Here is a 998,750-nt window from a genome sequence, read left to right as displayed (position 1 = left end):
ACGCGCGCACACGTAAACATGACCTCATCACACTCGATGAGCTCGGAAACTCACTGTCAGAATGCTGCATGGAGTAAGGAATCGCGGCAGGAGGAGCGATGGGATTGACCTTCCTGAATATCTCGCTTGAACGCGAAAGAAACGTGGAAAGCGCAGCGCGCACGAAGCTACCGGCACTACATGCACTCTGCAAGCATTGCTGACCGTTTCAAAGATGATGCCCGCGCGTGTGCACATTTGGCCGCGTCACAGATCGCTTTCGAGATACGGCGCCAGCAGAAGTCACCGGAAAACAACGCCCCCCCACCCCCCCGCCTCTCCTCACCTCACCCCCGTGGCAGGCGGCGTTTTTAGAATTGCTAGTAGGTAGAGCGGGGCGTGGCACTTTTGACGCTGCTCGGCGTTTTTGCGCAGGCGCGAGTAAGGCTACGTTCACACTTGGCAAACCGCAAGCGGACGGAAAAGCCAAAGCGGCCGGATAATCTTTTTCGCGCATGTACAAAACGTTCACATTTGTTTCGCCACTGCAGCGGAAACCACTTCCGCTTGCTCACACATCTATCTAGTTTGCGTACGTTTGTTCGCGTGGTGGCACTGTTCATCACACTATTTCAAGACATACGTTCATTCATTGACCCATCAGTTACTAAAAGCTACCATTTCGCGCAACTGCGCGTGTCGTTTTTAACTTTCGTCCACCACGGAAGATAAACGAGACATAGTTTCCATAGCTTTGGCTAGTTGCTTTTTCTAAAAATAGACAATGAGCAATGGAAAATGTTAAATTTTACGACCGGATGTGTACATGCGATTGCAGCTTCCGGTAAAGCGGAACGTCTTTCCGCTCCGCCTGGGCGAAAAAATCGGTCCGAGACCGATTTTTTCGCCGCCTGGTTTTCCGCCTGTTTCTCCGCCTAGGCGGGCGGATTTTGTCAAGTTTTTTCCGCTTCCGCCTGCTCCGAGACCAAGTGTGAACGCAGCCTAAGAGCGGGCGCGAAAGAGAAAATCTGGGCCTTTTGCTCCTTGAATATATGACTCATCCTAGGCACTACGGAGGAGGTTCCTTAGAGCGCGTTTTTCCCCTAGACATGCCGGCAGTGCGGAGTGTGGTCGAGTTGGTTCATAAGGCGCCAATACACTCCGACGTAACGCGCGCTCTCGTCATGGCGACGACGCGACCGGCGGCATTCGGCGCGCTCGGACGTCGTCCGGCGCCGAATGCAACCGACTGCATTTCGCGCCGAGCAAGTTAGCGCCTAGCGCCCTCTCTGGTCGAGGTAGAGACTCCAAGGCCGATTCAAATAGGTCGCGAAGCTTCGGGCGAAAAGCGGTTCACTACAGATCGTCACCGACATCAGCATGGGGGGTTATGAGAGCAGCGATCGAAGCGCGACTATGTTTGGAGGGAACAAACATTGGGAAAAAAAACGCCTTTTTTAATTCAAACGAGACAGAGTTAGATTCATTCAACGAAAATAAAATTCCAAGTCAATTTTATATATTCGTGATGAGTTAAATAAATACATTTAATTTTATTATTATTAATAAATGCATTTCTTTTCAGCGCCAATCGCTACAGGGGGCGTGGACGCCACTATCACTCGCAGTGCAATGCACGTCTTGAAATGGGCAGAAAGGCGCACTCGTATCACCTGTTGAAATGCGCCCCCCTCACAATTTGTGATTTCTTGCTTGTCGATGTTTCTCTGAATTTGCTGACGCGGGTAGCTTCATTGCTTCCTAATCTGTTCAGTCAAAAGTAGTGAGTTACGACCGCCAGATAATTGTGTAGTTGTTTTCGTGCGACTGCGCTGGCCGACGGACTTGGCATCCGATAATAGGATCAGCACTCTACACCTAAAGCTTTCGTCGGCCTCCAAAAAAAGTATGTTCTGCGCAGGGATGCGATTTCGACAACCGTACGGCTCGCCTTTTCCTGCATCGCTTTCCACGCTGAAAGCTCGAAACGCCCATCAAGTTGAATGGCGGGGCATTTGAATATATAGGTCCAAAGGAAGTACAACAAAACGAATTTCGCGCCTTCGAAAACAAAATGACGTCACTTCTGCTTTTAACGGACATGGCGTCACGTTATTTTTTCTTCCGCCGGAAGTGTTCCCACCACATACAGATGGCGCTAAGCCCCATGACCCGGCGATGGACCGCCATGTTTTGAACGTATGGGCTCCTATGGAAGCTTCGCTACCAGGTACATTTACCTTGGAGACTCACTACTCGGCAGGTTGAGCCAGAACGAGATGGCCTCTTCGCATGAAAGCGCGCCGACCTGTGCGGCTCCAAAATCGAAAGGTTTCTGGACGTCGTCCAGCTACACCCGTGTGTCTACGACACCAAAAGAATGGACTACTCGGATGCGGAGCGGGAAAACAACGCGCTGGAGCAGATAGATACGCATGTACTCTGGCCTCTCAACAGGAGCGTCAATGCTACGCACGATTGTGTATACGTCTCTGGATATTCTATTCATTCAGCGCCTCTTTGTTTGTCTTGTTTTCCCTGTTTGAGTCGAAGAGTGCCTGAAACTATGGAAGCGGCTGAGGGACCGCTATGCTCGTGAACTGAAAGCTGCTGAAGCGACGAAAAGGAGTGGCAGCGGCTACGTGTCTGTGTTATGTAGAGAGACCTGTTCCTCTTTCGACCCAGACCACGCGACACACGGTCCGATTCGGTGTCCGATCCGGCGTCCGACGCACCGGAACGGCAGCCGGAATCGAGGTGTTTTGCCGTGCCGAAGCGCCGGATCGGACGTCCGGCGTGAGGCAAACCGGGCAGATTTTCATCGTCCGACGCGTCCGACAGCCGCACCGTCGTTTGGCCGCAGCCAATGACAGCGTGGCTGGCATGTGACGTTCTCTGACGTTCCCTCCATGCACGGAGGCGGCGCTGGCTGGCCGATTTCTCGCAGTCTTTTTTTTTTCCTTGCCTGCTCCGCTTTGTTTCCGACGCGAAATAGTTACCAGTTCAGTAAAATTATCTCGAACGTGTGCCTGTTATGCAAAGCAGCGCCTAATACACTAGCACCAAGCTACTAGCGAGATCGGGAGCCGTGACGCGAGGGTATTTCGCGGGCAGACAGCACACACCGACCGTCTGAGCGAGGCTGCTCGCTTCGCTTGCACGTTTGCCCTTCGCAACGACTGCGTCGAGTAAACCAATTATATTTAATTACGGGCGACCTAAGGGTAAATTGTTAATTGTTTTGGCAAAAATAAGCGCTCTTTGACGACCTCGCGTTAAATCGCCAGCGCCGTCGGCCGCAGCGTCCGCCTAGCTAAGCCTACCGGCCCTATCACTGGTTGTTGGCGGAGCCTTCAGTAGACAACGCGCCGTTGTGAAGTGTTCGGTCACTCGCAGGGGCATAATTTTATCGACAGTACTCGCGTAAAGCGAAGCAGTGTTGTGCAGAGTTGTTTGTATTGTGTTTCTCGATGTGGATATGAAGTGAAGCTGGGGGGCTGTATCTGGGCGGAGCTTACGCGCCGCTCAATCTTTCGGATGCACGCACCGTGTGCCCCGAATCGTCGTATGCCGCATGCCGGAGCATGTGGCTCCGCACGTCGGATCGTACCGTGTGTCTCCTGCTTAATTTCGTCTTGCGGAATGTGTCTGCATCCGTGCCATCGCCGAGCAACAGTCCGGTCCGCGGTCGCACTCGCTACCGACAGAGAAAGCACGCGAAAGATTTGTTTCGATGTTCCACGACAGGCGCCACGGAGCGGCGCGGTGTTCTGCGCATGCGCTACTCCAGCCGCAGGCAGGGGTGCTACGTTGTTCTGTAGGGGGACGGATTTCGCCTGACGCGGCGTAGCCGACCTGGCGTGACGTAGCGCAACCACCGCGCGCGCGCGCGCCTGGTCACGTCGAAGTGTACACGCTCCGCCGCTGGCTGCCCACGCGGTGAAGCAGTCCGCGTGGACGCCGCTTGGTGATCGCTGTGTCTGAAGGGACAATGTTCTGCCTAGTGTTGTGTAAGTCACGGATCGCTTTTTTCGTCGCGACGATAGATCGGATATTTTACAAGCACTGCTCCAGGAGGGCACATGTAACCGGCAAACGGAGGCCTCAGGAGAGCACCTGAGGTTATATTAAAGCAGGCGGCGCAGGATCTCCGGGGCACCCAAGCTGTAGCAGGGCGGCCCGTGGGTTGGGCCGCAGAGGCCGAAGCGTGCCAGGGGGTGTTCGCATAAAAAATTGGCCGTCCGCGATAGCGGAATGCCGATCTTATACTCCCCTGGCACGCGCAGGCCTCTGCGAGCCCCAACGCACGGACCGGTCCGGCTTCTAGCTTTCATGTCCCCGTTGCCGCTTTGGTGTCCTGGAGGCGCCGCCAGTAATGCGAAATAATGACACGTTGTTTTCATTAGTAAAAACATGACCGAATAAATATGATTGCGTCGAGCCGCGAAGTTGCAATGCGAAGTTCAGCACTACCGCGCCCCGCGACTTCTGCCGGCACGCCTAGGGACAAGCGCATACAACGCGCGCCAAGAAACTGCTCCATAGTACCTAGGCAGAGTCGTATGTTAAAGGAGCAAAACTCCCCACATTTCTTCTCTCGCGCATGCGCGCAAACGTCCGTCGTCTCCGCGAGTGCCATGCCCCGCTGTACGTATACAAGCGGTTGGAAATACGCCGTTCATATTGCTACGGGATAGTTCCAATGACGAAGATCCGAGCAGTGAGAAGACGACGATTGGAAGCTAGCGCAGGCTGTTGCCTCTTGGCCAACTGCGGCGTATTGCCTTGTACATATACTTGTAAATAGCTCTTCGTCGGTGTCTTCCTACGTAACATATCTAGTGGAAGTGGACGTTCCCTGTACCTCGTCACGGAGCTTCGCAGTGGACGGTACGTCGAGCCTTCCTTCATGGCTCCCGGCGACGACAACTCGACTCCGCCGGCTCCGACACCTGCTGCCACTTCGACGACCTACATCACCCTCTCCGTTCCCCGTGATCCTGGCGTATTCTCGGCAAAAGATAGGGAAGACGTCGAGGACTGGATCAGCCTGTACGAACACGTCAGCCGCAATAACCGGTGGGACCCTACTATCATGCTCGCCAACGTCGTCTTTTACCTCGGTGACACACCTCGAGTTTGGTATCGGACGCACGAAGATGAGCTGACCAGTTGGGATTCGCTTAAGCAGAAGCTTCGAGACTTCTTCGGCAACCCCTACGGACACCAACTTGCCGCGCAGAAGGCGCTTTCCGGTCGTGTGCAGACGTCAACGGAGCCCTACGTCACGTACATTCAGGACGTCTTGGCTCTATGCCACAAAGTTGACGCACACATGACTGAGTCCGACAAGGTCTCCCACATCCTCAAAGGCATTGCCGATCACGCCTTCAACTTGCTCGTATTTAACAACGTGGCGACGGTGGATGCAGTTATAAAAGAGTGCCGCCGCCTGGAACTCGCTAAAAGCCGACGTATCGACCAACAGTTTGCCCGTCTGCCCAACACCCCAGCGACATCTTCCTGTGCCGACGCTCCTCGTCCCAACAACACTGGCGATGTTACCAGGATTGTCCGGCGTGAGATCGAGGCCGCCTATCCGGCTGCGTTCGACTCCAGCTCCTCCAATGCACCTGCAGTCACTGTTTCCCTGATCCAGACAGTTGTCCGCCAGGAGTTCGCGAACATGGGTAGTCACACCATCTGCTCGGCCCATCGCCCTGATACCCACCCGGCTTCTTCGATTTCACCCCGTCCCGCACCTTCTTACCCACCACGTTTCCGCTACCCCTCTGAATGGCGCACTGCAGACGACAAGCCAATTTGTTTTCACTGCCATCGAATTGGGCACATTTCTAGGCACTGTCGCAGTCGCTGGAGTTCCCTGAACCAGTCTACATATACTGCCTACTCTCGCCCCCCAGGTGGCCTTTCTCGTCCCTATACTGCCCGCTCAGATAATGCCGCCACCGATTCTCCTGCGCCGAACCGCCCCTATTCTCGTTCGCCTTCGCCCCAACGACGACAATCTCGCTCCCCCCAGCCCCGTCGCTCCTATTCACCGACTCCCTTCGGACGCCGCTCCCAGCCGGAAAACTAGACGATGCAGCGCCTTGAGGTGACGCTGCATTGCCCCCTACGCCGCCAAATCCTCTCCTAACGTTGCCCACTCATCTGAACCTTCTTGACGTGCAAGTCGACGATGTTCCTGTATCTGCTCTCATAGACACTGGGGCGCATTCTTCGGTAATGAGCGCTGACCTTTGTAACCGGCTGAGGAAAATAATCACGACGCCTGTTGTCCGTGTCGCCGATGGCGGAACAGCCCCTGTAATTGGTATGTGTGCCGCCCGCGTCTCCTTCGCCGATCGCTCCACTACCGTGCTATTCACAGTCATCGCTCACTGTCCCCACGACATCATCCTCGACCTAGACTTCCTCTCCGCAGATTCTGCTCTCATCGATTGCTCCGCCAGTACTCTCCGCCTCGACCTGCCTGTTCTGGATCCCGCTGAACAACACCCTACTCGCCTCAGTTCCGTCGACTTCGTTCGCTTGTCACCTTCGGCACTCACTTACGTTGACTTCGTGTCATCCCCACCAGTACCCGACGGTCACTGGTGGCCCGATCACTGACGGCCCGACGGTATGCAAGACGTCCTCCTTACGCACGGGATCACACTACCTCATACAGTTTTATCTATTACGGCGAATTGCGTCTGCCTGCCAGTGGTCAATTTTGGCTTGACGACACAAGTGCTACCACGCGGGATGCCTCTGGCCCAACTGTGCTCATTCGAGGATCACTCTGTAGCATCGATTTCAGTTGACGACAATTCAACCGATCCTCTTCTACCATCGCAGTCGGCAACTTGTACCATCGCCAACTTACAGAAAATGATTACACCCGACATGCCGTCCGAGCACGCTCGTGCGCTCTACCGCGTTCTGATTTCCTACTAAGATATTTTTCACTTTAACGCGTCCTTTGGCCCAAACAACAGCTGTTAAACATCGCATTAATACCGGCGATGCTCCTCCTATTCATCGCCGCCCGTATCGAGTATCACCGGCTGAGCGTGAAGTTATTCACACCGAAGTTCGCAAAATGCTTGCCAAGAACATTATTGAACCGTCATGTAGTCCATGGGCGTCACCTGTTGTGCTGGTAAAAAAGAAGGATGGCTCATGGTGCTTTTGCGTGGATTATCTGCACCTTAACAGGGTTACCAAAAAAGACGTGTATCCCCTACCTCGGATTGATGACGCCCTTGACTACCTCCACGGTGCTCGCTATTTCTCCTCTATTGACCTTCGCTCCGGCTATTGGCAGATTGCCGTGGACGATCTCGACCACGAGAAGACTGCCTTTGTAAAACCCGACGGTCTTTATCAATTCAAGGTGATGCCGTTCGGCCTATGCAACGCTCCTGCCACTTTTGAACGCATGATGGACTCCCTTCTTCACGGTTTCAAATGGTCCACGTGCCTGTGCTACTTGGACGACATTATAGTATTCTCCCCAACATTCGCTACGCACCTCGAGCGCCTCTCAGCAGTCCTGGACGTTTTTCGGCGAGCCGGTCTGCAACTCAACGCATCGAAGTGCCAATTCGGCCGTCGCCAGATTACCGTCCTTGGACATCTCGTTGACGCGAACGGAGTGCAACCGGACCCAGGCAAGATCCATGCTGTTATGCACTTCCCTGTTCCGAAGTGTGTCAAGGATGTGCGCAGCCTCATCGGCCTTTGCTCGTACTTCCGCCATTTCGTGGAAAATTTCGCGGCCATAGCACGACCACTAACCGAGCTCTTAAAAAAAGACGCCCCTTTCCAGTGGGGCGATAATGAGGCCTCTGCATTCTCGCTTCTAATCGACCTTCTCACAACGCCTCCCGTTCTGGCCCATTTCGATCCTTCTGCGCCTACCGAAGTCCGTACTGATGCCAGCGGTCACGGAATCGGCGCAGTACTGGCACAACGCCAGCGTGGTCACGACCGTGTTATCGCTTACGCCAGCAGGCTCCTCTCGCCTGCGGAGCGCAACTATTCCATCACTTAGCGTGAGTGTCTGGCCCTAGTTTGGGCGGTTGCGAAGTTCCGCCCACACATAAATGGCCAACCCTTTTCCGTTATCACAGACCATCACGCGCTTTGTTGGTTATGCTCATTGAAAGACCCTACAGGAAGACTTGGTCACTGGGCCTTACGCCTCCACGAATATTCGTTCTCTGTCACCTACAAATCTGGCTGACTACACAAAGACGCTGACTACCTGTCTCGCTACCCGGTAGACGAGCCTGACGACGCCGACAGTAGTACCGCCGACGGCATTTTCTCTGTGTCTGCCTTCGCTAACATCGCCGATGAGCAGTACCGAGACCTATCGCTGCGAGTACTCATCGAGCGTCTGCGCTCTACACCTACCGACGCATCCGTTCGCCGATATGTCCTCCAGGGCGGCATTCTCTACCGAAGGAACTTCCTCCCTGATGGCCCTGATCTTCTTCTTGTCGTGCCAAAACACCTACGACAGACTGTGCTCTTTGAGATGCATGACGCACCCACTGCAGGACATCTTGGGGTAACCCGCACGTACGACCGCGTCCGCCGACGCTTCTATTGGCCTGGTCTCGCTCGCTCCGTCCGACGCTATGTTGCTGCCTGTGATCCCTGCCAGCGTCGGAAAACACCTCAGGTGCTACCTTCCGGTCATCTCCAGCCGATCACCGTCCCTGTGGAACCGTTCTTTCGTGTTCGATTAGACCTCCTCGGTCCCTTTCCCACGTCATCCTCTGGGAACAAATGGGTAGCCGTCGCAACTGATTACGCCATCCGATACGCTATCACGCGGGTTCTCCCTACCAGTTGCGCCACTGACGTCGCGGACTTTCTCTTGCGTGACGTTATCTTACTGCATGGCGCCTCGCGACAGCTGCTTACTGACCGTGGTCGTAACTGCCTCTCGAAAGTTATCGCCGACATTGTGCATTCCTGCTCTATTCAACACAAGCTGACTGCCTCATACCACCCTCAAACCAATGGCCTGACAGAGCGGTCAAACCGTACTCTTACCGACATGCTGTCCAAGTACGTTTCGCAGGACCACCACGACTGGGACGTTGCCCTTCCTTACGTCACATTTGCTTATAATTCTTCCCGGCACGACACCGCCAGATTTTCTCCATTTTATCTACTCTACTGTCGCGAACCGACCTTGCCCCTTGACACGGTACTTCCTCCTGCTGCGACCTCAACAACCGAGTATGCGCGCGACGCCATCGCCCTCGCCGACCATGCACGCCAGCTTGCCCGTGCTCGACTGACGGACTCGCAAATGACGCAGCAGCGTCAGTAGAACGCCCGCCACCGTGACATACAGTTTTCGCCTGGTGCACTCGTGCTCCTGTGGTCGCCCTCTCGTCACGTCGGACTTTCATAAAATCTCCTTTCGCGATACACAGGGCCCTACCGCGTGCTGCGCCAGGTGACGCCTGTGACGTTCGAAATTGCTCCTGTGAGCTCAACCTCGTTATCTGCTCTGGCATCTAGTGATGTCGTGCACGTCAGTAGGCTCAAGAGCTACTACACTGCTTCAGAGTCCGGCCTTTAGTCGCTCCGGGATGGCGCTTTTGCCGCCGGGGGTAGTGCTACGGGATAGTTCCAATGACGAAGAGCCGAGCAGTAAGAAGACGACGACGACGATTGGAAGCTAGCGCAGGCGTTGCCTCTTGGCCAACTGCGGCGTATTGCCTTGTACATATACTTGTAAATAGCTTTTCGTCGGTGTCTTCCTACGTAACAATTTAATTGCTATCCGAATAAACGAGAGCGCGAGGGGGAAAGTGGAGGAAGAGTGGAGGGGAAACGGCCTGCGCATGCGCTGAGTAGGCGTACGCCATGGCATGCGCAGCCGCGTGGGCGATCTCATTTGTGTTTGCGAAGAGGGTGGCGTGAGATTTGGAGCGTTACGCTCTTCGGCGGCGTCAGCTTCTGAGGTCAATCCGAGGAACTACTGTCGGATACAACTTTAGAAAAAAGGGGCAGTTTATTCCTCCGAGGCGGATGCACACGTGCATCCACCAATGGGCGCGCACTCTGGACTGACGTCATGAGCCGGACGGCCGGTGACCTCGCCGTCGGTGAAGATGGCCGCCCGGGCTTCGAACTGGGCCAAGTCGCGTCAGCTGTGCGCGTCAACGCCTCGTCAGAGTGAATTCCCAAACTGTTTGTGATTGTCTATCAAGCCGGAAATACTACTGCGAGGTTACGATGCCGCATTAGTGCCACGTGCGTTCATTCTAAGCCGTAATCCGGCGAAGAAACATTGCAGCGAGCATCGCTGACGCTGCGTCCGGCTTTGTCTGAAAACAGGATCCCGCGGCCACCGCTGCAAACACACATCCTGCGTGTTTGTTCCACGTCTTTTTTTTTTCGCCCCCGAGTGAAGTTACGACAAGAAATGTTTGCCAAAGTCTGGTGCCTACTGTTAGCGGTGAGTGTGTTCGTGTACTGTGTCACTGCTTTTCTCGTCGGACTGGATGAAGTGATGGAGCAAAACCATTCCCAGGAGAAATGAGAAAAATAAGAAACAGGAAATATTTGCAAAAGAAGTCTCCAACGGAAAGATTTGTCGCCATCAACTTAGCGTGAACGGTCGTTGTCAGCAGTGAGATAGCCGAGCGTCTAACAGCGGTGCTCGAGCGTTGTGTAACACCGTCGATTGATTGCTTTCCACCAGTGCTCACCGAGCGCGCAAGCTCTAGAATGCGTGCTGTGGAACAGTCACGCCAAAGTTGTGTTGCCAGCGTTCGATATGGTTTCTCACAACCGAGCTTGGAAATGCTATTTGATCCTTGTGATATGTTGCAATTAAAAATTCCCAGGACAGTGTTAAGAGAACGGTAAAAAAAAGCATACAAGAAGCTAGGCACAGCATCTTGTGAACCCGCCCCTATAATACCTCTACCCGCGTCTGTTTGCAAATGTGTGTATGTTTGCTTGCGTTTCTCAAATTTTTTTGTTTCCCACATTTCTTTATATTTGAGATTTCCTTCGTTTTCGCGTTTGTGGGTGAATACGTGCCTGCTTCCATGCGTGTTTGCGCTTACTTTTATTTTTCTCCTTTTATTTTATGTTAGCATTTGTTTTTGCTAGTTTTCTTTCAGCAAAGTGTTTTTACACATTTTCATTAACCAATCTCATTCAAAGCACTAACTCATGTAGACTGCAGGGCTGGCCTTTTCCATCTCATTAAAACCTTTCGCACTAATCTACCTCGTCTTCTCAATCTGCCTACTCGCTGTGTTTTCTGTCCTCGCTTCTTGTGTCGTTGCCGCAATGTAATTAACCAACTTGCTCAAAACAGATTTTGATCGCCTATGAAAGCAGAAAGGTTTAGAGATAGATTTTCTAATTTCCTTAAAAGCGTCATGTGGGTTGCACAGCAACTTTGCCTCTTACCTCTGTTCATGTTTATGCATCAGTGCATAAGTGCACATGAAAGGCTGCATATTTCGAAACAACACCTTGCTATGCTGTTGCATTTTTCATGCTTTCAGTCTTAGTAAACAGACGGTTTCGCTGCCAATCACATATGAAGGTAAACATTTTCAACACGAATAACATTGTGCAGTGGCGTGTCATATCCTATATGACGCTTTCATCGTTACAAAGACATTCTTCAGTGAATGTAGCCCAGCAAAGCAGTGCCCTGGGAGCTTTTGCAACTTTCACCACTTATTACATCATCAAAGTCATTGTCTGAACCTGGCCATCGATCGCTATGCCGATGGCTTGTGAAATAAATAATTGTCTCAATAAAACACATTCAACTTTACTCAACATTTCTTAGTCCAAACAATGCTAGCAGAGCTATGCAGGGTGAAAAATTGTGCTTACATTCGTGTCACTTGCCCGGCCAGATAAACAAGTAGAACAATGGCTGCGGCATGACTGCGCTTTGACGTGCAGACTGCAAACGGTGCCTTTCAAGCGTGCCCTCGACTACTGCTATGAATAGCTCTCAAGGGGTGTTCAACAGTCTACGCGCGCTCGTAAATTGGTCATGAGGTAAGCCCATTTTAATCTCATTTGGTTTGCATAACGTAGGTGTTAAAATTATGTGTGGTAAGCCAGTGTCGCGAACACAAATATTGTTTCAAAAGACAACTATGCAACGTCTTAGGGCAAAAATGACGCTTGAATGGGGAAAGGGATCACCCTATCTTTTCAGATCAATTCCAGTGGTAGCGCGATTGGCTCGATCGCAATTTCCGTGTGGTACTTCTAACCTTTTGCTCACTCGCGTTAAAAGCGTAGAATAAAACTGCATTCAGTTGCGCACTTGTATTGACGCTTGTATTGGCTTGAGAGCATACTGTATCCGATACAAGAACTTCTGTTAGAATACGGAAATGAACGTTCGAGGCAATAGCAGTGGCTCACTACCTGTGGCCCGCCGTGGTTCCTCAGTGGCTATGGTGTTAGGCGGCTGAGCTTGAGGTTGCGGGATCGAATCCCGGCCATGGCGGCCGCATTTCGTTGGGGGCGAAATGCGAAAACACCCGTGTACTTAGATTTAGGAGCATGTTAAAGAACCCCAGGTGGTAGAAATTTCCGGAGTCCTCCACTACGGCGTGCCTCATAATCAGAAAGTTGGTTTGGCACGTAAAAACCCATAATTTTTAACTACCTGTGATCGTTACTGTCTTGCTTGGGTGCACGTTTTAATTGTGACCAGAAAAAAGTTCTTGACTCTGGCTGCTCTGCTGTCCTTCCTTGGTGCAACGCTTTGCGGTGCAGCAAGACGTGTTGCTTCGAATGATGTCTGGGCAGTCAAGGCATTCGTGTCAGTAAGCAAGCAGTAAACGGTGTATCAGTGCGAAAAAATTTGGACATACAAGAGAAGCGAATGGTATCATCATAGACTCTATTTTACGAATAATTCAGTTGTATTACTAAAGCGGAGAGTGGATATGCATGAAAGTCGGATATTATTGATACTCAGAAAAAAACAAGGTAACTTATCATTACTAATTAATCTTTTTCTTTTACTGAAAGGCAAGTTGCTGTTAATCTGCTGGAGCTGAGAAGAGGTCTGCTGCCTGCGATGGGTCCATCTCTCTCAAGTTATCGCAGTATTGTAGCTCTCAAATTGAGTGGATTTTTTTTCTCTTGGCCATTTGCTAGCTTAATCATGACCATCTACTTAGCTGTGTAGGGGATCACTGTTAGCGACATTGGAGTGCTGGTGGACAAGCACTCTTTTATGATTGCAACGCATATGACAGAGTGCAGCTGTGGCAGTATGCGAAGGTGTTAATCTATAAGCCAAATTAGGTTCTTTGAGGTAATATATTAAAATATTGATGTCATTGGATTGTGTTCTGCAGGCAAAAATGATAAATAAGGAGAAGTAATCTTAATTTGCACTTGGTAAGATGTGCAAGCAATTCAGGCTGTTATACATGAAATGGGACATTTGTAGATGTCTTTTACAATGCTGCAGTCCTGAATAGCTTCAGAGTTAAGTGATACCACTATAATTTCTCTGTAAAGCATGAAGCACAGTTTAGCATTGGGGGAGGCTGGCATCAACAGACGTGTGCTTACTGTGAAGTACAAATGAGGTGTTACTGTTAGGGTGACTATATATAGTTTATGCTTTTTTCTAATTTTGTATGAGGCAGGCATAGTTTAACCACTTGGTTAAACAATAGTGATGTAATATCTATGTATAGAAGTATTACCCATTCATTTCTGCAATTTGGACAATGGCAGAAATGCATGGGTAATACTTGTACACATAGACATTGCATCACTATTGTTTAACCAAGTGGTGCCCCTGCATGCTAAAATTTGCAGGGCTATTATTGCCAACTTTTGTTGTAACATTAAGGTACCTTGTATATTATTACAGATTACCACCATTGTGGACCATCATAGCATGATATTTGCACTAAATGTATTTGACTTTGCTGAAAAAATCCTGCACAGTGGTGCATCATGAAATATGTTTTTGATAGTTTCTGGCCTCAGAATGCACTTCACGTTATATTCTTGTTTGCAACAAGACTATAATGCAGCTTTCTCTCCTTATATCTTGTGGCACTTCAAACTGCGGCGAGCTCAACCACTGGGCAGCAGTACTGGAATCGCTGCTGTGTGTGGAGCTGTCGTCCAATACACACAAGAAATACATAATTACTTTTTAGTGCAAAACAACGGACACAAGAAAGACGACAGAACAAGGCACTACTCTCAACTGACATCACTTTATTGCCTCACCCCTTTATAGACAGCAGAATCTAGAGGAAGACGCGCTGTGAACACCATGTGCAGAAACAACCAATATCCGATCACTAGAGCGCACTCATGCGACAGAATAAAAAAAAACAACATATTGAGCACTGTACAAGGTTAAGGAAGGCACACTAATGCACTGTAACCCCAATGACTGTATGAAGAAAGCTTCCGATAACTCTCGGGTGGTGGTATCACGGCTCTTTTTCAGAATCGTTGTATCACGAAACATTGCGAACATGAGCAATCCATACCAACAGGCACAGGTTCCCATTTGGCTCAACATATTAAAATATGGAAGTGCAAAGCCAAGTATTTCGCAGAGGAGGAGCAGGAAGCAGCAAGACAATCGACTGACGTAGCGTCAGCGTCACCCAATGCGGTTCCGGCCGCGTCGGAGTTCCAGAAACTCGTGCAAAGTCTTGACCGGCTGTTCGCCGCGTCAAGGAATGTATTGGCGGAAAGGCACGAATTTACGAGCAGAAGGCAGTTTGAAGGGGTAGGATTCCCCGAATTTGTTACCGCATTGAAGGAAAAGGCAGTCGAGTGCAATTTCGGCACGACTTACAAGGAGCGCGTCCGAGATCAGATTATTTATGGAGTGGCGAACGCCAGCGTTCGCGAGAAGTTATTAGCCCACGGTGAAAACCTTTCCCTGGACAAGGCGGAAGAAATTGGACGCTCATTAAAAGCTCTGCTAATGAGCTTTTAGCGTTCGGCTCTGAAAATATACAAAGGATCGAGGCATCCCAACATGGCGTTACGTCGACGGGCCAAGCTGGTAGACTTCTTCCGGGAAGCCGCCAAGATGGCCGACTTCGCCCGGGAGGCCGCCAAGATGGCCGACTTCTTCCGAGGAGCCGCCAAAATGGTCGACATTTCTCACGAGGCTTCTCCAGGAACCGTGATGAAGACCAGGATGCGATGAAAGACCTTAATTTTGGCCGTGGTGCATGCGATCGGTGTGGCAGCACGAAGCATATCGCGACTTACAAGAATTGTCCAGCAAGAAATCGGCATTGCAACGCCTGGTATACGTTTGGCCATTTCGCTTCAGTATGCCGAAAAACCCGAACTGTTCAGCATGTCTGTTCCGCAGAGACGCTGTCTTGGTCAACTTCCGCAGGACAGCCGTCCTCGCCTGGCTTGACGGTATGCGCTTTTGAAACTAAAAAAGATTTGGAAGTTCCGGTCGTAGTTAGCGGCGTCTCCATGCGACTGCTGGTGGACACAGGAGCATTTCCGGCCAACTCTCTCAGCTGAACATCGACAAAAATATCGATACAATACTAAACATACCTGGTAATGTGTAGATACATATTAGTGGGGTATTTATTGCATAATTTATTAATTATAACACAAGCAAACAACATATAAGCATTGTTCGTTCATTTAGTGGTAGCCAAAACATTTTTGCCTTGTCTGGCCACACTGCGGCGGCGTTCGCCGCCCGTGTGCCTCATGTAGCCTGGCCGGCGTCCCGCCAGCGCGTTTTTTTTTTGGGGCGCGCGATAATCGCAGGAGAAAAACGCCCCATGTAGCCCGCGTCGGCAGGTGGGCGGTACGGTGGGGCTCGAGGTGGATTGGGTAGTGGTCGGACGCTCGCATGTTGGGACTGCGGCACCAGACGTAAGGCAGCACTCCGGCACTAGCGAGAGGTCCAACACACTTCCGCCGCAACCACGACGGGTGAAAGTAATACAGCCTGTGTTGGCTATAAGCAAACCCGCCCGCTGAATGGCGTCTAGCAGGTCCCGGCCACTACTGTTGGTGTGGCTCGAACCCCAAACCCCACGCTGTGTTGTGGGAATTGAAATCCCCGCACATCACGAGGTCGCCGCGCACACGTTGCGACAGCCGGACGATCAGCTCCTTGTCACAGCGGCCGCCGCAGCACGCGTAAACACTCGCGACGCGCGTGTCGCTTTTTCCGACTCGCACGGTCACCGCCACGCACTCGACGCCCGTGCACGTCCACTTTCACCATGGCCTGAGGGAGCCCAGCGCGCACGTAAAGTGACGCGCGAGATCGGCCAGCCGGGTGAGTGGGATCGGTACACGGAATGGCCGTGCATGACGCCTGCCCGCAGCCAGCAACACTGTGGTAGCTGACGAAGCCTGGCGGATTGAGCTCTCCAGGGCGGACGTGGGTTTCTGGCAAGGCAAGCACGTCGCATCCGTCCGAAAGAGCCCCATCCGCGAGCTCTGGATGACGGCGGCGTATCGAACGAACGTTCCATTGAACGATGCGCGGCCGTTGCTGCACTGGTGTGCTAGCCATGCTGGATCACAGCGTCATGCATTTCCAGAGCTGCCACACACATGTGACGCGCTGGCGAGTCGGCAGGTACCGATTCCAATAGTGCACGTAATGCCGACGCGAGCGTTGTTATGACGAGGTCACGTGCATCGGGTGTTGTCGCACTGCGGGGCCGCGCGGGGCTGCTCTCGGCGGCTGGCCGTGGCACCGTGCTGCCAGTCAGGACGTCGCGGAAGGTGCGTCCCGGCTGAACCGACCGCGATGGTCGTGGCTCGGGGGCGCGCTGTCCTGTGGTGTGGCTGGTGTTGCGTTTGTAGGCGATTCCACCGATAGGAACCAGTTTCTTGCGTACTCCAGGGTAGCGTAGCGTACTGATGCCGAGAAGTAGCGACGCCTGCCTATCGAAGCTCGACCGACATTACTTATTGGGTAGCGTAGCGTTGTCGGCGGGCTGCAGGCATCCGGTAGACCACGGCGACCGAGCAAGGGCGAGACGATTTGCTAGTGCGAAACTTGCACGGTTTATTCAAAGGTAGTTGAAAGAAAATGAGAAGAGAATGAAGTATATCAAAAGTACATTTCGGAGCCCCTTAAATAGGCTCTCTACAAGTGTGGGCGGGATCTTGCTTCCGTGGATGACACGTGACAGGCACAGAGAGAGGGCCCCTCCTCCTACATTACCGTGCACGGGAAGGAGAAGTCGATCCTCTTTTCGACGAACCCTGGGAGAAAGTCGGGTGAATGACCTCTTCGGCGCCGTGGGGTACGACCAAGTAGAAGGTAGGGGGATGACGTATCGCCCGTGGTGTCCGACCAAGTAGAAGGTAGGGGGATGACGTATCGCCCTTGGCGTCCGACCAAGTATAAGGTAGGGGGATGACGTATCGCCCTTGGTGTCCGGCCATACCTAACACTGGCTGCTGGCTCCGCGCTGTAGGGGCACTGCTCCTCGCGAGAACCAGGGCTTGTTGGCGCGTGATGCACGGAACGGTTCTCGCGAGTATGCTAGCCACCCGCCACTCGAGCTGCCAGTTGGGGCAGTGCGGCTCTGTTGACACGTGCGGGCCCCGGCAATTAATGCAGCGGGACCACTTTGACGTGCAGGAGCTCGTCGGATGCGACCCCGCGCACTGGAGACAGCGTGGGTCGCAGGAGCAGGTCGGAGTTGCGTAGCCGAAGAGCCCACATCGACCGCACTGCAACGGCCGCGGTAGCTGCGGCCGTACGATGCAGCGCTGCCTTAAGAGGTAAATCTCCTCCGGCACGTCGCTGCCAGCGAAGCGGATTGTTGCCACGTCGCCGCTCCTGGTGACGGCGAGTACGGGCACCCGGGACTCGAGCTCCTAAATGATGGTAGGCCCATCGATCGCCGGGTCCACGTTGAAGAGCGTACCCGTGCAGGCTTCGGCGATGAGTGCCTTCGCCTTGACGGGCACGTCGCATATCACCCGGACGGTGAGCAGCGCAGAGAGGTCCGTGCCGGGCAGCGCGTCGACGGCCACGACGTTCCGTCGAAGGTTCGGCCGCACTCGATGGGTCCGGCAAGGAAGGCGGCAATCGCGTCGCGCGATGCTGCAAGGAAGTGGGCCTTCCTTGCCAGTGCTCTGTAAAGGACAGTTTCGCGTCCTTCCGCGGCCGGTGCGTTGTCTTGTGCCGCAGCAGGGGCGCTTGAGGGTACGCCAGTTGTAGCGACGGTGGTGATCGTCACCGAGCGCATGTTGCTGCGCTTGCGCCTGCTGATTTTTTTCTTCTTACCCGGCTGCTTCGTGCCGGGGAGAAGAGGCTGCGTGGCTGGAGGCGGGGCCAGGGCCCACACACTCTCAAGTTCAACAAATGGCCACAGAGGGCGAAAAATCAATCGAGGCGCGTTTCAGCATAGGCGCGCACGTGGAGCTACTGTAATTTGGTCGCATACTTTAATTTGTGCTTTCACTGCTAGAGGCGCTAAACATGTAGTATTTTTTATTTTACACAAACCATGAACATAAACAATCGAGGTGTCTAAGGATATTTTTTTTTTACCGCAGGCAAATAGGCAGTTGATTTTAAAAAAAATTTGAATGTTGAAGCTGCTTTTTAGTCATAGCGTCAAGGTTTTTGTACTTGATTAACCATTGACAGCCGACAGCCTATGGGTATCGATGTGTTTCCTGGCCGTTGGCGTTCGAATACTACGGCGGTAAAACATTTTCGAAAAACATGCTGGTTTCGTCTGCGAGTCATTGCATAGACTTGCTATAAATAAGTCTACTCTTGGCAAAAAATATTGTCTCATTTTGTTTAGGCGTTGATTATCATAATGAATGCGGCGGAGGTTCAGGGAGTACGCTTGAAGGTACGTTTTTATGCCGTTGATCTCCATAACAGCGTAAGTACGCAAACCGATGTCACAGAACACCCGATGCATTATTGTGTGTTCTTCGTCATCGCTTGTTTGCTGTACGCCTACTAATTCGTCATTTCTTCTTCAAGTGTTGTATCCTCCTTTTGTCCTTGTTCTCTTGTGCTTCACTTACAGTATGTCATTTCGTCAGCTGTAATGCGCATTTGCAAAACCAATACATGTTTGATAAGACGCAGTGGTTATCATAATTTCACTACACATGTATTGAGCTGGCACATATGGTTCAGATGGAGATACCTGTATGCGAACTTGCACGACGCTGATGCGGAGATTAGGGTAATTATGACAACCGTAAAGAAGAGGCAGCTGACGGCCGTAAGCTGTTGCGTTCTTTCCGCCAAACTACCCGCCCTGGTAGTGCTGTAAAGATGCTGTATAAAAGTGACACGCTGTGACAGGGAAATTATTATACTTAGCAGCCAACCGTACGTCTTGTAGCTTAGGTCTTCTTTCTTGTGCGTTTGTGCTACCCTTATTAATGAGCCATTTCTTGACTATGTTCTTGACTATGTAACCGCGTTTGTGTGAATGCGCAGACGTGTGCTTTTTGTTGTACTTGTAAAATGCAAATGAAATATTTTCAAGCTTACTCAATCTTTGGTGTCGTATGCGTTTATTCCAGTCGAGGCCATCGTGCCACCTGGAAACCACATTCTGTCTGTAGCCCTACACGAAATGCAACAGCTGGAGCGCGGCGGCACAACTCGGGGTAACGGCGGCGAAATAAACGAAAAACTGCTCGGGATGCCCTTAAAAGTCAGTTGAGAGTGTGTCTTAACTCGATATCACTCAGCGCTGCATATATTCTGCTGCACCTCGATCGTGCTCTCGCCAGTTTGGTTGCTGTGCGGCAAATGTAGCGCTACATAGGCGCTACGTTTGCTACACAGCAACCAAACTGGCGGGAGCACGATCGAGGCGCAGCAGCCAGAAACCCAGTAAAGCCACAGAACACCTGGTAAAGCGGCAATACTGTTTCCGGATGGATGGATGGATGGATGGATGGATGTTATGAGCATCCCCTTTGGAACGGGGCGGTTGGTTGCGCCACCAAACTCTTGCTATTATACTGCCTAATATTCTACCTAGGTTAAACAATGAAAAAAGACACAAAAAACACTATGAACTACCACGCCCAAAGTTTCTGATCCCCTATTGCGAACTGTGCTTTTGTACGTCTCCGTCTTTTGTCGTTTCCCTACTTTTCTTCCACCAATCCTCCAGTCGCCTCTTACTAATGTCTATTGCGGACATGTTTGCTTTACCAGTGCTCCCTCCGAACCCAAAGGCTTCAGCGAGGCCAGTGGTGCCTAAATCGACCACTGGGTAGACGTCTTCACATTCTAATAAAACATGCTCCGTAGTTTCCCTAGCTTTACCACAGCAAGCACATGCTTCTTCTTCCTTCTTATATCTCGCTTTATAGGTGCGTGTTCTAAGGCATCCTGATCTCGCTTCGAAAAGTAATGAGCTTCCCTTTGAGTTATCATAAATGGTTTCTTTCCTCATTTCGTTTCTTCCTCTTAAGTAGTTACTCATGGCAGGTTTCTTTTCCATTGCTGCCACCCATGCGATTAATTCAGCTTCTCTGACTTTCCGCTTGACCTTTGTTGTTGTGTTGTCCACCCTACAGGCCGCATACTTGCTGGTAAGCTTCCTAGTTCTTTTCCTCCACTGTGAATCAATGTTTTTCCTTTACAGATACCTGAACACTCTACCAGCCCATTTACTTTCTTCCATATTCTTCCCCTGTACTATTATGGTTTTTTCCTGTGTTTCCATATATCCATTGCCTTCGTTTATCCATATAATAATGTATTTATATTCTGTTACCCGAGGTATTTCTTGGCCCTGTATCTCCACTGTCTGTTCACTGTTTTCATTGAATACCATAACACCTGATTTTCTAACACTAAACTTCAAACATAAATCGTTGCCTTCCTGTCCACAGATATTAGCCAAACGTTGCAAATCACTTCGCTTGTTAGCTAGCAACACAATGTCGTCTGCATAAAATAAACCTGGGAGTTGCTGCTCTATTACTGTACCCGCCTGTTTAAATGAGAGATTGAAGCCGATATTACTTCCTTCTAGCGCCCTCTCCATCCTCACCATGTACATCACAAACAACAGTGGGGATAAAGGGCACCCCTGCCTCAGTCCCTTGTTGATATGAACTTTCTCCTCGCTCCTCATCCCGTCCCATTCAGCGCAAACGGTATTTTCTAGGTAAAGCTCTCCCAAAGCTGTATACAATCGTTCCGTAAGCCTTCCCCTTCCAGGATATCTCACAATATGTTGCGGTGCACGTTGTCGCAGGCTCCTGTAATGTCTAAAAAGGCTACATACAACGGTCTGCTTTTGATATTTCAATACACTGAGTAAGAACAAAAAAGTTGTCATCCAAACGCCTACCTATTCTCAAACCATTCTGAAGCTCTCCCAAAATGCCATTATTCTCTGTCCATGCTTGAAGCTTTAATTTGATTGCCTGCATTGCTAGCCTGTATATTACCGATGTAATGGTCAACGGTCTATACGAGTGAATTCTGTCTTTGTCCCCCTTTCCTTTACAAATCAAATTCATTCTACTTTGTCGCCAGCTGTCTAGTATTCGTCTATCTTTTAAAGTTCTTTCCACTGCTTTCACCAAAGCTTCCTTTTTGGTCCTAGTTCATTTATCAGCCTAATGGTAACCTCGTCTAGCCCTGTGGCTCTACGCTTAGGAATTTTCTCTTCCGCTTTCTTCCAGTTTAAATTTATTACCACCAGCTGTTTTTCCCCTTGGGTCTCTTTCATGCTCTTTTTTTCAAAAAGTGTAACCTCGTCATTGCCTTGGAAAGATTCGGCTGTTGCTTTTCGGATGTATGTAATTTATTGCCGCTTCTGCTTCGAGGCTGTTTTGATCTTCGTCTAGGATATGTTGTTGTATTGTTGTTGACTTCCTGCCTAACAAATTTATGTGATTCCAAAATATTCTAGGTGCGGCCTTCTGTTTCTCACGTATTTCTGACAACCAACGTTGACTTTCATCTTTTAATTTTGCTTGCACCAGTATTTGAACCATTGACTTTTTCTCCCTGTATATTTCCCATTTACTAGTTACTTCATCCTGTGGCAACTGCACCTTCTTTGCCTGCCTGTGCTCTCGAGATGCTTTCTGTCGCTCGGCGATCGCTTCTGCTATCTCCTTTTTCCACCAGCTTTTCGGTTTCTTTTTTCCTTTCCAACGAACATGTTGGTTCTCTTTCCGTATTTCTGTCTTTATTACACTTATAAGCTCACCATATTCCCACTCTTTACTTGGCCGTTTGCCGAGTTCTTCCTCAACTCTAGTGACTGTATTTGCTATTTGTTAAGCGGTCAAATTTGGACTGGCCATTTTGCTCTCCTTGCTCTCTTTCTCAACTACATATCCCATTTTTAATATGATGCGTTTATGGTCACTCCCTATGCTGTTAAACCCTTCCTCATCGATGACCATTTCTCTCAACTTATCATGAATTCCTTCTGTCATCAGACAGTAATCAATGGTCTATTGCCGGTTTCCCACTTCCCACGTGATCTGTCCTTCACGCTTAGGCCCTGTATTCACGATCACGAGGTTATTTTGCTCACAAAGGTCCAGCACTGACTTCCCGTTATTGTCGGTATAGCCATCTAAATCCTGTATGTGGGCATTCATTTCACCTAACAGGACAATTTCAGCACCACTCCCGAAACCCTTAATATCAGCGCTTATGCATTCCACTAACTCTTTATTTTTCTCTGTGCAATTTTTTCCGGTCCACAAATACATAACGCCCAGCCAAGTTTCTTTCCCACTTATTGTACCTGATAACCAAAGATGCTCTTGACATTGTGAATTTACTCTTTTCCATTTGGCTCCCTGATGGATGAGCGTTCCGACTCCCCCTTCCCTTCTTTCCGACTTAGTTCTGTTGCACCCTTCCCAAACATAATTGTCAATAACTGGTTGCTCTTCTGAGTCTCTAAGGTGCGTTTCTTTAACCGCGAAAACCCCTATTTCTTCTCTGTGTAACTGCTCCTCAATCTCTGCCCACTTTTCCTTTCTTCTGCCGCCCTGCATGTTTATGTAACCTATTGCATGGCGAGCTCATTTTCTTGTTTTCCTCCTTTTTCTATTATCGACGGCGATACTCTTCTGATGTTCCCCTAGGGGACCTTCTTGATTACTATCTACTCTGACCTCCTGAGCGCCCGCGGGCCCCCTAAAAAAGCAACAGCGCGACCACCAAGTCGCTAGCCCACTTCTCGTGCTAACCTGTAATTGAAGTGGATCCCGTCTCGTTTAAAACCACCGCAACTTCTCACTTCCCTGTTTACGTCGACAACCTCGAAGCCTTTCTCTCGGCTCATTTTCCATATTGTCTCATTAGCAGCCACTACGGCTCTTTGTACGTGACTGTCACGCACAGGCACCTCCGGCACCGTGCACACCACGATCTGCACTCGAAGGGATAGCTCGCGCAAGTCGTCCACCCCCTTCACCAATCGCTGGCCTAGTCCTGTCCCTTTCCTGTTTAGGACATCATTTAGCCTACCTGCTACTATGACAAGGTTGCGCACGTGGGCATTTTCCGCTAGCTTTTCTTTTATTCGCTCCATGACAGAACCCAGTGTGCGCCCTGTAAATGTCCCTACCGCCACTCTTTTGTCGCCTTTCACCCTCTACACAATTGCTTTTGAGCACCCAGCCAGGTTTGAATCGCCTGCAGTGATCACACTTTCACTCTCTCCTACCTCTCCCTGCTTCCCTTTGTCATTTTCCGCGCGATTCGGACTTGACAAGGGGCATTGTCCCCTCGGCTCCTGCTTTTTCCGCGTAGCGGCCTCAAGGTAGGTGCTGCTCTTTGCAGCTAACCCATCATCACCCTGCCTGCGTTCCGCGTATTTCTCTGACCCTCCCGCGCCTGTCGCGTCGGGGGTCTGCGTTCCATTGTCACGCACATTCTCGGTCACAATGGCGTCCCTGTTCAGCTTTCCCTCGGCTGCTTCCAGTCTCTTTTCAACTACCTTCTGTGCCTCACGCTCCGTGTTTAGCTCATTTTTGAGCTCTTGCACCTGTTTGAGAAGCTCTTCCTGGAAACTCTCCATTTTCTGCATCCTAGTATCGACATCACATTGTGTGCCGGTTGATTCGACGCCCTCTCCATTCTCACCCGTCTCCTCATCTGCCTTGAGGGTCGCCCCCTGTACCGCCTGCTTTACCGGCTTTCTCGCCATGTATTGCACGGCTTTTTGCAAATACTATAACACTATATCAATGCAGAGCACGTGCCTTCTAGAAAAAACCGATACGCACAGGATCCAAATCCTCAAAATGCCGCAAAGCAACTCTCACCACTGTTTCAAAAACAACCAATGCCGCGGAGACCAAAGGTATGACGCGCTCAACCACGCGGTCACGCTCTCACTTTTCTACCAAACACGCACAGTAAAACCACTAATAGCTATTTCTGTTGCCACTTACAAGCTACTACTTAAAGACTACAAACACTCAACGTCCCACTAGGCTGCACATGTTGGAACACGTGGCACGAAAGGAGCTCTAATCATCTTGCAAAACAAACGTACACAAACCACACCCGCGCACCCGAAATACGAGAGACAAATAAAAAAAGGAAAGAAACGGAAAGAACTCCAATTACTATTTAAATGCAAAAAACAGCAAATAAAAACAGAAGCAAGCTCAAAGCATGCACAAAAACTTATGATTTCGTCGTCGCCACGGAGCTCCGAAAAGCACATCCATTCGCCACAAAATCCAAGCCTGTTTTCTGTTGTACAGCGCCATCTGTGGTCGCATACTTTAGTTCACGACACCACCGCTACTCCTATTTCCGTTGCACTGTGGAAGGTACAGTTTCCCTTCTCTAAATTTGTATTGGCGGCGAGGAGTTACGGAGTCGCCATCTATCGGAAGCGCCTCGCTGGCGTAGTATGAGGGATCACGTGGCGCGCTCTTCATGGGTTTTGCTGTCAGCGCTCACTGAAAACACCACGCGCGAGCTCTCCCGGACATTTCTGTAAGTACTTTAGAAACGCGAGAAGTTTTTTACTGTCTAAATAATAATCTTGGGAAACTGAAAGCACACAATCGTTTACAGACATTTCTTTTTACCGAATACGTACAGTGAACGCCACTGCGCGCGGTCTCCGCGATGAAGTATCCCGAACCAGCTTCTTACGTGAAAGGTAGGTAAACGCTGAGAGCAAACTATGTGAAATATGTTCTTATAGTGTTTGTATAACTAAATGGAGCGTAATAGAACGAAGCCTCAATGCAGCGATCGCGCAGGTTCGCAGCGACCGACTGCGCGTCTGCATGCTTCTCCGCGCACTGTTTCGCTTTCTACGCGCGCGCGTTCTCGCACCGTGCCATGAGCTTTAGGCGGCCGCAGAATATGAGCATTTGACAGTATACAAGCAACCATTGTTGCGTGGGCGCTATCAGAGCTGTTCAAAAATAATTTCATTGTAGAGACTTCGACGCCTACGGGACTGTGACGTGCCGTCGCGATGATTCAATATTTTTTTCTTCTTAATTCTTTGAACTTTCAATATTATTTCTCGAGTTGCGTCGCACTGTACGTTTATCGGTGTTCTCAGCGTGCAATTTCCCGCTACTCCTTTTTTGTAATCCAGTGCATTAATTCATAACGTAAACATGAGCATATGCCACGCTTTCTTTAAATGTGCTTCTTACCGCTGCAGTTCCACTCCACTGAACTTGCCAGTATCTATAGCATCGACAAGTTCGTAGACCAAAACATCATGACATTAGTCGGGCAGCGGACTGGGGCGAGCGTCTCAGTGCGCGTTTTCAGAACATCGCAGACCGGGCGCCGTAGCAGAAATCTTCCTCGCGTCTGGGCTTGCTGCATACCCGAGTTGTAGCCGATGACTGTTTGCCGGTTTTATGTTTCGCGAGCCAAGATTCACGCAGCTTCTTGCCCTGCGGCTACGTGTGAATAAGGCTGACACCGGCCTCCGTTACGTGCGTCCGGCCCTGCGGCACCGAGCAGTAGCCTACCATGTTGCGCGCCTTCAAAGGCAGCCACTACTTATTGTAGTGCTTGCAAGCGTTGTAAAGGAGACACTCGAAGGGGGAAAATTTCGCCACTAAATGAGAACCGCAGCGTACGAGAGAATTTAAACTCGTTTTCAGCTCGCTTCGGCGCTCCCGAAGCAGCCGACGCGGCCGCTATGTCCACGTGATCCCTCCTAGCACGTCACGCCGACGGTGGCGTCAGCTTTCCCAGTGCTGGAGCTCGAGGCCAATAGGTGTTCTGTGGCGGGGCGTCGATCCGCGCATGCGCCATGGCGCTGTTTGTCGGCGCATGCGCTCTGGGGCTGATCTCGGGAGAGAAGCGTCTCCCCGCACATGGCTGTACCCGGTTTGGAGGCAAACCGGATGTGACGTGAGCCAGTGGCGTGCTCTCTGCCCCCAGATAGGTACTTGTACGCCTAGGGAAAGACGCTGCTAGGTGCTGCTGCTAAATCCTTGTGGTTTCTGCCGGCCACATGCGGCCACCGGCCACTGCCGGCTCACGTAGGTTCGTTCGCGTGGTCTTGTTACGCCTCGCTGGATCGTGTTAAGTCATGCCGTCCTTGCGCGGCGTCATTGTCGGTGAGTCAGGTTAAATTCTTAAATAGGTCGCGCCTGCACCTAATTGAGTCTATGAAAGCCTGCACATTCAGTTTTGCTGGCTACAATGCAGTGCGGCTGGCGTGAGCTGTCTCCACGACGCGCTTCGAGCGCGTCGATTTCGCCGTTCTTTATGTTGGCGGAAACGACCTTGAAAGCAACAGGGATCCACAAGAAATGTGCGACATCAAGGTAAGTCTACTGAAATCACAAAATTTGAAACAATAAGCGCTAATAAATTTTTGGCCTTGATTGTTCAACGAGACGGCCCCCGTCATGCTGGTTTTCAACGTGCTCCCTCGCTGCCTAGAAGGTGCTGATGCGGAACAGAAAATGCAAAAACGTCGCTTGCTCAACCGCAAGTTGACGGCTACGCTGATGCGCATGCCGTGTCTGCGGCATTTGAACCCCGAGGTATGGACCTCCTTTTTCCAGCGGCATGCCGTTACATACCGTCAGGAACACGCTTGGCTTATTTCTGACTCGGTAAAGAATGTTTCACTTTTTCTCGCTGCTCGCTGCGGAAGAAATGCGGACCGTTTGTCGTAGTTGTGTCTCCATTACAGGGTGGCATTACTTCGGTGAATAAAGCAAGTGTTGCCGTACATACTGTGCGCATTTCACCCTTTGTTGGGCGGTCAGAAAAGATTGGTCCCACTTTTCAGGGCAACTTCGCTACTCTGTAGCGGTGAAGTGTAATTCCTACCATTGAACATTCCTGTGTCGATATGTTTCTGAATCACGTTAAGCACATTTTTTTCGTCCATTTCTTTGTAAAACAACGCGATAGAGCGATTGCGCAGATTTACTTCCCTTTCTACAATGTTTAGTTTATTCTATCGCCTTCCTTCAAACCACCACAGCGGCAAACGGACTCTTTTTATCGAAATTCCGCGTTTTCATAATAGCTGAATTTTGGTGCGGTTAGGTGTCTAAATTTCTCGTGCCCACAGCTACCAAAACAGGTGATCAAATTATTAGCATCGCGAACAAATCGCATTCCTACATATGCGAGCTGCTACATATGAGCCCTCAAGAATTTTCAAGAAGCATATTTTTTCTAAGAACCCTTGCGATATTGGAAAGCCCTGATTGAGGATTCTCATACAAAGCATGCTCAGTAAGTATAATGAAAACGTGCACAAACAATGTATAATGTACTGGGTACTCTGGCTGCTTCTAATCACATTACAGGTGACCACGAGTAGGTAGAAACGGGCCTTGAGGCTGTATAGTGGGATGTAATATTCCCACTTTTCGCTATTACTGAATCATAGTCAGCTTTGAGATTTTACGTTATGTGAAAAATACTTCATTAAAAAAAAGCACTTGTAATGTCTCGGACACAAAGCGGCCTGTTCTCTGCTTGCGTCTATGAAAGGGTTAAGATGCACACACTATTCAAAGGTCGCATTAAGAAGTGAGTTGCAGGTGCTACTATGCTCCGCAAGCAGCAGGATACTAAAAGGAGAAATGAGCAACACCGTACTGCCTTCATTTCTTCAAACCCTTCAACAAAGCTTGAACAAGAAATGCACGCGAGGGTGTCACTACAGACAGCTGCGGCAACACTGACGCATGCGCGGGAATATAAAATGAGGTGCAGCTGTGCGGTGCACGCTGCCGTGAAGTTCGAATTACAGTTTCCCCCTTGCGAAACTACCGGAAAGGACATATTGCATCCATCGGTGTTAATATATTTTTTAGCATATGTTCTTGTTTTCAGCCAACATACACATCCCCGTCAAATCAAATAGATCACTGTAGATGGCGGCCACAAGCATATTATAAGAACTGTGAATTGGAAGCTGCTAGCTACCTGTGGCACAAAGTCATGCAAGGGTACATGTAGTCTTTGTGTGCACATTGACTTCATGTTTTACTAATTTGACTGGCTCCTATTGCACTCCGGCTGAATAGCAATAACACAAAGGCCACTTTACGTTCGAGCTACTCGAAAGCTTGCGAAAGCTGAAGGTACATTCATAAAAGTTCATAAGTCCATGGCATTAGTGAAAAAAATCAACCTTTTCTGGTACAGCCGTGCATTGTCAGAAGTGTCTCAATGCATTGCAGTGATTGAACAGGCACATATTGGCTGTACCACTTAAATTTCAGCGCGCATGCGTTGGCTGGACAAAAAATTCTACCATATTTTACCTCCAAACTTTTGCTCACGAGTGGAAAGCGCTGTTTCTGTTGTAAATAGATGTGGCTTGCACACAAGGTATGTGCATGCTAAGTGTCTTGGTAAAGAAAAGTAAAGGTATGCTGCATGAACAGAAGGTGCTGCAGCCACATAACCTGACCTTTGATCTTCATTATGCTCACAGATTGAAAGGATGGAACTAAGTGCGTGTCTTTTAAATGCTTGATTTCAGTCAGTTAAATTTGCCAACATGGGGATTCAAACCACTGGTGTCCATCTGCTGTTGGACTGAACTCTCAATTTAGTGAGAATACTAACTACTGCGTTCATTGGTGCTGACAGATATCAAGTCAGTTGCAGCTCTGCATTACTGAATTCCGTCACCGAAATGCTAGAGAACCACTTGAGATCCTTTGATGTCAGCATCCTCATAATCAGTGGGCACCCCATAAGAAAAATAAGTCAACTTTGGCTAGTATCCTTGCAAGTGTGAGAAGGCTAGGCCACAGAAACTCGCGTTTCTGATTTGTGCACTATTCAGCCATGTTAAATGTGGGGAACCTAGACATCTAAATGACGAGGAGCAAGCAAATTGAATGCAGCTACCAAGCAAAAAATTTGGAAGTGTAAGCTGTTGATTTTTTACTCTAAAGGCACGTTCACACCGAAGACGGAGCGGCTAAACCGGGTAAAGCTCTTGGCCAGGCGGATAAAAGCAGGCGTTAAACAAGGCGGCAAGCCCGATCGCTCGCGGACCACTTTTTTTCCCGCCCGCCAGAGCTGTCCGCTTTGCCGCAGCCAATCAGAACACCAGACGACGGTGGCGTGTGCGCGATAAAAATGGACGACCGGTGCCACGAGACGGCGACAAGTGCGCCACAAAAACGTTTGATGCTCCGCCTCGGCGGTGTGGGCAGCCAGGCAAGTCGTCCAGTTTACAAGGTGTTTCAGCTAACTTGTGCTGAGGCTTTAAAAGAGAAAGTCGGAAAGAAACTAGGCCTGCAGTACTCAAATGCAATCAATTCAGTAAACTACCCTTTTGAGCAACTTTAGTACTTACTGCTCATTCAGAAACATCTGCTTTATTTTTATGAAGATAGCTGCTGCGGTTATTTTTTCAGGACAAAAGAAAGTGCACAAAATCGAAAACAGTACCATGCAACTATGCACTTTTGAGCAGTGACGAACAAATGAACAATGCGGCATGCAGACAGGATGTAAAAGATATGCAGATCCGACACACTGTGAAAATTATGTAAGCAGCTTTCTTTGCTGCTTCTGTTCATTGATGACATTTGGCAATGATATGTTAAATGTTACCTTGCATGAACCACTTGTGTTTGTAGTACAGAGCTCACAGACAGACGTCCACTCCGATGCTAAAGGTGGTGTTGTGCACCATCCATATCCTGTGAGTAGTGGCACTGTCATTCCCTCGCACGGCGCATCGCATAGCGGGTGACGTAGAGAAATCCGTTTATTGAATCCTTAGGATAAATAGTTGCTGCCACGTCCTGTGCCCGACAACGCAGCGCCTGCTGGCCACCCAGGCTTCTGTCACGCAGCATGGCCTCCCAGTGTTGCAGTGTAGGGACATTGAAGTTTTGATGCTGGACCACCACTTGCGTACTGCCGTTTTGACGCTGTGGTGCTGTATTGCAGCTTTGCATCTGCACATCCTGTGTCAATTTTTGGCATGGACACACTTGCCTTGTTTATTTTTTCAGAAATGCCATAAACATGCCATACCACACCTTGAACTATCACTATAATATTTTTAGTTTGCCACCACAACTGTCACCATGTCTAGATGTAGTATTTTTCTTTTAAAGAGACTCTATGCGAAGGATGCTTTCTGATGGCATCTTTACCTTCTCGTATGGTCATTCAGCGAGCACAAAGTGCTGCAGCTTCTGCAATGCTTTTGTCTATTCCTTCCAGGCACACTGCGGTCAATGTATCATTAGCGCTGAAATAGAATACCGCCCGTTGCTCAAAGCAGCTTCAATGTAGATTCCAGTTGGAAGAATAGGCAGACTTGTGGCAGTATACAACTTTCTATAGCCATAAAAGGCAAGCTAGCATAGTGGGGCATCTCAGTGCTTGTAAAAACATTCAACTGCATGTATCTCCAAATAACTAAGCTCAAGCAGACACTGTCAAAATTCGTGCTTGTCACGGTGAGTTGGTGCGGGAACTTGAAGGTGTCGCTTTTCCTTCATTTTTGTGTCTCTTATGGTTTTGCTAAGGCTCTTGCCACAGCAAAGTTTATCTTGTGGTATTTTAGAAGGGTAATTTACTAATCACCTAGGCGATGTAATTTGGTTGCACTGTGTGCATCAGTGCAATAAATGGGTCAAACGGCTTAATACAAAATGTTGCCAGGCCATTTTGGCACGACACTTGTGGATAACATTTTGGTGTGGCTTGGGCGAGACTGAAAGAGAGAAATTGACACAAGCACAAAGCCCAGGCACTGTTTCCTTGTGTCCTGCACAACCACTAGAATACCAGCTAGTCTTATCAATTCATACTGAGTATCACAAAGTGTAACATTGCAAGAACTGTAGCTTGGTTGATGAGACAAGGCACTTATAGCTGTAGCTGAAACATGTGGTGTGATCAACATGTACAAGGTTACAATACTCTACACCCTTTTTGTATTTAAGTTTTTAACTTTGCCCACAATCTGATTACAGCTTTCCAGAGTTCCTTGGAAAATCCTCCCATGCACCTGCCATGACATGTACATTGCCCTCCTCCTCGATGTGGCGTGCAAGATGGCAGCAGCAGCTGTGGGAACAGTTGAAGAGGCGAAGAAAGGTCCACTTTATAATAGGTTGTATGTAAATAAAACTGATCGAACTCAACCGATTCGGCTTCCACTTTTGTCAAGACAATTGTCAGCAAAGCAATGGAGCAATTTGACTAGGGCGATACTAATAAATGGTGCATAGAAATTCTTGGAAGCCCCGTCAGCTTTCTTGCTGTTAACAAGCTGTCTTGGTGAGGTGGTTTAGGCAGGGAATGCCAATTCATGAGGGATGGTCATGGCCACCATGTTCAATGTATGTGCAGCATTAATCAGTTCTCTAGACCGAGTGCACTAATGTCACATGATACATTTTCAAACCTCGCATGCTTTCTTTGGGGCTGAGAAAATTAATGAAGCATGAAACTCGGCATGTTGCAGTTTTCAATTAACCATCACTGCATTTGTCCATTCTTGAAACAAATTTTATTGTACCAAATGCATACAGAATGAATTTGTGGAATATCCAAAGTACATTTTGTTGTGTTGGTCAAACAGCTGGCAGAACAAAACCACAAAGTTCCAAAGCAGAAAGGTAACACTTCTTTTCAAGTACACAACTGGCGAAGCAGTGTTGCTAACACACGAGTGCAAAACTTGCCGCCGATTTAAAAAAAAGGGAGCTACTACACACCACTTCGTTCCTTGACCATTTATTTTTTCTTTTGTGGCTGATTTTTAAAAATCCTTGCTATAGTATATGCAAGGACATCAGAAAATCAACGCACAACAGATAATGGTGTAAAGTAATGAAGATATAATTTTGCATGCACATTTAGTCTGAAATAGAGGGATACAGCACAAACGTTACTCTTCATTCCCAATAAAAGATATGGAACTCGTGGGCTACGGGCCTCGGATCCTGTAATGTGCAGCTATACTTAAGTACACAAGCATTTTGGATTCTGCCTCTACCTGGGTGCAGCTTTGCGACCTGGAACGAAAAGCCACAGCCATCGAGCTGCTGCAGTGGCGCCATCACAGTAAAAGGGAATAGCGAAAAATTAAAACAATAATATGGCCATGCAACTGGCACATCAGATAGGTCACCTGCAGCTTCTATTTCCATTTTTTTCTGGTGTTGCATGAAAGATAGTGTACGATTTTCATACATTACCAATTATGCATATCTAGTTTTTTTTAACCATGCAGATATTTAGCAAATAGTTTTGAGCACGGAGAGCCCGGCGTTTTTGCAAAGGAGTTTCTAGGTGAGGAGGACACACTTTGCTGCTAATGCGAGCTTCAGAAAATTAATTTTGAAAAATTCAGTCACTTTTTTATGAGTAACTTGGCGGCAGCCTTCTAAATGGCATATTTGGAGGCAGTCGCATGTGAACGCACACCCTTTCTTTTTCTAAATCTCGAAAATTGCACTTATTTTGAAATATTCATTATCGCGCTCAATTGAGTACAATCAAAACTTGGTGCATCCTCCTCCACATCAGGCGGCAGTGCCCTGTCAAGAAGTGTGGGACAAAGCTTAAATGATAGCCTGACACGGCACACTGACGCACATGCTTGCCAGGCAAAGTGTGTCGTATCAGCAGCTACAATGACTGGCCAAGATGTTGTTTCAGACTTTCTCAAGCCTGTTGTCGGGGGTGTTTCCATCTGATGAGATAGCGGGACCTTCTTTTTTGCGCTCCCAGCACACTCGGTTCCAATATTGCCTCGATTTACTAGAGAAATTCAATGATGAATATCTTGAATTAGGTGCAACTTTCAAGATTTGTAAGAAATAAGAGTGCTATAAAATGTGACTGCCTCCAAATTTGTGGAGTTCCACAATAGATGAATTCCTCTGCAAGAATGCCACATTTGCCGCGCTCATAACTTTGAAACAAGAAAATCTGTATGGTAATAAAAGACACCCTGTACGTATACAGTGTGCATTGGAGCATTTCATGCAACCAATATTCAAGCACCTTCTGTCTACAAAGAATTCATAAAGCAAATTTATGCATTAAGACTGGAATCAGTTACGAGCACTGGAAATGCAAATACTGTTACGAACCCTGGTCAACATGACAGGCATTGTGTTGCTGCTCTCTGCGTAGGGCCTATGAATAAAAACCACCTTCAACATTGCACAGTAAGCTACCAATTGCTATGTGTAGGAAGACTTACAGTTCTTCAAATGCAATTATGACCAAGACATTCTAAAGCTTTTCTGATAGTGTACTTTTAGTGAACAAGTACCCCAAACTTGAACAACTCTGAAGCTATAATGCCATTATTATCTGAAAGATGCACTACACATTTTTTTAACGCAGTAAGGAAACATTCATAATCGACAATGCCACCATAGACATGAGAGTCATATGATATTGCACTGCGTGCAGCAAGGATAGCACAATCTCGCACAAAAGATTAGTCTCTCCCGCAGCCATTGAGGCCCCCTTTATTATGTCTCACCTATGATGCCGTGACTTGGTACGAAATCATGATGACCTAACTTATGATCACGAGTTACTCTTGAATGAAAGCTTATGCACACATGCATATTCCTGCATTGTAACTCTGGAGTGCACTTACAGTAAGGACACTGTGAAAAGAAGAAAAGGGCAACAGCAAGAACCAGACAGCGCAGTGCTGTTTGCACCTTCTCGGCTGTTGTCGGTTTAAGTCACCTTCACTGCAGCAGAGTCGTGTTATGCGGCGAAGCATAATTAGCATCATGCAGTGAAGCATATTTGAAGTTAAAAAGTTAAAGGGGACACTGTCGCGGGGCCCCTGCTGGTGCTTATGGTTACCCGACACTATCAGCTTAAGTAGCCACACTGTGATCTCTTCGTGCATTTGTACAACACCAATCGCCATGTGAAAACCTCTGTTCACTACTAATCTCGCTAAGAGCCTAAATTGTTTCCAAACTACAAATTTCACCAACTGGCAAACTTGGCAATGCTTCTGGAACCTCTTTCTAAAGTACTTTAATACTACCAGGATGCTTCAATGTCAAACTGGATTAAAAACCTGGGATGAGATTGCGCAAGCTTCTAGCTTTCTGACTGTTTGCTTCACCTCCTACATCAGTGAGTAGGCAGTGTTCAATTGGCGCTCCCGCTTCACCAAGCAGACGACCGCTGACGAAAGCACGGTGAAGGCGAATAATGAGAGCGCAAGCAAACATTCAGAATGCAAGATCTCGCCCTTGGATTTAGAGAAAGGAAGGATAATTTCAACACCAAGGAACCCAAGTATGCGTTCAACAACAAAAGCTTCTGAACGGGCCACTTCCACATCAGCACTGTGGAAAGACTGATGAGCTTATCAACCAGCAGAAATTTTCACTACCACAATCGCAGGTTCAAAGATATTTGCATGATGACATTTTGGTCCAAAAAGAAGATCCGTTTGAGCGATGGTGTAAGCGTGGTGCCCACGGTTGGCTCGGCTTGCGAAGAGCGACCTGCTGATACCAGACACTTAAGCAGCTCTTTTTGATGTCTGAATCGATGGTGACATGCACTAGGTGTCACTGCTCTTCGAACATGTTGAGCTGTTGTCCTTGCTTCATGAAACATTAAGTAACTACAATTATGACATTGTCAAACAAAAGTGTTGTATTAGAGAATTTTGTTAACCACGAAGCATAATATCCCTGTACATTATTTGCTATGCAGTCTATGTAGTATAACTATTTTGCACCTCTGGCTGGTGAAAAGAAATGGATTTTTGCAATACCAATAGTATTCATATTCGAAAAATATTCGCTTCGCACTTAGGCTTCATTATTCGAATTAGCTCTGAAACTGAAAAATTCATATTTCCACACCCATAGTTTTGCTCAAATATCTGGAGCATAAGTCATTTGAGGACGTAACTTCAGGATTAGCAACAGTATGCCACCAAAGAGTCAACACAGTTCAAATTTTTTTACATTCTTTTACAATTGTTTCTTAATGTACATTATTTTAAAACCATCTTAAGCCCCAATAATTGACTAAACTAAACTTTGATAAGAGCTGCATGCTTGGATCGAACGGTGCACGTTCCGGCCACTCTAGGGTAGCAGTTTAGGGGGAAAAATATCCGTTACTTAGGAATTCCACTTGGTGACCTTGTGCAGAGAAACCCCGGCTGGTCCTTACCATCTGAAGCCGCTGCACAATGGCTATCACTGGCTTTTTTGGTGTTCTCGATGGCATCCACTTGCTTGAGAAGCTCGACCTCAATGACGTCTGACCACTGGCAGCAGTTATTTCTGTTTATCACAGATGAAAATTGCCTATGAGCTCTTATTTCGCCCAAAACACAGACTTCTGCCACATTTAAGAAAGTGGCACTCTCCAAGTCAGTGTGTTCAGTATGCCTGGCATGCACTTTCATCTCCTGCATCAGAGTGAGTTACTATCCCAGATTAATGTGCTACAGAGATGACAGAGAGGTTGGCGAAGAAGTTGTGCGCAGACAGATAGAATGATAATATTTATGTCAATTGCAATTCAAAGCCATCTATTACAGCACCTTGCACCACCACAGAAATTCTAATGGCTTCCTTTTCTTTCATCCCATAATGTGGGCGGTAACACCCCATTAAATGGTCCCTAAGATGGTTTTTGTCAACCCTGAGGAAATCTCTCACCGAAAACTTGTAGACAGTCTTAATAAGTGTTGTCAGATGACTTTTCAATGTGTTCTTTATCATCACTGTGGTGGTCGTAATTTCAATTCATGTGCAGCACTCACACAGTGCGCACTCCTTGCAGACATCTGTAACTAGTGGCAGTTCACCAGCATATTTGAAGGGAAGAAAAAAGAGCATGGCCACACCAGCCACACCACAGCATGTGTATGCATCAGATGACATTGTGGAACCTAATTCTATGTCAGCAGGAAATGCAAGGCTGCTGTCGCTATTTCGAGTGCAAATATTTGTCCCACGGTTACAGAGAAGTCATTATGGCAACCACATAATCCAGGCAGCTTAGCGCTGGGCAACTGCAATATTTATGAAGCAGCACACTGCATTCAAAGCCAGGCACCGTCACACTTGTCTGGGAAAATCGGTGCTTGTATATACAGGGGCTGGACCATTTCAAACCACAGTCACATTGGAACTCTGTCCACTCTTGTAGGGTGCATTTTCTGTGTAGTCGCTGCCACTGCAGGAATAATTTTCTTCCAACTGCACGAAGATAAAATTGCAGCACTGTGCTCTGCAGTGCTTGGTTCAAAGGCAGAACAGCCATGAGCCTTCTCCCATCCACAATTCAGAAATCCGCCAATACATAGATGGCTTACAGTGGCATCCCTACAGGCAGCACACACCACCTATATGCCGCCACTTAGTTTGCAACACACTGAGGGTCTCCATGCCTTTATGTAAATGCTCAAATATACTACAGGACAGGATCTTTAGGGAACAAAGGTTGTTTCACGGTCCTCACATCTATGCTATGACAAATTGCTGTGTAAAATTTAATTTTACAGTTCCATGTACCATATTTTCCATACAGTACTACAGTCTGCAGGATCTAATTTGGGCTGAAAAAGCCCCGCTCATTAAGCACCATGGCAAATTTTAGTTATAGGTACGTTGGAAGCCGTCAAGGGAGCATTTTCTCAAACAAATATTTCTAATTAGTTCATTATTAAAGGAAATGGAAGGAATTGAAATGTTGCATCTTCACGCTGCCAGGAGGCGAGTGCTAAAAGCAACGGCACTCAACCCCTTTGCCTCCAAGTGATCTTCCTTCTTCATCTTCCCCCATGACGGAGCCAAGGGTTCACGTCACACTCGCATGACAAGCCGTGATTTCTTTCCTTTTTTCTTCATTTCCTTTTTTGCTGTGGGGCACACATCCAGGGATGGCATTTAACATTGTTTGGCTTACGAAAGTCACGTGCCATGGTTGGTGATATTGCAGGCAGCAGGTTTTACATAGAGACATTTGTGCATGTAACCTTGACTCTGGCTGAAGCAGGGCTTCGTTGAGACCATGATGGCTTTTGTTTAAAACTTCAGCTGTTTTCCCACTGTGCATCATTTTGATAATTTGGAGACAGGATTGTTAGTGTGTGATCTATGCATTGCACTTGTCGGTTTGCAACTTCCAATCTTGGTGAGACGCCTTTTCAAATAACAAAGTGCGACTGAACTTCCTGAAGGCATTTGCCTTCAGGAAGTTTAAGGGAAGCAGCCCACATCCGCATACCTTATTCACAGCTGTCAATTCTTTTTTTGCTGCTGCTCCGTATTAAAGATGGGAACCCAAGACTGTGGAAGTAGCATGGGCTTGGTGGTCTGGAGCTTACCATTGGTTGTCGGATCGAACCACTGGCACCAATTGAACTTTGAACTTTATTTTGTATCCATACAACGTACAGATAGCAGGGGCACAGACAAAAAGCCATAAAATCGGCTTGACTAGGTCTGTGTCCCTTATTGGTTTCTTTGGCATCACGTAGCAATGCGTGCACAAGTACAAGATGAACAATAAAAATATAAACAATATGGGGATAAATGCGACTACTTATACAAAGTTACTTCGCACTGCGGCGAAAAAATTGACATGAGTGCAGAAATAATATTGTCATACAAGTTACGAAAAACACGAACAGGAAAACAACAAAATGCAGACATTATGAATCCCTTTTCGTTCACGGGTAACATTCACAGAAATACAAAACTAAATACAAAACTAAAATGAATTGTTGCAAACTGTGCACCCAGGTGCTCAGGATCGTGCCGCTGACTGCATTTTGCAGCGGCTCGTGAGTCCTCAGGGGACCAGGCAGGAGATACGGCAACAATGCAACGAGTAACAATGAATGTTTACTTCACATTGTTACGGAGTGGTCAACTCTGCAAGTTTTCCGATGGAGAGCGACAGACATGCTAGTTTGATCAAAAACTGAAGGCTCAAGTTCATTGGCGAAGACGTCCTTTATAGTGTTTGGAATACCCTTTCTCAAAAGAAGGAAAGAGAAAACACTTTCCTCGCTGGCGGCCGCCGTTCGATACATGGAAGTGTTCAACAAATTTTCTAACCCCCACTGGCTCAGCAGAAGGAAAGGCACTGACGTGCGCGCGCGCACACACACACACACACAGAACGCTGGCACCTTCCGTGCCGAGGACGAAGAGAAAGAGCGAATGCACACACGAAGCTTAACCGTCCCACTTGCTGAAGACTACGCAGACATCAGGGTGTTGTGCAAGCCGTGGGTAAGAAGGTGAAAATGCCTGTAAAAATGATAAGGTCTTTTTGGTATTGGGGCCTCCTAGGCGTTTTCCAACGGTTGCAGGCAGCTCGGCGTACTTAAACGGTCCAGCCTTTCACTGTTGCTTTCGCACCGCGACACAAATCGTTGACCACACAGGCCAGTCATAACATCAGTTAGACTAGTTCTTGCGCAAGCTCAAGGACACTGAGCTTGAACGACGCCGTGAATGCTGTCTTTTCAGTGCTATTAGAACTGTTCTTGTATTTTCTGTGTATACGAAGTCGATTATAAATCTCTTGTGCATTTTGCAACGTGGCCTTAAATATCCAAGCACTGAAACGCAGCCACATGATCAGAGTGAGCAGCATTCACTTGCATATCGTGAGTTGCCAGAATAAATTGAAAACGTTGCGCTGCGACTATCATTACTGCGTCATGAAGCAACCAGAAATGACAGTACCATGCTTCACAATGCGACTTTCATTTCTCCCCTGGTGCGCTTGTACTTCTCTGGTCCCCTTTCCACTGTGTAAGGCTCCCAGAAAAGCTTTTCTCAGGACAGGGGACCATACTGTGCGCTCAACCAGGTGGCACCCATCACCACAACATTGCCCCAATCAGTCTCACTATGTCATCTCTCGTCTTGTCCAGTGACGTCCTTCACATTTCAAGGATGAAGGTTTAGCACTGTATTTCCGATGACTCTCTTTAGAGCTCTGGGACAGCGCTTCCGCTGCCAGAGGTAATGCTACAGAACAGCGATTCCACTGACCCCGAGCAGGTACACCATGTTTGAAGAGACAAAGATAAAACCTTATGCAGGCTGTCCGACATGCATATACATATTTTCTGCGCCTCTTTCTAAGCAACAATACTTTCACTGGTGAACAGGAAGGCAGCCTTTGTTTCTTTTTTTCATTATCGTTTCTTAGTTCTGCAAGGCCATAAAGAAAAATAAAGAAAACAGGAGAGATTGCAAACCAGCCCTGCAATTTTCCTGAATTATTGTAAACGAATATGTGCGAACAGAGGATGCCAAATGAAATGAACAGCCAGGTGCAACAACAAGTGACATCATTCAGGTGGTGCAGGCGGTTTGGCGGGCCCATAAAATGTCTTAATAACGGGATTTATTTGAGCGTGAAGATGGTGATAAGGCTGCTTCTGCCTTGCAGTGGTGTAAAGACCGCTACATGTCTGGAGGTTAAAATGCTCATCATTCTATCATACATGGAAGTATTCCGACTATTTAGTGGAGGCATGGGAAAGCCACTCAAGCCTACATTAGCAAAATGTGTGGTACTGATTACAGCGAACACACTCCCTCCATATTCATGCAACCGAATGCAAACATACTGAAACCTGAGGTGTACCTGACGAGTGTACCTGCCAACAGCCCATAGGACAGGAAAGGCAAATCCCTGTGCAGGCATAGTGAATTCTTCAATGCTGTGCATGCTCATTTTGGCAAACTGGCATAACAGATGAATTGCGAGTGGAATATGTGACTGTAAAGCACGTGGCGCATCTTTGTCACCATAGCTAGAGCTTGGTGAGAATCAAGTGGTTTGATAAATGTACAACAGAGTCAGCAATGGTGGGAGAGTTCTTAGAAAATTCGCAGCATGCCCGTCTGCCTCTACAATGTAAAAAAAAAATTGGCTTTGATTCAAGAGCCAGATCTTTCTGACTAGGCAACATTCATGCACCAGCTTTGTCAGTTTTTTGATGCTCCCACTACGCGAGAAAATCCCGGAGAGAGTATACAATTCGAGAATCATGTACCATTGTGGATGCCCTTGCACTGTGCTAACGCATGAACACCACCACGTCTCAAAATGATCGAATGCGACATATTAAAGGCACAAACACTGTTACCTTATACGTCCTTGGTATGCAGAACCCCAGCACCTCCACCATTTCTAAGGAACCGCTTTATTATTGCCGAGCTAGAGCTATGGCGAGGAAGAAGCGACACACACTACGTACGGATGAGGAAGATGAAGGAAAGTCACATTGCGCTCACAATATCGCTAACGTGGTAGTTTCCCAAAGGAAGCGGTCACACCACTGCGTATAAAGTGTATGCACAGGGATTCTCATATATCTTCCCTGTGCAAGGGACTGGTGGCAAGCACGACAGAGCAGCACTGGTCAGGTGCATTCCAATTAAATTCTTAAGAATTGAGAAAAGGCCGATTCAACACAAAGCAACGATCTGACACCCTTGTCAACAAACTTGTTGAACTGGCATTGAGTTTCAGATATTTGCCGCCACACATAGGTAAACCAATGGGCAAGGTTCTGACTGGTGTTGTAGTGAGTACTGCTCCAGGAGGGCACATGTAACCGGCAAACAGAGGCCTCAGGAGAGCATTAGAATATAATCAAGGAGGCGGCAGGGTACCCAAGGGGCAGTGGAGGGATCAAAACTGGAAGCAGGTTATGTTGCTCCAACTTACGGACCACCCTGACTCCAGCCTTGTCCGCGAAAGCGGATAGCTGATCTTAAAATGCGTCAGAAAATTCGGAAAGTACGACTTACACACAGCCTACAGACATCATAGATATACTACTAGCACGCGCAAGCCTCGGCGAGCCCCAACCCATGGACCAGTCCGCGTTCTAGCTCTGGTGTCCCCGTTACCGATTTGGTGTCCTGGAGACGCCGCGAATAATATGAAATAGTGACACGTTGTTACTAGTAAAAAACACGATTTAAGCCGCTAACGCTACGTTCAGCACTGCCACGCCCAACAACTTCTACAACGCCTGTTGAGAACTTCACCAAGCAATGGTTGTTCTTGGCAATACTAAGAACTTGTGAATTTTGTGTACCGCTCATGCTTAACTTTGTAGTGCACTGTGGCTTAGTGAAGCACTACGATTGCGTGTAGACACATCTTACCTGATAGACGGTGAACAGGGTCTTGTACAAATATCCGCTGAAGAAGAAAAGACTACACCTTCACATGTGTTAAAACACATGCCAACTTGAAAAAACAGACGTACAATGAACCTCCACACGTTAAAATAGCAATAGCATCACTTAAGGCGAAAACAATTGAAAAATTCGCAAGCACCATGGCAAGCGCAAATCCGCCATTGCTGCTGATATTGATGTTGATCAGGCTGTCCCCTTGCGATCGAGTCGGCAAGCGCGCGGAAGCGCGTTTCTTTATTCTATGGAAGCGCAATTGGCGCAATGTAGCCAAAATAAGTAAATAAAGAAAACTGTGCATCAACTCCACATACACACAGGCAAAAGAAAATAGTCGGGATTCTCTATAACGACGTTTCCAACCCCTTGACTGATATTTCATACAGCTCGTTGCGTTAATTAAAATACCTGCAGTGCATTGTTTTCATAAAGCGCAAAAAAAATTCTGCGCTTAAGTTCACCCGCACAAACACGCGGCGCAAATTCGTAGAACGCCACCAGTGCAGCCCCCACCCCCCAAGAATATATATAAAAGACTAGTCAATAATAATAGCATATAATTATAACGTGAGCGTCGGTGCAATCAATGGAGAATTCGATTTTATTTGTTATAGAAAATCAAATGCAATGCAGTAAACAATGGATAGAATTAGGCATACAGCTTCCTGGAGTCTAAAAAAAAATCTGCCTTGAAACTTGACATGGTGACGCGGCAAATTGTGGGTATACGATTGAAAATAATTGCTACAGTGTGATCGTGTATGAGTAAGCTTCTCAAAAGGATTTTCAAGTGTTTCCATGGTATGGTAAGCTTATATCTTGATTCATCAAGTTTTTTTTATTCATATAGGTCAATTATGTTTAAAAAGCGAATTGGAAATCCCAATGGTTTTGTTTTTTACCAGTGGAACACAGAGTTGAGCCACTGTTTTGAAACAAACTTTTATTTAAAGTAGTTACAAGTAACACCGACACCCTCGCTCATGACAAAACAACTTTCACTCACTGTGTCCAGACACTTGGTTCAACTGGCATGTAATGCTTCATCTCCAAGCTTTGCGTGGTTTCTTAAAGGCATTGTGAAATCTACACGGTGTTTTTATTTTACACCTCCTCATCTCATAGCACAAGATCTGAAATGCGTGAACGAGAAGAATCAGGCCAGCACATATTCACAGAAATGAACTCTTCACAGTGCAGTTGACAAGTGCAAAAATTACAGCAGAAACTGCCAGTCACATGATATGAGCAAAACATAACTGTTCTTTTTGCGGGAAAGCCTCAGTCCCATGCCGACATTAACCCATATGGTGGTCATCACTGGCAATGTTTGAAAGATTTTCATAAAATAGAGACTGAATGTCTGGAGTATTTATCATAAGGCAAGTAGAAACTCGCACGTCTTCTAAACAGCACTTTGCAGTGCTAAATGTATGCTGGCTATTGATAGTAATACATAGTATTACTGTTACAACTGTTAAACAAGACAAAAGCTCACAGGAATATGAAGGCTTGAAGTGATAAACAGTATTGGGAGGGGGAATGTAGCTGTAATGAACCTTTTGACAAAGATTTGTCTTCGTCAGTGCCGCAATTAAGTTCTGCACAGCAATCTTTATGCACGCTTAGCTCACTTTCCCACACCCTCAATGTAGGATGAAGAGGAGAATAAGATAGTGCATACAATGAAGTTGAAGTGTAGAAAAGAAACGGGGAGACAGTGAAAGAGAAGGTAGGAGCACTGTTGTAGATTATTCTTCCAAGGTTGCTCTTCCAAAAGAAAAAAAGAAAAATATTAAATGTGTAAGGAAGCATTGCCAATTGTTATTATGCCTACTCAAGAGATGCACCATAAGGGATGCAATATAAAACTGATCTGATATGTAGAGTGGCCTAAAGCTTTTTGCATAGTCTTTACAATCATTATGACACTGTCTGCTGCAGCCAAATATGCAAAGTACATATTGCAAAGTGCATGCAAAAAGCAAAGTACATGCACTGAGTGCTCATGACCAGAGCAACTTATCCAGACTGCACACAACACCGCTGCATATGCCCTCTATTTTGGTAATCTGAAAAATAAAAGTTTATTCAAATGGGCAATAAAGAACATCACATGCAACACAACATCTAGATCGAATTATGAGGCATGCCACAGTGCGGGACTCAGTATTATTTTGACCACCTTGGGTTCTGTGATGTGCACTTGAATCCAACTACACGCTTTTCTTTATTTTTCATTTCAGCACCACTGAAATGCAGCCACCTTTGCTGGGATTGAACCTGCAGGCTTGAGCTCAGCAGTGCAACATCATAACTACTGCGCTACTGAGTGTTTACACAAATTTATAAGTAGCAAAACACATTGGAGGCTTTTGCACACTGAAACACTACACAACATCCAATGCACTTCCTTACATTTATGTACAGACATACTTACCAGCGGTTCATATGACAAGCATGGAGGCGTGCTCTAACACACTACCATCCAACAGCTGCCACATACCAGAGATTACCACTGGGTCTGTACCTATTTTCACAGAACACTTACCAGCAGCTCATACAACATTCATGGTGGCATCTCTCGTGCTCTAACACACATACGATTCAGCTGTGACATATGGCTGCACACCACAGACAAAAACAGACGTGATAATCATCAGAGACCACATGTTATGATTTGTTAACATGCGAGCCCTCAACCTGATTCAATAAGGCATGACAGCACAGCACTACTGCACCACTTCTCTCTTCCTAACTGCACTGGAGGCTTCTTACCAGTAATCGTGCCCTGCTGATGTGGTTATCTCTTCAGTTTCTATCTTGCTGTCCCTAAGCTGTTATTTAAGGACTTCCTTTTGAGCTTCAGTGGGCCTTAAAAGGCTAGATGATGGCTGCGACAATCTAGGGTTTTTTGTAGAGTGAAATCTTAACAGGTGCACAACTTTTTTGTTGGCTGGTTCATTTGAATGGTCTGGCATTTTTCTTTTTGGGTCACTTTCACTTTCAACAAGCATCAAAACTGGCTCAAACAAATTGTTTGCCTTCTCAGCCACACCCTCAGAGACTGCACCATCTGATATTGCCTGTCTGACAGAGTCCATTTTTGCTCTTAAGAGTGTTGAGCTTGACGCTGCTTTGCTTGCTTCCAGCTTTGTTATGCTCTGTACAATGTGCAATGCCCGACTTGCCTCACATGCTTCTTTAGGTGAGCTCTCATGGGCCTTGTTGCTGCTAGTTGGATAAGCGATGACCACACATGAATGTGCTTGCACACACACTGTGCATTCCTTGTACCTCAAAGGACAGCAAGCACCATCTCCCACTTTTGACACTTTATATGAGATGAGAGCCCTTTAATAGACTGAGATGGCACAGTCCATATGCCATCTTCATTTAATTTGGCACAAGCTGCCATTTCACTGCCAGACCTGTGGTTCTTCCGAATTGTTCTCAGCTTCTTACCTTTTGCCTCTCCCATCATCTGGATAGCCCTTTTCATTAAAAATGATTTGTCAAGTCCATGAGGGCAGAAATTAGTTTGTCACCATGCTTATTCTGTTTTCTCTCCAGCATAGTATGCTTTATTGTCGTGTGCTTGCTCTCAAGGTGCATGTTAGTGTTGACAGCTGCTCTAGTCCTAAAGTAATAGGCCCACTCTTGCGGCTTAACTGCATAGTGGTCTTTGAAGTACTTCAGGAAGTCCCTCAGTTTTTCTTCCTCACTAGAAAGGAATTGCTTAAAATAATCTTCAAATGAATTTTCCGCGAGGAACTCTAAGAGTAGCCACACACTATGGCAAACATGTGGCCTTAGCTGTTTCTCTACACACTCAAGTGTCTTCTTACGCCAATCGTTATCCACATGCCAGGCACAGAGAAGTTTCTGTTTTGCAGCACCCATGACTCTGGACCATGCTTTGTAGAATTGCGAGGCATCATCAGATATCAATGTCTTAGCAGCCACTTTTTTGGCCATGGCCGACTCCAGATATTTGAAGAATGCTGTCAAAGTTTGCTCGTTCATCCGGTTGCAGATGAAATAAGCTATAGCTACACCTGATCCTACTTTATCTAGCACCAGAAGAGTGGTCAGCTCCAACTGGTACTCTGTAGTTCCATTTGTGGAGTCAAGACATTGAGTCCCTGCAGGGCCCAATTTTTCTAGTAGCTCCTTCTGAGGCTCTGTCATCAGAACAAGAGCAAAGTCTGCTGAAGAAAATGTACCACTTGGGTCCACTGCACCTTGTACAGGCGGACAAGTGTTTCACCTTTTTCTTTCATCACAAGCACCCACGTGTCTACACTGACAGCGTCATTAGTGTGACAACGTTCAGGAGCAGCAATGTTAAACTGCCGTTTGATGTTATGCAGGGTTGAGCACTCTGCCAAGTGCACTGGCCTCAGCTTGGATGCCACAGATGTTCTTATTCGCTTTAGAATGGTTTTCATGGGCACACCCCTTTCTAGGTTCTCTGCTACGCTGGCCTTTTCCTTGTCACTCATTCTCAAGTGCTGAACTTCTGGTTTATGACCATAATGGTTTCTTTGATACCTGACTTTTATGGTGGTGCCTTCAGGTGTCGGACTCTGAGTGTTGTCCATTGTGATGGTAATAAATGAAAGACATATCTTACCAGACCTAAAGCTCCCCTGAGTTTTCTCCCGACGGTCACTATGACCTTCCTTTTTTCTTGCCTCGCCTGATCTATTACAGTAATAGTGGACCCTTGTCTCTCCACTGGCCAGCTTTTTGGGGTCCTTAGGCAAAATGAACCAGCAGTTCAGGCTACCCTCTTCTTCTGCTTTCCATTCATGAAATTCTGTAATAAAAGCACAGAATAGCATTAGCTAGTGACAAGTACTTTGGGGAGAGAGATGCAAACAAAAATAATCACTTTGAAGGTTTAATTTGGACACGGTCTAATGTAGCATTTATTTTACTCCCTCACCTTCAACTCGACTGTGTCATGATGTCACCCTTGATATTGCTCAAATTTCTGTTAAAATTGAATTTCAAATATGCAATGCGCCATAACTTCAAAAAATTTATCATATTAGTTTTGTTTTAATAAGAAACAGATATGCAACTTAAGCATGATCTATGCTCACTCCTTCCTCAATATTGAATCAGACTGTAAATTCACAGCAATGCTGTTACGATAAGACAAAGACGAACTGAGAGCACGTGGTGCAAGCTACGCCCCAGAACAGTGTGAATCCCTTCCCTCAGTTTCTTCTTGAAAAGCTCCTTCTTTTCAAGAAGAGCTTGATTTTTGACTGTAGATAGGGGCTTGGCGAGGGAGTGTCCCATCGTCACGCGGTCAAGATCTGGCTTGGGCATGCGCCTGGTTCGAAGAGGCAGCATTATGTGTGATTTCAATAAACCAGTTGCTAGTCTGCGTTCGTCCTTTCTTCTTCTACGTTGGTGTCTTTTCCCAAGCGCAGTTTAAGTTCACAAAAAGATGTCTTACCAAGTAGCCTCCTAACACACTCTTCTTAAAGAAAAAAGGATTGCGCGTGCGTCAAATTTGGCTCTATTTTAGGAAATCTACAACCAGAGTCCTTCAATTGAAGGACTGTGGTACTACTAAAGAATTTTCCCAAAGTACGCCGGGAGACCAAGCCGCTGACAGCCGCAATTGCACGTGTGGTCCTGGACATACGTCGTCTGCATTCGGACCTATTGCGGCCTGCATTGAGGCGAAGACTGCACCACGCACGCAAGTAGCGCAGAGCAACGTCAGAACGCAGAGCAAATCCCTCCTCTCGTTTAAGAAAAAAAAAGAAAGGAGGGGGGGGGATGCGCGAGCGTCACATTTCGCTCTATTCTATGAAATGTACTACTAAAGAGTTTGCCAGCAATACGCTGGGAAACCATCCCGGCGACATCCGCAAATTCAAGTATGGTCCCGGTTCTGCGTCTCTGCCGCATTGCAACGTGCATTGAGGCGAAGACTAAGCCACGCGCGCATGTAGCAACGTCAGAACGCAGAACAGCTTACTCCTGTCGCTTAAAAAAAAGAAAAAAGATGTACAAAGGTCAAATTTCACTCCATTTGCTGTGCAGGAAAGCAGACCATGCCAAACGTATGTCATGTAGCGCATCGCTGGGAGCGCGCATACATGACTATACTATATATAGATGCATAAACAAACAAATTATATTTAACGAGGATACAAACTTCAACATACCCCAAGAAAATAAATTAGGCACCTGCGCAAAAGCTGCTCTTCGCGAAACACATGGAGAAAGAAAAAACAAAGGCCCGCAAGGTATAAACAACTGCTTTTGGAGGCACACTGCGCAACAAGAAATTTTAAAAAGTCCGACATATAATATTGCGTTTAAACGTCATTTGCTCACGATGACTGAGAATAAACTTAATAAAAATTGGGGGCTTATCAAGGTTAAGCCCAGTGGATGCTTCGCATCCACTCGGCTTACCTTAGCGTATCCTTAGCGTTTGGAGGCATCTTGACTGCATACACGCCCGGCGCAAAGACGCTGGCGCAGTTGCGGGCACAGAGACTGACGCGACGGCGGGCGCGCGCCGCTTCATTCCTCGCGTGACGTCACATATCACGTGATGCAGCGATGGTGGTGCCGCCGCCGCGTCGCGCGCGATGGCGCGAACCGAAGCGTGGAGGCCTCCGCCGGGCGACGTCCGACGGCGCGATATGAGGCCTCATCTGCAGCCGGTGTGACGTCATCACCTGACGTCATGTCACGTGACCTACTTGAAGGTCCCTTGAAGGTCAATGGTGGCCACCGCCAGGAAGCGACCGACGGCGCGATATGAGGCCCCATCTGCAGCCTGTGTGACGTCATCACGTGACGTCATGTCACGTGGCCCTACTTCAGGGTCAATGGTGGCCACCGCCGGGCGTCGCGCGAAGGCCCGAAACTTACGTTAATATGCTTCGCATAAAACTGTTCCTCACCCTTATTGTTCCGAAACACAGGTGCACGTAGTCAGCCTCGAAGTTGTGCGCAGCGATCTGGTGCACCGAATACTTCTCCATTGTAGGCAGGGAAGTGCCACATACGTCGCATTTCATCAATTTCTTGACATCCACGGCCATTCTGTGAACGTTCCTGATGTGTTGCAGCATGTTCTTCCTCTGTATGAATAGTTTGCTGCAAAATTCGCAGCGACGATCGTCATCGCCGATGGCAGCTCGATCACAGACGTGCGCCATTCCGAAGCGGAGAGGCGGCGTGGAAGCATGTGGTTTCTGCGTCATTGCACGCACTAGGGTTGGCAGTAATACAGGGAAGAAACCTCCCCAATAACGTGACACACTAGGTATTCAGTGGCCCCATAGGGACAGTTGGAAACCAACTTAGGGAACCAACATCCGGGAACGCAGGGTCACGTGGATGCTGCCTTCTATTGTTCACCGGCCTCACCCGGCCTGCGGGGAGACGCATGTCTCGGGAGCATCGCTCACGGCCGCGTTCGTGCTCGCATCGACCTCGATGCGGGCGACTTCGAGTCGCCGGGGACTCGTTCGGTGTGCGAGTAGGCACGGCTTCAACGCTTCGCTCGGCTTCAGCGAAGACGTCGGCGCTCTCTGCTCGCAGGCTGGGCGATGGAGAACGGCTTCGCGTGGAATCCGTGGCCAGGGTCAGCTGGCTTTCCTCGCTGGTCGACGAGTAGGAGCAGGAAGGCGGGCAGCTGCTAGAGCGGCGCGCGCTGGCGGACTCATCGTCGCTCTCGGTGCGGTTGGCGTCTCCGCTGGCGTCCGCGTTGTCTGGGGAAGCGCGGCCGCGTCATCGATGCTGTGTTGCTGGTGGTGCAGTGTCCCTGCAAGTTCCCGACCGCAGGAACCTCGGGGATGGGACAGCCTCGGTTGGCTGGTCCTTGCTGGCGGAAGGGGCGCCAAACTCTCGTCTCGCTTCCGCGAGAAGCAGCTTCAGCGCAGGCGAATGCTCTGAGGTAGGGCCGCGTGGCCACAGCACTGGGTTGTCGGAGTCGGACATCCTCAGTGCCGTGGTACAAAGCCCTCGACGTTGGGTCTCCAGTGTGTCTGCTCCCTTGGGAGCCCTAAAAAGGGCAACGCTCGAGAGCGCGGTCGTCGGAGCAGATCACGGGCGGCATGGAGGTTCGCTGATGAGTTCGATCGCAGACGTTCGAACAAGTCCAAGGCGCAGAAGGAGCCCTCGCAACTTTCAGAAGTAATGATACTGTCGTGAAAAGAGTATACCGCGGGCATCGTGGCTTTCTGGGAATATTGTGGGCTCCTCGACGCGGTGGGAAACCTTTGTACACAAATAACCGCGACGGCGCCGCGGGCATGTGCTGCCGCCGCCGCCGCGCTCGACGTCACACCTGCAGATGACGCGTCCTCTTCCCACGCTCGGCTGTCAAAAGCTGATTAGTTATGGTCAGAGTGCTTTTGTGTACGGAGTGTTGACGCGACCATTTCTTGGCCCCTGAACAGATTCTAAAGAAGGAGATGGAAACATGGGATTAAATGCAGCGCAGTAACTGTCTCTGCGCAGAGGACACCTCAACCGCGCTGCACAGGGGGAAAAGGGGAATTAAAAGATGAAGGAGAAAGAAAGAAAAGCCCGGCGGCGACAGCCGACGCGGTAAGGCCGTGGGTGGGGCAGGTTTACAGGCGGCTTTCTAGCGCCGCGTCCTCGGCGAAGGCCAAGAGCGCGCGGAAAAGGCGCCTGTGGGTTGAGATGCAGCCCGATGGATGCAGCAGGTCGTCCAGCGTAGCACATGGTAAGTTTAGCGCACGGTACACTTGCTCAAGAGCCGATCGCGCGGGCGAGAGAGCAGGGCAATGACATAGGAAATGCTCTAATAGACAGTTCTAGTATGGGCTCCCTGCAATGGTCAGGCGGCGCGGCGATCGGCTCAGCCGTCAGCGCCACCGTGTCAGTTGCGCGAAACACTGAGGCGGCCGCTGCTACGGAGGCATGCTTTTGCGGCACTCGTTTGAAAGCTTTCGGACGTTCTAAATTGCGGTTATTGGCAATCGAAAACGTCGAGGCCCATTTTGGACCACCGACGCTTGAGAAAGGCCGTGAAATCTTTTACTACAACCACGTATACCGTGTCAAAGAAGTAAACAGCACGCACATCCCAGTGAGGTGCTTAAATTAAATTGTGGTGTTTTAGGTGCCAAAACCACGATCTGATTAGGAGGCACGCCGTGGTGGGAGACTGCGGAATAATTTGGACCGCCTGGGGTTCTTTAACGTGGACCTAAATCTAATTACACGGGTGTTTTAGTATTTCGACCCCATCGAAATTCCGCCGCGGTGGCCGGGATTTATTCCCGCGACCTCGCGCTCAGCAGCCCAACACCGTAGCCACTAAGCAACCACCGCGGGTAGCGAAGTATTTTTCACAACAAAGTAAGTATGCTTACGACGTCGATTTCGAAGTGCGTTAACAAATCATTATTTTATGCCACTTAAGTGAGCAAATACGGCCGTGGACGTCCTTGAACTGTCATTTGTCGCTTTCTTACTTGGAGCGTGCCTTGCACCTCACATTGTAGAAGTTTTGGCGAATTGGCAGGTAAGTGCTTTTTTCTCCGTTGACGAAGTGCCTCGAGCATATTCTGGTATTGTCGTTCGGGCTCGAATGTCAGAAGATATTACCGCTGAAGAATCATAGAGAGCAATCAGCTGAGACTGAACAACGTGAAGATTGAAGAAATATGCTCTTGTGTGCTCGAGGGATATGCTAATTTTCGAATACTCGTCGTGTTCTGCAGTGTACTCCAACCTTAGTTCTGTTGTTCTAAGCGCGAGAAAACATCGGCACGAATGAGCTCGGTACCAGCATTCGCGTCTTGATCTTGGCGCAGGAGGAAGCAAGCGCATGCAAAGCTCCAGTACGGAGCGCTTACGAAGCTAGATTTGACAACTAACAACCACTGCGGGTTTGTTTTGGAGCAACAGGAGCTAAACAACTATCAAAACTGATTTACAACAGCAGGAACCATTTCACGCATTTTCATGCAGTTGACGCTTTATTGTGTCTTTTTACAGATGCCGCTCCTGGCTCTTTTTCATTTTTTTTCTTGTTTTTGCACTTACGTCTTAGTTCGTTAAGCAGAAATTCGCAAGACCGACACGAACCGCGACGATCCACTTCAGCCGCCAGGTTGCTTCCCCCGCTTTCGAAGGGAAGCGGTACAATTTGATGCCGACATCCCCTTCGCGGTTGTGACAGTTCTTAACGCAGCAGTATCTGCGCTTGTTCTTTTTGTTCACACTTCTCACAAAGGAGCTGCCAAGAGGCCGCGGGGAATCTATTGGAAAATTGGAAAAGCAGGCTTGCAGGCGCGCCTGAGCGCACTGCGGTCACTGGTGAAATGACGGTGACGGCCTACCCGCGGATGCTCACCGCCGCTGCCAGGTGGCGCGACATGTACAGGCAAACTGCATTGCAGGGTGCCTATAGCGTAAAGCAGCAAACGCAAACTTAGCGTTAGCGTTTCGTGCACCACATTGCGCATGCGCTGCACGTAAACGGTGCTGGAGCTCTTACGTACGTACGCTATTACACAGCTTTAGTTTAGCGTACGTAACTATAGCGTACGCTATTAGACAGCGTACGCTATACCATTGCGTACGCTAAAAAATAGCTGGTCGTCACTGCGCCTGCGCTGAACGCTAAGCGAAATAGCGGGTATAGCGGGCGTACGCAACGCAAACGACTTAGCGTTAGCGTTTTTGCGGGGTTTGCGGAGTTTGCGGGAAACATGGCGGCGGTCCCGGCTGCCCGCTTTGAATTGAACTTGGCGTTGCTTTTGTAAAATGCACTTCGTTCGTAGCAAATGACTGTGTAAACGGCTTTCGCTTAGTCTCAGGCCGCTTCGACGACAGAGTATTATGGATAACCTCGTGGTGTTTTCCAGATCGCTTCTCGTTTCGAACGAGTCGAAGCCTAACAAAAGAAACGTTCAAGATGTCAGCGCCACCTATCGCTACAGGTGCGAAATAGTCGCAACGACGGCATATGGCCTCTGAGATCCAAAGATATTGTCACGTGGTCGTGACGTCAAAGAACAGAGTAGCAATACTGGTGAACGACAAAAACGTTTATTGGGCGAACCTGTGCCCACAAAACAGGCTACACTTATAGCACAACGATAGCGGCGAACACGCCCGGCGATCGTTGAAAATCTGATCAGCGATCAGGCGCGTCGGCTTTTATAGAGCAGTCGTCGAATGTTCGACTAATCGTTCGGACCCGCGTGCCTTCCACAAAGTTCTACACCATTCGCGTTACGCGATGAAATCAGATAACACAAGGTTCGGCGACAACAGACAGCCGGGTAGAAGCATCGATAACTTTCCAGAAACGTCGCATACGTGTAGGCGCGTCCCTCGCTGTGCGATTACATTTGTTAAGCGGCGAAACGTGGTCGCCCGATAAAGATAAGTACACGTGTCAATACCCCCCTCTTAAAAAGCATTGACCCGATGCTGCAAACAAACGAAGGTAATAAACAAAAGCACTCGTAGCAAAGAAAAGAAAAAAATGGTAAATTTCGTCAGCGTCCGTAAAAGGGTTTAAGGCGCACCACGTGGACCACTTCAGATCTTGCGCGGCGCCGCTGTGAATGCGAAATGCCGTCTGGCACGACCTCATAGTCTAGAGCGCCAATACATCGGATGACCTTGTAGGGTCCGAAATACCGTCGTAGTAGTTTCTCACTGAGTCCTCGTCGGCGTATCGGGGTCCAGACCCGAACACGGTCGCCAGGGTGGTACTCGACGAAGCGTCGTCGGAGGTTGTAGTGTCGGCTGTCGGTCCTCTGCTGGCTCTTGATTCGCAGGCGGGCGAGCTGTCGGGCTTCTTCGGCGCGCTGGAGATAGCTAGCGACGTCGACATTCTCTTCGTCAGTGACGTGAGGCAGCATGGCGTCGAGCGTCGTCGTCGGGTTCCTGCCGTAAACCAGCTTAAACGGCGTGATCTGTGTTGTATCTTGCACCGCCGTGTTGTACGCAAAGCTTACGTACGGCAGGACCGCGTCCCGCGTCTTGTGTTCGACGTCGACGTACATGGCTAGCATGTCGGAGAGGGTCTTGTTCAGGCGCTCCGTGAGACCATTCGTCTGCGGATGGTAGGCAGTTGTCCTCCGGTGGCTTGTCTGGCTGTACTGCAGAATGGCTTGGGTGAGCTCTGCTGTAAAAGCCGTTCCTCTGTCGGTGATGTGGACTTCTGGGGCACCATGTCGCAGCAGGATGTTTTCCACGAAAAATTACGCCACTTCGGCTGCGCTGCCTTTTGGTAGAGCTTTAGTTTCGGCAAAACGGGTGAGATAGTCCGTCGCCACGACGATCCACTTATTCCCGGATGTTGATATCAGAAACGGCCCCAACAAATCCATCCCAATCTGCTGGAATGGTCGGCGAGGAGGTTCGATTGGCTGTAGTAATCCTGCTGGCCTTGTCGGTGGTGTCTTGCGTCGTTGACAGTCTCGGGATGTCTTGACGTAACGGGCGACGTCGGCGGTCAGACGCGGCCAGTAATACCTTTCCTGTATTCTCGACAGCGTCCGGGAGAATCCGAGGTGCCCAGCGGTTGGATCGTCGTGTAGGGCGTGCAGTATTTCTGGACGCAGCGCTGACGGTACAACAAGAAGGTAGCTGGCGCGGACTGGTGAGAAGTTCTTCTTCACGAGCAGGTTGTTTTGTAGCGTGAACGAAGACAACGCGCTCCTAAATGTCCTAGGGGCAACGTCGGTGTTCCCTTCCAAATACTCGACGAGGCCTTTTAGCTCCGGGTCGGCTCGTTGCTGTTTAGTGAAGTCTTCCGCGCTTATTATCTTAAGGAAGGCGTCGTCGTCCTCGTCATCGTGCGGCGGGGGATCGATGGGGGCGCGCGATAAGCAGTCGGCGTCGGAGTGTTTTCTTCCGGACTTGTATATTACCGTGACATCATATTCCTGTAGTCTGAGGCTCCACCGCGCCAGCCGTCCTGAAGGGTCCTTTAAGTTAGCTAGCCAACACAATGCGTGATGGGCACTGACGAGTTTGAATGGCCTGCCATAGAGGTAATGGCGGAATTTAGCTGTAGCCCAAATGATGGCGAGGCATTCCTTTTCAGTCGTAGAGTAGTTGCTTTGCGCTTTTGACAGCGACCGGCTAGCATACGATGTCATCCTTTCAAGTCCTTCTTTCCTCTGGACTAGGACGGCACCGAGGCCTGGGCTACTGGCGTCAGTGTGGATTTCGGTATCGGCGTCCTCGTCGAAGTGTGCAAGTACCGGCGGCGACTGCATGCGTCGTTTGAGTTCTTGAAATGCCTTGGCCTGAGGCGTTTCCCACTTGAACGCGACATCACATTTGGTTAGATGTGTTAGCGGCTCCGCGATGCGTGAAAAGTCCTTGACAAAGCGCCCATAGTAGCCACACATGCCAAGGAATCTGCGTACTGCCTTCTTGTCGGTTGGCTGCGGGAACTTTGCGATGGCAGCTGTCTTCTGTGGGTCGGGGCGTACTCCTGATTTGCTGATCACGTGGCCTAGGAACAAAAGCTCATCGTAAGCGAAACGGCACTTTTCCGGCTTCAGAGTGAGCCCTGATGACTTGATGGCTTCTAACACTGTCGCAAGCCGCCTAGGGTGATCGTCGAAATTTCCGGCGAAGACAACGACGTCATCCAGGTAAACACGGCACGTCTGCCACTTCAGTCCGGCTAACACCCTGTCCATGACGCGCTGAAACGTTGCAGGCGCCGAGCACAGTCCGAATGGCATGACCTTGAACTCGTAGAGGCCGTCTGGCGTGATGAAGGCAGTCTTTTCGCGATCTCTATCGTCGACTTCTATTTGCCAGTAGCCAGGCTTGAGGTCCATCGACGAGAAGTATGTAGCGTTGTAGAGCCGATCGAATGCGTCGTCTATCCGTGGAAGGGGGTACACATCCTTCTTCGTGATCTTGTTCAGACGACGATAATCGACGCAGAAGCGTAGGGTTCCGTCCTTTTTCTTTACCAGGACTACAGGAGAGGCCCACGGGCTTTTCGACGGCTGGATGATGTCGTCGCGCAGCATTTCGTCGACTTGTTGCCTAATAGCTTCACGTTCTCGCGTCGAAACTCGGTAAGGGCTCTGGCGGAGTGGTCGAGCACTCTCTTCGGTTATTATGCGATGCTTTGCAACTGGTGTTTGTCGAATCCTCGATGACGTCGAAAGGCAGTCTTTGTATCGTCGGAGAAGACTTCTGATCTGTTGCTGCTTACTCGTAGGAAGACTTGGATTCACGTCGAAGTCTGGTTCGGGGATAATTCTCATCAGGGTAGATGCGGCTGAATCCGAGAGAACAAAGGCATTGCTGGTTTCCACAATTTCCTCGATGTATGCGATTGTCGTGCCCTTGTTGATGTGCTTGAACTCTTGGCTGAAGTTGGTTAGCATAACTTCCACTTGCCTTCCGTGGAGTCGAGCGATCCCTCTTGCGACGCAAATTTCACGGTCGAGCAGTAGATGTTGGTCGCCCTCGATTACGCCTTCTACGTCAGCGGGTGTTTCAGTGCCGACGGAAATAATAATGCTGGAACGCGGCGGGATGCTCACTTGATCTTCGAGCACACTCAAGGCGTGGTGACTACGACAGCGCTCCGGCGGTATCACTTGATCTTGTGACAGCGTCATCGATTTCGACTTCAGGTCGATGACTGCACCATGTTGATTCAGGAAGTCCATGCCGAGAATGACGTCTCGTGAACACTGTTGGAGGATAACGAAGGTGGCAGGGTAAGTCCGGTCATGAATGGTAATTCTTGCCGTGCAGATTCCAGTCGGCGTAATGAGGTGCCCTCCAGCGGTCCGAATTTGGGGGCCTTCCCATGCAGTCTTAACCTTCTTCAACTGGGCGGCGATGTGTCCACTCATTACGGAGTAATCGGCCCCTGTGTCGACTAAGGCAGTGACTGCGTGGCCGTCGAGAAGTACGTCGAGGTCGGTGGTTCTTTGTCTGGCGTTGCAGTTGGGTCTTGGCGCCGGATCACGGCTGCGTCGCGTTGAACTGAAGTTGGAACGTCGCGTCGTCAAGTCGTCGTTCGTCGGTGTAGTCTTGCCTTCCTGACTTCGTCGGGACGGCGGCGTGTCGTTGTTATGTCGTCGAGATCGTTTCTTCGTCGTCTTCGTCAGTTCGACGAACAGCAACTGCACCTCCATCGGTTGCTGCTTTTAGTTTTCCGGATATGGGCTCGCTGACCGGCCCCGGGCTGGGCCAGTGTATGGTCGGCGCTGCGGCGACAGGTAGCGGCCTGGTGATGGCGAACGCGATGGTCGTCGAGGGCTCCACTGAGTAGCGGCGAGCTAGTCGGCGATGTCGCGAGGTCGTTCACCTTCCCTCGGGCGCTGTGCGTTGACGGCGAAGCCTCGCAATCCCAGGTCGCGGTATGGGCATCGGCGGTACACATGGCCGGCTTCGCCGCGGTGGTAGCAGAGCGGACGGTGGTCGGGGGCTCGGCAAATGTCCGTCTTCCTCGCGTAGGTGCGCTAGGCGACGGGTGGGCGTGTTGGCGGCGGCGGCGGCGGACGACGGAATTGCGTCGTAGCAGGGCCCTGGCGTGGTCGCGGAGGGGGACCTTGACGGCGGCGTAGGTCATCGCTTCGGGATGGGGTTGCGGTAATTGGGGTTGCACCTCCGGAACTCCAAGCGACCGCTGAACCTCATCTTTGACGATGTCAGCGATCGAGGCCACTTGAGGCTGCGACGACGGGAAGATCTTCTGAAGCTCCTCTCGTACGACTGCCCTGATAGCCTCGCGCAGGTCGTTGGAGGCCAGTGATTGAAGTCCGGCGGTCGAATCGCCGGTTTCGCATCTCGAGTGTCTTCTCGATGCTAGTGGCCTCACGAAGAAACTCGTCGACGGTCTTCGGTGGGTTTCGTACCATACCGGCGAAAAGTTCCTCCTTTACACCACGCATTAGTAGCCGGACTTTCTTTTCCTCCGACATTTCCGGGTCGGCATGGCGGAATAGGCGGCTCATTTCTTCTGTAAAAATCACGGTGGTCTCGTTAGGCAGCTGCACACGGGTTTCTAGTAGTGCTTGGGCTCGTTCTCGGCGTACGACGCTTGTGAATGTGTGCAGGAAGCCGCTCCGGAAAAGGTCCCAGGTCGTTAAGGTGGCTTCTCTGTTCTCGAACCACGTCCTGGCAGCGTCTTCCAATGCGAAGAAGACATGTCGCAGTTTGTCGTCGCTGTTCCAGCTATTAAATGCAGCGACCCTCTCGTACGTCTCGAGCCAGGTTTCCGGGTCCTCGAATGTTGAACCGCGGAACGTGGGGGGCTCCCTGGGCTGCTGCAGCACGACGGGGGATGCTGGGGCGGACTTGATGGCAATCTTCCTGCTCGTCTCAGGTAGAAGTCCGTGCTCTGGGGGCAGTCCGTGCAGTCGGCGGCTAGCACGCTGGTCTTGGGCGACGTTGGTTTTGTCCTCGGGCTTTGGGCTTCATATGTCACGTGGTCGTGACGTCAAAGAACACAGTAGCAATACTGGTGAACGACAAAACAAACGTTTATTGGGCGAACCTGTGCCCACAAAACAGGCTACACTTATAGCACAACGATAGCGGCGAACACGCTCGGCGATCGTCGAAAATCTGATCAGCGGGTCAAGCGCGTCGGCTTTTATAGAGTAGTCATCGAATGTTCGACTAATCGTTCGGACCCGCGTGCCTTCCACAAAGTTCTACACCATTCGCGTTACGCGATGAAATCAGATAACACAAGGTTCGGCGACAACAGACAGCCGGGTAGAAGCATCGATAACTTTCCAGAAACGTCGCATACATGCAGGCGCGTCCCTCACTGTGCGATTACATTTGTTAAGCGGCGAAACGTGGTCGCCCGATAAAGATAAGTACGCGTGTCAATATCACCGGCCAACTAAAACTGTAGAAAACGTACGCTGCTTAGCGTACGGTATATCATAGCGTATAGCGTACGCTATAGTTACGTACGCTAAACTAAAGCTGTCTATTATATAGCGTACGCTAAGCAGCGCACGTTTTCTACAAATTTAGTTGGCCGGCGATATCTTCGAATCTCAGAGGCCATATGCTGTCGTTGCGGCTATTTCGCGCCTGTAGCGATAGGAGGCGCTGACATCTCGAACGTTTTTTTCGTTAGGCTTCGACTCGTTCGAAACGAGAAGCGATCTCGAAAGCACCACTAGGTTATCCATAATACTCTGTCGTCGAAGCGGCCTGAGACTAAGCGAAAGCCGTTTACACAGTCATTTGCTACGAACGAAGTGCATTTTACAAAAGCAACACCAAATTCAATTCGAAGCGGGCAGCCGGGACCGCTGCCATGTTTCCCGCAAACCACGCAAAAACGCAAACTCGTTTGCGTTGCGTACGCCCGCTATTCCGTTTAGCGTTCAGCGCATGCGCAGTGACGACCCGCTATTCTTAGCGTACGCAATGGAATAGCGTACGCTATACTAAAACTGTCTAATTTCGAGATTTAGCGAAGAAGGCTAACGCACGCAAGGGGAGCCTTACGTACGGCAACATGGCGGCGCCAGTCGAAATGAGAGCAGCCCGCTTCGCATCTATCGAGTCGTCGGCCTGCTCTGTTCGCTTCATTCGTTCCCCACTAATGCTCGTGTTTGTTTTAGATTTGTGTGATGATGCTTTGACAGTGGCGTGCAGGTGACAAATGGATGTTGTTTACGATATACGTTCTCGATTAGCGGCGCAGTAGGCTTACGAGAGGGTTTGCTTATGTTTGCTCATGTTTGCAGTATCCGCCTCGAGATGGCGCTCAAGTGTATTTCGCTCGTTAGCATGGTGTAAAGCCGCATGTCAAGCCGATGCATGTCACGTTTTCCGTGCCAAAATAATAGGCTGTTTTAGCAGAGCGTTTTTGACGGTCCGCTCCGCTCAGCGGGCTAGCGGAAGCGCAAGTGCGCATGCGCGACCCGTTCAGCAGTGAGCGGGCGAGCGGACGGGAGCCCCCTCTCCGCTAGAAAGCTTTCTCAGCGGAGCGCGGCGAGCGCGTCAAGCGGGTCTAGCGAAGCAAAATGGCTGCCCCCAGTGCAGCTGGCCCGTCCACGAGGTCGTTTGAATCGCGATTTGTAAAGCGCAAACCTAGAGTACACTTTAGGAGACACGAAGATATTCTTCTATTCGGGTGGTTGTGGCCATGAACCCGTTTCAGAACCATGCCATGTGTGCACGTTTGTTTATGCGGACCACGTTTTAGGTGTACTGAAAGAGCAAAAAACCTTGTCTTGGCTACAACACAGCGTAACGGCTTTGTTAATGTAAGGATTATATATATATACATAAGAAATGAAAATGCAATGTATTGCGTGAAATGCCTTCAGACAGTTGAGCAATTCCAAATATATTATTTTATTGCGGCAATTCTTACAACTTGAATATTATGTTCATAGCGGTTTTACCTTCTGCGGCAAGGTGGCGCGTCAGGCAAGCACATGCCTTTCGGACGCAGCCGGGCGCTCCGCTAAAAGTGATTCTTCGTCCACCGCTCCGCTAACTGTGAGCGGGTACGCGAGAGCGGACCGGACCGTCAAAAACGTTCTGCTAAAACACTCTAATGTAGTGTGGTCGGTGATGTGGTCACAATGCATGTGCGCTTTACTAACGACGACGACATGAACCTCCTGAAGGAGGTTTTCGCCTTGAACCCATTCGGACAGACGCCAAGATGGGCGTCCACTGCGAAAAATTGGAAAGAAGTGGGAAATCCACTTTCTGGAAGAAATATTGCCGGGTAAACGTCCCCTCCGGAATAGCCTCGATGTTGAGCAGGCCGCTTTTTGAGGACACGTACGACTTGCATGGTCGCTCTCGTTCCTAAAGCATGAGGGCATCTGTGTCATCCCAACTTAAAAAGGACAGGTAATATGGGTCCCACAGAACACTCGATCGCGGCATGCAAGAATAATCGGTGCGTTTCGCGACTCGGCAAAACAACACTGAAGCTAAACAGCTACATGCGTAATTGAGCATCGACTGTGGCTTTCGATAACCTTGACTTAGGGACACACTTGCGGATTCAGCAATGGATAAGCTCGACATATCGTGTGGATTTGGCTTTCCAGTACTTTGTGTTTTTACATCTAGATGGCTCTGTATTTGTTTGCGTTAACGTTAACGCTTTTCTCCGTTCCGCTATTCTAAAGCACTACCTTGTGCCGCGCAGTGCAGTCTTTCTTTGCGTTAGCGTTGTGTCGCACGCTAACGCAAGCATTTTACGCTATACTAAAACTTTCTAATGATTCGGTCGCGCCGCAATCCTGGCAAAGGGGAGAGGGTGCTCGTTGCAGTCGATGCCTCCTCTCGCGGCGGGCCACACGGAGCGGGTCCGCAGGGCGAGGAGGAAGGCGCGCTCGCGCCTAGTGAAGCCGGCCTCCGGGAGATGGCGTGGCGGGCGTCCCCGCGCTAAAACCCCTAAACTTCGTAAAGTACTGCTACGCTTTGAGGAATGCCGCCCCCTCCTTGAGCGCTCTGCCCGAAGCCGACGCCGCGTCGCTATTGGCCTAATGGCATCACGTGGCCCCTTGCGCCGGCTTCGTTTGTTTACATTCACGCTTCAGTGCCATTTTTGGTCGAGAAGCGGCGCTTGTTGGCGCCATTCCTTCCGTTCCTATACTGTGTTTTGATTTTGTGAACGCCTTGAAGGATGGTTTGTGGCCAGTGCGACGTCACTTCACGTCATTTTCTGTGACCATGACCTGCTGCGCGTTCGGATGCCAATTTAGTTTTAGCAAAGGCAAGAATCTGTTCGCGATACCGTCCAGTAAGCGCGACGGGTTAAGAAGAAAGACATGACTTCCCGGAATCGGGAGGGAGAACTTCCGGGCACTTTCCTCCGCGCGACTATGCGAGGTAAGTTGTGAGTCTCTCAGAGTATAGTATGTGCCAGGCTTGCGTATTGTGCTGCGGGCAATAACGTAGTAGATATTGCACAGCTGACTGTGCATGTCGTCATTTGTACTCGAGCCTTAACACGATTTTTACGCAACGTCTGCTTTGCTTATATGCGCACTACGTGATCGTGTTAGTCATATATGTTAGTCATACCAGCTGGTACACCGGATGCGTATTTGGAATATCCAGAAAGTACAGCGCATGGCACCGCAGCACCACGCTATTGGCTTACGAGCCTGCGGGACGCCGTGATGTCACTCCTAGCAACGGCGCCAAGCGATAACTCCCGTTCCCGGTGCTCTCCGTACAAAAATCCGTCACGTGACGTGATAATAGGTGCCTAGGGACAGGATCGCTTAGGGATTTTTGAGAAGGCATGATGGTGGCGCCGAGCGGCACCGTGGCGTGTTCGTTCTCGGCATGTTCGTTCTCCAGCTCGCGCGGAGCGTGCGTTGTTCGACGTTGCTTATGTGATCGTGCTCGCGTTGCTTGTGTGTTGGTGGTAGGTTCTGTGTTACTTGGCATAAAGCCGCGAGTAGTGGTGGTGCGGCAGTGCGACTTTCGCCTCGGTGAGCTCTGGCAGTACAGAATCTGCGTTGTGTGACCCGTGCTTCTAGCGTCTCGGCAACGAAGTTCTACGAACCGTGATGTGGCGTCGCCGTGTCCGACTTTGCTTAACGGACATCGAGGGATGTGCTGCTCGCTACAAGTCATGTAAATGCGACTGCGTCGACCGCCCCCTACAAGTCATGTAAATGCGACTGCGTCGACCGCCCATGCACTGTTCAGCGCTGAATGTGTGTGTTAGGTGTGCTGTGCTTGAAACGAGTGGTGCAGCCGTGCAGCGGGGGGTGATGGAGGAGCAGAGTGGCTTAGGGGTCTCCATTTGCACGTTCACAGATATGTGCTCCCGTATTGGTCTCATTAGCGGCTGTCGCGGGATTGTGGTGTGCTCCTTGCCTAGTATGAAGTTTACGATGCTAACACACAGCATGTTCACGTTTTTCCGTGCTATATGTCATTTGCATGACGACCGAGTTGAAAACAAGGCATATATCTGTGTTGTTAGCATTTGTGTGTTGTAAATTACTTCTTATTGTGGAAGTTCTGGCAGTCTTATTACGCAAGGAGTACGAACGTAAACATATAAACATATTTCTGTGTGTCTGAAATTTTGAATTTCCCATACCCAAGTAACCACGGATATCCGGGCGACGTCCGACGGACGTCCTTTCTGGATATTCGGGATGTCCGTGGGATATCCATGAATGTCCGACGTACGTCCGAGGGACGTCCCTGGGAAATCCAAAGGTAATCGCTTTGGCATCCGTAGTACGTCCGACGCGGACATCCAGCATGGACATTCAGGGGACGTTCAGGATATATATATATATATATATATATATATATATATATATATATATATATATATATATATATATATATGTGTGTGTGTGTGTGTGTGTGTGTGTGTGTTTGTGTGTGTCTTCCCGGGGATATTCCAGATATACACATGCCTTGAAGCGACAATAGTGGCCGGGACACATTCAAGCACCGGACCATTATATACATTACATTGGTCTAATGCTTGAATGCATTCTTGTTTTAAATAAACGAGAAATGAACTTACACCAACTTCCAAATACAATTAAACGTTTATTGTCACCTTATACATATACATAAAAAGACCAATAAGCAGATATATGCGTACTGTTCAAAGAACAAATAAATACACGGATAAAGAAGAAAACTTGCAATTTCAATAGCACAACAAGGTAGAGAACAGCAGAACAAAAATACTTATTGCCCACCCTGCTTTGACATTTGAGTTTGCAGCATGGAATAAAAAGAAAGAGCAATAACACATCAATTAGCATTATTAAGCAGCGAAAGCAACAGAAATGACATGAAGGAATTAATCTTGACTACATCACTTCACTAGCACTCTGCGACACGGGCACAAAAAATGACATTAACTGGCTAATGCCTTAAACTTTAATGTCATTCGCGGGGTGCCACACGGACATGCTTAATGGTATTGCAGCTTAAATGTTATTCGCGACGTAGTGCTACGGTGGCTGTAGTGCGTTCTCGTAAGTCAACTTGCCGTCAAATGCGTACTCTCGTTCCCAATGTCTCCACATTCTGACGTGGCTAAACGAACTATTAGTGAAGAACAATCAATATATTCTTCACTTTCTTTAAACAATAGCTCTTTCTCGTGGCGTAGTGCGTTCTTACAATTATTAAAACTCACTTGGCCATCGAATGCGTACTCTCGTTTACAATGTCTTCGCCGTGGCCGTAGTGACCATATTCTCACGATATTGAACAAACTTGTAGATAAAAACAACTAATATATTCTTCACTTTTTTAAAAGGAGCTTTTTATTTTCGTAGAGATCAGCAGGCGATCTTGCCGCTACTGACGGCTACAGCTCTGATCATGAGCGCATTAGCCAGGAGAAGCTGTTTGCCAGGAGAATCAAAGGGCGCCGATGAAGAGTCCGCGGTAGCTAAAGCAAATGTAGACTCCGGGGTCCTGCTTACCAGAAAACCAGCATTGACTTGTGCGTACACCTCTCCTAAGGGATCCTGTTCCGTTCTCACAGCGAAGCGAACCATCCGAAGCATCACGTAGAGTATATCCATCAGGGAAGCAAGGCACATTGTCCTTAGTGCGCGTACTGTCACAACCACCGTCCTGAACTTCCGATGTCGCCTCGGTGCAGCGACCAGCATCACAAGGCGTACAAATGTTTGCAGGGACAGCCCGAACGCACATGTTAATGCATGCGTGCGGGGTATGCGCGCCACTGCACAGTTCTAGACTTGCGAATTCTCGAGCTGTTGACTGCTGGCTGCCGGTGCGAGATCCGAAGTCCTCGAATATCGTCTTTGTTTCCAGCGACGCTCTTTTTCGCGCGTGCGGCTTCTCCCGCAGTCTAGGCATCCTGGCACCTGTGAAGAAAACACATTTCAATACCCAAACGAATTAAAAAAGAAATCGATGTAGCTGTCATACCTTGGTAGCTGAGTAGGAGACTTCGGCAGGCACGGAAGGTGACAAACGCTGCTCCGCTGCCCTTAAAACGATCGCAGAATGAAAAATGGCGTGGCGACGATGGCTAGAGCTTGGATTGGGTTGGATGACTGCAGCGTTCTGCTTTGCCAAGGTTGTAACACTTCCACGTGCATCTACGCAAACATAAATAGGTTTTTAAAATATTCTATTATTACACAGTGAAATATTTACTTATTCTGGGAATATTAGGTATCTGATTTTCGAGTTTTTAGTTTCTGCTAAAGCTGTCGGCGCCAGAAAAACATAGCCTTTGAGATTACTGTCAATGCATGGCGGCTCTGACGCATTATAGCTTTCGTAATCGCTTTCAACGCACGCAGCCACCAAAAGCGTAGCCTTTGAGATTTGTTTTTGTTACCTATAATGATATTATTGTATGCACAATTGAACACTGCAGACAACTTCCTGTTTTAAGAAACCAGCCAAAAACAGGCGCACACAGGAAACATACGAGAAGACAGGAAAGAGGCTGGAAGAGGCCTGTCTTGTGTATGTTTCCTGTGTCCGTCTTTTTTTTGCTGGTTTTTTTTCTTAATACAATGCACCAACTAGCCTAACAACGTGTTTTACTTCCTGTTTCAATGATAAACCTGAACCTACATGTTCGGAGGTCAGGACCAAAACTCTATGATCAGGAACTTTTCCTAATGAGGGATAACTTGAGTGCTTGGCTCTAGGTCGAATAAGTGGCTTCAAATGGGCGCTTATATATTCTGCTAGTCATCCACAAGCATTTTTTTTAAAGCAAACTACAAATTGTTTGTATGACCCACCGATAGAAAAAAAAATCGTATTTTAATACTGCGATGTTAAAGTGGGCAGAATTGATATCAAGTTGAAAATATATTTATTTTGCTTTGAAAAAAGAATGAACTGTGTCCGATAGAGAACAAAAATAAACAAATATAATATGAACAAACTAAAATTTCCGGCAATATATTTATGCTAGTTTATATATAACTCACTAGTGTATATCCTGGGCATGCCTATTTATGGACACCCAGCGGACGTTCAAAATGGGATGTCCCATGGACATCCCGGTGGGATGTCCTTCGGACATCCAAACAGGATATGGACTTCTCCTGTACGTCCCACGGACGTCCGTGTTGGATATCCGGATGGATGGACGTTGGGACTTATGGTGGACGTCCCACGGATATCCGTGGTTACTTGGGTAATAGCCTTTACGACTGGTAAGCGGGCTACACAGCCTGTGTGAATCAGCTACCTTTTGTTGCGACCCTCTTCCATGTGGTAGACTGATGCATGGTGCGCATTTATTTCTGTACTGTTGTAAAAACCATTTGATTATTCACCCAATACAAATGTACTGCTTCTTCGCCGCAGTACATTTTAGTTACGCGCTGAAGGATACTAAAAGTGGGAGGGGACCGCTATCACCCAGCATAGTATGTCCACTCAGGCGACCTGAGAGGCGGCGGTTGCGCGAGTGTATGATTAAAGAACTCTTTTTATGTCCAGTGACAGTGGCCCCTTTCCAATTTTAGTATGCTTCACCGCAGTACATAGGTGTATTGCGAAAAAGGTATTCTTAAAAAGCTCAATTATGCAACGTTTCTTTCGTAGCTTGCTACACCGCAATACAGGGGTGTAGCATCGTGCAGTAAAGCATACTAAGAGTGGAAAGGGCACATAGGTTTACTCATTATTTTCAATTGTGATATAATTTGCGAGTGCATGTGTGCTTTTGGTAAGCTTTATTGACAATTCTTTGTACATTACAAATTCATTTTGCCAGGAAGCTTACGAAGGCACATTCGCCAATTTGTAATGCATTATTCACCTTCAATGCAGGAGCACAATGCGGATTCATGCCCATGCTTCTGGTTGGACTGCACGCGCTCTTTGAGAACTGATTTGTTGTTCATAAGTGCACTGGTACTTACTCTAAACTGGAGGGCTGAAGTTGATACGCAAGCACAATCTTTATTAAGGGGACAAGATGTTGCCAAGGTGGTTGTAGCACAGTTTTTTTTTTCTTCCAGGTACCTTTTCTCCTCGAAGCTTCCATTGCAGTGTTTCGAGCCTCTTTGAGCCAGCGCATAGTGTATATAAAAATCGGACACCGATTGGGAACATCACCTATGCTCTCTGCAGTAAGCTGCACACAGGATAATTTCATGCCTAGCTATAGAAAGAAACGTAGCATGACCAGACAAAATAATATATATATATATATATATATATATATATATATATATATATATATAAATGTACCATGACCAGACAAAATAAAAGGGGGTGGGCTGCAGCAATATTAAGTGTTAAATGTTGCCTTATCCTTTCCGTTGAGTTTTCTGTTCTGTGCTTTTTATTATGGATCCCCCACAGTAACCATTAGAGTGTCGAACGTGAGCTTGTTGGTCTCAGATCTCATGGTTGTTACTAACAAAACAGTGTGATAAACAAACAAAGGCTTGGAGGCATCCAGTCACCTTGCTTATCTCATGGTGTTGCTTCATGAGCACCGTGAGCCTCCAGACCAACTAGGAAGGGAAATTTGTTGCAATCACTTCAGAACTGTATTGCAACCAAACGAACAGTGCTCTCAATGACAACTTTTGGACAGTAGAATGCATGCACCCAGCAAAGTCTAAGAAGGAAGCATTCAGGATGTGCAAGTGGGCCTTTTGAAGCTGGCATCATTGCTGAAGGGGCTTTGCCTGCTGCCCTCTTTATGGATACACAAAGATGATTTCCTCTTTGAGAGGGATTGTTTCAGATGTCGTTACATGGCAACAATGCTGGGTGTATAGTAGCAGAGAAGCTTGTCTTTGCCCACTGTCAATAATATGTTCCTTTTCCAGTGCTCCTGTGGAAGTGCCTACTTTTTGGACACAAAGTGCTCTCCATGCATACATGCATTTTTAGCTTGTAAAGATGTCTATTACCCTTTGCCTCAAGCTGGTCCTTGTTGATGTCACCCAAGAAGGCATTGCGGAGTATGGCGATGCGGATTTACAAATCAGTGCATTTGATGCCAGTGAAACCAGATTAATGGAGCTGCCGTTTATTTCTGTCCACTCCATCTTCATCCAGTTACAATGAGCAGTTCTTTGTCCAAACAGAAGGCATATGTAGTTGGTCATGCATAGCCTGCGCACTAAGACTTGTTGGCGTGCCTGAGAACCTTAGCAGTGTCTATATGCAAAAACATTCTGATGTGTTGATGACTTCCTTCTCTTTATCACACTTTGCCTGATGAAGCCAGCAACTTGGTCAATTAGATGTTCAACAGGCTTCCCATTAGTTTTCCCAGCGTCTCCATCACCAGGGTGCTCCTCATAGATATCTGTTTTCTTGACCTTGGACTGCACTTAAACCATGACCACACCTGGTGAACCTATAGTATGCGATCAGAAAAGTGCTACATCACATTGCTCCAAACTCATGACACGTGCTACAAGGCCTTGAGGAACACCCTCATTAATTTCCGCCCTCATCATACTGTGTGAAGCTTCCCGACAAGTGCGACAATTAACATCTGCTGGTTTTTCAGTGCTATTCCTGTCCAGCTTGCTGAAAGCTGTCCCGAGGGTTTCAAAAGCGGGACTGCTGCCGGACAAGAAGTGCATAAAGCATGGGTAGCTATAACCATATATGTCACACAAAATGAAGAAGGCCACTGAGTGTACAGGCGATTTAATTCTTATCCAACAAGCTTGGTTCTCCCTTTGCAAGTGAGTAAACCCAACTTGCCCCAAAGACATGGCCTGTGACAAACTATGTGCCAGATGCTGTGTCCCCTGCAAAGCCGAAGATGTGTACAACATCCTGACACCCGCAGTGGCTTCTACACTGGGCAAACAGGCTACTATAAGAACGACCGCCTCTAGTAATATGCTAATAACATGAAAACGTGCAGAAATTCGGCTATTCACTGGGCCCAACTGCAGGTGCAAGCCACTCTTCCACCAGATGTGTGTTGTTCACAGGAATTGGAGCTATACAAATGCAGACAAAAACAGTGATGTTTGAAAGCAGTTGAGTTGAACTATATTCTGCACAAACAGTGCTACTTGCAGTGCTAGTACCTTGTAGCTACATTTCATGGCTGTCCCACCATGCAAAGGCACTATTCTTGAATTATTAACTTCTATTTATATTTATGGTGGCCATATATTGCAAGTACATATTTACATTGTGTGCAATATGGTTAAATGATGTCACCTATGATAGCCATTCCTAATCTGAGATGCAACAAAAGAACTAATATAGGCAACAAATTGTAATTCAAGAAGACAACCCGTGCACAGGATAAGTGACAGACTTCTTTTTTTTGAACAAAAGTCACATGTATCACAAGTCACCAGCAGTGAGTAGCAAACTTGCAAGCTTGGGTGACAGAGGCAAAACTTAGCAAAATGCTATACTCATACTCATATGTAAGATGACCTATGACACAATAAACGACATTATATTGTACTGAATGAAAGGGCAAGACTCCATCCAAGAACACATTATGGCACCACATAATTGACATGGTGTAAAAGATGTTAACACGCCCTCCCCATAAAAAAAAAAGAAACACTGAAACCATGCCTTAAAAGGCATTGTGCAGTGTCTGAAAGCAAGGAAAAACAACCCAAAAAAGGTTTCGCTAAGTCCTTCAATGATTAAAATTGTCAAACTGTCTTGTCACTTAATGGATCTGCATTGTGTACCATGGTGTTCTGATAAGGCAGTTTCAGCAAGTGTATTGGAAAGCAGTGTTCCCAGTCTGTGTCCAATATTTCGAATTTAAAGAGGGTCAGGCTGCCTTTCGAGGATGAACATTTTAGTTTATAAAACAGAAAAAGGCAAGCAAAATTGCTGTGCTTTAGAAATTCACTTAAAGCAGTGCTATTAAATTAAAGTATTAGCTTGCACAATGCCATTATAACAGCTTTCCACCTCTAACATTTTTTATCCCAGTTGTAAAAAGATGGGAATTTCTTTTTGAACAGAACTTTTTAAGCTATATTTAACAGGCGAACCAAATACATCATAAAAGTGGAGTGAATTTTCTTTACCTTCTCTTGTTACTTTCGTGGCACAGAGTGCCTCCAAGCTGGCGTAACCAGCTTACTTGGTAGAGAAAACTTTGCTTCAGCTGTCGCCGTTTCTCCTCTTCCATCAGAGATGGGACGCCATAGACGTTGAACTTGGAGAATAGACTTTATGTACACATTATATACATTGACAGCTATTTACAGTGGGTCCGACGTATCAACTCGACATAGCCGATAGTACATAGCACCGTTCGTACGTCAAGACCCTTGGGTTACACTGGGACCGGCGCCTTAACTCGGCAGAGCCGAAAGTACAGTGCACCTTTCTTGCGCCCGGAACCCCCGTGAGAGGTCGGGAGCCAGGTTTTAAACCTTCGGTTGCCCCTCCCGAATCCCCTCACGGCAAATCACGACACCCCAGTGACCTGATTGGGTCAACTGGGCTGACACTCATTGGGCACTCTCTCTCTCTCACCCTCTCCCTGCGTTCCTCGGAACATTCAGAGAGATAGAGGGAGAGAAAGTAACCACCAAACAACAAATAAACAAATAACATCCCAACCGTTTCGCCTCCGCGACATACATGGAAAAGTCTCCCGACATTTTGAAAAACACTTACGGGGAAACGGCCATCTGCGTCGCCCCGTCCTCGCGCTTTCACTAATCCCATCGCGCACTGCGTGCCGCAAAGGACACCCCTGCCGACGTGCGCCCGCCGATTCGCAATGCCGTCTTGTGCATTGTTCGTCTCGTCCGGCGGGCCCGCAAAGCTAAGTGCACCGATGGATTTGTCTCGGTGGCGCCAGCCTACCTTTCAAGAGGCTGCGCGTCGGGTCACCGATCCCTCGAGTTTTAAGCTGCCGCTTTGTACCCCCCCGGCATGACCATTGACGCCCTTACGACGTTTTGCTCGTACGCGTGACAGGTTAAAATGTCCCGACGCGTCGGCGCGGGCTATCTGCCGTCAAAGAGCGTCTCCCGACTCATTAACAAAGCGCCCGGCTGGCTTTACTCTCGGCTAAGCCCGAAAACGGCGACCTCCCCCAATTCTAGGAAGGGAAATGACCTCTCAGCGTCCACGCCGTTTGGCAACATCCTTTACAAGTGGCATTTCGCATCTGCAACATTTTCAATGTACTTGAAATTCAGCATATTGGGACATGGAGGAAGCCATAAAAATGCAATAACGGCCCGAGAGAGTTCTCTGCAATTAGGTGAAGAAATTGGCACATACCTGCAACATTTATTGATATCTAGAGTGATCTTCAACATCCAACACAATATAGGCTCTTTCGGGACTGTTTATAACGTTTTGTGCCAGCGCACATACGTTAAAACACTATTCAGTGCTTTCACACCGTGTCTATGTATGCCGAATTGCATTAACAGGACCTGAGCAGCACAGTAATCGCAAGGGCGTTTTATTTACACTTGAGGGCATCGCGCTGCGTATCATTAGCAGTAGTGGTGGAATACGACTCTATCTCACAGGATCTTGTCGGCATGCGTTTCGCCCAGCGATCCTCGCAGCGTAAACTCAGGGGGCGGACACTCCGTATACATCCCATTGGCCGTTTTCGAGCAGACGCTCTTTCGACGCTAGCGCCAAGGTCCCCTTCAGTTACGGCCCTAACCAATGGGCGATGCATTAGAAAAATGGCGGCGCACATGATTGTTTACGTTGTCATGGCAACAGCAATAGCAGCCGCACGGCACCTCCTCTCCCAAAAGTTTTCTTTCCTTTTTGTTTTATTATGCCGTTTCGCTCCTCTCTCTTTCCCCCTTTCCCCCATGCCGTGCGCGCCGCTCACTTTTTTTTTTACCCGTAAGCGGCGCGTTTTTTTTTTGCGCGCTTGTTACGGCGCGCCACGCGCCAGCTCGCAAGCAATGCGCGCGCTACGCAGCGCATTGGCATTGCTTGCGAGCTGGCGCGTAGTGCGCCGTGGGCTATGCGTTGGCAGGCCCACGGCGGTATACTGATATTATACCAGCATGTGCCGGGACATAAAAAACATTCCACTTCCAACACAACAGATCTTTTGGTCTCGCTTTATTGACTTCGTTTCCGAAAACAGACTTTTGTTATAATGTGGTGGTGATTCACGTTAAAAAAATGAGCAAAGGTGAAAGGTACATGACATATACAAGAGTACTAAAGACAAAAGTTCACAGATGGTGAAATAACAAAAGAAAGCGCTAGAAAACGCGAAGGCCGTTTCATGTACACACATAAAAAAACAAGATTTTTATATAACGTCCACAAGACCTAAATGTAGACGAGCTCCTCGTATTGCACGTGCACTAAGATATTGCACAAAATTGGACGACGTGTATGACATACTCATGACAACTATAAAAAGGGAAAACTCACTGGTAATGGCAAAAACAATGACACGGAAAATACCTGAAAGATAGAATAAAATGCTAACATTGTTTGATTGAGAGCCATACCAAAAGAAAGCTTACTTATAAAACTGCACGAAAGTATATGAAATGCGTGACATGTTCATTACTCCTGAACAAATTGAAAAAAAAAACATGGCAGAAAAAATAACATTGTACTGAAAACTGAAACACACATTATCACATTATTTTGCACTTGGCCACAACTTGAGTAACGGTGGCAAGGGGAACAGAAGGTAGTCGGCTTTTGCAGCAGCACATAAAAAACATTCGCAGAAAGGCTTATTCCTCAAAGAGCAGGTAAAACAAGCCAACACGACTTTTTTTTCTGCCCGAATGCAATGCTTAGCAATAAAATTACGTCACTTAAGGCACTAAGTCGTACTTACTGGGCTCTCCTTTGTATAATAAACACGAACTGCAAAAATCTGCATGTAGGACACTTGCAATGCTCATGCCTTCCAGAAGAAAAAAAAGCGTATCATGCCTACACATGAAGGTTGTTCGCGCGGTTTTCCCATCGGGGGTTACTAAGATAGCACACAAACACGAACAGTAATTTTTCAGCTGTTAGTAGGTTTGTAGAACGTGATACACAGAAAAAGCACTGAGGGCGGTATGGAAAGCTGGGCAAGTTACTGAAGTTGCAGAATGAAACTTGGCACAGAATGAGACTTGGCACAGTCACAGACCACGTGACAATGAGGAGGAACATCTATTTGTCAGCTTTCTCTACCGGGAAGAGGCAAGTGTAGCACAATTAAGGCGCAACGACGTCCGGAGCCTCGTGGAGCACACAAATGGACAGGGCTGTACATGTGTACATGCGCCTTGATGTCCTTGGCTATGAGCGCTCACCTGTTGTCTTTAGGCACCAGAAAAAAACCTTGCAGGACTTGTTTTTGAGGTATTTGTGCACCACTGCACGATGCAGGAGCGGTACGAGTCGTGAAACGGGGGAAACATCGCGGAGCACAAGCACACAGCTACCGAGGACCACAGAACTGACGAAAGGCACGCCGGTCAACGCACAGCAGCGCACGCATCTCGATGACAGTAGATAACAAAAATAAAGCGTTACGTAGCAGACTAAGCAGCCGCCCGGCCGGCGGGAACGGCACGGCGGCGCGGACGCGTAGACAGTCGAAGGTGAGGGAGTTGAGAGGGTATTACGAGAGAGGGCGTAGTAAGAGGAGTTGAGCGGGGGGAAGGGCTTGGCCACCTGGATCGGCGCGCGTGCGCGCGATGATCTACGAGGCCATGCAAGGGAAACGGATTTTCGCGTCGCCCATTACAGAGATGGCGCCAATTTCCTGTGCCACCAGAACCGGGGAGTGTCCCCCCCCCCCCCTGGTAAACTGTCGCACCGGCGTAGATCCCGATTCCTATCAATCGGCAGGGCGGAGAGGGCGCTTCGATGGATGGGACAGAAAGTCGCGTCACCCTCGGCTCGCGACCGCGCCAGCACACAGTTACGCCAGTTTCACGTAGCCGCGTCTGCGTGCCAGCCACGACAAAACGTTGGTCACGGCGTTGGCTACGACCCACAACAAGCTACGCGAAACCGCGGGTGATGAGAGTCGTTGTTAGGCATGACGCCACGGCGCGTCCCCGCAGGCGGCAGCCAATAGCGTGGCGCTGCGGTTGCCATGCGTTGTCCCTTCTGGATGTTCCAAATACGCGTCCCGGATGTACGCGGCGGCACTGCAGTTGCACGGGCTGCACGGACGCGTTCTTCGTGTGTTGCGGCCGGTTGCAGCGTGCTTGCCCTGAAGCACTGTGAAGAAATTTCTCGAGTTTCTGTCTTGCTAGGATTCACATGCAAAAATTACTTGGCGGCTTCTTGGGCCATCGACGGTAGATGGGCTCCTGTGCGACATTGTGCAGCACCTTGGCTGTTAGAATATTTGGAAGGAGAGGGTTGTAAATATCTATTCCCAAGCAACAAAAAGTCCGTGGCAACAAGTCTGCCCGACGTCTCCGGCCGACTGCAAAATGGTTGGCCTGACTTCGGCAACCAAGGGCGGCCCAGCTTTGGGGATTGACATTGGCCTAACGTCGGCCGATCGTCGGCAATCGATGTAGGCCCTACCACTGTGGCCGACTTGGCCGTAGGCATCCCATGCGAGGGCCTACCAAGGTTTTAGGTTCGTAGTCAGTCGGCCAGCCGTAGGGCCATTCTATTTGGCCAACGCAGCCGAGCGCATGCCACACGCGGGCAAGCCATGGCCCTGACGACAATAATGGTCGGCATTGCATCGGCCCGGTGCTGATAGCCGACGTTGTTTCTGACGCTCCGAATAATCGTAGCATTTAAATCATGCACTTACAACAGCATGCGCATCATGCTTGTGTGGTGGCCGGCATAGAAGTACCACACGAAGGTTTTTTGTACTTTTCATGCCACATAAATACCAGGCAAAATATTCTTATACAGGTCTTTATTTCTTGTATTTGTCTTGGATATATACACCCACACGTTCACAAAAGTTTCAAACGCTAGTTCATGGCGGCCTTGAAGCGGGGTCACGGCGCCTTCTCTGTCAGCTGCTCCGACTAACCAGCGTTTCGTGACTAAAGCCACTGATGCCAGTGAAGCGTCTGGGAAGGTGCTCCTCACAGAAGCTGCAATAAAGCGACACATATAAGAAAGCTGCCCCCGCTTTATAGTTCAGTTGGTTAGTCGCATTCCATTTGAAGAACTGAAACAATCAAGAAGATCATATGCCAGATATTCACTAAACATTAAAGAAACGATAACAAAGCAATATTAGGGATGTGCAAATCAGTATCGAAGCTGTCAGGAAGAGTGGCTGGACGATACAAATCGTGTAAGTACCGGATAGTTGGTAATTTATATCTCGTTAGCAATAGGGGGAACTCAACACGGAACCATAACAAAACACGCATACACCGTGGCTACTGTGTCTATAGGTAGCGCGGCTATTTACACCACGATCGGTCTTGTTGCTTCCCGTGAGCACTGCATGAAACAGCCAAGTCGAAACGCTGAGACAAAGAACGCGCCGGAGCCCGGAGCGCCAATTGGCGGCACAAGGAGGTGAATAGGTAAATGTTTGGAGAGGCAAGAGGGGAAGTTTATGGCATGATACATATACTTGCTGACATGATGGCTACGATGATAGGTCTATGTTTTGCAGAAAACAGTTTGCATACATGGGTTGAAGCAGAAACAGCATATGCAGCATATATTATATGGTGAAGCAAAACAAACTCCTCAAAAGCAGTGACAAAATATGGACGCCGCAAGTAAAACTCACGTATTACGGAATAATTTTATTAAAGAAAGTGCTAATACTGGACGCAGCAAGATGCAGTAAGCAGCAGCTTGTTTGAATGAAGAAAAAAAAACGAGGCATGCAGTTGGTACCGATGTTCGCAACGTGCACAAGAAAGCTGATTGTTATGCCATATTTCTTACTTAGAATGAGATTCGTGATGGCCGTGAGCTTCACGAAGGCGTGCTTCCGCCCCTGCGACCATTTCCAGCTGAACTGCCGTGCAGCTTCATTTGTAAGTATGCAGAAGAATGCGCACGGCATGAGCGGTGTCCGTTCCTCAGTATCTGGAAAAAAAGTTCACCTGCGCGAACCAGCGCATGTAGAGTTAAACCAGACATCCAAATACGTGGTTATCGTGGTCTGTAAAAAATAATGGTCAGGATAAGAAATGTGATCGCTCTTGTTGTAAATGTTTTAACCACATAAAACAAATATATCTAGAAACAACGTTCTATGACAGAACGGCATATGGCTACGGTATTGTATGGATGACAAAATCAAAATCAACCAAATATTAAACATGAATACATAGTTTCTCTAAGAAGAAAACAAGAAAACAGCATGACTCACCATCTGTTCCATACGGCAGTCTGAAGGTAAATATTCCTCTAGGATACGCTTTAGAGCCGCCCAAGGAAACATGAGGACAGGAAGGATAGATTTACTGACTTGGCTCATAATATCATTGCAAAAAAAGAACATCCAGGCAGCGCGATAAATGAATACAACACATAGTTGCACAAACAAAATAGCACGCAGACTGCCACGAGACAAATGTACAGGTATACATAACGTCGAGACCGCGGTGACAAAGTATTACACGTAAACTACGAAAATGCAACAACGGAAGAATTGAGGAATAACTTACATACGGGCTATCCGCAGGGTTTCACATACGTGGCTTCTTGTCTGATGTTCCTAGAGATCTACTCTAGTCCACATGCAGAGAAGTGCCAAACACATTCCATTCTTACCTGCAATGCACCAGACGTATATCGTACAGGCATTGACAGTTTTGTTTTTTCATCTGTGGGAAGGAACGAAAGCAACTTCTAATTAATTATGACTTTTCCGCAATGACAACCAGACAAGCGTCTTACCTGATTTCTTCCCGAATGGTGATAATAGTTCCGAGCGTAGCAGGTCATTCGCACACTGTGCTTCAATTTAAGCAGTGTCGTTCCACTGTTTCCTAGAGAAAAATTAAGGAAAATACAAGACGAAAAAATAATATTAGAAAAATAAACATGAAAGTACGTCTCACATTTCCCTGTCCCAACTCTCGAACGCTTGATGTTCTTCTTCTTCCCATGTTTTCGGAACATGACCTCAAATCAATCCTTTTCAGTCTAAAACCAAATAAATCTCCTGGAATTGATGGTGTTTCAATATTAGAGCTGCGCAGAACTTTCGAAGCAATAAAAGATGTGCTACTACTCATTTTAAACAATATTATTACCACTGGCATCATTCCCGATAATCTGAAGAATGCGCTGGTCATTCCTCTTTTTAAAAGTGGCGCACGCAACAATATTGAAAACTACCGGCCTATTTCTATCCTTTCATGCATTGGGCAGATATTGGAAAAACATCTGCTCAAGACAATGAGCAGCTTTTTAAGCAATCATGGCGTGTTATCTCCTAGCCAGTATGGTTTTGTGCCGAATCGGGGTACGCAGTTGCTGCTTGAAGATTTTTCCGATACACTAAACTCTGCGTTTGAACACAATCAGATTGCTTGTGCACTGTTTCTAGACGTCCGCAAAGCGTTTGACAGCGTCTGCCATAGTATACTGCTAACCAAACTTTCTTTGCTAGGCTTTCGGGGTGCGTTTTTGCGGCTTCTGAAAAACTTCTTATCTCATAGGCAACAACTTGTGTCTATTGGAAAATTTCGTAGCAGCCTGACCGAAATTAAAGCTGGCGTCCCCCAGGGTTCAATTTTAAGTCCGTTATTATTTAACCTATATTTTAATGATTTATCTAATGTTGTGAACGTCAAATTATATCAGTATGCTGATGACACTGTCCTTGTTTCACACGCTCGAAGTTACACTGACGCCATCTCTTCTTTACAAATGGCAACAACAAGAGTGATGGACTGGTTTCAGAATAATGTAGTCCATATAAATGCGTCCAAAACCCAACTAATCTGTTTCCACAACCCTGTCAAGCAAGTTACCCTATCCTCCCCGTTATATTTGCACACATCACATTGCAATCCCTGTTCGTGTGCCCCTGTGCAATACGCTTGTTCAATTAAATACCTTGGTGTCTTTTTTGACAGTGATTTATCCTGGAACTCTCATTTCGCCTATATTTGTCAAAAACTTCGCGCAGTGTCTTGTGTTTTGTATAACATAAAATTTTACATGCCATTGTCTGTCCGAAAGCTTGTAGTACATGCCTTATGCTACAGTGTAATCCGGTATGGGATATCTACATATGGTCATGGCGCTCAACATTTGGTAAGCCGGGTCAACTCCGTCCTTCGTGGCATTCTGAAGCATGTTGCTTATGATGTCTCCCCCAAATCTGATGTGTTCAAAACTTTGTCTTTACCTGATTTCAATTCTTTGCTGCTTGAAACTGTTATCTTAAAACATTTTTGGTTAAGTCAGTATAAAATTCCTTATGTGCCTGTCCGTTCCCTGAGACCAAAGAATCCTTACATTACACCCCGCTGTAAGACGAGATATGGTCGAAGACTTCGTAACTACTATGTCCCAGCAATGTTTAATCTACTTCCTCAATGCATACAAGATGTGAAAACAAAATATGGTCTTAGAAAGGCTCTTAGACACAAAAATGCATGATTGGAAGCCTGTCATGTGAGTGTATTTGTGTGTGTTTTTTTTTTTCACTATTGTTCAATAACGAGTTACTGATGGCTCTGTCGCTGTCTGCCAGGCACTGCCGTTCAAGCCCACTGTGGCTTTGGCAGGCCCGATTCTTGCACTGTATGTTTCTCAAGTCATCAATAAAGTATTATTATTATTATTATTATTATATAAAGCTTCTTTTTTTTCTTCCTGTAAGAAAAAATAAGCACAAAAAACAAGGAGTTTATCATACGTTGCAAAACCATTTACGCAATACAAAGCGAGTTTTGTTCACTTGAAAAAGAGTCATGCAATACACAACGTGAAATTAAAATGCCACTTACGAGTGCGCATATCTTGAACGGCGAGATACGGCGGCTCCTCTGCATGTAAAGGGCTTGCACTCTTCTTGTCCATGTCACTTTTGTGTAGTTTGCGTTTATATATGCAGTCCGTGATAACAGAAATGCACCAACTAGTCTACCAAGAGACGCGGAACAAGCTGGCATCCAGAGCTAGCATTTGGCGGCAACTCACGCCCCCGCGCCATTTCGCGGGAACTCGCCTGCACCCCTGCGAGCAGGCGACGTTAGCCTGACGAAGAAAAAATAGACAGCAAGAAAAGTTCCGTTTCGCTTTCTCGCCCCGTCCTCGCTGGTGGGAGCTGACGCTGACAGAGAGAATCGCCCGTCCCAGCTTTCCATAAACCTCTTCATTCCTTCTGGGAGAGGGAGACCCGACAGCGCAATACGACCTCGGTTCCCCACACTTTTCCTTTCTTTTTTCCGGCGCTTCCTGTGAGCGCGTCGCCGTTTCCTTTTGGTGTATGTGCTGTGCACGTGCGTGCGTGTGTGTAATGAAAATCTGCGTTCTATATTTTGCAGGGATTGGTAGCTCTATACGAATATGTATATATCTTATGTAAACAGTAATTTTGACCTCTTCAATGCGTCGAACAGTAATTTGGGTGCAATGTGCGTTAGCATGTAGGTTCTGTTTTCTTTTTGGGGAGTACTGTATAAATATTGGATAATATTGTTTTGTTTCCTTTTGTACTTGCTCATTATTGTATACCTGTTATTACCGTGTGCAATTGTATTTGTTTTAAAAGTCTCGCTGTAAAGGCTCTGCCAAGCGAAAGGGGGCTTCGGCTTTGTCAATCTGTATCTGAAAGCTTTTTCTGCGCCTCCGCTGTCTGTACCTTTACAAGGCAGAAATAAATAATTTGAATTTTAATAAATATTTATCGTCAAAGCATCACGTCTATGTGTGCACGAAGTTAGATATGTGCGTGCATGCATACACAGTCAATACGCTTTCCAGGGAGCTTTGCACAAAAATGGTAGATATGCTTCACAGGAGACGGCGCTTGAAAAAACACTCATGATATACCATGAATTTATTAATTCTTAACTGCTTGATTGTTGAACGTCATTAGTTAATTGAGCGAAAATTGGAAGAATTTGATCTAACTCTAGTTCTTCCCAATCAAATCCACGCCGACAGCAGAAATGCTCTATTTTATGATTTACATTGATTGGCATGCAGCCTTAATTATTCTTAGACGAATCGACAATAGGTAGAAAAATTGCAGATTTTGACATCTCTTCACAATTCGCCTTCGTATAATCGCTTCTTTCACCCTTCCCAGAGAAAACATCTAACTGAAATGTTTCCTAGAACTGTACAGTCCACGAGCCGCCTGCGCTTAGTTCGTTTGACGATTTTTTCTGTGCTGCGACAGGGCCGTTTACAATTAACGCGCCGTTCGCGAACAATTTTGCTTGACTCTTTCTGGAGTTCAGATGACTATTACGAGAACTGTAATGCAATATCCACTTGATTAAATTTTGTTCCCCGTTAAATAGTTATTTTCTCGATAGTTTAACTACAAAAGAAGAAAGCAATAATGAACGACACAATAGTGTTGCAAACATATCCGTTTTTGAAGTAGTGAAATCTTATGCTTTTTGGTAAAGCAAATGTAATACTTACGTGATATGTCTTCTTCTTGCGACTTGCACACTGGTCTCCACGTACTCTTGCTCTCATAATAGTGGTCGTTGCATGCGCACCCGCATATATGGCGAAAATAAATTTGATTCTGATTTCATTATTCACTCTAATTACTAGAGTTCTATCAGTCCAGAACAAAACACAGAACCATCCTTTAGCCGGAAGGTGATCTAACTGCCATATGAACTGTCACTAACATATATGTGACGGTTGCTGTTTTTCGCCGTGTGATGAACCGCCGTCATCGCTTTTGTATAGCTGGTATATATTCCGTCATTATATATATTCGTGCTTCAACATTTGTTACGCAAAAGCAACAACAACAAAAAATTGCTGCCTCTCACTTCTTCAAAGCACTGCGTAGCCTGTCGGAACGCACTGGCGCGTGTGAACGCATGGCCTGAAGGTTCAATTTCAAAGTGTTGTTCAATTGCTGCCTGAACCATTCGTGAAGACCTTTCGTGCCCCGTTACTTTATTACGCTAGCTTTTCTTGTGACCGATGGCAAGACATTAAATTTGGCGGCCTCTGCAAGACTTAGCTGCATCAACACAGCTTCTTAAATATACGAATTGGCTCAGCGGCTGTCGGACAGTGTGCATGGGTCCCTTGTGGAACGTCACTAAAAAACCAATTAAACGCTTAGCGTATATGCACAAAATGACGCGACCACTAATATAACATAAGAGGGGACTTTCGGTCTCACAAAAAAAAAACGATATATTTATATTACACGAAGTGATGTCGCAAGGAAACAGGAAACGACGTAGAAAAGCGGGTGCTCGCAAAGCGCAATTTATTACTCGTTACTGCGAACTGCCGTCGCAAAATGCCGTGAAAGGACAAGTGCCTGCACAATCACTCATTGTTACTGCTGACTTCTTTGTCACCGTCGGCGATGACGGTTTCTGCCCCCCATGCGACCAAAGTTATTCGGCAGGCAGCACTTCAGAAATACCCGTAACAGAATCGAATACGGCGAAGGCACTGTGCGACGATTCATCGGGCGACTTCGAAGGCCGCTCGCTTGGCGCGCCTGCACATCACCGCCGATCGTCTTGCACAAGGTTTCGATTAATACGCCGTAACCATGCTGATGCGGCACTAAGAGCGTTTTAAACCGGGAGGATAAAGGCGGCGCGAAATGAACAGTGAGAACTCCCAGCTCGCGCGCTCTTGCGCACGGTGAAATGTCAGCGTTAGATAAAGTAAAAGAAAAATAGCACACGTTATGTTCATGTCACGAACCCGAATATAATGCGAGGCGCGTTCCAAGGCTCGAAATTTCGGGAAAAGAACTCACGCTATATTCGTGCAAATCTATTAAGTGTGCATCTCTCGTGTGTCGCCTCTTCTCTGGCTCACGCTGGTAGCAGCAAGTAAAGAACACCTCCTTTTATAGTAATGTTATTTCATTATTTCAATGGTCAAATTACACTAGCATTCAGGCACTCCAGCTACGTGTGTATCTGTGTGTGGTTGTACCCATTCGCTACATTATGTCATTAATTACAAATACTCATTTAGGCGTAAACCTCGTTTATGCATTATGGTGTCTTTATCATTAGACGTCATTTCGGATGTTCGGTGGTCTCGATTTAATTGTCACGTAAGTGCATCATAGCCCCATATAAAAACCAGAAAACATGTGTATTCGAACGCGGAAACCGAAAGTTCGATCACGTCAAACGACTGTTTATATATATATATATATATATATATATATATATATATATATATATATATATATATATATATATATATATGCGCCACCTGGAAGTGCGGGATATCTCCCGGACGTTCATATGTAAAATATCCACAATGAGACTTCCGACGGATGCGATTTCGTATACTGAGGCAGTACAGGCATGAGTCATATATTGTAATGACGAAGCTTTATTTTAGATGAGAGCTATAGGTTACGTGGCCGCCTGGATGCAGCGCGCAGTCTGCCATTTGGGGAGTGGCGCCATTGTCGAGAAGGCCCTTCCTCTTGCGCAAGAGCGATATATGAAAACGCTATACGTGAAAACGTATAAAGTTGATAGCAGCAATTTATGGACAAGAAAAAAGAAACCTATATTATCTTGCATAATGTAAGCCGTTACATGTTTTCATCCAGAAACTTATAACTATATTAAGCAAAGCTGTATAGGTAAAACTATACTGATTAAAAAAATATTACTATTAAACTGTACATTTGTTGCGACGCACTATAGCGTATGCATCCATGTTAATCCTTCCGCATGCAAGCGCTTTTGTGGTGCTGCTTTGGGTGTGTTTGTGAATTTCTCATCTTGGGCTCAGATATAGATCGCACCGTTTATTCAAAATTTACTGGCAAGAGACACCGCTGGCGTCTCGGCCGCAAGCGCAGCCTACAGCGACCGAAAATAAAGGTTTCCCACGCTTCGCCGCCTGCCTTCCCTGGTTGCGCACGTTTTGTATTTTTCTTTCTTCTTTTTCTTTTCCCTCCTAGCTCCATACTGCGGTTACCCGGCCACGCTACTCGGCCTTGGGCTCCGTCCTCCCTTCTCGCCCGCATTCTTCCCCGCCTCTGAACTATTTTCCTTTACTTTTTTTTCCCCCTTAGTCCGAGTCGCCAGAGGCTATATCAGCTTGTCGTTGGAAGTAGGCATGCGCGTTTACATTGCTTGTTCGTTCGCGCTCAAATTTCGCAATGAGGTCGCATTCTTTCTTCTTGCGTTTTTCACAGAGTGTTTAATTAATCTCTGCTTGCCACGGTTCATGCGAAAAAGACACCTCCTACCCAGTCGAACCAAACCAACTGCGAACGAACCAGTTTAAAAGCAATGCAAAGCGTTTCACTAATGCGGAGAAACAAAAAATGCCGCTTTTTAGCGAAACGTTGAAACCAAGCAGCAACACGAGCAAACTCATAAAAAAATAATTTAAAAAAAAGGTCCAGATGTGCAGTCTCGTGCTTCGGCAGTGTGCATCATTTGTGGCAGCATGCAAAATGCTCGTTATTATTGTAGTTGTCTGCTTAGTGCAATACATTTTATGCTGTCCAACAAAAAAAAAATACGTGGAGCCAAAGTTCAGTCGGCAACTAAAGCCGGCACGATGCATTGCCGGCTTGTCGCACCGACGAGCGTTTGGCGCGCTCGTCGGTGCGCCAAACGCATGCAAATGCATGCAGGCTTAGGGCACTGTCAGCCTTCGGGCTGACAGTGCCCTAAGCCTGGGCACTGTCAGCCCGAAGGCTGACAGTGCCCAGGCTGTCTGCCGTGGTGGTTGGTCGTGGCTCGCGGACGCTCCTGTGGACGAGGCTTCAGCGACTTCGTTCGTAGCTAAGTGCTTTTTTATCTTTATTAGCTAGTGTTTTGAAGTGTTTTCTTTTGCATGGAGTAGGGGCGCAAATTTTGAATTTTTGGTAGGCGTAGGAAACGTACCGGCTTTGTCTAGGTCTGGCGGCTCCCCCGTTAGGCCTAGGGGGTAGTTCTTTCAGCTAGCTCTTCGGATTTTTACATGGAGTAGGGAGTGATAATTCTTTGTTTTTGTTTGGGATAGCGGTCGAGGTCGGGTTTGCGTGAGTGATTCGGCGAACGTGCTCGTTGGGCCTAGGGACCCGAGCAAGCGATGAAATCGAAAAACGTGAAGGCCGCGGGGAACGGGGAGCAAGTGCAGTGCGACGAGTGCCTGCGCTGGTGCTTCCTCGACGAGACTGAATTCCAGGATTTAGCAGAAGCCGTGGGGTCTAGCTTCACGTGCAGGTCGTGCGAGGGCGTCAAGGAAGCCGTCCAAAAACTGGAAGGGAATTGGGCGGCTAAGTTTGAAGAGCTTAAGGCAAGCCTGCTGAGGGAGGAGCAGGAGAAGCGGGTAGCACTGCAGGCGAAGGTTGAAAATTTCGTCAAGGTGGGGGCGGCCCAGGCCGCGCAGTTGGTGAGGACTGTGGCCGAGCTTGGGGAGGCGAAAGAAAGGAGCGCCGAACTGCAAAGGCGGCTCGACGCTCTTGAGACTCGGGCTCTCCTATGCCAATAGTGGCTGTGCGGTCCGACAGGAAAGCTCTGACATAGTTATAGGTACGTGTGCCGCATTGGGAAGAAGCCAGATTGTCGAGAATTAGATCGTGGGAGACGTTGTCGAAAGCCCCTTTGAGGTCCAGAGCCAGAATAGCTCTGGTTTGTGCCGTAGTGGGGCCATCCACAACGTCCTCCTTAAGCTGCAGCAAAATGTTGTGAGCAGAGAGGTTAGGGCGGTAGGCGAAGAGTGTATCCGGAAAGAATTGGCTGTCTTCGAGGAAGGGTTGTAGCCGCGAAAGTACAACGCGCTCGAAGAGTTTACCTACACATGAAGTTAAGGATGTAGGTCGGAGATTCTGGAGGGACAGTGGCTTGCCTTGCTTAGGAATTAGCATGATGTCCGCATGGCGCCATTCCTGTGGAAGCGTGCCATTCCTCCAGTGGTCATTGTAGAATGCAGTTAAGTCTTTAACGGCCCCATCATCTAGGTTGCGTAGGAGTGTGTATTGAATCCCATCAGCCCCGGGTGCAGTGTTGCGCCTAATACCCTGTAAGGCCGCCCTAACCTCGGCTTCTGTAATATCGGCGTCTAGGGAGGTGGCGTCTATGTGTGGGTAGTCTCTGTAGGTGGGGCGGGTGCCTGTAGCAATGTAGCGTTGCTGTAGAGTGTGAAGTAGAGTAGTGTCATCGAGGCCCGATTTGTGGAGGATGGTGCGGACTCTGTTGCTAGTGTGTATTTTGGTTTGCGTAGGGTTTAATAAAGCGCGGAGTAGCGACCAGGTCCGAGGTGTGCTTAGCGTGCCGCTGAGGCGATCGCAAAGGCTATGCCAATTGTTATTAGTGAGGGTGTTCGCGTAGTCATCTGCCTCCGTAGTTAGGCGGGCAATACGCAGACGAAGTTTCCGATTATGTTTTTGCCGGCGCCACCGCCGGGTCAGGCCTCTACGGGCCTCCCAGAGATAGAGCAAATGGAGATCCACATCGGGTGTCTCTGTTGTCGCAGTGATGTGTTGAGTTGCCATTTTTAGATCAGTTTGGAGTTGCTTGATCCACTCCTGAAGGGAGAGGGTGTCCCGAGGAGCTAGGGAGGGCCGATTACGCCTAAATTTATCCCAATTGATTAGCTTAACAGTACGTTCAGGAGTGCGTGTTGGTTGTACCTGCAGTTCAGTAGCTAGAATGTAATGGTCGCTGCCCAAGTTCTCCACGAGATTGCGCCAAGAGTGTTGACCTACCCCTCTGACCATGGTGAGATAAGGGCATGTGTCTCTGCTTACGCTGTTGCCTAATCGTGTTGGCTGATCTGGTTCTGTCAGCAGAGTCATGCGATGTAACGCAAGAACTTGAGCAAGCCGGCGTCCTTTCGGTGTTTCTGTTTGGTAACCCCAGGCCGGGTGCGGGGCATTGAAGTCGCCTACAATGATCATCTGTTTAGCCACCTTGCATAGATGTGCAAAAAGATGTCCGAACTCATGCTTCCTCGCATTAGGTGCGCTGTAGAGGAGGATCGAGGAGGATCGGTAGAGGAGGATCGGTTGAATTGTCGTCTATTGAAATCGATGCTACAGAGTGATCCTCGAATGAGCAAAGTTGGGCCAGAGACATCCCGCGTGGCAGCACTTGTGTCGTCAAGCCAAAATTGACTACTGGCAGGCAGACGCAATTCGCCGTAATAGATAAAATAGTATGAGGTAGTGTGATCCCGTGTGTAAGGAGGACGTCTTGCATAGGAGCCGCGATGTAGTGACCGTCGGGCACTGGCGGGGATGACACGAAGTTAACGTAAGTCAGTGCCGAAGGTGGCAAGCGAACGAAGTCGACGGAACTGAGGCGAGGAAGGTGTTCTTCAGCGGGATCCAGAACAGGCAGGTCGAGGCGGAGAGTACTGGCGGAGCAATCGATGAGAGCAGAATGTGCGGAGAGGAAGTCGAGGCCGAGGATGATGTCGTGGGGACAGTGAGCGATGACTGTGAATAGCACGGTAGTGGAGCGATCGGCGAAGGAGACGTGGGCGGCACACATACCAATTACGGGGGCTGTTCCGCCATCGGCGACACGGACAACAGGCGTCGTGGCGGGCGTGATTATTTTCCTCAGCCGGTTACGAAGATCCGCGCTCATTACCGACAAATGCGCCTCAGTGTCTATGAGAGCTGATACAGGAACACCGTCGACTTGCACGTCAAGAAGGTTCAGATGGGTGGGCAACGTCAGGAGAGGATTTGGCGGCGTAGGGAGCAATGCAGCGTCACCTCGAGGCGCTGCATCGTCTAGTTTTCCGGCTGGGAGCGGCGTCCGAAGGGAGTCGGCGAATAGGAACGACGGGGCTGGGGAGAGCGAGATTGTCGTCGTTGGGGCGAAGGCGAACGAGAATAGGGGCGGTAACGAGAATAGAATCGGTGGCGGCATTATCTGAGCGGGCAGCATAGGGACGAGAAAGGCCACCTGGGGGGCGAGAGTACGCAGTATATGTAGACTGGTTCAGGGAACTCCAGCGACTGCGGCAGTGCCGAGAAATGTGCCCAATTCGATGGCAGTGAAAACAAATTGGCTTGTCGTCTGCAGTGCGCCATTCAGAGGGGTTGCGGAAACGTGGAGGGTAAGAAGGTGCGGGACGGGGTGGAATCGAAGATGCCGGGTGGGGATCAGGGCGATGGGCCGAGCAGATGGTGTGAATACCCATGTTGGCGAACTCCTGGCGGACAACTGCCTGGATCAGGGAAACAGTGACTGCAGGTGCATTGGAGGGGCTGGAGTCGAACGCAGCCGGATAGGCGTCCTCGATCTCACGCCGGACAATCCTGGTAACATCGCCAGTGTTGTTGGGACGAGGAGCGTCGGCACAGGAAGATGTCGCTGGGGTGTTGGGCAGACGGGCAAACTGTTGGTCGATACGTCGGCTTTTAGCGAATTCCAGGCGGCGGCACTCTTTTATAACCGCATCCACCGTCGCGACGTTGTTAAACACGAGCAAGTTGAAGGCGTCATCGGCAATGCCTTTGAGGATGTGGGAGACCTTGTCGGACTCAGTCATGTGTGCGTCAACTTTGCGGCATAGAGCCAAGACGTCCTGAATGTACGTGACGTAGGGCTCCGTTGACGTCTGCACACGACCAGAAAGCGCCTTCTGCGCGGCAAGTTGGTGACCGTAGGGGTTGCCGAACAAGTCTCGAAGCTTTTGCTTAAGCGAATCCCAACTGGTCAGCTCATCTTCGTGCGTCCGATACCAAACGCGAGGTGTGCCACCGAGGTAAAAGACGACGTTGGCGAGCATGATAGTTGGGTCCCACCGGTTATTGCGGCTGACGTGTTCGTAAAGGCTGATCCAGTCCTCGACGTCTTCCCCATCTTTTGCCGAGAATACGCCAGGATCACGGGGAGCGGAGAGGGTGATGTAGGTCGTCGAAGTGGCAGCAGGTGTCGGAGCCGGTGGAGTCGGGTTGGCGTCGCCGGGAGCCATGAAGGTAGGCTCGACGGACCGTCCACTGCGAAGCTCCGTGACGAGGTACAGGGAACGTCAACCTCCACCAAATATGTTACGTAGGAAGACACCGACGAAAAGCTATTTACAAGTATATTTACAAGGCAATATGCCGCAGTTGACCAAGAGGCAACAGCCCGCGCTAGCTTCCAATCGTCGTCTTCGTCTTCTTCCTGCGCGGCTCTTCGTCAGTGGGAATACGACCCCGTAGCAATATTAAGCACAAACACGCTGCTATGGGAGCGAGTGCACGGGACCAATTACAGAAATATATATACATGCGGATGGGTGAGGTTTCGAGGGTGTGTTCGATAACGGTCAAATGTTTGGACACTAAAGTGGCTGTGAGGTGTGGTGTGTTGCTATTTATTGTGTCTGTGTGTGTGTTGTAGCCGGGAAGTGTAGGAGTACAATGCACTTCCTGCAACGCTATTACATCGGGGGGATGGGGCTGTGTGGCAATGAATTGCGTAAGGGATCCGCGTTTCCGGCGGTAACCCCTGCAATTCCATTGCCACACGCTTAGGGGTTGGGGGGTAGCGCGTGTCCCTTTACGGTTGCTGGCCATGATCAAGTATTATTTGCTTGTGTTTTATACCCGGGGACTGTCCGGGTGGCGGCTCATCGGCCTGGGAGGTGCGGGGAAGTGAGTGTTCCGGGCCCAGTGAGGCGGGTTTTCGGTCCGGTGACGGTAATCGGGCAGGACGAAGGTAAGGATGTGATCTTTGTGTTTCACGTGAAGGGGACAGGGAGCGTTTGGATGAAGGCGGAGGGATCGAAAGTTGGCCAAGTGAAGCCGCTATTTGTAGTTTAATATCGGCCACTATCTGCTGGACAGCAGGTTGCAGGGCCTGTTGTATTAGCTGTTCAAGTGGCGCTGTGACTTCAGCCATAATGAGCTCCTTCATTTCTTGCATTTCTGCCTGCATTATGGCAACCAATTCTGTCTTTAGAGAGACGGCCATTTCGTTCAGTGCTTGTTGTGTACAGTAGTTGGTGCGAGAGGTTTGTGCAGAGTCATTAAGATGCGGCTCATTGTCGGTCGCCATGGGTTGCGGCGTGGGTTTAGGTTTAATGTGTTGTGTGACTGAAGGGGTGTGGAGATGTGGAGAGGGAGATAGAGGTGGGAACTGCGCTGCCCAGCTTACCGCTTGCTCCTTCTTGGCAGATCCATCTTCTTTATGGCCGCGGTCCCTCGAACGGCTGGTACTGGGAGTCCGGCCCTTGGAGTGGCCCTTGGAGCGACTCCGGTCAGTTTGGCGGCGATCCCCGGGTGATCCGCGACTGCGGCTGCGTCCTCTAGTCCAGGGGTTCTACGCCGAGTTCCCCGGTGTCGTTGCTACTTGGGTCATAGTTTCCTGAGCGCTCTGCTGAGTCGTCGTCCCAGGCTGGCCTTGCGCTGATCCCGGCGGGGGGCGCTCGTCCTTATGTTTTTTTTTTCTCACGAAGCACGCGCGATTTGTGTTGCGGCAGTTGACGCGATGGACAGCGAGGGTCAGTAGCGGGATGAGCGCCGTTGCAGTGAATACATTTAGGTGTGCACTCATGTTCCTTCGGTGGGTTTGAGATGCCACACGCCGGGCAACGGGGTTTGTCGGGCGTGGGACAGACGTCCGCCCGATGGCCCATCGACAAGCACAAGCTACACACCTGTTGGCGCGGTCGGTATACGTGACAGCGGAGTTCTGCTCCGTACATACGGACGTAGCGGGGTACGTGGGTGCCGGAGAATGTGATCAGGGCCGTATTCGTAGGTCCCATCATGCGAGCGTGTAAGACAGGGGCTTCTGAGCAGCGGAGGTTTTCTAGCAGCGTCGTCGTAGTGGTGTTGGGCTCAAGGCCCGAGACTACACCCTTGCAGGAGTTGTCTGGGGCGGCTACGTACGCTTGGACGGCATGTTGAGTGACGCCCATGGAGATGAATCGAACTTTCTACAGCCGTGCCGCGAGGTTTTGTTCAGTGCGGATACGAATGATGAGCTCGTTGAGCACGGCGCTGTCCAGCCCCGCTGCTATGCCGATGGCTCGGGCAACAGAAGTATGAGACCACGCACCGAGGTTCAGGCCGTCTCTCGGGCCGAACACAATCTTGTAGTCGTCGACAGGCAGTGGCGGGAGTCGCGCGTTCCTCTTGCGCGGTGCTTCGGGTGTCGGAGGAGGTGGCAAGTTCGCAGTAGCTTCTGCTAAGCGTTTCTTTTTCCGAGCGACGAGAAACCAGTTGGTGTCGTCCTCGGCCTGACCGGACGAAGCGTCGGCGTCCATCGTGTCAGGGTCTCCATCTGAGCGGAGTAAATGGGCGTTGGGAAGGACGCGCGCCCGCGTTTAGGTTTCATGCAGCTTTAGTGCAGTCAAGTCCGGTGGGATGTTTTTCAACGATACAACTGATCAGGAGCTTACAATACAAGGCCATGAAATACCCCGCGTGGCCGAATACAAGGGTATGGATAAACAAAGGGCAGATGTACACGGAAAAGCAATAAGTCTCTCGTAGCAAAAGGACGAAGAGATGCCGGGATAATGAAACATAAGGCATTGTGGGGGTACAACAGGTATGAGGTACTGAGATGCATTTGGAAGGGAGAATGGTGCCGAGGCTTACTTCGGCAATGCGGTCCTGTGTTTAAGGGCAGAGGTTCAGTCGAGACTAGAAGTAAATCAGAGAGTTGTGGGAAGGTTAGCACTAGGTGCCCACAGGAAAACCACAAACGAAGCAGTACAGGCAGGGCATCGTTCGAAGCACGGGAAGCTCAGAGTAAAATCCTATACGAAAAACGTCTGGGGAAATTGGATGATAACAGGTGGGCAGCTAAGGTGTTTAAATACCTACACAGAAAGAGCGTTGACTCACAATGGAGCAAAAGAACTAGGAAGCTAACCAGTAAGTATGCCAGACACAAGGACGAAGAAAGACAGAGCATTAAACAACAGTTTAGAAATGCGGAAGGTAAAAATTGGATAAATTCAATGGAAAAGAAGCATAGTGTGGAACTATATCGATAGTGGAAACAGCAGATCAGGAAAGAAGCATTTTATGATAACTCAAGAGGCAGTGCCCTACTCTTTGAAGCTAGATCAGGATGTCTTAGAACGCGGAGCTATAAAAAGAAATTTAACGAAGAAGACACATGTACTGTGTGTGGTAAATATGTCGAAACAATGGACCTCCTCATACTAAAATGTGATGGTATCAATCCCGATGTCGATGCGGCCACAGTCACCCTTCCTGAGGCCCTAGGGTTCAGAGATAATGATAGTCATGTAAATAAATATGCGGTAGAAATTAGCAAAAGGCGATTGGAGGATTGGTGGCTCAAAAGCAGAAAGGTGACATAAGGTTAAAAGGGTAGGAAGACGTATTTAAAGCAAATCGAGAAATTCAATAATACACAACACAGATAAAAATAAAAGGCAAAATAAAAATCTGAGCATGGTGGAAACTGCCATCGCCCCTTTTCAAAGGGGACGCTCCTACCTTCCATCCATCCATCCGCACGGCGTCTGGCGTGTCGCTGTCAAGCTTCCGCCGGTTCGCCCGAGGTATGGTTCGCCCAAGTCGAGGGCCAGTTCTCCCTCGCGCACATCACACAAGACCGGACCCGCTACGATTATGTCGTCGCCCACCTCGATGCCCGCTACGCCAGCGAGGTGCGGAATATCCTTGCCAACCCACCGACGGCCAACCTTTACGAACAGCTCAAGACGGAAATCATTCACCGCCTGTCACTCTCGGAAGACCAGAAGGTGCGACAACTTCAGTCCGCAGAACTTGCCGAGCGCAACCCTTCGCAGCTCCTTCGCCACATGCGTGCTCTCGCGGGCAACATGGAAGTCCAGGATTCCTTACTGCGAGCACTTTGGCTTCAACGACTTCCACCACACGTCCAGGCAATTCCGCAGGCTCAGCTTACGCTACCTCTCGACCAACTCGCCGGGATCGCTGATCGCGTCATCGAGGTCTCTTTGCCGCCGTTGTCACCCACCGTCCAGGCTGTCGCCGCACCGCTGAACACCATAGAGCTTGCGCGGCGTATTGACGATATCAACCGACAGCTCAGCTCCACTCAACGACGCCGATCAACACTTGCCGACGCGCCACTCGCAAAGCCGTGGCCAGAACACTAACCCGTCGCATCAGCCTGGTGACGACGACCGGTGTAACTACCATAGACGCTTCGGGGACAGAGCACGGCAATGTCGACCACCCTGCTCCGCTAGAAATCAGGGAAACGCCAACGGCAGCTCGTAGCCATGGCTGCGAGCTGCCAACCTGGAGGCCGTCGCATCTTCGTCACCGACCAAATTACAAAGCAGCGGTTTCCCCGTCCTTCTACGTCTTTCGAGCTCAGCGCGGCAAACCGGTCCACTATCAAAACTTACGGCTTGCTCCGCCTGCACGTCCAGTTTAAGAACCTACGCCGTGACCTTCATTGGAATGTAGTCATCGCCGACGTCACAGGGCCAATCATCGGCTCAGACTTTTTGGCGCACTACAACCTCCTTCCGGACTGCCGCCACGACCGTCTCATCGACGCGATAACGGGACATTCTGCGCCAAGACAGCGAACGACTACCCACCAGCCAAGCATCAAAGTACTCAGTGTCGAACATAATTCACCGTACCACGCCATCCTCGCCGAATTTCCCGGTTTGACGCGCCCCAGCGGGTTGACACGCGACGTGCAGCACACCACCTTGCACTACATCCGGACCACCCCAGGCCACCCGGTTTTCTGTCGCGCCCGTCGCCTTGCCCCGGACCGCATGCGCATAGCCAAAGCAGAGTTCGAAGCCATGCTCCGGGAGGGAATCGCCCGCCCCTCCGACGGCCCATGGGCCTCGCGCGCCATTTCACCTCGTCCCTAAGAAGACTGAAGGCTGGCGGCTCTGTGGGGACTACCGTGCCCTCAACGCCCGCACGATTCCGGACAGGTACCCCGTTCACCACATACAGGACTTCGCCCATTGCATTTCCCGCTGCCACGTTTTTTCCGTGCTAGACTTGGTCAAGGCCTACACGCAGATACCCGTCAATCCGGACGACGTCCCGAAAACTGCAATTACTCCTTTCGGCTTGTTCGAGTTTCCCTTCATGAGCTTTGGCCTGAGGAGCGCTGGACAAACCTTTCAACGCTTCATCGACGAAGTCGTCCGCGGCCTCGACTTCTGCTTCGTCTATCTTGACGACATATTGGTCTTTTCCCGCAACACTGACGAACACCACAGGCACCTTCGTCTGCTTTTCCAAAGCCTCGATGACCATGGCTTACTCGTCTATGTCCCAAAGAGCACGCTCAGCGCTTCAGGCGTCAAATTCCTCGGCCATGAAGTCTCATCAGAGAGAACTCGACCCTTACCTCAACGCATCTCAGACATGCAAAATTACACTCAACAACCGCTAAAGACCTTCGCCGTTTCCTCGGCATGCTGAACTTTTACAGGCGTTTCTTGCCACACGCAGCCGACTACCAGGCTCCCCTCCATGACGCCTTGGCTGGTCTACGAGGAAACCAACCCGTCACGTGGACACCGGCTTTAACGGAACTTTTCGAAAAATGCAAAGCTGCTCTTTGCACCGCCACACTTCTCTCCCATCCTGTGCCAGACGCTCCCTTGGGGCTCTTCACTGACGCCTCTAGCATCGCCGTAGGCGCCGCCCTATGCAGCACGTAGACAACACCTGGCATCCCTTGGCGTTCTTCTCCAAGAAACTCTCAGCTCGCAAAACGACCCCTTCTGCGGCCAGTCTCACCGACGACCCCCACGCCGTCGAGTTCGCCAGCTTACCACAGAGAATTTCTGGCGATATACGAAGCAGTTCAGCACTTTCGCCACATTCTCGAAGCACAGCACTGCACTATCTACACCGACCATAAACCTCTGACCTACGCCTTCTCTCAACGCCGCGACAAACTCCCGCCGGTCCAGCAGAACCAGCTCTCGTTCATCGCCCAGTTTACCACCGACATCCAACATTTTAGCGGGAAGGACAACGTGGTCGCCGACGCGCTTTCATGTGTGGCAGCTATTAGCCCTGCGCAGATAACAGCTGATGTTCTCGCCGAGGCTCAGACTACGGACGCTGAACTGCAGGAGCTTCTTAAGGGTGGGTCCTCACTACAGCTGCAGCAAGTCCCCATACCTGAATTGACAAAGACTATCTACTGCGACATATCGACAGCACGAAGCAGGCCTTACGTGCCCCTTTCCCATCGCCATGGCCTCTTTAAACAGCTACATAATTTCAGACATCCCTGCATACGCGCCTCTGCACGCCTCGTGGCCGACCGCTATGTCTGGCCATCCATGCAGCGGGATTGCCGCACCTGGGCGCGCTCCTGCATTCAATGCCAGCGCGCTAAAGTCACCAAGCATGTCACTTCACCACTCGGCGCATTTCCCCAGGCCTCTGGTCGGTTTCAACACGCCCACCTTGATATCATAAGGGCCTTGCCTCCAGCTGGACGCTATCGCTACTGCCTCACCGCCATCGATCGGTACACTCGATGGCCTGAGGCATGGCCCCTCGAGGGAATCACTGCGGAAGACGTCGGCTCGGCCTTCTTCGCCGGCTGGATTGCCCGCTTCGGGCCCCCTCGCCGCGTCACCACCGACCAAGGACGACAGTTCGAATTGCACCTTTTCCGGCTGCTCGGGCTGACCATCGGGTTCGAACGCTCGCGGACCACCAGCTACCACCCATGCGCCAACGGGATGATCGAACGTTTCCACCGACAGTTCAAAGCAGCCATCACGTGCCACCCGGACTCAACCTGGCCTGAAGTCATCCCAGCAGTCACCCTAGGACTTCGCGCCACCTTCAAGCCCGACATTCAGGCTACACCCGCAGAGATCGTCTACGGGGAACCCCTCAGTCTCCCAGGCGAATTTCTTGCTGCACCGCCATCCACCACCGCGACGTCAGATCCCACCGATTTCATCGCCCGGCTCCGACGCACCATCGATTCCCTCCGCCCGTCACCTGCAGCTCGCGACTGTAAGACCGCCCCCTTCGTCTTCAAGGATCTGGCAACGTGCTCGCACACTTTTCTCCGCGACGACAGCGTCCGCCGGCCTTTACAGCCACCTTACAGCGGACCCTACCCAGATCTCCGTCGCGACGACAAAACCTTCACCCTGCGCATTAAAGGGAACGCCATCCGCGTCTCTATCGACCGACTGAAGCCGGCCTACACCAATTCCACCGAACCAGGGAATACCAGTGCACCCACAGACGTCCATCCACACAGACGTCCACCCACGACCGCCGACATCGCAGCCTGCTTCTGTCACTACACGCAGCGGACGTCGCGTACGCTGCCCAGATTTTCTCAAGCCCTGAGGGCTCTCCACTCCGCGGGGGGGGGGGGGGGGGGGGTAATGTGGCGACACACTCCGTGCATATTTCTGCGCACCCTCCGTCTTATCATCTGGCCCAGCATAACACAGCTGCACGCTGGAGTGCATGGTCGATAAAACATAGCGCCACCGCCACGTCACCCGAGGTATGCGTCACCGACGGTGGCTATAAAAACAGGCTGCCTGGCTGAGAAAGACCGCCTTCTACCTTCCGCTACTGGGACGAACGTAGCGTTGGCATGCCTGTCCGCTGCCATCGTTAGTCGAATAAAGAAGCGTTACGTTTTTATGTTGGGATTCGTCCTTCGGCAGACACGACATCCCACAGTAACAAGAAGCCAGCCTGCATGTGGTGAAAGACGTCCCTAGCCTCCTGGCCGAGTTCAAGTCCCTGTTCCAGCCAGGGGTGGGCGCATTTGCCGGCACGACGGCTGGCGTCTATGTACCCGAAGGAGCCCGGCCTCGTTTTTTCAAGCCTCGCCCGCTGCCGTTCGCCCTGAAGGACAGTGTCACCCAGGAGCTGCAACGGTTACAGCAAGAGGGCATCCTGGTGCCCGTCAAGACGTCTGAATTGGCCGCTCCCATCGTGCCAGTCCTCATGCGAGACGGCAGTGTCAGGATCTGTGGGGATTTCAAAGTTACCATCAACCCCGTCACTGGTCAGCATTGTCCGGTGGATAGAAGTTTACAAAGCTCGAGCTCAGAGATGCTTACCAGCAGCTGGTGCTCCACGATGCCTCCCAGAAGTACGTCACAATATCGACAACTTTGGGGCTATTCCAGTACACGCGCTTACCTTTTGGTGGTATGGACCTGGGGCTGACCCAGCCATATTTCAGAGGGAGATGGACCTCTCTTCAGGGGCATGAGGCACGTGGCGGTGCACTTGGATGACATCTTGGTTACTGGCAGCAACGACGAGGACAACCTGCAGGACCTGCACATCCTGGCACGACTGCAGGATGCCGGTCTAAAGCTCAAGCTGGAAAAGTGCATTTTCCTGGCCCCCCGTGTTGAGTACTTGGGATACGTCATTTCCCAGGCTGACTTAGCCCCGGCCCTCCACAAAGTTGATGCTGTGCTCAAGGCACTTAAGCACCACAACAATAAGGAGCTTCAGAGCTACCTCGGCCTCATCAACTTCTACAGCAGTTTCCTGCCAAACCTGTCGGAGCATCTACAGCCTGTCTCTGCTTCGAGATGGTCAGCGATGGGTCTGGAAGAAGGAGCAGGACCAGGCCTTCAAGCATAGCAACGAGCTTGTAGCGACAGCAGCATCGGCGTCGCACGAGGGATGACGCAGACGCTCGCGTCTACACGAGGCTCGAGCGGCTGGCGCGTTCCGGCGCGGGCTAGCGTTCCGAAGATCATTAAAAAGAATGCTACGCTAAGCGATCGAGTGTTTGTTCTTCCTCTCCTGCGAGAGCCCGACTTTACCAGTCTACGTGGTCGCTCGTCGCCACAGTTTGGTGACTCCGGACGCGATACTGCCATACGCTCCTGTGGTAGAGACGACCATGGACCAGACCAACGCTACGAGAGCTCAAGGCCAGAACCCTTCCGAGGAACGCGGTGAGCCCTCCTGTTCCGCCATCGCTGTCCACTTCCCACAGTACTGGGACCAGCATCCTTCGGCATGGTTTCTTCAGGCCGAAGCGCAATTTCAAGTCGCTGGTATCCGCTCTCAAGCCTCGAAGTTCCATTACGCCGTCGCAGCGCTCTCGCCCGCCACCATTGACGAGGTAGCAGATTTGTTGAACTCCCCATTGTCTGCCGCCCCCTACGACGATCTCAAGGCAGCACTGCTACAGCGCACAGCAGCTTCGCAGCGTTCTCGCATACAGCAGCTTCTGTCCGCTGAAGAACTCGGCGACCGACGCCCTAGTCAACTTCTTCGCCGAATGAGCCAGTTGCTCGGAAACAACGCGAGATCCATTGACGACACGCTGTTGCGCGAACTGTTTTTGCAACGACTCCCGGCTAACGTGCAGATGGTCCTGGCGACAGGCTCTACCATGGACCTTATCGGACTTGCCGCTTTGGCCGACAAAGTCATGGAAGTAGCCACCCCAACCATCGCAGCCACGTCCCCGTCTCCGGGTGACAATACAACCGCTCTGCAATCTCTTCCCTGCTCTTCCGCAGTGCAATCTCCGCTCGACTCCTTGTGTGAGCGCCTGGAACGCATCTGTGGAGCGGAACATCGCCGCGTGTCTCGTCGCCCACGCAGCCGTAGTTCCAGCAGATCAAGACGCACGGGCACCCAAAATGAAACCTCAACTACAGCGCCTGGCGCTTGCAACTACCAGCGCCGTTTTGGAAACGACGCTCATCACTGTCGGCGTCCCTGCGCTTGGCAGGGAAACAGGCTGGCCGACCTTTAACGGCGACGAGTGGTCCGGCCCCGCACACAAGTCGCCTTTTCTACGTGACGGACAGAGTTACGTACGGGACGATTCTTAGTTGACACAGGTGCTGACGTCAGCATTCTCCCCGCGCGCTCCGACCGAAAAGCGACTCCTGTGTCGTTTTTGCAAGCCGTCAATGGCACCAGGATTCCAGTTTTCTCGTCACGCTCCGTCATGCTAAACCTTGGCCTTCGACGAGCGTTCCGCTGGATTTTCCTGGTTGCAGACGTCCGTCATGCAGTCATTGGAGCAGACTTCTTGCATGACTTCGGACTCCTTGTGGACATCCAACGACGCCGTCTCATCGACTCCGTAACCCAGCTATCCGTTTCCGGCGTCCCATCATCAGGCACATCGCCCATAGCGCCTATTTCTGCCATGTTGGGCGAACCTTTCGCCGCGCTCCTACGCGAGTTTCCCACTTTGACGCGCCTGCCGGACTGGACGCAACCGGTACAACATGACGTGTGCCATCACATCGTCACCTCCGGCCCACCAGTCTACTTCCGCCCCCGCCTTTGTCCCCGGAGAAACTCAAGATCGCTCGCGCGGAGTTCGAACACATGCTGCAACTTGGCATCATCCGCCCTTCCTCCAGTAACTGGGCATCACTTCACATGGTGCCTAAGAAGACGGGAGACTGGCGCCCATGCGGGGATTACCGGGCACTAAACAACGTCACAGTTCCTGATCGCTATCCTCTACCGAACATTCAGGACTTCACGGTAGCGTTGTACGGTGCGACGATCTTTTCTAAGCGCCTTGTCTGTCGTACATGTGTTCCTTCGTCCACGTCTTCGTAGCGCTCATTTCATCAACTAAGATCGATCTCGTTCGCGCCTACCATCGACTACCGGTCGCTGAAGAAGACATTCCCAAGACCGCCATCACCACACCCTTCGGTCTTTTCGAATTTCTCCGCATGCCTTTCGGTTTACGGAACGCGGGCCAATCTTTTCAGCGTTTCATCGATTCCGTCACCCGAGGTTTGCCTTTCGTTTTTGCATACATTGACGACCTTCTCGTCGCAAGCTCTTCGGCAGAAGAACATCTTCACCACTTCGCCTTGCCAGTAAAGGAATTGTCATCAACGCCGCCAAGAGTGAATTCGGTCAACCCGAACTCGAGTTCCTCGGTCATATCGTCGACGCTAACGGCATTCGACCACTGCCGTCCAAGATTCGCGTCATCGAAAATCTTCGCCGACCGCGACCACACTCACCAATTGGGAACATTGGTTGCGCTTACTAGACAATCACAAGAAAGAAGACAGGACAGGCGCAAACTAACAACTGAGGTTTATTCGAGAAAAAAACACTTATATATCACACAATGCCAGCGCAGGCGCTTCAGGGTATCAGCAGCATAATCAGAAAAAACCAATGGCGTGGCTTACCTAAACATACTATCTAAGAACCGTGCCTCCCTATTGTAGAGCATGACCGATGTGTCACTGATGCATGCTTGTCCATTCTTTTTTATCTAATATGATTCAAGAAGTTCTCGTGCTTTGTCATTATGGCACTTGCGCAGGATCTTAACTTGGTCAAGCAGAGGCCTGCATTTGTGGTCTAAGCAATGCATCGGTAAATGACGTTGCTCCCGGTTAATAATTGATCTTTCGTGTTCTCGGATTCGCACGTTTAAACAACGGCCCGTCTGGCCTATGTAGGTTTTGCCGCATGTCAGGGGAATCTGATATACAACGCCAACTTGGCAATCTAAATAGGTGTTCTTGTGTTTCATGCCGCAGCCACCTTGCTTCTTTCTGGCATGATGTCTCCCAATGCGGGCGCAAAGGTGACTCAGCTTGCAGGGAGCCGAGAAAACGAGTGGGACACCATGCTTGGTTGCTATCTTCTTCAAATTATGTGCCGTTCTGTGAACATATGGGATAGCAACTGGCTTTGAAGCTTTGTTGACAACATCAGAGTTTACTTTTTGGGGTGCTTTTAGCCTCTTTTGTAGCGTTTCAATCACTGCCAGCAAAACCACATCAGGAAAGCCAGCCTCTTTCAGCCTGGAAATTTGCATGTCGAAGCTAGCCTGCATGGCATGCGTACATGACTTCTTCAAAGATTGCTCAATAATTTGTTTAGCAATGGCCCTTTTTGTTATTTTAGAGTGAGCTGAATCATATGGTAATAGTTGTTTTTGTGTGCGAGGGCAGAAACAGCTACAAACGTGCTCTTTTCCAAAGGTAAGTTTGAGGTCAAGGAACTGCAGAATGTTATTGACAGGGAGCTCATGTGTAAAGGTTAGACCTAAGGCATTATTCTCAAAGAGATTTAAAATGTCTGCAATAGCATCGTCATACATAAAATCATTTCGTACATTCAGCAGTACAAGAAAATCGTCAACATACCTGAAAACGTGTGCAACTTTGTCTTTGTCAAGTACACCAAACAAGGTGCGGTCAATACTCGATAAAAAGATATTGCATAAAACTGGTGCTACGCACGACCCAATGCAACGCCTGCGCTGGCATTGTGTGATATATAAGTGTTTTTTTCTCGAATAAACCTCAGTTGTTAGTTTGCGCCTGTCCTGTCTTCTTTCATGTGATTGTCTAGTAAGCGCAACCAATGTTCCCAATTACAATGAACCAACTTGCCCAACAACGCATCCTGCTCACACTCACCAAGCTTCGCCAATTTCTCGGATTCGTCAATTTCTACCGCCGATTCATTCCCGAGTGTGCACGACTTATGGCTCCGCTAGACGCCCTCCTGGTAAACAAACGCAAGCAAGTGCTTCAGTGGACTGAAGAGGCCACCGACGCTTTCACAAGAGTCAAGTCTGCCCTCGCCGACGCCACGCTACTTAGACACCCAAAGCCAGACGCACCCACTACCATCATGACCGACGCTTCAAACACTGCCATTGGTGCCGTTCTGCAGCAATTCATCGACAATGCGTGGCATCCACTCGCTTTTTTCTCCAAGAAACTGAAGCCTGCGCAGTCCCGCTACAGTGTGTTCGGCCGTGAATTACTCGCTGTTTACCTGGCTATCTAGCATTTTCGCCATTTCCTCGAAGGTCGTGCATTCACTGTCTTGACGGACCACAAGTCCCTTGTGCACGCAACGAATCGTTCGGCGTCCTGTTAGTAGCCCCGCGAGATTCGACATCTTTCCTACATCTCCGAGTTTACAGCAACGTTCCGCCACATCAAGGGCACCGGCAACGTTCCAGCCGACGTCCTCAGTCGTGTCAATGTCGTTTCCACGTTGACATCGGAAACTTTCATCGTCGAGGCCGACTTACTCGCCAGTCAACAGCGTGACGACATTGAACTTCGTACACTCCGGAATTCGTCAACGTCCCTGAAATTGGAAGACGTCGTTGTGACTCCAGATGGTACGTCCGTCGTCTGCGACACTTCTAACGACAAACCTAGACCATACATTCCGGCATCCCTCCAAAGACGTTTATTCGAAACCATGCACAACCTGTCGCACCCTGGCATACGCGCGACACAGAAGCTTCTTTCCAGTCGTTTCGTTTGGCCTCGGCTGTTTGTTGTGTCAACGTTCGAAGATCCAGCGACACCCCATTCCGCCTGCCAAATCTTTTCTTCCACCGGATGCTCGTTTTGACACCGTACACCTGGACCTCGTCGGCCCTCTCCCACCTTCGAAAGGTTACTGCTACATACTCACATGCATCGCCCGTTATACATGGTGGCCAGAAGCTACACCTATATGTGACATCTCAGCGCCCACTGTTGCAGCAGCTTTCGTGTCTACGTGGATCGCAAGGTTCGGCTGCCCATCCACAATAATCACAGATCGCGGTCGGCAGTTTGACTCGGCACTCTTCAACGAGCTACTAAAGCTACTCGGAACGACACGTTTTCGCACAACTGCTTACCACCCGCAGTCAAATGGACTAGTTGAACGTTTTCACCGGCATCTCGAGGCCTCCCTTATGGCACATGAATCACCGGAGAAGTGGGTCCTGCATTTGCCCCTCGTCTTACTTGGCATCAGAGCCGCACTGAAGAGCGACCTAGGTTGCTCCTGTGCTGAGCTCGTTTACGGCACTCACCTACGCCTTCCGTGCGATTTCTTTGTCGCCACCCCCCAAATGCCTATGCCATCACCTGCCGACTACGTTGCCGAACTGCAAGCTTTCTTCAGCCAGATGCACCCCGTGCCTACACGTTCACAAGAAGCAAGGTCCCCGTACGTTTCTCCTGCACTCAGCTCTGCTACCCACGTTTTCGTGCGTAACTGTGCCGTGCGGAAGCCTTTGCAACCACACTACTCCGGGCCATATTGTGTTCTAGAGCGTCGTCCGACGACGTTTGTTGTCAATGTCAACGGCCGATCAGACACAATTGCCCTGGAACGTCTCAAACCCGCCTACATCGAAGCACCCGCGCCATCAGCGCCACCAGTATGCGACGCGACCCTGCTGCATCCTTCGCCGCCGCCAGTGCACGTGACACCCAAGACCAACGCCAAGACACGTCGCGTCACGTGGACTTTTCATCGTTCGTCGAATTTTCCTCCTCTCTAGGGGGGGAGCCCTCTGTAGCGACAGCAGCATCGGCGTCGCACGAAGGATGACGCAGACGCTCGCATCTACACGAGGCTCGAACGGCTGGCGCGTTCCGGCACGGGCTAGCGTTCCGAAGATCATTAAAAAGAATGCTACGCTAAGCAATCGAGTGTTTGTTCTTCCTCTCCTGCGAGAGCCCGACTTTACCGGTCTACGTGGTCGCTCGTCGCCACAAGCTAATCACCAAGACTCCAGTGCTGGTACACTTCGATCCTGCCAAGCCTGTCGTCCTGACCATAGATGTGTTGCCGTACGGCATGGGAGCCGTCCTGGCACACCGGGACAAGGATGGCCAGGAGTGCCCTGTGTCGTTTGCTTCTCGTCGGCTTCATGCTGCAGAGCAACGTTACAGCCAGCTAGACAAGGAAGGTTTAGCCCTCATGTTCGGTGTCGAAAGCTTCCACCAGCATCTGTGGGGCCGGAAGTTCGATGTGGTCACGGACCGCAAGCCGCTATTGGAGCTGCTGGGGCCTGACAAGGCAGTTCCCGTGCAAGCATCATCACGAGTGGTACGCTGGGCCTTGAGGCTGGCAGCTTACAGTTACCAGCTGGTGTACCGTCCAGGAAAGGACCTGGGTCCTGCTGATGCCTTCAGTAACCTGCCCCTGCCAGAGGCGCCTGATGCTGTTGAAGAACCTGCTGGAGTGTTCATGCTGGAGCACGTGTACCCGGAGGTGCTCTCCAGATCTGCGGTATTGCCAGCGACCAGCTGGAACCCGGTCCTGTCTCAGGTGATCAAGGCGGTGTCCCGTGGGGAGGAATTGGTTCAGCAGGCCTATAGCCACAAGGCCGCTGAGCTGAGCTTGCAGCAGGGCTGCCTAGTGTGGGGTTCCAGGCTGATGATCACACAGTCTCCGGTCCAGGGTCCAGCAGTTGCTACACGCACGTGATTCTGGCATGGAAAAGACCAAGATGGTGGCCCGGTCCCATGTTTGGTGGCCTGGCCTGGACCACGACATCGCTCACATGGTGCTGAGCTGCCAAATCTGCCAGGAGCATCAGCGGGCCTCGCGCCATGTGGAAATCACCCCATGGCCAGTCCCACAGAGACCCTGGTCCTGCCTACATGTGGATTTTGGGGGGTCCTTCAAGGGCCATTACTTCCTGGTGGTAGTGGACGCCTTTTCGAAGTGGGTAGAGGTACTACGTTTTGCCGCGCTACAACAGGTCTTCGCCGCCCAGGGGTTGCCGGACATCGTGTCCGACAGTGGTCCTGCTTTCGCCAGCACGGAGTACCTGGCCTGGCCGACGAAGAACGGTATCTGCTGGATGATGGTCCTACCATACCACCCTGCTTCAAATGCTGCAGCCGAGCGGGTGGTGCAAACCATCAAGGACAAGCTCAAGAGCCAGACTGGGGATTTCCAAATGCAGATTGCCCGGATACTGTTTCAGTGCCGGACCACGCCCCATGATGTCACTGGCTGAGCCCCCTGTGAGCTCCTGCTGGGTCCGATGGTCAAGACACCTTTGGACGTCTTGCATCCGGACCTCTGATCCACAGTGCTCCTGAAGCAACTGAAGCAGAAGCTGCTGCTGACCAAGGGTGCTGTCCCGGGCCTTTGGCAGAGTCAGGAGCTCCAGTTTCCGCCAGGAACTTCCCTCCTGGCACAACCTGGTCTGCTGGACAGGTGGTGTCTCCTGTCAGCGCCTCATCGCAGCTCGTCCGCATGTCAGACGGGGCCACATGGTACAGACATGCCGACTATGTCAGGCCTTGCCTCAGGACCTGGCCAACACCCTCAACTACCACACCAGAGTTCCAGCCCGCAGGAGGACTAGCGACAACACCGGTCGCTTTCAGTGGAGCACCACCCACCTCAGAAGTGGCAAGCGTTGCCAGTGGTGCGGCGCCCGTTGGGCCGGTGTCGAGCCCGGCAGCACTCACAAGGCCTACTACTGCGGACCCTCTGGATGGAGCGAGGCTGTCTCAGGCAGCACCCGGCGTTGCCACACCCGGCCCATCAACAGCGGTGCCCAGGCAAAGTACTCAATGGCAGAGGCTGAGCCTCGCACTTTGAACTTGGATGTTTGTTGTCGACAAACAAACTGGGGGTAAGGGGGTATAACAAGCATGTGACACCCCCTCTGGCATAATCTTGGTTGGCCTGCCAGGCTCAGTAAGGAACAGTGTCACCGCACCACAATAAACACAGACGAGCACAGATGCTCGGAGGTCAGTCATCGTTCGCCACTACCATGCTGCGGAGCACATCTAACAGAGGGTGCCTCAAGCCCTCCCTCATTCATGAACCAGGCTGGATCGTGAAAACATGCCCTGCAAGTGTTACTGCATGAACTGCAAGTGTTATTGAAGTCGAACGGTGGCTATGACGGGAAAGTGGTAGCGCGAAAGTGAAGGAGCGGACATCCTTTTGACTTCTGTTGAAGCTCTCTACATTTGTGGCAGTGACATCTTCCCTTTGATCAAGACACTTCTGGAAATACCACCTATTCTTCCCGTTAGGGTTGCCAGTGCTGGAAGGTCTTTCTCCACACTCCGTCGCTTAAAGACACGGCTGCTGTCACAATGAGTGAAACCTACCTGACCGGCCTGGCCTAGCTATATACACACAGTGAATAAGTTACCAATCGCTTTGCCAACGGAAACCTTCGACGACGGAGGTTGGAGTTTGCGGTGTAACGCTAGCTTTCTATTTGACACCTCAAATGGACTTTTGAGAGAACTGCCTAAATCAATGAAGCTGACATCCCAGTTCTCTGGTTGTGAATTCTGTAGCAGTATTGTTTCTAGTCTAGTAGAGGAAGTGAAATTTTTATCTTTTTATTTGCTATAAAGCTTCATTGTGTAAGTATTCCCACATACCTTCTCTGATTCTTAATTTTGTTTAAGGGCATGAATATACATTTTGGTCGTATGTCAACAATGATATGCATTGCTTTCGTGATCTTCGTGTACTGTATAAATTTCAAATTCCATATTGAATTGCTGATGGAGAGTGAGGTGGTGTAGCTATAATTTCACATGTGTTTCAATTGGTTAGATGTACAATCACTATTTTAATTATCTTGTTGAATTTTGGGGGGATTTTCTGTTTGTGTTGCCATGACGTTGATTCTGTAGCATTAATAGCAAGTACTAAAGAGGGATGAGCATTCTATAAATATGTCATTGCTACATGCTGTACTACGAATTTGAGACTTTGAACTGATCTTGCATTTGCTCCTTTGTTGCATAAGAATATAACCATGCTTTTGCTGACTGCACTAGTCTTCATTCAATGGGTACAATTTGATTAGTGTTATTTTGCCACTGTATAGTCCTACAAGCGGTAGTGATGTTGCCGTCCTTTCTTTCATCTCCAGGTATCGACTGATATTCTCCAATGTACGAGTAACATTTCACATCATTATTATGTGTTACAGTAAATGTAGAATAATGGTTATTTGAATACAATTGCACGAACTTCACCGATTGGGCAAAAATAAACAACACTCTGTCTGTTATGTAATAATATTGCACCCCACCCAGCACAATGATCAGTTGAAAATCATATTGATTAAGGCACCAAGATCAGTGCTCACTCATTTTGACAATGGCATTGTGTATGTTTTTGCCATAATACGTTGTGAACCAATCTTCATTATTTAGAGTTATAGTGCAACAAATTATGGAAATATCTGAAGTGTGGTTGCTCACAAAGCCTTATTTTCCAGAATTCTTTACGAGTGGAAAAACTGATTAAAACAAATGAGTGGGATGACTAAAAAAAAAAACTAACCATATTTATATTATGGTGGAAGTTCTGCAATAAACTCCATAAAACAAAAAAAGATACCTTCGCCTGCCTGGTCTCGCTTCGAGTAGCTGCTCCACCTTCCCTAAAACGAATGGCTAGATCTGCCACTGGACGGTGCCGCCACAATATTCCAGACCCATCATTCGACAGAAAGCTGGTGAGCTACATATTACTGTTAGTTGCAGGTACACAAGAGCTTTTCAATACCACTGTGCTGCTACAATACCCTTTGGAATGTTCCTAATGCACATCACCTGTTTCAAGGTAAGGAACCTGGAAGCCCACCTGTGCTCCAGGTGACTTCAAGAATATAGAAGATTGCTGTGCAGAAGCCAAGCAAAAGCATGCCCCATGCTGTGAATTAGGTGCAGACTTCAGTGCGCTGCTGTCCTGCTACTGCACAAAAACAAGTGAAATGGGGTCTTTGGAAAACTTAAACGCAACCACATTTGATAAAATGGAAGTAGGCAGGAACTGAGCAGCATTTGAATACTGTGGAGAATTTTGCTAGCAGCTTGAGTGTGCTTGACGTGTTGGACCAACTGTGAAGTCTGACAAGTTGAATGAAACGTGCTTGAAGTTTACTTCTGTGGCAAGGCAGCCCTCCCTTGCCCACCTATTCATGTCTGATGCTGTTGTCATGTCAACAGTAAAGCTCCTCTCTGTATGATCGTTGTGGTGATTTGGGCTTTCGAAATTAGGAGGATGCTTATAAAGGACTTATTGCCCTTGACAGAAACAGCAAACTTCAGTTTTCGAGTCTGTTCCTAGTTCTGTTATATTTTTCAATTTTCCAGCATGATTGATTGGCAAAGCACATCTTCAATCATATCAACAGAACTGAGAACATGTTGCAGCACTATGAATCATGTGCAGTACCTGAAATAGAGAAAGCTACTGAAAGCAATGACAAGATACTTTTTTTTGCACTTAGTACTACAGTTTTGCTTCTTTGATGGTCTTCATGATTTCAGTACAGTCGTTGCAAATGTGTGGAACATTACTGACGACTTCCGGCTTTCCTGAACTCTTGCCTCCAGCACCGCAAGCATATCCTCAACCTTCTGTTCGCAAGTAGACCCAAAGCATGGCACATCATTTTCTTTGTTGTCCTCTGAAATAAAAAGAATTCAATGGATGCAGCAAAACAACACCGTGACACAAATAAGGTGCCTTCAAAGATGGCCACCAGCTCTGTGAATTGAAGGCGTCTACTTGCTGAACATACACACATCACATGCTGTTTGTGCATCAAACTTTACTGCTCTCACTCAGTGAAGACACTGTACTGCGCTGGCAAAATCTCTGGTGAGTGTACTGCTTTGGCATTGTGGATGATTAGGTATGATTATGCCTTCAGGTTTCTGCCCCGTAGGTACTCACCTACAGGGCAGAAACCTGGAGGCTTATGAAAAGGGTTCTTAAATTGAGGACGACGCAAAGAGCTATGGAAGGAATGGTGGGTGTAACGTTAAGGGATAAGAAAAGAGCAGAATGGGTGAGGGAACAAACGCGAGTTAATGATATCTTAGTTGAAATCAAGAAAGAGAAATGGGCATGGGCAGGACATGTAATGAGGAGGGAAGATAACCGATGGTCATTAAGGGTTACCGACTACCTTTCAAGGGAAGGGAATTTCTCCCATATTTCTCCAACTGCCCCCGTCATGTACAATTAGTACATGACGGGGGCAGTTGGAGAAATATGGGAGAGGCCTTTGCCCTGCAGTGGGCATAGCCAGGCTGATGACAATGATGATCAAATATTCAAGTGTAATATGATGACCTTGGTGAAGCAACCTTACAAAGTGACAAAGCCAAAAAAAAGATAGGGTAAATTAATTTTTGTTTAATTGAAATTCAGAAATAACGATAAAAAGGGGAAGTAGATGAAAAGAGAACCTGCCACATGGCAGGTAGCCTTGGTCATGAGTGGTGCAGGCTACTCAAGCAAGTGGCCACTGTGGTAGTGCGGGTTGGACTCGGACCTGTGGCGATGATACTGTGGGTCAAGTGTTAATAAGGGGGAAAGATCAGCTGGGATGAGGCTTTACCGCAAGTCACCCAAGGCTTCATTTGGAATGTGTTCAGACGGCGCTCGTCATATATGAACCATACGAGCACATTTTATTCACTTTACATCACCTGCATGACACCATAGCAGCCATCTTGCATCGGTCTCTCTTCTGACTATGCCAAACTTCCTCATCCTGTGTTCCTGCTCTAAACGAACAAATGACTATGGGTGCCTGTCAGTCAGTGTTTGTCGAAGACACACTCAATACCAAAACTCCGCAAGAAAAAAAAATTCTTGTATGTTGGTAGGCAACACACGTCAATAAAGGGTTAATGTAAATTACTGAAGTCACGTTTCCTTAGCAGAAACACTGAGACTATTAGGTGGCCATTAGTATTAGTGGGACTATTAGATGAGTTATTAGGGAAGCTTTAAGAATATATTTAATACATTTTGTACACACATCAGCCACAAACAGAGCTTTATGTTAAGCAGACATGACTTATTGCTGCTCAATTTCACAATTTCAAAAGATAAAACAAGTAATTCAAAAAATAATTACTGCATCTTTAAAGTTAGGTATCTGTACATCACGATTTGTCATTCAAGTAATGTTCACATCTTCAGGTAATTCTCCCGAATAGGCTGAACTGTGCTTTCACAAGCTACCCTTTAAAAAAAATGTTTAATCTTATAAATACCCATAGAACATGGTATTTTGCAAAAGTGTCCAACTGACATCTTTGGTAGACCTTCATCCCAAAGACACAGCAATAAAATCAGGACAATAAAGAGCTGACAGGACAGAGTGCAGATCGGTCTGTTCTTGTCCCATTTCCTGTACAGTTCTTGTTCATCATGAATGTATTTGTACCTAGCTTTAGGTGGCAGCATTTGACAGGACGTAAACTTAGCTTAAGCTAAGCTTGTGTGAGGCTCTTTGAAAAGACTTTCGTTGTGCAGTTATAGGAACTTCGTCCCACACAGGAACATGCAACAGCCCTTCGCGACGATACAATATTTGCATGAATTCTTCTATATTTAATTATTTATCATAGCTGGGCTAGGGTGTACTAGATGTTTTTCGAGTGGTGCGACTGTGCCTTTCCGCCTGACCCATTCTAAGTCACCAGTAGCGGCGGCACTGCAGTCGCTGATTATGGAAGGTGCACTGCAGACGAGTGCGCTGACAACACCGCCCCTGTGAGCACCATTTCAAGCGACACGCATAAGACACAGCGCATGTGGGGGGGCACAATGGCGGTACATTCCAGTTCATTGTAGCTGCGCTGTGAACCAAAACGCAGCCATGGCTCAGCTGGGGTAGTTAAAAACCTTCATACTCAGTTCTGCTTCTTTACTTCCAACACCACACCGACAACAGCACTAGACTTTCCAACGGTGGCACTTTCCCTGAATACACTTTTGGTTTTTTTGAAAATTCAGTGAAACTTGGCAGCAATTATAATCACCATTTAGAATTTTTTGACATAAAAACAGTTGCTTCAGTCTGTTGTTGAAAACACTAGCAGGCACTGAATAACGCAGGCAATAAAAAATGCAGGCGCACACTTAGCACGGCGCCTGAGCCTCTTAGCCACGTTTGCCACATTGCGACGGCTAGCATTGGCGAGACGTGACGAGGTCTTCCGTCGGAGCACCCGTGCTGCTATTGTGGCTGTGATTGACAAAGTCAAGCTCCACGGATTTCTCTATTCTCCTTGCTCATGAAAGTAGCATGTCTTTTTATGTCCGTGTCATTTTATTGAACTTCAACATTTAAAGGGGCCCTGAAACACCTTTCAAACTAATCATAAGATGACCTCACTATTAAAGGATGTATCTCACGAATCTTATGCTGCAAGTATTTTTTGAATCCTTCGAGTATAAGTGGAGTAATCGCACCTTCTCTCTCTGTTCGTCTCTGCTAGGGTGCGGGAAGCTACAGGGGGAGTAGCGAAAGGGGCCAAGCCCCGGGTTGAGTGTCTCGGCAGGGCTTGTTGTGCCACCTCGTGGCGCAGCGGTAGACACAGCGCATGGCTGCTATCTCAGAGGCCACAGGCAGCAGGTGCACCCATGCGCGACTGTTGTGCATAGGCTGGCAGCGCAAAGATGAACTCTCTTTTTTTGAGATAGCAGACTAATATAAGTTTAATTTATTTAACTCATAATTAGCAATTATGTATTACGAAGAACGTTTTTGATATCATGAAATCAGCCACTAGCTGTTTAGTGGGTCCAGCTGCTTGCGATGACACTGCATGATGACAATGTGAAAGCAAAGCAAGCAATTTTTCGCTATGGTGTAAGATTCTAAATTCCCTCTGGCAGTGCAATATTTGGCTCGCACATTCACAGGAGCCTCTTGCACAGATTGGCAACATTTCTTTACAATGTTCAAAAAGTGTTTCGAGGCCCCTTGACGTATGTCTGACAAAAGTCACATCCTCTTTTAAAATGATTGACAACCTATTCCTGACTTAAAGTTTATGTAATATGGCTTGAATCTCCTACCTGCAGCCAGTAGAAATATCAGGCTCCCAGGAGTTCTCACAAATTCATGGTGACCCAAGGACCTTTGAGGACTAATGATTGGCCCATGCAATAAGACTTGCATCTTAAGAAAGCAATGAAAATGTGCCAAATAATTTTTTAGGTGGAAACATTCATGAGAGCCCTATGGCAGATAGTGCCATAGGGCTCTCATAGGGCTCTCTAATCCAGCTGTCCCATCAGCTGGATTACTTGAAGAGGCAGACACTGCTTACATGAGAAATTGTAGTGTGATGATTAACCTCTTAATTATTCACTTTAGGGCCTCAATGACAGAAATCCTGTGCTTGGAACTAGTCTCAGAAAGAGGGGCTCAAATTCTGAAATGTGTTCCAGATATCAGCACTGTTGAATAATGCAGTTCCGACAACCACCACTTAATTCTACACCATGGAACCCTCATGTCTTTGGAAAATACGTTACTGCACTATTTGGCGACCACTAACCCTGGCCAAGTGTGGAGACGTTGCTGGGAGTTGTCAGCATGGTTTCCAGCTGAGAAGAAAATGAGGCTGACAAGCTCTTATGGCGTGAAAGCATCATCTCGAACTGATGCAGGCGCTGCGAGTCTGAAGTTCCAAGCACTTGATCTGTTCCGCCAACAGGTTGCAGCACTTTTTGCTGCCCTGTAAAATGTAAGCACACAATATTAGCTTTCTTAATGTTTATTTTTTTGCTTAGCAAACAATAGCACCATGCTCAGCACCACAGCGGTGGTGCAATGGTAAAGCATCTGACTTGTATAAGGGAGGTTGAAATTAAAATTAAATTATGGGGTTTTACATGCCAAAACCACGATCTGAATTATGAGGCATGCCGTAGTGAGGGACTCCGAATACTTCGACACCTGGGGTTATTTAACATGCACCTAAATCTAAGCACACGGGTGTTTTTGCATTTCGCCCCCATCAATATGGGGCCGCCGTGGCCAGAACTTCACTTATCACAGTGCTTGGACAAACAACCTTGCATCTATCCAGTCGTTAGGGACATACGGACGTAGTATAGTGACAATACGATGGTGGAGTTGGATCTGGATCCAGTGCGAGCTTCCACATGTACGCACCCCAGTACCTTGAATAAAACCAGCTAGCAAACGCTGCTGGGTGAGGGAGGCATGTCCCTCTGATATTTTTGTTTTGTATTGTTTTCTGGTGCTACCCACAAATATTCAAACTGCGTAGAACTGAACATCTTATCCCCAAAAAGCTTTTTCAGCCCACCAAGAAAGTATTTGAAGGTGTTGCCGTGGGCGTCCCTCTTACTGCTTACTGCAACATTTTCCAATTTCACGGCCAAATTCAGGGCAAACTAAAGAAGTTGTCTCGAAAACCTTTCATGCTCATTACAATATCCTTAAATGCAAATAATTTCCATGCGTTTATGCTGTGTACAAAAGAAAAAATATATTCAGTTCCGCACCCGGTCCAAATGAGGAACGTTTTATAACTGACGTGCCTTTGTGTGTTTTATATTTCAAACAGAATTGAAGAGAGTGTAAAACTTAGAACATCGCCTTTGCAACATTCCTGAAAAAGATTGTGTTCCTAAAAAAGACATAAGATAAAAAAATATAGTTACATAAATTACTTTTTACAAAAAGATGATTTTCATACAATAAAGTAAAAAGAGTTTGGCTTCAATTGAAAAAAAAATTTGTATGGAAGTCTACTTAAGTTAGGCAAAACATGGCTGTGAGATTATGTTTCCTCCTTTGCTTCATTTGCAAAATATGACGGGCCCAGTAGGCCAATATTGAGCATGCTGGCCTTAGTGCCCTCCGTGAGGACTTGTTCTGGTTTGTTAACATTTACTCTCTCTCCCTAACAAGAACAAAAAAATGGCATTGGTTGCCACAAGTGAAGGAATGCTCACCTGGAATTTTTTTTATTGTGGTGAGAACAATCAATATATTTTTTACTTTGTTTCCTGTTTCAGGACATAATGCAAGAGAGAACAACCTCAACACTACTTGTGGTGCTCAAACGAATTTGTTGCGTGTCCTTTGCAGTTATTACTTAATCTGGTTTAATCAGCATCAGCGGGCTAGCGGCAGTTCTCGCAACAAAGAGCAGATGTCCGCTTGACTGATCATGGGAACACATCCACACATGCCACGAGTGAATTCCAGGCGGCATCGACTTCCATTCTACTGACTTTTGTGGACCATGCGCCTCAATGGCTGCAGCAGGTGCACAAAACAGGGCCACAGGTTGCCGCTAAGTCGGGAGATTGAATGGCGCTTCCAGAACTTGGTTTGCGCAGGGAAGCTTGGTGCTTAACGAGTCCACCCACACCAACACAGGCGTTGTTCACGTGCCCAGTGGCGGAAAATATCCACCTCGCGGACGTATACTTGGAATGGCACAACTCCTACAGTTGGCACTTTGTTTTTAAAATGCCTCGTTGCACAATTGCTGACGTATGTCACGGGACAGTGTATAGGTGCTTTTTCATCTAACGCTTCGTGCACCCTACCTAGGGCGTAGCAGGCATGCACTGCGTCATGATACATGTCGTCACTTATGACAGCAAAGTTGTGTGTTGCTTTGCTTGTCGCGGTGACACAGGTGAGACTTGTTTCTTGTGCCAATGGTACAATTGTGTTTCATTTGAGAGCAGGGCAGCCCAATCTTCCGCAAAATCAAAGTGCAGAACAATGCTTCCATGCCGCTCGTACTTCTTTGCCTCATGAATAGCCGCAGCTTGAGGGTGCCGTATGCATTCCTAAGGAATACATTTGGTCAACCATTTGCCAGCCTCTTTCACAAAAAGGGTCGGAGATGTCTTCTTGATCGAGTCGCTGCTTTCCCGTACAGCAAATTTGACCTCGTCTTCGTCGACCATTCCCCAGACTGGCCAGAATGAGGCCTCCACTCTGGGCAGCGCTTGCATTTTCCGAATGTACAATCTGTGGTTGGGGAGCCACAAAGGCACAATGCTTTAATGCCTTTTAATGAGATTTCCATGCAGGTTTGCATTCTCAAGCGTGGAGACACAAAGGTTGGCACTAGTGAAAGAAAACGGTAACGCAAACTTCTTGTGAGCAGCACCCATTTTGGATGCAGGCTGTAAAACTTTGACAGAGCGATGGCACTTTCGGGGTGAGCTGCTTTTAATATCTGGAATGTTTCACGGATAGAACATGTCATAAACCACTTTGAGACGTACTCTCTCTGGCTGTTCATGACGACTGACACATCCTTCTTGTTCGGGCTCTGATGAGAGCACCCAAGTTCGTCCTTGGCAGAGTAGTCGAGCGCAGCTTGTACTACATCCGATGGGCTTAACGTTGACCTCGTATACGGCTCAAAAGCTAACCACATTCCATGCTGCTTGTGCCAATTTTGGGCCTTTCTGAGCCTGTATGTTGTGACAGCTGGGATTGCCTGTTGAACGCGTTTGTTTTCAACTTCTGGTGGCACGATGGTTAAGAGACAAAGAGGCTCTCGATAGGACCTTGAAGCCTCGTACGCTTGCTTCAAGCTATTTAATCAGCCAGCGCATGCACAACATTCTGTCATGGACGGTTCAGGTGTACCGACGCTTCTGGATGCAGTGCTTAAAGTTGAGCACATTTTCGTCACCACGATGCTTTCAATCTTGGTCCGTTTTCTCTTTCTGTAAAATCATCTGCTGCGTTCGTGAATGGATGATGGTGGCTTCAATCGTGAAACATCACAGAAAAGGTGGACGTACCGGTTCAAGTCGTCGATCGCTTCTTCTTCCTGAAGGAATGTCTCGTTTGCGTTATCGCGGGTGTCCCAAGATGAAGATAGGATTTTCTTGAGACACGTAAAGTAGTGCTGGGAGATCTCATTGGTGTCCTGAATATCCTCAGCCACTGGCAGCAGCTTCCGCAGGGAGGCAACCACCAAAACGTTTATGCGACAACAATTTTTTTCCTTAGCAATCTCCTTGTGAACACATAAAAAATCGGCACAAAATACTCGGACCGAGCTACGAGCCGCATGCATCGCGTGTAGTGAACAGTTCGACCAAATTGAAATGTTTATACTGAACACCACCACACCCTTCCTGTTGCTTTTTCTAAGCTGCTGTCGTGACTGAGGCTCCAGAATGTCTCACAGTTTGATGTTTTATGAACAAGGCTGTTTAAAGCTTTTTACTGAGAAACTGTGCGTGTGTTGAAAGACAACGTCCATGCGGCAATATCGGCAACCTGTGCTGTTCTTGGCATAGGAAAGCACTGTTAGCAAGTAGCTGACAAAACATCATAAATTAGGCAGCTTCGACAGCTTTTGGCTCCGTCAAGCCACAGCTGAAACGTAGAGTTAAAGGTTGACGTAATACAGGAAGACGTTTGTGAGTGGCAAGGAAAACATGCGATAACAGGAAACTAAATGAACAGTTCAGGAACTGGCTCAAGAAATTACTCAGATGATTTACTACTTACTTACTTCCATGTTTCCTTATATATGATCTTATTTGTTGTTCTCCTTGTTGCTTTAGAAAACACATTTATAAATAACAGGAGGTCCCAATACAGTCTTTGACTATGAGACCTCTTTCTGTATATTATTCTTTTGTATGACCTGTAATCTATAATGAATAAATCAATTTCAATCTGTGAAGACAGTGATAGAGAAAACAAACAAGAAAGAAAGCATTATAATCATGTCATGAACCTGAATATAACGCGAGACACAATCTGAGGCCTGAAACTTAGGAAAAAAACTTGCGTTATCTTCATGCAAATATGGTATGCCAGTTGCAGGCTGCAAATTGAGTATGCATTAGCACTTCTGAAGGCAGCAGCACACAAGCGACACAAATAAAATCTAAAAATACATTTTTGTTGAAAACAAGCTACCAGAGCGAATTTCTTTTGCAGCAAATAAATGAGAACTGTAGATTTACGTACAGTGCAAAGTGACAGACAGCCAGCAAAGGCACTGAGGCCAGTACGCTCAACATCGGCCACTCTGGCCCATTACATTTTGTGAATAAAGCAAATGAGGAATTAATATAGTACCTATGTCTTGCCCAACATAAGTGAACTTTCATCCAAATTTTTTTTTTTCATTAGGACTGCAGTTTCTTACCTTAATTTTCGAAAATTAGCATTTTGGGAGAAACTTGTTTTTTTACTTTTTCTTTTTTTCGTGTCTTCTCTTTTCTGAAGGCACACAATCTTGCAGGAATGTTGCAAAGGCAACATTATATATTTGACATTCTTTTCAGGTTTGTGTGTGAAGTAGAGAAAACACACAAAGGCGCATCAAAATTACAAAGCTTTCCTCATTTGGCCATGTTTGGAATTTTAAATTATTCTTTTTCTTATGTGGACAGCATAAAAAGCATAGAGGTTATTTACACTTAAGCATACCAAATGAGCAGAAAAGGTTTGACAATTTTTTTTAGTTTGCACCGAGTTCGACTGTGAGGTAGGAAAATACTGCAGTAAGCAGTAGCAGCACCAGGACAGCTGTGGCTTCAAATATTTTCTTTGGCATGCTGGGTGTTGTTCTTGTGAATAAAATTTTCAGTTCTGTGCGGTTCGAATATACCTCGATAGCATACATTGATTGATTTGTAGCAGTTTTGGCGCAAGGGCCAGATGTGGCCAAAGAGCGCCAAGCCGATGATTTGTGCTTCTCAATGATATATGATTTAATTGTGCGGAGTATATGAAACACAGCTGTATAGAGGCCTAAAAATATTCGCTAAAAAGTGCAAAATATACATGTGGTGCAATGTGGCTGTAAAAGGGCCTGAAGTTTATTCGCTCTAAAGTGGTGGTAAAATAGAAGTATCTACATATAAAAAATTACACTGATTGATCGTGTCTGCAATGACAATAGATGTTTCACAAGATGAGGGATGATCAGTAAAATATGTAGTGTCTCTAGCACTAGTGCCTTAGCAAGGCCTTGAAAGCAAGGGCTGGGAGACACGTGCTCTAGAAAATGGTTTCATTGCAGCTACGATCTCCAAGTGGAGGCTGTGCTACAAGTAGCCTGGCCAAATCACATTTAAGATGTCAGTTTAAGTTAGAAAGTTTAATACTGATTGAAAAGTAAAAAGGGGTTTATTGCTAAAAAAAATGCTGGGTGTAACGGTGTGTGTTGGAGATAAGCAGAGGGAAAGTACTTTTTTCTTTCTGCCTCTATTTCAGTGCATTGGATAAGAACACGAATAACTGTAAGCCTCTTGCCACATTTGGTACATGTCGAAGGTTCGCTTCCCACCAAAAGGTAGGAGTGAGTGGCGTAAGTATGTCCTATTCTTAATCTACAAAGAAGCACTTCCTTATGTCTTGCTGTTCTTTCAGATATCCAATTCCCTAATTTTGGTTTGATAACGTGTAGCTTATTCTCTACTGCATTATCCCATTGGTCCTGCCAGTACTTCCTCAGTTTGTGGCCTAAGAAGGGCTTAAGTTCTGTGGCTGGTATGGGTTTATTCACATTCGTTTCATTAAAGGCGACTGATGTTGCATTTTCGTGAGCAGCTACATTACCTTTTATGCGCCTATGGCCAGGGTACCCAACATAGGACGATGTTTTGGTTGTACATTAAGGCTAAGCACAGTTGTGTGTATAGTTTATTAAAAACAGGGTTCTTATGTTTTCAAGAACTCATTAAGGCCCTTACTATGCTTAATGAATCTGTGAAGATGATCACCTTATTCAGATTTGTTTGTCTGATGCGCTTCACAGCTGAGAGTATTGCGTATGCTTCAGCCGTAAAAATACTTGTGTTAGGATTTAGAGTACCGGAGGTGGAAAAAAATGGCCCAAGAGCTGCATACGTGACACCAGCAGATGATTTGGAAACATCTGTATAAAACTTGGCACAGCAGTACTTCGCTTGCAGTTCGAAGAAGTGTGACCGTATGTGTGCCTCAGGTGCATGTTTTGTTATTTCGACAAAAGAGAGATCGCACTCCATGGTCTGCCATTCCCAAGGCGGTGGAGGCATTAGGATATTTTCTAGGAGATGGATGTCTGTTTCTTCTGCCACTGCTTCCAAGCATAGGCTCAAAGGAGTTCTGATACGTGGGTGGTTACTGTAAAGTCTGGCAGCGGACAGGTCGCTAACGATGGAATGACATGGATCCTCGGTGTCTGATTTTACCTTAGTGTAGTATGAAAAACTTAAGAATGTTCTGCGTTGATGTAAGGACCATTCGTTAGCCTTGACGTACAGATTTTCAACAGGGCTAGTTCTAAAGGCGCCTGCTGCCAGTCGTATACCGAGGTTGTGGACTGGGTCGAGAATCTTTAGTGCACTCTCAGTTGCGGAGTGGTACACCACGGCTCCGCAGTCGAGGCGTGATTGTACAAGAGTCTTATACAGGCCAAGCAGACACTTCCTGTCACTGCCCCAGGTTGTTCGAGAGAGCAGCTTGAGGAGGTTCATGGTCTTGAGGCACTTTTCTTTAAGATATTTTAAGTGGGGAATGAAGTTAAGTTTTGTGTCCAGGATAACACCTAAGAATTTGTGTTCGAGGTTGACAGTTAGTCTTTCTCCATTAAGGTTATTATCTGGTTGTGGTAGTACACCTCTCTTGTTTGAAAACAGGATGCATGTGCTTTTTTGGGGGTTCAATTTAAAACCATTCTCGTCCGCCCACTTTGAGAGTCTATCAAGCCGAGCTGTAGCTGCCTCTCGCAAACGCTAAGATTGCATGACCTGAACCCTATCTGTACATTGTCTACATAGACGGAGTAGAAGAGTGTACGAGGTAATACAGTGTAGAGGGAGTTCATTTTAACAATAAATAGCGTACAGCTTAGTACTCCACCCTGCGGTACACCTGTCTCCTTTATGAATGGTCGGGACTGCACGCTGCCAACTCTATAACACGAAATGTCCTGCCAGAGAGAGAGCTTTCTACTATTCTCAGCAGGTTGCCGCGAATGCCCAATGCAGAAAGATCCCAAAGGATCCCGAAGCGCCACATATCATACACCTTTTCCATGTCAAGAAACACTGATAATACAAGCTGTTTGTGGACCAAGGCATCCCTGATGTACATTTCCATGCGCACAAGCTGATCTGTCGTTGATGTGCCTTCTCTGAAACCACATTGATATGGGTCTAATTTCTTGTTTATTTCTAGATAGTGGACCAGGCGACTGTTTACCATCTTCTCACAAACTATGCATAAGCAGCTCGTCATTGCTATACGCCTATAATTATTTGCCAAAGAAGGGTCCTTACCCTGTTTCAAAATGGGAATTATGATGGCCTCTTTCCAAGCAGAGGGAATGTGGCCGGACGACCATATAGAATTCTAGAGACACAGAACGTTTTTTTTGTGTTTCAGGCGGCACGTGTTTAAGTATTTCATATAGGATGCGGTCAGATCCGGGGGCAGATTTGTTGCAGCTGTTTAGGGCTGCCCGAAGCTCTGCCATGCGAAAAGGTCTATTGTATGCCTTGTATTTTGTGCTTTTCCGTTCTAATGGTTGTCCTTCTATTTGCCTTTTGTACCTTTGGAATGTTTCAGAGTAGTGCGACGAGCTGGATATCTGTTCGAAATGTGGGCCAGGATAGTTCACCTGATCTTCCATGCTGTCGCCTTGAGTATTCACTAAAGGCAGAGAGTAAGACTCAGCGTTTGCACACACTGGTGTGCCATGAACTTCGGAGACCAGGTGTCGCTGCAGGCTTTGCGGTGACGGCACTAGATGGCATCGATTGTTCTTAGGGAAATGGGAAAGAGGAGTCCCACTGCAGTACACGCCTCAAACAAGACTCGTTTCGACAGTGGCAATACGTTGTGTTGCTATATTGATTTAATGCTAATGCATTATCAGCGACAGACATTGTGAGATGACTTCCTACAACCAATTTTTTCTAATAGGTAGAGATTTACCACAATGTGGCGCTCGGTTGTTCAGATGGGTTCTCATCTCGAAAGAGGGGATTTGCAAAGGTCTCTAGGCGTCCTTTCCCCCACCACAGCTTTGGTGAAGTAGTCAAGCATGTGCTGCTGCTGTGGGAGGCAGACGATTACTGCCAGATTGCTGACAGATGCTGCCACCGATTACCTACCGATAAAATGGGAACAAGTCTACTACTGGTCACGTATTCGGCAATTACAGGAGTCGCAAAGTTAACAGCATGGTACCGCCAGACTCCTTTGACTGTGCTAACTAACAAGTGCCATTTCACGGGCTTAACTGACATGTGGTATTGTCTGACATGTTGCTGTAATGATGCGGTAAAAGTAAACAGCCTGCCCTGTGGTCGCTTATAAAGCAATCCTGTAGTAACCACCAACAACATCCCTACGATGAAGTGAATGAGAGTTGCTATACTGAGCCGGTTCCCAGACAAACTCTGCTTTGTCCTTTTGAATTTTTCTTTAAACTCTAGTGAATACAATATGGAGGCCTCCACTCCGTGCACACTTAACCCTAAATATTTGACTTTTTTTTAATCTTTCATTAGCTAGCAACCCACCAGCAGAGGAGACGAGACTCGAAGCGGCTGTCACTGGCTGCAGGCCGGTGGTCTCAGGCTTCAGGGGCGGACTCACTGCACAGCAAAAGAGCTTATGACAAAGCGCATCTCTGGAAAAAGGGTCCACACACACTGGACAGTAGAAACATTTAGATGAAATCAATGAAAGCTCGGTTTAGTTGGGGACGGTAATGAGATGTCCACGAGCAGGAAAACTTGCACTGATACAGATGACAGTATTGTTTCTTTGTCCTTCATCCGCATTAGTGCTGCCTTATGCCAAGTACAAGGTGGGTGCGAACCAAATGATTTTATTTTGAGAGCTGTGCTTAAGCAACAAGCTTTGATCGGCGTCAACTAGCGGTTGAATTGCTTTCCAACTTTTTGTCGTAATCATCCCCATCTCTATCATAGTCATCATCAGCATGGCTTGCAGAATAAACTACATGGTTGATCATTATGAACAGCACCCTTGTCAGCCATCATCATCAGTTTTGTCTTTTAGACTGCACTAGTTCAGGCTCAACTCACAATTTAGGCTACAGACAAACATACTGTACCCGATACAGAAAGAATAGTGGCAACTCACCAAGAAAAGCACTATTCTCAAAAAGTGCACAAAACTAATAAGTTTTAAGGGAACACCAATACAATGCTTGTGAACTTATAATGAGTGGCTATCTTGCAGTACATTAGGTTTGCCATGACGGTAAGTGCTTCATAGCCAGCCAGCGCAAAAGGACACACAGGCTGAATGGACACAGGTGAGTCACCTATTCTTTAACATACAAGCATTGGCAAAGAATTAATTAACTTATTTATTTATCACATTACCCACAGCGTGAGTTTGGCATTACAGTAGGTGGGGTGGGGGGGGGGGGGGGAGAACATATATCATTGACAAATAAAAGCAGTTATTATACAGAAGAACTTCAGTTTGGCCTAGTTGGTATTTACTGCAAATCATATTGACCGCAAAAAAAGACGGGGACATAGGAAGAAAACACATACCGCCTGTGCTGTTTATGTGTTTTCTTCCTATGTCCCCGTCTTTTTTGCGGTCAATATGATTTGCAGTTATTATAGAACACATGAAGATAAAAATTACGGTTCAGGGCAAATCACTGACTCAAAAAAAGACAAGCAGGGCATAATCGTACATGCGTGAAGCGAAACAAAGAAATTCTAGTGACGCAAGCACGAAGTACAGAAAGGAAATGCATATGACATGGCTGAAGCAAAGGCAGCACTTGAAGATAGCAATACAACATCACGAGGCAACCTGTTCTATTCACTGACTGTATTAGGAAAAAAAGACATTTTAAAAAGCTCGGTTCTACACCTATACTCTTTCATGTTAAGTGGGTGATCACGCCTTGCAGAAGTGTACTCTGGTGCCTTTATGTAGCTATCATGATTGAGGCCAGTTTTAGAATGATATATGTTGTGCAAAAACTTGAATCTGAATGTCTTCCTACGATTTTGAAGTGTATTCCAGCCTAAGTTTTCCTTTGTTTGGGATGCGATAAAATACAGAGCATAATTTTGAGCCGCAAAACAGGCTGTTAAGCTTTGTACTCTTTCTAGTTTCCTCATATCTGTCACAGTCCAGAGGTCCCAGATGGTACAAGCATATTCCAGTATTGGCCTTATGTTAGTTGTGTAAAGTTCCTTGTTTCTATCGTAAAGTAAGTTCCTTTTTCTAAAGGAAAGCATTTCACATTTCTATGTAACATGCAAAGGACTCTACGCGCCTTAGCAATTAAATAGTTATCACGAAGGTGCCAGCACAGTTGAAGGGTCAAGTACACACCAAGGTATTTATATTCACACACGGATGCAAGATTTGTCCCGTTGATGCGATCAATATATATTCAGTCGAACCTCGATATAACGAAATTCAATTTAACGTAATTCTCGAAATAACGCGCTTCTTATTTTTCCCTATCTCTGCCCCATTGAAAACCATGTATTTTCTTTCGCGACTTAACGAGGTCACTATATACTGTACTTCCGATTTAACGAAGTCCTCACGCATTGCACGCACGTACCAGGAGCCTCCTTGACAGGCAGACGAAAACTTTAGCCGGGCATACATCGATTTGCATGCGCCCTTTAATGCTCACATTTTCCCGGCGTGCTTCAATACGTGGAGCAGAACGTGCCGCTGCGCCATCTATCGTGTACGTATAAAACCTGCAGCGGACGCGCTCATGTAGTGCTAGCCGGAGTGCTTCAGAAGTTCCGGAACGCGTCACGCTATGACGTCACCGGTCTGTTGGAACGGGAAAGTGTCAGCCGTAAGTAAGTTTATGAACAGCGGTCATTGGGCACGTTTTCTCAGTTGGTTACCGTATTTACATGATTGTAAGTCGACCACTTTTTTTAAATTTGAAACTTTGAAGTTGGGGGGTCGGCTTACAACCGAAACCAAAACATAACCCCGCTAAAAAAGCGAGACCAATGGGAGCTACAATGTAGTTACTATTTTATGTTTGCTCTATGGCCTTACCGGTATCTTTTCGCTATCCCGTGTGTTTGTTCGCTTTTCGGAAGGGTTTTTCAACATTTTTGAGTTTTACAATGCATGCAAAACTCATGGCGGGGTGTCGATAGTTGATGGAAGCAGCGCTGTTCCCATTTGCGACGGCACCCTCAGAACGGCGGCGCTTGCGGGGAGTATTGGTAGTTACGGAAGCGCAGACACCGCTCGCGGGTTTCTTTCACTGTTGAAAGGCATTGGCATTGGTTTGACGCATTCCACTTGACTGCCGGCTACGTGCTACTTCTATGCTTCCCCAGTCGTCATGAGTGCTCCAGGCCCACTAATCGTTCGGCACTCGTTCACAGCAGCGTTCAAGAGCTGCCATCCTTTACGCCGAAGAAACAAATCACAAACGGCTGGTGCAAGAGTGGCGACTGCAGCGAAGCGAAATTTTCACCTGTGACGCGTGCCGAAGTGGATGCTTTCCGGAGCTGTAGGCTAAGCTTGCGGCGTACGTCGCTGAAATGCGCGATCGGTCCCTGCCAGTGAAGTGCGGCATGGTCATGAAACAAGCCCGGACCTTCGCCTTAATTTTAAGGCCCTGCTCCGCCGTGAGTGCAATGACGGCGACGAAAGTATGGCGTACACAACAGATGTTGACTCGTGGCAGCTGCTCTGCAATATTAAAAAGCGGCAGATGAAGCTGACGGAGTTCTTTGCTTCCACCGGAGTTGCATAGAAGTGCTCTGCGGGAAGTTAAATATTCCAGCGTTCATGAATCAATGTCGTCATTGCTTTACTGAGCGTGGTATCATCCGATGGTAAGTGGTGGCCTCATAGATCCACCAAGTTAATACTACTTCCAATTTTCTTCGAAAGAATATTCAAGTTGGTAGCTCTGGTATGTCCATAATTTCTTTTTCTTTACGCCACGGGTTGCCAGATCTTCATGAAAGGATTTTTTTTTTTAGTGATGACAAATCATGATGATAATCGCATTGATGGCCACATCTAGTGGCAGCCATGAGCACAAAGCGCGGCGCTTGCTGCAGACCTGCTCATCACCGTACGCGTAATGGAGAAAAATGCGTTCGGACCCGCTGGCTACCGGGCACCACGCTGTTGGTTGTGTTATTAGTTCCGCGGTTAATTGGTTATCTTTGTAATTTTGCTATCTACAAGGTGCCATATGCCAGGAGTGTTCCAAGAACCTGCATCATTATTTGGACTGCTGAAACATGTGAACCTCGACTACGAAATTTTCGGCTGCAAATTGGACTTTGTTATATCGAGGTTCAACTGTGTGTGTATATATGTGTGTGTGTGTGTGTGTGTGTGTGTGTGTGTGTGTGTGTGTGTGTGTGTGTGTGTGTGCGCGTGCGTGTGGTCACCTTTGTCTTGTAAAGCACACCTGCACAGTTTTATCAAGATTTATACCCATGCCCCATTTATCACACCCCTCTGCAACCTTGTCTAAGTCCTTCTGTATTTCATTGTAATCGTTGGGAAATTTCACAACATGATACAAAACGTTCAATACATATCAGCTGAGCAGTGAAATATAACAGCAGTCCTAGTGATAATGTATGCCGTACCATTCTTAAAAAAAAAAAAAATCTTCCTGCTGGATGTCAGTAGTAAATAAAGCCACTGACCAACCCTTGATCAAAGCATGCTTGGGGCTTCTCTAGAAAAAGCAGTGCAGTGAATTTTATAAACAAGGCTGCTGTGGAGTGCCTCTAGTCAATAAGTCAATAGGCCAGGTAATCAGCAGCTCGAGGCATCAGCACACATGTGTCACCATTTTAAGCACTCATATTTTAGAAGCATAGTAAAGGAGCCAATCTCACAAGCAACCAAATCTTACAACCGTCCTTAACACTACCTACTTTATCTGTAAAGCAGCAACATTTGTTCATTTTTGGCTATGTATTTTAATGTGTTAGCATTCTTACTTCACATGCTTTCCGGGCCTGCCTGCCTGCCTGCCGCTTTATGCGCCGCATTACAGTGACGATTCCTTAGGTTTCTCCGATGCCGAGCGGACTCGAACCCATTTCCCAAGGGTTCCTCAAGGACAGCAACTTGACACATTAGCAAGCTGCTCCACAAATGCACTGGGTATGTGCCGCTCTTCAATGAACTTCTCGCCAACTTGGGTCACTGAATGTGTACCAGTGAGTGTGCGGCAAGCGAGGGAGAATTCTCAGCAGGCACAGGCACCGGTGCGCCATACTTCTTGTCTTGGAGGCCACGTGCAGACTTCTTGACACTGCCACTAGATGGCGCAGTGTCCAGAAAGAAGCGAGAGAGGAGCCTGGCTGTTGCATGACGAGCTTCTGTGTTCAAACGCATTGTCGCACCATACATTTTGGTGGCCACATGCAGGCTTCGCGGCGGTAGCGCCAGATGGCACCAAGTGTTCTTAGGGAAGTGCGAAAGAGGAATATAGCTGCATTACATGCCTCACACTTAACTCTTCAATGGCAGCAATACGTTGTGTCACTATATTGATTTAATGCTAAATGCATTACCGCCGACACTCATCGTGAGATCAGTTCCACCCAATTGTTTTATGCAGCTGTTCTTTTTTTCTGGTGTTTCTGGGCTTCTGGTTCTGGTGTTTATGGGCTTTCTTTCTAGTGTTTCAGGTGTTCTTTCTGGCATACTTAGCTGTTTGCTGCAACCAATTTTGTTGACTAGCATCATTTACTAGGTTTAAATGCACTCAGTATTTGCTTCTCTGACAAAACTCCTGGCAGGTGTTGTACAAGAAATAAATGAGTGAAAACCTCAGCAAAGTTTGCGTGTATGCATTACTGCACAGTTGAATGTGGAAATAAGAGGCTGAGCTACATCTACACTCTTGCAAATGTGTCTCAACATAGATCCTGCAAGTAATTTTGTAACAGAAAAGCAGTGAGAAAGCACGAGAAGTAATCACACCTCACATTACATTCAGTATTTCTATCAGAATTGTGGGCAGTATGATATTCTGGTGTGTTGTTATTCGCCGCATATCATTATTCTTGGCAGTGCTTGTCAGTAATTTTCCCAAGGGTTCTCGTGAAGGCATAAAGTGCAACAATGATTATTATTTTATTTATTTATTTATTTATTCCATACTGCAAACCTAAAACAGGTCCAAGCAGGGTGGTTAAACATAACAATATTACAATGCATTATTCAATCAAGTGAGGTGGTAAGATACAACAGTAATGGAATGAGTCAATCAATTGAAACAGGCAACAACGCGTTATTCCAGTCTGTTATAGTTCGGGGAAAAAAAGAATACTTGAATACATCCGTCCGTGCAAAATAAGGTGTTAGTGAAGTGGGCTGATGGTGTCGAGTAAGCCTAGACGTTGTACTGAACAGATACGATGCAGGATTAATTGATAAGTCTCCATTAATAAGCATGGTAAGAAATCGAATTCTTAAGTGTTGCCTTCTCTGCTGAAGGACTTCAATGCCATTATTACGCATTATTCGTGAGGGTGAATCATAGCGAGAGAATTTAGAATATATGAATCGTACGGCTTTTTTCTGTACCCTTTCGAGACATTTAATATTTTTAGTAAACGGGTCCCAAACAACACATGCATATTCAAGTTTAGGTCTAATTAATGAATAATAAGCAAGCAGTATTACATTAGGTGGGGAATTTCTAATTTTATGCCGCAAAAAGTATAATTTACGCAAGGCTGAAGAACAGATATTATCAATGTGTAAATTCCATAAGTTGTTAGTAATTGTGACGCCCAAATACTTATATTTTGTTACTTCCTGCAAGGCCAACGAACCTAATGTGTAACGAAAGGTTAGTGGAGCTTTCTGACGAGTGAAGCGAAGAAAGACAGTCTTTTCAGCGTTAAGCCGCATTCCCCATGTTTTGCACCAATCAGTAATGCCAGCTAGAGAAGCATTTAAATCAGTTTGATCATTGGTTGAAGTGATTTCCCTAAAAAGCACACAGTCGTCAGCAAACAACCTAATTTGCACGCAGGGATGGATTGAAGTAGTAATATCATTTATATAGAGTAAAAAGAGCAGTGGCCCTAGGACACTTCCTTGAGGAACTCCCGAAGTGACCGGAAGACAGCCAGACTGTTGCTGATTAATTTCCCTGAACTGGCGGCGATTTGTTAGGTAGTTTGCTATCCATGCGATTAATATTTCAGGGAGCTCAAAATGTTTAAGTTTTAGTATTAATTTGTCATGTGGAACTGTATCAAAGGCTTTGCTAAAATCAAGAATTTGACCATTTTTATCGAGGCATGAGGCGAGTGAATGAATTACGGTGACAAGTTGTGTAACTGTTGAATAGCCTTTTCTAAATCCGTGTTGAAAATTAGACAGTATCGAATGTTTATCTAGAAATTCGTTAATCTGTGATTGTGAAGCTGTGATTAGATGGGAGACATAGTATCATGACAACAAAGCAAAAATAAACTCGTCAATCTTAGTGTACCTGTTCTTCACACGTGCAGTAACAGCTTTTCCACATGGTATGGCCATTATATACTTAAAAGTGCATCTATGCAAAATTTGCATTACTGTGGTCTAGCGCAGCACAGGCAAGGCACATATTTAGCGTATTGAAACGTGCAGGTTGAGTTTGGATGAAGAGAAGAACAAAGCTGGGCTGGTTCGCCATTAGAGGCCATTGGTAGTGGAGCCCTCAGCCGAGGCCCTCAGTTGCAGTAGCTGCGCTCGTTGAAACTTGCAGCATTGATTGTTGTGGATGGTATATCACGCTGTGTTTCTCTAGCTTGCACAGGAACAGAAGCATGTCAACGTAGTTCCTCGTGTACAAGGAGACGAATGGTGGAGGAAAGGTCGGTAGGTAGTGAATCATGGCATACATCGACAGTGGCGACCGTCCTGACATTGGCCAGACATCCAAGCTTCGAAGTGATGCGACATGTTTTCAGGGCCTCGAAAGTTCAACATTGATTAATCATGTCAGCGACTGATTTCAGACTCTCCTTGCCAATCAGGAGGTGATAAACATCCTCGGCAATACCTTTAAGAATATGGCCCACCTTGTCTTCTGCCATGTGGGCATCCACCGACTTGCACAACTTCGGTATCTCTTCAATGCATGTTCTACAAATGTCCCCGGTAACTTGAGCCCCCTCCAACAGCGTCCACTCCGTATGGTTCTCCTTCATTGCTGGGTCTCCAAAGCATTTCTTAATTTCCTCCACAAATAATTCCCAGGCTGTCAAAGCGTGTTCATGGTTCTCAAACCATACAAACACAGTGAAATCAAGGAACAATCTCACATTAGACAATTGACTAGCGACATTCCAGCCGTTGGATCGGCTCACTCGCTGATAGTGGCTGAGCCAATCACCCATATTGTCGCAGGGTTTTCCTGTGAAGGCTCCCTGTAGTGGTAAGTAGATGCCCTCGTGGGCGGTTGCTGGGTACCTCGGTTTGAGCTCATGTGTTGAAGTAGTGGTGCCAAGCCCGCAAGTCTATGGCTGCGGCGAAGCTCGTACTGTTGGGCTTTTGTCATTGGCAGACTAGGTAGTACTAGGTAGTGGCTGGCTTACCCAGCACCTCCACCATAATTGTGACGATGGATCATGTTGATTTACAAGATGAAGAATTTAAAAGTATCGCTCAGTGAAAGCAGTTCACAGTGCCGTGTGTGAACCAGCCAAGCTTCCTCCTCCTCTTCATCCAAACTCCACTCGCACATTTCAGTATTGGGGGCGAGGAGTTACGGAGTCGCCATCTGTCAGAAGCACCTCCCTTGTGTATTATGAGGAATCATGCGGCATGCACCTTATAGGTTTCGCTTTCGGCGCGCAGTAAAAACACCACGCGGCAGCACTCCTGGACATTTATGTAGGTACTCTCAAAACGAGGGAAGTTTTCGACGGTCTATATAAAAATGTTGGGCAAACTTAAAGCACAGAATCATTTACATACGCTATCTCTTTACCGAATACGTACAGCGAACGCCACTAAGCGTAGTTGCCGCGATGGAGTCTCCCGAACCGGCTTTTTGCGTGAAAGGTAAGCAAGTGCTGAAAGTAAACTATGTGAAATATGTTTTTATAGTGGGCTGTCTGCATAACCAAATGAGGCATAACAGAATGAAGCCGCAATCCAGCGACTGCACGAGTTTGCAGTGACTGACTGCGCGTCTGCATGCATGTCCGTGCACAATATTTTGCTTTCGCTGTGAGCGTGTTTTTTCACCCTCCTGTGAGCTTTAGGCCGCAGCATATGAGCATTTGACAGTACACAAGCAACCCTTGTTGCATGGACGCTATCAGAACTGTTCAAAAATAATTTTGTTATAGAGCGTCTACAATGACTGTGATGTGCTGTCGCGACAATTCAATCTTATTTTGTCTTCTAAATTCTTGGACATTTCAATATTATTTCTCAAGTTGCGTCACACTGTATGTTTATTGGTCTTCTCAGCATGCGATTTCCCGTTGCTTCTTTTTTGTAATCCAGTGCACTAATTCTTAACACAGACATGACCATAGGCTATGCCTTTCTTTAATGTGCGTCTTACCGCTCCCTTTCCGTTACAGTGAATTTGCCAGTATCTAGCATCAATAAGTTCATAGACCAAACCGTCCTGACATTAGTCGGGCAGTGGGCGTGGGCGAGCGTCTCAGTGCGCGTTTTCTGTTACTCACCGAACATCGTGCAGTCCCGGTGCCATAGCAGAAATCTTCCTCGCGTGTGTGCTTGCTGCATACCCGAGTGGTAGCCGATGGCTGTCTGCCGGTTCTAAGTTTCGCCAGCCAAGCTTCACGCAGCTTCTTGCCCTGTGGCTACACATGAATAAGGCTGACACCGGGCTCCATTGCGTACGTCCGGCACTGCGGCACCGAGCAGCAGCCTACCATGCTGCATGCCTCCAAAAGCAGCCACTACATATTATAGTAGTTTCATATGTTGTCAAGTTGACACCCAAGGCGGTAAAGCCGCACCACTTAAACAGAACCGCGGTGCAGGTGGGACTTTAAACTTCCGTTTTCAGCTCGGGTCGGCGCTTCTGATGCAGCTTACACGGCCGCTGTGTCCACGTGATCCCTCATGCCACGTCACGCCAAAGGTGGCGCCAGCTTTTCCAGTGATGGAACTCGCCGCGAATATTCAACTAGCACTGTGCATCTGCCCTGTTCCTTCTCTACCATACACAATGCTGTCAGTAAAATAAAAAAAATAATTTTATTCAAACCTTTCTAGTGTGCTTCGACATTTAAATAAAATATTTCAAAAATGCCTCAAATGTTCCTGCTCTTACACTAATATGTACGTCTATAGCGTAATTGAACGGCGTAGGTGTGCGCACTCAAGAAAACTGCTTGGTTGTGGGCCCGTCAAAAAAAGATACACGTGTGACAAACTTCTGCTAATCTTCATTTTATCGCCAACCAGCCAGGGCAATTAGTTTTCGCGAGTCTTAAAAAAAAAAAGAAAAGAAATGGAAACGCATGCCCAGCGGCATCCTTCCTATGCGCATCCCTGTGAGCACTAGGCGAACGAGAAACAAGCGGTCACCCTTCGAGCGATTAGGAACGAGATAGCCATCAGTTTCGCAAGCGCAAAAAGCCGAAACCGCCGGCAAAACAAAATCCAGACGGCCACCCGCCCGCGTGCACGCCAATGTGCGAGCGGTACTATGTAGACGTGTGGGAGCGAACTAGCACTAAAACAAACCATGCAACGAAAACCGAGAGAGGGAGGCGTGTGAAAAAAAATTCCCTGTATTCCCACATAGTGGCAGCACATAACAGAAAAGAAAAGGTTAGGAAATAGCGCGCTTTTTAAAAATACAGACGGCGCCGTAAATATACGGGATCGACCATCTTCGGACTTGTTCGTGGTGCTGTATATTTACGTCATTGACCGTCAAAGGGTTAATAATTGAAAAATTGAGGTAAATGAACGAAATGATTAGAGACTCCCCCGGGACATTAAAGCACTTGCCCCATGACGAAAGTACTCCTCAGTTAAATTCTGTCGCTAGTAGTCAACCACTCATTGCACAAAACATCCTCCTATTGTATTATAAGACGAAATGATATGCTAGTTGTCCAGTTCTATTTCATGTTTAGACAAAAGAACTCATTGATTGAAATCACCCTTGACAACGACGCAGGCAGTCAAACGGTTTTGTTTTCTGTCGGCTGCGCACCACCCACGCATTCACGTTTCAGTAGTTATCGCATAGTGCTGCGGTGGTTTTTCTGGATCGCGAAACTCGCACAAACTGCAAGTAGCAGAGAATTCACCTTCCATGTCATGTCGCGAGATGCCCGAACGGTCTACACCACTTGGCCAAAAAGCAGCTGCGGCAAAGAATCCGCCGCTCTGACTTTGTCTGTCTTGGCTCGGTATCACCGTCTGTCGGACGCCGTTTCACTCACTGACGGCAGCAAAGGGCGTCTGCAACGTCACCACTCCCGCGGTTAGGTGGCAGCAGATTCAAATTTCGAGAAAGGCATTCGTACCCTTTAGATGCAATTTTCTCGTAAACTGTCTTCTCTTGGCACAAAACGAGCATTGCAAGGTTTCTGGAACGGCATTTAAACAGTCCACATTGACTTAGTATTAGCCTTTAGTGTCCCTTTAAACCTCAATATAATGAAGACGGTAAAATTGGATTTGCTTCGTTATGTTAAAATTTTGTTGCATTGAAATTCAACATTTTATACAAATAAGTACAGTCAGAGATTGATTTTTCTTACACAGAAAGGGGCTGCAGAATGTCCACAATTATCGGGCAATTAGTGGGCACGGGAGAGCGGCAGACATGCGCTGGCCGCTATTTCCTCCATTCAATTTCCTTGTGCAGTTTCTTCTGCTTGGCACATGGCTTCCTTCGACGCCTGGCGCTTTGACGACTGTGCAGTCACCACTGAACTTGAAGTTCTCGGCATCGATGGTGGATGAATGGTGCTTTCGTCATCGACGGAACCTGGGCACCATCTACAGTTTTTTTTTGGGCGAACCAGCGGCATCAACAACGACAGCACCATTACCGGCCTACTTAAGCAACTGGCATCGCCACGCTGCCTTCAGTGGGCACGGGAGAGCGGCAGACATGCGCTGGTCGCTAATTCCTCCGTTCAATTTCCTTGTGCAGATTGGTGAAGCACCATCCCTTTATGCTAAGCATTCTAGTAATGCATGTTTGCTGCTCCTCCTGTGCCAAAGTGTTCCTTATGCCATGTTACAACAACGAGTTTTTGTGTTTAAACAGTTAATGATGTGTGGTGATGTTGAGTTAAACCCTGGGCCTGATGAAAAAGTGCTTGCTGCCATGACCGCGCTTTCATCAAAATTTGAATCCTGTCATGCTGAGGTAATGCAGGCATTTGGTGAACTTAAACGAAGTCAAGACGCACTTGCTCAAAAGGTTTCAGACCTATCAACCAGACTACAAACTCTTGAGACAATTGTTGAATCTCTTGAAGGTGCACAGCCCTCGGAAGATATTAGTAGCATGGTTTTTGCGGCTATTAAATGTGAGAATGCTGAGCTCAAATCAAGGTTAGATAATCTTGAGGATCAGTAATGGAGGGACAACCTGATCTTTTATGGAATCCCCGACAAGCCCTCCGAGACCTGGGCGGAGTCAGAGGCTCACATTTGTGACCTTGTTTCACGCCATCCTCAATTAAACATTTCTGGCCATAACATTTCTAGAGCACACCGACTGGGATAGTTTGTGGCCTCCAAGCCTCGTCCTCTAATTGTCACGTTCGTTTAATATAAAACACGAGAAAGCATTTCATCACAGAAAAAGAAACTAAAAAATGAAGGTGTTTCTGTCAGTGAAGACTTTTGACAAGAAACGCGGCAATCGCGGAAAAAGTTAATTGAGTTTGGCAAGGCTGCAGACCAATCTTTTTCTTTACACTCAAATAAGCTTTTAATGAATAAAAAGACGTACATCTATCGTACAGAAACTGATACGGTGTGCAAACTTGAGACAGTTCGAGAGCCGCGTGCACCTTAACCTGTAGCCCCAAACCCAAAAACACCTCCTCTGTAGCAATCTTTGGCTCGACCCCCTTACAGCAATCTACCAATACTTTTTACAAACACACATAGTATCTTCAACAAGCATGCTCAGCTTTCTTCTATCATTGATTCTTACGGGGCAGATATTAGCATTCTTACTGAAACGTGGTTGTGAGCAAAAATAAATAACCATGAAATATTCGATTGTGAAGAAGCATACAACATTTATCGGCATGATTGCGACGTTCGCTCAGGCGGAGGCATTTTAATTGGCATCACCGACGCGTTCAACTCTTCAGTTATTAATGTTGCCTCTTCTCTGGAACTGATTTGTGTACGTGTAAATTTTTCCTCTCGTGACTTCATTTTTTGCGCATGCTAAAGGTGGCCTACTACCTCACCCTATTTTTGTGACGATCTCCACGATATCCTTAACATATTATTTGTAAGATATCCGAATTCACCTTTTTTCCTTCAGGGTGATTTTAACTTCCGGAACATAAAATGGCAATCCCAACTTGTTCCTTTAAGTACAATTTGAGTGTACTCAATTCATAAACTTATGTTCCGATTTCAACCTCACTCAGCTCATCCACCAACCAACATGCATTACTCCTAATTGCTCTAAACCCTTGATTTTATCCTCACTACCCCACCTGAGCTTGTTTCTGCATTAAGTTATCAGCCAAGAATAAGTGATCACTTAGTGGTGCATTTTGATATCCAAGCTCGTGTTTGTATAAAAAAAGTGTAAAGCATATCTATGATTTTTCTAGAGCCGATGTTCAGGCTATGATGGTAAATGCTTTGTTGATGAATTTATTGCCGAGTTTGATCAGCGCTCGGTCAACAAAAACTGGTTGATGCATAAAAGCAAATTACTGTACCTTATTGATTGTTATGTACCCCCAAAAATTGTTTAATCTGACTAACGTTCCCAGTGGCTCAGTACAACATTACGCTGCCTACGCAACAAAAAGAAGCGCTTGTTTCGATGCGCAAAACGTTCGAACCTCGCTATACGTTGCTCAGATTACTAAGCTGCTAATGCTGCTTATTTATGGGCGGTTACTGAAGCAAAACAAGTTTTCTTTACTCTTATGCTTCCTTCGTACTTGCGCAGTAGCCCTCGTAAATTTTGAAGCATTGTTGACAGCAAAATTAACAGACAAATACATTTAGAACATTCCGACATCGCTGTTCCTGTCAATGAATGCTGCATTGTGCTGAATAATGCTTTCCCATCAGTTTTTCATAAAGTGTCACCTGTTTGTAACCCTTTGTTTGCAGTTAGGAATTTCCCGCCTATGCACCCCATTATAATAGATTGGGACGGTGTAACAAATCTAATTAGCGGCTTAAAAATATCTTCATCTTCGGGCCACGACACTGCCACAATGGCTCGGAGCTCACCAACTGCTTTCCTACAGATGCTGCTGCTGCCGGTCCTGGGACAGTTGCTGTCGCTGCCTGCAGTACAGCCGTCTGATACCCGTGCCGACAAACAGCGCATGAGTGCGGTGGATTGCATGGACAACCCGCCAATCTGCCGCGACTTATCAAGTCTGCTGCATCACCCGCCGCCGATCCTGGACAATTTCATGCTGCTCGTCGGACAACATGGGACGGCAATATCTACAGCGCCTTTTCAAAGCGCGCCCATTTGGACGAAGCTTCGGGCCACGACACTGCCACAGTGGTTCGGAGCTCACCAACTGCTTTCCTACAGATGCTGCTGCTGCCGGTCCTGCGACAGTTGCTGTCGCTGCCTGCAGTACAGCCGTCTGATACCCGTGCCGACAAACAGCGCACGAGTGCGGTGGATTGCATGGACAACCCGCCAATCTGCTGCGACTTATCAAGTCTACTGCATCACCCGCCACCGACCCTGGACAATTTCATGCTGCTCGTCGGACATGGGACGGCAATATCTACAGCGCCTCCTCAAAAGCGCGCCCATTCGGACGAAGCTTCGGGCCAAGACACTGCCACAGTGGTTCGGAGCTCACCAACTGCTTTCCTACAGGTCTGTTACTATCAAACTCGCTGTTACCGTAGCAATAATGTTTGTCTTCTGGCAGTGTCGTGGCCACCCAACCATTTCTAACGGTCTTGCACTGCTCTTGTTTATGTTTTGCGACTGTTGCTTTTGAGTGGGGATGTTGAGGAAAACCCCGGACCTATGACAAAGGCTCAAGAAGAGAAGTTAGATGGTGTGGCCGAGGCTGTAAAGCGTCTTGAAGCCAGCAACGCAAGTCTTCTTGGATCAATAATGAAAGTTCTAAATATGCACGCAGAACTCAAAACAGACCTCGAAAGCTTAACCAAACGTGTGCAGGAACTGGAAAACAAATTAGAATCTGCTCCATCTGTTCATGCCCCAACATCTCTCGATAGTGGCTTTTCTAGCATCATTAACAAAATCGATAACCTAGAAAACCAATCGCGTAGATCAAATGTTTTGTTTTATGGTGTTACCAACACTAACGAATCCGAAAGCTGGGAAAGTTCAGAGCGACTTGTGCATGAGTTCTGCCGTGATAAGCTTGGTGTCACTGTAACTTCCTTTGCTAGGACACACCGTGTGGGCTGTTTTTCAACTGTGAAAACTTGCCCCATTATAGCTAAGTTCTTCAACGATAAAGAACTTGAGGTTATTTTAAGTAAAGGCAGCAAGCTGAGGGACACAGGTTTCAGCATAGGACGCGACTATTCCCAAGCCGTTCGTGATAAACGCCGGAAACTTCTGCAGTTCTCTCGATCAATTAAACAACAAGGTGACCGTGTGCGCCTAACATTCGACAAGCTGCACATCAATAATGACACCTACGTGTGGGATGTCGTGGGTAACCGTGCTGTGCCACTTCGTCATCCCACCACCATATGACATGTGCCGGCTGATAAGTCATCTACAGAATCTACGTCATTTTTGCCCAATGCGTGTCATAATTTAAAGAATAATACACAATTCCTGTTCACAAACATCAGAAGTGTTCTTTCCAAAACTGTCGCCCTTTCTTCGCTCATAGATTCTACGTGCGTTTCACTTCTAATATTGACTGAAACTTGGCTGGACGATACCGTTCCGGATGATTACATTCTTCTGAGTGAATCTGAATTTTCCTCTTTCCGGTGCGACAGAATAAATAGAAAAGGAGGAGGTGTCCTTATAGCCACAAAGAAACAATTATCTGCTGTTCCCCTCGCTGTTGATACTTTCCTCGAATGTGTATTGATATGGTGTAAATTCGGAGTTACTGATGTTATTATTGGTGCTTTCTACCGGCCGCCCGATATGTCTGATGGATTCTCAGGTGAATTCCATAGAATACTCAGCGACTTACATGTGTGTTTTCCCAACTCTATTTTCCTCGTATTTGGTGATTTTAATTTTCCAAGCATTGAATGGCCCACTCTCTTTGTTAATTCCAGTGATAAAGAAGCCCACACCTTTCTTCATTCCTGCTTAGATTTTTCTTTTGCTCAACTAATTACTAGTCCTACCCGTCGTTCCGCTACCATGGCAAATATCCTTGATCTTGTCCTAACAAATCACCCAGACGTTCTTTCTGATATAGTGCATTTAAATGGTTTATCCGATCACGACATTATCACTAGGTACATCACGCAAGCGTTTACTGAAAAGAAAACTACCATTAAGCGAATTCATTGCTACAATCGCGCGAATTTTGAGATGATTAACTCGGAACTAAACAGCTTCTTTGAAAGCTTCCTGGCTCAGTATTCATCACGCTTAATCGAATCAAACTGGCTGTCATTCAAAACCACCTTGTCTCACCTTGTTGATAAGTATGTGCCAATCATCACCACCCGACATCATAAAAATTCACCTTGGTTCACACATCGTCTTCATCGTCTTAATAATAAGAAAAAACCTTTGTACCGCCAAGCAATGACCACACATCTCCTGTCATCATGGAACAAGTACAAAAATTGTGATAAAGAGTATCAGTCCCTGCTTAGAACAACCCGTCGTAATTTCTTCACTCACGACCTGTCTGTTATGTTAACCAATAATTCTCATAGATTCTGGCGCATTATCAATCCGAGTTCCTATCCTGATATAGTACTAATTAATGCTGACGGACAACCAGTCACTGAAACTGAGTGTTCGCAGCTTCTAAACGATGCATTTCCATCAGTATTCACCAATGAAGATATAACTTCTTCGCCTATATTAGAGCCATTGCCTAACATTTCCATGCCAGAAATTGTCATCAGTGATTCTGGTATTCTTGCCCTGTTGAATAACCTCAAAACTACTACTAGCTCTGATCACCTTGGTTTCAATAACAAGGTACTTAAGAACGCTTCTTTAAACATTTTTCAAGTGTTATCAGCCCTGTTTTCACAATCCTTATCATTTGGCATTATTCCTCATGACTGGCGAGTAGCTAAAGTAATACCAATATTTAAATCAGGTGATTGCTCTGTCCCACTTAACTATCGTCCTATCTCATTAACTAGCAACATATGTAAACTTCTCGAGCACGTCATACACACACAAGTCATCAACTACCTAGAAGACCATGATATCATCTTCAAGTACCAGCACGGTTTTCGCAGGGGTTATTCATGCGATACTCAGCTCGCCGGATTTACTAACGATATATTTTCCGCATTTAACGAAGGATTCCAAGTTGACGCAGTGCTTCTTGACTTCTCTAAAGCTTTTGATCGCATTCCTCATCACAGGCTTCTAATCAAATTAACACACTTAAATATTCACCCAAACATTCTTGCATGGATTAAAGATTTTCTCTCCAACAGACAACAATTTACCTGTGCTAATGGCTGTAACTCTTCTTCTGTTCCTTTAACATCTGGAGTCCCCCAGGGCAGTGTCCTCGGTCCCCTACTTTTCTTAATTTTCATTAATGATCTACCCAAATGTGTCTCATCTCGAATTCGATTATTCGCAGATGATTGTGTTATATATCGTAATATTAGTAATGACGCTGACCGACCTTCCTTACAAACTGATCTTGATGCAGTGACCGCTTGGTGCTCTTCGTGGTTAATGTCTTTAAATACATCTAAAACCAAGCTAATGTCATTTACCAACCATTCCACTCGACTTCCTACCACCTACTTTCTCAATAATGCTAGAGTAGAACTTGCGCCAACTTACAAGTATCCTGGCCTTCATCTTCAGTGTGACTTAACTTGGCATTACCATATTAAAACCTTCTTAGCATCAGCTAACCGAGCACTCGGTCTTCTTAAGCGCAACCTCAAGCACGCACCTTCTCACTTAAAAAAACTTGCTTATGTCACGCTGATCCGCCGAAAAATTGAATATGCTTCTGCCATATGGGATCCCGATCAAGCATACATAATCAACAACATTGAATCTTTGCAAAACTGTGCTGTTCGCTTCGTCTTTTCCGATTATTCACGCTTCACCAGCGTCACATCGTTAAAACAACGTGCCGAGTTGGAATCACTATCACGTCGACGCCAGTTTGCTCGCCTAACCTTATTTCATAAACTTTATCACCATTCCACGCTTCACGAAGACTTCTTTTCACCACCCCCTGCAGTTTTCCCGCGCCACGACCACGCTAACGAAGTAAATCGCATAATGTGCCGCTCGTCGCTCTACGCAAAATCATTTATTCCTTGCACAATAATAGAATGGAATAACCTACCATCACGCATAGCTACTGAACTTACCATCTTTCCAAACTTTGTTGTAAGAAAACGGTTAGTGGTAGCAGATTAGATATTACTTATGCTTATATGCACATATTAACATATTATGTAAAATGTTCTTGTGTTTTCATGACTAAGTGCATATACCCCTTGTTCATATCTATTTATTTTATGTTCCTTGTGTGTATGTTTATTTGACGTATGTAGTTTTATTTCTTGTGTATATTTCATGTTTGTGCCCCCCCCCTTTATGTAATACCCTCATGTGAGGGCCCTTAGGGGTAATGTAAATAAATAAATAGATAAATCTGCAGGACTCGACAAAATCCCGTTGAAAATTCCAAAATGTACTGGCATGTATTCATCCATTATTCTCTCTAAAATTTTTGAACAGTCCTTACAGTGCTCAATTCTACCCAGCCATTGGAAAGATGGGAAGGTGGTTCCTGTTCACAAGTCAGGTACTACACATTCACCCAAGAACTATCGCCCTATCTCATTAACCAGTATTTTTTGCAAAATTCTAGAACATATCATTCATTCACAACTAGTTAATTTCCTAGAAACAAACTCACTTTTTAACCCTTGTCAGCACGGCTTTAGGAAGCGCTTTTCATGCAAAACTCAGCTAATATAATTTACCAATGACCTGTTCTTTAATGCTGACCTAGGTACTGATACTGACTGATTTTCCTGGATTTTGCTAATCAATCAATCAATCAATCAATCAATCAATCAATCAGACAATTTATTTCAGTATCAAAGACAAAAAGCCATTCATCAGGCTTGACGGGGTCTGCACCCCCGAATACTCGCAGTCAAGGCGCATAACAAATACAGCACGCCAACGTAAATAAACCGAACAGTGTACAGAAGTCAGGTGTATATTTTTTGTGGTCTTAAATCAGCTGATATTGTCATAAATACTAGTAAAAGAAGCATAACAACATTGATAACATAACACATAACATTGATATGGTCCCACATAATTTACTGATCCTTAAGCTCAGTAAACTTAATATTGATTCTAATGTCTTATCTTAAATTAAAGACTTCCCGACTAACAGGACACAGTATGTAACAGCTAATGAGTACTCTTCTCCTTCCTCTGCTGTAACATCGGGAGTGCCGCAAGGATCGGTGCTGGGTCCATTGCTTTTCCTCGTCTATATTAACGAACTCCCTGACTGCATCACTTTTTCCTCTATTAAGCTCTTCGCTGATGACTGTGTACTTTACTATAAAATTACTAATCCATCTGATGCATGTAAACTGCAATACAATCTGAATAATGTCTCACTCTGGTGCAGTAAATGGCTAATGCAACTTAACATAACCAAATGTAAAACTATGAAAACTTCCCGATGTTCAAAATGGAGTAACACGCACCTATACTTTCTTAACAGTAATCAGCTAACGCCTGTTGACTCATACAAGTATCTCGGTCTTCATATCACTAACAACCTCTCATGGCACACCCACATTGAGTATGTCTGTAATGCTAACCGCATGCTTGGATACCTGTGTCATAATCCGCCTCTTTCACGTTCCTGTGCTGCCCTCTGACGCACGCCGCTGGAAATGTTTTGGAAGGGTGTTGGGGATTTCGCCGGTTGATTTGTGTACCTGCACCCGTGTTGAGTGCACGTTGGTTGTCCGGTTCGTGGATCGCAATTAATTATTAATGGTTTCTTCGGGGCAGCATGTTGTTCGCCAATCGAGTATAGTGGGTGAACAGGCCCGAGTGCGCTGTTGTGGTAACAGCACGGCCGATAAAGGCACGCTGAGTTCCGTCTGCAGACGCGACTGCCTTGAGTTCGTTGTCACTGATTTCTGCGATTGCACATCGATTTTTGTATTCCTTTTACGCATTCACTAAACATTTCGCAAATTCAAGAAGCCTTCGAGCGCAGCCTTCCACTTGGGATTTGCCAAAGCTATGCATTTGTTTACCTCTACAGCTTCAGATGGCTGTAAGCTTCGGTTATTGTAGAAACGGCGCATCGCTGATGCGAAATAATCTCAAAAACATACAGACGAGTCAGTATGAGCGGCCGAGTCCCTCAAACAACTGCAACTGTGATCCAGGCACACATATATTACAGGCTCCTACTACTGATTCTCGCTTTTGAGTAACTTCATCATACTTGCAGTTTGCACGTGCTATAAAGTATTATTAGAGACAACTGTGCTCGGCATAAGTCCCCACTTATATGCAATGTAGTTCTCTCGCAAAAAGGCGGATGCCATCGCCAACACCGTTGGCAACTGAGCGAGTTTATGCTGCTGTAGCGAATGCACTGTCTCTCCTTTCCTGTTTGACACAGAGGTAAACAATGCTTCTTTGGAATTAAGGAATGTCAGCGTAACAACACACACAGACCCACCATCTACGGGAATGCGACCGGCAGTGTTCGGGTACAGTGACCAAAGTATAAGATGTTGGCACAGCGCTGTGTCGCCGCTTGCCCCTTATTGTGTATGTGCCGTGTGAAGTGAAGAGTAGTTATCAAATCCTTATAGCGCCGCAACCCAACTATAACAGCGGTTTCCTTCGTCTTGACTGCTTATTTTTATAGTTCAGCTCCATCGGTAGCGGGTGCACGAACTCGACGGGGTCGGGCCTAACTCAAACTTCGCTAAACAGGATCAACATTGGCTCAAACTTCACCTGCACGGCTTCAGAGGACTGAAGCTCGTGCATTTCCACTTCGAAGGCATGTCGACGCATTTTGGGTGCGAATAATTGTATTTACAAGTGAATGAGCAGCAGCTATCGCGGTGTCGGTTTGATGGCTGATCAAGTATACTATAGAGTTCGGTCAAGCTATCCCGATAATCACGCTGATTTTGTCGGTGTTGTCAACACGAAAGCCCGTCGCGCTATATGGCAACTCGCACCTGTCGGTTGCGTCGTTGTCAGCCTATTAGGATCAAATGGTCTCAATGACACAGTGCTGAATAGTCGGCCAATCGTCGGCGTCAACGTCTTGTCGGTCTCGTATAGACCAATTGTTACCACGCTTTAAAACAGTACATGAAGTCAGGCACGCGCTGCGACCACCAGCAACAGTGGGGCAACGCTGCAAGAAGACTGCATGTCGCCCAAGTGCAACGCAGGGGTTTATCGATAAATCTGACAGCCGTCAATGCAAGGCGGCAACTACGTGGTTCACGGTGCAGCTCGGAAGAAGCCCTGGCACTTTTATGCGAAGCATATTACTAGAGCTCAACCCAGCTCCTCAGGTGCGGCGGTGTCGCCTTCAATACCACGTGACACCGTGACGTCACGACAGAGGAGAAACGGGGCTCCAACTCGCGCCGTCGCCTTCAAGGCTGACCACGTGACACCGTGACGTCATGACAGAGGAGAAACGGGGCTCCAACTCGCGCCGTCGCTCGCGGCGTCGCGGCGGTATATAAGCAGCTGCACTTGCCTCTGCTAGACACTCACGAGGTGAGATGCCTCCTGGAGACAGAGCTGCTCGTTGGAATGAGAAGCGAAGGTTGCGGCGTGCTACAGAGACTGTTTCTAGGTGGCTTTGCTACGGCGCAGCGACTACGCGTCCCGCATCGGACGCGGTGAGCGTCGAGCAACGCAGCGTTCGGCGCGACAACGAAATGTGCGCCTGAGCAAGCGCCGCACGCCTGAGCCGACGCCGACGACACCGGCTTTTCTGCGGCACGAGCTCCTTAACGCTGTCGCGTTAAAATAAAGGCTAGTATGCTTCGCATCCTGGGCTTAACCTTAGCTAAGCCACAGCCATTTTTTTGTTTCAAAGTGGAGTTGCAGTCTTACGTTTCTGGCACCGCACCAACGTCGAGCTGCCAGTAGAGTTTCGGCGTGGTACATGGCACGAGCGTTTGCAACAGCACGCATCCAAGAGCTTTTATTTTTTTTTCGGGGAACTTTCCCCCGATATTTGGCCCTGTGCGCGCGTCCCTTCCAGAACATTTCACGACTAATCTGCTAGGGCAGGGTGCACGCGCCGTCACGCCGAGAAAGAGGTGGATTTTGCATCTGCGCCTTCATTCCTTGAAGTAACTCTTTACTGAACATTGGTAAGATTAAAGCTCGAATGCGCATGCGCCATATGGGATTCCGCTCAAACCACTTTAAGGTTACGTTCACACTTAGCCTGGGAGCAAGCGGAAGCAGAAAACACTACAGCCCGCCTAGGCGGAGAAACGGGCGGAAAACCGGGCGGCGAGCCCCATCGGCCTTGGGCCGATTTTTTCACCATGGTGAAGCGGAAAACAGCTCCACTTCATTGGAAGCTGCACTAGCATGTAAACATCTGGTCGTAAAATTCAACATTTTCCGTTGTTCATTGTCCATTTTTAGGAAAAGCAACTAGCTAAATCTTTCAAAATTGTCTTCTTTATCTTCCATGGTACACGAAAGTTAAAGACAACACGCACAGTCATGCGAAATGATAGGTTTTGATAACTGATGGGTGAACGAATGAACATACCACCTGAAATGGTGTGATGAACAGCGCCATCACGCAGACACACGTACACAGAGATGGATGAGGGCGAAAGCAGCAGTGGTTTCTGCTGCATTGGCGAAACAAATGTGAACATCCTGGATATGCGCGGAAAAGATATTCCGGCTGCTTTGGCCTTTCCGCCCCCTTACCACTTCCCAAGTGTGAACATAGCATAACTCTTGCCCTCGAATCAATCCAAAACCATGAAGCTAGATTCATTTTATCAAATTACTCAAGTCATTCCAGCGTTCCAGCAATGAAAAATACCCTAAACTTACCCGGTTTTTCCTGCCGTAGAAAATATGCTCGGCTTCCACTATTTCATAAAGTTTTCCACTTCAGCCTTGTATTAAAAGAGCAGCTTTTCACACAGCCATTTTATGTTTCATCTCGTCCAGATCATTGCTTTAAAGTAGGCGTGGTGCCATCATGTAAGGCTAATCTTTACAGTGATTCTTTTATTCCTCGAACAAGCGTGGAATGGAACCATCCTCCCACTGCCATCGCCGCCATCACAGACACTACTAACTTCAAGAACGGCACTCAACATGCCTTTGCTTAAATCCAGTGTTACTTGCACAAATTGTTTGTTATGTTTCCCCTACTACTTCCTGTAGTGCCTCCGGGCCCTGAAAGTAAATAAATAAATAAATAAATCAAAAGAAGCAAATTTTAATGAGAAAACAATTCACTTTGACAAATTTGGGAGTCTGCAGCGAATGATACGGTTTCATGCCACGTACGTCCACGATATCTTCTCGGCGCTACGAATTAAGCGAAACCAGCTACGCTTTCACGTGCACTGCGTCCCCACAGCTGATAGCGTCACCTGCACTGGGATGATGCTGTCAGGAAAAGTGCCCACAACGGGGAGCAAATCCTTCCTCTGCCTCTTGCTAAAATGGGTCACCAAAACACGAGATAAAGCAAGCTCCAATACTAAACACACAGTGAGACAGCTTACATTGTGCCACATGCCGTCTCGGCATGCCCACTCTTTGCACACGCGGCAGATTACCTCTAAAGCAAAGTGCGTGGCTGCGTATGTGCTAAGCTGTGCGTACAGATATGACCAGCCACAGCTGAGACGCGCACCAGAAATCGAGACGTGCGACAACTGCGTCCCCTCGCGCACACTTGATTGCGTTACCATGATCACGCTCCCCTTCCCCTTTTCCCCTTTGCTTGTGTGGGAAAGCGGCTCTCATGAAGCCACCATTTTTATTGTCTCACCCTCGCATACTTCCACCTGCACCTAAAGCACAAAGTGCACGGGGCATGAAAGATTTTATCGCACTTATACTTTATATGGAACATGATGTGGCTTCACTTCGGCGGTTGCTCTTGTCACGTCATGCGCGATTTGACAGGTGTGTTTGCAAGCAGCCTCTTGTGATTCAATGATTTGACCATCTGCATCCATGGAAGTTGACATTTAGTGTCTCGGCATTCCTTTGCAGCAGCACTGAAATTTCACTATATTGGAATCGCATATACACTTCATTATATTGAGGTTCTACATACATGGTGTTCTATGGACAAGGGGGTCATGAACAAAATATTGTTATATCTAACATTTCATTATATTGAAGTTCGTTATATCGAGGTTTAACTGTAGTTGTTTATAGATACAATTGTTTTAAAACAATAATCCATTGATTTGTATCAGCCCATTGCTAGTAATGCATTAGTGTCCTTTTGAATGAATTTGTTGTTTTATGGTGCAAGGGCCAATTATGACCAAAGAGCGCCAGGTCAGTGTTGATGAGTTTGCAGTGGGTAGATGAATTCTGAGAGGTTGGTGTGACGTAGCTGTAAAGGGGCCTAAAAGCGATCTCTGTAAAGTTGGTAAAAGCTGTATGTAATAAAATTATGGCAATGACTATTGAGGAGTACTAAGAACACAAAAGATGCATTGTGATAGACTGATGAAATTTTAAAATACATGAAGCCAAACATTTGCAAGACGCACTGCTGCCTTAAAAGAGCCCTTGAAACGGAACGGCCTGAAGGAATGTGCTGTACAAAAACATTACCGCAGCGGCATCGTCTGGAGAGAGGATATGATACAAATTTGTAGGGCTAACAACCTGTAAGACACCATCGTTTAAGAAGCGTAGGGCTGCTCTGGTGTCAAACAATGGTTCTGTACCAAAAAACATTACAGGATGAAGGGGGATGTGCTGCCGGTATGCTAGGGGAAAGTGTTTCTTTCTCTCTGTTTCGGCTTCCCAACACTCCAGGAGGGCGTGGAGGACGATGAGCCTTTCACCGCATCTACCGCAGGTTGGTGGTTCATTTCCAGTTAGCAGAAAACTGCGTGTGGCATGTGTGTCCTATTCTGAGACGACAGAATAGGAAATCTGTTCATCGTGTTTTCGTCGCGGATGGCCAATAACTTAGTTTTGGCTTAATCAAGTGAAGCTTATCATTGGTTTCAGCATCCCATAAGCGCTGCCAGTAGCTTCCGAGTTTCTTTCGGATGAAAGGCTTTAGATCTAAGGCAGGTATAGCAGTGGTAGGATGGATATCTTGTGATGCATTTGATGTGGCAATTTGGGCAGCCAGCCTATTACTCTCAAGGCCCCTATGTCTGGGTACCCAGCATATAATGACTTGCTGCTGAGACATGTACGATGTGCAAATAACGGAATAGAGCTCGGTAAGTACAGGGTTTCGATGACTGTGGAGGAACATTAGGGCTTTTACAATGCTTAGAGAGTCCGTGTATATAATGGCTTTGTGCAGCTTTGCTTTCTTGATTTGTTTAACAGCAGATAGTATTGCATAAGCTTCCGCGGTGAATATGCTTGTTTCCAGATGCAGTACACCGGATCTGGAGAAGGATGGTCCGATTGCAGCATAAAGCATGCCGGCATGTGACTTAGAAGCGTCAGTGTAAAACTCTATGCACGAGTACTTCGACAGAAGTTCTAAAAAATAGATTCGAATATGTGCCTCCAGGGCGTGTTTCGTCGCCTGTATGAATGATGTATCACATTCTATGGGCTTCCACTGCCATTGTGGCAATGGCTTAGCTGGGACCATCAAGTCTTGCTGAAGAACTGGAACTTGCATTTTCTCAGCAAGCTTTCTAATGCGCAGAGAGAATGGTTCTCTAGCTGCAGGTCGATTATTAAAGAGCATTGTAGATGTCATGTCGTTTATGCTTACATAAGAGGGACAGAGGGATGGTCGCGGCTCGCGTTCACTTTTAGAAAGTACAAGGAATTGCAGTACGACCTCTGAAGATGAAGCGACCACTAATTAGCTTCAACGTAGAGACTCTCTACAGGACTTGTCCTGAAGTTACCAGTTGCCAAGCGGATACCTAAATGGTGAACCAGGTCAAGCATCTTCAAGGCACTTGGACTGGCAGATTGATATACTATGGCCCCATAGTCTAAGCATGTACGTACAAGACTTTTGTACACATTTATCAGACACTCCCTGTCGCTGCCCCATGTATGTGATAAAAGTTTATGAAGGTTCATTGTTTTTAGACATTTTTCTTTTACGTGCTTTAAGTGTAGAATGAAGGTCAGTCTTGAATCTAATATGATTCCTAAAAATTTGCGTTGTGTGACAACTGGTATGTGCTGTCCATGTAGTTCTACACTGGGCTCTGCAAATAAGCCTCTTTTTCGTGTGAAAAGGACACATGAGCTTTTAACAAAATTCAGTTTAAAGCCGTTTTCCTCTGCTCATTTACACAATTTGTTCAAGCCAAGCTGGACACGTCACTCACAAATAGCAAGGTTACATGACTTTAAACCTAATTGTACATCATCTACGTATACCGAATAAAACATACTCTGCAGTATAGATAAGTGCAAGGAATTCATTTTGATTATAATAAGGGTACAGCTTAATACCACTCCTTGCGGCAACCCAGTTTCTTGTGTAAACGGCCTGGATAGAACATTGCCCACCCTAACACGAAATGTACGGTTTGATAGGTAGCTTTCAATTACATTAAGCATATTCCCTTGAATAACCATTTATGAGAGGTCTTGCAAAATCCCATATCTCCAAGTCATGTCATATGCATTTTCCATGTCTAAGAAAACGGAAAGAAAGAACTGCTTATGAATAAAGGCGTCGCGAATGCCTGCCTCGATGCGCACGAGCTGGTCAGTAGTCAACCTACCCTCTCTGAAGCTGCACTGATAAGGCTTGAGCATTTTCTTTGATTCAAGGAAATGTAAAAGACAACGAATTATCATTTTCTCAAAGAGTTTAAATAAGCAATTTGTGAGTGCTATTGGATGGTAACTTGAACCAGAGCTTGATACACGGAAAAAGTATAAGCCAAGGGCATCGGCCTGATTTTCCAAGGTATTTCCTCGCCCATCAATCAAAGGTAATGGGTTGATCTGCCGTCCTTTTAGCCTTCTCAGCCCATTCCATACTTTAGCCTCCTGGGTATAGGAATTGATACCCGAGAGAAACTTTTCCGAGCTTGCTCTTCTAGCCTGCCGTCTCGTGCGCCGTCCTTGTGACTTGATATTGTTGCGTGTGGAAAGACACAGACAGAAGAGCTAATATTCACAGGAACGTGACTGCCTTTGAAAAGTAAAGATGGAGCCTATTTGCCTTCGCACTGCAATGCATATCAGCGTGAGCTACAACTAGACAAGATAAGGATTCTGAGTACAAACAGGGACTAGCGAGGTACGCGAATTATTGGAGGCATTATGCAAAAAAGAGGTGAGGCATGCAGACAGGACACAAGAGTAAAGAAGTGGACAACACGAATGCCGTGCGTTCATGTTGTCCACTTCTCTACTTTTTTGTCCTGTCTGCATGCCTCACCTCTTTTTTGCATAATGAATCCTTACCAACTAGCTCAGCTTTCTGTCGTTCTAAGATTGGAGGCACATTCATATAAGCAAGGTGCGTTATGTATCAGAAACACGTGAGTTGCCTCTGTTTCTTAAAAGGGAAGTTTTATTGAGAGCCCGACGCGGGTGCAGTGCATGCTTCTGCAGTGCATACTGGCTGTCCTTGTGTGAGCAGTCACAGGTTGGCACTGATCAGGCACTCTTCATTTCCATTTTGTGCCAAATGGCTCTGTGGTCTGACATTTGTCATGGAGAGCTGTCAAAAATGGGTGCACATAAAATATTTACACAGCGAGTGGTGCCAAAACAAATCAGATGGCGGCTGGGGCTCATTCTTCTTCTTGTGTGCTATACAATTACTTCTTTGTCCACCGGTTAGGTGACTCATAACAATGTATGTATAAAGTGTTTAAGCGAACACTTCCAAAATCTTTCTTTAATTGCCTGCACCAGATAACACAATTTTAGTCCAAGAGCTGGTCAATTCAAAGAGGCAGACATTGCTTGCACAAAAAATTTAAATGCATATTCGTCTAATTAACAAAACTTCACTACCATATCTCCTGGTGTATAAGCTTTTTCTCAATTTTTTATTGGTGCATCTTAGAGAACAGTGCGAATTATACACATTTTTTTTTTCTGGGGGGGGAACAGCCTTTAAAGTCAGCTTGGATGCTATGGCCACGCGAAGAGCGCTGGGTCGACCTCCTCTGACAGTTGCTACACATTTTTTGTGCGCTATGGAGGTACCAGATTCTTGTCGTGATTGAGTTGCCGAGTGCCCTGTGAGAAGGATGGAACAGCAACGCAAGCAGTGGCATACCAACTGCGAGTCGATCAACTCTGAAGCCGTTGCGTCTGCAGACCAGTTTCAAAGTGCGGCGCACGCTGCTGCATAAGCTACGCAGTAGCTACCAGTGTACAAGCCACTCCCCTCCCTCCTATGCTGCCTCGCTGTCGGCATGTCATTCGGCTCACCGTCGCACGCTTTCAGTTGCACTAACATCATGCAGCTTGCAGGGACAATGCTATCGCCCTTGGACTTTATATGGAACAGTGCGCCGACCACGACAGCAGAAATGTGCCTGGAGTGTCTGGATCATTGCTATCGCAATTCTATAGGAATGGCACCAATAGGTTTGGGTGTGACCCGCCTTCACGAAGTGAAAGGTCACTGTATTTTTTTTTCTATCGCTTACAGAATGAACAGGTGCATCTTATACATTGGTGCAACTTATATTGTTTTTTTTTTTGTTTCGAAGAACTGCCGCATTAGAGTGGGTGTGATTTATAGACAAAAATATAGTAATTAGGTTTTTAACCAATTACCTTATGGCGCATATCGCAATTTACAAATTCTAGCGGGAGAGACTGCAAGGCATGTCCACTTGTAAAGAATTGTGTAGATGAGACCATTTACGAGATATGCGCTATCAAACTTGTAAAAATTCACTGTTGTTCCCCTTACTTTAACAAAACGTTCTTTTTGCATTGAAGCACAAAAGTAACTGGAATGTAAGTAACTATGTCCTCCCAGAAAACATTGTTTCATGCACTGACCGTAAATCGTTCCGCGAAATGTTAAGCGACCACATCGCTTAATTACCCATCATACCGACCCCTACTGCAATGCAATGTTTCCCTTTTTTCCCAATTGTTTCTTGCTTGTTTTTGTTTGTTGTTGTTCCTTTTGTTGTTCCGTTCACTTGTTCTGACATTGCCGCATGGATTAAAGCCCTCCCCTATGTAATGCCTCCATGCCTTTAAGGTGAAAATAAATTAAATGAAAATGATGTTAGTGCATTTCTCCACAAAGTTTGGAAATTAATATCTCGAAACTGGTGTCATCCTGAGAATTCGTCCCATGTAGATCCTCCTTGCGAACTCCCTGGCTAGAATTTGTAGATTGAAATATGTACCACAAGGTAATTAGTTAGAAATGTAATTAGTAATGTTCGTTAATCATTTAGTTATGCACTTCAATTCTTTGTGCAAGTAATGTCTGCATCTTCCAACTGTGGGATTCTCACCCATGCCCTTGGGACAAAGGAACGACAACACACTAGTGCAAACAATCACACGGGCATTTATTGCACCTTTCCTAGACCAATGCCTGCTAGCCGAGTTGCTATCCACAAAACATGCCGATGGGATGCACGCCCATCGGCATGTTTGTGGATAGCAACTCGGCCAACAACACCTCGATAGCAACTCGACCAACTCGGACAACACGATCGCGCGGCATTCGTGTTGTTCCAGCGGCTGGTCATTCGCCTGGTCACCCAAACGCCTGGTCGTTTGTGCGTACGGTCACGCGAACGGTGGCGCATTTGAATTAAGCATAGGAGCACTGCTTGTATCTAAGCGGCCACGACTGCATTTTTTTTCCATATTGCCTTTTTTCTTTTTTCCCAAAATTGCAGCATCTATGAACTGTGCTCAAAAAGTAACCATCCTCGCTTTACTTGCACAACAACGCAGTGTAGTTGTCAAATGCATGGCGCCTTTAAGTCAGCATTTCAAAAGAACGCCTCTTCTGTTGATCAAACAACCACAAAAATTCTATTACTCTTCGAAAGCAATTATTTTACCATAGAACATGAACATTTCCCCATGCCGAAATGACACTTCGCTTAAATGAGTCGTCCTCGACAAAAAACTTTGCATTGCATTAACGTGAACATACTTCATTTACGTCCACTTACATTGTAACCTGTGTGCAACACTAATCTTGTCTACAACCACCTGCCATACCCGGTGGCGGGACCTAAATTCTGGAGGGCAGATGGCAAAAACTGTCATTACAGTGCTTTAAGTGCACGGTGAAAAACCCAAGGTGTTCTAAATTAATCCGGAGATCTTGCTTACAGCATTCTTCATAAGCCACTCTGTTGAATAAGATTGTTAAACACAATATTTTAATTAATTTTACCTCTTAGTCATTGCAATCCGAATACATGAAGCTTATACAAATCATACGTAACTTGTTGCAAGTTCACTTTGCTGTACCAGCAAAGTTAACTTGCAACTCTTTGCTGGCCTTACCTTATGTTGAATTCCAATGGCAGAGTCAGAGCAAGTTTTTCTGCTCGTTTCAAAGCAAGTTTGTTCCAATGACAGAGTGAGGGCGGGAGTAAGGTGTTCCAATGAGAGAGTCGGAGTGGATTCAGAGCGGGAGTCACTCCGTGGAGCAGAAAAAGATGCTCCGCCAAAATCGGCGGAGTGGACCGGAGCTCTGCGTGACGTATTTACCACGTTTGTTTGCTGGGAGGCGCCACCGGTCGCGACTTGCAAGAAAGCAAAAGCTGCTGCACGCTTGGCGAGATATTCATTCCGCATTTTTAAAAAAGCATCAGGTGAACGGCGCTGAAGATACAATGACCGGTGCGGCAGTTCTGGGAGCAAACAGCGGAAGGAAATGACAACACGCAAGGTATCTTGGGTAACTCGGCGATAGAAGTTCCGCTTCCGCCTTGCTCCGGTGGCGCAGGTTGTGTTCCACTCGCGGATTTGGAGGCATTCCTCTACGCCAGAGTCGAGTGCTCGCTCGTGAAGTCCGTCGGCTGCTCTGACTCCGCCATTGGAATTCAACATTAAAGAAGACCCAGTTTTGCATGTTAATGTGCACCATCACAGCATGGGTTTTGTGTTTTAAAGAGAAGTATAAGAACAAGAAATAAAATACGTTAATTGTTTTAGCTCTAGCCCATGAGATCTGCTATAAAGTGCAATAATCTTAGTGGACCACCTTCTGTGCAATCCCAGTGGCGTACACAAGCAGCTTCAGCAATGGTAAAAATATGCTAATAGCGCATGCACATTCCTTGTGGCGAGGTGTACGCTGCTCCACGAATGGTTAAAAAAAAGAATAATGGAAGGAGCTCATACCTTTAGGCCGATAGATTACGCTGAAACAATTCTTTTTCTCTACACAGTGCAGATGATACTGAGATATATGTGCTCAGTGATCATTGCGTCTCGTTCACCCGTGCGAAGAAACGACAGGCCCTGAAGTTCTGCCGATGAGGATGGTCACCAAGACTGCCCCTATTACACGTCTGTGCGTCCACGTTTTTGCGAACATGATGCATTGCTAATCGGGCATTATACAGGACACACATCCACACAACAATGTGGTCCATTTCCCTACGCAATGATGAGTCCATAGTGCCACTATTTTTGGCTGCATCCTTTATCACGACACAACAAATGCACTCTATTCCTGAAGAAAAGCCGCCGTCTCTGTCGTTCATCGCACAGTCCACCACAAACAAACCGCCATGTTCTCCATTTCTGCTAATAAAAAAGCCAGCGTTGACTGTTCTTCATCATACAGTTTACCACACACAAATGTTCTCTGGCACACAATACTGCTAATCTGACTCACAAGAGTTCACAAAAGAATGAAAAAAGAAAACAAAATGCGTCCATGTGGCACACACACACCAAGCACAGCACCCCACCCCAGTGGCTGGCGGAGATGGTGTTTTGCCCACCAGAGCCACTGCACGTGTGCCGGCAACGGTGTGACCTGCCCCTGGAGAGGTCTGTTTGATCGCAACCAACGCAGTGGGCCGGCGCTCATACGTTTCTATGGGCCCAAACCTTCATTATTTCAGTCCTGAAATTGGTCATCGTAGGGTCGATCTTGGCTGGTCTGCACATAAGCGCTAGACTTCGGTTGTGGCAGCATCCGTCTTGGCGGCGCTTAGGATGCAATGAATGCATCGAACAAATTTCATCACCCATGAAAACGCCAATCTTCAGTCTGCTCAAGAAAGATTTTAAAGCTATAACGACAGCTAACAATTATTACAGAATTTACCCAATGTTAATGTGTGACCCAACGCTAACGTGCATATTTTTTTTTTTACAGAAAAATTTGTCCGCAAGTTTTCTGTGCAATGTAATTCGATGCAAAACCAAAACTGCAATGGCAATATGCAGCAACAGCCTAGCCAGCCTAACCAGCGTCATGGATGGCAGCAGAAAAACATGCACGGCAAGAGGATGATGCACTGCTTTCAGTCCAATTACAAAAGCACATTTAAATGATAAGTTATTTTACATACTAAGACAGTGGCAAAAAGTCAGTCATGTGTCTTTGACATCCCAGAGAACTGCATGCATTGCAGGATGAATCACCAAAGTGGTTAGTCCAGGTGTGGGCTACCATGCTGTTTGATATGGAGTAATTTGATAAATGCAGAATGCCAACTGTGCCATGGATTGTACGGTGGACATGTTGTGGTCCTTCAGAGACAATGATAAAGTGCTGTCCGAGAGTGATTACGGTGGACATTAAGCAAATAAATTTCCATTTTGTGAAATTAGTTTGTTTTGTCTTTCTTATTGCCAGAATCAGAGGCATGCTACGTTCTTCTTGCCAAAAAAATAAAATAAAAAATGGGAGCCTGTTTGGCTTCTGCTTTTTGAACGAGTGCTGATGCCACTTCTACTCTATTTTTATACTTTGAATGCAAAAGAGTGGGTGTGCGTACGATTTAAAGACATGCTTGAACATGAGCGTACACTGCCAAACAAATCAGCAATGTGTTTAGATGTTTTTTCTGCCTATTAATTCGACCTGCTGGATAATTCTACCAATTTTGACAGTCCCATCAAAGTCGAATTAGTGTAAGCTTACTGTAATACCAATGGCCAATTGATCACTTGAGAACATCTGACTGGGAAAGAGAAACACTACAAAGAGGAAAGACCTCATACGAGTTCAGCCAGCCCGTTCAAAAATTCAGCCAAGTACTCCTTACCCATGGAAGCACCCCTGGTGGGCCGAAGCGTGATGTCCACCCAAGTGTCCCAGGCGTTGAACTGGTCAAGCTCAGCAGGAAGGTAGTGCACCACCATCTCGTCCCCGGTGCCCTTAAAACAGCCACAGTGTACCACTCGCATGCCTTAGCCAGAAAAAACACAACTGCTGCATTAAAGTGTCAAAAGGTGTCTGAAACTACTTGGACGATGCTCGATGTTACAACGTGCAGAGGTTCTCTGCCCTGGTGATGCTGTGCACAGCAGCTGCAAAAACTAGTACAGTGCACAAGGAGTGCCCGAACTCCATCTGTGGAAATGGCACAAGCATATATTTTTGCACCAAAAAAGAAAAAGACAGTTCGAGTTGTGTTAGTAAATTATTCGTCTAAAAAAACAACCTCTCTTGCCATTAGCGAAAGTACAAATACAGAAAGATGGGTGGCAATGCCGCCTTAAAGTTCCAACCAGCCTTGGCATCATGTCTGTCACAATTCGTGAAAGTGTACTTGTTTTAAATTTATTTATTTATTAATACTGTCACGTGGTCGTGACGTCAAAGAACACCGTAGCAATACTGTGAAACACAAAACTAACTTTTATTGGGCGAACCTGTGCCCAGAAAAGAGGCTACACTTATAGCACAACGATAGCGGCGAACACGGGCGGCGATCGTCGAAAATCTGATCAGCAGGTCAAGCGCGCCGGCTTTTATACACAATCGTCGAATGTTCCAGACTAATTGTTGTGACCCGTAATCGTTGTTACGGTGCGTGCCTTCCAAAAAGTTCTACATCATTCGCGTCAGGCAAATAAATCAGATAAGACAAGGTTCGGCGACAACAGACTGTGGATTGAAGCATCAATAGCTTTCCAGAAACTTCGGATACATGCAAGCGCGTCCCGCGCTGTGTGATAACACTTGTTAGGCGGCGAAACCTGGTCGCCCGATACACGTGTCAATAACCCCCTCTTAAAAAGCATCGTCCCGATGCTACAAAGAGAGCGAAACACAAAAGGATACTTATTAAACATAAGTAACAAAACAACGAAAAGAAACAAAGTCCAAAGGTCAGTTACGCGAAGTCCCAAAGTTCGTCAACGCTGGTGGTACGGCTTGAGCCGCACAACGTGGACAATTTCAGGTCGTGAGCGGCGCCGCTGTGACAGCGAAATGTCGTCTGGCACGACCTCGTAGTCCAGTGCACCAATACGTCGGATGATCTTGTACGGTCCAAAATAGCGACGCAAAAGCTTCTCGCTCAGTCCTCGTCGGCATATAGGGGTCCAAACCCAAACACGGTCACCGGGCTGGTACTCGACAAACCGTCGTTGGAGGTTGTACTGTCGGCTGTCGGTCCTCTGCTGGTTCTTGATCCGCAGGCGGGCGAGCTGTCGGGCTTCTTCGGCGTGCAGGAGATAGCTAGCGACGTCAAGATTTTCCTCGTCAGTGACGTGGGGCAGCATGGCGTCGAGCGTCGTCGTCGGATTCCTGCCGTAAACCAGCTTAAACGGCGTGAATGAATGAATGTGTATTGTTTAGTGGCGCAAGGGCCAAGTATGGCCAAAGAGCGCCATGACTGATAATGTTGTGTTAAGTGCCGATTTGTGAGTTGCGATGGTGGGATGTGACATGGCTGTAAAGTGGCCTAAAATCAATCCGTATCATAAAAGCGTAAAATGATATATAATATAAAATTATGATAGTGATACATATAGATGTCTATGGATCTAGTACGCGTGATCAGTGATCGTGGAGCTAAAATGCAAAAATGTGGAAATACCACCTAAGCCTCGGGCAGGCCTTTGAGCCCAAAGGCTGGGAGGCAGGTGCTTTCTTTTAGTGCAGTTATCGCAGCAGAAACCTCAGTTAAGAGGCCGTGCTACGGATTTCCTGGTGATATGACATGAAAACTGTGTACATCTTTTAAAAATGCGAACAAGTGTTGATATTTAAAGAGCGGTTCCATACCTATGATCATAAGAGGATGAAGGGGAATTTGTTGACGGTGTGGTAATGGAAAATGCTTTTTCCTATTAGCGTCTAATTCAGTGCATTGCAGCAGGATGTGAAGCACAGTGAGTGGCTCACCACATTTATCACACATGGGTGGATCGCCACCGGACAAGAGGTATGCGTGTGTGCTGTATGTGTGTCCTATCCTGAGTCTGCAAAGTGTTACTTCTGTGTGGCGGTTCTTTGATACCGGCGGCCAGTTGCCAAGATACGGCTTGATAACATGTAGTTTATTTCCTGTTTGTTCGTCCCACAAGCACTGCCAGAAAGCCCTTAGCTTTTTTCTTATTGAGGGCTTGAGGTCATTTACAGGGACAGTCGTGGAAGTGTTGGAGGCGTTCGCGTTGACGGATGTGGCTAGCTCGTCAGCCAACACGTTTCCCTCTATCTCTCGGTGCCCTGGCACCCAGCATACGACGATATGCTGTTTGGACTGATAGGTTCTGCATAAGGCTGAGTAAAGAGATAGAATTACAGGGTTTTTATATTTCCTGACAGTTTTCAAAGCATTTACAACACTCAAAGAGTCTGTGTATATAACTGCCTTGGGGATATGAGATTCATTAATGTGTTTAACGGCAGCCAATATCGCGTAGGCCTCTGCTGTGAAAATACTTGTGTTAGGGTGCAGAACACCGGCATCTGAAAAAGATGGACCGACCGCTGCGTAAGATACGCCAAAATTACACTTCGATGCGTCTGTAAAGAATTCAGGAGAGGAGTATTTGTGCTGTAATTCGAGGAAGTACATTCGTATATGCGCGACAGGCGCGTGCTTTGTGACAGCTACGAAAGATGTATCACAGTCTATTGGTTGCCACTGCCACGGCGGGGGCCGTATAGCAGGGGACATAAGGTGGTATTCAAGCAGTGGAACCCTTGTTTCTTCAGCCATGTCTCTAACACGCATGGAGAAAGGCTGTGCCACTCTGGGCCGGTTGCGGAAAAGTTGGCAACTGGACAAATCGTTTACGGTGTAATACGCGGGATGCTGACTGTTTGCGTTCACTCTAAGAAAATACATGAAAGACGAATATGTTCTCTGCAGATGCAGTGACCACTCATCCGACTCAACGTACAGGCTTTCCACTGGGCTTGTTCTAAAGGCGCCTGTGGACAGGCGAATTCCTAAGTGGTGAACAGGGTTAAGCATCTTTAGAGCAGTTGGAGTAGCCGACTGGTAAACTATGGCTCCATAGTCTAGTCGTGTGCGTATGAGGCTTTTGTACAAGTTCAAGAGGCATTTTCTATCACTGCCCCAGGTTGTGCGTGAGAGCACCTTTAAGATATTCATTGTTTTCATGCACTTGTCTTTAAGATATTTTATGTGCTGCACAAAGGTTAGCTTCGCGTCTAAAATTATGCCTAAGAATTTATGTTCCCTGTTTACGGGCAGACGCTCACCATGCAACACAATTTCAGGATCAGGGTGCAGGCCTCTTTTTCTGGAGAAAATGACACAGGTACTTTTTTGTGGGTTCAATCTGAACCCGTTCTCATCAGCCCATTTGGAGACCCTGTTAAGTCCAAGCTGGACCTGTCGCTCACAGATTGCAAGAGAACTTGACTGAAATCCTATCTGCATGTCGTCAACATACGTTGAATAGAAGATGTTATGTGGTATGTGTAGACGAAGAGAATTCATTTTTACTATAAAGAGTGTGCAGCTGAGCACCCCGCCCTGCGGCACTCCAGTTTCCTGTACAAACTTCTGTGACAGAACACTGCCCACTCGAACACGGAATGTCCGATTGGACAGATAACTTTCTATAACATTGAACATATTTCCGTGTATACCTAACTGTGAGAGGTCTTTCAATATCCCGAACCGCCACGTTGTATCATAGGCTTTCTCCATATCTAAGAATACTGATAAGAAAAACTGCTTATGAACAAAAGCTTCACGGATACGTGCCTCGATACGTATGAGATGGTCAGTGGTGGATCGACCCTCCCGAAACCCGCACTGGAATGGGTCTAGCAATTTGTTTGATTCTAGGAAGTGTAGTAGGCGACAGTTAATCATTTTTTCGAATACTTTGCAGAGGCAACTTGTTAATGCTATAGGTCTATAACTTGATACAGAGGAAGGATCCTTTCCGTGCTTCAGTATTGGAATTATAATAGCCTCCTTCCAAGCAGAGGGGATCTCTCCGGAAGGCCATATAACGTTGTAAAGGGAAAGGAGGGTTTTCTGTGTTTCGGATGGTAGGTGTTTTAACATCTCATATATTATGCGGTCTGAACCTGGGGCGGGTGTATTACAGCAGTTCAGTGCTGCCTGCAGTTCTGCTATGCAGAATGGTTCATTGTACGGCGCACTTTTTGCACATTTCCTTTCTAGCTTTTGGTTCTCTATTCGTGTTCTGTACTTTAGGAATGTTTCGGTGTAGTGTGAGGAGCTGGATATGTGTTCAAAGTGTGTGCCAAGAAAGTTGGCTTGATCTTCCAGGCTTTCTCCGTGAGAATTTACTAAAGGCAGCGAATACGTTTGTTGTCCATTAACCTTTTCCACTCTATTCCATACTTTTGTCTGATCTGTGTACGAGTTGATGCTTGATATAAACTTCGCCCAACTCTCCCGTCTTGCTTGCCGGCGCGTTCTCCTTGCCTGGGATTTGACATGTTTAAAGTTTTCCAGGTTTTCAGCTGTAGGAGAATCGCGAAATATCGCCCACGCTTTGTTCTGGTTCCTCCGTGCTTGCCTGCATGCATCGTTCCACCAGGGAACACGCCGCTTGGAACCCATGCCGCTCGTTTGTGGAATACATTTACAGGCGGCATCCAGTATAAAAGCTGTAAAATATGCAACAGCATCATCTATGGTTATACCAGACAACTCAGTCCACGTCATGTAAGTAAGAGTTCGGTACCGTTCCCAATCGGCTGAGTCAATCTTCCACCGAGGGACCAGCGGGGGAAGTTGATCTTGTTTCGGCGCAGTTAGGATTATTGGGAAGTGGTCACTGCCATACGGGTTGTTAAGCACATTCCATTTAAAATAGGGTAAAAGCGTCGGCGATAAAATGCTAAGATCTATGGCAGAGTATGACTTGTTGGACAGGTTAAAATATGTGGGCTCCTTCGTGTTCAAGAGACATGTTCCAGAGGAAAAAAGCACCTGTTCAATGACGCGACCTCGCGCATCACAGCGTGAATCGCCCCACAAAGTACTGTGTGCATTAAAATCACCAAGAATAAAATAGGGGTCCGGGAGCTCATCTATTAATGACTCTAAGTCGCGTCTGTGAAGGTGATGATGTGGTGGTATATACAGAGAACAGATTGTAATGAGTTTATTTAAAAGTACGGCTCGAACGGCCACGGCCTCAAGGGCCGTTTGGAGCTTTAGATGCTGACACGCTACACTTTTGTCAGCAATAATAGCTACACCGCCAGATGCTGCGACAGCATCCTCGTGGTCTTTGCGAAACGTAACGTGCTTTCGGAGAAAGTTTGTGTGTGTGGATTTTAAGTGTGTCTCCTGTAAACACAGCACTTTTGGATTGTGTTTATGGATAAGTTCTTGAACATCATCAAGATTCCTAAGTAGACCTCTGACATTCCATTGAATGATTTGTGTATCCATATTTTAAATTTAATTGGTGCTGTGTTTACGGAAACGGAAGGGATGTCTTAGATTACAGAGCCCTTTCGAGGCCCTGTAACCGGGGTTTTGCTCTTTTTGAAGCGTTCGAGGGAACCTCGCCGCTCCTTAGGCGCCTGGGGCGCCTTGAGGATGGTTGTAGTGTCCATTGCCTCTTGTGAGGCGCCGGACACATGCTCTTGCGAGCGAGAAGTTACCAGGGAAGGTCCCGCCTTGGAGGGCAAGACCCCTGCGCCCACCAGCCCGGAGGTCGAGGGGGTTCCCTGGGGGATTTGGCTGCGCTGGCCATTGCCAGCACTGGAAGGGACCTGGGAGGTTGAGGCAGCCTCGGCTGCGCCCACCTTCGGGGTCGATGGCCCCTTTTCCTCGGTTGGCGGAGCAGCGCTAGCTGCAACCACCGTGGGGGCAGATGGCGTAACTGCCGACTCACTGCTTGTGGGTCGGACAGTCGCCGGAGGCCGTTGTGACGCTGCCCCCTGACGCGCCACTTCGGCAAAGCTTTTCTTTGGCAGGTATGCAACCCGCCTGCGTGCCTCCTTGAATGATATATTCTCTTTTACTTTTATAGTTACTATTTCTTTTTCCTTCTTCCAGGAGGGGCACGACCGCGAGTACGCGGCGTGATCCCCGTCACAGTTCACACAGTGGAGAGAGTTATTACATGCTTCAGTGGCGTGTTCAAGGGCACTACATTTCGCACATGTCTGGCGGCCTCGGCAGCTCTGCGAGCTGTGGCCGAAACGCTGGCATTTGAAACATCTCAAGGGATTTGGCACGTACGGTCTTACACGAAGCTTGATATACCCGGCCTCGATTGACTCGGGCAAGACACTTGAATTGAAGGTGAGTATTATGTGTTTGGTCGCAATTTCTTTACCGTCTCGCCTCATCTTGATTCTTTTGACGTTTATGACATTTTGTTCACTGAAGCCCTCCAACAGTTCGGCCTCAGTGAGCTCTAGCAAATCATCATCGGAGACAACGCCACGGGAGGTATTCATCGTGCGGTGCGGGGTTACTACTACTTGGGTCTCCCCAAATGATACAAGTTTAGGCAGTTTCTCAAATTGTTTTAGGTCGCGGAGCTCCAAGAGGAGGTCACCGCTAGCCATCCTTGACACCTTATATCCTGGGCCAAAAACTTCGGTAAGAGACTTAGATACAAGGAACGGGGAGATTGTTTGCACTTGCTTAGCTGGTTTTTCTGCGTGGATCACATGAAAACGGGGAAAATTGTGGACTTGGCGTCCGAAAAACTGAAAAACTTCTTCGGTGCGCCCTCGTTTCTGAGGGCGATCAGGTAGTTTAGGAAAAGCATGTTCCATAAGTAATGTTGGGTTTTCGGCCGCGATGCCGACCACCCACCATGGAGCCCAACAGGGGGACGTGACAGAAGTTCCTGCTAGAGAAACCCTGCCAACGCCAGCCGTACATCGCTGCTATAACCAAATACAGCATAACCAAGGCTGGCTAGCTACACAAGGTTAACCCTTGCCGCAGGGAAACTAGGAAGTGAGGAGAAGTGATGAGAAGACAGGAAAGATGAAAAAGGCGAGAGAGAAAGACGAAGATTGGAGAGGAGGACAGGAAAAGGCGACTGCCGATTTCCCCCGGGTGGGTCAGTCCGGGGGTGCCGTCTACGTGAAGCCGAGGCCAAAGGGGTGTGTTGCCGCCGCCGAGGGGCCGTAAAGGTCCAAACACCCGGCATTGGCTCAACCCCCAGGATCCCCTTTTCCCCGGACACGGCTAAGCCGCGCACGGCTACACGCGGGAGGGTCCAACCCTCGTGTGCTCGGGTACGTGGTGTCGCAACACACCAAACGCCTGCTTACGCAGACGCCCCTGCGGGGAGCTTAAACGGCGTGATCTGTGTTGTTTCTTGCACCGCCGTGTTGTAAGCAAATGTTACGTACGGCAGGACGGCATCACACGTCTTGTGTTCGACGTCCACGTACATCGCTAGCATGTCGGCGAGGGTCTTATTCAGCCTCTCCGTAAGACCATTCGTCTGCGGGTGGTAGGCCGTTGTCCTCCTGTGCCTTGTCCGACTGTATTTCAGAATGGCTTGGGTGAGCTCCGCTGTAAAGGCCGTTCCTCTGTCGGTGATGAGCACTTCTGGGGCGCCATGTGGCAGAAGGATGTTTTCGACAAAGAATTTCGCCACTTCGGCTGTGCTACCTTTCGGCAGTGCTTTTGTTCCAGCGAAGCGGGTGAGGTAGTCCGTCGCCACGACGATCCACTTATTTCCGGTTGTTCACGTCGGAAAGGGTCCCAGCAAGTCCATCCCGATCTGCTGGAATGGTCGGCAAGGGGGCTCGATTGGCTGTAGTAGTCCGGCTGGCCTTGTCGGCGGTGTCTTGCGTCGCTGACAGTCTCGGCATGTTCTGAAATAACGGGCGACGTCGGCGGTCAGGTGCGGCCAATAATACTTTTCTTGTATCCTCGATAGTGTCCGGGAAAATCCTAGGTGTCCAGCGGTCGGATCGTCATGTAGGGCGTGCAATACTTCTGGACGAAGTCCTGACGGGACAACAAGAAGGTAGTTGGCGCGGACTGGTGAAAAGTTCTTCTTCACGAGTAGATTGTTTTGAAGCGTGAAGGAAGATAATCCGCGCCTAAATGCCCTGGGGACAACGTCGGTGTGCCCTTCCAAATATTCGACGAGGCCTTTTAGCTCCGCGTCTGCCCGTTGCTGTGCAGCGAAGTATTCCGCGCTTATCATTCCAAGGAAGGCGTCGTCATTCTCGTCATCTTGCGGCGGCAGGTCAATGGGTGCGCGTGATAGGCAATCGGCATCGGAGTGTTTTCGTCCGGACTTGTAGGTTACAGTGATGTCGTATTCTTGTAGTCTGAGGCTCCACCGTGCCAGTCGTCCTGAAGGATCCTTTATATTCGCTAGCCAACACAACGCGTGATGGTCACTGACGACTTTGAATGGCCTGCCATAAAGATAAGGGCGAAATTTAGCTGTAGCCCAAACGATGGCCAGGCATTCCTTTTCGGTCGTAGAATAGTTGCCTTCCGCTTGCGACAGTGACCGGCTAGCGTAAGCTATCACCTGTTCGACTCCGTTTCTCCTCTGGACTAGAACGGCGCCTAGGCTACTGGCGTCAGTATGGATTTCTGTATCGGCGTACTCGTCGAAGTGCGCAAGCACCGGCGGCGACTGCATGCGTCGTTTGAGTTCTTCAAATGCGTCGGCCTGTGGCGTTTCCCACATGAACTCAACATCACATTCAGTTAGACGTGTCAACGGTTCGGCGATGCGTGAAAAGTCCTTGACAAAGCGCCTGTAGTAGGCACACATGCCAAGGAATCTACGCACTGCCTTCTTGTCGATGGGTTGCGGGAACTGCGCGATGGCAGCTGTCTTTTGCGGGTCTGGGCGGACACCAGATTTGCTGATTACGTGGCCTAGCAACAGAAGCTCATCGTAAGCAAAGCGGCATTTTTCCGGCTTCAGAGTGTGCCCTGATGACTTGATGGCGTCTAGTACTGTCGCAAGCCGCCTCAGGTGATCGTCGAAATTTCCGGTGAAGATGACGACGTCATCCAAATAAACAAGACAGGTCTGCCACTTGGATCCTGCTAACACCGTGTCCATCACGCGCTGGAATGTTGCAGGCGCCGAGCACAGTCCGAATGGCATAACCTTGAACTCGTAGAGGCCGTCTAGGATGATGAAGGCCGTCTTCTCGCGATCTCTTTCGTCGACTTCTATTTGCCAATAACCAGACTTGAGGTCCATTGACGAGAAGTATTTAGCGTTGCAGAGCCGATCCAATGCGTCATCTATCCGTGGGAGGGGTATACGTCCTTCTTCGTGATCTTGTTCAGACGACGATAATCGACGCAGAAACGTAGGGTTCCGTCCTTTTTCTTCACCAGGACAACAGGGGATGCCCACGGGCTTTTCGACGGCTGGATGATGTCGTCGCGCAGCATTTCGTCGACTTGTTCTCTTATAGCTTCGCGTTCTCGCGGCAAAACTCGGTAAGGGCTCTGGCGGAGTGGTCGAGCGCAGTCTTCGGTTATTATGCGATGCTTGGCGACTGGTGTTTGTCGAATCCTCGATGACGTCGAAAAGCAGCCTTTGTATCGTTGGAGCAGACTTCTGAGCTGCTGTTGCTTAATCACGGGGAGACTTGGATTAATGTCGTAGTCTGGTTCGGGAACCAAGGTCGTCGGGGTAGATGCGGCGGAATCCGAGAGGACAAACGCATTACTGGTTTCCAGAATTTCCTCGATGTACGCGATGGTCGTGCCCTTGTTGATGTGCTTGAACTCCTGGCTGAAGTTTGTCAGCAACACTTCAGTTTTCCCTCCGTGCAGTCGAGCGATCCCTCTTGCGACGCAAATTTCACGGTCTAGCAGTAGACGTTGGTCGCCTTCGATGACGCCTTCTACGTCAGCGGGTGTTTCGATGCCGACCGAAATAACAATGCTAGAACGAGGCGGGATGCTCACTTGATCTTTGAGAACATTCAAGGCGTGGTGACTACGAAAGCTCTCCGGCGGTATCGCTTGATCTTCCGACAGCGTTATCGATTTCGACTTCAGGTCTATGATTGCGCCGTGTTGGTTCAGGAAGTCCATGCCGAGAATGATGTCTCGTGAACACTGTTCGAGGATAACGAAGGTGGCAGGGTAAGTCCGGTCATGAACGGTTATTCTTGCCGTGCAGATTCCAGTCGGCGTAATGAGGTGTCCTCCAGTGGTTCGAATTTGAGGGCCCTCCCATGCAGTCTTAACCTTCTTCAACTGGGCGGCGATGTGTCCACTCATTACGGAGTAATCGGCCCCTGTGTCGACTAAGGCAGTGACGTGGCCGTCGAGATGTACGTCGAGGTCGGTGGTTCTTTGTCTGGCGTTGCAGTTCTGTCTTGGCGTCGGATCACAGCTGCGCCGCGTTGAACTGAAGCTGGAACGTTGCGTTGTCAAGCCGTCTTTCGTCGGTGTAGTTTTGACTTCCCGACTTCGTCGGGACGGCGGCGTGTCGTCATTAGGTCGTCGAGATGGTTTCTTCGTCGTCATCGTCGGCGGCGGAATATCTTCGTCAGTTCGACGAACAGCAACCGCACCTCCATCGGTTGCCGCTTTTAGTTTCCCGGATATGGGCTCGCTGACCGGCCCCGGGCTGGGCCAGTGTATGGTCGGCACCGCGGCGACAGGTAGCGGCCTGGTGATGGCGAACGCGATGGTCGTCGAGTGCTCCATTGAGTAGCGGCGAGGTAGTCAGCGATATCGCGAGAGCGTTCACCTTGCTGCGGGCGCGGAGCGTTGACGGCGAATCCGCGCAGTCCCATCTCCCGGTATGGGCATCGGCAGTACACATGGCTGGCTTCTCCGCAGTGATAGCAGAGGGGGTGGTGGTCGCCAAATGTCCGTCTTCCTCGCGTAGGTGCGCTGGGCGACGGGTGGGCGTGTTGGCGGCGGCGGATGGCGGAATTGCTGCGTTACAGGGCCCTGGCGCAGTCGCGGAGGAGGACCTTGACGGTGTACGATGGCGGCGTAGGTCATCGCTTCGGGCTGGGGTTGCGGTAATTGAGGTTGCACCTCTGCAACTCCAAGCGACCGCTGAACCTCATCTTTGACGATGTCAGCGATCGAGGCCACTTGAGGCTGCGACGATGGGAAGATCTTCTGAAGCTCCTCTCGTACGACTGCCCTGATAGCCTCGCGCAGGTCGTCGGAGGCCAGTGATTGAACTACAGCATAGTTTGTCGAGGTCGTGCGGCGGTTGAATTGCCGGTTCCGCATTTCGAGTGTCTTCTCAATGCTCATGGCCTCGCGAAGGAACTCTTCTACGGTCGTCGGTGGGCTTCGTATCATTGCGCCGAAAAGTTCCTCCTTTACACCACGCATCAGCAGGTGGACTTTCTTCTCCTTGGACATTTCCGGGTTGGCATGGCGGAACAGACGGCTCATTTCCTCAGTGAAGATCGCAATCGTTTCATTCGGCAGCTGCGCTCTGGTCTCCAGTAGAGCTTGTGCTCGCTCTTTTCGCACGACGCTTGTAAATGTTTGCAGGAAGCCGCTACGGAAAAGTTCCCAGGTCGTTAAGGTGGCTTCTCGGTTCTCGAACCACGTCCTGGCCGCGTCTTCCAATGCGAAGAAGACATATCGCAGTTGGTCGTCGCTGTTCCAGTTGTTAAACGTAGCGACTCTCTCGTACGTCTCAAGCCAGCTTTCCGGGTCCTCGAAAGTTGAACCGCGGAACGACGGAGGCTCCCTGGGCTGCTGCAGCACGACGGGGGACGTTGGGGCTGCCATTGGGGTGGACTTGGTGGCAATCTTCCTGCTCGTCTCAGGTAGAAGTCCGTGCTCTGGGGGCAGTCCTTGCAATCGGCGGCTAGCACGCTGGTCTTGGGCGACGTTGGTTTTGTCGTCGGGCTTCAAGCTTGGATCGCGGCTTTGCGGGGGCGTTCGGTACATGAACGCACAAGCACCTCCACCAGAGGTCATGTGGTCGTGACGTCAAAGAACACTGTAGCAATACTGTGAAACACAAAACTAACTTTTATTGGGCGAACCTGTGCCCACAAAAGAGGCTACACTTATAGCACAACGATAGCGGCGAACACGGGCGGCGATCGTCGAAAATCTGATCAGCGGGTCAAGCGCGCCGGCTTTTATACACAATCGTCGAATGTTCCAGACTAATCGTTGGGACCCGCGTGCCTTCCAAAAAGTTCTACATCATTCGCGTCAGGCGAATAAATCAGATAACACAAGGTTCGGCGACAACAGACTGCGGATAGAAGCATCGATAACTTTCCAGAAACTTCGGATACATGCAAGCGTGTCCCGCGCTGTGCAATAACATTTGTGAGGCGGCGAAACCTGGTCGCCCGATACACGTGTCAATACACATACCCCACAGGCTGCAGCAACTGGAGTAATGCATGAGGGGGTAAGGAAAAAAGAAAACATAGCAGAAACAGGAGAGGATAACTAACAACAAATCAAATTGAAAAAAAGAAAGACTCCATTTAACATCAAACAAACGAGGGACAAAAACAACACTCTGGGCAGTCAAAAACGCACATGGCTCAATGAAACTCTAGGCCAAGAACTGCAAACGTGTGTATACATATAAATAGCAGGCAAGAAGCATGGATGATAAACAGCTAAGCCACATGGGACAAATTAACATATTCGCATGACTACGCTACGGAATCAATTTTTTAAATGTTTCTCTAAAAGATTCCACGTTATTAATTTCAACAACATGGCTTGGAAGTTTGTTCCCAGCTGCTATTGTCCGAGATAATGCAGATATATTAAATGCATTTGTACAGCCAAACACAAGTGTGAAAGTGTGTGTGTTATATAAGTGGCAAGTTTTACGAAATGATCGGGAAAGAGGTTAATGTAGTTATGTAAAAAGAAAAGAAAAATTATAGGGTTTCAGTGCCAACATCACAATCTGATTATGAGGCATGCCGTAGTCTCCAGATTAATTTTGACCACTTGGGCATAGAGAAAGAAATTTCAACAAGAGCGGACACTCCCATAGAGCCCGGCGGCTGAATTGACTGTAGCGCACCAAGCGGATGGTATTAACACCTTCCGGTTTCAGTTCTGGGTGCACGCGTTTTGAACACCAGTTGGTACATGCCATGCTGGCTCCGCTGATCGGCACAGCATTTATTTTTTTTTTCCAGTTCTACTGCTGAACCATGCACGGCCTTGGCGCAGAATCGTTTTATTATTTAGTAAAAATGGTTGCAAACAATGTTTACAAGCCTCCACCAAATCCGTGTCACGTGCAATTTCATAAAGAAAACGCAAGGCGTCTTCTGAATTGAAGAAATGTTTATTTTGCTCTATATAAATGCTCGTTCCGAGCTTCTTGTGCATTCATCCAAAGCTGTGGCACCAGGTAAGCAGCAGTCGCTGCTGTACGAAGTTCCACCCGATGCCATGAGCTGAAAAAAAGTAAATTACAAGCATGTATCATTTTGGTATATTGACTTAACAGGAATATTGCGTGTAGAGGCAAAACGTGTGTAAGTGGTGAATGAGCAGAATTACAGATAAATTCACTTTTACACACATTTCGTAGAACATAGACTCCTCCCAAACAATGCCAAACAATGCCAAACTTGGCCGCAGCCAACGTGACGGTACATCAAGTACACGGAGGTGGCTACAACACAGTCTCTAAGGCAGACCATGTTACACGCTCGCAGAATGCCTTCTAGTCGCACTCAAGGCAGATTCGGGAGCGCAAAGCCTGTTTTCAGTCGCTCAGAAGAGAGAAATGTCAAGTTCTTGAGCTCCTCTATGTTATCTTTTACGCGTCCTGCCGACGCAAGCAACACACTCCCGTGTTATCACTCGCAGCAATCGCTCATCGCGTTTTCGACAAGTGTGAGTACCTAAACAAGGTATAGGTTGTTGCAGGGCCATAAAAAGCATCACAATCTTGTCCCACTAAAATTCAGTACGCGCAAAACTAACTCACCACGGCTGGCTTGCTTTTTTGCTAAGAGCTTCAAAACCCCAGGCGGGGCAAGCATGCCTCAAAAGTATCTCAAGAAGTTACGAAATGAATTACAATAATTTTGGAGGTCAGAGAATATGTCACGAATTTTTCCCAGTAAGATTCAGTACACACGAAACTAGCTGCAGCAAATAGCCGAGCTGCTTTTCGCTAACTGCGCTACTATGCCGAGCGCGGCCACTGTGCTTGAAAAGTACCCCATAAAGTAGCGAAATTAGTTACAATAATGTCTGGGGTCAAATAATGTCTGGGGTCAGAGAAAGCGGCAAAACTTCTCCTGATTAAGTACACGTGAAACTGTGTCAAGCGGCCGAGGTGCTTTTCGTCACAAAGCCAGTTGCGGCGAGCATGCCCAAAAACTACCGAAATAAGTTGTAATAATGCTTAGGCTTATAGAAAGTGTTGCAAACATCTCACAGTACGAGTAACTAACTCAAATTAACTAGGCTTGGACGGCGGAGCTGTTTTTTGATAACCGAGTCACTATATAGGTTCAGTTTTGTGCAGTAAGCCTAAATGTGCTTGAACTGCGTTGCAGACTGTCAAACAAAATTCTTAAAATTAAAATTAAATTAAGGGGTTTTACGTGCCAAAACCACTCTCTGATTATGAGGCACGCCGTAGTGGAGGACTCTAGAAATTTCAACCACCTCGGGTTCTTTAACGTGCACCTAAATCTAAGTACACAGGTGTTTTCGCATTTCGCCCCCATCGAAATGCAGCCGCTGTGGCCGGGATTCGATCCCGTGACCACGTGCTCAGCAGCCCAACACCACAGCCACTGAGCAACCACGGCGGGTAACAAAATTCCTCACCTTGCTGTAGTCCAGTGGTGCAGTGGTGCCGTGTTGAAATGCAGATGGAACGCAAGAAAACGCCGGGAACCCGACAAACGTGCTGCATCCAAAAGAGACGGGTCGTCATGGTGAACTTCACATGCGCAGCCGGCCTCGCTCGCTTTGGTGGCATGTCTGGTGAATGGCGCATGCATATGGCGCATATGCCGTGCCGCTAGCTTGTTGCTAGGCGACGCAAGAAAAGTAAGTCGTGCAGTATAAGTTCATTTTCACACAAAACTTTTTTAGTTTTAGTGGGAAAGAATTAAAAAAAAAATAATACGTCTGTAAGTTCATTTCCGCTTCTTTTTTTTTTTCGGATGCTCGCGTCAACTAACAGACAGAGTTGACACTAGGTGTGACGTGTTTCCTGTTGCCAGTTTTTGCCGAGTGTCCCCTCTTGTTGAATTTCTTTCTCTATGACTTGGGTTTCTTTAAAGTGTACTTACATTTAAGTACACAGGTACTTTTGCCTTTCGCCCCCATCAAAATGCGGCTGCCATGACCGGGATTTGAGCCCACGACAATGTGCTTAGCAGCTCAACACCAAAGCCACTAAGGAACCACGGCGTGCAATATAGTTGTGTGTTAACTGTGAGAGATTTTGTACAGCAAGCAAAGCAGAGCTACCGTTCTTCGCGATTCAGAAGATTGGAGTGATAGCAATTTCTTTATAGAGGTACAGTGAAACCTTATTAAACCGTACTTGGCCGGAGCTCGAAAAAAGTGCGCAATAAACGGCAGTAATGCTTAACCGAAATAGCATGAGATCACTCACTTACCTGTCGAAAGCAGAACTCAGAGAGAGTGCGATGAAAGGGGAAAATGACATGCAGTATTTCTTCCCATCGCGCGACAAAAGCGTTATTTTCGTTTGATGGTGCGGCAGCCTAGCAGCGACGACAGCGGCCTCAAACTTACTGAAGCTACGAGCCAGCTTTTCAGCCGGCCCCCTTTTCACGGCAAACACTCACAGGGCAGATTCCTCGTTGGCTTCGCATGTTCTCCGTGCACACGAGCGGTAGCGCTGCAGAAGTTGTGGGATACCTTTTTCATTGTGGGATGCTGTTCTCGTCGTGACGATTGCATTCGTGAGGCTGTCAGGCCTGAATCGCCCATGCTGTCACTTTCTGTCGTCCTCATCGCTGTCGTTAGTCGACATTTCGGCAACAACAGAGGCAACAATGGCAAAAAGTCAAACCTTGGAGCCGACATCTCTTCGCAGTTGCAGCAGCGCTGCCGAGCAACTTCTTCGCATTTCAAATGCCACACACCGTCGTTAACAGTAGACTCATGTCGCGTGTCAGCGCCGACTTCGTGTCACGTTCGCTAGAGCGAACTATGTCGAATATTTCTTCTGTGCTGCGCACCCGGCGTCTTTTTTATCCGAGCTTTGGCATGATGCAAGTCCTTGTTTGCATGACGCCACAACGCTGTGGCACGGCGCCGAAATGATGTTGATGTGGCTTCACGCACAAACGCACAGGGTGCTTGGAGGCCGTTCTGATCTCTTGAGGCTTGTCGTTCTGCCAAACCGCCCGATGGAGACGACGCACCGACACGTTTACGCGAGAAAAAGTGGAAACCCTACGTGTTAACTGATACGTATGCAATAAACTGGTACGGTTTATGCGAATACGAAACACATTATGTCCAATGGCCGCTGAATCGGGGATTTTACTTTACTACTTTTAAAACGAAACTACTGTTTAACCGGGTATGGTTTAACGAGGTTTTACTGTAACACTAGAATGCCTACTGTAATCTTTGGCGATGAATTATGCGGCACAGTTTTGAACAGATTAGAGATAATTGATGAAATATTCCAGGTGTGGTGACCAGATGGCAGACGTTAATACGAGTTGTGGACAAACAATGGTTCTGTACGCTATTTCACGAGTGGCTGAAGGGATTTCATGCAGGTTTTGTTTTAGGTAAAATGTGCTAGATGCTTTTGCTGCAACATCTCTTATATGAGCCCTTGCACGATAAGTTAGTTGTAATATGGATACCGACATGTGTACAAGGAGGTGACAGTGAGGACACTGTTATTAAGTAAGTAGGTGCAAACAGAGTAGGTTTGCTTTTGACTCTGGGTATGTGCATGCAAGACAGGGCCTGGGGAGACCACATCAGAACACGGGAGAGTGCAAATATGTTGCTCTCTGCTGGTGCCCACCACTGGCCAATGGAGCGAGCCGGAGCAGGTGTGGACACTGTATGCATGGTGGCTCGGAATGCTTAAGGGGGGACGCGGCTTTCGCATCGCGAGAAATGGCCAAAGAAATGATTTTTCGAATTTCAGTTTCTTTCTCTTTTTCTATCTGATTCCAAAATATGATCACTGTAAATCATGTAGAAGCGCTCTAAAAAATGTGTTTGATCAGCCAAGGTGGCAGAAGATCTTGTGAACATCAAGAAAGAATGGCGTTTTTCAAGCCACATTTCTCTGTCTTCAAATCTGCCACTTAAGCTATCTCGTCCGCATAGAAACAAGCACACAAGCAGCAAATTATTGAAGGTCGCGCCTGCAACGTGACTCTAGCGCTGTTCGCCACTGGTCCGGCAATCGCGTCATTTGCACGGCTCTTTACACCTCGTGAGTCTGGAAGTCTCCACTCGCCATAATATCCACGTGTCAAAACGGGCGTTACGTGAACATCACAGTAGCCTGGCCGATCCCTATGCCTGTGGACGTCTCAGACTCGCGGCTAAGCATTCCGAGCATCGGCGACGCGGACTTCGCGACCAAGATTCACGAGCAGAATTCTCGGACATGCGGCTAAGCATTTCAAGGATAGGAGCCTCTGACTCTGTGATCCAGCACATCGCGCACGGACTTCTCAGACGCTCGCCCAACCATGTTGTGCATCAGCACCACAGACTACGTGAATAAGTGCATCGAGCGGCGGCTCCTCCAGCCCGTGTCCAGGCATTTCGCGCGTCGGCAACTCGGACTATGTGAATAAGTGCATCGAGTGTTGACTCCTCGAGTTCGCGTCTACGCATTTTGTGTGTCGGCACCTCGGACTACTTGAATAAGTGCACCGAGCGTTGATTCCTCGAGCTCGCGTCTAGGCATTTCGCGCATCGGCACCTCGCACTGCGTGAATAAGCGCATCGAGAGTCGACTCCTCGTGCCCACGTCTAAGCATTTCACGCGTCGGCACCTTGAACTACGCGAATAAGCGCATCGAGCGTCTACTCCTCGAGCCCGCGACTAGGCATTTCGCATGATGGCACCTTGTACTACGCATTAAATACATCGAGCGTAGACACCTCAAGCCCGTGGCTAGGAATTTCGTGTGTCAGCACCTAGGACTGTGCGGCTAGGTATTTCGCAAATCGGCACCTCAGACACACAACCAAGCATATTGTGCGTTCACTCTATTATCATATTGTCACAATAGCTCATAACAATATCTATCATACTACCCCTTCATAAAGAAAACCTCATCATGAGCTCTGTTCACTAGATTCCTTGAGCTGGCACAGACTGTAGAAGTGATCGAGGCATCAAACAAAAGTACAATTCTGAAAAGCCCCTGGCAGCTGCACATCTATCACTGGCTCTCTGATCCTAAGTTCCACAGCCATTGTCAAGTGAGCATGACTTGGAAGGCTGTTGACACTCAGAGCCTTCATTCAGTAACACGGTCAATTCTGCCAAAAGAAAAAAAAATGCTTTACTGATTGTACTGGAGACTGCTATCAATCAGGAACCTTGCAGGTACAGCTACAACACTGGAACTATATTCAGGCCCACACAGAGTTCTGCACCTCACATGGTTTGAAACCCAGGCACCATGCTTTGTAGAGCAGCAGCAAAAAATGCCATACAAAAACAAGGGGGGGGGGGGGGGGGTAAACAAAGGCACAGAAGACCAGAGGCCACATGTACAAGAAGCCCCACATCACAAAACACCCCAAGGACTAGAAATTTGGTGCCTTTTAGAGAATTGAAGAGAAGGTAAAACTTTAGGAGCCGTTTTCTCAAAACGTTTTTTTTTTTCCTTTCTACTCAGTTTCTGGAGCTGATTTCTTTGTTACCATTTAGCATATTTCGACTCTGTAGTTTTCATCACATTCCTTGGGCTACAGTCCAGATCGTGACAGTCTCGCTTTCCTATCTTGACTCTTTGTAAGTTTACGATATGGCTATTCGTCTACCTCAAAAGTGTGCTTGATGCAAAGGTAACATAGAAAGGGCGCTCCAAAAATTTTGTGTTGCGAAAAAAAAGAAGGAAGAATGTTACGACCTTCAGCACGCATTTAGCTATGTAGCCAATACTTAACAAGCCTTCTATCATGTTTCTTCATTTCCCCAGGCTCTCCAGAAATTTCGAAGGAGAAAAATCCTGCTGAATAAAATTGAATAAATGTTCTAAAGATATCGCTCTGAAACTTTTATGGGAGCATCAGGAAGAGATTCCAAACATTTGTGCCAATATTCACCAAATCCATGAAGAAATAAGCAAGTTGATTTTCGAAGCCATGTCCCCCCTTAAACCCGAAGTGGTCGTCCGACGCGTGCAATCAGAGTGTGCACGCCATGAGCGTAGCGCGGAACCACAGTAGCTAGCACCCTCAAAGTCTACCAATACCCGTTGTGCGAAGCAGCAGCAGGTATCAGTGGTGGCTGCCGTGAAAGATGGCTCAACGCCATTGGTGGTTCCTGTTGGGATTTCTTCGCGACCCCGGCCACTGTCGCTGCTGTCTAGCCGAAGAACTGGCCAGGCTCAGAAACAACGACGGTGGTGGAATCGGACCCCAACAGCACAGCAGCCCGTTGCTCTAGCAATTAGGCCGCAATCGCACACACACTTCTATCGTGCCAACGTGAACTAGCTGTTTGAGATTATTGCTGCATGTGCTACACTGCCCAGCATAGGCACGACAGCACGTGCAAGAGCACAAGTTTCCTTGACGCCAAATACACAGGTATGGAATGAGATAATTTAAAGCCTTTGATTAACCACTTCACAAATAGTACTTTGCTTCACATAGGTTCCAAGATCTGCATAGGATTGACATAACTTGTTTTATTCAGTCTATTGGAAACCGACTAGTTTTTTCACAAAGACTGCACCATAGATATGGAAATCCAGCTTAATTGGTTTGTCTTAGGGAGCCCCAAAATGTTTTAACTGAATGGTACGCTCAATCATATACCTACTAGCCCAGTCCCGCACTCTGTCACAATATTTGATTATTTGCTCTATTATCCAGTTTATTACTAAAACCTGCAGCTGAACACTACGTGCTGGCAAGATCACCTTTGAGGCTTCGGTGACAATGATAATTGTGTTTTCTGTGTACCACTTTGTATATTTGTTCTGTACGGAACAGGATGACAACAAAGAATATGAATCGGCTCCTACATTGCAACTTCAAGCAGGTAATATTATAATTAACCGAGAAGGCATATTTGATCAGCTGCTCCTTCTGGACACGAAAAAGTCATGTGGGCCTGACGGTATACCGAATGAATTTCTGCGAAGATTCGCGGAGTGGTTGTCGTATTACCTAGTAATAATATTTCAGAAGTCTTTAAAATGCCACTCGCTACCTCAAGATTGGCGTAGAGCAATTGTGGTCCCAATTTTCAAAGGTGGCAATAGAACAATGTTAAGCAATTATAGGCCTGTGTCTCTCACATCGGTGTGTTGTAAAATATTTGAGCATATAGTGGCAAAATACATCAGACAATTTCTGGAGCAAAATGACTTATTATGTCCGTTTCAGCATGGATTCCGCAGTGGCCTTTCAAGTGTAAGGCAGTTGATCGAAACGATTCACGATTTCTGTGTTGCTATAGATGCCTGTGTACAAGTCGATGTTATATGCAGAGATTTTGCGAAGGCTTTTGACAAAGTTTCACACCATAAACTGCTCCACAAGCTTCGCAATGTCGGTCTTAGTGAGGATGTTCTCGATTGGATAGGAGCGTATTTAACTGATCGCGAACAAGCAGTCCGAGTGACAGATACTATTTCAGGAAATCGTCAGGTGTATTCGGGCGTGCCGCAGGGTTCCGTACTAGGGCCACTACTTTTTCTGCTATACATTGATGATATCTCAGCGGTTGTCCAATCACCTGTAAGAATTAAGCTTTTCGCAGATGATTGCCTAATTTATTGTCCGGTAACATGCAGGGAAGATCAATTTAAACTCAACCAGTGCCTTCAAAACTTAAGCTCATGGTGTCAAAAATGGGGTATGGAAATTAATTTAACAAAAACCACTTACACACACATAACAAAAAGAAAGGAAGTGTTATCGTTCACATATAATATTGCTGATAATATACTGGTAAAAGTATGTAGCTTCAAATATTTGGGTATAACCATAACAGATAAATTGAACTGGCGTCCTCATGTTGAAAATATTTGTCAATCAACATACAGGAAGTTGTGCTACTTGCGAAGGAAATTACGCCAGGCGACGAAAGAAGTCAAGTTGATTGCTTACAAGACATATATCCGTCCGAGCCTAGAATACGCTGGTGCTGTATGGAGCCCACATCAAAAGGCTTTAAAACATAAACTAGAACGTATTCAAAGAATGTCAGTTCGCTTTATCTGCTCTAAATATCGACGACATGACTCGGTAACTGAAATGTTAAAAATATGTAACTTGGAACCACTGGAATCAAGAAGGCAGAAGCAGCGATTGAAATTGCTTTTTCAAATACTACACGCAGATGTGAAAATAAACAAGGATGATTATCTGACGCTCTTTCACAAAAGGTTACTACGAACAACACGCAGTACATTCGTGCAACCAATATTAGCTCGAATAGACTTATTCCGCTTTTCTTTCTTTCCTGACGCTATTAAAATGTGGAATGAATTACCGAATGATGCGGTACAAAAAAATGCTATGAGTGATTTTGAGGTTGGCCTTGACAAGTATTTCGCTCACACTGTATAGCTTATATTTGTTCCTTGCATGTAGCTGTGTGTTCTTTTTCTACAAATGTTCTATGTATTACAAATGTTCTCCAAATGATCTTCAATGTTTGTTCTATGTATTACTGACCCTCCCTGTAACGACCCTCAAGTGAGGGTTAACGGTATGACTAAATAAATAAATAAATAAATAAATTTGCAATAGCTTCCAAAATGTCACAAACGGGAAGGAAGGTCACCCATAAAACTGGCTTCTTGCGTGAATCACTTCCGACCGATTTTCATGTCTGAAAAGGGCATTGGGCCTTGATTATTAGTGTGGATATTATTAGTGTCCATTAGTATGGATATTAACCTACTTTTTCTTGTTCCATCGATGCCTTCATCTATTAATTTGTAGATCAGTTAAGGGGGGACGTGGCTTGTAGAGCTAGCCTATGCTATTTCTTGATCAAATCTGATGAAAATGAATATGCTCATTGAGTTTCTTGTGCTGATTCTAAATATCTAATTATATTTTGCATATACATTGTAGTTGCTGAGATAATTAGTAATTACCTTCTATTGCCTGCTGGAACAATTAAAATTTAACTGCTAAAGAGAAAGTTGTAAACAACATATAGACGGATACTGCAATGCCTAAGGATAGCAATGCTGGAAACAGATTTTAAATTGAACAATTATTTGTCATTTTACAGCCCATTGGAGTTCTGTGTTCACAGCATCAATAATAAAAGCAAATGTAAATGCAAATAAAATAATTTTTTTTGAGTAGAAAATTAAAATTCTGCTCTCAGCGTTGCCTTTCCAACACATCTAGCTTCATGCTGCAAAAAAAAAAGAAAGAAAACTCTAGTTATCCTAGATCCAAAGATACCAATGCAGCAAATAAGCAAAGTTACCAAAAACCATGTTTTGAGAAAAATGAGAGAAAAGAAAGAAACTTTACACAGTGCTATACTGAGTCTTACTTTGCTTACGTGCTTACTTGTCTATACAGACTAGTAAGCCCCAGGCACATAGTCCAACTGCTTGGCTGCATTGACGTGCCTCTTTCTCAAGGTCTGCTGCAGGTTTTTGGCTGATGAGCGCTTGTGTGCCGATGCCACACAAAACAGTCATCTTTTTTGGTGATGCGCTTCATACTGAGGGAGTTAGGGTTCAGCCCAAGCTCTTTCAATATGTCTCCAGAGCTTCTTTCATTGCCTGCATTAAACTTCATAACTGTGTCAGCTACCGCAGCTTTGACGCTGAACAATGAGGCATGTCACTCCTTGGGTGCAAGTGCGCACATAATGGAGTGCGAGCACCGATTGCTGTTCTGTGTTTTGCCCCGTAGACAGCGCTGCAGCAACTTCTTATCAGAAAGTCTCCGGTATACCGGAAGCAGGGCCTTACAAACATGTGGAGGCAAGCTGTGGGGTTGTTTTGATGCAGGCTCGCCCCTAGCCTCTGCAGCGTTCTGCCAACACCAAGAGTTGGGCTCTGTTGGGCAAAAGGTGTGGTTGGCCATTGTATCGTTGTAAGTGATATGATGGTATGTGGCTATCACAGCCCTCTGCACGACACTGACATCCTTGTGTGTCTTCAGGGCCCAGCCATAATAGGAAATCAATTTATTAATGAGATCACCCGTCAGCCGGCCTTTTTCACTGAGGCTCTCCGAGCCAAGGCTTTTGTACATAGCGATCAAGTTGCGCAGAGCAGTTCCCATCCGCTTCTTTACGTGGTTGACACAGTCCTCTTTCTCAATGGGAATGTAGCCGCATACCTTGTCTCCTTGTGGAGCATGGTATGTTCGGCAGTCTCCATCTGATAGCATAGTTGTGTATCGGAGGTTGTGTTGCTCCAGGGACCTCCTGAACAAGATGAGCGCAGCCTCTACTTCCATCTCGCCAGCTTTCTTTGCTGCATTTTTCTGGCACAAATGGCACTCCTTTCACTTTTCGTGAGAGGGGTCACCTTGCTTTGGGCCCGATTCACACCAAGCACAGAAGTTACTCAGGACAACATAGTCCAAAACAAGGCCGCTGAAGAGCTCCATAACGGTGCCGATGCCGATGTGTGACGAATGTCCCCGAGTCAACCCGGACTCGTCGTTGTTGCCCGGATAGTTTAAGTTTAGTTTCGCGTAGAGTTCACGAACCGAGTATACACACTCGCTTGTCTGTTTCTCGGCAGCGCGGGTAGCGGCGGGCGTCAACTTCGTCTTCACGTACATTTGCCACGTTTTCGTACGCAGGCCGCGATGTGCAATGTTTATTGTTGCAAACACGTCACTTAGTGTGGTTTGCCTGTTTCCCATAGCTTGCATAGCGCGCGCTGCGAGTACATTCACGCTGAACGGATTTATTTTATCGATGCGCAGCGAACTCCACCCCGACGTTGTCACAGCGCAGAGTTCACACACAAACAGCAGCTTCATGGCAAGGCCATAATCCAGCTCCCCTTTGACGATTTTCACGCAGCCGTTACAGATTTTGCAATTTGCAAACGTCAGCAAAGCATTCACCGACTCCAAGCTCACAATTGTGAATGTCGTAGCATCAGGCGGGGGAGCTGCAGCATCGACGCGTTTGGCGAGGAAGCTTTGTTTTTGTTCCATCGCTGGAAGGGATGACAACTGCTGAAGTTTCATTGCTGCTTTTCCTCGGATGTCTTGTAGCTGCGGAGGTTGCAGAATTTGTGTGTCGTGGCGCACACGGCAGCTGTCTGTGGTGCTGTCGGTAGCTGACAGGTTCGCTGGGCCAGCATGCGTTAGGCCTAGCGTGGGGAGCTCGGCCGGCTTGGCGACTGCACCACTAAGCACGGCACGTCCGTCATCTTGGGAATCCTCAATCGTAGTGGGGCACTTCTTGAAGTTTTTGGCCAACGACCGCTTTCCCGCTTCCTAAATTTGTGCTTGCTGCGGAACTACTTCCCTTCTCGAGCCATGACTGCTTGCTCCGTTGGCGACAGCAAAACAAAATGACGCACACGTGTGTGCGCTCCTGTGCCGTGAAGCAGACGACGGACAAGCCGCAAGGCCAATTGGGTGGCTCGCTGCGTCAAGCAGCCAATACGAGCGTGCGCTGGTACATCACGATGACGTGTTTTTACTAGAAAACCAATGAACAAGACGAGTCTAGGGTGGCGGGAAATTAAAGTTGAAGGACCACTCTTTCAAACGAGATTAAGATGACCTCGATAGCATGCCTACAACGGCTTCTGCGTGCTGTGAGAAAATGCGGTTTTAGAGTAAATTCTGGCTCAGATCCTGCTCAAATAGATTATATAAATTAGTTTTGCGGCAAAGCTACTGATCTGTGAAAATGGAAACTTTGCAAATTTGCGCAAAAAGAACTAGAGATATTGAAAATATTGTCTACAAAAAATCTTTTTTCGCGACTTTCGGCCACTTAAGACCCGTGTCCCCCCTTAACTAGCATCATACGAGGGTGAATCAAAGTCCTTGCCCCTATTTTTTTAGCCAAATTGTGACTGTGAATGCGAAGTCAACATATCCATTCCCAGCGATGGACCTTTCCTGGACTAGCTCTGCCTTATCTGCCAGTGGCTCTGCAGCATGGTGCTGCTGTCAGTTGTTTGAATATGGCAGTTGTGCTTCACACGCTCATGGCTTACAAGCAACTAAGTGTGATTCGTTATTTATGGAGCAAGAGACGAACGCTCATCGAAATCCAGAGGGATACGATGCCCACGTATGGGGGAAAGGTGTCTCGCTTTGAGAAGTGTGAGGTGTTGTGAGTTTGCAAAAGGCCGTGATTACTTGAATGACAATGAGCATTCGGGGAAGTTGTGTGCGTCACCGACTGATGACAACGTGGCACAGGGGCATCTCAAATTTAGTGCTGTGATGGGACAAATGTCCGAACCACTGTAGGGACTATGTGAAAAACAGTGTAAGGTATGTAGAATGCATATATTTCTAATTACCTGTATGTACCTTATTTTGGCTAATAAACAATAGGGGAAAAGTCTTTCTGATTCGCCCATGTAATTGTTCATTTATCACGCACTTATTATGCCCATGTTTGTTTAGTAACACAATGACCATCAGCCCACTGAATATAATTGCCTGCAAACTGTGCCACGAAATGCTTTGCTGTTTCATGTGGATTTGTTGCAAAGCGCACAAGGAATGCAGGGAATGCACTTTGCCAACTATCTACCGCAAGCAAGGAGCTTTTTGACTTGAACCCATTCCAAGTGGGTTCGACTCCCACCAAAGGTCGTGGGTTCGAGTGCCTTAGTAAACTTCATTACTTCATCTTCATTAACTGTGCCTTATTCACTCACCCTTAATTAACACCAAAGGTAATGGGTAGATATGGCCGGTATACCCATGTCTCTAAGTGGGTTCGATTCCCATCAAAGGTCGTGGGTTCGACTACCACCGGAGCTCGAGGGTTTGACTCTCACCAGAGGTCATAGGTTCAACTCCCGACCTTCACAATGTCAATTGGAATCCAACTTGGGGATATGGCCGGTTCGCCCATAATTCCATGTGGGTTCAACTCCCACCAAAGGTTGTTCGTTTGAGTGCTTTTATTAACTACATCTTAATTACTTTGTCTTAATTAACACCACAGGTCGTGCTGACGCTTCATTTCCTCGGCTTCACACTTTGTTATATAAAGAAAGTGATGGCCTAATTCACCCTAACACCAAAGGTTGTGGGTTCGGCTTCCAATGAATTTTGGTGCCATAACACAGGACATGAATGTTTCATCCCATGAGCCATCTAAGGCTTTTGCCTTAATAGAGGTAAGGAGGAGTGCAAGCCTACCTCATCCTTAAAGCTGGACCCAAAGAGAAGATGGCAAAAGCACTCTTGCAGGACGTCAACCCAGGGTGTTGCAGACGACAGCCAAGGACTGCTCTCCCCATGCTGTTCGAGCACATTGGCAATGCTGCAGGGACAACAATGTTGCCTTGGCTTGAGTTGAGCATGCTCGGAGTCAGTGATCAATAACCAACACAACATGGATTCCCCCCCCCCCCCCGGTCTACCAGGTACATGCAACTCTTCAGGCAAGCATTTTTCACTGAGATTTTATTTATCAATATTGCAATCCCCATTGCAGATTTTAGCAGGGTTGGAAACAATACACATATAAAGAACACTATAGCATAGGCATCAAAAACAATACAAATCAGGTTAACAGAGCTTGAGCATAGTACTGGCACAGCAAGATAACAAATTGTTACTCAATACTTGAAACAAACGCCGAAAGTGATGATTTTGAAACTTGGTCATTGGTTAGATGATTCCATTCAACCACTGTTTGGGGAAAGAAGGAATAGTTAAAACAATTATTACATGTACTAAATGGGGTTATTGTTCGGCTATGTCGCTGCCTAGTAGCATAAACAGATGAAAAGGTAATTATTCCCGTGAGATCTGTCTTATAATGACCCATAATAAGTTGAAAAAGGAATTTTAGTCGTGATACATGATTTCTTTGCATTAATGGTGGCAGGTTTGCTTTTGTTAAGAGGTCTGTCACTGAAGTGCGTCCGAAGCTGCTATAAATGAAACGAGCTGCTTTTCTTTGCACCATTTCTATCTTGTTGGTGCCAGTTTTAGCAAAAGAGTCCCAAATTACACGTGCATAGTCTAGCATCGGCGAAATTACAGCTTCATATGCGAGTAGGCGTACAGTGGGAGTAGAAAGTTTCAAAGCCCTCCTTAAAAAATAAAGGTTGCAGTTAGCATTAGCTACTACATATTCAAGTTGCATAGCCCAAGTGAAGTCATTTGCGATCCACAGTCTGAGATACTTATAATGTGTTACTTCAGAAATAATTATGTTATTTGTACCGTACGGAAACTTTAGTTTATGCTTCTTATGTGAAATGAACATGAAAACGGTTTTCTCGAAATTAATTGACATTTGCCAGGCATCGCACCAGTCGATAATTTGTTGAAAAGCATCGTTCAGCAACTCCTGGTTAGTAATATTGTCTATCTCTGAGTACAATACACAGTCATCAGCATAAAGCTTAACCATAACTGGAATACCATGCAGCATATCATTAATGTATGAAAGGAACAAGAGAGGTCCAAGGACCGAGCCCTGGGGAACACCAGAGTCTACCGGAAGTCGTTCAGAAGAATGATTATTAAAAACAGCCAATTGTTCTCTGCCATCAAGGTATGCTGTGAGCCAATTAATTAGCCTGGAGTTTTTCAGTATCTTGCTCAATTTGTAAAGTAGTTTTTTGTGAGAGACCCTGTCGAAAGCCTTTGAAAAGTCGATGAAAATAGCATCTATTTGTTTCCCTTTGTTAATTGATTTCACAAAGTTGTGCACTGTTAAAACTAATTGGGTAATTGTAGAGTAGCCTTTTCTGAATCAGCGTTGATGCTTTGTTAATATATTATTGTTTTCCAAGAATTCTGAGACATGATTATTGATTATGTGTTCCAAAAGTTTACATACCGTAGATGTTAAAGAAATTGGACGGTAGTTTTGAATGCAGTGCTTTTTTCCTGTTTTATGCAGTGGCTTCACTGTGGCTGTCCTCCAGTCACTCGGTACTTGTTCTTTGCACAATGACCTTGTGAACAGAACATGCAAGTACTTTGATGTCCATTCTGCATACCGTTTTAAAAATGTGTTTGGAATGTTGTCCGGGCCAGAAGATTTTTTAGTATTCAGCTGTAAAAGCATGTTTAGTATACCTGGTTTGCTTATTTGAACATCGGGTATAGGCGGCGCAGACATTTCGAAAGGTGGCATTACATCATTATTATTTGTATAGACCGACTTAAAATGTTTGTTAAATGCATTTGCTATTTCTTTGTTTACGTGAACTGCCTTACCATCAACATTAAATAAATCGCATTCCTTGGAGGTCGGAGAAATAGAACGCCAAAATTTCTCTGGAGCCGTGGTTATGAAACTTGGTAGCGATTCACCATAGTAGCGTTGTTTATCAGCATGCACTTGACTTTCCATGCATGCACTTGATGGCATTTCATGCAGCTTTAATGACACAGTTGAATGCCACCTGCATGTATTCATCTAGAAGCAGGAGCTCCAGAACCTGGGGAGGGTGTAGTGAGGGCAAACAGCCCCCCCCAACAGGTTTCACAACCTCTTCCCTAACTTTGTACAAAAACACAGGCGAAATGAGGTCCAGCTACAGTGATCAAAATGAACTTCACAGTCCCTGTCATTGCCATACCTGGTTCTCATTTGCCGAGAGCGTTCTTCAGGCACACTGTGGCAATAGCTCGTTTAATGAGCTCAGTGTGCTTGTTAAGCAAGCTATTGCCACGTTGTGCCTAAAGAACGCTCTCGGCAAATCTTGCCCGCACTGTATCTCAGATGCGTTCAATCATGAAGCCGAAAGACTCCCGAGTGCCGGGCATCCTCAGCACCTCCTTACTTCAGCTTCAGGGGGCCTTCTCACAGAGATGTGCACAATGCTGCAAACGTGTGAATCTCGCGCACAACCCAGGCCGAGGCTAGCTGTGCCTGTGTCACAAACAGTCACATGCTATCACACAATCTGAAAAACGAGGCCGAGCATTATGACGTGACAGGCGTGTTCTCTGCACCCCACAAACTGTCAAAGCTTTGCAGGTGGCAATTCAGCGATGTGACAGGGGCACAAAGCACAGGCAGTCTTTTGTTGAATGCAGAGAAGTGCAGTCTACAATTCCTTTAAGGTGTGGCAAAGTGCACATTGGTCAAACTGGGAGATGTATTAACGACAGGTTAAGGGAGCACTCAAACAACATAAAAATGCATGTGAAGGAAAAGATTTTGAAGGTTTTTCCGGGAAGCCACTGTCCGACTTGCAAGGACTGTTCACCCGACCTTGTAAACACTTCCGTTATCAAGAAGAGTAAAATGGATGTGACATAAGAAGTCGCAGAATCTGAACCGATTTCTAGACTTGGGAAGGGATGTGTCAGCATCGCCTGAATTACAAGCAGCCACTTGTAATTAAATTATTTGACCAATCTGCATCCATGGAAGTTTCCATTTATTGTCTCGGCATTCCTTTGCAGTGGAGCGAAACTTCGTTATATTGTACAGTGGAATCTTGATGATACGATCACGGCTAATACGAATTTCTGGATGATACGAATTTTTCTGTGGTCCCGGTCGAGCCCCATTACTTTCCAACGTGCTAGAGAACGGTTGTTTCGAATAAATTTTCGACCTGCATCGGTTGATACGAATATTACCGAAGACACTTTGGAAATCTGAAAGTGTGCTTGGCGAAGACCAGACGCTGCTGCCGTCTGCGCTCCGCTTCCCTGGCTTTACTGTTCGGCGATATCGCCTGTCGCTGCTGCCGCTTGCGTTCTGCTTCCCTGCCTTTAGTACCCGGCGATCTAATCAGTCGCTGTTGGCGTTTCCGTTCTGCCTCCCTTGCTTTCGCATCTGGTGACATGTTCATTCGTCGCACGCGCATTCGCTCCTTGTTCTTCTGGCGTTTGATGTTGGGGGAATCCGGCGTCCGCTGCCGCTTCCAGAACAGCTTGGCGCGCAATCACTGGGCCGCTTCGGAGCTACGGGTCTCACTCGACTGCAACGAGACGTCTGACGGAGGAGCGGCGGTGCAGCTGCCACCGCCGACGCCCACGCGCTTGTTCTACCGCTACTGTGTGACGTCACAGTTGCTATGCGCAGCTGCGCCCCCGACCGGCGCGCCGGTTGCTAAGGGGGGGAGGAGGTTGCGCCACTGCGCGGAGAAGAGGCCACAGTTGGCACCATTCCAGCGCACGGACGGACGCGACCGCGAGCCCCACCGACGGCAGTGAAAGAGATTAGCGCACAGTTACGCGATTTCGCCCTCTCTCTTTTGGGGCGGAGGCGCGGACGTGGCGCCGGACAGCGCGGAGGTCGCGACTGGGCGCGTAGAGTTTGAAGCGGTGGCACTTTTGTTGCTTTTCCTCCTTTTCCGCGTGCCATTGGACGGAGTGGATGCTGTGCTTCTAGCCGCGTTCTTGTCTTTGACGTGGGCGAAGGCGAAGGACCACCACCGGCGGCTGAAACGCTGCATGCGCTCTAAGTTCTGAGGCGTGCTATTTCATCACGCCGCGGATGAAATCAGCGACGACACGTGCACGCGTTTTTATGGATTTTAACAAAGTCTGCTAATTGACCTGACAAAGAAAAAGAAGCAGAAGGACATCGGAGACTTTTCCTTCAAGAAATAAATGCTTTTTACGTACGTGTGCCTGAGTGAATTCAACTATAACTCTTTAATTTAGCTAGATTTAATTGTTTGGATGATACGAATTTCGGCTAATACGAATATTTTTTGTGACCCCGTGAGATTCCTATCATCGAGATTCCACTGTAATCGCATACAAACGCACTTTGTTATATTGAGGTTCTAATTAGATCGTGTTCTATGGACAAGAGGCTATGAAAAGTTAAATATTGTTATATCAAGAATTTCGTTATATTAAAATTTTTTATATCAAGGTTTAACTGTATTTGTGCACACACAATAAAGCAATTATTGGCAGTCAATGCTAGTCCTGCGTTCTTCCTTCTGTCTGTGCTTTTAGCGTTGTTTTTCTACCAAGGTGTTTACGGAGCGGACCACTTGCTCGCTGGTCTCGTCTCGAACCAGATTTTTTGCCAAACAAGCATGGAGACCACCTACGTGAACAGGGGCATGTTGTCGTCGCCGTTTTCAAATGCGGTGCTGACTCGTCTGCACGTGAAAAAGCCTCGGAAGTGTTTCATCCCTGAAAACGAATTTTCTGTCGCGCGAGAGGTGTCAGCAACAAGGCTGTTGGTGACGAATTGAAGTGCATGGCCGCAATCGAGAACCTGATGTGAATGCACCGATATTTTCACAGCAAGTCCAACCTTGTTTGACAGGCGGCACAGCAAAGCGCTCTGCTCAAATGAGCGAGAGATCGCTGAGCTAAATCTCTCCCATTCGTGTGGCACTCCGCTGCTGTTGCTGCTATCTCCACTCATTCGCTCGGCTCGCTGGTCCGCAAACCCACTGAGCTATAACTTTCCAGAAACATATCACAGACAATTTCTGCTGATGAACATGGCAATGCGAACTCTGCCGTTTTGTTTCGGTTGGACGCTGGCGCCATTTTTGCTCTTTTGTGTCGCGCATTTGCAGTGCTCTGCACTTGCCAAGCTACCGTACTAGAAAAAACTGGGTTGCACTGCTCTGTGCATCTATTTTTTAATCCTTCGACATATACATCAGTGTGCACTCTAGAATCACCTATCTACATATGGAAGAAATGGGCAAGGTGGTAAGTTATGGCCTCTGAGCTGAAATTCAAGTGCAAAAGCTTAGGCGCGCCGCCCATTTCTAGAGTGCCAATGCATCTTCCTAACATCTGACGTCTCAGCCTTCGGTGGTGCATCTGTACCAGTTCTGTCTCGTTCGGAAAGACTTCTCTGATGCATGAGACAGGCAGCCGAGACCTTGAGCTGTTTGGTGACTAGTGAATTTGGGGTGAGCGCTGAAAGTTTTTTCTTTTTCTTTTTGCACTACTTTTAAGTGCTGTTCAAATTCGCCTAAAATATATAGTCTATCTAGCCGCGTTCATGGCCGCTTGCATACGGGAGACCCCGAAACCACGATGTTAGAATCATAGAGAAATACTATGCCATGCCACCTACCGCGATCAGTGAAACCCATATATAGCGGATAATTCACGCATGTCTTCAGCCACTTTGAGATACACTAAATTGACTTAGACCGATTCTACCAACATGCCTCATGCTGACTTTCTATTGAGAGCCCCCCCCTCCCCCCCTTCCCCAGAAGAAAGACGTAGCGCAAAAGGATGAGAAAAAAGTGATCAGAAGGTTTGCAGTATCACACAAACAATAAGAAAAAATATTAACATAGCAACAACAGTTGCATAGTTCACATACAGATTTTCAACAAGTAAGAAAAAGGAGTGTCATAGTTTGCATTTATTTACTTCTTCCACATTTCCACTTATATTCGTTTTCGGGTGTTTCCGTTCATACTCCTGTAGATCACGAGCATGTATTCGCAACTGTCAAAGGTCATCGGCACGCCTGTATTGTTTGCCTAACTGAGCTCACAGCCGCCTACGCAAGTGACATTCTGGAACTACAAGGCCAGAACCGCTTAGAAGCCGTTCTATATTGAGTTACCCATCGCGACCAGCAAAACATGTCTATCGCGGATAAATCAAATAAGTTTTCTGGCACGTACGGCCCTCTGGGCTTTACTTGTCGGTCATATGGTAGCCTTGCTGCCTACGGGATTTTCTGACTGAGCTATGTAGAATGCTGGGTTGCCATAGTCAGAAATTCGAATCCTTCTATAATTTTTTTTTTTTCTGACGATGGTGAGCTTGAATTTCACCTCATCCAGTGCATCATAACTGCAGGCTTGGAGTGATGCCTGACACCGGCAAAAGACGCTGGGAGAAACTGGGGCTATACTAATCCAGGTACAACCACATTAGGAAGGCCCACTAAGCTTCGACAAAGACACTCCATCACCGGAACAGGAATTGGCCTCCCTGGTGCAGTATTCGGCCACTACCTCCCTAATGATTCCTACAATTAACCCAAGGCCCTCAGTCCCCAGCAGCTGCGGAGCACCTGACCAAGGCGGCAGTCAGACCTGTAACGCAGCAGAAAGTGAAAGAATATCTGGGTCTGGACAGGCCGCCAATGGAAACTGACCCTGTCAACCTCTAACACCCGAACTCTGTCGAGTGAGGTTAGATTAACAAGACTCTTTGAGGAACTATCACACACTGTTTGGGATATTATCGGCCTAGTGAGATTAGAAGAACTGGAGAGGCTTATACAGTGCTGAATGACAGCCATGTCCTCTGCTACAGAGGTCTCCCAGATAAGAAGCAATACAGAGTAGGATCCCTAATCCATAAGGACATAATGGGCAACATTGACTAATTCTACAGCATTAATGAGAGGGTAGCTGTAATCATAATCAAACTTAATAAGATGTATAGATTAAAGGTAGTACAAGCCTATGCTGTAACATTCAGTCACGATGATGATGAAGTAAATAAGTTTTATGAAGACGTTGAATTAGCAATGAGAAAAGCGCAAATTCAGTATACTTAGTAATGGACGACTTCAACGCAAAAGTGGGACGAAAGCAGGCTGGTGAACAAGCAATCGGCCACTACGGCATCGATTCTAGGAACACTAGAGGAGAGATGCTGGTAGAATTCGCAGAAAGGAACAAGCTTCGAATAATGAACATTTTTTTTCAGGAAGCGTAGCAACAGAAAGTGAACCTGGAAAAGCCCTAATGGTGAAACAAGAAATGAAATGGATTTCATACTTTTAGCTGATCCCAGAATAGTGCAAGATGTAGAAGTGATATGTAGGGTAAAGTGCAGTGATCAGAGGTTAGTGAGCGCTAGGATTCACCTCAATTTGAAGAGAGAAAGAACAAAATTGGTTAAGAAGAAACAAGCCAGTCTAGACACAGTAAGGGTAAAAGGAGACAAATTCAGGCTGGTACTTGCAAACAAATATGCAGCCTTAAAACAGACAGATGAAGATGACAAAGAGGTAATGAATGAAACCGTAACGAGGCTGGCTTCAGAGGCAGCAATTGAAGTGGGAGGCAAGGCACCAAGGTAACCAGTAGGCAAGCCCTCCTGAGTAACAAAGGACCTAATAAAGAAACGACAAAGAATGAAAGTGTCCAACTCAAGAGATAAGGTAGAATTCACGGAACTGTCAAAACTGATCAACAAGGTGAAAATAAGTGATATTCGAAACTATAATGTGAGAAAGACTGAAGAAACTGTAAAAAAATGGAGGCAGCCTGAAACCAGTGAAAAGGGAACTTGGCATAATGCAAACCAAGCTGTATGCACGGAAAGATAAGCAGGGTAATATCTCAGCAATCTCAAAGGTATAGTAAAAGCAGTGGAGGAACTCTATACTGAGATGTACACTGCTCAGAGGAGTCAGGATATCCCCATTAGAAACAGTAATGAACAGGACACAGAAACTCCTCCTATCACTATCAATGAGGTCAGACGGGCCTTGCGAGACATGAAATGAGGAAGAGTGGCAGGAGAAGAGGGAATAACAGTCAATTTAATCGAAGATGGAGGAGACATAATGGTTAGAAAACTGCCGGCTCTTTATACGAAGTGCCTATCGACTGCAAGGGTCCCAAAAAAGTGTAAGAATGCAAACATTATACTAATCCACAAAAAGGGAGATGTTAAAAAATTGAAAAATTATAGGCCCATTAACTTACTCTTGGTATTATATAAAATATTCACCAAAGTAATCTCCAATAGAAGAAGGGCAACACTGGACCTTAGTCAACCAAGGGACAGGCTGGCTTAAGGAAGGCATACTCTACCGTGGATCACATTCATGTCATTATTCAGGTAATCGAGAAATCCACAGAGTGCAGTATGCCTCTCTATATGGCTTTTATAGATCACGAAAAGGCATTTGATTCAGTAGAGATACCAGCAGTCATAGAGGCATTACGTAATCAAGAAGTATAGACCGCTTACGTAAATACCTTGGAAAATATCAACAGAGGTTCCACAGCCACCTTAATTCTACACAAGAAAACTAGGAAGATACCTATAAAGAGAGGGGTCAGACAGGGAGACACAATCTCTCCAATGTTATTTACTGCGTGCTTGGAAGAAGTACCATAAAAAACGGACTATAGGTCGGACGGGAATATAGGTCGATCCCCCAACTAACGAATTCTAAAAATGAAAAAAAAATTTTTTTTCAATGGCAAAAGTACTGAAAGACACCCTTACCTTGAAACAAATGCGACTCATACACAACAGTGACAATATTTATTTAAATGATGCTCGCATGTGCACCTGGCCAATTTTTAACAGTATCGTGCGACCCATCGACCCGCGTGCTTGTCAGCACCTTATTAACGGCGCTGAGCGGCAAAACAAACAAGATACGCACATGTGTACACGTGTGCTTACTTTCGCTATTTCGCCACTCTGTGCCGTGATGATAAGGTGCTGACAAACACGCGGGTCGATGGTTGCGCGCTACTGTTAAAAATTGGCCGGGTGTACAGTACACAGAAGGGCACGAAGTGCGCAAGTGCTACTCCAAATCACAGGAACGCCTTTGATCAGAGTCGTCCGAACTAGAGTCGGATGACAAGTGCTTCTCGCTGCCCAGTCCAGAGGTGTGCGCGATCTCTACCGCTTTCAAACGCATGCATTCGGGAGTCACAGGCAGTGATCTTACACGCAGCTCTCGGACGAACTCCGCAACCTTGTTTTCCAGTTCTGCGGTACGCCCACAGAATGACGTTTTCTGGTGGTTTGCTGCTTCTGCCTCCACTAGTACCGAATGCTCTTTTCGGATACTCCAAATTTGTGCTGTGCCGTGAGGTTGCTGTGGGCTTCCGCACACTCAATCGCCTTTTTCTTGAAGGCGACGGTGAATTGCCATCGGCTTCCGCTCATTTTTAAACAAAATGTGAAAAAGCAGCCTTTAACCAATGTAACTTTGTGACAATGTAAACGCAAATAGGCGGTACCACAATGTCACCACGCCGCGCTACTGCTGATGGCGATGGCGAAGGCGGCTCTTTACTTCATCCACCCATTGTTGAAAGACTTCCGAAGTTTTTCCGCCAATGTCCGGTATATAAGACGAGGGTCGACTTTTCGCAATGGTTTTTTGAAAAAAAGTTCTACTTATATTCCGGTTTTTACGGTATTCAAGCTATTAAACTGGGAAGGCTTAGAAGTTGTGCCATACCACGTGGCTATCATCGAGGTGACAGGAGCTCCCATCTCTCCGCGACAAATCAAGAATTCAACGAGGGGGACTTCAAGAAGTAACCAGCCATCTTTGCGACGAATCAAGAATTCGACGCGAGTGACGTTGGCCCCTGCCAAACTGGTTTCTGCCGATGAGGGGTCGCCAAAGGAACTAAAGGTAGAAACGGCCCATTGTGAGGAGATAGAGTCGCTTCCAGCCGCCCAGTCGGTCTGATGCGCTCTTGCAGCTACATGTACGCTAACATCCACTATCTAAATATTTTATAAAGCTTTTCATTTATTCGTCGCCTGCGGAAAGACTCCGTCTTTCGTCGTCCACCCCCAAAGTCACAATAGTGGATGGCAAGCTGTGGGATTCGAAGCCAGATAACGCCTACTACACCGTTGAACGGCAGCCACGAGGAGCACTGGCGTCAACTGCTTCGGAGGGGTGGGTGGCTGACATTTGCCTTTCGCATCGCCAGACCGTTGTCGCACATGTAAATGCTAAGGACAATTGCTCAAGTATTCTGAAAGGGTTGTAGTGGTTTTGTCTTGGTTTGCTTCAGGCCTTGCATAGATTTTCGGCTTTGGAGGCAAAGCTAATTTAGAGGCAAAACCGGAGATGAGCCGTCAGGTCGCGATGGATAAGCTCAGGATACAGGACCTTCTTGATGTTTGCCATTAGATGGGCATTTCGGTTTCCACGGCAAGGCGAAAGAAAGCGCATTCTGGACGTTATAAGGTCACATAAGGGGTAAGGCCACATATAAGGGGTAACTGAGGGGCAAATCGAAGAGGTCTGGGGTGAAATTCTTGAGAGGAGAAGCGAGAAAAAATGTGCAAAGAGGAGGAGAAAAGGCGCGAGGAGGCAGAGGAGAAAGAAAAGCGCGAATAGTGAGATTACAGTAAAACCTCGTTAAACCGTAACCGCTTAAACAGTAGTTTCGTTTTAAAAGTACTGTAAAGTCAAATCTCCGACTCAGCGGCCATTGAACATAATGTGTTTTGTATCCACATAAACCGTGCCAGCTTATTGCGTACACATCGGTTAAAACACAGTGTTTCCACTTTCCGTCGCGCAAACATGGTGGCACGTCGTCTCCATTGGGTGGCCCGACAGAACAACAAGCCTCAGAGATCGGAACAACGGCCTCCAAGCGCCCTGTGCATTTGCACGTGAAGCCACATCATCATCATTTCGATGCCGTGCCAGAGAGCGTTGTGGCGTCGTGCAAGTGAGGTCTCGTGTCATCCATGAGTGATGAGTTCAACAAGGTAGTATTGACTAAGGCTGAGGTGGTGAGGGAAAAAGCCTAGCAGAGACAGCCCAGTCCAAAAGCTTAAGGCAGACGTAGAGCAGACGTTCGAGGCCCGGAGACCAATTATCTGCTTCCGTTGCAACAAGGAAGGACATATTTCCTTAAATGGCAAGCAGCAAATCGCATTCGCCAGCATTAACCATTCAGACAAAAATATCTGAGGCTGCTCGAGCCATATATCCATGAGGTTGTGGTAAACAGGAAAATGTGCAGGGCACTTTGCGATTCCGCCGCCACCGTGGATGTGAACCTTCCTGTGTTTCTTCCGGTGACTATACAGGGGAATGCGCCTGGATCTCACAAGTTGCAGAAGAGCAGAGCGCATGCTTGCCAGTTGCCAGGGTAAACCTCGAGGGCGATTTTGTAAGGTTGCAAATGGAGGCAGCCGTGAGTCAAAGTTTACCTGAACACTTTTCATATCTTTTTTCGAACAAATCGGAGCAGCTTTTAGAAAAGCAGGGCCGGTCGTTCTCTACCAGTTTCGCATGCATGGCATTAACGTGATCGTGGTCACATGCCCTTTCAAAGAAATGTGAAAGCTTATCTCCAAACGAGAAAACTGACAGTGTGATGTCCTCACCGCGGCAGCCTTGGCTGAGAGATACGGCTGATGAAAAGCAGAGGAGTCAGACTTGTGACGGATCAATTACCGGATCAGTGACAGTGGGTGAGGAGCCTTCTGAAATTCTGAAAAACAGGTTGCCTAGGGCTGAAGTGGAAGGTTCACTGCTTAGTACCGCATCTTTTTGCTAGGAGAAGCTTAGTAGGGTTGAGCGAGCCACGCTTACCGCAGCACAGCAAAGTGACCCTTCGTTAACTGCGCTGCAGGCTAATGTGAATGAAGGGATGGGCCAAAAGAACATCTCGTTCTACACTAAATCAGGTCTCAAGTGCCGGAAATATCAGGATTCCAAGTGTCAGACATACAACCAACTACTCGTGCCAGAAAAGTACCGACCACAGCTTTTAGAGTTAGCGCACGGGAATGCTTGGGCGGGTCACTTTGGTATCAAGAAAACAAAGGCTAGGCTAGCGCAAATTACTATTGGCCAGGATGCTGGAAAGAGATTGAAACACTTGTTCCATCATGTGACGCATGTCAGCAAGTTGGTAAATCCAATGACAAGTGACAGAATTTCACTTGAAGCAAGACAGGGCAAAATATAAACATTCTTCGATTGCCTCAGCTATGTTTGGCCTGCCCAAATGACTGTTAGGAATTGCTTTGCAATCTATTCTTTAGCTGTTTATTCTTTTTGAATGTGTGTTCTTTGAGAGCACTATTTGTAGAGGTCTGTATCCCGGGCTCTTTATCAGTACGTGTTTCTTGTTGAGTATGTGGGGTTCTCACCCGTACTCTTGGGACAAAGGAATGACAACACAGTAGTGCAAACAATCACAAGGGCATTTATTGCACCTTTCATAGATCAATGGCTGCTAGCCGAGTTGCTATCCACAAAACATGCCTATGGGTGCACGACAAATCTAGTAGTCCGACTCACCGCGACCGGATAACGAGCGAATATGTTTGCCCCATGCTGGATCCCAACACCTGGTCGTTCGCGCGTACAGTCACGCGAACGGTGGCACGTTCAAAGGAGGCCATGCGAAACGGTCTCGCAGAAGCATGGATCGGTGCATGTGCGGGACGTCCGCGGCACTCGCCAACCCACAGACAAAGAGGAAGCGCCTTCACCTTTCAATGCCCAAGTAACCCTGCCGTGAGGCGGCGTTAGCAGCGCAGCACTCGCACCATCTCTCGTACTGCGCTTCAACTACACCGACCGCCGCAGGCACCAGGCCCCGCGGCGAAGCCGGATCTCAGGAGACGAGAGCTATGTGGGAAAACAATGTATCAGGGGACACGTGAGAGTCGCGCACCCCCACAAGTACAATAATCATAATGGTGCTGCTGAGAGCACAGAGGGGTTTGGAGAGTTTGTTTTCACGGAGTTTGGTCTGGCGCTGTGGAGAGCATTGGGAGGGTGCTCACTTTCACAGAAGTGGTTGACGTTGATTTTCGGTCACTCCGTGAGCTTTCTCAGATCCAAGCAAAGGAAAGACCAGAGGATGAAAGGGCGGCAAAGCCATTTCCTTGGCCCCATCAAGGACGTCACTCAATCAGCACATCGCATACGTCGAGCTGCATCGAACAGCTCGACTTCTGGATGTATTATCTGGCGGCGGGGGTGCTGTTGTGCCATACCACGTGCCTATCATCAAGGCGACGTGAGCTGCCATACTACGTGCACCATGTGGCTATCATCGAGACGATGGGAGCTGCCACACTACGTGCACCCCGTGGCTATCATCGAGGTGACGGGAGCTGCCATACCACGTGCATATCAGCGAGGTGACGGAAGCTCCCACTTCTCCGTGACGAATCAAGAATTCGACGAGGGGGACTTCAATAAGCACCTAGCCATCTCCGCAACGAATAAAGAATTCGACGCAAGTGACGTCGGCACCTGCCAAACTGGTTTCTGCTGACGAGGGGTCGCCAAAGGGACTAAAGGGAGAACTGGCCCACTGTGAGGAGAGAGAGTCGTTACCAGCCAATCAGTCAGTCGGATGCGCTCTTCCAGCTACATGTACTCTATCATCCACTATCTGTAAATATTGCATAAAGTTTTTTGTTTCTCCTTCATCTGTGGAAAGAGTTCGTTTTCCGTCCTACACCCCAAAGTCACAACAGAGTAAGGATCGATGGCGAATATCTTAGCAACCTTCATTTTGCCGATGACATTGTTCTATTCAGCAAACAATGCAGACGAGTTACAACAAATGATTGAGGACCTTAACAAAGATAGTGTAAGAGTGGGGTTGAAGAATAATATGCAGAAGACAAAGATAATGATGAATAGCTGGGCAAGGGAACAAGAGTTCAGGATCGCCAGTCAGCCTCTATCTGTAAAGGAGTACGTTTACCTAGGTCAATTACCCATAGGGAACCTTGATCATGAGAAGGAAATTCATAGAAGAATAAAAATGGGTTGGATTGCATACAGCAGACATTGTAAGCTTCTGACTGGAAGCTTATCATTATTACTGAAAAGGAAGGTGTACAATCAGTGCATCTTACCAGTGCTGACATATGGGGCAGAGACTTGGAGACTGACAAAGAAACTTGAGAACAAGTTAAGGACCGCGCAAAGAGCGATGGATGGCGATGATGTCTACAAGCTGCTGGTGAATTTATTGCATAGGCTATGCGTTTCTGTTATGCGCTGTGATGTGCTTTTTGACACTTGGCCATGGATAATGGAGGTTCCTCCGATCGAGCACACCTCGTGTTCACCGTCTAGCGGCAGCAGGAAAAATGTATCAGTGCCTCGCGGAATCCCGACGAGGGGACTGCACAACCCCTTGTTCTGTGGAATCCCCTTTGAGAACCCATGGTTTGGTGCAAGGTGGCTTGCTAATCAACTGCACCAACTTCACGTAATAAAGTTCTTTCAGAATGTGTGTGGGCACTTAAGCTACAGAGTGCACTTTTTGTACTAAAGTCTCACTTGTTGACCCTCTAAACGTCACTGATGTACCGATACGTTGCTGCGTTTCTTTTCTGTCCTGCCATGTCACTGATGTCCCATCACGTTCTGCACTCTATCCCCTTGGATACCATGAGTGAATTTCTCATTACCCAATTAACATTTTTCTCGCTTCTGCATAACCAAAAACAAACCATTGTGTTAATTTTATGATGTCTGAGAAAAAAACCCGTTGCTAGGGGTGTGTCACATCCGAAGAAACCTGACACTTTCTGAAAGGATTAAAAGGACCAGTGCGAGAACCAAAACAAAACCACAGTGGACCACTCTTGATTTATACAGAGTGTTCTTCGTTCGAAATAAGGTTCTTGCTCATCTGCCCCTTGGTCTACTGCTCACCTTCTGAGCACAGCTGCCTTCCGGTGGATAAGACATCCATGCTGGTTGCACAGCTGCTCAACGTAGCTGCTCAACGTAGCCACATCGTGAGTTTCGCCACACACCTCCGCTAGCTTCAACGACTTCATGTGCCTGCACAGTACCTTGAGGCGGTGAGGTTCATTCCAGTCTTGGCTGTACCCTGCACCATGACAAAGATGCTCGTCATGTCATTTTGTGATGATGATGATTTATTGGCACCCCCTTTAAAGCAGGGTGATGTCACCTAGCCTGATTAGGTTAATTGGGTATGCTGTACATGCTTTTCATTCTAGCATTTTTATATGTAGTAAAACCTCCTTAAACCATACCCACTTAAACAGTAGTTTCGTCTTAAATGTAGTAAAGTCCGATCCGACTCAGCGGCCATTGAACATAATGCGTTTTTTATCCGCATAAACCGTATCAGCTTATTGCGTACATATCAGTTAAGACATAGTGTTTCCATTTTTCGTCGCGCAATCACTGCGGTGTTTTGTCCCCATCGGGCGGCCCGGTAGAACAAGCCTCAGAGATGGGAACAACGACCTCCAAGCGCCCTGTGCGTTCGTGCGTGAGGCCACATCAACATCAACATCATTTTGGTACCGTGCCAGAGAGTGTCGTGGCGTCGTACAAGCAAGGACACGCATCAAGCCGAAGCTCGGTGTGTGGCACTTGGAATGCAAATAAGTTGCTCGGCAGTGCTGTTGCAACCGCGAAAAGATGTCGTTTACGTGCTTTGACTTTTCGCCATCGTTGCCTTTGTTGTTGCCGTAGTGTCGCCTAACGAAAGTGATGAGGACGACATGGAAAGAGACAGCACAGGCGATTCAGGCGCGACAGTGGCAGAAGCTGCGTGTTATGTCAGCCTCATGAATACAGTCGTCGTAACGAGAAAAGCACCGCGCAATGAAAAAAGCGCCCCGTGACTTATGTAGCACTGCCACGTCTATGCACGGAGAATATGCAACGCTAACGAGGAATCTTGCATGAGAATGTCTGCCAAGAAGAGGGGGCTGGCTGAAAAGCTGGCTCGCAGCTTCAGTAAGTTTGAGGCTGCTGTCGTGCTGCTAAGCCGCCGTGGCATCAAAAGAAAATAACACTTTTGTCTCGCGAAGTGAATAAATACTGAATGTTTTTGCCCTTTCCTTTCATCACACTCTCTCTGAGTACCGTTTTTGACATGTAAGTGGGCGATCTCACGCTATTTTCGTTAAGCAGAACTACCGTTTAGTACGTACTTATTCCAAACTACGGCCAACTACGGTCTAACAAGGTTTCCCTGTACATCTCTTCATCTTTTATTCTCTACCTCAAAACTTCTCTATCTACCTTGCACCACTACCTATGCCACAACGGGTCCAGTCGTATCAATCTCTTCCCTGCCTTTTCTCCAACAATACTCTAAACACCTCTTGCTTATCTCGACTGCTGATAGGTTGATGCTTCTGTCCACTTTAAATCCAAGCACTTCTGGAAGATGTACGTTACCTACGGGTCTGAGTGGATTAACCCCTTTGCATTACATTAGGATGTGCGGAGTGGTCTCCTGGTTTGAGATTATGCCCCATCTGAGGTACGTCAGGTATGTTAGATCAGCTTCAACGTGCTGACTACAAATCACACGACATCTGCCAGTTCAAGTCGTCAATCAGCGAATATGGCAGGAATACTGCATTACGAAAGCTTGCAGCCATTTATATGCGATGACACCCAACTTAAAATGCACCAGCAACTTAAGGTTCATTACATAGGTAATATAAGGGGGCATAAATATTTGAACATTTCAGCTACTATTAAATATTAGATTTTTAACATTCGTATTCAATTCAGAAATTAGTTATTGGAAAACTTTTGAATATTCAGTAGGACCCCGAATATATGAAACTAATCAAATATATTGCTGCCTTTGCAAGAGCAGATATGGTTATTTGCACTTATTTCTATCAAATCTAAGACAGGGTCTAGCAAATTAATTTTTCAAGATGCCCTTGTCTTCTACAAGTATCCCTTTAGTTTTGCAGTGAGAATTCCATGACTAAAAAGAAAAGCATCAGCAAACAGCAACCAGTTTATCAACAAAAACTATCTCACAATGCAAAAAAAAAGAAAAGGCAATCCAGAAGAAACAAATCTTGTGGGAAAATTCGGACCTTACACCAGCCACATGAAAGTTTAAGTAATAAGCTTTCCCACTGTGTCTTGCAGTTCAAAATGATTACTCAAAAAAGCAAGAGACTTGTGGCAACCCTGAGTCAAGTATATTGAACTAAGAAACTCCCTCTTTGATTTCAGAGAATTAGACCAGGCACGTACGCAGGATTTTTTTTCGGGTGTGGGGGGGGGCAACCCAAGGTAACTTCTATGCAAAAGAGGGGGACGTACTTTACTAGTCCAAATGTGAACGTCCACCATTCGCCATAAAAACGCGTAAACCAAAGAAAGAGAAATGAAATAAGGTGTATTTTACAGGTACGCCCTGTGCGATACACCTCTCCTTTACTTGGCAAACAAGGAACTACGTCAACGGGACTTGCGCAGGAAAGAAGCGCAGGAAGAACACTGCCAAGGACAAGTAAAGAAGCCAAAGTGTAAAAATAAAGATTACTTTGGTAGAATACAATTTAAAAAAAAAAACAGCAGTTGGCAACCAAGGCACACAAACCGCACGGGGTTGTGTTACTTATCCAGCCAATCACAGATGCAAACAAAATTGTCGTTATGCTGCCTTTTCAAAATGGCGTCGCACTCGATACCTACGGAGTTTCCGCTGTTCTTGAAGACTCTTTTGATCGGCGGAAGAAATTAGGTGTGCAACAGACATGGACAAAGTGTCTAGGGTCTGAGCATTTCACTCTTCAAACGCCTGCGGTGCTGTTAATTTCACTGCTGAACCTGTTTTACTTATGAAACTTCACTGCCAACAAAAGTGAAACTTGACAAAAAAATAGTTGCAGCAAAGCAAGCATGTTATTTCAGTTCAGTAAATAATTAGGGTTTGGCCATTGCACATAATAGGCGAGGCAAAAGGTATAAAATTACGCGCCAATAATTTTATTTTTGTGGTTACCGCCTTATTTGAGTAACAGAAAAAGTTTGAAGTACAAATTATTTGCAAGATCCCGGAGGAACAATGGCTGGCGGTTATGAGGCTGTGGCTTCACTGCAGACTTAACCTGTATCGGACTAGAGTAGCATTCTTTGAATTAGCTCTGGAAGAACTATAGAGAAATATATATTTGCGGAACCGTCACAGTTCTTTTGGATCCCTCGTTTATGCTCTACCAGGTGCCACAAACGACTTGTATTGTTATTTGGGAAGTTACATAATGATACGTGGCTGCCAGTCCATCACAATTTCTTGGGGGCACAGGACGTGCGATTCTATACGTACTACGCCCACCGTGGAAGCTTAGAAAGACACAAAATCACAGCAGAGAAGTGGCTACGTCAAGCGGCTCGACTGATAACTGTAGAAGCTTCATTAAAACACACGAAATTGTTCTTCGCTTCCGGCGGCGTTTTCTCTACTTCCTCTTTAAATAAAAAAGATGTTGATTTATAAGTATTTTCATAAACAATGGTTAAATTTGTTAACTTTCGCTTTTTCTTCCTGTTTGGCTGTTGCCTCAGTTTCCGACAATGGATTCCTTAGTAGATCGCTTATTTCTCAACGCCTTGCGACTCCTGTTGCCAGTTAGCAATTTTGCACAAAAATTGCTCTACAATTAGGCAAAAAACCAGATGAGGTAACGAATGACATTCACGTTGCTTATGGATTTAACGATTATTGCAGGGTTTGATGATGGATGCTGTTTCGCACTGTTTTATTTTTCACCTTATCTAACCCATATCGCGGGTACATGGTTCGGAAAATCTGTCAGCGTCGCGCCGAGTCGTTACGCGAGGAAATAATGAAGCAAAAGGAAAAGTTAAACCCAACTGCCGTTTTCTCTGGCCGCAACTCGTTCCACATACAGACCAGCTGACCACGAACCGAATTCCTTTCTTGGTCCCTGGATCAGCCTAAACGAAGAAGGTTGCACTAACGAAGCAACAGCGAAGCGCGTGACCGTCGAAAAGATGGTGACAACTGAATGCATCTCGAGTTAATTGCGTGGGCACCGAATCGATGAGGAAACTGGCCTTCAGACCGCAAAAGATGCTGATAACTACTGCCATCCAAAAGGAGTGAAAAAAGGCAGCAAACTGTTGGCCACCGAATAGCTGTCAAGTTTCAACATTGATTTGGCGGCGCTATAGGAATGTGTGCGAGAAGTGGTGGCGTGGGCGGAGAGGGGGGGGAGGGGGGGTATACATAAATTTCAGGGGGGGGGGTGGGCCCGGGCCCCCCGGGCCCCCCCTTGGGTACGTGCCTGTCTTAGACAACCTGTGTGCTGCATACATAACCCTCCCATCCCATGCGGTGAGTAGTATACAACTCCTTTTACCAGCCTCATCATCCATATCTTGTTCACACTTTACTGACCACAAAGGCACACCTCGAACAAACCTCAACAACACCCAAGTTGCTCTATGCAACGGTTTCAGTCAGTGTTGTACACATTTCTCTAAAACAGCAACGAAAGCTTGTTCCTCGTTCTTTCCCAATCTTGAAATGAGTTCTTGTTACAAGTTTCTTTAATAAGAAAGGAACGCATTCCAGTTACACTTTGAACACTAGAATGTGTTCTTACATTAACATTACATTCAATTTGTTTATTTAAAATCTAGTAAAACCTGGATGTAACAAACTTCTTTGTAACAAATGCCTGGATTTAATGAATTTTTTTCATTCCCCAACACTGCTATCCCCATAAAAAACCCACATATTTCTGACCTCCACGTAACGAAGTAATTATGGCAATTGATCTTGCAACGAGTTTTCAATGCTCATCATTTATTAGACAGTTTTAGTTTAACATTTGCGTAATAGTGGGGTTAAGGGAAATAGTGTTACCATTCCGCAAACAAAATTTGCAGAAAGCAAGTTTTAGTATAGCGTGATAGCATAATTTAGGTGCAGGATCCTATTCCAATATGCTTTGAATATCGCATACATGGTCACCTAAGTGATTCTATTTGTGTGTGCGTCCGAAAAATGTGAGAGGCAGCGCAATAAAAGCCAGGAGCGCGTTGTATTCGCACTTTCCATGTCCTTCTATCCAGCACCGATCTCCGGCACATCCGTACAAGCTACCATAGCCTCCGAAATCTTCCAATCTCAGAGGCCACATACCGTCGTCGCACCCATCTCCTGATTTCACCGATAGGTAGCGCTGGCATCTCGAAAATGGAAATCTCTTTCGTTAGGCTTGAACGGGTTAGCAACAAGAAGCGATCTCTAAAGCTCTTCGAGTTGATCCATAATACTCTCTCGTTGAAGTGGCCTGAGACTAAGCGAAAGCCATTTACACAGTCATTTGCTACAAACAAAGTGAATTTTACAAAGACAATTCCAAATTCAGTTCAAAATGGGTGGCCAAGACCCCCGCCATGTTTCACGTAAACGACATAAAGCATGCAAAGATGGTAACATTAAATCTAAGAAAAAGCGCGTGTATGCTAAACGGTACGGGTTATTTAGGGTTCTGCACATGTGCATTTTGATCTCACTATTCCGCTGGTGCATATCTTAAAATCCTCGAATCTAAGCCGACCCTAGAGTTTGGTATCTGATTATCTGAAAATAACTATTGGCTTGGATTCGAATAAGTACAGTATATTTTTTTCAAGTTTCTACCAAAGAGCTAAGCGCAGCTAATGACAGTCAGCATGTTTTCTTAGATGGAACATTATATGCTGTTATATCATGATCTGCCATTTCTTCGTTTGACGAGTAATCAAGATCCACATTTTGCAAGATCATGATAGGCAGCGCACATTGCTCCACCTTGAGCTTTAACATTCTCTTATATTTATACGCAAACATTGAACATCACTAGAAGCTCATTATGTCGTCATGATAGTGATAATGAATATATGAGTACCTCATTTGAAATGGGGTGGCAGTATGTAGACTTTATTTTTTAGCTGCACCAACTTTTAAAAAATGCAATTACGCTAGCAATTATGCTATCTACCACAACTGATTAAAAAAAAAATGTGGTGCAGCTAAAGAAAACCTAGTATGTTATCAAGTTCGTTCTTTCAACTTTCTGATGTTTATATATTTAAGTAGCTTGACAACCGAACCTATATTTACTGTGTTTTGCTGGTGCACAAAAAGGGAAAGTGCATAGTGCGATGCATAGGCTATATGCAATCTTACGTCAGTGGAATGCGCGCAACTCATTCAGTGCATCATAATGAGTAGATCGTGTACCGAAGCTTAATGTAGGAAAATTACCTATGTGACGCTGACCTGCTTTATGATAAAACTACAAATCAGTGCATCATAACGAGTGTGATAGAGGTATTGAAAAATTGATTGTGCAGTGTACTGGCATTGATCTTATGCAAGTCCAGTCTACCCGATAATATGTTGAGGAATGGCAATAGGATACCCGATTATATTGTGGGAAAAAAATCTTGCATGTTAACAGAGGAAATCTGAAAGGAACGGCTAGTGGGAGAGGAAAAATTTACAATTAATCACCTGCAAATTTGCAGCGGCCCTATAGTGGAGCCACGAGGAGGAGTTAACTGATGTATAGAAGTGTCTTAGGATATAAATGAAAAGTTTAGCATCATATACAACTTACCTGCCAATATCTTGTATCTGTATGCCAAATACTTGTCGGCTCAGTATTTTGTACCTGTATCATGAAACATTTAGAAAGTATCTTTGCCCTACCCTTCCCGACAGGCTAGAGTAGGCGCTTCACCTGCACCCCCAGCATTACCGTGCACATTTTAACGACTTCGTTATAGTACTGAGGTTTAGCTTGTTATGTAGCTGACCAGTTTAAAGTTTAGTATTATTTGCAGCAGTTTCTTACAATGGTCACTCAGAGCTGTTCAACGAGTTCAAAAGGCTGTCAAAAGGCTGTCACCACTCTCTTGAGTGGTGATATCGAGCTTAACCCTGGACCCACTACGGGAACCTGGTCGACTAAATCTACTAAAAAAGCTCGCGCTTCTTTGGGCCATTCAAGCCGCTCTGCTAATTCGCCGAGGGCTTCTAATCCTACTGGAGAGCTGGTGGTTGAGGAAGCATTGTCGAACACCGATAATCCTGTGCTTGTACAACTTTTGACTGAAATATTGACTAACAATAAGGACATGGCTCGCGACATCGCAGAGATAAAAAGTTCTGTCTGTATCCGCTTCGAGGCACTTGAATCACGCATTTCTGCTGTTGAAACGGCATTGGCCACCGCTGCTTCACGGCCTGAAAATGGTCAGTTACATGTCGAAATAGGTGCACTGAAGCGTACAGTCACTGAGTTTACTGGAAAGAATGAGGATCTAGAAAATCGGTCTAGGCGGAACAACATTATTTTGCATGGCTTATTAGAAACTGTTGATAAAACTCACGGTTCCCTTCTTTCTAAAATATCTGAATTATTTCAACGGAGCCTTGGCATTCAATCTCCTCGCATCGAACGCCTCCATCATTTTCATCAACAGCTCGTGAAAACCATCCACACCCGGTAATTTTGAAAATGCTTGATTTTAATGACAAGCTTACTTTGCTGAAGAATGGTTTTAAGCTTACGGATTCCGGACTTAGGCTTTCAGATGACTTTTCTCCCAGAGTTCGTGGTATTTGGAAGAAACTATGGGAGGCGTCCAGTCAGCATTGCAACAATGGGTCTTCTGTTAAGATTAGGTTTGAGCATATTTTCATCGACAACATTTGGCATAACTGGTGAGATTCCACCAACTCTCTTGTAAAAATTTCTAATCGTCGCAACTTTTTTCAAGACAGCAAGTCCCGCATCACAGTCAGCAACAGGCTGACCTTCTTCTACAACCCAAAGAGATCTTACCACTATGAAACTCAACGCTAGAAGTATAGCTAATAAATTTCCCCTTTTTCTTGCCCTTGTTTTATCCTATTCACCTGAAATTATTGGTATCACCGAAACTTGGTTACATGCGGGTATTCATGACTCAGAGTTTACACCGCCAGGTTACGTCACCGTGCGAAATGATTGTCATAATCAAAGAGGTGGTGGTGTAGCATTGCTTTTTCGCTCGGACTTCAAATTCAACGTCCTCTTCTCTCCACTAGACATAGAATCAGTCTGCTGTAGGCTTTACTACGGTAAACAATTCTTAAACATATGCCTTTTCTATCGTCCCCCTAATAGTGCGCGGGAAACTCTAGACAACCTGCACCAACTTTTACTGCAAGAGAATTTAGCTTCCTCAAATTTCGTCTTACTGGGTGATTTTAATGCTCCCAGAATCAACTGGACGTTTCCCTCATTTTTTGATTACGGTAATATTGAATTCTCGTTATCTCTTGGCTTTGTGGGGATGCGCGACCCTCGCGCCTCCCCTGATGTTTTTCCCGCATAGCGCGTCTCCTGTAGTGCGGCTTCGCCGCACACGCGGCGGTCCGAGTGGTACAGGCGCAGTCCGAGAGATGGCGCTAGTGTTGCGCGGCTGCGAGGTTACCCTCGGCGGGAGTGAGAAGGCGCGCTCTCTGGGGTTCGAGCGAGCGAGACGTGCTGCACGTGCAGCAACGCTCCGCGCGCGCGCGGCGACCGATGCATCTGCGAGACCGCCTCGCGTGGCCGCCTTCGAACGCGCCACGATTCGCGTGACTATACACGCGAACGACCAGGCGTTGGGATCCAGCATGGGGCGAACATATTCGCTCGCTTCCGGTCGCGGTAAGTCGGACTTCTAGATTTGTCGCGCGCCCATCGGCATGTTTTGTGGATAGCAACTCGGCTAGCAGGCATTGATGTATGAAAGGTGCAATAAATGCCCTTGTGACTGTTTGCACTACTGTGTTGTCGTTCCTTTGTCCCAAGAGTACGGTGTGAGATATCCCACATCAGACCCGACAGCTTAAAGCAGGTTGTTCACAGTCCCACCCATGGTGATGCAGTACTGGATTTGATTTTTCTCAGCACTGATTTTGCCAAGACGGGTTACAAGTGCGAAATAATTGATGGTATCTCGGATCACAATGCTGTTTTCCTATCTGTAAACCGGCCGATCCATAACCAAAGTTTTACGCTGTCCACGTTTTGAGACATTTCCAGAGCTGATGACGTCCGTATCATAGATGAACTATCCAATAATTTCGACGCATTTTTGGCACTTGGACTATCTAGTGACGTTAATGCGCTTGTGGCGTGTTTCGAAAGCATTGTAAAATCACGTATATATCGATTCGTTCCTTTGAAAACTAAGAAAAAAAAGACAACAACCTTCCTTGGATGAACCGTGAACTGCTGCACTTATCGCGACAAGCTGGTAGACTTCGCACTAAACGCTCGAACAATCCTTAGGCATGCATTTTGTATGCTCAAGTAAAAAATGAACTCCAGGAAAAAACCACCTTGGCCCAAAATTTCTTCTATAATGTTCAGTTACCGAAACTGCTCAAGTCTAACCCCTGTAAATTCTGGCCTTTCATATCTCCTGGCTCTTCTTCTTGCACATCTTCTAAAATCAACAACAGTGTTGTTAACGATCCATTACAAATTTCAGAAGCGTTTAATACATATTTTGAGTCAGTGCTCGCCTCGGATGATTCCAGCCGTTCAACATTTACAACTACCGATTCATATGCAATTGATGATATCAACATTAGCCAAGAAGGTTTTTTGAATCTCATACTAAACTTAGACACTAAAGAACCAGCCGGCCCTGATGGAATTCCGAATTCCTTTTATGCGAAGCATACTACTAGAGCTCAACCCAGCTCCTCAGGCGCGGCGGTGTCGCCTTCAATACCACGTGACACCGTGACGTCACGACAGAGGAGAAACGGGGCTCCAACTCGTGCCGTCGCTCGCGGCGTCGCCTTCAAGGCTGACCACGTGACACCGTGACGTCATGACAGAGGAGAAACGGGGCTCCAACTCGCGGCGTCGCGGCGGTATATAAGCAGCTGCGCTTGCCTCTGCTAGACACTCACGAGGTGAGATGCCTCCTGGAGACAGAGCTGCTCGTTGGAATGAGAAGCGAAGGTTGCGTTGTGCTACAGAGACTGTTTCTAGGTGGCTTTGCTACGGCGCAGCGACTACGCGCCCCGCATCAAACGCAGTGAGCGTCGAGCAACGCAGCGTTCGGCGCGACAACGAAATGTGCACCTGAGCAGGCGCCGCACGCCTGAGCCGACGCCGACGACACCGGCTTTTCTGCGACACGAGCTCCTTAACGCTGTTGCGTTAAAATAAAGGCTAGTATGCTTCACATCCTGGGCTTAACCTTAGCTAAGCCACAGCCAGTTTTTTAGTACGATTCTCGCTATAGACGTCTAAATATCGGTTAATTATATGTCAGAAGTCCCTTAATAGTGGCGTTGTGCCTTCTTCCTGGAAAAGAGTCAAAGTAGTGCCTTTATATAAATCTGGTGACAGACAGCTTTCATCTAACTATAGGCCTATTCCTTTAACTGCAACCTCGTGTAAAATACTAGAACACATAATCTATAAGCACACAATACTGTTCCTTGAAAATAACCTATTGAACAGCTTTCAGCACGGCTTCAGGTGCGGTTTTAGTACTGTAACCCAGCTTACGGAGTTCACTCATGACCTTTCCCATTATATCGACTTAAATAATCAGATTGACATCATTTTCATTGACTTTAGCAAAGCTTTCGGCACAGTACTACACTCTAAATTGCTTTTGAAACTTTATAATATTCTAAATAACCGTCAATTGGTGTCTTGGATTTCCAGTTTTCTTTCTTTGCGTTCCCAATTCCTATGCTATGATTCTGCAGATTCGTCTGTAGTCGACGTCACCTCAGGAGTCCGACAGGGATCCGTACTTGGCCCTCTAATATTCTTATTGTTTATTAACGACCTTCCAGACCATGTTACTGCAAAGATACGCCTCTATGCAGATGATTGTGCTATGTACAACCCAGTTGACTCACTTCCTGATCATCAGTGCCTTAAAGATGCCTTTGTTTCATTTTGTGACTGGTGTGCTATTTGGAAAATCAGCATAAATTTTGATAAAACTTTTATAATGTCTTTCACTAACAGACACATTCCCATATGTTATGATTATATATGCAACGGTGTACCACTAACACGAGTTTTTCAATACAAATATTTAGGCGTCATTTTTACACCCACCTTGTCTTGGTCAAAACATACAGATTACATTTGTAGTAAAGCGTTAAAGAAACTTGGTTACGTACGCTGGACGTTGTCTGCTGCTCCGAGGGACACTAAATTAGTCGCATACAAAACACTGATTCGGCCAATTTTAGAATATGCTTTCTCCGTATGGAACCCATATAAACAATGTGAAATTAATTGTATTGAGTCGGTCCAGAGGAAGGCTATTCGTTTTGTTTACCGTCGCTTCAACCGAAACTTTTCACCGTCAGCTGCTCTTGCGGAATTAAACCTACAGTTTCTTTCTACTAGACGGCGGCACATAGAATCTCTGAAGATTTTCTATTCTTATTAGAACTCTCTTTGTCACCTATCAGATCCCTCCCTTTTAATGCCTGCTTGCCCGACTTCAACTAGAGCTTATCATGCCTCTAATTTCAGGCCACTCCATCCATGCACTAACACTTTCAAATACAGTTTTTCCCCCGCATGATTGAACAGAGGAACTTTTTACCTGCCGAAGTTCGATTGTTACCCATTTCTCAATTTTTAAATGCTATTGCTGATGTATAGTTCCTTCACATTTTTGTATTTCTATGTTCTCGTTTCTGCATATCATAATCAGTTTTCCTCGCATGTACACCCACTCCTGCCATAGCCCTAACGGGCTGCAGTATGTATTAAAAAAAGAAAAGGCTTTCCAGTGGTGGCAGGCATGCGATGCTACCTATGGTTCTTGCTCTACACAAACACAGATTGAAAAGTTCTATGGTGCTGATCAAGAGCAGGTTGCTGGCTATCTAAAGCAGAGTTGCGACTCATAGTATTTTGCAAACACAGACAGACATCTTCTTCATTCTGCATGAGTCCGTCGCAACACCAGAAATGCAAGCAAGGGAGCAGGCTGGGAATTGGCCTTCTGACAGTGATGTTATGTGGCCACATGTTTGCTGGAGTGCAGACCACATGGCCGAGGCATCTGCCAGGGCGTGCTGTGCCACTGGTTTGCCCCTCCTGCAACGTGGCTTGCCGAGGTCTCTGGCTGCCATGTTAGCTAGGCTACCCCATATTACTTCTGATCATTAAACATGCTGCATTAGTCGACTGAGTATCTCTGCTCAAGATCCAATACACACCACTACATGTTCCTCGGTTGCAGTGAGCTGGGCAAATTTGCTGACTTGAGTGGTACAGACACTGCTGCAGTCAACATTGCCATGAGGCGAGTTGTGACGGCAGTAACATACTGAGCTGGAAGCAGCAGGCTCAAACACATCTTGATTGCGAGACATCTTAGTTTCACCTGATTTCCCATCTTTGTGTGTTGCTTGTACACGGCATTGTCATGCAATGACTGGTCGCTTCTTGCAAATGACACTGTCCTGTTCGACGGTGCTGGTCAAGACACTACAAATTTTCACGAAACTTAACTGGCAGGCTAGATTTCAAGATCATAGCACACAAAACTAATGTTATATGGCCTATTCAAGCAGCGTCTATACCTGGAGTTGGAAAAGGAAATTTATGCACATATAGAAATAGGCTTGAGGGCTTTTGGCAGGCATTTCCAAGTCATGAATGGCAACTTACAGATGTCATCACTGATATTCTAGTCAAGATTAACAACCAAAGTGGAATTTAACTGTTCTCGTTATGCTTCGAACAGGTTACGCTGCTCGAGTAATTGATTGAGTCTTGAGGAGGGGAATCACAGCCGAGGGCAGAGAAGGTTTGGACACACCAATGACGTTAGAAAAGTATGGAGTCAGCTGATGCAGCATATGATAAGCCCGTAAATGTGCTGATGAATAAGTTACTACGCATTTCCAACCCTCTTTCCTGGTTTCCTGCTGTGCATGTTTTCAGCAGAACCTTGTAGATACGATCCTGTTTCGCACAATTTCCTGGCACTTGCGGTTCAGAACAGCTTTATTTTTTATTTTTTTATTTTGCCGGCTGATATGTGTCTGGAAAACACAGTCTATCAGTGCCAATGTTCAGTGCATGCCCAAACTGCAGTGGTACGATACCTTTTCCAGCTGCTAGATTCTTTGTGAACAACGCACACGCTTTCGAGAGCGGTAAGCACCAGCCACGGCAGCTACCCCCCGGTACCCGCCCACCTGTGTCACGCGAGAATACTGGCACGCATTCGGTTTCCTCTTTCAGTACCAATAAATCGGCATCTTAAAACACTGTGCAATAGAAAAACAACAATGCGTGACTTGGGCCGTTTGGGCCTCACCCGCTTGATGTGTGCTGGTGCCTTCTGGCACAACGGTTCTGTCCGAGTGGGCACATCATAAAAACTTCCTGCTAAAGTACCTAGCCCAAAGAAGCTGCTGACCCAGTCCGAATTTGAGGAGTGCAAACGTAAGGTCGCTAAAGCTGCAAGGATGACAATGCGCATCTTAGGCCACTTCAGCCCTGAAAGATCTACATGCCTAGACATCTCATGGTGCAACCATTCCGAATGCACAATGCTTCGCATTGTAAAGATGTCAACAACAGTAGAGGCATGCCTAATTTTTTACTGACTCAAAGCTTTTCCCAGTTAGCACATTTTTCCTTGTTTTTTCACGAAATGAATGAACGAGGTTCTACTTTATATACCAGTAAACCCACAACAGGAGATAACCCACTTGGATGTTTGATCTCTGGTGCAACCACGCTCAGTTCAAGGAGCCGCTCCGAGGCCACCACGGCTGCAAGGTGGTCCAGTGCACAGTTGTACAGCTTGATCATGTCGTTGGGGAACTGCAAGATATGCCAGTTGTTGGATGGTACAATATTTAGTCTCTACTTGTTAATGTTACTCAAGTATTATTGTGCACAGTGAATGGCAACAATACACATGGTGGTACATCCAAGGGATATGGTGCCTGTCACAGACAAATTGGATGCTGCCACGGGCTGCCTCAATAAGTTCTAAATATATAATTACTTGGACTAATTATATAGGCAAATAAAGCAATTACAGTAAAGTGTCGGTGAACAAAACTGCTGCCTAAATAGAACAACAGCCTTATGTTTGGTTGATTTTGTAAAAAGGCCAGGAAAAGCAAAACTGAGTGTCCAATCTTAGCAGCATTGCGATATGCATCAGTGTTGGCACCTTTCCATTTCAAGTTTTCTTGGCAAGGTGGCATTTGCTGGCTTTTCTTTGTGCCGTGGTTAGCATAGCTCGACCGTGGCTGTGGCTTGCTGTGGACTCTTGGTGTGTCGGTGAACTGCAAGTTTACTTCATTTTCCCATGGGGGCAAAGAAATGCCCGCAGAATACACTCACAAAAATCAAGGTTATCTATTACTTTGACAGTGGTAGCTTCACTCAAATCCCTATTCTCTATTGAATGACTTTTTTCTTCTTATAATTATTGTTATGGTTTCGTTTTCAATTGCCATTTGTTTAGTGGATGCAAAAGAACTTATTCACAGTGGCAGCTCAATGTTTGCCGTTATGCAGTGGTATACGTCGGTTCCTCGGGCATTGACAGCGACTGCGGAGCTGGTCCACCTCTTGCTACTGCTTGGTCTACACTCGTGACAATTAAGTTCTCTGCTACTAACTCTAGTTAGCAGTTGCTCGCACGTGGAAATTTTGCAAGAAAATGCTCAGATGTGTTACACCTGTCATCTGGCGTTGGCAATAAAGCATCTGCCTCTTTTAAAAGAGCATCTTGTGTACTCTTGAGCTCAATCTGTTGATACTGCTGATAAACAAAACTTATTTTCCTGCTTCCTTCAGGTTCCGTTTAACCCTTTAAGGATGAATGACATAAATATAGGGCGCAGCAAACAAGTCCAAAAATGGTCGATGCCGTATATTTACGCAGCCATCTGTACGTTTAAAAAGCGCGCCAATTTCCTTTTTCTTTTCTGTCATGTGCTGCCACTATGTGGGAATACTGGGAATTTCTTGCGCGCGCCTTCCTCTCTCGGTTTTCATTGTATTGTTTGTTTTAGAGCTAGTTTTCTCCTGTGCGTCTATATACTACCACTCGAGCATTGGCGCGCGGGCGGGCGGCGGTTTCAATTTTGTTCTGCGCATGGTTTCGGCTTCTTGCGCTTGCAAAACTGATGGCGATCTCATTACTAATGGCTTAAAGGGCGACCGCCTGTCTCTCGCTCGTTTAGTGCTCCCAGGGGTGTGCATAGAAGGATGGCGCCGTGCATGCGTTTTCGTTGCCTTTTTTTTTTGGACACTCACAAAAAACTAATTGCCTCTGGTTGTCGATAAGATGAAGGTTAGTGGAAGTTTGTCACACGTTTCGCTTTTTTGACGGGCACACAATTACAGTTTTCTTGAGTGCACGCACCTATGCAGTTCTATTACGTTGTGCATGTACATATTAGTGCAAGAGCAGGAACATTTGAGTCTTGCGAAATATTCTCGTGTGCGCATTTTCAGGGCCTTGAACTATGTGTATAACAATGCATCAAATTTTTTATTCTTATAAGTTTATTTCCTTTTTTATTGTAGTTATTCATAAATGAAGAGTACATATATACCAACACAAAATATATTTTTTTCTCACTTTACAGTCACCCTAGAAAAATTACGGTAATTTTTTTTTTTTTTCAAATAGGTCCCTCAGAAGAATTGGAATATGCAATAAAAAAATCTACCCTGGATGGTCGCATATGGCGAAAGAAATCGACCCTCAAAGGGTTCAAGAGTTCCAAAGACTTACAGCTACGGTCCTACACTGCCATGCTTTGAGCCAATCAGAGATGACTAAAATTCACCCAGTGTTCCCAACTGCAGTGGCTGGACAGAAATGTTTATTGCCAATCATGACAACTTGTCATCAGTTTTAATTATTACTTGAATCTCATTTTTCAATAAGTTCTTCCAGAAAAAAAGTGTGCATCAGAGTCTAATAAATATGCATGCAGTAAAATTAACAAAAAGCATGGCATTTAGATGGCAGTACTAAATCGTACGGGTCACATCACAAAGCAGGCATCACAAAGCAGGCATATCCGATTATCATTGCACAAAATCAACAAGAACACCAGTTCAACCAGCTAACACTGATAAATACTTGCTTGAAAAGGAAAATTTTCATCCACCCGAATGCAGCACGAAGCTACATAGAAAGCTCAAAGGGGTTTCTGAGAAAGAAAGCTTTGCAGTTGAGGAAAAAATTAGTTGTCTGGGACACAGTCGAAACCCGTGGTAACGAAATCCCGAGGGAACGAAATTCTCGCCGCAACAAAATATTTTCAGATCCCCGGCGAACAGGCATAGGAGCCAATGCATTTCCTATCTCGCGACAACGAAACTTTTTTCTATAGCAATCCCTCATCAACGAAATTTTCTGAAACGACAGTCCGCAAATAATCTACTCATGTAACACTAGTTGTGTCTGGAAACTGCTTAAATGCATGCGTTGTGCGCTTAAATTGCATTAACTACCGCCACAGCACACTTGTGTGGCTGCAGCCATCATTGTTTACAATTAAAAAAGCCTCGCACCACCTCTCGTGACAGACGACAGCGATGATGATGATGGTGGTCGTTCGCCCGTCGCAACGGGTGACTGCGCAGTGTCCGGGCCAAAAATGCAATTAGCATTTAAATGATACAAATAAAGAAAGACAAGAACCGTAGGCGATCTCGCAGTGAGCACATTTTATTTAATCCTGTGTGCCATTACAGCTTGTGCTAAATGCGGAGCGAAACGCCTGCGTGCGTGGCAGCCAAATCGACATCTACTACACGTGAAGGCTCCGATAACCCGGATGGCGCTTTAGTATCAGTGGGCTTTGTGTACCGCCGCACATGGTCGTGTGCTCAGTGTCGTTGGTGCTAGAGTGCGTCAATTGTGTGTCTCTGTGCCAATCGGACCATTTGCTTTGACAGCCTGCTAAGATGCTGCCTCCAGCTAAAAAGAGGAAATTTATGACACTGCAGGATAAGGCTGCAATTATTTCCCAAGCTGAAAAGGGCAGGAAGAAAATGGATATCGCCGAAGAATTTGGAATTGCGTGCAGTTCGATATCGACGATTCTGAAAAACAAGGCCTCCATTCTCGGCGCGCTCGGGAATGGTGTGAGTACGAAAAACAAAACGGTGAGCGCTGCGGATTTTCCAGACGTTGACAAGGCGGTGTTTGCATGGTTTTGTGAACAGCGTGCCAACAAAGTGCCGCTGTCTGGCAGAGTTCTTCAGCAGGAAGCGCTGGACTTCGCATGCATTCTTGGGCATGCTGATTTTAAGGCTAGCCCTGGCTGGTTGAGCAGTTTCAAAGCCCGCCACGACATAGTGGCCAAAGTCATCCGGGGAGGCAGCAGCCGTGGACCCTTTGACAACGTTGTCGTGGCTGCTGACCAACAAAGAAGTATTGGACCAGTACAAGCCCTTGGACATTTACAACGCAGATGAGACGGCCTTATTCTACGAGATTCTGTCATCGAAGATCCTGGACTTAAAAGGCCAAAAATGCCGCGGGGGGAAACACAGCAAGCGGCGTGTAACAATTTTGTTGTGCACTAACATAGATGGCACAGAGAAACGGCCACTGCTTGTAATCGGCAGAAGTAAGAAGACCCGCTGCTTCAAGGGAAATCGTCGGCTGCCCGTACAGTACACCGCGAACCTGAAGGCATGGATGACCCGGGCCATATTTGGCAGCTGGCTCGAGGCCTTCGATACGGCCATGCGTAAGGCAGGCAGATCGGTCTGCCTTTTTTTGGACAATTGCAGTGCCCATCATGTCGATGATGTGGAACTGGGAAACATGCGCTAGGTTTTTTTTCCACCGAACTGCACTTCCATGCTGCAGCCGCTTGATCAAGGTGTCATTCGTAGCGTCAAGTGTGCCTACAAGGAGAGGCTGATTCAGCGTCTGCTGCTGAACCTCCAGTTGAAGCGTCCCACCGTAGTGGACATGTTCATGGCGCTTGAGATGATGGCTGCCGCATAGGTTGCGACGTCGCCAGCCGTGATAGCTAATTGTTTTAATCATGCTGGCTTCATTGCCACTCGGCAAGCATCATGCACTGATCCAGTGGCATCGCAAGAAGATTCATCTGAAGGTGCACTAGTTGACAGTGCTGACGGCGCAGTGCCACCATCGCTGACCCACGCATGAGATGAACTTTCTGCCGTGACAGATGGTGTTCCGGATGGCCTCAGCATCGATGAGTTCGTTCGTGTGGATGAAAGTGTTGTCGTCCATTAAGAGATGACTGATGAGGTCATCATAAGTAGCGTTTGCCAAGGTGCCGACGACGCCGACGACCACCAGACACCAAATCAAGAGAGGACTGCGAACCCGCGGGATGTGTTGAATGCCTTCGATGTAATTCGATCATTTTTCGGTGAGCATGATGACGATGTGGCAATGGACCACTTCTTGCAGTGCGAGTCGAGAGCAGTAAAATTGCTGCAAGGCAAGGCTCGGCAAAGTAAGCTGACTGACTTTTGGCAATAATTTTTTTTTTTTTGCAAGCCAATTTCCTTCCCTATCTTTTCTGCCTCATTCTCGCGCTAACGAAATTTCCACGAAAGCGAAATGTTCTGCGTTTTCCGGCGATTTCGTTATTGCGGGTTTCGACTGTATATACTTTCCGTATGCCAGTACATGGTGCCTCCCATGCCCAGGGTCCACAGCACTGCTCAGCTATTGTGCTGAACTTAAAGGGACCCTGAAACGATTTTGACGATTTTCTACAAACATACGGAGTCGTTAGAGTAGGTCCTTCTGATCATTAATTGACACATATAAGTGCTCCGTGTAAAGCGTGTAATTTATTATAAGGTTTTAAAAATGCACATCGCTGCCGATCGCAGCACGCTGCTCGGCGGAGTTTTAAGCCGCCCCTACCCATATGACGGCAATCACCCATATGACGTCAGTGGGGTGAGCTATCCGATTGGCTGACCAGGGCGTGTGATCGATAATTTTTCCAGCTTTATGGTAAACAATGATCTTTGTAATAGTTGGAATGTTAGTTCATTTGTTTTTATAAAAAGAAAGTAACATAAAGAGAATGCACAAGAACAATTTTTTCAGTACACTTAAGTACTTCCGGCACACAGCAAGCGTCGTCTGCTTGTGTTACACGTACTCCATTTTGACGAGAGCTCCGTGGTCAGAGTCAGTCTCAGTCTTTTCACGAGCACTATATTCGACTTTGTTGCCTTGTGAACTGCGAACCTAGCGACTGGCAATATGTCAAGCTGCGACATCGTGTCCCTCTGCAAGGCAGCATACGAGCGAACTGGCTGCTGCGCATCGGACTGCCGCTATCTGATAGGCGCCAGGATTTGCGCGTTTGTGGCCGTCACTTTACAGCGGAAGATTACTGACGCAATAGCGTTTCGCAAGCCCGGTATTAAGGCAAACACAAGCGCAAGGGGACAGGGTCTGGCCGCTTGACTGTGCCGGGAGGAGCCATGAGATGAGCAGAAAGGTAAATGTGAATGGTCTGCACGGTGCAGCCACCTGGTGGCACAGAGCTCAACCATACACAGTAGCAGCAACGAGGTGCATTCTTCTTTGCTGCTGGTGTGTATTTTTCGCAGGAGTGTAATCATCAACACGTTGTTCTTATAAATGTTTAAAATGTTTTACACTTGGTTAGAGCAATATTAGCGCTTCGTTTGACTGGTTAAGCGCTGCGCCAACAAGTGTCTGGACCGTGCAGACCGATCAGGCTGCTCACGTATGTCTACTCTGAAGTTCCTTCATCAGCTTGAGTTTATGCCTCCAGTCATTTGCCGAAATGACCAGCTTGCCTGTGGCTACCGGAATACCGGACACCTTCGGCGCTACGACAGAATGCTCGCAACGCACGCTGCTTCGATGGCTCTCGGTCGACGGCCAAGCAGCCAGCGGAGAGGTCTCGCGCGGGAGGAGGCGTGCTCCAACAACCGGAAATGGACGATGTGACGTCGCATCGTGACGCAGGACCAGTGAAGGCGGAGCTTAGCGCCGCTTGCTCGGCGAGCGAGTTGAGGAGGAAAGGCATGGCTAGGGAGGAGGGTAACTTCTAATCGCTAGTTACTCCATTAATACGTAACGCTTCACTTAAATTGTGGTGCGAATGTTCTACTTAAGCTGTACCCTATGTGCCTACAAAATTTGTCCGAACCGTTTCAGGGGCCCTTTAACAGTCAAGTTTAGTAAACAAGACCTCGTTCTCCTTAGTCCAGATTCATCATCATCATCAGCCTACTTTATGTCCACTGCAGAACAAAGGCCTGTCTCTGTGATCTCCAATTAGACCTGTCTTGCGCCAATCGATTCCAACAAGTGCCCACAAATTTCCTAATTTCATCGCTCCACCTAGTCTTCTGCCGTCCTCGACTGCATTTCCCCTTCTCTTGGTATCCATTCTGTAACCCTGATGGTCCAACGGTTGTCTAACCTGCGCGTTACATGGCCTGCCCAGCTCCATTAATGTCAATTAAAATATTGGCTATACCCGTTTGCTTTCTGATCCAAACCGCTCTCTGTCTCTTAACGTTTTCTTAACATGTTTCATGCTGAACTCTGCAGGTTAGTAAAATGGTGCGACTACCCGTCATCAGCTGTGGAAGAACGCTTAGTTCGCGACAGGTTCATTGTCGGGTTGCAAGATTCGCATCTTTCAGAGCTGCTGTGCCGCTCCCTGAAGCTCGCTCTCAAAGAAACTTGGATGCAAGCTCATCAGTCCGAAGACGCCGATAAGGAATGCTCACTTGCACGGGCTACTTCGCAAGCCACGGTCAACTGCAACAGCTCGAAAGTTCCCTTTGCGATAGTGTGTCAACGCCAGAGCAGCTCACTCAATGGACGCAAAGTCGGAACTCTGCCATCGTAAAGCTGCAGTTTGTTCCTTCTGTGGTTACATGTTTTACGCATGCTCGAGTGCCCAGCACGAAACTCGGTCTGCAATTTTTGTGGCAAGAAAGGTCATTTCGCTGAAGTCTGTCATTCCATAAAGTCGAAGCACGCCAAACTCAGTGCCATCGAGCTGCATGCTCTGGAGTCACCTGTCAAAGCCAAGTTTGTGGATGTCACAGTCGACCATTACAGAACTAAATTCAATATAGACTCGGGAGCTGAGGTTTCTGCAGTCCTAAGTGACTTGCCTGGAGTTCCAGCCAAGCTTGAAAAGGTTGATGCCGTCTTGACAGAACCTGGAGGCCAACCTTTCTGAGTATGGGGCTTGTATCTGGCACGTCTATTTTGGCAACAAAAGACAAGCTCTCAGCGTCTTTACATCATTGAATCCCTTTCTGTACCATTACTGGGTCTACTGGCTATCCAGGCCCTTGAGGTCGTCAAATTCCTTGGTGCCGTGAACACTGCCGAGCCGATGCTTCATACCAAACTGTTCTGTGGCCTCGGCATATTTCGAGACAAGTACACAATTCGCTTAAAGCAAGATGCTGTAAACACCTGTGTACTGACTTAGGTGCACAGTAAAGAACCCCAGGTGGTCCAAATTTCCGGAGTCCCCCACTATGGCGTGCCTCATAATGAGATTGTGGTTGTGGCACGTAAAACCCCATAATTAAAAATTTTTTTAAGATGCTGCACCATTCTCACTCAGTGCCCCTCGACGGATACCTATTTTGCTGCATAAAGTCATTCGGCAAGAACTGGAGAAACTTGAAGGCGACGGAATCATTTGTCGTATTGGGGTCATTCCATGCCAAACGTCCCGACCCCAAAAGTGACCATTGCTGAAGTTCCTGAAAAAAATTGGGCTAGATGACCTTTGTGTGAATAGATTTCGCCGAAGTATTTTCGTCTAAAAAAAATGTGTGATCCCGTGATCGCTCTTTGAAATTTCTGGGAAGAAGCAAAAGTTGGTTGGAGGTGATTTTTTTTTATTCAAGTCTGAAAGTAGGTACAATAATAAACTTTATTTTAGAACATTGTACTGGCATCCTTCTTTCGTATAACGTTATAATTGAATGAATTTTAGAATTTTCCGAATTTATGTGGCTCAGTAAAAAAGCAAAAAAAGTTGCGTTTTCAGACATTTCTTGCATAAACTGCGTTGACTTTTCAGCTGCAATGATTTTTCTTATTGCCTTTTGCTATATTGTATGTTAAAAATAATTCCCAATTATTAAGAAATTTATTTTTTGAGAAAAATACCTCCGAATTTGGAAAAAAATTACTTTTTGCCGAGATTCAGGACACATTTAAGCATTAAGGCCCTCCAGATAAAAATACGTCAGATAGGTCAATATATGCACCAGTCTCTTAGCTTGTGATATAGAAAGTTTCATTCGAGTAAATTTTGTTTGAAGCGAAAAAAAATTTTTTTAATTCAGCAATCCATGTCATTAGTAGCCACTGCTGAGCTCGGTCTCACTGCACGATGCATATGAGCCACCAGAGAGTTTTTGGGCTCACATATGCACTCCGGCTCTTCGCCGAAAAAACGTTGACTGTGTCGGCTATGTCGCTTGACGTCAGTCTAAACACATTGTAAATAGCCTGTTTTTGTCAGTTCACCTCTTGTCATTTTTGTGGCTCGGGGCTGTCAGGTTGGCGAACACGGCATCGAAGTGGGTGTTTTGCAATAACAGTTAATGGCTAACTTTGCCTCCTGCAGAGCGGGAGGCAACACGGCCGCTTCTTTTCTGCTGTTCCGCACCAGAATGAAGACGGCTGTGGACCAGGCCACAGTCGCTCACAGCTGGAGATTAGAGCCTGATTCAACTTCTCGGTTGCCTTCCGTTTTTTCGTTCACCCATGTTCAACCCTTCACACATGAACCTTTACAGGCAAATGAAAGACTCCATAGCATCCATGCCCGCTTCTTTACTTCGACTTCTTTGGTATTTGAGTATGAGGTGATACCAACCTGAAGAGTTGAAACCGTCACTGGTTTGAAGTGGTGGAATAATCGCGTTCCTTTAACACCGGTTGCTGTGCTGAATCTCAAACCAAGCGTGTTAAAAATTTGGGATGCAACTTGCAAAAGATGTACAGCAACAACATAGATAAAAGTAGGCAGGTAAGTTCATGGATGTTCAAAAAGTGCAAGTTAGAATTTTTGATGTTTGTAATTGTACTTTAGCTGAAGTTACGAAATTCTAATGTTGCAGCTTTACAAATGTGAATTCTTGTCGGCGATTTCTACAGGACTTCCAAGATATTTAATTGCCCTAAGACACTCCATCATAGTTTTTGTGCACTCCGACTCGTCAGCATTCAAGCAAAAAAAGGGATGACAACAATTGAATGAGTAGAAGGGTAATAATTCAGATACCAAAATTTGACACTTTAGAAAAGCTTTACAGTCGCCGACCGTTTATTCAGACCTCACGGGGACTGCGGAAATGTCCGAATAAACAGGTGTCCGAAAAAGCAGATTAAGAAAAAAAAAAAGAAATCCTTAATTTCCAAGCACTTATTCTGGCTCGGCAGTAGGCTTGAAGAAATCGTGAATGCGCCGTTGCATGCTGTTCCGTTTGCATGCAATCAGATAAGCCTGAATCTCAGAGAGGGTCCTACGGTCACTATAGGTGGCTGAAAGCACAGTCACTGCTTGTACCCGCTCTGCATGCGATGGCAGTGTAGCACATGGTGCATCATCTTCCGACTCATTGTCTGGTGGTGCAGCAGAAACCTGATGTATGATCTCGCCGTCGTCGAGTTCTGTGCATGTCAGTACAGCAGTGTCAGCACTTGTGAAACTCAAATGAGACGGTGTCCGGAATCGCAATGTAACCACTGCGCAGGTCTCGGCAGAACATTTTCGGCGTCAGCAAGGAGCACATCGATAGGTGACAAATTATAGGCCTCCCAGCACCTGCTTGCCGGCATTCCCCAGCGCTGTCTGCGCAGGCACTGTTGGCGCCATTAGACAATTGACGCGATGTTTCCATATGCCACGTTGGATCCCCGCAACCTTGACACAGCACACAAAGCAAACATCACCATGCCGTCATGCCGACACCAGTCGCACAAACGAAAAACGTGGCCTACTCACAGCGTCGTGCACGAAGAAACAAATCAGCTGCTGGATTGTCTTGACATATGGCTTACTAAGCTGAGCCCGGAACTGCTGCAGCCACGAACCTGGCAGAAATGATGATGATGACCGGGGATTTGCAGTAGCGCCACTTCGTGGGGCAGCAAGGAGGCTTCATTCAATACCAAGATGGCATTCAGCAAGTCGAACCATTCAGCAGTCAGTCAGTGCATGGTGCTCTCGAGCGAGTTGGCTCAAGGACTGTGCGAAAAATCAGACTAGAGGTTGCAAGGTGTCTGAACTTTCGGCAGTTGTTATACATTATGGTCTATGGGGAGAATGGTAGTGCCACAAAGCAGACCGAATAATCGAGCATGCCCGAATTTTTGGAGTCCGAAAAATTAGTCGGCGACTGTATTTGAGAAAAAATGAAAAACTAAACAAACTGGGAACATATAAATTTCAAGCTTCAAAACCGAAAATAATTACACAGTTACAAACACACAAACTGTTTCCACCAATGTTGACATTAGGCTCGTAACAGGATCTGGAATGCACCCACACGAACCCACGTAGAGTTGCGATCAATTTGAAGGTGATCGCTCGAGCGGCGATTAAAACTAGGAGCAGCGCTACATTACGTCATCGCCGTCAGTCGAGAGGGAAGCATCAGATAGCTCCCCTCTCTCTTTTTTACTGTTCCTTGAGCAGCTGTCACCCCCATCACCCTTCACGAGACAACCTGCGAATTCATTTTGATTACCTTATCAGCTTTTGCACAGAGGCGTCATTGTTAGCCAAGATTTGCATGAAACATCGACGCACACACATCATTGCCATGAAAGGGAAACAAACAAAAATGTTGCGAGTTAGTCTTGGGGGTGACGGTTGCAGCCTGGAAGAGCATAAAAGGGGAAGAAGGCAGCGAATTTTTATCTTCGCAGTTCCGAAATCGGCCGCTATGCTGCTTAGAAGGCCCGCCGGTCGATGCTTGTGCGATCACCTTCAAATTGATCGCGACTGTACATGTGAGAGGAGCAGGAATAGCCATACGTACATCGTCAGCACTCTCCGAAGTAAAACTATATGCGAGCACAAAGGGCAATGGTTAGCTTCGCTTTTGCATTATTGCTGAGGCTGTAGGAGATGGCATAGCGCTGCAACTTATATCCGGCACGATCTTATGATCGGCTCATCTAAACTGACAACCGCCTCCTCTTTCTTGTGCTTGCACTTTGCTTTCCGTGGACGTGTGTCCAGTTTTAAGCCCTCTCCCCCTTTTTTTAGAGGGGCTGTCATGCGTAAGAGGCATGCGGTGCAGAAAGGAAGAAGAGGACGATTTGCACGTATCAGTCCAAACGGCACAAGCACTCGAGGTGCATGACCCAAGCTGTGATCGAGGGAAAAGCGGCGCCGAGCTGGCATTATCGACGTGGCTCTGGGCCGAGAAGATTGTAGCATCAGCATTGCACTGGCGACGGGAGCCACGGAAGTTTAGTTAAGTCCGTGACACTGGTGGTCCAGGGTGTGGCTGTCGACCAAGCTGTGATCGAGGGAAAAGCGGCGCCGAGCTGGCATTATCGACGTGGCTCTGGGCCAAGAAGATTGTAGCATCAGCATTACACTGGCGACGGGAGCCACGGAAGTTTAGTTAAGTCCGTGACACTGGTGGTCCAGGGTGTGGCTGTCGACCAAGCTGTGATCGAGGGAAAAGCGGCGCCGAGCTGGCATTATCGACGTGGCTCTGGGCCAAGAAGATTGTAGCATCAGCATTGCACTGGCGACGGGAGCCACGGAAGTTTAGTTAAGTCCGTGACACTGGTGGTCCAGGGTGTGGCTGTCGACCAAGCTGTGATCGAGGGAAAAGCGGCGCCGAGCTGGCATTATCGACGTGGCTCTGGGCCAAGAAGATTGTAGCATCAGCATTACACTGGCGACGGGAGCCACGGAAGTTTAGTTAAGTCCGTGACACTGGTGGTCCAGGGTGTGGCTGTCGACCAAGCTGTGATCGAGGGAAAAGCGGCGCCGAGCTGGCATTATCGACGTGGCTCTGGGCCAAGAAGATTGTAGCATCAGCATTGCACTGGCGACGGGAGCCACGGAAGTTTAGTTAAGTCCGTGACACTGGTGGTCCAGGGTGTGGCTGTCGACCAAGCTGTGATCGAGGGAAAAGCGGCGCCGAGCTGGCATTATCGACGTGGCTCTGGGCCAAGAAGATTGTAGCATCAGCATTGCACTGGCGACGGGAGCCACGGAAGTTTAGTTAAGTCCGTGACACTGGTGGTCCAGGGTGTGGCTGTCGACCAAGCTGTGATCGAGGGAAAAGCGGCGCCGAGCTGGCATTATCGACGTGGCTCTGGGCCAAGAAGATTGTAGCATCAGCATTACACTGGCGACGGGAGCCACGGAAGTTTAGTTAAGTCCGTGACACTGGTGGTCCAGGGTGTGGCTGTCGACCAAGCTGTGATCGAGGGAAAAGCGGCGCCGAGCTGGCATTATCGACGTGGCTCTGGGCCAAGAAGATTGTAGCATCAGCATTGCACTGGCGACGGGAGCCACGGAAGTTTAGTTAAGTCCGTGACACTGGTGGTCCAGGGTGTGGCTGTCGACCAAGCTGTGATCGAGGGAAAAGCGGCGCCGAGCTGGCATTATCGACGTGGCTCTGGGCCAAGAAGATTGTAGCATCAGCATTGCACTGGCGACGGGAGCCACGGAAGTTTAGTTAAGTCCGTGACACTGGTGGTCCAGGGTGTGGCTGTCGACCTTGGCGTCACTCGAGCTAGGCTCCTTGGACCTGCTGCAGCCTCTCACGGTAGTGCCGTGCACTCCAGGAAGGATCCCCCTTTCAGAGGCAGACCAGCACATACAATAGTCCCCGGGGCGTCTCGAGGGCATTTGAAGAAGAAGTAGCAGGGGGACTCAGAGTTAGGCTTAACCGGTGTGGCCGGGATGGCACGTCACCAACTGTGTTCGGAACATCGGCATCAGAGATGGGCGAGTTGAGTGGCCAACACCAAGGTAGCAACGTTTACGGAGCTGACCAGAACACCGACTATGGTGAAGATCCAACACACATCACACACGGAAGATACGTGCGACGACAAAAGTCTGTAAGAACGCTCCTTTCTGATAGAGTTGCAGCCATAGGCTAGGGTTGCCCGACTTTCGCACAGAAAACGCCGAGGACTATCGTAGATAAGGATAAGGACACGTTTGGGTTACATAAGTGTTAACATTCCTTCATTGGGCTTTGTTTTGAGTTATTGAGTTTTTAGTGTAATCAAAGCTTGTCTGCTGTGCCACTCTGCGTCTCCCAACTCCATCCTGCGTAACATCCGCACACCCCGAGATCGGTGACACACGACAGGGTCGATTCGCCGATAATGTTCACAATATGATCAACAAACGGCGGATCAACGGTTTTCGCAGCAGGCCCACTGGCAGGCCTAGCAGACGAGCTAGGGCACTAGTTGCCATAGGAACAGCCAATCGAAGGGCCGCATGCATTGCGAGCTTCATCAGACTGGGCCCTGCTTGTTTCACATTTGAGTGTTTTCAATGCAGCCATAATTGGCGAGGATGCGGGGTACCTAAGGGTGGAACTCTGAGCTTTAGAACGATACCAAGATTGTGGTGCTAAGCAGTGGGAAAGATGAAAAATAGCTCAGTGAGCCCCAGTGTTTCTGCGCGATTGGGCTCCCTTATCGCTGTCCACGCCAACAAAATAATTTTTTTCAGACCCTTACGTGCGTTTTTAAGCAAATCATTTTGATACCCCATAGATTAAGCATTAGACATGCCAAAACAAGTGGTTCCCATAAATTAAATTTTTTTACCACTATTTTCGGTTTTTAAGACCTGTGTCCTTCAAATTCTGCAGAGTGACTTGTTCTGAGAAAAAAAAATTTGCCAACAGATTTTTCAGATTGCACATTAATGCTTTTCCTTCACCCACTGGCCAGAGGTGTGACTGAACAAGGCTTACCTGCCAACGCAACCGATGTTGGGTCAGGTCACTGTTGATGGTATCGAAGACCAGCTGGTAAACGCCTGTCCTGATGAAGTCTCTCAGCAGGCTGGTTTGCAGCGGAGGAGGCACAGCACGGAACTGTGAACACCACCACACTGCCTCCTCCAGCTAGAACACCAACGGAGTGATTACATCACAGTGTGCTTGTACTACATACCATAATATCAATCTTTAGACTCCGGTTATTACAAGTTTGCAGGTTATTTCAATCCTGCAAAATAAAACAGCCATGCATTTGGGAGTAAGCTGCCTAGTGAAACTAGAAGGAACAGAAGAAAGTATTCCCAATTGTCGTTTCAGACACACAAATCAGGACCGATTGCTTTATTTGAAAAAGCATTGGTGCCTGCATTCACAAAAAAAAGCTATTATGCTAAAATTGTTCATGAGAGTAAGTGGCAACATATTATGATGGAGGCGAGATGCAGGCTGGGTAGACCATAAATATGATCACTTGGCGCAAACAAGGAAGGAGGGAAAGGAACAAGAGGAGCGCCAACTTTCGACTGTTTATTCTCTATTGTATAACATGCAATACATACATGTAGGCGAATGTGTGCCATACAAAAATAGCTTCAATCGCGCAACACCCTAATCAGAGCCTGCTATCAAAGAACCTTCTTTCTGCATGCAAAAGTAAAACTGATGCGTCGCTAATACAAGATGAACCTCGCTCCTTAAATGAAAAGACTAACAATTCACATGCTATGGTGTCCCTGCTTCTTGCAATAATCTGTATCCTGTCCAGTCATGGCTCACATGAGTGTGAATTGCAGTGCTTAGACAAATGTGCTCTGTCATTACCTTTCAGTGACAGTTCATGTTCCCGCAAACGCTCATTGACGCATCGCCCAGACTGGCTGACATATGTCTTACTGCAAGACAGCGGAAACTCATACACGACTTCAGTAGCACATATTGCGTACAGCTTGGCGTGTACTTTACAACAGCCATGTTTCTTGCTCCCATCGAAAAGAATGCGAGGACAACAGCTGGACGACCTTGCGTGGTGCAGAAAATACTGTCACAGTCGGCAATGTGGGAAGAGGACGCTGATGGTGGTCTTGGAGACGACGAAGAAGAGTTTAGTGTTACCGTTGCTCTACCCTTGCTAGCTCAGCCACTAAAAGTCATCTGTGAATAGACGCATGCTTCTTCCTTCCCGTAACATCATTGGTGGGGGTGCTGGGTAAACACTTGCGCAGGATGGAGCTCCGCAGCGAACGTAACCTGGACGCCATGTCATCCGAGGGAGAGAGTTCAACCACGGCCCCGTCGTCGCCACCGACAGTCATCATGGCCCAGCCTCGCGAGCCTGGCATGTTTTCTGGAATTGACAATGTTGACGTCGATGACTGGTTGCAGAATTACGAACGGGTCTGTGCACACAACAGGTGGGATAACACGCTTATGCTGGCTAACATAATATTTTACCTCAAGAAAACTGCATGGGTCTGGTTCGAAACACACGAAGAAGAGATTACAAGTTGGGACCAGTGCAAACAGAAGCTCAGAGATTTGTTCGGCAAGCCCGTCGGCCGCCAACATGCTGTGAAGAAGGACCTTGGCACCTGTCCACAGACGTCCACTGAATCTTACATGGCGTATATCCAGGACGTCCTTGCTCTTTGCCGCACAGTGGATAATAATATGGCAGAGCCAGTCACATTTTAAAAGGCATCGCGGATGACCCGCTGAACCAGCTTGTTTACAAGAACATAACAACGGTCGATGAGATCATTAACGAATGTCGCCACTTTGAAGAAGCGAAGAGTCGCCGCATAGTTCAACAGTTTACACGTCTACCCAATACCGCAGCTTCATCGATGTGCGAAGACATTTGTCCACCACGTGAGCCCACCTCCTGCGAGAACGTCGTACGTATCATTTGGTGAGAAATTGAAGCAGCGTCACCTGCCACGCCAGTGACGCAGTGCTTTGACGGTTCCCGGCTGCTTGTGTCTCTCATCTAGTCGGTCATTCGCCAAGAATGTGCCAATGTGGGTCTACCGTCAATCGGCTCCAACAGCCGTCCTGACTTTGCTTTGTCTGCTGCCTCTGCCCCTGTTCACCTGAGCCAATACGGTTCATATCCGAGCTATTGCAACCCGGCCGAATGGCGCACGCATGACGATAGACCCGTCTGCTTTTACTGTGGACGTGTGGGCCACATCTCTTGCCACTGTAAATGTTCCTGGCCAGCCCACTCTCGACCAAGCTTTCCAACCTACCACCGCTCCCCATTGAATCCTCGCCTGCCATCACTCCTCTGCACCGAGGTTGAAGACGCACCTGATAACACTCAAGCCACCGCGACTAGCCGCTCGCCATCACCACACACTCGCCGCTCCCGTTTGCCCCAGCTGCGTCACTCTCCATCCCCAGCTTACCGTTGCCGCTCTCCGACGAGAAACTAGCTGGGGCAGCTCCTGGAGGTGGCGCTGCTCTAGAACCCCGGCCTGAAATTCCTCTGCTAACCCTGCCTACTGATCGGAACCTTCTGGACATTGACGCGGATGGTGTGCCCGTTACAGCACTCATCGACACTGGAGCCCAAATTTCCATCATGGGTGCGGAGCATCGAATGCGCTTGAAGAAAGTACTTACTCCTGCTCCGACTCGACTGCTCTAAGTAGCCGACGGTGGAACTCTGGTTGTGCTTGGAATGTGTACTGCTCGTGTCAGTGTCGCCGGTCTCCACACGTCCATTTTGTTTAGTGTGCTCGAACGTTGCCCTCACAATGTGATTCTCGGACTTGACTTTTAGGCCACCCATTCTGCTCTGATTGACTGTTCAGATGGTGTTGTACAGCTTGACCTACCCCTACCTGTTCCCGTTGACCATCCTGCTCAAGCTCCAACTCAGCTTTGTCCCGCGGATTTTATTCGCCTGCCATCTCTAGCAGCAACCTGCATCCCTGTTTTAGCCTGCCCACCTGTACCTGACGGAGACTACGTCCTTACTACCGCGACTTCAGTCCTGCTTTCTCACAATGTCTCCTTCCCACACACCATGTTTCTGTTGCGGACAATCAGACATGTCTTCCCATCCTAAATTTCGGACAGTGGCCACAAGTACTTCCTCGAGGCATGTCTCTTGCCACGTTGTCACCGTTGCACGAGTGCCACATTTCTGCTAGATCTGTTGCGCCGTCTTCAACCAATGCCCATTCTGTGCCTTCTGCATCTGCCCTGACCGACGACTTTACAAAGATGATTGCTCCGGATCTCTCAACCCAACAAGCCACAGAGCTCCGTGGCCTCCTTGAGTCCTACTCCGACATTTTCGACCTGAACAATCACCCCTTGTGTCAAACCACGGTCGTGAAGCATCGTATAAATACCGGCGATGCAGCACCAGTTCGCTGGCGCCCATACCGGGTGTCGCCCTCTGAGCAACAAGTTATCCAGGGCGAGGTTGACAAGATGCTTGCCAAATGGATTATTGAACACTCTTCCAGCATGCGGGCTTCCCCTGCTGTTCTAGTCAAAAAGAAGGATAACAGTTGGCGATTCTGCGTTGATTATCATCATCTAAACACAATTACCACGAAAGATGTGTATTCACTTCCCCGCATTGACGATGCTCTGGATTGTCTCCACGGTGCCACTTATTTTTCATCTATAGACCTTCACTGTGGATATTGGCAAATTGCCGGGGTTGAAATGGAACGTGAAAAGACTGCATTCGTCACACCAGACGGCCTATATCAGTTCCGGGTAATACCTTTTGGCTTGTGCAATGCCCCAGCAATCTTTGAATGGATGATGGACATCCTCTTGCGTGGTTTGAAATGGTCCATCTGTTTGTGTTACTTGGATGACATCACCGTATTCTCTTCCACTTTTGAAACTTATCTTGAAATACTTTCATCTGTTCTTTCTGTTTTTCGCACCGCTGACTTGCACCTCAACTCGTCCAAGTGCCAGTTCGGTCACCACCAAATAACCATGCTCGGACATCTCGTCGGTTTGTCTGGCATTTGCCCCGACCCCACTAATGTTCATGCTGTGCAGAATTTCCCCGTACCAACTTGTGCCAAAGATGTTCGCAGCTTTATTGGCCTTTGCTCTTACTTCCACAGGTATGTGGAAAATTTCGCCCATGTTACCCGTCCCCTGACTGACCTCCTGAAGAAAGACGTTCCTTTCTGTTGGGGCTCTGAACAAGCGTCTGCTTCTTCGCAGTTCATCACGCTGCTCGCCACACCTCCTGTTCTCACCCATTTTGACGCCTCCGCTCCGACAGAAATCCGAACTGATGCCAGTGGCTACGGCATCGGCGCAGTTTCAGCTCAACGCCAAGGTGGGCATGACCGCGTCATCGCCTACACTAGCTGCCTCCTCTCTCCAGCAGAGCGCAATTACTCAATCACTGAGCGCGAGTGTCTCGCCCTCATTTGGGCCGTGGGCAAGTTCCGAACCTACATATATGGTCGACCATTTACAGTTACAACTGACCACCACGCCCTTTTGTTGGCTTTCCTCTTTCAAGGATCCCACCGGACGTATCGGTGGCCGTGCCTTACGGCTGCAGGAATACACATACACTGTGGTCTACAAGTCGGGTCGTCTACATCAGGACACCGACTGCCTGTCTCATCATCCTGTCGATGTACTGGACGGTTTAGTGGATGTCGCACCAATCTGCGTTCTTTCACTCTTTGCCTTGCAAGACATTGGTGCTGAACAACGACGTGATGGATCGTTACAGCCCATTATCAAACGCCTACTCTCTGATCCGTTTGACCCATGCCTTCACATGCTCGTGCTACAAAATGGCATCCTGTATCGCCGCAACATTACCCTGATGGGCCCGAGCTCCTAAACGTCATACCGTCTGCGGGGTTCTCCTCCCGTGCTCTTGGGACAAAGGAACGACAACACAGTAGTGCAAACAATCACAAGGGCATTTATTGCACTTTTCATAGATCAATGCCTGCTAGCCGAGTTGCTATCCACAAAACATGCCGATGGGCGCGCGACAAATCTAGAAGTCCGACTCACCGCGACCGGAAGCGAGCGAATATGTTCGCCCCATGCTGGATCCCAACGCCTGGTCGTTCGCGTGTTGGGTCACGCCAACGGTGGCGCGTTTGAAGGCGGCCACTCGAGGCGGTCTCGCAGAAGCATGGGTCGCCGCGCGCTGACCCGCCGGGAAAGAGACAGCCCATTCTGCCCCGCGCCCCCAAGTAACCCTGCCGTGAGACGGCGTTAGCAGCGCAACACTCGGGCCATCTCTCAGACTGCGCTTTAGCCACATCGACCGCCGCGGACGTCATGCAGGCCACGCGGCGAAGCGGGATTACAGGAGACGCGCTATGCGGGAAAAACATCAGGGGACGCGCTAGTGTCGCGCATCCCCACACGTCTCATTTTTGACAGATTGTACTGCAGCAACTGCCCGATGTTCCCACCGCTGGACACCTTGGCATCATGCAGACCTATGACCGAATTCAGCGACGGTTTTTCTGGCCGAGTCTCAACTGCTGCGCCTGGCGCTATGTTGCCGTGTGTGAGTTCTGTCAATGACAAAGAAGACCAGCCTCCTGCCGATCTGCTGCAGCCTTTGGATATACCGACCGACTCTTTCGCGTTGGCGTTGATCTTCTCGGTCCATTCCCTGTATCAAATGACGGAATAGGTGAATTGCCATCGTTACGGACTATACAACTCGCTATGCCATTACTAGAGCCCTACCAACCAGCTGCCCTACAGGTGTCGCTGATTTCTTGCTTCACGACGTTATCTTACACCACAGTGCACCTCGTCACCTTCTCGCCGACCACGGAAGATACTTTCTTGCCAAAGTCATAAACAACCTACTTCGATCATGTGCTACTAAGCACAAACTTACTACCGCTTACCATCCTCGAACTAATGGTCTTACCGAACGCCTGAACCGTACATTAACTCACATGGTAGCAATGTATGTTTCCTCCGATCATCGCGACAGGGACATTGCGCTACCATTTGTTACGTTCGCCTATAATACATTGCGCCACGACACAGCTGGCTATTCACCCTTCTATCTCCTTTTCGGCCGTGAGCCGACTTTGCCTTTCGAGACTCTCTTTTCGACCGCACACGACTCGCCGGCAGAGTACACTCGGGATGTTATAGCCACAGCGACCCAAGCACGCCAGATTGCCCGCATTCGTCTTTCTGCTTCACAGACATGCCTGAAGTGCCGTTACGACCAGCGCCATCACAGCGTGGACTACGAACCAGGTGCTCTTGTGCTAGTTTGGTATCCGACTCGGCTTGTTGGTCTTTCGGAGAAACTCTTCTCGCGATACTATGGCCCTTACCGCATCCTTCGCCAGGTGACCCCTGTCACATATGAAGTGTCTCCGCTGAATGCCACGGTGCATTCACCTCTCTCTGACATCATCCACGTCAGTTGTCTCAAACCGTACCTTTCTCGGACCGATGAGCCGCACAAATAAGGTGCTTTTTCCGATGGGGGTGATGTCACAGTCGGTAATGTGGGAAGAAGAGGACGCTGATGGTGGCCTTGGAGACGACAAAGAAGAGTTTACTGTTATCACTGCTCTACGCTTGCTGGCTCAGCCATTAAAAGTCATCTGTGAATAGATGTATGCTTCTTCTTTCCCATAACACTACGACTGCCACCCCATGTCTGTCTGCAACCTTCTTTAGGTTTTGGGTTACACGGTGCACATACCGTATTTACTCGGAAAATGATCGCACTTTTTTGTGAGAAAAATTGACACAATATCAGGGGTGCGATCATTATGCGAGTTAAATTTTCCACGAAATGAACAAAAAATTTTTTGGCACGCGTTTGCTGTGGGACATCAAAACAAAAATGGCGGCCGGCGGAGCAAGCCGAAAGTGCTGAATGCAATTCTTTTTCTTCTCGCGAGTACATTACATGCATTGAAATAGTTTCTTCTGTATCAGTAATGTATAATATCGTTAATATCGGCAAGTTTGCGGCAATAACGTAGCCATGTCCACTATGAGGGCACAGAAACAGATGGGCGCACTTAGCTGCCAGTGACATAGAAACACATGGCAGGCATGCTGCGGAAACTGCGGCATCTGTCTTCACTACTATCCTAATACGGCCAATTTCCACTAAGGGTGGGTGAATATCTTAGCTGTGTTGCAAGCGTTGGCGCAAGAATATGGGGACACTTTTAACGTATCAGTGTAAACGTGGCTACTATCGTTGCCGCTCGCGATTTGTTGTGTGCCCACGAGTGCAGATGAGAAGAATCGAAAGGTGCCTTTTTTGTTGTTGTTGACCACAACCATTATAAAGCCTACACATAGTAAAGGCAAGTGTGGTTGCAGCTTTTCTTTAGTCATGGAAGTGCAGAAAGTGATGAAAGTAATGAAATGACGCATCTACTTCAGAATGTTTGGTGTGTGCAGACCGCTTAGTTTGTCTTGAAGAGTCGGTCCCGTAGCATTCGACAGATGGTAAGCGTGATCAATATTAGCTAGACTTGGCACACAACCTATTGCTGCAGCAAGTTCGGGGTGCGATCATTACATGGGAAATAAAAAAATTGAATTTTGACGACAAAATTCAGGGGTATGATTATTACGCGAGTGCGATCATTTGCAAGTAAATACGGTAAGCTAAGACCTTATATGCACTTAAAGAAGGTTGAAGACAGACATGGGGTGCCAGTCGTATTATCTGCGCCACGCAAGCTTGCCCAGCTGTGTCCTCACATTCCTTCCGATGGGAGCAAGAAACATGGCTGTTATAAAGTACACGCCAAGCTGTACACAAAATGTGCTACTGCAGTCGTGTATGAGTTTCCACTGTCTTGCGGTAAGACATATGTCCGCCAGTCTGGGCGATGCGTAAATGAGCGTGTGCGGAAACATGAACTGTCACTGAAAGGTAAGGACCGAGCACATTTGTCTAAGCACTGCAATTCACATTCATGTGAGCCACGACTGGACGGGATACAGATTATTGCAAGAAGCAGGGACACCACAGCACGTGAATTGTTAGTCTTTTCATATTAAAGAGCGAGGTTCGTCTTGTATTAGCGACACATCAGTTTTACTTTTGCATGCAGAAAGAAGGTTCTTTGATAGCAGGCTGTGCTTAGGGCGTTGTGCGATTGAAGCTGTTTTTGAATGGCGCGCATTCGCTTATGTGTGTGTATTGCATGTTATACAATAGAGAATAAACAGTCGAAAGTTGGCGCTCCCCTTCTTCCTTTCCGTCCTTCCTTGTTTGTGCCAAGCGATCATATTTAGGGCCTACTCAGCAGTATAAACCGACTAGACAAACAACATGTACTTCTGGAGATGTAGGCGAAGGATATATTTACGAAATATTCACAAGAGGAAAGCTAGGGCAAGAGAAGATGTCTGATCCGGCCCACGTGCAAGTGACCTCATTGTCTTTATCGCTCTGCCAAACCTCGAGTTCACCCATGTATCAATTACTCCGTAACATCACCCTCCGGGTGTGGAAGCGCTGTCCTGGCGCTTGCTACGAACGTGAGGACCTCGAAGGGCAATAGGGCTTCAGCCGGGAAACGTGAGCATCAGTTGGTAGTGAGGAGGTTGAAGAAGCAGGGCCCAGGGGTATAATCTCGTAATTGATGTCACCAAGTTGACGCAGCATCTTGTAGGGCCCGGTGTAATGTGGGAAGAGCTTCTCTAATAGGCCAACATAGGAGCACCATGGCAACCATAGGAGGACCAGACAGCCAGGCATGAAGTGCACACTTCTGTGTTGGCTATTGTAAAGAGACTTTTGGGAGTCTTGCGAAGCACAAATCAATCTCTGGGGGGTTAGGAGACCTTTAAGGGGAGGAGGATGTGGGGAGCACACGCATTTCATTCTCTCCTGCATACTCACGTAATCGCATTCGCACATTCCAGATGCATCGAAACCCAGCATAGCTATGGAAGAGGCACACTACACCCTCTCCCGGTTCTCCCTCGCTCTCACGATATGCGTATCCTCGCCCCCCGACTCGTGGGAAGATATTTGATGGGTGAGGAGGACATTCCTCTTGCAAAGGTAAAATGGTACGAAGCAGCGTCACCAGGGGAGACTCCCCCCCTCTGGCACCCCAACCTCAAACCTTTCAAATGCGGATACCTGCTGCAAGCCATGAGTCACCTCGTTTGCCTGACTATACCACACAACAAGGCAAGCCTATTTATTATTAAAGGGACCCTAAAACGTGTAACATTCCTAAACTGATTCACTTAAACACATCTGTAAAGAGACGGGTGTTGTCCGCCATTTTAATCTCCTCCAGCCTAGTATCTTTTGCTTCCTCTTCTTATCCCTCTTCGTCTTCAATGACTATTCTGGACCAGACCGCTTCACTCCTCTGGACTTCATTGTTCACACCTTCTGGCGTAATATTTGAACACACTGTTGATGGACGCGTACTCCATTTGCCCAGAGTCTCCCAAGTACTAGATGGTCTTCACGATACCATGCTGCGAGGCAGTCTTGATTAGTCAAGTCAAGTCAATTTATTTCAGCATTTCTTTTGTACAAACAGAAGAATGCCAGGACAAGCACAAAAAGCTGCTAAGCTGCAGCTTGACTGGGTGCTTGCCCCATCACTTGGCAGAAACAAGAGACAGAAAATACATTTGAGTGAAAAAAAAAGAAAATAATTACAGATTTCAATTGGTCATGTGGAAGCATGGGAAAAAACGCAAAGTACATCATATAAAATACTGAAAAATCTGTAGTGACTGCTCTTTTATAGTATGTCACTGAAAAATATATAATGAACAGTAGCGCACAGAACAGCAGAAAACAGAAAATGCTAAACACATGACGTAAAATAATTAGAAACCTCTCTACAAGAAAATTGAACAGAAGTACAACATAAATATTTCAATTCGATGTAGTAGTCTAATCATACAGTCAACGAACAGTCTATATCTTTTAAGAGCACCAGCGATTTAGTAGAAAAGCTTTCCATTTTTTTGCGGGTTAAGTTATCTATGTCGATATTGTCTTTTTCCAGGTCACCTAAAATGGTAGCTATGCGCGATTTTAACCTGTTTCTTCCATGACATGTTCTTGAAAAGGAAGTAAGCCAAGTGCTTCTATTTCTGAGCGTATAGGGTATGTCGGATGGTCTTGTTAAGGTGCATAAAGTAAGAAAGGTGGTTTCGTTTTGCTTAAGACTGTTTATGTATTTTAATAGTAGAGTAAAGTCATACAATAGCTGAAATGGAAGTATGCCATATTTTAGAAACAGATCCTTTGTATGCGCATCGTGTACTACATTCGCTATATGACGCAGTGCCCTTTTCTGTAGAGTACACATCTTCTGAATGTTCCTCCATGAAGTAGTTCCCCATATAAGAGTACAGTAGTTAATGTGAGTTGCAAAGAGCGTTATAAAGCAATAATTTAATCTTGTCCGTCAGTACATGACGAAGCCTAGAAAGCACACCGCACGCTCCTGACAGACTTGCACATACTCGATGTACATGAGCATCCCAGCTTAAGTGTTCTGTAAAAATAACTCCTAGTGTTTTAACCTCACTCACAACAGCTATTTTTTCACTCCCTAGGTACAGATCAAGTGAATGGTTAACTGGTTTTTGAGAAGGTGTGAATAAAACTGATTTTGTTTTTTTGGTATTAATTTCAAGTGAATTTGCCATACTCCAGGTGCGCATTTTTTGAAGAGTTGAGTTTGCTACGCAAGAGAGCTCCTGAACATCGTATGCTTGGATGAATATGGTTGAGTCATCGGCAAAAATAATGAACTGCGCATTGTTACTAACTTTTACGATATCATTTATATATAGGTTAAATAAGATCGGCCCTAATATGCTCCCCTGGGGTACCCCTGCAACAATCTCCTCTAAAGAGGAAAGGTGATTTGTGATTGCTACTGCTTGTTTCCTATGCTTTAAGTATGATTGTAAAAGAGAAAGAGGTAGGCCACGAAACCCATAGTATTCTAATTTAGCAAACAAGGTTCGATGACTTATTCTATCGAAAGCCTTGGAGAAGTCCACAAAGATGCCTAGCGTTAATTTTTTGTCTTCAAAACCCTGAACTATTACTTCTTTCTGTGTTAGCAAAGCGAGTTCTGTGGACATGCGCTGGCGGAAGCCGAACTGTTGCGGTGATATAGGAGAGTGTTTTTCGCAGACCGAGGCGATTCTTTTACCAATTACTTTTTCCAAACCCATAGAAAGAACTGGGAGAACAGAAACGGGTCGATAATTTGAAAAATCGTTTTTGTCCCCGCTCTTGTATAAAACTGTTACTTTTGCGTGCTGCATTTTTTCAGGAAAAATGCCTGTAGAAAGAAAAATGTTATATATGTGGTTAAGCACGTGCACAAGAAAGTCAAGTACATACTTTATTGGCCGTATTTGAAGACCATCATTATCTTGAGCTTTAGTGTTCTTTACGTTTGAGAATATGGAATAAATTTCCTCGGGTGCAGTCGGACAAAAAAATGCTGAGTGAATGTTAGGTTTATTTAAAAAGCTCATAGCTGAATTGTTGTGGACGCCTGACACTAAATTAGTAAAGTATGTATTAAATTGGTCAGCTAGCTCTCGGCCCTTCATAAGCCTATTATTGAATGTAAGCTGTAGTTCATTGAACTGACTACTACGATTCAAGAGCTTGTTAAGTTCGCGCCATAAAGCTTCCCCTCGGCCGGTACATCGTAAGAACAAGTTTTCGTAATACAAATTTTTCGTACTGCGCAAACGTTTTGTTACATAATTTCTAAATTTTTTAAATGAGGCTAGGTCAGTAGGATCCCGTGACTGCATGAACTTTGAGTACATTGCATTTTTTTTTATTCAGTCCATACATTCAAGTGTAAGCCATGGCTTCCTGATTTGCTTAGGCTTACTAATCGTTCTAGGTCGAAACGAGTTGTCATACGCTATTTTAAAAATTTCCATAAAAATTACATACGCCTTATCAGCATCTGTGCATTGAAATACTGGTGTCCAATTTATGTTTTCTATTTTATGACGAAACATATCCAGCGTTCTTGTGTTAATATCTTGAATAATAAATGTATCGGGATTATCTGTTCCATTTCTTTGTAACTCATTTTGTTTGCAAAACATAAATATGGGCAAGTGATCACTCACATATGCGGCAATGACGCCCGACGCAATGTTGCTGTCTGTGCAAGTGGTTATAAACAAGTGCAAAAGGGTTTCAGAAACGCAACTAATGCGTGTGGGTTCTGATATGACGTTCATGCAGTCAAACAAGGCAAGTAACAGCTGTAACTCACGGGAATGAGATGTGGGTTGTAGAATATTGATATTACAATCACCACCTATTACCAAGTCTAGCTTATTAGAAGAGGAACAGTTGAGCAGTTTTTCTAGGAAAACAAGAAACCTCCCAATATTTCCTTCAGGAGGGCGGTAGACAACTGCAAAAAGACGTTTTCCGCATTGCACGGCTAGTGTTTCATAATCATGGGTAATGTTAGAAAAGTCACTAATAATTGAACATGAGAGTTTAGTGGATACAAGTTGCGCTATGCCCCCACCTCGACGGTGCTTTCCATTTAAAAAGAACGTGTTAAAACCAGGTAAATGCAATACGTCCATATCAGAAACGTACCAAGTTTCTGTTACCATGATCACATGAAAATCTATGTTGAATGAAGAAAGAAGTGCTGTTAGGATGTCATGTTTGTTTACTGCGGATTGCGCATTACAGTGTAGAAAACTTAGATAATCGCGTTCAAAAGGGCATACTACATCTTTTGGGTCAGTCATTGTAAGCCGTCAAATAGTGTTGACGTAGGCTTATCCGTAACTGTCTACTCCATTTTGTCCAAATCACTTTCGCAGGTGATCCGAATCACGTGAGACGTTTCTGTTTTTCTAGTGAACACCTTCCCTCCCTTCGTCCAAGCGAATTTCCAGTTCAGTGCTTTCTTTTTTGCAATTGTCATCCCAAGCAGCTTCTTTAACTGGGGACACAAGTGTTCGTTCAAGAACACGGGTTCTCTCATGCTATATCCTAGATCCTGTGTGGTGAACCTCGTTTTTCGCGCCTTCTCAACGACTAGATCATGCTTCGCTCGGCGACTGAAAGCTACAACAATATTTTGGCTTGCATTGTCCTTTCAGTTCGGAGTATGGTGACACACTTCAATGTCCTGCTCGCTTAGCGATATGTCAATCGTATTGCCAATCTTGCTAACTACTTCCACAAGATTTTCATTCTTTGACAACGGGATTCCCTTGATTTCTATGTTTCTATTTCTGGAGTACTGGTCCTGAGCAACTATTTGCAAGGTTGTTTCATGGGCTTGTTTTCGTAGAGCGGCAAGCTCACGTTTCAGTGGCTCCTGCATGGCCTTCAGATCTGCATTTTCTTTCCTTGTGTTTTCACACTCTTTCTTAAGGCTTTCATATTCCTTGCTGACAAATTCCAAGCTGTTCCTTAACTCTCTTATGTCTTTCCGAAATTCACGTTTCAGATCAGCCAGCTCTCGTTTAAAGGGACCCTGAAACGCTTTTGACGATTTTCTACAAACGTACTGAGTCGTTAGAGTAGGTCCTTCTGATCATTAATTGACACATCTAAGTGCTCTGCGTAAAGCATGTAATTTATTATAAAGTTTTAAAAATGCACATCGCTGCCAATCGCAGCGCACTGCTCGGCGGAGTTTTAAGCCGCCCCTACCCATATGACCGAAATCACCCACATGGCGTCAGTGAGGTGAGCTATCCGATTGGCTGACCAGGGCGCGTGATCGATAATTTTTCCAACTTTACGGTAAACAAATGATCTTCGTAATAGTTGGAATGTTAGTTAATTTGTTTTTATAAAAAGAAAGTAGCATAAAGAGAATGCACAAGAACAATTTTTCAGTACACTTAAGCACTTCCGGCACACCACAAGTGTCGTCTGCTTGTGTTACAACGTACTCCATTTTGATGAGAGCTCCGCGGTCAGAGTTGGTCTCAGTCTTTTCGCGAGCACTATGATTCGACTTTGTTGCCTTGTGGACTGCAAACATAGCGACTGGCAATATGTCAAGCTACGACATCGTGTCCCTCTGCAGGGCAGCGTAGGAGCGAACTGGCTGCTGCGAATCGGACTGCCGCTATCCGATCGGTGCCAGGATTTGCGCATTTGTGGCCGTCACTTTACACCGGAAGATTACTAACGCACTAGCGTTTCGCGAGTCCCGTATTAGGGCAAACGTAAGCGCAAGGGGACAGGGTCTGGCCGCTTGACTGTGCTGTAACTGGATGAGCTGAGATGAGCAGAAGGGCAAATGTGAATGGTCTGCACGGTGCAGCCAACTGGTGGCATAGAGCTCAACCATACACAGTAGCGGCAACGAAGCGTATTCTTCTTTGCTGCTGGTGTGTATTTTTCGCAGGAGTGTTATCATCAACACGTTGTTTTTATAAATGTTTAAAATGTTTTACACTTGGTTAGAGCAATATTAGCGCTTTGTTTGGCTGATTAAGCGCTGCGCCAACAAGTGTCTGGACCGTGAAGACCGATCAGGCCGCTCACGTACGTCTACGCCAAAGTTCCTTCATCAGCTTGAGTTTATGCCTCCAGTCATTCGCCGATATGACCAGCTTGCCTGTGGTTAACGGAATACCAGACACGTTCGGCGCTACGACAGAATGCTCGCAACGCACGCTGCTTCGATAGCTCTCGCTTGGGGTCGACAGCCAAGCGGCTAGCGAAGCGGTTTCGCGCGGGCAGGGGCGGGCTCCAAAACAACCGGAAGTGGACGATGTGACGTCGCATCATGACGCAGGACCAGTGAAGGCGGAACGTAGCCCCATTCGCTCGGCGAACGAGTTGAGGAGGAAAAGCATGGCTGGGGAGGAGGGTAACTTCTAATCGCTTGTAGCTCCATTAATGCGTAACGCTTCACTTAAATTGTGGTGCGAATGTTCTACTTAAGCTGTACCCTACACGTCTACAAAATTTGTCCGAACTGTTTCAGGGGCCCTTTAAGGTCAGCGACGTCGCCTTTCATCACCGTAGTTGATCAGGGCAAGGGCTCGAGATAGACTTACAACGGCAAACGAAGCAGCAAAAAGGCAAATGGCAGCAGAGGCAGCAAGAAAACAAGAAAAAAAAGGAAAGAAAAAAAAAGAAGCAAATTGTTTCACCAAACCTGTGAATGTAAGTAGATTCTTAGCCACTGCTCTGCCCGCCGCCTCTGCTGCCAAGTGTCCGAGAAGCCGATCGGAGCGTTGTTTTATCGGGTCCATCAGGTGACGTCAGCCACACGTGGTCCCGAAAGTAGGCTGTGCGTCTTTCGCTGCATTACCGAGAAGCCGATCGGAGCGTTGTTTTATCGGGTCAAGCAGGTGACGTCAGCCACACGTGGTCCCGAAAGTAGGCTGTGCTTCCTTCGCTGCAGTAGTCGGTGCAGGAGCACTCAGCCAGCCACAGTCCGGGTCCTGAACGAGTTCCACAGTCCACGGCTGCCGGTCTACAGATGGCTTCAAGGGTCACCCAAACCTGTGAATGTAAGTGGATTCTTAGCCACTGCTCTGCCCACTGCCTCTGCTGCCAAGTGTCCGAGAAGCCGATTGGAGCGTTGTTTTATCGGGTCCAGCAAGTGACGTCAGCCACACGTGGTCCCGAAAGTAGGCTGTGCGTCCTTCGCTGCAGTAGTCGGTGCAGGAGCACTCAGCCAGCCACAGTCCGGGTCCTGAACGAGTTCCACAGTCCACGGCTGCCGGTCTACAGATGGCTTCAAGGGTCACCCAAACCTGTGAATGTAAGTAGATTCTTAGCCACTGCTCTGCCCACCGCCTCTGCTGCCAAGTGTCCGAGAAGCCGATTGGAGCGTTGTTTTATCGGGTCCAGCAAGTGACGTCAGCCACACGTGGTCCCGAAAGTAGGCTGTGCGTCTTTCGCTGCAGTACCGAGAAGCGGATCAAAGCGTTGTTTTATCGGGTCCAGCAGGTGACGTCAGCCACACATGGTCCCAAAAGTAGGCTGTGCGTCCTTCGCTGCAGTAGTCGGTGCAGGTGCACTCAGGCAGCCACAGTCCGGGTCCTGAACGAGTTCCACAGTCCACGGCTGCCGGTCTACAGATGGCTTCAAGGGTCACCCAAACCTGTGAATGTAAGTAGATTCTTAGCCACTGCTCTGCCCGCCGCCTCTGCTACATTAAAGGTCCATAAGGGTTCATAAAACGTGTGATCGGAAGTGTTGCTGCCTTTCCGTACTAAAACGCGGTCGCCGGGTTGTATATACGGTATGTCGCTGCTGCGTCTTCTTCTGTAAAAATTTTTCTTCATTCGATCTTTATATGCCTCTTGATGTTTCGCACTTTTCTTGCTCTCAGAAAGCTTTAGGTTATTAAGAAGGTCCAGTTCGTGATCCGCTGGAAGTATGGGCACAGTCCCTGAAGCAGCGAAAAGAGGGCTGCATCAAAGACCACTTGTGCAAGGGTGGGTTGTGATGTCTCACAGCAGCTTCGAGGCAGCACTTGTGACCACCTGCAAAGTTTGGGTACATTTTTATGTACCATTTTGTATCTCGTATAGCACGTTTGGCGAGGCGATTAGCAGCTGGGTGATATGGTGAACAAAACTTGACTGTCATTCCTTTACCTCCCCCCACTTTGCAAGCTTTTTGCTCCGACAAGCAGGTCCATTATCACACACTAAGATCTTTGTGTCTTGAAAACACCCAGCCTTAAGAAGAGCGAAGATGCTGTTGGCGTCTTTCTTTCCTGCCCTGGGCATAACCACGCTTGTACATTCATCAATAGGCAGCAAGGAAGCTTGCGTTTTCCTGATGCCTTCTCCTTTCTTACTGAGCTCCACGAAATCCAAATGAACGACTTCAAATGGTATACTTGAGTGCTCCGTGGTTACCATTATATCTGCAGACTGCCTGAACTTGACTTTATTCGTCTGGCACAGATGGCACATTCGGATGTAGGTTCTGGTATTATCCTTTATACCTGGCTACGTAAATCTCTTGAGCAGTTTATTGTACGTGTGCCAGAAACCATATTGTTCCACCAGATTCTGGGGTGTCATGGTAGAGATGCAGTATTTTGGGAACCCTTGTGGCTGGAACACGATATTTGCCATCAATAAACTTCATTTTTTTCAGTGCCCTCCTAACGTTTCATGCGATTAATTTCTTGAGGGTAGTCAAACGTGTTCAGTACCAGCAACCCGGACAGTGCATCAGCGTCAGTGAGGAGGAGGCTGGGTCGATGGGAAATGATGAAATCAAACTGTTGGAGATAATTTATCCATCTAGCGATGCGGCGTCTTGGTTGTGTCATGCCAAGAAGGTGAGTCGGTGCCTGGTGATCCGTGAAAAGGGTGAATTTTGTACCTTCTAGGTAAGTTCGAAAATACTGCACAGCTTTCAAGACCGCCAGCGCTTTTTTTTTTCTGTTGTAGAGTAGTCAATTTCAGCTGGCTTCAGTGTATAGCTGTAGTACCCGACTACATAATGCTTTTGGTGGTTAGACTCTATTTCTGGTAGAGAACGGCGCCGGTCGCATAATATGATGCATCTATATTCAGCACAAACGGCAAGGAGGAGTTTGGTATACGCAGGATAGGGTCCGACAATATCATTCTCACAAGTTCACGGTACGCAGTCTCACATTCGTCATCCCACTGGTAAGCTACAGCCAAACCTGACTTTATCGACCCCATTTACATATAATTATTCTATATATCGAACAATTTCTGGACACAGTACAGTTACAATGAGTATATATAGCATTGAACAAAGGTAGCAGCGACTCCCGATATATCGAATGTCAAGCAGCGGAAAAGTGCCCCCAGAAGTTGGCTTTCCCTTGCAGTGGTGGGGAAACCCAGCGGCACGGCTCCATCCAACCGCACTCCCTACCGCGACCGTGCTACCTCGAACGAACTGTCGACACCCCCCCCCCCCCCCTGCAGAAAATGATCCTGGATAGCCCGCAGCGCTTGCTCAGACAGCCAATCAGAGGCTCTTGTGCCCTCGTCGTGCAAGATGGCGAAAGTGCGAGTTGTCTTGCTGCTTTTCTGGTTCATTGTGCATGCGCCTTGTGAGCCATCTCCCGCAGTGCTGCCGTGATGAAGCGGCAGAATTCGCCTTACGTCATGAAGCTCGAAATCATAAATTGGGTTGAACACGGTGAGAAGTCGGATGTCCTAGCAGTGAGCAAGATTCCAAGGAGCGCACTCGGCACGATCTTGAAGAATAAGGGGGACATTAGGACTAAAGCGGCCGCCACCTGGTGCCTGTGGCAACCGGTGCGTGCACACGGCCGTGTACGAGTGGTTAATCCAAAATTGCTTCAGCCGTGTCGGCTTCCGCATGCTCGGTGATGGTTGTGAATTCTGATGAATGCAACGCAGCCGTTGCCAGTGTTGACAAAGTTTGGAGCGAGCTGCCAGAATTTCCGAATCATCATCATCATCATCATTAGCCTGGTTACGCCCACTGCAGGGCAAAGGCCTCTCCCATACTTCTCCAACAATTCCGGTCATGTACTAATTGTGGCCATGTCGTCCCTGCAAACTTCTTAATCTCATCCGCACACCTGACTTTCTGCCGCCCCCTGCTACGCTTCCCTTCCCCTGGAATCCAATCCGTAACCCTTAATGACTATCCGTTAGCTTTCCTCCTCATTACATGTCCTGCCCATGCCCATTTCTTTTTCTTGATTTCAACTAAGATGTCATTACCTCGCGTTTGTTCCCTCACTCAATCTGCTCTTTTCTTATCCCTTAAAGTTACACCCATCATTCTTCTTTCCATAGCTCATTGCGTTGTCCTCAATTTAAGTAGAACCCTTTTCGTAAGCCTCCAGGTTTCTGCCCCGTAGGTAAGTACTGGTAAGACACAGCTATTATGCACTTTTCTCTTGAGGGATAATGGCAACCTGCTGTTCATGATCTGAGAATGCCTGCCAAACGCACCTCAGCCCATTCTTATTCTTCTGATTATTTCCGTCTCATGATCCGGATCCGCCGTCACTACCTGCCCTAAGTAGATGTATTCCCTTACCACTTCCAGTGCCTCGCTACCTATTGTAAACTGCTGTTCTCTTCTGAGACATTTAAACATTACTTTAGTTTTCTGCAGATTAATTTTTAGACCCACTCTTCTGCTTTGCCTCTCCAGGTCAGTGAGCATGCATTGCAGTTGGTCCCGTGAGTTACTAAGCAAGGCAATATCATCAGCGAATCTCAAGTTACTAGGTATACAAGGTATTCTCCATTAACTCTTATCCCCAATTCTTCCCAATCCAGGTCTCTGAATACCTCCTGTACACACGCTGTGAATAGCATTAGAGAGATCGTATCTCCTTGCCTGACACCTTTCTTTATTGGGATTTTGTTGCTTTCTTTATGGAGGACTACGGTGGCTGTGGAGCCACTATAGATATCTTTCAGTATTTTTACATACGGCTCGTCTACACACTGATTCCGTAATGTCTCCATGACCGCTGAGGTTTCGACAGAATAAACGCTTTCTCGTAATCAATGAAAGCTACACATAGGGGTTGGTTATATTCCGCACATTTCTCTATCACCTGATTGATAGTGTGAATATGGTCTATGGTTGATAGCCTTTACGGAATCCTGCCTGGTCCTTTGCTTGACAGAAGTCTAAGGTGTTCCTGATTCTATTTGCAATTACAGTGGAATCTCGATGATACGAATCTCACGGGGTCACGAAAAATATTCGTATTAGCCGAAATTTGTATCATCCAAACAATTACATCTAGCTAAATTAAAGAGTGAGAGGTAAATTCACTCAGGCACACGTACATAAAAAGCATTTATTTCTTGAAGGAAAAGTCTGCGATGTCCTTCTGCTTCTTTTTCTTTGTCAGGTCAATTAGCAGACTTTGTTCAAATCCATAAAAACGCGTCCACGTGTCGTCGCTGATTTCATCCGCGGCCATAGCACGCCTCAGAACTTTGAGCGCATGCAGCGTTTCAGCCGCCGGTGGTGGTCCTTCACCGTTGCCCACGTCAAAGACGAGAACGCGGCTAGAAGCACAGCATCCACTCCGTCCAATGGCACGCGGAAAAGGAGGAAAAGCAACAAAAGTGCCACCGCTTCAAACTCTTTGCGCCCAGTCGCGGCCTCCGTGCTGTCCGGTGCCACGTCCGTGCCTCCGCACCAAAAGAGAGAGGGAGAAATCGCACTGTTCTCTTTCACTGCCGTCGGTGGGGCTCGCGGTCGCATCTGTCAGTGCGCTGGAATGGTGCCAATTGTGGCCTCTTCACCGCGCAGCGGCGCAACCTCCTCCCCTCCTTAGCAACCGGCGCGCCGGTCGGGGGCGCAGCTGCACATAGCAACTGTGACGTCACACAGTAGCAGTAGAACGAGCGCGCGAGCGTCGGCGGTGGCAGCTGCACCGCCGCTCCTTCATCAGACGTCTTGTTGCAGTCGAGTGAGACCCGTAGCTCCGAAGCGACCCAGTGATTGCGCGCCAAGCGGTTCTAGAAGCGGCAGCGGACGCCGCATTCCCCCAACATCAAACGCCAGAAGAACAAGGAGCGAATGCGCGTGCAACGAATGAACATGTCACCAGATGCGAAAGCAAGGGAGGCAGAATGGAAACGCCAACAGCGACCGATTAGATCGCCGGGTACTAAAGGCAGGGAAGCAGAACGCAAGCGGCAGCAGCGACGGGCGATATCGCCGAACACCAAAGCAAATTAATTGGAGCGCAGACGGCAGCAGCGACCGGCCATTTCACCGAACAGTAAAGCCAGTGAAGCGGAGCGCAGACGGCAGCAGCATCTGGCCTTCACCAAGCACACTTTCAAATTTCCAGCGTCTTCGGTAATATTCGTATCAACCGATGCGGGTCGAAAATTCATTCGTAACAACCATTCTCTAGCACGTTGGAAAGTAATGGGGCTCGACCAGGACCACAGAAAAATTCGTATCATCTAGAAATTCGTATTAGCCGTGATCGTATCATCGAGATTCCACTGTACCTTAGTAAATAGTTTGTAGGCAACTGACAGTAAGCTGATTGGTCTATAATTTTTCAAGTCTTTTGCGTCCCCTTTCTGATGAATTAGGATTATGTTAGCGTTCTTCCAAGATTCCGGTACGCTCGAGGTCATGGCACATTGCGTATACAGGGTGGCCAGTCTCTCTAGAACAATCTGCCCACCATCCTTCAACAAATCTGCTGTTACCTGATCCTCCCCAGCAGCCTTCCCCCTTTGCATAGCTCCCAAGGCCTTCTTTACTTGTTCCGGCGTTACCTGTGGGATTTCGAATTCCTCTAGATTATTCTCTCTTCCATTATCGTCGTGGGTGCCACTGGTACTGTATAAATCTCTATAGAACTCCTCAGCCACTTGAACTATCTCATCCATATTAGTAATGATAGTGCCGGCTTTGTCTCTTAACGCATACATGTGATTCTTGCCAATTCCTAGTTTCTTCTTCACTGCTTTTAGGCTTCCTCCGTTCCTGAGAGCATGTTCAATTCTAGCCATATTATACTTCTTTATGTCAGCTGTCTTACACTGTCTTAGCGGTGGCGTAGAGGTAGTACACTCGCCTCGCGTGCAAGAGGTCCGTGGTTCGAATCCTGGTGCCACGCAATTTTCCACCGGATTACAACAACAGCAACAAAATCTGCGTGTTGATAAAATTGCATAAACAGGCCTGGAGTGTGGCCCGATCCCGGTGACCAGACCGGTAACGCACTCCCTCACCAGAGCAGGATTGGCCACCCTGGTGTAGTACTTGGCCACAACCTCCTATATGAATACAACAATCAATTTCCGGAAGCTGTTGACAAATCAATGGTGGACGACTTTGAGAGTGCAAATGATGATGTCACGACCACGGAAGAGCCCGAAAATGAAGACTACATTGCCAACATCATACTGACCACAAGTGACAGTGGGCACAATGAGGAAAGCAATGACGGACCTTTGCCCACATCCTCCGAAGTGATTCGTGCGCTTACTCTAGTCCGGTGCTTCTGCGCGAATGTGGAAGGTCGCGGCCTCAGCTGCTCTGACTCCTTAGACAATGTGGAGAAGTGTGCGTCGCAGGCAGCGAAATCACCCAAGCAGAAGAAAATGCAGGACCATTTCATGCGAAACTAAGCTAGTTTCATCATTAAAGTGATTTTACATACTATGGTATGTGCTTTTATGACATCCAATTATTTAGAAGGCTCATATCAAATTATGCTCTATATCAAACTGATAGGCGTTTTTCTGTGAGTTCGATATAGCCAGGTTCGACTGTATATCTTTCTGCGTCAAACGTGTGAAACATCTCGTCTTAATGGCACAGTCTTTGATGAAGGACCTGAAATGTCCTGCTAGATCTAGGAAGACACGCAGTCAGTGTATATCAAGGGGTTTCACCAATTTTGAAATGCTTTCAACTGATTCTTGCATTGTACTTTTCGTGGACCCGCCAAAAACTCTTCCAAGAAACACCACCTTTACTTGGAAGGCTTTCTTTAAGTTCAGTATGAGATGTACAAGACTGCGAGCGTTCAAAACTTGTGAAAGATGTTTATGATGTTCCTCCTCTGTTTTTGAATAAACAATGATATCCTCAATGTAAACGTTGCAGAACTTACCCAGGCGCACCTCTGCCAATGTTTTCTGCTTGACGGTGCATCGGTGCGAAGGCTTCAGGACCAAGTCCACTTCCGGCAAGTCCACAAGCCCCTGCAGCTGCAGGTCCACTTTAACGGATCCTATCTGCAGAAGTTCTTTGCAACTCATAGAAGCTCCTTGCAGCACCACTTCGACGAGGTTGGCCGTTGCGACATCCCAAGCAAGGTCTTTTGCAGCGCTTGTCTGTGGTATTTGTTTCCTTGTGTCCTCGTCTTTTTTGCGCTGTTTCACCTCAGGTCTTTTGCTGGCTCACCTTGCACTTGGTAAAGGCCAAAGGATACGCTCGGACGTGACTTTGGGTCAACGAAGAAAGTCACCCATATATTCGCTTCTTCTTCATCTTCTTATCCCTCTTCATGACTCTTCCATGACTCTTCTGGAGCAAACCGCTTCAAAACGATTTTGACAATTTTGTATACATGGTACCAAATCATTAGGGTAGGTCCTTCAGATCACTTATTGATGCATTAGGTGCGGTGCATAAAGTGTGCAATTATTATAAAGATTTAAAAGAGAATGTGAGCATCTTGCACTAGTGGTGCAAGGCTGGAGTCAACAGCGGAGCTTGTGATCACTTAGCTTTTACGTGGCTTGCCTAAGTTGAAACAGAACAGCACAGTTTTCAAGAGGACAAGCAGGGAGAAACGACACAGACGAGCGCTGCCGTCTCTCTGCCGTTTCTCCCTGCTTGTACCCGTGAAAACTGCGCTGTTCTGTTGCACATATGTCTTACCAACTCAACCAAACGTCTGTCTCTGCCTAAGTTGTTTGTAGGTTTTGTGAGGTTATGCTAGGTTTTGCTAAGTTGTTGTCTCGGCAGGTTTGACGCTGGAAGTGTTTGAGTTGTCGCAGGCCAGGATCGCTTTCTCAGCGACATCGAGCATTCAAGCACCGACTCTTGCGTTTGCTGGACTGAAACTCAGGATCCTTGACTTGGCATCGCCTCTTCTCAACTGCAGCTTCGGCACAGTGTTCTGGATCAGCTCAGCGGCAATGCGTCGCTTCTTGCTTGGCAGTACGGTGCGCTTCCTGGTAAGCCGCTTCTTCTTCATGTGTCCGGACTTTCTTTGGCCTTCCCATGGCAGCAGTACATACGCACAGAGAAGAGGAGGTGACAGATGTGGCACCACACCAGCTGTTCCAAGCTTTTACTCGCCTGAGATGTCACGACTCCATCCTACATGCATGAGGTACAAGGAAGTTACGTGGCTCAGTGCTCTCGCAGGTGGTTGCTAGGCAATGCGAGGTGGTGCACAGCTGGGCTGAGTTTTCTAGTAATGCTCCACGGCAGAACTAAAAGCTTAAACAGCTCTGCTGTTAAAATGGACATCGCTACCCATAGCAGCACCCCACTTGGCTGAGTTTTCAGCCAAGTGGGGCGAGCTAGCCGATTGGCTGTCCAGGGCACATCATCAATAATATTTCCAACTTTATGGAGAACAAATGTTGTTCGCAATAGTCGGAGTGTTAGTTAATTTGTTTCTATAAAAAATTGGCCGACGATTACGCTGCTTGGCACTGCGATCTTCGGGCGCAGCTGCTGCCTTTTTTCAACAACAGGCAATCGCATGCAGAGCATGCAGGGCCGAATGGAAAAGGTTCTGCATTTCAGATCGGGCAGCACACACCGCGGTCTGCTGTTATGGAGTCGGTGCTCTGGTGACGCGCCATCGCGCCATACTATGGTGGGTCACCGGTGCGGAGAAGGGGGGGGGGGGAGATTAGCAAATATTATTTAATGTTTCTTCTGAGGTGGGATGGGGAGATGGGTGGAGAACAGGGGTATTGAGTAGAGGTCACACACTCATTCACTCAAAGACAGGCCTCAATGCGGCCGCACAAGGTTGGGGTGGGAAGTAGAAGTAAGGGGACGAGACGCTATAACTGTCTTTCGAGTCACCGCAACGGCACTGTGCCAGGTAAGAGGAGGTATAGAACGAGAGTGGAGGCGGGAGAAGGACAGCCAGGTGCAAGCACTGTCAGAGGCGACAAATGCCGATGAGGAACACGCCTCGCAAGTGGGGAAGCGAGAGACATGGCTGAGAGCTGTACAGCCACGTGACGCGGAGACGGAAGAGTGCATAGCCGTGGATCACGTGCGAGGTAGCAAGGAGCGCCCGCAGCCGGCACCGTGGCAGTATCGTGACAGCGGGAGAAGGGACGGCGAGGATGGTGTGGACGGTAGCGGCGAGAGTCACTGCAACGGCACTGCATGGAGGAAGGGGGCAAGAGGATAGGTGAGAACACATGATCAGGCTTTGGAGGACAAGGGGAGAGCTAGGCTCGTGCCGTGCGTGAGAGATGGCGACAGGAGCGCGCGCAGCTAGAGCTGTGTGCTGGCCCCAGCTATGGAGCTGAAGAGCTATGGAGAGAAGAGAACTAGGAGTCGGATTCCTGATTAATAATAATATAGCTGGTAACATACAGGAATTCTATAGCATTAACGAGAGGGCGGCAGGTCTTGTTGTGAAACTTAATAAAAGACACAAAATGAAGATTGTACAGGTCTACGCCCCTACATCCAGCCATGATGACCAGGAAGTCGAAAGCTTCTGTGAAGACGTGGAATCGGCGACGGGTAGAGTGAAAACTAAGTACACTATACTAATGGGCGACTTTAACGCCAAGGTAGGCAAGAAGCAGGCTGGAGACAAGGCAGTAGAGGAATATGGCATAGGCACTAGGAATATCGGGGGAGAGTTATTAGTAGAGTTTGCAGAACAGAATAATATGAGGATAATGAATACCTTCTTCCGCAAGTGGGATAGCCGAAAGTGGACGTGGAGGAGCCCGAACGGCGAGACTAGAAACGAAATAGACCTCATACTCTGCGCTAACCCTGGCATCATACAAGATGTGGATGTGCTCGGCAAGGTACGCTGCAGTGACCACAGGATGGTAAGAACTCGAATTAGCCTAGACCTGAGAAGGGAACGGAAGAAATTGGTACATAAGAAGCCGATCAATGAGTTAGCGGTAAAAGGGAAAATAGAGGAATTCCAGATCAAGCTACAGAACAGCTATTCGGCTTTAACTCAGGAAGAGGACCTTAGTGTTGAAGCAATGAACGACAATCTTGTGGGCATCATTAAGGAGTGTGCAATGGAAGTCGGTGGTAACTCCGTTAGGCAGGATACCAGTAAACTATCGCAGGAGACGAAAGACCTGATCAAGAAACGCCAATGTATGAAAGCCTCTAACCCTACAGCTAGAATAGAACTGGCAGAACTTTCGAAGTTAATCAACAAGCGTACAACAGCTGACATAAGGAAGTATAATATGGATAGAATTGAACATGCTCTCAGGAACGGAGGAAGCCTAAAAACAGTGAAGAAGAAACTAGGAATTGGCAAGAATCAGATGTATGCGTTACGAGACAAAGCCGGCAATATCATTACTAATATGGATGAGATAGTTCAAGTGGCTGAGGAGTTCTATAGAGATTTATACAGTACCAGAGGCACCCACGACGATAATGGAAGAGAAAATAGTCTAGAGGAATTTCAAATCCCAAAGGTAACGCCAGAAGAAGTAAAGAAAACCTTGGGAGATATGCAAAGGGGGAAGGCAGCTGGGGAAGATCAGGTAACAGCAGATTTGTTGAAGGATGGTGGGCAGATTGTTCTAGAGAAACTGGCTATCGTGGCCACCGCACTGGCCACCGCGTGGGAAGGGGCGCCAGAGAGCTGCGCTCTAAAAAGAAAGTAACATAATGAGAATGCACAAGGACAACTTATCGCTACACTCAAGACTTCTGGCACACAACAAGTGTCCCCTGCTTGTGTTACAATGTGCTCCGTGTTGACGACAGCTCTGCAGTCAGTGTTGGTCTTGCTCCTTATTTTCGCAAGCACCATGGTTTGCCTGTGTGAGGTTGTGAGCTGCAAACGTAGTGACTGGTAATACGTCAAGCTGCGACAATCGCGTCCCTCTGCAAGGCAGCAGACGAGCGGAGTTGCTGCAGTGCATCGGATTGTCGCTATCCAATCGGTGCCACGATGTGTGCATTTGTGGCCATCACTTTATGCTGGAGGATGACTATCACAATAGTGTTTGAGGTACAGTCGCCGACTGATTTTCCAGACTCCAAAAATTCGGACATGCCCGATTATTCGGTAAGCTTCGCGGCACCGCCATTCTCCCCATAGACCCTAATGTATAACAACTGCCGAAAGTTCGGACACCTTGCAACCTCTCGTCTGATTTTTCGGACACTTGCCAACTCGATCGAGAGCATCATAGACCGACTCTGGCCGGTGCATAGTTCGACTTGCTGAACACCATTTTTGTTTTGAACGAAGCCTCCTTGCTGCCCCACAAAGTGGCGCTACTGGAAATCCCCGCTCATCATCATCATTTCTGCCTGGTTCGATAGAGTGGTTCTAAAGCAGTTCTGGTTTCAGCTTAGTAAGCCACGTCAAGATAATCCAGCAGCTGATTTGTTTCTTCACGCACGACGCTGCGAGCAGGCCACGTTTTTTGTTTGTGCGACAGGTGTCGGCACGGTGGTGTTTGCTTTGTGTGCCATGTCGAGGTTTCGGTGATCCAACGCGGCGTACCGAAACATCGCGTCAAGGGTCTAATGGCGCAGACAGTGCCTGCACAGCCTGCACTGGGGAATGCCGGCAAGCGGGTGCCGGGAGGCCCAAGATTTGTCGCCTTTCGATGTGCTCCCTACTGACGCAGAAAATGTTCTGCCGAGACCTGCACAGTGGTTACATTGCGATTCTGGACACTGTCTCATTTGACAGTTTCACAGGTGCTGACACTGCTGTACTGACATGTGCAGAACTCAACGACGGCGAGATCATTCGTCAGGTTTCTGCTGCACCGCCGGACGATCGCTACCTCCTTCATTGAGGTTGTCGCAGCTGCTTTTACCGTCTCCAGCGCCCCATGCAGAGTTGCCTTCAGGTTTCTTTTGATCCTTCGGAACAAAAAGAAGTCCGGTGGTGCCAGATCGGGGCTGTATGGCGACTGGGGCAGCATTGCCACACCCATTTTGGCCAGCAACTCGGAGACAATGAGCACGGTGTGGCTCGACACATTGTCATGGTGCAAAATCCAATTGTTGCGAATTTCTTTTAGGACGCATCAAACACTCTTGCGCAACTGTTTGAGCACTTCACAGTAAAACTCATTGACTGTTGGTCCCTGTGGCACGAATTCACTGTGAACCATGCCTTTTCTGTCAGAAAATACAATGAGCATTGCCTTGATTCGTGATTTGCTCATTTCTTTTTTTCGAGCCAGGCGACTCTGTGGTGTGCCACTCGCTGCTCCGACACTTTGATTTTGGAATGTACTGAAAAAGCCACGTCTCGCCCCATCTGATCACTCTGTCCAAAAATTCTGGGTCCATCTTGTGGCGTTCATGAAATTCCTGGCACTTCAACAAACGCTCTTCCTTCATCTCACTTGTTGTGAATCAGCATGCGATGCAGATACTTGTTTCAGTTAGATTCCCCGGCCATGCCTCTTTTAACCGGCAGTGGCTGTAGTGACGTCACAAAATAAAGGCTACAAAAGCTATACTAACCTTTAATAAAGCGTTCGTTCTTTGCCAATCGTTTGTCGAGTTACTTCAGTGGTGACGAGGCTGCCCACCACCGGGCCGCTGTCAGTTCCATGGTGGCCCACGCTGGACTGCCAGGTTTCGACGAAACGGAAGACAGTTGGGACGCCTACCAGGTGCATCTGGAAGTCTTACCTTTAATAAAGCGTTCATTCTTTGCCAAGCGCTTGTTGAGTTACTTCATCACTTGTCAGGACTTCTGGCACCATTTTCATGCAGACTTTCCTCATTTGAAGATCCTCCATTAAAATGCAATGAATGATTTTTGGGGTATTCCACAATCCTCTGCGATCATTTGAACACTTAATCACCGGTCCTTGTCCAAAACTTGATGCACTTTTTGCACGGAGTCGTCCGTTTGCAATGTCGACGGCTGTCCCGAGGTGTCGTCGGCGTTAACGAACTCCCAACCTTCCTGGAACCTCATGTGCAACATGAACGTTTGGCTTTATTTCATAACTGTCGTAACTGTAAGCTTTCCGAAGCACTTCGAGCATATCCGCCCTGTTTTTACTCAGTTTCACACAAAACTTGATTGCATAACGCTGCTCCAAAAACTGGTCCATTCTTTTTCTCGGCGAGGATGCAGTAGATATCTCTGCACCGAGCGTGGCCTGCCTCAACAACTGCCAGCAGGAAACTGAGACCGGTCTTGTTTCGAAGCTTAGATCTGCCGTTGAATTCTCCGCCTTAAGTCTCGCCCCGCCAGGCGGTGTTGCCGACAACAAAAGTCACTCCGGGAAGTTTTGGGACAGACTCTGTATTTTTGTTCATTGTAACAAGGTGTGAAAGTATTCGGTGAGAGCCACTTGACAAGTTGGAAAAGACTGGAAAGTTGGAAGTCTGCTCATCGTGGGCACTAGCGTTTCCGACAGAACACTTCTAGAGCCAGTATTCTGCACCATACCAAGAATGAAAAGAGGCATCACCTTTTCATTGCTCAAGTGAAAAGATAATTAGAGGCCCAGCGCTGCAAGAGATTCGTGGCTGTCGAAGAGCAACTGAGCCCTGTCCAACCACATGTCCAACGATACTGTGTGAAAATGCAGCTGTGGGGATAGGCTTGCAAGCCTCTCCTGAAGAACCAGGCTATTCTATTCGAAGCACTTGGCCTCTTTTATGACCCCTGCTTTACACAAACAACCAGATCAAGCAGTGTGAATAAGAAAAAGGGCAAACTGGGCAAGTTGGCATTGATTCATCTTGAAAACTTAGCACTCCAACCAGACAAACGAAGTGAGCACCACGAGTAGTCTCCTTTCTTCTAGCATGGCTTTAGCAGCAAGTTTTTGACATGAGGTAACGCCGAAGAGTGATTGTATGCCAATACACTCGACTACCGATAATATTAAGTTGCTTAACTGAGGAATTTTCGATTGATAAGAAGTGGTCATGTAAGTTTTGCATGCAACCATGCAAAACCATAGCCATAATTCAATGCTAAAAGCCCATAATATTGGTTAATTAGAAGTTATTTTTCAATCGAGAGCCTCGAGGCGACCATATATTTTTTCAACGAAATGTGCAATTTTTCAAGTGCCAAAATAGCTCATTCATGAAAGGGTAAGATTGTTCAGTCAACACCAACGGGTCTCTTTGCTCGTCTTTTGTCGAGTGTGTGCCAGCCGTGCGTTGGGTTTATTATGCAGGTGTTTCTGATTTTGAGTGTACAGTGCAGACCATTTATAACAATATCAAGAAGAACGATCATTATAACAGATTACTGCTATATCTGGACTGTCGGGGAAAAAAAGAAAGAAAGGCTGCCGAACACACCTTTGTAGCTCTGAAACCGAATTTGCCATTTATGCTAAAAAATAAATGCTGTAGAAAGTATGGTGTGCAAGATAAAACGTTTATTTATACCTCTAAACAGAATGTCAAGCATTAGGCACACTGAAAGAGTAAAAAACCTGCACTGGCTTTCATGGGAGTTGCAGGTTCACAACTGTGGCGCACATTGCGTCCACCTGCTGAGTGAACCCTGGTGGCAATAATTCAGCATACATGAAATCAATGAGCTACTCGATCGATGACAGTGCACTATGCATAAACACTGGGGTCGGTATCAAAGACCGGCTATTGTCAATCTCATCATTACTGCTGCAGCTGTCATCACCTCTGTATGGCGTCGCGACAATGATCGCCTGGAGATCTCTTTGCAGAATGGGGCACCACTATCTGTACTGTCCTCCATTGAAGCACCGCCTCTTTCACAGTCAGTGGTGACATGCTCCCAGAGCTTGGTAATTTCAGCGGCTTCCACAGTGTTGGTTTCACCCATGGGGAGGTTTCACCCAGGTGCACAATGGCTGCCTTTTCTGCTGATCAGCAAGGCCACTGGTTCCAGTCTTCGTGTACTGGTTCCAGTCTTCGTGATCATGGTGCTCTCGGTTTTCAAAATCGCTGATATCATCCATGGCGCCAGCTAGTAAGTACTTCGAGTCTTGCAAAATTTACTGCTTCGTCTCCAGCGATGCAGCCTTGCGCTTTGTTGGTGCCATCTTCTACTAACTGGGCTGTTTATGGCTACCACTGCTACTGTGGCATATTTGGGAGCCCGCTGAGAGAGATAAATTATACAAAGGGTGGGCGTTGCTTCGTTTTTTTTTCTTTTCATTTTTTCTCTTCTCTTTGAACGTGTGGAGCACGCTTTATCTTGTGGCACGCTGCGCCAACTCGCAATGCTCTTTGTGGCCGCTGTGACTTTTACAATTGGCGTGCAGGGAGATGCCGGGACGCACTGAGTGGTAATGAGCAGTAATGGTGGCAGATACGAACTCGTGTAGGAGAACTTTTCGCCACGTTTCGGCTTCGTCCTAGGACACCAAAGCAATTCTTACAAGTTGTGGATGTGAAAGCATTAATGTCCAATCCAACGCCACTGGGCGGTCCTTCAAGTTATGAACACCTCGTGGACAAGCGGGTGCATTGAGACACTTGGCCAATGCCTCCGGATACCACAAGGCCAGCGGCACACTTCGATCTGTGATGTCATGCTACCTTGCCTGACTGCCATAGAATCTAATGGGCGTGCTCCCGAGTAAGCCACGGCGATTTTGACATCGCCACTTTCACTATGCCGGGCTTGGCAATGAAAATGTTGATCCAAGTAGCATGATGTTGAAAAGCAAAGTACCCAGGCCTGCTATCTAGGAGGCGCTGCTTTTGCCCAGTCCATAAGCATGGTTTCTGAGCATCGGTTCGTAAGTTTGAAACTCACTACTGCCAACGTTTTCTTTTCCAATTTATTCTGTTTTTTTAATACATTAATTTCTTTATAGTGATTACCAAGGCAAAGTTAGAATGCAGGCGAAAGCTTGCATGAACAAGGAACACATGGAAAGCACAGGCTTCTGAGCGAGAGTGTGAGGGTGACGTGGCGTCGCAGCGATACCCTCTCCTCTCTCTAATGCAACACCTGGCATGGCATAAGGTGGCCCTTCCAGCCGCCCTTTTCTATCGAGGAGCGCAAGTGACGTGGTGTTGCAGCCAATGGGAATTTAGGTGCCCTTTCACTGCTACAGATGCCGGCTTTTTCACTCAACGGGCCATTTGATGCTTTCACATCAAAATGTGAAGGTCCTGTACAGGCAGCTTGGTAGCTTGTTTGGCAGCTGAAAGCGCAAAATCACATCAACTCGCGTCTGTCTACTTTGACCTCGGGAGCCTCTTAGGCTACCAATCAAGAATGTTGGGGGCTACTTTGAAGAGAACTCTCTTGCTCTTTTGCTTTCAGACAAAGAAGGTGGATTTGCTTTGCGGTTTTGACTAATTTGTTCCTCACGAAAGCTACCACTGCCGTCGATTCTGTCTTTTGACCCGTGGTTGCCATTTCCTTGCCCGAAGTTAAATCTGAAGCAAAAAAGCTGTGCAACAAGTTGGGTTTCGAAAAACTGTCCAAAGCAGTCGATAAGTGCAAGAAACATAGCCTTGCCATGCCCTTCACGGTGAAGACACATAAAATTGACTGCCCCTTGTGGGTTATTGTAATGGAAAGAGGGACATGGCAAAAATCTGTGGCACTATTTTAAACTATTAGATAAACTATTAGATAAACTTGACTCGTTAACTGCTGACAACCTTATTTTAGTAAGGAACTCGGATGCTTTGACAAACTTTCTTAAAGAGAATAACGAGGGTTTACAAGCTTTTTCAGTAGACATAGAAGATTTATATTATTCTTTACCGCACAAAAAGTTGTTGCAGTGTGTTGAGGACGCCACTGATTCCTTTGGTGCAATAGCTTTCCAGAAAAGCGCTGGTGTTCATAACAGCAGCCTCACTGAACTTTTATCCTTTTACCTAAAATCGACTTTTGTATCTTTTAATGAGTGGACTTACATTCAAAACAGTGGTGTGTGCATTGGCTCATGCCTGGTGCTTGTGCTAAGTGACATCTACCATGCTCATCATGACCGGCTGCTATTGAGCATGCTAGATAAATGAAGTGTCGTCAAAGTATGTAGACGATTTTTTTGTCCTTGTAGATTGCGACAACGCTGCTTTCCAGCTCACATCAGATGAAATCGTGAAAACTTTTAACAATTGCTTTCAGCTGCTTGTGTTCACCCATGACAAAAGCTTATGATTTTTAGGCCTCAATTTATTTATTTCACGTGACTGGATGTACGTGGATTTATGAACGTGGACGTGACTGGACGTATACTGGATGTACAAACCAAGAAGTGGGAAACCTCTTTTATAATTTGACTTAGCCCATTCTAAGCTTGTTAAGCGAAGCATTACTAATCTTTATCTTACTAACGCCCCCAGGAAATCCTGTCATTATGCCATGCAGCACAATTTTGCGAGTCAAGTTGATCGACTATTGTGTGCCGGGTACCCGGCCACACTACTGTCAGTCATTGCTGAAAAGCTATTAAATCAGCTAAAGAAGGACACTGACACCGAAGCCCAACAGAGAAATAATGAATTGAAGAGGCTAATAGTCATACCATATTTGCATACCGTCTCTCACAGATTAAAAAAGATTGGCCGCAAGGATAACGTGGAAGTAGTATTTTATGCGCCAGATAGGCTACGCAGGCTCTGTACGATCGTAAATCCGCTCCATCCATGTACTACTGTCCGTTCGACCATGCACAAGCGTTTGGGGTTTTGCATCGTTGGGGTTGTTTGTTCAATTCTACTAGCATGCGAGAAGAGATATATAGGCCAAACTGGTCGCTGCCTTAATGAAAGGCTAAACGAACATGATTACAATGTGCACTGGGCTATACAGGGACACTTAGGAATCCACTGTCGCGACTGTGGATGTAAGCCGAATTTTTATCGGTGTGAATTGCTAAAAAAGCACCGATCACAACTTACGCGGGAGATTACAGAAGCTGGTCTCATAGCAAGGGCTGGCAGCACATGTGTTAGCGGGCCATCTTTCTGCCTGTCTTCACAGGAAGTAAGATTTCTTGATCAGTTTAACCGTGCTTGACAGAACTGCACGTTCTGCGACTCATGATGGTGCAGTCTTCTATTGGTGTGACATTTTGTAAAGTGTCGTGACGACATGTCCTGATGCTTTCTTGTAGCTATATATTTTGTGCAAATTGTCAATAAACTACCTTAAAAACCAGAATATAGGTCGAACTTTTTTTCAAAAAACCATCGCGTAAAGTCGACCCTCGACTTATATACCGCACGTTGGCGGAAAAACTACGGAAGTCTTGCAACAATGGGCGGATGAAGTAAACAGCCGCCATTGCCATCAGCAGCAGCGCGGCGTCTATGGCGGCGTGGCGATGTTGTGGCACCGGCATTTTGCGTTTCCATTGTCGAAAAGTTATATTACCGTAAAAACCGGAATAAAGGTCGAACTTTTTTTTCAAAAAACCATCGCGAAAAGTCGACCCTCGACTTATATACCGGACATTGGCGGAAAAACTACGGAAGTCTTGCAACAATGGGCGGATAAAGTAAACAGCCGGCTTCGCCATCGCCATCATCAGCAGCGCGGCGTTGGTTCTTTATTCTGTGGCTTGGCGACATTGTGGCACCGGCATTTTGCGTTTCCACTGTCGCAAAGTTATATTAATTAAAAGCTGCATTTTCATTTTGTTTCAAAATGAGCGGAAGCCGACGTCAATTCACCGTCGCCTTCAAGAAAAAGGCGATCGAGTACGCGGAAGCCCACGGCAACCTGGCGGCACAGCGCGGACTTGGAGTATCCGAAAGCATTCAGTAGTGGCGGAGATAAAAGCAACATGTTACAATTTGCAGCAACCAAAAGAAAGCGTCATTTCGTGGCCGGATCACAGCGGACTGCAGAACTAGAAGGCAAGGTTGCGGAGTCCATCCGAGAGCTGCGTGTAAGATCGCTGCCTGTTGTCGAATGCATTCGTTTGAAAGCGGTAGAGATCGCACGCGCCTATGGACTGGGCAGCGAGAAGCACTCGTCATCCAACTCTGCTCAAACGTGTTGCTCTGATTCGGAGTAGTGCTTGCGGACTTCGTGCCCTTCTGTATACTGTACACCCGACGAATTTTTAACAGTATTGCGCGACCGTCGACCCGCGTGTTTGTCAGCACCTTTTATCATCACGGCACGGAGAGGCGAAATAGCGAAAGTAAGGGCATGTGTACACATGCGCGTATCTCGTTTGTTTCGCTGCTCAGCGCCATTATTACGGTGTTGACAAGCACGCGGGTCGATGGTCGCACGATACCACTAAAAACATGGCCAGGTGCACATGCGAGCAGCATTTAAATAAATACTGTCACCATTGTGCACCCCACTGAGTCGCATTTGTTTATAGGTAAGGGTGTCATGTCTTTCGGTACTATTGCCACTGAAAAAGATTTTTTTTCATTTTTAGAATTCGTTAGTTCGGGGATCGACCTATAGTCCGGTTTTTACGGTAATTAAAGGCTGCATTTTCATTTTGTTTCAAAATTAGCAGAAGCCGATGTCAATTCACCGTCGCCTTCAAGAAAAAGGCGATTGAGTACGCGGAAGCCCATGGCAACCTGGCGGCACAGTGCGAACTTGAAGTATCCGAAAAGAGCATTCGGTAGTGGCGGAGGCAAAAGCAACGTATTACAACTTGCAACAACCAAAAGAAAATGTCATTTCGTGCCAGATTGCAGCGGACTGCAGAACTGGAAGGCAAGGTTGCGGAGTCCATCCGAGAGCTGCGTGTAAGATCGCTGCCTGTGACTGCCGATGCATCCGTTTGAAAGCGGTGGAGATCGCACGCGCCTATGGACTGGGCAGCGAGAAGCACTCCTCATCCGACTCTGATCAAAGGCGTTGCTCTGATTCGGAGTAGCGCTTGCGCACTTCGTGCCCTTCTGTGTACTGTACACCCTGCTAATTTTTAACAGTATCGCGCGACCATCGACCCGCGTGTTTGTCAGCACCTTGTCATCACGGCACGGAGCGGCGAAATAGCGAAAGTAAGGGCATGTGTACACATGCGCGTATCTCGTTTGTTTCGCTGCTCAGCGCCGTTAATAAGGTGCTGACAAGCACGCGGGTCGATGGTCGCGCGATACAGCTAAAAACTTGGCCAGGTGCACATGCGAGCAGCATTTAAATAAATACTGTCACCATTGTGCAACCCCCCGAGTCCCATTTGTTTCACGGTAAGGGTGTCATGTCTGTCGGCACTTTTGCCATTGAAAAATTATTTTTTTTTTTATCATTTTGAGAATTCGTTAGTTCGGGGATCGACCTATATTCCGGTCCGACCTATAGTCCGGTTATTACGGCAGTTGGAAGTCAGCGCTCTGTTCCTTCATCTGGCCGGCTCGGCTTGTTTCTTCCTTTCTATGTTTTGCCATATCAGTTTTAGAATTGCTTTCTGCTGCTAGATTCGGCAAGCAGATGACAGACTGTTTTTCCTAAAATACTGTTGTCTTTAAGAGTAACAAAGGAGCTGTTTTTGTGCTTTTTGCTTAATTGGAAGTCTAATTAATTCCAAGTCTTTTTCAGTTCCCACGAACATCATATTAACAGGAGTCGACTGTACGTACATTGCAGAGAGAAACGAAAGTGCAGACATTTTTGCAAATGAGGATCGTTGCAACAGTCCAGTCTTGTCATGGCAAACAGCGCATAACTCACCTCGCATTGGTTGTCTATGTTGGTGGTGGTCTCTAGTGATGCCCATCGCATTCAGATGTGTGGTAAAATGGGTATCCGCTGACTGTGCTGGATATTGTGAATGACACAAACAATGTGTGTAATGTCAATTTGCTGTTGCCACATTTGTAAAAAATATATAAATCTTTGAAGCCGGAACTGCCATTTCACTTCGCCTTCCATCCTCATTAATGTTTCTGCTGTTTGCAGCAGCCTCTGGCCACTTGGGCCCACCGCCACACGCCGAGCGACGGCCATCCGTTGAGGAGGTTGCCCACTCACCACTCTGCGGGGAGGTGCCTTTCCTCGGCTGCAGGAGAAGATGCGCCACACTTGGGGAAGCAGCCCTCGGAGGTGGCCCTCTTCCACGACATTCCCAATGACAGCCGGGTCTGCCAGGTCCACCACGCACACGCACGGCACTGGGCGCAGCCTCGAAGCGTCCCTCAAGGTCTCTGCCAGCCTCCTCTCCAACTGCATCACACAATTGGTGCACTTTTGGAAGCGTCACATCTTCCCATTCTGAGTGCCATTTGCATGCACAGCTGGATATAGGCCCTTCCTTAAGGAGAAACTCAAAGTATTCACACCACCAGCATAACTTGAAACATCAAAACCAACCAGAGCATGCCTTCTCACATGTGGTACGATTCAGGTGCCAACCTTCCATGACACCCTAAAGGAGTTGTGCTTACAACTTAAGGCCCAACCACTGGCACGCGTTGGCGCTTCGCTTTGCGTTGGTCGAAGGAAGAGGCCGCGCAACCGCTGGGCACAAGCTCTGACGTGCGCCGAAGCTCGCTCCTCGGCTGCGCCGGACTATCTGTCAAAGCCCGGCATAAAACAGCCTGCTGTAAACTAAGCTTGAAACAATAAGAGTGATAAACAATAAAGTTTTCACGATGTAAAGGCGATGTTCTATTGTAAAATGTCAACTTTGTCTTTCTGGACATTAATGATATGACATACCGTCACATAATACAAGCTTGAGAATTGGAGGGTTTCAATAGGTGTCTTTTGCTGCCCTTTGCCAAGTCGTACTATTGAAGTGCTTATTCGAATGTATGGGTGCAGCTCATTTGCATCATATAAGAAATATATAAACAGGTAATTTTCACAATTTATACACTTCGTCACCACAAAAAACCTGTTGATTGTTTTCAGCCTGCTATGATGTTTTGACCGAGAAAGACATTCAATTTGCTCTGTGAGGCACACAGTAATTGCTGTGGCATATTATTTTATTCCACAATACTGGATACGGTAGCTAACCATTATTAAAACTCAGAAGAAATCAATAGCACAATACATATGATCAGCCACAAAGCATTTTATTGCACTTTCTTAATTCATGCCTTTTTTTTTAATTGCACAAATACTACTGCACTGAAATAATATATTAGTACAATTTTACGCTACAATAATAATCGATCAATCAAATGTTAAGGAGCCTTCGTACTGGTGCACTTAAGGAGCAATATGTGAGACAAGATGCACAGAAAACATGAAAATGCAAAAATAAAGTCTGGCCTCACTAAATGCATCCAGAATAAATTGATACCTACCTCCAAGCAACATTTCTCCCATTCTGGTGAGCGCAGTTGAGCCTTCTCAAAACATACCTCAACTCGCACCTCTACATTCAAGACTTAATCAGACCTTTGGTTCCTGTATAAGGTGGTTCATGACATTACACATTCCCCAAAGCTTCTTGATCATATGCATTTGTTCATGCCGCAACAGTATACCAGGCAGCATTTCACATTCTTTGCCTGGCCTTCTTGCAAGACTGTGACTTGACTCCAAAACACATAATAAGAACTGTGCCTGTGTTGACATACTTCAGAGTTCATTCATTTCCTCTGTTTTGCGTAACTGTAGATAATCATGTATGATTAACTTCCTTTTACTCTTTCTTGTTTTCTTTTTTCCCTATTTGTTTCACTATCTCGCATTTTTTTGTCTACCACATTCATGTTTACACTACATTTATGTTGCTTTTTAAGTGCACCGGTACAAAGGTTCTCTAGTTATTCCTGGGCACTATAATAAACATTTGATTGATTGATCATTATTGTAGCATAAAATCGTACTAGTATATTATTTCAGTGCAGTAGCTTTTGTGAAATTAAAAAAAAAAATGGCATGAATTAAGAAAGTGCAATAAAATGTTATGTGCCTGATAATATGCACTGTGCTACTAATTTCTCCCGATTTTTAGTAATAGCTGGCTACTGTAACCAGTGTTGTGCAATAAAATAATATGCTACAACAGCAATTATTGCGTGCCTCACAGAACAAATTGAATGTCTTTCTCAGTCAAAAACATCATAGCAGGCTGAAAACAATAAACTGGTATTTTTTTTTGTGTGTGATGATGAAGTGCATAAATTGTGAAAAGAACCTGTTTATAATATATTTCTTATAATATGAAAATAAGCTGCACCCACACATTCAAATAAGCACTTCAATAGTACGACTTGGCAAAGGGCAACGAATCTTAAGCTTGTATTATCTGACGGTACGTCATTTGCTCAATGTCCAGAAAGACAAACTTGACATGTTGAAACCAGTTACAATAGAACATGGCTTTTACGCTGAAAATTTTTTTCTAGCAATACACTTAATGTGAAGGCCTTCCGATCAACAACCTAGAATAAAAAATGAGGTGTTTCATGAGCGAGATTCAACAGAATCGAGAATCAGGAGGAGACAATTTTCGAATTACATAAATTTTAACGATTCTAGAAGTATATTTTGCATGTGTGAGTGCTACAGGTGTTTCAATTCTTTTCTGCACATTTTCTCGGAACCCACTTTTTCACGTTTCTTTCATGCACCAGCAATAAGCGTAATTATATTGACACGGATACATTATCTGTATCCGGTTACCGTATTTCACCAGGTAAAAAATGTAGCGTTATCGCTTGGCGCAGGATGCCCCTGCACGCATCGGAAATTTCGGGAATGTTATCGATGGCTTTGTAGGTTGTCTGTTGTCGATGAACCTCGCATAATCTGACTGCACACGTGACACGAATCTAACTTATTCATTTTCCTGTGCTGCCCTATGCCGCACGCCGCTGAAAACGTTTTGAAAGGGTCCCGGGGCTTTTGCCAGTTGATTCGTGTACTTGCGCCCACGTTGAGTGCACGTTGGTTGTGCGTTTCGTGGATCACGAATCATTATTAATGGCTTCTTTGGGACAGCATGTCGTTCCTGGAAGCCATGTAGCACTGACTGACTACTGGGTGAACAGGCCTACGGTAAGTGCACTGTTCTGCAAACATCGCGCCCGATAAAGGCACGCTGAGTTCCGTTTGGCGGCATGGCTGCCTTGGAATTTGTTACTGATTTCTGCACTTGGACATCACTTTTTGCATTTTCTTGCACATATTATTTAGACATTTCACATGTTCAAGAAGCCTTCGAGCGTAGCCTTCTGTGTCGGATTTATCAGAACGGTGCACTTGTTTACATAGACATCTACAGCCGCAGGTCACTGTCATCGTCAAATGTTGCGAGGAAAGTACATCGCTGATACAAAATAGTGTCAAAACGTAGCAAAACATGCATGTATGCGCACATGTACCGTGTTGTTATGCCCTGAGACGAGTTAATATGAGTGGCCAAACCACTTAAACCACAGCAACTGTGACCCAGATACATATTGTTACGTGTAACTGGAGCCCAATACTATATACAATTTATTTACAGAGAAGCTAACGCAAGGCCAAAATGGCGACGCTATTTCAGGCGGGGCCCACGTCGTCTTCTTCCTCTTCAGTGCAGCCTCACTGTGGCGGCTGTTCCGTAGCAATATATTACTCATTCTCGCTTTTCTTTACCTTTATCATACTTAGTTTTAGCATGCCATAGAGCATTATTAAAGAAAACTGTGCTCGCATAAGTGCTCATCTGTAGGCTGTGTTGTCCTCTCATGGAAACGCGCAGATGCCATTGCTCAAACGGTGTGGGTATAACTGAGTGAGGTGGTTGTTTATGCCCTGCTGTATACTGAACACACAGTCTTTTGTTTGCCACTTGACGCAGAGCCAAACAGTGCATCTCTGAAATTGAGAATGTGTCGGCAAAGCAACACATACCGGCCCACCCATATACGTAGTGAATTCGGCTGACAGCCTACAGGTACGGTGACGTACAGATGTTGGCACAGCGCTGTGTCGCCGCTTACCACTTATTGTATGCGCACCGTGCAAAGTGAAGTGTAGCTGATTTCAAAATGCTAAGGCCAGAATTGAACTATAAAAGCAGCTTCGTTCGACCTAACCGCTTACATTTCAGTTCGGGTCCACCAGTAGCGGGTGCACGAACTCAACGGCGCCAGCTTAACCTTTGCTGAACAGGATCGACATTGGCTCAAACTTCATGGGCCCGGCTTGAAATGGTTAAAGCTTGTGCATTTCAACTTGGTAGGCGTGTTTGACTCATTTTGAGCACGATCAATTATATAAACAAGCGAAGACACTGCCACTATTGCTTTGTCGGTTCGACGGCCGATCGCGCGGGGTTCAGTCGAACGTTGGCCGGCACGCTGATTTTGCCCGTGCCGTCGACAACAAGGCCCGTTGCAGTACAACTTGCGCTTGTCAGTTGCGTCATTGTCGACCTGGTATGATAAAAATGTTTCAGTGATGCACAATAGTCGGCCAATCAATGGAGTGAGCGTCTTGTCGGTCTCATATCGACCTAGTGTTGCCGTGCCTTATCACATTGCTCAAAAAGTCAGCAATGTGATGTACTGAAGTGTCGTCCAAGTGTAACGCACAATTTTTTCGTAAAATTTGCTAGCTATCAATGAAAGGCGGCAACTACCTGGCTCACGGTGCAGTCTGGACTACTCGGACGATGTCCTGGCCGCTTTCTCTTTTAAAGTGGAGTTGCAGTCTTATGCTATGCATGTTTTCAGCACCACACCGACGTAGAGCTACCAGTACAGTTTCAACGTGGTACACGGCACAAGTGTTTGCAGCAGCGCTTGTCCGAATGTTTTCTTTTTTTTTTTTCCACGGGACTTTCCAGCGAACGGCCACGCACGCTACTCTTCCAAAACATTTTGCAACTAATTCGCTAGGGCAGGGCACATGCACCATGAAAGAGGCAGATTGTGTAGTAGTTTCTAGAAGGCGTGCGAGCACCAGCGAATACACTGGAACTTTCAACGACTGATGTATGAAAACCGGCGCTCTTGATCCGCAGATGAGGTTTTTGACGATCGCCAACATTGCTCGCCACTATAGCTGCGATTGAGGTTTAATCATTTTTCACCGTCACTACAATGTGACAATATTTTTAACATAGATTTTTTCAAGGTTACTTTGCATGCCTAATTCCTACATAGTTGGCTGTGCAATGAGCTACCGAAGAATGAAATGGTACAACAGCTTTTGATATAATATGGCAGCGCCGTGCCGGTGTTTGCAAAGCGATCTTGTAGACAGATGACGCACAGGTGCTGATGTCGATATTTTGTGCACTATTCTTACTTCAAAGTTGCAGCAGGCATACATGCATTAATCAAACATGTTTTTTTTATATCTAAAAGAGCTTAGTTTACAGCAGGCTATTTCAGGCCGGACTTTGATGGATGAGGACAAAATAGTCCAGCCACAGTGCACCACAGCCGAGGAGCCGCGTGTCGGAGCTTGTGTCCAGTGCTATCTTCCTCTGGCCAATGCGAAGCGAAGCACGCGCTTGTCGATGTGTGCCAGTGGTTGGGCCTTTATGCTGGTGGTCACCCCAATTTCTTGGCGCTGTGCCTGTGCACCACTGCGTGTGGCACTGGGGTTCAACAAGCAGGTGCAGCCCAACTGGGTACACAATGCAGGTGCTTCTGCTGGCTACGAAGAAGCGGGGTGGAAAGGCGCAAACTTGAGCAACTTTTGCTGTGCTTGGGAATGCAGCTGGTGAGACATGCTAAGCAAGCAGGTTAAGGGGGGACGCGGCACTTGAAAGAGAGGAATTGATCCAAAAATCGTATTTTCAGTCTCTTCATTGTCGCATTTCCGAGACTTTTCAGCACTGATCTGCAACTTTTGGTTTCAAAATTATGCTCATTTTATGAGTTACAAGAGATAAAAACAGCGAATGCACACACTTGGTCCTTTAAATTGAAGCCCAAACTAGTCCTATTTCAACCACCCACAACCCGCAAACTAGGTGCTCTACCGCCGCCATTTTGGTGTTGTTGGAAAGCTCATGTTTCCAGCGTTTCATTTTCTTCATTATGCAACGATGCTTACCAGACAAAAGAGAAAAAAGCAATGTCAAAATAATGTGCAGCATATGCTTCTATTGGTTGGTTGGTGCACCTGACCAAAATGGTGGTTTTTGATTGGCTAGGGAAGCTTTCTTTCAACTTAACAAAAAAGTGAGCGAAAAAGACGCAGACAAGAAGGAGAACTTTTTTGTTAAGATGGAACCACACCAACTCACCTAGCTCTCATTTTTGATCTTGCTTTTGGTGCGCCTGCGCCGCCATTATGAAGAGGTATTTCTCTTGCAAAGGTGTGTTACCTCAAACGCGATCGTGCGGTTCACCATGCCCGGCGGTGCGAAGAAGTTCCGATGTCTTCGTCATTTCAGCTCTACACGAAAGAAAGGCAGGCACAGAAAGTCTGTTGGAGCTGCTGCTGCGTCACGGGAGGATGTGAGGAACAATCAAGCTACATCTCCTGATAACATCATTGTGACCAAGGACGCTTCTTCGGAAAGCGTGTGCGGTTTGGACTCTGGCCGTGTAAATGTCGATGTTATCGACGACGGGGATGTGTGCGAGATTGCTTCCCCTGACAGCACGGACTCTGGCCGCGTTAGGACAAACAACGATACTATTGGCGACTGCAGGGTGCACGAGGACGCTCTCCATAACAGCGCGCGAGATGTCAACTCCAGCTGTGTGAGAATAGACACCGGTGTTATCGGTGTCAGAGAAGTGCGTGAGGCGCGCACCTGTCAAAAGGCCACACTTGAGGGGCTTTCGTTGGTACTGGCAACAGCACGGAAGGTTGAGCCTTTTACAGAGGCAAGCGGTGCAGCAATGGCAACAGTGTCAGATCAACCTACCGCTCCTTACACGATAGTGAACCTGGAGTCTCTCAACTCGCTCCTTGAAGTTCCGCCATGTGAAACATTCAGTGAAACACTTTTCAGCGCTATTTGAAGCGAACTTTGGCACCTGCTGCCACGTAAGCAGCCAAGGTTGTTATGAGCCAGTGTGTGTAGAGAGCGGCCACCCTGTACGACGACCTAGGTGTTGGTCATAGAGGAAACACAGCAGTGTGTTATGATGGCCCTTGGATGACTTGGTCACTTCTCTCACATAGGTGTCGGTGCTGTCATACAGCTGTTCACAGGGTACGTATTAGACTGTGTTGTATTCTCAAACTTTTGCTTAGGGTGCGAACTTGGACCAAAGCCCAATTTGGATGGCTACGCAAAATGGAAGGAAACGCAGTGATGACAAAAAAATACTGAGAGCAAAGCTGGTCACATGAAAGTCAAAGCTGACCTCACACTATTTAAAAGGTCTTTAGAACAACATGGATTGAGGTACACATCCATCTTCGGCGATGGTGATAGCCGCACATTTACTGCTACTCATGAAGCACAAGTCTATGGATTTGTCGATGTCCAGAAGGAGGACTGTGTCAATCGCGTCTAAAATCGGATGGGGACGGCACTGAGCAATTTAGTGCAGAAACGAAAAACTCAGTGCCCTTCTACTGTGTGGAGAAGGATGGCCAGCAAAGCTGTGTATGTGGGCCAAGCACGTACCCAGGATTTTTATTCGGGAGGGGGGGCACCACCTCCATCATCATCATCATCATCATCATCATCATCATCATCATCATCATCATCAGCCTGTTTTATGTCCACTGCAGGACGAAAGCATCTCCCAGCGATGTGATCTCCAATTACCCCTGTCCTGCGCCAACCGATTCCAACTAGTGCCCGCGAATTTCCTAATTTCATCGCTCCGTCTAGTCTTTTGTCGTTCTCGATTGCCTTTTCCTTCTCTTGGTAACCATTCTGTAACCCTAATGGTCCAAAGGTTATCTAACCGGCGCATTACATGACCTGCCCAGCTACATTTTTTCCTCTTGATGTCAATTAGAATATCGTCTATACCCGTTCGTTCTCTGATCCGAACCTCTTTTTCTCTCTCTTAACGTTATGCCTAGCAATCTTCGTTCGATCGCTCTTTGCGCGGTCCTTAACTTGCTCTCAAGTCTCTGCCCCATATGTTACCACTGGCAAAATGCACTGATTGCACACCTTACTTTTCAATAATAATGGTAAGCTTCCAGTCAGGAGCTGGAAATATCTGCTGTATGCGATCCAACCTATTTTTATTCCTCTGTGAATTTCCTTCTCATGATCAGGATTGCCTGTGATTAATTGGCCTAGGTAAACGTGCTCCTTCACAGTCTCTAGTGGCCGACTGGCGATCCTGATCTCTTGTTCCTTTGTTGTTGTTGTTGTAGCCTGTGGCACGTGTGGCTCCTACCCACGATGGGGGATTGGCCAAGAAATGGGTGGATTATTCCAAAATAATATAGAGCATAAATTTCCTAATATCTATGCGAATAGCATTGAATAGGGTTTAATTACCGGCTAAAATAAAATCAGGAAGGTGCTGTTGAATGAGGAATAATCAATTTTAAGGTAATAAAAAAATAGAATTTAGCAGGGCATTCGTTTAGATTCTGTAAGGAATGTTTGGACAGCGAAGCATGCATCCCTGTGGCTGAATCCCAAAGTGGATGCCCCGAACAAAAGAATTGCAGGTTCTGTCAAGTCCAGGCCAATTCTTTGAAAAGGTATCTCCAACAATCTTTTTCTTAACGCAGCAAAGCGGCGGCAAGATAGAAGAAAGTGCTGTATCGTCTCCTCTTTCTCACAAAAAGAACAAAGGGGAGAGGGAACCAAACCCGACCTGTATAAATTGAAATTTAGGGAGGGAATGCGGCAGTGTAATTTGGTGAGGCAGACCTCAAGCATCTTTGTGTAACAAGATTCGCTATGCCAGGGAAATGCCAGGTGTTTATACACTGGAGAAGCTGTCAAATGTGGGCTTCTGGGTTTCTGTGGGTTTCAAATGTGGTTTCTGTCAAATAGGAGTTTCTACATGTATCCCGTTCATTACTGTTTCTAAGTGAGGTATCGTGACTCCTCTTGGTACTGCATACAGGTCAGCTTAGAAATTTTCCGCTGCTTTTACTATATCTTCAAGATTACTGATGATATTCCCCTTTTTATCTTTTAGTGCATACATCATGGCTTGTCCTGTGCCAGGTTACTTTTTTACTGATTTCAGGCTGTGTTCATTTTTTACGGCTTCTTATGTGTTTCTCATGTTATAGTTTCGAATATCAGTTTTCGCCTTGTTGATCAGTTTTGACAGTTCCGCGAATTGCGTAACGCTGTGCGGCCGCCAGTCCCATACAACCGCGTAGAGCGCAGGACTCTGCGATTCTAGACGTACTGCGCTCACCACGAAAGGTTAGAAAAACCCCCACATAAGCACAGCAGAGAAGTGGCTACGTGAGGCGGTTCGACCGATAACTGTGGAAGCGTCATTCAAAACAAGTAATTGTTCTCCACTTCCGGCGACGTTTTCTCTACTTCCTTTTTCAATAAAAAGATGTTGATCCATAAATAGTCTCATAAACAACGCTTAACTTTTTCATTATTCGCTTTTGCTTGCAGTTGGGTTGTTGCCTTGGCTCTCTCCCTTAGTATATCGCTTAATTTCTCAACTCCTTGCGATTTTTGTTTGCAGTTGCCAATTTTGCACGAAAAGTGCTATACAGTTAGGGAAAAACAGACGAGGTAACGGGCGACAGTCATCTTGCTTATGGATTTAAGGGTTATTGCCGGGTTTCATGATGGACGCTCTTTCACATTATTTTATTTCCCACCTTATCTAACCCGTATCACATGTATATGGTTCCGGGCATCTGCCAGCGTCGCGGCGAGCCGTAACTCAAGAAAATAATGAAGCAAAGGGAAAAGTTAAACGCAATGGGCGTTTTCTCTGGCCGCAACTCGTTCCATGAGAGTACAGACCAGCTGAGGAACAGCCGCATCCCTCTCCTGGTCCCAGGATCAGCCTAAACAAAGAAGGTTGAACTAACAAAAGCAACAGCTATGCGCGTGACGGTTGAATAGATGGTGACAACTGAACGCATTGCTAGTTAATCGCGCGGGTGCCGAATTTATGAGAAACCTGTCCTTCACATTACAAGAGGTGCCGATAACTACCCCCGTCTAAAAGGAGTGAAAAAGGCCGCATAATGCTGACCGATGAACAGCTGTCAAGTCTCAATATTGATCTGGTGGCACTTTAGGAATGTGTGAGGAGTGGTGGCGTGGGTGGGGGGGGTATGCCACTTGATTTCGGGGGGGGGGGGGGCAGTCCCTTTAATGGCAAACTGCACCTCCGCCGTGGGTTGGCCCGGCATTGTGCTATCTTCAGGATCGGCCCATGTATGAGGAGTGCTCAACACCTGCTTCACCTCAGCCGTGGGTCGGCCTGGCATTGCCCTACCTCCGGGATCGGTCCACGTATGGGAAGTGTTTAACGCCTGCTTCACCTCCGCCGTGGGTTGGCCTGGCATTGCACTATCTCCAGGATCAGCCCATGTGTGGGGAGTGCTTAACGCCTGCTTCACCTCCGTTCTAGGTTGGGCTGGTATTGCACTCTCTTCAGGACCGGCACACGTATCGGAAGTGTTTAACGCCTGCTTCACCTCCGCCGCGGGTTGTCCTGGCACTGCACTATCTCCGGGATTGGCCCACGTACAGGGAGTTTTTTTGTTTACAACGACATGAAAATTTCCTTGGATAGTAGAGATATACAGCTTCGCTGTAATAGGCGAGGGGAAGTGAAGCCTTAGTGGTAGAGGCCAGCTGACAAATGAACTCATCACCAGGCTAAGCACGTATTATGGCTGTGCTCTAAAATCCAATGAAGGTGATGTGGATGCCACGCAGAAGGCTGTGATGGCAACATACCGGCATGTCGCGTCCACTGACAAACGTTCGGATCAAAGCCTGTGCCCAAATGATGAAAATTTATGGTGCCGCCACAATGCTGTGAGAGCAAAGGGAGAGCCTGAACCCAGGCACTACTACAACTTGCCAGAACATGCAGCCGAAGCAATGCTTCCTGTATATAATCGGCTATGTGAAAAGACCGTGTTCCAGAGATGCCAGCGAGGCAAGGCTCAAAATTTTAACGAAAGCCATCATTCTGTGATTCAGAGTTTAGTCTCAAAGGAACAGCATGCATCTCTCTTTGCTGTACAAGCTGCTGTTGCAGAAGCTGTCCTATGCTTCAACACTGGGAATCTGCATGCATCTGCTGCAATTCTACAGCAGCTAGACATGAACATTTCTGGCAGTGCATCTAGGAAAGTAAAGTAGAAAGATCTCCGTCAAGCTCCGCCTCTCCGAGTGTGCGGAAGCTGGCCAAGAAGAGGCACGAGGATGGGATGCATTCAGATTATGCTCCGGGTGCATTTCCTTGAGATTTTATGGGTATGCTCCCAATAAAGATGTTGCAGAATGTTTTTCCTTGATTTTTCAAAAACAACAATTTTGAAGGTAAAATAGCTTCTGTCCTTATTTCAGCCATTGGCATAACTTTTTTTTTTGCCAGAAAGATAAATGCATGCAGCAAGGAATATGCTCGTTTTCAAGGCATTACTTTTCTCAAAAAGTGTTTGAAATGGGTCACATGTTTAACATGTGAAGATGGCATTTTTTTCCTGACACGTTCGATTAGCTCTAACTCTTGTTTTAATTGGCCTAGAACATTGATTGAAATGTTATTACACTCCCTAAACATTCTAGATAGTCTTTATACTCAAACCACTGTGTTGGGATTTTTGTCTAGATGCTAATTTTCATCAAAGGGCCCAGCTTATAGAATGCTTTTAGAGTATATATCGGAAACTACTTATCCTATGAGAAAATTAATTACATATTTAGAATCTGCACATTAAAATACACAAAGTGTGAAAATTTCATTCAGATCAGCCCACAAATAAAAAAGGTCCTTTCAAGCGTAGCCTCCCCCTTAACCTGCACATTCCAGGCTGGGCATGAAGACCACAGATAAACTTTATGGTACAGTCAGCTTGCAGCCACACACCTTTTAACTAGAGCTGTACGAATATTGAATATCATCGAATCAAACTGAATAGCAAATAGTGAAATATTTCTATTTGCCAATTGAATAACTACTATTTGATTTTTTGTATATTTGATATATTCGGTGTAGAGATGCGCGCAATGCCACACGAGGCATCTGCCACAGGGACCCTGGTGCTCCATGCCGCCACAGTGAGCTTTTAAGTGCCGAGGGTGCCGTCAACGGGCTGCCTCGGTTAAGGCGGTACAGGGCTTTGTCACTCCAAGAGCTCCTATATCAACCCGATGCAGGGATCTCGCACACAGTGACCTTGACAAACTGCCTCGTGAATGAAAGCGAGAGACAGTGAATGAACGAGTTAGCAAGTGCCAGCAACCTGCCCTGACCCTCAAAATTCTATGACAGGTGGCCAATGATAACAAACCCGACAATAAGATGGCACAAACGGCACCTGCTCTTGACCATAAGTAGTGTGGCTGTGGTAGGCACCAGCTACGCATGGAACGATGATCAAGTCGCGTGACGCACGGTCCTTTCGCCTGTCGCGTAGATAGACAATAACCCACCTGTTGTAAAGTTGGGGTAGTTCTGCATTTTGGAGAGAAACTGCAACACAATACCCTTATGCAAAAAATGAAATTGCTGAAAACACAGGTCCACTATTAAAGTGACAACTTCATTGGCATTCAGTGCAATAGAACGTCAATAATTCATTACATGCAGAGAAAAAAACGCACTTGATTTTAGTGAACAGACATTTTATTGATATTGCTAAAAAATCTATTTCCCAAATCTTCATACACTAGAACTCAGTGCTGGCATACTAATTTGGTGTTGCCTTTAAGAAGAGCAGACCATACTGTATATATCCTGATTGATGTGTTACCAATGGCTTGACGCATTCTTGTTCTGCAGTGCTGCGAGACTCCCGAGCATGTGCAGCACCGTATTTTCCTGCCCAAAACTTGGAAGCATTAAACTTTGTAAAATATTTTGATATTCAATATTTGGCTTTTTTTCCCTTGATTTGATACTCGAATCAAAATATACTATTCAGTATTTGCACATCCTACATTTAACAGACATAACTGAAATGCACATTGGCTTGGGAAACCAAACAATCAGGGTGTCTACCAAGTTGACATCTACAAATTTCCCAAGTTTTCCAGGTTTTCCCGAGTGCCTTTGCCAAATTCCCTGAAGTGACACAGAACTTTGTTTTATGTCAAGAGATGGGCTGACACCATGTTGCCCTATAGTGTCACTCACTAGTAAGCATGCTAAAAAATGAAAAAAAAAGAAACTTAATCCAGCTTGAATAGTAAGAGGTATTGTTTATTTTATTCAATATGAAAACAGAAGGGAAGAGCTAGTAAAATGCACAGAGAAAAGAAAGATACAATATATTGGAAAAAATGCGTAACACTCGGAGTGAGACATTCTCAAATACGAATAAAAAGTAGATGCACACAAAGCAAATATTTTCGAAGATGAGCTATTTTTATCAGCTTTATCCCAAGGTGCTGAGACTCCATATAGAAGGTAAGTCAAGGCGCGAGAATGCCTCTGAATTTTATACTGACCCATCATAAATACATAGTACCTAATATTCATTAATTGTACAGTCAGTCGTGCTACGTTTCTCCAATAAATATATTGAATCACCCGCTCAAATTACTTGCAAACGTTAATTATTGGGCCCATGCATTAAAACAAGGGAAGAAATAATATTTTGCGATTAGTACCGAAAACCAACTTCGCTTTCACGAAGGCATTACCCTCTTTAAAGGGACGTCAAAGAGGGCAATGCCTTCATGAAAGCAGTCGTTTGAAGTGATACATTTCACTGAGATATTGAATAGGTGTACCTTAAGAAAGCAGAATATGCCATTTACTCAAAGCCTAATGCTCACTGTCTATTCCTTGTAACCACTACACAGTAATGGCAAAAAGAAGTTGCGTTCACAGATGTTATGCTGTGACTGAAGGGTGCTGTGTCGGCAGCCGCAGGCAAGTGGGGGGCCCCCGGCCAGCGAACGCGTGCGAGCGCCGACGCAGTGAAGGAGACTTGGAGCTAACTGCTCCCGATGAAAACTGGAACGAAGACTGAGCCGACCCGCGGCCGTTTATTACTAAAAAGGACTTCACATGCCAGGTGACACCTCCTAATTGGTCCCAGCTCGTCACATGACAGAAGGGGGGTGCGCCATCTAGCTAAACTACTACGAAACATAAATGTATGATCAACACAGAGATCTGGCAGGGGGCGACACTACACTACATCATCCCCCCCCCTGGAACCAAAGCAAGCATACAGTGAAACGCGTACACAAGACGCGCACTTAAGTCCCAAGGCAATTTCAGTTCGTTCCCCCCCACGTTCACACACATGCGCACCAGACTTGGGGCACCAAAACACAGGCAGTCACTCAAAACAAAATCCGACAAGGAACACGGCACAGGACACACTGCACCGCAACAAGGAACACATTTCTTACCTGTGTGAACGAAACATGCGAACTGTCTCTTGAACGTCACAGCGAGGCCCCTAGCCATGGCATTTCGAAGACGGCAAAATGCTCTACATTCAAGAAACATAATCATCGAGCCACGGAGGCCGTTTTTTGTCACGATGAGGACGCGTGCGTACCTCAGAAGAACTTTGGGGGTTGCAACGCGTATCGGTCGACTTTAACGACCCAGTCGTCCCACTACTACTTCCCTCCCCCTGGTTGGAAAATTTAATGTGGGTGTCGCTCAAAGCTGGAGAGAATTGCCCAGGAAGCTTCTCTCGAAGACCCAACAAGTCCTGCTATCTATCGATGCTATGCTATCGATTTCCCCACGGAATCAGAAACGATTGCCGACTGCGTAGACTCGGAAGTGATACAGTCAGACAAACTACTTAGCCGATGCTTATAACTATGAGAAGACACTGTCACTACAGACGAGTCATCGGAATGACTATCCAAGTTTGAATTCGAATACAAAAAGTCTCTATCACTTGTACACAATGTACTATCTGCTGAATCCTTTATCACTAGGGTTAACTTAGACACATGCCACGTCTTCCCATCACTGAGTACGAAAGTAGATGGTTCTATCTGGGCCTTGACTTTACGAGGTTTACTGTACTTAAAGAATCCTTTCCTGTTAAATCTAATTCTGACGGTGTCTCCCACCTTGACACGAGTGGCCTGAGCACCTCTACGTTTGTCTACGTACTGCTTAGTTTGCCACTGTTTCTGCAAGACCCTTTCTTGAACGTGAGACACAAGACTGTCCTGTTCCCGTAGATCTACACAGAGCCGCATGGTTCCATCCTTCTTGCGCACCACCACGAGTGGAGACACCCACTCAGAAGCCTTGACGCGCTCGATGACGTTGCAGTCCTCGAGACGTCGCAATTCATTTGTTACCTGGTCACGGAGAGCCAGGGGTAGTCGGCGCAACTTTGAAGATACTGGTTTCGCATCTTGCTGCCGATGAATTCGGTGCACAAAGTTGTTGACGAGACCCAATTCGTCACTGAAGAGGTGATCAAAACCCGGAGGCACACCTGTGGGGCTCTGTACTGAAGGAAGCGATGGTAGACGACATGTCAGCGATGTACCGTCGATCTGTATGCCCAAGCGTTGGATGGCGTCTAAACCCAGCAGTGATGTTCCTGTAGTCGTTACGTGGAACGTGACAGAGCATGACCTTTGGAAAAACTGGACAGTGGCTTGAAACAGGCCTTGAATGTCGATGCGTTGATTGGAGAGGTTTCTCAAGTCCACTGTTGCTTGTGACAGCCTGTGCTGTTGACCAAAGTTATTTCTAAAATCTTCGGCCGTCATCAATGACACAGATGCTCACGTATCCACCAGCAGTTGCATGGAGACGCCGTTCACTACGACCGGAACTTCAAAATCTTTTTTAGTTTCAGCGCCTACCGTCAAAACAGACGCGGACGGCTGCCCTGCGGAAGTTGAAGACAGCATCTCTGCGGAAGAGACGTGTTGAACAGTACGGGTTTTTTGGCATACTGATGCAAAATGGCCCAACGTGTGGGAGGCGTTGCACCGCCGTTTCCTTGCTGGACAATTCCTGTACGTTGCAATATGTTTCGTGCTGCCACACCGATCGCATGCACCACGGTTCCCGAAGGAGCCATGTGCGAAATGTCGGCCCTCTTGGCGGCCTCTCGGAAGAAGTCGGCCCTCTTGGCGGCCTCTCGGAAAAAGTCGGCCCTCTTGGCGGCCTCTCGGAAGAAGTCGGCCCTCTTTGTGGTTTCTCGGAAGAAGTCGGCCCTCTTGGCGGCTTCTCGGAAGAAGTCGGCCCTCTTGGCGTCTTCTCGGAAGAAGTCGGCCCTTTTGGCGGCTTCTCGGAAGAAGTCGGCCCTCTTGGCGGCTTCTCGGAAGAAGTCTGTCATCTTGGCCTGTCAACGGAACGCCAAGTTGAGATGCCTCGATTCTTCGTACATTTTCGGAGCCGAACGCGCGGTTCGCTCGATGCAAAGCTTCAAACGAGCGTCCGATTTCTTCTGCCTTGTCCAGGGACAGGGTTTCGCCATGAGCCAATAACTTTTCGCAAACGCTGACGTTTGCTACCCCATGTATTATTTGGTCTCGGACGCGCTCAATGTAGGTTGTGCCGAAGTTGCACTGTACCGCCTTTTCCTTCAGTGCGGCCACGAATTCCAGGAATCCTTTTCCCTCGAACTGCCTTCGACTGGTGAATTCGTGCCTCTCCGCCAGAACATTTGTTGACGCGGCGAACAGCCGGTCAAGCCGCTGCAAGAGTTTCTGGAACTTTGACGCTGGCGGCACCGCATCACTTGACGTTGACGCTGTGCCGGTCAACTGCCTTGCTGCTTCGCTTGATGCTGACGCTGCGCCGGTTAACTGCCTTGCTGCTTCCTGCTCCTCGTCTGCAAAGTACTTTCGTTGCCCCTCACGCCCGAGAGCGCTGACGAGCGCGGACGCTCGTCGCGTGTCCGTGCAGTCACCACCGCCGGCCGCTTCGAGGTGGGCCTGAAAAATTTTTTTCCATCGCTACCATGGAATTAACGGTGGCCCGGGCACTTCAAGAAAAACGGGAAGGTTCGCCGAAAAGGGAGCCATGCCCGGTAGCGTGCAGGAGACTGCAGAAAACAAGCCGGAGCTCGCAGCAGGAATGGGGCAAGAAGAACAAAGGGAGCGAGAAGGCCTAGGCTCGGAAGCCTCGCGACGCCAACATCGGCGGTGTTGCCTGCCATGCGGACACGGGAAGGTTCGCTTCACTTACAAAGCTCGTCGGTTTCCCGGGGCTTTGTTTGGAATCGCAGCGGGAATCCCATCCTCGTCGCCAAAAGATGTGTCGGCAGCGGCAGGCAAGTGGGGAACCCCCGGCCAGCGAACGCGCGCGAGGGCCGATGCAGTAAAGGAGACTCGGAGCTAACTGCTCCCGATGAAAACCGGAACGAAGACTGAGCCAACCCGCGGCCGTTTATTACTAAAAAGGACTTCACATGCCAGATGACACCTCCTAATTGGTCCAAGCTCGTCACATGACAGAAGCAGGGTGCGCCATTTAGCTAAACTACTACGAAACATTAATGTATGATCAACACAAAGATCTGGCATGGGGCGACACTATACTACAAAGGGGATATTACGAGATTCGTAGTTTGTTTCTCCAGTGTTCTCGGTGAGCAAAACAAGGCATCTTGTTTATTTCTAGGGGAAATTAGGGGCATGGTATGGATGAGTTGTAGGCAATGCTCCAAATGGGCGAGTTAAATGCGCATTTTCAAGTAGAATAGGTATGCAAGTGGTCCATAACCTTATTAGTCTGTTTTATGAAGGGTGTAAGACTTAGACTGCTGTGCTTGCATAATTACAATGACAACTGAGATAAAATTGTGTGAACATAAGCGGAACAATATGTCAAGTTTATGTGCGATGGTAAATGTGTGTTCGAAATTATCACGTTACTGCTATTGTCCCAAGAGAGTTTAAGATACTTTATACTTTGAAAGTATAGGCAGCATTTCAAGTGGAACGTGTCCCATAGTTTTAATATTTCTGGTTTATTGAGAAGCGTTACGAATGTGTGAACCCTCATTTTTTTGTTCTTACATCGTCATGCGTGATAAATTAGTTTCAGATGGTGTACTCACTGAACTAAAGGCAGCTTCATTAGGTTAGGTGACTGTAAGGACAAATAATGGGTGATGTGGAGGTGACGTTCAAAACAGATGACTTTCGTAATTAATTAAGTATGCAAGCACTCCAGCGTGTTTGAGCGTGTCTAACGAGAGCAGAAGAATTGAGACCGCTGCTCTGGCAGCACGATAAAAGCCGCCAAGACCAAATTTAGAGAAAATTGGTGGTGCCCAATGGAAACTGCCTGTGCGAAGCGGTTGGATCAAATACAGCCTTTGTAAAAAATTTTTCTATTCAAGCGTTAGAACGTGTGATATGGCCCAATCAACTATTAAAAAATTAAATTATGGGGTTTTACATGCCAAAACCACTTTCTGATTATGAGGCACACCGTAGTGGTGGACTCCGGAAATTTCGATCACCTGGGGTTCTTTAACGTGCATTTAAATCTAAATACACGGGTGTTTTTGCATTTCGCCTCCATCAAAATGCGGCCGCCGTGGCCGGGATTCGATCCCGCGACCTTGTGCTCAGCAGCCCAACACCACAGCCACAGAGCAACCACGGCGGGAGCTATCAACTACAGTGGACTCTCGTTAAACGGAACCTCAAGGGACCGGGAAAACATGTTCCGTTTATCAGGAGTTTCGTTTAGAGAGAGAATGTTCAAGATTTCGCAATCCGTTCAAGATTTCGCAATCCGTTCCGGACTGCTTGGTCCCGACGAGGCAGGCGTGCGCGCAATTGGCAGTCTCCGCTGAAGCGGATCTCAGATGCAAAATCTAGGTATTAAAGAGGACGGTACGCTATGGGCACAAACTTTATTGCACAAAAGCGGTAAGCAATGAACTTTTTTTCAGAGCACTACTAAAATTTTAAAAAAAAAATCTCAGTAGTCCACTTATTCCGCGGAGATCAGTGGGAACTGCGATTTATTGGCTTGTTAAAAAGGACTTTATGTTTGCTTGTTTGAGCTCTCGCAACCGTTTTCTTTGAATGGCACCACTCATACTAGAAAGGCTGCTCAAAAACAGTTCAGAACCTTCTTCTCGTTGGAAGAAACTCTTCAGCATTTGGACTGCCGGTTCCGCCTGCGCAGGTGTCACCACAGGATCAGAGTCGGCAGTCTCGTGTTCGACTTCTTCATAGTCGTCTTCGCTTTCATCGGGGGGGACAGACATCAGCTACAATGCTGATGTCTGCTACAACACTTGGCGACGAAATGTCGCAGACGACGCTAAACAGAGGATGTAAGGCTGAAGCCTAACAACAGCAAGCGCACCGTGACAGAGAGCAAGCGATGCGGTTACAGTGTGCGAGAAAGAAGGGGAGACAGTGATGCGTACCACGATGGGGCTCTGCGTGAACGTCAAGTTGTGGTTTCGAGTCTATTTTCGGTTCCGTTTATGCGGTGGTCTGAAAATTCGAGTTCCGATTAACGGGATTTTTTTTACATTGCCTTAATACAAAACCAACCAACTGCGAGGCGTTTGTTCCGTTTAAGCGTTGATTCCGTTTAACCGATTTCCGTTTATCGAGATTCTACTGTATAGCTGTATTTTACAACAGGTTCATATTTTGTGGAAAGTGGAGGGGGGTCACTGTAACTGCAATGTGTGACAAAATTTATACGTTCCTGGTCCGGTTAAAACGTAAATAATAATGAGCCGTCATTTTTCTTTCCTTATTTTCATGTGTCATAAAACCTTCTGTCTTTGTTTCAGCGATGTCCTCCATGAACTAAAAAATACATTTTGTTTTTATTTGGTGAAAATAAAGGCTGTGTTATCACCTATATGTAGGCAAACTTCAAAGATAGAGAACTAATTATGATATTTATTTATTTATTGAACATACCTTACAGGCCCCTTTACAGGGCATTGAGTAAGGGGGGTAATAAAGAAAGTACAAAGTAACTTGTCGGTGTACAACGTACGGCTCAAATTTGCAGGTTAACATAAAGGAGAGGAATCGATGATAATGTGGTATGGCGGCAAGTACAAGGTCGGGCAGGAAAAAGGATAACACGAAGAGAGAAAAAAAATATATATATATGTTTAGTATATTATGCATGCAAGCTACTCGGAGCTTTATGAAAGTGTTTTGTGAACAAATAATTTATCCGATTGCCCTTGCATAACTATGAACTCAACAGATATCAGACCAAGTGGAAATTGAGTGTGTGGAAAGGGTGGGGGGGAGGGGGGGGGGCATTATAAAGCAGTAAAGCATTGCATACCCCCCTCAGCAGTTGTAGTGGTTGTTTTTAACAGCTTCGCTGGATGTGCACTGTCGCAGGGCTGGGATGGCGAGTCCATTTTTTTGTGTTTGTGTGAATACTGCAAGTACTTTATGTTGATTGTACATTGTTGCCTATAACCTCGACAGTACTATTACCTAAACTAGCGATACATTTATGTTGAAGACTTAAACAGCACGTACAATTTTTTGTTGAATTATTTAAGTTCCTTGTAGCAAATGTTCTTTTTATGTACGCTGCACTACTGTTACTGGACGCAATTCGAGACTATTGCGGGTGCACTCATTGCCTTTTGCCCCTGTATCATCATCTCGAGATGTTATATAGTTGCAATAGATAAATGAAAATTCAGCGAATTTTTCGGGCCCCCATGGTTCACCATGTGTGATTGATAAATAGGCCCCTGTTGGTTAAATATACTTATAACAGAAGCATTTCCAGGCTATTTCACTTATTGCAATAGTAATTGGCAATATATATATATATATACATATATATATATATATATATACACACGCACACACACACACACACACACACACACACAGAGCGAAAGGCCAGACCGTCTGCGGTTTACCCCCCCCCCCCCCTCCCCACACGCACACTCTAGAAATAGTTGGTACGCCACTGCATGTCTTTTACTGCAGCAGCACAGCAGAAAAACGTCTGAAGGCCTGCCAGTATACTTATTATGGATATCGGTGTTCACCCTGTGAGAGGAGGCAACGGGGGCACGCTTGTTTAATTAAGGAATACATACTGTGTCCCGTGACAATTGCCCCTTCCCACGCTTGTTGAGCTTCACTGCAATAATTTGCACAAGCTTCACTGCGTAATATTGCTGTGGTGAGGCGAAGGTGACTTTTGGCAACCAGCATTATGCAACGCGTCGTGCTTTCCGAGCTTCAAAGCCAATCGCGAGGACCACAAAGGCGGAGTCGGTGCCATTGCTGACAGTGGCGAATTCTTTCAATGAAAAACACGATACAGAATGGCAAGAAGCTTCATAGCGAGCGCAGAAGCAGCTAGGCCTAGCACTGCTGTGGTGGTGGCTACGGCTGCCAGCGGATCTGCGTGCGAGAGCGCCGGTTCGAGGAGTGACGAGGTAATCAAAGCGGTGGCGGTGGTTTTATTAATGCCATTTCAGACTTGCCATGAAGGCAAAAAGTCAGGAAAATCGGATGGCAAAGGGTTCCTGCATCCGAAATTTCAGACGTTACTATACATAGGTTCTATGGGGCATGTGCTGGTGCCGCGAAGCTGTCCGAATTGTCAGGCGTCCGGAAAGTCAGCCGACTAAACACTGGCAACTCCTCCTACTCGAGCCTGCTTTACCGCGACTTTCTTTTCTTTTCAATAAAATTACAGCTAATTTTCCCTGATAGAAGCGCAAATTCCCTGAGTTTTCCCCGAGTTTTTCCAGACTACTGAAAATCCCTGAGAATTCCCGGTTTTCCCGGTTGGTAGACACCCTGAACAATGTGCCCAGTGAACAACTCACTTCATGCTACAAATTACAGAGACCAGGGTATCTACCAAACTGACATTTTCAAATTTTCAGGTTTTCCCGGAGTGCTTTTTGGAACTTCCCTGAATGACACAAAACTTTCTTTTATGTCAAGATGGGCTGACACAATATCGGCCGATGCTGTCACTTGTCACTCTAGTAAGCATGTTAAAAAAGACTTAATCTAGTTTGAATAGTAAAGAGCAGCGTTTATTTTATTCAAAAAGAAAACAGAAGGGAGGGGTTAGTAATATGCATAGCGAATCAAATACCTTTGGAAAAAATGGTAAAGCCCATTACTAATCGAGCCGAACATTTTAAAATACGAATAAAAAGAGATGCACGCAAAGCAATATATTTTGAAATATGAGCTATTTCTATCAACTGATAGCAATCTCATTGGTATGAGGCCCGAACTTTGTCCCAAGTGAAGTTCTCTCTTAGCAGCTGGAAAGCCAACCTCAACTATCCTGACATAATCTCAGCCTGCGCATGATGCCTCAGTGCTGCCTTTCACTGCTTTAAAGAGCTTATTTTGGTTTGCATGAGTGAAAGCTGCATCTTGGCGTCAGCCAACACTCTTTTTTGAGCTCAAGCTCCTTCAAAGAAGCAGTGAGATGCTTCCTTTCCCAATGAATCCCCAATGCGGTGGTCCTTCAGTTTTCATTCTCCTTCCACTGCGTGTTCACCCCACAGACCATTTGAAGCATCCCCTTGGTCAGCAGTTAAGGAAACGTCTGATTTGACTCCCTTGAGGTGGGAAAAACGACCGAAAAATTGTGCAGTTTTAAAAAAGGAATGCATGTCTTTTACTGCTCTTAGGTACTCAAATCGCCACAGGCACATCCGAAAAAGTTCTGAAGGCCTGCCAGCCTATCGATCCTCATACCGGGACAAGAGATGGCAGGTGCATGCGTGTATGATAAAGGAATACACACAGGGTCCTGTGACAATTGCCCCTTCCCACACTTATTAAACTTCACTGAAATACTTTGCATATGCTTCACTGCGACACTATTGTATTGAGGCGAAGCTTACTTGCAGAAACCGGCATAATTTAACGTGCTGTGTTTTCCGGGCTTCGAAGCCAATGGCGAGGATTACAAAGCCTGAATCGGCGTCATTGCTACAAGCGGCAAATTGCTAACAGTAGCGAACGTCAAAGCAGCTTGGCCTAGCGTTGCCACGGTGGTGGCTACGACTGCCAGCAGATCCGTGTGCGAGAGCACCGGTCCGATGTGGCGAGATAATCAAAATGGTGGCAATGGTGGCTTTGACTAATGCCTTTTCGGACCTGCGGTCATGGCAAAAGGTCCGGACAATCGGACAGCGAAGGATGCTTTCATCCGAAATTTCATACGTTCTTATGCATCGACTCTACGGGGCACGTGCATGGTGGTGCCCCAAAGCTGTCCGAATTATCAGGGATGTCCCAAAAATCAAGCGTCCGGAAAATCGGTCGTTAAATGTACACTGACTACTCCTCCAGCTGACAACACGGCGTCAAAGACGATTCATTATTATTCTTCTGTTACTCAAGCCAGCATTTGCACGACTTTTGTTCCCTTTCAATAAAATTACAGCTAATTTTCCTTGATAGAAGCACAAATTCCCTGAGTTTCCCCTGAGTATTTCCAGATTATTCAAAATCCCTGAGAATTCCCGGTTTTCCCGGATGGTGGACACCCTGGGAAACGCTACTGACCAACCTTGTTATTAACTGTAATGTCACACCATGTAAAAATATGATCAGCGCTGTAGACTCGAGGCAGGGATAACTATGCCATGGTATTCCTTGCAAGAACTTAAACGTGCCACACCCCCATATGTGAACACCATAGGACAAACAGCTGAAGAGGATGATGACAAATAATGCCTTCCTTGATAAAACATGTAAGTGTGGCACTGTCTGCTTGTTTGAAAGCACGGCAGTTGGAGATGCAAAACAAGCTGAATGTCTGCTATCAAAGCATGCGCTGTTTAGTCTGTGGTGCAGCTGGCAGACCCGCGCAGTGAATCCCTATGTCTTCTCGGTTGACCAGTGAGTGTTGGTTGACAGCAGAAAGGAGGTCTTGTTTTACCAAAGGGAGGACAACAATGACTAATTAGTTAAACGGGCACCCATTCAGCCAACAAACAAGTCCACAAAGATAACACTTTTTCAAGTTTCGCCCACAGCACTTGCTGTGTGCCTATGTAAACGTTGTACCACTGGAGATTGCTGTAGCTGAGCCGACTGCATCTATATTCCATCTCAGAAGCTGGTTGCAGCACTGTGGAAGCTACACAAATTCTAAGGCATCAGGAAGGCTGAATGCCCCTTGAGATGTGCTCATCCGCGCCGCAAAGTCTGCTCAGCATCTGCTTGCCATCCTGTTACATGCTACATGGTTAGCGGATTGACAGCAAAAAATTTTTTGACACCGTAACCATAAGCTGCGTTTACATGCATGCAACAGCAGGGCTTCGTTTTACCTGTACGCGTTCCCTGCAGTTACCTCACAGTCTCCTAGGCAAGGATTACGGGCTAATGCCCGTACAAATTTTCACTTGCACTATAACGTCTGCTCAGCGTCTGCTTAGCGTTTGCTCGCTACCCTCATCACGTATCATCCTATAGCGGGGTAGTAAATCAAGGATTCAGTGAACAATTAGGCTTTTGTAGCGTTCCGCATTGTCAACGCACCACCAATGCTAATGAGGTGGCGCCATTTGCTGACTAGAAATCAAACCAGTTTTACGGCTCGGTGCTGTGTCTGTAGTCCTTACGGTGTCAGAACAAAAAGCCGATCTCAATAATTACGACAAAATATTGTTACGAGGATGTTGGGAGCATAGAAAGAGTGTATTTACAATATATATATACAAAATGAGTCATAGTAGTTGAGATGGCTGACCACCAACAACACGCAACAGCCAGCATCTCACGATCCCCTTCTTTCTCTCTCTTCTTCCATCCTTCCATAACAGGACTACCGAGTGACGCGCTGTCTCGGCACATAGTAGGCAAAGAATTGCGGGCGAAACATGGTTTCAGCCGCGAAACGTGCATGACGTCAACAGGCGTCGGGTTTGAGGATGCATCAAACTGTAGCGGTGAAATCCCGTAATTTAGGTCATTAACTTGGCGTAGGGCTTCATAAAGCCCTGTGTAGTGAGAGAGAAGCTTCTGGGAGAGGCCAACTTCTTGACATGGTGACCCAAGGAGCACCCAAGCCTCAGGCCTGAACTTAACATCACGATGGCACCGGTCATAACGCTTTTTGTGTACGCTGCGAGGCTAATAAACGAGATCGGGTGACTTTACGTGCCATGTGAGTGTGATCTATGACTTCAGGAGCGTACTCACTTGCAACACGTTGCACAGTAGGGAGGACGGTGTCAAACAACAATGTGGGGTTGTGACCATACAAAAGATAAAAGGGCGAATATCCTGCGGCGTCATGTCGGGACAAGTTGTACACGAACATCACGTAGGCCAGCGTGGCATCCCAGTCACGGTGATCGTTGGAGACTTGCATCAACAGCATCTGTGATTCTTCGGTTGACACGTTCCATAAGATTATTCGTTTGTGGGTGGTATGCTGTCGACAGCTTGTGCTCAGTGGCACAAGAGCAGAGGAGGTCGTCGACAACTCGAGACAAGAACGAGCTGCTGCGGTCTGTAAGTAACTGTCGAGGTGCACCGTGGTGGAGAAAATCGGCAACGTCTGTTACACAACTAGTCGGCAACACCTTTGTTATCGCGGAGCGTGTCGCGTAATCAGTAGCGACGACGATCCACTTATTCCCTCTAGTCATCGTTGCAAAAGGGCCAAGCAGGTCAAGGCTTATGCGAAAAAACGGTTCAGAGGGAACTTCAACTGGATGGAGTCGTCCGACAAGTGGCAGGGGAGGCTTCTTCCGGCACTAACACAGTTTGCAAGTTGCGACATAACGACGCACGGAGCGGTAGAGACCCGGCCAGAAGAACCGGTGTAGTACGCAGTCATATGAACACAAAACTCTAAGGGGTCCCGCCGTGGGTTCATCGTGAAGTTGTTCGAGAATGACGGATCGCAGATGATGAGGCACGACAATGAGCAACTCAGGGCCGTCATGTTGATATAGCAGTGGTAGAGGATCCTGTCCTGTTCGTGCTGTCCTGCAGCACGAACATGCCGTCGGTGCTGCCAGATTGCACTCTGGCAATGATGGACTGTAAGGATGCACCGCATTGTTATCCAGCGCGCATGTCGGTCATGTCAGTCAAAACCATCATGCAGGTCACCGGATCATGCGCAGCAGGACCGGGATCCACAGGGTGACGAGAGAGGCAGTCAGTGTCCTTGTGCAGACGTTGAGACTTATCATCATCATCATCAGCCTGGCTACACCCACTGCAGGGCAGAAACCTCTCCCATACTTCCACTATCCCGGTCATGTGCTAATTGTGGCCATGTTGTTCCTGCAAACTTATTCATCTCATCCGCCACCTAACTTTCTGCCGCCCCCTGCTACGCTTCCCTTCTCTTGAAATCCAGTCCACAACCCTTAATGACTATCGGTTATCTTCCCTCCTCATTAAATGTCCTGTTCATGCCCATATCTTTTTCTTGATTTCAACTAAGATGTCATTAAGTCACGTTTGTTCCCTCACCCAATGCGCTCTTTTCTTATCCCTTAACGTTACACTTATCATTCTTCTTTTCATAGCTCGTTGTGTCGTCCTCATTTTAAGTAGAACCCTTTTCATAAGCTTCCAGGTTCTGCCCCTACCCACGCATGCTACCTGAAGGCATCTATGTTGTAGTATGTGTGGATTTATTGACCAGTAGCCTTCCCCCTAAAAGATCCCATACTCGTGACGCCTGCGGCAGAAAGGATGTTCCACATCTGCCGTCAAGGTTTGTGAGTGGTAGCGCTAGCTAACACTCCCAGGGCTAGTTCAAGTAGTAAAACATAAATACCCAAAAAAGTGGATGGAAGAATGGCACCGCGGTAGCTCAATAGGTAGAGCATCGTGCATGTAATGGGAAGATGTGGGATCATTCCCCACCTGCGGCAAGTTGTTTTTTCATCCACTTTCATTTCCATTAATTTATAATTTCTTCTATTCAATTGGCAAGTACAAGTAATTTCCCCTATGTTGTCCTCGGTGTCATTGTTTGTTGGCACCTTATGATATGATTAATAAAAATCGGGCCCCTCTTATCCCCTTTCTTCTTGTTAAGAGGGCAACATAGTCTTCCAATAGTTCCATATCACCAGATAAACAATGTGTTCAAGTATTCTTTCTTTCCATGAATGGTAATAGAGTGGCATGGCTTAGATTCACATGCAGTTGAAACAAAAGTAAGAAAAGTTCCAAACATTTGTTGCCGGCTGAATTGTGGATGTTATTGTTTTTACCTTTTATACGCTTTCTTTTTCTTTTTAATTTCATGCTACTGCCCTTTGTTTTAGAGACTTGTTATGTACGAAATCATTTTTTTGTAACCCAGTCTGCAACGACTCCCGCTGGAGTCAGCAGCACTGTCAAATAAAAAAAAAAAATGAAGTAAACAATGATAGCAAGCTAGCCAACGTAAGATGAATCGAATTGAATTGGCTCCATCTGGGGCTAGTTGCCACACCAACAACCATTTAGGTTGAAAAGCTTCCATTCCTGTGCAATTAAGTGCAAATAGTACACTTTGCTGTAGTTGGCGCAAGTGTCACTTGCATGGGCACAGCAACGTGCAGGAAAATAGAAATGTAGTGCAGTGAGACTGGCTAGCTAGCTAGCTAGCACTGCAAGTATTAGCTCGGCCTACTACTAATGCTTTCCACCACCCACCTGGTCCTTGGGTTCATCTGCATCCACAAGCAGCAGCAGCAGAGCAGATGTGCCCCACAGTAGCCGAGGCCTTCCGGCAGAGTCCCATCCCTCGGAGGAGAAGTCACCCCCGTGCACAACCGTCAGGCAGAAGGGTGTGGCACTGCCTTGCCGGCTGGCTATGGTTTCCACCTGCAAGAAGAGCACTTCACAATATGGCAAACAGCTCAACAGCAGGACAAACACCCAAGAGAACAGACGGCACGGGCACTGAAGAGACAACACAGGAGTCGATGTTGTCTGTTTCCTTAATCTTTTATCCCATTGAGCTTTTTGCCAGCTTGAAGTGTTAGCTGCAAGCCTAATAAATGCCTTCCAAGTAGTTGTGGTCTATTGTTCCTTGAGCTTGGAGCGGACCGTGGTTGATGGGCAGGCTTTAAAGCCATTTACGACCCTTTATTCTGGAAAGTAGCACCACCCTTCATTCTTTGCCCCCCCCCGATACCCACACTGCTCTCTTTCCTCCTCACTATAGCTGCACTAGTGCTTCTCATGTGCTGATTGGCTGCAGCGCACGAAATCGCACTATCAGTTGACCCCACGTCAAGCGAACGTTAGGAAACTTGCTTGTTTTTAACTATTTTTCACTCTTTTTCTGGCCACCATTTGCCTGCCCCGTATTGATTGCGCTGTTATCGCACACATGCATTTTGCAAGTTGAGCTTTGTGTTACGGTTCCATTTTAGATGGCTGTTCGTTGCATGGCGCCACTTGAGCGCACCTGTAAAGGCGGAGAAAATAACACGGGATCAGTTGCAAGTGTGATCGCGAGTGCATGGAAGTGTTGCAGTATGTGTTCTTGGTTTCCGTTAACTGGGTGCAACCGTTGATGACTGGAGAGTTGATCCGCCTCTCGGAACTGCTAGGCTACACTCGTAACAAGTGGCAACGAGGGAAAAAATCATTCTAGTGCAGTTAAACCTCGACATAACGAACTTCAATACTACAACGAAATTCTCGATATAACAATGTATTAAGCTATTAAGGATGAGGTATAACGTCATCCCAGCATGGGCGATGTTATCAGCCAAGTGGGGGCGGAGTGCATGCGAAAACGTGGCTGGCTTTGCTTAACTTGTACTGCCTGTGGGAAGATATTGTCAACAAGTTATGAAACCGTATCGTTCTGCGCCGACTCCCAAGTTTATAAAAATGAATCATTTTCTGATTCAAATTTGCTTTTCTCGATTGCCTGATAATTCTGGAAATTCTGCGACCCCTTCCTGATATGAAGTGCTGTGCCACACGTTTCAAACATGATTCGTTCCTTTTATGTTACGTCATAGGCAAGCATATAGTTCGCTGTCACTGAAATAAAACAGTGCGGTACGTGCTCTTGGATCGTCTCCGTCACTCTGCCACCCGCTACAACAGTGGCGACGAGGGTGACCACCCCGCGGAGCCCCCGCCACGAACAGCGACGTCTCGGTAGCGCTGGGAGTCCTGCTGGGTACTGAAAGTAATCGAGTCTACGGAGCATCGGCGCTCATGGCCCTGGCTACGAACCTCTGTACCCCTAGTTTCAATGAAAATCAAGATAAGTGGGATATTAACTTGACTCGACTGGAGGCATTTTTCGAAGGAAATGATATTAAGATGGATGATAAGAAAAGGGCGCTCTCGGTTTCGACCCTGTCAACGAAGACGGTAGGCATTCTTGCTGGACACTGTGCCCCCCAGAAAGTAAATGGCCTGAGCTACAAGGATGCACTTACCATCCTAAATAACCACTATGCGCTGAAGACTAATGAGGTTGCCACAGGTTACAAGTTCTTTACAAGGGATCAGGCTGCAAGCGAACCTGTCCGAGACTATGTTGTTGAGATACGCAAGCTTGCGGATAATTGTCACTTCAGCACCAGTTTGTACCATATGTTACGGGACCGCATTGTTTGTGGCATCCGGAATCGGGTGGTGCAGCAGACGCTGTCTGAAAAAACTGAGCTCACACTTGCCCAAGCTGAAACGATTGTCATAGCGGCAGAGACTGCCGCACTGGAAGTAAGCGCCATGACTAGACTTGATAATGAGGCAGCGGTGTGCACTGTAGCGAGTAAATCATCATCATCATCATCATTTATTATCCCTTAAGGGCCCTATTGGGCATTACATAAGGGGGGGGGGGGGTTAACAAGAGAAGTATTCACGTGGTCATATAATTATAAAGCGAAATAAAAAGACAGACAGGCAAAGTAACGTTATACATTGTTATGGAACCGTGGTTGAAGGCAAAGACGCAAAGAACACGCAAGCAGTTGAGCTCCGCATATGTTTGCAATTGAATAAAAAGGTTGCAATACAATTCAATATAAAATTCAATTCAATACAATATTCAATTCAATACAAAAATGCAATTCAATACACATATATATACACACAAGTCAAAGCAGAAATGTGACATATGTTATGTCCCATCTTAAGGAAGAAACCACAAAGTGAAATACGCGTTGGATATATGAGAAAAGCAGGAAATGTTTACCGATTATGAGATTATTTGGCAAAGTGAGCCGATATGAGCTGCCTGAATTTTGAGTTGTCACGTTCATTGACTAATGGTTCTGGAATCGAGTTCCATTCTTCAATCGCCAATGGTAAGAAAGACTTATTAAATGTGTTTGTCGAACCAGTTATGCGTTGTACACTCATAGAATTGAAAAGACGTCGTGATGTCCGTATGGGTGGCACTAAAAGGGTGGTTCTCAGGTCAGGGCGATTATAGTATTGATTTTGAAACAGGCATAGCCGTGAAATTTTCCTTCGATGAGCTAACGATTCAAGATTAATGGATGATTTAATGGCAATAATGCTAACCCGTCTATTATATTCGGAAACGATGAAACGAGCAGCCCGATTCTGAATGCTTTCGAGTGATTCGATTAGATATTGCTGGTGAGGACTCCATATTGAGCTGGCATATTCAAGTTTCGGCCTAACGTACGCCTCATAGGCGAGTTTTCTGATATAACTGGGGGATAAAGAAAGGGCACGCTTAATGAAACCAAATGTTTTGGATGTCTCTGCCACTAATTTCGTGATGTGTTCAGACCAGTTGAGTTTGTCAGTGATAACAACACCTAAGTGTCGGTACGATTCAACACGTGATATGGCAGTGGAGTTTAACGAGTATGAAAAGTTAAAGGTGGAAAGCTTTCGAGATACTTGCATGCTCTTGCATTTGGATATGTTTAGATTCATCAGCCAGATGGTGCACCAAGTTTCTATTATATCAAGGTCTTTCTGGAGGAGTCTCTGGTCAGAGGTGGTAGTTATGCGACGATAAAGAACGCAATCGTCAGCGAAAAGGCGAATTGTGGAGGAGATATTTGTAGGAAGGCCGTTGATAAAGACTAAAAATAAGAGTGGTCCAAGGACAGAGCCTTGCGGTACGCCTGAAATGACTTTGGAGGTTTTGGAGCGGTGGTTGCCGATAACAGTAAACTGGGTGCGGTCTGAGAGGAAGCAAGAAATCCATGACAATATAAAGGGATCCAGAGAGAGAGAGGAGAGTTTAGCAATAAGACGTTGATGCGGAACCCGGTCAAAGGCCTTAGAGAAATCCAGGTAGATGATATCAGTTTGAAAAGATGAATCTAAGTTCAGGTGAAGGTCGGTAGTAAACTTGAAAAGCTGGGTATCACACGAAAATCCAGAGCGGAATCCATATTGTTTGGTAAAAAAGAAGGAGTTCCTGTCCAGGTGAGAGGAGACTTGTGAGTATACGATGTGTTTGAGCATTTTACAAGCAATACATGTTAATGAAATTGGTCGATAGTTTGATGGATCAGAGCGGTCACCAGCCTTGAAAACCGGGACAACCTTACTTAATGTCCAGTCATTTGGAATTGCTGAACTTGAAAGTGATTGACTGAAAATTATTTGTAATATCTGGCATGAAATATCTCTTGTACCTTTTAGTATCTTGGTAGTTATGTCATCCGGCCCGATATCGCGCCGATATCAGACCTTCGCCAAAGGTAAGCAAAGCCATACTGAGTGCGCACGCTGCGGAAACTACGATCACGAGCCAAGCGACTGTCCGCACAAAAAGGAGCAGTGTTTTCGCTGTCGGAAGACGGGTCATTTCGCAAGAAAATGCCGCTCCCAATCGGGGCTCCAGGCTGGTCGTAGGCGCGATGGCGTCGCTAATGCAGTTCATTATGAGAGCGCTGTATCCCAAACGGAGGAAGGCGATATTTCATCAGTCTTCACATTGCAAGAATCACAGGAAAAGAAACCTTTGCTCCAGGCGTTCTGCAGAGTTATCCGTTGTGGTGGCGTGCCCTTGAACATGATCATTGACATGGGATCACCATTTTCTATCATCCCACAGGAGGTGTATCTAAAGCACCGTCTGAGTTGGCCACGCTTATCGAAATGCAAACACACGCTCAGCTGTTACTTGGGCAAGCTACCCATTGTCGGTGAACTGCACCTTGAAGCCCATTTTGCGGGGAAGACTGTACCTGCCACACTGATAGTTACAGGCTGCTCGGGTTCCAGCCTTTGCGGAAGGGACTTAATCCAAGCGTTCTCGCTTTTGCCGTCCGGGTTTCTCGCTACGGTTCACTCGACATCAGCAGATCCTGACAGCCTTGGGACCGAGTTTTCTGCCCTTTTTGAGCCAGGACTTGGAAACATTCAGGGGCCACCTGTGAAATTCCACATTCGAGAAGGCGCCCAACCGAAGATCCACAAGGCGCGGTCAATTCCTTATGCTCTTCGTGAAAAAGTGGAAACTGAGCTGGACCGTTTAGTAGAGCAAGGCATATTATCGCCCATAGCACATTCTGAGTGGGCGGCGCCAATTGTACCAGTACTGAAGAAAGACCGGTCCTTTCGCATCAGCGGCGAGTGCAAAACCACCATCAATGCTGCGTGCATAACTGAGCAGTACCCTTTACCAAATATTTACCAAAATATGGTGCTCGGTCAAGAGCACCATGCACCGACTCTGACCGGTGCATGGTTCGACTTGCTGAACGGCATTTTTGTTTTGAACGGAGCTTCCTTGCTGCCCCATGAAGTGGTACTACTGGAAATCCCCGCTTATCATCATCGTTTCTGCCTGGTTAGATAGAGCGGCTCTGCAGCAGTTCCGGTTTCAGCTTAGTAAGCCATGTCAAGACAATCCAGCAGCTGATTTGTTTCTTCGCGCAAGACGCTGCGAGCCGCGTTTTTCATTTGTGCGACTCGTGTCGGCACAGTGGTGTTTGCTTTGTGTGCTGTGTCGTGGTTTCGGTGATCCAACGCGGCATACGCAAACATAGCGTCAAGGGTCTAATGGCGCCGACAGTGCCCGCGCAGACTGCGCTGGGGAATGCCGGCAAGCAGATGCCGGGAGGCCTAAGGTTTGTCGCCTTCCGATGTGTTCCCTACTGACACGGAAAATGTTCTGCCGAGACCTGCGCAGAGGTTGCATTGCGATTCCGGACACCGTCTCATTTCACAGTTTCATAGGTGCTGACACTGCTGTATTGACATGTGCAGAAATCGACAACGGCAAGATCATTCGTCAGGTTTCTGCTGCACTGCCGGACGATGACTCTGAGTCGGGAGATTACGCACCACGTGCTACGCTGCCGTCGCATGCAGAGCGGGTACAAGCAGTGACTGTGCTTTCAGCAGCCAATAGTGACCGTATGACCCTCTCCGAGATTCAGGCTTATCTGATTGCGCGTAAACGGAACAGCGTGCAACGGCGCATTCACGATTTCTTCCAAGCCTACTGCCGAGCCCGAATAAGCGCGTGGAAATAAAGGATTTCATTTTTTTTTTCTTAATCTGCTTTTTCGGACATCTGTTTATTCGGACATTTTCGCAGTCCCCGTGAGGTCCGAATAAACGGTCGGCGACTGTATATATATTCTTAGGTCACAGCCCAAAATAAATCAGTTGGAAGTGCCGCCTGTGTTGTCTTTATGTGTCTTTTTTTTGTGAGTGTTCAATTGCGGCAAAAAACATGTCTTCCGTTTGGAGTTGCCTCGGCTCCCGCAATTTTTCAGCGGCGCATGGAAACGGTCCTGGCCGGTCTTCCTGCCGTGCAAGTGTATTTGGATGATGTATTGATAGCGAAACATCAAGACGATAATGGCTCAGTGCTTCGGGATGTTTTGCGCAGGCTTCAAGAAAATGGTATCAAGCTGAAGGCCAAAAAATGCCATTTTCGCAAAGACTCAATCGTCTACCTGGGCCATCACATTGACAAAGACGGCTTGCATCCGCTTGAGAAGAACGTAGCAGCAATACGCGACTCGCCACGGCCTACGAATGTGAGCGAACTGCGCTCGTTTTTGGGTCTATTGACTTAATATCACCGGTTCTTGCCACACATGTCAACGATGCTGGCCCCGTTGTATCTTCTGCTTGAAAAAGAGCATAAATGGCACTGGGGAACGGCGCAGGAAAATTCATATCTCAAGGTTAAACAAACACTTCTGAGTTCGCCTGTTCTGACGCATTTCGATCGCAACCAACCAGTGCGCTTGGAATGCGATGAGTCACCTTCTGGTTTAGGTGCCGTAATCTCGCACCGAATTGGAAAATTGGATAAGCCCATTGCCTTCCGTTCACGCACGTTAACACACGCCGAAAAGAATTATCGTCAGCTCGAGAAGGAAGCGCTCGCACTGGTATTCGGAGTAACAAAGTTTCGAGACTACCTGCTGGGCCACGAGTTTGTATTGGTCACAGACCACCAACCACTGGTGGAACTTTTACGAGAAGATCGACCTGTGCCCCCAATGGCGTCGGCACGTATTCAGAGATGGGCTCTGTTTCTAAGCCAATATAGCTACCGCATAGAGTACAAGGCCGGCAAGGAAAACGCCAACGCCGGGGCACTCAGCCGCTTGCCCGTGCCGATGGCAGACGTTTGTAGATCGGGCACCTTGCCGGAATACGTGTTGTCTTCAGAGACCCTTGACAGCTCGTTCGTGCCAGCGGATGCCATACGGGCGCTGACGAACGGAGATGAAAACCTTAGCGTTGTGCAGCACTTTGTGCTGAATGGATGGCCTAAACGTGTCACAATCACCTTTAACCTTATTTTTGCAGAAGACTGGAGCTGTCAAGCGTAGAAGACCTGCTCTACTGGGGTCATCGCATCGTCGTACCCCGCAAAGCGCGAGTCTCCATGCTCGCTGAGCTACATCGGTCGCACCAGGGTGCATCTGCGATGAAAAGACTGGCTCGGAGGCTGTTCTGGTGGCTTGGGTTGGATGGCGAGATCGAAAGCCTTGCACGTTCGTGCATCTCGTGTGTACAAGCTCAGCCAATGCCCCATCGACAGGTTCCTATCTCTTGGCCAGAAACGGGAACCAAATGGTCAAGGCTTCACATTGATTATGCCGGACCGATAGAGGGACGCATGCTGTTGATAGTCGTCGACTCGCACACTAAATAGATTGAGGCACTTCCCATCAAGTCGGCAACCACAGAAGTCACAATCGCGCGGCTTCGAGAATCGTTTGCGTGGTTTGGCTTGCCGCAAACAGTTGTATCAGATAATGGGCCTCAGTTTGCAAGTCAGCAGTTTTCCCAGTTCATGACAGTCAAGAACATAACTCATCTACGTAGTGCGCCGTACCACCCACAATCTAATGGTCTGGCAGAGCGTGCGGTCCGCACAATAAAGGATGGCCTTCTGAAGCACTCGATGGTGAATGATCTCGAAACAAAACTAGCGCGAGTGCTTCTAGGCTAGCGACGTACCCCACTACCATGCGGCAAGTCTCCTTCAGAGATGCTGTTGAACTACCAAATTCGTTCGTGCTAGGATACTTGCGTCTCTTCTCTACCTCGAAGTTACTCACAGCCTCCCAGATTCCAGTCCGGCGACCAGGTGTGGGTGCGCAACTTTGGCCAAGGGAAGCGTTGGCGTCCAGGCATCGTCAAGAGCATAGAGGGTTCACGCCTTGTAACGGTTGACACTCCAGATGGCCTAGCCAGACGTCACTTCGACCAAATTTTCTGTCGCGTGCCTGTGTCCCCCGTGACCCCAAAAGCAGAGGCTCCCAACTCGCTTCAATCCAGCCCGGACAAGAATCGGCCCACGTCAATGCCAGAAGGCCGGTGCAGCCTGGACACTCCAGAACTAACTGGCACTGCGCCTGTTCCTTCGACAACACCTCCAACGTCCCTCCCAGCCGAACAGGCTCTCTGCCCCCCCCAAGTCCGCCGGTCTTACGGAGGTCTACTCGACAACGAAGACCCGTGCAAAGACTGCAGTTTTAAAAGAAAGAGAGAAGTGATATGAAGTGCTGTGCCACACGTGTCAAACATGATTTGTTCCTTTTATGTTACGTCATAGGCAAGCAGCCTATAATATAGTTCACTGTCACTGAAATAAAACAGGGCGGTACGTGCTTTTGGATCGTCTCCGTCACTCTGCCACCCGCTACAACACTTTCCTGTTACAATCCACCTGGGTTCGCGAACAAGGGAGGCTCGAGGCACCCTCCGTTAGACAAGATGCTCCGCAGCGTGGTGGTGATGAGCGATGACCTACCGCCGAGCAGCTGTGCTCGTCGGTGTTTATTGGTGTGATGACTAATGCTGCCTAACTGAGCCTGGCAGGCCACAAAGCCTGGTGGGCCAACGAAGATTATGCCCGAGGGGGCGTCACATGCTTGTCCCATCCCCTTACACCCCGTTTGTTTGTCACCAACAAAAAAACTTCCTAAGTTCAATGTACGAGGCTCTGCCTCCATCCTAGCCGGGTCGATGGTGACTGCTACCCAGGGGAGTAACGGTCTGGTGGCCTTCGCCGTCGAGTACTCCGCCTGGACACCAGCGACGGGCTGGGGGTGGCAACGCTGGGTGCTGCCTGAGACAGCCTCGCTCCATCCGGAGGGTCTGCAGGGGTCGGCCTTGTGAGTGGTGCCGAGCTTGACACCGGCCTAACAGGTGCCGCACCACTGGCAATGCTTGCCACCTCCGAGGCGGGCGGTGCTCTGCTGGAAAGTACTGGTGTTGCCACTAGTCCTCCTGCGGGCTGGAACTCGGAAGTGGCAGTCAAGGGTGCTGGCCCGGTCCCTAGACGAGGCCTGACATGGTCGGCATGTCTGTGGCACGTAGCCCTGTCTGGCATGTAGACGACCAGCGATGAAGTGCTGGCAGGAAACACCACCTGTCCAGCGGACCAAAGTGGGCCAGGACGGAAGTTAATGGCAAAAATTGGAGCTTCCGAATCCGGCAAAGGCCCGGGATGGCACCCTTGGCCAGCAACCAGCTTCTGCTTCAGTTGCTTAAGGAGCACTGTGGATCAGATGTCCGGATGCAAGACGTCCAAGGGTGTCTTGACCATCCAACCCACCCGGAGCTCACAGAGGGCACAGCCAGTGACATCGTGGGGCGTGGTCTGGTACTGAAACAGTATCCGGTCAGTCTGCATCCAGAAATCCCCAGTCTGGCACTTCTTGAGCTTGTCCTTGATAGTTTGCACCACTTGCTCAATCGCACCATTTGAAGCAGGTTGGTATGGCGAAACCATCACCAGCGGATACCGTTCTTCGTCAGCCAGGCCAGGTACTCTGTGCTGGCGAAAGCAGGACCAGTGTCGGACACGATGACGTCCGGCAACCCTGGGCAGCGAAGACCTGTTGTAGCGCTGTAATGGTCGCACCTGCTGATGGAGTAGTGACAGGTAGAACCTCCACCCACTTCGAAAAGGCGTCCACCACCACCAGGAAGTAATGGCGCTTGAAGGGCCCCCCAAAATCCACATGCAGGCGGGACCAGGGCCACTGTGAGAACGGCCAGGGGTGATTTCCACATGTTGTGAGGCTCGCTGATACTCCTGGCAGATTGGGCAGCTCTGCACCATGTGAGCAATGTCCTGGTCCAGGCCAGGCCACCAAACATGGGACCGGGCCACCATCTTAGTTTTTCCCATGCCAAGATGAACCGCGTGAAGCAACTGCAGGACCCTGGACCGGAAACCCTGTAACCCCACAGTAGGCAGCCCTGCTGCAAGTTCAGCTCAGTGGCCTTGTGGCTATAGGCTGTTGAACCAATTCCTCCCCACGGGACACTGCCTTGACCACCTGAGACAGAACTGGGTCTCGGCTGGCCGCTTGCGATACCACCGATCGATCTGGAGAGCACCTCCGGTTATGCGTGCTCAAGCATGAACACTTCAGCAGGTTCCGGAAGAGCATCAGGCACCTCTGGCAGGGGCAGGCGGCTCAGGGCATCAGCAGGCCTCAGGTCCTTTCGCGGACAGTAAACCAGCTGGTAACTGCAAGTCACAAGCCTCAAGGCCCAGCGTACCACTCTATGTGATGCCTGCACAGCAACTGCCTTGTCAGGCCCCATCAGCCCCAACAGCGGCTTGTGGTCCGTGACTGCCTCGAACTTCCGGCCCCACAGATACTGGTGGAGGCGTTCGACACCAAACATGAGGGCCAGACCTTCCTTGCCCAGCTGGCTGTCGCGTTTCTCTGCGGTGTGAAGCCGACGAGAAGCAAACGACAAAGGGCGTTCCTTGCCATCATTGTCCCAGTGTGCCAGGATGGCTAACACGCAGTACGGCGAGGCATCTACGGTAAGGATGACAGGCTTGGCAGGAGCGAAGTGTACCAGCACTGGAGCCTTGATGACTAGCTCCTTGCTGCACTGGAAGGCCCGGTCCTGTTCCTTCTTCCAGACCCATCGGTGATCATCTCGAGGCAGATGGAGCGGCTGTAGATGCTCCGACAGGTTCGGCAGGAAACTCCTGTAGAAGCTGATGAGGCCGAGGTAGCTCTGAAGCTTCTTGTTCTGGGGCTTAGGCGCCTTGAGCACAGCATCAACTTTGCGGGAAGCCGGGGCTAGGCCAGGCTGGGAAATGACATGTCCCAAGTACTCAACACTGGGGGCCAGGAAAATGCACTTTTCCAACTTGAGCTTGAGGCTGGCGTCTTGAGACCAGCTGCTTGTAAGCAGCTCTGAGGTTTAGCTTGGTGAAGCTTGGTCCACCGGACAATGCTGACCAGAGATCTTTAATCCGAGGCAACGGGTACTTCTCGACGGTAACGACTGGGTTGATGGTAAGCTTGAAATCCCTGCAGATCCTGACACTGCCGTCTCACTTGAGGATTGGTAAAATGGGAGCGGCCCATTCAGACATCTTGACGGGCACCAGGATGCCCTCGATGTAAGCATTCCAGCTCCTGGGTGACCCCGTCCTTCAGGGCGAACGGTAGTGGGCGAGGCTTGAAAAAACGTGGCCGGGCTCCCTTAGGTACATAGATGCCAGCTGTCGTGCCGGCGAGTGTGCCCACCCCTGGCTGGAGCAGGGACTTGAACTCCGTGAGGATCCTGGGGACCTCTTTCACCACATGCAGGCTGGCTTCTTGGCACTCAGGCAGATGAACGCCCAGTGCATGAATCCAGTTTAGGCCAAGCAGCGTCGGTGACGACCACTTGGTTAAGTAAAGGGGAAAAGTTGCCTCCCTGCCACCAAAGCGAACGCTGACCTGTGCCTGACCCTGGACCTGGGAGAGCTGCCCGGAGTAACACATCATCACGTCCGAAGCCTTGACGGACATGCTGTGGAGAGTACGCCTGAAGAGTTTCCCGACCAGGACCCACAAGCTGGCCCGTGTCGAGCTCCATGGAAACGGATTTTGACGGTCAGCATGTACGGCGGCACAGACGATGGTACAAAACCTGTGTGCCACATGTCGAAAATCGGCAGTTCCTCGGTCACGACGTGGAACCTGACCGCGGAAGAACTTGAGCTTGCTGCTACACGCTCCCATCGCTACCCTGGCCGCGAGCTTCTGTGGCACCTAGACTTGAACCAGGCTTCTGCTACTGTTTGCTGTTCGTCCTCCCCCTTAGGCATACACGTGCCAGGTGCCCAGTTTTCTTGCACGTGAAGCATTGTTCTTGAGAGAACTGCACTGTGAAGGGGAGTGGGCACCACCACAGCGACCACAGGTACTGCCCATTGTCACCAACTTGTTGACCGCTGCTTCCACCGACGGTGAGTCAGTTGCACAGGCGATCTCGCCGGCGTCCTTGGCAGCTTCCATTGCCAGCGCTGCCTTCACGGTGTCATCTAGCGAAGCGTCGGGAAGCTCTGCACGGCGGGGTTGATGCCGCAGACAAAACGGAGCCGGAGCAGCGAGTCCAGTTGGTCCCCGAAAATGCAGGCACTTGCTAACCCTCGTAGCGCAGCAACGAACCGCCCGAGGGTCTCTCCTTCCCGGGGGCTCCAGTTGTTGAAGCGGAAACGCTCTATTAGTGTGGACGATGCTGGGTTGAAATGCGAGTGCAGTATGGTGAGCAGCTCACCCAGCATCTTAACATGCGGCGTGGCTGGCTTGAGAAGGTCGAGCAGGAGATTGAAGACATGGGTCCCGCAGCTGGCCAGGAAAATGTCTCGCTGTTTGGCCTCGGGTATGTCGTTAGCCCGGAAGAACACGTGGACTCCTTCCTCGTAAATTGGCCAGGCGGGCCCATCTTGAGCCTTCCGTACAGTGGCATGGCAACAGCAAGAGAAGGCGGTCTTTCGCCGCTTGTGGCGGCATGGGACGGTCCGTAGGCACTTGTTGCCAGTGTCACGATCCGTCCGGGTTCGTGAAGAAGAGAGGGCTTGAGGCACCCTTCATTAGACAGACGCTCCGCAGCATGGTGCTGATGAACGATGACTGACTGCTGAGCAGCTGTGCTAGCCGTTGTTTCTGGATGTTGTAACCATTGTTACTTAACTGAGCCTAGCAGGCCACTGAGGCTGGCGGGCCAACGAAGATTATGTCCGACAGAGCTTCACATGCTTGCTCGAAAAATCGATCGGCGACTGCATTTATTTGCATAAAAGGTCCAATTTCTTTACAATCAAATTTCGATATAACGAAGCAAATTGCCCATTTTGCCTACTTCATTGCTTTGAGGTTTAACTGCATTTTCAAGTGCGTCGTCCTTCCACGCCCACTTCTACGTGCATGAGTTTGTCTATTGAATTCAATGCAACAGAACTTTGTCATCCCAATGTTCGGCAACTTCGAAGCATTTGACGGAGGAGATGGAGATGCGTGGTCCTGCTACGTTGAATGCCTTGAAGCTTTCTTCCTCGCCAACAACATTGCAGCAGAAAAAACACAGAAGTTAATCTTATTTAGTTGCTGTGGGCAGAAGACTTACGCTCTTTGCAGGATCTTGTTAAACCAACTTTGCCTTAAGACAAGGCCTTGCATGAAATTATTTCTTGATCAAAAATAACGTGCAGCGCAAAGGACAAGGACAGCGATAGACCACATACACAGCGCATATGCTGCGCTGTGTATGTTGTCTATCGCTGTCCTTGTCCTTTGCGCTGTACGTTATTTTTGATCATGAATTACCAACTAGCCCAAGCAACCACCCTAGTTCAAATTATTTCTGTTCTGGGTGACCATTACTGCCCCAAGCCATCTGCTGTTGTTCAGCATTTGAGGTTCAATATGCATGTTCCTGCAGAGGGCGAGTCCGTCAGTAACTTCGTGGCGTCACTCACAAGTCTCGTGCAATATTGCAACTTTGGAACTGAGCTTGGCAATAGGTTGAGGGACTGCATCACAGGTGGCATCAATGACACAGCCATGCAGACGAGGATGCTCGAGAAAGCACACCTTACATAAGAAGACGCCGTGAAAACTGCACTCGCCATGGAAGCTGTGTAGAAAGATGCCAGCGATATATACAGTTCCAGAAGAAGTTCGCAGAAGAAGGTTGTGGCATCAAAGGGGCGTGTCCCATGCTACCGCTGCAGGGAGGAACACCTCGGAACCGAATGCAAGCACATCAGCACTATGTGCAACTACTGCCGAAAGCAGGGACACATTGCTTGAGGGCGCAACTCAAAGAGAAACATGCTTCATCACAGAAGGGCGAGTCTACAAAAATACACAATTCTGTGTCTCCAGCTCGTAAAACTTCAAATGGAATGCACGAAGTCAGCACTGTTGACAACAACGCACCTGCCGATGTGATTGAGATGGGGCCAGTCAACACCATCGTGCCTTCGCTCCCCTTCATCGTGACCGTCAGTGTTTGCAACTCTGTGTGCAACTGAACACCGGTGCAAGCGCTCCTGTCATTGCAAAAAGCATCTTCAGGAGCTACTATGGTCGGCGACTGCCATGCCATAGGGTGTGCTCCAACAGAGCTACTTGGGTGAGCTCACACATGATCATCATCATCATCATCAGCCTCGTTACGCCCACTGCAGGGCAAAGGCCTTTCCCATACTTCTCCAACAACACCGGTCATGTACTAATTGTGGCCATGTCGTCCCTGAAAACTTCTTGATCTCATTCGCCCACCTAACTTCCTGCCGCCCCCTGCTACGCTTCCCTTCCCTTGGAATCCAGTCCGTAACCCTTAATGACCATGGGTTATCTTCCCTCCTCATTACATGTCCTGCCCACGCCCATTTCTTTTTCTTGATTTCAACTAAGATGTCATTACCTCGCGTTTGTTCCCTCACCCAATCTGCTCTTTTCTTATCCCTTAAAGTTAAACCCATCATACTTCTTTCCATATCTCGTTGCGTCGTCCTCATTTTAAGTAGAACCCTTTTCGTAAGCCTCCAGGTTTCTGCCCCATAGGTGAGTACTGGTAAGACACAGCTATTATACACTTTTCTCTTGAGGGATAATGGCAACCTGCTGTTCATGATCTCGGAATGCCTGCCAAACACACCGCAGCCCTTTCTTATTCTTCTCATTATTTCCGTCTCATGATCCGGATCCGCCGTCACTACCTGCCTTAAGTGGATGTATTCCCTTACCACTTCCAGTGCCTCGCTACTTATTGTAAATTGCTGTTCTCTTCCGAGACTGTTAAACATTACTTTAGTTTTCTGCAGATTTTAATCTTTAGGCCCGCCCTTCTGCTTTGCCTCTCCAGGTCAGTGAGCATGCGTTGCAATTGGTCCCTTGAGTTACTATAAGCAAGGCAATACCATCAGTGAATCACAAGTTACTAAGGTATTCTCCATTACCTTTTATCCCCAATTCTTCCCAATCAAGGTCTCTGAATAGCTCCTGTAAACGCGCTGTGAATAGCATTGGAGAGATCGTATCTCCTTGCCTGATGCCTTTCTTTATTGGGATTTTGTTGCTTTATTTATGGAGGACTATGGTGGCTGTGGAGCCGCTATAGATATCTTTCAGTATTTTTACATACGGCTTGTGTACACCCTGATTCCGTAATGCCTCCATGACTGCCGAGGTTTCCACAGAATGAAACGCTTTCCCGAAATCAATGAAAGCTATATATAAAGGTTGGTTATATTCTGCACATTTCTCTATCACCTGTTTGATAGTGTGAATATGGTCTATTGTTGAGTAGCCTTTACGGAATCCTGCCTGGTCCTTCGCTTGACAAAAGTCTAAGTTGTTCCTGATTCTATTTGTGATTACCTTAGTAAATAATTTGTAGGCAACTGACAGTAAGCTGATCGGTTTATAATTTTTCAAGTCATTCGCGTCCCCTTTCTTATGGATTAGGATTATGTTAGCGTTCTTCCAAGATTCCGGTACGCTCGAGGTCATGACGCATTGCGTATACAGGGTGGTTAGTTTCTCTAGAATAATCTGCCAACCATCCTTTAACAAATCTGCTGTTTCCTGATCCTCCCCAGCAGCCTTCCCCATTTGCATAGCTCCCAAGGCTTTCTTTACTTCTTCCGGCGTTACCTGTGGGATTTCCAATACCTCTAGACTATTCTCTCTTCCATTCCCGTCGTGGGTGCCACTGGTACTGTGTAAATCTCTATAGAACTCCTCAGCCACTTGAACTATCTCATCCATATTAGCAATGATACTGCCGTCTTTGTCTCTTAACGCATACATCTGATGCTTGCCTATTCCTAGTTTCTTCTTCACTGCTTTTAGGCTTCCTCCGTTCCTGAGAGCATGTTCAATTATATCCATAGTATACTTCCGTACGTCAGCTGTCTTACGCTTGTTGATTAATTTCAAAAGTTCTGCCAGTTCTATTCCAGCTGTAGGGTTAGAGGCTTTCATACATTGGCGTTTCTTGATCAGATCTTTCGTCTCCTGCAATAGCTTACTGGTATCCTGTCTAACGGACTTACCACCGACTTCTATTGCACACTCTTTAATGATGCCCACAAGATTGTCGTTCATTGCTTCAACACTAAGGTCCTCTTCCTGAGTTAAAGCCGAACACCTGTTCTGTAGCTTGATCTGGAATTCCTCTATTTTCCCTCTTACTGATAACTCATTGATCGGCTTCTTATGTACCAGTTTCTTCGGTTCCTTCCTCAGGTCTAGGCTAATTCGAGTTCTTACCATCCTATGCTCACTGCAGCGCACCTTGCTGAGCCCGTCCACATCTTGTACGATGCCAGGGTTAGCGCAGAGTATGAAGTCTATTTCATTTCTAGTTTCGCCGTTCAGGCTCCTTCACGTCCACTTTCATCTATCCCACTTGCGGAAGAAGGTATTTATTATCCGCATATTATTTTGTTCAGCAAACTCTACTAATAACTCTCCCCTGCTATTCCTAGCGCTTATGCCATATTTCCCCACTGCCTTGTCTCCAGCCTGCTTCTTGCCTACCTTGGCATTGAAGTCGCCCATCAGTATAGTGTATTTTGTTTTCACTCTACCCATCGCCGATTCCACGTCTTCATAGAAGCTTTCGACTTCCTGGTCATCATGACTGGATGTAGGGGCGTAGACCTGTACAACCTTCGTTTTGTACCTCTTATTAAGTTGCACAACAAGAACGGCCACCCTCTCGTTAATGCTATAGAATTTTTGGTATGTTACCAGCTATATTCTTATTAATCAAGAATCCGACTCCTAGTTCTCGTCTCTCCGCTAAGCCCCAGTATAGCACAGGACATGCCCGCTTTTTAGCACTGTATATGCTTCTTTTGGCCTCCTAACCTCACTGAGCCCTATTATATGCAATTTACTGCCCTATAATTCCTCCAGTAGCACTGCTAGACTCGCCTCACTAGATAACGTTCTAGCGTTAAATGTTGCCAGGTTCATATTCCAATGGCGGCCTGTCTGGAGCCAGGGTTTCTTAGCACCCTCTGCTGCGTCGCAGGTCTGACCGCCGCCGTGGTCAGTTGCGTCGCAGCTGCTGGGGACTGAGTGCCGGGGTTTGATTGTTGTGTTGATATAGAAGGTTGTGGCCACGTACTTCATCAGGGTGGCCAATCCTGCTCTGGTGAGGGAGTGCGTTACTGGTTCTGGTCACCGGGATCAGGTCACACTCGAGGCCTGTTTATGCAATTTTATCAACACGCAGAATGTTTTTTCTTCCTTTTCCTTTTTTTGCTATCCAGTGGAAAATTACGCGGCACCGGGATTCGAACCACGGACCTCTTGCACGCGAGGCGGGTGTTCTACCTCTACGCCACCGCTGGACCATGTTCAAGGCAAAACAGATGTCACACAGTTCCGCAATGGAAAAGCTGTCCTACCTCTGTTCCTGACTGAGGAATGTTCACCAACACTGCTAGGTCACAATTGGATTCGGGAACTGGGCACTGACATTGCTGTCTCGGAAGCAGATATTCCTGCTGTTTCTCAAATTAAGGACATTATTCAAGCATTTCCTGAGGTATTTAAACAAAGCCTTGCAACTTTCAAGGGCCCAAACGACACATTTCATGTTTCGCAAGATGCAGTAACCAAGTTTTTCAAGCCACACCCCCTGCCATTTGCCCTGAAGGATGGGGTGTCACAAGAGCTACAGAGCCTACAGAAGGAGGGTATTCTTGAGCCAGTTGCGTCTTTAGCTTGGGCTGCGCCTATTATTCCAGTGGCTAAGAAGGATGCCGTGTCAGTATTTGAGGAGATTTCAAGATTGCTGTTAGTCTAGTGGCCAGGCTGGAAAAGTACCTAATTCTGAGAATTGAGGACCTCTGGGCTATGCTATCAAGGGTGAAAGTTTACCAAACTGGATTTGAGGGGCACCTACCAGCAAATAGTTCTTCATGAAGACTCTAGGAAGTATGCTACTATTTTCACACATATAGAGTCATTTCTGTATGCGTGCCATCTTTTTCGCGTTTCATTGGCAGCAGCCTTCTTCCAAAGAGAAATGGTGAACCTTCTTCGAGGACAGTCTCATATTGCAGTATATTTTGGCAACATTCTTATCATTGGCCTGAACGATTCGAAGCACTTTCGCAACCTCACCGCTGTTCTCTCTCGACTTCGTGATATTGGACTCAAGTTGAAGTTCAACAAGTGCCATTTTTTTGTGCCACAGATGATGTAAGTAGGGTACACCGTAAGCAAAGAAGGGCTATCTCCAAATTTGCAAAAAATATCTGCATTCCTTCACGCACCTGCAACCAGTGATGTCAAGGAACTCCGAAGCTTTTTGGGGCTTGTGAATTTCTATGGGCATTTTCTTCCAAACATTTCTGGACATCTCTGCCATTTCCATTTGCTTTTCGTGAATGACAAAAAAATGGGTGTGGGGCAAAGAGCAGGAAGATGCATTCACTACAGTGAAGAAGTTGGTAACATCAATTCCTGTCCTAGTACATTTCAGTTCTTCATTCTGATGCACATCTGTATGGGATTGTCACAGTTTTGGCACATCGAGAAACTGGCGGTCGAGAACTGCCTATTGCCTTTGCCTACAGAAGTTTGTCTCGTGCAGGGCAGAACTACAGTCTAATTGACAAAGAGGCACTAGCCTTCATATTCGGTGTTGAAAAGTTCCACCAGTAACTGTGGGGCATTCCTTTCACTGCTTACAAGGATCATAAGCCAAAACTGGGATCGTTCAGTGCTGATAAGCCCATTACTGTGCAAGCTTCATCACGACTAGTCAGTTGCGCACTGAAACTTTCTGCTTACTAGTACAAGCTCGTGTACAAGCCTGGTCTGGACTAGGTAATGACAATGCCTTCAGAAGGTTATCACTGCCAACAGACAGCGTTGATCTGCCTATACCTGGCGAAATCTTCATGCTTGAACAAGCATTCGCGGCACTCTTGTCACCAGCTGTTGTAGCACAGGCTACAAGAAATGATCCACTTCCAAGTCACGTAGTGCTCGCTCTTCTGTGAGGAGAAGGGCTTCCAGTTGGGCCAGGGCGCAATCCGGTCACAGCAAGGAGCAATGAACTCAGCCTCCATGAAGGTTGCTTGCTGTGGGGTTCAAGAGTTGTGATCCCAAAATCGCTGCAAGGCAAAGTCCTGACTCTTCTTCATGCTGGGAATCCTGGCATTGAGAAAAGCAAGTCGATTGCCAGAAGCCATGTCTGGTGGCCAGGAATTGATGGTGACATCGCTAAGTGCGTAGAGGATTGTGCTACATGTCTCACCATTTCCACAGAGGACTTGGCCAAGGCTTCACATTGAGTTTTGGGGCCCTTTCTTGAGACATACATTTCTCGTTAAAACTTCTTTCTGGGTGAGTTGGTGCATACTTGACATAAAAATTGTAACAGCGCAAACACATGCAACCACCAAGTATCAAGGATGAGACACAAGCGCTGACTGTCACCTAAATTTTATTGATGGAAGACGGATACCTTATATAAGGGGAAAAGCAGAAAGGAAGGGGGAAGGGAGTGATACAATCGGGGGGAAAAGACTTCGCATAGTTTCAAGAAGGTAGCCAACAGGCATGGGGTGTTCATTGTTTTTTCGGCACCTAACAAGCTGGCACAGTTATGCCCTTGCATCTGCAACTCTAAAAAAAGAGGTTGTCAGCTAAAACATGAGAAGCCGTTCATCAAGTGTTCCACAGGAGTGGTCTACGCCATTCCCTTGAAGTGTGGAGAGGCTTATGTCGGCCAAACCAGCCGCTGCATTAATGAACACTTGGGGGAACAGGCCCGAAATTTCAGTAACTTCAAGGACAAGTACGCACATTTTGTCACGTACGTAACTGAATGCACAGGATGTGAGGCTCGATTGGGAGAGACAAAGATACTCGGCAAGAGTGCCGACACGACAGCGCGCATCAGTTTGGAAGCGTTCCACATACTGAAATTGTGGGGAGCACACGCGCCCTCTTCCCCCGCGCCGTCTCGTCGAGAGCCGGCATAGACAGGGGAGAAGCACACTATGCCCGCTCCCGATTCTCCCTCGCTCTTGCTACGCGCGCGCACCCTTTTTCCCCGACTTGCGGGCAGGTAGCTGACGGGCAAGCAAGCCTGAAGTGAGTGAGTACGGAAGCCTTGTGGGTGGTCCGAATTTCTTATGTAAATAGCTTCTTCTATCTTTTTGACTCTGATGAAGTCGCGGCTCTGGAAGCCGGGTGGCCGCGGGCCACGGGTGCCACTACGGGCTGACTGGTATTGCGGCCTGGCACCGGGCGCTCCGACACCGTCTGGGACGGTGGGCGTCCCGAACGGAGTACGACCACCTCACAAAGCTGACATCTCCTCGCGGCTGCCTGTTTTGCGCTCATTTTGGGTGTTGTTTTTGGATGCCGGTTGTTGTCAGGGTAGCGACGCTTTAGGCCTAAGGCTTTACGAAGCTGCCTGTCGCACGTGGAGAGACACAACCCGGTGGACCGTGGCGTTGAGGTGTTGCGCTTTGCTTCCCTCATTCTATTTAGCCTCGCACGAATTGAAATTACTCGTTCGACTCAAGGAAGCGAGCTTTTTTCACGTGAACTTGGCATCTGAGTAGCTGCCCGATCTTTCGCTAGCCGAGTTGAACATCGTACCACGTGGACGATGCACATGCAGAATTCCTCTCCCTTGCACTACTTTAGTGTTTGCCGAGTGTGTTGAGTGTACGCAGCGTGGTTGGAGTCACCCCTGGCTTACTGTCACTTGCACATCGTCTGCGCTGCTGCTCCGGACTACGATCGAGCCACCCCGGGCAATGGTGATGCTGTGGCCAGTAAGGCGCAGCGACTTCGGCGGCCTCCTGTATCCAGCTCACAATCCTCGGCGGCGGACAAAAGAGCTGGCAGTCACCGACAGCTACGGCGGCTCTTGCCAGCAGGGCGCGTCGGCGCGAGCGATGCTTGCTCGTACCGACTACTGCGTTGTCGTTTCCGGAGTCCTGGCCTGGAATCGTGCTGTTGAGTCTGCAAAGCTGCTGCTGTGACCGGCGGACGCCGGCGGCGTACCCAGGCACAATGTCAGCTCGCATGCTATGGACAGCGTGTGGACATTTCTTCAGCGCGGCCTCTGCTGCATGTGCTACCTTGTTCGCGAAGCACGCATTGATGTTAGACCAAGTGACATGTTTCGCCGGGATATGAAGTGATTTAAGGTTGGGGGGATGTGGAGATGCGCGACTCTCGCGCGTCCCCAGATATCTTGCTTTCCCCCATCTCCTGCTATTCCGCTTCGCCGCGTGGCCTGCGTGACGCCCGCGGCGGTCGATGTGGTTGAAGCGCAGTGCGAGAAATGGCGCAAGTGTTGCGCTTCTAACGCCGCCGACAGGCGGGGTTCTCGGGCGCCGAGAGACAAGGCGGTTCCTCTTTGGGACGGGACAGCAAGCGGGACGGACATGCCGTGCCGCGCGTGCGCCGACCCATACTTCTGCGAGACCGTCTCGCGCGGCCGCCTTGGAATGCACCACCGTTCGCGTGACAGTACGCGCGAACGACCAAGCGTTGGGATCCAGCATGGGGCGAACCTATTCGCTCGCTATGCGGTCACGGTGAGTCGGACTTCTAGATTTGTCGCGCGCCCATCGGCATGTTTTGTGGATAGCAACTTGGCTAGCCGGCATTGATTGTCAGGAATTGGGGCTCAATCCCATCGCTCGTGATCTGTTGTCAAGATTGGAATCCGGCATGAATTCGAAGGTAGCTGGCCCATGCAGACATCCAACTTATCCACGCTGAGGACGTTGATGATGGGAAGGATCGCTTCTCATCGAGAACGAGGAATATGGGTTTATTTACAATATTTATATTAGTCTAACATTACTGTTTAAGAAAGAGTGTCAGTCCAACACGACTGCTCAAGAGAAGTGCATCAGTCTAACATGACTGCTTAAGAAAAAGAATGTCAGTCCAACATGACTGCTTAAGAAAAGTGTACCGAGCATTCGTACCACAGCAGTTCTTAAACACTCGGTCCGCCGGCAATACAAGGGGGCGAATGTTCGTGTTTCATCACAAAACTAGCCGCCTCCCGCAGGACGGCCCACACACAAAGGCACACACATTCCCATGTCCGGAGCCGACGTCCGAGGGGAGCCGTTCCGGGCAGCTCGGAGCCATTCTGGGTAGCGCGTTTTCTTGCATCCCAGTCGGCGCGAGGGAAGCAACAAAAAACGGCTTTCTCGCGGCAGCTCGCGCACGCGTAGCAGATCAGGTCCGCGCTGGGGAGCTCGGCACAATAGTTCGCCCGCCGAACTCGTTCCGTCACAACGGCGATTAGGCTTGTGGGGTCTGATGTGGGATATCTCACACCGTACTCTTGGGACAAAGGAACGACAACACAGTAGTGCAAACAATCACAAGGGCATTTATTGCACCTTTCATACATCAATGCCTGCTAGCCGAGTTGCTATCCACAAAACATGCCGATGGGCGCGCGACAAATCTAGAAGTCCGACTCACCACGTCCTCGCGAGCGAATATGTTCACCCCATGCTGGATCCCAACGTCTGCTCGTTCGCATGTATGGTCACGCGAATCGTGGCGCGTTCGAAGGCGGCCACACGAGGTGGTCTCGCAGATGCATCGGTCGCCGCGCACGCGGGAGACGTCCCCCGCCGTGCGCCGACCCGCCGGGAAAAAGGGCCGCTGCACGTGCGGCACGGCACGTCCGTCCCGCTGGCTGTCTGGAACCCAAGAGAGAGCGCCTTGTCTTTCCCAAACCCAAGAACCCGCGCAGCGGCGCGACGCTCGCGCCACCTCTCGGACTGCGCTTCAACCACATCGACCGCGCTGACGTCACGCAGGCCACGCGGCGAAGCGGGACCGCAGGAGACGCGCTATGCGGGAAAAACATCAGGGGAGGCGCAAGGGTCGCGCATCCCCACATCCCCCCAACCTTAAATCACTTCTTATACCGGCGAAACATGTGACACGGTCTAACATCAACCCGTGCTTCGCGAACAAGATAGTACATGCAACGGTGGCTACGCTCAGGAAATGTCACACGCTGTCCATAACATACGAGCTGACTGTCCTTGGGTGCACCGCTGGCGTCCACCAGTCGCAGCAGCAGCTTTGCAGCCTCGACGGCACGATCCCAGGCCAGGGCTCCGGAGACGACGACACAGTAGTCGGTACGAGCAAGCGTCGCTCGCGCCGACTCGTCCTGCTGGCGGGAGCCGCCGTGGCTGTCAGTGACCGCCGGCTCTTTTGTCCGCCGCCGGGGGTTGTGAGCTGGATACAGCAGGCCGCCAAAGTCGCCGCGCCAAACTGGCCACAGCATCACCATCGCTCGGGGTGGCTCGATCGTAGTCCGGGGCAGCAGCGCAGACGATGTGCAGGTGACGGCAAACCAGGGGTGACTCCAATCACACTGCGTAAACTCAACACACTCGGCAAACACTAAAGTAGTGCAAGGGAGAGGAAGTCTGCATGCGCAACGCCCACGTGGTACGATGTTCAACTCGGCTAGCAAAAGATCGGGCAGCTACTCAGATGCTAAGTTCACGTGAACGAAGCTCGCTTCCTTGAGTCGAACGAGTAATTTCAATTCGTGCGAGGCTAACTAGAATGAGGTAAGCAAAGTGCAACACCTCAACGCCACGGTCCACCAGGTTGTGTCCCTCCACGTGCGACAGGCAGCTTCGTAAAGCCTTAGGCCTAAGACGTCGCTACGCTGATAACAACCGGCATCCAAAAAAAACAACACCCAAGATGAGCGCAAAACAGGCAGCCGCGAGGAGACGTCAGCTTTGTGAGGTGGTCGTACTCTGTTCGGGACGCCCACCGTCCCAGACGGTGTCGGAGCGCCCGGTGCCAGGCCGCTATACCAGTCAGCCCGTAGTGGCACCAGTGGCCCGCGGCCACCCGGCTCCCAGAGCCGCGACTTCATCCGAGTCAAAGAGATAGAAGAAGCTATTTACATAGGAAATTCGCACCACCCACGAGGCTTCCTTACTCACTCGCTTCAGGCTTGCCACTGCTCCGCGGGCGCTCAGCCTCGCTTTCCCAGGATGCAGACCACGTGGCTCTCATACCAACGAATGTCATTTAAAAAAAAAACACTTGCGGAAAGGCTTAGTATGTTGACATGTTCAAACACACTACAGCCACCGCCGCCTCGCTCAAGAAAGCACGCCGCTGACGATAGCGATCAAAATTCACGCTAGGCCTACGCTTCGGTTCAAACAAAGGTCTCAAACGAAGCAACCTTAAAATTATCGTCCGATGCCCCAAGAGTCCCACGTTGGGCAGCCAGATGTGGGGTCTGATGTGGGATATCTCACACCGTACTCTTGGGACAAAGGAACGACAACACAGTAGTGCAAACAATCACAAGGGCATTTATTGCACCTTTCATACATCAATGCCTGCTAGCCGAGTTGCTATCCACAAAACATGCCGATGAGCGCGCGACAAATCTAGAAGTCCGACTCACCGCGTCCTCGCGAGCGAATATGTTCGCCCCATGCTGGATCCCAACGCCTGGTCGTTCGTGTGTATGGTCGTGCGAGTCGTGGCGCGTTCGAAGGCGGCCACGCGAGGCGGTCTCGCAGATGCATCGGTCGCCGCGCACGCGGGAGACGTCCCCCGTCGTGCGCCGACCCGCCGGGAAAAAGGGCCGCTGCACGTGCGGCACGGCACGTCTGTCCCGCTGGCTGTCTGGAACCCAAGAGAGAGCGCCTTGTCTTTCCCAAACCCAAGAACCCGCGCAGCAGCGCGACGCTCGCGCCACCTCTCGGACTGCGCTTCAACCACATCGACCGCGCTGACGTCACGCAGGCCACGCAGCGAAGCGGGACCGCAGGAGACGCGCTATGCGGGAAAAACATCAGGGGAGGCGCAAGGGTCGCGCATTCCCACAGGCTAGAGGATGGCGGCGGTGTCAGCACAAAGCCCGCTTCATCGACACATCCTAGCTGAAGCGACGGAGAGTGGGGGATGCGCGTCTTGTTCCCCGGTCGTAAGTGGGTGGCAATCTTGCATTGCAACTCGCCATTCTTAACAGCGCCTCCAGGGCCCGAAAAATCTCAACTGTCTAGCGCTGACAACCACTAGGCAGGAAGAGAACGGCTGGTGGTCAGGGGGGGATTGATGTCTTGGCTCGCAGCGACCACTTATGTATAGATGTCACCGCCCCAAAACATCCAACAAGGACAAGCAACTGCAAAATGAACCCCACAACACGGCTCTGCGCCGAGATAACGTGCATTGGCTCTCACTTTAGACCCGCTAGGCTTCAAAAGAAAACAACATCAGTGCAGAAACAAAAAAAAATGCTGCATTTCGCTATGCCAATTTCTGAAGCAAATTCCTGCTGACAAATTCAGCAATCATGGAGGGAATCCTGCTAAATGAGAGGAAATCTTCTTGGCTTAAAAAAAATTAACACTAGTAACCCTAAAATTTAGGCGGGACCCTCAAACGCAGAATTCAAATTAGCCTGCTCAAACCATCCGCATTGCTATGTAACTTTCCCTTCTTATATCTAACGGAGAAGTTGTACTCTTGGAGAGTGAGGCTCCATCGGACCAAGCGGCCAGTTTTGTGTGACATTTGATTGAGCCACGTCAGAGGACAGTGGTCGGTCTTGAAGATGAACTTCGCTCCGTACAAGTAACACGACAACTTCTGGGCAGCCCAAACTAAACAAGCGCATTCCTTCTCTGAAGCGCTGTAGGCTTCCTCTCTTACATTTAGTTCACGGCTGGCATAGAGGATAGGATGCTCCTCGTTATCGTCACCGACCTGACTAAGTACCACGTCCATACCTCTGTCGCTTGCGTCGCATTGAACTATGAATTCCTTTGTGTAGTCTGGCGCGCGAAGCACAGGGCGAGAAACCAATAGTGTTTTCAAACTTTGGAAAGCGTTCTCTTAGTCCTTATCCCAGCGCACGCTACTCGGTGCTCTCTTTCGGAGGGCGTCTGTTAATGGACTTGCCATTTGCGAGTAATTCGGAATGTACCGTTGAAAGTACCACACAAGTCCCAAAAATGAACGAAGGTCTGTTTTTGTATGCGGCTGAGAAAATTCTCCAATCGCAGCTATTTTTCAGCTCGGCCGGCCGTCTCGTGCCCTGGCCGACAACATGGCCCAGATAAGTAACCTGTGAACAACCAAATCTACACTTTTCCACTTTCGTCGATAAGCCAGCTTCTCTCAACCGTGAGAACACCTGTTTGAGGTGCGATTGAAAAAATTGCTACATCGTCAAGATAGGGCAAGGCGAACCCCTGCAAGTTTTTTAGGACAATATCCATTAACTTAGAGAAGCTAAACGGCGCGTTCTTCACCCCGAAGCTGGGTGCGAGAGGGCGAAAAGTGCCTACAGGCGAGATGAATGTGGCATAGCGGCTGGCACTTTCTGAAAGAGGAACTTGCCAGTACCACCGCACGGGATCTATAGTTGAAATGTATTTAGCAGCGCTAACTCTTTCAATTCGTTCCTCAATGTTGGGTATCGGGTACAGCTGATCTTTAGTGATGGCATTTAACTTCCTGTAGACAACACACGGACGAGGGTCCTTGTTAGGGGTTTCTAGAGGTATTAGCGGTGACGTGTAGTCACTCTCAGCAGGCTCAATAACTACCAACTCTAGCATGCGCTGCATCTCTGCCTCCATAATCTCTCTCTGTCTTGGAGACACCCTGTAAGGCTTTGATCTTACTGGTTCGGTTGATGTCAGCTCTATTTCATGCGTTATTAGTTCGGTTCTACTCGGCCGATCGCTGAATCTGTCGAGATATTCCCCTAACACCTCTTTTAGCTCATCTAGCTGCTCGGGTCTTAGAGAGTGCGAGCTTACCGAGTGTTCTACTACTTCTTCTAGGCCGATTTTAGAGTTGGAGGTCGCCCTATACACCTTAAACTTGGTACTAGTGCCATCCTGCTCTTTGATAGTATAGTTAACGACTCCGCTCCACTCTATATACGGCTTCATCAAATTGCAGTGATATATCCTCACCTCCTTCCTGCGACCAGGCATTTTCAGAGCACAGTTAGTATCTGAAAGTTTGTGCAACACTTTAACGGGCCCGTCCCAGTGGTCATCAAGCTTGTTCTTTCTTGAAGGTTTGAGGATCATTACCTGGTCTCCGGCGTTAAACGTACGAAGCCTCGCGTTCTTGTCGTAATAGAATTTGGCGTTCTTTTGAGCCACTCCCATGTTCTTTCCGACTAGTTCTTGGGTTGCGCTTAGCCGTTCCAGCAAATTTAGCACGTATTCAACCACTGTTGGACTCTCCCCTCTTTCCTCCCACATCTCTCTTAACATTCTCAGTGGAGAACGGAGTGTCCTCCCATACACTAGTTTTGCTGGCGAGAACCCTGTCGCTTCATGTGGAACCGTTCCCAAAGCAAACAATGTTGCCGGCAGACAGTTCTCCCAGTCCTCCTTGTGCTCGTAACGGAGCGCACGCAAAACTCGCTTAAGCACCGAATGCCACCTCTCTACACTGTTTGACTGAGGGTGATAGACCTAACTGTGTATTAACTTTACTCTGCACTTCTGCAAGAATGTGGAAGTCAGTGCGCTCGTGAATACTGACCCTTGATCTGCCTGAATTTCGGCTGGAAACCCAACTCGTGCAAACACTGTCAAAAGCGCGTCTACTACTTCGCTGGAACTGAGCTCTTTCAAAGGGATTGCTTCTGGAAACTTGGTAGCCGGACACAGCATGGTAAACAAGTACCTGAAGCCCGATTTTGTTTTTGGAAGAGGCCCTAACGTGTCTATTACAAGTTGTCTGAAAGGCTCTGTTATTAAGGGCACTACCTTAAGTGGAGCTTTCCATGTCTCTCCTGGTTTACCAGAATGCTGGCAGGCGTCGCATGATCTTACAAAGTTTTTTACGTCTTTGAAACAGCCAGGCCAGTAGTATTCCAAAAGCAATCTTTCCTTTGATTTGTTTATGCCTAGGTGGCCGGACCACCCATTTCCATGACAGAGACTCAAAAGGTCCTCCCTGTACTTAGTAGGTACGACTAACTGATCTAAAATCCTTCCCTTTCGATCTCTGTAGTTCCAATACAACAAGCCTCCTCTCTCATGTATCGTCACGTTGCGCCTAGCAATGCCTTCTTTAGCTGTGTCATGTAATTTAGCTAAGCTCTCATCATTCTTTTGCTCGGCTGCCAGTGACTCTCTATCTACATGTAAGAGCTGATCAAAGTTCTTTGAGGCCGGTGATAATAACGACCCTGTCTCGCTTGTGAGTGCGTCAGCTTGCTCTTCCTGCAGGCTAGAACTTTGACACTCTAGTGCTACGATCTCATTCAGCTGGTCAGCTGGCAGGCTCTCCTCAACTGTTCTTTTGTCCCTCGGGCCTAGCTCGGATTCGGGTACTGAAGTTATCCCCTTTTCTGCTTCCGCTGGAGGAGCTTGTGCATTTTCAGCCGAAAGCACCACGACCTTACGAGCTTGGCCTCGGGTCAATGCCTGTACTATGCCCTCTCCTAGTTTGAGCCCTTTGTCACGCAGTAACTGATTCGAACGATTCGAAAAGATGTAAGGATACTGCAGTGACAAAAATTTGGAAACTGCAGCCTCAGTCTCTAGCTCCCCGAATGGTCCACTGATTTTGAGTTTGGCCATGGGCAGACACACGCTGTGTTCTTTTACAACCTGTTTTATCCATGCTACTTCTCTGGTGAAGTCATCTACCGTCACGTAAGAGGGATGGACAATGTCCATCGTGTCTCTTAGCACTCGGCGTGGTTTTCCATTAACTTACAGGTCGTGAAGATATGGACTTAAAAGTTCCATATTCTCATCTTTTTCTTTCACGTAGGAGAAAACTACGCTAGGCTTCCCGCAGTTTACGGCTATATGTCCCAGTTTGTGGCATTTGTAACAGCAAATTGGTCTTAAAGATTCGAATTTTCTTTTCTGTTCTTTTTGTGCGGTTTCTCCGTTAGGTTTCCCCTCGTTCTTTTCTGCGGGCTTTTCCGCCATACCTACAGGCTCCGATCGTCTAGTCTGCGCACCCCTTTTGAACGGAAATGGTTTCCGCGGTCCATTTCGACTGTCCAAGTTTCCGTCCTCGGTGTTCAGCTTTCTACGGGTTGCATACTCTTCGGCTAATTCGCGCGCCCTTTCCACAGAGTTTACATTCCCTCTGTCTTGCACCCACAGGTTTCACAGCTTGGGGGATGGTATTGTAAAACTGCTGTAGACACATGCATTCAATGATCATGTCTCTGCTGTCGTACGCTTCTGCGCTTTTAACCCACTCGATTAGGTTGGCCTTTAAGCTATATGCAAACTCCGGATATCCCTCGCTATCTTTCTTGCCTGTGCTCCTAAACCTTTGCCGAAAAGCTTCGGCTGAAAGGCGGTATTTCTTCAGGAGACTAGCCTTAACTTTTGCATAATCATATGCATCCTGTGCACTCAGTCTGGCGATTACTTCTGGCGTCTCACACGGCAACATAGACAGCAACCGCTGTGGCCATGTACTCGGGCCGAAGTTCATCTTCTCGCAAGTCCTTTCAAAATTGCATAGGAACAAGCCTATGTCGGCCCCGACCTCAAATGGCTTTAATAGCATGTTCATGCGGTGCGATTTTGCTTCACTTGATCGTCCCAGAGCGCCTTCACTTCCTTGTGACAACTCCAAACATTTGCTTTCAAGTTCAAGTTGCATTTTTCTTAACTCGCGATCTTTATCCTGTTCCTCTCTCTCTCTGTCCCGTTTTTCTCTTTCCCGTTCTTCTCTGTCCCATTTTTCTCTTTCTCTGTCCCGTTTCTCTCTTTTTTTCAAAAGTTCAAACCCCATTTCAATTTCTTCCTCAATGGCCTTTTTGGAAATTAGCTTCAATAATTCCGATTTTAGGATTTCCTTGCGCACATCTAGGCCAAGTTCCTCACCAACAATGAACAATTCGTCTCTCAGCAGTGTCCTTAACTCCGTGATTGCTGCTTTACTGCCTTGATCCTGCTCTCTAAATCTAGCTAGGAAAACACAACCTAGCTAACACTCAACAATCTAGCTTCCCTACTGTTCTAAACAGAACAACCACAAAATGAAGCCTAGAGAGTCAAAGCAAGAACCAAGCACTCACCGCAGTCACAGCACCGCGTCGCAAAGTCCATCTCGCCGCTGTCAGCCAGTTGTCAGGATTGGGGGCTCAATCCCATCGCTCGTGATCCATTGTCAAGATTGGAGTCCGGCATGAATTCGAAGGTAGCTGGCCCATGCCGACGTCCTACTTATCCACGCTGAGGACGTTGATGAAGGGAAGGACTGCTTCTCATCGAGAACGAGGAATATAGGTTTATTTACAATATTTATATCAGCCTAACATGACTGTTTGAGAAAGAGTGTCAGTCCAACATGACTGCTTAAGAAAAGTGTCCCGAGCATTCGCACCACAGCAGTTTTTAAACACTCGGTCCGCCGGCGATACAAGGCGGCGAACGTTCGTGTTTCATCGCAAAACTAGCCGCCTCCCGCAGGATGGCCTACGCACACAAAGGCACACACATTCCCATGTCCGGAGCCGACGTCCGAGGGGAGCCGTTCCGGGTAGCTCGGAGCCATTCTGGGTAGCTCGTTGTCTTTCGTCCCGGTCGGCGCGTGGGAAGCAACAAAAAACGGCTTTACCGCGGCAGCTCGCGCACACGTAGCAGATCAGGTCCGTGCTGGGGAGCTCGGGCACAATAGTTCGCCCGCCGAACTCGTTCCGTCACAACGGCGATTGGGCTAGAGGATGGCGGCGGTGTCAGCACAAAGCCCGCTTCATCGAACGCATCCTAGCTGAAGCGACGGAGAGTGGGGGATGCGCGTCTTGTTCCCCGGTCATAACTGGGTGGCAATCTTGCATTGCAGCTCGCCATTCTTAACATGATCTATGAAAGGTGCAATAAATGCCCTTGTGATTGTTTGCACTAGTGTGTTGTCGTTCCTTTGTCCCAAGAGCACAGAGGAGAACCCCACAAAATATGGCAGCAAGTGTGTAAGGATGCCTTCTGTATTGCTTTTTGCTGCAGAGCTTCAATTTTTGAAAGCGACTGCTGATTTGATTGTATGTTAGTATCCCTCGCCTTTTTCTCGTTTTCTTGTTTTTCTGTACCTGATTCCGTTGACTGCTGGCACTTTCGTTCATTGATGCGCAATGTCTTTTCCCCCGATTGTATCACTCCCTTCCCCCCTTCACTTCTGCCTTACCCCTTATATAAGGTATCCGTCTTTCATCAATAAAATTTAGTTGACAGTCAGCGTTTGAGTATCATCGTTGATACTTTGTGGTTGCATGTGTTTGCGCTGTTACAATTTTTATGTCACATTTCTCGTCATTGTTGATGCCTATTCAAAATGAGACGAAGTCTGTCCAGTGGCATCAACATTGGCAGATGCTGTTGTCATAGCACTGCAGATAGCATTTGTGCAGCATGGACTACCGGATGTCATTGCGTCCGATAATAGACCCGCCTTTGCAAGTTAGCAATACTGGGAATTCTTGACATGGAATGGGATATGTTGCATGCTTGTACTGCCCTATCATCCGGCTTCAAATTCTGTGGTAGAGCATGTTGTAGAGACGATTAAGGTCAAGAAGAGCGAGTGTGGATCCTTCCAAACCAATATTTCACGGTTGCTATTTCGTTATAGAACCACACCACATGAGGTCACTGGCAGAGCACCATGTGAAATGCTCATGGGAAGGAGGTTCAAAACACCTTTGGATGTTCTTCGCCCAAGTTTACACACTTAAACATAGTGATCTAGAAATCATTTTCATACCATCACAAGTTTTCCACCCACCTCTGATTATCGGCACATGTTACAAACCTCCAGACGCTGACTGTGCCTTCGTCAACCAATTCTATGATGCACTACATTCTCTGCTTGTAATGCACACCCGCTCAGCGTTGCTCTTACTTGGCGATTTCAATTTTCCATCAATAACATGGAACGATCTCGCCCTCACGGAGCTGAAATGTCCCATCGAAAATGTTTTTATTAACGCATGCCTCACTTTTAACCTATCTCAGCTGTCACGAATACTACAAGAGAAAGTGCACAATCACCCAGCGTACTAGACCTCGTGCTCACAACCCATCCCAATCACATTCCACCACTCATGCACTTACCTGGTCTCAGTGATCATGCAGTACTTTATGGTACATACTCTTGTGACCCAACACACATTAAAAAGCAAACAAAGACGTTAACACATTATGATAAAGGTGACAATGGCTATGAACAAGGAATTAAACGAGTTTTCTATAAATTTTATCAATGACTTTTCTCAACGTTCACTTCAGTCGATCTGGTCCCTGTTCAAAAATAAAATAAAAGAATTAGTTGATTTATATGTCCCCACTATCACCGTAACAGAACGTCCAGCTTCACTGTGGTTTAACAACGTGTTAAAGCGACTGAAAAACAAGAAGGAAAGATTAATTCCACAAAGCAATCTAAGGCACTTTCCGCATGGAATAGGATGTCACATCACTGAAAACGAATTCAACTCCCTTGCCGCCAAAACTAAATGTTCCTTCCTATCATCCACATTGCCGGCTTTGCTATGAAACAATAGCAAAAAATTCTGGCAAGTTATCCACCCTAAACCTTGTCGGCCTATATCGCTCTGTGAAGACCTCAACTTTCCCATGCGAAATGAGGACGTCGCTGAAATACTAAACTCGACCTCCTCTTCAGTGTTTACCGAGAAGCCTGTAAGCGATCTCCCAGATTATCCCTACTCTGATCACCATGAGATGCCTGGCATAACAACTGAAGCTAACGGAATAAGAAAAATAATCGAGTGCCTGAAACTAGCATCGTCAACTGGAATCGACTGCATCAATGCCAAGATCTTAAAAATACAAAATGCATTTCCAGCGCTCTTTTATTGCAGGTTTTCCAGCAATGCCTCGTGACTGGCATTGTACCTCATGACTGGGAGGTTGGCAAAATTCCTATGCACAAAAACGACCCCAAATCATCATGAAAAAAATGTCACCCTATATCGATTACAAGTGTCCTTTCAAAAATAATGGAGCACATAATTTATTCATATATTAAGAAATGTCTAATATCTGTAAATTTCTTTCATCCCTGCCAACATGGATTTCTAAAACATCGCTCATGCTCTACCCAACTAGCCCTGTTCATTAACAATATCAGCTCCAGCCTAGATGTTAACGTGCTCATTGACGCACTGTTTAAATTTTCAGAAAGCTTTAGACAAAGTTGCTCACCAACGCTTTCTACTTAAACTCTCGCATTTCAACCCCCTTGTCCTAAACTTGGTGCGTTACTTCCTTACTAATCGTCAACAGTTTGTGTGGGCTAACAACCGTGCGTCTCGTAACACATTGGTTGTCTGGGGTGTGCCCCAGGGCCCGGTTCTGGGTCTTTTGCTTTCCTAATTTGTATAAATTACCTTCCCCTTCATATTCAATTATTCGATTATTATTCGATTAACATTTGATTATCTGCCAACGACTGCGTTATCTACAAGAGCATCAACAGCAAACTTGACTCTACTAAGCTCCAAAATGATCTGCATCACGTCGAAAAATGGTGCGACATGTGGTTGATGCCCCTCAACACAGAAAACTGCAGTCATACTCTTCCACCATCGATCGTCATATTTCACATGTTACACAATTTACGGTTCCCAAATATCTTCCCTACACTCACATAAATATGTTGGCATCTGCCTATCTGGTCATCTTACATGGTCATCTCACATAATTAACATCACAAACGAAGCTAACCGTACCCTCGCCTATTTACGTCGAAATCTGCATCACACCCCATCCTCTGTAAAAATACTTGCTTACCAAACGCTGCTACAGCCTAAACTTGAGTATGCCAGCACAGTTTGGGACCCCCATCAGATTAACCTTTCAAACATGTTGGAATCGGTTCAAAATTGTGCTGCAAGGTTCATTTATTCAGATTACTCTTATCTAACTAGCGTCACAGCACTAAAATCCGGGGTTAACCTTTGCAGTTTTGATTGCCACCGCAAAATTTCGAGGCTTTCCACTTTTCACAAATTTTATCACTCACCGATTAACCCAGCTGTCGTCAGTCTCGCTTATTGACTATCACTCCGCATAAGTCAACAAAAAGCTGTTCATCACATACCCATACTACTGTGCACATGACTTAACTTTTTGTCCAAACGGCAAAACATTGGAACAAGGTACCCTAGATGCTGTAAACAATACCGACCCTGATAAACTTGAAGCGGTTCTGGTGAACATAATTAAATAGTGTTATGCATTGCTTGCTCTCTCCAGGTTGTAAGGCGCTGCATCGAAAGCTTTACATGTATACATCAAGTGAACTAACGTCTTTTTTTATAGTGCTAAATATTACTCATATCTACATTTATTTATTTTACTGCTAGATGTGTTGTATTTACTACTTGTTTGTATTTGTTATTCATAGTTTTGCATTCTTGTATGTAGTGTTCTTTTCCTGTTGAATTTTTTCTACGTACGGTTAACCATTCCAGATAAACCTGCAACAGAGGTACTATTTTGAGGTACATAAATAAATGAACGAATAATCAGGCGGCGGGATTGAAGTCACTGCGCTCCTCCAATGTAAGAATTTGCTGTAATCGATGCTGCTCCATTTCTGTAGTGCGCTGGATGAGTGTTGCCTTAAGGTGGTCATAGGGGTGGTCGATGGGCAGGGAGCATAGAAGATCACAAACAGCAGCATTTGTTTGAGGCGGAAGCGCTCCAACGACAAGATTGAACATGGTCAACTGCGAACAGAGGCGGTGATGGCGGAACAAGGATTCAACGGTAATGAACCAAAGTTCCAAGTCCAATGACCAGAACTCGGAGAGCTTGAGAGCAAAGACCTCAGGCTCACGGGGTGGCTGCAGTGATGACGGTACTTGAACGGAGGAATCCAAGGCCATGGCTAACTGGACAGAAGGCAGACTGCGAAGACAGCAGGGCTAGAGCTCCTGGTGGCAGTAGGCCTAGTGAAGCGGCTGAGGCAAGTGTAGGGCTGGAGCTGAGAGCAATGATGTGAAGTCCAGTCACTAAATTGTGGGAGAGGAAAAACTAGACAGACCTGGTGTCCACAAATTATATTTTAACAGGGCCCGCTCAATCAGGCTGGAACGGGACCTGCTAACCTTTGATCTAGCCTTTGAGTGCTAGCCTTTGATCTTGCAACTGCTAATTCCATTGTTCGCACACCGTCAGCGTGCTGGGCACATAGCCGCACGCTAGAGCTTCCTCTCAAACCAAATTCTCGCTTGAATGGGCGTCAGAGCATCCCCGATGGGCAGTGACCCCGCCACTATTCCACCACACATAAGGGGCATGTTCGTCATCACAACACACTCGCCGCCCACCACGACGGCAGAAGAAGAGCGAGGGCGACAAGATGTACACAAGACGTACGGGACCAACTCCATCGTGGCGTACGTCAACGCAGCCCAGTACTCTGATCGACCAAACACCTACGTCATTTGTGCCGTTCCAGGCCCAGGATTCAAGGTACGGACAGCCTTGAGCTCTCTATGCGTTGCCACCCCCACCGAAGCAGAAAAAGCCGCCAGTGCATTGCCGTGGCCTCAACAGATGCCTGTATAGCTATAATCAACTCCAAAACCGCCATAACAAACTTTGTGCAAGGAATAGTGGCACAGACCACACTAATGCTCCTACAGTCACCACACAACAGATAAAAATCACGCTCAATAGAGTTGCAGGGTTCGTACACAAAATTTGGCTGAAAATTCAAGAACATTTCAAGGATTTCAAGGATGCAAAAAGGCAGAATTCAAGGAGTGTTAGCATAATTTTATTTCCTCACATGACTTAGGAAAGGAGCCCTATTTTCACATTAATTTCTCTTTCAAGAGCTGTTATCTCCGCTTCTTTTTCTTTGGCTGTTCGACGGAAACTGTTGGCCTTGACAAGACAAGTCAGGTCATTTTTTGCTTCGGCGTCTTCCGAAAAGCGATCTGCTGACTCCTGCAAGCACTTAAGAGTTATTTCGAGCTTTGTCTTCTTCTCTTGCATGCTCTGTAGCTCTAACTCGAGTTCTTTTCTCTTTAAGGTTACCTGCTGTGCTACAGCTTGCTTCTTCTGTTCGTCCATGTATAACGCATACCTATGCCTGGCTTGGCGCACTGATGACTTCAGTTCTTTCGACAGCGGAATGTTAAACAGCCCACCGTGAGTTTTCACGGCCTCGCAGATGACTCACTGCGAGGTATACGAGAGCTCTGCCATATTTTCGACCGCGATCTGCTTGTTTACACTGAAACCTCTTTCTACTGATGCCTGCCCATGGCTAAGCAAGAGAAGGACCTTCAGTACTTCCCACAACATTGAGAACGCCGGGTCATGCTTCAAAAGGCGCACGAAGAGAACGTCAAGGCATTCCTGGTCTCTTTCATAGTTTTGCAGTTCATGCCGTTTTTCTTGGCAGAACTGAATGTACTGTGCACACACAATATCGCTCTTCTGCTCAGAAAGAAGCTTGCTGTCAATTAAACAGTTAAGAACAACTTTCAGCTTCCCAACCCACATTTCTGTCTTTGACATCTCTCTGGGGTCGAAACATGACAACCTTCGAACCAGAGGGTACCTAATAGGACTTCTCTCCATGATTTTCAGGATCATGTTCACAATGAACTTCCAACACTCACCCCTAAATTCAAAAACACACTTGGTACTCGCTTTTCCGCTCTTTAAGATCTTCTCAGCCACTTGTCCAACGTCCACCTTCTCAAGTGACGTGTAATTGGCAGTATCATGAACATCAATTCGCAGCAGTTTCGTGATGCTCGTGGCTTCCGTCAACACCGAGCGCTTCATGAACCTTGGAAGGAGGCTCCTCAAGACAGTTTCAAGCTCTTTCGCTAAAAAAAAACGTCTTTGGAGAATCACTCTGAAAAACAGTCAAGAAAGGCTGCACAACCATTGCAACGTTTAGGGAAAAGTTCAGTTTCGCAAGTGCAAGCTGGTCCTTTAGAAAATCACTGACGTTCTCATACGCTCTACATTTCGGCAAGGGTAGCCTATGGTCGCTCACTGCTTTGGTGTAGTGCCTCAAATGCTCCCATGTAGCCAGGGCTCTCTCCAGTACTGGCACGTTCTCGACCCAATGGTGGGGTACGAAAGGAAGTGGAAACAGCTTGCTCCTTGTTTCTTCAACAAAATCTTCATGGCGGGCCGGTGCATCATGGAAGAGTGAGAATAAGCTCGACAGAAAGGTGTCAACTGGCCAGCTCATCGCATGCATTCCTGCTTTGTAAGCATTATGCACTGTGTGCAAGCCACATGAACCAATATCCAAGCACTGAACTTGAAAGTCATTCTTCATGTGCTGCTGCAACTTGTTGAAAAAACTCCAGTTGACATTTGGGTCGTCCATCGAGAGCTGCACAATCCTGCTCAGGGGAAAAGACGCGAGTGTTTCTGTCAACTTCTGCATAAGGTCGTCCGCTGTGCTGTGACCCATAAATGTCGAAGTCAGGATTCTGGTTGTCACCTCACAGTTGTTCCACAATCTGACATAAACATCAAGTTGTTTTCTTTGCAGGTATTCATTCAAGGTTTCACCAAAAAGCACAACAAAATTGTCAGACTTCTCCATCATTTGTTGTACCTGTGAAGTGAAAAATGGGCGTAGACCGTGGCACGCGACGTACATTCATTTTTTCTCAGAGCATGTGAAGCTTCTCGCGACTTCGCTATCCGGAAACATCTTTTGGAATAGCTGGGGAATGGATCCACTGGAGCTGTAGGAGTAGTGTGACGACACAACTTTCATCATCCACAAGATCTCGGCTTCGATCACGGAATCATGCTTTATGCAGTCTTCGTCAAGTGTCGCAGCCAGAGAGGAAGTTGCCGTGGTTTCACGCTTACAAGGAACCGTGGACATCAGAATTGCCGCTTGCACAAAACTTGCGACTGATGAGCAGCCCTCACCTGCTGCAGTTTTGGATCCGTGCTTCTGGTGCCTTTCTGGTGGCTCTTCAAGGCAGATTCCCCCATCGTTGCAATGTCGACTGTCTTCTGACATATTGCGCACTTTGCTCGATAAGGATCGCTTGGTTCCGGTCTCACCCAGTGACGCTAGTCTGTATGTTGCAGCCACGCAGACTGAAACTTGCACTTCCCACCTGGCATCTTGTCAAAGCAAACACACAACGCAAACACGAACTTCTCTGAAATGGCGCGCATGAGGCCGACAGACGGTCCAACTATAGTACCTAAAAGAGCACTCACGAGTGAGCCGAGCGCGGATGTCGCGGTAGCACCGAAAGTGACGCCTGCTGCCGCGGGCCGCTTGGTGCTCTGCACTACGAGACTGTGCCGGACCATGCTGAGGCATGGGCGGACTTCAGGCGAGACACGACGCGAGCCTCCCCATTTGCCCGGCGATCTGCCTCTGTTATTTTCTTGTCTCAATCCGCGATACATTCGGGGTCTGCGGACGCGCTGGGTAATGAGAGGAGCCGTTTCTTTCCACGTCTCTGTCTGGAAAATCACAGCTTCGCGACCTGTTTGAAGTTTCTTTTGACAGACGAGCGCACACATTGACGCAAAACACCCACTTACAAGAAGAAAGGACTGCAACGAAAGCATCAGCAAGGCGCGAACTTAACTACGCATTGCAATCAACGCATTGCAAGCGAACGCCAGTCGAACTCCCCACGGTTTAGCATGGTGCCGACAGGCATCGCAGTCTGGTGGCCCGCGGCGGCAGGCATCACTGCCTGTGCCAACGTCGCGCGTTGCAGACGCTCAGTGGACGGTGCACTAGAGTATATTCTAGGCAGTATAACCAACCGAGCGATATGCCTCGCATTGGATTGGATTAGATTTCCGACGCATATTAGTTGCCAGACGACGTAGGGGCTGCGGGATTTAAAACCGAAACTTCTTGATGTTGCCCTTTAGTCAACACAACTTGTTTTCATGGGCATTCGTAAGGGAAAGGGCCTTTAAAATCAGCGTGAGTTGCAGAGGTTCGTCGTTAATTTTCTCTATCGGAACAAATCCCATGGGATTTTCAAGGATTACAAGGAGCTCACGGGCGTTCAAGTAGTTTCAAGGGCCCTTGAACTTATACTGTCAATATCAAGGATATTCAAGGGTTTCAAGGGGCTGTGCGAACCCTGGAGTTGATATGGGTCCCGGCTGACACAGGGAATCCAGGGAACGAAGTGGCCCACCAACATGATCGAAGGAGTCGTCAGCCAAGCAGAGGGCCTGCTGAAACCGGAGACCTCAAACGAAGTCCTGCACTCATATCCCGACATAAGCCCATATTACCGTCTTACACGACGCACTAGGCCTGCACCATACAGTAAACTAAACAGGTGTCAAGAGATCACCTGGCGCAGGTTACAGACACCCTCATACCCGAACCCCTACGCATACTCGCACATTTACCTGGACAGAGTAAGTCCATACTGTCACCTGTATGGCGAGCTAGCTATGCTCAGTAACATCTTCTAGGACTGTGAGGAGGACCCCTTCCCGCTGATCTCTTGGCCTCTCCCTCACTTTCATCATGGGAGGAAGCACTGCTTAGCTCCATCCCGGATGTGCAACTAAGCCGTGGAGCGAACCGAAGATGATGATGATGATATGTAGTGTTTATTGGCACAAGGGCCAAGTGTGGCCAAAGAGCGCCAAGGCAGTGTTGATAAGCTCGCAATGTAATTATGAGTTCTATGGGGTTAATGTAAAGTGGCTGTATAGGGGCCTTAAAAATAGTCGCTCTAGAGTGCGCAAAATCTATATGTAATAAGAATATGTCGATGACAAATGACGTGTTCTATGTGTAATAAAATCCATCGTGAAAGAGTGATGCAATACAGAAAATATATTAGATGGTGAAATTACCTGGAGCACCACTGCCTCGCCAAAGCCCTTGAAACACAAGGGCCTAGAGGCATGTGCTATATGAAACATATCACAGCGGCATCCTCTAAACAGAGGAGACGCTACGAGTGTGTGGGGCTAATAACATGTAATACAACATCTTTCAGGAAGCCCAGGACTTCGCTGGAGTCAAACAGCGGTTCTGGGCCTAGTAACATTACTGGATGAAGGGGGATGTGCTGGCGGTATGCTAAGGGAAAATGTTTCTTTCTTTCAGATTCGGCTTCCCGACACTCCAGAAGGACGTGGAGGACGGTCAGCCTCTCCCCGCATCTACCACAGGTTGGAGGCTCGTTTCCGGTGAGTAAAAAGTTATGTGTGCCAAATGTGTGTCCTATTCTCAGACGACAGAATAGGACATCTGTCCGGCGTGATTTTGTTACGAAAGGCCGGAATCCTAACTGTGGCTTTATCACATGGAGCTTATTATTTGTTTCCGCGTCCCATAGCCGTTGCCACTGGTTCCGTAGTTTCCTCCGTAAGAAGGGCTTCAGGTCCGTGACAGGAACTGCAGCGGTGGGATTAGCAGAATGCGATGCAACTGACGTGGCCATCTGGTCCGCAAGAACGTTACCTTCGATGCCCCTATGACCTGGCACCCAGCATATGATGACATGCTGATTACCTATATACGCTTTACACAGAGCAGAATAAAGTTCGTTAATTACCGGATTTTTGTGGTTAGAGAATGCCATCAAGGCCTTCACAACACTAAGGGAATCCGTATATATGACTGCTTTTTGGAGTTTTGATTTCCTGATATGCTTCACAGCCGACAGTAGTGCGTAGGCCTCAGCCGTAAAGATACTAGTTTCCGCATGCAGTACATCGGTTTCCGAGAAGGATGGCCCGACGGCTGCGTAGGACACCCCGTCGTGTGACTTCGATGCGTCTGTGTAGAACTCCGTGCAGGAGTGTTTGTGCTGGAGTTCCCGGAAATGCATCTGGATTTCAATCTCTGGAGCGTTTTTTGTAACTTCCATGAAAGATGTATCGCATTGTATCAACTGCCACTCCCAAGGAGGTAGCAGCTTGGCTGGATGCATTAGGCGAAGTTCGAGGAGTGGAACATGCATTTCATGACTAAGCTCCCTCACACGCAGCGAGAAAGGTTGTCTTACGGAAGGACGATTACGAAATAGTGTAGCATATGTCATATCATTAATGGCGTTAAAACAGAGATGTTCGGGATTAGAGTGGACTTTCAAAAAATATGTTTGGCTGATGTATGTTCTCTGGATATGAAGTGACCACTCATTCGATTCTGCATATAAACTTTGTACGGGACTCGTTCTGAAAGCTCCAGTGGCTAAACGGATACCCAGATGGTGAACAGGGTCTAGCATCTTTAGTGCGCTCGGGGAGGCAGAGTGATAAATGACGGCACCATAGTCTAGTCGCGATCAAATGAGGCTGTAATATAGATTCATTAAACACTTCCTGTCGCTACCCCACATAGTCTGGGATAGAAGTTTCATTATGTTCATTGTTTTCAGACATTTTTCTTTAAGATGTTTAATGTGGGGGACGAAAGTGAGTCTGTAGTCAAGTATGACACCTAGAAATGTGTGTTCTTTGTTTACAGGTATCTGTTGTACACACACTTCTAAGCAGGGATCCGGAACCAGGCCTCTCTTCCTTGTAAACAAAACACAAGAACTCTTATGAGGATTGATTTTGAATCCATTTTTCTCTGCCCACCCTGACACCTTGTTCAAACCATGCTGCACCTGTCTCTCGCACACTGCGAGGTTACAGGATTTGAAACCTATTTGAATGTCGTCCACATAGACGGAATACAAAATGGCCGGTGGTAAGGAAGCACGAAGTGTTGTCATCTTAACAATAAAGAGTGTGCAACTGAGCACGCCACCCTGGGGTACACCGGTTTCTTGTGCAAAAGGACGTGACAGCACATTGCTTACTTTCACCCGGAAAGTATGATTGGACAAGTAGCTTTTTATTACGTTTAGCATATTACCATGAATGCCCATTTCTGACAAATCTCTCAAGATTCCGTAGCGCCAGGTCGTATCGTACGCCTTCTCCATATCGAGGAATATCGATAAGAAGAACTGTTTGTGTACAAACGCGTCACGAATATGTCCTTCGATACGTACAAGATGGTCGGTTGTGCAGCGCCCTTCTCGGAAGCTACACTGAAAGGGATCAAGCATTTTGTTTTTTTTCAAGGAAATGGATGAGTCGCCGATTTATCATTTTTTCAAATACCTTACACATGCAGCTTGTGAGGGCTATCGGGCGGTAACTTGCCACTGAAGAAGGGTCTTTCCCTTGTTTCAAAACAGGGACCACAATGGCTTCTTTCCATCCCGTTGGAAGGTACCCTGCGTCCCAGATATTGTTGAAGAGTGTAAGTAGTGTTACTTGCGTGTCATTGTGTAAGTTTTTGAGCATTTCATACATGATTCTATCGGATCCCGGTGCAGAGGTCTTGCATGCGCTCAAGGCAGCTTTCAACTCGGCAGCACTAAAAGGGCAATTGTACGGTTCATTCTGTCGGCATTTATTGATGAGTGGCTTGCATTCTTGTATTTGTTCATATTTTAGGAAGGGTTGTGAATAATGATTTGAGCTTGATACACTCTCAAAGTGTTCCCCCAGTGAGTCGGCCTGATCTTTCAGTGTATCGCCCTGTGTATTTACTAGAGGGAGTGAATATGTTTGCCGCCCTCTAATTCTATTTACGCGGTTCCAGACTTTCGCCTCATCTGTAAACGTGTTAATACTTGATAAAAAGTTCTGCCAACTTTCTCTTCTGGCCTGCCTGCGGGTTCTCCTGCCTTGAGATTTTACTTTCTTAAAGTTGATAAGATTCTCTGCAGTGGGGGAAGCGCGTAGCAACCCCTACGCTTTGTTCTGTTTCTTACGAGCAATCCTACATTCGTCGTTCCACCACGGGACATGCCGTCTGCATGCCAAACCACTTCCTTCAGATATGCATTTAGATGCGGCATCTATTATGAACGCTGTAAAATACTCCACAGCGGCATCGATTTCTAGAGAAGACATATCAGCCCATGAGATTCTAGTTAGATTTCGAAATTTCTCCCAGTCGGCTGTATCTATATCTTCCACCTAGGAACTTGTGGGGGAAATTCATTTTCTTTAGATGTTCTTAGCAGTACGGAGAAGTGATCGCTGCCGTAAGGATTGCTCGTAACTTCCCATTTGAGTTCAGGCAGTATAGACGCGGAAACTATACTAAGATCTATTGACGAAAAGGATCTGTTTGCAAGAGAGTAATATGTGGGTTCTTTCTTATTTAGAAGGCACGCTCCAGAAGAAAAAAGGAACTGTTCAACGAGACGACCTCGCGCATCGATGCGAGAGTCTCCCCACAAGGTGCTATGCGCATTGAAATCACCAAGAACAACATAAGGTTCTGGCAATTGATCTATATAGGATTGAAATTCATGTTTCGTTAATTTGTAATGTGGGGGTATGTAAAGAGAGCTAATGGTGATGAGTTTGTTTAGGAGAACAGCTCGAACCGCCACTGCTTCGAGAGGCGTTTGTAGCTGTAAACGTTGACACGCAATGCTCTTATGGATAACAATGGCGACACCGCCCGATGATGCGACAGCATCATCGCGATCATTGCGATAAGTTATGTACTGTCGGAGAAAGTTTGTATGTCTGGATTTTAGGTGTGTTTCCTGTAGACACAGCACTTTTGGATTGTATTTGTGGATGAGTTCCTGCACATCATCAAGGTTTCTAAGAAGACCTCTGATGTTCCATTGTATTCTGTGCCCACCAGGTGGCTGCACCGTGCAGACCATTCAGATTTGCACTTCTGCTAATCCCATTAAACTGCACAGCCAAGCGGCCAAGCCCTGTCTCCTTGCGCTTGCGTTTGCGTTTGCCCTAATACCAGACTCGCGAAACGCTATGCGGTTAGTAATCTTCTGGTGCAAACTGACGGCCGCAAACGTGCAAATCCTGGGGCCGATCGGATAACGGCAGTCCGATGTGCTGCAGCAAGTTCACTCGTCTGCTGCCTTGCAGAGGGACACGATGCCGCAGCTTGACATATTCCCAGTCGCTACATTCGCAGTACACAATGCAACAAAGTCGAATCATAGTGCTCGCGAAAAAACTGAGACCGACTCTGGCTGCAGAGCTCTTGTCAAAATGGAATATGTTGTAACACAAGCAAACGACGCTTGTTGTGTGCCAGAAGTGCTTAAGTGTAGTGAGATATTGTTGTGCATTCTCTTTCTGTTACTTTCTTTTCATAGAAACAAATTAACTAACATTCCAACTATTACGAACATCATTTATTCACGATAAAGGTGGAAAAATTATCGGTGACACGCCCTGGGCAGCCAATCGGATAGCTCGCCCTAATGACGTCATGTGGGTGACTTACGATATATGGCTAAGGGCGGCTGAAAATTCTGCTGATCAGTGTGCTGCGATCGGCAGCGATGTAGTTTTAAAACCTTGTAATAAATTGCATGCTTTACGCGGAGCACTTAGATGCGTCAATTAATGATCAGAAGGACCTATTCTAACGACTCAGTATGTTTGTACAAAATTATCAAAATTGTTTCAGGGTCCATTTAAAGGGGGCATGACATGGTCACCCAAGAATTTGTGGTATTCCGCGAGAAATTGTAGTGAGGGTCTATTACGGCTATACACGGGTAAAAACTAGGAAGTGTTAGATATGGCGCCGTTTCCTGAGGCTACTTCGAGTTCCCCAGACCACATCGAATCGCAGCACAGCTAATTGAGGAATGCAGAAGCAGGAAAGCACATTCCAGAGGAGCGCCCGCGCAAACAAGTTTGCGGCCCCCAGGTCGTGTGCCGCCGAGGAACTATTCAATGCTTGAGTCTTCCAGAAAGCGAGGGGATAGCATGGCATTGTTGGAAGTAAAGTGGGTGCCAAACAAGACGGCGGTAATGCGCCATGACAGTCGGACGAACCGGGAAGGCCCAAGCCTACCCCTCTTCGCCTTTGAAGAAGGCATTTGCCACCACTGCGGAGCGGTACCACCGGGAGCAGGTGGGCCCTCGTACAATAGAGCATGAGCGCCCCCCCCCTCTCCACCTTAGAAGAAGTGCATTGCAAGTCAGCGAGGCAAGACCGCAGAGAGCCGCCGGGTGTGACACCGCGACACGGGCGCCAACGATTGGCCGAAAATGGCGTAATCTGAGCGGACTCTCCCATTGGTCAAACATGACGCGACTTCCAGTGCTTGAAGGGTTTATAAGAAGCATTCCAGAGAGACCAGAGCATTCCCTGATTCCCTGATTCACCTCTCTCGAACTTCTTGCCGCGGGCCGCAGCGTCCGAGTTGCTGCCGGCCCGTAATGACTGTACGACGGTTACTTGAGTCTCACCTCTCTGTATATAATGTAAAATAAACCCTCCCAAGTTTGGTTTTCATCCCGAAGTCCGTCCTCCAACCCCTATAGCAGTAAAAGCACATTTCTGCCAAAAATACGAGCTAGAAGTTGCTGGCTGTAAGCCCCGCCCTCCGGCGCCTACTGCCATATTGCCAAGCCATGAGTGACATCATGCACTTCATGGAACCAAGCCATAATCTGCTACAAAATCAGCCATCGCACCATGCGAGATCGGAGCATAGCTGTCGTTTGTTGCTGTATTTGCTACAGATGCCATGTGCCATGTCTTCGACACCGCCAACTTAGCGTGATGAAGAAAGCGACGAATCTTTGAGCAGCAGATGCAGCAGTTACTTAGTATACGCTGCAAATTTGGACTTCGACCTCATCACCACCAGCTCAAGTGACGAAATATGGCCTCAGTGATTTGCATGCGCTCACTGGTGCACGCAAATCTTGGAGGCCATGGATGAAGACAGCGTAGTAAACGTGGTCAAGAAAGATGGCGACAACGGTGTTCCACGAAATGCTGCTGCTTTTCCGTACTGTTGACGTTTCATGCATGCAGCCCTGCTTAGCTATATTTAAGCAGCCATTCATGGAAGATGAAGTCTGCTGCTACTTCGCACAATGCAAATCATTCTACATGCAGATTGTTTGCTATTATGCATTTCTCTCGGATCCGTACTCAACAATACTATGATTTTGTTAAGCTGCCACGCGTTCCTACCAATTCCTTTTTTTTTTCCCTTCTGTAGTTGTGTGCAGCATAAGTAAACAAATGACTGCACACATGTGGCCACGGCGCAAGAATTTTGCGCAATGTACGCTTTGGCTGACCCTTTCCTTGGACTTGCTTTATTGCACCCAATATCAGTAAAGAAAAATAGCAAGGTGTAGTATAGTGTCGCCGACACAACACAAGGCTAACGTTTGGCCGGGGCACTGCTTGCCGGATGGGTCGGTGTCTTAATGCGGTTGACATTATCTGGCTGCAGCCTAAGCTTTTTCACAGGTACCCCAAATTCAGCGAGCAGGTGCAAAGCATCATTCTAGCTGTCTGGTGTGAAGTGTTTTGAGAACAAAACAAAAGTCTCAGATAAGTGCCACTCTTTCCTGCCCACATTCATCTCCCAAGGCTTACGCTGGACGGTCTCCGTAGAAACCTGACATACGATACGAAGCACTCATTGCTCTGTTTGCTCTGGCGCCCCAATGACACTGTTTCAGCCGCTGCAAGTTGAACAATTCCAATGGCAAGCTGAACAAGGCAGAAGTTTCCCACATGCGCGCACAGATGAAACACGGATTCTTCACCGCAATTTACATCTTAGCTCGGCAAGCATGTAGCCTGTGACGTCACGGCTCACGAGCGTGCCAGTGTTGCTCCACTGTTATGCCGTTCGAGTGTAATATAAAAAATTAGATTACATACTATGTGCTGGCTCAAATGTGCTAAAATTTTGCCGTGTCTTGGAAATTGGGTGTCGTGCCCCCTTTAAGTTCTTATGCATGAATTTGAGAATGTGGCCCAATTTGTCCCAGCATGCTGTGGACACCCACCCTTCAGTGTGTTTGGAACGTCACAGACTGAAGAGAATGAAATGAAAGAAAATCACACAACTGCTATTTAAAGCTGTGTCGGCATCCACCGCGCAGTAAGCAGCTAGCAACACGACTTGGCAGCGGGGCAGCGCACGGAGCAGGGTGTGATTTTCGTCAACTTGCATTTTACAGGCGAAACGCTCGACTACTGACCAAGTGCCTGCGGTACAGCTGCGTCAAGATACAGCGGCGTCGTCCTCATGCGCCGGTGAATTGACTGGTTTTGTGGACACGTGACACGCTCGCTTAGCCTGGCTTAAAAGGACGCCACGATCATCGCTGGAACCACTTGGTAGCGGGGCAGCGCACGGAGCAGGGTGTGATTTTCGTCAACTTGCATTTTACAGGTCTGAACTCTCATTACTTCTGCTAATTTTGTACGTACTGCCTCTGCTGCCTTACAGTCAAATTTTTGCTGCCCGTCTGTCAAATTTTTGTACGCCTGTATTTGAATCGTAACCTGTCCCAATGGGAACCGAGATAGCAGACCTAAAACGCGAATTCCGGAAGGAGTTAAGGGAACTAAAGCAATCCTTGGAATTCATAAACAAACAGTATGAAGACATGAAACAGAAATGTGCTAGCGTCAAGGAGGAGAATGCGGCTTTAAAGGTGTCCAATGATCTTTTGGCTCAGGAGGTGGACAAATTGAAGGCTCAGGTCCGTGATAATTCTCTCAGGATAACAGCTCAGGATCAGTATTCAAGAAATAAGAACATCGAAGTGAAGGGAATTCCAGTTGCAAATAACGAGAACCTCGTGAACGTGCTTGGAAAAGTAGGTGAAGCGCTGGGTGAGCCTATAAATGAGCAGGACATTGAGGTTTGCCATCGTGTTCCTGTGTGGAACAGTGGGACGGATGGAACAGATGGGTCGAATCAGAACATTGTTGTGGTCTTTAACCGGCGGTCGAAAAGGGACGCAATTGTTGAAAAAGCACAAAAGACGAGGTTCACTACAACTGAGCTAGGATTTGCCACTGAGCAACCCGTGTTTGTTAATGAGCACCTGGCCCCTCAACTAAAAAAGCTACTTGGAATGACTGTGGCAAAGAAAAAGGAAATGAAATGGCGCTATGCGTGGGTGAGGGGAGGCAAAATTTTTGCTCGTAAGACGGAAAGCTCCCGTATGCTACGTGTAGCATGTGAAGCCGACTTGGAAAAGATGATGTGGTTCTTTCCTACTTATTGGCGCGTTCATTCTCGTACTTTTGGTTCGGATGGTTATGCCACGTGACGTTGTCCGGCCATGTGGCGGTGCCTATATCTCATTCTTGCATTGCAATACGCAATCAGCTAGGCACAAACATGACGAACTAATGATGTTTCTTGCTGAGTTTGGTTTCAAATTTGACGTCATCATGTTCACAGAAACGTGGTACGAATCTGAAGGGGAAGTACTTTACCTGCCTGGTTTTCGAACTTTTTTTCTAAATCGATCACATCGCCGTGGTGGGGGTGTTTTGCAACTTGTATCCGAGCACATGCCATGCAGCTTACTCACCGAATTCTCGATAGAAACGCCAGATTATGAAGCCTTATCCTTACAGTATCAGAAATCTGTATTTGTTGTGCTGTACCGCCCACCGAATGGTAAACTGGACGCATTTCTTTCTTTTCTAGAGAGCGTGCTCAGTTTTGTGTCATTAAATAGGCTGCACATTACAATTGGGGGTGACTGTAACATTAATCTATTGCAAGATACATATCAGTCACGAGAATTGCAGGTAATTTTGGATTCATTTGGTTGCAAAAATGTTATAAATGAGCCAACACGCATCAGCCACTCTTCTGAAAGTCTTCTGGATTTATTCGTAACTAACAGCATTGAAGACACGATACAATCGGGTGTTGTCTCAGCAGCCGTGAGTGACCACTTACCTATTTATATGTTTTGTAAACACGGTGAAATTATGAAAAAAAGTGTGAATCATTCTGAGTCATTGATTGTTCAAGAGATAAATCCGAGAACATTAAACAACTTTACGGAAGAAATCCAAAAAATAATTTGGAACCCTGTCTTTGAATGTGTAGACGCTAACAAAGCCTACAACATTCTCATTTCTATCCTTACTGAAGCCTACAGAACCTGCTTTAGATTCAAAATGGTAAAGAAATCCAAGAAGATACGTAAGCCCTGGATCACAGATGAATGTCTCAATATGATAAGAAAAAAATATGTGTTGTATTCCGTATTTCTGCAAACAAAAAATCGTGCAGATTTTCTTGCTTATAAAAAACACAGAAACCTGGTGACAAAGTTTTTACGGAATGCTAAAAACAGCTATTTTGAAAACCTCTTGGGGAAACCGGGCGCTCGTGGTAATGAAATCTGGCGCGAAATGAACAAACTATTACAAAGGGGAAGCCGCCAAAATGAAGGACTTGAAATAATAATTGATAATGAAGCATTTAAAGGGCAAAATTTGGCGAACAAGTTTAATGAATATTTCACAAATCTCGTTGATAGCATTCATGATGACACTGCCACGAGCTTCCTGGACATGCAGATTACGAACAGTGCTTGTTTTGAGCCGGTATCTCCGGAGGAAATATTCTTAGTATTTTCATCACTAAAAAACAGTAAAGCGCGTGACATAGATGGACTTCAAATAGGACCTATTAAGTTTGTACTCGATCTCCTGGTACCGGTTTTCACCCATCTGTTTAATACTTGTTTGTCTACAGGTGTTTTTCCAGACAAAATGAAGCTCGAAAAGGTTTCGGTGTTGTATAAGTCTGGAGACAGAAACGATTTGTCCAACTACAGACCAGTGGCAATATTACCTGTTATTTCGAAAGGTCTGGAAAAAGTTTTTTGTAATAGAGTGACAACATTTTGTAATAGGTTTTCGATTATAACGTCTCAGCAATACGGTTTTCGAAAGCAGGTGTCAACCGAACTGGCTCTACTGTTGCAAAAAGAGTACATACTTAATGGATTTGAGGAAAGGAAGTTAACCCTTGGCATATTCATCGATTTTCGAAGGCGCTCGACAGGATTAATCATACCACTTTATTATGCAAATTAGCACATTATGGGTTCTGTGGAATACCTTTAGAATTACTAAAATCATATCTCGAACAAAGAAAACAGTGCATCGCTATTTCAGGCGAATATTCATCTTTGCTTCCTGTGACGGCTGGGGTTCCGCAGGGCAGTATACTGGGACCGATCTTATTCAATCTTTATGTTAATGATTTAATAAGCATTAGTGATCAAGCATATTTTGTTATCTATGCAGATGATACCAGCATTTTCTTTCAGTCCAAGGATATTAAGGAACTCACAAGTTTAGCAAATACTACCCTTGATAGATTGTTTCAATGGAGCACAGTAAATTCCTTAAAAATAAACGCAGCGAAAACCAAATGTATTTTATTTGCGCCGGTGCAAAAGCAAAAAAATCGTTGCTTGGATATCTATTTTGACAATTCTAAAATCGAGCTTGCAAAACAGGTTAAAACACTAGGAGTCATTTTTCACGAAAATTTAACTTGGGACGCTCATGTTGACCTTGTAGCTAAAAATTTGGCGAGGGCATGTGGAATGATTTGCAGATTGCGACAGGTAATTCCACCGAAACTCAAGCTTCTTCTATATTGCTACAGGGTCGTATTCCCACTGACGAAGAGCCGCGCAGGAAGAAGACGAAGACGACGATTGGAAGCTAGCGCGGGCTGTTGCCTCTTGGTCAACTGCGGCGTATTGCCTTGTAAATATACTTGTAAATAGCTTTTCGTCGGTGTCTTCCTACGTAACATATTTGGTGGAGGTGGACGTTCCCTGTACCTCGTCACGGAGCTTCGCAGTGGACGGTCCGTCGAGCCTACCTTCATGGCTCCCGGCGACGCCAACCCGACTCCACCGGCTCCGACACCTGCTGCCACTTCGACGACCTACATCACCCTCTCCGCTCCCCGTGATCCTGGCGTATTCTCGGCAAAAGATGGGGAAGACGTCGAGGACTGGATCAGCCTTTACGAACACGTCAGCCGCAATAACCGGTGGGACCCAACTATCATGCTCGCCAACGTCGTCTTTTACCTCGGTGGCACACCTCGAGTTTGGTATCGGACGCACGAAGATGAGCTGACCAGTTGGGATTCGCTTAAGCAAAAGCTTCGAGACTTGTTCGGCAACCCCTACGGTCACCAACTTGCCGCGCAGAAGGCGCTTTCCGGTCGTGTGCAGACGTCAACGGAGCCCTACGTCACGTACATTCAGGACGTCTTGGCTCTATGCCGCAAAGTTGACGCACACATGACTGAGTCCGACAAGGTCTCCCACATCCTCAAAGGCATTGCCGATGACGCCTTCAACTTGCTCGTGTTTAACAACATCGCGACGGTGGATGCGGTTATAAAAGAGTGCCGCCGCCTGGAATTCGCTAAAAGCCGACGTATCGACCAACAGTTTGCCCGTCTGCCCAACACCCCAGCGACATCTTCCTGTGCCGACGCTCCTCGTCCCAACAACGCTGGCGATGTTACCAGGATTGTCCGGCGTGAGATCGAGGCCGCCTATCCGGCTGCGTTCGACTCCAGCCCCTCCAATGCACCTGCAGTCACTGTTTCCCTGATCCAGGCAGTTGTCCGCCAGGAGTTCGCCAACATGGGTATTCACACCATCTGCTCGGCCCATCGCCCTGATCCCCACCCGGCATCTTCGATTCCACCCTGTCCCGCACCTTCTTACCCTCCACGTTTCCGCAACCCCTCTGAATGGCGCATTGCAGACGACAAGCCAATTTGTTTTCACTGCCATCGAATTGGGCACATTTCTCGGCACTGCCGCAGTCGCTGGAGTTCCCTGAACCAGTCTACAACTACTGCCTACTCTCGCCCCCCAGGTGGCCTTTCTCGTCCCTATGCTGCCCGCTCAGATAATGCCGCCGCCGATTCTCCTGCGCCGAACCGACCCTATTCTCGTTCGCCTTCGCCCCAACGACGACAATCTCGCTCTCCCCAGCCCCGTCGTTCCTATTCGCCGACTCCCTTCGGACGCCGCTCCCAGCCGGAAAACTAGACGATGCAGCGCCTCGAGGTGACGCTGCATTGCTCCCTACGCCGCCAAATCCTCTCCTGACGTTGCCCACCCATCTGAACCTTCTTGACGTGCAAGTCGACGGTGTTCCTGTATCAGCTCTCATAGACACTGGTGCGCATTTGTCGGTAATGAGCGCGGATCTTCGTAACCGGCTGAGGAAAATAATCACGCCCGCCACGACGCCTGTTGTCCGTGTCGCCGATGGCGGAACAGCCCCCGTAATTGGTATGTGTGCCGCCCGCGTCTCCTTCGCCGATCGCTCCACTACCGTGCTATTCACAGTCATCGCTCACTGTCCCCACGACATCATCCTCGGCCTCGACTTCCTCTCCGCACATTCTGCTCTCATCGATTGCTCCGCCAGTACCCTCCGCCTCGACCTGCCTGTTCTGGATCCCGCTGAAGAACACCTTCCTCGCCTCAGTTCCGTCGACTTCGTTCGCTTGCCACCTTCGGCACTGACTTACGTTGACTTCGTGTCATCCCCGCCAGTGCCCGACGGTCACTACATCGCGGCTCCTATGCAAGACGTCCTCCTTACACACGGGATCACACTACCTCATACTATTTTATCTATTACGGCGAATTGCGTCTGCCTGCCAGTGGTCAATTTTGCCTTGACGACACAAGTGCTGCCACGCGGGATGTCTCTGGCCCAACTTTGCTCATTCGAGGATCACTCTGTAGCATCGATTTCAATAGACGACAATTCAACCGATCCTCCTCTACCATCGCAGTCGGCGACTTGTACCATCGCCAACTTACAGAAAATGATTGCACCCGACATGCCGTCCGAGCACGCTCGTGCGCTCTACCGCGTTCTCATTTCCTACCAAGATATTTTTTACTTCAACGATCGTCCTTTGGCCCAAACAACAGCTGTTAAACATCGCATTAATACAGGAGATGCCCCTCCTATTCATCGCCGCCCGTATCGAGTATCACCGGCTGAGCGTCAAGTGATTCACACCGAAGTTCGCAAAATGCTTACCAAGAACATTATTGAACCGTCATGTAGTCCATGGGCGTCACCGGTTGTGCTGGTAAAAAAGAAGGATGGCTCATGGCGCTTTTGCGTAGATTATCGGCACCTTAACAGGGTTACCAAAAAGGACATGTATCCCCTACCTCGGATTGATGACGCCCTTGACTGCCTCCACGGTGCTCGCTATTTCTCCTCTATTGACCTTCGCTCTGGCTATTGGCAGATTGCCGTGGACGATCTCGACCGCGAGAAGACTGCCTTTGTAACACCCGACGGTCTTTATCAATTCAAGGTGATGCCGTTCGGCCTATGTAACGCTCCTGCCACTTTTGAACGCATGATGGACTCCCTTCTTCACGGTTTCAAATGGTCCACGTGCCTGTGCTACTTAGACAACGTTATAGTATTCTCCCCAACATTCGCTACGCACCTCGAGCGCCTCTCAGCAGTCCTGGACGTTTTTCGGCGAGCCGGTCTGCAACTCAACGCATCGAAGTGCCAATTCGGCCGTCGCCAGATTACCGTCCTTGGACATCTCGTTGACGCGAACGGAGTGCAACCGGACCCAGGCAAGATCCATGCTGTTACGCACTTCCCTGTTCCGAAGTGTGTCAAGGATGTGCGCAGCTTCATCGGCCTTTGCTCGTACTTCCGCCGTTTCGTCCAAAATTTCGCGGCCATAGCACGACCACTAACCGAGCTTTTGAAAAAAGACGCTCCTTTCCAGTGGGGCGATAACGAGGCGTCTGCATTCTCTCATCTAATCGACATTCTCACAACACCTCCCGTTCTGGCCCACTTCGATCCTTCTGCGCCTACCGAAGTCTGTACTGATGCCAGCGGTCACGGAATTGGCGCAGTACTGGCACAACGCCAGCGTGGCCACGACCGTGTTATCGCTTACGCCAGCAGACTCCTCTCGCCCGCAGAGCGCAACTATTCCATCACTGAGTGTGAGTGTCTGGCCCTAGTTTGGGCGGTTGCGAAGTTCCGCCCATACTTATATGGCCGACCCTTTTCCGTTATCACAGACCATCACGCGCTGTGTTGGTTATGCTCATTGAAAGACCCTTCAGGAAGACTTGGTCGCTGGGCCTTACGCCTCCAAGAATATTCGTTCTCTGTCACCTACAAATCTGGCCGACTACACAAGGACGCTGACTGCCTGTCTCGCTACCCGGTAGACGAGCCTGACGACGCTGACAGTAGTACCGCCGACGGCATTTTCTCTGTGTCTGCCTTCGCTAACATCGCCGATGAGCAGTACCGAGACCTATCGCTGCGAGTACTCATCGAGCGTCTGCGCTCTGCACCTACCGACGCATCCGTTCGCCGATATCTCCTCCAGGGCGGCGTTCTGTACCGAAGGAGCTTCCTCCCTGACGGCCCTGATCTTCTTCTTGTCGTGCCACAACATCTACGACAGACTGTGCTCTTTCAGATGCATGACGCACCCACTGCAGGACATCTTGGCGTAACCCGCACGTACGACCGCGTCCGCCGCCGCTTCTATTGGCCTGGTCTTGCTCGCTCCGTCCGACGCTATGTTGCTGCCTGTGATCCCTGCCAGCGTCGGAAAACGCCTCAGGTGCTACCTTCCGGTCATCTCCAGCCGATCGCCGTCCCTGTGGAACCGTTTTTTCGTGTTGGATTAGACCTCCGCGGTCCCTTTCCCACGTCATCCTCTGAGAACAAATGGGTAGCCGTCGCAACTGATTACGCCACCCGATACGCTATCACGCGGGCTCTACCTACCAGTTGCGCCACTGACGTCGCCGACTTCCTCTTGCGTGACATTATCTTAGTGCATGGAGCCCCGCGACAGCTGCTTACTGACCGCGGTCGTAACTTCCTCTCGAAAGTTGTCGCCGACATTGTGCGTTCCTGCTCTATTCAACACAAGCTGAGTACCTCGTACCATCCTCAAACCAATGGCCTGACAGAGCGCTTAAACCGTACCCTTACCGATATGTTGTCCAAGTACGTTTCGAAGGACCACCACGACTGGGACGTTGCCCTTCCTTACGTCACCTTTGCTTACAATTCTTCCCGGCACGACACCGCCGGATTTTCTCCATTTTATCTACTCTACGGTCGCGAACCGACCTTGCCCCTTGACACGGTACTTCCTCCTGCTGCGACCTCAACAACCGAGTATGCGCGCGACGCCATCGCCCTCGCCGATCATGCAAGCCAGCTTGCCCGTGCTCGACTGACGGACTCGCAAACCACGCAGCAGCGTCAGTACAACGCCCGCCACCGTGACGTACAGTTTTCGCCTGGTGCACTCGTGCTCCTGTGGTCGCCCTGTCGTCACGTTGGACTTTCCGAAAAGCTCCTTTCGCGATACACAGGGCCCTACCGCGTGCTTCGCCAGGTGACGCCTGTGACTTATGAAATTGCTCCTGTGAGCTCAACCTCGTCGTCTACTCTGGCGTCCAGTGATGTCGTGCACGTCAGTAGGCTCAAGAGCTACTACACTGCTTCCGAGTCCAGCCTTTAGTCGCTCCGGGACGGCGCTTTTGCCGCCGGGGGTAATGCTACGGGGTCGTATTCCCACTGACGAAGAGCCGCGCAGGAAGAAGACGAAGACGACGATTGGAAGCTAGCGCGGGCTGTTGCCTCTTGGTCAACTGCGGCGTATTGCCTTGTAAATATACTTGTAAATAGCTTTTCGTCGGTGTCTTCCTACGTAACAATATAATGCCTTATTCCTCCCGCATATAAACTACTGTAACCTTGTTTGGGGGACAACATCTCAAACAAACATTCACAAATTACTTGTAATACAGAAAAAAGTTATTGGCCATATCGCAAATGCCCCATACGATTCCCATACGCGGGATTTGTTTCAGTCACTTAATGTCCTTTCTGTCAAGCATGCATACATATTTAACCTGTTCTTAAAATACAAGAGCAGCTTAAGACGCACAAATGAGCATTTTCTTCGAATGAGCTGCCTCAAAAAATCATTGCAGCTGCCGTACAGCGTAAGGCAAAGAGAAATATGGGATTTGCCATTTTCCCGAACCAATAATGGTTTTAACAGGTTACAATATCGTGTACCATTCCTGCTAAATATCCTTGAAAGGAGGCATATAGACCCGAGGACCATAACTAGAAAACAATGGAAAGAATTTTTAATGGCGAACGACGGTCTTCAACTTAAAAAAAAAAAAGAAAGAAAGGGGAAAAAGGCTAAGGGAAAAATGTAATGTAAACGTTTTCTGTTATATTGCAGTCACTTGTTTTCGTATTACCTTTGTATGATCCTTTATTGTCTGTACAACCTGAGTGAAAATGGTCTAAATTGGACCAGAAATGCGTTTTTTTTTTTTTCCTTCCATTTCCTTTATGTTTTCAGACATGTTGGCCTGTACGTGGGATGCTATTGTACGTGAATACATTTGTCATACATTCCTTTTCCTGCATATGTTTTCAGACATGTTGGCCTGTACGTGGGACTCTATTGTACGCGAATACATTTGTCTTGTTTTTTTTTCTGCGAGATGCAACACATATATGTAAACAATATGTATTTACAATGAGTGTAAAACCTTCTCGCTGCCAGTCAAACAGGGGCAAGGGCCTCGTCAAGCTGCTTGTAGCAGCTTCTTTGCTCTTGTCCTAGCATTCTTTTTTTCATACGTGGAAGAATGCTGAATAAAGATTTGATTTGATTTGATTTGAAGAAAATCCCCTAACTGGCACGCTGTATTCGCAAGTTGTCACAGAAAAAAGCTATGCGCATTGCATTTGGCCCCTTAATTCGGGTAAAATATACATGTTGCATGCTATTGGTTTATTGTGAAGTTACATAAGTGAAGCTCAAGCATGTGCATTGGTTCTTTTATTGATTCTTCACACAAGCCCAGAATTCGTCTTGCATAGTGGTACTGGCCCAGGTTCTTTCGGTGCACTCGATTAAAGTGCATTTACTGCAAAAACCATCAGGTAACTTCTTGGTTATATTTCCTAAGTTTTTTTAAAGCCACTGATATGAAATGAATGCCGCACCAAAATATGAAATACTCATGGCCACGCCAAAGCGGCGCGGCCATGGAGAGCAAGGCGCTAAACTACTGCTCAATAGCCATATTGTAGAGTGCTTCCACTAATTTATCTTGGTGTCTTTTTCAAAAGTATTCATCAGCATGACCTATCAGAAATTTATTACCATAGTCTTACCAGTGCCATTAGGAGATAAATTCCACAATAACGCTTCAAATGGCTGAAACAACAAGCACAGTTCAGTGGTGTCCGGTGCCCGCTGGCAGAAAAAATGTGCCATGTGTCAGCCTGTGGGAGAGTGAATTGAGCAAAGGAGGAGCTTTAAGTAGCACTGGTAACCCCATTCCTACAGGCCTTTTGGACCACAAGCTTGCATACCTGTACACAGTTTTTAAATTAAATAATGAAAGTTTGATCCCACGGAAATGCATGGGTGCCGACCGAAACCTTTGGTCGGTACCGAGTTAACCCATATATTGTGTTAACCGGAGTCGAATTAACGAAAGTCTACTGTATTTGGCTGAATGGCCTGAAGTAACATCACATGCAGCACAAGGTGAAAGTGCAGCTGTTTTCAATTTACACATAGCACAAGCCCTGCTCAGGTGTTGGGAAAACTTCCTAAAAAGCATAAGACATTGTGGAATGCTGGTAACCCCACTGCAATCAAAATCCAACAGAAGGTTCAGTAGGTGGTTTCTCACAGGATCTCCAGTTTTCCAATGCAGATAGTATGAGCATCAGTAATATAGAAACAGCAAGGGCTAGTAGCACCACAGAGGAAGTAACCTCGCATGTTACAAGTGTCTCATGCCACTAGCAATCGACAGAGAAAGATGATGGAGGAAGGAATCCCAAACAGAGGCAGACACCCTTCTCCGCAGACAGTCGGCATTGTTGGAATACGTGTCGTACAAGTGACGAGAACGGTTTTCCTATGTCAATTACAAGTACCGGTGCATTTGAGTGTGATGTTACTGAGATAGTCAGTCTCCTAGTACTGGGGCTGTCTTCTGTGACCATCACGTTCATCAATATTATCGCCTCGGTGATGGGCACGTAGAAAAATCCAAGTGGCTCCTTACCCGTGACGTCATCATTGCACTGCCAACATGCGCTTTCGAATGCTTCACAACACAGGAGAGCGCACCGTGCGAGTGTAGCTGGGCTCGCGTACGTTGTTTTCAAGCATATAGGCTGCAGTACGGCTTCTACACATCGACTAGGGCTGACTACAGCTGCTTTAGGTAAAATAAAATGAAAAGAAAGTGTGAAATATTTCATTAATTAAAGTGTGCTACAACTCATGTAATTGCAAAATGCATTTTTGATGATATTATTAAGCACACACTGTGTTCCTGCGTCACTGTGTCAGCTATCGTGCACTGCCACGCGACATCATCTTCCAGTAGAGGAACCATGCAAGCAATGCGTTGTTTATGGTGCTGCTGTCAGCTGCCTCAAGACATGGTCACCTCACCGAAAATTGCCACTAACAAAAGGCAACACAACACACCAATTAAAATATTGCTGCGCAAAACCACGTCCAAACCGCCATAACAAAAAATACTACAAGCTACCATCTTTCTTGTATCTACTATGCTTCACCACCAATTGACCACGAAAAGGAGCACTCATTTCCTCCAAATGTGCCAGGAGCATCCAACAACACACTGACGTAAAATTGACGAAGACTGGAACTACCAGATGGCGCTATTTGTTTTCCAGTCTTGCTAAAACAGCCAATCAGCCTGATGGTTGAGGAGATAGTAATTGCCAAAAGTGATAGTCACAGAATACTTCCCTTGCAGTAAGATAACCGAAGCATTTTCATTAAGCAGCCACATTTTACTGTTTTAGAGGCAACAGTGCTTGTATAAGGACTCTGTGTGACCACCATCCTAATGCACATTGTTCGAACTCTGTGCTTACCACAAACTGCCAATTCAGAGCTTGGTGCACTGTCCACAATCCCAAAAGTAAATGCACTAAAGCCTTGTGATGCATCCTGCACCTTGGTTCCTCCCATGCATGTGGATTTAAGATTGAGAGCAACACCCTAGAGGGCAGAGGCTGGACAGCCTGCTGAGTAGCCATGATGTGACCTTGGCATGCAGGTCCTTTGTGAGCTGAAGCAAACTAATTTTGGCCATCAAGAGTCGACCCCTACTCACCTTGGCATCTTCCAGCTGAGGCAGACAACCCAGCTTGCAGCGCACACGGGACACGGTCTGCTGTGCCTTGTACGAATGCACACAGTTGGCCGATGGAAGACACACGACCAACTTGAATGGGAATTCATGCTGTTCAGTGCTGATGTACCTTAGCAGCTGGTCCAGGTCTAGTGGGGCTCGCTCTAGCTCTTCTGTCAGGGCACTCATCAGCACACCTGCGTCTGGTGGTAACCCCAACAACGCCATGACATTGGAGTCGTTCCAACGAGGACAAAATTTGCTCACACTCCCACGAGAGTGCGCATCTGCTGGAACATGTTACAGTCCCTGAAATAAGCTGCTGCCAGTGGCGTAGCCAGAAATTTCATTTGGGGGGGGGGGGGGCTCACGACAGCTCGGCCTCTCCCTTATAGAATTTGTCGAGGGATCAAATACATGAATAACTGCACTGCCATTGCCAAAGGTGCTGCAAACGAATTCTTGAAGGCAAGATAGGTAAAATATGCTTTTTTTCATAAACGAATATACTTGTATATCCCAAAAGCTGTGCCCAAAATAACTAATATCAATGGTTCCATGTTTTTGTCTGCTTAATAAGTAAAGAAAATGTCACACGACCTTTACAACTATATCAGCTAGAAACTAGCAAAGCAATGCATGCCGCTGATATGAAACACGTAAAGGCCATGAAATGAACAAGCTGAGGACAAATATTTTAATGAATATTTGTCATTCAAGAACCTTGTTTACATTTTTTACATATTCAACCGCCAGGGAAAAATCTCAATGATGCTGTCCTTTGTTCCAATGTATTGAGCAGAAGCAGCTGTCACCGGTCGTGTATTGTGAGTAAGTGCACCGAAATTTTAGTTGCAACAGAGAGCACATATAAAAAGCAGAAATTCTGCAAAATATATGAGGTCGAGTCAAATGAAAGTGAGCCGACGTGAATATATGACAAACAGAGTACTTTATTTAAAAATTGTTTCCATGGGCTTTTAGACATTTCTACCACTGAACAACGAGTGGCGTGATTCCCGTCTCGTAAAGCTTCTCAGGTGGTTGCTTCAGAAAGTTGGTAAGGCTCTTACACGTCATCGTCCGACACGAATCTGATTCCCTTGGGCTGGTTTTTTATGTGCTCCCAAATGTGGGAGTCGCAGGGCGACAGGGCTGGGCTGTACGGCGGATGTTGCAGCATTTTCCACTTGAAGTTGCCAGTTTTGTGTTAAACACATCAGTGACGTGCGGACAGGCATTGTTGCGGAGCAAGATGACCCCATTTGTCTATGTTCCACATCGTTTGTCCTTGATTGCGACATGCAGCCGATCTGGTGTTTCACAATATCGGAAACGATTGATAATCTCTCCAGGATTGGCAAATTCAATCAGTAATGGCCCCTGACAATCTTAAAAAAATAGTCAGTACCTTTCAGGCAGAAATGACGGCGTTTGCTTTCTTTGTGTATGGTGAATACGAATGTTTCCACTGTAAGCTTCACCGTCGTGTTTCAGGCTCGTAGTAGTGGCACTGTGATTCGTCCACGGTTGCAATTGCAGACAAGAAGTCGTCACACTCATTGTGATAGTGGATTAGATGAGCGAAGGCAGTGCCGAACCTCTCCGTCTTCTGGTAGTGGTTCCTATAATATTGGCATCCATTGCGCACACAAGGGTCAACAACGTTCTACGTTCGTGAATCGATCTACGTTCGTGAATTATAGCGTGAACCGAACCGTGACTAATGTTCACACGCTCTGGCAGTTTATCTATGCTTATCCTCCGTTCTTTTCTAATCAGCTCATCAACCTTTCCGATCTGAGACTTTGCAATTTGTTGGGGGTGATTGCACGGTGACTTTGGCCCGGTCTTGAATCGTCTTTGCAAGGTCACGTCATTCTCTGAACCGTTTGCTTCAAATCACAGTGGCCAATGAAATGCAATGTTCAACGTAGACGGCAGCCATAAGGCAACTAATTTCTTTTTTGGGAAACACCTTCAGCTGTGAAAATCCTCATGACACCCCGCTGTTCAACTGTTGGAGTGTCCATTATGTCACGCAACCATCTTCAACCCAGTGTATGCGAGCACTGAAGAACATTTATCCTCACACCTGCATGTCACTTTTGTAAATGGTAGAAGTCTGTGTGCTACGCACATGTCTCGAAGATAATGAACAGAATCATTATTGCGCGAGGTGGGTTAGCTCACTTTCATTTCACTCGCCCAAGCACATTTGGAATGCAAAGCTACAATAGAATATACAAATGCGAAGATGCAGCTGGTGAAAGGCAAAAGCGTGTCACTGGAAACAAAGTTCACTGCATGTATACACAAAACCTTGCAACAAGATATTGAGTAATACATATAAGTCTCCGATAAATCTATGTGTCTAAGAAAAAGTCACTGTATATGATGCGTTAAATAAGGAAAATAAACATGTTGTGCAATCACAAGATTCACAGATAACAGAATTCTAAGGCCCACCCCCCCTTCATTCACTCCCCCCGATGTGCGCGACGAAAGGCGGCGCTGTAGCATTTGGAGACGATCCCACCGCTGTCAACCAGCTGTTGGATCTAAAGGACAATCCCAATTGCTGTCCCCCAGATATTGGACCTTGCCGTTGGGTGCGGGAGTTGGCCGAGGTTGAGGACTTTGAGATGAAAACTGGAGGTTTATTTACATTCTTTACATTATTTACAGTGAGAGTACAAAGAAATTAACAGTCATAAAGTCATTACGGGCCAGCAGCAACTCGGACGCTGTGGTCCATGGCAAGAAGCTCGAAAGAGATCAATAAAGGAATGCTCCCTTGCTGCTCCCGGTCTCAGGCTTTTAAGCCCTTCGGTGTCTCGAAGTAACATCACGTTCGGCCAATCGGCGAGCCCGCTCAGGTGACGCCATTTTCGGCCAATGACAGGTGCCCGTGCGATTGTGTAACAACCACACAGAGGGTCGCTCCTTGGGCTCCAATTGTCCGAGTGCTTACTTCTCTCTGCGGTATTGCCTTGCTGGCTTGCAAGCGCTGTCACAATAGGCGGAAGGGGGCGACGTTTCAGTGCTGCAAAGCAGCTTTGCTCGGGACCTGCGTTACCCGGAACCGTGCCAGGCTTCTGCTACACTTTCGGGAAGAGTCAAGCAGTGAATAGCTCCACCTGCGGCGCACGAGGTGGAGGACACCAACTCATTTGTACGTGCCGCGCCTCGGGAACGAGGTAGATATGCTTCTGCGCTCCTTAATTAGTTGTGGTGCGATTCGATGTGGTCTGGTGTACTCGAAGGAGGCTCAGGAAAAGGTCCCATATCTAACAGCTCCTCCTCGCCCCGGCAGTTCGGAATGGCCGGTGAAATCAATTCGCTGGCCATGAGGAACGCTGAAAGAACCTGCAGGGTACTGGTGTCAAGCCTCGTTTGATGAATTTTGGTATCCTGGGCCCTGGACAACGTACGTCAAACAAACAAAACAACACAGCGCTGCACCACGTGTAAGCGCAGGCTCTTCACCCCTGACTTGCCAGGCTATTACTGAGTCAAAATGAACCCTGATCTTTTATTTCCCCAATTTTGACAAAGCAGTTTCAACCATTTTTCCAAACTGCTATCCATTTCTCCCCGAATGCCGACAAGGCCAGAGTGACATTGTTGCAAAACAAAGGGTCGTCATTGCAAACAACAAATGAAAACAGCCGAACATACCTTAAGTGGCCTAACTAGACGAACAACATGTTTCCAACCTATCGCAGTGCCGTACTTATCTCACGTACTGTTGCCACGGAACAGTCTGGCCAACTTCACAAGTACGTAATCACAAGCGCACTAGCCTTGTGGTCTCTATTCAGAACGCGTACTTGCATCATAGGCAAACCTTCCATTACGCTTACTCACGTTTCTTCTTTTAGTCCATACAGAACACGTACCTTAAACAAGAACTTAATTTGCCTAACTTACGCACTCCGCAGAACCCTTTAAAAAAATGCATGTCCTAATAATTCATTCCACGCATGCTTACTAGAGAAGTCAGAATACGGCTGCCCTCAACACATACAAGCAAGCCAGTAAAAAATCTGCTTCCTTCCATCCGCACAGGACATGCGCTAATGGAACTAAGAGCTCTTCTCAGTGCAAATTAGACACTTTCTGAAAACCTATGCACTTAACCTTAGAAAATTAAAAAAAAAACACTTATAAAGAAAAGAAGGTTAACTAATACACATGCGCATTACCATAGGCCTCTCACCAAAAATCTTGACACTTCAGGTTACTCACACACACACACACAAAAAAAGAAAGAAAGCCCATCTACTCATTAATGAACACCTCGCAAAACTACATGTTTACATAAAACGCGTCTTTTAACTTTTGGAGCTTCTCAAACAAAACATAAACAAAGCTCATACCTTACATACTGAAAGAAACTGTCTCAAATAGCGAAAATTTTCCAATGCTCATAATTAACAAAACGAAACGCTTCACTTCTACGGAAGCTCTCTTGGTCTCCCATTCCAAACGCTTATGACTGACTCAATATTTGTAGCCGTACTCGAGGTGGTTGCGGTTCGAAAGCTATTCTGGCTACCCAGGAACAACAAAAGGGCCGACACACTATCAGCTCCTTCGACACGTTACAGTTTCTGGCCAATTTGCGTCTTGGCGTCACACCGTCATTACTAACTCGACTGTACGCGTCGCGATTCCCTACCACCTCATCTCGTCTGGCCACTTTGCGCTCCTTCGCGCTACATGCTGCACTCCGGAAAGAACGATAGAACGCCGAGGAACATAACTGCCCCGTGCCCTTTGTCCACGTCCGTGCAGAACATGCTTCACAGTCTATTTTTGACTGGTGGCTCGAACGTGTTTGATGTGTCAACATCGTCAACGACGACCGCACCTTTCTTTTCCTCGAACCCGGCCTTTTTGCCTCTGTCAGCGTCTTTGGCTGCGCTACCTTATTTACCGCTTTCCTATCCTTACGGCGCTTCTTTCTGCGGCACTTTCTCTTTGAATTCCCTCTCATGTCGCCTTCTCGCGCCTCGTGCTGGCCGGTACACATCTCGTCAGCCCGAATCGGCCTCTTACCCGCACAGTCAGAATGATTCCTAACTAAATCATCGCTCTCGTGGCTACCTAGACTAGCGGAGAGCTGCACGGATCCCTGAACCATGCAGTGGTCTTCCCTTGAGCTACGGAGCTCGCAATCCTGCGAACTGCCCTCAACTGCATCGTCCAGCTGGCACTTTACTTCGGCACGCAGATCCAACTCAACAGTTATCTCGACATGGGTGCTCGCGTCTGTCGGGTCAGCACTACTCTGTACCTCGCTAGCAACCTCGTTACCTTAACATGCGACGCACACACGCATGCGACGCGGTGACTGTGCCAATTTGTTTGCAGCTGGCCTAGCTGTTTCTACAGTCCTCTGTTGGCACAGTACCTCGTCGCTCTCACTCTGGCCTTTAAAGGCCTCTGCTGCCACTAAGGCATCATTAACTGCTAGCCCTTTCCGGTCATCTATGAATGTGCCGCTAATCTCACAGGTACTACTCTTCTTGTTGGCGTTTGGCGAAAATCCACTAGATACTTCCTCATTATTTTGCTCTGTACCACCTACATGATTTTGAGACAGCCGTTGTCGTTGTGCCTTTAACTGCTTAAAATATTGTATCTGTTTTTCCAATGCTGCCTTCTCTTTCTTGTGCTTTTTGCTTACGTTCGTGACTCTCACGCTTACGTGTTTTTTGTACCACCTCCTAAGCAACCTCAATGCTTTCATCATCATTGCCACTATCCTGTATCGCCTTTATGACAGCTGGCTTTTTCATCCATTCGTCCGCCTCAATTCCCAAATCGTCGCACACCAATAACCAGTCCAACCTCATCAATCTTCTAAGGTCCATGGCAGCTGCCCCGACTGGTGGTTAGAACTGTTTTCCTCAATTAATTTGTGCAAACACACAATATGCAACAAAGTCCCGACTCCTAGAACTATCAAAATAATCATATTTGAAGTGTGGCGAATCAAAAGGAAAAAAACCACGCGCTCACTGACGGTTGCAGCGCCCTGCCATCTGGTTCGTTGGTCCACTGTTCCCGGTTCCTCAGGACTACTTTGGACGAAGGCTCTCTCTTCCTTGCTGTTCCAAGTTCCTTGGGACTCCTTTTTGGACGAAGGCTCTTTTTCGCTGTTCCGGGTTCCTCAGGATTTCTGTCGACGAAGGTTCATCCGAAGCACTGCCACCAGTTGTTGGATCTCTTTGGACGAAGGTTCATCCGTAGCGCTGCCACCAGTTAATGGGATTTGAGGGTGATCCCACCGCTGTCAACTAGTTGTTGGATCTGGAGGACAATCCCGATTGCTGTCACCCAGATTTCTGGACCTTGCCGTTGGGTGCTGGAATTGGCCGAGGTTGAGGAGGACTTTGAGATGAAAACTAGAGGTTTATTTACATTATTTATAGTGAGAGTACAAAGAATTTAACAGTCATAAAGTCATTACGGGTCGGCAGCAACTCGGACGCTGCGGCCCGTGGCAAGAAGCTCGAAAGAGATCAATGAAGGAATGCTCCCATGCTGCTCCCGGTCGCTGGCTTTTAAGCCATTCGGTGTCTCAAAGTCACATCACGTTCGGCCAATCAGTGAGCCCGCTCAGGTGTCGTCATTTTCGACCAATGGCAGGTGCCCGTGCGATTGTGTAACAACCACACAGAGGGTCGCTCCTTGGTCTCCAATTGTCCGAGCGCTTACTTCTCTCTGCGGTATTGCCTTGCTGGCTTGCAAGCGCTGTCACAATAGGCGGAAGGGGGCGACGTTTCAGCGCTGCAAAGCAGCTTTGCTCGGGACCTGTGTTACCCGGAACCGTGCCAGGCTACCACTACACTTTCGGGAAGAGTCAAGCAGTGAATAGCTCCACCTGCGGTGCACGAGGTGGGGGACGCCAACTCGTTTGCACGTGCCGCGCCTCGGGAACGGGGCTGATGTGCTTCTGCACTCCTTAATTAGCTGTGGCACGATTCGATGTGGTCTGGTGAACTCAAAGGAGGCTCAGGAAGAGATCCCGTATCTAACAGCGCGCTTTCTCCCCACTTTTGCCCCTTGCACACACAAGACTGAGCCACCATCATCGGCTCACCCATGCCACCCCCGTCCCCTATGCTTTCATTCGCACATACAGCATGCGGAGCGCGTCCATGATTTGATCGCCCTTGGCCTTTACGCGGAACGTGAGGGCGAGGGCAACTGCAGGAATGCGCTGTAGTGTCCATATGCTTGCTATAGTAATAATAAGAGTATTCGGCAACTGAAGCATCCCAAGGCCCATTACTTACCGCGAAAGAATAAGTAACAAAATCAAACTTTCCCCATGCGACAATTCGCTGCGATGTAACAATGTCCTTCTTTCTTTTATGAGGCGGGGGCTCTGAAATAAAAAAAACTCGAAGGAAAGTACGTTGGCCACAATCGAATGCCTACTTTGGGCACTTAAGAGGAAGCTTTACCTCAGCCCAAACTCCAATGCGGCCTATTCAAATACAAGTAAAACGCAAAAATGCTTTTCTGAGATAACCATTGCACCGATATTAATGAAATTTGCTGCATTTGAGAGAGAAAGCTAAATTCTAGTGACTGTTGGAAGCGTAATTTTGAGTTAGGGCCTGCATTTTGTTGAAAGAGTTTTCAAAGATTTGAAAGTAAAAAAAAAATTGAAGCACAAATTTTACATATTAATAGCTCTCCATCAAGAACAGATAGCGCAGTTCTTTAAACGACATTCATTAGATCATTCAAAGTACACAACTTGTATATGTCAATTTATATGTTACATGAATTTGTTACGTTGTGTACAAGGGTTCAGAAAAAGCTGTATTTACACATTACAAATTTTTTTTTCAGATTCATGTGCAACAAATCAGTTTTTTTCGCTTTAGATGTGCTATGAGATGGGATTCACAGAATTGTGATATCATTTTTCATCGCCGAGTTACCGAATTGTAAACTTGATAGTTTCGCTTTTGAAAATTTGCAATTCTTGCCAATTTTTAGTGATAATGAATGACCTAAAGAAAAAATTTGAAACCAACAGTCACTAGATTTTAAGTTTTTATTATCGATGCAACAAACCTCATCAAGTTTGGTGCAGTGGTTGCAGAGAAAAACCAGTTCTCCTTTTACATGTATTTAGATAGGAGCACCCGAGCTAAAGCTTCCTCTTAATGTGGCTACTGAAGACATATCGAAGAAATCCTAAGACGCTTGGTCCACTGATAAGCATACGCATGCTGCTTGATATCCTGCACCGGCGAGACAGGACTTTCCGAAGAGGCTGCGCTCAAGCGAACGCGTTGTAATCCATCGAGTCCTCACAGTGATGGTGGCGAGTGACCATTGTTTCTTTTTCTCGTCGGCTAGCCAGAAAGCGTCGAAAACATTGCCAGAGGAAAATCCACTCGGCCAGAGAAAAACAAACGCGCACCCAAGTGCGCAAAGGGATGTTCTGGGCAACACGTGAAAAACGCAAGCTGGCTCTGGCAGCCCGCGGGTAGCGAAACAAGAAAATAGAAGAGGCTCAATGTGTCCTCCTGAATAAAAGTCAAAGTAGGAAAATAAATATGAACGTAGTTACCTTTGCTGGCTTTAGTGTCTTGACATGGACTCTTTGGCACAGGTGACAAATATGTTTGATATTCTTTTCAGTGACATTACAACCCAAATGAACCACCTCAACGCTTCGTTTTATCGGATCTCGATGCGTGCTTTGTCAAATTCTCTGATAGTGCGTTTATTTGGCTTGTCTCGTTGTATGGTGCAATGTACAACTTTAGAAAACCAATGCACCTTTGCCGTCAAATGTTTCGAAGAACATTAAACCCACAAAGTTCCGGAATTCAAAATCTAACGCATGGCTTTGGAAACGTCAATGCATCTTTCGCATCAAAAGTTTGAGTACTTGATGCCCATAAAGTTTCAGAATTGAAATCCATGCCCTTCGTAGATTCTGCGGACTCCGCAAGATGCCGCGAAGAGCTCTCTCGCCATCAAAACGCCCTTGAAACACTTGAAACTTTGTGCTCGGATGAGGCTCCTTGCATTATATGACTCCCAGTGCATGGTTGTTGCCGCAAAATTCAGCCCGAGTTAGCAATGTGCGTGCCGAAATTTTTTTTGAGCGCGAAAACAAGACATTCTAGACAAAATCCAGAATGATTTCCGGGGCTTGGGGTTGTTTGGGACGGCAGTGCATCCCAGCCCGAAAATATTTCGGGGGTGGGGCTAAAGCCCCATAACCCCCCCCCCCCCCCCCCCCCGGCTACATCCCCTGGCTGCTGCTCATTCGAGCCATTCGACGGTTATATTTTTATCAGGAGATGTTTCAACTTCGAGTATGCAACATGGGTTCTACACTCTAAACGAAAACAGAAACCCACATCTTTATCCAATACAGGGTGTCTACCAAGTTGACATTGCCAAATTCCCTGAGTTTTCCAGGTTTTCCCTGAGTGCCGTTGCAAAATTCCCTGAGTGACGCAGAACTATGTTTTATGTCAAGACGGACTGAAACCATATCGCCCGATGCTGTCGCTCTCTAGTAAGCATATGGAAAAAAAAAAAATAAGGAAAAAAAAAACGACCTAATCCAATTTGAATACTACGCAGTATTGTTTATGTTATTCAAGAAGATAATGATGGGAGGGGTTAGTGGAATGCACAGCAAATAAAATGTCTCTCAAAAAATTGCAAATCGATTCAGACATTCTCAAATACAAATAAAAAAGAGATGCATAAAGAAGCAAATATTTTTGAATATGAGCTATTTCTATCAAGTGATAGCAAGCTCAGAGGAATGAGGCCCGAACTTTGCCACAATTGAGATTCTCCCACAACAGCTCGTAAGATCAACCTCAACTGTCCCGGCATAGCCTCAGCCCGCGCACGACGCCTCATGCAGTGATGTGTTTCACTGCTATAAAGAGTTTATCTTGGTTTGGATGAGGGACACCTGCATGTCGGAATCAGCCAACACTTTGTTTTTTGAGTTCAAGCTCCTTCAAAACAGCCACAGCACGCTTCCTTTCCCATTCATTCCTCAATGCCTAGGTCCTTTCTGTTCTTGTCCTCCTTTCGCAACTCGTTCGCCTCATGGACCGCTTGAAGCATCTTCATGGTCAGTTGCACCGTCCACATCCGATTTAACAAACTCCCTAGGGGCCGCGAAAATGTCCGAAAAATCGGCCAGTTGGAAAAAATAAAGGCATGTCATTTAGTGCCCTTAAGGGCTCAAACCGCCACAGGTACATTCGAAAACACTCTGAAGGCATGTCGGTACACGTATTAGACATATCGCTGCTCATTCTGTGACAGGAACAACTGGGTGCACATGTGTATAATTAAGGAGTACATACTGTGTTCCATGGCAATAGCCCCTTCCCACGCTTGTTATGCTTCACTGCAATACTTTTGAGTATGCTTCACCAAGTAAGATTTCTGAACAGAGTTCGCCTCTGTTCAGAAAGCTGACTTTCGGGAACCGGCATTATGCAACACAGCGCGCTTTCCAAGCTTCTAAGCCAATCGCGAGCACCACAAAAGCGGAGTCTGTACCATTGCTGACAGCAGTGAATTCTTTCGATAAAAAATATGGCCCCAAATGGCAAGAAGCTCTATAGCGAATGTCGAAGCAGCTAGGCCTAGCATTGCAGCAGCGGTGGCTACAGCTGCCAGCAAATCTGCGTGCAAGAGCGCCGGTTCGAGGCTGCGAGGTAATCAAAATGGCAGCGTGGTGGCTTTGATTAACGCCATTTCGGGCATGCGGTCACAGCAAAACCTCCGGAAAATCGGACGGCAAAGAGTTCTTGCGTCCGAAATTTCAGACGTTCTGATACATCGAGTACATGGTGGTGCCACGAAGCCGTCCAAATTATGAGGAATCCGGAAAGTCAGTCGCTGACTGTACACTGGCAACTCCTCCAGCCGACCACAGGGCGTCAAAGACGATTCATTACAATTCCTGTCTGTTACTCGAGCGAGCATTACCGCGACTTTCGACCCTTTCAATAAAATTGTAGCTAATTTTCCCTGATAGAGGCACAAATTCCCTGAGTATTCCCTGAGTTTTTCCAGACTACTCAAAATCCCTGAGAATTCCCAGTTTTCCTGGTTTTCCCGGTTGGTAGACACCCCGCCACGACCACTTTGGAATAACAGGCGATTCATCATCACCAATCACTTTACGTCAGCATCAAAGACACTTGGTGGGTACAGACAAAAAGCCACCTACCAGGCTGGACAGGGTCTGCTGCTGCACCCTCGAGCATTGGCAGACAAGGCACACCTTGTACTAATACAGCACTTGAACAGAATCTTCAGAAGAGTGCACGCAAGTCGGGTGTAATAAATAAAAAGGTCGTAAATCGGTTACTAACGCCATAAATACCATAACACCACTGTGCAGGAAGCACTTGTACACAGAAATAGCTTCACATGAGTACATGAATACCATATGAAATTGCACGTCGTCTTGTGAAGGGAAAACACTGAGAAAATTGGAGCACCACAGAAATGCACATAAGACAAATAAGTGCGTTATACGTGGAGCTCTGAAGTATTAAGTAGCACAGGATATTTTAATATTGCGTGCCATAATTCAATCTAATGTTCACGCACACTGTTAAGAATGGCCCAGCTGAGGTGAAAGTTTTGCCAGCCAGTTGCCAAAGTGGCGGCAACCTTTCTTGGAACGCCACCGTTACCTCTAGCCTCGTTGCCGTTGCGACTGAATGCGATCGGCGGAACACCTATTGTTACTGAACCTACCACCGCCGCCCTGGTCTGCCGCGAGCGGGGGAGTGCCCGTGGGAACGTAGTTCAGAGGCTCCTTCCCACGCACCGTCCAAGATGCAAGACAATGGGCACCCAGCCGCGCTGCGGGGGCCAGCTTGGGGGAATAAAAGGCACCTTTCCTGACACAAGCCTCGAGTTCTACGCTCCGGACCGTGAACCTGTGCGAAAGTGTGTATGTGTAAGCCGTACCCATGGAGAGGCGGCTTGTTTACGATGACTGGTCGGCCGTTTCAGTCACCTGGGTATCGGGGGAGGACCGTGTGCTTATAAACCGCTGTTGTGCGGCTGCACAGAGGCACTTTCTCAAGCAGTCATGTTAGACTTATTTACTTTTCTCTCGCAGTCATGGTAGACTGATGAACTGCATGTAGATACTGTAAATGAACTCATATTCCTCGTTCTCGATGAGAAGCAGTCCTTCCGGAAGCTTCAACAACGTCCTCAGCGTGGATAAGTTGGACGACGGCATGCGCCAGCTACCTTCTAATTCACGCCCGACTCCAATCTTGACAAATGATCACGAGCGATGGGATTGAGCCCCCAATCCTAACAACTGGCTGACAGCGGTGAGATGGACTTTGCGACATGGTGCTGTGTCTGCACTGAGTGCTTGGTTCTTGCTTTGACTCTCTAGGCTTCATTTTGTGGTTGTTCTGTTTAGAACTGTAGGGAAGCTAGATTGTTGAGTGTTAGCTAGGTTGTGTTTTCCTAGCTAGATTTAGAGAGCAGGACCAAGGCAGTAAAGCAGCAATCATGGAGTTAAGGACACTGCTGAGAGACGAATTGTTGATTGCTGGTGAGGAACTGGGCCTAGATATACGCAAGGAAATGCTAAAATCGGAATTACTGAAGCTAATTTCCGAACAGGCAAGTGAGGAAGAAATTGAAACGGGGTTGGAAATTTTGAAGAAAAGAGAAGAACGGGACAGAGAAGAACGGGACCGAGAGAGAGAGGAATGCGAGTTAAGAAAAATGCAACTTGAACTTGAAAGCAATCATTTGGACTTGTCTCAAGGAAGTGAAGGGGCTCTGGGACGATCAAGTGAGGCAGAATCATACCGCATGGACAGGCTGTTAAAGCCATTTGAGGTCGGGACCGACAAAGGCTTGTACCTAAGCAATTTTGAAAGGACTCGCGAGAAGATGAACTTCGGTCCGAGTACATGGCCACAGCGGTTGCTGTCTATGTTGCCGTGTGAGGCGGCGGAAGTAATCGCCAGACTGAGTGCACAGGATGCATAAGATTATGCAAAAGTTAAGGCTAGTCTCCTGAAGAAATACCACCTTTCAGCCGAAGCTTTTCGGCAAAGGTTTAGGACCACAGGCAAGAAAGATAACGAGGGGTATCCGGACCTTGCATATGGCTTAAAGCCCAACCTAGTCGAGTGGCTGAAAAGCGCGGAAGCGTACGACAGCAGAGACATGATTATTGAATGCATGTCTCTGGAGCAGTTTTACGAAAGCATCCCCCAAGCTGTGAAACCGTGGGTGCAAGACAGAGGGAATGTAAACACTGTGGAAATAGTGGCTGAATTAGCCAAAGAGTACGCAACATGTAGAAAACTGAACACCGAGGATGGTAATTTGGACGGTCAAAATTGACCGTGGAAACCATTTCCGTTCAAAAAGGGTTCGCAGACTAGACGACCGGAGCCTGCAGTTGTGGACGAAAAGCCCACAGAAAAGCGCAAGGAGAAAACTAATGCGAAAACAGTACAAAAAGAGCAGAAAAGACAATTTGAATCTTTTAGACCGATCCGCTGCTATAAGTGCCACAAACATATCGCTGTGAACTGCGGAAAGCCTAGCGTAGTTTTTTCCTACGTAGACGAAAAAGACGAGAATATGGAACTTTTAAGCCCATATCTTCCCGACCTACAAGTTAATGGCAAACCATGCCGGGTGCTAAGAGACAGTGCTGCCACGATGGACATTGTCCATCTGTCTTACGTGACGGTAGATGACTTCACCAGATCAAACAGCATGGATCAAACAGGTTGTAGAAGAACACAACGTGTGTCTGCCCATGGCCAAAGTCAAAATCAGTGGACCAATCGGGGAGCTAGTGACCGAGGCTGCAGTTTCCAAATTTTTGTCACTGCAGTACCCTTACATTTTTTCTAATCGTTCAAATCAGTTACTGCATGAAAAAGGGCTTAAACTGGGAGAGGGCGTAGTACAGGCATTGACGCGAGGCCAAGCTCTTAAAATCCCGTCACTTTCGGCCGAAAATGCACAAGCTGCTCCAGCAGAAGTAGCAAGGAGATAACTGCAATAACCGAATCCGAGCTAGGCTCGAGTGACGAAAAAACGGTTGAGGAAAGCCGGCCAGCTGACCAGCTCAATGAGAGCATATCACTAGAGTGTCAAAGTTCACACCTGCAGGAAAAGCAAGCTGACGCAATCGCAAGTGAGACGAGGTCGTCATTATCATCGGCCTCAAAGAATTTTGATCAGCTCTTACGTGTGGACAGAGAGTCACTGGCAGCGGAGGAAAAGAATGATGGCAGCTTAGCTAAATTAAACCACACAGCTAAAGAAGGCATTGCTAGGCACGACGTGACGATACATGAGAGCGGAGGATTGTTGTAATCGCACTACAGAGATCGAAAGGGTAGGAATTTGGATCAGTTAGTCGTACCTACTAAGAAGAGGCAGGACCTTTTGAGTCTCTGTCATGGAAATGGGTGGTCCGGCGACCTAGGCATAAACAAATCAAAGGAGAGATAGCTTATGGAATACTACTGGCCTGGCTGTTTCAAAGACGTAGAAAACTTTGTAAGATCATGCGACGCCTGCCAGCGCTCGGGTAAACCAGGAGAGACATGGAAAGCTCCCCTAAAGGTAGTGCCCTTAATAACAGAACCTTTCAGACGACTTGTGATAGACACGGTAGGGCCTCTACCAAAAGCAAAATCGGGTTGCAGGTACTTGTTTACCATGCTGTGTGCGGCTACCAAGTTTCCAGAAGCAATCCCTCTGAAAGAGCTCCGCTCCACCGAAGTAGTAGACAGGCTTTTGACAGTGTTTGCATGAGCTGGGTTTCCTGCCGAAATTCAGGTGGATCAAGGGTCAGTACTCACCAGCGCACTGACTTCCACATTCTTGCAAAAGTGCGGGGTAAAGTTAATACACAGTTCCGTCTATCACCCTCAGTCAAACAGTGTAGAGAGGTGGCATTCAGTGCTTAAGCGAGTTTGGGGTCCGCTCTGTTATGAGCACAAGGAGGACTGGAAGAACTGTCTGCCGACAACTTTATTTGCTTTGCGAACGGTTCCACATGAAGCAACAGGGTTCTCGCCAGCAGAACTAGTGTATGGGAGGACACTCCGTTCTCCACTACAAATGTTAAGAGAAATGTCGGAGGAAAGAGGAGAGAGTCCAACATTGGTAGAATACGTGCTAAATCTGCTGGAACACCTAAGCGCAACCCAAGAACTAGTCGAAAAGAACATGGGAGTAGCTCAAAAGAACGCCAAATTCTATTCCGACAAGAATGCGAGGGTTCGTACGTTTAACACCGGAGATCACGTAATGATCCTCAAACCTTCAAGAAAGAACAAGTTTGAAGTTCACTGGGACGGGCCCGTTAAAGTGTTCCACAAACTTTCAGATACTAACTATGCTCTGAAAATACCTGGTTGCAGGAAGGAGGTGGGGATACATCACTGCAATTTGATGAAGCCGTATGTAGAGAGGAGGGGAGTCGTTAACTATACCATCAAAGAGCAGGATGGCACTAGTACCAAGTTTAAGGAGTACAGGGCGACCTCCAACTCCGAAATCGGCCTAGAAGAAGTAGTAAAACATTCAATAGGTTCGCACGCTCTCAGACCCGAGCAGCTAAATGAGCTAAAAGGGGTGTTAGGGGAATATCGCGACAGATTCAGCAATCGGCCGGGTAGAACCGAACTAATAACGCATGAAACAAAGCTGACATTGACCGAACCCGTAAGATCAAAGCCTTACAGGGTGTCTCCAAGACAGAAATTATGGAGGCAGAGATACAGCGCATGCTAGTGTTGGGAGTTATTGAGCCAGCTGAGAGTGACTACACGTCACCGCTAATACTATAGATCCCGTGCAGTGGTACTGGCAAGTTCCTCTTTCAGAGAGTGCCAGCTGCTATGCCGCATTCATCTCACCTGTAGGCACTTTTCGCCCTCTCGCACTCAGCTTCAGGCTTGAAGAACGCACCGTTTAGCTTCTCTAAGTTAATGGATATTGTCCTGACTTGCAGGAGTTTGCCTTGCCCCTAGCAAGAACCCTCGTCCGTGTGTTGTCTACAGGAAGTTAAATGCCATCACTAGGGATCAGCTGTACCCGATACCCAACATTTAGGAACGAATTGAAAGAGTTAGCGCTGCTAAATACATTTCAACTATAGATCCCGTGCAGTGGTACTGGCAAGTTCCTCTTTCAGAGAGTGCCAGCTGCTATGCCGCATTCATCTCACCTGTAGGCACTTTTCGCCCTCTCTAACTCAGCTTCAGGCTTGAAGAACGCACCGTTTAGCTTCTCTAAGTTAATGGATATTGTCCTGACTTGCAGGAGTTTGCCTTGCCATATCTTGATGATGTAGCAATTTTTTCAATCGCACCTCAAACAGGTGTTCTCATGGTTGAGAGAAGCTGGCTTATCGACAAAAGTGGAAAAGTGTAGATTTGGTTGTTCACAGGTTACTTATCTGGGCCATGTTGTCGGCCAGGGCACGAGACGGCCGGCCGAGCTGAAAATAGCTGCAATTGGAGAATTTTCTCAGCCGCATACGAAAACAGACCTTCGTTCATTTTTGGGACTTTTGGGGAACTATCAACAGTACATTCCCAATTACTCGCAAGTGGCAAGTCCATTAACGGACGCCCTCCGAAAGGGAGCACCGAGTAGCGTAGACTGGGATAAAGACAAAGAAAGCGCTTTCCAAAGTTCGAAAACGCTATTGGTTTCTCTTCCTGTGCTTCGCGCGCCATACTACGCAAAGGAATTCATAGTTCAATGCGACGCAAGCGATAGAAGTATGAGCGTGGTACTTAGTCAGGTCGGTGACGATAACGAGGAGCATCCTATCCTCCATGCCAGCCGTAAACTAAATGTAAGAGAGGAAGCCTACAGCGCTTCAGAGAAGGCATGCGCTTGTTTAGTTGGGGCCGCCCAGAAGTTGTCGTGTTACATGTACGGAGCGAAGTTCATCTTCAAACCGACCACTGTTCTCTGACGTGGCTCAATCAAATGTCACACAAAAATGGCCACTTGCTCCGATGGAGTCTTACTCTCCAAGAGTACAACTTCTTCGTTAGATATAAGAAGGGAAAGTTGCATAGCAATGCGGATGGTTTGAGCAGGCTAATTTGAATTCTGCGTTTAAGGGTCCTGCCTAAATTTTAGTGTTATTATTGTTATTTTGTTAGGCCAAGAAGATCCCCTGTCATTTAGCAGGTCTCCCTCCATGATAGCTGAATTTGTCAGCACAATATTGCTTCAAAAATTGGCATAGCGAAATGCAGCATTTTTTGCTTCTGCACTGATGTTTTCTTTGAAGCCTAGCGGGTCTAAAGTGAGAGCCAAGGTACGTCTTCTCGGCGCAGAGCCGTGTTGTGGGGTTCGTTTTGCAGTTCCCTGTCCTTGTTGGATGTTTTGGGGCGGTGACATCATTGCACAAGTGGTTGCTGCGAGCCAAGGCATCACCCCCTGGCCACCAGCCGTTCTCTACCTGCCCGGCGGTTGTCAGCGCTGGACAGTCGAGATTTTCCGGGCCATGGAGGCGCTGTTAAGAACGGCCCAGCTGAGGTGCAAGTTTTGCCAGCCAGTTGCAAAAGCGGCGGCAACCTTTCTTGGAACGCCACCGTTACCTCTAGCCTCGCTGCCGTTGCGACTGAATGCGATCGGCGGAACACCTATTGTTACTTAGCCCGCCACCGCCGCCCTGGTCTGCCGCGAGCGGGGGAGTGCTCGTGGGAACGTAGTTCGAGGCTCCTTGCCACGCGCCGTCCAAGACGCAAGACAATGGGCACCCGGCTGCGTTGCGGGGGTTAGCTCGGAGAATAAAAGGCACCTTTCCTGACACAAGCCCCGAGGTCTACGAAGTCCGTCTGGTGTCGGCTCCGGACCATGAACCTGTGCGGAAGTGTGTGTGTGTGTAAGCCGTCCCGCAGAGAGGCGGGTTGTTTACGATGGCTGGTCGGCCGTTTCTGTCACCTGGGTACCGGGGGAGGACTGTGTGTTTATATACCGCTGTTGTGCGGCTGCTCAGAGGCATTTTCTCAAGCTGTCATGTTAGACTGATGTACATTTCTCTCGCAGTTATGCTAGCCTGATTAACTGCAAGTAGATACTGTAAATGATCCCGTATTCCTCGTTCTCGATGAGAAGCAGTCCTTCCCTTTATGGCAAAGAAGTCCGACACGGCTGTGGACGGCACGATGGACACGGACAAGACCCAACAGCGTAGGCTTGGCGAGTCACACCAGGAACAGCGTCTAGCACAAGCCCCACTCGAGTAGCATTGGTGATCCGGCTGCGGAGCTCTGCACGGCGCACTTCTTCCTCCTTGCAACTTTTCCCCTTGCTGAGAACAGCCGCACAGGAGGCCTAAGGCGTCGTGAGGACGAAGGGCGCGTGATACGGCTTGAGCCGATCTACGTGCACAGTTTTGCGACCTCTGCGACACAAGCGCCTGACGGCGCCTGCGTCGCCGAGGTCGCGAAATACGGGCGTCGGAAAGACGGGCGCCTCCACTAATGGTGGAGGCGCCTGTCCTCAGGACGAAATTTCTGTAGGGCTTGTTCTTGCGTTGTAAGGGAGGAAGCTAGTTGCCAACAATCTTCTGCATACCGGGCGGCTTTGGAAACACGTGCACCCTCTGATAAGTTGGGACGGTAAGGAAGAATAGTGTCAATGGGAAATGATGGTTCGCAGCCATATAGAAGAAAGAAGGGAGAAAAGCCCGTCATTGACTGGGGTGCTGTAGTGTAGGCGTACGTGACATAGGGAAGGATGAGGTCCCAGTTGGTGTGGTTGGAGGTGACATACATCGAAAGCATGTCGCCAAGAGTTCCGTTAAAGCGTTCTGTCAATCCGTTTGTTTGCGTGTGATATGCGGTGGTACAGCGATGAATAACGCAGCATTCAGCGAGAAGTTCTTGAATGACATCGGCGAGAAAGACGCGGCTGGCAGAGCGGCCGTTTCTGCATACCTGGCGAGATGGTCTACAGCTACAATGACCCAGCGATTGCCAGCAGCTGTGTATGGAGGCTCGTAGAGGTCTATCCCAACCCGGTCAGGTCGCAAAGGGCACGGCAAAGGTTGCATTGGTCCAAAAGGGCGGCAAGGATCAGGCTTTCGGTATTGACATTCTGTGCAAGAGCGAATGCACTTTTGCACAAATGTGTACCTACCACACCAATAAAACCTATGACATATTCTGGTGTAGGTCTTGAAGAGACCAGCGTGTGCGCACTGAGGGTCGGCATGGAAAGCGGCGCATACATCAGTGTGGAGCTGCCGAGGTATTACAAGCAGCCATTTGCGGCCGTCGGACCTGTAGTTACGGTGATAGACAATTCCGTCGCGGCTGGCGAAGTGTGAAGCTTGTCGGCGTAACGGTCACGTTGGTGGGTGTGTAGGTGAATTAGAGACGTAATCTATCAAAGATGAAATCCAGGAGTCCTTGCGCTGCTCCAAAGTCATGTCGACAGAAGCGAATGGAAGTGGGTCATCTAGGACGGACACACTGACAATGTCGGCGTGGACAGGCGAGCGCGAAAGAGCATCGGCTTAAGCGTGCTTCTTGCCCGAGCGGTAGACAACCCAGATATCGTACTCTTGGAGCCTCAGTGCCCACCGGGCTAGGAGGCCGCAGGGATCCTTGAGAGACGACAACCAGCAAAGTACGTGGTGATCAGTAACGACATCGAAGGACTGGTCGTACAGGTATGGGCAAAATTTTGTGATGGCCCAGATGATCGCGAGACATTCTTTTTCCGTGACAGAATAGTTCGCTTCAACTTTCATCAGAGTGCGGCTCGCGTAAGCAAGAACATATTCTTGGCAGCTGGGCTTTCGCTGGGCGAGCACAGCGCCAAGACCAACACCGCTAGCATCCATATGGATTTCCGTGGGAGCAGTTGGATCGAAATGGCGCAGTATCGGTGGTGTTGTAAGCAGGCGACGTAGCGCCGTGAAGGCATCATCGCAAGTCGGGGACCACGCGAAGAGATTGGGGTCTCCCCGAAGAAGCTGTCAGAGGTGCTATAATCGAAGCGAAATTTCGAATAAAGCGGTGGAAGTACGAGCAGAGGCCAATGAAACTGCGCAAGTCTTTTAGAGACGTTGGCCTCGGGAATTCTTCAACAGCACGGAGCTTAGCGGCATCAGGGAGAACGCCGTCCTTCGACACGACATGTCCGTGAATTGTCAGCTTGCATGCCCCAAAGTGACATTTTTTCAGATTTAGTTGGAGGCCAGCGTCACTGAGACAGCGTAAAGCCTGCTCCAAGAGATGAAGGTGAGTAGGAAAATCTGGTGCGAACACTACTACATCATCCAAATAACACAAGCACTTGTTCCATTTGAGGCCTCGAAGAATAGTGTCCATCATCCGCTCAAAAGTTGCGGGCACGTTGCAAAGTCCAAATGGCATCACACGAAATTCGTATAAGCCATCTGGTGTGATGAAAGCAGCTTTAGGCTTATCTTCTGCAGCCATAGGCACCTGCCAATAACCAGAGCGTAGATCGAGGGAGGAAAAGAACTCTGCACCTTGTAAGCTGTCGAGGGCATCGTCGATCCGCGGCAATGGATAAACATGCTTTCGGGTTATTTTGTTTAGGCGACGGTAATCCACGCAAAAGCGGATCGAGCCATCCTTCTTTTTAACTAAAGCAACTGGCGATGCCCATGGGCTGTCGGACGGTTCAATGACACCACGCTTTAGCATGTCACCTACTTGCTCATCAAGGACGCGTCGTTCTGTCAACGAGACGCGATAGGGTCGCTGCCGTAGCGGTGAGTGAGAACCGGTGTCAATACGGTGACATACAGTCGTCGTTCGGCCCAGAGAAGTGCTATGGCTGTCAGAAGCAGCACGTAATTTCTCGAGGAGACGGAGAAGGTCATGGCGTTGAGTGGAGCTTAAGGCGTTGTCGATGACGTGGCTGAAAACGTCTTCAGGCGATGTGGCAGGTACGGGACTACAGTAGAGGGTGTTGACCTCTGATGATCCAACAGGAAGTTCCGACGTGGTAATGGTGTCGTAAGGCTCCACAGAGCCGAGCGATTCACCGCGAAGCAACGCAATTGGGAATGGGAAGTGGTTGTGTCTAGGAAGGTGAGTAGCACCAGCTTGAAGGCTAAGCAACGCAGTTGGGAGTGGTGAGAGGTGGCGGTGAATGAAAGCAGTGGAAGGCGTGAAGAGTATGGTAGAGTCGAAGGCAACGGAACAGGATACAGGTGCCAGAACGTGCGGAGGTAAATGGATGTCGTCAGTGAGGGACAACTTGGTGCAGGAAAGCGAAACGTCATCAGATATGGCATTGCCAAGCGAAGAGAAGGCGACTTCTGCACGGGAGAAATCAATAACAGCTTGGTGACGGGAGAGAAAGTACCAACCTAAAATAATATCGTGGAACAGTGCGGAAGAACGGCGAACTCGACTGTGTAGAGCACTCCTTGAATTTCAAGTCTGGCGGTGCACGCAGCCACCGGCTGGACGTGCTGTGCTGTGGCCGTGCGGAGTAAAGGACTGAAGAAAGGCGTCGCGACTTTTCGTATTGAGCAGCATAGTTTTTCGGCAATTACAGATATGGCAGCACCTGTGTCAGTGAGGGCAAGCACAGAGACTCCTTCAACAGCGACATCAATAACGTTGGGCGACAAAAAAAGAGGGCTTGAGCGTTGTGACGATGACTCAGTTCTTGCCTCTGGAACTGCGCCACTTAGTTTTTCGTGTCAGCGGTAGAGAGCTGTCGACGCATCGAGGAGAGCGAGCAACGACGAGGAGAAGGAGAACGGCAGTCGGAAACTGGGCGAAGGCTTGGGCGGGGAAGGGGTAAATCGCGGTCTGGAGCGCAAGACGACGGATGGTCGTACGCGGCTGTGCGTGGGTCGTCACATGGATGAAGTGGACGCCGGTGGCACAGGCGTGCGACGTGTCCGGGAATACCGCACGAATAGCAGATGGGCCGATTGTCCGATGTGCACCAGGGATTAATTACTCGATGGGCTGGAGGTCGTGGCAGTGTGGGGGTTAAAACAGGGCTAGGCATCGGAAGTGGAGCCCGGAAGGTCGGCGGTCGTGGTCGTGCGACTGCGTCGGCGTAAGTCAATGGGGTGGAGAGCTGAGGCGCCCGTTCCAGAGGAAAGACCTCGGACACTTGCTCTTCTATAACGTGTCGTAGGGTCGGGCTAAGGGACGAACTTGAGTCCGGCGGGTTGGAGATGAGGGAGAGCTGGCGAGCTACTTCTTCCCGGACGAAAGCCTTGATCTGCGAGAGGAGGGTGGAATCTTGAATAGGGGAGGTCAAGCCAGACAACGATTCGTGATGGGGAACAGGACGGCGAGTGAGGATGCGTTGACGGCAGAGCTCGTCATAGCTTTGGCACAGTTCAACAACTTGTGCAACAGTAGAGGGGCTCTTTGAAATGAGCATCTTAAATGCATCCTCGTCGATACCCTTCATTATATGCTTGATTTTATTGCCCTCAGTCATGGATGCATCGACGCGTTTACAGAGATCGATGACATCTTCGATGTAGCTGGTAAAGGTCTCACCAGGCTGCTGAGAGCGCGACTGCAGACACTGTTTGGCACGAAGCTTTTGAACAGCAGGGTGGCCGAAGACCTCGCTGAACTTTGTCTTGAACACCGTCCAGCTTGGGACTTCGCTTTTGTGGTTCCGAAACCACAAGTGGGCAATGTCGGTGAGGTAAAAAGGGACGGTGGTCAGTTTCGTGATGTCATCCCATTTGTTGTTTAGACTAATGCGTTCGTATGATGAGAGCCAGTCATCAACGTCGTGGTTGTCAGTGCCGCTGAAGATGGGAGGGTCCCACTGACGGAGTGTGCCGGGGCATACGGAGGACTGGGGAGCAGGTGGTGGTAAGCTCGTGGCGCTTGCGGCGGTCATGATGGCAAGGAGAGTCCGGCTGCGCAATGCCAGGATGACAGGAGACCCAGCAAACCTCCACCAATTATGGCAAAGAAGTCCGACACTGCTGTGGACGGCACGATGGACGCGGGCAAGATATACACCCAACAGCATAGGCTTAGCCAGTCACACCAGGAACAGAGTCTAGCCCGAGCCCCACTTCAGTAGCATTGGCGATCCGGCTGCGGAGCTGTCCACGGCGCACTCCTTCTTCCTAACACCTTCAACAACGTCCTCGGCATGAATAAGTTGGACGACGGCATGGGCCAGCTACCTTCTAATTCATGCCTGACTCCAATCTTGACAACTGATTATGAGAGATGGGATTGAGCCCCCAATCCTAACAACACTCAGTGCACGGACATGTTGAGTCTTAGTCCAAACAATTCAGTAAGAAATTAATTGGTATTTTTCAATTCCAAATTATTGGACTTTTGCCGCACCGCCACCTGGCGAGATGGTGGTGACCCTTACAAGTTTTCTACAGCTCACGTAGGTGTTTTCGGCGAACATTGCCATGGTGGTCCTTCCTGATTGATTTAGGTTTGACCACGCATGCCTGGAACTGGTCGACAGTGGTTTTTCATTTTTGACTGACTTGTTCGAGGCCTTCGAGCTGCAGGAATGTCCAGCCTGTGACGAATTTGATTGTTTTGCGATTCCGAGCAGGCAACACAGCCAAGTGGGCGTCGACGCTGCCAAGCGTTGGCTGCAAAATCACCAGAGCTACACTGTGACGATTGGGCGCGGAACTGGTGAGCTGGTGGTGACCTTTACAAGTTTTCTACAGCTCTTGCAGGTCATTTTTATCTTTACCCCTTGAAAGCATCATGCTACATTTTGCCGGTTCCACCTAAAATGCTTTACCTCGCTTTTTGCTGTCAGCGATGGGGTTTTGTGTTGTCAAATCGTGTGCATGTAAGGTGGCATTTCTGACTTTTTTGTAGCCCAGAATTTTACCTACTGATTTTGCTGCTTTGTGGTGGGAATATTGAGTGTAACCCAGGGCCACCAATTGCTGAAAAAGTCCAAGAACTGTTGAATGGTCAAAGTAAGTTAATGCAGCTGACCGCAGGCGTTATTGCTTGGACTCTTTCTTCAGAAACTAAGCTAGAAAAGATTGACGCAGTTGAAATAACGTTAGCTAACGTTGAAGATCAGCAATAACAAGATCATGATGCTTTGACAAGCATTCTTAAAAAAATGGATGACTTGCAAAACTGTGAGAGGTGCAATAATTTGTTTTGTTTTTTTTTATGGTTTGGCAGATCCCAATGCCTATGAAATGGCAGCCGAGTCTGAGGAACTCATCATGAGTCAGTGCACTGCGAAGCTTGAATTGTCTTCGTTATCCACAGAATATGCACACAGGCTGGGCAAATTCAACGACGGAAGAAGTCGGCCCATTATTGTGTGCTTCAATTCTTTAAAGACCGCCAAGCTGTGCTTGCAAAAGCATTCAAGCTTACGGGATAGAGCATTGCTATATCTGCCGTACTGCCTGTGAGAAGTGTAAGAAATTATGGGCTTATGCCAAAGAAAACATCGAATAAGGCTTTAAACCAGATCTGAAATTTGATAGCCTTCACTCAGGGCGCTTTCAATGGGACAATGAAGCCGCCGTTGTACGGGAGCAGTGACAAGGTACTGTTAATGCTGCAATGTGTCCGGTCAGTGATTTGTTAATCAATTGCCAGTACAAAAAATGAAGTTGACGACTTTCACTTTTTTCTTTGTACCATCCAACCGACCATTGTTCTGGGCACAGAATCTTGGCTCAAACCGACTGTCTCAAGCACTGAAATATTTCCTGGCACATAGGAGTGTTTTCGTCGAGACCGCTGTGCACATGGCAGAGGGATGTTTATTCTTCTCCATACTAGTACCCAAAGTGTCCAATTGGAATATCCCGATAGTGAAACTGAATCGATTTTTTGTAAGGCAATTTTTTAGGCCTCCTGGCTTTTCTATCAATCTACTAGTTCATTTATCCAATGTTCTTGAAAGTATTAACAACAATGCCTTCTTCTAGGGAGGGACTTTAACCTTCCGGATACTGACTGGTCAGCCGGGGAACAAAGGGATACTGCTCGAGGGACTCTATACTCAACTTTCTTTGATATTGTGAATCAGAACACTTTCTAACAGTATGTGCATGAGTCATCATGCACTGATGTAACAGGTCGCATACTTGACCTTTTCCTCTGTAACGCACCTTATGTTGTATAGAATGTACGAGTGTTGCCAGGATTGAGCGACCACAGTGTTATTCTAGCAGATTTATCAGTTCTGCATGTGAAGGTTGCAAAAACACTTAACCAAAAGATTTATGCCTACAACAAGTCCAACTAGGAGGTGATTTGCACTGCTTTCGAGTTATTCTTTCCAACTTTTGATGCACTCCATTGGTGTAGCCAGGAGGGTCTGGAGAGTCGAAACCTCCCCCGACATTTTCTGACAAACTCCGCACCCCCTTTCCCATGGAACAGCTCTGAAAGAGCAACACGGGTGAAAGGGAAAGCTTGAATGCGGAAGCAAGGTGAGGACTAGTGGCAGTTTACAGGTGGGGGAGGGGATCCCCTCTCCCATGTACAGAACATTGCGGCTCCACTTATGGCATGCCTCTAGCTCATTCCGGATCATGTTAACCAAAACTCCTGAGGGAGAATTGGCACTAAAATTTCCACACAGAGATAAAGATGGGACAAGTGTGTGCATAAACCTTGGGGGCATTGTTACTCCCCACCAGGCCATCATGTCGTCGACGAGCTTCTCATTTCTGGCACTTGACCGAATCGTCGACAACGCTGCGCGGAAGAAAAGCATTCCGAAAATATTGCCACTTGCTTGTCTGGGATAAGCATAATAAGCATTTCCCCCCCCCCCCCTTTTTTTAAACAAAAGCTTTTTGTGCCTCTTCTTTCGACTTTCCCACTACTGAGGCTTCTGCTGCTGTCAGGCTCACTGCATCGGGGGTGGTGCAGAGCATGTGTGTACATGACAGAAGCGCGGCAGAGAGAAAAGGCGACATGAGAAACTCGTTTAGACCTTTGCACTGCGTTGAATGTGCACAATGTTCTTTGGAGCTCCCTGGGCGTCACCACGTAAGCCTCTTGACAACTGTAATTATCCGTGACCCTCCCACAAAAGCACTGCGGCAGCGCTTACCTTTCTACTAACATGCAACCGTTCAGAAGGGAAATAAATAGAATGGTAGGGAGGAGGGGGAGAGGAGGCAGAGAATGGAAACCACCAATGCAGCCATGAAACAAGTGAATAACAGCCTTTGCACTCTTCACTCGCAACTCGCATACATGGGGGGATGGCAGGAGAGGTAGAAATTGACGTGAGATGCCAAGAAAACGCTACTACTAGACACGACAGCAGTTGCAGATAAACTGGACAAATTTATATTCAACGTACGGTACGGCATGTTTCTGCTATTTCTATAAAATAAACAAGCAGACAACTTATGCAGAGTGTGCAAAACCAAAGCCGCATTAAAGCACACCGTAGGGTCCAGGTGACACTACGTGAGCGATCGCATGTAAAATCAATACTTCTGTGCCCGCCACAGTGCATTGTGACTATGGCATGGCTTGAGGTCGCAGGCTTGATACCGACCGCAGAGGCCACCTTTCGACGGGGGCAGAATAACAATTCGAGTGCACCTGCATTTAGTGACACGTTAAAGCATACCAGGCTGTCAAAATTAACCCTTTATTGCACCTTGTTGCATTTACGCAACATTCTGATGAACGGTGTTAAAAACCGAAGCAAAGTCAGTTTGGAGCTGCCTGTACACGTTGTTGCATTCCCGCAACATTGGTCTGTAAAACGCGCCACCTTGTGCTGCAATCTGTGCTAATCCTTCGCATCTTGTACCAAAACAAACGTGGCGGAGGCTGCGTGCGCCCGTGAGCAGTGATATAGGTAAGTTTTACAAATTGTAAATGTATTTCTCCATAAGACAAAGTGCAAAAAAAATTCTTACGCTATGCTACACATCCTTCCGATTCTGTAGGTTAAAAAAAAAACATTGTCATTTCGGAATAGTTTGTTCGTGGCGCCAGAACGCTGCTATGTTGCACAAATGCAACAACGTGTACATGGTTTATTTTCTTCGGAAAAGTGAAATGGCTCCGAAACGCTGGTATGGGCCAGCAATTCCTCCTGATAGTGAAGGCAGTGACTATTCAATTAGTCACGACAGCCACGAGTGTAAGTCCGTTTCGATTCAACATGTGGACTAGATGTTCTCTGGTCGAATTTCCTTTTTTTTTTTTTTCAAAAGTACGCTGTGCCTCCGCACGTTGCCGTGTCACGTCGTCACGGGCACAGCTTTACGTCTCTGCTTCGATGTTCTACATTTTGACAATAACCCGAAAACACTGCATTGTTTCCTGGCTGCACGGGAATCTGCATGACGTACTGCACGAAGTGTGGGAGCCACCTGTGCTGCACAAGCATGTCCAAGTGCTTCTCTTTGTTCCACACTAAATCATAGGTGCACCAATGATTGTCTCGTGCAAATAAGCATCTGAGCATGAATCGCACTAAATCTATCTTTTACTTTCAACTTCTTCTTTATTTGCACATTGTTGCAAATATGCAACATACCCTTTTTCTGCAAATTGAAACCACAGACATTCGCCAAAGTAAGTTTCCATGGGAGTACAAGTACTGTTATGCTTCCCTACAACTCCATGAATAATATTTTGAGGAAGCAAAAAATTGTGCAGTAAAGGGTTAATCCGAAGTTCACCACTACGGCGTGCCTCATAATCCTATTGTGGTTCTGGCACGCACAACCCTATAATCCAATTCAAGTTTAATACTTCTGCCGCAATGCGATGTGCCATGTGAGGCAATGACAAGGCTCAACCCTCTCAGAGGTTAGAAAATATGGCGCACAACGCCTGAAGCAAACACCTGTCCCTGTGTGTTTGTGCACTATGCAAACAAACAGCAGTGGCGCATGCAAGGTAATATTTAACATCAACACCTCTTGTGTTGGACTAAAAGTTGAAGTAATCAAACATTTGCCGTCAATCACTACTAATTATTGTTAATCAAAGGAAACTGCACAGAAAGCTGCCCTTACATCAATTCTAACAGTGCATGGGACCCGGATATACTTTTTCTTCTTTTTTCCCCCTTGTCTCCAACTTTTATTATGTTACTAAACTTGAGACGACCTTGCTGTTAGGCTAGTTTGAACACGCTGTCAAGAATAAAAACAGGGCAAAAAACGGGACAAGAAAGGAAGATCTACAGAACATCGATTTGTGCATGACAAAATATATCAAGGACGAGGATGTTGGACCAGGGAAGCTAAGAAACTGCCACATTAAACAAATAGGAGGGCAGGTAGGTGAATGGCTTCAAAGTCCATGCAAAAACAGAAATATAGGAATTTTAGGGGCGGCCGTGCCGTTCAACAACTCGGTGAATGTTGGAGAGTGCGACAGTGACAAATGGAAAAGAATTTTCATAATGAAAGTAGGATGATGGATACGACAAGACAAGTGGGGGACGCGCATTAAAGCCATCAAGAAAGAAATTGGGAGATAATTATTCACATAGAGAGAGCGTCTCGTCACTGGCTGAACGCTTAACACCAGAAGGCCTCTGCCAGTCGCCTAGCCGAGTCTCACCTAATCCGCTATAACGCGTGCTGCTTGCTGTAGAGAGCCCATCCTAACTAAATGTCTTGGCAATTTTAGAATAGACGGGCATTGAGAGACCAGAAATCTATCGGAGCTACTCGCCCTTATTTTACTGCGAACTACGGATGCCATAATTTTCGCAAAGGCTTCTAAACAGGAAGCAGCCCTGCTTCGGACTGTCTAGCTCATCAATTCCCGAGTGTGATCAAATAACAATATGCGCTGCCCGATGACTGCAATGCCACGATCGCAAGTTACTTCCAGTTATTATTATTATTATTATTAGTTATGAAAATATACAATTACACAAAGGAAACAGGGAGGGAGCAGAGCAAGCTGACAACTGCCACTGAGAGGTGAACAACGCCTGCCAACTCTATTGAGAGGAGGGGATGAAAAGAGGAGAAGAATATACGAAACAAAGAAATAGGAAAGAAAATGGGAAATAAACAAATGACACAGACACAGACAAAATAAAGTCAAAACACGGAAAAAATGTCTATAAACGGGAGGCCAAATCAGTTTTCTGCAGGAAAGTTAGCAAGGCCCTATGAGCTTGGTCACGTTAAGCAGCACTCTCTCGCAGATAACAGGGCAAGGTTGAATTTGTCAACAACTCGAAGCAAAGGCAAGAGTTTGACGTAGTAGTTGCGTGGAAACCCGCAAGGCAGAGAGAAGTAACTAATTAAGGAAAAGTGAGACATCCATCCAATCATAGCAATTGCTACAAAGGAAATCCATACAGGATCCTCGAAATAAAAGCCTTGCAGTTGAAGAAAAATTCGTCCTGGTCTGAGACCCGAACCTGGGACCACCACCTTTCCGGGGCAGCCACTCTACCATCTGAGCTAACCAGGAGGCTAGCAGATGGCAGGGCAAAGCCGAATTTGTCAACAACTCGAAGCAAGAGTCGGACGTAATAGTTCTGCGGAAACCCGCAATGTGGAGAGAAGTAAGCATTTAGGGAAAATGAGACATCCACCCAATCGTAGCAATTGCTACAAAGGAAATCCATACGCGTTTCTTGAAAGAAAAGCCGTGCAGTTGAAGAAAAATTTGTTCTGGTCTGGGACTTGAACGCGGGACCACCGACTTTCTGGGACAGCCACTTGTAACATCCGAGCTAACCAGGAGGCTAGCAGATGGCAGGGCGAAGTCGAATTTGTCAAAAACTCGAAGTAAAGGCAAGAGTTTGACGTAACAGTTCTGCGGAAACCCGTAAGGTGTAGAGAAGTAACTAATTAACCCTTTAGGGCGCCTTGTACACAATTGTGTACATTGTATTTCTGGTGTTTTTTTCACGTATAGGGCGCGCAATTTTCTATTAGGTTGTTTTTAGCGCATTCCCAAACTTTAAACTGACAACCATGTGCCTTTCGGGTGCCATCTGTCACATTTCGGTGAAGATGTTCACATCAAAACAAGAAATGGTGGACGCTGGAGCAGCAAAGAGCGGTGAGTCAAGTTCTTATTTTTTTAGAGCCGCTTTTTTTTTATTGTGGCAAGCGAAAAAAATTAGACACGCTTGTGCATCATATGAAGTACCGAGGAGTGATAATTTCATACATTCTGAGGAGATGACCGAACGCTAACGCTCGCACGCGCATGTGTACACGATTGTGTACAAAGCGCCGTGGTCGCTGCAGAAATGAAGAACGCTGAGAATTGCTTTGATTTTCTTTCCAGGTTTTTTGGCCATTCGTCGTTCTTCCTTCTACAGTGCAAACAAGCATAAGAAAACCCCAAAAACAGCTGAAAGGCTTTTGGAGCTCATTGCTGATAAATGTTTCAGACATCGGGGAAAGTGACGAAGAAGAAGCCACGTGTGAAGCGACCGACGCCTGCGTTGCAGCTGCGTTCACCAACCTCACAGAAGAGGAAGATGCTGCTGCAGGGGAAACGCAAGCTGAAGAAGTGGACACTGAGAGTGCTTTTTCCTTTTGTGAACCTGGGTACCTGCAATTCTTTGCTGGACTACCACCGCGTCAACCAAACGCTGCCTAGAGCTAAACTTCTATATTTGATGAATTTTCGCTTGCAAGCTGCCGAAGCATTAATTAAGTCGGTACTACTCGAGAAAAAGCGTGGAAGGCCTTCTCTTGCAGAGATCCAAGCACCACAACCAAAGATAGGGCAAAAAAGCAAGAATATCGCTTCCTTGCACAGACGCGCACTGCGACTCCTTTGACCATTGGCCCGAATCCTGCGACCAGAAGGTGCGAATTAGGTGTAAGCTCGAGAAGTGCACACGAGGCGCCCGGATATTCTGCATGAAATGCGCCGTGCCACTGAGCCTGATGAAAGAGAGAAATTGCTTCCTCGCATTCCACAAGTGAATTTTGTGACCACCGAGGCGCTGTGTACACAATTGTGTACGATGTTGCAAATAATAAAGTTTCATGATAACTTTCAAGAATTCGATGGTTTTGTGTTTCTTAGGTCCCAAAAAGAATGTTTATACATAAAAAAATTTTTTTCTATGCATAATTGCAAGTGGCGCCTGAAAGGGTTAAGGAAAAATGAGACATCCATTCAATCGTAGCAATTGCTACAAAGGAAATTCATATAGGTTCCTCGAAAGAAAAGCCTCGCAGTTGAAGAAAAATTCATCCTGGTTTGGGATTTGAACCCGGGACCACCGCCTTTCCGGGACAGCCACTCTACGATCTGAGCTAACCAGGAAGCTAGCAGATGGCAGGGAAAAATAGAAGTGGTGAGTCACTGAAATTCTTGCACTGTGCCAAAAGTATTGAGAGCAACACCTGTTCAGCCGGTAAAGAAAGAGGCGATTGATGCCACACCCACCGAGCCCCTTGGACAGGCAGTCCCAGCTGATCCTGGCCCTCTTGTGGGGCAGCGATGGCTCCAGTTTGAGGCTGGGATCAGTCAGGTTGCACCGCATGCTGGGAGCTGCAGGGAAGCTCTCGCGGGCTCTCCTCTGGCGCTTCTCTCGTTCGCAGAACTCCACCCAGCTGAAACGCAAACGTCGTCATCACTCAAACAACTGAAGGGTGCTCAGAGCGTGTTTAGAGTAGGGAAAATGCAGCTGACTTGCATTATTTGATCTTGATGGGAACAACACAAATTCTGTGGGCACAATTGAAACAAGGGGCATACAGATGTCTGAATACACCACTATCTTATTTGGCAGTATTTGCCCGATTCTGACACACCCACGACTCAAATGACTTTATACATTTTGTACATTTAGGATCTGCAATGAAGTAATTTGACTACCTGGCAAAGTTTTTTTCAAAATAATTCGACCCTCAATGGGTTAACAAAACAATGCAAAAGGCTCTGGCAAGTGCAACACCCACTTTTTAGCATGCGACATCCTTTGTGATAGCCTCCTTCTGTTTCAATGTCTCTTGCTTCTCACTTGGCTCACTCCTATTGTCGTGAAACCGATGCAAAAGAACAGCTAGCATGCTGAGATGTGAACGAAGTCTGTCGTGTTCAAGAAGCACACAACACGTTGTGCCGACTAACTGCATTCTTTGGCAATCTCCATGACTTTCGGAGAGTTTCACTTTAAGTGAAATTTCCTGAACCCGTCTAAGACAGAGATTGGCACAGCGCCAGAAACATGCACTTGGCCTGTGAATGACCTGATCCACCCCTCTTTCGTAGCCTTGCACCTACTGTGGCTCCGACGTGTGAGTGAGCTGGCTTGGCTTGGTTAGCTCGTGGCCTCCAAGATGGCACTGACGCAATCTCGGAGGTCACTCCTGCTTGCGCCAGTCAGCACGGCGTGCCACCGTGAGAAAGAGAAGTAAATGTGGCATGGCGCACCAAGAAAGTATAAGACCGATTGCGGAAATCATAAGTAAGATGAAACCTGGACAGCTTACATACACAGAATGGAAATTTATTTACACTTACCGTAACATTCTGAGCAAGCGCCCCTACCCGTGCAAGCGCCATCATGAAAGCGCTCTTCCCCCACCCCCTCCCTTCACTTTCGAGTGATTTGAAATTGGTGTCAACTATTGAGCAAGCGCCACTTCATCCATTTTCACCAGACCGCTTGGCTACAGTTTGTCAATTTCTTAAGAAATTGCATATTACATTACATAAAATGGAGCAATTTAGTGATAAATAAATGTATTGCTTAGCCGCACTTCTGCCGAGGCCCGATAATTCACCAGAGAGAGGTATCTGCACAGCCATAGTCTTCGTCAGTCACCATTTTGGTCTAATGTGCGGAGTCTCACATGTGCGAGACACATGGTGCGATTTTGCATGCAATCTGTCATACGACGTGCCGGAGTGCGATTTGCTGCATACAACGATTCTTGACTCAGATTGCTCTCATTCAGTACGAATGAGAGAGCAGCGCATAGCTCCACCCAGAACCGGCGCCCCTGCATGCATGCTTGGAATGGCTTTGCAAATAAAGTGAAAACAAGCGTATTTGCACAGCTCTCACGTTTTAAACAAAAGATGCCAATATAAATACGACTATATAAGCAGTGCAGATTTTTTTCTGCAAGGCCACATTGGCAGTATCGGCTCCATTGACAGCCACTGATGACTAGAAGCTCGCTGGGTCGTTGAATCGGAGACAGGTGGTGCTTGCGAGACGACCGTACGCAGTTCATAATGAAGCGCCTATGTTAGTCAGCAAAACGCGTACACAATTATATGACACTTAAATTGCAATATATTTGATTTTATTGGTGCCCATGGAAGCGAATGAGCAAGCCAGGCAAGCCGGTCTTTGGAAGACGACGAAGCCTAGCTCAGTGGCTGCCGGATCCAGGGCCGACAACCCTTGAATTTGGGTTCCCGACCGAGACAATATTTTCCGATTTCAAGGCCAAATTAAATGCAAACTAAAAACATTGTGTCAAAAAACTTTCCTGCTCATTTTAATACACTTCACAGTAAACTAGTGCCATGCAATATTTCTTATGCTGTCCAAAAATAAAAAAAATTTGAGAAGGAATTCCAAACATGGCCCAAATCAGAAAACTTTTGTAACGTTGATGCGTCTTGGCACCATTTCTATTTCACACAGAAACTTGAATAAGCTGTCAAACATAGAACATCCTCTTTGTAACATTTATGGAAAATATTATCTTCCTAATGAAACATAAGAAAAAAATTTGACTCGGCAAGCTTTAAAAACAAAACTCATCTGAAAGAATAAAAAAACTCCGATTCCAATTTCTGAAAAAAATTTTGGATGGAAGTTTGCTTATGTTGGGCAGAATGCGGGTGCTATAATATGTTTCCTCATTTGCTTTATTCACAAACTATAACAGGCCAAAGTAGCCCATGTTGAGTGCGCTGGCTTCAGTACCTTTGCTGGTCGTCTATTAGTTTGCATAGTATGCAAATCTAGTTACAATTCAGAACTTCGCTCTGGCAGCTTGCTTTAGACAAAAATGTACTGTCAGATTTTATTTGTGCCTAGCGTGTGTGGAAGTGGGGGTTTGTTGCCTTCTAAAGTGCTAATGTGTACCAAGTTCTCAGCCTACATGCTCTGTGGGGATCACACTTACACCTCCATTATTCACTCGTCAACATCATGCGAGACACAGCGAGTGCACATTGTGGCTGACCTTGCCAAAATTCGCCTGGTGCACACAGTAAATCACCGGTAAGCCAAGGCAGGCTAATCTGTAAGCGACGGAGCGCTTCCAAAATCAGCATGTGTGTCATTGTGGAGGTGCTACTTCACTCGCTCCTCCCCATCCCCCCATGTGCAATGGGTACTGGAACCTTCTTCGGCACCACTGCGTGCAACTCACACTGTGCCTTTCTAAAAACTTATCTGCATCTGTTCCTGAGCCGTTCATTTCATCTCCCGCTATCCCATGTTTTCCGTGTCGCTCACAGATAACGTCTTCCTGTCTTAGCTCGAACTTCACCTCTACATTTCAACTGTCCAAAAACGTGTAGTGCGGCATGACTGAGCCAAAGGCTACTGAAGTTGCCTAAGCTATGGTGCTTTGTCAGCACCTTGCTGACGCACTTTCCCATGCTGAGAATAGCAGAGGCCACTGGTGGCGCCAGACGGACCTTCGATAACAAGTGTGGCCCACAGGTTTTCACAGTGGGCCACACTCTTTAGCTTTAGACAGCCTTTAGCTTTAGAAAAGCTTTAGACAGCCTTGCTCATAAAACATGAAACCGTGAGACATTCTGGAGCCTCAGTCACAACAGTGGCACAGAAAAAGCGACAGAAAGGGTGCAGTGCTGTTCACTACACGCGATGCATGCGGCTCATAGCTCGGTCCGAATATTCTGCGGCCAATATTTACGCATCCACAAGAAGATTGCCAAGAAAGAAATTTTTTGTTGCGTACACGTTTTCAATGTTGCCTCCCTACGGAAGCTACTGCCAGAGGCTGAGGATATTCATGACACCGATGAGATCTGCCAGCACTACTTTACGTGCCTCCAGGAAATCCTGTCTTGATCTAGTGACACCCATGATAAAGCAGGCGAGGCATTCTTTCAGAAAGAAGAAGTGATTGACGACTTGAACAGGTACGTCCACCTTTCCTGAGGTCATCATCTTCCATTCACATATGCAGCAGAGGATCTTACGGAAAGAGAAAACGAGCCGCGATGCGCTCAATTTTTAAGCGCTGTATACGTAAGCATCAGCACACCTGAACTGTTTGTGACAGAATGTTGTGCATGCGCAACATGCGCTGGTTAAATAGTTTGAAGCAAGCGTATGAGGCTTCAAGGTCCTGTCGAGAGCCTCTTCGTCTCTTAACTATCGTGCCACGAGAAGTTGGAAACAAACGTCTTCAACAGGCAATCCCAGCTGTTACAACGTACATGCTCAGAAAGGCCCGAAATTGGTGCGAGAAGCATGGATGAGCTTTTGAGCAGTACACGAGGTCAACGTTAAGCCCATCGGATGTGCAAGCTGCGCTCGACTACTTCACCAAGGACGAACTTGGGTGCTCTCGACAGAGCCCAAACAAGAAGGACGTGTCAGTCGTCACGAACGGCCAGAGACAGTATGTCTCAAAGTGGTCTTTGACACATTCTATCCGCAAAACATTCCAGATGTTAAAAGCTGCTCACCCCGAAAGTGCCATCGCTCTGTCAAAGTTTTACAGCCTGCATCCAAAATGGGTGCTGCTCACAAGAAGTTTGCGTTAGCGTTACTCTTTCAGTAGTGCCAACCTTTGTGTCTCTACGCTTGAGAATGCAAACTTGCATGGAAATCTCATTAAAAGGCATTCAAGCATTGTGCTTTTGTGGCTCCCCGACCACAGATTGTATATTCGGAAAATGCGAGCGCTGCCCAGAGTGGAGGCCTCACTCTGGCCAGTCTGGGGAATGGTCGACGAAGACGAGGTCAAATTTGCTGTATGGTAAAGTGGCGACTCGATCAAGAAGACGTCTCCGACCCTTTTTGTGAAAGGGGTCTGCAAATGGTTGACCAAATGTATTCCTCAGGTATGGATACGCCGCCCTCAAGCTGCGGCTATTCATGAGGGAAAGAAGTGCGAGCGGCAGGGAAGCATTGTTCTGCATTTTGATTTTGCGGAAAATTGGACTGTCCTTCTCTCAAAAGAAACACAATTGTACGATTGGCACAAGCAACAAATCTCACCTGTGTTGCCACGACAAGCAAAACAACACACAGCTTTGCTGTCATAAGTGATGACATGCATCATGACACAGCGCATGCCTGCTATGCCCTAGGTAGAGTGCACGAAGCATTAGATGAAAAAGTACCCATACACTGTCCCGTAACATACGTCAGCAATTGTGCAGCGATGCATTCTAACAATAACGTGCCAACTGTACAAGTTGTGCCACTCCAAGTATACGTCCGCGATGTGGATATTTTCTGCCACTGGGCACGGGAACAACGCCTGTGTTGGTGTGGGTGGACTCGTTAAGCACCAAGCTTCCCTGCACAAACGGGGTTCTGGAAGTGCCATTCAATCTCCCAACTTATCGGCAACCTCAAGCATGTGGCCCTGCTTGATACACCTGCTGTAGCCGTCAAGGAGCACCGTCAGCAGATGTTGGTGCCTCGTGTGCCATCCAGATTCAGTCATGTAGTGTGGGGATGACGTGTACCCATGATCAGTCGAGCGGACACGCACTGTCCATTGTGCAAGTCAGCTGACGGTGATTAAACCATTCTAATTGTTAACTACAAAGGACACGCAATACATTTGTTCAAGCACCACAAGTAGTGTCGATTTCTCTCTTGCTTCCCAGAAAACAATGCAGAAAACACATTCTCTGTTCTTGCCACAATTAAAAAAAAACCAGGTGAACCTTCCTTCATTTTTGGCAACCGTTGTCTCTTCTCTTTTTTTTTAAAGAGAGTAAATGTTAACGAATGAGTCACAGCACCACTAAAGTAAGCACGCTCAACACTGGCCACTATGGCCCGTTATATATTGTGAATAAAGCAAATGATGAAACGTATTATTGCACCCATGTTTTTTCCGACATAAGAGGACTTCCATCTAAATTTTTTTTTTTTCAGAAACTGGAACTAGTTTTTTCTTTTTCTTATGAAAGTGAAATTCTTGAAAAAACCTTGTTGAACTACTTTTTTCTGCTCTTGTGTGTCATATAGGAAGATAATAGTTTGCATAAATGTTGCAAAAATAACGCTCTATGTTTGATACTTTTTTCAAGTTTCTGTGTGAAATAGGAAATGTGCCAGATGCATCCAGGTTACAAAATATGTCTGATTTGGGCCATGTTTGGATTTTTTTTTACATATTTTTTGTTTAAGGACAGCGTAAAAAAATGCATGGAACTAACTTGCTGCGAAGTGTTTAAAATGAGCAAAAAAGCTTCTTGAGGCAATATTTTTACTTTGCATTTAATTTGGGCGTGAAATCGGAAAATATTGCAGCAATAGGAGAGAGCATTCACACCGCCACCTTCAGGGTTTTTTTTTTTTTTTCAAGCTGGGAACACTTTTCGAGTATAAAATTTTCGGTTCTGTGCAGTTTGAATATTCCTACACAAGATATAAGAAAACCGGACAGAGCAAAAATATAAAGCAGACTAGGGCGGTTGCTTGGGCTAGTTGGTAATTCATGATAAAAAATAACGTATAGCGCGAAGAACAAGGACAGCGATACACGCGCTGTCCTTGTTGTCTATCGCTGTCCTTGTTCTTCGTGCTGTACGTTATTTTTTATCAAGCGGACATGCGTGTTTGATCTCTTGTGAAATCACCCAACAGCCCCTGACGTGTGGCTATGCTACAAAACTCTTGGGCCCATGATTTGTAACGAACTAATATCCTGTACATTAAAAACTGAGCGTCTGTCAAAAATGGGTCCGCACCAAGGAACATTTCTGGATGAAAAGAAATATGCTGTCAGACCGCTAGCGGGAGGTGTTTTTTCCTTTCAGTTCCCACTTCCTGACACCCAAGCAAGACGTGGAGGTCTGTCTGTGTCTCACCACATTGACACCAGATGGGAGGTTGGCTTAGGCTGCACCGACCTCAGCCATGGGGCGCAGCCACAATTTTGGCGACGTCAAAATGACATGCTCCTCCCATCAACCATTTTTAAACCGAGAACATCATCTGCTAGGACCAGAACGTGACGAGAGGCACTCTTTTCGAACGATCATGTGCGCTTGCTACAAGAACGGCTTTGCATGGCACATCTGGTAGATTGGACTGGATCCAAATGGCAGCTGTGGCTACAGAATGGAACGTTCAGATCCAATCCATAGTCTAATTCGAGGAAATGTTGCTTGAAATGGGAGCTTCAGTTGTTGCGTTGGTGTTGCATGAGGAGGAAGCAGAGCGGTTGGAGGTGCGAAATGCATTTGAAGAGACAGCCGAAAGTGAATTCCAGCACTGCTTTCGTTTCTCGAAACGAGAAGCAGGATGAACAGCTTCCTCTGACGAGCTAAGACCTAGGGGCCCAGTAACACATTGTGGTGCGACAACACGTTGTTGCTTCTTATTTATTTATTTATTTATTTATTTGGTACATACTGCTAGCCTTAACGAAGGCTTTGGCAGGAAAGGGTACATTCATAAAAGGGAAAATACATCATTCACACAGGGTTCAACGATAATCGTTTGCAAGAGGCCTTGGCTTTGGTTTAGAAATAAGCTTATACATACACACGTACAGTGATATAGACAATGCACATTCATGGTGACAATAGAACATAATGTAAAAAGCACATTTCATCATGTAGCAACAAAGATATGACTAGACAGCTTAGACAAAAAAGAATCGAGGGTGGCACAATCGACAACTTCTTGTGGTAACATATTCCATTCTCTAATAGCTTGTGGGAAGTATGAATATCTGAAGGTGTCATTGTGAAACCTATACTCAGATAATTGTTTATTGTGTTTCGTTCTTGAAAATCTAGCGTTAGCGTGTACTAAAAACTTATTTTTGTCTATTTTTAGGGCATTGCTCTGGAGAATAAACAGGAATTTTAGTCGGAGATATCTAGCACGATCGCTAATTGTTGGGAGTCCGGCTAAGCGTAGAAGTTCGGTTGGGGAATCATGACGACGGTATTTATTATAAATGAATCTTACTGCTTTTCTTTGTACGTTCTCTAACTTCGCTATGGCACATTTAGTGTATGGAAACCAGCATATGGCACCGTATTCTATAACGGAGCGAATGAGTGACGTGTACGCGAGTAGTTTGGTGTTGGGTGAAGCGTATCTGAGGGACCGTTTGAGGGAAAAAAGCGCTGAGAGTGATTTTGCTGCCACGTATGACACGTGCTTGTTCCATTTTAGATCGGAAGAGATAACTATACCTAAATGCTTATATTCTTCTACCCTGTGTAGTTCTCTTTGTTGAATTTCGTATGGAAAGGTTAGTGGTTCTTTCTTTCTCGTTACTGTCATGCAGACAGTTTTTTCTGCATTTAGCGTCATCTGCCAGTCTTGACACCATTTTGCTATATTTTTAAGTGCGTCATTCAGAACAACTTGATCATCCTTGGTATGTATTGGTTTATAAATAATGCAGTCATCTGCGAACATGCGTACCGTTGCGTCAATGCCGTTTGCGATGTCGTTAATAAAAAGAAGGAAGAGAATGGGAGCTAAAACTGTGCCCTGAGGCACACCGGATAAAACTTCAACGTAGTCTGAGGATTGCCCTTCGAAATGAACGAATTGTTGACGACCTGACAAATATGCTTTTAACCACTTTGTAAGAATACCGTGTCCCAGAATTCCTTGCAGCTTATGGATTAGTTTTTGATGCGATACCCGATCAAAAGCTTTTGATAGGTCTAGAAAAATTATGTCTACCTGCCCTCGCTTATCGATTGTTAATGCTAGGTCATGAATAGTTTCTATTAATTGAGTTGTTGTAGACAAACCACTCCTAAATCCATGTTGGTTAGGGTTAATTAGAGAATGACTTTCAACAAAAGTTACGATGTGTTTTAATATTAAATGTTCAAAAATTTTTCCTGCTGTACAAGTGAGTGAAATAGGACGGAAGTTTGAAGGATTTGTAGCATCACCTGATTTATGTATAGGAATAATTTTTGCAATTTTCCATTCTTGAGGAACCTCAGAAGTTTTCAACGATTTTGTAAAAATTAGCAATAAGTATTTGGAAACCCATTCAGCGTACCTTCTGAGAAAAGTATTTGGAATGTTATCTGGGCCGCTGGATGTTTTTATATCAAGATTAAGTAATAAAGAAAGAATTCCCGCTTCCGTTATATTTAGCTCACATGGTACTTCACCTATGTCACTTGTCTGTGCGATGTTGTCTGGGATAGTGTTATTGTCTACTGTGAAAACTGATTGGAAAAATTGATTAAATTGGGTAGCCTTGGTTAAGGCTTCTGTTGGCAACAGGTTGCTCTTCTTCGGTACCCTAGATTTGAGATAGTGCCAAAATTTATGAGGGGATTTTTTAATGAAGTTATTTAAGGTTTCATCTAAGTACTTTTGTTTAGCAGTTTTCACTGCTATCTTCAACGTCTGAGAAAGTTCGCTAATTTTTCTTGTACATTTGATGGAAAAAGTTCTTTTGTTTCTAAGCTTTCTGAGCCTTGCAATTCTGCGTTTTAAATGTATAATCTCTCTCGATATCCATGGGTTCGTTTTGCGTACGGCTTTTATTTTCTTAGGAATGAGTTTTCTGAGACAGTGATCAACATTGGCCCTGAAAAGCACCCATAGGTTATCAGTTGGCATGCTTTCATCGTGGAAACACCGAAGGAATTCTGGGTAAGATTCTTCTAGGAAGTCAAGAACACTAACGTCATCGGCATTTGTCCAGTCGTATATTTGAGTCTTTTTCTTTCGCGCTCGCGGCCGGTTGTGCAATTTGGCAACATTGGTTGGCAACATAGCTCGCGGCCGGTTGTGCAACATTGGCACACTTGGAAAGTGTGCCAATGTTCCCAATGTCTATGTTTTTATTTATTTTTTTCGCTATGTGTGGCACCACCTAGGGACCATGCAGAGAGACTAAGGATAATAAATTGTAATGGTCATACATATTACTACAGTTGCCGACTGATTTTTCGGAATCCGAAAATTCGGACACGCTCGATTATTCGGTCTGCTTCGCGGCACCATCATTCTCCCTATAGACCACAATGTATAACAACTGCCGAAAGTTCGGACACCTTGCAACCTCTCGTCTTATTTTTCAGACACTCCTTCAGCCAACTCGATCTAGAGCACCATGCACCGACTCTGACTGGTGCACGGTTCGACTTGCTGAACGTCATTTTTGTTTTGAACAGAGCCTCCCTGCTGCCCCATGAAGTGGCGCTGCTGCAAATCCCTGCTCATCATCTTCGTTTCTGCCTGGTTCGTGGCCAAAGCAGTTCTGGTCTCGGCTTGGTAAGCAATGTCAAGACAACCCAGCAGCTGATTTGTTTCTTTCTTTATGCACGACGCTGTGAGTGGGCCACGTTTTTTGTTTGTGCGACTGGTGTCAGCGTGATGGCATGGTGATGTTTGCATTGTGTGCTGTATCGAGGTTGCAGTGATCCAACGCGGCATACGGCAACATCGCGTCAAGTGTTTAATGGCGCCGACAGTGCCCGCGCAGACTGCACTGGGGAATGCCGGCAAGCGGGTGCCGGGAGGCCCAAGATTTGTCGCCTTCCGATGTGCTCTCTAGTGACGCCGAAAATGTTCTGCCTAGACCTGCGCAGTGGTAGCATTGCAATTCCGGACACCGTCTCGCTTGACAGTTTCACAGGTACTGACATTGCTGTACTGACATGCGCAGAACTCAACGACGGCGAGATCATTCATCAGGTTTCTGCTGCACCGCCGGACGATGGTTCAGAGTCGCAAGATGACGCACCATGTGCGACGCTGCCGTCGCATGCGGAGCATGTAAAAGCAGTGACTGTGCTTTCAGCAGCCTATAGTGACCGCACGACCTTCTACGAGGTTCAGGCTTATCCGATTGTGCATAAATGGAACAGCGTGCAACGGCGCATTCACAATTTCTTCAAGCCTACTGCAGAGCCCGAATAAGTGTGTGGAAATAAAGGATTTCTTTTTCTTTCTTTCTTGAATCTACTTTTTCGGACACCTGTTTATTTGGATGTTTCCGCAGTCCCCGTGAGGTCCGAATAAACGGTCGGCAACTGTATTTGAGAAAGTGTTTAAGCTTGAGAAGAAAGAAATAAATTTTTTTCATATAGATATATTATTCATTAGAAGGCAAGAAGCATTTCAGTTTGTAGTATACTGTACCGAAGCAGATGACAAACGAGGCATGCAAACTTCCAGGAAGTTCACCACGTTACGAACAAGAATCAGAGATTCCTCCCCAGATAAGAGTGTGCCATACGTATGGCCAATCCTAAGGTGGCAGGCAGTGACCTCTATTCGCCGTATTTTTTTGTTACTGGTGGCATATTTCCCAGATGTGGCTTGATAAAATGAACTTTACATGAGGTTTCTGCGTCCCACATCATTTGCCAATAGCTTCTAAGTATTTTGTTCAAAAATGACTTTAGGTCGATAGCAGGAAGAATTTCCCTTGGAAGAATTGCCAGCTTCCATCGCAATGGATGAAGAAATTTTAATGTAGCGAAATTTAATACAATGAAGCAAAGTGCCGTTTTTACCAACTTCATTATTTTGGGCTTTAAAACTTGCTGTATTTATTGGAATCTAAGGTGAACATCTTAGAAAAGGAAATGGTGCAGGAACTGCTCGCACATTTCGGCCATTGTGGTTCAGTAAAAGTTCTTGATATTTCCTAAGTTCAGTCCATGGCACTTTTAGAATAGAATGCAGTCCATTCTCATCGCTAAATATTTAACAAGGCCCATGTAGACGGTGTCAAAATCCATGACGTCATAGCATGCTGGTACGGAAATTTTAAGCTTGCCATTTTTCTTTCATTTTTGCACTTTTTCTGGCACATCGAGCATCTTCTCGCAGTAAGAGCACCTTTTCTGGTATTGCGGGAGGGTAACTTACTAACACAACTACAATAATGCTTCTACCGTATTTACTCGCATAATGATCGCACTTTTTTTGTCAGAAAAATTGAAGCAAATTCAGGGGTGCGATCATTACGCGGGTTAAATTTCCCGGGAAAAAAAAAATTTTTTTTTTCGTCCGCGTTTGCTGCGGGATGCGAGATTGCGGGTGCGGGACACCAAAACAAAAATGGCGACTAGCGGAGCGAGCCGAACGCGCCGAACGCGATTTTTTTTTTTCTTCTTGTGAGTACATTACGTGCATTGAAACATTTTCTTCCGTATTAGTGATGAATAATATCGTTAATATCGGCAAGTTTGCGGCAATAACGTAGCCATGTCCACTTTGAGGGGACAGTAATAGGTGGGCGCGCTTAGCTGCCAGTGACAGAAACACATGACGGGCATGCTGCGGAAACTGCGGCATCTGTCTTCACTACTTTCCGCTAAGGGTGGGCGAATATCTTAGCTGTGTTACAAGCGTCGGCGTATGAATAGGGCACACTTTTAACGTATCAGAGTAAACGTGGCTACTATCATTGCCGCGCGCGATTTGTTGCGTGCTCACGAGTGCAAAAGCAGATGAAAAGAATCGAAATGCGCCTTTATTGTTTTTGTTGACATCAGCCATTATAAAGCCAACCCATAATAAAGGCAAGTTTGGTTGTACCTCATTTTGTCATGGAAGTGCGGAAATTGATGAAAGTAATGAAATGAGGCATCTACTTAAGAATGTTTAGTGCGTGCAGGCCGCTTGGCTTGTCTTGAAGAGTCGTTCGCGTAGCATTCGACAGGTGGTAAGCGCGATCATTATTCGCTAGACTTAGCATACGACATATCGCTGCGGCAAGTTCGGGGTGCGATCATTACGCGGGAAATAAAAAAAATCGAATTTTGACGACAAATTTTAGGGGTGCGATCATTACGCGAGTGCGATCATTATGCGAGTAAATACGGTATTTTAGTGTCCCTTTAGGTGCAGGGATGGAACCAGCTTGCAAATGCACCAATGGTTGGCACTACGCCAGAATACTTATGTAACATGTGCGGGGACGCTCAACTCTGATGCATCCATCGATGTTTTCGCTGCATGGGCCTAGCATCTCCTGTTAGTATCCGGCTTCGCCAATAGCTAAGTGCCGCTGGCAGTCATTGTAGTTGCAGAAACGTATGAGAGATGGCACTAGTGCTGCGCTACTAATGCCGCCTGGCGGAAGGGTTACTTAGGTACAAGAGGGAGTAGCCTCTTCCTCTTTGGCTTTGGATTGGTGGAGAAACCGACTTGTCGCGTGTCTCACGGCATGCTCTGCAAGAGGACTCTAAGGAGGGCACCAGGATGGACGAACACGATCGTTCGAACAGGGCACCGCTTGCGTGACTGTACGCATGAACGATATGGTATTGGTGTCCAGGATGGGGGGCAAACATATAACTTCCTATATCTTGTCGCGGTGAGTTGGACTTCCTTGATTTGTCAGTGCCCATCGCCACATTCTATTGATAGTAGTTCAGCTAGCTGGCACTAGTGAATGAAAGGCGCAAGAAATGCCCTTCTGATTCTTTGTACTGCTGCGTTGCTGTTCCTTTGTCCTAAGGGAACGTTTGAGAACCTGCATCTCGCTGTGCAGGTGGGTGTGTGGCAACAGCAGATTGTTGTCTCTCTTTTTCGTCAGGCCTCTGAACAATGCTCAGTGGAGCATCAAAGCACAAGTTGACACTTGACATTGCCTGTGCTTTCTTTAACCGTTTCCTGCTCACGGAAAAAGCAGTGGTCTTCTAGTAGCCAAGTACTACTTTCTTCTCACAGAAAATGCTTGATACTGAAGTGTATAGCATTAGATTGCCAAGGAAGAAACTCCTTCCAAATGTACTAGTCGCAAATGACATGTTTATAAAAAAGAATACTACAGTAAAACCCTGTTAAACCGTACTCGCTTAAACAGTAGTTTCATTTTAAAAGTAGAAAACTCCAATTTTCGACTGAGCGGAAATTGAACATACTGAGTTTTGTATTTGCATAAACCGTACCAGCTTATTGTGTACGTGTCGGTTAACAAGTAGTGTTTCCACTTTTCGCCACAGAAACACGGCAGTGCGTCATCTCCATCGGGCTGCCCGGCAGAACAAGCCTCACAGATCGGAACAACCGCCTCCAAGCACTCTGTGCGTTTGTGCATGAAGCCACATCAACGTCCACATCATTTCGGCGCCATGCAAGAGGGCGTTTCAGCGTCGTGCAAGCGAGGACTCGCGTCATGCCGAGCTCGAATAAAAAAGCCGTCGAGTGCTCAGAAGAAACGTTAGACATCGTTTGTGCTATTGAACGTGACACGAAGAAGTCGGCGCTGGCAAGCGACAGGGATCTGCTGTTGACTATGGAGTGGCATTTGGAATGTGAAGAAGTTGCTTGGCAGCGCTGCTACGACCGCGAAGAGATGTCGGCTACAAGATTAGACTTTTCGCTATCGTTGCCTCTGCTGTTGCCAAAGTGTCAACTAGCGACAGTGATGAGGACGACACGGAAAGCTACAGCACGCGCAGTTCAGGACCGGTAGTGGCAGAAGCTGCACATTACGTCAGCCTCATGAATGAAATCGTCACGATGAGAACAGCACCCCGCAATGAAAAAGGTGCTACACGACTTCTGCAGCACTATCGCAGGCATGCACAAAGAATACGTAACCCCAACGAGGAATCTGCCATGCAAGTGTTTGGCGAGAAGAGGGGGCTGGCTGAAAAGATGGCACGCAGCTTTAGTAAGTTTGAGGCCACTGTCATCGCTGCTAGGCCGCAGCAACATCAAACGGTAATAGCAATTTTGTCGTGCGAAGTGAATTCCGCATGTTTTTTCCCCCTTTCATTGCATTTTCTCCTAGTTCCGTGTTCCGTTTTTGACAGGTAAGTGGGCGATCTCATGTTAATTCGGTTAAACAGTCCTAATTTAGTACCTACTTTTTCTGAGCTCCGGCCAACTACGGTTAAACGAGGCTTCACTGTACCATATTTATATGATTGTAAGTCGACTGGAATGTAAGTCGACCCCCCCATATCGCATAACAGGAAAAAAAAAAAGAGAGCATACCCGAGGGCACATTTGATAACGAAAATTTATTAGTAGTTGACATGGTCACTGGACTACTCGTCTTCACTAGTGCTGCCATCATCATCGTTGCTACGGTCCCACAGAGCGTCGTGGTTCAGCGAAATTTTACATTTGGCAAACGACCGCATCACGACATCTTGTGGAACCGCAGCCCACGCCGAATGCACCCAACTGCACGCAGCCGCCAGGGAGGCTTTTTTGACAGGTCCGGTTGGCGCAATTTCGCGGTCTGCTGCCACCAGCCACTCATGCTCAAGGCGGAGCAGGTCCTTAAAAGACGAAGGTCCGGGCTTGTTTCATGACCATGTCGCATTTCACTGGCGGGAACCGATCACGCATTTCAGCGACGTACGCCGCAAGCTTAGCCTACAGCTCCGTAAAGCGTCAAGACTTCTACACGTGGGAAATTTTTCACTTCTATTTCGCTTCGCTGCAGTCACCACTCTCACACTGCGCAGTGATTTGTATCTTCGGCGTAAAGGATGGCAGCTCTCTTGAACGCTGCTGTGAACGAGACCCGAATGATTAGTGGGCCTAGAGTACTGATGACGACTGAGGAAGCATAGAAGTAGCACGTAGCCGGCAGTCAAGTGGTACGCGTCAAACCAATGCCTTTCGTCAAACTAAAGAGAAAGCTAAGCGCTACGGGGAAAGTGAAACCCGCAAGTGGTGTCTACTCTTCCATGAACTACAGATACATTCCGCAAGGCCAATGCCTCATTGGCAAGGCGCTAGCGCCGCGTTCTGAGGGTGCCGCCGCAAATGGGAACAGCGGCGCTTCCATCAACTATCGACAGCCCCCATAAGTGTTGCGTACACTGTAAAACTCTCAAAAATGTTGAAAAACCCTTCCGAGAAGCGAACAAATACACGGGATGGCAAAAAGCTACAGGTAGGGCCACAGAGCAAACATAAAATTGTAACTACGTTGTAGCTCCCGTCGGTGTCGCATTTTTGGCGGTGCCATGTTTTGGTTTCGATTCTAGGTCGACTCCCCCACTTCAGATTTTCAGATTTTAAAAAAGTGGTCGACTTACAATCGTGTAAATACGGTATATATATATAAAAAAAACATATTCACACAAAGATTTTGTATCAAGAAACAAGAAGTTTTAAAAAAACTACAACGCAGGTTGGCATAAAGAGATTATAAAAAAATATCAGGATATACACTTTTAAATGCCAGTGCTGACATTGTACCGGTGCTGACATATGGGGCAAAAACTTGGAGGCTGACAAAAGAAACTAGAGAACAAGTTAAGGACTGCGCAAGGACCGTTGGGACGAAGAATTCTAGGCATAACGTTAAGAGACGGAAAGAGAGCGGCTTGGATCAGAGAGCAAATCGGTATAGCTGATATTCTAATTGACATTAAGAGAAAAAATGGAGCTGGGCAGGTTATGTAATGCGTAGGTTAGATAACTGGTGGACCATTCGGATTACAGAATGGGTGCCAAGAGAAGGGAAGCGCTGTCGAGGATGGCAGGAGACTAGGTGGGGCAATGAAATTAGCAAATTTGCGGGTGCTAGTCGGAATCGGTTGGGGCAGGTCAGGGGTAATTGGAGATTGCAGGGAGAGGCCTTCATCCTGCAGTGGACAAAGATTAGGCTGATAATGATGATTATGAGGATGAAATGCAAGGAATTAATGCAATAATGCAACAAATACAGTGGAACCTCATTCATGATCCCTGATGGGATCGACAGCATGAATAAATAAATAAATACGTTCCCGTTACATATGTTTTCTCGGCGCCAATGTTCGCAATTGAGCACACAAGAATGACCTGGAATGTTCCTCGAAACCACAATATTTCGGCACCAACGGTCAGTACGTCGCCAAACTGCAATCGTATGATACGTTTTCCGGCCACTAGATCCCATGTATTCAAGAAAAGGCACGAGGTGCACGCAATTGAGAACCGTATATAACTGCCCGCTGCGGCAGCTTCACCACAATACTCACCCGCCCATCTTGCATGAAAATGCCTGCGCACACTCAGTTTCTCATTTCGGTACCAGCAAATCTTCACCGGGGTCATTGCACATGGCATTCACAGCTATCACCAGGAATCCTATAGTGATAAGCATCTTCGTCTACCTGTTTCACAGAGCGCGTCGGAAGCATAGTGCATGCTTTTAACAGGTGTTAACTGAAACGCGCAGACTGCGATCGTACGCGTTTTCCCACCTCTAGATCTCATGTGAACAAGAAAAGGCACGAGGTGCACGCAATCAAGAACAGTATATAGCCGCCCATCTCATGTCAAAACGACAGCGCGCGCAGTTTTATTCCGGTACCAGCAAATCTCCGCCAGGGTCTCCGCAAATCTCTGCCAGGCATAGTGAGGGACCACGGATTAATTTTGACCACCAGGGGATCTTTATTGTTTCCCTGATGCATGGGACAAGGGTGTTTTTGCATTTTGCGATGGTCACAAAGGCGGCCGCTGTGGCCGGAATTCGATCCCGCGACCTCGTGCTTAGCAGCACAACACCGCAGCCGTTAAGCCACCGCGGCAGGTAGAACATGCAGGATATCTTTATATTGATACTTGGTACCAACAAAATGGTTTGAAGAAGAAACGACACTTCGTGCTGAAGTCTGACGAACTGAGTTGTTTTCCACGTCAGTGTTGCAGCTGCCACTGTCGAAAAACTCGCAGGCCGATGCATCAGAATTGGTAGAGAGAGAGAGAGAGAGAGAGCTCTTTATTAGAAAAAAGAGAATTTTGTCGGCGTGTATATAACCGCTGGCATGCTACTCTGTATAAGGATGGGGAATGGGATTAAAAGATTCCAGAAGAGAGTGGGAGAAAAAGAGGATAAAAATAAATATGGAATGTCCGAGTGGACCTGATACTAATATTTACAGGTGATATGGCAGGTAAATTTAGGGTTTTGTATATAAGGTGTGCAATTTTTAAAGCTTTCCTATTAGACCAATTTCTGACAGGTATTTGAACAATCCAAAACCCGTCGCTGTTTTGAAGGGCCGGACATTGGACATGAGATGCTCAGTAACGTTAACGGTTTGTGGCAAATCATATCCATTTGTTGCTCAAAAAATTGTCTCTCGTCGAGGTACGCGGGGCGTTCTAATAATATGTGCTCAATTGTCTCCAAGTTGCGACAGTTAACACAGTATGGGTTAGTGGTAAGCCCTATGCGGTACAGATAATTGTTCGTACCGCATCGTTAGAAAAATGTGCAACACCAATGCCATTTTGGGAACTCGAGCGCCCATCACCCTGGCTTTGCCTCGACTGTGGAGTTACCTTAAAAAGCATTGTGCAGCAGGAAAAAGGAAACAGAAAAGCGAAACTGAACAAACAGCTTCTTCATTAAAACTTCTTTCTGGGCGAGTTGGTGCATGCTTGACATAAAAATTGTAACAGCGCAAACACATGCAACCACAAAGTAAGAAGGACGAGACACAAGCGCTGTGTCTTCAAAGCCCATCGGATGGTGCTAACAGTTCGAGAGCAGCCATCGACGCTGAGGTCTTCATGGGCTAGATCAACGAGAGAATGAGCTCACCGAGCAAATGCTGCAGCCAGTAGGGAGTGACGGCGAAAGAGGTCGGCCCGCTTGCAGTTGTCTTCGTGCTGTGCCCATTCCTCGGCCAGGCTGTCCCTGGCCGCACGGCTGCTTTCCTCCAGGGGCACTTCGTCCAGCAGGCTCGCCAGGATGAGCTGACTCTGGGCCCACTGCCACCGGCCCAGGGCCTCACCGTGGCAGCCCCTGTAAGCAAAAAAGGCAGGAAACCTCACGGCAGTTGCAAGAGCTACCCATGTCATGGCATATATTGGTATTAGTTAAACGCATCACCATATGTCAGTGTCTCATGGCTTTTCGGGTAAGCAAGGTGGCCTAGTCCACCATTTCTTCTCCTTTCATGCTCACGTAAGCGCTGTCCAAACCTGCTGAAATGTCTAGTACACTATAATAAAAACTTAGAGCACTAAAAATGTTTTTTGAAAATTTTTATTATAATGCTTTACCAACTAGCCCACCTATCCATCCTTTTGCAATGTCTAGGACACCTAGCCGCATTCAAGGTTGCCCGCTTACGTGTGGCTCAGAACCAAAACGTTAGAACCATTCGTAAATTGTTTCTCTGATCTTCTTTTCTACCATTTTATCGACATTTTTTCTTTCTTCTCTCGTGCCTTTCGACGTGGCAGGTGACAATGAAATGTATAAAAAATATTGACTTACCTATCGCAAGAAGTCGCACTCCGTTAACTTAGTGCAGCTTTCTAGCATACATTAGTTACAGCTTTGTTCCTTCCAATTCACATACGTCACACCCGTTGGCTTGGACTTAGATGCAGCACGTACCTTGTTCAACCCTGATGTTACAACCATTTGTGTATGTTTTCGTCCCCTTAAACCCTACTATTGCAGATAATTCAAGTGAGTCTTTAGACATGTACCAGCCTCTGGGCTAGTCTTCTCTGCCATAAAGTGGCTATCTCGTAACTGAGCTATCTCAGTTGCTAGCCAGAAGCTCGAATCCTCATTTCCCCTCCCCTCCCTCCACCTTGAGCATTGGACTACTAATCTGAAGGTGGTGAAGGCTTGAATCCTCCTCCAGTACACTACATTTCCAAGTTTCGAGCGGCACCTCATACCGGCAACAAATGCTGAGAGCCATTGGGGCTCCACAGTCGAACCCACTTATAACAATATTCAAGTTCCACGAAAATTCCTTTGTTATAACCAAGAATTCTTAAAACCGCGTTGCATGAAAAAAATAAATCAAAATGGTGGATGGCATAGCTGCTCCGAGAGAAGTATAATGGCCGGGAGCCCAGTTCTCCTGCCCACCACCTTTCTCCATCTGGCTGCTGATTGTGTTGACTCGTTTAATTGTTTAATCCTGCTTCCTGCGTGCTACAATCGCGTGTTGTTAACAAGCCGTGGCTGTCGGCGTTCAAGAATGGCACTGCTATACCAACTGTAAACAGGGGTCACGGGTGGCAAGTGACATAGGACCTCTGCCAAGGCGTTGCTATGGTGGCCCCAAAAGGCACCTTTTAAAAAATGCGGGAAGGTTGCCGCGGCATCACCTCAGCTTGAGAAATCAGGTTGCCTCAGGTCAGCGAAGCTTTCCATGTTGGATGCTTTGATTGACGATAAGTAGTGCTGATGTTGATGGCTAAACCTTATTTTCTTCAATGTTTAGACTAACACATGATTGGCGAGTTGATGTTAAACGTTACCTTGCATGCACCACTGCTGTTTGCCTGCATAGTACACAGAACACACAGGGAAAGGTGTTTGCTTGAGCCGTTGTTGCTGTGCACCATATTTTATAACGTCTGAGAGGGTCGAGCTTTGTCATTTCCTCACATGGCACATCGTATTGTGGCAGAAGTATTAAACTGGAATTCGATTATGGGGCTGTACATTCCAAAACCACACTCGGATTATGAGGGAAGCCGTAGCGGTGGACTTCGGATTAATTTTGACACCATGACATTCTTTAACGTGTCCGAAAATCTAAGTGCAGGTGCGTTTTCTATTTTGCACCTGTCGAAATGTGGCTGCTGCGATAGGGATCAAATCTGCGAATTCTAGAAATACAATAGCCGTAAAGCTAACGCGGCAAGCACAGATGATGATGATATGTGGTGTTTAATGGCGCAAGGGCCAGGTTTGGCCAAAGAGCGCCATGACAAGTGATGATGTTGACGATGTATTATGGAGATGTGATTTGGCTGTAAAGTGGCCTAAAAATTGTCGCTGTAAAGTGCGTAAAATCTACGTGCTATAAAATTATGGCGATGACTAATGACGAATACTCTAAACACTAAAATCCATCGTAGAATAATGATGCAAAATATAAAATATATAAGATGGTAAAATTACTTGGAGCACTGCTGCCTCGCCTGAGCCCTTGAACCACAAGGGCCTAGAGGCACGTGCTATTCAAAATAATGATCACAGCGGCATCCTCTGAAGAGAGGAAGCGCTACGAATGTGTGGGGCTAATAACATGCAATGCAACATCTTTCAAAAAGCCTAGGACGGCATTGGTGTCAAAGAGTGGTTCTGGACCAAGTAACATAACAGGATGAAGGGGGATCTGCTGCCGGTATGCTAAGAGAAAATGTTTCCTTCTTTCAGATTCGGCTTCCCGACACTCCAGTAGAACGTGGAGGACGGTCAGCCTCTCCCCGCATCTACCACAGGTTGGAGGCTCGTTTCCTGTGAGTAAAAAGTTATGTGTGCCAAAAGTGTGTCCTATTCTTAGACGGCAGAATAGGACATCTGTCCGGCGGGATTTTGTTACAGGAGGCCAGAAACCTAATTGTGGCTTTATTACATGCAGTTTATTATTTATTTCTTCGTCCCACATGTGTTGCCAGTGGTTTCGTAGTTTCCTTCTTAAAAAAGGCTTCAGGTCTGTGACAGGGACCGAAGCAGTAGAGTTAACTGCATGCAATGAGATTGATGTGGCCATCTGGTCGGCTAGGACGTTTCCCTCGATGCCCTTATGTCCAGGCACCCAGCATATGATCACATGTTGGTTAGATATATATGATTTGCACAGTGCGGAGTAAAGTTCAATAACTACTGGATTTTTATGATTACAGAAAGACATCAAGGCCTTCACAACACTGAGGGAGTCCGTATATATAATTGATTTCTGGAGTTGTGATTTAATTATATGCTTTACGGCCGACAGCAGTGCGTAGGCCTCAGCCGTAAAGATACTAGTTTCCGGGTGCAGTACGTCGGATTCCGAGAAGGATGGACCGACGGCTGCATAGGATACCCCGTCGCGTGACTTTGATGCGTCTGTGTAGAACTCCGTGCAGGAGTATTTGTGCTGGAGTTCCCGGAAATGCATCTTGATTTCAATCTCTGGAGCATGCTTTGTGATTTCCACGAACGATATATCACATTGTATGAGCTGCCACTCCCAAGGAGGTAGCAGCTTGGCTGGATGCGTTAGGCGAAGCTCGAGGAGTGGAACGTGCATTTCTTCGCTAACCTCCCTCACACGCAGCGAGAAAGGCTGTCTTACGGACGGACGATTGCGAAAGAGTGTAGCACATGTCATGTCATTAATGGTATTATAACAGGGATGTTGGGAGTTTGAGTGGACTTTCAGAAAATATGTATGGCTAATGTATGTTCTCTGCAGAGGAAGTGACCACTCATTTGATTCTACATATAGACTTTGTATGGGACTCGTTCTGAAAGCGCCAGTGGCCAGTCGGATTCCTAGATGGTGGACCGGGTCTAGCATCCTTAGTGCGCTTGGGGCGGCAGAGTGGTAAATCACGGCGCCATAGTCTAGTCGTGATCGAATGAGGCTTTTATAGAGATTCATTAAGCACTTCCTGTCACTACCCCACGTACTCTGGGATAAAAGCTTGATTATGTTCATTGTTTTTAGACACTTTTCTTTGAGATGTTTAATGTGGGGGACGAAGGTGAGTCTGTAGTCAAGTATGACACCTAGAAATTTGTGTTCTTTGTTTACAGGTATCTGTTGTCCACGGAGTTCTATGCAGGGATCTGGGATAAGTCCTCTCTTTCTTGTAAAAAGAACACAAGAGCTTTTGTTAGGATTGATCTTAAACCCATTCTTGTCTGCCCACATTGACACTTTGTTCAGGCCATGCTGTACCTGTCTCTCGCAGACTGCAAGGTTACAAGATTTGAAAGCTATTTGAATGTCGTCCACGTAGGCAGAGTAAAAGATGGCGGGTGGTAGTGAAGCACGAAGCGTATTCATTTTCACGATAAATAGCGTGCAGCTGAGCACGCCTCCTTGGGGTACACCCGTTTCTTGCGTAAAAGGACGTGAGAGTGCATTGCCGACTTTTACCCGGAAGGTACGATTTGACAGATAGCTTTTTATTATATTAAACATATTACCGTGGATGCCCATTACTGACAAGTCTCTTAAGATTCCGTAACGCCACGTCGTATCGTACGCCTTCTCCATATCGAGGAATATGGATAAGAAGAATTGTTTGTGTACAAATGCGTCCCGGATATTTGCTTCTACACGTACAAGGTGGTCAGTTGTGGAGCGCCCTTCTCGGAAGCCGCACTGATAAGGATCAAGCATTTTGCTCTGTTCAAGGAAAAAGATGAGTCGCCGATTTATCATTTTTTCAAACACCTTACAAATGCAACTTGTGAGGGCTATTGGGCGGTAACTTGCCACTGAGGAAGGGTCTTTTCCTTGTTTCAAAACAGGGACCACAAAGGCTTCCTTCCACGCAATTGGAAGGTACCCTGCATCCCAGATGGTGTTGCAAAGTGTGAGTAGTGTAACTTGCGTATCCGGGTGTAAATTTTTGAGCATTTCATACATGATTCGATCCGATCCTGGTGCGGAGCTCTTGCATGCGCTCAAGGCAGCTCTCAATTCAGCAATACCAAAAGGACGGTTGTAAGGCTCATTCTCTCGACCTTTTCTTGTTAATGGCTTACGTTCTTCTGTTTGTTTGGATTTGAGAAAGGATTGTGTATAATTTGTTTCACTCGACACGCTCTCAAAATATTCCCCAAGTGAGTCTGTCTGGTCTTGCAGTGTATCGCCCTGTGTGTTTACCAGGGGGAGTGAATGTGTTTCCCGCCCTCTTATCCTATTAACTCTGTTCCAGGCTTTGGCCTCATCCTTAAAGGAGTTAATGCTCGATAAAAACTTGTGCCAGCTTTCTCTTCTGGCCTGCCGGCGGGTTCTCCTACCTTGGGATTTTATTTTTTTAAAGTTGACAAGATTCTCTGCGGTGGGAGATGCTCGCAGCAACCCCCACGCCTTGTTCTGATTCTTACGGGCGGTCCGGCATTCACTGTTCCACCACGGTACACGTGGTTTGCATGCCAAACCGCTTACTTCGGATATGCATCTTGATGCGGCATCTATTATGAATGCTGTAAGATAATCCACAGCAGCATCAATTTCTAAGGAAGACAGGTCAGCCCATGAGATCCTAGAGAGAGTTCGAAATTTCTGCCAGTCGGCTGTGTCTATCTTCCACCTTGGAGCTTGTGGAGGATATTTGTTTTCTTTAGATGTTCTTATCAGTATGGGGAAGTGGTCGCTCCCGTAAGGATTGTTCATAACTTCCCATACGAGTTCAGGCAGTATACATGGGGAAACTAGGCTGAGGTCAATTGATGAAAATGTTCTGTTGGCGAGAGAATAATATGTGGGTGCCTTCTTATTCAGCAGGCATGCACCAGAAGAGAATAGGAACTGTTCAACAAGACGACCTCGCGCATCTATACGAGAGTCACCCCACAGGCTGTTGTGCGCATTGAAATCCCCAAGTACAACGTAAGGTTCTGGCAATTCATCTATGAAGGACTGAAATTCATGTTTGCTCAGTTTGTAGTGTGGGGGTATATAAATTGAGCAAATAGTGATAAGTTTGTTTAGCAGAACAGCTCGCACTGCCACTGCTTCAAGGGGCGTTCGTAGCTGTAAAGGTTGACATGCTATACTTTTATGGGTGAGAATCGCCACACCACCCGATGATGCGACGGCATCATCGCGATCTTTGCGAAAAGTTATGTACTGTCGGAGAAAGTTTGTGTGTTTGGATTTTAAGTGTGTTTCCTGTAAACACAGCACTTTTGGATTCTGTTGGTGGAGGATTTCCTGCACATCATCAAGGTTTCTAAGAAGACCTCGGACATTCCACTGAATTATTTGTGTATCCATTTTTAAAGTAAGTTGGTGCTGTGTGTACGGAAACTGAAAGATGTCTTAGATTACAGAGCTCTTTCGAGGCCCTGTAATCGGGGTTTTGCCCTTTCTGGAGCGTTCGAGGGAGCCTCGCCGCTCCTTAGGCGCTTGGCGCGCCGTGAGGAAAGGTGTAGTGTCCATTGCCTCATGTGAGGCGCCGGACACGTGCTCTTGCGAGCGAGAAGTTACTAGAGAGGGTCCCGCCTTGGAGGGCAAGACCCCTGCGCCCACCAGCCCGGAGGTCGATGAGGCTCCCTGAGGGATTTGGCTGCGCCGGCTGTTGCCAGCGCAGGAAGGGGCCGGGGAGGCCGGGGCAACCTCGGCTGCGCCAACCTTCGGGGTCGATGATCCCTCATTCAGGGTTGACGGAGCAGCGCTAGCTGCAACCGCAGTGGGGGCAGATGGCGTAGCTGCCGACTCACTGCCTGTGGGTCGGACAGCCGCCGGAGGCCGTTGTGACGCTGCCCCCTGACGCGTCACTTCGGCAAAGCTTTTCTTTGGCAAGTATGCTACCCGCCTGCGTGCCTCTTTGAATGATATGTTTTCCTTTACTTTTATTGTGACTATGTCTTTCTCTTTTTTCCAGGACGGGCACGACCGCGAGTATGCGGCGTGCTCGCCTTCACAGTTTACACAATGGAGAGTGTTCACGCAAGCTTCAGAAGTATGTTCGTGTGCACTGCACTTCGCACAGGTTTGACGGCCTCGGCAGCTCTGCGAACTGTGACCGAAGCGTTGGCATTTGAAACATCTAAGCGGATTTGGCACATATGGCCTAACACGGAGCTTGATGTACCCGGCCTCTACAGACTCGGGCAGAATACTTGAGCCGAAAGTCAATATAAGGTGTTTGGTCTTGATTTCTTTGCTGTCACGCCTGATCTTAATTCTTTTAACATTGATAACGTTCTGGTCACTGAAGCCCTCCAAGAGTTCACCCTCCGTGAGCTCCAGCAAGTCATCGTCCGAGACAACACCGCGGCTTGTGTTCATGGTACGGTGCGGGGTTACTGTTATTTGGGTCTCGCCAAATGCGACAAGTTTCGGCAGCTTTTCATACTGCTTCTGGTTTTGGAGCTCCAAAAGGAGATCGCCACTTGACATTCTCGACACCTTATATCCTGTACTGAAAACTTCGGTCAAAGACTTGGAAACAAGGAACGGTGAAATGGATCGCACTAGTTTGTCTGGCTTTTCTGAGTGAATGACGTGGAATCGAGGAAAGTTGTGGACTTGTCGTCCGAAAAATTGAAAGAGGTCTTCGGTGCGCCCTCGTTTCTGAGGGCGATCAGGAAGATTGGGGAAAGAGGTTTCCATGAAAATGTATAAAAATTCGGCAACAGCGCCGACCACCCACCACGGAGCCCAACGAGGGGACGCGGCAGAGCTTGCATACAAGTCTGCACGACGCCAGCCGTACGCCGCCACTATAACCAAATATGGTGTACCCAAGGTTGGATAACCACACAGGGTTAACCCTTGCCGCCGAGGAGAATGAAGTAAATGGAAGAGAGAAGAAGACAGGAAAGATAAAAAAGTAAGAGATAAAGACAAAGATTCGAGAGGAAGAGATAGGAAGAGGCGACTGCCGATTTCCCCCGGGTGGGTCAGTCCGGGGGTGCCGTCTATGTGAAGCAGAGGCCAAAGGGGTGTGTTGCCTCCGCCGGGGGGCCTTAAAGGTCCAAACACCCAGCATCGGCTCAACCCCCAGGATCCCCTTTTCCCCAGACACGGCTAAGCCGCGCACGGCTACACGCGGGAGGGTCCGACCCTCGTGTGCTCGGGTCCGTGGTGTCGCAACACACCAAACGCCTGCTTGCGCAGACGCCCCTGCGGGGGGCAAGCACAGAAGTGTTGATTTGACAGTCGATCACTTCCGTAGTGTCTCCTGGACCAAGCGGTGTGCTTTAATTAATGCGACTCTGCGTCTGCACACCCTGCGTAAGTTGCCCGCTTGGCATATTTGCATGGCATTTATTTTTCAGAAACAGCAGCACCGTACTGTACCGTGCCTTTAACTTAAGCTTATCCTGTTTCCCACAACCACTGTCATATAGTAGTGGGGTTTCCTTGCCTTCTCACATCACCTCCCCCTCTCTCTTACATGCCTCTTCTCCTCCCTCTCCTTTTCCTTTCATCAGTTCTATTTGCATCCCCTTTGGCCTTGCAGGTTAGTAGAAAAGGAAGCAGTACAGTTTCTGCAATGCTCCTGAGGGGAGTCACGGATAATTCCAGCTGTGAAGTGGCTAATGTGGCGACAGCCAGGGAGCTCCAGAGGGCATTGTGCACATTCGACACGGTGTGGCGAAAACGAGTTTCTCCGTTCGTCTTTTCTCTTTTACTCGCGCTTGTCATCTATGTACACGCTCTGAACCACACTCCGAGGCGGTGTGCACGACAGCGGCGGCGGCAGCAGCAATGGGAAAGTCGAAGGATGAGGCAAAGAAAGCTTCGCTTTAATATCACGTTAGGCTATGTTGAATTTTAAAAATGCGTTATTAGAAGATGCCGGAAATTTTCCTGGTCACTCTCATAAGTGATGGCGTTAGGAAGATTAGCCCAAAGGCGAATGGCTCTTGGAAGAGTGGAGTAGTTAAATGAATTAGGCTTCCCGTAGATGCACTTGAAACTGAACTGATTGTACAACCGGTGTGACCTGTAATCAGGAGTTTCAAGACGCAAAACTGATGGCGCTGTATTATGGACATATTTATGAAATAATGATAGCAGGGCTATAGCAGGACGGTAATGCAAGGGCTGTAGTGAGAGGTCGAGTTTAATTTGTGTCGTGCTTTTGTTAAAGTCATAACAACCTTAGCAAACATAACAACGTGAAATAAAACACGCAGCCCTATTCTGAATAGATTCGAGTTTTTGGATCAAGTATTTCTGATGAGGAGACCAAACAAATGCGGCACATTCAAACTGAGGTTGAACAAATGTTAGAGAAGCTAGTTTACAATTGTCTTCAGTAGATTTTTGCAACTTGTGTCTTATGTACCCTAATGATCTTGATGCACTGGTGCAGATGTATGCAATATGCGCTGACCATGAAAGAGTCGAAGTTGGGTTAACAACAAGGTATTTATATTGAGTGTCATGCAAAATAGCGATGTTATTTATGTGGTAAAGAAACATAGATTTAGTATGCTTGAGGCTAAAAGAGATAATTTTACATTCAGAAACGTTCAGCTTCATTAGCCAAGTCTTACACCAAAGAAAAATAAATTCAAGTGCGAGACAGCTGTTAAGCCTCAACGGTTTACTTCGCAGGTCGCCTGTTGAAGACGATGACGCTGGCTGTGATGATGAATCTATACAGATGAAGAAGACGAAGGGGTAAAATAATGCTCACACAATTTCCCCCGCACGTGGAAGCGGCCAACCTGGCTGCTGGTTATGGCGGGAAATGCCGTATGAAAGGCTTTAAACGCGAAACATGCACAATCTCTGTGGCACGGCAGCGGCCGTCCAAAGGCGGAACAACGGGAATGACACGATAGTTAACTGGCGAAGTTTGTTCCTGAACAATGTAGGGCCCGACAAAACGGGACTGAAATTTTTCGCACAATCCAGGAGCGTGAACTGGGGTCCACAGTAACACTTCATCTGCAGGGTGGAAGGAAATGACACGGTAAGATGTATCGTAGCGAATTTAGTGGTCTTGTTGACTGGCGTCGGTGTTGAGGCGGGCACGTTGGCGACAGCGGGCAATGCACGAAATGAACTGCTCACACACTGATGTGGATGAAGGCACGGGGACACCGAAGAAAGAAACGTTGAAGGTAGTGATCAGTTGGCGACCATACACAAGGAAAAAGGGCAAGTACCTCATAGTGCGTTGGACGGGCGTGTTGTACGCGAAAGTGCCGAATGGTAGAATGACATCCCAATTGGTGTGGTCAGGGTTGATGAACATAGATATCATGTTCGGAAGTGTGCGATGAAAGCCCTCTGTGAGACCATTAGTTTGAGGGTGGTAGGTGGAAGTCGCTTTATAGATGGTATTGGACACACGGAGAACATCGTCGAGAAGTTTAGAGAGAAAGGTCCTGCCGCAGTCACTCTGAAGGACACATGGGGCTCCGTGCCGTAAAAATATGGCTTCCAAGAAAAAGGCTGCAACCTCCTTTGCGGGTCCCGAAGATAGTGCGGCTGTTTCAGCATAGCGTGTCAAGTGCTCTACAGCTGTGACGATCCATCGTTCACCGCCAGTGGTTAAGGGTACCGGTCCATAGAAGTTGATACCAATGGCTGCGAAAGGAGTTTCAGGACACCGGACAGGTTGGAGCAGTCCAGCCGGAGGTGAGGTCAGTCGTTTGCGGTGCTGGCAGAGCGAACAGGAAGCCACGTATTTCGCTACGCTAGTTGCAAGTCTAGGCCAAGGGAAGCGGCTGCGAATTCGCTCGTAGGTTTTATGGAAACCAAAGTGACCGGCAGTGGAATCGTCGTGAAAGGTCTCTAATATCTGGGCCTGAAGTGATCAGGGAATGACAGGAACCTAACGGTGTCCTTCGGGATGAAACATGTACCGGTATAATATCAAATTTTCAATCTTGAAGTTCTTCAACTGCCGATGGAGCCGAGCGTTAGGTGGGCGAGGTGATCCGCGAATACGCTCCATAACAGAGTGGCAGTAGGAGTCATTACGTTGGCTAGAGGCAAACATATGAGAATGGCTGGAAGGGAGCCGGTCGAGAGCTGCGAGCGAAGAGAATGCAGGCGACGCAGCCTGCGGTTTCCTCACGGAAGGTGGTAAGCAAACAGCGTTTGAAGACGGTGGTAGGGGACGATGAGAGAGAGCATCGGCATCCTGGTGTTTCTTTCCAGACTTGTAGGTGACGTTATAGGGGTATTACTCAGGCTCGCGCGTGCGCACCTGACCCTTCTCTGGATCGCACAGCGCCGGCGGAGCGGCAGTCGCTCCCTAGCACTTTCGCAGCAGCCCTAGCAGTCAGAGCTGTGACCCCTAACCCGCGGTTCGCAGTGAGTTGCGACCACGGAGGGTTCAGGCCAGTGGGGACAGGGTGAGTCTCGACCTAAGGTGTTTATTCACCTTAGAGTACAAGTGTTCCAACAGACAACAACAGCCACAACACACACAAATACCACACAAAACACAACCACAGCGGCGGAGCATTCCGCACGTCTGGGGTGAAACAAACCGCACAATGTGGGAACCACAAAAGAGGCTGATAAGAGTTCAGCTCACCCAAGTGGATCCGCGCTCGGGCCCTGGGGCGGTGAGTCGCACACAAAGGCCGGGCGCCACGGGGACGGCGTGCGGCGGTCTCAGCGGCTGATTTGAGATGCGGCCGTTCGCAAGCTCTTCTACCGTGAGACAAAACGTGCTTCGGGGGAATAGCGCTTCTCCCGAGCGGCGGAGAGGGGGTCTCCCCGGTTCCAAGAAAGGGAAAGGAGGGAACGGGGTGCCTTGGCTGCAGCGTCGCGGCCAGGCGCGAAGAGCAGCGGGAGCGGCGAAGGTGCCCTCTCCCCAGCTACCCTCCGCGGGCGAGCACGTGATTATCGCGTGATAACCGCGTGGCCGCTCCGGAGATATCGGGACGCGCGTGCGATCCCCACAACGTCGAAGTCAAATTCTTGTAAACGAAGTATCCAACGACCAAGACGTCCCATTAAATTCTTCAGCGTTGCCAACCAGCAAAAGCGTGGTGATCAGTAACAACCGTAAAGTGGCGGCCATGCAGGTAAGGCCGAAATTTTTGGACGGACCAAACAACGGCGAGACTATCTTGCTCGGTAATCGTATAATTTTTCTCTGAAGCTGTTAGCATGCGACTTGCGTATGCAACCACACGTTCTTCAGAATTTTGCTGATGTTGCAGAAGAACAGTGCTGATACCGTGTCCGCTGGCGTCAGTATGTAGGAGAGTGGGTGCGGTGCTGTCGAAATGACAAAGCACAGGTTCGGACATGAGGGCACGCTTGAGGGCGTCAAAAGCAGCTTGGCATTCGTCCGACCATACGTAGGGAGCTCCAGAAGGAAGGAGTTGATGGAGTGATGCAACAATGGTGGCAAATTTACGTATGAAGCACCGGAAATCCGAAGCTAGGCCAAGGAAGCTACGCAAGTCTTTTGTGCGCTGAGGCCTGGGAAAGCGGAAAACAGCGGTAATCTTGTCGGGGTCGGGCCAAAGGCCCTCATTACTGACAAGGTGTCCGAGCACTTTAATGGTTTTGCTGGCGAAGTGGCACTTTTTTGTATTCAGCTGAAGGCCAGCAGCTGAGAGGCATGTCAGGACTTCATCGAGGCGCTGCAAGTGCTGATGGAAGGTCGACGAAAATATGATGTCGTCAAGGTAACATAAGGAAGTCTTCCACTTTAGGCCCCATAGTACGGTGTCAATCATCCGCTCAAATGTGGCAGGAGCATTACAAAGTCCATCAGGTGTGGCAAAGGCAGTTTTCTCCTTGTCTGCTTCGTGCATGAGGATCTGCCAATATCCGGAGCGTAGATCAAGGTTGGAGAAATACTCCGCGCCTTGTAATGAATCTAACACATCATCGATTCGGGGCAGTGGATATACATCTTTACGAGTTATTTTGTTCAAGGCACGGTAGTCAACGCAAAATCGCGCTGAGCTGTCTTTCTTATCCACCAAAACGACAGGTGACGACCAAGGCCTTGGGGATGGGCGGATTATGCAACGTTTCAGCATGTCGGCAACGGGGGTATGGATGATCTAGCGGAAGAAACGCGATATGGCCGCCGGCACACGATGGATGTTCCATCTGTGTGTATGCGATGACCGTCGCAGAAGTCTGTCCTAGAAGAAAAGAGTGGACGTCGAAGGAGTCTCTATGCTTGGATAACAACGCCAGTAACTCCCCCGTCTGCTGTGGCATTAGATCGGAGCTGATGGTAGTGCAGTCCACTTATAACGATACTACATATAACGATATATTGCTTATAACGATGTGTCGACATGAGAGTGTCATTTTATGCATTAGGTCTATGGGGAAAAAACCCATTTATAGCGATGGGTTATTCACCACATATCGGATATAACGATCAAAATTTTGCCGTCTGGACGGTGTTTTCCGTGCCAAATAATCGTAACATTTGCATAGCTTAGTTCCCTGAAACGAACGATGTAGAGACGAGGTGATGTTTACCTTCGTAAGTTTGCATCTGCCGCCATTACCGTGCAGCACGTCCCGCCCCGACCGCGCACCGGAGTGTCCCTGAGCAGGCGCAGCGCGCCACAAGATGGCACTAGCTGCTTCATGCGCGTTGGCCACAGTCGCTCCGAAAGAGAGAGAATGGGAAAAAAAAGTGACAAGCGAAGTGGCGCGGTGGCGCCCGTCCCGCGTCTCTCTCTCGCGATAGCAGGCTGACGCCGCCGAAGCAGCATGCAACCAACGGTTCAGCCCCCTTCGAAGATGGCGCCGACAAAGCGCAAAGCTGTGTCGCTTGACACGGAGATGGACATTTTGCAGGACTCTCGATGCTGCTTCAAGGTGAGCGCCCTTGTGAAGAAGTATAAGCTTGCCCAGTTAATGATATCAACCATCCTGAAAACTGGGAGCACCACGATTGTAAAGGCAGGAGCTATCAGCGGCCATGCCGATCAGCGGAAAAGGGTTAGAGACCCTTTGTAAGCCGATGTTGAAGAGGCGCTTTACCAGTGGTTCATCACCAATTGCTTCAAAAAGGCGGGCTTTGTGCGCAAGGACGAACTTCCCCAAACCACTGAGACCAACACGGTGGAAGCCGCAGACATTACCGAGCTCTGGGAGCTCGTTCCTACTGGTGACACAGGTGGTGCGTCGAAGGAGGAGTTTTCGACTGCAGACAGTGCTGCATTGTTCTGCGATGAGGTCACTGACGAGGCGATCGCCGAAGATCTGCTGTCTCGTCAGACAGCAAAGTTGTGCGACGGTAGCAACGGCAGCAGCGACAGTGACAACGAGATTGACAGTGGTTCCTTGACCCCGACCTCGATGTCCACGCAAAGTGCATTGTCCTCGATCGACTCCTTAATTGATTTTGTGCATGCTAAAGGATTACCGCCAGTGTTTGCGCAGCCGCTGGAATCCATGCACACCGCGGTTGTGAAGCTGAAGCTGCCGCAAAAGCAAGTGCAGATTTCGGACTATTTCGGTGCGCCTAACCCTCGACACGGTCATTGGCGCTAGAAATAAAGTTTGATTTTCACAGCCTACTTTTTACATCATCTATTCTTTAGAGCAAGTAGCGAATTCGAGTTCGGAGCTGCAAAGCTATGTTCCGGGTTTTTTATTTATTTAAATTTTTTTTAAGTAACTGCAGTCCAGATATAGCGATCATTGGTTATAACGTTCATATTTTTCACCTTTCTCGATATCGCTATAAGTGGACTGCACTGTACTAGCAAGAACAGAAGCAGGGACTGCATCCATAGCTGTGGGCGGTTGTGAAACAGCAGTGATCGAGGTAAGCACAGAGACAGGCTGAGTGTCCAAGGCGCACATGAGAACGACGCCTTTAGAAAGCAGGACTGGCTCATTGGTTGAGTTGAGTACAGCCAAAGTGGCCGTGCGGATGGTGAAGCGAACAAGGCTGGGTGCCAGAGCAATCCCTTTGGATAAGCAACAGGCTGACGGTACAACTAAAACGTCACCATCAGTGACGTCAGAGTTAACTACAAGGAGTTGTTCGCGGCCAGAGGGCACCATACAATCGTCATCACTTCGTAAGCGAAGGTGCGGTTCGTGTACGTCGTCGGAATTGTCGGTCTCTGTCAAGTTAACGAAGCGTTGACAGCACGAGATGAAAGCAGACGCCAAAGAGAGAAAGTCCTACCCTAGTATAAGCATGTGAGCACAGAAAGTCAACACTGCGAACTGGATATGGTGGCGTATCCCATCGATCGAAACTCGAGCGGTGCAATGCGCTGATGGCCGAATCACCACATTATTTGCACCACGAAGAAGAGCTCCACTGTAAGGTGTAGTAACTTTGCGTACACGAGAGCACAAGCCAGCGTGAATAATAGAAATAGCTGCTCCCGTATCAATCAATGCTAGGACTGGTATACCTTCTACACAAACTAATAAAGTATTGGCCGGGCACGCTGGAGGAATTGTAGTCTGTGCGAGCCATGCAGCTTTTCCTCCAAAAACTGCACCATCTAGTTTTCCGATCGGTAGTCAGGAGTGCAGGTGGCCGGTTGCAGGGGTGATGTCAATGTCGGAGAGGGGAGTGCGAGCGGCGGCGCCCTGGACGGTAGTTGCGAGGCGCTTCGGAAGGTGGAGAAAGTGGCATGGGGAGAGCCAGCGCTGGTAAGGACTCTGAGGAAACAACGGGTCTCTCATAAATATCGTAGCCACGGCGTTCGTCCTGTTGTCGTCTTCGGCAAAAAGGTGATATGTGCCCGCGAATACCACAATAATAACAAATGGGGCGGGGCGTAGGCTGGGTGGTGTAAAATGCTGTGGCAGGCGGACGGGGTGGTAGAGTAGCCAGATGGTGGGGGGGCAGTAGCAGGAGCAGGAGGAGCTGTCCGAATGAACGCTGGTTGCATAGCTGCAACCTGAGCATATGAGGAGGATGGCGAAGGAGGGCCACTGCTCGCAGCGCAGGTCACTGAGGACAGCTCCTCTTTGATGATGTCGCGCAGGCCAGGAACTGAAGGTTGAGGCTGGAGAACAAGAGGACTGAGCAGGCCACATGCTTGGAGCTCTTCGCGTATGAGAGTCTGAATCAGCATACGCAGGTCAGTATCCGACAAAGGAGGCGCGTCACCGGCAACAGGTTATAAACGGATGGCCTGCAGTGAGTCCAGGTGTTGCCAAGTCGCGATTACATCGTTAAATGCATTTGGATTCTTGATCGCCAGTGCGTTGAACACGACTTGGGATATGCCCTTCAGGATATGACGGACACGATCAGATTCCGTCATGGTGGCGTCAACACGGCGACAAAGGGCGAGGATGTCCTCGATGTAAGAGGAGTATGTTTCCCTGGGAAGTTGCGTGCGTCCATCGAGCTTTTTCTTGGCGACCTCAGAGTGGACGTTGGGGCCAAAAATCTGCTGTAGCTTGTGTTTGAATGTCGCCCAGTCAGGCAAGGTGTTCTCGTGGTTGAGAAACCAAGTCCTGGCAACATGAGTGAGGTAGAATGCGACGTTGCGAAGCTTGTGCATATCATCCCACCGGTTAGACACAGTCACGCGGTCATAATTGGCCAGCCAGTCATCAACGTCGTCACTACAAAGGCCAGCAAACATGGTGGGATCGCGCTGCTTCGTGCTGACAGTCCATGAAGGAACGGTCAGTGGGGCAGTGACAGTGACGCCGGAGGCTCCTGGGGGATCTTCTGGAGCATCCTGGTGGAAAGGTGGAGCAAGCGGCGGCCTGAACGAAGCTCCAGGGAAAGTCTTAAGCCTGTTTCACATGCGAGCGATTGAGCGAATGGAGCGAACAGCGGCGCGGCGCTGCGAAGCTTATCACGTGGATTCGTTTCACATGTATTGCCGCCGCGCGTTTTCCGCCGCTGCGAATACCAATGTTGCTGGCAAAAAACACAGGACTTTCAGCCAGTTTCGGTAGTTTGTGACTACCAATATAAGCGTTGCTTTGTCCTTGATTCTCAAATTTTTATTTTATAAATACATATCCTGCGCTTTAAATATCTAAATTATGCTTACTTTTTATATTTTGTGTTGTTTTTGTAAAAAGATGTGCATATGCGGCGCACAAACTCGCGAGCGGCTCGGTACGCTGCCATAACAGACGCCAGCGTGTTAACCATGGTGTCAACAGAGATGGATTTATGTGCTCCATATGAGGATTCTACACGGATCTTCTTCTGCTCGCCTTTAAAAAAAAAAGGCTTTGCTCTAACTCCGAGTTCCACGGCGCTGGTGGTTGAAACCTATCTGGGAGAATCGGAAGGAGGAATCCGAGTTGCAGACCGCGGTGGGTTGTGTTTGCACAGAAATAGTACTTTACTGTGCAATATTTTTGTGCAGATGCCGCTGCTCCTGAACGCCAACACTGAGTGTATTCAGGAGTAATATAAGACGTTGGCAGAAAAGTTTGAGGCGCTCCATGACCTGGTTGAAGGGCCGCTCACGATGCCCTTCGTTGTGCGGGAACCTATACCGTCACGCGCAAGACTTGCAATGACTGAGGTACTAGGTAGTTCGCCGCCTTTTATTAATAAATCGCTTATCTGAGTACTCCAGCTTTACTTCTTTGCTTCGTTCCCTGTACATGGCATCGGGGATGCAAATTCAAGATGTCGCCCTGGCATTCAGCGTGGGAATCTCCACAGCTGATAGTAGCAAGTAAATAATCATCGCCCTATGCGCAGGCTTTCCCGCACTAGTCCTCCACTGGTCACGTGGCGAGACGGGCCGTTCGGAAGCGGTGCTGCCGCTCTGCCGCTGCGATGAAATTCCAACTTGTCCGAACCTCGCCGCTCCCGCCGCTAGTGCCGCCACCGCCGCTCGAAACAGATTTCTGCGGCGCGGCGGCAGGATTCGCGAGCATTTTCGCTTGCATGTGAAACAGGCTTTAGGCATAGAGGACCAAGGGATCGAAAGCAGCCTCCACCACTTGAGAGAAAGCTGTTAAGCCTGAACGGTTTATTTCGCGGGTCGTGCGCTGAGGACGAAGACGCTGGCCATAATGATGAATATATTGTCATGTGGTAGTGACGTTGAAGAACACAGCAGCAATACTGTGAAAGACAAAACTACCTTTTATTGGGTGAACCTGTGCCCACAAAACAGGCTACAATTATAGCACAACGATAGTGGCGAACACGGTCGGCGATCGTCGAAAATCTGATCAGCGGGTCAAGCGCGTCGGCTTTTATAGATCAGTCGTCGAATGTTCCACATTAACCGATGGGACCCGCGTGCCTTCCACTAAGTTCTACACTATTCGCGTCGTGCATACATGCAATCAGATTACACAAGTTGCGGTGAAAGGCAGTGGACGGAACCATCGATAACATTCCAGAAACTTCTTTTACATGCAGGCTCGTCCTGCGCTGCGCGATAACATTTGTTAGGCAGCCAAACGTGGTCGCCCGATAAAGATAAGTACACGTGTCATTACCCCCCTCTTAGAAAGATCAACTCGATACTGCAAACAAAAGAAAGAATTAAAAAAGAGGCACTCGTAGCAAAGAAAGCAACAAAATAAGGAAGTTCACCATCGTCTATAAAAGGGTTTAAGGCGCACCACGTGGACCACTTCAGATCGTGCGCGGCGCCGCTGTGAATGCGAAATGCCGTCTGGCATGACCTCATAGTCCAGTGCGCCAATACGTCGGATGACCTTGTAGGGTCCGAAATAGCGTCGCAGTAGTTTCTCACTGAGTCCGCGTCGGCGTATCAGGGTCCATAACCAAATACGGTCGCCGGGCTGGTACTCGACGAAGCGTCGTCGGAGGTTGTACTGTCGGCTGTCGGTCCTCTGGTGGTTCTTGATCCGCAGGCAGGCGAACTGTCGGGCTTCTTCGGCGCGCTGGAGATAGGTAGCGACGTCAAGGTTCTCCTAGTCAGTGATGTGCGGCAGCATGGTGTCGAGCGTCGTAGTCGGGTTCCTGCCGTAGACCAGCTTGAACGGCGTGATCTATGTTGTTTCTTGCACCACCGTGTTGTAAGCGAATGTTACGTACGGCAGGACGGCATCCCAGGTCTTGTGTTCCGACGTCGACTTACATCGCTAGCATGTCGGCGAGGGTCTTATTCAGCCGTTCTGTAAGACTGTCTGTAAGACAGTCTGTTCTGTAAGACTGTAAGCTGTCTGTGGGTGGTAGGCCGTTGTCCTCCTTGTCTGACTGTATTTCAGAATGGCTTGGGTGAGCTCCGCTGTAAAGGCCGTTCCTCTTTCAGTGATGAGGATTTCTGGGGCACCATGTCGCAGCAGGATGTTTTCGACAAAGAATTTCGCCACTTCGGCTGCGCTACCTTCAGGCAGTGCTTTAGTTTCAGCAAAGCGGGTGAGGTAGTCCGTCGCCACGACGATCCACTTATTTCCTGTTGTTGAAGTCGGAAAGGGGCCCAGCAAGTCCATCCCGATCTGCTGGAATGGTCGGCAAAGAGGCTCGATTGGCTGTAGTAATCCGGCTAGCCTTGTCGGCGGTGTCTTGCGTCGCTGACGGTCTCAGCATGTTCTGACATAACGGGCAACGTCGGTGCTCAGACGCGGCCAATAATAATTTTCTTGTATCCTCGACAGTGTCCAAGAAAATCCGAGGTGTCCAGTGGTCGGATCGTCATGTAGGGTGTGCAATACTTCTGGACGAAGTCCTGACGGGACAACAAGAAGGTAGTTGGCGCGGACTGGTGAGAAGTTCTTCACGAGTAGACTCTTTTGAAGCGTGAAGGAAGATAATCCGCGCTTAAATGCCCTGGGGACAACGTCGGTGTGCCCTTCCAAATATTGAACGAGGCCTTTTAGCTCCGGGTCTGCCCGTTGCTGTTCAGCGAAGTCTTCCGCGCTTATCACTCCAAGGAAGGCGTCGTCATTCTCGTCGACTCGCGGCGGCGGGTCAATGGGGGCGCGTGATAGGCAATCGGCATTGGAGTGTTTTCGTCCGGACTTGTAGGTTACGGTGATGTCGTATTCTTGTAGTCTGAGGCTCCACCGCGCCAGTCGTCCTGAAGGATCCTTTATATTCGCTAGCCAACACAATGCGTGATGGTCACTGACGAAATTAAATGGCCTGCCATAAAGGGCGAAATTTAGCTGTAGCCCAAACGATGGTGAGGCATTCCTTTTCGGTCGTAGAATAGTTGCCTTCCGCTTTTGACAGCGACCGGCTAGCGTAAGCTATCACCTGTTCGACTCCGTTTCTCCTCTGGACTAGAACGGCACCGAGGCCTAGGCTACTGGCGTCAGTATGGATTTCTGTATCGGCGTACTCGTCGAAGTGCGCATGTACCGGCGGCGACTGCATGCGTCGTTTGAGTTCTTCAAATGCGTCGGCCTGCGGTGTTTCCCACTTGAACTTGACATCACATTTAGTTAGACGTGTCAACGGCTCGGCGATGCGTGAAAAGTCCTTGACAAAGCGCCTGTAGTAAGCACACATGCCAAGGAATCTACGCACTGCCTTCTTGTTGATGGGTTGCGGGAACTGTGCGATTGCAGCTGTCGTTTGCGGGTCTGGACGGACACCAGATTTGCTGATTACGTGGCCTAGGAACAGAAGCTCATTGTAAGCGAAGCGGCATTTTTCCGGTTTCAGAGTAAGCCCTGACAACTTGATGGCCTCTAGTACTGTCGCAAGCCGCTTGAGGTGATCGTCGAAATTTCCAGCAAAGACGACGACATCTTCCAAGTAAACGAGACAGGTCTGCCACTTCAATCCTGCTAACACTGTGTCGATGACGCGCTGGAACGTTGCAGGTGCCGAGCACAGTCCGAGCGGCATAACCTTGAACTCGTAGTGGCCGTCTGGGGTGATGAAGGCCGTCTTTTCGCGATCTCTTTTGTCGACTTCTATTTGCCAATAGCCTGACTTGAGGTTCATCGACGAGAAGTATTGAGCATTGCAGAGCAGATCCAATGCGTCGTCTATTCGTGGGAGGGAGCATACGTCCTTCTTCATGATCTTGTTCAGACAACGATAATCGATGCAGAAACGTAGGGTTCCGTTCTTTTTCTTTACCAGGACAACAGGGCATGCCCACGGGCTTTTCGACGGCTGGGTGATGTCGTTGCGCAGCATTTCGTCGACTTGTTCTCTTATAGCTGCACGTTCTCGCGGCAAAACTCGGTAAGGGCTTTGGCGGAGTGGTCGAGCGCACTCTTCGGTTATTATGCGATGCTTTGCGACTGGGGTTTGTCGAATCCTCGATGACGTCGAAAAGCAGTCTTTGTATCGTCGAAGGAGACTTCTGAGCTGTTGCTTCTTAATCACGGGGAGACTTGGATTTATGTCGAAGTCTGGCTCGGGAACTACGGTCGTCGGGGTAGATGCAACAGAATCCGAGAGGACAAACGCATCGCTGGTTTCCTGAAATTCCTCGATGTATGCGATCGTCGTGCCCTTGTTGATGTGCTTGAAGTCCGGGCTGAAGTTTGTCAGCAACACTTCAGTTTTCCCTCCATGCAGTCGAGCGATCCCTCTTGCGACGCAAATTTCACGGTCTAGCAGGAGGCGTTGGTCGCCTTCGATGACACCTTCTACGTCAGCGGGTATTTCGGTGCCGACCGAAATAACAATGCTGGAGCGGGGCGGGATGCTCACTTGGTCTTCGAGCACACTCAAGGCATGGTGACTACGAGGGCTCTCCGGCGGTATCGCTTTATCTTCCGACAGCGTTATTGACTTCGACTTCAGGTCGATGACTGCGCCGTGTTGGTTCAGGAAGTCCATACCGAGAATGACGTCTCGAGAACACTGTTGGAGGATAACGAAGGTGGCAGGGTAAGTCCGGTCATGAATGGTTATCCTTGCCGTGCAGATTCCAGTCGGCGTAATCAGGTGTCCTCCAGCGGTGCGAATTTGAGGGCCTTCCCATGCAGTCTTAACCTTCTCCAATTGGGTGGCGATGTGTCCACTCATTACAGAGTAATCGGCCCCTGTGTCCACTAAGGCGGTAACTGCGTGGCCGTCGAGAAGCATGTTGAGGTCGGTGGTTCTCTGTCTGGCGCTGCAGTTAGGTCTTGGCGTCGGATCACGGCTGCGTCGTGTTGAACTGAAGTTCGAACGTCGTGTCGTCAGGTCGTCTTTCGTCGTCGTATTCTTTGCTTCCAGACTTCGTCGCAATGACGCCGTTTCGTTATGTCTTCGAGGTAGTTTCTTCGGCGTCTTCGTCGGCGGCGGAGGATCTTCGTCAGTTCGTCGAACAGCAACCACACCTCCATCGGTTGCTGCTTTTAGTTTTCCGGATATGGGCTGACGGGCCGGCCCCGGACTGGGCCAGTGTATGGTCGGCGCTGCGGCGACAGGTAGCGGCCTGGTGACGGTGAACGGGAAGGTCGTCGAGGGCTCCATTGAATGGCGGCGAGGTAGTCGGCAATATCACGAGGTCGTTCGGCAGTCTGTAGCTGCGGCGCGTTAACGGCGAAACCTCGCAGTCCCATCTCCCGGTATGGGTATCGGCGGTACACATGGCCGGCTTCTCCGCAGTGGTAGCAGAGCGGGCGGTGGTCGGGGGCGCGCCAAACGTCAGTCTTCCTTAGAATGCTGCGTGGGTTGACGTGTTGGCGTGCTGGCGGCGGGGGTGGTGGTGAACGACGGAGCTGTGTCGTCACTGGGCCCGGCCGTGGGCGCGGAGGATGAACGTGACGGCGGGCTACAGCGGCGTATGTCATCGCTTGCGGCTGAGGCTGCGGCGATTCAGGGGCTACTCCGAGTTGCTGTTGGAGCTCCTCACGCACAGCGTCGGCAATCGAAGTCACTTGAGGCTGTGATGACAGGAACAGCTTCTGTAGCTCCTCCTGCACGACCGCTCGGATAGTCTCGCGTAGGTTGTCGGTGGCCAGTGAATGAACTCTGGCGTAGTTTGTCGAGTTCGTGCGGCGGTCGAATTCCTGGTTTCGCATCTCGAGTGTCTTCTTGATGCTGGTGGCCTCGCAAAGAAAGTCGTCGACGTTCTTCAGTGGGCTTCGTACCATTCCGGCGAAAAGTTCCTCCTTCACACCACGCATGAGTAGGCGGACTTTCTTCTCCTCGGGCATTTCAGGGTCAGCGTGGCGGAAGAGGCGGCTCATTTCTTCTGTAAAAATCGCGGTGGTCTCGTTGGGCAGCTGCACTCGGGTTTCCAGTAGTGCTTGGGCTCGTTCTCAGCGTACGACGCTTGCGAATGTCTGCAGGAAGCCGCTTTGGAAAAGGTCCCAGGTCGTTAAAGTGGCTTCTCAGTTCTCCAACCACGTCCTGGCCACGTCTTCCAATGCGAAGAAGACATGTCGCAGTTTGTTGTCGCTGTTCCAGTTGTTAAATGTAGCGACTCTCTCATACGTCTCAAGCCAGCTTTCCGGGTCCTCGAACGTTGAACCGCGGAACGTCGAAGGCTCCCTGGGCTTTTGCAGCACGACAAGGGACGCTGGGGCTGCCATTGGGGTTGTGTTGACCACGATCATCTTTGTCGACTCGGGTAGAAATCCGTGCTCTGGGGGCAGTCCTTAGAGTCTGCGGCTAGCACGCTGGTCTTGGGTGATGTTGGTTATGTCCTCGGGCTTCGGGCTTGGATCGCGGCTTTGGGGGGGGGTTCGGTACATGAACACAGTAGCACCTCCACCAGATGTCATGTGGTAGTGACGTTGAAGAACACAGCAGTAATACTGTGAACGACAAAACTACCTTTTATTGGGCGAACCTGTGCCTACAAAACAGGCTACAATTATAGCACAATGATAGCGGCGAACACGGTCGGCGATCGGCGAAAATTTGATCAGCGGGTCAAGCACGTCGGCTTTTATAGATCAGTCGTCGAATGTTCCAGATTAACTGATGGGACCTGCGTGTCTTCCACTACTAAGTTTTACACTATTCGCGTCGCGCATACATGCAATCAGATTACACAAGTTGCGGTGAAAGGCAGTGGACGGAACCATTGATAACATTCCAGAAACTTCTTTTACATGCAGGCGCGTCCTGCGCTGCGTGATAACGTTTGTTAGGCGGCCAAACATGGTCGCCCGTTAAAGATAAGTACACGTGTCAATATACAGATGAAGAAGACGAAGGCGTAAAATAATGCTCACACAAGATCTTTTTGGAGGATTGCATGATCATCGGTACATTTGATGAAATGATAAAGAATGCAGTCATCTGCAAAAATGCACACGTGAGGAAATGTTACTGGGTCTCATAATTGCGTCTCACAAGAGAAGCTTCTCCGAAATCCGTGTTAATTAGAAAAGAAAAATTTGTTGGCTTCCGGGTGACTGTATACATTGGATGCAATTACATGTTCTAGCATATTGTAGCATATAGATGTTAACCCTTTGAGGATCAAGGACGTAAATATATGGTGCCATAAACAAGTCCAAAAATGGTCGATGCCGTATATTTAAGCTGCCGCTAAACACTTAAAAAGCACACCGATTTCCTAACTTTTTCTTTTCTATCGTGTGCTGCCACTATGCGGGAATACAGGGAATTTTTTTCCCGTGCCTTCCTCTCTCGGTTTTCGTTGCATGGTTTGTTTTAGCGCTCATTTGCCCCAGCACGTCTATATATTACCACTGGCGCATTGGCACGCGCGAGGGCAGGAGGGCGGTGGTTCGGGTTCTGTTCCACGGGTGGTTTCGGCTTCTTTCACTTGCAAAACTAAGGGCCATCTCGTTACCAATCGCTCAAAAGGTGACCGCCTCTTTTTCGCTCGTTTAGTGCTCACAGGGGTGAGCACAGAAAGGATGCCGCAAGGCATGCATTTCTGTTGCATTTTTCTTTTTTGACACTCGCGAAAACTAATTGCCTCTGGTTGGCGATAAGATGAATATTAGCGGAAGTTTGTCACACATTGTGCTTCTTTTAAAGGCACACAACAACAGTTTTCTTGAGTGCACGCATCTACGCAGGTCGATTACGCTATGAATGTACATATTAGTGTAAGGGAAGGAACCTTTGAGTCTTGCCAAATATTTTCATGTGCGCATTTTCAAGGCCTTTGACTATGTGTATAAAGATGCATCAAATTTTTAATTCTTATTTCCTTTTTTATTGCTGTTATTCATGAATGAATAGTAGATATATAGCAATGCAAAATACTTTTTTCTCACTTTACGGTCACCCTAGAAAAATTGCGGTAATTTTTTCTTCAAAATAAGTCCCGAAGAAGAATTGGAATCTGCAATAAAAAAAATCTACCCTGAGTGGTAGCATAGGGCGAAAAAAATCGACCCTCAAAGGGTTAATGATATTGGATGGTAGTTTTCCCGTGCGTGTTTGTTACCTGACTTAAATATGGGTATGACCTTTGCTATCTTCCAGTCTGAGGACAGCACGCCAGTCTCTAAAGATTGCCTGAAGATGTGAGAAAGTTTTACTAGGTGCTATAACGGTGTTTTTCAGAATTTTATAACTAACGTTGACAACGCCACAAAATCCCAAACCGCCACGCAGTATCATAAGCTTTCTCCATATCTAAGAATACTGATAAAAAAAACTGCTTATGAACAAAAGCTTCACGAATACGTGCCTCGATACGTATGAGATGGTCACTGGTGGATCGACCCTCGCGAAAACCGCACTGGTATGGGTCGAGGAATTTATTAGATTCGAGGATATGTAGTAGGCGACAGTTAATCATTTTTTCGAATACTTTGCAGAGGCAACTTGTTAGTGCTATGGGTCTGTAGCTTGATACAGAGGAAGGATCCTTTCCTTGCTTTAGAATTGGGATTACAATAGCCTCCTTCCAAGCAGAGGGGATCTCGCCGGAAAACCATATAATGTTGTAAAGGTAAAGGAGGGTTTTTTGTGTTTCGGGGGGTAGTTGTTTCAACATCTCATATATTATGCGGTCTGAACCTGGGGCGGATGTATTACAACAGTTTAGTGCTGCCTGCAGTTCTGCTATACAGAATGGATCGTTGTACGCCGCACTTTTAGCAGACTTTCTTTCTAATTTTTGCTGTTCTATTTGTGTTTTGTACTTTAGGAATGTTTCGGAGTAGTGTGAAGAGCTCGACATGTATTCAAAATGTGCACCGAGAGAGTTGGCTTGGTCTTCAAGGCTTTCTCCGTGGCTATTTACTAGAGGTAAGGAATACGTTTGCTGCCCATTAACTTTCTTCACTTTATTCCAGACTTTCTTCTCATCTGTGTACGAGTTGATGCTTGATATAAACTTCGCCCAACTCTCTCGTCTTGCTTGCCGGCGCGTTCTCCTTGCCTGGGATTTGACATGTTTAAAGTTTTCCAGGTTTTCAGCTGTAGGAGAATCGCGAAATATCGCCCACGCTTTGTTCTGGTTCCTCCGTGCTTGCCTGCATGCATCGTTCCACCAGGGAACACGCCGCTTGGAACCCATGCCGCTCGTTTGTGGAATACATTTACAGGCGGCATCCAGTATAAAAGCTGTAAAATATGCAACAGCATCATATATGGTTATACCAGACATCTCAGTCCACGTCATGTAAGTAAGAGTTCTGTACCGTTCCCAATCGGCTGAGTCAATCTTCCACCGAGGGACCAGCGGGGGAAGTTGATCTTGTTTCGGCGTAGTTAGGATTATTGGGAAGTGGTCACTCCCATACGGGTTGTTAAGCACATTTCATTTAAAATAGGGTAAAAGCGTCGGCGATAAAATGCTAAGATCTATGGCAGAGTATGACTTGTTGGACAGGTTAAAATATGTGGGCTCCTTCGTGTTCAAGAGACATGTTCCAGAGGAAAAAAGCACCTGTTCAATGTCGTGACCTCGCGCATCACAGCGTGAATCACCCCACAAAGTACTGTGTGCAATAAAATCACCAAGAATAAAATAGGGGTCCGGGAGCTCATCTATTAATGATTCTAAGTCGCGTCTGTGAAGGTGATGATGTGGTGGTATATACACAGAACAGATTGTAATGAGTTTATTTAAAAGTACGGCTCGAATGCCTATCTTTATTGGGCGACCACATTTCGCCACCTAACAAATGTTATTGCACAGCGCGGGAAGCGCCTGCATGTATCGGAAGTTTCTGGAATGTTGTCTATGCTTCTATCTACTGTCTGTTGTCACCGAACCTTGTGTTATCTGATTTCATCGCGTGCGCGAATGGTGTAGAACTTTGTGGAAGACACGCGGGTCCCAGCGATTAGTCTGGAACATTCGATGACTGCTGCATAAAAGCTGATGCGCTTGACCCGCTGATGAGGTTTTCGACGATCGCCGACTGTGTTAGCCACTGTCGCCGTTCTTTGAGTGTAGCCTGTTTTTGAGGGCACAAGTTCTCCCAATAATACGCTAGTTTTGTGTTTCCCAGTTTGGCTGCTTTCTTCATCGTCACTGCCACGCGACAGTACAGACGCCGATTTGCCTACACGGCGGTTCGGAAAGGTTACTATGCTGCTTGCTGCTACTTTGGCCCCTACAGAGTCCTGCATTGCCTCAGTGAGGTCAACTATGAAGTTCTCTTTAAAGACAGGACTCTGCAATCCCGCCGTGCGCAGCCGATGGACATTATCCATGTTTTCTGGATGAAACCGTACCATTGACGTTGATGAGGCCATTCTCATTTGCACTCAACTTCATCGCACTTGTGTGACACTTTCCTCTTCACAAACTTTATCAGTGTTGCCGTGTATGAGCTTTGTATTTTTTTTTTCTGTCTCGCATTTGAAGCATCAAAGCAATGCTTTCTGGAAGGAGGGCAATGCTACATGCATGAAAATTAGCTGTTTTGTGGGTTTTCTGCTTCTGCAGAAGCTGAGTAAGACGAAGTGAACTGGGTGTCGACAACGATGAAAACGCACTATCAGTGAAGGACGGAAACTGTGTGCTTCCATTAGATTAAAGTGGACAGTTTCTAGTCATATATACAGAGTAAACGTGAATGGTGTTGCACTTTCTGGAAGGTCCGTGAGCACCAGTGATTATGCTGGAACCTTCAACGCGTGGTGTATGAATAGCTGACATGTCCGCACATTTAATAATGCATTTTCCTCTGTCTTTACTAAGGAGTTAAACGTACCTTCTGACCTTTTTTTGTAATAATAATACTTCCTCCATGACTGCTACTAGCGTTGCTGTAGATGGCATCTCACCTGTCATTGATAAACTTAAGCTATCAACAACACACAGATTCTATGACAGCAGTTCTGAAGTGCTGAACAACATCAATTGTACCTTCATCTGCTGACGTCATTCTAATCTTTACGTAGTCACTATAGGTACTATACCAGATGAATGCAAAATGGGAAAGGCCACTCCCATCTTCAAATCTGGTAACAAGAACTCCCCACTAAATTACCAACCAATCCCTTTAGCAAGCTCATGGGACATGTAATTTTCCCTCATGTCATAACTTTCTCGATTCTAGCGATTTCTTTCATCCCACTCAGCATGGGTTTCTCTTGCGAAACATAGCTGGCCATCTTCATCCACAATCTTCATGCTAATCTTGACATTAACGTTGAGACAGATGACATTTTTCTTGACTTTGCCATTGCTTTTGACAAAGTTACACTGGAAGCATAGCACGGAAAGAACGATTGACAAAGACTTGACAGGACAAGTGCTATCTAGTCTTTGTCGATCGTCCTTCCCACGTTATGCTTCCAGTGTAACAATGTATTACCAACCAGCCCAAGCTTATATTCTTCTGCTGTAGACAAAGTACCTCACCAATGCCCAATGTTTAAGTTATCGTGTTGAAACTAACACCCTCATGTACTAGCTTGGATCAACGAGTTCTTGTATAATTGTTCTCAATAAGTGTTTTTATCTAACCATTAGTCAAGACCTATTTCAGTATCTTCTGGTGTACCTCAATATTCTGTACTCAGCACCTCTTATCCTTAAGTGTATATACAGTGAAACCTCGTTGATATGTCCCTGTTACATACGTTTTCCCGGTGCTAACTTTCACCATCAAGAACACAAAAAAAATGACCCAATAGAGTTACACTCATATTTTACCAGTTACTATGCTGCCGAAAAACACGACTTTTCGGCACCAACGTTCAGTACGTCACAAAGCTGCAATCGTACGATGCGTTTTCCGGCCGCTAGATCTCATGTGCACAAAAAAAGGCACAAGGCGCACACAATCGAGAGCAGTATGAACTGCCTGTCTCACAGGAAAACGACAGTGCACAGTTTCTTATTCTGGTAACAGCAAATCTCCACCCAGGTCATCGCACGCCGCATTCACAGCTATCGCTGCCAAACCTGTTGCGAGCATCTCCACCTATCTGTTTTACAACGCATGGTGCATAGTGCCATTGGCGGCTTACTGCAAGCTTTTAGTAGGCGATAATCCAAACGCACCGCCGTTCCCTGCTGCAGGTGGCGCAATGTGGGCATCCCGTTTCGCTTCGGCAACACACGGCGTTGCCCACCAGCTCGATCTTGTTTCGGTTCCCCATCGTCCTCTTAAAACACCACGCAATGGGAAAACAACAAAACACGTCTCGGGATGCCAGAGCACCACCAGCTCTACACATGTCGGAGTCTCGTGCCACAATGATCCGCACGACAATTTGTAGATGTGAAAAATAGTTGAGTGTCAATTTTTTTTTAGTTACATCGGATCGTGTGGTTTCCCGGTTAGTAAGTTATTTCTCGCAGTTTCTTCAAAAATTTATGAACGAGGTTCTACTGTAAACGAGGTTCTACTGTAAGTTGCCGCTTCACATGCTAATGATTGTTTAGTTTAAAGGACCATTACTAACTCATCAGACCAGAATGTCCTTTGACCAAATCCAAAATTGGTGTGACTGGCTAATGACCTTGAATTGTGCTAAATGCAAAATTACGTCCTTCAGTCACTGCTATAGCCCATTCTGCTTCACTTATAAGATTGCTAACGCACAACTTGAATCAGCACCTTCATACAAGTACGTTGGTGTTACCCAATCAAATGATCTGTTGTGGAACGCATACTTGACTAACGGCACCACAGCAGTTAACACAGCACTGGGTTTCCTTAGACACAATCTGCGCCATGCACCCTAACAAGTAAAACTTTTTGCTTATAAATTATAAGACCAATCAAAACTAGAATATGCGCGCCCCCTCAGGAGTCCCGCCCCCTGAAGTTGGTCTCACTAACGATCTTGAATCAGATCAAAACCATGCCACAAGGTTAATTCCTTCTTAATTCCTATACCGCCAGCGTTTCCACATTAAGGGGGAAAGCGGGTATTCTGACCTTCATTAAGACCCCCTTTCCCAAATTTAGTGAGACTGCACAGTCTTGTTCAGTTGTTTGTGCTGATTCGAAATATGTGATCATTTTTTAAAATATGCCAATTAGTTCTAAAGTTAACTAAAATTAATTAGCATTGTTCCTGGGGACAATGGAGCAAAAACTACTAAACAAAATTTTGCTTTAGGGACATAGCTGGATGCTAGGAACCATAAGCTTCACAATGGTAGAAATAGTTTTTGGTATAACAACTATTAACGATTACCAAGACATTGCCATTCAAATTGGGTTCAAAGTGGCTGTTTAATGTGTACGGACAACAAAAAAATATTAAAACTAAGACACAAAAATATGATCTTACCATTGTGTGCATTATTCATGTAGCTCAGTACTGCAACAAAAATTACAATTCTAGGTGCCCCGATTACTGTGAAATCGGTCCTGGAAATATGCAAAAATTCAAAAATTAATGTTTTGAGAAAATGAAAAAAAAGGGCAAGCTCATTTTTATTTAAATATAACAAAAACTATTGATATATCCACATATCTAAATCATCAGTAGCCACCAGGGATGTAATCTGTGTGCCTACAGCTACCCAATTGGTGTTTTTTGAAGGCTTGTCGAAGATTTTCGCAGATGCACACTATGCAGGCTGATGCTCCTGCTCGGTGCTTATCTTTCTCGGCTATCCTCATGCTCTTTGGTAGCCCCGGGTTCAAATGAAGCTCCTGGAGTATGGTAGATGAAGCACTCTCGTTCCTCGAATTAAATTTAATTACTGCCTCAGCCACAGCAGCGTCAACAGCAAAAAGCGAGGCATGCTGTTCCTTGGGCGCCAATGTTCAAATCATGGAATGCAATCATTCATTATTGTTTTGGGTCATGCTGCACTGGCACCTTTGAACAAATTTTTCTACTGAGAGGCGCTCACACACTGGAGGAAGGGCTTGACAAACATGGACAGGCAAATTATATCGATGCTTTGGGATGGGTTCACTTCTTGCTTGCGCAGCATTCTGACGGAACCAAGAGTATGGACCAGATGGGCAAAGACTATGGTTTGAAACCTTGTCGTATGACGTGATGTGGTATGTTGCCATCGGACCCTTCTGCATAGCTTTCACATCCCCTTTGTTGAATTTTAATGCCCATTCATAGTAGGCACTGAGTTTGGTGATCAGGTCACCCGTCAATTTCCCTTTCCCACCAAGTGTTTCAGAGACAGAGCCATTGTGTTTGGCAACGAGAGTGCGCAAAGCAGTTCCCATCCTTTTTTGGACGGGATTCATGCAATCTTCCTTCTCGACTGGCACAAAGCCATACGCTTTAGCTTGTCTGAGAGCGAGAAATGCATGACTATCACCATCTGAAAGGACTGTGGTGTACCTCAGTTTGTGCAGCTGAAGTGACCTCTGGTACAGTACAAGCGCTCCTTCAACTTCCACCTCCCCTGCTTTTTTTTTCTGCATTTTTTGGGGACATATGGCTTGCCTTGCAATCGTGGTAGTCCGGGTCATCAGGTTTCGGGACACACACACACCCAGCACAGAAGTTGCTCAGCACAACCTAGTCGAGCACAAGTCCAGAGAACAGTTCGATGACTGTGCCGACTCCGATGTGCGACGAATGGCTGCGCTTCATCCTCGATACATTGTAGGATACCGCTATATTCCCGGAGTTAGCAAGTTTGATGTCATTATACAATGACTTCGCTGATAGTGCACACGCGCCCATCAGCTTTTGAGCAGCAGACGTCAACGCCGGCTTCTGCTTGAGATAGCCTTGCCACGGTTTGTTACGAAGGCCCCGGTGCGTGATATTCACTGCAGCAAAAACGTCATTCATCGTTGTTTGTAGATTTCCAGTGCTGATCACTGCATGAGCAGCAAGAATGTTCCCTACAAAGGGGTTCACCGTTTTGCTGTTTCTCCCGTGCGGCAAGCTCCACTTGGAAACAACATCGCCGCAGTTTTCACAAATGGCGAGAAGCTTGATGGCAAGGCCGTATTCTTGCTTCTCCGAGTCAAAAGTCACGGAGCCGCCACAGAGACTACACTTTTGATGTGAGACCAAAACGCTTATCCCTTCCGCACTGAAAACATAAAAGCGCGACTGCATCTCTGTTGCCCCGTCCGCACTGCCGTTGACACTCATACACATGTCCAATTTCCGCTTCGTTGCCGAAGTTCTTGCCAGTTGTTGGAGGTTTTCCCCTACTTGCTTCCACTGTTGGAGCAATTCTGCTGGCTGCACCGTCTTTGTGTCGAGCCGAATGCTGCTCCTGCAATCACTATCGGCCGGCGACGTCGTTAGGCCTAGCTCGCTCTCGCCAGGTCCGTTGCACCCCGCATTGCAGCCGTCGCTTGAAACTGGACGTGGGTGGTGATCACTGTGTTTTTCAGCAGGGTCAGAGCACATTTCGAAGTTGTAGCGCGGTCACTTTCTTTTCTTGCCAAACTTGTTTCTAGTGGCAAACTTCCGGCATTCTGACATCACTACACACTATGTTAGCAGCTTTCACAATGGCATCGCAGTTCACTATGGTTCCCTTTTCAAGCACGTCCACAGGCCGTAGCAGACGACGCCAGCCGCCTAAGCCAATTGCAGGACTTTATTTAGTCAGGTGCACTGAATGGGCAAATGGGTCGATGAGGATAGCTATAGGGCTTGTTGGTACAGCACACCATATTTTGTTGTAGCACAAGCTGAACAAGGACCACAGAAAGGCACATCTGACACACAGTGTGCTAACTTTCAACAACAGGTTTATTTCCAGTTCTCGTCACTACCGTATTTTCGCGATTCTAAGCACCCCCCTATTCTAAGCACCCCCCTCTACTTTCTCGAAAAAATTGGGAAAAAAGTTTGCAGGCGAATCTAAGCACCCCCCTAATAGGAAGCGCGCGTAGCCAAGGCCACCAATCGCGTTTGTTCACTCTGTCATCGAGCCAGAGCCGTCAGAGTCCCAACGTGGCACGGCGTCCGCGGCGCGAGTACGCTGTACAGCTGAACTGTACGGATGTATGGCGAAAGCTACAGAAAGCGTCCCCATAAACAATCGCAAAGTGGATTTCGGACGCTCGGAAGCGGGTCCAAGTGGACGTTGTGGTCAAATCATTTAAGAACTGCTCGATCACAAACCACTACGACGGAACGGAAGACGACCTGCTGTGGGGTACCGAGAGCGGCGGTTCAAGCGGTGCGACGAACTCGAGTGGCAGTGATAGTAATTGAGCATCCGACACAAGCGGTCGGTTCACTGTGTGCACTGATTTTTCTTTTGAATGTTTGCATGCATGCTATGTGTGTACTAGATGGAATTATGTACTTAATTTTCACATGTGTTGTAACTTATGCTCTGTTATTTTTACTTATGCTCTGTTATTCTAAAAATGATGTATAATAAATATACGTATGCCCACCCCTTATGTAATGCCCCTATGGGGCTTTTAAGGTAATAAAATGAAATGAAAATGAAAATAAAATGTGATTTCTCGCACCCGTCTCGTAGTGATGTCGCAGCGAAAAGAGGAAGGGGGGAGGGGGGGTCATTCGAGATTTTTCGAATCTAAGCACCTCCCCCTCACTTTGGGCATCGCGATCGTGAAAAAAAGGGGGTGCTTAGAATCGAGTAAATACGGTACGTATACACCCTCTAACAGACATACACCACATGTAAATATTAGTAAAGATAAACAAAAAAAATTTAAAGTGAGAACACGTAAGCAGTTTCTTTACTCACATATTCACAGACATTGTGGGGATGCGCGACTCTCGCGCGTCCCCTGATGTTTTTCCCGCATAGCGCATCTCCTGTATTCCCGCTTCGCCGCGCGGCCTGCGTGACGTCCGCGCGGTCGATGTGGTTGAAGCGCAGCCCGAGAGATGGCGCTAATGTTGCGCTGCTGCGGGGTTACTTGGGTGCGGGAGAGACAAGGCGCTCTCTCTTGGGGTTCGAGACAGCAAGCGGGACGGACGTGCCGTGCCGCACGTGCAGCGACCCTCTTTCCCGGCGGGTCGGAGCGCGGCGTGGACATCCCGCGCGCGCGCGCGGCGACCCATGCTTCTGCGAGACCGCCTTCGAACGCGCCACGATTCGCGTGACCATACACGCGAACGACCAGGCGTTGGGATCGAGCATGGGGCGAACATATTCGCTCGCTTCCGGTCGCGGTGAGTCGAACTTCTAGATTTGTCGCGCGCCCATCGGCATGTTGTGTGGTAGCAACTCGGCTAGCAGGCATTAATGTATGAAAGATGCAATAAATGCCCTTGTGATTGTTTGCACTACTGTGTTGTCGTTCCTTTGTCCCAAGAGTACGGTGTGAGAATCCCATATCTCCTACAACATGTACACGTTCAATGCGAACAAAGATAATTGGGCTTTTTTGAGGATAATAGAATGGAAGGTTTACTGACGAATCAGTCGCCGAATGTTGATATGTGTCGAGTTTGCAACCTCTCGTCTGATTTTTCGGACACTCCTTGAGCTTACTCGATCGAGTGCACCATGCACCAACTCTGACCGGTGCATGGTTCGACCAATGCCTCCTTTACTAGATGCCAGCCGCGTTGCTCGCTTTCCCATTGCGGCGGCGGTTCCCTTGATTGGAGTTAGTTCAGCATAAATTCCGTGAGGCGGCGCTCGTTGCCTTTTTAACTTCCGGCGGATGTGGCAGCGGCGGCTGAATGCTCCGCCAGCACTTTATATGCGCGGGCGTCTGTTAGCGAGCGTTATCGCGGGCCTCCGAAATAGCAACAGACGCCATGGTAATCTCAGAGGCCGCAACACGTGATCTAGGTAGCAGACGTCCGCCACAAGTGGTGCACGTTGCCTTTTCGCGGAGGAGAGAAAAGGGAGAGGGCCAGGAACCGAGTTTACGGACAACGCGGCTGGCATCTAGTAAAGGAGGCATTGGTTCGACTTGCTGAACGCCATTTTTGTTTTGAACGCAGCCTCCTTGCTGCCCCACGAAGCGGCGCTACTGTAAATCCCCACTCATCATCATCGTTTCTGCCTGGTTCGATAGAGTGGCTCTACAGCAGTTCCGGTTTAAACTTAGTAAGCCATGTCAAGACAATCCAGCAGCTGATTTGTTTCTTCGCGCACGACGGTGCGAGCAGGCCACGTTTTTCGTTTGTGGGACTGGTATCGGCACTGTGGTGTTTGCTTTCAATGCTGTGTCGAGGTTTCAGTGATCCAACGCGGCATACGGAAACATCGCATCAAGTGTCTAATGGCGCCGACAGTGCCCGCGCAGACTGCGCTGGGGAATGCCAGCAAGTGGGTGCCGGGAGGCCAAAGATTTGTTGCCTTCCGATGTGCTACCTACCGACGCGGAAAATGTTCTGCCAAGACCTGCGCAGTGCTCATTCTGCCGAGACCTGCACACCGTCTCATTTGACAGTTTCACAGGTGCTGACACTGCTGTACTAACAAGCGCAGAACTCGACGACGGCGAGATCATTCGTCACGTTTCTGCTGCACCGCCGGACGATGACTGCGAGTCGGAAGATGACGCACCATGTGCTACACTGCCGTCGCATGCGGAGCGTGTACAAGCAGTGACTGTGCTTTCAGCCGCCTATAGTGACCGTACGACCCTCTCCGAGATTCAGGCTTATCTGATTGCGTGTAAACGGAACAGCGTGCAACGGCGCATTCACGATTTCATCAAGCCTACTGCCAAACCCGAATAAGTGCGTGGAAATAAAGGATTTCATTTTTTTTTCTTAATCTGCTTTTTCGGACACCTGTTTATTCGGACATTTCCGCAGTCCCCGTGAAGTCCGAATAAACGGCCGGCGACTGCATATGTACTTTTCATTCATGAATAACAACAATAAAAAAGGAAACAAACTTATAGGAATTAAAAATGTGATGCCTTGTTACACACATAGTTCAAGGCTTTGAAAAAGTGCACACGAGAATATTTCGCAGCCTTTACCTATTCCTGCTCTTACACCAATATTTACATTCATTACGTAATCGAACTGTGCAGGTGCGCGCACTCAAGAAAACTGTGTGGTTGTGCACCTGTCAAAAAAGCAAAACACGTCACAAACTTCCATTAATCTTCATCTTATCGCCTACCAGAGGCAAAAAGTTTTCGCGAGTGTTCAAAAAAGCAAAAAAAGAAACGGAAATGCATGCATGGCACCATCCTTCCTAAGCACACCCTTGTGAGAACTAAACTAGCGAGAAACAAGTGATCACCTTTTGAGCGATTAGTAACGAGATAGGCATCAGTTTTGCAAGCAAAAGAAGCCGAAACCGCCCGCGGAACAAAACCCAAAGCGCCGCCCACCTGCACGCGTGGCAACGCGCGAGCGGTAGTATACAGACGCGTGGAAGCAAACTAGCGCTAAAGCAAAGCATGCAACGAAAACCAAGAGAGGGAGGCGCGTAAAAAATTCCCTGTACTGTATTCCCACACAGTGGCAGCACATGATACAAAAGAAAAAGTTAGGAAATTGCCGCACTCATTAAACATATTGTTACACACGAGGTGTTTTAATGCAGAACCAGATGAATCTGGTTGATAGGCGCGGTTGTTGAAGAGCGGTCTCGCGGCAGCTTGGCTCACGTCGTTCTCTTCTTTCTTTCATCTGGTTGTTTGCGCGGCAGGCGTGGTTCATGACAGCTTGTGACATTTCCCCGCTGGCAGACGAAGCCCGCCGGGCGAGTCAGTCATCTCGCGGATTGTAACGCCTCAGACGCGCGACGTGTGTCACTTCAGCCTTGGCCGAGCGTCGTCCACTGCTCGTGAGACGCGCAATGCGGTAGTTTACATCGCTGAGGCGCTCCAGAATAACGTAAGGGCCGACGTAGTGGGCGAGAAACTTCTGGCACAAGCCACGCTTCCGCAACGGCGTCCAGAGCCACACAAGGTCACCAGGATCGAAGTAAACGTGGCGGTGACGCCCGTCATAGCGTATCTTGAACCGGTCCTGCGATGCTATGGTGCGTAGCCTAGCGAGGCGTCGCGCTTCTTCTGCTCGACATAGGAGCTCATCAATTGATTCGTTGTCATGAGCGAAGTAGGGAAATATTGTGTCGAGGGTGTAGCGCGGCGGACGAGCATACAGAAGGAAAAATGGTGAGTAACCAGTGGTCTCGTGTCTCGCGGTATTGAAGGCATAGGTAATGAAAGGCAAGATACTGTCCCAATTCTTGTGTGCTGAATCGACGTACATGGACAGCATGTTGGCAAGCGTTCTGTTTGTGCGCTCGACCAGACCATTAGTTTGTGGATGGTAGGGCGTAGAATGGCGGAAGCTACATGAACACAGACGAAGGGTTTCTTCAACCACGTCCGCGGTAAACTGTCGCCCACGATCGCTGATTACTATGCGAGGAGGTCCATGTCGGAGTATAATGTTAGCCAGCAAGAAGATAGAAACTTCTGTAGCTGTGGCCGATGGCAATGCGGCGGTCTCACAATAGCGGGTAAGGTGATCTACGCAAACGATAACCCAACGATTACCCTTGGAGGATCGCGGGAAAGGGCCCAGAAGGTCTATACCAACTTGCTCAAAGGGGACGCTAGAAGGGGGAACTGGTTGAAGCAGGCCATGTGGCGCTTGTGGCGGACGCTTGTAGCGCTGGCATGTAGAGCAGCTGGCGACGTACCGTTCGATATCTTTGCGCATCTTAGGCCAGTAAAAACGTTCTTGAGCCCGGTAGAGTGTTTGTGTGGAACCAAGATGACCGGAAGTTGGGTCATCGTGCATGGCGTGTAATACTTGGTGGCGAAGGCTCGTGGGGACAACTAAAAGGTAGCGTGCACCGGTGGTCGAGTAGCTCTTCTTATACAGCGCGCCACCATCCCGTAGGCGAAAGCGACTTCCCGCAGGTGACTCCTGTGCTGCCGCGAAGAACGGTTGTAAGCTCTCGTCCTTGTGCTGCTCGGATATGACGGTACCCATATCCGGAAATTCCGGGGACACAAAAGCGATGTACTCATCAAAATTGTCCGCATCACATTCAGTTGTTTCAAGCGGCATCCGAGAGAGACAATCAGCGTCAGCATGCCGCCGACCACTTTTGTAGCAAATAACGAAATCGTATTCCTGTAGACGGAGGGCCCAGCGCGCTAGTCGTCCTGAGGGATCCCGCAGATTCACAAGCCAGCATAGCGAATGATGATCTGTTACGACAGTGAAGGGGTGCCCATAGAGATACGAACGAAACCGTTGCACGGCGAAGATGACCGCCAGACACTCTTGTTCGGTGACTGTGTAGTTGCGCTCGGAGCGGCTCAAGGACCGGCTAGCGTAAGAGATCACGTGCTCTCGGTCGCCAACACGCTGAACTAGCACAGCACCGATGCCTACGCCACTGGCATCGGTGTGAATCTCAGTTGGTGATGAAGGATCAAAGTGGCGAAGAATTGGTTGGGATGTCAACAGGAACTTGAGCTGGCGAAATGATGAGTCGCAATCTGCAGTCCATTCAAAGGGAACGCCTTTTTGGAGAAGGCGTGTAAGGGGATGAGCCATGTCAGCAAACCGGGGAATGAAGCGGCGAAAATAGGAGCACAAGCCCAAGAAACTTCTTAACTGCTTGACAGAGTTGGGTACTCTAAATGCTTCTACGGCCGCAGTCTTTTGCGGATCTGGTCGGATGCCTTCTTTAGCGACCAGATGGCCTAGCACAAGAGTTTGCCGTTCCCCAAAACGGCATTTTTTTGAATTGAGCACAAGACCCGCTTTCTCCAAGCAGTTCAAGACCAAATCCAAACGTTTATTGTGCTCACTAAACGTTCGCCCGAAGATCACAACATCGTCTAAGTAGCACATGCAAACTTCCCATTTTAAGCCGCGTAATATCGTGTCCATGAACCTTTCGAACGTTGCGCGCGCGTTACACAACCCGAAAGGCATCACGTTAAACTCGAATAGTCCGTCGGGTGTTACAAATGCTGTCTTTTCTCTGTCGTCCTTGTGTATAGGAATTTGCCAGTAACCTGACCGTAAATCGATTGAGGAAAAGTAAGATGCCGCAAAGAGACAGTCAATGGCGTCGTCAATTCGGGGGAGCGGATATACATCTTTCTTAGTAACGGCGTTTAGGCGACGGTAATCAACACAGAACCGCCACGTACCGTCTTTCTTCTTCACCAATATTACGGGGGCTGTCCAAGGACTAGATGATTCTCGAATGACGCCTTTGCATAGCATTTCTTGGACCTGATCGCTGATTATCTTGCGTTCTGATGGGGATACACGATAGGGTTTTTGTCGGTTTGGCTGGGCGGCTCCTGTGTTGATGCGGTGACGAGTTCTGGACGCAGGAATTGATGGCGGTCCATCGTGCTGCGCAAAGTCGAATACCGAGGTATGTTTCGTAAGCAGGGCCATCAAAACTTGACGCTCATTATCGCTGAGTGACTTATCAATCATGGAAAGTATCTTCGAGCTATCGGAGCTCGAGATACTGGTTGCTCCTACATCGGGGAGTTCTGCGAGTACTGCCACCGATACGGGAGAGTCTGTCGGAAACGTGGCAATCTTTAGGCCTTGAGGTAGCACTGCCGCTTCAGTGGAACAGTTTAGCGCCCACAGCCCCGCGCATCCATTGGTCACTGAGACCACGCAGTGCGGAACTAATACGTTTTTCTTGAGGCAGTTCCGATGTACAGGTTCCACTGCAGCATCGAACGAGATAGGAGTCGGAGATGAACAGGCGACGGCAACACGCATCGCGGATAAGGCGGGCACAACTGTATCCTCAGACACGCACAGCACACTCTCCGGGCAAGCTTCACCTTCAAAGAGCACAGGTGAAACACTGGTGTCGACACTGAGTTCTCCCGTCCGGCAATCAACATTCGCACCACACAACTGCAAAAAGTCGATCCCCAGAATCACGTCATGCGAGGAGCGAGGAAGAACAGTAAACTCTGCATTAAAAACTTTCCCACCCAAAGACACATCCACGTTACACACACCAACCGGGTATAATGCTTCACCACTGACTCCACGGAAACTTGTGCACTGGTCCCAACGAAACATAACCTTGCGTCCCAGAAGGCCTTTAAACCCCACACTCATGACCGAGACAGTTGCTCCCGTGTCGACTAAAGCCATTGTGGAGACCCCATCAATCAGTACATGAACCTTATTCTTTAGCATGAAAATAGTTGGAGGCAGTTGAGTCGGCAGCACACATTTTCCAGCGACCTCACCTCCATCGGCCGCGCTGGCTAGTTTCCCGGCGGGGGCGACACGAAACGGCGCCGAGGCGATGGTGACGTGAATCGCGGCCGAGTGGATGGTGATCGGGAGGCTCGAAAGGCTGGTGGTGGCGTCAGAGTACGGTCGGAGGCAGGGGAGCGGTAGCGGTTCCGGGTTCTTTCTGCTCCAAAGTAGGTCTCCTGGGCGGTGCATCGGTCCTCTCGAAAGTGGCTTCCTGAAGTGGAGTCTCCTGGCCACTGAGAGCGCAGTGTACGACCGCTAGACCGCGTAGTTGGCGCTGACGATCCGTAGTTTGATGCTCGGCGTCGGCTACAGTACCTAGCTATATGGCCAGGCATGCCGCAGCAGTAACACACTGGCGAAGGGCGAACTTCAGAATGCGGATTGAAGTAATCTGCCGAAGACATCGGTTGAGGGTAACGAGGCTCTTCCCCTTGAAAGTCGTAGGTAGCGGCGAGTCTTCGTGGACGAAAGTTGCGTGGGCGTGGATCAAAACGTTGAGGGGGCGAATCATTGCGTGGTGGTTCGGTCGTAATGTAATGCGGTTCGTCTCTGGAGCCGATAAGATCCGTGACGTTCACCGAGTGGTTCCAAGTAGCCGAAGGGGGTTCCCGAAAAGTGTCTCGGAAAACGGAGGAGCTGCAACGAGGCGCCGCGTAACGTGCCTGTTCGTCATGTCGCTGGAGCTCCTCGCGGACTATCTGGCGGATGGCGGACGAAAGGTCTGGGAGCAGAGGACTCGTGTCAACACTTGCTACAGTCGTTACATTGGCCAGCCGTCCAAACTTCGGTGTAATTCGGCGAGTCTTCAGCGCCTCGAACGTACGGCAGTGCCGTATCAGTTCTGATACAGTGTGCAAGTTCTCTTTACCAATGAGGAAGTTGTACACGTCTTCCGCTATTCCTTTTACCACGTGCCCCACTTTATCTTCCTCTGTCATTTGAGGGTTGACGGTGCGGCACAGCTTCAAAATTTCTTCGATGTAGGTAGTGCAAGTCTCGCCGGGTACCTGAGCTATCTGGGCTAATGTGAGTTCCGCACGTTTCCTCTTTGCGTCCGAGTCACCGAAACACTTTTTGATTTCCTCAACGAAGCGTGTCCAAGTAGTTAGCATGTCCGCGTGGTTGTCGTACCATACCAACGCCGTGCCGGCCAAGAAGAAAACAACGTTCCTAAGCTGACTGGCAGCGTTCCAGTTATTGTATTGGCTTACCCTTTCGTAATGGGTTAGCCACTCATCCACATCTTCCTCTGCCTTCGCCGAGAACGTGCGTGGCTCTCGGTAGTGCTGGATAGGGACTGGGCTCGCCGAGGCACTGCTGGTGAGGGTATTTTGCTCTGTGGCCATGACTGAGCGCGACGGCGAAAGTCCGGCGAGGCGACGGCTTCGGCGTAGCTCTTGTGCTGGTGGCTCCGTTGTAGGTCGTGGGAGTTACCCCGCACAGCTCCACCAAATGTTACACACGAGGTGTTTTAATGCAGAACCAGATGAATCTGGTTGATAGGCGCGGTTGTTGAAGAGCGGTCTCGCGGCAGCTTGGCTCACGTCGTTCTCTTCTTTCTTTCATCTGGTTGTTTGCGCGGCAGGCGTGGTTCATGACAGCTTGTGACATTCGACGCCTCGCTAGGCTACGCACCATAGCATCGCAGGACCGGTCCAAGATACGCTATGACGGGCGTCACCGCCACGTTTACTTCGATCCTGGTGACCTTGTGTGGCTCTGGACGCCGTTGCGGAAGCGTGGCTTGTGCCAGAAGTTTCTCGCCCACTACGTCGGCCCTTACGTTATTCTGGAGCGCCTCAGCGATGTAAACTACCGCATTGCGCGTCTCACGAGCAGTGGACGACGCTCGGTCAAGGCTGAAGTGACACACGTCGCGCGTCTGAGGCGTTACAATCCGCGAGATGACTGACTCGCCCGGTGGGCTTCGTCTGCCAGCGGGGAAATGTCACAAGCTGTCATGAACCACGCCTGCCGCGCAAACAACCAGATGAAAGAAAGAAGAGAACGACGTGAGCCAAGCTGCCGCGAGACCGCTCTTCAACAACCGCGCCTATCAACCAGATTCATCTGGTTCTGCATTAAAACACCTCGTGTGTAACAATATAGACGGCGGCTTAAATATACGGCATCGACCTTCAGAGGGTTAAATCGTAGGTTTTCATTGCATCTCTGTCAACGGATGGAAGAAAGCCGTCTGGAGCCAAGTGGTTTACTTTGTTATTGTTTTCTTGTAGCCTGTCATTTATGCATCTGCCTGTTTGAGCAACGTAAGATCGTCCACACCCGAGAGGAGATGCGGTATACCACACCCGCGATGCAATCAATGAATTTGCTTTTATGTTCTTTTCCGCATGCGGTACGTGCGACTCTTTCTCGCCTTGTGTTTCTAGACAAGCTGACCAATTTATTAGGCACCGAAAATACAATGTTGATGCCGCTCCTTCCAGCAATCTTTTCTAATCTGTGGGAGAACCTACGTATGTAGGGTATGACAGCAACCTTTTGTTCATGTCAGCGCTTGAACCATCCACCTGCTCCGAACTGCTTTGCTGTGCCTTCTTAAGCAGTCCTTTTGCGACTGACACAAGCATGTGGTTCGGGTAACCAACGCAGCTTAAACGCGAGGCTTGCCGCCCGAAGCTACCGTGCATTAGGCGTTGGCATGATTTTTTCAGTGCTTTGCTGAAACACATCTTCGCGATTCCCCTCTTCACAAGCTTTGTATGCGCGGAATGAAATGGTAAAAGTGGCTTACTTGCCCTAGGTCCGTAACACCAGCAGGTTTTGTTATCGGTGAACACAAACTTGATGTCAAGGGATCTAATTCTCCAGTCACGTAGCATTTCAATGGTGACTTCTACTAGATTAAGACAGTCACGAATAGTGGTAAAAACAGGAGCACATTGATTAGTAAAACAAGATGATATACAGTCAATAAGAACTAAAGGTCGTCAACATATCTAAAAACGTTTACAATACTAGATTCGTGAAGGCGCTCTGACAGGGGTCTGTCCAGTTTGGCTAAAAGCAGATTACTTAGCACTGGTGCTAGGCAAGAACCTATACACACTTCCTGTTTCTGCAGATACAGGGTACCTTTGTTTTCAATGAACGTAGATGACAAATACAGTAGAATCTCGACAAACGGAAATCGCTTAAACGGAATTGCTGCTTAAACGGAACAGTCGCCTGTAGTTTGGTTGGTTTTGTATTCACATAACGTAAAAAAACTTTTGGTAATCAGAACTAAAATTTCCGCATCACTTTGTAAACGGAACTGAAAATGAAACTTCTTGGCAGACCCATTGTTAGTTTTTTCCGCTTCCGGCTGTTTCTAGTTTTTAGTCGTAAGCCTCGCCTCGTTGGTAGTCAGCCGTGTTTGCGCAACGAATGAGCAGTTCTTGTGTTGTGTTAGCGCAGTTCTTATTCTAGTCGTTCGTCAGTTCAAGTCGCTGAGGTTACAGGGCTTAGCCCCCGCCGCCTTGTTTGTGCTGTCGTGGTGCCATTCGTGCTTCATTGCCACGTTGGCGTTTTCTAACATCGGTGGCTTGTAAGCACTCCCGAAGTTGAGGTCTAGCCTCTGTTGTTTCAATGGCAGCACAGAAGCATGCACAGCATGCGCTTACATTAGAAAAGAGGATGGATATTATTCTCCACTTCGAAAGGGGCTCTTACACAAAGTCGGCGCTCGCGACGAAGCACGGCGTCCCGAAAAGCAGCTTAACGAGAATCCTGCACAACAAGGAGAAGCTATGTGATGTCCTCGAAAGTTCGCGATTCAGGCCCCAGAGGAAGCGTCTGCGACAAGGCGACCACGAAGAACTAGAGAAGTGTCTCGTGTTGTGGCTTAGGAGAGCCCGGAGCCAGAACATTCCCATCAACGGACCACTAATCCGTGCCAAGGCAGAAGAGTTTGTCCTTCAACTCGGGGTAACAGACTTCTTGTGCAGTGAGGGCTGGCTGACAAGGTTTAAAGACAGAAACGGGCTCGTTTTTCGCACCATTGCAGGAGAAGCCTCAGCAGCTGATGCGACAACGTGTCGCGTCTGGCGCGCAGGGCGGCTTCCGGAGATTATGCGTCAATTCAAGGACGATGACATCTACAACGTAGATGAAACCGCGCTTTTTTTTAAGCTCCTGCCTACGAAATCGATGGCTTTCAAAGGTGAGAAATGCACAGCTGGCAAACTGAGCAAAGAAAGACTGACTGTTCTTGTAGGAGCGAACATGTCAGGCCGCGACAAGTTGAAGCTGCTTGTGATCGGGAAATCAAAAAACCCTCACTGTTTTAAGGGCATAACTAATATGCCCGTGACTTACGAGTCAAACTCAAAAGCGTGGGTGACGCAAGCCCTCTTCAACAAATGGCTGCACACCGAGGATGCGCGATTTTCGCGGCAGAAGAGGAAAGTACTTTTCCTTGTTGATAACTGCCCTGGACATGGGACTGTAACAGGACTGAAGTCGATTCAGCTGGAGTTTCTCCCGGCCAACACCACGGCACTGTTGTAGCCCATGGATCAGGGAGTTATTCAAGCCCTGAAAGCCTGCTTCCGCAAAAGTCTCCTGCAGTCGATGCTGGTGTGTATGAACCAGAATAAGGAGTACAAGGTGGACATTCTTGGTGCCATTCATCTTATTGCCAATACCTGGAGGCAGCTGACTGCTAATACTATAGCAAATTGCTATAGGCACGCAGGATTTTTTTCGAGTGACCAGGCATCCGACTTGCAGGATTTGCCTGAATGTGACGGTGAAGATGCCCTTGAGAGGCAGGAGGTAGTAGAGCAGTGCACTTTAAAGGAAATCCATTTGGACTTTGATGAGTATGTGCACATTGATGGTGATGTTGTGACTTGCCCTGAAAACACGGTGGAGAGCACTGTTGGCTGAGGTGTGTGATGAAGAAGAAAGTGAGCCAGAAGAGGAATCTGAAGGGGTAGCTACCGTAGAGCCTACCACATTTCAAGGAGCAGAATCAGCTGTGCAGTATCTCAAAAATTTTTTCTGAAGCAACCAGGATCTGAAATGTTTGTCCAAAGCTTAAGTGCCATGGAAAAAACAATCCTAAAGATGCAGTTCCAAGGACTCAAACAAAGCAAAATTGGTGCATTTTTCAGTGGAGAGTGACTAATTGTTGCCAAGTAAACTTTGTGAGTGCTGTACCAAAACCTCTTGCAGTTTTCTGCCCTTCTGAAAAACATACCAGGTACATTCACCTTCTGGTGCTTAGAGTTTCATTAAATGGTATTAAGAGTGCACGCACATATGTCTGAACTTTTGCACATCTCTCTCAGTAAACGGAACTAATTTTTTTGGTCCCTTGGAGTTTTGTTTATTGAGAGTCTACTGTAAAACCTAAATAAGAAAAAGCCTGATCTTTTATCTATTGTGCATCAGGTCTCCAGACGTGCTGCAGAGGACGAGGCTACGAGGATCAACTCCAAAGGTGTCAACGCCTTGAAGAGCTCTAAGCCTCCACGTCAGAAATTACCTGTGAAACACGTCGAATCATACTTGTTACAGCATGATCTGTGTGTGCTGCCAGCTCATAGAGAAGGCGGTTTTGCAGTTTTTTCACATGAAGAATTTAATTAGAAAGCAATAAATGCTATTCTGGCTATATTTATTTAAATAAATTACATTTCTTAATAAGGTCAGAGCGAAAGGACATCAATTGTGTATAAAAATGAATCTGCAAGGTGTGATGAGCAGCATCAAAAAGCAAGGATTGTCTGGAAGTATTTTTCAGCGCTAAGACTCACAAAGAAGGTGTACCGTTCAGGGTGATAGTTTCTGGGACGGTCACATGGCAGAAATCTGTCACCTTGTACCTAGAAGAAAAACTAAACTTGCTAGACATCAATGACCTTTTCCTGACAAAATGTTCTGAGGATGTTTTAAATTTTGTACGATCTCATGAAAATCAATGTTTAAAAGCATTCTCCGCAGATGTTAAAGACCTTTATTATTCTATGCCACAATCAGAATTATTAACCTGTACTGACCATTGAATTGATACATATGGTGCCGTTAGGTTTAGTACGGAAGCAGGTACATCCATTGAAAATTTTTTGAATAACTTAGGTTTTATTTGTCGTCTACGTTTACCGAAAAAAAAGGTAACTTGTATCTGCAGAAATAGGGGGTAGCACCAGTGCTTAGTAATCTGCTTTTAGCCAAACTGGACAGAGACCTGTCAGAGCGCCTTCACGAATCTAAGGTTGTAAACGTTTTTAGATATGTTGATGACCTTCAGTTCTTATTGACTGTATATCATCTTGTTTTACTAATCAATGTGCTCCTGTTTTTACCACTATTCGTGACTGTCTTAATCCAGTAGAAGTCACCATTGAAATGCCACGTGACTGGAGAATTAGATCCCTTGACATTAAGTTTGTGCTCACCGATAACAAAACCTGCTGGTGTTACGGGCCTAGGGGAAGTAAGCCACTTTTACCATTTCATTATGCGCATACAAAGCTTGGGAAAAGGGGAATCGCGAAGATGTGTTTCAGCAAAGCACTGAAAAAATCATGCCAAGACCTAATGCACGATAGCTTCGGACGGCAAGCCTCACGTTTAAGCTGCGCTGGTTACCCGAGCTATGTGCCTGTGTCAGTCACGGAAGGACTGCTTAAGAAGGCACAGCGAAGCAGTTTGGAGCAGGTGCATGGTTCAAGCGCTGATATGAACAAAAGGTTGCTGTCATACCCTACATACGTAGGTTCTTCCACAGATTAAAAAAGATTGCGGGAAGGAGCGGCATCAACATTGTATTTTCGGCGCCTAATAATTTAGTCAGCTTGTTTAGAGACACAAGGCGAGACGGCACGTCTTGTACTGCACGTACCGGCACGTACCGCATGCGGAAAATAACATAAAAGCGAATTCATTGATTGCATCGGGGGTGTGGTATACAGCATCTCCTCTCGGGTAAGGATGATCCTACGTTGGTCAAACAGGCAGATGCATAAATGACAGGCTTTGAGAACACAGTAACAATGTTAACAGCTTGGCTTCTGACGGCTTTCTCGCCATCGATTGCCAGAGATGCAAATGCAACCCTAGATTTAAAGAAACAGTCATCATGAGTAGAAGCAGGTGTGAGATGACGCACTTGATAATAGTGTCACGTCGAGTGACGTATGAAGAACACAGTAGCAATACTGCAAAAGACAAAACTAACTTTTATTGGGCGAACCTATGCTCACAAAAACAGGCTACACTTAAAGAATGGCGACAATGGTGAACACAGTCGTTGATCGTCAAAATCTGATCAGCGGGTCAAGTGCGTCGGCTTTTATAGATCAGTAATCGAACTTTCCAGAGTAACCGATGGGACCCGTGTGCCTTCCACAAAGTTCTACCCCATTCGCATGCATGCATGCAATAAGATTAGACAAAGTTCGGTGACAACAGACAGCTGATAGATGCATCGACAACATTCTAGAAACTTCAGATAGATGTAGAGATGTCCTGCGCTGAGCGATAACATTTCTTAGACGGTAAAAATGCTCACCCGTAAAAGATAAATGAGTTCACCTGTCAATAGAAGCTACACACATATCAATATTAGGCGACTCATGCGTCAGTAAACCTTCCATTCCATTACCCTCAAAAGAGCCCAATTACCTTTGTTCGCATTGAACGTGCACATGTCTTTGAATATGTGAGTCAAGAAACTGCTTACGTGTCGTTCCTACTTTATTTTTTTGTTAATTTTTACTGAAATTTTACACGTGCTGTATGACGGGGCTCGAGGGTGCATACATAGTGACGAGAACGGGAAATAAATCTGTTGATGAAAGTTAGTGCTGTGTGTGTCAGATGTGCCTTTCTGTTGTCCTTGTTCAGCTTGCACTACAACAAAATAAGATAGGGTGAATGGGGTCGCAGGCTGGGACTTTTTTTTGGTGTGGTATTTCTAAATAGCGAATAGGGGGATGAATGAAAATATTGCGGGAAATGCAAAAAGAGAAGTAGTTCTTTCCTTGCGACCAAGATACAGCAACAGCATACGCCGTTCAGCAGCAACGTGGCATTAAAAAAGCCCCCCTTTTTATTCTTCTTTCTGTCAAAATATAGCTTGCAGTGGTTACATGAATTTATATTGCAGCTAAAATCTCGATCCATGATGCGGGAAACTTGGTTAGAACATGCGGCAGTGTTTGTATATTCCTACGAAACAGTATTTGCCATCCCAAAGAGGCAAGCAGTGTGAAGACGACGACGACGATTAGAGGCTAGTGCGGGCTGTTGCCTCTTGGCCAAGTGCGGCGTATTTCCTTGTAAACATACTTGCATATACCTTTTCGTATGCGTCTTCCTACATAACATATCTGGTGGAGGTGGACGTTCCCTGTACCTTGTCACGGAGCTTCGCAGTGGACAGTACGTGAAGCCTTCCTTCGTGGCTCCCGGCAACGACAACTCGACTCCGCCGGTTCCGACACCTGCTGCCACTTCGAAGACCTACATCACTCTCCCCGCCCCCCGTGATCCTGGCGTATTCTCGGGCAAAGATGGGCAAGACGTCGATGACTGGATCAGCCTGTACGAACACGTCAGCCGCAATAACCGGTGGGACCCTACTATCATGCTCGCCAACGTAGTCTTTTACCTCGGTGGCATACCTCGATTTTGGTTTCGGACGCATGAAGATGAGCTCACCAGTTGCGATTCGCTTAAGCAAAAGCTCCGAGACTTGTTCGGCAACCCCTACGGTCACCAACTTGCCGCGCAGAAGGCACTTTCTGTCCGTGTGCAGACGTCAACAGAGCCCTACATCACGTACATTCAGGACGACTTGGCTCTGTGCCGCAAAGTTGACGCACACATGACTGTCCGACAAGGTTTCCCACATCCTCAAAGGCATTGTTGATGACACGTTCAACTTGCTCGTTTTCAACAACATGGTGACGGTAGATGCAGTTATAAAAGAGTGCCGCTGCCTGGAACTCGCTAAAAGTCGACGTATCGGCCAGCAGTTTGCCCGTCTGTCCAACACACCGGTGCCATCTTCCTGTGCCGACGCTGCTCGTCCCAACAACACTGGCGATGTTACCAGGATCGTCCGTCGTGATCGAGGCCGCCTATCCGGCTGCCTTCGACTCCAGTCCCACCAACACATCTGCAGTCACGGTCTCACTGATCCAGGCAGTTGTCCGCCAGGAGTTTGAAAACATGGGTCTTCACACCATCTGCTCGGCCCATCGCCCTGATACCCGCCCGGCTTCTTCGATTTCACCCCGTCCCGCATCTTCTTACCCACCACGTTTCCGCAAACCATCTGAATGGCGCACTGCTGACGACAAGCCTATTTGTTTCCACTGCCATCGAATCGGGCACATTTCTCGGCACTGTCGCAGTCACTGGAGTTCCACGTCCCGGTGTTTTTATACTGCCTACTCTCGCCCCCCAGGTGGCCAATCTCGTCCCTATGCCGCACGCTTCGATAATACCGCCACTGATTCTCCTGCGCCGAGCCACCCCTATTCTTGTTCGCCTTCGCCCCAACAAAGACAATCTCGGTCTCCCCAGCCCCGTTGATCCTATTCACCGACTCCCTTCAGACGGCGCTCCCAGCCAGAAAACTAGACGATGCAGCGCCTCTGGGTGATGCTGCATTGCTCTCTGCGCCGCCAAACCCTCTACTGACATTGCCCACTCAGCTGAACCTTCTTGACATACAAGTTGATGGTGTTTCTGTGTCTGCTTTTATAGACACTGGGGCGCATTTGTCGGTAATGAGTGCTGACCTTCGTAACTGGCTGAAGAAAATAATCACGCCCACCAAGACGCCTGTTGTCCGTGTCGCCGAATGGCGGAACAGCCCCTATAATTGGTATGTGTGCCGCCCGCGTCTCCTTTGCTGATCGCTCCACTATCGTGCTATTCACAGTCATCACCCACTGTCCCCACGACATCATCCTCGGCTTAGACTTCCGCTCCGCACATTCTGCTCGCATCAATTGTTCCGCCACTACTCTCCACCTTGACCTGCCCGTTCTGGATCCCGCTGAACCACACCCCAGTCGCCTCAGTTCCGTCGACTTTGTTCGCTTGCCACCTGCGGCACTGACTGACGTTGACTTAGTGTCATCCCCACCAATCCCCTACGGTCACTACATCGCGGTTCCTATGCAAGACGTTCTCCTTACCCACGGGATCACAGTACCCCAATACAGTTTTATCTATTACGGCGAATTGCGTCTGCCAGCCAGTGATCAATTTTGGCTTGACGACACAAGTGCTACCACGCGGGATGTCTCTGGCTCAGCTTTGCTCATTCGAGGATCACTCAATAGCATCTATTGCAGTAAACGACAATTCAGCCGATCCTATGCTACCATCGCAATCGGCAACTTGTACCATCGCCAACTTACAGAAAATGATTGCACCCGACATGCCGTTAGAGCACGCTCGTGAGCTCTACCGCATTCTGTTTTCCTACCACGATATTTTTTACTTTAACGATCCTCCTTTGGCCCAAACTACAGCTGTTAAACATCGCATTAATACCGGCGATGCCCCTCCTATTCATCGCCGCCGGTATCGAGTGTCACCGGCTGAGCGTCAAGTTATTCACGCAGTTCAGAAAATGCTTGCCAAGAACATTATTGGACCATCATGTAGTCCATGGGCGTCACCTGTTGTACTCGTAAAAAAGAAGGATGGCTCATGGCGCTTTTGCATGGATTATCGGCACATTAACAGGGTTACCAAAAAGGACGTGTATCCCCTACCTCGGATTGATGCCGCCCTTGACTGCCTCCATGGTGCTCGCTACTTCTCTTCTATTGACCTCTGCTCCGGCTACTGGCAGATTGCCGTGGACGATCTCGACCGCGAGAAGACTGCTTTTGTAAAACCCGACGGTCTTTATCAATTCAAAGTGATGCCGTTCGGCATATGTAACGCTCCTGCCACTTTTGAATGCATGATGTACTCCCTTCTTCACGGTTTCAAATGCTCCACGTGCCTGTGCTACATGGACGACGCTATAGCATTCTCCCCAACGTTCGCTACGCACCTCGAACGCCTCTCACCAGTCCTGGATGTTTTTTGTCGAGCCGGTCTGCAACTGAACGCAACGAAGTGCCTATTCGGCCGTCGCCAGATTACGGTCCTTGGACATCTCGTTGACGCGAACGGAGTGCAACCAGACCCAGGCAAGATCTATGCTGTTAAGCAATTCGGTGTTGCTAAGTGTGTCAAGGATGTGCGTAGCTTCATCAGCCTTTGTTCGTAATTCCGCCGTTCCGTGAAAAATTTCGCGGCCATAACACGACCGCTAACTGAGCTTTTGAATAAAGACGCTCCTTTCTAGTAGGGCGATAACAAGGCCTCTGCATTCTCACATCTATTCGACCTTCTCACAACACCTCCCGTTCTGGCCCATTTCAATCCTTCTGCGCCTACCGAAGTCCGTACTGATGCCAGCGGTCACGGAATTGACGCAGAACTGGCACAACACCAGCGCGGCCACGATTGTGTTATCGCTTACGCCATCAGGCTCCTCTCAACTGTGGAGCACAACTATTCCATCATTCAGCATGAGTGTCTGGCCCTAGTTTGGGCGGTTGCGAAATTCCACCCATACTTATATGGCCAACCCTTTTCCGTTGTCACAGACCATCACGCCCTTTGCGGATTATGCTCACTGTTAAGGTCCTACAGGAAGACTGGGTCGCTGGGCCTTACGCCTCCGGGAATATTCATGTACTGCCATCTATAAATCTGGCCGATTACACAAGGACGCTGACTGCCTGTCTTGCTACCCGGTAGACGAGCCTGACGACGCCGACAGTAATAGTGCCAACGGCATTTTCTCTGTGTCTGCCTTCGCTACCATCGCCGACGAGCAGTACCGAGACCTATCGCTGCGAGCACTCATCGAGCGTCTGCGCTCTACACCTACCGACGCCTCTGTTCGCCGATATGTCCTCCAGGGCGGCATTCTGTAACGAAGGAACTTCCTCCCTCACGGCTCTGATCTTCTTGTCGTGCCAAAACATCTACGACAGACTGTGCTCTTTGAGATGCATGATGCACCCACAGCAGGACATCTTGGGGTAACCCGCACGTACGACCGGGTCCACCGCCGCTTCTATTGGCCTGGTCTCGCTCGCTCCATCCGACGCTATGTTGCTGCCTGTGATCCCTGCCAGCTTCGGAAAGCACCTCAGGTGCTACCTGCCGGTCATCTACAGCCGATCACCGTCCCTGTGGAACCTTGTACGAGCATCAAACTTCTTATCTTCTGCAGTGAGTGCCGACTGCGTAGACACTTTTCAGCGGCGGAACTGTGCTTTCGGCTGTCGCCAGCAGAAAATCTGACACATTGAGTGTGCCTGGAGCCGCAAGAGTTCATTAAAAGCTCCGCAGGAGCTTTCTAATAAAAAAACACATGTGTTCAACTTTAAGGCCTGTTTTCTCGGAATGGATTTTTTTGTTAGTAGAGGTGCTGGGGAAGGTCGTATCTCAAGAACCGCTCTTCAGATTTGTATGCAGTTTTTTTTTATTCTGCTTCTGAATGACTTTGCCAGGAGGTAACAGGCTTTCTTTTTTTGAAAGCTGGTGCAGTTAATTTATAATAAGAAAGTAATTTTTGATAAATGTGGTCTTTACTGGCTACATCAAATTCAGTTGTCTTAAAATTTTTTGGAAATTAAACGCTTGAGCGAAGAGCCACTACAATGAAACTTCGTTAAACCATAGTTGGCCGGAGCTTGGAAAAAGTACGTACTAAACGGTAGTACTGTTTAACCAAAATCACACAAGATCGGCCACTTACCTGTCAAAAACGGAACACGGAACTCGGAGAGACTGCGATGAAAGGGTAAAAAAAGCATGCAGTATCTATTCACTTCGTACGACAAAAGTGTTATTTTCGACTGATGCCGCGGTGGCCTTGCAGCGACGACAGTGGCCTCAAACTTACTGAAGCTGCGTGCCAGCTTTTCAGCCAGCCCTCTCTTCTCGGCAAACACGCGCATGGCAGATTCCTCGTTAGCGTTGCGTATTCTCCGTGCACACGCGCGGTTGCGCTGCATAAGTCGCGGGGCTCCTTTTTCATTGTGGGGTGCTGTTGTCGTCACAACGATTGCATTCATGAGTCTGATGTAACGCCCAGCTTCTGCCACTGTCGGGCCTGAATCGCCTATGCTGTCACTTTCCGTGTCCTCTTCATCACTGTCACTAATCGACACTTCGGCAACAATAGAGGCAACGATGGCAAAAGTTGAACCTCGTAGCCGACATCTCTTCGTGGTCACAGCAGCGCTGCCGAGCAATTTCTTGGCATTCCAAATGCCACACACCATAGTCAACAGCAGATCCCTGTCACGTGCCAGTGCTGACTTCTTTGTGTCATGTCCGACACAAACGATGTCTAATTTTTCCTCTATGCTGAGAACCCAGTGTCTTCTTTATCGGAGCTTGGGCATGACGAGAGTCCTCGCTTGCAATGTGCCACAATGCCATAGAATAAAGAACCAACGCCAAAATGATGTTGATGTTGATGTGGCTTCATGCGCAAACGCACAGGGTGTTTGGAGGCCGTTCCGATCTCTGAGGCTTGTTGTTCTGTGGGGTGCGCCAATGGAGACGACGCACCGCTGTGTTTGTGCGATGAAAAGTGGAAACACTACGTACACGTACGCAATAAGCTGGTACGGTTTACGCGGATACAAAACACATTATGTTCAATGGCCGCTGAGTCGGGGATCTTACTGTACTACTTTTAAAACGAAACTACTGTTTAAGCGGGTACGGTTTAAAGAGGTCTTACTGTACTCGCAATCTTCGATCCTCTCAAAGAAACAAAGGTAAAGTCAAATGCATCATTGAATGACTTGGGTTCGGCTCTACTACAGCTTCATGGCTATAACTGGCATCTCGTGGCATATGCGTCACAGACGCTCACTTTAGCGAAGCAACATTATTCGCAAATTGAAAAAGAAGCATTTGCAGTGACATTCGGCTGTCAGAAATTTCACTACTTTATCTATGGCCGAAAGATAACTTTGGAGACTGACCACTGACCACTGATTGCAATCGCTCAGAAAGCAATAGGGGACATGCCACCCAGACTTCAAAGGTTCTTTCTGCAGTTGCTAAAATATGATTTCACTATACATTATGTTCCAGGCCACCAGTCCTTCTGGCTTATATGCTTTCACGGGCCACAACTGCCGCTCCAGAAGATGACGCAGCAGGTGAAGATGACGTGGAAGTTCATGCTGTTGGTACAGTGGCCACTTTTGTAAACGACGTCACATTAAAGCGGCTTGCGGACGCAATTGATAAAGACCCAGACCTATGTGCAGTAAAGGAAGCTATCCATGCCGAAACAAGCACACAGGCAGAGCTGAAACATTTCACCAGCGAACTTTCTGTAGTGAAAGGTGTCGTCCTAAAAGGCAGCAAAGTAATAGTGTCTGTGGCCACGTGCAGAGAGATGCTAGAACGCATTCATGAAGGCCACATGGGTGTAAATAAATGTAAAGCGAGGGCACGAAGATTTGTGTTTTGGCCAGGCATGAAGGCAAAAATCAGGGCTATGACCCGAAAATGCGGGGTATGCAGACGCCACGCTTACAGCCAACCTGTAGAAGCACTACTTACGAGACCGGCACCACACTACCCACAGTATAGAGTTGGCGTCATCTTATTCCAGTATGGGAGAAAATCGTATCTGTCTATATAAGACGCTCTCTCAAATTTTCCAGAAATCGAGGAGCTGAACGACATGTCATCGGCAATAGTCATCGAAAAGCTGGGAGCCATATTTGCAAGATATGGTATCCCGGTGGTAGTGTGCACCGACAATGGACCCCAGTTCGCAAGTAGAGACTTTCACCTTTTCGCAAGCAAGTACGACTTCCGACATGTGACGTCGAGTCCGGAGTTCCCTTGTCCCAACTGCTTAGCAGAGAAGGGAGTGCAAATAATGAAGCGGATCATGAAGAAACCGAAGGAGGCGGGTGAAGATTAAGATTTTTTGCTGGGTCTCCTTAGTTACAGGTCGACTCCTCTTGAAGACGGATGGTCAATCTTGCCAGATTTGAACGATCGATCAAAGACGCATGTACACAAACATATTCAGACAGATTGTTCAAGAGGTCCACTTACAACCTCTTGAAGAAAGTCAAATTGTCAGAGTGAAGAAAAATCATGGTCACAGAAAGTGAAAGTTATTGCCAGGACACTCCCAAGGTCGTACAAGACCCTAACCGAAAGAAACATAGTTCTTCGGCACAACCGAAGGGATAGCGGAGACAATGCGTTCGTCACTCACAAACCCGTTTCTGTTCTACATGCACTTTGTTACATTGCTGGGACCCGCCGCGGTTGCTCAGTGGCTATGGTGTTAGGCTGCTGAGCACGAGGTCGCGGGATCGAATCCCGGCCGCGGTGGCCGCATTTCGATGGGGGTGAAATGCGAAAACACCCGTGTACTTAGATTTAGGTGCACGTTAAAGAACCCCAGGTGGTCGAAATTTGCGGAGTCCTCCACTACGGCGTGCCTCATAATCAGAAAGTGGTTTTGGCACGAAAAACCCCATTATTATTATTATTTTTTTTAATTTTTTTTTACATTGCTGGGCACATCTTCCCTGTCCGAAGCTTCGGCGGTTTCACCGGTGACGCAGTTTCCGTCATCGACTTTCGACTATGATAGCATGTGCTATCTACCTTACTTGGATAACAGCGTCCCTCCCATCACTGGCTGGTCAGCAGCAGCGTTGCCGACAGTCCGGCCAGAATATTGCAAAAGCACTAAGAATCTGGCTCCCGCCTTCAGTGGGCAAGCGATAGAAGCGACAATGCCTTCGTCGCTCACAAACCCATTTCTGTTCTACATGCAGGTTGGTAGACAGCCACCACTTTTTTGTAAGCCATCGAATGACTCTTTTTTGCCGCTTATCCCGTGCACAAGTGTTTTCTTCCAATGTTTTTATGACGGAATACAAGTTGCAAAGAAGTTACTGGTCTGTGACGATATTGAGGTGAATCCTGGGCCTCTCAGTGATCCACAGTATAACCAACTGCTCGCAGCAATCAGCAACCTGTCATCGAAATTCGACTCGAGGCACGCTGAAGTAATGGGTGCTCTAGCTGACCTTAAACAAGAACAAGAGGCCCTCACTCAAAACGTGTCTGATTTAACTGCCAGACTGACTAAGGTTGAATCCTTCTTTGATAATTTTGAGAGCTCGCCACCTATGGCTGAAATCAATGACGCAGTCAAGGAAGCAGTCAAAAATGAGAATATTGCCCTTAATTCTCGCCTTGATGATCTTGAGGATCAATCGAGGAGGGATAATCTACTCTTTTACGGAATCGCTGATAGTCCGACAGAGACTTGGGCTAAGTCTGAAACACGAGTTAGGGACACACTTTCATTGCATCTCAATATTTCAATTCCTGACACGGCTATACCTTGAGCGCACCGTTTGAGGTCATTTTCTGTGAATAAGACCCGCCCAATATTTGTTATGTTCTCTGCATTTAAGATTAAAGAGAGTATCCTTTTCCAGAGGGCAAAGCTAAAAGGCTCAGGTGTATCTGTGGGTGAAGATTTAGATAAAAGTACGAGGCAACTCCGTAAAAAACTTATCAATTTTGAAACGCCAGCAAACAATCTTTCACAATTCGGCACAACAAAGTTATCAACAGTAAAACGCATGCCTACTTTGCAGCCACCGATAGCGTCTGCAAAATTTTTCCGTCCCGGAATAAGCACGCGGCCGTAATCTACAGTGACTCAGCGGAATGTTTCCTCATAGCCATCTGTTGCATGCCAGAAAGCGCAAGACGTATCCATACTGTTCACTAATGCACTAAGTGCACTCAACAAACGTGTTGCTTTGTTGTCAGCTATTGATTCTTGTCCGGCTGATATTGTTATCATTACTGAAACGTGGCTGTCCGCAAAAAGAAAAGCCGTGAAATATTGGATTGCAAAATCCCTTACAATCTGTACCGATATGACTGCGGCACTCGATCAGGAGGGAGTCTTGATAGCCATTAAACATACACTTGTGTCACAAAACATTCCGCTTGTTTCATCATTAGAACTTGTGTGTGTACGAGTGATGCTTGCTAACCGCGAGTTTATTTTCTGCGCTTAATTTATTCACATCTTATTAATTTTGTCGAGACCAACTCTTTCTTTAACAATGCGCAGCATAGCTTTAGAAAATTATTTTCCAGTGAAACATAGCTCCTTTCTTTTCCGAACGATTTGTTCAACGATGCGGATCAGAAAACTCACAACGACTGCATATTTCTGTACTTCTCGCGAGCTTTCGATTCTGTTTCCCGCGATTTACTGATCTTTAAGCTTTCCCTTCTTAATAGTGGCCTCAAGGTATTCGCATGGCTAAAGGATTTCCTCTTTAACAGGACCCAGTATGAAACTGCTAACGAATTTTCTACCCAGAAAGCTCGGTACTCGGTCCATTGCTTTTTCTAATCCACATTAATGACCTTCCCGACTGTATCTCTACTTCAACCATTAGGCTGTTCGTGCATGATTGTGTCATCTATCGCAAAATAACTAACATTAGTGATTCTGGTAAGCTACAGGACGACCTGGATAGCATATCCAAATGGTGCAACAAATGGCTAATGCAGCTTAACACAACTAAATGCAAAAGTGTGCGCGTCTCCTCTGGCTCCTCCTCTTGTGATGTATTCTGTGGGGATGCGCGACTCTCGCATGTACTGTTGCATGTAGTACCTTGTCACGAAGCACGCGTTGATGTGAGACCAAGTGACATGTTTCGCCGGAATATGTGGTGATTTAAGGTTGGGAGGATGTGGGGATGCGCGACTCTCGCGCGTCCCCTAATGTTTTTCCCGCATAGCGCTTCTCCTGTATTCCGGCTTCGCCGCGTAGCCTGCGTGATGCACGCGGCGGTCGATATGGTTGGGGTGCAGTGCGAGAGATGGCGCAAGTGTTGCGCTGCTAACGCCGCTTCATCATCAGCCTGGTTACGCCCACTGCAGGGCAAAGGCCTCTCCCATGCTTCTCCAACAACCCCGGTCATGTACTAGTTGTGGCCATGCCGTTCCTGCAAACTTCTTAATCTCATCCGCCCACCTAACTTTCTGCTGCCCCCTGCTATGCTTCCCTTCCCTAGGGATCCAGTCCGTAACCCTTAATGACCATCGGTTATCCTCCCTCCTCATTACATGTCCTGCCCATGCCCATTTCTTTTTCTTGATTTCAACTAAGATGTCATTAACTCGCCTTTGTTCCCTCACCCAATCTGCTCTTTTCTTATCCCTTAACGTTACACCCATCATTCTTCTTTCCATAGCTCGTTGCGTCGTCCTCACTTTAAGTAGAACCCTTTTCGTAAGCCTCCAGGTTCCTGCCCCGTAGGTGAGTACTGGCAAGAAACAGCTATTATACACTTTTCTCTTGAGGGATAATGGCAACCTGCTGTTCATGATCTGAGAATGCCTGCCAAACGCACCCCAGCCCATTCTTATTCTTCTGATTATTTCTGTCTCATGATCCGGATCTGCCGTCACTACCTGCCCTAAGTAGATGTATTCCATTACTACTTCCAGTGCCTCGCTGCCTATTGTAAATTGCTGTTCTCTTGCAAGACTGTTAAACATTACTTTAATTTTCTGCAGATTAATTTTTAAACCCACTCTTCTGCTTTGCCTCTCCAGGTCAGTGAGCATGCATTGCAATTGGTCCCTTGAGTTACTAAGCAAGGCAATATCATCAGCGAATCGCAAGTTACTAAGGTATTCTCCATTAACTTTTATCCCCAATTCTTCCCAATCCAGGTCTCTGAATACCTCCTGTAAACAAGCTGTGAATAGCATTGGAGAGATCGTATCTCCCTGTCTGACGCCTTTCTTTATTGGGATTTTGATGCTTTCTTTATGGAGGACTACAGTGGCTGTGGAGCCGCTATAGATATCTTGCAGTATTTTTACATACGGCTCGTCTACACCCTGATTCCGTAATGCCTCCATGACTGCTGAGGTTTCGACAGAATCAAACGCTTTCTCGTAATCAATGAAAGCTATATATAAAGGTTGGTTATATTCCGCACATTTCTCTATCACCTGATTGATAGTGTGAATATGATCCATTGTTGAGTAGCCGCTTGTTGAACCATCCATTGTTGAACGCCGCTTCACGGCAGGGTTACTTGGGGGGGCAGGGAAGAACAGGCTCTCTCTGTCCAGGCGGGTCGGGGAACAGCATGGACGTCCCGCGCACGTGCCGACCCATGCTTCTGCGAGACCGCCTCGCGTGGCTGCCTACGAATGCGCCACCATTCGCGTTACCGTACACGCGAACGACCAGGCGTTGGGATCCAGCATGGGGCGAACATATTCGCTTGCTATCCGGTCGCGGTGAGTCAGACTTCCTAGATTTGTCGCGCGCCCATCGGCACGTTTTGTGGATAGCAACTCATCTAGCAGGCATTGATCTATGAAAGGTGCAATATATGCCCTTGTGACTGTTTGAACTACTGTGTTACTTCGTTCCTTTGTACCAAGAGCACGGTGTGAGAACCCCACATCTGGCTGCCCAACGTGGGGCTCTTGGGGCATCGAATGACAGATTTAACAGTTTTGCTTCGTTTGAGACCTTTGTTTGAACCGAAGCGTAGGGCTAGCGTGGATTTTGATCGCTAGCATTGGCGGCGTGCTTTCTTGAGCGAGGTGACGGTGGCTGTAGTGTGTTTGAACATGTCAACATGCTAAGCCTTTTCGGAAGAGTGTTTTTTTAATGACATTCGTCGGGACGAGAGCCACGTGGTCTGCATCCTGGGAGAGCGAGGCATAGCGCCCGCGGAGCATATTGGCAAGCCTGAAGCGAGTGAGTACGGAAGCCTCGTGGGTGGTCCGAATTTCAGATGTAAATAGCTTCTTCTATCTTCTTGACTCTGATGAAGTCGCGGCTCTGGGAGCCACGTGGCCGCGGGCCATGGGTGCCACTACGGGCTAACTGGTATTGCGGCCTGGCACCGGGCGCTCCGACACCGTCTAGGACGGTGGGCGCCGTCAACTCGGATGCTGTGTGCACCGAGCGGAGTAGGACCACCTCACAGAGCTGACGTCTCCTCGTGGCTGCCTGTTTTGTGCTCATTTTGGGAGTTGTTTTTGGATGCCGGTTGTTGTCAGGGTAGCGACACTTTAGGCCTAAGGCTTTACGGAGCTGCCTGTCGCACGTGGAGGGACACAACCTGGTGGACCGTGGCGTTAAGGTGTTGCACTTTGCTTCCCTCATTCTAGTTAGCCTCGCACGAATTGAAATTACTCGTTCGACTCAAGGAAGCGAGCTTCATTCACGTGAACTTAGCATCTGAGTAGCTGCCCGATCTTTCGCTAGCCGAGTTGAACATCGTACCACGTAGACGATGCGCATGCAGAATTACTCTCCCTTGCACTACTTTAGTGTTTGCCGAGTGTGTTGAGTGTACGCAGCGTGGTTGGAGTCACCCCTGGCTTACTGTCACTTGCACATCGTCTGCGCTGCTGCTCCGGACTACGATCGAGCCACCCCGGGCAATGGTGATGCTGTGGCCAGTAAGGCGCAGCGACTTCGGCGGCCTCCTGTATCCAGCTCACAACCCTAGGCGGTGGACAAAAGAGCCGGCGGTCACCGACAGCTATGGCGGCTTTTGCCAGCAGGGCGCGTCGGCGCGAGCGACGCTTGCTCGTACCGACTACTGCGTCGTCGTTTCCGGAGTACTGGCCTGGAATCGTGCCGTCGAGTCTGCAAAGCTGCTGCTGTGACCGGCGGACGCCAGCGGCGTACCCGGGGACAATGTTGGCTCGCATGCTATGGACAGCGTGTGGACATTTTTTCGGCGCGGCCACTGTTGCATGTACTACTTTGTCGTGAAGCACGCGTTGATGTGACACCGAGTGACATGTTTCGCTGAAATATGTAGTGATTTAAGGTTGGGAGGTTGTGGGGATGCGCGACTATCGCGCGTCCCCTGATGTTTTTCCCGCATAGTGCGTCTCCTGTAATCCGGCTTCGCCGCGTGGCCTGCGTGATGCCCGCGGCGGTCGATATGGTTGGGGCGCAGTGCGAGAGATGGCGCAAGTGTTGCGCTGCTAACGCCGCCTCACGGCAGGGTTACTTGGGGGTGCAGGGGAGAACAGACTGGCTCTTTCCCGGCGGATCGGCTAACAGCAAGGACGTCCCGCGCGGGGCGCACCGGCCCATGCTTCTGCGAGACTGTCTCGCGTAGCCGCCTTCGAACGCGCCACCGTTGGCGTGACCGTACATGCGAACGACCAGGCGTTGGGATCCAGCATGGGGCGAACATATTCGCTCGCTATCCAGTCGCGGTGAGTCGGACTTCTAGATTTGTCGCGCGCCCATCGGCATGTTTTGTGGATAGCAACTCGGCTAGCAGGCATTGATCTATGAAAGGTGCAATAAATGCCCTTGTGATTGTTTGCACTACTGTGTTGTCGTTCCGTTGCCCCAAAAGCACGGAGGAGAACTCCACAATTCTCATATTCTATTAACGGTACTACCCTGTCGGTTGTTAACAGATATAAATATCTCGGCCTGTATGTAACTAGCAACCTTTCATGGAATATGCATGTTGCATATGTCACTAACAATGCTAACCGAACGTTAGGCTATTTGAGAGGAAACTTTGCATCAGCACCCACCTCACTAGAGCTTGCTCTATACAAAACACTCGTCTGTCCAAAATTAGATTATGCTTGTGCCATATGGGACCCTGCTCATTTCAATCTTGCCGCTTCCCTTGAAAGCATTCAGAACCGCGCCGCCCGTTTCATTCTCTCAAATTATTCTCGTCATTATAGCGTCACGTCCATGAAAACAACACTAGATCTACTTGACCTTTGGTTACGTCACAAGTACTTTCGTCTCTGTCTTTTTCATAGAATATATTACTTCAACCCTTCTCTTAAAGAAAATCTTTTCACCGCACCAAGTTACATCTCATTTCTCATCGACCATCAACACAAAAGTTAGTTGCCATCTTGCCGAACTCACTTGTGCCATTCTTCCTTTTTGCCAAGAACAGCCATTGAATGGAACTGCCTTCCCGCCTCCACAGTCTAAATTTGTGACTCCACTAACTTGAAAATCGCCATTCAAAGTACTTTATAGTTTGCTAAGGTGGTAGCTTGGGCTAGTTGGTAATTCATGATCAAAAATAACGTACAGAGTGAAGGACAAGCACTGCGAGAGATGACAAAACACAGCGCTGCGTTTTGTCATCTCTCGCAGTCCTTGTCCTTCGCGCTGTATGTTATTTTTGGTCTTGTAGTTTGATTTTCTATTATTTCCCTGTACTGCAATTATTGAATATTTTACCACTCCTTTCTGTTGTGCCTGCTAGGCCTTGAAAGTATGTTAAATAAATAAATAAATAAATAAATAAATAAATAAATAAATAAATAAATAAACCGGCAACATTTACTACCCACAGACGAACCTTTCAACCCGGAGGTATTTGGAAACGATGTCACCGATGAGGCTAATCACCAGACCACTCCGCCTACATCAGTTTCTGACACAACGAGCGCCTCTGTTTCTTCAACAATGCTAGCTTCCACTCCTACCCCAAGACGAACCTCCCCAGCGCCTGCAATACGACAGCAACTTTAATCAAATCACTTAAAGCATTTTTTTTTCAAGAGGAAAAAGATGTATCGCGCTGCGATAAGACATGCACTGGCATAAGCCGCGTTACGCTTGGCACTCGGCTTAAGGCATGCCCTTTCTCTTCTTTCCCTTGCCAGTCTGGCTTGCCTGGGCTATATAATTGAGCACAAAATAAAGGCTGCTGCATTGTCGCCTTCCTGATGTCGTACTTGTCATTTCGTCATCCATGGAATGACGATACAACATGTAGCTACATGCCATTGTTAAAATTACGGTCCTACGTGTCCTGAAGACTGAGATAGCGCTTCGGAAAGTAAAAAAAAAACACACAAAAAAACTAGACTCTGAGAAAACTTGAAAAAACAAAATGAGCGTACTTTTACAACAGACCACCAGAAAATATTTGAATATATACAAGTGCTATTGCATTAGTAGCCTCCAAGAATGTAGTCTGTCTGGATAGTGTCACTACGATGATGCCTTCTGAGCACCCGCTGCAAGTTTTTAGCGGACGCATGCTCAGCAGACGTAGCCAGCTCGTTTGTTTCAGCAGCAGTGTCATCAATGTGATCTAGTAGTTCCAATTTTCGGTCAGTAGCAGGAGTTCCCGCTAATGCTTGAAGTTTTCCCTTGAGCTCTACTGTCAGTACGCCGCGAAAAATTCTGGCTGCAGAATAGCAGCGTTGTGCCGAAACGTCAATGAAGTGCGGTCATTGTCAGGAGCACTTCAATGGATTAGGACTAACATGCCATTGAGATCTCCTGCATCACTCGACAGCTCGAGTGGGCTGTTATCAATCTGATCAGGAAGTGGCATGGCGGAGCATTGTTTCTGGAAGTTGCACGCCAACTTCCTCCTCCTTTTTTTTTTTCTACATTTGTACTTCATAGTGAAATTCAGAGTTGAGGTCGGCATCGCTGACAGTGTGGAAAACCTCGTTGGCACGCACGGCATGCGCGCAGCAGCCGCGGAGTGATGCAGATGACGTGAGTCTAGCCAATGGCGTGGCTAGCTGAGGATCACGTGCCTTTTTCGACCAATTACAGCACCCATTGGGACTTCTTTTTGAGGCGGAATTTTTGCACTGCCAATGTGCGGATAGAGCCGGTGGTGGTGGGGGGAAAATGAAAGCGAGAGACTGCTCTTTTAAGCGATATACGAGTCGGCAGGACCGAACTACTGCGGGGGCTGTCACGCGCCATGGAAAAAGCGCTTTTTTACAGAAACTTTGGCTCATATTTAGCCGACACTGGTGCCAAAAATTTATATTGCGGCTAAAATATTGGTTTAGAATGTACAAAATTTCACATAGTGGGAGAATAATAGTTGGAAATTCCAAAAGTATCATTTTGAAAATAATGATTTTTTTGCAATTTCATTGGTCCCTGCACTTTTCTGCCTCCATGTTTCCACCCTCTCCCTTTTCCATAACTTCGTTCAATCTACACTTAATCATGAGCTTTAAATCACCGCTGCCACTTATATCTCATCACACTAACCATGCATTACAGGTTCATTGTCCACGTGCCCACACCAGAACATTCGCTGTATCTCTTTTTTTTTTCCCCAGAGCAGTCAGAGACTGAAACGGCCTTCCCTATAACATCGCCCTGGTCACCTGCCCTTTGACCTCTACAGCAAATGTAGCTAGATGTCTGACACCATGTGGTGTTACCCACACACAGGGTCTTTAAGGAAATAAAATGAAAAAAAAAAAAGTATGACCTGCAGGTCAGATTCTGGTGATCGCCCACTATGCTTTCCACTATTGTTGTGCTTCGAGTGCCATTTGTATTTTATGGGCACAGGTTTCGCCAATAAAAAGTAAGTTTTGTAATCCACAGTTTTCGCTCCTGTTTGGTTCTTCACCATCACTACTATACACAGAAGTAATGCAAGTTTCATCAAAATATGTCCATGAATAAAAAAAACAAACAAACATGTTTTTAGGCAGTAGGCAGTATCCCCCACAATCACAATGTTTGGTGCCTGCAACTAAAGGACAATAGACAAATTTAATTCAGATGCTGCTCGAAACATCAAGGGGATTGCAGCATGAAATGAGTCTCACCTGCAGAGGTCCTCCGTCTCACTCTCCAGGCCCTCGCGCAGGATCTCAGCTGCAAGCTGCTCTCGTGCCTGTTCCTCATCCTCTCGCGCCTGTCTCTTGGCCAGCAGCTTCTCCTGCAGACGTTGCTCTTCTGCACGGAGGTACTCTTCCCGGCAAGCCACCCTGAAATGTGTGCTCCCAACATTCAACGTGCTGCACTGATGTCACGGAGAGCCTCCTCGAGAATAAACAAGGCACTACAATTAGGCTTCCTTACCTCACAGGTACTGGCTTTCCCACAACTTACGATGGGCTAAAAAGGCCCAAGTGCAAATCATCTTTACAGGGCCTAACTGCACAGGCGGTCAAGCTCTGATGCCATTTCTGCATGCCACTGCACGCAGAAACACTGGCATAAGTTCGCATACTGGTCTTGCAAGGTTGTTATATTCCACTCTGCAATAACGGGTGCATGAGGCTGACAGGCTGCTGTCTCAACAAAATTTTGAGGGAGCAGAAATGTAACATGGGGAGAACCCCATCAGGCTAAGTAGCTGTTCACTGTAACGGTTGTGGCTGTTCCAAAAAGCAACTGTTATGATCAGAAGCTGGAACAAGAGCTTGTAACACTACAAAGCAGATATCATGTTAGTCTAGTCAGGAGTTCAACAGAACTTTGTCTCGCCATGTGTTCTAATGAAGAAATTCTTGTAGTCACTGACTAAACCTGTCAACTTAACGTTGGCACATAATAAAATCCGTTTCCCAGGGTCCAACAGTTTCTGCTGTCTCACTTTGCAGTTGTACTGTCTTTTCATGGACAGCCACATGCCACTGTGTATGCACAGTGCGCATGCAAAGGTTTTCACGTTTCATGCACGCATCACCACTCAAAAACTGCCCAAAAATTATACGGCTGTTCGACTACAATATTCCGTTCACATTTCGCACGAAAGCCTTACGAGTTTTTCAGCACGTGACCCTACGAGTGGCAAAATGTCCAAGCCTGCACCCAAGGATCGCTTTACCTCCAAACATCACAGTACTATTGGTATGCCATAGAGGCATACTGCTCAGTCTATCAGTCTCCTCTTTGGTTGTTTGCCCAGTTGTTGACTAAGCATTGGCGAAAGTCATATTCAGGCACCCTGTGACTGCCCTGTAGCACTTTGCACATGTGTTCTTTGCAATGTATGTATGCCACGACACCTGCAGGCAACGCGCTGTACATGTGCCATACGCATTTGTGCGGCAAGGTTTCGTCATTCTAGCTCCGGCGCTGCCTCAAACATACACTGTCATTTTATGGGAAAACGTTCACACCTTTTTTCATCGCACAACCTTACATGTGGTGTGACGTCAAAGCACGCATCAGAGGATGGCTTCATCTTGTAATGTACGCTTGCGGTGCACCAGACTCCCGCTGCTCGAGTTTCATGGTTATGTACCAGCAATGAAAAACGAGGGTAGCAAACAAAAAGTTCCAGTTCCACCCGAAAGGTGAAGCACCGATTGCTATAGCAAATTAGTATATAGCTAAACAAAGCAAGGATAGTAGACACACAGAGACAGCGCTGTCTCTGTGTGTCTGTTTCTTTCTACGGCCTTATTCAGTCATGCTTACACATGCTAACATGAATTCAACCCAACCAGCCCGCCCACATGTTTAACTAAATTAATAAGCACGGTGTCACGTGCGCACAAGTAAACATGAACACATCTCACTCGATGAGCGCGGAAACTCGCTGTCAAAATGCTGGAGTGACGAATCGTGGCAGTAGAAGCGATCAAATTGACTTTCATGCATCTCTCGCTTCAATGCGAACGAAACGTCAAAAGCACGGCGAATACAAAGGTACCGGCACTACGCGCACTTTGCAAACATTGCAGATTGCATTGAAGATGAGGCCTGTGCAGGCATGCACTTTGGCCCTATCTCGGATCGCTTTCAACGTACGGCACCTGCACCGCTGCGCCATAAGCAGCAGGCGCCGGAGAATAACGCCCCACTCCCTTGCCTCAGCCGCGAGCCTCCAGCCCCCTTTTCACTTGCACACACAAGTTTGAGCTGCGTTCGCGGACTCTTCATTGCATGCTTTCACTCGCACATACAGTGTACAGCAACGATTCTATCGCCCTTGGACTTTATGCGGAATCACGGTGATGATGATGGCAGAAATGTGCCTGGAGTGTCCGTATATTTGCTATTGCAATGAAACCAAAACAAAGGTTTGTCAAGGTTGTTGCATGTGGTGGCAGTTACGTTGATTATTAAAAGCAGATGCACATTTATCTACTTTTCTCTCATGTATGAGCACCCACAATGTCTAGGCCCAAACTTACTTCTAAGATACGTGGCCTTGATACGAAAACATGTGATAATATATCAATTTCTGTCTGCTTTAGATGTCCAAATAAATGCTATTTACAATATCGCTACTTGAAATAGCAATTAATATGAAGTAAATTCATCTTTACTGCTGGATTAAAAAGTCGTAGGCTTAATGCCTCAACTAAAAAAATCTTAATTTTTGTGGAAACAATGGTTGCAAGAAAACTGATGGCCTAATTTTTAAAAAAAATTGCTCTTAGCAGCTGGTACTCGATACAGGGTATTTGCATTTTCCTTCCCTATGCCACAAACTTGAACAAGATCAGTTCACTAGATGCCAAGCGAAGCATTTTCTTAGTCGCACCATTTCAGTGCGGGCTTCCAAGATGCCAAGTGTGGCACCTGGTGGTGCACAATGCAGCAGAGAGAATGCTCACTTGGAGAGCTGGTGTGTCTCTTCCTCGAGCAGGGCCGTGGCTGTCAGCTCAGCCACCTTGGTGAGCACAAGGTCCTGCCCCAGGGCCTCCAGCTCGTGGTGCACCACACCCTCGACCAACGCATGCAGCACTTCTTCGATCACCTGCCCAAACGCAGCAGGAGGCGTGCTCCCATTCATTTCCATCAAGCAATGGCAACAACAACAAGCACATGAGAACTGCAAGAAAGCCCAGCAGTGCAATTTGCACTTGACATCTGAGAAGACACAGGTTTTACTTGGCCAACTACAGCACTCCCTATTTTCCATTTCAGAATGGCTTATTAGACGGAGTAAAAAAAATTTTTCAGTCACTTTAGCCCTACGTCAAAGAGGATGAAGGAGAAAGTATATGCGCTCATGAGATATTTATCAAATTACTTGACATTCTCATTCGAATGCGTCGTTACTTCCTATTACTCATTTTCTCGTCCTTTATTGCAAAAGCATTATACAGCTCATGAGGCAGAAAATTCGGCGAAATTTAAAGGTCGAGCGTTCGACCCCCACCATAGATCATTGGGTTTAACCACTTTAACTGCGGCTTATTTACCTTGGCCCTAATTACCACAAAAGGTCGTGGGTTCGACTCCCACCAATGGTTGTAGGTTCGACTCTGATGAAATTTGGTGCCACTGAATTTTGGTGCCCTTGAATTTGGTGCCACAACTCTGAACAAGCAATTTTTTGACCCGTGCCCCATCAAAGGCTTTTGCCTCACTAAAAGAAACAGACAGTTGATCCCAGAAGGAGGAGGATAAAGGACATGCCTGGCGTCAAGGTCACTTGCCTCCAGGCCACGTCATGAACCTTCCTCAGCAGAGATTATTTTTAAAACAGGAAATGCATCAAGACTGGCCCTTCACAGCTGCAAGCCACAATTGGCATTGCAGCCTTGCAACACTTTTCGCAGCAGGTATTACACCACAGAGAAAAAAACGAGAAGAAAGGGGGTTAACCGAGAACCAAATTTTTATTAGTCATATCATAAGATACCAACTAACTGACACCAAGGACAACATAGGGGAAATTACTTGTGCTTAATAAATGAAACAAAGAAACAATAAATTAATGGAAATGAAAGTGGATGAAAAAACAAATTGCCACAGGTGGGGAACGATCCCACAACCTTCGCATTACGCGTACGATGCTCTACTAGTTGAGCTACCGCGGCGCCATTTCCCCATCCACTTTCATTTCCATTAATTTATTGTTTCTTTCTTTCATTTATTAAGCCCAAGTAATTTCCCCTATGTTGTCCTTAGTGTCAGTGTTTGTTGGCTTCTCGTGAAATGAACAACAGAAGAAAGGAATACGTCAGGGTATGTGTTTCTCATCGCATGGTGAGAACTTTGCCAAACGCACCTCTCACATATGGCCACACTTGCCCACATGGCCCATAGCATTGCACAGCAGAGCTAAACTTTAGACAGCCCCAGCAGCATATCTGAGCAGATCCACTGGGAAGCAGCCGCCCATGTTTTTTGCCCGATATATGTGTGTTTTGGAAAACGCTTTGACTAAGGAAAAATGAAAGCTTATAATTCTTAGAAATTTATTTAGGCATGCTGTAGAAACCAAGTCTTTTTCCCACTTTAGTTCAGGGACTGATATACTGTGTTGTTGTCGTTAAAAAAAATTCTGGATGGCACGTGAGCAATGCTTTCCGAGCCCCACATTTTTTCTAGGCTCCAACCTGAACAGCCCTCACACTTTACCTGTCAAAGGACACCATCTGGTGTACTCTCATAATTCCAACATGATAGCTGCATTACTTGACTGGACAGTCTGCTCACTAGGCAGCAAAGAAGCACCAATGCATTTCAATGTTGTTAGATCAAACTTGTATTTGTTTTGTTTTGCCATACACATCAGAACAGTAGTTGGGATGGCCAAAGGTCATAGACATGGCAGATCTGCCAAGTTGGACTACAGCACATAAGCATCAAGATACAAAAACATTGTATTAAAAATTTGCACAAATATATATTAGGCAAACAAAAGTCATATGAGTGCACGGACAAGGTCCTCCCCCCTTTTTTTGTTTTGCTGTAGAGTTTTGCTGTATTCCCATAGGCAGGCTTCTGCAAACTTTAGCCTACGGCCGTCCTATTGATGGCAGGCAGCTGGCAGCCAGACCGTTCTTCCCTGAAAGCCTCGGCGGCGCTTCTGCCTATTATATATAGTCAAACCTCGATATATCGAACATGGATAGATCTAATTATTGGGTATATCGAACACTTTCTATATCACCTGGAAAATGGCATGTATTTTTTATTTTTTATTTCAAACGGGGTCAGACGTAAAATTGACATATCGAATTCTGCCACCCCAGACCACGTGCGCTCGTTCACAAGGTGGTGAGCTTTCCTCCAACACCGTCAAAGAGGTGGCATGATGAGCGTTTCCGACTGCTGTGCACTGTAGCTGCACACATCAATCTCGCCGAGGGTGCTATGTGAACGTAGCGGCGTATGCATGCAGCGGTTTGGCTAGTTTGACATCAACAACTCATTGCATTTGTCGCACTGACTCCTCGGCGCAGCTCTCTGCGCCTGCCGCGCCTCGCGAGGACTGGCGGTTTCCCTTCATAATGACGTGCGACGGCGCACGCTCGCTGGGCTCACTCATAGACGCCTTGGCAGACGCCACTCAAGACTTTCTTATTGCCACTGTTTCAAAATGCTTTGACTGATGGACGTGGAGAACGTAGCAAAAGTAGCGGCCAAACGAAGACGCTGCCGAGGTTGATCCCGCAAGCGTTGACGTTGCCCCGCTGCCAACTTCGATTGAGGCTGTAACACGTTGTAGCTGCTTTGGCCATACTACTACTTCTACACCGCTGCTGCGGCGCAATATCGCTTGTGGATCGTTCAGACTATGTTGAGGACTCCATGTTTAAGCACGGGGCTGTCAATAAAAAGGAGGCTACCCTGTTTCAGTACTTTCATCCAAATAAATAGCTACTTGGTGTAATGCTTCAAGTGAGTATTTACTGCACCACGATTGACGCACGATCGGGGATCATTGTTCAGACCATGCGTTCGGCTCAATCAATGCACAGACTTCGTCACCTGCACGAAGTTGGCGCGGCCTAGGCCAATTGCGCGTGGCGCTTCCGAACGCGTGCTCCAAACAACGACCCCCGTTTGCGCCCTTGGTTAACACTGATTGATCTGCAGAATATTTTGACGCGTTTTTTACCTGATTTTACATATAGAATTTTCGCTACGTGGAACTATCTCATGATCATCACGCTGTTCGATATATCGAGGTTCGACTGTGTGTGTGTGTGTGTGTGTGTGTGTGCGTGCGTGTGTGCGTGGGTGCGTGCGTGCACGCGCGCGCACACACACACACAGAGAAGTTTTAAACTATCACCTGTGGCAGATGGCATAATTCTTGTCCTTGAGCTTGATTATTCGAAGAAGCTGACTTTACTAGCCTAGAAATCTAAACACATATTCAAATAATTGACAAAAATGAAATAATTACCTGCTCAATTAATTACTTTACAGCACACACTGCAATTTAGGAATTACAGCCAGTGCGCTTGCAAGGCATATCCACTTGAAATTAATTTCCAGGATGACACCAGTTTCAAAAGTGTGGAACGAAATACATTCGGTACTGCATTCGGTACTGGCGGAGGCAGAAGCAGCAAACCAACAGAAGACGTCATTCCGTGGGCGGACTGCAGAACTGGAAGACAAGTTTGCGGAGCTCGTCCGAGAGCTGCGTGTAAGATTGCTGCCTGTGACTGCCGAATGCATACGTTTGAAAGCGGTAGAGATCACGCATGTCTCTGGACTGGGCAGCGAGAAGCACTCGTCATCCGACTCTAGTTCGGACGACTCTGATCAAAGGCGTTGCTATGATTCGGAGTAGCGCTTGAGCACTTTGTGCCCTTCAGTGTACTGTACACCCGGCCAATTTTTAAGAAAATCGTGCGACCATCTACCTGCGTGTTTGTCAGCACCTTATCACGGCACAGAGCGGCGAAATAGCGAAACTAAGTACACGTGTACACGTGCGCGTATCTCGTTTGTTTCGCTGCTCAGCGCCGTTAACAAGGTGCTGACAAGCACGTGGGTTGATGGTCGCGCGGTACTGTTAATAATTGGCCGGGCGTACATGCGAGCACGATTTAAATAAATACTGTCACTATTGTGCATGAGTCGCATTTGTTTCAAGGTAAGGGTGTCTTTCGGTACTTTTGCCATTGAAAAAGATTTTTGTTCATTTTTAGAATTCATTAGTTGGGGGATCGACCTATATTCCGGTCCAACCTATAGTACGGTCTTTACGGTAGTTCTAGAGAACGGTGTCAGAAAAGGTTGCCGCACGAAAGCTGACAGCCGGGCTTCGAGCTCCCTGATATGGTGGGTGTTTTTTTTTTTTCCTGACTGCCATTCTGCCCCTGGAGAACTGCATAGAAAGTCAGTGACCTTGCCCACAGCGTCCAAAATCTGCAAGCAGTGCTCCCCTATCTGGGAGACCTTCATCGCGATTAAACTGTAGCGGAGCACGCGCCCGAACAGGCTTTATAAGGCGTGTTCCGATTTTTTATTTTTTTGTTCACTTTGTATTCGGCAAATTTTTACTGCGACTGGGTTTGAATAGTTTGTTGTAAAAGTAGGATGTTTTAAAAAATGTTTGTTATATCTGAACGCAGTTTCAATGGGTAGGATAGCAAAATCGTAACTTCAGCAAAATATGGTTATAATTGATAGAACGTTATAAGTGGGTTTGACTGTACTGGATGTTGAATCACACCATGTGCCTCCTACTGTTCAACCCTTTGACCGTTTTCGCCGTACATGTACGGCGGCGGTTTTCTGTCCCGCAAGGTCTTCGCCGTACGGGTACGGTTTCGATCCTCCGTTTGAAATTTCGCACCCTAATGACGATGCACGCTCACTGGGAGGTGCTGCCACCTCTTAGGACTTACAAGAGGCGTTTGAAATTTGTGCTACCATCTTGGGGAGATAAACAGAACTGACTTCTAGCTTCAGCGCGTCGCGCAGACTGCGGCAACACCCCTTTTGCGGTTTCGGTTTCGCCGCGTGATCGCAACGGAAGCGCGCGAAACGTCATTTTTCTCTTTGTCGGCACTCTCTTGCAGATGCGGTGGAAGTTGATTTCTATCTTGATTGGCGCTGCTCTTAGCTTGTTTATAACCGCCGCTCGGGAGGTATTCTCGCTCTCAGCAGCAACGTGCTTTCGCGGTTTTGGTTCCGCCGCAACGGAGGCGCGCGAAACATGATTTTTATCTTTGTCGGCACGCTATCGCAGGGGCGGCGGAAGTTGATTTCTATCTTGATTGGCACTGCTCTTAGCACGTTTATCACCGCCGCTCACGAGGTATTCTCGCTCTCTGCGGCTGTGCGGAGACTCGTGTTCCAAGGAGTACCACACTCTGAAATACTACTGAACATTTTGCAGTTCTGAGTGATGCCGACACCAAAATACTGTTCCTAATTTTTTTTTTACTATTTATTCCCGACTTTATACATCTTGTAATTCAAGATCCGTAATAAAGTAATTTGACCACCTGGGAAAGTTTTCTTCAAAATAATTCGACCCTCAAAGGGTTAACGGTGGCTGCGAAGAAAAAGATCACTAGGAATTTAACCCCACAGAATGAATGCACGCCTGAACTTTGCGTGAATTCCTCTGGTAAAGAAGTGCATTCCTTACTTCGGTAAATACGGTATCATGGACTCGTCTCTGGACTGTCCTTCTTGACAAGCTCACATCTTGAATGGTGCCTTGCCCTGCAAGCAGCATCTGCTTTAAATGCACTGCCTCTGCCGGTGTTGAAAAGAGTGTACGAGAGCATCGTGTCTCATAGCGATATTGTGCTCCTTCGGAACAGAAACGTATTTCCAGCACATAGGACGGACACACCCTGATGAACAGAAAAGTGCCTGCGTGTCCAGTCCTCGTTGAAATCTCAGCAATCCTGGTCGATTATTCTCTTCTTTGGAAGCACACTTACCCCTCAGAATGGTGTACTGAAAACTACAAGCGCTGTGAGCTCGCCCAAGCCGCCTGTTGGATAATGAATGAGTCATAACCATCCAAGAAACTGAAACTCCATGTCATAAATGTTCACCTCAATGGGCCTCCAGTGTTAAGTTTCGTTTTCTGCTCTGAACTTTTTTTGTTGCCAGCGTGTGCTAATGTAAAGATTCCCTGTCTGCAGGCTGGCAACATCGTTCGGGAAAAAGGCGACCATGCGATTCTCTTGCCAAGTGCGCAAGATATCCGGTAGCACTGTCCATAGCCGCAAAAAGGCTGGCAAAAACACAATGTCGTGCCAATATGAGCACATTGGAACATTCTGGAGAGAAACCATACCTTGGCTATAGAAAAAAAAAACTTGTTTAGCTCTAACACCAAAGAATGCCACTTTGGTTAATTCGATCCCCAACAATGCCCAATTCCTTATGCATGCTGCAGTTATTAAAGCTTGACCACTAAAAAAATTCCACAGACTATGCTACTGCTTCCCTAGGTGACAGCAGCAACTTGCACTGCAGTGATGGTGACTACAATGCACCCTGGGCAATGTCTATTGAGAATATTCTCAGTGCTGAAGACAGTGTTGTGGTCTGTGGGACCCTGATGGACAATGATATATATAATTATTGTACTACTGTATTGAAGTAGTCTATGGACAGTTTCAAGCAAAAACAAAACATATGGATAATTCCACAGTAGGCTAGTCGGTAAGACATATGTAAAGCTTTTCCGCAAAGCAACGATGAGACAGGACTGCATGCTCAGGTGTCATGTTTTGTTTCCTCACTTCAGTCCTGTTTTTTTGTCGCTTTGCGCAACAGTTTTAACTAAGAAAAAATATTTGAGTTTGTTCCTTTTGTCACTGTTTGTTAATCTTTCCTTTCGGATAATTTGACCAAATTTTGCAGTCTAGCAAAAGTGAAACTAAATTTTACTAAAGGGACTGTCTTTAGCGACTGTCTTTAGGCCCCATGCAAAGCCTATACACTGCAGCCACCAAAAGCTCTGGACCAGCGACAGCCACGCAACCACACTGACCTCATCAGGGTATGCAATTGGCCCTGGTTCTGGCTCTGGCTCTGGCTGTCGTTCCACCTCTGGGGCAGGCTCTTGCTCCTTCTGTGTACTCTCTCCCCAGCCTGCATGCAGCAGAAAAACCATCACAAATGTTTTCGCATGCTGCTATCAACATTGTAGAACGAAATATAGCTGTCAGTTGGCATTTTGCTCGTTTGCCTCCTTCACTGCTTGTTTTCACTCAAAGCTCAGTCTTCACTAACAAGGAGAAACCACACTTTACATGAAGCCACTGCTGTTGATTCCCGAAGTACCCCAAAAACAATAAACTGTTTGTGTGACCTATAAGGTATGCAACACCAGTTCACATTGGTAGAAAGCCCCAGAAAGGCAAACTGGAAGTGCACACAAACGTTCTATGTGTGCAATGTGTGCTATGTGTGCTAAAGGCAAATAGTAAGTTAAGCTAAAGTGATAGATTAATGCTCGAGGGCACCTAATGCATCAATATTATCCAGAACAGAGCTTTAGTAAGCAAGAAATTGAGGTAAATGCAGGACACGATTTGAGACTGCATCAGGACATTTTAGTCGGATGACGTAGCAATTCATTATATTTCCACCACTTGTACTCAACCACTGATAAAAAATATCATTGCACTGCATTATAAGACAGGAGAAAATGCAACATGTGCAGTTCTAATTTATTCTTAGAAAAATAAACTAACTTGATGTGGCAGATGGTCAACAGGTTCAGTGTTCCCTCGACCCAGCACCACCTGCAGCTCTCGTGCTTCGGCAGTTTCTGCATCATGCAAGTGCTGTGCTGGCTTTTCCACCTTGCCAACCTCACACCCAAGAGTCAACCGCATGCATCCAAGTGAGAGACAGACCCTGTGGCGCTATCACATCTGGCTGTGGAACTACATACACAAGTGGGCACAACACCGCAAAGGAAATACTTTCATTCTTGTCTGAATAAATACAATTGTATGCCCATACGAAAACCTCAAACGTACTGCGAGGCCAGTGTTTCAATCGCAGGGTACTAGGAGCTAGCTTTGGTAGGCCGTCATTGCCAGTAAAACTGCATTCCATGCTGGCCTCAGTAAATGCTGTGGCGCCACCTCATAGCAAGAAATCACTTTCGTGACTCCGTGGCCCCCCGAGATTGTGCACACGCCAGTGCTTTGTGCTCGATGTGAGATGAGACTGAGTGAAGGCTCATGTCACCATTTATTTCTTGCTGCCACCGATCAAGTAGCCAGAGCGAACTCCAGTAGAAGCGAGTGCCATGGTTGCTGTCACAACTCTATAACACAGCCACTGGGTAACAGGCGTGCACACTCCACGCAGACTTCCAGCTGACAAGTGACATTTTTGCAGGCAGCAGAAAATGCCGCAGCCATGATGTCTTAAGGATGCTATCTACCATGTCTTCGCTTGGTTTCTGGTCATGCCGTCACATTTTAGGCAAGGGTGTGTGTTGTGTCGGCAGCGGCAGGCAAGTGGGGGCCCACGCCCAGCGAACGCGCGGCGTGCGCCAACGCAGAGAGGGAAACACAGAGCTAACTGCTCCTGATGAAAATCGGAACGAAGACTGAGCTGGCTCGCGGCCGTTTATTACTAAAATGGACTTCACATGCCAGATGACACCTCCTGATTGGTCCCAGCTCGTCACATGACAGAAGGGGGGTGCGCCATCTAGCTAAACTACAATGAAACATAAATGTATGATAACACAGAGATCTGACAGGGGGCGACGCTATACTACATCATCCCCCCCTGGAAACAAAGTAAGTATACAGTGAAACGCGCACACAAGACGCGCACTTAAGTACAAGGACAAATTCAGTTCGTTCCCCCCATGTTCACACACGCACGCACCAGTCGCACACAAGGCACGCACTCAAGTCCACAACAATTTCAGTCCGTCCCCACCCAAGTTTACACACACGCGCACAAGTCTTGGGCACCAAAACACAGGCAGTCACTCAAACAAAATCCAACAAGGAACGCGGCACAAGACTCACTGCACCGCAACAAGGAACACATTTTATACCTGTGTTAACAAAACGTGAACTGTCTCCTAAATGCCACGAGGCCCCTAGCCATGGCATTGCGAAGACGGCAATATGCTCTACACTCTAGAAACATAATCAGAGCCACGGAGGCCGCTTTTTGTCACGATGAGGACGTGTGCGTACCTCAGAAGAACTTCGGGGGGTTGCGACACGTATCGGTCGACTTCGAAGACCCAGTCACCCCACTACTATTTCCCTCCCCCTGGTTGGACAACTGAATGTGGGTGTCGCTCAAAGCTGGAGAGGGTTGCCCAGGAAGCTCCTCTCGAAGTCCCAACAAGTCCTGGGAGTCAGCAGAGACGACTGCTGACTGTGCAGACTCGGAAGTGATACAGTCAGAAGAACTACTTAGCTGATGCTTACAACTATGAGAAGACGCTGTCACTACAGACGAGTCATCGGAATGACTATCCAGATTTGAATGTGAGAACAAAAAGTCTCTTTCACTTGTACACAATGTACTATCTGCTGAATCCTTCATCACTAGGGTTAACTTAGACACATGCCACGTCTTCCCATCACTGAGTACAAAAATAGATGGTCCTATCTGGGCCTTAACTGTACGAGGTTTACTGTGCTTAAAAAATCCTTTCCTGTTAAATCTTATTCTGACGGTGTCTCCCACCTTGATACGAGTTGCCTGAGCACCTCTACGTTTGTCTACGTACTGTTTAGTCTGCCACTGTTTCTGCAAGACCCTTTCTTGAACTTGAGGCACAAGACTGTCCTGTTCCCGTAGATCTACACAGAGCCGCATGGTTTCATTCTTCTTGCACACCACCACGAGTGGAGACACCCACTCAGAAGCCCCAACGTGCTCGATGACGTCGCAGTCCTCGAGACGTCGCAATTCATTTGTGACCGGGTCACGGAGAGCCAGGGGTAGTCGGCGCAACTTTGAAGATACTGGTTTCGCATCTTACTGCCGATGAATTCGGTGCACAAAGTTGTTGACGAGACCCAACTCGTCACTGAAGAGGTGATCAAAACACGGAGGCACACCTGTGGGGCTCTGTACTGAAGGAAGCGATGGTAGACGACATGTCAGCGACGTACCGTCGATCTGTATGCCCAAATGTTGGATGGCGTCTAAACCCAGCAGTGATGTTCCTGTAGTCGTTACGTGGAACGTGACGGAGCATGACCTTTGGAAAAACTGGACAGTGGCTTGAAACAGGCCTTGAATGTCGATGCGTTGCTTGGAGAAATTTCTCAAGTCCACTGTTGTTTGTGACAGCCTGTGCTGTCGACCAAAGTGATTGCTAAAATCTTCGGCCGTCATGAATGACACAAGACGCTCCCATATCCACCAGCAGTCGCATGGAGACGCCGTTAACTACGACCGGACTTCCAAATATTTTTTAGTTTCAAAAGCGCTTACTGTCAAGACAGACGCGGACGGCTGCCCTGCGGAAGTTGAAGACAGCGTCTCTGCGGAAGAGACGTGCTGAACAGTACGGGTTTTTCGGCATACTGATGCAAAATGGCCCAACGTGTGGCAGGCGTTGCACCGCCGATTTCTTGCTGGCCAATTCCTGTAAGACGCGATGTGGTTCCTGCTGCCACACCGATCGCATGCACCACGGTTCCTGGAGAAGCCAGGTGCGAAATGTCGGCCCTCTTGGCGGTTTCTCGGAAGAAGTCGGCCCTCTTGGCGGCTTCTTGGAAGAAGTCGGCCCTCTTGGCGGCCTCTCGGAAGAAGTCGGCCCTCTTGACGGACTCTCGGAAGAAGTCAGCCCTCTTGGCAGCTTCTCGGAAGAAGTCGGCCCTCTTGGTGGCCTCTCGGAAGAAGTCGGCCCTCTTGGCGGCCGCTCGGAAGAAATCTGTCATCTTGGCCCGTCGACGGAACGCCAAGTTGAGATGCCTCGATTCTTCGTACATTTTCGGACCCGAACGCGCGGTTCGCTCGATGCAAGGCTTCTAAATAGCGTCCAATTTCTTCTGCCTTGTCCAGGGACAGGATTTCGCCATGAGCTAACAACTTTTCGCGAACGCTGACGTTCGCTACCCATGTATTACTTGGTCTCGGACGCGCTCATTCTAGGTTGTGTCGAAGTTGCACTGTACCGCCTTCTCCTTCAGTGCGGTCATGAATTCCAGGAATCCTTCTCCCTCGAACTGCCTTCGACGGGCGAATTCGTGCCTCTCCGCCAGAACATTTGTTGACGCGGCGAACAGCCGGTCAAGCCGCTGCAAGAGTTTCTGGAACTCTGATGCTGGCGGGACCGCATCACTTGACGTTGACGCTGTGCCGGTCGACTGCCTTGCTGCTTCGCTTGACGCTGACGCTGCGCTGGTTAACTGCCTTGCTGCTTCCTGCTCCTCGTCTGCAAAGTACTTTCATTGTCCCTCACGCCCGAGAGCGCTGATGAGTGCGGACGCTCATCGCGCATCCGTCCAGTCGCCACCGCCGGCCACTTCGAGGTGGGCCTGAAAAATTTTTTTCCATTGATGCCATGGAATTAACGGTGGCCCGGGCAATTCAAGCAAAACGGGAAGGCTTGCCGTAAAAGAAGCCATGCCCAGTAGCGTGCGGGGGACAGTGCAGAAGACAAGCCAGAGCTCGAGTAGAATGGAGCAGGGCGGAGCAAAGGGGGCGAGAAGGCCTAGGCTCAGAAGCCTCGCGATGCCAAGTGCGTCGGCGGCGTTTGCCTGCTGTGCAGACACAGGAAGGGACGCTTCACTTACGAAGCTCGTTGGTTTCCCGGGGCTTCTGTCAGAACCGCAGCGGGAATCCCATCCTCGTCGCCAAAAGATGTGTCGGCAGCGGCAGGCAAGTAGGGGCCCACGCCCAGCGAACGCGCGGCGAGCGCCGACGCAGGAGGGAGACACGGAGCGAACTGCTCCTGATGAAAACCGGAACGAAGACTGAGCCGGCACGCGGCCGTTTATTACTAAAAAGGACTTCACATGCCAGATGACACCTCCTGATTGGTCCCAGCTCGTCACATGACAGAAGGGGGGTGTGCCATCTAGCTAAACTACTATGAAACATAAATGTATAACACAGAAATCTGACAGGGTGCAACGCTATACTACAGTGTGCGAATATCAAAATGTTTGAGTACAAATTGAATACGGATACTTATCCTAAAATATCTCAATCAAATAATGATAGGCAAACGCATTTATTAGCAAGCTAGGTGAAATTGTTACTTTAGATGAGTGCAATTACATTGTCAATATTAAATAGATAGACCAATGAGCCGTTATACTAGAGCACTGTATATTTGGCTCATGTTAACTTGGAAAATTGAGTAATTCCCACTAGCTGTCCTTGCCAACCTGTGCCTTATTATACCCCATCAAATGCCCATAAAATCGGGGGCATTTCACCCTGTGCCAGTCACTCATCACACTTGTTGTCACGCAATATGCTCAAAATTGGAGGTGGCACTGCAAAAAGAGAGAAAAAAGAAAAAACCCTCTCTGTCTGCAAACCCGTGCCCCCCGCAACGTTATGTCGTTCAGTGGCTATATGTGCTTTACTAGCAAAATGTCACTAGCAGTGCAAAATCATCGCAATATTCACCACGAAATCGCCCCATTATTCCTAGATTACACAGAAACAAATGCGAAGAACCATGTTTGCTCCTCTACAGCTGCAACATATTCGATTTGATTCGAATATTCGTATCTGACCGAATATTCGAACGTTTTCAAATGTCTATTTTTCTAACGAATACGAATATTACGAACAGTACTTCATAACATTCAAACTTTTCGAATATTTCCACGCCCCTAAATGTCAAGTTTCTTTACTAGCTTGAGTGCTGGGGACAAGGAAGGGAAGCATATTGTCCCTCTGGGCTGACACAACCAAAACCCTTGCCATGCTGCCTCTGGCTCACAACTGCTCGTGCCGTGTTTGCCGTTGCTTTCGTGCAAGGCGAGCACTCGGGAGTCAAGCCTCGACATTCAGAGAGGCCTAATGACAACAGAACAAAGATACAAGAAAGGAAACCTCACTTCTCGTAGCAACCAGCTAAGCTATTGCTTTAGAATGGTTAAACTGACTAGCCCGAGAACAAGTTCTACTTGGCCAATGTTAGCTGCAATGTTACCCCTGGGGGCTTGGACTCGAACTGAGAGCTGCAGAATTTATCAATCGGTAGGTCATTAGCAAGCCTCCTACTTTCCAGTTTGTGGGGACGCTCGACTCTCCCGCGTCCCGCGTTGTTGTTTACCCCACATGGCTGTCAGGTCTTCTGTAATCCGGCTTTCCCACATAGCTTTGCACTGCTAGTGGTCGGTGTAGTTGCAGCATGGAACGAGAGATGGCTCGAGTGTTGCACTGCTGATGCAGGACTGGCCAAAAGTGGGTAGGGCTTCGGCAAGTCCCACTGGTTGCTGTTGATGCTGAAATGATTGCTGAAACCGACATTAAAAAGCCTCTACTGTCAGCGAGACCGTGAATCAACCCTTGCAGTGCCAGTGATGGCTATGCGTGACGCGGTGACTGACTGAGTCATGTGATGCGCGGTTTGCAGTTCCGTCTGTCACGCAAATCAAACTTCCCAAGCTAACAATAACCCGCAAAAACCACATGCCTGCAAAGCTAGGAAAACCCTTCTCTATTTTGGAGGAAAGCTGGAAAGAAAAACTTTCATGCAATACGAGACTGCCCTAACACACGGGCCCACTATTAAACTGAAGATCTCATAGGGTATTCAGTTCGACATAAATTCAGTACTTCTTTAGCTTCAGAGGGCAAAAAGCACTGGATTCCATTCAATAGATGTTGTATTGATTAAAGAAAAAGCTCCAGACCTTCATATAATATTGAACTGTAATCGGTGCTTACATACCGATCTCCTTTAATAAGAGTAGACCATGCCCGTACACCTTAATTGCTAGGTGCCCAAGTGAACAATACCTTGCAAAATCCTGGTAACACTCTGCTAGTGGACCCCTAAGCATGTGCAGCACCGTGTCTTTTGCATAAAATTTGTACGCATTAAACTTCGCAACAAACATTTTGATATTCAAGTTGATATTTGGTGCTCCTTTTTCTTAATACATTTGATATTTGATCCGAAAACAACTAAACCAAAACCTCCTTAAGGGGATATGTGGGATTTTTAATTATTTTCTTTAATATTTGACCTAGAATGATGAAAATTTCTAGGTTTGTGGAGTTTTATTTACAGGTGTTAAATATAAAGCTTATTGAAATGTATTTCATACCATTCTTTCTTAACAGACACATTCCGGTAAAAATGTTTTCTCACGTTTCTAAAAAAAACGTACCCCATATCTTCTGTTGCACTCTTTACCATTAAAACCTATACTAATTAAAGAGTGCCGTAAGACAAGTTTTGTGATTCTAGCTTCTCCAGAACAAAAGTTGTAAGCATTTCAACTTCATGTTAGCAGTACAGGCATAATTACTTAGATCAACATTGTAATTTATTTTAATTTATAGCTTTACCTCGCATTATTTGGTAGTCTGGAGGCACTTACTGAGCCCTAAGGATTCAAATGAAAGAAGAATGATTAAAACTGAACTTGTGAAAGCTGAGAAAACTTCATCAGAAGATTGCACACAGGCTGAAAAATTGAAACTGAGAAAATCACAAAAAACTCAAGGCATTGTTTTCAAAAGTTGTGCAACTAATAAAATAGCTTTATTTAATAGCTAACACATTAATATGCCCCAGGTGAATGATCGGTGCATGTTTCTGAAAAGAAGGCAGCTGAAGCTGCCCACTTTCACTCTGCACTATTGAGACGGTGACCGCCTCTCTCTTCTGCTCTTTGGATGCCCTTGCTGCTTTGTTGTATTTTCATTTCTCGTAGAATACGAGACGAGGCTTCTTTCATCCCTGCATTGCACCTCATTACTGCTCCGGCAACCACAGTTTTTACTGCAAATAGGGAGGCATGATGGGTCTCTGGTATGAGGGACCAGATCACAGAATGCAGTGATTCGTTTGCATACTGTGTCTTGCCTCTGTGACAGCGCTTTTTTGTCAGCAAGTTGTTCATAGACAGGCAGGAGTGCCTTACTAACATGCTCTGGCGAGCGCTGGTGCTTAGGAAGTGGTTCTCCTCTAGCCGTAGCAGCATTCTGCTTGCACCATGAGTTGGCACAGGCTGTGATTTGGGTGTTGATCAGTCAAACATATGTGATGACAGGTTGCCATTACCATTTCGTGCATACCATCCATGTTGCCCACGTTAGACTTCAGTGCCCAGCCGTAATAATTGGTGAGCTTTGTAATCAGTCGACTTTTGCCACTCAGACTCTCGCCGTGCTCTGTTTTGTGCTTGCAGATGAGGCTGCGAAGAGCAGTGCCCATCCGCTTCTGTATATGGTTAATGCAGTCTTCCTTCTCTACATTTATGTAACCATAAACTTCAGCCTCTTTGAGTGCGCGGAAAGACCAGCTGTCTCCATCGCAAAGCATTGTGGTGTAGTGCAAACCATGGCGTGACAGGGAGTGCTCAAAGAGCGCACAGTTGCCTGTGGTTCCATCTGGCCGGACTTACTATCAGTATTTTTTTGGCAGACGTGATTTTCTTTCCAGGCACTGTACCCAGGATCTTCCTTTGGTGGTGCATGTTTGCAGCCAAGACAGAAGTTTGATAGTACCTTGAAATCTAGCACATATCCTGAAACCAACTCGATTACTGCACTCAAACCGATATGGGTCAGGTGGCCCCTAGTCATCCAAGTGCCCTCGAAACAAACTGCAATGTTTCCAGTATTTCCGAAATCCAGCAGTTTGTAAAGTCCCTTTACTGCTGAAGCAGAGTTAGAAAGCACCTTTGCACAAGCCTCCATTGCAGCTGGGTTCAGTCTTCCCTTCAAGTGTCCTTGGTACATTTTGTGGTGCAGGCTTCTGTGGGATATCCTCATAGCTGAAGATAGCTGATGTCCCCAGCGCTGTTTACCCGTTCCCGGTACTTTGAACGGCGCAGGCCGCGAGAATGTTTTTCTCAAACGGGTTAGATTTTGCTGTTCCCAACATGCACCTTGAGCTCCATTTCGTTTCCAAACAGCCACAAAAGTTGCATTCCATGCTCAGTTGCCCAACGATGCCATAATCATTTGCACCTCTGGAGATCTAAACACTATTACCTCCGCACCTCCGGCACAGAGTCTTGTGAAGCAGTTCGTTGGCAATATCGGTGTCAACAGGCCCGTGTCGTAGCCCGTCGTTGCGAGTGTCCGCAGCTTCCGCTTCGTGGCCGAGAGAGACGATAAATCCACAGTTTTTTTTGTCCGCCTTTTGTCGGAGCTGATCGCGATCATCATTGCTGAGGAACGTTGTGTCAAATCTCCATAGTTGTTCCTGGCCGCCACTTTCAAGGGAGCTGGCAGCAGCTATCGCGGATTCACCCAACGTCGTTGAGCTGGCCGTCGGCGCCTAAACTGATTCGTCTTCCGATAGCATGCCGTTGCTCGATGTATCCTGGCTGAGGAATGTTGCTCCAATTCTCTGTCGCTGTTCCTGGCCGCCACTTCCAAGGGAGCCAGCGGGTATTGCGGATTCGCCCGACGTCGTTGAGCTGGCTGTTGACGCCTCCACTGATTCCCCTCCCCTGAGTCCGCTAGCCTTTTACTGCATTTCCTGCGCTTTTTCCCGAACTTGTGGACGGTGAGGTACTTCTGATATGGCGGCATATGGCACGTTTGCGCGCGTCTTTAACCACTCTCAAAATGGCAGCGCGCGCGAACGATATGCCCGCGAACATGCGGCTCAACTTCGCACGCGCCGCACCGGCCAATGCGAAGCCTCCATTTCGACACATAATCACAAGCAGCTAATGACGGGCTTGCATTCGTTTTTTTTTTTTACTTTTTTGTGCTTTTGTCTGCATTGACGCGACGCATGAGGCTCATCTATGGCGGGAAAAAGAGCTGAAGGATCGCTCTCTCAAGCGAGGTCAAGATGACGGCGTAAAGGCAGACTGCTACGAAATGCGCCGCCACCGAATGTGGCCGTTTCTTGAGACGCTTTCACAAGAAACCACGTCGAGTTCGCTCGTTTATTTGATAATTTCTTTAAAACTACGAGTCTATAAACGACGCGACCGCGTGCTGTGGTGATAACGCGACTATGTGCGCTGGTGATGACGTGACCGTGGGCTGTGTTGACAATGCGACCGTGGGCTGTGGTGACGACGCGCTCGCGTGCGGTGGTGAAGGCGCATCCGCGCGTGGTTGTGACGGCAATGTGACATCGGCGAAGACGTCGCGTCAAATATTCAGCTGCAGATTTAAGCTCCAAGTCTCACGAATGAAGAGATTGCCAAATGAGGGGATGTTTTGAATGCACTGTCATCTACCTCTGCAACAAAGAGGAAATTTCAGCTTTTGAAAGGAGAGTGTGCCGACGATGTGGTTCCCAATTCATCATTCTTCATTGTATATAAAGCACTCTTAAATGAGCTGCTCTGTGCTGCAAGCTGCAATCAGCACAGGAAAGCACCCATTCGTGTCGAAACTGGGCCATGTCTTGAGCTTGCGACTAAAATGGAACTGTTGTGTGACGACTGTGGGGTGATAAGCAAAAGGTGGTCATCCCCAAGATGTGCTGGCACTCAGAAGATCAACCCTTTTGAAGTGAGCGTTCGTGCACTGAGAGCTGTGCAGTCAGTAGACAAAAGCAAGCCACATTGAATTATGTTTTCTCCGACATGCACATTTCCCGTCGAGGACTGCATCACAAATCCTATGCAAGGCTGCAACGTAGGCATACTCACCCTGCCACTGCCTCAGCAGCCATGACAATAGAGTCCGAAAGTGCACAGAAGGTGCGCGAGATCTACAGGGAACTTGGATGCACCCCAGGCAACGTTGATGTGATCTATGATGGCACTTGGATGACAAGGGGCCATGCAAGTAAAATTGGTGTTGGCTGTGCTAGTGAATTATATACTGGCCTTGTCTTGGACCACTGTGCCCTCTCCAATTGTTGCCATGGATGTTCTTTTGGCCCCAAGCCTGGAGACAGTATTTATTCAGAGTGGCATTAAGAACACCGGCCACAATGCCAAAGAAACACCGAGGCAAGTGCAGGGCAAATGGAAATAATTGTGGCAAAAACCATGTTTCAGCGGTCTCTTCATAAACACCAGCTCCGTTACACAAATGTCCCTTGTGATGGGGATAGCCGCACTTATACTGCCCTCAGTGAAGAGAAGGTGTATGGTTTCATACCCATACACAAACAAGAGTGTGTGAATCACGTGAAAAAAATAATGGGAACTGCTTTGGGCAACCTTGTTGAGAAAAACAAGAGCAAGGACCGTGAGCTCAGCATGAGTGGAAAGAGCCGCCTAATGCAAGGTTTAATTAAAAAAACTCACAAATTATTATGGCTTAGCCATAAAAAGTAACCCAAATGATGTGCCTGCTATGAAAAAGGCCAACATGGCTACTTTTCACCATATAACATCGACCGATGGTGAGCCGCGTCAAGAGCACTGTCCCACTGGCGTGAACTCTTGGTGCTACTTTAATTCTGCGATGGCCTCAGGTCAACCAGCCCCTGCACACAAGCTGCAGCTTCCTTCACATGTTCGAACAGCACTCCTGCCTATACATAAGCGTCTATCTTCAAGAGAATTCCTTGAAAGATGCCAGCAAGGCAAAACGCAGAATGCCATCGAGTCGCTGAACAACGTCATTTGGCCACTCCAACCAAAAAATCAGTTTACTTCCCTCCTGAGTGTTGAAAGTGCTGTGGCAGATGCAGTTTGCCGTTTCAATGCTGGCTGTGAAAGAGCACTGCAAACAGTTAAGTCGCAACTAGGATACAGTCCAGGATCGGGTTTACTGCGACGGGCTGCTTAAAAGGTTGCACGACGTATCAAAAAGGCAACAAAGGCACACGAAACTGCTGTAAAGAAGCGAAAAATTACCTCAAAATGTAAAGAAAATGTGTCCTCACTGTCAAAAGACTACATTCCAGGCGGGTTTTAGGTGCTGAAAGTAAATATTTTGATGTTTCCAGCAAATAAATCTTTGAGCCCCATTTTCTCAGCTATCACTTTTTTGCAGTTGCTTTCAGTAATCCCAGTGCAATTTCACAACGAATGAAGACAGAATCATTCTGTCTTTTGCATTTAGATCGTGAAACATTGATGAGTGCAATAAAGCTGTCCATTTTCATCTGCACCTCATAAAAAAAATTTATAATGGGTTTTTTCCAAAGGTCGTTAGCAAGACAATATGATGCACAGAATAGTTCAAAAAAAGCTTTTGTGTTTACTTCGGCATCTAAAAATTAAACCAATAGCTTTATTGCACATACTGGGCTTTTTGAACACGCATACCAGCATGCCTTGACAAACTTATGTGTAATTAATTAATTAATTAATCTGAGGGATGACCATTAGAGGATGTCAAGTGTTCTAACTCAAGAACTATAATAGATAGCTCAATACTATAGTGAACTATTTCAGTTATGATATCAGCATAACAAATCAGACCTGCACGCCAAATTTCGTCAATTTATTCCCATAAATTTTTAAAATTTTCATTGCCACGCCCCCCCTTAAATTCTTATTTTCCGCGTTCCTCACGTGTTTCGGCGCCTATCTCCGAAATCTGGTTACAAAATACCGCGTAGTTCTTCCGTTATCGTGATCTAAAGATGCGAATCTGCAAGCGTTGCCCTTTAAACTGGGAACAAATCCCGCCTTATTTTCGTCAAGCATAACTCAATAACTATGCGCTATGCCAGCAACATTTTGGCAACATCCGAAAGCTCACGTTTCTGGCTTTCTTTATTCGTTGGTTGGCAACATTGTCGGTGCTGTAGTCACACACACACAAAAAAAGAAGTTTGCGGCACACGCTATAACGGGCCAGTTTGAACATGTGACCAAAATGGTGAGTCACGTTTGGCTTAATGGACCACGAGCGCTCAAACGTCGAAAACAAGCACCATTTTGTCTTAGTCGGTCACAGGCGCGTCGATACGGACGAGGAATACAGCCGAAGCAGGAGAAGTAGCCGTGGCCCTCACACTAGCACAACCGGGAGTGAGGACCCTGGTCACAGACTCCCAAACCGCCTACACAAGCTACCGCAAGGGGACATCCCTCCCGCAGCACTAGCGATCCTCACCAAATGCAAATCACTGGGACGGGCCGTTGAGCTCGTGTGGGTCCCAGCTCACTCGCAAGTGGAAGGCAAAGCACTCGCCGACCACTATGCCTGAGAACTGTCAATCCGGGCCGAGGACGAGCCAGAGCTACCGCACCCCGTGACAAGTTACAAAGAAATCACCCAAATGTACAGAAGCGACAGATGTAGGCTTCCTCGTCCGCATCCGCAACTCAGCCGAACGCAGCAAACGATCGTGCGACGCACGCAAGCGGGGTCGCTAGTGCATCCCGTGCTCTTGCACAAGATGTTCCCAGCAGAGGATGACACTTCATGCCCGTTTAGCAGACAATCAAAAGGCGCTCTAGTACACATCCTTACAGAGTGCACTAAGCTCAAGAACGCCCCCACCCCCCCACCCCCCTCCCCCGAGCGATGGGAGACCTTGTTGTCCAGCCCCGACCTACCGTCCCAGCTCGCGCTGGTGGCTAGGGGCCAGGAATTGCTGGACGCATACGGGACCTGAGAAGAAGGTTCCACGCTATCCGGTGCCAACGCACACCAACCTTTACTAAGGGCTCAGTATAAAAGTTGATTCTCTCTCTCTCTCTCTCTCGGGTCCACGATGCTGGAGATGCTGGAGGTCCGACAAAGTTTCGTTTCATGACTCGTTACAGGCGGAAACGTACGAGATGCAAGAAACTTCCGAAAGCAATTCCATCGTCGTAGTCGGCACAGGATGCCCAGCAGCTCACAGCCAAACATCACCTCACTGCTCCGCCGGATCATCGCTCATATCCACATGCTGGTTACACTCACCTAAAAATTGAACACGGCTCTCATACCTGAAGAGAAAGTGGATAAGAGCACATGAAAAAGCTACGCTCAACAAAATTGCATCTACGACAGCCACGGAGCGAAAGAGTCTGTGTTTTGTTGAAGGTCCGACCGCCGATTGTGCAACAGCTTCGGTCGCAAAGCCCGCAAAGCCTGCAGCAGTGAACAATCTCGTCGTTTTCTCGTGTAATACTTGCAGCAGTTCTGCGTAGCTGGTGCGGAAAATCGGGATTACGATCTCGCAACTCAACTGACTGTGGTTTGGGTGGTGAAGGTGCATTGGGACAGAGCTCGCAGGGAATGGAAAGCCCGAAAACTTTTGAAGTGAACATACTCGTAGTGCATGCTATGTCGTCGACCGGCAATGACCAAATCGCCATGAATTATACCTGGTGCCTACTGATGGCCTTTGGGGCCATTTTTCCAAACTTTCAATATATCAGTTGTGAAATGTTTTGTACTGTTTTCTCAAAACCACAATTTTGATGATGATGCTGTATTGGAGGTGCAGTACCTCTGCTTCTACTTGAGCTATCACTGTAATTCCTTTTTTTTTCTCAGAAAGGCAAAGCTGTGTAGAGTGCAAATAAACGAAAGAAGGTTGCTGCATCTGATGAATTTTTTAAATGTTTCTTTTTTTAGCATTTAGATGGATTTCTCTGACTGAAGTTTGCAATGTTCTCATTTGATATAATATTGGGTTGAAACACCATACTTGCTATTTGCACTCTTTGTTGGTTCCACATCATTTCTGTAAGTCTATTTATTATGCCATGTATAGTTTGGTAGATAGCTGACCTCCAGGCAAATTATGCAATAAAGCTGAATTTCTTCAATTTCTGGAAAGTTACTAACTCAGTAAGAAAACTGGATGTATATTTAAAACTAGCAGATTGAAATACATAAACTCAGCAAGTTTCATCAAAATCAACATAGAGAAGTTTTCAGGCGCACGGTTCCCCCTTAAGTTATACGCCTGCTGCGGGACATAGAATTTATTTGCTCACAAAACGGAAAAGCTGATCGGACACATAAACTTCAAAAGATGCACGCAGTGTGCTTGCCAAACAGATGCACGCTTCAATGTGAGGCTTGCGATAATGGTGGACGGCCGAAAGCGGCTGCAAGGACTAGCTGGGGCGCAATCGGTGATCGCTATTTGGAGTGCATGTTCAGTTTTGCCACACGCGATTGGCTCAGGCTACGCTGACTTCGCGCAACTGACGCATTGGTTCTTTATTTTATGGTGGAACCACGATGTGGATGAAGCAGCCAGCAACCTGAACAGCAGATCTGGTGGTTCCGATGCAGAGTGAAGTTACAGTTTGTAAATGGCATACATGTGTTTTTACTGCAAAGATATTTTATGCATATTCCAAATCATCACCATCTTATTTTTCAATTTTTGCGTTTCGAAAATGTCTCCATGAAATTTACCTCACATAATGAACGCACCCCCAAACTTTGCTTTGGTGTATTGGGAAAAAAAAGGAAGTGTGTTCATCAAGCAAGTATATACGCTAATGCGTTTGTATCCGCATAGATCGTACCAGCTTATGCATACATATTGATTAACACATCGCATTTCTATGTTTCGTCGCGCAATCACAGCAGTATGCCATGACTGCAATCACGGCGGTAGGTCGGCCCAGCAGAACGGCAAGCCTCGGTGATCAGAACGGCCCCCACGCGCCAAAGCAGAGAGCGCTTTGAAGGTTGAAATATAGGTTGAAGCCACATCACCATCAACATCATTTTGGCACCGTGACCTGTGTTTTCGCGTGATGCAAGCTAGGACTTGCATCATGCCAAAGCTCGGACAAAAAACCGGGTGCTCGGCATAGAAGAAAAATTGGACATCGTTCATGCTATCAAATGTGGCATGAAGAAGTCAGTGCTGGCAAGGGAGAGGGATCCGCCGTTGACCGCTGTGTGTGTGGCACTTGGATCACGAAGGAGAAGTTGCTCGGCAGCGCTGCTACAACTGCGAAAAGATGTCTGCTACCATGTTCGACTTTCTTCCATCATTGCCTCTGTTATTGCCGGAGTGTTGCCTAATGACAGTGATGAGGACAACACGGAAAGCAACAGCACAGGTGATTCTGGCGCGACAGTGGCAGAAGCTGCGCGTTGCGTCAGCCTCGTGCGGGTGTTTGCAGAGAACAGGGGGCTGGCAGAAAAGCTGGCTTGCAGCTCAAGTGAGTTCGAGGCTGCGGTCGTCACTGCTTGGCCGCCACAGCATCAAATGAAAATAAAAGACTTTTGTCACACAAAGTGAATAAATACTGTATGCTTTTTTGCCCTTTCATTGCTCTCTCTCCGAGTTCCATTTTTTGCAGGTAAGTGTGTAATCTCACGCTATTTCTGTTAAGCAGTACTACCGTTTAGTACATACTTTTTCCGAGCTCTGGCAACTACGGCTAACGAGGTTTCACTATATTTGGTATTCGCACACCCCTAAAAAAATATTTGCTAAGCCATCACACCGAGTTTCCTTTAACTGCCAGTGTATTCTATTAGTCAGCAACTTAATTTTCTGTACATAGCTTTTTCTTTTTGCTGTGTTGCTTTTGCTGCTTAATGCGATGAACACAGGTCCTTGAACAATAACCTTTCAACATACATAAATTTAATGGATGCAAACATCCCAGTTGTATGCTTCGATTCTCAGATATATGCGGCTTCCATGGCCTACATGTTTAGCACATTCTGCCTAAGAAAAATTTCATTTTGGCTATTGTGCTCCATTCAGCAGCAGTCGTCATCCTCCTCAGCAGCCTTTTATATAGGTGGCGCACTGCGACATGTGTCTCCGGCCTCGTGCTGCGAGATTAGAAGAAACTGGAAGAAGAATTTAAAAAAAAAAAAAGGAGCTTCTTTGGCTCCTTCCATCGGTCTGAACGGTCCTCAGGTCTTTCGCTCACCGACTCACTCATTGTGGTAGTGGGCCTCACCTCAGTCCCTGCAATATGGTGGCCCGAGGCCACGAATGAGAGCGACAACCGGCGCAGAGGACCTCGCCACAGTGCAGGTTTGCGTACCGTCCTTTTGGCCATGAAATACTGCAGCCTGGTTTACTCAGGTGGAGGCCATCTTCGACCTTCAGTGCATTACCTTGCAGCACGTGAGGTTTCTCCACCCTGCCTTGGCACTCCCTACAGAGGTGGTTGAGGAGTTCCAAGATGTTGTGGACGCACCCCACGACACCACCCCCTATGACCACTTCAATACGATGGTGCTGCAACGGAAGTCCGTGTCTGTGTGCAGGCACCTTCTGCAGCTCCTCAACAATGAGGAGCTCTGTGACCGTCGAGTGTCGGAGCTTCTATGTCATATGCGGCGGCTTCTCAGTAGCTGTAGGCTTGATGCAAACAGCCCGCTTTGCTTGAACTGTTCCTTCAGTGCCCACCACAGAATCTGGTAGTCACCTTGACTACCACACCATAGGACATGCCCCTTGACAATCACAGAGCTGGCCGACCACATTGCTGACTATTCAGCAACAGGTACTGAGGCAACAATGACCGTTCCGCTCTCACACCTCGAAGATCAGCAGTCTTGCCTTGAGTAAATGATTGAGGAACTTGCCGAGACCATTAGTGCACTATAATTATTGCCCCACCATCATCACCGTGACCACGATTGCTGTTCCAGATTTCCTTCTCGGTCCAGCTCCACTTCTGGCCCTCATCGCGGCACATATTGCTGGTATCACAACAAATTCAGTGCCAGCGTACATCAGTGCCATTCCCCTTGCAGCTGGAAAGAAACATGCCGCAGAGTCACCGATGGCGGCCGGTGACTCTTGCCGTACAACAAGCTGCCTGTACTATGTCACTGACAGGCTTGCTGGACAACAATTTCTCATGGATACAGGTGCAGAAGTCAGTGTCGTTCCTGCCGTGCAATTAGACTGGCAGTGTGCCCAAGTGCCTTGAAGTGGCGCACTTTGCACCACATCAAGCAGTCAACAGTTCAACACATATGGCCAGCGCTCTCTTACCATCAACTTGGGTTTCCGATGCAACTTCCGATGGGATATCATTGTTGCAGACGTATGTATGGCATCATTGGGTGTGGATTTTCTGACCTACATTGCTCTTAGTGTTGACCTCCGCACTTGTCAGCTTGTCGACACGACGACTAGGATGTCTATACAAGGCATCCGCACGCCTATGAAATCAACCACTAGAATGGCACCACAGATACCATCATCTGCATTTGCCTCAATTCCGTTAGACTTCCTAGCCGTCACGAAACCTTCCAACCTTGAGCTGCCAGTATGTCACAATGTCACGCATCACGTTGTCACCAGTTTTCTGCCGACTCAGACGCCTCGATGGTGACCGCCTTGCCATTGCAAGGAAAGAATTCAACCACATGCTGAAACTGGGTATAATCCATCCTTCATCGAGCAGTTGGTCTTCAGCTCTCCACATGGTACCAAAGCGTGACCCAAGAGATTGGCGGCCATGCGGCAACTACCGTGCGCTCAACGCGTGCACCGTTCCTGATCGCTATCCACTCCTTCACATTCTTCGTTTAGTAGCCAACCTAGCCGGAATGGTAATATTCGGCAAGATAGATTTAGTGGAGGCCCACCATCAGATCCCTCCCTGTCAAGTCAGTGGACATCTTAAACACTGCAATTTCAACATCATTCAGGCTTTTTGAGTATGTCCACACATTGTTCGGGCTGAGAAACACTGCTCAGACGTACCAGAGGTTTATCAAGGTCACCCGGGGACTCCCCTTTGTCTTTGCATACCTCTACAACCTCCTGGTGGCTAGTGTTTCCCCTGAGCAGCATAGCAACCATTTGTGCCTGCTATTTTCTAGGTTCCAGGAACAAGGCTTTCTCATCGATGCGCCTCCACGACGTCGAGTTCCTCGGTCCTTATAGGGCAGTACTGCTTTAGTGCAGATATTTGCAACTTACGTTATAAGTGGTCTATGCTGTATATGCAACGGTAGATTTAAGAATTTTACGTTATGGACGCATTAGCGTAAGACACGCAAGCCACCAACACTGCGATCCCCAAAAGTCACCTGGACAAAGAAATGCACAGCTCACTGCTATCAAAATGAGTGTGAAGTGCATTGCAGCGATTCAAATCTGTCAGTAGTGAACCCTGACGCTGCAATAGCTGTTCCTCTTTTGGTTAACTTCCTTTGCTTTTATTTTTGCATGGCAAAATGTGGTGCTGCAGCTACCTGAAGCTCTGCTCTCTCCTCTTTATGGAGGTGTCAAGATGGCGGCATTGCATCAATGAGCCACACAATTCGCAAAGCGATGGCACCTCCCACAGCATGATTTTCTCCCCGACTTTTACAGACAGCACACCAGAAAAGTGCAATCTTCCTAACTTCTACTTGACATTTCTCTCCAATTAATATTACCCCATGTGATAAAAAGGAGCACCTGAGCAAGACAAAACTCATCACTGCCAAGTGGATGACAAGGAGAATGCCTCACATTTCAGGACTTGGTCAGTGGCGTCATAGGCTGCCGGGCGTAGCGTGCCATCCAGCATGAAGCTGTCATGTGGCTGGTATTTCTCCTGGGGATCTGGAGGCAGGGGACCCCCGTTCACCACCTGCAGTCATTTGGTCATGAGCTCCAGTGAGGCTTGGGAGACACACTCTGAAACAGTCTCGCCTGGCACAGCTTGCCCCACTTCCCCATTGAAACATATTTGTAGAAACAAAACAAATTTGAATCAAATTTGATGCTAAACTTACAAAACTCTGACTATGGTAACTCAGAGCGAAGAAGTGCATTGACCAAAAAAAAAGAAGGAAACAAAATGCAGACAAGCACAAGCATTATCTTGTTCTAAGTTACCAGAGTCAAAAAGCGAGACCAACAGTCAGTTCTTGTGAAACTGCAAATCTCTAATGACTACTCAGGAAGCAGAACAGTGGCATAGGGCTTCAAATGACTTACAAAAATTGTCGAAGATCATTAAAATAATAATGATAAAATTAAACCACGTAGTTTACATCCTTCAATTTTACAACACAAACGGATACGATCAAACCTGTTTATATGAACTCAATTAGTTCCACGAAAAGTAGTCTTTGTATCAGTAGTTTGTCATATGTGAACTCGCCCTTCGAACTGCACAAATATTGACGACACCGAAGTCTTTGTAGCAAATTGCTAGGTTTGGGTGGATATCTCATTTTCCCTTTATTAATTACATCTCTCCACCTTGCAGGTTTTCACAGAACTAGTATGTCAAAGAAAATGAGAGAAAAAGAACTTACCTCAAATGTAGGCCAAACAAAAAAAAGCAAGGACAGCCTTCACAAAATAAAAAAAAGCATTTATTGAATATGAACATGCTGAGCTCATTCTGCATCGCTACCTTCCTTATCGCTGTTATCTCCTCATTGGGGCCAGCGTGCAAAGAGTGTCTCCTGTTGGCCCCTCCAACGACAGCCATTTTTCTCATCAATGGCGAAGCCCCACCCTGCTTGAATGTTTAACAATTCCTCTGTGGCATGCATAACCTTTTGTTTGAAAGCAGCGGCATGGTGGCATCGCCTGTTTGGCGCTGTTACGATAACGCCACGATAAAAACACATGACACACTGATAGGACACAGGTCAAAATGGTGGCGTCGTTCCTGTACTTCAGACGGCTACTGGCGCAGCTAGTAGCGGCTGCAATACTGACTTTTCTAGACAGCACCGCCTATGCACCGTATTTATCGATTGCAATTCAAAACTGGTGTGCATGTCGAAATTTTCGAATCTAAGCCGACTCTAGAGTTTGATATACGATTATATGAAAAAAAAAAAGAAAGAACTATCGGCTTAGATTCGAATAAATAAGGTATCTCACTCGCGGCAGTGCAACCTCGGAGGCCACAAGCTTGCCACACCAGGTCGGTGCGCCCACACAGAAGGGCCCACAGTGCCAAGTGAGCGTGGCAAGTCAGCTGCGTAGTCAGCGCACTGGGTTGTGTGTTCTGTGCTGCTTGAGCATGTCAAAGCACGCTGGCTGTCACCCTTGGCCGCATCGCCATTTCGCAAGTTTCACGACGATATTGTTATGTAAAAAGATGCAGATGAAAAGCTATATACAAGTATATTTACAACGTAATATGCCGCACTTGGCCAAAAGGCAACAGCCCGCGCTAACCTCCAATCGTCATCGTCTTCTTACTGCTCACCTCTTTGTCACTGGAAATACTATTCCGTAGCACTACCCCCGGCGGCAGTGTAGTAGGCCTTGAGCCTACTGACGTGCACGACATCACTTGATGCCAGAAGAGAGGACGAGGTTGAACCCACAGGAGCAATTTCGTAAGTCACAGGCGTCACGTGGCGCAGCTTGCAGTAGCGCCCTGTGTATCGCGAAAGGAGCTTCTCTGAAAGTCCGACGTGACGGGAGGGCGACCACAGGAGCACGAGCGCACTAGACGAACTGTGCGTCACGGTGGCGGGTGTTGTACTGACGCTGCTGAGTGGTTTGCGAGTCCATCAGTCGACCACGGGCAAGCTAGCGAGCATGGTCGGCGAGGGCGATGGCATCTCGCACATACTCGCTTGTTGAGATCGCAGCAGGAGGAAGTGCCGTGTCAAGGGGCAAGGTCGGTTCGCGACCAAAGAGTAGATAAAATGGAGAACATCCGGCGGTGTCATGCCGGGAAGAATTAAAGGCAAATGTGACGGAAGGAAGGGCAACGTGCTAGTTGTGGTGGTCCTTGGAAACGTACTTGGACAGCATATCAGTAAGAGTACGGTTTAACCGCTCTGTCAGGCCATTGTTTTGAGGATGGTATGAGGCAGTCAGCTTCTGTTGAGTGGAGCAGGAATGCACAATGTTGGTGATAACTTTTGATAGGAAGTTACAACCACGGTCAGTAAGCAGCTGTCGCGGGGCGCCATGAAGTACCATGAAATTCCGTGACCGCTGGCATCAGTACGGAGTTCGGCAGGCGCAGAAGGATAGAAATAGGCCAGAACGGGAGGTGTTGTGAGAAGGTCGACTAGATGCGAGAGTGCAGAAGCCTCGTTATCGCCCCACTGGAAAGGGGCGCCTTTCCAAAAGCTCGGTTAGTGGTCGTGCTATGGCCGCAAAAATTTTCACGAAACTACGGAAGTACGTACAAAGGCGTTGAAGCTGCGCACATCGTTGACACACTTAGGAGCAGGGAGAACGTTGTGGAGAATACGATAACGTCGTCCAAGTAGCACAGGCACGTGGACCATTTGAAACTGTGAAGAAGGGAGTCCATCATGTGTTCAAAAGTGGCAGGGGCGTTACATAGACCGAACGCATCACTTTGAATTGATAAAGACCGTCGGGTGTTACAAAAGCAGTCTTCTCGCGGTCGAGATCGTCCACGGCAATCTGCCAGTAGCCGGAGCGGAGGTCAATAGAACAGAAGTAGCGAGCACCATGGAGGCAGTCAAGGGCGTCATCAATCCGAGGTAGGGGATACACGTCCTTTTTGGTAACCCTGTAAATGTGCCGATAATCCACGCAAAAGCCATCCTTCTTTTTGACCAGTACAACAGGTGACGCCCATGGACTATATGATGGTTCAATAATGTTCTTGGCAAGCATTTTGCGAACTTCTGTGTGAATAACTTGACGCTCAGCTGGTGACACTCGATACAGGCGGCGATGAATAGGAGGGGCATCGCCGGTATTAATGCGATGTTTGACAGCTGTGGTTTGGGCCAAAGGACGATCGTTAAAGTAAAAAATATCGTGGTAGGAAAACAGAACGCGCTAGAGTTCACGAGCGTGCTCAGACGGCAAGTCAGGCGCAATCATTTTCTGTAAGTCGGCGATGGTACAATTTGCCGACTGCGATGGTAGAGGATCATCGGATGAAGTGTCGTCTACTCCAATGGACGCTACTGAGTGATCCGCGAATGAGCAAAGCTGGGCCAGAGACATCCCGCGTGGCAGCACTTGCGTCGTCAAGCCAAAATTGACGATGGCAGACAGACGCAATTCGCCGTAATAGATAAAACTGTATGGGGTACTGTGATACCGTGGGTAAGGAAAACGTCTTGCATAGGAACCGCGATGTAGTGACCGTCGGGCACTGGTGGGGATGACACTAAGTCAACGTAGGTCAGTGCCGAAGGTGGCAAGCGAACGAAGTCGACGGAACTGAGGGGACTGGGGTGTGGTTCAGCGGGATCCAGAACAGGCAGGTCAAGGCGGAGAGTACTGGCGGAACAATCAATGAGAGCAGAATGTGCGGAAAGAAAGTCTAAGCCGAGGATGATGTTGTAGGGACAGTGGGCGATGACTGTGAATAGCACGATTGTGGAGTGATCAGCGAATGATACACGGGCGGCACACATACCAATTACGGGGGCTGTTCCGCCATCGGCGACACGGACAACAGGCGTCATGGCGGGCGTGATTATTTTCTTCAGGCGGTTACAAAGGTCAGCGCTCATTACAGACAAATGCACCCCAGTGTCTATAAGAACCGATACAGAAACACCGTCAACTTGCACGTCAAGAAGGTTCAGATGAGTGGGCAACGTCAGTAGAGGATTTGGTGGCGTAAGGAGCAATGCAGCGTCACCTCGATGTGCCACATTATCTAGTTTTCCAGCTGGGTGCGGCGTCCGAAGGGAGTCGGCGAATAGGATCGACGGGGCTGGGGAGAGCGAGATTGGCGTCGTTGGGGCGAAGGTGAACGAGAATAGGGGCGGTTCGGCGCAGGAGAATCAGTGGGGGCATTATCGGAGCGTGTGGCATAGGGATGAGAAGGGCCACCTGAGGGGCGAGAGTAGGCAGTATAAGCAGACTGGGTCGGGGAAGTCCAGCGACTGCGACAATGCCGAGAAATGTGCCCAATTCGATGGCAGTGACAACAAATTGGCTTGTCGTCTGCAGTGCGCCATTCAGAGGGGTTGCGGAAACGTGGAGGGTAAGAAGGTGCGGGACGGGGTGGAATCGAAGATGCCGGGTGGGGATCAGGGCGATGGGCCGAGCAGATGTTGGGAATACCCATGTTGGCGAACTCCTGGCGGACAACTGCCTGGATCAGGGAAACAGTGACCGCAGGTGCATTGGAGGGGCTGGAGTCGAACGCAGCCGGATAGGCGGCCTCGATCTCACGCCGGACAATCCTGGTAACATCGCCAGTGTTGTTGGGACGAGGAGCGTCGGCACAGGAAGAAGTCGCTGGGGTGTTGGGCAAACGGGCAAACTGCTGATCGATACGTCTGCTTTTAGCGAGTTCCAGGCGGCGGCACTCTTTGATAACAGCATCCACCGTCGCGACGTTGTTGAACACGAGCAAGTTGAAGGCGTCATCGGCAATGCCTTTGAGGATGTGGGAGACCTTGTCGGACTCAGTCATGTGTGCGTCAACTTAGCAGCACAGAGCCAAGACGTCCTGAATGTATGTGACGTAGGGCTCCATTGACGTCTGCACACGACCGGAAAGCGCCTTCTGCGCGGCAAGTTGGTGACTGTAGGGGCTGCCGAACAAGTCTCGGAGCTTTTGCTTGAGCGAATCCAAACTGGTGAGCTCATATTCGTGTGTCCGAAACCAAACTCGAGGTGTGCCACCGAGGTAAAAGACTACGTTGGCGAGCATAATACAGTAGAATCTCGGTGATACGAACCCGGCTGATACGAAATTCGGTGTGATACGAATTTGCAAAATTCCCCCGCCCAAAAGCATTGTGTACAATGGGCTGAAATTCAGATGTTCCGAACACTTTTTCGCGTCGCGCCGGGTGATACGAACTTCGGTACCGCAACCGTCAAGCCGCCACCAACAAAAAAAAAAACGGCGCAGCGTGCGTCAGTGCCAGTTTGGGATTCCGCGGCAGCAGGGAGGGTAACGAGGCAAGGGAAGCTTTCTCTCTCTCTAGTTTTGGGGGCGGTCTCTTCGTCTTTTTCTTTTTAGTTTGTTGTTGCCGGAGGCTAGCGCCGCTGCTTATTGGTCCGTTCGCCCTGCGAACCAGCCAACCCAACCGGTCGAGCGCGATTTGTCCTCTCCACATTTCTCCCGGCCCTGCGCGCCCGTTCCGCCGGTCTTTCCGCTACAGTCAGCAAGCAGGTCGCCACGCTAGCAGCAGCTCCCGCTTTGTTTCCTCGTGCGCGACGACTACGGAAGTGCGGCGTGTTGTTTAGCATTGATCGCGTCAGCCCGAAAGGTACTGCAAACAGTACGACGTCGCGAAAGCGGAAGGCGCTGTCCTTGAAGGACAAACTGGATATTTTGAAGAAGGTGGACGAAGAGCCGAAGAAAAGGCGCATTGACATGGCCAAGGAATTAGGCCTGCCAATTTCTACGCTGTCTACCATCGTCGGTCAGCGCGACCAAATTATGCAGAATGTGCAGCACTTTGGCGTAAACTCCAAAGAAGCGAACACTGCTCACCATGTAAAGTTAGAAGAAGTTAGTAGAACGAGTGCCAAAATGGTGACGATCAACCACCGTCGGCAGCCGAAACTATGCACGCTCTCGATATTCTGCGGCGTGCTGTGACATCCGAGACTGTGCATGAGAGCACTACCGCCCAGTTTTTCAGCTTCCAAAATTCTCTGCTGGCCGACCTCGCAGAGAAGAAGACGCAGAAGGACATCCGTGACTTCTTTGCACGTAAATAAATGTGTTTGTTTGTGCGTGTCTCATGTAAACCATGAGACACGCACAAACAAACACATTTCGGGACGGATTTCGCTCGTTTTTGGTGATACGAAATTTCGGGTGATACGAATATTTTCGCCACCCCTTGAGATTCGTATCACCGAGATTCTACTGTAGTAGGGTCCCACCGGTTATTGCGGCTGACATGTTCGTACAGGCTAATCCAGTCCTCGACGTCTTCCACATCTTTGCCCGAGAATACGTCAGGATCACGAGGAGCAGGGAGAGTGATGTAGGCCGTCGAAGTGGCAGCCGGTGTCGGAGGCGAATGAGTCGAGTTGTCATTGCCGGGAGCCATGAAGGAAGGCTCGACGTACCGTCCGCTCCGAAGCTCCGTGACGAGGTACACGGAATGACCACCTCCACCAGATATGTTACGCAAGAAGACGCAGATGAAAAGCTATATACAAGTATATTTAAAACGTAATACACCTTACTTGGCCAAGAGGCAACAGCCCGCACTAGCCTCCAATCGTCCTCGTCATCTTCTTACTGCTCGCCTCTTCGTCATTGGAAATAATATTCCGTAGCAATATGAATGAGCCAAGTGCGAAGCAGAACTACCACACTGGAGCAAAACAAAGCTATCATAAAGGCTGTTGCGTCAGCTGCTAACAAGTCGTGTGCCGTGCGTGCCAGAGATTCTTTTGTTGTTGCTTGATGTCTTCTTCCTTGCATGTTTGAAGTTGTGCAAACTATTTGGTATATACTGCACATAAGGGCAATAATGAATACATATAATGAAGTTACTTCAGCCTTCCCTTCAACTTTGTTATGATGCGGTTCAAGTGTAGTATGATGCATTAAAAAACAGTCATTATATCTGAGCTTATTTCAATGGGTCGAGTCTAGAGCTTGTAAAATTAAAGGAATATGTTTGTTATAATTGAACAGACTCTTAAACGTGTGATCATTGGAAGTGGTATCGTGAGCAGCCTGCAGTGTAGTAGTTTAAGGGGGGACGCGGGTCTTGAAATCGCGAAAAATGGTCAAAAATGGCAATTTTCAAAAATTGCGTTTTTGAACTCTTTAATGTCCCAACTATGCCTCTACAAAATATTATGGCTCAATTCCTACTCGAAGTATAAAAAAAACGGCAATTTAGAAACGTCGGTGAGCCAAAATTGAACGCCAAGAGCGAAGGTTTGCCTCATTTTCAAGCTGCCGTAGCTCCGCGCGACGCGAACCGATCGGCGCCATCTTGGTCTTGTTTGAAAGCTGGTTTCCCGCTCTCCATTCTGGCGCCCCTCGGCACGCTGTAGACCCTCGTGCAGCGGAGCGATCGGCACCCCAGGCACCCGTGCTCAAGCGCGAAATCGTCGCGAGACAGCCGCTGATTGGGTGAAACGGGCGCCTCCCCGAGGCGCAGCCCTCTGATTGGCCGTGACGCATGCTTCGCCTGCCGCGGCCCCGTTGTTCGACTCCTTCGCGTCGTCTGCTTTCGCCGGCGCGCACGTCATTTTTCGCATTCCTCTTTGTTTCCTAGTATTTTTCGTTCTGCCTTTTTCTTTATCGTTCTTGTAGATATTTTGGCTATTGAGTCGCTTCTTTTAACCACGAATTTCTTGCTTTTGCGTGCCTGGTGTCTTTGTTCCGCGTGTCACGATGGCACGAGACGCGCGCTTGAAAACAAGCACGCGAAAAGCAGTCAGCAAAAAGAGGCGCGCATGAAATAAGAGCACTACATCGTCGAGAACTACAGCTTCGGTGATGCCGCAAGCTGCTGTGCCCTTGGTGGATGCGGCTGGACTGAGCTCGCCAACAACAGCTTTGCCGGTGGACGCGACCGGACAGTGCCGATCGGTGTCAACTTCGGTGTTACCGCAAGTCTCTGCAGTGCCGGTGGATGCGCCTGGACTAAGCCCGTCGAAAATGCGAACTTTTGAGACGCTGCAAGTCGCTTCGGATTCCGTGTCGTCGGAAGCGGCCGAGCCGGCTGACCTAAGCCTAACGTCGACTTCGGCGTTTCCGCACGCCGCTTCGGTGCCGACGGACGCGGCTGAACCGAGCTCGCGTGCTGAACGCTTCGACACGATGATTTGCGCGGAGTGCGCGGAGTGCGCGGAGCGTGAAAAGTACGCAGACAACATTAAAACTTCATTGGCGAAGAAGTCCGCGACATCCCGCAAGTTCGAGCTAATGAACGTCGGCGCAGCAAGTGAAGACGACGTTCTGAGCTTTCTTCTTTTTTTTTTTTGTCAAGTGCCAATGCAATACAGAGGTTTTCACAATCTTCACATGAACAGATTTCTGTGAGTTTGGTGTTATTGTGCTCAGTAATGACTGGGCTGCATGCTAAAGCATTAAATTTTTCCATGTGATAGGTAAACAAAAGTGACAGAGTAAGCAAAACTTTGAATGCAATTTTCTCAGCTTTGCTTTTTCGATCAAATGCCTTTGCCTTACAGAACTTTTCATAATGTTTGCATCAACCGATTTTATTGAATTAGGTATCATTTTTTTCAGTAAAACCCCAACTACATCCTAAAGCTTTCCATTTTTCATTAAACCCAATAGACTGGCAATTAGGTCAGATGTAAGCTAATTACTCCCGCATTGTTTTTTTCTTCCTACTTTGTTATTCATTCATGACCTATATGATCACTTTTTAAAAATTTCTTTAGCTTTAGGATGTGCAGTGGGCCCTTGGAAATGACAGCTATTCTTTGAAACTAGTTTTTTTAATTAAGAAATTATCATAATGGCCCGTAAGAAAAGACCTATGTGGGATAAATTATTTTGCAATATCTTCATTTCTAGATGAGATATATAAAATCTGAATATATATTTGGGATCAGCATTCAAAGATATATCTGCGTGCCAATTTTCAGGAAGATATGTTAAGAAATAAAAAAAAAGTTTTCAGGACCCTCATCCCCCCTTAACAGCATCACCTCTCAGAATGGGCAAACAATGGCGTTAACATAGACCAGGACAAAGAAATAAGGTGTGTGCACCACAACAAAGTCCTTCACTACTCGTCTCCAGCGAGAATGCGCACGAACTTGCCCGAGTTTCCCTACTATGTATCATCTCTCAGCTGGCGGTCTGAGTAGTTTACAGTGCTGCGCTTACAGAACTTAGCAGTGAAACTGTATTGCTGCAGTGAAGTCAGCACCTTGTTTGGTGGCATGCAGTACTTGTGATTTCATCTACACAAAAGAACAGGCAAGCTATACAGCCAAGTGAGGCATTAAACTGCATGCACTGCAAAACACCATGTGCGTGCAAAATGTGAGCATAAATCCAGTTTGGATGGAAAGGTATGTGCTCACCTCTCCTACCGAGGTGATGCGCTTGGACTCGACGAGCGCCTGGGAGCGCCCCACTGGCAGGGCACCCATCAACTCTGGCTGGATCTGGGAGGCACGGTCCAGCAGCAGAGCCTGCTCACTCGTGCGCAGTCCCAGGGCGGATGCAAACACGCGCACCTCGGATGATGAATCAAAGCCCAGCTGCCGCCCCAACACCTCCAGCGAGAACTGAGGGAAGAGATCAATCCATTATGTTCCCATGGCTTGAAAATTTAAAAAGAAGAGTCAAGTGCGGGACAAAACTGAGGAGCATCTTACAGTCATCTAAAGAGATACGTGGCACTGCCACGCTGTTAGATGCACACAAATACTGGGCCTTGGATTGGCTTCTTCTTTGGACAGCCCTATGAATACACATCTGGCTAGTAGCATACTATCATAATGGTTCAATCTTTACTATACTTGTGGGCACCTTTTCTTCCCTAAGAACTGAAGGCTCCGGAGGCAGAGCTTCTGCACATGTACAGTAGAGCCTCGTTGATACGATTTCTTTTCATACAATTTCTCAGTGGAATGTTCTCAATCAAAAACACAAGAAATGCCAAATACAGCTAGGCTTCTCTTTATTAACTAATAGGTTACCACAAAAAACAATGTTTAGGCACCAACATCCAGTATATTACCGAACTGCCATCGTAATGTCACATTGCAGTGACGATGAAGAACGTAGTAGCAAAACTGATTCATGAAACTAACTCTTTATTGGGCCAACCTGCGCCCACAAAAATAGGCTACACTCAAAACAATGATAGTGGTGAGCGCAGGTGGCGATCACTGAAATCTGAGCTGCTGGTCAAGCGCATCGGCTTTTATACACAACTCGTCGAAGTTTCTAGCGTAATCGCTGGTGCCCACGAGCCTTCCAGAAAGTACCACACAATTTGCGTCGCACATAGAATCAGATTACACAAGGTTCGGTGACAGCCATTAGTTAAAAAGTGAATTAGTGATTTCTTGTGAATTAGTTAATTACAAGTTCCCATTTTTCGCGTCGGTAATGTCCGCCTCTTCAAGTAGACCAGCTCATGGGCCAGAGTTAAGCCATCTGCCAAAGGAAATTTCAAAAAGTTAAGAAGCGTTCACTGAAACACCCGGTATAAATAAAATGATGCGGATGATGTGATGCTATATGGTAAAGTGTTCTATAATTTCGTAGCAATACACATGTACTCAGCAGCAATGGCAATCTGCTGTCTTGGCCTGGTGCTAAAGGGCTATTCATATTTGCAGGTTAGTCTAGCTGTTCTGTACTTACATTTATTTACACTTTAGCAGCACATCAGCCGAGACCTGATAGTACACCAGAGCCAGATATCTGCATAGCCATAGCCTTTGTCAGTCCCCATTTGTCAGTCAACGCCCGAAGTGTCACATGCGCGAGACACATGGTGCGATTTTGCTTGAATTCCATCGTACAACATGCCGGAGCCCGACTTGACGCACACAACGATTCTGGACGCACAGTACGAATAAACTAGCAGCCCAGAACCGAACCCCTGCATGGCCGCTTGAAATGACTTCGCAAATAAAGTGAAAACAAACATGTTTGAACAGCTCCCTCATTTTAAACAAAAGATGCCAATATAAACACGACTATGTGAGTAGCGTAGACTTTTTTCTTCAAGGCCGCATCGGCAGTGTTGTTTGGCTCTGTTGACAGCCGCCGGTGACTAGGAGCTGGCAGGCCTAGCTCTCTGGGCTGTCGAATCGGAGACCAGGGTGCTGAGGACACAACTGCATGCACCTCGTAAAAAGCACCTAGTATGCTGGTTGGCACATGTACACAATTATGCCACACTTCAATTGCAATACATTTTATTTTACTGATGCCGACGGAAGCTAACGAGCAAGCCAGATGAGCCTGTGATTGCTGGGAGACGGTGTAGGCCTAGCTCGCTGGCTGCTGGATCTGGCACCGACAGTCCCTGAATTTCAATCCGCGTTTGAGTTTTGTGGCGCAAGGGCCAAGTACGACCAAAAAGCGCCAGGCCAAGGGTAATGAGCTCAAAGTGAAGCGATAAATTACGAGCAATGGATATGAAAGGGCTGTAAAGGGGCCTTAAAGACAGTTGCTGTAAAGTCCGTAAGAGCTATATATGAAATAACTCTATGGGAATAACTATGAAGGCGTGCCAAGGACACGGAATATGGACATGAAAGGTGCATTGTGAAAGAATTACAATGTAATAAAATTGGTCATAGGTCAAAAATTCCAAAAAGCACTACTGCCGTAATAGAGCCCTTGAAGTGCAAAGACCTGAAAGTGTGTGCTATACAAGCACAACTATTACAGCTGTATCCTCGGGAGAGAGGATGCGCTATGAAACTATAACATGCAAGACCACATCGTTGAAGAAACCTAGGACAGCTTTGGCGGTAAAATAGGGTAATTTACCAAGAAACATGGCAGGATGGAGACAATAGCGGTATGCTAGAGGAAATGTTTTCTTCTTTGTCTTTCGGCTTCGCGAAACTCCACGAGGACGTAGAGGATGGTGAGCCTTTCACCACATCTACTACAGGTTGGATGTTCATTGCCAGTCAATACAAGATTGTGAGTACCATATGTGTGTCCTATTCTGGGACAACAGAATAGGACATTAGTTCGTTGTGTTTTTGTAACGGAGGGCAAGAGACCTAACTTTGGCTTAATTAAGTGGAACTTATTATTTGTTTCATTGTCCCGCAAGCGATGCCAGTGACTTCGTAGTTTCATATGCAAAAAAGGCTTGAGATCTGGGGTAGGAATAGCAGCGGTAGGATTAATAGCTTGCGATGTAATTGATGTGGCAATTTGGTCTGCCCTCACATAGCCTCGATGCATCTACGGCCAGGCACCCAGCATATTGTCACATGTCTACGAGGTGAATAAATATTTCACAAGTAAGAGTAAAGCTCAATGAAAACAGGATTTTTGTGTTTCCTTAAGGACATTAGTGCTTATACAACACTTAATGAATCTGTGAATATTATTGCATTCTCTAGTTTTAATTTCTTGATGTGCTTAACTGCAGACAGTACTGCATAGGCTTCTGCAGCGAAGGTACTTGTACGGGGGTTCAATACATCCAATTCAGAGAAAGAGGGACCAACATCCATGTAAGACAACAGCCATATAAGCATGTGACTTTGATGCATCGCTGTAGAATTCAGAATAAGAGTACTTTGATTGGAGTTCATGAAAATGCATTAGAATTTCGAGCTCAAGTGCATATTTTGTAACTCTTACAAAAGATATATCACATTATATCACTTGCCGATCCCACGGCAGTGGATGCTTCGCTGGAGGCATTAATCGGTGTTCGATGAGTAGGACATCCATTTCCAGGCTATGCTCCTTCACACGGAGTGAGAAAGGCTGTCTCACAGAGGGTCGATTACGGAAAAGGGCAGTACATGTCGAATCGTTAATAGTTTCACAACACGGATGTTAAGGATTAGAGTGCACTTTAAGGAAATATCTAAAGCTGGTGTAAGATCTCTGCAGATTGAGTGACCACTCATTCGATTCTACATATAAGCTTTTAATGGGGCTAGTTCTGAATGCGCCTCTGGCCAGACAGATACCCAGATGGTGGCCAGGATCTAGTGGCTTTAGTGCACTCGGGGCGGCAGAGTTGTATACTATGGCGCCATAGTCTAACCGTGATTGAATGAGGTTCTTATAAATATTCATTATACACATTCATAAATATTCATTATACATACATTATAGATTCCCTTGGTTGTTCACCAGAGGCAACGGATCCTGTCACTACCCCATGTTGCGTGTGATAGTATTCTGAGTAAGTTCATTGTTTTTAGACATTTAGCTTTGAGATATATTATGTGTGGGATAAAAGTAAGCTTAGAGTCAAGTATTATACCTAGAAATTTGTGTTCTTTGTTGACAGGTATTTCTTGTCCACATAGTTCCATGCACGGGTCTGGAACCAGGCCTCTCTTTCTTGTAAAGAGAACACACGAATGTTTGTCGGGGTTGATGTTGAGATTTTCGTCTGCCCACTTAGATACCTTGTTCAATCCCTGCTGTACTAACTATAAAGAGTGTGCAGCTGAGCACACCTCCCTGGGGTACACCAGTTTCCTGTATAAATGGACGTGAGCGTACATTCCCTACTTTCACACGGAAGGTACGATTGGACAGATAACTTTCTATCATGTTTAGCATATTGCCACGGATGCCCATTCCCTACAAGTCTCGCAAGATCCCGTACCATCACTTTGTGTCGTATGCCTTCTCCATATCGAGGAATATCGATAAGAAAAACTGTTTGTGTACAAACGCGTCACGAATATTTCCCTCAATGTGCACGAGGTGATCGCTTGTGGACCGACCTTTTCTTAAGCAATATTGACAGGTATCAAGTATTTTGTTCGCTTCAAGGATATGCATGAGTCGCCGGTTAATCATTTTCTCAAATAGCTTACAAAGGCTACTCGTGAGAGCTATCGGGCGGTAGCTTGCCGTCGCTGAAGGATCTTTACCTTGCTTTAAAATGGGAACCACAATCGCTTCTTTCCATGCGGGTGGAAGATATCCGGCAGCCCAAATAGTAATGAAAAGTGCAAGTAGTGCCAATTGTGTATCAGTGTGTACGTTCTTAATCATGTCGTACATTATTCTATCGGGTCCTGGTGCAGAGCTCTTGCATGCAATCAAGGCAGCTCTCAGCTCGGCAATACTGAAAGGACTGTCGTATGGTGCATTTTATGGGGATTTACGCTCAAATGCCTTACATTCTTCTATTTGTCTGTATTTCATGAAGAATTATGAGTGGTGGATTGAGCTTGACACATGCTCGAAGTGCTCCCCTAGGGAGTCTGCCTGCTCTTCTAAGGTATTCCCTTGGTTGTTCACCAGAGGCAACGGATTTATTACAACAATGTAGTGCAGCTTAAATTCCGCCATACTAGGACGGCTGTAGGATTCATTGCTCTTGCTTTTCCTATCCAGAGGCAGTCACTCGGCTTGTTGCTGGTGCCTCCAGAATTATCTGAGAAATGCAATGAACTAGAAATACACTCAAAATGTGCCCCTAGAGTATCAGCATGGTCATGAAGAGTATTTCCATGAGTTTGCCGACCTTTGATATTGCTGACGTCGCGGACTTTCTCTTGCGTGACATTATCTTGCTTCATGGCGCCCCGCGACAGCTGCTTACTGACCGTGGTCGAAACTTCCTCTCGAAAGTTATCGCTGACATTGTGCGTTCCTGCTCCATTCAACACAAACTGACTACTTCATACCATCCTCAAACCAATGGCCTGAAAGAGCGATTAAACCATACTCTTACCGATATGCTGTCCAAGTACGTTTCCAAAGACCACCATGACTGGGACATTGCCCTTCCTTACATAACATTTGCGTACAATTCTTCCCGGCACGACACCGCCGGATTTTCTCCATTTTGTCTACTGTACGGTCGCGAACCTACGTTGCCCCTAGACACGGCACTTCCTCCTGCTGCGATCTCAACAAGCAAGTATGCGTGCGACGCCATCGCCCTCGCCGACCATGCACGCCAGCTTGCCCGTGCTCGACTGACGGCCTCACAAGCCACTCAGCAGTGTCATTACAATGCCCGCCATCGTGACGTACAGTTTTCACCTGGTGCGGTCGTGCTCCTGTGGTCACCCTCCCATCACGTCGGACTTTCAGAGAAGCTCCTTTCGCGATACACAGGGCCCTACCGCGTGCTGCGCCACGTGACGCCTGTGACTTACAAAATTGCTCCTGTGGGTTCAACCTCGTCCTCTCTTCTAGCATCAAGTGATGTCGTGCATGTCAGTAGGCTTAAGGCCTACTACACTGCTTCCGAGTCCGATCTTTAGTCGCTCCGGGACGGCGCTTTTGCAGCCGGGGGTAGTGCTACTGAATAATATGTGCGATCACGAAAAGGCGAGCAGTGCGAAGCCGACGACGACGATGAGAAGCTAGCGCGGGCTGTTTCCTCTTGGCCAAGCGCAGCGTATTTTCTTGTAAATATACTTGTACATAGCTTTTCGTCTGCGTCTTCCTACGTAATAATATTATTCACTCTGTTCCAGGCTTTTCTTTTGTCAGTATAAGAGTTAATGTTAGAAATTTATCTTCGCCAGCTTTCCCTTTTGGCACGACACCACGTTCTTCTACCCTTAGACTTTATTTTCTTGCAAGTGATCAGGTTCTCCGTAGTTGGAGAGTCTCGAAGGTGGTTCCAAGCATTATTTTGCTTTGCTCTGCTTTGCTTTGCTTTGCTTTGCTCGTTCCACCATGGAACACGTCGCTTACAGGACAACTGATTTGTTACGGCGATACCTACTGACACCACGTCAACTATAAACACCACGAAATATGCCACTGCATCATTGATAGAAAGTGTACAGATGTCATTCCAGGACAAATGCATGAGCTCCCTGTAGCATGTCCAGTCTGCCCAATCAACTTTCCACCGGAAAAGATATGGAGAGCATTCATCCCCTTTTGTTAGTTTAATGAGAATGGGGAAATGGTCACTCCGGTACGGATTTTTAATCACGTTCCACTCCAGATGCGGCAAGAGTGTACTCGATGCAATGCTTAAATCGATAGATGAAAATGTTTTGTTTGCGACACTGTAAAATGTAGGATCTTTCTCATTTAGCAAGCAAGCATCAGTAGAGAAGAGGAAGTTTTCAACTAAGCGTCCTCTGGCATCACAACGATGGCTTCCCCAAATGGTGTTGTGTGCATTAAAATCTCCAACGACCATGTAGGGTTTGGGCAGTTCATAGATAAAGTTGTGAAATTCTGCTTTTGAAAGTTGGTCGTTCGGGGGTGTAGTATAGTGTCGCCCCTGTCAGATCTCTGTGTTATCATACATTTATGTTTCATAGTAGTTTAGCTAGATGGCACACCCCCCTTCTGTCTTGTGACGAGCTGGGAGCAATCAGGAGGTGTCATCTGGCATGTGAAGTCCTTTTTAGTAATAAACGGCCGCGAGCCCGCTCAGTTTCGTTCGGTTTTCATCAGGAGCAGTTAGCTCCGTGTCATCCCTCTCTGCGTCGGCGCTCGCCGCGCGTTAGCTGGGCGCGGCTCCCCACTTGCCTGCCGCTGCCGACACAACAACTTTTGGCGACGAGGATGGGATTCCCGCTGCGGTTCCGACCGAAGCCCCGGGAAACCAACGAGCTTCGTAAGTGAAGCGTCGCTAACGTGTCTGCACAGCAGGCAAACGCCGCCAACGCACTTGGCGTCGCGAGGCTTCCGAGCCTAGGCCTTCTCGCCCCCTTTGTTCTTCCTTGCCCCATTCCTGCTGCGAGCTCCGGCTTGTTTCCTGCACTGCCTCCTGCACGCTACCAGGCATGGCTTCTTTTACGGCGAACCTGCCCTATTTGCATAGAACAGCACATAAGCTTAAGAAAATGGCTAGCCGGGTGGACACAAAAGCGATCTTTACAGCACCAGAAAATCTGGGAAAAATATGTCGATTAACGGACCCGTACCGTAAGCCAGCTGCCGGATGCTCTACGGATTATCAAAAAGCACCAGTGGGTTGCGTAGAAGCTGTTATATATGAGCTTCCACTGTCCTGTGGGAAAAAATACATCGGACAGACAGGGAGACGTCTTAATGACCGATTACGGGAACATAGCCTGAACGTGAAAAATAGGCAATACGGTCATCTGTCAACTCACTGTCAGGAATGCAGCTGTGCGCCGGTGTATGGATTCTGCCGTGTTTTTGCGAAGCACAAAGTTAAAGGGACCCTGAAACGGTTTTGACGATTTTCTATAAACGTACTGAGTCGTTACAGTAGGTCCTTCTGATCATTAATTGACACATCTAAGTGCTCCACATAAAGCGTGTAATTTATTATAAGGTTTTAAAAATGCACATCGTTGTCGAACGCAGCACACTGCTCGGCTGAATTTTAAGCCGCCCCTGCCCATATGACAGAAATCACCCATATGACGTCAGTGGGGTGAACTATCCGACTGGCTGACCAGAGTGCGTGGTCGATAATGTGGTAAACAAATGATAGTAATAGTTGTAATGTTGTAATAGTTGTAATGTAATAGTTGTAATAGTAATAGTAATAGTTGTAGTAATAGTAATAGTAATACTTCGTAATAGTTGTAATGTTAGCTCATTTGTTTTTATAAAAAGAAAGTAACATAAAGAGAATGCACAAAAACAACTTTTCAGTACACTTAAGCACTTCCGGCACACAACAAGTGTCGTCTGCTTGTGTTACAACGTACTCCATTTTGACGAGAGCTCAGCGATCAGAGTCGGTCTCAGTCTTTTCGCGAGCACTATGATTCAACTTTGTTGCCTTGTGGACTGCCTTGTAGCGACTGGCAATATGTCAAGCTGCGACATTGTGTCCCTCTGCAAGGCAGCATACGAACGAACTGGCTGCTACGCATCGGACTGCCGCTATGCGATCGGCACCAGGATTTGCGCGTTTGTGGTCGTCACTTTACACTGGAAGATTACTAACGCAATGGTGTTTCATGAGTCCGGTATTAGAGCAAGCACAAGCGCAATGGGACAGGGTCTGGCGGCTTGACTGTGTCGTAACGCGATGAGCCATGGGATGAGAAGCAGCGCAAATGTAAATGGTCTGCACGGTGCAGCCACCTGGTGGCACAGAGCTCAACCACACACAGTAGTAGTAACGAAGTGTATTCTTCTTTGCTGCTGGTGTGCATTTTTCGCAGGACTGTAATCATCAACACATTGTTTTTATAAATGTTTAAAATGTTTTGCACTTGGTTAGAGCAATATTAGCGCTTTGTTTGGCTGGTTAAGCACTGCGCTGTCAAGTGGCTGGACCGTGCAGACCGATCAGGCCACTCAAGTACGTCTACGCTAAAGTTCCTTCATCAGCTTGAGTTTATGCCTCCAGTCATTTGCCAAAATGGCCAGCTTGCCTGTGGTTACCGGAATACCAGACAAGTTCGGCGCAACGACAGAATGCTTGCAACGCACGCTCCTTTGATAGCTCTCGCTTGGGGTCGACGGCCAAGCGGCTAGTGGAGAGGTTCCGCGCTGGCGGGGGGGGGGAGGCTCCAAAACAACCGGAAGTGGACGATGTAATGTCCACGATCACTCAATGCCGCGATCGCTCGGTGAACGAGTTGAGGAGGAAAAGCATGGCTAGGGAGGAGGGTAACTTGTAATCGCTTGTAGCTCCATTAATACGTAATGCTTCACTTAAATTGTGGTGCGAATGTTCTACTTAAGCTGTACCCTACGCGTCTACAAAATTTGTCCAAACTGTTTCAGGGGCCCTTTAAAGATGTGCGAGAGATTATTGAGGCTCAGGCTATCTGGCGTAACAGTGATACACGTGTTAGTGCCCCTTCGATCAACTTGTTAGATAAGGAGACGGCTTTTTTTGGATGGTTAGGATTTGGATGAGGTGGCACCACTGTGCATGAATTATATAGGTGTATTTCCTGAAAATCAAGTTGTTGAAGTTAGCACATTGTGGTGTCGTCTCCCTTCCGTGCTTGTTTGCTGGCACTAAATATGCTTTCAGATTCAATTGTATTATCAGTGTATCCATAATGTACGTGATTTGTGCTGTGTGTCTAAGAAATGTAGATTATATTAGCTCACGAGACCTTTCCAGGCCCCATGATACGAGATCTCTCTTTTTTCCCGGCGAGCTTGAGGGAGCTGCGCCGTTCCTTGGGCGTCTGAGACGCTGGATTTGTGCTCCTATCCATCACCTCGTCTGAGGCGGTGGATATTGCCCGCGCGGCAGGCACTTTCGCGGGAATGTTGGGCCGATCGGCACAGGCAGTGGCCCTGGGTCCAACAGGCCCGAGGGTCTGCTGGTCCTCCTTTGCGGGGGCCTGGACAGCGCTGGCTGTTCCGGCCGAGGGGGCTGATGGTGTGACCACCGTCGCACTACGTGTGACATGGGCAGCCGCCGAATGATGTAGCGCTGCCCCCCGCCGCATTACATAAGTGTAGGACGGACTGGACTGGTTCATAGAGAAGCGTTTGCACGCCTCTTAGAAGAAAAGGCGCAGTTGTACTTTGATTTCAATGATTTGTTTTTCTTTTTTGCAGAATGGGCAACAATGGGAGCACGCGAGGTGATCCCCTTTACAGTTAGCGCAACGGGTGGTGGAAGTGCAAGTGTCAGACGAGTGCTCGTTTGATACACATTTTGCACAAGTAGTGCGCCCTCGGCAGCTTTGCGAACCGTGCCCGAGCCGCTGACACTTGAAGCATCGGCGTGGGTTAAGAATGTATGGCCTTACACGGAGTTTACAGTATCCTATTTCTAATGAGTCTGGTAAGTTGCTAGTTCCAAAAGTGATGATTATATGCCTAGTTGGTATTTCTTTGTCATCTCGCCTTATTTTTATCCTTTGTACCTTGGCAACGTTCTGTTCTTGCCATCCTTCTAGTAATTCACTTTCGCTAAGTTCGAGGTCATCTTCCGAGATGACACCACGCAGTGTTCATTGACCTGTGCGGGCCAACAGAAACGGAAATGTCCCCAAACGCTACAAGTTTTGAGAGTTTGTCATATTGTGGCTTGTCGCAAACTTCGAGCAGATCACGACAAGATCGGAAACCTGCAGATACCAGCCATGCATCGCCGCTATTACTTAATATAATATACCTAAGGTTGAATAATTACACCAGGTTAACCCTTTCCACCCAGAATATGGAAGTGAGAAGAAGTGATAAGAAGACAGGAAAGAAAAAACAGCAAGAGAAAGCAAAAATTGAAGGTGGGGACAAGAAAAGACGACTGCCGATTTCCTCCAGGTGGGTCAGTTTGGAGGTTCCGTCTATGTGAAGCAGTGGCCAAAGAGGTGTGTTGCCTCCGCCGGGGGGCCTTAAAAGTCCAAACACCCAGGATTGGCTCAACCCCCAGGATTCCCCTTTCCCCAGAAACGGCTGAGCCACGCATGGCTACACGCGGGAGGGTCCAACGCTTGTGTGCTCGGGTACGTGGTGTCGCAACACACCAAACGCCTCCCGACACAGACACCCCTGTGGGGATAATAATTATATACTACCTAGTAAAATTAAACTGCTGCTTTTTAAATCTCTATTCATGTCGCAATTCAATTAATGCCTACTTGTACGGGGCACCACTACACATACATCCCTTGAATGTCGCTAAAAAAAAAAGTGTTACGCATAAATACAGCTTAGCCCGAAATCATTCCACTGTGCAACTCTTCCAAATTGCATATATTCCAAAGGTTTGTAATTTCAATATATTACGGCTTGCTTTACAATACAAGTATGAAGTAAAAAATAATATTTCTGCCTTAAGTTATACAACAGAATTATCAGTGCTTCAATGTATCCTCTGCGGCATATGGAAATGTTTGAGGCAAGGACACCTCGCACAAATTACGGTGCCCAAATGTTAAGAATTACACTGCCCTCCGTTTTAAATGATATACACTCTCAAAAAGGTTTGCACCTTTTGGAGCGTATCTTGTCCCACAACAATAATCCTCATCAGTCTTGCATGTGTTTTCTTTCTTTAATGCTGAGAGCCCGGTACTTCCAGGTCACAAACGGCATGCACATTGTCAGTGTGACACAGCATTCAAGACAGGAAAGTAGCCAGTGCAGTTTTCAAGAAAGAAAACACGAGCAAGGCAGATGATGATTATTGTTGTGGGACAAAATAAGCCCTAAAGGGTGCAAACTTTTTTAAGAGTGCAGCACAGAATAGTATTGATATTATTTCATGTAGCGGGTCTGAACCTCATGTATTTTATGTGTAACTCTTCTGTACCCGAAGATGTTTCTTTTTCCTTTTTGTATCAACTCTCGTGTTATAACTGATTAATTTCACTTGCGTTACTGTGTGCTTAATTAAATATTGTTACGCAAATTAGGTATGAAACACTGAGGACTATTTATACAATATATGCTTACATAAATAACTGCAACACTGGCCAGTTCAGCTGACAGCTCAAGACCCAGTCTTTTTTTGTCGAGGCACCCACGCACAATGTCCAAAGGAAGCACTCAATATGCATGTGTAATAAATCTGCATGTTCAACTGATGTTTTTCTTTCTTTTTGGAAATGTTCTGTGTTCAAGTTAGATACATAATGTTATCGATAGTGAACTGTTATGCGCAATTTGCTGAAGTGTGAAATGTCACATAAAATGTACTGAGCTGTTGAACTGTACAGGGGCTGAAAGCCTTCTCAGGCTCTCTAGAGCTTTTACTTTCTCGCCTTCCACTCTTTAAAGTGGAAATAAACTGACTGATTGATTGATAGAAAATGAATACAGTCGAACCTCGATATATCGAACAGCGCGGTGATCGCAAAATAGTTCGATATAGCCAGAATTCGATATATAACATCACGTAGAAAACGCGTCAAAAACTAGCACAAATCAATCAATGAACCAATCGTGGCGCAATGGATACTCGCATGAAGCTTCAAACAAAGTATTTATTTCTTTCGCTGAAAGTACTGAAGCAGCGTAGCCTGCTTCATATTGGCAACCGCGTGCTTGACCACGGCGTCCTCAACATAGTCCAAACAGTCCACAAGAGACGGTCCAGTGCCTTCTATTGCGCCGCAGTAGCGGCGTACAACGGCCAAAGCAGCTACAGCCTCAGTTGCAGTCGGGAGCGGGGCAACATCAGCGCTTGCTGGATCAGCCTCGGCAGCGTCTTCGTTTGGCCGCTCAGCAGTCACTTCTGCCGCGATCTCCACGTCTGTTAACTCCGCCACTGTTCCGGTGCTGTCGTCACCGCCAACGAAATCCTCAATGCACATGCTGTGTGGCTCAGCACCGACAAAGCGCTCCAACTGGCTCCACGGCCGCCTCGATCACGCGCGCATGGCGGGGCGCGGGCGCGCGTGATTGAGGCGGCCGGGCTGGCTCACGGCCGGGGAGTGCGCGCGCGAAGCGCGCGCTCCCCTCGAGACCGGCCCAGACCGGCCGTGGCTGGCTCCAAGCCGCCGCGTGTGTACGCCGCTACGTTCAAATGGCGCCCTCGGCGCAACCGATGTGGGAGCTGTCGTACGCAGCAGTCTGGAACGCCCATCGCGCCGCCGCTATCTTCAAGAGTGTTGTGGGAAAGCTTGCCTCCTGTCAACAGAGCGCACTTGGTCTGGGGCGGCGGAGTTCGATATATCCATTTTACATCCGGCCCCGTTCGAAATAAAAAATTAAAAATGCATGCGATTTTCCTCGTGATATAGAAAGTGTTCGATATACGCAATAATTCGATATATCCATGTTCGATATATCGAGGTTTGACTGTATAATCCATAGTCAGTCCTTATGTAGAGTATGCATAATGGTACAGGGTGGTCCTTTATGAAAGGGAACACATGAGCGCGTGGCCCACGGTCTGCAGAGGCTGCTTAGAGCGCTAGCAAGCGGCACCAAGGAGAAGCACGTCGACTTGTGGCGTCATCTGTTGGCGGCCAGAACAACCAAGCAATGCCGATAGGCAAGTGCCTGCTAGAATTAGCTCGAATCCCCCCCGCCCTCCTCGTATGACCGTTGCGCAAGGAGCGGGGCCATCAGCTTAACGCCTGCTGCCATCAAACTGCGTTGGATACGCAAGTGCACTGCAAACGTGGAAGGGTCAGTATACGCCCGGTAGTTATTAGGTACTCCTGGCGTACCTATATAAATGCGTAAGCATTCTAGGGCTTCTTCCCTCTTAACTTTGTCCACCCGTCCGTCCAGTTTTTCTGTCTGTAGCGCGTCACACGATGTACTGCATGCATAGGTATACATGAGGCCCTACGGAGGTGTATATGAGAATGCCTTAAACTATGCATGACTAATGAGATTTATGATTTTGACTATATATAGTGAATACTGAGAGGCATAAGTGTAAGTAAGGTTTATAAAGAATTGAAATTAGTTTTACGATAATTTTAGTTTAGTGTAACGACGATTAATAGAGAGTAATAGGAATACTAGGGCTAATTAAAATCAATTTATGTTAAATTATTAGACTAACCAAAAGTTACTAAGGTTAAATCAACCAAGCCTAATCAATAATTAGGGCATTTCATAAGTAGACATAATTAAGTAATCTTAATTATTAATTACATACATCAACATCGTCGTCATATTTTTAACTAAGGTTGATTAATTCAGCAAACGTCGTCACTATCAAAATAGCTAAGCCTGAATATTAAATAACAAAATAATTATTACGATTATTTACCTAAACTTACGTTTCACTTGAGTGCACTTCTATTCTTAATTGCACCGAATCAATGACGTTTATTCATGCTATGGCGGGAGGGGGTGGCCAGGGCTCTGTACTGCAAAAATGCATGCAGAACCTCTACAGGAGTTGTCAAAGTGTGCATAAGCCTACCCCCAAATTTAAGTCGGGCCACCCCAAATTTCAACTTGGCCCACTACCAAATTTGAGTTGACCCACGGTCAAATTTCAAGTTGGCCCACCTCCAAATTTCTCCAAATTTCAAGTTGGTGCTACCCCAAAATTTTAAGTTGGTCCGCTCCAAAAATTTTAGGTTGGTCCACCCCAAAAATTTCAAGTTGGTTCACCCCCAAAACTTCAAGTTGGCCCACCCCCAAAATTATAAGCTGGCTCACCGAGAAATTTATGCTGGCCAACCCCCAAATTTCAAGTTGGCCCACCCCCAAATTTCAACTTGGCCCACCCTCACATTCAACTTGGCCTACTACCAAATTTTAAGTTGGCCACCCTCAAAGTTCAGTTGGCCCACCCCCAAATTTCAAGTTGGCCCACCTCCAAGGTTCAAGTTGGTCCATCCCTAAATTTAAATTGGCCCACTCCCAAAGTTATGTTGGTCTACACACAAATTTCAATTTGGCCCACCCCTACTGTGGGCTTCCCCATGGATTTTCTATGGACCATATGTATTCTCTCTAATCAATCTTCTTTTCAACTGTTCCTCATTGCTTATAAAGCTACCAATCATCTACATTTACATCATTATAATAATTAAATTTCGTAACTTCGCAAATTACGAATATTGTGCAGATACAAGGCATTACACTTTTCGCGTGGCGGACAGATCTTGCTGTGGTACTCGCCGAAGAATGCTTACGAATTAAAATACGCTGGGAGTGCCTATTAACTAGCGGGCATATGTTGGTCCTTCCACATTTCCAATGTGCTAGCACACCTAGTACGGTTTGCTAGCAGCAGACGCTGCGTTGCAGGCCCCACCTGCTGCGCATCCGCCTGGCGTGGGAGGCAGTCCACAGCCGCTTGCCGCCAGTAGATGGCACTACAAGTGGAAGTGCTTCCCTTTGCTGCCTGTTACTGGTGCTCTAAGCAGCCTCCCCAGAGCACAGGCAACAATTCAGGTACAATGTAGTAAACATGTGGGTTTTTGATATGTTAATGTTATTGACGGCCGTAGAACTGCATTATTCAAAAGTTTGTGTTTAAATTTAATGTCAAAATTTTATGTGTAAATATTTACCATATTTACAATAGTGAACATTAACGCAATTAACTCAGACATTTCGGCTCCAATGCAGGTGACGCACCAGCTAGTGAGTATGACGAGAGCAAATTTCAAGAGGTGCATGCCATTGTATCTAATACGATCCCAGAAATTTTTAAGGCACTTAACTTTGTTCATGGCCAGCGCCAAGGCGCTTTCAAAGTGAGCAAACAAGTACCTCCATGTCGCCACTCCTCCCAGGCACCTATGTCTATGACAGGCACACAGCGATTACGGGAGTAGAAAGGTAGAAAAAATATGTTTCGACCTAAGAGCAAAGCAATGAATGCGATAGCAGCATGTTAGAATATTACACAAAGTGTAAGACTCATAGCTGTAGTGGCAGCATGAACTGAAGTACAGTCACCAACAAATTTTTCGGGCTACAGAAATTCAGACTTGCTGGATATTTTGGACTTGATATATGCACTGTAAGACTTCCCACAGAGCTAATTATTTTTGCAACCAATTTTTCGGATGAATTTAGGCCCCAAAGTTAGATTTTCCGGACTAAATCACTTGTTCAGAACCATGCTACCTGGTCTTGAGGGCTGCATGCTGGATTTTCTGCTGGCGTGGCCAGGCTTGGCGTTCAGTGGCCCATTTTATAGCCTGCAAGATTGGGAGGTGCACGCTTTGAATAGAAGGGCTATCTTTTTACCTACAGTTTGTGCGGGCTCGTGTAGACGAGTATAGTGCCGGGCAGAGGCTATGATGTCATGTGCTGCGCTTGGCTTGCTGGGCTGTAGCCAATCAGAGCAAACAACACGTCATATTCTGCATCTGCAGATGAAAAGAACCTGACTCCGCATTACGCCTGTCTTGGCATTTACAGGCTGCGTCTGTGTCCTTGCCTAAATGCACTAACTAAATGCAAATTTACGAGTTTCCTTTCATGAACAAATTTAACAAACCGCAGGTAAACACATCAAAAATCCATAGTGCACGAAGACAACTTCTCAATGTGTATAATACAGTGTGGAGTCTGAAAAAGCCCACACCATCCATAAGATAATATTATCTTCTTGGAAGACTAGCTCACTTTCCTCTGCGACACATGGTCACTTCAGTTTTAGTTTATTATTTTTTAAATACCATGAAATACCGTGGGCTCAGTGGCAATGCCACAATGCGGTCCACTAACCCGCTGCTGTTCTTGGAATCTGAACCTGGCAACGTTTAACGCTAGACCGTTATCCAGTGAGGCGAGTCTAGCAGTGCTATTGGGGGAATTAAAGGGCAGTAAATGGGATATAATAGGGCTCAGTGAAGTTAGGAGGCCAAAAGAAGCATATAAAGTGCTAAAAAGCGGGCACGTCCTGTGCTACCAGGGTTTAGCGGAGAGACGAGAACTAGCAGTCAGATTCCTGATTAATAAGAATATAGCTGGTAACATACAGGAATTCTATAGCATTAACGAGAGGGTGGCACGTCTTGTGAAACTTATTAACAGGTACACATTTAAGGTCGTACAGGTCTACGCCCCTACATCCAGTCATGATGACCAGGAAGTCGAAAGCTTCTATGAAGACGTGGAATCGGCGATGGGCAAAGTCAAAACAAAATACACTATACTGATGGCCGACTTAAATGCCAAGGTAGGCAAGAAGCAGGCTGGAGACAAATCAGTGGGGGAATATGGCATAGGCACTAGGAATAGCAGGGGAGAGCTATTAGTAGACTTTGCAGAATAGAATAATATGCAAATAATGAATACCTTCTTCCGCAAGCAGGATAGCCGAAAAAGGACGTGGAGGAGCTCGAACGGCGAGAGTAGAAATGAAATAGACCTCATACTCTGCGCTAACCCTGGCATCATACAAGATGTGGACGTGCTCGGCGAGGTGCGCTGCAGTGACCACAGGATGGTAAGAACTTGAATTAGCCTAGAACTGAGGAGGGAACGGAAGCAACTGGTATATAAGAAGCCAATCAACGAGTCAGCGGTATGAGGGAAAAATAGAGGAATTCCAGATCAAGTTATAGAACAGGTACTATTCGGCTTTAACTCAGGAAGAGGACCTTAGTGCTGAAGCAATGAACGACAATGTTGTGGGCATCATTAAGAAATGTGCAACAGAAGTCGGTGGTAACTCCGTTAGACAGGATACCAGCAAGCTATCGCAGCAGACGAAAGATCTGATCAAGAAGCGCCAATGTATGAAAGCCTCAAACCCTACAGCCAGAATAGAACTGGTAGAACTTTCGAAGTTAATCAACAAGCATAAGACAGCTGACATAAGGAAGTGTAATATGGATAGAATTGAACATGCTCTCAGGAACGGAGGAAGCCTAAACGCAGTGAAGAAGAAACTAAGAACGGGCAAGAATCAGAAGTATTCGTTAAGAGACAAAGCCGGCAATATCATTACTAATATGGATGAGATAGTTCAAGTGGCTGAGGAGTTCTATAGAGATTTACACAGTACCAGTGGCACCCATGACGATAATGGAAGAGAGAATAGTCTAGAGGAATTCGAAATCCCACAGGTAACGCGGGAAGAAGCAAAGAAAGCATTGGAAGCTATGCAAAGGGGGAAGGCAGCTGGGGAGGATCAGGTAACAGCAGATTTGTTGAAGGATGGCGGGCAGATTGTTCTAGAGAAACTGGCCACTCTGTATACACAATGCCTCATGACCTCGAGCGTACCGGAATCTCGGAAGAACGTTAACATTATCCTAATTCATAAGAAAGGGGACGCCAAAGACTATAGACCGATCAGCTTACTGTCAGTTGACTACAAACTATTTACTAAGGTAATCGCAAATAGAATCAGGAACACCTTAGACTTCTGTCAAGCAAAGGACCAGGCAGGATTCCGTAAAGGCTACTCAACAATAGACCATATTCACACTATTAATCCGGTGATAGAGAAATGTATGGAACATAACCAACCCTTATATAGAGCTTTCATTGATTACGAGAAAGCGTATGATTCTGTCAAAACCTCAGCAGTCATGGAGGCATTACGGAATCAGGGTGTAGACGAACCGTGTGTAAAAATACTGAAAGATATCTATGGCGGCTCCACAGCCACCGTAGTCCTCCATAAAGAAAGCAACAAAATCCCAATAAAGAGAGGCATCATGCAGGGAGATACGATCTCTCCAATGCTATTCACAGTGTGTTTACAGGAGGTATTCAGAGACCTGGATTGGGAAGAATTGGGGATAAAAGTTAATGGAGAATACCTTAGTAACTTGCGATTCGCTGATGATATTGCCTTGCCTAGTAACTCGGGGGACCAATCGCAATGCATGCTCACTGACCTGGAGAGGCAAAGCAGAAGAGTGGGTCTAAAAATTAATCTGAAGAAAACTAAAATAATGTTTAACAGTCTCGGAAGAGAACAGCAATTTACAATAGGTAGCGAGGCACTGGAAGTGGCAAGGGAATACATCTACTTAGGGCAGGTAGTGACCGCAGATCCAGATCATGAGACGGAAATAATCAGAATAAGAATGGGCTGGGGCGCATTTGGCAGGCATTCTGAGATCATGAACAGCAGGTTGCCATTATCCCTCACGAGAAAAGTGTATAATAGCCGTGTCTTACCAGTACTCACCTACGGGGCAGAAACCTGGAGGCTTACGAAAAGGGTTCTACTTAAATTGAGGACGACGCAACGAGCTATGGAAGAGTACGCATTTGGGCTGGTTGGTTCATGATTACGAGCAATAAAAACAGCGCTAAACAACAGGACGAGTGAAGGGACACAGACAACAGCACTGACTAACAACCAAAGTGTCTTTATTCTTTCAGTCAGCATATATATGCTCCACCGCTATCTGAAACCACGGAAATAACAGAATTGGGCATGCGCAGGGGGATTGTATTTAATGTGATAGGAAGGCAATCTCCTTCGGAAGGAGAGAAATAGATAGAAGGCTTACACATGCTATGCCGCTAATATGAATGCGGAAAGCTTTGGACAAGTAAGTGCATGTGTAAGTGTAAGGACAGTGTGTAAGGACAGTAAGTGCAAGTGTAAGTAAGCAAGTAAGGGCACAAGTAGGTCACATCTTCGAAAGAAGGCTTGTAGTTGCATTCATTGCAATGCAGTGACAACTGACCATCTTTTGCTCGTTTTTGAAATTTGTTTGAGTGCTCGCGCATGAGTTAATTGATGCACCGCCCCGTTTGGCCGATATAAAAACGCTTGCATGAAAGGGGGTTCTTATAAACCACACAGTCACAACAGTCACCAACAAACCTTTGTCTGTGCTGCTTTTTACAACTTTTTTTGTTGTTCTTGGTTGCCCAATTGACCTGATGGCACAGGCTACCTAACTTTTTTTTGGCAGTGAACAGCAACCTGACGCCTGCCCTGCTGACAACCTTTCTGAGATTGTGCGCAACCTGATTGTGCGCAATCTCAAAAAGAATTTAAACACCTATAGCACTCACAAAAAAAAATGTAGAATAGCTAAAATTTATGTAATTCAAACCTTGTCTCCCCCCGATTCGTGATTCTGTTAAATCTAGCCCATGGATCACCTCTATTATTCTGTGTTGTTTTGATCCATCAACGCCACATCCGGAGGCCTTTACATTGAGTGTATTGCAACAACATTTTCACAGTGTAAGGGCCTTGTTCTATTGTAACTGGTTTCCACATGTCAAGTTTGTCTTTCTTTACATTAATGAAGTGACATACCGTCAGATCATACAAGCTTGAGAATTTGAGGGTTTTAATAGGGGTCTTTCGTTGCCCTTTGCCAAGTCGTACTATTGAAGCGCTTATTCGAATGTATGGGAGCAGCTCATTTGCATAGTGTAAGAAATATATAAACAGGTTATTTTCACAATTGATACACTTTGTCACCACAAAAAAAATAAAAGATTGCAGTTTATTGTTTTCAGCCTGCTATGATGTTTTGACTAAGAAAGATTTATTCAATTTCTTCTGCAAGGCATGAAATAATTGCTCTGGCATATTACTTTATTGCACAACACTGGATACAGTAGCCAGCCATTATTAAAACTCTGAAGAAATTAATAGCACAATGCATAGCATATTATTATTGCACTTTCTTAATTCATGCCCTTTTTTCAATTGCACAAAAGCTACTGCACTGAAATATTATACCACTAAATACATAAACGGTTTGTACAGGCTTTGAAGGCACAAATTCAAGGCTTTTTAAGGATTTTCAAGGCCCCCAAGAGATTCTTTCAAGGACTCATTTCAATACTCAATTTAGGACCTTTTATATTAAAACAACTTTTTTTAAAACACGCTGCAAGAAATTCATTGAACACTAAGAAAAAGACGCACTTACAGACTAGACTAGTCTAATAGTAAACTAAGACGTGTCGTAACAAGCGTTCATGAAAGCTCCTGAAGCTTTGCGAGTATTTCTTGCTTGATGTTTAGAAGTTCTTTAGTCTTGCTTTTTGCTGTTTTCCTAAGGCAATTTGACCTCAGAATGTGCACAACGTGGCCTGTTTCTTCTGCTTTCTCAGCCAAGTTGTCTGCTGAAGCTGTCAGATCAGCAACGGTTGCTTCAATTCTTGCTTTCTTTCGTTTCAAGGTATCAATTTCTTCCTGAACAAGGCGCCTCTTTGACTCCTTTGCTTCTTCAAGTTGCTCCTTCTTCTGCACCTCCAGATATGCATGATAACGATGCCTTACAGCTGAAACGTAGGTCCTCAACTCCTTTGTCATAGGAATGTTAAGAATGCCACCTGCCTTATCGGTGGCATTACATATAACACACTGTGAGACATACGACAACTTTTCAGGTTTTCCACACAGACCTGCCTCTTGACACTAAATCTTCTTTTTGCATTTGCCTGGCCATGGCTGAGCACAAGCAAAAGTTGGGCTACTGTCCAGAGCTCAGCGTAGAATCAATTGAAGTTTAGGAGTTCTAAGAAAAAAGTGTATAGCCTGTCAGCTCTTTTCAAACAATCGCAGCTTGTGCTTCGCCATCTGCAGCATTTCGGCGTACTCGGAGAGAACAGAGTCCCGTTGGTGACCACACAACCTTTTTGCAGCGATGCCGACACTCAAAACATTCTCGAGTCCTGCTAGGCACTGGTCTGGCTTGGTGCACATTTGACGGAGATCCAGTGAGGAAAGGCCTTTAACCAAAGGGAATCTTAAAGGACTACTCAAGAACCTTTTTACACACACTAACAAGGAACTGCTTGCATACCATTTTAAATGCAAATGCATCTTTTGCACTGACCTTGGAATTCTTCAAAATTTGTTCGGCTGCATAACCAATGTCCACTTTCTCAAGTGGTGTGTGACTGTTCACATCTTCAATGTTGATTTTCAACAGGCCTGTATTCCCAATTGACGCAGAGAGAACTGAACACTTCACAAACTTTGTGAAAAGCTTCCTGACAATTGTTTTGAGGTCCCTTGCCAGAGAAAACACAATTGGTTGGTCTGCCTGATAGTCCGTCAGGAAAGGTTTCAGAAGTATTGCAATTCCAAGGGCAAAGTTAAGTTTTCCTGGGACTAGTGGGTCACTAGAGAAAGTGAGCAAGTTTTGAAAGGAGGCACATTTCGGCTGGTTCACTTCTTTCTTTCTTGCAGACTCAATGTATATTTTCACACCAGGCCACAGTGAAAGGGCTCGTTCAATTACCGGAACGTTTTCAACATAGCGATGGGCGACGTACTTAAGGGGAAATGTAGCCTGAACAGTCACCGCTACGAAGACTTCTTGCCTCGCTGGGGAATCTTCAAACAATGCACTTAGACTAGACAACAAAATGTCCACTGCCCACTTGCTGGCAGTTACACCTGCCCTGTAGGCATTGTGCACAACATGCAGACCGCGAGTGCCTAACTCTAGGCATTGCACTTGATAGTTTTTTTTTTTTTTGCAGGTGCTCCTGAAAGCTTCTGAAAAATTTCAAGTTGACATTCGGTCCGTCCATGGACACTTGTAGGATCTTGACAAGTGGTAATGGCTCCAGTGCTTTCAACAATTTATCCTCGATGTCATCTGCCGTCACGTCGCCCATAAGAACGGAAATTTTTTTGAATGCACAACAGTACCTGATGTGTATATCCACCTTCTTCTGATGGACGTACTCATTTGCGAATTCATCAAACAAAACAACGTCATAGTCGCACTTATCTATCGCCCGATGAATGGATGATAGAAAGAATGGTCCAAGACCATGACACGCCAGGTAAGCGCACTTTTTCGCCACTTCGCTATCGAGAAACATTTTCTTGAACAGATCAATTGTGTGGGTGGATGAGCTGTACAAGTAATTACACGTGACCACTTTCAAAGCACACAATATATCCGCTTCTGTCACTAAATCGTGAGCCTTGCTTGCAGCATTCAAATTCGAGGACTGCGTTTCGACCACACGAACGGATTCGCCACACTCGTGCGATGTCACGTAGTTCAACATGGAGGTACCTGCTGCATTCTTCATGCTCGCGCTGTGTTTCGAACTCCTCTTGTGGCTCTTCAGCACACTCTCCCATCGACGAGATGTCAAACACTTTTCCGCACAGTCTGCATCTAGCACGATGCAAACTCATGGTGTCCGGCGCAATCCAGTCTTTGTACTTTTCATGGCTAAGCCACGATCGCTGGAAATTGCACTTCTTGGGCATTGCGTGCACACGAAATTACGTACGAGTTACGAGTTGAAGTATATTTGAGAAGGCTCAACTGTGGTCGCCAGAACGGAAAAAGTGGTGCTTTAAGATAGATATCAATTTATTCTAGATGCGTTCAATGAGGTCAGAAATAATTTGCTCGTGGCACCCCCACCTACAGAGGCATACTCTAGTAGTTGGAGGCACACAGCAGAATTTCAGAAACACAACAGGTGAGTGGAAGTCATGCAATATAAAGTATGGAATTCCAAGAGCGTGAAGGGCATGTTGTGTATTTATCTATGTGAAGAGAAGCTTAGCATTTTGTTGAAGTGCACACCAAGATCTTTCATTTCATCGACCCTAAGGAGTGGAGCATCACCTAGGGTGTATTAAAATTTCACATGGTGCGTTTTCTGTATATCACTTAATGCCATAGTATTGGAAGCATTTAAGAGTACTTATTGTTTCTGCACCAGTTTGAGAGTGAAAAAATGTCTTTTTGGAAGTCGATGCAGTGGTGAACACTGTTGACAGTCTCAAATAGTTTTAAGTTGTCGGCACACAAAGTCATGCTGTTCATTTATTAAAATGCTCTTAGCACTAACAGAAAGCAAGGAATCCAATATCGATTCAAACACTTTTGACGCACTGCAGAGGATAGATATAGGTCAGCAGTCAGTAACTGCACATCTAGCACCTGATTTGTGCATGGGCAATGTCCGTGCTACTTTCCGAGTGCTAGAAAAGGTACTAGACTTTAGGGAACTATTGAAGATGCTTGTGAGAACAGGGAACAAGTATGCTTCCATACGTCTTAACCCTTTCAAGCCCCATTTCATCCCGTTGATTGAAAAGTTGCTTTCACCACATCTCTTGCATCTTCAGAATCGTAGAAAGTGTAAAGCTGCAGACAATATTAAGAATTTTCAATTGTTTAGCGAGTTTTGTCAAGTTTACAATACTTCGACTCCATGCGAAAACTCACTACTGGATCACAAAATAATACATGTACTATTTCGTGTTTTCAAAAGCTAGAAAAGCACTTATCCAGCCACTTGAAGATTATGCCTGGTGCATGGCATTGTAAAAAACAAAAGAAGTGAACCCGCTACATACAACATACTGACACAGAGTAAAAACACCCAGCTGTCTACCTTCCCACTAATTTTGCTAAAACATTCTGCATGTTATTCAAAATTACAGCACGGTTCCAATAATAAGTGTTTCAAGATGTATGAAACACATTTTAAATACCATTACTTTCATCAGTGCTTTTGCTATTGATGCACTCTCCTGCTGTGCACAATTGTGTAGACAGGGTCTCAAAGGATTAAGCTCTGCGGAAGAAATACCATCAACACCACAAGAAAGGGAACATTTAAGGCACTTCGTACACTTGAAAACAAGGTTTTCATTGACTGATAGCATACACATTGTGCCAGACTGAGAAGGAAGGTTGCTTGATGCATATTTCACACCATATAGCAAACAGAAATGTTCTGCAAAGGCATCAGCAGTGTTCGAGACAACACCACCATTTTAATAAAAAAGGCATACATCTTCGGCACTCTTTTTAGAAGAGTGAGAGTGCACAAAGCTCCAGAAATATTTTTAATTATGTGTCACGGTGGCTTCAACACAATCAATGTGGTCGTAGTGATGATTCTAATAATAATAATAATAATAATAATAATAGTAGTAGTAGTAGTAGTAGTAGTAGTAGTAGTAGTAGTAGTAGTAGTAGTAGTAGTAACAATATTATTCTTTATTACAAATAATCAATTTGTACATATAATTTTGCTAGGTCTGCCGAAGCCTTTTGTGGGCTTGTACGACAGAAACCTGGCAGTTGGGGCAATGCATTATGTACCATATTACAGACAAACTAAATGTCAAACTAAAAAAAGAACAAGAAAAACGTATCACAGGTTTTTCAGGTAAACATGCCCAGTAAACAACACTTAATGTTCAAATGAAAACACGCAGCACACAACAACCATTAAAACTGAGTACACAAGGTACAATATGTAAACCAAGTTACAACCTATCAAGAACAAAAAAAGAAAAAAATATCGTGAAAACAGCGAAAACAGTCTTACATTCATTTTGGTAAAGATCACACTACAACAAAAAAGACTTTATACATGTGAAAACTATTCTATCATTGCCTTGAGGACCTTTTTTAATCCAGACAAATTTGTCTGATCCAGGACAGCACTGGGAAAGCTATTAAACAGGTGGGAAATATAGTATCTTTTTTGACCTTTTTCATAAAGAGTTCTTGTCTGAGGAACTACATATCTGTGATGATTACGCAAAGCAACACTTTTATGGACAGGTTCTCGGAAAGCATTGCTCCAGAAATAACGCATCGCAATTACTGAACGAAACAGAAACTCGAAATAGGGCATGTCTAAATCTCGAAATAAGTTATCTGTGGTTTGGTTGTACGCAACACTTATTAGTATACCTTTTAACAGGTTGTCAATTTTATGTTTCCAAAATTCGTCACAATTAAAAAAACAGCAAATGCCGTACCTTATATGCGAGTAGCCTAAAGCATGCACTATCACTTTTTTAATATTCGTATGTGCATAACTCCTTATACGGTAAAGGACACATGCAACATTACGTAATCGCACACAAATTCGAGCCATTTGAATATTCCATGATAAGTCAGTCTTAAAGTATACTCCGAGGTACTTGACACTATCCGCCCATTGTACTGGGGCCCAAACACAGTCTAAGCAATCCGAACCGTGAAGGACGACATGTTGACTTGTTACAAGAGCCTTTAACGGATTTCTAAAACATACTAATCGAGTTTTCCGAGCACTGACTTTTATACGTTCTTTTTTTTTTTAAACCAGTTCACATTTTTTTATGTCACTTTGAAGTAAAGCGACAGATGCTTCGTACTGCACGTGTTTAGAGACAAGCAACGTATCATCTGCATACTGGAAAATTGTACAAGAAGTTGTTACCTGTGCCAAGTCGCAAACGTACGAATTAAAAAGAAGCGAAGACCAAACGAAACCCTGTGGAACCCCAGCATTAAGAAACCGCAAAGAACTCTTTTGGTCGCCAATATATACAATCTGGGACCGATTTAACATGCAGTTTCGTATAAATGCATGGAAATGCCCCCGAAAACCATAATTATGTAGTTTAGCACATACAATACTGCGGCTTACCGAATCAAAAGTCTGAGATATATCTAAAAAAAAGCCCACAGGCTACCTGGTTAAGCTTAAATGTTTGATATAGAAGATCCAACAGTTCTTCAAAAAGCACATGTGTGCTTCTACTAGACACGAAGCAATACTGGGAAGATGTATAAGGGTATTACTCAAGTTCGCGTGTGCACACCTGACCCTTCTCTGGATCGCGCAGCACCGGTGGAGCGGCAGTCGCTCGCTAGCACTTTCGCAGCAGCCCTAACAGTCAGAGCTGTGACCCCTAACCCGCGGTTCACAGTGAGTTGCGACCACGGCGGGTTCAGGCCAGTGGGGACAGGGTGAGTCTCGACCTAATGCCCCAACCACTGGCACGCGCTGGAAAGCTTCGGCGCGCGCCGAAGGGTCAAATGCGTCAACGCGTCGGTCGCAAACGCGCTGAAGCGGAACGTGGCGCAGCGATTATGTCTTCTGCCGATGCTTGAAGTTTGCCGACGCGCGGCGAAGCCGCGCCGGCGTGCACCAATGAGAGGCTGCGACGAGTCGCAGGCGTCAACCAACCGGAGGCTGCGGAGACCTAACATGCCTAACATGGCCGCCCGTACGAAGGCGACGGCACCAACGGTCGTTCGAGTTCCTTGGGCGTACGACGCGCGCGACAGTGTTCCTGAAAAACAGTGTTGTAATAGTAGGCCGACAACAACACGACCGACCGACGACCGTGGGTTGTGGCAGTGCGACGTGGATCCGAAGCGACTTCGAACGACGCCGACTAATCCAACCTGCCCACTGGGTTCCGCCGGGCTCGGTACGATCGTCTGCTAAAACAGCCAACCGAATCACAATTGCCGCAACGTCTGTGCTTGTTGTATGTGCATTTTGTTGTGCTCAAAACGAATGGAAACACGTCTACGAGCTCCGAAGTCTGGATAATCAACACTCGCCTATCGCCGATGTTGTTTACGTTACGCGTAGGCCTAGCGCGTCCATCGAGTTCGTAACTGGCGAGTGAACGAACTCACCTGAGAAACTCTGTCGAAGGAAATGAATTTTCAGGTCCGTTTGGTGCTGCAGTGATTTAAAATATGGCACTCTTGACTTCGTGTGACCTGTGATGTGGTGAATGAACCGTGTGGAAGTTGGGTTGGTCAACCGCGGCGGGTTTCGTGTGGTGTCGGTTGACTCAAGTTTAACGGGCAAGCTCTGCGCTGTTTCCAGTGGTAAAGATAACTTCCGCTGAACTATTGGAAGTACTTACATAATCAGCCGTGCCGCCTGTTTCAGCTGACACTGCGCTCTTCTATTCGGCATGTGAATCCAGTTCAGTACACGTTCACTGTACTGATTCACTCACTTCTTTCTAGTGCGTGCGTCTTTTGGGCTAGTTGGGCATAAATCGCTCGTGTAGCAATCAAGAACACTGACGCACTGAAGCATACGTGACAACGCAGTCATGTTTGAGTCAGTGTGTCGTTATAGTTGAGCACTGCAAAAAGAAATTATCTGTTTGCAACGTGTGCCCTGTGTGCAGTGCATAGCAGGACCTGCATCATGCAAGACCTATGCATGTAGCAGCGTATACCACGATTGCTTCGATGCCCGCTTCAGAAGCAGCAAGTACTGAGTCAATGAAACTGTAATTGATTTTTTATCTCACTTTTTGCTTATGGAAAGTGTAGATGGTGTGAGTGCATTGTGGGGAAGGTGAAAAGGTGTCATCAGTGTTTTGTGCAGTCAGTATGCTTAAACTGCTGGAATCCCTTCAGCCTCTACTATAATGTTTCTTGCTGCGATACTACAGATTGTAGTCAGGACAAAGATCTACTCAAAACCAAGTTACTAATGCATCTGCACAGAATGTGTTTGATTAACAAGTTAATGCTTCCACAACAACAATATGCTGATGCACAGCATATGTGCTTACAATAAATACATCCCGTAAAGGTGAACGACTGGGCCTACAATATCAAACTTTGTAGTAGCACCGTAAAAAGTGCTGCCATGCGTATCAGCCACAACGAAACTGCTGCACGTCCAACGTTCTTCCTTGGAGGCACTTCTATAAAGGCTGTTCGGGCCCTTCCCATTCTGGGTGTAGCATTTAGCTGTTCTCTCAACTTTTCCGCATATGTCACCAGCACTGTATGTAAGCACCGGCCCTTTCTTGGGTTTGTGTCCCGTGTCTCCCTTCCCTGATGACCTAAGGTTTTCCAAGCACTCTACACTTCTATCATTCTGTCACGACTTGAGTACTGCTCATCAGTATAGTTCCCGTACCAAACTTGCGACGCTAACAAATTTAAGCTTGTTCAGCGCCGGACAATAGGCACCTTTTACTCCCGTCTTTTCGGTTGTCACAAGCTCATGCCAGCCTTCGAGGATTGCCTCAAACCCCTCAAGTAGCACACCCTGCAATACCAACGCAACATTGCACTAGTCTATACTGCAGGGTGTTTGACGTCTCTCTGGACAGCACTAATCTTTCTTCAGTTCGTCTGAACAAGTGGTCAGCACAGCCTGAGCCCTCATCATGCCTCTATGGCCCGACACCACGACTCCATGATTATATCTGGCATGCAGAGCTTTCTCTCCACCCCCCTGGCGATTTGGATTCTCCTTCCTTGGAACCAGACTTCATTGGCACTCCTGTGTGTTGTGCACCTGTCGAATGTGTGCGTGTGTGCCGTGCTGTGTTATTGAGCAAGTGTGTGTGCACGTGGAGGGGAAGGAAGTGTCTTCTGCAACCTGCAAATTTCTGCTCTAGATGGCTGGTTATCAGATGCTCTAACATACAGGCATCAGCCTTCTTCACTTTGACCACATTGATTGTGTTGAAGCCAGCGTGACACACAATTCAAAATATTTCTGGAGCTTTGTGGGCTCTCTCTTCTAAAAGGAGTGCCAAAGATGTACGTCTTCTTCATGAAAATAGTGGTGTTGTCTCGAACACTGCTGATGCCTTTGCAGAACATTTCTGTTTGCTATATGGTGTGAAATATGCTTCAAGTAACCTTCCTTCTCAGTCTGGCGCAGTGTATGCTAACAGTCAATGAAAACTTCGTTTCCAAGTATATGAAGTAGCTTAAACTTTGCCTTAAACTTTCCCTTTCTTGTGGTGTTGATGGTATTTCCTCCACAGAGCTTAACCCTTTGAGACACCGTCTACACAATTGGGCTCAGCAGGAGCGTGCATCAATAGCAAAAGCACTGATGAAAGTAATGGTATTTAAAATGTGTTTCATACATTTGAAACACTTATTATTGGAACTGTACTGCAATTTTGAATAATGTGCAGAATGTTTTAACAAAATGAGTGGGAAGGTAGACGGCTGGGTGTTGTTACTCTGTGTCAGTATGTTGTATGTAGCGGGTTCACTTCTTTCATTGTTTTTTACAATGTCGTGCACCAGGCATAATTGTCAAGTGGCTGGATAAGTGCTTTTCAAGCTTTTCAAAACACGAAATAGTACATGTTTTCATATTTTGTGTTCCTGTAGTGAGTTTTCGCATGGAGTCGAAATTTCGTAAACTTGACAAAACTCGCTAAACAATTGAAAATTCTTAACATTTGCTGCAGCTGTACACTTTCTACGATTCTGAGGATGCAAGAGATGTGGTGAAAGCAACTTTTCAATCAACAGGATAAAGTGGTGTCTGAAAGGGTTAAGACGTATGGAAGCATACTTGTTCCTCGTTCTCAAAAGCTCCGAACCGGTCGATGTTGTCAAGTAAGAAATCTTGTATTGGATGCTTAGTGATCGTGATGGTATAACCCCTGCGCTGGTGGAGCTGGTCTGAGTAGACGAACCATCCGTATATATGTGGACTCGATCAAAGTACAAAGTGTGCAAACAATCCAGAGCTGCTTGCTTCAAGGCCAAGGTAGGCAGGACGGTCTTCTTTCTTATCCCTGGAACCGTAAGACGCACTTGAGATTGTTTTAAACATCACAAAGCTGAGGTTGAACATGCTGAGGGTGTGAAGCCCAATGGTAAGGAGGCACGATGGATGCTGACCTTGTTGGAGAAGGACGCCTGTGGTCGTCGTTCTGGCATGAATTAAGGAAGTGCAATAATATGCTATGTGCCTGATCATATGCATTGTGCTATTAATTTCTTCTGAGTTTTAATAATGGCTGGCTACTGTATGTAGTGTTGTGCAATAAAATAATATGCCACAGTAATTATTGCGTGCCTTGCAGAACAAATTGAATATATCTTTCTCAGTCAAAACATCATGGCAGGCTGAAAACAATAAACTGCAATTTTTCTTTTTGTGGTGACGAAGTGTGTAAATTGTGAAAATAACCTGTTTATATATTTCTGATACTATGCAAATGAGCTGCTCTCATACATTCGAATAAGTGCTTCAATAGTATGACTTGGCAAAGGGCAACGAAAGACTCCTATTAAAACCCTCTAATTCTCAAGCTTGTATTATCTGATGCTATGTCATTTCATTAATGTAAAGAAAGGCAAACTTGATATGTGGAAACCAGTTACAATATAACATGGCCCTTGCACTGTGAAAATGTTTTGTAGCAATACACTCAACGTGAAGGCCTCCGGATGCGGTGTTGATGCATCAAAACAACCTAGAATAATGGAGGTGCTCCATGGGCTAGATTTGGCAGAATTAAGAATTTGGGGGAGACAAGATACGAATTACATACGTTTCAGCTATTCTAGTTTTTCTTTTTTTTTGTGAGTGCTACAGGTGTTTCAATTCCGCTTTGCTGATTTTCTCAGAACCCACTTTGTCACGTTTCTCTCATGCACCAACAAGCATAATTATATTGACACGGATGCTTTATCTGTATCCGGTTACCGTATTTCACCGGCAAAAAAATGTTAAACGTTATCGCTAGGTGCAGGATGCGCCTGAACGTATCGCAAGTTTCGCGAATGCTATCGATGGTTCTGTCTGTTGTCGACGAACATTGCTAATCTGATTGCATACGCTACACGAATTGGGTTGTAGTTTCTGGAAGGCGCGCGGGCACCAGCGAATCGGCTGTAACTTTCGAAGACTGACGTATGCAAACCGACGCGCTTGACCCGCAGATGAGATTTTCTACGATTACCGAGATTGCTCGCCGCTATCGTTGCGATTGAGCCGGCACTATTTATTTACCGTCACTACTACGTGGCAATATTTCCAACACAGATTTTTTTCAGTTATACATTGCACGCCTAATTCTTACATAGTTGGCTGTGCAATAAGCTACCAAAAAATGAAATGGTACAACAGTTTTTGATATATGGCATCGTCGTGCAGGTGTTTGCAAAGCGATCTTGCAGACAGACAGACGACGCGCGTGCGCTGATGTCGATATTTTGTACACTATTGTTACTTCAAAAATAAAAACAAACTTGCGGCAGGTGTATATTCATTATTCAAACGTGTTTTTTATATCTAAAAGCACATACAGATCACTAACTTATTGTTTCAAGCTTAGTTTACAGCAGGCTGTTTTAGGCCGAACTTTGACGGATCAATACGGAATAGTCCAGCAACAGTGCGCCGCAGCCGAGGAGCGAGCTTCGGCGCGCGTCTCCAGTGGTTGCGCGCCCTTTCCCTCCAGCCGAAGCGAAACGACGCGTTCGCTTGCCAGCGCGCGCCGAAGCTTTCGGCGCATGCCAGTGGTTGGGCCATAAGGTGTTTATTCACCTCAGAGTACAAGTATACCAACTGACAACAACAGCCACAACACATACAGATACAACACAAAAACCACAGCGGCGGAGCATTCCGCACGTCTGGGGTGAAACAAACCGCACAATGTGGGAACCACAAAAGAGGCTGATAAGAGTTCAACTCACCCAGAGTGGATCCGCGCTCGAGCCCTGGGGCGGTCAGTCGCTCACAAAGGCCGAGCGTAGCAGGGGGACAGCGTGCGACGGTCTCAGCGGCTGAATTGAGACGCGGCCAGTCGCAAGCTCGTCAGCCGAAAGACAACGGTGCATCGGGGGAATAGTGCTTCTCCCTGAGCGGCGGAGAGGGAGTCTCCCCGGTTCCAAGAAAGGAAAAGGAGGGAACGGGGTGCCTTGGGCTGCGGCGTCGCGGCCAGGCGCGAAGAGCAGCGGGAGCGGCGAAGGTGCCCTCTCCTCCCTACCCTCCGCAAGCGAGCACGTGATTATCGCGTGATAACCGCGTGGTCGCTCCGGAGATATCGGGATGCGCGTGCGATCCCCACATATGATAAGATGGTATGTTTTAAAACGAACCACTCAATCGTTTCAAGCACGTGTCTTTCCAACAGTTTAGCTAAGAAAGGAAGAACAGAGATGGGGCGATAGTTCTCTGGCTTCGGAGCATCTCCGCCTTTAAATATCGGTATCATGCGTGCTCTCTTTAGTGCATCTGGTATTATTAAGGATTCTATTAAAGATTAAAAGAAGTGGATCGGCCAGAACTCTGACATTGCGACATACGTCTTCTGCTGATATGCCATCAAGTCCGACAGCATGGCTTTTTCTAGATAATAATAACAGGGTGTCTACCAAGTTGACATTTCCAAATTCCCTGAGTTTTCCAGGTTTTCCCTGAGTGCCTTTGCAAAATTCCCTGAGTGATGCAGAACTATGTTTTATGTCAAGACGCGTTGAAACCATATCGCCCTATGCTGTCACTCTCTAGTAGGCATATCAAAAAAATTTGAAAAAAAAAAACGACTTAATCCAATTTGAATACTAAGGAGTAGTGTTTATGTTATTCAAAAAAATATAAGGGAGGGGTTATTAAAATGCACAGCAAATAAAATGTCTTCGAAAAAATTTTCAAATCGAGTTGGACATTCTCTAGCACAAATAAAAAGGAGATGCATACAGAAGCAAACATTTTCGAATATGAGCTATTTCTATGAACTGATAGCATGCTCAGTGTCATGCAACTGTCCTGACATACTCTCAGCTCGCACAAGACGCCTCAGTGTTGTGTTTCACTGCTTTAAAGAGTTTATATTTGTTTGGATGAAGGACACCTGCATCTCAGCATCAGCCAACAATTTGTTTTTTGAGCGCAGGCTCCTTCAAAGAAGTGGTCGTTCATTCCTCAGTGCGTCGATCCTTTCTGTTCTCGTCCTCCTTTCGCCGCGCGTTCGCCCCAATGACCATTTGAAGAATATTCTTGGTCAATTTACAGTCAACGTCTAATTTTTCAGACCCCCTAGGGGCCGCGAAAACTTCCGAAAAATCAGGCAGTCCGAAAAAATAAATTCATGTCTTTTACTGCCCTTAAGGTCTAAAATCGACACATGTACATCTTAAAAAGCTCTGAATGCCTGTCAGTGCACTTATTAGGTATATCGGTGCTCCTACTGTGACAGGTGAGGGCGAGTGCACACGTGTAAAATTAAGAAATACATACAGTGTCCCGCGACAATTGCCCCTTCCTACGCTTGTACGCTTCACTGCGTGACACGACTGTAATGAGGCGAAGCAGACTTTCGGGACAGAGCATTATGCAATGCGCCGTGCTTTCCGAGCTTCGAAGACAAAATTATTGCTGTCAGCGAAGAAATGAAGAAACACGGCACCGAACGACAACAAGCTTAACAGCGGACGTCGAAGCAGCTAGGCCTACCGTTGCCGCAGTGGTGGCCACAGCTGCCAGCGCATCTGCGTGCGAGAGCACCGGTTCAAGGCGGCGAGGTAATCAAAACAGCAGCGGTGGTGGTTTTCATTAATGCCGTCTCGGACCTGCGATCACGCAAAACGTTTAGAAAATCGGACGGCAAAGAGTTCTTGCGTCTGAATTTTCAGACGTTATGATACATTGACTCTTTGCGGTACGTGGTGGTGCCGCGAAGCCGTCCGAGTTATCGGGAATCCGGAAAGTCGGTCGTTGACTGTACACTGGCAACTCCTCCAGCCGACGACGATTCATTACGAGTCCTGTCTGTTTCTCGAGCCAGCATTACCGCGACTTTTGACCCTCTAAAAAAATTACAGCTAATTTTCCCTGATAGAAGCACAAATTCCCTGAGTTTTCCCTGAGTTTTTCCAGACTACTCAAAATCCCTGAGAATTCCCGGTTTTCCCGGTTGGTAGACACCCTGAATAATAATAATCTTCATTGACACACATCCAAAAGCAAAACAAGAAAACGGGCCTGTCTAAGTCCACGAGGACTTGTGCGACTAGGCTCGGCAGAGTCGGTACAGCGATGTGGTTACATATTTACATAAAAGGTGAAAAGGTAGACATTTACATAATAACACATTTCTTTTTCCAAGTTCCAGAATAATGGTTGGTAGTATTACCCGTTTACAGACAATGACATAGTAAATAAAGAGAAACACATAAACCACTTAAAGGGCCCCTGAAACGGTTCGGAAAAATTTTGTAGGCGCATAGGGTACAGCTTAAGTAGAACATTCGCACCACAATTTAAGTGAAGCGTTACGTATTAATGGAGTTACAAGCGATTAGAAGTTACCCTCCTCCCTAGCCATGCCTTTCCTCCTCAACTCGCTCGCCGAGCGAGCGGCGCTAAGCTCCGCCTTCACTGGTCCTGCGTCACGATGCGACGTCACATTGTCCACTTCCGGTTGTTGGAGCACGCCTCCTCCCGCGCGAGACCTCTCCGCTGGCCGCTTGGCCGTCAACCGAGAGCCATCGAAGCAGCGTGCGTTGCGAGCATTCTGTCGTAGCGCCGAAGGTGGCCGGTATTCCGGTAACCACAGGCAAGCTGGTCATTTCGGCAAATGACTGGAGGCATAAACTCAAGCTGATGAAGGAACTTCAGAGTAGACGTACGTGAGCAGCCTGATCGGTCTGCACGGTCCAGACACTTGTTGGCGCAGCGCTTAACCAGTCAAACGAAGCGCTAATATTGCTCTAACCAAGTGTAAAACATTTTAAACATTTATAAGAACAACGTGTTGATGATTACACTCCTGCGAAAAATACACACCAACAGCAAAGAATACACTTCGTTGCTGCTACTGTGTATGGTTGAGCTCTGTGCCACCAGGTGGCTGCACCGTGCAGACCGTTCACATTTGCCCTTCTGCTCATCTCGTGGCTCATCCCGGCACAGTCAAGCGGCCAGACCCTGTCCCCTTGCGCTTGCGTTTGCCCTAATACTGGACTCGCGGTTTGCAGGTCGCTAGGTTTGCAGTCCACAAGGCAACAAAGTCGAATCATAGTGCTCGCGAAAAGACTGAGACCGACTCTGCCCGCGGAGCTCTCGTCAAAATGGAGTACGTTGTAACACAAGCAGACGACACTTGCTGTGTGCCGGAAGTGCTGAAGTGTACTAAAAACTATTCTTGTGTATTCTCTTTCACTTATTTTCTTTTTACAAAAACAAAGTAACTAACATTCCAACTATTACGAGCATCATTTGTTCACCATAAAGTTGGAAAAATTATCGACCACGTGCCCTGGTCAGCCAATCAGATAGCTCGCCCATGTGACGTAATATGGGTTATTTGCATCATATGGGTAGGGGCGGCTTAAAATTCCGCCGAGCAGTGCGCTGCGATCGGCAGCGATGTGTATTTTTAAAACCTTATAATAAATTACACGCTTTACGCAGAGCACTTAGATGCATCAATTAATGATCAGAAGAACCTACTCTAACGACTCAGTACGTTTGTAGAAAATCGCCAAAATCGTTTCAGGGTCCCTTTAAGTGAAAAATCAGGACTAAATTTCAACATTTCATCAACAATTTCTTCAACTGTTTTTTTGAAGTTGCCAAAAAGAATTCATCGGCCAAATCGTTAAACATTTTTGGGATGTATACACTTCTTCTCGCTTCACCATACTTAGTAGGGGAATAGGGTACCTTAAAATGTTTTTTTTTTTATTTCTTAACAATCGAGGTGCATCGTATCACTCTTCGAATTCATCGCTCCAATTATGCCGCATAATAACAGTTCTGGTAAATAAATCCTCCAATGTGCAAAATCCTAATTCCTGAAAAATATTGTCGTGTAGTGTAGTACCATAAGCCACATATTTTAATATATTTTTTAGTAGTTTACCAATTTGATTTTTCCGGCGCTCTGTACAAAAGGCGAAGATCATTATACCATACCTCAGCACACTGTACGCTAGAGCATGCACTATCATTTTCTTGACTGGGAGAGGTACTAAACCCTTCATGTTGAAAAGTAGATATGCAACACTCTGTAGTTTTCCACACAAAAACGCCATGTGATGCTGCCAAGACATGCCGCTGTTGAACGTTATACTGACATATTTGAATGTCTCCACATATTCTATAGCAGTACATTTACATGAAATACAATTTTCATTATGGAGAAATATTGGCAAGTTTATTTTTTGAGTTTTTAATGAACTATGAAAGCACATGATTTTGCTTTTCTTAGCATTGATATAGACACAGTTTTCTTCAAACCATTGCATAGCCTTATGAACTGCATTTTGTAGGGTGCCAGTAGCTTCCTCATAATGCACATGAAGAGTGTGTAGAACTGTGTCATCTGCATACTGATACACCATGGCTTTTGCAATTATCATGGGAAAGTTGTTCATAAATAAATTGAATAAGAGAGGGGACAACACAGATCCCTGTGGGACCCCAGCTGTAATATATTTCCTAGCGCTAACAATTTCTTTACTGCCCATGACCATCTGTGATCATGTAATTAATTGCAAATAACATCAAAAAAGCGTCCCCTCAAACCCAAACGAAACAATTTTTCCAATAAAATATCGTGATTTGTAGTTTTGAACGCTTTTGCTAAATCCAAAAACAAAGCTAAGTATACAGGTACTATACAGATATACAGGTAAAAACAAACATAAGTATACAGGCACTTATCTAGAGCAGTATATAATTCATCGGTGAACTCTTCTAACAGTGTAAGAGTACCTCGCTCAGCAACAAATCCAGACAGTCTTGGTGTTAGGATTGAAAATTTCTTTAAGAAGGAAGTCATACAATCAAACAGAAACTTTTCCAGTATTTGGGAGAGTATATGCAAAACAGAGATAGGTCTATAGTTTTCAACTTCATCTCTTTTTCCTGCTTTATACAGTGGCTTAACAATCACCGTTTTTATAGTCTCCGGAATTGATGTGGTGCTTATAAAACCATTAATCATAAAAAGCAGTATGTTTGCTCATGTATCAAAATTTCTTCTTAGTGTGGCCACAGCCAGCCCATCTATACCAGGTTGTTTATTAGGTTGGAAACTGAAAATTATTCTCCTCAGATCTTCCTTCAACAAAATGGGCAAAAAACCCAATGCTGGAACAGTTTGATTGAGCGAGCAAGTGTGTCTCTGCGAGCGCGCAGTGTTTGAAAAACGCGTGAAAAAACTATTGAAATAACCTGCCACTATATCTGGCTTCTCTGAAAAAGATTCCTAAAAATCCCCAGCTGCTGCAGTACTGCCTCGGAGCGTATTTATAAAAAGCCCAAGTTTTTGCTGAATTTTTGTGTGCTTGATTAAATCTGTCTAAGAAATACCGCCAATTTGTTGATGTCAAGAGGGCACCGACGCAATTCCTCGCAATCTTATATTCCGTTTTCAAGTCTTGATTTTTCGCCACATGCTTGCTCCTTCTCCACAACCAGTCTCTCTAGGGAATAGCTGTGAATGCGTTCGGTCGCAGACCGGCTCGACGAAAAACGTCCAGGGCTGAAAAGAGGCGCTCGAGGTGCGTAGCGAACATTGGGGAGAATACGATAACGTCGTCCAAGTAGCACAGGCACGTGGACCATTTGAAACCGTGAAGAAGGGAGTCCATCATGCGTTCAAAAGTAGCAGGGGCGTTACATAGACCGAACGGCATCACTTTGAATTGATAAAGACCATCGGGTGTTACAAAAGCAGTCTTCTCGCGGTCGAGATCGTCCACGGCAATCTACCAGTAGCCGGAGCGAAGGTCAATAGAAGAGAAGTAGCGAGCACCGTGGAGGCAGTCAAGGGCGTCATAGATCCGAGGTAGGGGATACACGTCCTTTTTGGTAACCCTGTTAATGTGCCGATAATCCACGCAAAAGCGCCATGAGCCATCCTTCTTTTTGACCAGTACAACAGCTGACGCCCATGGACTATATGATGGTTCAATAATGTTCTTGGCAAGCATTTTGCGAACTTCTGCGTGAATAACTCGACGCTCAGCTGGTGACACTCGATACGGGCGGCGATGAATAGGAGGGGCATCGCCGGTATTAATGCGATGTTTGACAGCTGTAGTTTGGGCCAAAGGACGATCATTAAAGTAAAAAATATTGTGGTAGGAAAACAGAACGCGGTAGAGTTCACGAGCGTGCTCGGAGGGCAAGTCAGGCGCAATCATTTTCTGTAAGTCAGCGATGGTACAATTTGCCGACTGCGATGGTAGAGGATCATCAGATGAAGTGTCGTCTACTGCAATGGATGCTACTGAGTGATCCGCGAATGAGCAAAGCTGGGCCAGAGACATCCCGCGTGGCAGCACTTGTGTCGTCAAGCCAAAGTTGACCACTGGCAGGCAGACGCAATTCGCCGTAATAGATAAAACTGTATGGGGTACTGTGATCCCGTGGGTAAGGAGAACGTCTTGCATAGGAACCGCGATGTAGTGACCGTCGGGGATTGGTGGGGATGACACTAAGTCAACATCAGTCAGTGCTGCAGGTGGCAAGCGAACAAAGTCGACGGAACTGAGGCGACTGGGGTGTGGTTCAGCGGGATCCAGAACGGGCAGGTCAAGGCGGAGAGTACTGGCGGAACAATCGATGAGAGCGGAATGTGCAGAGAGGAAGTCTAAGCCGAGGATGATGTCGTGGGGACAGCGGGCGATGACTGTGAATAGCACGATAGTAGAGCGATCGGTGAAGGAGACGCGTGCGGCATACATACCAATTAAGGGGGCTGTTCCGCCATCGGCGACACGGACAACATGCGTCGTGGCGGGCGTGATAATTTTCTTGAGCCGGTTACGAAGGTCAGCGCTCATTACGGACAAATGCGCCCCAGTGTCTATGAGTGCAGACACAGAAAAACCGTCGACTTGCACGTCAAGAAGGTTCAGATGAGTGGGCAACGTCAGTAGAGGATTTGGCGGCGTAGGGAGCAATGCAGCGTCACCTCGAGGCGCTGCATCGTCTAGTTTTCCGGCTGGGAGCGGCGTCCGAAGGGAGTCGGTGAATAGGAGCAACGGGGCTGTGGAGAGCGAGATTGTCGTTGTTGGGGCGAAGGCGAACGCGAATAGGAGCGGTTCGGTGCAGGAGAATCAGCGGCGGCGTTATTGGAGCGTGCGGCATAGGGACGAGAAGGGCCACCTGGGGGGCGAGAGTAGGCGGTATAAGTAGACCGGATCGGGGAACTTCAGCGACTGCGACAGTGCCGAGAAATGTGCCCAATTCGATAGCAGTGGAAACAAATGGGCTTGTCGTCAGCAGTGCGCCATTCAGATGGGTTGCGGAAACGTGGTGGGTAAGAAGGTGCGGGACGGGGCTGAATCGAAGAAGCCGGGCCAGTATCAGGACGATGGGCCAAGCAGATGGTGTGAATACCCATGTTGGCGAACTCTTGGCGGAGAACTGCCTGGATCAGTGAGACCATGACTGCAGATGTGTTGGTGGGACTGGAATCGAAGGCAGCCGGATAGGTGGCCTCGATCTCACGCTGGACAATCCTGGTAACATCGGCAGTGTTGTTAGGACGAGGAATGTCAGCACAAGAAGATGTCGCCGCGGTGTTGGGCAGACGGGCAAACTGCTGGTCAATACGTCGGCTTTTAGCGAGTTCCAGGCAGCGGCACTCTTTTATAACAGCATCCACAGTCGCTACGTTGTTGCAAACGAGCAAGTTGAAGGCGTCATCGGCAATTCCTTTGAGGATGTGGGCAAGCTTGTCTGACTCAGTCATGTGGGTGTCAACTTTGCGGCACAGAGCCAAGACGTCCTGAATGTACGTGACATAGGGCTCTGTTGACGTTTGCACACGGCCGGAAAGCGCCTTCTGCGCGGCATGTTGGTGACCGTAGGGGTTGCCGAACAAGTCCCGAAGCTGTGTCTTAAGAGAATCCCAACTGGTGAGCTCATCTTCGTGCGTGCGATACCAAACTCTAGGTGTGCCACCGAGGTAAAAGACTACGTTGGCGAGCATAATAGTAGAGTCCCACCGGTTATTGCGGCTGACGTGTTCGTACAGGCTGATCCAGTCATCGACGTCTTCCCCATCTTTGCCCGAGAATACGCCAGGATCACGGGAAACGGGGAGAGTGATGTAGGTCGTCGAAGTGGCAGCAGGTGTCGGAGCCGGCGGAGTCGGGTTGTCGTTGCCGAGAGCCATGAAGGAAGGCTCGACGTACCGTCCACTGCGAAGCTCTGTGACGAGGTACAGGGAACGTCCACCTCCACCAGATATGTTACGTAGGAAGACGCAGACGAAAAGCTATGTACAAGTATATTTACAAGAAAATATGCTGCGCTTCGCCAAGAGGCAACAGCCCGAGCTAGCTTCTCCTCCTCGTCGTCGTCTTCGCACTGCTCGCCTTTTCGTGATCGCACATATTGTTCCGTAGCAATATTAATGTTTAGGTCACCCGCCAAACAAATCTGATCTGCTGCTTTGTGGCCTTCTAAAATTTCTTCAAGTTCACGCAAGAACCGTGTGACACTGTTATTAGGCGGACGATAAATAGCTATAAACAATAATTCTGTGTCAGTGAGCGTGTTTTTTACTGTCATAAAATAATAATAATAATAATAATAATAATAATAATCTTAGTGGTAACTTGGCACTCTAGACTAAAGAAAGGCTCATGCCTGTATGTTCAGAGCGTCTGCTAACCAGCCATCTAGAGCAGGAATTTGCAGGATGCAGAAGAAACCTCCTTCCCCTCCACGTGCACACGCACGCATGCACACTTGCTCAATAACACAGCATGGCACACATTTGACAGGTGCACAACACACAGGAGTGCCAATTCAGTCTAGTTCCAAGGAAGGAGAATCCAAATGGCCAGAGGGGTGGAGAGAAAGCTCTGTATGCCAGATATAATCATGGAGTTGTGTCGGGCCATAGAGGCGCGATGAGGGCTTGGGCCGTGCTGACCACTTGTTCAGACGAACTGAAGAAAGATTAGTATTGTTCAGAGAGCCGTAAAGCACCCTGCAGTATAGACTAGTGCAATGTTGCGCTGATATTGCAGGGTGTGCAACTTGAGGGGTTTGAGGCAATACTCGTAGGCTGGCCTGAGCTTGCGACAACCAAAAAGATGGAAGTAGAGGGTGGGTGTTGTCTGGTGCCAAACAAGCTTAAGTTTGTTAGCGTCGCAAGTTTGGTACGTGAACTATGCTGATAAGCAGTGCTCAAGTCGTGACAGTATGATAGAAGTGTACAGTGCTCAGAAAACCTTACGTCATCAGGGAAAGGAGACACGGGACACATACCCAAGAATGGGCCAATGCTTAGATACAGTGCTGGTGACATAAGCGGAAAAGTTGAGAGAAGAGCTAAATGTTACACCCAGAATGGGAAAGGCCCGAACTGTCTTTAGAGAGGTGCCTCCAAGGAAGTAGGTTGGACGTGCAGCAGTTTTGTTGTGGCTGATACGCATGGCAGCACTTTTTGCAGTGCTACTACAAAGTTTGTTATTGTAGGCCCAGTCGTTCACCTTTACGGAATGTATTTATTGCAAGCACATATGCTGTGCATTGGCATATTGTTGTTGTGGAAGTGTTAACTTGTTAATCAAACACATTCTGCGCAGATGCATTAGTAACTTGGTTTTGAGTACATTTTTGTCCTGACTACAAGCAAGAAACGTTTTAGTACAAGTTGAAATAATTCCAGCAGTTTAAGCATACCGACTGCACAAAACACTGATGACATCTTTTCACCTTCCCCACAATGCACTCAAACCATCTACACTTTCCATAAACAAAAAGTGAGATAAAAAATCAATTAGAGTTTCAGTGATTCAGTACTTGCTGTTTCTGAAGCAGGCATCGAAGCAATCATGGTATACGCTGCTACACGCATAGGTCTTGCACGATGCAGGTCCTGCCATGCATGCACTGCACACGGGGCACACATTACAAACAGATAATTTCTTTTTGCAGTGCTCAAGTATAGGGACACACTGACTCAAACATGGCTGTGTTGTCACGCATGCTTCAGTGCGCCAGTGTTCTTGATTGCTAAACGAGCAATTTAGCCCAAACTAGCCCAAAAGACGGATGCACCTGAAAGAGGCGAGTGCAGGAGCACAGTGAACTTGTACTGAACTGGACTCGCATGTCGAATAGAAGAGCACAGTGTCTGCTGAAACGGGCGGCATGACTGATTATGTGTGTACGTCCCATCGTTCAGCTACTAGTGTCTTTCGCTTTCGGAAGTTATCTTTGCCACTGAAAACAGCACAGAGCTTGCCCGTTAAATTTGAGTCACCCGACACCACACGAAACGCGCCGCGGTTGACCACCCTAAGTTCCAGACGGTTCATTCATCACATCACACATCACACAAAGTCAGGAGTGCCATATTTTAAATCACTGCAGCACCAAACGGACCTGAAAATTCATTTCCTTCGACAGGGTTTCTCAGCTGGGTTCGTTCACTCGCGAGTTACGAACTGGGTGGACGCGCTAGGCCTACGCGTAACGTAAACAACATCGGCGATAGGCGATAGGCGATAGGCGTTATCATCCAGACTTCAGGGCTTGTAAACACATTTCCATTCGTTTTGAGCACTACAGAATACACATACAAGCACAGATGTTGCGGCAATCGTGATTCGGTTGGCTGTTTTAGCAGATGATCGCACTGAGCCCGGCGGAACCTATTAGGCAGGTTGGATTACAGTCGCCGACCGTTTATTCGGACCTCACGGGGACTGCGAAAATGTCCGAATAAACAGGTGTCCGAAAAAGCAGATTAAGAAAAAAAATTGATCCTTTATTTCCACGCACTTATTCGGGTTTGGCAGTAGGCTTGGAAGTAATCGTGGATGCGCCGTTGCACGCTGTTCCGTTTACGCGTAATCAGATAAGCCTGAATCTCGGAGAGGGTCGTACAGTCACTATTAGCGGCTGAAAGCACAGTCACTGCTTGTACACGCTCCGCATGCCACGGCAGCGCAGCACATGGTGCTGTAGGGGTTGAGGGACGGACTTCGGGATGAAAACCCAAAACTTGGGAGGGATTTATTCTATATTATGTACAAGGAGGTGAGCGTCAATTAACAGTTGTACAGTCATTACGGGCCGGCAGCAACTCGGACGCTGCGGCCCGCGACAAGAAGTTCGAGAGAGGTGAATCAGGGAATCAGGGCCTATCCCAGAATGCTCAGGTCTCTCTGGAAGGCTTCTTATAAACCCTTCGAACACTGTAAGTCACGTCATGTTTGACCAATGGGAGAGTCCGCTCCGATGACGCCACTTTCAGCCAATGGTAGGCGCCCGTGTCGCGGTGTCACACCTGGCGGCTCTCTGTGGTCTTGCCTCGCAGACTGGCAATGCACTTCTAACGAGGAGAAGGGGAGGGCTGCTCATGCTCCATTGTCGGAGGCCCACCTGCTAATCCCGGCGGGGCACGAACTTGTTGGCACGTGACCTTGTTGCCTTAAACTTGTTTGCTCGGCCGCTCCTCTGGAATGTGCTTTCCTGCTTCGGCATTCCTCAATTAGCTGTGCTGCGACTCGAAGTGGTTTGGGGAACTCAAAGTAATCGCAGAAAACAGCTCCATATCTAACAGCTCGTCCTCGCCCCGGTTGTTCTGAATGGCCGGTGAACTCAATTCGCTGGCCATGAGGAACGCTGAAAGAAGCTGCAGGGTACTGGGGTCGAGCCTCGTTTGACAACCCTCGGGATCCTGGGCCCTGGAGAACATACGTCAAACAAACCAAACAACACAGCGCTGCACCACGCGTAAGCGCAGGCTCTTCACCCCTGACTCGCCAGGCTATTACTGAGTCAAAATCAACCCTGATCTTTTAGTTCCCCAATTTTGACAAAACAGTTGTAACCACCCTTCCAAACAGCCATCCATTTCTCCCCGAATGCTGACAAGACCAGAGTACTATTGTTGTTGCAAAACAAAAGGGTCGTTGACGATGCAAACAACAAATGAAAACAGCCGAACATAACTTAAGTGGCCTAACTACACGAACAGCATGTTTCCAATCTATCGCAGTGGCGTACTTATCGCACGTAATGGTGCCACTGAACAATCTGGTCAACCTCACAAGTACGTAATCACAAGCGCGCTAGCCTTGTGGTCACTAAACAGAACGCGTACTTTCGTTGTAGGCAAACTTTTCATTTACGCTTACTCACGTTTCTTTCCTGAAAGTCCTACAGGACACGTGACGTAAACGAACAATTAAACTTGCGGGACTTACACACACCGCAGAACCCTTAAAATAATGCGTCTTTTAATAACTCGTTCTACGTGTGCTTATAATAGAAGTCAGAATACGGCTGCCCTCAACACAAACTAGCAACCCAGTCAAGTCTGCTTCCTTCTGTCCACACAGGAGACGCGCTAATGGAACTAAAAACGCTTCTCCGTGCAAATCACGCACTTACTGAAAACCTACGCGCTTAACCTTAGAAAATTCAAAAAACACTTAAAAAGAAAGAAGGTTAAATAACACACACGCGCGTTACGATAGGCCTCTCAACGATAACCTTGACCTTCAGGTTACTCACACACACAAAAAAAGCCTATCTACTTAGTAATGAGCATCTCGCGAGAATAGATGTTTACTTAAAACGCAACTTTCAAATCTCGAGCTTCTCGAACGAAAACACAAACAAAGCCCAGACCTTACATATTGAAAGAAATCTCAGTCTCAAATCGCGAAAACATTCCGATGCTCAAAATAAAAAAAACACACTTCATTTCTACGGAAGCTCTCTTGGCTTCCCTTTCCAAACGCTTATGTCTGACTCATACTCTGAGCCGTCCTCGCGGTGGTCGCGGCTTGAAAGCTACTCTGGCTGCCGAGAGACAACAAAAGGGCTGACTAACTATCAGCTCCCCCAAGACGTTACGGTCTCCTGCCAATTTGCGTCCTCGCGCCCCGCTTTCAACACAAACTCGATTGACCGCGTCGCTACTCCCCACCTGGTCTCGTCCTGCCACCTTGCGTTTCTTCGAACTGCACGCTGAGCTATGAAAAGAACTACGGAACGACGAGGAGTTTAACAGCCTCGTGCCCTCTGTCCGCGTCCGTGCAGAACATTCTTCGCGGTCCCCCTTTGACCGGTGGCTCGAACGTTCTGGATGCGTCAACATCGTCCTAGACGACCGCACCTTCTTCCTCGCGCCCTGCCCTTTTGGGTTTCTCGCCATTTTTGGCGGCGCTACATTAATTACCGTCTTTCGGTCTTTACTGCGCTTCTTTTTACGGCGCTTTTTCTTTGCACTCGCTTTCATGTCGCCTTCTCGTGCCTCGTGCTGGCCGGTACACATCTCGTCGGCCCGGATCGGTCTCTTACCCGCACAGTCTGAGTGATTCTCACTTAAATCAAAACTCGCTCTGCCTCGACTGGCGGACAGCTCAACCAACTCTGGAACAATGCAGCAGGCTTTACTCGAGTAAGACAACTCGCACTCTTGCGAACTGCCCTCTGCTACATTGCCCAGCTCACGCTGTGCATCGGCACACAGCCCGTCGGTATCGATCGCTGTCTCACGCGCACAGTCCGAATGATTAACTGAATCATCCCTATCTAGGCCATCTAGACTGGCGGAGAGCCGCACCGATCCCTGAACAATGCAGTTGTTCTCTCGTGGACTACGGAGCTCGCCATCCCGAGAACTACTCTCAACTGCATCGTCCAGTTCGCACTTCACTTCTGCACGCACGTCTGGCTCTACATGGGTGCTCGCTTCTGTCAGGTCAGAAGTACCCTTTTCTTCGCTAGCAATCTCGCTAACATTACCAGCGACGCACACACGCGGTAACTGTGCCAATTTGTTCGCAGCTGGCCTAGCTGTCTCTACAGTCATCTGTTGGCACAGCACCTCGTCGCTCTCACTGCGGCCTTTAACGGCCTCTGTTGCCACTAAGGCATCGTTAGCAGCTAGCCTTTTCCCTTCACTTATGAATCGGCAGCCAATCTCACAGGCACTACTCTTCTCGTCGGCTTTTGGCGAAAGTCCGCTAGACACTTCCTCATTCTTTCGCTCTGTACTACCTACAGAATTCTCAGACAGCCGTTGTCTCTGTGCCAATAACTGATCACAATGCTGTATCTCTTTGATCAGTGCTGCCTTCTCTCTCTCATACTTTTGCTCACGCTCAAGCTTACGTTCCTGATACTCACGTTCGCGTTTATTCTCACGTTCGTGATGCTCACACCTAAGAGTAAGTTTTTGAAGCTCCTGCTTCCGTTCATTCTCGCGTTTTTCACGCTTACTCGTACTCTTAAGTTCACAACGCTCTCGCACATGTACACGACGCTCTCGCTCTCGTGGTTCCTGTATCACCTCCCAAGCAAGCTCAATGCTTTTCTCATCATTGCCACTATCTTGAATCGCCTTTATGATAGCTGGCGTTTTCATCCGTTCGTCCGCCTCAACTCCCAAATCGTCGCACACCAACAACAAGTCTAACCTCGTCAACCTTCTAAGATCCATGGCAGCTGCCCCGACAGGTGGTTTAAACTGTTTTCCTTATTAATTTGTGCAAACACACAATGCAACAAACTCCCGATTCCCAGAACTATCAAAATGAACACACAACATTTGAGTCTGGCGAATCATAAGGAAAAAAACCACGCGCTCACTTACGGTTGCAGCACCCTGCCATCCGGTTCATTTGTCCGCTGTTCCCGGTTCCTCCGGACTCCCTGGGTCGAAGGCTCGCTCCTTCTTCGCTACTCCCAGTTTCTTCGGACCTCTTTCGACGAAGGCTCACTCTTCTTCGCTCTTCCCGGTTCCTTAGGATCTCTCTCAACGAAGGTTTATCCGTAGCGCTGCCACCAGCTGATGCATTCGGAGGCGATCCTACCGCTGCCAACCAGATGTAGGGGTTGAGGGACGGACTTCGGGATGAAAACCCAAAACTTGGGAGGGATTTATTCTACATTATGTACAAGGAGGTGAGCGTCAATTAACAGTTGTACAGTCATTACGGGCCGGCAGCAACTCGGACGCTGCGGCCCGCGACAAGAAGTTCGAGAGAGGTGAATCAGGGATTCAGGGCCTATCCCAGAATGCTCAGGTCTCTCTGGAAGGCTTCTTATAAACCCTTCGAGCACTGTAAGTCACGTCATGTTTGACCAATGGGAGAGTCCGCTCCGATGACGCCACTTTCAGCCAATGGTAGGCGCCCGTGTCGCGGTGTCACACCTGGCGGCTCTCTGTGGTCTTGCCTCGCAGACTGGCAATGCACTTCTAACGAGGAGAAGGGGAGGGCTGCTCATGCTCCATTGTCGGAGGCCCACCTGCTAATCCCGGCGGGGCACGAACTTGTTGGCACGTGAACTTGTTGCCTTAAACTTGTTTGCTCGGCCGCTCCTCTGGAATGTGCTTTCCTGCTTCGGCATTCCTCAATTAGCTGTGCTGCGACTCGAAGCGTTTGGGGAACTCGAAGTAATCGCAGAAAACAGCTCCATATCTAACAGTGCGTCATCTTCCGACTCAGAGTCATCGTCCGGCAATGCAGCAGAAACCTGACGAATGATCTTGCCGTCGTCGAGTTCTGCGCTTGTTAGTACAGCAGTGTCAGCACCTATGAAACTGTCAAATGAGACGGTGTCCGGAATCGCAATGCAACCACTGCACAGGTCTCGGCAGAACATTTTCCGCGTCGGTAGGTAGCACATCAGAAGGCCACAAGTCTTAGGCCTCCCGGCACCCGCTTGCCAGCATTCCCCCAGCAGTGTGTGCGGGCACTGTTGGCGCCATTAGACCCTTGACGCGATGTTTACGTATGCAGCGTTGGATCACCGAAACCTCGACACAGCACACAAAGCAAACACCACCGTGCCGACACCAGTCACACAAACGAAAAACGCGGCCTGCTCGCACCGTCTTGCGCGAAGAAACAAATCAGCTGCTGGATTGTCTTGACATGGCTTACTAAGCTGAAACCGGAACTGCTGCAGAGCCACTCTATCTAACCAGGCAGAAACAATGATGATGACCGGGGATTTCCAGTAGCGCCACTTCGTGGGGCAGCAAGGAAGCTCCGTTCAAAACAAAAATGGCGTTCATCAAGTCGAACCATGCACCGGTCAGAGTCGGTGCATGGTGCTCTCGACCGAGTTGGCTCAAGGAGTGCCCGAAAAATCAGACGAGAGGTTGCAAGGTGTCCGAACTTTCGGCAGTTGTGGTACATTATGGTCTATGGGGAGAATGGCGGTGCCGCGAAGCTGACCGAATAATCGGGCATGCCCGAATTTTCGGAGTCCGGAAAATCGGTCGGCGACTGTAGTCGGCGTCGTTCGAAGTCACTTCGGATTCACGTCGCACTGCCACAACCCGCGATCGTCGGTCGTGTTGTTGTCGGCCTACTATTACAACACTGTCTTTCAGGACAGCGTCCAAAGAACTCGGATGATCGTTGGTGCCGGCGCCTTCACATGGGCGGCCATTATAGGCATAGCAGCCGGAGGCTTCGCAGCCTCCATTTGGTTGACGCCTGCGACGCGTCACAGCCTCTCATTGGTGCACGCCGGCGCAGCGTCACCTCGCGTCAACAAACTTCTAACATCGGCAATAGACATAATCTCTGCGAGTCATCACGCTTCGCCGTGTTCCCGACTGACGCTTTTGAGGCTTCGGCACGTGCCGAAGCTTTCCGACGCGTGCCAGTGGTTGTGGCATACGGAGTAAGGCCGTCACTGGCTGATGCGGTATTGAGCCGCAAGCCATTGAGAAAAGTGCTAGATCCTCAGTTTCAGCTTCGGATTCTTTTGACAGATAGTGCCACATCGCGCTCAACCTTGTAAGAATACTGACAAAGCCACGCTGATTAGGTCTTCTGTCCTCAGGAGTAACGCCGCTGGCCAATGTGATAATGAGCCGCAAGCCGTTGCGGAAAGTGCTATATCCTCAGTTTCAGCTTTGGACTGTTTTGACTGCTAGCACCACACCATGCCCAACCTTGTAAAAGCACTGACGAAGCCATGCTGATGTGGTCCAATAGTCTAAGGAGTAAGGCCGCCAGTGGTCGATCTGGTAACTAGCCGCTACCCACTGCAGAAGGTGCTATATCCTCAGTTTCAGCTTTGGACTGTTTTGACTGCTAGCACCACACTGTGCCCAACCTTGGAAAAGCACTGACGAAGCGATGCTGATGTGGTCCAATAGTCTAAGGAGTAAGGCCGCCAGTGGTCAATCTGGTAACTAGCCGCAACCCACTGCGGAAGATGCTATATTCTCAGTTTCAGCTTCGGATTCTTTTGACCACAAGTACCACAACACGCCCAACCTTGCAAGAGTACTCACAATGTGTGAGAGTACTCACAATGGCGTGAGAAATAAGGCCACCGCTAGCTGATGTTGTAACGAGCCGTAAGCCATTGCGAAAAGTGCTATATTCTCAGTTTTAGCTTTGAACTGTTTTGACCAATAGTGCCATACCACGCCCACCTTGTAAGAGTACTGACGAAGCCACACTGATTAGGTGTAATGGTCTAAGGAGTAAGGCCGCCGCTGGCCGATTTGGTAGCTAGCCGCAAGCCATTGCGGAAAGCGCTATATCCTCAGTGTGTTGTGTTGTGTTTTATGGCACATAGGCAACTAAGGCCATCATGCGCCAAGCTCGAGGTACAGGGGAATTTTCCATGTAATTTTACAAAAATGTAAATAATCGTCAGTGGTGTTGAGTGCTTAAATAGTTAGAGTTACCTCATGATGGAGTAAGAAAAAGATTGTAACAATGGGTACTGATAAAAACTTTTAAAAGGGGTCAGGTAACCTCAGTGGCCATCCTTGCCAGGACAAGGATCTCGAGGCTCCTAACCAATCAAATAAAGTCCTCAGCCTTTTCTCAGGAATGAGAAATGGCTGTGGTGTATGAGGTGAAGTACTACGTGATGATTTACATATTTTTAAGAAAACCAGCTTCTGTTAAAAATCTAAAAACGCTAGACATATCCACAATTGCAGTCTCACTCAAGAGCAGATCTGGGTGAAAAGGGATGCATTGGTTATAAAACGGGGAAAAGCACTTTTTCCGTAGCTTTTCCAGTTTACAACATGAAATTAAAATGTGATGACTGTAAGTTCATCTCCGCAAGTGCAAATTGGTTTGTCTTCTTTCTTCAGCAGAAAGTTGTGTGTAATGTGTGCGTGACCTATACGGAGACGGCAGATAATGACTTCCTTGTAACGCTTCTGGTGCACGCATGACTTCCATTCACCTAGAACTGGTTTTATTAATTGTAGCTTGTTATTTAGTTCGTTGTTCTAGGTGGACTGCCATTTTTTCCTTGCATTACTAAGTAGTAAGTTCATGCAATCTCTATAGGGCATATTTACGTTCTTAATTTGCTAGCTGTAAGCTTGAGCAGCTGTTAGGAATGGCCATACGGGGTGACAACGTGCCAGCTATTTCAGCCCGCTGTACGTGTTCCAATCCAACCGGACGGGGTGCACGTCAGAGAACTGTGGATAACCGGCCGCGCCACCTGGGAAGGTGCAGAGTTCTACGAAGCCCCTCTGACGTCGGCTCCGGACCTTTACACCGGTGAGTGTGCGGCACTGAAACCTGTGCAACAAGTGTATGTGAGCCCGCCTCCTCCAAAAGGGCGGGTCATCTTCAATGACGTTGAACTGTGACGTCAAGCAAGTGCTTATAAGCAGCGATTGCCGGCTGCTAGGGCGTGCTCGTTGTCGTGCTCGTTGTTGTGCTCGAGATGTACCAGTGAGCTGAGTGGTCGTTGTCGTGCTCGTCGCCGTGAGCTGCATGCTCATTGTCATGCTCAAAATGTACTCGTGAGCTGCGTGCTCGTAAGCTGTTTGCTGTATGTTAGTCTTGCGGGCTCCATATGGGAGTCACGCTAGACTGTCGATGTATGTCTTGTCTAAGATGTAAATAATGTAAATAAATCCTGCTCGCCTAGTCCTGTCGCACAAGGTCCTCCCTACAACTACGACCGCTCCAATCCAATACAGCGCACAAATCCGCTCTTTCATTGCCTTTTATGCCAACATGACTTGGTACCCAGCAGAGCCTGATGTTTTGGCCTTGAGCTGTGGCTGCTGTAATGCTGTGTATGAGGTCTCCAAGCAGAGGAGCCATTGCATTTCCAGAATGAAAGGCCGTGAGCACATTCAGTGAGTCTGTGTAAACAACACTGTTGGCAAGTCTCTTATATACTATTTTTTCCATGGCTACACAGATGGCATAACTTTCCGCAGTAAAGCTAACATTAAAGCGCAATTTCTTTTTTTGCCGTGCTTCTCTTCACTGATTAACACCTTTAACCTAAAAGTGCAGCCTTGTTAGGACATAAAAACGCACAACTGCTGATGTGAAATCATCAGCATGTAATTTGCAGCCTATGGCATAGCCAAATTTAAAGCTTTCACTAGAATCATGACATCAACTATGCTGTCACTGCAAAGCTCCTCTTTGCTGAAGAAGGTTGGAAATATATTCCCTCAAGTTTCTTTAGTTCTTCTTGGAGGGATACAGCAATCCTCCCCTGTCACAAATTTCATTAATTTGGAGACTCTGCTACTGACACTAGAGTTCTGCAAAAGAAAAGAGCGGCAGTACTCACATTTCTTGCGAGTAAAAAATTTCTGATGGCAGAGCTGTTGTGAAAAAACTATATAAGCGGGGAGGCCAGTGCCCCTCCCCACTATATCCCAACCACCTTCCTTTATCCGACTGCTGATTGTGCTCACTAGTTTAACTGCTTCCCGGGCGCCCCGATCGCGTGTAACAAGCCGCGGCTGTCAGCGTTAAAGAATGGCACTGCTATAACTGCAGAGGGGCTACGGGTGGCAAGCGATATGCGTGCACTGCCAAGGCAGCACTTTGGTGGGCCCAAAAGATGCCTTTTAAAAAATGTGAGGAGGTTGCCACGGCAGCCTGTCAGCTTGAGAAATCCAGAAGAAACGCTGAGGCGAGATCACCAGAAGCGTATCGGCATGTAGGTCACACTGCGTTGCCCAAGAAAACCCTATGTCCGTCAGCCTTGCTGACATCCCTCTCGAAGGTACTCAGGTGCTCCACGTAATGCAGTGGAAGGTTCCTTGCGAAAACGAAGCTCCGGAGGGACTGAATTATCTGCCAGGCCTCCTGTGAGGACAATGTTGAGGCAGCCTGCCCTACTGCATCATAGGTGCCGTCGCTATCCAATGCAAGCATGCTTGCGACGATCACCTCCTCGGTTACAATGTCGTGCATTGCCAATGATTAGCAGGTGGATCAGCCATCTTCCGTTTCGGCGGCGAGTAAAACCAACTGTTGGTCAAACGAGGCTGAGAAACCGCGTGGCCAGGAATGATTTCGACGCAATTGACAGAGACGAACGCGAGCGATTAAGCTGTTTGCAGAACTGCGCTGAATGAGGAGCCAGCGAGCAAGATGCGAGCAGCGCAGTTGGCGAGGTACATTAGTGTTTCGGAGGGTGGCGCGGCGTAGAGATATGGGTGCAGCCCATTCGTGTTCGGAGGGGTGGAAGGGTGACGGGAGAAAGGCACGCGGAGAAGGCTGGAAAATGAGCGCGCGGCGGCCATTCGAGCAGTGGGCCATCGTGCAGTGGCTTGAATTTTCTGCTTTTTTTTTTTCCTTTTCAAGGATTGTGCATTTCACTACTTTTCGGCTCAGACACCGAGCAGCCAGACTTCACCGTTATAACTGATAATGCGGCATCAGGGCATTGTAGTAATTGGGTTATTTCACTATGCAAAACATACAAAAGTTGATGGTGCAGCAGCTTCTCATTGTTATAACCGATATATTGTTAAAACCAGTATTGTTATAAGAAGGTTTGACTGTATTTCTGTATGAAAAATGATGTGTGCAGCACCGTGAAGGACCTTTCTTCAGGTCATGGCAACTGAGTGTGCGTTGCAATAGACGCATTTTTTCCCCCCTTTTTTTTTTTCATCACGAAAAATGGGTGCACGTTACAATTGAGGGCACATTAGAATAGAGCAAATACAGTACCCAATATACAAAAAAATTGAATAGTAGATATTTGATTTGCAAATACAATTATTTGAACAATCACTATTCGCCCATCCCTACTTTTTTGTAGCAACACTGTTGACAGGGTAGTATGTTGCACAGCCTTCATCGTAGAGAGCACACACATGCCTCTGCTGCGAGGGTGCTGAAAATATCAGGTTAGATTTGCTGCTTCACTGTTCTGTCTTGTCACATGGTTCTGTTATTGCAGTAAGGCCCGATCCAGATCGAATTTCATGACTGCAATTGACAACGATTTCTGCTACATGGTCCAGCAATCGGGATCAAGTTTGGATGTGCTCACATGCACCAGATGTCGTCAGTGGTTCCAAAGCACCTATGAAATTTCTATAATACAATGTAAAAATTGTGTTATAATACTCCATTTTCTTTTAAGGAAAATATTTGGGCTGTCTTTGCTTTCTGTATTAAGTGTTTTCTAGCACACTGAGTGTAGACGTCAGCCTATGATCATGATGCACAGACTGAGTTGCATAGATTGAGCAAGACTGCAATCGAAATAAGGCTGCTGGCAACTGTATGTTGCCTTGAAACGATGCTCACCTCCTCGCTGTGGTTGGGCTGGCAGAAGGCCTTGAGGAAGGTCTGGAGGGCGCGTAGGCGCACCTGTCCAAAGTAGCGGTGCAGGAGGCAGGCCGCCAGGTAGGGTGCTTGGGCCGCCACCCGGAAGAAGCGCACATAGTTGTTGCTGTTGAGGGCTGCAAATGCAGCCACCGCACGCTTCACCTCGGCCGACCAGCGCACCCAGGCAGGCAGCTTCTGTACCTGCCTGCACCCACAACATGCCCGACACAAGGCTCTGAACAGCAGCTCTGTGCAAGGTACGACTTTTGGGGACCATGCATGATCCCTGCTCAAATGTGGCATGGCTCCATGGCAGCGCACCGCAGTTTTGCCGTGCAGACAGACTATGAGGCCAACAAATTCGCACATAATCTGCATCATCCTAGAATGAAATTATGCACAAGGAAGCGCAACTTTTCTGTACTGCTTCTTCTAGGATGGACATTTACCAGTGCAAGCTTTCTACACTTTCAGCATCTAATGAAAGCAATACATGCATAGAACTACAAGACTCATTACGAAAGTGGAAACAGTGTAATTGTGATAGCCGAGGGGAACCCACATTTTCTATACTGAAGCCCCCTCGCATCTTAAAGCAGCTGTTTTCCAGGCAGTTACTGTTGCTTGTGTACTCTTCATTGTTGTTGTTATCACAGACTGCTGCTCCGTGCCAGTAACATTCATTCAGGCATGTTTATTTTCAATTATTGGTCGGCACTCTATATTTCCCGCCATTCAGACACCTCACAAGATTCCTACCAGAACATGACAGGGGTTACACAGGGGAAGTGACAACCCACTGTGGCAACCACGAACTGAACGGAGGCATTTCTTCTTGCTGTTGCACATGCAGCCCTCATCCTCAAATGGTGCTTCAGCTGTGGTATTGCTTGCGCACAATTAGGTGTTCCTGTACGTTCCACATAAGAGAAGTTATTGAACAGTGTAGTTGCAATAATGTTGCTACTTTCACAAAAGCTCTTTGTATTCATGCAAGACATGCATAGGGTGGCAAAATAAAGTGAACTCACTCGGATTCAGGAAATTTTTTAATTGGGAAATTCCTCAAGCTTGGACTCACCATAATCAGACTTGGCTAGAGCCCACCTGGCTCACTGATACTCAAGTTCACCAGTCAAGCCAACTTGAACTCAGTTTAACCAACATCGGACTCCAATACATATGGATTTATGAACCCATCCAACTCCCGCAGAACCCCAAAATCGGGATATGCTTGACTCAGAATTGCAGGCTCAGCATCACCAATCTTTGCACGATAAAAGTCGCCTGCGGTGGCATCGCAATCTTCCTTTTTCGTGGCACAACAGCCTTAGTGGATTTGTCGCAAAACATTTTTGAAAGGTACACACACACGGCCGTGCAGCCAGATACAGAGGGAAAGACCACAAAAAAAAGAAAAAAGTGCACGGATGCCCACTGCAGGAAACACTCGTGCCGTGTATTGAGCTGGAATTCCACTGGTGTATAGCTCTACATCTGTGTGGTACAAAAAGCATGTGCAGCATACAACTGCAACTCTACTTTTAAAACAGAAAACAGCGAGGGCTTTGTCCAGACTACACCGTGAACCATGTAGTTGCCGCCTTGCATTGATGGCTATAGCAAATCTATCTATAAACCCTGCTTTACACTAGGGCGACATTTCAAAAACATCACGTTGCTGACAAAGACTTCCAGCAGCATTGGCCCTCTCTTGCTAGTGGTGGCAGTGCGTGCCTTATTTCAAGTACTTAAGGCGTGTTAACACTGGGTCGATACGCGAGCGACAAGAAAATGACACCAACTATTGGTCAACTATTAAGCACAGCGTGTCGCTGAGACAATTTTCTCATACTAGGCTGACAACGACGCAACTCACAGGTGCCAGTTGTCTTAGCGCGACGGACTTTCTTGTTGATGGCACTGACAAAATCAGCGTGCTGACCATGATCCAAACCCAGATGACTGAACTCACATGACCGTGCAATAAAACTAACAATGCGATAGCCGCAGTGCCTTCGCTTGCATATATAATTAATCACGGTCACGAGTCGAAACATGCCCTAGAAATTGAAATGTACAGATTTCAGCACTCTGCGAGCCGTGCACATGAAGTTTGAGCCAATGTTGATACTGCTTAGCAAAGGTTGGGTTAGACCTGGCCCTGTTGAGTATGTGCATCCGCTACCGTTGGACCTGAACTTAAATTTAAAATAAGCAGTTACAATGAAGGAAACAAATTTTTTGGAGTGTCATATTTCGTTACCTTCGCATCAAGCACACTTTTGGGGTACACGAATACATATTGTAAATTTACAAAGAGCCAAGATAAGAAAGTGAGAATGTCACGACCTGCACTGTAGCCCAAGGAACGTGAAAAAAAAAATACTGAGTAAAAATATGTTAAACTGTAAATAAGAAATCAGCTCCAGAAACTGAGCAGAAAGGCAAAAAAAAAAACAGTTTTCAGAAAACGGCTCTCAAAGTTTCACTTTCTCTTCGGTTCTTTAAAAGGCACAACATTTCTAGTCTTTGGGGTGTTTTGTGACGTGGGGCTTTTTGTACATGTGGCCTCTGGTTTGGTGTACTTTCATTCCCCCCCCCCTCCTTTTTTTTGTATGGCATTCTTTGCTGCTGCTGCTGCTCTACAAGGAACATGGTGCTTGGGTTTCAAACCAAGCAAGGCGAAGAACTCTGTGTGGGCATGACTATAGTTCCAGTGTTGTACCTGCAGGCTGCCTGATTGATAGTCTCCAGTACAATCAGTGAGGCATTTTTTTTTCTTTAGGTAGAATTGACCACGTTACTGAATGAAGGCTCTGAGTGTCAGCAGTCTTCCAAGTCATCTTCACTTGACAACGGCTGTGGAACTTAGGATCAGAGAGCCAGTGATAGATATGCAGCTGCTCAGTGCTTTCTAGAATTGTACTTTTGTATGACGCCTCTATCACTTCTGCAGCCAGGTGTCTGTGCCAGCCCAAGGGGCCTAGTGAACAGAGCTCATAATGAGGTTCTCTTTATGAAGGGGTGGTATGATAGATATTGTTACGACCTATGTGACAATATGATAATAGAGTGAACGTGCAATATGCTTGGTTGCGGGCCCGAGGTGCCAATGCATGAAATGCGTAGCCACAGATAGAAGGAGTCGACGCTCGATGTGCTTAGTTGCACAGTTCGAGGTGCCAGCACGCGAAATACCTAGCCACGCAGTCCGAGGTGCCCTGCGCGAAACGCCTAGTCTTGGGCTTGCGGAGTCAATACTTGATGCGCTTATTTGTGCAGTCCAAGGTGCCGACGCCCGAAGTGCCTAGACGCGGGCTCGAGGAGTCGACGCTCGATGCGCCTAGTTGCGCAGTCGGAGGCACGATGCCCAAAATGCTTCGGCAAGGGTCCAAAAAGTCCACGTGCGGTGTGCTTGATCGCCAATCAGAGACTCCTATGTACATGTGCTTAGCCACGGGTTCGAGGATTGCGTGTGCGATGTGCTTGGTCACGAATTCCAAAACACCAAGTGTTAAAAGGCTTAGCCGCATGTCCGAGGATTGCGCACACGAATCTTGGTCGCGAAGTCCGTGTCGCCGATGCTCGGAATGCTTAGCCACGCGTCTGAGACGTCCACAAACGTAGCGATCAGCCAAACTAGTACAATGTCCATGTAGCACCCATTTTGACATGTCGAGATTACAGCGAGTAGAGACATACAGACTCGCGAGGTGCAAGAAGCCGAGCAGACGACGCGAGCGCCAGACCAATGGCGAACCGCACTGGAGTCACGTGGAGGGCATAGCCAATCACAGACTTCAGCATGACCTTCAATCATTTGCTCCATGTGTACTTGTTCCTGTATAGAAGAGTTAGCTGAAGTGGCAAATTTGAAGACTGAGAAATGCGCTTTCCATCAAGATGAAGATGACGGCACTCGGTTGCGCTGTTCCAGAGATATCGTCACTTGAAAAACGATGTTCTTTCTCGATTTCCACGAAATTTTTTGCAGCCTTGGCTGATTAAACAAATTTTTTAGAGCACTTCTACGTGGTTTGCAGTGATGATATTTTGGAATCAGATAGAAAAAGATTTACAGAAACTCAAAATATTATTTTTTTTAATCCATTTTTTTTCCCATTTTTCGCAACGCGAGAGACGCGTCCTCCCTAATAGACACTGGATGCTGACTACTCGATTATGAGCAGCAAACTGGCAAGCAGTTTGAAAAAAGTTGTTATGCCTCGGACAGGGACGCATGTACAGACAGCTGGCGAACATATCGTCAAACCATTTGGTGCGTGCACTTCTTAGGTACAAATTCAAAACTCTCCGCTTCCTATCAGTTTCCTTGTTCCCCGAGAATGCTCCTGTGAATTGATACTTGGAATCGACTTTCTACGAGAGTATAGCACCATCATCGACCTCCGCCGACATTGCATTTCATTCTCTTCAAAGAAAGTGACGACACAAGATGCCTGCCGCCCCAGAGCTGTACTTCGAATTTCCCACGACAGCATCACAATACCATCTCGTGCTAGTAGAATGATTCCGGTAATGTCTGAGGGCACATGCGAAGGCGAAGTACTCGCAGGGTGCAACATCTCCCTTCTACTTACCCTCAGGATTATCATGGCTAGGGAATCATTGACAGTAGGGATGGCCAAGCTGACGTCTTGATCACCAACTTCACAAATGAATAGTGACACCTCTTCCGTGGACCTGCCGTCGCTTACGCTGAAGCCTTGGATGACGTCAGTGAGTGTTTCGCTTGTAGAGAAAGCGGCAGCGATGAAGAGTGCATTACAAATATCGACATCAACAACGAGCTGCCGGAGGACAATAAGGAGGCACTGTGAGGACTGTTGTGTAAATTCAAGGACCGCTTCGCTCGATCGTCTAAAGTCAATCAAATGCCAATCACGCAGCACAGGATGATTACTTACGATGATCCCCGCCCTATTCACCAGCAGCTGTATCGTGTTCACAGAAAGAACGAAAAGCAATTCAAGAACAAGTTAAGGAGATGATTGACGATGGCGTCATCCAACCTTCAAACTCCGTGGTGGTCACTGGTTGTCCTGGTAAAGAAGAAGGACGGCACTCTCCACTTCTGTATCAATTACAGAAAACTCAACGCCACAAGGAAAAACATCTATCCAATGCTGCGCATAGATGACTCTCTCGACCGGCTACAGCGAGCGAAGCATTTTTCCTCCCTTGACTTGAAAAGTGGGTACTGGCAGATTGAGGTAGACGAGCGTGACATGGAGAAAACAGGCTTTGTCACTGCAGATGGACTTTATGAGTTCCGAGTACTTCCATTCAAGTTGTGCTCTGCTCTGGCAACTTTCCAATGGATGGTGGACACTGTGCTAGCCGACCTAAAATGTCAAACCTGTCTCGTCTACCTGGATGATGTGGTCGTATTTTCAGGCAGCTTCTTTGGACATCTTAAGAAACTGTAGCAAGTGCTCGAGGCAATCTGATCAGCCAACCTCACCTTAAAGGCTCAGAAATGTCACTTTGATTATGATGAACTTAAGTTCCTTGGGCATGTTGTGAGCACGGAAAGTGTCCATCCCGATCCTGAGAAAACTTCCGCTGTAGCTGTTTTCCTGATTCCTGCCGACAAGAAAAGCATTCAACGTTTCCTGTGACTGTATGCATACTCGGTGCCAAAAGCGAGGCAGACTTATCTACACGGCAGCGAGCAGATTGTGAATTGCGACCTATCACTGAACATCTAGAAGGTCACAACGTACATCTGCCCCAACAACTTGCTCGTGGATTGTCTTCGTTTTGCCTGCGACAGGGAATGCTATACAAGAATTCTGCTGCCAGCAACAAAACCTATCTTTTGGTTGTACCAGCAGAGCTTCGTGATGAAATCCTGTTCGCATGCCCCGATGGGCCTGCGTCTGGTCACTGGAGTTTCACTCGAAGCTTTGCTAGGGTACAGAAATCGTTCTACTGGCTGAAACTCGCCAGCTGTGTTAATACATCGAAGCCTGCCGTGAATGCTAGTGCCGAAAATCACCCAATGTGAAATCTGCGGGAATGCTTCATCCTATCGAGCCACCTCAAGAGCCCTTTGATCAAGTCAGCATGGACCTCCTGGGCCCGTTTCCGCTGTCTACTTCCAGAAACAAGCAGATCATCATCGCCACAGATTAACCCGCTATGCTGAAACAAAGGCTCTCCCCAAAGGCACAGCTTCTGAGGTTGCAGTTTTTCGTACAAAACATCACACTGCGTCATGGCGCCCCAACCAGTGTCATCACAGATCGAGGGGCGGCGTTTACAGTAAGGCTACTTGAAGAAGTTTTTCAATTGAGTTACACCACGCACCGAAAGATGATTGCCTATCATCCACAAGCAAATGGCTTGACTGAAAGGCTTAACAAAATGACAAAGAACATGCTGTCGATGTACATAGATGTGCAGACGTGGGCCGAGGTACTACTGTACGTCACGTTTGTGTACAATACTGCTACACAAGAGACCACAAGCTATACACCCTTTTCTCATGTTTACGGTCATGAAGTTCAGACGATGTTGGAAGCCATGACACGATGTGACAATTCTGACAGTCTTGATGAATACACCGAGCGTTTTGTGCAGCGTGCCGAGGAAGCATGTCAACTGGCTCGCGTGAACATCAGGAAACAGCAGTGTATTGACACGCGACACTACAATCTCCACGGCCGACTATCAAGCAGGTCACCAAGTGTTACAGTCAAACCCCGTTACAACGAACACCACATTAACGAACATTTCAGATTAACGAACTTTTATGAAATCCCGTGCCGACTGCTTATAGTTTCAATGTAAAAATATTTCACTACTACGAACTTCAGAATAACAAACATTTCAGAATAACGATCGTTATTTAATTTCCGTGTCATCTTAACAACACCTCAGTACTACGAACTCATATCCCGAAATGCGAGGATTCTTAGATTTCAGTGTATCCGTCACGGCAGTCGGAGTTCTAAGCTAGCAGACGACGCAGCGCGAAGAGCGGGACGCCTTGCAACTTGCTTCCCGCAAAAACCTGAGATGGCGCGGAAGGAGAAAGATGCGGGCGGAGACTTTTTTTTTTTCCTTCTCCGTTGTGGAGGCAACAACGCACCAGGTTTTGTGAGTGGAAAGGCGGGGAGCATGGGCTCGTAAAACCTGAGACGGTGTGGCAGAAGAAAAAAAAAAAAGTAGTAATTAATGCTGAAGTGGGCCTTTTTTTTTTTTTCCTGTTGCGGAGGTGACGACGCATCACGTTTTTCTTGCTTGTTTTCTCAGTTGTTCGCGTGCTGTCACCCGTATCAGGCCTGTCCATCTTGTTTTTCTTCTGGTTATATTATTGTGTTAGAAGTGCGTGCCGGCGTTCGGGTTGCCATGAGCTCAACAACTCTAACCACGGCGACGAAGCGAAAGCAGTTTTCTTTGAGCGAGAGAGTAGAGATTCTTCGCGAGATAGAAGACGGGAAGAAACAATCCGTCGTGGCTAAAGAACGTGGAGTGGCGCGGTCGACGATCGCCACGATTCTCAAAGGTAAGGAGAAAATCTTTAAGCACCAGCGAGAATCTTGCTGCACGTTACGGCAGCACCCGAAGACCGCGACGAGTCCGTGTCGGCCACAGATGCGTTGGACTGCTTGCGAAAACTCCGCGTATTTATAGCCAAAAGCGGCACAGCGACCGAAGGCGTGCGTAAGAATGCGGACGGTCTGGAATCGTTCGTGCTGCAGAGTCTGTGCTGCACCCATCAGAAGACGATCACGGACTATTTCAAATAAATGTGCCTTGTCTGACGATCACGTGTGCATTGTGTGAGAAACGAGTTCAAGGAGGTACCGTTTCAAAGGTAGGACGCTTGCGTTACTGAAATGCTATTGTTATGGCTAATTTTTGGGCTTTCACTATAACGACCTTTCAAAATAACGAACATTTTCCCGCGGTCCCCTGAAGTTCGTTGTACCGAGATTTCACTGTAGTTTGGAACCCCGTTTGCCGTAAAGGCCTTTCGAAAAAACTTCTTAGTCCATACTTCGAGTGAGTGACCTCAATTATGAAGCTCATTCGGATGACACCATGATGACACGCCAACAACCGCGGCCCGAGATAGTGCAGATCGTGCGGTTAAAACCATATCACACACCATAATAGTCATGGTTTTCGGACTATTGTGTTTGTCCTGGGACAAGTCTCTCTGCCCATCATTGATTTGTTTAGCATCGAGTCGATGGTCTTCTGGGAGGTGGGGTAATGCCACGCGCTTGTGCCACACGCTTGGGCCACTTGCTCCCAGACGAGGACAGGCTGGCTCACGAGCTCGCGCTTTGGTCTTTTGTTGGTGCAGTGCTGCCCATTCGACAACTCGGACTTTAACGACCTCTTTTAGAAGTCGCCTATCAATTAAACGTGACAATATTTTTGTATTACGATTACACAGCTGCGCGGTTTATATTAGGAAGAGAATGCTGTGAGTAGCGTGGCTGGCACAGACAATCAGTCTCATGTGGCACATTGCAAATTTATTTATTGAACATACCTTACAGGCCCCTTTACAGGGCATTGAGTAAGGGGGGTAATAAAGAAAGTACAAAGTAACTTGTCGGCGTACAACGTACGGCTCAAATTTGCAGTTTAACATAAAGGAGAGGAATCGATGATAATGTGGTATGGCGGCAAGTACAAGGACGGGCGGGAAAAAGGATAACACGAAGAGAGGAAAAGAAAAAAAAAATATTGGCTGGCATTAAACATATGGAAAAACTGGATACAGGAACTGTAAAGTATACCGATTACAATGACAACAGTAACAAGAAAAGAAACTACAACCAAAGATAGACTGACATATATGCGGAATCTAGGCGCATGAGCAGTTGGCAGGGTTTAAAATACGCACAATGGTAGGGCATGATAAAAACGCAGGAACTAATGGCGTGCACAGTATAAACATTTATCAATATAAGGAATGCAGTCGGGCACAAAGTGTGATACTGAAGAAAAAAAGAAAGAACACGTGCAGTGGTACAAAAGAATGACGGATTTCTTTGGTCTTAAAGCTGTCAAAATAACAAATAAATAAATACATGGGTAGTATACAGAACATGGCACCGGAAGTAAAATAAAACTGGAAATACTAGTGGCAAGTTTTTATTGCGAAAAGAAAGAGTGCAGGAGTTGACGGAAATTATCGTGGTCTGGTTCGGATGCAATGTTGTCTGGAAGATCATTCCACAAACGTATGGCGCGTGGAAGAGCGGATGCGTTGAAGGTGTGAGTTGACCCATATAATCGCGTGAAACTTAAGTGATTATGCAACCGACGTGATGTGATGGAAGGAGCATCAAGGTGAAATGGGAATGGTCTGTTGCTGCATGCGTATTTGTGAAAGAGGCATAAAAGGGCAATGTCGCGACGAGCACTAAGGGGTTGAAGTGAAAGATTTAGCTTAATTTGCGTTATGCTGTTATGGTTGTCATAACAGCATAATGCTGTTATGCTGTTATCGTTGTCATAATGACAAGCATTGTATACGCCACGTATACAATGCTCGTCATACTGCGACCACTGCAGAATTCTTTCACAGGGCACATGTTATTACAGCTCACAAGCTATACCGCTACCGTTTGAGTGCTCGGTTTAAATATGAAGTGAAAAAAAATATTCATAGCCTCGATGCCCTGGCACATTTAGAAAGAAATGATAAACGTTACAAGACTAGACGTGGAGAAAACTGGAAGGTTGCTGTACCACGCTTGAATTCTGGTATGGAACGTTTATGTTTCTCTCTGCCATCTCTTTTAAACTATTATCAGTCACTGAATTTTGATTTATTTAGTTGCTCCGCTGTTACACTTAGAGGCCTGTTTGCTCATTGAATAACCTGATTTCAGCTATTCTGGTGTTTGTTTTTATCTAGCTCAAGACTTTTTCTTTTCTTCTGCATTTATGAAGTGTCCTGATACGCTTATTGCTTGTTCATTCTTTTGTGTTGACTGTGTTTGATTGATCTGGCTCAGGATTTTTTATTTTATTTATTTGCTTTGATCAAGTGTCTTGATTTGTTTATCACTTGTTTGTGATCTGGTGCTGTCTAGACGCTGCCTTATATATGGGTCTGCGGACTCGTCAAGCCGCCAAGTGGCAGCTTTTTTTCCGTAGCCCCTCCATCTGTAGCACCTGATGGAAAATAAAGATTTGATTTGATTTGATAATTGCGTGAAATGAAACGGGCAGCCCTATTCTGAACTGCTTCAAGCATGTTAATTAAATAATTTTGGTAGGGGGACCAGATAGATGCGGCGTATTCAAGTTGTGGGCGAACGAAGGTCTGATAAGCTAGATGACGAACGTGAGTGGGACAGTTATGCAAATTTCGACGTAAATATCCTAAAGATTTTGAAGCTTTTGCGCTTATGGTGGTAATATGGTGAGACCAGGAGAGGTTGGGTGTGAAATGAATACCAAGGTACTTATAAGATGATGCCTGCGACAGTTGGTAGTTGTTAATGGTGTAGTAGTAGTTGGAAATGTTTTGCTTGCGTGTGAAGGAGATTATTTTGCATTTTTCTGTATTCAGCGACATAAGCCATCTTTTACACCAGTTGTTAATGCGGTAAAGGTCGTTTTGCAGCGTTAAGTGGTCATCGGCACAGGTTATTGGACGATATATGATGCAATCGTCAGCGAAGATTCGCATGCAGGAAGAAATGTTTTCAGGCAAGTCGTTTATGTAGATTAAAAACAATAGGGGGCCGAGGACGCACCCCTGTGGTACGCCCGAAGTTACGTGAGAAAGGGAGGATTGGAAATTATTAATAACCGTGAACTGCTGGCGGAGTGAAAGGAAGTTACGGAGCCAAGATAAGGTTAGCGAGTCTAATCGAAGGGCAGATAATTTAGAAATCAGACGGCAATGGGCGACGCGGTCAAAGGCTTTCAAGAAATCAAGAAAAATACAGACAGTCTGGAGGTTATTGTTCATGTTGAAGTGGAGTTCTGTACTTAATTCTAGAAGCTGGGTTTCGCAAGAGAAACCTTTCCTGAATCCGTGTTGGTTGTTAAAAAAGAAATTGCTAGATTCTAAGTGTCGGTAAACATGAGAAGCGATTATGTGTTCGAGAAGTTTGCAGCAGATGCAAGTTAAAGAAATTGGACGGTAGCTTTCGGGAGTATGTTTATCACCGGCTTTGAACACAGGCACTATTTTACCAATTTTCCAATCGGAGGGAAGTTTACTTGTCGCTAAAGATTGCCTGAAAAGGTGGTATAAAATGTTAGCAGAAACGGAGACAGTGTTCTTAAGAATTTTAGAGTTAATATTGTCAATTCCGGCTGAAGTGGATAATTTAAGGTTGTTAATTAGAAGTACTATGCCCTCTGCAGTTATTTCGATCGGTTCCATATATGGGAAGTCAAAATCGGGCACGTATGGAACGTCAAAGTGGTCTTCCCGGGTGAAAACAGATGAAAAGAATGTGTTAAATGCCGAGGTGCAATGACTGTCTGAAAGTGGAACATGATTGTCATCTAGCAAAGATATCTGTTGCGGATCGTGTTCGGGGGATACAAGTTTCCAAAACTTCTTAGAGTTAGATTTCAGAAGGGAAGGTAAATCACTAGAAAAATATTTATGCTTAGCAGATTCTACTGCGGAACAGTAAGCTATCATAAAATCTTGGTATGCCTTCCACGCGGAAGGTGTGCTATGTCGTTTAGCTGTGCGGTATAAACGTTTCTTTTTGTTTCTAAGATTCCGGAGGGATTTTGTAAACCAGGGGTTTGATTTATCATTTTTGACTGTTATTAGCGGGACGTACTGATTTGCTAGCGCACACAATTTGTCTCGGTAAAGTACCCAGTTGTCTTCGATGGGACGACTGTCGAAGGATGGTAGGAATGTGTCAGTGTAGAAGGTTTCGAGTTCGGCGTTGATTTTGCTGTAGTTGGCTTTACTGTAATCGCGAATTTTTTTGCTGTCGGTGCCGGAGAATGGTGGCGGAATGTTAAGGGAAACTTGAAGGAGCTTGTGATCACTAAAACCATCCATGTGTACTAGGGCACCTACTCTTTCAGGAGCCGTCGTAAGGATTAGGTCGAGGATATTTGAACCGCGTGTGGGTTGTTTCACTATTTGAAATAAGTTAAAATCTAAGGTTAGGTAGATAAATTCTGTGGACATGCGGCAGGGGGAAGACAACCGGTTCCAGTCTATTGTAGGAAAATTAAAGTCACCGAAAATGTAAATGGCGTCGGTACGACATATCTGGATAGCCTCAGTGATGCTACTGCGCAGTTCGTTCACAAACGAATGGCTACAGTCAGGAGGTCGGTAACAATTGCCGATGAGCAGAGTGGAAAACTTGGTTTTGCAGGCTACCCAGATAATTTCTATGTTAGAGTGTGCATTGATTACGTATGACTGTAGATTATTTTTTATTGCGAGAAGAACACCTCCGCCTCGCCTATTTTTACGGTCATTTCGGTATATATTAAAATTGTTACGATCAGGCAGAATTTCGCTATCGGTGATGTCAGGGTATAGCCACGTTTCGGTAAGGGCAAGTATGTCGCAGTCACTGTCGTCAAGGAAAGAACAGACCAAATCGCGTTTCGGTAGTAGGCTGCGGATATTACAAGATGATATCGATAATGAGCAAGTGGCTTGACATGACTCAGCTTTATTCAGATCTTGCATGCACGTGTTAAACTTTAGCTATCTGCTAGCTAGAACAACTGAGTCAGTGTTGATATCATATATGTAGGTGTTTTTGTTAATATGCAGACGGTCGACTGATACTTTGAAAGGCTTGTTTTGGGCTTTGGCAAAGCCCACTAATTTTCGCCTTGCTTGTCGTGTCGCTGGAGAAAAATCTTCGCTGATGGAAAAGGTCGTTCCTTTTAATTTTCGTGCCGAAGACAAAATCTGCTGCTTGTCTTTGAAGAAGGTTAGTTTTGCGATAATTGGTCTGTTCTTTCCTTCGGTGAACTTGCCAAGCCTGTGAACACGCTCGAATTGTGAACTAGTAGTCGTTATTTCTAATCGTTGAGAGCAAAAGCTTATTATTTTTTCCTCGGCCTTGGCCCATTCTTCATCCACATCATCCTCAATTCCAAAAAAGAGAAGATTTGATCGTCGCTGCCTGTTTTCAGCATCGTCGCAACGAGACGTAATTTCTGCCAACTGATGTGAAACCTTGAGCAGGCCGTCGTCAGTAGGACCTTCGGTGTTTCGCTGCAATGCAATCGTTGCCTCGAGGGCAGCGACTTTAGCGTTAAGTAACTTGATCTGATTTTTAGCCGTTTCTTGCTCGTCACTTACTTTTTTCAGATGAGCTAACATTGTGGTATGATCAGCTACTAGCTTGTCGATGCTTTTTAGGGCCGAAGCAAAGGCATCAGCTTCCGCTTTACTCATGGGGCCCGGGTTCGATTCAACATCGCCCGACAGCATAAGCAATATGTTTAGGACGTCAGAACACAGGTTGTACGGAATACACAACAATCGCCTCAATTCATCGTAAAACTCTGGTGGGCACGACACCGCAATAAGACGGGAATGACTGCACTTGGTACAGGAGGCACCCCTCATATAACTAACCTGTAACAGCAGTGGACGTAAGTCACCCATCCCAGATGCGGCGCCGTACCCAAAGCAGGCGGATGAAGGCTGGCGATTATATGTACAGCAGCTGAAGCCACGTGTCGATGTCGAAGTTCCATGTTGCCAGATTGAAGCGCCGATTTCATCCAAGTTTGGTCTCAGAAGGGTTGCAGTAGGCCAGGGAAGAGGCAGGCGATCAGGGTCGGTCAGCTCGCAGGATCCGGGGACCCAGGAGCAAACGGCCCAGGTGACCGCAGCCTGTAACAGCAGTGGACGTAAGTCACCCATCCCAGATGCGGCGCCGTACCCAAAGCAGGCGGATGAAGGCTGGCGATTATATGTACAGCAGCTGAAGCCACGTGTCGATGTCGAAGTTCCATGTTGCCAGATTGAAGCGCCGATTTCATCCAAGTTTGGTCTCAGAAGGGTTGCAGTAGGCCAGGGAAGAGGCAGGCGATCAGGGTCGGTCAGCTCGCAGGATCCGGGGACCCAGGAGCAAACGGCCCAGGTGACCGCAGCCTGTAACAGCAGTGGACGTAAGTCACCCATCCCAGATGCGGCGCCGTACCCAAAGCAGGCGGATGAAGGCTGGCGATTATATGTACAGCAGCTGAAGCCACGTGTCGATGTCGAAGTTCCATGTTGCCAGATTGAAGCGCCGATTTCATCCAAGTTTGGTCTCAGAAGGGTTGCAGTAGGCCAGGGAAGAGGCAGGCGATCAGGGTCGGTCAGCTCGCAGGATCCGGGGACCCAGGAGCAAACGGCCCAGGTGACCGCAGCCTGTAACAGCAGTGGACGTAAGTCACCCATCCCAGATGCGGCGCCGTACCCAAAGCAGGCGGATGAAGGCTGGCGATTATATGTACAGCAGCTGAAGCCACGTGTCGATGTCGAAGTTCCATGTTGCCAGATTGAAGCGCCGATTTCATCCAAGTTTGGTCTCAGAAGGGTTGCAGTAGGCCAGGGAAGAGGCAGGCGATCAGGGTCGGTCAGCTCGCAGGATCCGGGGACCCAGGAGCAAACGGCCCAGGTGACCGCAGCCTGTAACAGCAGTGGACGTAAGTCACCCATCCCAGATGCGGCGCCGTACCCAAAAATGGAGCGAAGTGTGGCGTGACTGCCTCGCTAATCGGGAGATCACGAGGCAGTATCTATAAACAGGGTGTCTACCAAGTTGACGTTTCCAAATTCCCTGAGTTTTCCAGGTTTTCCCTGAGTGCCATTGCAAATTTCCCTGAGTGATGCAGAACTATGGTTTAGATCAACACGGGCTGAAACCATATCGCCTGATGCTGTCACTCTCTAGTGAGCACATGAAAAAAAAAGCAACTTAATCCAATTTGAATACTAAGGAGCAGTGTTGATGTTATTCAAAAACAGAATAGAAGGCAGGGGTTAGTAAAATGCACAGCAAATAAAGTGTCTTCGAAAACAATAGCAAATAGGGTCGGACATTATCAAATACGAATAAAAAGGAGATGCATACAAAGGCAAATATTTTCTAATATGAGCTATTTCTATCAACTGATAGCAACCTCAGTGGGATGAGGCCTGAACTCTGTCACAATTGAGATTCTCTCTCAACAGCTCGTAAGTCAACCTCAACAGTCCTGACATACTCTCAGCCCGCGCACGATGCCCGAGTGTTGTGTTGCACTGCTTCAAAGAGTGTATTTTGGTTTGGATGAGGGACACCTGCATCTTGTCATCAGCCAAAACTTTATTTTTTGAGCTCAAGCTCTTTCAAAACGGCAGCAACAAGCTTCCTTTCTCGTTTATTCCTCAATGTGTAGGTCACTTCTGTTCTTGTCCGCCTTCCGCCACTCGTTCGCCCCAAGGACCATTTGAAGCTTCTTGATCAGTTGCACAGTCCACGACCGATTTTTCGAGCTCCCTAGGGGCCGCAAAAACGTCCGAAAAATCGGCCAGTTGGAAAAAATAAATGTGTGTCATTTACTGCCCTTAGAGGCTCAAACCGCCACAGGCACGTTCGAAAACGCTCTGAAGGCCTGTCGGTACACGTATTAGGCATACCTGTGCTCGTACTGTGACAGGAAATGCCGGGTGCCCGCGTGCATAATTAAGATATACATACTGTATTCCGTGGCAATAGCCCCTTCCCACGCTTGTTGTGCTTCACTGCAATACTTTTCCATAAGCTTTACCGAGTAACATTTCTGTACAGAGGCGAAGCTGACTTTCACGAACCGGCATTATGCAACGCACCATGTTTTCCAGGTTTCTAAGCCAATCGCGAGGACCACAAAGGTGGAGTCCGTGCCATTGCTGACAGCAGCGAATTCTTTCAATAAAAAGTTCGGCACCCACTGACAAGAAGCTTCATAGCGAACGTCGAAGCAGCTAGGCCTAGCGTTGCCGCAGTGGTGGCAACGGGTGCCAGCGGATCTGCGTGCGAGAGTGCCGGTTCGAGGCGGCGAAGTAATCAAGACGGCAGCGGTGGTGCCTTTGATTAATGCCGTTTCGGACCTACGGTCGCGGCAAAACGTCCAGAAAACCGGACGGCAAAGAGTTCTTGCGTCGGAAATTTCACACGTTCTGATACGTTGACACTATGGGGTACGAGGTGGCGCCGCGAAGCCGTCCAAATTATCGGGAATCCGGAAAGTCGCTTGTTGACTGTACACAGGCAACTCCTCCTGCCAACGACAGGGCGTCAAAGACGATTCATTACGATTCCTGTCTGCTACTCGAGCCAGCATTACCGCGACTTTCGACCCTTTCAATAAAATTGCCGCTAATTTTCCCTGATAGAGGCCCAAATTCCCTGAGTTTTCCCTGACTTTTTCCAGACTACGCTAAATCCCTGAGAATTCCCGGTTTTCCCGGTTGGTAGACACCCTGATAAATAATAAATATGTCAATGATAAATAATCAAGTAAGCTCTGTTCATGTGTCTCAGGGCACATGACATGATTCTTTGAACTGCTTTAACTACCACATTTACTCTATTCCAATGCATCCTCAATTGTAATGCGCACCCATTTTTCATAGTAAAAAAAAAGAAGTCCTTTACAGTAACACAGAACTCACTTTTTCATACAGAAATACAACATTCTCCAATTTGGAAAAACAAAGATTTACTCCCAATGCACTAAAGTTCCGATGAATAAAAGAAGTTGCATTTATGCCCGAAAAGCAAAGCATCGATTGCAATAGCAAATTAGTAGACAGCTATTTGAAAAGTAAGGATAGTTTTATTGGCCGTATCCACTTCAAAACATTTGCTTACCAACTAAATTAACAAGCATGGTGACCACGCCTGAACGCCGACATTCAGGCGTGGTCAGTAATGCCATATTTACTTGTTTCTAATGTGCCCTCGATTGTAACGCACACCTGTTTGCCACAACCTAAAGAAAGAACGTACCGTATTTAGTCGCATAATGATCGCACTTTTTTGTCAGCGAAAATTGATGCAAATTCAGGGGTGCGATCATTACGCAGGTTAAATTTACCGCGAAAAAAAAAAATTTTTTTTTCGTCCCGCGTTTGCTGCGGGATGTGGGTGCGGGACACCAAAACAAAAATGGCGGCCGGCGGAGCAAGCCGAACGCGCCGAACGCTATCTTTTTTTTTCTTCTCGTGAGTACATTACGTGCATTGAAACAGTTTCTTCCGTGTCAGTGATGAATAATATTGTTAATATCAGCAAGTTTGTGGCAATAACGTAACCATGTCCACTTTCAGGGGACAGAAACAGATGGGCGCGCTTAGCTGCCAGCGACAGAAACCCATGGCCGGCGTGCTGCGAAAACTGCGGCATCTGTTTTCACTACTAACACGGCACGTTTCCGCTAAGGGTTGGGCGAATATCTTAGCTGTGTTACAGGCGTCGGCGTATGAATAGGGTACACTTTTAACGTATCAGTGTAAATGTGGCTACTATCATTGCCACGCGCGATTTGTTGCGTGCTCACGAGTGCAGATGAAAAGAATCGAAAGGCGCCTTTTTGTTTTTGTTGACTACAACCATTATAAAGCCTACCCATAATAAAGGCAAGTTTGGTTGTACCTCTTATTGCCTTGGAAGTGCGGAAAGTGATGAAAGTAATGAAATTAGGCATCTACTTAAGCATGTTTGGTGCGTGCAGACGAGCCGTTCACGTAGCATTCGACAGATGGTAAGCGCGATCATTATTAGCTAGACTTGGCACACGACATATCGCTGCGGCAAGTTCAGGGTGCGATCATTACACAGGAAATAAAAAAAATCTAATTTTGACGACAAAATTCAGGGGTGCGATCATTACGCGAGTGCGATCATTATGCGAGTAAATACGGTAATTTACAGTACCGTACACCTCATTCTTTTATACAGGAATACAACTTTCTCTCATTTGGAAAACAAAGATTTACTCCCAATACACTAAAGTTGCGATAAATAAAAAAAGTCGCAATTTCGCCCAAAAGGCAGAGCATCAATTATGATAGCAAATTAGCAGACAGCTATACGAAAAGTAAGGATAGCAGCTTATCGGTCCTATAAATTTTTAAACATTTGCTTACTAACTAAATTAACAAGCATGATGTCATGTGCACACAAGCAAGCACAAACATGTGTCACGCAATGACCGTGGAAACTTTTTATTAAAACGTTGGAGCGAGGAAGTGTGGTAGCAGGATTGAGCGAAGTGAACTTCGTGCGGCCTCTCGCCTCAACGCGAACTAAGCAACGAGAACACAGCCTGGTGCGCCTAGATGCGTAGACTCTTGTCTCCACCGCAGATCGCTTGCAAGATAAGGACCATGCAGCTGCACTGTACCTAAGAGCCGCCGGTGTAGAACGCCTCTCCTGTTTGTGTCAGTCCTGCACGCAAGTTTCGGAAACTCCGAACGCTCGTGACGCGGCCCGGTTTCCATCCGCCTCCGCACACATGATGAACTCGGCATGGCTTTGCAGTCGGCACTTCTATGCTGACAGAGCAAACACACAAAACGGGAAGACTGGGAAGACAAACGGTGCACTACCCTAAGCCAAAGGAGGCATTGCCTAAGCACACATACTACAGCACATGGAGGAAGCTACGGCAGCTAGGCTCGAAGTGCGTACGAGGCGGCCACTTTGATATGCTGCCATCAGCATTTAGAATCGTATTCGAGTCTAATGCACACGCAATTTTTGAACCCATTCTATCGGGAAAAATATTTCGCGTTAGATTCAAGTAAATAAGGACTTGTTTTTTCCAAGGACAGTAAGGTAGTGGAACAAATTGAGAAATGACATTTAGCAATCTACCTCCCTAAATGTTTGCTTAGCGTATCCATATCCTGCATTGGGATTTTATTAACCCATCCTGATAAAATGCCTTCGTGCGTGTTCATGTGACTTAAAGCATGTGACATGGCATTTGCTTAGCTAGTAAGCAGACGTTTACTGCAATTTATACTGCTTATAAATCTAGCAGTACTATGTGTAATAAGCTAATAATTCACTATCGCTATTAATGCTTCACCTTTGGGACAAAAAATATGACATTTTTCAGCTATTTTGGATCGTACATTTTTCCAAATAGTGTGTTTTCATAAAATCTTTTAGGCAATATGTACGAATGACGTTCAGCTGTGTATTGTGGAGAAAATATTTCCCAAGTTCTCACCTGATGGTGTCTCCCTCGGTGAGATGCAGGAGCACGTCGTATGCCCGAAACTCCGGCTCATTTGGACAGCGCAACCCGCGCAGGGAGAGGTCGTAGTAGAAGTGCTTGAGCGTCTGCAGACACTTGACCAGGTTCTCATTGTTGATCTTAGGGTCAAAGGCTGACATGTCCTCCTCGCAGAGGGCAGCAGCACAGTGTATGTGGAAGCGCGCACACTGCTCCACCAGAGCTACGCACACTTCATCGCACAGGTGCTGCTGCGTGATGTCCTGCGCAAGAGTGCCATTCTTTTCTGTTGAGGTGGCTTGACCAGAGCTGACCCTCGCGTGAAAATGAGCAGGCTCAAGATGAACCCACGACAATAGTCCATTGATTCGCCATCACAATCAACATCAGCTCTAAACATCGCACCTGTCTACACAGCTAGTGCCATATATAAATTGTTGTTTTCCCGCACAAAATTGAACATTGAAATTCATTACTTGGTACAACTCAGTCATTGCTTGAATTCCTGCATGCTCTAGCATAATATAGCAATGTAAAACCAGTAGGGGTGTACGAGTACTCGGATATTATGGAATCAAATCCAACAGTGAAAATTTTAATCATTTGATTTACAAATCGAATATCTACTATTAAATTTTTCGAATATTCGGTGTAGAGACCCGCACAGTGGCCCATGTCGAGTGCGCCGCAGAGCCATGTCAAGTAAGCCGCAGTGCCCCTCATGCTTGTTGCCACCCAAGCGTGTGTTTCACTTCGTTTTCAAAGCAAAAGGAGAGCTGGGCACACTGTGGACAGGCTGCCCTGGCTCATGCGGCAGCGATCCCTCCCGGACGTCGACCCGATCACACACACAGCACCCGAATGCCACAAACTCGCAGATTGGTGCCACAATGCAAGGTTTGTCCAGCGTGACAAGAGTGATCAAAATGATGTTACACGCGGACAGAGAGAACCGCAATAAAAGCAGTGTGCATTTCGTAAGAGTGCGCAGCCGATAAGCCACAGGCACACAGATCGCATTGGATAATGCAGCGATGAACCCCACGCTGCTTCAACACTGATACACCTAACCCGCACGCATGACCTCTGGACCAATCATGATGAGTCCAAATAAAGTAGAGCCTTGTTCATGCGTTTTGGAAAGAAATGAGAGAAGAAACATACTAAAACGAACAATCCAAAGTATCATATTTACTCAAATGTAACACGCACTTGAAGGAAAAACCAGTAAAAAACACAAAGGACAAGAGGAGAGGTTCCTACCACAACGACTGGACTATCAACTGAGCTTTATTAGAATTGGTGTAGTCCCAGCAAGGCCAGCAGAGCATGCGCAACTGCATCATCGCTAATCACAGGGCATGAAAAGACAAGAATCACTTCCATCGTGACTGACCTAGAAATGCAAATTCTTTTTCAAGTAAGCGCACCGAGGTTGTACTAATGCAGTCGTCTCCTAATAAACTGATGTAGTACGCTTCCAGGATTTCTTGCTCTTCTTTGCCCTTGTCCCTACCAAGAATCGTCACATTGCTGAACAAAGGGCAACAACCACATTCACTGCAATGGCGAGGCAAGTTTGCACCGTTATCTGACCCCAGAGAGGAGTGGTGCTCACGCAGGCGGTCATTAATACATCGACCAATTTGGCCTATGTAAAATCTTTCGCACGTGAGAGGGAACTTATAGACAACCCCTGCAGCACATGCCGTAAAACGGTTTTCATGCTGCGTTGTGCAAACGTGGTTCCTTGCCCTGCCTCGAGAAATAGGGGCAAGAACAAAGAAGGTAGGGGCAAGGGCAAAAAATTGCGAGAAATCCTGGAAGCGTACTACATCAGTTTATTAGGAGACGACTGCATTAGTACAACCTCGGTGCGCTTACTTGAAAAAGAATTTGCATTTCTAGGTCAGTCACGATAGAAGTGATTCTTGTCTTTTCATTCCCTGTGATTAGTGATGATGCAGTTGCGCATGCTCTGCTGACCTTGCTGGGACTACACCAATTCTAATAAAGCTCAGTTGATAGTCCAGTCGTTGTGGTAGGAACCTCTCCTTTTGTCCATTGTGTTTCTTGACTGGTGTTTTCCTTCAAGTGTGTACCAACTGGCCCAGATTTCAACCCTTCTGCTAACACGCACATTTTTTCCGATAAAAGGGGTCCAAAAATTGCGTACGCATTAGAATCGAGTACAACCCTAAATTTGCGTTACCATATCACCATCGGCATTTTAACATAGCCGCCTCGTACACGCTTTGAGTCTAGCTGCTAAAGCTTTCTCCATGTGCTGTAGTACGCATGCTCGACAATGCTTCCTTTGGCTTAGGTTAATGCACTGTCTGTGTTCCCATTTTCTGCAATTGTTCTATCAGCATGGAAGTGCCAACTGCAAACACATGTCGAATTCATCACGATGCCACAATTAAAAGGAAAGCGATCACGTGTGCGGAGACGGACAAAAATCGGGCCACATCACAAGTGTTCGGAGTTCCCGAAACTTGCGTGTGGGACTGGTGCAAACAGGAGAGGCGTTCTGCACCGGTGGCTGCTATGTATGGCGCAGCTATGCGGCCCTTATCTTGAAAGCGATCTGCGATGGAGACAAGAGTCTACGCATCTAGGCGCACCAGGCTGTGTTCTCATTGCTTAGTTTGCATCAAAGCGAGAGGCCGCTATTAGATCTTGCCGTTGAGTGCGGGAGTTGGCCGACGTTGAGGAGGATTTTGAGAACTGAAGGTTTATTTACATTACTTACAGTAATAACACAAAGTAATGAACAGTCATAAAGTCATCGACGGCCAGCAGCAAATCGGACACTGCGGCCCGTGGCAAGAAGAATGAAAAAAAAACTCTTCTTCCTGTCTCTCGCTTTCAACCCCTTCGGTCTCTCGGGGTCACATTATTTTTGGCCAATCATCGAGCCAGCTCATGCATCATCATTTTCCTCCAATGGTAGGCGCCCGTGCAAGTGCTGTTACATTCGGGTAACGGGGATGCTCCAAGGGCTCCATTGTCCAGTGGTTGACTTGCCTCCAGCGTCGCCTCCTCGCCAGGAAGCTCTCAGCTGGAGGAGATGGATTGTTCTACCTTCCAGAGCCACAAAACAGCTTTGCTCGGTACCAAGATCAACTACCTGGAACCATGCCAGCCTCCCGTAGCACTTTCGGGAAGAGTAAAGCAGGGGGAGGAACAATAGCTCGACGTGCGGTGCATGAGGTGGGGGTCACCAACCCATCTGACGGGTCTGGTAACATGGTAGACACGCCCCGGCGCACCATAATTGGAATGCAATGGCGATTGGATGTGGTCTGGGAACTTGAGTGATGCCAGGAAAAGGGTCCGTATCCAATACCACACAAAGGTCTAGTCTCTCGCTCCTGCTACCACAGTTCCTCACTCCAGCGTTTAGTTTCCACGATCATTGAGTGAGATGTGTTCATGTTTGCTTATGCGCACTTGACACCCTGCTTGTTAATTTAGTTAGTAAGCGAATGTATAAAAGTTTATACTGCTGATAAAACTACTACCATTGGTTTTTGTATAGCTGTATACTAATTTGCTATCATAATCAATGCTTCGCCTTTCGGCCGAAACTGCGACTTTTACTTATTGCAACTTTAGTGCATTGGGAGTAATTTTTTCGTTTGTTCCAAATGAGAGAAAGTTGTATTTCTGTATGAAAGAATGAGGTGCGCGGTATTGTAAAGGACATTTCTCTGTTTAGTTCATGGCAAAAAGGTGCGCATTACAATCAAGGGCACGTTAGAATCAAGTAAACACGGCAACTAAAAAGAGTTGACAGACTCAATTGTAGTTGGCACCTATGTAAGGTAAAGCGTGGCGCAAATTGTTCTGGCACGAGAGGCTGAAGCACATCCGAGCTGGTGCGGTTCAGGCAGACCAAGACGAGTTTTGTTTTCCTATTGTGCAATGTTTTAAAATGGCAACAGGAAACCACAACAAAATTGAGCTGGCAGACGACTGCCGGAGCGAAACGTGATATGTCATGCTCACATTACAGCGCATAAAGCAAGAAACGGCAGCATGTTTGAGTTATCGCCAACTAAACCTATGCAGTACACTTCCAACGATACTATATCCCACGTGGTGGAGAATAGACAGGTGAGGGTACTTATCGCATTAGGGTTGGCAGTGATAGCTGTGAATGCGGCGCACGACGACCCGTGAGGAGATTTACTAGCATCGGGATAAGAAACCGAGTGCATGCTGGCGTTTTCACGTGGAACAGGCGAGTGAGTATTGCAGTAAAGCTGCCGTGGCAGGTGGCTACTATTCTCGATCACGCGTGAGCCTAGCACATTTTTCTTGCTTACATTTCTTGCGAACAGAGCCTCAATAATCGAGAAATCGAGGTAAATATAGGACATGATTAGAGACTCCCCCGGAACATTCAAGCACTTGCCCGATGACGAAAGCACTCCTCATTTAAATTCTGTCACCAGTACTCAACTACTTGTTACAAAAAAAACCCTCGTATTGAATTATCAAATAAAATAAAATGTTACTTGTCCAGTTTCATATCATGTTTAGAAAAAAGAATTAATTGAAATTACCGTTGACAACAACGCAGGCGGTCGAAAGGTTTCGTTTGCTCTCGACTCTGCGCCACCCACGCTTTCGTGTTTCAGTACTTTTCTGATCACGTAATGCTTAGCTGGTTTTGCTGGCTCTCGAAAGTCGCACAAACTGCAAGTAGCAGAGAATTCAACTTCCATGTGATGTCGCGGGATGGCCGAACAGTCTACACCACTTGACCATCAAGCAGCTGCAGTGGCGAATCCGCCGCTTTATCTTAGCTCAGTGCCACCGTCTGTCAGGCGCAGTTTCACTCCCCGACAGCAGTAAAGGGCAGTGATGGCATATCAAGCGTCACCAATCCCTCGGTTGGGTGGCAGGAAATTTGAATTTCGAAAAAGGTATTTGGACCATTTGGATACAACTTACTGGTAAGCTAAGTCATTTCTTGGCACGAAATAAGTGTTGCAAGGTTTCTAGAAAGGCATTTAAACAGTCCACATCGACTTAGTATTTGCCTTTAGTGTCCCTTTTAAAATGTACATCGCTACCAATTGCAGCATGCCGCTTGGCTGAATTTTCAGCCCCTCCTGACCATTTTACGCAAGTTGCCCTAATGACGCGAGTATGGCGAGGTATCCGATTGGCTGCCCAAAGCGTGTCATCGATGATTCTTCCAACTTTATGGTGAACAAATGTTGTTCCTAATAGTTGGAATATTACTCAATTTGTTTCTATAAAAAGCAAGTAACAGAAAGAGAATGCATAAGGAGAATTTTTCACTACACTTCAGCACTTCTGGCACAAAACAAGTGTCGTCTGCTAGTGTTACAACATGCTCCATGTTGACGAGAGCTCCACGGTCAGTGTTGATCCTTACTTTCGCTAGCACCATGGTTCGCCCTTGTTAGGTCGTGGGCCACAAGCGTAGCGAAACAAGCTCAATGTCAAGCTGTTAAACTCAAGCGCAATGTCAAGCTGTGACATTGCGCTCCTCTGCAAGGCAGCAGACGAGCGGAGTGGCTGCAGTGCATCGGACTGTCGGTATCCGATCAGTACCAGGATTTGCGCGTTTTCGGCCGTCACTTTACGGCAGAGGATTACTACCGCAATAGTGTTTCGCGTGTCCAGTATTAAGGTCAACTCAAGCACACATGGTCTGGGCCTGGCCGTCTGACCATGCCGTTTTACGGGATGAGCAGAGGGGCAAACGTGAATGGCCTGCACAGTGCAGCCACTTGGTGGCAAGAGCTCAACCCAACACAGTAGCTGTAACGAGATGTATTCTACTTGGCTTTGCAAAATAACCCGAAAGAAATGTGGAAGTGTTTAAAAACAAAGAATCAGTTAGCATCCCGAGCTTAAAAAACGGTAGTGTACTTCTTACTGATGACTTAGATAAAGCTTCTTGCTTCAATCTTTGTTTCCAGTCTTCTTTCACTACTCCCTGTCATAACGAATTACTGCGTATTCCCGACAATGTGTTCGAACCTATGCCGGAACTCGTCATAACACACGGTGGTATGCTTAAGAGGAAGCTTTAGCTCGAGTGCTCCTATCTAAATACATGTAAAAGGAGAATTCGTTTTTCTCGGCAACCACTGCACCAAATTTGACGAGGTTTGTTGCATTTAAAAGACAAACTTAAAATCTAGTGACGGTTGGTTTCGAATTTTCGAGTTAAGTCGTAAATGTTTTATTAAAAATTGGCAAAAATCGAAAATTTTCAGAAAACGAAACTATCAACTTTACAACTCTGTAACTCAACGACTAAAAACGATAATAGAATTCTGTGAATTGCATCTAATAGTACATCTAAAGCGGACAAAATTGATATGTTGCACATGAATATAAAAAAATTTAATCATAGAGAAATACAACTTTTGCAAAACCGTTGTAACCAACGTAACAAATTCACGTAAGATGTAAAATGACATGACATATTGAATTTGACCGCTTTGAATGATCTAATGGATGCCGTTTACAGAACCGCGATATCAGTTCTTGATGCAGAGCTATGAATTTGTAAACTTTGTGCTTCTATTTTTTTCAAACGGTCAAATATTTGAAAATCGATTTAAGAAAATTCAAGCCCTAAATCGAAATTCTGCTTCCAACAGTCACTAGAATTTAACTTTCTCTTTCAAATGCAACAAATTTCATCAATATCGGTGCAGGGGTTATCTCATAAAACGTTTTTGCGTTTTACATGTATTTGAATAGGCCGCGTCGGAGTTGGGCCCGAGCTAAAGCTTCCTCTTAAGTCACATGGCAATATAAATCCTTCTTCTGTAAGTGGTCCTGATGGTGTACCTTGTGGGGAGCACTCGCCTCCATTTCCTCCCGCGTACCCGCGGCGAACCGTTCGCACGTGGCGACGAGGCGCGCCGTCGTGCACAACCCGTTCGCACGTGGCGACGGGTCGTGCCGGCGTAGACAGGGGAGAGAGGCACTACGCGCCCTCCGTTTCTTCGTCGCTCTCATGACGCGCGTACTCCCCTTCTCCTACGCGGCTCACGGGAAAGGGAGACGTATCCGGCGGGCGAAGAGGACTTTCCCTCGCAACAAGGTAAAAAGGCATAAAAGCGCGCGACCGGGAGAGACTCCCTCTCTTGGGACGCCGACGCCTTGGACTACCTGGACTGCACCTGCCGGATCCCGTGAGTGACCTCGTTTGTCTGACCCACCCAGACAACGAGGCCAGCCTTTTCCTACTTTTACTGAGAGGACGTCCCTCTGCGAGTGTTTGATATTGCTATTAGCAATAAACGTTGTTACCGTTGACACCACTGTTTGCCTTATTCGTCCGAACCTGGCGTAGCCGCAATTCCCGCGCTACGGGTTGGGAGTACCACGGAGCGACTGCGTGGGGCTAGATCCGGAGCTCGCCTTCAGCCCTAGCCGCACGCAGAGTGGAACCCCCACAACCTTCTTATGCGTTAAAGGCTTGTTCTGACATAATCACCCAGTATTGGTTATTATTTTTGAGAAATCGTTAAGTACTTCTTGTTTATCTAAGGAGTGGAAAGCTGCAAACGTGGTACCAATCCATAAAAGTGGACCAAAAAATATTGTCTCCAACTACAGGCCAATTTCTCTAACGAGTGTGGGTAGTAAAAGACTGGAGCACATAGTATACAGTGCCATAATAAAACATCTTGAAAACTAATTTTTTTAGTGAATATCAGCATGGTTTTAGGTCTGGTCGCTCTTGTTCGACACAGCTCCTAGAATTCAGCCACAATCTTTTTCATTCATTCAATCTCGGTGTACAGACTGACTGTATATTTCTAGATTTTAGAAATGCATTTGATTCTGTTCCCCATGTTTTACTGTTGCATAAGCTATCATCCCTTGGTATCTCTCCTTCATTGCTTGATTGGATTAAGCGTTATCTACAAGAACGCATGCAACATGTATAATTAATGGCTCACAATCTGATTATATTCCTGTTACTTCGGGAGTTCCCCAGGGATCTGTTTTGGGGCCATTATTGTTTTTGGTTTACATCAATGACATTGCTCAGGTTCAGTCATGCAAAGTATGTCTGTATGCAGACGATTGTGTGATTTATCACTGCATTAGGTATGCCACAGACCACGAGTGTTTGCAACGCAGTTTGGACTGTGTACCACGCTGGTGTGTTAGGTGGCAAATGTCTTTGAACCCAAGTAAGTGTCAGTAGGTCTCCTTTAAACGTAAACAAAATCCACATCTGTTTCATTATACATTAGACAACGTCCAGCTATCGCGAGTAACTGAGTATAAGTATCTTGGTGTTTATTTCTCATCAAATTTAACTTGGACTAAGCACGTTGAATATGTTACTGCGAAAGCCTGCAAAATGCTAAATTTTGTTAAACACAACTTCTGATCACAACACTTCAGCTCCTCCTAAAATTAAAGAACTACTTTATTTTTCAAATGCAAGACCCATATTAGAGTATGCCTGTATGACCTGGAACCCACAAGCCTGTCTAATACTGTCTAATATGCTCAAGCATGTGCAAAACCGCACAGACCGATTTGTCTGTAATAATTATGACTACTTCTAGTATTGGCAGCAAAGAGTTACGGCGTCGCCATCTATCGGAAGCGCCTCGCTGGTGTAGTATGAGGGATCACGCGGCGCGCTCCTCATAGATTTTGCTGTCAGCGCTCACTGAAAACACCACGCGCGAGCTCTCCCGGATATTTCTGTAAGTACTTTCGAAACGTGAGAAGTTTTTTACTGTCTAAATAATAATCTTGGGCAAACTGAAAGCACAGAATCGTTTACAGACGCTATCTCTTTACCGGATACGCACAGTGAACGCCTCTGCGCGCGGTCGCCGCGATGTTGTCTCCCGAACCGGCTTCTTGAAACGCTGAGAGCAAACTATGTGAAATATGCTCTTATAGTGTTTGTATAACTAAATGGGGCGTAATAGAATGAAGCCTCAAAGCAGTGATCGCACAGATTCGCAGCGACTGACTGCGCGTCTGCATGCTTGTCCGCGCACTGTTTCGCTTTCTCCGCGCGCGCATTTTCGCACCGTGCCATGAGCTTTAGGCGGCAGAATATGAGAATTTGACATTATACAAGCAACCAATGTTGCGTGGGCGCTATCAGAGCTGTTAAAAAATAATTTCATTGTAGAGACTTCGACACCTACGGGACTGTGACGTGCCGTCGCGACAATTCAATATTTTTTTTCTTCTTAATTCTTTGAACTTTCAATATTATTTCTCGAGTTGCGTCGCACTGTATGTTTATCGGTGTTCTCAGCGTGCAATTTACCGCTGCTTCTTTTTTGTAATCCAGTGTAATAATTCATGACACAAACATGACCATATGCCATGCTTTTTTTTAATGTGCTTCCTACCACTCCCTTTCCCCTACAGTGAACTTGCCAGTCAGTATCTATAGCATCGACAAGTTCATAGACCAAACCGCCATGACAGTGGACTCAGGCGAGTGTCTCAGTGCGCGTTTTCCAAACATCACAGACCCGGCGCCGTAGCAGAAATCTTCCTCGCGTCTGTGCTTGCTGCATACCCACGTTGTAGCCGATGACTGTTTGCCGGTTTTATGTTTTGCGAGCTAAGCTTCACACAGCTTCTTGTCCTGCGGCTACATACGAATAAGGCTGACACTGGGCTCCGTTGTGTACGTCCGGCACTGCGGCACCGAGCAGTAGCCTACCATGTTGCGCGCCTTCAAAGGCAGCCACTACCTATTGTAGTGCTTTCAAGCGTTGTAAAGGAGACACTCGAAGCAGGAAAACCTCTCCACTAAATGAGGACCGTAGCGTACGAAGGAACTTAAACTCGTTTTCAGCTCACTTCGGCGCTCCCGGAGCAGTCGACGCAGTCGCCATGTCCACGTGATCCCTAATAGCACATCACGGTGACTGTGGCGCCAGCTTTTCCAGTGGTGGAGCTTGAGGCCAATTACTGCACTTAAGGACAACTTGGGGTGGGAATTACGCACAGGCAGACGAAACATGAGATTAGAAATGTTTTTTTTTTTAATTTATTTCAGTATGGTTAAAATAGATAAAGAAACTTACCTTTTACCTCCTCATTTCTTATCTCAGAGAAGTGACCACTCTTTAAAAATAAGAAAACTTATTTGTAGAACTAACATCTTCAAGCATTCTTTTCCACATACAATATCACAGTGGAATCAGCTACCGCAGGAAATTGTTGATTGTCGCACTAAAGCATCGTTCAGAGAATTTCTGCTGAACTTTTAGCGGCGTGAACTTTTCTATTGCTGTGTTATTTTTGGTTGACCAGTTATGTATTTTGTCAAGCTTATGTACGCTGTGTATTCCCCCCAGCAATATTGCCTTCGGGCGCTGCAGGTACTTGAAATAAATAAATTAATTAATTAATTAATAAACACAGCAAGCTGGGCGAGCTGGTGACCGAACATATTCCTAGGGGGTGGGCAGCGCAACCAAGACGAAGGACAAAAGAAACAGCACAATATGAGTGCTCCTATTATGCATTTTCTTTTGTCCTTTGTCTAGATTGCTCTGCCCACCCCTAGAAATATGTTCTACTTTGCTGCTGGTGCAAACTTTCCTCAGAAGTGGAGCGTAACCATGAACACATTGTTTTTGTAAAAGTTTAAAATGTTTGACACTTGCTTAGAGCAATATTAGCTCTTTGTTTGGCTGCTTTAACCTCTGCGTCACTAGGTGGCTAGACCGTGCAGACCCATCAAGCTGCTCACGTAGTATGTTACACTAAAGCTTCATCACAGCGATAGTAGTCATCATCATCGTCATCAGCTTGTTTCATGTCCACTGCAGGACGAAAGCTTCTCCTTGCAATCTCCAATTACCCCTGTCCTGCGCCAACCGAGTCCAACTAGCGTCCAACTAGCGATTGCGTTTCCCTTCTCTTGGCACCCATTCTGTAACCCTAATGGCACAACAGTTGTCTAATCTGCGGATTACATGACCTGCCCAGTGCCATTTTTTTTCTCTTAATGTCTATTAGAAAATCGTCTATACCCATTTGCTCTCTGATCCAAACCGCTCTCTTTATGTCTCTTAAAGTTATGCCTAGCATTCTTCATTCCATCGCTCTTTGCGCGGTCCTTAACTTGTTCTCAAGCTTCTTTGTCAGTTTCCAAGTCTCTGCCTCATATGTCAGCACCGGTAAAATGCACTGATTGTATACTTTCCTTTTCAATGATAACGGTAGGCTCCCAGTCAGGAGCTCACAATGTCTGCCATATGCGATCCAACCCATTTTTATTCTTCTGTTACTTTCCTTCTCATGGTCAGGGTTCCCTGTGATTAGTTGACCTAGGTAAACGTACTCCTTCACAGACTCTACAGGCTGACTTTCGATCTTTATTTTTGCGATTAGTTTTGCTAAGCTGCATTAGGCATTTGTTGCGCCATTTGGATTCACAATCCAGGTCGGCCTGTAGCATACGGGAATCACTAAGGTTAGTTATTTTGCAATAGATGACACAATCGTCCGCGAACAACCTAAAGGCTGAATTAGAGATACAGTCGGGAAGGTCATTAATATAGATGAGAAAAACCAAGCAACCGAGCACCGATCCTTGCGGTACACCGGATGTTACGGAACGAGGTATGGACGTAAGTTCGTTAGCGGTTACATACTGGCTCCTGTCAAAGAGGAAATCCTTTAGCCATACAAATACATTGGGGTTAATATTACAGACACATAATTGTTTAATGTGCCTTTAGCAGTTCCTTTGCCTGGTTATTTATCATTTCTTTGTCTTCTGGTTTTAATCCTCAGCCCCACCCTCACACTTTCCCTGTTAAGGTCCTCAATCATTTGTTGTAACTGGTCTGCAGTGTTGCTGAATCGAACAATGTCATCAAAAAACTGAAGGTTCCTGACGTATCCGCCTGTCATGTAACACGCATGTGGCGATAAAGAAAGGAAGAGGACGATGTGCGCGGATCTGTTCGAACAGCACAAGCCCTCAAGGTGTGTGACCTGAGCTGTGATCGGGAGAGATGCGGCGCTGAGCCGGCATTATCGATGTGGCTCTGGGCCAAGAAGGTTGGAGCGTCAGCATCGTACTGGCGACGGGAGCCACGGAGGTTCAGCCAAGCCTGTGACGCTGGTGATCTAGGGTGCGGCCATCGACCTCGGCGACGTTGGAGCGAGGCTCCTTGGATCTGCTGCAGCCTCTCACAGCGGTGTCGGACACTCCAGGAAGGATCCCCCTTCAGAGGCAAACCTGTATGATAGTCCCCAGGGCGTCTCGTCGGCACTCTGAGAAGTAGCGGCGGAACCTGACGTTAGGCCTAGCCAGTGAGGCCGGAGTGCAGCGTCACTAACAGAGTTCGAGACACCGACATCCAAGACGGACGAGCTGGCCGGCCGATGCCAAGGCAGCAAAGCTTGCGAAGTCGGCAGGAGCACCGACTGTGACCAAGAGCTGACACGCATCGGACTTGCAGATACTTGCAACAACAGAAATTTGTAAGAGCGTTCCTATTTGTTAGCGTGCAGCCATAGGCCAGGGTTGCCGGACTTTCGCGCGGAACGCGCTAAGGACTGACGTGGCCGGATTAGGACATAGTCACCATTAAGTGGGCAACAAAGGTGCAGATGGCTTTTTCTGGAGTTGCATTTTTTAGGAGTGTTGTGTGGAGTTAAACGAGTTTTCAGTGTGTTTTATTTTGGGTTTGTCCCGAGTAAAATCTGTTTGCTGTGCTCACATGCGTCTCTAGACTCCATCTCTTCCATCATCCGCACGGCCCCAACATCTGCGACAAAAATTGGCAAGCCAGCCAGGATAGCATCCGTACCAGGATACATCTCAGGATAGAATCCGTCCCAGAATATTTCCAGGATTCTATTTTGGCCCCGTCATTGATCCTGCTGGTTTAGAGATGGAGTGGGAACGTTTGGCGGCAATAGGTAAAGATTTAAACCTGTTGAAGGAGGCGACGACGAAGTTCTCCGAGTGTGCTCAACATGAAAAAGAAAAGCAGCACGAACGAACATGCGAAGAGCACAAAAGAGAAAAACATATTGCTACGGCACAGCCGCCACAGTGTGGCTGCACTGAGGAGGACGAAGACGACGTGTGTGCTGGCTTGATATAGCTTCGCCATTTTGGCCTCCGTGAGCTTTCCTGTAAATAACTGTAAATAGTATTTGGCTTCAGCTTCACGTAACATTAATTTGGTGGATGTGGACGTTCCCCGTACCTGTCATGGAGCTTCGCAGCAGTCGCAACAGCGACAATGCAACTTCAGCTCCTGCTGGCGGCACTTCATCTACGCAAGCGTCTCCGCTTGCAGCCCCAACCTACGTCGCCGTTTCCCCACCTCGGGATCCTGGTGTTTTCAATGGAGACGGCAGTCCTGATGTTGACGACTGGCTCCGCTTATACGAACGTGTCAGCACCAGTCACAGGTGGGATCCGACTATTATGCTTGCCAACGTACTTTTCTACCTCGACGGAGCTCCACTGGCGTGGTTCCAGACTCACGAAGAGGAAATCTCGAGCTGGGATCTCTTCAAAGACAAGCTACATGACCTTTTTGGCAATGCGTTTGGTCGACAACTCAATGCCAAGAAAGCCTTTGCCCCACGTGTACAGACATCGCCCGAGTCCTACGTGTCGTACATTCTCGATGTCTTGGCCCTTTGTGCCAAGGCTGACCCGAACATGACTGAGGACGATAAGGTTAATCCCGTCCTCAAAGGCATTGCCGACGACGCCTTCAATTTACTGGTGTTTACGAACGTCACCAGCATCAATACCATCCTCAAGGAGTGCCGCCGTCTCGAGCATGCTAAAAGCCGCCGGGTATCCCAGCACATCACGCGACTTCCCAACACAGCTGCTACGTCATCCTGAGACGACCTCTTCCACCAGCTGTCGCAATGTGACAACTTGACCCGCATCATTCGTCATGAGGTCGAAGTGGAACAACCGGCGGCCCCTTCATTCCCGTTACCAGATCATTCTCCGGTGACAATCTCCTTGATCCAGGCCGTCGTCCGTCAAGAGTTGTCCAACGTCAGCCTGCAATCCATTCGTTCCGTACGCTCGGAACCTTCGTCTCCATGCACGTCCCCACCGCGCTCTTCTTACTCCTCTTATGGACAGCGCAACACCTCCGAATGGCGAACCGTGGACAACAAGCCGATCTGTCTTAACTGCTGACACATTGGACATGTCGCTCGCCACTGCCGCAGCCGCTGGACTTCTCCGATGTGCTATTATCCTGATTACCTCTATCGCCCCTCTAGCGCATCCTTTTCCTTCGCCCCTTCTAAGCCCGCTCCATCACCTGACCCTGCGACACCTTTTACACGAACCCGCTACTCCCGGTCGCCTTCTCCCTCCCGCCGCCAATCTCGCTCGCCCCCGTCACGCCGTGCTCCTTGTCCGACCTACTTGCCGCACCCCCGGCCGGAAAAGTAGACAGTGCAGCTTCTGGAGGTGAAGCTGCATTGAAGACATGGGAACGAAATCCTCGCATCACCTTACCCACGAACAAGAATCTTTTGGACGTTTTTGTCGACAATGTTCCTGTATGCGCATTAATTGACACCGGGGCACATGTGTCCATTATGAGTGCTGCTCTTTGCTGTCAGCTCAAGAAAGTTCTGACGCCTGCCCCGAACCGAATTGTACAAGTCGCCGACGGAGGAACTGTCATTATTGTTGGCATGTGTTCTGCCCGACTCACCATTGCTGAGAGACACACCGTCGTTCTCTTCACCGTCATCGAGCATTGCCCTCACAAGCTCATTCTCGGTCTGGATTTTCTTGCCAATCATTCTGCCCTCATGGACTGTTTGGCCGGCTCACGTCGCCTTGACTTGCCTCTTCTTGCTCACCCTGTGGACCTGCCTCCAAGCCATCTGAGCTGCATGGATTTTATTCGCCTATCGCCTCACTCTGTGACACACACCGACTTGTTGTCCTCACCAGCTGTACCTGACGGCAATTACGTGGCCGCACAAATTCCGGCCGTTATGCTTACACATAGTGTTACTGTGCCGCACACTGTGCTGAAAATTACTGGTAATCGCACCTGCCTTCCACTTGTGAATTTCGCACTAACCACATAAGTTCTGCCTCAGGGGATCTCCTTGGCTATAATTAGCGCTTTGCAGGATGATAAGGTTGAGCCATTCACAGTGGAAGATCGTTATAGCTCAGCCCATACCGTGACGTCATCGCATGGTACTGATGTCGACATTAAGAAGATGGTTTCCTCTGACCTTACACCTGCTCAAGCTGAAGCTCTTTGCTGGGTTCTTGAAGGCTATCGTGACATTTTTGACTTTGACAATAGACCCTTAGGTCAAACCTCCGTCGTGACCCATCGCATAAATACTGGTGATTCGAACCCTATTCACCAACGTTTATATCGTGTTTCTGCGTCGGAACAAGCTGTTATCCAACAGGAAGTCAAAAAGATGCTTGCAAAGGACATTATCGAGCCTTCCTGTAGTCCCTGGGCATCTCCCGTCGTACTTGTCAAAAAGAAGGATGGAACGTGGCACTTTTGTGTAGATTATCGCCACCTGAACAAAATCACAAAAAAGGACGTGTACCCTTTGCCACGTATTGATGACGCTCTAGACTGCCTGTACAGTGCCACCTATTTTTCTTCTATCGACTTACGCTCCGGCTACTGGCAGATATCTGTCGATGACATGAACCGAGAGAAGACTGCATTTGTTACCCGTGACGGCCTTTATCAGTTAAAGGTGATGCCTTTCGGTCTCTGTAACGCGCCCGCCAGCTTCGAACGAATGATGGACTCTTTGCTTCAGGGGTTCAAGTGGTCCACCTGTTTGTGCTATCTGGACGACGTCATCGTTTATTCGCCCAAGTTCGACACGCATCTAGACCATCTTTCAGCGATTCTTGATGTGTTCCACCATGCCGGTCTCCAGTTGAACTCGTCAAAATGCCATTTCGCTCACCGCCAAATCGCCGTCCTTGGACACCTCGTAGACGCCAGAGGCGTGCGACCCGATCCGGACAAAATTTGCACCGTTAAGAATTTTCGTGTTCTGAAGTCTACCAAGGATGTTCACAGTTTCGTAGGGCTGTGCTCTTATTTCCAACGCTTTGTGAAGGATTTTGCGACCATCGCACATCCCCTTACCTACCTCCTGAAAAAAGACGCCCCTTTTTCTTGGGGTCCTGACCATGCCGCATCTTTTTCGCGGCTCACTACTCTCCTTACCACGCCTCCAATTTCGGCCCACTTTGACCCGTCTGCCTCAACGGAAGTTCGAACTGATGACAGTGGTCACGGCATAGGAGCAGTGTTAGCACAGCGCCAGCGTGGACATGATCACGTTGTAGCCTATGCCAGCCGACTTCTATCACCCGCCGAGCGCAATTATTCAATCACAGAGCGCGAGTGCCTCGCTCTTGTGTGGGCTGTTGCGAAATTTCGTCCATACTTGTACAGACGCCCCTCCTGTGTCATCCCTGATCACCAAGCTCTCTGCTGGCTATCCTCGCTCAAGGACCCCACGGGACGACTCGCTCGCTGGGCGTTACGCCTGCAAGAATATACCTTCTCCGTGGTATATAAGATGGGACGCTTGCACCAGTATGCCGATTGTTTGTCTCGCTACCCCGTCGACGAACCGGCTGATGCGCACACCATCGCTTGCGTTTTCTCTGTGTCCCAGTTGCTTCAAATCGGCTACGAGCAACGGCGCGATCCTTCATTACGGGCCCTCATCGACCGTCTGGAGTCGACTCCTGGCGACACCTCTCTCCGGATGTTTCTCCTTAAGGAAGGGGCATTATACCACCGCAACTTTGATCCACACGGCCTTGACCTTCTGCTCGTCATTTTATCGCACCTGCGTTAGACTGTCCTCCAGCAGCTTCACGAAGCTCCCTTGGCTGGACACTTGAGCGCACATACGACCGTGTACGCCGTCGATTCTTTTGGCCGGGTCTCGCCCGCTCCGTGCGGCGCTACGTTGCCGCTTGCGAGCCCTGTCAGCGCCGAAAGAAGCCCTCCTCACCTCCAGCTGGATGTCTCCAGCCGATCGACATCCCACCCGAACACTTTTTCCGTGTTGGTCTAGACCTTCTTGGACCATTTCCTTTCTCAGGCTCCGGAAATAAATGGGTCGCCGTCACTACCGATTATGCTACGCGGTACGCAATCACCAGAGCCCTCCCGACAAGTTGCGCTACTGCCGTTGCTGACTTTCTGCTCTATGACATCATTTTAGTGCACGGTGCTACGCGCCAATTACTCACTGACCATGGCCGCAGCTTTTTGTTGGCAGTCATCGAGGACATCCTCCGCTCCTGCTTGACAAAGCACAAGTTCAGCACGTCCTACCACCCACAGACCAACGGCCTCACGGAGCGCCTCAACCGGACCATCACCGACATGCTTTCGAATTATGTTGCGACCGACCACCACGACTGGAATCTTCACTTACCATATGTGACGTTCGCGTATAATTCATCGCGTCATGACACCGCCGGCTATTCACCATTCTATCTCCTATATGGCCGAGAACCCGTGTTGCCCTTCGACACTTTGCTGCCCTCGGCCACACGTTCCGCCATTGAATACGCCCGTGTGCGATCGCACATGCGGACCACAAGCGCCAGCTTGCCTGCACCCATCTCGAGGCCTCACAGGAGCATCAGAGATACGTCTATGATTGCCACCATCGTGACCTGCACTTGTCTCCGGGTTCTCTGGTGCTTCTCTGGTCACCCGTTCGACGGGTGGACCTTTCCAAAAAGCTGCTGTCGCACTACACTGGCCCTTACCGTGTGGTACGACAAGTGACCGATGTCACGTATGAAATCATCCCTAACGATCTCTCCGCGTCATCATCAGCTGCAACTGACATCGTTCATGTGGCAAGAATAAAACCATAGCACACACCTTTCACCGCGGATGTGTAGATTAAGCACCGGGATGGTGCTTCTACAGCCAGGGGTGATGCTACGGAACAGCCGCCACAGTGTGGCGACGACGTGTGTGCCGGCTTGATATAGCGTCGCCATTTTGGCCTCCGTGAGCTTCACTGTAAATAACTTGTAAATAGTATTCGGCTTCAGCTTCACGTAACAATATATTGGAGCTAAAGATAAAGCTAGCAGAGATGGGCGCAGGCTCTCATGATGGCACTAGTACTCCTGGATCGGCGTCATCCGACTCGCCTTCTTCCAGGCAAAAACAGATTTGCCCTAGGAAATTGATGGCACCTTTCGAAGAGCGCAGGGATGACCTGGATGCGTATTTGCATCGGTTTGAAAGAATAGCATTCGGGCAAGGCTGGGAGAAGAGTGAGTGGGCTAATGCTTTGAGTCTGTGTTTAGTGGGCAAGGCTCTGAGTGTCTTTGGGCATATGCCAGCAGAGGAGTCATTAGACTATGACAAGGTGAAGAAAACTTTATTGCAAAGATTCAGGCTTACCGCAAAAGGGTTCCGAGAGAAGTTTAGGTCATGTAACCCTGAAGATTCAGAAACAGGCAAGCAGTTTGCGTGTCGTCTAACAAATGATTTTGAGAAATGGATACAGCTGTCCAAGACGAACAAAACATATGAAGGGGTTTGTGACAAAGTCGTGGGTGAGCAGTTTCTTGCCAGGTGTAGCAGGAGTTTGCCGATATACCTTAAACAAAGAAAACTACAAACGGTGGAGTAGATAGCTGAACAAAAAGACCAGTTCGTAGACACACAAGGACTGAAAAATTTGGGAAAGTGCGACAAGGATGCGCAGACAACAGCAGTAGGAGAGATGAAAAACCAGAGGCAATGTAGTAAACCAAGGGAACTCCAGAGATGTTTTCTGTGTAACCGGTTAGGTCATGTAGCAGTGAACTGCTGAGTGAGAGATAATCATCACAAAACACCGGTGGTTTGCCAGTTGTGCCAAAAGAAAGGTCACAAGGAAGACGAATGCGGGACTCGAGCCGTGGATAAGACGGCATGTATCATGATCTTAAGTGAGGACAGAGAGAGAGAGCAGGACATGCCTGTAGTGGAAGGCGAGGTACAGGGACGCAAGGCTACGTCTTGAGAGACACGGGAGCGAACACCATTTTAGTAAGGAGGAGTCTAGTGCCACCAGAAAGCATGACCGGGTACTTTAAACCAGTAATCTTGGTAGATAAGTCCGTTAAATATCTGCCAGAGGCACGGATTCAAATACGTATCGACACCCTTTTTTACAGGACTAGTCACAGCTATACATGTGGACGACCCCCTTTATGATTTGATTGTGAGAAAAGTACTTGGGGTGAGGAAGGCAGCCGACCCAGACCCAAGTTGGAAGAGGAAAGGGAAGGACGTGGAAGAGAAAGAATGCTTGGAAGCGTAAAAAAAGGAGATGCAAAAGACAGACTTAGCGGCGTTACAGACAGTAGTGGAGTTCGCTAGTTCTTTGCTGCACGCGATGCCGGCAAAGCCCAAGACAGTGCAGATGTTCGGTGCGCGGGAGCACGATATGCGTCTTGTACGAGCATCAAACTTCCGATCTTCCGCAGCGAGTGCCGACTGAGCAGACGCTTTTCAGCGGCGGAACTGTGCTGTCAGCTGTCGCCAGCCGAGAATCCAACACATTGAGTGTGCCTGGAACCGCAAGAATTAATCAAAAGCTCCATAGGAGCTTTCTAATAAAAAAACATGTTTTCAACTTTAAGGCTTGTTTTCTTGGAATAGATTTTTTCGCTAGTAGTGGTGCTGGGGAAGGTAGTATCGCAAGAACCGCTCTTCAGATTTGTATGCAGTTCTCTTTATTCTGTTCCTGAATGACTTTGCCAGGGGGTAACAGGCGTCATTTTTTGAAAGCTGGTGCAGGCAATTTATAATAAGCAATTAATTTTTGATGAATGTGGTCATTACTGGCTACATCAAATTCAATGTTGTCTTAAAATTATTTGGAGGATAAATTAAAGAAAAGGGCTCCTTAGCCCCCTGGGATATTTATGGAGGGATCATCACAGTGAATTTCAGCTTCCTACGATGTCCTGGCATTTCTCCAGGCTCTTCCTCAGGCATATACAAGAAGCACCTAGTTAGACCTCAATAACTCTGTAACTAATAAATACATCTTCATGAATCTTTCCAGTTCCTCATATTCGGTGGTATGAACGTACCCTGAAAGTTTCATCTGGATATCCTAAAAAATAAAAAAGTTCGGTCTCCAGGGTAGCCTCCCCTCTTAATCTCTTTATGTTGGGCGAACTTGTGCCCGACAAACAGCTAAACGAGAGCCTCACTAAAATGTCCAGTCTTTTCGAAAGAGTCCCGTGCCTCTTCTTCCCTCATGTCCCGCACTGATGGTACGTTGCTCCGATTGCGGGTGCCTTGTGAGCCCGTGTTGCCCGCTTCACTGCCGCTATCTTTCGCAGGTAGCAGCAAACAAGTGGACGGACACAGCAGGCGGCTGGTGCGTGTAATTTGAAATCATCTTGTGTCAATACCGAGTTTGTACTTTTTTCATCGCTAATTCAACAACTTCATAAAACTGATTTACTTCCCCATTGTCGTGACTGGATGTTGGAGGCTTGTACTACCTTTAATGCATACCTCTTAGTAAGTTTGGTTACGACTACCGCTACCCTCTTGTTAATGCTGTAGAATTCGTCAATGTTGCCTGCTATGTCCTTGTGGACTAGGAATCCTACCCCGTATTGCTTCTTATCAAGGAAACCTCTATAGCAGAGGACATGGCCGTTATTTAGCAATGTGTAAGCCTTACCAGTTCTTCTAATCCCATTAGGCCCGATAACATCCGGAACAATGTCTGATAGTTTCTTGAAGAGTTCTGCTAAGCAAGCCTCACTTGAGAAGGTTTGGGTGTCAAACGCTGCAAGGGTCAGTTTCCATTGGTGGCCTGGCCGGACCCAGAGATTCTTAACACCCTCTGCTGCGTTCCAGGTCTGACCACTGCCTTGGTCGGGTGCTCCGCCGCCGCTGGGGACCGAGGGCCATTGGTTAATTGTAGGTATTATCATCAGGGAGGCTGTGGCCGAATACTGCACCAGGGAGGCCAATTCCCGCTCTGGCGAAGGAATGTCTTTGTTCAAGCATAGTCCGCCTTCCTAAGTTGGTTGTACCTGGATCAGTATAGCCCCACTAGCTCTCGGCATCTTTCGCCAGTATCAGGCGTCAGCCTGCAGATGTAGTGCACTCATCATCATCATCAGCAGCAGCAGCAGCAGCCTGGTTACGCCCACTGCAGGGCAAAGGCCCCTCCCATACTTCTCCAACAACCCCTGTCATGTACTAATTGTGGCCATGCGGTCCCTGCAAACTTCTTTATCTCATCCGCCCACCTAACTTTCTGCCGCCCCCCGCTACGCTTCCCTTCCCTTGGGATCCAGTCCATAACCCTTAATGACCATCGGTTATCTTCCCTCCTCATTACATGTCCTGCGCATGCCCATTTCTTTTTCTTGATTTCAACTAAGATGTCATTAACTCGCGTTTGTTCCCTCACCCAATCTGCTCTTTTCTTATCCCTTAACGTTACACCTATCATTCTTCTTTCCATAGCTCGTTGCATCATCCTCAATTTGAGTAGAACCCTTTTCGTAAGCCTCCAGGTTTCTGCCCCGCAGGTGAGTACTGGTGAGACACAGCTATTATATACTTTTCTCTTGAGGGATAATGGCAACCTGCAGTTCATGAACTGAGAATGCCTGCCAAACGCACCCCAGCCCATTCTTATTCTTCTGATTATTTCCGTTTCATGATCCGGATCCGCCGTCACTACCTGCTCTAAGTAGATGTATTCCCTTACGACTTGCAGTGCCTCACTGCCTATTGTAAATTACTGTTCTCTTCCGAGACTGTTAAACATCACTTTAGTTTTCTGCAGATTAATTTTTAGACCCACTCTTCTGCTTTGCCTCTCCAGGTCAGTGAGCATGCATTGCAATTGGTCCCCCGAGTTACTAAGCAAGGCAATATCATCAGCGAATCGCAAGTTACTAAGGTATTCTCCATTAACTTTTATCCCCAATTCTTCCCAATCCAGGTCTCTGAATACCCCCTGTAAACACGCTGTGAATAGCATTGGAGAAATCGTATCTCCCTGCCTGACGACTCTCTTTATTGGGATTTTGTTGCTTGCTTTATGGAGGACTACGGTGGCTGTGGAGCCGCTATAGATATCTTTCAGTATTTTTACATACGGCTCGTCTACACCCCGATTCCGTAATGCCTCCATGACTGCTGAGGTCATGGAGGCATCATACCCTGGCATCATACAAGATGTGGACGTGCTCGGCAAGGTGCGCTGCAGTGACCACAGGATGGTAAGAACTCAAATTAGCCTAGACCTGAGGAGGGAACAGAAGAAACGGAAGAAATTAATGAGTTAGCAGTAAGAGGGAAAATAGAGGAATTCCAGATCAAGCTACAGAACAGGTATTCGGCTTTAACTCAGGAAGAGGACCTTAGTGTTGAAGCAATGAACGACAATCTTGTGGGCGTCCTTAAGGAGTGTGCAATGGAAGTCGATGGTAACTCCGTAAGGCAGGATACCAGCAAACTATCGCAGGAGACGAAAGATCTGATCAAGAAACGCCAATGTATGAAAGCCTCTAACCCTACAGCTAGAATAGAACTACAGTCGCCGACCGTTTATTCGGACCTCACGGGGACTGCGAAGATGTCCGAATAAACAGGTGCCCGAAAAAGCAGATTAAGAAAAAAAAATGAAATCCTTTATTTCCACGCATTTATTTGGGCTCGGCAGTAGGCTTGGAAGAAATCGTGAATGCGCCGTTGCACGCTTTTCCGTTTACGCGCAATCAGATAAGCCTGAATCTCGGAGAGGGTCGTACGGTCACTATTGGCGGCTGAAAGCACAGTCACTGCTTGTACACGCTCCGCATGCGACGGCAGCGTAGCACATGGTGCGTCATCTTCCGACTCAGAGTCATCGTCCGGCGGTGCAGCAGAAACCTGACGAATGATCTTGCCGTCGTCGAGTTCTGCACATGTCAATACAGCAGTGTCAGCACCTATGAAACTGTCAAATGAGACGGTGTCTGGAATCGCAATGCAACCACTGCACAGGTCTCGGCAGAACATTTTCCGCGTCAGTAGGGAGCACATCGGAAGGCGACAAATCTTAGGTCCCCCGGCACCCGCTTGCCGGCATTCCTCAGCGCAGTCTGCGCGGGCACTGTCGGCGCCATTAGACCCTTGACGCGAAGTTTCCGTATGCCGCGTTGGATCACCGAAACCTCGACACAGCACACAAAGCAAACACCACCGTGCCGACACCAGTCGCACAAACGAAAAACGCGGCCAGCTCGCAGCGTCTTGCGCGAAGAAAAAAACCGGCTGCTGGATTGTCTTGACGTGGCTTACTAAGCTGAAACCGGAACTGCTGCAGAGCCGCTCTATCTAACCAGAGAGAAACGATGATGATGAGCGGGGATTTCCAGTAGCGCCACTTCGTGGGGCAGCAAGGAAGCTCCGTTCAAAACAAAATGGCGTTCAGCAAGTCGAACCATGCACCGGTCAGAGTCGGTGCATGGTGCCCTCGACCGAGCTGGCTAAAGGAGTGTCCGAAAAATCAGACGAGAGATTGCAAGGTGTCCGAACTTTCGGCAGTTGTTATACATTATGGTCTAAAGGGAGAACGGCGGTGCCGCGAAGCTGACCGAATAATCGGGCATGTCCGAATTTTTGGAGTCCGGAAAATCGGTCGGCGACTGTAGTAGAACTTTCGAAGTTAATCAACAAGCGTAAGACAGCTGACATAAGGAAGTGTAATATGGATAGAATTGAACATGCTCTCAAGAATGGAGGAAGCCTAAGAACAGTGAAGAAGAAACTCGGAATTGGCAAGAATCAGATGTATGCGTTAAGAGACAAAGCCGGCAATATCATTACTAATATGGATGAGATAGTTCAAGTGGCTGAGGAGTTCTATAGAGATTTATACAGTACCAGTGGCACCCACGACAATAATGGAAGAGAAAATTGTCTAGAGGAATTCGAAATCCCAAAGGTAACGCCGGAAGAAGTAAAGAAAACCTTGGGAGATATGCAAAGGGGGAAGGCAGCCGGGGAGGATCAGGTAACAGCAGATTTGTTGAAGGATGGTGGACAGAATGTTCTAGATAAACTGGCCACCCTGTATACGCAATGCCTCATGACATCGAGCGTACCGGAATCTTGGTAGTGCACTGGAGAATTTCAAATAAAAAAAAAAACAGGGGGTGGGGATTTGGACTTCCGACTACTGCAACCGAGCATTTGACATAGCTCAGTAAAATAATCCCGCAGGCAGCAAGGCTACCTTGTCGCCGATAAGTACGGCCCAGAGGGCCCCTACATGCCTAAAAGACCCGATGATTTGATTGCCCTAAAGAGGGCATCGTTAAAGTTGAAGAGGGCATCACGGCAGGTGCAGATGTTGAGAATTTGTGTGCATTATATTTTCTAGTGTTGTCACGAGAAAGCATGTGCAAGGTATTTCGGTAGTGTTTTTGCGAAGCCTTTTTCGTAAAGATTTCGTGTTGCACGATATACCACATTTACACGATTGTAAGTCGACTCGAATGTAAGTCGACCCCCCCATATCGCTTGACCGGAAAAAAAAATTAATAAGAGAGCATACCCGAGGGCGCATTCGATAACGAAAATTTATTAGTAGGTGACATGGTCACTGGACTATTCGTCTTCACTAGTGCTGTCATCGTCATCGTTGCTGCGGTCCCACAGCGCGTCGTGGTCCAGGGAAATTTCAAATTTGGAACGACCGCACCAGGACATCTTGCAGAACAGCAGCCCACGCCAAATGCACCCAACCACACACAGCCGTCAGGGAGGCTCTTTTCAAAGGTCCGGTTGGCGTAATTTCTCAGTCTTCTGCCGCCAGCTACTCGTACTCACGGCAGAGCAGAACCTTAAAATTAAGGCGAAGGTCCGGGCTTGTTTCATGACCACGTCGCACTTCACTGGTAGGGACCGATCAGGCATTTCAGCGACGTACGCCGCAAGCATAGCCTACAGCTCCGGAAAGCGTCCAGACTTCGGCAAGTGGGAAATTTCTCACTTGCCGTTACAGGTGAAAATTTCGCTTCGCTGCAGTCGCCACTCTCCCACCACCCGTTTAGAAACATCAAAATTGCGGCCCGCTGCGCAGTGATTTTTTTCTTCGGCGTAAAGGATGGCAGCCCTCTTGAACGCTGCTGTGAACGAGCGCCGAACGATTAGTGGGCCTGGAGCACTCATGACGACAGGGGAAGCACAGAAGTAGCACGTAGCTGGCAGTCAAGTGGAACCTGTCAAACCAATACCAATGCCTTTAAACAGAGAAAGAAAAACCCGCAAGCGGTGTCTGCTCCTCCATGAACTACCGATACTCCCCGCAAACGCCGCCGTTCTGAGGGTACCGCCGCAAATGGGAACAGCGGCACTTCCATCAGCTATCGACACTCCCCCGTGAGTGTTGCATGCACTGTGAGACTCAAAAATGTTGAAAAACCCTTCCGAAAAGCGAACAAACGCGCAGGATAGCGAAAAGATACGGGTAGGGCCATAGAGCAAACATAAAATTGCAACTACGTTGTAGCTCCCGTTGGTATCGGTTTTTTTTTTTTTTGGCGGGGCCATGTTTTGGTTTCGATTGTAAGTCGACCCCCCAACTTCAGATTTTCAAATTTTAAAAACGGGGTCGACTTACAATCGTGTAAATATGGTAGTTTCAATTCTCCGTGGTCCTAACGTCTTGTTTCCCGAATCTCGCATGCACACTTAAACGCGCCTAGGTACACAATATATTTCAGCTGAATTTAAACACACTTAACACTTGTGTGTAAAAATAAGAAAAGGAAAAGTTTTCAGCGCTTAACGAGAGGTCCCGAGTCGCATATCATCCGCTCGTCGCATCTGCTTGTCCATTGGAGTCTGAAAACTAGCGCTCCCGGGTAGCCATTCAGAATAGTCAGTCACGCCGCCATATCAATACCGCTCTGAGCCTCGTACAAAGCAGGTGACCTTGACGGCGGTTATACTAGAGCTAATGAGAAGGAGGAAATGGAAGTGGAGGGTAATGACCCCGTAGTTTTTCTGGGAACACTGTGGGCCTAAATGCTAGAGAGTTGGGAATTTTATGTCTCATTTAATCTACAGTGGTGCCTTTTTTGATCAGTCAGACATGGTTTGAGCATTTCGCGCTTGTAAGAAATTGATGGCTCTGCTACCACCGCGGTCGCAATACAATTCTCAGGAATGCAAACGAAAATAAACAAGAAAGAATAACTGCTGATGTAGACAAAAGAAATGGACGCATATACAATCATTCTGACATGCTGAAAATCAGTATGTTAACTTTACAGCTAGGTGCTGTAGCTACTTGCTTTCAAATATGCAACAAGTTTATGCAACAAACATGCAAAAAATGTGCAATTAGGTTTTTTTCTACAGTCAATATAAACAAGTAGTTACAATTTGGCACATGATTTGCAAAAAAAGTACTGCAACAGGAAAGCTAAAAGTAAGCAAGTATGTTCCTGGATGTTCAAATACTGCAAGTTAGCACTTCGATGTTTATATCTGTACTTTAGCCGAAGTTACGAAATTATAAGGTTGCATTCAGCTTTACAAATGTGAATTCTTGCTGGCGATTTCTAGAGAACTTCAAAATATTGCTACGGAATAGTATTTCTAATGACGAAGAGGCGAGCAGTGAGAAGAAGACGACAACGATTGGAAGCTAGCACGGGCTGTTGCCTCTAGGCCAAGTGCGGCGCATTACGTTGTAAATATACTTGTATATAGTTTTTCATCTGTGTCTTCTTACGTAACATATCTGGTGGAGGTGGACGTTCCCTGTACCTCGTGACGGAGCTTCGCAGAGGAGGGTATGTTGAGCCTTCCTTCATGGCTCCCAGCAATGACAACTCGACTCAGCCGCCTCCAACACCTGCCGCCACTCCGACGACCTACATCACTCTCCCTGCTCCTCGTGATCCTAATGTATTCTCGGGCAAAGATGGGGAAGACGTCTAGGACTGGAACAGCCTGTACGAACATGTCAGCCGCAACAACCGGTGGGACCCTACTATCATGCTCGCCAACGTACTCTTTAACCTCGGTGGCACACCTCGAGTTTGGTTTCGGACACACGAATATGAGCTCACCAGTTGGGATTCGCTCAAGCAAAAGCTCCGAGACTTGTTCGGCAACCCCTAAGATCACCAACTTGCCGCGCAGAAGTCATTTTCCGGCCGTGTGCAGAGGTTAACAAAGCCCTATGTCGCATACATTCAGGACGTCTTGCTTCTGTGCCACAAAGTTGATGGACACATGACTGAGTCCGACAAGGTATCCCACATCCTTACAGGCATTGCCGATGACGCCTTCAACACGCTTGTATTCAACAACGTCGCAATGGTGTATGCAGTTACAAAAGAGTGCCACCGCCTGGAACTCGCTAGAAGCCGAGGTATCGACCAGCAGTTTGCTCGTTTGCCCAACACCCCAGCGACATCTTCATGTGCCGACGCTCCTCATCCCAGCAACGCTGGTGATGTTACAAGGATCGTCCGGCATGAGATCGAGGCCGCCTATCCGGCTGCCTTCGACTCCAGCCCCTCCAACGCACCTGCATTCACGGTTTCCCTGATCCAGGCAGTTGTCCGCGAGAGGTTCTCAAACATGGGTCTTCACACCATCTGCTCGACCCATCACCCTGACACCCGCTCGGCTTCTTCGATTCCGCCCCGTCCCGCGATTCTTGTAAACCACCACGTTTCTGCAACCCATCTGAATGGCGCACTGTTGACGACAAGCCCATTTGTTTTCACTGCCGTCGAATCGGGCACATTTCTCGGCACTGTCGCAGTCGCTGGACTTCCCTGACCCGGTTTGCTTATACTGCCTACTCTTGCCCCTCAGGTGGCCCTTTTTGTCCCTGTGCCGCACACTCCAATAACGCCGCCGCTGATTTCCCTGCGCCTAACAGCCCCTATTCTCGTTCACCTTCGCCCACACGACGACAACCTCGCTCTCCCCAGCCCCATCGCTCCTTCTCGCCGACTCCCTTTGGGCGCCGCTCCCAGCCAGAAAACTAGACGATGCAGCGCTTTGAGATGACGCTGCATTGCTCCCTACTGACGTTGCCCACTCATCTGAACCTTCTTGACGTGCAAGTCGACAGTGTTTCTGTATCTGCTCTTATAGACACTGGGTCGCATTTGTCAGTAATGAGCGCTGACCTTCGTGACCTCCTGAAGAAAATAATCACGACCACAACGATGCCTGTTCTCCGTGTCGCCGATGGCGGAACAGCCCCCTTAATTGGTATGTATGCCGCACGCGTCTCCTTCACCGATCGCTCTACTATCGTGCTATTCACAGTCATCGCCCAATCACCTCCATCATCCATCATTATCCAGACATCAGACATCATCCTCGGCTTAGACTTCCTCTCTGCACATTCTGCTCTCATCGATTGTTCCGCCAGTACTCTCCGCCTTGACCTGCCTGTTCTGGATCCCGCTGAACCACACCCCAGTCGCCTCAGTTCCGTCAACTTTGTTCGCTTGCCACCTTCGGCACTTACTTATGTTGACTTAGTGTCATCCCCACCAGTGCCCAACGGTCACTACATCGTGGCCCCTATGCAAGACGTCCTACACACACACGGGATCACAGTACTTCATAACGTTTTATCTATTATGGCGAATCGCATCTGCCTGCCAGTGGTCAATTTTGGCTTGACGACACAAGTGCTGCCCCGCGGAATGTCTCTGGCCCAGCTATGCTCATTCAAGGATCACTCAATAGCATCTATTGCAGTAGACGACAATTCAGCCGATCCTACTCTACCATCGCAGTCGGCAACTTGTACCATCGCCGACTTAAGGGGGGACATGGCTCTTTGCGGCAAAAAAATTGCGAAATAATCGACTTTTTGAAAACGAAATTTTCTATATCTACAGCTAACATTCCTTTAATTCACCAAGTTTCGAATCTCAGGGAAGAGTATTTCGTCCGCAATATCAATTTATAACTTAACTGTGAGCTGAATTCCGCACAAAAACAGCCCTTTTTATCGAGGCGCGTAGCTCTTTTTCTACGCGCGCGATCGCAGCCATCTTGGTCTCGTTGGAAAGAGGAGCCTTCCTTCTTCAATTTCCCGCCAAAAGTGACTCCGTCGGTAGGCCAGTGACGTTGAAATCCGGGGAGAAAAAAAGCCCGAACGCGCAATCCGATTCGTTGACTAGTGCACGTGAGCAAAAACGCGTGCTGTGGTTGGCTGCGCGAGGTTCCCATCGTCTGCTCCACTCCGGAGGCGACCCGACTGCGCGTCTCGTAGGTTGGTTGGCACCATGCCCAACGATGTCCGATCCACCGGGAAAGTTCGCCACGAGGCACAAGTTCGGCAAAAAGAAGAAGCGATCAGCTTATAACTTTAAAAAGCGCTCCATTCCTTCTGAAAGCATCGAGAGTACCTAGCGTCCAACCGCAAATGATGCCGAAACCACAGACGATGCCGAAGTAGGCCTAGCCAGCTCACAAATGGGTGAAATCGTTACGGACAGCGGCCGCGTTCGGCGTGACACTGCAACGTTGCAGCGTGCGGATTTGTTGCAGAGGGAGATGAATGCTCAAAAAAACTTCGAGTTCTTGCGTCAACACCAGCAACAAAGCGGGTGTTGGATTTGCTCACTCGCACCGACGGCGTTGCAGCCGCGCCAGTCGACGCCGAGGCAGGCTTCGCTTTCCTCAGTAGGACTCCGTGAGCGGACTGATGTCAAGTGCAAGGTGTGCAGCGGCAGCGTCGCAGTAGGCAAAAGCGAACGGTAATGTGGCCTCGCCATAAAGATCGTTATCACGTGCGCGTGTTGCGGCGATATTGCGTCGGCATGGAGCTCGACCCTCGTGAACAACCTTGCCGCGTGCGCGATGCAAGCCACCGGGAATCGGCGAACGGCGCTAAACGATGTTTTTGCCGCATTTGGGTGGCTGTGATCAGAGCGACTACATTCCTGGTGGCTTTTAGCCTCTTTCACTGCAAAATAATGCAAAATTATTTCTGTACTTTTGATTAAAAGTGAATGTATTCCTTTTTTCTCGTTTTCTCAAAACACCGACTTTTCACTTGTACACAATGGTACAAGTGAAAGGTCAGATTTCGGAATTTATGCTTTAAAAATTTTCAATTCTGTTTAGATCAGACAGTAGGGTAGCCACAATTCGAACAGTAAAGATTGAATTGCTATAAAATTACTAATATTTGATATATCAAAAAAGTATTCCTACCCATATGTTCCTTATGTTTTCTAGTACCCAGGCATGTGCCAATACAAATTTCGTAGCACATTTTTTCCCCTATTGTTTCTGCAAATTATGAACAATGAATTTCATTTATCTTCAGAACTAAATGGCCTATTGGAAAAATAATTACATATTTGAAATCAGCACAAAAGTCTTAACAAGAATGGAAAGTTTCATGAATATTGATGGAAAACATCATGAACATTATTTGAATTAGTGTCCCCCCTTAAAGAAGCGAAAGTTTCATTCTTGCCTGGTTGGACCCCTGTATCATCCTTGATCAATTTAGTATTCAAGCATTTGCCATAATCACCATGAACATGTCCTGAAATGTTTTTTCTCGTTTTCTCAAAATGACATTTTTGATTGTAGTGTAGTTTTGGAGTGACGATATCTCTGGTTCTACTCATCTTATTGCAATAATTCTTTTTTCGTCAGAAAGGTAGACAAATTGGGAGTGCAGTAGGCCTAAAATGTGAACAAATAGCATTACAGAAATTTTGAAAAAAGTAATAATTTCTCCAAAGTTTCACTAATGCCTTCTGCTTACAAAAGTTTGACATGCTGTAACTTCGGCATAAATCAGTTTAGAACATTCATTCTTGTAGCACTGCAACCTCTGATCATTCAACATCATTTTGATGTGCCAGTCTCCTTCATTAACAGCCAGCATTGTAGAGAGAACTTGCCTCCGAATTAGTCCATACAAAAAAACATGAATTGCTTATATTTTGTAAAGTACTTGTTACATGGGAAAACCAACTGAATATTTGAAATCAGCATGTCAAAATACATAAGTGGTGGAAATTTTATCAAATTGTGACCCCAAATAAAAAATGAAAATTTAAGTGGGGTGTCCCCCCTTAAAGAAAATTATTGCGCCCGACATGCCGTTAGAGCACACTCGTGAGCTCTACCGCATTCTGTTTTTCTACCACGATATTTTTTACTTTAACGATCGTCCTTTGGCCCAAACTACAGCTGTTAAACATTGCATTAATACTGGCAATACCCCTCCTATTCATTGCCGCCCGCATCGAGTATCACCGGCTTAGTGTCAAGTTATTCACGCAGAAGTTCGCACAATGCTTGCCAAGAAGATCATAGAACCGTCATGTAGTCCATGGACATCACCTGTTGTACTGGTAAAGAAGGATAGCTCAGGGCGCGTTTGCGTGGATTATTGGCACCTTAACAGGGTTACCAAAAAGGATGTGTATCCCCTACCTCGGATTGATGACGCCCTTGACTGCCTCCACGGTGCTCGCTACTTCTCCTCTATTGACCTTCGCTCCGGCTCCCGGCAGATTGCCGTGGACGATCTCGACAGCGAGAAGACTGCTTTTATAACACCCGACGGTCTTTATCAATTCAAAGTGATGCCGTTCGGTCTATGTAACGCCCCTGCCACTTTCGAACACATGATGGACTCCCTTTTTCACGCTTTCAAATGGTCCATGTGCCTGTGCTACTTGGACGACGTTACAGTATTCTCCCCAACGCTTGCTACTCACCTCGAGCGCCTCTCGGCAGCCCTGGACGTTTTTCGTCGAGCCAGTCTGCAACCGAACGCATCGAAGTGCCAATTCGGCGGTCGCCAGATTACCGTGCTTGGGCATCTCGTTTATGCGAACGGAGTGCAACCGCACCCAGGCAAGATCCATGCTGTTACGCACTTCGCCATTCCGAAGTGTGTCAAGGATGTGTGCAGCTTCATCGGCCTTTGTTCCTACATTCGCCGTTTCGTGAAAAATTTCGCAGCCATAGCACGACCCCTAACCGAGCTTTTGAAAAAAAGACGCCACTTTCCAGTGGGGCGATAACGAGGCCTCTGCATTCTTGCATCTAATTGACCTTCTCACAACGCCTCCCATTCTGGCCCATTTCTATCCTTCTGCCCCTACCGAAGCCTGTACTGATGCCAGCGGTCACGGAATTGGCGCAGTACTAGCACAACGCCAGCGCGGCAATGACCGTGTTATTGCTTACGCCAGGAGGCTCCTCTCACCCTCCGAGCGCAACTATTCTATTACTGAGTTTGAGTGTCTGGCTCTAGTTTGGGCAGTTGCGAAGTTCCGCCCATACTTATATGGCCGACCCCTTTCCATTGTCACAGACCATCACGCGCTTTGGTAGTTATGCTTACTGAAAGATGCTACAGGAAGACTTGGTCGCTGGGCCTTATGCCTCCAAAAATATTCGTGTACTGTTACCTACAAATCTGCCCAACTACACAAGGACACTGACTGCCTGTCTCGCTACCCGGTACCGCCAACGGCATTTTCTCTGTGTCTGCCTTCGCTAACATTGCCGTTGAGCAGTACCGAGACCTATCACTGCGAGCACTCGTCGAGCATCTGCGCTCTACACCTTCCGACGCATCCGTTCGCCTGTATCTCCTCCAGGGTGGCATTCTGTACCAAAGGAACTTCCTCCCTGACGGATCTGATCTTCTTGTCGTGCCAAAACATCTACGACAGACTGTGCTCTTTGAGATGCATGACGCACCCAGTGCAGGACATCTTGGGGTAACCCGCACGTATGACCGCATCCGCTGCCGCTTCTATTGGCCTGGTCTCGCTCGCTCCGTCCGATGTTATGTTGCTGCCTGTGATACTTGCCAGCGTTGGAAAACACCTCAGGTACTACCTGCCGGTCATCTCCAGCCGATCACCGTCCCTGTGGAACCGTTCTTTCATGTTGGATTAGACCTCCTCGGTCCCTTTCCCACGTCATCCTCTGGGAACAAATGGGTAGCCGTCGCAACTGATTACGCCAACCGATACGCTATCACGCGGGCTCTCCCTACCAGTTGCGCCACTGACGTCGCGGACTTTCTCTTGCGTTACATTATCTTACTTCATGGCGCCCCGCGACAGCTGCTTACTGAGCATGGTCGTAACTTCCTCTCAAAAGTTACCACCGACATTGTGCGTTCCTGCTCCACTCAACCCAAGCTGACTACCTCACACCATCCTCAAACCAATGGCTTGACAGATCGGTTAAACCGTACTCTTACTGATATGCTGTCCAAGTACGTTTCCCAGGACCACCACGACTGGGACATTGCCCTTCCTTACGTCACACTTGCTTATAATTCTTCCCGGCACGACACCACCGGATTTTCTCCATTTTATCTACTCTACGGTCACGAACCGACCTTGCCCCATGACACGGCACTTCCGCCTAGTGCGATCTTAACAAGCGAGTATGCGCGCGACGCCATCAGCCTCGCCGACCATGCACGCCAGCTTGCCCGTGCTCGACTGACAGACTCGCAAACCACTCAGCAGTGTCAGTACAACGCCCGCCACCGTGACGTACAGTTTTCGCCTGGTGCGCTCGTGCTCCTGTGGTCGCCCTCTCCTCACGTCGGACTTTCAGAAAAGCTCCTTTCACGATACACAGGGCGTGCTGCGCCAGGTGAGGCCTGTGACATACGAAGTTGCTCCTGTGAGCTCAACCTCATCATCTACTCTGGCATTTAGTGATGTCGTGCACGTCAGTAGGCTCAAGGCCTACTACACTGCTTCAGACTCCGGCCTTTAGCCGCTCCGGGACGGCGCTTTTGCCGCCGGGGGTAGTGCTACGGAATAGTATTTCTAATGACAAAGAGGCAAGCATTAAGAAGAAGGCGACGACGATTCGAGGCTAGCGCGGGCTGTTGCCTCTTGGCCAAGTGCGGCGTATTACGTTGTAAATATACTTGTATATAGCTTTTCATCTGCGTCTTCTTACATAACAATATTTCAGTGTCCTAAGATACTATATCAGTTTTTGTGCACTCTCTGACTTTCCTGCATTCAGAGAAAATAAGAATGACGATAATTGAATGAGTAGAAGGGACACGGTTCTGATCCCAAATTTGACTTTAAAAATGCTATACTTGACAAAAAGATTTAGAAAAAAACTAGGAAAATATAAATTTCGAGCTTGAAAACCGGGATACAGTAATTACAACATAATTATTAACGCAGAATTCTTCGGCTCATAACAGAATCTGGAATGCACCAACACGAACATGTGTACGCACGAGAGGCACGGGCATCGGCGCATCCTCTGTGGTCTCCAAAGTAAACCTACATGCGGGGATAAAGTGCAACGGATAGCTTCGCCGGCTGCGTTATTGCCGATGCGGTACTAGATTGCGCGACGCAATTACTTATCCCCGGCGCGATCTTGTTGGCTCGTCTGAACCTTGGGATAACCGCTTCCTCTTTCTTGCCGTAGGAAGCAGAGAAGGCTTGCGCACCGCTTTTTGTGGACGCGTGTTCGGTTTCAAACTTTTTTTTTTTTTAGAGAGGGTCCATTTGCTGCTAACATTTGTAATATGATGAAGAAAGAAAAGGTGTATAAGCGGTTTTCGAAGCGACCCAGTGCCAGGCCTAGCAGACAAGCTCGTCTGCTAGGCCTAGTTGCCATAGCAACAGCCAATCAGAAGGCGCCTCTAGCACGTTGGCGCACTGAGCCAATAAGAGGGCCACATGCATCGCAAGCTTTGTCAGACTGGTCCCTGATTGTTTTATGTTTTCACTTTTTCTATGCAGCCACTGTCGGCGAGGATGTGAGGAACTGAAAGACAGAACTTTGAGCTTTCGAACGATACCAAGATGGCGGCGCTCAGAGGCAGGAAAGATGAGAAATAGCTCCATGAACTCCGATGTTTCGGCATGATTTTCGGGCTGTGTCTTGCCGTCCGCGCTGCCAAAATAATTGTTTTCCGACACTTAGGATGCGTTTCGAGGCAAATCATTTTGATACGGTGTACATTAGGCATTACAGATGCCGAAACAAGTAGTTCTGAAAAATCAATTTTTTCTCGATTTTCGCTTTTTAAGACCCACATCCCCCCTTAACTAATGCGATTAGCCTCCTTAGCATGTGCAGCATTGTGTTAAAAAAAAAAAAATATGGGGTTTTACGTGCCAAAACCACTTTCTGATTATGAGGCACGCCATAGTGGAGGGCTCCGGAAATTTCGACCACCTGGGGTTCTTTAACGTGCACCTAAATCTAAGTACACGGGTGTTTTCGCATTTCGCCCCCATCGAAATGCGGCCGCCGTGGCCGGGATTCGATCCCGCGACCTCGTGCTCAGCAGCCCAACACCATAGCCGCTGAGCAACCACGGCGGGTTGCAGCATTGTGTTGTTTCGCACATTAATTGGAGGCATAAATGTCTGCAATAAATTTCCTTATATTCAATTAGATATTTGTTTTTGTTTTTTCTTAATTTGATTCGAAATTCGCACAGCTAAACAAACAAACATTGTCTTCCACAGGTTTTCTTGAACCCCAAGTGCACTGGGAAAATGCCGAGAAAGGTCAGTAGAAAGGGACCTGTCTCAACATCCCCTTCAAGTGCGGAAGCGGCAACAGAGGCAGCGTTGCAAGAACAACAGCAACGAGTAACTTGCACTGCCCTGAGGAGGATGACTGGGCCAGAGAAGGCTGAGCATGTCTCACCTTGCGGATGGCCCGTGTCCGGTTCCAGATGAAGTCGTACCACTCTCCCATGGCTGGCGCTGTGCCGGAGGCAGAGTCCATCAGGTGAACCAGCAGGTAGTCCATGGTGTGTCGTAGCACGTGGGGTGGCCGCAGTTCGTGAGCTAGGGGCTCTTCCTGGTCAGCAGAGGAGCGGCTGTACTCCTTGACCATACGCGTGTGGTCCATCACCCCATCACTGCCGGGCTGCATAAGCCAAGCGTCGAATTTACATGGTGACTATAAATGTCCTTAGAGGCCACTGTGCACAAATGCTGGCTAGACATACAACCTAATCTTTCGTCCCCATTTTGTTGTATTAAGGGGTACTTACCGAAGGCATCAGCTGGTGTTCCCAAGTTATCTTAGCATCTAATCTTCTGATGTCTGATGTGAACAAAATCACTTGCAGCTCGAATCCACTGCTCAAGGTACTGTCCACACGACTTGAGGATTGACGTAACTTTCTCTTGCCCATTTCGAGTGTACAAAAGAAAGGCCTTCTGTTACAACATCCCACGAGTACTGCTGAAGCACAATCACCCACTAACGGACACATGCTGGTCTGAACACGCGATCGCAGTCTTGAGCAAATAGGAATACACGCGACTCTTCCAGCTAACCCACCCACTAATTTGCACTAAAATTCCGCACACAGTTTTTCGCCACCTCTGGATGCAATACCTGCCTGTCTTGTCCACAAAATAAATCAGGAGTCTGCATCGATGCCAGATAAAAAAGACAAGGTGTACATTTTGCTGCAACAGAATGCCATCTGCTGCTGCCAAGATGAAACAGAACACACAGTTCATCCTCATGTTTCGTTGCTATCCCCTCTGTCAACATCGCATTACTGTTCCGATAATGCGACACACTGACAGCTACTGACAGAGCTGATGCCGCGCCATTCTACAAATTCTGGAGTTCGGGCATTGTGTATGCGATCCCCGAATCGCACTAACATTGGCGAGTGAATGCAGCGGGGCAGAAGCGCTCGCAGAGAAAAGTTTGCTCCCGCATGAGCTGGGGTAATACTTGGCTCGACACGCAACCTAATCTATGAAAACATGCAAATGAGCCGCTCACTGGCATGGCATCAAAGACAACGGGCTCCATGTGCATGCCGAATATACCGAATACTCAAAAAATGAAATACATATTGTATTTACTCGTTCAATTACCACACTTGTTTTGTCAAAAAGTTTACGCATATTTAGGAGTGTCATCATTATGTGCGGTAAGTTTTCCATGAAACAAATTTTTAGCACCCAAGACTCCAGCAAGTTGTGGGTCAGAATTATTACACAAGCTATCATGAACATAACTAAAAATAAAAGATGAGTAAGGCTTTCCTTTTTAAGAAACATACACATTACGGTATTTATTCGAATTTAGGTCAATAGTTTATTTCAAATAATTATATGTAAAACTCTAGGGCCAGCTTAGGTTCAAGGATTTTAAAAAACATGCCAGTTTGTAATTGAAAATGGTAAGGTACAAATTAAAACTTTCTGGGCGAGTCGGTGCATACTTGACATAAAAATTGTAACAGCGCAAACACATGCAACCACAAAGTACCAAGGACGAGACACAGCGCTTGTGTCTCGTCCTTGGTACTCTGTGGTTGCATGTGTTTGCGCTGGTACAATTTTTATGTCAGGCAAGGTACAAAGCTAGTGCCATCTAGAAAAGTCTATCGCAGCCGCCACTAGCCGCGCCAGTAGCCAACTGAAGTACACGAGTGACGACACCATTTTGACCTGTGTCGTATCGGCATGCGGCGTGGCATCATCGAAATGGTACCAGAGTCGAACCCGACTATATCGAACCATTTTCCAGTACTGTATTCAGATTTCATCGATGCCAAAATGCCTGCCGGCAGCACGGTTGCCATGCTCCAGTGAATAGACAGCAGCCTCGAGCTTGAACAAAACATGGCCGTAAAACTTACATGCCGTCCCATAGTAAAATGGCACCAAAACATACAGACAACTACATACAAAGCACACTACCGCCTTGCAAAATGGCAAAAATGCGGTGTCTCTGTGGGAACAGGTTGGGACACGTTTGCTGAGGGATGACAATGGGTCAACCTAACAGGCAGCTCTGTAACAGTGCTGGACATCAAAACGAAAAATGGCAACTGACGAAGCAAGTCAAACGGGTTTTTTTTTTTTTTCTCATGAAAACATTACATGCAGTGAAACAGTTTTTTTCCATGTCAGTAATGAATAATATTGTTACTATTGGTAAGTCTGTGGTGATAATGTAGCTAAGTCCACTTTGAGGGGACAGAAACAGAGATGAACGTGCTCAGCTGCCACTGACATAGAAACACATGGCAGGCATGCTGCGAACATGAAAAAACTGTAGCATCGGTCTACACTACAATCCCAATAAGGAACGTTTCCGCTAAACGTGGGTGAATATCGTAGCTCTGTTATTAGTGCTGGCGAATTAATAGGGTACACTTCTACCATATCAACGTAAACGTGGCTACTGTTGTTGCTGCTCACAATTTGTTGCATGCTCTCAAGTGCAGACGGGAGGAATTGAAAGGTGCCTCTTTTTTTTGTGGTTGTTGACCACAACCATCGTAAAGTCAACAAATAATAAAGCAAAGGCAAGTTTGGTTGTAGATTTTATTTTTTCTTGGAGTGCGAAGGTGATAAAGGGAATGAAACGGGGCATCAGCTTAAGAATCTGTTTGGTGCGTGCAGTCTACTAGGCAAGTCTTGAAGAGTCAGTTGCTTAGCATTAGACAGATGGTAAGCACAATCATCATCCGCTAGACTTGGCACACAAGATATCGCTGCAGCAAAGTCGGGGTGCGATCATTACTCAGGAAATTTTTTAAAAATTTAATTTTGACAAGAAATTGAGGGGTGCGACCATTTGCAAGCAAATGTGGTAGTAGATATCTGATCCACGAATTGAATTACTTGAGTGTCCAAATTCGATTTGATTCGGGGATAAGAGTATTCACACACCCATATTAATGATCACTAAAACCACTTCACCAGTCATTGAGCAATATCGAATCACTTACTGGGTTGTTATACCCTATGTAAAAATACTTAAAAGGAAGAGGTCTGGACATCAACCAAAAATGGTTTAAAATAGTTATTTACGTTTCGGCTCCCCCACGGGAGCCTTGTTCACAATGAAAGAAGCGGCACAGCTGGCGCCCCTTTTTATGTGAGTCTCAAAACATGATTAAAGCACCTGGCATACCTGGGCGGCAAATTGCCTTCGTTGCGATTAAGAGTGTGCGCCATGGTTTGGATGATTAGGGACTCAAGATAAAGCCATGAAGAATGATTTTGTTCCTTGGCAATCACACGAGATTTTTCCCAGTTTATCTTATGTGATGTGGCTGCGCAGTGTTCGGCCAAGGCATTCGATGCAACGTGTCTTTCTGGACGTCATTCATGTGTTGCTTAAGTCTTGTTTTGAAGTTGCTGGTTTCACCGACGTAGACATACCGACAGTCCGCACACGGAATGACATACGCCACGCCTGGGAACTTGTCCATTTCCAAAGGGTCTTTCACATGCCCGAGCTCGTGTCTAAGTTTCCGGGAGGGCACGTGCGCAGCCTGCACGTCATATGACCACAGGATGCGTGCAAGAGTCTCGCTTATGCCGGGGACGTACGGAATCGAAGCCCGTCTTTTGGGGGGTCCAGGCTGGGTGGGTACTGTGCGAGCCGGCTGGCGCCCTACTGAGTCAATGACGTACTCACGGTATCCACAAGCCATTAATTTTCTCCGCAAAAGTGCATTGACCGCCATGCGGTCTTCCGCTGTTGTGCACACGTTTTTTGCCCGACGAAGAAGAGAGCCGACAACAGCCCTCTTTTGCGAGGCAGGGTGCACCAATGTGTAGTTTAGGTAGCGGCCCGTGTGAGTGTGCTTCCTAAACACCTTGAATAACAGGTTTGGCCCTTCTCGATGCACAAGGGTGTCCAAGAACGGCAGTTGCCCTTCAGATTCCACTTCAACGGTGAACTTGATTGCTGCTTGTATATTCTTTAGGTGAGCCGTGAAAGGGTCAGCTTCACAGCTCACCTATAGAGTTGAACCCATTTATAATGATCCCTGTTATACTGACCCCCATTTCACAACACTGACAAGTTCGCGACCCTACCTATTGAAACTGTGTCCAGATATACCAAGAGTATTTTTATCAGCACCTTACAAGGAACGCTACAAACCCACTTGCTGTAAAAGACGGGAGCATGCAAAGTTCTGAAGCACGGCAGCACAAATCCCAGTTCCAGTCACACTGCAACGAAGATTCGATCACCGAGACAAGCAAGCGTCGCGCGCAGATTTCAGAAGCCGTAAGGAAAGTCGCTCACTTTCAACCATGCTAGAATAAACATACCTTCAACGCATATCTCAAGCCTGCTTCAGGGTGAAGAACTACAGCGTATGGTGGCCGCAGCCTACAATCTCTGAGGCCACGACGGCAGCACATCTACGGAGTTTTCCTTGCAGCGCTTTGGTGGCACCGCACTCAATCTCGTAAGCTATGGTGGTGGCACTTGTTTTCGAGCAATTTCCCGCGCAGCAACATGTGCAGTGTGTTATGTACGCCATTAGGGCGCTTCCCACCAATTTCAATGAACTTGGAGCTCACGGAGACAAAGTCCACTACATTGTCAGCCGAGGTAGACGGCACGTTGCTATCGCTATTCAGCTCAAGCACTACTATCGATATTCGTGCAGCCAGGGTCAGCGAGAAAGTGGCTCGATGCGCCACTGCTACACAAAGCTGCAAAAACACAGCGGTTAGTTTGTTGACAGTTCAATTATGTTGTTGCTAATGGTTTGCGATGGCATTATATTTGTCAAACTTTTCACTTTTTCACCTGAAGCAACATAGAAAAGCCTAACTTTTTTTCGCCCTCTAGGTGCATGCCAGCACGCTGCAGTAGTTTAATTCTGGTTCCAGCCAACTAGAACAATTTGCTGTCGAATGCAGAATCCACTCGTCATCCACTGATCATAAAATATAACACAATTTCTCGAAGGAACAAGAAATGGCGGCAGATACACTCGCAGTTCCCAAACTGCAGGTAAGTGGAACCGGCTGTGTGCCTTCTTGAAAGACTCACGGTGCCACATTTCTTTCTTCAGGCAATGTTCTTTAACAGACTAAGCTAGGTGCAGGAAAGTGCTGCAAACAAACGTAAATGTACTGAAAATTCTAATTTTGAGCCAGAGTGGCGTCTAATCGTCGAATTGTTGCCAGGTACAGTGAATTGTTGCCAGCTACAGTGCGATACATTTTTTTGCATTTTGAAGGACGAGTCCACATTCAACGAATTACTGATACAACCCCTTTTTGTGAAACCGACGAGCTCATTGTAAATGGGTTTAATTGTAGTGATTTTATCACTCTTGCTGAAAAGATTGCAAAAGACATTCTGCATCATTTATTTGTCAAAATTACGTGGTAGTGCAACCTGTGTCACGACGAGTCAACCCATCAACGGTAGTTAATCGGTGTTTTCTAACACATGCCAAAGGGACACATGTAAAAGCGGGGACAACTTACGAGGATCTCGAAAGAGGAGAGGCACTTCTTGTCGGTGCGCGAGTAGCGCTCCTTCTCGGGGCACATGTCGGGGCAGGCGCCCCTGGTGGCCCGTGCGGTGGCCAGGTCGCTCTGCTTCTCCAACCCTGCAACAGAGCCCGCCGGGGCACCTTGCCCATCATCACAGCGCCTTCACTGCATTTATTGTAGACGAGCTTCATTTGTCACATTACCAGTGACAGTGGGTCACTCAAGTTGAAGGGAAAATGAGGTCTAGTCATCCTCAGCCTATGATTATGTCCACTGCAGGATGAAGGCATCTCCCAGCAATCTCCAATTAGCCCTGTCTTGTGTTAGCTCATTCCAAGCTGTGGCTGCGAATTTGTCTAATTCATCACCCTACCGAATTCTCGACTATGCTTCCCTTTCTTCGGCGCTCGTTCTGCCACTCTAATACTCTTGCCCTGTGAAAGAGCACACGTTGGGTTGTTTTAATGAAAGGGTCCGAGAGCACAGTTAGGCTGTACGTGGTAGAAATGGCGGTCCCCTTGATATTCACTTTAGGCAATGTGGGTGCACGCAGAAATTTGAAAACACAGTCTTGCTGTCTAGATCAAAGGGTAAACTGTAAAGGAAGGTCATGGAAGCCTATTTTATTGCTAAGAATGACAATTGCATAAGCATGCCTTCTGTAAATCTGCTCTCAAAAAAGCTGCATTTCTTAAATGGCTTTGTTTCACTGACACGGTTCTCAGTTTTACCATAGTATCACGTTTTTCCAGCTCATGTGGTAGATTTATATACGTATCTGTGCATGCTTGTGACCCGATTCGTTCAGGATGGGGTGTGTGTCTCTGACAGGGATAAAGTGGAAGCTTAAAAAGTGGAAGCTCCTAATTTTTGATAAGCTGATTTTTACAGGCTTAAAATTCTTTTTGATTGCCTCTAATGCTTTTTCATTAAAGGCTTGCCTAGGAAGAGCTACAAAAGCGCCTTCCTTATCAGACTGCATTAGACAGAGTTCATTGTCTTTGAAAAAAAGACACCACACGTTGCAACATTCGGACCTGTCGACCAGTCTCGGCCTTGGGGGCAACTCTCTGTAGGCTGTCTACACCATCTATCAGGCAACGCTCGTGCTGTTCTTGGGGCGCTTTTCTTGCGACTTGCCGATTCCATGCCAGAAGCTCTTGTGCTGGAACCTGGCACTCAAGTTCGTATTTCCTCCCTTGTTGAGAAGGTTGACTATATCATTTGGAATATTGGTTTCACCAATAACCATCAGTCTCTCTGTCCACCTCTTCTATATGCTGTCTTGCCTACTGAGGAGTGTGAACGCTGCAACCACCAAGACAGCAAAAAAAAAAGAGCAAAAAAATGCATAACAAACGGTGAATATCACACCAATCAACAAATGTGGAAATGGCATCACGAATGCAAAAAGACTCAAAATATAGCGAATAACTTTTACGCTATTTATCAGCACATGTGAGAGTGATGATGTGGACACGTGTAGAGGTTCCTGCTTGCTTACCAAAAATAAACAGTTGGCAGTCTGCACTCGTGGTGTGGCGTGTTTCTTTCGTGTGTCCTCATTTCTTTCTCCACGCAGTTAAAAGAAATGTCTAATGATGAACTAGCTAGGCCTAGCATTGCTGCGCTGTGGCTACAGCTGCCAGCGGATTCTTCTGCGAGAAGGCCAGCTCGAGGCGGCTAGATAATCAAAATGGCGGCGGTGCTGGTTTTAACTAATGCCGCTTCAGACCTACAGTCATGCAAAAAGTCCGGAAAATCCAACGGCAAAGGTTTTTTGTGCCTGAAATCTTAGTAGCTCTCGTACATTGACTCTATGGCGTACATGATGGTGCCATGATGGTGTCTGAATAATTGGTCGTCCTGAAAATCGGTCGCTCACTGTACAGGATACCCGTCTCTAACAGACATAATCGATGATGCGCGCCTGTACACGGCTGTGCACAAAGTGCAGCTACGGGATTTTTAAGATTTTTTTTCTTCTCTCCTAGCGTGCGGTGCTGAGAGGTCTCTCCTAAGCTTTTCCTCTATGACAGGGTCGGAAGAATGCTGGTCGGAAGCCCTGCAGCACGATTTGGCGCGCTGCTGAGAGCACTGTTGGCGCGCAGTAGGTTCAAATTAACCACCGCAAATGCCTGTGCATTCGAATTATCAGGCACTTTCACCCACTGGAATATACAAATCTTTGACGGGACCACAGCGTCAGTTTCAATAAACTGAAAGTTCCAATTAAGCTGAAGCATAACTGCGAGTCAGCCTAGTTGGAACATATTCATATTGATACTTGTGCGCAAACAAACAGGGACGAAGAATAGGGGCAACACAAGGACGAGCGCTTTCTAACAACCGGTTTTATTTTTGAAGAACTACTCTTAAATACCCACAGAACTGCGCGATCTAGTTAACAGAGCACCCTACAGCGCATATGATGCCCGCTGATCTGCGCCATCAAGTCAAAAGAGCAACGTCAATATTACATATAACACTTGTGATAAAAAAGATGTGGACAAAAGCCACCCGGTCATACTAAAAACAGCAAAGTGCATAAAAACAACCACTTACAATAAAATGCGTTAAAGATGTGATGATAGAAGCGAATTTTCTTTATCTAACAATGAAACAGAAGGATGGCTGATGCATTTCTCTTTTTGTTTTTCAATCCAGTATGCTTCCACGATTTCCCTAGCGGTTTGATTCTTATGCCTGTACGAAATGTCTGTGCTAGTAAGACAAGGGGAGCAACCATGTTCTTGGCAATGCATTGCCAAATGCGTACTAGGGCGACCTTTAAGGCTAGACAAGTGCTCCCTTAACCTAGTGTTAATGCATCTCCCAGTCTGCCCTACGCACACATGACCACACGTCATAGGAATCTGGTAAACAACGTTCTTCGCGCAAGCAACAAATTGATTCTTGCGCGGATGTTTAACAGTGCATTCTTTCTGTACAACACCTTTACTTTCACACTTCTTTTTAACCTTGGAACACACACTACCTATTTTGTTTCTTGCCGAAAATACTACTTTTACTTCATAACTACCAGCCACATTTTTAAGTCTGTGTGAAAGGCCGTGCACATACGGAATCACTGAAACATTGGAACCTCCATCCTTCTGCCTTTGATTCTTTGTGCATTGTCCTTTATCCTTGTTAAGTTCTTTCATTAGTCAAGCACACGTCGCCAGCATCACAGCGAGCGGGTACCCAGCCTTTCTCAACCTGTCAACTTGCTCAAAGAATGCAATCCTTACAGTGTGGTGGCATGACTTCAACAAGGCTGACCGGAAACACGAAATGACTATTCCATTCTTCACAATCCTGGAATGGTTTGAGGCATAGTTCATCAGCGGTTTTCCAGCTCGGGGTGAGAAAGACCAACACACATGTTCCGGTAGGAATGTTAACTTGACATCAAGAAACTGTAGCCTCTTATCTACCGGTACTTCCGAAGTAAATGTTAAGCCCTTTCCCAGAGAATTGAAGGCTTCTACAACCCTATTTCTGAAAGCACCCTTGTCTACAGGACAACCTAAAATCAAGTAGTCATCGACATATCTGTATACCTTACTTACTACACCTTCTAAATCTTTTGCCAGCTCTCTGTCTATGCTTCCCCAAAAAATGCTACTTAGGATGGGAGCTACCTTTGACCCGATGCACACACCCCTTGCCTATATACGTTTCACCACAGAACCCTACATGTGTATTCGCTAAATAAAAATGCAGAAGTTCAAGAAAGGATTCAACGGCCATGCCGCACGTATTGCGGAAGGACACCTCGTCATTTTCATTTGTTATGCAATCTTTAACACTGCACATTAGGGGCCCTTGCGGTAAGGAATAGTAAAGATCTTGAACATCTATGCTGAATCCCCAGCTGCAGCTTGTACTATCTAATGCCAAACAATTCACAAGGCCTTCAGAGTTTTTCAATAAGTACGGATCCTGCACTTCTAGGGAGTTCAACATTTTTTTGCAAGAACTCCGCGACCAGAACTTGCCAACACCCTCTCTCGGACACAATTGGCCTAAACGGAAAACGGAAATTGGCCTTATTGAAAAACTCTGAAGGCCTTGTGAATTGTTTGGCACTAGATAGTGCAAGCTGCAGCTGGGGATTCAGCATAGATGTTCAAGATCTTTACTATTCCTTACCGCAAGGGCCCCTAATGTGCAGTGTTAAAGATTGCATAACAAATGAAAATGACGAGGTGTCATTCCGCAATATGTGCGGCAGGGCCGTTGAATCCTTTCTTGAACTTCTGCATTTTTATTTAGCGAATACACATGTAGGGTTCTGTGGTGAAACGTATATACAGGCAAGGGGTGTGTGCATCGGGTCAAAGGTAGCTCCCATCCTAAGTAGCATTTTTTTGGGAAGCATAGACAGAGAGCTGGCAAAAGATTTAGAAGGTGTAGTAAGTAAGGTATACAGATATGTTGATGACTACTTGATTTTAGGTTGTCCTGTAGACAAGGGTGCTTTCAGAAATAGGGTTGTAGAAGCCTTCAATTCTCTGGGAAAGGGCTTAACATTTACTTCGGAAGTACCGGTAGATAAGAGGCTACAGTTTCTTGATGTCAAGTTAACATTCCTACCGGAACATGTGTGTTGGTCTTTCTCACCCCGAGCTGGAAAACCGCTAATGAACTATGCCTCAAACCATTCCAGGATTGTGAAGAATGGAATAGTCATTTCGTGTTTCCGGTCAGCCTTGTTGAAGTCATGCCACCACACTGTAAGGATTGCATTCTTTGAGCAAGTTGACAGGTTGAGAAAGGCTGGGTACCCGCTCGCTGTAATGCTGGCGACGTGTGCTAGACTAATGAAAGAACTTAACAAGGATAAAGGACAATGCACAAAGAATCAAAGGCAGAAGGATGGAGGTTCCAATGTTTCAGTGATTCCGTATGTGCACGGCCTTTCTCACAGACTTAAAAATGTGGCTGGTAGTTATGAAGTAAAAGTAGTATTTTCGGCAAGAAACAAAATAGGTAGTGTGTGTTCCAAGGTTAAAAAGAAGTTTGAAAGTAAAGGTGATGTACAGAAAGAATGCACTGTTAAACATCCGTGCAAGAATCAATTTGTTGCTTGCGCGAAGAACGTTGTTTACCAGATTCCTATGACGTGTGGTCATGTGTACGTAGGGCAGACTGGGAGATGCATTAACACTAGGTTAAGGGAGCACTTGCCTAGCCTTGAAGGTCGCCCTAGTACGCATTTGGCAATGCATTGCCAAGAACATGGTTGCTCCCCTTGTCTTACTAGCACAGACATTTTGTACAGGCATAAGAATCAAACCGCTAGGGAAATCGTGGAAGCATACTGGATTGAAAAACAAAAAGAGAAATGCATCAGCCATCCTTCTGTTTCATTGTTAGATAAAGAAAATTCGCTTCTATCATCACATCTTTAACGCATTTTATTGTAAGTGGTTGTTTTTATGCACTTTGCTGTTTTTAATATGACCGGGTGGCTTTTGTCCACGTCTTTTTTATCACAAGTGTTATATGTAATGTTGACGTTGCTCTTTTGACTTGATGGCGCAGATCAGCGGGTATCATATGCGCTGTAGGGTGCTCTGTTAACTAGATCGCGCAGTTCTGTGGGCATTTAAGTAAGTAGTTCTTCAAAAATAAAACCAGTTGTTAGAAAGCGCTCGTCCTTGTGTTTCCCCTATTCTTCGTCCCTGTTTGTTTGCGCACAACAAGTATCAATTCCAATTAAGCATGTTTGAATTAATGAGATTCGACTGTATAACGTGTAAATACATTTTCTTTAGTTTTTGTGCCACTATATATTCACAAGCTTTCTTATTGAATGCAAAAGGTAGTGTATACTCCTTTATTGTTGTCAGATACTAATGTAAGCGGTCTCATAAAACTTTCCCAAGCAATTCCAGTTGACAGGCATTTATTCTTTAGACAAGCATGAACACTAGGCAACAAAATCCCAATAAAGAAAGGCGTCAGGCAGGGAGATACGATCTCTCCAATGTTATTCACAGCGTGTTTACAGGAGGTATTCAGAGACCTGGATTGGGAATTGGGGATAAAAGTTAATGGAGAATACCTTAGTAACTTGCGATTCGCTGATGATATTGCCTTGCTTAGTAACTCAGGGGACCGATTGCAATGCATGCTCACTGACCTGGAGAGGCAAAGCAGAAGAGTGGGTCTAAAAATTCATTTGCAGAAAACTAAAATAATGTATAACAGTCTCGGAAGAGAACAGCAATTTACAATAGGTAGCGAGGCACTGGAAGTCGTAAGGGAATACATCTACTTAGGGCAGGTAGTGACAGCGGATGCGGATCACGAGACGGAAATAATCAGAATAATAAGAATGGGCTGCGATGTGTTTGGCAGGCATTCCGAGATCATGAACAGCAGGTTGCCATTATCCCTCAAGAGAAAAGTGTATAATAGCTGTGTCTTACCAGTACTCACCTATGGGGCAGAAACCTGGAAGCTTACAAAAAGGGTTCTACTTAAATTGAGGACGACGCAACGAGCTATGGAAAGAAGAATGATGGGTGTAACGTTAAGGGATAAGAAAAGAGCAGATTGGGTGAGGGAACAAACGCGAGTTAATGACATCTTAGTTGAAATCAAGAAAAAGACATGGGCATGGGCAGGACATGTAATGAAGAGGGAAGATAACCGATGGTCATTAGGGGCTACGGACTGGATTCCAAGGGAAGGGAAGCATAGCAGGGGGCGGCAGAAAGTTAGGTGTGTGGATGAGATTAAGAAGTTTGCAGGCACGACATGGCCATAATTAGTACATGACCGGGGTTGTTGGAGAAGTATGGGAGAGGCCTTTGCCCTGCAGTGGGCGTAACCTGGCTGATGATGATGATGATGAACACTACGCATGTGTGAATGTAATTCTTTTTTATTTGCAGTGAGGTTGAAGCAAATGGCAGATAGCATCGAATAATTACAAAGTCAATAGTTCAAGTAGTAATGGGGTTTGCATAAAACCTTGACATAAGAATCAGATGTTGACAAATCTAAGTTGATTCTATACTTGCAAAAAAGGAAAACAGTTCATCTTCAACAGTTCTTTCCAGAATGTAATTGTTTAGAAATTTGTATGCAAAAATGCAAGTTCAACATTTCTTATAACTTGAGCAGCACTGAAGGTGCGAACGTGAAATGCTGCAGAAGCATTTTGCGCTCACCTGTTGCATGGTGTTGCACCATATAGTCGAACTCACTTATAACAATATTCAAGTGCCATGAAAATTCCATTGTTATAACCGTTATACCTGGGTTGCATTAAAAGATCAAAATGTAGGATCGCAGAACTGCGGTGAGAAAACTATTATGGCAGCAAGGCCAGTGCCCCTCCCCAACACCTTCCTCCATCTGGCTGCCAATTGTGTTGACTCGTTTAATGGTTTAACTACGCTTGCTGCGTGCTCTGATCGTGTGCAACAAGCTGCAGCTGTCGGCGTTCAAGAATGACAGTACTATAACTGCAAAGCGGGGTCACAGGTGGCTTCACTTCACTTCACTTTATTACCTTAAAGGCCCCCGGGGTTGGGGGTGTTACATAAGGGGTGGGTTACATGTATAAATCATATAATAAACAAAGAAAACACGTAATGAACATAAATTATTCGCTGTTAAATACAGTAGTTATAGAATTCAGAAATTTAGATGTACAGGTGATTGCGGCGATGTCGTGTGGAAGGCCATTCCAGTCCGGGGCTGAACGCGGAAAGAATGAAGATGCGAATGCAGCAGTGCGCGTACGAGGCCGTGCAACTTGAAGGGGATGACCAACGTGAGGGGAAATACGTGCTGGCGGATTGATGTAGGGCGGATGACGAAGTGAGCTGTAATAAAGTTTATGAAACAAGCACATACTAGTAATACAACGTCTACAAGCTAGAGATGTTAAACCTGCCTCTGCTTTTAATAATGATATACTAACGTTATATGAATAGCACGAATATATGAATCTTGTGGCTCGACTTTGTACTGATTCTAGGGAAATTGTTAGATAATTTTGGTTAGGGCTCCAAATAGCAGAGGCGTATTGTAATTTAGGACGGACAAGTGATTTGTAGGCAAGTAATTTTAGGTTTTGTGGGGCATGTCGTAGATAACGTTTTAAGAATCCAAGGGTTCTGTTAGCAGATGATATGATTTTTGCGAAACGTGCGTTCCAGGTTATATCATTGGACAATGTTACGCCGAGGTATTTATAAGTGTGAGTTAATTCTACCGCGACGTGCGAGATTTTGTATGAGAAGAGGCGAGGATTACGTTTTCATTTAAGAGACACGAGTTTACATTTATTGGGGTTTAGTTCCATGAGCCATTGCTTACACCAGTCCTGTACGCTGTTTAAGTCATTCTGGAGGGCAAGCTGATCAGAGGTGTTATTGATTGTGCAATAGATGACACAGTCGTCGGCAAAAATACGGATGTTACAGGAGACATGCGTTGGTAGGTCATTAATGTATATTAAAAATAATAGCGGGCCAATTCTTGCGGGACACCTGATGTTACGGGAAGAGGACTAGAGGCTTGATTATTAACGTAAACATACTGGGTGCGGTTAGCAAGGAATTCACTTATCCACTGTAAAATGTTAGGATGAAGGTTTAACCATGAAAGTTTTAGTAGCAAGCGTTTGTGGGGTACTTTGTCAAACGCTTTCACGAAGTCCAGGAATATTGCATCAGTTTGAAGGTTACAGTCAAGGTTCATATGCAAATCATGGATGAAAATAGCCAATTGTGTATCACAGGATACGTTTTTACGGAAGCCATATTGAGCAGGATTAAAAAAATTGATAGAGTCAAGAAAGTTCATTATGTGAGAATAAATGACATGTTCCATGATTTTGCACGGCATGCTTGTTAAAGAGATGGGGCGATTCTTCGTTACCTGATTTGAAGACCGGAACAACCTTCCCCACCTTCCAATCACTGGGAATGCTACCTGTGGAAAGTGATTGTGCAAAAAGTTTTGATAGATACGGTGCGGAAGCATGGCCAGTATTTTTGAGGAACTTGGGGGTGATTTCATCAGCACCCGCTGAAGATAACATCTTGATATTTTCTATAATACATATAATGCCGTGCGCAGAAAACATGATTGAAGGCGTAGGCAAACTTAGGTTGGTAGTTGCGGTAGAAAGTGGCATATCAGTTTCGTGTGTGATGACGGATGAGAAAGCGGTGTTAAAAATATTTGCACACTCAATGTCACTGGTCATCTTGCCAAGTGGGTTAGCTAGTGTGATGATCGGAGCCTGTTGAGGATTTAGTACTTTCCAGAACTTCCTCAGATTATTTGTTGGGATCTTGGGGAGGTCAGTTTGGAAAAATCGCGTTTGGCATTACGGATAGATTGCGGGCATGTTGATTCGGCTGTGTAATATTTCTTCCAGGCGCATGCGCTTGAGTTGCGTTTTGCTGCATGGAAAAGTCTCTTTTTCTTGTTCTCGAGTGTCTTCAACAGCTTTGAAAACCATGGTTTGTTGTGACTGGCACGAAGTGTGATGGTGGGAATAAACTTCGCAGTGAGTTCGGCAATTTTAGTTTTGAAAGTAAGCCATTTATCCTCCAGGGGTGGATCATCGAAACCCGTCTTAAAGTTTGGAAATGACGCCGTCAGGTGATTAGTAATTTCTTCGTAATTCCCTCTGTCATAGAGGCAAATTGTTTTGCAGAAAGTTTGACACGATTCAGGGGTGACGGTGAAAGTAACGTGTAAAACTTTGTGGTCACTGATTTTGTGGAGGTAAGTAAGCGATGATAAACTTTCCGGGTGATTAGTTAGAATAAGGTCCAAGATGTTGGAGGATTCATGTGTGACTCGTGTGGGTTCAGTTACTAACTGGGTGAAAATGAAATTCAAACAAACGTCAACAAAGTTAATTATTTCGGTGTTGCCTGTTGGTGTTAGGTTCAGCCAGTCAATGGAGGGGTAATTAAAATCACCAAAAAGAATAATGACATACGAGCAAGTGACATACGAGCTTCGCCGAGGCATTGCTTTGGTGCCCTCAAAAGGGGTCTTCCAAAAAAAGCAGCCTCTCAGCTTGAGGAATCGAGAAGAAATGCTGGGGTGAGATCGCCACAAGCATCTCGCCACGTACACCTTACAAGCTAGCCCGATAAAACCGTGTGCCCGTCAGCTTTCCTTGCTTTATGTGAAGCTTGCCGACATCCTTCTCGAAGTCATCCAGGTGCTCCAAGCAGTGCAGCAGCAGATCTCTCGTGAAAACAATGCTCCTGGGGGACTGAACCATCTGCAAGACCACCCGTGAGGACCACACTGAGGCAGCCTGCCTTACCACATCATTGCTGCATCGTCGCCACCACTGTGGCTGTCGCTATCTAATGCAAGCATGTTCGCGACAATTGCCTCATTGGTTAGAAGTACTTCGTTTCCAAATGTATAACAGTGTGCTTTCTTTTCGCCGGCAACGTCGTGCATTGCTGATAATCAGCGGGCGAATCAGACATCTCCCATTTTGCTGTCAAGCCCAACGAGGCTGAGAAACCACATCGCCAGGAACGACTCCGACGCAGTCAACAAAGACGACCATAAGCGGCTTAATTAATTAGTAGAACTGCACAGCATGAGGGGCCAGTGAGCAATCTGGGAACAGTGCCCAGCGCTGTTAGCAAAGTTGGCGCAGTCCATTTGTGTTTCGGAGGGTGGCACGACATAGAGGCATGGGCACAGCCATTTCATGTACGGAGGGGTGGAAGGGCGACGGGACAGAGACACGCAAGGCTGGCAATGCAAATAAGGCTGGAGAACGGCGGGCGGTGGTGTGCAGCAGCACGAATTTCTCTTTTTCATTTTTATTTTTAAGGATTTCACATTCCGTCACCTTTCGGCATGGACACCCAGTATCCAGACTTCATCGTTATAACCGATAATGCGGCATGGGGGCATTGTAGTAAGCAGGTTATTTCACCATAGAAAACATACAGAAGTTGACGATGCAGCAGCTTTTCATTGTTAAAACTGGTATGGGTACAAGTGGGTTCTACTGTACTGTGAAGGGCACACTTGAATGCACAACGCTGGTAGTTTATGCTGTATTGTGCAAATTCAGCTCTGATGCTTTCTGTCTACACGTGAGCTCAACCAATTCCATTCTACAAGCACACAGCTATTCAGTATAGCCTGTGCGCGTGATCTGGGGCCTGATCACCGATGAACTTCGCTGTTAGGCCTAATCAGTACTGTGTCACCGGCTTCCCAAGTCGTATGGCTGTCGGAAAGCCGTACAGTTGTTGCTTTCAAATAAATGAGAAGGTGTACAAATCAGTAGACGACTGTCAATAATTTCATCTATACCTTGTCTTAGCTATAAGCTAAGCAATGCGACTTGCTCACTGAAACCGAAGCTGTCATTACACATTTTTTAAATTTGATATTTTTTATGCATACATTATGTACTGAAATTAAAATGAAATGAGATTAAAATACATTACCGCTAAAATAGGGATGCAGTTTATAGGCGAATTTTTACTTGAGATGTGGCTTCATGGCAGAACAAGTTTTTGCCTTAAGGGGTGACTTCACGGCAGCACAGCCTGCACTGCCGTGCCAGCCCCTTTAGAGCAAAGGTCTCTGTCACCAGCGTCGACGAAGAGGTGGGATCGCTGGTCAATGTGGGCGATTTCTGAATCTACAAACGGAGACCATTCTTTACAAAGATTTAAGTGGTGTAATTAGGAGTGGGCAAATATGGAATATCACTGAATCGAATCAAACAGTCAATGTTTGAATAATTTGATTCTCAAATTTAATATCTACTAGTCGAACCCATTTATAAAAACCTTGATAGTTCTGCGGAAAGTGGTTGTCATACAGTGGAATTTCAATAAACGGAACTGCCGCTTCAACGGAACACCATCTCCACGGTTGATTGGTTTTGTATTCATGCAATGGTCTCTGCAATGTCTGTCTAAATGGCACTTCTGATGAACAGGACCAATTTCCCTGGTCCCTTAAGTTCCATATAAAGAGTCCACTGTGTCAGCGGTTTGTTATATGAAGACTCGTCCTTAAACAGTCAAAAATTAACTGCACTGAAGTTGGTGTCAGCAGTTACAATTCAGCATCACTTTGGTCTGAAAAAAAGGTTTTCAATAATTGCTGTTTCTGGTGTGTTCCCTATCCTAGTTGCAAATTTTCATTAGGAACATCTGTCTAAAGAACAAAAGGTGGCGGTGTATAGCTCTTTCAAAACAGCACCCGGTTTCAAAACTTCAAAACATTTCAAAACTGGAAGCATAGCCACCATTTTTATTCGAGAGCTTGATATGTTTTACTACCAGCACATGACTGTATTCTGCCCACGAGAGTGTTCTAAGTAAAATTTGGAAGCTGCTGCGGCGTGCCGCCATTCTGCCAAAGTCGCGGCCGATGAGCCCCCTCGTGCTCGATGCCACCGAGTGTTTGACTTCATAGTGAGTTGTAGGGGTTGAGGGTCGGGACTTCGGGATGAAAAAACAAACTTGGGAGTATTTATTTTACATTATGTACAGGGAGGTAGCGTCAAGTAACATTCGTACCGACATTACGGGCCGGCAGCAACTCGGACGCTGCGGCCCGCGGCAAGAAGTTCGAGAGAGGTGAATCAGGGAATCAGGGAATGTCCAGCATGCTCAGGTCTCTCTGGAAGGCTTCTTATAAACCCTTCGAGCACTGTAAGTCACGTCATGTTTAACCAATGGGAGAGTCCGCTCCGATGACGCCACTTTCAGCCAATGGTAGGCGCCCGTGTCGCGGTGTCACACCTGGCGGCTCTGCGGTCTTGCCTCGCAGACTGGCAATGCACTTCTAACGAGGAGAAGGGGAGGGCTGCTCATGCTCCATTGTCCGAGGCCCACCTGCTAATCCCGGCGGCGCATGAACTTGTTGGCACGTGAACTTGTTGCCTTAAACTTGTTTGCTCGGCCGCTCCTCTGGAATGTGCTTTCCTGCTTCGGCATTCCTCAATTAGCTGTGCTGCGACTCGAAGTGGTTTGGGGAACTCGAAGTAATCGCAGGAAACAGCTCCATATCTAACAGAGTGCAAAAGGAGCACCAGGGGCACTGCAGAGGGGCCACCCCAGCTGATGCAGTGGCGGAATTTGTCCACGTGAGCGTTCGCGTCACAGAATGACATCGTGTCGGCTGGGGCCACCTCTGTCGACACAAAGTTCGTCTTGGTCGACTGGACCAATCGAAATGATAATGCAACAGGCAGAGGATGGCAACAAAAGTAGTGAGTATTTAGTAGTAAAAGGCAAAGATCGGGTCGATTTGCCGTCACGAGACACGAAGATCATGTTTAATGTGTAGCGACAAACTTCACGTTGCTTTAACAGCTGTCAATCTAACCCGCATGCATGACTTTCGGACTGATCACATGATAAGCCATGCATATGAACATACTAGCAGCAAGCATATTGCAATGGCTTGTGTCCCCTACCTCATTGGCCAGCGGTGAGTTTTCATCATGGACACAATGCATAGGCCATTAGCCTTAATCGGTGCTGCTTCATTGGGATTTGGCGACTAAAGTTATACTTCGGTGCCGATTTGACGCAGACCTATTTGCAGCACCTGTGCAACACTTGGAAAGCCAACAAACCGCCTCGCAAATGAAAGCAAGTGCACGGAGCGGCAACAAAGTTGTTCCGAGCTGCCATTTTAGCGACACATGGAATGGCGGTCCCTCGTCAGCAACACCAGTTTTTTTTTTCTTTACATTTTATTCTTTTTTTTAGCTTGTGGGCATGCGCAACTCTCATGCGTCCCCTGATATGTTGTTTTCCCCTCATGTGTCACGTCTCCTGAAATCCGGCTTTTCTGCGTAGCTTAGTGCCAGTGGCGGTCGGTTGGGTTGCAGTGCATAACAAGGGGTGGCGCGAGCGTGGCGCTGCTAGCAGTACCTAATGGCCAGGTTGGTCGGGCACGACAGGGAGTCTCTTCCTCTTGGGCTCCAGGTCGGCAAGCGCCGCAGACATTCCGCGCATACGCCGATCCAGGCTTCTATGAGACCATCTCGCGACGCCTAGGAGTGGGGCACCGGAATGGACGAACACGATAGTTGGAACGCACCACTGTTCGCATGGCTGTATGTACAAACGACCAGGCATTGGTGTCCAGCATGGGCAAACATATTTGCTTGCTGTCCGGTCACAGCGAGTTGGACTTGCGCAATTTGTTGCATGCCCATCGGCATGTTTTGTGGATAGCAACTCTGCTAGCAGGCATTAGTCTATGAAAGGTGCAATAAATGCCCTTGCAATTGTTTGCACTACTCTGTTGTCGTTCCTTTGTCCCATGAGCATGGGCGAGTCCCCACAAGCTTCGAGCAACTCGTCACAAGAATAGCTTTGGATTTACACCACAAGCACGAAAGTGTCACGACCTGGCTTCATCATGCATTGGCGAGGATGGTGGAAGAGCGGGACAGGAGTGGGGAAAGCGCATCTTTTGAACTTCCTGTGACTGCAGGTTTTAGAATGATTGACAGGTGGCAAGCAAAACCACATGGAAGCACTTACTTGACGATTTTGGTTTCTCCTGCGGCAGGAGCGCGAATTTTGTGCGAAAACATGAGGTCCGGTGGCGGCGACACATGCACAGCTGGCCTGCAAACCCCCCTAAAAAATGCTTTTCATCTTGGTCATCATCTTCAAATGAGAATCATTCAGATACCGATGCTGATCTTGTGTCCGGAAGTGAAGAAGACAGCGATGGCCTGAATTGAGCAGTTCTTTTGGCGATGGTGACATTTCTGAAGCGAACACTGCGAGTACACGTCAGTGGGTGCAGCTTGATGTCGACAATCCTGGCGCGAAGCATCGTCGGTTTCCTTTCTTTGGCCGTTCTAGGCAAGGCATTTGATATCGCCAGATGGCCGTCTGGACTACATACAGCAATTTCTCGCCTGTTTTCTTTACATGGTATTTTTCATTAGCAGCAGACAGCTGGTTTCCAATGTAATGTTCAGAAATAAACTGCATTGTGTTGATTTGACTTAGTATGTGGTCCAAATATTTATTGAGTAGTTGCTTTTTAGTGCAATATGATTCAAAATCAGAAAAAAAAGGGCTCTCTTGGTTGGGAAATTAAAAATAAAAATAAAAGTAAAACACTTCAGGGGTTAAAAAAATTATGGGGCTGCATATGCTAAAACCACAATCAAATTATGAGGCACGCTGCAGTGATGGACTTCGGATTAACTTTGACACCATGATGTCCTTTAACGTGTCCCTAAATATAAGTGCATGAGCGTATTTATTTTGCCCGTCCAAATGCGACTGCCATGGTCGGAATCAAATCTGTGACCTCAAGCAAAGACGCAGCCATAGATCTACCTTAGCGGGCACTGAAGTGTTGATTTGACGTGTGACCGCTTCCATAGTGTTGCCTAGACCCTGCGGTGTGCATTAATTAATGCGATTCTGATTCTGCACGCCCTGCTAACTTGTCCGCTTGACACATTTGCATGGTATTCATTTTTCAAAAATAGCAGAAACGTACTGTACTGTACCTTGAACTTAAAATTATCCCATTTTCCCGCAACCACTTGTGTCTTGTAGTAGCATTTCCTTGCCTTCTCACTTCACCTTTTCCCTAAGCCCTTTGTATGAGAACTGCGAGTAAATAGTGGCAAGGCTGTTATTCACTCGTTTCACGACTGCGTCGGTTCTACCCAGTCTGTACCTCCTCTCCGTCATTCTATCTCAGTTCCCTCTGGACGTGCACATTTGTAGAAGGGTAAGCGCTGTAATTTTTGCAAAGTTTCTGCGGGGCGTTGCTGGTAATCATGACTGTCAAGAGGGTAAGTGGCGACGCCCAGGGAGCTCCAGGGGGCATTGCGCACATTCAATGCGGTGCAAAGGTCAAACGAGTTTCTCAGGTCTCTTTCCTCTGCCACACTCGTTACAGGTATATACGTGCTACGAAACATGCCTGACGTAATGTGCAAGACATCAGCAGCAGTGGGAAAGTTGAAGGAAAAGGCAAAGAAAACTTCGCTTTAGAACACTAGGTTCTATTCAAAAGAGATTCTATTGATCAAAAGACATTTTCCATACCTTCCTATAGTATAGCCGAGCTGTAATCGGTGCTGGCACATTAATTTGGTGTTCTCTCTCACTAATGTTCTCGCTACATTCTTGTTATGTAATGCCAGGAGACTCCCAAGCATGTGCTGCATCGTGTTTCCTTGCCTAAAATTTGTAAATATTAAATTTGATGAAATTTTTTTTGTTTACCCTATTTACTCGAACCTAGGCCAGCGCCGATTCTAAACCGATCCCCGGTGTCCAAAGCCAGAAAAAATTTAGAAAACCTACCTTGAATGTAGGTTGAACAAAAAAGTGAGAACAGCATTCACAAAATGAAAACAGCATTTATTTAATATGATCATGCTGAGCTCACTGTATGTTATCATTGTTGCTGGCTTCGTCGCTATAGCCCAGACCACACGCACGCTTGCGGACGCCCGCCCACCCATGCGCAAACAGTGCAGCACGGCTCGCACGGACCGAAACGCGGCGCAATCTCGGTGAACAGCTCTTCTCTTTTATTGTGCACTTATCTTCCTTGTCATCTCCTCGTTGCGGCACACGCAAAGGGCGTCTCCCGTTGCCCCCTCCAACGACGAACGTTTTTCTCATCGAAGCTGAAGCCCCATCTCTCTTGAACGTTTGACGATGCCTCTGCGGCTAGCACAACTTTTCGTTTGAAACCGGCATTGCCTGTTTGGTGCCATTGTGAAACACCCTGCTATGGGCCATGCCACATACTGATACCACACGTGTGAAAATAGCGACGTCACTTGTGCATTTCAATTGGCTATTGGTGCTGCTAATAGCGGTTGAGATACTGACTTTTCTAGATGGCACTAGCTATGCACCATATTATCTTCAATTACAAACCGGCGTGTTTATTTAAATCCTCGAATCTAAGCCGACCCTAGAGTTTGGTATGGGGAACCAGCGCTGGAGTTTTCACGACACCTACAGCGCCGCCCTGGCGGTCAGAACGTTCACAACTCAGCCGCTCCCGCGGACGAAAATTGCTACTGGTAGTGGCGTTGCGTGCACTGAAAGTCAAAGGAAAACAAAAGGACGCCGACGGTACTGTTGCGTATACAATTGCCGCAACTACGTCGGGATAAGGGAGGATGTATCCTTCTGCGTTTTTCCATCTAAGCCCTACGAACAAGAACGGAGGCGGCCTTGGATCCAAGCAGTCAGGCGAGCGGAGTAAGTTCCTGTCTTGTTGCCCTGTCAAGCGGTGTCGGGCTGGTTTCTAAATCAAATTTCGCGTGTGTGCTTGGTTTATTCGATAGTGAAGACGGTCAGCCGTGGCAAGCAGTACAAAACAGCAGAATGTGCAGTCGGCATTTCGTCGGAAGCAAAATTAGCAATAGCATGCACCATCCGGCATATGTACCAACCATTTTTCCTTCGCAATACCACCGCCAAGCTCCTTCCAATGCCACCGCACGAAGCAAACGATACGAAAAGTAAATATTATCCATTCGTTGCCAAGAATTATGTGGGAGGGAAGCTGCCTTGTAATACGAGTTGTGTGCGCATACTGCAGGCGCACGCGCGACTAAGTCGCCTATGTGTTTTTAAAAAAGCGCATGCGGATGAGGACTCGGCGCTGAGATGCATCCGGTAAATTTATGTAATTAGTGCTAAATGTAGCCAGCGTTGTTACGGATCCAGCAGCGGAGCACTCAAACCCTTGCTTGCGCGAGTCAGCTGATGCGATAAAGCTTTCTTCTCCATTGACTGCTGTGGCGAAGTAACATCAGAATTTTTTATGTCTAGCCAGAGAAATATGGAATGTCTTCAGGCCAACTAATACTTCCGAAACCATAGCGCAGCACGACCGGGGCCATAGCTGCTAGATTTGCGACGCAGGCTGCCCCGCACGCATGGCAACAGCACACGGCGCAACCATTAAAGAAACACACGTGCTCGCCGCGACACATTGTGAAAAATATATAAAGCTTAAAAAGCTTCTTTTGTCATTTCTTCACTCCATGGCGCTAGCTTCTTTACGAAAACTGTTCACTTGAAGCGGCGCAAAAACGGAAACATACGAACTATAATACGGCCGCGCACGTGTGTGTCGTCTGGTCGAGCGGCTGGGATATGCCGCGTTTCGTCGCCAGGCGGCGTGCAACGCACTCTTTTCGACGCGCCGCCTATCCAGCGCTGGTTCCCCATACGATTATCTGTAAAAAAACTATTGTGCTAGATTCAAATAAATACGGCATATTTGATATTGAATGCTTGGCTTTATTTTCTTGATTCAATTCGATGTTCGATTCAAAACTTATTGTTCAGTATTTTGGGTATTTCTTGGGTAATATGCACTGATTTCTTTCTTGCTTTTTTTTTTTCTTTCCAGGGTGTTGTAATAAATGGGTGGCTTATACTTGGAAACTTATTCGTTTCAAAGCACTGGAATTGGCCAGTATTTGGTTAGGAGAACCCCCTGCACTGCGCTCGTAGCCGGAGAATAATGGAGCTGTGGTGCAGGGGGACAACAGTTGCAATAAGCAGCAATCTGCAAAGTTCTGCACAGATCATGCAGATCATAGGTTATACCGATTGCAGTTCTGTTGTGCTAAGCGAGGCTGAAAAAGGGCTGCTGCCTCTTTCCAGCTGAGCAAAAGATGTTCATCTGCTACACAGAAAGCAAAAGAATGCTTGCAGTGGGGCGCATGGATATTTGTTTTCTGATTAATATTACTTCCAATATATAGAGTCAACCCTCGATATAACGAACCTCGATATAACACAATTCGCAATGTAACAAACTACATTTATTACCAGTTTCTAGATGCATTGAAAATTGTGGGGTTTTTTTCGCGGTTTAACCAAGCAATTACACAACACAGTTTCGATTAAGCGAAGCTTTCGGCCATTTCGAGCATGTGCGAACGAGACCAGCCAAGCAAACCAAAACACGTGCGAACGAGAGCTGACACAAGCAGACGATAGTGCAAAACAAACGGTCTGGCCGAGCCAGACGCGAGTACAAACAGAGCGGTAGGGAGGGTCCGCATGATACCAGTTTTTCGCATGTACGTCACTGTGGGAGCCACTCACTGGTCTCCTCCACTTGCAGCTGGCTTGCCGCCACGGCAGGCCATGAAAAATTGACCCAGGACCAACCCCTCCAGCGGCACATGCACAGAAATCATGACCTTGCCACTTAAGAGAGGGTAAAATTGCCGCCCCGGTTATTTTCTTCTCGCACGGTGCGTTGAGGGGTCTCTCCTAAGCATTTTCTCTGTGGCGAGGTCAGAGCAGTGCTGGTCAGAGGCACCACCGCGTGATTTCAGGCGTGGCTGAGAGCATTATCGGAATGCGGTGTGTTCGAATTAACTGTCGCAAATGCTTGTGCATTCCAATTACCATGCGTTTTCACCCATTGGAATATACACAACTTTGACAAGACCACACCGTCAGTTCGAATAAACCGTAAGAGAGTTTGAACTGAGGGGACTGCATTGTCCATTTTATTGCGGTGTCACAGCGCAGCACATTGTGGGCGTAGGAGCCCCATCGCGGCGAGGTCGCCTTCGAACTTCATGCGTGCGGGCCATCGCTTTCCCTCTCTCTCGTTCCTCCGAGGGCGCCGAACAGCAGCAGCACCGTAAAACACTTGCTGCTGTCTGCCCCCAAACGGCGGTCCAGGGGCTCACCCGATTAGTCTGGGTGGGAACCCACGTTCCCTCTTTCCTGGTGGCTCAAGCCGACCGAGGAGCAGGAATGCGGGGAGAGGCTCTCGGACAGCAAAACGGTGCACACTGAATTCCCATTTTACCGGTCACCCCTTTGGTTGGCCGGTCTTGACGAAGGTCCTCGACCTGAGGCGGGTGGGCGCACCTCGACCCAAGGTGAGGCGGGTGCACCTATTTGCTGCTCCTGTTCTGAAGGCTACGCCAAAGAAACGTAGCTCATTTGACGTGCGCGGTCGTACTGCATCGAGTCACCCTCAAAGGCTACTCCGAGCTGAAGGAACGTTGCCCTGGCAGCCCGGTCGTTGGGAGCCATCCTGCCATATAGCAACGTGATACAGCTTTTTCGCATACTGAGTGTCACCCTTGATGTGCAGGAGCTTCAGCTCATGGGCCCCGCGCCGATACGGGTGCAACAGTTATAATACCGCATTTACTCACATAACGATGACACTTCTTTGTCAAAAAAATTTACGCAAATTCAGGAGCGTGATCATCACGTGGGTTAAATTTTCTGCAAAAAGAAAAAAATGTTTTTTTCACCCCGCATTTGCTGTGGGTTGACAACAGGTCAACAAACAGGCGGCTGCCGCTCTATGTAGTGCGAGACACCAAAACAAAAATGGCAGCCAGTGGAGCAACCCGAACCTGATTTTTCTTCTCGTGAGTACATTACGTGCACTGAATAGTTTCTTCCGTATCACTAATGAATAAGATCGGCAATATCGGCACGTTTGCAGCAATAACGTAGCCATGTCCACTTTTATGGGACAGAAACCGAGATAGGCGCGCTTAGCTGCCAGTGATAAACACATGTCGCGCATGCTGCGAAAACTGTGGCATTTGGCTTCACTAATATCCAAACACGGCACATTTCCGCTAAGGGTTGGCGAATATCTTAGCAGTGTTACAAGCGTCACCGTATGAATAGGGTACATTCTAACGTATCTGTGTAAACATGGTGACTATCGTTGCCACTCGTGATTTGTTGCGTGCCCACAAGTGCAGACGAGAAGAATCGAGAGGCGCCTTTTTTGTTGTTGAGCACAACCACTATAAACCTTACAAATAATAAAGTCAAGGCGAGTTTGGGTGTAGCTTTTTTTTTTTTCATGGAAGTGCGGAACGTGATTGTTGTGTCGGCAGCGGCAGGCAAGCGGGGGGCCCCGACCAGCGAACGCGCGGCTAACGCCGGCGCAGTAAAGGAGACGCGGAGCGAACTGCTCCCGTTGAAAACCGGAACGAAGACTCCGCCGACCGGCGGCTGTTTATTGCTTATAAAGGGTTCACACGCCAGATGACACCTCCCGATTGGTCCAATGCTCGTCGCATGACAGAAGAGGGGTGCGCCATCTAGCTAAACAACTACAAGATATACATGTGCGATGACACATAGATCTGACAGGGGGCGACACTATACTACATCATCCCCCCCTGGAACAAAGTAAACATAGTGAAACGCGCACACAAGACGCGAACTTAAGGCCAAAGGCGATTTCAGTTCATTCCCCCCCATGTTCACACACGCGCACCAGTTGCACACAAAGCACGCACTTAAGTCCACAAAAAATTCAATCCGTCCCCGCCCAAGTTCACATACACGCGCACCAATCTTGGGCACCAAAACACAGGCAGTCACTCAAACAAAGTTCAACAAGGAACACGGCACAAAACTCACTGCACCGCAACAAGGAACACATTTTATGCCTGTGTTAATGAAACATGTAAATTGCCTGAGAAGGCAATATGCTCTACACTATAGAAACAAAATCATCGAGCCACGGAGGCCGTTTTCTGTCACGATGAGGACGCGTGCGTACCTCAGAAGAACTTTGGGGGTTGCGACGCGTATCGGTCGACTTTAAAGACCTAGTCGTCCCACTACTATTTCCCTCCCCCTGGTTGGAAAGTTGAATGTGGTTGTCACTCAAAGCTGGAGAGGGTTGCCCAGGAAGCTCCTCTCGACGTCCCAACAAGTCCTGGGGGGCTACCGATTCTCCCACGGAATCAGAGACGACTGCTGACTGCGTAGACTCGGAAGTGATACAGTCAGTCAAGCTACTTAACTGATGCTTATGAGAAGACGATGTCACTACAGACGAGTCATCGGAATGACTATCGAGGTTTGAATACGAGTACAAAAAATCTTTGCCACTTGTACACAATGTACTATCTGCTGAATTCTTTATCACTAGGGTTAACTTAGACACATGCCACGTCTTCCCATCACTGAGTAGAAAAGTAGATTGTCCTATCTGGGCCTTGACCTTACGAGGTTTACTGTACTTAAAAAATTTTTTCCTCTTAAATCTTATTCTGACGGTGTCTCCCACCTTGATACGAGTTGCCTGAGCATCTCTACATTTGTCTACGTACTGTTTAGTCTGCCACTGTTTCTGCAAGACCCTTTCTTGAACTTGAGACACAAGACTGTCCTGTTCCCGTGAATCTACACAGAGCCGCATGGTTCCATCCTTCTTGTGCACCACCACGAGTGGAGACACCCACTCAGAAGCGTCGACGCGCTCGATGACGTCGCAGTCCTCGAGACGTCGCAATTCATTTGTGACCTGGTCACGGAGAGCCAGGGGTAGTCGGCGCAACTTTGAAGATACTGGTTTCGCATCTTGCTGCCGAATCCGGTGCACAAAGTTGTTGACAAGACCCAACTCGTCTCTGGAAAGGTGATCATAACCCGGAGGCACACCTGTGGGGCTCTGTACTGAAGGAAGTAATGGTCGACGACATGTCAGCGACGTACCGTCGATCTGTATGCCCAAGCGTTGGATGGCATCTAAACCCAGCAGTGATGTTCCTGTAGTCGTTACGTGGAACGTGACGGAGCATGACCTTTGAAAAAACTGGACAGTGGCTTGAAACAGGCCTTGAATGTCGATGCTTTGCTTGGAGAAATTTTTCAAGTCCACTGTTGTTTGTGACAGTCTGAGCTGTCGACCAAAGTGCTTTCCAATATCTTCGGCCGTCATCAATGAGACAGACGCTCCCGTATCCACCGGCAGTCGCATGGAGACGCCGTTAACTACGACCGGAACTTCCAAATCTTTAGTTTCAAAAGCGCTTACCGTCAAGACAGATGCGGACGGCTGCCCTGCGGAAGTTGAAGACAGCGTCTCTGCGGAAGAGACGTGCTGAACAGTACGAGTTTTTCGGCATACTGATGCAAAATGGCCCAACGTGTGGCAGGCGTTGCACCGCCGGTTCCTTGCGGGACAATTCCTGTATGTGGCAATATGTTTCGGGCTGCCACACCGATCGCATGCACCACGGTTCCCGGAGGAGCCATGTGCGAAATGTCGGACCTCTTGGCGGCTTCTCGGAAGAAGTCCGTCGTCTTGGCGGCTTCTCGGAAGAAGTCCGTCGTCTTGGCGGCTTCTCGGTAGAAGTCGGCCATCTTCATGGCCTCCCGGACTACGTCGGCCATCTTGGCGGCTCCCCGGAAGAAGTCGGCCATCTTGGCTCGTCGACGGAACGCCAAGTTGCGATGCCTCGATTCTTCGTACATTTTCGGAGCCGAACGCGCGGTTCGCTCGATGCAAGGCTTCTAACGAGCGTCCAATTTCTTCTGCCTTGTCCAGGGACAGGGTTTCGCCATGAGCCAGCAACTTTTCGCGAACGCTGACGTTCGCTACCCTATGTATGATTTGGTCTCGGACGCGCTCGTCATAGCTTGTGCCGAAGTTGCACTGTACCGCCTTCTCCTTCAATGCGGTCACGAATTCCAGGAATCCTTCTCTTTCAAACTGCTTTCGGCTGGTGAATTCGTGCCGTTCCGCCAGGACATTTGTTGACGCGGCGAACAGCCGGTCAAGCCGCTGCAAGAGTGTCGGAAACTCTGACGCTGGCGGAACCGCATCACTTGACGTTGACGCTGCGCCGGTCGACTGCCTTGCTGCTTCGCTTGAAGCTGACGCTGCGCTGGTCAACTGCCTTGCTGCTTCCTGCTCCTCGGCTGCGAAGTGCTTCCGTTGTCCCTCACGCCCGAGAGCGCTGACGAGCGCGGACGCTCGTCGTGCGTCCGTCCAGTCGCCGCCGCCGGCCACTTCGAGGTGGGCCTGAAAAATTTTTTTCCAGCGGTACCAGGGAATTAACGGAGGGCCGGGCACTTCAAGAAAAACGGGAAGGTTCGCCGTAAATGTCATGCCGGGTAGCGTGCAGGAGGCAAGCCGGAGCTCGCCGCAGGAATAGGCAAGAAAGAGCAAGGGGGAGAGTAGGCCTAGGCTCGGAAGCCTCGCGACGCCAAGTGCGTCGGCGGCGTTTGCCGGCCGTGCAGACACGGAAGGGACGCTTCACTTACGAAGCTCGTTGGTTTCCCGGGGCTTCGGTCGGAACCGTTGCAGGAATCCCATCCTCGTCGCCAAAAGATGTTGTGTCGGCAGCGGCAGGCAAGCGGGGGGCCCCGACCAGCGAACGCGCGGCTAACGCCGGCGCAGTAAAGGAGACACGGAGCGAACTGCTCCCGTTGAAAACCGGAACGAAGACTCCGCCGACCGGCGGCTGTTTATTGCTTATAAAGGGTTCACACGCCAGATGACACCTCCCGATTGGTCCAATGCTCGTCGCATGACAGAAGGGGGGTGTGCCATCTAGCTAAACAACTACAAGATATACATGTGCGATGACACATAGATCTGACAGGGGGACTATACTACAGTGATGAAAGGAATGAAATGGGGCATCTGTTAGGTATGTGCAGACCACTTGATATGTCTCCAAGAGTCGTTAGCGCAGCATTCGACAGATGGTAAGTGCGATCATCATTAACTAGACTTGGCACATGACATATCGCTGCAGCAAGTTAGGGGTGCGATCATTATGTGGGGAAAAAAAAAGAAAATCAAATTTTGACAATAAAATTTAGGGGTGCAATGATTACAAGAGTGCCATCATTATGCAAGTAAATATGGTAAATGCCAAGGTAGTCGTCTAATAAACGCCTTCCTTGAACTTGTGGGAATGCGCGACTCTCGCGCGTCCCCCGATGTTTTTCCCGCATAGCACGTCTCCTGTACTCCCGCTTCGCCACGTGGCCTGCGTGACGCCCGCGGCGGTCGATGCGGTTGAAGCGCAGTGCGAGAGATGGCGCGAGTGTTGCGCTGCTAACGCCGCCGACAGGCGAGGTTACCTGGGCGCCGAAAGGAAGGCGCTTGCTCTCTTTGGGGTTCGGGAAGCAAGCGGGACGGACGTGCCACGCCGCGCGCCGACCGATGCTTCGGCGAGACCGTCTCGCGTGGCCGCCTTCGAACGCGCCACGATTCGAGTGACTATACACGCGAACGACCAGGCGTTGGGATCCAGCATGGGGCGAACATATTCGCTCGCTTCCGGTCGCGGTGAGTCGGACTTCTAGATTTGTCGCGTGCCCATCGGCATGTTTTGTGGATAGCAACTCGGCTAGCAGGCATTGACCTAAGAAAGGTGCAAGAAATGCCCTTGTGATTGTTTGCACTACTGTGTTGTCATTCCTTTGTCCCAAGAGCACGGAGGAAAACCCCCACAAACTTTGGGCCTTCTTCCGGCGCTCTGTTTCGCTCCTAGAGGAGACTGAACGAGCGTCCACTTAGAGCAGATGCTACACACGCAGCTGAGCTGATCGTCCCCTGAGGGGCTTGGATCCTGGACTTGCACAGTGCTCAGGTGACTTCCGGTGGAGCACAACTAAAGCTGGAGACGACACAATTAACAAGGTTCGACTGTACAAACTTTTTCTCCTCTGAACCTTCTGAAGTCCTGGAGAGCTTATGGAATGCAGGGGAAGGTTTTTGAATATTGTGAGCATACCGTAAAAACCCGCGTATAGTACGAGGTTTTTTTCCTGTTATTAGCGTCCCAAATTTCCGCCTCGTACTATATGCGGATCCGGACAAAAATTTCAAAGTTCGGCTCGAAGTTTTGGTTTCGTTATTGCTCTGTGGCTACGGCTTGGCTTCGTAATATCTGCATGGCTACGACTTGACTTTGTTATTGCTGCCTGGCTACGGCTTGCCTTCGCTATTGCAGCATGGCTACGGCATCGTTTCTTTCTTTGTTGAGTGCGGACCTTGGCAGTTCACGTGTTAACCGCGCTTCGCGAAGTGCATCGTTTTTAGTGAAGGAGCACGATGTCGGGGGCACGGAAGCAGTACTCGGCAGCTTTCAAGCGAAATGTGATTTTAGCGGCAGAGGAAATCGGCAACAGTGCGGCCGGGAGGCAGTTTGGCGTCACCGAGGGAAGTATCCGCGGATGGCGACGGCAAAAAGAAGCACTTTTCGAGTGCAGCGGAAAGCGAAGAAGCTTTCGCGGCCCGAAGAATGGGGCATTCCCTGAAATTGAACTCAAACTGACGGAATTCGTCCGAGAACAGCGAGCCGCGCATCTTGCTGTGAGCGTGGAGCTCATGCAGGCAAAAGCCAGGGAGCTTGCGAGAGAAAAAGGCCTAACGAGCTCCACCTTCAAAGCAAGCAAGCATTGGGTTTATCGGTATATGTGCCGTGCAGGATTTTCATTGCGCCGGAGAACTTCAATTTCACAAAAGCTGCCGGAATCGTTTGAAGAGTTACTGGTGGCTTTCCAGCGCCGCGTTATTTCGTTGCGCAAGTTGAACTTTCAGCTAGGGCAAATCGGCAATGCTGACCAAACACCAGTTTATCTGGACATGCCATCGCCCCTCACCGTGCACGAAAAGGGCTCGAAACAAGTTTGTGTCCGGTCCACTGGGAACGAGAAGACGCGTGTTACCGTCATGTTGTCATGCACGGCAGACGGCTGCAAGCTCCCGCCCTATGTCGTCTTCAAGCGCAAGACAATGCCGAAAGGTGAGTTGCCGAAAAATGTCAGCGTTAAATGCCATGAGAAAGGGTGGATGAATGAGAGTCTTGTGCTCGACTGGATAAAGTCCGTTTGGTGTAGGCGGCCCGGTGCACTGTTGTCGTTCCCGTCCATCCTCGTGCTGGACGCGTTTCGTGGCCATTTGGCCGACTCGGTGAAGAAGCTGTTGCGTGATTGTAATACTGAACTCGTCGTTATCCCTGGTGGGATGACGTCTCAGCTGCAGCCTCTAGATGTTTGCGTCAACAAGCCTTTCAAGGACGCGGTGAAGCGGTGCTACGCAGAGTGGATGCGGTCAGGTGAACCTGCAGTGATGCCAACTGGGCGGCTGAAGCGGGCATCGCCAGCCACGCTGTGCAAGTGGATCGTGGACGCATGGGCGAGCATCCCAGAAGACCTTGTGCGTCGCGCTTTCAAGAAGTGCGGGATCTCGAACGCGCTCGATGGCACCGAGGACGAGTACCTCTGGGAGGATATGTCAGACAAGGAATTGTCCGATGAAAGCGCAGCGGAGGACGACAGTGAATGAAGTGCTGAGTTCGATTTCAATAAATGTTTTCCCCGAGTTTCTCTCACTCATATTATACGCAGGTAAACCTTTTTTTTTCCATTTCTCGTCCCAGAAATTTCACCTCGTATTATATTCGGGTTCGTATTATACGCGGGTTTTTACGGTAGCTAAATGGGACATTCTTGGTGCACTAAACCCTCCCCCCGCCCTCACCTTCTAAATTGCATTTTATATTTTTTTGCGGCACCTTCACAAGAGGCACACACTTTCGGTGTGAACAAATTGAAATAATCAAGCCAAAAAAGCGAGTAAGTACCAACCTGCATCGTAGCTCAAGCAACCGTGATCAAAAAAAAATAAAATAAAATAAAAGCTCGACTGTGGTACGCAATGTGCTTGGTTGCAATGTCCATGTCTCGGCCATTTTAACACTCGTCGAGACCGCGGTGGTCGTGGTGCAAAGAACTCGCACATCTGGTCTTTGCACCTTGCGAGGTCGAGCTTGCGAGGTACAAAGAGCAGACGATTCCCCTATTGAGTGTGCACCAGACCAATGGCGAACAGCGCTGCACTCTAAAAACGTAAAAGTTACGGAATACCAACCTGCCCAAAGTTATGCTTTTAAAAGAACAGAAACAGGAACAGAAAATGTGATTTTCAAAAAATTCGATTTTTTTTTTTTTTAAAAGCCACGTCCCCCTTAACAAGGCCTTACTGTATTTTAATACTTATTTGTTATTTCTATATCTTAGAGACACGTTGTGCACATATTGCAACCGATGTTCAGCATTATCTGCTGTTTTATCCCAGTATTCATCTTCTTTGCGCATTTCATTTCCTTTTGTTGAACTTTGTTAGACAGTCGAACTTCATTATAACGAAGTTTCACTGGCCACAAAAAACACCTTCATTACATCCTATATTTGCTAAAGCATGCACACAGATACTGGTGGAATAAATTCGCTATCAGGCCTATCTTTAACAAATGCAAACCCTCAAACAGGCCAGCAAAGGGACCCCTGCAAATTTTGATAACCTGGTGACATTCCTGCCATGCCGATACGAGGCACGGAAACCCTGATAAATTTCATGCACATGATCTGCAATGCTGCGAGGATGCAACCATGAGATCGGTGCGTAGGATTAGCAGCTGGCTTGCACACTGCCGTCCAACGTGGATCTGCCACAAGTACGAGCAATACTGCTGGTGAGCTCCCCCCATGGTGGCTTGTCATCAGCAGCTCTGCCGGCTGCACTGCTTAGACCACTAGGCCTAACCAGTGCCGCTTCGCCTGCAACCATACCTGCTATTTCATGCCTAGTCGACGGCATTACATGTACGATTTATGCCCGAAACCTTGCGCAGCTTCTGGAATTTCGGTTATTGCGATTATACATGGGTCTCAGGGGCACGTGGCAGTGCCACAGGGCAGTCCGAATAATTCCGCAGGTCCAAACAATCGGACATCTAAAATTTCACCTTTTTGCAAGCAGAATATATTTTGAGGCACATGCAAACAAACATTTGTTTCGCAGTAATCGATACTGTGTTGGATCCCACATTTTTCAAGGCCTAATTGGGAGGGACAAGACCAACACAATAACAATTTCAATATTTCTGAATTCCAAAAAAAGCAGAACGGAACAGAAATCACAGTAATGCCAACACGAAGGGGCCAGCTGGTGTGCCACGTGTCTTCGAGGCCAGTAATGCCAACAGGTTGTCATTTCTGTGCTTTCTTGGTTCTCATTTCAGTCAGCCTGGCAACGAGTCAACCTACACTGTACCAGTTCATAGCACAAATGTGAAACAGCCAAGTGGAAGAGGTGCGCATATAATACTTACGCAGCCGAATGATCTTGTCCCGCGCATCAAGCACTCGAAAGCGTTCTCCCACGCTGTGTGCAGACTGCCTGAGTAGCGACGACAGGGATTCCTCTGCAATTGAGAAGAAGCCCACCTCAAGCACCAGTACACACGCGCCGACTATGGGGCCAGGTGGCAGTGCAGTGGTAGGTAATGGTTTTGCTTTGTTTTCCAAGGGCACAGTGTTGTGATAGGCAATGTCTGGTGTTCTCGGGGCATATGCGCCATGATTTGTTTCGCTTTTATGCTTTTGTGTCGGCAGTTAGAAAAAGGGCTTTTCATCAGAAATGAACTTTACTTTAATATTACTGGTCATCCTGCCATGTCCCTTGTACATTTGAGGCAACCGTGCATAAGTACAAACTCGTCCAAATTTAAATTCTTGTAAACTTACTTCTCTTCTGGGGATGTTAGTAAACTACCGCTGACAGTTTGCAAGCGTCTCCCAGCTATAGTGCTGCTTGGCCTGGATTGCCTGGCCCCTACTCTGCTCCTCCCTGCAACCCTATGTGCCTATGTTCATGCCTGTGGCCAGTTCCTGCATATAGTGTCCTTAACTCATGAATCTCGTGCCTATGTTTATGCCTGTGGCCAGTTCCTGCATATAGTGTCCTTAACTCATGAATCTCGCATTCCCATAAACTTAGACTGATGTGCACTAAACCAAGTGTTGCCAGTGGAGCATGGCACCACACGGGCTGTTTAGAGTGGCTGCAATAAAGTCATCCTACGTCATCCACGGCCACATTTCATCCACATCAGCTGCCCGGCTATTCCTGCAGGTCAGCTTGAGCAGAATGAATACGACAATGCTTGTAAGCATGATATTGGCTTCTAGCGCGAAGTGAAACAGCTGTCTATCCTTTTGCATTACATTGCTTGTAAGCAGTTCCCGTAAAGTGACAGAGACAAATAGACATTTTGGCATGCCTGCTTGACCTTTACTATACACACACAGCAGGCAAGAAGCCGAGAAAATCATAGGGATAATCAACTGTGGTTCAATTAGTATGGGGAGCTGACCGCAACCTTTGCACTACGCGAAGTGGTTGCAGGTTCGGTCCCCAGCAGCAATAAGTTATCTTTCTGTCCTCTTTCATTTTTGCTTTTCTTCATTATTTTCATCATTGAAATTTCAACCGCAGCTGATTACCCCATGCTCTCCTAGGCTTCATTGCCTGCTGGCTTTATATGGTCGTGATCAACAAAAAAATCTAGCCCCTCTGTCTTTCTTGTCCTTGTTGCTCGACCATTAGGTACTCAGTCACCTTTGCTCTAGGCATAAACCATGTGAAAGTCAAAGAGAGCATAGGAGAAATTAGGTAGCAACCTTTTCAATTAAAATATACGTGTTATGTGCGTTGGACAGATTTAAGAGATCTTTAACGTGCAGCTATAATGAAATATGAAAGCTGTGGTGACCATGACAATTGCGCCATTTTTCTCTTCCTTGCACAGTGCTGCCATCAGCAGCAGGGGAGGCCGCATCGCCACCTTCCAGACAGGATGAGGAAATGTATACCGTATTTACTCGCTTAGCGATCACACTTTCTTGTCAAAAAAATTGACGCAAATTCAGGAGTGTGATCATTATGTGGGTTAAATTTCCCACAAAAAGAAAAAAAAGTCATGAGACACGTCTGCTGCAGGATGACAACAGGTCAACAAATACGCGGCTGCCGCTGTGTGTAGTGTGAGACACCAAAACAAAAATGGCGGCGCAATTTTTTTTCTTATTGCGAGTACATTATGTGCATTGAAACAGTTTCTTCCGTATCAGTGATGAATAATATTGTTATTATCGGCAAGCTTCCAGCAATAACGTAGCCATGTCCACTTTTAGGGGACAGAAACAGATGCTTTGAGGGGACCGAAGGCAGAGCCTGCCCTGGCTGCAAGGCCTCAAAAGAGCGCATAACTGTGTTGTTCTGCACTAACATGGATGGAAGCAACAAACGCCGTCTGTTTGCCATTGGAAAATCAGCGAGGCCACGTTGCTGTAACCCTTTGACGGTCAATGAGGTAAATATACGGCGCCACGAACAAATCCGAAAATGGCTGATGCCGTATATTTACGGCGTTGTCTGTACGTTTAAAAAGCACGCCAATTTCCTAACTTTTTCTTTTCTGTGATGTGCTGCCATTATGTGGGGATACTGGGTATTCTTTTCGCGCGCCTCCCTCTCTCGGTTTTCGTTGCATGGTTTCTTTTAGCGCTAGTTTGCTCCCGCGCGTCTACATACTACCACTCACACATTGGCGTGCGCGCAGGCGGGTGGCCGTTTGGATTTCATTTCGCGTGCGGTTTCGGCTTTCTGCGCTTGCAAAACTGATGGCTATCTCGTTCCTAATCGCTCAAAGGGCGACCGCTTGTTTCTCGCTCATTTAGCGCTCACAGGGGTGCGCATGGAAGAATGCCACTGTGCATGCGTTTACAGTTCTTCTCTTTTTTTTTAAGACTCGTGAAAACTAATTGCCCTAGCTGGTTGGCGATAAGATAAAGATTAGCGGAAGTTTGTCACACGTGTTGCTTTTTTTGATGGGCACACAACTAAACAGTTTTCTTGAGTGCGCGCAGCTACGCAGCTCTATTGCGCTATAGACATACATATTAGTGTAAGAGCAAGAACATTTGAGGCTTGCGAAATATTCTCGTATGCAGATTTTCAAAGCCTTGAACTATCTGCATAAACATGTACCAAATTTTTAATTCTGATAAGTTTATTTCCTTTCATATTGTTGTTATTCATGAATGAAGAGTGCATATATACCAACGCAAAATATTTTTTCTCACTTTACAGTCACCCTAGAAAAATTACGGTAAATTTTTTTCGAAATAAGTCCCTAAGAAGAATCGGAATCTGCAATAAAAAAAATCGACCCTATGCGGTCGCATATGTCGAAAAAAATGGACATGCCTGCCACTGACATACAAATCCAACAAAAAGGAGTGGATGTCGCAAGACATGTTCACAAGCTGGCTTTGCAAGAGAAGTGACAGGTCGTGCTCATTTTCGACAATTGCACAGCCCACAACGTCAAGCCATTGACTGCAGTTTCTGCCTGCCAACACGACTGCAAAATGTCAGCCGCTGGACCAGGATGTCATTGCAACCGTAAAGGCACTTTACAAAAAAACGCATCTGCGAAAGAGTTTTTCTGCGCATGCAGCAGCAGCCTCTTAAAGTGAATTTAAGCGGGGCAATGGATATGGTTGCCACTTTGTGGTGGCAGGTAAAAGCCCTAACAATAAGCAAGTGCTTCAACAAAGCAGGCTTCGTGCGCAATGCAATGACTTGACGCCTATGAGCCGAGCGATAACGTTGCCGATGAGACGGTCAGCACCGACGACGTGTAGTCCGGCCTCGTTGAAAGCAAGTTTGTTTCTGCCCCAGACACTTCCAAGATTATGTCGATACCAGTGAGTCAGAGCTTCCGGTCTGCGAGGAAGCGAGCACGGATGATGCATTCTTCGCAGCGGTGCGTGGTAGCGAAGAGCTTGCAACCGAAGACGAGTCGGGCGACGATGCCAACCCGACGCCAAACCCAGATGTCCCATGCAAAGACGCTTTGGAATACCTCAGCAAAGTGAAGATCTACTGCACAAAGAACAGTTTGGGTGAGAAAACGCTTCAGCGCTTTAGCTTTGTAGAGGACAAAATTGTTCGAAGCTCTGTTAAAAAATACCTCCAGACGAAAATAACAGCGTTCTTCAGCTGATGCCGCACTTGTCAGGAGAACTTGGTTTCTGTGCTGTGTTGCAATTGTGTTGCATGTGTGTGCGAGTGAAATATGTAATAAATTGTGCTTGAAAGGTGGGTGGCCTGTTTGGCATAGGCAAAAGCCGAAAAAAGCATGCTTTGGTTATGACACGGTACCACTTATAGCACGGATTTTTACGCGACTTACGTTATAAGCAGTCTACACTGTATCTTTCTACTTGTGGAGAATTAAGGTAGCTGTTGAATCTCTGTAAATATTTTCCAGGGTATTTACGTAAGCGGTCTGTACTCCTAGATTACGTAATGCCTCTATGACTGCTGGTATCTCTACTGAATCAAATGCATTTTCGTAATCTATGAAAGCCATATAGAGATACTGTACTCTGTGGATTTCTCAGTTACCTGAGTGATGTCATGGATGTGATCCATTGGACAGTACCGTATTTACCCGCGTATAACCCGCCCCTGCGTATAACCCGCACCCCTAACTTTGAACTCGGCGAAAAAAAAAAAAACTCGCGTATAACCCGCACGTTTACCTGAAAAAAAAAAAATTAGCGCTAGAAAGATGCAACTCACACTCAGTGATCATTTCGTTTTCAGAACATTTATTCAAACGACCGCCACCACGTCACTGGTTATCCGATTCTTAATCGTCGCCGCTCTCACTACTGCCATCCGAGGCTTCATCGCCACTCTCAAAGACGTAGTCGTCCTCGGAACCATCCAAACTATTACTGATCGCACATTTTTAAAAACTTTTGCGCACCAAATCGGCCGGTATCGCTTTCCACGCATCCACGATCCACTGGCACAGCAATGGAATATCAGGCGTTCGCACGCGTCCCGTCGGTGTGAGGGCGTAAAGGCCGTCGGCCATCCACTGGGCATACAGCCGCTTCACATGTGCCTTGAACGGCTTGTTCAGGCACACGTCGAGTGGCTGTAGCATGGACGTCATGCCGCCAGGTATTATGACGAGGTCGGTGCTGGTCTCGGCAAGGCGAGCCTTCACCGCATCAGTGCAGTGGCCTCTGAAGGAATCTAGTACGAGCATCGACCGGCGTGCCAGCAAGGCACCTGGTCTTCGCTCCCAGATTACTCGAAGCCAGTCACCGACTAGGCCACTGTTCATCCACGAATTTTCTTCCGCACGCACAACGATTCCTGGGGGCAGTGGAATGCTAGGTAGCGTCTTGCGTTTAAAAATGACATACGGGCGCAGTTTCGTGCCGTCAGCCAAAGCGCATAGCATGACTGTGCAGCGCAGCTTGGCATTTCCGCCGGTCAGCACGCTGACTGATTTGGAGCCCTTTTTTTCCATGGTCGTGTCCATCGGCATCTCAAAGTACACAGGTGTTTGATCAGCATTTCCCACCTGAGACAGCAAATAGTTGTGCTCCTTCCGAAGTGCGATAACATATCGTTGAAAGTTCAACAACTTTTCCTCGTAGGCTTCAGGAAGCCGCTGGCACATGGTTGTTCGCCGCCGCATAGAAAATCCATGTCTTCGCATGAAGCGCTGAAGCCATCCACGGCTTGCACGAAACTCACGTGGAATGTTCAATTCCCGGGCCAACTTCAGGGCTTCCATTTGCGCCATCTCAGTCGAAACAGCGTGGCCACGACTTCTCTGCTCCTCAATGAACTTCGCAAGCTACGTCTCGAGGTGGGGGTACGCGCCAGTCTTCGGACCCCGAAACGCTCGCCTGTCCCGGTTCGTTGCTTCGAGACTCTCTTTTTTCTTCCTCCAGTCGCGAATGCACGACTCGTCGACGTCATGCTGTCTTGCAGCAGCTCTGTTGCCGATTTCTTCGGCAGCGGCTATAATCTTTAGCTTCTCTTTCGCTGTGAAACACTGCCGTCGAGTCGCACTCATGATGCCAGAACAAAGCAGGCAAACAGTGCAAACTGGGGTAAGTACACTAAACAGCGCCTAACGCGAGGCTCAACAATGCTGGCCATGGCTGGCCCGGCTGGCCTTTCGTTGGCCCTTCATCGGCTTGACAAGCGTCGATGACGATGGGGATGGCAGACTACACGGGGAGGCCGCCGCACATTGCGGTGAAGCCGACCCCCCCCCCCCCTCCCAAGTAAAAAATTCGCAGATAACCCGCACCCCCACTTTTTAAACGCGTTTTTTCACATTTTGGTGCGGGTTATACGCGAATAAATACGGTATCCTTTCGTGAAGCCTGCCTGTACCCCTGGTTGACTGAAGTCCAGTGTTGCACTTATTCTATTGCAGATTATCTTGGTGAATATTTTATATAATACTAGGACTAAGCTAATGGGCCTCTAATGTTTTACTTCTTTAACGTCTCCCTTTTTCTGGATTAGTATAATGTTGGCATTGCTCCAGTTCTCTGGGACCCTTGAAGTCTACAGGCAGTATGTATAAAGGGTTGCTAGTTTTTCAAGCATTTTGTCTCCTCCATTTTTGATTAAATCGACTGGCATTCCGTATCCTCCTGGCACTTTTCCCCATTTCATGTCTTGCAAGGCCCTTCTAACTTCATCACTTGTTATAGGAGGATTTCCTGTATCCTGTTCATTACAGTTTCTAATGCAGGTATCCTGACTCCTCTGGGTACTGTACAGGTCAGTATAGAGTTCTTCTGCTTCTTTTACTATATATTCGAAATTTCTGACGATATCACTCTGCTTAACTTTCAGTGCATGCATCTTGGTTTGTCCTATGTCAAGTTTCTTTCTCACTGATTTCAGGCTGCATCGATTTTTTACGGCTTCTTCAGTCTTTCTCACGTTATAGTTTTGAATGTCACTTATTTTCGCCTTGTTGATCAGTTTTGACAGTTCCGCGAATTCTATCTTATCTCTTGAGTTGGACACTTTCACTTTTTGTCGTCTCTTTATTAGGTCCTTTGTTACTTGGGAGGGCTTGCCTACTGGTTGCCTTGGTGCCTTGCCTCCCACTTCAATTGCTGCCTCTGAAGCCAGCCTCGTTACGGTTTCATTCATTACCTCTATGTCACCTTCATCTGTATGTTTTAAGGCTGCATATTTGTTTGCAAGTACCAGCCTGAATTTGCCTGCTTTTACCCTTACTGCCTCTAGGTTGACCTGTTTTTTCTTGATCAATTTTACTTTTGCTCTCTTCAAATTGAGGTGAAGCCTAGCCCTCACTAATCTATGATCACAGCACTCCTACATCCTAACACTTCCACACCCTGCACTAAGCTGGGATCAGCAGATAGTATTAAATCTATTTCATTTCTTGTTTCACCATTAGGGTCTTCCAGGTCCAGTTTTTGTTCCAACGCTTCCTGAAGAAGGTGTTCCACTACTCGCAGTTTATTCCTTTCCACGAATTCTACCAACATCTCTCCTCGAGTGTTTCTAGAATCTACGCCGTAGTTGCCACAAATCGCTTGTTCACCAGCCTGTTTTTCCCCACTTTTGCATTGAAGTCGCCCATGACTACAGCACACTGAGCATGTCCTACCCCTCGAAGTACATGGCCAACAGTGCTCTTGGCACTGATAACGAGCTTGACAATGCTTGCGGTGCCAAATCAAGTGAAATTTTGCAAAAGTTAAACTTTTGCAAACTTTCCCACAGTGATCAAGCGAGAATATCGTGCAAGGAAAGCTCAGTCTCCACCTCAGACGATGATCAGTGAAGAGAACTTGTTTTCAAATTAATTTCTTGAATAAAGGTACTATTTCTATTCATCTCATGTTACATTCGCAGCTTTATTTATTTTTTATCTCGCGGACTGAAAAGTCGATACTCACGTTACATATGTGTAAATACGGTAGTGTAGAACAAAGCTGATCCACACCACGTAGCACGGCTAGGCTGGAGGGCGAGCACACCCTGTGGTGTGCAAAGCAAATGCTGCGTACAAGCACTGCAGTTGCACGTGGCCAGCTATGTAGGGCAGATGCTGCAGCCGCTGCGGGGTGCTGCAATGAGCTAGCTTGCCGAGCACACTGCGGCTCGCCGAGGACAACCGAGCCTGGCATGTCGTAGGCACAAAAATCGGAAATAGCGGTGTCTACGTGGGCGCACAAAATCAAATTTAAACTGAACGCCATGGTGACGTTCAGTAGGTGGAGCATTGTGGGCCTGCCTCGCTCTGCCGTGGCGAGCCCCCTCTGCCGCAGTGCAAGGCATTGAAAAAGGAGCGGAACTACTTGAACAGGTTCTTTGATTGCCAATTACTACTCTTGTGCTACACACATTGAAGTACTTTTTGCTGCCAAGTATTCCTAAAATAGTCTAGTTTAACTTGAAATGCATTTTTTAACTTGGACAAGAAGTGCTTTCGTGGCCTTAATCAGTTCTGGTGCAATCCTACCCCTCGCAGATGGTGTTTTTACACAGCACCACACAACATTCTGACCCCTTACAAATCATGCACAGAGGTAGTAAAATATCTCACACACACCTTAGTGCCATATTTACTCGCATTATGATCGCACTTTTTTGTCAGAAAAATTGATGGAAAATCAGGGGTGCGATCATTACGCGGGTTCAATTTCCTGTGAAAAGAAAAAAAATTTTTCTTTGTCCCGCGTTTGCTGCGGGACACCAAAGCAAAAATAGCAGCCGGCGGAGCAAGCCGAACGCGCCGAATGCAATTTTTCTTCTTCTTGTGAGTACATTACGTGCATTGAAACAGTTTCTTCCGTATCAGTAATGAATAATATCGTTAACATCGGCAAGTTTGCAGCAATAACGTAGCCATGCCTACTTTGAGGGGACAGAAACAGATGGGCGCGCTTAGCTGCCAGTGACACAGAAACATATGGCCAGCATGCTGCGGAAACTGCGGCATCTGTCTTCACTACTATCCTAACACGGCACGTTTCCGCTAAGGGTGGTTGAATATCTTAGCTGTGTTACAAGCGTCGGCGTATGAATAAGGTACACTTTTAACGTATCAGTGTAAACGTGGCTACTATCGTTGCCGCTCGCGATTTGTTGCGTGCCCACGAGTGCAGATGAGAAGAATTGAAAGGTGCCTTTTTTGTTGTTGTTGACCACAACCATTATAAAGCCTACACAATAATAAAGGCAAGTTTGGTTGCAGCTTTTCTTTTAGTCATGGAAGTGCGGAAAGTGATGAAAGTAACGAAATGAGGCATCTACTTAAGAATGTTTGGTGCGTGCACGCTGCTTGGCTTGTCTTGAAGATTCGTTCGCATAGCATTCGACAGATGGTAAGCGCGATCAATATTAGGTAGACTTGGCACACGACATATCGCTGCGCAAGTTCGGGCTGCGATCATTACACGAGAAATTTAAAGAAATCAAATTTTGACAACAAAATTCAGGGGTGTGATCATAACACGAGTGCGATCATTATGCGAGTAAATATGGTAATTTCCATGGTGCTGAGACTGAATTAGCTAATACATGGATTAAATCGAAAAGGAAAACCTGCTGAAATCGTAATTTTCCTGCCAAACAAGAGACACAGTGTTAGAAGAATACTAATCTAGGCTAACTATGTTTCCACAATCCCTGAATTTTTACTGCCGACTGGGACCGATGGCAAAATGCAAAGCCACAGAAGCAAGCACACACTGCGGTCTGTGCTAAAAGATGGTCCTTGAAACGGGGCATGCATGTCACCTGCATGGTGGGTCTTGGCCACCACCGGGTTGTCGGCACTCTCGCCAGCCTTGACATGTGAGGCTGTCGTTCGTTTGGAGCCTCGGTCCAGCTGCGACCGGACCCGCCGTGTTGCGCTGCTTGCTCGAGGTCTCTCCAGGACACGGGGCTTGGCAAGTTCAACCTCTGTGCTTGAACTGCATAGGGGAATGTCACCCACACCTGCACAACATTTGAAGCAAGCAAGAGAGAGAGACTTTATTATTGTTTCAAGTGCACAAAAAGACATGAATATTTTAGCGCATCACAATGTCCTACAGTGAAAAACTGCTAGTGGGACCTCCTCTTATTCAACATCATCATCAGCCTATTTTATGTCCACTGCAAGACGAAGGCCTCTCCCAGTAATCTCCCATTACCCCCATCTTGCACAAGCAGATTCCAACTTGAGCCTGCAAATTTTCTAATTTCATCACCCAACCTAATCTTCTGCCGTCCTCGACTGCGCTTCCCTTCTCTTGGCACCCATTCTGTAACCCTAATGGTCCCCCAGTTATCTAACCTACGTGTTTCTGTTAATGTTGATTAGAATACCGGCTATCCCTGTTTGCTCTCTGGTCCACACCTCTCTCTTCTTGTTTCTTAATGTTACGCCTAACATTCTTATTTCCATTGCTCTTTCCGCGATCGCTAACTTGTTCTCAAGCTTCTTTGTCAACATCCAAGTTTTTGTCCCATTTGTTAGCACCGGTTGAATGCTAAGCTTGCACACCTTTCTTTTTGACGACAGTGGTAAGCTTCCAGTCATGATTTGACAAAGTCTGCCTAATGTGCTCCAACCCATTTTTATTCTATGAATTTCCTTCTCATGATGAGGGTCCCCTGTGAGCAATTGCTCTAGATAAGAGTACTCCTGCACCCCCTAGAGGCTGACTGGCGATCATGAATTCTTGTTCCCTTGCCAGGCTATTGAACATTACCTTTATGTTCTGGATATTAATCTTCACCCCGCTCTAGCACTTTCTCGGTTAAAGTTCTCAATCATTTGTTGCAATTTGTCCCAGTGTTGCTGCACAGGACAATGTCATCTACAAAAGAAAGGTTGCCGACATATTCGCCATTGATCCTCACTCCTAAACCTTCGCAGTTGAATAGCTTGAATACTTCTAAGCATGCAGTAATAGGCTTGTAGAGATTGTGTCTGCTTGCCTGACCCCTTCTTTTTATTGGTATCTTTCTATTTTTCTTGTGGAGGACCAAGGTAGCTGTGGAATCTGTAGATATTGTTATGGGGATGTTGGGAGTATAAGGCTGTATTTACAATGTATACAAGCAGAGTCAATGGGGTTAAGATGGCTGACTAGTAACAACATGCAGCAGACAGCATCTTGCGATCTTCCTCTCTCTTCTTTTATCCCTCCGTAACAGGACCCCCGGGTGCTGAGGCGCCGTCTCGGCGCATGGTAGGCGAAGAACTGCGAGCGAAATATGGCTTCAGCTACGAAACGTGCACGATGTCAACAGGCAACAGACTTGAGGATGGATGAAACTGTAATGGCAAGATCTTATAATTGACATCGTTAACTTGACGTAGGATTTATAAGGCCCTGTGCAGCGAGACAGAAGCTTCTGGGAAACGCCGACCCGACGACATGGTAACCAAAGCAGCACCCAAGCACCTAGGGTGAAATGAACATCACAATGGCACCGGTTGTAATGCTATTTTGTTGCAGATGCTACGAGGCTAATAAATGAGAGTGGCGACTTGACGCACCATGTGAGCGCGATACATGACTTCATGAGCGTACTCAATGGCAATGCGTGGCACAGATGGTAGGATGGTGTCAAAGGGCAAAGTGGGATCGCGACCATATAAAAGATAAAAGGGTGAATATCCTGCAATGTCAAGTCAGGATGAGTTATGTGCGAATGTCACGTAGGCCAGCGTCGCATCCCAGTCGCGGTGATCGTTGGAAACGTACATCGACAGCATCTCTGCAAGTGTTCGATTGAGACCTTCCGTAAGGCCATTCGTTTGTGGGTGGTAGGCAGTGGACAGCTTGTGCACAGTGGGACAAGAGCGTAGTAGGTCGTCCACAACTCAGGACAAGAACAAGTGGCTGCGATCTGCAAGTAACTGTCGAGGTGCACCGTGCTGGAGAATGATGCGTGAAGGAGAAAATCGGTGACATCAGTTGCGCAAATCGTCGGCAATGCCTTTGTTGTCATGTAGCGTGTCGCATAATCAGTAGCGACAGCGATCCACTTATTCCCTCTAGTCGTTGTCGGAAAAGGGCCAAGCAGGTCAAGGCCTACGCGAAAGAGAGGTTCTGGGGGAACTTCAATTGGATGGAGTCATCCGATAGGAGGCAGGGGAGGTTTCTTCCGGTCCTAACACAATTCGCAAGTTGCGACATAACGATGCACAAAGCGGTAGAGACCCGGCCAGAAGAACTGGCGTCGTACGCGGTCACATGCACGCAAAACTCCAAGGTGTCCCGCCGTCAGTACATTGAGAAGTTGTTCGAGAATGACAGAGCTCAGGGCCGTCAGGGTTGATATTGCAGCGGTAGAGGTTGCCGTCACGTAGCACAGACATGTGGCACGTGCCGTTGGTGCTGCCAGATTGCACTCCGGCAATGATGGACTGTAAGGACTCGTCGCATTGTTGTTCAGTGCGCATGTCAGTCATGTCAGTAAAATCCATCACGCAGGTCACCAGATCAAGCGCAACAGGATCGGGAGGATCCGCGGGCAGACGAGGGACGCAGCCAGCGTCCTTGTGCAGACGTCCAGACTTATAGTTGAAAACAAATGAAATTCCTGAACCACAAAGCCTAGCGACCCAGCCGTCCTGTGGAGCCCCAGAGGGAAGACAGCCAGCAGAGGGCTTGGTGGTCTGCAACGACTGAAAATGTGCGGCCATACAAATATAGCCAGAACTTGGCGACAGCCCAAACTAAAACCAAGCACTCCCACTCGATAATGGAGTAATTTCTTTCAGCACGTGGCTAGCGTAAGCTATCACGCACTCAATACCATTTTGCTGTTGGGCAAGAACAGCGCCGATGCCATAGCCGCTTGAGTCAGTGTGGACTGGAGCCGTTGCAGACGGATCATAGTGGGTAAGTATGGGAGGGGTGGTCAGAAACTCGACGAGAGCGGCGAACGCATGAGTTTCCTCACGGCTCCATGAGAACGGCGTGTTTATCTTAAGATCTGCCAAAAGGCCAAGCGGCGTGTTTATCTTAAGATCTGCCAAAAGGCCAAGCAACGTCGTCAAAATTTTTGACGAAACGGCAAAAGTAAGAACATAAGCCAACGAAGCAGCGCACATCAGAAGCAGAACGTGGCACAGGGAAACTGCAAACGACACAAACTTTTTCCGGATCTGGTTGTACACCGGATGCGTCACCAAGGTGTCCCAACATGGTAATCTGAATGAGCCCGAATTGACATTTTGTGGACTTCAGTTGGAGGCCGGCTATTCGGAAGACCGCAAGGATTGCAGCAAGTCAGGTAAGGTGGCTGCCGAACGTGGGAGAAAAAACAGTAACGTCGTCAACATAACAAAGACAGGTGGTCCATTTGTAGCCTTGCAGAAGAGAGTCCATCGTACGTTCAAATGTCGCAGGAGCTTGCATTGGCCAAAGGGCATGACTTTGAACTGATATAAACCATCAGGCGAGATGAAGGCCGTCTTGTCGCGGTTCATTTCATCAACTGATATCTGCCAGTAGCCGGATCGAAAATCAATGGACGAGAAGTATTTAGCTCCGTGCAAGCAGTTTAAGGCGTCATCGATGAGTGGTAGTGGGTATACATCTTTTCGTATGATCTTGTTTAAATGGCGATAATCGACGCAAAAACGCCAGGTACCGTCTTTTTTGTTTTCACAAGGACAACAGGCAAAGCCCAAGGGCTGGCTGACGGTTCGATGACTCCGTTGCAGAGCATTTTGTCCACTTCTAATTGGATGGCTCGACGTTCAGCATGCAATACACGATAGAGACGCCGACGAATAGGATTCATATCTCCAGTGTTTATATGGTGGTGAACAACAGATGTTTGGCCTAAAGGCCTGTTGCCAAAATCAAGGATGTCACTGTACGATTCCAGCAGGAGACGTATGTCCGTGGCCTGTGCAGAGGTGAGGCCAGGTGCAATCATCTTCACGAGGTCATCCGTTAGGGTACCAGAGCTGTGAGCTGCAATTGGTGCCAAGAAATTGCTCTCGGCATTCAGACTTTCAATGTCAAATTCGGAAGTAGTAAAAACGCTCGCAAGAACATGCCGGCTGGAAGCACTTGAGGGCACAGGCTGAAATTCAAAAGCGGAAGAACGATGCCGTTATTAGATATCATCACCAGCGTACACGGAAGAGCAATGTTCCGGTTCAAAAGCATGTCAATGATGGGGCAAAGGACATATTCACGATCAGAAATCTGTGGCTGTGCAGTCAAAGCGACGCACATGACTGCCTCAGGTGACAGACGCACATCGTGAAGCAAACAAAAGTGCGGTGGAGCGGTGATCAGAGCATCGGCGACTTGAGGCAGTTCCAATTGAAGAACGCCGGTTGTGCAGTCCAATGATGGGATAAAAAGTCCAATCCAAGGATAATGTCATGAGGGTAGTTGTCGATCATGGCAAAGAGAACAGAAGTAGGGCAGCCGGCTGTACTTAAAAGTGCAGTACACATTCCAAGAAAAACCAGCACACTGCCACCGGCTACACGAAGCACTCAGGCAGCTGCTGGGGTGAGGACCTTCTTTAATCTATGTAGGCTAGCATTCATCACAGATATGTGGGCTCCAGGGTCGACAAGTGCATGGACAGATAAGCTGGCTAGTTTATTGTCACTTACGCTTCTCTTTGTCGACACAGACAGAGCCTTTGCTGCAGTAGTATGCAATGCAGCACCACCTCCGAGGGTTGCATTTCTTAGTTTTCCAAAAGGGTGCAGCCAAAAGCCACAGGGGACGAAAGGCGACGTGGCTACGGTGAACAGGAAGATGGGCGATGCGTTTGCGGTGAACGAGATCGGTGTCTGCGCAGCGATGGTAAGCGACTGTACCAGGTGTTCTTAGCAGAGTTGTCGGCGCCGTTAGACTCAGCAGTGGGCGAAACAATGCGGGTATTTCCATTAAAACGGCTCAGGTTGAACGGCGTGCGAGGTGTTGAGGGCCACGAGTTGCGACAGTTTCTGGCAACATGACGAAAGCGGCGACAGGAGAAATATAGCAGCTGGTCATCCATGGTTTTCCACTCAGTCGGGTTGCGATAACGTGGAGAGAAGCGTCGGCATGGAGAGAAAATAGTAGCAGGGCATTCGATGGCTCTGGGGCTGGCGACAGCAGACAGAACGTAGGCCAATGTTTTCAAGTTTCTGTCGAACGATGGCTTGCACAAGGGGAACTGAAAATGGGGTAACATCAGGGCTATGCAAAAAAAAAGCTGCAGATGCCATTGCATCCAGTTCACATCGAACGGTTCGCACCATGTCCTCTGATGGCAACGTATGCTGCTGTGTGGGTTGATCTTCACACGTCGACGTTGCGGCAGCATCGGGAAGTCTGGTGAAAGGTTGCAGGATACATCGGCTTTTAGCCTGCTCAAATTGTTTGCACTTTTTGATGATAGCATCAACTGTAGAGCTTTTGCACACTAGCAGATTAAAGCCGTCATCAGCAATTCCCTTGAGCACCTACCTTCTGAGCTTCTGTTATGTCGTGATTGGCAATGAATCTTTGACTGCTGGTATTTGTACTGTAACTAAAAACTAAATACACCATACTAATGGGCGACTTTAATGCCAAGGTAGGCAAGAAGCAGGCTGGAGACAAGGCCGTGGGGGAATATGGCATAGGCACTAGGGGAGAGTTATTAGTAGAGTTGCGGAACAGAATAATATGCGGATAATGATTACCTTCTTCCGCAAGCGGTATAGCCGAAAGCGGACGTGGAGGAGCCAGAACGGCGAGACTAGAAATGAAATAGACATCATACTGGTGTGATAACCCTGGCATCATACAAGATGTGGACGTGCTCGGCAAGGTGCGCTGCAGTGACCACAGGATGGTAAGAACTCGAATTAGCCTAGACCTGAGAAGGGAACGGAAGAAACTGGTACGTAAGAAGCAGATCAATGAGTTAGCGGTAAGAGGGAAAATAGAGGAATTCCAGATGAAGCTACAGAACAGGTATTCGGCTTTAACTCAAGAAGAGGACCGTAGTGTTGAAGCAATGAACGACAATCTTGTGGGCATCATTAAGGAGTGTGCAATGGAAGTCGGTGGTAACTCCGTTAGGCAGGATACCAGTAAACTATCGCAGGAGACGAAAGATCTCATCAAGAAACGCCAATGTATGAAAGCCTCTAACCCTACAGCTAGAATAGAACTGGCAGAACTTTCGAAGTTAATCAACAAGCGTAAGACAGCTGACATAAGGAAGTATAATATGGATAGAATTGAACATGCTCTCCAGGAACGGAGGAAGCCTAAAAACAGTGAAGAAGAAACTGGGAATTGGCAAGAATCAGATGTATGCGTTAAGAGACAAAGCCGACAATATCATTACTAATATGGATGAGATAGTTCAAGTGGCTGAGGAGTTCTATAGAGATTTATGCAGTACCAGTGGCACCCACGACGATAATGGAAGAGAAAATAGTCTAGACGAATTCGAAATCCCACAGGTAACTCCGGAAGAAGTAAAGAAAGCCTTGGGAGATATGCAAAGGGGGAAGGCAGCTGGGGAGGATCAGGTAACAGCAGATTTGTTGAAGGATGGTTGGCAGATTGTTCTACAGAAACTGGCCACCCTGTATAATTGTTCTACAGAAACTGGCCACCCTGTATACGCAATGCCTCATAACGTCGAGCGTACCGGAATCTTGGAAAAACGCTAACATAATCCTAATCCATAAGAAGGGGGACGCCAAAGACTATAAACCGATCAGCTTACTGTCAGTTGACTACAAACTATTTACTAAGGTAATCGCAAATAGAATCAGGAACACCTTAGACTTCTGTCAAGCAAAGGACAAGGCAGGATTCCGTAAAGGCGACTCAACAATAGACCATATTCACACTATCAATCCGGTGATAGAGAAATGTATGGAACATAACCAACCCTTATATAGAGCTTTCATTGATTACGAGAAAGCGTATGATTCTGTCAGAACCTCAGCAGTCATGCAGGCATTACGGAATCAGGGTGTAGACGAGCCATATGTAAAAATACTGAAAGATATCTATAGCGGCTCCACAGCCACCGTAGTCCTCCATAAAGAAAGCAACAAAATCCCAATAAAGAAAGGCGTCAGGCAGGGAGATACGATCTCTCCAATGCTATTCACAGCGTGTTTACAGGAGGTATTCAGAGAACAGGATGGGGAAGAAATGGGGATAAAAGTTAATGGAGAATGCCTTAGTAACTTGCGATTCGCTGATGATATTGCCTTGCTTAGTAACTCAGGGGACCAACTGCAATGCATGCTCACTGACCTCGAGAGGCAATGCAGAAGAGTGGGTCTAAAAATTAATCTGCAGAAAACTAAAGTAATGTTTAACAGTCTCGGAAGAGAACAGCAATTTACAATAGGCAGCGAGGCACTGGAAGTCGTAAGGGAATACATCTACTTAGGGCAGGTAGTGAATGTGGATCCGGATCATGAGACAGAAATAATCAGAAGAATAAGAATGGGCTGGGGTGCGTTTGGCAGGCATTCTCAGATCATGAACAGCAGGTTGCCATTATCCCTCAAGAGAAAAGTGTTTAATAGCTGTGTCTTACCAGTACTCACCTACGGGGCAGAAACCTGGAGGCTCACGAAAAGGGTTCTACTCAAATTGAAGACGACGCAACGAGCTATGGAAAGAAGAATGATAGGTGTAACGTTAAGGGATAAGAAAAGAGCAGATTGGGTGAGGGAACAAACGCGAGTTAATGACATCTTAGTTGAAATCAAGAAAAAGAAATGGGCATGGGCAGGACATGTAATGAGGAGGGAAGATAACCGATGGTCATTAAGGGTTACGCACTGGATTCCAAGGGAAGGGAAGCGTAGCAGGGGGCGACAGAAAGTTAGGTGGGCGGATGAGATTAAGAAGTTTGCAGGGACGGCATGGCCACAATTAGTACATGACCGGGGTTGTTGGAGAAATATGGGAGAGGCCTTTGCCCTGCAGTGGGCGTGACCAGGCTGATGATGATTTGTACCGACTCAAATGCCATTTCATAATCTATGAAAGCCATACAGAGAGAATGATTGTACTCTCCAGACTTCTCAATTACAGTTGCCGACTGATTTTCCGGACTCAAAAAATTCGGACATGCTCGATTATTCGGTCTGCTTCACGGCACCACCATTTTCCCCATAGTCCATCATGTATGACATCTGCCGAAAGTTCGGACATCTTGCAACATCTCGTCTGATTGAGCCAAATCGATCAAGAGCACCATGCACCGACTCTGACCAGTGCATGGATCGACTTGCTGAACGCCATTTTTGTTTTGAATGGAGCCTCCTTGGTGCTCCACGAAGTGGCGCTACTGCAAATCCCCGCTCATCATCATCGTTTCTGGCCGGTTCGATAGAGTGGCTCTACAGCAGTTCCAGTTTCAGCTTAGTAAGTCATGTCAAGACAATTCAGCAGCTGATTTGTTTCTTCGCGCACTACACTGCGAGTAGGCCACGTTTTTCGTTTGTGGGACTGGTATCGGCACTGTGGTGTTTGCTTTCAGTGCTGTGTCGAGGTTCCGGTGATCCAACGCAGCATACGGAAACATCGCATCAAGTGTCTAATGGCGCCAACAGTGCCCGCGCAGACTGCGCTGGGGAATGCCGGCAAGTGGGTGCCAGGAGGCCTAAGATTTGTCGCCTTCCGATGTGCTCCATACTGACGCGGAAAATGTTCTGCTGAAACCTGTGCAGTGGTTGCATTGCAATTCCGGACACCGTCTCATTTGACAGTTTCACAGGTGCTGACACTACTGTACTGACATGCGTAGAAGTCGACAACAGCGAGATCATTCGTCACGTTTCTGGTGCACCGCCGGACGATGACTCTTGAGTCGGAAGACGACGCACCATGTGCTACGCTGCCGTCACATGCAGAGTGTGTACAAGCAGCGACTGTGTTTTCAGCCGCCTATAGTGACCGTACGACCCTCTCTCCGAGATTCAGGCTTATCTTATTGTGCATAAACTGAACAGCGTGCAACGGCGCATTCACGATTTCTTCAAGCCTACTGCCGAGCCCTAATAAGAGCGTGGAAATAAAGGATTTCATTTTTTTTTTCTTAATCTGCTTTTTCGGACACCTATTTATTCGTATATTTCCGCAGTCCCCGTGAGGTCTGAATAAACGGTCGGCGACTGTACCTGATTGATTACATGGGTATGATCTATTGTAGAATGTCCCTTTCTGAAGGCAGCCTGTTCTCCTATTCTATAGGAAATTATCTGTCAATATTTTATAAAATACTGAAATCAAGTCAATGGGCCTATTATTCTTCAATTTTTTAACGACTCGCTTCTTATGGATTAGTATAATGTTCCTATTCTTCCAGCTCTCTGGTACACTTGAAGTTGTGAGGACTTGCGAATGAGGGGCCGCAAACTTTTCAAGCATAATGCCTCCTTCATCTTTGATTATCCAATTGACTGTTATTTTATCTTCTTCTCTCACTTTTCTCCAGGAAGTGTCTTGCAAGGCCCTTCTATCTTCAGCAGTTATATAAGGGGCCTCTGTATCCCGTTTATCATTACATCCAGTGAAGGTAGCGTGGCTGCACTAAGTACTGTACAGGTCAGTACAGAATTCTGCTGCCACTTTTACTCCTCTTAGTAGGGGGTACATAATTATTATGATATGCAGTGGGTTATACCAATATAAGTCCAAAAGACTTGTCCAAAAGACACGAAATAACTGAAGCACATGAGATACCTGAAGGATACATAAAGAAACAGACAGTGAAAAAGTAGTAATTACCGAGATACAAAAGTAATAATATTTATAAATCGACAGCAACAAGGAAAACATGTATAAACAAGCCAAAACAAGGGAATGACAAATGTTTCAGTAAGCACAGAGTGCACGTGAGCCACATCCAATGAGTACGTGACCGCATCTCAGGAAACATTTTTGACCCACGGCTTGTGCCCACCCATCGTCGGCTGACTCAAGCACACCTATGAATGTGTGTGCACACATCGTGTGCACTGCTTCAAGCATGTCCAGTAAACAATCGGGGATGAAAAGTGCGTGTTGTGAAAGGCTGATGCTAGGTTTGAAAAATCACAAGAGCTTTTGAGTCAACTCTAAAATTCTGTCTAGGAGCACATAAAATCCATACACAGTCAACATTCATGTTTTCAGACTCCCTATTGGGCCGCATAAATGTCCGAAAAAATCAGGCAGTCGAAAAAAAATGACTGCATGCCCTCTACTGTCCTGCAATCACCACAGGCATGTTTGAAATAGCTGTGAAGGCCTGCCAGTACACTTGTTAGGCATGTCGGGTGCAGGCGCACCTAAATTAAAGAATACGTACTGTGCCCCGTGACAGTGGCCCCTTTCTATTCTTGATATGCTTCACCGCGATACAGTGAGCATGCTTCAGAGCGTAGCGCCACTTTGTCGCGGCGAAGCCGAATTTTGAGAACCAGCATTATGCAATTTTTTACTGCAATTCTTTTTCTGCACTTCGAAGCCATCCGCACAGATAACAACAGTGGGGTCCGCGCCCCTGCTGACAGCGACGAATTCTCTTCCAAGGAAAAGCTCGGCGCCAAACAGCGTGAAGCTCAGCGGCGACCATCGCAGCACCTAGGCCTAACGATACCACGGTGAATACTGTATTTACTCGCATAATGATCGCACTCGCGTAATGATCCCGCCCCTAAATTTTGTCGTCAAAATTTGATTTTTTAAATTTCCCGTGTAATGATCGCACCCCGAACTTGCCGCAGAGATATGTTGTGTGCCAAGTCTAGCTAATAATGATCATGCTTACACCTGTCTAATGCTATGCGAACGAATCTTCAAGACAAGCCAAGCGGCCTGCACGCACCAAACATACTTAAGTAGATGCCTCATTTCATTACTTCCATCCCTTTCCGCACTTCCATGACAAAAAGAAAAGCTGCAACCAAACTTGCCTTTACTATGGGTAGGCTTTATAATGGTTGTGTCAACAAAAACAAAAAAGGCACATTTCGATTCTTTTCATCTGCACTCGTGAGCACGCAACAAATCGCGCGCGGCAAATGATAGTAGCCACGTTTGCTCTGATACGTTAAAAGTGTACCCTATTCATATGCCTGCGCTTGCAACACAGATAAGATATTCGCCCACCCTTAGCGGAAAGTATTAGGATAGTATTAGGATAGTAGTGAAGAGATGCCGTAGTTTCCGCAGCATGCCGGCCATGCATTTCTATGTCACTGACAGCTAAGCGCGCCCATCTGTTTCTGTCCCTTCCAAGTGGACATGGCTACGTTATTGCCGCAAACTTGCCGATATTAATTATATTATTCATCACTGATACGGAAGAAACTGTTTCAATGCACGTAATGTACTCACGAGAAAAAAAAAAAAATGTGTTTGGCACGTATGGCTTGCTCCACCGGCCGCCATTTTTGTTTTGGTGTCCCGCACTCCGCAGCAAACGCGGTACGGAAAAAATGTTTTCGCGGAAAATTTAACCCGCGTAATGATTGCACCCCTGAATTTGCGTCAATTTTTCTGACAAAAAAGTGCGATCATTATGCGAGTAAATACCGTATTAGACTGTTTTAGTTGAGCGTCCTTACAGTCCACTCTGCTCAGAGTTGCCCTGCTAAGCTACAGCGAAGCGGCGGGCAATGTTCACGCTTTAGCTATGCGTTTAGCATAGCGGAACTGACCTTTCGTAGTTGCAGCACCATCTGGCCAAATTCAGGGTAATGAAACAAAATAAGAACACCCATTGATTACGTCTATAGAGTTATACGAATATATATATATAACTCCATCGTCCATGAAGTACCTAGACGTGCGCTTCAGTGGCATAGCCAGAAATTTTGCTATGGGGGGGGCTCATGTTGCAGCTCGGCCTCCTCCTGATAGAGTTTGTCGGGTGACCCAATATATGAATAATAACTGCATTGCCATTGCCAAAGATGCTGCTAACGAATTCTTGACCGCTACGCACTGTCAAGACAAGTAAAATATGTCTTTTTTTTTTTCATAAAAGAATACACTCGTACGTCCAAAAAAGTGTCTGAAATAACTGATATCAATGCTTCCACGTGTTTTGTCTATTTAATATTAAAGTAACGAAAATATCACACGAACTTTAGAACTATATCGGTTTGAAACCAGCAAAGCAGTGCATGCTGCTGATATGAAAAATGTAAAGCCCAGGAAATGAACAAGTTGAGGACAGACATTTTAATGAAACTTTGTCAGTCAAGAACCTTGTTTACATCTTTGTACATAGGTATGTAAGGGCCAGTGAAAATTTTCCATGACACTGTCATTTGTTCCAATGAATCACTCAGGAGCAGCTGTAACCGGTCGTGTATTGTGAGTAATTGTACCGAAATTATAGTCGCCACAGAGAGCACATATAAAAAGCAGGAGTTCTGCAAACTATAGGAGGGCTAGTCAAATTTAGGTGAGCCAATGGGAATATATGACAAATGGGGCACTTTATTTAAAAGTAGTCTCCATGGGCATTTAGACATTTGTCACACTGACTAACAAGTCGCATGATTCCCGTCTCATAAAATACCTTGGGTTGCTGCTTCAAAAAGTCTAACTCACTCTTTCAAATCACTGTTAGACACATATCTGGTTCCCTTGAGTTGTTATTTCAATTGCCCCAAAACAAGGAAGTCGCAAGGCGACAGGTCTGGGTTGTATTGCGAATGTTGCAGCAATTTCCCCGTGAACTTTGCCAGTTTTGTATTAACCACATCGGCGACGTGGGAACGGCCATTGTTGTATACCAACATGACCCAATTCGTCAATTTTCCCCGTCGTTTGTTCTTGATAGCGACACGCAGACGATCTGGCGTTCCACAATATCGGAAACAATTGATAGCCTCTCCAGGTTTAGTAAATTCAATCAACATGGCCCCTGACGATTGAAAAAGAAAAGTGAACAACACCTTTCGGGCAGAAATGATGGCCTTTGCTTTCTTTGGGGGTGGTCAATTCGTATGTTTCCACTGTAGGCTTTGCCATCGTGTTTCAGGCTCGTAGTAGTGGCACCATGATTCGTTCCCGATCCCAATCGCAGACAAGCAATAATCGCCCTCATTGTAATACAGGATCAGATGAGTCAAGGCAGCACCGAACATCTCCATTTTCTGGCGGTTTCTCAAAATCTTGGGCATCCATTGCACACACAAGAGCCGATAACCGAGGTGTTCATGAATTATGGTGTGACCCAAACCGGGACTGATGTTCACACGCCCTGCCAATTCATGTGGTCAATTCGTATGTTTCCACTGTAGGCTTTGCCATCGTGTTTCAGGCTCGTAGTAGTGGCACCATGATTCGTTCCCGATCCCAATCGCAGACAAGCAATAATCGCCCTCATTGTAATACAGGATCAGATGAGTCCAGGCAGCACCGAACATCTCTATTTTCTGGCGGTTTCTCAATATCTTGGGCATCCATTGCACACACAAGAGCCGATAACCGAGGTGTTCATGAATTATGGTGTGACCCAAACCGGGACTGATGTTCACACGCGCTGCCAATTCATCGATGCTTATCCTCCATTCTTGACTAATCAGCCTTTCCAATTGTGATAGGGTGATTGCACGGTGGTTTTGGCACGGTGTTGGATCGTCTTCGCAATGTTTGAACCGTTTTCTCCAATGCTTCACAGTGGCCAATGAAATGCAATGTTCAACGTATACAGCAGCCATACGGCGATTAATTTCTTTTTGGGAAACATGAATTATGGTGTGAACCAAACAGTGTCTGATGTTCGCACGCCCTGCCAGTTCATCTATGCTTATGCTCCGTTCTTGTCTAATCAGCTCATCAACGTTTGCAATACGTTGGGGGTGATTCCACAGCTGCTTTGGTCTTGGATCATCATTACAACTTTCACAACCTTCTGTGAACCATTTCCGCCAATGCTTCCCAGTGGCCAATGAAATGCAATGTTCAACGTACATGGCAGCCACATGGCGACTAATTTCATTTTGGGAAACACCTTCAGCTGTCAAAAAACTCATGACACCAAGCTGTTCAACTTTTGGAGCGTCCATTACGTCACGCAACCATGTTCAACCCAGTGAGTGAGTGCATTAAAGAACATTTATCCTAACACGTGATTGTCACTTTTGCAAATGAGAGATGCCTGTGTGCTACGCGCATGCCTTGCAGATAATGAACCAAACCATTATTGCACGGGGTTGGTTGGCTCACTTTCATTTGACTCGCCCTCGCACATTAAAGATGCGAAGATACGATGGAATATACAAATGCAGAGATACAGCCTGATATAGGGCAAAAAAGTGTCTCTGGAAAAAGAGTTTACTGCATGTATACACAAAACCTCGCAATATTTAAATATTATATGTATAACTCTCCAATAAGTCTACGTATCTAAGAAAAGTCCCGGTAAATAATGCGTCAAACAAGGAAAACAAACATGTTGCACAATCACAGATTCACAGACGACAGAATCCTAAGGCCCGCCCGACTCCCTCCACTCCCCCTGACGTATCGCACACGAAGGAAGGCTTCCTCCCTGCTTTTCTCCCTTGCACACACAAGGCTGAGCCACCATTGTCTGCAAACCCATGCCTCCCCCGCCCCCTCCTATGCTTTCGCTCGGCCATACAGCATGCGGCGCGCGGTCACAATGTTATCGCATAGGACTTTACACGGAACATCAGGGCAATGACGACAGCAGCAATGCACCTGTAGTGTGTGTATAATTGCTACCACAATAATATAATAAGAGTATCCGGCAACTGAAGCGTCCCATGGCCTATTAATTCTGCAAAATAAGTAACAAAGTCGAGCTTTCACTATGCAACAATTCGGTACGCCGCAACACTGTCTTTCTTTTTTTCTTTTGTGGGATGGGGGCACCGAAATGCAAAAAAAAAAGAGAGAACCGAAGGAAAGCATATTGGCTATAATCAACTGCCTACTTTGGACACCTGATGTGGTTACCAAAGAAATAGCGACGAAAAAGTGAGACGCTTGGTCCACAGTGCTCGGTTTCCTACACCGGCGAGGCGAGACTTTCCAGAAAGGTTGCACTCAAGCGAACGTGTTGCAATCCATCAAGTCCCCGCAGTGATGTGGCAAGCGACCATGCTTTGTTTCCTTTTCTCGTATGCTAGCCAGAAGGCGTCCAAAACTCTGCGATGCAAAAATGCACTTGCCCAGAGAAAAACGAACGCGCACCAAAGTGCGCCGCAAGGTGGTCGGGGCAACACGAGAAAAACGTATGCGCTCTAGCTGGCTCTGGCAGCCTGTGAGTAGCAAGAACAAGAAAATTAAAGAGGCTCAATGTGCCCTCGCGAATAAAAGTCAAAGCAGAAAAATAAGCATGAACGTAGTTACCTTTGTTGGCTTTAGTGTTTTGAAATGGATGCTTTGGCGCAGTTGAAAAAAATGTTATTTCTTTCTGCGACATGACAGCACAAATTACCCACCACAACGCGTCGGCTCATCGGACCTCACTGCGTGCTTTGTCAACTTGTCTGATAGCGTGTCGATTTGGCTTGTCTCATACGTAAGGCTAGGCTTGTCTCGTTCGCTTGTCATTGGCTATTTGGCTCGGCTCGTCGTACGAGTTTAGAAAAGTCAATGGACCTTTGGTGCCAAATGTTGTGGGGTCTCCTCCGTACTCTTGGGACAAAGGAACGACAACACAGTAGTGCAAACAATCACAAGGGCATTTATTGCACCTTTCATACATCAATACCTGCTAGCCGAGTTGCTATCCACAAAACATGCCGATGGGCGCGCGACAAATCTAGGAAGTCCGACTCACCGCGACCGGCTAGCGAGCGAATATGTTCGCCCCATGCTGGATCCCAACGCCTGGTCGTTCGCGTGTACGGTCACGCGAATGGTGACGTGTTCGAAGGCGGCCACGCGAGGCGGTCTCGCAGAAGCCTGGGTCGGCGCGCACGCAGGACGTCCATGCTGTTCCCTGACCCGAAAGAGAGAGCCTGTTCTCCCCTGTGCCCCCAAGTAAAACCCTGCCGTGAGGTGGCGTTAGCAGCGCAACACTCACGCCATCTCTCGCACTGTGCCCCAACCACATCGACCGCCGCGGGCATCACACAGGCCACGCGGCGAAGCCGGATTACAGGAGACGCGCTATGCGGGAAAAACATCAGGGGACGCGCGAGCGTCGCGCATCCCCACAATGTTTATAACAATATTAAACCCACAAAATTTCGGAACTGAAAATCTAAAAACTAAAATGTCAATGCACCTCTCGAATCAAAGTTTTATGAGAACTTTATACCCATAAAGTTACAGAATTGAAATCTATGCACTCCGTAGATTCCGCAGCCACCGCAAGATGCCGCAACGAGCCCACTCACCATAAAAACCCCCTTGAAACTTTGTGCTCGGTTGGGTCTCCTTGCATTATGCGACTCCGGGTGCATGGGCATTGCTGCTAAATCTAGCCCGACTTTGCAATGTACGTGGTGAGATGTCTTTTCGAGCGTGAAAAATACATTCTAGACAAAATCTATTTCCGGCGCCAGGGGTTGTTTTGGTCGGTGGTGCATGGGCAAAAAAAAAAAAACATAACCCCCCCCCCTCTTTCCCCGCCTATGCCCCGGGTGCGCTTGTATTGCGTTACCGGTCCATTTTATCAGTGAAAAACAAAGCACCGTGTTGGGGAAAACCACATGATAGCAGGCGAGCTTGCATTCCGCATCCAATCCTTTCTGACTCCAATGCGCTGAACAGAGCGCACCCCATCTTACCATGCTGCGAGGTTTTCAAATGGGTCAGCACTGGCAACTTCTTTTAGCAAACTTCGCATATGCGAAATCTCTTTCGTGACTCACGCTGTGCAGACAAATATGAAGGCATGGTTCAAGTGAATGGCAAGGTCGAGAACATGTCACTGGAGGCAGCCATCTTGGATAGAGCGAGGTGCCTCGATGCACGCACAAGAGAGGGCGCGTGCTCTTGCACACCAATCTGCTGGCAGAATGTATTCTGCCAGCAGATTGGTGTGCAAGAGCACCTGTTTGAGGAGGCGACATAAACAAAATGGCGGCGGTGGTGGCTTCGATTATGCCATTTTGAACCTGCATTCATGACAAAAAGGCAGGAAAAACGGAAGACAAAGTGTTTCCGTGTTCGAAATTTCAGACATCCTTATACATTGGCTCTAACAGGCTTGTGGCAGTGCCCCAAAGACGTTCAAATTATCGGGCACATCTGAAAAATCAGTCTTTTACTGTAGTACTATTGCTAAGAGTGGCAAACAGTTGTTACCAGAAGGTCGCCTCTTTGAGCACCAGAAAATTTCCACGGGGGGAAACTGCTTGGAGATGGTGGTCCCTCTTTTCTTTGCCAACTCCGCGGAATGCTGAAAGGCACAAGAGAACTCAAGCTCTGCACACACTCATGCAGCAACACATCCAAAAAGTTTGTCGCAACACCACATGCAATACATGTCACTGAGGCACAAATATTCTCTAGGAAGCTCTGGAATCTATCTGTTATACAAAGGGCAAAAGTCGAACACCACCACCACCAAATCTTGATGTTCTGTGGTACAACACACCTCTGATGTGTGCAGTATGGATATAGTTATCAAGACTGACAGAACATCGCCTGGTCAGGTAAAAGCATTCATTGTACACAGGTTACTGACCAATGAATAAAACACAGTTTGGCGTTTTCAAATATATCCCTTGTTCACGATGAACCATACAGTATGACTGCACTGTCGATGATCCGATCCACTTGACAACATAAGGGTTCCCCGCATTTCATAGTTCAAAGTCCACTGAGCAGCTGGTGGTGAAACCAGGTCTGTTTTGTTCGTGATACCACGTGGCCACCAGCTACAGTAACAAGAACTCGCCGCGTTTGACTGGTCAATTAACAAGTGATATACCGTATTTACTCGCATAATGATCACACTTTTTTGTCAGAAAAAATTGACGCAAATTCAGGGGTGCGATCATTACGTGGGTTAAATTTGCCGCGAAAAAAAAATGTTTTTTTCCGTCCCGCGTTTGCTGCGGGTGCGGGACACCAAAACAAAAATGGCGGCCGGCGGAGCAAGCCGAACGCGCCGAACGCGGTTTTTTTTTTCTTCTCGCGAGTACATTACGTGCATTGAAACCGTTTCTTCCGTGTCAGTGATGAATAATATCGTTAATATCAGCAAGTTTGCGGCAATAACTTAACTGTAGTATAGTGTCACCCCCTGTCAGATCTCTGTGTGTCATCGTACATGTGTGTTTTGTAGTTGTTTAGCTAGGTGGCGCACCCCCCTTCTGTCATGTGACGAGCTTCGACCAATCAGGAGGTGTCATCTGGCGTGTGAAGCCTTTATTAGTAATAAACGGCCGCAAGCCGGCTGAGTCTTCATTCCGGTTTTCATCAGGAGCAGTTAGCTCCGAGTCTCCCTCACTGCGCCGGCGCTCGACGCGCGTTCGCTGGCCGGGGGCCCCCACTTGCCTGCCGCTGCCGACACAACATCTTTTGGCGACAAGGATGGGATTCCCGCTGCGGTTCCGACCGAAGATCCGGGAAACCAACGAGCTTCGTCAGTGAAGCGTCCCTTCCTGTGTCTGCACGGCAGGAAAACGCTGCCGACGCACTTGGCGTCGCGAGGCTTCCGAGCCTAGGCCTTCTCGCCCCCTTTGTTCCACCCTGCTCCATTCTACTCGAGCTTCGGCTTGTCTCCTGCACGCTACTGGGCATGGCTTCCTATTCGGCGAACCTTCCCGTTTTTCTTGAAGTGCCCGGGCCACCGTTAATTCCATGGCATCGATGGAAAAAAATTTTTCAGGCCCACCTCGAAGCGGCCGGCGGTGGCAACTGGACGGACGCGCGACGAGCGTCCGTGCTCGTCAGCGCTCTTGGGCGTGAGGGACAACAAAAGTACTTTGCAGACAAGGAGCAGGAAACAGCAAGGCAGATAACCAGCGCAGCGTCAGCGTCAAGCGAAGCAGCAAGGCAGTCGACCGGCACAGCGTCAACGTCAAGTGATGCGGTCCCGCCAGCATCAGAGTTCCAGAAACTCTTGCAGCGGCTTGACCGGCTGTTCGCCGCGTCAACAAATGTTCTGGCGGAGAGGCACGAATTCGCCCGTCGAAGGCAGTTCGAGGGAGAAGGATTCCTGGAATTCATGACCGCATTGAAGGAGAAGGCGGTACAGCGCAACTTCGACACAACCTACAACGAGCGCGTCCGAGACCAAATAATACATGGCATAGCGAACGTCAGCGTTCGCGAAAAGTTATTGGCTCATGGCGAAATCCTGTCCCTGGACAAGGCAGAAAAAATTGGACGCTCATTAGAAGCCTCGCATCGAGTGAACCGCGCGTTCGGCTCCAAAAATGTACAAAGAATCGAGGCATTTCAACTTGCCATTCCGTCGACGGGCCAAGATGGCCGACTCCTTCCGGGGAGCCGCCAAGATGGCCGACGTAATCCGGGAGGCCGCCAAGATGTCCGACTTCTTCCAAGGAGCCGCCAAGATGTCCGACTTCTTCCGTGGAGCCACCAAGACGTCCGACTTCTTCCGTGGAGCCACCAAGACGTCCGACTTCTGCCTAGAAGCCGCCAAGAAAACCGACTTCTTCCGAGAAGCCGCCAAAATGGCCGACAATTCGCACATGGCTCCTCCGGAAACCGTGGTTCATGCGATTGGTGTGGCAGCACGAAACATATTGCAACGCACAGGAATTGTCCAGCAAGGAATCGGCGGTGCAATGCCTGCCACACGTTGGGCCATTTTGCATCAGTATGCCGAAAAACCCATACTGTTCAACACGTCTCTTCCGCAGAGACGCTGTCTTCGTCAGCTTCCGCAGGGCAGCCGTCCGCATCTGTCTTGACGGTAAGTGCTTTTGAAACTAAAAAAGATTTGGAAGTTCCGGTCGTAGTGAACGGCGTCTCCATGCGACTGCTGGTGGATATGGGAGCATCTGTGTCATTCATGACGGCCAAAGATTTTAGAAATAACTGGTCGACAGCACAGGCTGTCACAAACAACAGCGGACTTGAAAAATTTCTCCCAAGCAACGCATCGACATTCAAGGCCTGTTTCAAGCTACTGTCCAGTTTTTCCAAAGGTCATGCTCCGTCACGTTCCATGTAACGACTACAGGAACATCACTGCTGGGTTTAGACGCCATCCAACGCTTGGGCATACAGATCGACGGTACGTCGCTGACATGTCTACCATCGCTTCCTTCAGTACAGAGCCCCACAGGTGTGCCTCCGGGTTACAATCACCTCTCCAGTGACGAGTTCGGTCTCGCCAACAACTTTGTGCACCGAATTCATCGGCCGCAAGATGCGAAACCAGTGTCTTCAAAGTTGCGCCGACTACCCCTGGCTCTCCGTGACCAGGCCACAAATGAATTGCGACGTCTCGAGGACTGCGACGTCATCGAGCGCGTCGACGCTTCTGAGTGGGTGTCTCCACTCTTGGTGGTGCGCAAGAAGGATGGAACCATGCGGCTCTGTGTAGATCTACGGGAACAAGACAGTCTTGTGCCTCAAGTTCAAGAAAGAGTCTTGCAGAAACAGTGGCAGACTAAGCAGTACGTAGAAAAACGTAGAGGTGCTCAGGCAACTCGTGTCAAGGTGGGAGACACCATCAAAATAAGATTTAACAGGAAAGGATTTTATAAGTACAGTAAACCTTGTACAGTTAAGGCCCAGGTAGGATCATCCTCTTTTGTACTCAGTGATGGGAAGACGTGGCATGTGTCTAAGTTAACCCTAGTGATGAAGGATCCAGCAGGTAGTACATTGTGTACAAGTGATAAAGATTTTTTGTACTCATATTCAAACCTGGATAGTCATTCCGATGACTCGTCTGTAGTGACAGCGTCTTCTCATAGTCATAAGCTTCAGTTAAGTAGTCCGTCTGACTGTATCACTTCCGAGTCTGCACAGTCAGCAGTCGTCTCTGATTCCGTGGGGGAATCGGTAACCTCCCAGGACTTGTTGGCACGTCAAGAGGAGCTTCCTGGGCAACCTTCTCCAGCTTTGAGCCTCAACCACATTCAGTATTCTAACCAGGGGGAGGGAAATATTAGTGGGACGATTGGATCTTTAAAGTCGACCGATACGCGTCGCAACCCCCAAAGTTCTTCTGAGGTACGCACGCGTCCTCATCGTGACAGAAAACGGCCTCCGTGGCTCGATGATTTTGTTTCTGTAGTGTAGAGCGTATTGCCGTCTTTGAAATGCCACGGCTAGGGGCCTCGTTGTGACATTTAGGAGACAGTCCACACGTTTCATTAACACAGGTATAAAGTGCTCCTTGTTGCGGTCTAGTGAGTTTAGTGCCGTGTTCCTTGTCAGATTTTGTTTTGACTGATTGCCTGTGTTTTGGTGCCCAAGACTGGTACGCGTGTATGTGAACTTGGGTGGGGACGGACTGAAATTGTTGTGGACTTAAGTGCGCGCTTCACTGTATGCTTGCTTTGTTGCCAGGGGGGGATGATGTAGTATAGTGTCGCCCCCTGTCAGTTCTCTGTGTCATCGTACATGTGTGTTTTGTAGTTGTTTAGCTAGATGGCGCACCCCCTTCCTGTCATGTGACGAGCTTGGACCAATCAGGAGGTGTCATCTGGCGTGTGAAGCCTTTCATCATCATCATCATCAGCCTGGTTAAGCCCATTGCAGGGCAAAGGCCTCTCCCATATTTCTCCAACAACCACGGTCATGTACTAATTGTGGCCATGCCGTCCCTGCAAACTTCTTAATCTCATCCGCCCACCTAACTTTCTGCCGTCCCCTGCTACGCTTCCCTTCCCTTGGAATCCAGTCCGTAACCCTTAATGACCACCGGTTATCTTCCCTCCTCATTACATGTCCTGCCCATGCCCATTTCTTTTTCTTGATTTCAACTAAGATGTCATTAACTCGCGTTTGTTCCCTCACCCAATCTGCTCTTTTCTTATCCCTTAACGTTACACCTATCATTCTTCTTTCCATAGCTCGTTGCGTCGTCCTCAATTTGAGTAGAACCCTTTTCGTAAGCCTCCAGGTTTCTGCCCCGTAGGTGAGTACTGGTAAGACACTGCTATTATACACTTTTCTCTTGAGGGATAATGGCAACCTGCTGTTCATGATCTGAGAATGCCTGCCAAACGCACCGCAGCCCATTCTTATTCTTCTGATTATTTCTGTCTCATGATCCGGATCCGCAGTCACTACCTGTCCTAAGTAGATGTATTCCCTTACGACTTCCAGTGCCTCGCTGCCTATTGTAAACTGCTGTTCTCTTCCGAGAATGTTAAACATTACTTTAGTTTTCTGCAGATTAATTTTTAGACCCACTCTTCTACTTTGCCTCTCCAGGTCAGTGAGCATGCATTGCAGTTGGTCCCCTGAGTTACTAAGCAAGGCAATATCATCAGCGAATCGCAAGTTACTAAGGTATTCTCCATTAACTTTTATCCCCATTTTTTCCCAATCCAGGTCTCTGAATACCTCCTGTAAACACGCTGTGAATAGCATTGGAGAGATCGTATCTCCCTGCCTGATGCCTTTCTTTATTGGGATTTTGTTGCTTTCTTTATGGAGGACTACGGTGGCTGTGGAGCCGCTATAGATATTTTTATAGCGGCTCTATATAGCCTTTATTAGTAATAAACAGCCGCAAGCCGGCTGAGTCTTCGTTCCGTTTTTCATCAGGAGTAGTTAGCTCCGAGTCTCCCTCACTGTGCCAGCGCTCGACGCGCGTTCGCTGGCCGGGGGCCCCCACTTGCCTGCCGCTGCCGACACAAGAGTAACCACGTCCACTTTGAGGGGACAGAAACAGATGGGTGCGCTTAGCTGCCAGTGAGAGAAACCCATGGCCGGCGTGCTGCGAATACTGCGGCATCTGTTTTCACTACTAACACGGCACGTTTCCGCTAATGTGGGCGAATATCTTAGCTGTGTTACAGGTGTCAGCGTATGAATAGGGTACACTTTTAGCGTATCAGTGTAAACGTGGCTACTATCATTGCCGCGCGCGATTTGTTGCGTGCTCACGAGTGGAGATGAAAAGAATCGAAAGGCGCCTTTTTGTTTTTGTTGACTACAAGCATTATAAAGCCTACCCATAATAAAGGCAAGTTTGGTTGTACCTCTTTTTGCCATGGAAGTGCGGAAAGTGATGAAAGTAATGAAATGAGGCATCTACTTAAGCACGTGTGGTGCATGCAGACGAGTCGTTCGCATAGCATTCAACAGATGGTAAGAGCGATCATTATTAGCTAGACTTGGCACACGACATATCGCTGCGGCAAGTTCAGAGTGCGATCATTACACAGGAAATAAAAAAAATCTAATTTTGACGACAAAATTCAGGGGTGACATCATTACGCGAGTGCGATCATTGTGCGAGTAAATACGGTAATTATTTGTGGCATTTTAGCTGATTTTAGCCTTCACAGCATAATTACAGTCTAGGGCAACCTGAAAAATCAAGAAAAGCATGGCAACCAGTTTAGAACGACAGAAAGCTGAGCTAGTTGGTAAGGATTCATTATGCAAAATAGAAGTGAGGCGTGCAGACAGGACACAAGAGTAGAGAAGTAGACAACACGATCGCCATTCGCGCCATTGACGTTCGTGTTGTCTACTTCTCTACTCTTGTGTCCTGTCAGCACGCCTCACTTCTATTTAGGCAACCAGTTTTTGTGTATATAATAAGTACTATGTTTATATTTGCAAGCTGCTTCAACAAAGTTAGAAAAAAGCACAAAGTTTACAGCTCTTTCCGCACCGAAAACATATCACAATTCTGAAAACTCTCTTTTTAGCTTACATAAAACTGTTACACATTGCACATGCAAGTTGTGCTTTATATAATTTTGTCTTAATTACTAAAAATGTTTCTCCCTCTCTTAACATTGCTACGAAGCAGTATTTGCGTTGACGAAGAGGCGAGCAGTGTGAAGACGACGACGAGGATTAGAGGCTAGCATGGGCTGTTGCCTCTTGGCCAAGTGCGGTGTATTTCCTGGTAAATACACTTGTATATAGCTTTTCGTTTGTGTCTTCCTATGTAACAATATAATTAGTTATATCACAGAGCAGCGCATGATAGATCACCCGTTGTCCACTTTAAATGTCCCAATTTGGAGATTTGCGATATTATTTATTACAGATTCAGATTTAGAAACTTGGTGCCTCATTATACAGAAATATATGAAAGAAGAACTGAAGGCTCAGATACAAAACCTGTTGACTGCAACTTTTCTTTTTGTGTGCAACAAGCATTTGGTTAAAGGCCAACAGCAACGAAATTTTTGAACGTAAAAATCGCCGTTTCACATAATTTAGACATGTAGCAGCCTCTGTGCCAAATCTTATGCTTGAAATAGAGGTCAATGCATTACAAAGAGCTCGCAAAAACCCGTGTTTTTCATACCAAAACTAATGGCGTTTTTCACTGGTCGATTCGGAGCAGGATTTTTTGCTCCGCGGCAACGAATCCGAATTTCACTGGTCGATCTGGAGCGGGTTCGCGCGTTCCACTGGTCGTTTCGGATCAACTCGCTCCGCGCCGGATCGCTCTCACTTGCTCCGCCGCCGAGACGCAGATTCGGGCGGAAATAGGACGCGTCACATGGCGTCACTTCCGTCTTCAAGCGAAATCGGTACCCGGTCGGTACGCACAACATTGTGTTGGGCATAGTTTGCGGAACTGGTTTGTGTCACGTGCACGCAGACTTCCTGTGTGATCTCCCGCGGAGCGTTCGTGCGCTCCACTGGCAGACTCGGATTGGTGAAAGCCAAGCGCTCGCTTGAGGATTCAGGCGGCTGCTCCAGATCGACCAGTGAAAAACGCCATAAGAAAGAAACACCGCCATTATTGCCCAGTGGAAGTGACGTGCAGTGAACAATGTGGAGAACAAGCGCCCGTGCTGTCTGCTTTCCTTGCTTGTATTCCGTTCTGGCGTATCAGCGAACAGGTCCCACACCTCTGCTAGCCGCAGAGTTACGGCCGGCCATGATAAGGCCTCGCCCATTTCCCTCTGGCAGCAGTGCATTCCTGCGTCGCTTGCCGCTGTTGTGATCGGCCGTTTACACAACGACCACAGTTGGGCACAGATAACACAATAATGGCAAACAGGCTGATGCCTCGTCAAGGCCATCCTCAACTGGGATGATTAATGGCCACCAGCGAGTCATGCGATGAGAGGTTCTGTCAATACAGGAGGATTTGCCAAGACGGGTTCAACCGGGAGTGGCCCTTTCAGGAGGGGACATTCCTTCACATAACCTGTCACCAACCCAAATTGCCGAGTCCGAGACGGAGCACGTCATTGTGCTCTGTTCGTTGCACAGTGATGCGCACAGCTCTCTTCAGATGGACAGGTCTACCACCCTCCGGATTGGTGGGACACGACATCACTCGTCTCCTATCGCCAGATGAGTGGAAGGCGGCTGGACAATGACAACGCCGGGGTCAAAAAGAGAGACTGATGCTTGGAGAGATCGGCAGCTGGAACTTGACCATGAACTTTTTATTTTTCTGTACTTCTTGCAAAACTCTTGTACATAATGTAGCATAAACATTTGTGTTTAATCTTGGATACCGGTCCCAGCCCCACGTTCTCTTACTCCTCCACACTGAATGGATACCACAAATGTTCGGACCCCCGGTCACAACACGACTGCATCTACACCATTGCAGCTGCGCCGCATTCTCCTTCGTGACAAATGCAGAATGCAGCATGCATTTCCTGTTTGTTTCTGGTGCTGTGCCAGAAAGGATTTCGTTTGTCTGCTTTGACAAGTCTAATGAAGAGACGCACGTTATCTCTCAATGATGTGCACTACCGAAAATGATTGCTCGAGAATATTGCCCTTGAATACAACTTACCTTTGCTTTTCGTGCGCCATCGCGGTATATACAGCGAAATCTCGTCACTACGAACATTACATTAACTAGCTTTTCAGAAATCCTCTGCTGACTTCTTATGACCCTGCAATGCAAAAAAAATTCAGTACTACGAACTTCAGGATACTGAACTTTTCCGAATAAGCATCCTTATTCAATTTCCATGTCATGTTAACAACGCCTCAACTAATATTCCAAAATCTGCGGATTCTTCGATTTCTGCATTTATTTCATGGCAGTCGAAACAGTTGGCTAGCAGATGACAAGGAAGAGAAAGCGGCAGCTGCAGCGCACAGGTTTGGAAAACCTGACATGACGCTAAAAAATGGAAAAAAGAAAAGCGAGAGAGGATTTCTTAAATTTATTCCGGAGGCGACGACGCATAGGGATTTGTGAGAGCAACAGAGGCGCGTCTCTTCCTTCTTTCTACACATTCCTCTTTCTTTTGCGCTTCATTCTGCAGCCATACTATCTACGCGCGCTTTGGAATAGTTCAGGAGGGGCGAGACAGTTGCGCTGTCCACGGCAAGAATGTGAAAAACAAACAAAAGGCAAAAAACATGCTTTAAAGGCGGCATGGGGCTTCCTTTATGGCAGTAGTTTTCTCAGCTTTGTGCACTTCACTCTTGCTATACAGTGCGTGGCAGTGGAATCTACGGAAAATAGCAAGAGCGCAGGCCCTGACCGAACAGAGACATCTTCACAGATAGTACAAACTGACGGGTTGATGGGTGGAATGGTTAATTTTGGGCCTTTCCCGAAAACAACATTCCAGAATAACGAACAATTTTCTGCGGTCACGCATGATTCGTTATTATGCCACATGTACTTCTTTATCTTTACCAGGCGACCACATTTCACCGCCTAACAAATGTTATCGCACAGCGCAGGACGCACCTGCATGTATAGGAAGTTTCTGCAATGTTATCGATAGTTCCATCCGCTGTCTGTGACCGAACCTTGTGTAATCTGATTGCATGTATGTGCGACGCAAATAATGTAGAACTTTGCAAAAGACACGCAGGTCCCAGTGACTACTCTGGAACATTCGACGACCACAGAGTTTCTAAATAAACACCCTAGAGGGAAATGTGGCACTATGTCTATGGGGGTTCTCCAGAGCATTGCCTCAACCTACATGGGAATGATGGGAAGTACAGGCTTTGGATTGACTTCAATCTTTAGACTAGCAGCGTTTGCTTGCGGTGCAGTAAATGAAGCTATACTCAAATATTATTACGTAAAATCTAATTTTATTTCTGCATTGTCTTATATAATGCCCAACACGTTACATAAGCTTTGCACGACTTGGAGATTGAAGCACGTTTTACTATGGTTTACACCAGGACACACCAGGGTATGCATTTTTGTGTGATTATGTTCCCAATTAAATGCCAAAGAATAATTATTTATTTTTACAACAGCAATAACAACCGTGCATGTGCTTATATAAAAATACTAATCAAGCATTTATTGAAATAAAATTGCTGTGTTGTGAGAAAGTGTTGCGCCCTTGAGAGGAATGCTACAAGTGTCGTCTGCTACGACGCCTGCTTGCCGTGAACGTGAGACTTTTCTGACAGACTACAGGCACTTGCGAACTCTCTGGTTCTTTTGAACGGCTGCCTCGGCTTTCACGATTGCTGAACATCTTCAAGTACTTTTAAGCAGATCTGCTGCACTGCTAGCAGGGATGCTTGAGGCCTCCTACGAGTATGCTTCTTTTTCTTTTATGTTGACGTACCGTTTCCGAAGCGTTACGGCGTGCCTTTACACTTACCCATATTGTGAGACTAGACTGCAGCCAGGAAGCAGCAACCTTTCCTACCACGTTTGTGCTCTCAAAGTCCTAAAACATGCATTTCAATGAGCACATAAACGAGCTATGCATAATGAAGCCCTCAATAAAATTTGATTGTCAAGCCACTAGAAGTACAACTGTCAGTAGTGCCTTCTTTTTCCTGTTGTGAAGTTTCATAAAGCATGTAACGCTACAGCGCTAACCTAGCACACTTAACAAACCATGGTCCAAACGGTAAAAACACGGTCTTTCAACGTTCATGATGCCATTGCTTTCTTGTCACGGCTTCGACACAAACATCGTCCCAACCGCTGGCCCAGCGCGCTATCGCCACTTTGAGCAACAGAACAAAGGCAGAGAGCTTTGCGTTGCACTGTCCCACTGCAGGTTATAGCAATTGCGCTTGAAGCGAAACCAAAACTGCCAAAAAATACTTGTAGACTAGTTTGCCAGTCAAGATAATGCCAATCCGTAGCCTGCACTTTCCATCATTCCCATAATGGTTGAACGATCGCAGCGCCAGATTTTCCTCTAGTTATATGAAACTCTATGTCAGCGACTGATGTATAAAAGCCGACGTGCTTGACCCGCTCATCAGATTTTGACGATCGCCGACTGTGTTCGCCGTTCTTTAACCCTTTGAAGGTTTTAGCCGTATATGTACGGCAGCGGTTTTCTGTCCCGCAAGGTCTTTGCCATACGGGTACGGTTCCGACCCTCCGTATGAAATTTCGCACCATAATGACGATGCGTGCTCACTGGGAGGTGCTGCCACCTCTTAGCACTTACAAGATGCATTTGAAATTGGTGCTACCTTCTTGGGGAGATAAACAGAGCTGATTGCTAGCTTCAGCGCGTTGCTCAGACTGCGGCAACGCCCAATGCGCCTCCGTCGCGTGATCGCAACGAAGGCGCGCGGAACGTCTTTTTTTTTTTTTTTGTCAGCCCTCTCTTGCAGGGCGGTGGAAGTTGATTTCTATCTTGATTGGCGCTGCTCTTAGCTTGCTTATCAGCGCCGTTCGCGAGGTATTCTTGCTCTCAGCGGCAACGCGCTTTCGAGGTTTCGGTTCCGCCACCTGATCACAACAGAGGCGCGCGAAACGTGGTTTTTCTCTTTGTTGGCACACTCTCGCAGGGGCGGCGGAAGTCGATTTCCATCTTGATTGGCACTGCTCTTAGCTTGTTTATCACCACTGCTCACGAGGTATTCGCGCTCTCTGCGGCAACGCACTTACGCGAGAGGATGCCTCAGACCTCTGCCCAAGAGCCGCATGCAGAGATGTCATGTGTGCGCCAACACAACTCCTTGCTCCAAGAGAACAGGCACAAATTTTAGGTGTGCAGAGTGCGATAAGGCGCTGTGCGTAGACCTGTGTTTCAAGGAGTACCACGCTCGGAAATACTATTGAACATTTTGCAGTTCTGAGTGATGCCGACACCAAAATACTGTTCCTAATTATTTTTTTATTATTTATTCCAGACTTTATACATTTTGTACATTCAAGATACGCAATAAAGTAGTTTGACCACCTGGGAAAGCTTTTTTTCAAAATAATTCGACCCTCAAAGGGTTAAGTGTAGCCTGTTTTTGTGGGCACAGGTTCGCGCAATGAAAGTTGGTTTCGTCTTTCACAGTATTGCTACTGTGTTCTTTGTATGTCACTACCACGTGACAATATCCAGATTTGACTGTAGTACTTATAGTCATCCCGAGAAAGCATTTGCAAAGCAGACCTTGATGGGTAAGTGGCTGTGCTGTTGAAATGTAGGTTGTGCAGCTTTGTCAACTGCAGATTACACGCTTTGTGCATGTTAGCTAGTCTGCGTTACACTTACCTGCTGTGCCGCTATGCACACTTGCGCTCTGAAAGCTGGGACAGGAAAGATGTGCTCGGTTTTCCTCTACTCAGCGTTGTGTACTGCACTGCTCGTACTTTAGTACGTATTCGAGCACCCAACGGTCACACAGCATATTGGTATTCTTGAACAGCTCAAATTGAGTGCAACATGGAGAACGTGCCGAGAGAGAGAAGCTTGTCAACTCGCAAATGACAAGTGAGCAATGCACCTAGCTGCCTAAGTGCAACATGGCACAACTGAGAGATCAACAGTTGCGCACGGTTCTTCAATATTCACCATATCCGCATAGCTACCGCTTTACCGCTGGGTACACACGTCGTCTGCATAGGTGCTATTGAATGGCTGCTAATAACAAAATTAGGCAATTTCGTTGAAGTTGGCCCTTAAGCAGATGGCAAACAAAATGACTGCTTCATTTTTTATGTAGGAGCACGAGTAATTTTTCACAGTAAAATTGGACTGACAATGTTGCATGCACCACTGAACACTGTGGTTCTCACTCACGTGGTCGGTGAAATGAATGGTAGCACACTTGCGTTTGAGGTTGCAGATGATGCGCTCGACCCGACCAAACTGGGCAAAGTGCTCGAGCAGCACTTCGCGATCGTTGAGCTCTGCAGGCACCTGATTGCACAGCAATGTGGTCAATACGCTGATCTCCTCGGGCGTCGCAGTCACCTGCAGGAAGATCAATGAAGACACAGTGGGACCACAGTGTGCAAGGAAACCAGGCGGCTAAAGCTGCTCTCTCGCAGCACGACAGTGCAACATCGACAGTTCACACAGTTCAAGTGATTTTGAGTTCACATCTCAAAACTACTTAGGTTCAGTAAACGAAATCAATTGCACTGTTGAATGCTTCGGTGACACCTGCGCATTCCCTGTGAATAGACCAGCACACTGGTTACAGGTCAAGTTCCCATTCCTTCTTTTGTGGTGCTTAACGTGTAACAACACTTCCTTCACTCCAAGTGCACTTCAAAAAGTTGGTGCCATTCCGAGCCCTATAGTGTTTGAGTAGCTTCGAGTGTTTTGCAGCTGCCTCGTAAAAGTCCCAATACACGCAAAACAAGAGGCACACCTTCATCAATAGTGCAAGCTTTTCCAAACTTTCACAATAAGAGGCGAGTGGGTATACACATAGAGCAATTACAAGTAAAAGAGAGCTTTACAAGTATAGGTAGAAAAACATAAAAACTTGAGCCAGGAATAAATATATTGAGTACAAAGAAAGAACCGAAACTATTAGCAAAGTATAACAACATGCATTAGCAAATGAAACCGTACTCGGATAAGCAATGCTGTCGAAGGCATTGCAAAAGAAGGAATTATCGTTGTTGGAAAGAACATTTAGAACATACTTCCACTGCAGCGATATTTAAGGACTGGGAAAATGTGGCACAAGTAATGCAAGTTTAGTAAAGGTGGTGATGCAATGGGCCACGCAATGCAAAGTGCAAAGAGATACACCACGTGGTGCCACGCGGTGAGAAAGCTTATGAAATGGTGCTAAATAAATTTTTCGGCGAGATGCAAGGGACAGGAGAGAAAGGCTCACTTTGACAGCAGTTATGCCGGCAGTTGTGTTCGAATGAATAAAATGAGCAGTTCTTTTTAATTAGCTTTCCATAAGTTGGCATGACCAGGGCCCTAAAGTATTAGGACCATGAACCTGCTTTACAGTGCAACAGATTTAAGGTGTCCGGAGAATATAAATAATTTTGTCATAAGTAACCAAACAGTGATTGTTGTGGGTTTGCCAGGTAATTACACAAAGCTGGGTAAGTAGGGAAGGATTCTATATATATATATCAGTCCTGGTTAGGACTTATATAAACGAGACAGTGGCGCCTCACCTTGGTGCCATGCCTCCTTTGCTGACACGATGGCTGCACACAGCCAACCTTTTCGGTAGGCTGGTGTGCATCCTCGGAGGTCTTGTCCTTTTCTACAATGTTGTCAAAAAGGGGCCGAACCGTCGGCTGCACTGCGAGAGTGGCAGATTCACTGCCAAAAATGCCTGCTGTTCCAGAGGTCACCTCGCTCGGCTTCTGCACCCCAAACACGCTAGGTGGCACGGAGCTCATGGCTGGTGGCAGTTTTTGCAAGTTGGCAAACATGCCAGTCTTGACCTGCAGCGAGGAAGCTAAGTAGAAGGCAGCATTCTCACCCGTCTGTCCAGCATCACACACCTCCTTTGTGTTTCCAAAAATGTTTGACTGGGACATTTTTTTCGGCTCTTCAATTGCAGTGGTGCTATGAGGAGCTTGGGTGCTTGAAAATGTGCTCCTCTGGCCAAACACAGCTGAGCTTCCAGTTGGTGTGTTTCCACTGTTGCCATACAGGACTGGCTGGGACGTAGCGACACCACTGAATGACGACATTGTTGCCTCATTTGAAGGAGGTGGCGAGCCGAGCGCAGCATTCCCAAACAAGGTAGCAGCCCCGGATGACGAAAATGGCAGCTTGAACGGCTGTTCTGCCTTGGTTCCAAGCTCTGCCATTCCGTAGAGGCCTTGTTCTGCTTTGAACCCACTCTGGCTTGCACTGCACGACATTTCAGCAGAGCCTCCAAAGGTGAAAATGGGTGCCGTGGTTGCTGAGCAATCCCACTTGGCGCCGAAGCTAAGCTTGTTTGCATTCCCAAATGAACTTTGGGTCGAGGCTGCCGGACCACCACTCACTACTGTCGAGGCATCCGACGAGAATGCGGCCGAAACAGTCAATGCAAACGGATTCCCAGACGTGCTCTGACGAAGCTGGGTGTTGCCGCCTTCGGGCGGCTTGGAGTTTTCAGACTGTTTAAACATCCCCTGAAACGGGAGCAAGACTCTTGTGAGATCAGAAATCTTATGCAAAAGTTCATTAAGTTTTCAACAAGAACACAACACGCCTGGATAGTTGAAATTAGTGTATTATGAAAAACTTGCAGTGCTTAGGGAAAAGATATCAAAAGAAGGCATCATATTTCTATCGCCGTCTCGTAAGGTGCATGCGACAGATTTTCTCATGCCTTGCGGAGCTCTGCCTTAAAAATAACACCACCGATTTTCCTGGCGGAGCAGTATTCGAGACCGAGCCTGCTCTCCTGTATGCCAGGCTTATCACATGCCGCTCTCCGCGACTTTCCAAAAGCATTTTTGAATGGCCCCCTTTAAGTTAAATAAGCGTGCTTCCGCAATAAGATGTGCAAACATCGGTAGGCGAGAGCCGCGGAGCTAGGGAAACGGAAGCAAATACGACGCATCTTTAACGTGGCACGAGCGTAGATGCTCCACAGAAGAGCAGGCCCGGTCTACGGGCCCTCCGCCGGGAAGATCAGTGGTGTTGTTTCGAAGGCAGAGCGCTGCAAGATAGGTGCGATGGGCACGAGCGCCGCTGGCGCGCTCCGACGTATTTTGACTGCCCCGAGAAATACTAAAAACTTTTATTTCGCAGCACAGGGGTTCTAGAAACGTAGACACGAAGCGTAGGGCTCTAAAGACGTATCTGCATTAGCACTGCACCAAATATGCATACGCCGACGACTGCGTGCCACACGTAGTACACACGCTCGTCATTCGTGCACATTATCGCAGGGTGTAATTTCTCTTTTAGAAACGTCTCATACATTCAGTCCAGTTTAAGTTTGGCCGAAACTCGGACACCCTTGGGTGAAATATAAAACAGCGCGAAGTAAACACGGACAAGGCCCTCGTAGTTGTCACCGATGGCTTCGTACCAATCGCATTCGTACCCTTACCTCGAGGGCACGCTCGTATCATACGCTACTAAAAAGCAGCAGCAGGACATGGACTAGAACCGGTGCGAGAGCAAACAGACCTTGCCTTTCAGAAAAAACGGCGCACCGACCACTAGCACTCATGAAAAAGTTTTGACGAGGCGTCAGAACAACGCATTCTTAGGCGTTATATTGTGAGGCAGCAAATATCACTGGAAATATCAAAGACAAACGCTGTTCAGGTGCACTAGTAGCAACCACGACACAGCTGAGAGTCACTCGAATAGCAACAAACAGTCGAGCAGCGAAATCCTTTAACGATACTGCGCAATGCAAACGACAGCAGATACAACACCTCGTAACCAATCAACGACTGATCCCAGACGCGCAAAATGTAAAAATCGCAACCACTTAAATTTAAAACCATGCTTAAAGTGCATAAACCTTCCCCCGAGCATTGCAGAATCGTTGAACCCTCCACAAACGACTCTTCGCAGGCATCGTGCGTGTCACAGAAACGGAACCTAGTACGTAAACATATACTCTTTCGACTATAAACATACCTCGCAAGGCCGCTAAAAACAAATGTGTTTGACTTGACGCATGGCACACGCAATCTTGAAGCATCTGCTCAACAAAGCCGGCCCAGAACACGATGGTTGCGGCCCGCGCGACCGTGCTTACGACGCCACTCGGCGGAAACTCCGGAAATGTACCGCTAGGTAGCGCCACCGGCGGCACTGCTACTGTAGTGACGCAAACGTCTGGTAGAGAGAGTGTACACAATAGATTAGATGTAGTGCGGCGACGCTTTGATGGTAATACGAGGGGAATTTATCGTATAAGAATCCAAACCAAGGCGATAAATGGGTGAGTAAATCGTTTTCTTATCCATTGCGCGACGTTTTCCGCCGTTTTTTTTCTGGCCGATCACTCCGAACTCGGTTTTTAAAGCTTGAAACCATTTTTCTGCGCTCCTCGACGACTCCAATTCAAAAGCTGCCAACCTTTCCCGCCATTCTTTATGAGTCTCTGCTATCACTTTTGGTGCAATTTGATAAATGCCGGCACTGTCCAAGTGCTGCACACCGACTGAAGCGCGTGCCAGTGCCGTGCGCGGCCCGTAGTGTTTTCGGAAAGTGTCGTTGCCGGCTCACGACCGCCGTCGGGACCGCGTTTTCCACGCGAAGGGGGTTTGCCAGCCCCAAACAAAAGGACGAAGTAGGCCTAGCAGCAGGCGCACAAGTAAGCAGCCAATGGGCGCGCGCTTTACTAGAGAGCCCAGTCGGCTCGTCAAATCGTGGTTGCCCGTGCAAACGGCGGTGTTGGGCTTGAGCCAATCCGGTGGCGCCTAGGCTTTTGTTAGGCTTAACCGCGTGCTAGCGGGTAGCGTTTTTTTCATTAGGTCATGGACGAGCGTGATTGTTTCGTATCGGCCACAAATTGGAACCGCATGCGGCGGTGACATCACGGGCGCAGCGGCACCGGTGCGGCGACGACAGTCGCCGTCACGGGCACTGATTTTAAGTTGTATACTAACCGATTCGATCCTCGCGATCGCTTTTCTGTGCACATTAGGCCTAGCACGTAAAGCTCCGCGCGCCCGCACAATGGAGATGGGGACGAAGCCTGCAGGAACGTTTGACGACGCACATGTGACTGCGCCCTGCGACAATTTTGGTTTTCTTCCACCTTTTCGTGAACGCGCTCGGCTTGTGGCAAGGAAGCGAGTGCCGCCGTTCGTGTTAGGGATGCGCGTGATATTGGTTACGCATATTCGCCCTGCTCGTGCGCGTTCTGACATTTCTGCATCGGGCTTCATTGGTTGGAATCTTGAGGTAAACTTGTCGCGGGAGGCGGCTTCTTCGCGAAGCGCCTTTTGAAAATGCATTCTTGCGGGCTGTTGGACGGTGGGCTAATCAGCGATGTCGCGCCACGCTATTAGTATTAGAAGGCAGTGATTTTTCATTTCAACGTATCTGTCGGTGTGTAAAGTAACGGCGCATAATTTTACCGGACGCAATCGCTCGATGGTTTTTGGCAGTGTGCGACACGTGTGAATTGAGCAGTACGAGCGACGGGGCTTTGATTGGGTGGAAGAGTTTTGTGGGTATGCACAGCCGAGCGCAACAATTCACGGACTGCGGGATCGGAGAAACATCTTGGTGGCCTGCATATACGAACCACAGCGTTGCTCGCCTTCATGAATGCGCGGTCTACAGGGCTTGTTGCAAACCAGTCATCGCAAGAAGAGCGGCTACTGACAAGATATATTATAGAAAAAAAGATGGGCAGCCATGCGCAAAGCAGTACTATGTTAAAGATGCACCATACTCGCTACAAGAAATAAAAAGTGGCGACTGACAATTGTGAAATGACGCACACAGCCGGTTTTGAGGAGCAGCTGAATGTAACCGAACGTGCTACAACTGATTAGTGCCAGCAGAGTGAAGAAGCAGGATTACTTGAATGCCAGTTCCTGTGTGAATCCATATGAGAAAGTATTGGACTGAAATGCCAATCAAGTGTGCTAGAAAGGGTGTGCCAGCTTTCTAATACTTCATTCAGCATTTTTCTAAGAAAATATTTTAAAAAAAAATCCACGATAGGAGCAAGTGCTGCTGTGCTAGCTTGATGAGGCTCCTGCCACATTTTCTTTGCTAACAAAACACAATATGCAATGCTTTGTACATGCTGATTCTAATCAAAAATAATTTTTGCAAACTTGTGTCTAAATCCAGTACCCTCCTCACACAGTACCTAAATACCACGAGAAGACAGGTGACACCTTGAAATTCCCAAACAAGCGCGTCTCGGCTGTGAGGGTTGAATTTTCGTCTGTAAAATTGAGTACATTGTACGCTAGTTTAAGCGAAAGTGCAGTGGTCCCTCAAACCTGTGAGTAGTACGGGAAAAAGGTAGCAACCAGCAGGACTTTTGCTTAACTTGAGAAAGTAAACTTTGGCTAGCAAGCTTTGCATTTAATGTGTTGCATTAAAGCAAGAACCTGCAAGGCTGGAAAGACAAGAGCTCGAAGCTCAGGCAAAACACTCAACTCCCCAAGACAGTTCAATCTTATAGGTGTCGTATGTTTCCATTATGTTGAACCCATATTTTTCTCTTATTAAGAAATATTTTCTTCACAAGTATCACCCCCGCACAAGTTTGCAGTAGGTTTATCTGAAAGAAGAGTGCATTATAAAGTAAAAGCTTTAGTTCCGATGGAAGCATTTGCTAAAATTTTAAATTGTAAACAGCATGTCCTAGCTGTGTTTCGTGCATTGTCAAATGTTTGTCCTATTTAGGCCTTCATTGTAAATTAGTGAAATGTCATTTCTTTCATAGCCTGAACTTTTTGATCTCCGAGGCGCATATCTGGATTACTCGGAAAGGTTTGGGTGCGAGCTAGTTGGTACGGATCATTCATATTTAAAACAGCGCCAAAAACACGGACAAGGGAGGACGAGCGCTGAGAGTGTCCTGTGCGCCCGTCCTGTGTCCTCCCTTGTCCGTGTTTTTTGCCGCTGTTTTAAATATGAATGTTCTGGATTACGGCACAACAGGTGCTAATAATACAGCTTTTGATTTTGCACCATCTACTAGTCTACTGTGCCCCAAATAAAAGTTAAAATGGTATAGGCTGCATCTACAAGCTCATGGAAATCTTCGCACATGAAAAAAAAACCAGTGCATATACAATAAAATTTGCAGTCACTAATTCTTGCTGTGTCATTAATATATTAGCATAAATATTCAGGTGTGGCCAAGTTAAGGCCAAATTATTCTTCTGAAATGTCAATGATTTGTTTAGTTCATCAAGCATTCTGCCGAAAAAAAATGTGTTCCTGCATAGTTTCTTCAAAAAAAATGAAGTAAGATATGTTGACCTATCGGCTTCAGAAACCTTTTTTTTTTCGCAATAATATTAGGTGTAAACAAGTAATAATGGTTTGAGGGCATTTTGAGTCTTTTCATCTTTAATAATAGATGTTACCCCCCCCCAAAGATGGACGTGTTTGTTGCATGAATTGCCCAAAGATACTGATGTTGTTATTGTCTCAAAACATGGGTCATACCAACGAGGCTGATTGGCCACACTGGATGGATTGAAATGTACACCCAGCAACATACCAAAAGGGGTAAAGGAGGACATTCAGAATGAAACCTTTGGGAATCACCTGGTAACAGATTTAAGAATACCTATACATAAACTATTTTTAAAAAATTAAATAAACCGACCCCCCCCCCCAAAAAAAAAAAAGCTACCCTAGCAGCTGTACCCTTCTGGATGCTTCGGTGAACTTGTGCAGTGCAGTAATCACCGAACCTGCCTAATTGACAGGCACCAGAAGACGCAATGTTTGGTGTTGTCAGTGCTAAATACAACCAGTTTACTAATTGGAAATATGAGGAACATTCTGCAGAGGTAGGGGAAGCAGCGTCTAGAAAGAAGGAGATGGTCAACAGTTTCTGGTGCATTGCAAAAAGAGCAGAGGTTAGTTATGGATAAACCAAGTCTGTGAAGGTAAAAATTAGGCAGGGAACTATACCGCGTAAGCTTGACAACATCGCCTCGCATTGGCGTGAAAGGCATTTGTTTGTGTTCATGTTCCACCAAAATTTTAGATGTCGTAAATCATCTGTGGCAATTATGGATGATTCATTACAATTCAACAATAAAAGGCATTTAAAATATATAGCTCCTTTTATAAACGAGAAATCCGGAAGAACGTCTAAGGCCAGGCCATTTAGCGATGATGATGCGAGCGAGTCGGCTGATTCATTTAAACAGATTCCGCTATGTCCGGGGACCCAGAGAAAGTGGACTTCAGACAAATTGTCTTGGACGTTAGTCGAACATATACTCGGCAGGTGTGAGCAATTATTACAAGTTAAATGTGCACAGACTGAAAGCACATCTGCAACCACTATTACTTTAGATTTATGTGGCCCCAATTTCCGTGTCTCCAGAATAATTGCCAGGAATTCAGGCAGGAATATTGGAGTGTAATCAGTGAGATGCAGAGCAAAAGATTACTTAAGCTGATTTGGAAGGATGCCAACAGTGGCCTTCTCTAAATTTTGTGTTGTGTTCATAGAAATTATCAAGTGAGACTGAAATTGATTAAGATCTTGGAAGGAGATGTTCAAGTGTGCGCGCAGGAAGAAGTTTTGCATGTTTTGGAAAAAAAATCAATTATCAGTTTTACCTTGAACAAATTTGATTTGGTAGACGAACTTGAACATTTTATAAAGCCCCTGAAGAAAAACAACTTGTGGCTGTTGGGTAATGGTGCCAATTTGTTATGAAAAAATCATTCTGGAGAATTGATGGATATGTTGCAAATGGGAGTGGTATGCATTGTAAAGCTTCAAGAAAGTCAGGACAGCGGGTTACTTAAATCTGGATATAAGCGGAATAATTCCAGACTGCGGATTAAGTGCATCGTTATCCACAAAACTAGACAGGCAGAGGCATAGTGCTTGCCTTTCCATGGTATTAAAGATGTATTTGTGTTGGGATTTTTGCCAGTGCACTGGTCTTCCATACGGAATATCCAAGACGTTTCAAGAAGCAGTGTCCCGCTGTTGTGTGTTGTAGCCTTTCCTTCTGGTTCACCAGGTGGGCCTTTCTGTGTGTTGCACACCCCTGTCTCCTCAAGGCGAAAAGTAGCCGTTCAGGGTGGGAGCCATGAGCGCTTGCTTGTATGCCTTGCGTATCAGCCAGTCGAATACCCTCCGCTTCCACATGGCTAGCATTTAAATACGGTGCCAAGTGTGCAATGCGGCTCATAACCAGAGCCTGCACTAGTTGGATCAGGTCCTGTTCCCCAAGTCCCCTCTTCCTGCTGGCAATTCGTGCATTGTAGCTTCTGTGTAGCATATTCCCGTCCTTTTGTAGGTGAACACTGCAGGTGAATTGTTGCTGTCATGTTCCATGTATATTTATGTATGTGTGCTATATTTTTACCATTGGTATACTATCCAACCACCAAAGTAGCTCAAAATATTCCTCAAAATTTTTTAAATTGTAGCAAAAGTCGTGTGAGAACTTTCATTTGTAGCATATGCCTTTTATAAGTAGTCTAGATAAGGTGCAAAAAAGTGTTACTGCTCACAGTGGGAGAACAATAAGACTGGGCACTAGCAGTGGAGCTTATGCAGCCGTGGTCCTGCACACTGTCTTGTGGTGCATCCTCGTAGTACAGCGGCAGCTCAAACGCTTACACGACTGTCATTCGCTGGCAGACGATCTTACTAGACCGGCTAGGGTAAACAGTTTTACTCCTCAAGGACTCTGCAGATGCAGTGACCAAATGGCTGTGGTTTTTTTTTCTGACCAAAGAAAAAACGCTCCTGATACATTGTCACAATATTTCACTTTCTAAGGTGTTTACATTAGAGGCCCACTTTTTGAACTAGTCACTCATTGACAGCAGTTTGTAGTAATTAATAAGCTTTGTTGCAATTTGTATTGAATACCGCAGAGCGAGCTTTCTCTTTCCTTTTCCAGTTTATATGTGAATAATTTTTTATTGATACAAAAGTATTCTGAATGCTTTGTATACAGTGCTCATCTTTACATTAGATGAGTTCGAGGTAATAGTCGGTGGAGAACTGAAAAGTGTGAAATCTGTTTACAATGAGAAAGTAAGAAAATGAATGCACTATATTTCATTCCAGAAAAAAGGTGGACTATCAGAATTCTGACCATTTCAATAATATTCAGTTGGTGCACGTAGGCTCTTGCACACAGGAAAAAAACAAATGTAGTATCGGCACAAAAAGTAGCATATGGAGGCTACATCCTTTTAAAGGCATGTGAATATTTTCTTTCATTTGCTTCTTATTGAATTTTCAAATGGCATGTACCCACTGTATGTGAAACCATTGCCTCGGCTTGAAAATGCAGATCAAAATTGTTTTCAACGATTGCAGATGCTAAACCCTTTCATTTAAACAGTACGTGCATGCATATCTGTGAACTATAGTGATTTTAGCTTGTGTTGACTCTTAATTGATGCTGAAAATTTTGAGATATTTTATTCCTAGTCACAACTAGTACACAACCTAACCTAGTCAAAACTAGTACTCTGAAAGCGGTGCAAATGCTTCATAGTTTTGTTTTCTTAGCCCTGTGTCCATTGACAATCTACCTGTGCAATGACACCAACCTATGTGCGTAATGCACCGCCTGTACAGAGGCATCACCGAGCGGGCACTTTCGAAAGCACACTTGGGAACTGTAGCAGATGGCAACCCTTTGCAGTCAGTTTGTGGCTGCAATTTCTCCTTTGTTCTGGTACCAAACTGCTGCTTCTGCGGTGACAGAAAAGGCATGGGCCTCTCTGAGAGTGGCCATACACACAGTTACAACGTGTAGCTAACAACAATTCTCCCTGTGAGCTACCTCTTTTCTAAAACATTTTCAAAGTAACTGCAATATTGATAAATGAGAAGAAAGGGGGTTAACCGAGGGGCCCGATTTTTATTAATCACATCATGAGAAGCCAACAAGCAAGGACAACATAGGGGAAATTACTTGTACTTGCTGATTGAATTCAGTTAGTAAGTACAAGTAATTCTCCCTATGTTGTCTTTCGCGTCTTTGTTTGTTGCTTTCTCGTGATACAATCTTGATGGTTACTCTGTGTATGTATCGAAGCAATTTTGGCAGTGAACTGCGCTTCGTGGGCATTTCGCGGCCCAGCTTGTTGCTGTGACAATAAAGAGTGCCTGTTGAGAACGCTTTGGGGAATCAAGAGCGCTTTATATTATTTGCCAAATTATAGTATTTCATTACTGTGACAATACCTTTTAAGTTGTAGGTTGGCATATAAAACACAACAGCTGCAGCCAGAAATATTTATTGTGCTTGTTTTGAATAATACATTGAGATGGAGCCTTAAATGGAGCATCTACAGGAATTTCACTGTGTATGATCGCCAGAAATTTTCTTGTCTCACATGAGTTCTTGTTAAAGGGACACTAAAGGTTAATATTAAGTCAACGTGGACTGTTGAAATACCATCCCATAAACCTCGAAACGCTTGTTTCGTGTGAAGAAGAGACCTATTTTAAGAGAAAATGCGTTCTGAAGCGTCCATGTACCTCTAGCGCAGTTCAAATCACCTGCCCTCCGTCAAAATGTTATTTTTTCTTAGAATCGAATAGAAGTAGGCACGTAGCATTTTCTTCCATCTTATAATTAATGAAATGGTCTTTTTAATTCGAGTAGTTGAGTACTAGTTACATAGGCCCATAAATTATGATAAGGAGTGCTTTCGTCATCGGGCTAGTACCGAAATGTCGCTGGGGGGTCTCAAATGGTGTCATGCATTTACCTCAATATCTCGGTTACTAAAGCTCTGTTCGCGATAATATTGACGCTTTAGACATTCTAGAGCATTGCTTTATCACTTTAACTTGACTTTCTGGTAACCTTTAGTGTCCCTTTAATGCGTAATGTGCATCTCGATGTGTGCATTGCTGTGTTTTATTTCTTTGTAAATGTTACTTCCACTATTTATCTGTATGTTCCGTAAGAAGTACCAGTTGTCACTTGGACTCAAGACTACTTATGGCAGCTATAGCACCCTTTGAGAGTGAAATAGTACAAGGTAAACACATAAGCCAGAAGATTGCAAAAGAAATTGTCAGTATGCACAGATTATTGTAAAAGTAAATTCCTTGAGACAGTGCCTCCATCTTGCAGACTGACCTAAACAGAATTATTTAATGTCAAAAATGGGCAGAAAATTAAACCCAAGTGAAATTGCATGTGCTTCAGCCAAAAACTAAATACATTCAAATTTAATTACTCGCCGAGTACAGGTGGCAGCATCGATTTCGAGAATGATGAATTCAGGGCGTAACATTTTCTTCAGACCTACATGTAAACATCATGCTGAAAGTAACTTTTGATGGCAGATTGATTTCTTAATTCTATTGTTAAAAAAATAATGAGCCACTCCACTCTGGTCGCAGCTTGTGTGCATACGCTTCAATTCTGAGCATGGGGCATGTTTTGGACATGGTTGTGAAAAGCTCTTCCATCCCAGCCATATCAAATGCCATACGAGGGCACTGAGAACAACTGTATCCATGAACGTGCTATCAAATCATAGCAAGAGCAGTGGTGACGAAGTGTTTGCTCTTTTTGCACACAAGAAAGAGCTAGGGTATTGCACACGGCCAGAAAAGTGACACTGCAATGGCTGACCATTCGCCACACCTTGTAAAAAATGTAGTGAAAAATGTGGCTCTTGCACAACTACATATGCCAATGGTGTGGGATCCTGAAAATAATATATTAACAAGTTGGAAACCATTCACAACTGTGCTGCTTGTTTTGCTGCAAATTCATGCACTCATGGGAATCATATAACTTGCCATTGCTTTTCCTGGATTTCCTTCAGTTATACCATGATGCCTTCCACATCAGTAAACAATATTACCTAAAACCCCCCACATGCCAATCCCTGTGAAGAGATAAACTGTTGCACCTTGGTTTTGAAATTATCCTTTCTCGCGCATAACTCGCTGGAAAAATTTGGCCGACGTAGTAGCCGCATCTGATAACTCGTTCCCCACACTGGTTGGCGGCATGGAAAATATTATCGGCAGCGATATGTCTTGGGCACTTCGAGTTTTCTTTTTGATACATGTGGTTCGAACTCGCCTCGCTTTGTTTTTGTCTTTCTCCCCTTCTGACATCACACTTGTGTACTTTGAAATGTACACCCACCAGTGCCCTTTGGGTTCTGTACATGTAGTCTTTAGTATAAATGTTAAAGACATGCTGCTATTTTATGAAACAACAAGACACTTACCTGGACAAACTAGTGCTGTTGTGGTGAGATGTGTTCAGAGCCAATCTCGTCCAAAGAGGCTTGTAGTTATTTTCTAGGCCCCACTATTTGCCATATGAATGATTTCTGTTTTCACGAGAACAAGCAAAGGCCAGCAGGCATGACAGCTTTAGTAACAATGTCTAGTAGTAGTCCTGCCAAGGGTTTGACGGACATTCACCATACATGTTCTTGGCTAATGATGGCGCTTCTTGCCGTGGCATGCCTGATATCTTCATGTTGGCCACCAAAATTTAACTTTTTCATCCACCATGCAGTTTAAGTTCCAATGAAGAGTGCCTTGCTGGAATGTGCTTCTCCTCGCACTGCAAACAGGCTTACTTAGTGGGTGATATGCTGACGTAGGTTCGATTCCTGCAGCCACATTCTGGTGGGATGACGTGCAAGAAATTGGTGCATATTAAGCCCAAGTGGTTCATCTGGATCCCTCGACCATGCCGTGTCCCATAACACGAGAGTTGCCTTGGGGCATTAAGTCCAGTGGTCTGATTTCATAGCAGGTAGTGTAACATAGCTGTTGTGAAAATTGCAATATGTCAATAATTGGATGTGGTGTAACATGTGCAAATGATTTCTATTTGTTCACATTTCTGCTCTTAAAGGCCTATGCTTTATGCTGTAGGTATCTGTAAAACTTCAACCTTGTGGGAAGTAGGACTGTGAAAATAACCTTTCCATAGTGAGTACTGGAGCACTAATGTAATGTGGTTGCTATTTTACTCCTGTTGGAATGGTTAAATGAAACTTAGTGTCTCATTTGGTTTCTGCTCAGCCTGTTTCTGAATGTAGAATTGGGGTTTCATATGTAATTTATGAGCAAACTGCCTAGGCCAAGCACAACTTATTTCGTGGTCTTCACTGTTTTTTGTCATGTAGGTGCTGTCAGCGTTTAAAAAAAAAACTGATGTCTGCTTGCCTTGGTGGTCACATTAACACCATGAAACCCACGGATTGGTTTAGAAACACCAAATGGCACTCTGTTAGGCATCCAAAATTTCAGTTGTCCTTGTACATTCATGTATTTAGGAGTAATGGTATTGCTATAAAGCTGTCTGGATGATCAACCATTTACCTAAATAATCGGTTGGTGACTGTTGAAGGCCGTCCCACACTTAAAGTATGGCATGCATGATATTTTCAGTGTAGTTCTGTTTGTATCGGTGCTGTCCCCATTAAGGTGGGCTTAATGCTTATTGTCCAGAATTAGGCAAGGCTTCGCTCACTGCTCCCATGGACAACCAAAAAAACAATGCATCGCGTATGAAAGAAAGACGTTAGGCCATGCAACTCCATGTAAAATTAAGTCCCATACTTTGTGGGGATGTGCGACTCTCACGCGTCCCCCGATATCTTGTTTTCCTGCATAGCTTCCATCTCCTGCAATCCGGCTGCCGCGTGGCCTGGGGCCCGCGGCGGTCGGTGTGGTTGAAGCGCAGTACAAGATGGCGCGAGTGTTTCGCTGCTAACACCGCCTCGCGGCGGGGTTAATTGGACGCTGAAAGAGGAAGGCTCTTCCTCTTTTGGTTCGGGACGGCAAGCAGTGCAGACGTCCCGCGCATGTGCCGATCCATGCTTCTGCAAGACCATTTCGCGTGGCCTCCTTCGAATGCACCACCGTTCGCGTGACAGTACGCGCGAACGACCAGGCATTGGTATCCAGCATGGGGCAAACATATTCGCTCGGTCGTAGCGAGTCGGACTTCCTAGGTTTGTTGCGCACCTAGCGGCATGTTTTGGATATAGCTGAGCAATAGAATAGCAGGGTTCATCAATTGCTGTGGCGTTGATAGCCTTTGAAAAAGCTATCTCAAAACTTTAAATACATTGTCAACGAAATAGCCAAGGGGCACTGTATCATATTGAAAAAGCTGCAGCGCTTCCCAAGTCTAGTTCTTATAGATATACAATATAACAATACAGTGATATGGCTACAAGTGGAGCAGGAGCCACCAAGCTGTGCTTGCAACAAAATGGCATAAATGTTTTCACTCCCACTATGTTGAGAAAGGTATACTTTAAATGTTTGCCTTTAGTTTAGGTCACAGAAGGCAAAGAATGTGGAATAGAACCTCCAGGCGTTGTAATCTGGCTTATTGATTGTTATTCAGCATAAGTTTGGCTGTACCGACTGGGTTACGTTAGGACTCAAAAGGCAACAGTCTTTGTATTATGTACACGTGGTTGGAGTTCCTTGCAATACTTTCTTACTAATTTTGGTTTTAAATAAACCACCATATGCATGCAACTTGTTGTATAGAAAGAGACGCGGGCAAATTCATGACTGCACCCACGCAGCAACTGAGTTGTGCTCCAACAAAAAAGCTCTTTGTTGAAAGGGACCTCCCTCAAGTCATCTCAAAATTTACCCCATATGTTGTGGGACCACGCATTACTTGAATAGCTTATTCCCATACCCCAATGTGTCACTGTTACAAGTCCCGAAATCTTGTGTATATAATGGATGTTTTAAAACATGCCTTTTGCACGGCCAATTCTGCAAAGGAGTTGCTGTGCAGGAAATTCTGGTGAAAGGGCACCGAAATGTGCAGGATTTTATCATACAACGTAATAAAAAGATCTATTCGAAATGGCCTTCTGCATAATAGTAATCTCTGCAACAAACCAAAGTTGCACACCCACACGGTATGCGCTCGTGCCCAATGTGAAGGCAAGGATTGGTTCATCCCTCTTTCAAAGGTATTAGTCGTATACGAAAGTGAAGTGGGCATCCTAAGAACCAGTGACCATTTGCAAAGAGCAAGCACGTGAAGGCTGTGGGGCTGTCTGGCCTAGCGTAAACGGCATCCTGTAGGCTACCAGACGTATGTATATCTGACGCGGCATTAGAGGCCCGGCGGCATGGCGCCCATGTCCGAGCGGCGACAGGTGTCACTAGCGCAGTGGACGCCCGCTGACAGCAAGATGTGCCGCTGTTCAAACACTGCTATCTTTGCTTACCCTATGGAATTGCTCAATGATAAAATAAATGGTACGTAAGCTTCCTCATTGCAAGAAATAAACTTTGGCAGGAAAACTATTCTTTAATAAAGCAATCATTCTGTGTCTGCTTTCCTGGCCATAATGACATAAGCACAAAACATTAAAATATGACCGTATAGAGCCCAGCATTTGATGTGAATGCCTGAACCACACTTCCGGTTTTGGTCGACTCGCACGCAGTTTGAACGCTGGCTAGTACATGTTACGCTGGCTGCAGTGATCGGTGTGGCATTTGCTCGACGTACCGCCATGCCGTACAGGTTGGAGGCACTGCCTTCTTGATATTGGGGCGAGCGCAAATACGGTGAGCAATGGAGTGTCGGCCGATATTTAGCATGTGCCAGCAAATTCAGGTGTGTAGAGGTCTTGCACATTTACTAGCAATCCTTAGTACACTGCCTTGAGAAACACCTCTGTATTGTGCGGTTTGACAATTTACAGAGACGATCACGCGAAATTGCTATAGCACAATTTGACCAAGGACCTCTAACAGAGGAACTTACTTTAGAATGCTGAAATCGCAGCGGAGGGTGATGAGGGCGGTGTTGCACTTTTTAAGGGCAACAGAATTGGGCACACTGCTGTAGCCTGAACAGATGTTTATAGTGCTGCAAGCGTTACTGTGCTGTGTGGTGACAGTATAAGGTGACAGCATTTGACTGTGATTGTACGTCTATGCTCCTTTCTTTCTTTATCTCTACTTTGCTATCGCTTTGCCTTCCCTCTCTCCCCAGGATAGGGTATCAAACCGGTTCTACCCATCGGGTTAACCTTCCGGCCTTTCCCTCTCTCTCTCTCTCACTCTACTCGCAATCCTAAGCGCTTCCTGCACACAAATTAAATTGCATATGCTTGCACGCATAGATCTCGGAGGAAATGACTACTGTGCAGCTAGGTCTGCGTTGGCCAACTGGGATGATCAAACTCATTAGTTACGTGACTATGTTGGCTGCCTTATAAGGGAACGCCTTTCTGTGCTGTCGGCCATGAGTGTTTATAAGGTATGCACATGACATGCAGTAGGCTTCAATTGTGTCTTGCTACAAATCAGCAACCAGTTGGCATTGAGTTGAGGCTTCTAAAAGAAACACTTTATTAGGCGGACTTGCACCTATTGAGAACTGCACAACTTCGCGGCGGCGATACCAGCAAACGTGCTCAGCTGTCAACGATGACCAGGCTGTTTGGTGCTCTCAGCCGAGCTCAATTTGAAGCCCGTAAGGAAACTTTAGGGAACATGCGAAAGACATCGACAAAATTCTGGAACCCGACATAGTCGTACGTGGCTCAGACCAGTCGAGATAAATCTTGTCACGTCTCGCATCACAGAAAAACTGATAATGCGCCGTTCTTGCCACTTTAAGAATGATCTAACAAAAGCAAGCTTCGCAGCATTATTCTAACCACACAATGACCTAAAAGCGGACAGGTGCATACTTTTCTCCGTTCCTTGTCCCGCGGAAAGCGAAAACAGTGCATGCCTTTCGTTGTCGAGCCGGCACACAGTGGTACACAACACCTTGCCATCCTGTTTTCTGCGACTGAACGCAGTTCAATCGCCCAGCACCTGGCTTGCAACACAGCAGCTTCACAAACTCCCCAACAGTGCTGCTTTACCATTACTGGATGGAACAGGTGTAGCGACTCGCCCCAATATGACGATCATGGAGCAAAACGGCGGCGCTACATCGAGGCACCCTACCGGAGATGGAATTGAGGGATGCTGAGCGCACAGCACACGGGCTTTTATCACACATAAAAAATACACAATGCACCCTGGATACAAATAAATGCAAGAAATGGAACCAATGCGAACCAACAAATACAACCCCAGCAATCGTAATCTCGCCACAGTCTGGCAATGTCCGCGCATGCCTCACAGTTGCTGACAGGCTTGAACATGCTTACTTGCAGTTACCGGCTTACTTTGCCTCAAAGTCCGTGGTTGGTACTCTCCACAATCTTGTAGATGTTGTCGCCCGTATCTGTCTCTGATGCCTGTGCCCCGTCGTTGCTAGCGAGACGTAGCGATGGGTACAGCTGCCACTTCCGTCCAGTGGCTTGTTCAAATGACGACGAGGTGCTCCGGGGACTGTGTTACTTGGCTTTGCTGATCTGCTTTCGAAGGGGGGTTGCTGCTGGAGTGCCTGGAACTACCGTGGTAGGCTGCAGCAAGTCCAGGGAGCCTCGCTCAAATGTTGAGGTCGACAGCCGCGCCTTGGAATGCCAGCATCACGGCCTCTGGAACTGAACACCCGCTCCTTTCGTCACCTGTGCGGTGCGGTGCTGATCAGGCAACCTTCTTCGGCCAGCTGCCTTTCTCCCAATCACGGCTCGGGTCACGCGCCTTGTGCTGTTCCGAACACATTCCTCACGCCATATGTTCTTTTATGTCTGGTTTCCTGGCCATAATGGCATATGCACAAGGCATCAAAATATGACCATAGACAAAGACGTTCAACAAAAGTGAACACTCCCACAGGGCCCAGTGGTTGATGTGAACACCTGAACCACACTTCCGGTTTTGGTAGACTCGCACGCAGTTTAAATGCCGGCTAGTACGTGTTACATTGGCTGCAATGATCGGCGCAGCATTTGTATTAGCTTCTGCTCAGTTGTGTGCTGTCTGGATGCGAAATCATTCATTTTTAAGTAAAATGTATGATTGCGAGTGATCTTTACAAGCCTCCATCGAGTCTGCCCTCTGTGTCGCGTGCAATTTCATAAAACTGATGCAGGCACCTTTGAAATGAAGATTTGCTCTATAAAAATGCGCGTTCCTGGCTTTTTATGCGTTCATTCAGTGTTGTAGCAAGCTTGGAGAGGTGTGTAATCAGTTCTGTATCGGAGCTTGGAAAGAACAGTGAGCGACGAGCTAGAAGGACTGAGATACAACGCCACTGCCGTCTAGAAGTCTACTGTTGCCGAAGTCGCCGATAAATGCTCGGCCTGAAAGGGCTCCGCAATGCATTCGGGGTAGACGTGCTCATGAGGCACCTGAATAGCATGCAGCTCGAGAAGACAAGCTTGTCGTCCTGGCCAGTACCGTCACCGTAGTCGGTCAGCCTTGGATACCGACTGCAAAACAAATGGAAGATGAATTCTGGTCGTCCGTCGTCGTGAATTAAATGGATGGGGAGGGGGACGACAGATGGAGCAGGGTTGACAGAGTGTGGCTGCTCAGATCTTGTTGATGATGAAGTGAAATGAGTGGGCTATTAAGAGAGATAACTACAATGACGGCAGAAGTGAGGTTCACTTCGTGGAACGAGAGTTGTTTATTTTTTTTTTTTTTTCCATCCTCTTGGAAAGACGGATGAAATGCACTGATCAGAAAGTGGTTCGAGCACGGTACGTTGGTCCCTGATGCGTCGGCTGCAACATTGGTGCGCATGCACTGGGTGTGTTTTTAGTGAGGCTCGTTTTCCTTTTTCCTTTCTTTTTCCCCCTTTCTTTCTCGACCTGACAGCAGACTGGACGTATTGCGGCAGGAGGGTTTCAAGGTGTTCAATGGTGGGATTCAAACCAGAGACCGCAGCCCAGTATCGCGATGCATTCTTGCCTTATTAGGCAATGGACGCATGCATGCACGCTGGTGTCGCACCAATTACTCGCCCACAGCGGCTACGAATTTGCGTGAAAAAAGTCAGTTTCTACTCACCGTGGCGCCGTCAACGCGTGAATCACATCGAGCGAGCTTCGTTTGCGACCCTTTACTGCCCACTTGATTGAATCATTCGGGCCAACTCTCGTAAAGGTATTCGAAAGGGCGGCGTGCAACCGAGTTGAGGGGAGAGCACTGTGGCGCTTTTCTTCGCTGGTGTTTAATCGCTTTCATTCACAATAATCGTCAATAGTTTCTGATATTTTTTCTTAGATGTCTATGAATGTTTCGTTGTTTAGCGACGAATGCTATTCACATGAAGTTCTCGAAATTGAAACGTTGGGCTGGGCAAGCCTGCAAGAACTGCGTACGTAATTCATGGGGTGGAGCAAATGGCCATCCAGACCAGGACAATTGTTTCCTCAGCGGCAGCGAAGGTCTTCCTATGTGCAGGTAGATCTGTGTGTGAGGGTACCACAGGCACAGTCCCCCTTGTGCCAGCGGGCCATGTGCCAGGGTAGGAGTGAGATTCCTGCTCCAATAGCCATTTTTATAGAAATGCAAATTCTTGCAGTGGCCGCGAACAGCGAGCGGATTTGTTCTCATGCACCCACACTGCAGTGTTGGCCTCGCCTTTTGTGTGATAACTGCCGTGTCGGACGCAGGGCAATGGCAGGCTTGAAGCCCCCGTCTGTACTTCGAAGTATTTTTGAAATCGTGCACGGCAGAATTTCTGTGCTTCGTGCCATGCCGTCGAAGAAAGGAGAGGAGTTCAGATACTGCACCACGTGTGCCTGTGATGTGAACATCTTGCATGGCGGCAAGTCTGACATCGAGGTCCACATCGCTTCGAAAAAGCATCAGGGATATGTGCGAGCTGCGGACAGCCAGCCAAGCCTAGCAAGTTCCGTACGCAGTGACAACGACCTCGGCGTGATTTGTGCAGAAAGCCTCTTCGCGGCATTTTTAGTCTAACACAACATCCCGTTGAGTGTCAGCGATGCATGCCGGACTGCTTTTCCGGAAGATGTTCCCCAAGTGCATAGAGGCGAAACGCTACACCTTTGGACGAACAAAGACGACATCAATTGTTTGGGAAATGGCCACCAACGCGGAGACTCCTTTGCTGGATGCCCTACAACAGCAAGTATATTCGATCGGTGTGAATGGCAGTACCAGTAGGTATGCGCAGCTTTGCCCTACTGTTGTGACATGTTTCGTTAAAGAAGGGGAAGTACCGTGTCACAAGATTGCAGATCTGGTTCTGGACGAGATGAAATCTCGGAATTTGCCTGTTGGCTACATGTACGGACAATGCCAATGTCATGATCAGCAAGAAAAACAGTGTTTCTACTGTATTGAGAGGCCGAACCAGGTATGATAGGGGTTGGTTGTCATCTCATCAACTTGGCCGCCCAAAAAGCAACTTCATGTCTTCCTCTAAAGGCTGATACGGCTTCGGTTGACTTTTTTTTTTTTTTTACCTAGAGAAAAGTTTGAAATGGAAAGATCGACCAGAAACACGTATGAAGTCAGAAAGGTGTTGAAGCATTCAGCGTCACATTGGCGGTCGTTGGGAAAGTATTTGAAGAAGCTGCTCGACCAGTGGAAACCACTACTCAGCTTTTTTCTTATGTGATACAAAGCAGTGCAACAAGCAGAGCTTCTTTTTGGAGTCATACCAAATTCCAGACTTTCTCACTAACCCCCATGAACCGTGCACTGACCCCAAAGTCTGCTGCACAAGAAGACTGCTGCTAGCCTCGGGAAGAAAAGCACCCACAGCGATGAACTTTCGCTAAAGAGGAAAGGAGCTCATTCTGTACCTCAAGCAAAAAAAAAACAGAAACTTCATACTAAGATTCTGGAGAAGCCAACCACTGGCCCCGTGAGGAGCACCTGTTTTATTTTTTGTCATCCAAGCTAGACAGGGCAGGCTGTCTTTTTCACCAAAATGTTATGCCGCTTTTTGAGAAGGCACACTGCCTTCTTCAGGCACAGGCTCCTCAGATTCATGTGCTGAGGGGCCTCTTCAACCACCTTTTCGGAGATCTCCTGACAAGATTTGTGCACCCAGGTGTTGTCAAGGCATGTCATTCATTGCTGTAAGTTGACTATGGAGCTGCAGAGAACCAGAAAGGTGATGAAAACATAGTCATCGACAGCACAACCTACTCTGCGGTTGAGACACTGAGCTGCATTGGGAGAGAGCTGTTCTCTGCTGCACGTCTATACTTAACGGTAGCATGCTATTACATTCGCCATAAATTCCCGCTAAAAGAGGTCAATCTCGAGATGGCTGAAGTTACTCAAGTACAAGCTCGCGAAACTGCTTCATTCAACAGCTTACTGGATTTTATTATGGCGCTCCCTGCCATCCTACCCCAGCAGAGTGGCAAATCTAAAGAAGCAATCGACGCACTTGAAGTCAAGTTTGCCAACTTGCAAGCATATCAGGTTCCAGCCGACATATTGAATGAGCCAAGGTGCAACGTGCAGTGGTTGCAATTGGGAAGTATCGACCGATCGCTCAGGTCCCGCAGAATTTCAGTGGTAATGCTGGGTATTATGTCCATTCCCCACAGCAATGCTGAATGTGAGAGAATATTCAGCACTGTGAACAAAACTCCAACGGAGTTTCTGTGTTAAACTGTGTTAAAAGGGACACTAAAGGAAAGAATGACTTCTTCTGCTTCAGTAAATTACTTTTCCACGACACTAAAAACGCCACTCTTGCCGCAACGAGACCCTTGGTCAGCCAGAAACAGCGCAACAACGAAAGACGGGTGGTGACGCCTTCTTCAAGTTCCCGCACTTGGTCGCTGTGACGGCATGGATTTTGATGGCATCTTCAAGAGTCTACTTAATTATACAGCGGTACAGATTGACTACATTGTGTTCTAAAGGAACCAAACATTACACATGGCAAGTTTCGGGAACCTTTACTCAGCCAACGCGGTCCAAATGTGAAAACATACTTTGGAATCCCTGACGTCCCAATGACGTACCGGCGTCGGGCTTACGGCGCAAAATTCAAATGCTGATACTTTTCTCATTTAATTAACAAACTATTATTTTAAAATGACTGCCTGCAGTGTTCTCAAGCAATACTTTATTAGCCTAAACTGATTTATTGTTTCGCTTTAGTGTCCCTTTAAGAAAACACTCGAAAGTCTGCTGACGGTGAAGGGGCACCAGAATGGTACTTGCTTTGAGCAAACCTACATGGAGAAGTTTCTGAAGTAGGCAAATCAGCAACAGCAAAATCATTGCAAAAATTGTGCCCCAATGGAGTTTTCAGAAAACTCTTTACTCTCCCAAGACACGGATTTCACTTGTGATTGTAGAAACATGGTAAGCTTGTCGCCAAAGGTAAACCCCACAAAGAAATTGCTGTCGTGCACCTTCCCCCCGCCGCGATAGTTTTATGAATTTCCAAATCTTCAGGCTTAATGGCACATAGTTTAGCTCGAAAGGCGAAGCATCTATTGCGATAGCATATTAGTAGACATCTGCACAAAGTAAAGACAGTAGCTTTATAGGCCGTATGGAATTGTAAGCATTTGCTGACCAACTAAGTTGACGAGCATGGTGTCACGCGAGCACAAGCAAGCACACACTCCCTGTCAAAATGCTGGGGGTGAAGCGCGGGCCTTCGCGCTGTCCCCATCGGGGGTCCGGGTAGGGGGACCGACTGTACTGTACGGCGACGTTGTCGCCCCTGGGCATGAATGCGCGCCTGGAGTGTGTGTATATAGTTGCGCTATAATAAACCACGGTAATTCATCACTCTGGCTTCGCCGTACGGTCTGTTGGTGAAGCACATTTTCAGGCACTCACACTGTGAAGACGTTAAAGAAAAACGTGTTTTTAAAAAGTGTCTGTGTTTCTGTTGCAGAATGCACGTTTTCTGTGATTTATTCATTTATTTTATTTGTCCATACTCTGAGCCCTTTTCGGGCTGTTACGGGGGGGGGGGATACAATCTTATAACAAAACAGTGGCATGCGGAAATAATTAATCAGTAATTATAAACAAGGCATATAAGCACAAGCCATACATATACGATTAGTAATATATTTCCAAATTTCTTTCAAAGAAAACCACAGAGATAATTAATCAGTAATTGTATAAGTACCGGGCATATTGCACTTACAATTAGTAAAACATTTCCAAATTTCTTTCAAAGGAAACCACAGAGTCAACATTTTCAAAAACCTCGGAATAAAGTTTGTTGCAGTCAACAATTGTTTTAACCAAAAAAGAATGCTTAAAGACATCAACTCTAGAGGAATGAGGCATAAAAGCATAGCTGTGATTAATCCTTGGTGATATTCTGCCAGGAGGTCGCAAGTACGGGCTGGGATCCACGTTTAGGTTTTGCGTTTGTAATTGGAACATGAATTTTAATCTAGCAACCCTCCGGCGCTCAGCAAGTGTAGGAAGGTTAGCCCTATCAAGTAACTGTGTAACTGATTGTGTTTGATTGTAGGAGGAAAAGATAAACCTGGCAGCAAGACGCTGTATTTTTTCTAGTTTATTAACGAGGTATTGCTGGTATGGAGTCCCAGACTATACTTGCGTACTCTCGACTAGGGCGAACAATTGCCCGGTGTGCACTTAGTTTTACATCAGAACTGGCAAACTTCAGTTTCCTTTTTAACAAGCCGAGCTTTCACTGTGCGGATCCACAAGTGATCACCACATGACAGTGCCATTTTAGATCATGTGTTATAGTTATTCCAAGATATTTCATTTCTTTTGTACGTTTTATTATATCACCGCCAATAGCATAGGAAAAAAGCGCGGGTAGTTTCTTATTTGATACAGTCATGCAAGCCGACTTCTTAAAATTAATTTGCATATCCCATAAGGTACACCAGTCATTAATAATCTGCAATGACTCATTCAATAAAATTTGGTCACTGGCGCTTTTTACCCGGCAGAACACCAAACAGTCATCTGCAAATAGTCGTACTTTAATCAGTGGGTTAATGTTCATGGCTATATCATTAATGTATATCAGAAACAGTACTGGCCCCAAGACTGACCCTTGTGGAACGCCGGACGTAACTGGCAATGTTGACGACCGCTCATTAGAAATTTCTAGGAACTGTTTTCGATTCTTCAAATAAGCCTGAACCCATCGTACGATTTTCGGACTAAGACCAGCGTCATAAAGCTTGCGCACAAGTTTTGAATGGCAAACCCTGTCAAATGCCTTGGAAAAAATCCAAGGCTATGACATCTATGTCTTGTTTATTGTTTATGGCTGAAGCAAAATATTGAACTGTCTCGAAAAGCTTGGTCATGGTGGAGAGGTGCCTGCGAAATCCATGTTGTTTAGCATATATTCTTTTTCGTTTCCATGTAATCTGTTGTATACTTGCAGAGGATGTGTTCCAACAATTTACAAACAGTACGTGTAATAGAAATAGGACAGTAATTGTTCACGTTGAATCTGTCTCCTTTGAAGATCGGCACTACTCTGCCCATTAGCCAATCATCTGGTAAAGTACCGGTGTCTTAATGATGCCCAAAAGATTTGTCCGAAGAATTCATTAGGTGTGTCGTGTGGCCCTGATGACTTCTTACAATTTTGGTTTCAATAGGAGCTCTCATACTCCTTCCTTGGAAATTTGAATTTCGTTTCCACAGGTGTCCCGTGATTCCCGCGTCGGGGGGTCGAATTGACCAGGCGAGAACACTGAGCAGATGTGATTGAATTCCTTTGCCACGAGGTCTGGCTTGCTGCAAGGGCTATCGTCTACGCGGACTGCAGTTATAACTGGTTCTGAACCAGATATCTCCAGAATTGTCCGCACTATTGAGCATGTAATTGGTGAAAGTAGTTGAAAAGAAAGTTGCCCTGGCTGTCTTTAATTCAGTTCGAACCTGTGCGCCAAGAACACGTATCGTGTCAGGGTTTCCTAGCGTTGCCTGCCGGGCGCGCCGTAGTCGGCGTTTCAAGTGGATAAGGGTTCGAGTGAGGTTTGCCTTTTGACAGGTACAAACTGCGACATACAATCTGAAACTGTTGACTTGAAATATGTCCAAAGACGCTGCACATCATTTTCCTGTCTTATCGTGTCGAGAGCTAGCTCTAGATGATCGAGTATTAATGTGTCATCTGTCCTTTGAAAATTTAGCACATGCGTGTTACAATGTTTGGCAAAACCCTTATCGTCTACCCTAAGGGTGGCTGCTATGGATTTATGGTCCGATATTCCATTTTCTACATTCATTTGGCAATTAAAGCTGTCGTCCAATAAAAATACCAGGTCAAGTATTGAGGGGCATTGGCCCTGTATTCGCGTTGGTTCATTTAACACTTGAATTAGGCTATGTTTTGCCATTATTTTCCAGCATACAGTCCGCGTGGTCTACCGACAGTACTTGATATGCGTGCGTTCCAATCAACACCAGGCAGGTTTAAATCGCCCATTAGTATTAACCTACTATGTTTGTTAGTTATGCTTAAATGTAAACATCAAGCTTCTGAAGAAACTCTGAGGAACTGCCAGGGGCACGATAAATAACGCCAATTATTAAAACGAATCTATCCATGAATAATTTGCACCATATGCTCTCGTGATCCTCAATGACGGGAAGTGGTTCGTACCTAATTATTGAGTTCTTGATTAACAAGGCAACGCCACCGCCCCTTGTTGTCTTTTCATTACGTATGACATGAAGAGAATTAGGGGAAACTTCATTTTTAATGTCGCGTTGTAGCCACGTCTCCGTGATGCCAACCACGTGAGGGTCATGTATTAGTCAGGCATTCCAATGGTTCGTGCATTTGTATTTAGTTTTTCTTGGGGCTTCTGTGGTCACAAGCACTCATGCGGCCCAGATTGGCGGCTAGTGCGTGCTTCAGCTTTGCCGTCAAGTCCCATGTGTACGCGACGTCGCCGATAAATGGTGTACCGGACAGCCCAAATGAGACGCACAAAGACGTAGAAGACAAATTAAGGGTGTGTTTGGCGACGACCGCCTTGGTGTGACAGTCTCCTCAGTGGAAAGGATTTATAGGCTCGGCCAAAAGAAAAGCAAACCGAGATAGACCCATTATCTTAAAGCTATATACCACTAATTAAAAATCTACAGGCACTAATACCAAAATTTGCATGCACTATTAGACGCTTTCAGTATTAGAATGATCTTCAAAATTCAGCTTAAGACATTTTCAGTATAGTGCTCGTGTTGGTTTGTTTCGTCGTGGTTTGGAAGTGAGCTGCCATATTCCATTATTCCACCAAAATTTAGATTGGCCTGCTCTAAGATGAAGTTTGTGTTGAATTCCAATGGTAGGTCCAGATCGTTTTCGCTCAGTATGGAGCAATCCTATTCCAGTGACAGAATAAGAGCGCGTGGGTTGTGTATTCCAATGGCATAGCGGGACCAGCCACCGTTTCCGGATCGCCCTGCGGAGCAAAGGAACTTTCCTTCGCAAGTCCGCGTGACGTATTTCCTTCGCCGGCCTCTGCTTCCTGTCACAGTCGCCTGTTTCCGGTCCCGGGCAGCCATGGATGCTGTGTCACGCCGTGCATTTTTGTTCCTGCTCCTGGATGGCGACAGCCCCGACTCGACCACTATAAGTTCCCAAGTCCTTATGAGGATTCTTCCAACAAGGAAGAAAAGCAAACGCACGGTATGACGGAATGGTCCAGATGATGGTGATGAGGTCTATCCGGTCCACCGAGTCACTGTATATGGCTCCCGCAGGGCATACAGTTTCATGCAATAATTACTCTCTGGCGCTAGCGTCTACGGGAGCTGCTATGGGAGTGGTTGTGCCAGCATGGGAATTAAACTTCGTCCTTCTGGCTCGTCATTTTCAACAATGTACCGTGCAGTAAATAATTATAAAAAAAACATTTAAATAATCCGACACAGGACCTCTAGCAGAGGCCCGATATTGAAACCATTTCGCCACGGACGCATGCATGGCAAGCGATGTGAAACGCCCTTCCGAATTTATCGCGGCCATGCCTTGAGACGCTTGGCGCGTTTCGACCTGGCCACTTCGACAAGCTCAATCGTTGCAGTTACTAGCGATTTACGTGTTCGCAGCGTGTTCTGCACTTCGAAGAGTACAGATTGTTCCGAAATTTACGACAGTGAAGGCACATAAAGCGTAATATACAAAGCCACAAGCACGAAGATCAGACAAATCCATGTACTTTCAGTCATTCCCGAGGTGAGTCGGTGACTGCACTGCCGCAGGGAGCGACTCTAGATCCGCCTAAAGTCCCTTAATGCTTTGAAAGTACCGCCACGCGACCTCCTCGCCCCTTGCGCCCATTTTTCTGCACGACGATTGGTCTCCCTGTCGTTGCCCTTGGAAACGCGCAGATCTTGCCTTTTGCTTGTTTTTCTTTTGCCTCCGCGCCATTTTTCTCCTCGGCTTGGCTTTAGCTCGGTGCAGCGAACGTTGTACGCTGTGTTTCCTGCTCCCTGTGCTAGCGCTATGCAGTGCTGTTGCGCATACAACTGCAGCAAGAAGCCTGAAGATGGTTATGCAATATTTTTGATACCACAAGGAAAGCGTGATGGCTTGTGCAGGAAGCAGTCGCTGCATAATATTGGCCGAAAAACTTTGTTCCGACGAAGAACAATGTTTGCGAGGTGAGGCGTTGTTCTTATTGCTCGTATCAAAGCATCCCCTAATGCTGCATTTTTTGTTAATTTTCTCACTGGCGTTTTTGCTGCGGGAATTGATACGTTGCATAAAAATGCGGTTGTCCTCAGTATGCTTAATATTCTGGTGGGGCTCCATCACCTCGCACGTCGCTAACTGTTGTTATTCAGTCGGAAATGCAGCACTATAGGTTGTTTTCCGCTGTGAAGAATTCTGAGCGATGACACAGCCTCTCGATAGCATTTTTCGTTATTGTTAGGATACGTTACCTGTTTTACTGAAAATTGAAATAGCGGCTTGTAGAGGAGCTATTATTTTCACCTTACGTCGATGTGTGCGTCAGTCATACAATGATAGCAGGCCCTGAAAAATATTTGCGGCAAGTATACCCTTGGTTCCAGAGGAGGGTTATAGTGCCGAAAAAACACAACACACAGCAAGCGAGACGGGACAGGCGCAACTTCCAACTGTTTATTCACCGTGTATGCGAATGAGTATAAGGACAAACAAAGATAGGTAGCAAGAACCACACAAGCGCACGAGGTTTTTACAAAAAGCGGATAAAGATAGGTGAGGTACGCACGTATCTCACGCCCGTGTATCTAAAAAAGCAGTTTCGTTCTTATAAATGGAAATAGATGGGGCGCTAACACAATCACTACAGTTTCTTTCAATATAGTAGGCCTCCAACAGTTCATGGGCTGTCTGGTCCTTACTTCTGTTTAAAACCTTTGCTTCTTTCAGCCTTGCCACACACCTAATCTTCCTTTCTTCTCCGCAGGCTTTGCAATGATGTGGCAGATGAGAACCAGTGCCATTTTTTAAATCGCGATTATGTTCCGCTAATCGGTCATTAATACAGCGGCCGGTTTGTCCAATGTACTTCTTTCCACGTGTGAGAGGTATCTGATATACGACTCCCACGGCACATTTAACAAGCGGGGCTGCTTATCTGTTTTTACAGTCAGTTTTGTTTACCTTGTTGGGATCAGTTCTAACGCGCAAGCCAGCCAGTGTCTTTGGGGCGGAAAAACCACAGGAACGTTATATACTGTCGCTACATGCTTCAAATTGTGCGCTACTTTATGGGTGTATGGGATGACAACCGGTCTACTTTTGCTTTTGGGGACGTCGTCTTGGTCGCCCTTCTTTGTACTTCCTTTTTTCAATTTTTGCAGCAAGGCTTCCGCTACTCCGGTTAAGATCGAGGTTGGAACGCCTGCTTTTTCCAATTTCCGAATCTGGGTGTGAAAGCTTTCCTCTGCCTAATGGCAACAAGATTTCTTCAGGAACGCTTCCAGGCACATCTGAGCAAGGGCGCGCTTTACTGAGTGGGAGGAATCATATGGCATTAGTTCTTTTTGTGCGCGAGGGCAATGCATCCAGCAAAAGCTTTCGTCATTAAGGGTGATGTCAATGTCTAAAAACTGCTATCTGTTGCCTTGGGCAAGCTCATGGGTGAAGTCCAAATCTTTTCCAAGTAGTTTAAAACCAGATAAAACTTCTTCCACTATTTGTGGGTAAGATGAGGAAACCTGTTTCTTTAAAATAATTAAACAATCGTCAACATATCTAAAAGTTTTCAGCACTTTGGCTTCGTCGAAAGTATCCGCCAGTGACCTGTCCATCTGCGCGAGAAAGATGTTACATAGCACGGGAGCGACGCAAGAACCAATGCAAATTCCTTTTTTCTGAACAAACAGCTGGTCTTCAAGTAATACCACCGTGCAAGACAAGTAATACTCTAACAATGCCAAGAAATTCGCAACAGAAACACCGGCAGAGTTCTGGAAGGAAATCGCCCCATTCTTTTCAATGCTCGACTGTACAGCGGCTAACAACTCAGTCTGTGGGAAAGAATAGAACAGATCAACGTCAATGGAAAACATATAACCTGAACACTTATTGTCATTCAAAAATTTAACAACATCAAGAGAGTTCCTGCAAGAAAATGGGTCTTCGACATCTAACCCATTAAGTTGCCTTAGCAGGAAACCACTAACATGGCTCTGCCAAGCCCCTCTTTCACTCGCGATACATCTGAACGGGATTCGTTCCTTATGTGTTTTCGCCGTGAAAAGCACGTGTAAGCTATTTCCTTTACAAAGCCTAATACCTTTAGCAATTCTGTCCAAGCCAATACTTTCACACAGAGAAACCGCATTAGATTTCAGCTTTCCCAGATTAACCACAGTCTTCCGGAAATTCCTGTGCACAGCTTCATGAGCCTGCTTGTCCGCTTGGGTGAGTTGCAGCTTCTGGTCGGCGAAGAAGTTGACGACTCATTTGGTGGTCGACTCATGTCTAGCTCCGTTGATGGGCACGGTCCTGTTGAGGCTGTCCACGCCATCTAGCAAGCACCTTTCCTGGTCCTCTCCTTTCCTTTCTTGCATGTGGTGAGCGCTAGCTTTAAAGTTTTAAGGTGAAGGCCTTTAGATTCTGTTTCAAGGTCGCGGTGTGAACAGAAAATATCACGCCACCTCGGAAGGCCAGAAACGACCCAAAGCATGCCCAGCCATGATAAGAGGTTAATGATTAGCCAAGTTAATTGATCATTCATTGGTGATTGAATTAAAGGGACCCTGAAACGATTTTGACGGCATAAAGGGAATGCACAAGAACAGTTTTTTAGTAGACTTAAATGGACACTAAAGTGAACAATGATTTCTTCTGCATCAATAAATTCCCGTTCTACAACACCAAAACACCACTCTTACAACGATAAGACGTTTGATATGCCAGAAAAAGCGTAAGAACGAAATAGGGGTGGTGACGCTTACTTAAGTTCCCGGACCTGGAGGCTGTGACGTGTTGTATTTTGATGGCATCTTCTAGAGCCTACTAATTATATATAGCGGTACAGATAGACTACATTGTGTTCTAAAGGAACCAAATATTAAACATGGCAAGTATTCAGCCAACGCAGCCCAAATGCGAAAACATGCTTTGGAATCTCTAATGTCACGCTGACGTACCGGCGCCGGGATTTCGGCGCGAAATTCAAGTACTGATACTTGGACCTTCATTTTCCCATCTAATAATCAAACTATTTTTTAAAATGACTGCCTGCAGGGTTTTCAAACAATGCTTCATTAGTCTAAACTGATTTATTGTTTCGCTTTAGTGTCCCCTTAAGCACTTCCGGCACACAGCAAGTGTCGTCTGCTTGTGTTACAACGTGCTCCGTCTTTGACGAGAGCTCCGCCGTCAGTGTCGGTCTGTCTTTTCGCGAGTGCTATTATTCGACTTCGTTGCGTTGTGGGCTGCAAAGGTAGCGACTGGCAATATGTCAAGCTGCGACATCATGCCCCTCTGCAAGCCAGTATACGAGCGGACTCGCTGCAGCGCATCGGACTGCCGCTATCCGATCGGCGCCAGGATTTGCGCGATTGCGGCCGTCACTTTACACCGGATGATTACTAGAGAGTTTTAGCAGTGCCGTATCACGGCGTGGTACGTGCGGTATACGGTAGGGTATTACCGTTCCGTACCAACCTACTGCGATCACCGAAGACGTTTTAGCTGCGTGTGCCGCTCGATGTGTACGGTGACGTGATAATGATGGTGGCCAACATTGGGGCCTTGGAGAATACAATAACTATGTGCAGAGCGCGAAATATTCATTTGGGCAAATACTAGAAAGGTTTAGCTTGTCCACGCACACATCATTCTTTACGGATGTGCCGGGTTATGGCAAACGAAGGCGCCAGTCACAAGGCCGGTAGCGACCTATTGTGATTGTAACATTGTCCTGCAACACCTGAAACATATTTTTGTTACATAGGTGTTTTTGTCTAAGCAACATATAAAAATATGAGTGTTGTCATTTCCACCGCTGCCGGCCCTTTACACCAGCAGACAAGTAGAATGTAGTTACTGCTGTAAGAACTCTGCCTCACTAGATGGCGCCAAGTGCTTTTTTATGCCATTTCTGTTTTTCTTTGAGATAATTTTCGCTTTTCTTAATACTCTGTTTATTTTTCTCATTCGGCCAGAGTATACTAAGTATATTCATTTGGGCAAATGTTAGAAGGGTACGGTAGGGTTCAGTTCAGCCGAAGTTTCCTCCTGGTTAAAAGAGCTGCCGTGCTGCTACTTTGTCGTGTCGAAGCAGATGAATTAATGTTAAAGGGCCTCTGAAACGGTTCGGACAAATTTTGTAGACGCGTAGGATACAGCTTAAGTAGGACATTCGCACCACAATTAAGGTGAAGCGTTACTTATTAATGGAGCTACAAACAATTAGAAGTTACCCTCTTCCCTAGCCATGCTTTTCCTCCTCAGCTCGTTCGCCGAGCGAGCGGGGCTAAGCTCCGCCTTCACTGGTTTGACGTCACGATGCGACGTCACATCGTCCGCTTCCGGTTGTTTTGGAGCCCGCCCGCGCGAGACCTCTCCGCTAGCCGCTGGGCCGTCGACCCCAAGCGGAGCTATCGAAGCAGCGTGCGTTGCGAGCAATCTGTCGTAGCCCCGAACGTGTCTGGTATTCTGGTAACCACAGGCAAGGTATTCTGGTAACCAACCTCTTCTTCTTGACGCGGGCGCCAAGAAGAAGAGGCGAGTGTCGCTACTTTCAAATGATCAAGGGGTTTTAGATCCGCCTCTAGTCTAGCGCCCTCTCGCCTGATTTCCATCATTTCGGCAAATGACTGGAGGCATAAACTCAAGCTGGTGAACGAACTTTAGCGTAGACGTACGTGAGCGGCCTGATCGGTCTGCACGGTCCATACACTTGTTGGCGCAGCGCTTAACCAGCCAAACAAAGCGCTAATATTGCTCTAACCAAGTGTAAAACTTTTTAAACATTTATAAAAACAACGTGTAGATGATTACACTCCTGCGAAAAATACACCAGCAGCAAAGAAGAATACACTTCGTTGCTGCTACTGTGTATGGTTGAGCTCTGTGCCACCAGGTGGCTGCACCATGCAGAGCATTCACATTTGCCCTTCTGCTCATCTCATGGCTCATCCCGTTACGGCACAGTCAAGCGGCCAGGCCCTGTCCCCTTGCGCTTGCCCTAATACCGGACTCGCGAAACTCTGTTGGGTTAGTAATCTTCCGGTGTAAAGTGACGGCCACAAACGCGCAAATCCTGGCGCCGATCGGATAGCGGCAGTCCGATGCGCAGCAGTCAGTTTGCTCGTACGCTGCCTTGCAGAGGGACACGTCACAGCTTGACATATTGCCAGTCGCTAGGTTTGCAGTCCACAAGGCAACAAAGTCGAATCATAGTGCTCCCGAAAAGGCTAAGCCCGACTCTGACCGCGGAGCTTTCGTCAAAATGGAGTACGTTGTACACAAGCAGACGACCATTGCTGTTTGCCGGAAGTGCACTGAAAATCGTTCTCGTGCATTCTCTTTTTGTTACTTTTTTTATAAAAACAAAGTAACCAACATTCCAACTATTACGAAGATCATTTGTTTACCGTAAAGTTGGAAAAATCGATCACGCTCCCTGGTCAGCCAATCGGATAGGTCGCCCCACTGACGTCATATGGGTGATTTCGGTCGTATGGGTAGGGGCAGCTTAAAATTCCGCCGAGCAGTGCGCTGCGATCGGCAGCGATGTGCATTTTTAAAACCTTATAATAAATTACACGCTTTACGCGGAGCTTAGGTGTGTCAATTAATGATCAGAAGAATCTACTCTAATGACTCAGTACGTGTGTAGAAAATCGTCAAAAGCGTTTCAGGGTCCCTTTAACTCGTGCCTTTGTCTTATCATCGTGAAAAACGCACACGAGACTTGAACATGCACGTCGTGGACTCTGGCTGACACCAGCTTCTCACTGCTTTGGCTTGGTGCAGCTCGGCTCGCGAAACGCGGTGTCAGCCGAGCCTTATCGACTCCTTACCGTCCAGTATGCCGTACGGAAAGCCATTCCGTACGGTAATGTTCGCGCATGCGCAGTCCTCAGCCGGAACGGTATTACCGCACTTGCCGTACGTTTACTTGGAACTGCTAAAACTCTAATAACGCAGTAGCGTTTCGCAATTCCGGTATTAGGGTAAGCGCAACGGGACAGGGCCTGGCCGTATCCCTTGCGTGTCGTTTCAGGGGATGAACAGAAGCGCAAATGTGAATGGTCTTCACGGTGCAGCCACCTGGTGGCATAGAGCTCAACCACACACAGTACCAGTAACAAAATGTATTCTTCGCTGCTGGTGTAAATCTTGCAGCAGTGTAATCGTTAACACGTTGTTTTTGTAAATGTTTAACATGTTTTACATTTGGTTAGAGAAATATTAGCTCTCTCTTTAACTGGTTAAGCTCAGTGCCACGGGTGGCTGGACCGTGGAGACCAATCAGGCAGCTCACGTACGTCTACGCTAAAGTTCCTTCATCGGCTTGAGTTTATGACTCCGCCGTTCCGTCGAAACGTTCAGCTAGTGTGTGCTTACCGGAATACCAGACACGTTCGGCGCTGCGACAGAATGCTCGCGACGCACGCTGCTTCAATAGCTGTCGCTTGGGGTTGACGTCAAGCGGCTAGCGGAGAGGTTGCGCGGGGGCGGGTTCCAAAACAACCGGAAGGGGACGATGTGGCGTCGCATCGTGACGCAGAACCAGTGAAGGCGGATCGCTGGGCGAACGAGCTGAGGAGGAAAAGCATGGCTAGGGAGGAGGGTAACTTGTAATCGCTTGTAGTTCCATTAATACGTAACGCTTCCCTTAAATTGTGGTACGAATGTTCCACTTAAGCTGTACCCTGCGCGTCTACAAAATTTGGCCGAACCGTTTGGGGCCCTTTAAGGTGGGTTAGGGAAGATTAAAGTTGATTAGGGTGTATTGAGGCGGATTAAGGTGCATGAACAAGAATGAAGGTGTAATACGGTGGATGAAGGAAGATTAAGAGGATTAAGGTGCGTGAGCAATGATTAAGGCGTATTAAAGAGAAGTGTGGATTAAAGTTGATGGAAGATAAGGTCGATTAGGGTTGAAGGAAAAGTAAGACCGATAACGATGGATTAAGATGAGTAGGCTTTACAAGGCTTTCGCATTCGCGTCTCTTAGGCGATACCTAAGGACACCTTGGATTTTTGGTATTTGCTTTGAACTGCACTTCCACGCACGAGAGAGAGTGGGCGAAGATTATTCGGTTTTCTCACGGACACGGGCAATGTGGAGGGGGTGTTCACATGATCGCGCACGCTTGCCGTGTATATCGACGTGTAGGCGAAGGCCGGGAATCTTCGCATTAATAGTGAATGTTTTAAAAACGCCTGTCTGCGGTTTTGTTCTGTGGGGAAACGTTTTTGATTTAACACGAGCCGAAATCATTGCATCAATGCGCTTTGATTACGACAGTTGAGCAATCAATCATGATTGTGGTCATGAAATAGTAATGCAAGAAATATTCTGCAGGCAATAATGTTTAGCACTGCAACGTTTTTCATCGTAATCCTCCTTCGTCCACCCTAATGCACCTTAATCCAACCTAGTTCTCCTTATCGCACCTTATTCCTGCTTAATACACCTTAATCGACATTAATACAATCATTAATCAATAATTAACTTTGCTAATCTGTAATCATCTCTTATACACGGTTGGACATGCTTTGGTTCGCTTCCGGCCTTTGGTCACGTGGTATTTTCATTACCTCACAACGCGACCTTGAAAAAGGTCTAAGGCTTTCGCTTAATCAGCCACACGCAGAGGGATCTGCCACAAGCAATACTAGTTCAGACGCATTAAGTAAAGCATCTCATCATGGGGCAGAAAAATTTCTGCAGTATCGAACTCGCCGCAAAGCTCATTTTACATCAGTATGCCCCGTTCATACGGTTTTAGAAAAAAACCCAAGCTCCTCATGAACGTTGCATTGAGCATTATCCATGCGGTTATCAGCATTTCTCAAAATTTTCAACACCACTGGGCCGTGAAAATTGCCCAAAATGACGCGCCTCCATAGAATGCTGCGGCCCGTCCGCGGGCGCCAAGAAGAAGAGGCGAGTGTCGCTACTTTCAAATGATCAAGGGGTTTTAGATCCGCCTCTAGTCTAGCGCCCTCTCGCCTGATTTCCCTGTTCTAAGTGGAGCACACGCATTCCACGCGCAGATTTGACGAGAGCGATCTCGGTCGGAAGGGCGCGCTCCGGTCGGGGTCTACTGTTGGAATACAACATTAGTCTGGTCCAAGCTGCTCCAAAATGACTTTGCGCAGTCCGCCCCTGCAGAGTGGTTCGAACAATTTAAGACAGGCCACACTGGCAAGAGCGAAGTCGGTGAAACCGTCGCGGTATATTGTGTTCCTTGTCTCAGCTGGTGCTTGTGTCTAAAGCAAGTCATCGTAAGTGCCAACGTACCCACGAAAACTGTGCCCTTGGGGCAAACCTTGCAGTATAGCTCGCCTTTGTTCTCGTGCCCGCAGGCATATTACGAAGTTGCCGGTGCGCATGCCGTACTTTAATCGCTGCACGGGCCTTCCGCGGATTTCGCAAAATGAAAATAATGCGCCAAGAGCACAGCCGCTAAAGTGGCCAGTTCGCCTCGGCACGAGTTCTCGGTGTTCCTGTGGTTCAGAGGGTTGTTTTGCAAATAGCATAGCCACTGGAGTCTTTTCGCAGGCATATGTTATTTTGCAGAAAGCTTTCGTGGCTCTCCTTTGAAAAACTCTGGAGAATACGATGAGCAAAATGCGAACAGGGTAGAAGCGGGAGCTAACGTTTCGACAGGTGGACTTGTCTGTTTCGAGGCTTGAAACGACGAGTTCTCGAACGTTGGCTCCCGCCTTGTTCTCGTTTTCCTCATCGTCATGAACTTGCATCTCCCGCCTTCCCTGTGTTCTCTCTGCAGAATACGGTGGTACAGCTACTGGAACCACGCCCGACATCTTTGGGCACATTTAGGCACTGTTCAAAAGTTACTGGGAGAGATGTGACCGTCACCGAGATGGTCGTGCGCTTCGCATGCCCGGCAGCAATATCGAGCGAGGAGGCCGCCGTGGCCCTTCGCCATTTCTCTTTCCCCACCCGGCGTGGCCTTATTGATCGGCCCCTCGCTAAAACGGTGCAGCGGGGGCCATTAAAGCGGCGCGCGCTGCTGTTGCCGCGCTGCTGTTGCGCTCGCCTCCCGAATCGGGATTTCCAATGTGGCCCTTCCCCTCGCGCCCATACATACTGGGCGCCGCAGCGCGAAACAAAGCGCGTGCGGCTGTGCGGCTCTAGTGTGCCATGTTGCTGGGTAAGTGCTGCGCGCGTGCTGGATGCTTGCGTGTGTGTGTGTGCTGTGTTGACGCTAGGCGGCGTCATGCGTGCTCCAACCCTGTCGTTTGTACACCCAGCTGGAAGTCGCGGGAAGTACTTTGGGCAGCAGCTTGATGATTGGCGCCAGAACAGCGAGCTATACTCGAAAAAAGGTGAATAGAGGGTCTCCCGCTTTCCTCACCCCCTTTTACGCCTAAGTTGTTGTAGGACACGCCCGCGTAGGCGGAACGGTGCTCACTGACGTTCTCGCCGCCGACCCAGCGGACTACGACTACCACCACGCGATGGCTCAGCACGCGGCCGTGGTGTCGGCCGCGGGCGGCGGCCAGCTGCACCCGGCCATGGCGCAGCTGCCCATGCTGCCCACGGGGCTCAACCTGTCCATGGGCTCGGCGGCCAACATGGCCGCCAACATGGCTGCCGCCGCGGGCCTCCAGATGTCGCAGCTGACGGCGAGCGCCAACTCGACCTCGTCGTCCGCGTCGTCGGGGGGCGGCGGTGGTGGGGGCTCGGCGGCCGCGCTCCACCACCACCACCACCACCACCACCACCAGCACCTTCAGCACCAGCACGGGAACGCTCCGGCGGCGCACCAGCAGGCTGCCGCTGCGCTGCACCACCAGCACCAGCACCACCACCACGTGGGCTACATGGGTCACATGGGCGCCGGCGCCGGTGTCGTTGGCCCCGGCGGCAAGCTCAAGCACAAGAAGCCCAAGGTGAACAAGGACGGAGTGCCGGCACCCAAGCGTGCCACCACGGCCTACATCACCTTCACGCAGTGGTACCGGGAGGAGATGAAGAAGTCGGGACGCCAGATTCCGCGGGTGAGTGCCGCTTGTTGTCGTGGAACACGGAAGTAGCTGGGCATCACGGAGCGGTGGCCGGGCGTTATGGAGGCAGCTTCGTTTACTAGCATTGAGAAATGCTTGCTTCTCTGCTGCGCCGAGTGCCTTGACCGGATTAACTGTTGAAACGAGTGAGCACCAGCCAATTTTCTCGTCTTGTTGGTGTAGTTGTGCAAAAAATACTAACGTAAGCAAAACCATTCAGTCAGTTGAGAACATACTTGAACAAATTACACTTTTTGGTAGTTTTGTAATTGACCAATTCCCTTTGTTACTCGGCAACACTCGCTACAATTCAAAGACTTTTTTCAGTAACCAGTTTATTGACGAGATCAGCTGTAACAGCCCACACTACTTTGAGAGCTTGAGTTTGATGGGTGATCATGGTTGTGCCACAAGGCAGCTTAGCAATCGCGTGTTCAGTTGGGTTGCCCGGCATTTATTTCCTCATTTTAATGTTGGCCATCGCATGGCATGGCTGGATAGCAGTGGCACGTTAAACATTGGCCCCAGGATCGCTTTTTGTTTTTGTTGGCCCCACAGAGAGTGGCTCCTCCAAGCGTTCATATGAGGACCAAGTCGCAGGAGTAACAATTTTCAATACAAACTGTTTGCATCATTACAACACTGCCGTTCCCTCCACTGTGTGCATTCAGCGAGGTTTCAGCGTTGCTGCTTGCGTCCTCAAAAAAAAAAAAATGGACGAAAATTTTTTTTAAAGCAATTTTAGTGAATAAATAAAATACCTGCAGGGCGGCAGAGGATGCACCGAGAGGGCTCGTTTTCTACACTGTATTTGTGCGAAGTTAATAAAGCTTGAAAGGAAAGCTATGCAAAAATGTTCAATTACTTTTTTTAATTTCTCAGTTGCCTGCATCGGCCAGTAATTGTTCACTAATCACATTTTCGAATGTGGTTGTAATACTGCATGGGGATTGCTCACAGGCACTATGTGTGCTCTAAACAGGTGAGAGTGTCGACGATACTTGCTGTTAAAGCTTAGGGAGTTCATGCCTGAATATTTTGGGGAGGCTTTCGCTCGTATTCTGGACTCCACTATGACTAGACAAAAGTGGTCTTCATTGACGGCAATGCGCCTGTAGTGTGCGTGTAACGGCTATTGCAATAATAACCTACTAACCGAATGACTGCCGAAGCCTTGTTTTACTTCGTGCCGTATCAAGAGGGACGTACTTCCGCCTCGCCTGCTTGTTCCCACGTCGTGCAGTCGCGCGCGCAGAAAACGAAAGTAGCTGCCGTTTTCAACCGGGCTCCAGCGCCTTGCGTCAGTCTGGGTGCTCGTGTGTGGCGGTGGCCACGTGTTCTCGTGCGCTGCGCGAACTGAGATGAGCGCAACAGCTCGCGCGCGAGACCGCCACGGAGGTGCGCCGCTCAGCAAAAAACGCGAGGAGAAAAAAACAAAGTGGGACCCACGACATATGCGTCATTTCCGGTGTGGGAGAATGCAGGGATAGTTTTGGTTGCAGAGGCTAGGCGGCGGCGAGTGGAAAGAGTGGATGTTTGCGATGAAGCTCGCCTCCTGAAATCAGCGGCTCGCAGCACTTGGAATATTTGTTTCTGCTAATAATGAGCCGATTTCAAGAATTCTAGCGTTATAACGCTCACTAATGGCACGTAAAAAGCGTAACCGAAGTTTGCTATGTGGCCTGGTGAGAGGAGCCCTTTAAGATACGTGCGGCCATTTCTTCAGTTAGTCTCGTTTGTGAACAACATTCGTCGATCAGACCTGAAGGCTATATACGAACAGTGGACCGAGGAAGAATAGGTCTCACGTGGTGCCGCATTATTTCATCTAGCTCCAATACGCGACAGCTCTGAATTTCACCAGTGCTAGCACCAAATCGTTTGTTGGAATGCCCGTAAGGCTGGAGAGTTCAAACGCCTTTAGAACTTGTAGGGGGCGTCGTTGCCTCTGTGTTTTTGCGGCAGCCATGCTGCGCCCCTCTGTGGACGTGGAACCGGCTTCTTCGCGGCGGGACTTCCGCGACCGGCAGACGAAACGTGTTTCGGTGGTAGTATCCCCCCCCCCCCTCACTCCGACCTTGACGGCGTCTCGTGGGAACAACAATGCCGGAAGACCGGCGGTGCGTGCGGGTGGCACAGCCCGGGGTCTAGCGGGCGCATTCATTGCTTCGTCGCGAGCAGTGTCTGTAGTCGCGTCCGCAAATGTACAATGCGGTCGTTGCAGTGGCCGTAGGGATGCGCGGTGTTATTGGTGCCATTTGGTGGCACCCTCCCCTGAAGTGGCCTGGCCCATTGGGCGAAGGAGCGGTTTGCGGGCCCGACTTTATTCCAGACAAGGCCTTTTATTGTTGGTTAGGAGAGAGGAGGACAGGCGCTTGGCCTAAGTGCTGGCTACGTGGATGGCATTCTTGTTTGCCTGCGGCGCCGGGCCCTCGTCGCAGGCGTGAAAGATGACAGCGCAGGTGCCTGATCGGACACTTCGTTCGACGATGTTCGCGAAATGCGATGACAGCAATCGGGTCTAGTGAAACCGAATCGAGAAGGCTTGCGGGATTCCGTGGGCAGGCGTCAAGCACGCGCTGGCCGACACGGTTGGTGTGGCTCGAACACGACTCGCGGCGACGCTCACCTTCTGTCAGCCGCTGGCACGAGCCTCGTACACCGCAAAAGGCAACGAGGGCGAGTGCTCCGACTGCAACTGGGTGGCGGATTGTTTACTGGCGAGCACACTGGTCGTCCAACGGAATGTGACGTGCTGCACCCCGACAATGGCGGCGGCGTTTTGCGAGCTCGTTTCATTATCGTTGCCCTTCTACGCCCCGTTCCCCACACGGGGGGCTGTGGCAATCGATGAACGCGGCGAGTGACGTCAACGAAGCAAACAAGGCTGGGCGCGAGGGAGGCAGTCACGTGACGCGAGAGCAGAAGGGCGGGGATTACGTGCGGCGGGGTCATTTGCATCTTCTCCCGGGGATCCGCTGCTCGACGGATGCACTTGTAGCGTCGCGTGGAGCAAGCGGCACAAAACGAGCTCCGGCACAAACGAGTGGAGCTCCGCGGCACGTAGTCGTTGCTGGCCCGATCGTCGACGGTGTCCCGCATCTGTTCTCGCCGCCATGTGGTTACGCCGACTGGCGCATGCAAGCCATGTGGCGTAACCCCATGCAAGCCATGTAGATGGCTGTCGCGTTCGCCTGCAAGTGCGGGCGACGACATTGAGCGACGTGTTGCCGGTATGAGGACAGCAAACATGCGCCGAAAGTGACGGGCTTTATTATTTTTAGTTGATGCGTTTTACGTAAGGAGCAGCGTAAAATGTCTGAAAGTCTTGCAGTAGGTTTTTACCCTTGCACATATAAAAAATGTCGTTTGCGCATTTCGTGCGACGATCGGTAGCACTTGACTTCTGACATCTAGTTTCGACTCGCGCTATTGGGTAGTCGCTCATGGCACTTCTGACGAGTGACGAAGTCTGGATTTCCAGAACCGAGCGACAAGGACGAACAATGAGATCTGTTCGCCCGATCTTGCGTTGCCGTCGTGTACAAAGTCGCTCTCGTGGAGACTGAAAGCACGGGCCATGTGCTTTGCCGACTGCGGTGCCCGACGCGCGCCCAAGTTGAGGCACGCGAATTTCGGCGCTGTTATGCACGTGCCGCGATCTGGCGGTTGCTGAATCGGCCGTCTGGACGGTCTCCTGCCCGTTTCACTTTCCACGAAGGCGGCCCGGTAGCTGCTGGGCGCGCGCAGCCGGTTTGCGGCGCACTGCGAGGGTCGATGCGGGGAAGGTGGTGGGCGAGGGGAAGCGAGCTTCGCTGGCGGCTCTTCGGGAGGGCGAGAATGGCCGCCGGAGCTGCCGCTTCGGCCGCCTGGCGCGCCGAGAAACATGGCCGCCCGCCGAGCAGCCGCCGCCATGTCCTCTCTCTCTCTCTCGCTGGCGCGTCGTTTCTGTTTTGCCTTCGCGCTGTATTTTTCTCTTTTTTTCGCCTGCCTGCTGTTGTGATTTTTGCACTGCGTTCCTGCGCCGTAGCGTGTTTTCGTCTTTGTCGTTGCTCTAGTGGCTTTTTTTTTTCTTTCTTTTTTTTTTGAAACAGCCGTGTGGGTGCCCCTAGCAGAGAGATCGCATACGATGCAACCTAGGTGCGCCCTTTGAGGTGTTCTTCTTTTTTTTTTTTTCTGCCTTCCGTCACCGAGCGATTGATTCGTGGTCCAGCCGAGGAGTGCGCTTTTGGGGCATGAGGAGCTCGCAGGCTAACAGTGATAATGACGACCTTTTCCTGTCGGTACATCACTGTTGGGGTTGAAGGGGCCCTCGAACACTTCTTAAGCCATCGATTTTCGGTCGCCAATTCCATAGATCAACGGTCGGAGAGATAAATTGAACAATCATGGCAGCGGTAAGGGTGTGAATTCGTGTTATTCGGCCGACAAATATCAAATACAAAAAAAAATGCATGCCCTCAACTTCTCACACCCATTGACGCCCCTCGCTGCCCATGGTAAGAGCCTGAAGCGCGTACATAGTTTGCACTCCATGATTGCCCACGTGTTTGTGGATTCCTGTTACTCCAGCGTGCTGATGACGCTGGCCGAGCAACCTGCAACTACACAGTGGCACTTTTCATTAGTTCTGTGCAGCACCAGGACGACAAATAGGGTGTGGAAACAACGATGCACCAAGGTGACAAGGCTGCTAACGAGCGTACAAAAACAAAAAGGCCACACGTATGCCACCATGCCAGAGGCGAAAGTAGAGTTGTGACATCGTTGATGGTTCTGGCGAGTGCCACTGGGTGGTGATGCAGTGGCCAGCCATGTAGTGATTCGATTACGTGATTAAAACAAAATTTTCAATAACGCTGCATTGGTTTAGGTCAGAGGCATCTCCAGCCGTCAGTCTGTGCTATGTGCAACAGGCAGACGGCTTAAAAAGTATTCTAGCAAAGGGCCTCTTTAAAAAAAATGCTATCTTGGCAAAGTTCACACACTGCAGAACCTGGAGCAACAGCCAATACAGGGCAACTGGCCAATCCATACAGTGCCAAGAAAAACGGAGCTATAGCCATGGACACAAATAAAACATGATTTTAAACATTACTTTGGGAATCATGGTAATCCAGAGACAGAGAAAATACTTCCAGCGTTGAATGTTGCTCGAAGTAAATTGAATTAAGAAGTTTGTGAAGGTTCAGGATTGTAACATCCGAAGCATTCGGTGCGTACCCAGTGTGGCTTGTAACAATATGTAAGAAAAAGTAATTAAATTAAAATGTAATTTACAGTAGCAGTACAAAGTCAGTAATCTGTTGATATAGCTTTTCATGCATTAGTCAGTCACGTAACATGCCGATTTGAATAATAATATTAATAAACATTCAAGTCATTGGTCATTTACGACTAGAACAACAGTATTGCATGCGAAGGCATGGGTCACTTAATCTTCATTTCACTTCAGAAAGAACAGCCCTAATGTGTCTGCACGGAACATTCATCAAACACCGTCATCCCTTGACAGAACCATGAATTGGGCTTAGTCGAGGTACAGACATTGTTGCAGCGCTGTGTCTGCACCCTATAGCAGTGCTTTGACCATACTTGTACCGTCAAACCTCGTTAATACGTAGTCGCGAAGGTGCCCCCGCCCAGCCTCCATTGGACCCCATGTATTGGCTGACTGCTTAAGCCGTAGTTGCTCAGTGCCCACCAAACTATTGGTGTGTACTACTACTTGTTCTACACGCACAGGCACAAAATCTGCAATATCTCATGTGTGCACACGTTAGATTCTTGAGTTGTGACACCTGGATGACAGCCACCAGTGATAGGAACGTTAAAACATAGCCACCATGACGTATTTCCCACTCGTACAGCTGTTGCCGATTGCAGTGCACAGAAGCATGGCCTTGGAGATTGGCTTCCGGTGACGCAAAGAAGCCGGTAGGGGTGCGACTTCGCTGTCGCCATCGAACCCAATCCAATTCAAGTAGTAACCACGATGCAGAAGCAATTTGTTTTTTCTTGCTTTCTTTTCTTTCGTTATTTTTTTTCTTCTTTTTTTAATGTACAGGCATTTCTATGCTACATTGCCTCTGTTATTACCAAAGTGCCGCCAAACGACAAAGTGATGAGGACGACGCGGAAAGCGCCAGCGCACATGATTCAGACCCGACAGTGGCAGAAGTTGCACGTTACGTCAGCCTCGTGCGAGTGTTTGCCAAGAAGACGGGGCTGACGGAAAAGCTGGCTTGTAGATTAAGGAAGTTTGAGGCCACCGTGGAATCAAACGAAAAAAATACTGCATGTTTCCTACCCTTTCATCGCACGCTCTTGTAATTCTACTTTTGACAGGTAAGTGGGTGACCTCACACTATTTCAGTTAAGCAGTACTGCCGTTTAATGCATACTTTTTCTGAGCTCCAGCCATCTGCGGTTTAACGAGGTTTCACACTTTACTGCCCGCATGGATATGGCCCAGATTGTTAATTTTGGCATGTGAGAGTTTTAGAATAGGGGCCCCAAAGGAAAGGCGTTGAAGCCACTGCACATCTGCGAGACGCAAACTGCGTTTGAGTTTTGCGGCGGGCACACTATTTCCCTGATTTAGCGCGAGCCCCAAACAGACGCTGCCTCAAAAAATGTGCATCAACAAACGTGTGGGCACCCATCGAAGCGATGGCTCTAATTTTTTGGTAAGGCATGAAGTTCGCAAGCTAGAAGTGACTGCGGTTATCACTTTCTCTCTGCTAGCGCGTGTTATGAAGATTGATTCATTAGGCACCTCTGATTCCGAATTCGATTCTCGGTTACATGGCTCGTAGGCCTAACTTGACTGGTGAAGGCATGTAAAGTTGTTGGTCAAAATAAAGCACAACTAATTGCTTACTCCTAATAGAATAACCTCAATTGCAATTAAATGCAAAAAATGATAGTCGAAATTACTCTTATCATAAAATGGTATACTTTATTTAATTATTTGCTTTTCTTTGATGCCATAGTGGCGCTGTCAGTGCAAGACGCTATCAGCAAATGCAAGGCCCTATTCTAAAAACTTCACTGCTGCGTGCCCCAACGCTAACACCCGCGAAGCTCTTTGGCGCCTGCATTCTAAAGCTCTATTATGTATAAGCGCTCAGTGTGAACACATAGGGCCCAATTAGAAAGAAAATAAGAAAAGACAAGCGTGCGAGTACCGTATTTACTCACAAATTGAGGGGTGCGATAATTACGCGGGTTAAATTTCGCGCTTTTGCTGTGGGATGACAACAGGCCAACAGTCGGGTGGCTGCCGCTGTGACAGTGTGAAACACCAAAACAAAAATGGCGGCCACCGAAGCAAGCTGAACGCAATTTTTTTTTCTTCTCCTGAGTACATTACGTGCAGTGAAACAGTTTCTTGCGTATCAGTAATGAATAATATCGTTAATATCAGCAAGTTTGTGGCAATAACATAGCCATGTTCACTTCGAGAGGACAGAAACAGAGATGGGCGTGCGTAGCTGCCAGTGACAGAAACACATGGCGGGCATGCTGCGGAAGCTGCAGCATTTGTCTTCACTGCTATCCTAATACGGCACGCTTCCACTAAGGGTGGGCGAATATCTTATCTGTGTTAAAAGCGTCGGTGTATGAATAGGGTACACTTCTAATGCATCAATGTAGACGTGGCCACCATCGTTGCCGCTCGTGATTTGTTCCGTGCCCACGAGTGCAGACGAGAAGAATCGAAAGGTGCCTTTTTTAGTTGTTGTTGGCCAAAACCATTATGAAGCCTACAAATTATAAAACCAAGGCAGGTTTGGTTGTAGCTCTTTTTTTTTTCCATGGAAGTGCGAAAGTGATAAAAAGAATGAAGTGGGGCATCTGCTTAAGAATGTTCGGTGCGTGCAGACCGCTTGGTATGTCAAGAGTCCTTCGCGTAGCATTCGACACATGGTAAGCGCAATCATCATTAGCTAGACTTGGCACACGACATATTGCTGCGACAAATTCGGGGTGAGACCATCACCAGGGAAAGAGATCATTTCGACGTCAAAATTTGGGGGTTAGTAAATACAGTAGTTTTTGGTGCGCCCCGAAGTTTGTGATGCGTCGGGCTAACTTTCAGAAAGGCTGTGGCGCTGCACTGCTGAGCTCGAGATGGCAGGTTTGCCTGCAGCTGCCACATACTGGTGGGGGAGAGATGCAAGAATTTTTTTTTTCGCAACTTCGTTATGTTGTGTTGTGCTTTATTGAATCAAATGAGCGAAAGCAATAACCTACGACACCATTTACTGTGTTTGATAGCTGCAGATTTGATGAGCACTCCGGTCGAATGTGCTAAACGCCAAGAGCCGCCACATTTGTTAATTTAAAACTATCGTATTGAGTTTTAGTCGCTGCACTATGTCGGCAAAATAGAGTCGCCGACACAAATGCAAAACTCTCTTTGCTTCTCGCACTTATGCTGACACTATTTCTTTGTTCGAAAACTCCCCAATTGGCATGGCCTTACATGAGTGTATTGCACGATCTCATGTCCGGTGCAGGCACGCATATTCGATCGGTCTTGCGGCAAGCCTTTGCCCACGAGCCGCGACTGTTGCACTGTTTTGTATCCTCGGTTAATAAACCAACATTTGTTGACGATCTGACTGTGGTGCCTTCTCCACGCCTTTTCGTAATGTGGAGAAACCTGGCCATAGCGCTTTTCTTCATCGCGGTGTAAAGGGGCATCGCAAGCTTTGCTGAATGCACTCGGGAGGTAATCGTTTAAAACATCACTTACAGCGTGTACATAGACAGGGACCAAAAGTGCTGCTTTTGAGTAACACACATATATACCAAGGCCCCCCTTCCCCCCGAAGCATAACACCGACATGAGTATGCATTCGAAATTCAAAGAAACCATGACCACCACCTTAAGATGAACGAGAGCGCATGTGCGACCTAAAAAAACATTACTTAATCTGTTAATGCAATAGACCGCTTACTAGCCGAGTCTCCTTCAGCAATTGCTGCTGCTTCAATGATAAGTCCAGTGCATTCATTATGATGCCTAGCTAAGTTAGTGTTTTTTTTTTTTTTTAAAAAAACAGTATACAGCCGCATTGTGTGCAATGGACACCTAAAAACACTTCCCGCCCTTTGCGTACTTTATCGCTGTGTTCTTGCAACCTAACATTGAGACATCTACCTGTCGACCACATTTCAGGAGTATCTTGTACACAGCACCTATCAAACAAACTGTATACTTTTTTCTATGATTAATACCGCAAGACCTATATCCCTTAGCAACAGGATTAGTTCGGACACAAAGCTGGGCAAGATTTTTTTAATATATTTTTTTATTTGAGTAGAGAAAACCACATCGATACCTGCTCCTTGTCCTATATTTGTTTGTTTGTGGGAGGTCCCATGAATGGCCGGGAAAACAGCAGTTTTGTTCCTTAGATCATGTACCTGAAGCTCAATGCTGTTTGAATGCTTCTGGAGGGGTGCTTTTGTCTAGGTGTCTCGGTATATATGCGTGTTACTCAGAATAAATTCAGCACTTGTCGTCACTCTTTTGGTCTCTGTCTATGTTCGCGCTGTAAGTGATGTTTGAAACAATGGAATATCAATTAGCCCATACCCAAACCCTGCTTCAGGAGGTAAGCCTTGCATAAACCCTTCTCCACAACAAATCGACTCTATCGGTTAAAATTGGTAAGCATACATGCGTTTGATCGTGCGCCAGAAGTGCTAGCTGCCGCACCAAGAGGTGAAATGGCTGTTCCACCACTGCAAACTTAATTATTAGGTTTTCCAGGCAACCTGCCTCGTACAAATAATCTTTTGATTATTCAAACAAGCATACCCGTACGGTACATGTTTGCCTTCTCGAATAACGGTGGTATTTCTCTCGTACCCATTGCTCTGCACATTTCGTAATAAACTAGCTTTTCGGCTGAAAATGCTGGTGACCCTGGGGAAGCGTGATTTTGCAAGTGTGTTGACGATGACGCACATTGCAACTTGTTGTGACATGGCAGAAGTGATGCAGCAGCGTGTGTTTTCCTTTTGCAGATTGGTGATTTTGGCAAAGAATGTGCCGGAAAGTGGAACACGATGTCCGACGAGGACAAACAGCCTTTCCTCAGTGCTGCTGCCAGAGACCGTGAGCGATACAAGCGGGAGGTAAGTGACGTTTGAACCACCACTTTGCTGCTTATCAGGAACACTTGGGAAACTGAGGTGCAACAGCATTTAGTTTCTGGGTAGTTAGGTGAACTGCACATGAATAATGCCTGGCTTTCTGCGGTCACTGTCCAAACAGGGGTAATTTGATGCCGACAAGCTGTATAAAGAGGGCATGGGGGCATTGTAGGTGGAACCAACTACAGTTAAACGGGGAGGAGGGGATCAGAATTAACTTTTTTGTTTCTTGACAGAAAGGGCTGAAATTTGGCACACACACTGCACATTGCAATAAAGAGACAAATCTAAAATTTCATTGGGATATCTTAAGGGGGGACGCGGGTTTTAAATCGCGAAAAATGGCCAAAAAATCGAGTTTTTGAAAATCACATTTTCGGTTTCTATAACCCCTTTTCTATCTGATACCCAAATATCATCACTGTAAACCACTTAGAAGTGCTCTAAAAAATTCATTTTATCAGCCAAGGTGGCGAAAAATGTCGCGGAAATCAAGAAAGAACAGCGTTTTTCACGCCACGATATCTCCGGAACGGCGCGACCGAGCGCCGCCATCTTGGTCTCTTTGGAAAGCGCATTTCTCCGTCTTCAAATTTGCCGCTTCAGCGATCTCCTCCATACAGAAACAAGCGCACAAAAAGCAAATGATTGAAGGTCGTGCCAGAGTCTGCGATTGGCCGCGCCTGCCACGTGACTCCAGCGCGGTTCACCATTGGTCCGGCGCTCGCGTCGTCTGCTCGGCTCTTTGCACCTCGCGAGTTTGATGTCTCCACTCGCCGCAATCTCGACGTGTCAAACCGGGCGCTACGCGGACATCGCAGTAGCGTGGCCGATCCCTGCACTTGTGGACGTTTCAGACTCGCGGCTAAGCATTCCGAGCATCGGCGACGCGGACTTCGCAACCAACATTAACGCGCGGAATCCTTGGACATGCGGCTAAGCCTTTCAGCACTCGGTGTTTCGAATTCGTGACAAATACGTATCGCGCACGCAATCCTCGGAAACGCGGCTAAACATTTCGCGCATAGGGAGTCTCCGACTCGGCGATCATGCACATCGCGCGCGGACTTCTCGGACCGTCACCTAATCATTTTGTGCATCGGCGCCTCCGACTGCGCGAATAAGCGCATCGAGGGTCGACTCCTTGAGCCCGCGACTAGGCATTTCGCGCGTCGGCACCTCGGACTGCCCGAATAAGCGCATCGAGGGTCGACTCCTCGAGCCCGCGACTAGGCATTTCCCGCGTCGGCACCTCGGACTGCCCGAATAAGCGCGTTGAGGGTCGACTCCTCGAGCCCGCGACTAGGTATTTCGCGCGTCGGCACCTTGAACTGCGCGACTAAGCACATCGCGCGTCGGCTCCTTGTATCTGCGGCTGTGCATTTCGGACATCGGCACTTCGGACTCGCAACTAAGCACATTGTGCGTTCACTCTATTATCATATTGTCACGATAGCTCGTAACAATATCTATCAAACCACCCCTTCATAAAGAGAACCTCATCGGGAGCTTTGTTCACTAGGCCCCTTGGGCTGGCACACACTTGGCTGCAGAAGTCATCGAGGCATCGTACAAAAGTAAAATTCTGGAAAGCACCTAGCAGCTGCATATCTATCACTGGCTTTCTGATCCTAAGTTCCACAGCCACTGTCAGGTGAAGATGACTTGGAAGGCTACTTACACGCAGAGCCTTCATTCAGTAACATGGTCAATTATACCAAATGCATAAATGCCTCACTGATTGTAATGGAGACTGCTATCAATCAGACAGCCTGCATGTACAACACTGGAACTATATTCATGCCCACACAGAGTTCTGCACTTCGGTTTGAAACCCAGGCACCATGCTCTTTGCAGAGCATGGTGCCTAATAAAGTTTCTTGTGCTAGTTCAGTGGCCAGTGTACTATTATTTTGAGAGTGTGCAGTCACACATTTAGTATGGCCATTCTTAAAAAACGTAGAGCTTCAAAATGGTGCCATTAGTATTGCTGTAGATTCATTTCAGCAAAAGCTACATTTGTTTGAAACTTCAAATGCGTTTATTTCAGTTCGATGTTTTTGCACACTGTACTCCGCCTTACGGGTGTTTTTTCTGGGTTGTCTTTGGCCAAAAGTGACAAGGGTGGTATCATTTTATTCGTATTGAAATGATCTGGGGGGTGATGCTATTTTTATTACTCTTGCACCGGCATGAAAATTACATTTAAGTATAGTACTCGCTGCTAATTAGAAAAAAAATTTCATAATAAATGCAAGATTGATTTCTTGTCCGCAAAATGCTTCCAAATGAATAAAAATAGCATCACCCCCTACAGTAGGTCTTTAGCAATGGTGTCATGCATTTAGTTTTTGATTTAGCAAGACGGAATCATCAAAAAGCCCCGTAACGAGTTTGACATTAATTTGACTTCAGACCTCAATATTTTTTGAACTGCTACACCTATCAAAAATCTAATTACAGATCTGAAATCAGCACGAAAAATTACCCCAGACAGTGGAGTTTATGAAAGATTCACCCAAAAATAAGAAAAAAAAATTCAAGACCCACTTCCCCCCTTAATTACTTTTTGCTTTATACGAATTTATAAGTTCCTTGCTTGTGGAAAGCCTGGCACAGTAACGAAACATGATTGGGAGCTGGGAATACTTTGCATGTTTGCACAGATGTCTAATCTACATCAAGACAGTGTTCGATTTTTTTTTTTTTTTTAGCGCTAATAATTTTTTGCTCAACATAACATGCACATGACTGTGCTTCACTGCATGGAGCCATGTAGTAATTTTGAAATAATTAAATAATGGAAAGATAAAGAAACATTTCAAGACTGTCTTTAAGGGGGGACGCGGCAATTGAAGTGGTCGAAATGGTCAAAATTGTCAAAATTTTCGATTTTCCTATTTATTTATTTTTTCGCGATCCTCGGACCTTCTTTTACCTCGTGGTGAAATATTATAACAAAATACGCGGTAGAAATTGAGAAAACAGCACTTTCGTAGAGCGCCGTTATCAAAAATTGCGAAAAAATCGGGCCTCGGAGGGCGCCGTCGCATCGCGGATAGCTCGGCTATCCGATGACGCAGCGCCGCCATCTTGGTATCATCGTAAAGAGGAGAGATCGGAGCTCAAGATAGCCGCAGCGCCGTATTTCTCCACCGGAAAATAACACAAGCAAACGCGAGCGAAAGAGAAGTAAAAGCGGCATCGTGATTGGGCGCAGTAGTCACGTGGGGAACATGGAGCGCTCCTATTGGCTGTTGTACATTTGAATTGCCCGTGAAACACACTCGCGCGCATTGGCGCTGCAGCGCCTTGCGCGTTCCGTTCATTGTGCTTGACCGTCGTAGCAGCCAAACTGCCCTAACGCGCGTGTTCCGTGGTGAGCCCCAAAGGAGGCAAGTTCCGAACAGCCCACGCTTACGGAAAACGACGAAAGGCGTGGAACAGACGGCGAAAACTGTCCGCAGAAGCGGATGCCGCTGCCCGTGTCGACGAGGTGCGACCGGCGCACGCAGGTGATCGGGAAAGCGCGTCTGCGTGCAGTGCTGACGATGCGACCGCGTGCGCTGGTGACGACGTGACCGTGGACTGTGTTGACGCGACCGTGGGCTGTGCTGTCGACGCGACCGTGGGCTGTGCTGACGACGCGACCGTGGGCTGTGCTGTCGACGCGACCGTGGGCTGTGCTGACAACGCGACTGGGTGCGGTGGTGATAACGCGACCACGTGCGCTGGTGACGACGCGCCTGCGTGCGCTGGTGAAGGCGCACCCGCGCATGGTCGTGACGGCAGTGTGACATCGGCGAGAGCGGACGTCGCGTCAAATATTCAGCTGCGAATTTCAGCACCAATTCTCACGAACGAAGAGATTGCGAAACGAGCGGATACAAGAGCGGATGTTTTGAATGCGCTGGCATCTACCTCTGCAACAAAGAGGAAATTTCAACTTTTGAAAGAAGGAGAGTGTGCTGACGACGTGGTTCCCGAGTCATCATTTTTCATTGTACATAAAGCACTCTTAAACGAGCTGCTATGTGCAGCAAGCTGCACTCAGTGCGGGAAAACGCCAATTCGTGTTGAAACTGGGCTATGCCTTGGGCTTGCGACAAAAATGGAACTGTTGTGTGACGACTGTGGGGTGATAAGCAAAAAGTGGTCATCCCCAAGATGTGCTGGCACTCAGAAGATCAACCCTTTTGAGGTGAACGTTCGTGCACAGAGAGCTGTGCAGTCAGTAGGCAAAAAGCAAGCCACACTGAATGATGTTTTCTCCCACATGGTCATTTCTCATCGAGGACTACATCACAAATCCTATGCAAGGCTGCACCGTAGGCACAGTCACCCTGCCACTGCCTCAGCAGCCATGACATTAGAGTCCGAAAGTGCACAGAAGGTGCGCGAGATCTACAGGGAACTTGGATGTGCCCCAGGCAACATTGATGTGATTTATGATGGCACTTGGATGACAAGGGGCCACACAAGTCACATTGGTGTTGGCTGTGTTATTGAATTATATTCTGGCCTTGTCTTGGACCACTGTGTCCTCTCCAATTATTGCCATGGATGTTCTCTTGGCCCCAAGCCTGGCGACAGTATTTATTCAGAGTGGCATGAAGAACACCGACCACAATGCCAAAAAAACACCGAGGCAAGTGCAGGGCAAATGGAAGTAATTGCGGCAAAAACCATGTTTCAGCGGTCTCTCCAGAAACACCAGCTCCGTTACACAAATGTCCTTTGTGATGGGGATAGCCGCACTTATATTGCCCTCAGTGAAGAGAAGGTGTATGGTTTCATACCCATACACAAACAAGAGTGTGTGAACCACGTGAAGAAAAGAATGGGAACTGCTTTGCGCAACCTTGTTGAGAAAAACAAGAGCAAGGACCGTGAGCTCAGCATGAGTGGAAAGGGCCGCCTAACGCAGGGTTTAATTAAAAAACTCACAAACTATTATGGCTTAGCCATAAAAAGCAACCCAAATGATGTGCCTGCTATGGAAAAGGCCATCATGGCCACTTTTCACCATGTAACATCGACCGATGATGAGCCGCATCACGAGCACTGTCCCACTGGCGTGAACTCTTGGTGCAAGTTCAATTCTGCGGTGGCCTCAGGTCAACCAGCCCCTGCACACAAGCTGCAGCTTCCTGCACATGTTCGAGCCGCACTCCTGCCTATATATAAACGTCTATCTGCAAGAGAACTCCTTGAAAGATGCCAGCAAGGCAAAACGCAGAATGCCATTGAGTCGCTGAACAATGTCATTTGGTCACTCCAATCAAAAAATCAGTTTGCTTCACTCCTGAGTGTTGAAAGTGCCGTAGCAGATGCAGTTTGCCGTTTCAATGCTGGCTGTGAAAGAGCACTGCAAACAATTACGTCGCAACTCGGATACAGTCCAGGATCGTGTTCACTGCGGCGGGCTGCTGAAAAGGATGCACGACGCATCAAAAAGGCAATGAAGGCACATGAAACTGCTGCAAAGAAGAGAAAAATTACCTCAAAATGTAAAGAAAATGTGTCCTCACTGCCAAAGGACTACATTCCAGGCGGGTTTTAGGTGCTCAAAGTAAATATTTTGATGTTTCCAGCATATAAAACTTTGAGCCCTGTTTTCTCAGCTTTCACTTTTTGTGCAGTTGCTTTCAGTAATCCCAGTGCAATTTCACAATGAATGAAGACAGAATCATTCTGTCTTTTGCACTTTGATCGTGAAACATTGATGGGTGCAGTAAAGCTGTCCATTTTCATCTGCACCTCATAAAAAAATTTATAATGAGTTTTTTGCTAAGGTCGTTAGTAAGACAACGTGCACAGAAAAGTTCAAAAAAAGCTTTTGTGCTTATTTCGGCATTTAAAAAATAAACGAATAGCTTTATTGCACATAATGGGCTTTCTTGAACATGCTGGTATGAAAATCTTAACAAATTTATGTGTAATTAATTAATTAATTAGGGGGATGACCATAAGAGGATGTCAAGTGTTCTAACTCAAGAACTATAATAGATAGCTCAAAACTGATTTCAGTTATGATGTCAGCATAACAAAGCACACCTGCATGCCAAATTTCGTCAATTTATTCCCATAAATAAAAATTTTTTTTTTCATTGCCACGTCCCCCCTTAAGGGGGGACGCGGGTTTCAAAAGTCGAAAAATCGCGAAAAAACCGATTTTTCAAAAAGTATATATTTCGGCTATACGTGTTGTAAACTACCTTTCCTGTAATTATTAACGCCTAATTCACCGTGGAAATGCTCCTAATTCGATATACAACAGGCCACGGCAGCCCCCGAGCCGCGAGCGAACGGCGAAAATAACCAAACATCGCGCGCGCGCCATTTCCATGCCGCTGAACCGAGCGCCGCCATCTTGGTCTTGTTTTGCTTGTGAATGCTTGCCCTTTCCCGTGTTGCCTTCGCCGGCGGCGGCCGCGGCATGGTAGAAGCATGGCTTGCATGAGATTGGAGGCCTCGAAGCAGTGTTTGAGGTTCCCGCGTCTCGAATTCGAGCTGTGATTGGACGAAGCGCGCGCTCCTGGAGAACGCGGGGGAGAGCGTGGCTGCTATTGGCTGCTGGGCACGCTGACACGTGGTCTCTCCCCCGGCGCGTCGTCTGCCGCTGCTCGCTCCGTTGACGGCGTTCTTAGTGCGCTCGCTTTTCTCTTCACCAGATCGCTGTCTTCGCTACCGTCGGGATTCTTGTGGCGTGTTTTGAACGGTTTTGTGCACCCTACGGATCGTCGCGCGTCCGTTCACGATGGTCTCTAAGCGGAAATTCAAAACGCAACATGCGTTCGGTGCGCGGCGTCGTTCTATGAATGCCATCCGCATGGCGAAGTTGGCAAAGCGCGTTGCCGGCGATTGCGGAGACGCTTCCTGCAGTGCTGCCTCTGCTACACCGCTAGAAGAAGTCTGCGTTGCCACTTCCAGCGCCGTACCTTCCGAGTCAGCAATGCAAGGAGACGGCGTTTCAAGTGTGCCTGCTGTCCTGACCGCATCAACCTCGGCGATCGCGGCACCCTCTCTCGCGTCTGTCGCCGTGAGCAAAGACGCATCGTCGACCGTGCGCGTGAAAACGCACTTTCTGACGCCGGAGGAGATAGAGGCGGCGGAGGCACAACGTAATGCTGTGAAAAACAAACTTGGTGCCACGCCCGCGACGCTACGAAAATTTCAAGCGATGTCGCCCGATCCCGCACCGGCCACTGCTACTACCGTAGATGAGGTATTTTGCCTTGTGCAAATGTGTGTGTTCGGCCACCTGCTCTCCAAAACCTTGTGCCAGCGCTGCCTTTCAACTGGACTGACAATTCAACAAGGTACCCAGTTCGGACTGGCTACAAAGCTTGAGTTGGTATGCCCACATTGTGGGATTATTGCTAATTCTTGGAGTTCACCATGCCAGAACGCAGGAAATGCTTTTGAGGTGAACATCCGAGCCATTATGGCTATGAAGCAAATTGGTAAGGGGCAGACAGCTGTAAATGACTTTTGGGCTGCTATGAATGTATCTCACAGAGGACTTCATCACAAGACGTACCAGGAACATCTGAAGAAGACATTCAGGGGCCCAGAGACTCAACGCATGGAGAGTTTCTATTCAGAATCAGCAGCTGCTGTGAAAAAGGTTTACCAGGAAATGGACCCAGGATTTACCAGAGACATTACTGTGGTCTATGATGGCACCTGGCACAAGCGTGGACACACATCCCACATAGGAGTTGGGGCAGTGATAGAGTATCACACTGGCCTCATCTTGGATACAGTTGTCCTCTCAAACCAGTGCCTTGGGTGTCAAACAGGACCCAAACCAGAAGACTCAGAGTACTCAAGCTGGCGTGAGCAGCACATCTGCCAAAGAAACACTGATGCGAAGTCTGGAAGGATGGAGGTCGAGGCAGCCTTGATCCTTTTCGCCCGTTCACTGACAAAGCACAACCTCCGTTACACAACGATTGTGTCCGATGGAGACAGTGCCACCTACTCTGCCCTTGTGAAGGAGAATGTTTATGGGCTAGTCCCAGTTGTCAAAGAAGAATGCCTCAATCACGTGCAGAAAAGGATGGGGGCTGCACTGCGCAACCTAGTGCAAAAGAGTGATAAGGCATTGGGAGGGAAAGGAAGGCTGACAAAGGCTCTGATCGACAAGCTGACGGATTACTATGGCTGGGCTTTGAGAAACAACTCGAATGACGCGGCAGCAATGCAGCGTGCAGTGATGGCGTCCTACCATCACATCACATCCACCGATGCGGAGCCTCACCATGACCTATGCCCAGAGGGCGCTGGCTCATGGTGCCGCCACAAGGCTGCTGAGGCAAATGGCTTACCACAACCAAGGCACAGGTACAATCTGCCAGGCTATGTCGCTGAGGCTATGCTGCCTGTTTATCAGCGCCTCTCCGAGCCTTCCCTTCTTCAGCGGTGCCTTGGAGCGAAGACTCAAAATGCATCGGAATCATTTCATTCTGTTCTGTGGTCACTGATGCCCAAGGAGCAGCATTCATCCCTGATTGCAGTGGAGACAGCACTGAATGATGCAGTGATGCGGTATAATGCTGGAAACCAAAGGGCCACCAAAGAAATTTCTCTGTCTGCGGGGCTCACACCTGGCCACCTAGCCATCCATCGAGCCGTGGAAAAAGATGCCCTGCGCATGGGAAAGGCTGAGAAGCGAGGTCAAGCGAAGACTGAGAGGCGGCAGAGAAAGAAAGCCTGCAAAGACACCGCAAACTATTCTGCGGGGTCATTTTAGACCCAGAAATGTTGTGTCAAAACTTCAAGGGCCGTTTTCTCGAAATGAATTTTTTTCCTGGTGTGGCTGCTTATGCAAGCAGTATCTCTGGAACCGCTAATCAGATTCCCACCAGGTTTTTTTTATTGTGTGCCTGAATAAATTTATGAGGGCAAGACAGGCCCACTTTTTCAAGTTATTGAGTCTGGAATTTATTATGAGCAATCAAAATTAGGCTAATGCAAGTCTAATTAGTAACACTAAATTCAATGTTGTGCTAAAACTTTTCAGCAAGGAAATTAAAAAAAAGGGCTCTGTCTTGCCCTGTGGTACCTATTCAGGAATCTTCATATTGAATTTGACAGTGCTAACACATTTTGCAAGTTCTCCAGGCATGTCATAAGGAACCTATGTGAACCATTCTGATATACTCCTGTAACTTGAGTACCAGTGTACGTAGCTCCATGAAACTTTGTAGTTATTCATATGTCTATGCCATGAGTGTACCCTGAAAATTTCATTCAGTTATCTCAAGAAACAAAAAAGTTGGTGTTCGAAGGTAGCCTCCTCCCTTAAGTACAGCACAGCTTGTGGATCACAGCAAAACAAACTGGGCCAAAATTGGTCCAGCTATTGTTGTGCTACGCTTTTCACGAGCGAGGTGATTGACAAAAAAATGCTATTGAGAAAACTGGCTGCAATGTTTTAACAGCACTGCAAATTTATTCAAAAGCACCAGGGCTGTAATATTTTGAATCATTGCTGTCAGGCATCTTCTTACACCTTTGCCTCATTGTTTGGTGGGCTTTGGATGCCTTCTTCAGGCGTTCTTTATCCTTTTTTGTGCCGTCTGGAGTAGTGCATGACCACCATTTTCACTGCCAGACCGAGCCTGGTAACGCAGTGTACACCCACAGAATGCTGTTGGCATCTTGGGCACAGAGTTTTAGCGATCAAAGAGTTCATCGTGGAAACAGGCATAATAATGAACTCACAGTCACAAGGGGCCGAAATTTGTTCTTGGCATTGCTGCTTCCGCTCAGTCGCGGACACTGCGCGAAGGGCGTCGCGAACGCTGCATGCCTGCGCTTCTGCAGACACCGCTGACACAAAATGCGGCTCGAGGCGCGTCTGAATCGTGTGACGATTCGTCTGGTGAGCCTTGAGTCACCATACAGTGTGTAGCTCGTCGACGGTTAGGGCTCACTCGCAGGCTGCATGTCCCTGTCGCACGGTGCATCGGAAACGCACACCGTCTCTGCCGGCGATGGAGACCTTCAACCCGCGTCGCCTCCAACAACGCGATCTCGGTTGCTGACTCGCGCGGCCGTACGCACAGGTGCGAGAGCCTCCGTTGGCACGTCTTCCGGTGTTATCAGTGTCGATGTCACAGTGCGATTGTCGGCTTCGCTGCTGGAATCGCACGGTGCAAGATAACACGGCACGTTATCCGCATGTTCAGTCGGGTTCTCCGCTTCTCCCGCTGGCCGCCGTCTTTTTCTCGCCGTAGGAGGCTTGCGCTTCCGTTATCCGAAGGCATGCTTCATTTAAAAGTTCTTTTCGAACGAGCGACTATCCACCACTGAGCTTTCATAAATCCAAATTCTGCGAGTGTCAAACGAAGAAACACGCCGGCGTAGTTTTCAAAGCAGACAACTGCGGTCCGCTGTGGTTGCCAGCTTGCCCGCTGCTGCAGCAGCAACCAATGGCGAGACGCCTTTCAGTACGGCAACCAATCGGAGGCCCGCTTTCATCACAGGGCCCATGCGACCGCCTCTAGCAGACCCGCGCTTCTTTTGTGTTTGTGTGTTTGTTACAAGATGGCGACGACCGAAGAATTCAGAAACGAAATGGCGCAACTTCGAGCTTTCGTACGATACCAAGATGGCGGCGTTCGGTGGCGGGAAAGACGAGTTAGGGCTCCGCGAACTGCGGTGATTTTACGCGATTTAAAGCAGTTTTCTCGCCCTACGCACTCATGAATTAATTTTTTTCGGGCACTTTTAGTGCGTTTTCAGTCAGACCATTCTGATACAATGTAGATTAGGCATTGCAGATACCGAAACGCGTTGTTGCCAAAAATCGATCTTTTTTGCGATTTTCACGATCTGATCCCCGCGTCCCCCCTTAAGGGGCAGGCTACACTTGAAACACGGACGCATCCTTTAGAAATGACGCGATAGCGTCAGTTTCCCTTCACCGACGCCATTTTGAAGTGGCACAAAATGTGCGCAAGGAAAACAGCTTCAAAACAAGCGCAAGATGGCAGCTACCGCGTTCGCAAATGGCGACGGCGCGAAGTTTGAACATTTTTGACCAAATTTTGCTGATTTCTCGTTCACCCTGGCCCCTTTAAGGAAGATCTTTTATTATTTTCCAATTAGATTTAGCTTCTAGATTTCGCGGAGGGATTCTTGAATGTATAAACGTTGCGAATATGCACTTTTCCGAAAATCGACTTTTTGTGATTTTTTGCCATTTCAAGACCCGCATCCCCCTTAAAGGGGGGCACTGCTTTTAGAGACCAAAAATCGCAGAGGAAATCAATATTTTGAAAATGGTATGTTCAGAATTTACAACTATTACTCTACCACTTCGCCAAATTTTTCGCATTCTAAATCAATATTTTAGCCATAGTATAAATTTTTGGCACCACTGTGCGCTAAATGTGAGTAGAATTTTCCGTTAAAAAAAAAGCTCTTTTTCTGCGACGCGTGACAGCCCCCGCAGTCGTTCGGTCGTGCTGACCCGTATATCCTTTATAGACAAGAAAACCATGGCCAGGCGGCGCTACTGCGCCTCTTGACAGCGCCCCCAATGTGGAAGCGTCAAGTCGGGCGGTCGCGCCGTGGCGCAGTCTCCGCTTTGTTTACATTGTGTTGTCCGCGCTTTTCTTCGCTGCTCGTGCTCACGGCGCTCCGTTTTCGACGGCGGCAGATCGCCTGCTTGCGCAACAGCCATGCAAAGATTGCCGTGCGGTTGCAAGAAGGCTGCCGACGCCGACAGCTTTTTTTTCGTGGCGGCAACCTCACGATAGGGGAGCGTCTGCTTCCGAACGTGTACGGCGTTGAACTAATTGTGGACGGTGATGTGATAGTGAAAGCCAAGTGCGTGTCACAGGTGTCCGACAAGATCGTAGACGACGTCGAGTTAGAGGTACGCACCATGTTCAGAAATTTAGCCACTTTTATTTCAATTACAACATAAGTCACACTGGCAGCAGAAACTTCTGTTGTCATACTACTCGGTGACTGCAGATCCATTGGGCTGCTTCTTGATGGTTCCGTCACTTCACAAAGGCTTGTTCTGGAGTCTGTTTCACACGTGTCTTGCCGCTGCTCAAGAGCTGCGTCGCTGCAGTAGGAAAGCACATGTCCCAGTGGTGCTGACTGCTGAGAAGACTGTTGTGATTGCCATTGGTCTGTTTGGCGCCGCTTCCATCTGCATCGCATATGAGTGAAACAGTATGTATGCCTATTTGTTGTGGGGATTAAATTACTCCCAATAATATGTTTGCAAAGGTGACGTTCCTGTGATTGTGTGCATATTCTACAAGAGTGCTACCACTACAAGTTACGATACTTGCACACTTAGATACTTAGAAAGCATGGGGAAACAACAAACATAACGCGCACGTCTCGAGCGGTTGCTATCCGATCTGCCGCTTCCCGACGCACGCGACGACCGCGGCTTGCATTAAATACGGTCTGATACCACACACAAGTAGCGCGCGGCCCCTTTCGTTACCTGCACAACTAGTAATTTAAGTTGCAGCGTTTGGAAAAAGGAAATAACTCTCTTGAGCTCGTCCATGCCAATCGCGAGGGAAGGCACAGTGAAATCAAATAAATTCGGAGGTTCCAAGTGCCAAAACCGTGCCAAAACCACGAAATCAATATGAAGCCCGCTGTAATGGGGAGTCTCAGGAATAATTTTAAGCTCTGGGGGTTCTTTAACGTGCACAAAAATCAAAGCACACGGTAACAAGGGTGTTCTTGCATTTTGCCCCTATCGAAATGCGGCCGCCGTGGCTGGGAATCGAGCACGCGTCGTAGAGCTTAGCGGCGCAACACGCCTGCATTTACCGCTAACAAACGGCGGATGCCACCACAATTCAACAACGCGACACGACTAAACAAACGGCCGTGCACTAAAAACAGGCATATGACTATTCCGCTTTCAAGATATTACACGCGAATGCGAAAGTATGAGACTTACTCGACTCGGCCGCGCACTGCAGTTATCCATGCTTGTCGTCTGTCCTTATCGTCCCACTTCCCAGGAAATCTGTAGAACTTCACGGGCGGCGTAGGACCTTTCGTGTTTTCGAGGCTGCTGTGGCAATCAACAACACATCAGTATTGCGTGCCACCTTTCCTGGCTGATGAGGTCGCACTCGGCATCGCAAAAACCACGCGCACGAGCGCTCCCGCCGTACAGAACACGGGCGCGCGCCAGCGCAGCGACGACCCTCCAAACTTCCATTGGTCCGCTAGGGGAGCATTCGGCGCTGGTGCCGCGCGGGCAAACTTTAGGTTGCCTCGTCTATAAGAGCAGTCTCTCATCTTCATTTTCCCGCCACCACCAGCTCCGTCCGCGCTTTGACAGTGAAGAAATTCCGCCTCAAAAAGAAGACCCAATGCGTGCTGTAATTGGTCGACAAAGGCAGTCAGCTAGCCATGCCATTGGCTAAACTGGCGTCTTCTGCATCACTCTGCACACACCGTGCGTGCCAACGAGGTTTCCCACGCTGACAGTGATGCCGACCACGACTCCAAAGTTACGAAGTTCAAATTTTGAAGAAAAAAAAAGGAAGACGAAGTAGGCACACAATGTCAAAAAACAACACTCCGCCGTGCCATTTCCCAACAACATTGCTAGTGTGCGTTTATACTCCAACGTTATAGGCACACTGGCGAGCATTGCTCGATGCAGGGCGGGTGCGGTTACTCTGGCTGCACCAGCGTGTGTTGAACCATCTGTCTAACGATAGATGCTAGTGTTCTTGCCAACATGACGAAACGTGTGCGTGTGCTCACGCTATATCGGACGCCGGAGATTCCAATGGCGTGTTAGGCCTAGTCCCCTGAAGCACCCGTGACAACAGCGGTGTTTCAGCACGATGCTACTACTCTGTAGCCGGAATTTAGACAATTTGGCGTATTGACAGTGAAGCTCAAGAAAAACTATGCATTAGTGCCAACTCCTGCTACTGAGTGAAAATCAAAACTACTAGATCGCATTGACGACACAGCTGCCGGGACAGACGAGATCCTAGCCAAGTCTGCTGAGCATGCATCTGCTGAAAACTTGCAGCAGGTGCTCTGAAGGCATCACCGTAGTGACACTAGCCAGACAGACTACATTCCTGGAGGCTACTAATGCAATAGCACTTGTATACAGTAAAACCTCGTTAATTCGAGCTTGGTTTATTCGAAATCCCACCTAATTCGAAGGTTTTTGGCGGTCCCAACAGTTCGCATGCAAATTTTGACGGATCATTTGAACAGCCAGCAAGCCCATATCTGGTTAATACGTCAGTTTAAACCATGGCTTCCGTGATCTGAAAAAAAAAAAAAAACTTGTGTGCCAGTCTCTGAGGCCAGTATAGTTGCCGGAGTGGCAGCCAGGCGGCACTAAAAATCAACTTTCTGTTTCTGGTGAACGTTGTGCGCAGTTTTGTGGAGTGTAGAGGCGGTAACAGTGAATCGGTGCACACTGTAAGCAGGCTGGAGGACGCAGCCTACAGTGCGGCTAACTACGCATCAATGACTACCGTATTTACACGATTGTAAGTCTACCACTTTTTTTTTTTATTTGAGAATCTGAAGTTGGGGGGTCGACTTACGATCGAAAGCAATACAAGGCACCGCCAAAAAGCGAGATCAACAGGAGCGACAACGTAGTTTTAATTTTATGTTTGCTCTATGGCCCTCCCCATAGCTTTTCGCTATCCCGCATGTTTGTTTGCTTTTTGGAAGGGTTTTTCAACAGTTCTGAGAGTTTTACAGTGCACATAACACTCATGGAGGGTGTCGATAGTTGATGGAAGCGCCGCTGTTCTATTCGCGGCGGCACCCTCAGTACGGCGGCGCTTGTGAGGAGCATTGGTAGTTCGTTGAAGAACAGATACCACTTGCGGGTTTCTCCTTGGCTGTTGCGCTTAGCTATCTCTATAGTATGATGAAAGGCATTGGCTTGACGCATTCCACTCGACTGCTGGGTACGTGCTACTTCTATGCTTCCTCAGTCGTCATGAGTGCTCCAGGCCCACTAATCGTTCTGCACTCGTTCACAGCAGCGTTCAAGAGCGCTGCCATCCTTCATGCCGAAGAAACAAATCACTGCGCAGCGGCCCGCAATTTCGATGTTTCTGAACAGGTGGTGCGAGAGTGGCGACTGCAGCGAAGCGAAATTTTCACCTCTGAACGGCAAGTGAGAAATTTACCACATGTAGAAATCTGGGCGCTTTCCGGAGCTGTAGGCTAAGCTTGCGACGTACGTCGCTGAAATGCGTGATCGGTCCCTGCCAGTGAAGTGCGACATAGTCATGAAACAAGCCCGGACCTTCACTTTTTAAGGACCTGCTCCGCTGTGAGTACTAGTGGCTGGCGGCAGAAGACGCGAAATTACGCCAACCAGACCTGTCAAAAGAGCCTCCCTGGTGGCTGCGTGTGGTTGGGTGCATTCGGCCTGGGCTGCTGTTCCACAAGATGTTGTGGTGCGGTCATTTGCCAAATGTGAAATTTCGCGGGACAACATGCTGTGGGGCCATAGCAACGATGACGATGGCAGTACTAGTGAAGATGATTAGTCCAGTGACCATGTCAGCTACTAATAAATTTTCGTTATCGGATGCACCCTCAAGTATGCTCTCTTTTTTTTTTTTCCCCTGTCACACAATATCAGGGCTCGACTTACATTCGAGTTGCCTTACAATAGTGTAAATGCGGTACTTCAAGTGACTGTTTTTCAGGCGAAATAAAGGTGCAGTGTTGATACAGCCACATTTCGTATGTTTATTTCTCGTTTTTCGTCCATTTTTGATAATTCGAAAACCCGGTTAATTCGATGATTTCTCGTGGTCCGACGGACTTCGAATTGTCTGCCAATGTCTGATAATCTCGCCAGTTAGTACAACGAATACGAGGTGGAGGAGCTTGAAGGAACCATTGCATACCTGCCAACCCTCCCTATTCGCCCGGGAGACTCCCAATTTTTTACTGAACTTTCCGATTGTACGATCACTATCTTATATCTCCCGAAAAGTAGTCTCTGTTCGTGCAATGATGGTTTTTGCGAAACCGGCACTGCGGAATCTACAGCCGCATTGTAATCGTCAGCATCACCAACAACGGCAGCACTGGCACCATCGGCATCATTGACTAAGCAGCCGACTACACTGCCTAGTAAGCCGACCAAAGCCAGAGCCAATGTAGTTCTGGCATTTCATGCATGGCTTCCTCCATGGTGCATCTTGTTGCTGCTGCTTTTGTGTGTGATTAGTGTTGGCTAGGCCGTGTGTGTGGTGCACCGTGTAAAGTTAGAATTTTCGTGTGCTTGATGCCATGGCGCTATCAAACCCGAAGATAAGGTATTTGCATAAGTTATTGTGAACTTCTGAATTTCCTTGCTTTTTGACATCAAGAAAAGGAGAACATTTTGCATATTGTAGAACGTTTGGATGCGACGTCAGTGTGTCTAACGGTGTCAACGGCGACTTGAAACTGTACATTTCCACAGCGAAGCATGAAAGCTACGTTCGCACCGCTGAGCAGCAAGGCAACATAGTGAACTTTCTCCGGAACAAGTGCGACGACAGTGTCATACGCGTGGAGTGCCTGTTCACAGGATTCCTCGTCGAACACAACCTACCCATTAGTGTCGGCGACTACGTTGGGCCTCTTCTACGGAAAATATTTCCGAAATGCGACGAGGCGAAGCGCTATGGATGTAGATGCAACTCTGAAACGCAACTATGAAGAATGGGGAGGTAGCATAGTCATCGCTCTCAAGTCTTCGTTTCTTTATTCAGTTTCCCTCAGCTGCTGCCCCGAGATGCCAATGAATCTGCTGAAGACTCTTTAGATGCTCTGGAAACTGAGTTTGCCACAACACAGGCATACAGTCTTCCAGAGGACATTCTTAAGAAAGGTGGGACATGCAGTGGACAGATGAGGCAGGGGAGAAAGCTGCGCCGGAGCGAACTGGTTAAGCGGTGCCAAGCACTCCGCATGCGGAGAAGCAGAGCGAGGAAAGAGACCCGCGAAAAGAGAGTTCGCTGAAGCGAATGGGAACATGGCCGCTCAGCGCCTGTTTCGGAGGAGAGCGTGCAGTATTGGCGCGGACAGAAAGATAAGTTTTTCGCGTGCAAACCGAGCAAGATGTCCTTTCGCGGACGTCGTGCAGTACATCCACAGCTGGAGGACACACTTGCGGACTTTGTGCGCCACCTTCGTGTGCAGTGACTACCCGTGATTATGCATTCAATTCAATGCAAAGCTTTGGAGCTTGCGCGCGAAGCCGGACTACGCCGAGAAGAGTTCAGCGCACCAAAGTCATGGGTCCGTCGTTTTATGAGGCGCAAGGGATTTTCTCTTCGCCGCCGCACATTTATGTGCCAGAAGCTTCCAGAGGAGTTCGCCGATAAGCTCATCAACTTCCAGCGGTATACGATTCAAGAGGAGCACGATTACATATTTGGACAAATTGGAAACGCCGACGAGATCCCTGTCTGGTTTGATATGCCTTCGGCTACCACGGTCAGCGAACGCAGCACCAAAGAAGTGAAACTTCTGTCGACCGGAAGTGAGCACTCGCGCTTCGTCGTCATGCTTGCGTGCACGGCAGATGGCAGAAAGTTGCCTCCTTTTGTCATTTTCAAAAGAAAAACCATGTCGAAGGAAGCCTTCCCTTCAGACGTTGTGCGCGTAAATGAGAAAGGGTACATGTATGGGGCTCTGATGATTGAATGGGTTCGCATGGTGTGGAATCGCCGGCCCGGTGCACTGCTGCGTCATCGGAGCATGCTGGTTTTGGATGCGTTTCGTGGTCACTTGACAGAATGAGTAAAGCGCGCTCTCACGGAAGCTAGGACCAACCTCGCCATCATTTCTGGTGGAATGACGTCTACCCTTCAGCCACTCGTCGTCGTACTAAACAAGCCCTTTAAGGACATAGTGCGACAGGAGTACAATGAGTGGATGGCCGGCAACAATTCGAAGACGCCAACAGGTCGTCTGCAAAGGCCTCCACTTGTGACCGTCTGCAGTTGGGTGTTGTCAGCCTGGCGTTCTTTGCTAGATGCCATGGTGCAGAAGGCTTTTAAGAAGTGCTGCATAAGCAACACGCTGGATGGAACCAAGGACGACGCTGATGAAATTTCGGACTATAAAGTCGCAGCTCCGGTAGTCCAGGGACAAAACCGACGTTGCTAATAAATGCATTTCGGCAATATTTGCTTCTTTTCTGTCTTTTTATTTTATTTTATTCACTTCAAGGTTAGGGGGCCGACCTACATACGGTTTATACAGTAGTCCTCTGCTGTCCTCTACTGCGCTTCCCTTATCTTGGTACCCATTCTGTGACCCTAATGGTCCAACGGTTATCTAACCGGCACATTACACGACCTGCCCAGCGCTCTTTTTTTCTCTTAATGTCAATTAGAATATCGTCTATACCCGTTTCCTCTGATGCAAAGCCCTCTCTTTCTGTCTCCTAAAGTTATGCCTAGCATTCTGCGTTCCATAGCTCTTTTCGCAGTCCTTAACTTGTTCTCGAGCTTCTTTGTCAGTTTCCAAGTCTCTGCCCCATATGGCAGCACCGGTAAAATGCGCTGATTGTATACTTTCCTTTTCAATGATAATGGTAAGCTCTCAGTCAGGAGCTCACAATGTCTGCCCTACGCGATGCGATCCAACCTATTTTTATTCTTCTGTGAATTTCCTTCTCATGGTCAGGGTTCCCTGTTATTAGTTGACCTAGGTAAACGTGCTCTTTCACAGACTTTATAGGCTGGCTGGTGATCCTGAACTCTTGTTCCCTTGCCAATCTATTCATCATTATCTTTGTCTTCTGCATATTAATCTTCAACCTCACTCTTACACTCTCTCTGTTAAGGTCCTCAGTCATTTGTTGTAACTATAGTCGGATACAACTTTAGAAAAAAGGGGGCGCTTACTCCTCCGAGGCGGATGCACACTAACATCCACCAATAGGCGCGCACTCTGGACCGACGTCATGCGCCAGACGGCCGGTGACTTCGCCACTTCGGTCATCTGGGCGGGGCCTCCCCTTTTTTCTGAAGTTGTATCCGACTATAGTCTGCTGTGTTGCTGAATAGAACAATGTCATCGGCAAACCGGACGTTGCTGAGGTATTCGCCTTCGATTCTTACTGCTAAACCTTTCCAGTTTAATAGCTTGAATAATTCCAAGCACGCAGTGAATAGCATTGGATAGATTGTCTCTCCTTGTGGGACCCCTTTCTTTAAAGGTGTCTACCCACTTGTGTAGAATTATGGTGCCTGTGGAATCTCTGTAGATATTTTCCAGGGTATTTACCGTATTTACACGATTATAAGTCGACCCTGCCATATCGCGTGACAGGACAAAAAAAAGAGCATACCCGAGGGCGCATTCGATAACAAAAATTTATTAATAGCTGACATGGTAACTGGACTACTCATCTTCACTAGTGCTGCCATCGTCATCGTTGCTGCGGTCCCACCACACGTCGTGGTCCAGCGAAATTTCACATTTGGCAAACGACCGTACCTCGACGTTTTGTGGAACAGCAGCCCTCGCCGAATGCACCCAACCACACGCAGCCGTCAGGGAGGCTCTTTTGACAGGTCCAGTTGGCGTAATTTCGAGGTTTTATGCCGCCAGCCACTCGTTGTACTCACGGTGGAGCAGGGCCTTAAGGGGGGACATGGGTTGTGGAGATTATTTCCTGCATCTTATGGATCTTATGGCCAAATCTGATGAAAATAAACAAGCTTAGTTAGTTTTTTGTGCTGATTTCAAATATGCAATAATTTTTCTTGTAGGTCCATTAGTTCAGGAGATTGACAGTGCTGCCACTCTATTGTTTGCGGAGACAATGGAAAAAAAACTGCTCAGCAGAAAGTGAATATTATTGCATAGCTAGATACTATAATGTACAATAACTGCAATGCTGCAAAAAGTTTTCAAATTAGATTCTAATTCGCCATTCTGCAGGTGATCAAAATTCTTTCCTTGACCTAAAGCTACCACATCAAAAGAAAATTAATAAAGTGCAAATGTACATGTGCACAAATTTGAAATTGTGCTCTCAGCACTTTGTAATATGCAGATTAGGCTTTCTGCTAAAGAAAGAATTAGTGCTCTAGCTGTTCTAGATCATGAGATATCACTCCAACAGTCTAGTGAAGTGACCCAAAAACATGTTTTGAGAAAAGTGAGAAAACGTGGAAAACTCTATTTTATTTACAAATTTACGGCTGGAACAGCTCAGTAGGCACCAGGCATGTAGTCCTGCTGACTCCCAGCCCCTGTGTGCCGCTTTTTGAGGGACTGGCGCAAATCTTCTGACGCTTTGCGCTTCTTGGCTGATGCTGCCATTCGACGCCTATCTTTCTCGGCCATGCGGGTGCAACTTTGCTCGCTTGGATTCAGGCATAATTCTCTCATTATGTCCTTTGAGGCCCTTGCATTGCCTGCATTGAACTTTAGTACTGCCTCTGCCACAGCAGCCTCCACCATGAATAAAGAAGCGTGCCTGTCTTTTGGCGCCAGTGCCCAGATCATCGAATGCAGGCTTTCATTGTTATTTTGCGTTTTACCACGCTGGCAACGTTGCAGCAGTTTCTTGTCTGAAAGACGTTCATAAATGGGACGTAAAGCCTGACAAACATGAGGAGGAAGCTTTCGAGGATGTTTTGGAACCGGCTCACCCTTGGCCGCTGCAGCATTTTGCTTGCACCAGGAGTTTGGGCCTGATGGACAAAGAGTGTGATTAGCCACATCATCGTTTGATGTCACGTGATGATATGTGGCCATCACTGCATTTTGAGTGGCATCTACGTCTCCTTTGTGGGTCTTCAGAGCCCAACCATAGTAAGAGGTTAACTTGGAGATTAAGTCTGCTGTCAAGCGGCCCTTTCCACCAAGACTCTCATGTCCAGGGCCTCTATGTTTTGCCACCAAGTTGCGCAAAGCCGTCCCCATGCGCTTTTGCACATGATTCACACAGTCCTCTTTTTCAATCGGGATATACCCATACACTTCATCATCTTGTAAAGCGAGATAACTGCGGCTGTCCCCGTCACAAAGCACCGTTGTATACCGCAGATTGTGCCGCTCCAATGAACGCCTGAAAAGAATGAGGGCAGCTTCCACCTCCATCTCCCCAGCTTTCTTATTAGTGTTCTTTTGACACTTGTGGCCATTCTTCCAGGCTCCATAGGAAGGGTCACTCTCCTTAGGCCCCGACTCGCACCCAGCACAGAAATTGCCCAATACCACAAAGTCGAGCACAAGTCCGCTGAACAACTCGATCACAGTGCCGATGCCGATATGGGACGTATGACCGCGGGTCATCCATGACCCGTCGTACGATACCGCGATGTTCCCAGTATGACCTACGTTCAGTTCGGCGTAAAGTTCGCGAACCGACCGCGCGCAGTCGCTCGTCAGATTACGCGCGGCGCGATCGGCCGCTGGCATCAACTTCGTCTTCACGTAGCTCTGCCACGTTTTCGTGTGAAGCGCCCGACGGCTGATCCCCATCAACGAGAAAATGTCATTGAACGCAGTCTGCCGGTTCCCCGTTGCCTGCATGGCACGCGTAGCCAAAACGTTCACAGCAAAAGGTTTCATCCGTTCAGCACTGTGAACGCGCGGCGAGCTCCACACCGACACAATCTCTCCACAGTTCGCGCACATAAAACGCAGCTTCACAGCGAGTCCGTATTCCCGCTCGTCTCGGACGATTTCTAAAGCACCATTGCAGATTTTGCAGTTCGCAAACGCTAATAAAGTGTTCACGGCACTCAAATCCACAATTGTGAACGTAGTCCCATCAGGCGGGCGAAGTGCATCGTCGGTACTGTCACCCACGAACTCGCGTTTCCTTTCCGTCGCTGGAGCGGAAGACAACTCCGATAGCTTCGCTTTGGCTTTCGCTTCCTCCTCCTCCAGCTCGGAGGGTTGCCGGTAGATCGTATCTTGCCGTACGCGAGAGCTGATCGAAGGGTCTGCGGCAGACGGACTTGTCGCAGTATCCGCAGCAGCGGATGCGGTCGTTAGGCCTGTCGTTGCTGCATCGACGATTTCGGCATCGGATGCTGAGGTAGTGGCGTCCTGGGCGTTTTGCGGTGTTGAGCAGCGTTTTTTGAAGTTTTCGGTGAGCGTCCGTCGCACTTTTTTCACACCAAACTTGTGCCGCGTTCGAAATTTGCGCTCCGTTTCAGACATCACGTCGACACTGGGGCAAGATGGCGCACCTCAATGCGCGGCCAGCGCGGCTCCAAGCGCGGAGCAGACGATGGCCATGCAGCTCCGCCAATCGGGAGGCAAGCTCAAGTCACGTGCACCGAGTGACGAATAGGATGACGTTCTAGTACCTTTTTTTGCCGCGTATTTTCTAAGTGGCCAATGGCCGAACGGGGCCCGTTCTGGCGGGAATTTGAAAGGGAAAAGTCGCCTCTTTCAGATGAGACCAAGATGTCCGCGCTAGCACTACTGGAAGAGCAGGCGCGCGTTTCGGAAAATGTGCCGTTTCAGCGCAAGTTCCGCCTGAAATTCAGCTAGTACATGTCGTATAAGGCGTCACTGCGGCTAAAATACTGATGTTATCGGGATGAAATTAACAATGTAGATGCAATAATAGCTGTACACTCCAAAAATGCAATAAAAAAATATCGAGTTTTTTCGCGATTTTTGGTCGCCACAACCCGTGTCCCCCCTTAAAATTGAGGCGAAGGTCCGGGCTTGTTTCATGACCATGACGCACTTCACTGGCAGGGACCGATCACGCATTCAGTGACGTATGTCACAAGCTTAGCCTACAGCTCCGGAAAGCATCCAGACTTCTAGATGTGGCAAATTTCTCACTTGCCGTCACAGGTGAAAATGTCATTTCGCTGCAGTCGCCGCTCTTGAACGCTGCTGTGAACGAGTGCCGAACGATTAGTGGGCCTGGAGCACTGATGACGACTGAGGAAGCATAGAAGTAGCACGTAGCCAGCAGTCGAGTGGAATGCGTCAAGCCAATGCCTTTCGTCAAACTATAGAGAAAGCTAAGCGCAGCAGGGATAGAGAAACCCGCGAGCACCGCCGTTCTTAGGGTGCCGCTGCAAATAGGAACAGCGGCACTTCCATCAACTATTGACCCCCCCATGAGTGTTGCGTGCACTGTAAAACTCTCCAAAATGTTGAAAAAACCTTCTGAAAAGCAAACAAACATGCGAAATAGCGAAAAGCTACGGATAGGGCCATAGAGAAAACATAATATTGTAACTACGTTGTAGCTCCCGTTCTCGCTTTTTTGGCGGGCACATGTTTTGGTTTCGATTGTAAGTCGACCTCCCAACTTCAGGCTTTCAAATTTTAAAAAAGTGGTCGACTTACAACTGTGTAAATACGGTACATAAGCTGTCTGTACTCTTTGATTACGCAATGCCTTTTTGACTGCTGGTATCTCTACTGAATCAAGTGCTTTTGCGTAATGTATGAAAGCCGTGTAGAGAGGGTTATTGTACTGTGCGGATTTCTCGCTAACCTGATTAATAGACACTTTTAGAATGGCGTTTGTCACCTTATGTACGTTAAACGTAAGCACCTTTACAGGACGTTATAGTGCGTCTGCTTTCAAGTCTTTTAGCTTAGCTTAAGGAAATGCAAACGTAAAGAAAACATATCCAAGCCAAGACGGTCCATTAGCAACCGTCGTCCTGCTGTTGCTATGTGGATGTGCTATGTGCTCATAACCAACCTTTCAAGTAAGTTTAGAGAAAGCGAAAGCTCATTTCAATGGTTACTGGCGATCACTGTGGGTGAGAGCATAGCCATCACGAGAATTCACGCTGAAGCGGAAGCCATGGGTGGTGCCAGTTCGACAACAGTATGTCTTAGCGTCCGTAGACGTTACAGATGTTGAACTCTCCAAATAATGTACGTTATCATAGCGCGCGTAGACTGCACAAGCCCAATAACGTTCCAAGCATGCGCAATGAGGACGACGCTATTTCTTTGCGTACGCAATGCTTTTACGTTGTGTTGCAAATGCTGAACTAAAACTGTCCAATAATGTGGATGTGATCCATTGTAGAGTATCCCTTCCTGAAGCCAGCCTGTTCCCTTGGTTGACTAAAGTTCAGTGTTGCCCTTATTTTATTAGAGATTATTTTGGTAAATATTTTATATAATACTTTGGGGTAAGCTAATGGGCCTATAATTTTTCAATTTATTTAACGTCTCCCTTTTTGGGGATTAGTGTAATATTTGCATTCTTCCAGTTTTATGGGACCCTTGCAGTCGGTAGACACTTCGTATGGTATCAGTGTATTCATATTGAAATTATCTTGGGGGTGATGCTATTGCTGTAACTCTAGCATCACTTTTGCAAATTATGATCAGAAATGATGAGTGAAAATAACAAAAGACTCTCAGCACAGGTTAGTCACTTTCTCACCTTTATTAATACTTTCAAACAAATAAACATAGCATCACCCCCTGGAGCAAGCCTTTGGCATTAGAGTCATGCACTTGCTTTCTGTGTTAAGCAAGGCAAAATTGCCAAAAAGCCCTCGTAAGAAGCACCCATTAAGTTTGTTTTCAAATGTCAATATTTCTCAACCAGAGTAGCTATCGAGAGACCAATTATTGATTCGAAATCTGCATGAAAAAAGGATCGCAACAATGAAGTTTAGTTCAGATTGAACCAAAAATACATTGTTGAACCCACGTCCACCCTAAGGGGTTGCGGTAGACTTCAATGATCTTTTTTTTTTTTGTAACAATTTGTATGAAATTTGCACAGTTAGTGTATTGTTAGCAGCCGATTCCGAAAATGCAACTTTTTTTCCCAGGATAAGTAACTCATGACATCTGAAGCACAAGCTCTTCCATTTAATGCCAATTAGCTAATTGACACCACCTTGCATAGTAAACTGCAGCGCATGGAATCGATTCTGAATGTTCATAGTGTGTCGTAAGGTATAAGCCATTGCTTTAGGCCAATTGGAAGTGAAGTTATAGGTTGTCAAACTTAGTCTTAAAAAAATTCCCATCTTGATAATAAAAAAAATGATTAATTTTCAAAATTGTCTCAAAAAAGTCTAAAAAAATACTTCCCGACACACCACATCTGTTTATCTTACTAGGGAAAAAAGTTATTAGGATAGCCCAAGTAGAACAAAAGATGCACTCCGGCAAGCAGGAAGGCATGAAAATTGTTTTGTGAAATCAAGGAAAACATTCCAGCACATCCTTACTCCAGGAAAAACAACCGTAATTCATCAAAATGCACCACAAGCATAGTCTGGATGCATCCTGGTTTCATGTTTGTTCATGAGTTTTCCAAGTTCCAGTGAGGCTGTCCATTTCTTGCTGGAGCTGCTGCGGCGGTGATCCTTCTCTTGCTCTCTTGGAGCCTGTGACAGGCATGTCCTCCATCTGCACCAAAATTGCTGTTGCGGAATGGAGATTTCCGGTGTTAATTGGGGGAGGCTACCCTCGGATACCAACTAAATTGTTTATTGAGATATGTTACTGAAATTTTCAGGATAGACTCATAGCAAAAGCATTAGTAGAACTACAAAATTTCATGCAGTTGTGTTGACTGGTTGGAGCAGCATGTCAGAATCGTGCACTTGGTTTTCTCATTCCAGGCCTGGAGAATTTTCGAAAGGTGCTGCAACTGTGAAATTCACTATGATGGTTCCCAGATGGATACCTCAGGGCAAGACGGAGCCCGTTTTTTAAATTTCCTTGCTGAAAAATTTTAGGAGACCATTGAATTTAGTGTTAGCAATTAAGATTTATCAAATTTTGATTACATATCACAGAGACAGTATATAAAAAATGGGCTTTTCTTACCCTCAGAAATTTATTGAGATACACAATAAAAAAGAACTTCTGGAAATCTGATGAGCGGTTACAGAGGCTGGAACGAGCAGCCTCACCAGCCAAAAAAGACATTTTGAGAAAATGAGCTTTGAAAGTTTTGAGCACATATATTGGTTAAAATGACCCTGCAGTGTTACTGGAGATGTCCTTAGGCACTCTCCTTTTGCTGCCTTTCCACCTTGCGATTGCTTCTTGGCCTTTTTCAAGTGCAGAGAATCTTTCTCGGCTGTCCTTTGAATGGCCAAGTGGTCAGGTGTTAGCCCCACTAATGAACATAGCTGTCGGGTGAACCTTCATCCCAGTCGTGAAGCATCGCTGCCACGGGGTCCCAGATAGCAGGTCACCTAGCGCATGCATTTGCACAAGGAGAAATTTTTCGCCTTCACTTGTAGTGGTGGCAGCTTCAGCATTGCGCCCCATTGCTTGAAATTTTCTTTCCATCGCTGACATAGCACCAAGTCCTCGTTGCACAGCAGCAACAAGCAGAGCTCCTTTTGGAGTCATACCAAATTCCAGACTTTCTCACTAACCCCCATGAACCGTGCACTGACCCCAAAGTCTGCTGCACATCTTCAAAAGACTGCTGCTGGCCTCGAGAAGAAAAGCACCCACAGCGATGAACTTTCGCTAAAGAGGAAAGGAGCTCATTCTATACCTCAAGCAAAAAAAAAAGTGAAACTTCATACCAAGATTCTGGAGAAGCCAACCACGGGCCCCGTGAGGAGCACCTGTTTTATTTTTTGTCATCCGAGCTAGACAAGGCAGGCTGTCTTTTTCACCAAAATGTTATGCCGCTTTTTGAGAAGGCACACTGCCTTCTTCAGGCACAGGCTCCTCAGATTCATGTGCTGAGGGGCCTCTTGAACCGCCTTTTCGGAGATCTCCTGACAAGATTTGTGCACCCAGGTGTTGTCAAGGCATGTCATTCATTGCTGTAAGTTGACTATGGAGCTGCAGAGAACCAGAAAGGTGATGAAAACATAGTCATCGACAGCACAACCTACTCTGCGGTTGAGACACTGAGCTGCATTGGGAGAGAGCTGTTCTCTGCTGCACATCTATACTTAACGGTAGCATGCTATTACATTCGCCATAAATTTTCGCTAAAAGAGGTCAATCTCAAGATGGCTGAAGTTGCTCAAGTACAAGCTCGCAAAACTGCTTCATTCAACAGCGTACGTGATTTTATTATGGCGCTCCCTGCCATCCTACCCCAGCAGAGTGGCAAATCTAAAGAAGCAATCGACGCACTTGAAGTCGAGTTTGCCAACTTGCGAGCATATCAGGTTCCAGCCGACATATTGAATGAGCCAAGGTGCTACGTGCAGTGGTTGCTATTTCAGTGGTAATGCTGGGTATTCTCTCCATTCCCCACAGCAATGCTGAATGTGAGAGAATATTCAGCACTGTGAACAAAACTCCAACGAAGTTTCGCTCCCCCCCCCCCCCCCCTCGCCGCGATAGTTTTACGAATTTCCAAATCTTCAGGTTGGCAGGTATGCCTTAGTGGCAGCATATGTTCCCATGGACAGGGAAGGTGTTGGATGATATACATCTCTTGTCAAGCTACGTACATTTTCAAGCAATAACTGTAGTTTGCAATGTTTCAATTATGTTATTTACGTAAATCTGATTTGTGGCTTTTTTTCTTCCTTTAAATAAAAAAATTTGGGCTAGAAATAGCCTACGCAGCACAATTGAACGCAAAAGCATAACTGCAACGTTTGCATGCTTGCCACATAACACGAATCAAGTGCAGTGAAGCCGACTTAGGTAAACCAATGTCATTGTGCAAGAATTTTTTTTTATGCGTTGCATATTGCAATCACTCAGTTCAGCCCTTGGGCAGCCACCATTGACCTTGAGCGCAACCACGTGACGTGACGTCACGGCAGCCGGAGGAAATGCTGGGCCCCAACTCGCGCGGTTGCGCGCTGCCGCAGCCACCACCTGACTCCCGCTCCTCCTGCTAGGGGCGCTATGCCGGCGCGTGACGCGAAAATCGAGTGCCGCCAAGCAATACCTCGCCCTCAAAAAAAAAAAAAAGACCGCGCAATAAGCAACGCATTCTTGGCTTAACCAAGCTAAGCCTGGCCTTTTTTTTTTTTATAGATTGGGCATGCTGGATATTTCTACTTTGTTTAGGAACCTTCAATGTCATTTCTGTGTTGGTTTTCTACCTCGCACACATACAGAGTAGGCGTACCTATGTTTCAGAGGTGTGCTAGAATGGGGCAAATTGTGCCAAATGTGTTGGCAAATGGCCAAGTTCTGTAAAAGCACTGTGTTGTGGCGTTCTGTTTTTCTGCATGTTGTTTCATTCAACCCATTGGATAATTCTATCGGTTTTGTCAGTCTCGTCAGGGTTGAATTAGCGGAAATGACTGTAGCAGTAAACAACAGTGGGAGAACCCCCAGAACCAGTTTGAAAAGAGCTGTTTAGTTTTGCCGTGCCGTAGAAAAGCCTGTGCGTGCTACTACTGGCAACTGGTGGCCGCAGTTCGGGCCGGGGTCGTGCCGAGCGGAAATGATGCTCTTGCAAATATCCTGTCGCCGGTGTGTTTTTACGCAGATGGCTGTCTACAAGCCAGCCCGAGATGTCAACAAACCTAAGCGCCCTGGCACTGCCTTCATGCTCTTCATGGGCGACTTCCGGAAAGAAATGGCTGGCAAGGAACCGGAGGGCGGTGTGGCCGCACTTGCCAAGTTGGGTGAGTACAGGCGTACTGCCTTGAGCGTCTCTGCCGGCACCCATTTGCATCTGCTGGAGCGCCCATTCATCATCATCATCAGCCTGGTTACGCCCACTGCAGGGCAAAGGCCTCTCCCATACTTCTCCAGCTACCCCGGTCATGTAATAATTATGGCTATGTTGTCTCTGCAAACTTCTTAATCTTCTTAATCTCATCTGGCCACCTAACTTTCTGCCGCCCCCTGCTATGCTTCCTTTTCCTTGGAATCCAGTCCGTAACCCTTAATGACCATCGGTTATCTTCCCTCCTCATTACATGCCCATTTCTTTTTCTTGATTTCAACTAAGATGTCATTAAGGGGGGATGAACCCTTTTTCTATCTGATACCCAAATATCATCCCTGTAAACCACCTAGAAGAGCTCTAAAAAATGCGTTTTATTAGCCAAGGTGGCGAAAAATATTGCGGTAATCAAGAAAGAACAGTGTTTTTCATGCTGCAATATCTCCGAAACGGTGCGACTGAGCGCCGCCATCTTGGTCTCGTTGGAAAGTGCATTTCTCCGTCTTCAAAGTTGCCGCTTCAGCTATCTTCTCCATACAGAAACAAGCGCACAAAAAGCAAATGATTGAAGGTCGTGCCGGAGTCTGCGATTGGCCGCGCCCACCACTTGACTCCAGCGCGATTCGCCATTGGTCCGACGCTCACGTCGTCTGCTCGGCTCTTTGCACCTCGCGAGTTCGATTTGTCCACACGCCGTAATCTCGACGTGTCAAAACGGGTGCTACGCGGACATCGCAGTAGCTTGGCCGATCCCTACGCTTGTGGACGTTTCAGACTCGCGGCTAGGCATTCCGAGCATCAGCGACGCGGACTTCGCGACCAAGATTCACGCGCGGAATCCTCGGACATGCGGCCAAGCCTTTCAGCACTCGGTTCGAATTTGTGACAAATTCGTATCGCGCACGCAATTCTCGGAAACACGGCTAAACATTTCGCACATAGGGAGTCTCCGACTCGGCAATCATGCACATCGCATGTGGACTTCTCAGACCGTCACCTAATCATTTTGTGCATCGGCGCCTCCCACTGCACGAACAAGCGCATCGAGTGTCCGACTCCTCGAGCCCGCGGCTAGGAATTTCGTGCGTTGGCACGTAGGATTGCGCGAATGAGCGCGTCGAGTGTCGACTCCTCGAGCCCACGACTAGGCATTTCGCGCGTCGGCACCTTGTATCTGCGGCTATGCATTTCGCATATCGGCACTTCGGACTCGCAACCAAGCACCATTGCGCGTTCACTCTATTATCATATTGTCACGATAGCTCGTAACATTACCTATCTACCCCCCCTTCGCTTCATAAAGAGAACCTCATCATGAGCTCTGTTCACTAGGCCTCTTGGGCTAGCACAACATCTGGCCAACAAGCATTGTTTGAGAACCCTGCAGGCAGTCATTTCAAAAACTATTTTGATTATTAGATGAGAAAATGAAGGTCCAAATATCAGTACTTGAATTCCACACCGAAACCTCAGCGCCTCTACGTCAGCGTGACGTCAGGCATACCAAAGTATGTTTTCGTATTTGGGCCGCGTTGGCTGAATGAAGGTTCCCGAAACTTGCCATGTTTAATATTTGGTTCCTTTAGAACACAATGTAGTCAATCTGTATACCGCTATATATAATTAGGCCCTAGAAAATGCCATCAAAATCCAAGACGTCACAGCCCCCAGGTGCGAGAACTTAAGTAGGCGTCGCCACCCGTATTTCGTTCTTGGGCTTTTTCTGGCTTACCAGACGTCTTATCATTGTAAGAGTGGTGTTTTTGGTGTTGTAGAACGATAATTTACAGGTGCAGAAGAATTCATTTTTCCCTTTTGTGTCCCTTTAGGCACTTCCGGCACACTGCAAGTGTCGTCTGCTTGTGTTACAATGTGCTCCGTCTTTGACGAGAACTCCGCCGTCAGTTTCGGTCTGTCTTTTCGCAAGCGCTATGATTCGACTTTGTTGTGTTGTGGGACTGCAAGCATAGCGACTGGCAATATGTCGAGCTGCGACATAGCGTCCCTCTGCAAGCCAGTAGACGAGCGGACTGGCGCCAGGATTTGCGCGATCGCCGCTGTCACTCACTGAAAGATTACTAACGCAATAACGTTTTGCGAGTCCAGTATTAGGGTAAACGCAACGGAAGGGGACAGGGCATGGCCGTGTCCCCTTGCGTGTCATTTCATGGGATGAACAGAAGCGCAAATGTGAATGGTCTGCACGGCGCTGCCACCTGGTGGCATAGAGCTCAACCAGACACAGTATATAGCAGTAACAAAACGTGTTTGCTGCTGGTGTAACTTTTTCACAAAAGTGTATCGTTAACACGTTTTTGTAAATGTTTAAAATGTTTTCCACTTGGTTAGAGCAATATTAGCTCTTTCTTTGGCTGGTTAAGCTCTGCGCCACGGGTGGCTGGACCGTGGAGACTGACCAGGCAGCTCACATACGTCTACACTAAAGTTCCTTCATCAGCTTGAGTTTATGCCTCCACCATTCCGACGAAACGTGTGTGGTTACCGGAATACCAGGCACGTTCAGCGGTGCGACAGAACGCTCGCAACGCACGCTGCTTCGATAGTTCTCGCTTGGGATCGAAGGCGAAGCGGCTAGCGGAGAGGTTTCGAGCAGGCGGGCTCCAAAACAGCCGGAAGTGGACCATGTGACGTCACATTGTGACGCAGAACCAGTGAAGGCGGAGCTTAGCGCCGATCTTTGACGAACGAGTTAAGGAGGAAAAGCATGGCTAGGGAGAAGGGTAACTTGTAACCGCTTGTAGCTCCATTAATACGTAACACTTCACTTAAATTGTGGTGCGAATGTTCTACTTAAGGGGGGAGGCTACCCTGGAGACCGAACTTTCTTATTTTTTAAGATATCCAGATGAAACTTTCAGGGTACGTTCACACCACCGAACTATGAGGAATTGCGAAGTTGCATGAAGATATGTTAATTAGTTTCAGAGTTATTGAGGTCTAACTAGGTGATTCATGTATATGCCTGAGGAAGAGCCTGGAGAAATGCCAGGACATCGTAGGAAGCTGAAATTCACTGTGATGATCCCTTGATAGATATCCCAGGGGGCTAAAGAGCCCTTTTCTTTAATTTCCCCTCCAAAAAATCTTAAAGCAACTTTGAATTTGATGTAGCCAGTAATGACCACATTCATCAAAAATTAATTGCTTATTATAAAGTAACTGCACCAGCTTTCAATAAAAGGAGCCTGTTACCCCCTGGCAAAGTCATTCAGGAACAGAATAAAAAAACGGCATACAAATCTGAAGAGCGGTTCTTGAGATATCGCCTTCCCCAGCAACCCTACTAGCGAAAAAATCCATTCCGAGAAAACAGGCCTTAAAGTTGAACCCATGTGTTTTTTTATATAAGAAAGCTCCTGTGGAGCTTTTAATTAGCTCTTGTGGCTCCAGGCACACTCAGTGTGTCGGATTTTCGACTGGCGACAGCCGAAAACACAGTTCCGCCGCTGAAAAGCGTCTACGCAGTCGGCACTAGCTGCGGAAGATCGGAAGTTCGATGCGCGTACAAGACGCATATCGCGCTCCCGTGCTCCGAACATCTGCATTGTCTTGGGCTTTGCCGGCATCGCGTGCAGCGAAGAACTAGCGAAAAAGAAAATAGCTGAGCAAATAATCTAAATGATAGCGCAAGGCGATGAGCAGCGAGCAAGCTCATGTTGAGGCGGACAGAGCAAGGGGCAACAGCGGCGCGAGCGCGGCATCAGAAGGAGCAGCCCCCGCCGCCCGCGCAGCAGCCAATGGCAGGCGCGCTTTAGCCTGCGACATTTGAACGCGCTGCTCCGGCCAATCAGCGCTCTGCATCACATCGCGGGAAAACGCCAATAGCGCCTCAACCGCGCCGACGATGCCATTTTGCAAGGCGGCAAAATAGAGACAAAGAATCCACGGTCAAAACGACACCAAGATGGCGCGGGCATGCCGCATGGGCCGGGAATGACGCGCGCGCGAAGTTTCACTTCATTTTGGCATTTGCGCGTGTTTTTTGGGCTGCGGTGGCCTCAAAAGTAGCATTATTTCTGGTACTTTACGGTTGAATTAGGTGCTGATAATTACTGAACAGGTAGTTTATGAGACATACAACCCAAAAATGGTTTTTCAAAAATTGACTTTTTCGCGATTTTTCGGTTTTCAAGGGCCGCGTCCCCCCTTAAGCTGTACCCTACGCATCTACAAAATTTGTCCGAACCGTTTCAGGGGCCCTTTAAGGGCAGTAAATGTCATGATTTATTTCTTCCAGCTGGCCGATTTTTCTGACGTTTTCGCAGCCCCTAGGTAGTTAGAAAAATCATCGGACGTGAGCTGTGCAACTGACCAAGAATATGCTTCAAATGGTCTGTGGGGCTAACAAGTAGCGGAAGGAGGACAAGAACAGAAAGGACCTAGCGCATTAAGGAATAAGCGGGAAAGGAAGCGTGCTGCTGCCGTTTTGAAGGAGCTTGAGCTCAAAAACAGTGTTTGCTGAGGCCGAGATGCAGGTGTCCCTCATCCAAACCAAAATAAAGTATTTTAAGCAGTGAAACACAACATTGAGGCATCGTGCACAAGCTGAGAGTACCGTATTTACTCGCATAATAGGTGCACTTTTTTTTTTTTCAGAAAATCCGGCTCGAAGTTTGGGGTGCGCCTATTACGCGGGGTAAAATTTACGAAATTTTTTCAACTCGCATTCCCGCGCTTTAAATTTTAACATATGTCAGGAATATGGCTACTCTCACATAATTCACCAATAAATCCAGCATAAAAGGGAAAATAAAAGCTACCTACTTACGTTTTAATGAACAGGCGAGAGACGTTGACTGAACACACACGTAAAATTTATGAAGACTATTCAGAGTCCGAGAGAACATCCTCATCACCGCCGGGTGGAGACTCGTCTTCCTTGTCTGAGCTCCACAGCATGTCGTCTTCGCTTGCATCCAGTGCATTGGAGATCCCAGTCTTCTTGAAACTTTTCCTGACGACGTCATCTGAGATCTCTCGCCAAGCTTCCACGATCCATTCGCACAGCATTTCCATAGGCGGCCTCTTAATTTTGCCACTGGGGGTTAGTTGACGCTGTCCTCCAGCCATCCAATTGGTGTAAAGCCTTCAAACGTTGTCCTTAAAAGGCTTATTTAGGGAAACGTCCAAAGGTTGTAGCACGGAAGTGAGGCCTCCCGGAATCACGGCAATATCCGTACGCACCTCTGACAACTTCTCTCGTACACGTTCTACGAGGTGCCCGCGAAAACTGTCTAAAACGAGCATGGCCGGATACAACAGGCCGCCCGGCCGCCGGCCCCAGACGGTATTGACCCAGTCTACCATCAATTCCGCGGACATCCAACCTTTCTCTTGGACCCTCACGTGTATGTCTCGAGGGAAATTTCCCTTTGGGAGCGTCTTTCTCTTAAAAATAACATAAGGCGGTACTTTGCGCCCATCCGCAGTCACTGCCAACATGACAGTACACCTTTGTTTTTCAGCGCCAGATGTTCGAATAAGCACACTCCGTGCACCTTTTTCCTCTACTGTTGTATTTCTCGGCATGTCGAAACAGAGAGGAGTCTGATCTGCATTACCTATTTGTGACAAAATGAAGTTTTTCTGCTGCCAGAGCCGTATGACGAAACGGTGGAACTCGAGTACCTTGTCCTCGTATGCTGAGGGCAAGTGCTGGCACAACGTTGTGCGCCTCCTCAGGGTAAGTCCGTGGCGTCGCATGAAGCGCGTTGTCCATCCGGAGCTTGCTTTGAAGTTTTTCGCTTCGATGCCCTGCGCTCGGGCAATTCTGCGCGCCTCCGTCTGCACTATGTCGAGAGACACTGCACAACCATCCTGTCGAAGGCCCCGTATGTGTTGAACCGTTGATCTTCTACTTGCGGATACTTTCCCGACTTTGCACCGCGGAAGGCCCGTCGCGACTTCTTTGTTGCCTGAAGTTTTTCTTGCTGGCCTCGCCAGTAGCGAATGCCTGTCTCTCCAACACTGCAATGCCTGCTTGCAGCACAGTTCCCATGCTCGAGTGCATACTGCACAGCTTTCAGTTTGAATGCAGCCGTGTAGCAGCCGTACTTGCCCATCGCGGAACACGCGACCACACGAACGCAATGGCGAGATGTGGCGATTTGTCTTTTCTTTGCCTGTGTCAGCATGTGTAGAGCATTGATGGCGATGGCACTGTCGCTTGTGTCGAGTCGCCCGGCCTCTGAGAGTCGTCCAGCTTTCCAAGCTGTCAAGCGAAGGTAGCGAAAAGCTTATATCCGCGCGGCAATTTGGAGAGGAGGGGGTGTTATCGATAGTAGATGAAATAATTATTTTTCGTTCGTTGATATTTTTTTTTTTTTTACGGACGCGTTTTACGCGTTAGGTCGTCGTGCTCGCTGGCTTCGTGGCGGTTCAGGGAGGGGGGTGTCGGTAGTTAATGGAAGAGCTAGTTTTCGCGATGTTCTATGTGCTGTGGGCCCTCAGCAGCTGCGACGGCAGCAACACTAATGAGACTAGTAGTCCAGCTAATGCGTTGATAAGCTTGGGTTGTGAAATGTGCTTGCGGGTTTTTTTTTTTTCTTTTTCTTTGCACCTGAGATGGAGGGGCAGGAGGGCGTAAATAGTGTAAATGCGGTACTGATCACAGTGCCAAGTTCGGGGTGCGCCTATTATGCGCGGAAATACGGTATGTCAGGGCAGTTGAGGTTGACTTACGAGCTGTAGAGAGAGCATCTCAATTGTGAAAAAGTTCGGGCCTCATACCACTGCGCTCGCTATCAGTTGATAGAAATGGCTCATATTCGAAAATATTAGCTTCTTTATGCATCTCTTTTTTATTCGTATTTGAGAATGTCTGAATCGATTTGCAATTTTTTTCAGACATTTTATTTGCTGTGCATTCCACTAACCCCTCCCGTCTATTATCTTCTTGAATAACATAAATAATACTGCTTAGTATTCAAATTGGATTAGGTCGGTTTTTTTCTTAATTTTTTTTTTCATATGCTTACTAGAGAGTGACAGCATAGGGCGATATGGTTTCAGTCCGTCTTGACATAAAACATAGTTCTTCATCACTCAGGGATTTTGCAAAGGCACTTAGGGAAAACCTGACGTGCGTCCTGCAGGACTTTTATTAATGTTTTTCCAATCCAATCAGGGAATTAGAAAATGCCAACTTGGTAGACACCCTGGTTGCTGTCCACATGCACTTGTTTTACGCGGTCAAGTGAAACCACGTCGTGAAGGCCACCTCAGTCGATTGTGATATGCTTTTCTACTCGTTTCACCATCTTGGAACGGCCCATCATACGGGGGCTGGATGGACGCTGTACAGCGTCGTGCCTTACAATCACATGAGTGCAGGAGGAGAGATCACTGTGGACGTGAACAAGCCGTGGCGCCGGCAGACGTGGAGGAACAAGTGCGTAGCTTGCTCATAATGTCCCGCAGTCGCAGGGTGTAATCGTTGTTGGCCTGGGCGTTTGTGTTTTTACTGTTGGCGACTAATTCCCCCGGAAGGCGAAGTGTTGTGCTGCATACGAGTTCAGCCGAGCAGCAGCCAGTGTCCGCTTTCAGAGCTGTCCTAATTCCCAATAAAACTAGGGCAGAGCCTCTACCCAACTGTGACTTGAAGTTACCGTCAGGCTAGTCTTCAGCTGGCTATGGAACCTTTCTACCATACCGTTGCTGATGGGATGGTAGGCCATTGTTCTGATGTGCACGATTCCTGGGAGCCGCGTGATGTTCCCGAATAGGGCAGACTCTAATTGCATTCCGCGATCCGTTGTCCGGTGTCACGTCAAGTTAGTAAGTAGTTTTGCCCTTGGCAATAAGGCAATGGTCCCACAAGGTCCAAATGCACATGGGAAAATTGAGTGTCTGGTTCGGGGAAAAAATCCTAAGGGGGTCACAGTATGGCGCTACACTTTGGAGCGCTGACATCATAGGCACTCCCGTGTCCACCGTTTGACGTCCCTGTTTGTTCCGAGCCACATAACCCTAGCTGCGCACAGCCGTTGAGTGGCTCGAATCTCCAGATGCGAGAGGCCGTGCAGCAATTCACAAATGTTGCGGCGAAGATCAGGAGACACGAACAGCATGGCCCTACCTGTGGACATGTCACAGCATATAGATCCTGTTGGTCTATCTGCCCATTGCAGCTTCAAAGCACTAGTTGTGGACTTCAGTAGGTGTTTCAACTCCCTGTCGCTGCGTTGAGCTGTCCTTAGTGGAATGAAGTCAATGCCGCTGGGTAGGCTGATGGTGTTCACTGGGCTGGGTGAAAGACCATTGTCCTTGCCGCGGACATAGCATATATCCGTCGCGAATTCTGCAATGTACATCATTTGGCGGAGCTCTTGTGTCACGTGTGCACCCGTATCTGAGTTGATTGCATGCAATGCATAGTTCAGCGGCTTGTGATCCGTGAGTACAAAGAATTCTTGCCCTTCTACATAGTGGCGAAAATGTCGTATAGCAGTGGTTATGGTTGAAGGAAAAACCACTCAAAAATCACAAAAGACAAGGAGAGGGGTTTGCACCACAACGACTGGCGTGAACCTCTTGGTGTGACAAGAGCGAGAAATCCTAGAAGCGTACCACATCAGTTTATTAGGTGACCACTACCTTAGTACAACCTCGGTGCGCTTACTTGAAAAAGAATTTGCGTTTTTAGATCGGTTACGAAAGATGCAATAACTTGACCTTTCATGCTCTGTGATTAGTGATGCTGTTGTTGCGCATGCTCTGCTGGCCCTAAACAAACAAACAAAAAAACTGTCGTTGTGGTGTTAACCTCTCATCTTGTCCTTTGTGTTTTTAGGCTGGTTTTTCCCTCGGCTATGTATCAACTAGCCTGAATTTCAACCCTTCTGCAGTGTATATGGCCAGGAGCTCCTTACCAAAGGTGCTGTACTGTCATTCAGACGGACTCAATTTTCTGGAGAAGAAGGAAATCGATCGCCACCTTCCGCTCGACTTCTGCCGCAATACGGCTCCAACAGCTGCATTGGTGACGTTTACCATTACACATTGCGGGGTACCGGGCTGCGGGTATGTGACCAGAGCAGAATTTGCGAAAGCCTCCTTAAAGGGACACTAAAGATTAATATTACGTGGACTGTTGAAATACCATCCCAGAAACCTCGAAACGCTTGTTTCGTGCGAAGAAAATACTTATTTTAAGAGAAAATGCGTTCTGAAGCGTCCGCGTACCTCTAGCGCAGTTCAAATCACCCGCCCTCCGATCGAGGAGTATTGACGTCATGGTCTCGTAGTGACGTTGCGCCATCGGTGAGTACAACGGCTCCCGCAGACGGCGCTACGGCTTTTCTGCACAAAACGCAAACACGCGGCCAGAAACAGAGCCAAGACAGAGCCGTCAGCAGCGCGAAAGCGCAACTATGGTGGCTAGCGGAAGGGAAAGCGGATGACGATAAGCTGGTTCTTTATTTTATGACGGCAGCTTCGATGCTCGTTGCAATAGACCCTGACAACGATACATTAGGTCACGATGCTGGGCTCAAGTTCAGCGATTTAAACACTGATGAACGTGACTTGCTGTTGAGGGCTCACGCTGCCGGCGTCGTTGCGTACTACTACGATGATGGCCTGCTTTGAAAGGCATTTCATGCGACTTCAGTAAGTTGGCGTTGAACTCTTAATCCTCCGGACGAAAGTGCAGCAAGCACACTACGTGATTTTTCGGCTCTTTGCCAGCACGCTGTGGCAGAGGTACGGCACTTAGCCACTTCAAATGGACAGGTTCACTCGTTGGCACACAGTGTAAGTAACGTTGGATTCACCGATGCTACTGCCCTTGGCCAAGTGTGCGGACCGTTCGCGCATCCCACGACATCACATGGACGTGGCATTCTCGCTGCTTGTTCCAAATGCAAGTTTAGCAAGCCAGCAGGACCACCGCAGCACAACGCAATAAAGAAACAACTGAAACTCCAAAGTCGAGCGCGCAGAGTCGAGCGAAAACGAAACCTTTCGATCACCCGTACTACTCAAGGGTAACGTCAAAACGTTACTTTTATGCGTTGCATATTGCAATCACTCAGTTCAGCCCTTGGGCGCGGCCGGGCAGCCACTAACCACGGGACATGACGCCATGACAGCCGGAGGAAAAGCTGAGCCCCAACTCGTGCGGTCGCGCGCAGCCGCAGCCACCACCTGACTCCCGCTCCTCCCGCTAGGGGCGCTGCGCTGGCGTGTGACGTCACGGAGGAAAGGCTGGGCCCCAACTCGCGCGGTCGCACGCGGCCGCAGCCACCACCTGACTCCCTCTCCTCCCGCTAGGGGCGCTGCGCCGGCGCGTGACGCGAAAATCGAGTGCTGCCAAGCAATACCTCGCCCTAAAAAAAAAGACAGCGCAATATGCAACGCATTCTTGGCTTAACCAGGCTAAGCCTGGCCATATTTTTTTTCTTAGAATTGTATAGGAGTAGACAAGTAGCATTTTCTTCCGTCTTATAATCTAATGAAATTTTCTTTTTAATACGAGTAGTTGAGTACTAGTGACATAAATTATGATGAGGTGTGCTTTCGTCATCGGTCTAGTACCGGAATGTCGCTGGGGGGGTCTCAAATCGTGTCGTGCATTTACTTCAATTTCTCGGTTACTAAAGCTCTGTTTGCGATTATATTGACGCCTTAGACGTTCTAGAGCATTGCTTTATCACTTTAACTGGACTTTCCGGTAACCTTTAGTGTCCCTTTAATATGCAGGTGCGCTTCTACGGCTTGGTCGTTCCACTGAATGGTGCTTGCATTAGTTCCTGATGCTGCTAGTAGGCTGTGCAGCGGGTGAAGGATGTGGGCACACTTCAGAACAAACCTATGGTAAATGTTTACGAGTCCCAGGAACTCGCGAAGCTGGCGGATGGTTTTCGGCTGTGCAAACCATCGTACTGCTTCTACCTTGTCCTGATGTAGTTGCGCTCCCGCGCTTGAAATGCTGTGGCCCAAAAATGGTAGTGATGGTACCCCGAACAGGCACTTGGCCGTATTGATAACGATGCCGTGCTCTGCCAGTCGCTGTAGCACACAGCGTAGATAAGTCTCGTGCTCTTCGGGTGTGCGGCTAGCAATCAGCAGGTCATCCAGGTAAACCTTGCAGAAGTCGAGGCCCCGGACAACACCATCCATGGACCGTTGAAAAGTTTGGCCTGCATTCCTTAAGCCAAAAGGCATCCGTAGAAATTGGAACATTCCCAATGGCGTTCTTATTGCAGTCTTGGAAACATCCTCTGGTGATACAGGTATCTGATGATATGCTCTCCCTAGATCTATTTTTGAGATGTTGGCGCCATGCAGGCAAGAGGTGAGGTCGTGGATGTGCGGCACCGGGTAACGGTCCGGTACAGTCACACGGTTTAGTGCCCTATAATTCCGACAAGGACACCAATCACTGCCTGTTGATTTGGGGACCATGTGCAGAGGCGACACATATAGACTGGACGAAGGGCGTACTATGCCGAGTTCCATCAAATAGAAAAACACCTGTCGGGCTAGCTGTAGCTTTTAGGGTGAAAGACGCCGTGGCTGCGCATAGACCGGTGTTCATGTGATTTTTATGTGATGCTGAACCTCGTGTTTCATTTCGGCAAATGCCTGTTGCTGTTGTGTCAGCTCTGGGAACTCTTGTACTATGGTGGTGAAGCGCGATTCTCCGGACAGACGGAGTAATGTCAGGCTGAGAGGAGGACGCGACTTGCCTTGTACCACTGCACGACATACAGGATCCTGAAGCCGCTTGCAAACATCAACCACCAGACCGATGTATTGCAGAAAGTCAGCGCCCGATATGGCGAACTTGACATCAGCGGCTATGAACGCCCATTTGAACGTTCTGTTGAAACCGAAGTTCAAGGTGAACGAACAATGTCCATATGTTTGTATCACCGTGTTATTGACAGCTTGGAGTGGTGATGTACTAGGGTTCTTCCTTTCGGTTTGTGACGCAGGTATCACGGTCTCCTCAGCGCCTGTGTCAGCTGAGAAACGAGCCCTGTTGTTGCGGTCGGTAAAAAAAAAATACAGAGGGACGACTACAGAGGCACGGTAGATGAGGGTTTCTGTTAGCATTGCATATGCTTTTTCAGCAGGCGGGTCAAGTAGAAGATCCTGTATTTCACTAGCTATGGGCGGCGGAAGACTGCTTATGACGTAGTGGTATTTGGTAAGGTCTGCTGTGATGCGTCATGGTGCGAACTGCGCTTTTACTTGAATAAACCAGAGTGCGGGGTCCGCGGTTCCAAAGGGGAGCAGCTTACCATTGACTGAAGAAACTGTCGGCGTAGCGTTCGTCATGGACGTCGAAGTTATAGTCGCGGAGTCCGTCGTCAATGTCGAAGTCATAGCGACATTGATGCTCAGCCCCGGTGGCTGCTGATCACGTCCGGGTCACCAGTGTTGGAACGCGCTGCTAGCTTGAGCTAAGCGAGTATAAGCAACCACGCGTCCCAAACAACTGAACTTTTATTCACTCCGAAGTTCGTGAAGAAAAGTCACGTGGTTCCTTGTGCATGCGCTCGTGGCACTGTGCACGGAAGCGCCATCAGTTATATCCAACATACGGTGAATAAAATACCGTTGTTCATAGTGTTTTTTTTTTCCCTCATAACCCTGATGCACAAGTTTATCCTTTGAAGTCGGCTCATCAAACAACCAATATGATGTGTAGTTGGACTCCAATGTAGTACAATGCAGTCCATCTCAAATAGTTATATATAGTCAAACAAAACACCTTCTTAACAAAGTCCTCAGGACTTGGGCATTATCCAGGTCATATAAAGGAAGGGCACCGTACGACTCACAGGTTAACCATGTTCAGAAAAATAATAATTTTACCTCACATAATTTCGGGAAAAATTGCCAAAACAGTGACAATTTTTTTATGCTCTTCTTGTCTGACCGACTGTGCAATTGCAGCCAGCCTTATTGTATTGAGATTCACGGCATGATTCACGGCAAAGCACAGGATTCGAATGCCGCTATCGTGTACTTTGCTGCCAAAATTTTTTATTTGTAATATCTACATCAATGCTGACTTCGTTGACATTTGTGTCCTTTTCTCTGTATATGGCATTGAAGACATCGGTTATCAGTTACAATTACATAATCACGTTGCCAACTGTGACAATTTTGTTGGCTGTTGCACATGCTGATGTGCTACAGTAAGCCGTGTGCGCATGTATGTAACGATTCTTTGGAACAGTAGAGTGGAAAAGCAGTGGGGTGGAAGGGGGGTATTCTGCAAATGTCCACCGAATGGACTTGTACACTTCAATCGTCGAGGACACCTAAATTTTGTTATAGCAAATTCGTTGTAGCTGCTGCTGTTGTAAAAATGGTCACAATCCAGTTTGGCCGGGACATGATCCATATTTGGTTGTGCATGCCCCAGCAGATGCCACCAAAGCCATGACGTGTCCTGCAGTGAGTGGTTTTTATGGTATTGTAGAATGATAATTTAGTAATGCAACTCCCACAGCAAACTGCAGTGCTTCATTCATTGGTCTTTTGCTCTCATGGTGCCAGTGCTATGATGAACAGAAAGAGCCCATCGATTGTTGTCTCATGTGCAAATATGTAGCACTGCCAATCCTGCATGCACAGGACTCTTCATTTGGCAAACTGGTTGCACATTGGGCATGCTCTTAAGCGAGGTCTTACTTTGTTTTTTGCCCAGGTGGAGAAAGGTGGCGGGGCATGTCGGAGGAAGACAAGCGGCCTTATGTTGAGAGGCAAAACGAGGAGAAGATCAAGTACGAACAAAACATGGAGGACTACAGGCGCAAGGTAAGTGTATTCACTGACACTTTTATTTTGAAATGGGCAGACAGTAACAGACGTACCATCACGTGGTTGGTACACCTCCTTTAAATCCCGGAAAAAGAGATTCAAGGGCCCTTATAACATACAGCCTTTCGGGTTAACAATCCTTTTCTTTTCAGTGTTGCTAAGCAATGCAAGTGCCATGTCCACATCCTTTGACAGGCCAGTTTAAATTGCAATTGGCAACACAGGAAAAACTGTTGTTTTGCTTAAGGGGGGACACGGGTCTTAAGGGGGGAGGTGGGGATCGGAACTAACTTTCTTGTTTCTTGACAGAAAGGGCTGAAATTTGGCACACACACTGCATATTGCTAGAAAGAAACAAATCTAAAATTTCATAAAGATATCTTCGTTAGTTTTTGTTTTATAAGAATTTATAAGTTCCTTGCTTGTGGAAAGCCTGGCACAGTAACGAAACATGATAGAAAGCTGGGAATACTTTGCATGTTTGCCCAAATGTCTAATCTACATCAAGACAGTGTTCGATTTTTTTTTTGGTGCACTAATAATTTTTTGTTCAACATAACACGCACCTGACTGTGCTTCACTGCATGGAGCCATGTAGCTATTGTGAATATAATAACGGAAAGATAAAGAAACATATTAAGACTGTCTTTAAATACAGCACAGCTTATGGATCACAGCAAAACAAACTGGACCAAAATCGGTCCAGCCATTGTTGTGCTATGCTTTCCACGAGCGAGGTCATTGACAAAAAAAACGCAACAGAGAAAACGGGCTGCAAAGTTTTGAAAGCACTGCAAATTTATTAAAAAGCACCAGGGCTGTAATATTTTGATTCATTGCTATCAGGCATCTTCTTACACCTTTGCCTCATTGTTTGGTGGGCTTTGGATGCCTTCTTCAGGCGTTCTTTATCCTTTTCTTGTAGTTCTTGTAGTAGTAGTGCATGACCACCATTTTCACTGCCAGACCAAGCCTGGTATCACAGTGTACACCCACAGAACGCTGTTGGCATCTTGGGCACAAAGTTTTAGCGATCAAAGAGTTCATCGCGGAAACAGGCATAATAATGAACTCAGTCAGAAGGGGCCGAAATTTGTTCTTGGCATTGCTGCTTCCGCTCAGTCGCGGACACTGCGCGATAGGAGTCGCGAACGCTGCATGCCTGCGCTTCTGCAGTCACCGCTGACAAAACGCGGCTCGAGGCGCGTCTGAATCGCGCGACGATTCGTCTGGTGAGCGTTGAGTCACCATACAGTATGTAGCTCGTCGACGGTTGGGGCTCACTCGCAGGCTGCGTGTCCCTGTCGCACGATGCGTCGGAAACGCACACCGTCTCTGCCTGCGATGGAGACCTTCGACCCGCGTCGCCTTCAACAACGCGATCTCGGTTGCTGACTCGCGCGGCCGTACGCACAGGTGCGAGAGCCTCCGTTGGCACGTCTTCCGGTGGCTTGGTTATCAGTGTCGATGTCACAGGGCGATTGTCGGCTTAGCTGCTGGAATCGCATGGTGCAAGATAGCGCGGCACGTTATCCGCGTGTTCAGTCGGGTTCTCCGCTTCTCCCGCTGGCCGCCGTCTTTTTCTCGCCGTAGGAGGCTTGCGCTTCCGTTTTCCGAAGGCATGCTTCATTTAAAAGTTCTTTTCGAACGAGTGACGATCCATCACTGACCTGGGAGCTTTGTCCGAATTCTGCGAGTGGTAAACGAAGAAACACGCCGGCGTGGTTTCCAAAGCAGACAACTGCGGTCCGCTGTGGTTGCCAGCTTGCCCGCTGCTGCAGCAGCAACCAATGGCGAGACGCCTTTCAGTACGGCGACCAATCGGAGGCCCGCTTTCATCGCAGGGCCTGTGTGACCGCCTCTAGCAGACCCGCGCTTCTTTTGTGTTTGTGTGTTTGTTACAAGATGGCGACGACCGAAGAATTCAGAAAGGGAATGGCGAAACTTCGAGCTTTTGAACGATACCAAGATGGCGGCGTACGGTGGCGGGAAAGACGAGTTAGGGCTCCGCGAATTGCGGTGATTTTACGCGAATTAAAGCTGTTTTCTCGCCCTACGCACTCCTAAATTAATTTTTTTCGGGCACTTTTAGTGCGTTTTCAGTCAAACCATTTTGATACAGTGTAGATTAGGCATTGCAGATACCGAAACGCGTCGTTGCCAAAAATCGATCTTTTTTGCGATTTTCGCGATCTGATCCCCGCGTCCCCCCTTAAAAGGCCGAAAATCGCGAAAAAAAATGACTTTTTGAAGCTGACATTTTCGGAATCTAGAATCATTTGTGCACTAATTTGGGAAATTTCCAGCTTCGCTTATTATTTTCGCCGCAAATTCAATTTGTAACATGCCTGTGAGGTGAATCTGAGTGCAAATTTAAGCAAAAATGGCACTTATTCCACGTCAAACAGTTGTCGTCGCACACGGGTTATCATGGCCGTCTTGATCTCGTTTGAAAGCCGCCCTTCACCTTCAATTTCCCGCCGTCGCTGGCTGTCCTTGCTCATTGGCTTTCTATAAAAAACGCGTCATCGAGATGTGCCAACGCGCGATTGTATTGGCTGCTCGGCGCACGTGACAAAGTCTAGGCACCCAATTGGGCTAGCGGCCTTCTCATCGTCTGCTTCACACTGTCGAGACGCACACAAGCGCGCGCCATTTTGTCTTGGTGCTGTCGGCTGACTGCAGCTATGGTTCGGCTGATCAAGAAGTTAGGCACCAAGAGCAAATTTGGGAAGCAATTGAGGCGATCGCTATCGGAGAACTTCAAGAAACGTCCCACAACAACTCAGGACAACGAGTATGACGACTTCGCTGCGATAGGCAGTGCAGACGCCGAAGCGGTCGCCACTGCCAGCACGGTAGGCCTAAGGACGCTAGACCTACGAGCTCGTCGGCTGCTGATAGCATCAAGGAGAGCAGCCGTGTGCGCCTTGACACGCAAATTTTGCTGCCACAACAGTTAGAGGATGAAAAGAAAGAATCTGAAAAGAAACTTCGGGAAATGTCATTCGTCGCGGCAACAGAGCAAAAGCGAAATCTCATCATTAAGCGCGCCGACACCGTGGATCCTCCCCCTGACGAAACGGCCTTCACCATCGTGCACTTGGAGGCGGTGAACGCATTGATATCGCGTTTACAGTGCAAGATTTGTAAGGGAGATGTGCAAGATCGCTTCTTAATCTGTTCAGTCAAAATTGGTGAGTTACGACCGTCAGATAATTGTGTAGTTTTCGTTCGACTGCGCCGGCCGACGGGCTTGGCGTCCGACGATAGGATCAGCATTCTACACCTGAAGCTTTCGTTGGCCTCCAAAGAAAGTATGTTCTGTGCAGGGGTGCGATTTCGACAACCGTGCGGCTGCCTTTTCCTGCATCGCTTTCCGCGCCGAAAGATTGAAACACCCATTAAGTCGAATGGCGTGACATTTGAATATATAGCTCCAAAAGCAGGCCAACAAAACAAATTTTGCGCCTTTGAAAACAAAATGACGTCACTTCTGCTTTTAACGGACGTGGCATCACATTATTTTTTCTGCCGCCCGAAGTATTCCCACCACATACAGATGGAGCTAAGCCCCGTGAACCACCGATGGACCGCCATGTTTTGAACATATGGGCTCCTATGGAAGCTCCGCTACCAGGTATATTTACCTTGTCGTCTGTACGAACTGTGGTGACGTATCGTCAAAAGTGGCTTCAGCATACAAGCACTCATCTGCCGACAACCTGCAGCGCACCTTGTAAAAAAGACACACGGGTGCAAACAGTTAATCTGACTACACGCCTGGCGCATATTAGCCCATTAGGAGTGTACATACCATGATATTTTGAACTATATAGAGCTAAATAAAGTATCAACCATTTTTTCTTGTTTTCTCAGAACACAGATTTTGGCCACTTTCTTTGTTTGCTGCTTTTGATATGTTTGAACTTAGGACAGCTAAAGCTACCATTTTCTTTTTTTTTTTTTTTTTTTGCAGCATGAAGCTAAATGTGCTGATAAAGGTGTGCTGAAAGCAGATTTTGTATTCACAGCTCGAAAAAAAAAATTTTTTTAGTTTAGAAATTTCTTGTTTTTTATTACGCAAAACAATAAACTTCATTGTACTCCAAATTGAAAAGTACTTGTTCAATTTTAAATCTGCTTGCAGCGCTGTATTCTTTATGCATTCTGGTATCTATCCATGTGTTAATGACAATGTTATGTTAAAAATACATATATTTTATTGTTTCAGCAAACAATAGAATATGATTACTAATTATCTCAGGAAATAATTGACCTATTTAAAATCAGCTCAAGAAACTGAACAAGTCTGTGCAGTTTCATCTAATTTGGTTAAGAAATGTGTGACGTTATCTTTACAACCCATGTCCCCCCTTAATCAAGAAAGCGAACAAAATGCAAAGCTGTTGTAATGTTCTGGTAAAAATTCAAAAAGCCTTTCTAGTGCAAGTGTCACTTATTACAAAAAAAATATTATTAAAAGTATTTAAAAAACGGCAATTTGTAAGCGTTCGTGGGCTGGAATCAAAGGCCCAGCTCGAAAATTTGCCCTAATTTCAAGCCGCCAAAGCTCCGGACGATGCAGGGTGATCGCCGCCGTCTTTGTCTCATTTGAAAGCTGGTTTCCCGTACTTCATTTTGGCGCCTTTCAACACGACGAAGGCATTCTGTGAGCGATGGCATCGGTGACGTTTTCGAAGGATGAAGTCCGGAAAGAGAGACGCCGATTGGGTGAAGCGCGCGCCTCCTCTCCTTCTCGAGCCGGCGCGGTACCTTCGCGCTTGCGTGCGCCCGAGGCTTCTCTTTGTTGTGCAGTGTTTCGCGTGCCACGGTCTCTTTTCGCATCGGTCATGTAAATATTTTCATCGTTAATTAGCTCCCTTTTACCTCGCACTTTCGTTACTACATTTATTAAATAAGCCAGGCTGTCGTGCGTACGTGCGTGCGTATTTTAGTGCCGTTTTTCTGATGGGGCGAGACTCGTGTTTGAAATCAAGCACGCGGAAAGTGGTCCGCAAAAAGAGACGTGCTTGGAACAAGATAACTGCATCGTCGAAAACAACTATGGCAGCTTCGGTGTCATTGCGAGCAACAGTACCACCTATCGACACCGCTGCGCCGTGCTCACCGGGAACGGCCACTTCAGTGTTGTCGCAAGCCGCAGTACCGCGGTCCCCCGGGGCTGCTGCACCGAACTCATCCAGATCGTCAAGTTTGGTGTTACCGCAAGCTATCCTACCACGGATCGACGCCGCTGTTCCAAGCACCTCGAGAACTGCAGTGTTGCTGCAAGCCACAGCACTGTGGGTCGACGCGGCTGCTTCAAGCTCCTCGAGACTGTCAACTTCAGCATCACCGGTGGGCGCAGCTGGACCAAGCTCTCATGCGCATCGCATCGACACGTCATTTTACACGGAGGCTGAGTGTGCGGAGTGCAAAGAACGTGCAGACAATGTGAAGTCTTCCGTGGCAAAAAAGTGCGACATTGCGGTCGGCGTGGTGACTGACGAGACGATAGCGACACGGAGTACGTCATCGTGGACATAAAAGTTTTGCAGACGCTTTTCGTGTCCACAACGTGCAGCAAGTGTGGGATGGCTACTATCGAGCTCAAAAAGTGCAATGAGAAGCAGTACGACCTAGCGGTGAGGCTACTGCTTACATGCTCAAGTTGCGATTTCGCGGAGCGGCACTTTTCGTCACCTCGAGCCACTTGAGCATCAAACATCATGCTCTTTGAGGTCAACCTCAGGGCAATGAAAGGCATACAAAGTATAGGAATAGGAGTGATAGCCCTCGTGGACTATTGTGCCACCCTGAACCTCTCCCACAAGACCTTCAGGGGACACATATAAACCATGGTGCGAGCTTGCCAGACAGTAGACAGAGGCAGCAACTGTGGAAGTAGTTGGAACCCTTTTCTTTCTTTTTTTTTCTTTTCTTATTTGTTTCCATTGCTAAAATACTGACACGTGTACTTGTCTTTATCGGGCGACAAGTTTTGCCGCCGAACAAATGTTATCGCACAGCGCGGGACGCGCCTGCATGTATCCGAAGTTTCTGGAAAGTTATCGATGCTTCTATCCGCTGTCTGTTGTCGCAGAACGTTGTGTTATCTGATTTCATCGCTTGACACGAACGGTGTCAAACTTTGTAGAAGGCATGCGGGTCCCAACGATTAGTCTGGAACATTCGATGACTACTGTATAAAAGCCGACGCGCTTGACCCGCTGATCAGATTTTCGACGATCGCCGAGCGTGTTCGCCGCTATCGTTGTGCTATAAGTGTAGCCTGTTTTGTGGGCACAGGTTCGCCCAATAAAAGTTAGTTTTGTCGTTCACAGTATTGCTACTGTGTTATTCAACGTCACCACCACGTGACAATGCAATGATGGGGGCTAAGGTAAAAGCTGCAATGAGGCAGCGTGAGGTGCCCTTAGCCCCCGTGGTACATGGTGGCTGTGAGTAGTGCAATCAACCGTACGCAAAGAACATTGCATATAAATAATAATTACAATTATCAATCAAGACAATTTTCTATGACGGAACAAACAAACAAGGAACAAAGAAATGGGATAAGGACGAGTAAAACCAATGCAGATAGCACGCACCACCACATTATACCACGTAAATAAAAGTGAAAATCGCGTACACTTGACAATGCATAATTAAAGGTGAAAAGATACGATCGTTGATTATTATTGGAATAATTAAGTGAAAGAAAAGGACGAGCAAAAATTATGTCATTACAAACATTAACAAGACACACATGTGAATACAGGTGCCAAAGAAATTACGCTTGATTCATTATTTAGGAGAAGGTTCTGATAAGTAACAACAGTTCTGATCGTGTTAGGTTAATGATGTCAATGCCAGCGTCATGTAATGTATTAAGCAGTCTGGGTAATTTATTTTCGTCATTTGCAAACCGTAGTTGGTTCTTGAAGGGGTATAGACCAATATTCTCCGTGACGGGTAATATAGGTAGCTGTATTCCTTTGCAGACAAGCAATTTCATTAAATACGCTGTTTTCAGAGTTTGAGTTTGAGTGCCATATACGAAGGAGAGAGCGGTAACGTGGACGTCATTTTTGATGGCACCTGGAAAACCCATGGCCACAATTCTAACATAGCTGTGGGGTGCATTATTGAACTTTACACAGGCCTGGTGCTGGACCATGTCGTCCTTTCTCGGTATTGCCGTGGCTGCGAAGGAGCACCTGACCTCGATGATAATAACTACGCTGACTGGGCTATGACCCACAAGTGTCAAAAAAACATTGACTGCTATGCAGATGGATGGAGACGGAAGCAGCACTGATCCTGTTCAGGCGGTCCCTGCAGAAGAATGGGCTGCGCTACACAACGATTCTGTCTGATGGTGATAGTCGCACTTTTCATGCACTGACTCAAGACAGCATCTACGAATACTTAGGCATTGAAAAAAAAAAAAAGACTGTCTGAACTATGTCCATAAGCGAATGGGGACAGCCCGTCGCACCTTGGTGGGGAAGAAAAAAGCCCAAGGAGAGTTTCTTGGTGGGAAGGGGAGACTATTAGAGTTGTCGGACGATCCCACCGCTGGCATACAGTTGTAGGAGTTGGAGGACGAACCCCCCCGCTGGCATCCAGTTGAAGGGGTTGTAGGTCGTAGGGAGGAACTTGGGAGGAACTAGGTGAACAGGGTTTATTTACAGTGTTTACATTTTAAACAAGAGATACATCGACAGTCTAGCGTGGCTCCCAAATGGAGCTCGGAAGACGAGCATACAGCAAACGCGCACTATGACGAGTACATTGACAAGCACGATCACGAGCACCCCCAAATAGCCAAGAAATAGCCACTTATAAACACTCCGTTCTCCCTAGATCCCTAGGTGAGAGAACCGTTCAACGTCATCGTCAATGCAGTCGACCTGCCAGTTGTCCATTATCTTGAGTCTTCAAAGGCGCGTCGGTTCCCTGAGCTGATCCCTGCAGCGCGACTGCCGGTTGCCCATTGTTTTGCGCCTCTAAATTCCAGAGCTGCCTTTCTCTTGTAGTCGCCACGAGTGTCAGCAGACTGTGACGAATCCTGGGGCCCCCGTACCGCCAAGCACCTTTTTGTTAGGGAAGCTCTTCTTGCTGCCAAGAGAGACCATGAAGACCCGGCAAATCAACCAACAATATGTTGGGCGTTAAACGTGGCCCGCCCTGCTGCCGTCACCGATTCTCCGAACGAGGCGCATGGGGGGTTAGCGCTGTCGTCCTCGCTGGTTCTCCTAAGGGCGCCAGCACCGCGGGTTGATCGAAGCATGTGCAGCGGGCTGAAATAGCTTTGCAGAGCAGTACCCCTGCAGGCCGATCCTAAGAAGACTTACCCAGGATAAAATAAAAAGATAAACTATTATGGGTATGCTCTGAGGAGCCACAGGCAGGAAGTTCCTGCAATGCAGAAGGCAGTGGCCACACTGTTGCACACGACTTCAACGGACGAATCCCCTGATCACAGTCATTGTCCTGAAGGTGATGACCCCTGGTGCTTCTTCAACCGTGCCCTGGCCAACCAAGAGGAGCCACCACCGCATAAAAGCCCTCTGACAAAGTATATTCGCAATGCACTAGAGCCAGTCTTTGCAAGGCTAGGCGACCAGGCCCGCTTACAGCGCTGCAGTGATTGCATGACACAAAATGCTATTGAATGCCTGTACTCTGTGATCTGGACCCAAAGTTCCAAAAACAGACACGACTCATTGCTGGCTGTGGAAAGGGATGTTGCTGAAGCAGTGTCACGCTACCATCAGGGAATGACACAAACCAGCAAGGCTGTTGCAGTGCAGCTTGGCTATAGTCCTGGCAGCTCCCTCATTCGAAGGAGCCTTGAAAAGGATAAACAAAGGCTTTGCAGGTCTAAGAAAGGTCACGAAGAGACTGAAAAGATGAAGAAGAGAATGGTCAAGAAACACAAGCCTGACAGGACGCAAGACTACTGCCCAGGTCTTGGGTGAACTTGTGAGAGCATTCAAAAATTTGAAAGTGACTTTCTGGATGTCTTTTTTTTTTCGTCAAGTGCCTTTGCCTTATGAAAGGTTTGATAAAGTTTACATGAATTGATTTTGGTAAATTTGGTGTTCTTTCTCAGCAACACCTGGGCAACATGTTAGAGTCCAAAGGTTTTCCATTTGTTCAATAGATAAAAGAACTAGTGGCTATAAAACTTTAGATGTAATTTTCTCAGCTTTCTTTTATTTGTCAAGTGCTTCTGCCTTATGGAAGTTTTGATGATGTTTACATCAACTGACTTCAGTGAACTAGGTATCATCATTTAGTACTATCTCGGCTATATCCTAAAGCTTTCAGTTTTTTCTTAAATGTGATAGATTATTAATTAGATCAAATGTAGGCTAACTACTGCCACATTGTTTTCTTCCCCAAACTTTGTGATTTATTTGTGATAATCACAATTACTTTATTGGTATTTGCTTAGCTTTAGGATGTGCAGTGGGCCTTTGGAAATGTCTACACATTCTTAAAAACACTTTATTTTAATGAGAAATCATTAATAAGGTCCGTAAGAAATGACCCAATTAGGAGTATCGTATTTCGTCATATCTTTTCTTCCAAGTGAGATATCTTAAATCTAAACACATATTTGAAATCGGCATTCTAGAATTTATCTTCACACAAAATTTAAGCAACGTATGTCGAAAAATTTTAAAAAACGTTTTCAGCCCATAAAGGCGAGATGAGGACCTGGCCACATAAGAAATTTTGGTTATACACTGTAAGTTGTTACGTGTCCTCTAGGGAGTGTACTGTCGCAAAAAGTTTTCAAATCGGCTCATTAAGTCAAGCCCATGATCTCAGGAGGCGAGCTCCACTGCATAGTGAGTCTCTCAACTCGTCCCGTCTAGCCTCCGCAAGCAAAATTCTTTCCCTGCGTTCGCCCATGCCAGGCCTCGAAGTTCGCATGACACACACATCATGGGCCCTAACTTCACCTTTGTTTTTCTCCTTGTCCTTATTGTCCTTGTCCTTATTGTCCTTGTCCTTATTTTAAGTAGATTCTGAGATAATTAATACCTTCTGAAAATCAATTTGCCCAACTTTTCAACAATTTTACCACTGAATATCGGAGGAAAATTTATATGTACACATTCTAGAACAATCGGAGATCACAATTAGACCATCACTGTAATTTTAGCTCTACTACAAAAGTTATTGCCGTACCTAATGTGGTGGTTATGAAGCTCAAAATTCTTATCTGTTGTATTGCCCCATAAAAAATTCTAGCATAAGGGATATCATATTTTATTAGTTTTATTGTGTGTAGAAACTCCTAAGCTTTTGAATGCAACAATAATAATTGAAATCGGACTATTACATCAAAAGATACTGTGGGCAACAGCCCGTGTCATAGGAGAAATGCAGCTTCTGAGAAAACGCAAGACGAAGTTCCAGGACACGATCTAGATTTATTCTTAGCAATTACAGCAGGAAATTCAAGTCCACCTTGCACTAGAAGCCACCAGGCACATAATCACCATCGCTCTCTTTCGTGCGCCTCTTTATGGCATGCATGAACTTTTCTGCTCTGGCGTGCTTCTTGTCAGACTCCACTAGCCAGTGCTGGTCTTTTTCAGCCTGTATTCCCCTCTTTTTGGTGAGCTCCATTAGGTGCTTATGTCGTCGCAAATGGCACAGTTCATCACTAGTTTCACGGCCACTTCATATTCCCAGTCGCCGTTTAACACGTTCAAATGGCCACGGCAGAATTCGCATTTCGCACACCAAGCAGGCTAGGCTTAGAATCGTAAACACGGTCCCTCTCACCGCTGCCACTTATGAGGAATCTCCGATAAGTGACTGCTTTTGGCGGGTAGCTGATAACGAAGACAGCTTTTGTCGTTCCTCCTCCGCGCAACATTCAGTTGCCACTTGTTCGGCTTCTGTGATCAGAAGTCTGTTGACGCACATTGCCCTCGACGTATTGCTGGCCGCAGGCATTGCGTGCGCGGCCGTAGCTTCGGTAGCGGCCGTTCAGTAGGTGCCGTTCGCTCGCTGGCGCATGTTGCTGGGCTGGTTGCCGTCACTGCCCATTCATCCGACGCCACTTGGGTATCGGAGAACGTCGCTTGCGTGTTTCCCCGAAAGCATGAGCCATCGCGATCTGCCATCGACCGCCCCTGCAAGGGCACCTTGAGACCCAAGGTGATGGTGCTTGGCGCCACCACGGACAGACCCTTAGCCCCCATACCGAAGCTGTAATCCATACCGTGGCGACAGGTTGTAAGGTGAAGGGTAGGAACCATGAACGGTGGCTATCGAAGCCATGGTTAAGCCCCGGCCGACGGGCTCCCCGTCTGTTTACCAGGTGGAGGGCTCCGGGACCTTGTGTCTATAAGGGTGAAACACAGGTGACACAATAGGAACCCTTAATCCATACATGCCCCATGGATTCTCAATTTCCCCCTCTAAAAAAAAAAAAGCAATCTGAACCAGAAACGGTACCGCACCGAAGGAATCAAAGTTACAACTCGGAAATGTGCTGAAAATTTTCCACTGTTCCTGGTAGTTCACGCTGGTGAGGAAAACGCTCCAGTGGCCGCTCTATCAGTGTTCGTACTACAAAAATGGCTGGTAGCTAACATGGGCAAAGAATATGAAGCAAAAAGACTGTCCTCCGGAGATCTGCTTGTAGAAGTCAAATCCAAAAAGCAGAGTGATGCGCTACTCCCACAAAAGAAGCTTGCTGACCTTAACATTACTGTAACACCTCACAGAAGGCTGAACAGTGTTCAGGGAGTAATTTCTGAGCGGCTGCTAATGACATAGAACGAAAATGAGCTCCTCGAGAATTTGCGAGACCAAGGAGCAGCGTCCCTTCACCACATAAATATAAGGCGCAGCGGCGAAGAAAAAAACACCTCACATCTTACTAACATTCGGCAGCACTCACTTGCCCGAGTCTGTCTGAGTTGCATTCATCAGGTGCCCGGTGCGCCCATACATCCCTAACCCTAGGAGATGTTCCAAATGCCAAAGGTATGGACATGGCAGCAACACATGTAGAGGCAAGGAGACCTGTGCCAAATGCGCCGAAACCGAACACAATACTGACAGCTGCCAGGCAAGTGAAACAAAATGTGCAAATTGCAACGGTCCACATGCAGCCTACTCACGAACCTGTGAAGTATTCAAAAAAGAAAAACAAATAATCAATCTAAAAGTACGGGAAAACATATCTTAGCCTGAGGCAAGGAAAAAGTTCACTCAAGAGACATTCATATGTTGACGCCGTGCGCCGGGGGGCCGAGCGGCGTCTGGTGACAGTGGGCACACAGTACACCATTGTTGATGTGTGCCTGACCCGTCCCCCACCCAAACGACACTCCGGTGTCAGCACCATTGACATCCTGGAGGTGCACCTGACGGCAGCCTCTGGCACAACCAAAGTTGGTGCGAGTGGCGACACACCACTCCAACTTAAGGCCACTGCCCAGGCAGGGCCATCCACAACTATGACAGGTGCAGCCAAGGCTGCCATACTACCACACAAAAAAGGCTCGCTGGCCCCTGAGTCCGTAGGCCGCAGGGCTTCCGCCCCATCGGGAGAAGCCAGAAATCCGTACCCCCGCGGGTTCCCCGCGGAAACCCATCACCTCGCTGGAGGCGATGGATATAAGCAGTAGCCCGCCTCCGCAGCAGCGGCGGCGCAACTCCCTTGATTACAAAAAGGGAGGAAAAACTCCAATAACGGGCCCCACAAAACCGGGAGCATAGCTTTTAAAACACATCCGTCAAAGTTATTAGATATGGTGTTCCTAATTCACTGGAACTGTCGAGGAATATTAAAAAACTCTGGGGACATAAAAGATATTCTTGCTGTATATTCCGCGGTTGTTTTACGTCTCCAGGAGACAAACTTGGGATCAAAACATAAAAATATTTTAAGTAAATATAAAGTCTTTTGTCACGACCGAGAGCAAGCAAATAGGCTCTCTGGAGGTACTGCCATAGTTGTTCAAAGTAGTGTGGCTACTTGTGAAGTCAAGCTTCAGACTACATTTGAAGCCGTTGCAGTATCTGTAGTACACTTTAAAACAATTACAGTATGCTCCGTATATATTCAACCACACCTGACAGTAACACTCCATGACTTAGACCTTTTAAAACAATTACCAGAGCCATATCTGTTAGTCGCAATTTTAATGCTCAATCCAATTTGTGGGGAAGCGAACAAACGGACACTAGAGGCCGTATTTTAGAAGACTTTATTCTCTGCAATAATATATGCCTGCTCAACAGGGGCAAACACACGTACTGCTCTCCAAGCTCCGGAAAATGGAGCTGCATAGATTTGTCTCTTACGTCGCCTTCTGTTTTTAACGCTTTTAAATGGGATGTCTTGGACAACCCGTATGGTAGCGATCATTTACCTGTTCTTATCAACCTAACATCATCTCCGCAAATCATTCCTACAAAACCACGACGTTGGAGGCTCCATTTGGCCGACTGGGCGCTGTTTCAAGAAAATACCAGCTTAGAAAAAACATATCCACAAAAATTAGGTATAGATGAACCTAATGAAATTATCACAAACTACATTATTTCTGCCGCGCTCCTTACCATACCTCAATCTTCTGGAGTGGTGAAACAAAACCACAAAACCTGGTATACAAAAGAATGTAGATTTGCAAAAAAGAAACGGAACAAAGCATGGGGAAGCTTTCGGAGGTACCCCACGCAGAAAAATCTCAGACTTTAAAAACGCAAGAGCACAAGCCCGATATGTCCGCCATAGAACCGAAAAGACTTCGTGGCAAGATTATGTGACTTCCATAAATAGCTCAACCACATCAAAAGAAATGTGAGAGAAGGTACGAAAGCTAGATGGTAAATACTCCCCTTTCATGCTTCCCCTTTCTAACAGCCCCTGGTATACAGACAAACATCGAACAACAGGCAGACATTTTAAGTGAATATTTTGCAGCGGTTACCAGCTCATCTAACTAGACAGAATCATTTCTTAGGTACAAAAACAGAGCCGAGGAACAAAGACTCCCTACAACTGGATATACAAATGAACCATATGATAAATTATTCACAGTTCAAGAAATCAACACAGTCTTGTCTGCTGGTAAACAGACTGCACCCGGCCCTGACGGAATACACTATCGAATGCTGTCCCACCTCTCTGAACCTGCCGTAGAGGCACTCTTAAGCTATTTAATAAGGTTTGGGTATCGGGTAAACTACCCGAAGCCTGGAAGAAGGCCATCATCGTTCCATTTTTAAAGCCGGAAAAACCACCAACCTCTCCGAGTAGTTACAGGCCCATAGCGCTCACCAGCTGCCTCGCAAAATCCTTTGAAAGTATCATGAATGTGAGACTAACCTTCGTGCTAGAAGCCCGTGATCTTCTCTATGTCCATCAGTGCGGTTTCAAAAAGGCATGCTCCACAACAGACCACCTGGTTAGTCTTGAAAATACTGTCCGTGAAGCCTTTATACACAAACAACGTCTTGCTGTTTTTTTTTTTTTTTTTTCGATTTAGAGAAAGCTTATGACACAACCTGGAGGTACGGAATTCTTCATGATTTGGCTGAACTTGGCATTCGTGGCAGGATGCTGAACTGCCTAAAAGACTTCCTGTCAAACCGTTCATTCCATGTACGCCTAGGTTCAACCCTGTTGAGAATTTTCATTCAAGAAAATGAGTGGCCCAAGGGTGTGTTTTAAGCACGACCCTCTTTGTTGTTAAAATGAATTCAATCAGTAAAATAATTCCAAGGTCAATTATGTATTCAATCTTGTCGATGATCTTCAGATAGCTTGCACGTCCTCAAACATAGCAACATGCGAACGACAAGTGCAGTTAACAATAAATAAACTTTCAACGTGGGCTGACCGAAATGGTTTCCGGTTCTCCCCACAGAAAACAGTGGCCATCCTTTTCTCACTCAAACGTGGCCTACAGACAGATCCTAGACTATACCTGAACGAAGCGGAATTGTCCGTAAAAAGTGAACACAAAATTCTGGGCATAACTATTGACAGAAAACTGACCTTCTTGCCACACATAAAGAACCTGAAGAAGAAAACCTCCCAATCATTAAACATATGAAAGGTGCTTTCACATAAACGCTGGGGGGCTGATAGGACCTGCCTTATAAACATCTACCGTAGTATAGTTCGCTCTTGCCTAGATTACAGGTGCATAGTATACAACTCAGCTCGACCGTCCTACCTGAAGCAATTAGATCCAGTTCATAACTCAGGTCTGCGCCTTGCAAGTGGGGCATACAGGACATCACCCATAAACAGCTTATATGTAGAATGTAACGAACCAGCCCTCGCAGTTAGAAGAGCCATGCTCACATGTGCATATGTCCTAAAAACCCGTTCACTACCAAAACATCTCTGCTACTTCATAGTTACGAAGTGCCCGTCTAAGCAGCTTTTTAACAACAAACCGAATGCGACGAGACCCCTTATTCTCAGATTTGAAGAAATTTGCCAGGAATTAGGTATTCTAGACACACTGCCTGATGTTGCCCAGAGACCCGAACCACTGCCACCTCGGCACACCTTTCCCAGTGTAGGTGACTACACACTGACACAATTTCATAAAAAGCAAACTCCACATGAACATATAATACAAGAATTTTTGGCGCTAGACAAAAAGTACAAAGAACACACAGCATTTTATACTGACGGTTCTAAAACATCACTTTACGTCGAAAGTGCTGTAGTGCAAGATAAATGGGAAAAAGTAGTCAGGTTGCCTCAGTGCGCGTCAATTCTCTCAGCCGAATGTCATGCCATTTCGGTGGCTGTATCAAAAATAGTCGAGATGAACATTCAAAACAGCATCATCTACACGGACTCGCTAAGTGCAATCACAGCACTGAAAGCCAGAAACGTAAAGGAACCTTTAATAGGAAATATAATCCATAACGTAATAACTACTCAAACACAAGGACACGAAATTAAGCTTTGTTGGATGCCAAGCCATCAAGGAATTAGAGGCAACGAGAGAGCTGACGCATGCGCCGCTCAAGCCTGCCATAAGGATGTCAGTACTGTAAATACAGTCGCTGACCAATTTTCCGGACTCCAAAAATTCGGACATGCCCGATTATTCGGTCCGCTTCACGGCACCATTATTCTCCCCATACACCATAATGTATAACAACTGCCGAAAGTTCGGTCACCTTGCAACCTCTCGTCTGATTTTTCGTACTCTCCTTGAGCCAACTCGGTCGAGAACACCGTGCACCGACTGACCGGTGCATGGTTCGACTTGCTGAACGCCATTTTTGTTTTGAACGGAGCTTCCTTGCTGCCCCACGAAGTGGCGCTACTGGAAATCCCCGCTCATCATCATCGTTTCTGCCTGGTTCGATAGAATGGCTCTGCAGCAGTTCCGGTTTCAGCTTAGTAAGCCATGTCAAGACAATCCAGCAGCTGATTTGCTTCATCGCGCATGACGCTGTGAGCAGGCCGCATTTTTTCGTTTGTGTGACTGGTGTCAGCACGGTGGTGTTTGCTTTGTGTGCTGTGTCGAGGTTTCGGTGATCCAACGCGGCATACGGAAACATCGCGTCAAGTGTCTAATGGCGCCGACAGTGCCCGCGCATACTGCGCTGCGGAATGCCGGCAAGCGGGTGCCGGGAGGCCTAAGATCTGTCGCCTTCCGATGTGCTCCCTACCGACGCGGAAAATGTTCTGCCGAGACTTGCGCAGTGGTTGCATTGCGATTCCGGGCACCGTCTCATTGACAGTTTCACAGGTGGTGACACTGCTGTACTGACATGCGCAGAACTCGACGACGGCGAGAGTTTCTGCTGCTCCGCCGGACGATGACTCAGAGTCGGAAGTTGACGCACCATGTGCTACGCTGCCGTCGCATGTGGAGCGTGTACAAGCAGTGACTGCTTTCAGCCGCCTATAGTGACCGTACGACCCTCTCCGAGATTCAGGCTTATCTGATTGCGCATAAACGGAACAGCGTGCAACGGCGCACTCACGATTTCTTCAAGCCTACTGCCGAGCCCAAATAAGTGCGTGGAAATAAAGGATTTCTTTTTTTTTTTTCTTAATCTGCTTTTTCGGACACCTATTTATTCGGACATTTCCGCAGTCCCTGTGAGGTCCGAATAAACGGTCGGCGACTGTATACCCTAAGCAGATTGCACGAAGTTAGTAAAAAACAAGCTTAAAGAAAAATGGCAGCGTACATGGAATAGCGAAGAAAATAACAAACTACATTTAGTAAAACCTATTCTAGGAGAATGGAGATATGCAGGCATCAGGAACGCTTTATAGAAGTAATTTTATGCCGCATGCGCATCGGACACACACAACTAACACATAACCTTCTACTGACAAAACAAGACAAACCCTTATGTGAGAAATGTGGAGATGAACTCACTGTAAATCACATTTTATCCTCGTGCACACAACTCGAACGGCTAAGGAAAAAATTTTACAATGAACACATTCCCTTCCATCCCAGTCTGCTTTTAGGAGATAACCCACTAGTAGAAACTTCATCTGTATTTAGTTTTTTGAAAGACGCAGCAATCCTAAATGAAATATAATATATCACAGAACTACTAATTCTAAAAATTATTACCCAGTTTTTTCACGCATCTTATGATGCACCTCACCCATTTTCTCAGTCCTGAGAAGAAGGCTGGGGTCTTCATTTAGTTTGTTGGGCTCCTCAGAGTCCTTGTCCGGACAAGGACCTTCGCTGAGGATACCCAATTTGTGAAATAAATTATACCATGTGTTTGGCGCATGATAGCCTGAGTTGCTTATGCGCCATAAAACCCAATACAATACAGTACTTCCGTCGACCGCCAGCCATCGTCGCGTTGTCACGGCGCACTGGACTGCATCCAAACCACGTCTAATATGACGTCTCGCATTGTTGGGGAAACGAAACTCCCGGTCGTCCAATGAGAGATCAGGGTTTACCCCACGTAGTACAAAGGCGCCACTGCCGTGCGAATATTCCCCCTTTTTCGAAAGCGTGTACTTCAATAGTAGCCAGACTTGGTGCCCTTTTCCTGCTAAAAACGGAATGTAGAAGAATGCAGCTTTCGAATGATTCCAAAATGGCTGTGCTGCAGGTAACAGTTGGCGTAGACGAAGGCATTGAATTCGGCTCTTTTCGAGGGGCGTTTGCGAGCGAAAGCGGTGATGAAGCTGACTTTAGAGCGCAATAACAAATACGTGCTCATCAGAACGCGTTATTATTGCAGCAATAACTTCTCTAGGATGTCTAGATTGCAAAAAAAAAATGTTACAAAAAGTCGATTTTTTAGAATTGGGGGGGCAGAAGACCCGTGTCTCCCCTTAACAAGGTCACTGAGATATTTGCACTTGGCGGGCAACCAACTGGAAGGTAATAGCTTGGTTTGCAACCGTCGTCATCCCTAAATATTGAACAGAAAAATTGATTGATAGATTTTGCTATCAAACTGTGATCGTTACAGTTTTCCCGTCAATGTAGAAACTGGACAAGGGCTGCTTTTTCGAAGAAAAATTACACCAGAACTTTGCCAGGGAAGACGGCAGAGAATTCTTCAAAGACACACTTTAATAGTATTTCTTCGCTTTTCTAATGCTTGCCTTTAGTTGCAAAGGTATGTTGGAAAGTTTACTGGCATTTCCCTCTGTGGTATACTGGCGGTGCTGTTTTCTTATTTGTTTAGCCTTCCACTCCAGCCGCACTATCCCCTTTGTAATCCATGGGCGTGTGCGCTGTTGAATGCTTAGTCTCATTGGAACAAAGTCCCTGGCGCATTTTAAGACTAGGTTCCTAAAGAAGCACCACAGCTCGTTCACGCAGCCCGTGCCTGATTCAGAAAGAAGTATGAAATCGGCCAGTGACCATGGCATTTAATATGTCAACGTCCTTAGCGCGGCAAAGGTTTTGAACGAGGAATCTTTTCTTGGTTTCGGTGGGGCAGCCAAATTGAAATGTTAAGGATATCATTTTGTGATCAGATATTCTGTCAAAAATATGTACTTCGGGATCGCGACTGAGCACTGCATTGCTTACAAGGAATAGATCTAATATTAAAGCTGTATCATTCTGACTGTACGTGGGCTCTTTTACTAAGTGATGTAAATCATGGAATACTACGAGGTCAACAAAGGTTTCAGCAACACTAGAAAGGGGCTCAGGAAAATTGGCACTTCGGTCGACTGAAGGCTTATTGAAGTCGCCACCCGAAGGACATAACAAGAATAGCTTTTGCTAGAAGCTTGAGGAAAAAGTTACCTTGAATAGGGGTAGTAGAAGCCTCCTACAATTAAAGTGTGCCCATCCAAATGTACTTTAATGAGGATGCACTCAATTGCAGGTATATCAGGTAACCTATACACCAGTAGTGTGACTGTTGATAAATAATTGCAACACCACCGCCGCGCGAACTTCTATCTCTACGGTGAGTTCTGTTACCTGGCGGTGTTACCTCCTCGTTGGAGATACAGTCGCCGACCGTTTATTCGGACCTCACCGGGACTGCGGAAATGTCCGAATAAACAGGTGTCCGAAAAAGCAGATTAAGAAAAAAAAATGAAATCCTTTATTTCCACGCACTTATTTGGGCTCGGCAGTAGGCTTGAAGAAATCGTGAGTGCGCCGTAGCACGCTGTTCCGTTTACGCGCAATCAGATAAGCCTGAATCTCGGAGAGGGTCGTACGGTCACTATAGGCGGCTGAAAGCACAGTCACTGCTTGTGCACGCTCCGCCTGCGACGGCAGTGTAGCACATGGTGCGTCATCTTCCGACTCTGAGTCATCGTCCGGCGGAGCAGCAGAAACCTGACCAACGATCTCGCCGTCGTCGAGTTATGCGCATGTCAGTACAGCAGTGTCAGCACCTGTGAAACTGTCGAATGAGACGGTGTCCGGAATCGCAATGCAACCACTGCGCAAGTCTCGGCAGAATATTTTCCGCGTCAGTAGGGAGCACATCGGAAGGCAACAAATCTTAGGTTTCCCGGCACCCGCTTGCCCGCATTCCCCAGCGCAGTCTGCGCGGGCACTGTCGGCGCCATTAGACACTTGACACGATGTTTCCGTACGCCGCGTTGGATCACCGAAACCTCGATACAGCACTCAAAGCAAACACCACCGTGCCGACACCAGTCGCACAAACTAAAAATGTGCTGCTCGCAGCGTCGTGCGCGAAAGAAAGAAATCAGCTGCTGGATTGTCTTGACATGGCTTACTAAGCTGAAACCGGAACTGCTGTACGACCACTCTATCGAACCTGGCAGAAACGATGATGATGAGCGGGGATTTCCAGTAGCGCCACTTGGTGGGGCAGCAAGGAGGCTCCGTTGAAAAAAAAAATGGCGTTCAGCAAGTCGAATTATGCGCCGCTGTCAGAGTCGGTGCATGATGCCCTCAATCGAGTTGGCTCAAGGAGTGTCCGAAAAATCAGACGAGGGGTTGCAAGGCGTCCGAACTTTCGGCAGTTGTTATACATTATGGTCTATGGGGAGAATGACGGTGCCGCGAAGCTGACCGAATAATCGGGCATGTCCGAATTTTTGGAGTCCGGAAAATCGGTCGGCGACTGTATAGGGGTGAAGCCAAGTTTCCGCGTCTATAAGAACATGTGGCTTGTGTGTTAGAATTATACTTTCAATATCATCAGATTTATTAACAATGCTACGTGCATTAAGGTTGATGAAACGGAGGGGCTTTTGGGCGTCGGTTTGGATTCATTGTATCTGGTGTCCTTCTTCAGTTTGTCTGCCTGTGGGAATCCTTCTGTCACTTGTGCCATCCCATCTGAATAGCTCACCATTAATCCTAATTTTGTCATACAATCGTTATACTTTTCCCGCAGCAGCTCTAATTTCGGAGGCACCATCCCAGAGTTTCTTTCTTTTAAGGGGAGACACGGGTCTTCTGGCCCAAAAATTGACTTTCTGTAACAATTTTTTTGCGATCTAGACGTCCTAGAGAAGCTATTGCTGCAATAATAACACGTTCTGACGAGTACTTATTTTGTTATTGCACTCTAAAGTAAGCTTCATCACCACTTTCGCTCGCAAACGCCCCTCGAAAAGAGGCGAATTCAATGCCTTCGTCTACGCCAACCGTTACCTGCAGCACAGCCATTTTGGAATCATCCGAAAGCTGGATTCTTCTACATTCCGTTTTTAGCGGAAAAAGGGCACAAAGTCTGGCTACTATGAAGGTACACTCTTTCGAAAAAAAGGGGACTACTCGCCCGGCATTGGCGCCTTTGTACCACGTGGGGTGGTAAATCCTGATCTCTGATTGGTCGACCGAGAGTTTAGTTTCTCTGATACGAGGCGTCATGTTAGACATGGTTTGCACGCAGTCTAGTGCGCCGCAGCAAGGCGACGATGGCTGGCGGTCGACGGAAGTCCGCGACGCCTCATGCTTTCGGGAAAAAACGCAAGCGACGCTCTCGGATGCCCAAGTGGCGTCGGATGAATCGGCAGTGACGGCAACCAACACAGCGACATACGCCAGCGAGCAAACGGCAGCAACCGAAGCTACAGCCGCGCACGCAGTGCCTGCGGCCAGCAACGCGCGTCGACACGCTTCTCATCACAGAAGCCGAACTAGTGGGAATTGAACGTTGCGCAGAAAAGGAACGACAGAGGCTGTCTCCGAAAGCTGTCATTTATCAGAGATTCCCCAGAAGCGGCGGCGAGCGAGACCGCGTTTACGATTCTAAGCCTAGCGGCTCCAAATCACCTGCTTCGGTGAGCGAAATGCGAATTCTGCCGTGGCCCTTTGAACGTGTAAAGGGCGACTGGGAATATGAAGTGGCCGTGAAACTAGTGGTGAACTGTGCCATTTGCGACGACATAAGCACCTGATGGAGCTCGCCAAAAAGAGGGGAATACAGGCTGAAAAAGACCAGCACTGGCTGGTGGCGTCTGACAAGAAGCACGCCAGAGCAGAAAACTTCATGCATGCCATAAATAAGAGGTGCATGAAAGAGAGTGATGGTGATTATGTGCCTGGTGGCTTCTAGTGCAAGGTGGACTTGAATTTCCTGCTGTAATTGCTAAGAATAAATCTAGGCCATGTCCTGGAACTTCGTGTTGCGTTTTCTCAAAAGCTGCATTTCTCCTATGACACGGGCTGTTGCCCACAGTATCTTTTGATGTAATAGTCCGATTTCAATTATTATTGTTGCATTCAAAAGCTTATGAGTTTCTACACACAATAAAACTAATAAAATATGATATCCCTTATGCTAGAATTTTTTATGGGGCAATACAACAGATAAGAATTTTGAGCTTCATAACCACCACATTAGATATGCAGGGTGTCTACCAATCGGGAATTCTCAGGGAATTTGAACAGTCTGGAAAAACTCGGGGAAAACTCAGGGAATTTGTGCTTCTATCAGGGAAAATTAGCTGTAACTTTATTGAAAGGGAACGAAAGTCGTGTTAATGCTGGCTCCAGTAACAGAGGAATCGCAACGAATCGTCATTGACGCCGTGTCATCGGCACGATGTATTGCCAGAGTAGTTAACGACCAATTTTCTAGACGCCCGATTTTTCGGACACGCCCGATAATTTGTACGGTTTTGCGGCACCACCTCGTACTCCATATAGTCAACGTATATTGCCCTGACTGCAGGTCTGAAATGGCATTAATCAAAGCCGCCACCGCCGCTATTTTGATTATCTCGCCGCCTCGAACCGGCACTCTCGCAGGCAGATCCGCTGGCAGCCGTAACCACCACCGTGGCAACGTTAGGCCTAGCTGTTTCTATGTTCGCTGTTAAGCTTCTTGCCGTGCGGTGCCGTGTTTTTCATTGAAAGAATTCGCCGCTATCACCAATGGCACCGACTCCGCCTTTGTAATCCTCGCGATTGGCCTTGAAGCTCGCAGAGCACAGCGCATTGCGTAATGCCAGTCTTCGAAAGTTAGCTTCGCCTCAGTACACTATTAGGCGGTGAAGCATAACAAGCGTGGGAAGGGGGCAATTGTCACGGGACACAGTATGTATTCCTTAATTACACATGCGTGCACCCCGTCTCCTGTCACAGTACAAGCCCTGATATGCCTAATAAGCGTACTGGCAGGCCTTCAGAGCTTTTTCAGACGTGCCTGTGGTAATTTTAGCCCTTAAAGGCAGTTAAAGACATGCATTAATTTTTTTCAGACTGCCCTTTTTTTTCAATTTTTTTTGCGGCCCCTCGGAAGTCCGAAAAATCAAATGTTGACTGTACAACTGACCAAGAGGATGCTTCAGATGATCCATGTGGTGAAAGCGTGGTAGAAGGAGGATGAGAACAGAAAGGACCGACGCACTGAGGAATTAACGGGAAAAGAAGGGTGCCGCCGCCTTTTTGAAGGAGCTTGAGCTAAAAAGACTAAGTGTTGGCTGACGCTGAGACACAAGTGTCCCTCATCCAAACTAAAATAAATTGTTTAAGCAGTGAAACCCAACACTGAGATGTTGTGTACGGGCTGAGAGTACGTCAGGACAGTTGAGGTTGACTTCCCAGCTGCTGAGAGAGAACCTTAGTTGTGACAAAGTTCAGGACCTCATACAGATGAGCTTGCTATCAGTTGATAGAAATAGCTGATGTTAGAAAATATTTACTTATGTATGCATCTCCTTTTCATTCGTATTTGAAAATGTTCGACTCAATTTAGAATGGGCTTTACCATTTCTTTCGCTGTGCATTTTACTAAAACCTTCCTTCTGTTTTCTTTTTAAATAAAATAGATATTACTCCTTACTATTCAAACTGGATTAAGTAATTTTTTGTTTCAGCATGCTTACTAGAGAGTGACAGCATCGGGCAACGTGGTGTCAGCCTGTCTTGACATAAAACAAAGTTCTGGCTCATTCAGGGAATTTCGCAAAGGTGCTCAGGGAAAACCTGGAAAACCCAGGGAATTTGGAAATGTCAACTTGGTAGACACCCTGATATGGCAATAACTTTTGTAACAATAGAGCTAAAATTACAGTGATGGTCTAATTGTGATCTCTGATTGTTCTAGAATGTGTGCATATAAATTTTTCTCTGATATTCAGTGGTAAAATTGTTAAGTTGGGCAAATTGATTTTCAAAAAGTATTAATTATCTCAAAAACTACTTAAAGTAAGAAAAAATTGATTGCATATATGCTTCTAGCAGGCTAAAGTATACCTTGCCTGAAAATTTCATTTGTATATGACAACAATTAAAAAAAACACCAGTGTCTCCCCTTAAGGGGGGATACGGCTCTTTGCGGCGAAAAAATCGCGAAAAAATCAATTTTTTGAAAAAGAAATTTTCGAATTCTACAGCTAATATTCCTTTAATTCACCAAGTTTCCAATCTCAGGGAAGAGTATTTAGTCCGCAATATCAATTTATAACATCACCGTGAGCTGAATTCCGCGCAGAAACAGCCCTTTTTATCGCGGTGCGTTGCTCTTTTTCTACGTGCGCGATCGCAGCCATCTTGGTCTCGTTGGAAAGAGGAGCCTTCCTTCTTTAATTTCCCACCAAAAGTGACTCCGTCGGTACGCCAGTGACGTTGAAATCCGGGGAGAAAAAAAGCCCGAACGCGCGATCCGATTTGTTGACTAGCGCACGTGACCAAACACGCGTGCTGTGGTTGGCTGCGCGAGGTTCCCATCGTCTGCTCCACTCCGCAGGCGACGCAACTGCGCGTCTCGTAGGTTTGATGGCACATGTCCAACGATGTCCGATCCACCGGGAAAGTTCGCCATGAGGCACAAGTTCGGCAAAAAGAAGAAGTGATCAGCTTATAACTTTCAAAAGCGCTCCATTCCTTCTGAAAGCATCGAGAGTAGCTCGCCGCCAACCGCAAATGATGCCGAAACCGCGGACGATGCCGAAGTAGGCCTAGCCAGCTCACAAATGAGTGAAATCGTTACGGACAGCGGCCGCGTTCGGCGTGACACTGCAATGTTGCAGCGTGCGGATTTGTTGCAGAGGGAGATGAATGCTCAAAAAAACTTCGAGTTCTTGCGTCAACGTCAGCATCAAAGCGGGTGCTGGATTTGCTCACTCGCGCCGACGGCGTTGCAGCCGCGCCAGTCGACGCCGAGGCAGGCTTCGCTATCCTCAGTAGGACTATCGAACGCACTGATGTCTTTTGTCAAGTGCAAGGTGTGCGGCGGCAGCGTCGCAGGAGGCAAAAGCGAATGGTAATCTGGCCTCGCCACAAAGATCGTTATCACGTGCGCGTGTTGCGGCGATATCGCGTCAGGGTCGAGCTCGACCCGCGTGAACGACAACCTTGCCGCGCGCGCGATGCAAGCCACCGGGAATCGGCGAACGGCGCTAAACGATGTTTTTGCCGCATTTTGGGTGGCCGTGGTCAGAGCGACTACATTCCTGGTGGCTTTTAGCCACTTTCACTGCAAAATAATGCAAAATTATTTCTGTACTTTTGATTAAGAGTGAATGTAATCCTTTTTTCTCGTTTTCGCGAAACACCGACTTTTCACTTGTACACAATGTAGGGTCAGATTTTGGAATTTATGCTTTAAAAATTTCCAATTCTGCTTTAGATCAGAAAGTAGGGTAGCCACAATTCGAACAGTAAAGATTGAATTGCTATAAAATTACTAATATTTGATATATCAAAATAGTAATCTTACCGTTATGTTCCTTATGTTTTTTAGTACCCAGGCATGTGCCAATACGAATTTCGTAGCGCATTTTTCCCCCTATTGTTTCTACAAATTCTGAACAATGAATTTCATTTATCTTCAGAACTAAATGGCCCTTTGAAAAAATAATTAGATATTTGAAATCAGCACAAAAGTCTTAACAAGAATGGAAAGTTTCATGAATATTGATGGAAAACATCATGAACATTATTTGAATTAGTGTCCCCCCTTAAAGAAGTGAAAGTTTCATTCTTGCCTGGTTGGATACCTGTATCATCCTTGATCAATTTAGTATTCAAGCATTTGCCGTAATCACCATGAACATGTCCTGAAATGTTTTTTCTCGTTTTCTCAAAACAACATTTTTGATGGTAGTGTAGTTTTGGAGTGACGATATCTCTGGTTCTACTCATCTTATTGCAATAATTCTTTTTTCGTCAGAAAGGTGGACAAATTGGGAGTGCAGTAGGCCTAAAATGTGAACAAATATCATTACAGAAATTTTGCAAAAGTAATAGTTTCTCCAGGGTTTCACAAATGCCTTCTGCTTACAAAAGATTGACATGCTGTAACTTTGGCATAAATCAGTTTAGAACATTCATTCTTGTAGCACTGCAACCTCTGATCATTCAACATCATTTTGATGCGCCAGTCTCCTTCATTAACAGCCAGCATTGTAGAGAGAACTTGCCTCCAAATTAGTCCATACAAAAAAGCATGAATTGCTTATATTTTGAAAAGTACTTGTTGCATGGGAAAACAAATTGAATATTTGAAATCAGCATGTCAAAATACATAAGTGATGGAAGTTTTATCAAATTGTGGCCACAAATAAAAAAAAGAAAATTTAAGTGCGGTGTCCCCCCTTAAGTCTTGCGGGTGCTGAGAAAGAAGCTTTCTGAGACCGAAATATCTTTATTTTTCAGTTTGAAACAATTCTGTAGTACAGCCATTTTCTCGCGGTGGTCGAAAAGCTTGGATTATAACTGGGCGTGGTCTAGTCCCGTGTCTACGCCCAATCCTATGAAGTTGTCAGCCGATGAAACTTGCACACCGAGAATGCTCTTAAACACGCCCTCTAGCACAGCTTACTTCAGATCATCATGAGTTTCGGCAGCTGTTTCTTTGACCCCCAAGAACCAGAAAGTTGTTCCTCCTGGAACGATCTTCTAAATCGACAAATTTGTCCGGCAACTTCTGCACACTTTTCTCGAGGCCAGAGACTTGTCGATAGGCCTGGACGCGTTGACACCCAGCAATCGTCATGGTGTGGCGGTGTGTACGTGCAGTTTCCGTAGGAAGCTGCCGTGGTGATGAACAAGGACGCTGAATCTTGCAATGCGCCGACCGCTGTCATGCCAAGCAGGAAAAACTGCGTGTAAAAAAGCAACGGGTTGGTCATGTTGACTGGTGGCCAGCCGACGAGCCCACTCTATGTCAGGGCAGTTGAGGTTTATTTACCCAGTGTTGAGAGTGAATCTCACTTGTGACAAAGTTCAGGCCTCATACCAATGAAGCTCATATTTGAAAATATTTGCTTCTGTATGCATCTCCTGCCTATTTCTATTTTACAATATTCGACTGAGTTTGCAATGGCCTTCACCATTTTATTTTTTGAACACATTTTATTAACTGTGCGTATTACTAACCCCGCCCGACTGTTTTCTTTTTGAATAAAATAAACACTACTACTTATCATTCAAAGTGGATTAAGTTTTTTTGTTATAGCACGCTTACTAGAGTGACAGTATCGGGTGACATGGTGTCAGCCCGCCTTAACATGAAACAAATTTCTGTGTCACTCGGGGAATCTTGCAGTGGCACTCTGAGGAAAGGTGGAAAACTCTGGGGGGGGGGGTATAGAAATGTCAACTTGGTAGACACCCGAATGTTCAAAATACCCACTGACGAGTTTCATCATAGCATATATTCACGTAGCAATGTGTTGGCAAGCTTTGTTGGCCACTTGTGGAATACTAGTTGACATCTATGTGATGCCAAGCATTACGCAAATTGTTGCACACGTGGCATAAGATGCGCGTCGAGTTGGCAGGGCTTTGTCAACCTGAGACATATTTTGTTGTTTTCCCGTTGTGTAATATTTTAAAATGGCGATGGAACAAAAGAAACAAGATTGAGCTTGCGGGCGAAGCCAGATGCTCCCAAGGAAGACTTGACGCTCACATTGCGCCGCCTACAGCAGGGAACAGCAGCACATTTGGAATATCGCCTACTAAAAGAGTGCAGTAAGCTACCAATGGCACTACGCCCCACACGCTGTAAAAGTGGTAAGTGAAGATGTTTATGGCAATAGATTTGGCGGCAATAGCTGTAAATGGGCTGTGCCGTGACCCCGGAAGAGATTATGCTGGTACTAGCATAAGAAACCGTGTGCACACCTACCGTTTTCAAAAGAAAGTGGCAAACAAGTATTGCATGGAAGCTGACGTGGTGGGTGGCTGTTCTCTATCGCGTGCCTCACTCATCTTGTTGTTTGCATGGGGTCTAGCAGCCGGACAACGTTTCATACGATCACAGTTTGGGGATGTACTGAACGTCGGTGCCGAAAAATCGTGTTTCCCTGAAATGCATGTACCGGTAAAAAATAATCATAACTCTATTATTGGGTCATTTTTTGTGTTCACGATCGCAAACGTTGACACCAGGAAGTTGTTTGCAACGGGAACATATCAACAAGGTTCTACTGTATTCAAAACTACTGGGGCGAGATAGCGCGAGCATTCCACTTTCCAAACATTTGCTTTTGATCTCTCTATTTGCCATGCCATACTTTCCTCAACACTCAGCACTTTGAGGCACGAGCACAAATTGACGTAGGAGGCTAAGTGAGCGTTCAGATAGAGATATAATTGTGCGATCTCTCCCATGATTACATTCAATACTTGTTCCAACTAACCTAATGTAACTGAAGATTCCACCAAGGGAGTATTGAAATGTTTTTTAGGGCCAGAACGTGTTGAAAATATTTAAATTTTAAATATGAGTTGCATTGTTCTATTTCAGAGCGAAGTTCAGAAGAAGCAATTGTCTACTAGCAACTGGCAGTTTTCTTCAATAGCTCCAGATTAAGTATCGCTGAAGCAGTTCAACGTTGCTACCTTATTTACAAGATTGCAAGTCGAACCACCCCCCCCATATTGCGTGACGGGGAAACAAGTGGAGAGCATACCCGAGGGCTCATTCGATAAAGAAAGTTTATTAGTAGCTCACATGGTCACTGGACTACTCGTCTTCACTAGTGCTGCCATCGTCATCATTTCTACGGTCGCACAGCGCGTCTTCGTACAGTAAAATTTCAAATTTGGCAAACGAGCGCAACACATCTTGTGGAACAGCAACCCATGCCATATGCACCCAAACACACGCAGCCGTCAGGGAGGCTCTTTTGACAGGTCCGGTTGGCGTAATTTCGTGGTTTTCTGCCGCCAGCCACCCATACTCACAGCGGAGCAAGTCCTTAAAAGGCGAAGATCTGAGCTTGTTTCATGACCATGTCGCACTTCATTGGCAGAGACCGATCAGGCATTTCAGGGACGTGCTCCGCAAGCTTAGCTTACAGCTCCGGAAGGCGTCCTGAATTCGGCACGTGGGAAATTCCTCACTTGCCGTCACAGGTGAAAATTTTGCTTTGCTCCAGTCGCCACTCTCGCACCATTCAGAAACATAGAACTTGCGGCCCGCTGTGCAGCAATTTGTTTCTTCAGCGTAAAGGCTGGCAGCCCTCTTGAACGCTGCTGTGAATGAGTGCCGAATGATTATTGGGCCTGGAGCACTCCTGACGACTGAGAAAGCATAGAAGTAGCACGTAGCCGGCAGTCAAGTGGAACGTGTCAAGCCAATGCCTTTCGTCAAACTATAGAGAAAGCTAAGCACAACAGGGAAAGCGAAACCCGCAAGCGGTGTCTACTCTTCCATGAACTACTGATACTCCCCGCAAGCGCCGCCGTTCTGAGGGTGCCGCCAAAAATGGAACAGCGGTGCTACCATCAACTATCGACATCCCCCCCCCCTTCCCATGAGTGTTGTGTGCACTGTAAAACTCTCAAATATGTTAAAAAACCCTTCCGAAAAGCAAAAAAACATGCGGGGTAGCGAAAAGCTACAGGTAGGACCACGGAGCAAACCTAAAATTGTAATAACTACGTTGTAGCTACCGTTGGTCTCGCTTTTTTGGCGGTGCCATGTTTTGGTTTCGATTGTAAGTCAACCCCCCCACTTCAGATTTTCAAATTTTAAAAAAGTGGTCGACTTACAATCGTGCAAATATGGTATAACAAAGTTCGTAAAATCAGTAGTTTGTTTCATTATATTGAAATTCAGCCTTTTATGCAAATAAGTAAAGTCTCCAATTATTATTTGATCATCGAAGAGGTCGCCAAATTTTTCTGATCAAGCAATCAGAAAAGTCAAAACTTGAATGACAATAAAAACTCATCTTGTTGAATTTAACTGTTGACGATGAAACATATGGTCTCCTGACGTGTCGACGATATCTTCACATTGGCAGTATGAAGCACGAAGCAAGCCATGTTTTCTCGTCGACTTCACCCCAGCAGTTGATAGTGTCAGCTCCAGTGGGACAGTGCCATCACGAAAAGTGCCGGCAGTGGAGAGTGAATGCTTTTTATCTCAAGAACTCGAGGTCACACAATCTTCAGCAATAAATGTGTGGAAATGCAGTCACGCTGACAACCATACGCAACCTGGGCCATGTTAGAAAAGGAGACGTGCACTTGATTCAATTATCATAATCCCTGCCCCCCTTCTCATCCCTTGCTTGGCCACAGCGCTTGTCAAGCCACAGTCCTTCGCTGGCCACTGCTTTTACTTGCTCGCAAAAGATATAGGATGATGATGCTCCGCTTCGATGATGAGCGCTCTTGGCATGTGGTTCGCGATTTGAGAGGTGCGTTTGCAAATATTCGCTCGCAATTCAACCATTTCACCATCTGTGTCTGCAAAAGTTTCTATTTGTTGTCTCTGTATTCCTTTGCAACAGCAGTGAAGTTTGGTATATTGAAATTGTGTATAAACATACTTAGTTATATGAAGGTCCTAAATATATGATCTATAGAGAAGTCATAGGAAGTTAAATACTTTTTTGAATGAAGAATTTTGTCATATTGAAGTTGTCATGATGTCCGTGAGCATGAGCATGTGCCTGTCATCTCTCAGCAGCAGACAGCCGAGAGCCAAGCAGCCAAGCTGCAGCAGCAGCAGGCGGCGGCGGCGGCGGCAGCTGCAGGGCAGGGTGGTGGCGACGACCAGGGTGGCGGCACCCGTGACCAGCAGCAGCAGCAACACGACAATGGCGGCGATTCCGAATCGGGTGAGGACACGTTCCATGGCAACCAGAGCCACTCGAACCCACCATCGGGTGGTTCGACACCCAGCCCCGGTGGCGGTGGTGCCACGACGCACTCCGAGCACACAGATGAGTCGCAGCAGGGTGCCGCACCGCCCACCTCGTCTGCGGGCGGGTCAGTGTCGGCTGCTGCCTCGGAGCGCGGTGGCAGCAATGCGGGTGGCTTGCCATCGCTGGCGTCACCCCTGTCACTGGCGCACCCATTGGCCTCGCTGGGCTACCAGCACTCTCTGGCCAGCTTTGGCATCACTTCGGGTGGGTTTGGCGGCTCACCGCACGCTGCGCACGTGGCTGCCTCGACTGCCGCTTCAGCCTACCTGCCTGGGAATGCAGCTACCTACTCGCAGGCCCACCTGCCCGGACCGTACAGCTGGACCTGAGCACTGGGCGCCCAAGGGGGGAGCGACGGAGCGGGGCGTATCGTATGCAACTTGTAGTCTCTTGTCCTCGTCTCTTCTGTCGTCGGCCCGCCGCCTCCTCCTCCCCTGTCCCCCACCCCCCTCTCAACTCAATGGCAAAGAAGGCCCTTCACCTGCGGCTAGGAATCTCGCTCGCAGTGTGTCTCTGCTCGGCAGCCCCTGTGTGCAAGGTGCAGGAGCCTGTGCAGCGAGCCGTTTGGGAAGCCACAGCCGAAGTGCTTTGCTCGTGTGCCAAGATCCAACAGCTGGACTGGGAAGACGTCAAACCAAGCCTCTGCCCAGGTGTTGTTTGGGAAAACTGCGGGGAAAGCCATCTCTGCGAGGCCCACTCATCGTCTTTGGGGAAGTGCACTTCATGCGTGGACCAAACAGGAGTGGAGACGGCTTTCGTTTTGTGTTTACCTTCTCTTTGAGCTCGCTGCTTTCATTGCCATCACATGCTTAGCGGTTTCCTCATCTACATTGCGATCAATTGATTGCCCTCTTGGCTGTGTTGTTAGGGTTTGCCAGCTTTGGAGCTGCTTACTCGTGTGGTGTCATTATGGCCTTGTTCTTTTGTCACACACACTTGTAAAAAAATGCTGTCCTTGCGTCTTGACTTGAATTTGTCCTTAAGATCATTTTTCTTGGCTATATTCAAGTGAAAATTGTGTCGTCATTCTTGCAACTTAATTTATTGCTTACAATCTGTGAGGAGTTGCCGGTGCACTGTAGCGTTGTTTCAAAATGCAAAAGAATACATTCGTAATGCATTGAAAGTTCATGAGAAGGAGAGCGGCCTTTGCCATTTTGCTCTTTTGTTTCATTAGATGTCTGGGGCCATTCGCATAGACACAATGGTTTTATTCTTGTTTCTCATCTTTGAGGCTGTCAACTGTAGTGCCATTTCTTATAAATGGCCGCCTAATTTTTATGCTTTTTTTTTTCTAAACTGCTGGGGCCACCAGAAGCTGGAAGATGGAATGAGCAGGGCCACACACTTGCCTTGCCGCGAATTTATATAAGAACAGGCCGTTGTAAGAGCTTGGAGGTAGACTAATTGTGTTTATCAATTCTGTGCATTGACTCATGCAAATGGCTTTAAAACACCGGGCAAGTTACTTAACACGCTTTTTATTCCCCTGCATTTTATTCCGGTGTCAGTCTGCCGCCGCCTCTCTGCTGTTCTAAGCCAAATTAGCACAACTCTTTCAGCAGGAATATTTTGTTGTAGAAGGCATCGTGAGAAACGATTACATGCAGGTGCGAATATTTATGCTTCCAGTAGTTTTCCAAGACCAGCTTGTGTGAATGTTGTGGGTGCACCTCTGTTGGGAGGTTTGGGAGGTAGAATTTAATTGATGGGGGCTGCACACAAAGCCTCTGACAGCTTTTGAGGATGAGAGGTTAATCAGCTGGCAGAACTGTTGGCAACCTTGCCTTGCCGCTGCAGCACGGCCTTAATCTTCAGCATAGTGCGTGAATGTGTGGGGCAGAACTTGTTCGCAGTGCCGTGAATGGTGCGTGAAGGCTGCCAGCTTCTTTTTCTTTGAGAAGGAACAAAGCAACCTCTGTGAACAAGGCTCCCTCTTCAGTTCAAGGTGCGTGTGCTCTAAGGCACATTGTCGAGTTCCCTCCTTGTTTTGAGTGAGCTGAAATGGCAGTAGTGTACGTTCCACATGTGCACAGATGAGCAGAAAAAAAATACTCAAACAATTTTACTGCGCTTGCATATTGGTCTGCCCCGAAAATCGTAGATTGAAATGCAAGGGGACACATTTATTGGGACATGTTCATACGCACATTGTTTTCAGTCTATTTTTTTCTTGGTTCTTTTTTTTTATTTCTGTTGACTCCATATTTTTGTACATGTTAAAAGTGTGGTGTATTTTTTTTTTTTTTTTTTATTATAATGCTTTGTATAGTTGCTTGTTTCTCTAAGTTGGATGCGTAATGAACAGCCATTGTTGAGATTTTTCTTTTAAGAGAAACACTGCACAGAAAGGATCACAGTGAATATTGTGATATGGCTGTTTTCCTTTTTTTTTTCCCCGTGTTGGATGTGTGTTGCTTCTTGCCGTAGACATTGCACGTCTCGAAACTAATCTTGGAAAAATGAAATGAAACGCTTGCTCGGTTGGATCTGTGTAGGTGTTATGCAAGGGCTCGGTGAGCTTGCCACAATTTCCTGTGAAGTGTACTTTTGAATCCTCGGCCATTGTTATTTGTTTTTGCAATCATTGAGAGCTCTTTGTTGCAGAGTTTCTCAGAGAGCGCTGTGGTGCTTTTGCAGGCTTGGGTTGTCTTCTCAACAGGCAGTCTCACTGCTCATGCATTGACCAAAAGTACATCTGTGCCCTTACTTATGCCACATGGAATTGTGGCAGTTTGATGCACAATATTTGAACACGCTAACATTGACTTGGGCACCTTTCAGTATGTGCGGCTCCAGGCACTGCACGGGTTATCTAGGTTTGGTTGGATATTCGTCATTTTCGGGCACGTTGGAGAGTTTTAAAGCTGTCTCCTAAAAGTACAGCCTAACACTTCAAATATGCCAGCAGTTCAGAATGTAGCAGCTGCACATGTCGGTACTATTGCAGTAGTGAAAATGCAGTGTGTTTCAGGTGACCCAGCTTTCAACAATGACTACCTGTGCATTTTGTCTCTGGGTGGTTTGGGTTAGGCATGCCCTCTTTGGTCCTTGACAACCTGGTCTCTTGTTGGTGTCTGAATGTGTACAAAAATGTGCCAAAGCACAGTAGCATATGAAATTTGGCTCCACCTGGGTTCAGTAACTTTTGCTTAGCCTATTTCATAACAAAAAAAAATGCAGCACAGTGTTGCATGCATTGTTTGTCTGCTTTTTACTTTACTGCAGAGCTCTGGCGTTGTTGCGGCCAACATCATCCAGGATACATCAAATGTTTTTAGTTTGGCTTAACTTGGAAAAGTTGATACCATGGCACAGTACATATTTTTCCATATTTCAGACTATCTCGGTGTGTAGTGCTTCTCAGCTGTTCCGTGCACAATTTTTTTATTATTTGTTCAGTTTTTAGTTTTGCATGTAATGGACTTGTACTAAAAGATTTTTTGACTGGTGTATGTCAGATCCATTTACTATACCAGCACGTGAGCTACAGTATTATATCTGAATATATTCGGTGGCTAGTCTTTAAATAAAATCCAGAGCTTTTGGAAATTGCTGTGGAAAGGAAAACACATTTCATAGTTTCTCGGAGGCGGCCTGCACCCCAGAGGCAAGGTGGTGCCATGCGTCAGCCAGCATAGTGTGCCCAAGGAACTGTAGCCATGCACAGTCTGCAAAAGCAGAAACAGCCGCAGGGCATTGTGTACGATAGATGCAGCCAACTTACATGTGAATTGTTTTGCCATTTTATTTCCATCACTGTATAAAGCGCAGAGCAAGCATTTCTCGCCTCTTAGTCCTTGAATGGGTGAAGTGGCCTCCAAAATAAAAACTGTTTGAGGTCAACTTCTAAAGTGTCTTGAGTACATGTCAATGCTTTGTTGTTGTACATAGTGTGTGTTTTTGGATCATCCCACTACGTTTGAAGCACCTCGAGTGATTTTATCTTTTCCTTTTAAAAAAAAAACAACTGAACACTTTTTATCGGCATGTGTGATTGTTCATTTATTGCGCATGTGGTTTCGCATTTGCGGAGCTCGTCTCTTACCCGCCTCACCTGTCGACAAAAACGTTTGCAGCATTGCTTCCCTCGAACATATTTTTCTTCTCTGGGAAGAAATGTTATTCTGTGAGTAGGCATGTATGCATCTGTGTGAAGCAATTTCCAAATTCACAAGAAACGTAGTGCTAATAAAACATTTTTTTGGTTAAAACATGACCATTGTGCAAAGCTGTTCTGCCAAGTATTTATATCAGCCAGTTTTGCCAACTCTTTGGGCAGCTCGTTACAAGGCAGCGAGCTTGGCTCACGGTGAGTGCGATTCCTTTTAAACAATGCAACATACACGCTGGGTCTAGGGGGATGGTCGATTAATTCTTTTTTTATTAACAATTAACCATTTGTAAGTTTAGTCTTTAATTAGTCGATTTCAATGCAGGGGTTTTCGTTCATTATTTGAACATTTGCGTGGCACAATAAAAAGGTCGGAATATGATCCACTTGTGGGAAACCGTGTGTCGCGTAGTGGTAATGTTGAAGAACACAGTAGCAAAATGTAACGGCGAAACACGTTTTCGTGGGCGAAGCTGTGCCCTCGAAACGGGCGGTCGGCGATCGCATACGGCGATAGCCCCCAGGGATGCCCGCGTGCCTTCCAGATGCACAATTCGCGTCGCGTGTGCAATCTGATTGCACGAGCTTCGGTGACATTCCAGCAATGCATGCGTGGCTTGCGCTACGTGGTCGCCCGATAAGTGCACATGTCAAAATTTTAATGTGGAAAAGGTGGAACTACGTTAGAAATACAGGTGCATAAAGTTAGGTAAATAATTAGTTTGTACAAATAAAAGCTTATCAAATGGCACTTGGAGCCGAATTAAGATGCACAACACTAGTGAATCTCTGTACAGGATCGTTAAAAAATGGCAACACTGAAGGGTGACATCCAATTAAGGCACGCGCACGCAGGGAATTGCATATACACAGGGAAAAAGATAATTGCTGGTTTAGGATTTTAATCCAGATGCTCTTTTCTACAGACTGAAGGAATATCAATCGGCTGGGCTGTTTGCGTGACACCAGCACCTTGGCCACACAACCAGCATGCTAGAATGGATGCTTGGGAGATTTGCTGGAATCGACGTGAACTGCATCGCCGTGTCAAATGTTTCAAACCGAGGCGAATGCTGCGCCACATTAGTGGATGTAACGCTCGGCATAAGCTACATACAGTGGAGTTTGCGTAGAATCCATACTTTGAACTCTGCCGCCACCGCGGGAAGTGGTGGTGTGCTCGTTTTTCCGCAAGACGATTGGTCTTCCTGCCGTTACCTCGCGGTGTAGCGGACGTTGTACGCTGTGTTCTCTGCTAGCGCTATGCCGGGCTGCTGCGCATATAACTGCAGCGTGAAGATGATTATGCAGTTTTCATGATACCACAAGGAAAGCGCGATGGCCCGCGCAGGAAGCAGTGGCTACATAACGTTGACCGAGCGATTTTTGTTCCGACAAATAACTGTTTAAAAGCACTTGTTGGGCTGGTTGGTAGCTGTTATTGTAAAATATAAAGACGCCAAATGAAGTGACACACGAGAGGGGAGAACGGGACAGGCGTTGCTCGCAACTGCTTTATTCACAGAACGCAGGCACGCATGTACCGTCAATCAACGCATACGCGCAGAGCAAACTTGCAATCGCGCATATAATCAAGCATTCATGGTACACAACGCTCAAGAAACTTTTTGGCCTTATATATAATGATAACGAAGTTTCGTTAATGCACAAGCTGCTTTTCTTGCATATTTGATGGGCTTCAAACAGTTGCCTTGCTCTAGTATAAGTGCTTCGGGCAAGAATCCGCACGTCTGAAAAACATGGTTCACAAGAGCGTGAGGGACAGGTCCCAATGTGCATAGGCAAATCTGGGCCCTCTTTCATGCTACCTGACACGCTCATTAACACAGTGCCCGGTCTGTACTATATAGGAACGACCGCACGAGAGGGGAATCTCGTACATGACCCCTTCGGCACACCTCGTGAAAGGTCGCCCTTGTTTGGTCCCACGCCCTGTTCGTGTTCTTTTTGCGATTTGAGAGCAAAGGCTTCCGAGCTTCCTTGGGTCTGAAAACACAGGTGTTACTGGGGTGGTTGCTTGGGCTAGTTGGTAATTCATGATCAAAAATAACGCACAGCGCAAAGGACAAGGACAGCGATAGACGACATACACAGCGCTGACTTCCAACAATATTTTGTTGCGTTGCCACATCGTGTGTATATTGTTAGATATGGAGCTGTTTCCTGCGATTACTTCGAGTTCCCCAAACCACTTCGAGTCGCAGCACAGCTAATTGAGGAATGCCGAAGCAGGAAAGCACATTCCAGAGGAGCGGCCGAGCAAACAAGTTGAAGGCAACAAGTTCACGTGCCAACAAGTTCGTACGCCGCCGGGATTAGAAGGGGGCTCGGACAATGGAGCATGAGCAGCCCTCCCCTTCTCCTCGTTAGAAGAAGTGCATTGCCAGTCTGCGAGGCAAGACCGCAGAGAGCCGCCAGGTGTGACATCGCGACACGGGCGCCTACCATTGGCTGAAAGTGGCGTCATCGGAGCGGACTCTCCCATTGGTCAAACATGACGTGACTTACAGTGCTCGAAGGGCTTATAAGAAGCCTTCCAGAGATTCTGGGATATGCCCTGATTCCCTTGATTCCCCTCTCTCGAACTTCTTGCCGCGGGCCGCAGCGTCCGAGTTGCTGCCGGCCCGTAATGTCGGTACGACTGTTAATTGACGCTCACCTCTCTGTACATAATGTAGAATAAATCCTCCCAAGTTTTGGGTTTTTCATACCGAAGTCCGTCCTCCAACCCCTACATCTGGTTGGCAGCGGTAGGATCGCCTCCAAATGCATCAGCTGGTGGCAGCGCTACGGATCAACCTTCGTCGATAGAGATCCTAAGGAACCGGGAAGAGCGAAGAAGAGAGAGCCTTCGTCGAAAGAGGTCCGAAGAAACTGGGAGTAGCGATGAAGGAGCGAGCCTTCGACCCAGGGAGTCCGGAGGAACCGGGAACAGCGGACGAATGAACCGGATGGCAGGGTGCTGTAACCGTAAGTGAGCGCGTGGTTTTTTTCCATATGATTCGCCAGACTCAAAGGTTGTGTGTTCAATTTTGATAGTTCTGGGAATCGGGAATTTGTTGCATTGTGTGTTTGCACAAATTAATTAAGGAAAACAGTTTTAACCACCTGTCGGGGCAGCTGCCATGGATCTTAGAAGGTTGACGAGGTTAGACTTGTTGGTGTGCGACGATTTGGGAGTTGAGGCGGACGAACGGATGAAAACGCCAGCTATCATAAAGGCGATTGAAGATAGTGGCAATGATGATAAAAGCATTGAGCTTGCTTGGGAAGTGATACAGGAGCCACGGGAGCGTGTACGTCGTGTACGTTTGCGAGAGCGTCGTGAACTTAGGAGTGAGCGTCAGCGTGAAGAACGCGAGAATGAACGGAAGCATGTGCTTCAAGAACTTACTCTTAGGTGTGGGCGTCACGGACGTGAGAATGAACGCGAACGTGAGCGAGAGGAAAAGTATGAGAGAGAGAAGGCAGCACTGATCAAAGAGATACAGCATTGTGATCAGTTATTGGCACAGAGACAACGGCTGTCTGAGAATTCTGTAGGTAGTACAGAGCGAAAGAATGAGCAAGTGTCTAGCGGATTTTCGCCAGAAGCCGACGAAAAGAGTAGTGCCTGTGAGATTGACTGCCGATTAATAAGTGAAGGGAAAAGGCTAGCTGCTAACGATGCCTTAGTGGCAACAGAGGCCGTTAAAGGCCGCAAGGAGAGCGACGAGGTGCTGTGCCAACAGATGACTGTGGAGACAGCTAGGCCAGCTGCGAACAAATTGGCACAGTTACCGCGTGTGTGCGTCGCTGGTAATGTTAGCGAGGTTGCTAGCGAAGAAAAGGGTACTGCTGACCCGAGGGACGCGAGCACCCATGTCGAGTCAGATCTGCGTGCAGAAGAGAAGTGCCAGCTGGACGGTGCAGTTGAGAATAGTTCTCGGGGTGGCGAGCTCCGTAGCTCACGAGAGAATAACTGCATTGTCCAGGGATCGGTGCGGCTCTCCGCCAGTCTAGATAGCCTAGAGAGGGATGATTCAGTTGTTAATCATTCGGACTGTGCGCGTGAGACAGCGATCGATACCGACGGGCTGTGTGCCGATGCACAGCGTGCGCTGGGCAATGTAGTAGAGGGCAGTTGGCAAGAGTGCGAGTTGTCTAACTCGAGTAAAGCCTGCTGCATTGTTCCAGAGTCAGTTGAGCTGTCCGCCAGTCGAGGCAGAGAGAGTGTTGATTTAAGTGAGAATCACTCAGACTGTGCGGGCAAGAGACCGATCCGGGCCGACGAAATGTGTACCGGCCAGCACGAGGCACGAGGCGACATGAAAGCGAGTGCAAAGAGAAAGCGCCGTAAAAAGAAGAGCGGTAAAGACCGAAAGTCGGTAATTAATGTAGCGCCGCCAAAGATGGCCAGAAACCCAAAAGGGCAGGGCGCGAGGAAAAGGGTGCGGTCGTCACGGACGATGTTGACGCATCCAAAACGTTCGAGCCACCGGTCAAAGGGAGACCGCGAAGCATGTTCTGCGCGGACGCGGACAAAGGGCACGAGGCAGTTAAAACTCCTCGTCGTTCCGTAGTTCTTTTCACAGCTCAGCGTGCAGTTCGAAGAAACGCAAGGTGGCAGGACGAGACCAGGTGGGGAGTAGCGACGCGGTCAATCGAGTTTGTGTTGAAAGCGGGGCGCGAGGACGCAAATTGGCAGGAGACCGTAACGTCTTGGGGGAGCTGATAGTGAATCAGCCCTTTTGTTGTCTCTCGGCAGCCAGAGTAGCTTTGAGACCACGCCCACCTCGCGTACGACTCAAAAGTGAGTCAGACATAAGCGTTTGGAAAGGGAGGCCAAGAGAGCTTCCGTAGAAGTAAAACGTGTTATTTAATTTTGGAGCATCGGAAAATTTCGCGATTTGAGACTAGTTTCTTTCAATATGTAAAGGTATGAGCTTTGTTTGTGTTTTCGTTTGAGAAGCTCGAGATTTGAAAGATGCGTTTTAAGTAAACATGTAGTCTCGCGAGATGCTCATTAATAAGTAGATAGGTTTTTTTGTGTGTGTGTGAGTAACCTTAGGGTCAAGGTTATTGTTGAGAGGCCTATCGTAACGCGCGTGTGTTTTATTTAACCTTCTTTCTTTTTAAGTGTTGAATTTTCTAAGGTTAAGCGCGTAGATTTTCAGTGAGTGCATGATTTGCACGGAGAAGCGTTCTTAGTTCCATTAGCGCGTGTCCTGTGTGGACGGAAGGAAGCAGACTTTATGACTGGGTTGCTAGTGTGTGTGGAGGGCAGCCGTATTCTGACTTCTTTAGTGAGCGTGCGTGGAAAGAGTTAGTAGAAGACGCATTATTTTAAGGGTTCTGCGGAGTGTGTAAGTCCCGCAAGTTTAATTGTTCGTTTACGCCACGTGTCCTGTAGAACTTTCAGGGAAGAAACGTGAGTAAGCGTAATGAAGAGTTTGCCTACGACACAAGTATGCGTTTTGTTTAGTGACCACAAGGCTAGTGCGCTTGTGATTACGTACTTGTGAGGTTGACCAGATTGTTCAGTGGCACCAATACGTGCGATAAGTACGCCACTGCGATAGATTGGAAACATGCTGTTCGTGTAGTTAGGCCACTTAAGTTATGTTCGGCTGTTTTCATTTGTTGTTTGCATCGTCAACGACCCTCTTTGTTTTGCAGCAACAATAGTACTCTGGTCTTGTCGGCATTCGGGGAGAAATGGATAGCGGTTTGGAAGGGTGGTTACAACTGTTTTGGCAAAATTGGGGAACTAAAAGATCAGGGTTGATTTTGACTCAGTAATAGCCTGGCGAGTCAGGGGTGAAGAGCCTGCGCTTACGCGTGGTGCAGCGCTGTGTTGTTTGGTTTGTTTGACGTATGTTCTCCAGGGCCCAGGATCCCGAGGGTTGTCAAACGAGGCTCGACCCCAGTACCCTGCAGCTTCTTTCAGCGTTCCTCATGGCCAGCGAATTGAGTTCACCGGCCATTCAGAACAACCGGGGCGAGGACGAGCTGTTAGATATGGAGCTGTTTCCTGCGATTACTTCGAGTTCCCCAAACCACTTCGAGTCGCAGCACAGCTAATTGAGGAATGCCGAAGCAGGAAAGCACATTCCAGAGGAGCGGCCGAGCAAACAAGTTGAAGGCAACAAGTTCACGTACCAACAAGTTCGTACGCCGCCGGGATTAGAAGGGGGCTCGGACAATGGAGAATGAGCAGCCCTCCCCTTCTCCTCGTTAGAAGAAGTGCATTGCCAGTCTGCGAGGCAAGACCGCAGAGAGCCGCCAGGTGTGACATCGCGACACGGGCGCCTACCATTGGCTGAAAGTGGCGTCATCGGAGCGGACTCTCCCATTGGTCAAACATGACGTGACTTACAGTGCTCGAAGGGCTTATAAGAAGCCTTCCAGAGATTCTGGGATATGCCCTGATTCCCTTGATTCCCCTCTCTCGAACTTCTTGCCGCGGGCCGCAGCGTCCGAGTTGCTGCCGGCCCGTAATGTCGGTACGACTGTTAATTGACGCTCACCTCTCTGTACATAATGTAGAATAAATCCTCCCAAGTTTTGGGTTTTTCATACCGAAGTCCGTCCTCCAACCCCTACATCTGGTTGGCAGCGGTAGGATCGCCTCCAAATGCATCAGCTGGTGGCAGCGCTACGGATCAACCTTCGTCGATAGAGATCCTAAGGAACCGGGAAGAGCGAAGAAGAGAGAGCCTTCGTCGAAAGAGGTCCGAAGAAACTGGGAGTAGCGATGAAGGAGCGAGCCTTCGACCCAGGGAGTCCGGAGGAACCGGGAACAGCGGACGAATGAACCGGATGGCAGGGTGCTGTAACCGTAAGTGAGCGCGTGGTTTTTTTCCATATGATTCGCCAGACTCAAAGGTTGTGTGTTCAATTTTGATAGTTCTGGGAATCGGGAATTTGTTGCATTGTGTGTTTGCACAAATTAATTAAGGAAAACAGTTTTAACCACCTGTCGGGGCAGCTGCCATGGATCTTAGAAGGTTGACGAGGTTAGACTTGTTGGTGTGCGACGATTTGGGAGTTGAGGCGGACGAACGGATGAAAACGCCAGCTATCATAAAGGCGATTGAAGATAGTGGCAATGATGATAAAAGCATTGAGCTTGCTTGGGAAGTGATACAGGAGCCACGGGAGCGTGTACGTCGTGTACGTTTGCGAGAGCGTCGTGAACTTAGGAGTGAGCGTCAGCGTGAAGAACGCGAGAATGAACGGAAGCATGTGCTTCAAGAACTTACTCTTAGGTGTGGGCGTCACGGACGTGAGAATGAACGCGAACGTGAGCGAGAGGAAAAGTATGAGAGAGAGAAGGCAGCACTGATCAAAGAGATACAGCATTGTGATCAGTTATTGGCACAGAGACAACGGCTGTCTGAGAATTCTGTAGGTAGTACAGAGCGAAAGAATGAGCAAGTGTCTAGCGGATTTTCGCCAGAAGCCGACGAAAAGAGTAGTGCCTGTGAGATTGACTGCCGATTAATAAGTGAAGGGAAAAGGCTAGCTGCTAACGATGCCTTAGTGGCAACAGAGGCCGTTAAAGGCCGCAAGGAGAGCGACGAGGTGCTGTGCCAACAGATGACTGTGGAGACAGCTAGGCCAGCTGCGAACAAATTGGCACAGTTACCGCGTGTGTGCGTCGCTGGTAATGTTAGCGAGGTTGCTAGCGAAGAAAAGGGTACTGCTGACCCGAGGGACGCGAGCACCCATGTCGAGTCAGATCTGCGTGCAGAAGAGAAGTGCCAGCTGGACGGTGCAGTTGAGAATAGTTCTCGGGGTGGCGAGCTCCGTAGCTCACGAGAGAATAACTGCATTGTCCAGGGATCGGTGCGGCTCTCCGCCAGTCTAGATAGCCTAGAGAGGGATGATTCAGTTGTTAATCATTCGGACTGTGCGCGTGAGACAGCGATCGATACCGACGGGCTGTGTGCCGATGCACAGCGTGCGCTGGGCAATGTAGTAGAGGGCAGTTGGCAAGAGTGCGAGTTGTCTAACTCGAGTAAAGCCTGCTGCATTGTTCCAGAGTCAGTTGAGCTGTCCGCCAGTCGAGGCAGAGAGAGTGTTGATTTAAGTGAGAATCACTCAGACTGTGCGGGCAAGAGACCGATCCGGGCCGACGAAATGTGTACCGGCCAGCACGAGGCACGAGGCGACATGAAAGCGAGTGCAAAGAGAAAGCGCCGTAAAAAGAAGAGCGGTAAAGACCGAAAGTCGGTAATTAATGTAGCGCCGCCAAAGATGGCCAGAAACCCAAAAGGGCAGGGCGCGAGGAAAAGGGTGCGGTCGTCACGGACGATGTTGACGCATCCAAAACGTTCGAGCCACCGGTCAAAGGGAGACCGCGAAGCATGTTCTGCGCGGACGCGGACAAAGGGCACGAGGCAGTTAAACTCCTCGTCGTTCCGTAGTTCTTTTCACAGCTCAGCGTGCAGTTCGAAGAAACGCAAGGTGGCAGGACGAGACCAGGTGGGGAGTAGCGACGCGGTCAATCGAGTTTGTGTTGAAAGCGGGGCGCGAGGACGCAAATTGGCAGGAGACCGTAACGTCTTGGGGGAGCTGATAGTGAATCAGCCCTTTTGTTGTCTCTCGGCAGCCAGAGTAGCTTTGAGACCACGCCCACCTCGCGTACGACTCAAAAGTGAGTCAGACATAAGCGTTTGGAAAGGGAGGCCAAGAGAGCTTCCGTAGAAGTAAAACGTGTTATTTAATTTTGGAGCATCGGAAAATTTCGCGATTTGAGACTAGTTTCTTTCAATATGTAAAGGTATGAGCTTTGTTTGTGTTTTCGTTTGAGAAGCTCGAGATTTGAAAGATGCGTTTTAAGTAAACATGTAGTCTCGCGAGATGCTCATTAATAAGTAGATAGGTTTTTTTGTGTGTGTGTGAGTAACCTTAGGGTCAAGGTTATTGTTGAGAGGCCTATCGTAACGCGCGTGTGTTTTATTTAACCTTCTTTCTTTTTAAGTGTTGAATTTTCTAAGGTTAAGCGCGTAGATTTTCAGTGAGTGCATGATTTGCACGGAGAAGCGTTCTTAGTTCCATTAGCGCGTGTCCTGTGTGGACGGAAGGAAGCAGACTTTATGACTGGGTTGCTAGTGTGTGTGGAGGGCAGCCGTATTCTGACTTCTTTAGTGAGCGTGCGTGGAAAGAGTTAGTAGAAGACGCATTATTTTAAGGGTTCTGCGGAGTGTGTAAGTCCCGCAAGTTTAATTGTTCGTTTACGCCACGTGTCCTGTAGAACTTTCAGGGAAGAAACGTGAGTAAGCGTAATGAAGAGTTTGCCTACGACACAAGTATGCGTTTTGTTTAGTGACCACAAGGCTAGTGCGCTTGTGATTACGTACTTGTGAGGTTGACCAGATTGTTCAGTGGCACCAATACGTGCGATAAGTACGCCACTGCGATAGATTGGAAACATGCTGTTCGTGTAGTTAGGCCACTTAAGTTATGTTCGGCTGTTTTCATTTGTTGTTTGCATCGTCAACGACCCTCTTTGTTTTGCAGCAACAATAGTACTCTGGTCTTGTCGGCATTCGGGGAGAAATGGATAGCGGTTTGGAAGGGTGGTTACAACTGTTTTGGCAAAATTGGGGAACTAAAAGATCAGGGTTGATTTTGACTCAGTAATAGCCTGGCGAGTCAGGGGTGAAGAGCCTGCGCTTACGCGTGGTGCAGCGCTGTGTTGTTTGGTTTGTTTGACGTATGTTCTCCAGGGCCCAGGATCCCGAGGGTTGTCAAACGAGGCTCGACCCCAGTACCCTGCAGCTTCTTTCAGCGTTCCTCATGGCCAGCGAATTGAGTTCACCGGCCATTCAGAACAACCGGGGCGAGGACGAGCTGTTAGATATGGAGCTGTTTCCTGCGATTACTTCGAGTTCCCCAAACCACTTCGAGTCGCAGCACAGCTAATTGAGGAATGCCGAAGCAGGAAAGCACATTCCAGAGGAGCGGCCGAGCAAACAAGTTGAAGGCAACAAGTTCACGTACCAACAAGTTCGTACGCCGCCGGGATTAGAAGGGGGCTCGGACAATGGAGAATGAGCAGCCCTCCCCTTCTCCTCGTTAGAAGAAGTGCATTGCCAGTCTGCGAGGCAAGACCGCAGAGAGCCGCCAGGTGTGACATCGCGACACGGGCGCCTACCATTGGCTGAAAGTGGCGTCATCGGAGCGGACTCTCCCATTGGTCAAACATGACGTGACTTACAGTGCTCGAAGGGCTTATAAGAAGCCTTCCAGAGATTCTGGGATATGCCCTGATTCCCTTGATTCCCCTCTCTCGAACTTCTTGCCGCGGGCCGCAGCGTCCGAGTTGCTGCCGGCCCGTAATGTCGGTACGACTGTTAATTGACGCTCACCTCTCTGTACATAATGTAGAATAAATCCTCCCAAGTTTTGGGTTTTTCATACCGAAGTCCGTCCTCCAACCCCTACATCTGGTTGGCAGCGGTAGGATCGCCTCCAAATGCATCAGCTGGTGGCAGCGCTACGGATCAACCTTCGTCGATAGAGATCCTAAGGAACCGGGAAGAGCGAAGAAGAGAGAGCCTTCGTCGAAAGAGGTCCGAAGAAACTGGGAGTAGCGATGAAGGAGCGAGCCTTCGACCCAGGGAGTCCGGAGGAACCGGGAACAGCGGACGAATGAACCGGATGGCAGGGTGCTGTAACCGTAAGTGAGCGCGTGGTTTTTTTCCATATGATTCGCCAGACTCAAAGGTTGTGTGTTCAATTTTGATAGTTCTGGGAATCGGGAATTTGTTGCATTGTGTGTTTGCACAAATTAATTAAGGAAAACAGTTTTAACCACCTGTCGGGGCAGCTGCCATGGATCTTAGAAGGTTGACGAGGTTAGACTTGTTGGTGTGCGACGATTTGGGAGTTGAGGCGGACGAACGGATGAAAACGCCAGCTATCATAAAGGCGATTGAAGATAGTGGCAATGATGATAAAAGCATTGAGCTTGCTTGGGAAGTGATACAGGAGCCACGGGAGCGTGTACGTCGTGTACGTTTGCGAGAGCGTCGTGAACTTAGGAGTGAGCGTCAGCGTGAAGAACGCGAGAATGAACGGAAGCATGTGCTTCAAGAACTTACTCTTAGGTGTGGGCGTCACGGACGTGAGAATGAACGCGAACGTGAGCGAGAGGAAAAGTATGAGAGAGAGAAGGCAGCACTGATCAAAGAGATACAGCATTGTGATCAGTTATTGGCACAGAGACAACGGCTGTCTGAGAATTCTGTAGGTAGTACAGAGCGAAAGAATGAGCAAGTGTCTAGCGGATTTTCGCCAGAAGCCGACGAAAAGAGTAGTGCCTGTGAGATTGACTGCCGATTAATAAGTGAAGGGAAAAGGCTAGCTGCTAACGATGCCTTAGTGGCAACAGAGGCCGTTAAAGGCCGCAAGGAGAGCGACGAGGTGCTGTGCCAACAGATGACTGTGGAGACAGCTAGGCCAGCTGCGAACAAATTGGCACAGTTACCGCGTGTGTGCGTCGCTGGTAATGTTAGCGAGGTTGCTAGCGAAGAAAAGGGTGCTGCTGACCCGAGGGACGCGAGCACCCATGTCGAGTCAGATCTGCATGCAGAAGAGAAGTGCCAGCTGGACGGTGCAGTTGAGAATAGTTCTCGGGGTGGCGAGCTCCGTAGCTCACGAGAGAATAACTGCATTGTCCAGGGATCGGTGCGGCTCTCCGCCAGTCTAGATAGCCTAGAGAGGGATGATTCAGTTGTTAATCATTCGGACTGTGCGCGTGAGACAGCGATCGATACCGACGGGCTGTGTGCCGATGCACAGCGTGCGCTGGGCAATGTAGTAGAGGGCAGTTGGCAAGAGTGCGAGTTGTCTAACTCGAGTAAAGCCTGCTGCATTGTTCCAGAGTCAGTTGAGCTGTCCGCCAGTCGAGGCAGAGAGAGTGTTGATTTAAGTGAGAATCACTCAGACTGTGCGGGCAAGAGACCGATCCGGGCCGACGAAATGTGTACCGGCCAGCACGAGGCACGAGGCGACATGAAAGCGAGTGCAAAGAGAAAGCGCCGTAAAAAGAAGAGCGGTAAAGACCGAAAGTCGGTAATTAATGTAGCGCCGCCAAAGATGGCCAGAAACCCAAAAGGGCAGGGCGCGAGGAAAAGGGTGCGGTCGTCACGGACGATGTTGACGCATCCAAAACGTTCGAGCCACCGGTCAAAGGGAGACCGCGAAGCATGTTCTGCGCGGACGCGGACAAAGGGCACGAGGCAGTTAAACTCCTCGTCGTTCCGTAGTTCTTTTCACAGCTCAGCGTGCAGTTCGAAGAAACGCAAGGTGGCAGGACGAGACCAGGTGGGGAGTAGCGACGCGGTCAATCGAGTTTGTGTTGAAAGCGGGGCGCGAGGACGCAAATTGGCAGGAGACCGTAACGTCTTGGGGGAGCTGATAGTGAATCAGCCCTTTTGTTGTCTCTCGGCAGCCAGAGTAGCTTTGAGACCACGCCCACCTCGCGTACGACTCAAAAGTGAGTCAGACATAAGCGTTTGGAAAGGGAGGCCAAGAGAGCTTCCGTAGAAGTAAAACGTGTTATTTAATTTTGGAGCATCGGAAAATTTCGCGATTTGAGACTAGTTTCTTTCAATATGTAAAGGTATGAGCTTTGTTTGTGTTTTCGTTTGAGAAGCTCGAGATTTGAAAGATGCGTTTTAAGTAAACATGTAGTCTCGCGAGATGCTCATTAATAAGTAGATAGGTTTTTTGTGTGTGTGTGAGTAACCTTGGGGTCAAGGTTATTGTTGAGAGGCCTATCGTAACGCGCGTGTGTTTTATTTAACCTTCTTTCTTTTTAAGTGTTGAATTTTCTAAGGTTAAGCGCGTAGATTTTCAGTGAGTGCATGATTTGCACGGAGAAGCGTTCTTAGTTCCATTAGCGCGTGTCCTGTGTGGACGGAAGGAAGCAGACTTTATGACTGGGTTGCTAGTGTGTGTGGAGGGCAGCCGTATTCTGACTTCTTTAGTGAGCGTGCGTGGAAAGAGTTAGTAGAAGACGCATTATTTTAAGGGTTCTGCGGAGTGTGTAAGTCCCGCAAGTTTAATTGTTCGTTTACGCCACGTGTCCTGTAGAACTTTCAGGGAAGAAACGTGAGTAAGCGTAATGAAGAGTTTGCCTACGACACAAGTATGCGTTTTGTTTAGTGACCACAAGGCTAGTGCGCTTGTGATTACGTACTTGTGAGGTTGACCAGATTGTTCAGTGGCACCAATACGTGCGATAAGTACGCCACTGCGATAGATTGGAAACATGCTGTTCGTGTAGTTAGGCCACTTAAGTTATGTTCGGCTGTTTTCATTTGTTGTTTGCATCGTCAACGACCCTCTTTGTTTTGCAGCAACAATAGTACTCTGGTCTTGTCGGCATTCGGGGAGAAATGGATAGCGGTTTGGAAGGGTGGTTACAACTGTTTTGGCAAAATTGGGGAACTAAAAGATCAGGGTTGATTTTGACTCAGTAATAGCCTGGCGAGTCAGGGGTGAAGAGCCTGCGCTTACGCGTGGTGCAGCGCTGTGTTGTTTGGTTTGTTTGACGTATGTTCTCCAGGGCCCAGGATCCCGAGGGTTGTCAAACGAGGCTCGACCCCAGTACCCTGCAGCTTCTTTCAGCGTTCCTCATGGCCAGCGAATTGAGTTCACCGGCCATTCAGAACAACCGGGGCGAGGACGAGCTGTTAGATATGGAGCTGTTTCCTGCGATTACTTCGAGTTCCCCAAACCACTTCGAGTCGCAGCACAGCTAATTGAGGAATGCCGAAGCAGGAAAGCACATTCCAGAGGAGCGGCCGAGCAAACAAGTTGAAGGCAACAAGTTCACGTACCAACAAGTTCGTACGCCGCCGGGATTAGAAGGGGGCTCGGACAATGGAGAATGAGCAGCCCTCCCCTTCTCCTCGTTAGAAGAAGTGCATTGCCAGTCTGCGAGGCAAGACCGCAGAGAGCCGCCAGGTGTGACATCGCGACACGGGCGCCTACCATTGGCTGAAAGTGGCGTCATCGGAGCGGACTCTCCCATTGGTCAAACATGACGTGACTTACAGTGCTCGAAGGGCTTATAAGAAGCCTTCCAGAGATTCTGGGATATGCCCTGATTCCCTTGATTCCCCTCTCTCGAACTTCTTGCCGCGGGCCGCAGCGTCCGAGTTGCTGCCGGCCCGTAATGTCGGTACGACTGTTAATTGACGCTCACCTCTCTGTACATAATGTAGAATAAATCCTCCCAAGTTTTGGGTTTTTCATACCGAAGTCCGTCCTCCAACCCCTACATCTGGTTGGCAGCGGTAGGATCGCCTCCAAATGCATCAGCTGGTGGCAGCGCTACGGATCAACCTTCGTCGAGAGAGATCCTAAGGAACCGGGAAGAGCGAAGAAGAGAGAGCCTTCGTCGAAAGAGGTCCGAAGAAACTGGGAGTAGCGATGAAGGAGCGAGCCTTCGACCCAGGGAGTCCGGAGGAACCGGGAACAGCGGACGAATGAACCGGATGGCAGGGTGCTGTAACCGTAAGTGAGCGCGTGGTTTTTTTCCATATGATTCGCCAGACTCAAAGGTTGTGTGTTCAATTTTGATAGTTCTGGGAATCGGGAATTTGTTGCATTGTGTGTTTGCACAAATTAATTAAGGAAAACAGTTTTAACCACCTGTCGGGGCAGCTGCCATGGATCTTAGAAGGTTGACGAGGTTAGACTTGTTGGTGTGCGACGATTTGGGAGTTGAGGCGGACGAACGGATGAAAACGCCAGCTATCATAAAGGCGATTGAAGATAGTGGCAATGATGATAAAAGCATTGAGCTTGCTTGGGAAGTGATACAGGAGCCACGGGAGCGTGTACGTCGTGTACGTTTGCGAGAGCGTCGTGAACTTAGGAGTGAGCGTCAGCGTGAAGAACGCGAGAATGAACGGAAGCATGTGCTTCAAGAACTTACTCTTAGGTGTGGGCGTCACGGACGTGAGAATGAACGCGAACGTGAGCGAGAGGAAAAGTATGAGAGAGAGAAGGCAGCACTGATCAAAGAGATACAGCATTGTGATCAGTTATTGGCACAGAGACAACGGCTGTCTGAGAATTCTGTAGGTAGTACAGAGCGAAAGAATGAGCAAGTGTCTAGCGGATTTTCGCCAGAAGCCGACGAAAAGAGTAGTGCCTGTGAGATTGACTGCCGATTAATAAGTGAAGGGAAAAGGCTAGCTGCTAACGATGCCTTAGTGGCAACAGAGGCCGTTAAAGGCCGCAAGGAGAGCGACGAGGTGCTGTGCCAACAGATGACTGTGGAGACAGCTAGGCCAGCTGCGAACAAATTGGCACAGTTACCGCGTGTGTGCGTCGCTGGTAATGTTAGCGAGGTTGCTAGCGAAGAAAAGGGTACTGCTGACCCGAGGGACGCGAGCACCCATGTCGAGTCAGATCTGCGTGCAGAAGAGAAGTGCCAGCTGGACGGTGCAGTTGAGAATAGTTCTCGGGGTGGCGAGCTCCGTAGCTCACGAGAGAATAACTGCATTGTCCAGGGATCGGTGCGGCTCTCCGCCAGTCTAGATAGCCTAGAGAGGGATGATTCAGTTGTTAATCATTCGGACTGTGCGCGTGAGACAGCGATCGATACCGACGGGCTGTGTGCCGATGCACAGCGTGCGCTGGGCAATGTAGTAGAGGGCAGTTGGCAAGAGTGCGAGTTGTCTAACTCGAGTAAAGCCTGCTGCATTGTTCCAGAGTCAGTTGAGCTGTCCGCCAGTCGAGGCAGAGAGAGTGTTGATTTAAGTGAGAATCACTCAGACTGTGCGGGCAAGAGACCGATCCGGGCCGACGAAATGTGTACCGGCCAGCACGAGGCACGAGGCGACATGAAAGCGAGTGCAAAGAGAAAGCGCCGTAAAAAGAAGAGCGGTAAAGACCGAAAGTCGGTAATTAATGTAGCGCCGCCAAAGATGGCCAGAAACCCAAAAGGGCAGGGCGCGAGGAAAAGGGTGCGGTCGTCACGGACGATGTTGACGCATCCAAAACGTTCGAGCCACCGGTCAAAGGGAGACCGCGAAGCATGTTCTGCGCGGACGCGGACAAAGGGCACGAGGCAGTTAAACTCCTCGTCGTTCCGTAGTTCTTTTCACAGCTCAGCGTGCAGTTCGAAGAAACGCAAGGTGGCAGGACGAGACCAGGTGGGGAGTAGCGACGCGGTCAATCGAGTTTGTGTTGAAAGCGGGGCGCGAGGACGCAAATTGGCAGGAGACCGTAACGTCTTGGGGGAGCTGATAGTGAATCAGCCCTTTTGTTGTCTCTCGGCAGCCAGAGTAGCTTTGAGACCACGCCCACCTCGCGTACGACTCAAAAGTGAGTCAGACATAAGCGTTTGGAAAGGGAGGCCAAGAGAGCTTCCGTAGAAGTAAAACGTGTTATTTAATTTTGGAGCATCGGAAAATTTCGCGATTTGAGACTAGTTTCTTTCAATATGTAAAGGTATGAGCTTTGTTTGTGTTTTCGTTTGAGAAGCTCGAGATTTGAAAGATGCGTTTTAAGTAAACATGTAGTCTCGCGAGATGCTCATTAATAAGTAGATAGGTTTTTTTGTGTGTGTGTGAGTAACCTTAGGGTCAAGGTTATTGTTGAGAGGCCTATCGTAACGCGCGTGTGTTTTATTTAACCTTCTTTCTTTTTAAGTGTTGAATTTTCTAAGGTTAAGCGCGTAGATTTTCAGTGAGTGCATGATTTGCACGGAGAAGCGTTCTTAGTTCCATTAGCGCGTGTCCTGTGTGGACGGAAGGAAGCAGACTTTATGACTGGGTTGCTAGTGTGTGTGGAGGGCAGCCGTATTCTGACTTCTTTAGTGAGCGTGCGTGGAAAGAGTTAGTAGAAGACGCATTATTTTAAGGGTTCTGCGGAGTGTGTAAGTCCCGCAAGTTTAATTGTTCGTTTACGCCACGTGTCCTGTAGAACTTTCAGGGAAGAAACGTGAGTAAGCGTAATGAAGAGTTTGCCTACGACACAAGTATGCGTTTTGTTTAGTGACCACAAGGCTAGTGCGCTTGTGATTACGTACTTGTGAGGTTGACCAGATTGTTCAGTGGCACCAATACGTGCGATAAGTACGCCACTGCGATAGATTGGAAACATGCTGTTCGTGTAGTTAGGCAACTTAAGTTATGTTCGGCTGTTTTCATTTGTTGTTTGCATCGTCAACGACCCTCTTTGTTTTGCAGCAACAATAGTACTCTGGTCTTGTCGGCATTCGGGGAGAAATGGATAGCGGTTTGGAAGGGTGGTTACAACTGTTTTGGCAAAATTGGGGAACTAAAAGATCAGGGTTGATTTTGACTCAGTAATAGCCTGGCGAGTCAGGGGTGAAGAGCCTGCGCTTACGCGTGGTGCAGCGCTGTGTTGTTTGGTTTGTTTGACGTATGTTCTCCAGGGCCCAGGATCCCGAGGGTTGTCAAACGAGGCTCGACCCCAGTACCCTGCAGCTTCTTTCAGCGTTCCTCATGGCCAGCGAATTGAGTTCACCGGCCATTCAGAACAACCGGGGCGAGGACGAGCTGTTAGATATGGAGCTGTTTCCTGCGATTACTTCGAGTTCCCCAAACCACTTCGAGTCGCAGCACAGCTAATTGAGGAATGCCGAAGCAGGAAAGCACATTCCAGAGGAGCGGCCGAGCAAACAAGTTGAAGGCAACAAGTTCACGTACCAACAAGTTCGTACGCCGCCGGGATTAGAAGGGGGCTCGGACAATGGAGAATGAGCAGCCCTCCCCTTCTCCTCGTTAGAAGAAGTGCATTGCCAGTCTGCGAGGCAAGACCGCAGAGAGCCGCCAGGTGTGACATCGCGACACGGGCGCCTACCATTGGCTGAAAGTGGCGTCATCGGAGCGGACTCTCCCATTGGTCAAACATGACGTGACTTACAGTGCTCGAAGGGCTTATAAGAAGCCTTCCAGAGATTCTGGGATATGCCCTGATTCCCTGATTCACCTCTCTCGAACCTCTTGCCGCGGGCCGCAGCGTCCGAGTTGCTGCCGGCCCGTAATGACTGTACAAATGTTACTTGTCGCTCACCTCCTTGTACATAATGTAGAATAAATACTCCCAAGTTTGGGTTTTCATCCCGGAGTCCGTACCTCAACCCCTACAATATATACAATAGGAGGCATGCGCAGAAAATTTACGACAGTCACATGGGGTGTTCTAACAGCAAGTCATTGAACTAAGAACATGGTCACCTGAAAAAATAAAAATTAAGCATTACGATTTCTATCTGTTCAGAAACGCGACTTCACCAGGGGTCAGCGCGATTGAGGGCGCACTAACGCAAATACTGCCAAGTTTTCTGATAAAATCAGCTTCCACAATTTCCCGGGTGAGCTGCGAACAGTGTCTCGCTAAAACTTGCGTATCTTCAAAGAAAGGCACGCAGCCGCAGTCCCGGCAATGGATGCCCTAGTGGCCTTGTACAGTGCTGCGGACGTTGTTACAATGCTCTCTTAGTCGATCGTTTAAGCACCTGCCCGTTTGTCCTTCATATTTACTGCCGCAAGACAGGGGAATTAGGTAGACTACATTAGTTGTGCACGTCATAAACCGTTTTCTGTGCCCGACAGAACAACAACTCTGATGCGATTTAGGCGCGTTTACGCGCTTACAGAGCCTTGCCAATTTCTCCGGGGCTGAGAAAACGACTGCGATTCCTGCACGCTGCCCAATTTTCTTTAGCCTATGGGATACATCATGCACATACGGCAGCACTGCAAACCTGCGTCTTTCAGCCCGCCGGTTTCCTGATTGAGCGGGATCATCACGTTTTGTGCGCCTCAGAAGCTGTTCCGCTATGGCTGAAATTAAGGTCAAAGGGTAACCAAACCAGCCCAAGAAAGGCGATCAACCTGAGCAGCAAGACTATGTTGCATCTGGCGTGGGCACGATTTATTGAGGCTGTTAACGAGACATAACTTCATAATACTTCGTTTAACGAGTTTTGAGTGTGCGGAGTTAAAGGGCAAGAGTGGCTTCCTACTTCTCGGTTCGAAGCACCAGCACACGTTTGTTAGCAAGGCTCAGCCTGAGATCTAGAAAGCGCAAGGATCTAGAAAGCGCAAGCAAAGGCTCAGGTTGATCGCCTTTCTTGGGCTGGTTTGGTTACCCTTTGACCTTAATTTCAGCCATAGCGGAACAGCTTCTGAGGCGCACAAAACGTGATGATCCCGCTCAATCAGGAAACCGGCGGGCTGAAAGACGCAGGTTTGCAGTGCTGCCGTATGTGCATGATGTATCCCATAGGCTAAAGAAAATTGGGCAGCGTGCAGGAATCGCAGTCGTTTTCTCAGCCCCAGAGAAATTGGCAAGGCTCTGTAAGCGCGTAAACGCGCCTAAATCGCATCAGAGTTGTTGTTCTGTCGGGCACAGAAAACGGTTTGTGACGTGCACAACTAATGTAGTCTACCTAATTCCCCTGTCTTGCGGCAGTAAATATGAAGGACAAACGGGCAGGTGCTTAAACGATCGACTAAGAGAGCATTGTAACAACGTCCGCAGCACTGTACAAGGCCACTTGGGCATCCATTGCCGGGACTGCGGCTGCGTGCCATTCTATGAAGATATGCAAGTTTTAGCGAGACACTGCTCGCAGCTCACCCGGGAAATTGTGGAAGCTGATTTCATCAGCAAACTTGGCAGTATTTGCGTTAGTGCGCCCTCAATCGCGCTGACCCCTGGTGAAGTCGCGTTTCTGAACAGATAGAAATCGTAATGCTTAATTTTTATTTTTTCAGGTGACCATGTTCTTAGTTCAATGACTTGCTGTTAGAACACCCCATGTGACTGTCGTAAATTTTCTGCGCATGCCTCCTCTTGTATATATACACACGATGTGGCAACGCAACAAAATATTGTTCGAAGTCAGCGCTGTGTATGTCGTCTATCGCTGTCCTTGTCCTTTGCGCTGTACGTTATTTTTGAACAGGTGGGACGCCATGTCTGCTCGCTGCCTTCAGATTGTAGGCCACCTTGTCCGTTCGGCTGATAAAACTACAGTCAGGACGGGAAGATATTGTGGAGATTTCTTATTTGGCTTCCCTTTTTTCTGTAGTTCCGGAGTGCCACACTTTGTTCCTCAATTTCACGGCACAGCGCGCAGCGTCAGCACCACACGCTTCGATATTGCTTCGCGCAGGCAATGCAGGGCCTGTATATCGTGATGTTCGATTTCAAATTCCATTGCTTCTGTCACGCGACGCGCCGTCGGGCAGATCACAGGGATAGCGGCAGCGCGGCGGCGAGCGAGTCATGTCAGAGCCGATGTCCAAGGGAGAAAAAAAAAAGGAAAGTTGATGTAGTGGGCTTGTAAAGGTGTCCTTAAGAACCAGTTCACGGTTTTGTCGCGCTCGCTACTTAAGAATTGCTGGCAGTGCGTTCCTGTTGCGTGCATCGTGCGAACTCCTGGTAGCAGACGACATGGCGCTCATAAAACTCGGGCATGAAACTCGTAGAGTTTCTCACTGAGAAACTATGCGCTCGCCTGTGCATGGATGGATGGGTGGATAGATGTTATGAGCGTCGCTTTTGGAACGAAACGGTGGGTTGCGCCACCAAGCTCTTGCTATTATACTGCCTAATGTCGTACCTAGGTTCAACAATAAAACAGAGAAAAAAAAGCACTATGAACTACCCCACCCAAATGTTCTGATCCCCTATTTGGAACTGTGCTTTTGTACGTCTCCGTTTTTTGTCGTTTCCTATTTTTCTTCCACCAATCCTCTAATCGCCTCTTACTAATGCCTATTGCGGCCATGTTTACTTTTCCACTGCTCTCGCTGAACCCAAGTGCTTCAAGGAGGCAGTGGCGCATAAATCGGCCGCTGGGTAGACGTCTTCACATTCTAATAAAACATGTTCCATAGTCTCCCTAGCTTTACCGCAGCAAGCACATGCTTCTTCTTCCGTCTTATATCGTTTTATAGGTGCGTGTTCTACGGCAGTTCTGAGGCAGCCTCCCCAGTCACTATCCAAGCTTGACCAAGCTATAGCCAAAGCGCAAGCCGATCTATAGAAGGCACGGTCCATGATTACGACACAATGTGCTTTCAACGAGTTACTAGAAGAAATGAAAAAAAGTAGAAAGCGCAGAGAAGTTTCAGAAGGCATCAGCTAGACTCTGGGCCGACAACCCCCTGACCAGCCCTTCTACTTCTCCAATGCCGGATAAGACCTCTGCTCCTCCAAACCCATCCCCACACAAGGTATGCCCGCCGCCCACATCGCAGTCGGCATACGAAAAACCCGATATGCTTGCAAACGAAAGGATTACAGCAGCATTGGCGGATATCGGGAAAAGACGACGCCCAAGAGGAGAAGCAAGCCGAACAGACCAACGTAACTACCCAACTGGCCACAATCATGACGAAACTGTGTGCACTAGACACGATTAGCAACCAGCTTAGCCAAGTTCATGTAGAACAGCAGAGGCTCCGCCTTGAGCAAGTTTACATTTTACAGCGACTGGACGCCCTAAAAAACAAGCAGCCACCCGCAACCAAGCACATCTCCGCCGGAAAGCAAAGGTCGCCCCCCTACTAACAGCATAAATATGGCGCCTGTTTCCCCGAAGATACACCGGACATCCTACAGTGGAATTGTCGAGGTCTTCAAGCCTGTGCATCAGAATTGAATCTTCTATTCGAGCGTATAGGTTACCCAGCACTCTTCTGCTGCAGGAGACCAAGGGGACATTGCTGCAGGAGACCAAGGGGACATCTCCGGGTCTTCATCACTACAAAGCTCTGTTTTCTCCCAGCATCACGCATGCTCATTATGGACAGGAGAAAATACAAGCACAAGCCGCCATTTTGTACATAAAGACACCGCATGCGCAGCTGGGCACCGCCACCTTCTGCACACCACATCAAGCAATTGTGGCAGCGAGAATACGTTACAACAAGCATATCGTCATACCCTAGCGCATGTTACAGCCCATCGGCAAAATCACACGGTACAAATTATGATTGGTTATGGCAGCTGAAACACGCCTACCCAAGGGGTGCCATTCTGGTAGGTTGGGACTTCAATTCGCCGCCTGAAACAGGGGCAACCGAAACTCAAGCTCAAAAGGCACAAGACTTAATGCAGCCACAGAAAAGGCAGGGCTTTTATTGGCCAATGATATAGACTATCCCTCGCGACGCGGTATGCAACCTGGGCAACGTGACACGATTCCAGACCTGACCTGGCACTCTGGAAACATCATTAAGGGTTGGCGGTGCGGCCATGAGACAATGGGTAGTGATCATTACCCAATTTGGATTGCGCTGAACTCGACTCTTAGAAAACGAAGACGCACTACTCAAACAGTCAATTGGCAAAAGTTCAGAGAGGCACTCGATGAACATCTAGAGGAACTTCCTGTTGAGGACCTCCTGCGCAGGGCCAAAGAACAAGCCACCGCTACCACATTGGTGACAACTGATGTCCCCACACCGGATACCCACCTCCTCAATCTCTGGGAGAGCAGGAAGTAGGCAGAGCAAGATTACCTATTATCAAGAAAGGATTATAAGAAATTGCTGACTTTGCGCAAAAGAACAGCAGAGGCGAGACGATACGCTAAGCAGCTCACCCGGGAGAGACTGCTGTAGCACTCTGTCACACCGTTCAGGTACAGGGCGTTTGTGGCGCACCTTCCGAGCTATGAATGGTCAAAAGAAGACTAGGAATAACATAGAGAACATCCTGATCCGCACCGGTCAGACCGTCGATGAACTGGAGGTTGAGGCAGCATACACCTTTTTCCCGCAGCCCGTTCATTTACCACCATCCGATATATACACCCCTCTGCCGTCTGAGGACTCCGACGGCATAAATGCGCCATTCAGCCTGTTTGAGCAAGAGCTAGCCCTTTCGCAAGTGAAGCGCAACAGTGCCCCAGGAAAAGACCGGATCTCCTGGAGCATGCTCCGCAACGCAGACACAAATACTAAGCACAAGCTCCTAGAGTTGATAAACAAGCATTGACAAGACGGCTCCCTTCCTAAGCACTGGAAGCATTCCGTTGTCATACCTATACCGAAACCTGGCAAGCAACCGACGCAACTCGACAATATGCGACCAGTCTCACTTACTGTAACTGTAACTGTTTTCCATTAACTGTAAGTTAATGGAAAAGAAGGTTACTTCACGCTTCTCTCACTACCTCGAAGAGTGTGGGTACCTCCACCCCTTCCAGACCGCATTTCGGCCGAAGTTGGGCACACAGGATAGCCTCTATGTTCTGCATACCACCATTAACCGCGAGAGGAAATTTTGCAGAGGACGACCAGTGTTGGAACCTCAGTGCTGACACCCATTGTTGCAATCGGACCGCTGGCACGAGTTGTTGCAAATGGGTCGCAAGCCCCAAGGGTAGCGTTGGCCTGGTGGCCTGGGGCACAACTGGAAGCATCCGAAGGTCCGAGCAAAGCATGAGTCGACTGCTAACAGAACAACTTGTTTATTCTAGCATCGCAAAAGAGCGGCCGGTCAGGTCGACCGAAGTGGAGAGACGGGAGAGCACGCTTCCCGACGGAAGAATTCGGAGCCTCTCTCCTGGCGTCCGGGGGCAGCTGCTCTTATACTCTCGGAGTTGAGGGCAAGAGGGAACGTCACGGGACGAGGCCACGTGACAGCGAGGCACGGACGAGCTGAGAGACATGTTGAGACGAGTGTAGTGACGCATCAGCCGGGCCGGCGCCGGTCAGACCTCCTCACTTCACACTTGGGGAGCGCCTCTCCCCGGCTGCCGCGCTTTGACAAGCGTGGGCGCGCACACACACACGCACACACGAAGACACGTGGCACCGAAACATGCCTGGACGCGCTTGGCGGGGAAACTTTGCGGCAGCTCCGAACGGGCCAAAATGTCCGCCGCTTTGAACGAAGCCCCGACGTCCGTTGCATCCGCGCCGGCTATACCGCGCGTCGTAGGCGAAACGTAACAGACCGCCCCGCCGGGGGAAGGAGATCCCGATGGTCAGGGGACTGCATCCGCTGTCCGGAGGGATGTCGCTCGATGATGCTCATAACCAAAGTCGGTCGTCCCTCGGCGTTTCTTGAGCGCAGCGCACCGAGAAGGCCTCGTTCTCACGTTCAGGTTCATACAGGACACTGCAAAGTGACTTCGGGAGAGTTGCCATTTTGTTCTCGTTCCCAGCAAGCGTTAGAGCTGCGCCGAAACTCAGCCGCTCAGTCAGCAAGCACGGCACAACCCCCACTAAGCCATGCCAGGCTCTTTCCCCCCCCTTTTTTTTTCTACTGCCTAATTCCTTACAGTAGTCTAGCAGCACTCAGAACGCGTCCACAAATTGGAAAATTGCACTAGAAAGCACGTCATCACTTTGAAACACTAAACAAAAGCAACATGTTAAAAATCCTGCCTCAGGAAGAAAAACATCCGTAACAAACAACTCTGAGGCTGATTCCTACGTTGGGGGCTTCGACTTAAGCCATCGGCGTTACCGTTGAGACTCCCCTTTTATGCGAAGCATATTACGAGGGCTCAACCCAGCTCCTCAGGCGCGGCGGTGTCGCCTTGAATACCACGTGACACCGTGACGTCACGACAGAGGAGAAGTGGCTTTGGCTCAACTCTTGCAAGATGGGCTGGGTGGGAATCGAACCAGGGTCTCCGGAGTGTGAGACGGAGACGCTACCACTGAGCTACGAGTACGATGCTTCAAAGCGGTACTAAAGCGCCTCTAGTGAATGCGGTGTTGCCTTAGAAACGAGCTGTTTCTAAGGCTCAGGCGTGCGTCGCTTGCTCAGGCGCACATTTCGTTGCCGCGCCGTACGCTGCGTTGCTCGACGCTCACCGCGTCCAATGCGGGGCGTCCAAGGCGAAGCAGAGTAACGCATGAGTTATTTCTTCGTCTAGCCGAACCAAATATAGCCAAGCAACAGCAGTTCACCAAGCTAAACAGTGGTTCAACAACTAAAATAAAGGCTAGTATGCTTCGCATCCTGGGCTTAACCTTACCTAAGCCACAGCCATTTTTTTTGTAACGCACCTCAAAGGAATATTGTTGCAAAGCGAGGCTCCAGCGCAGGAGGCGGCCATTTGTGGAAGAGATGGTCTGCAGCCATTGGAGAGGGCAGTGATCAGTCTCAATGATAAACCTCGAGCCGGCTAGGTAGCATGACAATTTCTGGACGGCCCACACGAGACACGCACACCCTTTCTCGGTGGCGCTGTACGCCTGCTCACGACTGGTCAGCTTACGACTAGCATACAGGACGGGGTGTTCTACTTCTCCATTTTCCCGTTGGCACAGTACAACGCCCATGCCTCGCTCACTAGCATCGCACTGAACAACGAACCCTTTTGTGTAGTCGGGCGATCGTAGCACAGGCTGGCTTGTTAGGGCGCTCTTTAGGGCGCTAAAAGCTCTTTCCTTTGTCTCGTCCCAGACGACTGTTTGCGGCTCTGTCTTTCTTAGAGCATCCGTCAGGGGAGCCGCGATATCAGAGTACCTGGGGATGTACCTTTGATAGTAGCCGGCGACACCTAAGAACGACCGAATATCGGTCTTCGTGCGTGGTTGCGGGAAGTCTCGCACAGCGACCACCTTTATTTCAGAGGGGCGGCGACGACCCCGACCAATCACGTGACCGAGGTAGACAACCTCGGCCTGTGCTAACTGGCACTTGGGAGCCTTGACTGTCAAGCCCGCTTCGCGCAGGCGGGTTCGCACTGCCCGCAAGTGTGCCATATGCTCAGACCAGGATGCGGAGAATATCGCTACGTCGTCTAAATACGGTAAAGCGAATTCTTGCTGTCCCCGCAACACTTTATCCATGAGGCTTGAAAAACAGTATGGCGCGTTCTTCAAACCAAAACTCAACACTTTAGGGCGGAATGTTCCCATTGGTGAAATGAACGCCGCATACCTACTAGCCTCTTCTGTAAGTGGAACCTGCCAATAACCCCTGACAAGATCTAGGGTGGAAATAAACTGAGCGCTACTAACTTTCTCAAGGCGCTCCTCGATGTTAGGGATCGGATAAATTTGATCCTTAGTTATGGAATTAAGCCTGCGGTAGTCGACGCAAGGACGAGGTTCCTTGCCCGGTACCTCAACTAAAATCAAAGGGGAGGTATAATCACTCTCACCCGCCTCAATAACACCGAGCTGTAGCATTTTCTTTACCTCAGCCTCCATAATATCGTGCTGGCGGGGTGACACCCGGTACGCCTTCGATCGTACTGGCTCTGGGGAGGTAAGTTCTACATCATGAGTAAGGACAGAAGTCCTACCAGGCCTCTCAGAGAACTGACCTTCAAACTCTTGTAAGAGCTGGTGTAGTTCGGTTTTCTGCTCAGGCGACAGCGGTGCTTTACTGATTAAGTCACTAATGACTTGATCGGTGTCTTCCCTGTTCGTCACTGAGCCTAGTCCCGGAACCTCGACCGGAAGCTCTTCGGCAGCGTTTACCATCATACACACTACTGCTTCCCGTTGCTTGTAGGGTTTGAGCAGATTACAGTGGTAAACTTGCTGTGCTTTCCGTTTTCCTGGCAGACTGACCACGTAGTTGACGTCCGACAGTTTTTGAACAATCCGTGCTGGGCCCTCCCACTGCACGTCGAGTTTGTTTTTAGCGATGTGCGCAATATCATGACCTCATCGCCCACCTCAAAACGACGGGCCCTGGCTGTCCGATCATAATAAACCTTGGCCCTCTGCTGGGCCTTTGCCATTGCTTCACCTGACAACTCCTGTGCCCTTCTTAAGCGTTCGAGGAGCTTAAGCACGTACTCCACCACGACTGGGTCGTCGCCCCTGCCTTCCCACGATTCTCGAAGCATGCGAAGCGGAGACCGCAGCGAGCGACCGTACACCATCTCAGCTGGCGAAAACCCCGTAGCCGCATGCGGCGCGGTCCGTAATGCAAACATCACCCCAAGGAGGCACAGCTCCCAGTCAGTTTGATGTTCAAAACACAATGCTCTCAACACGCGCTTCATGACGGAGTGGAGCTTCTCAACGGAATTCGACTGGGGGTGGTGCACTGAGCTGTGTAACAGCTTTACCCCGCACCTTTCGAGAAAGGCTGTCGTCAAAGCGCTAGTAAACACTGTGCCCTGATCTGATTGGATTTCCGCAGGAAAACCAACTCGCGCAAATATGGACAGTAGTGCATTGACTATCTCAACTGAGCTGAGTTCTTTAAGCGGCACTGCTTCAGGGAACTTTGTCGCTGGGCAGATCACAGTCAAAATGTGTCTGTACCCTGTGGCTGTTACCGGCAGAGGTCCCACTGTATCAATAACGAGCCGTCTAAAAGGCTCCGTAATGATAGGTACCAAGTTCAACGGCGCCCTCGATTTGTCCCCTGGTTTGCACACCCGCTGACAGGTGTCACATGTCTTCACAAAGTGGTCTGCGTCCCGAAAACACCCTGGCCAATAGTACTCTTGTAAGAGACGGTCCTTAGTTTTCTTAACTCCTAGGTGTCTGGACCACGAAACCCCATGCGACAAGCGCAACAGATCCTGACGATAGCATTGAGGCACGATCAGCTGATCGAACTCCACTCCTCTGCGGTCTAGATACTTCCGGTACAGGACCTCACCTCTTTCCACAAAGCGAGCATTTTTCTTAGCGATACCTTCCTTGACATTGCAGCGTATGTTTTCTAGGCTGCCATCCTTCTTTTGCTCGGCTATTAAAAGCCGACCGGCTGACTTTTAGCAACCTATTAAGTCCGCCTGACGTAGGCGCGATGAGCAAATCTGCAGATAGCTCTTCTAACTTTCCCGCATCGGGAATTTCCTCTCCAGTATCTGGTTCCTTTAACGCTACAGGCTCAATTTTATTCAGTTCGGGCGTGCTCTGAATATCAGCTTGCTGCGCCTCTGACCCTTTCTCATCGTTCGACAACGTCGGCCCCGCAGCTACCGCCTTTGCAGCGAGCTCCCGAACCTTCGATCTGGTTAAGGCCTGAACGCTAGCCTCACCAAACAAAAGCCCCTTCTCGTGCAGGAGGTGATCGGACCTGTTCGAAAATAGGTACGGGTACTGGGGGGGCAGCATAGATGACAGTGCCGCCTCCGTCTCAAGTGCTCCGAAAGGTCCTTCAATAAGCACTTTTGCTACGGGCAGACACACGCTCTGAGCTTCCACGGCTTGCTTGATCCATGCGCACTCGCCCGTGAACATATCGAGTTCTACGTAAGAGGGGTGAACTACATCCATTGTAGCTGCGGAATCGCGAAGCACTCGGCACTCTTTCCCGTTCACGAGGAGGTCTCGCATGTAAGGCTCGAGAAGCTTCATGTTCTCGTCAGTGCTGCATAATGACAAAAACACGACTTTTGTTTTTGTTTCCGGACACTGCGCCGAAAAGTGACCCGGCTTCTGGCACGTATAACACACGCGCACTTGCCTCGTCTCGAACCGCTTTCTGCGTTCGGCTTCGGTTGCCGCCGTCTCCTTACGTTCGGTCGGACTGCTTTCACTCGCATCCGCACGACGTGTGTCCTCTTTTGCTCTCATGGGCGTGAACTTTGGCCTCTCAAACTTAGAGCCAAATTCACCCTTTTGACCGTCCTTAGCTCCGCGAGCCCGACGCGTCACAAACTCTTCGGCTAGCTAAGCGGCTCTAGCCACCGTACTAACATCTGGCCTATCCAAGACCCAGTAACGCACGTTCTCAGGTAACCGACTATAAAACTGTTCCAGCCCGAAACACTGCAGAACTTTCTCGTGGTAACCAAACGCTTTCTCTTCTTTGAGCCACTCCTGCATGCTTGACATAAGCCTGTAGGCAAACTCTGTATATGACTCACTTTTGCCTTTCTCATTTTCTCGAAACTTCCGACGGAACGCCTCCGCTGACAGCCTGTACTTTTTTAGCAGACTCGATTTCACTTTGTCGAAATCCTCTGCCACCTCTCTCTTCAAGCGAGCGACTACGTCGGCCGCCTCGCCGGGTAACAAAGTGAGCAAGCGCTGTGGCCACGTTTCCCGAGAGAACCCCTGCTTCTCGCACGTTCGCTCAAAGTTAACCAGGAACAAACCAATGTCCTCTCTAAGCTTAAACGGCCGCATTAGGTCAGTCATTTTGAACAATACTCGTTCTCCTGCACCGTGTGCCTGACTTCCATTACGAGCGCGTTCCATCTCTAACTCGAGACGCTTCATTTCCAAAGCGTGTTGACGGTCGCGCTCTCTTTCTTTCTCTTGTTGCTCTCGCTCTATCTGTTCTTTACGTTCACGCTCATATTTCTCTTTTTGTTCTTTTCGTTCACGCTCATCTTTCTCTTTCTGTTCTTTAAGTTCGCGCTCCTGTCTTTTTGCCCTCTCCTAAATGGTCTCAAGGCATTCCGACAGCTCGTCATCTTCAGCTTCTAACTCAAGAATAGCCCTCAGCAGTTCTGGTTTTCTGAGTTTGTCTGAGACATCCAGACGCAACTCTCTTGCAAGCTCCAGCAATTTCGGTTTGCGCAACGACTTCAAATCCATGGCTGCTCTGAATGCTGCTTTCTCTACTGCCTACTATTGTCTTGCCGCAAACTAACCCGGCAGCAACGACAACTACAATTACCAGCTCTCTTTCTGACACTAACAAAAGCCTGGCAAAACTCAGAAGAAGAAAGTCCCGCACTCACCAAACCTCGCAGCCAAGAATTCAGCGCAGTCGTTCCGCTGCAGGCAACCAGTCATCACACAGGGCTCGTTGCACTGCTCCCGGATGGTCGTTGTGCTGCTCAGCATACAGTCAACAGCATATCTTCACTGCTGGCCTCCGTTGTCGCGATCCCACCGCTGGCATCAGTTATTGGAATCTCAGTGCTGACACCCGTTGTTGCAATCGGACCGCTGGCACGAGTTGTTGCAAATGGGTCGCAAGCCCCAAGGGTAGCGTTGGCCTGGCGGCCTGGGGCACAACTGGAAGCATCCGAAGGTCCGAGCAAAGCATGAGTCGACTACTAACAGAACAGCTTGTTTATTCTAGCATCGCAAAAGAGCGGCCGGTCAGGTCGACCGAAGTGGAGAGACGGGAGAGCACGCTTCTCGACGGAAGAATTCGGAGCCTCTCTCCTGGCGTCCGGGGGCAGCTGCTCTTATACTCTCGGAGTTGAGGGTAAGAGGGAACGTCACGGGACGAGGCCACGTGACAGCGAGGCACGGACGAGCTGAGAGACATGTTGAGACAAGTGTAGTGACGCATCAGCCGGGCCGGCGCCGGTCAGACCTCCTCGCTTCACACTTGGGGAGCGCCTCTCCCCGGCTGCCGCGCTTTGACAAGCGTGGGCGCACACACACACACGCACACACGAAGACACGTGGCACTGAAACATGCCTGGACGCGCTTGGCGGGGAAACTTTGCGGCAGCTCCGAACGGGCCAAAATGTCCGCCGCTTTGAACGATCGGAGCCACGGCGTCCGTTGCATCCGCGCCGGCTATACCGCGCGTCGTAGGCGAAACGTAACACCAGACATTCTAGTAGCAGTTGACTTGAAGAAAGCTTTTGATACCATTGGCTACCCTGATATTATCAAAGCAGTCGAAAGCACTGGAGCAGGCACCAGAATTGTAAACTTCGTGAAAGCATTTTTGAAAGATAAGACATATGAATTTCCGCTATCTCCCGGTCATTTAGCCAGGCACTTCAACTCTGTAGGAGTCCCACAGGGGTCGGACATCTCCCCTACACTCTTTGATGTCGTCACGGCCAAGATCGAGTTAAACGCAGTTGAAAACCTTTGGTTTACAACGTACGATGATGATATAACCCTGTGGACGACCTATAGGCTCAGTTCAGCTGAACAAGTAACAACGCAACAGGGGGGGTGGGCGGGGGGTCGTGGGCCCCGGGTGCATGGGCCAGAGGGAGGGGGGGTGTCATACGCCTGAAGACACATTTTTTTCCGCCGGCTTGACAGGGCGCAAATGGCAAAGAATGCTCCGGTATCCAGTGACCCGAGCTCATGTACCTGATGCGTTGCGCCGCAGGATTGTCGGCTGCAGCTCTATCAACACTCCATGAAATAATTACACGAATATGCGGGCTAAGAAATTTAATTCCCAAAATGGTCGCTAAACTATTCGCCTTAGCGGAATGTTTCATGTGGGGTGTGCCGTGCGTTCATGCTGGGAGCAGGAGTCGCTAAACATACAGTAAGGCGTTGAGGCTCTTGGGTCCCTCTTCCGTTCAGAACGCGCAGCGAAGGCGAACAGACAGCAGTAAGAGGGCGTTCAACGAGCTCGCCCGGCGCTCGCGTTTGCGGCGAAGCGTTCGTTGAGAGCGACGTTGCATAAGTGCGGCCGTCAAAAGTCGCGAATTGGATTCTCTGGATCGTCTTCAGACTCGGTGCGGCTGAAGAGTTGGGCGGCGTATGACTCGACAGGCTGTATGTAGTCGCGGGCGCCGCGATGTTCAGCTCGCTCTTACTTCCCTTCTCCCGCTCGCTCCGAGAAGTCGCTGCGAAACCTGCCGTTATGTTTCACGCTTTCCTTCTTACCCACGAAAGTTTCAGAAAACTGGTGTTATTGTGTGACTTCATGTCAAGTACAGTGTCTGTGTAAGCTGCACAGAATTAACAAAAAACGTGAATTTTGTAAGGATATTTCCGGATATTCTATGAAGTTATGTGTCTGTGATTACTAGGAACTCGGTAGCGTGGAAAATATGGCAGGTAAGTAATAACCATATCCTTAATATTCCCCTAATTAGCGCTTATAGAGGAAGTACTTCAATTCCAGAATTGAGGATTCGAAGTCATATTATTAACTCAACAAAAACTTCTTAAACAAAATCGTTTTGGGTGCTACAACCTACAGTACATTGGCACTGCGGGTGGCGCGTATGGCAGTAGCGAAAGAAATATGAAATAGTGGACCAGTGAAGTTGATCCCTCAACCCTCTCCATTGCGAGTGCAGACCAACAGGTTTCGCTGGCACGGGCTTCATCGAGGTCCTTTTTTTTTTTTATGGTGACGCCAAGAATCGACGCGAAGCGTGCTCTATTCTGGTCCCAATCTTTTGGTGGTACCACAGCTAGGATAATCACGTTTGTCCGTATAGCAGCAAATAAAAACAAGGCTTTATTGATCACAACAAAGAGAAGTCGTAATGCTCATAACATTGGCGCCCGCGCAGCAGGGAGGCAGGTGGCGTTTTCCGTTTTTCTAATATGGTGAGGAGATCAGCGTCACTGAGACATAATTTAATTTTCGTTTTCGTTCAGGGCTGCCCACAGCCAAAATACTGCGGGCCATAGTACCTACGAGGATTTTTGTGAAGTTGTTGTTGGGCAAGATATGAATGTCGGCCTTCAATTTTGCAAATTACAATGTTGCCGCTAAAATTGGTAATTAAAACTTTATATTTTTTTTACTTGTGACGTCAGCCGTATTTGCCACGATGCCTCATTTGGATTGGTTGCCAAGCCTTACAGTCTGACAGAAGATGTGCACATCCGCTTATCACAAGTTATCAGTGCAGCACACTGTGTTATTTGGCGCAGAAAAAAACAGCGTGTATTGGCTTCGAGCTCCACTATGGTATAGCTCCCCCACTGGAAAAGCTGGCGCCACCGTCGGCGTGGCGTGCTATTAGGGATCACGTGGACATAGCAGCCGCGTCGGCTGCTTCGGGAGCGCCGAAGCGAGCGGAAAACGAGAGTTTAAATTCCCTCGTACGCTGCGGTCCTCCTTTAGTGGCGAGATTTTCCCGCTTCGAGTGTCTCCTTTACAACGATTGAAAGCACTACAATAGGTAGTGGCTGCCGTTGAAGGTGCGCGACATGGTAGGCTGCTGCTCGGTGCCGCAGTGCCGGACGTACGCAACGGAGCCCGGTGTCAGCCTTATTCACACGTAGCCGCAGGACAAAAAGCTGCGTGAAGCTTGGCTCACGAAACATAAAACCGGCAAACAGTCATTGGCTACAACTCGGGTATGCAGCAAGCACAGACGCGAGGAAGATTTCTGCTTTGGCACCGGGTCTGCAATGTTCGAAAAACGCGCACTGAGACGCTCGCCCCAGTCCGCTGCCCGACTAATGTCATGACGGTTTGGTCTATGAACATGTCGATGCTATATATACTGGCAAGTTCACTGGAGTGGATAGGGAGTGGTAAGAAGCACAAAAAAAAGCATGGCATATGGTCATGTTTGTGTTATGAATTAATGCACTGGATTACAAAAAAAGAAGCAGCGGGAAATCGCACGCTGAGAACACCGATAAACATATAGTGCGACGTAACTCGAGAAATAAAATTGAAACGTCCAAGAATTTAGAAAAAGAAAGAAGATTGAATCGTCGCGACGTCCGGCACATCAGTCCCCGTAGGCGTCGAAGTCTCTACAATGAAATTATTTTTGAACAGCTCTGATAGCGCCCACGCAACATTGGTTGCTTGTATACTGTCAAATGCTCATATTCTGCAGCCTAAAGCTCATGGCACGGTGCGAAAACGCGCGCACGGTGAAAGCGAAACAGTGCGCGGACAAGCATGCAGACGCGCGCAGTCGGTCGCTGCGAAGCTGTGCGATCGCTGCATTGAGGCTTCATTCTATTACCCTCCATTTAGATATACAAACACTATAAGACCATATTTCACATAGTTTGGTCTCGGCGTTTGCCTACCTTTCACGCAAGAAGCCGGTTCGGGAGACTAAATCGCGGCGACCGCGCACAGTGGCGTTCACTGTACGTATTCGGTAAAGAGATAGCGTCTGTAAACGATTCTGTGATTTCAGTTTGCCCAAGATTATTATTTAGACAGTAAAAAACTTCTCTCGTTTCGAAAGTGCTTACAGAAATTTCCGGGAGAGCTCCCGCGCGGTGTTTTCAGTGAGCGCTGACAGAAAAACCTATGAGGAGCGCGCCGCGTGATCCCTCATACTACGCCAGCGAGGCGCTTCCTATAGATGGTGACTCCGTAATTCCTCGCCGCCAATACCTGCTGCATTCGCGACCTCTGGGAAAGAAAGCGAAGGAGAGGGGGACGTACGCGGTGTCCTATGCGGCTGTACTGGTGCTGAAAGCCGGAAATAGTCGATATCTTCGCCTTCCTCGAGTACACCCGGGGGGCGGGGGGTGACAGAAGACCTGTGGGCCCCGGGTGCCAGACGACCTAGCTACGCCACTGCGTGGGGCCCAGACTACCAGGGAGCTGGTTGATCAAGCTTGCTCAAGAAACTTGACTTTTTGTTCTTTGATTATTCTACAGTGCTAGAGCGTAGTTTCTTGCTATTAGTAAACAGGTAAGACGACAACAAAACATTGCTACTCTACTCCTGTTGTGGCTCTTCAGTCAATGACACTTGAGGGGAAAGGAATCGAGATCCCAGTTAAGTGGCAAATTGTGTTTAGTCAGTCTTAAACTCCCTTAACTCAATGTTTTAAATGCCTGTGTGGTTGATACATAGTCTAGTGGAACTTCTTGCCAGTCCTAAAATGTGCATAGCACCAGAGGGATAGTTTGATAGCTATAAGCAGTGCAACTAAGGGAGTGCAGTGCCTGTATTGCAGCTGTACACCAGCTAAGATATTGCAGCTTGGGAGTATGTTCATATTTCTCATTTATAGTGTGGCAAGAACTTGTAATCTGCCCTCAAGTTCTGCTGGAGCACAAGCTACTGTTGCTTTTTTGTGCAGCTAGTGCCTATTCTTACACCGTGAGCTAGTGTCAGCAGACAAGCTTGCAGTATTGCTAGGTAGAAAAGCACTTAGGCTTCATGACCTTCCAAGTCATAAATGAATACGCGCATGGCTAGAAGTTGTAATTGCAAGAAACAGTTCAAATACACCATTGAGCATTGTACGAGCCATGGTAGTTCCTACATTGTGTTGAAGTGCTACACCAGTAACATATGATAATGATGCCAACGATATCCAGTGTGGCTGTACTTTAGTCTATAAAACTTTTCATGTGTTTTAGATTATATTTAGCGCAGTATCGAAAGGTTGTGCGCAGAAGATGATAGTTGACCTTAACAGCCATTTTTTTCTATACAGTCCTTCACTTTCCGTCAACTTCAGCAAATCATTGAAGCCCCCAAATACCACATTTAATATTGGTACTGAGACTGAACAGTTGCAGTTCTATGTGTATGTTTCAGCGAACTGGACCAAACATCAAGAAAAAAATGAAAATTTAGCTACATATTGATGCTGTACCTTTAGGCTCTGCAGGAGCCATTTATCTGCAGCACCCAACTTATCCCGTATTTGACAGAATCATGATAGATGTGTGAAGAAGCACGAGTGTTATGCAGAACAGTTTTCAAGAGGTAATGAACCTCTACCATATAATTAATAAATAACTGGGAGCCTTCTCCTAAAAAAATGTTCATGCTCTGCACTGTAACATCGACAAGTCCCTCCCTAAGATAAGGTGATAAAGAGAGCTGGTTTTATGAATCTGTTGTATTTCCACACTTTTAACATGGTACAACTGAGGCCCAAGGCATAAATGGGACTGCGTGCTGTTCCGTATGTATGCTGCGCTTATTGTACAGATCAATAGTAGCCAATCAATCGCCATTTTATTGAAGATGCAAACTGGATCATATCCTAGGGCCAACTCGCTGTCAATGAAAACTGTTATACTGGCTTCCTGCATTGTTTATCGATCATGGACTTCTTGAGGTGCAAGTCCCTCGAAATTTTACTTAAACTATGAATTGCAGCTGAGAGAAGGTGCTCCTGCATTAGGAAAACACTTTTTGTATTTTGCTCTCATCATTGTAAACGGCTTCATAATGAGAGGAACCTCAGACGAAATGATTTTTTTCCTGGCATCCTTCTTCTGCCTTTTTTGTAAGCAAGGTTTGGGTACGGGATAGTTGGTATTCTATGGTATCAATCGTCACTATGCAAGTACAAACTATGGACATGTAAACAAGGTAATCTTGCATTGATGCTGCCTACAAGTGCCTCTTTTGACGTTCGTGCCTGTATTGGCTTTTCAGTGCCTAAAAATTCCCCTTTTTCCTTCTTTTCTCGTGACTCCATTTTGTTAAACAAGAACCACTGAACAGTAAGGACGAAAGCATTGTGCGGAAACAGGCAAGGTGATCAGAAAATGTAAAATGAGTCATACACGCGATTGTAGCAAACTGTTACAAAGAAAACTCATGCGGGTTTTTCGGAAAGTCTTCACAAACCTACCACATGCTTCAGACTGCTCTTGCGATTCAGATGTCTGCGATAATACGTAAAACTAGGTTCTCACAGGCACATCTATTCTCCAGTTCATGAAGTCTTCATTCCAGAGAACCTCACCATGCCACAGCATTAAACCCCGTATTCAGAAATGCATTTTAACTTGAAGCCCATGCTTGACTCGATTTAAATGACGCCTGTCGTGAACACACCAAAAGAAACGCAATGAGCATCTTGGGCGTGTTCACACCATGCGTCATTTATATCAAGTCAAGCATGAGCTTCAAGATGTATTGCTGAATACGGCGGGGAGATTGATAATGGCTGCTATTAATTATTTGTCCAATGTTTCATTTTTCTGATCAAGAATATCTAGCTTTTTCTGAATGCCACCAATTTTTGCTTCATTCTCCTTTTTCACCATATGTGCTTCATGGCAATCTCTTTCATTTTTCCATCCCTTCTCCTTTCCCACACTGTTGGCCATTGTGCAAGTGTCGCCTATGCGCTAGACAGTTACGATGTGGTCAGCGGGCTTTGCATTTCTGTGTCAACCAATTTCTCTTTCTTTGCTTATGTGATCAAGTCCGCCACACGCTTAGCTTACTGTATGCAATGAAAACAAAGCCTTTTTTTCATGAAATGGACAAGAACTTGCATCTCTTGCAAAGGATCTTCCAGTAAAGTTTCTCATTCCTGCAATCACACTGAACATGCACGTCCATCATATTTTTTACGTATCTAAAACACACCGTCACAGAGAGTAACAAAAGACAGCTATATTTTCAGATTGGCTAAGGGAGCAAACCAAGACCAATTATGTGTGGTCTCCACTTTTTTTTTTCAACATGCAAGGTGCATTGTGCACACACCTCTCAGGCATAAAGGGAGCACGTATGAGCCATGATGCCTCAATGGCTCCCATCTCTGATCAACCAAAAGAAGGCAGGCCAAACATAAAATTTCTTTTTTGGAAATTCCGTTTATTATAGCTAAAATTTTATCTTGAAAACACAGAAAGTAGTCTTCATTGCAAAACCGTGCAACCTCTGGCTGTATCTTACAGAGCATGAAAATATGAGAAAAATACGAAATTGAAATGGCAACAGTAAAGAAACATTGACATCCATCTTCTGCATGCAATGCAGAAGAGTTTGACACTACACGGTAATCCAAAGTATGGACCCAACTTGGGTATAGTATACATGCCCAGTGCTGATGTAACTTTAATTAGAACTGAAGTGTGGCATCCACTACTCGCCTGTGTCGTCAAAGGCCATTTCATTTTGCCACACATTCTTTATCCGCTACCTGAAAAAATTACATTACACCGTGAAGATGACAAAGGTCAGATGCATTGGAGGAAAATTGGTTGGCTATCTTGTCTCCCATACAACTCCGACAAATACCTGCAATTAGTGTAAGTATGCTAGTTCCTTGCACTGTTTCCCATAACATCTTTAGTGAAGGTACTGGGTAAAAGTATCTCAATCACTTGACAAACTCTGCAGATTATTGATAATTTTTAAAGCAAGCAGCTTTCTTTGCGTCTCTACAGCGCATGGCATGATTTGTTTAATGTAAAAGGTTGAAGCAATTCATTGGCATGTGCTCCACTATGTGCCTTGCAAAGATTACTCATTAACAAATATACTGTTTCGAGAGTTTTCATTTCAGTTTGCTGACACAATGACAAGAGAGAGGAGGGAAGCTATGAAGCTGCTTGTCTCTCCACACCAAAAACCAGCACCTATAGACTCTGGTAAAGATGTATTTCTGAAAAGCTGGCTACTCCTTGACCAAAATGTGCAAAAATATTAAATACTTAAATCAGAAGTTATGTCAATCACGCTGCTGCCACTCAAAGGGCAAAGCTCCTTAAAACAGCAAATCCAAAAAAAGAAAAAAAAACGTGCGAACGTTTCATGCTTTATAATGTAGAATAGAGATTTCACCAAAGCCAGAAATGGCCAAGCATCAATGCCAGCGGGAACATCGTCTTGAGAATGGCTCCTTGATCTGGATTACATATTTCAACTAACAGTTCTGTTGTATTGATTTGCAGGTTGTATTTATGAAGTCAGCAGCAATATTGCTCGTACAGTTTGAGAAATATGCCAAAATTGATGCATGTTTTTTTCACATAAGAATTTGAAGGATAAATTTTAGGAAACATTACAAAGGCAGAAACAGTGTTCGAAGGTGTCAGAATGAGGGTCATGAAATGAGGTCCTTGACTAACCGAACAGTGACACTGCTGCAGACATTTTAAGCATCAAATGCTTTTAGCTCCTGTTGTCGACCACCTTCAATGAACCAAAAGCCAGAGCAATTATCCTGGCACTCAAACCAGATCATCCGGGCAAACAGTCAAGACTGCATTACATACGCTAGTTACTTCCCAAACATGTTAAAAAATATTGCTTCTGAGTTCTCCTAAATATTTGCCCACGATATCACTCAAGCTGCAACTTCTAGTACGCTGAAGTTTTTTTTTTGTCACTTCTGATAGCGACGTTCAGAGGCAGATACAAGGCACTATACACTCGATTGTCATCTTTTGGCACTGAGACAGAGTTGCTTGTGCTCTTTTCAATGCCAGCTAGCAGTCTGTGAGGTCCACGGCGCGTCTGGTGGATTGAGACGAGACTTGCAATGGGGTTCTGTCTTTGACAGGAAACTTGCGTCCGTATGGACCAGTGTAATCCAGATTAAGGAGCCATTCTCAAGACGATGTTCCCGCTGGTGCTGGTGCGTGGCCATTCCTGGCTTTGGTGAAATTTTTATTGTACATTAATAAAGCATAAAACTTTCGCACGTGCTCTTCCTTCTTTCTTTTTGGGGATTTGCTGTTTCAAGGAGCTTTGCCCTTTGAGTGGCAGCTGCCTGATTGACTCAAGTATTTAACATTTTTGCACAGTTTGGTATGCATGGTATTCATGGTATGTGTGGTGTGGTGAGGTGTGCCGTTGCGAATGTGCGCTACATCCGTTTTAAAGGGACACTAAAGGGAAACAATAAATCAGTTTAGACTAATAAAGCATTGTTTGAGAACCCTGCAGGCAGTCATTTCAAGAAAATAGTTTGAATATTAGATGAGAAAATGAAGGTGCAAGTATCAGTATTTGAATTTCGCGCCGAAACGCCAGCGCCGGTACGTCAGCGTGACGTCAGGGATTCCAAAGTTTGTTTTCGCATTTGGGCCGCGTTGGCTGAATAAAGGTTCCCGAAACTTGGCATGTTTAATATTTGGTTCCTTTAGAACACAATGTAGTCAATCTGTACCGCTATATATAATTAGTAGGCCCTAGAAGATGCCATCAAAATCCATGACGTCACAGCCCCCAGGTGCGGGAACTTAAGTAGGTGTCGCCACCCGTATTTCGTTCTTGCGCTTTTTCTGGCTTACCAAACGTCTTATCGTTGTAAGAGTGGTGTTTTTGGTGTTGTAGAACGGTGATTTACTGATGCAGAAGAAATCACTTTTCACTTTAGTGTCCCTTTAAGATTGTAGCTAGTATCTTCCACAACCAATCTGCTTTGCCGGCAGCCATTTCATGCTTACATCTACTCTCGATTCCGGGAGAGCTAGAATTTTTCAGTGTCAACAGAACAGCCTGAATATGCTCATACAAATGTCTCCAAAGAGTGCAAGCGCTTCCGAGCTTTTTTAGTCTGTACATTCCAGCTATCTGAAATGAATCCAAGAAAGTAGTGGGCGTTAAGGATATAATCATAGAGCTATGGCATATTACTTCGAGGTAGATGAAGTGGTACACGAGGGTGTCTTGCGTATTCTTCTATTTCATCGATAACATCATAGTGAACTGTTGCATAGTGTTCAGGAGAGATGCCACGCTAGTGCAGCCAGCATCAAGTGCAAACAAAATGTGGCTTTGCTGTTGTTCAAAGCAGATATTGTATTCACCCTACAGCATAATGGAAATGAAGCAACACCTTCAAGAAGGCAGTCCCCAAGCAGTGAAAAAAAAAAAAAAAGATTGGAGGACACTTAAGTTGCGCCTTTAAGAGTGGAACACGATAGCATTAAAAGATCCCTGGCTGCTTCCCACGCTTCACGGAAGTTGCACCTTATGCTTATGTAATGTTTCCCTGGAAATGTTGGTGGTGAACGCTATGCATGAAGGCGAGCTTTCTGGGGGGTGCCACTCCTAAGACAGACCTGACATGGCAGCTGGAGAGGGGTTGGTGTTTGAGTTTCCGCGCAATCGAATTGCATTTTCTCGCATATTCAAATTACATTCCAACGCTATCATGTCTCGAGGTTGTGTGCAAGTCATACTTCAGAAATTGTTTGACACATTCTACTTTGAGAACTTCAATCAGTTCAGTAACGCCTATGTGCCACTTGGAGGGCCTGGATGGATCGGGATTCATGGTTTGAGATCAATTTTCTCATATGGAAAAGGTCGCCGACACCACTGCTGGATTTTCAGCGACACGGGGCCCTGAACGCTATGGGTGTTAATATTGCGAATCAGTTCCAGGCCAACAGCAGATGTGTCATGCACAAAAGAAAATCAAACTAGATGCACTTGCACACTTCCCAAATTTTTTTACAAGAAAAGCAGAGGAAAAACCTTCGCTGCTAAGGCATCATATGAGTAATGTGTAAAACATGCAATATATATCTTAGTTGTACAGCAGACACGGACTATATGCACAAATTGCACGCAGAATTGATGTCGACTCGGGGTGAAGGTCGCTTTCCGAGTTCTGCCTGGTGTTGCCTACATGCAACAAACGCATTGCTGAAGAAGCTTACACAAAACATTTTTCGTTTTCCTTCACTGTCTTTAGTCTCTGTGTATTTTCTACATTTCCACCAAACCTAAATGTTTTCCTTAGGGTTTTTCGTGTTTCATCCCTAACAGTTATTGCCCATTACAGTGTTGAAGATGTTTGCATGCTTTTTTCTTCTACGCACATCACTTAAAGAAGAGCCATCCTGTCAGCCACCTAGGTCTACGCCTTTTGCTCAACTACATTTGGGAGCTCAATGACGAGAAAGACTTCTCTAGCATACCTGAAGGTCATGGAGAAGTAGAACAGGAGTGCCGGCTAAACTCTTGAACGAAACCACGTAAGCGCAGAGGACGCCGCGTTTTTTAGTAGTTCGCACGTAACGTATGACTGGGAGTTGTCGCCGTTGTCACAGTGTTGTGGAGTGGATATGAAATGCAGAAGTCGTTCAGACGCGCGCGAACGGACCCCGAGTTCGAAGCCTATCGCGGACTGATATATTATCGCACCTATAACAAAGCTGAAGTATTTCGTGCGCTCCCACTTTCCATATTGCACTAAAAAAAGTTCTGAAGCTCAAATACGCACTTTTTAGCTTTCGCCAGCTACCCTGAACGAGATCGGTCCCCACCGAAGCTTAGGCCTAGCGTATCCGCCGAGTCCGTTCTCACGCTATCGGCGCGTCTAGCCTCAGGAATCAAGAAATATAACAAGGATAAATCACTCTGTATTTAAGCTTTCGCATCAGTGTTCTTAAATAAACAATTTTTTCTTGATACAGTGCCACCACAAGAAGCGATGACCGCTGATGTGACGCGTCATAAACACAGGTATATGTGCTATCGCCGAAGGCTCCCAGCACTAGCCTGCGCTTCTCTGACGAAGATATATGACTAGAGAGGCATGTTGACTGAAAGGCATCACTGAACTAAAGAAACGTTGCATATCCTTTGCGTGAAGAACAAGAAACGGCTATCAAGATCGGCGGTAACAGCCCATACACCGTCCCGGGTCGGCGGTTCAATTAGGACTTTTTTTCGAAGTTAAAATAGCAATCGCAAGTGAAAATCGATGTTGTGGCATTTCCAAGCGTACTGCTGAATACGGACAGCAACTTGTTCTTTCTGGTACAGGCGTGAATTTTAGTTGCTGGGCGATAGCGTATCATCCATGCCTATACAAGACGTAGCTTTGCGAAACAAACTGCTTCTCGGCTTTGACATGGCAAATTATCCTTGCGTTTCCGTCTGCTGGCGTGGCGTGTACTACAGAATAGAGGACACCACTTCACGCATATAGTGCATGGGTCGCTCAAGGTAAGCGCTATGCGACCCGATTGTTCTTGCTCCTAATGGAGGCCACAATTAACACCGCGATTCGTATTGCCACGCTAAATGTCCGAGGACTAAGCACGAGGCGGCGGCAATATCAATTGAGTCGTATCTTTCTGGAAAACGATCTCGACATAATCGCAGTTCAGGAAACCAAGATAGCGAGTCAGGAGCAAACGGATCGCATGGTGCAACAATTCGTTTCCCGTTACAATGTATGCGTCTGTCATGCGGCCGGCACATCGGGGGGCTGCGCTATTTTTTTGCGCAATAGCCTAAATATAAGTGTAGAAGCAGTCACAGTGTGTGAAACGGGACGCTTGGTTATTGTCGATTTTACCTTGAATGAAGTTTTATGGCGAGTTATCTGTATTTACACCCCTGATAGAGAGAGCGAGAGACAGTCTTTTTTTGAACGAGTTGAGGATTACTTAAAGACCGATAAGCTCTTGGTTTTACTTGGCGATTTCAACTGTGTTTGTTTTCCGGAGGATCGCGTGGCAAAAATGCCGCTGAATGACCGTAGTGCACTGCTATTGAACAATCTAGTCAGTGAATACAACCTAGAAGACGTCGGCTATGTGTTGTACGATCAGAGTGTTCCGCGTTTTACTCATTTTCAAGGACTTAGCCATGCTCGGCTAGATAGAGCTTATGTGTCACTGGAACTGGTGCCGTTATGTAAAACGTACGAGAACAGGCAAGTCTCTTTTAGTGACCACAGTTTGGGTGCCTTCACAATAGGAACAAAAGAACGAAAAACAAACTTCTCGTGGGATTTGTGGAAATTTAACGATAAGCTACTCAACGATGACTGTTTCGTAAATGACATTAAAGAAAAACTTGGACGAATGATTGTAGCTGAAGAGAAATATGTAGTCACCATGTGGGAAGATTTTAAAAATGAATGGAAGATGTGTGCTATAGAAAGGGCAACTAAACTGAAACAAGAAGAAAAACGGAAAGAAAAAGCCCTGAGGAGTAAACTCGACTTTCTACTTAATGTAGAAAGCACAGAACCTGGCCAAGTCATGAAGGAAATCAAGAAAGTTAAAAGCCAGTTAGAAATCATCGACACAGAGAAGTACCGTGGTGCCATGATAAGATCCCGTGCAGAAAGATTGTGGCAAGGGGAAACACCGAATAAACGTGCGCTAAGTGACGAGAAAGCTTACGCTAGCCGCAGTGATATAAAACAGATAAGCTACAATGACGAAGTAACGAGTGACCGCAGGACCATTGAACGGCGCTTTGTTGAACACTATGGAGACTTGTTTGGCGAAAGAAAAACTGACCTGGGTGGCTTCATAAGCCACTTCCTACACTTTATGCCACGATTGGAAGAAAACTTTAAGCAAGGCCTCGAAGCGTCTATAACTGTGCGTGAAGTTGAAGCTGCTATAGAAGAACTAGGCTCAGGAAAGGCACCTGGGCCGGATGGATTAAGCGCAGCTTTCTACAAAACATTTAAAGCAGAAATAGCACTAATTATGAAGAAATTTTTAGTGAAGTCCTACAAAAACAACCGAATACCCGCGTCATTCCGAACAGCTCAGATGGTCCTGATACCAAAATCTGATGATCCAGTAAAGCGCTTGTCTGTTGCATCGTACCGGCCCATTAGCCTTGCGAACACTGACTATAAAATTTTTATGAAGATACTGGCGAAAAGGTTACAGAGCGTAATAAAGAGCGTATTGCAGAGCGTAATAAAGCTTTTAGTTGGAACCCACCAAACGTGTGGGATTAAAGGGCGCACAATAACTACCAATGTACACGTCGCCAGGAGCATTCTAGAGTGCGTCGATGCTTTCGAGGGTAAAGTTGCAATGTTGCAGCTAGACCTGAAGAAGGCATTTGACCGTGTGGCTCATGATATTCTCTTCGAGATTTTAGAATACACGAACATGGGATCAGTGATTATAGAGGGTTTAAAAATGGTGTACACAGACTGCAGCACACGGCTTATTATTAACAAGAGTCTCACGAGAAGTGTCAATGTCTGCTCATCTCTGAAACAGGGGTGCCCAATTTCGTCATTGCTTTTCGCAATATACCTGGAGCCTTTTTGCTTAGCCATTAAAGAGAACGAGAGAATAAGAGGTTTCAAATTACAGCAAAGTGAGGTGAAAGTGCTTTCCTACGCAGACGATCTAGCAGTGTTTTGCGATGACTATGACAGTGTCAGCGAAGTGGTAACTCTGGCGAAAACTTATTGTGAAAAAACAAGTAGTACCATAAACTGGGATAAGTGCATCGGGTTTTGGCATGGCGCGTGGCAAAGCAAACCACGCAGTTTCGCAAACATACAGTGAGTGACCATGCCTGTGAAATATCTTGGCGTGCCGCTTGAACATTACAAAGACAGTCAGCAGTTCTGGGAACAGGAAACACAGACGGCGAAGGAAAAAGCGCTGGCATGGCAAGGGCGCAATCTCTCAATGTTCGCGCGCTCCACTGTGTGCAACATTTTTCTGGTTGCAAAAATATAGTACATACTACAAGCGCTATTTATGTCGCGAGTGAATGTACCGAAACTGCATCGAGTGTTCGCTGTGTTCATTTGGAACTCAACTTGGGAACGCTGCAGTCGCTCTAATCTGTTCAGATCAGTTCGCAGCGGTGGTCTTGGACTATCACACGTATTTGTACGCCAGATTGTATCGCGGTTTATGTTCTTGCGGAACCACAGTGATCCATTTTTGCGCACCATGACACAAGTGCGATTAGGTAATCTGTTACCTGACTTCCTTGTTTCGTGTTCGAATGTTGAATCCCCTCCAGTGAAAGGTTTTCTTCAGGATGTAGTGTTATCTTTCCGTATGCTTAGTGTTCGATTCTCGCTAGAATATTTAGGTTCCGTCAAAAGAAAGAAATTGTACCATGATATGATAGACTCATTAATGCCAGTTCCAATGTATAGGTTAGCATACTATGGAGGTTCAGGCGATGATGTCCTCAAAAGGGTCAAAAGAATGCCTGTGAAACCATCGGTAAAATCATTCTTCTTCAAACTCCACACAAATACCTTGCCTGTAAAGACTTGGCTGGCCGACAAGGGAATATATGTGCCGTGGAGCACCGATTGTATAATGTGTAAAAAACCAGAGACTGTCGATCACGTCTTCATTGAGTGTTGGGATCCCTTTTTTCATTGGGGCATCTTACAACGAACATTAAAGAAAGCATTACCAATAACCCCACGTGGTATCAGAAACTTAGACACAGGCAATAACGATATTCTGTATGACCTTATTATGCTGCTGAGCCTCCATAGTATATGGTCCACAAGAATGTCGGTATATCATGCTGATGTGAATGCCCATTCTGTGCGAGAAAACTTTATTGAAAGTGTCGTCTACATGCGTGAAGTGTACAAAGCCCAGAAAGAACCGCCCGATTGGCTGCCGCTGTTCGATGAGTTGGCTAAATTCAAGCGATTTTAATTTCAGAGAGTCAGCATAAGCTAAGCTGATTCTCTGTTTAACAATGTATTCGCATGGCATTTCTGTAACGAGGAAATAAAGAAAAAAAAAAAGCTGGCGTGACGTAGCGGTAAGGTGCCGGGCTTGGAATCCATAGGTCGGACGATCGAATCCTGGTCGGAACAGTTTTGTTTTTTTTCTTCTTTTTATTGCACTAAAACGCTTTTTGTTGCTTTCTGTATTCAAAAAATTATATACGGCGTCCAGGCACCGCATATTTAACGCGCTAGAGCTGTTTTTCGCGCGAGTAGCCAGTGCCTCCCAGCACGCTGCGCCTTCCCAGCGCCCCAGCATCCAACGTGCTGCACTGGGCCCATAATCCGGCGCACTGGATCCCAGTGGCACTGGGTTTTGCAATAGGGATGACCGCAAGTTCTCGACCACCTTTACAGCACCGTTCCGTTGTTTTCGCTTTAACTGCTCATGCCATTTGGTATCTGGCGTGCCCCATATCAAATAGAAAAGTATATTGCTACGGCACAATATGTGCGATCACGAAAGGCCAGCAGTGTGAAGACGACGACGACGGTTAGAAGCTTCATCATCATCATCATTTATTGGACCCTTAAGGACCCTTTACAGGGTATTACATAAGGGGGGGGGGGGAGTCATAGATATACATAAGTCAAAGATGTTACATAAAGAATGAATTGAAATAGCGCAGGTTAAGAAATGCAGGAATACAAAATAGGAGTACAGGCAACTTCAAATGCAACAACACTTGGAATGAAAGGAGAGATTGTTCAATTGCAGTTTCCAAAATGTGAAAGCAACCGCTCTTTAAATTCTTCAGGATCATGCTCCCTGACAATTGCATCTGGGAGTGCATTCCATTCCTGGATTGCTGTGGGTAAAAATGATTTATTGAAGGCAGCAGTTGATCCATACAGCCGCTGTAAACTGAGTGAATTGAACAGGCGTCGTGACGAACGTGCTGGTGGTAGAAGAAGTGATTCGCGCAGATGTTGAAAATGGTAGTACAGCTTGTGGAATAAGCATAGAAGTGCTATCTTGCGTCGATAGACTAATGTGGGTAAATTGAGCGATGACTTAATACTACTGATACTAGTTTTGTAGTCATATTTTGAAGATATGAATCGAGCAGCACGGTTCTGGACCGATTCTATTGCATTGATTAGGTATGCTTGATGTGGACACCAAATCGCGGAAGCGTATTCAAGTTTTGTTCGAACAAAAGTTTCGTATGCCAGTTTACGGACGGAAGGGGGTGACAACGATAATGTTCTTCTGATGAAGCCTAGTGTTTTAGAGCTGTCGGCTATCAGTTTCGTGATGTGTTCCGACCAGTTAAGATTGCTAGCGATTAGGATACCGAGGTAGCGATACGTTTGTACGTTTGTAAATGGCGGGCTGTCGCCTCTTGGCCAAGCGCAGCGTATTTTCCTTGTAAATATATTTGTACATAGCTTTTCGTCTGTGTCTTCCTACGTAACATATCTGGTGGAGGTGCGGGGTCCTGGCGCATTCTCGGGCCACGATGGGGAAGACGTCGATGACTGGATCAGCCTGTATGAACACGTCAGCCGCAATAACCGGTGGGACCCTACTATTATGCTCGCCAACGTAGTCTTTTACCTCGGTGGCACACCTCGAGTTTGGTATCGCACGCACGAAGATGAGCTCACCAGTTGGGATTCACTTAAGACACAGCTTCGAGACTTGTTCGGCAACCCCTACGGTCAACAACTTGCCGCGCAGAAGGCGCTTTCCGGCAGTGTGCAGACGTCAACAGAGCCCTGTGTCACGTACATTCAGGACGTCTTGGCTCTGTGCCGCAAAGTTGACACCCACATGACTGAGTCAGACAAGGTTTCCCACATCCTCAAAGGCATTGCCGATGACGCCTTCAACTTGCTCATTTGCAACAACGTAGCCACGGTGGATGCTGTTATAAAAGAGTGCCGCCGCCTGGAAATCGCCAAAAAGCCGACGTATTGACCAGCAGTTTGCCCGTCTGCCCAACACACCAGCGACATCTTCCTGTGCCGACGCTCCTCGCCCAACAACACTGCCGATGTTACCAGGATCGTACGGCGTGAGATCGAGGCCGCCTATCCGGCTGCCTTCGACTCCAGTCCCACCAACACATCTGCAGTCACGGTCTCACTGATCCAGGCAGTTGTCCGCCAGGAGTTTGAAAACATGGGTCTTCACACCATCTGCTCGGCCCATCGCCCTGATACCCGCCCGGCTTCTTCGATTTCGCCCCGTCCCGCATCTTCTTACCCACCACGTTTCCGCAACCCATCTGAATGGCGCACTGCTGACGACAAGCCTATTTGTTTCCACTGCCATCGAATCGGGCACATTTCTCGGTACTGTCGTAGTCGCTGGAGTTCCCCGATCCGGTCTACTTATACTGCCTACTCTCGCCCCTCAGGTGGCCCTTCTCGTCCCTATGCCGCACGCTCCGACAATGCCGCCACTGATTCTCCTGCAACGAACCGCCCCTATTCTCGTTCGCCTTCGCCCCAACGACGACAATCTCGCTCTCCCCAGCCCCGTCGCTCCTACTCGCCGACTCCCTTCGGACGCCGCTCCCAGCCGGAAAACTAGACGATGCAGCACCTCGAGGTGACGCTGCATTGCTCCCTACGCCGCCAAATCCTCTACTGACTTTGCCCACTCATCTGAACCTTCTTGACGTGCAAGTCGACGGTGTTTCTGTGTCTGCTCTCATAGACACTGGAGCGCATTTGTCCGTATTGAGCGCTGACCTTCGTAACCGGCACAAGAAAATTATCACGCCCGCCACGACGCCTGTTGTCCGTGTCGCCGATGGCGGATCAGCACCCGTAATTGGTATGTGTACCGCCCGCGTCTCCTTCGCCGATCGCTCAACAATCGTGCTATTCACAGTCATCGCCCACTGTCCCCACGACATCATCCTCGGCTTAGACTTCCTCTCCGCACATTCTGCTCTCATCGACTGTTCCGCCAGTACTCTCCGCCTTGACCTGCCTGTTCTGGATCCTGCTGAACACCACCCCAGTCGCCTCAGTTCCGCCGACTTCGTTCGCTTGCCACCTTCGGCACTGACCTACGTTGACCTAGTGTCATCCCCACCAGTCCCCGACGGTCACTACATCGCGGCTCCTATGCAAGACGTCCTCCTTACACACGGGATCACAGTACCCCATACAGTTTTATCTATTACGGCGAATTGCGTCTGCCTGCCAGTGGTCAACTTTGGCTTGACGACACAAGTGCTGCCACGTGGGATGTCTTTGGCCCAGCTTTGTTCATTCGAGGATCACTCAGTAGCATCCATTGCAGTAGACGACACTTCATCCGATACTCCTCTACCATCGCAGTCGACAAATTGTACCATCGCTGACTTACGGAAAATGATTGCCCCCGACTTGCCCTCCGAGCGCGCTCGTGAACTCTACCGCGTTCTGTTTTCCTACCACGATATTTTTGACTTTAACGATCGTCCTTTGGCCCAAACTACAGCTGTCAAACATCGCATTAATACCGGCGATGCCCCTCCTATTCATCGCCGCCCGTATCGAGTGTCCCCAGCTGAGCGTCAAGTTATTCACGCAGAAGTTCGCAAAATGCTTGCCAAGAACATTATTGAACCGTCATGTAGTCCTTGGGCGTCACCGGTTGTGCTGGTAAAAAAGAAGGATGGCTCATGGCGCTTTTGCGTGGATTATCGGCACCTTAACAGGGTTACCAAAAAGGACGTGTATCCCCTACCTCGGATTGATGACGCCCTTGACTGCCTCCACGGTGCTCGCTATTTCTCCTCTATTGACCTTCGCTCCGGCTATTGGCAGATTGCCGTGGACGATCTCGACCACGAGAAGACTGCCTTTGTAACACCCGACGGTCTTTATCAATTCAAGGTGATGCCGTTCGGCCTATGTAACGCTCCTGCCACTTTTGAACGCATGATGGACTCCCTTCTTCACAGTTTCAAATGGTCCACGTGCATGTGCTACTTGGACGACGTTATCGTATTCTCCCCAACGTTCGCTACGCACCTCGAGCGCCTCTCAGCAGTCCTGGACGTTTTTCGGCGAGCCGGTCTGCAACTCAACGCATCGAAGTGCCAATTCGGCCGTCGCCAGATTACCGTCCTTGGACATCTCGTTGACGCGAACGGAGTGCAACCGGACCCAGCCAAGATCCATGCTGTTGCGCACTTCCCTGTTCCGAAGTGTGTCAAGGATGTGCGCAGCTTCATCGGCCTTTGTTCGTACTTCCGCCGTTTCGTGAGGAATTTCGCCGCCATAGCACGACCACTAACCGACCTTTTGAAAAAAGACGCTCCTTTCCAGTGGGGCGATAACGAGGCCTCTGCATTCTCTCATCTAATCGACATTCTCACAACGCCTCCCGTTCTGGCCCATTTCGATCCTTCTGCGCCTACCGAAGTCCGTACTGATGCCAGCGGTCACGGAATTGGAGCAGTACTGGCACAACGCCAGCGTGGCCACGACCGTGTTATCGCTTACGCCAGCAGGCTCCTCTCACCCGCGTAGCGCAACTATTCCATCACTGAGCGGGAGTGTCTGGCCCTAGTTTGGGCGGTTGCGAAATTCCGCCCATACTTATGTGGCCGATCCTTTTCCGTTGTCACAGACCATCACGCGCTTTGTTGGTTATGCTCATTGAAAGACCCTTCAGGAAGACTTGGTCGCTGGGCCTTACGCCTCCAAGAATATTCGTTCTCTGTCACCTACAAATCTGGCCGACTACACAAGGACGCTGACTGCCTGTCTCGCTACCCGGTAGACGAGCTTGACGACGCCGACAGTAGTACCGCCGACGGCATTTTCTCTGTGTCTGCCTTCGCTAACATCGCCGATGAGCAGTACCGAAACCTATCGCTGCGAGTACTCATCGAGCGTCTGCGCTCTACACCTACCGACGCATCCGTTCGCCGATATGTCCTCCAGGGCGGCATTCTGTACCGAAGGAGCTTCCTCCCTCATGGCCCTGATCTTCTTCTTGTCGTACCACAACATCTACGACAGACTGTGCTCTTTGAGATGCATGACGCACCCACTGCAGGACATCTTGGGGTAACCCGCACGTACGACCGCGTCCGCCGCCGCTTCTATTGGCCTGGTCTCGCTCGCTCCGTTCGACGCTATGTTGCTGCCTGTGATCCCTGCCAGCGTCGGAAGACACCTCAGGTGCTAGCTGCCGGTCATCTCCAGCCGATCACCGTCCCTGTGGAACCGTTCTTTCGTGTTGGATTAGACCTGCTCGGTCCCTTTCCCACGTCATCCTCTGGGAACAAATGGGTAGCCGTCGCGACTGATTACGCCACCCGATACGCTATCACTCGGGCTCTCCCTACCAGCTGCGCCACTGACGTCGCGGATTTTCTCTTGCGTGACATTATCTTGCTTCATGGCGCCCCGCGACAGCTGCTTACTGACCGTGGTCGAAACTTCCTCTCGAAAGTTATCGCTGACATTGTGCGTTCCTGTTCCATTCAACACAAACTGACTACTTCATACCATCCTCAAACCAATGGCCTGACAGAGCGGTTAAACCGTGCTCTTACCGATATGCTGGCCAAGTACGTTTCCAAGGACCACCACGACTGGGACATTGCCCTTCCTTACGTAACATTTGCGTACAATTCTTCCCGGCACGACACCACCGGATTTTCTCCCTTTTATCTACTGTACGGTCGCGAACCTACCTTGCCCCTAGACACGGCACTTCCTCCTGCTGCGGTCTCAACAAGCGAGTATGCGCGCGACGCCATCGCCCTCGCCGACCATGCACGCCAGCTTGCCCGTGCTCGACTTACGGCCTCACAGACCACTCAGCAGTGTCAGTACAACGCCCGCCATCGTGACGTACAGTTTTCACCTGGTGCGCTCGTGCTCCTGTGGTCGCCCTCTCGTCACGTCGGACTTTCAGAGAAGCTTCTTTCGCGATACACAGGGCCCTACCGCGTGCTGCGCCAGGTGACGCCTGTGACTTACGAAATTGCTCCTGTGGGCTCAACCTCGTCCTGTCCTGTGGCATCTAGTGATGTCGTACACGTCAGTAGGCTCAAAGCCTACTACACTGCTTCCGAGTCCGATCTTTAGTCGCTCCTTGACAGCGCTTTTGCAGCCGGGGGTAGTGCTACGGCACAATATGTGCGATCACGAAAGGCCAGCAGTGTGAAGACGACGACTACGGTTAGAAGCTTGCGCGGGCTGTCGCCTCTTGGCCAAGCGCAGCGTATTTTCCTTGTAAATATATTTGTACATAGCTTTTCGTCTGCGTCTTCCTACGTAACAATATGAATGATATTCATCAAGAACTTATATGTGTTGCTTGTCATATGGTCGAGGTTATCAGTTGGTGCTCAAGTAAACAGCAACACGACGAACTCTGCAGTACATTTGAGGGCACCCACTGCGCAAGAGCTGCCATCAAAACGAGAAATGTAAGTTTGGCATCACAATAATATCCTACTTTGGGCACATCATGAACGAAAACAGGCTCAAAGCTGTCACAGACATGCCAAGACCATCCTCCAAATCAAAACTACAGCTGCTAATGAGCATGACCACATATCTAGGTTTATTCGCTCCTAACATGACAAACACTACACCCATTGTCCAGCATGCTGTTTTCAAAGCATGGTTTATCTGTAACCCACACAAGATCAAGAATTCTCAAAATGGAATGAAATACTTTCTTCAGATCCAATGCTTGGCTGGTGCTCCTCAATATGAGAGACCAGCTGCTAATCACAGCAGATGCTTTGTGCTGTGGTCTAGTTGCAGTGCTCAGCCAAAAGCAAGACGATGGGCAAAATGTTACTAGATACACCTCAAGATATTTTGCAGAGACAGAATGCCTGGCTATGCCCAGATATAGAAAGAACGGCTTGGTTTCTTGCAAGCTCGAGATAAATTCTATGAATGGGGCAACAATCTGTCTCCCAATTCATAAAATGTGCACATGATTGATGCATTATGAGGCATAATGTACATCTTAGGCAAAGACTTTCCCGCAGGTGATACACTGTCAAGGTCTCATGTGAAGGAGAATAACAGGCACCAGAAGGGCTATCAAGATTGAAGCCTATGCATGCTGCCTTTCCCCACCCTCTTTACAAGAGCTGAAGAAGGAACAATTGCTAGAAAAATGCTGCTGCCAACTTCGCATGTTCACTCGAAAGAGCTGGGCAAGGTGTTGCAAAGTCTGAAAAAATTCTAGCTTCACAAGGTCGATGTAGTCCAAGACATGTTGATATCTTGGCAACAAAACCATCGCGTTCAAGAAGCTACAGGAGCTTACCCAGCACCTCTCACTTGAAGGCCACTTTGGAATCAACAAATGCCTAGCAAGACAACAAAGTACTGCATCATAAATACATACACACAGCAGATGTCTTCAAGTCATGTCATACATGCGAGCACCACAGGGCTAAGAGAAGGTGACACTCCTGCAACTGAGATTCCGAGAAAAGCTGTTAGAGAAGTTCACCATGGACACATTTTCTATTGGAGGGGTGTGGTGGCTCATCGTCACAAAATACTAGTCTGGGTGTCCTGAGCTAGTACTGGCTAGATTGAAAGTACCTGTGGTTGTGACTCAATGCCTCTTTGTTTTCACAAGGCGTGCAATAGTGTAGTGGTCGTGAACCACAACAAACTGTAGCTTGCAAAAGGGCACAGTTCGCTATTCGCAGAATTCATAAGAATTCCAACAAATGGTGTGCAGTCCACGCTACCAACAGCTCAATGATCTCAGAGAAGCCACTGTAAAATTATCAAGAACTCCCTTGAGACGTCAGGTGATGCCAACAAAACACACGATTATATACCGATCCCGCTGAAAAATAGCTCCTCGCTAATGCAAATGCTTTGCAGTTGCAGCGGTGGCGTAGGTTGCAGCGGTGGCGTAGAGGTAGAGCACCCGCCTCGCGTGCAAGAGGTCCGTGGTTCGAATCCCGGTGCCGGCAATTTTCCACCGGATTTTTAAAAAAAATCCGCGTGTTGACAAAATTGCATAAACAGGCCTGGAGTGTGGCCTGATCCCGGTGACCAGAACCGGCAACGCACTCCCTCACCACAGCAGGATTGGCCACCCTGGTGCAGTACTTGGCCACAACCTCCTATATGAACAACACAATCAAACCCCGGCCCTCAGTCCCCAGCAGCTGCGAAGCAACTGACCACGGCGGCGGTCAGACCTGCGACGCTGCAGAGGGTGCTAAAAATCACTGGCTCCGGACAGGCCGCCATTGGAATATGAACCTGGCAACGTTTAACGCTAGAACGTTATCTAGTGAGGCTAGTTTAGCAGTGCTATTGGAGGAATTAGAGGGCAGTAAATGGGATATAATAGGGCTCAGCAAAGTTAGGAGGCCAAAAGAAGCATATACAGTGCTAAGAAGCGGGCACGTCCTGTGCTACCGGGGCTTAGCAGAGAGAAGGGAACTGGGCGTCGGATTCCTGATTAATAAGAATATAGCTGGTAACATACAGGAATTCTATAGCATTAACGAGAGGGTGGCAGGTCTTGTTGTGAAACTTAATAAGAGGTACAAAATGAAGATTGTACAGGTCTACGCCCCTACATCCAGTCATGATGACCAGGAAGTCGAAAGCTTCTATGAAGACGTGGAATCGGCGATGGGTAGAGTGAAAACTAAATACACTATACTAATGGGTGACTTTAATGCCAAGGTAGGCAAAAAGGAGGCTGGAGACAAGGCAGTGGGGGAATATGGCATAGGCACTAGGAATATCAGGGGGAGTTATTGGTAGAGTTTGCGGAACAGAATAATATGAGGATAATGAATACCTTCTTCCGCAAACGGGATAGCCGAAAGTGGACGTGGAGGGGCCCGAACGGTGAGACTAGAAATGAAATAGACCTCATACTCTGCGCTAACCCTGGCATCATAAAAGATGTGGACGTGCTCGGCAAGGTGCGCTGCAGTGACCACAGGATGGTAAGAACTCGAATTAGCCTAGACCTGAGAAGGGAACGGAAGAAACTGGTACATAAGAAGCCGATCAATGAGTTAGCGGTAAGAGGGAAAATAGAGCAATTCCAGATCAAGCTACAGAACAGGTATTCCGCTTTAACTCAGGAAGAGGACCTTAGTGTTGAAGCAATGAACGACAATCTTGTGGACATCATTAAGGAGTGTGAAATGGAAGTCGGTGGTAACGCCGGTAGGCAGGATACCAGTAAACTATCGCAGGAGACGAAAGATCTGATCAAGAAACGCCAATGTATGAAAGCCTCTAACCCTACAGCTAGAATAGAACTGGCAGAACTTTCGAAGTTAATCAACAAGCGTAAGACAGGTGACATAAGGAAGTATAATATTGCTACGGGGCCGTATTCCCACTGACGAAGAGCCGCGCAGGAAGAAGACGAAGACGACGATTGGAAGCTAGCGCGGGCTGTTGCCTCTTGGTCAACTGCGGCGTATTGCCTTGTAAATATACTTGTAAATAGCTTTTCGTCGGTGTCTTCCTACGTAACATATTTGGTGGAGGTGGACGTTCCCTGTACCTCGTCACGGAGCTTCGCAGTGGACGGTCCGTCGAGCCTCCCTTCATGGCTCCCGGCGACGCCAACCCGACTCCACCGGCTCCGACACCTGCTGCCACTTCGACGACCTACATCACCCTCTCCGCTCCCCGTGATCCTGGCGTGTTCTCGGCAAAAGATGGGGAAGACGTCGAGGACTGGATCAGCCTTTACGAACACGTCAGCCGCAATAACCGGTGGGACCCTACTATCATGCTCGCCAACGTCGTCTTTTACCTCGGTGGCACACCTCGAGTTTGGTATCGGACGCACGAAGATGAGCTGACCAGTTGGGATTCGCTTAAGCAAAAGCTTCGAGACTTGTTCGGCAACTCCTACGGTCACCAACTTGCCGCGCAGAAGGCGCTTTCCGGTCGTGTGCAGACGTCAACGGAGCCCTACGTCACGTACATTCAGGACGTCTTGGCTCTATGCCGCAAAGTTGACGCACACATGACTGAGTCCGACAAGGTCTCCCACATCCTCAAAGGCATTGCCGATGACGCCTTCAACTTGCTCGTGTTTAACAACGTCGCGACGGTAGATGCAGTTATAAAAGAGTGCCGCCGCCTGGAATTCGCTAAAAGCCGACGTATCGACCAACAGTTTGCCCGTCTGCCCAACACCCCAGCGACATCTTCCTGTGCCGACGCTGCTCGTCCCAACAACACTGGCGATGTTACCAGGATTGTCCGGCGTGAGATCGAGGCCGCCTATCCGGCTGCGTTCGACTCCAGCCCCTCCAATGCACCTGCGGTCACTGTTTCCCTGATCCAGGCAGTTGTCCGCCAGGAGTTCGCCAACATGGGTATTCCCAACATCTGCTCGGCCCATCGCCCTGATCCCCACCCGGCATCTTCGATTCCACCCCGTCCCGCACCTTCTTACCCTCCACGTTTCCGCAACCCCTCTGAATGGCGCACTGCAGACGACAAGCCAATTTGTTTTCACTGCCATCGAATTGGGCACATTTCTCTGCACTGCCGCAGTCGCTGGAGTTCCCTGAACCAGTCTACATATACTGCCTACTCTCGCCCCCCAGGTGGCCTTTCTCGTCCCTATGCTGCCCGCTCAGATAATGCCGCCACCGATTCTCCTGCGCCGAACCGACCCTATTCTCGTTCGCCTTCGCCCCAACGACGACAATCTCGCTCTCCCCAGCCCCGTCGTTCCTATTCGCCGACTCCCTTCGGACGCCGCTCCCAGCCGGAAAACTAGACGATGCAGCGCCTCGAGGTGACGCTGCATTGCTCCCTACGCCGCCAAATCCTCTCCTGACGTTGCCCACCCATCTGAACCTTCTTGACGTGCAAGTCGACGGTGTTCCTGTATCAGCTCTCATAGACACTGGGGCGCATTTGTCGGTAATGAGCGCGGATCTTCGTAACCGGCTGAGGAAAATAATCACGCCCGCCACGACGCCTGTTGTCCGTGTCGCCGATGGCGGAACAGCCCCCGTAATTGGTATGTGTGCCGCCCGCGTCTCCTTCGTCGATCGCTCCACTACCGTGCTATTCACAGTCATCGCTCACTGTCCCCACGACATCATCCTCGGCCTCGACTTCCTCTCCGCACATTCTGCTCTCATCGATTGCTCCGCCAGTACTCTCCGCCTCGACCTGCCTGTTCTGGATCCCGCTGAAGAACACCTTCCTCGCCTCAGTTCCGTCGACTTCGTTCGCTTGCCACCTTCGGCACTGACTTACGTTGACTTCGTGTCATCCCCGCCAGTGCCCGACGGTCACTACATCGCGGCTCCTATGCACGACGTCCTCCTTACACACGGGATCACACTACCTCATACTATTTTATCTATTACGGCGAATTGCGTCTGCCTGCCAGTGGTCAATTTTGCCTTGACGACACAAGTGCTGCCACGCGGGATGTCTCTGGCCCAACTTTGCTCATTCGAGGATCACTCTGTAGCATCGATTTCAATAGACGACAATTCAACCGATCCTCCTCTACCATCGCAGTCGGCGACTTGTACCATCGCCAACTTACAGAAAATGATTGCACCCGACATGCCGTCCGAGCACGCTCGTGCGCTCTACCGCGTTCTCATTTCTTACCAAGATATTTTTGACTTCAACGATCGTCCTTTGGCCCAAACAACAGCTGTTAAACATCGCATTAATACCGGAGATGCCCCTCCTATTCATCGCCGCCCGTATCGAGTATCACCGGCTGAGCGTCAGGTGATTCACACCGAAGTTCGCAAAATGCTTGCCAAGAACATTATTGAACCGTCATGTAGTCCATGGGCGTCACCGGTTGTGCTGGTAAAAAAGAAGGATGGCTCATGGCGCTTTTGCGTGGATTATCGGCACCTTAACAGGGTTACCAAAAGGGACGTGTATCCCCTACCTCGGATTGATGACGCCCTTGACTGCCTCCACGGTGCTCGCTATTTCTCCTCTATTGACCTTCGCTCCGGCTATTGGCAGATTGCCGTGGACGATCTCGACCGCGAGAAGACTGCCTTTGTAACACCCGACGGTCTTTATCAATTCAAGGTGATGCCGTTCGGCCTATGTAACGCTCCTGCCACTTTTGAACGCATGATGGACTCCCTTCTTCACGGTTTCAAATGGTCCACGTGCCTGTGCTACTTAGACGACGTTATAGTATTCTCCCCAACATTCGCTACGCACCTCGAGCGCCTCTCAGCAGTCCTGGACGTTTTTCGGCGAGCCGGTCTGCAACTCAACGCATCGAAGTGCCAATTCGGCCGTCGCCAGATTACCGTCCTTGGACATCTCGTTGACGCGAACGGAGTGCAACCGGACCCAGCCAAGATCCATGCTGTTGCGCACTTCCCTGTTCCGAAGTGTGTCAAGGATGTGCGCAGCTTCATCGGCCTTTGCTCGTACTTCCGCCGTTTCGTCCAAAATTTCGCGGCCATAGCACGACCACTAACCGAGCTTTTGAAAAAAGACGCCCCTTTCCAGTGGGGCGATAACGAGGCCTCTGCATTCTCGCTTCTCATCGATCTTCTCACAACGCCCCCCGTTCTGGCCCACTTCGATCCTTCTGCGCCTACCGAAGTCCGTACTGATGCCAGCGGTCACGGAATTGGCGCAGTACTGGCACAACGCCAGCGTGGCCACGACCGTGTTATCGCTTACGCCAGCAGGCTCCTCTCGCCCGCGGAGCGCAACTATTCCATCACTGAGCGTGAGTGTCTGGCCCTAGTTTGGGCGGTTGCGAAGTTCCGCCCATACTTATATGGCCGACCCTTTTCCGTTATCACAGACCATCACGCGCTGTGTTGGTTGTGCTCATTGAAAGACCCTTCAGGAAGACTTGGTCGCTGGGCCTTACGCCTCCAAGAATATTCGTTCTCTGTCGCCTACAAATCTGGCCGACTACACAAAGACGCTGACTGCCTGTCTCGCTACCCGGTAGACGAGCCTGACGACGCCGACAGTAGTACCGCCGACGGCATTTTCTCTGTGTCTGCCTTCGCTAACATCGCCGATGAGCAGTACCGAGACCTATCGCTGCGAGTTCTCATCGAGCGTCTGCGCTCTGCACCTACCGACGCATCCGTTCGCCGATATGTCCTCCAGGGCGGCATTCTGTACCGAAGGAGCTTCCTCCCTGACGGCCCTGATCTTCTTCTTGTCGTGCCACAGCATCTACGACAGACTGTGCTCTTTCAGATGCATGACGCACCCACTGCAGGACATCTTGGCGTAACCCGCACGTACGACCGCGTCCGCCGCCGCTTCTATTGGCCTGGTCTTGCTCGCTCCGTCCGACGCTATGTTGCTGCCTGTGATCCCTGCCAGCGTCGGAAAACGCCTCAGGTGCTACCTTCCGGTCATCTCCAGCCGATCGCCGTCCCTGTGGAACCGTTTTTTCGTGTTGGATTAGACCTCCTCGGTCCCTTTCCCACGTCATCCTCTGAGAACAAATGGGTAGCCGTCGCAACTGATTACGCTACCCGATACGCTATCACGCGGGCTCTACCTACCAGTTGCGCCACTGACGTCGCGGACTTTCTCTTGCGTGACATTATCTTAGTGCATGGCGCCCCGCGACAGCTGCTTACTGACCGCGGTCGTAACTTCCTCTCGAAAGTTATCGCCGACATTGTGCGTTCCTGCTCTATTCAACACAAGCTGACTACATCATACCATCCTCAAACCAATGGCCTGACAGAGCGCTTAAACCGTACCCTTACCGACATGCTGTCCAAGTACGTTTCGAAGGACCACCACGACTGGGACGTTGCCCTTCCTTACGTCACCTTTGCTTACAATTCTTCCCGGCACGACACCGCCGGATTTTCTCCATTTTATCTACTCTACGGTCGCGAACCGACCTTGCCCCTTGACACGGTACTTCCTCCTGCTGCGACCTCAACAACCGAGTATGCGCGCGACGCCATCGCCCTCGCCGATCATGCACGCCAGCTTGCCCGTGCTCGTCTGACGGATTCGCAAATCACGCAGCAGCGTCAGTACAACGCCCGCCACCGTGACGTACAGTTTTCGCATGGTGCACTCGTGCTCCTGTGGTCGCCCTGTCGTCACGTTGGACTTTCCGAAAAGCTCCTTTCGCGGTACACAGGGCCCTACCGCGTGCTTCGCCAGGTGACGCCTGTGACTTATGAAATCGCTCCTGTGAGCTCAACCTCGTCATCTCCTCTGGCGTCCAGTGATGTCGTGCACGTCAGTAGGCTCAAGAGCTACTACACTGCTTCCGAGTCCAGCCTTTAGTCGCTCCGGGACGGCGCTTTTGCCGCCGGGGGTAATGCTACGGGGCCGTATTCCCACTGACGAAGAGCCGCGCAGGAAGAAGACGAAGACGACGATTGGAAGCTAGCGCGGGCTGTTGCCTCTTGGTCAACTGCGGCGTATTGCCTTGTAAATATACTTGTAAATAGCTTTTCGTCGGTGTCTTCCTACGTAACAATATGGATAGAATTTAACATGCTCTCAGGAACGGAGGAAGCCTAAAAACAGTGAAGAAGAAACTAGGAATTGGCAAGAATCAGATGTATGCGTTAAGAGACAAAGCCGGCAATATCATTACTAATATGGATGAGATAGTACAAGTGGCTGAGGAGTTCTATAAAGATTTGTACAGTACCAGTGCCACTCACGACGATAATGGAAGAGAAAGTAGTCTATAGGAATTCGAAATCCCACAGGAAACGCAGGAAGAAGTAAAGAAAGCCTTGGGAGATATGCAAAGGGGGAAGGCAGCTGGGGAGGATCAGGTAACAGCAGATTTGTTGAAGGATGGTGGGCAGATTGTTCTAGAGGAACTGGCCACCCTGTATACGCAATGCCTCATAACGTCGAGCGTACCGGAATCTTGGAAAAACGCTAACATAATCCTAATCCATAAGAAAGGGGACGCCAAAGACTTGAAAAATTATAGACCAACCAGCTTACTGTCCGTTGCCTACAAACTATTTACTAAGGTAATCGCAAATAGAATCAGGAACACCTTAGACTTCTGTCAAGCAAAGGACCAGGCAGGATTCCGTAAAGGCTACTCAACAATAGATCATATTCACACTATCAATCAGGTGATAGAAAAATGTGCGGAATATAACCAACCCTTATATATAGCTTTCATTGATTACGAGAAAGCATTTGATTCTGTTGAAACCTCAGCAGTCATGGAGGCATTACGGAATCAGGGTGTAGACGAGCCATATGTAAAAATACTGAAAAATATCTATAGCGGCTCCACAGCCACCGTAGTCCTCCATAAAGAAAGCAACAAAATCCCAATAAAGAAAGGCGTCAGGCAGGGAGATACGATCTCTCCAATGCTATTCACAGCGTGTTTACAGGAGGTATTCAGAGACCTGGATTGGGAAGAAATGGGGATAAAAGTTAATGGAGAATACCTTAGTAACTTGCGATTCGCTGATGATATTGCCTTGCTTAGTAACTCAGGGGACCAACTGCAATGCATGCTCACTGACCTGGAGAGGCAAAGTAGAAGAGTGGGTATAAAAATTAATCTGCAGAAAACTAAAGTAATGTTTAACAGTCTCGGAAGAGAACAGCAGTTTACAATAGGCAGCGAGGCACTGGAAGTCGTAAGGGAATACATCTACTTAGGGCAGGTAGTGACTGCGGATCCGGATCATGAGACAGAAATAATCAGAAGAATACGAATGGGCTGGGGTGCGTTTGGCAGGCATTCTCAGATCATGAACAGCAGGATGCCATTATCCCTCAAGAGAAAAGTGTATAATAGCTGTGTCTTACCAGTACTCACCTACGGGGCAGAAACCTGGAGGCTTACGAAAAGGGTTCTACTCAAATTGAGGACGACGCAACGAGCTATGGAAAGAAGAATGATAGGTGTAACGTTAAGGGATAAGAAAAGAGCAGATTGGGTGAGGGAACAAACGCGAGTTAATGACATCTTAGTTGAAATCAAGAAAAAGAAATGGGCATGGGCAGGACATGTAATGAGGAGGGAAGATAACCGGTGGTCATTAAGGGTTACGGACTGGATTCCAAGGGAAGGGAAGCGTAGCAGGGGACGGCAGAAAGTTAGGTGGGCGGATGAGATTAAGAAGTTTGCAGGGACGGCATGGCCACAATTAGTACATGACCGGGGTTGTTGGAGAAATATGGGAGAGGCCTTTGCCCTGCAGTGGGCGTAACCAGGCTGATGATGAATGCAAATGCTTATGAGCTGAAGGCTTAGGACTACACTTCCAGCTACTGCAGACAGCTTCTTTCCACAACTCCAGGACTGGAGGAAAATGAAAGTGCACGAGCAAAAGTGCTGACAGAAACAGAAAACTTACTCTGATGTTGGGCATGGCATGCAAGATCTACCCAATTTGTATCCAGACATTAATGTCCGAGTAGTTGACCTGGAAAATGCAGGCGCACTTCAGCAGCCAGGAGATAAGTCCAGGTCATAGTGGATATACACAGACAAAAGGACCATTCATCGCAAACAGGACATAACCAGTGCCCCTGCCTCTGGCTACATATAATCAAGGGTTCGACGAAAGTTCGTCCGGTCAGGCATGGAAATGGAAAAAAAAACGTGACGTAAGAAATAATAGTCACACGACTATTATTTGCCAAGCATGCGCAGGAACATAGTCACAAGATTGACGGGGACAATGCCACTGTTGTTGCCAAAGAAAGGAACGTCATCGCGGCGGCTGCTAGAATCGCTAATCATTCAATCGACGCCAGCTACGATGAACCGCACACCAGGGACTGTGCCTGCCATTTACGCATGTTCGTTACGTCACATGATGGCTACATAAGTGACGACGATTTCCTGTCCAAGTCAGTGAACAAGGAACCCGTATGCAGTACCGAAACGTCGGGTTATACATCAGACTGGGTCAGTGACCGTGAACCCCCTTTCATGCCTCTGGCTAGGGGATAACAACACAAGCAGCCACAAGACTGTACCAAAGAAGTTCCGTTTTGTAGAGATCCTGGGCATCAACACCATAGAAGTGGACAATGCATAACACCAGCTAAGCAGTATTCAACATGACCCTTTTTATACAGGCAAGGATGTGCTACAAAGATGCTTGTACTACTGTAACGCTAATGTGCATGCTTGTAGAAAATAATCACAATAAAAAACTCCCCTCTTGCCTTGTGCTCAATGTTGAGGCTACCATTCTGGATCACAATTACTTTATCCCATCTAGCTAACAGTTTGCCAAGTCTCAATCAGGTTTTAATAAGAATCTTGTCTCGACCACCCGAAACGTCAGTCTGTGTAGTAGTGTTACACAGTGTTGGGTTCAAATCTGCCATAATCATGAATCCGAATGAACTTGCCCACATTTCAGTTATTCTGCAAAAGTATTTGGCATCACTTAGTTGCTTCTATACGCACTGAGTTAATCATAGCTGTGAAACACATTTAGGTCGTACTGAAGATGCCAAAGGCCATGTAACATATGCATGGCCTTTGCTGTATCATGTTATCTGTTATCAAAATGGGGACTGCAACCAACTATCCCGAAAGCAACGCGAGAAGAATTTCTGGTGGGCCAACTCTTGCATCGACCATATAAATATAATAACTCCGAATTTCGCCCTACAATCTGCTATCGTCGAAGCAAAACTGTCAGACCACTACTTCGTACGTTGCTCTTTAGCCCGGATATCAAACCCTCCAACAGCGGATCGCGGCAAAAAAGAAATATCCACTTGTGATCCCAAAACCTTCTACAGACTGGTATCGGAATACGATTGGGAAGCGTTCTTGAAAAAAGTGTCCCCGATAGAGATTTATTGTAAACTTGTTGAACTAGTACAAGAGTTTAAGAAAGCGGCTACTCGCGTGGTTGAAATCAGGCAGTGCAATAAAGAAAACTCCTGGATGACCTCCAAAATACTATCAGCTATAAAAGAAAAAGATCTGCTCTGGGCCCAGTCGAAAAGGGCACCTGCATCTATCCTGCTACGGTCAAAGTTTAAGGTTGCAAAAAATAAAGTAAATGCAATGATTCGTCAGGCTAAACGAGTACATTTCCGTAACAAGTTTAAGAATGCAGGCTCAGATACTAGAAAAACGTGGTCTTTGATTAATAATCTAAGAGGTGTCAAAAGGCGTGGCAATGATGGAAAAAGTTTTGTGTCGTATTTTGGCACCGATGAAGAAAACATAGCTAAGGAATTCAACAAGTTTTTCTCGCAAGTTTCCGGTGGTGCACAACAGCATCCCTTATTTTGTACAGTCACATCTGCACACATACCTTAGCTAAGTGAGGATGAGCTAAGTTCAATTATTTTTGGTCTTAAACACAATATATCTGTGGGAATAAATGACATTTCAGTTGATGATCTGCGAACCTTGTTCGACATACTAAAAGGCGTGTTGCTATCTCTGTTCAACAGCATTATCTCAAGTGGCAAGATCCCGGCGAACATGAAAGCGGCTATTATTACCCCAATTCACTAAGGTGGTGCACATAATAGGTATGAGAATTATCGTCCTATTTCAGTATTGCCCTGTTTGACTCAAATATTAGAATAACAAGCACAAAATCCCGTCACCGCGTCAGTATACAAGGTAAAGGGACGGGAATGCTTTTGGAGGACTTTTCGGACATGTTAAATCGTTCTTTTGAATATAACCATGTGGTGTGTGCACTATTTCTGGATGTCAGCAAGGCTAATAATAATAATAATAATATTTGGGGTTTTACGTGCCAAAACCACTTTCTGATTATGAGGCACGCCGTAGTGGAGGACTCCGGAAATTTAGACCACCTGGGGTTTTTTAACGTGCACCTAAATCTAAGCACACGGGTGTTTTCGCATTTCGCCCCCATCGAAATGCGGCCGCCATGGCCGGGATTCGATCCCGCGACCTCGTGCTCAGCAGCCCAACACCATAGCCACTGGGCAACCACGGCGGGTAGTCAGCAAGGCTTTTGACAGCGTTTGTCACACTGTGTTATTATGTAAACTGTCCAGGTTAGGCTTCCGTGGAGTGTTTCTTTCGCTTTTGGAAATTTTTTTACAGCAGAGAACGCAATACGTCTCGATTGGGCGGGCAAAGAGCGCTTCTTTGCTGATAAAAGTTGGTGTTCCTCAAGGTTCCATAATTAGTCCTCTGTTATTTAACGTCTACATGAATGACCTTTCAAATGCTGTGCCTGTAGGCCTGTATCAATACGCTGACGATACTGTCCTCGCATCCCAGTCGCCCAACTACCACGACTCCCTTTCTTCTCTTCAAGCTGCAGCAACTATTGCTATGGACTGGTTCTCACGCAACCTAATCAAAATTAACAGCTGTAAGACTCAACTTATATGCTTTCACAGCCCGATGACGAAGGTAGATTTAAACCATCACCTGTTCTTGCACGAATTTGATTGCTCTCAATGTCAATGTCTACCCCTGAGCTACAAAACTACAGAGAAATACCTAGGAGTATATTTTGACAGTGCTCTTTCTTGGAATGATCACTTATCCCACGTTTATAAAAAGCTCCGAACCGTCTCCTGTGCGCTTTACAACATTAGGTACTACATGCCGCTTTCAATACGCAAAGTTGTTGTAAAGGCTCTCGATTATAGCGTACTGCGTTATGGCATAACGATTTATGGTCACTGCAGTTCGTTGGAAAAACAGGATCAATTTCCTGCTAGGTAATTGCTAGGTAATTCTCTCCTACGATCTTTGTTAAAAAATATTGGCTATGATTTAGGCCTGCACTCCAATTCTGATGTTTTTAAGGTATTTTCGCTACCTGATATTGATCGCCTTTTGATGGAAACGATTGTCCTGAAACATTTTTGGTTTAGTGACTATAAGATTCCGCATGTTCCCACACAGTCTCTTTGACCGAAGGAACCTTTTTGTATTCCCCGACGGTTTACAAGATATGGAAAGCGAGTAAGAGATTTTTACGTTTCCTTTAACAGGTCACCTCCGTGTGTTCACCGGGAAAAAACTAAATATAAAATAAAAAAGATGCTGCGATACATTAATTAGTGGTTTTGCGACGTTGTACACATATGCCCCACCACTTGTCAAGTAAATCCTGTCATTCACTGGTTACTGCAGTATTTTTTGTACTGATCTGAGTATTGTCATGCCATATCGGTTTTCCTTCCTCGCTATTTATTCTGATGAGATTTTTTTTATATATATGTAACTTGGGTTTTGTGTCTATTTTTATTTTGCCACTATACTAATTTGATGTTTCGCAATTTTTAATGTGCATTTATGCCTGTGCGTATATCTGCGCGGTTCCGCTACCTGTCGGGCTCGGCCACTCAAGCCCAATGAGACTTTGGCAGGCCGGATTTTTGTACATTTTTAAATGCTTAGCGCAATAAAGTATTATTATTATTATTATTATTATTATTATTATTATTATTATTATTATTATTATTAATATTATTAATATTATTATTGTTATTATTTATGCACTGAAAGGAGCAATTACAACTTACGACATTGACAGATGCCATCCAGATGAGCGTTACTGTGCCAGTCGGAAATTGCTGCTTTGACAATGGCAAAACTTGAGACAATAGCATGAGGCAAGGTGAAAAGAGAACAAAGAAGGTGCATTTCTCAGCTACATCGCCTCATTGCTCCAATTCCCATGCATTTGATAATTCATTCATACAATGCGACGGCCTAGGCAAAGCCACGTTTGGATGAACCAATGTCTGCTTTTAAACATCACAAAATTCCATTTTTTCACGCACTAATGAAGAACTGGCAGGTTTGAGGATTTACGAGTGTCAAGAAATATTTAATCTGTCATTCATATGTTTACACTTTGTCTCATTATCTTCGTATTATCAAGTGTATGCTTGAAAGCGCAGACACTAGTGCTGGCTTGCTAGGTAAACGCACTTTCAAGTGGCAGCTGGTGATAAAAATCTTCGAGCATTTGTCTATAAAAACACTCGCGTAGATTTCGCTGTATGCTCATGCGCTTTCAGTGCAATGCACTACGTGACACCTGCCTGTCAGGCCGAGCAGGAGAGCGCCAAGGGACGAAACACCAAATTGTTCATTTGGCACTGTAAATACGTATGTCTCTGTTATAGTGTGCCTGTATATGCACTTTGGCGACGGCAATGATGCCAGCGCTTGCAACAGTCGGCCAAGTTAAAGAACGTGTAACAGCGTTCGCTTTCCATGTGTACAATCTAACACGGCGAGTCTCCTTTTTCGTGCGGAAGCAGCCTTCTGGGTCTAAAAACACTGATATCGCGAGCGCAACAGAACAGAGGGGTGGTAGCGCGCATGAGGTTAAAATCGTAGTCCGCAGCATATGGGCTATAAATAACGGCTCAAACACCTTACAGATGGATGTCAATTTAAGGCGTGCAATGCATTTAAAGGGTACTTTCAGCGAGGACTTCAGACGGCGTGAAAAATGATGCCTAATCATGCATAAATAACGCACAAAAAATTAGGTGCGCCCCAGATGAGTTGAAAGTGGTCGCAAACCACTAGCTACCTTACCTGTCTATGTGAATGACAGGTGCAGCCTCTGAGCTTCTATACGATTGCTATTCAGTATTCTATTGGGTAGAAGAAAGAGTTATTACGCGGAAGGATAAGGAACAGCTTGGAATAACCAAGAAAGCTTAGATGCACCATTGAAGCTTCTATGCTACGTTCACATCCAATTGACAGGAAGCCGCCACGACACATTTTGACTACCGGAACCAGGCGGCGCTTAGAGCCCTAGAATGTTTGGTTGGTTTGGATTTTGTGGCGGATGGACGTGCTTTTCGGGGCTCCGTGGTGACGACGAAATCATAAGTTTTTGTGCATGCTTTGAGCTTGCTTCTGTTTTTATTTGCTGGTTTTTTGCATTTAAATAGTAATTGAGGGTTTTTCCGTTTCTTTCCTTTTTTATTTGCCTCGTATTTCGGGTGCGTGGGTGTGCTTCGTGTACGTTTGTTTTGCAGGATGATTAGAGCGTCTTTCGTGCCACGTGTTCCAACATGTGCAGCCTAGTGGGACGTTGAGTGTTTGTAGTCTTTAAGTAGTAGCTTGGAAGTGGCAAGAGAAATAGCTATTAGTGGTTTTACTGCGCGTGTTTGGTAGAAAAGTGAGAGCGTGACCGCGTGGTTGAGCGCGTCATACCTTTGGTCTCCGCGGTATTGATTGTTTTTGAAACAGTGGTGAGAGTTGCTTTGCGGCATTTTGAGGTTTCTTGCATTTAAATACTAATTGAGGGTTTTTCCGTTTCTTTCCTTTTTTATTTGTCTCGTATTTCGGGTGCGCGGGTGTGCTTCGTGTATGTTTGTTTTGCAGGATGATTAGAGCGTCTTTCGTGCCACGTGTTCCAACATGTGCAGCCTAGTGGGACGTTGAGTGTTTGTAGTCTTTAAGTAGTAGCTTGGAAGTGGCAAGAGAAATAGCTATTAGTGGTTTTACTGCGCGTGTTTGGTAGAAAAGTGAGAGCGTGACCGCGTGGTTGAGCGCGTCATACCTTTGGTCTCCGCGGTATTGATTGTTTTTGAAACAGTGGTGAGAGTTGCTTTGCGGCATTTTGAGGTTTCTTGCATTTAAATACTAATTGAGGGTTTTTCCGTTTCTTTCCTTTTTTATTTGCCTCGTATTTCGGGTGCGTGGGTGTGCTTCGTGTACGTTTGTTTTGCAGGATGATTAGAGCGTCTTTCGTGCCACGTGTTCCAACATGTGCAGCCTAGTGGGACGTTGAGTGTTTGTAGTCCTTAAGTAGTAGCTTGGAAGTGGCAAGAGAAATAGCTATTAGTGGTTTTACTGTGCGTGTTTGGTAGAAAAGTGAGAGCGTGACCGCGTGGTTGAGCGCGTCATACCTTTGGTCTCCGCGGTATTGATTGTTTTTGAAACTGTGGTGAGAGTTGTTTTGCGGTATTTTGAGGATTTGGATCCTGTGCGTATCGGTTTTTTCTAGAAGGCACGTGCTCTGCATTGATATAGTATTATAGTATTTGCAAAAAGCCGTGCAATACATTGCGAGAAAGCCGGTAAAGCAGGCAGTACGGGGGGCGACCCTCAGGGCAGATGAGGAGACGGGTGAGGATGGAGAGGGCGTCGAATCAACCGGCACACAATGTGATGTCGATACTAGGATGCAGAAAATGGAGAGTTTCCAGGAAGAGCTTCTCAAACAGGTGCAAGAGCTCAAAAATGAGCTAAACACGGAGCGTGAGGCATGGAAGGTAGTTGAAAAGAGACTGGAAGCAGCCGAGGAAAAGCTGAACAGGACCGCCATTGTGACCGGGAATGTGCGTGACAATGGAACGCAGACCCCCAACGCGACAGGCGCGGGAGGGTCAGAGAAATACGTGGAACGCAGGCAGGGTGATGATGGGTTAGCTGGAAAGAGCAGCACCTACCTTGAGGCCGCTACGCGGAAAAAGCAGGAGCCGAGGGGGCAATGCCCCTTGTCGAGTCCGAATCACGCGGAAAATGACAAAGGGAAGCAGGGAGAGGTAGGAGAGAGTGAAAGGGTGATTATCGCTGGCGACTCAAACATGGCTGGGTGCTCAAAAGCAATTGCGGAGAGGGTGAAAGGCGACAAAAGAGTGGCGGTAGGGACATTTCCAGGGCGCACACTGGGTTCTGTCATGGAGCGAGCAAAAGAAAAGCTCGCGGAAAATGCCCACGTGCGCAACCTCGTCATAGTAGCAGGTAGGCTAAATGACGTCCTAAACAGGAAAGGGCCAGGACTAGCCCAGCGCTTGGCGAAGGGGGTGGACGACTTGCGTGAGCTATCCCCTCAGGTGCAGATCGTGGTGTGCACGGTGCCGGAGGTGCCTGTGCGTGACAGTCACGTACAAAGTCGATCTACGGGGTTTTGTTTGGTTCAGTGGAACCCAGAGCTAGAACCGGTGGCGGCGCACCCTTGGTTGGTCGCGCTGCTCCGCGGACGGCTTTGGTGCTCTGCATGGTTGTATGCCTTGGCCTCTTTTGCGCCGAGGCAGTCCGAAGGTCAGTCAGGCTCGAGTCCTGTACGACCAGCACGGCTGTTTGTGTGTTGCGTGCGGTAACTTTGTGTTGCTGCACCACAACAGCCCCCTTGTCCGGGAAGGACCGTTGGCCCGAACCAAGTCCCCCCACCCAGTCAACCCGGGTTGTGGGGGAGTACCGGGGTCAATGTATTGGATGATGATGGGTTGATGAGATATGTATGCTCATGGACGTGGTGCCTTCAAAGGTGCCAAGTCCTCCTCCCATCTGACAACGGTACAAAGAGCCGTAGTGGCTGCTAATGAGGCAATATGAAAAATGAACCGAGAGAAAGGCTTCGAGGTTGTCGAAGTAAACAGGGAAGTGAGAAGTTGCGGTGGTTTTAAGCGAGACGGGATCCACTTCAATTACAGGTTAGCACGAGAAGTGGGCTGGCGACTTGGTGGTCGCGCTGTTGCTTTTTTAGGGGGCCCGCGGGCGCTCAGGAGGTCAGAGTAGATAGTAATGAAGAAGGTCCCCTAGGGGAACATCAGAAGAGCATCGCCCTCGATAATAGAAAAAGGAGGAAAACAAGAAAAAGAGCTCGCCATGCAATAGGTTACATAAACATGCAGGGCGGCAGAAGAAAGGAAAAGTGGGCAGAGATTGAGGAGCAGTTACACAGAGAACAAATAGGCGTGTATGCGGTTACAGAAACGCACCTTAGAGACTCAGAAGAGCCACCAGTTATTGACAATTATGTTTGGGAAGGGTGCAACAGAACTAAGTCGGTAAGAAAGGGAGGGGGAGTCGGAACGCTCATCCATCAGGGAGCCAAATGGAAAAGAGTAAATTCACAATGTCAAGAGCATCTTTGGTTATCAGGTACAATGAGTGGGAAAGAAACTTGGCTTGGAGTTACGTATTTGTGGACCGGAATAAATTGCACAGAGAAGAATAAAGAGTTAGTGGAATGCATAAGCGCTGATATTAAGGGTTTCGGGAGTGGTGCTGAAATTGTCCTATGAGGTGACATGAATGCCCACATACAGGAATTAGATGGCTATACCGACAATAACGGAAAGTCAATGCTGGACTTTTGTGAGCAAAATAACCTCGTGATCGTGAATACAGGGCCTAAGTGTGAAGGACAAATCACGTGGGAAGTGGGAAACCGGCAATCGACCATTGATTACTGTCTGATGACAGAAGGAATTCATGATAAGTTGAGAGAAATGGTCATCGATGAGGAAGGGTTTAACAGCATAGGGAGTGACCATAAACGCATCATATTGAAAATGGGATATGTAGTTGGGAAAGAGAGCAAGGAGAGCAAAATGGCCAGTCCAAATCTGAACGCTGAACAAATAGCAAATACAGTCACTAGAGTTGAGGAAGAACTTGGCAAATGGCCAAGTAAAGAGTGGGAATATGGTGAGCTTATAAGTGTAATAAAGGCAGAGATACGGAAAGAGAACCAACATGTTCGTTGGAAAGGAAAAAAAAGAAACCGAAAAGCTGGTGGAACAAGGAGATACGAGACGCCGAACGACAGAAAGCATCTCGAGAGCACAGGCAGGCAAAGAAGGCGCAGTTGCCACAGGATGAAGTAACTAGTAAATGGGAAATATACCAGGAGAAAAAGGCCATGGTTCAAATACTGGTGCAAGCAAAATTAAAAGGTGAAAGTGAACGTTGGTTGTCAGAAATACGTGAGAAACAGAAGGCCGCACCTAGAATATTTTGGAACCACATAAAATTATTAGGCAGGAAGTCAACAACAATACAACAACATATCCTAGACGAAGATGAAAACAGACTGGAAGGAGAAGCGGCAATAAATTACATCCGAAAAGCAACAGCCGAATCTTTCCAAGGCAATGACGAGGTTATACTTGTTGAAAAAAAGAGCATGAAAGAGACCCAAGGGGAAAAGCAGCTGGTGCTAACAAATTTAAACTGGAAGAAAACGGAAGAGAAAATTCCTAAGCGTACAGCCACAGGGCTACACGAGGTTCCCATTAGGCTGATAAATGAACTAGGACCAAAAAGTAAGGAAGCTCTGGTGAAAGCAGTGGAAAGAACTTTAAAAGATAGACGAATACCAGACAGTTGGCGATAAAGTAGAATGAATTTGATTTATAAAGGAAAGGGGGAGAAAGACAGAATTCACTCGTATAGACCGTTGACCATTACATCGGTAATATACAGGCTAGCAATGCAGGCAATCAAATTAAAGCTTCAAGCATGGACAGAGAATAATGTAATTTTGGGAGAGCTTCAGAATGGCTTCAGAATAGGTAGGCGTTTGGATGACAACTTGTTTGTTCTTACTCAGTGTATTGAAATATCAAAAGCAGAAAGCAGACCGTTGTATGTGGCCTTTTTAGACATTACAGCAGCCTACGACAACGTGGACCGCAACATATTGTGGGATATCCTGGAAGGGGAAGGCTTAGGTAACGATTGTATACAGCTTTTGAGAGAGATTTACCTAGAAAATACCGTTTGCGTCGAATGGGAAGGGATGAGGAGCGAGGAAAAAGTTCATATCAACAAGGGACTGAGGCAGGGGTGCCCTTTATCCCCGCTGCTGTTTATGAGGTACATGATGAGGATGGAGAGGGCGCTAGAAGTAAGTAATATAGGGTTTAATCTCTCATACAAACAGGCGGGTACAGTAATAGAGCAGCAACTCCCAGGTTTATTTTATGCGGACGACATTGTGTTGTTAGCTAACAAGCAAAGTGATTTGCAACGTCTGGCTAATATCTGTGGGCAGGAAGGCAACGATTTAGGTTTGAAGTTTAGTGTTAGAAAATCAGGTGTTATGGTATTCAATGAAAACAGTGAACAGAAAGTGGAGATACAGGGCCAAGAAATACCTCGGGTAACAGAATATAAATACCTTGGTATATGGATAAACGAAGGCAATAGATATATGGAAACATAGGAAAAAACCATAACAGTAAAGGGGAAGAGAAATGCAGCCATAATGAAGCACAGAGCGCTATGGGGATACAATAGGTACGAGGTCCTCCGAGGTATGTGGAAAGGTGTAATGGTTCTAGGACTTACTTTTGGAAATGCGGTTGTTTGCTATAATCAGGGGTACAATCAGGACTCGACGGGAACCAAAGTTCAGTGGGTCGCCTCGCATTGGGCGCTCACGGGAACACTACAAATGAAGCTGTGCAGGATGATATGGGCTGGACTAGTTTTGAAGTGAGGGAAGCTCGCAGTAAAATTGAGTATGAAGAACGGCTGAGGATTATGGAAGAAAGTAAATGGGCTGGGAGAGTGTTCAGGTATCTGTACAGGAAAAACATTGATTCACAGTGGAGGAAAAGAACTAGGAAGCTTACCAGCAAGTATGCGGCCTGTAGGGTGGACAACACAACAACAAAGGTCAAGCGGAAAGTCAGAGAAGCTGAATTAATCTCATGGGTGGCGGCAATGGAAATGAAACCTGCCATGAGTAACTACTTGAGAGGAAAAAACGAAATCAGGAAAGAAGTAATTTATAACTCAAAGGGAAGCTCATTACTTTTCGAAGCGAGATCAGGATGCCTTAGAACACGCACCTATAAAGCGAGATATAAGAAGGAAGAAGAAGCATGTGCTTGCTGTGGTAAAGCTAGGGAAACTACGGAGCATGTTTTATTAGAATGTGAAGACATCTACCCAGCGGTCGATTTAGGCACTACTAGCCTCCTTGAAGCCCTTGGGTTCAGAGGGAGCAGTGGTAAAGCAAACATGTCCGCAATATACATTAGTAAGAGGCGACTGGAGGATTGGTGGAAGAAAAGTAGGGAAACGACAAAAGACGGAGACGTACAAAAGCACAGTTCACAATAGGGGATCAGAAAATTTGGGCGTGGTAGTTCATAGTGTTATTTTTTTGTCTTTTTTCATTGTTTAACCTAGGTAGAATATTAGGCAGTATAGACCAGAACACGCTAGTCTCGCACCCAGACTAACCGAACGCATACTCTCGCACCCGGGTTGCCCGGTCGACCGGCGCCGTTTTGTACTGGGCTGCCAAAGTGTGTTCGCCGGCGACTAGTAGACATGGCAAGCGCCAGCTCTAGGGCTCCAAAGTGCGGAAATGTGCCCGTTCACACGGATCCAAAGCAGAAGAAGTCATCTGGGCATCATTGCGTCGTGTTTGGATGCCAAAACAACCAGCGGAAAAGGAGCAGGTCTAGCGCTGTTTGCGAAGAGCACAACACACGTAGGGAATCGTGCCGGTGCGGTGTTTTCAGCCTGCGCCGATTTCCATCCGCAACGAAGAATGCCAAGCTGCGCCACCGGTGGATAGCTGCAGTGAATAGGAAGAACTACCAACCCAGTGAAAATGCACGAGTGAGTATTCGATCTGTGTATATTTTGGTGCCACGTTCAACTTTGCGCCCTACGAACGTAATACGTGTAACACACAGGTTTGCTCCGAGCACTTTCTGGGCAACAAGCCTACAGAGCAGAATCCCGCGCCGGTGCTTCGCCTTGACTATAACAAAAAGGCAAGCCTTTTCGTGTTTTCATTCAGGCAGAGCTCCCGACGGTTAAGCGGAACAGTTGAGTTTGCGGTTAGCGATACTTGCAGCTGGTGCACGGAATGACCATTAAGCGTGAACGACAAGTTGTAGGCCTTGCTGGTGAGCGTTATTGCTAATGAAAGTAAATCGAAGTCTGCTCGTCACGTAGCATGCGTCCACAAAAACGTAAAGGACGACTACTCGTCGCCGAAGGTGTTCTTGCAGCGCACCTACCTTTACGAGCTGGTGTTGCAGGTGTCATTCGTAACGAATTTATTTGAGCCTCCTGAGCTTTAAACTGCGTGCGGGCTGTTATGCGGGGCAAAGCGCAAAATATTTCCCTTCATATGGCGAGGAAAATAAGTTGCTTAATTATTCTTGTATTTTGTAACAAAATTTTGATCGTTCTCACTAGTTTTTTTTACTGTTTTCTTTTCTAAGGGAGCGCCAACAATCCGATGGCCTCGCACAAGCGAAACAGGTCTGGTACCAGGTAGCTGCAGTTGGTGGGGCTAATTTCTTGGAATGCAGGTGCGGTTGTTGTCTTACCAAAGGGGTCCTGATGATGCAGCTTTAAGTAGGGATGGTAATTTTACGTGCCCTGTCATGGTTTGTGCAACTGTACAACACCTGCATCTGTCATGCTCGCCCTGTTATACGGGCTCTGAATGCACATGTAGTTGAACATTATAACTACTGTAGTACCTCATTTTCCAATGAGTGCAGGTTTAGCATCATATGCTGCTTGTTCGAGTGCTGTAGGCTTTTGTTCTGAATGTTGTACTCTTAAGTGGTTGCAGGATACAATTGGCCTGGTGTATTTTCTATTTCATTTTGAGAGGACTTTATATCTTCGCAACAGTGATGGCATGGGAAAGAACTACAGCCCTTCTTACTATAACACCTATTTTGTTTTCAATGTGCAGGTGGTGAAGGGCAGGCGTCTGCTAACCAGGCAGTCAAACGACCTCGCCAGTTGGTTGCCAAACGCGGCCAACTCAGTAGAGACCATGACAAACAAGACCAAACTGAAAGTGCAGATGACAGTGTTCTGCGTGCTTTCATAATATATGGCACCAACACAGTGCTGTAAATTCCTTCACAGTTTACGTGCCAAAAAGCTCACACGTATTCTAGCATATAGCGCGCGGTTTGTACCAACGTAATAGCGTACCTACCCGATGTATTCGCTTCTGCAGTCTGCACAGCACGCAGTGTGGCCATTGTGGACTTGCATGAGGTCTTGAAGTTTGATTGAATCCAGACAGCGAAAATGACAGGTTAGAAAAAACGCGAAACACGCCTTCCGCCCAGCTAAAAAGCACAAGTTTCGCTTTCGCGCCGGGTCGCATCTCCCGGCGTGGCAGCCCAGGCCTGCTACTTCGCGGCGCTTGGGATAGATGGCGCGACCGGCGCTCATCAACATGGCGGCGCCCTTTGAATTCACGGTGTTCTGGTGTATAGTAGCAAGAGCTTGGTGGCGCAACCCACCGCCCCGTTCCAAAGGGGACACTCATAACATCCATCCATCCATGTTAAGGTCCCTCTATAATTTCCAAGGTAGCGACATCTGCCGCGCGCGCCACCTAGGAAGTTCCTGTAGCAGACGGCGCCCATGCTAAACCACGGCGCCGCGGCATTCGTGAGGTGAAAACATATCTGCATACGCGCGGAAATAAAACCTACTGGTGCCTGAGTGTGGCAAAAAACGAAAGAAAGACCCGAACTGCTAAATTTAGTCCTTTAATTTTAAATGAGTGCTCTAAGAAAATAGCTCAAGAGAGCGTAATGAGGGCTTGATCGCCTCGATTCCGCGTGTTTACATTTCGTTCGCTTGCGCTCAATCACCGCGCGAGCCTTGGCGATTGCTTACGCTTAATCCCGTATGCTCTGTGAAATCTTTTGCATGTAAGTGTGCTGCGTACACATAGCGGTTGCATTGAACGAAGAAGTCGTGTAAAAATGAAGGCTGACAGTCGCTTGGACCGGAAAACTTTCGACATAACGTCGCTCAAACGTGCGATTCTCAAAGCGCGCGACCCTCACGGCAACTAAACAACATCCTGTGTGTTTGTGGAAACGAGTGCGCCAACAGTCTTCTTGTCGCTGAGTGGGTCTGTCGTGTAGCGATTTCACGACGACTGCTGTGTCTTGTGGTTCAATGCTACGAGCCAGTGCAACTGTCATGACATGATGAAGAGGCGGTATGGATCGTGTCAGCGTGTCTCCTCGATCGTGTTCGGGCTGCCAGCGCGATATGATCTCGCGGCACACCAACATCGAGCGTAGTGTGTGCGCGTCTGTGAATGTGGTTGACTGTTCTCGTGAACCGTGCGACGTCGCCGCGTAAACTCGAATCATGACGCGCATTGTTGTGTTTATCCCTTTTCGCCTCCGTGCACCGCTAAAGCCCCGTAAGAATTAGAGGGCCCTTATACGAAACGCACGCGGATTGACCCAGCTATTACTGCACTGTGTTTTGCTGGCAATCCGTGTATACCTTGTGGCGTTTTTCTTGTGTTCATTTGCAGTTGTGTGTTTTTCATCAGTAAAATGGCATTGCCGATTACTGAAACATCTTCGAGTGTAAGGGAAACTTGGAAGGAACGAGCTCGCAGCTGTATGTAATGTACTTTGATATACTGTATTACGCTTTATTCTTTGACGGCCAGTAGCTGTGGCTATGCAGTATTCGTTTTTAAAAACAGAGTAATGCAGGCACTTAGCAATATATTTATTCACATATGCAGTGCACAAAATACGATTAGGATATCGGAAATTACATTTTGGACATGTTGTAAAGCGCAACGCGCGCACAAACACAGGAAAGTGTAAAAGTAGAATTCGCTGCTGAATTTTATTTTTTATCGCACGTAACACAATGCGGATATTTGTTTCATTTCATTTCATTTTATTACCTTAAAGGCTCCAATAAATGGAGCGTTACATAAGGGGTGGCAAGAATAAAAATTGTCAGCGAGTTAATGCGTTTCTGCCCCACTATTTACTTGCATGCTAGGTCATACTGCACTTGCTAAGTCAACGGGCTCGTAATGCACTAAAATCAGTAATCTCCACAAACTTCGGCCGTCAACATTCATGCGCGCGAATGAAATAATAGTGCAGCTCTGCACACACAGGTGTATACGTTCTCTCGCACCTTCGTATCGCTCTACGTTACTTTCCTCGCATAGTCGTGCAGTTACCGACGGTGCAGTATTTCGGTCCATTTCTATGCAACCAGAATTACCTTCTGGTTAGGTTTTGTTTGCTGCGCGGGATGCAAAATAACTTCTTTTCGTCCTCCATCTGATCTCCGCACCCATCCGCACAGCAACAAGTCATTTCGGTTCTTCGCATCCTAGGTCATACCGATCTATTCAGCGGGATCACAGCGAACTAAAATAAATAATCTCCACAAACTTCGGCCCTCAACATTCATGCACGCGAGTAAAATACTATCACCGCTCGATACACGCACGTGTATACTTTCTATCGCACATTTGTATCGTTGTGTGTTACTTGCCTCGCATAGTCGTGCTGTTACCGACGGTTCAAAGTCCGTCCGTGCAATTCTGCGTAACCATACTTTTCGTCTGGTTAGGTTCTGGTTGCCGCGCGCGATGCAAAATAACTTCTTGCCATCCTTCGTCCAGTTTCGGCACCCAACCCCTATGAAAATGGTCATTGCCTTTATGTTTCCTTTATGTTTCCTTCTTGTGCCCTATGTGACCTTTATGATTCCTTGTCCTTTGTGTGACCTCCGGGACGCCACCTTTGTGTGTACCACATGTTTACTCATCCTAACGTATACCTCGAGGAAGTGACCTTTATGATGCCTCTAGGATGTGTCCTTTATGTTTACCGCAGGATGTTAACTGGATGTGCACTATGTGTTACCTGAGTGTACACTTGAGTGCACATATAGGTGACATAGAGTGCACATAACAACTGTCTGTGCATATAATACAGGCAGATATATCTGTACTTTGTGACAGCCGTTGATACACTCTGCAGAATCATTGTAAGTACTAAATCTTGACTTATCCTTTCCTTTGCCCCAAGAAAACAACCCTTATTATAATTATTGTAGTACGTGCCCTTTGTATTTACGGCGGGATGTTACCTAGTTGTGCACTTCAGTGCACACGTAGGTAACATAGAGCATTAATCTATATATGGCGCATGCACTCTTTATATGTTACCTACATGTGCACTTGAGTGCACATGTAGGCAACAGAATGTGCGCAGTAAGCATCTTTTGCGAATAGTACAGTTAGATCTATCTGTACTGTATGTTAGTCACTGGCAGATCCAAGGAAAAGGCACTGCTTGCACCCTTCGCACTAGACATGCGGACCGGCACTAATTGTGGCTATATTGTGCGGAAAATCGAGCATGCCATGAAAAAGGATGGTGTATATAATTATTTATTTATGCCAGGCATTCTCTTAAATATAAAGTATTTTTTTTTACTTTTTCAACCTGCTATTCTCCAGTAGCAAGTCATATGCAGAAATCTGCAGTATTTAACCTAATATGCAAGAACTTCATGAAAGTTTTGCGCTAGCTAGGCTATCTAATATAGTTGATGGAGTGTTTAAGACGGTTCTCATAGCAGGCGTCTTTCAGATGCTCCGCTTCGCCTCCAGTTTGGGAAAGAATCTACTTAATTTATATATCTGGCTTATATATATATATATATATATATATATATATATATATATATATATATATGAGCACTATGTTACCTGTGTGGGCACTCTATGTTACCTGGCTGTGTACTCCCTCGAGTGCACATCCAGGTAACATAGAGTGCGCTCAGTGATTATCTTTTTACACATGCTACAGATAGATCGTCCACCTGAAAGATGTATTAACTCTAACTACTGGCGTATCAAAGTAAAAAAAAAATGGGGGGGTGCACCTGCCTCCCCCTCCCTATCTATCTTGGCCGTATTGATCACCACGCGCCATCAACAGTACATACGTACATCAAAGCCTCATGCAGCGAATAATCCCTCACGACAAATAACAATTGCGCGGCGGCCGCAGACGCGGTGGCACGACGCGCAGTGTTCGATGGCTTGCGCTACATGAACCGCAAAAGAGGCGGACGCCTCCGCGGCCAATCTGCCGCTTTGCTAGTGAGCGTATATGATTATATAACCATTTAAGTAGCTGTTCTCGTCGCTTTCGCGCTGAGCACCAGTACGAGTAATTGCTGTGTAGATATTAGCACGCGTAGAAGATGGGCAGCGCGGATCCCGTAATTGCTTGCTCGGGCGTACAACTGAATAATTTATAATTGTGAGTTGGCTGAATATGAAAGTTGTGTGCGGTGTATGGCCGTATTTGATTACGCGAGCATGCAAGCAGTACGCCTGCTTCACTTTGGCCGAAGTTCCGCTGCCGCTGCAAGCCAGCCATCGCCACATTTTGTTGCCTTTATTCCTTACGCTACGGGAAATATGGTTCCACCTATTCAAGATAAGGCCTGACATTCTCAAAAACACGCCACTGGGCGCCATAAGAAGCGTGTATATGTGTGGCGATTCCGAATTTCTGATCGGTGGGTGTCACAGCTATCGCGGCTGCCCGCACGCCGTGCGCCATGACAAGCAGACGGAGCGGCACATGATGCGCGCTGATTGGCTCGTGTCCGCCGGCAAAAGTTCGAGCATAGTTCGTCTAAAATCTCTGTATATACTTTAAAAAACAAGCAGCGCACCAAGACACTTTAAACTCAATATTTTTTGTTTAAATACCAGCCTTCCTTCCAGCTACACTTTTTTAATCTCGAAGGCCGTGCTTTTTCAACACGTACTCCCTAAAAGGCAATGCATATCTCGGAGGCTAAATTCACTTGTTAACCGCAGTGCGGCGCTGCCGCAGTGTGACGGTAGACGGTGAGCTGGGTCACGTTGTGTTGGTGTGCGCGGTGAGAGTGCTCGTTGCAGTTACACGGTAATTCTATCATATTTTCGAAGTGCCTAAACAAACTGTGATCCGTACCGTGTGCATTAACCACCAGGAAACCTCTGGACTCGTGTAACGCCATTAGTTCGCCTTATGTTCCTGTGATACGCCAGTGTCTTATGTGTACTACAGCGCCCGTCCGAGCTGCCTTTGTTCTCGCCTGTCCGCGTTCGCGCGTGGAATACGTGGTACTGTGGCTTCGAATTATGGTGCGTGGAAGAACTTGTTGAAAGTTGTGCTTTCGTGCGCTGGTGTTCATCGGCAATTCGACAGTGTTCGCTCCGGAAAGAGCGTCGTCGCGTGGTGCCTGCGAGACAAAGGAGCCGTTTGCTGATTTGCTGACCACATTGAAGGTAAGCAGGTCTGACGCTTGCGCGCATTCTCGCAGCTTTTGGTTCATGTAGTAAGTTTTGTGGAACGACAACAGAACACGTTCTGAGCGTATGTTGACCATGTTGCTGTACACATTTAGCAAAGCGTTTCACGAGGGGAGTTTCCGTGCAATGTATTATTTCTTACTTACTTGCTTTATGGAGTGATGTGCTACCACCGCTGATCGTTGTGACTTAATGGGCAAATATTTACGTAAACGCTGAAAGTTACTGTTTTCTCGGTAGTTTCCCGGCATGAAATTCTTCCGTAGATATGAATTTCCGCAAGTTACGTGAGTAATGCATGTCGATGTGTCTCGGGCATCGCGAGTTGGCACGCGACTGCGATGTTAGACACTTGAACAGATATTAGCTTGTGTGAAGATTACTTTATTGATAGTGTTCAGTTTGAAGTCCAGCTTCGCGAGAACTTGTCTGCATTGTTTGTGTTCGACGTGCTCGCGTATTTGTCTTCTATATTGTAGGGCAAATATAGACCGACATTACAACAGCGAAATTTCTTTTTAATCGAGGCATGTTAATCAGACGCTCGTTTTCATTAGTATTTTCATCCGAAGAACAGGATGTCAGTGCCTGCGATTGCTAAAGACAGTGGCTCGTAGCACTGCTTGCCACTCTTATAACCCACCTTCCATGGCTGGCGGTTTTGGTTAATAACGATAGCGGAATGTCGGTCAGATGAATGAGCAAAAGGAGTAGCATCGGAAAAGGGATCGCTACAAAATCGCGGCCTAGGTTTTAGACCCTTCGTAATCAGTTGTTCGTTTGATTTACTAGATATTTAAATTTTGGTGATAATTTCCCAGGTAATCTGATATTTGCTGCTGGTTTTATTCCCGCCTGAATTTTACCATTTAACAGTGTAACCACTTGAGATATAACTACGAGAAATCTGTACAAGCAGGCACACAAAGATTTGTTGACCAGTTGCCTACTCCTAAAGGTCATGTACTACTTAGCAGCTGCTGCAGAAATGCTTAAAAGAATTTGTGAGCAGTTTAATACCTGAGTGGACTGGCAGCTAAGTCTGTTTCAAACAAGAATTAGTTAAAAGCTTCTGTGTTGCCCTCATGTTGTTTTTGACTGCTCCACGTTTCTTAGCTGTGTACATACTGGCCAGGCTGTTCTTGCTTATATGAATATTTTTGAATAAGTGAAAAAGATTGGCTTTTGTTTTGTTTTTCAGGTCCCAAGCACCACATTCCAGAGGTCTGCTCTGAGCAGCCGTGGCAAATTGCAGTAACATCCACATAGCCAATAAACTGTTCGTAGTTTCAGACAAACCTTTGCAAAGTATGGTCATAACTTTCTTTTAAAAGTGCGAGCACTGATCCAACCTCATCTTTCTATCCAAACATTACATTTTATATTAGTAACAAAGACATAACTAGAACAGCAGCACTGCAGTGAGGAACGTGCAGTGGCACTCCAAGTGTTATACTGAAATAATCTATGAAGTCTAATTACTTTGTAATTTTAGAACAAATTGGCATGAATTTCTGTGCCATAGCAGAGTTCCAATCCGTGCGCTGCATCATGTAGGGAACAGTAACCTTACAATGAAAACCAATGCAAAACTTTTTAACTCAGGAAATGTTTATAAAAATAAAATGTGCCCATGGAACTCTTCATCCGTGCATGTCTACGTAAAATACAGGATTTAATCCCAGCGGCCACATAAAGGATGCATAAAGGTAGGACACACGAAGGAAACATAAAAGCTGTGGCCAAATTTCAACATGGAGGAAACATAAAGTACGGTAACATAAGGGATACATAAAGGGAGGACACATGAAGGAAACGTAAAAGCAGTGGCCAAATTTCAACATGGAGGAAACATAAAGTACGGTAACATAAGGGATACATAAAGGGAGGACACATGAAGGAAACGTAAAAGCAGTGGCCAAATTTCAACATGGAGGAAACATAAAGGACATTTCCTCATGTGAACTGCGGGAAACATACAGTAAACATAAAGGGCATAACCATTTTCATAAGGGAACCGCACAGCAACAAGACATTTCGGACCTCCCGGAACGAAATTATCGTAGCGATGTGCAAAGCACAACAGGCGAAACGCGCGCTCTTCGCCCGGCGCGCAGGAACTTTCATGGGGGCAAAGGGGCGGAGCAAGGTCACGTGTCACCGATCAGCCTATCGCAAGCGTTGTCGGCTGGATCAAAGCCTGGCGGTACTTTTAAATGATTGAGGCACTTTATAGAATGTTCGAGTTACTCTAAAGAATGTTGAAACAGGTTTTCAATTAAAATATTTTACGCATTGCTTATTTTAATTTTTAGTTTTCGTTTTCATCCTTTGCCCAAAGAATCGCCAACAAAAAGCTCAATTTACAAACGGTTTATTATCATGAACGGCAGCGAAAACCGAAACCAGGGCGACGCGCTCGTTGCGCGTACAGTTTTATTAAAGGGTCACTAAAGGTTAATATTAAGTCAACGTGGACAGTTTACATACCATCCCAGAAACCTCGAAACACTTGTTTCATGCAAAGAAGCGACTTATTTTAAGAGAAAATGCGTTCTGAAGCGTCCGCGTACCTCTAGCGCAGTTAAAATCGCCCGCCCTCCGATCGAGGAGTGGTGACGTCATGGTCTCATAGTGACGTTGAGCCGTCGGTGAGTAAAACGGCGCCCGCAGACGGCGCTACGGCTTTTCTGCGCAAAACGCAAACGCGCGGCCAGAAACAGAGCCAAGACAGCATAGAGTTAGTAGAACAACTCTAGAGGAAAACCTGGGCCGGAAAAGTGGGAACGTCTAGGGCGCCGCCCTGTTGCTACTGATCAATGTGGCCAGCGCAATTACTGTTGAAAGAGCTGAAAACAAGTACAGGCCACCTTATGCTTTGTAATCTAAAAACGCATACCTGATGGCTTTATGAAGGTGGTGCGTTAATATTAAGTTTACAGAAAGTGATCGCTAAGTCCGTGACTTATGTAAATCACGATGTACGCATTCATGCAATAAAGGATGACGCGAATTTCGGTTTCGAATCTGTTTTTTGGATGCGTAGTAGTTTCGTACAGTTTAGCTTTGACATGCGATCGCGCGTCGACATCGGACGATGTGGCCTTATGTGCCGCCCAAGCCTCGAAGTGCTCTGGCATATACCTTCACATGTAAGTAAACCAATGTATCTCCTTGTTGAGAATATCACGCGAGTAGGCAGCTCTTGTGGTGCATCACAATCGTTTGAGAAGCGTCACAGTGGAGCATTTTTCAGCATGCGGAGCGGTGTTTTTATTTGCAGGTTTCCCTTCAGTAGGAAATTACTGGACAGGCGGACCAGCGCACAGCAATAGTACTGGCGAAGCCACAAGCAACTCAAAGAATCTGTTTAATTGTTGAACTTTGAACAATCATGCTTCTACAAAGGCCACAGCAGAAAAACAGCCTGATGCCGAGTATTTCTGTGCCACGAAGTAATCAAGAGGCGAGTGCCTAATGCGGACGAAATCGAGACTTAGAACGACAGAAAGCTGAGCTAGTGGGTAAGGATTCATTATGCAAAACAGAGGCGAGGCGTGCAGACAGGACACAAGAGTAGAGAAGTGGGCGGCGCTCGTGTTGTTTGCTTGTAATTACTCTACTCTTGTGTCCTGTCTGCACGCCTCACCTCCGTTTTGCATAACGAGTGCATCAACCCACATATTAATAGCGTAGGCGTTTTATTAACTGTGCAATATTTTCAACACTTCCTTGTATGCCATTTCATGTGGAATATCTTTTCTGGTCACAAATTTGTGCAGCGAATCTATTTGCATGATCTATTCCGAGCCTGTGGGACCGTTCACTTGCACTTGATGCTGAGTCTTTTACATGTATCCATAAACTGCAAATATGCACATCAGATCCCTGCGAGCATTTTCAAAATTCAAATATTTTAGACAACAAGCACATATGCAATACTGACATAATCTCAAGTACCACTAAGCAGCTGGGACACATTTTTGTTGACCATACTCGCAGGCAAAATAAGTTGATCATGTGGACAGCTCCAGCTCATTTTTCTTAAATCAGTGTGTACAAGGGGTATGCAAAAATAATTTTTTTCTCGCGCACCTATTATATTGCTGTATAGGCAAGAGAACCCACCACGTTAGTGTAACGTATCTTGTACATCACACTAATATGTGCTTTAATTTACCAAGTGAGATGAGTTACTTTTATGGCTCATTCAGTCATATCACACTGCAAGCTGCACTCATCAATCTTCAATTGGATTTTGTCAATGTTTAACGAAACGTTTCATCTTTTATGCAGATTTGCAATGGCAAGCCCTTCCATGTGTTTCAAAGGTAAAATTTAGGCTCTGAATTAAAGAAGACATTTGTAGTCAGAAACAAGCAAAAATGGTGAATGCAGAGTATCAGAAGCCCACGGTACAGAAATTATGAGAAGTTTCGAATGATTTTAAGGAAAGAGTCGTATTTGAAAATGCAAGACTCTTTAGTGGAGGTCAAGCAAGTCAATAGAGAGTTTTAGAATAGGGGCCCCAAACGTTTTGGGGCCCCAAAGAAATAGCGTCGAAGCCACTGCGCATGCGCGAGACGCAAACTGCGTTTGGGTTTTGCGTTGGGAATGCTATTTCACCGATTAAGCGGGAGCCCAAATAGCGGCCCCAAAAGCTTTGTGTCAGCAAACATGGCGGCACCCATCGAAGCGACGGCTCTAACCTAGCACCAAACAGGGTTCGACTCGTGGTAACCCGTGAAGTTCGCAAGCTAGGAGAAGTGACTGCATTTATCGCTTTCTCTCAACTAGGGTGTGTTATGAAGATTGATTCATTAGACGCCGCTGCTTCCGAATTCGATTATGGATATTATGGCTCGTAGGCCTAACGCGGTTAAGCTTGGCTGGTAAAGGCACATAAAGTTGGTTTGCTCAAAACTAAGCGCAACTAATTGTTTGCTGCTCTAAATTTTTATAAACGTGAATACACGGAAGTCAAAATTACTATTCCGATCTTAAAATGGTATACTTGTATAATTATTTGTAATATCTTTTCTTTGACGCCGTAGTGGCGCTGTCAGCGCAAGACGCTGACCGTAAACCAAAACCCTATTCTAAATCTCTTCACTCCTGCGTGCCCCAACGATAACACCTGCAAAGCTCTTTGGGGCCCCAAACTATTGGGGTCCCCTATTCTAAAACTCTCTAATATAGGTAGAATACTCTGCAAAATTATGGGAGTGAGGGGATGTCAAACAATGGGTCAGGAAATGTGGGTTTTTCTGCAAAACAAAAGCTGATTGCCATTACAGAAGTCATGAGCATCATGCATCATGAGCATCATGATGCATCAGTCAAGCATCATGAGATTGCTGCTTGATAAATTCAGAAATAAACCAAAAAACAAGACACGCAAAAATAAAAACAGTTTAATGATGCTCTCTCCACACTGGGATGAATAAAAAGAAGCGGATCACATCTAATGGACATATCAGACACCTTATGAAACACTAAAGGAAAAAAATTACCGGCGATTACTTTACTTCCTAATGCGAAATTTGAGCGCAGCAAATAAGCTCTTTCACCTTTTCGATAGATTGAGGCAAAGAAATCGAGCAACACATGTATGCGCTATCACAGAATTTTTTTTTATTTTTCACACGTATTCCTTTAACAAAGACTCCACTAACAGTTCTTGACAGTCATGAAGGAAGCTTTGTGGTCGGAGAAATAGACTGATATATGTTCGACTTGGTACACCAATGCTTGATTCTCAAAGACGAGATCTATACAAGTGCCTCGCGAGCCTTTGTTTGCGTTTGGCCTCGGCCTCGGCCGCGCGAACGGTAGAGTCTTCTCTGCGACGGCGATGAGCTTCTGCTTCAGCCTCGCTTACTGCTGGTTGCTCTCGACGGCGGCGATGAGCCTCCGCTTCGGCGGCGCGAACGGCAGGGTCTTCTCGGCGACGGCGATGAGCTTCTGCTTCAGCCTCGCTTACTGCTGGTTGCTCTCGACGGCGGCGATGAGCCTCCGCTTCGGCGGCGCGAACGGCAGGGTCTTCTCGGCGGCGGCGATGAGCTTCTGCTTCAGCCTCGCTTACTGCTGGTTGCTCTCGACGGCGGCGATGAGCCTCCGCTTCGGCGGCGCGAACGGCAGGGTCTTCTCGGCGACGGCGATGAGCTTCTGCTTCAGCCTCGCTTACTGCTGGTTGCTCTCGACGGCGGCGATGAGCCTCCGCTTCGGCGGCGCGAACGGCAGGGTCTTCTCGGCGACGGCGATGAGCTTCTGCTTCAGCCTCGCTTACTGCTGGTTGCTCTCGACGGCGGCGATGAGCCTCCGCTTCGGCGGCGCGAACGGCAGGGTCTTCTCGGCGGCGGCGATGAGCTTCTGCTTCAGCCTCGCTTACTGCTGGTTGCTCTCGACGGCGGCGATGAGCCTCCGCTTCGGCGGCGCGAACGGCAGGGTCTTCTCGGCGGCGGCGATGAGCTTCTGCTTCAGCCTCGCTTACTGCTGGTTGCTCTCGACGGCGGCGATGAGCCTCCGCTTCGGCGGCGCGAACGGCAGGGTCTTCTCGGCGGCGGCGATGAGCTTCTGCTTCAGCCTCGCTTACTGCTGGTTGCTCTCGACGGCGGCGATGAGCCTCCGCTTCGGCGGCGCGAACGGCAGGGTCTTCTCGGCGGCGGCGATGAGCTTCTGCTTCAGCCTCGCTTACTGCTGGTTGCTCTCGACGGCGGCGATGAGCCTCCGCTTCGGCGGCGCGAACGGCAGGGTCTTCTCGGCGACGGCGATGAGCTTCTGCTTCAGCCTCGCTTACTGCTGGTTGCTCTCGACGGCGGCGATGAGCCTCCGCTTCGGCGGCGCGAACGGCAGGGTCTTCTCGGCGACGGCGATGAGCTTCTGCTTCAGCCTCGCTTACTGCTGGTTGCTCTCGACGGCGGCGATGAGCCTCCGCTTCGGCGGCGCGAACGGCAGGGTCTTCTCGGCGGCGGCGATGAGCTTCTGCTTCAGCCTCGCTTACTGCTGGTTGCTCTCGACGGCGGCGATGAGCCTCCGCTTCGGCCGCGCGAACGGCAGGGTCTTCTCGGCGACGGCGATGAGCTTCTGCTTCAGCCTCGCTTACTGCTGGTTGCTCTCGACGGCGGCGATGAGCCTCCGCTTCGGCGGCGCGAACGGCAGGGTCTTCTCGGCGGCGGCGATGAGCTTCTGCTTCAGCCTCGCTTACTGCTGGTTGCTCTCGACGGCGGCGATGAGCCTCCGCTTCGGCGGCGCGAACGGCAGGGTCTTCTCGGCGACGGCGATGAGCTTCTGCTTCAGCCTCGCTTACTGCTGGTTGCTCTCGACGGCGGCGATGAGCCTCCGCTTCGGCGGCGCGAACGGCAGGGTCTTCTCGGCGACGGCGATGAGCTTCTGCTTCAGCCTCGCTTACTGCTGGTTGCTCTCGACGGCGGCGATGAGCCTCCGCTTCGGCGGCGCGAACGGCAGGGTCTTCTCGGCGACGGCGATGAGCTTCTGCTTCAGCCTCGCTTACTGCTGGTTGCTCTCGACGGCGGCGATGAGCCTCCGCTTCGGCGGCGCGAACGGCAGGGTCTTCTCGGCGGCGGCGATGAGCTTCTGCTTCAGCCTCGCTTACTGCTGGTTGCTCTCGACGGCGGCGATGAGCCTCCGCTTCGGCCGCGCGAACGGCAGGGTCTTCTCGGCGACGGCGATGAGCTTCTGCTTCAGCCTCGCTTACTGCTGGTTGCTCTCGACGGCGGCGATGAGCCTCCGCTTCGGCGGCGCGAACGGCAGGGTCTTCTCGGCGGCGGCGATGAGCTTCTGCTTCAGCCTCGCTTACTGCTGGTTGCTCTCGACGGCGGCGATGAGCCTCCGCTTCGGCGGCGCGAACGGCAGGGTCTTCTCGGCGACGGCGATGAGCTTCTGCTTCAGCCTCGCTTACTGCTGGTTGCTCTCGACGGCGGCGATGAGCCTCCGCTTCGGCGGCGCGAACGGCAGGGTCTTCTCGGCGACGGCGATGAGCTTCTGCTTCAGCCTCGCTTACTGCTGGTTGCTCTCGACGGCGGCGATGAGCCTCCGCTTCGGCGGCGCGAACGGCAGGGTCTTCTCGGCGGCGGCGATGAGCTTCTGCTTCAGCCTCGCTTACTGCTGGTTGCTCTCGACGGCGGCGATGAGCCTCCGCTTCGGCCGCGCGAACGGCAGGGTCTTCTCGGCGACGGCGATGAGCTTCTGCTTCAGCCTCGCTTACTGCTGGTTGCTCTCGACGGCGGCGATGAGCCTCCGCTTCGGCCGCGCGAACGGCAGGGTCTTCTCGGCGACGGCGATGAGCTTCTGCTTCAGCCTCGCTTACTGCTGGTTGCTCTCGACGGCGGCGATGAGCCTCCGCTTCGGCGGCGCGAACGGCAGGGTCTTCTCGGCGGCGGCGATGAGCTTCTGCTTCAGCCTCGCTTACTGCTGGTTGCTCTCGACGGCGGCGATGAGCCTCCGCTTCGGCGGCGCGAACGGCAGGGTCTTCTCGGCGACGGCGATGAGCTTCTGCTTCAGCCTCGCTTACTGCTGGTTGCTCTCGACGGCGGCGATGAGCCTCCGCTTCGGCGGCGCGAACGGCAGGGTCTTCTCGGCGGCGGCGATGAGCTTCTGCTTCAGCCTCGCTTACTGCTGGTTGCTCTCGACGGCGGCGATGAGCCTCCGCTTCGGCGGCGCGAACGGCAGGGTCTTCTCGGCGACGGCGATGAGCTTCTGCTTCAGCCTCGCTTACTGCTGGTTGCTCTCGACGGCGGCGATGAGCCTCCGCTTCGGCGGCGCGAACGGCAGGGTCTTCTCGGCGACGGCGATGAGCTTCTGCTTCAGCCTCGCTTACTGCTGGTTGCTCTCGACGGCGGCGATGAGCCTCCGCTTCGGCGGCGCGAACGGCAGGGTCTTCTCGGCGGCGGCGATGAGCTTCTGCTTCAGCCTCGCTTACTGCTGGTTGCTCTCGACGGCGGCGATGAGCCTCCGCTTCGGCCGCGCGAACGGCAGGGTCTTCTCGGCGACGGCGATGAGCTTCTGCTTCAGCCTCGCTTACTGCTGGTTGCTCTCGACGGCGGCGATGAGCCTCCGCTTCGGCGGCGCGAACGGCAGGGTCTTCTCGGCGGCGGCGATGAGCTTCTGCTTCAGCCTCGCTTACTGCTGGTTGCTCTCGACGGCGGCGATGAGCCTCCGCTTCGGCCGCGCGAACGGCAGGGTCTTCTCGGCGGCGGCGATGAGCTTCTGCTTCAGCCTCGCTTACTGCTGGTTGCTCTCGACGGCGGCGATGAGCCTCCGCTTCGGCCGCGCGAACGGCAGGGTCTTCTCGGCGACGGCGATGAGCTTCTGCTTCAGCCTCGCTTACTGCTGGTTGCTCTCGACGGCGGCGATGAGCCTCCGCTTCGGCGGCGCGAACGGCAGGGTCTTCTCGGCGGCGGCGATGAGCTTCTGCTTCAGCCTCGCTTACTGCTGGTTGCTCTCGACGGCGGCGATGAGCCTCCGCTTCGGCGGCGCGAACGGCAGGGTCTTCTCGGCGACGGCGATGAGCTTCTGCTTCAGCCTCGCTTACTGCTGGTTGCTCTCGACGGCGGCGATGAGCCTCCGCTTCGGCGGCGCGAACGGCAGGGTCTTCTCGGCGACGGCGATGAGCTTCTGCTTCAGCCTCGCTTACTGCTGGTTGCTCTCGACGGCGGCGATGAGCCTCCGCTTCGGCGGCGCGAACGGCAGGGTCTTCTCGGCGACGGCGATGAGCTTCTGCTTCAGCCTCGCTTACTGCTGGTTGCTCTCGACGGCGGCGATGAGCCTCCGCTTCGGCGGCGCGAACGGCAGGGTCTTCTCGGCGGCGGCGATGAGCTTCTGCTTCAGCCTCGCTTACTGCTGGTTGCTCTCGACGGCGGCGATGAGCCTCCGCTTCGGCCGCGCGAACGGCAGGGTCTTCTCGGCGACGGCGATGAGCTTCTGCTTCAGCCTCGCTTACTGCTGGTTGCTCTCGACGGCGGCGATGAGCCTCCGCTTCGGCGGCGCGAACGGCAGGGTCTTCTCGGCGGCGGCGATGAGCTTCTGCTTCAGCCTCGCTTACTGCTGGTTGCTCTCGACGGCGGCGATGAGCCTCCGCTTCGGCGGCGCGAACGGCAGGGTCTTCTCGGCGACGGCGATGAGCTTCTGCTTCAGCCTCGCTTACTGCTGGTTGCTCTCGACGGCGGCGATGAGCCTCCGCTTCGGCGGCGCGAACGGCAGGGTCTTCTCGGCGACGGCGATGAGCTTCTGCTTCAGCCTCGCTTACTGCTGGTTGCTCTCGACGGCGGCGATGAGCCTCCGCTTCGGCGGCGCGAACGGCAGGGTCTTCTCGGCGACGGCGATGAGCTTCTGCTTCAGCCTCGCTTACTGCTGGTTGCTCTCGACGGCGGCGATGAGCCTCCGCTTCGGCGGCGCGAACGGCAGGGTCTTCTCGGCGACGGCGATGAGCTTCTGCTTCAGCCTCGCTTACTGCTGGTTGCTCTCGACGGCGGCGATGAGCCTCCGCTTCGGCGGCGCGAACGGCAGGGTCTTCTCGGCGGCGGCGATGAGCTTCTGCTTCAGCCTCGCTTACTGCTGGTTGCTCTCGACGGCGGCGATGAGCCTCCGCTTCGGCCGCGCGAACGGCAGGGTCTTCTCGGCGACGGCGATGAGCTTCTGCTTCAGCCTCGCTTACTGCTGGTTGCTCTCGACGGCAGCGATGAGCCTCCGCTTCGGCGGCGCGAACGGCAGGGTCTTCTCGGCGGCGGCGATGAGCTTCTGCTTCAGCCTCGCTTACTGCTGGTTGCTCTCGACGGCGGCGATGAGCCTCCGCTTCGGCGGCGCGAACGGCAGGGTCTTCTCGGCGGCGGCGATGAGCTTCTGCTTCAGCCTCGCTTACTGCTGGTTGCTCTCGACGGCGGCGATGAGCCTCCGCTTCGGCGGCGCGAACGGCAGGGTCTTCTCGGCGACGGCGATGAGCTTCTGCTTCAGCCTCGCTTACTGCTGGTTGCTCTCGACGGCGGCGATGAGCCTCCGCTTCGGCGGCGCGAACGGCAGGGTCTTCTCGGCGGCGGCGATGAGCTTCTGCTTCAGCCTCGCTTACTGCTGGTTGCTCTCGACGGCGGCGATGAGCCTCCGCTTCGGCGGCGCGAACGGCAGGGTCTTCTCGGCGGCGGCGATGAGCTTCTGCTTCAGCCTCGCTTACTGCTGGTTGCTCTCGACGGCGGCGATGAGCCTCCGCTTCGGCGGCGCGAACGGCAGGGTCTTCTCGGCGACGGCGATGAGCTTCTGCTTCAGCCTCGCTTACTGCTGGTTGCTCTCGACGGCGGCGATGAGCCTCCGCTTCGGCGGCGCGAACGGCAGGGTCTTCTCGGCGGCGGCGATGAGCTTCTGCTTCAGCCTCGCTTACTGCTGGTTGCTCTCGACGGCGGCGATGAGCCTCCGCTTCGGCGGCGCGAACGGCAGGGTCTTCTCGGCGGCGGCGATGAGCTTCTGCTTCAGCCTCGCTTACTGCTGGTTGCTCTCGACGGCGGCGATGAGCCTCCGCTTCGGCGGCGCGAACGGCAGGGTCTTCTCGGCGACGGCGATGAGCTTCTGCTTCAGCCTCGCTTACTGCTGGTTGCTCTCGACGGCGGCGATGAGCCTCCGCTTCGGCGGCGCGAACGGCAGGGTCTTCTCGGCGGCGGCGATGAGCTTCTGCTTCAGCCTCGCTTACTGCTGGTTGCTCTCGACGGCGGCGATGAGCCTCCGCTTCGGCCGCGCGAACGGCAGGGTCTTCTCGGCGACGGCGATGAGCTTCTGCTTCAGCCTCGCTTACTGCTGGTTGCTCTCGACGGCGGCGATGAGCCTCCGCTTCGGCGGCGCGAACGGCAGGGTCTTCTCGGCGGCGGCGATGAGCTTCTGCTTCAGCCTCGCTTACTGCTGGTTGCTCTCGACGGCGGCGATGAGCCTCCGCTTCGGCGGCGCGAACGGCAGGGTCTTCTCGGCGGCGGCGATGAGCTTCTGCTTCAGCCTCGCTTACTGCTGGTTGCTCTCGACGGCGGCGATGAGCCTCCGCTTCGGCGGCGCGAACGGCAGGGTCTTCTCGGCGGCGGCGATGAGCTTCTGCTTCAGCCTCGCTTACTGCTGGTTGCTCTCGACGGCGGCGATGAGCCTCCGCTTCGGCGGCGCGAACGGCAGGGTCTTCTCGGCGGCGGCGATGAGCTTCTGCTTCAGCCTCGCTTACTGCTGGTTGCTCTCGACGGCGGCGATGAGCCTCCGCTTCGGCGGCGCGAACGGCAGGGTCTTCTCGGCGGCGGCGATGAGCTTCTGCTTCAGCCTCGCTTACTGCTGGTTGCTCTCGACGGCGGCGATGAGCCTCCGCTTCGGCGGCGCGAACGGCAGGGTCTTCTCGGCGGCGGCGATGAGCTTCTGCTTCAGCCTCGCTTACTGCTGGTTGCTCTCGACGGCGGCGATGAGCCTCCGCTTCGGCGGCGCGAACGGCAGGGTCTTCTCGGCGACGGCGATGAGCTTCTGCTTCAGCCTCGCTTACTGCTGGTTGCTCTCGACGGCGGCGACGGTAAGCTTCTGCTTCGGCGGCACGCACCTCTGGATTCTGACGGTGACGGCGCTGGGCCTCTGCTCTGGCAGCTCGTTTAGCAGCAGCAGCAGCAGCAGCAGCAGACGGAGGACTTCCATCGGTCGTCTCGCTCATGGCTCAGAAAGAACTGGCAGATAAGTTCGCAGTGGCGAACGGCAGCGGCAATTTCGGCTCGGGCCCAGCACATATACAGATCCGCCGCCACCGATCTGGCTCTCTGATTGCCACCGCACAGGGCGAACGGCAGCGGCAATTTCGGCTCGGGCGGTGCACATATACAGATCCGCCGCCACCGATCTGGCTCTCTGATTGCCACCGCACAGGGGTTGCATTGGAGGAGGAGCGAAGAAAGGAATTAAGTTCGAGCCGGCGCTTTGACAACCGGAGACTCGCAGGAAGAGGGGGGAGGGGGGCGGCGTGTACACCCAGCGGCAAACGATGGGGGCAGAAGCGCGCGCAGCAAGCGGACAACACGATAAAGGGAGGAGGGAAGAGATAGCAGCGACTGACTGATGCCGCTGACGCCGATAGTGAGTCAACCCCAGCTGCGGAGTTGGTTTCAGGGACAACGCCGCCGATGCCGACACAAACAATATGATACCCTCGCTTCCGCAGCGCTAAGAACCAGGTCTAGCCGTGGGAAGGTGGTCACGTATTCGTCGACGTGCCGGAGCCTACGTGAAATAACCGGCGCGTCGGCAACTGAAGAGCACCCTATCCGCCACACAAGAACAGGGGGGGGGGGGACCCTTTCCTCCTCTTTCTGCATGGCGGCGACGGTGTTCTATGCAGTCACGTTATCTTGACTCTCTAGCGGCGTCAGCGGCATCCAGCGGTATCAGTCGGTCGCTGCTAGCGCTGGGGGGATGAAAGGGGGGCGGAGCTGGTTACGAGGCCGACGACAACGCCGACGACGACGCGAAACCCAGGAACGGACGCCAAAGAGCTGCGCTCTAAAATTGGATTTCGAGCTATGGCACTTGCCACATAGATGTGGGGGGAGGGGGGCCTTGTACCAGTAGTGATAGTTACCACTGCATTTAGAAATTGCAAGCATTCATGCAGACAAGGATGATTCTTTATATTTTTGGCTACCTCTTCAAATGCTTCCACCAAGTGTTACAATGATGCCTGCAGCCATACTAAGGATCTCACAGCAACACCTGCAGGTGAAAAGCAAGAGCAGTCAAAGTGCTGGTGTATTCTGGAAACTATCTTTGAAAGCTTTTAGGCAAGAACAGTGCAAGAAGCAGACATAACAACTGCATTTATTTCCGTAATTCCCCATTTGAATGGCCTTTTCTTTTTGCTTAGACAATGCCTACGCCTAGCCACAGCAGCTCCCTCATACAGACTCCGCAAGCCAAGAGACCGTGGAGGCAAATGCAGGTAAGAGGCAAGAAGCAATAGCACTGGTATCGACATTCATCTAATTTCTTTCTTTTTCTTTCGTTTAGGCAGCCAGCACACCTTGAACAGCCACCTTGACTGCGGGTGTGTCACCCTAGTCGCCAAGGAAACATTTGAGGGAAAGCGACAGGCAATGTGATCAGCCACTTCTCCACGTAAACGATACTCTTTCTCTCGGATGACTCCTACGCCTCGCCACGCCAGCACACTTGTGCACAAAGATGCTGCGGAGGCACGTGCAGGTCAGAGGCAAAAAGCAGTGGCACTGGTGTCGACGTTCACCCCATTTCTTTTTCTTACAGTGAGGCAGCCAGCACACCACGAACAGCCACCTTGACTGCGGGTGTGTCAGTAGATTCCTGTTGTACATATGCTCATAGTAAACTTCAGTAAACTTGAACTTGATAATAAACTTGAAGGCAAACGGGACGTTGATGCATTGTTTTTTTTAACATTTATTGTACACATATAATATATGTTATATACATACAATATATGTTATATGTAAAGCAGTGCTACAGAGCGTATTTTAAAGCTTCCCCCTATATTTTGCACCTTTAATTACGTATGTGTTGTGTGGCCCTCAATGCAGTTCATGTTGTAGCAGCTGCTTTGTCTGTGTATCGCACATTGGCTAAAGCTCGTGATATCCACATACTTCTCTCACATATACAAAATAAAGTTCTCTGTAGTCCTCAATATTACAACAAAAAATGAAAGTCGACAATCCGATCGCGGAATTGTATTTATTACAGTGATTCCTATGACAGTTACTGACAAGTTGACAACTTGAACTGGTCAATCCATAAACAAAGGAGGCTATGATCTGTCGTGGCAAGGAATTGTATGTATACATAAAAAAAGGGGTATGTGTGTGTGTGTTTGTAGTGGGGGGTATAGGATTAGGGCGGTACGAAAAAATATACCAACATCGTCCTCTAGGCCCATTCCGTTAAGGTACCGTAACAAAGCGCATTATGCATAAAGTTCATACAACCAACTCTGATATTACTACACACGCCAGGCGACGCGAGCTACATTTGCCATGACGCATTCGCGACTGCACCGGATGCCCTCCATATTGTTATCGTTAATCGTGTTCATTGCACCGAGGCAAAAGAAAGATCATGGCCGCAGGTGCCTTTAAAGTATCTCGACCTTGCGAGGCACGGCTGCGCGTGCCAGGGGAGCTGTCGGTGCGAACACTCCCTGGCACACACCTGCCTCGGCGGCCCCAACCTACGTACCGTTCTACTTCGAGCTTTGATCCCCCCACTGTCCCTTGGGTGACCTGGAGCTCCTGCGCCGCCTGCTTTATTATAATCTGAGGTGCTCTCCTGAGACTTCCGTTTGTCGGTTACATGTGCTCTACAGCTGTATCAGTACTTATAATAATAAAAAAACCGAGATATCGTCGCGACGATAGATCGCCAAAGCGGCTTTTGCAACATACCGCTCCCGTGCGAAGAGAATCACGGAACGACAACGAGGAATCTGACCACAGCTTCGAGCTCGTAACCTCGTCGAGTGAAACTCCTGCAACAGGCGTGACCGCTGAAAACCGCATACCGCTGGAAACTTCAACAGGATCATCCCTCGCTTGCATAACCGCCACCTGTACGGCCAACATGGACCATGCGCACCCACACCGTCCCGCAACATAGAATAAAAGAACCAACTTGTAAAGCCCAAACACACGGCTGCACGCACACATCACGACGAGACGTCATGCTGCTGCGCTGCTACGGTTGTCGGATTAAAACTGACTACTGTCACCAAGTCTAGCAAGCGTCTCAGGAGCTGGCAACCTCGGCGCGTAGCAACATGACGGCGCTCTTGCGGTTCCCGATTTCAATGCATGGGCCCTATGGGTAGCTTGTCCTCTAGAGTCGGTATAGTAACTCTATGCAAGACAGAGCCGACAGCAGCGCAAAAGCGGAACTATGGTGGCTAGCGGTAGGGAAAGCGCGCGACGATAAGCTGGTTCTTTATTTTATGACGCCAACTTTGACGCTCATTGCAATGGACGACCCTGACAACGACACATTGGCTCGCGATGCTGGGCTCGACTTCAGCGATTTAAGCACTGATGAACGTGACCTGCTGCTGAGGGCTCGTGCTGCCGGCGTGGTGGCGTACTATTATGACGGAAACTGTATGTCATGGCTGCACATATTCGCACACTTGTAGCCTTTCCTTCGTGAAAACGAAATGCGTCAGTTGTTCCTGCAGTTGTTCCTGCGCTTCGGAGAATGCAGTGTTAAGAATGGCGAGCTGCAAGGCAAAATTGCCACCCAATTACGACAAGGGGGGGGGGGGGCAAAACGCGCATTCCGCCCTCTCCGTCGCTACAGCTAGGAGGCGTTCGAAGAAGCGGCCTTTGTGCTGAAAACCGCCTCCTTCCACCAGCCCCATCGACATTGTGATGGAACAAGTTCGGTGTGTGAACAATGGTTCCGGGGTTCTCCAGCGCGAACCTGATTTGACACGCATGGACAAGCTGCCGCGGGAAAGACGTATTTTGGTGCTTGTCATGCCTTGTCCGTGACTCAAGACAACGAGCTACCCACGATTGGCACCGATACTTCCCGGAACGGCACCCCTCCAACGCCGTCGTTTGGGCATCGGAATGTGTGTGCCTTTGTGTACGTAAACTGTTCCGCGGAGCGGCAGCAAGTTGCCGATAAGTAAACGAACAGTCGCCGCCTCGTATGGCCGGCGGACCGAGTGTATAAAAACTGTTGTTGTGCGAATGCTGGTGACACTTCTCTTGAGCAGTCATGTTAGACTGATTCACTTCTCTCATGCAGTCATGTTGGACTGATACTCTTTTTCTCAAGCAGTCATGTTAGACTGATTTAATTTCTGTAAATAAACCCATTTTCCTCGTTCTCGATGAGAAGCAGTTCTTCACTTCACCAACGACCTCAGCGAAAATAAGTTGGACGACGGCATGGGCCAGCTATCTTCGAATTCATGCCGTACTCCAATCTTTGCAAAGGACCACGAGCGATGGGATTGAGCCCCCAATCCTGACAGCAGGCAAGACCGACGGAACAGCGCTACGTGAAAGCATTGCTTTGAAAGGTACTCTACACGACTTCAGTAAGTCGGCGTTGAACTCGTAATCCTCTGGACGAAAGTGCAGCGAGCACACTTAGCGATTTTCGGCTCTTTGCCAACGTGCTGTGGTAGAGGTACGGCACTTAACCACTTCGAACGGAAAGGTTCACTCGTTCGAACACAGTGATAAGTAACGTTGGATTCGCCGCTGCAACTGCCCTTGGCCAAGTTCCGCGGACCATTCGCGCATCACACGACATCACATGGACGTGGCATACTCGCTGCTTGTTCCAAATGCAAGTTTTGCATAGCCAACAGAACCAGCGCAGCACGACGCGATAACGAAACAACTGAAACTCCAAAGCGCGCGTGACGCTGAGTCGACCGCCCAGAGTCGAGCGAAAGCAAAACCTTTCGACCATCCATACTACTGAAGGGTAACGTCAAAATGTTATTTTTTTTTAGAATCGAACAGAAGTGGACAAGTAGCACTTCCTTCCGTCTTATAACCTAATTAAATGATGTTTTTAACACGAGTAGTTGAGTACTAGTGACATAAATTATGATGAGGAGTGCCTTCGTCATCGGGCTAGTACCGGAATGTCGCTCATCATCATCATTATCAGCCTGATTACGCCCACTGCAGGGCAAAAGCCTCTCCCATACTTCTCCAACAAACACCGGTCATGTACTAATTGTGGCCATGTCGTCCCTGCAAACTTCTTAATCTCATCCGCCCACCTAACTTTCTGCCGCCCCCTGCTACGCTTCCCTTCCCCTGGAATCCAGTCCGTTACCCTTAATGACCATCGGTTATCTTCCTTCATTACATGTCCTGCCCATGCCCATTTCTTTTTCTTGATTTCAACTAAGATGTCATTAACGCGCGTTTGTTCCCTCACCCAATCTGCTCTTTTCTTATCCCTCAACGTTACACCCATCATTCTTCTTTCCATAGCTCGTTGCGTCGCCCTCAGTTTAAGTAGAACCCTTTTCGTAAGCCTCCAGGTTTCTGCCCCGTAGCTGAGTACTGGTAATACACAGCTGTTATAAACTTTTTTTCCTGAGGGATAATGGCAAACTGCTGTTCATGATCTGAGAATGCCTGCCAAACGCACCCCAGCCCATTCTTATTCTTCTGATTTTATCAGTCTCATGATCTGGATCCGCCGTCACTACCTGTCCTAAGTAGATCTGTTCCCTTACCACTTCTACTCGCTACCTATCGTAAACTACTGTTCTCTTCCGAGACTGTTAAACATTACTTTAGTTCCCTGCAGATTAATTTTAGACCCACTCTTCTGCTGTGCCTCTCCAGGTCAGTGAGCATGCATTGCAATTGGTCCCCTGAGTTACTAAGCAAGGCAATATCATCAGCGAATCGCAGGTTACTAAGCTATTCTCCGTTAACTCTTACTCCCAATTCTTCTCAATCCAGGTCCACCTGTAACCTGTAAACACACTATGAATAGCATTGGAGAGATCGTATATCCCTGCCTGACGCCTTTCTTTATTGGGATTTTGTTGCTTTCTTTATGGAGGACTACGGTGGCTGTGTAGTCGCTATAGATATCTTTCAGTATTTTTACGTACGGCTCGTCTACACTCTGATTCCGTAATGCCTCCATGACTGCTGAGGGTTCGACAGAATCGAACGCTTTCTCGTAATCAATTAAAACTATATATAGGGGTTGGTTATATTCCGCTCATTCCTCTATCACCTGATTGATAGTGTGAATATGGTCTATTGTTGAGTAGCCTTTACGGAATCCTGCCTGGTCCTTTGCTTCACAGAAGTCTAAGGTGTTCCTAATTCTATTTGCGATTACCTTACTAAATACTTTGTAGGCAACGGACAGTAAGCTGATCGGTCTATAATTTTTCAAGTCTTTGGCGTCCCCTTTCTTATGGATTAGGATTATGTTAGCGTTCTTCCAAGATTCCGGTACGCTCGAGGCCATGAAGCATTGCGCGTACAGGGTGGCCAGTTTTTCTGGAACAATCTGCCCACCATCCTTCAACAAATCTGCTGTTACTTGATCCTCCCCAGCTGCCTTCCCCCTTTGCATAGCTCCCAAGGCTTTCTTTACTTCTTCCGGCACTACTTGTGGGATTTCAAATTCCTCTAGACTATTCCCTCTTCCATTATCGTCGTGGGTGCCACTGGTACTGTGTAAATCACTTTAACTTGACTTCATAGTAACCTTTAGTGTCCCTCTAACCTTTATGATGGTGCGCCGAAGCCAGAACATATGTGTACAAGGGCGATGGGTGCTACATTCATAAAAACAATATCTCGACATCGGACAAAGCTGCATAACATAAGCTTGCAGCTGTAGTTTTCGCAAATTTTTTACACATGGTATGCGGTTCTTATCGGATTTACTCTGACACATTTTAAGCTATGCCACTACGCACATGCCCATATTTCGTCACAATTTCTTTAATGCGGCATTTAGTTCATCGAGTACACCGACAAAACATGCGTGGGATCACTTGTAACGCTTTCGAGCACCTGTCTCAGCAATCCCCCACGCCCTCCTCCCCCTTTTGTGTTCTATACCGCCGCTAATTAATGCACGTATGCGTCAACCTCCACATCCAAATCACTCGTGGTGTGTCCCTTAATTATTCACTCCGAATTAAAGTCGGTGCTGTAAACGTACGCACGTACAGTCCTATACACCGCGGCCGGTCGCGTCGCAATCCCGTGTTTCTCTAGCTTTAACGCCCGTTCAATACGTGTGTAGAACCCAACAACCGATTTGCTTTGGCGCAGTTAGAAGACGATCGTCTTCAACGCGATGATCGTCGTTGAAGACACCACAAACGCGCAACACACATATACACACACACACACACAACTCGATTGTGCAATACGCGCTGTTCCACCTTGCATCGCTTCGTTCGTGGTCGTGCTGTTTGCGCGAACAGACGCGTCACACACGCAACTCGATTGCTCTTTGCGCACATCAAACGCCAAAACGCGATGTTCCACCTTCGCTCGTGGTCGCGCTATTTGCGCATACACATTCGTCACACACGCAACTCAATTGCTCTTTACACAAACAAAGCGCGTCACACACACACAACTTCGATTGCCGAAAACCGCGCGGTTCCGCACACCTTGCATCGCTTCGTTCGTGGTCGTGCTGCTTGCGTGCACGCGCAATGAACCGCCCACCCTGCTGCCCCGGCGAGTTGGCGCAAATGCTACCGCGCCCCGCGCATGGAGACTAGGGGCGTTCAGGAGCTAGGCGCGATTTTTACGCGACCCTATAGGGACCTAGGGCGAAAAGTTACTTAGATATATAGTTCCCGTTGCTGCCGCGGGGGCGACGCTGCAGTTGACCAACTGCTAAAACCCCGTGATAATTTGAAAGTAGCCACACTTTCCTCCTCACGGCACTTTCCTCCTCGATTCTCCTCGCCCGCCGGCTGCGCACGGCGCGCTTTTCCTCCTGGGCTCTCGCGGACGGGCCGCAGGATTCTATGGAGGTGTATTATTTTGGGCCAGTTGCGCGCCCCAGTGGGGTTGAACATTTTGAGAAATGCTAATAACAGCATCGATAATGCTGGAGGCAACATTTATGAGGAGGTTGGTTTTTCTTAAAGCCGTATGAACGGGGTATACCGATGTAAAGGGAGCTTTGAGGCGAGTTCTATGCTCCAGACAATTTTTCTGCCACATGGTCAGATTCTTGCCTTCGTGCGTCTGATCTAGTATTGCTGGTGACACATCCCTTTGTGTGTGGCTTATTAAGCGAAAGCCTTAGACCTCTGTTTCAAGGTCCCGTTGTGAGCTACAGAAAATATCACGTGACCGAAGGAAGGCGAGAAGCGAACCAAAGCATGTGCAGCCGCGTGTAGGAGATGATTAATGTTAAGCAAATTAATGATTGATTATTGATTAGATTAAGATGAATTCGGGTGTACTAAGGAGGATTAAAGTCGATGAAGATGCATTAGGGTGAATTAAGGTGGTAAGGTGCATAAAGGAGGACTAGGTCGGATTAAGGTTGATGAAGGTGAATTAGGGTGGATGAAGGTGCGTTGAGGTGCATTAAGGACGATTATATTGGATTAGGGTGGATTAAAGTGCATGAAGAAGGATAAGGGTGGGTTAAGGACTAAGGTGCATTAAGGGGGATTATGGTGGGCTACGTTGAAATAAAGTTAATGAAGGTGGATTAGGGTGGACTAAGGTATACATGAATTTGGATTCGAGTGGATTAAAGTGAACGAGGGAGCATTAGGGTTGATTAAGGAGGATTAAAGTGCATTAGAGAGGGTTAGAGTAGATTAAGACCGATTAAGGGGGATTAAAGTGCATTAAGGAGGACTTTCGTGAATTATGGTGGATTAAAGTGAATGAAGGAGGATTAAGGTCGATGAATGTGGATTCGGTGGATTAATGTGCATTAGGAGAATTATGGTAGACTAATCGGTCTTAATACTCAATGAACCCTAATTCGCCTTAGTCCACCCTAATCCACCTCAATGCTCCTTCATCCACCTTAATCCAGCTTAAAACCCTTTGGGCCCTGGTGTCCTCAAATGAGAACAAGGCAATAAAGCCGTGGGTTGCGCCATAAACAAGCAAAACGAAACAAAAACAGAAACCCAAATAACTCAGCACGTATCTCTATCGCCATGGACATAAGTTCTCTTGCGCTCGCGTTTGCCAGAGCACCGGCAAGAAACAAGGAAGATGAAAGACGACAACGTCGAAGCTGAACCAAGTAAGTGCGTTTTCTTTTTTTATGCGAAGCATATTACTAGAGCTCAACCCAGCTCCTCAGGCGCGGCGGCGTCGCCTTCAATACCACGTGACACCGTGACGTCACGACAGAGGAGAAACGGGGCTCCAACTCGCGCCGTCACTCGCGGCGTCGCCTTCAAGGCTGACCACGTGACACCGTGACGTCACGACAGAGGAGAAACGGGGCTCCAACTCGCGCCGTCGCGGCGGTATATAAGCAGCTGCGCTTGCCTCTGCTACACTCACGAGGTGAGATGCCTCCTGGAGACAGAGCTGCTCGTTGGAATGAGAAGCGAAGGTTGCGGCGTGCTACAGAGACTGTTTCTAGGTGGCTTTGCTACGGCGCAGCGACTACGCGCCCCGCATCGGACGCGGTGAGCGTCGAGCAACGCAGCGTTCGGCGCGACAACGAAACGTGCACCTGAGCAAGCGCCGCACGCCTGAGCCGACGCCGACGACACCGGCTTTTCTGCGACACGAGCTCCTTAACGCTGTCGCGTTAAAATAAAGGCTAGTATGCTTCGCATCCTGGGCTTAACCTTAGCTAAGCCACAGCCATTCTTTTACTTGCGAGCGCTGTCACTGTCGAGTTCAGAATTTAGGAGAATGTTTTTAACTCCCTATAGAAGAAATAATTATTTAAAACATCCCACACGGATGCGTAGTTGAGTCACCGCATGCATAATAATGTGTGTACTCATTTGAGTACACGAGGGCTGAGTGGGTGCCGCGTCTCGCTTGTTGGGCTAGAGTGGCGCCTTGAAGTAAAGCGACTTCTGTTTATTTTTCAGGCACCGGAATGAAACCTCCCTTCTACTCAGCGACTAGGGCCCGCAGGTCTTGATTTGTGCCGCTCGAAGACGCAGATGAAATGGTCGCCCACCTTGATAATGGAAATTTATCAGACGTTGGGGGGAATGAAGAATATGACGAAGATGACGACTTCATTCCCGAAGAAACAGGAAGCGATGACTGCGTCGTCGATTCGTCGGAAACTTCTGGATAATCAGATGAAGAGCAACCGTGTAATGAAATGTCATGGTCCAGAAGAGCCTTTGACAAACAATCTGCTGATTTTAGTGGAGTTGGTGACGAAAATGAGCATTGTCTTGACGAGCTGCCATATCCGTACAAATATTTCTCGCGTTACGTGCCAAAGAAAGTGTTTGTTCAACTGGCTAACAAAACAAACTTGTATTTTGTTTTCAAAGAAGGAAAATCGGTCCAAACGAATGAAGAAGAAATAAGGAAGCTCATTTTTCTACACTTGCTAATGGGAGTCGTTAAGTACCCCCGTCTGCGCTTATACTGGAAGCCATCACTGAAAATAGCATATTGCCAGTACCTCAAGTATTCGGAAATAACCAAACGAGAGACCGGAAGATTGACGTCAGCAAGGTAGAAGTGCTAGCAGCGCATCTGGCTCCACGCGCACACATCGCGTGAACTCAGCGGCTGTTTGTCTTCATTGACGGGTCGGCTTCTTTGACTTCTAAATCATCTCAGAATATGCAGGCGACACTGCAGCCTCAAGATTAGCACCTTTTACTGCATGGTAGTATGTTTGTAATATGGAAAATAAATTGTTACAAAAGATCCCGTTTTGTCTCTTCTACACCCACTGGGCCCTAATGTCCTCATTTGAGGACATGATCCCAAACATTACATGAAACTAAACACAAACATTTTTTATAAATTTCGGTTTCTTATGCGGCAAAGAACCGAAATACATGGTAGAAAAAATAAAAGTGTGATAAAAAAATTTCAGGGCCGAAAAGGTTAATACTCCCAATCCACCTGAATACAAGCTAATCAACCTGCATCGACGCTAATGCACCTTAGCCTACCCTATACGGTCTTATTCCTCTTTTATCAACCCTAATACATCATAATTCGCCTTAATCCTCTTTCATCCATCTTAATACTTATCCATGCACCTTAATCCAACTTAATCCTGCTTAATATTCTCAATATACTTTAATACACCCTAATCCACCTCTATCAAACCTAATCCAGCTCCATGGACCCTGATCCACCTTAATCTACCCTAATCCGTCCTAATCGGTCTTAATACACTTTTATTAACCCTATTTCACCTTAATCATGCTTTGGGTGCTGCAGCCTTTGTCAGGCAAGAATACTGCCTTTTGCTGCAACACCTGAGACAGCTGTATGTCTCAAACAACAAATAAATGAAATGAAAATGAAATGAAATCCACATTATTCGACCTTAATCTTCCTTTATGCACCTTAATCCTCCCTAATCCTTGTTCATGCACCCTATTGGTCTTTACACCCTTTCATCACCCTTCACCTTAATCCGCCTTAATCCTCCTCCACCCACCTTAATATTTATTCGTGCATCATAATCCTTCTTAATTCACTCTAATCCATCTTAATCTTCTTTATTACACATTATCAATCTTAATCTTCCCTAATCCACCTTATGTCAATCACTAATGATTCATTAATTAACTTGGGTAATCATTCTCTTATACGGGGTTGGACATGCTTTGGGTCACCTCTGGCCTTCCTTGGGTCACGTGATACTTCCAGTTTACAACGCGACCTTGAAACAGAGATCTATAACCTTTCGCCTTAAAACTAAAAAAAAACTCAATGTGGACTAGCTAACGCTCATCGCGTGCAATGTATACCTGCCACTAATTTTTTCAGGGCGCAAAGCAGTCTATAATGCTACAATTCCGGCTGAATAACAACAGTTAGCGACGTGCGAGGTGATGGAGCCGCCCCAGAATATTAAACACACTGAGGACAACCGCAACAAAAACGCTGGTGAGCAGGCCGGAAGAATGAAAAAAAAATAAATAAAGCATTATGGGATGCTTTGCTACGAGCTATAAGAAAGATGCCTCAGCTCGCAAACAACGCTGTTCTTTGACGGAACAAAGTTCTTGCGGCCAATGTCATGCAGCCACTGCTTCCTGCACCAGCCGTCACGCTTTCCTTGTGGTATCATAAAAACGGCATAACCATTTTCAGGCTTCTGCTGCTTCTTGCTGCATAGCGCTAGCGCATAGAGCAGGAAACGCAGCGTAACGTTCGCTACGCCGAGCTAAAGCGCCGAGCCAGCCGTGCTCAGGAGGAAAATGGCGCGAACGAAAAGGAAAAACACAAGCAAAACTCAAGATCCGCGCGTTTCCAAGGGCAACGGCTGGAAGACCAATCGTCGTGTAGAAAAACGGGGCAAAACTGGTTGCCGCGGAGGAACGCGCAAGGGGCGAGGAGGTCGCGCGACGGCGGCAGAGTTCAAAGAGTGTCGCTACTTTCAAATTATAAAGGGATTTTACCCACTGCAAAGGTCAGTGGGTCGCCTCGCATTGGGCGCTCACGGGAAGACTACAAATGAAGCTGGGGAGGGTGATATGGGCTGGACTAGTTTTGAAGTGAAGGAAGCTCGCAGTAAAATGGAGTATGAAGCACGGCTGAGGAATATGGAAGAAAGTAAATGGGCTGGGAGAGTGCTCAGGCATCTGTACAGGAAAAACATTGATTCACAGTGGAGGAAAAGAACTAGGAAGCTTACCAGCAAGTATGCGGCCTGTAGGGTGGGCAACACAGGTCAGAGAGGTTGAAATAATTATGCAGCCGACGACGACGACGACGACGACGATGGGAGCACTAACGGACTCCGCCTAGTGGGTCAGAGCGAGATTGGGTGATGACGAAGAAGACGTGTCTCTGCTTTGTTTGTTTTTGAACAGATTGGCCTGTTGTTCGTGAAGAACGTCTCCCTGTGTTCTGTCAGCGTTGTACCGCGACACTGGTGGAGGTGCGGGGTACTGACCGCGTCTGATGCGTCGGAGTCCTTCTGGGAGTCGTTCATCTAGCCCGGACGCACTGTCACCAGTTACAACACCCGTGCATCGCTTTAGCCGTCGACTGCTAGGCCTTGCCCCGGAGTTCTCCGCTCTTCAACCACCTCTCTCCAGGAGCTGCACACATCTCGCAATGGCCGAAACCAGTCCACCACAAGCACCCCAAACCAGTCGGTTTCCCACTCCACAACAGGTAACCGTTCTGCATCCGCTGGTTCACGATCGCTATCGCGGTGCAGTCTTCGAAGACATTGAAGACTGGCTGGACAAGTATGAACGCGTTGCACAGATTAATCAGTGGACTGAACTGCAAAAGCTCTCCCACGTCTATTTCGCCCTTGACGACAGTGGCCGTACTTGGTTCGAGAACCGCGAGGGTAGCCTCACGAACTGGCATGACTTTCGGCAGAGGATCACGGAAACTTTTGCGAGTGCCGACCGACGCGACCGCGCCCAGCAAATGACGGGAGCTACGCGTGCAACAACCTAATGAGTCGGTCACAATGTTCGCCGAAGACATGGCCCGCCTCTTCCGTAGAGCCGACCCGAACATGACCGAAGATAGGAAGTTGCGCTACCTCATGCGAGGTGTAAAAGAGCAGTTGTTCGCGGAGCTTGTGCGCAATCCACCAGTCACTGTCGCTGAGTTTATCAAAGAGGCTACGGCTATTGAGCGGGCCCTTCATCAAAGATGCAGGCAATACGATCCACTGTCCGCCAGCACTACAATCAATGCCGCCGCAGTGAGTGCCGAGTATCAGAACTCCTCGCATGAGTTGGTCAGAGAGCTCATCAGACAGGAAATTCAAAAGATCATGACACCGACACTTGACAGACCCGTCGCGTCAATCGCCGAAGTGGTGCGTGACGAAATCCGGCAGGCGTTCCCGGTAACCGATCTTCAAGACCTCCAGCGGCCCCTGAGTTACGCCGCCGCTGTCCGATGTCCACCACCGGTTGCAACCACATCGCCGTACCACCAGCCTCCGACAGACGCTCCTTGGTCGCCGCCACAAGAGGAGGCTTTGAAGCGCGCAGCCGTTACGCCGCTTCAGTCATACCGCCAGCCGTCGTTCGCCGCCTCTTGGTCACCGCCGCAATACGACGCTACGGGACGGCCGCAACTTCGGAGAACCGACGTATGGCGCACTGTCGATAGGCGCCCACTCTGTTTTCACTGCGGAGGCGCCGGCCATATTTCGCGTCATTGCTGGCATCGTGACACATCATTTCGACCTCTTCGTCCGTGGTCCTATGGTCGACGTGCAAATGACGACGCCATGCTACGCCGCGACGACGCTGCTTTTCAGGGACCCCCAATAGCGCACCCGAATGACGAATCCGCGCTCAATGATCGGTCCGATTTCTGCCGTCGGTCGCGCTCTCCAACCCCTCCACGTCAGATGCCTTCATCTACTGGACGTACTTTTGCGGACCTCCGAGGACGAAGGTCACCCAGCCCCCGTCGGGGAAACTGGAGGCGGCGGCCTCTAGGGGTAACGTTGCAGGCCCGCCGCAAGACACTAAAAAGCCCCCAACATTCTCGCTGCAGAACGACGTGAAGCCCATAAACACTGAAGAAATTGTGAGCGCCGACATTGATGTTTTCGTGGATGGGAAGCCGGTGACAGCGTTAGTCGACACTAGTGCTGACTTCTCCATAATGTGTCAGGAACTCGTCCTCCGCCTGAAGAAAGCAAAGACGCCATGGACGGGACCTCACATAAGGACGGCAGGCGGCCAATTACTGATGCCTACTGCAAGATGTACTGTTAGAGTTAACATCGGGGATTCTTCTTTTGTGGCCGCTTTCATCGTCCTTCCTGTATGCTGCAATGATTTGATTATTGGAATGGACTTCCTAAAAGAATATGGCGCCGTAATTAACATCCCGGACCGCATGGTGACGTTTCATGAGAGCTCCGGTTTAGTCCATGCTTATCGCCGCAACACAACTCATTTCGTCTAACAGAAGACGACGTCGTCATCCCCCCTCGATCGTGTGCCCTTGTTTCGGTAGCATTTGACATACCGTTTCATTGCGAAGGAGTTGCCGACCAAATAACCACGTCGTTGTTTACTCGCGGTATCTCGGTCGCACGAGGAATCGTGAATGTCCCCGACGGGCACACAAACCGTCGCTCTGAGCTAACAAATTTTAGCTCAGAGCGACGGCACCTTCCCAAGGGCACTGCTGTGGCTTATTTTGACGCCGTTGCGGATGTTTATGGTTGCTGTTCACTACTCGAAGAAGCACCTACGCAAGACCCAGCTCCTGTACTTGACGTTAGCACTGCTTTGTCGCAGCACGAACGAGAGCGCCTTCTTACGATATTGGCCAAGTTCAACGACTGCTTTGCGTCGACGTCCAGCGTCGGTCGGACGCCTCTAACAGCACCGAATAAATACAGAGGATACGGCAAGACCAATTCACCAAAATCCATATCGTGTGGCTCCTAGAGAACGTGAAGCCATACAAGAACAAGTGACAAAAATGCTTGAAGATGACGTGATCCAACCGTGAACGAGTCCCTGGGCATCTCCGGTAGTTCTGGTCAAGAAAAAAGACGGCAGCTTGCGTTTCTGTGTGGACTACCGAAAGCTAAATAAGGTGACAAAGAAAGACGTATACCCACTTCCCCGTATAGATGATTCACTCGACAGGCTTCGACAGGCACGTTACTTCTCTTCAATGGACTTAAAAAGCGGATATTGGCAAATCGAATTAGACCCGAGAGATCGTGAAAAAACTGCGTTCGTGACGCCAGATGGCCTATACGAATTTAAAGTCTTGCCTTTCGGCTTGTGTTCTGCCCCTGCTACGTTCCAACGCCTCGTGGATACTGTACTTTCGGGTCTGAAGTGGAAAACCTGCTTAGTGTATCTCGACGACGTCATCGTGTTCTTCGCAACGTTTGAAGAACACCTCGAACGGCTTGAATCCGTTCGAGGTCCATACGGTCCGCCGGCCTCACCCTGAAGCCGCAGAAGTGCCACTTTGACTTCGCGGAACTGCAGTTCCTCGGTCACGTCGTTAGCCACGCAGGTGTCCCGCCGGTTCCTGAAAAAATTGCCGCCGTCGCACAGTTTCCCGTACCATCCGATAAAAGGGCTGTCAGGCGCTTCCTTGGCCTCTGTGCCTATTACCGGCGGTTTATTGCAGACGCTGCGCGCATTGCGTCGCCGTTAACTCGCCTGACGAGAGACGACGTTGTTTTTGTATGGGGCGACGAAGAGCAAGGTGCATTCAACGACTTGCAGCAACGTCTCCAGACACCCCCAGTGCTTGCTCACTTTGATGAGACCGCTCCTACACTGCTCCACGTTGATGCCAGCAATGTTGGCTTGGGAGCTGTTCTTGTGCAGCGGCAAGACGACACAGAAAGAGTGCTTGCCTATGCAAGTAGAACACTCTCACGTACAGAGGCTAATTACTCCACAACTGAGAACGAATGGCTCGCCGTGGTATGGGCGGTGATGAAATTTCGCCCATATTTGTATGGCCGCCACATCACAGTTATCAGCGACCACCATTCACTATGTTGGTTGACAAACCTTAAAGATCCTTCTGGACGACTGGCGCGTTGGAGCCTAAGGCTGCAAGAGTTTGACATGACTGTCACGTACAAGTCGAGGAAACGACATACGCCTACTATGAACTACCACGCCAAAATTTTCTGATCCCCTAGTGCGAACTGTGCTTTTGTACGTCTCCGTATTTTGTCGTTTCCCTACTTTTCTTCCACCAATCCTCCAGTCGCCTCTTACTAATGCCTATTGCAGACATGTTTAATTTACCACTGCTCCCGCTGAACCCAGGGGCTTCAAGGAGGTTAGTGTCGCCTAAATCGACCGCTGGGTAGACGTCTTCACATTCTGGTAAAACATGCTCCATAGTTTCCCAAGCTTACCACAGCAAGCACATGCTTCTTTCTTCTTATATCTCGCTTTATAGGTGCGTGTTCTAAGGCATCCCGATCTCGCGTCAAAATGTAATGAGCTTCCCTTTGAGTTATCATAAATTGTTTCTTTCCTGATTTCGTTTTTTCTTCTTAAGTAGTTTTACTCATGGCAGGTTTCTTTTGCCTTGTCGCCACCCATGAGATTATTTCAGCCTCTCTGACTTTCCGCTTGACCTTCTTTGTTGCTGTGTTGCCCGCCCTACAGGCCGCATACTTGCTGGTAAGCTTCCTAGTTCTTTTCCTCCACTGTGAATCAATGTTTTTCCTGTACAGATACCTGAACACTCTCCCAGCCCATTTACTTTCTTCCATATTCCACAGCCGTTCTTCATACTCAATTTTACTGCGAGCTTCCCTCAATTCAAAAATAGTCCAGGACATATCACCCTGCACAGCTTCATTTGTAGTCTTCCCGTGAGCGTCCAATGCGAGGCGACACACTGACCTTTGGTTCCCGTTGAGTCCTGATTGTACCGCTGATTTAAAGCAAATAACTGCATTTCCAAAAGGAAGTCCTGGAACCATTACACCTTTCCACATACCTCGGAGGACCTCGTACCTATATATCCCCATAGCGCTCTGCGCTTTATTATGGCTGAATTTCTCTTCCCCTTCACTGTTATTGTTTTTTGCTGTGTTTCCAAATATTTATTGTCTTCGTTTATCCATATGCCAAGGTATTTATATTCTGTTACCCGAGGTATTTCCTGGTCCTGTATCTCCACTGCCTGTTCACTGTTTTCATTGAATACCATAACACCTGCTTTTCTAACACTAAATTTCAAACCTAAATTGTTGCGTTCCTGTCCACAGATATTAGCCAGACGTTGCAAATCACTTTGCTTGTTAGCTAGCAACACAATGTCGTCCGCATAAAATAAACCTGGGAGCTGCTGCTCTACTACAGTTCCCGACTGTTTGTAATGAGAGATTAAACCCGATATTACTTCCTTCTAGCGCCCTCTCCATCCTCACCATGTACATCATAAACAGCAGCGGGTATAAAGGGCACCCCTGCTTCAGTCCCTTGTTGATATGAACTTTCTCCTCGCTCCTCATCCCTTCCCATTCAACGCAAATGGCATTTTCTAGGTAAATCTCTCTTAAAAGCTGTAGAGAATCGTCAGCTAAGCCTTCCCCTTCCAGAATATCCCGAAAAATGTTGCGGTCTACGTTGTCATAGGCTCCTGTAATATCTAAAAAGGCCGCACACAACGGTCCGCTTTCTGCTTTTGATATTTCAATACACTGAGTAAGAACAAACAAGTTATTCATCCAAACGCCTACCTATTCTGAAGCCATTCTGAAGCTCTCCCAAAATGTCATTATTCTCTGCCCATGCTTGAAGCTTTAATTTGATTGCCTGCATTGCTAGCCTGTATATTACCGATCTAATGGTCAACGGTATATACGAGTGTACACTGTGTTTCTCGCCCTTACCTTTATGAATTAAATTCATTCTACTTTGTCGCCAACTCTCTGGTATTCGTCTATATTTTAATTTTTTTTTTCACTGCTTTCACCAGAGCTTCCTCACTTTTTGGTCCTAGTTCATTAATCAGCCTAACGGGAACCTCGTCTAGTTCTGTGGCTGTGCGCGTAGGAATTTTCTCTTCCGCTTTCTTCCAGTTGAAACAAGATGCTGAGCGCCGATTTGCCAGTGCCGCTAGCGCCACCTGCACTTCGGCACTCGATCTGACGTCGTGCTGCAAGAGTTCATGTACACTTCGGCACTAGACTCTCCACAAGTTCTTTTCTCGTGCACGTAGTGCAAGGCCCTTGATGGCAGACGACACATGCGGCTCCGTGGCCATGCGGGTGTTGGTAGACGGTATCGAAACGGCAGCATTTCCCGTGACAGAGAATGGCTGTCACGTGCAGCACGGTGGAGCATTTCTGTATGAGACAGAAGGTGAGTGCTGTTATTTCAACACGTGGGCGATCGCAACGTTTATGATTATTCGCTACTTTTCTTTTTTCTTAGACGGCCTTCACATCACCATTGCACATGAGGCAGCGCCAGTCTCACCTCCGCTTGCGGCGGCGGCTGGCTTTGACGTCGCCAGTCGACAAGTGAGCCGCCGACAGCCGCACCGCCGCCACTGTCCGCAGACAGTGAACGCGAGGTGTGGAGCACCAATAAATCAAGGTTCCTCATCGCAAAATATAAGGAGGTAGTCGGCAAGAAGGGCGGCTTCAGGTAAGTCGCCTCCATTGCTACCAACATGTAAAATGGCAACTAGAGAAGCGCTACTAATCTTGTGCACGCTTCGGTAATTCATGTGTACGCACGATAAAACATCACATAGCGCAGCTGCAGCGGCGCCTGTTATTAGTAATGCAGCACGGACGCCAGTTTTCTTCAGCGTGTGTACGCAGCATCTTGTTAAGGCCGCTTTCCGGGTTCAGCTGCTGCCAAGTGCACTGGAGGCCGGCATTTTCCAACAGATCACAGTCGTTTGTATTAATTTTCACGAGCTTACCGCTACCTCGACGTTAAGTTTACGCGAAACCACATCGGTCCGTCGTTGGAAACGTTGTACCATGTATGATCCAGAAAGGTGTGGAAACCGCGCTTGGTCATGCTTTCTGAATAATGATGCCGAAGTTGAACTAATTTCCAGCTACTAATACATCAATTCTTTCCACAGGACCAAAAAGGCCATGTGGGAGAAACTGGACCGTGAGTATAATAACGAGTTCCAATGCCATATGACGCCTCCGCAAGTGGAGAATAAATGGAAATCTATGGAACGAGCATATAACAAAACAAAATAAATAGTCCATCCGGCCATTCTCGTACAGCCTGCGAGTACGAAGGGTATGGGCAGCAGGCGCTTTCAAATCATTGTTTCGCTCATGTCCCGACCCAGCATAATTTTTTCGAATGCGGTTTCTTAGAGAGCTTTCCGAAGTGTTGGGGCTGGAGCACCACATTACCCCTGTCGCATTGCTCGCCCCGGGGAGGATTGTTGCGTAAGTTTGCATTTTGCATCATCCTAATCTTAGCCTCAAAACAATTTTAAGATGTCACCTGATCATGCATACAAATTTTCCTGGCCGCATATTTTATTTCCACTTTATGTGCATTTGTGCAGAACTGTTAGCCAGCTTTAAAGTTGCTGTGTGCATGCGTATTTTTTTTACTTAGGACACTGCTACCATTAGTCCCTACTAATGGGAGCAGTGTCTTAAGTAAAAAATATGCATGCACACAGGAAACAGACGAGGTCACTAATGTGACCTCGTCTTTTTCTCCATGTGCAATTGAATCCTTTTTGCAATGAAGATGTGTTCAGCTGTAAGAATACCTGCGCTTTACCCACTGCTTCTGCTTACAGCATTGGCCCGAGTTGAAGGTATCCAGAACATGTACAAACAATTTGGCACTTGTTGACATTAATGAAACTTTATTCATGGAAGTAACAGGAATGTCGAAAACATCCTGCCGGAAAATGGGCCTGCTGAGTAACCAGTCGAGGAGGTACGAGCACCCCGCTGAAGTGAAGTTGCACCTAGGAGAGGTCGTGGCCGCCGCAGGGGCTCGTCGATTGGCAGCCTGATCAGTGTTTTGCAGGAAGCCATCGCTGCGAAACAGAAGCAGCACGACGAAAAAATGAAACTTCTTGAACGTCTCGTACACGCTGCCGAGGGCAATAAATAAGTACGCATACACCGGTAGTTTGTTTTCACATTATTCTCATGTGCATTTCTGCTCAGCATTGTCGTTGGGCAATGTGTCGCCTTTGGCTTTCACACTGTGGTGTGGATGTGTCACATTCGCTTGGGTCATTATCATTGCCAATATCGTCGTGAGGGGGCAGGTCTGCAAGTTCTGCAATGAAGTCTCTTTCAGAATTGCACATGTTGTGAAGTACACATGCTCCCATAACAATGAGACAACACTGCATAATTGTCTTGGCATCAACAAATACACCCTTCTGAAGCCTTGCTTCAAAAGGCCAAAGCAGTTCTCAATGGCCACCCTTTTCTGACTGTGAAACTTGTTCAATTTTTTTTTCCATGTTGGAAAACTGGAGCCATTGTTATTGTACGGCGTCATAAGCCAAGACAGCAAGGGGTATGCTGAATCTCCAAGTATATAAAAGTCACCGCACTTGGCTGCAGCCTCTTCAAAGAAGGTGCTTTCTCTCAACACCCGGGCGTCATGCGCAGAACCAGGGAAGCCAATGAAGACATCGAAAAATCTGTTCTGGTCGTTGCAAACTGATTGCAGGATTATAGACGCCCACTTCTTCCTGTTTATGTATGATGCAGTGGAGTCGTCCGGCTTCAGAATCTCTATGTGGCTGCCATAAATGTATCCCACGGTGTTGCGGGGGCCTTTCCCGCCGCTTTTTGTCAGGAAGGCCATTTTGCTGCGGGCCATGTCGGCAGCGCTAGGCCAGCGTATCACTTCAGCGCTAATCGCGTGCAGAAAATTGAGCACTCTCTGCATGGACAGCACAACTGATGATTCAGAAACGTCGAATCTATCTGCCACCGAGTACATCCTTGTTTGTGCACCAAGGTAGCTCAAAGTTATACGTCAACTCTTTTCTGCTGTGATCTGCGGACGGCTCGAGACACTTTCCGGGTAGAATGGCGACAACCTGAACCACGAGCAAATACTGTCAAAAGTCTCACGCGACAGCCTAAAGAGCATTTTGAATTCAAAGTCCAAGTATTCATTTGTCACCCGTTGACTCGGTGACGGTCGACCCGTGCCCTTTGCACAACGCAACGGAAATAGCTGCGTCGATTTCCTCGTCACTGTCAGAGTCAACGAGTTCCATAGCCGTTGCCAACAAAAACGCTATTTCGAACAAATCCGTGTACTTACAAATAGCAGTACAATATTTCGCGCACGTTTACGCTCGCGGCACACACCAACAAAAGAAAAGACACAGCCGCCCAGTCGCAGCAGACGAAGGCATGTACGTTTCTGCACTTTTGTCCTCGATTTGACCGCTGCACCGAAAGCGCTAGTGTCGCGCTACACTCACACTTCAAGAACTGGCGCTGCACTGGCACGACACTTTTCTGAACTAGTGCAAAAAGTGCAGCTAAATCAAGGAGCATTTCACGTTGGCTCGCGCCTTCACGACACTAGAAGAAACTTCTGCCTACAGTAATGCGAGCGAAAGGCTGACGCCACTCCGATGTAGCCACGAACCCAAAAAGCCCCGTGTTTATTAGACAGCCGTTTTTTACCCCTTTTCCTCAATGACGTCACAGCCTGCGCACACGAGCGCTTGGTCAGATCAGAGATAACCGATAACACTACACTCCCCTTCTTCCACAAGCGGCTTGGGAGTGGCACATCTAGTGACATAAGCGGCGAAGCGAACGGTTCGGAATACGAACCGTTATAGGATTCGCCCCCCTGCGAGCCATTCACGCTGGCAATAGCAGTGGGAATTCAATCTCACCATGCAAATATATCCTTGGCATTGGCTTTGAAGTGGAGCTCACGGGATAGCTGACCCAGCCTTTCTACCGGCCAACAAAGTAACTGCGAGGGCAACTTTGTGGACAGCGTCGGCAGCAGAGATCTAGGCCATTCCGTTAAATGCTTCGCGTTCGACCGACTTCTGGGAGCTGCAGGCCGGTGGCGATGAACTGCAGCGCGCATTCCTCTGCGTGGAATGATCCGCTGGTACGCTTGCACCTGAGTCTCCTCCATGTGATAGCGTAGCTTGCAAGACGTATACTTAGAAAGCCGGCAAAGGCGGTGCAACTCATTATCCGTCATTTCTTCGAACGCGTATCGCACTTCCAGCCGTGGTCAATACCAATGAGGAGGAAAAAACTTTATTTTGCAAAGGAATTTGGTACCTCCCAGGCCCCCTGGGTCCCCCGCACGACCCCACTGCACTCAAACGTTCATGTTTAACATGTCCATGACGCTGGCAGCCCGGTTGGCGGCGATCTTCTGCCTTGCCGGGTTCGTGGAGCGTAGTGAGATCTCCCAGTCCTCCCAGGTTTGGAGTGGTACCAGCCCGCCGGGGGGAGGAGATTTGCTTTCGGCGTATTGCACAGAGGGCAAGAAGGTGGGATGGGTCGGCAGTGGGATAGGAGGGATGGAGTAGGTAGCGTGCGCGTTTGCAGACGGCGTCATAAGTGTTGCTCCCTGGTAGTGAGGGATAAGTGTGGGGGGGGTATATTTGCCTCTCGGCACGAGCATTCGCGATGAAGTCAGCACGCACGCTCCCTCGAGAAACCCCCCATGAGGTCCGCCAGTGGCCGGTTTCTCGACCCTCGGGCTAAAGAATCGGTGGCCTCATTGCCAGGGTTTCGCGAGTGCGCGGGCACCCAGATGAGCTCAGCGTGGCGGGAGAAGGGAGGTCAGTATGTGGAAGGTGGCAGCGTGAACTCTGCCCCTAGCCTAATTTAGCAGTGCAGTTTTAGAATCACTCAGGATGTAGGTAACACTGGAGTGGCCGAGCGCTAGCGATGTAGCGATCTCTTCCGCTTCTCTGGGTCTGTTCCCGGGGGTAGTTCCTGTATTAAGGGAGGGGCGTTCGGTGTGTAAGCAACCGCTGTGGCTCCGTGCTGATCACATGCAGCATCTACCCATATTGCATTCTGTTCACCGCCGTACCGTTTATGAAGGGCTGCTGCTCTGGCTTTTCGTCGCTCGCGGCTTTGGTCGGGGCGCATGGTATGGGGGGGGGGGGGGGGGCGGTCGAATGCGTAGCGTTTCACGAATTGCCATGGGAAGGGCTTTTAGGGAGTTATGATTAGCAGGAATGTTAATTTGAAATTTAGAAAGTATATATCCTCCGGTAGGAGTGCTGGCTAATCGGAGATATTGTGCCTGAAGGCGTGATTCGGTTAGTTCTTGTATGGTGTTATGCACACCTAACTCCGCCTGGCGTTCGTTACTGGTGTTCTTGGGCAGACGGAGCGCTGCCTTGGTAGCTTGCCTGATTATAGAATTTATTCTTTGGGTTTAGGTTGAATTGGGGTTGAGATAGGGGGCAGAATACAATACTCACGGTAAAAGCTTGCAGCACTTGCACAGTATCTGATTCACGCAGGCAGTGAGCTTTATTTGTTACTCTGCGTATTAGCTGCGTGGTGGCTGCTAGTGTGCTCTTTAAACGTTTGATTGTTTCAGTATTTCTGCCATCTTGTTGCAGGTAGAGGCCCAGGATTCCCCCGCTACCCCTCGGGTGCCCTGGAGATCCTGCGCTCCCTGCTTTATTATAACCTCAGGTGCTCTCCTGAGGCCTCCGTTTGCCGGTTACGTGTGCCCTCCTGGAGCAGTGCTTGTAAACAAATGCAATCTATCGTCGCGACGAAAAAAGCGGCCCGCGATTTATAGAACACCAGCCGGAACATTGCACCTTCAGACAGCGATCACCATGGGGCGTCGGCGCCCACTGCCTCTCCGCGCGGGCAGCCAGCGGCTGAGCGTAAACAAACTCGACCGCACTCCTCAATGCCGGCATGTCTGGGGACAAACGCACACAACAGGCGTTAAGAAATATCTTCCGTAGTGCCTATGCAGTCACATATTCAAGGAGCAAAAGCCTCCAGATGTGCTATTACACGCGCCTGCGCACAAAGGGCTGGCGATCCCTCATATGAACGTACCGTGTTCCTTTCCGAACCGTTACAAGATTCACGAGCGTTCATTTCAGGGATCGCCAGTCATTTGTGCGCAGGCGCGATAAAAGCGGGCGCGAGACAGAAAATCTGGGGGCTTTTGCTCCTTGAATATGTGACTCTGCTTAGGCACTACGGAGGAGGTTTCTTAGCGCGTGCTGTATGCGTTTGTCTCCTGACCATAGCCTCCTCTATTTTTTCATATAAAGGAGGCTATGCCTAGACATTCCAGCATTGGGGAGTGCGGTCGAATTTGTTTTTACACTCTGCCGCTGGGTGCCCGCGCGGTGAGGCAGTGGGCATGGACGCCCCATTTGGTGATCGCTGTGTATGAAAGGGCAAGGTTTTCACTGGTGTTAACGTTGTATACGTCGCGAGTCGCTTTTTTCGTCGCGACGATAGATCGGATTCTTTACAAGCACTGCTCCAGGAGGGCACATGTACCCGCCAAACGGAGGCCGCAGGAGAGCACCTGAGGTTATATTAAAGCAGGCGGCGCAGGATCTCCGGGGCACCCAAGCTGTAGCGGGGGGATCAAAGCTGGAAGCAGGGCGGCCCGTGGGTTGGGCCGCAGAGGCCGAAGCGTGCCCGGGGGTGTTCGCATAAAAAATTGGCTGCCCGCGATAGATCTTACACACCCCAGCTGGCACGCGCAAGCGATCAGGGAGCCTCAACACACGGCGGACCAGTCCGGTTTCTAGCTTTGGTCTCCTGGAGGCGCCGCCAATAACGCGAAATAATGCCACGTTGTTACAATTAGCAAAAAACACGACTGAATAACTATATTTACGTCCAGCTGCCAACTTGTGACGCTAAGTTCAGCACTACCCAATGGACCACAAATAATCCACAGTACATCCGATGGACGTTTAGCGCCGGACGTTTGGACATCCACCGGATATCCCCACAAATCCAGATTACATACGGCGGATATCTGAGGGACCGTCCCGTGCAAAAAAAAAGGCGTTCAATCGGACGTCCCGTGTATGCCCTTATCGGACATTCGGACATCCGTCGGACCTTAAAAATGGACGTTTTTAAAACTAAATATCCGAACAATGTCCGCTGGATAAAACAATCTGGACATGGACATCCCAGGGACATTTGTGGGATTTTAAATGTGGATATTGATTACAGAAACGTCCACGAGATGTACAGAGGACATCCATGATAAATCCGGGATTTATCCATTGTTCGGTTTTGTTGGGGTGTCACCTTGCTGGTACTGCGGCTTTTTCAATGCTTTAGAAGCTGTGCTATACCTAAGAACCAATGTACCAGTTACAGGGATATGCTGCACTTCCTTTACTGTGAAAATTGCATGCACAAATAATTAAGTGCCGCTAAAGGAACTGGGACCATCTTACTGGTGCAGGTTGCAAAGGTGAAAATGTACGTGGACACAACATCCACGGCAGAAGCACATGTTGCAAACTGGCACATTCAACATATTTAATGTAAGTTCCATTGGTACACAGGCATCAGAAATGTATATGTGCAGTTTCCAAATGCACAGAATAAGCCAGAATATGCATTATGTATCAACTCCAATAGTCATCAAAGTTGTAGATATTAAGCTGCATGAATGTGAATTCAAATGATGTAATAAGCCTTTTAATAAAACTTGCTCAGCTTTTTAGGATGGCCTAACTGAGGCATAGACTTGTGCATAAACTGCAGAAACATTGGATCTTTATTTAAAAAGCATACTGTAACATGCCTGTGTGCTTGGCACAGCAAAACATAACCTGTGCCTGAACACATTAAAGAAATGCCCATAAGGACCCACAAGAAATTGAAAATCACAAAAGATGCCAGCAGGAGTATATGTTGACATTGACAAGATCAGTACAGGGGCACAGAAGAGAACTAAAGATGCTTCTTGAAGTGACCTTAACACAGAAAAATTCTAATTGTCAACTTAATGCAGTGATGTACATACACTTTATAAAGGAAAAAGACTAGAATAAACTGACTGCATTGGTACCTGAACTGTGATATCACAAATATAACTAAACAAACAGTACAAGAGAACAAGAAATATCTGGCACAATGACTATGCACACATTTTCTTGCAAAAAGGCACATAATGGCATCTTTGCAACAACAGCAATGCACATGATGCAAAAATAAACTGGCTGTTTCATTGGCTCAATGACTAGATGTTAAACTTGCATATAGACTGTGGTAGCACTTCTACCTTGTAAAACTGTAGACGTACCCATCAGACTTCACAGAAAAGTTCTTTTGTACAAAGAACAATGACACTTCACTGGAAGCAACTTACATATGCACGAAAGTGACTAGAATCCTCCCATAATACAAAATATGTCATAAAAGTATCTTGCACAAAAGTTCTGTACTAAAACACACTAAGAGCACTTCAATAAAGTGCATCCTTGCTTTTATAAGCAAGATGCTCATAGTGTAGGACACAGATGACCAAAACATTAAAAAAAAGTTGGTCTTGCTAAAAGTATCTTGCACAAAAGTCTATACATATGCGCAACAATAGTCCCACAAGTATGGCTTTACAGCAGCAGCAATATAAAAGGAATCTTCCATGACATAAAAAATATATAAAGTAAAAAGCTCTCACAAGTTATTTTACACAGGCACAATATTGGTCTCACGAAGGGGTAGCTTTGCAGAGGCAGCAACATGCATAATAAAGGCAGAGGTTAGAAAAACCCTCAAGATCCAGTGACAAAAAGTGCTTTGGACAAAGGAAAAATAATAGCATCTTACAAAAGCATTTCTTTGCAATGGAGGCGATTCTCAGACCATCAAGCACACAAAAAGGCAAGAGGGAAAGGCCTGTCCAGCATTTTTTGCAATGAGTGGCTGGCCTTTACTATTCCCAGTAAGGTCCAATGTTTAGCCCACTGGTAGCATGAACACACCAGCATGTGTTTCCACAATAGTACACCACAGTGACGTTATCACACAATAGGCCAGTATGTGTTCATTTCACAGATAGAGCACGGCAGAACACGACACTAGCATAATGCAACAGGAGCAGCTTGTTTGCTATACTTATGCACAGCATGCTTCAGTGATGCCCGTATATGTCGGGGTCAGTCCAAGCTGCAATTGCAGGATAAAAAAGCTAACATATTTATTTGGTCTTTTGAGGGTTCCTCTGAATTGCCACTAAGGCATGCGTCGCAGTCTTTTCATTCCTTGCGCTCAGAAACAGGAAATGGCTGGGATTCTCACAGCCATGCAAAGATGACAGATTGTGGACACTTCACAGCAGGGCTACAGTAAGCGTGGCATTTATGCAACAGTGAATGTGCCACTTACGACGGTGGTCTACAGATACAAGCAAAGGATTAAGGATCCTCCTTGCGAGCTAGGTCTCAGGCAGATGAGCAAGACTGCAAAACAGTCAAATTTATTCCTGGCAAGCCAACCGCTTCTGTGCAGAGAAATCTGGGCAACGATCCCACGGAATACACTGCCTTAGCGTTTCACACATGCATGTGGTTTTTGCCGCTTGTGCACTGCATTGTGCACGAACCATGCACTGGTGTGTTTATGCTAACAATGGGTGGACATGTAGATGCACATACAGAACAAACAGAAATACTCTGAAATATTGAGGTAAAAAAGATCTTGCGTCTAATGTAAGTATTTCGCACACAAGTTTTGTACAGTAGCAGAATAACAGCATTTCAGAAAACCATGGCTTTGCAATGGTAGCAATTTCACCAATACAGAAGACTGCCATGACATTAAAAAACAAAAACAATAAAAAGTTCTCGCACACAAATTCTGCACAAAACCATATTGATGGAGCCTAGCAAGAGCATGACTTTGCAAGTGATTTGACAATGCAGATGACAGGCAGAATCCTTCCAATGCATGAAAAAAAATTCTGCAATTGCACTGTGCAAAGTTAAAAAAAAAATCCCTGAGTAGCTGCCTCTAGTCCACGAAACATGCCTTGGCGTAGCCCAGCAGATCCCCTAAGTTCCACCAGATGCACACGCCCACAACCAAGCAGCCTCTGATGCCTGTGCAGTCTTCAGGTCATAGCTGCAGTGCTTTACAATGGAATGGCCTCCACTTATTCTGCATGAAAGTAAAAGAGCAGAATGATAAAAAAATGTGAGGTTTGGGGAAACAAACGAGTACAAGCCTGCTTTGTGGATAATGATCAAGCCATTGCAAAATCAACATCCTGCTCATATGAGTGGCAACCTGAAGGGGCCAGCCATGCTGTAGACAGCTGGTTTTAGCTTTCAAAGCGCACTTTTGCAGTCAAATCAGATGCAAAAATGCAGTGGCACTCATAGGAAACGTGCATGCATACAGCATTATAATGCATCGCACTGGTCTCCCACTCTGTTCTAATCTAGTGTACGTCCCTACATTCACTTCATTCAGGTACACCTGTGCTATGAAGATTGTTACTCATGGGAGAGCTTCCTGTTTATACAGCAGAAGTGGTACCCATATTTAGAGATCAAACCTGCATGCCAAACCTCTGTGGTGCATCATCTAAGCTGCTGTATTCATGTACACTTGGGATAGCAGTTGGCAAGGGCATATTTAAGAAGTATGTTCAACATAATCCCTCTCCCAATCCCTTTTTGATAAACCTGTTAGTGCTGTGAGTGTTCGTCCCACCCACACAGCAAGTTAGGCTTATGTGCTACGAGTATGACTGCAGCATGATCCTAGGTAATACGCAACTATTAGGTCTTTTTCTTTTCATTCTTAATGCAAAAAATGCACAGGCTTGACTTTAATACACCATTTATCACTTCTAACCTAAAATCACAGCTGATGCATGCTGAACTAGAGCTGTCTTTTATGTCAGCTACATTCATGGAAGGCTCCTCTAAAAGCAGAGACTGAACTATGTACACATACATAAATGAAGTACAGACAACAGTAAATTTTTAATTCAGAAAACCAGTTAACTACCAGCAGTGTAGTCATACTGGCCTACATTTAGGCTGCTTTAAAACATCAGTTTTGATCACAATGCAGAAGCTTGAGCTAAGTATTAAACAGTTCCAACTGAGCCATGCAACTCAGTTGGAGAAACCCATGTCCATTTCTAGTGGAAAGCCACTGTGGCCACTATTATGATGTGAATTCATGTTGCTAAGTGGTAATTTAATTTACTTATTTCATTTTTTGAGTTTTTTTCTAAAAGTGCCCAAGAACAGCTATTATGCCTTAATATTGTTGCATTTCTGTTACACAAAGAACACAAAACCAAAAAATAAAACATCTCAAACAACAGCGGTACAAAGTGCAACAAAAAATTGAATTAATCAAATACACGAGCCAGATAATGAGCAAATAGTAGAGCTAATATATCAAGATCACGATGCAAGGTACTTTGTTGTGTTACAAGAGATTGTTATAGCGTTAGAGGTGCAAGAGGATTTCACATATAAAATGCTAGGATTAAGCAATTTAGGGCGAGGCATGCATAACGTTACAGCTCACAGTAACTGCGGACAGGAGAAGTGTTTGTGAAGTAATCACGGTATTTCCGCCTTATTTGTAGGGGTCTAATATTATACATGCACAGTACACACTCGTAGGCATAAGATACACGGCATCCAAGAAATGGATTGTACAGGACACAAATGAAATATCACTGAACACATACAATTTTTGCAACATTAGTCAGTCAAATTAATACAGTTCCATACAACAGAACTAAACTTTAGCTTCGAGCAGACAAACAAAGAATACGAGAGAATAACACAGCTCACATTCGTAAACTCTTTACTCTATTTACTCGCATAATGATCGCACCCCTGAATTTTGTTGTCAAAATTTGATTTTTTTCTTTCCCGTGTGATGATCGCACCCTGAACTTGTCACAGCGATATGTTGTGTGCCAAGTCTAGCTAACGATGATCGCGCTTACCATCTGTCGAATGCTATGTGAACAACTCTTGAAGACATACCAAGTGATCTGCACACACCCACCTTTCTCTTTCTTAACAGATGCCTCATTTCATTCCTTTCATCACTTTCCACACTTCCTTGAAAAAAAAAAAGCTACAACCAAACTTGTCTCGGCTTTATTATTTGTAGGCTTCATAATGGTTTTTGTCAACAACAACACAAACGGCGCCTTTCGATTCTTCTCGTATGCACTCGTAGGCACGCAACAAATCGCGAGTAGCAACAATAGTGGTCACGTTTGCACTGATACGTTAGAAGAAGAAGTGTACCCTATTAATACACCGACGCTCGTAACGCAGCTAAGATATTCGCCCACCCTTAGCAGAAACGTGCCATATTAGGATAGCAGTGAAGACAAATGCTGCAGTTTCCACAGCGTGCCCGCCATGTGTTTCTATGTCACTGGCAGCTAAGCGTGCCCCTCTCTGTTTCTGTCCTCTCAAATTGGACATGGCTACGCTACTGTCGCAAACTTGCCAATATTAACGATATTATTCATTACTGATACGGAAGAAACTGTTTCAATGCACGTTAATGTACTCACAAGAAGAAAAATAATCCCGTTCAGCTTCCTCCGCCGGCTACCATTTTTGTTTTGGTGTCCCGAACTGACAGCAGCAGCTGCCTGCTTGTCATCCCGCAGCAAATGCGGGATGAAAAAAAGAATTCTTTTCGTGGGAAATTTAACCTGAATTGCACCCCTGAATTTGCATAATTTTTTTTGACAAAAAAGTGCGATCATTATATAAGTACGGTCGTCTTTGATATAAGGCCTAACTTTCTGTAGAATGCATTAACGATGCTTGAAGCATGTTCTTCGAAAGTTAGCCGGAAGTCAACCAACATTTTTGAGTCACGCTTACAACTCGCTCTTCTCTAAGGAATGTTATCAAGTGAGTATTCGGATAGTAAAGGGTACATTCTGCGATTAAAGAAATCAACATGCGGCACCGCCTCTCAAGCTGCTGAAAATCGGTGAGGTAAAAGCATACCTTGAGGCAGGCAGACCTCAGCGCTTGGCTTCTTATGGCTGCTGGCCCTTTCTGGAGCATGCCTTAGCCACGATTTGATGGTGTCTTCAATATCGTTAGTGCTGCCTTCTGTCATCCGTCTTGCAGCAACTGAAATAAGCAAGTTCCCACTAATGGTGAGAATAGCAAATATAAAAATTTTGTAGTGAAGTATTATAGTACAATGAAAGCTTACTATTGTTTGAAAGTTCGTCAGGGGAACCTGAGGGTACACAAGTCCGTTGGTCACCTGCACAGTAAAGAATAGTGAGCATTTAATGCATGCTTGTACTTTGCATTAATATCAAAGGCTGTCACATTGTGGGACCCCAGCCCATTTAACATTCTACCAGAACTGCTCATCTCCAGGTTGTCGCTAGCAGCTGCAAAGTGCATTCCAGTTGTGAAGTTAGGAACAAGCCACAGATACATCTTAGAAACTTTTTTGGCTTACATACACATGAAGTTAAACATATGACAGAACTGCCACATTAAAAATTATAGCCCTTCACTGAAAAAAAAAGTAAAAGCAAGATTTATCAAAACTCACTGTGTGAGCTAGAGCCACCTGCAGTGTGTGATCTGGAGCCATCTGCACTGTGTGAACTAGGGCCACCTGCACCACCTTGCGGCATGTCATTCACATCTGCAGAGAGTGATTGCAGTGAACCTGTGAATGCATAGCTATAGTGAACATATGTCATGTTATTGATACACATATATGGTAGACATTCCATAGGATGCTCCAAAATGCAAGAGTGCTAAGCAAATGATTGCAGTTGCAGTCTGCATTTTGTTTACATGTTCAATATCATAGGTTGGCATACCAACTCATCAGTGCATTGACTTGCATTCTCTGTGCTCACTTTACAGGCATGATGTAAAGTTTTAGTGAGTTCACAATTTGCTTGCAACACACCATGGACATTTCAATTTTATAAACTCATTTCTTTCTTTTCATGGTGTTTTATGTCCCAAAGCTACATACCATCTATCAAAGGCACTGAAGTATGTTTTCTGAACTTGGGCCGCCTAGGGTCCTGTAATGTGCACCCAATGCGCAATGCATGTGTTTATGCATCCCGCTCCAAATCATATTGCAGCTCAAAATTGAGCCTGCAACCTCATGCCCAGAACAGTTTCTTTTTTACATTCTAAAGGTGTAATTTCACACCTGCGCATAGCTATGCAAATCGCTCCTCTAATACATCAAGACAGTTTGCAAATGAATTGTAAGAAGGTAACCTCAAGCTTTAGCATTAAAACATTCAATGTACATAATAAATAATGAAGCAGGTCAGCTAACTATATGACATGACCCATTATCCAATTCAAAACTAAATCATGCTGGTTTATCAACATAGCTGCCAAGAGCCTACTTCTCACTTGAACAGAAGTTTAACACCCTAACAGCATAAACTGAAATTCAAACAGGAAATAACTGGCCAGAACGCTTGCTTTACATTGCTATATAGATGTGTCATGTACAATGACTTGCAAGTCTGTTTATGAGCAAACAGTAGCCACAAGTGTACGTTCTTTAATGCGGGTGAACCTAGAAATGAAATAATACACTGCTGTCACAAGTGCTTAGGTTTGAATTTATGCCAAAAGTAGACGTTAGGTGGCCATGCAAAATGAAACACAAACCAAAATCAACAAGGAAACGTATGACCATTCCTTGATTTGTCAGCCCGTATGTCGAAGCCCTCACAGGTGACAAGAACAATTCAATTAATGGCTTATATTACACAATGGGGAAGCACTTTATTCTTTGTGGATTAGGAAGCTCAAGCTAAAATAGATTTGCACTGTATTACCATTGAGGCACTATCTATAAAATGTCAGTCACATAACTTCAGACTCTTCACAGCTGTCTTGCTGCACTGCAGAAGCAGAAGAGAGGCCTGGGAAATAATAACTCACCAGTAAGCAAAATATATTAAATTTACTTTTTAACTGCTAAGTGTCAGGATACCATAAGTAGTAGAAACAAGTATTTTGAATTCACCTAGTGGGAAGTTGCTTGGTGGAGCTGGAATTTGCTTGCTGGAGCTTTGCTTGGCCTTTTTGGGTGGCGGTGGTGTGTCAGGCTCATCCGAGTCAGACCACTGAGCTGGTGGCCTCCTTGTCCTTTTTCCTTGAGACATTTCCGATCCTGTGCCCAGGTCTGATGTATACTGGCTGTCATTAAGTTTGGCCCTTGCTTGTTCATATGTTGCTAAAACAAAAATTCAACATTCAACTGATTTGTATAGAACAAAAAAGGCTTTTATGTACACGATACATACCAAATACCCCTTTCACTGCTACGCTGTAGCACTTCCAGAAGGTGTCTGGTGGTACAGATTTCTTTACTAAGGATGTCACTCTGTTGCCTTTGAGGTTGTCGGGCCACGCACACTTGTCACCCTCCACCCATGTCACTGGCACCACCTCCACCTGTTTGTCCTCAACGAACTCAGCGATCACATAAGCCATCTGAAAAATGAAGCGTCAGAAGTATTCAGTGGTGGCGAAACAAGGGAAGCCTCTGCCTGGAACCAGTGAAAAAGCATTTTCCCAAGGGACTTGCCTTCACCATAATGACATGTCTTCTTTAAATGTTGGCTGCAGCCAAGGACAGCCGTTTTACTAAAGTTCAAGTATTTCAAGCCCTTTGGCTAGTTTGAATGTCGGCTGTAATAAGCCACATTATGGATCGTTGCACCTATGGACCAACTATCCCAGCAGCAAGTTGTGATGGGAGCGGTATGTGTCACCAAGCCATTTAATCTTAGTGCCAGTCAAAGGCCATTCCCAATGAAATCCGATTATCCTTGCCCAACATGATCTGGCTCTCCATCCTATGCCTGCGAATTTTCTAGTGGCATCCTACTACTTTGTCGAAGTGTCCTACCCTTGGCACTCATTTTGCTACTCTTATAGACCAGCTATCTGCGCCAAGCATTAATCAGCCACCAGGCTCAAGACCACAAACCACATATGACAGGCATTTGTCATGAACAGCCAATAAATAACCTTGAAAATAAAGGCATAACATGGCAGCATTCTGCCAATACTAACCTGTGGAAATATGGTTGAGCAGAATAGGACTGTGCGGTGAACTGCCCTACAGTGAGTGTGCACGGGTTAATTACAGGATTATTTGAGGCTTATTTCTTTCATTGCTCACTGTTACCCTCCTTTTCACTGCATGTTTCACAAATAACTAAACGTTACGTAAGGTAATCCACTAAGGGCTGCAAAAACTTCAGGATTATTAAACTGCACTACACCAACCTCTATAAATTTGCAGATATTATTTGAAGTTTCTGCGAATGCTAGCTAAATCTAGGCCTTTAAATTGTGTGAAGCTCTGGAATAACCAGAAACTTTCCATTCAGTGGCAGCTTCACCATTTTTTGGAGGTTGTGCAGGGACCAAGGCTTCAGGCCCGATAGCCCTGATACAACATAAATGCCCATTCTGGAAGACTCAAAGGGTAAAGAATAGAAATCTTCCTTGATGAGAAACTCTTGGCCAATTATGCATGGCTGCTTAGACCCTCTGATATAGGCTATGTTTTTTGCCAGAACAACATGGCCATCCTGTGCAAAGCAGTTGTCTCTTTTAGACAATGCAATTGTATATGCATCCCATGACAGCCTTTCATATTCAGGAGGGCAGCATTCCGGCAGCAGTTCTCCTCGACTGTGAGGACGGCTAAAATGTACAGGAATTTCATCCCATGTCTGTCTGCGTGTCCAAGACTGGCTCTCTACCATCATGTTGCGCAGCTGCTCCAAGGGTTTTCCATGCTTGCGCAACTGCCTCTTGAGCACCTGCATGTTGTTCTCAAATGGGAAGGCACTGAAGGAGTCTAGCTCTCCATGTATTTTAACATCAGAAGCAAGATGTATGAGGCTGTGCACGTTGAAAGAAACATGCTCGTCACCATACAATTCGCGGAAATGTGAAACAAAGCATCTCAAGAGCTCATCGGCATAACCAGCATGCTCACGACACAGCTCCTTGTTTGCAAGTATAGATAACGACGCATGGAGCAGCAAAAAGTGCTGGTATAGATCATCTCGAAGGCAGAACTTGAGAAGCAACGGGCCTGTGTAGAATACAAAAAGTCGGAACTCAACCGCCTTCCAGCGGTCGAGCTCATCGAGTCCGCGTGGCCTACGGGGAAATTCACTAGGGATGTGAGGATTTAGCAGCTTGCTCTTCTCATTGAATGTGTGCCTATCCAGAGGTCCCAAACGAACCCGCAGTGGTCCAGAAATCCACAACTGGAGCAATTTCCGCATGACACCCAGTAATGCAAGATGCATGTAATCAAGTGGGAGGTCATTTACAATGTCAATGGGCAGGTCCAACAGGCAAGATTCTCCCTTGTGATGTTCAACATCATGCTGCTCCCTGAAACTCTCATCCGTTCGTAACGGACAGTCCATGTCGCAAAATACTACTTTTCCATTGATGTAAGATCCCTCGACTGTACACTTTGCGCAACCACTGTACCCTCCATGGCCTTTTGTCATAGTAACGAAAGCTCGCGCTGGAGCATCACAGATGACCGAGGCAACTGTCACCTGCACAGTGTCGCCATTGATATTCACACCTTGCACAAGCAAAGTTTGCAGCTCTCGAACAAAAGGCCTCAGGAAATCATTAGACGAGGATGGCTTAGACTGTCCAGCAAACGCACCCACAACAAATGGGGGCACATTGCCGCAACCACGGGGTAAGCACTGTATGGGCCACAGTTGCATTTTGGAGCTCTTTGACAAGGGGAGGCCATCTACATTAAATGAGAGTGGAATTACAGCTGGCAGCTTTTCTACATGAGACAATGAACGCTGAAGACCCACAGCAAGTCCGAAATGACGATACTTTCCTGGCGCCAAAGCACAAATGGGAAATTCATCCAGGTTTTTTCGAGGGGTCTGCATAAGTGTACGACCATCCTCCGGTAACTGATGAAGTCCCCCCTGTGTCCTTAGCGTCTTCAGCAAAGCTGTTAGCGCCCTTCTTTTGATACCATATTCGTTTGCCCATTCACGCAAGGAATCCTGCAGTCCGTCATGTACGCTTGTGCGCTCTTCACTATCACTTTCACTACTACCAGACTCAAGATTGACTTCTGCCCACTGTTCCCTGTCATCTGCGTCTACGGACGTGAGGTCTTCGTAACAATGCTCTTCAAATCCCGCGATTGAGCGATTTAAGTTTTCTAAGCTGTTCCCACCGCTGTCACGTGGTGCTTCGAGAGGTTGAACAAATGCTATTTGCTCCGAGTCATGCCGGCTACTTTCACAACCCCCCTGAACTCCTTCTTTCGCAAAAACATTAATAACTTTCCTTGTCTCCCTGCTTGCCTTCTCGCAAGCACGCCTGTCGGGTGGTCGCGACATTCAGTGCGTAGGAAGCGAGAACAAAGCAGTTTCACTTGTACGCAATAGGCTTACTAACAATAGCCCTAACCGCACTTTGTGAAGAGAGTCGGTACAACCCGCGCAGAAACTGGCCCTCGGATCACACGCACGGAACAAAAGATCTCTCACCGCGTTTCCAAAGTGCAAGGTCGCAGTGCGTCACTTGAAAGGCGCGCGAGAAAGGCACCTGCATTCAATAATATAAAACGCGCCACGGCACCCGCAGAAGCCAGCGAATCGGCTCGCACGTTTCGTGACGGAGCACGCATGGGGCACGTTCGTCGCTTTTCACACACATTGATGACTATGACGATTGAAGGTGCATATTACAAAAGAGTAACGTAAACTACTGAAACCGAAATGCCACAAAGCCTATTAAATATTCAAAATACCTTCAAAAAATTTTAGTAGTTTGAGCAGAATACAAATGCGCATAATTCATGTTGCTGAAATAGAATGAAAAACAGTTCTAGTACGACGGTACGGCTGGGTGAATAGAACAGGAACATCGGTTTTGTTAACAATACAAACATTCATTTGCTCAGAACAGAACAGAATAAACGCGTGGACTATAGCATACTATTTTTTATAGAATGATGCCCTTGTACTCCACACTGTGGACGGTGCGCGAGGCCGCACATGAAGGTAAAAATCCGCACGCAAGTGCTAGGTTAGATTTTCTTTAGCCCGTGTTCAAAGTCCGGGTTCTTAAATAAAAAATTAATGAATCAGCGAATTTCGTCTTTTCCCGAGTGTTCTACCTAGGAGATTAATATTATGGCGGCGGTATATATATATAGCTCGATTTGGGAGATATAAATATTGAATTAAATCATCGTAACCATCGCCTGTAGCTTCGCATCTGTGCATGCTTATGTCCAGGGCATAAATCAATGGACGTTGCAAGGCATTCCTAGGCGGACATCCGGGGGACGTACACCGCTGGACAATCCATAAACAAACATCCTCTGGACGTCCACCGTATCAAAGTATGCGGACATTATGTTACGTCCCAAGAACTAGGTCCCCTGTTCGTACCACGGATATTGTTTTCCGGACGTGGACGTTCGGATCTAAATCGGATATCCACTGGATATCTGTGGTCCATTGGGTACCGCGCCCCGCGACTTCTGCAACACCAGTCAGAACTTTGCGTCTGAAGGTACGTCGGACAGACTTTCTCGTGCCTTCGGCGCTGGTACTGGTTCAGCCACCGTAACCGGCGGCCCTTCAGCCACTTGCGTTCAACCGCGATTGCTAAGGCGCTCTGCCTTCCAGATTTGCAATATATACTGCCCGGGCTCTACCTCGCCTTAAGGCGCGAGAAAGCTACGATCCGCCACGACTGATTTGGCCCGCAGCTTCACCTACATTACCGCGCCGGCAGCCAGAGTTCCGAGCGTATACTAACTCGACCCCACTCCCCAATGCCGGCACGCCTAGGGACAAACGCCTACAACAGGCGTTAGGAAACCTCCTCCGTAGTACCTAGGCAGAATATTCAAGAAGCCGAAGCCCCCAGATTTTCTTTCTCGTGGCCACTCTTACTCGCGCATGTGCATAAACGACTGGCGATTCCTCAAATGAACGTCTCGTCCTAGAATAGCCTGACGCGGCGTAGCCGACCTGGCGTGACGTAGCGCAACCACCGCGCGCGCGCGCGCCGGGTCACCTCGACGTGTATTGGCGCCTTTACTAGTGTGCCGACCATGCCGACCGCCGAGCGTTTCCAATGGGAGACGCTGGCACCGCCGGTGATGCCTTCCGCCGGAGGCCACCAGACGGCGACACTCTTTGGGACCATACCCTGGTGCCCCTGGGGTTCTTGGCGGGCGCTCCTGCACTCGAGGCTTCAGCGACGTCGTTCGTAGCTAAGTACTCTTTTATTTTTATTAGCTTGTGTTTCGAAGTGTTCTCTTTTGCATGGAGTAGGGGCGCAAAGTTTGAATTCTAGGTGAGAGTAGTAAGAGTAGTGGTAAGAGGTAAGAATCAATCTTGGTAGAGTGAGTGGGCACGTCGGCTGGCCTCCTGTCAACATGAGGCTAAATCCGTTTCTGTTCTTCATGCAGTTCCTTCTTGGCTGGAGTGACAGTCGGCGCATTACAAGATGCAGCGCAGCCGTTTATCATCGCTACCGCCCCTCCTCAAGATTACGCACACGACTGGCAGCACTACAACGACACCTGGGCGTCATCGCACCGCGGACTATCGACGTTACCCGCAGCTATAAAGAGAAGGGAATACATCTACTTAGGGCAGGTAGTGACGGCGGATCCGGATCATGAGACGGAAATAATCAGAAGAACAAGAATGGGCTGGGCTGCGTTTGGCAGGCATTCTCAGATCATGAACAGCAGGTTGCCATTATCCCTCAAGAGAAAAGTATATAATAGCTGTGTCTTACCAGTACTCACCTACGGGGCAGAAACCTGGAGGCTTACGAAAAGGGTTCTACTCAAATTGAGGACGACGCAACGAGCTATGGAAAGAAGAATGATAGGTGTAACGTTAAGGGATAAGAAAAGAGCAGATTGGGTGAGGGAACAAACCCGAGTTAATGACATCTTAGTTGAAATTAAGAAAAAGAAATGGGCATGGGCAGGACATGTAATGAGGAGGGAAGATAACCGATGGTCATTAAGGGTTACGGAGATTACGGTTAAGGGAAGGGAAACGTAGCAGGGGGCGGCAGAAAGTTAGGTGGGCGGATGAAATTAAGAAGTTTGCAGGGGCGGCATGGCCACAATTAGTACATGACCGGGGTCGTTGGAGAAGTATGGGAGAGGCCTTTGCCCTGCAGTGGGCGTAACCAGGCTGATGATGATGATGATTATGATAAAGAGCCCACCTTGGTCACGACAGTTCATTGGGCACGTCGGCTGGCCTCCTGTCAACATTAGGCTAAATCCGTCCCTGTTCTTCATGCAGGTTAGTAACGGAGCTTGTACTGTGAAATCAGACAACCCGTGCTTTTTCCAGCTGATATGCCCGTGCACACTGTCTTTGCATTCTCCGTTTGAATGTTCGAAATGTACTATCGCTACTGATGTTAAGTGGGGATGTGGAACCGAGCCCTGGTCCCACGGTAGACCAACAAATAACTGAGTTACTTAAAGGGCAAAAAAGCATCCAAAACAGACTCGATGAAATTGAATCCAAGCTTAATATTGTTGAGGCAGCCACATTAGCTATCACAGAAGTTAAAACTCAGGTGCTTAGGCTTGAAGGGACTATACGAACTATGGAAAGTAAGCTGATAGAACTAGAAGACCGATCCAGGAGAAATAACATTATCGTGTTCGGTGTAAAAGAGCAAGATGATGAAACGACAGATGATTTGACTGAAAAGGTGGTTAACAGCGTTTTCAGTGAGACCCTAGACGTGACTGTTTCTTCCGTCGAACGGATTCACAGGATAGGCCGCAAGCAACTCAACAAACGCCGTTCCGTGACAGTTCGGCAGCAGTGCACTACGGAGCCACATCTAAATTTTGCCTCTGATTTTGCAGCCCGAAACCGGACTCGACCAACGTGCTATCGCCCCTTCTGACATCTACAGTGCCGCGTGTGTCTGCACCACAACAGTGATTGGAGTCACGTGGCCGGAGCTACTCTTCTGCGACTGCGCAAGGGTCGGACGAGCGCCAGACCACAGCATAAAACCGTCAACGGAGCGAGCACCTGTTACAGTTCGGCAGCAGTGTACTACGGAGCCACATCTAAATTTTGCCTCTGCTTTTGCAGCCCGAAACCGGACTCGACCAACGTGTTATCGCCTCTTCTGACGTCTACAGTGCCGCGTGTGTTTGCACCACAACAGTGATTGGAGTCACGTGGCCGGAGCTACTCTTCTGCGACTGCGCAAGGGTCGGACGAGCGCCAGACCACAGCATAAAACCGTCAACGGAGCGAGCACCTGTTACAGTTCGGCAGCAGTGTACTACGGAGCCACATCTAAATTTTGCCTCTGCTTTTGCAGCCCGAAACCGGACTCGACCAACGTGTTATCGCCTCTTCTGACGTCTACAGTGCCGCGTGTGTTTGCACCACAACAGTGATTGGAGTCACGTGGCCGGAGCTACTCTTCTGCGACTGCGCAAGGGTCGGACGAGCGCCAGACCACAGCATAAAACCGTCAACGGAGCGAGCACCTGTTACAGTTCGGCAGCAGTGTACTACGGAGCCACATCTAAATTTTGCCTCTGCTTTTGCAGCCCGAAACCGGACTCGACCAACGTGTTATCGCCTCTTCTGACGTCTACAGTGCCGCGTGTGTTTGCACCACAACAGTGATTGGAGTCACGTGGCCGGAGCTACTCTTCTGCGACTGCGCAAGGGTCGGACGAGCGCCAGACCACCGCATAAAACCGTCAACGGAGCGAGCACCTGTTACAGTTCGGCAGCAGTGCACTACGGAGCCACATCTAAATTTTGCCTCTGCTTTTGCAGCCCGAAACCGGACTCGACCAACGTGCTATCGCCCCTTCTGACGTCTACAGTGCCGCGTGTGTCTGCACCACAACAGTGATTGGAGTCACGTGGCCGGAGCTACTCTTCTGCGACTGCGCAAGGGTCGGACGAGCGCCAGACCACAGCATAAAACCGTCAACGGAGCGAGCACCTGTTACAGTTCGGCAGCAGTGCACTACGGAGCCACATCTAAATTTTGCCTCTGCTTTTGCAGCCCGAAACCGGACTCGACCAACGTGCTATCGCCCCTTCTGACGTCTACAGTGCCGCGTGTGTCTGCACCACAACAGTGATTGGAGTCACGTGGCCGGAGCTACTCTTCTGCGACTGCGCAAGGGTCGGACGAGCGCCAGACCACAGCATAAAACCGTCAACGGAGCGAGCACCTGTTACAGTTCGGCAGCAGTGCACTACGGAGCCACATCTAAATTTTGCCTCTGCTTTTGCAGCCCGAAACCGGACTCGACCAACGTGCTATCGCCCCTTCTGACGTCTACAGTGCCGCGTGTGTCTGCACCACAACAGTGATTGGAGTCACGTGGCCGGAGCTACTCTTCTGCGACTGCGCAAGGGTCGGGCGAGCGCCAGACCACAGCATAAAACCGTCAACGGAGCGAGCACCTGTTACAGTTCGGCAGCAGTGCACTACGGAGCCACATCTAAATTTTGCCTCTGCTTTTGCAGGTGAGCGGAATATCCTGATTTAGTCAATAAGTCATAGAATCTGTGCACTGCTGCCGAACCTATCAGCTTTCTTATACTTGTTCGATTCTTGTTACTGGTGTTGTTGGTGTATTGACGTACACTTTTGTTGTGTAATGTCGAAAGAGGCTAAGGCCATCGAAGACTTAAGGCGGGAGCTCAGGGCAGACTTGAGGACCATAAAAGATAAGTTTCAAGAGGTCACTGAGCTGAAAACAGAAATACAGCAGGTTCTAAAACTAAACCAGGATCTTCGCGCTGAGAATGCCAAGCTATCATACAGAATTGAGGAACTGGAACAATATCAACGTTCAAATAACATTGAGATAAAGGGCATTCCACTTGAAGGCGAACCACTAGTCGTTGTGAAGCAAATTGGCGAGCTGATTAAGGAAGAGGTCTCGGAGGCTGATATCGACATCTGCCACCGAGTGCCTACTGCTCGACATGATGAAGCAAATATAATTGTTCGGTTTGTCCGCAGAACCAAGAGGAATGCCTTTCTTAGCAAAGCTAGAAAAAGCAGAATGGATACAGTCACGCTGGGCTTTCAATCGTCCTCAAAGGTGTTCGTAAACGAACACCTCACACGGTATGGCAAACGACTTCTTGGTGCCGCAGTAGAAAGAAAAAAGGAATTGAGATGGCGGTTCGTATGGACGGCTGGCGGCAAAGTGTTCGTACACAAGGACGAAAATTCACCAGCTCTCCGAATCGCCAGTATGGAAGACATTGATAAGATGACAACGTGAGCGTCTTGGCCTGCTTCTCTTCTTTCCTTTTTTTAGTTAGTTTCATCGTATGAATTGCACATATTATGATGTTCAGTCTTTCAATAAATTAGTGTCTCATACCAGTAAACTGCTAAAAATATTTCACCTAAACGTGCGGACCATAAAAAACAAAGAGGACAAACTGAACTGTTTATTTGCGTCAATCGCCCATAATTTTGACATCTTGTTGTATTGTGAAACATGGCTTACTGTGAATGATAACCCCCCGTACTGTGAAAATTACACATACCATGGGTTAGTAAGAACAAAGTGCAGAGGAGGTGGCGTGGCTGTCTATGTTAAACAGTGTCTTGTACATGAGATTACTTCAGAATTTTCACTCGTAACGAACAATATAGAATGTATAATGGTACGCTTAGAATATGTCACAGTTGTGGTTATGTATCGCCCACCATTGGGAAACAAACTGACGTTCTTTGATTTCCTAGAACAGGCACTACATTTCCTTAGCCATTCGTCCTCCCCCTTTATCATAATGGGCGACGTAAATATAGATATGTTGTCGGACGACATATCATCTAGACAGTTTGCTGGTCTCATCAATTCGTTCATGTGCACAACCGTAATCTCGGAACCCACTAGGCTAACGGCGCAAACGGCTACCTTGCTTGATATATGCATAACCAATGTACACCCGACTGACTGCCTTGCGGGACTGTTATCCGCTGATATAAGTGATCATCTACCTGTATTTTGTTTCATTCCTCACGCGCACAAACAAGTGGAAGGAGGAAAAAAAGCGCAGATTCGCAGTTTCCACGCAAGCGCATTAGAAAATTTTCGTGCTCTGATCCTATTAACAGACTGGTCATCTGTATTTGAAAAACAAGATCCAACTGCAGCCTACGAATTGTTCTTTCATAAAATGATTACGTGCTACGACCTAGCGTTTCCGTTGAAATTTTGCAATCAGAGGAGCAAGAAAATACGAAAACCCTGGATAAACGCTGCTTTGCTAAAAATGATAAGAAAAAATAAAATGTATCACTTGTTCGTAAAATGTAGGAGTGTGCAATTGTTGACTGATTACAAAAAATACAGAAATCAGGTCAACAGTGCATTAAAGCAAGCAAAAATTAAGTACTATGAACGGCTATTTGCTAAAATTAAAAATGACCCTAGGAAAGTTTGGAATGAAGTTAGAGACTTAACATCTACGAAAAGACAGACTACGGAGATTAACATAAAGACAGCCACTGGCCTGTTGACAGGCAGAGAAGCAGCAGCTGCTCTAAATGAATATTTCGTCTCCAGCACCCAGTATCCCGACAGGGCGGAGCCCACGGCCACATCTATAGTGAATAAATTCAGTCTTACTAACTCAGTGATACTTACACCTGTTACACCTGCTGAAGTTGTGCAACTGCTGTTCAAAGTAAAAAACACCGTCTCTGCTGGGTACGATGATGTGAAACCAGTACCAATGAAATACATTGCGGATATAATTGCACCTGTCCTTGTTCACATCATAAACAGAATGTTCGAAAGCGGTATATTTCCTGATTGTCTAAAAATAGCACGTGTATGCCCTATTTACAAAGGAGGTGATAAACATTTAATGACAAATTTCCGGCCGATATCTGTCTTACCTGTTGTATCAAAGGTATTCGAGAGTGCCCTGAATGTTAGACTACAAACATTTTTCAGTAAATATAGTGTAATTAGTGACATGCAGTATGGATTCCAAAAAAATAAATCTTGTGAAGTAGCTCTTCTTAATATCAAACATAAAATAATAACAAATATTGAAAATAAAATGTACACATTAGGTTTATTTGTAGACTTTAGGAAAGCCTTCGATTCAGTATGCCACAGTTTATTAATTAGCAAATTGGAACAGTGCGGTGTACGAGGTATCGTATTGGAACTTTTACGACATTACTTAACCAATCGCTATCAATATGTCAGTATAAATAATGATGTTTCATCTTACGCGGAAATCGTAACGGGTGTTCCACAAGGATCAATACTTGGACTTCTTCTATTTATAATATATATTAATGATCTGTGTGACATGCCCGACTCTCCCGAATTAGTTATGTATCCAGATGACACTAACATAATCTTTAAAGCTGCTACTATAATAGAGCTCGAATCAAAAGTTAACAATTACCTGAAGCAACTCTCTTGCTGGTTACAACATAATAAGCTACAAATGAATTCATCCAAAACGAAATATATGATATTTGCTCCTACTAATAAACCACGTAACTGCACTGCGGCTATTCTCTTTGAAGACGGGCTGATAGAACAGGTAAAATGTCAAAAATTTCTAGGAGTGTGGTTCCAAGAGGATTTGGCCTGGAACATGCACATTGACAAACTTGCTATCGAACTAAGCAGAACTGTTGGCTGCTTATACAGACTCAGTACTCTGGTCCCTCCATGGTTGAAAAGTTTTTTATACTACGCACTCTTTTATTCTAGATTAACCTACTGTATTTTAATTTGGGGCACTACTTCGCAAAAAAATTATAATAAACTGATAGTGCTACAAAAAAGAGCCCTACGCGCATTCGAGGGATACTATGGCCCTGTACAAAACTTTAGAACCACACCATATTTTATAAAACACTCTATGTTAAAGGCAAACCAGGTGTATTATTACAAGTTGCTGCAATACATTAAACAGAACAAATCGCAGTACATCTTGAATGTATCCACCAATCCGCATTACAGCCTTCGACAACATAACATGAGAACACCAAAAATAAGAACCAATTACGGAAAACAACTAGTCAGTTACCAGGCACCTGCACTACTAAATCGCCTACGTGATTTTGAAGATGAAATTATAGAATATTCGAATAAATCATTCAAACATTTTCTCATCCTGAACAATATTGAGTTCGTCTGATTAGAACCACACTATAAATTGTCAGTCTTTTGTTTCTTTTGTTCTTTGGTTGTGGTTGTTCGCTTACAAAATGCATCGTACTTTGAGTATCCTGCTCGTTTCTCATATTTCTTGTATACATGTTTTGTTTCACGAAAACAATATTGTCTCGTGACTATTCCAGTTGATTTCAGTATGTATGTATGATACATGTTGCTGCGTACGGCCTGCGTGCCGAATTGTTGCGGGAGCAGAAGCCTTCGTCAGGCCACATGGCCTTTAGCTTCTGCTTCCTTTCTGTTGTAAACAGGAGAAATAAAATTCATTCATTCATTCATTCATTCAAAACTGATGGACCACCGTGAAAAGATGGCCATATTGAAAAATTGCCCCAAGCTGAAAGAAAAAGAAGTATCGATTTCGGAAGATTTTTCAGCCCCAACTAGACTACAACGTCAGAAACTCTTGCAGAGCACCTCAGAATTAAGAAAATCAGGTGGCAAAGCCCAGTTGGTCTAGCAAAAATTAAGATTAATGACGAACTGTTCTATGGGATGCTACAGAAAATAAGAGGGTTCCTGTTAGAAAGCCTGACGTCAGCAAGAAGCAATGAACTGAAACTGGCAATAAAGAACCATTTTGTTGCCTGAACCTTAAAGTCCATAGCATTATGAATAAGTCCGAAGAAGTGGAAAACATCATTGTGACGCACAAACCACATATAATAATAATAATAAGCGAGACTAGGCTGCACAGTGAAATGAGCGACACTGCACGGATCGGCATTCCCGAGGCTTCAATCTTAAAGGGCTTTCTTGATGTCTCGTAGTAGCAGGGCCGCCTAACTCAGGTAATTCCCTTTTTGAGAAACTTAATGAATTTGAATGCGCTAGTAAAAGTTATTCTTGGAATTTGATTCTCGGTGGCGATTTTAACGTACCGTCCGTAAAGTGGAACAGTAAATTATCCGACCCCTTATGCAGCTCTGCCGAGCCTTTTGTTGATATTATTCTTTTCCATGACCTAACACAATTAGTTACGGAACCAACACGGATACAAGGGGAAACCATGTCTATTTTAGACCCTTTTCTTGTCAGTAATAGCATCCGTAATCGCAGTCCGAAAACGTATGTTCTTGAAGGTATATCCGATCATAAGATGGTAAGTTTATATGTAGATTTGAATTGTATAAAGAAAATGAAGAAACAGGCATCTATGGTATCGATTTTTGCGCGTTCTAATGATGTGAGTATATTGGACCAGCTTGATATCTCGTTTTCACAATTTGTCGTCCTCTCTGAGCCTGGAAAAATTTCCGTTGATGACTTGTGGTTTTTCTTCAAAAACATTGTTTTAAGGTGCATACAAGATTTCGTACCATTCCGAGTGAAGTGTGTGCAACGCTCAAACCCATGGATGACTAAAAACATTGCACGCTTGGGACGCAAGACGAAAGAGATCCGAAAGAAACTTCATCGTAGTCCCTCCGAAGATACTGTGCAAGAACTTTCCGACATGCGCAGACAGTTAAAACACACTATGAAAAAGACTAAGGAACATTATCACAGTGTAACTATGAAAAACTTTCTTCTTTCGCCCGCGGCAAAATTTTGGCGTCATTTCAAACAAAAAAAGAGTACAATATCGAATCTATGTATTGATGGTAGACCTGTTACGGATCCATTTGCCATTGCGAGTTCATTCAATGATTACTTCCATTCAGTTTTCACGACAGATGACGGCAATCAGCCACACTTTACACTACCTCATGAATGCCCTGCTATAGGTGACGTATCAATAAGTGAGGAAGGCGTTTTCTCGCTTCTTTTGAAAGTGGACAGCAAAAAATCCCCTGGAATAGACGGCATACCGAATGCCTTTCTCATTAGGTATGCCGAATGGTGCTCGAAATGTTTAACCATAATATTTAAAGAATACTTACGGCGAGCGGAACTTCCACATGATTGGAAGTATGGAAGAATTGTCCCCGTTCATAAATCACAAGATCCATCACATATTGCGATATACCGGCCTATCTCTATTTTATGCACATGTGTGAAGACACTTGAACATGTCATTTTTTTAAATATATCGGAGTTTCTTGAAAATAACAACCTGATCGCATCCACACAGCATGGTTTTCGTAAGAACCTGTCAACGGTAACACAATTGCTCGAAACCGTTCATGATATTGCCGCATCATTAGATAAGCAAAGCCAGGTAGACATTATATTCTTAGATTTCGAGAAAGCCTTTGATCGCGTGTCCCATCCTAAACTGATTGTCAAGGTGAAATCAATATTCAAGAACACTACATTAATATCCTGGATAGATGCATATCTGTCATTGCGCCAGCAGAGTGTTTCCATTGGCAGCATAAGTTCCAGTCCGGCCCCAGTTTTGTCAGGCATACCGCAGGGATCCATCCTGGGACCACTGTTCTTTTTAATTTTTATTAATGACATTACTCAAGACATGCCAGTGAAAACTAAGTTGTTTGCTGACGATTGTATATTGTATAATGTAATTCAGTGTCCAAATGACCAGGCTCTTCTAAATTCATCTCTATCTAAAATAGACCGTTGGTGTTCTGAGTGGCAAATGAAGGTAAATTAGAAGAATACCGTATTAATGACAATATCAAGAAAACGAATTCCCCTAAACTTCCAATATTCAATAAATGGCCGCCTTCTTTCTTCAGTAGAGAGGTATAAATACTTGGGTGTCATGATCACGTCTGATCTCAGGTGGAACACACATATTAACTACATACAAAAAAGGTCATGAAGAAGCTTGGGTATCTGAAACGTTCCGTACGTCAGTCGACAGAAGAAATAAAGTTACTGGCATGTAAAACATTTATTAGGCCGATTCTTGAATATGCTTCCGTCTTATGGGACCCATTTACTGAAGTAAATATAAGAAAACTCAAAAGTGTCGAAAGAAAATCAATAAGATTCGTCTTTAATTCTGTAATGAAGAAAGGAACAAACGATATCCCGATCATCATCAAGAGCGGAGGGCTCGAGATCAGCGCTCGAACACCACCATCTTGTTCTCCCGACCTACGGTTCTGAGCTACCGCCTGTTTGTTGGGCTCGTCCAATAAACCTCCTTACATTTGGTGGATCGTGCGGGGTACGCTCATCGCCGACACCCTGGAACTCCGATCCCGTACGTTGCACTCGACCATGCAAGCTGACGCAGCCCAACCGCCGTCATCTCTCCCGGCCGCCGTTTGCCCTGGCCCGGTTCGCCAGCGAGACCCCCCGGTATTTTCGGGTATGGAAGACCACGACGTCGAGGACTGGCTGTCGGCCTACGAAAAAGTTAGTGGACCCAACAAGTGGGATGACGCTGCTAAGCTGAGTACTGCGAACTTTTATCTGGCTGGCGTGGCGAAGCTTTGGTATACGAACCACGAATCAGAATTTGAGAACTGGCCCGCTTTTAAAGAGGCAATATCTGCCGTTTTCGGTCGCCCTGCCGTGCGGAAGTTGCGCGCCGAGCAACGGCTGCGCACACGGGCACAGGAACCAAACGAAACTTTTACCGCCTATATTGAGGACATAATTGATCTCTGTAGGCGCGCCGATGCTTCAATGAGCGAAAGTGCCAAAATACAGCATATTATGAAGGGTGTCGACGACGATATCTTTCAAATGCTTCTCGCGAAGTCTCCTGGCACAGTGTCTGAAGTCGTAACTCTCTGCCACAGCTATGACGAATTGAGAAGGCAGCGGGCTCTCACCCGACGTTCATCTCACACGTACAGTCAACCACTCGCTGCACTGGACATCGTGCCTGACCAGTCACACCTTCTCGCACAAATTAAAGAACTTGTGCGTGAGGAGGTGGCCCGCCAGTTGTCTCTCCTGCCGCTTGCTCAGCGTCAGGAGCTCCCACAGCAGCAGCAACTGCAGCGACCAATCCCGTTGGCCCCCGTGCTTCGACACGTCATCCAAGAGCCGATTTCCGAGGCCATGCCGGTGCCCATTCAGCAGCAACCTGTCGCCGCGCCTCTTATTTACGCTGACGTAGTAAAGTGGCAGCAGCTTCAACAGCCCTCACCGTCCCATGGTGTGTCGTATGCTGCAGCCCCGATTCAGCCGTCCGTGACATGGGCTGCTCCCATCACTGCGAATCTCTGGCGAACGCGCGACAACTGGCCGATCTGTTTTGCATGCGGTGGCCCTGGTCATATCGCCCGATTCTGCCGCCGTCGCGCGCCAGGATACTCAGACGCCCGTTCGCAGAACTACACGGATCGTACCCCGCTCTCGTTATGAGAGTCCGGGTCCGCAAACAAGCACGTCTTCACGTGACTATCCGCAACCCACGTCTCGTCGCTCACCTTCACCCCGTCGCCGATCCTTGTCGCCCATGCGTCGTCGACTAGCCCCTGAAAATGAGGGAAACTAGCCCCCGCAGTTCGTGAGCATTTTGACTGCGCTGTCAAAATGCTCAAGTCCTCGAACTTTGCCGTCGAATATTGTCGAAGTTTTTGTAGAAGGCACCCGTGCATATGCTCTTGTCGATAGTGCTGCTGCCGTTTCTGTTATAGACGCCATATTTTGCCGCAAGCTTCAGAACGTGACCACGCCTCTTGAGATGATGCCCTTACGTACAGCGAATGGAGACCCTGTTCGGCCTATAGCTGCCTGCACTGCTCGACTTATTATCGCTAAAGAGCACTACAATGTTGAGTTTATCGTCCTTTCATCCTGCTCGCACGACATCATACTTGGCTGGGACTTTCTATCGCATGATCACGCCGTTATTGATTGTGCCAGATCTGAACTTGTGCTCTTCCCGTTGTGTGAGCAGTCCTACAACCCCACTCATCAAGCCGCACACAAACTAGTCGTAACAGAAGATGCAGAAATTCCGCCGACAGCAGCTGTTTTGCTCCCCGTGTTCTGCAACAGCATATGTGATGAAGCTGCATTCTTTGAACCATCACACCTCCTTCCAAGTCGGAAGCCACTTCTCCTGCCTTATTCGACCCTCTCTATTTCGAATGGAACAAGCGCTCTCTACCTCACAAATCCTCTTCCGTATCCCATCAGACTGCTTAGAGGTGAATCCCTTGGATGCGTGCACCCCATTGATATCGGCCAAATTTTTTCCGTGCAGCAAGATCCCGCTCGACGTGACCTCGACGTCGTCAGTGCTCTTAATCCTTCTGATGTACCAGCTGCCGACCTATTCGATTCGTCGATCGCAGACGGACTGTCACCATTTGAACGCTCTGCTCTTCTCCAGCTGCTCTACCAGTTCCGCGACTCTTTCGATGTTGCCCAACGTGCCCTTGGCCGAACTTCTACCATAGTTCACTACATCGACAGCGGCTCCAACTCGCCAGTGCGACAACGCCCTTACCGCGTCTCCACCGCGGAACGTCAAGTTATTACCGACCAGGTTGACGACATGCTTAAACGCGACGTTATTCGCCCTTCACAAAGTCCATGGGCATCACCTGTGGTTCTCGTTAAAAAAAAAAGGATGGATAAATTCGCAGATGGCACACATCTCCGACTCAGCTGCTAGAAAAAGCTAATTTAGAAACACTTCATCTAAGACGTCATCGTGATAGGTTGAAATATTTGTATTTACTATATCATGATAATCTGCGTATCAATAAGGAATTGTACATTCAACATGTGACTCGTCGTTTCACACGAGGAAATCGCTCGAAAAAAGTTAAAGAATTCGCCTGCAGAACCGGTTGCTTTAGGAATTCCTTTTTTCCTCGAACTATTCGAGAATGGAACCGGCTCAGTGCACACATTGTCGAGAAAGCCACCATACAGTCATCCTTAAGTGCTTTATAATTCTTCCATCAGCCTTCGATTTTCAGCAACACCTATCATCTCGCGACATAAGCTATGGTTCTCCCGCAAAATACTTCGATAAGTGATGAATTACAGCAGTTTGTCATATCGTACGACGCGCATGCGAGCTTGAATAGTCCGTGTTCTTATCCAATTTTTCCTTGTCAAGCGCTCTGTCAATATATCAGTGTACAATTTTATATCTGTAGCACGGGTTTGTATGCAAGCGACGTGCATACTATCGGTCTTTCGCTGCTTTTCAGTGCGTAGTGCGAGCCTTGTGTAACGTGTTCTTATTTTTGATCATTTCGTCATATGTACTGTCCACTCCTGCCCACGGCCTTCTCCGAAGGCTGGCAGTATTTAACAAATAATATAAACGTACCGGTTTTGTCTAGGTCTGGCGGCTCCCCCTTTAGGCCTAGGTGGTAGGCGGGACCTATTTGATAGGCTTATTTAATTCTTCCAGCTAGCTTTTCGGATTCTTACATGGAGTAGGGAGTGCAATTTTTTTTTTTTGAGATAGCGGTCGAGGTCGGCTTTGCTCGAGTGATTTGGCGAACTTGCTCGTTGGGCCTAGGCACGTAGGCCTATCGATGAAACCGAAGAACGTGAAGGCCGCGGGTGACGGGGAGCAAGTGCAGTGCGACGAGTGCGTGCGATGGTGCTTCTTCAACGAGACTAAATTCCAGAGTTTAGCAGACGCGGAGGGGTCTAGCTTCACGTGCAGGTCGTGCGAGGGTGTCAGGGAAGCCGTCCAAAAACTGGAAGGGAATTTGGCGGCTAAGTTCGAAGAGCTTAAGGCAGACCTGAGGGAGGAGCAGGAGAAGGCGAAAGTTGGAGCACTGCAGCGAAAGCTGATAATTTGTTCAAGGTGGAGGCGGCCCAGGCCGCGCACTTAGTAAGGACCGCGGCCGAGCTCGGGGAAGAGAAGGAAAGGAGCGCCGAACTGGAAAGGTGGCTCGATGCGCTTGAGATGCGGGCAGCAGAGAATGTCGGATAAGGACATCAAACCGGTGGCAAAAACTCATAAAGTAGGGTAGACCCTACAGGCGAAGTGGGAGGCAGGGAGCCAAAGCAAGCAAGTGAGGCGACGCTGCAGCCACAGGGGCGCCAGCGGGCGCGAAGAGAGGGGCAGCGGATATAGATTGGTGGCGAACGGTTCGCTAGCAGAAGGGTCCTGGTGATAGGGAACTCCAACGTGGGTAGGGCTGAAGAAGGCGTGAGGGCGAGAGTGAAGGCGGACGGGAGAGTGCAGCTGGAGGCCCAAGCGGGGAAAGGCATGGCGGAAGCGATGACCAAGGCGCGGGAACAAGGCTCGGAAAGTGTTAGGGGACAGCACGGAGGGCGACAGCTCGGTCTTGATGCATTCTGGGCTCAATGGCGTGCTTAAGGGGAGAAGCCAGGACCTTGAGAGGCACAATGAGACTGGGCTGAGTAAGCTTACAGAGGCCTCCGGGAGGGTGCATGTGACCATATGCACTATCCCAGAGGTCCAGGGCCAGTCTTACCAGGTAGAAAGGAGGGTGGTTGAGGCCAATCGGGTCTATCTATAGGAGTCTGAGCGGACGACTCGGGTACAGCGTGATGTAGGTCAACAGGGTCGTGTACAGAGCCGGCTTCCGGCCTTTTGTGCAGGATGGCATTCACTACAGTGGTGCGACTGGCAAGAGGATAGGGGGCAGGATAGGTCGCCAGGCAACAGCTTCTTTAGGGGGACCCAGAGCTCTGAAAGAACCAGTGCAGGCGTGGACGCTTCGAGGCAGGAGCTACAAACAAGCAAGCATCGGTACTGTAGGAGAGGCAACAGAAGTAAGCACCAGAGCCAAATTGAGCCAGACATAGGGTTCATAACATGCAAGGTGGCAGAAATAGGCTAAAATGGGAGGGAATCGAAGAGCAACTAATGTAGGAGAACTTAATGGTTTATGGGTTTGTAGAGACACATCTTAGGGACATGAAACAACCGCCCCCTAACCCTGATTATGCATGGGAATACTGCAACAGAGTGCAGGGTAGCAGAAAGGGCGGAGGAATCGGGGCACTAATTCATCAAAATACAACTTGGCAAAAGGTCAAACAGGTATGCAAGGAGAATTTGTGGCTAAAAGGAAAAGTAGTGGGGGCAAAAACACTTCTAGGCTTTGTATACCTTTGGACAGGATCAAATGCTAAAGAAGAAAAAAAATGTTGGGCTGTACAGTAGCGGATATCAATGAGCTATGAAAAGGATGTGAGATAATTGTTTTAGGAGACATGAATGCGCGTGTTGAAGATATGGATTGGTACACAGACTCCACAGGTAACATGCTGCTGGATATGTGTGAGAGGCATAACTTAGTTGTCTGTAACTCTACTCAGAAGTGTGACAGTCATAACATGGGAGGTAGGGAGTAAACTATCGACAACAGATTATGCGTTAATGTCACATAGTATGTACTATAGATTAGCAGCCATGATTATAGATGAACAGGGCTCCAGAAGTATAAGTAGCGACCACAAACGCATCAAGCTGAGTTTTAAGAGGGAAACTAAAGCACGAACGAGGCGTGACGAACAGCCAGAATGGATTTTTTACTCAGAAGAGCAAGTGGAAATAGCGGCCAAACAAATTGAAGAGGAAATATCAGAGGGTACTGAAAGTGATTGGAGTTGCCCAAAGTTAATGAGACAATTTGAGCGCGAACTAGGTAAGATGCGAGTCAGGAAAACAAGGCAAGGGATACGAAAACTCAAGAGCTGGTGGGATGAAGAGGCTAAGCAGGCCATAAAGGAACGTCAGGAAGCCTCCAGGACCTGGGGGTGTGGATAAATAATGGAATTGAGTATTGGAACAGAGTACGAAAAATATGTAACGACTAACTGTAACAGAAGTGCAGTGATTATGAAGAATAGGGCACTGTGGAACTACCATAGGTACGAGGTAGTACGAGGGATATGGGAGGGGGTAATGGTTTCGGGCCTGACTTTTGCCAATGCAGTTCTATGTATGAGAGCCGAGACCCGGGCCCAGTTGGAAACTAGGCAACGTGGTGTGGGTAGGCTCGCTCCGGGAGCCCATGGCAAGACACTAAATCTTGGGGTGCAGGGGGATCTGGGATGGTCATATTTCGAGGGCAGAGAGCCTATTAGCGAGATAGCATTTGGGGAGCGATTGAGAAAAATGGGGGAAATGCGGTTGGCTAGGAAGGTTTTCAGTTACTTATGCACGAGGAATGTTGACAAAAGGTGGAGGAAGCAAACTAGAAAATTGGCAAGCACATACTTGGGCAGCAGTGGGGGGGGGGACAGGTAAGGAATCATCCTTCAAGAAAAAGGCTAAGGAGACAGAGAGGCGTATTTGGTAAACAACATAGAGTTTCTTATATACTAATGTGAAACTCTATGGTAAACAAAAACGCAAACCAAATCAGCATTGGAGACATACAGGACGTTTAAGCAAGGAATTGCCAAAGAAAGTATTTACGATAACTCTAAGGGAAGTTCATTGTTGTTTGAGGCCAGGACAGGTGTACTGCGGACTAGAATGTACCGAGGCAGATACCAGGAGAAAGAGTTGTGCGGGGCGTGTGGAGAGGAGGAGGAAACGGCTGAACATCTGATATTTGCAACTCCACCCTGCAGTTGGATGTAACGGGGAACTATTCAAAGATTTGGGTTTTAAAAACAATGAAAGTAAAGTAGACTTTGGATAGGTCAAAATAACTAAACGGAGGTTATCTGATTGGCATACCCACGAATTCCGCACATGCGTTTAGTTTCCTTTTTCGCCACTACGTGGCGTATCGACCTTAAAGATTTGAAATTCGCGCCGTGGCGTATGCCATGACGCACGACAAAAGCAAACATAATAAAATGGAGCACGCCCTGAGACTGTTGCTTCACCTCGGTACTTGAAAATGAGCGTGCTCATGTATCAGCCTTATCTTGAATACAACCTGCTACTTGCTCGACTGGCAATGAATCGACGATTTTGCTACACAGCTTGCAGACAACGCGTCGGGATTCCGGCCGTTAGATGTATGGGCGTGATAACGGCTCCCGCAAGGCTTCCTTTTGGTTTCCTTCATTGTTTTTTCCTATTAGTTGTGCACCACTGCGGCCGCGGGCTTCCGTATAGTGAGCTTCATGTTTCGTGGGTTTCCGATAGAACTGGTGTGATGCAATAACGGCCCGTTTATACTCCGACGTTATCGGCGCGCGGGCGAGCGTCGTTCGCGGTCAGTCACGCTACGTCGGTTGCGCTGCGCCAGCCGAGATGCCATCCCCTCTATACTTCAACGCGCGCGCCGTAGGCTGCTATCTTCGGAGCATGCGCAGAAGGTTCGCCAAGTCGCGCGCCGTCCGCAAAAGCCGTCTGCGGAGTTGTGTTGGCGCCTTTTTCTTCGCGCGCAATGCATTGTGGGTCAACGCAGTCGGCGACGCCGGCGTGCGGATGGAGCAGGAGCCAAATTTGCGCCGGGCCCGTCGGTGCACGCTGGGAGCCGCCGGTTACGTCAGCGCTGCAGTGCGTCGGACTATAGAAGGAGTTGTTTTCGCCAACGTAACGTAGCGTGCGCGCGTTACGTCGGACTATAAAGGCCCGTTTATAGTCCGACGTTATCGGCGCGCGGGCGAGCGTCGTTCGCGGTCAGTCACGCTACGTCGGTTGCGCTGCGCCAGCCGAGATGCCATCCCCTCTATACTTCAACGCGCGCGCCGTAGGCTGCTATCTTCGGAGCATGCGCAGAAGGTTCGCCAAGTCGCGCGCCGTCCGCAAAAGCCGTCTGCGGAGTTGTGTTGGCGCCTTTTTCTTCGCGCGCAATGCATTGTGGGTCAACGCAGTCGGCGACGCCGGCGTGCGAATGGAGCAGGAGCCAAATTTGCGCCGGGCCCGTCGGTGCACGCTGGCAGCCGCCGGTTACGTCAGCGCTGCAGTGCGTCGGACTATAGAAGGAGTTGTTTTCGCCAACGTAACGTAGCGTGCGCGCGTTACGTCGGAGTATAAACGGCCCTTAAATGGCCCTTAAGAGGAAGCTTTAGCTCGGGCCTATCTTCGATGCCGGCAGCTCAAATACGTATTAAACGCATGATTTTATGAGAAAACCGCTCGACGATCTGAATGATAATTGCATTTAAGAGAGAACGAGTTGCATTTAGGAGAGAACGTTAAATCACAGTTATTGCAGCAAAAATAATTTTGATTTAGGCCATGGTAGTATTGACAAGGCTTGTCGGAGGTCGCTAAATCTGAAAGAAAAAAAGTACGAAGTTTGCAAATGCGTTAGTTAGCATCAAAAACTAATATCACATCTCTATAAAATTCATCTCTTGGAGCATCTCAATCGGACCAATTTGACGTATGAATTGATGACGTATGTGAAGTTGTTACAATGCTTGTAAAGGTTTTGCGAATGCCACATTCAGGAGTTAGTGGTGTATTTCAGGGTGGCATATGGTATATCATTTTCTTCCATATTAAATGGAATATTAGGTGCAGCTTAGAAAATTGCGATATCAGTTATAGTTGCTCAGGTGCAGGGTTGTATACTCCAGGTACATTTTCTTGAAATTTCGCATTTTTTAGAATAAAAAAAGTGGTAGTTAAATAAAAATTCGCTTTCTCAAATCTCATTCTGACTGTTTCTTTTGAGTTCAACGTGACTCATTAATTTCGGTGCAGTGGTTGTCAGAAGAAAGGATTGCTCATTTCCCATGTAGGAGCTAAAGCTTCCCGTTAGGTTCGATTTGTAATATTGTTGCTGAAAGAAGAAGCAAGACGGGTATCGTATTTACAGCATGGCAGGCGCACTTTGATGGGGGTGAAATACGAAAACAGCCGTGTACTTAGATTTAGGTGCACGTTGAAGAACCCCAGGTGGTAGAATTCTTCCGGAGTCTCCCACTATGGCGTGCCTCATAATCAGATGGTGGTTTTGGCAAGTAAAACTCCATAATTTAATTTTTTATTTACAGAATCTGCAGTAATTTACAGTAATTGTCAAAGACAATTGTACCGCAGGCTACTCCCTGAAGCATTGTCTTCTTCACTCCCAAGCTCGTGCTGATCTTCCTCAGCGTTCTTTAGAGCTGTGCAACGTATTTCCACCTGGCGTAGAAGCGCCGTGCCGCTGCTTTTTATGCGGAAACGGACTAGTAGCGTTTTAGGCGGCTGACAAGAACGACGTCATGGGACGTCTGGATGGAGCGAGTAGTAGGCGCGACCGGAGCGACCTCGTAGGTGACCTGACAAAGGATCTAGAAGGCCGGAGTAGCGGGACATTAGTTTTTCCGAGTGGCCGAAGCCGTGAGCGGGAGATCCCTGGGAACATAATCGGCGTCCCGGTGACTAGTGTCACAAATGCTTTTCTGCTTGTTCTATGAAGCACAAAGGCGACGGGGAGCAACTGGGCATGTTTCTTGGGCTCGAGCATTAATGGCATGGCGGGTATACTGAAACACGTGTTCTTGAGCACTGGGCAGTATTGTATTAAAAGGTAATATTGGATCTCGGCTGTACAAGTTATAAAATGGCGAGTAACCTATAGTGCCGTGGCCTGATGAATTGTAAGCGAATGTGACAAAAGTGAGAGCAGCATCCTGATCACGATGGCTATCAGAAACACACATGGAAAGCTTGTCCATTATTGTTCGAATAAGCCGCTCCGTAAGATAGTTCGTCTGCGGGTGGTATGCTGTACTAAGTTGGTGTTTGGTAGAACAGGAGCAGAGCAAGTAGTCCACAACTGGATGGCTGGATGGATTTTATGAGCGTCCCTTTCGGATCGGAGCGGTGGGTTGCGCCACCAAGCTCTTGGTATTATACTGCCTAATGTCGTACCTTGGTTAAACAATAAAAAAGAGAAAAAAAGCACTATGAACTACCCCACCGAAATTTTCTCATCCCCTATTTCGAACTGTGCTTTTGTACGTCTCCGTTTTTTTGCCGTTTCCCTACTTTTCTTCCACCAATCCTCTAATCGCCTCTTACCAATGCCTATTGCGGACATCTTTACTTTTACACTGCTCTCGCTGAACCCAAGTGCTTCAAGGAGGACAGTGGCGCCTAAATCGGCCGCTGGGTAGACGTCTTCACGTTCTAATAAAACAAGCTCCATAGTTTCCCTAGCTTTACCGCAGCAAGCACGTGCTTCTTCTTTCTTATATCTCGCTTTATAGGTGCATGTTCTAAGGCATACCGATCTCGCTTCGACAACTAATGAGCTTCCCTTTGAGTTATCATAAATGGTTTCTTTCCTGATTTCGTTTTTTCCTCTAATGTAGTTACTCATGGCAGGTTTCTTTTCCATTGCCGCCACCCATGAGATTAATTCAGCCTCTCTGACTTACCGCTTGACCTTCTTTGTTACTGTGTTGCCCACCCTACAGTCCGCATACTTGCTGGTAAGCTTCCTAGTTCTTTTCCTCCCCTGTGAATCAGTGTTTTTTCCTGTACAGATACTGGAACACTCTCCCAGCCCATTTACTTTCTTCCATATTCCTCAACCGTTCTTCATACTCAATTTTACTACGAGCTTCCCACAATTCAAAACCTGTCCAGCCCATATCACCCTGCACAGCTTCATTTGTAGTCTTCCCGTGCTCGCCCAATGCGAGGCGACCCACTGACCTTTGGTTCCCGTCGATTCCTGATTGTACCGCTGATTTAAAGCAAATAACTGCATTTCCAAAAGGAAGTCCTGGAACCATTACACCTTTCCACATACCTCTTAGGACCTCGTACCTCTTAGGACCTCGTAGTGGGCTTGGTGGCACCATCCGAGACGCAATGCTCAAACCTTTGTTCGTCTTCATACAGGTGTTCGTGCAAGGGCAAGTGCGCATCGGCGATGGCCTTCCGATACTGATCGAACATCTTCCTTCGACAACGTCATCAGTGCCATGCCTACACGTGCCCTACGCTGCGCTGATTCCGCACGTTGTCGAGCCGACTGACTCACCACCCGAGGCATCATGGGAGGTGGACCGTCCCTTCTGCGCACCGGCGACGACAGCGACGATGTCGAGACCGTATAAAACTGAGAGCCAACGGCGCGCCGACATCAGTGGGCTTGGTGGCACCATCCGAGACGCAATGCTCAAACCTTTGTTCGTCTTCATACAGGTGTTCGTGCAAGGGCAAGTGCGCATCGGCGATGGCCTTCCGATACTGATCGAACATCTTCCTTCGACAACGTCATCAGTGCCATGCCTACACGTGCCCTACGCTGCGCTGATTCCGCACGTTGTCGAGCCGACTGACTCACCACCCGAGGCATCATGGGAGGTGGACCGTCCCTTCTGCGCACCGGCGACGACAGCGACGATGTCGAGACCGTATAAAACTGAGAGCCAACGGCGCGCCGACTTCAGTGGGCTTGGTGGCACCATCCGAGACGCAATGCTCAAACCTTTGTTCGTCTTCATACAGGTTGGTGATAAATGGTCCTTTTCTAAATGCTTGAGAACCAGCTTTGTTGGGTTAGTGGTGCTGCCAAGCCCCGGCTGTCTTTTTCGCTGTTACTGTGAATCATTGCATGTTGTGCGTTTGCTATTACAACTGAGTGGAGATGTGGAGGAAAATCCGGGGCCTAAGATTGACGAAGTTCTTAAAGTGGTTACTGAAATTCAGGCCTCTCAAACGCTTCTTCAGACCGGGTTACTTAATGTGCAGACTAGGCTGACAGAAATTGAAGGAGCACTCGCATCACTTAAACTATACCAGGAGAAGGTTGATAAGTGTGAAGTAGCAATTACGGCCGTACAGAAAGAAGTGTCACACATGGCCAAAAAACTGGATGATCTAGAAAATCGGAGCCGCCGCAATAACGTTGTCATCTTTGGTCTAAAGGAAGACAATGATGAAACTAATACATCCTTGGCAAAACATGTCACGGAGAGCATATTTAAAGAAAAGCTAGGCGTAGAGGTGCGATCACTCGAACGCATTCATCGCATTGGTAGAAAGACTAAGAACAAAGAACGACCAGTAATACTACGCTTGTATGACTTCTCTGAAAAAGCTGCCGTCCTTCGTAACTGTTTCAAACTGGAAACCAATACCATATCTATTTCTGAGGATTTTTCGCCAGCTGTTCGGGAAGTGCGAAAAAAATTGTGGCAGTCGTCGCAGGTTAATCGCGCGAAAGGTGAAAAGGTGAGCCTTCGGTTTGATAAAATGAAGATTGGCAACAGCTGGTACGCGTGGGACGGCGAGAAAAATAAAAGAACGGTGATTAAGCGTGCACACGTTGACGATGACGCTGTTCCGCCCGGAAATGATAAATGACCGCAAAACACAAGCACCTTGACACTATTGTGCCTTAATGCACGTAGCATTGTGAACAAAAGAGAAAAATTAGAAGAAATTGTCTTGTTGTACTCCCCTGACATCACGGTGATTACCGAAACCTGGCTGCACCCCGACATTCATGACTCTGAAGTAGCTCCAGTGGCTTATAGCCTCCTTCGCACAGACCGTGACGGTCGCGGTGGGGGCGTAGCCCTAGTAATAAAAAATAGCGTTTTATTTCACAAACACGAGGGCATACCTAGTCATGAAAGCATCTGGTGTACCGTCAACGTGTGCGGAATGTCTATTCTGATAGGTGGTGTGTACAGGCGTCCTAACGCTTCCGTCGAATACATGATGCAATTGCACGATTTCCTCCACACCAAGGTAAATGCCAGAACCAAGCTGATATTAACCGGCGATTTCAATCTGGCAGGAATAGACTGGGATAACCTAACGTTTGGGGCTAGGGAAAAGGAAAGCTGTCACCAACTGCTGAAAATAATGTTTAGCTTCTCATTATCGCAGCTAGTTAACCATCCAACAAGGCAGCAGGGAGGCGTCGCATCAGTGCTAGACCTGGCATTTGTCTCAAACACTTTCGAACCAGAAATTAGCATAGAAGATGGTATTTCTGATCACAAAATGATTTTGTTGACCTTTTCTGGGCTGACGTCACAGGCGGGTCACCAAGATCATCCTTACACTGATTTTAAAGATTATAGCAGAGCAGATGACGTCAGCATCATAGATTATTTAGAAACTGTGTTTGAGGATTTCACACTACTGCCTTCATATGATGTTAACGGATTGTGGGAGAAATTTAAGGGTGCCATAAAACATTGTGAAGAAAATTTTATCCCCACAATACGTAAACGAACAAATAGAAAAACACCCTGGATTACCCGCAGTATCATCCACTTGAAAAGAAAAGTGCAAAGGATGCGCAGGAAGAAACATAACCCAGGGGAAATCGCGCATCTTTCGGCTGCGTTGAAATTTGAATTAAAAAAGGCGAGAGATAACTTTTTCTCGAATACTCTGACGAACTTCATGCACAATCAGCCGCACAAATTCTGGCGCTATCTGTCAAAACCTGAAAACCCAATAGTAGAAATTGAAATCGCAGGTGTTCCTACCCATGATGCACACACTATTGCTAACGCTTTTAATGCCCATTTCCAATCCGTGTTCACACGCTCTCCCCGTCCAAGTGATGTTTCGTTTGGATCTGATCCAGCGATGCCTGACGTAGTTATAGCTGAGCCAGGCATACTGAACCTGCTCTTGAACATTGACACAAAGAAAACGCCCGGCCCCGATAATATTTCGAATACGTTTCTAAAAAGATTTGCTGCCCAACTGGCTCCGTTCTTACACAGGATTTTTGCGGCGTCTCTCCAAGCAGCTGCATTACCTTCAGACTGGCTCGTCGCAAAAGTAATCCCGATTCCCAAAGGTGGCAATAGGTTGCACATAGACACATACCGACCAATTTCTTTAACAAGCTGTTGTTGCAAATTAATGGAGCACATTATTAACAAATCCATTATTAGTTACTTAGAAAACAATAACCTGATATACCCTAACCAGCATGGCTTCAGGAAGGGCCTTTCTACAGTGACACAGCTATTGGAAATTTCGCATGACTTTGCAGAGATAATTAATTCCGGACTACAAGGAGACGCCATATTCGTCGATTTCTCAAAAGCCTTCGATCGCGTGCCTCACTGTGAACTGATCGAAAAACTTAAACTTATTGGAATTGCATCTAACACTGTTGCGTGGATAGCATCTTACCTCTCACTCAGATCCCAATATGTATCAGTAAACAATAATGAGTCAGAGAGCCTTGAAGTCTTTTCTGGTGTGCCACAGGGGTCCGTGCTGGGGCCATTGCTCTTTCTTGTGTATGTCAACGACATCCCATCATGTGTTGAGCCTAACGTAACCGTACGTCTTTTTGCAGATGATTGTGTTGTCTACACAACTGTTCGGTCTGTGGATGATCAAATTAAACTAAACACCTCACTAAACAGCATTGCCGATTGGTGTGATAGGTGGGGAATGAAGTTAAACATCAGTAAAACAGCATGCATCACTTTTACACATAAAAAGGTACCTAATATGTTCACTTACAACATAAGAGGCACGGCTATAATAAGATCAGATACTGTAAAATATTTGGGTGTGACATTCTCAAGCTCGCTCAAATGGGACACTCATATTGACATCACATGTGCAAAGGCATTTAAGCTGCTCAATTTCTTACGTCGGAAATTGGCAACAGCACCATCCGATGTCAAATTAACTGCGTATAAAACCCTCGTTCAACCAATACTTGAGTATGCCAGCATTGTATGGTCCCCGCAGCAGTCTTACCTCATTGATAAACTTGATAGAATACAGCGCATGGCACTTCGTTTCATTTATTCCAGATACTCTCCATACGACAGCGTCACTGCTTTACGTGAACAAGCACATATCCCGACTCTAATATCAGGACGGCGTATCGCTGCCTTGAAGTTTCTTTTCCTTCTTTATCACGGGCACATAAATATTGATAAAACAAAGTACATTAGGCCACCCTTCCAACATTCCGAAAGAACAAATCACCGTAAGTGCATCAGGCAGTTTTCTGCGCGTTGCAACACATTTAAATATTCATTTTTTCCATCTGCAATTGAAGCCTGGAACCGTCTGCCGGAACCAATTGCACAAGTTGACTCCATTGAAGTATTTGCAACCAAGATACGTGCACTTTTTTATGATTAGGTCTGTTTCCGATTATGTACTGCTTCGCTACAACGTTGTGTTGCCCAACTGTGTTTTGGCCGTTTCCCGCCACATCTTAATTGTTCGTAGCTCTTACCACTTCCCTGCATTATATGCCTTGTACTAATTGCTTTCGTCTGTCGTTTTTTTTTCGCGTGTTATATCTTTCAATTGTAATAATTGGCGTGTTTCATTGCCTTCTACTTAATTGTTCGTAGCTCTTACCACTTCCCTGTATTATATGCCTTGTACTAATTGCTTTAGTCTGTCGTTTTTTTTTTTTCGCGTGTTATATCATTCAAATGTAATAATTGGCGTGTTTCATTGCCTTCTATTTTGACCAACAATGTTTCGTTGTTTTGATTGTGACCCACTCCTGTATGAGCCTGTAAAAGGCTTACAGTATTGCTAAATAAATAAATAAAAAAAAATATTGTATTCCCATAGCGCTCTGTGCTTCATTATGGCTGCATTTCTCTTCCCCTTCACTGTTATTGTTTTTTGCTGTGTTTCCAAATATTTATTGTCTTCGTTTATCCATATACCAAGGTATTTATATTCTGTTACCCGAGGTATTTTCTGGCCCTGTATCTCCACTGCCTGTTCACTGTTTTCATTGAATACCATAACACCTGATTTTCTGACACTAAATTTCAAACCTAAATTGTTGCCTTCCTGCCCACACATATTAGCCAGACGTTGCAAATCACTTTGCTTGTTAGTTAGCAACACAATGTCGTCCGCATAAAATAAACCTGGAAGCTGCTGCTCTATTACTGTACCCGCCTGTTTGTATGAGAGATTAAACCCGATATTACTTCCTTCTAGCGCCCTCTCCATCGTCACCATGTACATCATAAACAGCAGCGGGGATAAAGGGCACCCCTGCCTCAGTCCCTTGTTGATATGAAATTTCTCCTCACTCCTCAGCCCTTCCCATTCTACGCAAACGGTATTTTCTAGGTAAATCTCTCTCAAAAGCTGTAGATAATCGCCACCTAAGCCTTCCCCTTCCAGAATTTCCCACAAAATGTTGCGGTCTACGTTGTCATAGGCTCCTGTAATGTCTAAAAAGGCCGCACACAACGGTCTGCTTTCTGCTTTTGATATTTCAATACACTGAGTAAGAACAAACAAGTTATTCATCCAAACGCCTACCTATTCTGAAGCGATTCTGAAGTTCTCCCAAAATGCCATTATTCTCTGCCCATGCTTGAAGCTTTAAGTTGATTGCCTGCATTGATACCTTGTATATTACCTATGTAATGGTCAACGGTCTACACGAGTGAATTTAATCTTTCTCCCCCTTACCTTTATAAATAAAATTCATGTAGAGAGGTAGGAGCGACTCCTGCCACTAAGAAGTTGACGGGAAGCGCCATGGTGAACAATGATGTTGTGAAACAGAAAGTTGGCTACGTCTGTTGGAAGGGCCCTGGTGAACCCGAACCAAGTTGTATAATCAGTTGTGACGGCAATACACTTGTTGCATCAGTCACATGTGGAGAAAGGTGCCAAGAGGTCTACACCAACGCGATAGAAGGGTTCGGTAGGAATGCCGAGAGGTAAATGTAAACCAGCAGCGAGAACAGATGGCTTCTTCTGTAGTTGACATAACTACAGAAGCGACGCGACGCAGACAGATCGGTACAGACCAGGCCGAAAGAATCGTCGCCGGACATGGTGGTATGTACCGATTATCCGAGGTGACGAAATGCTGGTAGATCGTATAGCTTGGACAGAACAGTGGTGCGAAGATGCCGGGGAAGGACCAGCACCATCTCAGATCCACTAGGGCACATGTTGCGCCGATATAAAGTGCCGTCGTGGAATAGGAACATGCCAAGAGGATCACATGACCTAGATGTGAGCTTGTCCTTGATACCACAAATGCTGGATCTCGGCGCTGTTCGGTGGCGAGGTCAGCGAAGCACATAGCGAAAATACAGAAGCAGAAGCATAGGTCGCAGGAACATCAGGAGCATCGTCTGGGTGATAGTACAAGAAGTTGGCATATTGGTGTAAACTCGTACAAGCAACTGTGTACGAGTATTCCTGTAGGCGTAGTGCCCAGTGACTTAGGCAATCGGTAGGGTCTTTGAGGGACGAAAGCCAGCAGAGCGCATGATGGTCTGTGGTGAAGGCAAAGGGCCGAACACATAGGTAAGTGCGAGATTTCGCCACTGCCTAGATGAAAACGTTTTATTTAAAGAAAAAAAGAAAAAAAAGGAGAGGGGAGTTAGGAGAAGGGTGGTCGGATTCCTATTCCGGAATTCCGTTGGCTAAGGCCGCCGCCCTAGCTCTTTCCACGAGGGCTCGCTGGTCCTTGAGGGTTGAGCTGGACAGGGCTGCCTCCCATCCTTCCCACGTTGGCTGTCTTATAGTTTCTAAGGCACTATTAGCCTGGCAGGCCCATACCATATATGGTACAGATCTGCTTCCTGCCCGCAGAATTTACACTCGGCCGAAAAAGATTGTGGCTCAATAGCATGTAGTTTCACTGGGTGATTAAATGACAGGGTTTGTAACCTTCGTAAATGGCATTCTTCTGATTTGTCTAATCCCTTAGCTGGGCCCGGGTATTTTCGTCGCGATAAGCGCAAGTGTTGTAATACGTCTGCATAAGTTATTAATGGCACTGGGATGTCCGAGTCTTCGGGGAGGGAGGAGGAGGGACCCTGGGGGAGAAAAGCTCGGGCGGCAGCGTGTGCACGCTCGTTTCCCTCTACACCCTCGTGACCTGGAACCCAAATCAGCTCTTTGCGCGAAGCGAAGACCCCAGATTGTTTGAGGATCCTGCAAGCTAGCGGTGCAATTCGACCCCGCGTGTAATTCCTATATGCAGTTTGCGAGTCTGTAATGATGTATTCTGAACTAGGATGCGAAGCCGCCATGGCGATCGCCGCCTCTTCCAATTCTGCAATTTCCCCGTGCCGAACAGAAAGTCCATTGACCGTCTGCCCTTGATGCACCACCGATATTGTGGAGACTCCTCCCACCGGACCTGCAGCATCCACGAAGAAGGCCCCCTCTAATTTAGAAAAGATCTGATCCATCTTCTTGGCTCTTGCCCTCCTCCTTGCTTGATGATATTCTGGGTGCATGTTTTTAGGAAGGGGCAGAGTCGCGAATTTGCCCCTCCACTCTTTCGGAATGTCTTGTCTTGTTGCCGTATAGTAAGGACAGCTGATATTTAGGTCCTCTAGTACCTTGCGTCCTGTTTTCGTTCCTGCCAATCTGGCATATTGACTTAATAGGTGGGCCTCAATTATCTCATCTGTTGTATTGTGCACCCCCAACTGCAATAAGCGCTCTGTAGATGTTTTGACCGACAGTCCTAGTGCCTTCTTATATGCTGTTCTGATCATGACATCGAAATGTTTTAAATCGCACCTCCTCATCCGAAGGTACGGAGCGACGTACACAATTCTGCTGAGTATAAAGGCTTTGACCAATCGAAGAGTGTCGTTCTCCATCATGCCTCTCGTTTTATTGGTGATACGTGTGATCATTCGCATTACTTGTTCGCATGATGTACGGAGTTGAGTAATCATTGCTGCGTTGACACCCTTGTTGTTAACCAGTAATCCCAGGATACGCACTGTGTCCACTTCAGGGATCGCAGCGTCGTGCACCCTAATTTTGACCGGGGCTTCATCTTCTCGTCTGCGCATGATTAGAAGTGCCGATTTTTCCGGAGAGCAGCGCAGTCCGCACTCCTCGGCATATTTTTGGACTGTCGAAGCAGCCTCTTGGAGCGGCTCTTCCATCTGCCCCAGACTGCCCTTCGTCACCCAGACCGTGATGTCATCTGCATAGAGGGCGTGCCGAATTCCCTCTATGCGATCGAGTTGCTCAGGCAAATTTATAAGAGCAATATTGAAGAGCAGAGGGGAGAGGACGGCTCCTTGTGGCGTACTCCTGGTGCCCATAGGGATTGGCTGGGACCTAAAATCTCCAATTTTTACATGAGCCTGTCTGTCTAGTAGGAAGTCTCTGATGTATTCAAAAGTCCTTCTTCCACACTGTGTCTTCCGCAGGTTCTCCAGAATCTTTGAGTGCTTCACATTATCGAAAGCGCCTTTGAGATCCAGCTAGGGCTAAGATGGCTCTGCTACTGCGTTGGTTGGGTCGGTCAATAACTTCCATCTTGAGCTGCAGCAGTACGTCTTGCGTGGATAGGCGCTCCCTGAAGCCAAACATGGTGTGGGGCATGTAATCGTTTTCCTCCAAATACGCTGAAAGTCTGGCATGCACAGCTTTCTCCATCAGCTTGCCGGCACATGACGTGAGCGAAATCGGACGGAGGTTGTTAATATTTACCGCTTTGCCCGGCTTAGGGATAAAGCTGACGTCTGCCGATTTCCACGAAAGGGGCAGCTTGCCAGCTCTCCAGCACTCATTGACATAATCCGTCAGCTGGCCTAGCATCTTCTTGTTCATGTTGGCGAGCAAGCCGACTGTAACTTTGTCCTGTCCTGGCGTCGTACCTCTTCTCATGGTTAGGAGCGCCGCCTGTATTTCTTCTACTTCGAAGTCTCTGTCGAGTTCTGGATTATCTTTGCCTTCATACTGCAACACAGGCTCGTCATCTTTGGTCGTACAGAGGAATTTGCTCGTCAGGGCTGCCACCAGCTGCTCATCCGTACCCTCATAGCCGTGGAGGGCTCTCTTGAGGTTCCGCTGCTGCTCTGCGCTCGTCTTGCTGGGTTCGATGAGGCATCGCAGGAGGCTCCACGTCGACTTGACGCCAAGCCCACCTCTTAATGAGTCGCACTTGATTAGCCAGTTGTTTTTGGCTAAGGTCCACGCGTATTCCTCCGCTTGTCGTGTAATGTCAGCGATCTTGATTTTAAGCTTGCGATTGTGTTTTTGCTTTTTCCACCTTCTGGCGAGGCCTCTCCTGGCCTCCCAGAGGTGGAGAAGGTGGTTGTCGACTGCCGGGACATCCTCTGAGGTGTGCAGCGTTCTTGTGACTTTCTCTCTGGCAGCTAGAAGAGACTCAGCCCATTGCTCATAATCTTCAATAGGCGAGTCGAGCTGAGGACCCTTGGACTCTCGAAAAAGCGACCAATTCGTAAGCCGAGCTTGTCCCCTGTGTTTACGATGCTTGTTGTGGTCTAGGCAAATTCGGAGTATATAATGATCACTGCCTAAGGTTTCGTGCGTATTTTGCCACTCGCAATTTTTAACATTTTTGACTAGCGTTAAATCTGGGCATGTGTCTCTTGAAACGCTATTGCCTATTCTTGTAGGATGCTGCGGGTCCGTCAGAATAGTAAGGGCCATATCCGATATTGCTGCTGCCAGTTTCCTGCCTTTTACGTTTTCGTTGTGGTAACCCCAAAGAAAGCTGTGCGCGTTAAAATCCCCCACTATAATGAGAGGCGCAGTTTTTGCAGCCTGCATTGCTTTTGGAAAAATTTCGTCAGAGACTGCTGTCCTGTGTTTAGGGCGGCTGTATATGTTAAGTACGTACGCCCCTTTACTGGAACGAGTGTTAGGGAGGATACGAATAAACACATGCTCTATTTCAGCATTAAGTTCGAGGTCTATAGTTGAAGCCGTACTGTCTTTGTGTACAAGTATGCAAGTCGAAGTGTTAGTTTGATGCGTACTGTACGACCTGAGTTTAACTGCGACATTAGAGAGTTTTAGCTTGCGCGTTTTTACGGCCAGCGGAGCGGAGCGGGCGAGCGCAGACGCCACTGCGCATGCGCACGTCGCTGGGCCGGCCAGCGTTTTTACGGAGCGCAGCTTACGCCCGCTGGGAAGCCCTCTCCAGCGGAGCGATAGGCAGCGCGCGAGCGTGCGTAAAAGCGCGCGGGCGTGTATGGGTATTCAAGATGGCAGCCGTCAACACAAGCGCCGGCGCTGCTGCGTTGTCGACGGCGACCGCTGCTCAGGCCCGTTTAGAAGTTTAACCAAATAACTAACTAAAAACACATAACCTACCTTTATTAAACAGTTTCAGCGCATTATTAGCAGGTTTAATTGATATTCTTTTCACTCTAACTCGAATTGTGACCAATAGGTGGAGCAGCAGAGCAAGTGACTCTACTCCGCTCGAAAAGACGGGCGATCCGCCCGGCTAAAACTATTTTCTCGCGCGCCTCTCCGCTGGTGTATCCGCTCGCCCGCTCCGCCCCGCTGGCCGTAAAAACGCTCAAGCTAAAACTCTCTATTAACGTCCTGTAACGCGATTACATCCGGCCTCTCATCTAGACAGTCCACATACTGTTGCAGAGATTCCCGCTTACGTTTAAAACCCCTGCAGTTCCATTGTAATATTGTTAACTTAGTTTGACGAGCCATATTCCAAACTGGAAGAGGTCACTCCTTGTTCTTTACTCAGGTCAAGCGCATCATCAGACGCAATCTGCCTGGTGCCCATTTTTCCTGTCAATCTGGGTGTCTTAGCTCGCGCGCATTCAGCGAATTCTTGTAACTTACGGTCAATTCTAATCTCGTAAGCATGGAGTTATGAGAGATGCGGCTCTAACATTTTATGAATTGTCTGCTCTGTCATTCCTTGTAAGTTCTGCTCAATTTTTTTGCTTAGCGTCTCTTCAATTCTTTCTACGCTAGCCTGTAGGCTTGGTAGCATGCGACATTGCATTTTCTCGATTTCCTCTCGCATGCGCTTTTCCATGCTTTCCATCCATGAACTGAATTTATTTGTAATTGCGTCCACATCTGCGCGTGTCGTACACTCCGCTGTCAGGGGTGCAGCCGCCAATGCTACGCTGCCGCCCGACGCTCCTCGGCCGAATTCTGACATACGAGGGGGTGACTTGGTCGCACTACCTGACGGCAGCGGGGGAGGGTTGTCCTCCTCCATCGCCTGAGCTGAGGGTACCTGAAGTGCCCTAGAGTTTCCTGTATCGTTCGCTGCCGTCTTCTCTCTAAGTTGTTGTATTTCTAGTTTGAGCCTTTCGTTCTCCGCCCTAAGTCTCTCATTAGCCAACGTGAGGGGAGGGGAGGCAACCACACTGGCCCAGCTCACCTTGTTGCTGCTCGTTTTGTTCCCGGGACTGTGTTCTGGCTCTGGCCCATCGTGCTTGTCTGCTGGACGACCGCCTCCTTTAGGGCAACCTCGGAAGGCTCCTGCATGCGGTCGAGGCGATGGGGACGCCCCCTGCGTCCGAGCTTGCAGGTCGGGGGCTTCGCTCCCTCCAGCGTTCCTGGAGTGATGTTGCTGACTGGCTTTTCCATTGACGGGCTTCCGCTTGGCCCCAGTTCCAGCACCGCCTCTCCTGTACTTTTGCGTGCACTGAATTTATCCCGTGGCATGAGGGCCCCCGCAAATGAGGCAGCTGGGTTGACACTCGTGGCCCTCTTCTAGATCCGTCTCGCCGCAAGCCTGGCATCGACCGGCCTGTGGATTAGGGAAAACATCGGCGCGATGTCCGATCGTGCCGCAGCGGGGACAGGCTGGCGTCGTCTTGCGGTAGAGGCGAACCGGCACAGCTTCGCCCCAATAATAAACGTTGAAAGGCACACTCCGGCCCTCGAACGTGATCGCTGCTACGTTGGTCTCTCCTAATTTTCGGACTCCTACTACGGGAGCCTCTGGCGAATAAATGGCTTGAGTAATATCCGCTTCAGTGGCTGTGGGATCCACTTGAATAACACCACGGCTTGTGTTGTCCGATGACTTGAGGTAAGCTTGAACCACTCGGGCCTGTCCTCCGAGTTGGAGCTGTCCGATCGCAAGGACCTGACGAATAAGTTGGGCGTTCTTGATGCCAATAATAATGATATTCTGGTCCCAGGCCGGCCAAATAGCGAGCGCCTGCGACGCCCGCGGAAGGCCGGCAGCAGCGTACGTTGCTTCCCCGATCTGGTTGCTGCCCTTAAATTGTGCCAGGTTCAGAGTTCCCTTTGGCTTGATGATGACCACAGCGTCTTCCGCTCCGAATTTCGGCATGACTTGTGGCTTCCAGCGTTTACTTTGAGCGTGCTTGCCAAGAGCTAGAGTGGTGACGTGGCCGTCACTGCCGCCACCGTGGCTGCGTTGATGTTCGGAACGGGCGCGCGTCGGGGTTGCTCGCTCCCACTGTTCTAACTTTTTCTGGATGGTATACTCCGTAGTTTCATCAAAAACTGGCGTCTCCGCGGTCGAAAGCTCCATTTCTCGCATGCTGTCTGGGTCATAGCCCCGTACGAGAGCCATGGAGGCCGCGTCTGGTGCCGCGTCCGTGGCTACCGCGCCTACGGCGTTCGAGTGGTTGAAGAATAGAGTCCCGTTGAACTGCCAAAAATTGGCCCACCTGGATAATAATGATGTTCACGGGTTCCTGGTAACTTCACGGATTTAGTCCAAGTGGTTTCGGGCGGTGCAGAACAAATTTTTGGCGGCAGGACATCGATTCGATGGAGCCGACGTGAAATGCGTCCACTCTCCTTGACAGCTCACAGCACCCCCCGCCACTGCCTAGAGAAGTGCAAGGCACTCACGTTCAGTAATGAAATAATTCCGCTCATCTGGAGAAAGCAGACGGCTGGCGTAGGCAATGAGGCGGTTGTGGTGTCATTGACGTTGGCAAAAAATGGCACCGATTCCATGACCACTGTCATCAGTGCCGACTTCTGTTGGAGCCGTCTGGTCGAACTGCGCAAGAAGGAATGGAGATATTAGGAGAGATAAACTTCGCGAAGCCAGTTGCTTGTTCACGTCCACAAGAAAATGAAACGCCTGCCTTCAGAAGAGCAGAGGGCGGGTGACGTCCGCAAAATTGTGCATGAGGCGGCGTAAGTACGAGCACTGGCTCACGAAGCTCCGGACATATTTAGCACGTGTGGGCACGGGGAACTTCTGTGCAGCACAAGCTTTGTCCGGGTCTGGGCGCACAACAGATGAATCAAGACAAGATGACCGAGGACAGTAATTTGGCGACGTCCGAAGGGACATTTAGACGAATTAAGTTGAAGGCCAGCATTGCGAAAAGCAGAAAGAACGAGCGAGAAGCAATCGTGGTGCGTAGCAAAATTAGGAGCAAAAACGATGGCGTCATCTAAGTAACAAATACAGACGGACCAGTTGAGATCATGAAGGAGTGTGTCCATCATGCGTTCAAAAGTAGATGGAGATTCACATAAGCCGAAGGGCATAAATTTGAACTGGTATAAGCCATCGGGTGTTACAAAGGCGTTTTTTTTCGCGTTCCATTTCGTCGACGGCAGTCTTCCAGTAACCGGAACTATAGTCAACGGAAGAAAAGTACTTCGCACCGTGACGGCAGTCGAGGGCGTCATCAAGGCATGGTAGAGGATAAACGTCTTTCTTGGTGATCTTGTTGAGGTGCCTATAATCCACGCAGAAGCACCAGCTATTAAAACAAGGAAAATCAGACATCCACCCGTTCGTAGCGATTACTACACGGGAAACCCATACGGGTTCCTCGAAAGAAAAGCCTCACAGCTGAAGAAAAATTCGTCCTGCCGGGACCTCCCTTTCCGGGGCAGCCGCTCTACCATCTGAGCTAACCAGGCGGCTAGCAGATAGCAGGGCGAAGTCGAATTTGTCGACAGCACGAAGCAACGGCAAGAGTTTGACGTAATAGTTCTGCGGAAAGCCGCAAGGTGGAGAGAAGTAATTAATAAAGCTGGCGTCCTTTTTATCTAGAACGACAGGGGGCGCCCAAGGACCATGGATGATGTTCAACGATTCATCGAGAGAGAATCTCCTCGACCTCCGTTTGAATTATTTGTCTTTTGACAAGGATAGACGGTATGGTCGCCTGGGAATAGGGTGTGCGTCACCGGTGTCAATATGGTGTGTCGTGAGAAAGGTCTGGCCTGTAGGACGACCTAGGTCAAAAATGTTGCTCAGCGCGAAGAGCAGTTGGCATAACTAGTTGGCGTGGTGAGGCGGAAGTTCGGGAGCAATTACGTTTGTGAGTTGAGGAAGATGTAAGGATTGGGAGGTCAATCCCGCCGTTCGTAACAGTTGTCAAGATTGGAGTCTGGCATGAATTAGATGGTAGCTGGCCCATGCCGTCGTCCAACTTATCCACGCTGAGGACGTTGTTGAAGGGAAGGACTGCTTCTCATCGAGAACGAGGAATATGGGTTTATTTACAGTATCTACATAAGGACGTTGCAGTTCATCAGTCTAGCATGACTGCGAGAGAAAGCAGACTGAGCAGCCGCACAACAGCGGCTTATAAACATTCGGTGCTCCCTCGATTGCAAGGTGAGAGAAACGTTCGACCAGGCACCGAGACGAGCAGCCTCATTGAGCGACGGCTTGCACACACACACACACTTCTGCACAGGTTCACGGTCCCCAACCGAGGTCAGACGGTCTTCGCAGAACTCAGGGCTGACGTCAGGAATGGTGCGTGGGAAGGGGCCTCGAACTACGTTCCCTCGGGGACTCCCTTATTCACAGCAGACGGGGTCGGAGGTGGCGTGTTCCGTCACAAAGCCTGGTTCGCCGAACTCATCTCAGCAATCCCGCGACGCAGAGTGGCGGACGCGACGTATTGTCCTTGGTACACAGTAGACTTAGTCACGCCGTCCGGTTAGAAGGTGACGGTTGCTCTCCAAGAAAAGTTGACGCCGCTGTCGCAACTGGCTGGCAAAACTTGCACCTCAGCGGGCCGTTCTTAACAAAGGACAGTCGACAAAGAAGAGTCAACGGGAGTCGACGTAATAAGAGCAGTCAAGGCTGAAAATAGGCAAACTCTATGAGGAAGACCGTTTACGCAAGGCTATGCCTTATGGTAACTGGCCACCCTGTATACGCAATGACTCATGACCTCGAGCGTAGCGGAATCTTGGAAAAACCGCTAACATAATCCTAATCCATAAGAAAAGGGACGCCAAAGACTTGAAAAATTATAGACCGTTCAAATTACTGTCCGTTGCTTACAAAGTATTTACTAAGATAATCGCAAATATAATCAGGAACACCTTAGACTTGTGTCAAGCAAAGAACCAGGCAGGATTCCATAAAGGCTACTCAACAATAGACCATATTCACACTATCAATCAGGTGATAGAGAAATGTGCGGAATATAACCAACCCTTATATATAGCTTTCATTGATTACGAGAAAGCGTTTCATTCTATCGAAACCTCAGCCGTCATGGAGGCATTACGGAATCAAGGTGTAGACGAGCAGTATGTAAATATACTGAAAAATATCTATAGCGGCTCCACAGCCACCGTAGTCCTCCATAAAGAAAGCAACAAAATCCCAATAAAGAAAGGCGTCAGGCAGGGATATACGATCTCTCCAATGCTATTCATAGTGTGTTTACAGGTTACAGGTGGACCTGGATTGGGAAGAATTGGGAGTAAGAGTTAACGGAGAATAGCTTAGTAACCTGCGATTCGCTGATGATATTGCCTTGCTTAGTAACTCAGGGGACCAATTGCAATGCATGCTCACTGACCTGGAGAGGCACAGCAGAAGAGTGGGTCTAAAATTAAGCTGCAGGGAACTAAAGTAATGTTTAACAGTCTCGGAAGAGAACAGTAGTTTACGATAGGTAGCGAGTAGAAGTGGTAAGGGAATAGATCTACTTAGGACAGGTAGTGACGGCGGATCCAGATCATTAGACTGATAAAATCAGAAGAGTAAGAATGGGCTGGGGTGCGTTTGGCAGGCATTCTCAGATCATTCTCAGGGGGCGGCAGAAAGTTAGGTGGGCGGATGAGATTAAGAAGTTTGCAGGGACGACATGGCCACAATTAGTACATGACCGCGGTTGTTGGAGAAGTATGGGAGAGGCCTTTGCCTTGCAGTGGGCGTAACCAGGCTGATGATGATGATGGTGATGCCTTGTGGTAGGACGTGGTCACTGATTCCGAAGTTGACGAGATGAAGGCTGGTAGAGTTGTTGGTGATACCGACGACGGTTTGTGTAAGAGCAGCGTGTCGAGCAAGGAGGACTTCCATGAGAGGAGATACAACACAGTCACCATCAGGCACAGGTGGAACTGTATTAAGCAGGACGCTGGTCATGGCTTGTGGGGCGAGTCGAATATGCTCAGCGAAGCAGAGCCTGCTGGGAACTTCCTCAGGAGGGTCAGGACAAAGCAAATAAAGTGGAACTTCATTGGGACATCTTCATCGTCATTGGGACAAACTTAAAGAACAGTAAGCAAAATAGATGTTTCGCCGCCACAGACACCAACGAGAGTGACACACGTTCCAATTGTGGCCAGTGTTCTTCCGCTAGCGACTCGCACAAGACATGACGTCGCAGCTGTCAGGACTTAAATGAGCTGTCTACGAAGCTGGTCGCTCATCAGATAGACGTACGCGCCTGTTTCAAGCAGAGCAGCAACAGGGACACCATCTACGTCACATCAAGTAAATTCCTCTCCGTCGGTAAGGTCAGTAGGGCAATTGCAATCCCGGTCGTTCTAGCAGCGTCACCTCTCGAAGCTCCACCCGTCAGTTTCCGTTGAGTGCAGGTACATGGGGGAGAGAGAACGGGAAACAGGGAATGAGCGAGACAGGGGTAGTCGTAGTGAGAGTGAACGACACTGCCATGTAGACGAGGACGCCTGCGTCGAGTTGGATGGCTCTGTGGAATCTTGCGGTGATAGACAAGCACCTGATGAGTGGCGGTAAGGTTGGAGTGCAGACTGATATTGTCATGACGTTCAAGTCAAGCGAGTCGAGGAAGCCGCTTCGAGACAAGGTCTCGGAACCGCGTCCGCGGCGGGTGCCCAGACCCACTAAAAAGACGCCGGACTCAAATCTTGTTGATTTGAAATAAAAGTTTACGCTCTCTCTCAAGTATTGCGGCAGTGGCGGGAAATGTGGCTAACGCGCCGGCACTTGATACGTATCGGCCGGTCATCGGATGTTCGGCATTCCGCTGGGTTGCTAAAAGGCCGACAGGGGTACTGGCCTCACGAAGAAGAGATTGTAGGAAAATGTAGGTGTCCCCTCGGTTGACGGAATAGATAGGCTGAATTCCAAGGTTCGATAACTCGTCGTGCACAACAGACTGCACAAGGGAAATCGACGGTCGAGCATAGTTCAAAGAGGTCTGGAAGCCAACCGGTTCCGGCGGCCACCTTCCGGCGAACGATACGGATGATGCTCTCAGGCGTTGACGGCCGATGCGCAGAGTGAAAGTCCTCGCACGAAGAGGTAGCAGCCGCGTTTCGAAGACGCATAAACTGGTGCGCGTTGCGACAATTTTTTGCTTCTTCGAAACGTTGACATTCATTAATTACGTCGGCTATGGTGGAAAAACTCTTATGCACGAAAAAATTGCAAGAATCGTCTGCTATGCCCTTCAGTACGTGGTTCACTTTGTCTTCTTCTGACATGCTCCCCTCAGCCTTGCGGCAAAGGGCAAAAAAGTCCTGGTTGTTCGTCACATGATTAGGTTGACGCCTCTACACGGGACTCATGTTCCCTTTGCGCCGCTCGCTGACGGCCGAAGAAGAGGTTTCCCGAACAACTCGTGGAGCTTTCGCTTACACTGCTCCCAGCTCATCAGTTCTTCCTTGTAATTTGGAAACCAGAGCCATGCCATTCCTTTGAGGTGGAAAATGATGCTAACCAGTATAACAGTTTGGTACCACCTGTTGTGGGCGCTGACGCCCTCGTACATTTGGAGCCGCTCACGGACATCAAGATTGTCGGTACCGGAAAGCGTTCCTGAGTCGCGGGACTGCGACGAGATGTCTGTCGACGTTGCAACCCCTTCTAACAATATATGCGTTTACGGCACTTAGTAGGAACGTCGGTGGTGCGTTAAAGCAGTGTTTTGGTCAGGGATCGGAGTTGGAGCCACATTTCACGAAAGGAGCAACTAGTTTTGCACTCTCCCGGCAAAGGGAAAGCTAGGTCTTTTTTTCTTTTTTTCTATTCACTTCCTGTAGACTCGTGTAGAGGAGTTTAGTGCTGGGCAGAGGTTATGAAGTCGTGTGCTGCACTTGGCTCACTGGGCTGTAGGCAATCACAGCAGGTTGCGCGTCGTCTTCTGCATCAGCAGACGAAAATCACGTGACTCCACACTTACCGGCTGCATATTTGTGTTAGGGGCGACAACACCCAAGGGAGCGTCGCATCGAGCCTTACTCGCAGCCGCTTGCCATCGCTCCTTGTAGGAGCAGGGATCGACGTCACACACGCTGCTATCGCGGACTGACGACGACGCGGACGGCCGTAGCATTAGCCACATCACGCTACCCTGAAACTAAACCTCATTGTAGAATTTTTCTTTCGTTAACAAATCTAGAGAAACTGCAGCTAAATACATGGCGAATGCGCACTGAAAGAAGGCAGCGCGGAGTCCAAAACAGCCTGCACCATCCATGGGTAAGATATGTAATATTACTTTCTTGGAAGGTTAGCTCACCTCTCTCTGTGACACATGGTCACGCAAGCACTTCGCTACCGTCTTCAGCAAATATTTACTATCGTCGCTATATGAGTAATATTGTTTGACGTTCGCTACCTGCATTCATTGAAACTGCAGTGTAGAAAGTGTAGTTGTCATGCTACACTACAGATAGAAAAAATGATTTCTTGTAGGTTGACGGAGGTAAACTTTTCTACGCCAAGTAAAAATATGGCGACTTCCTACACTAGTTACACTGGTATAGCCAGTGTAGATAAAAAATTGCCCTGGTCACTTCAAGAAGCACCAAATTTAAACCGTAAGGCGATTAATTAGAGCTGGCGTTGGAGCTGTAATTGCAGAGCAAGTGCGATTCATTCTTGACGCAGTAGCTTCTTGAGAGGCAGGGAGAGGGAGTGCATATGCGTCTGCACGTCTTGAATGTGCTGGCGCGTGTACTTGAGTATGTGTGCTTGCACGTGCTTGTGTCTCCCTATATATTTGAATCTGCTTGCGCATAAGAGCGCTTATGCGTCTGCGAGCATACGCGCGTTTGTGTATACGTTCATTTTCATGTGCGTGCGCACATTTTTCTGCGTGTGTACATGCGTGGGCGCATGTAAACATGCGTGGATGCAAAGGTGCCTGTTATCTGTGTCTATATGCCTGAGAGAGAGTGGTGAATGTCTGTTTGTGTGTATGTGTGTGTGTGAGCGAGCGAGCATTTCCTTGCTTGCACCTACTCTTGGATGCAAATGGGTAACAGACTTTAAAATTATGGGGTTCCTACATGTGAAAATCGCGATCTGATTGTTAGGCACGCCGTAGTGGGGGATTCCAGAATAATTTCGACCACCTGGGGATCTTTAACTTGCACCGAAATCCAAGTAAGATTTTTTCGCATTCCGCGCCCCCATCGAAATGCGGCCGCCGTGGACGAGATTTAATCCCGCGACCTCGTGCTTAGCAGCCCAGCACCACAGACAGTAAGCAAGCACGGCGCGGATATAGAGTTTACTTGAACCTTATTTATATCTACAGAGACAAGGATGAATGACATTGCCTTAATAGTGACACGTATACTTATCTTTATCGGGCGACCACGTTTGGCCGCCTAACAAATGTTATTGTGCAGCGCAGGACGCGCCTGCATGTAAAAGAAGTTTCTGGAAAGTTATCGATGCTTCTATCCGCTGTCTGTTGTCGCCGAACCTTGTGTTATCTGATTTCATCGCTTGACACGAATGGTGTAGAACTTTGTGGAAGGCACGCGGGTCCGAACGATTAGTCTGGAACATTCGACGACTGCTGTATAAAAGCCGACGCGCTTGACCCGCTGATCAGATTTTCGACGATCGCCGAGCGTGTTCGCCGCTATCGTTGTGGTATAATTCCAGCCTGTTTTGTGGGCACAGGTTCGCCCAATAAAAGTTTGTTTTGTCGTTCACAGTATTGCTACTGTGTTCTTTGACGTCACGACCACGTGACATCTGGTGGAGGTGCTTGTGCGTTCATGTACCGAACGCCCCCGCAAAGCCGCGATCCAAGCCCAAAGCCCGAGGACAAACCAACGTCGCCCAAGACCAGCGTGCTAGCCGCCGACTGCAAGGACTGTCCCCAGAGCGCGGACTTCTACCTGAGACGAGCAGGAAGATTGCCATCAAGTCCACCCCAATGGCAGCCCCAGCATCCCCCGTCGGGCTGCAGCAGCCCAGGGAACCCCCCATGTTCCGCGGTTCAACATTCGAGGACCCGAAAACCTGGCTCGAGACGTACGAGAGGGTCGCTGCATTTAACAGCTGGAACAGCGACGACAAACTGCGACATGTCTTCTTCGCATTGGAAAACGCTGCCAGAACGTGGTTCGAGAACAGAGAAGCCACCTTAACGACCTGGGACCTTTTCCGAAGCGGCTTCCTGCACATGTTCACAAGCGTCGTACGCCGAGAACGAGCCCAAGCACTACTAGAAACCCGAGTGCAGCTGCCTAACGAGACCACCACGATTTTTACAGAAGAAATGAGCCGCCTATTCCGCCACGCCGACCCGGAAATGTCGGAGGAAAAGAAAGTCCGGCTACTAATGCGGGGTGTAAAGGAGGAACTTTTCGCCGGTATGGTACGAAACCCACCGAAGACCGTCGACGAGTTTCTTCGCGAGGCCACTTGCATCGCGAAGACACTCGAGATGCGAAACCGGCAATTTGACCGCCGCACCAACTCTACAAACTATGCCGGACTTCAATCACTGGCCTCCAACCACCTGTGCGAGGCTATCAGGGCAGTCGTACGACAGGAGCTTCAGAAGATCTTCCCGTCGTCACAGCCTCAAGTGGCCTCAATCGCTGACATCGTCAAAGATGAGGTTCAGCGGTCGCTTGGAGTTCCGGAGGTGCAACCCCAATTACCGCAAACCCAGCCCGAAGCGATGACCTACGCCGCCGTCGTACGCCGTCAAGGTCTCCCTCCGCGACCACGCCAGGGCCCTGCGACGACGCAATTCCGTCGTCCGCCGCCGCCGCCGCCAGCCCGCCCACCCGTCGCCCAGCGCACCTACGCGAGGAAGACGGACATTTGGCGAGCCCCCGACCACCGCCCGCTCTGCTATCACTGCGGAGAAGCCGGCCATGTGTACCGCCGATGCCCGTACCGGGAGATGGGACTGCGAGGATTCGCCGTCAACGCTCCGCGCCCGCAGCAAGGTGAACGCCCTCGCGATATCGCCGACTACCTCGCCGCTACTCAGTGGAGCCCTCGACGACCGTCGCGTTCGCCATCACCAGGCCGCTACTTGTCGCCGCAGCGCCGACCATACGCTGGCCCAGCCCGGGGCCGGTCAGCGAGCCCATATCCGGAAAACTAAAAGCGGCAACCGATGGAGGTGCGGTTGCTATTCGTCGAACTGACGAAGATCCTCCGCCGCCGACGAAGACGACGAAGAAACCATCTCGACGATCTAATGAAGACACGCCGCCATCCCGACGAAGTCGTGAAGCCAAGACTACACCGAAGAAAGACGGCTTGATGCCGCGACGTTCCAGCTTCAGTTCAACGCGGCGCAGCCGTGATCCGACGCCAAGACCCAACTGCAACGCCAGACAAAGAACCACCGACCTCGACGTACTTCTCGACAGCCACGCAGTCACTGCCTTAGTCGACACAGGGGCTGATTACTCCGTAATGAGTGGACACATCGCCGCCCATTTGAAGAAAGTTAAAACTGCATGGGAAGGCCCTCAAATTCGAACCGCTGGAGGACACCTCATTACGCCGACTGGAGTCGGCACGGCAAGAATTACCGTTAATGACCGGACTTACCCTGCCACCTTCGTTATCCTCCAACAGTGTTCACGAGACGTCATTCTCGGCATGGACTTCCTGAACCAACACGGCGCAATCATCGACCTGAAGTCGAAGTCAATAACGCTGTCGGAAGATCAAGCGATACCGCCGGAGAGCCCTCGTAGTCACCACGCCTTGAGGGTGCTCGAAGATCAAGTGAGCATCCCGCCTCGCTCCAGCATTGTTATTTCGGTCGGCACCGAAACACCCGCTGACGTAGAAGGCGTCATCGAAGGCGACCAACGTCTACTGCTCGACCGTGAAATTTGCGTCGCAAGAGGGATCGCCCGACTGCACGGAGGAAACACGAAGGTGTTGCTGACAAACTTCAGCCAGGAGTTCAAGCACATCAACAAGGGCACGACGATCACATACATCGAGGAAATTCAGGGAACCAGCGATGCGTTTGTCCTCTCGGATTCTGTCGCATCTATATCCCGACGACCGTAGTTCCCGAGCCAGACTTCGACATAAATCCAAGTCTCCCCGTGATTCAGAAGCAACAGCTCAGAAGTCTGCTTCGACGATACAAAGACTGCTTTTCGACGTCATCGAGGATTCGACAAACCCCAGTCGCCAAGCATCGCATAATAACCGAAGACTGCGCTCGACCACTCCGCCAGAGCCCTTACCGAGTTTCGACGCGAGAACGCGAAGCTATAAGACACCAAGTCGACGAAATGCTGCGCGACGACATCATCCAGCCGTCGAAAAGCCCATGGGCGTCTCCAGTTGTTTTAGTGAAGAAAAAGGACGGAACCCTACGTTTCTGCGTCGATTATCGTAGATTGAACAAAATCACGAAGAAAGACGTATACCCCCTCCCACGGATAGACGACGCATTGGATCGGCTCTGCAATGCTAAATACTTCTCATCGATGGACCTCAAGTCTGGCTACTGGCAAGTAGAAGTCGACAAAAGGGATCGCGAAAAGACCGCCTTCGTCACGCCAGACGGCCTCTACGAGTTCAAGGTTATGCCATTCGGACTGTGCTCGGCGCCTGCAACGTTCCAGCGCGTCATGGACACGGTTTTAGCATGATTGAAGTGGCAGACCTGTCTCGTTTACTTGGATGACGTCGTCGTCTTCGCTGGAAATTTCGACGATCACCTCAAGCGGCTTGCGACAGTACTAGAAGCCATCAAGTCGTCAGGGCTTACTCTGAAGCCGGAAAAATGCCGCTTCGCTTACGATGAGCTTCTGTTCCTAGGCCACGTAATCAGCAAATCTGGTGTCCGTCCAGACCCGCAAAAGACAGCTGCAATCGCACAGTTGCCGCAACCCATCAACAAGAAGGCAGTGCGTAGATTCCTTGGCATGTGTGCCTACTATAGGCGCTTTGTCAAGGACTTTTCACGCATCGCCGAGCCGTTGACACGTCTAACTAAATGTGATGTTGAGTTCAAGTGGGAGACGCCGCAGGCCGACGCATTTGAAGAACTCAAACGACGCATGCAGTCGCCGCCGGTACTTGCGCACTTCGACGAGTACGCTTATACAGAAATCCATACTGACGCCAGTAGCCTAGGCCTCGGTGCCGTTCTAGTCTAGAGGAGAAACGGAGTCGAACAGGTGATAGCTTACGCTAGCCGGTCGCTGTCAAAAGCGGAAGGCAACTATTCTACGACCGAAAAGGAATGCCTCGCCATCGTTTGGGCTACAGCTAAATTTCGCCCTTACCTTTATGGCAGGCCATTCAAAGTCGTCAGTGACCATCACGCGGTTGTGTTGGCTAGCGAATATAAAGGATCCTTCAGGACGACTCGCGCGGTGGAGCCTCAGACTACAAGAATACGACATCACTGTCACCTACAAGTCCGGACGAAAACACTCCGATGCCGATTGCCTATCACGCGCCCCCGTTGACCCGCCGCCGCAAGACGAGAATGACGACGCCTTCCTTGGAATGATAAGCGCGGAAGGCTTCGCTGCACAGCAACGGGCAGACGCGGAGCTAAAAGGCCTCGTCGAATATTTGGAAGGGCACACCGACGTTGTCCCTAGGGCATTTAAGCGCGGATTATCTTCCTTCAAGCTGCAAAACAATCTACTCGTGAAGAACTTCTCACCAGTCCGCGCCAACTACCTTCTTGTTGTCCCGTCAGGACTTCGTCCAGAAGTATTGCATGCCCTACATGACGATCCGACCGCTGGACACCTCGGATTTTCCCGGACACTATCGAGGATACAAGAAAAGTATTATTGGCCGCACCTGACTGCCGACGTCGCCCGTTATGTCAGAACATGCCGAGACTGTCAGCGACGCAAGACACCGCCGACAAGGCCAGCCGGATTACTACAGCCAATCGAGCCTCCTTGCCGACCATTCCAGCAGATCGGGATGGACTTGCTGGGACCCTTTCCGACGTCAGCAACCGGAAATAAGTGGATCGTCGTGGCGACGGACTACCTCACCCGCTTCGCTGAAACTAAAGCACTGCCGAAAGGTTGCGCAGCCGAAGTGGCGAAATTCTTTGTCGAAAACATCCTGCTGCGACATGGCGCCCCAGAAGTCCTCATCACCGACAGAGGAACGGCCTTTACAGCGGCGCTCACTGAAGCCATTCTGAACTACAGTCAGACAAGGCACAGGAGGACAACGGCCTACCACCCGCAGACGAATGGTCTTACGGAGCGGCTCAATAAGACCCTCGCCGACATGCTAGCGATGTACATCGACGTCGAACACAAGACCTGGGATGCTGTCCTGCCGTACGTAACATTCGCTTACAACACGGCGGTGCAAGAAACAACACAGATCACGCCGTTTAAGCTGGTTTACGGCAGGAACCCGACGACGACGCTCGACGCCATGCTGCCCCACGTCACTGACGAAGAGAATGTTGACGTCGCTAGCCATCTCCAGCGCGCCGAAGAAGCCCGACAACTCGCCCGCCTACGGATCAAAAACCAGCAGCGTACCGACAGCCGACACTACAACCTCCGACGACGCTTCGTCGAGTACCAGCCCGGCGACCGTGTTTGGGTATGGACCCCGATACGCCGACGAGGACTGAGTGAGAAACTACTGCGACGCTATTTCGGACCCTACAAGGTCATCCGACGTATTGGCGCACTGGACTATGAGGTCGTGCCAGACGGCATTTCGCATTCACAGCGGCGCCGCGCACGACCTGAAGTGGTCCACGTGGTGCGTCTTAAACCGTTTTATGGACGCTAACGAACTTCCCTTATTTTGTTGTTTTCTTTGCTACGAGTGCGTATTTATTACTTTCGTTTGTTTGCAGCATCGGGTCGATGCTTTTTAAGAGGGGGGTAATGACGCGTATACTTATCTTTATCGGGCGACCACGTTTGGCCGCCTAGCAAATGTTATCGTGCAGCGCAGGACGCGCCTGCATGTAAAAGAAGTTTCTGGAAAGTTATCGATGTTTCTATCCGCTATCGACAAGCGAATGAGACGCCCTTATTCATTTATCGCGGGCATGACAGTGCCTTGAGACGCTTGGTGCGTTTCGATTTGGCCAACTGGACAAGCTCAATCGTTGATATTATTAGCAATTGTACGCGTTCCCAGCGTCTTCTGCATTTCGAAGAATATAGATTGCGCCGAAATATACGACAATAAGGTTTAATAGCGTAATATACAAAGCCACAAGAACGTTTGAATCCTCAAGCAGGAAGATCAGACAAATCCAGTACTTCCCATCATTCCCATGGTAGGACAACGACTGCAGCGCCAGAGTTCCCTCTAGTAATTTTTGTAGGAAACTCTATGCCGCAGGCGGCTTTTGCGGACGGCACGCGGCTTGCCGAACGTTCTGCGCATGCTCCTAAGATTGCAGCCGCGGCGCGCGCGTTGAAGTATTAGCCCCGAGAACGAACTACAGGGGCGCTGCGAGCGCCGCTCGCGTGACGTCAGAGCAAGGACTCGCGCCTGTCGTCTGCTACAGTTCGGGCGGTGTCCGGGCGCTTTCTGCGGTGCTTTAGTTTGCTCGCCCTCGTTCTCGCTGCCTGTATACTTATGGCGGTCGTCTCAAATATATTTTTACGTATTCATTTGTGAAAATTTATTCAAAGAACTTATTTCTTAGACGACAATGCAGCTCTCGAAGGCAACGCTACAGTACCAGCCGAAGGAGCGCAGACCCGCCCATTGCAGGTTTTTCAATTCACAACCGCAAAAATATAAAAAATATGAATCCAGTTATGGGGGACACCCGACCTGTCGCGGTGCAACAAGTATGTCACAGTCACTGGTTATATATGACTTCTACAACAGTTACAATCCGCTAAAATTGGTTTGCTCACGACGAGTAATTTATGGTGTAATATCAAATTTTTGCGTTGCTTCACAGAAACGCTCGGCAGTAACACGAGGACTTAAGTGATAATGCAGTTAGGTTCTACAAGCACAACTTGCTTATTTGACTGCTTCTTAAAATTAGGCGGTTCTTCACGTGTTTCTTTTAAACGGCGGTAATTTGAAGTAAAGCTAATGTAGGCTTATACGTCTATTTACAGAATACAAATTGGAATGCACCAATATATATTCCTTTCTCTGTGCTACACGTTCAACTCACTTCAGAAAATTACTGGTGCTTGTTGCTTGAGGAATATAGATGACGAATTTGTTTGGCGAACTGACACAGGCTACTCGGCCGAAATTTTTTAGTGAAATATGCCTGTTGGACCGCATGCTGCAGCCAGAAAGAAGTCGAAGCGTCAATCACTAGTAGTATGTGACATATTGAAGATATAATTCCTCTGTGGTCAAAAATCAAGTGAATATATATGCAAGTCTTGTGGTGTTTTCTTTATGAATGTTTGCAATTGGATTGGAGCAAACTTTATTTTGCCTGCAGTTGGGCGAGGTTCTCTTTTAGTACCGACGAAGCGAATAGTTCTCCGTTTGCATAATGCTGGATCGAGACATGGTGAGACAGAAAGTGCTTGAATTTTCCTTTTCTAGGCAATCTAATCTGCGCTGTAGTAGCTGGAGAATATTTTAGCCATTCCAATTGGAGCTGTAAAAAAATGTTTTATGGTTTCAATTCGAAATTGTAGTGAACTGATGGGTTTCACGAACAAAGCGTGCCTCGCCATACCGACAGTCGGTTGCTACCGTTGCGTGCTATCGTTGCGTGATGGGTGCGCCATATTGTCGATAAAGGCTACTGAGGGCCACTATGAAACATTTTATCGCTTGCAATTGATTGGCTATCGATCTTAACAACGAAACTTTTCTCTCAGGTGATTGCTACTATGGTATTTGTTAGCAGCCGTCGTGTTAGCAGCCATGAGCGATTCGTTTTTTGGAGGCCTGTTGCAGAGAGGGGTGAAGCTACCAGCAGACTTCTTCATAAAAAATGGGCGCCTAGCTCTTTCTTTTACGCATTAATAAATGACCATATTTGGCAAGAACAACTCACCAGAGTAATAAGAATCATGATGACAGCTTCGCTGGGCAATGTCTTTCTAACACGGATAACATGCTGACGCCAATTACCAAGATTGTTCTTTCATGTAAAATGCAATGTCTCTCATAGCTAAATTCTAAGGGAATGTTAAGTGTTTAGCCATGCATCGTACACCACTTCGCGTATTGAATTTGCAGACATTCTTTTTACGCAAAATTTATGGACAGGCACGGCGCATATATGCATTGTAAAACCAGTAGCCCCATTCAACGCTACATAGCTTGCGATATCCAAGCCCCAAATTTTATTGATTAGCGTGCTTCAGGAGAAAGAACTGTGGTTCACGCATGGCAACAGAAAGAAGCCGACATACCCTTCAATAAGTGCGGCTCGAGCCACCCATACCCCAAGCATACACGAAGGAAACGAGCGCGCGCGGCCGCCGAGCGAGACGGAGCGAGCGGCGTCCTGGCCGTGACGTCACACGCGAGAGGGCGCCATTCCTAATTCTCGCCGCTAATAGATGAGAAAACCATGGCCAGGCGGCGCTACTGCGCCTCCTGACAGCGCCCCAATGTGGAAACGCCAAGCAGCGCGGTCGCGTCGTGGCGCAGTCTCTGCTTTGCTTACATTGTGCCGTCCGCGCTTTTCTTCGCTGCTCGTTCTCACGGCGCTCTTTTTTCAACGGCGGCAGATCGCCTGCTTGCGCAACAGCGATGCAAAGATTGCCGTGCGGTTTCAAGAAGGTTGCCGACGCCGACAGCTTTTTTTCGTGGCGGCAACCTCACGATAGGGGAGCGTCTGCTTCCGAACGTGTACGGCGTTAAACAAATTGTGGACGGTGATGTGAGAGTGAAAGCCAAGTGCGTGTCACAGGTGTCCGACAAGATCGTAGACGACGTCGAGTTAGAGGTACGCACCATGTTCAGAAATTTAGCCACTTTTATTTCAATTACAACATAAGTCACACTGGCAGCAGCAACTTCTGTTGTCATACTACTTGATGACTGCAGATCCATTGGGCTGCTTCTTGACAGTTCCGTCACTTCACAAAGGCATGTTCTGGAGTCTGTTTCACACGTGTCTTGCTGCTGCTCAAGAGCTGTGTCGCTGCAGTACGAAAGCACATGTCCCGGTGGTGCTGACTGCTGAGAAGACTGTTGTGATTGCCATTAGTCTGTTTGGCGCCGCTTCCATCTGCATCGCATATAAATTAAACAGTATGTGTGCCTATTTGTTGTGGAGATTAAATTACTCCCAATAATACGTTTGGAAAGGTAACGTTCCTGTGATTGTGTGCATATATTATTCTACAAGAGTGGTACCACTACAAGTTATGATACTTGCACACTTAGATACTTAGAAAGTATGGGCAAACAACAAACATAACGCGAACGTCTCGAGCGGCTGCTATCCGATCTGCCGCTTCCCGACGACCGCGGCTTGCATTAAATACGGTCTGCTACCACACAAAAGTAGCGCGCCGCCCCTTTCGTTGCCTGCACAACTAGTAATTTAAGTTGCAGCGTTTGGAAAAGGGAAATAATTCTCCTGAGCTCACCCATGCCGATGGCGAGGGAAGGCACAGTGCAGTCAAATAACTTCAGGGGTTCTAAGTGCCAAAATCATGCCAAAACCACGAAATCATTATGAGGCCCGCTGTAATGGGGAGTCTCGGGAATAATTTTAAACTCTGGGGGTTCTTTAACGCGCACGAAAATCAAAGCACGCGGTAACAAGGGCGCTCTTGCATTTTGCCCCTATCGAAATGCGGCCGCCGTGTCTGGGAATCGAGCACGCGTTGTAGAGCTTAGCGGCGCAACACGCATGCATTTACCGCTAACAAACGGCGGATGCCACCACAATTCAATAATGCGACACGACTAAACAAACGGCCGTGCACTAAAAACAGGCATGTGACTATTCCACTTTCAAGATATTACACGCGAATGCGAAAGTATGAAACTTACTCGACTCGGCGTACTGCAGTTATCCATGCTTGTCGTCTGTCCTCGTACCACTTCCCAGGAAATCTGTAGAACTTCACGGGTGGCGTACGACCTTTCGTGTTTTCGAGGTTGCTGTGGCAATCAACAACACATCAGTATTGCGTGCTACCTTTGCTGGCTGATGAGGTCGCACTCGGCATCGCAAAAACCACGTGCACGAGCGCTCCCGCCGTACAGAACACGGGCGCGTGCTAGCGCAGCGACGACCCTCGAAACTTCCATCGCTCCGCTAGGGGAGCATTCGGCGCTGGTGCCGCGCGGGCAAACTTTAGGTTGCCTCGTCTGTAGACCGTTTTTTCGTAGGCGCCGCCATATTGTGAACGCAGTGGCGCCGCCTATGAGCAGCGCCATACTGGCTTGGGTGAAAGCGGTTTTTTGCATGGCAGGTATACGCTCGGCGGTAGGTTCTGGCGTTTGTTTTCGCGGTCGTGCGGTCTGTTTAGAATGACGCGCGTTTTCTACGTGGTAAACAGTTCTGTGAGACGTGCTGAAGTGGTTTAAGGCGTCATGGCCGGAATTTCTGCTGGCGTTGAGGTGGACGGAACACGCAGCGCGACGTGCGCGCGCATATTTGAGCCTACAATCAGCCTCGGAGATCAATTGTGTACTTCTGAATGTTCCGATCACTACTGTGACATTATTGCAGTATTATCCTCTATTCCTAAGCAGCGGTTTAGGAGTCATGAACCATACGCGACGATCGTAACAGCGTGGGTACCGTTTGCTACGATAGAAGTTGTGCTGTTATACTTTCACAAGCGTTCAAACTGTTCGCTGCAGGTTACATTGCGTGACTACTTCGTTCGATGGATGAGGTTTCCGTCCCTGAATAAAATAGTTTTGGCAAGTAATAGCAGCATACCTTACAGTCTGAATTAAGCTTGTCCAGCAAAGGGACTGTTTACGAACTGCGCGAGCGTCCTAAGCAGTGGTAGGTGCTGGATTACATATATCTTTGTTCTACATACCGCATGGTCCCAGCATACGGAATCAGCGGTTACATATTAACGCGATAGCGTTAAGGAGCTCGTGTCGCAGAAAAGCCGGTGTCGTCGGCGTCGGTGTCGGCGTTTTGCGGCGTTGACCGTGAGCGATAAATCACGGCAGGCACTCCATAAATAAAAAGCAACTTCCAAGATGGGCTGAGTGGGAATCGAACCAGGGTCTCCGGAGTGTGAGACGGAGACGCTACCACTCAGCCACGATTTCGACGCTTCCAAAAGGTACAAACGCGCCTCTAGTGAATGCGGTGTTGCCTTCGAAACGAGCCGTGCAAAGTTATGCTGTGGTGTATATCGGTAATTATGAACATGTAACTTACAGAAGTCGCAATTACACGAGTAGCGAAGTGCGTTTCGCTGCATTTCTTCTGCGCTTTCCGCACACGGAGAGCCATCTTGCGGCAAACACAGAAGACCCCCTCCTCTCCATGTACGGCGCTGTCCCGACAGATGGCGCGCCACGCGTGCATTGGAGCTGTCGCGGCTCGGACTCTCTCCCCTGACAACGCTTCGCCTTGCTCCCTCTGTAGAATCAAGCGTCCTTCCTTTCTTTAGATCACTATCTCTCTATCTCTCTGCCCGAGCCGATCACGGCGTTTGGCTGGCGTGCATCATTTCCCCCTCCGGGATACCGAGTTCTTTGGTTCGCTCCGCTTGCTCAGGCGCACGTTTCGTTGCTGCGCCGAACGCCGCGTTGCTCGACCATATGGCTCGACGCTCACCGCGTCTGATGCGGGGCGCCTCGTAAGTGATGGCTGCCCTGTAGCCCATTGTCTTACACCCATTGGCGGGTCGACGGGAACGCTATCGCGTTCCACTCTTGAAGGCGAAGCTTAAGCGTCCTCCAATTTTTTTTATAAACTTTGTGCGGCGTGACTATGCGAGGTCCTACTGCGGCGTTAGCCCGTTTTATCTTGCTTTTTCGAGAAAGTGGATGACAACCGAATTTTTTTTTCGGTTGTGTTCGTTCCGTTCTCTACGACGCACTCACACGTATTACGGAAATTTTGTCCTCAAAAGTAGGCATCGCATTCTTTTTATGCGATCCCTCTCACATATTATGGCTGTATGCAGGCCAAAAAGACAATGCCGAAGCGCATAGCTTACATATTTATTGTGCTGGTCCACCAACCTGCAGTGATCGCTGTGTTGAGCAGCGCCATCGGCCTCGTGCAGGAAGGCTAGCGTAGACATATGGTAATTTGAAGCCTGCTAGACTTGAAATGCGCGAGAACGATGCCGGTGCATCACAAATATTTGATAGCGCCTGCCGTGAAGATGTTTCGTGGTTGCCTAGGGAGCTATTCTGGACATTCCGCCATTTTCTTCGATGCGTGACGTAGGCGCGACGCAAACAAAATGGCACTGGTGGCCCGGTTTTGCTTACGTAACGTGACGCCAACTTGACGTTTTGCCTAAGAAACTGAAATGAAGGCACTGAATGTAGCGTTATCGGTAAAGTAGAACAGTTTTCCTCCGCAGTAAAAATAAAGCAGCTATCTCAAAGCGTATGATTATTCCGTCGAAAACGCTTCTCGCTTCCGTCGTCTGCTGCGTACAAGCCGTCGTCTGCTTCAATAGCTAGGATGCGTGTCCCTGGAAAATGGAATGAGTCATCGCATGTTGGCGCCAACGCGCTTGTTTTCTTTCTTGAGACAACATACGCGACCTACCAGTGGTGATGCGCGCACGTTCTAGGCCACGTTATCGCTATTTCGTGAAACGCAAGTGACTCAGCCCGACTCAGCTGGCTGAGAAACGGCCGAATATCACCGATAGCGTTGCGCGCGCCAGAGATATCCACTAGAGCGACGCAAGCGCCGGCGCTGCCATCTCTTGTTCATTTCGCTGGTTTCTCGCACCGCGGGTGGAAACTTCAAGGCGCCGCCTTGCGTACATTTCTTTTTATAAATTAGAAAGAGGCCGTTGTCATAACGTCTGATTGTGCGAAAAGGCATTAATCTCGATTACAATACAGATGCAGCAGTGAAAAGTGGACAACATTGCTGAAAGCTTGCTATATTCAACCAATATTATTTCGTATAAACGCGTTCTTTTAAAAAACGATGGCCCCATACACAAATGCCAACACCACCCGAGAGCGATGCAAATACTACGAGCACGTGTTATGAACAAAAGATTTTCGTGGCGCCAAACCACGGGGAAAATGTGGCGATACGCATTCCTCTCGGCTGCCATTGCATATGGCTGCCCATTAGCATAATTCGCGCGGCTCGTCGCAGTAAAAATTATGGCGGAAAATCTCAGCAATGGCGGCCCAGCGCAACGTCACGCATCGTCAAAATGACGATTACGAAACAGCCCTTCCTGTGACGCTCCTCACGAGGTATTCCTTCAGCCAATCAGCAAGCTGGCATGGCGCATATCTTGGATCGCCACCACATATTCGCGCAATTTCAGATGCATTGCACTGGCTTCTGCACGCTACCGCTCACATTCTTTTTGAAGCGCTAACATCACAATATATCTGCCAAGGACCACAAAAATGTATTAGTCCATAAAATTTGCAGCTCCACGTCACGTTTCGTCATCTTGATGAAAACGCAAAGTTGCATTTTGCAATACTTCCGCTTCCCGGCACAAATTTCAAAACACGTGACCTCTCGACAGCCAATCAGAGAGTAAACATGGCGGATAATGGCGGCCGTGCAGCCGCCATGCGTGTCCAGAATAGAGCCCCTAGCTAGGTTGGCCGTGCACGAGCATGCGCTCTTATGCTTTATGTTTTACTCCCTACGCCAACCGATCAGATAGTGAGCAAATTTACCATTTCATGCTGCTAATACAGAGACACCGGTTTTCTTTGTTGAATTAAAACCGATATGAGCAAAATAGCTCAAAACACATACACATACCGCGACTGATAATAGAGACGTTTAGCGTGTCCGGTATCCGGGCAAGCGCGGGCGGTTTTCAGGTTTAGCGGGGGCACCAATCATAGAGTTAGTAGAACAACTCTAGAGGAAAAGCTGGGCCGGAAAAGCGGGAACCTCTAGGGCGCCGCCCTGTTGCCACTGGTCAATGTGGCCAGCGCAATCACTATTGAAAGAGCTGAGAACAAGTACAGGTCACCTTATGCTTTGTCATCTAAAAACGCATACCTGATGGCTTTATGAAGGTGGTACGTTAATATTGTTACGTAGGAAGACGCAGACGAAAAGCTATGTACAAATATATTTACAAGGAAAATACGCTGCGCTTGGCCAAGAGGCGACAGCCCGCGCAAGCTTCTAACCGTCGTCGTCGTCTTCACACTGCTGGCCTTTCGTGATCGCACATATTGTGCCGTAGCACTACCCCCGGCTGCAAAAGCGCCGTCCCGGAGCGACTAAAGATCGGACTCGAAAGCAGTGTAGTAGGCCTTGAGCCTACTGACGTGTACGACATCACTAGATGACACAGGAAAGGACGAGGTTGAGCCCACAGGAGCAATTTCGTAAGTCAGAGGCGTCACCTGGCGCAGCACGCGGTAGGGCCCTGTGCATCGCGAAAGAAGCTTCTCTGAAAGTCCGACGTGACGAGAGGGCGACCACAGGAGCACGAGCGCACCAGGTGAAAACTGTACGTCACGATGGCGGGCGTTGTAGTGACACTGCTGAGTGGTCTGTGAGGCCGTAAGTCGAGCACGGGCAAGCTGGCGTGCATGGTCGGCGAGGGCGATGGCGTCGCGCGCATACTCGCTTGTTGAGACCGCAGCAGGAGGAAGTGCCGTGTCTAGGGGCAAGGTAGGTTCGCGACCGTACAGTAGATAAAAGGGAGAAAATCCGGCGGTGTCGTGCCGGGAAGAATTGTACGCAAATGTTACGTAAGGAAGGGCAATGTCCCAGTCGTGGTGGTCCTTGGAAACGTACTTGGCCAGCATATCGGTAAGAGTACGGTTTTACCGCTCTGTCAGGCCATTGGTTTGAGGATGGTATGAAGTAGTCAGTTTGTGTTGAATGGAACAGGAACGCACAATGTCAGCGATAACTTGCGAGAGGAAGTTTCGACCACGGTCAGTAAGCAGCTGGCGCGGGGCGCCATGAAGCAAGATAATGTCACGCAAGAGAAAGTCCGCGACGTCAGTGGCGCAGCTGGTAGGGAGAGCCCGAGTGATAGCGTACCGGGTGGCGTAATCAGTCGCGAAGGCTACCCATTTGTTCCCAGAGGATGACGTGGGAAAGGGACCGAGCAGGTCTAATCCAACACGAAAGAACGGTTCCACAGGGACGGTGATCGGCTGGAGATGACCGGCAGGTAGCACCTCAGGTGTCTTCCGACGCTGGCAGGCATCACAGGCAGCAACATAGGGTCGAACGGAGCGAGCGAGACCAGGCCAATAGAAGCGGCGGCGGACGCGGTCGTACGTGCGGGTTACCCCAAGATGTCCTGCAGTGGGTGCGTCATGCATCTCAAAGAGCACAGTCCGTCGTAGATGTTGTGGCACGACAAGAAGAAGATCAGGGCCCTCAGGGAGGAAGCTCCTTCGGTACAGAATGCCGCCCTGGAGGACATATCGGCGAACGGATGCGTCGGTAGGTGTAGAGCGCAGACGCTCGATGAGTACTCGCAGCGATAGGTCTCGGTACTGCTCATCGGCGATGTTAGCAAAGGCAGACACAGAGAAAATGCCGTCGGCGGTACTACTGTCGGCGTCGTCAGGCTCGTCTACCGGGTAGCGAGACAGGCAGTCAGCGTCCTTGTGTAGTCGGCCAGATTTGTAGGTGACAGAGAACGAATATTCTTGGAGGCGTAAGGCCCAGCGACCAAGTCTTCCTGAAGGGTCTTTCAATGAGCATAACCAACAAAGCGCGTGATGGTCTATGACAACGGAAAAGGATCGGCCATATAAGTATGGGTGGAATTTCGCAACCGCCCAAACTAGGGCCAGACACTCACGCTCAGTGATGGAATAGTTGCGCTCCGCGGGTGAGAGGAGCCTGCTGGCGTAAGCGATAACACGGTCGTGGCCACGCTGGCGTTGGGCCAGTACTGCTCCAATTCCGTGACCGCTGGCATCAGTACGGACTTCGGTAGGCGCAGAAGGATCGAAATGGGCCAGAACGGGAGGCGTTGTGAGAATGTCGATTAGATGAGAGAATGCAGAGGCCTCGTTATCGCCCCACTGGAAAGGAGCGTCTTTTTTCAAAAGGTCGGTTAGTGGTCGTGCTATGGCGGCGAAATTCCTCACGAAACGGCGGAAGTACGAACAAAGGCCGATGAAGCTGCGCACATCCTTGACACACTTCGGAACAGGGAAGTGCGCAACAGCATGGATCTTGGCTGGGTCCGGTTGCACTCCGTTCGCGTCAACGAGATGTCCAAGGACGGTAATCTGGCGACGGCCGAATTGGCACTTCGATGCGTTGAGTTGCAGACCGGCTCGCCGAAAAACGTCCAGGACTGCTGAGAGGCGCTCGAGGTGCGTAGCAAACGTTGGGGAGAATACGATAACGTCGTCCAAGTAGCACAAGCACGTGGACCATTTGAAACCGTGAAGAAGGGAGTCCATCATGCGTTCAAAAGTGGCAGGAGCGTTACATAGGCCGAACGGCATCACCTTGAATTGATAAAGACCGTCGGGTGTTACAAAGGCAGTCTTCTCGCGGTCGAGATCGTCCACGGCAATCTGCCAATAGCCTGAGCGAAGGTCAATAGAGGAGAAATAGCGAGCACCGTGGAGGCAGTCAAGGGCGTCATCAATCCGAGGTAGGGGATACACGTCCTTTTTGGTAACCCTGTTAAGGTGCCGATAATCCACGCAAAAGCGCCATGAGCCATCCTTCTTTTTTACCAGCACAACCGGTGACGCCCAAGGACTACATGACGGTTCAATAATGTTCTTGGCAAGCATTTTGCGAACTTCTGCGTGAATAACTTGACGCTCAGCTGGGGACACTCGATACGGGCGGCGATGAATAGGAGGGGCTAACATCGGGGCATCGCCGGTATTAATGCGATGTTTGACAGCTGTAGTTTGGGCCAAAGGACGATCGTTAAAGTCAAAAATATCGTGGTAGGAAAACAGAACGCGGTAGAGTCGGGTAGAGTAGAGTCGGTAGAGTAGGGCAAGTCGGGGGCAATCATTTTCCGTAAGTCAGCGATGGTACAATTTGTCGACGGCGATGGTAGAGGAGTATCGGATGAAGTGTCGTCTACTGCAATGGATGCTACTGAGTGATCCTCGAATGAACAAAGCTGGGCCAAAGACATTCCACGTGGCAGCACTTGTGTCGTTAAGCCAAAGTTGACCACTGGCAGGCAGACGCAATTAGCCGTAATAGATAAAACTGTATGGGGTACTGTGATCCCGTGTGTAAGGAGGACGTCTTGCATAGGAGCCGCGATGTAGTGACCGTCGGGGACTGGTGGGGATGACACTAGGTCAACGTAGGTCAGTGCCGAAGGGGGCAAGCGAACGAAGTCGGCGGAACTGAGGCGACTGGGGTGGGGTTCAGCAGGATCCAGAACAGGCAGGTCAAGGCGGAGAGTACTGGCGGAACAGTCGATGAGAGCAGAATGTGCGGAGAGGAAGTCTAAGCCGAGGATGATGTCGTGGGGACAGTGGGCGATGACTGTGAATAGCACGATTGTTGAGCGATCGGCGAAGGAGACGCGGGCGGTACACATACCAATTACGGGGGCTGATCCGCCATCGGCGACACGGACAACAGGCGTCGTGGCGGGCGTGATAATTTTCTTGAGCCGGTTACGAAGGGCAGCGCTCATTACGGACAAATGCGCTCCAGTGTCGATGAGAGCAGACACAGAAACACCGTCGACTTGCACGTCAAGAAGGTTCAGAT

The 998,750-nt window shown here is 47.6% G+C and overlaps 5 protein-coding genes, 2 long non-coding RNA genes and 1 pseudogene across 14 annotated transcripts; 2 read left to right on the top strand and 6 right to left on the bottom strand.

Moving 5' to 3' along the window:
- Window positions 1-63,232: 63,232 nt before the first annotated feature.
- On the bottom strand, window positions 63,233-64,820 carry LOC135917171 (uncharacterized). Its single transcript, XR_010569210.2, has 2 exons — window positions 64,621-64,820; window positions 63,233-64,556 (listed from the first exon to the last, which is right to left on the bottom strand). It is a non-coding gene; the product is annotated as an uncharacterized lncRNA (long non-coding RNA).
- Window positions 64,821-106,673: 41,853 nt separating this feature from the next.
- On the bottom strand, window positions 106,674-686,813 carry xmas (RRM_XMAS2 and SAC3_GANP domain-containing protein xmas). Of its 2 annotated transcripts, XM_065450654.1 has the most exons (29): window positions 686,675-686,813; window positions 684,583-685,203; window positions 684,247-684,522; window positions 682,895-683,068; window positions 670,128-670,221; window positions 652,648-652,848; window positions 643,301-643,393; window positions 614,344-614,468; window positions 608,762-608,986; window positions 572,979-573,247; window positions 553,743-553,968; window positions 499,845-500,051; window positions 490,395-490,515; window positions 470,958-471,058; window positions 463,855-463,997; window positions 461,107-461,268; window positions 396,215-396,418; window positions 377,946-378,112; window positions 346,489-346,709; window positions 287,298-287,468; window positions 259,685-259,876; window positions 223,062-223,214; window positions 208,787-208,901; window positions 194,920-195,100; window positions 179,745-179,868; window positions 153,078-153,189; window positions 119,801-119,875; window positions 110,809-110,988; window positions 106,674-106,907 (listed from the first exon to the last, which is right to left on the bottom strand). In XM_065450654.1, the coding sequence occupies exons 2-29, from the start codon at window positions 685,198-685,200 to the stop codon at window positions 106,756-106,758; spliced, it is 5,082 nt and encodes a 1,693-aa protein (XP_065306726.1). In that variant the 5' UTR covers window positions 685,201-685,203; window positions 686,675-686,813; the 3' UTR covers window positions 106,674-106,755. The 2 variants fall into 2 exon arrangements, with proteins under 2 accessions (XP_065306726.1, XP_065306725.1); XM_065450653.1 differs by having other exon boundaries at window positions 684,247-685,203.
- Window positions 323,197-325,716, bottom strand: LOC139059921 (uncharacterized; annotated as a pseudogene).
- Window positions 686,681-809,163, top strand: LOC135917159 (high mobility group protein DSP1-like). 6 transcript variants are annotated; one of them, XM_065450656.2, is made up of 8 exons: window positions 686,681-686,981; window positions 692,796-692,929; window positions 720,520-720,594; window positions 720,704-721,269; window positions 731,320-731,430; window positions 759,872-760,010; window positions 773,742-773,851; window positions 804,707-809,163. In XM_065450656.2, the coding sequence occupies exons 1-8, from the start codon at window positions 686,767-686,769 to the stop codon at window positions 805,271-805,273; spliced, it is 1,917 nt and encodes a 638-aa protein (XP_065306728.1). In that variant the 5' UTR covers window positions 686,681-686,766; the 3' UTR covers window positions 805,274-809,163. The 6 variants fall into 6 exon arrangements, with proteins under 6 accessions (XP_065306728.1, XP_065306727.1, XP_065306729.1 ...); XM_065450655.2 differs by having other exon boundaries at window positions 686,684-686,981; window positions 804,704-809,163; XM_065450657.1 differs by lacking the exon at window positions 692,796-692,929 and having other exon boundaries at window positions 686,845-686,981; window positions 804,704-809,163.
- LOC139060382 (uncharacterized) lies at window positions 738,209-740,360 on the top strand. The gene has a single exon (XM_070539491.1). The coding sequence runs from the start codon at window positions 738,209-738,211 to the stop codon at window positions 740,204-740,206; it is 1,998 nt and encodes a 665-aa protein (XP_070395592.1). The 3' UTR covers window positions 740,207-740,360.
- On the bottom strand, window positions 743,354-744,722 carry LOC135917160 (uncharacterized). Its single transcript, XR_010569207.1, has 2 exons — window positions 744,404-744,722; window positions 743,354-743,626 (listed from the first exon to the last, which is right to left on the bottom strand). It is a non-coding gene; the product is annotated as an uncharacterized lncRNA (long non-coding RNA).
- Window positions 809,164-930,432: 121,269 nt separating the features above from the next.
- On the bottom strand, window positions 930,433-939,625 carry LOC135917169 (uncharacterized). Of its 2 annotated transcripts, XM_070538239.1 has the most exons (8): window positions 939,337-939,625; window positions 936,848-936,893; window positions 936,073-936,262; window positions 935,793-936,002; window positions 934,332-934,427; window positions 933,978-934,031; window positions 933,764-933,892; window positions 930,433-930,908 (listed from the first exon to the last, which is right to left on the bottom strand). In XM_070538239.1, exons 1-8 carry the CDS (start codon window positions 939,474-939,476, stop codon window positions 930,904-930,906), a joined length of 870 nt encoding a protein of 289 aa, XP_070394340.1. In that variant the 5' UTR covers window positions 939,477-939,625; the 3' UTR covers window positions 930,433-930,903. The 2 variants fall into 2 exon arrangements, with proteins under 2 accessions (XP_070394340.1, XP_065306746.1); XM_065450674.2 differs by lacking the exon at window positions 936,848-936,893 and having other exon boundaries at window positions 939,337-939,447.
- A 30,332-nt stretch (window positions 939,626-969,957) lies between these two features.
- LOC135917162 (uncharacterized) lies at window positions 969,958-973,104 on the bottom strand. The gene is made up of 2 exons (XM_065450663.1): window positions 972,896-973,104; window positions 969,958-970,984 (listed from the first exon to the last, which is right to left on the bottom strand). The coding sequence occupies exons 1-2, from the start codon at window positions 973,102-973,104 to the stop codon at window positions 969,958-969,960; spliced, it is 1,236 nt and encodes a 411-aa protein (XP_065306735.1).
- Window positions 973,105-998,750: the final 25,646 nt, after the last annotated feature.

Source organism: Dermacentor albipictus, chromosome 5 (genome assembly GCF_038994185.2).
Source record: "Dermacentor albipictus isolate Rhodes 1998 colony chromosome 5, USDA_Dalb.pri_finalv2, whole genome shotgun sequence".
NCBI lineage: Eukaryota > Metazoa > Arthropoda > Arachnida > Ixodida > Ixodidae > Dermacentor > Dermacentor albipictus.
Note: the sequence above shows the minus strand (reverse complement) of the source record. Positions and strands in the feature narration are given on the sequence as shown.

Excerpts from the sequence above, each read along its gene's own strand:
- LOC135917162 (XM_065450663.1), bottom strand. The coding sequence starts at position 973,104 with ATGGAAAAGCCAGTCAGCAACATCACTCCAGGAACGCTGGAGGGAGCG. Across the intron at positions 970,985-972,895 it reads ACAAAACGAGCAGCAACAAG|GGGACAAGCTCGGCTTACGA; the intron begins GTGAGCTGGGCC and ends TCGTAAACACAG.
- LOC135917159 (XM_065450655.2), top strand. The coding sequence starts at position 686,767 with ATGGTTGCGGCCCGCGCGACCGTGCTTACGACGCCACTCGGCGGAAAC. Across the intron at positions 731,431-759,871 it reads GTGAGCGATACAAGCGGGAG|ATGGCTGTCTACAAGCCAGC; the intron begins GTAAGTGACGTT and ends GTTTTTACGCAG. Across the intron at positions 760,011-773,741 it reads GGCCGCACTTGCCAAGTTGG|GTGGAGAAAGGTGGCGGGGC; the intron begins GTGAGTACAGGC and ends TTTTTTGCCCAG.
- xmas (XM_065450653.1), bottom strand. The coding sequence starts at position 685,200 with ATGTTTAAACAGTCTGAAAACTCCAAGCCGCCCGAAGGCGGCAACACC. Across the intron at positions 553,969-572,978 it reads ACCGAGGGAGACACCATCAG|GCAGGTACAGAAGCTGCCTG; the intron begins GTGAGAACTTGG and ends TTGTGGGTGCAG. Across the intron at positions 106,908-110,808 it reads CGTCTCCACACTTGGCCAGG|AGGACAACAAAGAAAATGAT; the intron begins GTTAGTGGTCGC and ends TTTTTATTTCAG.
- LOC139060382 (XM_070539491.1), top strand. The coding sequence starts at position 738,209 with ATGGTCTCTAAGCGGAAATTCAAAACGCAACATGCGTTCGGTGCGCGG.
- LOC135917169 (XM_070538239.1), bottom strand. The coding sequence starts at position 939,476 with ATGCGTGCTCCGTCACGAAACGTGCGAGCCGATTCGCTGGCTTCTGCG. Across the intron at positions 934,428-935,792 it reads ACCAAGCAACTTCCCACTAG|ATGTGAATGACATGCCGCAA; the intron begins GTGAATTCAAAA and ends CACTCTCTGCAG. Across the intron at positions 934,032-934,331 it reads AGGTGGCTCTAGCTCACACA|GTGACCAACGGACTTGTGTA; the intron begins GTGAGTTTTGAT and ends TTTACTGTGCAG.